At 41.9% G+C, this 1,153,433-nt stretch overlaps 8 protein-coding genes, 7 long non-coding RNA genes, 3 other non-coding genes and 1 pseudogene across 77 annotated transcripts; 11 read left to right on the top strand and 8 right to left on the bottom strand.

The window, feature by feature from the left end:
- Positions 1–11,706: 11,706 nt before the first annotated feature.
- On the top strand, positions 11,707–31,813 carry LOC111096369. Of its 3 annotated transcripts, none has more exons than XR_005354015.1 (4): positions 11,707–12,036; positions 15,528–15,642; positions 28,879–28,981; positions 31,572–31,813. It is a non-coding gene; the product is annotated as an uncharacterized LOC111096369 (long non-coding RNA). The 3 variants fall into 3 exon arrangements; XR_005354016.1 differs by having other exon boundaries at positions 15,495–15,642; XR_005354014.1 differs by lacking the exon at positions 15,528–15,642.
- Positions 31,814–78,757: 46,944 nt separating this feature from the next.
- On the top strand, positions 78,758–246,577 carry DAPK1 (death associated protein kinase 1). Its single transcript, NM_001197157.1, is given in 25 exon segments — positions 78,758–78,959; positions 168,853–169,074; positions 195,280–195,418; positions 197,381–197,510; positions 197,710–197,758; positions 197,848–197,874; positions 198,575–198,727; positions 199,081–199,126; positions 200,230–200,319; positions 201,664–201,756; positions 204,155–204,274; positions 204,736–204,834; positions 205,912–206,010; positions 207,324–207,422; positions 208,330–208,527; positions 209,905–210,102; positions 214,890–214,988; positions 221,482–221,559; positions 230,244–230,466; positions 234,356–234,544; positions 236,622–236,819; positions 237,796–237,934; positions 239,363–239,483; positions 242,521–242,709; positions 245,208–246,577. Coding segments are annotated over 25 exon segments (4,293 nt in total). The 5' UTR covers positions 78,758–78,897; the 3' UTR covers positions 246,441–246,577.
- On the top strand, positions 127,400–129,960 carry LOC119870814. The gene is made up of 2 exons (XR_005354013.1): positions 127,400–127,777; positions 129,601–129,960. It is a non-coding gene; the product is annotated as an uncharacterized LOC119870814 (long non-coding RNA).
- Positions 246,578–257,150: 10,573 nt separating the features above from the next.
- On the top strand, positions 257,151–260,325 carry LOC100688895 (procathepsin L; the record flags this gene model as incomplete). Its single annotated transcript, XM_038525504.1, is given in 9 exon segments — positions 257,151–257,270; positions 257,564–257,686; positions 257,787–257,933; positions 258,105–258,201; positions 258,204–258,323; positions 258,797–258,855; positions 258,857–258,956; positions 259,609–259,726; positions 260,226–260,325. Coding segments are annotated over 9 exon segments (984 nt in total), but the record flags the coding sequence as incomplete, so codon positions are not given.
- A 36,997-nt stretch (positions 260,326–297,322) lies between these two features.
- On the bottom strand, positions 297,323–297,864 carry LOC100688819 (methylsterol monooxygenase 1-like). Its single transcript, XM_038525614.1, has one exon. The coding sequence runs from the start codon at positions 297,731–297,733 to the stop codon at positions 297,323–297,325; it is 411 nt and encodes a 136-aa protein (XP_038381542.1). The 5' UTR covers positions 297,734–297,864.
- Positions 297,865–307,348: 9,484 nt separating this feature from the next.
- On the top strand, positions 307,349–310,518 carry CTSL3 (cathepsin L family member 3). Its single transcript, XM_038525613.1, has 7 exons — positions 307,349–307,474; positions 307,799–307,921; positions 308,022–308,168; positions 308,351–308,575; positions 309,024–309,186; positions 309,811–309,928; positions 310,419–310,518. The coding sequence occupies exons 1-7, from the start codon at positions 307,349–307,351 to the stop codon at positions 310,516–310,518; spliced, it is 1,002 nt and encodes a 333-aa protein (XP_038381541.1).
- A 6,351-nt stretch (positions 310,519–316,869) lies between these two features.
- LOC100688687 lies at positions 316,870–321,664 on the bottom strand (annotated as a pseudogene).
- A 36,284-nt stretch (positions 321,665–357,948) lies between these two features.
- FBP2 (fructose-bisphosphatase 2) lies at positions 357,949–390,621 on the bottom strand. Its single transcript, XM_038526902.1, has 7 exons — positions 390,322–390,621; positions 385,831–385,993; positions 383,514–383,606; positions 371,476–371,616; positions 369,201–369,338; positions 362,147–362,266; positions 357,949–358,366 (listed from the first exon to the last, which is right to left on the bottom strand). The coding sequence occupies exons 1-7, from the start codon at positions 390,489–390,491 to the stop codon at positions 358,172–358,174; spliced, it is 1,020 nt and encodes a 339-aa protein (XP_038382830.1). The 5' UTR covers positions 390,492–390,621; the 3' UTR covers positions 357,949–358,171.
- A 10,838-nt stretch (positions 390,622–401,459) lies between these two features.
- FBP1 (fructose-bisphosphatase 1) lies at positions 401,460–427,072 on the bottom strand. 2 transcript variants are annotated; one of them, XM_038526900.1, is made up of 7 exons: positions 426,664–427,072; positions 416,466–416,628; positions 414,062–414,154; positions 408,036–408,176; positions 404,645–404,782; positions 403,462–403,581; positions 401,460–401,790 (listed from the first exon to the last, which is right to left on the bottom strand). In XM_038526900.1, the coding sequence occupies exons 1-7, from the start codon at positions 426,831–426,833 to the stop codon at positions 401,599–401,601; spliced, it is 1,017 nt and encodes a 338-aa protein (XP_038382828.1). In that variant the 5' UTR covers positions 426,834–427,072; the 3' UTR covers positions 401,460–401,598. The 2 variants fall into 2 exon arrangements, with proteins under 2 accessions (XP_038382828.1, XP_038382829.1); XM_038526901.1 differs by lacking the exon at positions 426,664–427,072 and adding an exon at positions 426,541–426,566.
- A 48,278-nt stretch (positions 427,073–475,350) lies between these two features.
- On the bottom strand, positions 475,351–486,391 carry LOC119866418. Its single transcript, XR_005353143.1, has 3 exons — positions 486,344–486,391; positions 477,242–477,508; positions 475,351–475,518 (listed from the first exon to the last, which is right to left on the bottom strand). It is a non-coding gene; the product is annotated as an uncharacterized LOC119866418 (long non-coding RNA).
- A 31,263-nt stretch (positions 486,392–517,654) lies between these two features.
- C1H9orf3 (aminopeptidase O (putative)) lies at positions 517,655–850,563 on the top strand. Of its 50 annotated transcripts, none has more exons than XR_005353979.1 (20): positions 517,655–517,745; positions 560,556–561,491; positions 573,839–574,005; positions 593,483–593,636; positions 602,018–602,263; positions 705,487–705,676; positions 709,906–710,012; positions 710,613–710,720; positions 731,514–731,616; positions 732,441–732,548; positions 742,792–742,835; positions 751,976–752,036; positions 775,305–775,367; positions 775,617–775,691; positions 808,841–808,928; positions 828,729–828,845; positions 845,403–845,545; positions 846,822–846,960; positions 847,232–847,376; positions 850,032–850,563. XR_005353979.1 is itself a non-coding variant. In XM_038526870.1 (19 exons), exons 2-18 carry the CDS (start codon positions 560,695–560,697, stop codon positions 847,370–847,372), a joined length of 2,712 nt encoding a protein of 903 aa, XP_038382798.1. In that variant the 5' UTR covers positions 517,655–517,745; positions 560,556–560,694; the 3' UTR covers positions 847,373–847,376; positions 850,032–850,563. The 50 variants fall into 50 exon arrangements, 26 of the variants coding, with proteins under 26 accessions (XP_038382798.1, XP_038382804.1, XP_038382794.1 ...); XR_005353981.1 differs by lacking the exons at positions 846,822–846,960; positions 850,032–850,563 and adding exons at positions 832,196–832,355; positions 840,781–840,904 and having other exon boundaries at positions 845,459–845,545; positions 847,232–847,282; XR_005353980.1 differs by lacking the exon at positions 808,841–808,928 and having other exon boundaries at positions 845,459–845,545.
- On the bottom strand, positions 612,867–622,880 carry LOC119870812. Its single transcript, XR_005354008.1, has 4 exons — positions 622,698–622,880; positions 618,693–622,437; positions 613,392–613,461; positions 612,867–613,270 (listed from the first exon to the last, which is right to left on the bottom strand). It is a non-coding gene; the product is annotated as an uncharacterized LOC119870812 (long non-coding RNA).
- FANCC (FA complementation group C) lies at positions 848,262–1,137,857 on the bottom strand. 8 transcript variants are annotated; one of them, XM_038526893.1, is made up of 17 exons: positions 1,137,639–1,137,855; positions 1,129,735–1,129,821; positions 1,039,027–1,039,268; positions 1,037,170–1,037,254; positions 1,032,299–1,032,393; positions 955,032–955,145; positions 954,043–954,107; positions 929,562–929,726; positions 903,509–903,665; positions 892,796–892,848; positions 891,397–891,496; positions 880,995–881,070; positions 878,468–878,549; positions 875,596–875,770; positions 871,601–871,807; positions 861,801–861,956; positions 848,262–849,301 (listed from the first exon to the last, which is right to left on the bottom strand). In XM_038526893.1, exons 3-17 carry the CDS (start codon positions 1,039,189–1,039,191, stop codon positions 848,747–848,749), a joined length of 2,250 nt encoding a protein of 749 aa, XP_038382821.1. In that variant the 5' UTR covers positions 1,039,192–1,039,268; positions 1,129,735–1,129,821; positions 1,137,639–1,137,855; the 3' UTR covers positions 848,262–848,746. The 8 variants fall into 8 exon arrangements, with proteins under 8 accessions (XP_038382821.1, XP_038382822.1, XP_038382823.1 ...); XM_038526894.1 differs by lacking the exon at positions 1,129,735–1,129,821 and adding an exon at positions 1,041,835–1,041,953; XM_038526895.1 differs by lacking the exon at positions 1,137,639–1,137,855 and adding an exon at positions 1,137,129–1,137,238.
- MIR23B (microRNA mir-23b) lies at positions 848,847–848,900 on the top strand. Its single transcript, NR_049239.1, has one exon. It is a non-coding gene; the product is annotated as a microRNA mir-23b (primary transcript).
- Positions 849,074–849,136, top strand: MIR27B (microRNA mir-27b). The gene has a single exon (NR_049240.1). It is a non-coding gene; the product is annotated as a microRNA mir-27b (primary transcript).
- Positions 849,584–849,645, top strand: MIR24-1 (microRNA mir-24-1). Its single transcript, NR_049241.1, has one exon. It is a non-coding gene; the product is annotated as a microRNA mir-24-1 (primary transcript).
- On the top strand, positions 854,655–856,669 carry LOC111096364. The gene is made up of 2 exons (XR_005354007.1): positions 854,655–854,940; positions 856,408–856,669. It is a non-coding gene; the product is annotated as an uncharacterized LOC111096364 (long non-coding RNA).
- LOC119870813 lies at positions 854,954–857,126 on the bottom strand. The gene is made up of 2 exons (XR_005354011.1): positions 855,467–857,126; positions 854,954–855,119 (listed from the first exon to the last, which is right to left on the bottom strand). It is a non-coding gene; the product is annotated as an uncharacterized LOC119870813 (long non-coding RNA).
- LOC111096365 lies at positions 892,074–898,846 on the top strand. The gene is made up of 3 exons (XR_005354009.1): positions 892,074–892,168; positions 895,827–895,927; positions 898,287–898,846. It is a non-coding gene; the product is annotated as an uncharacterized LOC111096365 (long non-coding RNA).
- Positions 1,137,858–1,153,433: the final 15,576 nt, after the last annotated feature.

Raw genomic sequence — 1,153,433 nt, 5'->3', positions numbered from 1 at the left:
ACTAAACCTCTGTGCCTCATCTGACACATTTATAAAAGAATAGGGCAGCCCCGGTGGCTCAGTAGTTTAGCGCCATCTTCAGCCCAGGGTGTGATCCTGGAGACCTGGGATCTAGTCCCACGTTGGACTCCCTGCATGGAGCCTGCTTCTCCCTCTGCCTGTGTCTCTGCCTCTCTCTGTGTGTGTCTGAACAGGAATAAATAAATAAAATCTTTTTTTAAAAAAAGGATAATAAAAAACTTTCTTAGTAGAAGTTTTATGAAAATTACATGAAAAATATTGAGAGAAGGCTTTGTATGGTGCCTCACCCAGAATGCCTCAGTAAATGTCAATTCATATTATTTTTGATTTAGTTGCATTGTGAAATCCCTGCTATGACATTCCTAAGAAATGGTGCAGATCACCCTAAAAAATGGTAAGTGAGAAGACAGGAAAATGATGCCAAGAGTGTGAAAAAGAGAAAGAGGGGGCTGTGCAATGTTTTTTAACAACTGGCATTCCAGTTGATCAGTAGGAGTGGCCCTCCTTAACCCACAGCAGTGGAAAGCCCCGCACTCCTTTCCTCAGCAAATCACACAGAGATCCTGTTAAGTCTGCTCTGAGTAGGAACTATTCATTTTTGTACCCTCAGAGCATAGCACATAGTATGTGCTCAATAAACAAAGGTTGACCTGAGATAATTATCTTGTCTTTCCTCTGCAGTGGCACAGCACAGCTCTAACTGTGGAGAAAAATAGAGAATGATGAAGGACAGGGACCAGGGAATGTTCCTTCTGCTTTCTTAGTGCCCCCGACCAATACATCTCAAAGCTGTGCCTTGCCCATCTCCATGCAGGTTGGCAGGGGATCAGACGGGCAGAGCCCCCCTGGTCCTGCTGTCTTCCAGGCCCCTTCACTGAGCTTTCCAGAATTCTTCTCAGGGAATGTAGCCTGTTGGCAGAGGGAATCCTCCTTCCCTTCTCTGTTTTTCTAGAGGACTTCACTCATGCTCAAATCTTCCTTTCATTCTCAAGACTCTAAGGAAACCAAAACAGTTCTTTCTTCAAAAGGCGGGGCTAATGCCTAAGGTACTGCTAAGAGTTCCATAGCAGGTATAAAATAGCTACGACTTTTATGTAATTACAAATTTAATGATATGTAAAATTCATTATTTAAAGTAAGAAAAGTGGTTTTGAAAGTCTTTGAATCTTGCTCATAGTGTAAAATATATATTATGTAAAAAGAACAGCATGACAACAGGCACAATGGGAGTTAACAAGTATTACTATTCACTCCTACGTGGTTTTTCATTTTTCTTCTTGCCCCTGCAATCCAGAGCCTTCCTTTACCTCACACAAACCTCCTTCAGAAACGTGGTGGTTGCACACTGCCAGGTGATACTCCATAAGCTGACCCCAATTCCAATAAGAGTCATGGAGAGAAACTGTGCCAAAGCATATGAGTTGGTAGCCTGGGTGGCTTAGTCAGTTAAATGCCTGCCTTCGGCTCAGGTCATGATCTCAGGGTCTTGGGATCAAGCCCCATGTCAGGCTCCCTGCTCAGCGGGGAGCCTGCTTCTCCTTCTCCCTCCTCCTGCAGCTCCCCCTGCTTGTGCTTGCACTCTTTCTCTCTGTCAAATAAATAAATAAAATCTTTTTTTTTAAGCATATGAATCATAATCAACTTAAGAAACACATGCCCCCCTACTTATTAACTGATGTCTCATCCCTCACCTGAGAACCACCTTATGAGAACATGGAGAGATTTTTAAGGGACGTCTTCTTGGATGCATAGTTTTGTAACTGGCATTGCCCACAGTTGCTAATGGATCCTGCCAGCTTAAACAGTCATGGGTCCACAGTATCATTTATTCATTCAACAAACATCAGCACCATTGAGCCAAGGCCTAAAGGAAATATGATGGTGAGCCATGCAGAATTGTGCAGGCAGAGAAGGCGGGGTACCTGAGGTAGTAGCAGATCGGCCTAGCCCACCATCACCCCACCCAAGGCCCTGCTCCCAGCAACTCAAAGCTTCAAGATAGTGAAGAATTCCACTTCTCTCCATACTAAGAGGGAGTCCCCAGCAAGAGCTTAACTCACTCTCTCAATAACTGAAGGGAGAGTTTACTCCCTCCCCAATGTAAAATCTGGCCAGAACCCACAATGGTGGCTCATGGATTCACAAAAAAGAGAAAAATGGAAAAATAAAGAAGAAAAAGAGCAAGTGGAAAAGGTGGAGGAGAAAGGAAAAAGGTAGAGGAGTAATATCCACATGAAACAGAGACACCTTCTATCACACATCCACAATATGAAACCTTGCATCTCAGAACCTGTATCTCCTCATGAGCCAACATGAATGCACACTTTGGACGTGGCGCAAATGTTACTGTGGCATCTCAAGAGGCAAAGGAAGCAAGACTAAAAGTCTTTGAATTAACAATGTGTAAACGTGTAGGGGCGCCTGGGTGGCTCAGTGGGTTAAGCATCTGCCTTCAGCTCAGGTCATGATCTCAAGGTCCTGGGGTCGGCCCCATGTTGGGCTCCCTGCTCGGCGGGGAGCCTACTCCCTCTCCCTCTGCCCCTTCCCCTGCTCCTGCTTTCTCTGTCTTTCTCTCAAATAAATAAAATCTTTTAAAATAACAAGAGCAATGTGCAAACATGTAAAACATAGTATCACACAAACATAGGACTCAAGCACATTGTTTTAACACTGGTCCTTGTACAAATAAAACAATCACATCTTTGATATCTATCTATGTATACTAAAGGAATCGGGATCCCTGGGTGGCGCAGCGGTTTGGCGCCTGCCTTTGGCCCAGGGCGCGATCCTGGAGACCCAGGATCGAATCCCACGTCAGGCTCCCGGTGCATGGAGCCTGCTTCTCCCTCTGCCTGTGTCTCTGCCTCTCTCTCTCTCTCTCTCTGTGACTATCATAAATAAATAAAATTTAAAAAAATAAAAATAAAAAAATAAAGGAAGCAATTTTGCCTGAGTACCAATCATTTTATCTCTACAAAAGTACATTTGATGAAATGATGGTTACCCAGTTAAAAAGTTCATTTCTGTGAATTATCAGGAAAATAAATATTTTCTTTCTTAAGCTCTTTTTTAAAAAATCTGTAATTAGGGCAGCTCAGGTGGCTCAGCAGGTTAGCGCCCAGGGTGAGATCCTGTAGACCCTGGATCAAGTCCCACGTCAGGCTCCCTGCATGGAGCCTGCTTCTCCCTCTCTCTCTGTCCCACATGAATAAATAAAATATTTTTTTAAAAAATCTGTAGTTAAAAAGCCTTTCTCCCCTAAATAAATAAATAAATAAATAAATAAATAAATAAATAAATAGCTTTTCCCTCCTATGTATTTTATATGTATTTCTATGTTTCATGGTATTTATATCCCTTGAATTATTTTATTTCAAATATGCCAAATAAATCCATTTATTTACCATATTTCCAATCTGCCAAAGCCTTTTCTTTTCTTTTTTCCTTTTTTTTTGCCAAAGCCTTTTCATTGTATCTCAAAAGATCTCTTTCCAAACAGCATCAAAGGTTATTTGAAATTTTTAAAAATAAGAAGTTGAATAAACAAATACTAAAATTTTTACTTGATAGTAAAGTCTTTCTATGACACGTATATGAAACTTTTAATATGACCTCCACCATTGCTGTCCCTTCAAATACTCTGAATCCCATCCTGAATGCCAGGTGTCATTACGGGGAGCAGGGATTCTGGGATCCCAGGCAATGCTGAGCCCATACAAAGCACTTGATAAATAGGTACTGACTGAAATACCTACTCCCTCTCTCTTGTGTTCAACTGCCTGGCAAAGAAATGGTTACACCGGGTTTTCTGACTGAGCTATGATTTGGCTGAGAAATTATTATCACTGAAGGGGCTTTACCTGGAAGTTGTTTCATAAAACAATACTATGAATTCATCAAAGAACAATTGCTTGTGATTTTTCTCCTATCAATGCAAAAGATTTGCACTCAAAACTTAGAATATTAAATTTAGTGTTAGATTTTGGATTTTTCTGGATACCTTTTACACAAAGAAAAGAAAATAATTTCTAAGGCGTTTTCAAAACACAGCTGGCAGCACCAAACTACACTGAATTACCTAAAAATGTTGTTCTATGTGCCAAGAACAAAAATCTAAAATCTAATTCCAAATCTAAATCTAAGTATTCAAATTTAAGTATTGACAACAGCTTAGAATGTGACCACTGAAAATAAATAGGTGTCATTCAGTGGTATCTAGGTTTCTGGTTAAAAATAGAGAAGTAACTTATCTTCTCTTTGAAACAAACTACACATAAAAGAAAAAAATGTATTTAATGTGTCTTTAACAAAACTAGAACTATGTCATAATTTTGAAACATACTTATGAAAGAAACACTGCAGAGCACAGCAAAAACGGAACTGGTGAAAGGAAGACTGGTGTGATGGGGATTGCTATGTGTTCATGAGACTCATTTCCTTTTCCTGCTTAGCAGACAGCCAGACTACATTTCTCAGCCTCCCTTGCAGTTAGCTTCAGCATGTGGCTGAGTTTTGACACCTAGAATATAAGAGGGAATATGTCACTGCTGGATAAAATGTTTAAAAAGCAGGTGTGCCTTCTTACTCTCTTCCCTATAGCCAGTATGGTTGGGCTTGGGAACCAAAAAGAGGAAGTAGAAATGCCCAGAATACTTGATGGGGAAAACCTATTTTCCCACCCAAATCTTGAGATCAAAGTATTTGGTAGTCTTAATGCTCAAAGGAGAAATTCTACCGGAGAATGCAGTTTTGGCTCTGTTACATTTGAAGCTAAGACTATGCCATGGCCATTCTGGATTCTTCACACAACTGACCCGACAAGCAGAGGAATGGGTTTCTGTATTGCCAAACTGACAGGGAGACACGGGTGCTGTGACTCAAGCAAGAGATGTAGGGAATGCTATGTGGGCAACCCAGAAAGTAGGCTAGGTGCCTCTTAACACCTCCTGGCCAAATACTTCTGGTCAACGAGAAACAGGCCATATGAAAAAGACAAAACAACCAAGGTCTCAGACCCCACACAACTGAAGGTTGTGACCCATACCACCAGGCAAAAGATCCTACATAACCTAGATGTTGCTAGAAAACAGGGAAATATGGACTATGGTTGCTCTTCAACCTTTAACTGCCATGCTCTGCCACCATTCTCATATGCCTTTGGACCTCTGCTCATGCTAGCTTCTAGAAAACCTATTAATGCTCACTAAATATCCATGTGCTCCTCTACAGTGACTTACCAATATCCTACCTAATTTAACTTTATGAATCTGCTATCCAATTAAGTGAGTAGTGCTTCATTCAAATTTTCCCTACGATATTTTTTGCCTGAGTTCAATGTGGTGCATCAACAATTTAAAGAAGAAAGAACCATAGAATCATCTTAATAGTGACTGAAAAATATGGCCTTGAAAATGTGCCTTTTGACCTAATGTACTTCTAAGAATTCATGGAATCTATGGAAATTATAAATAAAGACAAAAAGTGTACACACCAAGATATTCATCACAGGATTATATGTAACTGTCAAAACTGCAAACACCTAGGCATCAACCAGTAGACAAATGGTAAGTACGTTATGGAAATTTCATACTGCATAATATTATACAATCACTAAGAAATATTAATCCCTTGAGGGAAATGATTATAGTTAATAAGTGGAAAAAACTATATACAGCACAGTCCATATTAGATAACATTTTATTAAAAACTAACTCTACTTGTTGGAATTGTTGGTTTTCAGTGAGTGCTATGGTCTGAATGTTTGTCTCCACCACATACCAAATTCATGTGTTGAAATTCTAGTGTCCAATGTGATGGTGTGAGGAGGGGACACCCTTGGGAGATGATTAAGTCATGAGCGGGGAGGCTTCATAAATTGGACTAGTGGCCGAGTTCCTTGAAATCTCCCAAGTCCCTTCTACCACGTGGGGACATAGTGAAAAGGAACCAGGAAGCTTCCACCAAACACTGAATCTGCCGATTCCTTGATCCTAGACTTCTCAGCTGCCAGAACTGTGAAATAAATTTTCGTTGTTTGTGAGCCTCCTAGCATGTGGTATTTTGTTCTGGCAGCCTGAACAGCCCAAGACAATGAGCATGAGCCTATGCTACCTGTATGAATCATGTATGAAAAAAAAATTTTAAGGGTTCTATTAGATATGATTTTTATTTCAGACTTCCAACTCTGCCCCATAGAGCATCACGAAGTGCTAAGACTGCCTTCCGAATTGGCAAAATAATAGTCTTTATCCATTAATTTGTGAATTTGAGCTTTCCACAAATCTCAAGAGAATGCAAAACCAACAACAAGCCAACAAAAAAACAGAGTTTTTAAGAAGTTTAACCCTTACAACCAAGATCTGGCAATATTACAGCCACAAACGTAGCAGAAAAGAGAGCTGAGGCCTGGATTTTTTTCCCATGGGCTGTGTTTCTTTGATTTAAAAACAAACACACAAACACCACCACCAAAAAGACACACAGGCATTCACTAGTTCTTTTCTTTACATCCTAAAAAGAAGTAAAGAAACTGTTGAGAGCAGGATCCTGCAAAAAAGTTTCCAATGTGTTGCCTTCATATGTAATTCCCGTTATTTTAAAATAAGCCACCACAGGAATTATTTCATGAGAAGACATACCGCAATACAGTTAGTGAAACTCTCAAAACAAATTGTATTATATTACTCTTAAAAGTAAAAAATATGGGCAGCCCGGGTGGCTCAGCAGTTTAGCACCAGCTTCTGCCCAGGGTGTGATCCCGGGGACCCCGGATTGAGTCCCACGTCAGGCTCCCTGCGTGGAGCCTGTTTCTCCCTCTGCCTGTGTCTCTTCCTCTCTATCTATGTATCTCTCATGAATAAATAAGAAATCTTAAAAATAAAAAAAAGTAAAAAATAAAGGGGCACCTGGGTGGCTCAGTCCGTTAAGTATCTAACTCTGGATTGTGGCCCAGGTCATGATCTCAGGGTTGTGAGAGTGAGCTCCATACTGAGCCCCTCACTGGGCTCTGTGCTGAGTGTGGAGCCTACTTAAGATACTCTCTCTCCCTCTCCCTCTGCACCTCCTCACCACTCCCCTTTTCCCTCTAAAAAAAAAAAAAAGAGTAAAAAATAAAAATATACCTGACCCTTCCATACAATATGATGCTCTGTGGTTAAATCAGATAAGTCATTACCCTGTATGAGAGGATGAAAGCTACATAGAGGGTGGGAGGGTAGGGAAATGGGTAGATACAAAAAGACCAGTTCCTTAAACTCTCATCAGTGATCTGATTACTTTTCCTGGACCATGTAGAAGAATGCATTTACTTCTGGTGCTACCTTTTGGAAGATACTTACATGACTTTACTTTCCTTCTAGGCCTATGGAGAAGATTTGAGGTTGGGTCTTGCTGTTTTCCTGTGGGGCAGCCAAGAGAGTGTGCAGGCATGCAAATGATTTACTCAAAAACAGATGCAATACTGTGTCAGAGCCAAGGGCAGCTACAATCTCCTCTGAGCTCCCATTATCACTCAAATTCCAAATTTTTAGGTTGCTTTCTCCCATTGTGAAGACTTTCTGTGCCAAATCAATTAACTACAGGCTTATAGCCTCCATTTCCGGTCCACTCAAAGTAAAATGGATCTCTATCATATTAGAACAGCAGTGTACTGTTGCCTATGAAGAAATCATCATGCTCATATACGTAACCTCTGAAGTAAGATTCAGTTTTGTTTTTTGAAGCATATCAGAACCATGATTAAGCTAGCATTCAAAAGAAATATCAAATGAAGCAGATGCTTTTCAATTTGTTTAATACCATGTTCACATTTGCTGTCAACTAAAGATCAAGAATTCGATAGGATTGTATTATATAGAATATCACCGTGTTTCATTGTTCTTTCTGCACAGTCTTGCCCTGCTCCAGGACATTATCCAGGATAAAACCAAAGTAATCTTCTAAAAGCCATAAATATGATCTCAACACTTTGCATGGCTCTCATTGTCCATTGGGTAAAGCACAAATTCTCCCATCATGGCTCCCAAGTTCCCAAATTATCTGGGCCCCTGTCTTCCTCTCTAGTCATAAAAGCCGCCCCTTGGCCTTTCATATCCTATGCTCCTGCCCAGCTACAGTTTCTCAAACACACAGCACTGCCTCCTGCCTTTGATCCTTGCATGTGCTGTTCTATTGTAGAAACTGCTAATGCTCACTATGCTATGTCTTCCTATTGCCCTGGCCCGAGGCATCTAGAAAGGTCATGTGACTTATTTTTTGCCAATGACATGTAGGCAAAAGTGATGAGTCATCTTCAGTCCAAAGACTTAAGAATTAGGTATGAGATCTCCATCCCCCAAGTCACCCTCTCTCTCATCAGTGCACCTGGTAGTGAAGGGTTGCAAGGTTGCAAAATGGAAAGCGTGGGTCCCGATATCTCTGTTGGAAGAAAGTCAAGCAGCTACCTCCTGCTGCTTGGTAGTTGGAGCTACCTCCAACTTTGCACTTAGTATGAGTTAAAAAATAACCATTTATTATGTTATATCACTGAGAATTGGGAGCGTTTCTTACTGCAGCAGCAAGCACTGATGAACCCAGTGACCTCTCAGCCTACAAAATGCTCTCCTCACTTTTCCACCCTCCACCATCAATTTTCACCTAATGTCTACTCTTCTTTAAGTTTCAGTGTGACTCTCTCTCTCCCTGAGACTCTTGTCCTCTCACAGAAGACACTCTTGTCTTCCTTATATTTCCTCAATGAATTCATTCATCATATTTCATTATAATTGCTCAAAGTTCTTTATTTCTATATGGACTTTAAGATCCAAAGGAACAGGGACTCAGTTTACATTGTCCCCTACTGTACCCTCATGTTGACATGGTGTATGACATAGAGAAGGTGCTTAAGCAGTATTTGAGAGTGAATGAACGAATAGAGACTTGGTTTTCAGCTACTGCAAGTGTCAACATTATTTTGCTAATTGAGGCAATAAACTTTCATTGAACATCCAAGAGACTTAATATACAAATGGAGAGAAGCCAAACGATATATAAAAATAGAATTCTGATTTATAGTCAGCAGCAACCAATTCAGGAAACCAACCCATTATCTCCAGTAACCAGCCCAAGACACCTGCGAGGCTATAAAGCTGTAAGTTAGAACAGTAGGAAGTTGGACCACTGTCTATACCAAAAGGGCAGTATGCCAAACAATAACAATAATGGGCCCCAAATGGCTAGGACTTAATAACTGTCAGCATTTCTCATTTTTGTCTCTATTTCTAACCTAGACCCAGATGGAAAAAGCCAAATACGTTGTACCCCAAACTAACCACAGAGGATGCTCACTTCTAGTTAGCCCACCTACAGCTTCCCCATGCCAACAGTCCCCAATCAGAGCATGCCTGAAGTGTGAGGAAAGGTCTCATATACACAGTCTTCTGACCCCCCCACTCAGCCACATAAGAATGGGCCTTGGGCCTGGAACACTTCTCAATCTGAGAGATAGAGTCCACACAGCCTGTCCAGGGCTTGTTATCACCATCTGTTTGAGCAAGGCCTCCAGATGCTGATGGTATTACATTTGGGAACTACACAACATAACCAGATCTGAATTACCTTATATCTCAAAGGCATTTGTCCTTTGGAGCCTATTCATATGTGGTTCCTTCCCCATGAAAAGGTCCTACGAGTCTCTTACTCCCAGAGTCATTGTTACACAGCTCCAGACAAGGCCAATCGGAACATGCCTCCCTCTGGGAGCCATGGCTTTTGCATCGTGCAACAATCCCCTTTGAAACATGCTTCATGCATCTCCTTCCTTCTTTTCCTATGCCACCTGGTATTATGATCTGTTAGAAGACAAACACACCGACTTTGGCTGTGCCCAGTTACTAACTGTTCTTAAGAACTAGCCAAATTATTCTTATGACATAGCTTCCTTCCTACTGAATTTTGCTTCATATTTTTAGACCTCTGACTGTTCATCTAACATGTGGAAATGGATGCCCTCTAAGCTGAAATCTTATTTTACAGAAGCCAGAAAAATATGACTTGGAGATTCAGAAGAGCACTTTCCAATATCAATGGCCTTATCTCCAGGCTACCAGTGCCTGGGAACACAGTAGACTAGAAAGATAAACAGGAGGAATTTTGCCTTCATGGTTTTAACTTCTGAGTTGAAACTTCCTGATTTAGAAGGTTTAATGAACAAATTATCTTTTCATAAGCATCACAATGGTTTCCAATAGTTAAAACTGAGGTCTGATCTATATGTTGAGGCCTCAAAAGCTTAAAGGGTCTCAGGATTCCTTTTCTTAAAAAAGAATATAAAATTGGGTGTGATGGGAAACCAGATTGCATGCGAAACCAGAAATCATAACAAAAAATACATTTTGGAAAGTTGATAAGTATCACATGCATCATAAAACCCAGGTGAAAATAATATAAAAAATAAACATCAAAAAATTAAAATGAAAGTCCTGACACATCTCAAAAATGCTTCTTCCCTACATATTTGGCTGTGGTCTCTGATCATTTCTTCATATGGCAAAGGTGCTGTAACATCAGATACAAGGTCAAAGACCTTTTCTCTAGCATGGTTGATCCATTTTTTCTTATTGCTAGTTTAGAAAACTCTTTTGGCAACACACCTGATATTAATAATGTTTCAGGAATTGTTTTTAAGGTATTGTCAAATTTGGGCAGATTTCTATCAAGTTTCCTCCACATGTGAGCTTTAAAAATCGGAAGAGGCTTTCACAGACTAGCTCCAGGCCCCATACCTTGTGGACTGGGCTTCTGCCCTGCCTCCCATAAACAGGGTGCAGTTCCTGGGCTGTCCCCTCCCTGTCCCCACAGGGGAGGGTAGCAGAGAGAGTCCTCATGCCCTGAGGACACCAGCACTAACTGAGCCGTACACAGACACGAGTGCGCACCAAACAAGTATATTCCACAAAAATCCACATTAGATAAATCCACTTAGATGAGCCCCCAACTCAACTTTTCCTTGGACAGTTCTCAGAAATGGCCATGAGTGCTCCAACTCCAACCACCGCGGGGGAGAGCGGCCTGAGAACGTGCAAGCTATCGGCTGTGTGTACATTCTCAGCACACGCCCATGTGAACACAGCGCCAGGGCAGTGCAAGCCAGACCGGCCTGAAGCTCAGCTTCCTCGGAAAATCCACCTGCAGGCACCTGGGTGGCTCAGTGGTTGAGCATCTGCCTCTGGCTCAGGGCATGATCCTGGGGTCCCGGGATCGAGTCCCACAACGGGCTCCACGCAGGGAGCCTGCTTCTCCCTCTGCCTGTGTCTCTGCCTCTCTTTGTGTCTCTCATGAATAAATAAATTATATCTTTAAAAGAAAATGCACCTCCAAGGAAGAGGAGAAGCGGAGTTTGAGTCCTGATGCGTCCTGGCAGGTGAAGGTGCGGCATGCACCTTTAATAGACAACCAAAGAAAAGCCGAGAGTAGAAAGGGACAGCAGATGATGGAAAGAAAGTGATAACCAAACACCAGTGGCCCGAGGCTACTGTATGAAAGGAGGGGAAAGTAGATTGAAGAATATGAGAGTTTTTAAAAAGACAAATGCGCGCGGCCGAGCTTCCCCAGCCAGGCTGCCGCGTTTCCGTGCACGTCTCAGCAGAGCAAATTTGTCATAAATGATTAACTTCTGGAAGAACAAATCATTTGACCTCTGCAGCTGAACAAACACGGAGCGGCAGTGACTAAAAAAGCCAAAGGCGATGCTTCAGCCGCACTGAACACATTTTCATGGAAGTCCTGCCATTTTATGGCACAAGAGCCCGAGGAAACTGAGGTTTTGGCTTCTCTTTAGCTAAAGGGAAAGCCTTCTCGGGGCCTGCGTTGCCGCTGCAGAGGGACTTCGGGTCTCAAAGGTTGGTTTTACCTTAATTTGGGAAGCATGGCCTGCAGTTCTTCATAGGAGAGTTTGAGTCCAATTTCCGGGATTGCAACAAAGAAACTGAATTGAAGGTAGCAAAATGCTGCAAGGAACCCAGGGCAAGGAAGGCCACGGTAAGTTCCCAGTGACTCTGTGCCTCTGTTGTAAGCACTTGGCCATCAAAATTTACACAAAACAGCTTTGAGCCCAAAGAGTTCCTTGGGATACAGAATGCAAATGCAGCTCCATTAATTCCATGTTTCCCTGTTGTGTGAAGCTTTCTACCACAAGGAGATTTTTATTTATTTTATTTTTATTTTTTTTTAAGGATTTTATTTATTTATCCATGACACACACACACACACACACACACGGGGGGGCGGGGCAGAGACACAGACAGAGCGAGAAGCAGGTTCCATGCAGGGAGCCCGACGTGGGACTCGATCCCGGATCTCCAGGATCAGGCCCTGGGCCGAAGGCAGGCGCTAAACCGCTGAGCCACCGGGGCTGCCCCACAAGGAGATTTTTAAATAAGGAGTAAGTTCCTTGTCCCAGGGAATTCTTGTTTTATTCAGATATAGCTTGGCAGGGACTTTCACAAATAGAATGCAAATGAGAATGAAGAAAATTAATTAGAAACAGAGATCAGAATTCCTTTTCATTAACACCTTAAAAACCACCATTCCCCCAAAGAAAACCTGAAGAAATGTTAATATACTAAAATTAAAATTCAAGTCACCCCTTTTCTGGTTATTTGGTTTGGTTTGGTTTGGTTTGGTTTGGTTTAGTTTAGTTTAGTTTAGTTTCTTTCTTTCTTTCTTTTTTTTTTTTCTTTTTTTCTTTTCTTTGCCATGATCTTGCTAAACTAAAAGTAATGATCTGGTCAGCCCGGAGACCTTGTCTTACAGGGCATTTTCCTCTATAAAGCTGAAGGTTGGAATTCTGTTCTAAAGCCTTTGCCTGACCCATGGTTATTAAAAAACAGTGTTCTCTCTTCAGGCTCTGGAAGCCAGCACCTACTAAACCATGAGACAACAGCCCTGATGCATTGTTGATTTGTTTGGAGCAGGTACCAAATACCTGGCAATTCCTGTAACATGTCCAAAAGAATTCTTATAGTTTTACTTTAATCATACCCATAGAATACACACACATAATCATCTATGGTTTCATCTTAAGTTTACAAAATTGAAAAGATAGAAATAACTTGTGAACAATCATTTGAAACAAAATGTATTTGTATTTATGGTGCTTGCAGCATATCATTTATATGCAATGAATTCTTAAAAATTATATGTCTTTTTAAAGTTTAAAAAAAAAGTTTAAAAGCCCAAAACAGAATACTTGGAAAAGAAAGAAAAACAAGAAAAAATAAAATCACCAATATATCTGCCATCTAGACACAAGCAGGCTTACCTATGGGTTTATCTTCTGGTATTTTTGTTGTTTATAATTTTTTTCATATAAATGTCAATATATGAAGTATTCAAGATTTTATATGCTGATTTTCAGTCTTTTCCTAATTATAAAACTAATATCTGCTTATTGTGTATCATCTGAATAATACAGAAAATCATGCCTCTACAATGCAACAACCCAAAGACACTTTAAATATGTTGGTGTAATTCTTTACATTTTCTTCTTTTAAACCTAAACAACTAAATATGTGTACATTTTTGTTTAAAATATTTTTTAAAAAGATTTTATTTATTTATTTGACACAGAGAGAGAGCACAAACAGGGGGAGCAGGCAGAGGGAGGAGAAGCTGGCTCCTTCCTCAGGGGCTCCATGCGGGGCTACACATGGGGCTCCATCCCAGGACCCTGGGATTATGACCTGAGCCAAAGGCAGACCCTTAACTGAATGAGCCACCCAGGTGCCCCTAAAAGATTTTTTAAAAAGGAAGTGTAAGAAGCAAAACACAAAATGGCCCCTTTACCCTCCCCTATCAATGTCTGCCATCCCCACTCCATCTTGGTGGGCATTTATATTAGTCCTAATTATTTTTATTACAAATAATGCTGCAATGAATATCTATGCATGTACGTTTGTGTAAACAGGCAAGTATTTCTTTAGACAAATTCCTAGATTTAGAATCCCTAGATCAAAGGAATTAAATTATGATAAACTTGCCTTCAAAAGACTTGCAATTTACATTTCAATCAATTCTGTGAATGCTTGCTCCTCCAATCCTTGCCTATAGATTATAAACTGCAGTTATAATTCATACTTCCCTAACTACTGCCAAGGTTAGGCATCTTTTCCTTTGTTTATTGGCCATTTGTAATTTTTCTTTCATAAATTTCTTGGTCATCTTCATTTTGTTTGTAGGAGTTTTTTGGTTTTTTTTTTTAAGATTTTTTTTTAAATTTATTTATTCATGAGAGACACAGAGAGAGAGAGAGAGAGAGAGAGGCAGAGACACAGGCAGAGGGAGAAGCACACTCCATGCAGAGAGCCGGATGTGGGACTCGGTCCCTGGACTCCAGGATCACACCCTGGGCCCAAGGCAGGCGCTAAACTGCTGAGCCACCCAGGGATCCCCGGTTTGTAGGTTTTTATATTGATTTTTAGGAACTTTTTATATTTGCTGGTTACTGATCATTTTTTTCCTGTCTGCCAATTGTCTTTTTACAGAGACATTTGTCATAAAGACATTTGTTATTTTCTGTGTCCTCAAATCTATAAATCTTTTCCTTTGGGGCTCTGGGTTTTGTATCTTGTTTTGGAAGTCCTTTTCATATCCCCAAGATTATTTTAAAAAATAAGATTATTTTCCTTCTGATACTTTTATGGTTCTGCTCTTGAGACTTAGCTCTTTATTTCTGTGTCTGATATGAAATAAGGGCTTGATTTTGTCTATTTCCAGATAGCCTAGGGTCCCAATGGTTTATCACATTGTCCAATCTGTGTTCTGCATCTAAGGGCACATTTTAAATTACTTGGGCTTGATATTGTATTTTGATGCAGGGTAAGGGTGCTCAGGCAAGGGGTCCCCCCTCATTCCCATTGTTCTTTTGGTTATCTCAACATTCATAACTATTCTGTTTTCTCTTCCAAAATGAATTTTGTAATTATTTTGCCCATAAATTCTCTTGGGATTTGATTGGGAATGTCTGGAATTTATAGAATAATTTGGTACATGATAAAATCCTTATAATAATGAGCCTTGCCATTAAGAACATGCTATATTTCTCTAGCCCATAACTACTATTTTGTATCTTTCAGTAAAGATTTATAATTTTTCTCAGGTCTTACACATGTTTGAGATTTATTTCTAGATTTTTAAATTGGGAATAGATTTGGATTTGACAATTTTCATTTCTGAGAAAGGCATTTTTTTTTCAAAAATGTTAGCTTGACTTGTACAAACTATTCCCTTATATATTTTTTGTAATTTCTTGCTTTTCTGCAGTGATGTAAATTTCTCATATCTGATATTATGCTTTTTTAGATTTGCTGTGTTTGCCTTTTTCGTGGGTGTTTTTTAAAAATCAAGTGTGATTGGGTTTTTTTGTTGTTGTTTATTTACCATTTCATTAATCTACTTACTTTTTTTTCCCTTCCCTCTTTGGATTTCTTGTTGTTCAGTCTTCAGCTTCTTTCTTATTTTGTAATATATAGGTGTAACACTACACACAGTCCTTCAAGCACTCCTTTGACCTCTTCCTCCGTGGTTTATATTTGGAGACTCCGATGTTAATCATGTCTGTTCATCTGCATCTGCTTCCTCCACAAGGTATTCCTCACACCTACCCCCGCCCCTGTCTTCAGCACCCTTACATCCTGCTGTATCTGGAATTCTGCGGTTACAGTTTACTACCATGAAAATCCTGACGTACTAAAGACATTTGGGTTGTTCTGAGTGCCCAGAATCACATTCCTCAAATCACCTTTCTCTTTCCTTTTACTAATTCTCTGTGCTTCCTGTAGGATGGCCTTTTGAGTAATTGAGACCCCTTCCCTCCATCCTGAGAAAAACTGGATCCTCATATTTAATCTAAATGGATCACGCATAAGAAACAAACCCCTCTCCTACTAATATTGACCATCTCTTTTATACATTGTTAATGTGTCATTATGCTATACATATAAGGAGACATACAACCAGTATTTTTTAGAACAGTCAAAAAATAGGTGGATTTTCTAATGTCCTTTTAGAGAGAACTTAACTGAATCCTGATTGAGATTTTTCCCACCCCTTTGAAGTATTCATTTACCCTTTCTTTCTCAATGTAGCATCCATCCTGGGCATATCTATTGAATCTTCTATGGGCCAGAAATCTGATGACCCATCCTAAGGTCTGCTTGAGGAAGGACTCCCTTTGCTTCAGGAAAGTAGAAGCTGGACCTCCACTGCACCCCAAGGGAGTCTTACCAGATTTTCTATCCTTTGGATCACTATTTGTTCCCCACCAGCACCCTGATGATGCCCTGAAGAGGGAGGACTCTTCCCCTTACCAGAGTTTTTCAGTGTGTAAGAAGTAATAGTAATGATCAATAATTTTTCAAGGAGTAAAATCATGATTATCATCTAAAATAAACATGTTAAAAATTTTATTTAGCTCATTAACTAAAAAGGAAGCCAGTACGATATTACAACCAGCTCAAGGAGAAAACAAAGAATAGATGCAAATATAAGTCCCAAAAAGTGCTGAAATGAATTGGCTCAGTAGATGCAAAATTTGTTTTTTTCATGAGGATGGGAGAGGATCAATCACCTCTCCACCAGACAAGGTTTATTTGCATACCTATAAATGTAAATTATTTTTATTGCTATCAGTTATTTATAATTTACAGTTATAAAATCACTCAAAGACAAGGAAACTGTAGAGATAATCTGGAAAAGTGTGCTATAGACATCCAGTCATCTGCTTTGCGCATTTCAAAGGCATTCACCACTTTTCTGATGTGCTTCCCTTAACATATTCAGTTTCAATTTTACTCTGTAAGCTGGCGGGGGTCCTCTTCCCTGTCTGGTAGTTTGTGATTACCTGGCATTCCCAAATTAGACATATTCTGGCCTCCTGACCGCCCAGAGATCATGGAGCCCTCTGTTGTATCAAGCTTCCATGGATACCAGCCGATGAGCTACACAGAGCTCTCCCTCAGATTAGATTTGGGCTGGATGAGTCTTCTTCTGCCTTTTAACCACACACAAAAGTCACTGGGTATCTGGGGATCCTTCAGATACCAAGAAATGAGGACTGAATCATCATTTGTAATGATTACATTTGGGCCATTAATTTTTTTATTCCCAATTTGTCTGACAAATTGGCTGTTGTTTCCTTCAGGAGCCCGAGAAATAGTTGTAGATTTTTAAATCTTTTCAACTAAAATAATTCCAGCACTAACCAACTCTCAAAATCTTCTCTTTGGTGCACATGGATTCAAGCTAAATTTATAAGCCAAAAAGGATCCCCCAGTCCTGTTGCTATCAAGGAGGCTTCAGAGATTGAGTGAGAAGCTACAAGGAGGCAAGTGGTCTTTCTTCATAGTTGGCTGTAGACCATGATTGGAGATCCTTGACCATTTAGTGTCACTTACAACATGATTGCTCTTTCAAGGAATAATAATTTAAGGGATTGTATTAATTCCAGTCTTGATCAAGGTCCTTGTAAGGTCAAATAATTCTACTTTATAGGTGAAGAAATTAAGGCTCAGAGGAAATAAAAAACTTGCTCAAAGTCCCATAACTATTAAGTAACTGTGCTCTGATGTACAGAGGCTATAATTCAACATATTGAATGCCTTCCATCACACTATGCTGCACCTCTATAGTCCAGGTATTTGTTCCAATATTCTACAAATATTCACTCAGTGCCGACCATGGGTGAGGCACTGTATAAGAAACGCCATTTATCTGGTTACCCAAGAAAGGAACTTCTACATTAGCCTGACATCTGCCATCTGCACAACTGAATGTTGTGTTCTCAGCTCTATGAATGTTATTTTGATGTATTTCCCCACTGCATCCCTTTCACGCTATACCCCTGCACATTAGCTTATTCATTCATATTCATCTCTGTTTGCTGGAATAACACAATGTTCTTGTCTGGCCTCCCTAATTCTAGCTTCTTCCCATCTCTGTTTCCTACCCATGTACCCTTCTTATTTTCAATGAGTAATACTGTTGATCTATGCATGTCCCTCCCTTGCTTAACAAATCTGAATGACTCCCCAGTTACTATAGGGTAATGTGCAAACTCCTTTGAGTAGCCCATAAAGGAGTTAAAAATGTATCAGCTCATCTTTCTGGTTACTCTTCATCTCAGCCACTAATGAATCTATGACATAGCCACAGTACATTAGTGCCTATTTCCATAGCATCTCTTCTCTTCAGGCTTCCATGCTTTTCTTTCCCTTGTACTGTTCTCTGGAATTACAATGTCCTTCCCTGATTCCAGGTCAGATACCTCCTCTTCTGTGAGACCTTCACTGATACCATTACCATTCTCCATCCACTGAGGAAAATAATCCTCTTAGGGTGCACATTTCTCTATTAAAGCATACATACACTCAGGTTCTACAATGAGTGTGCCTGTTTGCCCATGAGTGTCTCCTCATGGGCAAGGGTCATTCCACACACCTTAGAATTTGCAGCATACAGCACAGAGCCTAGCATCAGGAGGCCCTCAATAAATGTGTTGTTGACAATCTAAATTAATAAGAGAACACATGTTGAACTTGAGAGTCCAATTTTCAGACTCTTCGCTGCATCCCAATCAGTTTAAGAAAGAAACAATAAAAACAAACAAGCAGAAAAACAAGAAAGGACAACTCAAAGGCTGATATTCAGGGAAAGCTGTGTATACCCCTGGATGTCCACCTAAACCCTAGTGGTTAAGGAATGAATTGCCACAGTGGGAACCAGTGCTGTGCCAGAGCCTGTGCCCTTCCTAGCTGCGTTCAGTGATGCCACGTGGGCAGCTTGGCATCAGCCATGATGGGAGTAGTTTACACCACTGAAATTGGCACATGGTGTGAATGGAGGTTGTGGGGAGGTGGGTCTTGTGTTATTCTTCCCGTTTTGAATTGTACAAGTCAGTGGTCTTTAGCGTATTCGCTGCTTTTTATCCAATTTCAGAACATTTTCATCAGTCTCCAAAAAACCTTTAGCAATCACTTCCCATTTCCGCCTACCCTAACCCTGGCAATATTTTTTCATCTGTGTGTGTGTATGTGTGTGTGTGTTTTGTTAAAGAACTGCTTGTTAAACATTTACAATACACCACTGTTGGGAAACCATCTGTTTCTATAATAACAGTTACTTTTCTCTTCTCATTCAATGCTTTGATACTTCAAGTACCTTGAGGCCTCCTAAACCCCAAGGTTTATATAACAAAGATTTATATACCTTTAAAAAGAAGTTATTTTAGCTCTTGCTTAATTCAATTTATCCATCATAGAATGAAATGAAAAATAGTCATGCATAGAGAAAAGATCAGGAGCTAATAAATCTTTTAAAAGGCTAGATCACTTTCTGCCGGATTAGTATATGGGATTTACTTTTGCATGAGACAATGGGCTCTTGTCTATTTTTAGATTAGATAATGCATTTCCTAGGACCCACAGGAGGCCTTGGCTTCTCTTATTACTGAGCACACATGCAGAGACCAGAGGTTTTATGAAAGAGGAAAAAGAAAAAGACAAGGGGAAAGGATTCGTGGTTTGCTCTTTTGATCACTAATGCAACTCCATCAGGAAAGAGGAAATATAATGCCCAGGAATTTCCTCAAAGAAGTTCACCACAGATGCACAAAAATGCACACTATCAACAGATGTATATGCATTGCACACATCCACGTGAATGTGCTTGTGCCATAAGATCATTTGTTAATGTCCTAAGAACCTGCTAACCCCAGAACAGTGTCCCATATGTGGGCTCCCAGACATCAGATGTACATTACTTATCTAATTAATGCCTACTGATTGAACTTGTTTCTAAATCTTTTATATTTGCAAGAAGGGAATGCTGGGCCACCCTCTAGGAAAGAGACTGTAAGCTTTGAACTCAAATTGTGGCCCACGGACCAGCAGCATTAGCATTATCCAGGAGGTTATTAGAAAGGCAGAACCTCAGACCCTACCCTGACTTACTGAGATGTATTTCTATTTTCCCAACATCCCTGGCTGATTCATGTGTGCATTAATGTTGAAAAGCACTAGATGAAACCAGTGGTGGACCCTTGGATCAGTGTCTATTCTCACCTCACTGTCTTGAGTTTGGATGAAGGAAGGACTTGGTGAGACTTCCTTGGAATTCATCCAAATGCTCACCAACCAGAGCTTAGATGTCTTGGGAATTCCATCTTATCCTAAGCTTTAGTTTTGGAGCAGAAACAAGAGGCTTATTTTCTGCCCAGATTGGAACCCTACTGACTGCAGAGAGGTCAATGGCCCATCTTCAGAGATCATGTCAAGTTTTACTTAAAATCGAGTTTTAGTAAGACCAAACTAATATGCTCAGTACAGAAAATCTAGAGAACTAAGGAAAAGCAAATTAATACCACTTGACTTTCCATCACTGAGTATTAAACACTTAATACTTGGGCACTTTTTTTTAACATGCAATTGTTAACATCCTGTTTCCAGTAGAATTCTTTATTTTACACAGCTAGGAGGGTGAAGTACATAGAGTATGTATCCTGGGTTTCTTTTTTTTTTTTTTTTCGTATGCTATGATTATTCTCTTATTCCTAAAAATTCTTCAAGAACATGATTTTAATGACCTTATATTCTTATGTGACTAAATCATATTTTATTGAAATATTCTCATATTCCTGAGTACCTTAAACATTTTTAACCATTATAAATGACGCTGTGATTAAGATTCTTATGTATAGGGACGCCTGCGTGGCTCAGCGGTTTGGTGCCTGCCTTCAGCCCAGGGTGTGATCCTGGAGACCTGGGATCGAGTCCCACGTTGGACTCCCTGCATGGATCCTGCTTCTCTCTCTCTGCCTCTTTCTCTGCCTGTGTCTCTGACTCTCTCTCTCTTTCTCTCTGTATCTCTCATGAATAAGTAAATAAAATCTTTAAAAAAAAAAAAGATTCTATGTATAAATCTTTTTCTACTTTATTTTTTAGTAGGTTTCACACCCAACATGGGGCTTGAAAATCATGACCCTGAGATCAAGAGTCATGTGCTCCCCTCTTTTTCTGAGTTTCTGATTTTTCTTCTGTATAGATTTTCAGAAGTGCACTTGTTGGGTCAAATGGTGTGAACTTTACAGGATATTGATACATAATATGGAAGTTTATTATGTATCATAACGTGGGGCTTCCCACCCCCCCCACCCCACCCTGCCCTGAGCCCCTGAGGTGGACCACACCCTCACCAGCCTTTTGAACTCCCAGCTTCCTGGGTGACAATCATTATTGCTTTTTTCTCATTTGAATTTCTTTGATAAGCAGTGTGGTTTCATTTGTGAATCCCCTATACTCTTTGATCTTGGTCTTTTTTTATTGTTGGGGTGCTACTACAATAATACGTATGTGGTGTATGTTCACATCATTGATTCTTTTATCAATCTTATCTTATGTTCCATTTTCCCAATTGCCATTTATCTGTGGTTAAAGTCATATAAATGTTTTACATTTTATTTTATTTTATTTTATTATTTATCTATTTATTCACGAGAGAGACATAGGCAGAGGGAGAAGCAGGCTCCATGTGGGAGCCCAATGTGGGACTCAACCCTGGAACTCCGGGATCACGCCCCGAGCCAAAGGCAGACATTCAACCACTGAGCCACCCAGGTGCCCCAATACTTTACATTTTAAATTGAATATTGTTAAAATTATGATTTTTTTCTGTGGGACTTCTTACATAGTGCTTATGGTTAGAAAGATCCTCCCCACTAAGGAGTGCATGGTTAATCTACATATTTTTCCACAACAAGGTGAAATAGCAGGGCTGATTGTGACTATTCTAACCTCATTCCTGATAAAGCCTGATGTTGGCTTTTACCTGGATCACTTCCTGAATACTTCATTCCTTCCCCATTTTTTTGTGATATTTCATTAATTGTGTGTTATCTTCTAAAACATACTCAAGAGCCTGTTTGATAGCTGACCTATCTCACCGATCTGTCAATTCTTGCTTAACTCCCATTAGCTTTTGCTTCATCACCTACAAAATTAAGAAAATAATGGTTCCTAGCTCATTGAGTTGATGGAATGGTTAAATGAGATTAAAGGAGCCAGCATAATGTCCAGCACAAAATCAACACTAAATAAATGTGAGCTTAACACGTAGAACCCCCTTTCTCCGCACCCCATCATCTTTGCAGTTGATCTTGCCTGACTTACTTCACTGAGAAGATGAAATTCTGTCTGCCATTTCCTTTATGCTCATCCTTGACTCTAACAATCGCATTTCCTCCTTCTTCCTGTCTCAAGAAAGGAAGGTCCAACCTCCCTGCCATGGCTGTCCCTAGTTCCGGGATCACCTTCCAATACAGAAGCTATAATGCTTGGCTGAACTGGCTTTGGAAGCCACACGCTATTATTTCTGCTCTATTCTATTGGCCCCACATATCAGCCCTGACTCGACATGGACGGGGACAGCAGAAGCACTTGAACACCACACGTTAATGATCAGAGAGGCCACCTTAGACACTACCTCAGTCCACTCTTATGCCCTTATGCCTCTTTCCACATGCCCTTAGGAAGGCTGTCCTCAGGCAGCCCCGGTGGCCCAGCGGTTTAGCGCCGCCTTCAGCCCAGGGCATGATCCTGGAGGCCCGGGATCAAGTCCCGCGTCGGGCTCCCTGCATGGAGCCTGCTTCTCCCTCTGCCTGTGTCTCCGCCTCTTTCTCTCTCTCTGTGTGTCTCTCATGAATAAATAAATAAAATCTTTAATTAAAAAAAAAAAAAAAAGGAAGGAAGGATGTCCTCACTGGCCACAATTTCTCAGCCTCTACTCTCTGAGGCAGAGTTCCTGTTTGCAAGCAACTGAACTTGACTCCAAGTATTTAGAAGATGAATTTATTTAAAGGATATTTTGGGGGAAGACAGGAGACCCAGGGTGGCTGAAGTTACATTTCTAGGAGCAGTGCCACCGAACGGGCCCAATGGGTTAACAGTCCTTGCTGCGGCTGCTGTTGCCACTGCCCTACTAAGCACTACGGGGGACAACCACCATCACTGCCATCCCAACAATGACATTTTTTTTTTTTTTTTAGTCAGGACCACAACCTCACAATCACTGCTCTTCAAAAAGGCCAAAACCTCTGCTGCCACCCACCACAAAGAAAAATAAAGAATTCTTCAAATAGATCTCTTTCATAAGTTGTTCACTTCTGAACAGATGTTTAACATGGGTGTGTCTGGGTTGCATTCTCACATCCCAGCTTTGAGAAATACTGAGAATTTCAATTTCTGAGTTCTGCTCTGGTAAAGCAAGCTGCAAAAGGCCAAAAATACTCAAACATTACAAGGGTTTCAAAAGGTATAGGACATCCAGAAAGAATGACAAATTGTTCACAGTGTCTACTTCTTTTAACTTTTGCAGTTTGGCTTCAGTCTCACTATTCCCCTACAGCTGTTCCTCAGTGACATGCTATGAATCTTCTTGTGTCAGTCTTGCACTAGTTGAGGAAATTAAAGTAGCCCTTGGTCAGAATCTTAGGACAGGTTCCCCAGAAGTAGACACAGAGACAACTCATTTCCAAGTGATTTATTAAGGAAGTTTCTCCAAGGAGCGACTAAGAGGGGAAGCAGAAGAGGAAGAGCAAGAAGCTAAGTATGGGCATAATTTCAGGCAAAATCCCAGGGAGTAAATTCAGTCTGATCCTGCAAGGGACTCTGGAGGGAAAGTTGTGTCTCAGAGCCCTGACCTGAGGCCAGGAAGCTTTCACAATCTACCCCAGAGAGGCAGGAAGGGACACAAAATACAGAACTACTAGCTCTTTCGATTACACAAGTAAGGTGGCCATAGTAGCCTGAGAGCAGGCCTCTGAAAAAATAGAGGCAGACCTGGACCAATGGAGACCAAAGCACACAGGTTCCTTCAGAAGAAGGATGCACAGACATGGTCAAAGAAACTCAATGTTTTCTGGACAGAAGACAAAATAGCCTAGTAGAATCAGGGATTTAGTATTCAGTTTCAAATATGCCTTCCCATGGGTACCACTCCACCTGGGTCCACAGCCTTTGCCAACGGGCTCCTGTCATCAAGCAGCCACCATTAAGCCATACTTCTCAGTAATCCCCTGGATCTACCTCAGCCTTCATCCAAATTCACTGTCAGCTTACACCAAATATCCCTTGCCTTTCTTGCCTTCATCGCATCCCTGTCCTCTACCTGAGGATGCTCTCCCCTCAGTTCATCTACTGTAGACTTCCCTGAGATCCAGCCCAAATGCTGCCTGCATCAGGAAGTCTCTCTTGGTCACCCCAGCACTCAAGGAAAGCTCTCCCCTGAATGAGGACAAGACTATTTTTAGCTCTTTTAAGATCCTGATCACATACTGCAGACATGTTCATGCCTTGTCTTCCTTGATGAGTTTTAGGCTCCTGAGGACAAAGACTACCTCTTATAAAACTGTTTACTACGTAGCATCTTATTAATAATATTGACTTAGATGTTTTAAAAAGAATCCTGTTTCTGAGTGCATGGAGACATCAAGGATATTACAGTCTACTTTTAAAATAGAGCACTACCTAAAGCAGGACCTCTAGTGTATTACCTTAAATATATTTCTCTGTTGAGAGCAGAGAAATAACACACTTTTGTGTAATTATTCCCAGTCTGAAAAGTAAGTACTGAAATAAAAGGTTTGGCTCTGGGTCCTCAAACAAAAAAAAAAAAAAAAAAAAAAAAAACATTCTGGAGAATGTTCCTGACCCTTTGTGATGATTTTCATCAAGTGAACTTATACCCAGCTCCTCCTACGAAGGTGGGGCTGATGCCTTTGAAGCTGTTGGGAACCAGGTGCTCTCTCGTGCCCTAATCTACTTAAAACCTCTCCGTAATGTTCCACTGGTTTCTGACTTCAATCCAGCACTCATAAGGCCCTACATGACTGACACTGTCTACCCCACCAACCTCATCTCATCACATTTTCCCTTTGCTCACAAAGCTCTCTCCACTACAATCTGCTCTTGCTGCTGTCTACCACACTTTTCTTTGCTTCAGAGCTATTGTTCCTTCCATTCCCTTTGCCAAACTACCCTGGTAGGTGACAGACTAATTGATTCCTCTTCATCTTTTAGGTCTTAGCTGTTTTATCTGTGACCCTTTCACCCCTTTGCCTGGGTGGTATCAATCATACCACTCTGTTTTTGTTTTTTAAGATTTTATTTATTTATTCCTGAGAGACACACAAAGAGAGGCAGAGACACAGGCAGAGGGGGAAGCAGGCTCCATGCAGGGAACCCAATGCAGGACTCCAGGATCACGCCCTGAGCCGAAGGCAAACGCTCAACCACTGAGCCACCCAGGTGCCCCTGGCCCTGAACACTTTCAGCATTACCTACATCAGCTTAACCACTGAGCCACCCAGGCGCTCCCATATCACTCTGTTTTTATCCTTCAAGGCCTTCATGACAATCTGAAATTGGTAGCAGTTCACATGTTTCCTGTCCCCAACTAAAATTGTGTGTTGCCCAAAGGAGATTACCTTATAAATGTGCTCAGAGACGACAACAATTATACACTGTGTGAGCACTCTGTTAGCAGTTGTTCAAACAGCAAATGGAAGAGTGTACTTTGAGAAGGAAAGTCTTCTTGTGCAAGACAGCAAAATGCAAAATTATAAAGCAATAGATAAATTTGACTTCATAAAATTTTGGAAGCATCTGATGAAATGTAAGGATACCAAGTAAAATATGGGAAAAAAATTCTTGGAACGAAAATAGATGGTGAAGTGTTTTGGGCACAGCAGCCAATAGCCAGGTGAGATAAAGGAAAATAATGAATGAGAAAAAATAGAGGAAGTGAAACTCTAACATGCAAGATGGATCATCTATGTAGTTGTGGGTTTCTCCAAGAGTGGAATGGAAAGGTGAACTTTGAATGGGTGAGCCATTAAATGCCTTTGGGATGTGGAGGGCATCCAGTCCTCTCCACAAATTCACATGGCATGACATTTTTTATCATCACTTGACAAAAGTGTCATCACTTGACACTTGATAAAAGGTACCTTGACTCACTATCTAACCTCACTCAAGCCTGTAAGTGGTTGGAGCTGGGATTTGACCCTAAGTTTTTGTGGCTTCAAGGCTTATTATGTTCTCCCTATGCCAGTATGCACCTTCCATTTTTCACTGGTGAGACTAAGCACAAGGAAGTTAAGACATGATCCATGGTATTCTTGGGCAGTGGATTCTAAGCCCAAAAGAGAAAATAAAAAGTAGGACTAAAATGCCTTGGGGAAGAAATACCAGACTCTAGAAACTCTTAGTCTCATTAATCTTAACACATTAATCTCTGCACACAACAATCCCATTCAGAAATGTGACTTGACCGCCCAGGGGAATAAGTGGGATTCTGGCATCAAAAGTATATAAATAAGCCATAAAATCTTAGAACTATTAGATATCCTCTAGAAAGTATTTTCTTAGAAAGTATTTTGTCCAACTCATTTTCTGCTTAAAAGTGACACTCAGAAAACTCAGTGCCTTGCCTAATACCACAAAGCTAGATGATAACACCAGTCTAACCAGGGCATTACTAGCCCTGTGCCTCACATAGACTTGTGACTTTTTCCTCCCACTCCAAGAGGATTTTGAGACAGAATCCTTGAGACTGTATGTCTTTTCTTAGATCATAGTCACCTATAAGTTAATTCCACTTTGCCTGGGCATCTTCTCTGTGGTGCATTTGGCATCATTGGCCCTTTTTGCTCAAATTTGCTGATGCCGGCCTTCTCTCAGATCCAGGAAAGCTTCCTTCACCAAAACCATAACTATAACCTGCTCTGAACTTGTGGTCAAATCTTGCCAGAGGCAAAAGTCCTCTTCCTGATGGGTCTTTTTCTCACGACTGGACTCTTGAGAAACTGGAAGTTCAAGTACGTGTTGCCAAGCAAGAAGCCTGAATCACTGAGCACTAAAATGTGAGCCAATAGAGAACCAGCCCCTCACCAACTGCTGTTTGGAAGGCTGAAAATGCACTGAGCTGTCTCAGCTTCTTCAGTGAAGTCAGGTACAGCAACTGGGCATTTTCCTGTACCTTCCAGCCAGATGATTCTCTGGTGGTTGGGAGAAAGGAGCTGGGATGGATTGGGCCAGAGAAGAAACAGAGATGAATTACAAACTACTTCCTTTTCCACACTCACTCACTTGAGGAACAGTTGATCAAGGCATATCAACATTAGTAAACATTGTGTTCAGCTTCCTTTGGCTCAAAGACATCAGCTTTTTAAAATGAGGGCTATTAAGGCGAGTGGCTGTGTAGGGCCTCATAAATTATGAATTTACTAGTCATGGATGAATACAGATAACCCTGCAATCAGGAGACAGCTGGTAATTAGCAGCAACTCTTCTTCTGATTTAATTAACCACCTGAAGAAATTGGGTTTTGATTTGGATTTGCATTTGAACACAGAATTCCTTTAAATCAAGGAAAAAGAGGAGCACCTGGTAGTGCAGTCAGTTAAGTGTCCAAGTCTTGGTTTCAGCTCAGGTCATGATCTCAGGGTCATGGGATTGAGCTTCAGATTCACTCTAACGTAAATAAATCTTTTTAAAAATATTTTAAATAAAATAAGGAAAAATAATAATTCCAGAGTGTAGAATATCTCTTCCAGATTTACAGTAGGAGAGCTCTGTCTACTATGGGTAAAAAAAAAATCAATGAATAAAAAGAAAATTAGCCACCATGTGTTATTGTTGTGAATAATTGCCATTGATCAGCTCAGGAGGGAGGAGGATGGGGAGAAGCATTCTGCATTTCTGAAATCTGATCTTCCCCATGGCTGAAGACAGCCTGTTTCTTTAGGAGATTTGATGATGGGGGAACCGAGGTTTGGGCGGTTGCCCAGTAATTGCTAGCGAGTAGGTGGCAGGCTCAACATTGAAACACGGAGCTCCTCATTTTCCAATCTACAATGCTGTTTGCTGCCTATAGCACATGACCCCCGCAGATGTTTGGGAGCAGGGAAGGAAATTCTTGAACACTTCTGTATTTGATCCTGCAGTCCTCCTTGAGCCTCTTACCTTCCTGACAGGTTAGCGAGGAACAGAATGTGTTCCCCAACCCCCCCACCCCCGCCACGCCAACAGAGACAGAGACAGGTGTTTTAATAAAATCTAAGAAATGTGGTCAGCATTTCAGAAGAATTGTGTTGCCTAGCAGCAGTGACCTTTAAAGAAAGGTCAAATAGATGTTTCCTAAAGGTTTTTCAGGATACTTGCAGCCAAGTTTCCTGATGATTCATCTAAATATAGTACTGAAATTTTACCATCTGCATGAATAAAGGGAGTCTTTTCAGACTCCACAAATAAATATTAATAATGGCCATCACTTATTTGATGTATTGTTTCACAAAGCACGGTACAGGTTCAGAGACCACAGGTGGTATACAAAGTAATCTGATGTCAGAGATCCCTGGGTGGCTCAGTGGTTTAGTGCCTGCCTTTGGTCCAGGGCGTGATCCTGGAGTCCCGGGATTCGGTCCCACATCGGGCTCCCTGCATGGAGCCTGCTTCTATCTCTGCCTGTGTCTCTGCCTCTCTCTCTTTCTCTCTCTCTCTCTCTGTCTCTCAAGAATGAATAAATAAAATCTTTAAAAAAAAACACAAAGTAATCTGATGTCCTATCAGATGAATATTTGTTATTACAAAGGTTGCATATTTGTTTAATTTTGTATTTGAAAACAACTAGTTCACCAACTCAAAGCTTTAATAAATAGAGTTGCTTAGAGTAAAGATAAGTTTTTAGAATAATTTAAATAAAGCCAATTAAAGTATTTAACTAAATAAGAATACATATAGTCAGTGCTCAAATATAGCTAACGTTTTGCAGGTAATACTTTGACATTTATCATATTCCAGACACTTGTCTGGAGGATGGTACTTTCTTCTCCTTCTCCTGTTTCTTCAGAAGCTCAAGTAAATCATATCTGTGGGTAAGTGGAACTGAACTCATTTGGGTTTGGTTTTGTTTCCCTGAACACTATTACCCTTTGAACTCAATCCTCTTGGGATTTAGATTTTGCAGGATTATGGGCAGATGTCTGAAATTCTCCTGTTTTAAACAGTCAGTTCTAGAATTCTCTCAGTGTTGCAGCAGTCGCTCATACCAGCTCTCATAATTTATGCACATTCCCAGCTTTGTGTTCAGGGACAGTATTTTGGTCACTTGAAACTGGCCACAGTAAGAGTATTAACACCACGGATATTGGTAAATGCTATAAATTAGGATGTGCTTTTTGTTAAACACGGGTGTTAAATATTTATCAAATAAAACTGTATTCAACCTCATTTTAAAGAGTTGGCAATGATGTAGACAAAGGGGAGCCCTCTTGCACTGTTGGTGAGCAAACTGGTAGAGCCACTCTGGAAATCAGTATGGAGGTTCCTCAAAAAGTTGAAAATAGAGCTGCCCTCGAATGCCTGGGTGGCTCAGCGGTTGAGTGTCTGCCTTTGGCTCAGGGCGTGATCCTAGAATCCTGGATTGAGTTCCACATCAGGCTTCCTGCATGGAGCCTGCTTCTCCCTCTACCTGTGTCTTCACCTCACTCTCTGTGTATGTCTCATGAATAAATAAATAAAATCTTTTTTAAAAAGAGAGAGCTACCCTATGACCCAGCAACTGCATTAGTAGGTATTTACCCAAGAATACAAAGATACCAATTCAAAGGGATAAATGCATCCCTGTGTTCATAGCAGCATTATCTACAATAGCCAAATTATGGAAACAGAGCAAGTATCTTATCAACCAATGAATGAATAAAGATGTGGTGTATATAGACCATGGAATATTACTCAAGGATAACAAAGAATCAAACCTTACTGTTTGCAATGGCTTGGATGGAACTAGAGAGTTTACTATGATAAACAAAATCAGTCAGTCAGAGAAAGACAAATACCATATGATTTCACTTATAAGTGGAATTTAAGAAACAAACAAGCAACAGCAAGAAAAAGAGAGAAAGGCAAACCAAGTAACAGACTCTTAACTCTAGAGAACAAACTTCTGGGGACACCTGGGTGGCTCAGCAGTTGAGCACCTCCTTTGGCTCTGGGCGTGGTCCAGGAGTTCCGGGATCGAGTCCTGCGTTGGGCTCCCTGCATGAATCCTGCTTCTCCCTCTAACTGTGTCTCTGCTTCTCTCTGTGTGTCTCTCAGGAATAAATAAATAAAATCTACAAAAAAAAAAAAAGAGAGAGAGAGAGAGAGAGAGAACAAACTTCCAGTTACCAGAGGAGAGGTGGGTTGAGGGATGGGTGAAACAGGTGAAGGGGGTTAAGGAGTACAGCTGTTGTGATGAGCACTGGGTGTTGTATGGAAGTGTTAAATCATTGTATTGTACACCTGAAACTAACATTATACTGTATGTTAACTAACTGGAATTTAAATAGAAACAAAAAAAAATTATGTCTCCCTGCAACATATCTCCAGGTCCCTAGACAACCAGAGACGTCCACCTAAACAAGCTGCTGCACTCTGCAGCAGAGAATGAGACCTTCATGAGGGGCAGGAATTTTAGGCAGTTTCTTTTTTTTAAGATTTTATTTATTGATTTGAGAAGGAGAGAGAGAAGGAGAACATGAATGAGGGGAGGGAGGTACCATTGACTAATGGATTGCACCTTGACTATACGAGGGGCCATCAAGACAGCATTGACTCCAAGCTGAGAACATCCCAATTCATCCTGGGCTCCTCGATTATAGGAAGTCAGCAGCTGCAGGCCTTCCACATTTTACGATTCCAGGGAATATACTTTACATTGTCGCCTGTGTCAACAGTGACTCCTGGAAGTGTACATTGCACACAAATGATCAAATGCTCCACCAGTGAAGAAAGGAAGGCCTGCAGAGAAGTCTTGTGCAAGTCGCTTAGCTAGCTGCTAGTAGAACCAGGATTATATTCCAATCTCTGGATCACAACCTTTCTGAATACACCAAACTGCCTCCCATACTTTACTAATAATAACAACAGAAAAATAATGATGCTATCTTACTACACTGAACGTTTCCTATGAGCCAAGCTCTGCATATTTAATGAGTCATGTACATTTTATCATTCATAAACATGATGAGTGGAGTAAGCCATGGGCCTAGGTCTCTAACATATTGGCCAAGTCATAAGTGAGAATTTGGCAGAGTTCCACAAAGTTTAAGAAGGGATGTGGCAGGCCTCAATGCTTCTCCTTGTCAAAGCATAATCCAGGGGTCTCTCTGACTTAACCACTTTGCCCCTGAGGAGGTAGGGTGACTTAGCATACTGGGCATGTGTAGTTCTGCCCATTGGTTCTCCTCTGCTTCTCCATGCTATAAATCTTCCGGAGGGGAGGGGGGATTCTCATGTACACAGAGTTCAGAATGTACGTGAACATATAGATATGCCTGATTCCAGGCTGTTTGCTGTCAAGCCTTGCTATCATTTAATTATTTGTTAAACTGATTGCATAAAAATAAGCCCATATCTCATCAAACAATTCCAATAGGTGTTCTTTCCTCTCTGCTCCAATATCACATTGTCATCTCGTTCCAGATACAACAATGAAACATTCAGAAAGAAAATTGAGAGGTCCCTGGGTGGCCCAGGTGATTAAGTATCTGCCTTCAGCTCAGGTCATGATCTCCAGGTCCTGGATCAAGCTCCTCACTGTACTTCCCTTCCTTAGCAGGGAGTCTGCTTCTGTTTCTCTCTCCCTCTGCCTCTCCCTACCACCTATCTCCCTACCTCTCCTTACCTGTCTCTCTCTCAAATAAATAAATAAAATCTTTTAAAAAAGAAAAGAAACTGGTTTAACATTTGGAGACAAGATTCCAATCCTTTAAGCTTCTATCCCTGTGTCTACCTTCTCTGCCAGAGCTTTTTTCAGTTAAGATTGCATTGGGCTGCATGCATCAAACACTTGACTGTGGGGTCTTAAGCAAACAAAGAGTTTATTTTTCCCACTAAACAAGAAGTCTGGAGGTAGGAAGTTTAGAGCAGGTGTAGTGGATTGGGAAAACCACCAAAGACCTAGGATCCTCTTTCTTCTCCACTACCCTTTGCATGAACTCTATTCATCCTTATAGTTGTGAGATAACATCATGATTGTGTTCAGGCAAGAGAAAGGGAGACAGTCAGTGGGCAAAAAGGGCAAGCCTATGAAGTCTTTCTTTTTTGTCAAGAAAAGAACAGCTTCCCAAGAAACCCTACCAGTGAATTTTCAGATTTATATCCCATGGCTATGGCTAGGGAGCCTGAGAAATCAGATGATTTGGGGCAGGGTCACATGCTATTCTGAACAAAAGCTGAGTTGTGTTAGTAAAAGAAAATGAGAAAACAGATATGTTTTCAGTAGTGTCAGCCTGAATACTGGAGTCCCTCCCTGGGGCCCTGACCATCACTAAGTCCTTCCATAGAGGTCAGAGTTCCCTTCTCCAGCTGCAGTCCTACTTATTAAGTATCCCTTTTCTGGTACTGTTACCTGATTCAGTACTCCCTGAGATAGACAAGCCCACTAAGTCTTGCCTCTCTGTTAGCTTTGGTCAAAAACCAGAATGGAAGTCTCTTGTTAAGCCTAGAGCCACCTACACTGTACTGCGCTCTACCAATGCAAATTTTTAGTCTTCTGTTCTCTCCTGAAACTTTTGGCAGCTCCATATATCCAGGGCATCTTCACTGATTATTGCCTCCACCTCCATGCCCGTCCCTGAGGTTGCGAGCATCCTATGGCCTTCTCAAGTGATAGTACTCTTTATCTTATACCCAGAGAAGCTCAGGGCACTTCCCTAAGTTCTCCCTGACAATCCAAATGAGATATAAAGATTCTCACATTTTGGGCCCATTCCGAGAAGTTTGTGCCTTCTCCAGACCTCCTTGTCCAAAACTAAACTTTCTCTTTCCAAATGGCTAATCATCTGGCTACAATCACCATCTAGAAATTGGAATAGACCCTTATTACTTCAGATAATCCTCCTTCCAGGAGAGTGGACAAAGAGATACACTGTTCAAAGTTCTGCCCACTGGGAAGATTTCCCTCCCTTGCTACCCTCAGTTGAAATGTTCTAACTGTCTACTTCTGGTGGAGGCTGACAAGCCCGGAAGGAATATCTGTTGAAGGATCAAGTTGGGTTTTTTAAGAATCTTCAGTTGTGACAGCTTCCCATGTGGTTACAAGGGTGGGCTGACAGAAGGACAGATGAGTGGCAAAAGTAGACACAATGACAGTGTGAACCACACAGCCCTCAACCTAGTTATGCTTTCAGGGACTACTCGGGCTTCTTATGCTTGATGACTGAAGGCCTGACTTCATGGCTGGGTATGTCCAGGTAGATCAGATAGTATCTAGGTCATCAGATCAAAGCACAGTAGCAAGTCAGAAGCTATTTCTCAATGGAGAATCTGTGCTCTGCCACAGATACTTCAAGAACCATTGAATGTTCTGAGCCAAAGGGAAAAAATAGGAGCAGGTTCATTGGAGAGTCTCTTATTCTGGGCTCTATACAAAGCCGACAGCTTTCGGGGTCACATGGTAAACTGGCCCAAATAGATGAATACCAGTCCATCAAGTAAAAGATCTTCATAAGTTTATTAATTTGCTCCAGTAATAAAACTGTGTGAATGAGCATCCACAATGGAAATTACTACCTACTTACATTTATAATTTACAGTTATTATAGAGCATCAGACTGTTTTGGGTTTTGGTCTTTTATTTTTAATTTACCAAACTGAAAAATGCATCAGAAAGCAACAAAAAACATTAGCCATTCGTATTCAAATGTGTGATTGTATCATAATCTCCGAATGTCCCCCAGTAATAGAATTTTGTTTCCGTTTACTTACTATTCAGTGGATTTGGCCAATTACTCTGATCAGCAAACTACAAGGTCATTCTATATCACTGAGAAACTGAGAATTTACTTAATCTTGCTATATAATAGTTTTCCCAATAAAATAGCCATAGTTACTTTGAGGAGATGCTGGAAGGAACTTCTTAGACACATGTAGGATTATAGCCCAGCCTTTCACCCACAGTACTTGGCTTCCCCTTTATTCAAGAGGCTATTTTTTAACTGTCTTACATTATAGAGTTGGATAAGTTTTCTTTTCTAATGTAACAATTTGAACTAAATTTCTCTTCCCTTCTATCCATGGGCTGCCTGTTGCTTTCATTCATGAGGCACCCATAATTTAAAGACCATAGCCAGATATTTATGCATGTCTGATGATCTCTTACATTCTTCACACCATGTTTTCCCTGCTGCATAATGAAATGATTAGATCACTTTGTTTCTGCTGTCATTTGGAGTCAGGCATTCTGGCTTCTTTCAAACTGAGATCAAGGAGGCCATTTCAATTACAGCATTTTCCACCAACTTCATGATCTCTTAGGAACAAACTGTAAAGTTCTTTTTAAATGTTGCAGTACTTCTTTCATCAACATGTCTTCATGGCAAGAGTAAAGGGAGAATCTTCCTGGTCATATCAGAAGATATAGTAATGGGCAGATAAGGAAACATAATAGATTCAGTTCAGCATCTGTTCAATGATTTTTTTAAAAAGATTTATTTATTTATTTGAGAGAGATAAAGCAAGCAGTGGGAGGAGCAGAAGGGGAGGGAGAGGAAAAGGAAAAGAATCCCAAGCAGACCCCATGCTGAGTGTGGAGCCCCATGGAGGGCTGGATCTCATAACTCATGAGATCATGACCTGAGCCCAAACCAATAGTCGGCTGTTCAACTGATTGAGCTATCCAGGTGCCTCTGTTTAATAATTCTTGAAATTATTACTCCTGCATTCTAATAAAAGCCTTACTGTTCTTTCGGTGTCATTTAGTATGAGCCAAAATTTAATCCAAAATTATGTAAGCTAACCCAGAAGAATGGTAGAACCATAGCTGGTTAGCTAAATCTAGTCCAGTTTATGCTGAATCTCTAGCAAATATACCCATATTAATAATTTAAGTCCCATCCTTAGTGAAATAAGCTCAAAATTGATTTCAAAAAATTTATCTAGACTTTTAATGAAACAAACTCACAAATCCTTTCAAGTTCATGATATCTGAATTTTGCACTTTATTTCCCTGACCTTATTGTGTTTAAATTCTGATTATCTTTAGAGCATCAATACTACATGCAGCATATGGAAAATTATCTTTCTTCTACATTGGAGATATGGCTTCCTCATATGTAGAAAGAATTTTAGAAAGTTTTGAGTATCTGAAAAGCCCATAAAATCTTGCCATATACCCCATTCCAATCACTGAGGTTCCTGGTCAAAGCCTTAATTTTCAGTTAGAGACCTGGCTAGATTGTGATTTTAACAGGTGCATAACTTAGCAACCTGCAAAGTCAGCCTGCGAATTTCTTTTAGTTATTTTAGCTCCACGTCTATAAGCCAAAAGCAAGCTATAAATATAAATTGTGTTTTTTTCCAAGCATTTTTGGGCATAACCTACATTATAAAGTAAATTTTATATCACAAGTGAATTCACATATGCATACAATTGAATCATAAATTACACAAAGCATTTTTAACTGCAACTATATATAATGTACTTTGATATTTTCTCTTCTATTATGTTATTTTTAAACTGTTGGTTTTAACTACACAATAATGAGTTTCAACCACAACCTCATAAAAATTCTGAGATTTATGTTTATTTCAAAGTTTGATACAGCTGCTTAAAATACCCAATGGTGTTAGGAGACACCATCTACCCTCGTGCTTCCAGCATTTCTCATCTGTTTTAAACTTATTTCCAGCTTTAGCTACCTAGTTCCTAAGAGCTTCTCCCTCAGTGGTACAGTGTTTCCCCCTGGAGCACAGGTGAAAATTAGACTAGCAGTTTACCAGGCCATAACCTACCCCTATGTATTTGGTGCATAAATGGGAATTTCACCATATTTTTCCCCATTTAGATTCAATAACTAATTCTAATAAATCACATTTCCTTGAGGATCTAGATCCTACAAATCATTCTTTCTCCTGTCAATGTTTGTATGATTTAGAGTTTTTTGGATAAAATAACAAAAATCAATTCTGGCTAACTCAACTTAAAAAAAGTTTATTGAGGATCCCTGGGTGGCGCAGCAGTTTGGCGCCTGCCTTTGGCCCAGGGCGCGATCCTGAAGACCCGGGATCAAATCCCACGTCGGGCTCCCGGTGCATGGAGCCTGCTTCTCCCTCTGCCTATGTCTCTGCCTCTCTCTCTCTCTCTCTCTGTGACTATCATAAATTAAAAAAAAATAAAAAAAATAAAAAAGTTTATTGAGGGGCACCCGGGTGGCTTAGTCAGTTAAGCGCCAACTCTTGGTTTAAGCTCAGGGTCATGATCCCAGGGTCCCGGGATTGTGCCCCACATCCAGCCCAGTGCCTAGTATACAGTCTGCTTATCTCTCTCCCTCTGCCCCTCCCCTCACTCTCTCTCTCTCTTTCTCTCAAATAAATAAATAAATCTTTTTTAAAAGTTAATTGAGGGGCACCTGGGTGGCTCAGTCAGTTAAGTGTCTGACTCTTGATTTCGGCTCAAGTCATGATCTCAGGGTTGTGAGATCAAGCTCCATGTCAGGCTCAGATCCTGCTTAAGATTCTCTCTCTCCCTCTCTCTCTATCTCTCCCCAACCACTTACACATGCTATCTCTTGCTCTTGCTCGCTCTCTCTCTCTAAAAACAAAAACAAATTTTATTGAGAGTATACTTGGTACCATGAAATCAAAAGAACTCATGACAAACTAAACTTTGGAAAAAGTAGGAACAGTAAGTTTTAGGAATCTCAGTTTTAGGCATGTGTAGACTCTCTCTGGAAGATTCTCTTCCAAACATACTTACTAATGATTCAGATTTATAACAAAGAGAGTCTAACTGGCCCAGCTTGATGTGGTATGCCAAGTCTCTGGTAGAAATAGTAACATGCCCTTCTGATGAGCAGCCTTATCAGAACCATATGGATAAGGATGAGAAATACGTCCCAAAGGAAGAGACATTCCCAAACACAAATAATGGATGTTCGCTTCGTCACAGTAAATTGTAAAATCAGGGTAGCCATCTAGTTTAGAAGTAGGGTTCAAGGAAAAGTCTAATTTAGCAAACTGCAGATCCCTATCCAGCAACTCAGACAGATCACCCCATTCTCAGAGCAGAGACTTCTTGATGACAGAGCTCTGTGATTCAGGCACCAAAAAATTCCATATATTCCAGTATCCTATCTTCCAGCAGTGATTGCTTCCCTGGTTGGGTTAGTAAGAGTTGGGATGGGTAGCATTCTCAATGCTACGTCCCCTTGGTTATTTTAAAGGTGAGATTGAAGCATTAAAACCATTTCCTACATTAATCAGAAATGCCTAAAAGCAGTAGTTTTCAACACTGAATGCCCCCTATATGAGTCGGGATGCTTTTTAAAAATATGCATGATCCTGATGTAACCTCAGAGATTGTGAGGGAGCTCAGATACGTACATTTTCAACAGAAGGACATTTTGATTCTCAAGCACAGTCAGAGTTAAAATGGACTGAGTTAGAAATCGGAGGGGGTGAAGCCTGGAGATGAGGAAGCTCTGTTCAACCCAGCTCTGAAAATCACAGAAAAAGAGAAAAGAGGCAAGTCAGTCCACCAGACGTGGGAAAGGAGGTGACATTACAGTGTGGGGCTCTATGTATAAAATGTATTTACCTCAGAATCTCTCTTCTCCTCCCATCTTCAGATCACCACAGGTATCTGACATTGTCATTTTTAAAAGATTTTATTTATTTATGAAAGAGAGAGCAAGCAAGGGGAGGTGCAGAAGAAGAAGCCAACACCCAATGAGCAAGAAGCCGACATGGGGCTCCATCCCAGGACCCTGGGATCATGACCTGAGTCAAAGGTAGACATTTAACCAACGGAGCCAGTAATAAGCCCCTCTGACACCCATTATTAGTAGTTTCTCCCAGAAATAACCCTCTCATACTGAGCCCTACTGCCCACTAACATGTTAGCCAAAATAATTTAGAAAAAGAGCTGGGAATCAGAGACAGGTCAGGTCAAGAAACCTTTGATACAGAGTGAGGAGAGGCAGGAATGAAAGCCTATAATGGGGGTGCAGGTGGTGTGTGGCAGGGAGCACTAGCTGCCCATGCCATATCCATGACTCCTTTCTCCTCACTAATAGAATTGCATTGTAAGCTAAAGACTACATTTCCCAGACTTCCTTGCCACTAGAGGTGGCCAATGAGATGTATATGGAGTTGTTGAGTGGTGCTCTCCTGCTCCTTCACAGGAAGACTGACTTAGCTGAGAAGTGTACTCTTTCCAACGGACCCCTTCTCATTCCTGAGACCACACTGAACTCAGACTTAGGGGCTGAGCCATCTGGAGCCCTGAAATTATCCGAGTACAGAGGCTGCTTGCTGAAATGGAGGAACAGAAGGAATGATGGAGCCTGGCTACCTCCAGAAACTTCTTCTGTAAGAAAGAAACAAATCTCTGGTCTGCTAAGTTGCATATTGGTGTTTTCAGTTATATGCATCTAACTGTACCCTGGAAGAGAACCTGGAATGTAGTCCTATGCCCCAAGAGGACATTTTCAGGAAAGGCTCTCAAAAAGAAGGCTCTGAGAGTTTTAATGTATGAAAAAAGAATTTAAAACTTCCATCAAGTGGAAAGTAAGAGCAACCCATGGCCTCTTATTTATGGCATATCCAACCCACAGCTTAGAACAGGCTCACCTCTGCAGGCCACCCACCCCTTGTCAACACTTCTGTCCCATGACACTGGTCATTCCCACTCCACTCTCACCCTGCCCCTCAGACCTGGAGCTCCTGACCATCGTCCCAGGTGTGGCTGGCTGTTCTCAGCCCCATTTCCACCACTAATGCTGCTTTGCATGAGTGCCTGTCCAGCCCAGCATCCTCACCTACAGAGGTGACTCCCAACGACTCGTGGCACAAAATGTGCACAATATTCAGCAAGAAAAGGTTAGCGTGGTCATGCATTAGAGTTGACTTGTTCTCTCAAAAGCTTAGAGCTGGAAGTAAATTCCATAAATGAAGATCTTGAAGTTAAAACAGTATTTTGGAAAATGTGTTCTGTTGTTTTACATCTGTTTAGGTATCTTTCTTCAGGTCACATTCCATAAGACACAGTTAGGAAAATGTCCAAGATGGTCGGAAGTTGCGTACTAGTAGTTGCTGATAGTTGTAAGCCCTAGTCTCTTCTCAAACATTCATGATGAGCACCCAGCCACTGACCTAGCAGCCAGCAGGGTCCAGAGGTAGTCCTATCTACACAAGGAGCAGATGCCCCCAAAAGTGGACAGGGCGGCAGCTGGACTGATCCCTTGGGTAGCTGGGGCTCTGCACTCCTCATCCTCACCAATGTCCCCATCTCCCCACAATGGGAGGGCGTGCTTGACAGTTCTGTTTCCATGGCTGGGCTCTATTTGTATTCTTCATTATCCATCAGATGTGTGCGTAATCAGGACTTTCTGTATGCCCAACACGTTCCATGGTCTTTCCTTGTGCCTCTGCAGCCACAGCCCCTAGTTGGCCTCCCAGAAAAACAGCTCCTGCCCCCACCCCCACACCAAAACACAAATGCTCATGTCTCTGCTCTGGCTCTCAAAGCCTGTCCGAATCTAGCCTGGTATGTCTGTGCCCTGTCTCATGGCTCTACCTCTGTTCACAACACCTCCTCCCACTCCTGAAGGCCTGGCCTCGTCGAATGGCATTGACTCTGGTACTGTCTAGCTAGAAGAACATGGATGAATTGCTTGGGGCTGCCCATCTCAGTTTCTTCAATCAGAAAATGATGGGATTCAGTAGAGAGTTTAAAGATCCCTTCCAATTCTGAAAGGCTGCTATACTTTGCACACAGGTTCTCCTACGTCAGTATCCTTCCTGATTAAGAATATAGATAAAAGTAATGGTCACCTGACACCTACAGAGCACCTGTTGTGTGCCAGGCATGGTGCTAGGTGCCTGACAAGCCTTTTGTTATTTGACCCCTCCTGGTTAACATATAAAAGGTGAATGAGATAAGGCTCCCTGTTCTGCACCAAAGACAGACCAGAATGTAGCATAAGATGCCCAGAGTAATGAAGACTACAGCCAGGCCTAGACTTGGAGGCTGACCCCAGAACTCCTGCTTCCCAGCCCTCCGCTGTTCTACGGTAGTGTCATGACCCTGATGGTCGTGCGTCGGTGCCAGGGTCCTAGGTTCAAACTCTGATACCACCATTTACGAATCAAGTTTTGACAACAGTGTCAGCATTTAGTAAACAGCCAATCACCATCAGCTATCACTCTTGCTCCCCCAGTTCTTTCCTTACTGTTTCTTCCTGGGAGCAACAGATTCCTTTTGGCTGCAAACTGCTGAGGTCACCTCTTAAGAACAGACACATTTGTTCTGCAGAAGGGGGAATTCCAAAGGAAAAGGAACAGTAAATGAGTCCTTGGGAGAAAAATTTCTCTTTTCAAATCTTGACAGAATTCAAAGAACTGATTTAACAAGAATTTGAGTTCCAGTTACAACCCCTTGCACTGGTAGTAGCATTCTGCAGAGACTGTGTGCTACTGGGGACGGAGATACAGCACCGCTGTTCCTAGGCAACCGACCACAGCAACACAGGACGAAGCAAACAACTCAAGCTCAGAGGCCGTGGATTCCACCTCTCACTTGGCTTCTGTGATCTAGAGCAGGTCACCTGCTACACAAGCCTTCTGCTCCTTGTTCCTCTAAATGGGAAGAACAAGTTCAGCCCTGTGTGGAGAAAGCCACTTCAAAAAGCGACTTGCCAATAAAATGCATAATTAAAATATGTAATAGAATGTTATTTAGCCCTTCACATAATTGTCTATCCATTAATATACATGTGTGGTCTTGGCTTTCATGCATTAATTATTAAGAATTCTTCAATCAGGATCTGCCTGAATATAAATTGGGCCAAATATGTGTTCTATATTAAGGTTGAAAAATATGTAAATCTCGAGGGATCTTAGGTCTGAGAGCTATAATTTGTAGGAGGACACAAATACCTTTGGTGTAATTGTTTCACTGTCCATAATTATTTCAGACTAAATTAGCTTCAATTTAGATAAATCCTGAAAGCTATTTAACATCTCAGCAGGAAGGATGACCTGTGATGCCTTAAGTTCCATGCATCACTCCTGCATAACTAATTATTATCATCGTCCCTATTATCAACCATAAAATAACAAAGACCTGACTAATTACTTAATAGAGTAGTCAAGCATCAGTAAACATTATTTGACTCAGCAGAGAACATAAAGTTCAACCTCACAATACGTCTGCTTTCAGTTTGATGGAGATGAAAGGAAAAAAATACAGCCGAAGTTAGAGATAGGACCTGCAGACTTACTGCCCTTTTCTTCTGAACGATAGCCTTTGTAAAGCCTGCCCAGGGGCCCACGCAGGGTTTGACCTGGTTATTTCTGCATTTGAGAAACTGGAGAGCAGAGAGACACTGGAAATGATCCAAAAGAAAACACTGATTCCTAAAGATGAACAGCTCGCTTATCTATTTCCTTTAGTCATGATAGTAACTTGGAATGTCCCTCTGATGTTTGCATTTGCACAGATTCTTCCTTCCCCGGGACGTATGTGGTGCTTTTGAGCACCTTTGGAAAAAGATTCTCAGAATGGTCCCCTTAGGGATGCCCGGGTGGCTCAGTGGTTGAGCGTCTGCCTTCAGCTCAGGGTGTGATCCTGGGGTCCTGGGATCAAGTCCTACATCGGGCTCCCTGCACGGAGCCTGCTTCTCCCAGCTGTGTCTCTGCATCTCTGTTTCTCTCATGAATAAATAAATAAAATCTTTAAAAAAGAACGTTCACCTTAAAATAGATGGTTGAGTGGGATCACCTGTGAATAGTGACTGAGCACAGAATGTGCCAGGACTTCCTCATTTCCTGTGCTATTTCTTTTGTTTGGTTGGTTTTCTTTTTTAACTACCCCTCCTCGCCCTCCACCACATACACACACACACACACGCACACACACACACACACACATTTATTTTTACAAAATAAAGCCACATTGATTTGGAATGCTTCCAACAAGCAGCCTTGTATTTGGAGATTTCTCTTTCCTCATTTTTAAGAACGCCTCTGGTGAGCAGAACGTTGTTTAAATCAAAGCAAGGAGGAAAATGTTAATCATTATTAATGGAGCTGTCCCTTCAGTTGCCCAGATATAATTCATAATGGCCACTCCAAGCAGGTGCTCTGTCATTAGGAGGTTAGTGATACATATGCTGAAGGTATCGAGTTGAACAGCGAAGTCGATCTTTTTCTGGTTTACATATCAAACCGGAAAATAAAACAAACAACTCTTGCTATAACAACTGAGTCGGTCTGGGTAATTCTGTTAGGCTAATTTGATAGGGGTGGATAGAGCCCCAGAAGGTAATAGACAGAGCCCATGCAAGTAATAGACAGAGGTCACATCCTGTTCATAAGATCGCCAGTATTTTTTTTTTTTATTGGAGTTCAACTTGCCAACATATAGCATAACACCCAGCGCTCATCCCGTCAAGTGCCCCCCTCAGTGCCCGTCACCCAGTCACCCCAACCCCCCGCCCACCTCCCTTTCCACTACCGCGTGCGGCATAATAGTCTGCAATCCGCACAGCCCATTCACATGTTGACGGAAAAAGACAGGCACGTGCGCTAAGGCCCGAGGCTGCTGCCCCTGCCCCCGTTCACCCTTGGGTTCCCCCGGGGATTATTTGACCGCAGGTGCAAGCAGGGTATTTGCAGGTGCTGGGTGCCTCGGATGGGGGAGCGGAGTTCCCTCCCGGGCAACCCCCCCCCCTCCGCTTCCTCCCTCCCACTCCAGCCCACCCCGCGGGGTTTCCAGGGCTCACCAAGGACCTTTCAGCCTAGTAAAGGTTCTCGAAAAGGTGCGCTTTTCAAACAAGCGATTCCTCCGTTTCCTAACAAATCCGCTCACCGCTATACCCCGGACCAAGCCATGTTTGTGAGTTTACCCCAAGACTCACATGTGAGAAGGTCAAGGATGGAGCTTCGCTTTTGGGTTTGCTTTGCGGGGATACGTCAGGCAACAAGGATGAAGAAGCGGTATCTGGGCCCTACCACCTGCGCCCTGCTGCTCCTGTCTCCAGGTGTTTTCTTCACAGCACGTTCATCTAGTCTCCGTTTTGCCCAAAAGACATTTGTCTAAGTTACCATTTCATTTTCCCATGCAGTTTTTTTGAAATTGAAGTGTAATTAAAGTAGTGTTATATTAATTTCAGGTGTATAATTTAATGATTCAACAATTCTGTGCATGCTCAGTGCTCCCAGAGATAAGTGTACCCTGAATCCCCCTTTTTTTCTGAATCCTCTTAATCACCCACCCTCCAATCACCCCCCTTCCAGCAACCGCCAGTTTGTTTTCTGAATTTAACAGCCTGTTTTTATTTTGGGAGGGGTTTTGGGGTATTTTTTGGGGAGGGTCTCTTTCTTTCTTTTTTTCTTTCTTTCTTTTTCTTTCTTTCTTTTTCTTTCTTTCTTTCTTTCTTTCTTTCTTTCTTTCTTTCTTTCTTTCTTTCATTTATTTTTTATTGGTGTTCAATTTGCCAACATATAGAATAAAACCCAGTGCTCATCCCATCAAGTGCCCCCCTCAGTGCCTGTCACCCAGTCACCCCCACCCCCCGCCCACATCTTTATTTATTTTGTTTCTTAAATTCCACATATGAGTGGAATCGTATGGTATTTGTCTTCCTTTGACTTATTTCATTTAGCCTTATACCCTCTAGATCCATCTATGTTGTTGCAAATGGCAAGATCTTGTTCTTTTCTATGGCTGAGTAATATTCTACTTTATACATCTGTTTATACATGAATACTTAGGTTGCTTCCATATCTTGGCTATTAGGAATAATGCTGCAATAAACATAGGGATGCATATATCTTTTCAAATTAATGTTTTCTTTTTCTTTGGGTAAATACCCAATGGTGGACTTAGGGTTCCTTTTGCTCCTCATCCTCACTAACACTTGTTATTTCTTGTGTGTGTGTGTTTAAGATTTTATTTATTTATTCATGAGAGACACAGAGAGAGAGAGAGGCAGAGACACAGGCAGAGGGAGAGGCAGGCTCCATGCAGGGAGCCTGATGCGGGACTTGATCCCAGGACCTGGGATCACACTCTAAGCTGAAAGCAGACGTTCAACCGCTGAGCCACCCAGGCGTCCCTTTCTTGTTTTTTTTATTTTAGCCACTCTGACAGGTATAAAATGATATTCCATTGTAGCTTTGATTTGCATTTCCCTAATGATGAGGGAAAAAATGCTAAACATTTTTTCATGTGTCTTTAGGACATCTGGATGTCCTCTTTGGAAAAGTGTCTTTTAAGGTCCCCTGCCCATTTTTAAACTGGGTTATTTGTTTTTTTGGTGTTGAGTTGTACCAGTTCTTTATATATTTTGGATACTAACCCCTTATGAAATGTACCATTTGCAAATATCTTCTCCCATCCAGTAGGCTGCCTTTTTGTTTTGTTGATGGTTTGTTTTATGCAAGATAGTCATGGGCTCCAAACAGGATGAAAAGCTGGTGAAGAAAATGGGGCAGAAAGAAGAATGTGCATTCCAGCATTCCAAAGAAAACTCTCTGGTGCCTTTCCTCCATCAGCCACCATGAGCCATCACCTTTTCTTCCTTTTGTGGGACCATAAACCTTTAGTGCTCCATATACAAGTGATGTTAATAACCTTGAAATTATTCTTTAAAACTTAAATAAAAGTATCATTGTATAATCGGAATGCTTTTTTATCCATGCACATTGGGCACCTTGGCACTAGTCTGAGACACACTCCAATTTTTCCTATTAAAACTAATGGAATTTTTTTTTTCACTCCATGGTTTTTCACTTAACAGCAGGATTTGCAGGAATGAGTGACACTAAGTGAGGGATGGGTGTAATCTGGTCTGAATTTAGTCTATATGAATGCACTCTTGCACGTCCACAGTGGAATCTCTTCTGTCTAATCTCTAACCTGATAACTTTTCTGGGTGCCCCCAAAATGGCTATTTCCCCTGCCTCTTTCCCTTGGTCAGGTTATTTCAATTCCTTGGAGTTTTCTTTCCTTGAGAACACCCCATCCAAATCATGCACATGCTTCTTTACCCTTCTGGAATGCTTCAAGTGACCACTGCTTTCTCTGGCATCCTCGCTGTCTTACTGGTTGCACTATTCATTTTCCTACCCAAGCACATCTTGCTGAATGTTTCCAGAAACCTAGTGCACAGATCCAAGTCCTTCTCCTCATCAGACTGCAAATTCTAGTGGTTCCTACTCCCACCCAACTCCCCCCACCCCATCACCACCTACCCTCATAGCACCTAGTAGGGAGCCAGGCTGATGTTCAATAGATATTTGTCGCATTGGAATTCGATGGAATTTTTGTTTTCTAGTCCTGCATACAAGAGAAGCCAAATCTATGCTCACACAAATCATTCTTACAGAAGTCCTCTGTTGTATTTCCAGGTAGGCTGAAACACGCAAAGATATTTTGCCCTATAGACACTGGCAGGGGTAATAATGACACAGTGCTGGAGTGCTTAGCATTGTAGACAGCTCTGAGCATGAAACCCACTCTCCTACTTACTGGCTAGGGCACACTGAACTAGTCTTTTAATCTAAGTCTTAGATCCTTAATTCACAAAAGAACAAAATGACACTTCCTCCCTAGTTATTGTAAGGTTTAAATACTTTTCCTTTCTCTGTCTCTTAATTTTAGACATATTTTAAGTTCTTTTTCAGATTGCTCCATTATTTTCATTTCTCTGGGAGCAAATTCCTCATGCAATTGTTGAGCTTATTCCCTATCTTTTTAGTGTCCTCCTTCTTCATGTGCCTTCAACTTGGAGTCTGTGAGTAAAAATTTTTTTTTAATTGTATTTGTCTTTCCTTCTTTCTGGCTTAGCTTCCCCTCCTAGCAGTTTTATGGTTTCCTCACAAGCCACCTCTGTGCTTGCAGGGAGAGCCAGATCCTATCAGAGAATCTCAGGGCTTCTGCATTAGGATGATAGTGAGGATATGGTAGAGACATCAGCCGAGGCTCCCACAAACAGTTGGACCCTTTCCTTGAGTGAGGCTGAATCTGCTTCCACCTGCCACTGAGGCACATAACTTTACAAACACTGCCCTTCCATACAGTATCAGCACATCCATCAGCCTCTGTTTATAGGCCAGGGATTTGACAGTATTCCCCAGTTGTAGGCACTGTGCCTGATTCACTTTTCATTGGATATTTTGGTTGCAATTACTCCACTGATGTTAAACTGTTCTCTCACACCCACAGACCAGCTGGCCTGTGGTTTCAACCCAGCTCACTGCCTTATATATCTGTCTTGTGTTCAGATCTAGAGAGATCTTTGTCTTGTCTGGGGTGGAAAGTCATGCCTTTATTATTTATTTATATATTTAATAGTTTGCTATGTTCATGTATCACTGATATGCATTGGAAGCTAGAGATAGAAGAGACAGAAAGGTGGGGGACCACAGGTATCTGAAATCACAATGCCACCTTAACCTGCAGAAGTACCAAAAATGGCATCTTAGGGATGCCCACTGAACTGGGCCTGAGATCAGAGATTGTAAGAGATGAAGGACTGGAGCCCAACCCTGGGAAGGAGCATGAGCTCCAGTTTGGAGGAAGAAACACTAAGCCATATGTCAGAGAGGACAAAGAGATTGGTTTCAGTTGGTACACTCTGTGTGTGTGTGTGGGGGGGGCGGATATTGTAGGAGTTTGGGCTGAAAAGGGAGACAAGAGGAAAAATCAAAGCCCAAAGGAATGAAATGACCTACTCCAGGTCGTTGAACTCTGTCCCTTTGAGGCACCTGATTCTAAACAAATTTACAGCAAAACCATGGTGGAAAACAGGCAACCCTACAAAGAGAAGCAAAGGAAGAAGCAGAGAAGAAAGAGGTAGAGGACAAAGAGTAGAACAAGAAGAAAGAATAGAAAAAGGAGCGGGGAGAGGAGAAGGGGAGAACCAGGAAGAGGGGGCAGTACTCTCTGCAGGGACCTTAACCTTAGATCTGAATGTGCAACATTCATAAATAGCATATATGCAGATTTAATTCTCAACATTTTTTACAAAGCAACAAGTGGTAATAAGCAAATTCTGATAATCAAGTGTGGAGGTAGAGGGGAATTCTGGGAAGATGGAAGGAAAAAGAAGGACCACCAAACATACTGGAGATCATGGACTCACACCTCCCTATTTTATAGCTGCAGAAACTCAGACATAGAGGGACACAGTGACTTGCCTCAGGTCCCACAAATTCAGAACCAAGACTAGCCAATCGGACTCAACAGTGGTGCATTTTTTCTTCTCATTTTATCCTCAGGGAGAAGTGGGGTTAATTGAGAAATACTCACAGGAGCAGAACCAAATAAAAGAAAGCAGTATTTATAATGTTGGCTTTGTAGAATACTAAGCTGGTGGGTCTGATGATTTGTAAAATGTAATTGAAATGTCTTTGAGCAAATAAAATACATTCTGTATGAACACTCTATATTCTGGGAAGTGGTATAATGAGAGGTCTTCATGAAATAAAAATGGGATGGCAAGAAACCATCACTGGTCACAGAGAATCTTCATGGTCATAAGTGATGATGGACCAAACAGGTAATTAAGTCCTAACTGGTTTCTTAGTCTGTCAACTATGACATTCTTAATTTGGCCATTGACCTTTGAGACTGATCCCCTGAAGAAGCAAATTAACTTGAACACTGGACCCTATTTTCCCCTGAAACATAACCTTCATGTGTAGATATGGAATCTTTTTGCTTTCTGATCAAAAGCTAACCTTCTCTACAAAGATTTTATTCATTGAGTAGTATTTTGTTAAACTTTAGTTTGGTTTCTAAAACAAAATTCAACACTTAACACCTACTTTAGGAGACACTAATATAATAAGAGAATTTGTTGTCCTATCCTACCCATGCTGCATTTCTAATTTCTAGAAATGCTATTATCAATCAAATGATCTCTTCATTAGAAAGACTGTGTGATTTTTATCATTTTTCAAATTCTATTTTTTTTAAATAAAGAAGTTTAGGTATTTTAAGTTATTAATTCTCTTTCTAACAATCCTACGGGAACAATCAGAAACTCAGATATGCTCACCATTCAGTTATCTCTCTTAATAAAAAAATTAAAATCAGTCTGTCACACTATAGTATAGCAATTTTATTATCACATATACATACACTGGAATATTAGGTACTGTGGAACTCATCTTTTGAAGAATATTTAAGGACATGGAACAATATCTCCTATAGGAGGTAAGCTCCATGAGAATTGAGACCAAGCCTGAGTTTGTTCAAATGTTTCCAATTCCTTGTACAGTGGCTCAGTGATTATTTGTTGGATGAATGAATAGATGGATGGAAATATTAAGTGAAAAAAGAAAGAATTCAGAGTTATGTGTTTATTGCAAATTATATTGTTTCTTCTCAAATAAAACTCCAAAGAGACACTGTCACTATTATCACAAACAAATGCAATATTACCAAAAGCATTTCCTTCTTCTGGCTTTGTACTATGTAAACATAATTAAAATGTGTTCACTTTTGAAAGCTGAAATATGTTTCTTGGGTGCTCAAGCACAGTTTTGATACACACAATAAACAAGTTAAGACTAAAACAAAAGACAATCTTTTGATCCTAATAAATTTTTTCTCCCCTAATTCTATTATATAGAACCTTATTTTTTAAAATTTGTTCTTTGTTTCCATAGTGATGAGCTCCCAATGTGAAATTATATCACACTGGCTTTCTTTCAAGTTTCAATAACATGCTGTCAACACCCACTTCTCTTTCAAGTCCTCTAATCTCTGAGTACCTTAAGAGCCTCACTTTTGGGGAGCTCTAGTGGGAGTTTGGGGGCGTGGTTAGCAAAGAGTTATGTATGGAGAGTAAGAGTGAAATGACAAGAAAAAAGTGAAATTTGAAAATAAGTTAATTTATCATATAAAATAAGGTTTGGCCTTCTCCATACAGCAATGTACTCTTCCCATCTTCTCAAATTTTCATTTTATAAATGATATGCCAACAGATGAAGGGAACCTTAACTTAAAATCAGAGTAATTTGAGAATAAAGGTGTGTGGTCTGTATTAGAATTTATGGATTATCCTTAATATAGAAAGTGTCTTTACAAAGCAATAAGAAAATGTTTTCCAATAGAAAAATAGAGGAAACACATAATAGGCAATTTACAAAAGAAAATAATACAATGTTCAATAAACGCTTAAAAGGATGTTTCACCTTGCTAGTAGTCAAAGAAATAAAAATTAAAGTATCATCTTTTGTCTGGCAACTGGTAAAAATTTAAAAAGATGAAAGTGCCAATATAGCCAGAGTTTACTGGAGAATTGGGCATTCCTGTACACTGTGGTAAGAATGTAAATTGGTACAACCTTTCTGAATAACTTTTGAATTAGGATTTCCACTTTTAGGAATTTATCTAAAAAGGGGGGAAATGGGGGCTCCTGGGTGGCTCAGTGATTGTCCGCCTTTGGCTCAGGTTGTGATCCGGGGGTCCTGGGATCGAGTCCTGCACTGGGATCCCTGCTCAGAGCCTACTTCTCCTTCTGCCTCTGTCTCTGCCTCTCTCTGTGTCTCTCAAGAATAAATAAATAAAAATATTTTTTAAAATAATAAAAATTAAAAAGGGGAAAATGGAGAAATAGGGATATATATTCACAAAGATGCATATGCAATGATATTCAACTTTGTTTTCACACAATAAATGGAATCAACCTCAGTACCTATCAGTAGAGAATAGTTCTATCAATCATGATGTAACCATGTAATGGAGTGCTCTGAAACCATTGAAAGTGATGATGTAGACTTATATTTCTTGACACGAAAAGTTTTCTTATTGACCTGAAAAGATAGTCACATAACATATGGTGGGGGAAAAAAGTAGGGATTTGGAAGACTTCTGGAAATACCCTGGGAAGAAGAAATGTGTGTGAGTCTCTGCAGAAACAGGTCTAGATGCTGCTACACCAGAATATGGATGAGGTTATTGCTGAGACAGATGCTTTCAAGTGATTTTTATTTTCTAAATTTCTGTGTTGTATGAATATTTATAATTGGCAAGCTGAAATCAAGAGAAAACAATGGAGGTGTGTATTTTTGTCATACACTAAGTAAGTCTCACAGAATTTTTGAAACCTGAGTTCCCAGTACAGAAAGCAGTTAGGACTGGAATGGACCTTGGAAGTCAGATGGCCCTAAAATGAAATAATGATGATCGGGTTGGGGAAGGTGTGTGGAAGCACGAGCTCAAATCTGTTACTCAACCAGTCATTTTTGAGAAGAACCTGGATTTAGTCCTTCATTTTATAAGACAGGAAGCCCCAGATCAGAAAGGTGAAGATGTTTGTTCCTAGTCTCCGTCATGCAATGAGGGACTGAGGAGCTCAGATTTCCCCTTTCTGGGTCTCTTGGTTCCTCTCCCCTTGATATGTCATCCCTGCTACACAAACTACCTGTGCCCTCCTCAATTTCAGGTGACTGCTTTCCTATATAGCAAAAGATTTTTTTTCATCTTATGATAAATCTTGAACAAAGAAAGACAGCATGATTCAGTGAGCTGAGTTTACATAGAAATTATAGGCTGTGAAGCTGTTTGGTAAGAGTTTGGAACTAATTACAAGGTATTCCCCCAAACAACACCTCTTTGGGTATCACATGCATTTCTGAAAATTTCCTGCGGATGACTGCTGGCCAAAGGCATTTCCTCTGTGAAAATCCAAACACTGCTTGTTTATTGTTATGCTCCAGTGCAAGACTTCTAGGAATATTTCTAGGAACCAAAGCCTTACCAAGTTGCATAGTCTCTCGCCACTGAAGGAATGATCTGGCTAAGGCAGCATTTCCACTGCTAGTGTAAATCACTATTTCGGAATCCAGGTGATTCCGGTCTGGTTGCATTGAGTACAAGAGATTAGTAGAAAAGGAGTCATATTAATGGGGGAAAGTCCACGTTTCTCCCATCCTTGACCTGGCCTGTTTTAGAACACTGAAGAATGTCAAAGGGTACATTTGGGTGTCCCTGGTTGGTGTCTCTTCTTGTCTCCCAAACCTGGCCCTCAGCATCCCCCAAGGAGGACCACCTTCACATTCTTCCCCTCTGCCTGGTGTCTTTTCCCTTTCTGGCCGCAGAGCCCCTTGCCCCTCTATTAGCATCAATCAGAGGAAGGTTAAAGTCCGTTCTCAGGCTTCCTCTAATGCTGCCTACTGTACCAAACCTCACTGAGAGTCTGGTGACATATTCTCTGAAGACTGAGGAGAAAGCATCACAGACTCTGGCCCACATTTTGTTGCCAGGAGCTGAAGGGAGCTGACTCTTACCAATGGAGCCACAGGGCCGGCAAGGCGGAGGCATGGCAGGTGCCAGAACACCGTCCGTATACCCCCATCTCTCCGCGGGCACACCAGAATCTGCCTCACTTCCCTGAAACAAAAATCACTTGATGGAGGTCAGCTCATGCAAAACACCTCTTATGGATCAGCCCTCTGCTCTTCAGATAGGTCTGGATAAGTCTGAATCTCCTAATGAGCTTAAGTAGGGATCTTAGCTACATGCATTTCCCTTGTCATTTTATATTGCAGAAGAAATAAAACAAAAGCAGTTTGGGGAAAATAAAACCAGTTTCTGTGATGCTAAAAGAAATTTAGCATTTGACTATTCTAAAAGGGTCTATTGATTCTGGTCAAGTTCATTGGAAAAGAAATACAAAGCAAACCTGTAAACATTTTAATGTGAAAACCAAGAAAGATAGGAGCACCAAATAGTGAGAATGTCACCCCTTCCTTCTTGCTTAATTTTGTCTTTTGGCTTGAATTTGTCACAGTTGTCAGAGCAGATCAAATCACTGTTTAGACAACTCTTAAAAAGTTAGCAACGGTTTAAGCTTAATTTTATTTCAATTTTCAAAGCGAACTTTAAAAATGCCTCCCGGGGCTTCCACAAATGGGCTGAGCACCGAGCCCCTTCGCAGCAGCTGCCCGAGAAGGCCCCGCTCCGTTCCCATGATGTATGGCTGGGCCCCAGCGAACACCCTCAGATCAATCTCGAGCACCAGGGATTATCTACGTAAACACACAGAATTTAGCACCGCTGAATCTGACCACTCAGACATAAATGCAACTGTTCTCAGAGAAGATCAATGTTTATAGCCTTAAATTCATTCAATATTTAATTTAAATGCAAGCTGGTTTATGCCTGAAGCCAAAGCCTGACATTTCGGGGGTATTTTTTCTTCACTGATAGGCCAACCCAGCAAAAAGTATCACGCAAATTCCCAGGCGGCTCTGAGGTCTCAGGGCCTCAAGCACGGAACCCACATAGCACAGAGGGGTCCAGGGACAGAGGAGGAAGGCACATCCACATATCTGATCCTGTCCCAGAAATCCTGCTCATTGGCAGCTCCAGCTTCTTGTTTTCCCTGCTTCCCTCCTGTCACCCTCCAGCGAGTCCCTAAGGGGCTGCCCAGGCCAACCTTCTGGCGAAGACAGGAAACATTCAACCCACCATTTAATTCAAGGCCACGTTAAATATTGAGGAAAACATTTCCAAAGAGCAGAGTTGACCTACTTAGTTGAAAATCAAAAGCAGAAAAATACCCTCTAAACAAATCTAGATCCAACTCTTATATTCTTTCTTTCATTGGGTTTTGTTTTATCTTGCTTTTCAAATGCCATGTACACTTACTACCCACAATTCACAAAACAGAAACAAGCCAAAAGAACGTCTTTGAATTCACTACCTCCATCTCCTAGGATGGCATATTTGTACATCCTCCTTCAAGATTCTTCCAGGGGGGCACATATACATACAGATAATATTTTTTACAAAACTGGGCATCTGAAGTACATGTTGTTTGTTACCACAATTTAGGTCAGTGGTTCTTGAACCTGACTGCACATTATAATCACTTGGGAATACTTTCAATACCTTAATAGGCCTCACTCCTTAACACTAAATTATTAGAATTTCTGGAATGAGACCAAGACATCAGTATTTTTAAGACTCCCTAGCTGTATCCAAGGTACAAAAATGTTTGAGAACAAAAGCCTTGTGAAGGATAGCACACTTTATCACCTCCAAATATGCATATACATCTCTGGCATAAGCATTATTTTAAGAGGGACGCCTGGGTGGCTCAGCGGTTGAGTACTTCCCTTTGGCTCAGGGCATGGTCCTGGAGTTGTAGGATCGAGTCCCACATTGGGCTTCCCGCTGGGAGCCTGCTTCTCCCTCTGCCTGTGTCTCTGCCTCTGTGTGTGTGTGTGTGTCTCTCATGAATAAATAAATAAATAAATAAATAAATAAATAAATAAATAAATAATATTTTTTTAAAAAAAGGATTATTTTAAGAAAGTGCCAACACACGAGAAACTTTGAAAAGGGGTTAGAAATTACCTTTCACTAAGGGACGTTTATATTTATTATTTTTTTAGTCTCCATTTGTAGGGGTGACTCCCTGTCTGTGCCAGGAAGAGCTGGCTAACTCTAAGTCACAAGTAACTTTTATCAATGGACCAGGCAACCCTGAAATTTGCATAACAACCTTGCACTCCTTTACTGTGCTTTTCCCATAACCAGCTCCCCTCCTGCCCACTCCCAATATCTTTCTTTTGTTTTTAAGTGAAGATGATATTGAAGGTGGTGGTTTGGGCCATTTTGAGGAGAGTTACTTACCTGGGTCTCTCCCATGTATATGTGAGGTATACATGTTAATAAACTTCTTTTTTGTTGTTGTTAATAAACTTCTATTTGTTTTTCTGTCATTAACAGGTCTATTTATTACAGGGGATAGTCAACCAAGAACCTAGAAGGGTTGGGGTAGAGTTCTTTCTTCCTCCCCTACACTCACATGATAACCTGGGATAAGAAGATCAAGAGTGGGGGAGTGGGACCAGGTAGGGCAGTGGTTGTTGAACTTTGCTGTGTATCCAGACCAGCTGAGGAACCAGCTGAGTATGCACAGTCCATGAGCCTTGGGCTTGTGCTCCTTACTAGCTCTCAGGCAATTCAGGTATTCACCAACTTGGAGAATCATCAGTTTAGATGACCGATCTCTTACTGTGTGATTACTTCTTACATGACCTGTTCTTCCCTCCTGTTCACCAGACTATAAACTTCAGGTGCTGCTCTTCGCTATGGTGGGAGCTCTACCCACATGTGCCTATAGAATACTTGACTCTGTGGCTGGTTCAAAATTGAGAGGTGCTGCCAGTGTATTGGAAACACTGGATCATCAGGCTTTGTCGTATAGATAAAGCCTGAAATCATAGTATTTTGGCTGCATTAGGTTCCTTTCTTTTTCTTTCTGTTTTCAGTGTGGCTACTAGGACATTGAAATTACACATGTGGCTCACTTGAGATTTCTATGGGACAGGTTGCTTTTAGGACGGGACCCATGTCTGTTCTCTGCTGCCTTTCCAGCATGGAGCTCAGTGACTTTGCTTCAAATATGCACTCAATCAATGTTTTTTCTGAAAAAGAGAATGAGTCAATGAATGAATGAATGAACACAGATGGATGGAAGACCAGGCATTCACAGTTCAATTCCACAGACAAAGGAGAAACTTTTGGAGAATACATGTTATTTTGGTCTGGATTCCTCCCAGAAGCAGTCTCTGAGACAAGGATTTGAAGCAAGTGATGTATTTGAGAAGGAATCTCCAAAATACCAAGAGAGTGAAGAAGTGGGAAGGTGGCAGGGGGCACAAAATAGGATGTGTTCTTGAACCAATTACCACTGTGGGCAACTGCAGCTTGGTCCTGCAGGAGAATTTTAGGGAACAATACAGAATTTGTGCCTGAGGTCTTCCCTGCCTCCCAAGAGTGAGACAGCCAGGGTCTTTGTACACTATTTCCCATCAGTCTTTAGTTGCAGTGTGCTGAGAGGACTGGATGTGTGAATCCTGGGCACCTCTGTCCCACCACATGGAACAGACAGAGAAAGCCTGCCGGCAAAGGGATGTCAGTGCTAGTAGGTGACATGTGCTAAAATGCTGTGGCTGAGGGGACAGGGGCATGGCCAGCAGCAACTAATGACATTTCCTTTCTAAGCAAGCCTATTCACTCCAGCACCAATGTTTAGCTTTGGCACCATCAACATACAGGTCTACATATCCCTCCAATCCCTTCAGGATTATTTGCCAGCTCCTTCCTTGCTGACACGATTTCCCATTCTCCCACCCTACACTTGGGGGCATCTAATGGATTTGCAGAAGAGGGTTCCAGCAAGGAGCCCAGTGTGGCTTGAGAGTTGCTCACGTTGACTAAAGGTGGCCTCAGTTCCTCCCTCACAGGTTTAGGGTTCTAGCCCTCATCTCCCGTTAGTTAAACTATGCAGATGCTGGTGGCAATTTTCTTTCTCCTGGTTTCTCCATTCTGATGCAAATGCACCCCGGGGATGTAGCTGGCCCTTATCTTTGAATTGCCCAAAATACAAGCACACAGGCCTGAAATGGTAGTAGCTGAAGGTTTTAATAAAGCATCTCAAATTTCTGGTTTCAGAAAATATAACTTTACTTCACATTAAGTCATTTCACAGAAACCAGACCACAGTGGTTCTGTCTAGGGAGGTTAATTCAGTCTGGTTCTAATTTGAAATGAATGGGGAGCGGCTCCAGAATAATTTCATTAAGCACAGTGAAGCAAGGCAAATAAGCCCGAACAAGTAGTAAACAAAATGAAACCAAAAAATGGTTGCTGTTGTTCTGTTCAGAGAGGGCAATGAATTCAAAGTAGTCCCAAGTTGTTACAGTAATTTTACTTCTACTTGATACCATAGAAATGTATCTATGTTTCCCCAGTCCATTTCAGTCAAGACCTTGGCTTATTCAGTTTGGGCCAAACCCCATCACGACCTGCCACTGCTGGAGTTCTACATTCAAGGCCTTTGCCCTAGTCTAAGATTCTGATATTTTCTTTCTCTCTGGAATTAAAGGTTTATAATTGTTTAGGATATTTAATTAAGCATCTAGGTTACAAATAATTAGGTTCTTTAATTTAGATAGATGATGGAGAGAGAGGAGGTGGATGAATAGATAGTCTTAGAGTCCCACATATCCTTAGGACACAACCTTAAAAGCAAAACTGGATATTCCGATAAAAACATGACAAAAATAAATGAATCCCCCAGTAACTCCCCCCGCCCCCCCGCCACCTTTTTTAAACAAATGCATACGAAGCGTCAAGTGTTGGCAAACACAGATGTCTATGGCCAGGTATGTTGGATAACAGCTCTGTCTGAACAGCCCCTGTGAAGGTCTACCCAATTGTTGGGTGAGGGAAAATGAATCACCTGTCTCCAAATCTACTACCTTTATGAGACATGTCAAATCCTTACATTTTCATAAAAAATACTTTTTTTACAGCAATAACTAATTTTTAAAAATGTTTATATATTGTAGAGGCCCAAATGAAAAGGGCTGAGCAGGGGGGAGGGAAAGTTGTGACTTCAGATCCACTATGGAGTAGATAGTCTTTTTTTTTTTTAAGATTTTATTTATTTATTCATGAGAGACACAGAGAGAGAGAGAGGCAGAGACACAGGCAGAGGGAGAAGCAGGCTCCATGCAGGGAGTCTGATGCAGGACTCGATCCTGGGTCTCCAGGATCATACCCTGGGCTGAAAGCAGCGCTAAACTGCTGAGCCACTTGGGCTCCAGGGCTGCCCTGGAGTAGATAGTCTTTACTTGGTGCCTAAGATACAAAGATCTGCTCTCCAGAATAGATGTCACATACAACTAAAATTTTCATACAGAATAACAAAGATAGGGGTAGAGTGGCATACACTAAGAGAAACAAAACCTAGATATGGGGCGGGGAATTGAGGTATATGATTTATGTTTTATTTCAAGCAACTGGAGCAAGGACTGGCCAGCCTATAATTTATAGGACACACTGGCAGATTGGAAAGACAGGCAGGAGCTGATGTTGTAGTCTTGATGCCAAATTTCTTCTTTTCCAAGAAATCTTAGTTTTTGCTCTTAAGGACTTCAGTTGAGTGGATGAGACCCACCCACATCCAGGGTAATATTCTTTACCCAAAGTCAACTGATTGGAACTGTTAGCCACTTCTTCAAAAGCCCTTTACAGCAACACCTAGATTAATGTTAGACCGAAAAACCGGGTACCATAGCCCAGCCAAGCTGACAGAAAACTGACAATGGAATAAATCCTATAAGACAGGTACAAGAAATTACTACAGGCATTCAGAAGAAAGAAAAATCAAGGAAGGTTAAAGCATTGAAAAATAATCCCCATCATAAAAGACTAAAGAAATATGGACTTCTCAATAGGGAAGAGCAAGAAGAAATAATATTAACCAGTAGTAGCCAAGGTGTTACTATTTTGGGGGGGATTTTATTTATTCATAAGGGACACACAGAGAGAGACAGAGGCACAGGCAGAGGGAGAAGCAGGCTCCCTATGGAGAACCAACCCAATGAGGGACTGGATCCCAGGACCCTGGGATCACAACCCCTGGGCTACCCAGGCATCCCTAGCCAAATTTTTATTATGTATTATTTCATTTACTCATCTCAACTCACCCTAAGAGGGCAACAGATATCATTCTCTCAATTTTATAGATGAAGACCCAAACTCAGCGTTTTCAATATCACATAAGCAGGAAGTGAGGGAGATGGGGCTCAGATTCAGGCAGTTTGAAATCTCTGGAGCTTTCACCGCTACTTACATTGCCTATTTGATGAACCCATTTCCCATATATGACTTCATTAACTCTCACAAAAATCCCATGAGATAGTGTGATTTTCTCCATTTTATGGAACTTGGAGGACTACCCAGGCAGTGGGCCAGAGCTCAGTGAATCTGATTCTTAACCTTGTTCTGATCACTCCCAGAACACTGCACATCTCCCTCCTTGGCTCCAACTGTACAAAGAGAATGTGTCAAGGGGTCTAGTTTATGTTCAGATGTGACCTACATAAAAGGCTTAAATTCAAGGAAGAAAAGCATTATGAGAACATTGGAAGTAACTTCTTGGTTGTCCATCAGAATGATGTGTACCTCAACTGGAGAAAGATACGTTTCTCATTGGAGATCGTGCTGTTGTCGGCATTAACCTCCTCCAAGACCAGAGAGATTTCATTTGATTGATGGAGACTGAATTTTGGTTATTGATTGGCAAGAATAAAAACACAGCACTTTGCACCCACACAGAAAACAACAGCAAAGTTGGCTTCCCTTAAATGAAAATATTTCCTTGGCTTCCTCTTAACCACACATTTTTAGCAAAAATTAAACATACACTGCAAATTGTGCCTTTACTTATTGTGTAGGGAATAGACTCATCTCAACTGAACTTCAAAGGAGCAGCCACAAGACTTTTTTTCCTAGCCCACTTTGAAACACTCCCACACTAGTTTATCCATTTCCCTCTGAGTTATTTTTTTCCCTTGTCAGAACGTAGAGTATGTGAGAAATCTGTACTGTTCTATTTTTGCTGAGGAATGAATTTTGAGCTCAGAAATTGTTAGCTATTCGATTGTTATTTCTTCTCTAGACATTTATATCAGATTCAATGCTGGGTCTTTCCTCTTCCTGTGATTGTAACAATACCATGAGATAGAAGGTAAAAATTTAGCTATTGTCTAAGACTAAATGATGCCCTATAATTGTAAACATTATTTTTTACTTTAATTACATCTTTATAATAGTAATCATCCAACCCCACGTAATCTTATGTGGTGATCATGACATCACAGATCAAATAATAAAAATGAAAACAATATTTTTTAAGGCTTACTACAGGCCATCAGTACCTTTAAGACTCCCATTAAGCCCATTAGTTAGATGCTAATAGTTGTCCCTATTTGTCAGAGGAGAAATCTAAGGTACAGGGGACTTCTGTATCCTGCCCATGTTTACACAGAGTGAGGGCAGAGATTCAAAACTGCAGAGACCATCTGTGGTCAAAACGATGCATACAATCCCCACTAAAAATGATAAGGTTTCATTTTACAGTTTTGCTCTTCCTTCTCAGGAGTTCAAACACCAGTCCACAGAGGCAGAACAAATAAACACAAAAACCCAAAGGGAAATCCTATGATCAAGTAGGTGGTCTTGTCTATCATTCAGGGGAGATGCCAGCCAGGAGGTGAGCAGTGAACCTACCACTAGGAATATGATAATGTGGGAGATGCAGACTTGGGGGGGTCCCTTGACCCCTACCTCCAGATGTTATGAACCTCAACAGCATTTCCCTAATGTAATAAACTTTATGAGAAACCACAGGAACAGAGCTTGACACCTGCCTTAGCCTGTCATGGCGGTTTAACAAAATACCGAGAGTGGGAGGCTTATAAACAACAGGAATTTATCCTCATGGTTCTGGAGGCTGGAATTCCAAGGCCAGGGGGCCAGCACGGTGGGGTTCTGGGAAGAATCCTCCGTGTCTCAGAGTGCCAGCTTCTTGCTGTGTCTTCTCATAGCAGAAGCGAGGAGCTCTCTCAGACCCTGTATAATAAGGGCACTGATCCCACCCATGACCCAAGCACCTCCCAAGACCAACACACTAGGCATTAGGGTTCAATGTATGCATCTAAAGGGGGGGACACATACCTGAGTCCATAGCGACATCCCAACCAGTTCTCACTTTTTACCAAAGTGACAGCAGAAGGCTAACACGTGGGGGAGAGGCTTACCCAGATTCACAACATTTTTGGTAAAACTAGAACCATTTATCCAGGTTACCAATGTCTCTGCACCTCACATCTCAAGCATAACAGAGATGAGAACAGCAATGTACCAGAGGTCCGCATTCTATGTGGCTTTAGAGCAGTGATAACTTCGCACCTCCAAATCTCTGTTACCTGAAACGTCTATAAAACATGCTCATAAGTTCTTCAAGATCTCATGGTGCTTTTTGGATTGTGATAAGAAAAGATAAAATTGTGGTCAGTGTCATTTTGCTGTTATGCAACCTGTTTTATTCTATCTCTCCATATGGCAGTTTATTTTGTATCTGCTAAACCCCAGAATATACTTATTAACTAGAGCAGCTGGGCTGAGCAGAAGTGGTTAAAAGTCGACACAGCCGGGTCATCTTGTTGCTCCAGAAAAGTCAGAGGGTTCTAAGTATAACTGGAAGAAAACTGGAAAACTGGGTCAAAATAACAGAGCGAAAATAGTTGTAATACAGCATCGAGATCTCTCAGGCAGAGGAAATATTAGCATTTATGCTTCTGTGCAGAGGAAAGCTCCCATAAGCTTTTGCATGAAACCTCAGTAAATTTACCTTCTTCCACAACTGTAAAGCTGTGGAACCAAGTCCCTTTTGGGAAAATACTTGGAAAGAAAGTGGCCAGAGCCTTGCAAGAGAATCCAGGAGGTGTGGAAGGCGTGGAGCCCTGGAGGCCTGGGTCTAGGGTGTGGGGCAGGTTGCATTCCCCTGGACTCTGAGCTGAGGAGATTGCCTGCAGGAGGTCAGTGAGTGGTGCTCTTGAGATCAACATCTGAGGAAGGGAAGGACAGGACAAAGGGTTGCCAGAAGGAGAGGATGAGCAGAGGCCTCCCGCCAGGAGGTCTGAAACTGGGGTGACGTGTTTAAGGTTGTCCCAAGTTCCTACAAAGGCGATGGGCCTTTGCAGTCCAGTTCCAGTGGTCACTGAACACAGTCCACCCCAGCTAGGGCCAGGAGGTTCTCTTTAGCCTGGAAAAGTTCCCCAGCAGGCTGACAGCTAAAGGTTTTCTGCCAGGAGCACTCCCAGCAACCAGGAAGGGTGGCCTTTCGTTCCTTGCAGGGAGATGCTGGGGGATGCATCATAGCTCCATCCTGGGGTCATGAACATGCTTCTTTCCTGGGAGCCGGGCTTTATAAGACCAGACAAGGGCATTAGGACTGCTATCCCAACACACAGGTCAGGGCACAACTTCCACCTCAAGAGAAGGGATGGGGGAGGGGTGCCCCGTGAACAGAGTCTGGAGGATGAATCCATGCCTCACAACAGAGTGCACACACTAGACTCATGCCTGTGACAGGGCCAACCCAGATAGGAGGTGCCAAGTGGGGACTGTGAGTGCTAGAGGTGTGACATGGGTCCCCTGTCCTGCTGTCCTCTCTCTTAGGCCAGCTAGGTAATAAGGAAACACACAGAATTCCCTAGAATCCTGGCAGGATTGTCTGGGCCATAGACTCACAGTTTGTAGGGTGATTTCTGACACATTGGGTGTGGAGTGGGGTGAGCCTGGTGGAGGTGGGGGTGTGAGTGGGGATGTGAGGGGGTTACCTCAGCTTTAAGCAGATCAGGAAAGCAGGAGAAATCCAGGGGGTGGAAAAATAAGTAATTGATAATACTTTACACATGTAGGATATTTTATATCTTCTAAAATTCTATGTGTGAGAGAGATCCCATTTTCTAGTTAGTTCTGCCCCTAGAATGTTTATACAAAAAACAATGATGAATGAATGTGATAAATGCTTGTATTACAGCTGATCAGGATGTACCCTCACCCCTTCCTCCCTGTCCCACGCCTCTGGAGGTAAGAGAAACTCCTGGAGCATGTGGTTTTTGTGGTAGATGAACCACTGTAGATGTCCTTGGCCAAACAACCATTCTTGTCCAGGAAGATGCCTCTAGTATACTTTTCTCTCTTCATCTTCCTTTTGCTCACAATGTTAAATGGCATCATCAGTCTTTCGAGACTCACCCCAATTACAAAGATGACAAGGTCATGTCAACCATTTTAACGATGACACCATTTTCGTGTTTAACCAAACCGGCCACAGCTCTGTAAAGCACTCGTGACAACCCTCCGATGTCTCCCTTCACGTCCAGCCTGTAGGACTGAAATAAGCATTTTGTGGGACAAAACATAACATAGGGAAAGATAAGACCTCAGTAGTCATAACTGCTAATCAAATTCTGACTCTGCAAGAGGTGTTGTCAGGAACCGAATGTCTACTCGAGGCTATTGTTGTGGGGCCAAAGCACAAGTAAAAGGCAATTTGTAGGGTTGCCTGTTAAAAGTAATGGGTGAGGGACACCTGGATGGCTCAGTGGTTGAGCATCTGCCTTTGGCCCAGGTCATGATCCTGGGGTCCTGGGATTGAGTCCCATATCAGGCTCCCCACAGGGGGCCTGCTTCTTCCTCTGCCGGTGTCTCTGCCTCTCTTTCTGTGTCTCTCATGAATAAATAAATTAAATCTTTTTAAAAAAATAAGGGGTGGGCCCCATCCCCATTGCCATAGACTGGTTTGAATGCCGTAGACTGGTTTGAACAGGGTTTGAACCCTGAACTTCTGCAGGGAAGGCAGGGTGAGGGAAAGTCATCTACACACAACGTGAGAGACTGGTGGGACACATCCACTGCTTGCTGCTCACAAGTGGGTCTTTGAGCATCACATCCTTATTATCTCAGTAGGAGAAATGTAACCCTTCAATGCCAAGTTTAACAAATGCTTTATTTGGGTATTTCACGTTTGTAACTATCGAGGAATGTCCTTGTCCGGCAGCATCTTGCTATCTATTTTTAGGTACTTAATTAATGGCCTTGCTCCAGGATAAACGCATCATGTTTTCAATAAGATGATGAAAGCTGTCTTTAAAAATGTATCTTGCATGGCATTATACTTGAAATTGTCCTTCAACACAAAATAGTGAACAATTATTTTAAACAAAATTGTAGTAACAATCGATGAAGATATTAATTCTGTCTGTTCTCTGATGACTCATTCAGCCCCATCTAGCAGATGTTGAGAAGATGCTCACACTCTAAACTGAGTGCAAGATGGTACATTCTATCACATCAGAGCAGTACTCTCAATATCACTGTGGATAAAACTGTGCAATTTTGGTTTTTTTAACAGCTTGTTTGAAATTCACTTGTTTTCAGAGTATAATTCAATGATGTTTAGTGCATTTTGTGATCCTTATTAACAATGATTATCCCTGATAAAAGCATGTATTGAGTTTTGTTCAATCATAAAAATCATTTCCAATTCAGGTATTTTGGTGCCTTCTGTATCTCATTTGTACAGAACTCACAGTTCTTGCTAGCTAGGACATGGAAAGGCCTGGCCATTTCCCTGATGACAAATTTTTAACAAATATCTGGTTTGTCTTATCTGTATTATAATGGGAATACCAAGAATTTTGTCTGGCTCGTGCTGCTTAACATCAAAAAACACTCTGAAGGCAGGCCATGATGTATTGAACACATGCAATGCTGCATATAAGTTTGTCTTTTGCAATCATATTTTATTTTATTTTATATTTTAAAGATTTTATTTATTTATTCATGAGAGACCCACAGAGAGAGAGAGGCAAAGACACAGGCAGAGGGAGAAGCAGGCTCCATGCAGGGAGCCCAACGTGGGACTCGATCCTGGGTCTCCAGGATCACACCCTGGGCTGAAGACGGCGCTAAATCGCTGCGCCACCAGGGCTGCCCTGCAATCATATTTTAAAAAGGTTTATTCCACTGTCAAAACACAATTCATTTAGTTGTCATTAAATACATTTTTCTTTGCTATTTTGTCTGGTGTACAGCCTATTGGTCATTGGCAAAGAATGCAGTGATGCATAATTGAAGGTGCATAAAGTCTGCACCTTAGGAACACTTGTGCATTGGTGTGCTTAAAGAGTTTGCAAAGCCTGTGAGAGCTGATCTAATTCTATACTAATATGATCTACTTGGAAAATAGATGGAAGCATGATGCTTTCAATTAACATATATTTAATCAAAAGGAGAAGGAAGGCAGGAAGGAGGGAAGGAAGGAAGGAAGGACTAGGAAATAAATAATTATTTGACAGTTTCAATTAAAATCCATGTGTAGGCCATGTGTATGGCACTCGGCAGTAATATAAGGTACATTCCTGAAGAGGTGAACCCTACTGATAGATGATGGGATAATGAAAACTATTGAGGGATCACATATTTTGAGGTAAATTGCATAGAGAAAACTAAAGGGTCAAAGCAGTTTAGAGAAAGATCAGTGTACCATTAATATTGGGGAAAGTTTCATGGAAGTAACAAGACATGAGCTGGACCTAAGGGATGGTTAATATTCTTAAGAGAGAGTTTCCAAATTTAGTTTACAATTTTGATAGAGTGGTATAACTTAAACTTTTCCCACCTAAATTGACTTAGAAATAGCACATAAATAAAAATGTTTCCATGTAGTTACACACAAAACAATGGAACTGAAAGATACAAAAAGGAATTTGCCAGTATTTGGCGTTCTTCACTGTTCTCAAATTCCTGAGCAAAAATGGGGGTCCAGTCACGCAGAGAGACCTGGCTTACCAAATACCTGACTTGGAGCACACCCCACACATTAGGAGTTTAAAGGTCTGAGAAGTTGTGCTGAAGAGACACTGGTTAGCTCTGTTTACTTCAGAATTCCCCAAGCTCACCTGACCATGGAATGTTCTTTCTCAAAGAATAGACTGTGAGAGGAACTGAACTCTACAGGACACAGATTGAGAAATACTAATCCACCAACAGCAACAAACAATCCAATTTTTAAAATGGACCAAGGGCCTTGACAGACACTTCACCAAAGAAGATATACGGATGCCAAATGAACATATGAAAAGATGCTCCACATCATGTGTTATCAGGGAAATACAAATTAAACAAGGGGATGGTATCATGCACCTATCAGGATGGCCCAAGCCCAAAACACCGACAACATCAAATACTGGTGATGATGTGAAGCAAGATGAATTCTTATTCACTGCTGGTGGGCATGCGAAAGGGTGCAGCCACTTCAGAAGATAGCCTCTTACAAAAGTAAATGGGATTGAGCAACTATACTCCTTGGTATTTACCTAAGTTGTTGAAAACTTATCTCCACACAAATACCTGCACATAGATGTTTATAGCAGCTTTACTCATAGTTGCCAGAACTGGGAAGAAACCAAATGAGCCTCAGTAGGTGAATGAATATATAAACTGTTGTGTATCAGAATATTATTATTCAACTCTAAAATACAATGAATTAAGAGGCTGTGAAGAGATATGAAGGAAACTTAAATGCATATTACCAAGTGAAAGAAGCTAATCAGAAAAGGCTGCATGCTGTAGAATTCCAACTATATGACATTCTAGAACAGGCAAATCTGTGGAGACAGTAAAATGATCAGTGGTTGCCGGAGGCTATGAGAGCAGGAAGGTGAATAGGTGAAGCACAGAGGATTTTTAGGGCAGTGAAACTATTTGTATGATATTATAATGGTGGATACACATCATAAATTTATCCAGATCTATAGAGTGTACAACACCAAGACAGAACCCTAATGTAAACCATGGACATTGGGTGAGAATGATGGGTCAATGCAGATTCATTGATTGTAACAAATGTACTTCACTCTAGTGATAATAGGGAAGCTGTGCATATGGTAAGAACAGCGGGTTTAGGGGGAAATCTCTGTACTTTTGCCTCAATGTTGCTATGAACCTTCAAATGCTCTAAAAAAATAAAGTCTATTTTTTTAATGCAATCCAGTCAAGCAGGCATTGCATTCCATTGGAATCTGCTCCACATACTTTTTCTTTTTCTTTCTTTTTCTTTCTTTCTTTTTCTTTCTTTCTTTCTTTCTTTCTTTCTTTCTTTCTTTCTTTCTTTCTTTCTTTCTTTCTTTTTCTTTCTTCTTTCTTTTTTTTCTACCTTACCTGTCTAGTACAAAGCTTTGTTCAAAACAAAACAAAACAAGGAAGAATTGGTATTGAGAGTTATTATTTAAAAAAAGAGAGTTTTTATATGCTTGTCCTAATGTCTCAGTGAGTGGTGGAATCCAGATCTACTCAAGTATAGTCTTGCCCTTGTTCTACAAAGTTCTGTCTCACAGAAGCATCCTTATCTACATCCTGAAACCCTCAGAAAGCCTGATGAACAGATTGAACAATGTCACCACTGATCTTGAAAGGAAAAAAAAATAGAAGCCTAAAGTTCAACCTACTCAAATGTGGCCAAATATAAGTTTTTTAAATGAAAAAAGAAAAATGCCTTCTGGTTGCAAAAATGTCGAAATTGTTCAAAGGCATAGAGATGGTTCCAATAGGAATTTACAATCACCAAGAAATTCTATAAGGATTTCTAGTCTACTTCTTAGCCATGCAAATCTGTTGTTTCTTCTTAAGAATTGCAACACTTCCACCTAGTTCTTACCTTGAAATAAGAGACATTTATGAATTGCAGCTGAACTCAGTGAATGGAGAAAAATCCAACTTAAATATACATATAAGACACACAGCTCCCATGTTTCATATTTTCTTGTGTTGAAGTCCTTGCATTCCCTGCCTTTGATCATTTTCAAGTTTGATTCCTTGCTACCATCTTTAACCATTTTAAATATTCTTGTTTTACCATTCAATTGTGCTGTTATCTAAAGTTCTCAGGGGGGCACCTGGCTGGCTCAATCAGTAGAGCATGTGACTCTTTTTTTTTTTTTAAGATTTTATTTATTTATTCATGAGAGACACACACAGAGAGAGAGAGAGAGGAAGAGACACAGGCAGAGGGAGAAGCAGGCTCCATGCAGGGAGCCTGATATGGGACTCCATCCTGGGTGTCCAGGATCACACCCTGGGCTGAAGGCGGCACTAAACCACTGAGCCACTGGGGCTGCCCAAACACGTGACTCTTGATCTCAGGGTCATGAGTTTGAGCCCCACAAGAAAGTATGGGGTGCCTGGGTGGCTCAGTGGTTAAGCTCTGCTTTAGGCTCAGGGCATGATCCTGGAGTTCGGGGATCAAGTCCCACATCAGGCTTCCTAAGGGGAGCCTGTTTCTCCCTCTGCCTATGTCTCTGTCTCTCTTTCTCTGTGTCACTTATGAACAAATAAAATCTTAAAAAAAATAAAGTTCTCAGGAAGGAAGCTACTCTGTTATTTATTAAATCTGATGATTCAGAGTTACGATGCTTTGGTTTCTCGAGGGTTTTACAGTTTTCAATTGTGAGGTCATCTTCACAACAGTGGAGTTTAGTATTCTCCATGGCCTAGGATAAAGGCAAGTTCCTCTGGAGGAGTTGATCAGTACAGGGCCACTTTCCTGGTATAGGTGATGCTGAATCAACTTGAAGTATCAATTTTAAACTCAATTCCATGTGAGAAGGAGGCCTGAGGTTACAAATTCTCATGCACTTTATGGCAGGTCAACTTTTTGTCATTGGCCCATGGTGAATTTTTATCCAGTCCACCTCTTACTGAAGGTTTGGCCTCTGAGAATATTTTTTTAAATTAATTTTATTTATTTATTCATGAGAGGCAGAGACTTAAGTAGGGGAGAAGCAGGTTCCCCAAGGGAGCCCGATGCAGGACTCCATTCCAGGACCCTGGGATCACGCCCCGGCCCAAAGGCATCTGCTCAATCACTGAGCCACCCAGGCGCCCTGATCTCTGAGAATGTTTTATCCAGAATTGCCAGAAGTCTCCTCTCCTGTCTCATCTGGGTTTTAAAAATCCAATGCCTTACATTCCTGAAGCTAACACCCATCCCCAGTGCTGACAAGATCCATTTGTATCTTCTTAATTTTTTTCTTTGGTTGTGTCTTCTCTACTTTCTTTCGGGTACGAATGTGCATTTAAATGATGTTTGTTACATGTTATTAGTGTTGCTAGTAGCTCACAGCTAGAGGGCTTCAGGGTTCCTTATTCCATATGCTGCCAGTTTCAGATGCCCTTTGGCCTTCGCCGAATGACTTCTGTTAGACACTGAGGTTGCATTGGATTGGTTGGTTGGATTTTGGTGTATCCTTTGCTTGGCAAGTCTGTGAGAATACATAAAACTACTGTAAGTTCAAATTTTTCCAATGAACTAGGAAAAACTGTTCTGTATTCTTTTCTGGGAACATTTCTTACATGTCATAATACAAAGCACTTATAAATTAATAGAGGAAGCAGCAAATAGTGAAGGGAGATATTTTTGGTCAAATTTGAGATCCTTAAAAAAATTCAAAAAAATTCTTTGTGCAGCAACTCTCCATGTGAACAAATAACATGTGTTGCATACCTCATACCATCCTTTGAAGCAGCACTGATGAATTCCAAAGACCCTTGTTGCTTCCAAGGAACTTTTTTTTTTTGTTTTTTAAGAGAGAGAGAGAGAGAGAGGAAGTAGATGAGTGGCAGGAGGGGCAGAGAGAGGGAGAGACAGAATCCTTTTTTATTTTTTTTTAAGATTTAATTTATTTATTCATGAGAGACACAGAGGCAGAGACACAGGCAGAGGGAGAAGCAGGCTCCCCCCAAGGGAGCCCGATGTGGGACTTGATCCTGGAACCCGGGATCACACCCTGAGCTGAAAGCAGACACTCAACCCACTGAGCCACCCAGGTGTCCCAGGAGAGAGAGAATCCCTAAGCAGATTCCCTGCTGAGTATGGACCTCTCTGATGGGGGCCTCGATCCCATGAGATCACGACCTGAGCCGAAATCAAGAATCAGCCATTCAATCTACTGAACCACTCAGATGTCGGAGGAACTTCTATAATCGTGAAAGGGGAATCAGCTTAAACATTCTCAGACAGATATTGGAAACCTACCCCCTGCTAATTATCCCTCAAAAGTCCTTCTAAAGACTCTTATTGTCTCTTCTGTACAGTTATAAATGACTAATTATTTAATTATTTTACTCACATACAAATTTTGTCTAGAATTTATCTTACTATAACATCGCAGTTTATGTGATATTGTATATGTGCGTATACACACAGGCACACACACCTATAACAATGGAATGCTCTGGTGGACGTAGACAGTGCATTTATAGCCATTTTATTAGGCTTGGAGCAGAATTTACTGTTCTGTATTTTCAGAGTTATAGTTGCTGAGTCTTGGCTTTTATGACATAGTCTTGTTTACTGCCAGAATTTATTTCATGCCAAATCCTTGATCAGGATTACAACCTCCAATTATCCTGCTCTTCCCATAGAAAAGTGCTACCTGCTTTACTATAGGCTACATGATGCTCCAGTTCCCTGGAATGCATTTTGCTTAAAAGTCAACACTATCTGTATATCAAAATATTATTGTAGCTAATTAATTACACTAAAAGGCAATCAATCCAAGTATTTTATTTTATTTTTTTGAAGATTTATTTATTTAAGAGAAAAAGAGCACATGTGCGCAGAGGGGGAAAGGCAGGGGGAGAGCAGAATCCCAAATGCAGCATGGAGCCCCACTGGGGCTTGATCTCACAACCCAAGAGATTATGGCCTGAGCAGAAACCAAGAGTCGGATGCTTAATTGACTGAGCCACCCAGGCACCCCAGAGCCTACAAGTATTTTAAAAGGCTATATAAATGCGACTTATAATCAAGTATCTAATCAAAAACCATTTAAAAGACACATTAAAGTCACTTACGACATATTTAAGTCCATTAAAATATAATGTTTTAATATATAGAAGAATCTATTTTGTTAATACTTGAGAAATTAATTCACCTGTGCCAAAAGTTAGGATAGGATGGGGAGGAATCTATGTTTTGTACACCTCAAGGGGGTGAACTAGAGGGAGTGGGTGGATGTGTGCAGGAGAGATGGGAAACGTATTTTCAACTATTGTGCCGTTTTTGGGTAATGTTGGTTAGGGACTATTTTTATTGACTGTGGTTGGAAAGCTCAATTTAGGGATTTCTTCTAGGAAACCAGCAGGAAATAACAGAAAACCGAAGTAGATCCTTTCTGTAAGAGACTTCTAAAAAATTGTAAAATGTGACTCCTAAATCATCAATTCCTGGGTCTGTCTAAACCTTATCATGCAATAAATAATTAAATTTCTGATGAGCATTAGACTATGAGAAGTAATTCTGGATTTCTAAGATGTTATAAACCCAGCATATTGAAGGGTATTTTCTCAGAAATTTTCATCTTTTCAAAATTTCTTAAAATTGAAAGAGAAAATTGCAGAAATACTTCAGCAGCAAATTAAATTACATCCGTTATTCTTATACAGTTTTTTTTTAAGAGTAAATTTAAACTCACTAAGTCTATACAAGCAGAAAACAACCAATTTTATAGGTGTATAAATTTTGAGTTCTTGGTGGGAGAATACAGCACTGAATGGGTCAAAGATTATTGCTCTATTTGCAAATCTTCAAACCGACAGAACCTTCTGGAAAGATTTATGACAAGTTTGTCTTTTTAAAAAAGCGATGTTTCTATAAATCCTACCAAACTGCTGTGAGTAAGGCTATAAATCACTTCACTGACTTGAGTAATGGGACTTGTATTTCATGAAACCGTGCCAGGAAACCTAGAGGCTTTCATTGATATTGAATCTTCTGTAATATTTAATACCTATCTGCCCCCGAAAAGATGAATTTTGATACTGACTGAAAATATTTTTTACCACAATTTTTGTTGAAAGGAAAAATAAACAGAAATCAATGGTATTAAATCTGATGGTTTTAAAGAGGTTTATTAGTCATCAGCAGAAAAAAAATTAGAAGTAACAGAAAATAAATATAACCACATTCACTAAATTGATGGGCTATAAGCTCAGATTTTATCTGCAGTCATGATTAGTACATCCAGTTCTAATGGATGAACTATCCTGAGTGTTTCTTTCTGGATAACTTTTTTTTTTTTTTTTTTTAAGTCTTGCTTTAAATTTGACAAAAGAAAAACTCCTTTGAATGTTCTACTCTTCCTCCCAATTGTAGCCACACAGTCTCATAGGGAAATGTAGAGTCTGGTAGCTACCTGCACTAAAAACCCACCAGTGGGTAATTCCTATGGGGCGAGAAGGGTACCTGTCACACAAATTCCACATTTGCAGTGAAGTGTATGCTGTGTAGAGGCAGCCCTGTGTGCCTTTAGTTAGGGACCTGCCTGACATTCTAGGCCATGAATTTTATAAGTGTTGTCAAGTGTTACCAATCTTTGTCTCAGGTAGTGTCAGAACTTGGAAGAAATTGGTCCAGGCATAAAAGAAATCTGGGTAAGGGCAAGAGTAAACTTGGAGCCCCAGATGTTTATGTCCTGTGGCCTTTCAGACACTGGTCAGTGATTTACATGTGTCTATTTACACCCTACTCGTCTTCATAAAGGATTTGATGGGGGTCAGAGATGCATTCAAAACCTCGGGTACAATAAACAAAAATTGGAAAGAAGCTGAGTCAGAAGGGGAAGTAAGGGTAGAGAAGTAGGCAAAATTTATGCCATAGGATCTTAAACCTGAGGTCACATACTCCAGCTCAGAGGGCCAGGAAGACAATGTGACTAATTTTTAAACCCGTGCACTGCAAAAAAAGGTGAGTCTGGAGCAATGGTGGGAAAAGGGGTTAGAAAGATGCTTCGAATAACTCACAGCTCAGAAGGACGTGTGTAATGTGCATTTGTTATTCTGTTTGTGCATATTCAATTCTGCTATAGAAAACAAGAAAATAAATGGGATGACTGAAATCCATAAGGTGTATTAGCCTAGATAAGGAAGTTGGTAACCTATCAAACCAAGAAGATAGCAAATATTCATAATGCACTATATATACAGGCATGTAAGGCACTCAGTATTCATGAGGTCTTAACTCACTACCCGCCGGTGATGCCCATTCTGGCCCCAAGAAACACAAGGGAGACCCAAAGCAGCTCATTAGGCTAGTTGGCATTCTATAGTTCCGGGTCAGGCACACCTACCCCGCTGTATTTGCTTGAGTTGATAGCTTCTGTTCCCAAGAGTTCTACCACAAGCCCCTCTGTAGTCCTGCATCCTGTTCCTAGGTGGCCTCATCTACTCCCTGCCCTGGCTCCCCTGGCCCGCACCAGAATCACCCTGTCTATCCTGCAGGTCCCTCTCACCTTAACATCATCTGGACGCCCCTGACACCTCAAACTTTGTATCTTCAAGACAGTCATCATCTTCTCTTCCCCCAAACAACTTGTCCACCTGTATTTCAGACTACATGGCAGCACTAATCACTTCACCGAAAGTTTGGATATCACCCTGACTCTGTCCTTTTTAAGGACAAAGTCCTGTGATTTCTATCTCCTAAAGTATCTCGTTGTTGTTCTCTACCCACCACCTCTGAGCATGTGCCAAAATAAGGACATAATGGACAAGTGTAATGGGCAAGGCTGTCAAAATCTACCTGGGTTTATCTTTGCGCTCTTCTCTAAGTCCTGGGGATGGTGGAAAAGACCCTTTCTCTCCCTGCTCTTACCTTTTGCCATTTCACTGGCCGAAACTTAATTGCATAGAGATGCCGGAATGATCCATTATCTTCTTCACATCTGTGATTTTACCCTCACTGTTTTCTTCTGTCTAGATGTCCTCCTCCCATCCCTGGTACCCCCCCCGCCCCCCCTCAGTCCACCACCTCATTGCCCACCATTTTTTTTCTGCTTACTCTTAATCTTTTTTTTCTCACGTTTTATTAGGATGTCAGCTCCTCTAGGAAATTTCCGTAAAACCCCAGGCTCACCCCTATCATCACCCTCCATCCTTGGCCTTCTTCTGAATTAAGTGCACTCCCTTCGTGTTTTCACAGCAGTCTGAGATTCCATTCTCATTATACTAGCAATCAGGGTCCCAGAGGAAAGCGACACATTCTAATTAGGATGATTCAAAGAGGTGTGGGAGAGGTGCAGGGGAGCCATAAGGGATGGAGTAGAAACCCAGGTTAGTAACAGCTGATCTGGCACCAATTCTAGGTCCAAGAAGACAAGGTGAGGGAGTGGTTACCAACAGGCTGAACAGAGAAAATCATGTCGAGGGGCTTACCTGCTGAAGAGCAGTGACTCTGTTTGACAGTGACCAAGGCAACCTTTCTGCGAGGAGAACAGGAGAGAAACTCTCCTGCCTTCATTCTCTTCCCCTCTACTTGACCTCATACCAGGGTTCCCCATTGACCAAACCAACCAGAAGACAGGGGACAAGGAAGGGAGTTAAAATAATCTCACAGCCTAGCCTGCCCATCTGTAAGATTGGAAAAGGGTTGAGATTGGCCCTGGAGAAGTGAATGGATTATGTCTAGCCTAATCACACTCGAATGAACTGTCTCTTTGTTCGTCAGGCTCCCTCATTAGACTGAGTTACTTCATCTCTGCATCCTCAGTATCTAATACATACTAGATAATACATGCTTATCGATTGATTCAGAGAGTATGGTGAATTGACATTACTTAGAGGACTATACTTTCTGAGCTTGCCTCATGCTTTTTGGAATCCAGGGAAAATAGAAAACAGAATGAGCTTTATGATTTTCATTGTCTCACAATAGAGAAATATCATTTGTTCAAGAGAGATGAGTTACCTTAGTGCTCGGTACTGGGAGGGAATTGGAAGCAGTAACGTGGTCTTCTACATAAGAGATACTCAACTACGTTAACGGGTAATCCCTCCAAGGGAAGCCACAGGTGCAGAAATATTTTTCACAGGGATTTTAAAAAATATTTTATTTTATTTTTATTTTTTTATTTTTAAAAATATAAGCTTCTGAGGGCTCCTGGATGGCTCAGTTGCTAGTGCGTCTGACTCTTGGTTTCAGCTCAGGTTATGATCCCAGAGTTGTGGGATCAAGCCCCACCTCGGGCTCCATGCTGGGCATTGGAGTCTGCTTGAGATTCTTTCCCTCTCCCTCTCCTTCTCCCTCTACTCATGTTTGTGCACTCTCTCTCTCCCAAATAAGTAAATAAATAAATCTTAAAAAAATATAAGCCCCTGTACTTATGAAATTAATATAACACTATATGTTAACACTGTATGTTAACTATACAGGAATTAAAGGGTTTTTTAAAAACCCTTGATAAAAGCCAGACTTGTAATTAAAAAGTCATGGAAAGGTGAATTGAAACAATGTGATCCACTCTGATAGGTCTTAGAATATCTTGCCCCCAATGGTGAGGCCTTAGACTTCAAACCTGACCCCCTAAAGAAGCCTCCAACGTAGTCCTCTCTGGAGTTTCCCTTATCAGTCAACAGAAGAGAAGCATCAATGAAGACGGTCACATGAACTGGAACCATGGATCCCTCAGAGAGCAGAAACTTGGCTCCCAGAATGACTACTGGGGACCAGTAGTCCCCAGTAAAGACTACTCTCTTTACCTCTCTACCTCCTGCAAACCTTTGTGCTGAGACCAAGAAATGAACCTTCAATTTGTTAGAACTCTAAGTTTTGTTAGGCTTTATAGTAGTAGTTATTTTATTCTAACACAGATATGAAATAATGTTCTAAATTCTATATCTGAATCTGTTTTAAACGCTGTCACCACGATTATTATAATCCATTGTCTGTATTCATAATCAGTTATGTTCATAGAAGTCCTTTCCAGCTTGAATCTCATAACTTGAGGATTACTGTATTGCTGCCTTCCATTCGTGAGATGCCTCTTAGTGTCCTTCTTGCTTGGAACATGATGGAAAATACACAACATTCTGATGTATTTTATAATGTACAAAGTCCTATTTCATGCAATGTCTCTCTGTCTTCTCCCAGCAAATCCGAGGAATCTTCAAGGATCTATTAGTGTTCCCATTTTGCAGGTGATGAAGCTGACACAAAGGTTAAGTATAAAATGGAGAAAAAGGTGGAAACAGCTAATGTACAGAGTTCTCTAAAGAATAAGCAAGAGAATAATTTAGTCTGCCTGGATCTGGTACACGTTAAGACTTTTCTTATTTTCTTTCTAATTCTCTTTTAAGTTATCTATTGCTGTGTAACAAACCACCCCGAAATAATGACTTAAAACAGTAACAATCATGGATTCGGTTCCCAGAGCCAGGCTGGGAAAACATGAGTAGCTGGGGGTGGGGATGGGGCTGGAACAGCTGGTTTCCTTGGGCTTCTTTCTTTCTGTGGTCTCTCCACATGGTCTCTCCACATGGCAGCCTCAGGGTAACCATAGCAGCTAAAGGCTTCCATGGGGAACAGAGGGAGTGAGAGAGTAGAGCAAGAAAGAGAGAGCCAGAGTGAGATACAGAGAAAGAGAGGGTGAGGCAAAAGCTCATAATGCCTTATGACCCAGCCTTGGAAGGACGTTATGCTGTGTCACTTCCATCACATTTTCTGAGAAGCAAGGCATTAGGGCCAACTTATGTTCATGGGGAGAGAAATTAGACTCCCCATATATATTTTTTAAATACCACATTTTCCTTCTCCAAAACGGTTGCATAATTTTTTTTTATTTTAAAGATTTTATTTATTCATTCATGAGAAACACACACACACACACAGAGAGGCAGAGACACAGGTAGAGGGAGAAGCAGGCTCCATGCAGGGAGCCCAACATGGGACTCGATCCGGGGTCTCCAGGATCACACCCTAGGCTGCAGGCGGCGCGAAACCGCTGCACCACCGGGGGCTGCCCACGGTTGCATAAATTAATGGAGATAGGAAACTTGGGGCATAGGGACACGTCCGAGTCCGAGGTCAGTCAGCCCTTAAATGGTTCCGCCAATATTAGATCCAATTTTGTGACTCCCACTGCCATGGGCTTTCCAAGACCCCAGAAAACCTCTGTGATTAGCATGCCAAACATAGTAGGTAAGACATGCTAGCCCCCAAACAGAGCCAATCCTCATTGCCTTGGAAAACACACTTACATTTATTTTGCAGGAAAAAAAATATTACCCAGAGATAGTTGTCCATGAGCACTTTCTAAGTTTCTCCCAAACATCTGTGTTTTAAATCCACCCCCCCACAGATGTATTCATTTGCATTTCCCTCAGATGAATCACTTTTTTGTTATTATTGATTTTTTTTTTACTGTATTTCTTACCTCTCAATATCCTTTTGTATTAATTCTCCAACTCCCTACTTAGGTTGGTACCATCTCCTGATTTGGAATCCTCCCTTACTTCCACCATCATGAATGTGAGTCCTTCCTATGGGCCACTAAATGAAATGTTCTTTAGGAGGATGGTCTGAGGGACCCCTGGGTGGCTTAGTTGGTTAAGCATTGGACTCTTGGTTTTAGCTCAGGTCATGATCTCAGGGTCCTGAGACTGAGCCACAGGTTGGGCTCCTACTCAGCACTGAGTCTGCTGGAGATTCTCTCTCCCTTCTCCCTCCCCCTTTGTCTCCCCAGTTTGTGGGCACTTGTGTGCTCTCTTTCTGTCTAAAATAAATAAAACTTAAAAAAAAAAAAAGAGGACAGTCTGATATAAGGTCTAAGGGGCATTCTTTTTGGGGGGAGGGGCAACAGGGCACCATCCCTACAATTGAAACTTCTGTTGATCCAAAGACAGTTTAAACCTCATTTTAGAAAATCTGGGTTATTTGAACAGTAATATAACTCTGAAATCTCAGAGGGCTCAAATAGTGCCTATAATTCCAAGCAGTAAGGTAGATTTCCCTGTAGGAGCTTTTCTGTTTGGATCCCCAGGAGTCTCTATGGAGAACCACCCTTTGTGTTTCCCAGGCCCAAAGGGTTGGTGGGAACATGGGGTAAGAAGTAGAGAGAGTGGATGAGGAGTCTCCAGGAGATATGGGGTCTCTGTGTAGACCAGCACAGTCTTCAGAGACATAATGCAAGCCCCAAGAGTAGTGTTACATTTTCTAGTACCTGCATTTTAAAAAAGATTTTATTTATTTATTTATTTTTACTTACTTATTTACTTATTTATTTATTATAGACATAGACAGGGAGAGAGGCAGAGACACAGGCAGAGGGAGAAGCAGGCTCCATGCCGGGAGCCTGATGCGGGACTCGATTCTGGGACTCTAGGATCATGACCCGGGTGAAAGGCAGGCGCTGAACCGCTAAGCCACCCAGGGATCCCCTAATACCTGCATTTTAAAAAGTAAAAGGTGAAATTAATTTTAATAATAGATTTTATTTAAGTCTATATCCAAAACACCATCATCTCAACATGCAGTCATTATAAGAATATTTATGAGATACTTTTCATTCTTATTTCTATACCACCTCTTGAAATCCGACGTCCATTTCACACTTCTTCAACACTTCATTTGGGACTAGCCACATTTCAAGTCATCGATAGCCAATACCATGTTGAAGAGCACACATCCAGCCTTCCTTTCTGTTGCTTCATTGGTCCCCTGAGACCTCAGTCTTGTCTTTTCTGTTTACACACCTTCTTACCACCGAGATCTCTGCTCAAAACACCTATTTCGGAGAGGAAAGGCAAGTAACCCGACCCGCGCTCTCTCTCCCCGCCCTTCTCTATCCTGTTCTCCTGTGTTACTGTCTCCAAAGAACTGATTTCTTCTAAAACGGTCTCATTCATTTGCTTCCAGATTTCTTAAGTGTCGTCTTCGGCAGAATGGAAGCTTCACGAGGGCAGGGATTTTTAAAGATCTGTCTTGGTCTCTGAGTTCTCGGTGCCGAGCACGGTGCCTGGCACGCGCCGCCGGGTGCTTCGTCCCCCTTCGCGGGACCAAGGGATCGCATTTTCTCCGGAACGCAGCGGGGGGGGGCAGCCGAGCGGCGCGCACAGGTGGGGCGGCCCGGCGCGCGCGGGTGTGTGTGTGTGTGTGTGTGTGTGTGCGCCGTGGGGCGGGGGTGTGCGCCGTGGGGCGGCGGTGTGCGCCGTGGGGCGCGCGGGCGGGCCCGGAGCGCGGAGCCCCGGAGCGCGGAGCCCCGGAGCGCGGAGCCCCGAGCGCGGAGCGGGAGCGGGAGCGGGAGCCGGGCACAGGGAGCGGGAGCGGGAGCAGCAGGGCCCGCAGCGCCGGGCGGCCGGGCGGCTCGGAGGTGGGTGGGCCGCGCCGCCAGACCGCCCGGGGGTCCCCATTGGCCGCCGCCGGCCGCCCTTCGCCAGGAGGAGCCGCGAGGCCGCTCGCGAGCTGGAGGGGGAGCGCCCGACCGCGCCGACGCCGGGGCGGCCGCGTGGGATCCGCGCCCCCAGGCGCCCCCGCCCGCGCTCCCGCCGCCGCCCCGCTCGTGGCCGGCGCTCGCCGTCGGCCTCCGACTGCTCCAGAGGGACCCGCGCCGCTCCCGGGCGCCGGGTGAGTGGCCGCGCGCGCTCCCCGGCTCCTCCCGGGCCCCGCCGCCTGCTTTTGCTTTCGCCTCGGCGGCGGCGGCGGCGGCGCGGCGGGGTTTGCCCGGGCAGCGCCCGAGGCGCCCGGGCAGGCCGAGGCGGGGCCGGCTGGGCTGGGGAAGGGGGCGCGCCCGGGAGGCTCCCCCAGCCCGCGGCCCGGCGGGAACAGGTGGCGCGGGCCCGGCCGGGCGCTTTGTGTCGGGGCGCGGAGACGGGAGCGGGCGGCCGCGCCTCCTCGGCCGCTCGCCCCCTCCCTCGCCTGCTCCCGGGCGGCCGCTCGCCGGGTCGGCCGGGTAACGGAGCGGGAGTCGCCAGGAATGTGCCTCGGGGGACTGCGTGGCGGTGGCGGGGGGCGGGGGGGGCCGCTGCGCCGCCGCAGGCGGAGGGGATGCTCGCGGCGAGGCGCGTTCCGCCGGGCCTGGCGGGGGCTTCCTTCTTCGCGGCGGCCCGGGAGGTGGGGAGCTGGGGGGCGTGTGTGCGCGAGGGGGAGGCGGGGAGGCGGGAGGCGGGAGGCGGGGAGGCGGGGAGGCCGCTCACTTCCGGAGCCGGTTCTGGGCCGCGCCGAGCGCCCTGCCCTCGGGGACGCGGGCCTCGGGGTGCGGCCGTGCCGGGGCCCACGCGCGCGGCCGCGGTGCGGGGCTGGGGCGGCCCCGGCGCGGGCTTGACAAAAGGGTGCGCGGCTCCACCCGGCGGGGAGTGGTCGCCGGGGAGGGGTGGGCTTTGGCGAGCGGCCCCTAGCCGGGGAGGTCTCCTTCCTGCTCGGGTTGTCGTTTTTTTTTTTTTTTTTTTACCATTATTGTTATTGCTGTTATTTTAGAGGTCTCACTGATGCATGCGGGGCCCACGGCGGCGCAGCGGCGGCGGTGATGGTGTGGGAAGCGGAGCTGAAGCGCGCCGGGCTTTGGTGAGGCGGGACGGTCTATCATGACTGTGTTCAGGCAGGAAAACGTGGATGATTACTACGACACCGGCGAGGAGCTCGGCAGGTACGAGGGGTGCCCGCAGCGCGTGCACCTGGGTCGTGGGAACGCGTGATACCGGGGGCGCCGGGCGGTAGACGAGGGCAGTTAGAACCCGGCGGCTCTCCCTCTTCCTTCCGAGAGACGTGCAAATTGTAGAGAAAAGAGTTACTAACCCAGCGCAGCCTGGGGTCCAGAGATAAACCGCCACCTCATCCAAGGGGCTGTGATGGAGAGGCAATTGCAGTGTTGGATGATGTTGCAAAGGGTATTATTGATCAAGACTCCTGGACGGCAACAGATTTCATTGTCTGTAGTAATTCTCGTCAGCTTTGGCTCTTCTAAGGTGAGGCAAAAGCTAAGATGTATTTTCACGGGGGGAACTAGAGCTTCTATGTGATTTAAACACAGTGCAAACTAATCAGTAGGCTCTTAAAATCTTAATACGCTCCTGAATTTTCAGAGTAATAGGAGCAAGTACTGGTAGATCATATATGGCGACTTGCCAGATGTTGGTGTCGGGTTTGGATTTTGAAACTTCCTCCAACCAGGAATTTAATAACCCATTTGGTGTTAGTGGTTGCTTTGGTTTTGTTCACAATGTTAAATTTTTGACAACTGGTTGGGAGTCCTATGTGGCTATCTGGATTCAGAGCTTACTTCCATTGCTGTGGGAGCCATGACTCTGAGGGCAAAGTTGTTCAGTTTCTAGGTGAACAAAGAATGATTATCTTGAGATGTCTCAGGGCTGGCTCAGTTTCCTCTTGACTGGGTGTTTGACAGATTGTGTTGAGCTCTGATCTAAGTAGCACAAAGCCCAGTTTTCACACTTAAATTTAAATTCAACATGAGAATTTGATTGTAGTGGATTTGTATTCAGTGAAGGATCTTGAAACAAAGTATATATTTACTTACACTTGTATCAAAATATGTATTTTTCCATACACACCTGATGTCCTGATCCTAAGCTTTTTCTTTATTACAAGGAAATTCAAAAACACTCATACCCTAAACTACCTAATGAGTGTGGAGCTTAACTAAAATTTTTTTACAAGTTCAAGTAAGAGTCGGGAATAAAAGCAATTTTTAAAAGGTTTTTGTAACGGTATTTCTCTATGTGTTTTGTATCAACTCAGGACATCACTTAGGAGAACCTGCACTTAGGAGGAGCTTATGATACACTGGAGATTTACTGAGTGCATAAGAAGGAAAGCCCTCAAAAATCATATTTCATGGATATGTTTAAGATTAAGGTTTAAGGGTATGTGGTTGAAGTACTTGGTTTAACTAGAATTAAATCACTTTACTCCTTTGATTTTCAGCAAGATGAGTGGTATATGGAGTTTTCCTACTGGGAAAAAAAAAAAGGTGAAAAAATATATTTTAATTTCATTTGTGTAATGTGGCCTGATTATATAAATTCTATAAGAAGGAGCTATTAAAGTTAGGTGAGCTGATTGCTTTCTGGATTAACTATATGACTCTTATTTTCAGTTAGATCTTTTGGTAGAATTCTGTGTTATGAGAAAGACAAAAAATGATGCCTCCCTGAGGCTGGTGGGGGAGTTTGTGATCTTTATTTCGTGGGCGAGATGACAAGCCCTCTGCCTCTGAGCTGGGAGTGGCTTGCTCGTTTGTCAGTACATTTCGCTTTGATTCTTGTTCAGAATCAGTTTCTGTATAACTTTCTCCTTACTATGCAAGATTAATTGACACCTCGTTTATGGACTAATTTGTGTGACCTATGGATTTGAAAGAAGGGTTCTGAAAAAGTGGGAGTTGGGTTTTTTAAAAGAAAGTATATATGCCCATCCATCTGATAGAGCTGCTTTTGCTTTGCCTAAAAATGGGGAAAATGGTTGATTTTAGGGGGAAGTTTTTTTTTCCAAGCCCTGTGATTTTTACATCTGCCTTGGATGTAGCCACTTCCTGAAAACAAGTCCTGACCTAAGATAGATATGAAGGAAGGAGGCTGCTTCGTGTGTCCCAGAAATGGAAATGGGCAGATATTTAGCACAAATGCAAGGCCCTTCCAAGCAGTAACTTATACAGAGACCAGATTTACATTCACCACTCGATCTGGATGTTTCTAGGAGTCATCTAAATAATAGATACTCTTTTAACTTATGTATATGCTGAGACCGGGTTCATAGCCAGAGGAGGGAAGATGGGGCAACTACGTATTATCATTATTATTATTATTATTATTATTATTATTATTATTTTACTTTTAGGAAAACCAAGAGAGTGTGTATGTGTGAATGAGTGTCTGTGTGTGTCTTTGTGTCTATGTGTGTTAGTGTGTGTCTGAACGGACTGCCCAGGACTGCTGTAAAAGCTCTCTGTTCCTGTAAAAACTTTATAAAAGATTCTGATTATTGCAGTAGTGATCCAGCAGAAAGCCCACTGGACAGATAGCCTGGTTCAAACTCCAGCTCTGCCACTTGCTAATCACCTTGAATAAGTCACTCACCCTTTCCGACTGACCCTGAGGATCTTCATTTTTAGTGAGAGGCTTAGAGGTACCTGGCTGGCTCAGGAAACCTCTTGTTCTCAGGGTCATGAGTTCAAGCCCCATGTTGGGTGTAGAGATTACTTAACTAAATGAATAAATAAAAACTTAAGAAAAAGTAAAAAAAAAATAAAGTGAGAGGCTTAAAGCTTATGTCATGGCTGTTGTGAAAATCACATATCTAACCCATGTAAAAGTATTTTAATCAGCAGTGAAGAGTTAAACCAATGCAGATATTATCTGCAGGACTGGCCGAGATGTGTGGGTGTTGCAGGCAGGCTAATTACTTGGCCTGCAAGTCAATTTTTGTTCAGGTGTCTGTTTACCAGTTTTGGGAGCAGAGGCCTCCTGGGTAAAGCGTCATGCATGGGGGAGACACATTGGTGTTGTCCTTGGCCTCCCCACTCTGAGTCTGAATAGAGCCACTTGGAAGAAACAAGTTCCTGGAGTGAACAGGCCCCCCATCCTTAGGAGACTGTGTGGTGGTGACCTTCTGTGTTGCCTCCGGGAGGCCCTTCGGGGTGTTACTCTCTGTCTCAGGAGGTGGAACAAAGCAGTGCTTCCGTCTCATGGAATGGGATCTGGGAGGAGTTCTTATGAATGCAGATTTCTCCGCCTGCATTATAGCTGGGTGTTGTTAATGCCCTGGGTGTCTGAGCTGCTCTGGACAGCTGGCACTTGGGAGGCTGCAGGCTGGCTTGTCCCACCATTGGGCTCCCATTACATGGTTGGCGGTAGTGCAGCCTAATCTGTGAGCTTCTAGACATGTCTCTGAGCACCATGTTCCTGGATACCTGGCCATCATTCCTCTCCCGCTGGCTGGCCTGACATGATCTTCACACCCAGGTCCTGCCTCCTGAAGAAATCCCTCCACGGTGATGTCTACCCTAGACTTGCTGTCTTAAAGCACTGTCCTGTGTGGGCACGTGAGTCCAGACTGCATCGTGCCATGCTGTGTCCTTGCTCTGTGTTGGCATCATTCTCGTGTTGCTTCTTGCAGCCAGCTTGGAGTTCCTCTGGTGAGCTCTGTGGTCTTTTCTCTCTGGGCATGCAAGGTGCTGTGTAACACCAGGTGAAAGTTTGGTCATTGCCTGGACTAGTGAGTGCAGGTTGGCAGGTGCAATATTGGGACCAGAACGGAGACTTAAGACATAAATGATGACATGGATGCTGATGCTGATAGGGAGGCAATGCACGGTGAGACAGACTCAGTACACTCATTTGGAAAGTGGGGAGACACCTACCTTTATAGGGCATTATGGGAATGAGAGACTGTGACTGTAAACACCTGACACATTGTCGCTGCCTGAGGTATTGTTTTAATAACCTATTGTCCCCATCCCAATGTTTACCATATGGTAGAGTCATTGCTTATTTGATTATGTGCTTTCCTCACAGGTTGTCACAGGGTTGCGATCTTGGACTTGCTCATCAGTTTGTATCTCTAAAGCCTAATTAGATCCATGTCAGTAGGGCCTCAAGAAATGCTCGCTGATCGTATGAATAGATGGATATACGTAAACACCACACACACACACGTGTGCATGCACACACGCACACATGCATGTACATACAGGTGGCCCTCAATCTGTGATGACCCCAGTGGAAGTTAACATAGGATATTACAGACTGCAGCTCATAAAAATAAAAGCTGTTTTTCCTTTTGTGTTCTTGGCGACAGAACAGTAATACACACAGCAGCGAAAATTTCCAAGCAGAAGATCCGCTTTGAGCAAAACAAAGTGGAACATAGATAGTTTACGTCAGTTGTAGTAAGGCTCTGTCCTAACCCCCAGGAGTCAGAGTACATCTTTCATTTAGTTTACTGTGGACCACAGGGTGGGTCCTAAGAATTATGGTAGTCCTGCATGGATGGAAGCAGGAAAGACTTGGTGTGTTTTCTCTTTGGAAGTGGGAATCAGAGGCCCACTTGGTTGACCAGTGAGATCATCCTCTAGGACTTAGCCAAATGTGGTTTTTTTTTGTTTTGTTTTTTGTTTTGCATCTCTGCTTCCACATACCCTCAGATGTTTCCTCTGATAGGAGACGCTGCAAAGTTTTAAGAGAGATAAAGTTCATATGTATTTATTAAAGGTAATGTTCAGTGATTTTTTTTTCTAAAGTATAGTTGACACAAGACACAATGTTACATTAATTTCGAGTGAACAACAGATTGAGAACCCTGTGTTATAGCTGCTCCCTCACTCGCTCTACAACACTATGATAACATTGCCAACTGTATTTTGTGTTCAGTGATTTTGAATTCTGTGCATTTTAGGAAGGTTTCATAATGGTCTTCCAGGTATGAAGGGAGGGCACAGTGATGGTGGTGAGTGGCAGTTTGGCTGGATGCTTCCTTGCCAACACTGAGAAGGCATCTCTGGACCACCTTGGCAGGCCTGCTTTCAGTTCGGTGGGGCCAGAAACATAGGAGGTTGAGGTTTTATTGATGGGGGGCCAAGAAGCATTGAAGCTTCCCTCTTCCCTCTATATCCTACTGCCCTAAGCCTGTACTTTACCCAGCCACTTGGGAACCCAGGCCCCATGACATTGGCTGCCCCTGCAAAGCCATGGAAAACACACTGTAGGCTTACAGAGATGGCTGCTCAAATTAATTTCAGTCATTACCTATGAGGGTTATATCAGGAGAGATGACAGTGTCAACATGTCCTCTTACCTCCTAACAAAGTTGTGGCCTTTTAAAGGCAAAGACCATTTCCTCCTTGGTGGAGCAGGGCATCTGGGTGGAGAGACACGAATGTGGATACCCCTGGAGGTGTATGGTGGGGGGGAGGCCTGAGCCCTGTGAACTACAAGGTCAGTTACATGGTCTGACCTCTTCAAAGACCCTCTGTCTCCTGCAGGGAAATGTGTTGTGAACTTTCACCCTCAATTCTAGCCAGCTGCTCTGTGTACCTAGGTTAACCAGGCGTTTTGTATAAATGCAATAAAACATGAATTTAGTAGAAACTTATTCCTGATCATGAGGCAAAGAAGCTGCTTATTGGTGGAGAGGTGCTTGCCTTGGTGAAGGGCAGCCAAAGGCCCCTCGGCACCCAGACCTGGAAGAAGCTGGAGGGATCAGTGGGTCCTTCCTTCTCATTTCATCTAGTCGGTGCTTAGACAGGTCAGGTGTCTCAAGCAGCTAGTAGTAAGTAGCAGGAGGTGGACCCCAAACCTTGGCCAGGCCTGCTTCGAATGTTCTTTACAATAGTTAGGATTTGGCAATTTTTCTTTTTCAGAAACTAGAGGACGCTGATATTTAAGGGAGGTGATTTGGCAGCCAGCTAATGCCAGTCCATTTTAAGATCTGCCCCGGAGGGGTGGTGAGGAACAGCTAGGGGTCCCTTCACTGAAGCTTTTATTCTGCCTGAAGCCAGAGGCTTACTGAGCTCCGGAGTCTCCTGGGCATATTCCTGCATGCAGAAACTTCTTTCCTTTTCCCAGTGGCTCGTGCCCCATGGTTGTGAATGATGTTAGTGTGTGGCACAGTTTGACCCAACTACCAAAGTTAATAGTTCAGCTTTTTAGAAAGTTCACAGGACACTCTTATTATTATTTAACCTTTGAGTAATGTAGTGTATACGAGTCATGGCTCTGCCCGGTGGGCCATCCCCTCAATAATACGCGGTTTCTTATTTCATTAAGTGGCACTGGTCTGTCTGCTTTAGAGTGGCTGTGTCATTGAGGCTTTATGTGGAAGGTAATACTTAATTGTTTACCTTCAGTTTATTGAGGTAAATTATCACAACCAGAAAGCATCATCTCTCAGCCTTGAAAGAGATGATATGACAGTATAATTAATTATAGTAACTTCAATTTATCACTTTGTTAACATTCTAAATGAATTCCTTTAAATGTGCAATTAGGAGAGAGGAGGAAAAAGAATTGCCATTCGGTTTTTCTATAATATCTAACTAAATGAGACGAGAACACTTGGGTCTGACTAGTAAGTCTTTCTTAGGTGAACCAAAAAGTGCTGTAGCCGTCTCTAGGTTTACCTTTTACAACGAAAACATCTAAAACCTAACATGGTTTGTGTCTTGTTTTCAATCCCGGTCCAAAACCAAACCAAACCAAACCAAACCAAACCAGTCACGTGCTAGTAACGAGTCTCTGGCAGTAGGTTGACCAGTGTGATCCTTGGTGACTCTGGTTGATCACTTCTCTTTTAGGTGATGTTATAAGCTAGTGTGGCTTTCCGGATCACACTGTGGTCACTTAAACATAATACTGCCTCTGCCTGAGAAGTGACCATGGATCTTACCTCTCTGTCCTCCGACATTTTGAGTGTGAGCTTGAGGGATTTTATTCAGTAACCTAATGTATATTCAGAGGTGTCAGGAGAGGAGGTGGGGTGGATATGGTTGATTTTTTTTTTTCTGTTTATAAACATGTTCAACTTTGGATGAGGACATAATGTGTGAGCAAGTGAATGCCAGGAGCTGCTCATCTCTGGTGTTTGAAAAGTTTATATTGATGGTGCTTATGTTCGTAAGCCTGGTGGTTTTTGGCTGGGAAATTTGGTGGTGAATGTGGCCTCTCTTTTGGGATACACTTTCTGTCAAAGCTACCTAATTATTCTTATTTAGATCTAATGGGATGAACGAGGCTGGTTTATCTCAACTACAGTGAATATTGTGAGGTGTTCGCCAGCAAGGAATGAGCTAATTTCCATTCTTTCCCGTTGCTCACTAGTTCTTTCTGCAGCTTGCCATTTCCTGCCTTTGAAGCCATGCACACTTGACCTTTGTAACTGAAAAAGGGGTTTTGAGACCTTACTTCAATCTTCCATGCTCCCTTTTGAGGCCCTCGAGGATAGAGTTTTCCAGTTGAAAAATAAATGTAGGGAAAATCATCACTGCCCCTTTTTTCGATCTATCATGGAAAGGATTGGCTTTTCCTCTGAGCTGCACGTCTGTCTGTGGCCAGGCTGTGTGTGCAGAAGGTAAGGTGACTTAGGTGAGGTGAGGAACAGCAGCAGAAGGATCTGTGGGGACAGAGACAGAGTGGTTGGGGGTGGGAGAGACCAGTAGTTGGAGCCGGCAAGTCCTCAGCTTCCCGCCCTCCTTTGAGAGGTTGCTTTGCCTCCTCTGTGCAGAGCTCCGTGTTTCTTTCTCTCTTTTGCCATCTGTGGTTACTGGGTAAGCAGTGTGTGTGTCTCTGGGAAAGTGATGGAAAAGGCCACAACCCTGCGAGTGTAGTTTTTAATAGACTGAGAGTTACAAGCTGCTTCACTTTACCACCACCACCAACCACCACCAACAGGCTCAGCTAGGTAGTGCAGGTACACGGGCCCTGTTGAGAATAGACTTCTACCAGCTGACTGCCAATGTCGGAGATGCTGAATCGCACAGGTTACACAGAGGAGCTGTCTGTAGAAATTTGGTAAGCAAGACCCAAAACAAAAACGCTGAGAAGTCACTTGCTGCCCTACAGATACCACTTTATTGGTGCGTAACTCAGTATAATTGAAAGCAGAGCCTGCTCGGGGTTTCTGCCAGCCACCTGGGATGTGCATGTGCAACATCGTCTCTCTAAATATTGTCTTTGCCACTCAGAGTGTCTGGGATCACCATGCGAACTGCTATGGTGGAGCCAGGAACGTCTACTGAGTTTGTCCTCTGGGGTTGCGTCTGGATGGTCACGAGGGTGCGCCCTGCACCCTGCAGGGTGTGAGGCCCCGCTCCTGCCCGCCCACTGCACCCGAGGCCATGCTCACTTGAGGCACTTCTCTCCTTTTTGCTCACCTGTCATCCCCTCTGGCTGGTAGCCTATAAAGTGACTGCTTGGGATCCTCTTCTTGGCGTTTCTTTGCCTGTAATTCAAATGAGCTTCGGGATAGCTGGGAGATGCACACCGCTTTCCCACGTAGCAGCGATGAGGCCTGGCTCTGAGCACCATCATGTATTTTCCCTCACGTAGAGCTTCCGGCAGCTGATTCAGGGGCTTGGGAGAGGAAGTGATTTAGTACAAGTGGAATATTTTTTCCAGGATGAAGTTTTATCAGGCCTCTCTCCCCGCCCCTCCTTTGGCGCAGAGGCAGCAGGGCTTGGCAGATAGAGTGGTGCACGGGCAAGCAAGCCCCGGGGTGGTGTGCGTGGAAGCACGACGTGCCCTGGTTTCACTAGATGTGATTCAGGTGTGGAATGAGTATGTCCTGTTTTCTGGATATTGCTAATGAGTGGGGACCACCCTCTTAGGTCTCATCTTCAGAAGCAATGTTCTCTCTTTGATGAAGACAGTTTTTAAAAATTATCTATATTAGAGAGAAGTCATAACCTGGAGAAAATAGGAAGTGATCGAAAATGGGTAAATAGGAAGTGACCCGGCCCTTCTCATTCCACGCCTTCTGTGGAGCAGGTCCCTGGCTATTCCACCAGTAAGGCTGCCTCTCTTAGTTTTTGTGTTCCTTAACAATTTGGAATGAAGAAGTGGCCACTTTGTGTACTTTTGCAGTTGGCTTATGCACATGATTCGTGGGTCTCCCTATAGACTATGCCTTTCCTGAGAGTAGAGAACACAGCTTCATGTGTCTCTTCCATTGGGTGGGATTAAGCTTAACACACAGTAGGCCTTGTTTATTTCCCTTGGGAAGGTACATGTGCAGAAATTAGATTATGGTTCAGAGCTTTGGACCCAGAGCCCTGATTCTACAATACACTAGCTATTACTTTGAGAAACTCACTTAATTTTTGTGAGACTCACTTTTTTTCACCCGTTAGTTAAATGGGGATATGATCATACCTATCCCACATGTTGGTTATGAGGTTGTATAGAATGTGTGTGAAGTACTTGGTCCAGTACCAGGCACACAGTAAACTCTTGAGAAATGGTGGCTGGTTAAGATGGAGAGAGTGAGAGGGAAAACGAGGCAGGGAGGGGGTGGGGACTGTCTAACACGCTTCTTAATTTATGTGACAGAACCCTACCTTGCCTGCACTCATTCCTCCTCTCCCTGCTCAGGTTCCGGCTTGGACATCTAGGACATTCCATCCTTCCATCCTTACCCCTTCTCTTCTCCTTTCTTCTCTACCTTTGGCTGGGCTCATTCTGCTGAGTTCGACTTTGTTCATCTGCTCCGTCCTTGTAGGTGTGCGTGCCTCCCCCTGGGTCCATGGGCTGGACTCCCTCAGTGAGTCTGCCTCATGGTGTGGTAGATGGTCTTCGAGGTCCTGAGAAACAAGTTAGGAATTTAGCTGTGTATTCAAAAGTAGGTTGGGACGCCTGGGTGGCTCAGTGGTTGAGCGCCCGCCTTCGGCCCAGGGTGTAATCCTGGAGTCCCAGGATCGAGTCCCACATCGGGCTCTCTGCATGGAGCCTGTTTCTCCTTCTGCCTATGTCTCTGCCTCTCGCACTTTCTCTTTCTCCGTGTGTGTGTGTGTGTGTGTGTGTGTGTGTGTGTGTGTGTGATGAATAAACAAAATCTTAAAAACAAAACAAAAGTAGGCTGCTGGGGATAAGATGCCATCTTGAAAGTCCATCCAGGGGCACCTGGGTGGCTCAGTCAGTTAAGCATCTGCCTTGGCTCAGGTCATGATCCCAGGGTCCTGCCATCAAGCCCTGTGTTGGGCTTCTTGCTCAGCGGGGAGTCTGCCTCTCCCTACCACTGTACTTCTCGCCTCCCCCTGCTGGTGCTATCCCTCTCTCTCTCTTGAATAAATAAATAAAATCTTGAAAGAAAGAAAAGAAAGAAAGAAACAAAGAAAGAAAGAAAAAGAAAAGAAAGAAAAGAAAGAAAAAAGTCTACCTAGATGCCAAGGAAAGAGGGAGGGGGAAGCTTTTGTTAAGGAGGGCCTATTAAGATGGGAAGAGATGTGCCCAGGGCAGCCAGGGCTACTGCACAACAACCAGGCATCCCCTGCTCAGGGCTGCTCCGAGGACCAGCCCTCCTGGCTTCATTGGGCTCCCCGGACACGTCAGCATGCAGATTCAGCTTTCGTGTGGGTTTCCTTTAGTTCCTGAAAAGCCGATTTCATTTTTCTAGCTGCTTTTTAAGTTACAAATTGTCTTAAGCATCCAGACAAGACCCTGGGAATTTGATCAGAGACACAGACCACTGATTTTTGCCTCAGATCTTTATGGGAAAAGTGGTCTGAAATGAGCCTGCAAGCCCCTGAGCTCCTGACCAAGATGAGCTCGCTGCAGAGCACAAGACCTCTGGCGGGTCCGAGCCTCCATTCAGCTCTGACACGTACTGATTTAAGATGTGAAAATGAGTGTTTGGTCAAGCCCACATGGCCTGTGCCAAGAAAAGCCTATTAGGTTGGTGGCTGAAAGACTGAATTGTTAGGACTTACTTAATGGCCAGGAGGCCCTGCCAGCTGCTGTGAGTGAGGGCCCACTTACATGTTTGAGTGCCCATCCTTGTTCCCCTGGGCCGGGGTCTCGTTGATGCAGAGAACATGGCTGCGACATGAGAGGTCTCTTTAGAAGGACACTTCCTAATTCTTCAGGCCCACTGATGGATAGCTTGAGTTCATAGAAGTGACATTAGATGCTCACAGATTTGAAAAGGAAAATGATTGGAAGCTAGAAGGTGAGTTCAGGTGAAATATCTCCTCCTCCGCAAGGAGTGGCACAGCTAACTGTAAACAGGCACCGTACGCAGACCGGTAAACACTACTTTCATGGGAGCCATACTATCTGGTTGTCACTTATTCCTTCGTCCAGGCTGGTTGGACATGTAATGACCCAGCACCAGATGAGGTGTTTGGCAGGACTCTTTTATCTCAACACTTTTCTTTTTTCTTTTTCTTTTTCTTTTTCTTTTTCTTTTTCTTTTTCTTTTTCTTTCTTTTTCTTTTTCTTTCTTTTTTTTTTAAAGATGTTATTTATTTATTCATGACAGAGAGAGAGAGAGAGAGGCAGAGACACAGGCAGAAGGAGAGGGAGAGAAGCAGGCTCCATGCAGGGAGCCCAACGCAGGACCCGATCCTGGATCTCCAGGATCACACCCCAAGCCAAAGGCGGCGCCAAACCGCTGAGCCACCGGGGCTGCACTCAAACACATTTCTTTTCTTTTCTTTTTTTTTTTTTCTCAAACACATTTCTAACCACGTGTGGTAGACAGACTTTATACAGCCAATGATAATTGAAAACTCAAGAAGGGAGAGAAACCAAGGATGGAAACCTGTTTCTGGAGTTTGGGCAGGGAGAAGTCGCTCTGACCTAGAGGGGTCATTGATTTTTTTTCATTCATTTATTCAGATTCTTGTGGGGACATAAAAATGTAAGCAGGTGGGTGCCTGAGTGGATATGTGTGTGTGTCTCTATCCATATGTTCCCCTGGAAGAAAGTGGAAATCGGGAGTGAAGCAGGAGACGAGGAAACAGATTTACTGGGTACTCATCTAGACCAGGGGCTGGATGTAGATGTTGTTCTCCACATTTTACAGATCAGAAAACTGAGGTTCATAAAGACATCGGTGTTGGCTGGTGTATATGGAATGGCAGAGGCGACCGTTGGATACCCAGACTGCTAACCCGCGTCTGGAAATTGGGCTGTGGGGTGTGCAGCTCACTTTGTGTCCTGTTCCTTGGTCACTGTCTCGGAAGGGATGCTTAAAGAACTTGACAACATCCAGTGTAGCGCCAGCTCCTTTGATGTGTTCAGTGCAGGTTTCCTTTGTTCCTTCTACACCTGGCATGTCTCAGCTTCGGCAGTAATGACAGTTTGGTGGGGTGCTTTGTGGGGGGGTGCCGTCTGGTACGTGGTGGGATGTTTAGCAGCATCCCTCACCTCTGCCCACTGGATGCCAGCAGCACTCTCCATCCCCCAACCTGTGACAACCAGAAATGTCTGCAGACATTGTTAGATGTCTGCTGAGGGCCGCCCCCCTCCCCACCGCCCATTGAGAATGACTGGGCTCCCGCATCAAATCAAGACAGGGAAGTGCTGAGTAACAGGCCTGAGGGCTGGAACTGGTGGTTGGCAAACAGGATCCTGCACCCAGTGGGCAAAGAAGACATCCTTGAAGGAAGCTCTTGAAATTGGTGTTCTGAGCTGGGGAATGAATAGAGCGGGTGGCCAGGTGGCTTGATCAGGGGGTCTGGGGCAGGTGCTGTCTGACGTCCTGTTCTAGAAGTGGATGGGTCTGCTGTGTCCCAGAGGCCTGGGGTGGGACTCACAGTGAGTGAGACCTAGAGAGGCTCCCAGTCAGACTTCCAGATGTCTCTCCCCTGGGCGTGGGAGGTACCATGGCTAAGATCTTGGTTTCTGCTGTGCCCCACCCTGCTGACCAGGCTACTGTGAGTCATAGCTAGGCTCCTGTTGCTGCCTGACCCTGGTCCACCCTACTCTCTCCCAAGGGTGGCATTCTGCTCCTGTCTTGATGACTCTGTTTTTAACCTGCGTAATAGGTAGTTACTTTTTTTTTTTAATATACTGATTGCTAATTTTAAGTAAAAGCTAGAGACCTCCTACCTTTTATTCTCTTTTCATTTTTTTAGCTCCTAGTTTCTGCCTCTCTAGCAGAGTGGATGGTATGGCACGCTGTGTGACTGTGTGGCTGTGGGGAGCCCATATGGCTTAGTGAGGCCTCACCGATCCCTTCCTTCTGGCAGGGCTTTAAGGGTAGAAGGTGAGGTCTGGAAGACCCAGGCAGGAGGTGTGAAGAGTGCTGTGCATTGTCCCCCAGCAACCTGGGGACAGGGTACTTGTATAGAAGTCACCTGGGGAAGCTTGCCAGAGACGGAGTGTGTGAGAGGAACCAGGTTTGGGCAGTGTTGTGTAAAAGGGAGATGTGTCAGCCCAGGGTGCTGGCAGGAAGCAGGTTCACTAACAAGGGTTCAGGCGAAGGTTTTGGGATGGCCAGGTACTCACTGATACAGCTGAGGCTGAGCTGGAGCCCCCAGGGAGAGCTGCCTGCACCTGCCATGTCAGGGAAGAAACAGCCCGATGTCTCTCTCCTTCCCTCCACCCTCCTGCCAGGGCCTCCGGTTAACCACCTGCGGGGAGACACAGTGGTGCAGTATATGGGGGGCAGCCTCCTGCTTGGGCAGAGAAGAATGAAGAATGCCCTGGGGGTGCAGGGTGGAGATGGATGGATGGACTGGGTGGAGGATAATCACGAGAGGGACATCGATTGGTGGCAGAAGTGGGTGTGCAGGTTGCTGTTTCCTCTGTTGTGCAGGTGGTTGGAACATGTGGGACCTTCCTCTCCCCTCTGGGTGTAGGTTTATAGTCCCTCTCCCCCAGGGGGTCACCCTGAGCACCCCGCTTCAAAGTGATGCCCTCCTCTCACAAACTTCTGGGGCAGATCCTCTGTGGCACAGCCATACGACATTCAGACTCCCTGTCTTTGTGTTGCTGGTTATCTGCACGCACGGGGTATATGTGTGTGTGTGTGTGTGTGTGTGTGTGTGTTCCCTGGACTGTAAGCCCTTCAAGATGTCATCGTTCTTTTGTTCCCAGCATCTTGCAAGAAGGTATTCCTGGAATATCTGTTGTTGGACGATCAGTTCCTGAAATGGTCACACAGACTCCTGAGTTATGAAGGTGGACAAATAATCACTAACAAGTTCCTCAGGTGCTTGGGGTAACACTGAGCAGTGCCAGCCCTGTAAGGGTCCCCATATCACACCACCACCTGCAGGGGAGGACGTGGACAGAACGGCTGTGTGTAGTGATGTTGTCCCCAAACTCTGCTGGTACTTTTGAACATGTCAGGTATTCTCAGTGTTGTGTATGTTTCAAGTGTGGGGGTGAGAGTGAAGTGTGGTTGATCCCATTCTAGTCACAGCAAGGGGGCTAGATCGTGCAGGCAGTGGGTGCCAGGTCCCGATCGGTCCCGGGTCACAGCCATGCGGAGCCGGGACTAGCCTGTATGGCACAGCTGCTTGCGCTGGAGTGATTGCACTGTGAGGGTGGACTGCTGAGGGACTTGGTGTGCAACCTCCTCGCCGTCTGCAGTTGCCCTGCTGTCAGTTCTGTCACATTTGTTCTCTTTTTAAAATAATGCTTGAAAATTGGGGCTTCGAAGAGGAAAAAGGAAGTCTTAACAGAGAATCAGCTTCTTCCTCAGTAGATTTTAATTGATTCTAGTATGTGTAGAAAGGTGTAGCATGTGTTCTGGGATAGGGTTTAATTATGGTTTAAAATTAGTTCTCCAGGAAGTGCTTGCAATCACACTCAGAGAGGAGAAACGGCAGGTCTGGTGGGATTGTGTAAAGGCTTGATGGGGAGACAGGCATTGGTCGCATGAGTCTCCTCCCTGCTTGGGGCCAGTAGCGGGCTGGCTGGGCAGGGCCTGTGAAAGCACCCGAGGGTGACCCCTCAGCCACCCTTGGGCACACAGGGGCAGGGGCAGCTGGAGACAGTGTCTAGCCCTTGTTCCTGGGATTGCACTTCCTTGGCAGCAGTAAACATGACAGGCAAGAAGACAGGTGCCCGAAAGCCAAGGGGAAGGTTGTCATGAGCAGGTATTTTCAAGTCAGCCACTGTGGAGTGGGAAGAGTCAGGGTAGTGGTAACAACTGGATTTCAACTTTATTGCTCCTCATCAACCCTTGAAGGTAGGTAGGAAGTGTTTAGCTCTTAGAAATTGGGAGACAGCTCAAGGCAGTAGAGTTCAGGTCAGCAGTGGTTGAAACGTGAGCTTGTGTGTACGTGCATACATACATGTGCATATAATATATGCATACATGGATGTGTCTACACGTGCACACATGTATTATAAACTTGATGGATATGAAGGATGTCTAACACACAATTTTACAAATAGTAAAATATGCATCCTGTATTGGAAATTCCATATAGCCGAGTTGAGTCTCACAGAACGCTCTCCTTGATGTTTGCCTCTGCTGACCTGTGGTCGACAGTGTTGTGACACATGAAGTTGCAAACCTGTCTGCTAATTCTTTTCCCAATAAATTTTTCACCATCAAATCTGACATGTGATCTCCTGGTGGACTCTCTCTCATCCTTGTACAAATTATATTCATTGAACTCAGCTGTTTTTCACCTTCACCCCCAGTTGCAGTCGTGCTATCTCGTTAGCTTTCAGCGTCATCGCGAGGATCAAGACGTTGTCTGACGCTCCGTGATTTAACGGTGTCTGTGGTTAACATGCAGCTGTCCAGACCCCTGCAAAGTGAACAGGGAGCTCTCCTGAGCTGGCAAAGGCGGGCTGGAGCACTTTCCCTAGTCCATTGTTAAAATCTAGAAAGGAGGTGCTTGTCTCTTTTACTCCGTTCCCAGGATGATGCTGAATGTCTGGTTAGATATTCAGAAAGTACTGGTAGCAAGAGAGAGTGAGGTTTCCAAACTGGAGCTGGGAGCCAGTTCGTGAGAACTGGCTGTACCCCGTTATTTTTGGCAGGCAAGAGGAAACTCAGGAAAGAAGGGACTCCAGAACCAGAGGCGGTGTCCGCTTTCAGGACCGCTGGCAGAGCCCTGCCCTCTGGTGGGATGTCAGCCCTCGAACAGTGTGAGACCAACAGGAAGGGAGAAGGCAGCCTCTCCTTTTGTGTCTCTCTTCCAGCTTCATGTAAGCTGACATTTGTCTTCTTCTAGGAAAGGGAAGGCCTTCTCGTCTGGCAGGGTGGTGACTTCTGGTAGTCATCAGTAGCCAGTGGGGATGACGAGTCATGGGGAACAGGAGAGTTATAGCCCTGTCTTCTGGAGCAGGTGGTGCCTTCACATGGCACAGAAGTCAAAGAGTCTGGGCAGGAAGACATAGCCCCTGTCTCTCTGTCTTCCAGGCACCAGCAACTCAGCTTCTTGGGATCCATCCAGACAGTCTCTGCACATTTAAGTCAATAAACGTATAAATATTTTCATGTTTTTTACTGAAATGGTATCATGCTGTTCATTTTGTTCTGCACTGTTTTTTCCTTTTTTTTTTTTAACCTCACAACATCTCGAAATCATTCTGTTCCTATACAAAAAGAAATGCCTCTTTCCGTTCTCTGGGTTTACCATAATTTGTTTAACTCTTGCCCAATCTATGAACTTTTAGGGATCTTTCCTAATGCTTGTATTACAAATAATTCTGCAACGAATACCTTTGTGTAAAATGTTATAGTTATTTATAGGATAATTTCCAGGAAGTGGAATTGCTGGATCAAAGGTGATCAGCCCTTGTCATTCTGGTAGATATTGCCAGGTTGTTCTTTTTAACTACCCAGCCGCCCATAATCGAAAGCCAATCTCTCTAGTGTCTTCCATAACTGTTGGGTTCTTGCCACTTTGTTGAGTATGGTTTCATTAATTTTTAAATATGAATGAGTGTAAGCTGCTTTTCATGAGTTTAAGAATTGTTTTTGTTTGCTGTGAACTTTCAGTACATACTGTTTGCTCACTTTTCTTTTCCTTTTTTAAAGGATTTTATTTATTTGACAGGAAGAGAGAGAACGCAAAAGAGAGAGCACAAGTAGGGGGAATGGCAGGCAGAGGGAGAAGAAGCAGGTTCTCTCCTGAGTAGGGAGCCCAACATGGCTAGATCCCAGGACTCTGGGATCACAACCTGAGCCAAAGGCAGTTGCCCTACTGAGCTACCCAGGCGCCCCTATTTGCTCTTTTTTTTTAATTTGCTCATTTTTAAATAGCTTTGTAGACCTCTATTAATTTATAGGGACTCTTTATGTATGAAAAATAGCTTTCAGGGGTGCTTCAGTGATTCAGTCAGTTAAGTGTCGGACTCTTGATTTTGGCCCAGGTCATGACCTCAGGGTCATGAAATCGAGCTTTGGGTTGGGCTCTGCACTGGCTGTGGAGTCTGCTTAAGATTCTTTCTCCCTTTGTGCCTCCCCTCAGAAAAATAACTTTCTGTCTATGATGTGATTTGTACATATTTTTTCTAGACTATTATTTGTCTTTTGACTTTGTCTCTAGTGTTTTTCCTCCCATGGATACATGTTTGTATTGTGGTACAATTCCATAAAGTAACACTTTCCATTTTAACCATTTTTAGATGTGCAGGTCATTAAGTGCATTCACATTGATTGTGCACCATCCTACTGTCCAGCTCCAGAACTTTTTTTATCATCTCAAATGGATGTTTTTTCAACATGTCAAATTTTATCAAACTGTTTTTTTCATCTTTTGTGGTTTTTGTGTCATGGTTAAAAAGTCCTTTTCCACTTTGAGTTTTTTTTTCCACTTTGAGTTTATTAATAAATAATCTTTCTTGTTTTCTGTAGTACTTTTGTGGTGTTTTACTTAAATTTAAAGGCATGATCCATCAGGAATTCATTTGGATATAAAGTATGAGGTATGGTTGCAGATATATTTTTTCCAGATAGTGAACACTTTGATTGCCATTTGGTCATCAAACATGGTTTAAGGACAAGCTGGATTCAACTTGGCGGGGGGAGCAGGGGTGTCTGGCACCTCAGTAGCTATGGGGAAACAGTAAAGAAGCCATTTCCAACAGTCCATGTAAACTGGGGGGGGGGGGCTTCTGAAATGAGCCTGACCTAGATTGAGGAAATCTCATTCTAGGAAAACATGAGCTCCTGGGTATTTATGTTTGCTAACTTCAAATAGAATAACAGACATGCTCATCAGTACTTTGTCTGAACTTGCTGAAAGACGGTCTATTTGTACTGCTGCTGACACAGTCGGATAGGATCTGTACAGCACACAGGATAGAACTTCCTGTCTCTCAGGCGAGGACGAGCGCTTCATGCCCTGCCACAGGCACTGAAGGAGGCTAGGGAGGGACAGGCATCAGGGCTGAAATGCAGCGCATGCTCAGGGGCCTCTGCCAGGAAGAGGGGGGCACCTGTTTGTAATTCCCCAAGAGGCTGCAAATAGGCCAGAGGTGTCCTGACACTAGCAGCCAGTCTCCTGAGTCTCTAGACCCACCAGCAACTATCCTCCAGGATATGTCCTCCCAGGCTCCTGGAGAGGAGCATCCAGGAGCACCCCAGCATTCCAGCTGTGCTGGGCTGCTGAGCCCCCCACCCTCAGGGTAGGTGGCAGGGCTGGGGCGTCAGAGCCCCCAGGTTGGTTTTCTCAGGTGGCTGGCAACAGAGACATTATTTCTGTGTGTTCCATGAGGTGGGGTAGGAAAGGTTGGGAAGCCTTGAATTTGCATCTTTCTCAGAAGCCTGAGGTGGAGCCAGGGTGGGTTCCCTGCCAGAAGCACCTGCTCAAGGAATTCCAGGGGACACCAGTTACAATACATTCATATCCCAAACAACATGACTGGTATGTCCTGTGGTTTTCCCAGGCCCACCTTTTATCCTGTGGTAGCCTGTGGGTGGCCCTATAAAACCATTGGGTTGGAGGAGTATGTCTTTCTGTGTGGGTGGGAGTTCTAGGACTTTCTGCATCTCTATTTTTCACTGTGCCCAGCTCAGAAATGAGCTGAACTAATGAATGACCAAATGCCAAGTTCTAAAACCAAGCAGAGGTATTTCTTTTGTTAAGGCAGCTGTGTCTAGGTTGAGGGCTTCTGGTCTACCTCTTCTTCGGTATGTTTTCATCTCTTCTCTCCAAGCGCTCTCCAAGATCTGGTACTATGGCTGCTCTGCTCATTGCCCAGCTGTCTACCCACTGTGCCAGGCATCCCTAGAAGCTTGCATGTATGAGAACCTTAGTTTCCTTGTTGCTCTCACCATGGGATGAGAAATCGGTCATTCTGAAGGACATGACCAGTCAGTTGAGCCATTGCTATACAGACAGATGTACGTTTCTTTTGAAATATTAAAATGAGATTTACCTGGAAACGTTAAATATTTAACTTCTTTGTTGAGTTTTGCTTTTTTTCCCTGGATTACGAGATTTTTTTTTCCCCAGGTATAATTTGCATGCAGTGGCATTACACTTGCTATCGAGCAGTTCTAGGAGTTTTCACAAATCCATGTTGTCATGTGACTTCTAGCATAGTCAGAATATGCACTTGTTCCCTTGTCTCCCCAAATTCTCTTGTGCCCCTTGAGCTAGCACCCTGCCTCCCCACGGCATCTGGCAGCCACTCATCAATTTTCTGTTCCCATGGTCTCATTTCTGAGAATGACATAGGAATGGAGTCATGGTGTCTATGTCTTTTAAGTCTGGCTAGCATAGTGTGTTTGAGATGCATCTGTGTTGCTGGGATAGCATTCATCCCCTTTCATCATTAAGCAGTATTCTGTGGGATGAGTATGCCATAGTGTATCTATTCACCAGGATGAAGGATATCCACAGGATTCCAGTGTATGACTGGCATTTTGACTCTTTCCATCTGTTAGTGGGTGGGAGGATTTCTAGAGAATCACTGTGGTACTAATCAATTATGTTTGGTATCTTTCTTCAGGGTAAGGTTTTTTGGCCAGCATCCCCCAAGACACCTTCTATAATTGTGCATTGAATGGTCCTTTAAGATGATGGTGGTGGTAGTGGTGTCCCCATGCCCAAGTCTAGTTGACACTTCCCCACTCAGCCATCTTTAATTATTGTCTACTGCTCTCTCTCATGAGTGACATACCTTCTTTGATGTTGAGGCCAATTAGAAATGTTATAAAAGTGTTTCTCTGAAAACCCGGAACCCACACTAGACCATCTCCATATTTGTTTTCTACTTCAAAGACAGTGGAGAATAGTTTGACACAATTTCTTTCCTTTAGGACAGGAGATGGCTCTTAGCAGTGGGGCCAGGGAAGAGGGGACAGAAAGAACCCCCTGATTACATCAGTCTCGGGCAGCCTGGGGAACTGGACACCTGAAGGGTTGGAGGGCCAATGATGTTAGCTGTCTCTGATTATTTAGCTGATGGAAACAGAATTCTGTAAACACTCTATGAGAGCAAAGCCTGGAATACGGCTGTACAGTCCAGGGAGGAGAACTGGTGTCTGCACACTTCACTGACAGGTTGTGTCATTTCGAGCGACCCTCTGCCTCTTTAGGTGATGGTCTCCCTAGTGGCTGAAAACATCCCAGGAGTGGCATTGAGGAAACTTGGCCTTGGATCGTGACATTGTCATCTTTAGCATTGTGTATATTTATTTCAATTTCTCTTTGTTAGGATGAGGGGCTTGGAGAGGATGGGCCCTGGGGATCTCTGACACTGATCTCACCCTCTTCAGATTCCAGGATATCGTTGCTCTTTGCACCTGCTGGGTCTGTGAGTCTAGAAACAGCAGCGTGGTGCCTCAGGGATGTCATGCTGCCCTCACTGCTCACGCGGTGTCTGAGGGTGATTGTGCTTTGTCGTGGGACATGCTGAGCTGGCCGAGCCGAGCCGCCCTGGAGAGTGCAGGTTGAGCAGGCCGCAGCCCAGGTGAGATTCAGGGGAAACTTTGCTGACTCCAAGCCTGGAAGGAAGGCAGTCTGACAAGATTGCTAAGGACGTTAAAGCCCATATGTCAATGTGCATGCAATATTGTCTTCCGCTAGCAAATACATCGAAACACAAACCTAGTGTTTGTGTTACCAAACATGGAGCTTCCTTTTGAGCCTTTAGTGGCTGCATTATTGGGACTTCCCTCAGGTGGTTATTTCACATCCTCCTTTTCTTGCGAGTGACATTTTAAAATACTTCTCCTTTGAAGCACACATATTAGGCCAGGCTTTGCATGTTAGGCCAGGAGAAAAGCCGAGAAGGAAATGAGATCTTTTGGTGAAGATCTTATCTGTAAGGGATCATTTGCCAACCAGAGTGCAGAAATCACTCATCCTCCTTCCCTGCTGCATTCCTAGTGACTTTGAAATGGAAAGTCAGATTTCAGATGTCTCCCTGTTGCCCTGGCGTATCCCCACACTACTTCACACTCTTGCAGGCACAGGTAGTTTGAATCCCATGCATGGATATATGTGGCCAGCTTTGCACAGAGCATGCTGGTAGTTCTGGTACTGACGTGCGGTGTAAGACTAACGTCCTTGCTTAGGCACTCACCTAAGTTAGACTTTCGAGAATGTCAATGTGCCTGAGCATTTCAACGCTTTGTCCCTTGAGAAGCCTGTCATTAGAAGATGTTGTCTGTTCCTTCTTCCCTGTGTGCTCTCCCCACGGAGCTACACACTGGCCCCCACCTCTTTTAGCCATTGCTCAGATGTCACTTTCTCAGTGAAGCCCAACTTTACTGCCCTCTGAAAAAATCTGCTCTCACTCCGCATTGCACACCATTTTCTGCCCTACTTTCCCCCCAGCACTTAGCACTTCCTAGCATGCTATTGACATAGCCTATCTTGTCTTTCAGAAAGTTAAGGGCGTTGTTTATTGTGCGACTCTTTCATCTGAGATCTGTGTTTTATTCCAGGTCTCTTGAACAATGTCTGACACACCATAGGTTAGGGAGTGAAGTTAGGGAGTGAAGGAACGCATGCTTGAGAGGATACATAGCACAGTTCTTGGGTTATTTAGTTTGCTTTCATTTCTTGACTGCAAAGCCGGAGGGAAGGCACAGGTTACATTGGAGGAGACCAAGCTTTATTTATTTACTTATTATTATTTTTAAAGACTTTATTTATTTATTCATGAGAGAGAGAGAGAGGGGCAGAGACACAGGCAGAGGGAGAAGCAGACTCCTTGCGGGGAGCTTGGTGTGGGACTTGATCCCAGGACCCCACGATCACGACCTGAGCCAGAGGCAAGTGTTCAACTGCTGAGCCACCCAGGTGCCCCCGGAGACAGAGCTTTAAAGTTCATGGGTGCAGCCTACATCCTTTTTACTGCAGGCCTGACTGCCTTGAGGCTGCCTAGAGCAAAGAAGTGTTCAGCCCCATCAGGCTCAGGCTGGCCCAGGAGAGCCCAGGAGGAGAGCTCTTGGTCGCCTGGCCCTCCCTACAGGTCAGGCTCTCTCTGTTGTGCTGGGATCTGGTCCCTGCTGTAAATCTCCTTTTTTGTCACCTCTGGCCTTTTAAGTTTAGGGTTTCAGGAGAAATGTTGGTGTGGGGAGTATCTGATGGTTCCCTAACTTCTCAGAACCTCTGCTTTCTCATCTGCAAACCAAAGATGGAGAGAACTGCTTTAGACATCTGTGAAGGTTACATCAGAGAATCCCCATCAGTTCTTAATGCAGCGCTATGCTTGATTTTGAAGCTCCCCCCCACTCCCTCCCCACTATCATCTGGTAATTAGAATTAAAAAGCATAGCCTGATCTTGTCCCCCTCTTTTCCCTAACAAGAAGCTGTTTGGTTTTTCTCATGTTCTGTGTAATTATTACATCTACCACAACATATGCCATAGCAACACAGCTTTTTCTGGGATGTGAGAAGTAAGCTGAACATGGAGTCCATCACTTTGAGGTGGTGTCAGCAGTCCAGAGCAAGAGTGCAGAGCTCTTGAAACTGTTGACATCAGCCCCAGAGACACTGTGTTGTCAGCCCTGGTTATATCGTCAGTGTATGCCTTCAGTCCTTCACAGGGTAGCTTGATTTTAAATGTGCAGGTTGGTTTCAAGTTTGTACAATTTATATGAAGAGCGTTAACAATCTCAGTCCCTCTGAGGGTCAAATGATGTCTACTTTGCTGGACATTTTGAAATTGGAAGAGAAAGTCTGTATTCTGCTGCGTGCACTCCATTTTTGCCTTAATAATTCATGGATGAAAAGTTCTTTAATCCACTGCACTTCTTCTAAAATTCTGGAATAATTCTCCTCTGTCTGAGGGATAGTAATTTGGCTCTTTTAAAAAGATGAACGTGCTATTTAATTTTTAAACCAGTCTTCAATGTGGTCTATGTGTACAATGGAATATTACTCAGCCATTAGAAACGACAAATACCTACCATTTGCTTCAACGTGGATGGAACTGGAGGGTATTATGCTGAGTGAAGTAAGTCAATCGGAGAAGGACAAACATTATATGTTCTCATTCACTGGGGGAATATAAAAAATAGAGAAAGGGAATAAAGGGGAAAGGAGAAAAAATGAGTGGGAAATATCAGAAAGGGAGACAGAACATAAAGACTCCTAACTTTGGGAAACGAACTAGAGGTGGTGGAAGGGGAGGTGAGCGGGGGGGTTGGGGGTGACTGGGTGACGGGCACTGAGGTGGGCACTTGACGGGATGAGCACTGGGTGTTATTCTATATGTTGGCAAATTGAACACCAGTAAAAAATAAATTTATAAAGAAAAACTAAACCGGTCTTCATGTGAATTCTGATGTTTTGGGACAGTCTGAATGAGCCAATTTCCCTTTATGTCAGCTGGGTTTAGGTGGTGCCACATGAAAAGGATGTGCTGAGGGAAGCCTCCTCGTGGCAGGTGGGAACAGACATCCAAGGAAATCCCCAGGGGCCCTTTTAAAGGTCAACATCGCTGGAACAAAGTAGTCATTGGGGCCAGACCAGTGACCTCTTCATATTCATGCAGATCTCCCCTTCAAAGGAGGTTTTTAAGTAATTTCCTTCCCCCAGGGGGCTTGGAGCAGCTGTGAGCCAAGGATTAGCATCAGGCCTTTTAAAAATAGAGAGTAATGAATTTAAGAAATGCTTATCCTTTGGAAAGTGAAGTAGAGCCATGGGTATGTTTTAAAGTATCCATCCATCCTTCCATCCTTCCACCCCTCTCTCAAAGACAAAGCAGAGTGAAGAAGGTAGGAGAGCCAGAAACAGAGGGAGACAGATGGGGAGGGTGGTGCATTTATGGGAAGAGTGACGGTGGGGAGGAGAGGGAAAGAAAGAGACTCTGTCAAACACATTATCTAGGGAAAAAATGGTCTGCCCTTCTCACGTTGCACGCAGTGGGTTAGGTGCAGCGCTTCTCCACTGCGGTGGCTCTGGGCCTGCCTGCCGATGCCTGACGCCCGTGTGCACGGCCCCGGGGGAGCCTCTGCCCCTCGCCCACTGCCCCGCCACCCTCCCGCCTCGTTCAAGAAGGAGCAACATCTAAAAACAGGCCTGATTTTTCCCTCTGGGCTCTCCTGCCTTTTGTTTGCAGAGCATGGATTACTTTGTTTTTTTTTTCATAAATTTATTTTTTATTGGTATTCAGTTTGCCAACATACAGAATAACACCCAGTGCTCATCCCGTCAAGTGCCCACCTCAGTTTGTAATTGGGGAAGCAGCACGAGGGGGCGTCCCAGGGTGAGACCATCAAAAGGCTTCAGGGATGAGTGTGTGTGTGTGCTCACATCTCCCCTGGAGAGTGACCCAGGACTAGGCATGGATGCAGGAGAGGGCCCCCTCAGTTTGACGCTGAGGAAGCACCCCTGTCCAGCAGAGGGGAGGAAGCCTCTCTGGATTTCTTGCAGGGACTGCCCACCCCCCCGCAGGCCGTACTCCGCCTTGTCCCCCATGGCCTATGGGAATGTGGACACTGAGGATGGACACACTGAGGATGGAGGAAGAGCAGGTGCCTGAGAAAGACTGTCAGCCCAGAGAAATCCCCACAGACTGTCTTATTTAGGCAGCTTTCCTCCTGCACTCCCATGAGCTGATGTAGGTAATGCTGAGCGTTTTCAGGGCCGCCGCTCTTGGTTTTCCTTTTGCGGGATACCACCGTTCACGGTGCATCCCCAAACAGGCCTTGGTGCCCAGGTAAGCCTGCTCCCTTTCCGGCCAAATTACGGTTCATAACACCTTTGATCCTCTCCTGTCGGTGAGCGCTAGGTACCGGGATTCCCTGCTGTCAGACAGGGGCCAGAGTCCCATGTTGACATCAGGGGTCAAAAAGAATGACTCTGAGGCCCAGTCTAGTCCACTGCCTTCTTTGTATGGCCCATGTGCTGAGAACGGTTTTCACATTTTCAGATAATTGGGGGGAAAAAAATCATAAGAGCGGTAGTATACTGTGATCTATAAAGATTATACGAGATTCAGATGTTAGTGCCTATAAATAAAGTTTTATTGGAACACAGCCACACTCATTTTTTAACAGTTGGTCTATGACTGCTCTCATATTATAGGAGCAGAGTTGAGTAGTTGGGACAGAGTCCTGGAGCCCTGAATGGTGAAAATAATTTAGTTTCTACCCATTACAGAAGAAGTTTGCCAATCCATGGCTTATGTCACTGGGCGAGACACGCCTGATACACGGTACCATTAGCCTGTGCTGATTTTGTTAACATTAAGTTAATTCCATTCATATGATAATGTAACAGTTTTTATTTTGGTAACACTTGTCATACCCCTTATAAGAATCTAAAAAAATGCTAGTCAATGAAAGAATGTCTAACCTCTTGAATACACATTACCAGGCATCTATAATTTTTGATGCTTTCAGAGAAAAACAAAATCTCATCTCTCCTTTACTACTCTCTTCTTTTCTTCTAGCATGTTCTGAAAATTCTCAAATATACAGAGAAGTTAGTAGTCGAGAAGTTTTCAGTGGGTACCAGTAAGCCACCACCTACATTCTACAACTGCTAACATTTTGCTTTATTTTATCTATCACATATCTCTATTTTTCCAGCTCATTTTTGGTGCGTTTCAAAATCAGTGGTAGATGCTACTACATTTGAACCATGGGTTACTTTTATTTCCACTGTTGGCCAGGCGTAGCCCAAAGGATGTGGAATAGTTGTACTCCCTGAATGGAAGAAGAGGGAAGCGTTAATAGCAGCTGGGAGCAAAAGAAAAATATAATGTAATTATAGCCTGGGTTTAAAAAAAATATATGTGTGTCCATATGTATGCACAGGCACATTATAAAATTTTGTATCTATGTGTGTGTATATCTTTATATTAAATAAAAGAAGATGGTCAATAAAGCAGTGGAGTTCAGGGGAGCAGATTCAGGGGCAGCTGCTGGGAGAGAACTGTACCAGGCAGTGTTCGGACACCAGGGCAGTGTTGGGAAATTAAAGCTGTCACAGTCCCTCCTTGTGCATTTCCTGTTTCTGGCCAGGCTGTGTGGCTTCACCAGGGCAGCCTTGGGTCTCTTGCCCTTTGCCGGTAAATCCTGGAGAGAAGCTTGAGCTCAGAGCAGTTGTGTTGTGGCTTCCTGAACCCATTTGGCTTCCCTCCAAGAAAGTCTCCTAGGAGGCAGGGAGAAGGGGCAGGAGATGTGGCCTCTGGGTGAGCCTGGTCCCTGGGAAAAATGTTTGAAATCCATTAGGCAGCCTGTTACCTCAAGGGCCAGTGAGGAACCTTTCCTTATCAGAGAGTCTTTTTATGACAGGAACAGTTTATCCTTAATTGACCCAGTGTGTTCATCATTTTCTTCCAGCTGTTCTGAGAGTTTCCGTCCCTGAGGCCTATTTAAACGCACGCTTGTGTAGTGCTTTACAATTTTTAAAGCATTTTTCATTGGAAGTATTGGCCCGCTCTAAGGTCCCATGGACATTATTATCCAAATTTCTTAAGGAAATTTTTTAAAAAAGATTTTATTTATTCATGAGAGACACACCGAGAGAGGCAGAGACACAGGCAGAGGAAGAAACAGGCTCCCTGCGGGGAGCCCAATGTGGGACTCCATTCCAAGACCCCAGGATCACTCCCGGGCAGAAGGCAGATGCTCAACCACTGAGCCACCCAGGTGCTCCTTTAAGGGAATTAAAAAAAAAATTTGCAAACTGCTTTGAATTTAGGGGGAAAAATAGGTCATAAACACTGGGTCCTATTTATCTGTAAATATGTACTGTACTATTTTGGCACTTGTTTGTTTTTCTGTTTCAAGGCTACAGTGCTGCTCAACTAGTTTGGCTTGGAAGATTTTTGTTTTTTGTTTTTGGGAGTTTTTAAATTGACAGTCTTTGCTGCACTTCCACCACCCCCCCTGCCCCGAATACTTGTTCCTAAGGGCAAGCGTACCATGTTGGTGAATTTATTTATTTTTTATTTTTTATTTTTTTCATGTTGGTGAATTTAAAGATCACATTGGCTTTATTCAACAATCTGTGAACGGGGCAGCATCCCATCTAACAATAGAAAGGAGCTCTGCTGAGCTGTAGAAATGGAAAGTTTTTTAAAGAGGAAAGGGGACCGAAACAAGAAATTATTAGTAAGGAATGCATTGTTTCAGGCAAGGTCACCTTCCTAAGGGGAATAGATGGGGGTCTCTTGTGTGGAGTATCTCACCAGTGCTGACTAGCTAATTCCACGTTAACTGGTTAAAGATTACATTCCCTGGGACCCCTGGTGGCTCAGTGGTTGAGCATCTGCCTTTGGCTCAGGGCGTGATCCAGGGGTCCTGGGGTCGAGTACCCCTGCATCCAGCTCCCCTCATGGGGCCTGCTTCTCCCTCTGCCTGTCTCTGTGTGTCTCTCATGAATGAATAAATAAAAATCTTTTTTTTAAAAAAAGATTACATTCCCAAGGGATTGAATCTGCAGTTAGGTTAGGTTTTAAGCCTTGGTTTGCTGCTGTGAGGCTTGGCACAAGAGACTCCATTTGGGTCTTGCTGTCTCCTTTTTAACAGACATTTCATTGGATCTTCCAAGGCCCTTAACCAGTGGTGATCCCACTTGGTAAAATGCTTACTTTCCAATGAGTTTATTTTGAGTTATTGGGAGGATGCCTTAGCTTTGATTCCATTTCTGACTCAGGATCAGCAAAAACAACTTGAGGCACACTCTGTGTTCTTGTTGGTAGGTACTGTTGCGGACAAGTAAAATACTTTCCTGTTGGGTACCCTTATTTAAAAGTGTGTTTGTTCTTTCTTGATTTATCTTCTATAATTGATTAAATTTGTACAAATGCATTAATATGAAAGAAAACTTTTTTAGAAGGCAGGTTATTCAGAAGTTTAAAGAATAAGTAAAAGTACTTCCTGAAATCAAACCATACTGCAGAGCTATTGTGATCTCAACAGTATGGTGCTGGCATAACAATACATACACAAATCATTGGAACAGCATGGGGAAGCCAGAAATAAACCTTCATGTTTATGGTAAGTTTTCAGTGAATGAGGCAATGGGAAAGGACACTCTCTTCAGTAAATGGTGCTGGGAAAACTGGACAGCCACATAAAAGAGAATGAGACTAGATCTTTTATGCTATGCACGAAAATCAACTCAAAATGAATGAAAGACTGGAGTGTCAGACCTAAGACCTAAGACACCCAGAAGAAAACATAGGTGGTAAGGATCTTGACATGGATCTTGGCTGTGATTCTTTTCATTTGACACCAAAAGCAAAAATAATTAAGTAGGACTACATCAAATTAAAAAGAAAAGGCAATCTAAGGAATGAGAGGGAATATTTACAAATCATATTTCTGATACCCAAAATATATAAAGAACTCCTATAACTTAATAACAAAAAACAATCCAATTAAAAAATGGGCTGAAGAACTGAATAGACCTATTTTTAGAGAAGACATACAGATGGCCAACAGGTAAATGAAACGGTGCCCAGTGTCACTTGTCATCAGGAAAATGCAAATCAAAACCACAATGAAAAATCACCTCACACCTGTTAGAATGGTTATTATCAGAAAGATAGGAGATAACAAGTGTTGGCAAGGATGTGGCTAAAAGGGAACCTATGTGCACTGTTGGTGGGAATGAAGATTGGTTTGGCCACTAGAAAACAGTATGGAGATTCCTCAGAAAATTAAAAATAGGACTGCCATATGACCCAGCAATTCCACTTCTGGGTATGTATCCATAGGAAACAAAAATAGGATATCAAAGAGATATATGCACACCTGTGTTTACTACAGCATTATTCAAAGTAGCTGAGGTATGGAAACAGCCTAAGTTGTTGGATGAATGAATAAAGAAGTGGTATATATAGTTGACTCCTGAACAACGCGGTGGTTAGGGGCCCTTACCTCTCATGTAGTCAGAAATTTCCACATAAGTGGTGCCTGGGTGGCACAGTTGGTTAAGTGTCTGACTCTTGGTTTCAGCTCAGGTCATGATCTCAGGGTCATGGGATTGAACCCTGTGTCAGGCTCTGTGCTCAGTGAGGAGTCTGCTTGAGATTCTCCCTCCCCCGCCCACCCCTCCTGATTGGGTTCTCTCTCTTGAAAGTAAATACATTTTTAAAAAATATAAATAAGTAAATAAATAAATAAATAAATCTTTAACAAAAAAGAAATTTCCATATAACTTCCGACTTTTTAAGACAAAAAGTTGACTTTTTCGACTTTTTCAAAAAGTTTTTACGTAAAAACTTAAATATTAGTAGCCTACTTTTGACTGGTATCCTTACTGATAACATGAACAGTCGGTTAACACAATATTTTGTGTGTTATACATATGATATGGTGTATTCTTATAATAAAGTAAGCTAGGAGAAAAAAACGATAAAATCATAAGAGAATATATTTACCGTACGGAACTGATATTTATTGAAAAGAAATCCTCATGTAAGTGGACCCATGCAGTTCAAACCTGTATTGTTTATATATGTGAATATTATATGTATCTGAATGAATATTGTTCAGCCGTGGGAAAGAAGGAAATCTTGACATTTGCAACAACATGGATAAAACTTGAGGGCATTATGCTGAGTGAAATAAACCAGACACGGAAAGACAAATACTGCATCGTATCACTTATATGTGGAATCTTAAAAAAAAAAAAAAAAAAAAAAAAGAAGAAGAAGTTAAAATTATAGAAACAGAGTAGAAAAGAGCTACCAGAGGCTGGGGGGTGGGGGGAAATAGGGAGAGGTTGGTAAAAGGGTGTAAACATTAGGCTGTAAGATGAAAAAGGTGTATTGTATAATTGACATTTGCTAAGAAAGAACCTAAATGTTCTCATATACACACAAACAAGAAAAATAAGTAAAAACTATTGATCAGTTCTTAGCTTGTGCAAACCACAAGATATAAGTGACACAGACACATGCCATTTTTTTGGTGTGTTCTCTGTGTGTTCGTCGCCCCAGGCAAATTCTGCTGTGGGCTGGACTTATTATAATGGCCCCTGTTCTGTGGTCAGCACAGCTTATGAGCTGCATTTCCATTAGCCCTCCCCTTTCCTGGGCTTACTTGATCCTGCATTATTATTCCCTCAGCAGCTTCACGCAGAAAATCAGCACAGAGATGCTTATGAACATGCTGCACCACCAGTGCTCTCAGGATTGATTGATTTCAGTTTTCAATTCTAGTATTTTACATGAAATTGATGTGTTTTTGATATGGAGTTACGTAAAAATTGTAAGCCGTACTAAGTTTCGAGTGTGTTTAAATAAAAAACCAACCCTGTACATTTGAAACTTACATGGGATAGGCATTTTATATAATAAATTTTAGGCACTTGGAATAACTCATAGGAGTTCTCATGTGTGAAGGTCCCCTTTGATGTGAAATATATGATTTTTTTTTCCTCTGGGAAAGGTTGTAGATTCTGGTCTAGTTCATATTTCAATATATAGTCCCTTAGAGTTATATTTCTCTTTATATCATTGCATAATTCTAGATATCTTAGACTATTTCCAGATCCATAAACTTCCCTTACCAAGTCTTTACAAATTATTTATTATTTATTTTTAATAAAATAGATGACGGTATAGTAAATGCCCTTTGCCTAAGGCACAGTTGAGGCAGCTTAATATGTTTGTATGTAAAGAGGAAAAACAATAGGATTAGATGAATATTACCCAGAGGCCTGTGTGGTTATCTTTTGGCAGAAAATTACATCTTGGTGACCTCTTGTTTCCCTCTTGCTCATCAGTTTTCTCAAATTTCCGCAGTGGAGATTTTATCTGGGAAATAAGAAACAAAATGATACTTGTTTGTTCTTTTAAATAAAGTCATTTATACCAGCCTCAGCCTCTCTCCCCTCCCAGGTAAGTCAGGGTTTGGGTGTGTGTTTTTAAGCTTAATTGAAGTACAGTTGAGAACATTGTAAAATATTTAAAGTGTACTTTGTGATGATTTGCTATACATATGCACTGTGAAAGGATTCCTCCTGTCTAGTTAATTCCATTCATCACTCACACGCATGCACACACTCAGTTTTTTTATTTTTTGGTGAGACTGTGGAAGTACTACTCTTAGCAAAAGTGAATTATACTGTACAGTGTTATTAACTGTAGTTACCACATGGGTTTAGACTTACATTCCTCATTGTCTCTAGGTTAGGTTAGTGCTCACATCAAATCTCAGGTGCTGTGGGAGGTCAGGAGTAACAGCAATTTGGTGTCACCAAAGTGACCCCAGTGGTGGATCCTCATGTGGAGAAGGCTGCAAGGCTTACTGGGTTTTAAGCCTTTTGGTTTGTCCTGGGAACCACACCATGCAGAGAGCTCAGACTTTGGTTCTTTTTAAAGGTGGTATCAGGATGAGCCACAGGAGATGTAAATCATAGTGCACGCCTACAAGTAAAGTTGTTTTTAAGATACTCACTGTGCTAATGAGTCTGACCCAAAGGTGGTTTAGTAATACAGATTCTTTTCTTTAGAGAAATGCTAAATAAAGCTTTTATATGCCTGTGCTGATTTTGAAAACCAAGAGCCTAAGATTCTGACAGCTTAATTAGTTTAAAAAAACTACAGGTCATGTGGGAGTTGTAAAAAAATAATCAATATCTGATTTTTCCATCATTCTACCTTCCTGTCACTCCCTGTCTTTGTCAGCTTTGGATGAAATTAGTATTATGCCATATTCAGTTCATTTTGCAAATCATTGCATGTGTAGCTATTCTTTCTGAGCTTTTTGGCTTTAGGGCAAATGATATCTTCTTTGTGAATATTTCATTCTTATTTAAATTCTGAATTGTGTGGAATAAGCACAATAACAATAAATCTATTCAAAATTCAAGGGTAGGAAAGAATTTTAATTAGCCTGATCATTTTATATTTTTGTAAGGGAGTAGCAGTGTTAGGTTTATTATCTGGACAATATGGTTGTTTTAAATTAATTTTTACTTTGAAAAACTAGATATTGGAGAGATGAGGTTTTAATATATTTTGGAAGCTCTATTTGTATAGTTCCTCAGCACCCTGTCATAGCTCACTCCTCTTGACAGGCTTGGTGCCCAGGGGATGTTTCCCGGTGTACTAGTGTGTATGTGTGTGTGTGTGTGTGGGGGGGTACATGTGGGATGTGGGTGTGGTGCAGTGTGTGTATCGTATGTTGTTCAAGGGGAGCACACATGTCTGTAGAATGCAAATATATGTAGAATGTGATGTGTAGGGTGTGTGCTTGTGCTTATGGGGAATATAGTACGTGTGTATGTGGTACATGTATTTTTGTGGAATCTGTGTTGTATGGTGTGGGTGCATATCTGTGGAATGTGTGTGTCTAGGTAGAATTGGGTCTCTGTGTGTGTAGAGTAAGGGAGCGTGTGTGTGTGTAGTATGTGATATATATGGTGTGTTATGTTCATATGTTTTTGGAAGGAGCAGTGGAAGATGCCACAAAAGAGACATTTCTCACTCTGCTCTTAATGGAGGTATTCTGGAAGCAGCAGATGGTATGAAATGTGCAGCTGTAAAGTTAGAAGAAAATCTTGGTGAGGACCAGATTGGTTCTGAGACCAAGGAAGGAGTATCCTCGTAAAATCAACTCTTGAAAACTATAAAATCAGATAGCAGAGCCCAAGGGCCACCCAGGGGGTTCAGAGGAGCTGAAATGTGCACTCATTCACAAAAATAGTGGCCACTAGCTTTCATCCACAATCCCACAGGAATTACAGTTGTTTTACTGCTCCAGGACTCTTTGTAATTCAGCAGATGGCTTGAAGAATTCAGCATCTTCCCCTTTTTTTCTTTAAGGTCAAAGGGATTCTAATTAAAGCTAAAGCTACAATCTCATTGTCATTGTTTAAATGGATTCACCAAGACTATAGTCATGGAATTTTTTTAGAGGCAATTTAAGATGTTAATTGCCCACGGAAGTATAGTGTGCTAATAATTGAGCCAAATAATGACACTAAAGAATAATTTAGGGATCTGCCCTGTTGGAGTACATATTTTTTTAAAGGAAGGGTTTTTTCCCCCCTCATTTTAAAAGTAATACATGCTGACTGAAAAGGAAGGAAGGAAGGAAGGAAGGAAGGAAGGAAGGAAGGAAGGAAGGAAGGAAGGAAGGAAGGAAGGAAGGAAGGAAGGAAAAAAAGGAAGGAAGGAAAAAAGGAAGGAAGGAAGGACGGAAGGAAGGAAGGAAGGAAATCCCACTACTCAAAAGAATCAGTGTAAATAATCAGTCAATTCCCCAATCACGTATGTAGATGTCTGAGTGTGTGGAGGTGTGTGGGTGGGGGTGTTGGTTTAATTTGCAGATCTGGGGTTCATGTTGTATGTATAAAGACTAATATGTTTCCATTCACTTTAAGGTTGTATTATTTCCTCGCTTTAAAAGGCCTTTATCTGAAGTCCATTGAAAGCCTCAATATATCATTTGTGTAGGAGACCTATTTATTAGAACAAAAATTTGAGCAGAATTCTTTTCAAACACTGAAATAAAGAGAGATCCAGTATTTTAGCACGAAGTGACTCTCTGCCCAGCTGTTTTCTTGCTGGCTGGTTCTATAGCAATTGCCCACATAACATAAAAAGAAATTGTGAGAGATTAAAAAAAAAACAAAAACCTCCATCTGGTTAATTAAAAATTTAACAGTGTCTGTAGTATTAGAAACTTAAAGTACAAAACAACAATTTATAAACTGTTGTCTTTCTTTTTTTTAATTAATTTTAACTCTGTTTTTAAAATTAGATGTTTTTGAGTCTTTAGCTGTGACAGATCTTTGTACTTGCTAGATAATGTACTGGTCTCTGAGAAGGAGCTAAACCCAAGTTGGATTGTGTATGTATTTGGAGGCATTTTATGGAGACTCTGTGTGTGTTATCTGACATGAAGTCTTCTAAAAGTGATGAGACTTCTCTTAGGGCAGTCACTGATGTTTAAGACATGGATTTTATATAGTTTTAAGATGCATAGATGCATAGTTTAAACTGTATAGATTATGTATAGATTATGTGTGCTGGTGAATGCTAAATATAACCTTTCCCTGACTGCCCGTAAGTCAGTTTAACTAGACAAGTAATGGGAGCTGATAATAGGAGATTCAGTGAGACCTCTGTAAATAATTCTGTTATTACACACGTCATACCCCAACACAGATACTTACCTGTCTTTCCTTGCTGTTGAACATCTGAGGGGAACCTGTCTTAATCATTTTTTAATCCCTAGGGCTGACATGTACTTGAGATATAAATAATTGTTGAGTTAATGAAAGACCCTCTCGATTGAATTGTTTTCTCTTGAGCCAAATTCATTTGGACTATGATGGAGATACTGCAAAAATCTGTTTCCATTTTCCATACCTACCTAAATCTTGTTCAGAAATGAGAGTAATTTGAAAGACTTCCCAGGAGCCTTCTCATACTTTACCATATTTTATTTTATATTACTTTACCATATTTTAATTAAAAGCCTCCAAATTTTCAAAAAGTTATAATATGTGTTATGTATAAATCATCAAACCTATTTTTAGAAAAAACGAAATCAAGATGTTCCAATAGACCATCTCTTTCCTCCACACTGAATATTGGTTACTCCTTTGATTCCTTGATCCGGTGCTTCTGGTGAGTGCCTATCTGTTCCTGTGTCATTAATGTCCAGTCCAGCTCACATGAAAGGGGTCCTTCTTCCAACACTCAAGGAATGATGGAGAAAGACATTGGAAGGGCTCAGAGCAGACTGCTTCCCACCAGAAGAAACAGGACTTGTAGAAAAGTTCCTCAAAATACTCAGGTTAACCACTGAAGAAATGCAGAAGAGGAAGTGTGAGATTTATTTTCAAATTGAAACTTGAAGTGAGAAGAGTTAGAACCTCTTTCAGGGTATGCTTTCGTGAACTACTGTCTACGTATTACGTCTCAAGAGGTGTTCTTCATGATTCGTTAATTCATGAATTGCTGTAACGTTTTATGTATTAACAGGTGGCCTTTCCTGGTACTAATGTGGTTCACTCACTTTCCTCTTATGTTTATCACGTATCTGTACAATCCTTTTATATTGATGTTTTTCTTGTTTGTTTCAATTAGATTTTGGTGTTTTCTGCTGCTGTTTGTGTCTTGGGCCTGAGTGTCTTTGTTCGTCTTTAAAACAGTACTGACAGCTCTACAGAATTTTAATAATTGCATTTTATTTAATTATACATTTAAGTTGATATTTAAACTAGTGAATAGTAACATTTAATTGTTAAATGAGTTTTTGAAGAAACAAATCAGCAGATTGTTTTGGGGCCCCAAACTTAAGGAGAACAACATTGATTTTAAGCCCTGGCTCTGATGCAGAAGAGTCAGGGGCTTACAGAAAAATGACTTACAGGGTTGGTCAGCAAAGTTTCAGACTAATCTACAGCTATAGGACATCATAAGGATTTAGCTCACTTTAATCATGGGTTAACAATGAAAAATTATTACGGTGTTTTCTAAGTTTTGGAAATTACTTATTAATCATAGTAGGTAATATTTCCTGAACGTGTAAGACAAGCCAGACTGTGTTTGTGTGCAGCAGTGCTTTCTATGATTTATCCCACTATCATCACAACAGTCCTAATGGGTCTAGGCTCCTCTGCTCATTTTACAGAGGAGAAAGTGGAGGCTGGATGAGGTGAAGGATTTGTTGAGGGTCACACAGAGACAAGGAGTAAAGCTGGGCCATGAGGCCGGGTGTACCTGACATCCTGGTCCTTGGCGCTAGGCTCTGCCCACCACTCCCAACTGTGTCAGCAATCCGGTAGGAAACTGCAAGCCATCCTGTGCTGTAGGGATTCCCACTGGGTTTTCCTATGCATGTCTATTCTGTCTTTTGTAAGAGAAATAAGTATTTATCAAGCACCTACTGTGTTGGTTGGCTTATAGTCACTGATTTGTTGCCTCAGCAAACCCTATGAGGTAAGAAGGACCTTTCCTGTTTTAAAGATGAAGACACTGTGACCAGAGGCCAAGTCCGCTAAAGGAGAGTGAGGAGTGAAACCCAGGTCCGTAGGATGCTAAGACTAACACCCTCATCTTTGCCCAGGCTGCCTAGCTGCAGAGTCACTGAGGAGCCTCGGGTTCCATGCTGGGCGCCCTTCCTTGCTGTCCCCACTGCAGTGCTCACTGACATATGTAGAATATCATCATGGTCATGAATAGATGTTCAAGTGACGTGGTTTATTGTTAGCATGTCTTTTTATAATTCAATATCTTAATGTGACCATAGGGGTGACAAGTCAGAAGGTAAATGTTTATTGTTTCTATGGTAGACATAATGTAGACATTTGTAAAAAGTTCTTTTAACAGTTAAGTATTTCAAATATGGCCTATGTCGTGGAGAACAAGTTAGGGAATGTTAATGTAAGAGAGCTTTAAAGAGTACTATTTAAGATTTCACATTTATGTACAAAATATGTACTGCTTGGCTGTCTTAGTTCTACTTGTCTAGAACAGCTGGGCTGATGAGGAACATGTCTTGTCTCTGAAATAGGAGGGAGCAAGGAGAGAAAGTCTTTACAAAAATATAAAATCATGGTGGCCTCCTGAGTGGGCATATGGTTGAATCTTTCTCAGTGCTTATCACTTATTTTGATTGCTTACCAATAAAGCATAACTGTTAATCTTTTAGAATTCAGTTTCTTAAAAATGCACTGGTATTAATAAATGTTTTCTGACAGTAGGTAAGTGGATTCTGACATAATTTATAAAAAACACGCAATCAGCCAAGGATTATCTGTTCATTTCATGGAACTCTCTGCGGTTTCATCATTTGTCCTTATCTGGGGTTTTTATGAAGTTGCTTTATTGAGTCTTGCATTGCTTAGTAGAAGACGTTGTGAGCTGATTGTAAATTTGGGGAAAATGTGAAAGCCTCATTTTTTTCAATATCCAGATTAAATGCATGATAGTCTTGTGTGTTTAGATTTTATTTGTTATAACATTGTGCTTAAGGACCTAGGACTTGGAAGATTTCATGTGACCTAAATTAACAGTCTGCCATATTTAAAAATAAGCTTCTGTTGAGATAATAAAGGTAGAGGTTGTAAATAATCCCCTGGAAGGCAGGGATTCTGTCCATAAAATTATTTAAGATAATGTTTCAGAAGAGGAATATATGATTAAGTATATAAATATATTAGCTTCAGAAAAAAAATATAGAAGTAACATAATCCACTATCCAAGTTTTGGAAAAAGTAGAAATCACTTGTAGCCTCATTATTTTAGTATTTGTGATGATTTGGGGTTAGTAAATGCTTTTTGACAATGAAGATAAACCAGTGAGCTCACCACATTTTCACTGTTAAATATTACATGCTGGAGCAGGGAAAACTTTTCTAAGTAGCATCTTACTCAAGGATAGTATGGTACTTGAGATATATGCCTGGGTACATGTATGTGTGTGTCCATGTACACACATATACACATTTCAGAAAATATGTCTAACATTCCTCCCAAAACACAATCAGCACCTTTTGCAAGTAAGTATTTTTGCAATTTATTTAAATAGTGACTCTAGCCTTTATTTTTAATGGCAGGACTGGGGTGTTCCCTACAGAGAACACCGTCCTCCAAGCTCTGCCCAGTGAGATAGATTATGTATGTATTGTCTCAAACAGGGATGGTAAGAGGACTGGATCATGGTAACTTTGATTTTTAAAATTTTTTAAAGATTTTATTTATGAGTAATCTCCATACCCAAAATGGGGCTCAAACTCACAACCCTGAGATCAAGCGTCCCAATGTTCTACCAACTCAGGATAGTGGTAATTTTTAAAGGAGAGTTTAAAATTGATGTGAAGCTCATTTCCCCACCTGTATTCGAAATGCAGGAAGAAAGGCATTTCTCAACAGAATGAAATTGAAAATGATTTTTTAATTTGGGCCTGCTCACCCAGCCTGCTCCCCCCACCCCACTCCCACTCCCCCATCCCTACCCACCTACCCCTGCCCCGTAGCATGGCAGCACACAGCTCTGCCTTCTCCAGGTAAATGACTCCATTCACCTCTGCAGCCCATTCTTGAGCCTCCCACACTGTGGGCGATGTCCTCACACACTCTGGGTTATTTCCAGCCTCCCATTGCTTGCTTTTCCAATCTGCCTTCCTGTCTGAAAGATGGTATCAGCTCCCTCCATACTTTGCATGGAAGGACAGAACTCCTGAACAGCAGACCTCTTTCTCAGATAATCCGAGGCCTCTAGTCCGCTGGCTTCCCTGCCTCCCTGCCTCCCTGGTCGTAGGAAGTGCTTAACTTTACAAGTGGTTCCTGAAGCAACAGCTGAACCGTTTGTTAATAATGTCACCTCCAGCAGTTACTTGGGATGAAGAGATCTTAATGGCTGATTTAATTAAAATACACATGATAGTGGTGGATCAGCAGACCACAAGCAAGAATCTAAGTCATTTATTAGTTTCTTTGCATTTTAGATGAATGTCGAATGGGCTGAAAAAATATGCCAGATAGACATCAGTCAGACTTGTTTGGGTTCGAATCCTAGCTTTGCCCCTCCCGGTGAAGAAGATGACCATGGGTTAGGCATTTCAGCTGAGAAGTGAGACTGTTGATCTGATCACCTGAGTGCCTACTTTGATTCCACTTGGTCCCTAAGAGGGACCTTTTTGGTACATTCCCAAAAAGTAGAAAAGAAGAGGTTTTTGGTTTTTGGTTTCTGTTTTGTGGTCCTTAACATATCCTCAGTACCTCTCACAACACAGTCAGATCACACCTTCCAGCTTCTTGGCCTGGATTTTCAGTTAAATCAACTTGAGATTTCCTGTAGTGAGACAGGGTGATCAAGGAAATGTTTATGAAATGTAGATCTTATTATTATTCAGGCAGAGTGAGGCCAACAGGTGGGGGGAGAGTTTGTTCCTGAGAGCAGGGGCACACCCCACCCTGGGGGTCAGGCCAGGAAACACCTGGGTCCTCCCTGGGTGGGTCAGGAGGCAGAGGAGGTGAGGGAAAATGTGAGCCAGAGTCCTTGTGGTTTCTGCAGGAAAGAAGGAAGCAAGGAAGGAAGGAAGGAAGGAGGGAGGGAGGGAGGGAGGAGCAGGCAGGGTGAGCAGGTTTAGGATCGCCTGGTTTGAATGGCTTCTGAAGACTGGGGCAGAGGGAAGGTCAGGAGTTGTCGGATACCTGGCCCTGGGGTGATGGCGACAGAAGAATAGTGGCCCCAGGTGTGAGAGCCTGATAGGGGAGAGCATGATCTGGGCTCTGGGTTGGTGGGCTTCCATGGGAAAGGGACTTGGGCAGGTGAGGTGTTTATCTCTAGGAGCCTCCATGATCAGCAAGGCCCCAAAGATCAAAGCATCAGAATATAAAATTAAAAAGGCCTGAGTAATACAGACAGTACATTGACTTTGGATGATAAAACACATTGCCCTCTCTCTTCCCACATCCTCTGTCTCTGCCTCTCCTTTTCCTTTTTCCTGCCCCTTCTCCCTCCCACCTCATCTCTTTGTTTTCCTGCCCCTTTTAACGGAGGACTCAGCATTAACTAGAGCAATCTGCATCCCACTTTCCTTTTGTAAATAAAAAATTCACAGGGGGTATTAAAAACCTAATATGATGAGGATGATAGTGATGATGATGATGACGACAAAGCCAAACCCCACACTAGTGTCCTAACAAACCTTTTACTTCTGATCCACTGGCTGATTCCTCGGGAAGAGGTTCATTTCCTTCTCTAGACGAGCACTATCCACCGGAGCTTTCTGTGATGATGGGAATGTTCTCAGTCTGCACCGTGAAATCTGGTAGCCGCTAGCCACTGGTAGCTATTGAGTATTCAAAATGTAACTACTAGTGAGACTGAGGAACCGGATTTTCAATTTTGGCTCATGTGACGTTAAATGGAAGCAGCCACCCATGGTTAGTGGCCACGGTGTAGATAGTGCAGGTGTGGCAACAATATTACCGGAGAGGTCCACACATTCTTCTAAGCACTTTACTTGGGACTCCATCAGATAAGAGCTGTTATTATACATTCTATAGAAAACAGTAAGGAAACACAGAGTAAGTCAGTTGCCCAAGGTCACACAGCTGGCCAATCGGGGTTCACACCCAGGCAGCTTGGCTACAGACCTTTTTTGGGCCTCCCTTGGCTTTGAGGGCCAGACTTCTTTCCTAAACTCCAACCTTTCTTTTTCACGAGTGCTGAAGCGAAAAGGCCTGTGAACCTCTCTGAACCTCAGTAGCATCATCTGTAATAGAGGAATGATCATTTTCTCCCCCCATGGATTTTTTTTTCAGAGGGAATGAGTGAGAGCGTCCTGGCTTTTTGTTTTCTCTCTCACCATTTTGTGGACATCTTTCCAATTCCTGTGTCCATTCTGCAAAATATAAGCTTGCTAACATTATCAATAAAAGACATTTGGTTATTGACAAATTGAATTGATTTACATCTTTTTTTATAATACTAAAATGCAGGAATTGCTTCTTTTTTTAAAAAAAAGATTTTATTTATTTATTCATGAGAGACACAGAGAGAGAGAGAGAGAGGCAGAGACACAGGCAGAGAGAGAAGCAGGCCCCAATCAGGGAGCCTGATGTGGGACTCGATCCCCGGACTCCAGAACCAGGCCCTGGGCCAAAGGCAGGCGTTAACCCACTGAGCCACCCAGGGATCCCCCAGAAATTGCTTCTTTGATCTTGCAACTACCAAAGTTGCATAATCAGAATTTCCTTGCTGATGCACAGAGGAAGGCATGGCATTGTCCTCATGTGTGGTTTGTATTTATTTTCTTTTGGGAAACCATTTCTGAACCTGTGTGCTCTGTATTTGGCTGTCACCCTGGGGAGCACGGTGCTGATTATTCTCTTAGTCTGTGAGCATCTCCAACGCCCGAGCCTTCCCCGGAGTATGTCAGAGTCTTGTTCTACTTTGCGCGGCTGCTGTCCATGCAGGGTTGTAAAGAATGCACTTAGGAGCTTACCACCTAGAGTAAATGAAATCTTCAGTAGGTGGTTGGTTTGGGCTGTCCTCAGGATATTTAAGAATAGACAACTCTGAGATGAAGAAAGACCTCTTCTGGTTTTAAATAGACATTTCACAGAACTTTAATTAGTTTTATCAATAGGTTCGAGTGATAAAATGTCTCTCATCTTAAACAGTGAACATTTCAGCATGAAGTACTGTTCTCTTTCTCCCAGAGTTAAGTTTTCTTTTAGAACACTTTATATTAACTTGGCTTTTAAGTCCTTGGCAGCATCATCCTGTGATCATACCATCATCAGTGGAGCCCCAAAAGAGATCAGGCTGTGGGCATGGTAACTTTTCCACGTTTTATTTTGAAGATTTTCAACTCTAGACAAAAATTTAAAAAGAAAAAAACAAAACAAAACATGTATCATGAGTACCCTTGTATACGTGACCTAAGTTCCAGAATGAATGTTTTGCTGTATTTACTTTACCACATACCTGTTCATGCATCCAGAGCTGTTATCACACCATCTTCATTTTTAATGTATTTCGGAGTAAATTGTGGGTATCAGTCCACCCCACCCCTTGAACACTTCAGTGTGCATATCATCCCCTGGGGTTCAGTATTGGCTTATGGTTCTTCTTATGTGTGGTGCATTTTACACATAATGAAATACACGAATCCTTAGCACATCTCTTGATGAGCTTTGACACCTGTGTCACCCAGACCCCTGTCTAGATAATCACAGAATATTCACATGGCCCCAGAAAGTTCCCTCCTGTCCCTTATGCATTCCCACCCCCCACTCCAAAGGAAACCCCTGTTCTGGTTCTTTTCACTCTGTTTTTGCTTAACCTGTTCTAGAACTCAATGTAGGGGAAATTACATAGGATGTCCTCTTTTGTGGGAGGCCTGTGTTATCAGCTGGAGAGTGTGCTGGGGCTGCCATAACAACGTACCTGAGAGGGACGCTTAAGTGATAGGAATGTGTTGTCCCACAGTTCCAGAGGGTAGAGTCCAAGTTCAAAGTACAGGGAGGGCCGTGCTCCCCTGAAGGCACCAGGGAAGGATGTATATCAGACCTCTCCTCTCCTTGGCTTGTGACAGCAGACCTTCAGTCTCCACCTGGCGCCCTCCCTGTACATGTGTCACTGTGCCCAAATCTTTTCTTTTTATAAGGACATGAATCATACTGGATTAGGGGGCCACCTTTCCACACGGTGACCTCATCTGAACTCATGACATCTGCAGTGGGCTTACAACTTAAACAGAGGAATTTGGGGGACAAAATTCAACCCACAACATCAACCAATGATGTTGAGATTGGTGTAGGTGGTTGCCTGTGTCCATAATTTGTTCCTTGTTGCCGAGTAGTTTCTCATCATATAAAGTAAGCAGTGTGTTTTTTGTTTTAACTTTCATGCTTTTTAAAATTAAAAAATTTTTGAGTGAGGTTGACCCACAATGTGACATTAATTTCAGGTGTACAACATAGTGATTTGATAGGCGTATGCTTTATGCTGTGCTCACCCCGAGTGTCACTGCCATCTGTCCCCTTATCCTTGACTGTGGTCCTTATGCTGTGCCTTTTACACCTGTGCCTTCTTCACCCCGTAACTAGAGGCCCATACCTCCCACTCCCCTTCACCCAGTTTGCTTAACTCCTACTGCCCCTCCTCCTTTGGCAACCATGAGTTTGTTCTCTGTATTTATAGGTTTGATTTGGCTTTTTGTTTATTTCATTTTTTGAAGGATCCACTTATGAGTGAAATCATCTGATTTGTCTTTCTCAGTCTGACTTAGTATCATACCCTCTATGTCCAGCCATGCTGTACACGATCTTCTTTTTTGGTGGCTGCGTAATACTCCACATCTTCCTTGTCCATCTAGTGGTGGACATTTGGGTTGCTTCCATATTTTGGCCACTGTGTAATACTGCAGTGAACATAGTGGTGCATGTATTTTTGTGTGTGTTTTTTTGCATATATCTTTTTGAATTAGTGTTTTTGCTTTCTTTGAGTAGATACCCAATGTGGAATTATTGAATCATGTGGTGTCTCTATTTTGAATTTTTTGAGGAACCTCCATTCTATTTTCCACAGTGGCTGCACCGATTTACATTCCCACCCAACAGTGCACAGGGGTTCCTTTTTCTCCACATCCTTGCCAACACTTGTTATTTCTTGTCCTTTTTATTTTGACCATTCTAGTGGGTATAAGGTAATATCTCATTGTGGTTTTGATTTACACTTTCCTGCTGATTAGGGATGTTGTGCATCTTTTTTTTTTTTAATTTTATTTATTTATTCATAGAGATGCAGAGAGAGAGAGAAGCAGAGACACAGGCAGAGGGAGAAGCAGGCTCCATGCAGGGAGCCTGACGTGGGACTCGATCCAGGGTCTCCTGGATCACGCCCTGGGCTGCAGACGGCACTAAACCGCTGTGCCACCGGGGCTGCCCGGATGTTGTGCATCTTTTCACGTCTCTGTTGGCCATTTGTCTTCTTTGCAAAAAATATCTATTCAGATCCTCTGCCCATTTTTAATTTTTTTGATGTTGCATTGCATAAATTCTTTGTATAGTTCATATATAACCCTTTCTTGAATATATCTTTTGCAAATACCTTCTCCCACTCAGTAGATTGTCTTTTTGTTTTGTTGATGATTTCCTTTGCAGGGCAAAAGCTTTTTATTTTGCTGTAGTCCTGATAATTTATTTTTGTTTTTGTTTCCTTTGCCTTAGGAGACATCTAGAGAAATATTGCTGTGGCCAGTGTCTGAGAAATTGCTGCCTGTATTCTCTTCTAGAATTTTTATGGTTTCAGGTCTCACATTTAGGTCTTTAGCCCATTGTGAGTTTATTTTTGTGTCTGGTGTTAAAAGGTGGTCCAGTTTCATTCTTTCATTCTTTTTACATGTCCATAAACTGCAGTTTGTTTAGCTGTTACCTTGTTGGTGGACACTCATTTTGGTTATTGTGAATAAAGCTGCTCGGTACATTCCAGAACAAGTCTTTTTGTGGACACAAGTTTTTGTTTCTCTTAGAGATATACCTAGGTGTGGAATGGCTGGCTCATCCCCTTTCAGCTGTAACCTCCTCAGTTTCAGTGGTAAATCTCTGGGCTTGTATTTTTACATGTAACAAAGATTATTAAACTAATCTCTAAGAAAATAGCTCAAAATTTGTGCATTTTTCTACAATTATAACCAAGAGATGGAGAACTCCCAGCATGTCAGGTCTTATCAGTTGGTCATCTCTACAGTAAGCGTTGAATGTGTGCTGTGAAGACAGAGGGAAAGTGGAAGAACAGGGGAACTTCACATTTGCTGAAAAGTGGCTCCTATAGAATGATTGACGTTTGGCCACAGATATTTCTTTACAACATGGTAGGTACTTAATGAAATAGTGAGAAGGTTAGTCTCTACTTAATTGATAGTGAAGGAGGTTCGGCAGATTTGGTGGGCCTGTGGGTGGGTGATATGTGTAGTATTTAGTGAAGGTTCATTTTGCCCGGTAAGCAAAGCACCAGGTACATAAAGCATTGGGGGTTTGGGGTTGGGAGCAAGTGTGCCAGCCTCCTTTGGCCTTTGGATAAAACTTAAACGCATTTGAGTTCCAATTGGACTGAGGCAGTGTTCGCTGTAGGACTCAGCAGGGGTGGGGGGTAGGATTCGAGATAGCACATGTGTGCATGTGTTTGATCCCCCTGAGACCCTGAGGGAGTGCTAGTGTGACTACCAGGACAGCGGGGGCACTGAGCTGAGAACGGAAGTGATTTCTCATGTCTGAAATGGAAATTCAGGGAAGGGAGACCCCTCTGAGCCAAGGAAAGGAGAGACAAAATGGGCTCGGTGTGGTGCCAGGGGACCTGAGCTGGCTTGTGAAGTAAGCAGAACCTGAGTGGGGCTCGACTTCATCTAGAGATATGCAGAATTTAGAAATGAGCAGAGGGTGACTGGGGAGCCCAGAACCCATGCACGATGAGGGGGCAGGGCCAGAGGACAAGGCTGGGTGGCTGGGGGCTCCAGACTTCCAGACCAGCAGAGAAGAGTCTGCACCCCTGTGTCATCTCAGAGATCTGGAATCAGGAGCAAGGATGAGGTGTCCCCCCATCCAGAGCAGCAATACTCAGGAAGGCAAAGACAAAGGTAGAAATCTTGAGGAGCCTGAGGAAAGGTCCCCCCTCACCGACATGGAAGCCAGAGGGTTTGGTCCTAGGGTTGGGGGCTTATCTTGGGATAGATGTGGAAGGGTGTTCCTTCCCAGGTCAGAGGAGCCCAGCCAGTGGGCTGCAGCCTCAAGCACTGCTGGCGCAGAGTCCAGTCAAGAGGTGGCAATTACAAATGTTGGATCCTGCTTCTTAAAACTACACAGTCTTCATGACCCTTTATTTAGGTTCTAAGCCAGGACCCGTTGGTCTCCCTATAAGGTTAGTGATAAAATCCTTAAAAACCCAGTGGCTGAGGGCGTTACCTGGGACAGCAAAGATGAAAGGAGTTGGGGAGATTGTCCTGGTCCCCAGGACTGTGGTGACAGCTGATGAAGGAAGGGAAGCAGCCACAGTCCCCCAGACCTGTGGGGGAAAAGGGGACATGAGGCTCCCTGGGCATCCTTGGGGGCTGGCCCATCAGGATACCCCTGAACCTGCAAAGGGGAAGTGATCAGCGCCAGGAACTTCTTCAGGGCAGCTCAGGCCCTGATACACAGGCACAGAGAAGCTGTAACAAAACCAGTGGTGTAGCCACAGGACCCCGAAGGAGGATCTTGAAGATAATCATCAGCATGTGTTGTCATATCCCTGGGGGTGCACTATAGGTAGACACGCGAGCCTGAGCCTGAAGCAGATGCGGGGTTTCAGATGCCTCTGTGGGACTGCGATCTGCAGGGGAATCTAGATGAACCCCACTTCGGGTAATCTCAGCTGCCAGTCAGCCTGGGGCCTCGTGGGCCTGGAGTCTCCGTGATAACCGTGATCAGGTTCTGGGCTCACCTTGGGGCCATGTAACTCTTCTGTCCAAGCCCTTTCCCCCCCTCCCCCCTAAGTGGCTCACTTTTCAGTGCTAGTCATAGAAATGTGACACTGTCTGGGGCCCATCCTCTCGGGGACCAGCAGAGAGTGGGCAGGAGATGCTGAGGCCAGCGGCCGCTCCTGAGTTGTGGGGAGTTGGTTCGGTGAGGCTTTCTGGAACACCGCATCTCTGGTCGGAGCCTCCCAGGGCTTCCTTCCCAGCCCTGCTGCCATCCCAGAGGAGAGAGGGAACAGGAGTGTGGGCCAGGCAGTGACAGGAATCCCACTGTCTGGCAAATAGGGAAGAAGCTTGTGTACCATTAGAGTTTGTGAAACTCCTCACGCAGCAGACCTTTCTCCTAGTACCCTGGCAGATATGGGCCCCAGTAACATCTCTTTTTGCAAAAACATGCAGAAAAATCAACACAACTTTTCAAAAATTTGTAGTAAGATGTACATTCCATAAAATTGATCATGTTGACCACTTGGAGTGACAGTTCATTGCCATTAAGTACATTCACAATGACACGTGACCATCACCACCAGAACTTTTTATCTTTCCCATCTGAAACTCTGTACCCATGAAACATTAACTCCTCATTCCCATCCTTCTTCCCAGCCCTTGGTAACCACCATTCCACTTTCTGCCTCTGAATTTAAGACCACTCTTGAGAAGATGTGTCTTGTTCTTGATGTTGATATTTAAAATCCAGCCAGTCAACTAAGCCAAGCAGAACCCCTTTCATCAGACTCTTCAAGTATTTTCTTTCTTGACTCTTTGTCTCTGACGTGGGGTGGGGCTGGGGGAATGGGGCCTATTTGACATCGACACAACAGTCTCTGACATCCCCTAGCCTTCTGTCCATATGTATCTGAATAATTATAACACATGGCAGATTATCCACTTATGTGGCCTTTTCTTCCATCTGACTCTGAGCTCCTTAAGAACATAGACCCTGTCTAATTTGTCCTTGAATCCCCAACAGTGAGCACTATGTGTGGCACATATGGTGCTAAATATGTATTTTTTCTAAAGCTCCATAGATGAGGGGGAGGAGGAGAGGATAAGGAAGGCAAAGGATGAGCCATGCAGCCCATGGGTGAAAAGTGGTGGTGGTGGTGGGGGGACGGGAAATGCCCCCAGTTTGTGCCTTCTACTGAGTTTTGTCATGTTATTGTAATAAAAGTTTTGGGTGGGGAAACTTAGCTATAAATTAAGTGAACTCTAAACTTTTGGGGAATGCCTCTAAGAACTATATACCTCCTTCTCAGAAAAATGGCCTCAGATACTCAAACACATAACCCACAGTCTCAGCTGACTCACAGCTCCCCCTGCCCCCATGCCTCTTACCCCCCAGGTCAGAAATCCTGTGCCAAGGAGCAAAAAATAGGCAAAATGCTTATTTTCATCTAAGTAGCTTATTAGTTCATAAAGAGCTACTGATTCATTGAGATTTCGAGATTGGTTTTACCATCAGTAATCTCTTCAACAAGCATATGGAAGTCAAAGGAAGTTATTCTTGAATACAGCTGCATTGCTGATGCTTTGAAGGGTTCTTGTTGCTGACTACTGTTTTTTAAATTATTATTCCCATTTTTTGAAATGCCTCAAGCCATTAATTTAAACAATTTTGACATAGTGGAAGAAACTGTAAAAAAAAAAAAAAAAAGTGATACCAATGAGAGAGAGAGTGCGTGCTTCACTTCATATAGAAAATTTAATTTAAAGGAAAAAAAACCCTTTCCCTCTAGACATAACCGACTAAGGTAGAATGTTCGCTCTGACCCAGCAGGGAGATGGGGGACCCAACCTACCAGCTCTATACACTAAGCTTCTACTGCCACGTGACTTAGGATGCCCACTTAGCTCCCTTGTCAGGAAAGTACCAGGTGGTCCTTAGTGGGGGCATCCAGGGACACTGCTGATCTCCATGGCAACTTGGGCCTAAGCAAGCAAAGCCTGTGGACAATACTGGGCCTGCTGAGTATTCTGGAAGGGATGGAGGTGGCTGCCCTGCCCTGGCTTCCTGGGCCACCTCCTCCAGACACCCAGAACAGGAGGCTTCTGCTCTAGGCTACAGCTGGTTCTCTGGGAAGTCTTGAAAGAACAACTCAGCTGGTAACAAGTTCTCTGCCACGATCTGCAGCGAGGCTATTAACAATGTCTCTGTAGACAGATCAACTCCCCCCACGGTGGAGTGGGTGGGGTGAGCTCTGTGCTCAGGCAGCCTCACTATTATGACTCTTAAGGACTTAAGGCGTTTACATAATATCCCCTTTTCTCAGCAAAGCAAGTTCCTTATTTCTGAACTTCATGGTCCCAGAAGACACAGTTCCTGATCTTAGCTGCCCAGTTAGAGTATTCCCATAATATGGCACACATTCTTGAGGACACGTTCCATCAGGAAGCAGTTAGGTCGATGCTAAGCCCTGTCTTAACCTTCTGTATCTGTTCTTTCTTTTGTCCCCTATCTTGTCTCTCATGGACACAGGGAGAACATGGCAATGACACCCTGGGGTCATCTGGTACCCTTCCTCAAGAAATATTAATAACTTGATAAACAAGACCAATAAAGATGATTAATGAAATTCTGAGCCCCACACTTAAAAAAATCAAGCACTCTCAGCACCTCAAAACTTACTGTTAAGCACAGATATGCAATCATCCAAATGCATGCTATTAAAAAATTGCTAGCTACTAAAAGGTAAGTAGGTGAGTTCCATGTGAATAAAATTCAGGAGTGCATGGGGGAGTTATTATTTAAAGGAATGGAGGTAGTCATGGTGCTCCACTGTGGGAGATACTGTTTTATTCTTATAAAGACAAATAAAGAAAATAAGGTATCATGAAAGAAGAGGAGCAAATGTGATCATCATAATGACTGCGGAGGAGCAGATGAGGGGCTGTGTATTCGCATTCAAAGCTTAGTCATGCGGACTCCTCTCCTGAAATAAGAGAAGGCGGGTGGGGTGGACATTTCATCCACTCTGACTGCCGAGGTTGAGCCCCGATGCGGGTCGGGCATCGTGCTGAGTGCTTTTCCACGTGCTGCCACTCAGCCCTTGAGGTGAACTGTAGTGTTCCTTTCATGGGTGAGAAACTGAGGCACAGAGAGGTGAAGTACTTGCTCGGGCTTCCCTCAGGAAAGGTGACCAGGCTCAGGGAGGAGCCCAGCAGGCAGACAGCTTCTCGTGCTGCTGTCATGGGCTTCCTTCCGTTAGCTCTCCGGCTCACTGATCTCCTCACTGGATGCTGCCCAGCTGCCCGGCCCTGGGGCTGCGGCAGTGGGCGAGACCGCCTGAGCCCATGGTGCTCATATCTGGTGTGCCGGGGAGCTGGCAGGGGCAGGGAAGGGCAGGGCAGGGCAGTCCTGCTGAAACCCTCTGACGTCCCCTCAGCTGCCTGTTCTTGGAGGAGAGCCTTGGGCTCTGAGGAGTGAACCCATTTGCCCAAGGCCGGGATACTTAGAGATTTCCACCGTGGGCCTTTGTGGGCCCCACCGCCCAGCCCCTCAGGAGGATGGATAGCCTCCTCAAGTTTTTAGTTCAGGAGGTAGCAGGATTGCTTTTCCTTGTCATCACTCTCACTAAGGGACAATAATGGGAAGGACTTGCTCCTGTCTGGCTGCATGCAGGAGGCCTGTCACATGTGTGTGGGGGGGACCCAGGGGCTTAGTCTCAGGCCACGTCCAAGTTTGTGTTCTGTGAGGGGCCAGCCTGGTAGGTGGGGTGGAGGCCAGAAGAGTTTCCTGGGATCTGGGGGAGGAGGTGGATGGAGGATCTCGGGCCCTCAGCTGCTCACATCCCCTAAGGAAAGAGGAAGAGCAAGGCCTAGTCTCTACCCGATGCTCCCCACCCAGCCCTGCTCTGCCATGAGGAGGGGGCAGTGCCTTTCTCAGCCTGCCACCTCTCACAGCTCAGTGTCTGGCTCTATGGGACCAGTGATTTTCAGACCCTTTCTGGTCCTAGAGTCCTTTATTCAAAGGGACTGTTACTTGGCAGCCTCACCTCCACCAGGAAGACCTCTGAGGAAAGCAGGACCCTTCTGAGAAGGGTCCAGAGACACCGTGACTGAGGCGGGAGGATTGCTGCCTTTCCCTGCCCATCCTGTTCCTTACTCTCTTCGCGGGCCACTTCCTCATCCTTCTGAATGCAGAGCCTTCCTCTCAGGAAGAAAATTGCAGTTTTCTTTCTGTGGCTCAAAGAATCCTCTTCTGTGAGCTCTAAAACCACACAGATTCAGAAATTACACATTTAAGGTAACATTGAATGTTCATAGGTCTTATCGACATGATTTGGGGACAAAGTCATTAGATTCTTTTTCTATTTCCCACAGAATCCCCCACTTATTACTTTTAAACCATTACTCCTTGTGAAGGAATCTATTAAAATAAAATGTACAGGGTTTTTAAAAATACCTAATCCTTTAGACAAGTGTGTGTCTTGAAAAAGTCAGCTAACGATCCTTCGAGTGCTTTCCTTGCTTCATCTACCTGGCTTAATCAGTTTTTCATTTAAATTTTAACAGCCAGAATCGTGAGGAAGAGCCCAACGTGGTAACTGGTAGTTAGCCCGCCCAGGTCCGCTGATCCCGTCACCCGCCCCGTGGAAGCCAAGTACAGAGGCAGGCAATCTCTGCCCCCACATCCTGGTCATGGGATCCTATGTGCACAGTCTCAACCTGTCAGTACCTTCCCTGAAGCATACCATGGAGATCTGATCCAAGTGGGTCATGCCCTTTGTCACCAGCAGCCCACTGGGCAGCAAAACTTCCAGATAAACCCATAGACCAAAGGGAGAAATAAAGCCTAAAAAAGAAACGGAAGGTATATTTTAATAAATCGCAAAAAAAACCCTTAAATAAATAAAGGATTTTGGAATCCTTGAATATATCTAAACATGTGTATCTGTCCGCGCACAAGTACACTGAACAGTATGCTTATACACGTGACCACCTGCACGCACATATACTTGTGTATCTGTCTGCACACACACACTTGCATGTGTCTAGCAGATCTTAGACATGCAAGGTGCATGCAGGACAGTCTTTGCAGGTAAACATCCCTTCTGATGGAAATGAACAATTCCTGGTCACGGCTAGTCCCTGGGTCCCTGCTTGTCTCTGGCTGCAGAGTCCTTGTGGGGAAAGGCTGGGATCATAGGGGCTTCTGTTGATACGGGCAGCACTTTCCTTCTGCGAATTCCCCACTGGACTCGTTGGTGGGCCTGCCGGAGCCACGAGGAGGCTCATTCAGAGCCCGTTCTGGGCTCCACCCACCCTTGTGGGTTTCTAGTCCCACACGTCCTGTGGGTACATTCCTGACAGGCAGCTCGGTCACAGTGCCTGGTGGGCTCCCTGGAGGTGTTGTCCTTCTTCAGCACATCCTGGGGATGGGGAAGGTGGATGATGGTGCAAGTAAGTGATTCGGGTTCTCTCTCTGCGAGCAGTCACAAATGTATGTGAGTTTGTGTGCATGCTTGCAGCAGTTGCACCCCCTTTTCTCTCCCCAATCTAATAGCCAGTATACAGACTCCTCACAATGGCCAGACGTGTGTGCTTGTGAGTACGATCTCATTTACTCCACTTAGGTGCTGAACTATCCTTATTTTACAAAAGAGGACACAGAGACCATCATATATCATTACCAGTTCCATCATATATCATTACCAGGTTCCCACAGCCCTGGGGAAGCTGCTTTCATCAGAGTATAGCAAATAGTGTGGAGTCCCGTGCAGCAGAGCTTTCTGCAATTATAGAAATGGTCTGTGCCGTCCCGTGTGGTGGCTTAGATGTTCCTTTTCAAGGCTGACTACTATTCCATTATACGTATATACCATTTCCTTTATCCGTGTACACATTGGTGGACATTTGGGTAGCATTCTATCTTTTCCTCTGATTTCCCCCCAAATACGATATGTAATTAAAATTAGACAATTACTTTATTTGATGACAAGCAGTTTGTGCTTATTTCATATTTTAAGAGCCACAAGAGTTAAGCCTCTGTATTTTCTCCTATCATCACGCCAAAATGTGCCACATATGTTTGTTTACCCAGAGTGGGTTTTTGTTTAATGTAACTGTCCATTGACTGTTCAGTTCTCTGGGTCATAGACTTTCCATAGAAAAAAGAGATGACCCAGGCCTGCCTAGGGGATGCCCCTGCGTGAATGGCAGGTTAGATAGGCATGGCATTCGGGTAGCGTTTTATGTTAGGTAGTAGTAGTTTAGCCAAGTTAAAGATTTATCTCTACAAAAGGGGGAGGTGGGGTGACATGGCAGTCTCTTGGTGCCATTGGAGACTCAGACTCCTTTTGGGTTCCTGCCCTGCCATCCTTTGGGGTCACTGGCATCTGTGAGTTTCCCTGTGGCCACTGGAGCCCTACGCACTGTTCCCATGGTTTAGGCAAGAGGAAAAGAAGTGGGAAGGGCGAGAAGGGATGCTAGCTTGCTTCATTGGCCTCCTTAATGGGCTTTCCTGGAAGGGCCACTGGGGCTCTGTTCACCTCTTATCAGACAAACTGTGTCAGCACGCACCCTGACCCCAACCCCAGAGCATAGGAGAAGAAGCACCTTGCTGCCCCGAATACAATTTGGTTCTAATAGGAAGACAGAAGGAGGTGAACCTGGGCAGATCTTAGACATGAGGTCCACATTCACCAGGTGGTCTTCATCATCCACCCTCTTGGGGTTTGGGTGATGGTTCCAAGAATTTAGGGCATAAGGCCCCTTTCACATGGCCTACCCTTAATACTTAGAGGCATCTGACTGCTTTGCTTTTGCTGCTAGAGCATGCCAGCTTCCCTTTGTGAGTACAGGCTCTAACTTCTTCCAAAAATAGAGGAAAGGGATGTGTTGTATCTCTGTCTGGTCTCCGTTTCTTTGTGTGTCTGGTCATGGAGAAGTGTGGGATAAAGTCGCTGCCTGCAAGGACTCCTGTGGATGGGTCTGTTTTAAAATTCTCCAATTTAAATGGGTTTTAAAATGTGAAAGGGGAAAAAAAGAGTTGGCCCCTAAAAGAAGTCTCTTTCAGATGATAGTTCCATCAAATTGCAGTTTAATAAAGACACTCATTCATGGTGATTAGGCCTTCGTGAGAAAGGATGGGGGAGAGTTATTGGAGCTGGTTTGCAGAGCCTGCGATTGCACAGATACCCAGGGTTGGAGCAGACATGTAACTCAATCCTTCTGGGTGCTTTAGTGTGGGTCTGTGAAGGAAGGCACGTGGGGCTTGTTGGGACAGTAGGAAGTCCTGGCTTCTAATGGAGTGAAGTGGGAACTGGGTGGTTGGGTTGAGCCTCTGAGTGCTCAGTGGGAGCCCTGGAGAACCAATCACAGCTTCGTTTCTGAGCAGCTGGAAGCATCCAGGAGCTGGCCTTGTGGAGATGTTGCTTTAAGAACAGTGAAGAGAAACCTCATGGGGAGACTCAGGGCCAGGAGCCCACAGACCTGCTGCAGAGAGGCAGACAAGTTCAGATTCCAGGGGAAGGAGAAGACAGGCAGAAGCTGAGCTCCAAGCGACGCATTCACTAGTGTTGGGGGTCAGGCTAGTCCACAGGATCTGGCCCCGGGAAAACAACCCAGCCTTTAGATTTGGTTTTGCGACTTACTCTGGGCAAGTGGCCTTCCCTTTGCCTGTCAAGGTCAAAATTATGAGTGTGATGTCCTCAGTGGGCTGTGGGCAGTATCCTCTGCTCCCATGATCCAGACTTGGGGATGGCTATCAGAGGAATGAAGACAAAGGTCCTGTGGTAGGCAAGGAAGATAAGCCCCACACTCTCTCCCTTCATCCAGTAACTTCTGTGGCTTTCTTGCAGAGAAGGGAAGGAAAGCAGTTTCCTAAACTCAAGGCAAGCAAGAAGAAAGAAGGAGTGACTAGCCAAAAGGAAGTGAGGCGTAGTTACTAGCATTTAAGCTACTCTAAAACAGCCTGCTTACAGCGAGTCCCCCCTTTCTAAAATGTAGCAGTTAAAGATACGTATGTGTTCACTGTAGTTATAGGAAGTTAGGGTGGGCAGGGTTACGCCACTGTGGAACCAACAGCGCTGACGGCTGAAGTGACTTAGATGGAGGCTCTGTGTCACACGTTCGGACTCTAGGACCACCATTAATGGAGTCTTTACCATCGGGATAGTCTGAGCGGCGTTGGTGAAGGGAGAGCGTGGGGCACAATGAGGACTAGCTCTTGAAGCTTCAGCTAGGAACCAACACGGGTACTTACTCCAGCTCCCATTTCCTTGGCCAAAAGAAGTCACATGGCCACAGCTCACCTGACAGACATGGCGGTGCCCTCCCACCCTGTGCTGGTGGAAAGGATGCTGAAGAGTGAGGAAAAGCATTGCCATAGGAGTTAGTTTGGTAAAGGGTTATATTTTTACAGAGAAAGGGTCAGGAACTTGGTCATTGCTAACCCAAGAACCTACATTGTTTACACACCTGAAGAAAGTTGAGATTGCCCGTATAAGCTCAGACCATACAATTTCACTTAATCTCAGGCTCAGCGTCCAGAAGGAGGTAACTCTTGCCAAGTCTAACTCAAAAAATGATAGCTTGTCAACTGCCCAAATTAGGAAGACAGATTGAAACAGTGGTCTGCTCCTGTTGCGGAGCAAAGACAGTTTGCTCTATATTAAGCTTATAGAGTGATTTAAAGAGGATTTGGCCTGGACACGATGACTCGCTCTGCTTTTTTATGGAACCTAAAGCAGACGCTAACCTCTTAGATTTATTTATGTTCTGCATGACCAATGACGGCTTTGGAGTGAAGGTGGGGAGGAGGGCAGCAGTCTGCTTGGAAACAGGTTACTCTTTGTGAAGTGGCCATGTTCCTCTCCTAAGTCATCTTGATGTTTTCTGTAAGCAATATAGACTTTTTATTCTTTTTTAAGATTTTATTTATTCGTGAGAGACACAGAGAGAGAGGCAGAGACACAGGCAGAGGGAGAAGCAGGCTCCATGTGGGGAGCCCGATGTGGGACTCCATCCCTGGACCCTGGAATCATGACCTGAGCCAAAGGCAGATGCTCAACCACTGAGCCACCCCGGTGCCCGAGACTTTTTATTTTTTATGAACTGTACCTTTGAGCATTCTCTCTTGGTAAACTCCAATTCCTAAGTGTATAAGTATGTGCATTTGTGAGAATTTAATCCACGTGAGTTTATTAAACACCCACTGGGAAAAAACATGGGAATAGCCATTAGGGGCACAAAGGCAAACAGGACTGTAAACTCCTTGAATGCTTTCAAATTTAAGGGGCTCACAGATAAAGTGTGAACACAGGCACTAATCATGTATCTTTCCACTTGGGTGGATTGTAATATTCATGGCCCCCAAGGAACCATGCCTCCCTGTGCTTCACCCCGTGGCAGTTTGGCTCTGCCACTCTTCCTGACCCCTTGAATCGGGGCAGGCCTGTGATTTGCTCTGACCAGCCACGTCCTGCAGAAGGGATGCTGTGTGACTCGTAAGGCTCTCTTGGAACACGTCACCATCATGTAATGATGATCTGAGTAGCCTCCCTGGAAGTGGAGTGAGAGACCCAGCTGACAGCCAGCACTCACCACCAGCACCAGCCAGTCCCACTGAACTACAGACCCGTGGATGTGCCCAGCCAGCACCTCAAGGTGTGGATGACCTGCCCAACTGAGCCCGGTCCATGTTGCAACCCATAGAACTGAGAGCCAGGCACAGTTTTTATTTGGGCCACTGAGTTGAGTGGTTTTGTTCCCAGTGATTGACCATGACGGCCACACAGACCTTCTTACCATTCTCCAGTATGTCATGATTCTTGGCATCTTCTCGCACATGTTATTCCTCTAGTCTAGAATCTCCATGCTTGGAACTTTTTCCTGTCTTCAAGATCCAGGTGCCCTCGAGACACATCTCTGTGATTCTCCAGAGCCCTCGAGACACATCTCTGTGATTGGCACTTTCTCCATGGTCCTCTGGTTGTTGACAGGTTGGTATCTCCCATCGGATGCCAACCGCCCAGGGAAAGAGGCTGTTTCCTGTCCTTCACTGACTCTTCCTGTCCATCACTGACTTACTCAGCTCCTGACACAGAGTGGGCATTGGGGGGGCGGGGTCCATTGGGTGAGAAGGCACAGAGAACAACTACTATGTGAGACTGAGCACTGCACTGGGGGTGTTAGGATGTGGCTGTAAATCCTGGGTATAAATGGATACCGTTCAGCAGTGCTTCTCAAGCTTTATTAATGTGCACATGAATCACCTGAGACCTGGTCAAATGCAACTTTTGATTTAGTAGATTTGGGAGGGGCCTGAAAATCTGCATGTCTGACAAACTCACAAAACCACAGTCTACACTTTGAATAGCAAGGCCACAGAAGATAATTCATGTGCCCAAGAAAGATGATCAGTAGTAACATAGGTCCTCAGTGGTTCCTGAAGAAAAATAATAGGGATGAGACTTGACAGTAGTGCCCATTGCCCACAAAGTTTAGAATGTGATGACCAAAGGGAGCCTGATCGTTTTAAGGGTGTTCCAGTTGAAGAGAGATGATAAAAGGAGATAAATATTCTGGAGAAAAGGAAGACTCTAAATAAGCTCAGATTGTGAGAGGGTCTACCAAAAATGAAGTGGGAGCGCATCAAGTATATAAGTACTGTTCACTGCAGTGGACTATACCTGGCTGATTATGAGAAATACAAATACAGAAACAAGCAAAACAGTTTTTTATACCTGTGTTTTGAACAAAAGGAACTAGGATGGGGTGGATAGATACACTGGCTAGGGCCTTAGGAGGATGAAAGGAAAGCAGTGAACATGAGGGAGTGGTCATATCAGGCCAAATTTTCTTTTTCTTTTTTTTTCCTGAAGATTTTTTTTTAAAAGAAATCTCTACATTCAATGTGGGGCTTGAACTCACAACCCTGAGATCAAGAGTCACATGCTTTTGAGAGACACCTAACTCTGGGAAATGAACAAGGGGTAGTGGAAAGGGAGGTGGGTGGGGGGATGGGGTGATTGAGTGACGGGCACTGAGGGGGGCACTTGATGGGATGAGCACTGGGTGTTATGCTATATGTTGGCAAATTGAACTTCAATTAAAAAAAAAAAAAAAAAAAAAGAGTCGCATGCTTTACTAACTGAGCTAGCCAGGCGCCCCCAATCCATTTTCTTCTTTGAAAACATCAGTGGACAGTTGAACAGAGAAATGTAGTCCTGGTACACAGGGGGTGTCAGGAGGTTGTTAGACAGTGTCCTTCCTGGGACAGATCCTTGTGGTCTTGTGTGCTCTAAGCACATGAGCTGATATCTGTACATTGGAGTGACTAGTTAAAAAGTGAAATAGCAAGAAAGCTGATTAATGACAGTTTACCAATGCAGAGAGAAGTGCCCAGGATTCATGTCGATAGTTTATCTGAAGGTACAGATGGACTACTTCAGTCCAGAGTTCCTTCCAAAACAAATTATTACGAGATTAAGATATACTCTTTGTATTGGCAAAGCAAGTGAAGGCAAAGTGGAAGGGATGTGGCGGACGTTAGAAATGCCTGTATCTTCTCCAGTGGTTACTGGTGCCAAGTCAATCTGTAGCTGATTATTGTCTTGAATATGTACTGAAATTAGCTGCATAGCAGGCCATCTGCTGTCTCCTCCAGACTTGGTTGATAGGCCTTGGATAGGGGAAATCCTGCCAAAATGCAAATAACCTACTAAACTAATAATAGAGAGAAAGATAAGGTCTGTAAGGGGGTGGGGGAGGGATAAGGGACTAGCTTCTCAGCTCTTCTATGTCTTTCCTCCCTCCTGTGTTTCTTGGGGAGGGACCAGGTGTGGTTCAGGAGACCCTGTCTGAATCGGAGATGCTGGGTCAGTAGGGAAGTAATGAGTCTTGGTTGTGAGAATGCATTTTGCAGCCTCCCAGACTAGTTTCTTTACGCTCAAGAGCAAGCATCCTTTTGATTTCCTTTGGTGGGCTTGCTGTGCTCAGCAGATTTGCCTTTTTCTAGGCCCCAGGAGTATAATCTCTGCTCTCAAGGGGCTACCACCTAGAGTCCCCAGGTTGCCTTCTCATTATTAATCCATGACCCACTCCACTGGGACCACTCTCATGTTGGTCCTGCACAAGCATGGCTCACATTTTCAAAATGGCAGCCTTGAACAGATTGAACAACTGTCATTTGCATATGCATACTGCTTTATAGCCTCCAAACACTTTCCTATTCACATTTAGTTCCTTTTAATACTTGTAAACACCCCAGAGAACATCACTGTTCCATTGGAAGACTAATGCTAAAGAAATGGAGGCTCCATCCCAGGAGGAGAGACAGTGGCCATCCAAGGTCTTATGCCTAACGAGTAGAAGACCGAAAATGTGATTACAAATTTCGTCATCAGTTCTGTCCTTGTAGGGTCATTAGTTAAAGAAGAGTCTGCAAAGGTAGATGCCTGTAGGCACCGGGTGATGGGGAACAGTGAGGTTTGTATCCAGCCAGAGGGTACAGGGCCACCCACATGGACAGCCATTTTGCACCGGATTATTCTCCAGCTCTTCTAACGTGAGGCAATGCAGAGAATTAGATTTTAAAATGGAAGGTGGAGTCAGTTCTTTTCAAAACACTGTGGCTCAAAACAAAAGTCATCCACATAACCTTCAGTTTTGACCAATAGGTTAAAGTTAACATTCCCTGGTGAAAGAAGCTTAGTTTCTTTTGAGGGTTACTTGCATTTTCAAAGAGGTCTTTTTTTTTTTTTTAAAGCAATTTAGTTTCTAATTAATTCAGTCCATGGGGGAGATGTTTTTTCATGCGTGGCACCTTCTTGTGCCTTCTCTGGTCTCCCAGCTTCAATGAATCTTGGCTAAAGAGAGTGGGAAAATGAGGTACAGTGTGCATGGAGGTGCCTTGCAGCTAACCTGTGCTTCCCACATCCTGTCTGCTCCTGAGCCTGAACCCTGAAGGTGGCAGCCTGCCAGCATGCAGGAGGGGAGGCTGTCTAAATGTACTTTGGGTGATGGGCAGAACTCCTCTAAAAACCATTTTCTAAAATTCCTTGGGAAGGGGAAGAGAGCCATCTGAACCATGATTTATACTTTGGGGTCGTCACAAAACAGGTGCACTTTTAAATTGAGGTTTATTCATCATCTGTGCCCTGTGTTGAAAGAGGAGCTCTCCTCAGGAAGGTGCTCCTTCTGATCCTGGGCTACGGCCCTGGGCTGATGAGGACCAGCTTTCATACTGAGAAAGGAGTTTTTATAGGAACACACATCAGCTCCTGAAGGGAGGTGTCAGCGTAGCAGAAGTAATTAGGAAAACATTTGGGGAGAGGGGATCCTCTTGACGGGGGAACCACATTAGGCTATCCTTGTTCTGCATAAACATCAGTGCTTCTCAGCTGGGGCCTCTGGGGGAGTCAATGGGGAGCTTTAAAGGCCACTGCTCCTGGGGATCCCTGAGTGGCTCAGCGGTTTAGCGCCTGCATTTGGCCAGGGCATGATCCTGTCCCAGGATTGAGTCCCACATCAGGCTCCCTGCATGGAGCCTGCTTCTCCCTCTGCCTGTGTCTCTCATGAATAAATAAATAAAATCTTGGAAAAAAAAAAAAGCCACTGCTTCCTGGGTCCAGTCTCAGAGTTGGGATTTCCTTGGTCCCAGGCCTGTGTGGGCACCTGCATTCTCAGCAGCTCCCCAGAACGCTGGGTGAGAGCCTCTGCTAGGCTCAGAGCACCTGGGGGGCATGTGGAGCCATCCACCGCTGGGCCCCACCCCATCCATGGAACCAGTCTCGGGATCTGTATTTTTGAAGGCCCCCCCCCTTCAGGCTGGCCCCAGATGATCGTGGGCTTAGGTCTCGAGTGGCCTTCTGTACCCGCTGGAGTAGCACCTGACTGCAAACACACATACGTGCCATGGACACCTGAGAGATAGGAATTGTTTAGTGTCCTTCTTTGGGCAAACACTTGGGGGAAAACCAGAGTTCCTGAAACCTCAGTTAGGATCCAAAGGCTGTGGCACGGCACCCTGATTCTTCGGCTGGGGGGGTGGGGTACAGGTCGTGTTGGTGGAGGGAGGGGTGGAGCGTGGATCAGGCCAGGTATGTGGCAGCAGCTTTCTGGTTAAATGGAGTCTTTCCCTGTGAGAGGTTTACCAGCCACTGCCCTTGTGTCCTTGCTTCCTGCCCGGGATGGTGCTTGATAGACATGGTGCCAAACAGCTGTAAACACAAGACTGAGAGCTATTTATTCCTTTGCTTTGTTCTTTTTAAGACTCCAGACAACTTTGACCAAGGTGCTAAAGTCGCATTTTTATTATTCTTTTTGGATTAAAGAAATCATAAAATACAACGTGGAAACCCCTTGTAAGTGATGCTTTCCATCCTGGTGATAAAATGCTTGTGTTTCTGGGTCTTAATGAGTTAGGAAAAAGCTTATGAAATAAAAGCAGTTTGTGTTTCCTGCATCTGGTTCTTTTACCCCTTATCTTGAAAGTTTGCATCATACTTTTAGCGTTGGTCTTTACATAACCAAGGCCCTTGCTAAAGTTTGTTGTTGTTATTTTGTGATAAGAGAATAATCTTTGTGAGTTGCAGTCCAGGAAGGAGCAGGTGTAAAACACTGTGGATCAAATATCACCTAAGCCCGTATGGACTCCTGACCTCATGTTCCTCCAGTGTTTACAGGAGACAGACTTTATTCTGACTGAGTAGGCCTCTCTATTAGAAACCTCCCTTCTGATTCTAACCTGGTCTAATTATTAACACTGAGAAATACTACAAGTTCGTGGTTAGAAAAGGAATGAAAACCTATGTTTGGGGAACCGATTTTATTACCTCTCATATTGGCTTTGATGTAAATCTACCACGTGAGTCTTTTTATAATTGTCAAACACTTTGCTTTAAGGCCAGCAATCATATCCTTTAGTTGGGCCATGCCCTTTTCCATCCTTGTACTTACTTATTTTGCAAATTAATAGCCAGTTGCACGTAGCCTAACCGCTACAGGTTTTACACTGCAGGGCTGTGGTTCATGTCTCACCTATCAACCAGCTCAGGTCCTTGGGATGGGACTGGAAAGCTTGTGTAGCGCATCCAACTCTCATGTGTTTCTCGATGGAAAACAGTGCCCATTCATGGCAGCCATTTAAGTAGATGTGATTCCAAAGACTGAATCTTCTGTTCCAGTGTCCAAAATGCCTGATTCTCCAGATCCTTGGGCCAGGCCAGGGAGAGAAACCTTCCTGGAACACATAAGGTTTTGGGTATGAGTCTCCATGATTTTTTTTTTTCATCCAGAGGGTCATATGCTCAATTTGTGTTCCTTGCTTACATGTGCAACTGACCCCTAAAAGTGCTGATAACAGAAGAATAAGTAAGTAAACACTCTCAGGGTTCGAGACTGAGAGAAAAGTCACTTGGTTTCAGGGGACTGGGCTGGAACACGAGCCTTTTGTTTGCTGTTGAAAGTTTAGCACTTGAATTTCGGGTTGAGCTGTTCATTTCATTAAGGAAAATGTGGACTCCTCATGCCAACGCCTGTTTTCTTTAGTCCCTGAGAATGGAAGGTATTGTGTATTTGGTACACACACACACACACAAGGTGAACAGTGACTTCATTGTGCCCTGGGAACAAAAGCTGTTACCTGGGGACAAGATGGGAGACCCCAAGCTTCGGCTCACTCTGTTGTACTCTCTAGAAAGGCAGCGTTGCTGGGAACCCTGGAGCAAATGTCTGAACTGTTGCTGGAATTGTAATCCATGGACTAGTTTCTCCTGGCTCTTACAGATGAGAGGAACGTGGCAAAGCGGAGCTTGGCTTGTTTGGGAGAGGCCAAGGGTCGAGGCCCTGAGCCCCCAGACAATGACCAGGTGTGAAGCAGAAGAAGGAGATCCTAGAGGGAAAAGAGGAAGTTCGGTTTCCCCCACCCAATCTGCCTCTCTGCAGAAGCCCCATGATACGTGGTGTCATGTGGCTGCCCATCTGCTTTCCCACAGATCAGCTTTGGTTAAATCCCTTTAAAAAACGTTTACCCATTGTTCGATATCTGTAGGCAATGAGTGCATGCCAGAGGAGCACTCAGCACTTCAGGTAGATCAGGGCCATCCCTTGATTCTTCTGTCACTTGAATGTGATGTCACTCTATCTCCTTGAACAATGATGTAGGGGTTAGAAGCCTCTTTTCTCCTGAAAGTGGCCAAGGAGTTGGCTTTGCCTTTGGCTCAATCCAGTGCAATGGTTGATGACCTCAAGTCCCAGGCTGTTGTGTTTTCTTTTGTCTTTGGAATATCAGTCAAGACAACATTTCAAGTATTTTTCGTTCATTGGGAGGAATGTTGGCTTGCTAGGGATGGAAACAAAATGCCTCAAGTGAAAAAAGTTGCTTCAGAATTTGAAATTCCTATTCCCCTATTGGTTCTCTTGAGTTTTGGTTAATCGAGATCAATGGATATGGTTTTTATTTTTTAAATGAAGCAAAATAAAAAGCAAATACTTATATTGGGTCCCAGGACAATGACTAAGTAGTCATGACATCACAGATGTAATCACCAGATGAATCACCTGGGATCTTGTTACCATGCAGATTCAGATTCACGCAGGGACTGAGAGTCTGCATTTCTAGGGAGTGTGATGCTGCAGGTCCACACAACACACCGAGTAGCAAGTTTCTAAGTTAGAGATTGCCAAACCGGGCCGACCGTTAGAATCGCCTGGAAAGATTTCTGAAACACACAGCCTCCCTCCCACTTTCAAGATGCTGATTCTTAAGACACCAGCCTCGCTCTTACAAAACAGTCAGCCAAATGGGGGGCCCTGAAAGCATCTGTGATCTCGACGGGATCACACAGTGAGAACCCCGCCTCCCAGGGCTGGGAACGCACTCTTGCCTCATGTTACCAGTGACTGGTATCATGTGCTGAAAGGCGCACACAAGTTCCCATCTTTTCTCCTCCCCAAGTCTGCAACACCGGTAAACCACTTTGGCTGTCTGGGCGGAATGAACCTCCTTCCTGCTCAGTAACCCCTGGTCTCCTTCCTTGTAGGCTCATTGTGTGCTGCACATTTCTCCCCGGTGGCAGTACAGCTGATGCCCTGTCTGTCCAGGATGGGAACAGTGCTCCTTGAAGAAGAGCCGGTGACACTTGAGTTCTGTCCTTAGCACACAGCTGTAGGGAGGAGGGAGAGGACGGGGGAGGGTAGAGTGAGTCTGGGGTAGGAATATGTGGCTCTGAAGGAGGCCTGCTGTGTTTGCAGAGGTGGGTGGCATAGCTTGGGGCTTCCCCCAATCAGCCATATTGCTGTTGCACATCCCTGACCAGGGAGGGTCAGGCTTCCAGAAGTGTCCCCAACCCTAGCCAGCGCTTCAGCTCAGTGTTCTGTGAGGACTCAGGCTTCTTTGGTCACTTCTGTATGTAGCTCCAATCCCACTAAGTGTCTAGGATCTCAACAAGGTGTAGGGAATGGTCCCACAGGATTCACTTCATGTCCCTAATCTCTGTGATCCTAACCCAAGCTGCCCCTGGCCATTTGAGGTTTTGAAGGTTTCTTTAGAAGTATTTTCAGTACTGGATGTTTCTGAGGGTTTGTTTTGGCTGCTCAAGACAGAAAACTCAGGATAATAATGGCTTAAAGAAAGGAGGAGTTTATTTCTATGTCACGTAGAGGAGTCTCGAGCAGGCACGGCCGGTCTGTGGTATGAAGGTAGGATGTCCATCTGCCATGCTGAGAATATGACTTTTTCACTTCATGGTTTAATATGGCTGCTTGTGCTCCAGCCACTGTATCTTCATTTCATTCAAGAAGAAGAGAGAAAGAAGGGCATGCCCTTTCTTATAAGGACATTCCTTGAATATTGTGCTCAGTACTTTTGCTTACATCCTATTGGCAGGAATGTAATTACATGGTCACAGGGAGGTTGTTACATGGCCATAAGAAACCCTAGGAAATGTAGTCTTTATATCAGGTGGCCAGATTCACAGCTAAAAATTAGTAATTCTCAGACTCAAGACAAAGGAAAGATCAAGTATGGAATACACAGTTGTCCTGCCTCACCTAGGTCTTAAGGTCATTTTCAAACCCAGGTAATGTTTGGATTAAGTCCAGTGTTTCAGGTTGATGCTTCCAAGCTACTTTGTTTTATGTATGTGTGTATGTATGTATTCATGAGAGGCAGAGACACAGGCAGAGGGACAAGCAGGCTCCCTGAGGGGAGCCCTATGTGGGACTCAATCCCAGGACTCCAGGATCACGACCTGAGCTGAAGGCAGACATCAACCACTAAGCCACCCAGGCGTCCCACTTCTAAGCTACTTTAAATGCCACAGGAGGTTTGGCATTGTGAGGTTTGGACCTCATAAGCATCCTTCCAGGATGAGCCAGAGTTGTCCCCTTTCAGATTGCACTCAACTAATTAATGGCTTAATGATTTAATTAATTAGGGCTGATGTGGATTGCAGAAAGAAAGAGAACATTGCTGCCGGTAATCAAAGCTTAAAGGCAGAAAGAAAGACTCATGGATTCGTGGCTGTTCCAATGGTGCCATCTTCAGCTTGCTGGGAATGTCTGTACATGGATTTTGAGCCAGGCATAGAGATGAATATCCATAACCTCTGCAAGAATAGAAAAATGGACCAAGTCTCTCAGCACTAGCAGGATGGTTGGTTCTGAGTCGGCACTGAGGGCTTTCTGGGACATGATGAAGCCTAGAAATCTTAAAGAGTGTGTGAGCTCTGAGATCCTTATTTTGTAAAAAGAAAGTCTAGAGCTGGAGGTACTGGGCATGTCAGTCTTCACAGGGTTCCAAAGGAGCAGTGTGAGGAGTGGCATCTGTATTATTTGAACAATGAGAGTTAAATAGACTTCTAGAGCTCGTGTGGTGCTGACAGGGCTATTCTCTGTTGTTGTTGTTTTCTAAAATGTTCCATCTTGTTCCTAGAAAATACCTAGGATAACTTCTGTACAGGTGAAAACTTATTCGTGGGCTGAGGGTTATCACTCCCCCCCCTTATTTTTTGCCTGACAGCAAACACAGAGTTCTCCGTGTTTAGAACACAGAGAGAAGAGAATGTGCTGAGGGAGGTGGAAGGATAAGAATAATTTCCTTCAGCCTAATCATCTGGCAGTTGAGCAAAACAGCCCTCATATTCGCAGGCATTAGGAAGCTCCCCTGGCAAGTGAACTCTGGGGCAGAACAGAAGGTGTGGGTAGGACGTGCACCCTGTGGGTACGGAGGTCAACCCTGTGTGTTCTGGGAGGCAGGCTGTGGATACAGTTAAGTCCTAACTCCAAGTAGCCAGATCTTACATGTCTACAGAACCTCTCCACGGTTGGGTGCTTTGCTTTTTGTAAGTCACTCAGGATGTCTGTGTTCCTGTGACCCTCTCCAGGGTTAGCACTCATAGTGTATTTTAAACTTGGCTGGATTTTGAAGGGTTCATTCTTTGCACACATAGACACACGCAGACCAGAGGCAATGAAAATAGGTTTGAATTTGTGATAAAGCCAGGGTGAGCACATGTTTTCCTGTACTGAATGCATTGCCTCTTTACCTGTACTAAGAACTGTAAGAATAATTTAAAAAAATAAAAGCACAATGACTTCACATCTGTTCCAGTATTTTCTCCGTATTATTTAAGTGCTATCTTTTCGGGCAGCATGATGTTTGCTTATAGGAAAGGTTTTCTCTTAGTCCGGTGAATGTCTGTTCTCAGAGGGACAAAAGACAGGACTTGGACGTCTGACAAGCATTGGTTGCATCTTGGCCTCCACGCGTCATGAGCTTCGTGTCCCCGGCAGATTACCATTACTCTGGATCTCACTTGTCATTTTCCTATGATAGAAATGGCTGTGCCTTCCTCACAAACGGATGGAATGAGCTCTAGAAGAGGTGCAGGATTTTCTTTGAACTCCTTGTTTGCTGCAGCTGCTCACAGAATGGGCGTTTCCTTTCTATGTCTTTATTTTCCTTTTGCCATCATCTTTGGTAAGGAAGTCAGTGTTTAGGGGCAGAAAGAGTAATCTGGTTTGTCACTAAAATTTATCTGGGAACCTGTTGTGGAACTCAGGATTGCCAGGGCAAATCCAGGTTCTCAAAGCATGGTCCTTTGTACCAGCAGTAGCATCATTAACCGGGAACTTGTTACAAATGCAAATTCTCAGGCCCCTTCCCAGACTTAGCAATTGGAAAGTGGGTGCAGAGCCCATGATTTATGTTTTAACTAGACTTCTGGATGATTTGAATGCATTCTAACGTTTGCAAACCACTCGTGTCTACATCGGGGTTCTTAGACCTTAGATTTCCCCGGAGAGCATTTTAAAACATGAACATCAGGGTCCTGTCCCCAGAGACTCTTAATTCAGCAAGTCTTGGAAAGAGACCAGGCTTGGAGATTTTTAAAAATTTCCCTGGGTGATTCCCAATGCACCCAGGATTGAAAAATGCTGCTTTTAAGTGTCTCTGTCTTGTCTTGTCTATCTCCTGTCATCTTCCCTTCACTGCCTCCTCCTTTTTTTCTCTCCTTCATCGTGTAGTCTTGGGTGGGGTGTAGGAAATAGGGACAGGATTTTCCTGTGATTCAAGCTCAAAGGGCCTCCTGGGGCTGAAGTGAGATGCTACCACTGGCCCTGGCAAAGTCCCACTGCCTCTGCCTCATCCCTATAGTGCTCTGGTACCCTTTGGTCTTCTAATTTTAAATGTAACACATACTTATGTAAAAAGTTTGGAAAAAATCCATAAATGTGAAGGACAAAATAGAAATCTCCCATAATCCTGTTCCTCCAAAGATCCGTGAAATAGTAACATTTTGCTACGTTAGCGTCATCTGTTGCACTTATAGGTCACTGTTAATATAAACTTAGGATCACAATGATGGTTGCATATCTTGCTTTTTCCCTTAACATTAGAACATGATAATTTTGCATGATATTCTTTGAATCCCATTTTCAAAGCCGGCCTCAGCTTGTACTGACTAGATTTGTCATAATTGGCTCAGTCATTTCTCTCTGGTTAATTCCAGTCTTCTTTCCTCAAAGTGCAGTTATCTTTATAAATAAATCCTCGTTTTGCTGATTATTTCCTTAGGATGGATTCCTCGAAGTAGGGTCCTAGAGTCAAACATTATAAATGTTTCAGAGGCTCTCGTTACATTGTGCTCCATTCGTATCCCCCCCCCCATCCCTGCCATTTTCACTCCTGCTCTGAGAGCTGTTTCCTTTTCCCCTTGTTGACATTGGTTATTATCTTAACAAACCAACAAATACAATGTATCATTTTGCTGACACAAGAGTTGGTGTCCTTGTGCTCTTGTTCTCTAGCAGCTCTCCAGGAGTGTGATTTCTTTTATTTTTTTAAAGGTTTATTTGTTTATTTTATAGGAGAGGGGAGGGAGTTGCAGAGGACAGAGTTTCAAGCAGACTCCTCCTCGCCTCAGGACCCCGAGATCACAACCTGAGCTGAAACCAGGAGTTGGACACTTAACCAGCTGTGCCACCTGGGTGCACAGGAGTGGGATTTCTAAACCCATGCGTCTTTATCTTCCCTTTATTCATCCTTTTGGAATCATGCTTATGTTTTCATATCTGACAGCTCTAGTTTGGGGAATTTTCATCTTATCTTGGGATTTCAGCCCAGCCCTCTTGTAACTCCATCTTCATTGTAGCTGGGCTTCATCTTTAATGCTTTTGTACCTTTTAACCTATTCATGCCACACACATCAGTGCTTACCAGGAAGACACTTAGGACAACACCCTCAGGAGATCCTAAATAAGTACTCTGAGATATTGTAGTGAAGGCACACGTAGCATTACAATCAAAGCTAAGTTATCCTAGATCCCAAGGGGTATGTTGTCTATTACTGAAGTGATACTGTACCCTGCCTAGCGCGCGTGCGCGCGCACACACACACACACATACACACACACACACTGTGCTTCTTCAGTACATTAAGCAAGGAAGACCCCCAACTGAAATAGTCAGAGATCTGTTTCCTTGGCCTTCCTTGACAAATGATATTTGATTGAAGCACCAAATGACTTGAATTCTTCTTTTCTTTTAAACTGGAATGTGCCTTAGTTTGGTTGAGGAAGTGGTAGAGAACGATCCCACTGTCACACTAATATCTTGCACTTGTCACAGTGGTTAAGCCATATTGATCAAGCCAAGATAACATGTCTTGGGGTTTGGGATGCTCCTGGGAAGAGCTCCATGCAGGAAGGCCACTGGAGAAGTAGTGGGTTGTCATTGTTGTAATCCATGAGGCTTCTTCTGGCATCTTTCCATCCTGTATACTCTACTTTTGAAAGTGTAGGTGTCTACGTGCCAGCCTGGATTCGGGCCTTAGTTTACAGCTCCAGGGCCTGGGGAGAAGGCAGCAGAGGCCCAGTTTTTGGTGAGTTCTAAGAAATTGGCATTATGTGAGAAGTGGGAAAATTAGGGAGGGGCAAGGGCAACAAGAAGGACTCTTCTCTAGAGTCCAGGCCACAGCTTTACACATTCTCTTCTGTTTCTTCACAAAGTGATTCCACTTCTTTGGTTCAGAGAAATCAAGTAACTAATGCTCCAGGAGTGAACCGATGGTCTTACTTTTATTCCAGAGCTCCTGAATTTGTCCATCCATCCATCCATCCATCCATCCTTCCAAGAAATTTTTATTGAACACCTACAACTGGAAAGCAGCCATTTTGGCTCAGTTTTCTAAAGTGTAGTAATAATACGTACATATGTTAGTGTGTGCTAAGTGTCCAGAAGCCAGTGGTGGTGGGTGGCCTGGTATGGGCTCACTGGTATATGTAGGATTTTTTTTTTTCATTTAAACTGAAAGAGATGACAAATATACAAAATTAGCCAATAATAAGCCCCTGTCTGTTCAAAGACAGTGGGTATAGCAGATGTTAGCTGTTGAGGAGGCAGGCAGGGAAAGCCTTTACTTCTGGGGGTCAAAACCTCATGGTTATAATGGTCCTGTCTGCTCCTCCTTGTAGATAACTCCTTTTAGTTCCTAAATATAAATAAATAAGGTCTGTGATTATGTTTAGCTCTTTTGAGGGCTGTTGTAGGCTTAGATAATGACCTCAGTGATGTCCTTCTCCTAATAATGCCTGGAACCTGTACATAGTGACCTTAGACAGCAAAAGGGATTTGACAGAGATGGCGAGAGGAAACTAACATGGGGTTAGTTTCAATCTCAAATATTTTGAGATTGTTAGAAGCAATCTCAAATATTTTGTCCTCATAAGTATAATGTAGTTTTTAGACTGCATGCCTTAGTTTGGGTTTGGAAAATGAAACCTCCATCGTATATGCACAGTCATGAATTCTGCCCTTTATCCCTTGACCTTTGGAGGAATTTCTTACTCCAGACTTTAGCTCGTCAAACATTACTGAGCACTCACTGTGCACAAGGCTGTGTACAGGGCTCGTGTAAGCATGACCACAAAGATTGATAGCAGCTCCTGAGCTAAGACTTCCTTTGTTTTGGCTCTCCATGGCATCTCAGCAGGATTCAGATGGATCTACCACTAGGACTGAGAGGTTAAACTTCTGAAGAGATTTTCTGAAGTTTTAAGGAGAAGTGAGGCTTGGAGTGGTTCAAACAGCCAGTGAGAATGTTTAATGTGACCACTTGGTCATGATTTCGGTGAGGGGCCTCTATTCAGCTTGGATATGGACTCTGCTAGACAATTAGATGACACAGAGCTCTGTGGGACCACTACACCGACTTCCCTAGCTACAGAGCTGGTGCAGAGTGAGCGCACGCCCCAGTTAGATAAAAATCAAGTAACTTATCCAAGCTGTTTCTCTCCACCTTTTTTCTTTCTTTTTTTTTTAAATTTTATTTATTTATTCATGATAGTCACACACAGAGAGAGAGACAGAGACACAGGCAGAGAGAGAAGCAGGCTCCATATAGGGAGCCCGACGTCGGACTCGATCCCGGGTCTCCAGGATCGCACCCTGGGCCAAAGGCAGGTGCTAAACCGCTGCGCCACCCAGGGATCCCTCCACCTTTTTTCAAACTCACCATGTAACACTGGTGAAGGCCATTGCTCACTGCTGTTCAGACTAGCCTTCGTAAACACATTGCTTTCGGGAACGCACGGACATATTTATTATTGCTTGGACACAAACTATATTTCTCAAATTGCATAGTTTTATTGTGCCTTTGTTTCCCTTTTTCCATCCAAGGAGAGGAGCTGGGACTAGTCATGAGTAGTGGTCTGGCTGCGATTTTCCTCCCTGCATCTTGATTAGCATCCTTGGAGCTCTGTGTTTGTAGGCAGATAGATTCAGGCTCACCTGAGTGCAGGCCATGATAATGGAACCATGCGGTGACAGCTGTAACGAACATAGTTAATTTTACTTACAACTGTATCCTGAAATCAAAATGGATTTAAAATTGCACCATTATTATTATCAATACTAGAGAAAGTTGACCCTGGAGCCTGTGTTTTTGAGGTGTGCAAGCCCCTTTCAGTTGTGAGGCCCATGTCTTCTGTGTGTATTTGTGGCTAGGGTGGGATATAAATCAGAATGGGATTCTTTCCCTGAACTGCTCCAGTTCCCTTTGGCCAAAATAAGCTGTTGTGGGTCAGAAGCAATCTGCTCACATGACCAGCCTGCAAGACAGAGCCAGCCTTAAAACTGGCTTGACTGAACCAGCCTGGAAACTTGGAGAAACTTCCCTTGGTGGGGAGAGGGTCTGTAAGAAACAGAACAAGCCAGCCATTCATCTCAGGTCCTTCACCTGGAGTAAATCATGTGCCTGGAGGTCATATGTATTTTTAAACATTCATTCCCTCTCATTTTCTTTCATTTGAAACTCTTGGGCATAATGTAATAAGAAATTTTAACTGAAATTTAATTTGGTCAGGGCCTCACATAGAGTTTGGTACACTACAGAAAATAACTGCACTCCAGAAGAAAACAAATCAAGGAGGCCTTTGAAGCTATACCACTTAAAATAATTAACTTTATGTTTTCCACAGAGTTGGATTTTATGCCCTGCTGGAATGTGGCCCCGTACCAGGTCCATCTTTCTCCGGGTCCTTTTTTAATGAGCTGGAGGATCCAGGGAGCCCTGAATTCAGTGTGCATAAAGTAATGGTGAAGGAATTGCTAGACTCTTGGCAGCAAAATGATTGTACCAAAATGATTTAAAGCAAAAGGAGGTTGGAGGTGTGTATTAGTCAGCTCAGGCTGCCATAACAAAATACCATAGACTGAGAGGCTGAAACAACGGAGTATGTTTTCTCATCGCTCTGGAGGCTAGGAGTCTGGGATCAGGGTGCAGGGTGGTCAGATTCTGGTGAGAACTTTCTTCTTGGATTGTACAGCCACCTTCCTGCTGTGTCCTCACCTGGCAGAGAGAGAAAGGGAGAGGAAGAGACAGAGGGGGAGAGGGAGAGGCAGGGGGGCAGGGTGGAAACACAAGCTCTCTGGTGTCTTTCCTATAAGGGCACTAATCCCATCATGAGGGCTCCTCATCCTCATGACCTCATCTGAGGCCCAGAGGACCTACCTCAAAATGCCATCACACCAGGAGTTAGGGCTTCCATGCATGAATTTCAGGGGTAGGAGACACAGTTTAGTCCATAACAAGGTAGAGTGATTTAAAAGGTTGGATCTGGGGCACCTGATGGCTCAGCAGTTGAGCATCTGCCTTTGGCTCAGAGCATGATCCCGGGATCCTGGGATCGAGTCCTGCATTGGCTCCCTGCAGGGAGCCTGCTTCTCTCTCTGCGCCTCTCTCTCTCTCTCTCTCTCTCTGTGTGTGTGTCTCTCATGAATAAATAAAATCTTTGGAGAAAAAAAAAAGGTTGGATGTGTCCAAAAATCCCAGTAGAGAAACAGCAATCATTAGAGTCTCTGGGACCATAGCATCTAGGCTTTGGGGGCCCATTAATGGTTGACATTTCATGACAGTCTTCACCGCTCTTCAGTATCATGGACAAATCCTAAAATGTGTGGCCAGAAGTGGCCAGCACATTTGTTTTTTGAGCTTGCCACTCCACTTGTTGTTTCTGCCATGATCTTGACCATGAAAATTTTCTCTACTGTGGTCACACTTTGTTAACTGCCCCTGCTTCTAATGGGGTCTCTGTGCTAAAAGGACTATCGTTGATCAGAACCACAGCAGCAGCGGCACAGAATGTTCCCGCTTGTCAAGGAATAACCAATCCCTGGGATCTTGGGACCTGTCTTCTCCAGGTCTGTGGTGGATACAGTTGGCTGCTTTTAAAATGGCGTGACACTCACCTTTATTATTTAATAGGAAGAAGAAAGGAAGTGAAGGAACAGTAAACAGGGAGAAAGACTCCTAGAGACTGTAATTCTCAGCCGGGAGAGGGGAGAATATTTATTGTTACTGATTCCTCCTTTTGGTGGTATTTTGAATATTTTAAGACATTTTAGGAAATGTGTAGGGGAAATTTAGGGGAAAAAAAACCAACCCCAAACACCCTACTGTGTCTGAGACAGAGACAGCGCTCAAGAAATGTTCACTGAGTGAAAGAATAAGTGGATGTAGGTAGCAATTGTGTGGATTCAGGCAGGGCCCCCTGAGGCACCTCAGCACATTTAAACTTTCCATTTGGCCAGAACCCTCAGCACTCTGTGCATAAGTGCCCACGGAGTCCCTGTGACGGCTTTGTTAATCCTTATGACTTTCACCACCAACGAGAAATAATGGGCATCGGTACTACCATTTTTCAGAGAATGAGTCAGCCCTGTGTTTAAGAAATATGGTGCAGAGAGAGGGCAGATGTCTGGGAGCAGTGAAAATCTGGGCACGCAGACTTCTCTTTCACCTCCCCCCACCATCCTGTCAGCAACTTTTACTTCCTTGCAGATGAGGTAACCATTACCCTGCCTCCTCATTACCAGTAGCTTTTCCTCTACTCCATGACCATCTACCTGAACAACCAAAATCTTGATTGCCGCCAGCGTTCACATAGCCCCTGCTCCCACCGACTTGTCCAGCCCTTCCTCCGTGACCACCCTTTAGCCTCACGGAAACTTCCAGTCCAGCCACCACGTTTTCACTCTCTATAACTGCTCTCCTTTCTGTACTTTAGGTTTTGGGCAGGACAAGGGGGTAACTGTGAAATAAATAAGATCACCTAGAATATCAATTTACTAAAGGGAGTCAAACTTTTAATTACCCAAATAGTCATCTGTTTGTATTTATCACTGGGGCAGGACACATGGTAGCCTCCTGTAGAATACTGCTTAGAGATGTGCATAGAAATCTTCACTGCATAGAAATCCTTCTTGCAGCCATAAGCTCGTCTACACGAACTGGTGGTTGGTTATACCGACAAGAATTTGCTAGAGAAGCTGAAAGGAGATTTGGTAAATACCTTCAAGTACCGAAATGTTAGAGCATGTGGGTTGTCCAGTTGACTTCCATGCTCCAGATGGCAGAGTATATTTAAAAAGAAAACCATTTTAGTGCACATAAATGAAGAGTCAAAAGTGTAATCACATTTATTTAAGATAAAAATATCAAGAATACACAGTCTGGGTTTCCAAGAAACAGTGTTCTCTATTATTCTTCTAATAAGATCAACAGTAGTATCTTTCATCTTCTAATGATTAATGTGCTATAGTAGCAATGGTTCACCTCCCAGTGACTTCACAAGTCTCTTTTCCACTTTCCTTCTATAAATAAAATAATCAAGCTATGTCCCAGTTTTATATTGAAGCTATAAAATTAGCCTGAGGCTGTGATGTTTGACACAACAGTCATGAGCCACTTGTGGCTGTGGAGTACTTGAAGTATGGCTAGTCCAAACTGAGATGTGCTGTGTATATAAAGCACCTACTGGGGTTTAAATGCTCCCCACCCCAGAAATAAGTAAAATATGACATAATAATTTTTAATTATTGACTACATAATATCTTGATATGCCGGGGTAAATAAAATATAAAAGTTAATTTTACCTGTTTCTTACTTAATGTGTCTACTCAGAAATCTAAAATTGCACATGGCGTTTACATTTGTGGCTTGCATTGTATTTCTTTAGACGGATCTTTTCTAAATAAGTCACTGTTCTAGTTTATAGATATTCATTGCTTAAAACTTAAGTGTACATTTGTGTCCTAATTATGAAGATTACATATTTATAATTTATTTCCTGTAGCAGAAAATTATTGGACCCATCCTCTGAACAAATAATTGACACTAGTACTTAAATAGATTAATTGAAATGGAATTGACTTTAATATATAGTCAGATTGTAAGTTTTCAAAGCTTTCCCAATTGAAAATTTATTCTGTCGAAGTATGTATGTTTGGTGCGAAGTTCAATTTCATTTGTTTTACCCTGAATCACGAATATTAATTCTTCTGAACCAGCTGTATAGTGACATGTCACTCAACATTTCTCAAGTTAATCCAGCATCCTAAAAGTCACCTTCTTCAGTTTGTTTACATATGTCTTTATCAAATTCTATGGACCTAGTGATGAAAAACATCTAATTAATTGTTCTCTATAGTGATTGGGCCAATGAATCAAAAATTAACCAGAGAAATTTGGAATTCCAAGGCAGAACAAATCGATTCATCCATCCCTTCAGCAAACATTTGCTGGAGGATGAGGGTGGGAAGGTGTGTGTCCTTGCGGGGTCAGAACTCCCTCCTCACCCTCATGTGAATTCTGTAGGATGTTCTAGTAGCTGCTCAATTGGCTCATTCATCATTATCAGGCTCATGTGGACAATTTCAAAGCTAGCTCCCAGTCATGAAGCTTTCCTCTGTGTTTCCTGCCTTCATAGCAGATGCGTGGTAGTATTTTACATTTACATTATTAATAAATATGGAAGAATTGGGTTATTTGGGAGTTTTTTGATGTTGATTTTTATAAATTATTTGTATATTTTGGAAAACACTGATTCAAAAGAATATATCCACCCTTATGTTAATTGCAGCATAATTTACAATAGCCAAATTTTGGAGTAGCCCAGGTATGGATTGATAGATGAATGGATAAGGAAGATGTGGTGCATATATGTGTGTGTATGTGTGTGTGTACACAGGCACATGCACACACACACAGTGGAATATTAGTCATAAAAAATGAAATCTTGCCATTTGCAATAACATGGATGGAGCTAGAGAGTATAATGCTAAGTGAAATAAGTCAGTCAGAGAAAAACAAATACTATATGATTTCATTCATACATGGAATTTAAGAAACCAAGTTAACTAACAAAGGAAAAAAAAGAAAGACAAACCAAAAAATAGACTCTTAACGTAGAGAACAGATTGTTACCAGGCCTGCCAAAAGGGGAAGTGGGTGGGAGGATGGGTGAAATAGGTCATGAGGATTAAGGAGTGCATTTAAGATGAACACGGGGTGATATATGTAATTGTTGAATCACTGATTGTACATTTGAAACTAATATCACACTGTATCTTAACTATACTGGAATTAAAAGCATACACACAAAATAATAAGGGGGGAAAAACAAGATTAGATTATTCTGTGCTTTCTTTGCATATTTAAATTTCCTTTTTGACACTTTGTTCTCTGACAGGGAGCATTTCCGGAGGATGCTAATCTTATTTTTCTTGTACATGATGAATGTTGGGCTTGAATGATCAAAGTTGCAAAGTTAACTGGAGAAATTTGAGGCTTCTTGGAACACATGCAAACTTGAGTTAACAGCCTCATATGGCCTCAATTAGACTCTGATCCATGGCTGTCCAAGAGGTGGACCAACGGCCTATAATTGTTCTGGGGTGAGGTTGCCTCCTAGAATTTGTCCACTCACTCCTGAGGCTGTTAAGCTTCACAATACTAATTAAAGACCCAGGATGTGGAAATCTGCCATTTTTGTTCTCATACTTTCCTTCTCTTTAACTTGAATATTTTAGTATTCATAAATCCAAGTAGTACCATACTCTCATGCTACAGTGTTCTGAAGCCAGCGACCTTCACAGGAAGTACACTCAACAACCCCTGCTCAAGATAACTTTTCCACAACAGGGTGGGAAAGAATTTGATAGATTTTTCTTTTCTTATTTTCTCTAATAGGACAATATATGAGTCTTGGTATATCCTTAGGAGATGTAGATGGTTTTAAGCAATCATATGCAATAATAACAATTCTAATAACAGTGGCAAGCATTTGGCCTGTCTTATGAGTCTCAGGCAGTATTGAAAGAATTTTACATGTATAATTCATTTAATCCCTACGACAGCTATTCAGTGTAGGTACAGTTATGCTCAGTTTGCTGATGAGGAACCTGAGTCACAGAGAGGTTGAGAAATTGTTGAAGATTACACAGCTCTTAAGTGAAAAGCCAGGATCTAAAACCAGGCCTTCTGCCTCTAGCATTTATGAGTTAGAATGTCATGCAGAAGATCAATCTGTCTAGGTATTTGAGTTTTGGAAGACTTGAATTGGCTGTTTCTAACCCTTTTTCAAGAATCCTTTCCTGGGGCGCCTGGGTGGCTCAGTTGGTTAAGTGTTTGATTCTTCATTTTGACTCAGCTCATGACCTCAGGGTTATGAGATTGAGCTCCCATGTAAGACTCCGTGCTGGGTGTGGAGCCTGCATAAAGTTCTCTCTTCCTCTGTCCCTCCCCACTCATACTCTCTTTCTCTCTCTCTGAGATAAAAAAAAAAAAAGAATACTTTCCTTCCTTCATTATTCCCTATTAGAGACTGACCCAAACCCTATGTCTAAATCTTTATTAGATGTAGACACAGTGGTTTTATTCCCAGCTGTGATATCACTTAAATATTTCCAAATATTAATATTATCTTTGTTTGATAGTAAGGAATATGTAAGACACAATTACATCTTTTTACTAGTTTTGAGTCTTAGAGCAATCTTGTAAGTTAAGCATTATTAGCTTCAATTTTTTTTTTAATGTCCTAAATGACCATGTTGAATCTCAGAAGAGGTACTGAAGGATTAGCATTCCCATGCTAGATGGCAGTCAACATCCCATGCTGCTATATTATGGCCTAGCACTCTACCTTCCCCAAGATACATTTCTGTTCAGGTTATGGGTACTCTCTTGTCACTTTGGAAAGTTAATCTTAAGGCACATGTACATAAAATAAATTTATTTCCAAGAAGAGACTAAAGAAGTTGATGGCAATATGGATTTTACTTCGATTTTTCCATCTGGGGAGTTCATTAGGATAATAGAGATTTAGAAAATGCATAAAGAAGAAATTCTGTCATTGGATTTCAACTGCACTCAATGATATATTTTCTTTTAGTTAAGTGAGGAGAACAGTAGAGCACAGCCTTGATTTCTGCAGCTCATGGAAGCAGAGCATCTTAAGGTTAGAAGGATCTAAGAGACTGTTGTCCCACCTTCTACTCCTTGCTGGCTGATGGCCTAATTCCTCTTGACAACCTTTCAGATAGGGACAATTCTTTTGCCCGGAAGCCAGGTCTTCTTGTTGCCCTGCCCCCACCCCAACTGCCACCTACACTGTTGGCATCATTCCTACTAAGTGCAAGTACCTGGCATCGCACCCAGACTCAGGCTGAGTGCAGGAGCATTGCACCCTTTAAACATGCTGATGCTATGCCCATGGTGTCGGCAGTGATGTGGATTGTGTCATTTGTGGTCAGCTAGAACTGTCAGGCATCTTCAGTATGAGCTGTTGTTAATGTGAGGTTAATTTCTTTGAACCTAAATATAGGGATTTCTGTTTATCTCTTGTGAATTTTATTATTCAGTTGGAATAATTTAGATCGTAGGTTCTATCAGTGAATAGGGCCATTCCTCTTAGATTAGTTCTTTAAAAATGCAGTAAGTGTTCCTTCATCTGATATATTGAGAAACATCTTACTAAGACAGTGCTAAACTCAAGAGCTCTCTAGTCTGCCACATGGTGATTCACCATTTCATCTACAAAAATATCATGAAAAATCATGTTACAGGCCTTACTGGAATCAAAACATTTTCTTTGTGTATATCATTTCCTATCCCTGCTCATCTTTATAATACAGTCAGAGGCAGGGAGAATGTTCTTGCTGATTGTGCTGTATTTGATCACCTGCTGTTTTTAATTCATATGATCAATAATTGATTCTCATTTTTTGCTGGAGATTAATAATAAGCTAATTGATCTTAGAGATGGAGCCATTTTGGTCTTATTTTGAACATCGGTATAGTGTCATTCCTTAACATTTGTCCAAGATTGCCAGCAATGATTTGAGATTGCTTTGGCCACCCTGAGGTTTGACATTCTCAGATCTGTAGAATTGAATTTCTTTTAAATGCCCAGCCAGGCAACCTTTTATTAACTCAAGCTTCAGTTAGTTCCAGCTTGCCAATATTTTCCCAACTCTTCCCTAAGTAAAGATCATGGACCTCACACGTAAAAAACATGGAAGCTCAAAAGATTTAATTTTGTTTCCTACTATTATACCGTCCACTCTGACCAGCCACTCTTAGCCATTTTCTGTCGATCTTCTGTTATGTGTTGAGGTTTTTTTTTTTTTTCTCTTTCTTTCTCAAATCTTAGTTCATTTGGGCTTCCTGAATAATTTGTGCTCTTGTGTTATATTCATACAAGATCATGAGTCTTACCTTTCTGTTTTCCTTCTTTGGGAATCTGACCTCATGGAGTTGGCACATTGCATTGACCTCTCATGGGCCAATGACAAATTGCTTAATGACTATGGACAGTTCTTTTTTTTTTTTTTTTGACAGTTCTTATTTAAAAAATATTTAGGTTGTGCTTCAATTAGGGAATTTGCACAGTTACATAAAGTTATGGCCTAAGGCATCTGCTGACGTAAAGCACTTAGCCCCAAGGAGGCCTTAGCTCCAAGGAGACCAGAAGAATTCCCTGAAGTGTCAGTAGCCCGTATGAGGACTATAATATACCCTTTCTTTTCAAATGAACATACAGGATCAAATACACTGTCCCCTTGACAAGCTTCTGAGGCAGGTGGGCAACTGCTAGGGGGCCAGTTGAGACCTAGCAAGTAGCTGGAGCCCAGGAAATGTTGGAAAAATGTGAATGCACATGGACTTCCCAGAGCTAGAACATTCTTAAAACAAATGATCAGAAATCTCTTATAATAATTCTAATTACTGGAGCAGGTGTTTCTCCAAGTCTGGAGGGTCAGCGAAAACATTTAAATAGATAGGTAGTCAGCCTATAGTTTTAGGGTGACCCATAAGGTCATTGAATCAACAGGTATAGCTAACCCTTATAAAATACAGATTTGAATTGTGTAGGTCCAATTATGCATGAGCTTTTCTTCTCCCAATAAATACAGTGTAGTATTATAAATATATTCTATCTTCCTGATTATTTTTTTAGTCACATTGTTTCTCTATCTTACTTTATTATAAGAATACAGAATACAGTATACAATACATATAATTTCCCAAATATGTGTGAATTTACTATATATGTTATTGGTAAGGCCTCTGGTCAGCAGTAGGCTATTGGTAGTTAAATGTTTAGGGAGTCAAAGTTAATACATAGATTTTCAACTCCATTGTTGGGTGGGGGAGGCTTGCTTCCCTAACCCGTGTTGTTCAAGGGTCAACTGTATTAATAAAAAACAAAATTTATTGAATGCACCATATTAGGTTCTTGGGTGTTAGTTTTCAGAAAGAATCCTATGTATGAGTATGATATGAACAATTTTTTTTAAAAGCTAATTTATGGGTAGAGTGCTAGGAAGGAGATTTAAACTCACATTTGGTAAGCCAATTCTTCTAGTATTACTTCTTTGTGGTTCTAAACAGAGTAACTAGTAGTGTACCTCTCATAAATGCCTAACAAATCTTGGAGTACCTGGAAACATGGGTTCTGTTTCTGTGCCATTCACCTGCCTGTTAAGTGGAAAATAATGTGTTGGCTTTTTTTTTTTAAAGAGTATTTATTTCTTTATTCATGAGAGACAAAGAGAGAGGCAGAGAAATAGGCAGAGGGAGAAAGAAGCAGGCTCCATGCAAGGAGCCTGATTTGGAACTCGATCCCAGAACCCTGGGATCATGCCCTGAACCAAAGGCAGATGCTCAACCACTGAGCCACCCAGGTGCCCTATGTGTTGGCTTTTTACAGCTTTTTAGCCAGCCCTTGCCTCCCAGAATTCACTGTTACCATGTAGTCACCTAACTGTACTGGAGACCAGCGGCGCTCACTTCTGGAATGGATCTAAAAGCCCCAGAAGTCAGCACCTAGAGTGGAAAGCCTAAACAAGTGGCCTGAGGTGTGATGCACCTGCCTTAGGGCATCACAAGTGTGTGTTAGAGTCCTCGCTGCCCCAGGCCTGTAGCCCGTGTTTCCTTTGGGCCTCATCACCTGCTGGGGAGTCATGCTGGATCTTTAAACGAGGTGACCTGCCTGGTTTAGGCATGTCCACATGAGTGCAGATAAGCACAGGCTCTTAATCTGACAGCAAGACCACGTGGACCCTCGGGGGAGGCGTTTTGGCAGCCTCACTCAGCCCTGCAGGGTCAGAGGCCAGCAGTGTGTGGAGGGGTGCGTGGCCCTCAGCCCCCTACACTACAGCTGAGGACGTGGGCACCCATGAGCACAGGACCTCCCACCGCACCTTGATGGGGCCTTTGGAGGGGTCAGCACCCCTTCTGTCCCACGGTGCCTCTGCCCAAGCCTGCCAGAAAGTTGTGTTTCCATCAGACAGAGTTTGTGAAGCCCTCCATGGCCGATCCCTCTGACTCCCCCAGGATTCCCAAGGGGGTGAAGTGACACCCCACAAAAAGATGGTTGGGTTTGCAATCCCTGCCTTGGGAGGTCTCCCTTTCATACCTCACCCATGCCAGATGTGGTTCACTTCCTGTGGTGTTTGACCTACGACCTGGTTAGTGCCCCCTGCTCCTCAGAGGTCCCACTTCTTGGGAGAAGTAACGTCATCTGTGTGCCAGGTCTCCAGGCTGAGGGGCTTATAGCCCTCTCTGCTGCTGCCGATCATCTCTGTGTTTGCTCAGGTCTGAGCACAGGGCTGAGGTCAGCCTCCGTGGCAAGCTTCCAGGGAGTTCTGCTTCCATGGAGGGAAGACTCAGGCTTCCCGGGAGCTCTGGTTTCTTTAACTTATCATCTTTCAGTTTTATCTGCGTGGCTCTTTCCTCAGGTAACTCCAGCAGTGACTTTCCCTGCCAGGCTCTCCTGGCCTGGCCTGAAGTGACCCCCTCAGTCCTCTGCCTGTTTTCTCCTATCCCCAGACTTCCTCTGAGATCCCCAGAGCCAAGGTGATGGGTCTGTAAGCAGCATGGGAAAGGATTTGGCCAAGAGCACCATGAGAAGGATTCCTCTAGGCAGGCTGCTGGCTGACAGCCACTGGCTGCCTTGTTGAGACCTGAGCCTGTGATTCTTGCAAGCCTGGGAAGAAAACCCAGGAAGAAGCCACTCCCCTCAGTTTATTCAGTCTCCAGAGCCAGATGGGCCTCTGTACAGTGTCCCCCAAGCGCATGGTCATCAAGCTGTGTTGGAAGCCACATCACCCTGAGCATATTTGAATTTCTTCCAAAGTCACGCAGGTCCAAGAAGCCTGGCTTCTTGAGGTAAGGTGAAGCTAATTCTTGCCATGACAAATCCTGGCGGGGAGTCCCAGACCTGCCCATGACATGCTCACCATGACAGCATGTCTACCAACCCTGCCCATGAAAACACATGGGCAAATAGTATTTCTACCTAAGCTGAGAAGGAAGATGTGCAAACACCTAAATATCTTCGCAAAGTGCCTCTCACGTTCCAGAACTGGGTAGAGTACATATCGGGGAGGATTATCATACAGTTTCTAGAAGCTTCATTGAATCCGTGCAAGTCAGCGTAGTATTTGCACCATTACAACATGTGCCCATTAGATCCTGCTGATCTTTACTTTTCTTGTTACGTTTGGCTGATTTTCTCCATCTTGAGTCTCTGCACTGTGAATGAATCTGACTTTCTTTTTTGGTCACAGGGTAAGGGACTTCAGCTCAGCTCCTTTTTGTCTTCCCTTGCCCCATGAAGTTATATGAACCTCCTGCTCTCCTTTTCAGCTCCTTTCCCCTGAGAGCAGCTTGCTGAGTGGAGAACAGATCGTACCTTATGACCCAGTTAACTTTAGCCCAGAAGCTGAAAGGGGATGATATAACATAGTAAGGACAATCAAATAATGGGATTGGCCCCGGGGATCGCATGCTGAAGGCGGAGTGAGCAAACAAGGGACCTACCCATCTGAGTTTCAACGGGGCAGCCTATGCTGCCCTGTGTTTCGAACACAGTCCGGGGGCAGGAAGCCCAGATCTGCAGTCACCTGTCATGGTCACCTTTGGTTACATGGGAGGGCTGATCCTGGCGTGACGCCGTTCCTTCTAAGGACCTTGTACTTCCCATAATCCCGGACTCAAAGGGAAATCCTGGTTCCAATGTAGGACTTGCTACATTTGGAGAAAATATTTGGAGTATTGTAGTTTATTTGTCTGGGAAGGTCCTCTTTAGATTGTATCATGTAATGCTTTTCCAAACTTGTTTTCTTCTTTCCTTTCCCTTTAGCTTCAGGAACAAAAAAAGCAGACACAAAAAAAGCATGTGTTCTGTACCTACCCTGAGTTCGGCATCCCAGGTAGTGGAATGGATGGAGACCCCCCCAGCCCTCAGCAAGAGTGGGACCCCACTCACTTTGCACACCTCCGTCTGTCATATATAGCACTCACAGATACGTTATATGGAAATGTCTTGTGAGTCCCTGTGTGTTGTAAATTTCTAAGTCACAGACTGTATCCAAATGAGCAAGATGGGTATGGCCACAAGTGACAGTGAGCAAAGGAACCCCTGCCGCCCCAGAACAAGATGGCATGTTACTTCCAGGCTTGTGTAAATCAAGGGCCCTGAGGCTGCTGAGGACTTGCTTTCAGGGGTGTGCAGGGTCTGGGCCCCTTCCCATCATGGCCACACTCTTGGTGGTGGCCTTCGTGGTCCAGGGAGGCAGGAGGGTTCAAGAGTTCTCCTGCGAGCTGACCAGCAAATAGTACTGCACTGTGCCTGGGGGCCTCCTCTCTCCACACCTACCCTGCCGCCTCCCAGTTCCCGTCCAAAATATCCAACCCCCCTGACCACTTGAAAGAAAAGAAAAATTAGTCTGAGATGATTCCTTTATGCAGCCAGACCGACAGCCAGAACGAGGCAGGGAGGCACTCACCCCAGCAGTAGCAGACGGCCTCCTCTCCTGGCCTGACTCCATTGGTCCCCGCCCGTCTAATGGACCAGACCCCCACAAGGGCCTGGACCCTCCTGGTGCCAGTGCCGCATGCAGCTCTGCCCCGCCCCACCCCAAGGCAGTGACCTCAAAATGCAGCTCTGTGTTGAAAAGTAAAGGGAAACTGGACATACAGGGCTCAGTCCTAGCTCTAAAAAAAATTTAACTAGCAGAGAAGACTAAAGCAAACTTTCCTTTAAAAAACTGGATTTCAAAATGCTTCATAACAAAAACATAACACAAGCCAAAAAATCAAAACACGGTTTCATGGTGCACGACCCAAACCCTCTGAAACGTTGAATGCCATACCTTATTTAAGACCTGTAATTCCAGTATTCAGGCAGGATTCAAGACGCTGCCACTCCTTCAATACAGCTCGTCAACAAAAATAAATGGCCCGTGAACCAGCACTCAGATTGTGCTGGGGGTTAATACATGAATTCAGAAGTAGAAGTTACTTTGCTTTAATTAGAAACCTATTGCAACAGCTTGGGAGGAGGGGAGAGATGGAGCTTATCATTGGTATGAAGCCAGATCTGTTTCTAGAATTAACACAGGGAATTCATAACAATTAATAGTTACCATAAATAATTTTTTAATTTATAGTTGCTGGAAACCCAGAGACATATTTAAAATCAATGAAAAAATGGTAGGCTGTTTCCTTTTCTTTGAATGGCATCTACCTTCCTGGGTGGAAGCTTGATTCAACGTGGTGCCCAGCTCACGGTCAGCAGTGGAAATGTTAGCCCCTCAGTGAGGTGCCAGTGCAAAGGTACAGCACATCGTCACGTGAAGCTAGATTGCTCTCCCTCCCTTCTGAATGCAACACCTCTGACATTGTATGTTCATCCCATCTTTCCCCAAGTGAGCAAAATTCCCACAAATAAATGAATTTGGAAATAAAACCCAACTGGATTAAACCGAGTTCAATGCCTTACTTTCAATGCATTATGAAGTATAATGGACCCATGAACACCACGTGCCTCACAAATGCATGCCTGCCATCCTTGTGCTGACCTTGAGAATCTTCTGTGGCTCTTTCTAATTGTTAGTATAGTGCTTCTGAAAGCACACACACAAACATGACTTACTTTTTATTGCAGGGAACTTCAGAGCACAGACACACGATGGATTTAATTATTTAAAACACGTTATGAGTGTTTAGTGGAGAGGAGCAAAAACACTGCCCACATGCCTTCAGCCAGCATCCTCTGTGTGCCTTCCCCTCACAAAGCTTCTTCCTAGAATGATTTCTAGACCCATCTGTGATTTCACAGGGATGTGGCTTATATTTCAAACAGTATGACACAGCCTGGGACAGCACCAGGGTTCAATGAGTAGAGCCTTAGAGGCAAAGACACTTGGAATTCACTTTTCAAGTGTAGAACTTATACTTGCAGGAAAGATTTGAGGCAACTAGGGAAAAAAATCTCTAAGGCTTGGTTTTTCCATTGATGGAAGAGGTGATGATGATACGAACCTCACATCACATAATGTGATGTGATAATGAATAAGGTAGTATGCATAAAGCTCCTTGCCTAGAATTCTGGTTAGAGTCATTGAGTGACTATAGGGTGTTCCAATTAGATACATCAGTAGGTTAGACAAAGACATTAGATGGCAGGTTGTTCTTTATGAAGTTTTGCTCCTTTCAGGTAAAGTTTTATCTTTTTGATAAAATTTATGATCATTTTAAAATCAAAAACTCTTTTTTAGTATAAAACTCTTAAAAAAAAATAAAACTCTTTAAAGCAGGGATATGTCTCGTTGGCTTGGATGGATCTGGCTATTAGTAGTTGATACATGTTTATTACATTTAATTAAAAGTTTTTATGCCAAAATGAATTTGACTGGCTCTACCTAGTCCAACAAACTGTTGTCTCAGTTATTAGATGATAGAAAAAGGGGTAAAAAACAACATACAATTTTTAAAAAACAACATGCAATCAAATTTCATGATTTATGGGGTAGTTGTGTTCTACGACTTCACTGCAAACACAGAATTAACAAATACTGAACCATTAGTTCTAGAGAAGATACAGATTTATGTTTCTATGAGCCTCTGTTCATAACATTTCCACCATCAGATCAATGCATAGCCTTGTTTCAAGTGTGTTTCTGTTTGAAGGGCTTTCTTACCACATACTGTTGATTCCTTAACGTTGGACTCACAGCCAGCAAACACCTCACAGCCAGCAAACACGGATGCCCCCATCCAAATAAAGCTTATCTATCTAGTGCACGTGTTCTCAAAAAAAGTCCGTCACAGCCCCCTGTGCTTATGGCTACCGGACTTCACACTTTGGGGGCCATTTTAAATAGTGAAATCACCACCAAAAAGCAAAAATGCAAAAAAAGCATGGCACTAAACAGACCATTGAAAGGACATTTATTTCCTGCATGGAAGCTGACATACAAGGCAGTGTGTGGCCTTGATCTGCCTCAGCTGGGGATGTGCCCCTCAGGTGACTTGTATCCTTAAAATGACCACGACAGCACTGCCGGGTGGTTATGAAGGTGCAAGTACAGTTTAGCAAGCAGGTGAATTTGCAAATATGCATCCTACAAAAAGTAGGGAGCACCTGTATTCTGTTTTGTCCCTTCAGATGTGCTGGTACACGGTGAGTTTCTGTTCTCCAGGGACGAAGCTGCATCCCCCATCCACATGCCATGGCTGCAGCTGTCCTTGGGGGAGCCTGTCACCAAGGAGCCTCCGCTGTTCCCCACAGGAGGGAGGCTGGAGCTCAGGCATCCCCCGGGTGTACAGTGGCCTTGCTTCTCCATGTGCACTTCCTTTCCTCCCTGGCCACAGCTCACCCTGGCAGCTGTATCAGATTGTTTCCTCTGTGATCCCATGATTTAGAAGTGCTTGCCCAAAAAAGCCTAAGTTAATTGTTTTTTCAGTTGTCATCCTTAGGAGAGGGGTATTGAGGGAGAGGAATTGGCCCCCCAAAAGGGTGTGAGGGAGCTGGTTGGGGGCAAGACCCAGCTGCCCAGGAAGGAAAGGATGGGAGGAGCAATTTACCACCAGCCCAACTCAAATTAGGCCTCACGAAGCAAATTACTGTGTTTAGAAAGGACTTTTGTCTACGAGGAGTCAGCCTTCAGTGTGCTGCCTGCCCGAGGAGATGCTGCCGGGAAAATCCTGGCATGAGTGACCAAGTGCACACTGAGGCCCCGTAGCCTGGCGTCAGTCTCTGGCTGCCCTTGGCCCAACTGTGCCTCAGTTTCACCAGGCTGCTGAGGGCAGCCGCTCTCCCTTGGCGTGGCATGGGAGTGGGCTGGGGATGTTGTGTTTGCAGGTCGAAGCCCAGATGCCCGGGTTGGCTTGAGTTTGACACACTTAGACACAGTGTAGCCCCTGTTGTGGTTTTCTTCTTAGCACCCCCCCACCCCCCAGCAGCTTGGAGAGATTGATAGGTTGATACTTTGAGGGCAGACTGTGGCACTCTAAGATTTCAGCACAGACCGGCAGCTCTTGAGAGTGTTTCTGGTTGTTGAAGGTTAGTAATAGCCAAAGGTTATTGAAGACTTAAGGTTATTGAAGACTTAATACTGCAAGGCGCTGTTCTCACCACTCTCCATGCATATTTTTATTGGCTCGTTTAATCCTTCCTTTGCACCCCAAGAACTCTCCCAGGTAGGCACTATTATCCTATGCATTTGGCAGGTAAGGAAACTGAGGCAGAGAGTGGTTAAGGAGGGAGTAAGCCCACAGTTCCGTAGCTAGTAGGCAGGGCACCGGCTCCAACAGGCAGCCTGTGTCCCCAGCCCCACACAGTGCTGCAGAATTGCAGTGACGCGTCTTCAGTCAACACCTCTCGTGTTCAGGAGTTAGGAGTCAGGAGCGGTGCAGAAGCGTCATGTGTGAGGTCCCGGAGGAGCTCTGCATGGTGCCTCCAGGGGTGGGAAGTCTGCCTGCCAGGCTTCTGTCCTCGTGAGACTGCGGTCGTGGGAGGAGTGGGAATGCACAGGAAACAGGCAGAAGACATTCAAGGTGCCCTGTGGACTCCAGTGCAGGCAGGGCACTGGCTGGAGCAGGGAGGTGGGGCCGGTGTTGGGTAGTCAGAGGTAAGTAGGGAAGGTGTTTCCCAAGAAGGAACCTTGAGGTGGGCCTGGAAAAATGGTCTTCAGAATTAGTCTACACCTTCTTGACCACCTGCAGCCAAGGGTAGTAGGGACAGCAGCCACAGCCCAGGGAATGAGAATCACGTCTTCCCTGCTGCTAGGGGAGGTGGGCCTTGATGCTTCCACCTCCCCCATAATTAAAAGGGGAAAGGTCAACATGGAGCATTTGGCAGTAAAAAGAGTTTGGGATAGTCTTTGAATTGAGGCTTGTATTTAGGTTTTCTGTGGCTCTCCCGGCTTTGGCTTTTTGGGTTTGTTGTTTAAAGCAATGTGATTCTGGGGAGCCTGGGTGGCTGAGTCGGGTTCACATCTGCTTTCAGCTCAGGTCGTGATCCTGGGATCCTGGGGTTGAGTACTGAGTGGGGCTCCCCACTTAGCAGGGAGTCTGCTTCTCCCTCTGCCCCTGCCCCTGCTTGTGTGCTCGCTCTCTCGCGCTCTCTCAAATAAATAAATAAAAATCCTTAAAAAAAATAATAAACCCACATGATTGTAAGCACTGAGTATGCCTTGAACCTTTACAGCCCCTGAGAAAAGTCCTGGGGACTGTGTGAGGGGCCCAGGGGCCCAGCCCCTGGAAGCGAGGGTTGTGTTGGGGGTGGAGGGGGAGCTGCCGGGTGGGACCAGTGCCCTCCCCCCCCCCCCCGCTGGGGGACCCCTTGGGAGCGCTCAGTAGGGACACAATACCCTCTGTGAGGGTGGTGGGGGCATAGAAGCACCACTTCACTGGCCTCTGCGAAGCAGTAGCTGACTCTGTCCTGTAGTCAGGCCCTTGTTTTATCTGCAAATCCCATGTCCGCTGCCCCCACCACCCTCCATGAGAGAAAAAGCCCAATTCTTTACTCTTCAGAAACATAAAGGGTTGTAATAAAGTCATAACAGGTCCCGAGGCTCTTGAAAGTGGTGAGTTTACAGGCGTCCGGTGCCAGCATTCTGCGGGATTGGTTCTGCAGCCTCTCTGCGATTCTGCTGCAGGGGAAGGAGAGTCGGAATCACCTGTCGTGCAAAAATTTGGCAGTGCTGAGAAAAAAATCCTTTACTGTGTGTTTTTCTTCCCTAACCTCTGCTGCCAAAGTAAATGAGTACTGTCTTAAAGTATCTATTCTTTAACATTGAAATGTTACTGTTCATTGGATTTTCTCTCCCCTTTTTGTCTTCATGTGAGAATAAAGCCAGTTAAAAATAACTGTGATGATTCTCTCTATAGCAGTTCTCCAGCACCTGCCAAGAAATATACAGATCCTGTGATGGGTGGATCCACACTGCTTTGGGCTCTGGGGAAGAAGTGAGGGTACCAGCATTGGTACAGGAAGAGTCCTTTGTCTTGTGCCCCTCTTACTTTCAGGGTGGCTTACTGACTTTCCTCTCAAGATTCTCAAGACTTTCCCTGTTTATGTATTCATTTTATTATTTTGCGTTAAGTTCTTTTATTCTCTTCTATGTAGGTAGAAGGCTCTGGGTACATGCTGTGGCATAGGTTGCATAGGATGCGTTCCTCTGCAAGAATGGAGAGCCCAAATCAGACTAGCTTTAGCAGTAAAGGGAATTTATTGGTTTCCGTTGCTGAGGAATTCAGAGGGAGATGGCTTCCAGGTTAGGGTGAATCCAGCCAGTCTGCAGGGTTACCACAAACCTGGTTTTGTTTCTTCTACTGGCTCTGCCTCTGCATTGGTTGCCTTTAAACCAAGAGTGGATCTCCTCCTGGTCCCCAGGTGGCTGGAAGCAGCGTTTGGGAGTATATAGTTAAGTGTGCACATCCAGAAAAAAGTCGTCTCAGGAGAGGTCTTTGTCTTTGCATTCTCCAAGGGGTCTTACTTAGGTCGTATGCCTGTCACTTGAGTCAGAAAGATACAGTACACTGATTGGCTTAGCTGAGGTACATGATGTGTGTCTCTAGATGGGAGTGGAGTCACCTTCCTGAGAATTGTGGGATCTCTAGAAAGGAAAGAAGGAGGTGATGCTGGAGAAGCTGCCAATCATTGTGAAGTGTGAACAAAATACATAGCTTTTTTTTTTATTCTGGATTTTTCAATTGATAAATATTGGTGCTAGAGATATGTCATCAAAAACAAGACCCTATCTATTTTTCTGTGAGTTCCCTTGTCTTGATCCCTTCCTTTCCCAGACATTCAGGAGAAAGGCTGTCAAAAGGAGACCAGATTGAGGAGCTCCTTGCTGCTATCCCAGAATCTGAAATGGGAGGGAGGAAGAAACACAGAAATGGAGGCCTCATTCCCCATTCAATAAAATATTCTTCAAGAAAAGAATCTGTGTCGCTTGCAACATTATTCATAAAGAAACAAGTTTAATGAAAATGAGATGTAATAAGAAATGATCCTGCTTAATTCATTAATTGCCCAAACTATGGGCTTTCCTACTCACAATGCCCCTCCTTGCTCATGCCAGGCCACATCCTTGCTGCGTCCTTGCTCAAATCCGGGTTTTTGTAGCACACAATAAAGAGATGTATAAATGACCTGAAACCCTTCCTCTTCTGTTGGCAGTGGGCAGTTTGCAGTCGTGAAGAAATGCCGGGAGAAGAGCACTGGTCTCCAGTATGCCGCCAAGTTTATCAAGAAGAGGCGGACGAAATCCAGCCGGCGGGGCGTGAGCCGCGAGGACATCGAGCGGGAGGTCAGCATCCTGAAGGAGATCCAGCACCCCAACGTCATCACCCTACATGAGGTCTACGAGAACAAGACCGACGTCATCCTGATTCTAGAACTGTGAGTGGTGCCTGGGTGGGGGGTGGGGGGGGTCAGGGCAGGTTGAGGTCGGCCCAGGGCTGCCCAGCCCCCTTGGGAGTTAACTCTGCTCTGCCAAATTCGAGGACAGCCATGCGTTGCCTGCCTGAGGCCTGTCCGTGGTGATCTAGAATGCTTCAGAAGGTCCCCAAATCTCGGGGCTCCTCTTCCTTTGTCAGGAGGTCATCTGTTTCCTGAGTTTTATGATAAACTTTAAGCTAATGTTCTTTTTCTCCTCTGGCTGTTCCTCTGCCTTCTCTCTGTTTTTCCACTTCTCTTCCTCCTCCTTCCGTCTTAACCCCCACCTCCGATTTCAGCTGTTAGAACTGTCAACACTAATTACATGAGAGGGTAAAATGGAACCAGAATCACTCAGAGGTGATTATAGGACTTGCTTTTCAAGCCTTTCACTTCTGTTATCAGGCAGGCCCTGCCTGTGGGATGTTATTGTGGGAAACTGATTGCAGCATGGAGTTCTGCGATGTGTCTGTCTGTCCCCCAGCCCTGGGGTCCTGCCCAAGTGCTCCACCCCTGTGAAGGGACAGGCTGGCAGGGAGGAGAGGATGCTTCCTGCTCCCCTACAGCAGCTGGCTGGGAATGGCTCTGGGCTGTGGGCTTTGCAGGCCAGCCTTAGTGCCCCAAGTGCAGGAGCCATGATAGAGCCGGAGAAGCCAAGGTGACACACCAATCTGGGTGGTTCTTAGTGTTGATGGGCCCCACTTGTTTCCTGGGGCCTCTAGAATTCAAATCTGCTCATCCCACTGCCAAACAGCTTCCCTTGTTTACAGATCTCTTAGGTTACAAGGGGGTTTTGGAGACCAGATGGGATGGAAAGCAGCAGAGGGAGGTTTATGGAGGACACATTGTAGCCCCGAGGGTACCACACTGCAGGCACTTGGGCTTTGCCAGCGCAGCTGCCCCGGGGATGCCTGCACCTTCCTGTCTGCCACTAGTGTGTGGGTACTTTTTTGTTATGGATCTGAGCAGCAACTTTCTTAACTGTAAATTGGGGTTGTTAATAGCTACCTCTGCAGGGTCATGAGGAAATAAGTGAGTTAAGAATTTGACAATCCCCAGCATAGTTAAAGGGCTCGCTGGGGTGCTAAGGGGCTTTCTGGGGTGCTAAGGGGGCTCCCTGGGGTACCAAGGGGCTCTCTGGGGTATTAAGGGGCTTGATGGGGTACTAAGAGGGGTTCACTGGGGTGCTACGGGGCTCATTGGGGTGCTAAGGGCTCCCTGAGGTACAGCAGAGGAAAGAGACATGGCACAGTGTAATCCTTGCTGCGACTTCATATGGCAACGCAGGAACCAGACAGAACCAAGATCCAAATCCAGGCCAATCCTCACCGTCCGTCAGCCTGCGTTTCCTCTCTTAAGACTGTTGTAAGAGGCCATGAGTATAAAATTCCTGGGGAAGAAAGGTTACAAGTCACAGCTGTTTTGCCTTTTCAGAGAATTACCAGATTGTGCCCAGTGCCTCAGGAGTGTCACGTATCCTCTTTACACACCGGGCTGTGGGATGATGCCTGTGCCTATGGCTCTCCTGGTCCCTACCTGCCCCTGTGCATGTTCTGGAGTCAGCTGCTTGCCTGGTCCCATACCGTACATATTTCCCTGTAGGTCCACCTGTCCTGTGCATCGATTGGTGACATGCATTTTTTTTTAAGCATTTCATTTTTCCAATTTTTAAAAGTATCATACAGTCAATCTGGTGCAAGTCTTGGGAATTGAACGCATGCTTAGATTTGTGGAATCACCACCCAAATCAGGATTCAGAACAGTCCCATCCCCCCCACAAGCTCCCGTGTCTCAATCCTTTACAGCCACACACCTTCTGCCCCCTACCTCCTGGTAACCGCTGAGCTGTTGCGTCTTCTCAAATATGTCCTATAAATAGAATTGTGCAATATTCAGTCTTTTGAGACTGGCTTCTTTCACTCAGCATATTACTTTTGAGATTCATATATGCGTCTTTTGCTCCGTTTTGTTGCTGAGTGGTGTTCTGAGTGGAAGCTCGTTTGTCCTCTTACCCCCTGAAGGGACATTTGTGTTCTTTCTGGTATTTGGTGATCATGAATAAAGCAGCTGTAAATATTTACTTACGGGCTTTTGTACAATATTAAGTTCTCATTTCTTTTTCTTTTTAAAAGATTCTATTTATTTACTTGAGAGAGAGAGAGAGAGACAGAGACAGTGTGAGCAGGAGGGGGAGAGAGAGAATCTGAGAAGGACTCCGTACTGAGCTGGAGCCCAGTATGGGGCTCGATCCCACCACCTCAACATCATGACCTGAGCCCAAACCAAGAGTCAGAGGCTAAATTGACTGAGCCACCCAGGCACCCCAAGTTTTCATTTATTTTGGATAAATACCCATGAGTGGGATTGCTGTGTCACACATAACTACCGGTTTGTGAGACACTGATGAGTGGCTTCCTGCCGCGGCCGTACAGGACAGCAATCCTTCCAGCAGAGACTAGGAATTCCCATTGCTGCACCAACCCTTGGATGTGTCAGTACTTGTTTTAATTGTAGCCGTTCTGGGGATTCGTAGTGGCACGTAACATTCACTGTCCATCGTATGGTGACCTTGAATGAGGGTTGAGCGAACCTACTGAGAATGGCCTTTAGATGGAGAGGACAGGAGGGGCCTGAGAGGGTGCCCCTTCCCACAAGGTTAGCGGTGTTTTTCTCCTCCCTGAGTATTTGCTCTTCACAGCTTTCAGCACCCCTGAGAGCTGATTCCTGTCTTTTCACCCACTGGGCATGTGGGGGTTGTGATGGTGACTTTTATGTGTCAGTGGGGATGTCCAGACGTTAGATCCAACATTATTCTGGGTCGTGTCTGTGAGAGTGTTTCTGAATGAGGTTAACATTTGAATTAGTAGTCTGAATAAAACAGATCACCTTTTCCTATGTGGGTGGGCCTCATCCAGTCAGTTGAGGGCCCCCATGGGACAAAATGGAACCTTACCTCTCAGAAGAGGAATTCCTCTTACCTGATGGCCTTGGAGCCTAGGGCAGAGGTTTTTTCCTGTCTTAGGACTGCACTGAACCTTCAGCTCTCCTGGGTCTCTAGCCAGGTCCAGATCACTCACCCCAGATCTGGAAACTTGTCAGTCTCCATGATCATGTGAGCCAATTCCTTAGAATAAATCCTCTCTCCCTCCATGTATGTACACATACTTCCTATCGGTTCTATTTCTCTGGAGACCCCTGATTGATATAGTCAGAAGGAATATGTACCCTTCTGTAGACATCACAAGCCTGTCCCATTTGTGTTTATTTACTTTGCCACAAAGAGGTGTTTTTTTTTTTTTTAAGATTTTTATTTATTTATTCATGAGAGACACAGAGAGAGGCAGAGACACAGGCAGAGGGAGAAGCAGGCTCCCCGCAAGGAGCCCAATGCAAGACCCAATCCCAGGACCTCAGGATGATGACCCAAGCCAAAGGCAGATACTCAGCCACTGAGCCACCCAGGCATCCCACAAATAGGTGTTTTAATTTTTAATAGACAATTCAGAATATTAGGTTTGCCTGGAAGAGACCATCATCTTTGTCATGGAAGAAATCATTCTACATTCTAATAGCTTTATGGGAAGTTTAGCCATCAGTGACATATTCCATCTCCTCTTAAGAATTCTGAGGTATTAATGATGGTTCAGGAGAGAATCAAATTTGAGAATTTGTGAGAAAATAACCCTGTGATGTAATGGGGGCCACTTGTCTGAATCCACTGGTACAATAATAACCCTTTGGTGGATGTATTTGTCTGATTTATTGCTTTGAGATGAGCTCCCTGGTAAGTAGAGCTTCCTTCAGGCTTTCTAAGGACACTTCTTCCCTCCTTGAAAATTTGTGCCTAATGCCACTTGTGTGTGTGAGTTGTCTACCTACCAACTTCAGGCCTGTCCTTACAGCGGAGGTGAAGAGACCAAACCACCACTCTGTTCCTTTTTTCTCCAGCTGCCTCCCATGACCTGGGAGGTGTGTGGAAATGGTATCTTTTCTGTCCTTTGGGAAGAAACTAATTGGTGTGTGTGTCAAAGGCACGGTCGTTCAATCCTAGTTCAGGATCTGCCCTTTAAGAATTATGTAAGCCTTGAAAGTCGCTTTAAAGAATGAAGTCCTCTGCCACCACCTCCGCCCCCACCAAATGTGTTCTACGGGGTAAGAATCGTTTGTTTCATAGCTGATCTGCTGTTGGAGCCCAGCACAGCATGCACACAAAAGAGGCATACGTGATGTCTGATGACGATTGCGTGTCCTCCCCATCCCACTGTTCCCTAGCGCAGTCATGCCAACCCGGAACTCTCTTCTAAGTGAGCTGTTACTCGCCTGTGCATTGTCCCATGGGCAAGCCTCTACAAAACCTTGAGGTCAGCACTTGACTCATTTGGTAACTCTGCTACCTCGTAAAAAGGGAAGCTCAGTTCTCAGAACTCAATGTCAGTGCTAATCAGAGCCACTGGCTTCTTGAATTTCATTCTTAAACTCGTTCCCTGGAAACAACTACGTGTTTTAGGCTGTGGGTTGTGATGGATTTTTCTCTCTAGCTCTCCTCCCTCCAGACCTGATTCAAGCCCAACTGCCTCAGGGGCCAGAAAGGTGGTCAAAGCGAGCAAGTGCAGTCTGCATGAAGCCTCAGGGCTGGGGAGGCATCAGGGAATGGGGAGGACTGTGACTCAGCCAGAATCCTGATGCCCCACATCACACCAATCAGTTGATTGTTGTGGAATTTTAGATCTAGTGTTGCCAAATCATAGAATGTTTTTCCCAAGAAAAGTCTGTAATCTAGTTTTTTGATGTTGGCAGTTCATAGTATTCATAAACAGAAAAAAATAAAACCTATCTGAAGGCCACACATGACCTGCATAGACCTGAGACTCCAGTCTGTTTTATTGTAGCCGTAAGAACTAGTTGACCACTGCTGGGGGAGATACAGTGCATGATAAATACAGTCAGAGACTTCCCAGAAGGGCAAGGCACACACTTAGCATTACTTTATGGTGATTCTCAGACTTCAGCGTGCATCAATATCTCCTGGAAGGCTTAGGAAAGTATACATCATCTGGCTGTACTTCTGGAGTTTCTGATTCAGTGGGTCTGAGTGGGACCCAAGAGTTGGCATTTGCGCAAATTCCCCAGTGATACTGATGCTGCAGGTCTGGTGTTCATCTTCTTAGAAGCTGTCACAGGTTGACATATGACCCTCCCAACCAGCTATGTTGAAATCTTAACTCCCAGTACCTCAAAATGTGACCTTATTTGGAAACAGGATCTGTGCATGTGGATTAGTTAGATGAGGTCACTCTGGAGTAAGGGTGGGTGTCTAATCCACCATGGCCGGTGCCATCATAAGGAGGAGGCTGTACGAGGAGAGAAGGCCCAGAAAGTGGAGGGTTGGAATGAGAGAGGCATGGCAGAGCTTCCCCCTCTGAGTCCTCAGGAGGGACCCAGAGCAGCAAGACCTTGATTTTGGACTTCTGGCCTCCAGAACTTCTGTGAGGCGTTAGTCTGTTGTTTCAAGCCACTCAAGGTGTGTGCTTTGTTAAAGCAACCCTTGCAAACTAATACAGATGTGCTGATTGAGTAGAAAACTGTAATTCCTAGACTGGGAGTCCACTCACATGCTAGTCTAAATTCTGTAAGCAAGTCAAAACCAAAACAAAATGCCTAATTATGGCGGCTCTGTGAGGCAGTCGAGCTGCTGAAGGCCTGGGCAGAAGAGGTGGCTGGGGTCTTAACTCAAGGTGGGAGCGGACATCACCCCATCCCCACCTGCGTTGGGAGAGTCATCCCTGTAGCTTTGAATCACCTATCTGAACGTTACAATGTAAAGATTTACAAAGTAAAAATGCTGACATTGCTATGTAAGCCTTGGCATGATGGGTTCTAACAGGAAAATCAAACCAGTTTGGATTTTCCAGTCTTAAATTTTTCTTCTTATTTGTTCTGCTTGGAATGTAAAGCAGATCTTGAAATCAGAGTAGCCCATTTTAGCTAGCTTGTGCACTTGCTTGCTCTCTCTTTTTGTGACAGGAAATTCAGTTTACTTAGTTTACTGTGGCTGTAGCCAAGTGCAGGGCGTGGAATGAATAATGCATTCTGTTATTAATAGTTTTTAAATTGAGCAATGTAAATTTCATTATTTTTTTTATTGTGGTAAGAAACACATGAAATTGACCATCTGAACCATTTTTAGATGTATAATAATATAATTGTATGCACATTGTTGTCCAGTAGCTCTTTAGAACTTTTTCATCTCTATACCTTTGGAATAACAACTTCCCTTATTAGCTTACTTTTTGACTTTGACCAGGTTAATAATTACTGGAATTCTGTTTGCTCATTGCAAACAACCACTGAGTTCTACTCAAACATTTGTGCAATCTGAGGTCACTTGAAGCAGGATCATTGTAAAGTTGGCTCACTCTCTCTTTCATCGCCAAGCCAAGGTGAATTCTTTCAGTGTACGTCATCAGCTCGGTGCATGTGGATGAATTCATTCCATCCTGACATCACCAGATCTAGAATCACAAGAGCTTTTCAAGAAGAAAATGCAGTGATTGGGGTGATAATCTCAAGCTACCTTAAAAGGGGCAACGTTGCACGAAGCAGGATATAGTTGTAGGGACATATGTGATGCTGGTGAGTGAGGTGTATCTGATGCTGGGGGGGCCAGTCAGCCCCCCACCTCCACCCCTCTGCCCTCCCCTGCTCTCTGTTCCTCTTTCTCTCTTCTCCTGGTCCTCACAAGACACAAAAGCACACTCAGATTTCTTCAATGTGTTTTTCCCCCCTAGCTGCATTTGTTCCTTCTTCTCTGAGCTCCCGCCAGCTCTTTTGACTTTTTGAACTTTTGGTTTTATTCAGAGAGGTAATTTCAAGAACTGTGCTGGGTTGCACTTTTGGCACTTCGCTCCTCAGTTAGGAGCTATTAGGCAAGAGCAGAGAACCGAAGTGCATTTGGCAGCAGCCTTACCTTTCTCAACAGAACTAAAGCACGTAAAATCGGTTCTTTTCCATTCAGGCGCTCTCTGGAGAAACAAAACCCTGTATGTGTGTCTTCCCCCACACTCTCACTTCTTGCCAGCACAGTTGAAAAGTGTTCCCTTAGTGTTTATTCAATGGGCATTTTCGTTCACTTAAGTGGAGCATTTGGTTGCTGGCTGGTCTTAGAAAATTTGGGAAAATGGAAGTTTTAAAAGCCATGTGTGGCATCTGAGCTCAAAGTTCTGTTGTTTTTCATCACATACTCATTATCTTAGTATCTGGCTTTGTGTTTTCTGTGATGTATCCATGAGTTAATCGGTATTTGCAATCTTTGCTTACCTCCAAGGAAGACCTGTAGTCCCCTGTGGTAAATGGGTTAGCACTGCTGCTTGCCAGCCAGCCTATGGACATCTGTAGCTTCCCTAACAGGCTGGTTGTTCTTGGGTCTCTCTCCAGGGACCACAGACCACTTTATGACACTCTAGGGTATTCCAAATTCCTGGGAACTGTTCACACTTCCTCTTGGAAACATGGAGAGAAATCTTATTATTTTCCTGCCTTGGTCACCACTCCCCTGACCATAGAGAGGATGTAACAGAAGGAAATTCTGGAGGACTGTGGCCCAAATGGCCCCTCAGACATTCTGATTTCCTCTCTTGTCCCATTCTCTCTTCCTGCTGGCCCCAGTTTCTCTTCTCTGTGCCTCAGGCCATCCCAGTGATGGGTCACAACTCCCTATATGGCTTGGCTTCCTCTCTGCATCCAGAGCCCAGGTCCCTCCCAGGCCAAGGGCTGCTATTTTGATCCTGCCGGCTCAGCCTAAACCTTCCACGTGGCTTTCCTCCCTGCTGGTCATATGGCACCCACATCTAGGCACACTGTGCTCAGAATTCTAGATGGTGGTTGGGTTGAGCTTGGAGACAGAAGCCTGGGGGACTCACCCCAAAAAACAGAGAGCCCCCAGACTCCAGGACCTGGGTGGCATTCCCTTCCTTAGGCCAGCGTCTAGGGCAGGTCAGTGGCAACCTCTCCTGATCATTTTTGAGCCTCTCAGAGCCTCCTTTCTGCCTCATGTCATTGCAAAATGTTGCTTAAAATCAAATCAAAATATTTCTAAAATGACCTTGTATTTGCTTTTTTCCCTCCTAATTTGTATTTCCAAGTAACTAAATATTATCTGACCTTCTCATGTTTAATCATTCCTTTTCTTTCCAAGTGTGTGACTTGTTTTTAATACAGTGAGAATCACTGTGATGCAGATGAGGGACTGCAGGGCTCCAGTGGCACAGTGGTCGGTATTTGCATGTGTCATACTCAAATGCTAGTTTCATCTCCAGTCTGTGGACCATTGCAGTTACCACGTGTGGCTGCCGCGTGACCTGAATGCTGCTGTGTTGATGATTGTTAGATGTGGGACACGGGCTCATGGACTTGGACCACCCTTGGTGACAGAAGCATCTGCCTGATATTCTGATGGGGAAATTCAAGTGGAATTGATTGTTTCAGAAACATAGGGTAGCATGTTCACTTCTTCTAAGGTCCTTCCAGTTTGGTGTGGATCTTGGCCAACTGTTTTGAGGAAGAGGATGTAGGTAAAGGATGAGAGAGACTTTTCTTGGAGAAGAGAGGGAAGCTGGATTTCACATGGCTCTTTGGGTTAGCCACGGTGGAGCCCCTGCCTGACGTTACCTCATTTAATCCTTGGGTGCAGCTTCAGATTATTGTCACCACTCTGCAGATTCAGGAAACTGGGCCTGTTCTGTCTAGATACAGGAGTGGGGGATTCTGATTCTCAGACAGTTGCTTTTTGGGGAGGGAAAGTTTGTGTCTGAGTCCTAAAATTCTGCCAAGCCCCTGTAGGACTTAGCCTACAAGGCCCATTGCCTATCTTTTTTTTGTTTTAATAAGATTTTATTCATTTATTTGACAGAGAGAGAGAAAGAGAGAGAGAGAGAGAGAGAGAGAGAACAAGCAGAAGGAGTGGAAGGGAGAAGCAGGCTCCCTGCAAAGCAGGAAGCCCGATGCAGGGCTTGATCCCAGGACCCCAGGATCACAACCTGAGCTGAAGGCAGACACTTAACTAACTGAGCCACCCAGGTGCCCCCCATTGCCCATCTTTTAAATGGTGTCATCTTTGGAGGTTGTGGGGGAGGTGATGGAAATAAAGAAGACCCCCTTGGAGCACCGAGGGCCCTCCAAGCCTGCCCCACTCACTCTCCTCTTCTTGCAGGACTTGGCCAGTCACCTGTGACCGATACCCCCAGGGCAGGGATTATCAGCTTTCAGTAGGCCTAGAGTTGTATTTGCTCCTCTTCAGTTTCTAAGCAGTGGTGTTGCAGCTTTTGGAAGCTAACTTGAACTTGGGGGACCTTTCTGACAGCCATGTTGCTCTTACCCCTCATTTCTTGGCATGTCCGTGTTTTCTGGAAGAGGGTAGAACACGTTCTAGTGTAGCTACAGGAATGATGGAAGTCCAGAAGGTGGGATGGCTTTGTGGCAGCTTTGGTATCATAGCTGCAAGGGCCTGTTTGCCCCCCTCAGTATGTTTCTTTGAGAGCAAGACTATGGCCTGCTCTGGCATGCACCGCACTTAGGACTGTGGTCTAATAAATGTGTGAGAGTCCAAATAGAGCAAGAAGAACATCATGATGTAAGGGAAGGGTCATGTGTGTCTCAAGAGCCTGTTGACCACTGATGTAGATGGTTTTGTTCCAAGTTGCTGATGTACTCACTTGGGCTTCAGGAAACATACTGTTGACTAAGTCTTCTAAGGGGTAGGGAATAAAAACCAGAATACAAAAGCCTTACAGTGGAAACAACCCAGCTGATGGATGGATAAACAAAATGTGGTCTGTCCATACAATGGATTGGTATTTGGTCATGAAAAAAGAATAAGGTATAGATACACACTACAATGTGGATGAACGTTGGGAAATGTTATGCTAAGTGAAGGAAGCCAGTGTCAGAAGACCATGTATCAAATGATTGGATTTATATGAAATTTCCAGAATGGGCAAATCTGTAGAGATGCAAAATAAATTAGTTGATTGCCTAAGGCAGACAGGACAGTGGGGACAGAGAATGGGTGTGATCACAAAGTTTCTTTTGAGATGATGAAAATGCTCTAAAATTATATTGTGGTATAGTTGCACAACTCTGTAATACACTAAAAATTACTGAATTGAATACTTTAGAAGAGTCAGTTGTATGGTATGTGAGTTATATCTCAATAAAACTTTAGAAAACAGCTCTGATGGCTGCATCCTTCCCATAGAATGAGGCCATGATCAGTAGAATTGTGTAGGATATTTGAATCTATGTTCAGCCTCCTCCTTATATCCAACCATTTCTCCTCCACACCTTCCACCTCTGCCCCTGATGCTAAACCCACAGAGAAGCTCTTGCCTTTACTAGATTATTCCATGTTCTTACCTCTAACCCATTGTTAATGCTTCACCCTCTGCCTGACATGCCAAACCTTGCCCACCTGGAGAATCTGTACTCATCTTTTAAGGTCCAGCTCAGACATCATCCTCTCTCTTGGGCTTTCCTACCTGCTCCAGTTAGCTTAATTGCTTCCTTCATGTGCATTTTCATCACTTTTTAGATGTGTGTTATAGCACTTACCATACTATATTTTAAATGTTTGTGTGTATTTCTCCTGTAAGGGACAGTGAACTTTCCAGGGGACACGCCAGCATTTTGTTTATTTGTTTTTCTGTCTGTCTGTCTGTCTCTCTCTAGAAGGGGCGTGCACACCAGCACAGTCAGTGCCCAGTAAAAGTAATTGAGATTGAATTCATTCAAGAAGACCAGCAGGGAGATCCTGGTGAACAGCAGTGAGCGGCCTTACTAGAGTAAAGACAGCGGGGAGGACGAAAAGGAACAAAGCTGAATGTTATGCATCATTTGTGATCTGCCGAAAGTAGCCTCTTTCCGGAGATCAGAGCAGTTTGTCACCCTACCTGATTTCCACGTTGGGCCTCAGAAGGCTGGGCCATCATTGTGAGCTGGGTGCCTGGGATGAAGAAGGAGTAGACTGAGGGAGGGCTGGCGGGACTCCGAGGGACAGGAACTAAGAACCTACTATGTGCCTGGCATTATGTTGCTGGATGTCAGTGACAGTCACAAGTGGGCAGTTAGAATTAAAGTAGCTGATTGTCACTGGTATCTTGTATAATAATGCTCGTCACATGGTAGGTACTCAATCAACATTTATGCAAAAGAAAAAGGAAGGAAGGAAGGAAGGAGGCAAGCCCTTCAGGTAATCAGGAGTCACCTTTGCCCAGCGTAGCATTGTGTATAGAGCTATCCTTGCTCAAACCCTGGCATGGACCCAGGCTGACTATGCCATTGAAAAAGAGATCCAGATCTCAAATCCATCTTTCTTGGAGGCTGTGGGTTGAGGCCTAGAGCTCTGCCTCCCCTTCCTACAGAGCAGGGTTTTAGGCTCCACCGTCCCCTTCCCTTTACCCAAGTGTTCAGTAGGAGGCCCTCAGCTCCACGCCCTCCTCTGCCCTGTTACCCGGCTTTTGCCAGTGGCCAGATTCTTTAGAGCTCCTGGGGGGAAACTGAGGCAGGAGGTGTTCTGATGGCCTCTGTACCTGCTGAGTGAATGCCATCTTTTCTTCCTTTCCCACCTCTTCTTCCAACTCTGCTTCTTCCTCCTCAGGTTCATCGTCAGACTCAAGGGAAAGACTCTACTCTGCTTTAAGCTCATTTTAAATCACAGCTTTCCCCGTCTCGGGAAGTGGTTCAAGAACGGGCAGCACTGTCCTTCAGATTGGCAGGTGCCCCCGATCTGATGGGCCGTGTTCTGTCATCCTGGGATTTCTACGTTGTTAACGACAATTAGCAGCTTTCATCGGCACCCTTTGGGCTGGATTGTCAGAGAGAACAAACCCGGTCAAGGAGTGGGAGGGGAGCTGGGTCCCTGTGCTTCCCGAGATAATAGCTGTCCCTTGTTTTCAACTAGACGAGACTGATTGATTTTGGAATAAACCTCCAGCTATGGCTGTGCCAGCTTGGTTTACTTCCCGCTGGCCCTTTGTTCCAGCACCTGGTGCAGTGACCCGGGCTGAAGAGATGTCTGGCTGCCTCGGCTTTTCCGTTTGCCCCCATTTTGATTGGCCTAATTATTTCTCTGGGTGTCTGAAGCTTGGATTGAAGCCATTAAAGTAAAAAGAGTCCGGGTGTATGCTGTTGAGTTTATTTCCCTTTATGCAAGAACTTTACTTCAAGGACCATGTGTGGACCGATTGGAAGTGGAACTGGTCTACCTCGCAGCCCTTTCCCTCCACCCTTGCCAACGTCAGCACATCTCATCCCGAGTCTGTCACGCCCGGCGCGCTGCACTTGCTCATCATTGGGAGCACGAGGGTAAATAGCTGAGGCTCCCAGTGGCTGGAGATGGGGTCCAGCCAGGCACCTCTGGGCTACAACGAGGTGGAGGGCTGGGGCTCCTGCGCCTCTGCACGCTTGTACCCCACTTGTGGTACCCAGGTCAGCAGGCTTAGCCCCTGAACTCTGGGACACCGTCCCCAGAAGCCCTTGCATGGTCTGTCTCGTGGGCTCCCTGCTTAAAGCAGCCCAGCCAGGGATCCCTCCATCCCCGGGGCCAATGTGCTCAGCATTCCTGCATCTCCTGGCTGCCCTAAGTGTCCCGAGGGCCGGACCATCCTTACAGTCAGCCTCGTGGGTATCACCTTCATTGTTGGTGTGGCATTTCCTGAATGTTCTTCAGATCCAAATCTCTTGTGGAATGTATGGTCCATGACTGTCTGCAGTCCTCAGGTCCCCCTCAGGACCGATGGGGGATGTGCCTTGTGCTTCAGGTTCTAAATCCACACTGCATCCCCAGCACCAACCCTGCATTCCCTCTTTGGCATACTAGCATCTGCTTTTTCTCATCTGAGTTTGCTTATGATTTCGCGTGGCATGGACACATCTGACTCTCCCTCTCTCCCCTCCTTTTCTTCTTCCCCACCACCCCCATCAGAACTGGGGCCTGGGTGGCTCCAGATCCTGAGCTCCTCATCACTGTGACCCAGAAACCTGAGATTCTGCAAGCGTCCGCACCAGGTTCCCAACATGGCCCTTTCTTGTATATCATTACCTCCCTTCCAGGCCATCCTTTGGTCTCATGGAATTATTTGGGAAGCACATTGAGCCATTTTCTACAAAGGTTTTCATTCCTCTGGTCTTACTCCTCTTTCCCTTCCTGAACTGATGGACTCCGTTGTTCTTGTTTGTTTCTAGAAGTTTTCTGGACGCTTTAAACTGATTTTTATCACTGGTGTATTTTTTGCTCCCTCCTCCAACCACTCCTCTTTCCCTTCTCTAACCAGTATGGAAACAAACATGCAAGTAGGGAATCAGAAAACAAGCAAGTGCTCAGAGTTGGGGGGAAGCTCTGGTGTATGGGCATCCACCATAGGAGTGATGACCACCTACATAAGATATCCCATAGGTATGACCTGTCACCCCATTCCCTGGTCACCCATAAAACAACATCAGCGTTTTCGTCTCCAAAGAGCTGGCCCTAACCAGCCACGTCTCTGAACCGATAGCATATTTTCCTGAGTCACAATGATTTTGATCTAGTCAGTGGGCAGAAAGCAAGTAGATCCTGTTCCCTCGAAGAGGAAGAGAAACAAAATTGTTTCTGGTTTGTTGGCTTGTTTTATAAATGCCTCATTATATTCCTCATAAAGCTTCTTCAATTAAAAAAAAGAGAGGGTTTTTTTTGTTTTGTTTTGTTTTAGTACCTTGTCTGGTTGAAAACCACAGCCTCCTGTTTGAAAATCTGCCTCAGCAAACTGTAGCTCCATTATTCCAGCCTTGAATTTGAGCTCACCACCATTTTAGTGAAGGGGTGGGTAATCCTGTCAGGGGCCGCTCGGCTGGAGCACAGCTACTTACTATGCTGTGTCCACAGCCACTATCACCTTCCCGTCAGCTGAGAAATGCGGTCTGCTCATGCCTGCTGGTTTTGATAAATCATGACACGTTTCTTCGTTACCAGCCCAGCATCCTGCTTCTATCTCGGGCACTGAAAAAAAGTCATGATTCTGTTCTTTCCTCAGTGAATGAATGTGATTGCTTCAAAATCGTCATTTTCCCATAGAGGCCGTGCTTTGATCCAACTTCACAGATTAGTCCTTCATGATGATGGAAGACCAGAGTCTTAAAGCAAGTGACCTTAGATAGCCCAGCTTATTTCCAAGTGTGGGTCTTTGTTTTTTGTTTTTCCAAGTGTGGGTCTTCGTATGGGATCGAGACCTTCCTTTTCCTGCCACAGCTTGGCAGTAGTCATGGGTTTGGGCCCTTACTCACAAAGCGTACATTCCCCAGAAGCATATAGTCTCACTCTCCATTTATTACTCAGCACCACTTCAGGTTTTCTTGCCAGTGACAACTCTCTGTCCCCCCTTGAGTCAGGGAGAATATGTCTGCCAGGATACAAAGGAACTGAAATAAAAGTGGGAGCTCTTGGAGAGTTTGGGAATCAGGCAGCCACCCAGATGGAGCAGTAACATGCTGGACTGGAGGTGGGTTGGGAGGGGAGGCTTGAGACAAGTTAGGCCTCCTGTGGAGGTTTCTGGACATCAAAGTAGAAGGATTTTTTATGTTTCCTGAGCAACTACTATGTGCTGTGCTCTGTGGTAAGTGCTTTTCATGTCATCTCATTTAATGAAGAAGCCATGAGAAACATCATTCCATTATTCCAGCCTTGGAATAAAACATCAGCCTCTTTAAAGCTTGGCTTGAGAAGCAAAACCCCTAAGATGAGGAGGTAAACATTCCCCTAAACCTGGAAGAGAACTCAAGCAGCTGTGTTTTTTCTGAAGATTCGCCATTCATGGAGGACATTTTTGTGCCAGGCATTGAGCTTGAGTACATTATAAACAGCGCATCACTGAATCCTCACAAAATCCCAGGGAGGCAGGGTTCTGAGGCACTGCCCTGGGTGCCTTTTGCTGTATAACAAACCACTCCAAAGCTCAATAACTTGAAATGGCAACCGTCACTTGTTTTGATCGCGAATCTCCGGTGTGGGCATGGGATGGCTGTGCCAGCTCATCTCCGCTCCCTGCAGAGTTGGCTGGGCTGCTGCGGGGACTGGGTGGCCCCCTTCCATGGCGGCTCCCTCACCTGAGAGCTGGGTGCCGCTGGCTGTCGCCTGGGAGTTCAGTCAGGGTGCTGGCCCTGCTCCGTGTGCCGCCCTCACGGGGCCGCCTGGGTTCACCCACAGCGTGGCAGCTGGGCTCCTAGGCCAAGGATTCCAAATGGGAAATGGAAGCTGCCAGTTTCTTAAGACTGACTCAGGATAACTTCTCTCATCTTCTATTGGTCAAGGAGACACAGAGCCTGCTTAGGTTCAAGGTGAGGACAAAGAGACCAGCTTTCAACGGGTCGTGTAAGAATTTGCGGCCATCTTTATCCTCCCAGAGGCCCAGAAAGGTTAAGTGCCTCACCCTGGATTACACAGCTAGCACGTGGATAGGTACCCTTGTGTTCCACTTTTTTTTTTTTTGAAGGTTTTATTTATTTATTCATGAGAGACACAGAAAGAGAGAAGCAGAAAGTAGAGGGAGAAGTAGGCTCCCTAGTACTCCAGGATCACACCCTGAGCTGAAGGCAGACTTGCTTAACCACTGAGCCACCCAGGCGTCCCCCTTGTGTCCCACTTCTTATGGATTCTGTGACACTCCTGAGTTGTCCAGAGTACCTGACTGACCTCAGTCCAGATTTCTGTACCTTTTCCTGCTATAAGCTGAACCTATAGAGTAACCTCACCACAGCTATGGAGACCCAGTAAAGCAGGTTCTAGAAACATCCCTAAATTACTTTACTTGGATTTGGAATCTAAGATTGGAATCCAATCTGCTTTAGGAGCAACTCCAGCAGAATCCTAGGCTTGAAAAGATCCAGGGGTGTATAAGAACTGCATTCAGCTTTGGGAAGGGTGATGTGCATTCTGTAACTGCGTTCTTGAGCAGGGTCTACAGGATCTACTATAGCCAGTGGGCCAAAGTTTGCTGCCTGTTTATGCACAGCTCTGAAGAAAAGAATGGCAAATGGCTTAACATGTTCAAACAGTTGAAGAAAAAAGCAAGAAGACTATATAGCAGAGTCAAAAAGTTGCAACCCAAAGCCTCTTACAGAAATGTTCACTGACATTGTTCTAGAAGGCAGGATCTGGAGTTTTGTTACCAGGTCTATGTAAGAAGGAATTTTCTGACTGGAGTCATCCATGAAAAATAGCAGCTCATGGCTGAAGGTTATGCAGGCAGGTGACTATGCCTAGAATGCTATAGATGAGTGGTGTGCTATAAAAAAAATGCCTAATAAGTCAGAGAAGCCCTGATTTGTAATGTTTGTAATTGTACAAATCCCACCTTGGCCAGTTTCCAGTTCCAACATATTGTCCCTCCAGGCAGAGTTGGGAAGAGAGGCACATCATCTGCTCTTGGAGCCCCATTTTACCACCGTGACAGGTTCATGTGGCCCCTCAGGTAGCTCCCAATCTAGGGACACACATGGGTTCGAGGAGGGACGATAGTGCTAGAAAAACCTTTGACATTGTGCCTGCCTCTCTGGGCTCACAGGCAGCTGTTGTTAAAATCCGCAGATGCGGAAGGATGAAGTATTTGCTCTGCTCCACAGCTGCCAAGCTCCACCTGCTATTTCACTGTCCGCACATTTGGTTTCAAAAACATTGATTTCTACAAGTGATAAGTTCAACCGGAGCCAAGTTGTTTAACTTGTTTAACGCATCACTTTAAGCAAAGTTAGAAGAGAAATGACAGAGTGGGAGAAAACATTGAGAATATAGAAGAGATCGAGGTTTCATGTTGAGAGGATGATTGGAACCCTGATCAATCGAGTAAAATTAAAAAACAACTGATAGTCCAGTAAGAAGATGGGCAGAGTGTGGACAGTTTATACTCAGAAGCAAAAGGCTGATAAACATGAAAATTAAGCCGTCTTTCGATACGAAAGAGCAGCCGTGTCACTGTGAGCAGGAACGTGTAGGATACAAAGCGAGTCCGTCAGTGAGGTCCATTGGATTGGTGCACAGTAATAATGCCAAGCACACGAGGCTGTGAAGCCACAGCATGTTCACCGGCTATTGCTGCAGGACTGTAAACTGAACTAAGAACAAACATATCCTAGGACCTAGAAATTGCAAATCAGGCCATATATCCTGGGGTCTAGAAAAATATCTTTAGGAGGCAGGTACACACACAAAAATCATTGCCTTGTAGTTTGTGATCATGAAAAATTAGAAACAACATAAAGCACAGCAACCAGAGAATGGCTAGGTAGTCATGGTCTGGATGCCCAGATGGCCATTGGTTGGCAGTGAGAGCTCTGTACCAGCCAGCACTGCCACAGCGAGGTGGCAAATTGCAGTGGCACATATCATCTGATACCATTTAGGTTCTTTAAAATGTAGTGCTGTGTAGTTCACAGAGCATACAGAGAAAGTTCTGGAGGGTTATCAGCATATTCCTAGTAGAGTACACTGTGGGGGAGGAAGGGAGGGAGGGAGAAGGGCCAGGACTGGGGAGGAGGGCCATAGTCAGAGGGGACTTCAGTTTTATATATGGGTGTTTTAATTTTTCTTAAGAAGAATATATTTATGTATTTTTCTATAATATTTTTAAGAGACCAAGTTAAAGGGGCATCTGGGTGACACAGTTAGGTAAGCGTCTGGCTTTTGGATTTGGTTCCGGTTGTGATCTCAGGGTCATGAGATCAAGCCCTGAGTCAGTCTCCTCACTCAGCATAAAGTCTACTTGGGCCTCTCTCTTCCTCTGCCCCACCTCTCTGCACTTGGTGCACAAATGCATGCTCTCTCTCTTATAAATAAATCTTTAAAAAGAGAGAGAAAGAGACCAAATTAAAGAGGTTGAAGTTCCATTCTGCCCAAATGGAGTGGCTTCTGTAAGAGAATGGGTCAGCTCCCTGGGTAAGCATAGGTCTGCTAGGTTGACCATCTGAGGAGCTACATGGAAGGCTAGGGGAGTGTCTGGATATGGTAGTCGCTTTGGCCTTGGGATTGAACTTCCCTTGGGGACTGGCCTTCATTGACGTAGTTCTGGAATATAGGCGAGGTTTGCTGGGGTGAGGTCCAGAGCCAATGACCAAGAAAGAATTCTTGAGGCGTCTTTGGTGCAAAATGGTGGTTTTATGAAAGCACAGGGACAGGACCTGTGGGCAGGGAGAGCTGCATCACGGGGCCTGTGAGGAGTGGCTGGTTGTATACTTGGGAGTTGGGGGAGGTCAGGAAAAGGGAGGTTTTCAAAAGGACTTTCCTATGCTAACGAGGACTCACTCACAAGGTACTGGAGGCCCTGCTGTTGTCAAAACCTGGTTGTCTTTCCCTCTAGCGAGGCGTTAAGACATCTGGGAGCTTCCTGGAGGAATGTCACACACTTCCTGCTCAGCTGGCCTTCGGTTCCCTCCTCAGCATCACCTCTCTCTCCTCCACTCAGGCCTTGATATCCCTTCACGCTCTTAACTAGGCAAGAAACCACCGAAGTCTCCAGTCACACTGTCTAGACAGGACCGTGTTTAATCCGTCTTTATTTGACAGGGGAGAAATAGTCACAGTAAGTGAATGGTGTCAGATTGGGACTGCCAGCACTCTCTCCCGCTTGCCCACACCTTCCTCCCCACGGCAGATGCGCCTTCTCCCATTGGCCCATGGCTGCCCTCAGGCTCATCTAGAGCCCTCCATGTCCAGACCCAAGGAAAAGGAGCCAAGGCCCACTTTCCAACCTAAATGCCTAAGAACCCACCTCTTCACCAGGTTTGTAGCCTCAGGAATGTCTACTCATTTCAGGGAAAGGCTGCTGTTTAACCAAGTGAGTAGCGTTATCGCCAGTCAGAACCCCACCCCATAAGCTAGAGACACAGAGAGTAGCTCTGGGGTTTTCTCACCCACACACCTGTGGCTGAGTGGAAGGCCAAGGACGGCTGCCTGCAGTATTGATATACTTGCCGAGTGCAGGTGCTCCTATCCTAAGTCATATTTTCCTCCTTTCATCCTAAGTAGTAATAATGGACAGTAGGTATTATTCTCCCCATTTTATAGACAAAGGAACTGCCTATGAAGGTAACTTCACCTATCTGAAGTCACAGAGCCCAGATTGAAACCCAGAACGCCTGCCTGCAACGCCTTTTACCCTTTGAGTGATGCTCTTCCCATAGGGATTTCCTTCTGGAAACCCTCAGAAGGCTCCTCCCTGCTGTGTGCACTATCTCTCTGGGGAAAGTGAAAGATCACTTCCCCCCATGAATTTTGAGTGCCGGCCATGCTGTTCTGTGAGAATCCCCAGAACTCTTTTAAGTTGTTACTTGAATTTGAGGTGAAAACAGAAGATGTGTTTCCAGATACAGCTTATGGTTTTTGGTTCAAAGGAGGCAGGGCTAATTCGGAGGAGGTGTGAAGATTAGGAACTCCTTTGATGCTGTTTATATGGTACCTCAGGGGGCAACACAGGATCTAAGTAGAGAATGGTGTTCTCAAGCCCCTAGTCTACCGCAGGCCTTAGATTCACACCTATTTCACACAATCAAGAAGGAGGGTGTTGTGTTCACCTTTCCCTTCAGATCCCCAGCTGCAGTTTTGCATTCCCCAAAGTCCTCAGTTACCCAGGGGATTGCAGTTGGAAGGTGAGAGGTGGGAGGTGTGAGTGTGAAAACCCTCAGGGGTTCCCCTAGATTAACAAGAAAGAACATTCTGTTGGTAGTGATAACAGGAAAGCACAGGAGCTCTAATTTTTGTTCTGAGGCAGATCCAGGAAGTGGCCAGGAGCTTGCCCTCAACCTTCACATCACGTCCATCACGAAAGGTCTATGACATCTTAATGTGTTGGGGATTACTTCAGGATGAGACCAGATATGCATTTCTTCCCCCTCCCCCCCCCCCCACATTTCTCTGACTTGGATCTAAAGATTTTTATTGCAGTGTGTGAAGGAATCTTTCCTTTCTAGGAGAATCTGAAAGCAGCGCTGACAAAATACATTAGCAGATCCTGGGTACCTTCACTGAGTCTCACTTGCTTTAGCCACTTCAGCTATCCTCTAACGTTTTGCTTGTACCCTATGAGCAGCGGCTACCTGTTAGGGGTGGATTGTACCCTACCCCTGAAAAAAAAATGTTGAAGTCCCAACCCTCAGCACGTCAGAATATAATCTTCTTTGAAAATAGAGCCTTAATGGATGGGGTCAAGTGAAAACGAAGCCACAAGGTGAGCGTTCATCTGGTGGGGCAGGTGTCCTTAGAAGAGGGAGGTGCAGATTAGTTGTGTGCCCAGAAGAAAGAGCTAAATGTGATGGGAGCACAGCAAAGGCTCTGCTACACCCTCACACTGGCTCATAGAATCTTAAGTGGCCAGAGGTGGCAGGGGCCTGAGAGAGCAGTCTCTCTGAGCGTGGTCCTTCAGCACCAAGATCGCTAGAGTAATTTGTTCACAAGGGCCCTACCTGCTGAGTCCGAACCTTAGGAAGTAGGTTCTAGGAAATAGTATTTTTACAAATTCCTTCAGTTATGAAACACAGAAAGGTTAGAGAGTCACTTGGCCAAATTGTTGAACCCTCTCATTTTACGGATGGTAAAGTTGAGGCCCAGAGAAGGGCTGGGAGCTCCATACTTTCCTTCAAGTCACCCATAGCCTCGGTCCGGAGCCAGGGCTGGGGGCCTCTGTGCTGAGGTCCATCCAGTCATCTTGCCATGCCACCTCGCAGGGTTTGTGTCATAGTGGGCCAGGACCCTGAGAGTGCCCCGAATTGTTCCAATGGCCCCTCATTCACCAAATGGTGAAACCCAGCCCAACACTGATAAACCATACCATTTGCCTCAAAATACCTCATCAGCTATAGTTAGCTTGTAGCCAACAGTCCCCTGCAGCTTAGCTCATGACCATATCTAGTCCAGAACAAGTCCTACTACATCTTGGGCAATTCCTAGCAAAAGTCAGGGACCCTGAATAGTGTTATAATTTAGAAATTGGAATTTTGTAATAAATTCACTCTGAAGGCCCCCTTTGTTTTTAAATACCTTCTGTGACAGCTACCTTTTAGAGGAAGCATTGGCTGTCGAGGAGGGCATGGGAAGGAGAAGAAGCCTTCCTATTTTCCAGCTTTCTTAGAGAAAACAGCAATGCTTATTAGTATGCATTTCACACAATTTCCATGATCATGCTCTAATTTCAAAACACTCTGAGTCAAAGACCTAATAAAGGAGGTTAGACTTGCTTTCTCAACTTGCTGCACAGATTGCTCATCTCCCCATCAATCTTCCTTCTCTTAAGCAAAATGTAAAATTTGGAACAAATTTTACAAACCTTGGAAACACCAAGGTTTTGGCTGATCTTCTTGTTAACATTTTCCTGCTGTTCACCAACTACATTATAAATGTTTGTGTCCTGGTTCTAAGCATGTATATGAAAAAAATCCTTATGTCACTTTCTACCTCTGAGATTAGGGGAACAAATAGGGCAAAATATCCAGTGATGCTTTTTATGCTCCCAAACTTTTACTGAAGTCATATAGTGTTGATTATCTTGATTAATGACCAAGTATCTTATAAGCCATATTTAAAATTGATGGCTAGAACATCTGCCATCCCATGGTGTGCAGGAGAATGTATATATGTGTATGGCCTACAGGGTAGCAGGAAACCAATGATGGATCTAGGCCCTGTGAGATGGGGCTCTCCCAGCACTCCTGGGGTCCAGCTGAATGATCCCCTGAATAAGCCACAGCATAAACCTCATCATGAACACCCTGAGATTTGATCAGTGCATGGAAAAGGGTGATGGGAAAATCAGAGATGATTCGTGCCTCTTTCCTCTCAGTCTTGGTCAGGCATCACCACTTTGTAGGCTGGTCCCTCCCTCTCCTTCACCCTGGGGACTCCAGACTTGTTCCCGGTTCTCACTGATAATGGTCGGGAAGCACTGTTGGGAGTTGAGTTGCTCAAGACAGGAAGGCTGAAAGGGCAGGAGATGACCAGTCCCAGAGAAAGGCAGACCTGGTTTCTGTTGGCTGAACCAAGTGAACAGACCCAGTTTAACATAGGGTTGTGGTTCTCTATTGCTGGGTGACAAACCACCCCCCAGATCTGGTGGGAGGCAGGATAGGTTCCCAGGAAGCAGACTGTGAGATGGAGAAGAGGGTGCAGGAAATGTATTAATTGCTACACTTAGGATGAAGACATGGAACAGAAGGGAAGGAGCAATAGTGGGCAGAAGAGTGACAGCTTGCAGCTCAGGGACAGCCTGCACTGGCCCAACAGTTCTGAAGGACCCCTAGAGTTGTTCCAAGTTGGACTGAGATGACCTGGCCTTTATGTCAGGGTAGGCAAACTACAGCCCGTGAGCTATATCCAGGTGGTCACCTGTTTTTATAAATAAAGTTTTATTGAAGTACAGCAACGTCCCTTCATTTACATATCATCTAAGGCTGCTCTCACTTTTTTTTTTTTTTTAAGATTTTATTTATTTATTCATGAGAGACACAGAAAGCGAGGCAGAGACACAGGCAGAGGGAGAAGCAGGCTCCACGGGCGGAGCCCAATGTGGGACTCGATCCCGGGTCTCCAGGATCATGCCCTGAGCCAAAGGCAGATGCTCAACCACTGAGCCACCCAGGCGTCCCATAAGGCTGTTCTCACTTGGGCAGAGTTGAGTAGTTATGGCAGAGCTATATGGCCCCCAAAGCCTGAAATATTCATATTTAGCCCTTTATATAAATTTGTCCAGCCCAGCTTTATGTTCCTGTGCTCAGTAGCCATTGGATGTGACCTTGGGTGGCATGTTGCAGCAGAGGCAAGCTCTAGTGTCCCCCCTTAGTTGGCTAACAGGTCCTTTCTCCGTGGAGAGTATGGGTGGTGCTCACGGTGCCCACCATAGCAGATTAAAATGACCATTTTATTGTGCACACGATTTTGTGAGTGAGGAATTCTAGAAGGGCTCAGGTGGAGAGTGTGACCTCTATGGCATCAGCTGAACTGGAGGACCCACTCCCAAATTTCTTCCTTGCTTAATGCTCCTTGGCCTCTTTCTCTCTGTATGAGGTGTCTCATCTTCCAGGGTTTCTTCATACCATAGCATGGTGGTTTCAGGATCCTCACACTTCTCCATGAGGGCCTCAGCATGTGGTAGCCACGGGACCTTGAAGAACCACACTAAGGCTGGCACAAAGTCACTCTACTGGGTCTTATTGGTCAGAGTGGGATCTGCTTAGATTCCAGGTGGTGGAGCCACAGAGGCACCATCACAGTGCAGAAGAGCATGTGACAACGTGACATGCTGTGGCGCCAGCTCTGGAAAATATGGAATGCTTCGGTGGGCCAGATAGCCCAGGGTGGGCTGGCTTGCCCAGGTCACAGAGCTCTTTGTGTCTCCCAACCCCATGGTCACCATCGTCCCGTGGGTGGCTTGAAATGGCTGTGAGAGGACACTCCCGGAGTGGAATGGAATGGGCCTTGTCCTCGCCCCCAACCCCATAGAGCCTGCTGTTAAATACAGACCAGCACACCATTGCCGCTGTGGGAGGGCTTTTAGTTTGAAGCCAAATGAGAACAAAAACAGTATTTATTGAGCGCCAAGGGGCTCTGTGTGTCCTGACACCTCAGAACATCTCTGTGGTGTGTGATTGTCCCTTATTTTACAGAAGAGGAATCCTAGGCTCAGCGAGGTTGGGTAATGGGGCAGGATTTGAACTGGAGTCTCCCCACCCCCTGCTGTCCTGCATCACAGAGCCTGGAGCCCTCAGGAGGATGAAATAGGTTGCTCTTCACTGACTGAAAGGAAGCTCAGGTCAGATGAGAGGTGGGGAAGGCTGCCTCAGAGAAAAGGACCAGAAGAGGCCTGGCCTGAAGTGGCAGTGGGGTTTCTAGGAAGGACCTAGGCCCCCGCCCTGCACTGAGGTTTTGGGTACTAGAAGGTTCACCCCATCTCCAGACATCCAACGTCTAGACACTTCTCACTTCCAGGAAATTTCCGACGTGTTTAGACGCACAAGCAGTCAGTGGGAGTGGGAGTGGGGATGCCCCTGAAGAGGGGCAGAGGAGGGCAGGGCTAGGCCAGCCACTACAGCCACAGCAGCACCCCGTTCTCGGGAGTGCAGAGGTTGGGCCAGATAGTGGGCCCGAGGGGGCGGGAGCGGAGAGAAGCAGGGCAGGAAGGGAATTTTCCTGTTGGAGCACTGGGGCAGGTGGCATGGCATTCCTTTAAGTGGCACCCATTCTGCTCACTGGACCCCAGCCTCCTGCCAGGCTTGCCAACCTCTTCATTTGTGTTTATTACCTTTCATCTGTAAAATGCTCACAGGAATAAGTCCTCTTATACCTGTTAGGTGAGAAAATGAGGCCGAGTGAAGGAGTGGGCTTCCAGCTGCAGAGGTAAGGTTTGCAACACATGTGGCAACTCTAGACCTCACTCCACAGGGTAGGCCACGATGGTGCAGTCCGCCCCCCCCCCCCCCCCAGGTGAGGCTGGGCAGGCGAGAGCACAAAGGAGCACCCAGATGATACAGCATCTTTCTCAAAATTTACTTGGTCCATCATTTCCCATTTTTCCCTTTTCCTCCCTAGAGTTGAAGGATTCCCTTTCTCTGTTTTGTTGGTTTTAAGACGATTAAGACAGAAGAGTGAAGAGTGGTAGGGACCCAATGCAGAGTTCATGGCCGAGGGCTCCTCTCGGAGAGGAGAGGGCAGCAGGGCTGGGAGGGTGTGGGCTGAGAGGCCACTCCCGTGGGCATCTGGCCGGTCGGGGCTCCCAACCTTCACCGTGGCTCAGGCTCTGAGGCCCGTGGCTGATCTACCCTGAGCCCTCTGCTAGGGTCCCGGGGTGGAGGAGTCACCTTGCCTTCCAGATAAACATCCAGATGTTAAATATCAGAGGGAGGCTGTGCATCAGGAAAATGCAATTAAAACTTTGAAAAATGGTCCTCATTTTCAATGTGCTAAGAATCACCTGGGGTACTGGCTAGATGTTTTGCATTTCTCTGAAACTACATTTCTTGGAAACTCTCAGGCAGCAGGCTGGAACCTAGGTCCAGAATCTACATTTTTCAAAGACCCCAAGCATCCTGATGCTAGTGGGCCAGGCTAAGAAAAACAACAACTTTAGAGAGGGAGGATCTGACCCCTTTCTTTAAGATGCCGGCCTTCTTGTCATTAGAGTTTAATCTCGCAAGCACCAGATTTCTTTTCTGGATGTGGAAGTGGTAGGTATGTTTATGGAGCTGTCTTGCTGAAAGAAAGATAATGAACACAGCATTTATGTGCATAATTGCAGTTAATTATTATGTTGGGAATGTATGGTTAAACTTGAGAAAAGATGAACTTATAAAAACTCTTATTAAAAAAGTTCCCTGTTATTTGCCATTAATTACTGCTGAGAATTTCTTCAGGGAGTTTGCTCGTTTATCCACCGGCCAACAAAGTTTTGAGGTCTTGCTGTGTGGCTCGCACCGTGTGCGGACATGGGAACAGTCACGGGCTGACCTCTGTTCGTTAGGGATTTACAGTTTGGCCAGGGGGACTGGTTGATAAATCCCAAACAACCTCGTGCATTTCAGTTTTGCACGTTTATTCTTATTCTTGAAGGTACTAAATTCATTACTAAATGTGATTTTAAAAAAAATATATAAGTATTTACATATAAACAGATACAAAACAACAAGAAGAAAATCCTTGTAGGCCATATACTGTGATTAGGAGCTTAGAAGAATTGATTAGTGCACAGATTACGAACTTTCCAGGCACTCTCTGCATGAGGAAGATACATTCTATAAGTTCTGCACAAAGTTGGTGTATAGTTCTGTTTTTAAATCAGTAAGTTAAGACTTCACCTGTAGATATGTGTAAGATGTTTTAAAGATCTATTTCCCACCCCCGCCCATGGCATCTCTGCTCCGTCCCTTGCATGTGAACATAGCGCATGAAGAGGATGGTACCAAGGTGCTTTCAAGCACAAACGTGCCTGAAGACAGAATTCCCATCCAGTTGTGAGAAACACGGAGAATTCTGTTTCCTTGCTTAGCACTTTCAGCTTGTTCCTATGCCATTCCCTTGCCTGAAATTTGAGCACGCCAGCAGGCCACATAAGAGAACAAATCAGTGTGAAACCGAACGGTCCCCAGTAACCTCTGCTTCCTGGTTTTCAGAGTTGCAGGTGGTGAGCTGTTTGACTTCTTGGCTGAAAAGGAATCTCTGACTGAAGAGGAAGCAACGGAGTTTCTCAAACAAATTCTTAATGGCGTTTACTACCTGCACTCCCTTCAGATTGCCCATTTTGATCTTAAGGTATGTTTTGTTAAGTGTAAGCCACCAGAGAGAAGGTTATACAGAGCACAGCATTGGTTGGTTGTTTGTTAAGAAAAATTGAGGCATCCGAGAGATACATTTTTTTATCCTGTATGGGTGTAACAGATGGAATTATGAAGCTAAACCAGCCAGTATATAGTGCATACCTACTCGAGGATTCCTAACTTCTTGTGAGATAGAAGCTTAAGATGAATGATTATGTTCAAGAATCCTTGGGGCAGAATCAAAGGATTTTACCAGCCAGATCTCTAAGCAAAAAGGGCTGCTGTTGGTTACCGGGTGTTTTCAGCTTAGAGTGGCCACTGGCTGCCCAGTTCCCACCCCCTGTGGCTGCAGGGTGCGTAAGGTACAAGATGTCTTGATCTCCCTTCTCCTTCTTGATGCAAAGGCCTGTCACCAGCAATTGATCAAGACAAACTCTGAGATTGGCTAATTGGGGTCTTTGCCTGCCTAGGGGCAAAGCACCATGAGAGATAAAAAGGCATGTCATACTTGTAACTGTCAGAGAAGTTACAGTCTCTTTGGGAAGGGAAGGTATATACTCAAGCAACGGGCAGTGACAATGTAAGATTCAAGATACAGTCCAAGGGACTGAGAAATAGTCATGAAATATCCTTTTTTTTTTTTTTTAAATTTTATTTATTTATTCCATGATAGTCACACAGAGAGAGAGAGAGAGAGAGGCAGAGGGAGAAACAGGTTCCATGCACCGGGAGCCCGACGTGGGACTCGATCCTGGGTCTCCAGGATCGCGCCCTGGGCCAAAGGCCGGCGCTAAACCGCTGCGCCACCCAGGGATCCCCCAGTCATGAAATATCCTGTGGTCAATTGCCAAGTGAATGATTCAGATCGTTGGAGCTGGGACAAGACTTCAGAGGAGGGAGGACTTTCCCCATGTTTATTTGTGGCAGAGCTGTCCAGACCCCATCCAATCTCCCCAACACACACACTGAACACTGCTGCACACACGTGGGGCTCTCCACCTGATGTCTGGTTTCTGGCCCTGGGGGCTGCAGATGCCAGAGTAAATGCCCTCAGAAGCCTCTCTTAGCAACAGAGGATGGAGAGATGGTGGATAAGTACCCGACTCCCTCCTGCTTCAGTTGGAAAACTCAGGGCTCCTCCTCAAGTTCCCCAAAAGGATTGTCCTCCAGTCACCCCAACCTTGACAGGATACTTTGTCTGGGTGAGCTTTCTTCTGCTTCCTGTCTCCCCATCCTCTACCAAGCATTCCCTGGAGCCCCCTCCCACATAAGCCACTTGCACCTGAATCCTTGTCATAGGTCTGCTCCTGGGAGAACCTAAACCAAGATATTTGTTTTTCTCGGTGTTCTCTTGCAATTACCCTTTCATCCCTAGTTTTAGGTTGTATTTTCAGGGAAGGGGGAGAACAACTCTGCCACTTTGTCTTCAGCGTATTATAGCTGTTTTAAATTGCAATAAAGTAAACATAGCATTTTAACCATTTCTAAATGTATGGTTCAGTGGCATTAAGTGTACTCACACTGTTGTACAACCATCACCACACTCCATCTCTAGAACTAATTGGTCTTCCCAAACTGAAACTCTGTATCCATTAAACCCTAGTTCCTCATCCTCCTCACTCAGCTGTTAGCAACCACCATTCTATTTTCCATCTCTATGGGTTTGCCTCTTGCAGGTGCTTCTCATAAGTGGAATCATGCTGTATCTGTCCTTTTTTGTCTGACTTACTTCATTTAGCAGAATATTTCTAAGGTACATTCATGTTGTAGCATGTGTCAGAATTTACTTCCTTTCTAAGGCTGAATAATACCTAATACCTAATATCTATATATGTATATACACACCACGTTTTGTTTATCCATTGATCAGTTGGTGGACATTGGGTTGTTTCCACCTTTTGGTTATATGAATACACTGTTTTGAACACGTGTAATATTTCTGTCTTTTTTTTTTAAGCCTGAAAACATAATGCTTTTGGATAGAAATGTCCCTAAACCTCGCATCAAGATCATTGATTTTGGGTTGGCCCATAAAATTGACTTTGGAAATGAATTCAAAAACATATTTGGGACACCAGAGTTTGTTGGTAAGTTTTTTTTTGTTTTGTTTTGTTTTTTTACTCCTGTGATCATTTATTTCTCACAAATATTATGAATTATACTGACAAAGTGTCCACTGCTGTAACATCATCGGTTTCCCTGATACTTATTTTTGATTTATATATGACGATAGAATCTGTTGATTTACTTTCTTTCAAAACTAAACATATGTTTATTTCCTCTTAGCTCCTGAGATCGTCAACTATGAACCTCTCGGTCTTGAGGCAGATATGTGGTAAGGAGCATGTGCCCTTGATACTGTCATCTTTCTGATTTACTTTACTATTCTTCTGACATTTGCTTCTGTTTTTGTTTTGTGTCTAGGAGTATTGGGGTAATAACCTATATTCTGTAAGTACCAAAATCCATGCCTCATGTTCTTTTTCTCTTTCTTTGAGACCATATGTCTTATTAACCATCTATGTGTCGTGTTGATCTCTTCAGTTTATGCATGCTTTTTATGTAAACATATCCATTTTATACCCCCGGAACACGTTTAATTTATACTAATTAAACATTATCCTCTAATTCGCAATGAGTCATCAGAAACTGCAGCACAATTGCTGAAAGCAAGCATGGCTGTCCATCACTGCTGAGAAATTAGAAAAGGGGTGTTTTTTTGACTACTAGATGCTGTTCCAAATTAACTTTTTAAATGCATCATATGCATTAAGCTGAAACTTTTGTGCATGACAGTTAAAGGCTGTATAAAATGTAATTGGGGGATCCCTGGGTGGCGCAGCGGTTTGGCGCCTGCCTTTGGCCCAGGGCGCGATCCTGGAGACCCGGGATCGAATCCCACGTCGGGCTCCCGGTGCATGGAGCCTGCTTCTCCCTCTGCCTGTGTCTCTGCCTCTCTCTCTCTCTCTCTCTCTCTCTGTGTGACTATCATAAAAAATTTTTAAAAAATTAAAAAAAAATGTAATTGGATTCTGAAGTAACTGCCCAAGCACCAGATTATAATCTGATTCCTCACTTCCCTTATCAGCCATGATAGGAATGACAACTCAAGAGGTAATTATTCATGTTCTGCACCCCACTTTATTAACAGCTTAAGTGGAGCCTCCCCATTTCTTGGAGACACTAAGCAAGAAACGTTAGCAAATGTATCCGCTGTCAACTATGAATTTGAGGAAGAATACTTCAGTAATACCAGTGCCCTAGCCAAAGATTTCATAAGAAGACTCCTCGTCAAGGATCCAAAGTGAGTGTTTGTTTTTCCTGAAGGGTACTCGGCTGTGGTGGCTTCAGCACCTGTATTGTGCCTGTGGCCACGTTTACAAGAGCCTGATTGGTTCTGTGTGGCAAAGGAAGCATGCCATGTGGAATGCTTCAGAAAATGCAGGCAGGGCCCTTTGTACCTGCTTAGTCAGTCCCTACGGGCGCAGAGAAATAGTCACAGAAAGACCGATGTTCTTTTCGGCTTTCTTCAATAAAGCAGGCCCTGAATTGCATTTTCCAGAGTATCTGCTTGGTAGGCCCAGCCGGCATGGAAACAACCTCAGTGTTTGCTTCTATGGTCACAGCATTTTTTTTCTTTCCCCTCCCCCCACCAAGGAAGAGAATGACAATTCAAGATAGTTTGCAGCATCCCTGGATCAAGGTAAGTTGCCTGTTGTGATTGGTTTGGCATTGTAGGACATCTTGGAATGCATTTACCCTAGAGTATTCCTAGTTACTGTGGGGTCTCACTACAGATCACGTCTGGAGTATTGTTTTTGATATTGGTGCCATATTTTAAAATGGCTGACAGAGTGTCTTATTGATCATGGTGGTGGAAAAGAGTAAGCAATCACAATGCAGAATTGTAAATGGGGAGTTGAAGGTCAAGTCTACTCAATAGCTAGTTTTGGTTAGACCTCTGGAATATTGGCCCAGAGAATATTTTAAATATTTGGAATTAAATTCCAGCGTTTAAATATCAGATCAACTCTGGACTTCCAGTGTTTCTTGTAAAATCTGAAGGTCTACCAATATTGAGCCCTCATTCCATAGGCCACCCAAACCTTTCACAGTTACCTCTACATCCCTGTGACACCCATTGACATTTGGGTTAGAGAACTGAAGTTGCTCTAGCCAGAGCAGAAACGGCTAAGTGCGGGCAATATGGCAGTTCCAGAATAAAATCATGGAACTGGTAAGGGGATTGCAGTATAACAACTTGTGCTGCAAAAGTAGGTTTGGGGAATCTGGAGAGCTCTGCTGTGAGAGCTTCTAGCAGTTGCATGGGTTCCCTGACGAGGCAGTGGTGGCTCCTTCTCTCCTCAGTGGAGCTAATGGCCTCCTAAAAAAGATGCAGTATATGGGATTCTAATGCTGTCAGGTCAAATCTGCTAACCGTAGTTCCCTACCAGCTCTAAATTACTTAATGATACTAAGTTCAAATGCCTCATCACATGACCTTACCATGAATCTTGCCATTCCCAAACTCTCAGTGCAGAAAATTGAAATTCAGCCTGGTCCTAGCTCAACTCCTCAGCTTTTCCCAAGATCCAGTCTTTATGGATTTTATCAAACCCTTAGTCACAAGAGTTGGCCTCCAGAGACTAGGTTCCTAGCTCTTGCATATTATCCCAACTTGTTTTGCTATCTCATTAAGGTGAATGTGTACATATCCCAAATAATTAGAGGTTTCCAGAAGTTCTCATGTAATACATTTCCATCATTTGAGTGCTTTAAATTTGCTTTCTTGGATTTTGGTTTTAGCCTAAAGATACCCAACAAGCACTCAGTAGAAAGGCATCGGCAGTCAACATGGAGAAGTTCAAGAAGTTCGCAGCCCGGAAAAAGTGGAAAGTAAGAATGTTTGATAGGGAAGGGTTAACTAATTTATTTTCTCTGTGGCACTGCCTCGGGCTAGTCTCATCTCTTCTGATAATGGCCATACAAAAGTGCAACCTTTTTTTGTTTGTTTAAATTTACTCTATATTCTTCTATACCATTACGCTATTTTCAAAAGATAAGCAAAATAATATTTCAATCCTCTTTAACTCATATTTTCATATGTAATTTTGCATTTTTTAAAAATTAAAACCATTCACAAGGCAAATTTTTAAATCAGCACAACAAAATTATAGTGCAGTCTTTCCCTAAATTCAACAAAGCTACATTTTAAATAAATCTGTCCTTTGTGGTAAGCAGTACGGAATTGCATTTATAGTAGAATTTGTATAAATTATTCTCTAAATCCAGCCTTGGTCTGTGAATGGTTAGAATGGGGTGGGGTGGGGCCATGAGCATTTGCAATGTGGTCTCTCATACTTTTTCAGTGTGGATGGCCACTGAAGGGGCTTTTTCACATGGCTCTAAAAAGCATTCTAGTCAACCCCGAACTAATAAAAATTCAAAGTTAAGAAGGTGACAGGATGTTTTTCTATGCCCATGGTCTTGTTAAGCTCAGAGGAGGCAAGTACCTGCCATGTCTCTGAGCACAGAGCCAGAAATGTACCTCATTTTCACACTCATCAAGTTCGGGGTGCCATGATAGGAATGAGGAGGACTATAGCACTAGGTTGCTTAATTAACACTTGGTCTGAAAGAAACCCTGAGAATAGGCTTAAAATTATAGAGAGAACCACCATAAGTTTCTCTCTTTTTGGGGTACTCACACACACATACGCGTGCACACACACACACATACTGTTGTTTTTGCTTTTGCTTTTGAGAGTAAATGAAGGTGTGTTTGTCGTATAGGCTAAGGAGTTCCCCACTGTTTGTTTCCAACGACTGTATGAACTTTGATAGTCACATTACTACCATTGCCAGCTTGCCTGGGCACAAGGATACAGGACCAGACCCTTGCAAACCATGCTTTTCTGAGTGGGGAAAAAGTAGAGAATAACATGTCAAGAGAAGGGATGCAGGGCATGCAATTGTGGAGTTAATAATGAAATGTGGAAGGAGAATCTCTGTCCTGTTGTCCTGATTTATAAAGACTTTTAGAAATTTCCTTAAGCAAATGTGATCCAGGACCTCCCACCCCTAAAGAACATGCTGTCAGTGAATGCTATCCCAAAGGCTTTGCCATTTGCACTAATTTGAATATCCTTTTATAAGCTGTCTTTCTTCCTCTCCCCCTGCATTTTATGTTTGGTTTGGTTATTTATTTATTTATTTATTTATTTATTTATTTATTTACAGCAATCCGTTCGCTTGATATCACTGTGCCAAAGATTATCCAGGTCATTCTTGTCCAGAAGTAACATGAGTGTTGCCAGAAGTGATGATACTCTGGTAAGCAAACCTGTTTGCCTTGGTGAGGTTCTTTCTAAGCAGTGTGTATTTCAAATGTTTAGGTTGTTTGATTAGTTCAACAACCCAGAAAACCTGAAGTCACGGAAGTGTCAGGCCTGTTCTTCCTCTGCTTGAGGGAGGGAGTTAAGTGGATGATTTGGTGTACTCTGTTGCTTCTTTTCTTTATTCTTTGCTTGGATTGGCACCATACCCACTCCCACCCACTGCCTCCAACACTACTACTCCCCGCTGCACCCCTCCCACATTCATAGTTTGATGGAAGAGTAACTGGCCAGCAGAAAAGGAAAGAGTTTATTCTGATTTTCATGAATAAAATGAGAGTCCTCTATTGCCACTGACCTTGGAAAATACTGGGTTATAATAGTACAAAAGGAGCAGGTACTCTTCCTGCCAATGCACACACACACACACACACACACACACCCAAAAATCAGGCCCAATACTTGCTGGGGGAGTTCATGGTAGTCCAGAAGACCAAACCCACTTGCTCTGTTGATATTGTATTAAGTGTACAGTGCCCTTGAGAACAGCTCCAAAATTTTTCTCCCTACTCCACAGTGAACCCTAATCACAGATTAACTCTTCAGATATGATTGAAGTGTGTCTCATTGGACACACCTGAATTCAATAAGACTTTCCCCTGACAGATGACAGGGCTTTGGGAGCCCTGGAGGTAAAAGGAAGTTCAGAGAAGTCAGAAAGGTTGGTTCTGTGGGAAGCAGCCTGCTCGCCTGACTACATGGTGAGTGTTTCCCTGAGCTGCTCCAGGGACTCTGGGGCAGGATCACACATCTGCAGACATCAGTTCTTTTTTGCCCCCTGAAGCTGGTTACTTCACTATGGCTCCAGGTGTAGCCTCATGGAGAAAAAAGAGATAGGAAATGTTAAGAAGAAAACAGGAATGGGAGATAAACAAGGTTGAAGGAGGAGTAGAAAGTTTGGGTTTGGGAGTTATTTGAGGATAACAGTGGAACTAGAGCCAAGATAAAAACTGTTAATCTAAGTACGATGAGAACAATTAAATATTATAAGTTAAAATCATCTTGAATAATCACTTAGGGGAAATATAAGTGTCACAATGTGAAGTTGAGGGTAGGAGAGGGCTTTGGGGCTCTGGGTGGGATGATCCCTCCCACAACTCAGGTTTCCTCATCATCCTGATGTCCCACTAATCATGAGGACCTATCATAACAATCTGCTTCTTCCTCCTATTCACCCCATTTCTCTGCACTGTCACTTTCACACAAATGTCTCTTAGTGATCAACTTGAGTTGTGATGGAAAAGTAAGACCAGTGACATTCTTAACATGGGCTTTGTACGAAGATTATTAAAACTCTCATGAAGGTTGTTTGGATTCAGATCCGTAGAGAAGAGAAAGCAGAGCCCAGAGAAATGCTTTCTCCATTCCACCCCATAGGCAGAGACTCGGCCTCTGTAGATATGCTTTTCTAGATCTGAAATATTAGAAGCCATACCTCTGTAAATCCAGAGATTTTGTTTGAGGTTTTTCTAGCTTATTCCTTAGTTTTAATGTGCCATATTTGGTAAATACCTTATCATACAAAAACTTTGACAAAGTGGCAAAGATTTAACTAAGCTGTCGTTCAATATTCTCTAGTTATTTTTCTCCTTGTAATTAGAAATGCATCTGTTTTCCTTTATCTGGCCTTTATTTTCATACTTCTCCCCCTCTGGTGCCTTTTTAAGAATAAATATTAGTTGTGGCCAGCTTTCAGAGAATTTTGCCATGTTATTCTATACCTAGAGAGGGGAGAAATCCTAGTGATCAGAAAATAATTCTATAATTGGATGAATGACAAATTAAGACTATAGAATTCAGGGACATCTGGCTGACTCAGTCAGGAGACTGCAACTCTTGATCTTGGGGTTGTGAGTTCAAGCCCCATGCTGGGTATAGAGCCTACTTAAAAATAAAATAAAATCTTAACAAAAATGACTGTAGAAATCAGAAGTATCATTTCCTTGGTTCTATGGTTTTTAGAGTCTGAGTTATGCCTGCTATTTTTCACGGTGGTTTCTGGGACTATATATTTTGAAAGATTCCTAAGATAAACAGAGGGTAGTTTGTTACCAGTCATTGTTCTAAATCTTGAGTCTTAAAAGCTGTTTACTATCTGGGTTGCAATGCAAGTGACATTAAGGCACAGGCAAACAGAAAGTGGCGTCAGTTTCCAACATGGAAGGAGCAAAAAGTAACCTTCTGCTTCCCTTCATGACCATGTGGATTTGGGGACAAAGTGGCTCACTTTCCTCTGAATGCTTCTCTTGACAAATGAGCATTGATTTCTCTTATGGTGATAAGAGGATCGTGGCCAGCAAACTAACTCTTTTTCCCTCTTCATTGTCCATCTCAAGGATGAAGAAGACTCATTTGTGATGAAAGCCATCATCCACGCCATCAATGATGACAATGTCCCAGGCCTGCAGCACCTCCTGGGCTCATTGTCCAACTATGATGTTAATCAACCCAACAAGGTCTGATACTGTTCTGCGGGGGTGGGGCGGGGAGAGTGATCACTGTGACTATATACCTCCAAGTGGAAGAGATCTCTGCTACATCTCCATTCTCCCTGGCTGTTACAGACTCCATGCTGTTGTAGGGAAGTCACTTTTGTGTCAAGAGTGAATAGAGTTAGAAATGAGGTCGAGTGCACTGAGGGCCTTTCTTCATGCCAGGCCTTTCCTTGTGCGCTTCAGGCACCTCTAATCATGACATTGTAAATGTGCTCATTCTGCAAATGTGAACAGGATGTGAATTTGATTGTGAATCCGGCAGAGAAAGGCTGTGTGTTCTCCTGAATGTCCCTATTCCTAATATGCAAAGTAGTCCAGTGTCTTTTGAGACATAGGAAGCTGTGTGGCATGGGCAGCAGGGAATACTTGCTTTTCCTTTTTCTACCAAACCTGAAAAAATATATTTTTCTTGCCTATTCCAGCATGGGACACCTCCGTTACTGATCGCTGCTGGCTGTGGGAATATTCAAATACTACAGTTGCTCATTAAAAGAGGCTCAAGAATTGATGTCCAGGATAAGGTCATAATTCTGTTTCATTTCCACTGAGTTAGTTTTTAAGTGTTTCCAAATGTCTCCCTATCATAGAGGTAACAGAGAAAAATAACATGTGCTGCTTACTTCATATCTCAGTTTCCTATAAAGGAAGATGTGACGTGGGCAGCTGTTGAGCATCTGCCTTTGGCTCAGGGTGTGATCCTGGGGTCCAGAATTGAATCCTGCATTAGGGTTCCCACAGGGAGCTTGCTTCTCCCTCTGCCTGTGTCTCTGCCTCTCTCTGTGTGTTTCTCATGAATAAATAAATAAATATAATCTAAAAAAAGAAGAAGAAGGAGAAGGAGAAAGAAGGAGAAGGAGAAGGAAAAGAGAAGGAGAAAGAGAAGGGGAGAAGGGGAAGGCGAAGGCGAAGGAGAAGGAGAAGGAGAAGACCTGCTGAACAGATTGGCACAGTCTAACCTATGTTATAAAGAAAAAGGCAAACACTTCCCTTCCTCTTGGCATTAACCTTTCTTCCCTGTGCGCTACCCCTAGATTCACTCCTCACAAATCATTACTCAACAGTGTTATTAGATGTCACATTTGGCAAAACTTCATTATCTTAAGTAGTCTTATTAGAAGTATATTTGCCTACATGTTTATTGGGGCAATGAAGTAAGGATAATACATATGCTTTGAGGCACAGGTCACGTTGGAGGAACAGACATGATTGTTTAGCAGCTAATAGTCATTACAGTGGATCTGCCATCAGCTTCCATAGATCTTCAACAGAACTGTAAAGTGGATCTGATCCTTGAGCACAGAGGGATTTCTAACCAGAGCTTGAAATGAAGGTTATAAGAAAAGAAAAACATGATTTTGAAATAATTCTCGATTTAACAAAAAACTTGCAAAGAAAGGACAGAGAGCTCCCGTATCCACTGCTCCCCAGAATGTTAACATCTTACATACCCTTGTCAAGACTAAAAAATAAAATGGGAGTGCATTCCTTTTGGAAATTGCTCCTTTGGAGTTGCTGTCACATAGGAAGGGAAATAGAGTGAGTCTGAGTGATGCATGCATCTGGGTCTGGAATGTGACTCCACGTTGGTTTTTACACAGGGCGGATCCAATGCCATCTACTGGGCTTCTCGGCATGGCCACGTCGATACCCTGAAATTTCTCAATGAGAACAAATGCCCTTTGGATGTTAAAGATAAGGTAAGGCCACTTCTCCTCTTAGGGACAATGGGAAGTAATAAGAGGCTGCGTGTGAGTGTTGACCTGCCCCATGTGCATCACTACCCAAAGCAAAAAGGTTCATGATCAAAGTCTTCTTGTGGAGAATTTAATTTAGAAGTTTCTGCTGCTGGCTTGGTCTAATATTAAAATCTGCTTTTAGCTGAAGTCTGCCAGGTAGTTGGCATAATATGCAAGCAGTGAATTATCTTCCCCATAACATGGAAGCTCAAGGTTCTACTAGAAAGACAACCAGAAACAGAGCCTGATTCTTTTATTGAATATTGCCCTGGGTACATCTCTTTCCCTTTCTCCTCTGTGAAGTAGCTGCCAGTGCTGACCTTAAAAGCATGGGCACTAGACTGATTCACGAGACTGCATGTAAAATAAGGCTTTGGGGGGCCAAGATATTACAAAAATTACTGACTTAGCATAACCTTACTTTCATATATCTGTATTTCATGTAATTCACACTACAACCCTGTGAGTTAATTGACAGGACTGGAACATGTACCTAGGATTCTTAGGCATTCTACTCTGCAGCCCCTCTCTGCTCCTAATAATTGTAGACTGATTTGTCATATTTAGTAAGGACTGCCACATACAGTTGTATGGACTGTGCACTGCTCTATATCTAAGGAATGATATTCACATCAAAGACACACACACACACACACACACACATACACACACCTTTATATGTTATGGCAATTTTTGGTCAGGTAGGAACAAGTACTTTGTTTTGTTTTGAATCTGTTTATACTCACAAGTTTGGGGCAGATTAAAAAGTAAAATATCCTAAGGAAATTGCACCTATTACAAATTCACAGAATTTGTGCAACTGTGGGCTAATAGTGGTGTTTTTAAAAATCCCTGAGACTGTAAAAAATAACATTCTTAACATATACAATGGAATCAGAAACTTGCTCATAAAAAAACTGTTGAAATAACTGAATATTAAAAAAGGAGTTTTGTGTTTAAAAAAAAAAATTCCGTGGCTCCAAGCATCAATCAGTGTATAAAGAAGACCGAGAACCACCATCACAGAAAAGGAAAGCATTTTCACTTAGGAGTTTTTGTGACAAACAGGATGAGCTACGTGTGTGGGTTTAACACTAGCTGTGTGGTGCATGTTCTGCTCCAGAGTCCCGAGCCTAGTCCCCAAAGGGGGCCTGACCTGAGAGTGGTGGGGGCCCTGAGGGGGAAGACATGGAGCCAGGCATGCGTGGGATCTCACCTCCAGTCCTGAGCATTGAGTTTCCACAGTCTGCTGAATTCGGCTGTTTTTCTTGCAGTCTGGAGAGACAGCCCTTCACGTGGCAGCTCGCTATGGCCACGCCGACGTGGTTCAGTTACTGTGCAGCTTTGGCTCTAATCCCAATTTCCAGGACAAGGTGGGTATTGGTGGTCGATGTCCTTGCCTCCATTTGCTTGCTGTATGGAGGTCCACATAGCCGATGGATACGGTCAGGTCCTTTGGAGTTTTATCCAAGCTTGGCTTTCTGCTTAGATTTCAGAGGGCAGGAGCTCAAATAGAAACACTAGCTCATTCATTTGTTCCTTTACTCCTCTGGACAGCCCGATAAGTGGGTTGGTATTATTTTCATCCTCATTTTACAGAAGAGAGGACTGAGGCAGAGAGAGGTTCAGTGATTTGCCCAAGCTCACACAGCTCCTAAGTGGTGGAGCTGGGGCTCAAACCCACTCAGTCCGGTTCCAGAGTCATGCTGTAAACACTGCCATGTAACACAGACAGACTTACGTGTCTAACGATGTTGATCGTGAATATACAGGCCTCGCAGTCCTACAGACCTGACCCTAGCTCTTCCCTTGACTTGTTAAAGCCCGATTATCTTCGAACTGCTTTGCCAGAGCAACAATAAATTACGTGACTTGGCTTCATGTTACACACATGACGGAAATCTTGCACGGGTCAGTGCCCTATGACTGTGAGGAGCCTCTGATGAAATGGACAAAGGCATTTTTACAAGAAAGCTGCTATATGATTCGGCCCACACTGAGGCTCTCTTGTTCAGAGCTGACGGTACTAGTGGACTCCTTCCTGAAAGTCAACCAGGAACCTGCAGGGAAAACCGAGTTTGTCCGACACACAAGCGTGGAGACCAGAGAACTAATGAAGGAGAGATGTCAGACCCACATCCGTTATTTCAGGTTAACAGCAGCCAGGAGCTCATTTCCCCGTGCTGCCATGCCGCGGCTGCCGTGGTGGCTGGAGCTCAGCATGCGTGCCCTTGTGCAGTGTCGCGTCCTTCTCCCCTATGCGTGTGTCTCTTTGTCCAGGAAGAAGAAACCCCCCTGCACTGTGCTGCCTGGCACGGCTATTACTCCGTGGCCAAAGCCCTCTGTGAAGCCGGCTGCAATGTGAACAGTAAGAATAGAGAAGGAGAGACGCCCCTCCTGACGGCCTCTGCCAGGGGCTACCATGACATCGTGGAGTGTCTCTCGGAACACGGAGCTGACCTTAATGCCTCTGACAAGGTGATCTGGGGGGCTGGCAGGACCACAAGACTCCTACCTTAGTTTACCTAAATTAACAAGCTCGAATGTAGCAAATTACAATGATCATTTCTCCTCTCTGTTTCAGAAATTTGTGGCCTTTCCTTGATTTTGTCTGATAATTCATATTCACTTGTGGCCTATAACATTTTATGGTCAGATGATTCAGGAGTTTAGCCTTTTTAGCTTTGGAGCAGGTACAGTGGTGATCACTGAGCCTAAGACAATCTTCAGTCACAGTGAAAATTGGCAGCTCACTATTACTTTGTAGATAAACAAAGGAGTAGATAGTTTATTTACTCTCATCACCGCTGTTTTGTAAAACTCTGGAAACCACCCTTATTTGTCTGATAATTGCCATCCTAAACCAGGTATTCCTTTATTAATGAAGCAAATTTAGCATCATCTGTTCTTATTGTGAGTTTGTACTTACACGAGGCTGGGATGTTACTCTTCATAGTCAGATTTGGGATGCCGTCTTTAAGTTAGTGGACGCTTGTGGAATATTTATTTTCCTAGTACAGAGAAGTGGTTCTCAGTTGAGAGCAGGCTCGCCCCCCAGGAGACATTTCATAACAGCTGAAGAGACTTTTTACAGTTGTCAGAGTCAGGAGTGAGGGTTACTATCGGCATCTAGTTGGTAAAGATCAGTGTGCTGCTAAATATCCCACAGCTCACAGGACGGGTCCCAAATGTCAATAGTACTGGGGTAGAGAAACCTTAGAACAGATGGTACACACATGTCCCCAAACTCTCTACCTGGCTCAGGAAACTCAACATGTCTGTTCACCAGGGATTCTGTAACAAGTGGAGGGAATTCTCAGGCTGGTCCTTTATGGGATGCATGGATTTAGCATGTTATATTTGCCCCAAATATATATGACAGCACTTGAGCGCATCACTTCCCAGGGCTTTCTCAGTTTCTTCCAGAGTGAGGTAAAATAATAGGCATGTGTGCCCTCTCTGCTTAGGAAGTTAGTAAAGACTGCTGAGCAAATGTTTTTTAAAGTGGTTTTCAAGTATGTGACAAAACAGGCCATTGGAGTAAGTACCAGCAATTACTATAGTTCTATAAATTCAGGGACAAGAAGAAGTATTGGGCCTTTCTATCTGATTGTCCTGGCCAAGCCCAGGGTAGTCAGGCTGGTGGTGAGCTTCGTCTGTGGTTATGCAGAGTGGGGTACACAAAGCCTCTCCCCCACCCACCAGGAGCAAAGTTCGCATTGTGATCCTCCTTCAGGCTTTGCACCAGCAAGGCCATTACCAATTAGAGCTGGCCCCATGGTGGCCGGAAAGGCGAGTGTGACCAGGCCCATGTACTGAGGGGACAGTGCTCATGGTCCCTGGTGCTTCTTGCAGGATGGACACATCGCTCTTCACCTTGCTGTGAGAAGGTGTCAGATGGAGGTCATCCAGACTCTCATCAGCCAGGGATGTTCTGTCGACTTCCAAGACCGGCACGGCAACACCCCACTCCATGTGGCCTGCAAGGATGGCAACGTGCCTATCGTGGTGGCCCTCTGTGAAGCCAGCTGCAACTTGGATATCTCCAACAAGGTAATGCTGGAGGGGATCTCTCTGCAGGGGCCAGCAGGTGTATCCATCCATCTGCTTCTGGCTTTTGGCCGAGTTTCTCCTTGTGGCTCTTCATTGTTCCAAGTCTGTGTTACTCACAGGGACCCGTTCTGTTCCGTCTTATAGGACTCTCTACCTTAAGTCCTATTTTACATTTGATTTTTGAATAACTTGCTGAAGTAACAGAACATTTTTACATTAATTATTTTAAGTGCTTTCTATCTAGCCAGGTTGTCACTTAGGAACATCGAGAGAGGGAGAAGGAGAAAGAGGGAGAGAGAGAGAGAGAGTGTGTGTGTGTGTGTGTGTGTGTGTGTTGTGACCTCTTGTAGAGAAATTCCAGAACATCGGTCACATTAGAGCATCTTTCTGGAGTGCTGAGTCTTTAGGAAGACACCTCATTGAGATTCCTAGAACTAGATTTCTCTTCTTGGCTTCACCTTTTGAGAGCTCTATGGTCAAGCATTCATAACACCACCTTTTTTTGTGCTAAGTAAATTTGGTAAGACCAAGGGAATGCTACCATTTGGCAAATAAAGAAATGAAAATAAATAATTACATGCTCCCAGGACCCCAGATGTTGACTTTTAGAGGTTTGTTAACACCCTCCCTTTTCCTTGAATACCATCTAGATTTTCATTACCAAATAAGACAGAAGAGTTGGATATCCATGTGGTTTCAGCCATGTAACTGTATGGAAGGCAAACACTATTCTTTTATGATTGTGTTAAGAAGAGAGTCCAAGTAGAATTAAATTTTTGAATGTGGGAAGTGTTTGTTTATAAATGGCAGACATGATGCCAGCAGAATTTTATTATGATTTATTTGAGGCGAGAGAATTAATATCTGAAACAGCTGGAAAATTACACTTCTACAAAAAAATTATTCCTCTTGCTTATTATGTGATTAATTCTAATGAAAATTGAAATTGGCAATCTTCACATTCTGAAATTTGAAAATGCAATATTGTAGGTCTTAGCCATCAGCTGCAGTGCTGGTTGCTTTCTTTGTTTATCCCATTCTAATCCTGCCAAGTCCGTTAGGTAAGTGGCTTAAGGGGAAAGCCAAATGTAATATTAAGCAGCATCAAGACCTTGACTTTCCTTCCAGGAGTCTTTAAACACATAAAAAGTGGTTTCAAGGAACATAGTGGCACTTATTTGAATACCTTTGGATTTGGCACAGCTAGCTACTGTGTGTGCAGCATCTGGGATGCGCTGTCTCCTGGGAAGGTGGAGGACAGAGGGGGTGATTCATGGTACTTTGCATTAAGTTAAAGAAAGGGATGGGTGTTCACCCCACGCCTAAGTACAAACAGTGCACTTGCTAAATATGCTCTTTAAAATACCCAGCAAGACTGGGTGTCTTAGTCAGTTAAGCAGCTGACTCTGGATTCCAGTTCAGGTCATGGTCTCAGGTCCTGGGATCCAGCCCCGTGGCGGGCTCCATGCTCAGTGAGGAGTCTGAGGATTCTCCCCCTCTCTCTCTCTCCTTCCCTCTGCCCCTCTCCCTGCTCTCACACACTAGCTCTCAAATACATAAATAAATCTTTAAAAAAAATAAAACAAAATAGCCATCAGGATGATCCTAGACTTTCATGTTTTGATGATCGGGATAGCCTCTACCTATGTGATACTGCAGATGGTAGTTCAGACATACCCACATAGATGTTTTTACCACATACGGCCACATAGCAGCTCAGGGAGGGCATTCAGTAGGTGATTTTGCCCCTGACTTGAGCTCAGTTGAAACTCCACATGTCGGCCTCCTTTGGACAGTGCTTTGGAAGCTGCTCAGGGCAGCAGCACACTGCTCAGCAGCTCTGTGCGCTCGGAGCCTCAGGAAGCTCCCGAGCTGCCTTCAGAGCTCGGGCTCACCACACCCAGACATTGCAGGTCTCACGCCTCCTTCACAGGCTTGGTAGCACCTTCGGGTTCTTTTTTGCCTTCTCTAGTTTTTTGTTTTGGGAAAATGATGGAGCTCTAGAGGAGCTGAAATGGTCATAAGGTAAGAGGAAGGACTTATGAGCTGGGAAAGCATGCGTGGCCTCACCCAGCCTCAGCCCCCTAGTCAGCAGTCAAGATGGACAGGCACGCAGCACCTGTGTCCCGCAGGCAGATGGTTACTCCTTTCTCATGGTGCATCTGGCCCTTCCTTACCTGGACGCAGTTCCCCCAGAGATAAAAGTGGCCCGTCCTCAGTATGTGACAGGAATTTGTCCATATCTCTGACACTCATCTCAGTGAAACAGGTATTTCTCACTCTTCCTTCGTCCCGTGGGAAAGTCAGGAGGCAGCTGTTTAAACGGGTGTGTTGGGAGCACAGAGCTACGGGCCTTAACCCTTTCTTCCTCTGGGATGGCTCTTCCTAACAGCGAACACGGGGAAGGCTGTGCTCATGCGTGCGTATATGCGCACACACATGTGAACATATGCACACCGACCAGCACAGATATGTGCATCCACACACAGGTATACACACATAAACTGATGTGCACACATGCAAATGCAGGTACATATATGTGCACACATACACACAAACGCACACACTTGCATACACAAATGGGCACACATGCACCTATACACACGTGCGCGCATGTGCGTGCATGCACATATCCAAGTGTGTGAGTGAGACTGCCATGCCCCTCCAGGGTGTATTAACACCTGGCTGTGGTGGGCCCTGTGTCCAGTGAGGTCTGGGGGGCTTGTGGATAGTGGAGTGAATGGTCTTGCCCTCAGGCTGCTGTCCGCTCCAGCTGCATCTCAGGTTGTAGGCTCTGCTAAAAAGGGACACAGGTGCTATAGAAATGCAGACAGCATTTCAGGGGCATTTAGAGCTTTGCTGGATGAAAAGAGCATGTGTTTCAGACTGAGGGAGGTGTTCGTGTATGCGTGGGGATGACACTGTCATGGTGGGGATGCACCTGCAGCTGACATGGGGTGTAGGTATTTAGGGAGGCCGACAGGCAGCGGGGCACAGAGAGAAAATGCAGGTGGAGGGGAACTGTGGGTCCAGATGGTGCAAGACCTTGACTCTAACACTCGGGAGTTTGGGTTTGGTTCTGTCAAAGGTTGGAGTCTTCAAAAGGGTCCACTCCCCAGTCCTTTTTCTTTGTCGTCCTTCCCTTCCATAAAGTGATGCCTCCTATTGCCGGGCTTCTCTTCCTCCTGCATAGATCCAGACACTTCATCATATCTTTTACAACCCCCTCAACCCCTTCTCTAGGGTATTTGAAAGTTTCATATCTGCTCTCTAAAGCACTCTAGATGACAGGAAACAAAACCTGGACGTGTATGCACGTTGCAGCATTATTTATTAGGGCACAGAATGGAATCACCTCAAGCGTCCATCCTCAGTGGGCTGGCTAAGTGAATTATGACATGTCCCCGTCCCCATATTATTCAGGCATCCCAGAGAATGTAATAGATTTGGTGACAAGCATGGCAGTGTCTGCCCCATATTCTTAGCTGAATGTAGCAAGGGACAGAATAGAAAGTGAAGTATGATCATGTCCTGGCTTTTCAAGTAATTTGTTTCCTTTTATGGATTCAGAGCTACATGCTTGGAAAGAGAGGCACCCAAGGGCTCAGCAGGAAGTGCTCTGAGGGGAGCAGCTTGGGGGAGGGGACCCAAGGGAATGAGCACTTCTGTTTTCTACCAGTCCCCACTGTGTCTTTTGCCTGTTCCCCATCAGCATGTATTAACTTGGGAACAAAAACTTGTATTTGCAAATAAAGAGCCTGAGCCGGATACCTCACCAGGCTAAAGCCTGTGAGACTCCTTTGAGTCTTAGTTAACTTTTTTAGCTCCCCCAGGACGCAAGAAACACCTAACAGTTCTGTTTATTAGGTGGCTCGGTCCAAACAACCTAGTAAGAATTTATGTCCCAGGACTCAGTATCTGTGGGGAAAAAAATCATCCACATAAATGGAAAGTGAATGAATATTTTTTTTTTGTTCTTCCATAACCGCAAGGCTGTACCGAGGAGGGGTGTGCTTGTGGGGCACCAGGCAACTCCTCCTGGGACCATGAACCCAGGTTGGTCACTGTCCTCTGTTCTACACCGATGTCCTCAGGATCCTGATTTCTTGTCTCAGTCATCAGCAAAGCCCCGCTGCGCCCACATGTTGTTGAAAGGAAGGCAGTGCAGTCCGATGCTAAGAGCCTGAACTGCCTGAGCTGGGAGTTCACTTCGTGTGTGTCCCTGTTGGTTCCATCAGTAACGTAGACTATTCCTCAGTACCGCATGATTCACCACGTTCCCTGACGTGCCTGGGCACACAGTTTGGGAACCATAGATGTACACAGTAGGGAGCGTGGTGGGCAGGGCTTTGCAGTGTCCCCTCACTAGACTGGCCTCAGTGGCTGTCGTCCATCCCTTTGTCCCTTGCAGTGTCTATGTTTGCACTGTGCTGCAGATCTTTCTGGAACTTTGGGACCCTTTGTCAGAGCCCTGACTCATGCCTCCTTTCTGTCAGCACAGCAAGAGACTTGATCTAGTTACCTTATGAGAGGCCTCCCACTCGTTTATGCTTTAGAGTTTTATTTCCAAGTTACTCTTTTCACTGGAAAATACTGGAACGCATTCTGTGGGCTTGCCTCCCTCGGGAGAGGGCGAGTTTCTGGGGAAGGGAGCCCACGCCTCCTATGCGTTTGGGGGTGGGGGTGTCCCCAGATCTGTCACACGGGGCTGGCCCAGGGGAGGCTCCACTGAGGCCCTCGGCAGCAGTTGCAAGAAGGACTCCCTTGGGGCTTTCTGTGTTTTCCAGTACGGCCGGACGCCTCTGCACCTTGCAGCCAACAACGGGATTCTGGACGTAGTCCGCTACCTCTGCCTGGCAGGCGCCAATGTGGAGGCGCTGACCTCGGTGAGTCACCTTCTGGCAGCAGAGAGCCAGAGAAAATGATAGAAGACTGGCTCAGGCCTCAAGGGCACGAGGGGAAAAGTATTGCTTGGCAACTGCATCTCAAGTCGACAAGCTGCTGTTAAGCTTTGCTCGGGTGCCGTGGTTAGGGGGCTGGCTGCCCCCCAAAGCTGGGTGATGGCCCACACGGCCGCAGCCTCACTGCGCTTTGAGGCCCAAGCAGCCACAGAGGCCTGCTGTGTCCCCTGTTACACAACGGCGCCTTTGTGTGTGTTGTTACATCTGTGTTTTCCTTTTCCGTGTGCTCCCCCCAACACTGGAGGTGCCTCGGGGTTGGGGGTTGGGGGTGAGGGAACCACTTAGGACAGCTGTTCTTTCCTGTTTGAGAAGTCTGGCTTGGTGCTTAGGCCGCCACAGTGATTTTACATGAGATACTTTGGTTCCCCTGCCTCCACACTCCACACTCCACACTCCACACCTGGTCCTGCCCTGCAGGAAGGGCCCTTTGATTTACATTTCATGAAATTGCAAAGAGGAAAAATAGGGGGACTGATGAGGTCAGGTTGTCATCTTTACGGCTACAGTGAAATTTTATTGTTTGATTTGCTTCGGGCCTAAGGGTGGGTTGAGTCTCCCACTCTGTTATGTGGGAGGTTCCTGGAACTCACTAGTGCTTTGCTGATGTAAAGTGTTTACCTTTAAACAGTGGACCACTGGAGCTTTAAAATATGGTAGCCAACTTTGGGGAAGTCAGGGCCCTGGGGCTGGAAGGGAGGCTTCATTTCTTGGAGAGCCATGCGGGGGTTGGCAAACTATGGGCCAGGGGCCAAATCCAGCCTGCTGCCTATTTCTGTAAATAAGGTTTTATTGGGAGCCAGCCATGCCCATGGGTTACAGCTCATACCTGTTTCTATAAGTAAAGCTTTCTGTAGACCCAGCCGTGTTCGTTGTTTACATATTTGTGGCCACTTCCATGCTGTAAGGGTGGAGTTGAGCAGCTGCACGGAGACCCGATGGCCCGTAGAGCCCAAAGCATCTACTCTCTGGCCCTTTACAGAAAATGTCTGGTGACCCCTGGTTGAGGGCATTGTCTCCCTGAACGCACTGGTGTTCCTCTGATGTCATTCTGTCCCCATAGGTAGTCGGCCCGTTCTCGGTAGGGTTGAGCGCTGAACAGGGCTTCTCTGCGGACCAGTGGATACCAGCGTTCTAGATAGGATGGTCCCTTCCTCGGGGCACCTCCCTGCCCATCACAAAGCCCCGCAGGGCCATGCGTGGGCTTCTAGGCCTGATGTGCCATCATCAAGCCCTGCTCAGCCACGTCTTGGCATTCAATCCAGTTATTTACACAGTGCGGTATTTATATGCATTTTTATGAGGAAAAGGTTTTTTTTTTTTTTTTTTATTTTTGGTCACAAATGTTGCCTCAAAAAAAAAAAATGAACTGTCAAGGATGGCTCTGAAGATACCTGACTCTGCCTACCCTGGGTCCTCTCCCCTTGCACTTGCCCACAGCCGCTGTTTCCTTGCTTCCCACCGGCGCCCCCCCCCCCCCCAGCCGGCCCTCAGGGTGTCCCCTCGGGTGTCCCCTCGTTCGTCCTCGGCTCAGGACTGCGCCTCCCCGGCACCCGGCACCCGGGAGTCCACTCGGACGTCTCTCTTCATTCCCCAAATAGCGGGCACATGCTGTGCATCAGGCACTGCTAACAGCCAGGAGACAGTAGGGCCTGGGCAGGTGAGCTCCCCTCCCTCTGGAGATTTCTGGTCTAACGGGGGTGGGGGGGTGGAGGGACTAAGAGCCACAGCCATAAACTAGTGATGGGATGGGAAGTGAGGGGCGGCCCTAAGGGAGTTTCCAGGGGTGGGGAATGCTCCTCGGAGGGGGAGGGGAGCGGTGCCACCTGGGGGTGGGGGCGGGGCGGGGCGGGCACCTGACGGCTGCGGCTGCCGACAGCCCCACGGAGCCATACCACGGGCGGCAGGAGCCCTTCTAAGTGTTCTAGAAGCCATACCCAAAACGGAAAAGAAGCTGAAGAAATGAATTTCAGGAATATATTTAATGCAGCACAAAACATGCAAAATGGCATCATGTCGACCTGCAGTCGGTGCTTTGAGTCTACCGAGCTACTTCACATTCTCCGGTGTGTGCTTCACCTCCACAGGCATCGAAGGGCCGCTTCCAAGCCCTGAGCAGCCCCGAGTGCGCGGGGCCGCCCCCTTATTGGCAGAAACGGCGCCCTTGCGTTTCCTGCTCCCCCCTGCACCTGAGCGCGCGGAGTGCCGCGTCCCTAACCGCAGCTCGCGGCCCGCGGCGCCCCCTGGCGGTCGCCTGCCTCCAGTGCCGGGCTCCGCCCCAATGACTTGGAAAACCTCTGAACACCCTGCCCGGTCTTTCCGGGGCTCCGGGCCCGACTCCGCCTACAGGGCCCCCCGGACTCCCGTGCTCTTGGCCGAAGCTCCAGCCACCTCCTGGTAGCTCCTGCCTTCAAAACGTTTTATTTTTAAAGACTGTATTTGTTCATGAGAGGCAGAGACACAGGCAGAGGGAGAAGCAGGCCCCCCACGGGGAGCCCAATGTGGGACTCCATCCCAGGACCCTGGACGCTCAACCGCTGAGCCGCCCAGGCATCCCCAAAATGTTTTAAGATAAAATAGATTTTTTTTAAACAAAGCACTTGAAAAAGAAAAGCTTACTGAATTATGACAAGATTGGCACCTTTATAAGCCACTCAAGGTCAAGAAATAGGACTTCTGAGGTCAGGTCAAAAGCCCCTAGGGTTTGAGTCAGTCTTGGCGTCTCCCTCCACACATTGACTTTGGGGGTAACCGTTCCCCTGCAGCTAAGTACCAGCAGCTCTTCTAAATCCCAGGGCACCAGTGGTCTCCCCAGGACTTAAACTTCCTGACCCTCTCTCCCGCCTGGGGTAAGAAAACCCCACTTGTTCCTGCCTCTCCTCTGGCCTCTGCTGGCCTCCTCCACCCCATGTGCTGCTGGGCGTCCTCCTGCCCTCTGCCCCCGCCTTCTGGGACCTTCTGGGGCCCCAGCAATGGAGGGCTGCCTCCAGGTTCATCCTCACCTCCCACCCCCACCCCCACTGTGCCCTTCTCTGCCCGTGTGGGCCTTTACAGAGGGCTCCAGTGGGTCCCGCGATGGGGGAGCTCCGCTGGCCTCTCCTCCCCCTGCATCCTCGTGGGGCAGCATCCTGGATTCTTCTTGGTCTTGGTCTCCTAGCACTCTGGCCTCTACCTGGTTAAGGACCTCAGTGTGTGTTTCTCCCAGACCATCTGGGCCCAGATCGGGTCCCTTCAGTGTCACCTTGGCCTTCCTGACAGTTCCGTTCCATCCCCACATCTGGGGTTCTGAAAAAGCCAGTGAACTCCAACCTCCACTGCCTGGCACCCTCTGTGCCCAGCCTCACCCTCCACCCTTTCCCCCTCGGCTACCCCCAGCAGAACAGAGCTCTTAGCAGGTCCTGGGAAGCCCTTTGCTTGCTCCCACCTCACCGACTTGGGTATGTTTTTCTTTCCATCTGGGATCTCCTCGGTCTCTACTCCCTCCCTGCCCTGCAGAGTGCCACCTGCACACACCCCTGCTAGAAGACACAATGTGCTCCTTCTTTCAGAGTGAGAGACTTTTAATGCCTACTAGCAGATGCCTGGGCACATAGTAACAGGTGACATAAGTGGCAGAAGATTCTGGAACACTCACTCCTTCTCATCTTTCAGTATTCAGCTGGAGCCCCAGACAGCCTCCTCTTTGCCAGCCCCCCTAGCAGGTATGGTTTTCTCCCCTTTTTGCTTTGTTGGAATTGGCTGTTGTTCCCCCATGAGGTGTGAGCCCTGGGCCATGATCACATGCAATCTGTCTTGGTCTCCTGCCTGGTCTCCTTGCTGCTACCCTCACCTGTCCAGTCTGTTCTTCAGGCAGCAACATGTGTGACCCCATTTGAATATAAGTCAGATCCTGTCCCTCCTCTTCGCAGACTCTTCTAACCCATCAAGTTAGAAGTCCTTATGATGGGGGCTCCCTTAAAGATCGGCCCCTCACATTGCCTCCCTGACCATCTCTTACTCCATCTTCTCCCTCTGACCCCATCGCACCACATGAGGGGGATCACCATATGAGCTTCTTTGAAACTCTTCAAACATGACAGTCATCTTGCTGCCTGAGGGCCTCTGCACTTGCCTTTCTTCACAGGACTTTCTTCAGGTGTCCAAATGGCTTGCTTTCTCACCTCCTGCAGGTTTTGACTCAGGCATCATCTTCTCAAGGAGGCCCTCCCAGACCATTGTTTATAACCAGGAGGACACTGAGTGTTCGAATTGCTTGTGGGAGTTGGCACCCGACTCCAGGGCACAGGGAAGGGCAAGGCCAGAATGCAAACATCCAGCTCCGACCCTGTTCCCTCTTGGACAGAAGACCAGGGAGTTTGAGAAATTCCCAGCACACTATTCATAATTCCTGCTGCTTGCTTTTCCATGCCTGGTGCTTTGCTGGTTCTTTATGTTTGGTTTTCTCTAATCTGCTCAAGACCCTGTGTGGTGAGGGCACCCGTTTTCGCCTTGCAGATGGAGAAGCCAGATGCCAAGAGGCCGAGTGACTGACTCACAGCTGGGGAGGGGTAGACTCAGGCCTTACACCTCATCCTTCTGACTCCAAAGGTCAAACTCTCCACTCTCCCGGCTGGCCTTCTATTGGGAACCTGAATAGTGTCTCTTTGGGCAAAGTGTTTTGCAAACTGTAAAATACTGGCCATACAGAGGGCATTTGGTTGATGGTGGTTTTCTTGTCCCTGCAGAGGCTCTGTGATGGACAGTGACCTTTGTCACTGAAGGTCCTCTGCCTGTGTCATGTGCAGATCTGGGGTCTCTGAGAGAAATGCTGTGGCCAAGAGACCCCCAAAGGCAGACAGTGTTAGTCAAGGCTCAGATTTCTTCCAACTAGGACAGTGGTTCCCGAACCTTGCTGCCCGCTGGATCACCTGGGCACGCTGACCACCGCGATGTCTGGGAAGCCAGCAGCCTGAGGGAGGCAGAGTGTCCAGGAGGGGGTGGGCACATGCAGGCAGTGGGGGTTTTTAAAGACCCCAGTGTGCGGTGAGGTTGGGGAACCGCTAACCTGAGGCCTTGTCTTGTCATGTCAGTAAGGATCCAGGCAGTTTGGCATGAATCCCTGGGTAAGGTGTGGTGTCTGGCAAGATCCTTAATCACCGCAAAGGCAACTAGAGGCCCTACATGCCCATTAGAGACATCTCGGGACTTTATGGGAGAGCAAGATGGGCAGTGTGACCATAAAGCCTCCTCCCGGAGTGCTCATGTGAGCTTCCAGCTTTACCCTAGACAGTGGTCCTCAACTGGGGAGGTGATGCTGCGGGCATCTAGTGCAGAGACCAGAGAGAGATAGATGCACTAAACATCCCACAGTGCCAGACAGCCCCGCACAATAGAGAATTATCTGAGCCAAAATGTCAGGGGTGCTGAGGTCGAGAAGCACTGGTCTCATGAAGCCCCACACATGGTTCAGATTGTTGAGTTGAGAAGCTGGAAGATGTGCTGTTATCCAGACTCGGCATCCCTGAACTTCCATGGGAATGGAGCTCTGTTTATTGAGAGATGGGCCCAGATGCTTCTTAGTCTCCTTGCTGAAAAGTTCCTTGTTAAAAAGTTCCTTTTTTATTTGCATGGAAATTGCTTCTCGCCCTTTCTATTTCAAATTTGTAATGACTTTAAAATTGCAGCAGGACAGTCCTTAAACCTCTGTTTCCTCCTCAGTGGCACAGGAACGCCGCAGTTCCACCTCCCCTGAGTGACCCTGAGGGTTAATGCACGCAAAGCTTGGAGAGCTGGACTAGGCGCGTGGCATTAGGAGCCAGAGTTGTGCTTATTTGTGGGACAGAAATGGAAGTTAATTTGCTTGCTTTGAAACTACAACCCTATGAAAATTCTCTAATTGAAAGGTGCTGTGAACTCTGGTTTTCTCCTTTTATGGTCACTGAAGAGCTTTAGATCAAAATTGTCTGTAAAGCTAAGCCTTTTCTTTGATATGCACAACAGTTACCAGGAACTAGCGTCCTCTGAGTGCTGATGTCTGTCCAGGGGAGGAATTTAAAGACCTTAGCTAGCACTAACTAGAATTTGGCGTCTATAAATGGCTTCATCATCTGCTTTATTGGAGAGAGGTTCAGCGTTTGGGGTCATCTGCTCACCAATGAGGTGCTAAGTGTGGTTAAAGCCTGGGGGTCTGAGAGTTCTCACTGATGGACTTCAAGACACCAGTGCACTTTTTTTTTTTTTTCCCTAATTCTCATTTTTCTTCCGGGGACCAAGTGAAATAAGCACTCTACAGAAAGAGAAAGAATCCAGGACACACTCTGTCCACCTTTCTTGTTTCTTCTAAGGCCCGTTAACACTTGTTTCTGCCTCCAAAGGCTGAACTAATGTATGGAACAAACAGCTCCCTTGTGAAGGAAAGAAACTAATCATTTTTCCTCAACAGGATGGGAAGACAGCAGAAGAGCTTGCTAAGTCAGAACAGCATGAACATGTAGCAGGTCTGCTTGCAAGACTCCGAAAGGTGAGAAATTCTTTTTATCAGTCTGAAATTCTGTTTTATCTGAAAAAGTCTGTCTTTTTCCTTGTAAACAACGAGATGAACAAAATGAGGGGTTGGACATATGGGTTGGTGTCTGTCCCTGGCCTGTGGTTTGCATACATTTAGCGTAAACGCATCACCTACCTGTTGGGTTCCTTCTTCTGTATTTGGACTTGGAAATCATTTGGCTGTGCCTGGTTTCTCTCCATCGACCCTCTCTGTAGTAACTGTTCCCATAAAGTAGATAGGAAATGAGAAAGCTGAATGTTTCTTTTCTTCTTGATGTTTTGAGCTCTAAGACATCACATGATATACTCTGGTCGAGGAAACATCGTTGCTCTAAGGTTTAAGGACACAGGACAAAAATAAGTAAATCCAATGGTGTCTTTCCAGCTCATGTCATAGGGATGTTTATCAAGAATTTTCAGAAGAGTCACACCGTTTCAGGTAGGAACTCCATATCTAGGAAACAAATGCGGGAAATAGTGTTTTATGCACACACATTGTCACGTTATTTATAATACAGTAATAAAAGCCAGAAACATCAGATGACCAACAATAATGTCTAGTAAATTGCTATACAGCTATACCCTAGAACTGTGTTTGACCACTAATGTATCTTTGAAGAGGTTTTAACCAGAAGAGCTTAATGCTTACGGATGTTCTGGGGTTTTAAAGCAGAAAATAAATTATATATATGCACATTATAATCCCTCCTGTGTTTTTAAAGTGCATAAAAAGAAAACATAAGCAGGGGTTTGTGGGATTTTGCTAATGTAATTAACACCTTACAAGGGGATCAACACGCTGGGCTGGGAATTCTCAGGGTTCCCACATGCCACAGAGGGCGAGTCTGACCCCCGTCCCACTCTGGGTGCCACCACCCGAATCTGAGCCCCAGTGTCCGTGTGTGCAAGCTCAGCGGCCACAGCCCACATGCTTCTCACAGCAAAGCATCTGGCAAGTCTTTCTTGGCTTGGAGCACTGCTCGCCATCTCAGAGACTTCTCCCAGAGCTGTGGCCCTCAGAGTGCAGGCACTTATTTTTAAGCAGAAATCAGTGGCAAACCATGATCCACACTCGTCTGGTGGGTCACCCAGGAGACATCATCCTTGGTCAGAGTGACAGCTTTTCCTTGGGCTGTGCTGTGTTTAACTGCCTGTCTACCTCTCAGGAAAGGTCCTTTCTTCTATTTTTTCTTTTTTTAATGATTTTTTTGTTTGTTTGTTTATTCATGGAGACACAGAGGGAGAGGCAGAGACACAGGCAGAGGGAGAAGCAGACTCCCTGCTGGGAGCCCCATGTGAGACTCGATCCCAGGACCCAGGGATCACGCCCCCAGCCAAAGGCAAATGCTCAACCACTGAGCCACCCAGACGTCCCCTGTTCTGATCCTTTATATAAAAGTGGGTGCAAAAAAAAAAAAAGAAAAAGAAAAAAAGAAAGTGGGTGCAAAGCCAGTGTCATTGCAGCGATGGGTGAGAAATAGTCAGGAAAGCCCAGACAATAGACAGGAAGGCCAGGCCCTGAAGCAACAGCCAGGGTGCAAGTGGATTGGAGGGGGTAAAGGTGCTTTCTCCCTTAATCTGATCCCGGGATTTCCTGCTCTGTGCTTATGTTGCTCTTGTAATTGGAAATATAAATACAAAGAAGCTTGTGTGTTGCTACTGCCGACCCCATATGCCCAGGGGAGGCCCAGGGGAGGCCCAGGGAGGCAGCTAGCTGTTTCCTGACTAGGATCTCTCAATCGAGGTGGGTGGGCTCTTGCACTGTCCCTGTTTCAAGTTCTCTTTATATTCTTGCACCGATTGGCACCCTCGTGTTTGGTGACTAGATTTTTAAAAGACAAATGGGAGAAAGAATATTCCATTGTCTAGCATGTTACCGTTACCCTGGGATATTTCTCAAAGAAGTCAAGGCAAAGAAAGGTTATTTTAATACCTATGAGCAAGAGGACATCATTCCTGTTCATGCCTAGAATCCACAGATAGATTCCTTTCTTATCTTTGCTTTGAGAAGCAAAATATAAAGTGATAGCCAAGTGCACAGACTCAGGAGTCAGACCCTCTGGCTCAAATCCCAGTACTGCTACCTTCTAGCAGCTCCGTGCCTCAGTTTCCCATTTGTCAAAGCAGGTAACTATAGTGCTGCCTTCCAGTACGGGGGTGATAGAAACGATGTCTTTAGAACAGTGCTTGCCACAATAAGCACCATGTGTTTGCTGTTGCGGTTGGTACCCTGCACACCGCCCTGAGTCCCCGTGGTGGCCCCTCCTGTGGTCCAGTGCCCGGAGCAGGTGCCAGCGAGTCAACAAGGCCACCCTGAGAGCCATCGTTAGTGACAGCCACCATTCTGGCCTCGAGACGTGCCAGGGGCTGTCTGTACGACATCCCGAGGGTGAAGATGGTCCTGCGGGAAGGGGGCTCTCCGTGAGGCTCAGCAGGTGCCCATCAGCGCTGTGCCACATTCAGTCCTGAAATAGGACCCTTCCGTGGGGCGGGAGGGGGTCCTTCCCCGGAGCTGAGCTCGCTTGCTGTGTGGAGAGCCCCGATCTCCCTCCCAGGGTCACAGAACAGCTCCAGCAGCTGAGTCTCCCAGACTCCGTGTTCAGTGAGACCCGCAGGTTCGTTGGCCTCAGCTGTTCTCTTGGAAGGCTCTAGAGCCCAACTTCTTGATGAACCAGAGAGCAAGGAGGGGGCTGCCATACATTTCTAACCACATTCTTTAAAAAAAAAAATCTCCAAATAAGTAGTTGCTTGGGAGTGTGGGGATTCCCGGTACTGGAATCTAGTTCTGGAAAAAGATTGAGATGTCCCATGAGCTACCTTGGAGAATAGGTCAGCAAGGACTTGTTGTAGTAAGTCATCACCGGGCAGGCCATGCCTGCAGAGAAGCCAAGATGGCAGATGTGTTTGCAGTTGTAACTGGGGTCATGTGGTGGAGGAGAGTGATCACCACCAGTAAGGACGGGGAAGAGAGAGGAAGAGGCCAATTTCACTGAAGAGTATCTTGTCCCCAATTTCCTTTATTTGTCATTTCATCCTTGATGTCCCTGTATTTCTCTCCAAGGTTAGGTGGGCATTTGGGGAGGGGGGACATGAGGACCCCAAACAGCCCAGGTCAAAGCTTCCCCTCCCCCATCCACCGTGACATTAAAAAAAAATCACCTCTACACATTTCCTGACAGACCTGGGGGGAGCCAGCCACCCTGAGACCCCCTCATGTGGATCCTAAACACATCCCTGGGGAGAAGCCTGTATCTGCACAGCAGGGGGGGTGGCCTTAAATTGCCTTGTCATGCCCTAGGATTACCAGTGGGCCAGATTAGCAACAGAAACGCCCCCTTGTTTGCACCTCTAATCAGGTGATGAGCCTAGGAACATGTTTGTTTTTTTTCTTGAGCTCGATATATTTCTTTTTCTCATAAAGGTTCAAAACCAAAAGCGGTTTCTCTTTGCAGCAAATATACATTAAAATAGAGTCTCTACAGCCTAGGTCTCTGGGCCGGGCTTGCCCTATGTCCCTGCACCTCCCTGGCCAAACCCGAAAATAAATATAGTGTTATTGCTCTGCAGGGCATAGAGGCAGTGCTCTCATTACCCCCTGAGGAGGCTGGGTGAAAGCTGATCCGGGGGACCCTGGCCACTCCAGGGGTCAAGGAGCTGGAGCCTGCTTGGAGTTATTGCTTGGGGGCAGGGGAAGTAATGCCCAGTGCAAATGATGAGAGGAGTGAAGGGTGCAGGGGCCTTTGCTCTCCAAATCCCCCTCTGCTCTGGAGAGGGGGTTGGATTAAGCAGCAGCAAAAGCATCACCCACTGGGAGACTGTGGCCTCACTCCCTTCCCTCCCTGAGATCAGGCTTCTGCCCCCACCACACACACACACCACATGTCCCCTGCAGCCCCCTTTGGCTTCCACAAGGCCCCCTACAGTCTGGGGGCACGTTATGGCTTGCAAGGGGCAGCACTGTGCCCAGAGCCTGGGTGCACACATTCCCAGCTTCTAAGAACCCCCTGGGAGAGGGGAAGGGAGGGCATAGGGCCTGCTCCCAGGGGCTGATGGTATTGCCCTGGCCTTGCCAGCAGGCTGTAGCACTGCCCAGACCCCAGCTCTGCCCCATTGGGGCTGACCCCATTCCAAGTGGGTCTTGCAAGCACCCCCACCCATGCCCACCCATTGCCTCAGTCCATCAGGGCCTCAAGCATCTCCAAGAACAGCTTGTGCATGGGCATCTTATCCTCCAGCTTCACCCCATAGAAGTGGGCCAGCACATTGCCCGCTGTCTGGCGCAGGAGCGGTAGTGTGAGCAGCAGCCTGCCTGCCCACTGCCGCTCAGCACCCCCTCCAGGGCCTGCCCAGCTGGCTTCATATTCCAGCAGGAACTCGTGTAGAGCTTCTCACAGCTGCTCCACAGCCTCAGCATCCTCAATGTGCAGAGTCTGAACTGGCAAGGGCATCTTTTTAAAGAAGGTTTCTAGGGAAGCCATGGGCTTCCTGCTCCAGAAATATGACAGTCCTCTTGTTGAGCTGCAGGGGGCAGCAAAGCACCAGCTGGAGCTGAGTGGGGGTCCTGGGGTCCTCATCACAGGGGGCTGACCCTGGGGAGATGAGACCTTGCAGCCAGTGCATCTGGGCAGGTGGAGCTGAGGGTGGCCGAGGCCAGAGCTTGTGGGGGCAGCCTGACCTCTGACCCAGCTCTCCACAAGGTGCCTGGGGGCCGCAGTGTATGGGAGCCTCTGGTCCTGTCCCACAGAGCCCACCCCACGTGTCTCCTCTGTGTGCTCAGTGCCCTCATATTGGGGGTTCCACGATTGTCCTTCCAATCAGATTTCCATAAGGTGATATTAAAATAGTTCCTTTTTGGGGGATCCCGGGGTGGCGCCTGCCTTTGGGCGTGATCCTGGAAACCCCGGATCGAGTCCCACATCAGGCTCCTGGCATGGAGCCTCCTTCTCTCTCTGCCTGTATCTCTGCCTGCCTCTCTCTCTCTCAATCTCTCAATCTCTCTGTCTTTCATGAATGAATAAATAAAAAAATAAAATCTTTAAAAAAATAGTTCCTTTTTTTATGTCTAAAATCAGACAGTGAAGAAAGATGCCTGAGAATATTTTGGAAAATAGGACGAAGTGTAGAGTTTGCCCAGAATTTAAAATTCAGTACAAGTAACAACATTTGCATAAGGAAGAGTTGCTGTTCCTCTCCTTCTATCTGCATCCTGCCACATGGGGCAAGTCACATAACCTCCTCCTGCTCTCCTCCGGCCCTCCCAGATTGCAGGTGGGCCTCCCTGTTGATGCGCTAGTGGTTAGTCATCTCTGCTGATGAGAGAGTGAAGCTAAGCTGCCAGGGGCAAAGGTGAAGGTTAACCAGAAACTGGGATTCACTAGGGTGTCAAAGAGTGATGCAATTAGCAAATAATATTCACTTAAGAGAGATTGACCATGTCTAGAAATGCTGAGAACTATTCTAGGCACGTGAGAGACCACAGTGAGCAAGAGGCAAGACTCAGACTGTAAACAAATAACAAAACTGGCAGATGCGGTAAGTCAGGGGTTGGCAGACGATGGCCTGGGGGACAGCCCACCACCACCTGTTTTTGTAAATAAAGCTTTATTGGAACACAGCCACACCCTTTTTTCCTACTGTGTATTGCTGCTTTCTGCATATATGGCAAACACAGGAGAGACCACCAGACCTTTATAGAAGGATGACTGCTTCTCCTGTAAGTGCAGAGATTCAAACAAGGTGAAATAAGAGAGGTGGGTTATTTCCATCCATTGGTCAGCAACACCTCTCTGCTGGTGACATTTAAGCCAACAGATGAAAGATTAAAGAGGGGAGGCAGCCAGAGGAGAGCTGGGGGATAGCGGTGGGAACAGTGAGTGCAAAGGGCCTGGGGCAGTAGAGAGCTGGGTGTGTCCCAAGAAACAGACCAAAAGGATTGAAGGCGCCTGGCACCAGGGCTTGAGCCAGGTGGTCTGGGGGAGGATCAGGCCTGAAGGGATCTGATTGGAGAGGTCAGTGCCTTTACACACCTAGGTCAGGAGATTGGGTTTGGTCCAGGTGTGCCCAGCAAGACCTGACTCTGGTTTTGGGACTTTCACTCTGACTGCCCAGAAAGAGAGACCAGGTAGGAGGTGATCTTGACAGCCAGGCGAGCTATGACAGCACTTACATGGATTGTTGAGGCTCAGTTACTCTGTGAGCCGTGGGCTGGCATGCAAGCAGCTCCCATCCGTGGGTAAATATTTAAAATATACGGTTAAAGCGAACAAGCAGGGATAGTGCGTGTTCTGTCTCACTTACACAAATACCCCTTTCTGACCACCTGGAGGGAAGGACTGGTTTCAAATTCCGATTCCTCAGAGTCTCCGCTGCTTTCCTGTCCTTTCCCCGAGCCTCCAGCCTCTCCTGCAACAGGCCTACAGCCATGGACACCCCAGGCCTCACCTGTGCAGCCAGCCCCACCTGCCTGCCTGGGGAGCAGGGGACACACAGGAGACTATTCAAGGCAGGAACCAGAATGTAGGAAACACAGTGGTCCCAGGTCCTCAGGTGTTACGCCAGGAGGTCCTGACCTGACCAGGTGGCACTTTGTGACCAGCTGGGAGCTCCTGGTAGAGAGAGGCCCGGGTTGGACTTGTGTGCTCCCCTCCAAAGAAGTCCATATTCTCCCACCTTCAGAGCTGGTCAGGAGCTACTCACTGTCTTCCTCAGGCCATCTCCCTATCAGAACCCCAGTGAGCCTTGGAGAGCGCACGATGGCAGCTGCCTTCTCAAGGACACCAGTCTGCGCCCCCTGCTGATTCACTGAACAGCTACATTCCTGGAAATGTCGGTGACTATTAAACCATATCCTCCAAAACATGCACTTTAGTGCTAAGATCACCTAATCACACCTTATATAAGTGCTCAGCAGACCGTCAGAAGGCAGGTGGACCTGAGAACTTGTTACGCCCATGCACCCACATCCAGGAGCACCCCCTCCCCCGCCATCTGAACTAAACCTGGAGCCACCCGTTTCGTTTCCAGCTGGCCCCCCGGGGGTGGTGTTGCCGCAGGGAGATGGCGAGTCAGGGTCCCACACAGAAGATGGGGGGACACGGGAGCCTCCAGCAGAGCTGAGTCTGACAGGTGCGCTTGCTGGGTGGTTGGAGGGAAGAGCACAACAGGGAGTCCACGCCCGAGTTTAGGAGGGGAAGCAGTGGCTGCCGGGCCTGATCTCAGGACACTAACAGGCAGTCCCCCTGACAGGCTCCTGCAGGGTCCCCCTGAGGCAGGTCATTTCTAGCACCCATCTTTATTGAGCCCCGCCCTGCCAGGTGCTGGGGACACCAGCTCTCCCCTCAGTTGGCTCCACTGAGAGGGGGAGAGTGTCCCTCACATCCTACTGTCTAGAGGGGTCAGGATGGGGAGCCTCCCACAGGGAGGAACATTCTAGTGCCCTGGATGCTGGAAGCTAACCGGCTAAAGCAGCGGGACCATCCTGAATTGGGGGAAGGAAAGCATCCAAGGCTGCCTTCCATGGTTCTGAGAGGCACCGGGGCCACTGTTCCGGAGCCAGGATCAGGAGTGGGTAATGAGGCTGCTTGTGAGGCCGGATGCAGCCGGTGGGCCGGGGCAGCAAGAGCCATGCCTCATTGTGCGAGCCTCAGGGTGGGGCCTCTGGGTGCACAGAGCACCTGCCCACACCGTCCCCCTCTTGGTATACTTGGTGTCAGTGTTCCCATGTCCATGTCCTCCCAGGACATGGATCTGGGCCGGGTCTGCACCTTCCCATTCCCTGCACTGTGCTTAGCACACGGGGTCTCCATAAATGTCTGCTGATGAGTGAGTGAGTCTATGGATTATCCTGCTTCTCCCTGAAGGGCTGAGAGAGAGGACAGTGGGAAGGTTCTTAGTTTCCTGGCCCTGTCACAGCAATTGTATTGGTACCCCCTGAGGCCCTCCTTCTCAGCACCTGGTGCCATCGCAGTGCCACAAGGGAACAGGACCCCTCCACACAGATGAGCAGGTGTCCCTCGCTGGCCTCACAGGGTTGCTTCACCCCATTCCTTATATACCATATGCCACGGACCTGGGCACATCCCTGGTGGCAGAGAGCAGACTGGTGGCTGCCAGGGGCTAAGCAGGAGGGGGCAGTGGGTGCTGATGGCCTCAGAGCTTCTTTAGGTGATGGGAACACTCTGGAACCAGAGAGCAGGGCTGCTTGTACACACTGTGCACGTACTAATGCCTCGGAGCTTCAGTCCACTTTAAAATGGCAAAAACAAAGAAAAAAATAAAAATAAAAATAAAATAAATAAAATAAAATAAAATGACAAAAACAGGGCATGTGCACTTTGCACGACTTTTTTTGTAGATGCAGTGGGATGGAATAAAACCTGTCTACGACACGGGTAAGAATCGCAGACTGGGCTGCAAGCGTCCAGTTGTTATAAAATAGATGCCGGGATGTGCTGTACACGGTGGCGGCCACCGCTACTAATGCTGTATTCCGTATTAGAAAGTTCTGAGAGAGTAACTCTTAAAGCTTCTCCTCACAAAAAAAATCCCCGAGGAGGAAGGACACGGTGAGAGTCCCAAACTGTGAGACTCAGCACTGGCAGGCTGCTCGGAGCCTTCTCTGTATCTGTGGCTCATTGGCCCCTGTCCCTCTGTGCTCAGGATGCTCACCGGGGACTCTTCATCCAGCAACTGCGACCCACGCAGAACCTCCAGTCCAGAATCAAGCTGAAGCTGTTCGGCCACTCTGGCTCTGGGAAGACCACCCTGGTGGAATCTCTCAAGTGTGGGCTGCTGAGAAGCTTCTTCAGGAGACGCCGGCCCAGACTCTCCTCCACCAACTCCACCAGGTTCCCACCGTCGCCCCTGGCGTCCAAGCCAGCAGGTAGGCACCGTCTCCCCGGCTCCTGTCTCTCCCCTGGGTGCCTGCTTCGCTGGGCGTTCCTGTCAAGGCCCAGGAGGACTGGTGGCTTGGCTTCGGTCACCTGGCTTGTGCTGACCACATCTCACTGTCTTGGTGGCTTTAGGTATGGTCTTACCCGGCTGTGGGCCCCACGTCTACCCTCCTGGCCCACACTGCGGATGCAAGGCCGGGGCCTCCCTGAAATCACGGTTACAGACACAAAGGGCCAAACTGCAAATGTGCAAATCACAGGATGGTGTCGTGTTCTGCTCTGAAATGCTTCACATGGTGAATTGCACATTATGTGCACATTACACAAATCTCTTTTAGATCCAGTGGGGTGGAATAAAACATACCTCCTACGTGGGTAACAATCATAGATCAGGGTGATCAGCCCCTGCAGACAAATCCAGTGGACGGATACGGGTTCCAGATCGCACACAGGGAATATTGGTCCCCGGGTGGGTTCTCCCCCTCGGGCTTTCTTCCTGGAATGCTGGGCGCACACAGTAACTCGAGAACACAGCAGCAGAGGTCACTTCCAACCCCGCACGTCTCAAAGTCACTTTGTGGTTTTGAAAGGTCCCTGATGATGCCATGGTTGTTCCGTCCACTCCTCGGAGCCCCATTGGGAGGCGGGCTTTGCCATCCTCCCCCTCCTTCTTGGACAGGGTCATAGGTCCTTTCACATCCAGAGCTTCAGCGTGCCTGTCCTCCCCGCTCCCCACCAGCCCAGAGAAGCAACTACAGGGCACACCAGGAATTGTGGCATCTGGGATGTCGTTTCTCCCAAATCCCCTCAAGTGAGGGAATTACATGTTGCAAAGATAAGAGTATATCTCTTCAGGGAGTTTCCTCAGTCACAATTTTCTGCAAGGATTCATTTTCCATACCTGACGTTACCAGATGTGTCAGTTCCCCATGTTGAAAACCATGGTTTAGACTTTTGTTTCTACGTCATCCTTCCCTCCATGAGGGAGGGTGTGTGGGGAGCATTCTTCGGGGCTGAGGGGTGGCACCTGAGAATCACGTGCCCCTTTCAACTTCTTTTCTCTGAACAGCAGTAGACATGTCACCACGTGAAGAAATAATACCCACAATGGATTTATAATTCATAGGAATACAGTATTGCTTCTCCATCGTACGAGTGCTCCCCGAGCACTGTATGCCAGGATGAGGACAGAGTGTGGGCCCTGTGGTGGCTCAATGAATCCATGCAGCAACATCCAGGCAGCTCCCCAGCATGTTACTGAAGTCTCAAGGGGTTCAGTGGGCTGCCCAGTGTTACCCAGCTAGAAGGTCGTGGCACATCTGACTCTGGAGCCGGTGCTTGGTGGCGATGCTTGCAGCTCTGGCTGGAATAAGGGCATTTTCAGACACACATTTTAGGTTGTCTTTTAGGTTATCTTCTCTAATCGTGGCTCAGTTTGGAGATGTCAGATGGCCTGCACCTCCTCTGAAGCCAGCAGTCTTCCATACATAATGATGAGGGTCAGCCTCTGTGTGGCCCAGGCCAGTGTTTCCAAGCATGTGTGTATGAGAGACACAGAGACAGAGACAAAGAGATCTATTTAGATCTTGATCTGGAATGTCTAAGTCCTCACTGAGTATGACAATTATGCCAGGAGCCCAGGAGCTACACTGAACCAGCCACAGACAGATGTTATCTCCTGTTCAGCCCCCACCACTCATCTTCCATATCTGGAAGAATCTGGAAGTAGATTCTTAATAAGATGTGGCTCGAAGGCCACATTATCCGCCAAGGTCACCGTGTGTAGCAGTGTCCTTCAGCCAGTGCATAGAGAGATTTGGGTCATGGGGCTCAATGACAGAAGATTCTGTTGAGGATGATGTCTGCTCTGGACCAAAGAAGCAGATCTCCTGGGGAGGCTACTTCTGTTCTTTCAACCACTCTTGCTTCAGAGCTGCGTCTCCAGGCCAAACCCTCACATTTCTGTCAAGATAACAGGTTAGCGGGGTCAGGCTTCCCTGACAGGACTGGTAGGAGGTAAATACTGCTGTCTCTAGTATCCCCAGTGAATCCATTCCAGAATCTTCCTGGTGTCCCAAGCATCCCCGAGGACGCTGGCTTTGCTACCAGAAGGAACTGGATGGAGGAACCCCTTAAGCTATATATTCTCTTCCCCTGGGATTAGAGAGCCTTGTTCTCTCAGGAGGCACAGCTTTGCTCTCCACAGTCACTTGTGTAAGAAGAAGTCCCCTTGGGGGGAGTGGGGGGGGACTTCAATTTGCAAGATTGAAGAAAGTGACAAATGCTGGAAAGACATGAGAGAAGGCCAAGGGGGCACCAAAAGGATGTCCAGCTGGCAAAGTGGCCGCTCCTTGGGGAGGCCACAGTAAAACCTAGAAGCAAGGAAGCGTGGAAAGCCGTGTGTGTGGTTGACATCATCTGTGCTGACCCGGGTTCACGTGGTGTACACGTGTCCTTACACTGCATCTTCATGACATTGTGAGGTTGTGTCATAACCCACTTTAGAGAGAAGTAATCCCGGGCTCAGAGATACAATGTGTGTCTACCTCAGGCAGGCGCTGAAACGCGGGGCCCAGGCCGCTGCTATGCTGTGTCATGTGTGGGAAAATTGTATTCACTGCTGACATTCAAAGCTCAGTCCCCCCAAAAAGTTGAAAATTGAAGCTCTTTGTAGAAAATTGGAAGCCCTGGGTGCACCACTTTACATTGTATCTGATATCAGATATAAATGTGCCACCCGCGCACATTTCTGTCACCCAAACAGCAGGAAGTTTGTTTGCACTAGAAACCCCTGAAAATGCTGCGGAGAAGGGCTGGGCCACCAGCAGGACGCAGGACGGTGGCACGCGGGGGTCTGGCTGGCTCCGAGGCAGCCGCTGGGCCGTCGGGTCTCGGGCCCGCTGAGTGTGGGAGCGGAGGCCTCGTGGGGCTGCGGCGGGAAGGGGGTGGCGAGCAGGGTCGGGTGTCCCCGGGGAGCGCTGCAGGGCCGCCGCTGTCCCCACACCACAGGGGAGCGGGGTGGCGGGTCGGAGGGGGCTCCCCGCAGGCCACCGCCCTCACCGCCAGGGGGCAGCGGTTAGCCAGAATCAGGGGTGTCTAGGCTCGCAGTGTCTCCTTGTGAAATAAGTTATTTTTTATGATGCTGCATACAAATGTGGTCCTAATGAGAATTCAGTGAGGCTCAGGAATGCCTAGCACTTACCCAGTCCTGTCTGCTCTCCCTGGACAGGCCTGGCCTGCTACTGTGTACAGTTGTTTTGCAGTCAACCTGACACCATATCAGGGACCAGAGTCCAACTGCTTCATCTGCATCAGTCAGGGTCCGGAGTGACATTCACGGAAGGACAAAATGGGCAAAATTCTTGGGAACATCCCAGAGACAGTGAAGCATCCAAGGCCTGGAATGGAGGGAAGCCATTCCCTCCCCAGGCAGAAAGATAGGAGGAAGAAATCCTATTCCTGAGAAAGCTGGAGTGTAGGGGTGAAGCTGCTCAGGGATCTGGATCACAGACACCCCACTGGTGGGCGAGGAGCAGCAGGTGGGGAGGGAGAGGTGGTGTCTGGGCCTCCTCTCCCCCAGCCTGTCCTATGCCCCCTGGGGGCTGACCCCAACCAGAAGCCCAGGTGTCAGGCAGGCCTGGGAGGTGCAGCCCCCGGGGTGGGCCTCTGGGGCACAGAGCAGGGCAGGGAAGGGACGTGGGAGGAGCAGCAGCAGCCCTGAAGCACTGTCCCCGGCACACGTGGGGGGGCCGCAGGGCCCAGCCCCAAGCAGCAGAGGGTGGGGATGACAGTGTCCCGGGAAGGGATGGGGAGTGGGCACGCGGGAGGGGCACAGGCAGGCCCGCTGCCCGGGTCTCACTGCCTCCTGTCCACCCACAGTCTCTGTGAGCATCAGCAACCTGTATCCGGGCTGCGAGCACGTGAGTGTAAGGAGCCGCAGCATGATGTTCGAGCCAGGCCTCACCAGAGGGACCCTGGGGGTGTTGGTGGCCCCACCCCCGCACCTGCACTGTGCGACTGACGACCAGTCCACGAAGGCCATTGACATCCAGAATGCTTACCTGAACGGTAAGATAGCCCACCCACCCCGCAGGGGAGGGAGTGCCTGCGCTGTCTGTTTCGGGAACTGTAAATCACCCCCCAAGGGAGCCCGGCCCGCTGCATGTGTCATGGCCCCACAAGGATGGACGAAGAGCCGCACAAAGTGACCTTGGGAGAGACCCAGTGAAGCCTGGCCACTTAACATCCCTCAAGAGTGAAACTAACTCCCCTGCCTCCCACCTACTCCCTCAGGAAAGCCCTGGGCACACAGTAGGCACTTAATAATGACCACTGAGCAAATCAATACGTTTTCTAAGCAGAGCCCAGTATTTATCTGAATGAGCAACCTTATAGAACACAAGCCCACTAGCAGTTTGACAAATCCATGTGTGGGAAGAGCCCTCCTTGAATACGTCTACACACATGGCTGATGCTGTGATGCAGGCACCGGCGATTTCCCCACGGGCACAATGTCAAGTACATCTTTGCTCTCAAACATTTTCAAGGAGATGAAGCTTTAAATACTGTCCGGGGAAGGTTACTCTCTCCGGCAACTGCTCAGTCGCCTGTGCAGTGCCCCCTGGTTCCCGGGGCTCCTAGGTGGCCTGTGTCACTTGAACCCCAGCCCCCGCCTTATTGAGACACGGTTCAGAGCAGGGATGAGGCAGTTCCTTTGAGACTTATCTGTGAGGACTGTAGGTTCGTTCAAGCGCCTGGCCGAGTGTCTGGCCCAGAGCAGGTGCTCAGAAAATGCCAATTGGTGCAGCTTCACGTGGGCTCTCTATGACCCAAAGCCCATGACTCATAGACTGTCACTGTGTGTACCTAGAGCAGAGGCTCGTCATCTACAGTGTGGGAGCAGATCCCCTGCGGGGCACGTGTAGATGCAGCAGCCCAGAGCTGCCAAGGCAGCAGGTCAGGGGGTCCCCAGGTGATGCTGCTGCTGGTCCGGGAACCCCGCTGGGAGGACCGCTGGCCCCAGTGAAGTGGAATTAAGTCCATGGGCATTTTCTCTTGTAAAAGCTGAGTGTTCTCTGAGCTCCTGGAGCAGAGCTGGCATGTGGCGGGGGAGGCGCGGCCTGTCCCCCCATCCCGCCCTCACCGGCTCCTCCCCAACTCCTCCCCGCCCCGGGTCAGGCTCCCCATGCTCCCCGTGCTCACAGAACCCTGCACACTAAAGCCTCAGGTGCCAGACTATTTATAGAGTCCTGTGCTCCTGGAGGAGGCCCCAGAAGAGCCCTTGGACCTCCCAAAATGACTACTGACTGAAGAATTTCTGACCCAAAATAAACACCAAAAGGAAAAAATGAGGGAATGGGATCCTGAAATCTTACAACGTAAGTGGGCCTGCCGGGTCATCCCAGGGGCTCATGGAGGGGGTGGTCACTGTCCTGCTGGGATGTGGCCATTAGGGCCAGGGGTGCCCACGTGTCTGGAGGGTCACTGGGAAATTCCAGGTGCCTTAGAAACCACAGAGCCTCACCCACAGTCACTTCCAAGAAAGGCCTCCATTGCTCAGGCATGAGGGAGAGCTGCCCCCAACACTAGGGCAGGGTCGACCTTCGACCCTGCTCCACCCTCCACTGCCCCCCACACTGGGTGACCTTCAGAAGCCCACCCTTCACAGTGCTGCCCACATCCTGCAGAGGCAGAGCTGCTCATCAGCTCTTGCATCTTTCACCTGCACAGGTAGCCTGCTCACTTCGGACCCACCTGAGCAGATTGCTTGCTCACCTGTGGAAGGTGAATGTCATCCTTATTGAACCAAAGTTAAATTACATATCTTGGTGACTTTTCTGTTCCACATTATATAGCCTGTTGTGTTCAGAAAAGAATTTGTACTTATTTGAGGATGTAGAATCCTATCACACGCGTTCTCTGTCTGTGTGCGTATGTTGACGGAGACCCAAGGTCAGCCTTTGGCTCTGACCCCTTCCCTGTGGGGAAGGTGGAACATGTGTGTCTCGAAGGTGCGTGTGTCTCGCAGGTGCGTAGATAGATGGGCGGATGCTGCAGGCGGTGCTCTCTCTCTCCACAGTCCCTAAGTGCTCAGGACAGTGGTGACTGGCTGTTGCTGTTTCAGGTAGTAATCTTCTCTCCGTAGGAGTCGGTGATTTCAGTGTGTGGGAATTCTCCGGCAATCCTGTATACTTCTGCTGTTATGACTACTTTGCTGCAAACGATCCCACGTCCATCCACATCATCGTTTTCAGCCTGGAAGAGCCCTACGAGATCCAGTTGAACCAAGTGATTTTCTGGCTGAATTTCCTGAAGTCTCTGGTGCCAGTTGAAGAACCCATAGGTGAGCTAGCACACCCCACTGTGCCCTCCCCAGGGCCCTGCAGCCGCCCTGGTGGAACTACAGCCCGGGGCCAGCAGCAAGGCTCCTTTGGCCTCTCCTTCCTGTGGCAAGATCCTACCTCTGGCCGGTTCCCAAGGATCAGCTGCCACCTTCGTACGTAGGGAGTTTTTACAAAGACCAGGAGACCTGCCTCAGAGACCGAGTCTGAGCAATTCCTTGAGAGTCGTTTCTGGCTCTCTCCCTGCACCTTAGAACTGTGGTCACTTTTGTTGGTGGAAGTGGAATTCGTTCTTTGATGGCCTGTGCGCCTCCACCTTGACGGTACGTGATGGAGAAGCAGAATGAGCCCTCCTTCATTCTGTAGTTCCATCAACAACTGAAGGGACCATACGGAGTGGACGTGTTACCTTAACTTTATTCCCAGAGCAGCATCATGGAACGTTCCTTTGCTCCCTTGTACAAAACAAAAAGGAGTGGCCTTCTTTTCTGGAAACTGGACTATCGATTTTTTTTCTTTGAAAATCAGATAATAATCAAATAATTGGCCTTAACCTCCTCAGGGTAACTCGGCTCTGCCTCTTTCTTTCACATTCTTTTTGATGTTTTCTTCCTAAACCTCCCCCAGGGGAGGCGCTCTGCCTCTGTGCAGTTCAGGGGGCCGTCCCAGCCTCACTGGCTATTTCTGCATTCAGAGGGCTTTCTTTGTCCTATAAAGACCAGAGTTAGGTTTCCCCTCACCAGACAAGCAGGGCCCACTTGGAGGAGTTCTGAGCAGCCTCTCCCAGGCCCAGTGAACAGGCTCATCCCCAGGTTGTCCAGACCTAGGCCTTCTCGGGGTCACCCTGCACCGCAGGCCCGGGGCCCTCATGTCTGCGAGCAGGCTGCACCCCCAGAGGCTGGTGTCCCCTCACCACCTGGGGATGCCGGCAGCCAGGGAAGAGGACCCACCTGTGGAACATCTGCTTTCTGCCCCCAGCATTCGGCGGCAAGCTGAAGAACCCATTGCACGTCGTCCTGGTGGCCACCCACGCTGACATCATGAACGTGCCTCGGCCAGCGGGAGGCGAGTTCGGATATGACAAGGACACGTCCTTACTGAAGGAGATCAAGAACAGGTGAGGGCGTCGCCAGATGCAGGGCCATCCATGGAACTCACGGGCCCCGGACACAGGGAGCAGAGGCCTCCTGTGCTGGCTTGGCTTTTGTGATATAGTTTTTATTTTTATCAAAACAATGAAAACGGACACCTGGGTGGCTCAGTGGTTGAGCATCTGCCTTTGGCTCAGGTCCTGATCCTGATGGAGTCCCACATCTGGCTCCCTGCAGGGAGCCTGCTTCTCCCTCTGCCTGTGTCTCTGCCTCTCTCTGTGTGGGTCTCTCATGAATAAGTAAATAGAATCTTTTTTAAAAAAGAATTGAAATTGTAACAAATGCAACAGACGTCAAGAGCACAAGATAAAAAACCCACAGACTTTGCTCTTCTTTCTTCACTTCCTGGGACCACTGCCCAGGGGGAGCTTCTGTTAAGTGTTTCATACATTAATCTTCCACTTTATGGAGGAAACTATAGTTGACAAATAACATTATTAGAGATTTCATGTCCATATTGTGGTGACCGGATGGATGACACTGCGCCCATCTAGTTAGTGAGCACATCCATCCCCTCACATCTCTCTCTCTCTTTTCTCTTTTTTTCTTTTTTTATTTCTTTGTGAGAAAAGATGACTAAGTCCAACACGTAGTGAATGTCAGTCATGTCCTACAATGTCATCCACTGTTGTTACCACAGTTGACATAGATCCTCAGTTCTTTTTATTGCGTTACCTCTTGGCTCCTCCGATGACTGTCTTCTTCCCACTAAGCAGTATTTCTCAAAGTCTGTGTTTCCACTCATGAGTGGTTCGTGACAGTCACTGGTCAGACCGACCTGGTCTGGAAAGGGGGATGGGCCGGAGGGGGACCTTCCTGGCAAGTATTCCTGTAAAACTTCTGTTTCATTTATCAGGATGGATGTGCACAGGTCACAATGTAGAAATGTGTATTTTTACTTAGTGTCTGTCAAAATAATTTTGAAGCTGCAGCTCTATTCTGCTGGGAATTCGAATTCTTGGTTTATCTACTGCAGACACTTCCCGTAGTCCTCCTGACAGGAAAAAGAGGTCTCGTACTGATATTTTCCATATAAGGTGTGGCTGTCGTGCCCTTTCTCTGCTTTTACTCCATCGCCCTGCGGTGGCCACTGTCCTCCTAGCCTGCAAGGTAACAGCATAGGCCTCACCTGTCCTGAAATCTTCCCGTACTGTGTCCCTGCTGTTTGGTATAACTGGGGCCACTCCCCGCCCCTCCACCACCGTCCTAAGGACTCGGAGCGTGGGGGTCACCACCCAGTGTAAGGTGACAGAAGCCAGCAGGGAGGGGGTGCCCTTTGCAAGGTCATAAGAACTTTATGGCTTCAGACCAGCTTTTCAGGCCAGCAGGAGCCTGCCGTCTGTGGGGACAACTGGTGGGACTGCATCACCTTGAGGCCACTGCTCTTCCCTTAGGTTTGGGAACGATCTCCATATTTCAAACAAGCTCTTTGTTCTGGATGCTGGCGCTTCGGGCTCTAAGGACATGAAAGTACTTCGAAGTCACCTGCAAGACATTCGGAGCCAGATTGTCTCGGTGAGTGTGCTGGGAGGCTGCAGGCCCACCTTTGCTTAGACCATCTGGTCACCCTGGAGCTGGCCTCTTTGTGCTGTCCTCTTAGGTTAGGTTTGGTTCCCAGGGGTCGTGGTAGGAGGCAGCTGCACGGCCATGTTTGCTGTGGGAGGAGGAAAGAAGGATGAGAATACGGAGGTGGCCTGGAGATGAGGGGGGTTATGGGCATAGGGGCCACATTACAGTGTGTAGGATTCTGACAGCTTTAGTGGCCAGTCTGCAAGTAGCACGGCCTTTTAGAAATCACAGAACCTGGGACACCTGGGTGGCTCAGTGGTTGAGCGTCTGCCTTTGGCTCACGTCATGATGCCAGGGTCCTGGGGTCAAGTCCCACATCAGGCTCCCTACAGGGAGCCTACTTCTCCCTCTGCTTATGTCTCTGCCTCTCTCTGTGTCTCTCATGAATAAATAAATAAAATCTAAAAAACAAAACAAAAAAACAAATCGCAGAACCTACCCAGAAGTGACTTATTGTGAAATAGTGAGACAATGCAGAGGAGCACCTGCATGGCTCAGTCAGGTTAAGTGCCTTATCTTGGCTTCAGCTCAGATCTTGATCTCATGAGTCGTGAGATGTAGCCCTGAGTCAGGCTCCACACTCAGTCTGGAGTCTGCTTGAGGATCCTCTCCTTCTGCCCTGCCCCTCAGTTTTGTGCATGCACTTGCACTCTCTCTTTCTCTCAGATAATAAGTTTAAAAAAAAAAAAAAGAAAATGCAGAAAAATAGAAGAACCATCACCAGCAAAATTTATTGAAGGACATAAAATAATAGATGCACAAATGGATGACACTGGGCTCTTGGGCAGCAAGATCTTATTCAATGTTTGGTTTTCCCATATTGTGTAAGCTTGGTACAGTCCTAGCATGCATCTCCTGAGAGTGAGACAATTGGGTTGGGTATTTTACCTTAAAATTTCAGTGGAAGTATAAATAAAATCTATTATAAAGGCTGTGCAATTAATAAATCCAAAATCAGCAACTGAATAAGTGGAATAAATTAGTGTAGAAATAATCCAACATCTATAGAAACTTACTAGAAAACAGAGATTGAAATTTTGAGGAAAATATCTCATCATTGATCTGACACAACTGCTGTTAGTCTAGAATGAAACGAGATTGAATTCTACTTACTGTGAATTCCAAAAATAAATTCTAGGTTGATAAAAACTTTTAAATGTCAAAAAGAAAAAAGCCCACAATATCTTGAATGTCTTTTTAAAATAATGTGGTACTGCCTTGGAAAAATCTTTCAAGCAATATAGAGAACCCTAGAAGTCTTCAAAGATAGCATACCTATCTGACAACATAAAAGCTGGCATTTCTTTTCTGACAAATGAATTCCATGAACGAAGTTAAACGGTGAAATAGACTAGAAAAAATATTCTCTGTGCCTCTGACCCGTAAAAGGTTGCTAATCTATGATACTCAGTAAGTTCTCCCAAGCTGATGGGAAAGGGGTTAGCATTCCAAGGGCACAATGCTCCCTGGAAAGTTCCTGCTGCCCCGGCCTGGGTGTGAATGCAGAGCATGTGTCCCAGCCCTGGTGGTGGGTGGCCTCTCTCCAGGGAAAGCTTACTGCTTCCATGCTGGGAGGTGCTCCCGTGCACACCACCAGACTCCAGCCACGTGTGCTTTAGGAATCTTGAGGAAGACTCAGGGCCCTCCGGAAGCCTGGCCCTCACCCCAGTCAGTGGGGAGTCGTGTAGGGGCACTCAGAGGAACCCGGTCACAGAAACCAGGGGTGGTGATCGGGAACGTGGTCTGTGAAGGACCCCAGCACCTCCCCACCAGGGGGCAGTAGGGCCTCTGCCCTGGGCTCCGGGGAGTCCCTGGAGAGTTTTGAACCAGGGCCTGGTGACATTGTTTGCTTCACAACCCCCACCCTCAGCTCCTGAGGCCAAGCAGGTGGAACCCATCACACAGACTGCCTGTTTCCCTGGGAATTTTATTTTATGAATAGGGAGTGGGATTTAGCTGACTCTCTCCTCCTGGGGCACCTGGTGCTTCACTGCGATTCCTGCAGCCCCTGGATGCTGGGATGCTGCTTGACATAAAGGTAGAATTCGAGAAGGGACTGCCTGATAAATGATGCAGGGCAGTGTATGGCAGGTGTTTTTAATTAGGATGGTGTGCGGATTATAGGAGTCTGTCATACACATGATTTATTTAATCAAATTGAAAGATTAAAAACCTATTTCAAGGGGAAAAGAGGGGATGAGCAAAATGGGTGAAGGGAGTCTGGGAGATGCAACCTTCCAGTCACGGAATGAATAAATCACAGGAATAAAAGACACAGCATAGGGCATGGAGTCAGTCGTATTGTAATAGTGTGTGGTGAGGGAGGTACTACTCTGGTGTGCTGAGCCCAGCGCCACCTACGACTTGTCCAGTCCCTGTGTCACGCACCTGAAACTCATGTAACATTGCATATGGACTATAGTCAAATAAAAATTTTTAACAATTTGTTTAAATAATTTAAGAAAAAAATATATTTCAAGCCCATTACCAAGAATTGGTCTAATTTAAATTGTACTTTTCACAATGGTCTCACAGATACCTAATTTGCTGATAAAAACCCACTCCAGTATTGCTAATGATAGTTACTCTCTTTTCCTCTCCCTTTGCTCATAAAGTGATCATGTTCCAGCTAAAGGAGTCACTCCAGGGGAGGGACGGAGGAACGGAGAGAGCAGAGCATTAGGGGCTAAGGAGCACTGTAATGGAGTCTGTACAGTCCACAAGGATTGTTGTGAAGCCTCCCCACTCTTCTCCATTAGCAGCAGCAATGAAAGCATCTATACCATTTTATGCTTATAAATGGATTTTGCTTAGAGGCAACACTATAAAGAAAAGAACTGGCCCAGGGTACCCAAAACCTCACTAACTCGTCCCAAGTATTTCTTGCAACAGTGCAGAAAAGAGCGCCGTCCTTTCTACCTGGGCTTTTCCTGGGGAGTCCCTGTCGGCTGCATGTTGATGTGTCCTGCCCTGCACGTTCTAGGTTTGCCCCCCGATGACCCACCTGTGTGAGAAGATCATCTCCACGCTGCCTTCCTGGAGGAAGCTCAACGGGCCCAACCAGCTCATGTCTCTGCAGCAGTTTGTGTACGATGTGCAAGACCAGCTGAACCCCCTGGCTAGAGAGGGAGACCTCCGGCGCATAGCCCAGCAGCTTCACAGTGCTGGCGAGGTAGGGACTGGGGCCTGGCTGGGATAGTGGCGTTGGGGATGTTTTTCTGTCCCCAATCCGAAGGTGCTTTGGGGCTAGAGAGGCAGAGTGGAAATAGCCCCAGGACCCATAATCTATCCAGACACGTGGCTGTCACACAGAAGCCCAGGTGATCTTCTGACCTGCAGTCTCTGCTCCCCCCACACACACCCTGAGAGCTGTCCTGTGGTTTTGTTTGGATTTGTTTGTTTTACATCTTGTATGAGTTAGGGAGCACTGATCCTGCTACACTGGGTTACTGGGCCTCTCCTCTCTCCTCCTGGGGCACCTGGTGCTTCCCTGCGATTTCTGAAGCCCCTGCATGCTGCTTGGCATAGGCTGCTGTGTGCTCCAGACAGACTCTTGGGTTCACAGATGGTTGAGAAAAGGCCGTGATGAGAGGATGTCCGGAGACAATGAGACCCAGCAAGCAGTGTCCCAGCAGGTGACCAAGCAGTGGGACTCTTTACTCCTGTCTTTGTGGCATTCCGCACTGCCCTGCCCTGGGGTGTGGTGTGGGAATGCATCTAATTGCATCCTATTTCTGTCCCCAGAGAGGGGACCTAGCCTTTGTGTTCCTCCATCCTGTGACATCAGGGGACAGTTTAGGCTAGTCTTGGGCCATGAAGAGCAGCTCTGAACATGAAAACCCAGAGGCGGTTCTGAGAATTGTAGACAGCAGGAGCTTCCTGTCCAGGCTTAGTGCTGCTTCTGACTCGAGGCCAGTTTGTATGGATTAGAGAGGATTGAAATCATGACCGAATCCAGTGACCCTGAGAGCTAGGGTGTCAAGCAGTGAGAGCATGAGCCTCTGAACTCCACTGAAATTACCGGTGATCTACAGGCCCCCCGGGCAGTACTTTACAGTGATTGAATCCAAGGACTGGGATCCAAGCTTACATTATAAGATGCTTATTATAAGATAAGATTAACCATAATAATAAGCACGCCCCATTGGCCCAGGATTCCCTTGCCTTCTGGTATTTGACTAGCAGTTTCTAGATCAAGGGTATAATCCACTTTTATTCTACATCATGCCCCACCTTGCCCTTGAGACTTTAGGGAGTAAGTGAAGATTTGGCAGTAGGAGTAAGGGCGAGAAATCCATCAGGTGACCACGCTCTGCATGGCTGCCAGCCTCCCGCAGTGCTGTTCCTGCCGCCAGTGAGGAAGGCCCAGTGCTTAGGCACATTTCCCCAGTCATCCTCCTGTGGTATCACTTTCCAGACCCTTTCTCTGTGCATTAAAATTTTACATGATGCAGTAATAGAACAATCTGAATCTTTTTTTGAAAAATTTCAAGCCTTCAGAGCGGCAAAAGTAACTCAGAGTCACCATATACTTCATGCTTAAATTAACCAGTTAATATTTTGCTCCATTTGCTTTCTCTCTCTCTCTCTCTCTCTCTCTCTCTCTCTCTATTTGCTTAACTTATTTTGCAGATACTGTGACATTTCAGCCCTAAATAACTTAGCATGTAAGCCTCCTAAGCCATGGGTTGTTCTCCCACTGGCACAGGGTGGAGGAGGGGCAGTGAGGGATCCCCCCAGTTGAGACCAGAAGACGAAGCTGGCAACTCCTTATAGTTTCCACAGTTTTACTCAGGGTAACTTAACCAGCAGAGGAGATGTGGCGGACAACGACCCAACTGCACCGCTGTTCTCCACAAAGCCTGGACCTTAGTCTGCAGGTTTTAGCTAGCAAAGGGATGCCCAGACGGGCATGTGGTGAGATAGGGTCTGTGTGCACCTCACTGACCTCTGACATTGGATTCGATCTCGTGGCACCATGTGTGTGTGTCAAGAAGGAGAGAGCCTTCCTTATGTTAACCAGGAGTATGCAGGGCCAAAGCAAGCCTCCCACCCTCCTGGCCTTGGTGGGCATTTCTCAGGTATGTCTATTAATCTCCAAGAGTCCCCAGAACATGTAGCTGAAGGCATCAGGGAGTGGATGTGAACAAGACAGTGGGCTAAGAACAGGGTCACCCATGTTACCACAGTATAATTAATTATGTTCCAGAAACAGCATTGAGAGAATACTGCTATTGAAGTTACAGCTCTCGTTCTAGTGTTTGCCACTGATCCCAGTCATAGCTGTGTTTATTCACTCGTGTGTTTATTTGGGGATGTAGAATCCAGTCAAAACATACTCGTTGCATTTGGCTTCTCTCTCTCTCTCTCTCTCTCTTTCTCTCTCTCTCTCTCTTTCCCTCTCTCTCTCCCTCCTGTCTTTCATTCATTACATTGACCCTTTTTTTTGAATGATCAAAGGTAGACTTTTCAGAGTCTCTCTCACGGCCTTCTCAAGCTGGTATTCTGGCCCGCTGTTGGATTACTGAGGTCCATCCACATGAATGGCCCGGGTCAGTTTTTGCAACCTGTGCGCAGATTTTATCCTTGCTCGGTCCTCTGGTGCTCTGAGCAGCTGGCAACTAGCCCTCTCGGTCCCCAGGCGTGACTTCCTGTTGTCCCTTTTGGCAGATCAACATCATGCAGAGTGAAACGGTCCAGGATGTGTTACTCCTGGACCCCCGCTGGCTCTGCACCAACGTCCTGGGGAAGCTGCTCTCCGTGGAGACCCCCCGGGCCCTGCACCATTACCGGGGCCGCTACACCGTGGAGGACGTCCAGCGCCTGGTGCCCGACAGTGACGTGGAGGAGCTGCTGCAGATCCTCGATGCCATGGACATCTGTGCCCGAGACCTGAGCAGCGGGACCATGGTGGACATCCCTGCCCTGATCAAGACGGACAACCTGCACCGCTCCTGGACAGACGAGGAGGATGAGGGGAGGGTCTACGGGGGCGTGCGCATCGTCCCTGTGGAGTACCTCACCCCCTTCCCGTGCGGCATCTTTCACAAGGTCCAGGTGAACCTCTGCCGGTGGATCCACCAGCAGAGCGCAGAGGGAGATGCGGACATCCGCCTGTGGGTGAATGGCTGCAAGATCGCCAACCGTGGGGCCGAGCTGCTGGTGCTTCTGGTCAACCATGGCCAGGGCATCGAGGTCCAGGTGCGAGGGCTGGAGACGGAGAAGATAAAGTGCTGCCTCCTGCTGGACTCCGTGTGCAGCACCATGGAGAACGTCATGGCCACCACGCTCCCGGGCTTGCTGACCGTGAAGCATTACCTGAGCCCCCAGCAGCTGCGAGAGCACCACGAGCCTGTCATGATCTACCAGCCGCGAGACTTTTTCCGTGCGCAGACCCTGAAGGAGACCTCACTGACCAACACCATGGGTGGGTACAAGGAGAGCTTCAGCAGCATCATGTGCTTCGGGTGTCACGACGTGTACTCACAGGCCAGCCTGGGGATGGACATCCATGCCTCAGATCTGAACCTCCTGACCCGGAGGAAACTCTGTCGTCTGCTGGACCCACCTGATCCCATGGGGAAGGACTGGTGCCTTCTCGCCATGAACTTGGGTCTCCCTGACCTCGTGGCCAAGTACAACACCAATAATGGGGCCCCCAAGGAGTTCCTCCCCAGCCCGGTGCACGCCCTACTCCGGGAGTGGACCTCCTATCCCGAGAGCACAGTTGGCATCCTCATGTCCAAACTGAGGGAGCTGGGGCGTCGGGACGCAGCGGACTTTCTGCTGAAGGCATCCTCTGTGTTCAAAATCAACCTCGACGGCAATGGCCAGGAAACCTACGACTCAAGCTGCAACAGCGGCACATCTTATAATTCCATTAGCTCGGTCGTGTCCCGGTGAGGGCAGCCTTTGGCCGGGGCGGGTCTCTTTGGACTGCAGAACGGGGGGATGTGGCCCAGCTTTCCCATGGGAAACCCAGGGTGCATCCCTCCCTGAGCCCACGTACCGAAGGACGCCACCCTCCTGTCTGCTTCACCAATTTCTCTGCCGCTACCTTCCTCCCTCTCACACATTCCACTGTGTGTGAATGGTCTTTCTGGCTTCAGAACAGACCATACCCTGCCCTTTGGCCATTGGAGAAGCGAGAGTCCCTCCTCTCTGTTCTGGATCCATCTCTCATCCTCCGGCACCTGGCTCCTTGCTGATTCCTTACTGGAATTCTAACTTTCAATGAAATTTTTTAAACTACAGTATGAGATTATCCTTTAAAAAGAAAAAACGAAAAAAAAGCACACATTTATCCAAAATGTGTATTTATTATAGTCTTTTCCTGGTTAGACCATGTCCTCAGCTCATCTCTTTGATATTTGTAGGAAAGACTCCCATGTATGGAATTCCATTGTATGACTGATAAACAGACAACATGTGAGTGCCTTTGCAGAAGAGGGTGTGTTTGAGACCATCCAGGTCAGCCAGGAGCTGTCGAGAAGGAAACGCTCCCTCTCTGTCCCTTGCTGTCTGCTGATTATCGCCAGAGGTGCTTCACCCTGTTTTCCCCCCAGTAATTTTTGTGTTTCACTTGGCAAGGAAAGGGGAGGAAGGAGTCCTCTTCTCGAGTCATTTTACAGCCAATGTTGTTTTCATGGAAAGACACTTCCTGTTGCTCTTGTGTCAATGTCCGTGTGCTCGTCCACGTGGCACCTGCAGAACTGTCCCCCTGCATCATATCCCTGCTCATCTCAGGTAGAAGGTGACACAGCTGTAGGGAAGGGAGGCCTGTGGGGGAACTCAGAAGACCCCCGATTCATGGTCTGTGGCAGTCCGTTGGTATTGTGCATAGCAGGGGATTTCCAGGTGTAAATCCTGGTTCGGTAACTTCCTATACTTGAAGTCTAACAAGATGAAGGAAGTGAGTTTTCTTGCAGTGATTTTAAATTGTGGTAGAGTTTTAAGTTCATATGAGGAAACGTGTCCTAATTCTTCTGTCCTGGGAAGCATGTAATTTGAATGTTACATTACATGTGTGTATATGTGTATATATATATATATGCAGTATGTATATACATATATATGAATACAGGTATTTTTACTTAATCTATACAATGTAGTAAAAAGATGTTGGTTTTTCTTTTCTGGTCTCTCTTTTTTTTTTCTTTTCCTTTTTTTTAAAATATAAATAAACTTTTGCTTGTTGCATTGGATTGTTGGTCTTTAACTCAAAAGGAATCCTGTTTCTCTGTTTCGTTTTCATCCATCAGTACCCACAGAGCAGGGCTAACCAAACTGAGGTCCAGAAAGTCAAGGAACCTAAATTCCCATGTGGAAACACCCAGCTTACTGGGGTGGAAGGTGTTATTACTAAAATTGGGGATAGTACAGGGAAGTGGGTAGAGCCCAGATGGTTTTCACATTTGTTCTCACTTGAGGAAAGGTGTCCCTTCCATTGTCCTTGCGTGTCCCACACATACATGGAATCCTTGGGTCCCGCCCAGGCACACGGGGAGCTTTCTCTGTCTTGTACAGGGGTGCGGGGAGCAACCCACAGGAGGGAGAGAAAACCTACCTCAGAAGATGCAGAGCCCCTGCCCTTCCCTCGAGACAGAGCCCCCGGCTGCAGGCCATCGCCAGAAATGCCAGCTCTGACCTGCATGGTAGCGCTGAGTGACAAAACCTGCATTTAGTAAAATCTCAAGACAGTTTTGGAAAAAGAAGAAAAAAGATGAGAAGGAAAAAGAGTGAAATGGTAATGGTGATTTTCTCTGTGGAGCTGGGAATACAATTCATTTCTGTTTTGCCCAAATCACCCACAGTAATCTATGATATTATGATGAGAAAAAGAAATAGAAGTGAAACAAAGCTAAAAGCTACACATAGTCATGCCTGGAAAGGGCGGCACTGAGACTGAGGCAGTGGTTGCCACTGTTGTCTTGCATCACTTCACTTCACTAAATGGTCCTGATGGTCACTTCACTCTCCCCTGCTTCAAAGAGAGCGACACAAGGGAGGGACGTGGCCCCAGGCACTGGAACCCAGAGGTTGGTCTGGCAGCATCTGCGTGTAAAATCCCAGAGAAGGATCTGGTCCCACGTGGGTCCCAGGGTGGGACAGGAGGGAGGGGAGATGGAGTCTGTGATGGCCTGGACCCGGGGACCCAGGGACGAGATTGAGGCAGGAGCCTTTCTCTCTAAGAAAGATGTTCTGGTAACAGGGGAAAGGGGCAGAGGGAGGATGCTGGGCAAAGAAAAGCAAAGCACTGCCAGAGTCTTTATGCTCTTGTTTCATGCAGGTGCTGGGATTGGCACAGGTTCACAAGATGTGGGCCCACCTGGGCTCCTGAAATGTTGAAGCCATGGTAGGAATCGGTACAACCCAAATGTGAAGGGCTCGAGGACCACAGAGCTCACTGCCCCCACCTGGGAAAGGCCGTGGGGGGCATGCTAGGGAGCCTTTGGGGTCTTGAGAGCATGCACCCAGGTGAGGCTGGAACTGCCTGGCAAAGTCCCACCATGGCCACGGCCTCCACCTGCTGCAGGAGGGAAGACAGCAGAACACCGCTCACCTCCTGCGGCCACAGAGACTCAGATGGTGCAAGGTCCTAGGAGCCAGAAAGACAAGCCTCTCATGGGACCCTTTTTCTTAGTGTCACAGTGACGTGCACTTGGGAACATGCCCCTCACCCCTCTGGGTGGTGCTGCCCCTTGGTACAAAGCCCACTGCTGGGCTCCCTTTGGTGCCTGGGGTCTCCACACAGAGAAGAGCGTCCCAGGGACCGAAGCCTCTATGGCCTGGGCTGGAGGCCACTGGGGGAGTCTGACTGGCTCCAACTCTGGATGGCACTTTTTGAAAAAGAATCAAAATTGAAGGCGGAGATTCGGGTGCACGGTTAGCAGACTATAGGATTTCCTGAAATGACAAAACCACATTCGGCCCCATCGATGTCCAGAGTCCACGTGTGTCTTACTAAACCTTGATGGTGTGACCCTAGAAAAGCCTCTCCAAAGTGAAGGGCTGACCTAGCTCTTCCTACATAAACAGTGGCTACGTGTCTGTCAGGAGGTAAGGTTGATAGGTCGTCAGGAGATCTGAGCTTACAGTGGACATCTGTAGTGAAGGGTTAAATATTTCCAGTTTTAAAGATGAAGACTTTCTGTAGCCGCATGATGGTGGCAGTGCACAGCCTTGTGGGCGAGCTCGCTGCCCTTGCACTGTAAAGGTAAATGTGGCTAAAATGTACAATTTGCCACAATTTACATAGAGAAAATATAAAATTTGGAACATAAAAATATCCAGGTAACAATAAAGCTTCGAGAGCAATGTACAAGGTCATATATTGCGTTTATAGCATCCAGCAAAGAAGGCTTCCAAAAGAGGGGATAGAGAAAAAGTTTTTGTCTTGGAAGAATTTCATGTTTCTAATAAAAAAAAAATCTTTAAAATGGTATCATAGGAAGAACAGGTAAGAATTTTGTTAGGCGTTTCTCTTTTTCTTTCCAGTACAGTTTTTACCCCCTCAGTTCCATTCCCACATTGGAAGGCATCATTGACTTTTCAGGACTTTGAATTCTTGAGGACTTAATCAGGCCAAACTTTATGAGGAGTAATGTCATCTTATGATTATCTCCAGACCTTTGATGAACTCCCATGGTGGGTGCCAGCCTGGGGCTCAGCACAGGGACACAGAGGCAGGTGACCACGGGCCTGCTCACCCAGGCTGGGCATCGGGCTCAACTCCACAGCTGCTCAAAAATTGGCTCTTAGGGGCTATTTCCAGAGACTGTGCTGGGCTTTGGGTGGACACCTGAGGGGTGATAAAGATAAAGACTTTATCTTTGCAAGCGAAGGTCCCTCAAACCCCTCAGTCCAGGGACCCAGCAGCTTCCAGACATGGGGCAGAACAGAGGCGGGAGCACTGGTGCCAGCTGGACACCCTGGGGGAGGGAGGGAGGGCCAGGGAGGAACCCCTGAGAGGGGATTCGAAGGGTAGGCAGCCCCTTCCATGGGCACCCCTGGAAATGCTAATCTTCCAGAATCTTCAGCCCCAGAGGTTTGCCGCTGTGACTGCTGTTCACAGGGCCAAGTGTTTGCTCTGAAAGGATGAAGAAGAGTGTGGGTGTGGGGAGGAGGGGCAGGAAAGAAGTTCCACAGGGATCTCTAGCAGAGGTCCCCGGGATGTGGCCTGGCTGCGGCCTCACTCTTGGGGCTGATGTTAGGTGAGGGGGGCCAGGGGCCTTAGGCTGTGAGTCCAGCCTATGGGATTCTTGTCAGGGGCCCGGAGCAGGATCTGAGGTCAGCCCCTGGTGGATGATGTGCTTGTCCCCTGAGATCACAGAATTTTATGACTCAAAGAGTCTTGCAGTTGGTTTGCTTCAACCTCACATTTGAGATCGGAAACAAAGTGTTTAAGGAGATTTAGACAATCATATGGTTTCACTCATATGGGGAATATGAGAAATAGTGAAAGGGATTATAAGGGAAAGGAGGGGAACTGAGTGGGAAAAATTAGAGAAGGAGACAAACCATGAGAGACTCCTAACTCTGGGAAACGAACAAAGGGTTGGGAAAGGGGAGGTGGGTGGGGCGTTAGGGTAACTGGGTGATGAACACTGAGGAGGCCACTTGATGGGATGAGCACTGGGTGTTAGCGTACTATATGTTGGCAAATTGAATTTAAATTTAAAAAAGTAAAAATTAAAAAAACGGAGATTTAGACAGAACTATACCATCAATTGTTAACGGTTTAGACTAAGTGTCCGGGCATGTGACCACACCTGAGTTCCGATTATTCTCCTGTGCTAAGTGTTTATATGGTAGTGTTTGTGCCTGTGTTGTCGGTGTACACATATATGTGTCTACTGGGTAACTGTGCATGCGTATGTGTGTGTCTGTGTCTGTGTGTGCCTCTATTGTGTGTGTTGCATAGAGGCACGTATATATTTGTGTTTGAGGGACTCTCTGGCCCTAAGGAGCCGCCCTCCTGGCCAAGCGCCCTGCCCCTGCCCCATCACCCAGGGGCGCCGGTCCCCCCAGGCAGGGAGACTGACAGAGCGGTGTGGGGGGGGCTGTCTTCTTCCCCACCGCCCCGCCGCCCCCACCGGGGGAGCCCCATGGGGTTCTCGGAGCCTGGGCGTGCAGGGCAGCCAGTGCTCAGGATCACCTTGCTGTCTTCAGGAAGGGAAGGCCAGTCAGCCTGGAGCGAGGCTGGTGCGGATTCCTGCGAGCAGCGAATGAATGGAAGCTCTTCCGAAAGTAGAGTTTAACCTCTGCGTGATCCGGACAGTGTCACCCCAGCGGACTTCCCTCCCTCATCATGAAAACGTCCGGCATTTTTCTCTGTTACATATAAAGGTGGGATGAACATCTTTATGCACATTTTTTCTCCTGTGTTTTGGATTGGAGAAGACATTTTTCCTTTTGTAAGGAGGGGTTGTCTTTTGTGACTTAATGATTAAAATCCTAGACAGAAGACTCATTGCTGAGTAGAAAATTGTATTCGCATTCTCTCTGCTGGTTTTACTTTTTCCCAAGAAAACATTAATTTTGATACAACTTCTAATTCTTTCTTACCTCATTTTTTGGTACCTAGAAGAGCTTTTAAAATATCCCTCTTTGGGATGCCTGGGTGGCTCAGTAGTTGAGCATCTACCTTCGGCTCAGGGCGTGATCCCGGGATCCGGGATCGAGTCCCACATTGGGCTCCTTGTGGGGAGCCTGCTTCTCCCTCTGCCTATGTCTCCGCCTCTCTCTCTCTCTCCTCTCTCTCTCTCTCTCTGCCTCTCATAAATAAATAAAATCCTTTAAAAATATATAAAATAATCACTCTGAACAGAATGGAAAGAAAGCTCAATCATTCCATCATTGTAAGAGACAAAATACATTGGTTAGTAATGTAGTCATTGTTAGCTTAGAACTTTTACCTTTAAACTCATTCTTGGTAATGCCATACACACCTTGAGGACTGGTTTCAGATCTCAGGAATCCGCATCATGTCAGGGGCTTCTCATAAGTAAGCTGTATATATTTCCTGACATGTGGAAATTAGTGACTCATCTAAATGCTTTTTGAGTTGACGACACTATTAACCAGTCTGTGGTGGTCTGTGTCTGGTTTGAGGTCTGTCTGTCTGGTTTGAGGGGCTGAGTTTCTGTCTAGGCTCCCCTCATGGGGGACCCAGCCTCACTAGGGCTCTGGGCTCTTCTCTGTGCAAGGGTCTCCTGGCACCCGCCTCAGGTTCCCACTTCTCCAGCCTCCTCACATCCCTGGGCCTGGGAGCAGCCATCCAGCTGGACCCTGTCCACCTTGGCCCTGGGGAACCACTTGGGGCCTCATCAGCCAACACAGGGTGTAAATAGCGAGGACCCCGCTGCAGACCCTTCCATGGAGAGAAAGCCAGTCCCAGGGCCAACATGCAAACCTGGTTATCTTGTTGAATGTTCTGATGTGTGGATTCATCTGATTGTTTCTTCTGGTGACATGACCTGGACAAAGGTGGACTTCAGGCTTGATTAGGTGTCATTCATCATTTTGGTATAAATTCTGTCCTAAAAATAAGAAATAAAAATAAAATGTACTACACTTTGCACCCAAAATCTGGAGCCCAAAGCTGTGAGCACCTCATTTACTGCCTCTAGAATGCTAGAAGTCCTGCTTTAGCTCAGTGGTTCCCACACTATGAATTTCATGTAATAGTAGAATTTCCTGAAGAACATTGGGGACTGACACTGTTTTCAAAGTGAGACCACTTAGACACAACAGCTGTCCACTGTTGTCACCATCAAAGCACAACATCACAACATTATAATGCAATGAGAAAGAGAAAGAAAAAAATGTTTTTTAAATGAGGTATGATAGAGTTTTAGAATAATGCATATTTCTTTCTATTCAATAATCTAAAACAATCATCCAATGGTCCTCATTTTCTCCAATTCACTAGACCAGTGAATGGATGGTTGTGGCCGTTGACTGTCAAGGTTATTATTGCAATGTCTGTCCAGAATCTTTGCTCCGTGCTGTGTAGAGACATGCAGGGCAAGCCCCACAGGCCCCTGCCCATGTGATAGCCCATGGCCACATGGATTCCATCCCTGACGCTGTAAATCCACCCCGTGTTCCACAGGCAGGGCCTCGCTTTGGGAAGCACCGGGATTCTGGCTGCTGTGGAAACATGGTCACAGCTCTCAGCCTTAGGGGGAAGCAGGTCACACACGAGGTCAGACCACGGCCCTGTCATGAAACACGGGGGGCAGCGGGTCTCTGCTGCAACGGACCCAGGGAGAGAGAATGGGAAGAGCTGGTTTTAATTCATGAGTGCGCTGGCATTGCACCTGACCTTCCTGTCCTGTCCTACCTCCAGGTTACATGGAAACCTGGATTCCTCGTCCACTGTAACCAGGTAGACATTTGTTAAAACAATTATGATGCTAGGGCACCTGGGTGGCTCAGTTGGTTAAGCATCCGACTCCTGATTTCGGCTCAGGTCATGATCTCAGGGTTACAAGGTCAAGCCTAGCATCAGGCGGCTCTGTACAGGGTCTGGCACCTGCTTAAGATGCTCTCTCTCGGGATCCCTGGGTGGCGCAGCAGGTTTGGCGCCTGCCTTTGGCCCAGGGCGCTATCCCAGGAGACCCGGGATCGAATCCCACATCGGGTTCCCGGTGCATGGAGCCTGCTTCTCCCTCTGCCTGTGTCTCTGCCTCTCTCTCTGTCTCTGTGATGTGACTATCATAAATAAATAAAAATTAAAAAAAAAAAAGATGCTCTCTCTCTCCCTCTCCCATTGCCCTTCCCTGACTCCCTCCCTCTATAAAAAAAAAAAAAAAAAAAAAAAAAGACACCCCCCCCACCCGCCCGGAAGAAAAAAAGAAAACAAAAACAAAAAAACTAAAACCAGTGATGTTGCTGCTTGTGGATTCCTTCATCTCCTGAAGATGCGCACAGCAGAAGACAAGATGGTCGTGAGTTAGGACATCTGAGGGGCCCACCCAGCTTCTCAGAGCTTCTGGCATTTAGAACAGTGTATCTTTCTCTATACAGCCTGACTTTTTATGAAATCCAGGAGTTCAAAAATTCAGTTTGGGAAGTTAAATCTTGAATCTTTGACTCTTGTATTTTCATTTCTCCTTTTCAACTCCTGACACTTCCCAAGGCAATGGATGCTTCTGGCTTCATCAAGGGTGGGTTGAATACAAGAAAGGCAATAAAAGATGAACATGAACCTTCTAAAAATCATCACAGTTGAAACTGAGGAGCTGGGAGGATAAGGGAGTGGGGAGTTAGTGGTTCATGGGGACAGAGTTCAGTTTGAGACGAGGAATGTTCTGGAGATGGTTGGCGGTGACAGCTGTACAACATAGGTGAATGCCCTAAATGAAAGGAGTCACTCTGTTATGTGTATTTTGCCACAAGAAAAAGAAATTCAACTTGCTTCCCAGTGAGCAGGTGAGTGTGGGAAGCTGTCTTGCCCCCTCCTGGAAAAAGAACAGGGAACAAGTTGGGCACAATGGCTGTGGGTGGTCTCAGGGGGGCAGTGCTGACCACCTGGAAGACTGAGGAGAGCAAGACCTGTCCAGCTCCCTGGTACTGTCCTGTGGGTGTGACCAGCCAGCTTGGGACCTCCCGCTGCCCCCACTCCCCCCCGCTCGCCCCCATGTGGATCATGAGCTCTGAGTGAGCAGGGCTGGAGCGGGCTGTGAACCTCAGCTGCAGCAGCATATTTCCCGTTGGCCCTGCAAATGCTTGTGCACTGTGTACGCTGCTCTAAAGCTGGAGGTGTCTGGGGTGTCTGGAGGAGACGACAGAGGGGTCACATTTCACCTGCCTTCAATCCAAGCCCAGTGCTCCTGGGGCCGGCTCTCTACCTGTACAGGTGATTGTTGTCAGCAAGCCCTGACCATCCTAGTAACACCATTGGCACAGCCAGGGTGGGATTTGTGCCCAGACTATCTTCATTCCTCTGAGCTCACTGAGCACTTTGCAAACTCGGACCTCAATCTAGAACGGTTCCTTAGAGCAGGAATACACACAACTCGGGTGGAGGAGTATGGAGTATGGGGATGGAGATCCCCAGCCAGGACACAGAACCCGAACCTGAGAGCTGAAAATTGCCTTTCTAATCTATTAAGATCTCATCTAGCCTGAGAATTAAAATGATTAAGACAAATTCATTGGAGAAAGCATACACATTGTATTAAATATTTTTTAAGATTTTACTTATTTATTCATAGAGAGAGAGAGAGAGAGAGGCAGAGACACAGGCAGAGGAAGAAGCAGACTCCGTGCAGGGAGCCTGATGTGGGACTCGATCTTGGGTCTCCAGGACTACACTCTGGGCTGATGGCACCTATTAAAATGTTCTTATGGGGCAGCCCCGGTGGCTTGGCGGTTTAGCGCTGCCTTCAGCTCAGGGCATGATCCTGGAGACCCGAGATCGAGTCCCGCGTCGGGCTCCCCGCATGGAGCCTGCTTCTCCCTCTGCCTGTGTCTCTGCCTCTCTCTCTCTCTGTCTCTAATGAATAAATAGATAAAATCTTTTAAAAAAAAATAAAAAATAAAAAAATAAAATGTTCTTATGGCTTTTCTTGCTTTGATGTTTAGTGGCCCTGCCTTCCAGTTACTGAAGCCCTTATCCCTCAAAGCACAAGGAAACCAGTGAATGGTCCCACCTGTCCCCAGTGCGGCCAGACCTGTCCCGTGTCCTATGAGGGATGTGAGACAATGGAAGGAACACGCAGATGCCCCCTGAGACAGGCCAAAGCATTGAACCTGGGAAGGCAGTCAGGAGGGAATGGGAAACCGAGAAGGAAAGGGTTCTCAGATCACTTAGGCCAGAGCCCCACCAGTAGTTCCTCTGTCCCCTGCCTGTGGAAGGACAGCCACCGGGCACCATTCCACCAATGCCCTCGAATCTTTGATACATGGCCTGTGAGAATGGAAGGGGTCTCAAGGTTTTCCCTAGCTCCCTGTTCTTGGATTTCACTTGAGGAGACACAGAGCACTAAATCATCATATTACATATATTTCAATGTGCTTTTTTCAATATGTACTTTTTTCACATCTCTAATGGCATCAACTAAATAGAAATTATACATAGTTTTCCTTGTTGAATAAGCATAAACTTTTTCTTTTGGTGTCTTAGCTGGACCACTGTGACTGCTCTGTTGTTTTAGTCAATCCAATTAGAGACCATTTGACATAGGGATTGAGCCCAGACCATTGTCAAAATTTTTTGTTCTGTAAAGAACAAGCAATTATTATCAAGAAAACATCAGAATAGAAGTCATCAGCTTGAAAAACACAAGCAAACCCAGGAGGATTACAGTGAACCCTGCTGGTACTGATAGGGCCAATCAGGCGAAGCCCCAGGGTCTTAAGTGGGTGGCCTCAGAGCCATGGGCCTGGAGCTACACCTGCTGATGACACTGCACAGCTGCATTACCAGATGAGTGCCCCTGGTGGGGCCAGTGCAGTCCCCATGTATGTACTTGGGAGGATATATTCAATGTTCTCCCCACTGTATTGGCTCTAGCATCTAGAAGAAAGGAGGATGGTTTTGTATATCAATTGGTCTAATCAGAAACTCATTTCTTTTCCATCCCTAGGTTTTGAAACATACATCCTTCTCTCTTTCTGGCTGCCTTCTGCCTGGGAATAGCCTCAGCTGTTCCACAACTGGATCACAGCTTAGATGCACACTGGTCCCAGTGGAAGGAGGCACACGGGAAACTATATGACAAGGTTGGTAACACCCGAGCTGTCCAGGGAGACCCCCAGAGAACGGTCTATCCTGCGGAGAGTTCGCAGCAGAGAGTAGCTTCCTGAGGCCGCTCTTACCAAGGCAGTAAGCAGGGCCCTGGGTCTGTGCACGAGGTGGGCACATGTCCTGCTGTGTGGCTGCTGGAGCACAGCTTCCAGAAGCACCAGGCCAGCGCTGGACATGGTTTCTCCTCCTCTCTGTCAGCACATCCACTTGGTGCTGCTGAGTGCTTTTAACTAGAAATAAGGATGATGGGTTATATGTTTTTCTGCAGGATGAAGAAGGATGGAGGAGAACAGTGTGGGAGAGGAACATGGAAATGATTGAACAGCACAATCAGGAATACAGCCAAGGGGAACACAGCTTCACTCTGGCAATGAATGCCTTTGGTGACATGGTGAGTGTGGCATGGATTGCTGAACATTTTGTGCTTCCTCTAAGTATTCTTTCAAAAAAAATCTCATGTTTGTCAACATTCTGTTTCCTTTTCCTTGAAGACCAATGAAGAATTCAAACAGGTGCTGAATGACTTTAAAATCCAGAAGCACAAGAAAGGAAAAGTGTTCTGAGCACCTGTCTTTGCTGAAATCCCCTCATCTGTGGACTGGAGAGAGCAAGGCTACATCATTCCTGGGAAGGATCAGGTGTGACCATATTCAGCAGGTCACCCTCCAATAGTGAAGTAAAAAAGGAACAAGTGTCATTGCTGTGACAGAGTGAGGAACAATATGTTTAAGAGAATTTTCAGATAAATGAGCTATTGTCAAATCTTTGTATTTGTTTTAGAAACTGAGTGCTTTTTAATTTGATTTCAGGGTCCTTGTGAATCTAGGTGGGCATTTAATACCACTGATGCCTGGGAAAGATAGACATTCCGCAAAACTGGCAAACTTGTGTCCTTGAGTGAGCAGAACCTGACTTCTCTTGGGCTGAAGGCAATGAGGGCTGCAGTAGTGGCCTGGTGGGTAACAGCTTCCAGTATGTTAAGGACAATGGGGGCCTAGACTCAGAGGAATCCTATCCAAACACTGAAATGTAAATAGAACTCCTTATCTTGTCATTCCAGCTCTGCTTGAGAGTTGAGGAAAAAGAGTTGGAGAAAAAAGATACCATATTTAGTATTCACATTTTCTATTGTAGACTCTGCATCTACAAACTGTCAGAACTGTCATTAAAATGTATTAGCCCAACACAGTTCTGCTAGCCGGTTACCATTTGGCTATTCCTATTTCTTTATTATATGGAAATATCTATACCATTCTACATACGGTTCAGATTTTCTAGAATGGAATATTTCCTCTGGACTGGTAGACCAAGAGTGTGTCATTGAATAGACACCAGCTAATTCTCCAACTTCAAAACAACTGATGTTACTTCAGCTCCTGAGATGCTTTATAATGAGATTGACTTGGAAATCATTCAACTGCAAACAGTCTTGAACTCATGCTCCCCAAGAGGTGGATGGTAGTCAACAAGTCTCTTTCCCTTTCCTTTTGAAAGGATGGATCCTGCAAATACAGGCCTGAGTATCCTGCTGCCAACATCACTGACTTCGTGGAACATCCTTCAGCAGGAGGAGTCCCTTATGGTGTCAGTGGCAACTGTGGGGCTGGTCTGTCTCTATTAGTATCAATGCAAGCCTGGATACCTTCTGGTCTATAAAGAAGGTAACCATTTGTCTATGTAGAAATACAGGCAGAAAATTTAAAAAACCACCCTAACATACAGCACTATTGACTTTGGTATGTGGAAGCTATTGTAGAATTTTGGGGGTGTGGACTTAACGCAATTGTTCATTCTGTACATGTAATATTTTGTTTCCATTTGACATGACTTGAACCATATTTTCATGATTTTAAGCACTTCACAATATATCTAAATGGCTATATAAGCCAATTGGTATAGCTTAATTCATTTTAATTTCCCCCCACTTATTAGGCTTTTTAAAATTTACAAAGAGTTTACTACTATAATTGAAATGAAAAGAACTGCTTAGCTCAAGTAATTTTGGGTTCTGTGCTGTTTCCTTAACTGGTATCCTAAAAGCAGAATGACAAGGTTTCAATGAGGGATCTTTTATGCCCATTGTTAAGTTGTTTACAAAAATATTGTGCCACTTTTTCTTTCTGCTAGTATTAGATTAGGGCCTGAATCCCTAGTGTAGCTCAGAAAAGAACTGCTTTTAAATCTTATCTGGAGTTATGTCATTTCACTGAATTTTGAGATGCTCCCCTTATCATGGTTGATAGTCTAGATTATTGTCACATGTTAACCTGTCACTTGGAGATCCTACCTGGAGACTGAATTTTTCTTTTCCAGGCATTTGTTATGATCCAAACTGCAGCAGCAAACACCTGAATCATGGTGTTCTGGTGGTTGGCTATGGATTTAAAGGAGCAGAATCAGAACACAAAAAAATTTGGATTATCAAGAACAGGTAAAAAAAAAAAAACCAAAAACACTTATCTTTGAAATTGAAAAGGGAATCCTTCTTGGAATCAGTGTTTGGATGCAGGTTTCCATGTTCCAACATTTGAACACACTTCTGAAATCCCAGAAGCGTTTACTCCACTTAGAGGGAACACAGATATACTCATTTGATGGTAATATTAACATACTATCTCAAGTTTGCTAGGGTCCTGGTGCAGTTTTGGTACCATTGCATTTCTAAATTTGGAAATTTTCTTATTTCAGAAATACATCTGACCCCCAAGTGTTCCCTTTACCTGTCTCTTATTTTGCAGTCTGTGAAAGGTTTGGGGATAGATTTTTGTATAGGGTTAGAGCTCAACGATGAACAGGAATGGCCTCTCCTGATTTTTCCTGAATCTGTCCTGGCCTCTGCTGCACTGCTCAGTATCAGGTGTGATTGTTCATAAAGATAAATGTGTTTGTTCTTCTGTAATAAATAGCAAATAGCAAACCCTGTCTCACAGCTAGGGCACAGACTGGGGCATGCAGGGCTGCATACTGATAGCCAAAAACCAGGACAACCATTGGGGAAGCACCACTAGGGTGAGTATTCCTGTCGTCTGAGATGATGGTGATGAAGAGGGCCAAGATTAGGAGCAGAATGACTAGAAAATGAATTTTGTTTTAAAGCTGACCATATCTAATTGTGCAAGATAAAACTCTTAAATCATTGAATATCCAACTTGTGATTCCCTTCTGTGATCGTTCACAGTGGTGAACATCACTACTTCTTTAATCACTCTAATCAATGTTGTGTGATTCACTTGCTTAATAACTGAATTTTCAGGTTTTAAAAGGTTGCATTAAAAAAAAGATTGCATAAAGTTTTACCTTTTAAAATAAAATTTACTTGCATATGCTGAGGTGTGATTCTGTTTTTTGTTTTGTTTTGGTTTTTTTTTTAAGATTTTACTTATTTAAGAGAGAGAGAGAGAATGCACAAGTGGTGGTTGGGGGGCGGGCAGAGGGAGACGGTAAAACAGACTCCTCACTGAGCTCAGTGAGAGGGAGCTCAACACAGGGCTCAATCCCAGGATCCTGGGATCATAACTTGAGACAAAGACATAAGCTTAAACAGCTGAGCCACCAAGGTACCCCTGAAGTTTGTACTTTAAAAGGCCTCTTCCACCTTCTTTTTCCCTTCATTGTCACATGACTGTGGGCTATGTTTACATTTTAAAAATTTGATAGGATTTATAACTTTAAGGGAACAGTGTAGAGAACTTTAAAAGAAAGAATGTGCATTTTTTATTTTTCTTTTCTACAAGTTTCGGGGTAATTGCAATTTAAAATCTACTTTTTTTCCCCTTAAGTACAGGACAATTATGTTCCAATATCCTGGAATTTTACAGTATCCAGAAGCATTTTGAGATGTGTAAGAGAGATTTGGGGATTGGTCAAGAAGGTAGGGTTTGACTTGTTTCTAGAATTGTGTCAAAGAGGCTGACCTTGCTCTGTCCTGTGGTCCCAAGTATTTTAATGCTGGCACCTCAAAGCATGTACAGAGAAAGAAATTTCCTGAAGTGAGTGAAGGAAGTCTAAGGCAGTAGAAGGGAGAATGCTGCCTCAGTGGGTCTCTGTTTGGGTGGCAGCTTTGGGGGCCTGGCTGAATGAGGTGGATGCCACTGTTTATGGCTCTGGTCAGTATAAGAATGGCAGACTCTGCTTTTCTTCATAGGCAATCAATATCTTTTACAGTTAAAAGTTACCTACTTAAGATAATATTCTCCAGTTAGTTTTTCCCAGAAAAATTGCTTATAAAGAAGACAGATCACATTTTCAATATTCAGAAGTTCAGGCCAGAATGTCCCAAGTCATTTGTTTGCTGAGCTACCATCTATATAGAGTCTGGTCACTCACATTTTCTTTTAGGTGGACTAATTGTATTTGAAAGTCTCATTTATGTGTCCTAATAGGAGGACCTTGTTTTTACCCCAAGCTTTAGGATTCTCTTTGCCTCCTAATGGGATTACCAAATCCTGGACTTCATGTGGTTACTAATGCAGTCCAAACAATCCATTCAGTATGTTCACCATACTAAGAGAGCTTTAAAGAGAGGTATGGGAGCAGAGTTAAAGAATTTCCAGATCAAGTGTGTCAAGTCTGTTCTAAATTGGAAGAGGAACACAAGCTTGTTTACAAATGAGACCCTTTCTGACCAAATTCTGGAAACGTTTTTAGAGACACCATTTATCTTGTAGTGGAAAGGCAGTTGTGTGGTTGCCAGCTTGGCTGTCCCTAGAAGTCCTCATGAAGTCCAAGGAGAAAGAGCTCGGGATTCCATGGTGCCAAGTGGCATTCAGTCAACAGGATGCTGGGGGGAAAAAAAGAAAAACCAAGATGCTAGGACCTGTCTTTGCTGAAATCTTGGAGTAGTTTCTTCTTTCATTTGTTTTTTAAGTGAAGTTCTCAAAAGTACAGTTTCCTGTATCTCTCCTTCATAGGTCCTATTTTGCCATGAGGCACAAACCCAGCTAATGTCTTGAGGGCAAAAGTCACAGGATGTAAATTGTAAGGTTGATAAAGTCAAAATTGTCTACGTGCTCCCAGTCTTGGAGATGTTTCATAGTGGCTCCCATTCTAAGCTTAAAAAATGCCTCTTCTAGAACCCATGAAAGATGATATTTATCTTTAAACTCCTATACAAAAAATACCAATCTCTTTGAAGGAGAGATTTCAAATGAGAAAAAAAAAAGTCATCAGCCCATGAATGACCAACAGTAGGTGAACAGGTTGACCACACAAGGACCTCTTGCCTCGTAATCCTACCACAGGATGAGACCCCAAATAGAAAGCCATGAAAGGGCATGATGATTACACAAGTCAGGGAAGAAACACAAATGTCCAGCCAGCAAGTGGGAGAATGCTAATAAGAAAGAAATGCAAATTAAAATGCAAGGTGAGATTGGCAGAGATTTAAAAGACATGGGAAAATAAGCACTATCATGAATTGTTAATTTCTGGAAACATAAATTTGCATTTCCTTGATAGGTAGTGATGGTGAACATCTTTTCATGTGCTATTGGCCATCTCTATAACTTTTTTGGGGAAGTGTCTGTTCAAATCTTTTCTTCATTTCACAGTTGGGTTGCTTTTGTTGTTGATGAGTCATAGGAGTTATTTGCATATTCTGGGTGTTGATTCCTTGTCCTATAATGATTTGTGGATATTTCCCCCATTCTGTGGGTTGCTTTTGTACTCTGGCAATAGTGTTCTCTGATGCACAAAAGGTTCAATGGTTGATGGAATCAATTGATCAACATTTTCTTTTGTTGGCTGCGATTTTGGTGTCATATCAAACAAAATCATCACCAAATCCCAAATCAATCAAGGCTTTGTCTTATGTTTTCTAAGAGTTTTAGAGTTTTAGCTGTTTTGTGTAGGTCCTCCATCCATTTGGAGTGAATCAGTTGTGTGGTAAGGTTAAGCCCTTTGTCTATTGTTTTTAATTGGGTTATTTTATTTTTATTATAGAATTGTAAATTCATGTATTTTTATACATTTATATATGCTAGTCTCCTGCTTCAGTTGGGGATTTTTCGTGGGGGCAGAGATTGTCTTCCCGATTTTGCCATCCTCAGGGCCCAGCATGGTGCTAGGCATGGATAAGATGCTGAAAAATTATTGAGCTGAGTTTACACAAGATTTTTGAACAGTACTACTCATGTTGTTACCTAAGAGAGCATATGGGAGATTTTGCATTCCATCTAATATTTGGGTCTTGGAATCACCTACAGTGCCTGCTTTTATTGCATTTTGATCTCTTTTATTGGATGAATTTCTCTTTCTGGTCCCATCCAAGCCTAATTGTTATTGGTTTCTCCTTCTTTCCTTAGAAGATTCTGATAGTCATTTTCTTTTTTTTTTTTTAATTTTTTATTGGTGTTCAATTTACTAACATACAGAATAACCCCCAGTGCCCGTCACCCATTCACTCCAACCCCCCGCCCTCCTCCCCTTCTACCACCCCTAGTTCGTTTCCCAGAGGTCGCAGTCTTTACGTTCTGTCTTCCTTTCTGATATTTCCCACACATTTCTTCTCCCTTCCCTTATATTCCCTTTCACTATTATTTATATTCCCCAAATGAATGAGAACATATAATGTTTGTCCTTCTCCGATTGACTTACTTCACTCAGCATAATACCCTCCAGTTCCATCCACGTTGAAGCAAATGGTGGGTATTTGTCATTTCTAATAGCTGAGTAATATTCCATTGTATACATAAACCACATCTTCTTTATCCATTCATCTTTCGTTGGACACTGAGGCTCCTTCCACAGTTTGGCTATCGTGGCCATTGCTGCTATAAACATCGGGGTGCAGGTGTCCCGGCGTTTCACTGCATCTGTTAGAATTTACCCAAATCTATAGACATTGCAAGCAAAATCTGATGGCAAGTATTTATTTATTTATTATTGAGAAAACCATTTTTATTGTCATCACCTCCCAGTGTGTATGTGCTGGATTATGTACCAAATGGCCAGATCTTCTAAAGAACAACTACATAACATTTCTTTCATGTTTCAAGAGATGAAAATAACTGTACAAGGTTAAGTACAAAAGTACACAAGAGAGTGGACACAAAATATCCATGTATGAGATTTTATCCCACCTGCAGCTTTTATATATTTGAAAAGTAGAATTCATGAACTAAAAAATATTGTCCTTCTATAGTCCTGCCAAGTTTAATGGAAATGTGATTAACCTGATTACAACACTAACACCAGTATCACTGATTTGATATTTACAAAAAATCATATTTTTGAATAAGTTAAAGTCAGTGCAACACCCATGCAAGCTAGAATGCTAGTTGTTTGGTGAACAAGGATCTGACATCAGAACCAGAAGTCCATAAAGTCCCAAACATTAAGTCTGATCTTTTTCAAACTGCATCCATTCCTCGCATTGAGGATGTGAAACCCAATCCCAAAGAGGAACCCAATTCCTCTTTGTGTGTGGGTTTGTGATCTTTGATGACAAGTATGTAGCGTGAATTCTATCTTTGAGAGGCTGTTAAAAGTTCAATCTAGAGATTCCTTATAAAAAGTTCCAGCAAAGCACATTTACTATTCTTGTTGCTCCTATGTAAATATTCAGATCAACTTTTTAAAAACAAAACTTAATTTGCAAACAAATTAGTCTTCATTTGGCTATTTTTGGTAAAATGAGGGTGATTGCAGAGAGGAAAAAAATATGTTTTAATAACATGGCTTTATAGATATTAGATTCTAATATAGTTCATTATAAACTGAACTAGATCCTGGTTTCTTTTAGTTTCTGCCAAAGCCCAGCTACACCTCTCCAAACAAATTTTTTCAATTTTTTTCCCATGTATATATTTTTAAAGATTTAATTAATTTATTTGAGAAAGAGAGAGACTGTAAAAGTGGGAGGGGCAGAGGAAAAGGAAGAGAGAATCCCAAGCAGACTGCATGATGAGCATGGAGTGAATGTGGGGCTCTATCCCAGGACCCCGAGAGCATGACCTGAGCCAAAACCAAGATTCAGATGTTTAAATGACTGTACCACCCAGATTCCCCCTATTTTTTCCCCATGTTTTTGAATTGAAATCATTTGATACTTTAAACTGCTTTTTTCCCCCCCTTCAAGCCCCAGAAACTGAATATAAACCACTTGATGTAAACTTCAGAGAAATCACTGACAACTCATTCACAGACCATCTTCATACCTGTTGCTCTGGGGGCCACTTGAAGAGATTTCCAGACACCGGAACGAACCATAAACCAGGAAACCTGCCCAAAGGCCACTATCCGTGTCATACTATGAAGATGTTTTGAGCATGATATCTGAAAGTGTTCTCAACTGGCCACCCTCAGAACTCAGAAACTGGTTTATAATTTGATCTAAACCACTATTTTTCTTTTCATAGAAATGCCTTTTATTTGTAACCTGGTTATTTAAACCATATACCTAACTTTGAGAACTCACCTGCATCACTACCTCCTGAAGTGAGTTTAACCGAACTGACCTATTGTCAGAACAAAGAGACTGGTTTGAGAAGAAGGAACAGTCCGGCCACTTTGAATGTGTGAAACATCCAGGGAAGTTTCAGAGGAAGAAACTGTTGAGGTCAACATGGCTGCTCCCAAATAAGCCGCTTTGGCATATTGATTATTTTATTTTCTTAAAGACTTTATTTATTTATTTATTTGACAGAGAGAGAGAGAGAAAGAGAGAGGGCACAAGTGGGTGGAGGGGCAGAAGGAGAGGGATTAGCAGACTCCCCACTGAGCAGGGAGTCTGAGTCAAGGCTGGATCCCAGGACCCTGAGACCATGACCTGAGCCGAAGGCAGATGCTTAGCCGACTGAGCCACCCAGGCGCCCCAGCAAGTTTTTTATAACTGGAGAAATCCTGTCACACTCTCTGACTGGAGTAAAGGGCAGGAAGTTAATGCTGTGGAACTTTCTGGTCTCTAATCTTTGGTTTCTCATTTCCACTTTCCTCTATGCCTCATTAATTGATTCTCTCCCTTGGAAGATTGTTGTGTTTAGTACTAATTTCCTGGCTCTTGGTACCAACACTGGCCTGAGACCTAGCTTTGAAGGGTGAGGGACTTGGAGGTTCTCCTTTGAGCAGCTCAGATTTTCCCCTAGGGGCTTTAACTCTGTCTGCTCCCTCAGAATTTCCCTAATGGGGAGAGTGAGAAAAATACTAAGGTAGTTCCTCCTTTGCAGCACAGAGATGCAGAGAGGTGAGCAAGGAGGGGGAGGTGGCATGCCTGTAGCACCTGCCTGGCTGCGGAGGCTGAGAAGCTGGACCCTGGCCCTCCAGCTGCCTGGAGCACAGTCCTTAGCCATCGCGGTGGCACGTGACTCCATTACTCATGGAGGGATCAGAAAGGGAGCCGTGGGGACGCTGGCTCCAGTCTGGGCCTTGGTGAGAGTGGCTGTTACAGCCTCTGGCATCAGATGAGGCAGCAGGGACATGTTACTAGGCCCTGGATGCAAACACCTGCTTTGAGCTGTGAGCTCTCCTGCCACCTGCTAAAGTCAACCCTGTAGATGCTCATCAGCATCCTGCTGTGTGTATTCACCAACTAGTGCATTCACTAACACCAGAAGAGCTCAATGACTCGGTGGGCATAATGGGGTCCAAGCCGAACCTAAGGGCAAGAATTGAGGACATTATCCAAGCCCAGAGCTTGAAGAAGTGGAGCCCCCTCTGTCTGACCAGACAGACTCTTCCACGCTCTGGGGCTCTGGCCCACAGGGGGTTCTTCTTGCTTCTCTGACTTCCTCCCCCAAAGGCACTGGTGTTGACCTACTTTACTTTTTACCACCTTGGTTTTTCCTGCTTTGGATAAGTTCCCAAAGCCTTGGAGTTGCTGCTGAATGCTACTAGCAATAACGCAGCCCTGGAGCATTGAGCTCATGTGAACAGTAATGCTGACAACTTCTTCTTCTACTAGGATCATCCCACTGACTGGACAGCCCCTCAGGAGGCTGCTGGTTAGTCTCTGTTCCCACTACAGTCAGCGATGAGAAGGCTTTCCTTATTTAGATACAGGACCCCAAATCACACAGTCAGCCTAAATTTGCCGAGAACAGTCTCTGTGACACTCCCACCATCATGTCTCATCGTATCCCTCTAGGTACCTTCAGATGTAGCCTCATTTTCACAGGATCCCTAACCTCATTTGTTGGAGAATTTTTTGGAGAATATTCAGCAAATGTTGAAATGGGTAAAACATTTGCCAGAAATGCCTCCTAGCATCAGGACCATCCAACACTACTCTGGGGTTCTCCTTGTTGGGGGCGGGTGGAGTAAGGGGCAGGAATGCATCCTGTCCTTCTGATCTGATTAATAACAACTTGGACCTATGGGAGGAAGGTCAAGTCCTCTCTCTGGTGACATGGAGTCTGAGGGACAGGCCCTGCAGCTCCCTTCTGCCTGGGGCACGTGGCTGGGGCCTTCTCCTCACACCCACACAGCCTTGAAGGGCCACTGCTGAACCTTCCCACTTCCTTCAGCCTCCTCCATCTGACCATCTTGTTTATGCTCCCTACTGCCTCAGCAGTTCTGTCCTGCGTGGTTAACAGAAACATTCAAAAACATTTCCAGAAACTGTTCACTGATCCATGGATGACAATGAATTTTTCACTATTAAAGACACCTTCAGAGGGGAGCCTGGGTGGCTCAGGGAGTTAAGCGTCTGACTCTTGATTTCAGTTCAGGTCATGATCTCAAGGTTGGTATAGGGCTCCATGCTGGAGGTGGTACCTGATTATGATTCTTCCCCCCCATTCCCCAGGCTGCTCTCTCTCTCTCTCTCTCTCTCTAAAAAAAAAAAAGGAAGAAGAAGAAAGACGTAGTAGCTCCTTTTCATGAGTATCTTTAAAGGATACCAAGTGGACTTGCTCTTCTGCAGACCATGTCTTTCACAGCAAAGTGCTTCTGGGAGAGGAGAAGCAGTTCGAATTCTCTGGAATCCTGGCTATAGGTACTATCTATAATACTAGGTCTTATTTTAGGAAGAACTCAGTACTTAGCATTCAAAATAATTTGCCTAGTTCCAAGAAATGCAGGGAAGCATTTCTTCTTTCCAGGAGAAAGAGATGGGCAGAGGTGAGGACATCTGCTCAGTGCGCCGCAGTGTCCCTGAGAAAATGTGCGGGAAGGACAGAGGACAAAGGCAAGTGGTGGGCTGAGGACAGGAGGGAGCTGTTGGAAAGGGTCCAGAAAACCTTTCTCAACTCAAAAGAAAGACAAAATCAAAGAAATAAGATCAGGTACCACTGGTTGTTGAGGCCTGTCACAAATAATGTCTCCTATGTCTCTGAAAAAGGGAAGTGATTTTACTTTTCTGTAGGAGAAGCAATGCTGGCCATATTTTTCAAAGACTTTGCTATTTGAGGCAAGAAATTTCCCATTTGAGGCTAAAGTAGGTTTTCCTCTTCTGAAAAATGTTCGTGTTTACTTCTGAATTCAGGTTTTCCATCTTTATAACAACTTGAGCTTGTTATAACAGCTTGTACTGTTATTAAAAAAGGAAATAAGAAATTGTACTAAAGTTTTGATATGGAGTGTTTCTGTAATGCAAGGAGGCTTTCTATGTCTGTAGCAGGGGCCATGGGGTTGGCTGGACTCCTCGAGGCCACAAGAAACTGGCCCTGATATTTCAAGGAACTACAAAATAATGATCTGCCATTCCACCATTATGCCCTGTTCCTTAGGTGTGGACAGGAGATAGCACTCATTCATTCAACAAATATTTATTTAGGACCCATCATATGTCATGAGTGGTGGACATGAAGATTGCCAGGCAAAGGCAGATGATAATCAAATGAACAAATGTGTAGTAATTTAGGCCACTAATTTTGGAATTAAACAGTTTCATGGTTCAAAACTTGATTCTGCTTCTTAACAGCTATATAATCTTGAGCAAGAACATTCATCTCCCAAAGATTCCATTTTCTCATCTGTCAAAGGGGATTAAAAATACCTACTTTTGAGGGTACTTTGAGGATTTATAGAAGCTATGTTATTTAGTGGTTAGCATACAGTCCCTAGACTGTAGCTAGTACTATTATTCTTAAGGATGTTCTGTAATTTAACGGGGCCCTTATCATCGAGACACCCTTGTTGGGTCATATCTTAAGACACATCACTGAAAATTTTAGAAAATCAGACAATCCAGAAATAATAGAACACATGACAACAAGCCTTTGAGATCCAAGCACCTGAGGTCATAGGACCAGTAGAGAGGACAGAGGCTCAGGGACCCAAGGACACAACTCTCACCTGGAGCATTCCAACAGAGAGCCACAGGTATGTTCTCTGTTCAAGTCCTTGGAAGGAGACTTAAGGACTAAGGTGCCTTTGAAGACTCTCAATCAAACCAGCTTCCACCAGCATGGCTTTCTGCCTTGCTTTTCTTTGCTTGTTCAGCCCCCAAATGTGCATGATGCATTAAAATAGGTCCCCAGTGGGCAGAATGTTGGCAAAATGCACCGGTTAGTCCACCCTTGCCTCAGTGAAACTTGCTCATGGTTGGTCCATCTTGGAAGCTGGTGTTCTTCCTCCTCTTCTCATTCATGTTCTCAGAAAAATAACAAGAAAGTGAAAAACGACTTTCTTGACTTCTAGAGGATTCACTCTTCATTGGTCCTGGCAAAATGGACTTGCCAGCAAACACAAGTGAATAGTTGCCTTAAAATTTTACCAGGTTGAATGCAGATAAAATAACAGTCTCCACCCTCCAGGCACCTTGGGGCAGTGTACACAGTGCACAAGCATTTGCAGGGCCAACGGGAAATATGCTGCTGCAGCTGAGGTTCACAGCCCGCTCCAGCCCTGCTCACTCAGAGCTCATGATCTAGACATGGGGGCGAGTGGGGGGTGGGGGGGCAGCGGGAGGTCCCAGTTGGCTGGTCACACCCACAGGACAGTACCAGGGAGCTGGACAGGTCTTGCTCTCCTCAGTCTTCCAGGTGGTCAGCACTGCCCCCCTGAGACCACCCACAGCCATTGTGCCCAACTTGTTTCCTGTTCTTTTTCCAGGAGGGGGCAAGACAGCTTCCCACACTCACCTGCTCACTGGGAAGCAAGTTGAATTTCTTTTTCTTGGGGCAAAATACACATAACAGAGTGACTCCTTTCATTTAGGGCATTCACCTATGTTGTACAGCTGTCACCGCCAACCATCTCCAGAACATTCCTCGTCTCAAACTGAACTCTGTCCCCATGAACCACTAACTCCCCACTCCCTTATCCTCCCAGCTCCTCAGTTTCAACTGTGATGATTTTTAGAAGGTTCATGTTCATCTTTTATTGCCTTTCTTGTATTCAACCCACCCTTGATGAAGCCAGAAGCATCCATTGCCTTGGGAAGTGTCAGGAGTTGAAAAGGAGAAATGAAAATAGAAGAGTCAAAGATTCAAGATTTAACTTCCCAAACTGAATTTTTGAACTCCTGGATTTCATAAAAAGTCAGGCTGTATAGAGAAAGATACACTGTTCTAAATGCCAGAAGCTCTGAGAAGCTGGGTGGGCCCCTCAGATATCCTGACTCACGACCATCTTGTCTTCTGCTGTGCGCATCTTCAGGAGATGAAGGAATCCACAAGCAGCAACATCACTGGTTTTAGTTTTTTTGTTTTTGTTTTATTTTTTTCTTCCGGGGTGGGGGTCTTTGTTTTTTTTGGGTTTTGTTTGTTTGTTTGTTTTATAGAGAGAGGGAGTCAGGGAAGGGCAGTGGGAGAGGGAGAGAGAGAGCATCTTAAGCAGGTACCAGACCCTGTACAGAGCCAGCCTGATGCTAGGCTTGACCTTGTAACCCCGAGATCATGACCTGAGCCGAAATCAGGAGTCGGATGCTTAACTGACTGAGCCACCCAGGTGCCCTAGCATCATAATTGTTTTAAAAAATGTCTACCTGGTTACAGTGGACGAGGAATCCAGGTTTCCATGTAACCTGGAGGTAGGACAGGACAGGAAGGTCAGGTGCAATGCCAGCGCACTCATGAATTAAAACCAGCTCTTCCCATTCTCTCTCCCTGGGTCCGTTGCAGCAGAGACCCGCTGCCCCCTGTGTTTCATGACAGGGCCGTGGTCTGACCTCGTGTGTGACCTGCTTCCCCCTAAGGCTGAGAGCTGTGACCATGTTTCAAGAGCCCCTGTGCTTCCCAAAGCAAGGCTCTACCTGTGGAACAGGAGGTGAGTTTTATAGTATCAGGGGATAGAGTCCACATGGCCATGAAATATTTCATGGGATAAAGGCTGTGGGGCTTTGCACTTCTATACACAGCACAGCACAAAGACTTTTGGACAAACAAAATAGCAATAAACTTTAAATCCACACTACCCACAATTCACTAGTTATTACTCTAGTGAAATGTAGAAATAAGGATCACTTGTGATTTTTTTCTAAGATTAAATTATTTTATTTTCTTTTAAGATTTTATTTATTTATTCACGAGAAACAGAGTGAGAGAGAGAAAGGCAGAGACACAGGCAGAGGGAGAAGCAGGCTCCATGCAAGGAGCGTGATATGAGACTCGATTCCAGGACCCCAGGATCACGCCCTGGGCCAAAGGCAGGTGCTAAACTGCTGAGCCACCCAGGAATCTCCAGATTAAATTATTCAATTGAAATAATGTCCATTATTCTAAAACCCCAAGTTTCTTAATTTTCTTTTTTTAAAACTTCTTCTTTCTTTCTTTCTTTCTTTCTTTCTTTCTTTCTTTCTTTCTTTCTTTTTCTTTCTTCCTTCCTTCCTTCCTTCCTTCCTTCCTTCCTTCCTTCCTTCCTTCCTTCCTTTTTTTCTCTCTTTTCTTTTTTGGGATTTATTTGGCATTACAATATATTTAATTTGTTCTTTTGAAATGACTGGTGATAGTGTTGAGCAGATGTTGCTGTTTCTAAGTGGCCTTACTTTGCAAAACAAACTGTCAGTCCCCCATGTTCTCCAAGAAATTTTACTAATCCATGAGCATCTCAAATTGTGGGAACCACTGGCACACAGTAGAGCTTCTCAAGGATCAGGCATCAGTAAAATGAAAAACTACTTTTCTTTGGGTAACAGCTTTCTGCTACAGCCTTGGGGCAGTGACAGTAAAATTTATTTTTATTTCTAAATTTCAGGATTATGTTCTTGCCAAAATGATGAATGAAAATCTAATCAAGCTTTTATTCCACTTTTCTCTGCTTTATGGAGAGATAAATTAAATGCCACCAGAAGAAAGCAATTAGATAGAGCCACAAATCAGAACATTCTACAAGATAACTTGTTTTGCATGTTGGCCCTGGGGCTGGGTGTTCTCTACATGAAAGTTTCTGGAGGGGTCCTCACTATTTATGGTCTGTGTTGACTGATGAAGTCCCTCAGTGGTTTCTTAGTGCCAAGGTGGGCAGGGTCCTGGCTGGATGGCTGGCTCCCAGGCCCAGTGATGTGAGGAGGCTAGAGAAGTGGGAACCTGGGCCAGATGATAGGGGAATCTCACACAGGGAAGAGACCAGAACTCTAGTGAAGCCGTGTCCCCAGTGAGGGGAGTATGCACAGAAACTCAGCCCCTCAAATCAGGCAAAGAAGGAAATCAACCACGAGAAATGATTAATGAGTGTTGTTAATTCAATGAGCATTTAAAATAAGCCAGTAGATGAGAAAACTTGACATGTCACAAAATTCTACAGCTCATACATGGAAAAAAATTTCAATAAAGTAGGTTTGGAGGGAAAATACCTCAACATAATAAAGGCCATATATGACATACCCATAGTTAGCATCACACTCAATGGTTAAAAACTGAATGATTTTTCTCTAAGATGAGGAACTAGACAAAAATGTCCAATCTTGCCACTTTTGTTTAACATTGTACTGGAAGTCCTGGCCATAGCAATCAGACAAGAAAAATAAATAGAAGGCATTCAAATTGGTAAGGAATAAATAAAATTGTCACTATTTGCGTATGACATGATACTATATATAGAAAATCCTAAAGACTCCACCAAAAAACTATTAGAACTAATAAACAAATTCAGTAAACTTGCAGGATACAAAATTAATATACACAAATCTGTGATATTTCTATACACTAATAACCAAATAGTAGAAAAGAAATTAAGAAAATAATCCCATTTACAATCATACCAATAAAGAAAATGAAATGCCTAGGAATACATTTAACCCAGGACGTGAAAGACCTGTACTTTGAAAACTAAAATAAGATACTGATGAAAGAAATTGAAGACAATACAAACAAGTGGAAAGATATACCATGCTCACGCACTGAAGACTTAATATTGTTAGAATGTTCATAATTCCCAAAGGATAGATTTAATGCAACCCCTATCAAAATATCAATAGTATTTTTTACAGAACTAGAACAAATAATCCTAAAATTTATATGGAACCATAAAGGACCCTGAATGGCCAAAGCAATCTTGAGAAGGAACAAAGTTGGAGGTACCACAATCACAGATTTCAAGATATGCTACTAATGTATAGTAATGACAACAATATGGCATTAGTACAAAAATAGTCACTTAAGTCAGTGAAACCAGATAGAAAGACAATAAATAAATCCACACTTATACAGTCAACTAATCTTGGACAAAGAAGGCAAGAACATACAATGAAGAAAAGATGGCTTCTTCAATACCTGCTGTCAGGAAAACTGAACAACTACATGCAAAACAATGAAACTGCACCACTTTCTTTTTTTTTTAAATTTTTATTTATTTATGATAGTCACAGAGAGAGAGAGGCAGAGACACAGGCAGAGGGAGAAGCAGGCTCCATGCACCGGGAGCCTGATGTGGGATTCGATCCCGGGTCTCCAGGATCGCGTCCTGAGCCAAAGGCAGGCGCCAAACCGCTGTGCCACCCAGGGATCCCCACTTTCTTATACCGTATACAAAAATACATTCCAAAAGAATTCAAGACCTAAATTTGAGGTGTGAATCCATAAAGCTCCTAAAAGACAGTAATCTCTTGAACATCAGCCTTAGCAGACTTTTCCAGATAATGTCTCCTTAGGCAAGGAAAACAAAAGCAAAAATAAACTGTTGGGACCACACCAAAATAAAAAGTAAAGTACTTTTGCACAGTAAAGGAAACCATAAAATGAAAAGACAACCTATTGACTGGGAGAAGACCTTTGCAAATTATATATCTGGGAAGGAGTTAATGCTCAAAATACATGATGAACTTATAGAACTCAACAACCAAAAAAAAAATCAGAATATTCAGGACCTGAATAGACATTTTTGCAAAGAAGATATACAGATGGCCAACAGACACATGAAAAGATGCTCAACATCTCTCATCATCAGGGAAATGCAAATCAAAATCACAATAAGGGGGTGCCTGGGTGGCTCAGTAGTTGAGCGTCTGTCTGCCTTTGGCTCAGGTCATGATCTCAGGGTCCTGGGATCGAGTCCTGCATGGGGCTCCCCGCAGGGAGCCTGCTTCTCCCTCTGCCTGTGTCTCTGCCTCTCTCTCTCTCTCTCTCTCTCTGTCTCTCATGAATAAATAAATAAAATATTTAAACAAAACAAAGTAAAACCACAATAAGATATCACCTCATACCTGTCAGAATGGCTGGTATCAAAAATACAAGAAAGAATAAATTTTGGCAAGGCTGTGGAGGAAAGGAACCATCATGAATTGTGTGTGGGTGGAATTGAAATTGGTGCAACCACTGTAGAAAACAGTATGGATGCTCCTCAAAATATTAAAAATAGAAATACCATACAATCCAGTAATCCTACTATGACAATCCAACAAGAATGAAAACACTAATATGAAAAGATATATGAACTCCTATGTTTATTGCAGCATTATTTACAATAGTCAAGATATGGAAACAGCCCGAATGTCCAATGATATATTAATGGATTAAGATTTGGTAAATATATATGTATGCCATTATATATGTATATATATAATGGAATATAACCTAGCTGTAAAAAGGAATGAGATTTTGCCATTTGTTATATCAATGGACCTATAGGACATCATGCTAAATGAAATAAGTCAGATAGAGAAAGACAAGTATCACGTGATTTTGTGTATATGTGGAATCTATAAAACAAAACACAACAACAAACAAACAAAAAATGGAACAGATTCATAAAAAAAAGGAAACAAACCAGTTGTTGCCACTGAGTAAGGGGCTGGAGGCTGGATAAAAGAGATGAAGGAGACTGAGAGGACAAGCCCAGCGAAATCTCTGGAAATAGCCCCCAACAGCCATTTTTGAGCAGCTGTGGAGTTGAGCCCCATGCCCAGCCTGGGTGAGCAGGCCCGTGGTCACCTGTCTCTGTGACCCTGTGCTAAGCCCCAGGCTGGTGCCCACCATGGGAGCTCAGCAAAGGTCTGGGAGATGATGATCAGATGACCTCACTCCTAAAACACAGTTGGGCCTGATAGTGTCCTCAAGAATCCAAAGCCCTGACAAGACAATGACGCCATCACAAGTATGGATTCGAACTGGAAAAAAGAAAAAAAAGGAATAGTATACAAAAGAGAAAAGGGCCAAACAAAATTCTTACCTCTTTCTCTATGATAAGCCCTCTTCAGATTTTTTTTTTTTAAACAAGTATCAAATTCTTCCAGATGGCAATCGATCATTTTTTTCTCTCTCTCAGTCTTGGGAACCCTACTTTTCTGAATCCTCTACACACAGTGGATAATCATGTACATTTCTCTGCAAGCTTTTTTGTTACCTGGTTATTTTTAGGTTTCAGGTCTATGGATATTTTGCTTTGTTTTTAAGAAATTGTGGTAAGAGAGACATAGCACAAAATTGTTCATTTTAGCCGCATTTACCTCCACGGTGCAGGGGCAGTGAGCACACCCACAGTGCTGTGCACCATCACCACCATTGGTCTCCAGAATGTTCTTCATCCTGCAAAACTAGAATTACAATTTTATGTTTCACGAAGGCTTTCCACTTTTAGGCTCAGATCTCCCGACCTCCCTCCGGGTGTACAGCCTGGCTGCCACAGAGGCTGGTGATGGGGGAGCAGCCGGGGCGGCCTTTCATGTTGGACTGGCTTTCCAGGGTCACAGCATGAGAGTGTAGGGCCAAGGGCAGCTGCTCCCAAATGCACCTCTTTGGCATATCGATCATGATGAATAAAAGTTACCCAAGAGACGCTGAGGCACTCAGGCCCCCGCCCCCTGAGAGCAGGCAAGATCCCTCCCTGTGGATTGTGCCCTCCCTGAACCAGGAGACAGAGACATTCTCGTCACCAGAGATGGGAGATTCATGGGCCCAGAAGGCTGGGTCCCACTCATGGGACTTTTTACCTACTTTCCCACGCAGCCCACATTCTGTGCAGAATTCCTTCCTTAAGTGAAGTTCCTGGAGTTAGGTTTTCCTGGTCCCGTCAATTCCTCCCAGATCCAGCATCTCTTTGTCTAAAAAGTGTAAAAACTACAGCCTCAGTCCCTTCCATGGGGCTCGGTCTCATTACTGGGCCTCAGTGTGCACAGAAGAGAACTTTGGTTTCCTCTCCTGTTAATCTGTCTCATGTCAAGTTAATTCTTAGTCCGACTGGAAGACCCTGGTAGAGAGGAATTTTTCCTTCCTTTCGAGGGTTCAGTAAGACCCACTGGGAACTCAGGACATTGTGGGGATCATCCATTTCATCATTTCAGGGAATCCTGTGGTTGTAAGTAGACCCCTCTGCACACTGTCTACCAGGGTTCCCACCCACAGTCCTGAGTCCTTTTCCAAGGTGGGGAATCCAGATTTCAGAACCAATCAGAACTCACAAAAGTCCTTCAGCACTCCATAAAAGCTTTGGGTCCCTGGGAAGCTCTTGTCGGTATGGAGACCTCAGGCACCAAAGGGAGCCCATGAGTGGGCTTTGTACCAAGGGGCAGCACCACCCAGAGGGGTGAGGGGCATGTTCCCAAGTGCACGTCACTGCGACACTAAGAAAAAGGGTCCCATGAGAGGCTTGTCTTTCTGGCTCCTAGGACCTTGCACCATCTGAATCTCTGTGGCCGCAGGAGGTGAGCGGTGTTCTGCTGTCTTCCCTCCTGCAGCAGATGGAGGCCGTGACCATGGTGGGACTTTGCCAGGCAGTTCCAGCCTCACCTGGGTGCATGCTCTCAAGACCCCAAAGGCTCCCTAGCATGCCCCCCACGGGCTTTCCCAGGTGGGGGCAGTGATCTCCGTGGTCCTCGAGCCCTTCACATTTGGGTTGTACCGATTCCTACCATGGCTTCAACATTTCAGGAGCCCAGGTGGGCCCACATCCGATTGGAAAGTTGCCCACCCTGGTATCTCCATAAAGAAGTATAAAGACTCTGGCAGCACTTTGCTTCTATGCCCAGCATCCTCCCTCTGACCCTTTCCCTTTTTCTTTTTTTTTAAGATTTTATTTATTTATTCATGACAGAGAGAGAGAGAGAGAGAGAGAGAGAGGCAGAGACACAGGCAGGGGGGAGAAGCAGGCTCCATGCAGGGAGCTCAACGCGGGACTTGATCCCTGGTCTCCAGAATCCCACTCCAGGCTGAAGGCAGCGCTAAACCACTGGGCCTCGGGGGTTGCCCCCTTTCCCCTTTTAACAGAACTTCCTTCTTAAGAGAACAGCAACTTTCCGAATCTTGCCCCAGAGTCCCCAGGGCCAGGCCATTGAGGACTCCATCTCCCCTCCCTCTGTGTTTGACATAGGGCTGCTCCATGATCTTCTTGGATGTTCCTACAAATTTTGCCCATGACACTGCCCTTTCAATAATGTCCTCACCTGGACCCTGACTAATGCAGAGGAAACAGGTACCTCTCTGGTACATGAGATTGTTTTAACTTGAGTGCAAAATTGTTGTAATGGTAGCAGGCCATGAATCCCACAGTGAGAAAGTTATTCCTGTTGGGGGCTGGAATGCTGTCCCCTTCAAGGTCCTTGTAGCTAGATTAAGAATCAAATGAGGTTAAGACCAATTAATAGGAAAACATCAAAATTAGGTAGCAGATGTATGAGGAATCCACTGACATAGAAATCCAAAAACAGGCAAAATGAGGCACATATGTCATCTTGAACTAAGGAGAAGGCAGTAGGGGTCTGGGACCTCAGAGGAAAGGAATGCGATTTACAGGAAGATGCAAAAGAGTCAATGTTTGGTAAATAAATGTTGGCTGGGCCACTCAGAAACAAGGGAACAAAGATAGGACTTTGATGGAAGTGGCCTGGCTAGGTTCCTCCCTAACATACCTAGCTTACATCACCATGTAGTTACCTATGGTAACAGTTATCTTCCTGGAGCAAGTCCTCTGCTTACATTCTTTTTAGGTGGTTGAAGGAGAAGTAAAGAAGTTTTCCTGAATTAGCAGGGTTTTGATTGCTTCTATACTCCAAACAGTCTTCATGTCAGAGTGGCCCATTTGGGGGTAGCCCGCCATCGGCCCCTCCAGTTCCCTCCTCTGGAACTTAGCTGAAGTTCCACAAATTAAAAGTTGAGCTGGTCAATTATTCCATCGTGTCGGACCAGTCTCTTAGTCTTGACAAGAGGCTCGTTCTCTGAAACTCATTTCAGAAGGTGATAAGGCAGGCGTGGTCTCAAAGTTAGGCCTGTGGTTCAAATAAGCAGGTATTAAATAAGAGGCATTTCTATGGAACCAAAAGGAAAATAATGACTGGATCAAGTTATAAGCCAGTTTTGAGGGCTGAGGGCAGTTAGTTGAGCTTTCTGGACGTCAGTCTGAAAGGATCTTCAGATAGAGAGCAGGCAGTGACAGTCTGATAGATTTTCCTGGTTTGTAGGTCAAATGTCTCAGGTGATCCTTTTTAGTGGCCCACAGAGCAACAGACATGAAGATGGTCCATATGTGAGCTGTTGTGGCGATTTCTCTGAAGTGTCTATCAAGTCATTTATATTCAGTTTGCAGGGCTTCAGGCAAAAGGACAGATTTTGTTCTCTAATGATTCCAAGTCTGAAAGGTGAAAAAAAAAATAAAAAATGTTAGTTTGGAGAACTGTTACCAGACATAAGAAGACACTTGTAGAAATCAGAGTCTAGTTCAATTTATGAAGAACGGTATTAGAATCTACTAGCTACAAAGGTGTGTTACTGAAACACATTTTCTCTCTAACATCACCTTCGTTTTTACCAAAGATTTTCAAGTTAACATGAATTTATATGCAAAAAAAGTTTCGTTTTAAAAAATACTTGGCCTGATTATTTACCTAAGTGTGGCAAGAAGAGTGATTGATCATATAGACTCTTTAAAACCTGCTCTGATGGAACTTTTCATGTGGAATTTCTAGATTGAACTTTTTTTTTTTTTTTTTTTTTTTTAGATTGAACTTTTAATGGCCTCTCAAGACCAGGAGCCCAGCTAACTACCTGCTATCAGATTTACCTGCGATACCTACAGATTTGGGTGAATTCCTGTCTTCTCCAATCCCCAAATATCCTGAGGCACCTGCACCTCCCAAGAAGTGACCTTCTATACGTACCCAGTAAGGATGCTGGGAACTCTGTAAGCAAGGCAGCAGGCTGGTATCTCAAGGGGCTTTATTGGCTCCGTGAAGCCAACTTCAGTTCCTTAAAGCTGCCGTCTGGTCGTGTCTGAGTCTATGCACGTCTCTCTCAGATATGACAGCCCAGCCATGTAACCAATGTTTCCTGTTGGGAGGAAAACAGATTCTTTTTGAATTTTTGCAAATAGATATATTGCCATAAAAAATACGAACAGTCCTCGAGTTTCTGAACTTTGGAGGGTTCAGTGGAGAGAAAAGTAAATGCTTCAATCCTGCTTTCAACAGTATCATGCATCAAATTGCTGTAAGTCACTTAGCTTAAAAGAAAATGTTTTCCTTAAATCTGGAAAAATGAAACATTTTTTTAAGTGAACATGAAGTCATAAAAATGATACCAGTCCTCCTTGGTTCATTCATTCCCTTGTTATTAAGTCTTTTTTGTTGTTGTTGGTGGTTTTTTTGTTTTGTTTTGTTTTGTTTTGTTTTGTTGTTGTTGTTGTTGTTATTAAGTCTTGTTCTGCTCAAGTCCACTTTTTCTACTAATTCTGGGTATTTTTATATAGCTTGGTTTTAGGATTTTAAGGTTATCAGAAACCTGTACTCAAAGGTTTTGTTTCTGCTTTTGTTTTTATTTTTTTCATGAGCCTCACTGAAGATGAAGCCCATTGGTGGAAAGCTTTCATAAAAGTATCTGAGAGGGGCTCCTGGGGGCTCAGTTGGTTAAGCAGCTGCCTTTGGCTCGTGGTGATCTTGGGGTCCTGGGATGGAGCCCCTGCGTTGAGCTCTCTGCTCAGCGGGGAGCCTGCTTCTCCCTTGCCCTCTTGCTCTCTCTGCTTGTGTGTACTCTCTCTCTCAAATAATAAATAAAATCTGTTATTTAAAAAAAGCATCTGAGTAAAAGTATAAGTGTCTGTTAACAATAAAAGGCTTAAAAAGGGCCAAGGTGGGCTCCCTGGGTGGCTCAGCAGTTTGGTGCCTGCCTTTGGCCCAGGGCATGACCCTGGATTCCTGGGATTGAGTCCCATATCGGGCTCCCTGCATGGAGCCTGCGTCTCCCTCTGCCTATGTTTCTGCCCTCCCTCCCCCACCCCCTGTGTCTCTCATGAATAAATAAATAAAATCTTTAAAAAAGAGGGGGGGGGGCAAGGTTAAAGATCTGGTGAGAGCTCATAACAATGCAATTGATGAGAAAATTTGGTTATTTCTGTGACACATGACACTTCAAGATAATAATATACTAGGACATCAGATCTCTAGGGGCTTTATGCAATTTTTGGAGCACTTATTTTAATAATATCGCTACACAAATATAATCTAATAGGATTTAGGATCACTTACTTGACAGTGCTTTAATTTATATCATTTTTAACATACCAAGAAAGTCAATTAGTTTCATTTCTGCCCTCCCTGCAGTAACACCTGGAGGACCTGGGACCACTGTGTTTCTTACATTCTGGCTCCTGCCTTGAATAGTCTCCTGTGTGTCCCCTGCTCCCCAGGCAGGCAGGTGGGGCTGGCTGCACAGGGGAGGCCTGGGGTGTCCACAGCTATGGGCCTCTTGCAGGAGAGGCTGCAGGCTTGGGGAGAGGACAGGAAAGCAGTGGAGACCCCAAGGAATCAGAATTCGAAACCAGCCCTTCCCTCCAGGTGGTCAGAAAGGGTCATTTGTGTAAGTGAGAGACAGAACACGCACTATTCCTGCTTGTTGGCTTTAACCGTATACTTTAAATATTTACCCAGGGGGGTGTCTGGGTGTCTCAGTCAGTTAAGCGTCTGCTCAGGTCATGATCTCAGGGTCTGGGACTGAGTCCTGCATCTGGCTCCCTGCTCAGTGGGAAACCTGCTTCTTCCTCTCCCTCTGTTGCTCCCACTGCTTGTGCTCTCTCCCTCCTTCCCTCTCTCTCTCTGTCTCTCTCGGTCAAATAAATAAATGAAATCTTTAGAATGAATGAATGAATGAATGAATGAATGAATAAATAAATAAATAAATAAATAAATAAATAAATAAATAAATATTTATCCAGGGATGGGGCCTCAGTTTGCATCCTGCCCAAAGTAACTGAGCCTGGACAACCCCATTCACGTGCCCTCAAATCTTGCCTGACTGCCAAGATCACCTTCTACCTAATGTCTCTGAGCAGTTGGAGGGAAATTTCCAAAAGGGTGTCAGGTCTTGCTCCCACCTGCTGCGCACACCTGGACCTAACCAACCTGCCCTAGGCATGTAAAGCTGCCTACCTCTCCCATCAGGCACTGTTCTCCCCCAGACCACCTTGCTCAAGCCCCAGTGCCAAATCCATTCCCCTGCCTTATGGTGGTCTGGTTCCTGGGACACACCCAGCTCTCTACTGCCCCAGGCCCTTTGCACTCATTATTCTCTCTGCTTTCCCTCAACCCCTCATCTGGTTGCCTTCCCTCTGTAATCTTTCATGTGTTGGTTTAAATGTCACCATTGGAGAGGTGTTCCCTGGCCACTCAGTGGAAAACCGCCACACCCACACCCCCCTTTCTCTCATATGACCCTGTGTGAATCCCTGCGCTCACACCAGGGGCAGGTGGTCTCTCTTGTGACTGCCTTGTATCCGTAAGCCAGCCATAGACAATAGGAAATGAAAGGGGTGATTGTGTTAAAGTAAAAGTTTATTTACAAAAACAGGTGGTGGGCTGACTTTGCTCCCAGGCCATTGTCCACCAACCCCTGACTTACCCCATCTGGATTTTTCTTGTTTACAGCCTAAGTCTTGCCTCTTGCTCGTTGTGGTCTCTCACATGCCAAGAACATTCTCAGCATTTCTAGACATGGTGAATCTCTCTTAAGTGAATACTATTGGCAACTGCATCACTCTTTGATGCCCTGGTGAATCCACTTTCTACTTTCCCTTTATCTAGTACATGTTCCCCTGGCAATTTAGCTTCATTGTCTTGTTGCAAAAATGCCCGAACTTCAGCAGGTTGACCAGAAAGACCATCAGGATCTGAGAAGGTTAGGTTAGTGCATGGGGAGAGGGCAAGGCTTTCTGTACCAGGTTGGAAGCAGCTAGATCCAGCAGGAAAGGAGCAGCTCTTAATCATGCAAATGCAGTTTATTTGTGGTGAATTTTAAATTCTGGGTAAACTCCCAACTTTGTCCTATTTTTCAATGTTTCTAGGCATCTTTCTTCTCTGTGTCATCTTAGGCTTAGAAAAATAACTACTTTAATATTAGCTTATGAAATCAGAAGGACAATCAAACAAAATAAAAATAAGCTAATACCCTTCCTCCTTCCCCGCCCCCTGCCCCCAAGCTAGGATGAGCAATCAGGTCAGAGGGGACCTACAGTTATAGTAAAAATAGATATAGAGGTGAAATCTCCCTGCACCCCCTCTCCCTGCTGTTCTAACAAGCACGCCTCCTTTTCCTGGGGTAGCAGAATTAGGCTGGCTAAGAAACAGCATGGTTCTTGGGTGAGTGTGGACAGCTGCACTGGGCTGGCTCCGTGGGGGGGGTGGGCCAGGCAGAGTCAGAGCAGCTGCTCCTTGTTGTAAGAAGGTGGCTCCTACGCCCCAAGCTGTGCATGTTAGGTTTCCCAACACCTCAAAGCAGCATCTGCTGGTTACTCATTGGGGGACAAAAAAAGCACCCTGATTTGCAGTGCTTGCTGATTCCTGTGCTGTAAATATTGCCACCAGGGCTGATTTCAAGTCCCCAGTGAGAAGGCATTGAGCTCACAGTTGGGAAGAGACACATGAGGTGGGCTCTGCAGGACAGGAAGAGGCTTCTGCACACCGTGGCCCCCAGGCACCTCCTGTGACACTGGATCAGAGGTCAGGCTGCCCCTGTTCTTCCTGCCCCCACAAGCTCTGGCCTCGGCCACCCTCAGCCCCACCTGCCCAGGTGCTGCAAGGTGTCATCTCCTCAGGGTCAGCCCCCTGTGATGAGGACCCCAGGACCCCCCACTCAGCTCCAGCCTGTGCTCTGCTGCCCCCTGCACGTCAACAAGAGGACTGTCATGATATTTCTGGAACAGGAAGCCCATGGCTCCCCAGCAAACTTTCTTTAAAAACATGTCCCTAGGCTCATCAAAAAATTAGACATGCAAACAAGGGGGCATTTCTGTTGCTAATCTGGCCCACTGGCAATCCTAGGCTTGACAAGGCAATCTAAGGCCACCCCCCTGCTGTGCAGATACAGGCCTCTCTCCAGGGATGTGTTTAGGATCCACATGAGGGGGTCTCAGGGCAGGTGGCTCCCCCCAGGGCTGTCAGGAAATGTGTAAAGACAGTTTTTGATTTCACAGTGGATGTGGGAGGGGAGGCTAGGACCTGAGCTGCTTAGGGTCCTCATGTCCAGCAAGGACAGGAAGTCCCACACACCCCAAAATATAAATTTTATTCTGGTGTTTTCCTCCAGTGACAGAGTTAGAATTACCAATAAATCCATTGTCGTGGCCTTCTCTGCAGGTGCTGCTGGCTCCTCGTGACAAGCTACCAGGGAGTCGGCACCTGGCTCCAGGGCACAGGGGAGGGCAAGGCCAGAATGCAAACATCCAGCTCCGATCCTGTTCCCTCTTGGACAGAAAACCAGGGAGTTGGAAATTCCCAGCACACTATTCATAATTCCTGCTGCTTGCTTTTCCACGCCTGGTGCTTTGCTGGTTCTTATGTTTGGTTTTCTCTAATCTGCTCAAGACCCTGTGTGGTGAGGGCACCCGTTTCTGCCTTGCAGATGGAGGAGCCAGATGCCAGGAGGCCGTGACTGACTCACAGCTGGGGAGGGGTAGACTCAGGCCTTACACCTCGTCCTTCTGACTCCAAAGGTCAAACTCTCCACTCTCCCAGCTGGCCTTCTATTGGGAGCCTGAATAGTGTCTCTTTGGGCAAAGTGTTTTGCAAACTGTAAAGTGCTGGGCAAACAGAGGGCATTTGGTTGATGGTGGTTTTCTCGTCCCTGCAGAGGCTCTGTGATCCACAGTGGTCTTTGTCACTGATGTCCTCTGCCTGTGTCACGTGCAGATCTAGGGTCTCCGAGAGAAATGCTGTGACCAGGAGACCCCCAAAGGCAGACAGTGTTAGTCAAGGCTCAGATTTCTTCCAACTAGGACAGTGGTTCCCAAACCTTGCTGCCTGCTGGATCACCTGGGCATGCTGACCACCACGATGTCTGGGATGCCAGCAGCCTGAGGGAGGCAGAGTGTCCAGGAGGGGGTGGGCACGTGCAGGCAGCGGGGGGTTCTTAAGACCCCAGGGGTTCCAGTGTGCGGTGAGGTTGGGGAACTGCTGACCTGAGGCCTTGTCTTGTCGTGTCGTGTCAGTAAGAATCCAGGCAGTTTGGCGTGAATCCCTGGGTGAGGTGTGGTGTCTGGCAAGATCCCTAAGCCCCGCAAAGGCAACTAGAGGCCCTACATGCCCATTGGAAACATCTGGGGACTCTCGAGAGTGAGACGGGCAGGCTAGAAGGGCCCTGGAGGACACCAGGCTGGCGGCAGGGACAGGCTCCTTGGAGGGACTAGACTCCGGGGAAGGAGGTGTGGTTATGGCCACAGCAGCACTCTCACAGCACAGTGAGTCCGCTGTGCAGGGGGCCTTGGCCTGCTGGCTCCCAGATCCCGGCTCTGGACACCCCTGTGCCCCGCCGGAGTGGCCAGGCCTGTTTCCTTTCCCTGGGACAGGCCCCCAGGTGGGCACATATATCACTCAGACAACAGGCCGTTGGTTTGCCTTAGACGCCTGATCCTTTGCGCTCTCGCCTCCTGAAAAGGCTGCGGAGAAGGGCTGGGCCACCAGCAGGACGCAGGGCGGTGGCACGCGGGGGTCTGGCTGGCCCCGAGGCAGCCGCTGGGCCGTCGGGTCTCGGGCCCGCTGAGTGTGGGAGCGGAGGCCTCGTGGGGCTGCGGCGGGAAGGGGGTGGCGAGCAGGGTCGGGTGTCCCCGGGGAGCGCTGCAGGGCCGCCGCCGCTGTCCCCACACCACAGGGGAGCGGGGTGGCGGGTCGGAGGGGGCTCCCCGCAGGCCACCGCCCTCACCACCAGGGGGCAGCGGTTAGCCAGAATCAGGGGTGTCTAGGCTCGCAGTGTCTCCTTGAGAGACGATCGTCCTTAGAACACCGTGTAGACGCTCCGCCGCGCACCGTGTAGACGCTCCGCCGCGCAGCCCCCGCCGCCAGCAGCCCCGCCGGCCCGCAGGCCCGAGCCCCGGCGCCCCAGGCCCGGCTCTCCCGCCCGGCCCTGCCGACCCAGCTCACCGCGCCGGGCAAGAGCGAGCCGGCGCCCCGGGGCCCCGCAGCCTCCGTCGGGCTCGGGCTGGCGGTCCGCAAAGGAATCCACCGACGCGTGGACCAGCTGGCATTGGGGTGGAGTCATTTAGTTTTCCTCCTCACGTGTCTGTTTGCCAAGTGCCACTTTCATAACCAGAGGAACAGGTGTCCTGGAGGGTCGGCGGCCCACGTGCCTCCCCTGGGTGTCGCTGTCGGCCGGCCCCCCTCTGTGAGCCTGGGCAGCCCCCGCCCTCTGGCCCTGAGCCCCCGCGGCGGGCGAGCCTCGCGCACCTGGTGGGCTGCGTGCACCGTGCACCGCCCGGGCGCCTGGAGGAGGTCACCTGCGCTCAACTCCGGCCCCGCGCTCCTGAGCCGTCCTCTCCTCCTGCACAGGTGATCACTGGCTCCAAGCCTGCCATTCCAGTCACACCATCTGGCACAACCTGGGTGGGATTTGTGCCCAGACTGCTTGGATTTTGAGTTCAATGGACACGGTACTCTGCAAATTGTGGTGCTTCTACCTGCAGGAGCTCCCCTTTGCAGCAGGAATGCACACCTGTCAGGTGGAGGAGAGAGGGGGTGGGGAAGGAGACCCGGCCAGGACTGAGGAACTAACAGGTGACTGCACCTGCCTGAGCAGCCAAAACGTCCTAACCTATAAGAGAGACTCTGGCATTTTCTTTTAATGTTTGTTCACCTTAATCCTTGTTAGTATCTGAATGGAACTGGGAACTACGGTGATTCCACTGGAATCATAGGACATACCTGGGAATCAGGGGAACAGACAAACCTCAGGTCCCCAGCATACACCCACCCTCTGCCACTTCCTCTCGTTTTCTGTGAACTGATCAGCCTTCTTTATACTGCACAGTGACTATAACCCAGACTTAGGGCATAATTACTCTCCACGCCATGGAGAACTATCATGGTCCTTTATTCTTCTTAAAATAAATGTGGCTGAGAGCCACCTGTGCAAAATCTAGTCTCTTTCATTCCTGGAGGCTCTCCTTCTCCCCATGGCTGTGCAAGGGTCCTGGGGTTTTATAAACAACCTGTGTTTGCAGCCCTTACAATCCCAGGAGGTGGAACCTGCCCACATCCTTGCCAATGTCTGTGCCTGGGGATCTCCCAGAGGCCACCCTTTGTAGACCAGGCTCCCACAGCATGAGTGCAGAAGGGTTACAGCCCTCAGGTTTTCAGAAACCCCTGCTCCTTCTCCCAGTGATGGTGAGTCTCTTCTCCCTTCTCTTGCTCCACTAGGCAAGGGACCCTTCACTCCTCGATCACAGTGACTTTATAGGAGGAATTCTCCCTCCCTGGGATTAAGAAATTTTTTTTTTCCTTTAAAAGTTTGGCTCTCAGCGTCCTTGGAGACTCAGGAATTCTAATTCCTGGAATGTCAAGTGCTGAACAGTGACTCTTTCTCCTCTTTGCATTCCTGTCGTTGAATCCTGATTGTCCATGGGACAAGGATGTCCTTGGTGGAGAAGGGGACATGTCCCTAGAAGTGGGACACAAACAGGAAATGAACACTGACATTTCAAAAAGTACCACTCCCCTTGCCTCACACATGACCCAGGTCTGCAGGTGGGTAGAGGCCCCCTCAGCATCTAAACACGGTTTCCCTTCACCTCTGACAACTGTAGCCCAGGATCTGCTCTAGAAAATTATCTCAAGATTAAGGGGTCTTCTTCTAGGAAGGAGGGTAGTGGTTCCTACAGGGAGAAGAGAGGATCTCCCCAGAAGTCACTGACAGTCACAACCCCAGGAGACACTTCCCAGAAATGTTCAAGTAGGCACAGTAGCAGAGGGTTAGGGACTGTACCTAGGGTAAGGACCTTGTGTGTGTGTGGGGGGGGGGAGGGGGCGGGCAGGGAGGAGTGTGGTCCCTTGATTGCTGTTCCCAGGACTGTAGCATGAAGCGCTGACTGTAGTTCTTGGCAATGTTCTTTAATGATCCTTACTGGTGGCCAGCCTTCCATCCCTGGTCTGGCCCAGCCGTGCGTGCTGCCTTGTCTGGAGTAACAGCTCCTGAGATCCAATCCTGGCTGCCTGCTTCCCAGCCCAGAGGAGCTGCAGACCTCTCCCAACGTCGGTTCATTCATCCGGAACACGGGGTAAGGGTGTTATGGTGCACAAAGGCCACCACCCAAAGCACAGTGTTTGTGACTATATCCCAGTTGTCTATGGGCTTCAAGAGGCCACAAGGAAGTTGACTGGGATTTCGGCTGCATGTTTTTTCCATTCTTGCTTATCTGTACTTTCTAAGGTTTTCATAATGATTACTTGTTTTTTGTTTTTGTTGTTGTTGTTGTTGTTTGTTTGTTTTTTAACTAACAAGAGTAACAGAAGAAACTGCTGGAATGACAATGTTCAACATACCTCTGAGACTCCTAGAAAACAGCCACTGCTAAGTTGTTCATGAAAGCTCGAAAAGGAGGAGACAAGTCAGGGCAATGATGCATTATTGTGCCATCCCCAGGAGCAATGACATAGGAATGTATGACATTGTTGCTCATGAGCCAGGTAACTGGTTTGATTAATTGTTCCACTTGCTAGTGAGAGATTCACACTCTTCACTTTTACAACAAATCACTGCATTTCCGTTAGATTCCGTATTTGTCCAGGACACAGAGATTGAAATTTCAAAGTAATCCTTCAGTCATGTCTTCTGGCAAGTCCAATTTGCCAGGACCATTTGGAGAGTGAACCCACTGGATGTCTACAAAGTCTACAACTGAGCTTTTGGCTCAGTTTTCTGAGAATGTGCAAGCGAAGAGGGGGAAGGACACCAGATTCCCCAATATATCACAGATCAGCAAATTTCACCAAGGTGAGGCCTGGACACAGCGTTGCGTTTTGCCAACATTCTGTCCACAGATGACCTATTTCAGTGCATCGTGCACATTTGAGGGCTTGAGAAGCAGAAAGACGCAGGGCAGAAAACCATGATGCTGGAAGCTGGTTTGGTGGAGTCACTCCATGGTCACCTTAGTCCTTGACTCTCCATCCAGCCTTGAGCACACAGCACCCCTGAGGCAGCGTGTTGGGATGGTTCCAGCTGAGTATTGTGGTCTCAGGTTCCTAATCATCTGTCCATCTCTGCCGGGTCCTGTGACCTCAGGTGCTCAGCCCTCCCCAGACCTCAAGGCCTTATTACATGTTCTATGCTTTTTCTGTTTTCTGATAATTCTATAATCTTCAGTGATAAATCAAAAAGTATGATCACCACAAGGATGTTTTGATGTTTTAAGGGCCCTCATAAATTCCAGAGCATCATTAAGAATAATAGTAGTAGCTACGTGGTAGGAATGTTTGCTCAGTGAACTATCTTAGGAGGTGGATCAAGGGGTCTCATTGTGGTTTCAGAATGTATATCTTTAATGACTAATGATGTTGGGTACCTTTCATGTATTTAGTGGTACTTTTGAGAAGTATCTGTTCAAAAGAGAAAAATTGTTAACCTTTGATTTAGAATCCATGAAATAAACTTGTTTATTTTTGAACAAGTTTCCATTTACATGAGATCAGTGTAAAAACAATGCCCTAGAGCATGATTCTATTAGAAAAAGTGGTTGCAAATTCTAATAATTCTAGCAAAGATTGGTAATATTACCCTCATTTTCAAGGCTTCAAAAATCCTGTACATAATTGCAGAATTCTTGGCCACGGTTGTGCTGTACTGGCCATCATGCATAGTGCCCTACAAATTTGTATTTAGAAGCCTTGTTCGCTAAAATCCTTTTTTCTCAAGGGACTTCCTGCTCTAAATGTCAGCTGAGCTTCCACACCTCACTTCTGAGCCAATTCTCGGTGATTCTGAACAACTAATAACCAGTGGAGTACAGCCCAAAGCCCCAAAACCTGAGTTTGCCTGTAACAGGTGACATTCAGCCCTGGCACCTCTGGCAATCTGATGATGCCCACAGATCCTGTATCATGATAATGCTTTTAAATGCTTGCAATAAAGTACATGAAATTACAAGGTGATTAGATATTGAAGTACATTTATGAAAATACAAATATATTCATAACATGATAATATGTGTCCCTCCAGTGGTGGATGTTCTAAGTGCTGTAATTTTGAAATAGTGACAAGTGTAAACAGTTTTCTAGGATGTATGAACCAATTGTAATGTGATATGAAGCATCTGATTTCTCATGATGACTAGTCATGAGTACTGCTAATATTATCCTGGTCAGTTAGTGACATACAGACTTGAAGGGAATGCAAATTTTGGCCAACATGTAGAAAAAAATAAAGATATTCTTTTCCATTTATAAATTCATAGCCTCTGTCATGAATTGTGTACCACCCACAATTCAGTGTTAAAGGTCCAACACTCAGAGTGACTGTGTTTGGATACAGAGCTTTTAAGAGATAATTAATGTTGAATGAGATCATAAGTGTGGGTTTGTTATCTAATAAGATTAGTAGCATTATAAGAGATACAGAGAAACTGATCTATGTCCCCCCCCATGCACATACAGTCTATTTTTAAGACACAACAGGAAGGTGGCCATGTATGTACAAGACAGGAAGCAGGGACACCTGAGTGGCTCAGCAGTTGAGCATCTGCCTTTGGCTCAGGGCCTAACCCCAGGATCTGGAATCGAGTCCTGCATCGGACTCCCTGCGAGGAGCCTGCTTCTCTCTCTGCCTGTGTCTCCCCGCCTCTCTCTCTGTGTCTCTCATGAATAAATAAATCTTAAAAAAAATTAAAAACTAATTATCTTAAAATAAATGGCTATTTGATATGGTATGCACTTGAATATATGATGCAACAATATAAATGTGAGAAATTGTTTTTAAAGATTTTATTTATTTATTCATGATAGACATAGAAAGAGAGAGAGGCAGAGACACAGACAGAGGGAGAGGCAGGCTCCATGCAGGGAGCCTGATGTGGGACTCGATCCCGGGTCTCCAGGAATGCACCCTGGGCCAAAGGCCAGCGCCAAACTGCTGAGCCACCCAGGGATCCCCATGGGAAATTAAAAAAAAAAAAAAAAAAAAAAAAGGAAGGAATCTCTCACCAGAAACCTAATCAACTGTCCCCTTGATCTTAAACTTCCAGCCCCTAGAATTGTGAGAATAAATTTCTTTTGTTTAAGCCACTCAATCTATGGTATTTGCTATGGAAGCCTAAGCAGACAAAGACAGGACCTACCCCTCCCTCCCTCCCTTCATTGCTATAGTGAAACTCAGTTCTCAGCAAGTCCCTAAAGGTCAGGTACAGAGTGAGACCCATGAGGGGGTGCACTACACTTTAAAGGGTCTACTTGAGTTTTCTAACTTCTACAAACAGCTCTGGGAACATGTATGAGAATAGATATTAAGGGTGTGAGACAGTAGGGAGAAGAACATAAACTTGAATTAGGATAAATTTGTTGATATGGGCTCCCTGAGAAGTGGTTTTGCATTTAATGTTGCAGCTTGGGAAGTAAGAACAGATCTAATAGTTTGTTTAGTTGGTTGGTTGTGAAACATGGACCAAAAGTTGGCCCATCGTGAATGAGTTGGAAATGCCAGTCTTGCCCTGGGTTAATGTAGAGGAGGGGATTCACAGCTGAGCAGGATTGAAATGTTAGAATGGACTTGTCCCTTAAGACATTCTCACCCACACTGGGAGGATGCAAAAGACATGTTTTGTACCAATCTTGTGAGAAATGAATTTGTGAGGGGCCAAGGGGCAGCACTCAACCGCCCAAGGCAGGCAGGGAGGGCATGGGCACTGTAATGGACAGCAGAGTCAAAGCGGCCATCAGAACTGACTCACGCAGACCTGTCACTTTGGCTAGCTTATCACAGTGTTCCCAGATGTGAAATAAATAGGAAGCCTGCTAAATTCTTACTAAGCAGAAAATTCCAGGTCAAGAGAACAAAAGTCCAATCTGAAACATAAAAGAGAACAGCACCGCTTAATCAATTCCCAGACTTGAGCCAGTTTACAGACCCAGGACCCTTGTATAAAGGGAATTCCAGAGCAGCCCGGGTGGCTCAGTGGTTTAGTGCCACTTTCAGCCCAGGGCCTGATCCTGGAGACCGGGGATTGAGTCCCGCGTCGGGCTCCCTGCATGGAGCCTGCTTCTACCTCTGCCTGTGTCTCTGCCTCTCTCTCTCTCTCTGTGTGTGTGTGTGTGTCTCTCATGAATAAATAAACAAAATCTTTTTTTAAAAAAGGGAATTCCAGTTCCCCTTGAGGAAGGACCCTGGCTCACTAGCAAAAACTTTTCCTATTAGTCTATCCAGCCTCTCCCGAAGATACTTTTGGCTTTGACCAGGGTAACTGCATTGGAAATGATTACACATTTCAGGGACTACTGCACCCTCACTCTTCAGCAACACCAATTCCAGGAGACATCACTGTGGGCCACCAGTCCAGGTGTAGGTTTAGGGAACTCAGGTGACCAATGGGACTTTAGCACTAAGCCATCTCCCAGTGGGTCTGTGGATCCTCTAACCCATCCTGTGGTCATTTCCTCACTTCTGGAAAGCATAATTGGGATGTATATATTGAGCCCTGTGTTTGGCAGACTCCTCATTTTGCTTCCTTGATCTGCGAAGTGGTGTGGTGATAAAGTCAAGTAGAAGCCACTAGAACTACTTCTATAGGAAGTAGTAAACCAGAAGCAATGCCACATTCCTGGAGAGGTTGCAGAGGTTGGTGCCACCATCAAAGACTTGAAAGACACAGGAGTGGTGTTATCACTTAATCCCCATTCACCTGTCCTATTTGGCCTGTGCAGAAGACAGATCGATCCTGGAGTGACAGTGGATCATCATAAGCCAAAGCAGGTGGTCACTTGAGTCGCAGTGTTGGACCAGATATCGTTGCATTGCTTCCGCAAATTAATGTATCCCCTGGTACTGATATATAGCTTGGATCTGGCCAAATGCTTTTTACTCCATCTCTGCTAGAAGACCAACCAGAAGCAGCTTGCTTTCAGCTGGTAAGGCCAGCAGCACACCTTCCCTGGTCTATGTCAGGGATGTATCAACTCTCCAGCCCCGGGTCATAACTTACTTCACAGGGATCATGATTGCCCCTCCCTTCCCGAAGATATCACAGTGATTTATTACATTGATGACATTATGCTGATTGGATCTGGGGAGCAAGAAATAGCAATGACTCTAGACTTGGTAAGACATTTTTGTGTTAGAGGGTGAGAAATAAATCAGACAAAAATTCAAGGACCTTCTATTTCTGTGAAATTTCTAGGGATGGTGTGGGGCTGGTCCAGAGACCTCTTCTAAGAAGGATATGGTATTGCATCTGGCACCCTCACAAACCAAAACAGAGGTACAAGGTTTCGTTTGGGTTTTGTCATCTTCAGATTTGGGAAACAACATATTTCTCCTGTGGATGTCATGTGTTGCCTATTTACTGAGAAACCAAAAACACTGGTGGTTTTGAGTGAGGTTTGGAAACAATAGAAATCTCTGCAACAATTGCAATAGTGGTGTGGCTGCTCTACCACTTGGGTCACATTCAGTGGTGCTGGAAGTGGCAGTGGCAGATTGGGGTGTTTGACAGGTCCCTATAGTTAAGTCACAGCACAGACATGGAGGATTTGGAGGAAAGCTGTACTCTCCTTTTGAGAAAGAGGTCTTGGCCTGCTCCTAGCCTTAGTTCAGACTGAACATTTATCCCCAGGTAATCAGGTTGCAGTGGGACCAGGGCTGCCCATCAAGTGTGGATGTTATCTGGTGCACCAAGCCATAAAGTCGGACATGCACAGCGACACTCCTTCATCAGATGGCAGTGGTATGTGCACAATTAGGCCCAAGCAGGCCCTGAAGGCAGGAGTGGTTCACCCTAGGGGGCCGCCCAAATGCCCATGGCCCCCACCCCTGACCTCTCTCACGCAGCCTCCTCCTATGGCCTCACTGGGAGTTCTCTACAGTCTACTGACAGAGAAAGATGAGACTCAGGCCTGGTGTCAGGTGGTTCTGCACAATGGGCAGGGTTCAGGTGAAAGTGGCCAGCTGCAGCCCTACGGTCCTATCTGGGACATCTCTAAAAGACAGCGGAGAAGAGAGATTCTCCCCAGGGGCAGAACTTCTAGTTATACACCTGGTGATTCCCTTTGCTGGGAAGGAGGTAGAGCCAAACATGTTATTATATTCTAATTCACCATCTGTGTCCCGTGGTTTGGCAGGATGACTAAAGACTTGGAAGGACCATGACTGGAAAGTAGTTCCAAGGAAATTGTTGAGGAAAGGAGGTGAAAAAAACCTTTCTGAATGGGCAGAAAGTGTGAAGATACTTGTGTCCTGTGTGAATGCTCACCAAAGAGCGAGCTCAGCAGAGGAGGATTTGAAGAATCAAGTGGGTAGAATCACCTATTCTGTGCATAGCAATCAGCCTCTTTCCACAGCCACCTCTCCCACGGCTTGATGGGCTCATGGAAAAAGTGGCCGGGGGGAGGGATGGAGGTTGTGCATGGGCTCACCAACAGAGACTTTCATTAGCAAAGGTAACGCGGCAGTGGCCACTGTAGTGTGCCCCGTCTGCCCGCAGCAAAGACCAACACTGCATCCCTGCTGTGACACCACTCTCCAGGGCCATCAGCCAGCTCCTAGTGGCAGGTGGATTACCTTGGACCATTTCCATCATGGAGGGGGAAGCCTTTTGTTCTTCCTGAAATGGACAGTCTGGATACAGATTTGCCTTCCCTACATATAACGCTCTTGCCAGAATTACCATCCATTTGCTACAAAATGTTTTGTCCAGGATTATGGCATCCTATACAGCATTGCTATGTTCAGGGACCTCACTTCACAGCCAGGGAAGTACAACCATTGTCCCATGCTCATGGAATGCACTGGTTTTATCATGTTCCCTCACATCCCTAACAGCTGACTTGATAGAATGGTGGAATGGCCTTTTGAAGACTCGGTTACAATGCCAGCTTGGTGGCAAGATCTCACAGGACTGAGGCAAGGTTCCCTAGGAGGCTGATGTGGACTGAATCAGCACACGATATGGTGCTATTTCTCTGATAGCCAGAATTCAAAGGTTTAAGCCTTAAGGGGTGGAAGTGGGAGTGTCCCCACCCCCATTACACCCAGTACTCCACTAGTGATATTTATGCTTCCTGTTCTTACCTCCTTATTCTCTTCTGCTCTAGATATCCTAGTTCAGAAGGAGAAATGCCTCCACCAGAGTATACACAACAATTCCATTGAATTAGAAGTTAAGTCTGCTGCTCATGCACCTGTGTTCTTCACACCTTGTGTCAACAGGCCAAGAAGGGAGTTATGATGCTGGCTGAGGTGGATGATCCTCACTACCAAGGAGAAAGGGACTGGTACTCTACAGTGAAGGTAAGAGAGAGTATATCTGGAATACAAGAGATACCTTAGGGTGCCCTGTGATTAAGGTCAACAGAAAATTACAGCAACTCAATCCAGCAGTCTGGTTATCGCCTTTGACCCTTCAGGGATGAAGATTGGGTCACCATACCAGGTAAAGAATCAGGACCTGTTGAGGTGTTTGCTAAGGGCCAAGGGAATACGGAATGGTCCATCTTCAGGATCAGAGAAAGGGATGGAGCCTGGGGAAGAAAGTAGTTATAAATACCAGATATGTAGGACCACGTAACCGGTTCCAGAATTGAGGATTATCATGAGTATTTCCTTCCTATTGTGTCATGAATATGTATGTGTATGTGTGTACATACAACATCTTTATCTTTTCCCCTCTCTCTGTTTCTGCTGACAGAACCAGCCCTGGAAAAGGCTCTGGCTGCATAAGCAGAGGTTATCTGAGCTCTGGCTGTGGGCTCACCTTGGACTGGGGGAAAACAGAAAGATCTCACTCAGCATCCAGCACTTCAAGTACAGGTGGGCGTGAAAGAGACTCCTGTTACTAAAGAAAGTGATCTTACTTGTGCTGCTATTACTCAGTAAAGCTGTGAGGTTGATGGTTTTATATGAGCAACAATAAAGAAGAAAGAAAGAAGGAAGGAAGGAAGGAAAGAAAGAAAGAAGGAAAGAAGGAAGGAAGGAAGGAAGGAAGGAAGGAAGGAAGGAAGGAAGGAAGGAAGGAAGGAAGGAGAAGAAAGAAAGAAAGAAAGAAAGAAAGAAAGAAAGAAAGAAAGAAAGAAAGAAAGAAAGAAAGAAAGAAAATGAAGCACCTGACAGTGGAATCTGAAAACTGGATTTTATTGCAATAACAATCCACTGGCTCACAGCTGTGGTGCATTAGGATGTTTTGTAAAACGTTGACATGACGCCCTTAAAGCTATCTTGTCACTTCAAGGTAAGCAAAGTGGCTTGTTAGTTAAGCAGAAGGCTCGATGTTTTATAACAACTCCTAATGTATTCCCCAACTCAGTACTTCCTCTCACTAAGTTCAAAGAAGAGCCTATAACTGCAAAGATACAGATATGGTCTCTCTTTAGCAGAAATAATCACAATGCACATTGGTTCTCTTTTTAAAATTTATTTATTTATTTATTTATTTATTTTTTATCAGACCAAAAAAAAATCACATTTATTTCAATTGTTCAAAGTGCAAATACAGCAAGTCAGTTCACAATGTTTCAAGATACAGTTTTAAGTATAATGAAAACTTGATATACAAAAATGAAAGGGTAAATAGCAGAAATAAAGCTCAATTTTTTAAAAAAAATTTCAAGTAACCCAAAAACCTTTAGACTAAAATATCCCATTTATGACAATTTGGAAATGCCTTAATTTATAGATACCAATAGCACATTGCCATCCGAAAGGGCTTCTCAAAGAAGGATAATCACCCCAAACCAGTCAGCTCAGGACCAGAATGGAAGTTCTTGGGGCAGGCTATTCTGGATTTGGCCGCCTCACTCTCACTGTCGATCCATACGGTTCGACCCATGATACTTGGATGTTTAGGCAAATTCTAGAAAATGTTTTAAGTTCATTATGAGACCAACACCCTACTAAGAGATACTGAAATGGACACTAAATATTTACAAGATTTTAAAGACCCATCTTAGCTTCAGGCCTCTGGTGTTACGGGGGAAAGACAGACTGATACTTCCTCCATTACTTAGAACCTTTCTGTAAGGTTAGCAACACGGCCTTTACAACCTCCTCACGAAAATCATACTTCATTATAGATTACTTATTTCTACACATACAGAACTTTTATGTAAAGTAGAAAAAGTTCCCGCTAGGAAGATAATTAAAGGTTGCTAATGTTCTTTGTATCACTTAGCAGCCAAGACACAGGTTTATTTCTGCTCCACAGAAGCAAGGTTAGCTATTCACTTCAATTCAGGGAGGTGTGTGCTTTCAGATATTTATTCCATCTTTTTCTCAATCTTCTTCATCTTTTCATTATAGGCAGTAAATTGAGAGTCTGTTCTGAAAATTCTATCCTACCATGTAAATGTGGAAGCATAGTTTCCAATGAAGTTCATGTGGTGGGAATCATGATGCCGAGAACCAGCACAGAAAAGGATCAGATTTAAAGGGTTCAGGGGAATGTCATAGCCACTATGGACATCAATAGTTTCTATCAAACGAATGGCCACCCATGTATAAAGGAGAATGACATCATCACATAAAAGCATGATTCCAATGAAAAATCCAGTTCCAAGAATCAGAGTTTCCAAAGAATGTGCATATTCAGCTTCCATTCCAAATGGAGCCTGAAACTCATGATGAACTTTATGAATATATTTATATATTCTTTTGTGATGCAAGAGTCTATGCAGGAAATAGTGCCAGGTATCCTCAATCACTGCACAGCCAAAGCATCTTGCCAAAAGCATATACCATCTTGGCATTCTTTCCCAATCATAAGGTATATTAAAATACTCTGTAAAATAATAAGTTCCACAGATCAAAGGAAGCTGGATACAAAAGTGATTAAAGAGAAGTACTTTAAAACATTTCCATTGGTTTTCCCAGGTTTCTGGTTTATTGAAACAAAAGTCCAGGTAAACAAAACAAGAAATAAAGAACTTAGTGAACTATCAAGATCCCCATGTTGCAATCTGGAACTTTGTATAATTATTCAACATATAGTTCCAAGCATTTTAAAATGGTTCTTGTAGAGGGTTCTCAGGTAAAAGTGAATCTACATACTCCACAGCCAAGGATGCTGAACTAAAGATGCTGATACTTTCATTTGTTGCCATTTTTCAAATCTCTGCAGAAAGCCTTAGAATTCTGGCCGAGGGGCGGGAACGCCCTCTTTTTAAAATTTAAATACAATTAATTAACAAATTATGTTTATTAGTTTCAGAGGTAGAGGTCAGTGATTAATCAGTCTTACATACTACCTAGTGCTCATTATATCACATGGCCTCTTTATTGCCATCACCCAGTTTACCCCAACCCTTCACTACCCCTTTCCAGTACCCTCAGTTTGCTTCTTATGATTAAAAATCTCTTGTGGTTTGTCTCCCTCTCTGATTTCATTGTTTTATTTTTTTCCCCCTTCCCCTATGATCCTCTGTTTTTTTTTTCCTTAAATTCCACATATGAGTGAGATCATATGATAATTGTCTTTCTCTGATTGATTTATTTCACTTAGCATAAAACCCTCTTGTTCCACCCATGTTGTTGCAAATGGCAAGATTTCAATTTTTGGTGGCTGTGTAGTATTCCATTGTATATATAGACCACTTCTTCTTTATCCATTCATCTGTCAATGGACATCTGGTCTCTTTCCATAGCTTGCCTATTGTGGACATTGCTGCTATGAACATTGGGGTGCAGGTGCCCCTTTGCATCAGTATGTTGTGTATTTAGGGTAAATACTCAGTAGTGCAATTGCTGGGGCATAAGGTAGCTCTATTTTCAACTTTTAGGGAAACCTCCATACTGTTTTTTGGAGTGGCTGCACCAGCTTGCATTCTCACCAACAGTGTAAGAGGGTTCCCCTTTCTCCGCATCCTCATCAACATCTGTCATTTCCTGACTTGTTCAATTTTAGCCATTCTGACCAGTGTGAGGTGGTATCTCGTGCTTTTGATCTGTATTTCCCTGATGGCAACTGATGTGGAGCATTTTTTCATGTGTTTGTTAGCCAGTTGTACGTCTTCTTTGGGGAATGTCTGTTCATGTCTTCTGCTCATTTCTTGACTGGATTATTTGTTCTTTGGGTGTTGAGTTTGATATGTTCTTTATAGATTTTGAATACTAGCCCTTTATCTGATATATCATTTGCAAATGTCTTCTCCCATTCTGCAGGTTGTCTTTTAGTTTTGTTGACTGTTTCCTTTGCTGTGCAGAAGCTTTTTATTTTGATGAAATCCCAATAGTTCATTTTTGCCTTTATTTCCCTTACCTTTGGAGATGTTTCTAGCAAGAAGTTGCTGCGACCAAGGTCACAGAGGTTGCAGCCTGTGCTGTCATCTAGGATTTTGATGGATTCTTGTTTCACATTTAGGTCTTTCATCAATTTTGAGTCTATTTTTGTGCACACTGGTTCTGAGAAGCTCCTCAAAGTAGCCACAAGGGTCATGACAAAGATTTTGTTAAGAGAGAGAGAAGAGGGCAGTCTGGGTGGCTCAGCGGTTCAGCCACTTCCATCAAAGTCCTATCTTTGTTCCCTTGTTTCTGAGTGGCCCAGCCAACATTTATTTACCAAACATTGACTCTTTTGCATCTTCCTGTAAATCGCATTCCTTTCCTCTGAGGTCCCAGACCCCTACTGCCTTCTCCTTAGTTCAAGATGACATATGTGCCTCATTTTGCCTGTTTTTGGATTTCTATGTCAGTGGATTCCTCATACATCTGCTACCTAATTTTGATGTTTTCCTATTAATTGGTCTTAACCTCATTTGATTCTTAATCTAGCTACAAGGACCTTGAAGGGGACAGCATTCCAGCCCCCAACAGGAATAACTTTCTCACTGTGGGATTCATGGCCTGCTACCATTACAACAATTTTGCACTCAAGTTAAAACAATCTCATGTACCAGAGAGGTACCTGTTTCCTCTGCATTAGTCAGGGTCCAGGTGAGGACATTATTGAAAGGGCAGTGTCATGGGCAAAATTTGTAGGAACATCCAAGAAGATCATGGAGCAGCCCTATGTCAAACACAGAGGGAGGGGAGATGGAGTCCTCAATGGCCTGGCCCTGGGGACTCTGGGGCAAGGTTTGGAAAGTAGCTGTTCTCTTAAGAAAGAAGTTCTGTTAAAAGGGGAAAGGGGGGCAACCCCCGAGGGCCAGACGGTTTAGCGCCGTCTTCAGCCCAGGGCCTGATCCTGGAGACTCTGGATTGAGTCCCACATCAGGCTCCCTGCATGGAGCCTGCTTCTCTCTCTGCCTGTGCCTGTGCCTCTCTCTCTCTCTCTCATGAATAAATAAATGAAATCTTTAAAAGAGAGAGAGAGAGAAAGAAGAAAGAAAAGAAAGAAACAAAGAAAGAAAGAAAGAAACAAAGAAAGAAAGAAAGAAAGAAAGAAAGAAAGAAAGAAAGAAAGAAAGAAAGAAAGAAAGAAAGAGAAAAAGAAAAAGACACTTGGCTACACTTCTCTATGAGATGACACTGCTGACCATCCAGTATTCACAGCAGATGGTATAAATGAGCCATTTTCAGCACAAAGTATGTGGATGAGCTCTGGACAGAACACAGGCAAGGCCCACAACCCTTTTGTTTGACACTGAATAGCTCCTGACATCTGCGCATTTTGGGCATGAAGAAAGTGTGCTGGAAACTTATCTTCATCAAAGAAGATATGCAGATGGCAAATGAGCACAATGAAAAAAATGTTCATCGCTATTAGTCATTACAGGAATGCTAATTTCAGCCAGGATGGTACATCTTCACACACCTATTATTTGGGTAAAATAAAATAGTGGAAACACCTAGTAAGGATGTGGAGACACTGGACCACTCAGCCTCTGCTGATGGGAATGGAAAGTAGTACAGCTCTTCTGGAATATCGTTCAGCAGTTTCTTTTTCTAACAGGTATAGGTAATAGCTCGTGTGGTTTTTATTTGCATTTCCCAGTAATTAATGATGATGAGCATCTTTTCATGTACCTATTGGCCATATGTGTGTCTTCTTTAGGAAAACTCTATTTACATCTTCCGACCATTTAAAAATATTTTTTTGCTATTGAATTGTATGAATTCTTTATATGTTTTGGATATTAAACCCTTATCAGATGTATGGTTTGCAAATATTTTCTTCCATTAGGTAGGCTCCCTTTTCATTTTGTTAATGAGTTTCTTTGCTGTGCAGAGTTTTTTCATTTGGTGTAGTCTCACTTGTTTTTTATTTTTGCTGCTTTTACTTTTGGTGTCAGAATCAAAAAATCATCACTGACCCCTATGTTAAGGAGCTTACTACTTTCTTTTCTTCTAAAAGTTTATGCTTTCGGGTCTCACATTTGCGTCTTTAATCCAGTTGAGTCCATTTTTTTAATAAAAAAGTGGCTCTGTTTCATTCTTTTGCATATGGCAGTTCAGTTTCCCCAACACTGCTTATGAAGAGATTGTTCTTTCCCCATTGCATATTCCTACCTTCTTTGTTTTAAATTAATTAACCATATATGTGTGAGGTTACTTCTGGGCTTTCTATTCTGTTCCATCAGTCTGTATGTCTATTTTTATGCCAACAAAAGGGACATGGAATTTCTCTGTATTACTTCTTACAACTCCATGTGACTATAATTACCTCAAATTAAAAAGTTTAAAAAAAGAAAAAGCTTAATAAAAGAAAAAGCTTATCTTTATGTGGGGAAGCTAATGAGTGCTGCTGTGTTGAACAAAGGCTATTTCTTTGCTACCAGCATCCATTGCCTCTTGTCTTGGTAGAAGAAATGTGATTTATTTTTTCTTTTCTTTATTTCTGATTTATTTTTGAGAACTTCTTTTTTCCTCATTGTATGCAGTCTTGGTTGGGGTATAATCAAGGTGGCATACCTTTCTCTAGACATGGAGTGGGATATTTACAGGTGTCATTTTCCAGATTTTGAATCTTGAGCGGAGTGATTCAAGAATGGAAGAAATAGTGTGAATCATCTATTCATTCTAATAGCTGAGCCCTGACAACATTGCTGAATATTTTCTGCTGGTTAGAATCCAATCTTTCGCTGAATTCTGGTGGTGTCAATCCTGACACCTGTTTCTCTGGCTTGATGTCAACTCTGTGAACATCCCAATGTCTTTTCCCAAATCCCTTTTAAAGAAACTAATTCAACTGGTCCAGTTTACCTGTCATTTGCTCTTCAAAAAGATCACATAACCACTTGAGCTGTTAATTACTCAGGTTTCACATTGAGTCAGCTTTTTTATTCTTGGCATACACTTAATTAGCATATCCCAACTCCAAATTTAGATCATTGGGAAAGGCAGAAAGTGTTCAGAGACTTTCTCACATAGAAGTTACTGTGAACACAAATGCAGTGACATATTTAAAACTATTTAATAATACCTAGTATATAGTAAGTCTTGACAAATGTTATCAAAGTGGTGATGATGATGATTTTTCAAATTATAGAATATCTAAATAAAAAATTGCAAGTAACTTTTTCTTGTTGCTACTAAAGTGAAACCAAGTGATGTGGGCTTTTTTTTAAATTTTAAAACATTTTTTATTTAAGTTCAATTTGCCAACATGTAACCCAGTGTTCATCCATTCAAGTGCCCTCCTCAGTGCCGTCACCCAATCACCCCATCCCCCTACCCTCCTCCCCTTCCACACCCTTTGTTCATTTCCCAGTTAGGAGTCTCTCATGGTTTGTCTCCCTCTCTAATTTTTTCCCACTCAGTTTCCCTTATAATCCTTATAAGGATTTCCTTTCCCTTATAATCCCTTTCACTATTTCTTATATGCCTGATATGATTATTTTAATAAGTAAATGGTATACTTATAATTTTCTGGTCATTTGAATGAGGATAATAATAATTAATAAAAAAACAGTTGCTATCACTTTACGCCAATCAAAATACTACATTTCCTGCCTATATCTTATGGAGGTTGGGGGAAGTTGCCTTCTAGAGTAAAATCACCAGTGCTCATAGTGAATATCTTTTTCACTTCCTGTTAAATTGTCTGGAAGTGATTTTTTTCTATTAATAGATCATTCTGATGCTATTAGAAAGATGTGAAAAATTTGGAATTTATAATGGATGTGGTATAAAATAATACTGTAAATATTTAAAGGAATCATAATCTCTAATAATTTGGAGTAGTGAACCAGATAACCGCCCTCAATAAATGATTGACTGAAGTAATAAAATTTTTAAAGAAAAATTTTTTAAATTTAAAAATCTTCCCAAGATGCATAAACATATTGTAAATCCTTGAAAGCAAGCACTATTGCAGAGGTTTTATTTTCTATGGAATGACCTGGAGCATATAGCTTAGGAGAGATGAGGTCCCTCACAGGAGAGCAGAGAAACTGGTTTTCCAAACAGAAAAGTCAAATACAAAAGAAAAAGCAGCTTTTCCCCTGAAGGAAAGTGGGTTCCTGCATCTCACCCTCTTCTCCTTCCCAGCAGGTGCAGACAGCTTAGCCTCCTGAGACATACCCTAATGCTCTGCTTTAGAAACGCAGACTAAGGATCTGGGGGAAATTTTTATTGGGTTACAAATAAAATGTGACATCAGTAACTAATGGTTCTCCGTGGCTTTAATGACAGAATGGTATTTAAATCCCGCGTCAGCTGAGTGCTTTAGAGTAATTTACAGAAGAAGAAAGTAAGGCTCCGATGGGCGATGGGCGATGGGCGACTGGGTTTCCTCGCAGCTCATCCCGCGTTCGGGCTGCTCCGTTGGCTCCTTGGGATGAAGCCAGGCTGCAGGCGCTGCTGACCCAGAGGTGAGGCTTTCCCTTCGCAGCTGCCCTTCAGAGGGAGCCCCGCTGTCACCTCTTCTTTCCACCACATCAACAAACACAGGTAGTAGTCTTACATGGGGCACGGCTCTAGGGCCAATAGAAAGATTCTTGACTACTTTCCACAGATTTGTTTTTTCAGAGAAAAGACAGGAGTGTACTCAATATTCTGATATAGATTTCCAATTTTTTTACAATGCAACTTTTTTTTTTGCCTGTATCTCCAATTCTATCCTACCAAAGTTTCTATTAAGGTAGAATTTTACATAGAATAAAATTAATAGGTCTTAAGTATGTAGGTGGGTAAGTTTTGACAAATATAGGCATCCATGAAACTACCTCCCAGAACAAGATATAGAATTTCCCAACATTCTAATAAGTGCCCCTTTCCAGTCAGTCATTCCCTTGCAAGACCGCTGTTCTGATATCTATCACCACAGATTAGTTTTGCCTTTTGACTTACATATAATACAACTATATGTACTTTTTAATATGTACCTTCTTTTGCTTGACATAGTGTTTTTAATTTTTGGTCAGGGGGTTAGAGGGAGAGGAAGAGAGCAGGCTCCATGCCCAGTGTGGAGCCCAACGTGGGGCTTGATCGCACAACCCCGCGATCCTGACCTGAGCCAAAAATCAAGAGTTGAGTGCTTAACCAACTGAGCCACCCAGGCAACCCTGACATAGTATTTTTAAGCATCATCTCTGTTTGTGCATATAGAGAAAGTTTGTTCTTTTTTCATTGTCGAGTATGAATGTACTACAGTGTGTTTATTCATTCTCCTGTGGTTTTCTAGTTGGAAGTTATTATTGGTAAAGCTGCTGTGAACATTCTCACTTGAGTAGATATCTAGAATTGCTGAGTTAGTGTCAGGTGTATAGTTACTGCCTTAAGAAACTGGTGAGCCCCTCCCTGCCCAGAGGGGTTTACTGTCTGCACTGCCACTAGTACTGTATGAGAGTTCCTGTGACCCTACATCCTCACGTGTGCACCTTGTTGATTTGATCCGCTGCTGGGTATGAAATGTCATCTCACTGTAATCTCAGTGGCTTTTAGAGAAATATCAACTACCTTAGCACCCTCAAATGACCACCTAAATTCCCACAGGCAAAATAAGCTAGCTGTAATTTATTTATTTATTTATTTTTTTTATTGGTGTTCAATTTACTAACATACAGAATAACACCCACTGCCCGTCACCCATTCACTCCCACCCCCCGCCCTCCTCCCCTTCTACCACCCCTAGTTCGTTTCCCAGAGTTAGCAGTCTTTACGTTCTGTCTCCCTTTCTGATTAATATATCTCTAGCATAAGGTGACAAATGTGAGACAACAGATTGTATTTTAGGTTCTGTGGCCACATTCCTAGGATATGTGCTGAATTTATCAGTTTGGGAGCATAATTTAAGAATGAGAACTAGATGTAGCTTGGCTTTTTAACAGATACGGTTACTTACCACTGGACCTTATGGTTCATTTCACTATCTGGTAACTCGGTTCACGAGAAGGAAAGAAATGAGTAGGGATGGCCTATGTAGCAAATTCTTGAATAAATATTTTCTGTTTTTTTTTATTTTAAGATTTTATTTATTTATGAGAGAGAGAGAGAGAGAAGAGAGAGAGAGGCAGAGACACAGGCAGAGGGAGAAGCAGGCTCCTCGCAGGGAGCCCGAAGCGGGACTAGATCCCTGGTCTCCAGGATCACGCCCTGGCGCTAAACTGCTGAGCCACCCAGGGATCCCTCTTGAATAAATATTTTCTGAATTAAGCAAGGCTTTTGGAAAGATATTCTCTTTGATCTCATGAGAAAGCAGGATGAGATGAGCCCTACTCTATGCTAATACCCAACCTGTGCAGCTCATTTAGTCTCACAAGAATCCTCTGAGAAAAAGCGAATCACAGGGCCCGTGGCCTTCATGAGGAAACTGAGGCTGGGGTGCTGGGGGAGCCTGTTGGGGTCCCAAGGCCAGGGAGCTGCAGAATGGCTGTGCTGGCCCAGCCTGGACTCCCAGCCCTGTACGACATCCCTTCGACCACTTCCCTCCCCGAACGGAGAAGTGCTGCAGACGAGGTGCGAGGAGGACCCTGGGGTGTCTCCGGGGTGTAGGTCTGGAGAGGGAAGCCATGAACCACTGTCTAGACATGTGGAGTTGTATTCCTAAGGAGAGCAAAACTGGTCATCAGGGGGGAAATTCATGGTCTCCTCACAAACACTTTAGTAGCTGTTGTTGTTTGTTAAAATAGCCATCTTTCTGAAACTTAAAATTAAATCTCAAGAAAAATATATGTTGGACACTGAGGACCATAATAATCCATAATGCAGAGCAGAGTGGGGAGGAAAAAGCAGTTTCTACCTTTTGCCTTTTCTCCTTTTATTAAGCCAGATTTTTCTGTAAATAACACGTTTCTGTCAGTTTTGAGAAAGGTGTGAGAGACAAGAAGAATCCCTGCCTGGTGGGGGTAGGACAGGAGCATTATGAAACACCACACCTTCCCTGGGCACCGCTCCCATCAGTCCCGTTCCTTGGAAGGACTTGAGCCTGGCCCAGAGCATCCCCTATTTGGGGAATTGCCGGTCCTCTGCAGATTCTTCATAACCCGGAGGCACCCCATCCTGAAACAGTGATAACACACCTGCCTGTGGGCCTCCACCCGCCCCACCTCTGCTTGGAATAAACAGGAACCACTAGACTAGACTATCCTGTTCTCAGCTCTCTGGGAGATTTTAACCAAAGACTCTGGGACTAAAGGACATGCAGGGTGATGCTGGAAACCCACTTGGGGCTCCCTGTGAGCTTCCTTTCGTGAGCCACCTGCCAACTCATAAATTCCTGGTAATCAGTTGACCCGGGTCCCCAGGGAGATAGGGGCTGACTCCACCCCCACCCCACAGGGCTTTCCCCAGTTCCTCTTGCTTGTCTTTCCTGGGTCCACCAAGGCAAGCACGAGCTCCATCTGGGACAATTAGGGACCCAGCCTTCTCATGCCCCGGGGTTCCAGAGCTCCAGGGCATGGAGGCGCCGCCCATAGGCTAGCTCAGCCAATAGTTGAACAGGCAAGTGTCAGGGGCAGGGCTGGCAGGGCCAAATCCTAGGCTTAAATGGGCAGCCTCCCACCCACCACCAGGCCTCCTGCACACCCCCTGACCTGCATCTGTGACAGCCTAAACAACTGCTCTGAACAACAGGTGAGATTCCCAGACCAGGCCTGAAGTGAGAGAGGGCACCCCTGAAACCATGGAGGAAACCAGTCTTAAGGACCAGGGGTTTGGAGCACCCAGGAGGCACTCTTCCAAAGCTTGACCCCTCTAGACATGGCAACTTGACCCCCACACACCAGGAGTCAGGGCCTGTCACTCCCTGCACTGCCATCTACATGCCCTGGAAGCCACAGACAGTCGTGGGGCAGGTCTCAGGGCAGCAGGCCCCCTGCACCTCCCACACCCTCAGCCTTCCTCCACACCCCATGGAAACACTTGGGAGGATAGATGCAATCTTTTTGCTCTATTATAGTGGTTCTAACATCAGAAGGAAGGATGGCTTTTTAGATGGTTTGATATAATCAGAAACTCATTTCTTTTCCATCCCTAGATTTTGGAACATGCATCCTTCTCTCTTCCTGGCTGCCCTCTGCCTGGGAATAGCCTCAGCTGCTCCACAACAGGATCACAGCTTAGATGCACACTGGTCCCAGTGGAAGGAGGCACACGGGAAACTGTATGACAAGGTTGGTAACATCCGAGCTGTCCAGAGAGACCCCCAGAGAACGGTCTATGCTGCGGAGAGTTCGCAGCAGAGAGTAGCTTCCTGAGGCCGCTCTTACCAAGGCAGTAAGCAGGGCCCTGGGTCTGTGCACGAGGTGGGCACATGTCCTGCTGTGTGGCTGCTGGAGCACAGCTTCCAGAAGCACCAGTCCAGCAGTGGACATGGTTTCTCCTCCTCTCTGTCAGCACATCCACTTGGTGCAGTTGAGTGCTTTTAAATAGAAATAAGGATGATGAAAAAAAAAAGAGAGAGAAATAAGGATGATGGGTTATATGTTTTTCTGCAGGATGAAGAAGGATGGAGGAGAACAGTGTGGGAGAGGAACATGGAAATGATTGAACAGCACAATCAGGAATACAGCCAAGGGGAACACAGCTTCACTCTGGCAATGAATGCCTTTGGTGACATGGTGAGTGTGGCATGGATTGCTGAACATTTTGTGCTTCCTCTAAGTATTCTTTCAAAAAAAATCTCATGTTTGTCAACATTCTGTTTCCTTTTCCTTGAAGACCAATGAAGAATTCAAACAGGTGCTGAATGACTTTAAAATCCAGAAGCACAAGAAAGGAAAAGTGTTCCCAGCACCTCTCTTTGCTGAGGTCCCCTCATCTGTGGACTGGAGAGAACAAGGCTACGTCACTCCTGTGAAGGATCAGGTGGGGCTGTATAGCAGGTCACTCTCCAAGAGTAAAGGCAAAAGGAACTAGTGTCCTTGCTATGGAAGTTGAGGAATCATACGGAGTTTACTATGTCTTAAAAGAGTTTTCAGATCTAACAGCTATTGTCAAAATCTTGCTGTTTATTTTGTAGACTAGGAGCTTTTTAATTTTGTTTACAGGGTCAGTGTCTTGGTTGTTGGGCTTTTAGTGCAACTGGTGCCCTTGAAGGACAGATGTTCCGAAAAACTGGCAAACTTGTGTCACTGAGTGAGCAGAACCTGGTGGACTGTTCTTGGTCTCAAGGCAATAGGGGCTGCAATGGTGGCCTGATGGAATATGCCTTCCAGTATGTTAAGGACAATGGAGGCCTGGACTCAGAGGAATCCTATCCATATCTTGCAAGGGTAAATGGAGTTCCTTATCTTTTATCAAAGTCAAGCATATTCAGTAACAACAGAGACTGTATTTAGAATTTTCATTTTAGATTGTAGATTCTATATCTGCAAACATTCAGGGCTGTCATTAAAATTTACTAGCTTGGCACAACAGTTCTCTGCTTTGATGGTTACCATATAGCTCTTCCCAATTTTTTGTTGCACAGCAACACGAATACCATCTCATATACAGCACAGATCTCCAGAGTGAAAAATCTATGAACAATTAGACCCAAAGAGTGTCTCATTGAATAGATATCTGCTAATTTTTCAACTTCGAAACAATCAATCACATTTTGCGTCCTGAGATGTTTTATAACAAACTACTTGGAAATCTATCAGCCGCAAGTTGTCTTGAGCTCGTGTTCCCCCGGAGGTGGATGATAGTATTCAAGTCCTTCCCCTTTATCTTTGAAAGAATGAACCCTGCAAATACAGGCCTGAGAAATCTGCTGCCAATGTGACTGCCTTCTGGCCCATCTTAAATGAGGAGGATGGCCTTATGACCACAGTGGCAACTGTGGGGCCTGTCTCAGCTGCTGTGGATTCAAGCCCACAATCCTTCCAGTTCTATAAAAAAGGTAAGCATTTGTCTACATAGAAAATCAGGCAGAAAAAATGAGGAGCCAGCATGACATATAGCAAGATTGATTCTTTGGTATTCCTGGTACTTGGCATACTCAGGAAGGTATGTATGATCCTTGGGGCCGTTGTTACTATTGACATGACTTGATCCATACTTCATGCCTTTAAGCACATCGCAAATATATTTAAATATCTACATAATTTGACTGATATAACTTACTTTACTTTTTTCCAACGGTTAGACCTTGAAAACTTCCAATGAATTTTACTACTGAAATTGACCCTAGAAAGAACCCCTTGGATCAAGTAATTTTGTGTTTGCTGCCACTTCCTTAGACTAACATTGTATGGTAAAAGGACAAAGGTTCAACAACTAGTCTTTTATGCTTCTTCTCTGTTCTTTACAAAAGAGATTGTGACAATGTGTATTTCTGTGAATATTAGATGACATCCTAAAACTCTAGCCTAGCTAAACAAAAGATCTGATATCTAAGTCTTACCTGGGTTTATATCATGACTGAATTTTGAGATGCCTCCTATTACTGTGGTTACTAGGTTACTGTCACATGTTATCATGTCACTTGGATGTTCCCCCTAAGCATTGAATTTTACTTTTCCAGGCATTTATTATGATCCAAAGTGCAGCAATAAACTCCTGAATCATGGTGTTCTGGTAGTTGGTTATGGTTTTGAAGGAGCAGAATCGGATAACAAAAAATATTGGATTGTCAAGAACAGGTATAAAGAGCAAAAAATATTTATCTTTGAAATTGAAAAAGGGAATCCTTTTTAGAATTAGTGTTTGGAGGCAGATCCTCAAACCCTTGAATACACTTCTGAGATCTCAGAAGTGTTTACCCTACTTAAGGGGAGCAGAGACATACATACACATTTAATGAGAACAGTAAGATACTGTCTCAAGCTTGCTGGGACCCTGCTATACTTTTGCTACCACTGCATTTCTCAACTTGAAAATTTTCTTATTTCTGGAAAATCATCCAACCCCAAGAGTTTCCTTTTCCTAGCTCTCATTTTGCACTTTTGCGAAAGGCTTGGGGATAGAATTCCGTGCTGGGTTAGAACTCAACCATGAACAGGAATGGCCTCTCCTGACTCTTCCTGAATCTGTCCTGGCCTCTGCTGCACTGCTAAGTATCAGGTATGATTGTTCATAAAGATAAATGTGTGTGTTCCTCTGTAATAAATGGAAAACCCTGTCTTCTTTCAGCTGGGGCACAAACTGGGGCATGCAGGGCTACATGCTGTTGGCCAAGGATCGGGACAACCACTGTGGAATCGCCACCAGGGCTAGCTATCCTGTGGTGTGAGATGATGGCACGAAGAAGACCTTGACTTCCAGAATATCCAGGAAATGACTTTTATTTTAAAGCTGACCAAATCTTATTGCGTGGGATAAAAAACTTGAATCATTGAAGATCCAAGTGATCTGATTGTGTGACATTTTATACTGGGAATGTTACCACTTTGCTCATTACTGCTGTAAATACCTTTGTAGGACTGACTTGTCTAGTAACTTTTGAATTTTATTTTTTTTAAAAGAAGTAAAAAGTTTTCTTTTTAAAAATAAACCAACCTCAAAGTACAAGTGAGATAAATGTTGATATGTTAACTTTTTATAGGACTCTATAAAATGTGATTGGGCTGTAGAGACATAACTGAATGTGCCAATGGTCCACTAGGCGAATCCTGAGTGGCCTGTGGCTCTTGCAGTTGTGAATATGCACATCTCATGTCAGCTGGGCTTTAGCCATGTCTGATCCAACCCTTGAATGCAGCAAAATGTGACCAAAAATCTATAAGGACAAAGGTATACTATTTTAATAAGGAAAAAAACCTTCACATTTTAGAAAAGTAAACATACACATAGGGTTTTCAAAGTAGATAAGTGTATTGGAGGTCATGGTCATTTGACCTCAGATGGCTACAGCCCAGCTGAGTTACAGGATGGATGTCACAGAGCCAGTTTCGAGTGTATCTTCCCCACCTGCTAGTGAGGACCACGTGACTACTTTGCAAGTGAGGAAGGACCAGACATGGGGGATTACCAAGAATATGTGTGTTGGGTCCACCACGGATGAGGGTAAGCCCCCAGACACGGGCCCAGGCCTCAGAACTAGAGCTGAGACCTCAGAGGTGGGAGGCAGGTGAGGGCAGCCAAAGGGATCCTCTGAGACCTAATTCACAACCTGCTACCTAACCTCAGAATTCATTAAAAGAAGACAGACCGTCAACATCTGCAGGCTAAAGAAGCACATGGTTCCATTTGTTCTCTGAGTGTTTAAGCATCTCATGGTTCCACCCAAGAAGCATAAGGAGAAGGCAGCAGTAAGTAGTTAATAGCAGAGGAGCAGGAGAGGAGGTGTCAGCCCACAAGCCCCCTGCACCTCCGGCCATGTCCCCCTGTCCTGGGTCACATGTCCCTTCAATGTGACCTCCGCTCCTAGGTGCTTACATCTCCAACTGTTTGACCTACTGTGGCAAATAATGGTGTTTGGAGTAAAGTTCTGTGGGTTTCCAGACCATACTACCAGGTCATAGGAGATGGGGAGGCGGGGAGGCTCCTGAGCATGATCCCTTCCGCCAGCTGGAAACTGTATTGGAACAACAGGAGTTGATGTGACACCCACTGTGGTCCAGCCATGACCCCTGGAAGACACATCTCCAACCCCCAGAAGGAGCTGGTGCTGGGTAGGGAGGAGGGTGCTGAGAACAGCTGGAGGAAGACAAGTCTGATATGAACCCAGAGGAGCTGCTCGGGGAGACAGGAGGAAAGAGGAGTGTCTGAGCAGAGACTCAGGGTCGGAACCCCGGAGAAAAGGGAAAGTGAGTCTAGAGAAGGTGGGAAGTGAGTGAGGTCACGTGGGGGCAAGGAGACTAGTGCCTGCATGGGATTTTAGGACACAGTCGTGCCCCTGGGGAAGCAGTGGACAGGCTGTTCTGGTTATCTCTCACTGTAAAACCCACTCATGGAGTCCTAGCAGCTTGACAAAAGCATCTCTTCCATTTCCTGCCTGGGCTCGGAGGGGATGGTTCTCCCTGGGAGTCCCTCCTGGGAGCTGGAATCATCTGCAGGTTCCATTGGGCTGACGTGCTCCTGGGTTCCCTGGCAGAGCCGTCCTAGATGCTGGTGTGGGATTCAGGGAGTAGCTGAGACTCCAGCTGGTGATGGGGAGAGGCAAGGTCACTGAGCAGAGGAGCATGTGGGATGGAAGACATGGCTGTGGCCATCTTTGGAACGTGGATCTGCCACAGTCTCTGAACATCCACCAGAGAGGACTCCTTGTCCCTCCCCATGACAGGCTCACTCAGACTGCTGTGCACAGTATCTTGGGAGTTCAGCCCAAGACTTTGATCCCACCAAGGGTAGCTTGGTAGGGCCTATCTCAGCAGGGCTGGGGAAGTCGGACTGGGGGACCAGGAACAGCACTGAGGGGGTGGGGTGCAGGGCCTGGCATCTCCCTGGGGAACTGCACCTACTAGATACCCCAAATTCATGGAATCTCCTGAGAAGAAGCTTGAAGGGGAGGTCCACGTGGGTTTTTAGTGTCACCTCACGTGTCCTTTATTCCTAGAGTTTGGGGTGAACATCTCCTGGAGGATTGAGGACAAGATAATCTAGTCTAGTGGTTCCTGTTGTTTCTAGGCAAAGGTGGGGCGGATGGAGGACACAGAGTCCACAGGTAGATGTGTCATCACGGTTTCAGGATGGGGTGCCTCTGGGTTATGGAAGAATCTGGAGAGGACTGGCAAACTCCAAAATCAGGGACTTGATGGGCAAGACCTAAATCCTTGGAAAGAAAGTGGTCGCACGGAATGGGTGTGCAAGGAAGGCAGGGCCTTTTGTAATGCTCCTCTCCGTCTCCCCACCATCACAGATTCTTCCCTCTCGGGCTTTTCTCAAAGCCGACAGAAACGAGTTCCTTACAGAAAATCCTGGCTTAATAAAAGAAGGAAAGGCACAATGTAGAAAGTGCTTTTTCCTCCCCACTCCACATTATGTTCCTCAGTATCCAAAGTACTTTTTTTAAAGATTTAATTTAAGAAATTTGCTTTAATGACTTTGACATCAATGATTTTTACTTTACTTTACAATTAATGTCAGGATTTAATGACAGTGTATGAAAATGTTTTAAATGAAGAGAAACTATATACATTAAAATTAATTTATATAATTGAGAGTTTAAGGAACAAAATCAAAATATTCGTTTGTCCTTTTTTATTACTTAGAAGACATATTGTAGAAAATACCCTTAAAGGGCACCTGGGTAGCTCAGTTGGTTAAGCAACTGACTCTCGATTTTTGCTCAGGTCATGATCTCTAGGTTGTGAGATGGAGGCCCTCCTGAGGCTCCCTCACTGGGCGTGGAACCTGCTTGGGATTCTCTCCCTTTCCCTCTCCCTCTGCTCTTCTCCTGAAAATAAAAAAAGAGAAGGAAGGAAGGAAGGAAGGAAGGAAGGAAGGAAGGAAGGAAGGAAGGAAGGAAGGAAGGAAGGAGAAAGAAGAAAGAAAGGAAGAAAGAAAGAAAGAAAGAAAGAAAGAAAGAAAGAAAGAAAGAAGAAAGAAAGAAGAAAGAAAGAAAGAAAGAAAGAAAGAAAGAAAGAAAGAAAGAGAAAAGAGAAAAAAAAATACCCCTAAGAAACAGAATCATCATGACCTCATGTCCCTTCCCATATCATATTTTTCTCTATGCTTATTTTGAATTCTCCTGATAAAATGGAACCATAGTTTATGTAGATTTTTAAAACTTGTACTTAAAATTAAATTAATAAACCTAGAAGCATAATGAAATATATATTTTTTACTGGGGTAATATATTCATAACATTAAAATATCCATTTCAATCATTTTCAAGTGTACAGTCAGTGGCATCACATACACATTGCCGTGCAACCATCCCTACTGTCCATCTTTAGAACTTTTTTTGTATTCCCAAACCGAAACCATGCCAACCAAACAGTAACTCCCCATTCGCCAGCTCTGGTGTCTACCCCATTCCATTTTCCATCTCTCTGAATTTGTAGGTATCTCACACATAAGTGGAATCATTTGTCCTTTTGTGCCTGGATATTTCACTTTACACAGTATCCTCAGGGTTCATCCATGTCCTAGCATGTGTCAGAAATTCTTTGATTTTAGAGACGAGTAAATATCCCAGTCTAGGAATGTGCCCTGTGTAGTTTCTTCACTCATCACTGGAGGGACACAGTGGTTATTTCCACATCTGACTATTTTAAATAACATGCTGTCAATGTTATTGCACGAACATTTGAGTTCCTGTTTTGAATTCTTTGGGGATATAAACCCAGAAGTAGGTTTCCTGGATATGATAACTCTATGTCTAAATTTTTGCTGTTTTCCACATTGGCTACACGATTTTACTCTTCTACCAGCATTGTGCAGGACTCCAATCTGCTATGATTTTCAAAGGTATTCTCAAATTCTGCAAATTCCCTTTTCATCAAATTGGTGGTATCTTTTGATGCATATACGTTTTTAATTTTGATGAAGTCCAGTTTCTTTATTTTTTCTTTTTTTTTAATTTTTATTTATTTATGATAGTCACAGAGATAGAGAGAGAGAGAGAGGCAGAGACATAGGCAGAGGGAGAAGCAGGCTCCATGCACCGGGAGCCCGATGTGGGATTCGATTCCGGGTCTCCAGGATCGCGCCCTGGGCCAAAGGCAGGCGCCAAACCGCTACGCCACCTAGGGATCCCTATTTTTTCTTTGATTGCCTGTGTTTGAGTGATATCCAAAAAATTAATATTAAATCCAATATCATGAGGCTCATCTTTCATGTTTTAATCTTAAGTTTTATAGTTTTTCTTCTTACATTTGGGTCATTGGTCCATTTTGTGTCAATTTCTGCAGATGGCGTAAAGTCGGGGCCCAGCTTTACTGTTTTGTATGTTGATATTCAATATCCTCTGCATTATTTGTTGAAAAGACCACTCTTTCCCTATTGAAAGGTCCTGGAAACCTCATATGATTGTTTAAAAGTCAATTCATTAAAAATTTCATTTTAAGGTCTTTGAGGAAACAGAAGCTCTTCTTCCTCAAACACACTTGAGGCTGATGGTCTTACATGGTTACAAAAGAATGGTTGGAAGTCTCCAAATAGAAAAGGGACCACTTTTTGCAAGAGGTGCAGAAAGCCTTTAGGGAAAAAACAAAAACCTCATACAGCAAAAGCTTACGGTGAGCCTGGCCACCTGGCAGGGGTGGTGCAACACCACCCAGGCACAGACACCAGACATCAAGAGACCAGCACCCCCACCCCCAGAAGACAAGCTGGAAGTACTGTACATATTTTGCTTAGGTCATGGTTGGTATTTTTGACTCTGCTCATTCGTATTACACTGGACAAAATGACTCAAAGGAGGAATTCTCCACAAAAGTAGGAACTGGAGGTAATGCTCCGCCACAGATCAAATGGATATGGATTAAAGTAAAAGGTCAGAGATGGAGTTCAGGATGACAATGATAAAGTGACTAGTTGGGCTTGAAAAAAGCATCAAAGACTCTAGAGAATCTCTTAGTGTGGAAATGAGACTTCATCAGGCCGAAATGAAAAGTACTTTAACTGAGATGCAGTCTAAACTGGATACTCTATCAGCTAGGGTAAATGAGGCAGAAGAGAGAATAAGAGACATAGAAGACAAGTTGATGGAAAGGAAGGAAGCTGAGGAAAAGAGAGAAAAACAACTCAGAGCCCACGAGAAGAGGCTCTGAGAAATAAGTGATAGTTTGAAAACAAATTACATCTGAATTATTGGAATTCCTTCCTTAGGGCATAGTGAAAAAGAGAGAGAGGACCAGACACTATCTTTGAGAAAATCATAGCCAAGAACTTCCATAATCTGGGGAAAGAAACAGGTATTCCTATTCAAGAGATAGAGAGGACCCCTCCCCCAGTCAAGAAAAACAGATTGGCACCCCAACCTAGACTAGCAAAGCTTGCACATTTCAGAGATGAAGAGAAAATCCTGAAAGCAGCTTGAGACAAGGGATTCCTAACATCCAGTGGGAGAAATATGAGATGAACAGCAGACCTCTCCACAGAGACCTGGCAGGCCTGAAAGGGCTGGCAGGATATATCCAGGGTCCTAAATGAGAAGAGCAGGCAGCCAAGAATACTTTATCCAGCAAGGCTCTCATTCAAAATGGAAGGAGAGATAAAGAGCTTCCAAGACAGAGACTGAAAGAATATGTAACCACCAAGCCAGACCTGCAGGAAATATTAAGGAGGACCCTGTAATCGAAGACAGAGCCCAAAGAAACAGAGAATCTGCAGAAACAGGGGCTTTACGGGTAATACAAGGGCACTAAATTCACATCTTTTAATAGTTACTCTGAAGGTGAATGGACTAAATGCTCCAGTCAAAAGACACAGGGTATTGGCCTGGAAAAGAAAAGTGAGACCCAACCATATGCTGTCTACAAGAGACTCATAGGCTGGAGGCTTAAAATATTTTTCTATTTAATAAAAATATTTAATGCTGCCAAAAAGTATAAAAATACAGTAGGAATAATGGACAGTACAAAGTAGTCTCTCCTAACTTAATTCTTTTACATCTTTCTTCATACATACATCTTCATCTTTTCATCTTTTCTTTTACATTTCACACGTGCATTTAACAACTTGACAATACATCAACTCAGAAGTTCTGCAAAGTCTTACACTGGTGGTGTTCTTCCTTCCCTGGATGGAAAGTTGGCTTTGAAAACAGACAAAACTGAGGTCATCTACAGGTTTATCAGACCTCACTTTAATTTCTGGAGTAGGCTGCATTCCGGTCTTGCTTTGCACATCAATGGTTCAAAATTTATAGCTGCAGAATATTCTGCAGTCTTAAACAGTTAGGTGTCAGTCTGGCCTGATTATGTCCAAGGGAAAATTTCCCTTCAAAGACATTTTCAGGGAACATTTTTGTGTCTTTATTTTTCTTTTTAAAATTGGGAAAACGAAAAAAAATAAAAATAAAAAATAAAATAAAATAAAATAAAATAAAATTTGGAAAACGTTTTCTTTCTCATTCAGTCTCATTTAGCCTCTGTTTCATTTGTTGCACCTAGTGAGCCGTGTTAGCTTTTCTGTTCTCTCAAAAACGTTTGGGTAGAAACACTCCCACTGGCTGTTCTCTGCCACAGTATCCTGCATTTTAGAGGATAGTTCTGCATAACTGCCAACTGTCAGTTTTTCTTCTTCTAGGCCTGTTCTATTCCCATTGTATTTTTCAGCCATAATTTTGGTTGGTGAATGATGAAACACAGGACATACATCTTCCTTAGAAAGTTCTTTCCACCATTTCTGTATATTTGAATCTCCCTTTATAAATTTTGCTCCTTCTATGATAGTCACATATGCAACTTTGAGTTAATGTGGTGTCTGAAGAAATCCCACTTGGTATTGTCTCAAATTCAATAACAGCTGCTTCATGTTAACATCATCTCTTTTTTCAATCAGAACATGATAGGTGTAGGGGCACCTGGGTGGCTTTGTTGGTTAAAGTGGCCAACTCTAGATTTTGGCTCAGGTCATGATCTCAGGGTCATGATCTCAGGGTCATGAGATTGAGCCCCTTGTCAGACTCTGCACTCAGCAGGGAGTCTGCTTGTCCCTCTCATTCTGCTTCTCCCCCTGCTTGCTCATTCTCTGTTTCTAAAATAAAAATCAATTAATAAGTAAAATATTAAAATTTTAAAAAGAACACAACACATGTCTGCTTGAGAAAACCTGCTTGAGCACCCAGTGCCTGCATGGTAATGGATCACTGCAGGCCCATGTTTGAATTCAAGGAGCCAGATTCTCTCACTTTAAATAAGAAAGTGAGAGATGAAGCTGGTAGCAGAGAGACTCCAGAATCTGGCCAGTAGTATAGTGACAGCGAGATGTTGTTCTGGTTTCCTGCTATTGATGTTTCTCAATTGCACTAGATGTACCATGTAATAGACTTCACACCTTCTGACAAGAAATTCACACTGACTCCTGTTTCCTTACAAGCATCTCTGTGTTTTTTTGTTAGCCAGCACTGTGTGCCTTGCACCAATTCCTTTTCCACAACTGTTTAGTGTGACAACTGCTTTGGTCTTTTGCTGCCAAAACATGAACCAGAAGTGGCAACTTGTATTAGGAAGTGGACCCTGTGTTCAGATGTAACTCTTCTGCGCCTCTTCTTTTTTTTTTATTTTTTTTATTTATGATAGTCACACAGAGAGAGAGAGAGGCAGAGACATAGGCAGAGGGAGAAGTAGGCTCCATGCACGGAGCCCGACGTGGGATTCGATCCCGGGTCTCCAGGATCGCGCCCTGGGCCAAAGGCAGGCGCTAAACCGCTGCGCCACCCAGGGATCCCCTCTGCGCCTCTTCTATGTCAGATAACCTGTCATGAATGCAACCATGTTTAGCATCTTGCAATTTAACACCACTATGATCATATAGGCTTACATCTCTGCATCTGTTTCAATTTCTATTTTCTGGAAACTTGGCTACTCTATGAGGATTGCAAATTTCCAAATACAGCTTCTGCCAGTGATTCTGAACATTCAGCTCCTCAAACTACACTTGACAGTGGCAGACAGGGCAGTGGGAGCCAGCTAGCCTGAGCAGAGGATGCGCCATCGGAGAAGCTCAGGCCCCACAATATCTGGGGAGCAAAAAATTTTTCTAATGTACTGTAGAATTCAACACAATCATTCAAGATCTCTAAGCACATATGCCGATACATGGGTTTTATAGCTGTCCTTGTAGCACACTCCATAAGATCATGTGGGAGGAGAGACCTGCTATGTAAGGACACCTGCACCCCAGCCAATAGTCAGGCAGGGGACTGGGTGGCAGATGCTGCCCCAAAGAATGGCCTTCCTTGTTTCTTGGAATGTGATACAAATGCACTAGAGACTGTATGACCTCTTTTTATACCAAATGTGCCTCAAATCTAAAATTAGACCAAGAAATATTGAATCACCCTTCTGGAAGTTCGTGGGGCAGGAAAATATGGAGGCCCAGCTGAGGGTGGCGGCATGGCTCCTCTGTCTTCTCTGTTCAGCCTGATGCCAGGTAAGCCAGCATTGAACTCCCAAGTGGAGAGCCTGGCTTTGGGGAGTTTGGTGTTTTATCTCACTGTAGCCTCTGTGCTCATTTTCCACTCCTGCTGCCCTCTGGCACCCAGAGTCCAGTTTGCCAAGTGAGTGATGGGGGCTGGGGCTGAGGGAAGAGGGCAATGTCCTCAGCTTTTCTGAGCTCTGCTGGCCTAAAGCACATTTAAGTTCTTTCTTCACTCTAGAGCGATCCTGCACCACCCTTGATTTTGTACACCCCCTGCTGTGACCTGTAAAATGAGGTGCACAATAGCACTCATCTCATTGGCCAGTCACTTGGTAACTTGTTAAAAAAGCAAATTCTTAAACCCCTCGCCAGACCTACTGCATCAGAAACTCTGATGATGGAGGTCAACGATCAGCTTTCACAAGCACCCAGGTGATTCAGGATGCTCATTTGAGTTTGAGTTTGAGAATCGCTGTCATAGGGTTGTTGTGAAGAGTGAATGACAAATCAGCTAAAATATGCTCAGCCTGCCTCCTAAGAAGTATCCAGCTGTTGGTATCCTCATCATAGTCACCATCAGCACCGTCATCAATCATCATCATCATCATCATCATCATCATCATCATCATCATCACAAGAATCCTTCCTATAATGCTCTAGGTTCTAGGAGTGCTAGGTATTCTCAGATGGAATGACCTTTCCTGTGGAACAATGCCCTGGCAAATGTATGTGCAAGCTGACCCTCTTCACAGCACAAAGGTCTCTGTCTCAACTATGTACCATCATGATGCAGATGGACTGATATTTACCTATGCCTCGTTTCTTTTTACACATGGCAGTGTTTTTATTGAAATATACTTCACAAGATCTAAAATCTACCATTGTAAGAGACGGTTTCAGTGGTTTTTAGTACATTCACTATGTTATGCATTTGTGATCACTATCTAAGTGAAGAACATTTCCGTCACCCTCCCTAAATCCTCATGCTTATTTCTTCTAGTTTGTCCCAATTCCCTTCTACCCCCATTCCCACAATCTACTTTCTGTCTCTGTGTCTAATATGGACATTTAATATGAATCATGAAATATGTGACCTTTTGTATCTGGCGTCTTTCCTTTAGCATTATGTCTTCAAGGTTCATTCATAATATGACATGTATTATTACTTGATACCTCTTCATGGCTGAGTAATATTTCAATGTATAAATAAATACACCTTATTTTTTAATTCATTCATCAGTTGATGGACACTTGTGTTTCTTTCACTTTTTTGGCATTATGAGCAATGCTGCTATGAACATTTGTGTACAAGTTTTTGCATGAATGTACATTTTCATTCCTCTTAGATATATCCATAGGAATTGGTTTGCATAATTTTTGAGGAAGTACCAGATTGTTCTTCACAGTGGCTACATCATTTAACATTCCCACCAGCAATATATGAGGGTTCCAATTTCTCCACATCTTCACTAATATATCTTATTGTCCATTTCTTAATGATATTCATGCTAGTAAGTAGAATGATATCTCATTATGGTTTTGCATGTCCCTAATGAATTATGATGTTGAATATATTTTCATGTGCTTATTGTCTATGTGTATATACTCTTTGGAAAAGTGTCTATTCAAATTGTTTACTCACTTTTTAAAAGTAGGAACAGAGGGAGAGAGAGAACCTTAGGCAGGCACCATACCTAGCACAGAGCCTGATGCAGGGCTCTATCTCATGACCCTGAGATCATGACCTGAGCCAAAATCAAGAGTTGGACATTTAACTAACTAAGCCATCGAGGAGCCCCTCATTTACCCTTTTTTTTTGTTAAAGATTTTTTTAAAATTTATTTATAAGAGACACAGAGAGAAAGGCAGAGATTTAGGCAGAGGGAGGAGCAGGCTCCCTGCAGGGAGCCTGATGTGGGACTTGATCCCAGGACCCTGGATCACGACCTGAGCCAAAGGCAGATGCTCGACCATTGAGCCACCCAGGTGCCTCTTATTTACCCATTTTTAAATTGGGACGTGTTTTTGTTGTTTTATTTTGACTTGTAAGAGTACTTTATATATTCTGGATATTATATATTTAGGAGATATATGATTTGCAAATATTTCTCCCACTCTGTCCATTGAATTTTGGTTCTCTTGCTGGCGTTCTTTTTTTAAATTATGGTTACAGTACATATAATATGTAATTTATCATTTATCCACTTTAAGTATACAGTTCAGTGGCATGAAGTATGCTCATATTTTGTGCACTTGTGACCACTAGGAAATAATGTTTTGCTATTCATTCATTCTATGAGCCCTCACTGAGTCCCTCTTATGTCAGGTCCTGTGCTGAGGAATCAAAGATGGATGAACACTGACACACTCCCTGCACTGGGGGAGCTTACATTCAATGGAGCCATAGGCGAATATTCCTTTTAGAAAATACGATGGAATATTACTCAGCTATTAGAAATGACAAATACCCACCATTTGCTTCAACGTGGATGGAACTGGAGGGTATTATGCTGAGTGAAGTAAGTCAGTCGGAGAAGGACAAACATTATATGTTCTCATTCATTTGGGGAATATAAATAATAGTGAAAGGGAATATAAGGGAAGGGAGAAGAAATGTGTGGGAAATATGAGAAAGGGAGACAGAACGTAAAGACTGCTAACTCTGGGAAACAAACTAGGGGTGGTAGGAGGGGAGGAGGGCGGGGGGTGGGAGTGAATGGGTGACGGGCACTGGGGGTTATTCTGTATGTTAGTAAATTGAACACCAATAAAAAATAAATTAAAAAAAAAAGAAAAAAAAGAAAATACGTAGCTCTGTGCTCTCTTTCTTCAGCATTAACCTAAAACCTTTGGCAGTTTCTCATTTTGTGGTTCCCCGGGTAGTGAGGTTTCCATGTAGCCACTCCATCTCTGGGATAGAGGGAGACTGAGAAACTACAGCAGCCTCCCCTCCTCCAGATTTCATCAGGAAAGAGAAGTCCTGAACAACACGAAATAAAAGGCATTCTGACCAAAGCTACTAGTGCCTCTATTACGGATCCACTCTCTGTCACCTGGCTCAGCCTAGCTCACTTGATTGTGACCTATTGTCTGCTCTCAATGTTCAAGTAAGGTGACTCCTTGACCCTGCTGCTGCATGCCCAGTGAGTCCCTGTAGTGATCTCACTATTAACCTTTGCAGGTCCTTCTGTGTTCACAGAGAAAGCAAGGGCTGATATTCAACCTGAGAGGATAGGCAGTGGCATTTGGTACAGACTTTGAAGTTTTAATCAAACATCATCATCACCTTCAAGTTTTTTTTTTCTCAGGGGGTAAAATATTCATTGTGAACAGAATCCATCTCCCATCCACCTATAAATGAGACAGCAAAATGTCTAGGATCATAAATGACATCAATTATACAAACTCTCCTATTTTAGGTCCAGTGCAATAGCATGGTTACGCCAGGCTCCTTTTCACCTCCTGATGGACATTTAGATCACCTTTGTTTATTTATCCTCTGCAACACTGCAGTGAACATCTTTGCGTGTGTATCTTTGTGGATGTATGCAAATATCATTGAAAATGTATTCTACAGTGGAACTATTTGCTGAAAGCATATTCCAATGTGCACTCCCAGCTGTAGTAACTGAGAATGTCCATTTCCTCACAACTTGTAAGCCAGCTTATTTGCATATCTTTGGAAAATGTTCTAATTTCAACTTTATTATTATAAAATCCAAGTATTGTTATGTTCCCCATCATGTTCACCATTATCATATTCATTAGCATAAATAGCTGATGTAAACAGCGTTTACGGTGTATTGAGAATTTGGGTTGACTTAATTCAATTCACTCCTCACAACAGCCATATGACGTAAGAATTACTCATCCATTGTACAATTGAAAACCCAAGTGTGAGTAACTTGTGTGCCCTCAGACATGTAAGTTGAGTTCTCTGTGTTTCTACTCTTCCAATAGAAAAATGGAAATAATACTATCTTCCTCATCTACTACATGGGGCTGTGTTACACACATTAAGGACTATATATCTGCCAGATACTTTATGGCATCTGTGATTTGTTCTGGTGACAACGTGAGACATGACATGTTCACAAGTTTACATGTGGAGGAAGGATGGCAGAAGAGAAAGCCTAATAGGACACAAGGTCTGGGGACTGAAATGCGGCTAGACCACCATCAGGCTGTGTGATCATAAGTCCTGTTTTCTTTCTCTGGGCCTCCATATCAGCATTTATAAACCACAGAGTATAATAACAGGAAGGACTTGGACTAGGCGGAATCCAATCTTTTCAGGGCTAAAATGTCTAAAATGATGAGTTTCCTTAAATTAAATATTTTTTCTTTTTCAATGTCAGCTTTATTGAGGTATTATAAGTAATAAAATTTACCAATTTTATTTTTTTTAATTTATTTAAGATTTTTTATTTATTTATTCATGAGAGACACACAGAGAGAGAGTGGCAGAGACACAAGCAGAGGGAGAAGCAGGCTCCAGCAGGGAGCCCAACGTGGGACTCGATCCCAGGACCCCCAGGATCATACCCCAGGCCGAAGGCGGCGCTAAACCACTGTGCCACCCGGGCTGCCCAAATTTACCAATTTTAATGTAAAGTGATGAGTTTTGACAAATGCATCTAGTGGTATAACCATCACATCACTCCACAAAGTTCCCTCCTGCCCCTTGTTGCCAGGCCACAAACTAGAAGTCTGGCTCCTGGCAACTGCAGATCTGCCTTCTGTCAGAAGAACTTCATGTAAGTGGACTCATACCGTCTGCATTCTTTTGAACCTGCCTTCTTTCATTTAGCACAATGTTTTTGAGATTCATATTTTTGACTATTAGTGCTTTTTATTATAATTTGATATTGGCTATTGGTATTTCTTTTAAGCTATACTGTTTATGTCCTTTGCCCATTTTCTATCAGTCACTGATTTTTTTTTTTTTTGAGAGAAAAAGAGACTTCAAGAGTGAGGGGCAGGGGAGGGGATAGTGGGCAGAGGGAAAGAGAAAGAGAATCTTTGGCAGGCTCCATGCCCAGAGCATAGCCTGATGTGGGGCTTGATCCCATGACCCTGAGATCATGACTTGAGCTGAAATCAAGAGTGAGATGCTTAACTGACTGAGCCATCCAGGTGCCCCTGATATTTTCATTATACATTTATAGAAACACTTTTTTTTAAGTCAGGGAATAATATACAGAGGTTGACTGTATTTTTTTCTAAAGGTGCTTGAGTGTCTTTTCCACGAAAGGGCCCACTTGGAGCAAGCAATGGTCATTAGTGCTGCCATTCTTTCTTCCTCTGCTCCCTGCAGGTGCTTCCTCCTTTCCACCTGCCAGCTTTCCACACATGCTGGCCTGTTTCTCACAGTGCGCAGTGGGAAGGTGGGATCTTGGGGTGGGGGGAGGAGAAGACTGAGCATCTGCTTCTACCCCTGCTCCTTGGTGTCCATCTGAGGATGGGGTGCTGGGGGATTCCTGGCAGCAGAGGTACAGCCCCTGCCCTGTTTCTGGTCCCTGAGCCTGTACCCCAGCCCCAGGACCAGAGACCCTCCATGAACAAAGCTTGGATTTGCTTGGACCTGCAACCAAGGCCCCTTATAATCCTATGCACTAGGATGTACCAAGGGGTGGAGAAGGGACTGTCACCTTCATCTTATTCTGCCTCATTACCTTCCATAAACATTCAGGAACCCTCCACAGGGTGGGATGTTCTCCACAATGACCACTTCCAAATCCTTGGTGAAAAGGGAACTCTGTATAGGTCTATAGGTCCCTGTATAGGTCTATGGGACTGAGGGACCAAAGGATTATGGGAAGTCACAGGGACAGACAAGGTCACTCCAGCGTTAGGGGCTGCCTGGATGCCCATGTCTTCTCTTCCTGAGGCTGCACTATCCCGTTAGGGTGTTGGGAAGAGTGCATATCTGCTGCCCCACACTGGGCAGCTAGAAGAGCAAGCCTTGATCAACTGCATTGGGACAGATGTGTCCCTGGCTTTCCAGGGAGATCTTGTAGCCCCCAGGCATTAGGTTCCTTTGGGTGACATCATATGGCACCACTTCGGGTGCACTGCCAGGTAAGTGGGGTCTCCTGTATCAGCCTCATAGCGGCTTTACTCATAGTAACTCCCAACTAGAAACAGATGGAGAGGTGTGTGTCCACAGGAGAATGGATAAACACACTGTAGTATGTTTATATTTAAAAATTGAATAGAACAATCTATCTCTACATACGAAACCAAGGAAGAATCTTAAAAATACTGTATCAAACAAAAGAAAGAACATGAAAAAAACCGTAAGTCTCTTAGATGGAGTTCAAACAGGCAAAATTAGGGCAGCCCTGGTGGCCTTTGGCCTGGGGTGTGGTCCTGGAGACCCGAGATCAAGTCCCGGGTCAGGGTCCCTGCATGGAGCCTGCTTCTCCCTCTGCCTGTGTCTCTGCCTCTCTCTCTCTCTCTCTGTGTGTGTCTATCATGGATAAATAAATAAAATCTTTTAAAAAACCAGGCAAAATTAAACTATAGTGATAAGTGTCAGAACAGTGGTTATTTGTAGGGGAAGTATTGACTGGAAAGGGGGCACAAGAGAACTTTCTAGAAGGATGGGGATTTTTTTTATATCTTGATGTGGAAGATAGGTCCATGGATGTATACATCTATCAAAACTTAACCTATACACTTAACTCTGTTAGTTTTACTCTACGCAAATAATACCAACTCAATAAAAACTGTTAGCATAAAATTGTGAAGATGAAGCTGAAAAAAAAGTTACATTGTTAAAAAGTGGTTATCTGTGTCAGGACATTGAGCAGATTCCTGACTTTTTTTCTGAAAAACAAACAGTCAAAGCTTCTGTGGAAAGTAGTCAAGAATCTTTCTATTGGCCCTAGAGCCGTGCCCCATGTAAGACTACTACCTGTGTTTGTTGATGTGGTGGAAAGAAGAGGTGACAGCGGGGCTCCCTCTGAAGGGCAGCTGCGAAGGGAAAGCCTCACCTCTGGGTCAGCAGCGCCTGCAGCCTGGCTTCATCCCAAGGAGCCAACGGAGCAGCCCGAACGCGGGATGAGCTGCGAGGAAACCCAGTCGCCCATCGCCCATCGCCCATCGGAGCCTTACTTTCTTCTTCTGTAAATTACTCTAAAGCACTCAGCTGACGCGGGATTTAAATACCATTCTGTCATTAAAGCCACGGAGAACCATTAGTTACTGATGTCACATTTTATTTGTAACCCAATAAAAATTTCCCCCAGATCCTTAGTCTGCGTTTCTAAAGCAGAGCATTAGGGTATGTCTCAGGAGGCTAAGCTGTCTGCACCTGCTGGGAAGGAGAAGAGGGTGAGATGCAGGAACCCACTTTCCTTCAGGGGAAAGAAAAGCTGCTTTTTCTTTTGTATTTGACTTTTCTGTTTGGAAAACCAGTTTCTCTGCTCTCCTGTGAGGGACCTCATCTCTCCTAAGCTATATGCTCCAGGTCATTCCATAGAAAATAAAACCTCTGCAATAGTGCTTGCTTTCAAGGATTTACAATATGTTTATGCATCTCGGGGAAATCTTTCTTTTAAAAATTTACTACTGTAGTCAACCATTTATTAGGATAGTCATCTGGTTCAGTACTCCAAATTATGGAGACTAGGAGTCCTTTAAAAATTCACACTTTTAAATTTTATGTTACATTCTTTAGTTTCCAAATATTTCACATTTTCTGGGTAGCACCAGAATGATCCATCAATAGAAGAAAAAATAATCATTTCCAGGCCATTTAACAGAAAGTAGAAGAGATGTTCATAGTGACCACCTGTGACATCACTCTAGCAGGCAATGTCCCTCTAACCTCTATGCAGTATAGGCAGGAAATGTTTTATTTTGCATGGTGTAAAGCCATAGCAACTGCTTTCTAATTAATTGTCCATGACTATTGAGCTGCTTAGTCTTTCACAGTGTTAGCATTGGGCTCCTTGCCCTTTTATCCCATTCTGAAGGAGGACCATCACCATCATCAGAATCTTTGTGTCTCGGTATTCTCACTGCTGGTGCTGAATGGCATTTCCAGGTTCATGTCTTACTCCCTGCAATGAACAGTACACTCTAGGCATGCCATTCTGATGACCTGCTGTTGCTCCGAGGAGCTCTCCTGTGCTCAGTGCCTCTACCAAGCAATGCTTGCCACCTTCTTTCCCATTTCACTGCTTTAAATATCTGGTGAAATCTTGCTCTTCCCTCTAGTTCCCTATTAAAAGCCAGTAAATGGATTTCCTCTGTTTCCATAGCATCTGGACCTTCAAGTTCTCAGAGTGTCTGTTACAGTGTTTTATAATGTTTTGGTAATCTTGCCAGGCTTAGCTCCTCAAAGTTATGTTCATGTCTACTACACCATTGAACCCATTATCTCAATGACTGGGTCAGCAGGTGCTTGATTAATGAGTAAGGTCACGTGCTGCACTAAAAATATGGGCAGCAGAGCCAAATGATGACTTCTAATTGCTTTAGATTTTGACATTTCTTCAAATTTGCAGAGTACATCCATGCATAAAGTTGCTTTCATTTTGGTCACATTATAAATGAGTAAATGGAGCTGGAATATACACATTTACGTTTACATGTTTTTCTGTTTCTTTTTCTAACTAATAAGCTGTGATAATTCATCCAAGAAAGGTGGATTTTCCTTCTATGCTATATATGAAGAAAGAATTTTATGGGATGCCTGGGTGGCTCAGTGCTTGAGCATCTGCCTTCGGCCCAGGGAGTGATCCTAGAGTCCTGGGATCGAGTCCCACATTGGGCTCCTGGCATGGAGCCTGTTTCTCCCTCTGCCTATATCTCTGCCTCCCTCTCGGTGTCTCTCATGAATAAATAAATAAATAATGTTTTTTAAAAATAGAATTTTATGAATAAATTAATGTTCAAGCAAGTGCAGAGAATGTTTTAAATTATTTAGTACAGAAAATGCTTGTTGCAATGTCCACAATAGCCAAACTGTGGAAGGAGCCTCGATGTCCTTCAACAGATGAATGGATAAAGAAGATATGGTCTATATATACAATGGAATATTACTCGGCCATCAGAAGGGATGAATACCCATGATGCTTTGATGTGGATGGAACTGGAGGGTATTCTGCTGAGTGAAATAAGTCAATCGGAGAAGGACCATCATCATATGGTTTCACTCATATGTGGAATATGAGAAATGGTGAAAGGGATTATAAAGGAAAGGAGGGGAACTGAGTGGGAAAATCAGAGAGGGTGACAAACCATGAGAGACTCCTAACTCTGGGAAATGAACAAAGGGTTGAGGAATCTGACACCAAAAGGAAAAGCAAGAAAAGCAAAAACAAATAAGTGGAGTTCACCAAACTGAAAAGCTTCTGCACACCAAAAAAAAAAAAAAAAAAAAAAAAAAACCCATTAACAAAATGAAAAGGAAACCTGAATGGAAGAAAATATTTGCTAATCATGCATCTGATAAGGGTTTAAAATCTAAAACACTAAAGAACTCACAGAATTCAATACCAAATATTTTAAAAAGATTTTAAAAAGGTCAGAATACCTGAGTAGACATTTTTCCAAAAAAAGACAGATGGCCGACAAGCTCGAGAAAAGATGCTCATCATCATTAATCACCAGGAAAAGCAATAAAAATCACAGTAAGATGTGACTTCATACTTGTTAGAATGGCTATTATCAAAAAGACAAGAAATAAAAAGCATGGCAAGGATGTGGAGGGAAGAATGCCCTTGTGCACTGTTGGTGGGAATGCACACTGGTGCAGCCACTATGAAAAATAGTACTGAGGTTCCCCCAAAGTTAAAAATAGAACTACCATAACATTCAGAAATCCCATTTCTGGTTGTTTATTCAAATAAATTAGAAACACTAACTCGAAAAGATACATGCACCATATATTCATTGCAGTATTACTTCAACAAGCCAAGATATAGAAATAACCTAAGTGTTGCTCAATGAATGAATCCATAAAGATGTGGCATCTATATATGCAATGGAATATTACTCAGCCATAAAAAAGAATGGAATTTTGCCATTTCTGACTATGGATGGACCTTGAGGTCATTATCCCAAGTAAAACTAGACAGAGAAAGGTAAGTACCATATGATCTCTCCTATACGTGGAATCAAAACAGAAAACAAAAACAAAAATCAAGCAAACAAACACAAAAAACAAACTAAGCTTATAGATACAGGTAGAAGATCGGTAGTTGCCAGACATAGGAACTGTGTGGTTGGGAAATGGGTAAGGGGTCCAAAGGTAAAGAATCTTCCAAAGAAAACAGGAAGCTTGAAAGGAAAAGCTGTTGATTCCTCCCACTAGCTTACCTTCTGTTCCACCTTCAGCTCCAATTCCAACAGTAGCCTGTGGCACAGAATTTAGTGCTTCTCACCTTACAGGTAAAAGGATGGACAGAATCCGCAACATCTTCAATTATCAGAAAGGGTGCACAGAAAGGGTATTTCTTAACAAGGTTTGATTTTCTTCCCTCTGTTTGCAGACGGGCTGGCATGAAGAGTAATTTCTCTGTAAGAGAAGCGCGTTTCTTGCTGGAGCTTAGTGCAGGAGGCAAGGAGGAGCCACCACATCCTACGCTCTGAAGTTTTGTTGCCAAGTTTCCTACTATTCCAGCCTGGTTAGGCATGGTCTATATGGCTAGCTACAACAGGCGCCGGGTCAACCTCCTCGTAGCAGACGTTTCCAACTTCTGAGCTTACTCAGTAAGGAGAGAGATGCCCTCACTGCATCTACCCTCCCACAGCCCTGCCAATGTCACAATTTATAGACTTTTATTTATAATATCCTATTTCCAAGTACTGGTTTCTCTATTAGATAGAAGTCTTGCAGGCTCAAGTGACAGAAATCTAACTCAATGTGCTTTAAATAGTTTACTGTCCTGCATGTGAAACAGGGTAGTTTTGCTTGAAGCACAGCTGGATTCCATCAGAAGCTTCCATTGGATGTAGATGTGGGGCACATGGCCGTGAGCAGTGTCGCCAACCCCGTGTGCATTCCTTCCCCCGTGCCCTCTAGTTCCTGGCTGATGGCTTCGCCCTCAGACTTCTCATATTCACTCTTGGCAATTACAGACCAATCTATTTCTAAAGATGCTATCCTCAGAAAAGACCGAGGACGCTTTTGAATAGCACAGACAGTATTGGGATCGTTCCATTGGCTCTAATGGGCCTGTGGCAGGGGCTGGTTTTAAATCATCTCTGGGAATGTAGATGGAGGAGCAGGTTTCCTTGGTAATCTTGCAGGCTCAGTCCTGGAGACAGATTTGGTCGGGGACACCTGAAACACTCTCAGCAGGGGTGGTGGTGGGTTGTTGAAAAGGAACAAAAGGTGTCATTGCTGGATCATAGGGTAATTAAATGTTTCCTTTTATGAGAAATTGCTACACTACAAAGTATGACAAGATCATTTGGTAAAAGGACTACATGGGGCGCGCCTGGGATCTATACTGGCTGTGAGTGGTGACCTTGCTCTCTGGGAGACCCGGGCTCGCTGGCTGGCACGTGCAGTGGGCAGGGCTGACAGGACACAGGGCCTAGAGGTCACCGCGAGATCCGCTGAAGCCCACAGCAGTTTCTCCAGGCAGGTGAGAGAGGCCCGGCGAGAGGAGAGTGCAGATTCGGGCAGATTGCCCCTTCCTGGGTAAGGACCTTGGACTCCACTTGCTTTTCCTGGTTCCAGTTTTCTTATTCTGTGAAAGAGGAAGGAGAAACTTGTTCTGAGGGGTAAGCATTGCTAATGCACACAAAACATTGGCATTGGCTCTGGGAAAGTTCCCCACAAATGCAAATTAATCTAAACATGGTGGTGGCTGATGAGTTTTGGGATGAACACAGAGCAGAGAACCATGGGCTGTTTGCTGTAGACTAAAGGTTCATGTCCCCCATCGATTCATGTGTTAAAATCCTAACTCCCAAGGTGATGGTATTAGGAGCTGGGGTGTTTGTGGGCGATTGGAGCCCACAGGGTGAGACTAGTGCCCTTAAAATGAGACCCCAGGGAGCTCCTTTACCATCTCTGCCACGTGAGGACACAGCGAAGAGATGGCCATCTATGAAGCAGGAAATGGACCCTCATCAGACACTGAAATTTGCTGGTGCCTTGATCTTGGGCTTCCAGCCTCCAGAACTCCGAGAAATAAATTTTGTTATGTACAAGATCCCATCAACGTTATGCTGTTGTAGCAGCTGGAACAGACTAAATCAGCATTTATGCATGGCTGAGACCTGAGTTCTAAATTCACACATGGAAGTCTCTGTAGGGTTGGGTGGACAGATGTTTCTCTTCTGGGTTTTCTTTCAAAGTCCAATGAAAGGGGCACCTGGGCGGCTCAGTGGTTGAGGGTCTGCCTTTGGCTCAGGTCATGATCCCACTGGGAGTCTGCTTCTCCCTCTGCCTATGTCTCTGCCTCTGTCTCTGTGTCTCTCATGAATAAATAAATAAAATCTTTAAAAAATTTTTTAAAAGCCCAAGAAAGGGGAATCCCTGGGTGGCTCAGCAGTTTGGTGTCTGCCTTTGGCCTAGGGCGTGATCCTGGAGACCCAGGATGGAGTCCCACGTCGGGCTCCCTGCATGGAGCCTGTTTCTCCCTCTGCCTGTGTCTCTGCCTCTCTCTCTGTCTCTCTCTGTGTCTTTCATGAATAAATAAATAAAATCTTAAAAAAAAAAAAAGCCCAAGAAAAAGGATTGGTTAGCCTGAGAACTGGAGATGACTATTCTCTACTTGACAGGGTAGAAGTAAAAGGTAATTGAAGTGACTCTGGATAAGAAGACTTTATTTAGAGTAACGGAGAAATTACTGGAAAATAAAAATACCATCTACAATGTCTCAACCTTCTTCCTATGTAATTCATTGCATAAAGAAGAAATTTAATTGCATGATTTCTTTTTTATGTATATCAGATGAAATTTTATATGCCACTTTTTTCCTTTTTTTTCAGAGGGAGAAGCAGGCTCCATGCAGGGAGCCCGACATGGGACTCGATCCCAGGACTCCAGGATCACGCCCCGGGCTGAAGGCGGTGCTAAACCGCTGAGCTACCCGGGCTGCCCAGTATCTGAAATTCTACCACAGGGGCATATCTACTGGAGGATATTTGGCCTGTCTTCAGATTGTGGTTTTTTTTTTCCTATTAAAAGTATTGTACAAACATTTCTGTACATTTGTGTGGATATTTCTTTAGATTCTCTGGAAACTTACTACATCCATTAGTATGGCCATTAAAACTTTTATAGAGATTTCCTTTAAAATTTTTTTAAAAATTTGTTTTGAGAGAGAGAGAGAGAGAGAGAGAGAGAGAGAGAGAGAGAAAGAGCAGTGTAGGGCAGAGAGAGAAAGAGAGAGAGAATTTCAAGCAGACTCCCTGCTGAGTGTGGAACCCTACCTGGGGCTCTATCCCATGATCCATGAGATCACGACATAAGCCAAAATCAAGAGTTACATGCTTCTTTTTTTTTTTTTTTAAGATTTTATTTATTCATGAGAGACAGAGAGAGAGAGGCAGAGACACAGGCAGAGGGAGAAGCAGGCTCCATGCAGGGAGTCCCATGCGGGACTTGATCCTGGGTCTCCAGGATCTGGCCCTGGGGTGAAGGCAGCACTAAACCACTGAGCCAACTGGGCCGCCCAAGAGTTACATGCTTAATCAACTGAGCCATCCAGGCACCTCTATAGATATTTTCAAATACCCTACAAAAAAACTAAGTCAACTTATACTCGCTCATTGTATGAGAGTTCCCTCCACCCACACACCCATTTTAGCCCCACTGGATGCATTAGTTGAAAACTTACAGATTCAAATTGTTATGGGGAGTTCTCTATGTTAGAAGTCAATTTATTACAACAATATTTGCTTTTGTCTTTAATATTAAGAAATAGTTTAGTATTGTCTGTACTAATCTCTGGTGGGTAATAAAAATGGAATCAGTTTTTTCCAAGAGTAGCTGTGTACACACCAGTCTAGGTAAATAGAAAGCAAGCTTTCCCCCTTTTCTGCTCTACCTCTCTTTTATTATATATACAGCTTTAATGAGGACCAGTTCTTAAACACTCTCAAGAAAATATTAACTGACATCATTCCTCCCAATATCCCAACCTTGATTTTTTTCTGAACACAAATATATAATTGGCTATCTTGTATTAAACCCCTAGTGATATATCCAGGAATCAGATTGTTAACAATAACTCTACCTCTACAGGCAGCAACAAGAGTCACGTGAAGACTGTGTCACCACCAGGTGCCTGTCACACAGGCTCAGTCTCCTTCCCTAATACTGTTAATGGAGCCTACAGTGAATGAGGGGGCCTGGGGACAGTCAGCTGGGTCAATAAGAGACCAAGGGGCTAGAATGATGGCATAGTCCCTAGATCCATTTCTCCTGCAGGTTTATAACATCAGAAGAATCTGTCTGTTCCTGTTGAAAGCATTTGTGAGGTCATGTGTCTCTGATTCCAAATGTTTGCCCTGGGGCAGGAGTGCAGTCTACAAAATGAGGCAAGAGAGTAAAAATGGAAAGCTGCTGAAGGCTGTGCAGATGAACAAGGTTAGAGCCAAATAGCATTGGGTCCTGAAGATTTGAGACAAGATTTGTCCTGTGTACAAACATTATATGTTCTCATTCATTTGGGGAATATAAATAATAGTGAAAGGGAATATAAGGGAAGGGAGAAGAAATGTGTGGGAAATATCAGAAAGGGAGACAGAACGTAAAGACTGCTAACTCTGGGAAACGAACTAGGGGTGGTAGAAGGGGAGGAGGGCGGGGGGTGGGAGTGAATGGGTGACGGGCACTGGGTGTTATTCTGTATGTTAGTAAATTGAACACCAATAAAAAATAAATTAAAAAAAAAAAGATTTGTCCTGTGTATCATATGCCTGATAGATGAATCCTGAACGTTAACAGTCTTTAGAGCAGGACTTCTTAATCTGATGCCCATTTATTTCTTGGGTTCATGGATAGACTTCAGGCAGCCTTTTTTTGGGGTTCTCCAAAGAAATATAACCAACAGGATGTATATAGAGAGAATGAGATTTATGATAAGGAATTGGTTCACATGCTTGTGAAGGCTGAGAAGTCCCAAGACCTGCAGTCAACAAGTCAACAAGCTGGAGACACAAAAGAAACCCAAGGGGTAGTTCACTCCCGCTGGGAAGACCTGAGTACCAGGTGTTGCTATGATGAAGGTGGTAAGAACAAGAAGCATAAATATCACTAGTGGATTACTGGGTGTAATGGGGGTGGGGACACTCCCACTTCCACCCCTTAATGCTTAAACCTTTGAATTCTGGCTATCAGAGAAATAGCACCATATCGCGTGCTGATTCAGTCCACATCAGCCTCTTAGGGAACCTTGCCTCAGTCCTGCGAGATCTTGCCACCAAGCTGGCATTGTAACCGAGTCTTCAAAAGGCCATTCCACCATTCTATCAAGTCAGCTGTTAGGGATGTGAGGGAACATGATAAAACCAGTGCATTCCATGAGCATGGGACAATGGTTGTACTTCCCTGGCTGTGAAGTGAGGTCCCTGAACATAGCAATGCTGTATAGGATGCCATAATCCTGGACAAAACATTTTGTAGCAAATGGATGGTAATTCTGGCAAGAGCGTTATATGTAGGGAAGGCAAATCTGTATCCAGACTGTCCATTTCAGGAAGAACAAAAGGCTTCCCCCTCCATGATGGAAATGGTCCAAGGTAATCCACCTGCCACTAGGAGCTGGCTGATGGCCCTGGAGAGTGGTGTCACAGCAGGGATGCAGTGTTGGTCTTTGCTGCGGGCAGACGGGGCACGCAACAGTGGCCACTGCCGCGTTACCTTTGCGAATGAAAGTCTCTGTTGGTGAGCCCATGCACAACCTCCATCCCTCCCCCCGGCCACTTTTTCCATGAGCCCATCAAGCCGTGGGAGAGGTGGCTGTGGAAAGAGGCTGATTGCTATGCACAGAATAGGTGATTCTACCCACTTGATTCTTCAAATCCTCCTCTGCTGAGCTCGCTCTTTGGTGAGTATTCACACAGGACACAAGTATCTTCACACTTTCTGCCCATTCAGAAAGGTTTTTTTCACCTCCTTTCCTCAACAATTTCCTTGGAACTACTTTCCAGTCATGGTCCTTCCAAGTCTTTAGTCATCCTGCCAAACCACGGGACACAGATGGTGAATTAGAATATAATAACATGTTTGGCTCTACCTCCTTCCCAGCAAAGGGAATCACCAGGTGTATAACTAGAAGTTCTGCCCCTGGGGAGAATCTCTCTTCTCCGCTGTCTTTTAGAGATGTCCCAGACAGGACCGTAGGGCTGCAGCTGGCCACTTTCACCTGAACCCTGCCCATTGTGCAGAACCACCTGACACCAGGCCTGAGTCTCATCTTTCTCTGTCAGTAGACTGTAGAGAACTCCCAGTGAGGCCATAGGAGGAGGCTGCGTGAGAGAGGTCAGGGGTGGGGGCCATGGGCATTTGGGCGGCCCCCTAGGGTGAACCACTCCTGCCTTCAGGGCCTGCTTGGGCCTAATTGTGCACATACCACTGCCATCTGATGAAGGAGTGTCGCTGTGCATGTCCGACTTTATGGCTTGGTGCACCAGATAACATCCACACTTGATGGGCAGTCCTGGTCCCACTGCAACCTGATTACCTGGGGATAAATGTTCAGTCTGAACTAAGGCTAGGAGCAGGCCAAGACCTCTTTCTCAAAAGGAGAGTACAGCTTTCCTCCAAATCCTCCATGTCTGTGCTGTGACTTAACTATAGGGACCTGTCAAACACCCCAATCTGCCACTGCCACTTCCAGCACCACTGAATGTGACCCAAGTGGTAGAGCAGCCACACCACTATTGCAATTGTTGCAGAGATTTCTTTTTTTTTTCTTTTTTTTTTTATAAATTTTTATTTATTTATGATAGTCACACACAGATAGAGAGAGAGAGGCAGAGACAGAGGCAGAGGGAGAAGCAGGCTCCATGCACCGGGAGCCCGACGTGGGATTTGATCCCAGGTCTCCAGGATCACGCCCTGGGCCAAAGGCAGGCGCCAAACCGCTGCGCCACCCAGGGATCCCTGTTGCAGAGATTTCTATTGTTTCCAAACCTCACTCAAAACCACCAGTGTTTTCAGTTTCTCAGTAAATAGGCAACACATGACATCCACAGGAGAAATATGTTGTTTCCCAAATCTGAAGATGACAAAACCCAAACAAAGCCTTGTACCTCTGTTTTGGTTTGTGAGGGTGCCAGATGCAATGCCATATCCTTCTTAGAAGAGGTCTCTGGACCAGCCCCACACCATCCCTAGAAATTTCACAGAAATAGAAGGTCCTTGAATTTTTGTCTGATTTATTTCTCACCCTCTAACACAAAAATGTCTTACCAAGTCTAGAGTCATTGCTATTTCTTGCTCCCCAGATCCAATCAGCATAATGTCATCAATGTAATAAATCACTGTGATATCTTCGGGAAGGGAGGGGCAATCATGATCCCTGTGAAGTAAGTTATGACCCGGGGCTGGAGAGTTGATACATCCCTGACATAGACCAGGGAAGGTGTGCTGCTGGCCTTACCAGCTGAAAGCAAGCTGCTTCTGGTTGGTCTTCTAGCAGAGATGGAGAAAAAAGCATTTGGCCAGATCCAAGCTATATATCAGTACCAGGGGATACATTAATTTGCGGAAGCAATGCAACGATATCGGGTCCAACACTGCAACTCAAGTGACCACCTGCTTTGGCTTATGATGATCCACTGTCACTCCAGGATCGATCTGTCTTCTGCACAGGCCAAATAGGACAGGTGAATGGGGATTAAGTGATAACCACCACTCCTGTGTCTTTCAAGTCTTTGATGGTGGCACCAACCTCTGCAACCTCTCCAGGAATGTGGCATTGCTTCTGGTTTACTACTTCCTATAGAAGTAGTTCTAGTGGCTTCTACTTGACTTTATCACCACACCACTTCGCAGATCAAGGAAGCAAAATGAGGAGTCTGCCAAACACAGGGCTCAATATATACATCCCAATTATGCTTTCCAGAAGTGAGGAAATGACCACAGGATGGGTTAGAGGATCCACAGACCCACTGGGAGATGGCTTAGTGCTAAAGTCCCATTGGTCACCTGAGTTCCCTAAACCTACACCTGGACTGGTGGCCCACAGTGATGTCTCCTGGAATTGGTGTTGCTGAAGAGTGAGGGTGCAGTAGTCCCTGAAATGTGTGATCATTTCCAATGCAGTTACCCTGGTCAAAGCCAAAAGTATCTTCGGGAGAGGCTGGATAGACTAATAGGAAAAGTTTTTGCTAGTGAGCCAGGGTCCTTCCTCAAGGGGAACTGGAATTCCCTTTTTTAAAAAAAGATTTTGTTTATTTATTCATGAGACACACACACACACACACACACACACACACAGAGAGGCAGAGACACAGGCAGAGGTAGAAGCAGCCTCCATGCAGGGAGCCCGACGTGGGACTCAATCCCCGGTCTCCAGGATCAGGCCCTGGGCTGAAAGTGGCACTAAACCACTGAGCCACCCGGGCTGCTCTGGAATTCCCTTTATACAAGGATCCTGGGTCTGTAAACTGGCTCAAGTCTGGGAATTGATTAAGCGGTGCTGTTCTCTTTTATGTTTCAGATTGGACTTTTGTTCTCTTGACCTGGAATTTTCTGCTTAGTAAGAATTTAGCAGGCTTCCTATTTATTTCACATCTGAGAACACTGTGATAAGCTAGCCAAAGTGACAGGTCTGCGTGAGTCAGTTCTGATGGCCGCTTTGACTCTGCTGTCCATTACAGTGCCCATGCCCTCCCTGCCTGCCTTGGGCGGTTGAGTGCTGCCCCTTGGCCCCTCACAAATTCATTTCTCACAAGATTGGTACAAAACATGTCTTTTGCATCCTCCCAGTGTGGGTGAGAATGTCTTAAGGGACAAGTCCATTCTAACATTTCAATCCTGCTCAGCTGTGAATCCCCTCCTCTACATTAACCCAGGGCAAGACTGGCATTTCCAACTCATTCACGATGGGCCAACTTTTGGTCCATGTTTCACAACCAACCAACTAAACAAACTATTAGATCTGTTCTTACTTCCCAAGCTGCAACATTAAATGCAAAACCACTTCTCAGGGAGCCCATATCAACAAATTTATCCTAATTCAAGTTTATGTTCTTCTCCCTACTGTCTCACACCCTTAATATCTATTCTCATACATGTTCCCAGAGCTGTTTGTAGAAGTTAGAAAACTCAAGTAGACCCTTTAAAGTGTAGTGCACCCCCTCATGGGTCTCACTCTGTACCTGACCTTTAGGGACTTGCTGAGAACTGAGTTTCACTATAGCAATGAAGGTCCTGTCTTTGTCTGCTTAGGCTTCTATAGCAAATACCATAGATTGAGTGGCTTAAACAAAAGAAATTTATTCTCACAATTCTAGGGGCTGGAAGTTTAAGATCAAGGGGACAGTTGATTAGGTTTCTGGTGAGAGATTCCTTCCTTTTTTTTTTTTTTTTTTTTTTTTAATTTCCCAAGGGGGCCCCGGGTGCTCAGCAGTTTGGCTCCGGCCTTTGGCCCAGGGCACGTTCCTGGAGACCCGGGATCGAGTCCCACGTCGGGCTCCCTGCATGGAGCCGGCCTTTCCCTCTGTCTGTGTCTCTGCCTCTCTCTCTTTCTATGTCTATCATGAATAAATAAATAAAATCTTTAAAAACAATTTCTCACATTTATATTGTTGCATCATATATTCAAGTGCATACCATATCAAATAGCCATTTATTTTAAGATAATTAGTTTTCCTTTTTATTTTTTTTAAGATTTATTTATTCATGAGAGACACAGAGAGAGAGGCGGGGAGACACAGGCAGAGAGAGAAGCAGGCTCCTCGCAGGGAGTCCGATGCAGGACTCGATTCCAGATCCTGGGGTTAGGCCCTGAGCCAAAGGCAGATGCTCAACTGCTGAGCCACTCAGGTGTCCCTGCTTCCTGTCTTGTACATACATGGCCACCTTCCTGTTGTGTCTTAAAAATAGACTGTATGTGCATGGGGGGAGGACATAGATCAGTTTCTCTGTATCTCTTATAATGCTACTAATCTTATTAGATAACAAACCCACACTTATGATCTCATTCAACATTAATTATCTCTTAAAAGCTCTGTATCCAAACACAGTCACTCTGAGTGTTGGACCTTTAACACTGAATTGTGGGTGGTACACAATTCATGACAGAGGCTATGAATTTATAAATGGAAAAGAATATCTTTATTTTTTTCTACATGTTGGCCAAAATTTGCATTCCCTTCAAGTCTGTATGTCACTAACTGACCAGGATAATATTAGCAGTACTCATGACTAGTCATCATGAGAAATCAGATGCTTCATATCACATTACAATTGGTTCATACATCCTAGAAAACTGTTTACACTTGTCACTATTTCAAAATTACAGCACTTAGAGCATCCACCACTGGAGGGACACATATTATCATGTTATGAATATATTTGTATTTTCATAAATGTACTTCAATATCTAATCACCTTGTAATTTCATGTACTTTATTGCAAGCATTTAAAAGCATTATCATGATACAGGATCTGTGGGCATCATCAGATTGCCAGAGGTGCCAGGCCTGAATGTCACCTGTTACAGGCAAACTCAGGTTTTGGGGCTTTGGGCTGTACTCCACTGGTTATTAGTTATTCAGAATCACCGAGAATTGGCTCAGAAGTGAGGTGTGGAAGCTCAGCTGACATTTAGAGCAGGAAGTCCCTTGAGAAAAAAGGATTTTAGCGAACAAGGCTTCTAAATACAAATTTGTAGGGCACTATGCATGATGGCCAGTACAGCACAACCATGGCCAAGAATTCTGCAATTATGTACAGGATTATTGAAGCCTTGAAAATGAGGGTAATATTACCAATCTTTGCTAGAATTATTAGAATTTGCAACCACTTTTTCTAATAGAATCATGCTCTAGGGCATTGTTTTTACACTGATCTCATGTAAATGGAAACTTGTTCAAAAATAAACAAGTTTATTTCATGGATTCTAAATCAAAGGTTAACAATTTTTCTCTTTTGAACAGATACTTCTCAAAAGTACCACTAAATACATGAAAGGTACCCAACATCATTAGTCATTAAAGATATACATTCTGAAACCACAATGAGACCCCTTGATCCACCTCCTAAGATAGTTCACTGAGCAAACATCCCTACCACGTAGCTACTACTATTATTCTTAATGATGCTCTGGAATTTATGAGGGCCCTTAAAACATCAAAACATCCTTGTGGTGATCATACTTTTTGATTTATCACTGAAGATTATAGAATTATCAGAAAACAGAAAAAGCATAGAACATGTAATAAGGCCTTGAGGTCTGGGGAGGGCTGAGCACCTGAGGTCACAGGACCCGGCAGAGATGGACAGATGATTAGGAACCTGAGACCACAATACTCAGCTGGAACCATCCCAACACGCTGCCTCAGGGGTGCTGTGTGCTCAAGGCTGGATGGAGAGTCAAGGACTAAGGTGACCATGGAGTGACTCCACCAAACCAGCTTCCAGCATCATGGTTTTCTGCCCTGCGTCTTTCTGCTTCTCAAGCCCTCAAATGTGCACGATGCACTGAAATAGGTCATCTGTGGACAGAATGTTGGCAAAACGCAACGCTGTGTCCAGGCCTCACCTTGGTGAAATTTGCTGATCTGTGATATATTGGGGAATCTGGTGTCCTTCCCCCTCTTCGCTTGCACATTCTCAGAAAACTGAGCCAAAAGCTCAGTTGTAGACTTTGTAGACATCCAGTGGGTTCACTCTCCAAATGGATCCTGGCAAATTGGACTTGCCAGAAGACATGACTGAAGGATTACTTTGAAATTTCAATCTCTGTGTCCTGGACAAATACGGAATCTAACGGAAATGCAGTGATTTGTTGTAAAAGTGAAGAGTGTGAATCTCTCACTAGCAAGTGGAACAATTAATCAAACCAGTTACCTGGCTCATGAGCAACAATGTCATACATTCCTATGTCATTGCTCCTGGGGATGGCACAATAATGCATCATTGCCCTGACTTGTCTCCTCCTTTTCGAGCTTTCATGAACAACTTAGCAGTGGCTGTTTTCTAGGAGTCTCAGAGGTACGTTGAACATTGCCATTCCAGCAGTTTCTTCTGTTACTCTTGTTAGTTAAAAAAAAAAAAAAAAAAAAAAAAAAAAAAAAAAACAAGTAATCATTATGAAAACCTTAGAAAGTACAGATAAGCAAGAATGGAAAAAACATGCAGCCGAAATCCCAGTCAACTTCCTTGTGGCCTCTTGAAGCCCAGTAGACAACTGGGATATAGTCACAAACACTGTGCTTTGGGTGGTGGCCTTTGTGCACCATAACACCCTTACCCCGTGTTCCGGATGAATGAACCGACGTTGGGAGAGGTCTGCAGCTCCTCTGGGCTGGGAAGCAGGCAGCCAGGATTGGATCTCAGGAGCTGTTACTCCAGACAAGGCAGCACGCACGGCTGGGCCAGACCAGGGATGGAAGGCTGGCCACCAGTAAGGATCATTAAAGAGAATTGCCAAGAACTACAGTCAGCGCTTCATGCTACAGTCCTGGGAACAGCAATCAAGGGACCACACTCCTCCCTGCCCCCCCCCCCACACACACACAAGGTCCTTACCCTAGGTACTGTCCCTAACCCTCTGCTACTGTGCCTACTTGAACGTTTCTGGGAAGTGTCTCCTGGGGTTGTGACTGTCAGTGACTTCTGGGGAGATCCTCTCTTCTCCCTGTAGGAACCACTACCCTCCTTCCTAGAAGAAGACCCCTTAATCTTGAGATAATTTTCTAGAGCAGATCCTGGGCTACAGTTGTCAGAGGTGAAGGGAAACCGTGTTTAGATGCTGAGGGGGCCTCTACCCACCTGCAGACCTGGGTCATGTGTGAGGCAAGGGGAGTGGTACTTTTTGAAATGTCAGTGTTCATTTCCTGTTTGTGTCCCACTTCTAGGGACATGTCCCCTTCTCCACCAAGGACATCCTTGTCCCATGGACAATCAGGATTCAACGACAGGAATGCAAAGAGGAGAAAGAGTCACTGTTCAGCACTTGGCATTCCAGGAATTAGAATTCCTGAGTTGCAAGGACGCTGAGAGCCAAACTTTTAAAGGAAAAAAAAAAATTTCTTAATCCCAGGGAGGGAGAATTCCTCCTATAAAGTCACTGTGATCGAGGAGTGAAGGGTACCTTGCCTAGTGGAGCAAGAGAAGGGAGAAGAGACTCACCATCACTGGGAGAAGGAGCAGGGGTTTCTGAAAGCCTGAGGGCTGTAACCCTTCTGCACTCATGCTGTGGGAGCCTGGTCTACAGAGGGTGGCCTCTGGGAGATCCCCAGGCACAGCCATTGGCAAGGATGTGGGCAGGTTCCACCTCCTGGGATTGTAAGGGCTGCAAACAGAGGTTGTTTATAAAACCCCAGGACCCTTGCACAGCCATGGGGAGAAGGAGAGCCTCCAGGAATGAAAGAGACTAGATTTTGCACAGGTGGCTCTCAGCCACATTTATTTTAAGAAGAATAAAGGACCATGATAATTCTCCACGGCGTGGAGAGTAATTATGCCCTAAGTCTGGGTTACAGTCACTGATCCTGGAGTCCTGGATCGAGTCCCACATCGGGCTCCCTGCTTGGGGCCTGCTTCTCCCCCTGTGTCTCTGCCAATCTCTCTATGTGTCTCTCATGAATTAGTAAATATAATCTTAAAGAAAAAAAGAGAAAATGCCAGAGTCTCTCTTATAGGTTAGGACGTTTTGGCTGCATCAGGCAGGTGCAGTCACCTATTAAATCCTCAGTCCTGGCTGGATCTCCTTCTCCACCCCCTCTCTCCTCCACCTGACAGGTGTGCATTCCTACTGCAAAGGGGAGCTCCTGCAGGTAGAAGCACCACAATTTGCAGAGTCCACCTCCTTCCCCGGAGTCCCCAGTCCATCAGGGAGCCTGACCCCTCCTCCAGCCCAGTCTCACCCAGGTGGCCCTCCTAACCTGCCCATTTCTCACTCTCCCTTAGGTTTCACCAATGGGTGGACAGGGCTTCTGGTTTGCTTTGGGGTGAATTAGTGAACTTGTCAGACATCACACCCCACCCAGGGATTCATGCCAAACTGCCTGGATTCTTACTGACACGACAAGACAAGGCCTCAGGTCAGCGGTTCCCCAACCTCACTGCACACTGGAACCCCTGGGGTCTTTAAGAACCCCTGCTGCCTGCACGTGCCCACCCCCTCCTGGACACTCTGCCTCCCTCAGGCTGCTGGCCTCCCAGACATTGTGGTGGTCAGCGTGCTCAGGTGATCCAGCAGGCAGCAAGGTTCGGGAACCACTGTCCTAGTTGGAAGAAATCTGAGCCTTGACTAATACTGTCTGCCTTTGGGGATCTCCTGGCCACAGCATTTCTCTCGGAGACCCCAGATCTGCACGTGACACAGGCAGAGGACATCAGTGACAAAGGTTACCTCCCATCAAGCCTCTGCAAGGATGAGAAAACCACCATCAACCAAATGCCCTCTGTTTGCCCAGCACTTTACAGTTTGCAAAAAACACTTTGTCCAAAGAGACACTACTCAGGCTCCCAGTAGAAACGCCTGATGGATGTATCTTGCAAGAATTTGCTTTGGCCAAGTTCAAAAAGGGTGTTGCCTGTGTTCTCCCCTAGGATTTTGATGGAATCTTGTCTCACATTTAGATCTTTCATCCATTATGGGTTTATCTTTGTGTAATGGTGTAAGAGAATGGTCTAGTTTCATTCTTCTGCATGTGGATGTCCAGTTTTCCCAGCACCATTTATTGAAGAGATTGTCTTTTTTCCAGTGGATAGTCTTTCCTCCTTTGTCGAATATTAGTTGACCATAGAGTTGAGGGTCCACTTCTGGATTCTCTATTCTGTTCCACTGATCTATGTGTCTGTTTTTGTGCCAGTACCACACTGTCTTGATGACCACAGCTTTGTAGTACAACCTGAAATATGGCATTGTGATGCCCCCAGCTCTGGTTTTCTTTTTTAATATTCCCCTGGCTATTCAGGGTTTTTTTCTTTTTTTTTTTTCAGGGTTTTTTTCTGATTCCACACAAATCTTAAGATGATTTGTTCCAACTCTCTGAAGAGAGTCCATGGTATTTTGATAGGGATTGCATTAAACGTGTAAATTGCCCTGGGTAACATTGACATTTTCATGATATTAATTCTTCCAATCCATGAGCAGGGAATATTTTTCCATCTCTTTGTGTCTTCCTCAATTTCTTTCAGAAGTGTTCTGTAGTTTTTAGGGTATAGATCCTTTACCTCTTTGGTTAGGTTTATTCCTAGGTATCTTATGCTTTTGGGTGCAATTGTAAATGGGATTGACTCCTTATTTTCTCTTTCTTCAGTCTCATTGTTAGTGTATAGAAATGCCACTGACTTCTGGGCATTGATTTTGTATCCTGCCACATTGCCGAATTGCTGTATGAGTTTTGGCAATCTTGGGGTGGAGTCTTTTGGGTTTTCTATGTACAGTAACATGTCATCTGCAAAAAGGGAGAGTTTGACTTCTTCTTTGCCAATTTGAATGTCTTTTATTTCTTTTTGTTGCCTGATTGCTGAGGCTAGGACTTCCAGTACTATGTTGAATAGCAGTGGTGAGAGTGGACATCCCTGTCGTGTTCCTGATCTTAGGGGAAAGGCTCCCAGTGTTTCCCCACTGAGGATGATATTTGCTGTGGACTTTTTGTAGATGACTTTTAAGATGCTGAGGAATGTTCCCTCTATCCCTACACTCCGAAGAGTTTTGATCAGGAATGGATGCTGTATTTTGTCAAATGCTTTCTCTGCATGTATTGAGAGGATCATATGGTTCTTGGTTTTCTCTTGTTGATATGATCTATCACATTGATTGCTTTACTAGTGTTGAACCAGCCTTGCATCCTGGGGATAAATCCCACTTGGTCATGGTGAATAATCTTCATAATGTACTGTTGGATCCTATTGGCTAGTATCTTGTTGAGAATTTTTTGCATCTGTGTTAATCAGGGATATTGGTCTATAATTCTCCTTTTTGGTGGGGTCTTTGTCTGGTTTTGGAATTAAGGTGATGCTGGCCTCATAGAACGAAGTATTATTTATTATTATTGGAAGTACTCCATCTCTTTCCATCTTTCCCAACAGCTTTAGTAGAATAGGTATTGTTTCTTCTTTAAATGTTTGATAGAATTCCCCTGGGAAGCCAGATAGCCCTGGACTTTTGTGTCTTGGGAGGTTTTTGATGACTGCTTCAATTTCCTCTCTGCTTATTGGCCTGTTTTCTATTTCTTCCTGTTCCAGTTTTGGTAGTTTGTGCTTTTCCAGAAATGCGCCCATTTCTTCTAGATTGCCTGATTTATTGGCATATAGCTGTTCATTGTAAGTTTTTAAAATCGTTTGTAGTTCCTTGGTATTAGTGGTGATCTCTCCTTTTTCATTCGTGATTTTATTAATTTGAGTCTTTTCTCTTTTGTTTTTAATAAGGCTGGCTAATGGTATATCTATCTTATTAATTCTTTCAAAGAACCAACTCCTGGTTTTGTTGATCTGTTCCACAGTTCTTTGGGTCTCTATTTCATTGAGTTCTGCTCGAAGGCAAGGGAAACAAAAGCAAAAATGAAGTATTGGGGCTTAATCAAGATAAAAAGCTTCTGCACAGCAAAAGAAACAGTCAACGAAACTAAAAGACAACCTGCAGAATGGGAGAAGATATTTGCAAATGACATATCAGATAAAGGGCTAGTATCCAAGATCTGTAAATAACTTATTAAACTCAAAAACAATCCAATCATGAAATGGGCAAAAGACATGAACAGAAATGTCACAGAGGAAGACATACACATGGCCAACAAGCACATGAGAAAATGCTCCACATCACTGCCATCAGGGAAATACACATCAAAACCACAATGAGATACCACCTCACACCAGTGAGAATGGGGACAATTAACAAGACAGGAAACAACAAATGTTGGAGAGGATGTGGAGAAAGGGGAACCCTCTTGCACTGTTGGTGGAATGTGACCTGGTGCAGCTACTCTGGAAAACTGTGTAGAGGTTCCTCAAAGAGTTAAAAATAGACCTGCCCTAAAACCCAGCAATTGCACTGCTGGGGATCTACCCCAAAGATACAGATGCAGTGAAACGCCAGGACACCTGCACCCCGATGTTTATAGCAGCAATGTCTACAATGGCCAAACTGTGGAAGGAGCCTCGGTGTACATCAAAAGATGAGTGGATAAAGAAGCTGTGGTCTATGTATACAATGGAATATTACTCAGCCATTAGGAACAACAAATACCCACCATTTGCTTCCACGCGATGGAACTGGAGGGTATTATGCTGAGTGAAGTAAGTCAGTTAGAGAAGGACGAACATTATATGGTCTCATTCATTTGGGGAATATAAAAAATAGTAAAAGGGAATAAAGGGGAAGGAGAGAAAATGAGTGAAAATATCAGAAGGGTGACAAAACATGAGAGACACCTAAGTCTGGGAAACGAAAAAGGGGTAGTGGAAGGGGAGGTGGGCGGGGGGTGGGTGACTGGGTGACGGGCACTGGGAGGGCACTTGGTAGGATGAGCATGGGTGTTATGCTATATGTTGGGAAATTGAACTCCAATAAAAAAATGATGATGTTGGAAACTAAAAAAAAAAAAAAGAAGAAGAAAAGAAGGAAGAAAAGAAAAGAAAGAAGAAGAAAGAAGAAAGAAAGAAGAAGAAAAAAATAAAAGAAGAAAGAAGAAACGAACAAAAAAAAGTAACAGAGATACCCTCCCACCACATCCTCCCTACCAAACGAAAACGAAACGCACGAAATCAAGAAACGACTCCCTCCCTCCCTCCTCCCCCCTTAAATCTCCCTCCGCAAAAAGAAAGAAAGAAAGAAAGGAAGAAAGAGAAAGAAAGAAAGGCCAGCCGGGAGAGTGGAGAGTTTGACCTTTGGAGTCAGAAGGACGAGGTGTAAGGCCTGAGTCTACCCCTCCCCAGCTTTGAGTCAGTCACGGCCTCCTGGCATCTGGCTCCTCCAACTGCAAGGCGAAACGGGTGCCCTCACCACACAGGGTCTTGAGCAGATTAGAGAAAACCAAACATAAGAACCAGCAAAGCACCAGGCGTGGAAAAGCAAGCAGCAGGAATTATGAATAGTGTGCTGAGAATTTCCCAAACTCCCTGGTCTTCTGTCCAAGAGGGAACAGGGTCGGAGCTGGATGTTTGCATTCTGGCCTTGCCCTCCCCTGTGCCCTGGAGCCAGGTGCCGACTCCCTGGTAGCTTGTCACGAGGAGCCAGCAGCACCTGCAGAGAAGGCCACGACAATGGATTTATTGGTAATTCTAACTCTGTCACTGGAGGAAAACACCAGAATAAAATTTATATTTTGGGGTGTGTGGGACTTCCTGTCCTTGCTGGACATGAGGACCCTAAGCAGCTCAGGTCCTAGCCTCCCCTCCCACATCCACTGTGAAATCAAAAACTGTCTTTACACATTTCCTGACAGCCCTGGGGGGAGCCACCTGCCCTGAGACCCCCTCATGTGGATCCTAAACACATCCCTGGGGAGAAGCCTGTATCTGCACAGCAGGGGGGTGGCCTTAGATTGCCTTGTCATGCCCTAGGATTGCCAGTGGGCCAGATTAGCAACAGAAATGCCCCCTTGTTTGCATGTCTAATTTTTTGATGAGCCTAGGGACATGTTTTTAAAGAAAGTTTTGCTGGGGAGCCATGGGCTTCCTGTTCCAGAAATATCATGACAGTCCTCTTGTTGACGTGCAGGGGGCAGCAGAGCACAGGCTGGAGCTGAGTGGGGGTCCTGGGGTCCTTAGCACACATTTATGTATTTATATTATTTTTTATATTTTTATTATTTATAAATATATATTGTTAACATATATTCATATATATAGAAAAAAGAAGAAGGAATTCCTCTCTATGGATTTCATGGCCAGTGCTGTTTTCATGGAAAGACACCTCCTGTTGCTCTTGTGTCGACGTCTGTGTGCTTGTCCACGTGGCACCTGCAGACTGTCCCCCTGCATCATATCCCCACCATCTCAGGTAGAAGGTGACACAGCTGTAGGGAAGGGAGGCCTGTGGGGGGACTCAGAAGACCTCCGACTCATGGTCTGTGGCAGTCTGTTGTCATTTGTGCTTAGCAGAGGATTTTCACCTGTAAATCCTGGTTCAGTAACTCCTATCTGTCAAGTCTAACAAAGAGGATAAGAAGCAAGATTTCCTGCAGTGATTTTAAATTGTGATAGATCTATAAGCTGATATGAGGGAACGTGTCCTCATTCTTCTGTCCTGCGAAGCATGGAATTTTAATGTTCGATCATCTATCACTTGTCGATCCACATGCAGTAAGTGCATACATGTATATTAATAGAGTTATTTTTCCTTAATCTGTAAGATATAGTCAATAAGGCTTTCCTTTTCTTTTTTGTTTTTTTCTTTTTATTTTTTAAAAACATTCCTTGTTTCATTAGTTTGTTGGACTAATTAAATTCAAAAGGAATCCTTTTCCTCTGTTTCATTTTCATCCATCAGTACCCACAGAGCAGGGCAAACCAAACAGAGGCCTAGAAAGTCAGGGAACCTAAACTCCCACGTGGAAACACCCAGCTTCCTGGGGTGGGGGGTGTTATTACTAAAATTGTGGATGGTATAGGGAAGTGGGAAGAGCCCAAATGGTTTTCACATTTGTTCTCACTTGAGGAAAGGTGTCCCTTCCATTGTCCTTGCGTGTCCCACACATACATGGAATCCTTGGGTCCCGCCCAGGCACACGGGGAGCTTTCTCTGTCTTGCACAGGGGTGCGGGGAGCAACCCACAGGAGGGAGAGAAAACCTACCTCAGAAGATGCAGAGCCCCTGCCCTTCCCTCGAGACAGAGCCCCCGGCTGCAGGCCATCGCCAGAAATGCCAGCTCTGACCTGCATGGTAGCGCTGAGTGACAAAACCTGCATTTAGTAAAATCTCAAGACAGTTTTGGAAAAAGAAGAAAAAAGATGAGAAGGAAAAAGAGTGAAATGGTAATGGTGATTTTCTCTGTGGAGCTGGGAATGCAGTTCATTTCTGTTTTGCCCAAATCACCCACAGTAATCTATGATATTATGATGAGAAAAAGAAATAGAAGTGAAACAAAGCTAAAAGCTACACATAGTCATGCCTGGAAAGGGCGGCACTGAGACTGAGGCAGTGGTTGCCACTGTTGTCTTGCGTCACTTCACTTCACTAAATGGTCCTGATGGTCACCTCACTCTCCCCTGCTTCAAAGAGAGCGACACAAGGGAGGGACGTGGCCCCAGGCACTGGAACCCAGAGGTTGGTCTGGCAGCATCTGCGTGTAAAATCCCAGAGAAGGATCTGGTCCCACGTGGGTCCCGGGGTGGGACAGGAGGGAGGGGAGATGGAGTCTGTGATGGCCTGGACCCGGAGACCCAGGGACGAGATTGAGGCAGGAGCCTTTCTCTCTAAGAAAGATGTTCTGGTAACAGGGGAAAGGGGCAGAGGGAGGATGCTGGGCAAAGAAAAGCAAAGCACTGCCAGAGTCTTTATGCTCTGGTGCTGGGATTGGCACATGCAGGTGCTGGGATTGGCACAGGTTCACAAGATGTGGGCCCACCTGGGCTCCTGAAATGTTGAAGCCATGGTAGGAATCAGCCCAACCCAAATGTGAAGGGCTCGAGGACCACGGAGCTCACTGCCCCCACCTGGGAAAGCCCGTGGGGGGCATGCTAGGGAGGCCTTTGGGGTCTTGAGAGCATGCACCCAGGTGAGGCTGGAACTGCCTGGCAAAGTCCCACCATGGTCACGGCCTCCATCTGCTGCAGGAGGGAAGACAGCAGAACACCGCTCACCTCCTGCGGCCACAGAGACTCAGATGGTGCAAGGTCCTAGGAGCCAGAAAGACAAGCCTCTCATGGGACCCTTTTTCTTAGTGTCACAGTGACGTGCACTTGGGAACATGCCCCTCACCCCTCTGGGTGGTGCTGCCCCTTGGTACAAAGCCCACTGCTGGGCTCCCTTTGGTGCCTGGGGTCTCCACACAGAGAAGAGCGTCCCAGGGACCGAAGCCTCTATGGCCTGGGCTGGAGGCCACTGGGGGAGTCTGACTGGCTCCAACTCTGGATGGCACTTTTTGAAAAAGAATCAAAATTGAAGGCGGAGGTTCGGGTGCACGGTTAGCAGAAAGGGGCTTAATCACAACTATAGGATTCCCTGAAATGACAAAACCACATTCGGCTCCATCGATGTCCAGAGTCCACGTGTATCTTACTAAACCTTGATGGGGGCAGCCCCGGTGGTGCAGCGGTTTAGTGCCGCCTGCAGCCCAGGGTGTGATCCTGGAGACCGGGGATCGAGTCCCATGTCGGGCTCCCTGCATGGAGCCTGCTTCTCCTTCTGTCTGTGTCTCTGCCTCTCTCTCTCTCTCTCTCTTTCTCTGTGTGTTTCTCATAAATAAATTTTAAAAAATCTTTAAAAAAAATAATAAACCTTGATGGTGTGACCCTAGAAAAACCTCTCCAAAGTGAAGGGCTGACCTAGCTCCAAAGTGAAGGGCTGACCTAGCGGCTACGTGCCTGTCAGGAGGTAAGGTTGAGAGGTGACCACCTCTGAGCTTACAGTGAACATCTGTAGTGAAGGGTTAAATATCTCCAGTTTTGTAGATGAAGACGTTCTGTCACCGCATGGTGGTGGCAGTGCACAGCCTTGTGGGCGAGCTTGCTGCCCCTGCACTGTAAAGGTAAATATGGCTAAAATGAACAATTTTTTATATAAAAACAATTAGTTAACATATAGTGTATTATTAGTTTCAGAGGTAGAGTCTGTGATTCATCAGATGCATAGAACACCCAGTGTTCATCCAGGTATCCTTTTTTTTTTTAAGATTTTATTTATTTATTTTTTCATGGCAGAGAGACAGAGGGAGAAGGAGGCTCCCCGCAAATCTGGAACCTGAGACCAGGATCACCCCCTGAGCCAAAGGCAGATAGATGCTCAACTGCTGAGCCACCCAGGCATCCCCCAGGTGCCCTCCTTAATGTTCGTCACCTAGGTACCCCATCCCCCACCCCTCCCCTCCGGCCACACTCAGTTTGTTTCACACTCAGTTTGTTTCAGAGAATTGTATGGTTTGTCTCCCTCTCTGCTTATGTATTATTTTAATTTTCCCTCTCTACCTCTAGGCTCCTGTTTTGTTCCTTAAATTCCACATATGAGTGAAACCCTATGATAACGGTCTTATTCTGATTTACATATTTGGCTTAGCATAATACCCTCTAGTTCCATCCACATCATTGCAAATGGCAAGATTTCAATTTTTTGATGGCTGAGTAGGATCCATTGTGTATTTATACCATATCTTCTTTATCCATCCATCAATGCACATCTGTGCTCTTTCCATAGTTTAGCTACTGTGGACATTGCAGCTATAAATATTGGGGTACAGGTGCTACTTTGGATCAATGCATTTGTATCTGGGATATATACTTAGTAGTGCAACTGCTGAGGAACCTCCACACTGTTTCCCAGAGAGGCTGCACCAGCTTGCATTCCCACCAACAGTGTGAGAGGGTTCCCCTTTTTCTAAATTCTTGCCAACATTTGTTGTTTCTTATCTTGTCAATTTTAGCAATTTTGACCAGTGTGAAGTGGTATCTCGTTGTGGTTTTGATCTGTATTTCCCCGATGGCAAGTGATATTGAGCTTTTTTTCATGTGTCTGATCGCCATCTAGATGTCTTCTTTGGAGAAATATCTGTTCATGTCTTCTGGCCATTTCTTGATTGGCTTATTTTTTTCTTTATGTATCGAGTTCCATAAGTTCTTTATAGATTTTAGATACTAGCCCCTTATCTGATATGTCATTCGCAAATATCTTCTCCCACTCTGCAGGTTGCCTTTTGTTTTTGTCAAATGTTTCCTTTGCTGTGAAATAGCTTTTTATATTGATGAAGTCCCAATACTTCATTTTTGCCTTTGTTTCCCTTGCCTTTGGAGATGTGTCTAGCAAGAAGTTGCTGTGGCTGAGGTTGAAAAGGCTGCTGCCTGTGTTTTCCTCTAGGATTTTGATGGATCCCTGTCTCACATTTACATCTTTCACCCACTTTGAGTTTATGTTTGTGTATTATGTAAGAAAGTGGTCCAGTTTCATTCTTCTGCACGTGGCTGTCCAATTTTCCCAGCACCATTTGTTGAAGAGACTGTCCTTTCTCCAGTGGATATTCTTTCCTGCTTTGTCTGAGATGAGTTGACCATAGAGCTGAGGGTCCATTTCTGGGTTCCACTGACCTATGTGTCTGTTTTTGTGCCAGTACCACACTGTCTGATGATTACAGCTTTGTAATATAGCTTGAAATCCAGATTGTGATGCCACCTGCCTTGGTTTTCTTTTTCAACAGTTCTTTGGCTATTCAGGGTGTTTTCTGCTTCTGTGTAAATTTTAGGATTATTTGTTCCAGCTCTGTGAAAAAAAGTTGATGGTATTTTGACAGGAATTGCATTGAATGTATAGATTGCCCTGGGTAGCATAGACATTTTAACAATATTTGTTTTTCCAATTCATGAGCATAGAAAGTTTTTCCATTTATTCATATCTTCCTCAATTTCCTTTGTAAGTGCTCTATTATTTTCAGAATACAAATCCTTTACCTCTTTGGTTAGGTTTATTCCTAGGTAACGTATGGTTTTTGGTGCAGCAATAATGGGATGGATTCCTTAATTTCTTTTTCTCCAATCTCATCATTAGTGTATAGAAATGCAACTGATTTCTGTACATTGACTTTATATCCTGCCACTTTGCTGAATTCCTGTATGAGATCTAGGAATTTTTGGATAGAGTCTTTTGGGTTTTCCACATAAAGTATGTCATCTGCAAAAAGCAGGAGTTTGACTTCTTTGCCAATTCAGATGCCTTTTATTTCTTTTTCCTGTCTGATTGCTGAGGCCAGGACTTCTAGTACTATGTTGAATAGCAGTGGTGAGAGTGGGCATCCCTGTCGTGTTCCTGACCTTAGGGGAAAAACTCTCAGTTATTCCCCATTGAGAATGATATTCTCTGTGGGCTTTTCATAGATTACTTTTAAGATACTGAGATATGTTCTCTCTACCCCTACACTTTGGAGAGTTTTAATCAAGAAAGGATGCTGTACTGTGTCAAATGCTTTTTTTCTGCATCAGTTGAGAGGATCATTTGGTTCTTGTCCTTTCTTTTATTAATGTGGCATATCACACTGAGTGATTTGCAGATGTTGAACCACCCTTGCAGCCCAGGAATAAATCCCACTTGATCATGGTGAATAATCCTCTTAATATACTGTTGGATCCTATTCGCTAGTATCTTGGTGAGAATTTTGGCATCCATGTTCATCAGGGATATTGGTCTGTAATTCTTTTTGGTGGGGTCTTTATCTTGTTTGGGGATCAAGATAATGCTGACCTCACAGAAAGAGTTTGGAAGTTTTCCTTCAATTTCTATTTTTTGAAACAGCTTCAGAAGAATAGGTATTAATTCTTTTTTAGAGGTTTGGTGAATTCCCCTGGGAAGCCATCAGGACCTGGAATCTTGATTTTTTGGGAGATTTTTTTATTATTGCTTCAATTTCCTTGCTAGTTATGGGTCTAGTCAGCTTTTCTATTTCTTCCAATTTCAGGTTTGGTAGTTTACATGTTTCTAGGAATGCATCCATTTCTTCCAGATTGCCTAATTTGGTGGCATATGGTCACTCATACTATGTTCTTAAAATTATTTGTATTTCTTTGGTGCTGATTGTGATCTCTCTTCTTTCATTCATGATTTTATTTATTTAGGTATTTTCTCTTTTGTTTCTTATAAGTCTGACTAGGGGTTTATTCATCTTATTAATTCTTTCAATGCACCAGCTCCTAGTTTCATTGATCTGTTCTACTCTTCTTTTTGTTTCTATTTCACTGATTTCTGCTCTAATCTTTATTATTTCTCTTCCTGTTGGGTTTAAGTTTTATTGGCTGTTCTTTTTCCAGCTCGTTTAGGAGTAAGGTTAGTCTGTGTAGTTGAGACTTCTCTTGTTTCTTGAGAAAGAACTATATTACTATATACTTCCCTCTTAGGACCACTTTTGCTGTATCTCAAAGGTTCTTAACTATTGTGTTTTCATTTCATTTGCTTCCATGATTTTTTTTAAGTTCTTCTTTAATTTCCTAGTTGACCCATTCATTTTTTAGTAGGTTGCTCTTTAACCTCCAAGTATTTGAGTTCCTTTCAAATTTCATCCTGTGACTGAGTTCCAGTTTCAAAGCATCAGAAATGAAAAAAGCAAAGCATTCCCTCAAAATATGCAGGGAATAATCCTAGTCTTTTGGTACTGGTTGAGATCTGATTTGTGACCCAGTATGTGATCTATTCTAGAGAATATTATATATCTTCTCTACCAAGAAGAATGGGTATTCTGTTGCTTTAGGATGGAATGCTCTGAATATATCTGTGAAGTCCATCTGGTCCAATGTGTCATTCAAAGTTTTTGTTTCCTTCTTGATTTTCAGCTTAGGTGATCTGCCCATTGCTGTGAGGGGGGTGTTATAGTCCCCTAGTATAATTGTAGCATTATCAATGTGTTTCTTTAATTTTGTTATTCATTGGTTTATATAATTGGCTGCTCCCAAGTTAGGGGCATAAATATTTACAATTCTTAGATCTTCTTGTTGGATAGAACCCTTTAAGTGTGATATAGTGTCCTTCCTCATCTCTTATACAGTTTTTGGTTTAAAATCTAATTTGTCTGCTCTAAGGATTGCTTCCCCAGTTTTCTTCTGATGACCATTAGCATGATAAATGGTTCTCCATCCCCTCTTTGGGAGAATCTTTGGGTCTAAAATGAGTCTCCTGTAAATAGCATATAGGTAGGTCTTGCTTTTTTTATCCAATCTGATACCCTGTATCTTTTGATTGGAGCATTTAACACATTTATATTTAGAGTAACTACTGAAAGACATGAATTATGTGCCATTGTATTACCTGTAAAGTCCCTGTTTCTGTATATCATCTCTGTTCCCTTCTGGTCTATGCTGCTTTGGGGCTCTCTCTTCACTCACAGGATCCCCTTTAATATTTCTTGCAGGGCTGGTTTAATGATTACAAATTATTTTAGTTTCTGTTTGTCCTGGGAGCTTTTTTATCTCTCCTTCTATTTTGAATGACAACCTTACTGGTTTAAATATTCTTGGCTGCATCATATATCTCACTTAGCACCCTGAATATATCATGTCCAGTCCTCTCTGGCCTGCCAGGTCTCTGTGGAGAGGTCTTCTGCCAGTCTAATGTTTCCACCCTTGTGGGTTTAAGAGCTCTTGTCTGAAACTGCTTGCAAGATTTTCTCTTTATCTCTGAAATTTGCAAGCTTCATTATTATAGTCTGGCTGTTGATCTATTTTTATTGATTTTAGGGGAGGGTGGGGTGGCTCTCTATGCCTCCTGAACTTGGGTGTTTATTTCCTTTCCCAGATTAGGGAAGTTCTCAGCTATAATTTGTTCTAATAGGCCTTCTGCCTCTCTGTCTTTTCTGATCTTCCAGGATATTCAAATATTATTGCACTTTATGCTATCACTCATCTTTCAAAGTCCCCCCTCAGCATCCAATAGTTGTTTTTCTCTTTTTCTCAGCTTCCTTACTTTCCATCATTTTATCTTCTGTATCACTGACTCTCTCTTCTGCCTCGCTTACCCTAGCAGTTAGAGCCTCCATTTCTTTTTTTTACTGCATCTCAGTAATGACATTTTTAACTTCAGCCTGTTTAGGTTCTAGTTCTTTTATTTCTAAGATTCTCTAGTGTCTTTTATGCTTTTTTCAACCCGGGTGATTATCTTTGTAATCGTTATTTTAAATTCTAGCTCTGGCATCTTACTTATATCTATATCAATTAAATCTATGGCAGAGAGTATTACCTCTGGTTCTTTCTTCGGTTGTGAATTTCTCCTTCTCGTCATTTTGTCCAAAAAGGACAGACAGAGAAAGAGGAGCGCATGAGTGGCTCAGTGGTTGAGTGTCTGCCTTTGGCTCACATCGTGATCCCTAGGTCTGAGGATGGAGTCCTGCATCAGGCTCCCCACAGGGAGCCTGTTTCTCCCTCTGCCTGTGTCTCTCCCTCTCTCTGTGTGTCTCTCATGAGTAAGTAAATAAAATCTTTAAATTAAAAAAAAAAAAAAAAGGAAAGAAAGAAAGAGAAAGAAAAAAACAGCAAAAACAGCAATAATAAAATCAACAACAACAATAACTTTAGGAAGTGACTCTGGTGCATGCTTTATATACTCTGCGGTTGTGTTTTGGCTGCTCTTTCGGGCTGGTCCTTCCTCCTTGTTTGTAGTGGGAAGTGTTTGGTCCTTTAAGTAGATATGCTTTTAGTAGCTTGTGAAGTTAAGCCGGAAGCTCATGTTCTGGAGCTTTCTTTAATCAGCAGACTTGGTATATGTTGGGGTTGTGTTTGTCTCCTGGGGGGGTTCACAAGCTGACTTGCCCTCGGAAGGACACACCTGCAGGCCAGGGGGCGGGACTGCGGGCAGAGGATTCCAGCCTCCACTGGAGGCACCGTGTGTCTCCCTGAGGTCCGACTGTGCTGGTGGCCGGTGGTGGTGGAGGAGATGGAATTTGGCGTCACTTTGTCCCTTCGTCCCCCGGGGAGGCAGAAGTCCCGGCAGCTGCTGCCCTGCGGTCCTCCCAGAAAAGTGCACAAGCTCGGGCGGCCCAGGACCTCGTCACTTCCCTGCCCTAGCCTGTCTGTGTCGGGGTCATCAGGTCCCCAGAGCCACAGGTCTCCTGAATTCCAATTCCGGCCGGAAGCTGGGATTCAGAGCTCCGAGTGCGCCCACCGCGGCCCTGGCGGGAAGGCTCGGGCCGCCCGCAGCCGCCGCGCCTGAAAAGCCTTCACGGGCACCTGCGCCGAGGCTGACAGTAACGCTCCGCGAAGAGCTGGAGCCGGCGGCCACCGTGTGCATTTGACTCGGTCCCCTACCGCCTCTGTGTTGGAAGCAGGCTGGCCGCTCCGGGGGCCGCGCAGCCCCGGCCCGCGCCCAGCCAGGCCCAGCCAGGCCCAGCCAGGCCCAGCCAAGCGCCTGGCGCCCCCCTCCGACCCGGCTGCGCGCCTCGCCTCCGCGGCTCCCGGCCGGCCCTTCGTCTGCAGAGGACAAGCACGCTGCTCCAAGGCCCTCCAGAAAAGGGAGCAGCCTTTCCCTGAGCAAAACCCAGGGATCCACTCGCCACCGATGCCGACTTTCTCCCTCTTCCTGACTTGGCTCCGAGAACCAGACTTCCTCCCTTTCGGGCCTCGCGGCTTCCCAATCCCCCGGTTCAGGGCTGCGAACTTTGCTTCTGCCAGAATCACTTGCTCCAAATATGCAGATTGTTTCTGTACTCTTCCCATCTTGCTCCTGATTTTTCAAACAGGTGAAGGTTGGTCTGGTTGTACTGGAAGAACAAAGCAAGTTCAAGGTGCCCCTACTACTCCACTGTCTTGGAACCACGAGGTTCAAATTTTAAAAGAACCGAAACAAATTCTTAAGCGATCTCTAAACTTTTGCCCACAAGTCTGTGGTGGCCGATTCCCTGGCCGACACACTTGGTACTATAACCCTATTAGCTGCTGTTCACGAGAGAAGACAGGTCAAAGTTGTTCTTTCCACATGTGGGTTTTTATTTTGAGCCCTTCACACCCAGCACAGAATTGCCTCTGGCTTCAAGAGCTGCGAGGAGCACTTTGCTGTGATCTTCTCGGTGTGATTTAAGAGCTTTGCCTTTTGTTACCCATCACCACTGTTTATAATTATTATTCACTCAAGGCCCTTAATAAAAAGGACAAGACAAAGACAAGGCAGTTTTCAGGGTCAAACCCACTACCTGCCTGCCTGGCTTTTCTGTACACAGGTGAGGTACTCCTGCACATCATCCGGGGACCCCAGAATGAGGGGGACTCGTTGGTGAATGGTCTCTGGCTTCACATCCAGCACGGGCTGAGTGCCTGTGGTCGCCAGGCCTCCAGCCTGCTCTATGATATAGGCCACGGGATTGCACTCATACAGAAGCCGGAGCTGTGGGAGAAACAGAGTCAGGTGGACAAGCTCTGCAAGTTGCCAGATATCCCAAGCCATGCCCCTTTTAAAGCTCAACAGGGAATTGCAGCTACTGAACTTCTGGTTTGTTAGCCCAAATGCAACGGACACCCCAGCAGAGTGAGCTTCCAGAAGTCAGGACCCCCCAGAAGCCCAGGCGCATCAGATGATGTTCATCGCCATGTCTTTCGGGCACCACTGGTTAGTATCTACTGTCTTGTGACCTCTGTGTTTACAAGAGACCTGCCTCCTCCCCCTGAGAATATGGGATCCAGATACTTGTTTGCTGTTGGCTCAGCAGTGAGGCAAACTGACTCTGAGGCCTGGTCAGGAGCCTCTGTATGTGAGGCCTTAGGGCTAGGAGGAAGTCCAGCTTGGATGGGATGGAAAGGTCACCTGGAGAGTACGGGGTAGCCTCTTAGGATAACTTCCCATCCAAGATCGTGTGGAGGAATCCCATACCTCAAGTGTCAGCATGACTAGGTAGTTTGTTGGGGTTAAAATGGCCTTTTCTCGTGGCCACTGAGACTGAGTTAACGACCACTGCTTGCACTCCCACGGCATCCTGCACGTCCTTCTGCATGCGTTTGTCACACTGAGGTTGGTTTCATATCTGCCTTCCTCCTTACATGCTCACCCTTGAGGGCAGGGACAGAGTCTGTCTTGGCGGATCACTATGGCACCTCCCCTCCCAGTACTGTCTGATGCAGGAGACAAGGCTCCTGTGTCCCTCGCCCATGGCCTCCCAGTGGAAGGCAGAAATGGGCGGGGTGTGGAGGGTCAAGTCAGCCTGTGCCCTGCTTGCTACATTGGGCCCGTGGACACAGGGCCAAGCCTATCCTGAGGAAAGACTACCTTTTCTAAGAGGTACCATAGGAACTAGCAGGTGCCTGCCCTGTACCCAGTGAGTCCTTGGGGAATTGAATTGAAATGGGCTGGACCCAAAGGCTTTTTTAGGTCTCTTTCTCTGTGTTGTCATTCCCTCCTCACCACCCCCACCCCACCACCAGACACCCACATACATCACATCAGATTCAGAGTGACAGTCTAGCTGCACGTTCTAACTCAATATCATATTATCTTCTCCTTCCTGCCCCAAAAGCTGCAAAAGCTGTGCAAAACCTGTTTTTTTTTTTATTTTTATTTATTTATGATAGTCACACACACACACACAGAGGCAGAGAGAGGCAGAGACATAGGCAGAGGGAGAAGCAGGCTCCATGCACCGGGAGCCCAACGTGGGATTCGATCCCAGATCTCCAGGATCGCGCCCTGGGCCAAAGGCAGGCGCCAAACCGCTGCGCTACCCAGGGATCCCCCAAAACCTGTATTGAAAAGAAAACAAGCTCCTTTCTGTAATCGGCTTACAAAATGGTGAAGCCAGCTCTCTGCAGCCTTTTTTTCTTTGCTTCAAATCCATTCTGAAGATCATTGGAAACTACTTTGAGAAGCAGTCAAATCTTGCTGATTTTTGAATTATTGTTATTTCATGGTGGGAAGCAAAATGTCTCTGGTCTAGGTTGGAGAGCCAGGTATTCAGGAGAAAGTAAGTCAAGACTCCAGGGGGCCATTTACTGCCATTTTGGTAAAACAGTGTACACTACCCTTACTCTAGACCTCCAGCTCTTGGAGTAATGGGTATCCTGGCAAGTGCAAAGAAGCCCCACTGGCTGTGGACACAATTGGATCTGCGAGTTTTGTCCCTGATCATCCACAGGAGGGACACTGGAGGCCAATTGGTCCTGCACAGCTACCTAACAGCTTGTAGCACTCCACTCTTTCCTCTCCTTTTCCTTGCTCTGGGCACTTGAGGATAGGGGATTTGGGATGTTTGACAATAAAGCCTCCGATTGTCACCAAGTAGCCTTTGTTTGTACCATTTTGATTCAGATACTTAAGAAAAAAAAGTACAGCATCTTCACATAAAATTTGTCTTTGAGCCAAGGTTACCCTTCACCTAAAGTTGTTCTTGTAGTAAATTCATCTTAAAACACAACATGCAGGTCTTCATGTTACTTTGGCCTGCAGCCCACGTGATCTACTTTTTTCTGCAACTAAATCTAAACAGATAAACAGAGACAAGCACACACAGGAGAAAAGGCATACACAATCACCCCACCCCAAAAACACACAGCAAGGATGCCTGGGTGGCTCAGCGGTTGAGCATCTGCCTTTGGCTCAGGGCATGATCCTGGAGTCCCAGGACTGAGTCCCACATCGAGCTCCTGTAGGGAGCCTCCTTCTCCCTTTGCCTGTGTCTCTGCCTCTCTGTCTCTCTCTCTGTCTCTCTCTCTCTCTGTCTCTCATGAATAAATAAATAAAATATTAAAACAAAAAAACACAGCAATGCCCACACAGATACCAGGAAAGCTAAAACACAGAGTTCAGGAACCAATGTACTTTCAACAGGGATGGCGGGGATGGTGCTATGAATATAGATCTACATGGAATTATATGTGCTTATGGAAATGTCCATGTAACTATATGTGCATATTTTCTGACTCATCTTAAATCATTTTAACAATTAGTAACAAATAGCCTAACCTTTTCTGTGTTGGAACTTAGTAGACAGCACTCCCTCATTTTCTAAATCTTATTTAATACCCTGTGCCAGTATCTTTTATGCAGAATTGTCTGTAACTCTTACTTCTAAAGGTTATGATAGGGAACCCTGGGTGGCGCAGCGGTTTAGTGCCTGCCTTTGGCCCAGGGCGTGATCCTGGAGACCCGGGATCGAATCTCACGTCGGGCTCCCGGTGCATGGAGCCTGCTTCTCCCTCTGCTTGTGTCTCTGCCTCTCTCTCTCTCTCTCTCTCTCTCTGTGACTATCATAAATAAATAAAAATTTTTTAAAAATTTAAAAAAAAATAAAGGTTATGATATACCTGAGCTAAATATTCACATGAAGAGAAACTCCTGATACACCAATCTGCATATTAAAAATCTTCCCTCTGGTCTCATGTGCTCTTAGATTTCTTATCATGGCTTTGAAACTGTCATTCCAGTAATTCAAATTGCACATCCTGGGAGACAAATATACATGTGGCCAGTTGTTGGTATATGTGAGAGTGTATTAGATCTTTGTTTTGATTTTTTTACTTAATGATCTCTGTGATTGGTGAAAAAATCAGACATGTTTCCATGGGAGGGTCTATTCAAGATAAATGCATTTGGGTCATAAGATTCCCATCTGATAATATAAGTATTTTGGGGTTTGGGTCATAAAGTTGCAATAAGACTTTCCAGGAACTACCTTCCCAGAAGTATTGAATAAGTTCTGACCAAAAGTTCTTATTCTGGAGTTTGGGAACTCTCCAGAGGATTCATGGGTAAACTTCAAGTCATCTGTGAACCCCCTAAAAACATATGTAATATATCTGTTTATGTGCATTTCTTTCCCCTGGGAAGTGGATCCATACCTTCTGTTAGATTCTCAAATGGTCTATAACCCAGAATCAGGTGGTGCTGAAGCTACAGGCACAGCATGTAGAAGGTGGTAAATGACCACAGCTGACACATGGTGAATGATGGGCATGAGGCCAAGGAATGTGAAGGGTAGTGAAAATTGCCAATAACAACTTCAGCCTCTACTACAGCCTCAAAATTTATTAATAGGAAATATAGCTCATTTTTCTTCCACCTACCCACTCACAAACTGCTGTGAAGAGGTCAGAGCAGTAGCCAAAAAGCAGGCATGAAGAGAAAGGGTACTCCAACTGGCTTACTGACGGATACAGCCTATGGACAAAAAAGAATTACCTTGCCCTTCGGACTTTTCTGGTTCGCTGGATACAGGAAGACTCCTCCATAGACCAGGGTACGGTGTACATCAGCCACCATAGAGCCCACATACCGGGCCCCATAGGGAGCACTGCCATCCTAGAAGGCAGAAAGAGAAGAGGCAAGATGCTCACCTAGATTAGATACTTGTTAACCACGTATCTTAAGAGATTGGCAAAGCAAAAGAAATTAACAGTCTTCTAAGGAAAGGAGACATTGGCAGCATTTAGGATGGGATTAGACAAGCAAGAGATAGTCACCCAACAAAAAAGAATTGAATTGCAATAAAAGCAGGCACTATAGGTGATTCCGAACCCTGAATATTAGATGGAATACAAAACCTGCCAATTACTCTCCTAGGTAATAATATGAGTAGCACTGAACAGAAATCTTGTGTAAACTCAGCTCAATAAATAATTTTTCAGTATCTTATTTCTGCCTGGCATCAGGCCAGGCCCTGAGGATGCCAAAATCAGAAAGACAGTCTCTGCCCCAAGGAACTCACCAACTGAAGGGGAAGACTAGCATATATAAATGAGTAAGATTTCAAAACACAGAGTTCAGGGTTCAGGAACCAATGGTACTTTCAACAGGGATGGTGGGGATGGTGCTATGAATATAGATCTACATGGAATTATATGTGCCTATGGAAATGTCTATGAAACTAAATATGCGTGCATATTTTCTGACTCATTTTAAATCATTTTAACAATTAGTAACAAATAGCCTAACCTTTTCTGTGTTGGAACTTAGTAGACAGCACTTCCTCATTTTCTAGATCTTATTTAATACCCTGTGCCAGTATCTCTTATGCAGAATTGTCTGTGACTCTTACAATTAAAAAATAAATGAATTTAAAATTTTATGATAAAAAGATGAATAACCCAATTTTTAAAATAGACCAAAAACTTACCTTATACCACATGACAAATACACTCAAAGTGGAACCTACACATAAGAGCTAAGACTATAAAATTCTAAGAAAATATCAACAGACTTTTGGGAGAAGAAACTTGAGAGAAATGGTATTAAAATTATCTGGCAAAGAAAACCGGAACATTTGGGAAAATGAAGAACAAGGAAAGAGTATCTCTACCAAATCTAAGAGCACGCAGTGAATTAACAATATTTACATATGCAAAGAAGAAATGCAAACACCCACCAGTAGATCAGAATAGAGTCTAGTCTTGGGCATTAAGAAAGATGAGAATTTCATTTATGCTGAACAGGACCTTTCAATCAGCATGAGACAGGATTATTAGCCAAAGAACAGCACTGTGCAAGCTGCTTAGAGAAGAGGGGGGAAGGATCCCTACCTCATTCTTTACACCCAGATTATTTCAACATGGAGAGAGACTTGAAAGGAGAAAATCACAAATAATTTAGAATAAGGCTGTCCAATGAAGTTCTCTGTAGTGATGAAAACACTTTTTATAACCACTGGCCCAAAGTAACCATGTGTGAGGTCTGGTAACGAGACGAAGTGTAGATGAAAACAGAATTTTACATGTTATTTACTGGTAATTACATGTGGCTAGTAGCTACTCTACTGGGCAGTACAGTACAGGAAACATGAGTACATTAATTCATAATCTAGAACACAACCATTAGTTACAAAGAAAAATAAATATAAAATTGCAAATACCTCTGTAGAATCAAAAGCTGAAAGTCTACCCATATTTCTAACATGAGTAACAGACAAAAGATAAGTTTCCTTCATTTACTAAGTGCGTATAAAGCAACAAGAAACAGATAATACTAATTAAATATTTGCTAAGGACAGAAATAGGCAATTTACTAAGACAAAAGTTGATGCTCGGTAAGTACAAGGAAACTTGTAAGACATAAGCCATCATTAAATATGTGCAAATCAAGCCACAAGGTTCACCTTTTTACCATCAGATGAACACAAATTTTAAAAGATTCACCATATCTCGCAAAGGCAGGGACACAGGGAAATGGGCACTCTTTCATATGATGCCGTAACATATAAACTGATGCAACTTTTCTGAAGAATACTTGGTGACATCAACATGTGAGATGCACATACCCTTTGACCCAGCAACTTCAGCAAGACATGTGTCCTACAGATACACCTGCAAAGGTCACAAGCACACACATTTGGAATCTCCGCTGCAGCTTTGTGTCAATCTCCAAATCATGACAAAGAAAATCAGTGAGACTAACATGCTCTGCCTGGTGTTCTAAAAGGGGCAGGTATGGAGGTGGGTAAGCGTAATCCTTCCTGCCACCCCAGCTCAAAGAATAAAAGCAACACTTGGCAGTGGTCATCCCTGGAAAGAGCAACTTGACTGGGGTTAGGGAATGGGGGAGGCTTTCATTTTTAATTTTGCATAATTCTGTATGCTTTACATGCCCTAATCTTAGATTACATTTTAAAATTGAAGTAGAATTCAAAAATAAATAAATAAAATCAAATAAAATTGAAGTAAAATTCACATCAGCCCCTAGCAACCACTGATCTGCCTTATGTCTCTACACACTGACCTTATCCTTGCAACTGGCTCTTTCCACTTAACATAAATGTTTTAGAAATTATCCATGCAGTGGTATAGATCAGTTCTTCATTCCTTCTTATGGGTGAATAATACTCCCTTTTCTGAATGTACCAGCTTTTATCCATCCACTCATCACTTGATGGACATTTGAGTTTTTCCACTTTGGGTTATTGTAAATAATGCTGCTATGAACATGTGTGTGCAATTTTTTTATGAATATCTGTTTTCAGTTATTTGAAGTATATACATAGGACCAGAATTGCTGGGTCATATGGTCATTCTATGTTTAACTTTTGAGATACGTTACTTTTTAAATTTTGTTAACAAGAATAGAAACCAGTTTCAATCAAGTGGAAACATTACAAACTATTTATTGTCTTCTTCTTTGAGCCTTTCTTTCTTTAGAAAGAGTTAAAAGTACTTAATTAAAGAAATAAAGAAAGCGACAGCTTCATGCCAACACCCACAGGCCAGCCTCTCCTGTCTTCACCTCTGCCCCTCTCTCTTCACAGAGAATTGCTGAGGGAAGGGGGCACAGATTACTTTCCCTAATTTCCCTTTAATCTTTCTAGGGGATCACTGCAAACCTCCACCACAGCCAGGAGGACGCCCATTCCCATTTGACCAAAGTCAAAATTCCTTTTTGTATTTATAGGCGGATATTCTAGAATCCAACTTGGGTTTCATTGTCTTTCTGTCTTATTAGTCAGAACTGGACACTCCCAAGAATATCCAGCACTTCAGTCAAAATGATTATTGTTTCTACATCAAGAAGAAAGTCCTTCCCTGGACTCTCAAGTGTTGCCTGAGGAAACTACCTGGCATTCACACTGCTTTCCTGCTGTTACATGTAGACTAAACTTCCTGGGGCCAGAATCAACTAATCTCTAGTCTCCAATGTATGGAACTTGTAAGGGATTTTATGTGAAAAGCAAGCAAGAAAAGCCAAAACCTCCTAGAGACAAAACAACTCCTTTTATGCTAGGGGCAGATGCATATTAAGTCTAGAATTTCACATTAATAAACAACTGGAGGATTCTGGAGACTTGCTATATGTTGGGGAATATGTCCCTTCCTTTGCTGTTGAGAAGGGTCTCATCGTTGAATCAGTATTGAAATATTGATTAATACATTGGGCTCAATAGTCTACCATTTCCATGATAAGTGAACACTGACTTTTTTATTTTCTAAGGGGACTGCTCCACTGAACAACTATTGCAGAATGAGGAGGAGATGAGAATAATTTGCTGTTTAGATCCTACTGCATGAGTCCCACCTGTTTGTCAGCAAACAGGGTGCAGTAATGGGTGGCCTTTCACAGGCTATTCTAGCAATGTTAACCTGTCCTGTAAATAACGCATACACTCCCCTTTACATTATTTTTGTCCCATTATCTCCATTCTATATCTGTAGATTAATTTCCTGATATAAAGAAATGTCTAAGAAACTGCCCAGCACAGTACTTTTTCAAGTGTGCATGGAAATCCATTAATGGGTGATAAGCCCATTTAATGAGAGATTACTAACATGCTTTTTTTTTTTTTTTTTTGAAATGAGATGCAATCTAAACAAATGGAATGGAACACAACAGAATGGAACAGATCAGAATAGGGGAGCCTGGGTGGCCCAATCAGTTAAGCGTCTGCCTTCAGTTCAGATCATGATCCCAGGGCCCTGGGATGCAGCCCCCCATCAGGCTTCCTGCTCAAGGGGAAGCCCGCTTGTCCCTCTCCGTCTACCACTCCCTCTGCTTGTGCTCTCTCCTCTCTCTATTTCTGTCTCTCTCTCAAATAAATCAATAAAATCTTAAAAAAAAAAAAAAGAACAGAACAGAATTGAATTGAATAGAAAAGTGAAAAGGTAAAAGTATCTTAAAACACATCGAGATTAAGGCAATTTATTTCAGTGGGGCCTGTGTGAGTGTGTACATGCACACTGGCACACATATGCTCTGAATTAGATGTAAAATGCATTTGTTATTAATGTTCACAGTCAAAAATTCTTCAGAGCCACTGGTCTAATTGACCTTTCTTACTCCTGAGCTGTCTCTGGGGAAACTGTATAGATCTTCTTAAGGCATTTATTCCATTTTGTAAAATTACAAGGAGTAGTTTACCTTAGAACCTGAGTATCTTTCTTCTAGGAGTAGTAACACTATCTAAGCTGGACTGTGAGAAAGGATACAAGAGAAAAACATTTTTTTTAAGAGCACAGAGTATTATTTGAGAGGAGAAAAAGTTAAAATGGAATTGGGAAAGATCTTAATATCTTCTAAGAGTTTCAGTTTTACTGAAACTTTATCTTCCCTGACTTTATAATTACCCTTTTTATGTGGTTTTCCATTTGGGAGCTCATCCTGTGGTAAGATTTAAAGGCACACCAACCTGCTGTTGGTCATTCATGAGCTGATGCCTTATTTCCCATTTGAAACCTCTCCTTCCAGGAAACAACAAATGTTGGAGAGGAATGCGGAGAAAAGGGAACCCTCTTACACTGTTGGTGGGAATGTGAACTGGTGCAGCCACTCTGGAAAACTGTGTGGAGGTTCCTCAAAGAGTTAAAAATAGACCTGCCCTACAACCCAGCAATTGCACTGCTGGGGATTTACCCCAAAGATTCAGATGCAATGAAACGCTGGGACACCTGCACCCCGATGTTTATAGCAGCAATGTCCATAATAGCCAAACTGTGGAAGGAGCCTCGGTGTCCATCGAAAGATGAATGGATAAAGAAGATGTGGTCTATGTATACAATGGAATATTCCTCAGCCATTAGAAACGACAAATACCCACCATTTGCTTCAACGTGGATGGAACTGGAGGGTATTATGCTGAGTGAAGTAAGTCAATCGGAGAAGGACAAACATTATATGTTCTCATTCATTTGGGGAATATAAATAATAGTGAAAGGGAATATAAGGGAAGGGAGAAGAAATGTGTGGGAAATATCAGAAAGGGAGACAGAACATAAAGACTCCTAACTCTGGGAAATGAACTAGGGGTGGTGGAAGGGGAGGAGGGCAGGGGGTGGGGGTGAGTGGGTGACGGGCACTGAGGGGGACACTTGACGGGATGAGCACTGGGTGTTATTCTGTACGTTGGTAAATTGAACACCAATAAAAAATTAATTTATTAAAAAAAAGAAACCTCTCCTTCAAAGACATTTATGGTATTCTTTGTATAGAGCTGTTATTTTTTTAGTGGTAACATAAATATCCTTTTTATGGGCTCTAGAGGAGGCACTTTAGCTTAGAATGGGAACCACTATAAAACATCTCCAAGATCAGGAACCTGTAAACAATTTTGACTTTATCATTCACATCCTGTTACTTTGCCCTCAAGACATTGGATGGGTTTGTGCATGATGGCAAAATATGACCCTATAAAAGAGAGGTACAGGAAACTGACTTTTGAGAACTTCAATTTAAAAATAAATGAAAAGGGCATCCCAGGTGGCTCAGTGGTTTAGTGCCGCCTTCAGTCCAGGGTGTGATCCTGGAGACCCGGGATCGAGTCCCATGTCGGGCTCCCTGCATGGAGCCTGCTTCTTCCTCGCCTGTGTCTCTGCCTCGCTCTCTCTCTCTCTCTCTCTCTCTCTGTGTGTCTCATGAATAAATAAATAAAAATCTTTAAAAAAATAAAAGAAAAGAAAAAGAAAAAGAAATGAAAGAAAGTAGAAAACTCTCTATAGCTTTAGTGTGAGGTAAAAAAGGGCAGGTCCCAGCATCCTGTTAACTGACTGCCACCTGGGACCATGGAATCACCAACTCTTTTCCCTTGGAGTTCATGAGGACTTCTAGGGACAGCCAAGCTGGCAACCATACCACTGCATTTCCATCGCAGGATAAAGGGCCCCTCTTTTGACATTCCCCAGAATTTGGTGAGAGAAGGTCCCACTTATAAACAAGCTTGCATTCGTCTTCTAATTTAGATTAGACTTGACACACTTGATCTGGAAATTCTTTGACTCTGCTCCCATATCTGTCTTAAAATCTCTCTTAGTATGGTGAACATACTGAATGGATTGTTTGGGCTGCATTAGTAGCCACATGCAGTCCAGGACTTGGTAATCCTGTTGAGAGACAAAGAATATCCTAAAGCTTGGGGTAAACACAAGGCCCTGATATTAGGGTATATGAATGGGACTTTCAAATATAAGTACTTCACCTAAAAGCAAATATAAGTGAGGGATCAGAATCTAATAGGTGGTGGTTCAGCAAGCAAATGACCTGAGAGGTTCTGGCCTAAATAAACCCTGAAATTTGGAAATTTGTTTTCTTTATAAATAACATCTCCTGGAAAAACTCAACTCGGGAGTATTATCTTGAGTAGGTCTTTAGCTGTGAAAAATGTGGCTGATTTATGAAGAAAGGTAGATTCCACCATTCTCATACTGACCAGAGCCATAAACAGCAGCATCCACCTCTTTCAACCAGGCCCCCAAAGCTGCCACCCCAACAGAGACCCACTGAGGCAGCATTCTCCCGGCTACTGCCTTAGGTTTCCTTCACTCACCTCAGGAAATTTCTTTTTCTGCACGTATTCTGAGGTGGCAGCATCAAAATACTTGGCATAACCCTCATTGAGACTGTAAATCTTTCCTTTCTGTTTTATCTTGACATCTTTTTCCACTAGGACAAATTCACCAAGTGCCTAGAAAGATGAAAAGAAACACCTGGAAGGAGATAGATACCAGGAAACGAAAGCTAACAGCACATTCCCCAATAATCAGAGAGCATCAGAAGATGTGGGCCTGCTTGAGGAGCCCAGCTGTGCCACATCCTTCTGCAGCGCCAGTAGTACTCTAGCAAGAGAGGATATAATTCAAAGGAAAGAGGGAAAGCTCCGTTGGTAAATTTTACTGCCTGCCAGGTTACTCATTTATGGAGAAACTTGAAGTCTTAATGCCTCAAGTTCTCATCCCTAGTTAATTCCTAATTTTGGCCAGAAGATTTATGCCATCAACAATAAGAGGAAGAAGTTTCATGAATGGGATGTGTCATAAAGGTGGGGGATGCAGTTCCCCTACTAATGTGTGGTCCATTTATTGTAATGACTCAGCCTTAGGAGCCAGGAAAAGTTGCCTGTGATTCTTATACAGGGTAATGAGGAAATCCCTTCAATCAGAAACTGTATTCACTTGGCATAAGGAATAAAAAGGATAGACATGAAAGAAATCTACAGAATTACTAATAAAATGGTGCCCAGTGTGCCAGCTATGGTAACTCTGCAGGACATCCCTCAGGTACCTATTTATCTGAGTGCTTATGGATGTGATTAGCTGACTGCAGGTAACACCTTGAAAGGCTGGATGTCTCTCTAAGTCACTAGGAGGAAATCTAGGCTTGGAAATATAATCAGTTTTAATGAACTTCAAAGACTAAGAAAGTGAAATCCCCAGGGTGACAGCTCACAGCTATCAGCTAGACTGGAAGGTTCCTAATAAGCATAGGAATTTACATTCCCAAAGTATAAAGAGGCAGGACCATGCTGACCATGTCTGAATCAAGACAATGATGAGAACACTCAGCAACCACTAAAGTAACTAAACATCTCTCCTCCGCTGTATGTGAGTGGGGACTTCTTCTTACCAATGAATCGCTACCTTCGCTTTAATCTTCCCACCTCCTAGATAAAAATTACTGATACACAATCATTAATTGTACCTCCTCCCAAGCCAGAACTGACCCTCTCTTTCTTAAATCCTCTTGAGACCATCAAGCAAAAGCCGACTTGCTATAAAGTCCATCCCAGCTCCCTCCTAGCATGACAGTCTACCATTCTTCTAGAGAACAGCACATCCATCCTTATTCAGTAAACCCAACTTCTTTCTATTATAGACAAGTTCCTGACAGTCTCTGGCTCATGAGCTTTAATAACTTGCTGTGGACATTTGTTGCTTTGGAGCAGCCCAGTGTGGAGTAACACTTCCTAAAAGCAGCCTAACTCCCTTTGAAGAGTTAACTCTTCTCATTGGATGCCAGTCCAGGAAGATTAAGCTGATCTTCCTCTGGTCCAAAATCAGGCATTTGACTTAGCTTGGCAAATTAGATACTCCTCCCTGGCAACTAAAACCTGAGTGAGAAACACAAAATCAGGGACAGTGTCCAGACCAGACTGGCCATGCTGCAAGCCCATCCATTCCTGGAACTCCTGTATCCTGGTCCCCAAGACCTGCCCATTTCTAGCCTATGTTCTGAGCTTTACCATTAATATGATAATATCCTTTACTTAATTGGGAAGAACACGTACATGATCAGGAATCCCACAAACCTGTGCTGTCCAATAGAGTAGCTACTAGCCACATGTGGCAATTTAAGTTAATCTGAGTTTCTTAGTCACTCTAACCACATTGCAAATGTTCAATAGCCATAGGAGGCTAGTGGCTACCATATTGGACAGCCCAGATTTAGAACACATCCATGGTCACAGAAAGTTTTATTGGATGGTGCTACTCTAAAAAATCCATGTTTCTGTCTACACATTGGCAACATTAGGATTTTTTAAATTATTGTATTCCCATAAGTCAAAAAGGTGGAATGCATTTTTGGATTAGAAACTCCTTAAGGACAGAGCCTGGGTTGCTATGACAAACCTATAGAACACTTCAAATGCCCTCCACTGGACAGGGATCATTAATGATTTCTAATGTTGGTGTTGATTCCCTAACTAGATACTCTTGTCCCTAAAGTAAGTATTAAGAATGACAAAAAATTACCCCAGTGGATTGGAATTAAGCACAGAGGCAGATGGAGTCCTAAGTACTGATACTGCCATATTGGGTACTTACTGGGTCAAGCATGAAGAGGTCCACTCCTTGCCCAGTGGAAAGAGCCACCAGGGTTGCACTACCATAGAGGGCATAGCCTGCAGCCACAATATTTCGGCCTGGCTGCAAAGCATCCTTTTCAGAAGGTTCGTCCTCTGAGGTCTGTAGAAGAGAAAAGAGAAACATAGGGTGTTACTGTCTCTGGAAAGAACCATTTGCCAGAGGCCTGGGCTTCAGATCTCCACTGAAGGAAGTGCAGTTCTCAGAATTTTAAGCTGAGGCAAATGCATCTGGAGGAGATGCATTACCATGGTAACAAATGGTTCCTGCTGAGCCATTAACAAAGGCCATTCTAGCACTTCTCCCTAGTTTCTGAACATATTCATCTGCATCCTGCACAAAGCACCCCAAGATGCTAAACCACAGCCCCCCTTAATAATTATAAGCCATGCTCCTTGACTGTTACAACAACCAAGGCCATGAAACTCTGATCGTGTGCCCTATCTCGTTATACATACTCAACAACATTCTGAAGGAAATACCTTTATCATCTCCATTGTGTAGATGCAACTCTCAGAGCCTGAATGTTTGGATAACTCACCTGATACTAGAAAGCCTCAGAGCTGGAGTCAAGCCCAGGCAGCCTGGCTCAGGGCTCTTCCCTGTTCCATATGCTGTACCTGGAAGGCCTTGCCCTTGCCTGCCCCCCACCTCCACCCTAACATCACTGTGGATGGCAGATGTGAAAGGAGTTTTGAAGGAGAGGCAAATGGGCACTCTTCAATCAACTCTTCAAATCAGAAGACCTAGATGGATTCAGTTCCACAGACCATGGCGAATAGCTATGACAAATGTGACAAGGTGAGGCTCCAAACTCACTTTCCCATAGTCTGTTATTTATACCCAAGGAACGTGGTGCTTGGTCCTCAAGGGTTAAATACAAACTGTTGGCCTCACTGCTTCTGAGCTATTCGATTTCCCACTCTCTGTTTTCTAGTACAGCTACCTCAGCTGTTTAATTAAATGCCCTGTTCTCTCTAGATACCAGTGGATTTTGTCTAAAAGGCCAGTCCAGAAATACTACATAGTGATTTCCTGTTGAGCAGAAAACTCCAGAGAATTGCAAAGTGGTGGAGGTGAACAAAATACCTTTAAAATTATGAAGACAGGGGGATCCCTGGATGGCTCAGCAGTTTAGTGCCTGCCTTCGGCCCAGGGTGTGATCCTGGAGTCCCAGGATCAAGTCCCAGATCAGGCTCCCTGCATGGAGCCTGCTTCTCCCTCTGCCTGTGTCTCTGCCTCTCTCTCTCTCTCTCTCTCTCTCATGAATAAATAAATAAAATCTTTTTAAAAAATTATGAAGACATATTGGTGCTTATGTAAATAGGAATCAGAACAACAATATTGAGCTGTATATCAGACACATTAAAAATGTCAATTATGCTAATTAACTCCCCTGAAGAATAACTTCTTCAGGGTAAAATAGTAATTTTTATTTATATGGGGCTTTATATGTTTCAAAGTACTTTCACATCATCATGCTTTTTGTAAAACAATGGAGAGTCTCCCTAACCCGCATTAAAAGTGAAGGGATGGAGGTCAGGAGAGGTACTCACACATTTTGAAACCAGTGAGTGATAAAGCTAGGATGGACCCACATCTCCCAATCCTAAGCCAGCATCCTTCTCAATACTGTCACAGAATATGGGGCCAAGTGGCCCTTTGCTAGTAATATCCTAACGACTTCACTGTAAATCAAATTTTACCGATCTTTAAAGATGGTAAATTCCTGGAGCACCTGGGTGGCTCAGTCAATTAAGCGTCCAATTCTTGATTTCTGCTCAGGTCATGATCTCAGGGTTGTAAGATCAAGCCCCAGGTCAGGCTCTGCACTGAGCACAGAGTCTGCTTAAGATTCTCCCCCTCTCTCCCTCTGCCTCTCCCCTGCTCACATGCAGGGTCTCTCTCTCTCAAAAAAAAAAAAAAAATGGTAAATTTATTTTAATGATTTTTCCTTATCTTCTCACCTTACAGTCTTTCAAATAACTTTTTTTCTTGCATCTAATTACATTTCCATCTGACTTGCTCATATGTTCAGTAAATTGGCCTTATTTTCAGATTTTCAGACCACATACAGATTCTGGGAACCAGGCCCCAAAACAGATTCTCAAAGTGGACCAGCATCATAAGCACCCCCTGGGATCTTGTTAGGCGTACAAATACTTGCCTTCCACCCCAATCTGGCCAGACCTACAATATCAGAATCTCTGGGCCTCAGAATCAGACCTCTAGGTGATTCTGAGGCATGCTGGTTTGGGAACCATTGCTCTAAAGTATGTGTTCTTAAGAATCTTCAGGAAAAGGCTCTTTATTAAAATCTTTAGTCTTCACCATTGAAGCTTTGGAAACACCTTCATTTGGCCCCAGAAGGACCACATTTTCTATGTATAAAACCAGAGCTCTGTCCTGCTGATTTCTCCCTGACCAGAGGCTATCTTTCCTGTGAGCTGTGATCCTCCAGCCCCCATGCAGCCTAGCACCCTCTTCATGGCCCTTTGGGCTCTGTTGTGGCTTGAAAAGACCAACTCCTTCCCCACTGGCTTCACTAGCTATTAATAACAGGTTGAACTCTCTGGCTTAAAGAAATAAGAAAAAATGCTTTCTGGATCACAAGACCTCCCTCTAGCCATTGCCAATTCTCATCTTCATATATCCTGGAGTCTAGAATACGTATTTACACTAGCTATCTTTCTTCTCCTGTCCCCACTGCAGGCTACTAAATATGATCCCATCTACTATCTCAAGAGCACATTGTCCAGTCCTCCTTACCCTACCTCTGGGCAATGCTGGGTCCCTTGGCTACTGTCTCATCTTGATATGGATCTCTCCTGAGCATCTGTCTACCTCCTTCTTTTCTAGCCTGCAATATTATGATTAGAAATATTTATTTGTGCATTCAGATGACCAAAATGCATTTCTCATATATATTTACTTTTCACCCACAGTTCCTGGCTCACGCTTCCAAAAACCCTCAGACTTCCTTTAGTGTTGAGAGTGATAAAGTGTCTTTGTCATGCTGATGAATGACTTTTGGACACATCTAAGGAGGGTGCCTTGTTGTCTGGAGAACAAACCTCTGTGATTAGAAGATTGAAACTTTCAGCCCCGCCCCCTGACCTCCTGGAGCAATGGAAGGGATGGAGATTGAATCTACTGCCAATGGCCAATGATTTAATCAATCAAGCCTATGTAATGAAGCCTCCATAAAACCTTTAGAGTCTGAGGAGCTTCTGGATTGGTAAACACCCAGAGATTCAGGGAAAATGGTTGCTATCTCCAGGTAGATAGTGTTAGAAATAACTTGAATTCTTGGACACCTGCCAGTATCTAAGAATTGCTGGTGCTGTGTGGAGACCCCGCCCCCACATTGGAATTGGGTCCAGGAACCTTTCATAGCCTTCTTTCTAACTCTCTAGCCGTTCTTTCTTACTTGCTTTTGCCACCTTATTCTTCTGACCCCTTAAATGTAGGTGCCCCTCCTGGGTCCTCTCCACCCTTGGAATATCTAACCAGTACAAAATGGACTCTCTTAACTGCCACCTATCCAAAGTGTATACTTCAGTTGCTGTGAGACAAATAAATTTAATGAGGGCTTGGATAGATGCCTGACCCAAACTGGCCCAATCAGAGTCTACTCCAGAAATCCAGATTTGGGGCTAGAACACTCTGGTCTATGACAACTTGGGAGCTGTGGGATGGCACCTTTCTTCTGCCATAGGCCAGAGAGCCAGAGAAAACTTGGTCCACAGAGAGAGGAAGTGTCCACGTGGCAGGAAGGCAAGAGAAGAGACTCTTTTCTGGTCCCAGCCTTCCCTGAGGCTGGTCATATTCCTGCCTTAGTTTCCTAATCCATTCTTGGGATTTATACTAGAGCCCTAATAAAGCTCTCTTTGTAGTCTATACACTTCTCAGCAATCTCACCCACAACCAGAGTTCAAAGCCCTAAGACCTGCCAATGACTCCCAGAACTCCATGTTCATCTCCCCGGGGAGCCCAGCCTCAAAGTCACCTGCCCACCAGACATCCCTAGTCAGGTATCCCACAGATACACCAAACTCAAGACAGAATTTGTCTGCCCCATCTCACTCCCCAAAATCCCTGCTCTGCTCCCATTGCTTCCTGTTTCAGCAAATGGCACTGTCACTTGCCAGTAGAAACCTGAGGGTCACCTACCCCTCCCTTTCCCTGACCACCCTCCTTGCCCTCATCCATGCCCTCCTCCTCTCAGTCACTAAGCCCAGTCACTCCTGGCATCCACTCTTCACAGCTCTGTGGCCCCCTCTCCATCCTCACCACCACCACCACTTGGCCTCAGGTGACCTTCACTTCCTGCCTGTTCCCTCAACTCCACCCTTACCCCATTCAGATTCATGTCACTTCTCTGTTTAAAACACTTTATTGACTTCCCACTGCCTCAACATCTGATATTCTTAATTCATTGTACAGGCCTTCCATGATCTGTCCTCTTCTGGTTGACCACCCTCATCTAATACCATCCTCTACCCGCAACCCAGCAACACTGAGCTCCTTTTCTCTTCTTGAGCATTCCTCCCTACATCTGAGCTCCAAGACTCTGTCTATGACCTTCTTTCTAGCCAGAATGGCCAGCTCCTTTCTCCTCACACCCTCTGCCTAAGGAACTCATAGTTAACCTTCAAGTCCCAGGTGAAACATCAGCTTCCCCATGGAGGCCTTCCCTAACCTCACAGTTGGTCTTCCAGATACTCGGTACTTCTCCTCGGAAGCTGCCAACACACCGTCATCATTGTGTTTAACATCTGCCTTCCTAAACACATTGTAAGCTGCATGGTGGCAGGTGCCAACTGTCTTGTTCATGCCTATTTTCCTACCATTGGGTGCAATCTGGCCCATGTTTATTTCATTCAATTGATAGACGTGCAAATACACATGCAAATTTATACACATGCATATATGTACATGCACACATACTTTTTCAGGAGCAGCCTGGGCAGGCTATTGCATAGGCATTCCCAAATTTAATCAACCTCTTGTTTAAAATTTAGATTTGGGACACCTGGGTGGCTCAGCAGTTAAGCATCTGCCTTCCAGCTCAGGGCGTGATCCTGGAGTCTCGGGGTCGAGTCCCACATTGGGCTCCCTGCATGGAGCCTGCCTCTCCCTCTGCCTGTGTCTCTGCCTCTGTGTGTCTGTGTGTGTCTCTCATGAATAAATAAAATCTTTAAAAAAATAAATAAATAAAATTTAGATTTTTCCTGAAATTTAACTTTTTGTTTTAAAATGATAGATTCACAGGAAGTTGCATAAATAGTACAGAGATACCATGTATCTTTCACCCAATTTCCCTCAAGGTTACATTGCATATATTTTACTGTAGTACAATATCAAAACCAGGAAACTGACATTGGTATTAAGTCTATGTGTCGGGATCCCTGGGTGGCACAGCGGTTTGGCGCCTGCCTTTGGCCCAGGGCGCGATCCTGGAGACCCGGGATCAAATCCCACATCGGGCTCCCGGTGAATGGAGCCTGCTTCTCCCTTTGCCTATGTCTCTGCCTCTCTCTCTCTGTGACTATCATAAATAAATAAATAAATAAATAAATAAATAAATAAATAAATAAATAAATAAATAAAAATTAAAAAAAAAAGTCTATGTGTCATTTTGTGTAATTTTATCACATATGTAGACACCACATAAAGATACCTAACTACCCCATCAAGCAGAGAAATCTCTCTCATGCTACTTCTTTATGTCATACCCATCTTCCTTCCCACTCCACCATCCCCAACCTCTGGTAACCACTGATCTTTCTCCAGCTGTACAAGTCTGTCTTTTTTTTTTTTTTTTTGAGGTTTGCTTATTTATTTGAGAGAAAGAGTATGCATGGGTGCAGGGGTTGGGATAGGAGCAGAGGGAGAGAACCTTTTAAGCAGACTTCCCACTGAGCACAAAGCCAGATATGGGGCTCAATCCCACAACCCATGAAATCACTTGCTAGCTGAGCCCAAACCAAGAGCTAGATGCTCAACCAACTGAGCCACCCAGTCACCCCTGTATACGTATGTTTTTAGAGACTGTTGCATAAATGGGATCATACTGCTTGTGAACATTTGAAATTGTCTTTTTTCACTCAGCCTGACACCATTGAGATCTATTGACATTGTTATTGTATCGATAGTTTATTACATTTTATTGCTGAGTGATTCTCCATGGTATGCATATATCACTGTTCAACCATTCACCTGTTGTAGGACATTTGGGTTATTTCCAGTTGTGGGTTATTACAAATAAAGCTGTCACAAAAATCATGGGCAGGTTTTTGTGTGGACACAAGTCTTCATTCTTCTGGGGTAAATGAAGAAATTGCCAAATTCTTCCCAAGTGGCTGTGTCACTTTACATTTCCACTAGCCACACATAAGGGACGTCATTTCTCTGCATCCTTGCCAGCATTTGATGTTGTCACTATTTTGTATTTGAGGGGTTCTAGTATGTGTACAGTGATGTCTCATCATGGTCTCGCTTTCCATTTCCCTAATGGCTAGTGATGTTGAACATCTTTTTATGTGCTTATTTGCCAACAAACAATTTCACCTGTGTGGTGACATGTCTCTTCATGTCCCACGTTCTGCTTGGATCATTCAGAGTTTTTTTACTATTGAGTTTTGAGAGCTCTTATATGTTTTAGATAGGAGTCCTTTGTCAGATTGGTTTGCAAAAATATTCTCTCATTCTGTAGCTTGTGTGTTCATCCTCTTAACAGAGTGCACTTTTTGGAGAATTGCTCCATCTCATCTAAGTTGTCAGACTTATGTGTGTAGAGGTATTTATAGAATTCCCTTATTTTTCTTCTGATGCCTCCTAATTTTTTAAAAATACCAAAATAACTTTGAGATGAACAGTCTAATGTACAAATATGTGTTTCTCTGATTACTCTCCAAAGAAAAATTCCAAATAATGAAATTATTGGGTAGAAGACTATTGATACACATTGAAAAGTTGTCCCTCAGAAAAATTGTATTAACTTATAACATTACCATCAGTGATAAAAAGCATTTGCTTTTTTTTTTTTCTGAGAGAGAGAGTATGTACATGAGTTAGAGTGGGGTGGGGTGTGGGGAGCGGGCAGAGGGAGAAGAAGAGAAAGACCTTTTAGCAGGCTCCATGCTCAGTAGTCATGGCCTGAGTCAAAATCAAGAATCAGACACTTAACCAACTGGCCACCCAGGCACCCCAAAGCATTTGCTTTAATTCAATCTGATGAACATAAGAGAGCACTATTATTTTCATCTTAGCCTATTTGATGGCTGAAAAAAATTATATTTCTTTTGTTTTAATTTCCATTTTTTATAGTTAAAAATGTAAACTTCATAAGCTTCTTGTCCATTTTTATTTCTTATTTTGTAAGTTGCCCATTTCAAGTCTTTGTGTATTTTTCTCTTAGGATATTTGTCTTCTTGTTGTTTATTTTATTTTTTTAAAAGATTTTATTTATTTATTCATGAGAGACACAGAGAGAGAGGCAGAGACACAGGCAGAGAGAGAAGCAGGCTCCATGCAGGGAGCCCAATGTGGGACTCCATCCCAGGACCCAAGGATCACACCCTAAGCCAAAGGCAGACACTCAACCACTGAGCCACCCAAGCGTCCCACTTGTTGTTTATATTAATACCCTTTTACATTGAGAGACAGTAACACCTTATATGTGTTAACTTATTTTCCCCAAGTGCCATCTGCTTTTTAATTGTATTTACAGTGTCCTTTTCTTTCACAGTGCAATTTTTTGGTAATTAAAATTATTCATTACAGCCCATATTATTTTCTTCTCTTGTCTTTACAGTTAGATATAATTTCTCCTACATCAAGACAAGGCCAGACTAATAGTCTCCTATGTTTTGTTTCTAGTTTCATCCTCCATCTCTCCACAAAATTCATTAGCCCATCTGTAATTTTTTTCAGTGCATGGAAAAAAGAAAGGCTCATTTTTTCTGGTTTTGAGATTTCAAAAATCTACTTCATATTAGTCATGTCTATTGCTATGACACTCTTCTCAGAAAATCTCAGAGTAGTTTGCAAATGATCTGATGTTCTCTTTCTCTGGCCTTTTTATTTCTTCATACCCCAATAAAATATCTAAATCTGTCACATGTAAGGAAGGGATGCATCCCATGGTCGCTTACCAGTAAAGTTAATGGCAATTGCAAAGGCTCACTGTGTGGAAAAGTAGATCTTTTCTTTTTTTTAATTGAGGTATCTTACACATAGCAAAGAACACAAATCTGAACTGTACAGCTCACTGAGTTTTCATATATGTGTAGTATATACTCATGTAACTACCAAGATAAATTTATAGAACATTTCCAACAAGCTAGCAGACTCTTGTGCCCTCCTCAATCATTATCACCTCCCCCAAATGTAACTTCTACACTGCCCTTTCTCATGTTGACAACAAAAAGATAATCACCTTTGCCCATTTTGGAACTTCATATAAATGAAATCACAAAGCATGTGTCCTTTCGTATCTGGCTTATGTTTCACAACAATATGTCTTTGCAATTTTATCTGTGTTTTTGTACACCACAGTCTTTTGTTCTTTTCCATTCTATGTAGCTTTCTGTTGTATGAATGTGCCACAATTATCCATTCTAATATTGATACACACTTGGGCTTTGTTTTCCCGTCAGGGGAGATATTATGAATCATTATTCATTATTATGAATCATTTGTCACATGTCTTTGGGCAGACATGAACACTCAATTACCTTCGGTGTGTACCAGGAGTGGACTTGCTGGACCCTAATGTTTACCATCAGTAGGTGCCATCCCAACTTTCCAAAGTGTTTGTGTTATTTTTTATTCCTACAATGTACAAAAATGTACAACAATTCCAGTGTTTTCATCAACACTTGGTATGCACTCTTCATTTTAGCCATTCTTGTGGGGATGAATGATGTCTCATTGTTTTAATGTCCATTTCCCTAATGACCAATGATGTTGAGCATCTCTCTTGTGCTTATTAGCCAATTGTAGGGAAAAAATCTCTTTAGTCTGTTCAAGTCTGCTCATCCCTTTGATTAGGTCAGTGGGGTTTTTTTCAATTGTAGAAGTTCTTTATTTATCCTGCATAGGAGTTCCTTGTTGGAAATACTGAAAATCTTTTCCTGCCAATCTGTAGTAACCTTTTTACTCTGTTAATTTTGTCTTCTGATGAACAAAAGCTCTTAATTTTAATGAACTACAGTTCATTAGCCTTTTCTTTCGTGGTTATTGCTTTCTATCTCTTGTTGAAGAAGCACTTACCTTCCCCATAGGCATGAAGGTAGGTATCCTATGTTTTTTTTTCTAGGAACATATTGGTAGTTGCCACAGGCAAGGGTGGAAGGGTGAGAGGCAAATGGGTGAAGGTGGCCAAAAGGTACAAACTTCCAGTTATTAGATGAATAAATCCTAAGGATGTAATGTGACTCAGCATGGTGACTACAGTTAACAATACTGATTATACATTTGAAAGTTGCTATGAGAGCAGATCATAAAAGTTCTCATGACCAGAAAAAAAAATATTTATTTTTTTAAGTATGTGAGGTAATTTGTTAACCAAACTTATTGTGGTGATCATCTTACCAAATATATATACACACACACATATATATATGTATGTATAAATGTATAAATATATATGTATGTATACCATATGTATACTATGGTATAGATGTATATATACCATATGTGTGTATGTGTGTGTATACTATCAAATCTAATAATTATATTGTTCACCTATTTTAATACAATGTTATATATCAACTATATCTCAACAGAACTGGAGGGGAGTGAGAAGCTATTAAGAGCTGTGGATGGTGGAGTTGGAGAGCCCGTTTGAACCCCTGACCTGCCATGTACTAACTGGTGATTTTAGTCAAGTTACTTAACTTCTCTGTGCTTCCATTTGTTCACCAGTAAAAAAGTGATAGCAGTATGAACACCTGCCTCACAGGCTGAGGCAAGGACTGACCCAGGAGCACTATGCTTACAGATGGGCACAACAGTGCCAGGCTCATGCTCAGCAGTCCATAGTATTAGCCATAATGAAAAAGCCAATGTTTAAAACCACCTGAAAGGTACAACTGGGTCTTTTTCCAGAAACTCCAAAAGATCACACCATCCATCTCTTTATTTTTAATCTCTAAGCTGTACCTCAAAGGGAGAAGCAAAGCTCCTTTATTCACCTAGCTCATTTTTGCCTAATTTCAAAACTTCATCTTAGTCTTTCACTTTCTCAAATAGTAGAGAAAGTGTCTTGGGTCATTCTCTCCCACTCCTTCAGCAGAAGTTTCCTTTTCTCTCTTTGCAAGAGAAAAAAAAAGAGAGAGAGAGAAGCATCAACTGGGAAAGCAAAATTCTCAGAGATTCCTCCCAGTCTAGGCTGGCTTGGCCTCATCTGGTTCTCCAAAACAGAAGTAGCAGAGCCCAGGCCTGCTTCTTGATTTTCTCCTCAGAAAAAAAGCTTAGACTAACTCACATATCCTGCTACAGTTACTTTTCTGCTAAGCTTTTGCCTCCAAAAATCAAATTCTGGCCTGTTTCTTTGGACAACCATCAGCCAGGCAAAAATATCTTGCAATAGCAACATCTACAGACAACCCATTAGGTGACATGGGACAGACCCAATTCTCCTCCTTGTTTATCATCTAAGAGTACTATGAAAAACACTCAGAGAAAATTAATTACATGCACATTATAGAATTAGTGCCAAATCGTAGTGTAGAAAATCAGTGATGCTTACAATTTGTTTGATCACAAGCAGTTTAGTGGAAAGAATGTGTACTATCAAGCCAGAGACATGAGTATGGGCCTCTAACACCAGACTGGAGGGCAGATTACCCAACTGAACAAGCCTTAAGACCATCCAGCACCCTAGGTCTTCCTTCCGCCTGAAAGCCCCAGGCCAGAGGCCCAGCCATTTTGATTGGAGTGAGGACTGATCCTCAAATTGAGATCTAGTGTGTATAATGTGGTTTGACATTAAGCCTCTGGTGATACTGGATGGTCACAAACCAACCCATAAGATATTTGCTGTTGTTAGGTATGTGGGGTAGGTGAAACTCCTCAAAGAGATCCTAATCTCTAGAACAGGTGACCGTGTTGCATTATGTGGCACAAGGGACTTTGCAAATGTAATTAGGGTAACCAATTTAAAATAGAGAGATCATCATGGATTGTGCAGATGGGCCCAATCGAATCAAATGAGTCCTCAAAAGCAGAGAACTTTCTGTGGTTGAGAGCAGGGGAGATGAGGCAATGTGGGGATATCAGAGAGATTAGAAGTCTGACAAAGACTTGGCCTGCCTTTGCCCCCTTGGAGGACATAGGACTCATAAGCCACAGAATGTAGGAAGCCTCTAGAAGCTGAGAACGGCCACAGCATCAATCAGCCCAAAAAGCCAAGGACTTCCAACCTATAACAGGAATGGAACTGAACTCTGCCAATAACCTAAATGAGCATCGGAGCTAATTCCCCCACCCCCAGCCTCTTAGGAGGAGGCCAGGCTGGCCGAAACCCAGATTTTGGCCTTATGAGACCCTGAGCAGGGAACCCAGCCATGCTTGTCAGACTTCTGACCTACAAAATGGTAGATAATAAATGGTCATTGCTTTAAGCCTCTAAGTGCATGGCTAAGTAAGATTTGAGAAACATAATGAAGAAACAGAGTAAGTCTTCAAATACCACCAGGAACCTAATACTATGTCTGATATCTGTGTCACATCCCCATCTCCAAACCCAGGCCCCATCTGTCATCTTACCTTATCTTCCCACCAGTGTGGTAAAGAAGGCAGTTGGAAAAGTACCAGGTCAGTTCTTCCAGTAAGGATCCCAAGGCAGAGCAAGTTATGGTTTGCCTACAGTGGTGTGTCTGTTTAGTGGGAGGACAAAGGCTAAAACTCCAACCTTGTGACTCCCAGCCCAGGAACCTTCCAGAAACTACCAGAGGGAAGGGGCATTAAAGATCAGACTATCTACTCACCTTTCTATAGATGGCAAAGATGGTTCCAATGGAGGCCAAGCAGTCAATGTTTGAAGATCCATCCAATGGGTCAAAGCAGACCACATACTTCCCCTAAATGCACAGAGGGAAGAGCCACCTGATTGGTTCCCTTCCAAACAACACACTCTGTAAATGTCTGTACACAGCAGGTAACACTATATCAAAAAGTGATTTAGAGCAAAAGGATATCCTTATCAAAAAATATAATTACCTGAGGATGGCAAAGTGTATCAGCATCTATGAATCATGAGCTCAGGCCAACCTGCCCATAGACTGATGAGTTGATGCCCACATGGGGCGATTGAGGTCCCATCCACCTCCAGGCCTCCTCTGGCACCACCCTCCCCTCTTGTGTGGGTCCACTGGGAGCTCAGAGCTGCTGGAGGTGTGAGAAGAAACCAGGTCTGAAAGTGGCACCTAGCCCAGAAGAGGTGGAGAAGCTGAAGATAAACCTGGGCTAGCTCTACCCATACCCACGGGAAGGTCAGTTACGGATTTATTCATGATTCTTTCTGAACCACTCTGAAGATAGCCTTTCCTCATTTTGGAATGTTTTTGCCAAAAGACTGGAAAATCTCAGAACAATGCCCCAGGGCCTCTGGATCTGTCTTATTAAGAGAGCTAGTAAGCATAAGTAGTCAGGGGAATAAAAAAGTCCTAGGCTTTGCTGCATCCAACCCACCTGCCCTATGCAAAGACCAGAAGACAGAGTGAGTGGGATCGTTCTAGCCCACACACACTGCTGCACCAGACTGTTCCAGCTGACATTCCATGGAAAACACCAGATACTTTTTACAGGCTTCCTATGTGGGGTTCCAGGAGCACTTTAGTGATGGGGTCAGAGTCTCCTGGCTAATTAAACACAGGTAATATAATATCAGGTTAGATGGGAATCATTTCTCCTAACCACTGAAATTACTTTTCCCTGACTTTTGGTGAGTAATGCCCTAGCTTAAGCTGACATTTCTTTCTTTTTTATTCCTTCCTCAATGGGGGTGAAGGTAGGCTAAAAAGTGGGATAATCCATAAATTTGGAAATTCCCCATTCTCCCTGTAGATAATTCAACTGAGCCCATTCATTCATGCATGCATTCACTCAATGGATATCTGTTGAATATCTAGCATATGCTGGAAAATGTTCAAGAACTAGCACTAAGGGGATCCCTGGGTGGCGCAGTGGTTTGGCGCCTACCTTTGGCCCAGGGCACGATCTTGGAGACCCGGGATCAAATCCCACATCGGGCTCCCGGTGCATGGAGCCTACTTCTCCCTCTGCCTATGTCTCTGCCTCTCTCTCTCTCTCTCTCTCTCTTTCTGTGGCTATCATAAATAAATAAAAATTAAAAAAAAGAAGAACTAGCACTAAGACCTATGTAGATAGGCCAACTGGGGAAGAAAGTGATAGATTAGATCGGAGAGACGATCAGGGGCATGTCGGTGGGAACTAAATGTTGAAAATAATCAGTGTACTCTAGTTCAAATTGTATGAGATGAGAGTAAAGTACTTTGCACAGTCAGTGGTTTACAACAGGTGTTTAATAAATTTGGCTTTACCTCTTCCATACACTCAGCTAATTATGAAGAAATGGTCTTCAATACCCAATGTATAAAACAAGGACCAGTCTCAGTATTTCTTTTGTATCACAGCTGAACATGGATTGAATTTTTGGCCACCAGAAAATCTGTCTTTAATGAATTGTTTATGAAACCAGAATGACTACAGACCCTCCCTGGTCATGCCCTGCACTGAGCAAGTTTGCCAATGTATGAAGGCAAGAGGACACAATCTTTATGATTTCTTTCCTACATGAATTTAACAGCTTGTCAGGCATGAAGAAATCTCTGCTGAAACCGGAGCCCCCTTGAGAAGTGTGAGATGGGGAATAGAAGTGGAGTGGAGCAGTTCCTGCTCTCCCCAGGAACTCCACTTTTTATTGGACTTGATGATTTTGAAGCCACAAAAAAAAAAAAAAAAAAAAAAAAAAAAAAGCAGCACTTGTTCCGAGCACATGAAGCGAAAACCCATGAACTCCACCTGCTGAGGCATTTTCAGTAAATTACTTTGATTTATTTCCTAAATGAATCACCTCATTATGGAACTTTTTTTTCACTAGACAGCCTAAGACTTTTAACTAAAGAAGTATGCAACCCATTTTTTTTTCCAAAAGAAAACAAAAGTTAAGGAATAGAAGAAAATCTCAGAAACTACAGAAAAGCAAGAAAACCAAAACGTCTTCCCAACTCAGTCGTACCACCTACTGGTGAAGGGGGATCTGCGTGTGGGCCCCACACTCACCCTCTTCTCCTTGGGTGTGATGATGGCATCTTTATTCTCCTCCGAAACCAGGACACAAGTGCTATAGGAGGATTGCAGCATGTTGATGACCAGGGCATTGGATAACACGTCCAGTTTCTTCACCTCATCCCCGGTCACGTTCACAGTTCCCGCAATTCCATACCTAAGAAGAGGAAGGTCTGAATGAAGGAATCCCTACTCCAGCAAAGTCCAGATGCTAAGACACCACCATTGCATCCCACCACCCCCTTCACGGCCATGGAGTCTCCACATTGTACAGACCAAGTATAACATGTCCCCCAGCGGTGACTCTCAACCTTGCTGCCTCACACCCCAGGGATATTGTCAGGTCCCCTTCTTCTCACAATGATGCTAACCAGGATTCAATCGTAATAAAATACAAACCTGCATTTGGCAGTGGGGAGTGAGGGGAAGAGCTAGCTCATAAAGTCAGACACATTGCCTGCATTCCTGACCCCAAAGAGTCAAGGCCTGTGGCTTTCTGGGGCTGAAATTGCAAGTATTTGTTGATGACCCTCCAGTGGTTAGGCCTGGTGGGCAGGATGAAAAATTGCCTTGTGGTATGTTTGCATTACTTAGGAAGGAAACTTGGGGACAGATTTAACTGATTTCATTCTTCACCACCATTTGAGCAAGGTAAGAAAAACTCTAGCTAGCTTTATGTTTTAGAACACCGGTCTGCAAAGATCTCCCACCTTCCACGATCATGGGCAGGATCCTTCTCACATGCCAGCCAGATCACTCTGGTCTCACCCAGCATTCCTACATGGGCTTAAGGCCCCACCACACTTGCCTTACTGGCACCCCTGGGCTTGCTGCCCTACCCCCACACTCTTCTCTCCAAGGGTGGCGTGGCTCTTACCCCACGCAAGCCTTTTTCATTTCAACTGCCACAAAGGTCCTGTTGCCACCAGCACCCAGAAAACTGCTCCTCTCCTTCTCACCCTCACTCGTGGTGTTCCTCCCACAGGAATGCTGTCTGCCAACCATCAGCTTCTTCCAACTCTTCCTCCTGATTCCTTCTGAAAGCTTCCCTGGTCTCACCACACACCAGGCACGCCCCAGTCATCTCCTCCACAGCAGTTCCCAATCTGTTCATGGGAATACCTTTCCTGCTAGATTATCTGCCCACTGAATCCTAGAACGGCGGCCTTCTGTCCTGGTTTCCATAGTGCCCAAGGACGTAGTAGATGCTCAATACATGTTCACTGAATTGTGAAGAAGGCATGGCAGGAAAGTAATTTTCCTACTTCTCCTTTTCTTAATGCCATTTATTTGTTGAAGGAATCCTCAAGTGGTTCTAACAGGCAGCCAGGATTGAGACTAATGATCTACCCTAAGCAGGGGACAACTCTATTCCCACCCTCTTCCTTGACTGACGGCCTTCCTCCAGGTGCTGTCTAACCTTAACCTCCATCAAACCCTTCCTTCCAGAAAGAATGGGAGCTCATTCATAATGAGGTCTAATTGTCTGACAACTGCCCTGAGTTAGGTCATGGGGGTAAGAGGGCTTTATATCCCGCAGGACAATATCTTGTACCATTTTAACTAATATTAAAGCTTCAGTGACAATTTTTAAGTGCATATCCTACCACTTTGACAGTAGAAAACCATGAAGATGTTTCCAGGAGAAGCATTCTAGCAGTCCCTTCTTCCTACAGCAATGAGCGGACAAAAAAAGAAGAAAAAACTTGAAAATTTCTGATCCCTTTTGCATCCATGGAGTTTGTGCTTTTTCCCAGAAAAAAAGGAAGCAAAAGAATGAGGGGCTTGAGGGCCCCCAGAATGGGAAAGGGGCGGGAGTCTGTGAAAGTCCCATTTTCATGAGCAGAGTTGCTCCAGGACAGAGAGCCCAGCTTCTGGTGTGAAGCAATTCCAGGGTCCTGTTAAAATAATCTCAGCATTTTGTTAGGAAGAAGGACTTTCCAGACAATAGGCTTCTCACAGTGCCATTTTGGTGTTTCTTACCGAGGGACCAGGAGAAGGGTGTCATCTGAATTAGGAGGCCGTGGGGCTCCCTCAGCCCGGGGGGAGCTGAAGGTGGAGCTGAAAGGTGGAGTCTGACGTCTAGATTCACAGGCTGCACCTGTCACCTAGTGGACAATCGGCAGCATGAACCAGACAGCTGGCAAATTTCCCCAGATCTGGGCTTGGAACCAGTGTAAAAATGAGCATCTACTGAACATGTATTATTATGGATCTGGCACTGTTGAAATCTACATCTCAGGGATTCACTAAGCCTTACAACACCCCTAGAGGTTGGGGGCTATTAACTTCCCCACCATTTTACAAGTGGGAAACTGAGTCCTGGCAAGAGTAGACAATCACATGGGAGGAAGAGCCCCAACTTCGATGAACAACCTATTATCCAATTCCTGAGTCCACTTCATCTGGACACTCAATAGTCACAAAGTTAGAGTTCTGAGGCTGATTAGTACAACCCTATCACTGCAGCCACTGCATCCTGAACAGAGGAAGAGCACATGAAGGTGGGTGAATAATACTGAAGTGTCAGCAAGCATTGGAGATGCCCAGAAAATGGCTCTAAGCATAGCAGGGCCCATATCCGGGGACAGGAAAAGTCACTTTTTAGTGTCATTCAGCACGGCCCATGACCTGGTAGGAGCAGGCAGAGACAGATGGCTGCACCTCGCATCATGGAGGTCCTTAAGCATAGAGCTTGGCCATTAACACTGAATGGGGTGATAATACAGTTACAGCAATAAACAGAGAGTGAGGAAAGCCATTCATAATGCTCCATTTTAAGTAAGCTCCATTTTAAGTAAGCCTGGTGTTGGGTGTGGAGCCCAACACCAGGCTTGAACTCATGACCCTGAGATCAAGACCTGAGCTGAGATCAGAGTCAGACACTTAACCGACTGAGCCACCCAGGCACCCCATAATGCTATCAAATTTATGTGTTGTTGTTAAAAGAACATAATTGTTAAGAATTAATATTTTAAATCATTAGATTCTGTTATTTCCTCATTTGGAGGAATGATAATAACAAGTTCCTTCAACTTTTGAGAGGACCTTCATTGGAATTGCTACAAAGAAAATGGAACCCCAGAGAAAGCTTCTTTTTATTGCAGATCTAAACCCGACACTGGGCTGTGTGAAAATTTAAAAAGGGAAACCTTACTAAAATTGAGCCAGGAGGGGGAGCCCTCACACTGTGCCACTGGAGGTCATTGCAGGAAGTGTTGTCAAGTCCAGACCCCAAAAGAAGAATCCTTCAGGAAATCATCAATTTCAGGCGTCTACAGGGGAAGACCTACATTGCATCTCCTACAAGTAACTAACTACCCCAGCGACTCAGCCAATAAGAAACCATGATGGCCCTGAACCCTTTCTTTTCACTTTTGTTCAAAACAACCCCTGCCAATTTCCTTCTCCATAAATAGTCTTCTTTTCCTTTGTTGGACCAGCCTATGGTTTTTGGCATGGCTTGCTTGTCCCATATTGCAATTCTCTATTATTCTCCAATAAACTAATCTTTACTGGTAAAATAACAGACTTATTTTTTAAGGTCAGCAGCTGTGACAGTCAGCAGCTGTAGCATGAATGTGGCCTCGTTCTGTGCCTAGACAGAGTATGGAAGAGAACAAAGCAGAAGAACGCTCTGCATTCCCTCCTCCTAGAGACACAGAACACTTCCAGCTTGCTGCACACCAACTAGGGAAGAAGATAAAGAGTCACCGAGAAGAAGTTTAAAATTTGTTTTAAAAGCAAAAACTCCTTCCATAGTAAGCCTGGACCTCCAGGACAGGAAGTTATTTGGTAAATGATTCCTAGCCTGAGCACATCGACAGAGTTCACGGCAATAAAACGGCTCATATCTGCTGAGAGCATAAAGCGAAGTAAGTCTTCCTCGCTGTTTCTTTGTGCCACGAGAGACAAGTCACAATAATTCAATCTATGTCTTTAATGCAACGAGCCCCTAAGCTTATCATCATTATAAAACATTGCAACTGGAAAAGTTACACATAAAAAAAAAAAAAAAGGAGGGATCCCTGGGTGGCGCAGCAGTTTGGCGCCTGCCTTTGGCCCAGGGCGTGATCCTGGAGACCCGGGATCGAATCCCACATCGGGCTCCCGGTGCATGGAGCCTGCTTCTCCCTCTGCTGTGTCTCTGCCTCTCTTTCTCTCTGTAACTATCATAAATAAATAAAAATTAAAAAATAAAAATAAAAAAAAAACCCATCTTAAAAAAAAAAAAAAAGGAAAAAGAAAACATGTATTTTTTTCTCCATATCACGTCTCCCAAGGATTTTTGTTCCTTTCTTGAACAAGTCAAAAGCCCCTTTATCAAAGTCAGAAACTTGGAAAGCACCTTCCCTCCAGGGCACAGAGGCAAACGGCTTTTGCCACCGAGCTGGCCCAGGCCCCCGCGGCCTGCCCACCCTCCCTGGGCCCGAGCCCCTGCGTGCCAGGGCGGCTCTGGCACCGCCCCTGCTCCCCCAGACTCACAGGTGGGCCAGGCCGGCCTTGCGCACAGCCGAGGAGATGGCTTTGATGGCCGTCAGCATGGAGTTCAGCAGTTGTGTGAGCTCCCCGGTCCCTTTGGCCTGACGCCCTTTCTCCATAACGTAGCGGGTCAGGGTGAGCATGTCCGTTTCGAAGGGGCTTCTGTCCGACATCGCGGCGGGTAACTTCAAATCCTTCTTTTCTCCCTGGGAGGCTTGTTTATCTCTGAAGCCTGGGGCTCCTCGGTGTCTGAGCTGGTGTCTGCGAGCCCTGCCAGGACCTTTAAGGAAAAGGTGCCCCAACCCACGTGATTCAGATAACTGGGCAAGCCTTCAAGGAAGCCTCTCTGGTGAGCCTGATTTTGAAGGCTGCCAAAGCACCAAGCAAGCCGTAAATAGAATCAGGCAGCCCAGAAACACGCACCTGCTTTCTCTTGATGAACCTTTTTTCTTTAAAGATCCTAGGAGGCAATTATTAAGTAAGTGGTGGGAGAAAAGAAATCCAGCCACTAAAAACAATGATCCACAAAACCGTCTCATGCAAGGACTTGGAAGGCTTTACATGTATCTCCTGCAGAACCTAATTCCCCAGTGGCACACTGGCAGATATCTTATCTGGGGTATAGGTCACCTAATAAAATAATGGCAATCCTGGGACCTCTTAGCCTGCGGTCTTTTATAAGCATTTGGAAAGGGTGCTTTTTATTTCCAAAAAGCACGTACGACTGACTGGGTATCTATAATAGATATCAAAACTAGAAGAAGAAAATTACATTCCTAGCATGGTGCTTCACATCAGGGTTGTTTTATCAATTCCTCTAGACTTGTGCTTTGAATTCAAAAATACCACCTGCTTACTGAACGGAAACACTAGAGAACATAAAGAAACATGAGAGTCCTTACCACCAGCCCAGCCCCCAACCTACTCTCTAGAACTAGCTGAGCTGGTGAGAGTCTGTGTTGGCAATAGGCACTGCTGGGGACCTGCATAGGGTAGATCAAGAACTTTCTCTAGGGCTACACAGACCTGGCACTGAGTCCCAAGCTAGTTATCTGCTAGTTGTCCTGGGAAAGTTCCTGAAGCCTCAATTTCTTCTCTTGTAAATGGGAACAGCAGTAAAACATCCACCTGATAGAATGGTTGTCAGGATTAAAAGCAGTAAGATGAACCTGGCACATAGTATGTACTTGGTGTCTGTTAGCTATTATAGATAAATACATAACTATTTTAGATGTATGTGTATTACGTGTACATGGAGTTTAGATGTATATATAACTATTGTTATAATTTTTAGACAGATATATAACTATTTTAGATGTATATATAACAATTACGTGTACATTTTGCAAAATAGAAGAATATACACATTGCTCTGCAATGTTTTTTTTCTTTTGACAATTGTTTCGATCAGAATGCGTTTAGCTGCAAGTAAGAGAAAACTCAGATGATTTAGATATGTGTGTGGGGGGGTATTTTTCTCATATTTTCTCTTCAGTTCACTAGGAGGTAGCTGCTGGCATTTACTTAGCTATTCAAGGGTTCCACTAGGGGCGCTTCTGCTTCTTCTGTTATCCTTGGTCATCTGGCTTCTGCCTCCAAGGTAAGACGTCTCAAGAGCACAAAATGGCAACTACCATTCTGATCATCTAACCCACACTGAAGACCCAAAGAGTGGAGAAAGGTGTTCCAATCTACCAATCACATCAGTTCCCTTTTTTAGAAAAGAAATGTTTCCCCAAAACACAGCCCCCCCCCCCCCACACACACACACCAGTGGACTTCTACCTACATAGCTTTGGCCAGATTTCTGAGCTGTGGTGACCCCTTGCTACAAGGGTTGGGCACTGGTATTCCATGGACCAACCAACCTAACATGGCTACCATAGCAAAATATCTTAGAAATATACATCCATGTCGGTACAGAGATATACTGCATTGCAGTGTGTGGACTGTTAGATTATTTTGGAAATGCTCACTCTTGAAACAATGCTTCAACAAGTTTCTGTAGCTGTACTAGGGGAACTGCCCTGTCAGATTATTCTAATTTTGACATCTTCAGGATCTAAACCAGAAAGCTCTCTTTCTTTACTGAGAGCTTCAGGGAATTGTAAGAACTATAGAAGGGGATATCTTTGATCTTGCCATGTCCTACTGCCATTAACAAAGTTAATCTGTTTTGTTTTTCTTTTTTTATAATATACTTTTTTAAGATTTTATTTATTTATTCATGAGAGACACAGAGAGAGAGAGTCAGAAACACAGGCAGAGGGAGAAGCAGGCAGGGAGCCCGACGTGGGACTCGATCCCAGGTCTCCAGGATCATGCCCTGGGCTGAAGGCGGCGCTAAACCGCTGAGCCACCGGGACAGCCCTGTTTTGTTTTTCAAGCGAGAGATCAACAATGATTTTTCTGACATAATTACAGGAAGAGCAGTGGCTGGATGTCCTGGGCCAGGAGAGTGTCTTGGTTATTAGTTCCTAGGTTTCCTTTGAAATACAACATTGACATCAAAGGATTTCCTACATGGTGGTGTGGAATGAGGGCCTTCACATCTTCCCTAGAGAAATGATTGTGGCTATTCACACAAATACCCATTTGTGAATATTTATAGTAGCTCTATTGATAATGTCAGAGACTGCAAATCCATCTGCTCTTCAGTGAATGGATAAACCAACTGAAGTAGATCCATAAAATGGAATAGTATACAGCAATAAAAAGGAACAAACGTGTTATATACAGCCCTGGGACAAATCTCAAAGGCATTAAACTAAGTGAAAGATCCCAGTCTCAAAGACTATATAGGTATTATTCTGTTTATATTTTGAAAAGATAAAATTAATAAATATAATATAAAAACAATTCCAAGGTTACCAGGGCCTGAGGGTATGAGCAGGGTTAGGACAAGGGAGGGATTTTATACCCAATAGAACTGTTCCATATCCTAATTTTAGTGATGGCAATTCGAATCTATATGTGTGTTAAACTCAAATAACTGTACATTTTTTAAAAATTCATTTTACTGTAGAACAAAATATAAAATGGACCATGGACAGTCTGCACACAGTACCAGTCCATGACAGAGTTAGGAGTAAAATTGAAGGTATTTAGAAATTTCTATAGCAATTTTCCTATGTTATGTTTGCTCTGACTATATTAAAATGTGATTTAAATCTAGCAGTCAAATATGATTTAAATTTAAATGAAATTATAACCTAACACTAAACAATCAGGGCTCACATTTTGCATGTAATTGTTTTTTATTTGTTATTGTTTTTATTTGTAAATTGTTATTTATTTTCATTTTTCCAGGTTTGTTTTTTTGTTTATTTTACCATTTTAAGCATGCAGTGCAGTGGCATCAAATACACTCACAGTGTTGTGCATCCCTCATCACCATCCATCTCCAGAGCTGTTTCATCTCCCCCAATTGAAATTCTGCTTAAACAATAACTCTCTTCATTGGCCTTTCCTGTAATTCTTATATTATGTTTTATAAAAGTATCTGTTAACAAGAGATTGGAAGTGAAACCAACCCACCAGTGCTTCAGTGCAACTACTTGGAGAAGCTCTGTGCTTGGTGCACTGCAGATGTTAAGAATAAGCAGAAGGCTGGAGAATTTGAAGACAGGGAGGAAGAGGTGTTGGCTAGTGTTATTTATAAGTGGTCAATGACTCATCCATAAAGGGAACAGGGGAGGGTCTGCTATTTCTGCCACCATCTGGCCCATGCTGACAGCAATCATACCCCTTCGCAGCTACACTTAAATGTTAGAAGTTCGAGTTACCCAATGATCTAAAATTGCAACCGATGACCTTTCAGCAAATGCCAAAGTTCTTTTAGGGCATACAACAGAGTGGAAACAGAGCCGCCATGGTGGAAACCCGGGGAAAGAAAGAGCAGTATCTAGTCTACATGTATTTCAGTGCTACTGATACACTGGTGATCCTAAAAGCTGCCCATGGCCTTGCTCTGCTTGGAGGAAGATGCTGACAGACCTGAGTCTACGTGAATAAGGACAAGCAGACCCTCTTGATAGTTGAGGCAACCCTGCTCTTGCATCAGGATCTGAAGACAAAGACAAGGATCTAGAATGTGACTCTAGAGTATCAATGAAAGGATGATTCTTTGTTAGCACAACTGTACTAAGATGGTTTATATACACTCTCTCATGTGATTCCAGCATATGGGGTTTTTTTTTAAGTTTTTAATCAGAAAAGGTTTTATTATAAAAAACAATGCCATCAGGCAAAAATGCAAAAAATATGCAATTGTGGCAAAATTTTTACAAATATCTACACATTAGCCCCCGTAGTACTGCAGTGTTTACTATGTACCTGAGCACACAACACGGAAGGCCACTGGAAGCTGCTCCACATGGGGAATCTGACTCCTTGTGGATCAACCCACTTTTCCTCTGTACCAAGCTTAATGAAGCTTAAGCTTCAACTTTGTAGAATTACAGAAAACAAAGACAGGAAACCCCAATCCAATTTCTGCTTTCCTGTAATATAGTTATACCAAGTCCAGTTTCAATGCATGAAAAATATATAGAAAAGTGCTGTATACATTCTTCAAGTGGAAAAACAAAGTTTAACTTTGTTAAGCTGGGACTTAACAGTGGAACTGGCCCATGTTCGACCTATGTTTGTTTTTTGTTTTTTTTTTAAGATTTTATCTATTTATTCATGAGAGACAGAGAGAGAGAGAGAGAGAGACAGGCAGAGACAGGCAGAGGGAAAAGCAGGCTCCCTGTAGGATGCAGGGAGCCCGACGCAGGACTCAATCCCCGCCCTGGGCGGAAGGTGGCGCTAAACTGCTGAGCCACCTGGCCTGCCCCTTTTTATTAAGATTTTACTTATTCATGAGAGATACAGAGAGAGGCAAAGACATAGGCAGAAGAAGTAGGCTCTCCGTGGGGAGCTCAATGCGAGACTTGATCCCAGGACCCTGGGATCAGGACCTGAACCAAAGGCAGATCCTCAACCACTGAGCCACCCAGGTGCCCCTCAACCTATGCTTTTTTGTTGTTTTGTTTTGTTTTTATAAATTTATTTTTTATTGGTGTTCAATTTGCCAACATACAGAATAATACCCAGTGTTCATCCCGTCAAGTGCCCCCCTCAGTGCCCGTCACCCATTCACCCCCACCCCCGCCCTCCTCCCCTTCCACCACCCCTAGTTCGTTTCCCAGAGTTAGGAGTCTTCATGTTCTGTCTCCCTTTCTGATATTTCCTACCCATTTCTTCTCCCTTCCCTTCTATTCCCTTTCACTATTATTTATATTCCCCAAATGAATGAGAACATATAATGTTTGTCCTTCTCCGATTGACTTACTTCACTCAGCATAATACCCTCCAGTTCCATCCACGTCAAAGCAAATGGTGGGTATTTGTCGTTTCTAATGACTGAGTAATATTCCATTGTATACATAAACCACATCTTCTTTATCCATTCATCTTTCGATGGACACCGAGGCTCCTTCCACAGTTTGGCTATTGTGGACATTGCTGCTAGAAACATCGGGGTGCAGGTGTCCCGGCGTTTCATTGCATCTGAATCTTTGGGGTAAATCCCCAGCAGTGCAATTGCTGGGTCGTAGGGCAGGTCTATTTTTAACTGTTTGAGGAACCTCCACACAGTTTTCCAGAGTGGCTGCACCAGTTCACATTCCCACCAACAGTGCAGGAGGGTTCCCCTTTCTCCACATCCTCTCCAACATTTGTGGTTTCCTGCCTTGTTGATTTTCCCCATTCTCACTGGTGTGAGGTGGTATCTCACTGTGGTTTTGATTTGTATCAACCTATGTTTTAATTTGGTTGAAACCACTGTGCTTTTTACTTTTATTCTCATCTTGCTGTGCATTAAAAAATAAGAGTAATAGTACTTTTTTAATAATACTTTTTTTAGAGCAGTATAGGCTTACATACAATTGAGAGGAAGTGTGGAGATTCCCTATTCCCCCCTGCACCCACACATACACAGCCTCCCCTGCTGCCAACATCACTCACCAAAGTGATATACTTTTTAAAAAGAATGACCTTACACTGACACATCATAATCACCCAAAGTCTATAGTTTGCCTTGGGTTCACTTTGGGGGTTGCTTATTCTATAGGTTTAGACAAACGTATAATAACTATCATCATGATAGCATACAAAGTTTTCTTACTGCCCCCAGAAATCCTCTGTACTCTTCCTGTCCATCTCTCTTTCCGCCCCCACACCCCTGCCAACGACTGATCTATTTACCGTCTCCATTGTTTTGCTTTTTCTAGAATGTCATAGAGTTAGAATTATACATCATGTAGCCTTTTTATTTTGGCTTCTTTCTCTTAGAAATATGCATCTAAGTTTCTCCCATGTCTTCTCATGGCTTGATAGTTCATTTCTTTTAAGCACTGAATAATATTCCATTGTCTACATGGACCACAGTTTATATATCCATTCACCCACTAAAGGGCATCTTGGTTGCTTCCAAGTTTTCGCAGTTATGAATAAAGCTGCTATAAATGACTTTATGCAGATTTTTGTATGATGGAAGTTTTCAGCAACTTTGGGTAAGTATCAAGTCCTGTGATTGCTGGATCACATGGTGAGTGTGTTTAGTTTTATAAGAAAACTGCCAAGCTGTCTTTCAGAGTAGCTGGATCACTTGGCACTCCCACCAGCATTGAATGAGAGGCCCTGTTGCTTCACATCCTCATCAGCATTTGGTGTAGTCAGTGTTCCGGATTTTGGCTATTCTAAAAAGTGTGTAGGGGTGTTGCTTTAATTTGCATTTCCCTGATGGCATATGATGTGGAGCATCTTTTCATATGCTTATTTGCCATCTGTGTATCTTCCTTGGTGAGGTATCTGTTAAGGAGTTGTTTTCTTTTTTAATCAGTTGTTTTCTTATTGTTGAGTTTTTAAGAATTATTTGTATATTTTGGGTAACAGTCCTTTATCAGATGTGTCTTTTACAAATATTTTCTTCCAGACTATGGCTTCTCATCCTCTTGACAGTGCCTTTCCCAGAACGGAAGTTTTTCATCTTAATGAAGTCCAGCTTATCAATTATTTCTTTCATGGATCATGTCTTTGGTGTCATAACTAAAAGTCCTTGTCATACCCAAGCTCATCTAGGTTTTTCACCTATATTATCTTCTAGGATTTTGACATTTTTATATTTAAGCCTATGATTCATTTTTTAAAAGATTTTATTTATTTATTTATTTATGAACATCACAGAGAGAGAGGCAGAGACATGGGCAGAGAGAGAAGCAGGCTCCCTGTAGGGAGCCCGATGTGGGACTCAATCCCAGGACCATGACCTGAGCCAAAGGCAGACACTCAGCCACCGTGCCACCTGATTCATTTTGAGCTAATTTTTGTAAGGGGTGTAAGGTCTGTGTCTAGATTCATTTTTGTGCATGTGCATGTCTGGTTGTCAAGAGACTATCTTTGCTGCATTGTATTTCCCTTGCTCCTTTGTCAAAACTCAGTTGACTATATTTATGAGGGTCTGTTTCTGGGCTCTCTATCCTGTTCCACTGATCTATTTGCCTGTTCTTTCATCAATAACACACTATCTTAGTTACTCTAGATTTTTAAAAAGATTTATTTATTTATTTATTTATTTATTTATTTATTTAAGAGAGAGAGAGTAAGCAGGAGTGGGAAGAGGAGCAGAGGGAGAAAGAGAAGCAGACTCTGCACTGAGCATGGAGCCTGATGTGAGGCTTGATCCCACAACCCCAAGACCATGACCCAAGCTGTAATCAATGAGCCCAACTGACTAAGCCACTCAGGTACCCCTTAATTACTGTAGATTTATAGTAAGTCCTGAAGTTGGGTAGCATCAGTCCTCCAATTTTGTTCTTCTCCTTCAGTATTGTGTTGGCTATTCTGGGTCTTTTGCCTATCCACATAAACTTTAGAATTAGTTGGTCAATATCCATAAAATAACTTGCTGGAATTTTGGTTGGGATGGCACTGAATCTATAAATCAAGTTGGGAATAACTGACATCTTGACAATATTGAGTCTTCCTATCCATGAGCATAGAATAACTCTCCATTAATTTAGTTCTTCTTTGATTGCATGCATCAGTTTTGTAAACCTTATACATAATTTGTTAGATTCATATGCAAGTATTTCATTTTGTTGGGTGCTCCCTCTGAGACTATAGGGATGAATCCTTCCTTGCTTCTGGTAGCTGTTGGCATTCCTTGGTTTCTTTGCCTTGTGGATACATCAATCTAGTCTCTGCTTCCATCTTTTCAATGCACATCTGCCTTTGGCTCAGGTTGTGATCTCAGGTTCCTGAGATCAAGATCAAGCCCTGCATTGAAACAGGCTGAGCAGGGAGCCTGTTTCTCCCTCTACCTCTACCCCTCTACCCCTCTACTCATTCTCTCTCTCTCTCTCTCTCTCTCTCTCTCTCTGACAAATAAATAAATTTTTTATTTCTTAATTTAATTAAATCTGCAAAGATTCTCTTTCTAAATAAGGTCAGGTTCACAGGCTCCAGGGATTTGGATGTAGATATGTCATTGGGGGTGGGGGGGGCCACTATAGTCATCCTGGAATTATTTCCAATTCTGAAGCTGGGGACCAGGGACCACAGTCACTCTGAGAACTTTAAGAACCAATGATGTTCATCTGGAGTTTCTACCCTCTTCCTGGTTACAGGGTCTCCCATCAAATGCCCAGTGGCATAGCATGGTGGCAAAGCCAGGGCAGATGGGTGCTTCAAGTCAAACTGGATTAAGCTTTTGGTAAAAGACACAAAACAGCAAGTATGCCATTGTAGAGAAATTCCTCTACTGATATACTTCAAAATATTTAGAGGTTAGCTTAAGTACAGGCATGATTTTTAACTTGGAACATAAGGAGTATAGCTATGGAATCTGTAGGAACTACAGTCAGAGCTGTAGGTGGCACGGAGGCATGGGGACCTCTTTACAAATCCTGCTAATGGGATCCCTGGGTGGCGCAGCGCTTTGGCGCCTGCCTTTGGCCCAGGGCGCGATCCTGGAGACCCGGGATCGAATCCCATGTTGGGCTCCTGGTGCATGGAGCCTGCTTCTCCCTCTGCCTATGTCTCTGCCTCTCTATCTCTGTGGCTATCATAAATAAATAAAAATTAAAAAAAAATCCTGCTAATGCTGTTACTAAGGAATCTAATAGAAAATCCCAGCAGCCAAATATTTGACTGGTTAAAGGGGGTATTTTCCTTTGCAAAGAGAACATTATGTGTTTTGATTAGGAGTAGGAGGGAGCTCCTGTTTTAGGGACAGCATGACAAGTGGAGCCTGAGAAGCAACACACCTGAGTTTTTGCCAAGTCTCTACACCATGCTCAGTGAACACCATCCTTTCATCCTCGTCCTCTTCCTCATGGACATCTCAGGATTTCCAAGGTCAAAACCAACTTCGAAATTCCACGAATCATCAGAGGAGAATCACTGTTCATGCTGCTGATTCTCTAAGTCTGTGACTGTCTTCCTTTCTCAAAGAAAAAGAGAAAGACTGGATATATCCACAGCAGAACACAAACAAGTATTAGTAGAGAACTCTTAGTTAAATAACCAGTGGCCTTATTAAGAGACACCACACAGAACATACAAACAAAAGTAAAGTAAAGGTATCTTTCTGTGATTTTGCTTGTTTCATCATGGCACCTGGTAGAGAAATATTATTTCCCATCCAGCTGTCTTAATAAAATGGCTCCCAGATCGCCACATCTCCCTCAGGGCTTTGAGAGCCAGAAGCTACAAGGACTAAGCTACAAGAGGTTAAAAATCAAAAGGTGTTTTGTGAGTTCAGGAGACTTTTCCTGAGAGGCACAGTCACAGCTGGAGTGGGAAAAATACTGGCTCTGCGTCTGGTTAGTGACAAAAGCAGATCCAATGCTTAAGATCAAACTAAGTTCCCTGTTGGAAAACACAAAAGTAGCAGGGATTGTTCGGAGGGAAAGGAACAGGATTTACGCACATTTTAAGCTCACAAGTAAATATAGATATATTTATTATATATCTATATTTTAACATATTAATACATCAAACATACCTGGATTATTAATATTTATCATAATGTATTTATTATATTAATAAAATATGGGGCCTGACGTGGGACTCGATCCCGGGTCTCCAGGATCACGCCCTGGGCTGAAGGCAGGCGCCAAACTGCTGAGCCACCCAGGTGTCCCACACAGATGTTTCTTAACATGTAACTTGCTATGTTGGAATTCTAGCCCAGGGTCAGCTAAGGAAGAAATTGCTTATATAGAGAGCCTAGTGAGACACATACTGCTTGCAACAAATTGTATTTCCTTAAGCCTTGTTTTTATGATGAATCTTTTTCCTTATGGTAATCAGAAATTAGGGATTATTAGGCCTTGTTGTTCAACAGGATATTTTGTTTTTATAGAAAAGTCACCAGTGAGGATGCCTGGGTGGCTCAGTGGTTGAGCCTCTGCCTTCAACTCAGGGCATGACCCTGGAGTCCCAGGATCAAGTCTCCACATGGGGAGCCTGCTTCTCCATCTGTCTGTGTCCCTGCCTCTCTCTATGTCTCTCATGAATAAATAAATAAAATCTTAAAAAAAAAAAAAAAAAGAAAAGTCACCAGCAAGTAGTAACATAAGCCTTCATTTGTGACTCAGAGGGTCACATCTACATATGCAAGGCCAACAGGTCATAGATGAATAGCCCCTAACTTTTTACCTGTCCAGAGCCCAGGAAGCGTAAACAGCTCTGCTCAAGTTAGTTCTGTGCACTCATACCCGAACGGACAACATGCAAGACAAGCATGTTAACTCTGTTTACTGGCCAGACTACCTGGGTTCGTATCCCAGCACTGCTCATTGGCTGGAGACCTTGATGACTTCACCTCTCTGTTCACTATTCTGTCATCTGTGAAAGGGATTATTTATGTAGAGTATGTAATTCATAAGGTGGTTGTGAAAACTAAATGAATTCTCTAATGGAATAGGCATTCACTGTTATTATTACTACTACTATTATTTCACACAAAGCAAAGAAGACTTTTTTTTTTTTTAGAAAAAGGAAGAATATGTTTATTTCTCCCCCATCCACTCAAAATATGCCCTCAGTGGCATTACTGAGATAGCAAGACAGCACCAGACACTACACAGATATTTGATGGTGAAATTATCCATGTTTTTTATTTCTGCTGTCTGGGAATGTGTGATGCACAGTCAGAAAGAGGTAGCACCCTATGAGATAAAAGGTCCAGATAAATGGTAATTCTTTTTGGTGCAGGGCAAGGCCAGTTCCTCATTTGGCAGCATGCTTCTTATAGATGTCCAGGAACTCCTTCACATCTTCAGGTGACCCCAAGATCACTGGTGCCCTCTGGTGGATGTCAGTGGGAACGATGTCTAGGATGGCTTCCTTTCCAGTGGTAGCCAATCCTCCTGCCTTCTCCATGATGTAGGCCATTGGGTTACATTCATATAGGAGTCTCAACTGGAAAAAAAGAGCCAAGAGCAGCTCACCCACACCAGAAAATATTACACAGAGAAGGGATGCGTTCTCTAGCAAACTAATACAGAGCTGGTGGGAGTTTCCAAGGTCACCGATGCTCCATCTTTCCTTCCGTGAGGTTGTAGTAGTCCTCACCCCCAAGGCTGCCTCTCAGACCTATTGGTTAATTTAACCATTTAACCATTTGGTTAAATTAAGCCATTCATCAAGCCAGAGCCAGCAATAGATTGCCTGATGCAAATGTGAGACAGACCACCTGGACTCAGGACTGAATGATATTTTGGCAGAATTGATGGTCCCTTTCTCTTTATAGCACAGAAACTGGACCTAATGAGTGACTCTGTGTATTTTGGATGGAGCTTTGCCTATTCTAAAAGCATTAAACGTCCATAGTAGTGTCTGGCTGCAGACATCTGGAAAGCAGACTGGCTCCTCCAAACAGTATAATATTGTTTGCAACCCTGTACACATTCCTTTTACAATTCTCTGAAGGCTTCAGGGTTGGGATTTAGTATGTTATACATCTTGGCATTTACTTTTAAATATTAACTTTTTTATTGTATGCATTTTCATGCAGTCTGCCTATTGAGCAGACAGCTTGTTGCAGGTGTTTCCTGACTCTATTTCCATACAGGTATCATGGCCAGATTTGCAAAATTGGAGAAAAAAAAAAAAGGAGGAACCTCAATATTCGCATTAAGAAACAATTTTTTGGAGACATTAAAGAAAAGTGCTATAGAATAGGTGAATCGCACAGGTTGGGATGCCAGAGGTGGCGATGACAAGAGTGGTGTTTTAAGCAAATAAGAATGTCTTCAGTGAACTGACACCAATGGCTGTAAACAGAAATCTGAACATATCTGGAACATACACATTTCTAACTATCTTAAGGAGATTATTGCTCCCATTCCTTCTCTCATATTTGAAAAAAAAATTTTTTTTAAGACAATCTGTCTATTGGGGAAAGTAAAGGGACAATATTTGGGAAGGAAACACACTGTCACCATGTAGAAGAAAGGTAGGCTGTCCCTTAGCCAGTGTAAGCAGCACAGCCCACCCCCACCCCATGGCTTCAGGGCAGTGCGGGCATTAGAGCAGTACAGTCGATGGTAATAGTTACCTGAAAGTTCTAGGTTTCCCCAGAGACTCTTTCCTTCTCTGGGAAGGTACCATTTTCCAAGCAGCCAACATCAGTTCATTAATTATTTCTATGTTATGCCTTTTGAAAGCAATCAAAGGAAACCTCTATAGGATACATATTTGATTTTCTACCTTGGTAATGAAGCTGAACTGTTTCATTTCACATTATGAATGGCCTTCATTTTGCCCAGGCCAAACCAGACACCCACTGGAAGCATCCGTCCTGACCATAACACTATTTACTTATCTTTAGCAATGGGGGGGCTCTCAAGAAACCATTTTAAGCCGATATCACCTGGCTTTAAGTAGGACATCCTTCAATCTAGGAAAGAATATGCCACAGACATCCCCAGCCTCCTACCACAGAGTGTAGCAGCAATATAATTAATATGTCATATTAATTATATTATATAATATAAGGCTGCTATAATCTCTCTTTCTTCCTAAATCAAATCCTTTGGGCTCCAAATGGAATCCACTGATTTTCAACTACTGTTCAGGAGATTCGTTTACCTTTCCCTTGGGGCTCTTCTTGTTCGCTGGGTACAGGAAGATCCCTCCATAGACCAGGGTGCGGTGGACATCAGCCACCATGGAGCCCACGTACCTGGCCCCATAAGGGGCTGTGTTATCCTGCAAGGGAAAGACCAACAGTAATCAGGGTTGTCCTCTATACTCATCCAGTTCAACAATCATTTAATGAGCACCTACAAGGGGCGTGTTTGGGGATGTGGCTAGGAAACCTGATGAATATCCTGTCTCCCAGGAGCAGAAAAGTCAGCCTCTTACACATCTTATAATAGGATCAAATGACCTGCAGAAGCCCCGAGGAGGGTGTGGTTGATTTTGGCTATGGGACTGGGACAGGAATCACAGAATCATACCTTTTAGCAGGACCTTGCAGGCTGAGAAGGATTTTGCCAAGCCAAGGAGCTGGGCAAGGGAGATGGGGCTGGGGGGGGGGGTGGGCAGTATAGGGTGGGGACTGTCCAAGCAAAGCCCAGCATCCCAGAGAAGCAGATGCTGGTTCCCTGAGGCCCAGGGAGGAACCTGGTACACAGCATGTGTGCAGGGTTCAGGGGGTGGGAAGGGAATGTAGGGTAGGGTGGAAGGAGAGATAATAAACCTGGAAAGAGACCCTGGGGCCAGCTCTGTGGCCCTGAATGTCATACTAACAATATCTGGGCTTCCTCCTTATAACACAACAGCTTTCAATGGCGTTGAGGTAAGAGATGACAATATTGGATATTCCTACATAGAACCATTTCTTCTCGTATTTGATGATTTTAACCTCTTCAGAAGGGTACCAGGAAGGACACTCTTAGCCTTGAGATGGCTGCCAGCAACCCAGTGGCCGCCCCGGGCAGGCACCCAGGTAAGAGGACCACGCTCCGTGCCCCTGACATCAGGGACCACAGAGGGAAACGTTTTACTGCCCATGAACTCATTCATCTGGCTGACTTGATCATCCGGATTTTCTTCTGCCAAGAGACAGTAGCAGAGGCTGACACGGCCCTGGGACTTTGACATCCAAGCGCAGGAGTCCCGGTCGCCAGTACAGATGGGACCTTCCGCATGGGGTCAGCGCTCTGTGGAATCCCAGCCCCGGCCACCCCCGCCGCCTGGAGCCTCCAGGGTGAGGCATGAACCAACATATGGGTGCGTCACCGGGGGCCCTGGCCAGGCCCTCACTCACCGGGGGGAACTTCTTCCTCTGGATGTACTCGGTGACGGCGGGCTCGAACTCCCTGGCATAGCCCTCGTTGAGGCTGTAGATGTTCCCTTTCTTCTTGATTTTCACATCCCTGTCCACCAAAATGAACTCTCCAATGGCCTGGGAGACAGGAAGGAGAGGGAGAGAGCGTGAGCCGCGTCCCCCAGGCCTGTGTGAGGTCCCTGGGACACTGTGTCCCCCGCCTGCCCCTCCGGGACTGGTGAACGGGACCACGGGAGCACCGGAGAGTCGGAGAGTCAGCGGGAGGAAAGAAAACAGGAGAGAAGAGCTGCCGCCCCGGTTGTCAGGGGAGCCAGGCAAGGCGCTTGGCTTTCAAATGGTTTCAGCGAAACAAGGAGGAAACCATACAAAAGTAGTGAGGGCAGAAATGCACAAAACAGCAGCAAAACCTGACGGAGAATAAGAATTGTGAGTCCATGCATATGTGGAGTTTAAGAAACAAACACTCAAAGGAAAAAGAGAGACAGAGTGACCAAGGACCAGAGTCTCAGGTATAGAGGATGAGCTGCTGGTTTGGGGGGGTGGGGTGCAATGGGGATTAAAGAGCACATTTATCATGATGAAAAAGTAATAATAATAATAACACAAAATAACAAAAAATAAATAGCAGTGTCCCCAGGGGTTGGGGGAAGGGAAATGTGTGTTCAAAGCAATATACAACTTTGCCTCTCCAAGAAAATCTGTTGGCGCAGCCAGGAGGTGGGGTACAGGAGAGGTGGGCACCAAGTCCCAGGGCGTGCTCAGTGCGCTCTCAGCTTCCACTTCTGCCCTGGCGCTCCCTTTTTGTGCGCTGCCACAGAAAAGAAGAGAATCCTGAGTCCTGACTGACAGCATTTACGACATCAAGTGCCTTTGCTTGCTGATCTGGACAACATTTCTCAGAACTGCTGCCACTAAGTCCAGCAAGTCCCAGTGTTGAGTCGATGCCCTTAGGGCCAATGTGCTTTAGGGGAGACTGGAATTCGGAGAGGAAGCGTCACCTCACTCCTATTGCTGTGAACAGAGGATAGTTTGGGGGTCCTAGTGTCCTGAGAAGAGGGTGATTGAAGCTCTGCCCTTGCGGGGAGGGGGCTGCTCCCTGGAGGCAAGACATAAGAAGAAAAGAGGCAGTACAGCCATCTACCCCCATCGCAGAGAGTGGCTCCTGCAGGTAAGGAATGTGTTTGCCCTAGAAAGGAAAGAAGACAGGGAGGGATGGAAGGAGGACTAGGAGAGCAGGAAGGAGGATGCAGATGGGAAAGGAGAAAAAGACACTAGAATTAACCATGCTTATTGGAAGGTTTCATGTGAGTGGTTCTTCTTTTTATCTTTTATGTTTTTTTTTTTTATTTCCAAAAATTTGGACCACAATTCTGTAGAAACATCCTTTAAAAATCAGAAAACTAACTAAATAAATAAATACTTTTACAAACAAGGTCTTGAAAACCAAGCCACCACACAATGGGTGCTGCAGAGCTCACAAAGCCACGCTTCCCCGACGCCCTGCCCTGGTACCTGGCCAGAACATCCCAGACATGAAGGAGGAGTCTCCTCCAAGTATAGACAAGAAACTGAAAGCCTTCTGAAAGGTAAAGCCAGCTGGAGATGCACATAGAGCTGTCTCAGTCTTTTTAGCAGAAATCATCAGCCAAAATGAAAAGAAAGCGCTGAGGGGGTCCAAGGTTCAGCCCGCAGGCAGGGGTGAGCTGTAGGTTAATGAGATGGTGTCCCCAGCAGGAGAGTATCACAGCAGGCCTGCACTGTTCTGAACACTGGCGGGCCATTAGCTCAGGGAGGTGAAAGCCTATCAAATACACAGAAACTAACTCCTGGGGACATGGGTCTAAGACCTGGAAACAAGAAGAGATTTTATTTTTTCTACACGTCCACCAACTCAAAGGTAACAGAGAAGTCACTGGAAGACTGTCTGGGGAAGCAGTAAATCTCTGGCAGAGCAGTACATTTGCAAACTTCAGTGGTTCCAGAAACTGCACACTAAGCTCAGGGCGAACTTTGCTCTGGTTCTGCCACTATTTTCCCCTGAGGTCGCCTCATTGGGAGGCTGCATCTAGTGCCGTTTCTTCTGCCCTTGTTTATTTATTAAGCACCAGTTCCTCCAAGGAGGCAAAGTCCAATAGTACAAGAGTGCAGAGGGCCAAGGCAGCCTACCTTCTCGTTTATATGAACTGCCACGCCCACAAAGCCCAGGACCTCACCAGGAGCCACCTGTCTCCCAGCAGATTCCAGCCAGCTCTTTTTTTTTTTTTTACCCTGGGTTTGGTGCATCAACAAAAAGCACCAAATAAATAAAGTTTCATTACTGGCATAGGAGGACATGTCTAAAACTAGAAGGTATTGATAAACCCAATTCTTTTCCCTTTGGGGCACTGGGTCAGATGCCTGACGCATGTGCCCACCTACTGAATTCTATATTCTACTGTAGGTTGGACCAAATAGTGAAAGAGATTTCTTTCCCCGGTTCATCTGCTCTATTGAAACTGTCATCTACCTGAATAAGTAACTCCAATTAATGGACATGGGGAAGAAATTATCCACAAATTCAAGCTGTTAATGAATATATTTCACAGCATCTTGGGCTCCTCTCCACTAAGTAGCTTTTCCTTATAACAGAATGAGGACTTATCCACATTTCATTCTTTATTTTCTTTTCCTTGAGTTTATCAAGGCCTTCTCAAAACTGCAAGTGTTCACGGAGCATTCACCTGCACATACATCAAATGGATCTGGTAGCTATGTCTGAAGAAACAATACAATCCACAGCATCAGTTGGGACAGCTGTTCACGTCTGCAAAACAAGCTTGTCATGGATGTAGTGGGTGGCAAAGAGACCATCCACAGGGCCCCATCTGGTCCATCAATGTGTTTTAGTTGGCTAGCACCTATGTTTTACAAATCTAGAAATATTGCATTTTTTTTAATCCAGTTTCTTGAGACATTAGAAGCTTTGGCAAAACTGGGCCCCTATTCCCAAATAGTAACAACTGCTAGACCTCTCCGACTTACCCCCATCCCACCATTGCCCCTGGCTTTCTTTCCCCAGCACACTTCCCTCATTTATTCGGCCCACCTAAACTCAGTGGGCAGTGAGTCATTTGAATAATGTCTGTTCTAAAGAATTAATCTTGGAACAATGACTCCCTTTTATGGTCCAGACACATATTATTTCTCACCTCAGTAATCTTCTCATGACATACACATGGTTCTTCCATCTTCCTCACACCCTTGCCCATCCCATCATCTCTGGCCCTCTGTGGGCCTCATTTCCCACCTCTGCATACCTCTTCTCGCACAAACAACAGACCCCTGCAAACAGTCACCAGCCAAGCACATAACCTCCCACAAGGTCTCTCACCGGGTCCAGCATGAAGCAGTTGACGCCATTCACCATAGCCAGGACCAACATGGTGGCACTGCCGTACAGGGCATAGCCAGCAGCTACCAGGTTCCTGCCTGGCTGCAAAGCATCCTTCTCAGAAGGCTCATCAGTTGAATTCTGGGACAAAGAAAGAAAACAAAACAACATGCTTTTGTTTGGGTTTCTCTGGGGTTTCTTTTTTTCCAGTTCAGTCATCAGCAAGATGCATTGTCAAGGTACTCTCCTAATGCAACAGGGCATCTTCCCAGAGGGGCCTTTCTCCACATATCAGTAATACCCTGATTACATTACCATGAAGCCTTCCCTTCATACCACAGATTTCCTGCATCTGGATCCTTCTTTCCAATCAGGGCCCTCCTCCAATTTTACTAATTTGATATTCCCTCATTTCTCCATTATCACTTTCAAAAAAGAGTGTGCCTTCTTGCCAGCTCCCACTAATTTAATCTTATTACAGGCATCAATGTCTTCCACCTGCCCTACTCCATCCTTATTTAGACATATTAAGACTGGGCTGCAGGACTGCTAGTCTGGTAAGGAAATCAATTTTATGAGTTCCTGCCAGTTGAGGCACCCGCCTCAGTGGTCACTCAGGCATCCAAGCAATTCTCAGAAATGAAACTTCGAATATCTCTCCAGAGTCAATACAGGGTGGGGCAGTTGCTTTCCATTTTTTTGACCACACTCACAGCAAAAAAAAATACGTTTACACCACACACCAGTACCCACACACATGCACATGCACACATAACTACACAAATTCAACAAAGTAATACTTAACACTTAGAATATAATATGCACTCTAATCTTTCCTATTTTGTTTCATTAAAAACATGGCCCAGTAGGTCCTCTGACCATAGTTTGATATTAAGGAAGGGGATGCCTTAAGGAGATGGCTTCTAATCAATGGTTGATAACTGATAAGAAGATGATGATCTTCTTTATTAACACTTGATTGGCTTATTTGGTCCTCAAAACAACCTCAAATCTTTCAGCTAGAATAGTCTCTACTTGAATTTAAACAGAAATGAAAATGGGCAATTTCTGCCAATTTCATTTATTCCTTCCTCACCCAGAGATTCCAATAGCTAAAAATAAGTATGGGCATCTGTATCACAATGCTGGAGATGGAGGCCATCCCAGCAAAAACATTCCTGGTAATTTTTCCCTGTAACTTTTGAAAGTGTGGTTCAAAGTGATGATGATTCTGCATCAGAATCACCTGGGAGGCTTATTAGACAAGCATATTCTGGGGCTGCAGCCTAGGCTTACTAAGCCAGACTTTCTAAGGGGAGGGTGTTCCTGAGAATCTGCATTTTATTGTGCACCACATGTGACTCTTGCACCAAACTTTATGTAAAAGGAAGAATCATAAAGGCATTTCTCCCCTTCTCCCCCTCATCCCCATGCCTTGTGTTTAATAAATGGTTTTCACATAGGTGGTTAGTTGGTTGGTTGGTTGGTTGGGTTAGGTCAAGTTATTTGATTTAGTCTGGTTTGTGTTCATAGAATAGTGCATTGCATCTAAACACAGAATAAACATACTATCAAAAATTTGAGTTGTTTTCCCAAATTCCAAATTTTGCCAATACCCAACCTTAAAAAAAGAACCAACTTCCTTCAAAGCCAGTGAGGTTTCCAACTATCCTCTATCATAACTACTTAACCCTGCCAGTGCAATGAGAAATCAGATCAGCTGTATGAAGACAGATGAGTTAACTGGGAGCCAATAAAAGATTGGAATAATAACTTCTCCACTAAGAAAAATCCCTCAGAGATCTACCTCACCAAGAATCATCCATGCCTGCCTGTGCCAAAGGTGCAAGAGTAAATGACCTTTCCCAAAATGTTGTCACCTAGTAATTGTATTCTCTGACTTCATAGAATAAGAAATGGGAACATTGTCTATGACCCACACATTCAAAGAGAAAATAATGCTGTGGAATCGTGGACTAGGAGGAATTCTTTCCTAGCCTGATCTTTCCAATGCATGAATTCCTTCCTTCAAACCCCAGCAGGAAAGGCCTTTGCTCAAGGGGATCCGTCACATTCTCATACAGGTGCTCATGTACTGACCAATGCACATAAAGCCCTTGGCAAAACCAGAAAGCCCCTAGACCCTGCCTGTCTCTACCTATTCCAGGCCACAACCTACTGTAGGTATTGGTTTGCTCTATTCCCTACCACCTCATAAGGGGTATAGAGGAAGACACCATGGATTCTGGAGACTTGGAGTGGTAGATGAGAAAATCAGACAGACGTGGGAACAAGCTGTCCCCACCAGATGGTCTGCTTGGAAGGGCTCATGGAGCATTCAGAGAGTCCCCCATAACTCAGCCAGTATCGTTCACTTACTGTCACACTAGGCAACTAGCCTACAAAAAAATATGTAAGACAAGGTCCCTGCCCTCAAGGAGTTTATAATCGGCAGTGAACATGGGTTGGTTTTGCCTGGCCAGCATCCACCACCCTTCCGCTGATAACTGCACGTTAATCTCCTGTAGATACCGCCCACAGCTCTGGGGTGGGCAGGTGACCTCAGCCTGGCCAACCAAATCATTGCAGGCTCAGGCCATAGTGTTGGTGTGGGATGGCCCCGTGATGTAAGCCAAGCCAATCAGGCTCAGTGAGAAGACATTCTCGTTAGAATTGTTGGAAGAGAGGCTTGCATCTTCTGCTGGACTTACTGAGAGGGCTGGGTGTGAAACCAGACATGCTGGGCACTGTTCTCCCACCAGAGAGGAGGAACGTAGTAGAGATAGACAGGAAGTGTCTCCTGCTGCATGGTCTGAGTCCCTGAATGCAGCAGCACCTAAAGCAAATCTATCCATTGGGTTTTCTAGTTAGGAAAACCAATAATTTTCTTCTCCCTTCCTTCCCTCCCTCCATTTATTCATGCCTTTCTTAAGTTAGTTTGACTTCTGATACTGTCCATTGAATATTAATACACAAAACATGTAACATGGATAGCTAACATTTATCAAGCACTTCTTATGTGCCAGGTGCTATTTTCAGGGCATTAGTCCTAATTTTCAGGACCTCCCCTTTACAGATAAGGAAACAAGAAGCACAGAGAGTTACCTTGCCCAAGGTCCCATAGAATTGAAACTCTCAGTGTCAAGAAGCTACATTCCATATGGTTATTGATTAATAAGTCTCCCTGGACTCAGTTAAAGGACTTAAATTGGATTCTGAAACTGCTAGAGCACTTTTGAAACTCTGTGTTTAGATGTGGGGACTGGATATTTTGAAAGGACATTGTAAGTTAGAATATGTCCAGTACAGGGTGATCACACTAGAGAGAGGTCTAAAATCAACTCATATAAAACATGTTTAATTTAAAAATATATATATATTTATATATATATTTATTTTTTAAAGAAAGGAGGGCAGGGCAGGGCAGGGAAGCCATTTCCAAACACATAACATACACACACACACACAAAACAAAACAAAAACCCTTATTTTCTGATGCTCTAAAAGGCCAAATGAGCAATAGGGAGACATGTTGATTCAATATGTGGAAAAACATTCTAACCATGATGGTCACTCAACACCTCAAGGGAATTCTCCCCCTTCTGGGTGTCTCCACGGCAGGAACTATCTGGGACACTGGACCATGTACCCTTTGAGATACCTTTGGAACCTGTTCCCAGGCATCACGCAGGCAGGGCCTGAACCCTGCTGCCAGGTTCCAGTCACTAATGCTGTGCCCCAAGGAGATGGCCTCTAGCCCAGAACCATCCCTGCAGAAAGCAGGAAATGTGCTTCATTTGAAGTATCAGTCACATCAATGTTTATGCCCCATAAGCCTTCAAATGGTTCCAAACAATAAATAAGATGTTTAAAAACTGAGGACACCTGGTGGCTCAACGGTTGAGCGTCTGCCTTTGGCTCAGGGTGTGATCCCAGGGTCCTGGGACCGATTTCTGCATCGGGGTCCCCGCAGGGAGCCTGCTTCTCCCTCTCCCTATGTCTCTGCCTCTGTGTCTCTCATGAATAAATAAATAAAATCTTTATAAAAAAACAAACTGAAATGACATAAAGGTAGGTGTGACACTCACTTTTTTTAGTCTTTAAAGAGAGCCACTTCAGGTTTCTTAAGAAAAGCATGGAGACTCATTGTTGAGCTATAGCATTCATAACTAAAGCTCCTATTGCAAGCTGTGTTGATTTTTTAAGCTGATAGCTTGTTTTCTGGCTCTCGGTTTTCTAAGGATTTTTCTTTCCTTAAAAGAGTCTGCATTGAGGGAGCTGAGATGGAGACTGGGCCAGCAACCATCAGCTGCAGTTTTGGTTAAGTCATAGAAGGAATTTTGCTAGGAACCTCTCTTCCACTACTGGAGATCTGACACTCTATAGGTAAAATTCCTCCCTCCACATAACAGGAATGGTATGTTTCATGGTTTGACCTGGAAAATAGCCTTTGCCTTTTTGTTATGAGCCTTAGAATCTTCTATCACTCAAACTGATTTAGATGTGGATCTGCCTCTCAGCCAAGACCAAAAAAAGCAAAATCCAATCCAGTGATGAAAGAAAACCACCCCGTAGTGGTCTATGTGTTCAGAATGAAATTCCATGCAGTACTAGACAACAAGTCACTGTGAGAAATAAGGTACGAATTGTGGTCTCACTTCTCAAGCTGTGGCCTTTGTATCCTGGCCCAAGTGCGCTGGGAGGATGCTCAGAGACCCGCCGAACTAAGCTGCTTCATCCCCAGAGATGAAGAAAATGGGATCAGGTTCAACCACGTCTGTGAGGTTTCAATTCTAAAACACACAAGGAGCACTGAAGCCAAGGTGACATATTTTACATTTCATATTAGTTTACAATGGGCCCATTGATATTCAGTTTTTCACTTGTCTGTGTACTTGAGTTGTTCCAACACACGTACACACACACACACAGTCACACGGGCATGCATGCAGGCTCTCACACACACACGTGGACATGCACAAGCACACACATGCACAAAGATAAAGTAGGAAAGAGGCTCACACAGGTGAAAGACCCCGGGCAGGAGTCCAGGTGCCCACACTACACCGTGTGCAGCAAACTCTCCACAAAGGGACAGAGAGTAAACATTCTAGGCTTTACCATCACCATCTCAATCACAACTACTTTCCCTTGCCAGAGCAGCTCAAAATCAGCAAAGGGCAATATGTAAACAAATGAGTTGACCATGTGCCATTAAAACTTTATTTATGGATAAAAATTAAATTTTACATAAATGTCACAGGTCATAAAATAGTAGTCTTTAGATTTTTTTTTTTCAGCTATTGAAAAATGAAAAAGGGGTATTTTCTGCTCACAGACCATACAAATCAGACAAGGAACTAGATTTAGCCCCAGGGAGTCATGGTTTGCAGACCGCTGATTCAAAGGATTTAAAGGACAATTTTGACATAAATAATCTCTTATTAGAATCATAATTCTCAGTTGCCATAGTATGATCACTCTAACTGATCTATACTGTCTCTAACTTTTACTCTCCTTTTCCATAGAAAAAGCAAGATACAGTTAAAAAAAGTGAAATATCAAAAAAAAAAAAAAGTGAAATATCTTTCTCTTCCTGCCCATGTTTTACTATATTTTCTTTTAAACTACTTTAACAGGGATCCCTGGGTGGCGCAGCGGTTTGGCGCCTGCCTTTGGCCCAGGGCGCGATCCTGGAGACCCAGGATCGAATCCCACATCAGGCTCCCGGTGCATGGAGCCTGCTTCTCCCTCTGCCTGTGTCTCTGCCTCTCTCTCTCTCTCTCTGTGACTATCATAAATAAATAAAAATTAAAAAAAAAAAAACAAAAAACAAAAAACTACTTTAACAGATCATGAGCAAGCAGTTAATGCTGGAAAAGTCAGAACCTGAGACATAAACCTATCTCAAAGCCCAGAGAGTTTCATGATGTACATCCTGGCCACTCCATGAATAAGTGAAATAGTACTGGAAGCTCAACCTTAACCTTTTATCTTAAACCAGGCCTCAGTACGTGACATTTTACCTTTTTGTAGATGCCAAAAATTGTTCCAATGGATGCAAGGCAGTCAATATTGGAAGATCCATCAAGGGGATCAAAACAGACCACATATTTACCCTGAGCAAAGAAAAAGGAAATTCAACTTTACTTTTAAAATTATGACAAAACAAAGAGTATACTAAGAGGGTAAAACAAGGGAATCTAGTTCAAGAAATGTTAGCCTTACTTATACTCTGTCATGGAAGGTATGAGGTGGCAAGCAGAATGAAAACAACAACAACAAAATATCTATCCCAAAGGATTATTAGGCAGACAAGACACAACTTAGAAGAGCAGATCTAGATAAAGATGATGAAATACAGAAAAATAAGTCATAATTTCCTACACTGTTGATATAGATGAATCATAAGTTTGGTTTGAGTTTCCTGGCAGCCAAAGGAAAAAAAGAAACAAGCCTAGTCACTAATTTCTCTTTATTCACAAGGGAAAGAAAAAAAAAACATAAGAATCCCATAGCTGAAGCAAAGATAACATTAAGATCTGTTAAAAAACAAAAACAAAAACACCTTCTCGTGCAGGTCTTAGAGATGACAGGAGATTGCAATGCACAGAGTTCCCAACAACAGTCCTACCATGATTCCCAAAGGGTATAACTCTCTGGCATAGTAGGACTATCAGAATTTCATTCTTTGAACTGGATTTTCCATGGTGTACTGGAGCTGGTTGCTATAGGTACCCAAGAGCTAATTGTGCACATCCCTTCTCAACCTCTGCTTTCAGTGATGTCATGTTGGTAGCTTGAAATAAATTATGGGGCATATTCACCCAGTTGAAATTGGCATGTGCTACAAATCAGAGATTTTCCTTTTTTTTTTTTTTTTTTTTTTAGAGAGAGTGCTTATGGCGGGGGTGGGGGGCGGTCAGGAAGAGGGGCAAAGGGAGAGGGAGAGAATCTTAAGCAGGCTCCATGCTCAGCACAGAGGCCAATTCAGGGCATGATCTCACAAACCTGAGATTGTGACCTGAGCTGAAATCAGGAGTTGGACACTTAACTGACTGAGCACCCGCAGGGGCCTCAGAGATTTTTTTTTTTTTTTTAAGAGAGTTTACCAGTATACCACTGGGGATTTTCTATCTCAGATTAGCCTCTTTAAGATGTGGTTTTTAAATGTTCTGCATCAAATTAAGAGGTTTCTCTGATTCCCTGACCTATTGCTCTTAACAAATCACCCTGGTCCATGCAGGAAACTGTCATGTGGAAAACAGAAACATGCCTATTATCAAGGCACATTATAGGCAGGGAAATTAGGAGTAGCTGATAGAGGATATTCAACACAAAATTCAATCCACATGCCTAAAACTACCAACTATCTTGAGAAGCCTAGCAGAGAAAAACATGAACTTTGAATCTGACATAAAGTGGTATTTTAGGAATGATGTAAAACAAGTTAAGTTAATCAGATGTGGCTCTCCACCACTCTTATAAAGGTCAAAAATTGGACATCAGGCAACCTCTTTAAATTCATCTTCCAATTACTCTTTTCTAATGCTACTCTTTCCTGTCTCCATCTCAAATGGGGAAAGATCATAAGCCCATATATGTGCACATCACATCTCAAATGTTTGTTTTTTTTTTTAAATCCTATGATTGTTGTTGTTCCTCAAAAGCTGGCTATAGCCTTTCATTCATTTTTTCGACAACTTACTGCGAAGTACCTACAAGCTGCCAGGTACTGTGCTAGATATTGGGATACAGAAAAGAATATAATCCACCTCTGCCCTCAAGAAGCAATCAAATTAATGGGATCCCAATGTGTTAAAATGTATAAATCAGGGGCGTGCCTGGGTGGCTCAGTAGGTTAAGCCTCTGCCTTAGGCTCAGGTTGTGATCCCAGGGTCCTGGGATCAAGCCCCCTCCTTCAGGCTCCCTGCTTCTCCCTCTCTCGCTCCCCCTGCTCTCTCTCTTTTTCTCTCTCTCTGTCCAATAAATAAATAAAATCACATTTAAAAATTTTATAAATCAGTGATAGGAATTGAAAGCAGTTTAGATTGACAGGAAAGGTGACTGTGAATGAAGCTTGGCTATTTGGTGGGTGGAGATGAAGCAAAAGAGAAGCTAGACTTTGAAGGACCTTAAACATGACAACAAAAATTTAGGGGTGAGGATGAGTATGAGTACATGTGTGTCTCTCCAATATACTAGTACATGGGTGGGGGCAGGTGATGATGGCATGAACTATGGTGGTAGCGTGGACAGTGGAGGATAGGCTTGATGTTTGGTAGTTAGAATCTGGGAAATGATAACTGATAGTTTAGGAAGGATGTAGGATGTTTCCTAGGATTCTAGTTTGGCTGAACAAGTGGAGTCATTTCTAAAGCTAGGAAGGTGGTTACATTGAACCCCTCCACAGTAGAAATGCAGACCCACCCTTTTCTCGGGCTCTACTATGATTGCGTGCTTATCTTCTTCTGACACAAGAACACAGGTGGCAAAGGATGACTTTAACACGTTAACAACCAGGTCATTGGAGAGGACATCCAGCTTCTTCACTTGATCACCAGTCACATTGGTAGAGCCAGCAATCCCATAGCTAGAGGGAACAAAAGCCGCAAGAATATAAGCCATGACCACCAGAATATGCCAATGTACCTGTAAACCCGCGGAAAGCTGGTATTTAGTAGGATTTAGAAGACAGGAGAAAAGACACATGGTTTAGGAGAGACAAAACAAGAAGAAGGGTTCCCAGCACACCTTTGTGTTAAATCCATGTTTCTCAACCTTTTTATCACGGCCCCTAAGAAGACATTTTAGCTTTTTCTCCCTAGTCACAATGCTCCATGAAATTGTAATTTTAATACCAGAGTTTTTAAACACTTTAATAAGTGTAATAGCTGGACTTTATATATTAAAAAGATTGATTTTTTTCCAGCTCCCCCCAAAACCCATCTTTACTCCCCGAATGTGCGGGTCAGCAGGTGCGGATCAGCTGAGAGGTGCAGCGAGCAAGGACGGTTTCTGCAGCCCAGTTTGATAGAACAGAAAGGCGGTGTCCCGGCTGGGCTGCAGCAGAAACACTGAATGGGGAGGAACGTTTTTAGAGAGAGGAAGCTCAGGCCAAGGAGAGACTGGGTGTGAAAGGGAGCGTCAGATGGGGGAGACCCCCTCAACAGCTGATGGTGGCGGCCGCGAAGGGTGCAGGGTGCAGCCTTGGCCGAGCTTTCTGGAGCACAACCGGTGGTCCCGGCGACACCTGCCCCGACTCCCGCACATGCATTTTCTCTAGACAGAACTTGCGTGTCTCTGGCTCAACAAAACTGAGCCCACGCCAGGGACTGTCCCAACCCGAAAGCCTGGTCGGGCATGATTGGCTCCAGAAGGTAACCCCGCAGGCGTGGCCGGGGCACAGTCCTCTGCTGTCTTAGAGCCAGCATTCCGTCCCTGCGGCCCTCTGCCCCCTGCGCCCCTCTCCAGCACGGCTCCTCCTCGTTCATGAGCCAGAGACCAAGGATCTGCCACACTTACAGCTGCAGCCCGTGCATCTGGGCTCTTGTCCGCTTTCCACATAATCTTTCTCACCTCAGTCATGAGGTCAATGCTGGTGGAGAAAAAATGTAGCCAAATTCTGGGTGGAACAAGAGGGGCTGGGCAGGGCCACCAACCCAAAGACATCTCCCTCGCTGGCCCCACCAGCCCTTAAGTGTCGCCCCTCCTTAGCCTGAGATGTCCTCACCTAAAGTCACTACTAATTCAGGCAGACAAGAACAGGCTGATGCAAAGGAACCAGAGCTTTCTGACAGGGACTTGGCTCAGGCCTCACCTCTGCAAGTCACATGTCCCCTCTGGGTCTCCTTTGGTGCTCATGTCCACTGAGGCAGTGATACTTTGTGGGGTGCTGGGGGGTTCCATGAGGTGAGAAAAAATGTGAATTACCCTGTTTGCTCTCTCAAGGGAGCCCTCATTAGGGATCTGCACCTGCTATGGGGGGGGGGTCTCAGAGACCCCCTCCCCCATCCAGCTTCATCCCCCCCTTATGTTAGCATGGTTGCTGTATCCTTCACTCCCATGGGGAGGAGGACAAGGGGTGTGTTTACCTCCACTGTGTCCTGCTCCCAGCACATAGTAGGCCCTCAATAAATACTTGCTGCATGAATGAATGGCATTCATGAAGGAGAGCAGAAACCCAGGCCTGAAGGAATGAGTAGAGGAGCAACCGACTTTCAAAGTCACTTCACATGTGGGGGTGGGAGGCCCACTAGCACAGTCTCCACAGGGGCAGGCCCATGGAGACAGTTCCGCAGAGGCCTGGGAGGCTGGGGCCAAGGGACCAGGCAGCAGACACAGGCATGGGAAAGGCCTATTTCATACTTTGGCCCACACCATGTATCTGCTCGGGTGTCTCATTTGGCAAGACGGGCAAGGAGGGGTTAGGCCATGGCCCCTTTTCCTCAAAGGCTTCCTATAGACCTGTGTGAGTGCCCCTCAATTCCCCAACATCTATCATGCCCCCAGAACTGTTCCTAGGGCTGGGGTCACAGTGTGGAGCAAGACAGATGACATCCTTGCCCTCACAGAGCTTAGATACTGGTAAGTGAGACAAACAAGAAACAAGTAAGTGCTTTTGAATGATCAAGACCACCGCCAGGTTCCTCATTGCTGCTCCGGGGTTCTAAGCTCCTGATCTGGGTTGCTGAGGGTGGCACACCACCTGTCTGTTATGATAGTCCAGTGCACCACAGAACACTGCAGATGAACACTCTGGGCATACTCCCTACACCTGGCGCTGCAAGAGCTGTCTTCCCTGCCAAACTTGCAGATAGCTGGCCACCTCTCTGTGTCCAGGTCCCTGCAGGGCTGAGTGGTCACCTTCACTTCCTCCTCCTGACCCCACTGAAGGTCCCTCCTCTGTTTTAACCAGAAGGACCCTTTTCCAACTATCCTCCAGTTGCCCATGAAGCATAAAAAAAATACATATAGAGATAGAATATTCTGGGTCCCGCAAGTTCAAAATTCGGATACTTTTGAACTCTCCTAGCACATCTTGTGGGTTTCCCCTGGTGACCCCCAGTGGTAAGAAAGTCTTAAAGACATAGGGAAAAGATCCTAAGATAGAATCAGGGTTCAGGAGAATCAGCTCCCAGACTGCCATGTCCATAGTAATTACAACCACAATCACATCACATCATTGAGTATTCCTTGCGCTTTGTCTTAGCACACGAAGCTAGATGTGACTCGTGTTTGTCACGCTGCCCTGCCTTATTCCACTCAGGGGTGGGCCAGGCTGGGCAAACGCTCAGTCAGGCTTCTCCAACCCGCCGCAGGATGGGCCTCCAAGGGGCTGCAAGGTGTCCCCGAGGAAACACATCTCCACAGCTCAATGAAAAGCTGAAAGCAGGCAAGGCTCCTGGCAACTCCGACAGAGGAGAAATAGCCTCCAGGAACTAATTAGCTGAAGAACGCATGGAGCTTATTTTCTCCGCAAGTTTTCAGAAACCCCCTTGAAACTAGAAATTTCTGCATTCTGATCAGTCACTGTTACTCAAAAGCCCCAAAAGAAGGATCCCTGGGTGGCGCAGCGGTTTAGCGCCTGCCTTTGGCCCAGGGCGCGATCCTGGAGACGCAGGATCAAATCCCACGTCGGGCTCCCGGTGCATGGAGCCTGCTTCTCCCTCTCCCTCTGCCTATGTCTCTGCCTCTCTCTCTCTCTCTCTTTCTGTGACTATCATAAATTTAAAAAATTTAAAAAAAAATTTTTTTAAAAAAGCCCCAAAAGAGAGATAACAAAGAGCCTTCACCGTGGATTCCGATGGCCACGAGGAGACAGCAGTGACACATGCCTACAGAATGAGCAGCAGATATGGCGTTGGTGTCCAGGGAGGTGGCCTGTGCCTTTGCCTACCTGGACACTTGCATTAGGGCTTGCAAAGCAAATCAACTGTGTTCCCTAAACTGGAATTCTAGGCAGATTCCAGGATTGGCCAGCAGAGGCCAGAAGCCTGGCCTGGTTTAGAAGCCACTTTTGTGCCAGCTGCTGTGCACAGAAGGGCATGGCACCAACCACCCTTTCACACATCACTGGGCTCTTCCTTAGATCGGTTCCCAATTTGTTGTTCCCTAGGGCCAGAATCAGGCAGAAACTGAGGCTGCAGGGATGTAGGGAAACCATCACACAACTGTCAAAAAAGCCTTCCAGGGGCACCTGGGTGACTCAGTAGGTTGAGCATCTGCTTTTGGCTCGGGTCATGATCTCAAGGTCCTGGGATTGAGCCCCACATTGGGTTCCCTGCTCAGTGGGGAATCTGCTTCTGCCTCTCCCTCTGTTCCCCCCACCCTGCTCATTCTCTTTCTCAGTTAAAGAAAATATTAAATAAATTTTAAAAAATTTTTAAAGCCTTCCAGAGGCCAACTATGCCTTACAATCGGTGGAGAGAAACAAACCAAAGGGTGAAGAAAATGGGTTGACCCAAGCACATTGTAAACCTCTAAGTTAAGCTCCCTCCTCCACCCACCCAGAGGACTCAGTAGCAGTTGGGCACTGATTATGCAGGGAGAGAGACAAATGTGTTGACTGAGCTGGTGACTTGCTCTGCCAAGAAAGCTTTTTCCTCTTACATTCAAGTTATTACACAGGGAAAGGGAACATCATGGACTTTCCTCCATGAGCTGGGACTCTAGCTCACTAGAGTTCAAATCCAAGCAAGCCCAGGAAAGCCACTTAGCATCTCTGACTTTGGTTCATCTGTAAAAATGGGAATTAAGTATATCTACTTCCTAGTATATGGGGGAGGTAGGGGCAAATGAACTGACCTATAGGCTTAGCACAGAGCCTGGCATACATAGGCAGGTGAGCAAGAAGTGTCATCATTCCATTTCCATCCCAAATTTTCTTTGGCAATAATATAAGCATGTCAAGAAGTGAGATGGGTCCTGGCAAGAACACTGCACCAGAAACACCTGGTTCCAAAGTCTGCCTTTCCTTCATACTGATTATATACAAAATTGTCTCAACTCCTTGATGGATTATTTCTACTTCCAGATTTTGTAAGGATAAGGTTTAATCGACTGACACACCTGCCTCCCAGGAGCCAAACGTAGCCATGTTGTTCTCAATGGAGCCCCATGGCATCCACTAAGTAAACTTCGGTTGAAGAAGGAGGAGGAGGAAACCACAACCCCTAGACCAGTTTGGCAGGCAACTTCTGGAAGCCACCCAGTGCAGAACAGTGTTACAGGTAACTGGCACCAAAAGAAAGTGCTCAAAGTTTGCATTTAACTAGAGTCTTACTGGGGATAGTATTTCATTTGAAATGCCTGTGACTTTTCACTTCATTTTTATTCAAATTAGTTGGCCAGGTAGTCTTAGCAGTTCATGGGTGGGAAGAACCCTGTGAGGGTTTGAGCCTTTTTGATGGTTCCTTTTTAAAGCCCTAGAGACACAAGAGTTCTCTTTCTGGAGGTTGGGAGGAAAAATCAGTTTGAAAAGCTGCTACCTACAATATCTCTTCTTTCCCTTGTACCATAAACCTCATCAAAATTCTGAAAAAGCTATGTCTCTTTAATTCATATAATAGGGAGCTCCTTAAAATGATAGGTTAAATTTAGCCCTGTATTTTAAAAGCCTTAGAAATTTGGATTAAATATTAGCATTGCATTTCAAATTTGCACATGATTTCTAGAATGGATGAGCCATAAAATTTGTGATTTATGATGATCAGGGGAAAGCTGCCTTTAGCAACATTTCTGAGCACAGCCCCAAACACTAGGGTTGGAGGCTTGACTACACTCAGCCTTCCCTTAGTATTTCCTCCTGGAGTCGATAGGACAGTGTGAAGCAGGCAGCACACTCGACAACATGCAAAAGAACCAAGTGAACGAGCTCCTTTTCAGAACACCCAACTGAAGAGAAAGGAGGCAGATTACTATTTAATTCTTATCACCAGAGTCGAAGGTAACATGACCTGTTATTGATTGATTCTGGGGTAAATGGCCAACTGTTCAGAAATATCCAAGGGTCAGAGCAGAAATTCGTTGAAGAAGAGATGCCAGCCAGAGCAGCTTTCAAAGGGCACAAACCTCAACCTTCACTTGTGTTCATGCCAGCCAAAGGTGGGCAAACAGCCTGGTGGCTGGCTGTGCTTCTGGTACAGAAAGGAAATTACAATTCACTCTTTGGTAATATGGAGAAGATAATGCAAGAAAAATAGAGTAAATCTGATAAAGTTCCAAAGGCTTAATGTCATAAATTCTGGACATTTGAAAATAAACACATAAACTGATCTGTAATTTCAACATTAAAACTAAAGTGATCTATTATTTTCTCCTATCAAACAACTAAGAGAACCCCATATATCAAAGCAACTTTTCTGGACACCATGTCAACTGCATAGGAGATTTCCTGTAATCAACCTGATGGTGCAACATTGCTTTAATATATAATGTTCTAGGGACGCCTGGGAGGTTCAGTGGTTGAGCGCCTGCCTTCGGCTCAGGTCGCAACCCAGGGGTCCTGGGATCAAGTCCTGCATTGGGCTCCCCGCAGGGAGCCTGCTTCTCCCTCTGCCTGTGTCTCTGCCTCTCTCTGTGTCTCTCATGAATAAATAAATAAAATCTTGAAAAAAAAATATATATATATATAATTTCTATCCTGGAATACATGCCTGCGGAAGTACAGGGATGTACAGGGCAGCTACTAAGGATTAAAAAGCAAAAGACAAAGATATATCAGTTTACAGAAATATATATAATAATCTTCAGCCTAGGAAAATAATGATAATATTGGCATCTGTTTAATAAACTTATCAGTTCATCCTCACACAACTCTCTGAGGTTGAAAAAAAGTGATATCCATCTTACACATGGGGAATATGAGGCTCAGAGCTATTACGTCAATTGCCAAAATCAGCACAGGTGAGTGGCAGAGCCAGGACTCTGAGCCCAGCTCCACTGCTCCCCAAACTGTGCTCTGAAGGCCTGCGTGTTCCTGCTCTATGAAATCCAGTCCTGATTTTCTTCTCCTCTTCCTCTCTGCCTCAGGGCAAAGGTACTAAAATCCAGTGGCCAAGTCTTTCAGGCTAGGCTTCACCCTAATTCCACAAGGCCCAAGCAGCTGCAGGCTGGACAACACCTCCAACTGGATAGCACTCCAATACCTCAAGTTCAGCATTTCCAAAATGTCGAGATCATCTTGTCATCCATCCCCAGCCTCTAAAACCAGCTTCTGCTTTGGAATTCTACTTTTTAAAGGGGTAGCCCTGCTCTCAATTGCAAGAACTTGCTCTTTGAGAACCTTCCCTGCCTTTCTCGCTCAACCCATACTCAAGACTTCCTTTAGGCTCTCTCTTTCCCCCAGGCTCTCCCTTCCAATGCTCTAGCTCCAGTTTGTTCTTTCCTCACCTCCAACTTCAGTGGGTTCTCCCCATGTTTCAACTGTCTTCCGGCTCTGTGCTTCCAGCCATATCCTCTCTAGATTAGTTCCTAATCATACCACTAACCTACTCAAAAACTTGTATTCTCTTCCCTTTGCATACCAGCCCCCGCCCCCCGAAATATAAAGTATTCACCTCTGCCATTGGATGCTACCCAATGCACTCACAATTTCACATCCACAAACACCCCACCACATGTACTCCGTGCTTTAATCAAACCAAATGAGCACATTTTCCAGAAATATTTTCCCACCTCTTACTTTTCCTTGCACAACTGCCCAGCTTAATATGTTCTCCAGCCATCAGGCCTTAGGACATTGCCCATTGCCAATGCTCATCTTGATGTCCCACAATTCTTTGCATCCACAAACATGTTCTTGGAACTTCTGTGAAAGCACCTTGCAGGATCTCTATTGTGTTTTTTTTTTTAAGTTTTTTTTTAAAGATTTATTTATTTATTTATTCATGAGAGAGAGAGAGGGAGAGAGAGAGAGGCAGAGACACAGGAGGAGAGAGAAGCAGGCTCCATGCCAGGAGCCCAATGCGGGACTCGATCCCGGGACTCCAGGATCACGCCCTGGGCCAAAGGCAGGCACTAAACCGCTGAGCCACCCAGGGATCCCCTCTATTGTGTTTTATAACTAATTCCACATTTGTCTAACAGCATAAGCTCTGTGTTGTTCTCATCTCCCAATCTCTTCTAGAATTTTGTACATTGTGGGTGTTCAGTACATTTTGTTGAATTAAATAGAACCAGTGAATTCTTCAAGCAGTGATTTGGAAGCATGTACAAAGGCAAGTCAATTCTACATGCCTAAAGCAAAAGCCTAAGCCACTGGAGATCCACTTATGGTCTGCTGACTCTTCTCCTGGGAGAACAAAATGCTGGTTGCCCCTTGTATAGATTAGCATCCTTTCTCTCTGGGGAGTGAGTAGGGGAGAGCCAGAGCACAGAAATAAGGCTTCAAGAACAAGTTTTCTAGAAGGCAATGGCTTCTTGAGGTACAATTCTTAATTTGCATCAAAAATAAATAGGTGAGGGATGCCTGGGTGGCTCAGTAGTTGAGTACCTCCCTTCGGCCCAGGGCATGATCCTGGAGTCCTGGGATCCAGTCCCACATGGTCGGGCATGTCGGGCTCCCTGCATGGAGCCTGCTTCTCCCTCTGCCTGTGTCTCTGCCTCTCTCTTTGTGTGTCTCTCATGAATAAATAAATAAAATGTTTAAAAAATAATAAAATAAATAGGTGAGATTTAGAGTTGGTTGAGCTTTAACTGGCTTGAAAAATAAAATCAGAGACACATGGCATAAAGAGTCCCAGCCCAGGCAACAAGCCCACTCACCTCCTCTCCCCTGCCCTCAAGGCCCTCAGCTGTACAAAGAAGGGTTGGACAGCCAAATTCTACCATTCTATAAATGTCTTATTAACCACAATGAAACTGGCGACAAGAGCAACTGTTGGTCGAGAGAGAGAGAGAGAGAGAGAGAGAGAGAGAGAGAGGATACTCCAGGCTCAACTCTTAAACTCCTGATGTGTCCCTGATGAAACACCATGTCTGAGCTCCATAAACTCAGACCTGTGAGGTTCTTGCAAATCTGTCATCATCTTGTTGACGTACCTCTGGGTACGTGCCCTTCTAGGGCAAGCCTTCAGCTGAAAAAGTTATTTGCAGGCACACTGGCCTTTTTATCCAAGATATCAAAGCAAATAATGAGTGTGATTTGGAGGCCTGGCTTGAGACCCTGTCTTATTGCTGCCTGCCCGACTGACTATATGTCATAATGACATAGCCAAATTCTTATTTTCCCATACGAGTACAGGAGTGTCCAGATTCCTGGCCATGCCCTGTCAACCAGGCACCAACTCCTGTTCCATAGGTATGACACTATTTGAAACAAAGACCTGTGAAATGGCCAAACCTAGAGAAAGAGTTAAATTACTCCTGGAACACTACACAACATTTACAAAGAAAGAGGTGGATTTATACATACTGACAGTGAAGGATATTCATTCTATATTGTTGAATGATGATGCCATTTGTTTGCTATTTACCTATGGGCCATGTCCTTCAGTCCAGGACATGATCCTAGAGACCCAGGATCAAGTCCCACATCGGGCTCCCTGCATGGAGACTGCTTATCCCTCTGCCTGTGTCTCTGCCTCTCTCTCTGTCTCTCATGAATAAATAATAAAATCTTAAAAAAAAATGTGCACACCAGAATAAACCAAAGGGTATTTGTGTTACTTACAAAAGGCCTCATAAGTAGGTGCCCAACGAATCCCCAAGTCCCATGATTTCTTTGTTACACACAATGTGATCTGCAGACTCTCAGCATCTGCACCACCTGCCACAGAACTTCTTCGAAATGCAGAATCTGAATCTCAGGCCCGGCCCCAGACCTACTACAGCCCTTTGCAACAAGCACAGCTGCTCCTGAGAGGTCTGGACATGTATGCTTCCTCCCAGCCTGCCTGGGGCTTCCTTCACTCCTAATGTGACTTACTGAGGGTAAAGGAGACACCAAATTAGGCAGCCCAGGTGGCTCAGCGGTTTAGCACCACCTTCAGCACAGGGCGTGATCCTGGAGACCCAGGATAGCGTCCCACATCAGGCTCCCTGCATGGAGCCTGCTTCTCCCTCTGCCTGTGTCTCTGCCTCTCTCTCTCTCTCTGTCTCTCATTAATAAATAAATAAAATCTTAAAAAAAAAAAAAGGAGATACCAAATTAAAAACCTGACTTGGGTCCCCAATTCCAAAGGGAGGGAAGAAGATCAAAGGAGAGAAAGGGAAAGGAAGCATCGTGCAGGCACTTTCCTGTATGAAGCTGGGTTGGGTATGGTGGGCTGGGCAGGTGCTCAGCCTGGCCAGCCAGTTTCAGCAGGAGGAGCCTGAGAGCGGGTGCACAGGCAGACTGCTCAGTCCAGGGGAGACTGCTGCAGGATAGAGGCAGGTGTGAACCGTGAGCCAGGTCCCGCCGAAGGGAGGGGTGACCAGGGCTTGGTTGCAGTCCAACAAGCTTTGCGAGAGGGGCTGCCCGAGAAAGAGAAAGAGAAAAAGAGCGAGAGAGACGGACTCCCACCTGCCAGACATGCAGGCAGGCTGACAGCAGGAGGCCCAGGGCCCCGCACATGGGACTGCCGAGCAGACCCCCAACAGGACAGACAGACAGGGCGCGGCCCGATAGCTGGGAGGCCCGACTCACAGGTGCGCAATGCCCGCCTTGCGCACGGCCGTGGAAATGGCTTTGACGGCGGTGCAGAGCGAGTTGAGCAGCTGGGTCATCTCTCCGGTGCCGCGGGCCTTCCTGCCCTCCTCCATGACGAAGCGGGTCAGGGTGACGATATCCGTGTCGAAGGCCGCCTGGTCGGTCATGCTGAGGCCGGCCTGAGGCGCGCTGGGCGGCAGGTGAGCGCGGCAGGTGCGGGCGGCAGGTGCGGGCGGCAGGTGCGCGCGGCGGGACGCGGCGGAGGACGCGGCTCGGCTCGGCTCGGCTCGGCCCGGAGTGTCGGCGCGGTTCGGAGCCTACCCCGGCCGGGCCAGGATCCCGCGGTCGGGGCCCGGGGAGCCTATAGGCGCGGGTCGCCGCCCCCGCCCCCGGAAACCACCGCCCCCGGGCCTCCTCCCGCTCCGAGCGCGGCTCCGCCCACGCCGACCCCGCGGTGACCCGCCGGTGCCCCGGTGTGGTCCTCGGGCCGCCGCGCCCCACAGGGGCCCGTCCTCCGCCCCCTCCGCCCCCGCGTCTGGGCGGCGGCTGCCTCCGGCCTCGGCCTTGCGGAGTGGCACCCAGGGCCACCTGCAGGACCTCCTTCAGTCCCCACCCCAGCCGGCGCCCAGGGGCAGCCCTGACCCCTCCCTCCCTCCCTCCAGGCTGCAAGACGGAAGTCCTGCGGGTGAGGGCAGCGCCGGCGGGGCGCGGGGTGGGGGGAGGGGGGGCTGGCGGGCGCCGGGGTCTCCGCGTGGGCTTCTACCGCCGCCGCCCCCGCACCCCCCTCAAGCCTCCACCTGCCCCCTGCTCCCCGCCCTCCCCAAACCTGCTCGGCCTGCCGCAGGGCTCTTCTCACCAACCTGGGAGAAGCGGATTCCCTGTCCCTCACGGGTCTGAAGGCCCGTGGCTGGATCCTTCACTTCAGGCCTCTTCTTTTCAGGATTCCTCTCTTTCCAGAACTATTGGAAACCATAGTTTTCAAGTATCTGCGTTTGGCAGAAAAAAACAGTCACAGACACAGGGAAATGTCCCCTGAAGGCCACACTGAGACCAGACACTCTGCAGACCACATTCTGATCTCTATGTAGCCAGAACACTGTTGTCTTAAGACAACACTGATTCATGAACAACATTTATTGAACACCTACTATGCACCAGGCACTGTCTTTTGCTGCCCTGGGGACAGAGCCTGAGCAATACAGACAAAACTCCTTCTTTGACCTTACATTTTAACAGAGAAAAATAAATAATAAACCAACAATAGATTGGTATGTTAGATGAGCCATGTGAGCAGTAGAGAAAAATGAAATAGGAAATGGGGACAGGGAATGTTGGGGTGCAGTGTTAAAAACTAGAGTAGTGAAGGAAACCCTCACTGAAAAAAAAAGGCTGGTAAGCGTAATGTTTCCTTAAACATGATATCTGAAATGTAATGACAGCAGCAGCAGCTGAGTTTGTCCCTTTCTGTGTCAGACATTTAGCCCCTGGGGATCCCAGATTAGCTAGGACCCTGAAAGTCAGCTAGTTCAATCCAGTCCCCCTGAAGTGTAAACCTTTGGAAAGCAGCCCTGTAAGCACTGAAGAGCTCAGGACTGGGGTTAGACAGGCCTGCTGCATTCCCAGCTCTGGCCTCTCTGGCCCTTTACCCAATCTGTCTACTTCCAGTTTGTCTGTAAAGTGGGATGACTGTTCTAGATGGGAGTCATGAGCATGCCATGAAATGATGTTGGCAGAGCACTCAGTTCCAAGGGGACTGACACAGAGGAAACACTGCAGACATGTCACAGACCTGTCTCGGCTCTGTTATTGATGCCTTCCGCCCACCACCTACAAGGCAAGCCCTTAGAGGTGGGCCACTTAGCATGGTGGTTGAGTGCGTACTCTAGAGCCAGAGGGCCGGGGTCTCAGCCCTGGCCTTGCCCCTCACAGTGGTAGAAGCCTGTGCAAGTTACTAATCTTCACTGAAGAACATTTCACTCATCTGTAAACTGGGGCTAATGACTGCAGCCACCTCACAAGATAATACAGGTGACACAGGTGGAGTGCTTCAGAACTGCACCCAGCCTGCAGTAGGTACATGCCATGTCACTGTGCCCTCTGTTATATGGAGAGTGTCAGCTGCCCTTGTCATCTGAACAGAAGAAAGACATTTCTCTTGCCATCAAAAAAGGATATGGGGATGACAGCCTCAGCCTATATTTATCTGTTGTGCAATAATGTCTCCCAGCATCATGTTGGTGACTGTGACTAGCTCTTCTCTGGGTCAAGACACATAAACCCTTCACCTGCATGGTAGCCAGAGACTGAGGGAGGTACAGGGCCAAGGGAAGATGGGCACCTCTGCCCACACCCATTGTGGAGCTGCTACCAGCCGATGTAAGCTTTCTCTTCCCTCATTACAAAACACGCTGATTCATACAGTAGTGTAGATTAGTGTGTGCGATATTAGGATTTTTTGTAACAGCTAGAAGTCCTGTGAAGAAACAGTGACCACCATTGTCTCATCTGGCTCCAGAGGTCAACTCTGTGTCAGCGGCAAGAGGTGGAGAAGTAACAGTCCAGCTGGTAACTCACCACCTCCATCACCCACGCCTGAACCCAGGGCCCTTCTACTTGCTTCCTCTGCCCCCTGGGACAGTTAGTGTGACAGGGAACACAATGCCAGCTGGTTGCTGAGAAAGGGATTTTAGCAGCATGGTCCTTCCCTGGGTGAATCCCCAGCTCTTGTGGCCAGTGCCAGTACTGGAGGTAGGACCTGTCATCTCTGGAGCAACAGAAACTGAACAGCCAAACTGCTGAGCTCACGTCTATTTAGCACTTGCAAGGTACCACCCAGCACTCATTGAGGGCTTTCCCAGTTTAATTAACCCAGCGACCCTGTGGGGTGGCTTCCACTCATACTCCTATCCTTGTAGGTGAGACTTTTCAAGGTCAAGGGATCTGTCAAAAACCTGTGGCCCACTGGGAGGTGACAGGGCCAAGACTCACACTGTGATCTATCTGACTGTAAATGCCACATTCCCAATGGCCTGCTCATTCCCTGCTAAGTGACATTCACTTCTGCAGTAAGGCTTTGAGCCTGACAACTACAGCTTCAACAATCTGCTCTACAGATTGTCCACCAATTAGCTCTAGAGCTACTTCTTGGGCCTGTGCTCATTCATTCTTTTGAATGAATGAAGGAATTATTGAGCACCTGCTATGTGCCAAAACCATATGCCACAGGCTGGGGTTACAGTGGTCAACAGGACGGACACATCTCTTCCCATGGGGGGCTTCCAATCCTTGTGAGAGATAGGAGACAGAATCACATAATAAGCAAAGATCCAAAACTATTTTGAACACCAAAGAGTGTCATGAAGGGCATAAAACAGGGCAATGAGGGGACACCTGGGTGGCTCCGTGATTGAGTATCTGCCTTGGGCTCAGGGTGTGATCTCAGGGTCCTGGGATCGAGTCCCACATCGGGGTCCCTGCATGGAGCCTGCTTCTCCCTCTGCCTGTGTCTCTGCCTTTCTCTCTCTCTCTCTCTGTCTCTCATGAATAAATAAATAAAATCTTAAAAAAAAAAAAGAATAGGGCAATGAGGTAGGAACTAGTCAAGGGAACATCTCTTAGGAAATAACCTTTGGTTCAGGACTGAACAAAAAAGAGGAACAGGGCAGGTGAAAACCCATAGAAAAGGCAACGAGAGCAGCAGGTGCAAAGGCCGTGAGGTAGCAATGGGCTGGGGTATTCAAGGAATAGCAAGAAGAAGGCCACTGAAGCTAGAAGGGTATGTGATAGGAAGATACATAAGAGAGAAGGTGGGAAAGTGAAGCAAGAAGCAGATAACGAAAGACCTCCAGGTAGTTAACAAGACACTGTGTTTCATAAATAGTATGGCGAGAAGCCCCTGGAGGGTTTTAAGCTGGAGTGATATGACCTGATCTAAATGTGAGGAATGAACTTCAGAGGATCAAGGGAGGGACTCAGCAGGAGTTTGATCCACCCTCTACTTGACTGCCTGTCGATGGAGAATGCTGTCCTAATCCCGTAATCCTTTCCTTCTCCACTATATACTTCCCTTCCTTCAACTGTTCTTCGCATAGCAAAGGTTTGAAGTTCTCCCCATCCTGCTTTGGACCCACTGACTTCTTGAAGCTCCTTCCCACACCATGTTCTATTCCTATGGTTCCTCCTCTTCTCCGCTTGCTCCACCCCACACCCCAACGGTCTGTTCTCCTGTTCTCGTATAAGAAGTTAGCCTTATTTTCTTATCCCTGCTGATAATATTAGCAACAGGCTGGGATTGCAGCAGCAGGATGCGGCAGCAGGGGGACGCGGAGCCAGCCCTGCCGGGAGCTCTAAGCTGCAATGACCTGTCAGGGTTGTTCTGAGTTGGGACAAGAGGACCAGCAATTATATCCCCATGTCAACCTGTCATTAGCCACTCTGGAAAGGGGCATGACACAGGACAGGTGGCTTCTCTTCTACCAGGGCAATAATCCCAGGAGCTGGAGAACAAGTCCTTTGTCCTCAGTGAAGAATTAAGTGGCATATCCAGCATCCACTATAATACACAGAGAGGACTAGAACTGGGGAGAGAGGCAGGGTCTGTCCCTCCATCTCTTGGTTTTCCTCGCCTCTCTGCGTCATCACTCTCAGGCATCCCTCCCCTTAGAGTAAGCATGTAGGACCACAGGCTTTTCCAGACCTATGTTCTACTGGCCTGGCTCTTCCCCCTGGTTCCAGCAAAAACCCAGTGTTGAACTCGTACTAGCCCAGGTAGATTCCTCAGCCGTTGATTGTTGTTATAGCCATAACACTGGATCATCTCTGATTTATAGAAGATGTTAATGTTTATACTTACCTATTACTCAGATCCAATGAAATCATGAGTAAAAAACACAGTGCATAGAAATTAGTAAATGCTCAATCTATACCTGTTGCTGCTGCTGCTCCAAGGATTTAGATAGGTATCGAGGTTTGGTAGCCAGGATGGACCATTCTGGGGCCAGGGGAACATGACACAGCATGAGAAAGTCAAAGATGAGCAAACCAGATTGAGATTGACAACCTAGAGAGTTTCAATGACAGACCAACAGCCAACAAACCTGAGAAACAGACTGGCAGAGACTATAGAGGGTTTGAACAGGAGAATAAGGAGTTTGCAGATTATCCTGTAGGCCACTGCCACTTTGGGAGCAGTGACTTTGCTCCACAAAGCCACCTGTCCACAATAAATACAGAAACTACGAATAAAAAGCTATAGCTATTGGACAGAACAAAGATATGTCTGTTGAATCTAATAATAGATATTTGGGAGTTGTATTTTATATCTTTTTATTTAATTTTTCTAGAAATTAATTTTTAAGGTATTTTATAAAAACAATCATCCGTGATGGATTGGAAATATTTTTTAAAACTAGTCCTTCACACCAGATAGTTTGAGAAGCACCACTGAGGCCCATAGAGGGCCATCAAAATTTTATGATGAATGATGTGTTCAGGATATTACTTTTCCTAGATTGAAGGGTAGAGAAAATGGAGCAAGAAACACCAGGTAAGGGTCCCTGACGGTCTGGGTAAGAGTCTCTACAGATCAGTGGCAGCAGAGACCTTGGGAAGGAAGGAATCAGGGTCTTGACTATATAGGGCCTCCATGTGCAAGGAGAATATAATGTACATAGGTCCTGAACTACCTAGAGGCCCCCATACTTCAGACACCATATAGAATAAACCTGGGACTCCAAGCACAATATTGGGGCAAGACAACATTGCCACCTGTCTAATCATACAGACCTGCAATCTCAGTGTAGTCTTGGCCCTGCTGCATTCCTGGGCCCTGCACCTGATCAGGTCACATTTGTTCTGCTTCTGAAACAGCTTTCCCGTCCCCCTGCTTCTTGCCAGTCCCTTTTCTCTCATCTTCCTTCTCTCCCCTAAATGCTTTATCTCCCCTGAAGATACTCAGATTCTTGTCATTCCTTCACTCCAGAACTTCTCATGGCTCCCCACTGTCTGGGAAAAACAAACCCAACTCTTGAGTGGGGTATTTAAGACCACCACTGCATGTCACCAAAACCCACATTTCCACCAAAACTCCCTCTTCTCCCTCTCCCAATGTTCCAGTTGCTCCGAAACAGCCTCCTGCACTTTTGCTTTTCCTCCCACATCTCACTCTGTGGCAACGTTGAACAAACTCTCCAAGGCCACTCCCCAAACCAAAGGATGCATAGGGAAGTCTGACCATTTCCTAGTCCTGAGTGCTCACCTGAGACCTGGCTTACATGTGATGCTTTCTCATTTTAGCAAATGAAAGATCAGAAGGCAGGTGTAAGGAAGCTACCTTGGCTGGGTCTCTTGCTGGTGTCCTAGCTGCCTGTCATCTAGTTTAATCCCTTATTGAAAAGGAAGGGATGGGGCAGGGCTTCTTTTTCACCAGGATTTTGATACATAAGAGCTCTGACATTTAAGGGGAATTGGAATGAATCGGGTACATAGATACCGATCCATTCAGTCGCCTCCCACAACCTACCGAGATGTTTAATCCCATTTATAGCAGATGTTTAGTCAGGTTTACTCTGGTGTCTAATGCCAGGGAGTAGTAAGTAGCAGAGCAGATATTTTGAACCGAAGCTCTTTACATGTTGTGTCTTTATCATCAGATGAAACCAAGAAAGAAAACACCTGGAAGCCAGGACCAGCCCTGCTGGAACCCAGCTCACCTTAGGAGTGTCATTTAATCTCTTTTAGCAGAGTGGGGATTTGAACCCAGGTATTAGACTATTAAACATATTGTTTCTTTATCATCAGATAAGACCAAGAAAGTGAACACCCAGATCCAGGACCGGCTTTTCTAGAAACCAGCTCACCTTGGGAATGTCGCTTAATCTCTTTGAAAAATGAGGTAGAACTAGATCTAGATGTTCTTGCAAGATTCCTTCCTTCTCTTACATTCTTTGGCCCTGAGTGACAATAACGGCTGATATTTGTTGAGTGCTTATTACATGCCCTAGCATCATGCTAAGTGTACTTCTAAACCAATTTATCTCATTTGTTCCCACATGCCCTTATAAATATGTGCAGCTGTGATTGCCCTTTGACAAAGGAGGAGAATGTGGTTTGGAGAAGTTTAGTAGGGTCACACATTAATAATCACAGGACAAGGTTCTAACTTGGAAGAGCTGACTCCAGAGTCCACGCTCAGCCTATCTGGCTTCCAGAATCTCTAAATCCAGGTCTCATGCGAGGCCTGGCTCTTTCCAGCCTCAAGGCTGGGCCACTTGCTGCTTCTTCCCTGAAACTGTCCACATACTTCCCCAAATTCACTTGTCCTTGGTAATTTCTGGCCACCAGACAGGTCTCTGGAGGCTTGGCGCCCTGTGCCAGGTCAGCTAGTCTCCCATGGGCCTTCCTGCTACCTGGACCTCCTCCATCATCTCTTTATTACCGTGCTCTTTACCTTCCAGACCACTTTTCTGCCTCCACACTGGGCTATAAGCTCCAAGGGAGGGCAAGAACCTCCCTTACTTCCCCAGGGCATCGAAGAATTCATTGCACCGTGAAAAGAAAATGTGCTCTCTTAGAATAGCACTCAATGAGGAGACATCAAATGCAAATTCTGCTTAACCTCAACTGGTTCTATCCAGTTGAAGCACTAGGCCAATACTGGAAGTCACTGAAGACTCTTGTGACCAAAGAACAATGGGACTTTTTCTAAACCATCCTCTCCAGGGTGCATGTTGTCAGTCCTTAATTAGGACAGCCACCATGCAACCTGTTTTTCCTAATTCTTAAAACACAAACCCCGAGTTTCCTTCTCCCTGAGAACAGGTCAGTGAATTTCTTCGCTGATGTGTTCCTTAGCCTGGCAAGTAAAAAACTCAGCGTTATTATTATGATCATTATATTTATGAATGGCTGTCATACTCTGCTTTCTTCTTTGACAGCACATAGCAGGTTCAATGAAGTCTTATTCTTATTGAAGTCATAAATACACACAGATGTTGTGTCAGGTGAGGGATGATATGTCCACAGCTGCCTGAGGAACCAGGAGAATGGAGGAATCACTTCTTCCTAAGATAACAAGGGGGACATTCACAGGGCAAGTCAACTCAGTTTTGGTAGTCACATTTTTTTTTTTACTTTTTCCTAATCCAGTGCCTTCGTTCCAGCCTTCCTTTTCTGGCCTGGATCCCACAAGGCATCAATTCAATGTCATTTTTGGCAATATTCTCAACACTTTGCCTTCCTGTCTTCATCACCTCTCCCTAGATACACCCAACCACCTGCTCTCTCCTCTGGGCACTGCTGGGAAAGTCACACCAACTGGATATGCGGGGCTCACCACAAATTCATAAAGCCATGCTTTGTTCTCAACACTGTCAGACATTTCTCCACTTAGTCCACTCACCTTTTTTAAAACTTTCCACTGCTCACCTCCTCTTTCACTGATTAACTAGAAGCCTCAGGTAAGAGCTCTTAACTTCTCCTGCCTCAGCAAGAAATCTAAGTCCATCTGCCCCAACCAATTCTTCTCTCTTCCAAAGGCAATCCTGCATCGAGCTTTGGAACCCATCCACCCGCCTTCTCAGTAAGCTCTATCCTGCCTCCCCATGGGCTTATTCTGGCTTATTCAGCTCCCTCCTCTCAAATGGATCTGTCTCATTATTAAATGTGTTCAAATCTTTCACATCTTAAAAGGAAACCCAAATCCCTCTCTCTTTCTTGTTCTCTTGATCTCTTACTCTCTCTTTCTCTCTCTCTCTCACTTCTCTCTCTCTCTCTTTAGTTATCTCTACGCTCAATGTGGAGCTCAAACTCACAACCCTGAGATCAAGAGTTGCATGCTCTACTGACTGAGCTGTACAGAAATCCCACAAAATTCTTCTCTTAAACTTCTTACTCCTCTCCAGCTACAGCTCCACAGTTAAATCTCTTGAGAAGATGGAAAAGGGGTCATGGATTAAAAACCTCCCTCTATTTCCTCCCCCTACTGGAGGTTAGCTGTCACTTCCATTTGCCCCTTGAAAGAACTCTTGCCAGGGTCATTGATGACTTACATTTGCTAAACTTAGCAGATAATTTCAGTTCTCCTTTTGAGTTCTTAGGAACACATATTTGACTGTTCCCTTTTTCTTGCAGCACTCTGAGTTTCTTTGTCACACTCTCTTCTGCTATGCCTGTCACGTCTTGAGTTCTTCATGGACCCTCTCTGTGGGTAGTCTCCCAAGACCAGTTCATGATTTCAATTACCATCTGTTTTCTAATGGCTTCTAAATCCAATCTCCATCTTAGATCCTCCCTTAGAGTTCCAGATCCATATATCCAATTGCTTTCTTTTTTGTTAAGACTGTTTCGTAGAAGCCTCAGGTAGGAGCTCTTCAACTTAGAACAGTTAGAACAACACTTAGAGCAGTTTTAGGATCACAACAAAATTGACAAGAAGATATAGAAATTTCCCATATACTCCATGCCCCCCACATGTATAGCCTACCCCATTATTGACATCACTCACTATTTGTTATCAAGGATGAAGCTACATAATCACTCAAAGTCCTCAGTTTACATTAGGGTTCACTTTTGGAGTTGGACATTTCATGGGTTTGGACAAATGTTTAATGACATATATCTATCATTATAATATTGCATAGAGTATTCTCACTTCCCTAAAAATCCTCTGCGCTCTGCCTATCCAGTCTATCCCACCAACCCCATGCCTGACAACTGATATTTTTTATTGTCTCCATGGTTTTGCCTTTTCCAAAATGTCATAGTTGGAGTCATACAGTATGTAGCCATTTATTTATTTATTAAAGATTTTGTTTATTTATTCATAGAGACACACAGACAGAGGGGCAGAGACACAGACAGAGGGAGAAGCAGGCTCCATACAGGAAGCCTGACGTGGGACTCGATCCCGGGTCTCCAGGATCACACCCCAGGCTGCAGGCGGCGCTAAACCGCTACACCACTGGGGCTGCCCAGTATGTAGCCATTTAAGATTGACTTTTTTACTTAGTAATATGCATCTAAGTTTCCTCCATGTCTTTTCATGGCCTGATGGCTCTTTTGTTTTTAGTGCTGAATAATATTGCATTGTCAGGAAATAGCACAGTTTGTTTATACATTCACCTACTAAAGGACATCTTGATTATTTCCACGTTTTGACAATTATGAACAAAGCTGCTATAAATGTCCTTGTGCAGATTTTTGGGTGAAATGTAAGTTTTTAACTCCTCTGGGTAAATACCAAGAAGCCTAACTGCTAAATTATGTGGTGAGAATATGTATAGTTTTGTGAGAAATCACTGAACTGCCCTCCAGAGTGGCTATGCCATTTTGCATTCCCACTGGCAAGATGGTTTCACATCTTGCCAACATTTGATGTTGTCAGCTCCAATTGCTTCTTGACTTCCCTACCTTGATGCCTCAAAAGGCATATCAAACTTAAGATTGTATTCATGGTCTTTCCACCCCCTCCACAAGAAACCAAATCTTCAGCCAATATTTTATCTCTTGGGTGATGACATGACCAATCAGAGAGAAGCCTAAAATTCTTCTTTGATAACCTCTCCCCTCATTCTCTATATTAAACTCACACTCAATTTTCTTGTTCATTTTATCTCTGTAATGCCTTTTGGATTAGTCCAGTTCTCTTTAGCTTATCTGGTGCCAGTCCAGCTCAAGGTATCATCTTTCACCCAGACTATGGCAAAAGCCTCCTAACTGGTTTTCTCCTACCCACCTTTTCCCCTGTATTGCAGCCAAAGTAATGTTTCCAAAACCTTGAAATGATTATGTTTAAAATATCCCAGTGGCTTTGCTTCTTTGTCTGCTTTAAGTAAAGACCTGGCCTACAGAGCCTGGGCCATCTGGGCCCCCATGTCTCCAGTATCCTTTCCCATATTCCATCATTAGCCCCTCCCTCCCTCTTTCCAGTTCATACAAATTGTGCACACTCCCCTGCCCCCTTCACAGGACCTTCACACATGGGGTTTCTGAGTAGGATGCTCTTCTTCACCTGCTTTTTGCCTGGTTCAGTCCTCCTTACCCATCAGTCACTATCAGATCCTCAGCAAAGTGTTCCCTGACCTGGTTCAGACCAGGTTTTAGACATTATGGAAACAAGTGTTCCACTTTCAGAATCCGCATATCAGTTTGTAAAACATACCCACTGATGTAATTATATGATTGATGGCTTTCTCCTCCCAGTAGCCCGTCTGCTTGCTGGGAATAGGGGTGTGTCTATTTTACTCCCTGTTTGATCTCCAAGTATTATTAACATAGGGGCAGAAAGATTGTAGACCCTTTATAAATATTTGTCTAATTATGATTGAATGTGGGGACAGAAAGCTGCTTGTTGGGAGTTCTCTGAAGGAATGGACTGTGATGAATTTACCAGGCATCTTGTAACCTGGTAAATGGCTGACTCTGTGCCTTGCACCCAGTGGGAGCTTAATAAATATTGAAGGATGGAATGGAATTGAATTGAATTTTTGCCCCATCAATCAGAATGCCATACCAGCTCCACTCTGAAATATGCCTCTTTTTTTTTAAGATTTTATTTATTTATTCATGAGAGACACACAGAGAGAGGCAGAGACACAGGAAGAGGAAGAAGGAGGCTCCCTGCAAGGAGTCCAATCTGGGACTCTCTCTGGGACCCCAGGATCACGCCCTGAGCCAAAGGCAGACTCAACTGCCAAGCCACCCAGGTGTCCCTGAAATATGTCTTGAGCTATCATTTACTGAGCAGAAAACTACGTGCTCATTATTATGCTGAGTGCTTTTCATGTGTTATCCTATTTAATCCTAAAGACGGCATGAGATGGACATTATTTTTTTAATTGTTATAAATGAAGGAGCTGCATTGGTTAAGATCTCTACGGGAAACAAATGGTACACTTAACACAGGATGATTTCAGAAGAATTGCATAAAGGGATTCTTGGCAAGGCTTTGTGCACAGGAGAGGAGGCAATACTCCAGGGCAAGTAAGGGCTGGGAGGACTTCATTACTGTTCCTAGGCCTAAAGGTTACAGAATGCATACACATAGAGGGCAGGGTGGAGGGGACTGCCAGTCAGGAGCTGAGACCATGAGTGGAAGGATAGGGCCAACCAATAGTGGCCTTGAAGGAACATGAATAAAATGCCCTGACCTCACTTTCCTTCTTCTCTCTGCAGCATACACTGGCTGAACCCAGCTGAAAGCCAGAGAGCAAGGGTATCCTTGATGCCATCCTAGAGTTCAGCTGTCCAAGGCCTACAGCAGCTGCAGAAGCATGGAGAATAGAGCTAGCGATCCAACCTAGAAACCTCATTCTGCATGAGTCCAAGAGTCCCAACCCTCAGAGACAGAGCACTCTTCCCCAAGTCCAGACTGCCCTCAGAAAACACAGACTCCCTTCACACGTAACCACCTTCCTAGAATGGAGATCAGAGAAGTTAGAGGGCTTCTCCCAGCCAAGTACTGATGAGTAGATATTCCGAGACTGAGTCATTGGCTGGGACAGCATGGGTGGTGGCCCAAGAGATAAAGGAAGTACAGAGAGGACATATCAGGGTGGTCACCAACTCAGCAACTTTCCATTATCCGTGCCCAGGAAGATCAAGAGGAAGGGAGAAAGGGAGAGTCTGCCCTTATCTTATTCATCCACAGGGTGGAAAAAATACAAAATCCAGCCACACTTATGGCTCATGCTATGGATCCAATCCTGTACTTTAAAACAGATTATCTGAGAATAGGCTAATTCAACTAATTTCCATTTCACCCTCGTTTAAATCTGGTGGTTGTGGTGCTAATGACACATCCCACGTCCTTAGACTTCCTCAGTGGCTCATTCTCTAAAATGAGGATCAGAGAAAGTGGAGACAACCCACACTTGCATAATTTTAATGACCATCTGGAAAGAAAGTGCAGTGACCTGCTATTATCTATTATGAACATTCTTTCCAACATCTTCCTCTTTTTATCTTCAACTGAAACTATTTAGACTAGTAGCCAACTACCAGTCTACTGGTAGGAGAATCCAAAAGTCATTAACCAAGAAGCACTAATTCTAGCAAACTTGGATCAATTGCTCCTCCTACTTCCTTAATAACTAAACCCAACTCCTGCTGGCCAAACATTTTTTTTTTTTTTGTTATAGTGCCATAGGCTGCTTGGATTTTTTTTTCTCTGTCCAGTTTGCATAAATTTGTCATCAATAAATTTTTGTTCTCTATTAAGCCCCTATTCCCATCATAGCAAGTTATTGGATGCATTTTTTACAAGGAAATATTGAAAAACATATTTTAGGACAATATGAATAATGTCAAAATTAGTCATCGCTTTTATACTACTCAATAGACAACTCAAACCTTTTTTTTTGTTTTTTTAGAGACGGAGAAGGGGGGGAGGGGCAAAGGAGAGGGAGAATCTTAAGTAGGTTCCATGCCCAGTGTGGAATCCAACACAGAGCTCAATCTCATAACCCTGAGCCAAAATCAGGAGTTGGACATTTAACCAACTGAGCCACCCAGGCACCCCTCAAACTTGTTTAAGTTTGACCAAATGTTGACATCTAGAACAAAATAGAAGGACAATTAGCACTAAAGAGGACTGTAGTGGGTTGAATGATGGCCCCCTCCAAAACATATGTCCACTCAGAACCTTGAATGTGGCCTTATTTGGAAAAAGGTATTATGCAGATGTAATTAAGGATGTTGAGATGAGATCACTCAAGATTACCCAGAGGGGCCCTAAATACAAGGACAAGTGCCCTTACAAGAGAAAGGCAGAGAGAGACTTGAGACACACAGAGGGGAAAGTGTTGTGAAGAAAGAGGCAAAAACTGGAATGATTCCGCCACCAAACCGAGGACCGCCCAGGGCCACCAGGAGTTGAATCCTTCAAGGAAGCATTCTTCCCTAGAGCCATTAAAACAAGCATTGCCCTGCTGACACCTTGATTTCAAGTTTGGTCTCCAGAAATGCGAGAGAATGCATTTCTGTTGGTTTAAGTCATTCAAGTCATGATACCTTGTGATGGCAGCCACAGGAAACTAACACTATTCAAATCCTCTGATTGAATTCCTTATTACAGATGAGAAAAATAATTACATTCACTAGCATGAAATGTTTCATAGCTGATCATGTTTAATCTTTATAGTAGCTCAGTGAGGTAGCTGTTACTGCTTAAGAGAAGGAAACTTAAGCCCAGGGAAGTTCAATGATTCGTGCAAGAGGAAGTAGCTGAGCAATGGGAAGCAGCAGGTGGATTCTTCTTGCAAAGCTGGTCTTTTCCCAGAGAATCTCCCTGTCTGTGGCCCAGAGAGGTCCAGGAACATGTCTACATCACACGGGATGAGAAACAGTCTAGAACACAGATTGGGTTTTTTTTCCTCCCCATATCTGCTATAAGATTCTACCCAGGTATGACAAGCTGTATCATAAGGTCAAAACTGTTGAACAGTAAGTTAAATTAACTAAACAGGATGACTTCAAAGCTCATCACCTAGATCCTGGGGCTAAATAAACATTGATGTCTCCAAACAGAGATGATAAGTTTCAGGCTATTTGAATGGGTGGTACAGGCTGTTCACTTGTTCATGAAATATGCTTTAGGATTCTCCAAACAATCAGAAAATCAACATAAACAACAGCTCCCCAAGGCCAAGTTGGTTTGGGGGACCCTCCCTTCTGGTCTGTCTTGTAAAATGCTTTATTCACATGCTGCAAGGATACCACTCCAAAGTCCCAGTGGTTCCAATAGTAATGAGTGAATAATCCAGCTGAGCAAGTAATCAAAGAACAATAACAATTGTTATTACCATAAAGCCCCCCAGTTTGCAATTACTTAGCAGTTTAAATTCACGTCATTTAGAAAATTTTGCCTCTGAGGCAGACTGAGGCTGTCATTCAGAGGCTAACTAGATCAAAATAGGGGTGACACATTAGCTGGGGAGACTCAATTAATTTTGGGTTATTTGCAGCTTTAATTATTATCCACATACAACAAAGCCACATTTTGGAACATTTTCTTGCCTCTTCGGATGCTGGAGGTGACTGGATCCCTGGAAGAGATGCTCCAGGTGGTATGTGGACAGCCCAGTGACCCAAGGGTGCTTCATCACCAGATTCTGCTCTAGACTTATTCTCCCAGCTGACTATTGAAGAGTCATAGGAAGTGATGTAGTAGTGCAAGGTCTTCCTTTTTAAAAAGTAGCTTTATTAAGAATATAATTAACAAAATGCCCACACTTAAAATAAATAATTTGATAAGTTTTAACATATGTATATACCTGTTTAACCACTCTCACAATCAAAATAATCGATGTAAAAAAAAAAAAATCGATGTATCCATTGCCCTCCTAAATTTCCCTGTGTCCTTTTATAATGTCTCCCAGTTAGACCCCGTACAAACTCAGGCAATCATTTGTCTGCTTTTTGTCACTATAATTTGTATTTTCTAGGATTCCATATAAACAGAATCATACAATATTCTGTTTGAATATTGTATGATTTTTTGACATGGCATAATTATTTTGACATTTATCTATGTTGTTTCTAGTACCAATAATTAACCCTTTTTTATTGTTCAGTAGCATTCCATTGAATGGATACCACAATCTGTCTATCTATTCAAATATTGAAAACTGTGGACCTTTCCCAGTTTGGGGTTGTTACAGATAAAACTGCTACAAAATTTAAGTGCATGTTTTCATTTCTCTTGGGAAAATATCTAGGAATTGAATGACTACCTCGTATGGTAGCTGTATGGTATGCTTTTTCAGAAACCACCAAACTGTTTTCCAAAGCCATTGTACCATTTTACATTCCCATCAGCAGTATATGAAAGTTCTAGCTGAACTACATTCTTACCAGCACTTGATATGGTTAATCATTTTAATTTTAGTCATTCTGATAGGAAGGTAGTGGTATCTCAGTTTAATTTTAGCAGGCATTTCCATTATGACAATGATGTTGAGCTTCTTATTATATGCTTATTTGTCAACATATCTTTTCCCCTGTGACGTGTCTGTTCAAATCTTGGGCACATTTTTTTTCTATTGCCCACTTTAAAAATTTAGTTGGTTGTATTCTTACTGAATTTATAAGTTCTTTATATATTATGTATACAAGTTTTTTTAATCAAATACATGATTTGCAAATATTTTCTCCCAGACTGTTGGTTTGTCCTTTCTCTAAAAACATAAACCAGTTTTTGTTTATGGATTGTGTTTTGGTGTCATATCTAAGAAAATTTTTACCTAGTCTAAGCTCACAACATTTTCTCCTATTTTCTTCTACATGTTTTACATTTTTAGGCTCTCCTTTAGGTCTATTATTATATCTTGAGTGAACTTTCCTATATGGTGCAAGGTATAGATACAAGTTGAATTTTTGGCACCAGTACAGCACCCTCCTTTTTCCACTGAATTGCCTTTGCAACTTTATCAAAAATCAATTATCCATATATGTGTGCATTTCATTCTGGACTCTATATTCTGTTCCATTGATCTATTTCTCTTACACCAATACCATGTGTTTTGAATATTGTAGCTCTAAAGATTTTATTATTTTTTTATTTAAGAGAGAGAGAACAAGCAGGGGGAAGGAGGGGGAGGGAGGGGAGATGAAGAACAGGGAAGGGGGAGGAGAGAAGGGGGAAGGCAGGTGAGGGGGGAGAGAAGCAGAAGCAGACTCTCCATTGAGCAGAAAGCCAGGTTCTGTCCCAGGACTCCACAATCATGACCCAGGCCGAAGGCAGATACTTAACTGAGTGAGCCACCCAGGCATCCTTGAATATTGTAGCTTTAAAACAAGTCTTAAAATCAGGTAGCATTAGTCTTCTAACTTTGTTCTTCTTTTTAAAAGTCTGGGCTATTCTAGTTTCTCGCATTTCCATATGAATTTTATCAATTTCTCCAAAATCCCACAAGAATTTTACTTGGCATTTTGATCCCACAAATACAGCATATTTCTCAATTTTTTTAGATATTCCTTAATTTCTGTCAGCAAAGTTTTGTATTTTTCAGGTGTACCTGTCTTGCTCATATTTTGTCAGATTTAGTCCTCAGTGTTTTATGATGATGCTATAATAAATAGCATTTTTTAAAAATTTCAACCTCTGATAGTTCATTGCTAGTATATGTAGAGAGAAAAACTGTTATATGGTACAATATTGTATCTGACACCTTGTTTTTTTGTCCAGCTTTTTCCAGGTATTTCAGATGGGAAGGTAAACCTAGTCCTTGTTACTCTCTGTTGGTTTAGAAATCTTGAGGCTCTCTTTGAAAATCCTTAATTAAAATTTGGATTTCTTTTTTCTCTTATCCCTTTCCATTCCTAACACCTGCCTACCTTTTTATTATATCATTATTATTATTATCATTATTAAGCTTCAAACTGCATTGAAATTTCTCACCTGCCATAATCACATCCCAGAGTCAAGGCAGATGACAGGCACCTGAGAAGGAATTTTCTGACCAGAAAAGAGGCTTGATTTTCTAATGTTTTAATTCTCCTCTTATTGAAAATTTCTATAGGGTAGTTTTTCTCAAATTCTGGTGAGCATCAAAATCATCTGAGGAGCATATTTTTAAAACACAGATTCCCAGCACACCCCCTATTCAGCTCAAGGGAGCTGAATCCAGGAAATCTGTAGTGTATTTTTAAGCTACTACACAGGAGATTCTGTTATATACATAAGCACCTCTGTTATAGCCAAGCCTTGTGAACCACCCACTTCAGCCACTTGGAAAATCACTAAGCTATAAAACATGTCTCCTCTGTGTTCTTATTTTTTTATTTTTTTCTCTACTCAGGCTCTTAGGTTTTGCAGATCTCTCCCTAGCAAAGCAGACTTCAGCAAATTATTTTCAAGTATTGCTGTAGGGATATCATATTGGCATGCTTTCTTACACTTCCTTTCAAGAGAAATTGCACAGTCAACAGCCCCTCCTGCCTAGGAGGCCCTGTGATCCTGCCTGCCTCACCCCCATCCCCCACCAGCCCAGCTTACTGGTTCAGGGTAAAGTAAACTGGAGCAGTGGCTTGAGCTGAAGAGCAGTGTATACTCTGGGCCAATGCAATTCCTGCATTCTCTGCCCAGATGTCAAGAACAGACAAATCCATAGAGACAGAAATCGGAAATCAGGTGGTGGTTGCCAGAGGCTGTGGGGAGACGGAATGAAGTGTGGCTGCTTAGGATTATAGGGTTTCTTTTGGGTGATGAAAATGTTTTGGAACTAGATAGAGATAGTGGTTGCACAACATTTTGATTGTCCTAAATGCCACTGAATTGTTTACTTTCAAATAGTGAATTTCCATTAAAGAACAAAAGTCTGAGAAGTGGGTACTGTGGTGATGTGAGGTCCTCAGAGCCCTTAGAAGATCATGTTCCTCAGGAGATCCTAGGGGACACTCCTTTTGTGTCAGGAATGGGCTGGTGAGGGGACAAGGACATCACTCAGAAGTTCTACATGGTCACCTCTGCAGGCAGGGCCAATAGTGAAAGAGGAAATCACAGAGCTTGGCTGTCTGAGAGCAGTGGAGATTGCCCTTCAGACTACAAGCAAGAAGTCAAATGGCAGGCCCCAGGTAGATGAAAGAGGGAAATTGTCTGTGTCTTCTTTTCCTTGGCCTGGATTTTGAAGAGTTAGCCTAGTTAATGACATCCCTGGATGACAACAGAAATAGTCCCAGTCATGTCCTGCAAGCCAGCAGCTAGGCCCAGAGGCTTCTCTGAGATGCAGTGGGTCCCAAATGTAGATGTATGTCCAAATCTCCTAGAAGCTTTAAAATATTGTACTGCCCAAGGGCTTTGCCCCCAAGAAAGTTCTATTTCAGAAGGTAGAGGAGAGGAAGAACAGGTGGGAATCATATTTTCAAACATCAATCCAGGGGATTTTAAGGCACACTAACCAGATGGGAGCAACTGAAATAGGAAATCCTCTGGTGCCCTGAAGGTGAATAAAATATAGACCAGTGTGAGCAGCCCTGGGTGGTGAGGAGCCCCCAAGGGAGAGCCACAATAAAGTGTTTGGATTTTATCCTATTTGCAAAAGAAGGTGTTGGAGCATTTTATTTGGGAAGTGATAGAATCTGACTCACACTTTAAAAATGTTGATCTCAGAGCAATGAAAATGCCATAATACTAAAAGGATATTCTTATACCCTTGTAAAAGAAAATCAAATTGCAAGCTTTTAGGTTCATATCTCTACCATCTTTTGAGTTTTATCTTTAAAGCAAATGTGAGTTAGTCACCCTTAACATTTTGCCATGGAATTAGAAAACCATTGACCTAACAAGCCCTTATAAGAATATCCAGTCCAGGGGCACCTGAGTGGCTCAGGTGGCTAAGTGTCTGCCTTCAACTCAGGTCATGATGTCAGGGTCTTGGGATCCAGCCCCACATTGGGCTCCCTGATCAGTGGGGAGTCTGCTTCTCCCTCTGCCTCTTCCCACCCCACTCATGTTCCCTCTCTCTCTCAGTTAAATAAATAAAACATTAAAAAAAAAAAAGAAAAAAGAATGTCCAATCCAACATGCAGACTTCTAGTCTGGTCCACACATAAATCATCTCAGAGAGATAAAAATCCAAATCACATGCCAATGCAAACCTGGAGAACAAGTTTCCCATCTTCTCTGCTGAAACAAAAACATTCACCATCACAGATGAGAGGTTTACAAATATTCTGGATGTCCTAAGAAATTAAACAATAAGAAAAACAGGAAATTGAAAAAGTGGGGGTACCTTTAGGTGCTCCGAATCTAGTTTCCTTATATCCCCCCTCCTACTATTCTAATCTACCATTTGACTTTTTCCATTGAGTGCCATCCATTCAATTCACGACCGGTCCTCAAATGTTGCTAGAGCACCTAGGCCCTGCATGGCACTCTGCATGGGCAGTCACTGACACCTGAGATGAAGTCCTAAAAAAGAAAATTAGACCTCTTGAAAATTATATGAAAGGAGATATTGATAAGCTTGGAAGCATGATCACAGTATATTGCAAAGTAAAAATAGTAATATGCTATCTGATCCTATTTTTGTAAAACAAAACAAAAAAAAGAGAGAGAAGGACTGGAATAATTTTCAAGTTACAAGTTTTGGGATTTTTTAAAAAAACATTTTATTTATTTACTTGAGAAAGAGAAAGAGCAGGAGCAGAGGGGAAGCAGCCAAGGGAGAGGGGGAAACAGACTCCCCGTTGAGCAGGGAACCCAAAGCAGGGCTTGATCCCAAAATCCTGGGATCATGACCTGAGCCCGAGGCAGATGCTTAACTGACTGAGCCACCTGGTGCCCCTCAAGTTGTGACTTTAAATGAAAAACAAATTATAAAACATACAGCAGTATGCATGGCATTCTTCAATTTATGTTTAAATAACAGTATATATAAGTGATTGGAAAGTCATATCACAAGACTTCTAGTTTAAATCACCAGCTATTATAAGAAAAGGCAACATAAGGAGAGAACAAAACAAAACAAAATAAATAAAATAAAATAAAGAAGCCTGTTTTGGGAGGAGAAAAGAAACACTGGAAAAAATCTGCCAAGATTCACATCATCCTGGTCTCCTTAGCCATTTTCAAATATCCTCCCAGTAGTTTTGCTGTCTGGGCACATATTGACACATGCCGGTAATGGGAGCATATTAGAGCAATAGTACTCTGAGGAATCCATCCGGCTTTTAAATGTGGTTCCATTATGGGATTACATGGCGCCGCCAAGTCCAATAGCCATGTACAGAGGATAGGAGACGTGACCCAGGGAACTGGGGCAAAATGACAAAGGAAGCCGTTCAGGCTTATGACAGCAAATAACAATTTCTTCTTCCAGTGAACCACAGAGCCTTAAAAAAAAAAAAAAATGGAATAAAGATGTGAGTGAGAAGTACCCCTCCCTGGGAAAAACAGATGGGGAGAAAGAAAGTAGAAAGCAGGTGAATTGCCAAAGAAAAGGCAGGAAAGTGAAAAACATCAAAATTTCAGAGTTAATTATATACCACTACTCAAGAAATGAGAGATAAGAAGCCAGAAAAACACTCATTTAGTGAAGGTTGAACAAACAATTCTTTTCCCAGTGGCAAAGAAAGGGAGAAGCAAGCATCTTTAAACGCTAGGCAATTATGCAGATGGCAGAAAGAATAAAGATGAAATTTCATTGACGATGCAAGCCCACACAATAAGGGAGAGTATTACAGAGACAATAGCAGTCTAAAGTGTTTACCCCGTGTTGTATGCCAATAGCTCAGCAAGCACTTAGAGCGCATTATCAGAGTTGTGAAAAATTACCCTCAGAAATCATGGAAATTAATCAAGAAGTTAAATATTTATTAAAAACAAGATTAGCGATTATAGGAGAAAGGTCAAGTCTGAAAGGTCAACGAAAGCTGCATCAGCTTATTTCTGCACCACCCATCGGATAGGTTGTGTTTGCTTTGGAGCACAAGGTCCAGACGTAAGTGAAGCTTCTGGAGGCCCCATCCTCTTTGGGGGCCTCAAGTCTGCACGTTGGGAAATAGCTGGTGGTGTCAGCTGTTCCTGCAAAAAACAAATGATGCAATCATTGAACAACAAGGACTCCTGACCCCTGACCCCTGACCCCTCTATGACGTTCGTACCCAGGGAAGGGAAGCCAGCATTTGTTTGTGTCCAGGTAAACTGCTTGGCTTGAATATTGGACAACATTCAAAACCAAACCAACCCTTCTTAGCACCCAGTTACCAAGGTGTAGACTCCAATGCCCAGGTGAATGAAGCACTTTGTTGTGGGTGGCAGAGTTTTGCCTCCCATCTTTTTTGTCAGTACTGTCAAACAAATAGGAAAGATCATTAGGATAGACAAGGGAGAGTCTGCTGTTTCTTAGCCCAGAACTGGAAATGAGGGATGTTGCAGGAATGCACACAGAGTCACTTTGGGATTGTGAGGAAGAGGGTTTTTCTTGATGACTAATGGGTTTGTACCAAAAGTGAGATCCAGCTAGTGTCAGATCCTCATGAACCTTAATGAAGATATGAATGGCACAGAATCCTCAGGTAGTCGAGAGAAAAACAAAAGGAAAATTTCCTGTCCTCCCTACTTTGGTCTACTTTATCTTCTTGTGAGTACACATTACTGGATCCCTTCCTTGGAACTCCATGAATCAAAACATATATAAAAATTTTACATGACCAAAATTTTCACCAGGAAAGGAAATAAGATTAAAAAGAAAAAGAAAAACCTGGGATGCCTGGGTGGCTCAGAGGTTGAGTGACTGCCTTTGCCCAGGGCATGATCCTGGAGTCCCTGGATGGAGTCCCACATCAGGCTCCCTGCATGGAGCCTGCTTCTCCCTCTGCCTGTCTCTTTGCCTCCCTGAATCTCTCATGAATGAATAAATAAAATCTTAAAAAAGAAAAAAATCTATCCCCTTAGCACCCTTTAGTTACATTAGAATCTGCAGCCAACAGCCTGAACTTAAAGTTCCATGAAACCCTAAATGTCTCATTCTTTCCTGTGGGTGCTATTTTGGGAGATGAAGTTGGAATGGTTATCAACTTTAGAGTCAAGAACGTCTAGGTTTTCAGATGCCAGATTTGTCAATTACTGGTTGTGTGACCATGAAGTTTCATAATCTCAATGAATCTCAGTGTCATCATCTGTAAAATGGGAACAGTATCAGCCTATGGCAACATTCAATGCATAAAATAAAAGGCATTTGGCACAGTGACTGGAGTGTATTAAGATGTCAATAAGTAGCAATCATTGTTGGTCTTATTATTATTAATATAAGCCAGAATTGAGGTGTCAGGGTGGCTCAGTCAGTTGAGTGTCCAACTCTTGGATTTGGCCCAAGATCATGCTCTTAGGGTTGTGAGATCGAGCTCCTCATTGGGCTCTGCACTCAGTACAGAGACTGCTTGATATTCTCTGTTTCCTTCTGCCTCTCCCCTCTCCCATTCACATGTGAAGTAAATAAATAAATAAATAAATAAATAAATAAATAAATAAATAAATAAATAAAATCTTTTAAAAAATAAGCTAGAATTTTGAAATCAACTTTTTCTCTAAATGATTAACTTCAAATCGTTATATGGGCTTTATTTAATACCTGCCACCTTCTGGGCCAAATGTGCCAGATGAATAAATGCATGCTATCCTGTGACAAAGCAAGAAAGTACTCAGCATCAGAAATGTCTTGTACAAATGTTAAGAAGAAAAAATAAAATGTTCCTTTCTCCAATAACTCTTGTCGAGTCAAGTGAGTTTGTTTATTCAGCAAGCACCCCAATTTCAAATTGACTGAAGCCTCTGGTATTTGTCCTGATGCCTAGAGTTTTGAGGTATGACAGCGCTTATATTCCAGTCTCATACAGTTCCAGGAAGTTCAGGTGATGACATAATATAAATTCCAAAATAAGAAGATGTGAAAGATATTTGTGTTTGAAATAATGTGCATTAGTAGTCAGAGAGAAAAGGAAAAAAATGGCTCTTCGCAGAGCTCTTCCTGAACATGATTAATTGTCAATTTATGCCTCACGCCTTGGAGGGTGAAATATGTCAGTCAGCGGCAGAAAATAGAAATGCCCTAGGCACATTAAGCACAAAGGATTTAATATTATGTGAGTTATGCGCTCACAAAATCATCAGAAAGGTTGGAGGGATCGCCCTCCGGGAGCTGTTTGTTGCCTTGCCATCAGAAAGGTGGGGAATCGAGAAGCTGCCCAGGAACAGATGCCTTCTGGGGTACCTTTCATCAAGGTCAGGGATCAGAAAGCCTCATGGTCTCAACTGTTCCTGCAGAACCACACGTCTTGTCCTACATCTGCACTGGCAAAAACAATTGTCCTTGTACGTGTCTTGACCCCCCAGGTGGCCATGCTGCGGAGTCTCACCTCCATCCCTGTTTGCCAGCAGAAAGAGCAGAAACATGCTTTGTGCTAACTTCCACTTTCCAACATCTTGGAGCACATCTGAATCAAAGTAACCCAAATCATTTCTGGAACCCAAATGTAGGAGAGTCTGGAAAGGAGCTTTCTTACTTCTGAATAAGGTGCAGGAAGGCACCAGGAGGAGCTGGAAATGATGGAAATGATGGTGATACCAACACCCTTGCGTTACATGTAGTGTGGAGCAGGACTGGGCCTGGAAGCTGAAGAATGACTCTGCCCCTGCCGGTCGCTGCATGATCGTGGTGAAAGCTCTTGGTTCCCTCATGTGCAAACCAAGGAGATTGGATTACACCCTTTCTAAGAAACATGTCAGTTCTTGAAATAAAATGCATCTGTCTAAAAAGCATGAGGAGAAATCATCTCCTGTCACCCTCCTCTCACCTTTAATTCCCAAATGTAACATCATTTTGTCTTTGTGGTTCTTGTACTTTCTTGGAAGTGTCTAGTGGCAGCTGGAGCTGAGCTGTTTACTGTTTAGAGGATTCCTCTAGAAGCCCTCCAATACATTCCATCTTGGAACTTTACAATATAATGGAGTTGGGTGTAGTTAGAAGTAGGAATAGAGCAGGAAAAAAAGTTGGCAGAGCTATAGTTCTGATCCCACATCTGAATTTCCAAGAGTCCCTAGAGAGCCTCTACCATCAGCCAATATTCCTTGAGTCACTTTTGTAAACAGAACTGAACTGGAAGACCTGTTTCATGACCTATCAGTGCTGCATTCAGGCTTATACACAGCCTTAGAAAAATCCTTCTTAAGAAACTCTCAGTAACAGTCTTCTCAGACTTCGATGTGTATGCAGAGCCCTAGGATCCTTGTGAAAATGCAGATTGTGAGTCAGTGGGCGAAGGGGTCTGCAATTCTGCATATCGGACAAACTCAGTGCCCCTCTCACTGCTTGGTAGACCACGCTTTGTATAGCAAGGTCTAGATTTGCATGAACCATATGCCCACCCTGCCTCACCCCAAATGGGTTGAGTTAAATGCAAGCATCTGTGACAGAATGTCATAAATTGAAGATTCTGTGAAGGATCCTGAAGATAAGTAATTGAGGGTTGTTCTTTTTTTTTCACTAAATATGAGTTCTGATCCTAACATAAGCACCATACCACGTGTTGCTCAGACACACATATCCCAAGGTGTCTCGTCTACACAGTTTCTTCTCTTCCTATATCATCCCTATTTCCTTGATCACCTTTTCTTCTGAAGCTAGCTCTCTGGGCATGGGCCTCAGTTTCCTCACCTATAAAATGGGATAGAAATATCTATCTATAGTACTAGTCAGAGGAATAAGAAAGATACTGCATACCAAGAGCACTTGGTATATTACTAGAAGCTTTGAATGTTGTTTCCTCATCATTATTGGCATCATTGCCTCAATCCTGCTTCACCTAGTCCCCTCTCTTCTCTCAGGTATAAAGAAAGATACAAGGAGTGCCTGGGTGACTCCGTTGGTTGAGCTTCCAACTCTTGATTTCAGCTCAGGTCATGATCTCGGGGTTGTAAGACCAAGTGCCATGCAGAGCTCCGCACTCAGCTTAAGGTTCTTTCCCTCTCCTTCTGCTCCTTACCTGCTCATGCTCTCTTTCTCAAATAAATAAATAAAATCTTTTTAAAAAAAGAAAAAGGGACACCTGAGTGGCTCAGTGGTTGAGCATCTACCTTTGACTCAGGGCATGATCCCAGGGTCCTGGGATCGAGTCCCACATTGGGCTCCCCGCAGGGAGCCTTGCTTCTCCCTCTGCCTGTGTCTTTGCCTCTCTCTGTGTCTTTCATGAATAAACAAATAAAATCTTTTTTTAATTAGTTAATTAAAATAAAAAAAGAAAGACACTACTCACTACCACTTCCCTTGTTTTCATAGCATGGAAAGTCTGCCATTAACTCTGGAAGGATAAAGAGGGATATTGAATAGTATGAGACAAAGAATTGTCTTGACAATTTTTGTACTAAAGCGATACCCCGTGAATTTACATAATTGCTTGACATAGTAAGTTGTGGTAAGAAAAACAGACAAAAGTAAGTGACAAAAAGGAGAAATTGAGCAAATAATCAAAAAGGAGGTATAAATTAAGAATATTCTTCGTAGTTTTGTATTTAATGACAAAGAAATTAGAAACAACCTAAATGCCCAGCATTCTAGATACAGGTGTATAAAATATGACAGATCTATAGTTAAAACATTGTGTAGCCTTTAATGTTTTGTTTAGATTTTTAGTGGCATAAAAAAGGTTTATGCTATGACGTTTGTAGTAAATAGAAAATAAGGCTACCAATTGGTATATAACAAACTAAAACATACAGAGAAAAAAGGCAAGAAGGAAGCATGATACAGTGTAAGTCATGGTTGCATCCCAGTGACTGTGGTTTTGTTTGTTTGCTTCTTTGTACTGTTCATACTTCTCAAACCCTTAGTAATGACTGTATTGTGAGCACGAACTGTGATGCCAGATTGCTGCTGTGCTGGTGTTTTGCACTCTTTGCCACCTACCAGTTGGGTTAGTCATTGCACACAGTTCTCTGTGTCTCTATTTCCTCATTGGTAAAATGAGGATAGTAATAACATTTAATTCTTGAAATTTGGTTAGGATGAAATGAGTGAATATTTATGAAGTGCTTAGAGCAGTGCTTTATACAAGATAAGTGCTTTGCAAGTATTAGCTCTTGATATTTTCATTGTTGTTTGTATCATCAAAAGAAAATTAATGAAAACTGAGAAAAAGATCAAGAATTAGAGAAAAGCATTTGTAAATGTTAGCATGGGATGTTTTATTTTTTAATTTTTAAAAAAGACTTTAGCTATTTATTTGAGACAGAGAGAGCTTGTGAGTGAGAGAGCATGAGCAGAGAGAGGGGGAAACAGACTCCCCACTGAGCAGGGAGCCCAATGTGGGGCTTGATCCCAGGACCCCAGGATCATGATCTGAGCCAAAGACAGATGCCTAACTGATTGAGCCACCCAGGTACCCCATGAGACTTTTTTTTTTCCCATGAGATGTTTTAAATAAACTTCTTATATTGAACTAATTTTAGATTTATAGAAAAGTTGCAGAGTTCAGAGAGACTCCGTATATTTCTCACCCAATTTCTTCAATTGTTATCGTTTTTACATCACTCTAGTATAGGCACCAAAACAGTGAGATTATCATTGGTATGTTACTATTAACTAAACTCTGGCTTTTATTTGAAATTCGCCTATTTTTCCATTTATGTACTTCTCTTCCAAGAGGATAAAATTTTTGAATGCTAACTAATGTGGTTGGGTTATTCTTAATTGTGAAGCATACATAAAAGTTTATAAAACAAAAATGCACTGTTTAAAAGAAAAAAGAAATAGAGCATCACTAGTACCTTAGAATCTCACTTGGTATCCTTTTTCCATCATATTTCCCGAGTACCTTTCTACCCCAGAGATAATTATCACTCTGGCTTTTATGGCAATCATAACTTTGCTTTCCTTTTTAGTGTTACCACCCAACTTTGAATAGCCCAATAGAGTAGTTTTATTTCTTTTTGAACTTCATATATATGAAATCATATTGTATATATTCTTTTATTCAATATTATTTTGTTATTTTGCTTTGTGTGTGCCTATGGCTCTTTCAGTTTCATTGCTGCGTGGTATTCAACTGTGTTTTTTGTTATTTCCGTCTGCTTCCTATCCTTTCTTGATAAAATAGACCTTTTGCTTCCATGCCCTAAGGATGACAATAGAACAGCAGGAAATCAGACTAAAATGGTTTTTTAAAAATTATTATTTCAAAAGCCCAGATCTTCAAGGATTTAAAGCTTAAACAGTAGATTTACTATAAGGTTTCTTTGCTTCCACCTTATAGACATTTTAGTCCAAGTAACTCTTTGTTGTGGGAGCTGTCCTATGAAATTGTAAAATGTTTAGCAATATCCCTGGTCTTTATCTACTAGGTGCAGGTGCACCCACTTCATTTCCAGTTGTGACAACAAAAATATGTCTTCAGACATTGCCAAACATTCCTGAGATACAAAGGTGACCCAACTGAGAACCAAAAATTTAGAAAACAAAGGTGAGAGCGCCTGCAAAATGCTTGAATCACATGAAACTTCTGTAATGGGAAATTGAGAGAATGAGAAAGGAACACATAGGCGTGAAGTGCATTCCATAGATGATCCCAATCCATGACCAAATCCTAGGGTGCAGGGTCAAATGACCAAAGCTCCATGTTGATTATGGATTCCGAACAGAAGAAATTCACACTCCCTGTGCCAAGGAAGAGCCCAGGTACATGTTCTCCTGTTGCCCATTAAGTCAGGAGAACAATGTTATTTTTAGACAGATCTAAGACAGCCTCGACAAAGTTTCTTGCAACCCAGAGAAATTTGGAAGCTAGCAAATGCTTTGTGAGTACCCAAGGGCTATAACATGGCAGCACAGAGAGCTGGAGATCTGAGAAGGCCAGCAGCTTGGGCCAGGAAGAACATAACAGTGATCTGCATGCATCAAGGGGGCTGAACATTCAATGAAAACAAGAATGAAGATGGTACCAAGGACTAGCCACTGGTCTCCCCTATTAATAATTTTTTTAAAGATTTTATTTTATTTATTCATGAGAGGCACAGCAGGAGAGAGAGGCAGAGACACAGGCAGAGGGAGAAGCAGGCTCCATGCAGGGAGCCTGATTTGGGACTCGATCCCAGGTCTCCAGGATCACGCCCTGGGCCGAAGGCAGGTGCCAAGTTAGATCCTCTTTAGCATATAAAAGCCCTTTTGAGGGATCCCTGGGTGGCGCAGCGGTTTGGCGCCTGCCTTTGGCCCAGGGCGCGATCCTGGAGACCCGGGATCGAATCCCACGTCGGGCTCCCGGTGCATGGAGCCTGCTTCTCCCTCTGCCTGTGTCTCTGCCCCCCCCCTCTCTCTCTCTCTCTCTGTGACTATCATAAATAAATAAATAAAAAATATTTAAAAAAAAAAAAAAAATAAAAGCCCTTTTGAAAAAATTAAAAATAAAATAAAATAAAATAAAAGCCCTTTTGAAAACCTCCCTTTTGCTTTACCTTCAACTCCCAAGTAAATAATCAGTCACCCTTCACAACAATGGTGATGCGGCTCTTCCTTCCCATGGGTCCTGTCCTGGTGCATTAATAAAAACCACCATTTTGCACCAGAGATGTCTCAAGAATTATTTCTTGGCTATCTGCTCCAGACCTCACCCCACCAAACCTCACCTGCATTCAAAAACTACATCACTGGCATAAAGATAGCTACATCGATCAATATAACAGATATATTTCCGAGAGTCCAGAAATAAACCATGCATTTATGCCCAACTAGTTTCCAACAAGTGACAGTTCATTTCAATAAGGAAATCTTTTCAACAAATGATGCTGGGACAATCATATATATCCACTTGCAAAAGAATGAAGTTGGACCCTACCTCACACCACATATGAAAACTAATTCAAAATGGATGGGAGACCTAAATATAAGATCTAAAACTATAAAACACTTAGAAAACATAAGTGTAAATCTTCACGATTTTAAATTAGACAACAGTTTCTTAGCTATTACATCAAAACACAAGCAATTTCTTTAAAATGACAAATTTTATTTCATTAAAATTTTAATGCTTTTTGCTATAAAGGACACTATTTAAAAATAAAAGGACAATGCACAGAACTGGAGAAAATATTTACAAATCATATATTTGAAAAGAGTATATAAAGAATTCTTGCAACTCAACAGTAACAAGGCAGTTACTGACCCACCCCCAATAGCCAAAGAATTTGAAAGACATTTCACCAAAAAAGACATATAAATAGCCAATAAGCACAAGAAAAGATGCTCAACATTATTAGTTACAAGGGAAATGGCAACTTAAAACCATGATGAAACGCCACTTTACACAAATCAGGATAATTATAATAATATTTTTTTAAAGACTAACAAGTATTGGCAAGGTGTAGAGAAACTGGAACCCTCTTTCACTACTGGAAGGTATGTAAAATGGTACAGCCACATTGGAAAGCAACAGTTATTCAAAAAGCTAAACAGAGTTACCATATTACCCAATAATTCCACTCCTAGGTATATACTCCAAAGAAATTAAAATATATACCCACTTAAAACTTGTACACACACAAAAAAAAACTTGTACATAAATGCTCTTTGCAGCATTATTTTAACTAGCCAAAGTATACAAACAATCCAAACATCCATGGATTGATGAATGGATATATCTGTGTAATGAAGTACTATTTAGCAATAAAGAGAAATGAAGTACTGATTTATGCAACAATATGGAGAATGCTTGAAAACACTGTGCTAAGTGAAAGAAGCCAGTCACTAAAGGTCATATATGGTGTGATTCCATTTAAATGAAATGTCCAGAATAGGCAAATCCATAAAGATAAAAAGGGATTAATAGTTGTCAGGTGCTAGACAAAGGGGAGTCACTCCTAATGAGTATGAGATTTCTCTTTGGGTTGATGAAAATGTTCAGGAATTAAATAGTGGTCATAGTTGTACAACCTTGTAAATATACTAAGAACCTCTGAATTATACACTTTAAGAGAGTGAATCTTACTGTGTGTAAATCATATTTCAATTTTCTTCCAAAAATGTTTCTCAGATTAAGCACTAATAGAAAATATACCACAAAAGCAAAAAAAAATTGATTAATTAAATATGCTCTATTTTTTTGCAGACCTGAGTTTGTAGCCCGAATACCATGCTTGCTACAACTATTTGCAATATCCCTATTTTAATTTTTAAGTCTTAAAAAGTCTCTCAATGGTCTTAGCAGCACTGTGCATCCTCAAGTTTTCTACGTTAACCACAGTCTCCCCACTCACCTCTGTCTCTGGGGTCCTCTAGACTGTGCCAAAAGCATTTTTGTTGATGTTGTGCACCATGAGGTTTGTGGATTATGGTATTTTATATAAATATAAACTCTATTTGTAACTCTCTTTCTGACAAAAAACAACCCTGTACCTGCGCATCTCTCTGCCAAGATTCCTAAATATGTATTTCCATCCCTGACCGTGGGGTCTTCATCTGCCCACAGGAGCATTCACAGTTAGCTATTCTTGTGTCACTTTCTCTATCCACATAGATATTTCGTACTTCATAAAGCCCCGTGGTGAAAAGAGCCTCTCTTCCCTCTCTCTGTCACTCTTAACAGTTTATATTTCCACTTTTCTGGAAGGTTTGTTGTTGTTGTTGTTTTTTAGATTATTTATTTATTTATTTATTTATTTATTTATTTATTTATTTATTTATGACATAAAGAGTTTGAGAGAGAGAGCACAAGCAGGGAGAGAGGCAGAGAGAGAGGGAGAAGCAGACTCCTCACAGAGCAGGGAGCATGACACAGGGGCCTGATCCCTGGACCCTGGGATCGTGACCTGAGCTGAAGACAGACACTTAACTCATGGAGCCACCCAGTCACCCTTTGATGAAAGGTTAGTAGGTACTCTTACACCACCTCATTTCATTCCCACAGGACCTTTGTGAGATTCTCTTACTGCTATTTTCCATTTTACACACACATTTGAGAATTTGAGACTAAAAGAGGTGAAGGATGTGGAAGAGCCAGGACTCAAACCCAGGTCTAAAAGGTCCAAACCTCTGTGGAAACATTGTGTCCTCTATGTCATCTCTTCCTCCACAGCCAGTTAGTCACCAAGGCACAGACTGTATGAGCTAAGTACTGAGCTGCTGGAAAGTTTGGCACTGATAAGGCTCTTACACTGATTCTTCCTTCATAACATTTCACCAGGTGGCCCGCTCCATGCCCACTTCCACTGCTAGATGGTTCTCAGTCTCCATCAATATCTAGAGGGCCTGTTAAAACACAGATTGCTGGGCCTGATCACTGGAGTTTCTGCTTCAGCAGCCTGAGAATTGGCATTTCTAATGCCACAGCTGGCCTTGCATTGCCTGCTCCAGTCCATCCTGCACACCACCATTCTATTGTTTGGCCATCTTATCTTTCTTCCCAAATAAATTGTGAGTCTGAGAAATGAGGCTTATTCCTCCTTGTGTTCTTTCTGCCTCTCCCATCACCCCACACAGGCCCAGCATGCTCCTTCCAGTCTCACCTGAGCCCTCATCGTGAATTCAAATCCCTGCCTGTGTCTAATATCTTGACCTTGGACAGTCTCTCAGCCTTTTCAAGGCAGTTTCTACCTCTCCAAAATGGTATGATGAGAATGCTTATATGTGGGATTATTGAGAGCATTAAGTGAGAATAATGTTGAAGGGCTTAGCTCAACCAGGTGGACCATAGGTGCTCATTAAATACTTACTATTATTTCCCAGTCTGCTCCTTGACCATGGGATGTGCATTACCCCCCTTTGCCTTTACTCATAATTTCCCCATCCTAGAATATTAGTCCCTTTAGCCCATTCTCTCCACCTAAGCCCCTCCCATCCTTTCCAATCTGTTACTACTCTATCCTTCCATTGATTTGTCCAGCCTGTGGGGTGCTCTCTCTCTTAAAGTTGAATGCTTAGCTATCTTTATCACTCATTAGTCTTGACTTTCAGAAAGCCTTATAACATCCTTTTCACAATTGTATTAGTTGTCACATATCTGCAACTAAATTGTAAGAAGCTCATGCAATGCTTGCATATTAATGTCCATAGCCCCAACACAAATCTTAAGGGGTATTTGCTGAATGTAAAGTTCTGTTCTGTGAAGACTGGTTGGCTTAGTGGTTGAGCATCTGCCTTTGGCTCAGGGCATGATCCTGGAGTCCTGGGATCAAGTCCCGCATCAGGCTTTCTGCATGGAGTCTGCTTCTCTGCCTATGTCTCTGCCTCTCTCTCTCTGTGTGTCTCTCATGAATAAATAAATAAAATATTTTTTAAAAAAAGAAAAGTTCTGTTCTTAACGGACTTAACAAGAGAATTAAGGTAGTGAGTTGTATGCCATGTAAAGAAGTAACAAGGAACATGAGAATATTGATTTTTAAATGTCTTGGCTTCAGGGTTTAATTTGGCTGTATTAGCACTGGATCTGTTTCCATCAGGGTGTGGAATATTTTTTCCTAAAGAGAGTTTCTTAGCTAAGATGCAGTGGATTGCCATTCTGTAGTGAAACTTATAACCATTCAAAATAAGCAAATACTATGTGGGGGAAACGTCAAGAGCCAGTGCTGGGAACTTAGATTTTCTTACTCCCCAGATTTAAATTAACAACTCTGCCCAGTCAGACAACAGAGGGAGATGAAAACTTTTGCTCTTGGCTTACATGATATTTTAAAATAAAATTTAAGGGCAGCCCCGAGTGACTCAGTGGTTTAGCACCACCTTTGGCCCAGGGCATGGTCCTGGAGACCCGGAATCGAGTCCTACGTCCAGCTCCCTACGGGGAGCCTGCTTCTCCCTCTGCCTGTGTCTCTGTCTCTGTCTCTGTCTCTGTGTCTCTCATGAATAAATAAATAAATAAATAAATAATCTTAAAAAAATAAAATAAAATTTAAGAAAAGGTAGAAACTAGGTGGAATAAAGATTTTCAGCATTCTCTGAATTCCTGAAATAACTTTGAAGTAGACCTTTTCCTCGGGGGCCATTATAAGCTATCGTGTTTGGCCACTACAGCATGGGTCTTTTCCATCCAAAATTATTTAATTTTTGCTTATTATTATTCTGAAGAAATATTTTTGGATCCCATCCTTTCCCTCCACTCTCATGATATAGTCAAAATAGTTTGCACATCACTATTGAACCAGGTTCCAAGTCTGTCACTACACCCAGCTGGCTCCACTGTCTCCTTGTGGCCAGCTGATCACAAGTTCCTCATCATTTTATAGATGAATGGGAGTCTTTGGTCAATGGCTGAGCACTTAGGAGTTCCCATCACCTTTTCCTTTAATAATCATTTATTTGAATACCTGCAATTGCTAAGGTTTTAAAGTCTTTATCCTGTTTATTTTTTTAAAGATTTTATTCATTTTTTCATGTGTGTGAGAGAGAGAGAGAGAGAGAGGCAGGGACACAGGCAGAGGGAGAAGAAGACTCCATTCAAGGAGCCCGATGTGGGACTCGATCCTGGGACTCCAGGATCATGCCCTGGGCTAAAGGCAGGCACTAAACTGCTGAGCCACCCAGGGATCCCCCCCTTATCCTGTTTAATCCTCACAATACCTTATAAGGAGATTGTATAATTGTCTTCATCTGATCAGAGGACAGAAATGAGCCTCAGAAACCACCAAAGAGCTAGAAGCTACAATCCAGAAGTAACAGGCATTTGGCCATCTAGGGGTGTATGCTGACCACTGAGATATGGGAGACAGGAAGGAGTTGGGCAGTGGATAGATTCCACCTCTGCCATGGAGTTATAATCCCGGCAGAGAAGTCCCCCTTAGAGGGTGATTGTGCTCATTGTACAAGTCTGCTTGTTTTCTTCATGGGTCACTGTGATGCCATCATGTCTTCTCTTGCCTTGCGTCCCCTTTTCCTTACCCCCCACTGCCCTAGGTTTGCACCTTGCAAATAAGATATCAGCACCTTAATCCTTGCCTCAGCCTCCACCTTCTTGAAGACCTGGGTTAAAACAATTATATTCTATTCCCAATTTACAAAATTAGGTTATTGTTTTAAAATGATTCACCAAGGCATGGGAAGAAAAGTGAACATAGTAACATAAACTACAATTCAGAAAAGTATTCCAAATATAAGTAATGGGTAGGACTCTCTTGTGAATATGAGATATGAGTCTGTGTGGATCAAACAAGTGACTACTTCACATAAGAGAAAAATGAAAGTCAAGTTGAACACGTATTGTCTTCTTTGAAGCCTTGTCAAACTTTTGCTTTATTTTCACATAAAACACTCTGAGCTCTCTAGTAGAACAACTGAGGTTTTCTGGGATGACTATAAGACAATGCTTTCCAGTATGCAATTTTGTTGCTAAGGTCTAAGAAGAGAAAAAATACATAGAGACATCATTCAAATTCCCACTCCTTTTAGTAAAAACAAGTAGTTTACTTTGCTGCCAAGATTCTTATAAAACCAGTCCCAAATTCACAAATATTATGCCAGGAGAAAAAATAAAAAATTTATTCACAAAAGTCCTGTATAAAACATCTCTATGGACATCACATAAAATTCAGTGGCATAAAACGTGGAAAAGCCATTACTATCATATGTATATGAGCATATACTTTGCTTTATAGCTGGATAAAAATGCTCAAGTCCAAAGCATGAGTCAACTTTTGGCCTATGCACAAGGCAAGTTAGGCTGGACTACATGAAGCAACAAATAAACACTGTAATCTTGCCTTTATAAAGTCTGATGCAGCTGGGTGATCCTCTCCTGTATTGTAACCGGGCCATGTAGAACAAGGGTCTTCCAAGATCATTGCAGCATGGAAAGAGTTGGCAAAGTCACGCCAGCTCTTAAATACGTTGGCCTGGAAATGACACCATGGGAAATGCTGGGACTGTCCCTGCCATTGTACATGTATGAGGGAGAAGAATTAATAACTTTGTCACTGATAATTATCAATGAGAACCCATGCTATGGGAAAATGTGTGTGGGGGTTTGATTAAATAACCTGAGCAACATCATGTGACCTGGAAGACTAGTCATATGATCAATACTGATGGAGTATAAGCTCTGTGTTCACAAGAGGGGGCATTGTTGGTAGGTAAAGAAAAAAGAAATGGGTAAATTCCTAGAAACATATAACCTCTCAAAACTGAAGCCGGGAGCAGCCCCGGTGGCTCAGCAGTTTAGCACCGCCTTCAGCCCAGGGCCTGATCCTGGAGACCTGGGATCGAGTCCCACATCAGGCTCCCTGCATGGAGCCTGCTTCTCCCTCTGCCTGTGTCTCTGCCTCTCTCTTGCTCTGTGTGTCTCTCATGAATAAATAAATAAATAATATTTTTAAAAAACTGAAGCAGGAAGAAATAGAATATTTGAACAGACTGATTATAAGCAATGAAATTGAATCATTAATCAAAAAACTCCCAAAAAACAAATCCAGGATTAGATGGCTTCACAGGTGAATTCTACCAACTATTTAAAGAAGACTTAACACTTATTCTTCTCAAACTATTCTAAAAACACAGAAAAGGAAGGAAAATTTCCAAACTAATTCTATGAGGTCAGTATCACCCTGATACCAAAAGCAGATAAAGATACCACTAAAAAAGAGAACTGCACGCCAATAGCCCTGAAAACCATAGATGTAAAAATTTCAGCAACATATTAGCAAACCAAACCAAATGCATTTTAAAAATCGCATATCACAATCAAGTGGGATTTATTCCTAGGATGCAAGGGTGGTTCAATATTCACAAAACAATGAATGTGACATATCACTTTGATAAGAGACAGGATAAAAACCAAATGATCATTTCAGTAGATGCAAAAAAAGCATTTGACAGAGTACGATATTCATTCAATTAAAAAAAACCAACAGCATTTTTCACAGATGTAGAACAAACAAGTCTAAAATTTGTATGGAGCCACAAAAAAATCTGAATAGCCAAATCAATCTTGAAAAAGAAAAACAAAACTGAAGATATAACAATTCCACACTCAAGTTAAATTGCAAAGGACTCGTAATTAAAACAGTATAGTTCTGGCAGAAAAATAGGTCAATGGAACAGAATAGAAAACTCAGACACAAACCCACAATTATATAGCCAATTAATCTTCAACAAAGGAGGAATGACTATAAAATGGGCAAAGATAGTCTCTTCAACAAATGGCTCTGGGAAACCTGGACAGCTACATGCCAAAGAATGAAACAAAATCAACAAAACTAAAAGGCAACTTTGGGAATGGGAGAAGATATTTGCAAATTACATATCCAATAAAGGGTTAGTATCCAAAAGTCCTAAAGAACTGAAACTCAACACCAATAATCAAATTGAAAAATGAGCAGAAGACATGAATATTCCAGAGAAAGCATCCAGATGGCCAAGAGACACATGAAGAGATGCTCAGTGTCATTAACCATCAGGGAAATGCAAATCAACACCAGCCCACACCTGTCAAAATGGGTAAAATAAAAAACACAAGAAACAACAAGTGTTGGCAAGGATGTGAAGGAAAAGGAACTCTCATGCACTGTTGGTGGGAATGCAAACTGGTGCAGCCACTGTGGAACACAATGTGGAGGTTCCTCAAAAAATTAAAAATAGAACTACCCTATAATCCAAGAATTGTACCACTGGGTATTTAACCCCAAAATATAAAAACACCAACTCAAAGGGATACATGTACCTATTTGTTTATTGCAGCATTATTCACAATAGCCATATGGAAGCAGACCAAGTGTCCACTGATAGATATATGGATAAAGAAGATGTGGTATGTATGCATAATGGAATATTACTCAGCCATGAAAAAGAATGAAATCTTGCCATTTGCAATGACATGAATGGAGCTAGAGAGTATAACACTATGGGAAATAAGTCAGTTAGAGAAAGACAAATACCATATAATCTCACTCACGTGTAGAATTTAGGAAACAAAACAAATGAGCAAAGGAAAAAAGAGAGAGAGACAAACTGAGAAACAGACTCTTAATTATAGAGAACAAGCTGCTGGTTATCAGAGGAGAGGTGGGTGGGAGGATGGGTGAAATAGGTGATGGGGATTAAAGAGCACACTTCTCATGATGAAAAAAATAAAGCCACATCTGAATGTCAATCCACACTCAGGGTTATCCTCAGAGAATAGCTGGTGGTCAATAACATATTCCTTTTTTTTTAATAATAAATTTATTTTTTATTGGTGTTCAATTTATCAACATACAGAATAACACCCAGTGCTCATCCCGTCAAGTGCCCCCCTCAGTGCTCGTCACCCATTCACCCCCACCCCCCGCCCACAATAGCATATTCCTGATTTGAATTGTACCTGTGGGTTATAGGTACAATTTTCATGGTGGCAAGAAATGAGCAACAAATACAAGACATTGCTTTTCCAAAATGAATTATGACACCTGTAGGAGTAAAGAACACTCACATGAGGTTTTGTTTTGTTTTGTTTTAAAGATTTTATTAATTTATTCATGAGAGACACAGAGAGAGGCAATACATTGGCAGAGGGAGAAGCAGGCCCCCTTCAGGCGGCCGCCAGATGTGGGACTCCATCCCAGAACTCCGGGATCACGTCCTAAGCTGAAGGCAGACACTCTACCGCTAAGCCACCCAGGCACCCCTCACATGAGATTTTAATGTGAAGAATGATAATTTCAGTAAATATCATGTCTGTGATTTCAGGAAGATTGTTCAGGGACATATGGCAGCAAAATTTTCAGTCTCTTGAAAGATCTGAATCAATCACGTCAATCCCAAACTATAAAAATTCTTAGCGTTAAGAATAGGCTATCCAAATTTGGTTAAGACAACCAAGCCATCCTTGCAAACCTTAGTCCCTGAGAGCTGAACTCTTCTCAACTGTAGGTGATTTCCTTCACTTATCAGAATAGACTGATGGCATACTGTTAGGCATACTTAAAAACTCAAGCCCAAAAGTTGCAACAGCACATGAAGAAATTATTGCCAGGAATATACGCAACCCAAGAATGGATTAGATGCTCATGCATTCAGACTACCTCCAAGAAGAAAATTCCATCTTTCAGCTTTTGAGCAGGACAAGCCCATCAATATCACAACTGCAGGGTACTGAGAGGTGTCCTAAGGAGAAATCTCCCTATGGGGAAACTATTTGGCAGGGTCACCACACATCATACATAATGACCCTATGCCTTTGAGGTAGATTGCTCTCAAAATAAGGAATAAGAAAATCACGAATGAGGAGCCTCATCTATGCATCAATCCATTTACTTTCTAGCTGGACACATAAATTTGGTGGAATATTATAAAAATATTATCCTTGTCACTAACATGAAATACATTATTTAAAATATTAAACAAATATTTTTATTTAAGGGCACCTGGGTGGCTTAGTCAGTTAAACATCTGCCTTGGGCTTGGGGCATGATGCCAGAGTCCCTGGATGGAGCCCTACATGGGGCTTCCCACTCAGCCCGGAGTCTACCTCTCCCTCTCCCTTGGCCCTTCCCCCGCTTGAATGCACACTCTCTCCTCAAAACAAAAATCTTTAAAAAAATATATTTTTGTTTGAAATCATGATGAGTCTTTTAAGTTTTCCTGAAATTGCCTGAGTGCATGCTGCACATCATTAAATGGCTCATAAATGAACAAATGTTCCAGGAACATCCTTAGCTGCTCCTGTGAACAGCCTCTGGGGAGTCAGTGGAATTGAGGACTTGTCTCCTGGCTTCTGTAAGTTTCTAGGCACCAGGGGTGCTGGGCAGGGTGGATGTGAAGCCATAGTCCCGGAGCTCCTTGGGAGCCCTTACCTACTTCTGTTCCTTTGTCTCCTAGTCCTCAGGTCTGAGCAGAGGTATCCAAACACTAAGGGTCCAGATGGTGAATTTCCATCCAAATACGAAGAGACAGTCATTAATTAAAGGCCTGGAGAACAATAGCAACCGTTGGCGGATGGAAAAGGTCTCTACACATTGACTTCCAGAGCCAGGAAGGCAGGAAGGTTTTGCTGATTTGCAGGCTGCCTAATATCATGGCGTTTCTCAATTTTTTTGCCTAGATTTCTGAGTAAGAAATACATATTTATATTTATAAAGGCATGTACGTAATAAACACTAATACATATTTATATATATAAACATATGATACATATATATAATGGAAACAGAAGTTTCCCAGATCAATATTTCCCCTTTGCCCTTTGAAATACACCCTGAATGGGTGCCTGGGTGGCTCAGTCGCTTAAGCATTTGCCTTAGGCAGTGCCCCGGGATTGAGCCCCATGTGGGGTTCCTGGTTCAGTGGGGAGCCCACTTTTCTCCCTCTCCTCTGCCCATGCTCTCTCTCTCAAATAAATAAAGTATTTTTTTTTTTAAAAGAAATAGGGCAGCCCAGGTGGCTCAGCGGTTTAGCGCCACCTTCAGCCCAGGGCGTGATCAGGTGGGGCTCCCTGCATGGAGCCTGCTTCTCCCTCTGCCTGTGTCTCTGCCCCTTTTGCTCTCTGTGTTTCTCATGAATAAATAAATAAAATCTAAAAAATAAACAAAAATTAAAAAAGAAATGCATTTAGATATTTTTCTCTTCTCTCATTTTTCATTCTGCTCTATTCTATTTCATTTTTAAAAACCATGTCTGGTTTTCAGGGCTTATGAACAGGATGGCTGGGAGAAGGACAGATAAAAAGGTAATGCTGACTTCAATGGTGAGGGAGAGTTCTGTATCTGGATTATGGTGGTAGTGGTCATACAAATATATGCATATGACTGAATTACACACACACACTTAAAGACATGCACATAATAATTTGAAATCCGAGTAAGGTCACTAGTCTGTTAGAGTTAAATGTATTATGCCAATGTCTGTTTCCTGGTTTTGATAAGGGGCTATAGTCAGGGAAGTTGCTTTCATTGGGTGAAGCTGGATGATGGCTACATGGAACCTCTCTGAACTTATTTTTGCAACTTTTCGTGTGTGTCTAATTATTTCAAAGCAAAAATATTTTATTTATTTAAGATTGTATATATTTATTTTAGAGAGAGATCGTAGGCAGGGGGAGGAGCAGAGGGAGAGGGAGACGGAAGAGGAAAGAATCTCAAGCAGAATCCAAGCTCAGCTCGACTTAGGGCCAGATCTCACAACCCTGAGGTTATGACCTGAGCCAAAACCAAGAGTTGGACATTTAACCAACTGAGACCGCTAGGCTCAAGACCCATTAAAATGTTATCATGAAGTCACAATCCCAGGCACCCTCCATCATTTTTTCTTTTAAAAAGACACTTGCTCCTCATTCCACCACTCAGACATGAGAGCAGTGTTTTTTGAAGTGTGGTCCTCAGTCCCTGCTTCACTTAAGGTCACGAATGCAGATTCCTAGTATTCACTGAAACTCAATTAGACTCTCCAGATGTGGGGTTCAGAAACATACATATTAAACAAGCTCACTGGAGGTTTCTATGTGCACCAAATTATTGAGGGGCTTGAGAAGTTTGCCAAAACCAGATCCATGTATATGTGAGATGTTAATTATAACACTGGAAGTGAATTTGAGTTAAAAAGTTCCTCTGTTGTGAAGACAGGATTTCTGAGAGTAGCTTTCTTTCCAACTTATATGATCCTTGAGCAATAAAGTTTCCAATGTTGACATAAGCCATGTTTCCTGCCTTTTATGACAAAAATATTACTTTAGTGACTCAGTTTCTCTAAATGTGAGGACAAAAATTCCAGTAATCTCCCTAATTCATAGCACTTCCATAGATAATGACCGTTTGTTCTCAGATGGAAGTCATTTCATTAGCATAAGTGGATGCATATTTTATAAACACAGGCCCATGTGTTTCATATTCTTCTCATATTTATTTACACATTCTGTAAACACATGTATACACAGAGCCACATGGACAGTTTTAGAGAAGCACATGGAACATTTTGCAAATGTAAATACCACAGTTGATGCCTCAGGGGTTTTTTTCCTCAGGTGGCAAATCAGTTACTGCTCAGAGACTCTCAGTTACTACCTTTTCCCAAGTAAGAATGTACCCTGCGGTGGGCCAGCCTATGGGTTTTTCTCAACCTCCTTCCTCCCCTCAGGATGTCCTGACCTCTAGAGCTTCTAATTTACTGGGAAACTGATGCATCCTAAAATGGTAACAATTTCTAGTAAGTCGATATCATGGAGTTCTCACATAACATCTCTAAATGTACCCAACCCTAAAAAAGACAAAATTAATCAAATTAATCAGATTGACAGGGTGCCTACTTTATGCCAAGTAGATCTTATGGGTCCCTTCTGTAACACCAAAGGTCTTAGATGTGCTTAGAGTCGAGTTAAAGTGAACCTAGTCCTGGAGACTCAGGCCTGTACAGAGCTGGGTCGTGGAGCCCCTAGAATGACAAAGGTAGCAAACTTACTCTTAGATTTTAAAAGATTTTCTTTTGGGGAACCTGGATGGCTCACTTGGAACAACATGTGACTCTTGATCTTAAGGTTGTAAGTTCGAGCCCCATGACAGATTTAGAGATTACTTAAAATGAATAAATAAATTAAAACTTTAAAAAAAAGTTTATCTCTACCAAGCCTCTCACATGAAGCTGAAATAGACCCAAATGTTATCTCTTGCATTTGAAGTAATCAGTTAACTACAACCCAATGTCTCTTGAGCTAAATTTGATACTTTACTAGGTGCTAAATATAAGGTGAGAAGAAAAGAATGTTAAGTAGAAATCGTGCTCTTCAATACTCTCTTGATTTAAATAGTGTGTTTTGGTCTGGAGACAGTGTGATCCTTCCCCCTGCCCCTCTTTAAATTAGTTAATTGTTGGTTTTCTTCTAATAGTGAAAGCAAAAATAATAGCTATCTCCTGCTGAGGACTTACGTTGTACCAGGAACATGCTAAGCCTTTTACATTCATCCTTACAAAAGGCCTATGGGCTTGGTATTCTTGTCTTCATTTTATGGGTGAAAAAAATGGATGCTCAGAAAGACCTGATTGCTTGCTCAAGATTAAACAGCTAATCAGTAGCTGAGCCAAGATGTGAAGCTAAAGCCCATGTGCTGGGTTGGATAGTGTCTCCCCAAATTCATATAATTCCCAGAAACTCAGAATACTAACTTATTGGGAAATGAGGTCATTGCAAACATAATTAATTAAGGGCATAGTGGAGTAGGGAAGGCCCCTACTCCAACATGACTGGTGTCTATAAGAGAAGAAACATAGAGCTCAGGGAGAAAGCCACATGATGACAGAAAGGCAGAGACTGGGGCAATGAGGATGACTCGTAATGCCTGAAGCTCAGAGAAAGACTCGGATCAGATTCTCTCCTAGGGCCTTTCAGAGAAAGTATGACAACTCCTGGCCGCCAAAACTGTGTGACAATAAAGATTTGTTGTTTCAAGCCACCCATAGTGTGGTGCCTTGTTCCAGAGGCCCTAGGAAATGAATATAGCTCATGATATACCTTACAAGCTGTTTACTGTGAAATTTTGGAAAACAAAGAAGAAAAATTAAAAAGTCCTCATGATCTCAAGTTCCAGAGCCAACCACTATGGATTATTACATTTCCAGGTTCCCTTTGCTTCCTCCCCAAGGCTGTTCCATCCATTTCTACCTTTTAAAAAACAGCAACAGCACTCTTGTGTATTTTCTTCTCTTGTGTGGGATGTGCTTTTAAAATAGTGAGAACAGCCGTAAACCCCAGCATCCTCTGTGTTTTGTCATCATCAACAACAACCTCATCCTTATCATCATTTCAGCCCATTGGCATAGGTCCGGTTGAGACGACTGTCTGACCCATCTTTGATTTGGACACTAGCACTAAAATTGGAGCAGATGGCTATGTGTGAGATCCCCAGGAGATGGCAGTATACATCCTAAAACCACATTAGCCACAAGGCCACTTAGCCACCAGCCTGTGAATCCTGGTTAGGTGGCAGGCAAGAGGCATTTGGCTCTGGGAAGCACCTTTGTGAAGGATCCTGGAGACAGCAGGCACACCACTAACTAGCCTGAGAGTCCACTTAGAGTGAATATTTTCCAACTTTGCAGGTTTCTTTCTTCTTGTTAAAGAGGGAAACTGAACTGCCACTCTAAGCCCTTCACCTGAAGAAACTTAAAAGTTCAGACATTGGAAATTGTTGTCACCAATATTTTGACCTATCAGCTATAATCTCTAATTTCTGTCCCTGGCTGATCTGAGGGTTTGAGGCAGGCATCTCAGTTCCCTTATATACAGCTTGTGCATAAAAGTAGGGAGGGCTGAGAAAGAATGAAGTAGAGAGAGCTTGGAAGGAGCAAGGAGACAGAATACCAGGACACTAATGCTTACTAGCTATGTGATCCTGGGGTACTCAATTAACTTCTCTGAGCCTAAGTATCCTCTTGTTCTTTTTTTTTTTCTTTCTTTTGTTTTTTCATGGGCATAATATCTGCCCTGCTGATCCTGCACTGTCGTAGCACAGCTCAAATGAGAAACAACTATTATAGCTATAAAATATTTTTATTATCAATTATTTTCACAAGTATAGTCTAGCAGTAATTCTCAAGCATTATCTTGGATCAGAATCACCTGAAGAGCTTATTAAACCATGGAATGCTGGGCCCTGCCCCAGAATTTCTGATTCTGTAAGTCTGGGGTGAGCCAGAGAACTTGCAGCCCAGACAAATCCTGGGATGGTACTGATGCTGCTCACGAGGGGGACATCTTGAGAGCCATGGCTAGGGCAAGGGTAGAGCATTTGGTATTCCATAAGCCTTGTACATCTCTTAGAACTTCTTAGGCTACTGCTTAATGCAAAATTAAAGAAATTCTTTTCAAAACAGTAGGAAATGCTGTCCTAGTCTTTATTCTGTGCATATGTGTGGTCAGTACCTAGATGACAGAACAAAAGATTTTGAGGGGATCCTTGGCTCAGCGGTTTAGCGCCTGTCTTTGGCCCAGGGCATGATCTTGGAGTCCCAGGATCAAGTCCCATATTGGGCTCCCTGCATGGAGCCTGCTTCTCCCTCTGCCTGTGTCTCTGCCTCTGTCTCTGTGTCTCTCATGAATAAATAAATAAAATATTAAAAAAAAAAAGATTTTGCATCCAAATCTGGCAGGCCCCAAAGATCATTCTCTTTCCACTATATTAGGAGGCTCTTGAAAGAAGGTAAGCTTAGGAAAAGCCCTAAGAAGCCAGCTTGTGTTGTAGTAATCAACATTTCTTTTTAACAACTTACAGTTCTTTACCCTTCCTTCATAGTCATAAATAATGCACTTTAGGAGAACTGTGAGTATTATGTTGAAGGAGCCCTGAGTACTGAACGAACCACAAATGGCTGTTTTCAGGTTATCAAATTTTAATAACATTATTTTGTTGTAATGCTGCATCTAGCCTTTTAAAGAGAATGTTCCAAGAACTCATTATGTTATTATAAAATAATAAGACTCTTTTCACAGGGTGATCAACAAAAGCCAGTCCCTCCTTGTGACAACTCTCAGAATGCCCTGAAATTTTTTAAAATCCTAAGCACGTAATCCTCAAGCAAGAGTAGATAAAGCACAAAGTAAGTATAAGGGGGGAACTAAACAAAACGTGATCAAAATTAATCTAGTACATAATAATGACACTTTTGATCATATCTCCAAATGGTAATAGTCTAGAGGTTGGTGATTTCTCAAGTTACTGTGTTGGGAATGACTTCCACACATAACCAAGTTGAATCTTTGGGGTTTTCTTGTCTTTAGTGTTATGGTATCATTGTTGAAAATCTTCCCTTATTGTGGGTTGTTTAATCCTAAATGCACACACTTACATTGCACCAAGTAGAAGCTTAATAAATATAGAACAAATAAATGATATTGAAAGATGAACGTCTTTGTACCATTTTATCAGACAGTTGGGGAACCACTGTGCTAAATACTGGGATGAAAATAAAGCAATATTAGAGACATTTCTGGCTGCCCACATTGTGTGTCTCAAGATGAAAACTCTGTGATCTGACACGGATTGGTAGATGATGTAAAAACAGAACAGAAACAGTTTGGGAGTTCATGAGATTTTTATACCACAGCATTAGGAGGGGTAAAAACATGAGTATGTCAGTTTAGATTTCCTCATTTATACACAATGGGTAGAAAATACTGCTATTGCCACAGTAGAAACAGCCACTCTCCAATAACTGGCTTTTTTCAATTGTGACAATTTGTAGCAAGACACAAGATAGACACACAGGTGGCTTTGCCAGAGATCTAAATTTATAAAGAATGGGGCAAACTGGGGGAGCCTGGGTGGCTCAGTTAAGTGTCCCACTCCTGATTTCCGCTCAGGTCATGATTTCAGGGTCATGAGATGGTGCCATGAGTTGAGCTCCAAGCTGGAGCTACTTAAGATTCTCTCTCTCAGCCTCTCCCTCTTCCCTTCCCCCTTCTTGCACATGTGTGCTCTCTCTTTCTCTCTCTCTAAAAAAATAAAAAAAAAAGAGGAAGAAGAAGGAGAAGAATGGGGTAAACCGATTATATGGGGATTCTTTTTTTTTTTTTTTTTAATTCATGAGAAACACACAGAGAGAAACAGAGACACAGGCAGAGGGAGAAGCAGGCTCCCCGCAGGGAGCCTGATGAGGGACTCAATCTCATGACCCCGGGATCATGCCCTGAGCCAAAGGCAGATGCTCAACCACTGAGCCACCCAGGCATCCCTATACGGGGAATCTTATGACCAACTTCACTTAATTAAGGCTCTTGATCAGAGTCAAATACATACGATGCTCCATGGCATCTGTGATGTCCGGTGTCAACTTGGTTAAGACGAAAACATGTTTCCTAGAATTTCCTCCCTGTGTGGTTCCTGGTTAGAGTAGTCCAAAAGAGGAATTTGCATGAGGAAGTGAAGCAACAACCATACCTTTTGGAAGGTCGTGGCAGTTAGACTCAGTGACAAACAATCTTAGAGGTGCTGGAAGGCTCCAAGTTGTTCCATCTCCTATGCTCCATATCTTACTCTTCTTCCTGACTTCTGGCCCTACTGACCAATGGCAGCCCCAAGGCCCAGCACCAGATCCCAGCTGTGGAGCCCCAAAGACAACAGTTTCTCCCCCAGCTACTTCTGGGTCATCCCACCTAGGGTACTGAATGTGCTTTGCTTCTGGGACTGATGATACTGACTCCTGTGATCCCCTAATCCTCCTTTTAAGCCTTCACTTCTCAACACCTGCCATTTTATAAGGGCTACTTCCTAGAACTGATCCTGCCTTTCATAACTCAAGGTGGTTCTGTTTTCCCAATTGGACCCTGAAAGAAAGGGTAACAATTTAATGTGTAATAGATTTGCTATTTGAAACTGACTATATACTCATAATTTTTTTTTAATTTTTATTTATTCATGATAGGCACACAGTGAGAGAGAGAGAGGCAGAGACACAGGCAGAGGGAGAAGCAGGCTCCATGCACCGGGAGCCTGACGTGGGATTTGATCCCGGATCTCCAGGATCGCGCCCTGGGCCAAAGGCAGGCACCAAACCGCTGCGCCACCCAGGGATCCCATATACTCATAATTTTAAAAATCAAGCAATACAGAAAAGTACAAGGAAAAAAAAAAAAGAAAAGTACAAGGAAGAAAGCAAAGAAATAACCCCAAATCCCATTTACTTAGTTTCACTAACCAGAAACAGATTCGGTGTTAATTTTCCATGAATTTACCTTTGGGGCTCTATCCATCCAGAGAAAGATAGAAAAAATAGTTATAATGGATCTGGGTAAATAACTAAGTTTCATGCCATTGCCACTCTGAGTTCTTTTTGTGGGTTATTACTTGAATTAAAAAATAGATGTTTATTTCCCATTCCACAGCCGGATTCATAAGCATATATGTTAAAGAAAATTTTAAGTGGCATTTCTCCCACATTTTAATTTAAGTCCATATAAAATATCTTTGCTCCAATTGTAACTATAACTACAAACACCTTCCTTCCTCAACCCAAGGAAGCAGAGTTGAGTATAATTTGTGGCACACTCCATTTCTAACTTGAGTATCATTGCATTTTTTCCCAGAAGAGCAATCTCTTGGGAAAAGAGTCAGGATACTTTGGGTAAGATGTCATAGCAACAGCTTAAATGGAGAAAAGATTGTGGAAATATATATTCCCACACTTTCCAAACCCAGACTTATGCTCCATTCATGCTTTTAACCATGAAAGACCCAAATACATTATGAGAAATTGAAATCATTTCATTTTTTTAAGCATCTCTTAATTTTCCTTCCTGAAAACATTGTGGAAAAGGGAAGTCTGGCCCTTTGCCCTTTGCATTAGATAGATCCTAAGGTCTTCCAACTCTGCAAACCCTCCAGTATGTGCCACACGATGGAACAATGGAAATGAGCTGAGCTGTGGTTGCCAGACAAGTGGCCAGGTTCACTCACTAGCTTGGAGGCTCCCTCCTGCAGACCAGCCTCCCAGAACAAGGATTCAAAGCTGTGCCCAGACATAAGTATCAAGTTATTGTGCCACTTAAAACAGCTCAAAGCTCAAATATGGTATCTGCAACAGCCAAGAATAATGTGGTAACGCATTTGACTTGCAGTCTTAAGATCCAACGTTGAGCTCCAGCTCTGACACACATGTGATCTTGGCTAAATTACCCAACCATCCTGTCGTATAAGGTGAAAATCAAAATGACGTAGTGTCTGAAAATATTTGGGGAATTATAGAATGCCATATGCATGTGGTGTATCATGGCAATCCATGTGACAGGGGTGACAATATCCATTCCAAAGCATTTCCTGAATTTCCCACAAATTCTTGGGGCTCTGTATTCTCAGGGCCATCCCCAACTTCATCATTCTGCTTTCTCTGAGTCCCATTTCTGGGTCATCTCAGGTTCCCTACTTGCTCCCCCTGCACCATAATGTAGCAACCCAGGTGTGGAATTTGGGTCCTTTCCTCAATTTCTCCCCAAAACTTCACACAAGGCCTGTGCTTGTAGCAGACTTTGTTCAAATTTGTAAGGAAACAGAGTGGGTTTACAGAAACTCCAAACACCATAAAACGGAGTCACTGAGTTAAGTTTTCCTCTCTGCTCTTTGATCTATTTCCCTCTGAAAACCAACATTGCCTGCACTCACCCTTGTCTCTGGCTACACTCCCTAAGAGGCCTCCTCCTGCATATATAACAGTGCTACCTGCACTTGGGCCAAGCAGATGTCTCTTTTCTTCTTCATCCATCACTCTGCAGGGGAAATGGAGTGATAAAGAAATTTTACCTTCCCTTGGAAGGATAAACTGTGTTGCCATCACCCCTCCTTCTTAGAAAACAGAAGAAGCTATAGTCCATTTGTGTTCAACAATTTTTTCCATTGTTCATTCATTCAACAAATATTGACTTCCTTCGATGTGCCAGGTCCTGTTCTAGATGCTGAGATGAAGCTACCACAGATAAAAATCCTGTCATTGTATTCTAGAGACAGAGAGTGGGGGAGACAGTAAACAAATGCACAATTAAAATGAATGTATATCCAAGTTTAAGAAGTAGAGAAAGGTAAAGCAGAATGGGGCAAAGGGAGGAAGGACAGTGCAATTTTCCATTAAGCAATCAGGAAAGGCCTCTTTAGCAAAGACCTACAACATGCTGGGGAGTAAGTCATGAGACTGTTGGGGGGAAGATGTTGCAGGGAGAGAAAGAGCCTGTGCAAAGGCCCGAGGCAGTTTACAATCACATCTATATTCTCTCTGCATGAAAGATAAGATTTCACTTTTAGCTTAGCTCAATGTTAAAGAGTTCCTTTAGGGTCCTAGGAGTTCCTCAAATTTATCCTTCCTTTCCTTTTGTATTTCCTGTTGTCTACCTCCTAAATATATCTTGAGTCCATCCCTTCCTCTATATCTGACCTATCATTGCACTTGCTTGTGCCTTAATGAGTTCTCCCCTGGATTATAGACACAGCTTCTTAACTGGAGAGTGTAGCCCCCTTCAGTCCCATCAGAGTGATTTATAATTCAAATAAAAGCACAATGCTCAAAAAAAAAAAAGCACAATGCTGTGCTGCATTAAATAGCTCAATCAACTCCCTCCAGCCCCCACACACTTAGAACAAAATTTCACCTCTTCAGCTTGGCTACCACAAAGATGATCAGTGCCACACTCATATCCCCAGTGCTGGCTGTTCCAGGATATGCCCAAAGCATGCAACTGTAAGCACCTGCTGCTCTTCACTTGAGGGATTTCTTAGTTGTGAGCAATGGGCCATAAGTGCCAGGAAATTAATGCTCCTAGGGAGCAGCCCTCACTCAGTGATAAATGGGAATTAAAGGATAAATTCTCCATCTTCCTGGTCCCTGGGGCAGGGAAACAGGGGAAGAGGGAGAGAATAACTTTGAGGTATTTTCCATAATATCTCCCAACTTTTCCCAATGGAATCGACCTGAATTGCCCACAGTAGCAATCTGCTCCATAATGCACATTATTTTTGCTTCCTTCCCTTCCCTGTCTTGCTTCCTCACTCCTCCTTCCTAGAATCACTCCTGCCCAAATTAAACTATTTGTATTCAAATCTTTGTGCTTTTGTTATTGTTGTAGGTTGAATTGTGTTTCCCAAAATGATATATTGAATTCCTAACTTCTAGGTCCCTGTGTATGTGACCTTATTTCTTGACAGATGTAATTAAGATGAGGTCCCACTTGGTCAGAGTGGGCCCTAATCCATCCAGTATGATGACGTGTATTAGAAGAGAGGAGACACACAAGGGGAAGAGAAGATCATGTGATGACAGAGACACACAGGAAGAACGCCATGTGATGACAAGGGAAGAAATCGGAGTGAGCTCCGACAAGGCAAGGAGCTCTAAGGATTGCCAGCAACGCCACAAGCTAAGGGAAAAGCATGGAACAGATTCTTCCATAGAGCCGTCAAAGAGAGCATACCGACACGTTGGTTTCAGATTTCTGGCATCCAGAACTGTGAGATAATAAATTTCTATGTTTTAAGCCCCTGGGTCTGTGGTACTTTGTTAAGCAGCCCTAGGCAATTAATGCAGCTATCTATTGCTAGGCATGACAATTGCCTCAAAACTTAGTGACAAAACAACAGCTATTTTCTTTTATCTCACAACGTTCTGGTCGGGGCTTTGGGAAGGGCTCAGCAAAGTCTTCTGTCCCATGTGCCATGATTAAAGTTACTCACTGGTATTCAACGAACAACTGGGCAAGCCCAGATTATCTGAGTCAGCTTCGTTCCTGTGTCTGCGGCTTTGAAGGGGTTTCAGGGATGGCTCGAAGGCTGGACTCAGTTGGGACTGTTGTCCTCCATGTGGTCTTTCTGACATGGCAGTTTTAGGGTTGGCCGCTCAGGGATCCCAGAGAGAGGATGTCCCATGAGACTCAGGCAGAAGCTGTGACTTAGTCTCAGCAGTCCCAGTCACAAATGAATAAACAAAAAGCAGAATCAGACCTATAAATATAGAGAACAAACTGATGGTTGCCAGAGGGGAGAGAGTTGGGGAGATGGGCAAAATGGGTGAAGGGGAGGAGATACAGGCTTCCAGTTGTAGAATGAGTAAGTCACAGGGTAAAAGGTGCAGCATATGGAATATAGTCAATGGTATTGCAACAGCATTGTATGGTGACAGATGGGAGCTACACTCGTCCTGAGCATAGCACGATGTATAAACTTGTTGAATCACTATGTTGCACCCCTGAAACTAATATAACATTATGTGTCACTTATACTCCAATAAAAAAAAATTGTTAATGGCACTTCTACCGCATTCTCAAATGGGTCACTAAATTCATTCAGCCCAGATTTAAAGCATTGGGAATAAGACTCCACCTGTCTCAGGGGGACAAGTAGCAAGAGTCACACTATCTCTAACCTACCTCATGTTGTCTCAGGGTTGGCTGCCAGGGGAACCCAACCTAAGACAACAGCCTATAAGGGCTGGCCCCTATCTCCAGGCTCCTCACTTGCCCTGACATTTGATACCTTATAGGCTAGATTCCCTACTGTTTTCTAACACTCCAAGTTCTGTCTTGCTTCCATGCCTTCATAAACTTTATCTTTTTAGACACAAAGTAAAAAATATATATAAAATATATAGATAGATAGATATAAATATATATATTTAGATATATTTTAGATATATATATCTTTAGATATATATATCTTTTTAGACACAAAGTAAAAAAATATATAAAATATATATATATTTTTTACTTTGTGTATATATATATATATATATATATATATATATACACACACACACAATAGATGTTCATGCTCTTCTCTGCCTAGAATGCCCTTCTCCCTCATCTTTGATCACTGGGAGGGTGGACTCATCTTTCAAGACCTAGACTACTGGAAGGCTTCACCTTCTCTGTCCCAGCAAGGTCACATATCTCTCCCCTCACTTCTGTCTCAACTGCTGAGTGAATGTCTGTTTGCCTGTCACTGAGTTCCTCAGGAGAGTGGACTATTCTGTCCTCTATCTCTGTTCACTCATGCCTGTTGATGGATGAATGGTCTGTGGCAATAAGAACCCCAAGGTGAAAATCCAATCAATTAAGCAGATTGTTGAAGTTTTATATCAATGTTCTGCCATTTCTTGAGTGATCTTCTTAATGTCAACCAGCTCAGTATAGGAGCTGGTCCTCAAGCTGTCGGGGAAAAGGGACATAGGTAAGAAGACAATCAAATGCAGCTATTTGATTGAAAATGATATGGCAAGTTATTAGAGGGGAGGTGGTGGGGGAACAGGTTAAAGTGGTGCTGGGGATTAAGGAGGGCACTCGTCATGATGAGCACCGGGTGATGGATGAAAGTGTTGAATCATTGTACTGTACCACCTGAAACTAATATCACACAGTATGTTAACTACACTAGAATTAAAAATTTGTTTTAATAAATTAAATGATGGCACCATATATGTGCTTGATTGTCTCTACATCAGCATTTAACTCTCCTTGTTCCCTAATAGGTTTGGTTGATATCTTAATAGAATTGATCTCTTTATTGTCCCATTCTTGCAGCTTTTAAAAAAAGTTCACAAGTGCTCCCAACTGGGGAGCTTTTGTTCACAGACTCTGTCAGAGCTCTACTGAATACTAACTGGAATAAAGCATAAAGGCAGTGCAGAGGTCAGTAAGATCTTTCTATAAAGACCATCAGTAAATATTTTAGACTTTGTGAGCCATGAGACAAATCAAGGATATTTTGTACAGATGCTTATATAACCAATTTAAATGTAACCTTTTGAAATATTTTTAAAAACATCTTTGAGCTGAGAGGCAGTGGGCCAGATTTTGACCATGGGCCATGGTTTGCCAACCCAGGGTGTGGCAGATGGAGAGCAAGAGTTAATTAGGCAAGGAGAGATGGTCTCAAGCCCTTAACCAATCTCATGTGACCTTCGGCAGCCCCCTCTAGTGCAGAAGGCCCCACAAAAATTCTACAAAGTGGAGGCTCTGCTTCTGAGAGAATGGAGCAGACTTAGGAATCCTGGCTAACCCTCTGTGTTCCAGAGCTAAAGGGAGCTCCAGATATTGATCCTAGTGGAGCAATACAAAAGGAATATGCTTAGACCATTGAACCCCCAGGGATTAAACTGTGGGCTAAAGCTCCACCCCAAAACCACATTGATAGCCTAGTGATTCTGGGCCATGAATAAGGTGAAAGGATATATGTGGTAGATCTCAAGCCAATGCAAGGACAGTGGCTCCAACCAGAGCCCCCTGCCCAATATCCCATTCATTTGCATGAGTGCCCAAAAAAACATGTCATAGGGGAGCTCTAGGTCCCCTGTGAGTTAGGAGTTAACTCACACTCGGGTCCCATTATCCAGGAATGTAGTAAACCCAAGGGTCTAAGCCAAGGGCTGTAGTGTGCTCCTGGGGTGTCTGAATATGTGCAAAGGTGTTTCTGGTCAGCCCAATGGCCTTCATGGAAGAGCATTTGCCAGAAACAGCACATGTTTTCCAATTCATGGAACTGAGCCACACAATGAAGACATGTCTTGATCAAATGCCATCTGTGGCTCCATTAAGAAACATTGTTACTGAAGCACTCTGGTATTCCTGGGCTGTTGGAATGGGGACAAGAAGGACATTCTCCTCCTCACTTTCCTCATCTAACATCAAAGATGCCTATAAGAATCAACAGATAATGGGGTATCTGGGTGGCTCAGTCCATTGAGCATCTTTCTTTGGCTCAGGTTGTGGTCTTGGGGTCCTGAGATTAGGCCCCATATTGGGCTCCCTGCTCAGTGGGGAGTCTACTTGTCCCTTTTCCTCTGCCCCTCACCTCTCTCTCTCTCTCTCTCTCAAATGGATAAATAAAATTTTTTAAAAATAGGGGCACCTGAGTGCCTCAGTTGGTTAAGCTTCTGCCTGCAGCTCAGGTCATGATCCCTGGGTCCTGGCATTGAGCCCCACATGGCTTCCTGCTCAACAGGGAAGTCTGCTTTTCCCTCTCCCTTTGCCCCTTCCCCCTCTTGTGTTTTTTTTTTCTCTCTCAAATAAATAAATAAATAAATATTTTTAAAAATAAAAAGATTATTAAGAATCAAGAGATAATGCATATGAAAGTCTTTTGTAGATTGGCAAATGTTAAAAATCTATCAATCATTGTTACTATTACAAATAACAGCATCCTCAGGTGGCTCCTAAATGTGATGACCTTTTTGAAAAAGTAAATGAAAAAAAAAAAAAAAGAAAAAGAAAAAGTAAATGAGATATAACTTGCATGCAGTAAAGTGGACAAATCTTAAGGTACAACTCAATAACTTCACATGTGTGTATAAACTTCTCTACCAGATCAAGATATAAGATGTTCCCATCACCCCAGAAAGTTCCCTTGTGCCCCTTTCTAGTCAATACCCCCCTCCCAGAGGCAATCGCTGTTCTGACCTCTTCACAGATTGGTTTTGCATATTCTTGAACTTCATATAAATGGAATTATACCGTATACACTCTTTTGTGCCTTCTTGTGAGATTCAGTCGTGTTATTTCTCCTATCAGCAATTTATCCCTTTTTATTGCTGTGTCATGACATACATGTTTTTTTGGGTTGAAAGCAATTTTTTACCCTCACACATATAACAGAAGCAATAAAAATCATTCCATTCCTGTATGACTTCTGATCCTGGTCTCTTTACCAGCCTCATTCCCATGCTTTGGGAATAACAAAGTCAATTAGCTTTCAGCTGCATTGGTTCAGCTTGACTGTCGTCCCTAACAAGGACAAGATCTTAGAGAGGAAAAGGATCTGTTAGCTTAACTTTCATTAATCTACTTATCTGTCTTTCCTATCAAAATTTGGTTGTTTCATAGTTAACTATTTTATTTACATAGAAGTAAGAAAGACTACTCTCTCAACTTGGGAACATGGTGCTTTAAGACAAAAAGTACACATTCTGCAAACAAGACGTGGGGAGTGGAATGGAAATCTCCACTGAGTGCTTTCCTGGCTTCTTGCCATTCTCTGAATACTTAATGAGATTATATATATATATATATATATATATATATATATTTAAAGCCAAGTATTCTCACATTTAGGCCAATTTTTCTTTTGCTAATATGTCTTTTCTTGTCTTCAATCCAAAACAGATTGAGAATCAAGGAAGATATATTCTATCAACAGTTTTATTTCACCAATACTCTGTTTAATTTCCATTAATGACAATCATTTATATATCTTTAAATATTAATATTGGTGCTAAAGAACACAAGGCAAATGCAAATTGAGTAAGAATTCCCGCAGAGATGCTGGTGAGGTAGGGTTTTATCAAATTCGTCAGTTTGGTCTGGTAATGCCCATTGCTGGAAGTGATGTTCCCCTCAAGGAATTAAGTGAGTCCATAGGGAACAGTGTCTGTCAATAATCGGGTTTAGGTATATGGTGTCCAACACATTTTCTGAAATTGTCAATGGTGCCATATTAAGTCAAATCTGGACTCCCTTAGAATCTGAAAAGAAACTCAGGGAGAAATGACCATATATTCATTACTCCCCACCTCTGCTTCTTGTCACTGACATCACTACACCAATCGACATGCCTTTGTATTTTCAGTGCTCTGTCCCAGAGCTCACCCTAGTTTGGTTCTTAGATTAACCCAAGAAGTAATTAGGAAAGTGTTATTGCCACACTGAGTTTATGAAGCTAAATGAGTTCTGTAGGTAATGTAGTTAGTAAGTGGAGGCTCTCCCTCTTTTCCTCTTCTGCCTCTGGGTCATTTTGAATTTGCACTAGGAAAAGCATCAGAATAAGCCCTTCAGAATATTTCATAAAAGCTAATTAAAAGGTAGACTCCCTATTTTCATGCAATTAAATATAAATCTTATCTGTAGAATCGGAATAAAGTTGCTTCATTTGTCTCACTGAACTGACTTAAAAGTATTCAGGTATTATAACTTCTTGTCTGTCTGTCTGTCTTCTGCTCTCTTTCCACCAGTATAAGCTCCATGAGGACACTGACTTTGTTTAGTTCACCATTATATCCCTGGTGCCTAGACCAGCACCTGAAACATAGTAGGTAGTCTACAAATACTTGTTGAATAAATGAAGGGATGTAGAAAGGAACGAAGAAAGGAAGGAAAAATAAAACTCAGATAGAAAAAAAAAAAAAACTCAGATAGAGAGGTGAAGTGGCTTGCCCTGTCGCCTGGATATTCAAGAGATTGATCATAAATATCGCTCCTTTGTTATATCTTTTCACTTTTTCTTCATATCTATTGGCAGTATTCATGGTCTTTATGGGGGCCAAGGCAACTTCTTGAGGGGGGAGAAGTTGCCATTTTTCTAGACAAACTCTTATAGCAGGTCATCAGAGTCACTGCATATCCTACATGAGTTAAAGAGCGACAAAGATACTTTGGAAGGGGATGCTGGTGACTGGGTAGGCCCACCAACTAGCCAGTAACTTGCTGACTTACAGCATATGATTCAACTCCACAGATCACAGCATACCAGAGACCTTAGCAAGGCTGTGACTATTCTAATTCCACAGATATTAAAGGTCTGGGTAGTTAGCTGCCCCAAGGGCCTTCTGTCCAATCTGCTTAAGTGATCTTAGAATCACCCAAGATCCTTGAGTATCACAAGACATGCCCATCGAAAAGGGAGAGTTGATAGCTGATGCTCTTTTTCTTCATGCTTAGGGTATACTAGAGAAATATATCTGCTCATGAATATGCAAATAATTGATTTAAAGTCTAACTGATTCATAAGAAAATTCTTGAATCACCTCCTGGTGTTCTAGGAATTCAGTATTTCTCAGTGCAAATATCAGACTCCTACTCAGATACACCAAATGGAGACTTGGCTGCTTTAGAAGCATCTATTTACTTAGAAGAATAAAACCCACACGTAGGAGAAAATGTGCCTTATTCTATTTGATGTTCCAAATGCTTCTTTGCCTAAGGATTACTCCACAGGGATGCCAACACAGACAATGCAGCTTAGTGTGAAAGATGGATACAATCCAGCTCAGTATTACCTATTTATGTTTCACAAAGTTATAAGGCTCACAGCAAGGAGAAGGAGAAACCAATGCAGAGAGAAAGTGCTCATGCTTTCTGGAAAAAAGGAGATGCCAAGATAGAGATGGTATCACATAGCATACATTAATGCCTTTTAAAAAATTTATGTGTGTACCTTTCTTTCTCCTTCTAGTCTGTGTTCTCAAGATAGAGAGCAAATCTGTGGCTTAACAACATTTTCTACCAGCAGAAAAATTACATAACCAAGCATACCTGAAAGCTCATAATTTTCCTGGCCAACCATCTTTAGGTTTATTCCTTTAATTACATTAGAAATGGAGGCTAATTAAGGCAACTGTGGCTAGAGCAAGCCAAATTAGATTTTTCTTATAGCTTTCCCTTCATCTTACAGAATGATGTCATTAAATGTTCAGACTATGAAATGCTACGGACAGCTTCTTTCCACTGTACTGTGGGTTATGCTGGAATGCCAGGGAAATATGCCACAGAATGTCATAAAGCTTTACAGAGCCACAATAAAATCTACATGGAAGCCAAGCAGAATACAAGCATTTACTCCTCTTTGTAAGCAGACACCATGAAGCCAGAAGGAACATAGGTGGGAAACAATGCAGGAAATGATGAAGTGAACAGCATCACATAGCCATTCTCCAGGCTTTTTGGTCTGGAGGCCTCTTGAATGACCAGTCATCACTCAAAGGCTTTACAAAGAACGGAGGATTGGGACTGCCAAATCACACACCTTCTTGGCAGATATTCTTGACCACAGGCGGCTCTTGAGTTATAGGGCTGTATTACATGGCCACTTGATACCTATTTGTAACTGAGCAAGCTCCAGTGGGCTTTCATAATAGAGATATATTAGTCAAATCAGCTTACCTCATTTGTTTGCATGAACCCTGTGATTTGAAGAGTTAAGAGTTAGGTTATAGTCCACTAACCAAGTATGTTTCATATAAATGGTTTTATTAAATTGGAGTAGCCCTATTTAATTCTGAAGTGAAAATTATTTAGTCAGACTCCTCTGGTTTTATTCTTTTCATATATCTAAGTAGTATATGAGTCCTTAGCCTTACCCAGACATAACCATTTGTGCTGATGTTGGTCAAAACATGTGACTATTACCAACTACCCAGAACATATTACTAATGCCTACTATGGGTAAGGCATGGTCCTAGGTGCTAGGAGATAGCCATTAATAGAAAGGTATTATACTTGCCCTCAAAAAGATAAGCTAAACACATATTAAAATGATTAACAACATAAGACAACCTATGAGAAGAGCAGAAAAATACAGCAGTTTAAATTAAGAACGGAAAGAATATGAGGGGGAAACGAGGTCAAAAGAGATAAGTATATGTTAGAAGGATCAAGGAAGATGTAAAATTTAAGGGCAGTGACCTTTAAGGATGGGTAAGCAGAGAAGAGGGATAAATAAGCAGGAACTGTTACAAGTCATGTTACTAGAATAAAAGATTGGCCATGTTCCAGTTATGGACTATCTCAAATGCAAAGCTAAGGAACTTAAACTTGTTTTTGTAGACAATGGATAAGATACAGAAGTTTCTTAACTGGGGACTTACGTCCTTGGGACTCTTTTATCATAAGCAACAGAGAAGCCAACTTGACCTGGCCCAAACAATATACTGAGTTTCTTGGCCTATATAATGAAAATATCTATAGGTGATATTGGCCTCCAGTGAGGTTCAATCTATCTTCTCTATGTCAGCTCCATCCTTAGATGCCATATTGTCCCTCTTTCCCAGCCCACCCTCCTCATTGGCAACTCCAGGCTCTCCACTTATGGTAGCAAAATGACTATAGTAATCCCAGACCCCAGATCTCCTCCTACACCTTCCAGCAGAAGAGTGAACATCTTTTCTGGTAGCACCTGTGGAAGAAAAAGGAAGCTTTTCTTTCTCAGAAGTCTCAATGTCTCCTTGTGTCTCAATGGATCTGACTGGGTTACTGGCTTATCTAGGAACCAGTGGGGGAAGTGTGTAAGTAAATGAAAAAAGCTGATGTGTTTAAGCCAGAGTCCACACCAGGAGAAGAAGGTGGAGTCAATCCCTTTTAAGCCATAGGGCTCAGAAAGAGGAAGAGATTTCTTGAAGGAATATATAAGTACTGTTAGCAACACAGAATGGCCACTGGGTGGCCAGAAAATGACAGATGTCCACTAGAGGGACTAACATGATAAAAGAAGGATTGTATGATAGGCAAGATCAGTTCATCAGGTTATAAAATTGAACAGGTACAAGCTAACTACCTAGTTAGCCATCTCCCCCACTTCCACCTAGGCCCATGTACACACACCTCTGCTCTTTCATTTCAGGAAGTCTTAGAAAGGCATCATCTTGTTCCAGATAGACCCAAAGGTGATTTCTCAAATAGAAAGAATTCTTAAATTTTAATTTGGCAATTAAGGAATTCTCTTTTTTAGAGATGCCAGCATTTTTCAGAAATCACATCTGTGATTGTCAAGTTTGTTCTGTATACTGATCAGCCAAGAAAAGGCCGTGGGCATTCAGAATTCATGAGAAAAGTGTGGTAGGCCTTGAACGCTGCCTTTTGTGTGTGTGTGTGTGTGTGTGTTCCTTTTTTTTTTTTTTTTAACCATTGGACTCAGCCCTTTGGCCCTCACAAAAGCAAATTTTGACACTGACTTCAATGGGGAGAAGGAAGCCACATTTTCAATAGAAGGGCATTTTTTTGTCTGGCTTGAGTCACTGCAGCCGGAACCCATTGTGAACTACAAAGCTATCTGCGCACAAATTAGGAGCACACCCACCAGGACTTGCCAGCTGTTCTGCCTTCTTCAATGAAGTCACAACTGTCATTGTCATCACAGTTCAATGCCATAGCAACAATTGTGAGGGCTTAGTGTCTGTATTGCTCAAAGTTTCTGCGAGTTGGGGAGAGAGAGACAGGTGTAACCCACCTGGCTTCCTATATCAGAGGCTCACACTACTGCCCACTCCCCACCCCCACCCCCGCCCCGCCCGCCCAGCCCTTACTTCTCGGCCCTTTGCAAATGAATGCAATCCCAGGATGATATGAGACTAGGCAGTGCTGGGAGGAAATCCTTGAATGAGAAGGAAAGACAGTGCATTCAAAAGAAGGCAATTTGACAGTGACTGGAGACATATCCCTTATCAAGTGTATCTGAGCTTGGCATGATTCTCTAACCCTAAGAGGGTCTCTTTTATGCGTGGAAGGCTTTTAATTCATATGAGCAAGCTGAACCATCACAGTTGTTGATTGGGAAGGAAAATGCAATTCAAGTCAGAAAGAAAAATGAAGAGCAAAGCAGAAGTCTTCCACTCACAGCCCTTGCTTATTTGCACTCACCGAACAGCTGGACAGAGAGGGATTTATTCTTATTCTCTCTGGCAGTGAACTTACTGAGAATAAGGAACCTTGATTTGATGTTGAGACCAAAGGCTCTAGGTTTTAAAAAAAAAAATCATTTCCCCCATGCAGATGGCATACCCTCCTTAAATGCAGCAGCTGACAAATGACCCATTGAAGATAATACTCATGTCTGGAAAAATTTGATACAGACGAAAAGTGAAGAGAAATGAAAAATTGCAAATTGCTTTGTGCCAAATAAACAGGGCCTCAGTATAGAGAGGCAGAGAATAAGAAGGACAGGAAGCTACAGAGCGGGGCTGGGGAGACCTGGTAGGATGTTTTTCTCCATGTGTACCAAGCATTTGGGTCAGTACTAAGGTTCTTGACATTTAAACCTGGTGGGAGCTATTTCCACTACTGATGGCACCAAGGAAGTGACCCTGGACTTGCTTCTTTTCTTCTCTCTCTCCTCCTCATTCCCTGTTCTAAAATATCTCTTTGCTAAGTAGTTGAACTTTGCCAAGTAGTTTCTAAGGCCCTTGAAACACAAAACAAATGTAAACAACAATTCAATTTTCCGAAAGCTCACCAAACAAATAATTCTGAGGCTATTGCTCACTTTTTGCCTAAAAAGAATGGGAAGACGACATCTTTATGCCACAATAGCACCATCTTTTTCTCGACTTTTTATCAGTCTGTGCTCATGACAGTGAGTGACACAGAACAGCTTCTGATGAAATCCGCAGTCTCCCCCAAAACCTCCCTCACTCTGTTCCAGTCATTGAAAAAATAAAATGAGATTTCTGTGTTGAGTTCTTCTGGTGGTTTCCATCACGACTTTGTATTTTATGCTTATTTTATAATTTCTTGACTTGACACAAGATTATTTACTAACTCTGGTAAGAAAGACGGTGTTTTAGTTGACTTTTGCTTCTCCCATTTCTTCTTTCTACTTCCTTAGTGCTTGAGAGTTAGATGATCATTATTAAATTTTCTATGGGTTATTGTTTAACAATAAATAATATACTGTACTTAAATATTGTAACATAATAAATAGTACACTTGAATCTCTAGCTTTTCTTCCAGCAACTCCCTCTTTTATAAGATGAAGATGTTGCCTAAGTGGGGCTTGTCTCCTTTTCTCCCTACTTTCTGTTGGCCATACCCTTTCATTATATCACCAAGATGTGGCCTAAACCTCGACCAAGTCTTCCATGCTTTGACTGAGACTAGCTCTAGAAGTGGAAATTCAATGCACAGAAATAACCAGTCTGTTACTCTAGGTCCCTGCCAAAGGGATGTATTCCTTTCCAAAGTCAACTACATTACCAAGTACCAGCTCAAAAAACCTATATGATCAGGGGACACAATTATAACACAGTGTTTTAGCATCCTACTCATTTTCCTGGCCTAAGAGCTTTAAGATATAACATCCTCGAAATTTGCTGCTTCAATCCTGTATCTGTGTAAATTAACACTTCACCGGTGAAACAATAGTTTCTCTTTTTTTCTTTTTTTTTTTAATTTTGATAATTTTTATTTAGCCTAACTTAGTCAAAATAGTATCTTTTTAACAGGATCAAAAGTATTTTTTTAATAATAAATTTATTTTTTATTGGTGTTCAATTTGCCAACATACAGAATAACACCCAGTGCTCATCCCGTCAAGTGCCCCCCTCAGTGCCCGTCACCCAGTCACCCCCACCCCATGCCCTCCTCCCCTTCCACCACCCATAGTTCATTCCCCAGAGTTAGGAGTCTTCATGTTCTGTCTCCCTTTCTGATATTTCCTACCCATTTCTTCTCCCTTCCCATCTATTCCCTTTCACGATTATTTATATGGGGAATATAAATATTCCAATGAATAAGACCATATAATATTTGTCCCTCTCCAATTGACTTATTTCACTCAGCATAATACCCTCCAGTTCTATCCACGTCGAAGCAAATGGTGGGTATTTGTCATTTCTAATGGCTGAGTAATATTCCATTGTATACATAAACCACATCTTCATCCATTCATCTTTCGATGGACACGGAGGCTCCTTCCACAGTTTGGCTATTGTGGACATTGCTGCTAGAAACATCGGGGTGCAGGTGTCCCGGCGTTTCATTACATTTGCATCTTTGGGGTAAATCCCCAGCAGTGCAATTGCTGGGTTGTAGGGCAGGTCTATTTTTAACTCTTTGAGGAACCTCCACACAGTTTTCCAGAGTGGCTGCACCAGTTCACATTCCCACCAACAGTGTAAGAGGGTTCCCTTTTCTCCGCATCCTCTTCAACATTTGTGGTTTCCTGCCTTGTTAATTTTCCCCATTCTCAATGGTGTGAGGTGGTATCTCATTGTGGTTTTGATTTGTATTTCCCTGATGGCAAGTGATGCAGAGCATTTTCTCATGTGCATGTTGGCTATGTCTATGTCTTCCTCTGTGAGATTTCTGTTCATGTCTTTTGCCCATTTCATGATTGGATTGTTTGTTTCTTTGGTGTTGAGTTTAAGAAGTTCTTTATAGATCTTGGAAACTAGCCCTTTATCTGATACGTCATTTGCAAATATCTTCTCCCATTCTGTAGGTTGTCTTTGAGTTTTGTTGACTGTATCCTTTGCTGTGCAAAAGCTTCTTATTTTGATGAAGTCCCAATAGTTCATTTTTGCTTTTGTTTCTTTTGCCTTCGTGGATGTATCTTGCAAGAAGTTACTGTGGCCAAGTTCAAAAAGGGTGTTGCCTGTGCTCTCCTCTAGGATTTTGATGGAATCTTGTCTCACATTTAGATCTTTCATCCATTTTGAGTTTATCTTTGTGTATGGTGAAAGAGAGTGGTCTAGTTTCATTCTTCTGCATGTGGATGTCCAATTTTCCCAGCACCATTTATTGAAGAGACTGTCTTTCTTCCAGTGGATAGTCTTTCCTCCTTTATCGAATATTAGTTGACCATAAAGTTGAGGATCCACTTCTGTATTCTCTATTCTGTTCCATTGATCTATGTGTCTGTTTTTGTGCCAGTACCACACTGTCTTGATGACCACAGCTTTGTAGGACAACCTGAAATCTGGCATTGTGATGCCCCCAGCTCTGGTTTTCTTTCTTAAAATTCCCCTGGCTGTTCGGGGTCTTTTCTGATTCCACACAAATCTTAAAATAATTTGTTCTAACTCTCTGTTCTAAAGTCCATGGTATTTTGATAGTGATTGCATGAAACGTGTAAATTGCCCTGGGTAACATTGACATTTTCACAATATTAATTCTGCCAATCCATGAGCATGGGATATTTTTCCATCTCTTTGTGTCTTCCTCAATTTCTTTCAGAAGTGTTCTATAGTTTTTAGGGTATAGATCCTTTACCTCTTTAGTTAGGTTTATTCCTAGGTATCTTATGCTTTTGGGTGCACTTGTAAATGGGATTGACTCCTTCATTTCTCTTTCTTCAGTCTCATTGTTAGTGTATAGAAATGCCACTGACTTCTGGGCATTGATTTTGTATCCTGCCACACTGCCCAATTGCTGTATGAGTTCTGGCAATCTTGGGGTGGAGTCTTTTGGGTTTTCTATGTAGAGTATCATGTCATCGGCGAAGAGGGAGAGTTTGACTTCTTCTTTGCCAATTCGAATGACTTTAATGTCTTTTTGTTGTCTGATTGCTGAGGCTAGGACTTCTAGTGTTATGTTGAATAGCAGTGGTGAGAGTGGACATCCCTGTCTTGTTCCTGATCTTAGGGGAAAGGCTCCCAGTGCTTCCCCATTGAGAATTATATTTGCTGTGGGTTTTTCGTAGATGGCTTTTAAGATGTTGAGGAATGTTCCCTCTATCCCTACACTCTGAAGAGTTTTGATCAGGAATGAATGCTGTATTTTGTCAAATGCTTTCTCTGCATCTAATGAGAGGATCGTATGGTTCTTGTTTTTCCTCTTGCTGATATGATGAATCACATTGATTGTTTTACAAGTGTTGAACCAGTTTTGTGTCCCAGGAATAAATCCTACTTGGTCATGGTGAATAATTTTCTTAATGTATTGTTGTATCCTCTTGGCTAGTATCTTGTTGAGAATTTTTGCATCCATGTTCATCAGGGATATTGGTCTATAATTCTACTTTTTGGTGGGGTCTTTGTCTGGTTTTGGAATTAAGGTGATGCTGGCCTCATAGAATGAATTTGGAAGAACTCCATCTCTTTCTATCTTTCCAAACAGCTTTAGTAGAATAGGTATGGTTTCTTCTTTAAAAGTTTGATAGAATTCCCCAGGGAAGCCATCTGGCTCTGGACTTTTGTGTCTTGGGAGGTTTTGGATGACTGCTTCAATTTCCTCCCTGGTTATTGGCCTGTTCAGGTTTTCTATTTCTTCCTGATCCAGTTTTGGTAATTTGTGGCTTTCCAGAAGTGCGTCCATTTCTTCTAGATTGCCTAATTTATTGGCGTATAGCTGTTCATAATATGTTTTTAAAATCGTTTGTATTTCCTTGGTGTTGGTAGTGATCTCTCCTTTCTCATTCATGATTTTCTTAATTTGAGTCTTCTTTCTCTTCTTTTTAGTAAGGCTGGCTAGTGTTTTATCTATCTTATTAATTCTTTCAAAGAACCAACTCCTGGTTTTGTTGATCTGTTCCACAGTTCTTCTGGTCTCGATTTCGTTGAGTTCTGCTTGAATCTTTATTAACTCTCTTTTTCTGCTGGGTGTAGGATCTATTTGCTGTTTTTTCTCTAGCTCCTTTAGGTGTAAGGTTAGCTTTTGTATTTGAGTTCTTTCCCGTTTTTGATGGATGCTTGTATTGTGATGTATTTCCCCCTCAGGACTGCTTTTGTTGTATCCCAAAGATTTTGAATGGTTGTATCTTCATTCTTGTTAGTTTCCATGAATCTTTTTAATTCATCCTTAATTTCCTGGTTGACCCTTTCATCTTTTAGCAAGATGGCCCTTAACCCCCATGTGTTTGAAGTCCTTCCAAACTTCTTTTTGTGATTTAGTTCTAATTTCAAGGCATTATGGTCTGAGAATACGCAGGGGACGATCCCAATCTTTTGGTATCGGTTCAGACCTGATTTGTGACCCAGTATGTGGTCTATTCTGGAGAAAGTTCCATGTGCACTTGAGAAGAATGGGTATTCAGTTGAATTTGGATGTAAAGTTCTGTATATATCTGTGAAATCCATCTGGTCCAGTTTATCATTTAAAGCTCTCGTTTCTTTGGAGATGTTGTGTTTAGAAGACCTATCAATGTGTAGAAAGTGCTAGATTGAAGTCACCAAGTATAAGTGTATTATTATCTAAGTATATCTTAATTTTGGTTATTAATTGATTGATATATTTGGCAGCTCCCACATTCGGGGCATATATATTGATGATTGTTATGTCATCTAGTTGGATAGATCCTTTAAGTATGATATAGTGTCCCTCTTCACCTGTCACTACAGTCTTCGGGGTAAATTTTAGTTTATCTGATATAAGGATGGCTACCCCTGCTTTCTTTTGAGGACCATTTTTTTTTTTTTTGAGGACCATTTGAATGGTAAATGGTTCTCCAACCTTTTATTTTCAGGCTGTAGGTGTCCTTCTGTCTAAAATGAGTGTCTTGTAGACAGCAAATAGATGGGTCCTGCTTTTTTATCCAGTCTGACACCCTGCGCCTTTTGATGGGGTCATTAAGCCCATTCACGTTCAGAGTTACTATTGAAAGATATGAGTTTAGTGTAACTCTGTGGGAGAGAGGACTGTTTCTGATTCTTTCTTTTGAGGTGAGGTTTTCCTTCTAGTCATTTTGCTCAGTGCAGAGTGGCCAAAAACAAGTTGTATTGGGAAAATGAGAAAAAGAGAGGAGAGAAAGAAGGAAAGAAAAGAGAAAAAGAAAAAAGGAAGAAAAAAGAAAAAAAGGGAAGAAAAAGAGAAAGAACAAGAAAGAAAGGAAAAAAAGGGGTGGAGGAAGAAATAAGTAGTTTCTTAACAGTCTTTTTTGTTGCAGAGAACAAAGGACTCAACTACAAATGCACAGAACTTTTGGCAGCCAAATGTCCCATTTCAATTGTTAATGATTTCAAAGTGTATTCATCAGCGCTTAATGGTGCCCCTTGAAGGATCTTCCAAATACATAGAATTCAAACACACCTCTTTCCAGTAATGAAGATCTAAATGTGACTAGGGTAAATAGGAATAAATTTGATTTTTGAAATATAAGCTGCAAAAATTTCCATCACAACCAGACATTTCTTGATAACTGATAGAAAACAATCCCCATGCATTACTTAAAGCTTAAAGTAAGTGCAGTAGTATAATCCTGCTTAACTTTTTCTGAGCAGCTACTAAGATGTCCAACTGTCCTAGTTTACCTAGAATGGCCTCATTTTTAGCACTGAAAGTCCCACATCCCAGGAAACCTCTCAGTTCTGGAAAAATCTGAGATGGTTGATGATCCTACATGTGGTAACAATGATGATAGTAATATTATTTTTGTTCGTGATGAGCCAGATGCTATATACTAAGTGGTTTAGATGGTTTTAAATTTTAAACCTCACAATAACCATACAAAGTAGATATTATTAGTGTCCCATTTTAGAGATGGGAAAACTACAGCTTGGCAAAGTCAAATTATACTTCCCCAAGTTCACATAACCAGCAAATGACTGAACTAAGATTCAAATGGGGGTTATCTGGCAGCCCAGGTGGCTCAGAGGTTTAGCGCCACCTTCAGCACAGGGCGTGACCCTGGAGACTGGGGATCCAATCCCACGTTGGGCTGCCTGCATGGAGCCTGTTTCCCCCTCTGCCTGTGTCTGCCTCTCTCAATCCGTGTTTCTCATGAATAAATAAATAAAATATTTTTTAAAATGGGGGTTATCTGACTCCATATTTGTTCCCATATTAAAACAAGTTCCATTGCATTCTGGATTAGAATTGTCAGATAGAATACAGGGCACCAAATCAAATTCAAATTTCAGAAAAGCAACAAATAATTTTTTAGTGTGCTCCCAAGTGCATGGGATGTACTGATACTAAAAAATTATTCATCATTTATCAGCAATTCAAATTTAACCAGACAGTTTATAATTTATTTGATAAATCTGACAGCCCTAATTTGGGGCAATCACCTTTTCCAATAAAAACAAATTTTTAGGGGCACCTGGCTGGCTCAATCACTTAAGCAACTGTTTCAGCTCAGGGCATGATCTCAGGGTCCTGGGGTTGAGCCCCATGTCAAGCTCCCCACTCAGTGAGGAGTCTGTTTCTTTGTCTCCCTCTGCCCCTCCCCTGCTTGTGCTCTGTCTCTCTCAAATGAATAAATAAAATCTTTTAAAAATAAAATAAAAATAAATTTTTATTGCGGGTGCTCGGGTGGCCCAGTCCATTACATGTCCAACTCATGGTTTCTGCTTAGGTCGTGATCTCAGGGTTGTGAGTTTGAGCCCCATGTGGGCTCTGTGCTCAGTGCAGAGTCTGTTTGTCTCTCCCTCTCCTGCCTCTGCCCCCTGTTTGCTCTCTCTCTCTCTCAAATAGATAAACAAAATATTTTTTTAAATTGGTGTTTTATGTGGCTCAATATATTTACGAGCTGGTGAGATCTAGGGAAACGGGTTCCAAATTAAAGGAAGCCAGGGTGGCTCAGTGGTTGCGTGCCTGCCTTTGGCCCAGGGTGTGATCCTGGGGTCCTGGGATCGAGTCCCACATCGGGCTCCCTGCATGGAGCCTGCTTCTCTCTCTGCCTGTGTCTGCCTCTCTCTCTCTCTCTCTCTCTCTCTCATGAATAAATAAATAAAATCTTTTAAAAAAATAAATAAAGGAAGCCAAATGAATTAGAGCAAAAACATACCCATGTGTTGTTTTATTTGAAAAACCCGGTTGATCTAAATAGCCTCTTTCTGAGATAGAGTAGTAATTCTGATATATTTAACTATGAGAATAGAATGAAAGTAAGGGGTATTTACTCATTCATTCATGTATTATGTATTGAGTGCCTACTATGTTCCAGGTACTATTCCAGATACTAGGTTACAGCCAAACAAAGCAAACTTCTAGTCCTAGAGCTTATGTTTTCCAGTCGGGGGGAAATGGGCATGAAATAGATACATTAGCAAGTAACATGGTTTCTGGGAGGGCTATAAGCCATGAAAAAGAATATAGCAGGGTAAGGGGCCAAGATGAAGGGAGTGTTGCGATGGACACAGTCAAGAGAAGTTATCCAGTGAGGCATAAAATCCTAGAAGGGAGTACAGCCATATGTATATGTGGGAGGAAGGAAATAACAAGGGCTAAGGCCCAGAAGTGAGAATGTGCTGGGCATGTCAAAGGCATAGCACAGAGGCTACAGACAAGTAATGCAGAGTAGGGGGCAATGAAGCTAGAGAGAGGTAGGGGTTAGTCACTCAGGGCCAATTGGCTGTGGTCATAACCTTGGATTTTATTCTAAGTGTGAAGGATTATGAGCAGGATGATAAATGATCAGGTTTATACTTCAAAGGCTCACTGTGGGTGCTGTGCAAATGGAGATACTATTGCAGAAGTAGAGGAGAGAGAGGCTAGTGGCTTGAATGAAGAGGAGGAGGAGGGAAGGGACGTGTTGCATTGGGATATATTCAGACAGTGTGGCCCAGGCAAATGCGACATTTAAAATCACTACCAGTGTTGTCTCAAGCGAATCTCCAAGATTAAGGAGCACAGCTACTTTACATTATGATCAGCCATGTGGACCATTTGTTCAGTGCTTTTCAATGAGGCTGCACAATGAGGCTGCACTTTGTAACCACCCAGGGGACTTAAAAAATACTAATGCTTTGGTCCCGCCCTAGAGATTCTAGACATACAAGCCTGGACATTGGGGTTTTTAAAGTCTCCTTGGGGGCAGCCCGGGTGGCTCAGCAGTTCAGTGCCGCCTTCAGCCCAGGGCCTGATCCTGGAGACTTGGGATCAAGTCCCACGTCGGGCTTCCTGCATGGAGCCTGCTTCTCCCTTTGCCTCTCTCTCTCTGTGTGTCTGTCATGAATAAATAAATAAAATCTTAAAAAAAAAGTCTCCTTGGATAAATCTTACATGCAGCCAAGTTGAACATTTCTGATCTAAAAAGGGTAGGAATACTGGGGTGTTAGGAAGATGAGGTTTCTGGGCATGGGCAGGAAAGGAACAAGGGTAGATAAAATGAGGGACAAGGATTCATCAATAATGCTTTCCTTTTAAAGCAAGTTCTATTAAAAACACTCAGAGTAGGGGATCCCTGGGTGGTGCAGTGGTTTAGTGCCTGCCTTTGGCCCAGGGCGCGATCCTGGAGACCCAGGATCGAATCCCACGTCGGGCTCCCGGTGCATGGAGCCTGCTTCTCCCCCTGCCTGTGTCTCTGCCTCTCTCTCTCTCTCTCTCTGTGACTATCACAAATAAATAAAAATTAAAAAAAAACAAAAAAACAAAAAAAAAACCACTCAGAGTTGGCCATAAACACGTAGGTTCCAAATGCCTCTGGTTCTGGAGAGATAGCACATTCCACATGACTACACGCTTTGGGGCTGCCATGGCCTCACGGGATTCCTGCTTCTCTTTCCTACATGCACTCAGGAGCAGAGCTGGTCATCAGTCACTATTGTTGCCTAGCCCTCAATGTTTGCCATGGCCATGGTGGTAACCTAACTTGCAAGTGTCATCTCCATCAGTTTTTGCCTAGGCCAACTCAATTTCCAGGGGACTTCAAGGTCTAGGAGATTGCAAGATAAATTGGGAGGTGACCAGAGAGCAGTTCTCTTTTGTTCATTTCCAGAGAAGTCATATGGTGAACATTCTCCTGTGCTCTCAGGAGCAGCCCTGAAATTTCCTTGCCATTGATGGGAAAACTCAAACAAAAATCAAAGTAATAATCACTGTCACTTAGTGAATTAGTGATGGAGACAGGAACAGAATCCAGACTTTCTAACTTGGGGATCCCCTGCTTTTAAGTCTAAATGTTTTTTATTTTAATCCAGCTGTGCTGAGTTAATAAGACTTTGACAAAATCCAGTCCTGTATTTTGTAGAGTTAACATATTTGATATTTACCTCAGCTATTTGTTGTCTGTTTAATAAGTTTTGTTTGTCTTCCCAGATGCACATTATTTGGCAGTGTATAATCACATACAATTGTTTACAACATTTACTGTTTGCTTTCAAGTCCTGCCAAGAAGGACTTGGTGTAAACTAGCTGTCTGCAGCAACCACACTATGTTAAGCCTTTAAAAGGGTCTAATCGGGCCTATGTAAATAAACAAAATGATATGTAAAATAACTCCGCGCAAATTTACTACATGACTGGCCAGCTGGTAAATATGAAGACTTTTTCTTCTAGGGAACAGAAAGGATTAAATCTTACTCAGGACAATACAGTCCTTATAATGATTACAGAGAGCTATTTAAGTTTTAATTCAGAATTCCAAACCCTACACACACACACACACACACACACACACACACACACTCCTTTCAGTGGCAATAAATTTCAGTCACAGGATTAGCAAAGCTTCACTCTGATTTTTATTTTTGGAGAAAATGGTCAGTGAAGTAAATTTCATATCTGACCATTAGAAGGCCAATGGGCAGGTCACGACAGCTAGGGCAGCACAGATGGTTTGATCATCTTTTAAACTAATGAAGGAGAACCAGCAAAGATTCATCCACTAACTGCTTAAGCTTATGAAAGAAACTAGAGCATGAGGAAAGCAGTATTTTACTGAAAATGCCCAGCACAATCAATCCCTTATTGTAAAACAGCTGAATGCTTATGTCTTCCTACAGTGATTGCCAGGATTCTGTAGTATAGCCTTTGTGTATGAAAACAATACAGTGTAATGTAGGAGTTTTAGGACTGGCTGAGGGTTAATAGTCACTTGGGTAAGAAGTGAATTTGACATTCATTTCTTCAGTAAATGCTAGTTGAGTAGCTACTGTGTGCCAGGTACTGTGCTAGGTGTCACGGCCAGGGCAGCAGGTTGGCAAAGATGGAAGGCCTTGTCTTTACTCTTGAAGAATAACAAATATGGGAGATTTTGTCTTCTTTATGCCTTTGTTCATGCTCATTCCTCCAGTAAAAAGTCCTTTACTGAAACTTCAGAAGAGGTACATATCCTTCAGAACTTTTTGATTAATCATACTACCTGCTCCTTTATTCATGCCCAATTCCTCCGGCTTTGAATCCCATGTACTTAGACACAAACCTGCACCCTCCACAAGGCCTTGTCTTGTTGGTCTTGGTATCCTGTGCCTAGCAAGACAGGCATTTAATAAATACCTGTTGAATCCATGAGTGAGTGAATGATAGTAATATTTCTTTGAACAATGACAAACTCTTTGAATACTTGATTGGAGTGCTTGAATTTACCTCCTCTGAAGTGGTAACAGAATGGTATTTGAGTTTGTCCACATTGTTTAATTAATACCAGAAAGATTTCTGTTGGCTAACATCCTGGCAGAGCATTTCTGTTTCATCTAGCAATTTTTATTTAAAGTGCCTTTTTGGGAATTATTGTTGATTTTAGAGCGTGTGTGTTGAGGGTATTGTGGTTATGTTTAAAGGAGAGAGTCGTATGTCAGAAATACATACTGAAATATTTAGAGATGAAATTAGGTGATGTCTGGAATGTGCTTCACAATAACTGGGGAGGGATAAGAGTAGGAATTAAGATGAAGAAAGACCAGCCATTCTTGTTGGGATGATGGAAATGTGGAGGTTCATTAAACTATTTTCTTTACTTTTGTATATGTTTAAAATTTTCCACAATAAAAATTTTTTTTTCACATTTCCAGAAGAGAATAATCTGATATAATTGTCACAACTGGACAATAAACTGTAAAACCAAAGACTGAAATTGCTTCTGCTCAGAATGCCCACAATGCTGTGCTTTTTGGACAAAATAGAAAATCACGGAATGCACACTTGCTCCATTTATGACCATGTTATTTCTTAGTCCTCAGAACTTGTTTGCCATTTTTCTGAGGGCCAAGATTCATTTTTCAAGGATTGTAACTTCACCATTTCCTCTTCTAAGTGCATTTGCTATAATTGCTTATGGCAGACTGAGGACTGCAGTAGACAAAAAAAAAAAAAAAAAAGTATGGTAATGCCAGGATCTCACCCTAGAAATACTTTGAGCTCAATTCTGAATCACTTCCACTGAGGATGAGCAAATGAAAAATCTTCCATCTCTTACACCCACTGTGTTTCATCTGGCAATTTTCATGAATAATGTATTTCTTGGGTAGAATTGTTAGATAAAATACATGGTGCCAAGTTAAATTTGAATTTAAAATAAACAATAATAAATAGTACTTTGGCATAATATGTATTTAATATTGCATAGGAATACTAACTTTTATTTCCTAAATCTGACCTAATTCTTGGGGTTTATATGGTGGTGTTTATAACTCTAATAATTAGGTTAGTTGATTGATTAATCAAAGGACTATTTTCCATATTTAGTTAGCTTAATAATTGTGAAAAGCTTCATTCAGCCCTGCCCTTTTGTAAAACAATGAACCAAAAAGGCCCAACTTTACTCAAAACACAAATTGTATAGAATACCTGTATTTTCAATTCTAATTATTTTTATTTTAAGCAAAGAACATGTACATTATTAAAATCAATAATACTAAAAGGCTAATAATTTTTAAAAAGCAAGTTTCTGCCATGCCCTCTCCTGAACCATAGATCCACTCACAAGGAGAGGCCGTCAGCCCTATAGCTACCTTCATATCACTAAAAAAAAAGTAGCCTTATTCTGTTATTTCAATTTTTGGCATTATATATTAAGTTTCTTTTAAGAGACAGAGATTTAATTTCCTTTCCACTATTCTCATTCTCCCCTTCTAGTTTTATTACTATTTTTAGGGAAATCAATAATCATGTGTTTGTATCATCATGACCATTTTTATGGAATAAATTGTGTCCTTCCAGAATTTATATGTTGAAGCCTTAAAGTCCAATGTGAAGGTGTTTGGAAACGGGGCCCTTGGGAAGTAATTAGGCCATGAAGGTAGGGCCCCGTATGGGATTAGTGCCCTTATAGGAAGAGGAAGAGAGTCCAGACTGCTCACTCTCCTTTTCTCAGCCTCTGTCTCTTTTTTCTCTCTCTCCTCCCTCCCTCTCTCTTACTATCTCCTTCTTTTCCTCTTCTTTCTTATCATGTGAGGATACAGTGAGAAAGTAGCTGCCGGTAAGCCAAGAATAGAGCTCTTACCAGGAATAGAATTTGGTCTTGATCTTAGACTTCCCGGCCTCCAGAACTTTGAGAAATAAAAATCTGTTGCTAAACTACCTATTCTGTGGTATTTTGTTACAGCAGCCTAAGTAGACTGATACAACCATACATATCATATAGTCACTGCACAGCCAACTAATGTATTATGATTACATATTCTTTCTATTGTTCATTTTTTTTTAGAATTAAGAATTTCTTTGTTTTTCTAATTGTATATCCTTAATTATTTGCATATGTGCAACTATAGTGCATTTCAAAGTATCAACTTTATTGATATCAACATCGTGTGGGAACATACCTAAAATGCCAAGAACACTGGATATCCACATACAAAAAAATTTTAAAGAAATTTCCAGGGATCCCTGGGTGGCTTAGCGGTTTGGCGCCTGCCTTCAGCCCAGGGCATGATCCTGGAAACGCGGGACCCAGTCCCGCGTCGGGCTCCCTGCATGGAGCCTACTTCTCCCTCTGCCTGTGTCTCTGCCTCTCTCTGTGTGTGTCTCTCATGAATAAATAAATAAAATCTTTTTTTTTTTATGATAGTCACAGAGAGAGAGAGAGAGAGAGAGAGAGAGGCAGAGACACAGGCAGAGGGAGAAGCAGGCTCCATGCACCGGGAGCCCGACGTAGGACTCGATCCCGGGTCTCCAGGATCGCGCCCTGGGCCAAAGGTAGGCGCCAAACTGCTGCGCCACCCAGGGATCCCCAAATAAATAAAATCTTAAAGAAAAAAAAAAAAAGAAATTGCCAAACTTTTTTCAAAGTAATTGTACCATTTTAAACTCCACCAATACTGTATAAGAACAAGTTTTTCTACATCCTTACCAACAAAGTGGAATAATGCTGTGATTTTAATTTGCATGTCCCTAATGACTAAGGATATCAAACATATTTTCATGTGTGTATTTGCCATCCATATATCTTCTTTGGTAAAATTTTTGTTAAAATCTTTGGTCCATTTTCTATTGGGTTGTTTCCTTTTTACTGAGAATTCTTTATATATTCTTGCATAAGTCTTTATTGCATATATTCTTTGAAAATATTACAAAGTGTGTGGCTAGTGTGTGGCTTTTCTTTTCATTACTGTAAAGTGTTTATTAAACAGCGTAAGTTCTTAATTTTGATAAAATCCAATTTGTCCATTTTATATTCTTTTATGGATCATGTTTTTGAGCTCAGTTTCTTAAAAATTAACATATGATCCAGGCATTCCATCCCTAGTATTTACCTAAGAGAAATGAAAGCATATATCACATATAGATTTGTACATAGGGCAGCCCCTGTGGCGCAGTGGTTTAGCGCTGCCTGCAGCCCAGGGTGTGATTCTGGAGACCTCGGATCAAGTCCCACGTTGGGTTCCTTGCATGGAGCCTACTTCTCCCACTGCCTGTGTCTCTGCCTCTGTGTGTGTGTGTGTGTCTCTAATAAATAAAATCTTTAAAAAAATTTGTACATAAATGCTTGTAACATTCTTATTTATAGTAACTAAAGACTGGAAACACCCCAATGTCCATTAATAGGTGAATGAAGAAGCAGATTGTGGTATACCCATACAATGGAATTCTAAATGGCAACAAAAAGAAATGAATTACAGTTGACCCTTGAATGACATGGAATTAGGCTGGTCCACTCATATGTGGATTTTTTTTTAATATAGTACCATACCATAATTGTAGTTTCTCCTCCTTACGATTCTTTTAATAGCATTGTTTTTTTCTCTACCTTACTTTATTGGAAGAACATAGTATATAACACATAAAATATACAAAATATGTGTGAATCAACTGTTTATGTTATCAGTAATGCTTCCAGTCAACAATAGGCCATTAGTAGTTAAGTTTGGCGGGAGTTAGTACCCATAACCCTTGAACTGTTCAAGGGTCAACTCTACTGACACTGTAATATGGCTGAATCTCAAAATATTTATGCTGTCAAAGAAACCAGACCAAGAAATAATACATATTATAGGATTCCATTTATGTGAAATTCTAGAATATGCACACAATTTATAGTGACAAAAAAGATCAGTGGTTGCCTAGGGAGGGAGAGGAGTATGAGAGAAGAAAAGATTACAAAGGGACAAGAACTTCCTGGGATGATGTTAGGAATGTCACAGGTGTACAAATTATCAAAAAACTATCCGGTCTTACACTTTAAATTACGTGCAGTTTACATATGTCAATTATTCCTTGATAAAGCTATTAAAATACACTGATATGATCATGGTGTTATGTGGGTTGAGGGGAAAGTTAGGGAGTGCTTCTCTTAGGCAGCTTCACAGCAAGGGAGATTGTTTTATAACTATTAGAAGCATGATGGTACTGTCAAGAAACTAAAATATCAAAATAAGTTCATGGAAATGTTAGTTGCTGATTTAGTTGCTCTGAAATAATGCAAAAATTGTGAATTTTTCATCCAGATAGAAAAAAAATGCTGTGAGATGTTCGCCTGTTCAGTTGGTGGTGACAGTCTAGCTGTCTATGCAGCCTGATCCACTCCTCCTTTCATATTGACTGGTTGGCACATGTTGTCACTTGCATAGTTTTTCGTCCCCCAGTGCATGGTTTTTCATCCTTCTTTGGTTATTTCAAAATGTGAGCCATGATTAGTTGTAGTGCCTTTCTTGGAAATGTCAATCAGTTGAGTAGGATAGCAACAAAGAATTATTTCTTGCAATCTCTCAATGCCTCTACCTCTCAAGTATCTCCATGAATTATCTCTGACTCTCCTCTTTTCTACCATTATCTCTGCCCTCAAATGATCTAGGATATCTAGAAAGTTTGCATTGGCTGGATTAGGACCACTGAGCCTGTGACTTTGTGCCCTTGTCCTACTCCACCTTTCATGCTTGTGACTCCAGAATACCTAGTTTCACTGTTGGTTTGCTGCAATATAAACCAATTTCAGAAAAAGTCTCCTCAGGGTGATCACAAGTGATCTGGATCCTTATGGGACATTAAGCATTCTGAAGACTCTCTTATAATTGGTATTTTGGGCTATTTTGAGGTGACAACAGTTTTGGAGTAGTTTGAGGTGACAACAATTTTCCTCTGCTTCTGGGCACCTCAAAAACCCTGCTCTACATAAAAGAATTCCCTAGCACCTCAGCGCCCTAGAAATGGTGACAATATGCTGGGACATTCTAGATTTCTGTGTGTTCACAAATAGAGTTACACAGATGCTGCTTTAATTAAAGCCATGGGGCTTATTTCAACAAAGTTCAGAAATCAGTAGAAATCTAGGACTGGATTAGTCAACACGTCTTCGATCAACTGTGAAGTAAACTCTATTGCTTTCTGGAGGCTGACAGGGCTCAAGCCAAGCCATCTGGTGTTCCTTCTAAGAACGGCTGAAGCCACCCTCACTGTGTCTGCAAGAGTTAGAGTAGATTTGCAAACCTTATGAATGATTCAAATAGGATACTATATTGTGTCATTGGCTAGGTACTTTTAGAAAAGCAATGATATGTATGCCACCTTTAAAGATTGGAGTTCATGCTCAATATAATCTGCGGCATAAAGCCTACTTATGACAAGTTTGCCAATATATGGTCTTTTAGACAGAAAATGTAAAATAAAAGATGGTGAAATTATTTATGACTGTAGCTAGAGATTTGGCAAGCTTTATTTCATCTTGATAAATCATCCAAACACTGAACAGCATTTGTGTTCAACTGAGATAGAACTAGAATTAATAGGGTAATGTCATCCAAAATGTATATTATTAATTCTTAATGGCATGACATTATTTTCCCTGATGGAGACATTTAATGTCCTGGAATCAGAGTGAAGTGTAATATATTAGGAAATAAGTGCTGTTGTTCTATCACACCCCAACATAGGGCCATCGACATCCAAAATTCTCATCTTTCTTTTCCATCATTTGTTTCTGTTTCTCTCTTTGAAGTTGTCACCTCCACCCAAAGTAATGGACCAAATAAGAGTCATAAATGGCTCCTTTGTACCCATTGGCACAGGGCCAGGTACTCATTAAATGCTCATTAAATTGATTTCAAAATAAGATAAGTTTTTGGAAATTCTCCAACTGCTATTAAGAAAGGCAATAGACTGTACTGGTTAAGAGTTGTCCTAGCTTGGGTTCTCAACCACAGAGTCTGAGATAAAGATTTAGGTGCAAGTAATTTATACCAAAGTTGATTCCAAGAAGCACTGAGGGAGAATTAGGGAGGGAGGAAGGCCAATAAAGGATAAATTAGTGATTGAGTTATCACTGTGGGCAAGTAAGGTTAATTTCTGATGGGGACTCTCTGAGAGACTTTGTACAGCATACCTCACATCATCTGAGTGAGGAGTAAGGAAGCTGGCCTCTTCATTTACCAACTCTGTCCTTATTGGCTGAGTGTCACTTCTATAAGTTAAATCTCTGTGCACAGGTCAAATGGCTGCCAGGGAAGACCCTCACACAGAGATATCCAATAAGCTTATGGACATATTTCTAAGTGACCTCCCAGGTGGGCATATTGGGGGCTGCCTGCAGGTGACCTTGGAAGTGGACATGAGGGGGATTACCTGCAGGTGCCCTCCTGGGTGGGCCAAGGGGATATCGGTGGAACACTAATCACATTTGCTACAAAAACTCTGGTCAGGCAGACCTTGATTCAAATCTTCATTCTGAAATTTACTAGCTGTTTGGTCTTGGACAAATTGGTTAATCTCGCTAAACCTTAATTTCTTCATCTGGGAGAGTAATAATAATAGTGTACACCTAGTGACAGTTCCAGATTGAGGCATGTTAGGAAGGAGTACTTAAGGACTTCTCTAGAAGCTGTGTTTCCATAGTAAGCACACTATTGTATTAGAAGAATACATGTTTATTTGGGGTGCCTGATAAAGATTACAAGGTTGCTAAATTTCCCTAAAGCTAGTCCTATGAGGTTGCCATTATACTTACCTTAGAGAACTACTATAATGATAAAATGCCTATTAGGCAAGTGTGATTTCATCACTACCCTACTTAAAACTCTTCAATGGCTTTGCACTACCTTCGGGAAAAAGGCCAACATCTTTTAACACAAAGACAAGACCCTGTAAACTCCCATCCCTCCCTATTACTCAAATCTTTTTTCCAACTTTTCTCCCCCTCTCTTCTGTAAGTTTCTTGGATGTACTATGTACCTGTCTGCCACAGGATCTTCGCATATACTGTCCCTCCTGGAATGCTACTCAGTCCTTACATCCATAGGTTAACCTGACCTCCCACCACTTAACTCTTTTGGGTAAGGCTCCCATTCTTCTTCCTGCTGTGGCCAGCTCTGCCTCCACCCCACACTACTCCCACTCTCCCATCACCCATTATCCTCATTGGATGGAAAGGAGGTGATTTCCAGATGCCTAAAACTTCAGCTTCCTAAGAGAAAAGCCATTCTGAGGCCAGGGGATTAAAATGTAGAACCCAAAGCCTTCTTGGGACAGGGAAAGTCAGCTACTCCCCATTTACTCCTACAGCACTAAGAACAAACTGCAAATTAATATCCTACCATAATTATCTTATCAAAAGCTGGTTTCATATCTCACCCATACCCATTCATTATTAATGTAGGAAAAAAATTGCTTAATGCTTGAAATTCCTCATACGCATGTATTATCTTTTCAAGATATTACTACATTTTCCTTAATGAAGAACCTCACAATTAAGAACTGTTTTGACCATTGGCCTTTTCTGAGTACATTTCAATCAATGAAACTATTTATTAATGTCTGCTCTTCTTTTAATTTATTCAGAAGAAAATATTGAATTATCAGTTTCTCTGGATGAAAACAAAAACATTGATGGAGGATGGGAGACATCATGATAGAACATATTAATGTTTTTTCCTGTGTTCAAAAGACTCTCCCCAGGGCTTCTGCAGTCTAACTTCTCCCCCTGACTCCTGTTCTCTAAAACTTAGTTGGCAATAGGGAACTATCTTTAAAAAAAAAAAAAGAAACCCGTAAATACTGCAGTGAGGAATATTCATGTTGTCCCACATGCCACTTCACCATAGGGTACCTTCTTCTGAAAAGCAAAAGTAGATATAGAAAGAGAGAGTGGTTGTGATTCCCCTCAACTGACTCTATCTTTTCTGTTCTTGAGAATAAAAAAAGTTTTCTCTGAATTTAGGTTTTAATAACTTAACAGAGACTGAAGTTCATGAGAAAGAACATAAAAATAGGCCAGAGTGTATAATCTTGATGGATCTCCATGATGTGATTTATCACATTAGTTTCCTGGCAGAAGTAAAATAGTGTTCAGAGCAAGAAACCTCACTGAGACTGTGGTGCTATCGTCATTCTTATGTACAATGAACACCATGGCTGTACTTCCCATTTGGGATCTTAACTGGTGATCTGCAGATTTTAATCAAGATTTTCTGGAGATGCAGTGGAGGGGTAGGAGGGAGCAATACTGTCCAGCTGCCAAGATTTATCTCTGTCGTCTCTGTAAGCCAATATTCTCATATTGCTCTATGATAGGCCAACAATTACCCGGAGCCAGGTGTCTAAATTTGATCTAAAATTTTGCATGGGGATCCCTGGGTGGCGCAGCGGTTTGGCGCCTGCCTTTGGCCCAGGGCGCGATCCTGGAGACCCGGGATCGAATCCCACATCAGGCTCCCGGTGCATGGAGCCTGCTTCTCCCTCTGCCTGTGTCTCTGCCTCTCTCTCTCTCTCTCTGTGACTATCATAAATAAATAAAAAAAAATTAAAAAAAATAAAATTTTGCATGATTAGCACAAGAATTTGTTTCATCTGCTGGATGGGTATTTTTACACTCCTGACAATTAAACATGAGACTTGGGGATCACCTTCCTCTCATCCTCTTCCAGAGAAGGCTACCCAGCAGCTATGTTTGTGTTGCATGACTTGCTCCCTGGCCAGAGATGACTGGATTAGGGGTGAACACTTGACCTAAAATGGTCTTAATCATGTTCCTTTTTTCGGTAATTTGGAATTGGAATTAAGAGATCTGCTATCTCATAGAAGGAAGAGATATAAACTTGAGTATTCTGAGATGACCATCTCTGCTTATTGCATGTCTACAGACTTAGAAAAAGTAGATCTAGGAAGAGAAAAAAAGAGTAGGGCAGAAATACTCGAAAACAAGAAAAAAAAAAAAACAAGAGAGGAGAGAAGAGACCGTTCTGCAGGCTTCCCATGGTTCCTTTGACCCAGCTGCATTCCTGCCTTTCTGTGAGTCACTACTGTGTTTTTATAATAAATTCCCTTACATGATACTTGAAACCAGAGTCACAATTAATACAAGCATTCAGCCAGTGGTAACCTTTTGTTACAAGACAAGAGATTAGTGTTTATTATCAACCCTTTTATGGAAGTGTTTGTATTTTAAGTGGGTTTAAAAACCAGATTCCTTAAAACATTGTTATTACTGACCATAATGGAACTAGAAAAATTCAATGACTTTTGAAGGGCTTTCGATCAAGTTGAATCCCACAGAATCTTAGAAATATCTCTCTAGGTTGAGACAAATAGCAAGTTTTTGTTACTGCTTGTGAAATCATTGTGGAATTTTTTTGGGTGGCCCCCAATTCTACTTATTTCCAACACTAGCATTGGTGGTCAGTGCAACTTGCTCCCAACTGCATAAACATGACTGGTAGGAGAGAATCTCCTAAAGGGTGATTGCCTGAGTTGCCAGCACCCAGTCCCTTGTGAGTAGACCCCACCAGGGAGAGATTTGTTGGCGTCTTCAGAAAGCTCTATCACAGGGTTTGTTCCTGGATAAAGTACTACATTGTGCTATGTTGTCTCAATGTCTGGGTATAGATAGAATCTGCTTTTTCTCAGTCTCTCCATAGAGAATGTTTATCTTTTCTTGTATCTGCTCTCCTGTCTCCCAAAAACATTGCACAAAAGTCAAATAAGAGTCTTGGCATGCATTAACCTATTCCTTTAGTAAATAAACATACTGAGCACCTTCTGGACCAGTCAGAGCTGGGTGTTGAGACCAGCTGCCCACAGTAGCCTAAGGCTGGCAAACCACTTAGGTGTCCCCCATTCTGTCAACCACAATGACCATTCTAGGACACTCCAGGCTATCTTCCTTTGACCTCTTGCACTCAATCTTGTCTTTAGCTTTCTTGGTTTCTCAACATCCATCTCCCCTCTCCAATTTTATCCTTATTTGCCTTTTTTCATCATCTTGGCTTTGCTTTGGGACCCACCTAGGGCACAGTTCTAGAGCTCTGACCGCTAATGTAATAAGCCACCTTAGTATCTACAATAGCCTGGAAGTTGTTTGATGTCAGGGACATATTTTTTCATCTTTGTATCCTCAGAGCCCAGAAAATGTACCTATACATGGCAGCACTCAGGAAATTTTGCTGAAAAGAAAAACATGAATGTGGCTATATGACACATACTCAGTTAGCAGGAATGTATTAATGCTAAGTCTCACATACCCTCCTTTCCACTGAATGTGCTCCCGTGTTAGGAAAGAAAAGAAGGACCAGACATTAGTGTAGAGGGACTTTTTTTCTAGAAGCAAGAGGCTCTGTGCCACCCATGGCTGAACCATTTTAGTGTTCACTTTCATTAGAATCCTTTGAAACGTGTTGTTTCCTTCTCTGGCAAAAATGAATGTGATCACGAATACCACTCTTTCTTTCCAGGAATCCCCATATTCTATCCTCTTTGGCAACAATACTTTGATTACTCCCTGTGCCTCTTACTTCTTATTCTTAGTAAAAGGAGCATCATTTTTAGTTTCAGTGCCCTTGGAAATTACCGTTGCTTGAAGCCACAAACCATCCTCTCCATTTACTTCTGGCATCAGCCACCAGTGTAGTGATAAGATCTGTGGCCCAGGGACACCTGGGTGGCTCAGCAGTTGAACACCTTCCTTTGGCCCAGGGCGTGATTCTGGAGTGCCAGGATCGAGTCCCACATCGGGCTCCCTCTATGGAGCCTGCTTCTCTCTCTGCCTGTGTCTCTGCCTCTCTTTCTCTCTCTCTGTGCGTGTCTTTCATGAATAAATAAATAAAAATCTTTAGTAATAATTAAAAAAAAGATCTGTGGCCCAAACTGTTATATGACTATACAGTTAACCCTTAAACAACATGGGATTAGGGGAACTGACCCCCTCCCTACCCCGTGCAATAAAAAATACACATATAACTGGGATATCTGGATGGCTTAGTCTGTTAAGCATCTGACTCTTGATTTTGGCTCAGGTCATGATCTCAGGGTCATGAGATCGAGCCCTGAGTTGGGTTTTGCACTTAGTATGGAAACTGCTTGAGATTCTCTTCCTCTGCCCCTCCCCTTGTTGTCTCTCTTTCTCTGTCTCAAATAAATAAATAAAATCTTTTTAAAAAATAAATTAATTAAATAAATCTTTAAAAAGTACACATATAACTTTTGACTACCCCAAAACTTAGCTACTAATAGCCGACTCTTGACCAGAAGCCTTACCAATAACATAAACAGTCAATTAACATATGTTTTATATATTATATGTATTATATACTATATTCTTAAAATAAAATAAGCTGGAGAAAAGAAAATGTTATCAAGAAAATCATAAGAAAGAGAAAATACATTTATAGTACTGTACTGTATTTATTAAAAAATTCACTTGTAAGTGGATTCACACAGTTCAAATCCATGTTGTTCAATGTTGGAATGTACATAAAATCTATAGTAATCTCTTCAACCCAAGTTGACCAAGTCACAGTGATGCTGTGACTGTCAAGCTGGTCATTATATTCAATTTTCATTTACCATTCACCCTACTCTGGTATGATTTTTCTTTTAGAAATTTGTGAGTATTTCAAATCCTGCATTTATATTTTGACACATTTATCCCAACTGTCTCTCACAATCCATAAAGAGTTTTAGAGAATTTTTTTTTTCCACAACTCCTACCCTAGGAAATGATGGCATGCAACCCATGCTGGGTTCTAACACACTCACTCCCTTTGGTATGACATGTGGGTGGACTATGGTAGCATTAAATAGGCCAGAGACATGGCAGACAGGCTTTACACTAATTTTCTTATTCTTAAGGAAATTCTATTAAGAGCTTAGGGGTTTATGTAACTATGTTTGGTACTTGGGGGAACTTAAAAAAGTAGAAATTTGAAATAAAAAAAAAAACCAACCACCATAAAATCATTTAGTGGCATTCTCTCATTACACAAATGAGAAAAAAATGCAAGCTCATAGAAATTGAGTGAATTGCTAGGGCCACGAAAATAGTGATAGATTCAGAAACAAATATGAGTTTTCCTTTAGCGGATGGAGATTTGTACCCAGAAATCTTGGGGCCTCTTTTAACAAGGCAGGCACAACTTTATTTTTTAGGGAACACAAAGATTCATTTCCTTTCTATGAACTCTTTACAGCTCAGCCTAAAACAGTGCTAATGTCACACCAAAATTGCACTGGTATTAGAGGTATGCAAAAGGGGTATGGTAAAGATCATTTAAATCTAGTGTATAGTAGAGTAAGTAATGGAGAAAGGTTTATTTAGCACATGCAAACCAGTAAGATGGCAGCAGCAACAAAAATCAAGAATAGGAGTAAGAGCAGAAGCATCAGCAATGAGTACTATTTAAACATGGAGAACAAGGCTTGGTATTGAAAAGAGAGAAGAGGTAAATCAACATCTCCCAAAATGCTGGATATCTTTTTTCAACAAAAATTAATTGCAAGCAGCAGCAACACAACAACAAACTTTACTAACGGGCACAAACCAGAAGCAGTACTGTTTAGGAGGAAGTCCAGAGAGAGACAGCAGAGTCAGCATCTCAACAATGTCAGCAATAACGTTGCTTTGTCAGCACATTGACTTTTCATTCTAATGCTTACCATCCATGGTCAAGGTGGCTGTAGCACTCCAAGCATCTTTTCCCTCCTGCTGGCTTGTTCTTCTTTTATGACCTTTTTTATTCTCTTTTAAAATATTTTATTCATTTACTTAAGAAAGAGAGAGCATATGCAGGAGGAGAGGCAGAGGGAGAAGAAAAACAAGGAGATGTCCCATTGAGCACAGAGCCTGATGCGGGGCTCAATTCCAGGACCCTTAGATCATGACCTGAGCCAAAGTCAGATGCTTAACTGACTGAGCTACCCACGCACCTCTTTGACTATCTTTTTATTAGAAAGGTAAAGTCTGCCCCAGGAGCACTCAGCAGTCTTCCCCTCCATCTCATTGGCCAGATGGTCCTACATGGCCACATGTAGCCTTGAAGAAGGCTGGGATCATGAAGGAGGGCAGAGAGGAATGGAATTTCATAAGTGGCTTAGATTGTAACTGTTCATCCATGGAGGCTGGAGAGGGGCCTACCTTTTTTGCAGTCAATGGATTTCCTTCCACAAAATCAGGGGAAAGGAGGGATAATAGGTAGGATAAGTCGAGTGAGACTACAAGTGGAAAGTATTTACTTTATCAAGACACTGAATTTAGGAGTTACTGCCTTACAGGCCTCTGTTATCTTCTCTTAGTGGCCTGTGGTTACAGAAATGAGCCTCCACTTCCTCTGAGAGGATTTTTCTTTGTGCTACTCAGGTCTGCATTAAATCTGCAAATGCCTTTACTGTGTATTTTTCTTTTGGTTCTTAGTCCCCATATCAGTTAAGTTTGGTAGAAGAAGAAATAAACTTTCTTGATACAAGTGCAGAGGTGGATAGTTTAGAGTTGGTATGGCAGTGTGTTCACAAGGTCCTCAGGGATCTAGACTCCTTCCTTCTTGTTGCTTTTTCTTAAAACTCTGAAGGTTGAATTATATAACCCAAGATGACTACTGTAGAAATAACCAACACATCTGTGTTCCAATCAATGGGAAGGAGAATGGGAAGAAGACAAATATATGTTCCATTTGTTTTAAAAGGATGACTGCTGGGAGGCCTGGGTGGCTCAGTAGGTTAAGCATCTGACTTGATTTTGGTTCAGGTCATGATCTCAGGGTTGTAGGATTGAACCCCACATTGGGCCTTGCACTGGGTATGGAGCCTGCTTAATATTCTCTCTTTTGGGATGTCTGAATGGCTTAGTGGTTGAGTGTCTGCCTTCGGATCAGGGCGTGATCCTGGGGTCCTGGGATCAAGTCCTCCAACAGGCTTCCTGTAGGGAGCCTGTTTCTCCCTCTGCCTGTGTCTCTGCCTCTCTCTCCATGTCTCTTATGAATAAATAAATAAATAAATAAATAAATAAATAAATAAATCTATCTTTTAAAAAAATCCTCTGCCCCTCCCCCTAGTCACTCACACACTCGTGCTCTCTCTCAAATAAATAAATAAAATCTTTTAAAAATAAAATGTGAGGATTCTATTACTATGAAAAAAGAAGACTGGCTAATGAGGGACAGCCAGCAGTCTCTGTCTCTGCCTCTTCTATTGTACATAGTTCACCTGAGCCAAGTCAGAAATTCTCTTGAAAATGTTCCAATGCACTGAATCTCAGTGAGAATATGAACATATTTCATCTGCTATCATCAGATAGCATCAAGGGGAAAAGCAATCATTAATGAAAAGCATATCTGCTATATGAACTCCAATTATGCCATAATCACAAACATGAATTTCAGAAGTGAAAAATCAGCTAAAGATTTTCAGGAGTTACTGAATAAATATAAGATGTTGACTCTGTTATTTTGACTCTGTGGGGTAGTGATTTTGTGTATATGAGCATAAACATTTAAATCAAAATTATACCTATGTCAACAGTTTTCATCAAAAAGCAGTATTTTCTAGAAAACTTGTTTTCTTTAAAGAGAGAGAGAGAGAGCATGTGCCTCATGTGGGGGTGGGGATGGCCAGAGAAAGAGGGAGAGAGAGAATCTCCAGCAGATTCCACACTGAGTGTGGAGCCCAAGAGGGGGCTTGCTCCCATGACTCCAAGATCATGACCTGAGATGAAATCAAGAGTCAGATGTTCAACCAACAAAGTCACTCAGGCTCTTCTTAAAAAACTATTTTTTAAATATATGATGGCAGCATTAGAAATAAACTTCCCAAATGCTCTTGGACCCAATCAAAATACTTTCCTTTTGTGAGAATTTTTTTTTTTTTCTGCATGAACTTTCTGCATGCTCTTTCTCTAATAAATAAATAAATAAATAAATAAATAAAATCTTTTTTAAAAAAGCAGTGAATTTGAGTCTTTAAATTTTCATTTTTAATCTATATTTCTATGAAGAGTGAAAGTTTGTTGATATTTGCAAAATTGCATTGAAAGAAAACATTGCTGTGTTTGTGAACGAGGAATAGAAAATGACTTAAAATTTGTCTTTTTCTATGTATTTTAAGGTATGAGAAACTGACATAAAAGTATCAAGACTTTTTAATTTTTCAGATTTAAAATAAAGCATCTCTTCTGTAGGAAAGATGGCACTTAAATAATTATATTTTTAATTGTTGTGCAAAAAGTCTTCACAGAAAACACACCATATTTGATTTAAGCCAGAGTCAAATCCTAGAAATCTATTCCCTTAAAAAAAGATAACTTTTTTCATAATAATTTGCTTTGTAAAATGTAACTTATCTTACATAACCATGAGAAGTAGGTGGAAAGAAAAAAAGACAAAGGAAGAGGATCTTTATCCTTATGAATAACAAACATAACAATATAAAGTATCAGCTAAAGTATGATCATGATTGGTAATGTATGAATAACTCAGAAAAACAAGATAGCTCTTACCAAGCGTTTGTTGTTTTTGCTCTAGTTGTTGGCTAACTGCCATTTACAGAGTTTCAAGTGCATACTTTTCTAGTTTTCCAAGTTCTTTTTACCCATTTATCATCAAAATGAGAAAATCCTTGCATGTAAACTAACATTTAATAACGGTTAATATCAGAAGTCGCCATATACCCTTAACTTCAAATCCAGGTTTTAAAGTTCTACTTGAAATCTTTAAAATACAATATTAAATTCTTTAAAATAAGAAAAAGGCAAATTTCATTATGCCAATGAAATGCCACATTTGATTTTATATTATAAACTGGTTCTTGTTTTTCCAGTTTACTAAAATTATTTTCACTAGAGTCAGTTCCAGTTTTTCTACATGTAAACTTTACACGGAAGTTATACTTCAGTATTATTTTTTTTCATGAAAAAGTATAGCCATTAGAGATTCTGATATTATGAGCTTTCTTTTGTGGTTAATTAACCAAGACCAGTTTTTTTTTTCTGCATGAACGTTTTATGTTTTATTTTGTAAGTAAATTTGACTTTCCCATCAACTTTTCATAAATGACAAATTTTACCATGTCTGTTTTTCTCAATTTTTCCAGTTTTCAATGTTACCAATCGGTAGTTCTTTTTCATTTTTTATTCTATAGCAAAACTGTGTCTAGTTTTAGCCATTGCTAATTTCATTTTGTACTGATTATTTTTATCAAGTTCAGTTTTTCCTGTTAATCTTAGTTATAATATCCTCGATATTAAAACAGCCAGGCAAAAAAACCTCCAAAAATTCTAGATAGTGATTGTGATACGTTTGATGGCTTTATTTATTTACTTTTAAATATTTTATTTATTTATTCACAAGAGACAGAGAGAGAGAAAGGCAGAAACATAGGCAGAGGGAAAAGCAGGCTCCATGCAGGGAGCCCAATGCAGGACTCAATCCTGGGACTCCAGGATCATGCCCTGGGCTGAAGGCAGACGCTCAACCGCTGAGCCACCCAGGCATCCCATGTTTGGTGGCTTTAGAAAATAGAATTTTACAAATGGAACAGATCTTAGAAATCAAATCAATGAGTTCAATCCTCTCATTTTACAAGTGAAAAAACTGAGGTGCAGGAAGGTCATGTGACTTTCCCCAAGAGAGATACAAAAGCTTCATCAAAGGCAGTGGTTAGTTATGAATGGAGGTGATGGCAAATGTGATAAATACTGAGGAGAGCAAGGACATGTTTAGTTCGACTGTGGAATAAGGGAGAAAGAGATGAGCCTGGGATCATTCTGTATTTCGGACTTGGGTGACCAGGTGGATCTTGATAACTGAGACAGAGAATAACTGAGTTGTTAGGTTTGAGGGTAGGGGCAGATGATGAATTCAGTTTATTTATTTAAATTCAATTTAATTAACAAATACTGTATTACTAGCTTCAGACATAGAATTCAGTGATTAGTTAGTTGCATATAACACCTGGTGCTCATTACATCACGGTCCCTTCTTAATGTCCATCACTCAATTACCCCATTCCCCCACTCCCCTTCCCTCCAGCAGCCCTCAGTTTGTTCCCTATAGTTAAGGGATGATGAGCTCAGTTTTAAATGCCAAGTTTGAGATGCCAACTGGACATCTAGGTGAAGTTTGAATATTTTAATTAGGAAATTTTAAAAAGGTTTGAGTGGAGAGACAGACTTGAGAGTTATCAACTTATTGGTGGTAGTCCCACAAGAGTAGACAAAGTCAGCACACTGGGAAAATATCCACGAAGGAGGCAAACTTGTGGCCTACAGATATGTTTTGTTTGGTGCAAAATAAAAGTTTAATAAAGTTCAAATTAGTGACCATTATTTAAAATTTAAGAAATTTTATGTATCCGTATATTGATATATCTTTTAAAATGAGAGGATCTGATATCACCAAGGCAGCACTCTTGGTTGGAAAGAACCATCTAGAGCTGAGTAGGGACCATCAACTCCAGTTCTCCATAGTATCTGATCATGAACTTCACTCCTTTGTGTTCGCTGCCTGCATGCTGTAGGCTTTTGGGTTTCTAGCTGGATGTAGCATATGAAGATCAAGGGGGAAAGAGGTAAGGAAAGGGAAAAGAAGAGGAACTCTTGGATAGAAATTGGGAGGAAATGGTCAAAGAAGTAAGAAAGGAAGCAAGAGGGCTTGGTAACAAAGAAGCAAAGGGGGATCCCTGAGTGGCTCAGCGGTTTGGCGCCTGCCTTTGGCCCAGGGAGCGATCCTGGAGTCCCGGGATGAGTCCCACGTCGGGCTCCCGGCATGGAGCCTGCTTCTCCCTCATCCTGTGTCTCTGCCTCTCTCTCTCCCTCTCTCTCTGTCTATCATAAATAAATAAGTAAATAAATAAATCTTGAAAACAAAGAAGCAAAGGAATCAGGGTTGAAAGAAGGAGAAGCAAATCTGGCAAAGCATTAGAAATTGTTTCATCGGGAATCCCTGGGTGGCTCAGCGGTTTGGCGCCTGCCTTTGGCCCGGGACCCAATCATGGGGTCCCGGGATCGAGTCCTGCGTTGGCTCCCGGCATGGAGCCTGCTTCTCCCTCCTCCTGTGTCTCTGCCTCTCTCTCTCTATGTCTATTATAAGTAAATAAATAAATAAATAAATCTTAAAAAAAAAAAAGAAATTGTTTCATCTGTATTATCTGGCTTTTTGCTGAGGCCCAAAATTTAGGAGTAATTTTTGAGACTTCTCTTTTCCTTTATCGCCTTATGTAATCCATCTCCAAGTCTGTCAACTCTAGCTCCAAATTATTCCTTAAATTTGCTCATTTCTATAATTTCTTTTTTTTTTGTTTTTTTGTTTTTTGTTTTTTAGATTCTATTTATTCATGAGAGACACACAGAGAGAGGTGGAAACATAGGAAAAGGGAGAAACAGGCTCCCCTCAAGGAGCCTGATGTCGGACTTGATCCTAGGACACTGGGATGACAACCTGAGCTAAAGGCAGACACTCAACCACTGAACCACGCAGGTGCCTCCTTCTCCATCATTACACCATCAGTGCAAAAGCAACTCTCTGCATTCTTTCCTGCTTCCCAATTCTTTCCTGTTCATTGTACACACAGCATCTAGGGTGGTTTTATAAAACCGGATCCTGTCACTTGCATGTCTAAAACTCTTCACTGGCTACCCTGTGTTCAAACAAAACCCATGCCATTGATGATGACCCAGAAAGGCTCTACAAGGTCAGGACTCCACCTGCCTTGCTGATCTCATTTTCTGCTCTTTCCCCAGCCTCCTTTCTTTTATCAGGGACACCACATTTTATCCCTTCCCCACAGCTTTTGAACATATCCATCCTTCTCTTGGTTGTTCTTCCTCCAGATCTTGACAGAGCTGACTTCTCAGTTCAACAGGCCTCTTCATAGTTACTTCCTTAACATCTCAAACTAATGGGGCGCCCTCCTTCCTTTAGTTTCTGAGCAACGTTTTTCCTTCCATACACTTCTGATCTTTACCAATGCGTATAGATTTGTTGAGTTATTCAATGTTTACTTTCTGAACTAGCTAGTAATCTCCAGAGGATTACTGTTTTGTTCACTGCTGTACCCCCTAGATTCTCTTAACACTGCTTGTCAGGCACATAATGGGACTTTAATGAATTGTGGTGCGATGAATATGTACACTACAGTCATAGATCAGGGACAGCGTAAAATAAGGGATAAAAAGTGCATTGTTGTAACTCACTTTTTTCCTCAAGTGCCTATAAGGGTTTGCAGTTAGAATTAACCGGGTAAGAGGGTAAAGCCCACATCCCTGAAGCCCAGCTGTCCCTACAAGCCCTCGCTCGCCCGTCGCAGCTCCGCGCTTGCGCAGGCCCCGCCCCCACACCGCGACCCCGCCCCACTCTGCCGGAGGGGGCGGGCCGGATCGCCTGCAGCTGGGGCGCGCTTGGATGACGTCACGAGGCGCGGCCGGGTAGCCCGTGGTAACCCAAAGTCTGCGGAAGTGGAGACTCGTGGGCAGGCGGCTAAGACAGGTAACCTGTGCGCTCCCTGGTGGGTCCGTGCCTCCCTCGTCTCCCGCGCCGCGATGGCCAGCTGGAGTCCGTTTGAAGGCGACGGGGAACCCTCCTCAACCCTCATCTTCCGTCGGTGGGGTCCCCATTCCCTGTCAGTCCTCCCAGACTCCTGAGGCTGAACCTGTCCTGGGGACTCGGGCTGAGCGGCCACTTCTCTCCGCCTCGCTCTCGGGGTGCCGTCGGGCGCTGCCTTCCCCCTCCCCGTGTCACAGACCATTCTGAAGCCTGCATTCGCCTCCTTCTTGCTCTCTTGTCTCCAGGCCCACTGCGCCCGCCCCTCTCCGCTCCTAGCCCCACAAGACGGGTCTCCAGTCCTGTTTAAGGAGATAGAGTTTGTGATTCTCTTAATTTCCACTTGCAGTGAAACCCGTCTTCTCCCCTCCCCCTTCCCACTGCCCACCCTTAGGATCCTTACTGAAAGCACCAGACTTTGAGTTTTGGGGTCCCTCAAGAGCATTCGCTCTGGTAGTCAGAGTTTTGCTCCTTAACGCATATATTTGTTGAGTAAGGAAGTGGTTTAGTAATGTGAAAATCTGTTGTGATAATAAATGATCCACATGGGATCCAATCAGCTGTTTAGATGGATGGGAACTCTTACAGCATTTCATTAAAATGTTCCTTGTTCCTGGCTCTCTTTTTGGTTTTCAAGCAGTGGTAACAAATACCTTTACAAAGTTAGACGTCGAAATAAATAAGCAACAGAACCCCAATAGGAATGTTTAGACAGCAAAAAATAATAAAAATTCAACTTGTTGATAGAGAATATGGGTTCTTACAAAACCAACAAAGATATGAACTCTTTGATCTGTTGATGGTTTGGTTTTGTATTTCTTTGTACTTTATGTTCCATTTTTGAATACAGCATATCTTCATGTAATTTTGAGAAGCCTGACAATGACTTGCTTATTGGTAACATTAGATTCTTCTAATATAGGGGGACAAAGTAGAATAAGATTAGGGAATACTAATCACTCATTGTTAGCCAGCTTTATCTCAGGGACCGTGTTCGACATTTTGCATGTGCTTGCTTGCTTGCTTTCTTTTTTCTTTTCTTTTCTTCTTCTTTTTTTTTTTTTTTTTTTTTTTTGCATGTGCTTTCTTCTTAGCTTACACAACAACCTTGTGAGTTTGGAAATATTGTCCTCAATTTACAGAGGAGGAAACTGAGGCTTAGGTATGTGAAGTTAACTTGCCAAAAACTCATAGTAACTAAATGGTGGAGCCAGGCTTTAAGTTCAGGTCTGTGGATGACTTCAAAACCTATGCCTTTTTGTTCTTTCTTTCTTTTTTTATAACTCTACTATAAATGATCAAGTTCTAGGCTTTTCACAATAGTAACACATAATTCTATGAGTTTATTCAGTCATCAATCTAAATGACTTGACACTTTGTAATATCTTTATTTTATATTATTATTTTTAAAAGATTTTATTTATTTATTCATGAGAGACACAGAGAGAGAGAGAGAGGCAGAGACACAGGCAGAGGGAGAAGCAGGCTCCATGCAGGGAGCCCAACGTGGGACTTGATCCTGGGTCTCCAGGATCATGCCCTGGGCTGAAGGCACTGCCAAACCGCTAAGCCACTGGGGCTCCCCTGTAATATCTTTAGTATTAAGTTCTTACATAGCTGGGATTAAAATACCTAGAAAGCTTAATTTATGATCCTCCTACACACACACACACACACACACACACACACACACACACCATCCTTATCTTTAAGAATGAAATAAGAGACCAGCAAGATTGCTCAGTACAACCTCTTTAAGACCCCTCAGGGAATGTGTAATTCTGGATTGTTGAAAGTTTTATCCCTTTTGACATGAAACTCATATTGACTGTTTTGGATAGAAAAATTTTAAGTGCCCTAAGCAATTCCTTGCCTTCTTAAATACTAAGTATTTTAACCGTTTCTTATGAGTCGAAGCAGTCCTTTTTAATATCCCTTACTGCCCTGTGTTGTGATAGAGTGATTTCCTCAGAGCTTTTATTATATTTGACCGCCCAAACTGGTTTGCTTTTTGAGTTTGCCTGTGCTTTTATATGTTCCATTGCTCAGTGTTATCACCAAAAGATAGTAAACCAGAGTGATTAAAAGCAGGTATTGGGGAACCACATTTCCATTATTCAGGTCCTAGCTCTACCACTTACTAGCAACTCATTGAGCTCAAACAAGGTAGTTGACCCCTCTACTACTTCATTTGTAAAATGTAAATAATAAGAATACTTTTCTCAGAAGATTGTTGTGAGGATAAAGTGGGTTAGTGTCTGTAAAGAGCTTAGAACAAATCAGACATATTGGAAGAGCCTTACAAGTGTTTGCTAATATTGTTAGTCTGGTTTTGGCCTTATGTATCATTCGTTGAATGATATTTGACAGATGGTATTTATGAGTTTACTGGAGAATTAAATTATCCTACCTAGAGTGCTTTAACCTTAGCCATTCTGGGAAAATGCTAATTTATTAAATTTACTTTTGTTGTGTCTTTGAAATGCAATATGCCTTTTGGTTGTGTTTGGAGTGGAGACTTCAAATATTTCATGTTAGGATTGTATCAAAATTATAGACTTTTAATTTCTGTTTTGAATTGGGGATATTTCAGTGGTTTAAATTATTGTTCACCAATATATGGGAACCCCCTCTACATTTGAATTGAACACCAGTTGATTTACATATCCATTTATGGTGCCCTGCACAGGTATTCTGTTGCACTCATGTTAATGATTCCATGTAGATAAATTCCTCCTTATAAAACTACCATTATGCACTGGCCACATAGAAAGGTATTTCCTCAGTGTAATCTTCTTTTTTTTCCTCTTCAACGTGCTAAAAAAAAAAGGTGACTATCAGCAAAATGAAATAATGTTCCTTATTGAATTTGTGAAGTATGTACTCATCTCCAAGCATATGTTTTAAACCGAGTCCAACTAAGAGTTGATATTGACTGCTTTGGTGTCCATAGTCAGGAACTTGAAAATGAGTGATCTATTTTTAAAAATTTTAGTACCATTGAGACCGATGTTCATGTTGAAAATTCCTGTTGAGGGGATCCCTGGGTGGCTCAGCGGTTTGGCGCCTGCCTTCGGCCTAGGATGTAATCCTGGGGTCCCGGGATCAAGTCCCACATCAGGCTTCCTGAATGGAGCTTGCTTCTCCTCTGTGTCTCTGCCTCTCTCTCTCTCTGTGTCTTTCATGAATAAATAAATAAAATTAAAAAAAATTCCTGTTGAAAATATAGGTTGTATTTTTAAAAGATACTTTTTGATTGTGGTAAAATATTCATAATATAAAATTTACTATTTTAACCATTTTTAAGCATATGATTGATTGCATTAGCACATTTCCAGTATTGGTTTAATTATCACCGTTATTCATTTCCAGAATTTTTTAATCATTCCAAACAGAAACTCTGCACCCATTAAAAAGTAATTCCCCAGCATGCCTGGATGGGTTAGTTGGTTAAGCATCTGCCTTCTGCTCAGGCCGTGATTCCACATTGGGCTCTCTGCTCACCATGGAGTCTGCTTCTCCCTCTTTCCTGCCGCTGCTCTCTCTCTCTCTAATAAATAAATAAAATCTCTTTTTTTTTTTTTTTTTTTAAAAGAGGATGAGATGGACCTTCTTTAAAAAAAAGTAATTCCTCTCCTCCCCCACCCCAACTCCTGGTAACTTCTGTTATACTTTACTTCTGTTTCTCTGAATTTGCCTATTCTAGATGGAATCGTGCACTATCCTTTTGAATCTGATTTAATTCACTTAGCATGTTTTCAGGGTTCATCCTTGTTGTGGGAGAGTTCATCCGTGTAATAGCATCAGAATTTCATCCCTTTTTATGGCTGAATAATATTCCATTGTATGTATATAGCATTGCTATACTTTTGATGCATTTTGATTTATGCTTCTATATACTCATCTCATATGGTATGAGCTTGGTGATTTGATGTGTGAACTAGAGGATAAGGATGGAAAATAATGTTATTTAACAGTGAACAAATACCTGGTAACAGTGCTAAACTGGAGCTTGAGCCTGCATTGCAGTGTAATTGTTCTTCTTAGCTAATATTTAGTCTCAATGTAGTAAGGTAAATAATAATTAGGATAACGTTACCTAGTACTTCTATAGTGTTTACAGTATGCCAGGCATTATTCCAAGCACTTTACCTGTGAAATAGGTACTATCACTGTACTCTTTTACAGATGAAGAAATTAGGTACAGAGGACTTAAGTTAAATTATTAAAATTGCATGACTGGTAGGTGGTGAAATTGGAATTTGAACCCAGGCTGGGTGGCTCCAGAGTCTATTTTTTTTTTGTGTTGACACTTGGCTTCGTATCAATTTTGCAATGTAAATTGTTTTGCCTGCTACATTCTTCCTCTACCCTCTCTTTTTATACCATTTTTAAAATAGAACATTACTTCCGAGCTTAGTAGGCAGTGGAAGAGCATCTTGAACCCAAATTGTCAAAAGGGTGACAGGTGCTTCTCATTTGGTTGGAGTGATAGTATTTGAATGGCATTCAAACTGCATTTTCAGGGATCCCTGGGTGGCGCAGCGGTTTGGCGCCTGCCTTTGGCCCAGGGCGCGATCCTGGAGACCCGGGATCGAATCCCACATCGGGCTCCCGGTGCATGGAGCCTGCTTCTCCCTCTGCCTGTCTCTGCGCCTCTCTCTCTCTGTCTGTGACTATCATAAATAAATAAAATTAAAAAAAAAAACAACTGCATTTTCACAGCTTAGTTCATATTGTCTTTTTCTGAGAGCCTGTCTGTGAAAAGCAGATCCTGAAACGTTTTAAGATCTCATATTGCATGTATATCGTGTTGGTGTTTGATTTTAGATATTGCACAATTCCCACACTGTTTTTCTGTCGGTAAAAATGAGCTTTTTGTTTATAATGTTGTTACTGTCAGAATGGTTTATGGCACATTCATTTTGCTGCTCATTACTCTGTATTGCTTGATTCCTGAAGAAATTATCTTGAGATAGCATTTTTAGATACATAATCAATTTCACTATAATTTTTTCTTGGCTTTTTTTCTTTGCTCACATTTTATTTCTTTGACACTTGCAATTGAAGGTTTAGTTTTTGAAACTGGTGGAGATTGGGATATGCTTGATAGATTTTGGCAGGAAAGGAGAGATATCTCAGCCTATTTCTTTTTCACTGATCATATTTTCTGTGCGTAACAAGTATGGTGTATATTTGGAGGTGTGAACTGTCTGAGTAATGTCTAGTAGAAATTGAACTATAGAATGAATGTTAAGGGTACAAAGGGCCCTTAGGTATTTTTCTTATACTCTTCACTCAGCAGTCAGGAATCTGACACCTGTATTGATTAAATGGTTTCCACATTCGAACAATCCATTTTTAAAAAAGATCCAATGTTCTATGTTCTTTTGAATCATATCTCATTGTGTTTGTATAGCATCTTTACTTGTAAGAGGAGACTCTCATTTTTTATTCATAGGTAATTATTCTTATAATAATATGTTCTAGGTGAGAGACAATGCCCTGGATTAGATAGGTTGCTGAGAGAATGAACTGATATGATGGATCCAAGAGATGCTTAGGTTAAATCAGTAGGATTTTGCAATTGTTTATGTGTGGATGAGAGTAAGAAATCTAGGGTATTTGGGTAACTGAGTGGATGGTGATGTCATTCACTAGGAAAACTTAGAAGAGGTTGGGACTGGGCATATGGGTTCAAAGTGAGTAGAGCATGGATTGCATAGACATATAAGAATAATTGAAGCTAGAACTGGAGGATGCACTGTCTAGGAAAGGGGAGAAGGAAGCACCAACTTGGTAGGAAGAGATAGAAGAGAGTAGTATCCAAATACCAAAAGAAGATAGAAGTTTAAGGAGGGTATGGTCATGTGTGTTAATGGTCCAAAATTCAGAACTGGAAGAACCTCCTGAAGTTGATATATATAGGGAGTCATTTGCCTCCACTGTGGAGTGTTAGTGGCATGGGAGGGGTGTACGCAGTGGACTGGAAGGGAGATGGAGGGATGGGGTTAGGGAGTAAAGACAGTTCTTTTAAGGAATTTGGCTGTGCAGGGGAGAGAGAAGAGTTGGAGAAAGATGTTGGAAATAGGGAAGGGTTTTTGTTCATTCGTGTTTTTTCCCCTAAGAAGAGATTGGAACAATCACTTACTGCTGAGGTGAAAAGGGCTGAGAAAGAGGAAGAAGTTGAGGGAAGGCATTTAGGGCATGGATGATTGATGAAGCAGGGTCCCAAGGGTCAGTGAGAGACAATAGCCAGAGCACAGGGAGTGCTGGGACAGGAAGGGCACTTATTCACCTTCCTGGGAGGGATGGCTTGGGGAAAGGTGGGGATAGATAAGAATACATTTATAGTATGGGGAAGGGATATGTGGAAGTTCTTGTCTGATGGCAGCAAAATTTCTTAAGGGAAGCAGGTAAATTTGCTGATACTGAGTGCTGATTTGGTGAGGTAAAGATTGAGGGGAGAGGTAGAAGCTTAGAATAGTCATGAAGGGGAAGAAGAGGAGTTGTGAGGGGACAACTAGAGAGAGACATGAAAGGTTGCCAGCCTGGTAATGCTGGCGGGGCGGGGGGGGGGGGGGGTTTGCCTATTGAGGTTGGAATCTGTGAATATGTAGTGTCTGCCTTTTGCCTGGTCATGTGATATTTATTTAATAATTTATTTTTTTAGGGGATCCCTGGGTGGCTCAGCGGTTTGGCGCCTGCCTTTGGCCCAGGGCGCTATCCTGGAGTCCCGGGATGAGTCCCACGTCGGGCTCCCGGCATGGAGCCTGCTTCTCCCTCCTCCTGTGTCTCTGCCTCTCTCTCTCTCTGTCTATCATGAATAAATAAATAAATAAATCTTTAAAAAAATTTTTAAAAAATATTTTTTTAGCTTTGGTTAAGTTCAGTACGCTGAATTTAGAAGTAGAAAACTTGGGTGATTCAATTGGTTGAAAGTTAGGTTTTATAGAACTGGTATCAGAAGGATGAAAGAGCAGGGGGAAAATGGTTAAATGTTCTAAGAGTGATTGAAGAAATGAATTACGTTATCCAAAGAAGGCCACAGACCAGTGATTGAAGAAATGAATTACGTTATCCAAAGAAGGCCACAGACCAGTGATTGAAGAAATGAATTACGTTATCCAAAGAAGGCCACAGACCAGTGATTCCCAACTTAAGAAACATTTATAATTCTCCCTCATAGGGGCTGTCCTGTGTGCATGTACGGTGTTTAGCATTCTTGGCCCCTACCTACTAGATGCTGGTAGCTGATCCCTCCAGTTGTGACAATTAAAAATGTCTCCAGACATTGCCAGATGTCCTCTATGAGGCAAAATCATCCCCCAACTGGAACCTCTGCCTGAGAGCCAGAGGGAGCAGACCCATTGAAGATAATGGAAGAGTTGAGGACCTGGAGTTTCAATGTAGTAAGAGTTGGTGAGTAAGCAAGAGAAAGAGTAGGAAGAACGGGAGGGCACACTGTGATGTTAGATTATGGAAATGAAGTATTTCAGTGATGAAGCTGTTCCAAGTAATGAAAATGTTAAGAATGGACCATTGGTTTGCTGAGTGGAGTGAAGGCAAAGGTTGTTGGCACTGAGTAGGTAATTTTGGGTGAGGGAAAATAGCCTGGAGCAGACTGGGAAAGCAGCCGAGGAACAGCCTGAGTTTCTGAAATGAGAACAGAACTGGACTTTCTGGGTATTTGTTTCCTTACTCTATCCATTAAGTGTTTCTCAGCTCTTTTTCTGACATTATCAATTCCCTGACTTTGTACCTTCCTCCAGTAGTGTTTTAAAGTTATGGAATCTATCCAGCTTGGTTTTTGTAATATTTTTTAAGTGAGTTCTTTTTTTGTTTCTTTTTCTATATTTTCTTTATATGATTTTGAGATCCTTTACCTCTAAATATATTACTTTTCAAAAGGCCCTGGTTCTGTGCTGTGTGACCTAATTTGATGGTATTTCTTTTGCATTTGGGCATCTCATGAAGTCTGCTCTCTTTGGCAGAAGTGTCAACATATCCTTAAATCTTAAAACCTTAGAGATGTTCTTTCCGTTGCCTTCCCCTGCCCCCATTGTCTTCTCTTTTGCTCCTTATTGTTTTTTATTTATTTATTTTAAATATTTTATTTATTTATTCATGAGAGACAGAGAGAGAGAGAGGCAGAGACACAGGCAGAGGGAGAAGCAGGCTCCATGCAGGGAGCCTGATGTGGGACTTGGTTCCGGGACTCCAGGATCACGCCCTGGGCCAAAGGCAGGCGCTAAACTGCTGAGCCACCCAGGGATCTCCATTGTTTAATATTTATTTTTAAACTGTAGTTTATATGTATGTACAGTGTTGATTGAGAAGTAATTACAGTGGATTCGGTAAGCCAGACCATAAACTACTTGTAGAATATGGAATATGCCTTTAAATGCTTTTTCCGGGATGCCTGGGTGGCTCAATGATTGAGCGTCTGCCTTCGGCCCAGGGTGTGATCCTGGAGTACCAGGATCGAGTCCCACATCGGGCTCCCTGCATGGAGCCTGCTTCTCCCTCTGCCTGTGTCTCTGCCTCTCTCTACGTGTCTCTCATAAAAAAATAAAATCTTTAAAAAAAAATGCTTTTTCCTATATTTAATAAGTCCATACTTCAGTGGAACTTTTTTTTTTTTTTACTTTATTTAATGAGTTTAACTTGCATTATTCATCAAGAAAGAGTGGGCACTAACTCCCACCTCTTTTCACAAGGCATTGAAAAATATCTTATCTATAGATATAAGTTGATGTAGATTTTGTTATATCACAAGTGTCGTCATTGCAAAGTAGGAAGTAAGTAGGTGGCATCAGAAGCTTGGCATTTTTACTTGATTCTTATATGAATTATTTTTTGTGGATACCAATCTATTTGATCAATGTGTTATACTATATTTGATATAGAATAATAAGTAGCTCTATCAAGGAATATCTTATGATGGCTAAATCCCCTAACAGTGATTAACAGGGGTATTTTAATGACCTTATTTCCATACTTAAATATGAGGATTTCCAAGAAAAAGATTAATCCATTTCCTCATTAAAAAATGGTAACCAACTTTTCATACAGATTTGATTTTTTTTGGCGTGTGGAGCACCTCAAAAGAGAAATGAGTTGTTCTCTCCAAACTGCAAAGATGGACATTCATCCTAAATAGAAAAGCATGCCACATAGAAGTTGCGCTTTAAGAAGCAGCAGCATTACATTCTGTCCATTGCTCTCTAGTGGCAGATGACACTAAACAATGTGCTCAGTCTGTAACCACACTGAGCACTTGGACAGACAGAAGATTCTTCAGGGGAGCACATGTGTGCCCAAGGACTTTGACTATTGTTCATAACCAACATTTTGATTCTGAACATCGCTTTAAAAACATTTCTAATAAAGAGAGTACTTTAGGTTCTGGAAATACCATGGTTATAGTGTATGTTGTGTTTAGTCATTTTCTTACAATGATTTAAGAAAGTAATATTTTTCACACTCCCGGGTAAATTGTTAATGGTATGCAATATTTGCAACATTTAATCAGTTTATGGCTAACACTTTTTTTTTTGGTGCAAAAAGGTGGTTTTATTATTTTTTTAAAATTTATTTTTATTGGTGTTCAATTTACCAACATACAGAATAACCCCCAGTGCCCGTCACCCATTCACTCCCACCCCCCGCCCTCCTCCCCTTCTACCACCCCTAGTTCGTTTCCCAGAGTTAGGAGTTTTTATGTTCTGTCTCCCTTTCTGATATTTCCCACACATTTCTTCTCCCTTCCCTTATATTCCCTTTCACTATTATTTATATTCCCCAAATGAATGAGAACATATAATGTTTGTCCTTCTCCAACTGACTTACTTCACTCAGCATAATACCCTCCAGTTCCATCCACGTTGAAGCAAATGGTGGGTATTTGTCATTTCTAATGGCTGAGTAATATTCCATTGTATACATAAATCACATCTTCTTTATCCACTCATTTTTCGATGGACACCGAGGCTCGTTCCACAGTTTGGCTATTGTGGCCATTGCTGCTAGAAACATCGGGGTGCAGGTGTCCCGGCGTTTCATTGCATCTGTATCTTTGGGGTAAATCCCCAACAGTGCAATTGCTGGGTCGTAGGGCAGGTCTATTTTTAACTCTTTGAGGAACCTCCACACAGTTTTCCAGAGTGGCTGCACCAGTTCACATTCCCACCAACAGTGTAAGAGGGTTCCCTTTTCTCCGCATCCTCTTCAACATTTGTGGTTTCCTGCCTTGTTAATTTTCTCCATTCTCACTGGTGTGAGGTGGTATCTCATTGTGGTTTTGATTTGTATTTCCCTGATGGCAAGTGATGCGGAACATTTTCTCATATGCGTGTTGGCCATGTCTATGTCTTCCTCTGTGAGATTTCTGTTCATGTCTTTTGCCCATTTCATGATTCGATTGTTTGTTTCTTTGGTGTTGAGTTTAAGAAGTTCTTTATAGATCTTGGAAACTAGTCCTTTATCTGATACGTCATTTGCAAATATCTTCTCCCATTCTGTAGGTTGTGTTTGAGTTTTGCTGACTGTATCCTTTGCTGTGCAAAAGCTTCTTATCTTGATGAAGTCCCAATAGTTCATTTTTGCTTTTGTTTCTTTTGCCTTCGTGGATGTATCTTGCAAGAAGTTACTGTGGCCGAGTTCAAAAAGGGTGTTGCCTGTGTTCTCCTCTAGGATTTTGATGGAATCTTGTCTCACATTTAGATCTTTCATCCATTTTGAGTTTATCTTTGTGTCTGGTGCAAGAGAGTGGCCTAGTTTCATTCTTCTGCACGTGGCTGTCCAATTTTCCCAGCACCATTTATTGAAGAGACTGTCTTTCTTCCAGTGGATAGTCTTTCCTCCTTTATCGAATATTAGTTGACCATAAAGTTGAGGATCCACTTCTGTATTCTCTATTCTGTTCCATTGATCTATGTGTCTGTTTTTGTGCCAGTACCACACTGTCTTGATGACCACAGCTTTGTAGGACAACCTGAAATCTGGCATTGTGTGATGCCCCCAGGTGTGGTTTTCTTTTTTAAAATTCCCCTGGCTATTCGGGGTCTTTTCTGATTCCACACAAATCTTAAAATAATTTGTTCTAACTCTCTGTTCTAAAGTCCATGGTATTTTGATAGGGATTGCATGAAACGTGTAAATTGCCCTGGGTAACATTGACATTTTCACAATATTAATTCTGCCAATCCATGAGCATGGGATATTTTTCCATCTCTTTGTGTCTTCCTCAATTTCTTTCAGAAGTGTTCTATAGTTTTTAGGGTAGAGATCCTTTACCTCTTTGGTTAGGTTTATTCCTAGGTATCTTATGCTTATGGGTGCACTTGTAAATGGGATTGACTCCTTCATTTCTCTTTCTTCAGTCTCATTGTTAGTGTATAGAAATGCCACTGACTTCTGGGCATTGATTTTGTATCCTGCCACACTGCCCAATTGCTGTATGAGTTCTGGCAATCTTGGGGTGGAGTCTTTTGGGTTTTCTATGTAGAGTATCATGTCATCAGCAAAGAGGGAGAGTTTGACTTCCTCTTTGCCAATTTGAATGCCTTTAATGTCTTTTTGTTGTCTGATTGCTGAGGCTAGGACTTCTAGTGTTATGTTGAATAGCAGTGGTGAGAGTGGACATCCCTGTCTTGTTCCTGATCTTAGGGGAAAGGCTCCCAGTGCTTCCCCATTGAGAATTATATTTGCTGTGGGTTTTTCGTAGATGGCTTTTAAGATGTTGAGGAATGTTCCCTCTATCTCTACACTCTGAAGAGTTTTGATCAGGAATGGATGCTGTATTTTGTCAAATGCTTTCTCTGCATCTAATGAGAGGATCGTATGGTTCTTGTTTTTTCTCTTGCTGATGAATCACATTGATTGTTTTAGGAGTGTTAAACCAGCCTTGTGTCCCGGGGATAAATCCTACTTGGTCATGGTGAATAATTTTCTTAATGTACTGTTGTATCCTCTTGGCTAGTATCTTGTTGAGAATTTTTGCATCCATGTTCATCAGGGATACTGGTCTATAATTCTCCTTTTTGGTGGGGTCTTTGTCTGGTTTTGGAATTAAGGTGATGCTGGCCTCATAGAATGAATTTGGAAGTACTCCATCTCTTTCTATCTTTCCAAACAGCTTTAGTAGAATAGGTATGGTTTCTTCTTTAAACGTTTGATAGAATTCCCCAGGGAAGCCATCTGGCCCTGGACTTTTGTGTCTTGGGAGGTTTTGGATGACTGCTTCAATTTCCTCCCTGGTTATTGGCCTGTTCAGGTTTTCTATTTCTTCCTGATCCAGTTTTGGTAATTTGTGGCTTTCCAGAAGTGCGTCCATTTCTTCTAGATTGCCTAATTTATTGGCGTATAGCTGTTCATAATATGTTTTTAAAATCCTTTGTATTTCCTTGGTGTTGGTAGTGATCTCTCCTTTCTCATTCATGATTTTCTTAATTTGAGTCTTCTTTCTCTTCTTTTTAATGAGGCTGGCTAGTGTTTTATCTATCTTATTAATTCTTTCAAAGAACCAACTCCTGGTTTTGTTGATCTGTTCCACAGTTCTTCTGGTCTCGATTTCATTGAGTTCTGCTTGAATCTTTATTAACTCTCTTTTTCTGCTGGGTGTAGGATCTATTTGCTGTTTTTTCTCTAGCTCCTTTAGGTGTAAGGTTAGCTTTTGATTTGAGTTCTTTCCCGTTTTTTATGGATGCTTGTATTGCGATGTATTTCCCCCTCAGGACTGCTTTTGCTGTATCCCAAAGATTCTGAATGGTTGTATCTTCATTCTCGTTAGTTTCCATGAATCTTTTTAATTCATCCTTAATTTCCTGGTTGACCCTTTCATCTTTTAGCAAGATGGCCCTTAACCCCCATGTGTTTGAAGTCCTTCCAAACTTCTTTTTGTGATTTAGTTCTAATTTCAAGGCATTATGGTCTGAGAATACGCAGGGGACGATCCCAATCTTTTGGTATCGGTTCAGACCTGATTTGTGACCCAGTATGTGGTCTATTCTGGAGAAAGTTCCATGTGCACTTGAGAAGAATGGGTATTCAGTTGAGTTTGGATGTAAAGTTCTGTATATATCTGTGAAATCCATCTGGTCCAGTGTATCATTTAAAGCTCTCGTTTCTTTGGAGATGTTGTGCTTAGAAGATCTATCGAGTATAGAAAGAGCTAGATTGAAGTCACCAAGTATAAGTGTATTATTATCTAAGTATATCTTAATTTTGGTTATTAATTGATTTATTTGGCAGCCTCCCACATTCGGGGCATATATATTGAGGATTGTTAAGTCCTCTTGTTAGATAGATCCTTTAAGTATGATATAGTGTTCCTCTTCATCTCTCACTATGGTCTTTGGGCCATAAATTTTAGTTTATCTGATATAAGGATGGCTACCCCTGCTTTCTTTTGAGGACCACTCAAATGTTAAATGGTTCTCCAACCTTTTATTTTCAGGCTGTAGGTGTCCTTCTGTCTAAAATGAGTCTCTTGTAGACAGCAAATAGATGGGTCCTGCTTTTTTATCCAGTCTGACACACTGCGCCTTTTGATGGGGTCATTAAGCCCGTTCACGTTCAGAGTTACTATTGAGAGATATGAGTTTAGTGTCATCATGATATCTATTCAGTCCTTGTTTTTGTGGATTGTTCCACTGGACTTCTTCTTAAAGGGGAATTTTAAGAGTCCCCCTTAAAATTTCTTGCAGAGCTGGTTTGGAGGTCACATATTCTTTTAGTTGCTGCCTGTCTTGGAAGCTCTTTATCTCTCCTTCCATTTTGAATGAGAGCCTTGCTGGATAATGTATTCTTGGTTGCATGTTCTTCTCATTTAGGACCCTGAATATATCCTGCCAGCCCTTTCTGGCCTGCCAGGTCTCTGTGGAGAGGTCTGCTGTTACCCTAATACTCCTCCACATAAAAGTCAGGGATTTCTTGTCTCTTGCTGCTTTAAGGATCTTCCCTTTATCTTTGGAATTTGCAAGCTTAACTATTAAATGTCGAGGTGTTGAACGGTTTTTATTGATTTTAGGGGGGGATCTCTCTATTTCCTGGATCTGAATGCCTGTTTCCCTTCCCAGATTAGGGAAGTTTTCAGCTAGGATTTGTTCAAATACATATTCTGGCCCCCTGTCCCTTTCGGCGCCCTCGGGAACCCCAATTAAACGTAGGTTTTTCTTCCTCAGGCTGTCGTTTATTTCCCTTAATCTATCTTCATGGTCTTTTAATTGTTTGTCTCTTTTTTCCTCAGTTTCCCTCTTTGCCACCAACTTGTCTTCTATGTCAGTCACTCGTTCTTCCACCTCGTTAACCCTCATCGTTAGGACCTCTAGTTTGGATTGCATCTCATTCAATTGATTTTTAATTTCTGCCTGATTAGCTCTAAATTCTGCAGTCATGAAGTCTCTTGAGTCCTTTATGCTTTTTTCTAGAGCCACCAGTAGCTGTATAATAGTGCTTCTGAATTGGCTTTCTGACATTGAATTGTAATCCAGATTTTGTAACTCTGTGGGAGAGAGGACTGTTTCTGATTCTTTCTTTTGAGGTGAGGTTTTCCTTCTAGTCATTTTGCTCAGTGCAGAGTGGCCAAAAACAAGTTGTATTGGGAAAATGAGAAAAAGAGAGGAGAGAAAGAAGGAAAGAAAAGAAAAAAAGAAAAAAGAAAAGAAGAAAAAAAAAAAGAAAGAGAAAGAAAAAGAAAGGAAAGAAAGGGTGGGGGAAGGAAACAAATCAAAAAGCAACAACAACAACAACAACAACAAAAAAACAAACAACAACAACAACAACAAACCACGGGGGAGTATCTTCTGATTCTGTATACTTTAAGTCCCTTGACTTCCCCTGGAACTTGTCCGTCTAGTTGGTCTTCTGGGGGAGGGGCCTGTTGTGCTGGTTTTCAGGTGTTAGCACTTGGGGGAGCTGCTCTGCCCCCTGCCTGGTGCAGGGCTCAGTGGGGGTTGTTTACCCTGTGAGGCCCCAGGAGGAACAACCGTAGTGGCAGCGGCCAGCTCTGGAGCCCTGGATTCAGCCCCCGCAGGAACTACAGAGCTCTCCGTCTGCAGGGCCTGGAGGCTCCGGGGCGGGGCCGCTGATCTGCTCAGCTCGGGGCAGGAGCGTCCTTGCTGTCCTGTGCCCTCCCGGCCTCTGCCTATCCCGGGGGGAGGCTGGATCCTGGGCTATGTCCCAGCGCCCTGTGCTCCCGGGGCCTGTGCTGTTGGATTCGCGCTCCCGGCAGCACAGCCCCCTCCGCGGAGCCGCTGCCCAAGCCCCTCCGAGCTGCTCCGGGAGCCGCGCAGCCCTCTCCGCACGGAGCCTCTTCCTCTGCCCGAGCCCCCCTGAGCTGTTCCGGATCCCGCCGTGCGCGCTGCAGCCGTCAGGGAGCTCGGCGCACTCTCCCGGGGCGCACTCCTTTGTAACTGTCCCTGGGAGCCTGAGGGCACCCCCGCCCTCCTGGGGTCCTGCTCCAACTCCCTGCAAGCCCCTTTCCGCCCGGGAAGATTGGTGCAGCTCCTGCTTCTCCGGGACGGGCCTCTCCTGTCCTGGGGACACTCGCCCCAGCCTTAGCCCGGCTCCTCGCGGGGCCCCTCCCCCTTGGAGGCCTTTTGTTCCTTTATTTCTTTTTCCCGTCTTCCCACCTTGATAGAAGCGCGAACTCTTCTCACTGTAGCATTCCAGCTGTTCTCTTTAAATCTCAGGCCGAATTCATAGATTTTCAGGATAATTTGAAGGTTTTCGAGGTAATTTGGTGGGGACAGGTGACTTGGAGACCCTACTCTTCCACCATCTTGCCCCTCCTCCAAAAGGTCAGTTTATGGCTAACACTTTAAAAACATATTTCCCTGCTGGTGCTAGTCTCTATTGTTCTCCAGGTTTATGCTTTTTCCTTAAGTATATATCAAAGTGTCAAAGAAAGATAAACTGCTTAACCTTACTTTTAAATCTTCCTAATTAATTTTAACATGGGCCTCAATTACATATGTTCAGTTGTGTGTTCAAGTTGAAAAGGTAATGGAGATTCTGAAAAGGTAATGGAATATCTTCCAAAGATATTGATCCTGTATCAAGTGCATTTTCTTATTTTGCTCTCACATACTTTTCAATTTCTAGGAATTAGTTGAAATCTTTTCTTCGGGAGGCTGGCATACACGTTCAGTTCACCACTTAGAACTTGATGCTAGGAGTATATTTTAAACCTTAATGAGATGGATTTGAAAGCCATCTACAGAGAATGGTGCACCCATATGTACTGTGTAGATTCCGGACCTATCTCTTAGTGGAGAAATCTTTTATATATTTATTCCCATGGAGGACCAGAATGTAAGTAATGAGACATTGCTGATATGTCTAGGGAATCACCAAGGTGGTCTGTAGCTGTAGCTCTGTGACAGTCACCAAATAAATCACGAAATGGAGAGAGCCTGTCTTGATTTCTGGCTAAAGGAAATGTAGCTTCCTAAGACAGGAACAGAGGGACCTCTTGCCCTTCCTACAGCTTTCCTGCTGTAGGAAGTATGATTTCCTATAGAGGACAGAAAGGTCGTCCACACAGGGTAAGAAGTGGGGACTGTAGAGTCAGGCAGAGGTCAGGAATTAGGAGAGGGAGTTGCCAAGGAAGGACAAGCTTTTCACCCAAACTGCAAGTTTTGAATGATGGGGACTTCTTGAAGATTCTGAGTACAGTCCTACAAAGAAGCCAGCAGTTAGAGCATTTGCCAGATGGAGCCGCCACCTCCCCATACCCCCTCCTTTTAAAGCATCATTGAACTCCACAGTGAATCTTAAATAGTGCTGGTTGGGAGGAGAACAGAGTTAGCTAAATCAGTGCTTCTCAAAGTCTGGTTGCTAGACCAACAACTTTAGTATCACCTGGAACTTGTTAGAAATGCAAATTCTTAGAGCCCATTAGTTGATATTTAACAGGATCTTCAGGTGATTCTAAGTATATGTCGTGTTTGAAAACCACCGGCTCAGGCAATTTCAAGTGGTTGAGGGGGGTACCCAGGTGGCTCAGTGTCCGCCTTTGGCTCAGGTCTTGATCCCAGGGTCCTGGGATCGAGTGCTACATCAGGCTTCCCGCAGGGAGCTTGCTTGTGTCTCTGCCTCTCTCTCTGTGACTTTCATGAATAAATAAATAAAATCTTAAAAAAAAAAAAAAGAACCACTTTGCCTAAGTGTGGTATCAAAGTCACTGTTGAGAAAGAATGAATGAAAAGTGTATTGTGTGCTGGAACATCCTTCAATATTTATTTAGGGATGACATTGTTTTTACACAGTATGCTGTGTTTCAAGTTGAAGGGCAGAAGAGATACTGATATCTACACTATAGATGTAACAGGTAACTTTGTGCTTATTGGTGGAGAATACTCCCTGTTCATGGCTGCAGTTCACACTGGAATCTAAATTCTGCTGAACCGTAATAGAAGACAACTTTTCACTTTGCCTCCTTTTTCATTTTATTTTATTTTATTTATTTTATTTTATTTATTTATTTTTTTTTAATATTTTATTTATTTATTCATAAACACAGAGAGAGGCAGAGACACAGGCAGAGGGAGAGGGAGAAGCAGGCTCCATGCAGGGAGCCCGACGTGGGACTCGACCCCGGGTCTCCAGGATCACACCCCAGGCTGCAGGCGGCGCCAAACCGCTGCGCCACTGGGGCTGCCCTCCTTTTTCATTTTAAATATTTATCTCTTGATTTTCTTTTTTGTACTTTGTGTAGGCAATGATCTGTGAGAATCTTGTTTTCATGGCTTTTTTGATAGCAAGAGTTCAAGTAGCTATAAGGTTCAGAAGTATTAGAATAGAATTACTTAGACGTCTTATGTAGTGTGGATTATTAGCCCCTGTCCCTGGAAATTTAGATTTAAAACATCTGACACAGTATCCAAGAATCTGTATTGTTTTCTTAGTAGACTTTTTTTTTTTTTTTTGAAGGGCGTAGAGGTAGAGGGAGAGAGAGAATCTTAATCAGGCTCCATACTTAGTGTGTGAGCACAATGCAGGGTTTAATCCCACAACCCTGAGATCATGACCTGAGCTGAAATCAAGAGTCAGACACTTAACGGGCTGAGTCACCCAGGTGCCCATAAGGATCTGTGTTTTTAACAAGTACCACTCTCACTAGCCTGCCCTTCACCAGTTCATTCTTAGGCACATGATCCTCAGACCACACTTTGTGAAACACTGTGCTAGATCTCTGAGAAGAGTGGTGATTTATCGGATTACAATTTTACCCTTGGGGAGTTCTGAGATATAGATGTTTTCCTGAGTTTTTGAAGATATTCACAAATATGAATCTTAATTGCTAGTAATGTAGCTACCTGAATGTTTAATATTCACTGGGAAATTGTACAGAGATGCCTCAGATAAAATTCTAGAGATCATGAATATTCTTAGGTTAAAAATGCCCCCAAAAGACCAGTTTGACAGATTTAAAACCAGCCAGATTTAAAAATTTGTTCTATAATTCATGTTTTCTGAATAATCTTTATGAAGCCTACATTTACATTTATGGGGCTACATATTAAAACTTCACATAGAAAAGGGATGAACTAAATTGAGAAAATATTGGAAAAGCATATCTTTTCACAGTCTCCAAGCCATGTGCTAGAAGCCTAAAAGGCATTAAGAGTGTTAAGAAAATACTGTGTCAGTGAGCCTGCAGGCTAGTATCCTCAGTTCACTGTGAGGGGCAGGAGGAAATTTATCTAAAATGATATATGAATTTTTTCCTACATAGAATTATATAAAAAATGGTTTTATTCAGCTTCCAGGAGAATGCTTCAAGAAAGAATTAGGGCAAGAAGCATTCCTTCCCCCCACCCCCACCCCAGTTCTCTTTGTAGAGAGCCTGCAGTTACTATCTTTCTCTGTGCCTCACTACCTAGGATTCAGTTAGGGCTTCTTGAAATAGGTAAGTATAAAGGCAGTGGCATGTAATTGTTTCACCTATTTAGGATAGATAACTACAAAAAGAGGTAGTCTTATTTGCAGTGGGAAAGGAAGTAAAAAAAAAAAAAAAGTGATTAAATATTCCAGTGTCTTCAGTGTGGTTTTTTTTGAAGGGTATGGGAGTGTTGTATCATGACATCCCCCATCAGGAGTGGGGTAAGCTCCTCTAAGCTATTTCAAAGCACTCATGGTACTAGTATTTCAAAATGAAATCTAACCCACATTTCTTTTAGATGGGAGGAACAGGTGTGGTAGAGCCCAGACCCTCTCTGCCCTAGAGTAGTACTTTAGAAGTGGGCCTTTCTGCAAGCTTTCAGTACTGGTGTTAGCAGGAAGGAAGCAGGCTCAATAAAAAAGTCCTGCCCACCTGTCCATTAGGCAGTTGGCCTTCTGCCAAGTTCAGCTCTGTTTGACAAGCAGAGCATGAAAGTAGCATCTGGACCGTACCATCCCATACCCAAGAACTTGTAGAGAAGACTTAGCATCCTTGTTCTTTCAGCTGTCTTCCTTATGGAGACCTATTGCTTGTCATTTTTCTTTACCATTCAATCCAGTGTTATTCTCAAATACTTTTTCTTGGCTGAATGTCAGCACTGTGGTTCCTATTGATAATGTGCCTTTATAGAGTAGGACAGTCCTAAATTTTGCTGTAAAGTGGCTCTCTGAACATTCTGATTTCCTTATCACTTTCTAAAGTGTAGATACATGTTACCTAGTTCAGCTGATTTTTTTTAACTAGTTTTTTAAAAAATATTTTTAAAATTTATTCATGAGAGACACAGAAAGAGAGGCAGAGACCCAGGCAGAGGGAGAAGCAGGCCCCCTGTGGGGAGCCCAATGCAGGACTTGATCCCAGGACTCCAGGATCTCGCCCTGAGCCAAAGGCAGAAGCTCTACCACTGAGCCACCCAGTGCCCTAACCAGTAATTTCTTGATTTGTATGCAAGATGATTTAAAGTGGTTAATGGATAAACATCTTTTGAATTTGAATAGTTACGTATCTCTTTTAATGTATGGTGGAAAATGCAAATTTGTTCAAACCCATGATGTCATGTATTTTATAAAAGATGAGTCAGTGATAAAGTGGATTGAAGAAAAAGGATTTAATAAATAATAAGATGATGGTATGAAGATGGCAAAAATACTGGAGGTGGTACATATATGACTGAAGTTTAGGAGATATTCAGGGCCTACACTTTTTGAAATAGTCTTTAAAGTAATATACAAAATAAATTCTAAGGTTGAAATGCCATGCCACATTGGAAGATGTGTACTTGGCATGGCATAGTTGTATAACTACAAATTCCTATTCAAACAATGTGCATCTTTTTTAAATAGCCCTTTTAAAACACTAAGCTTGGGGATCCCTGGGTGGTGCAGTGGTTTGGCGCCTGCCTTGGGCCCAGGGCGCGATCCTGGAGACCCGGGATCGAATCCCATGTCGGGCTCCCGGTGCATGGAGCCTGCTTCTCCCTCTGCCTGTGTCTCTGCCTCTCTCTCTCTCTCTCTCTGTGACTATCATAAATAAAAATTAAAAAAAAAATTAAAACACTAAGCTTAAAATAATCTTGCTAACATCATTGATAGGTTTTTACTGAGTCTTTTGTTATCAATTTTGTAAGATTTTCTATTTTCTGTAGTCCACAAGTAAGAAAATCACCGTAAAACTTTGTTTAAATGGTTTTCTGGGTTTTTTTGCCACTTTAAAAAATAATAGCTTTGGGACATCTGACTGGCTCAGTCAGTAAAGCACATGACTTTTAATCTCAGGGTTGTGAGTTCAAGCTCCATGTTGGGTATAGAGCCTACTTAAAAAGTATAGCTTTATGGAGATGTAATTTACATGCCATAAAATTCACCCTTTAAAACTGTATAATTCAGTGGTTTTTATTTTTTATTTATTTATTTATTTATTTTTTTTAAATTTTTTATTTTTTATTTTTTATTTATTTGTGACAGTCACAGAGAGAGAAAGGGAGAGAGGCAGAGACACAGGCAGAGGGAGAGGCAGGCTCCATGCACCGGGAGCCTGACGTGGGATTCGATCCCGGGTCTCCAGGATCGCGCCCTGGGCCAAAGGCAGGCGCCAAACCGCTGCGCCACCCAGGGATCCCAATTCAGTGGTTTTTAGTATGTTCCTAGAGTTGTGCAGCAACTCTGCACAACTGTTTAATTTTCAGGTATTATCATCACTCCAAGAGGAGCCATTGACAGTCACTCCCCATTCTAACCTTTTCTCAGCTCTATGGATTTGCCTGTTGTGGACATTTTATATAAATAGAAGGGTAATATGTGGCCTTTTGTGTCTTCCTTTTACTTAGCATAATGTCTGTAAGTTTCATCCACATGATAGTATATATCAGTACTCCATTCTTTTTTATGACTGTGTAATAGTTCACTGTCTGGATGTACCCCATTTTATTTATCCATTCAACATTCAATGGACATTTGGGTTGTTTTGCTGTTTGTTTTTTTTTCTTAAACAATACTTTAAAACACCTGAGGTCTTTGAAGTAGTCACTGAATGACTCCATAGGTGTGGTAGAGGAGACTCAAGCAGTTAATGGGAACTAGATTTTAAGTCCTTCATTTATCATGGATTCAAGGAGTCTTTGTCATCTCTTTTTGCTAGTAAAATATATTTTCCTATGAGTTGGACCAGTGAGTTTTTCCATAGCAGAACATTCATTAATAAACGATTTTCACAATACCTCTTTAAGGACTGAGTTTCCAAAATAGCTTCTATTTAAAAATAGTGTTTTTCAACAATCCTAGAAGAGGAAATCTTACTGAAAAAGCTGATATTTTTGTCTATATTTTCTTTTCCGATTTCTTTATTTTTACCCAACTGACCTCTGTAACCCAGGTCTATTAATTGAGATCCTGTTTCCAGTATATGAATATTTATAGACAATAATAAATTATATTCTCTTAGTGGAGTTTGAAGTTTTGTTAACTTTTATCCCAGCACAAAAATTCCTGGGTGGTCTAATAAAATCCTAATTAAATATTAAGCCAGTTCTTTTTATTTTTGAAGGCTGTATTAACTGAATTATATCCACAGAAGTGTTGAATAGTTATTTATCTTGGGCCTGTGGTATGCAAAGCACTTTATAGAGTAAGAGTCCTACCTTTTGCATCTACTGAAGTCTTACCTGATTTCAACCATTATACTCAAATTCTTCAGTGAGGATAGTGAATGAATTTGATTGTGAACTGGAATTATGAAGGTTCTAGAAACTTTGTCATGTGAGAATCAGGTGAACTGACGTTGGAAGAGAAGACTCAGGCAGTGTATCACAATGGCCCTCCAGGCATTTAGAACTTGTCTTATTCTAGAGAGTGGTCACTGGGGAAATTTGTGTGAAAGCAGTGTGTGTCAACAAGGCTGGTACTCCTGCCAGCTGAGGAGGCTTAAAACATGAGTTTGTGTTCTTATTTTCTATCCTTATGTACCTTTCCACCATCTTCCAGTTCCAGGAATATTTTGTTCAGTGTCTAATGGTAAGAATGATTTCTGGATAGTATTTTGCCTATTCAAGGATATATGGAATGTTACATTATGATATGAATAGATGATTTTCTCTTTAACAAATAGAATACAGGATGCCTGGGTGGCTCCCAATGGTTGAGCGTCTGCCTTTGGCTCAGAGCTTGATCCAGGGGTCCTGGGATTGAGTCCCGCATCAGGCTCCCTGGGTGGAGCCTGCTTCTCCCTCTGCCTGTGTCTCTGCCTCTCTGTGTCTCTCATGAGTAAATAAATAAAATCTTTAAAAAAAAAAAAAAAACAAATAGAATGCAAACAAGTAATGTAGTTTAGTATAATGCAATTTTATGTAGTTAGGTTTTAAGTCAGGATTTAAATTTACCTTCCATTTGGTGTATGTGGAAAATTTTGTCACTCTTTAAAATGAAAGGACCTGGGATCCCTGGGTGGCTCAGTGGTTGGGCATCTGCCTTCTGCCCTGGGCGTGATCCTGGAGACCCGGGATCAAGTCCTGTGTCAGGCTCCCTGCGTGGAGCCTGCTTCTCCCTCTGCCTGTGTCTCTCTGCCTCTCTCTCTCTCTCTCTCTCTCATGAATAATAAATAAAATCTTAAAAAAAATAAAATGAAAGGACCTGTAAAATAATATAAATCACTTTGTCAATAAGCAGCAGAATATGGTGTTGTTTAAGAGTGGTGGGGAAGACTGGTGATAGGGAGTGTCTATGTTTGTATGGGGATACAGGATAGTTCTTGAGCTGTTGCTGGTCTCATTCAGCTTACGGGTTTAGGATCTAAAGCACTTTGTTGTGCTTTATTTACTTATTTTTAAAAATATTTTATTTATTTATGAGAGACACAGAGAGAGGCAGAGACACAGGCAAAGGGAGAAGCAGGCTCCATGCAGGAAGCCCAATGTGGGACTTGACCCCAGGACTCCAGGATCACGCCCTGGGTGGATCGGCAGGCACCCAACTGCTGAGCCATCCAGGGATCCCCTTTGCTGTGCTTTAAATGGGCATTTTTGATCTAGGCTTGGACTGTACTTGAGGCAGTAAATTGTAGTGCTGAGTCTAAGGTCTGGAGCCAGACCATAGGAATCTAAATTTCAGTTCTGCCATCTAATAACTATGAACTTAGGGAAGTTTCTTAACCTCGCTGGGCTTTAATTTACTCATCTGTAAAATAGAGATGGTAGACCTACTTCACTGGATAGGGTGGAGTAAATGAAACGTACTTAATCTGCTTTGCCTGTTTTAGCAAACACCCAATAAATGTTAGAAGCAGTGGTTAATTGTTGTTCTTACTGGTATATAAAGGTCAAGTGCTTTCTCAAAGATTTCTGAATTGTCCAGAGGAGTTCTGAATTGACTGAATCTCCAAAGAGCTTTCAAGACTGGTCTCCCTGCTTTCTCCAAGGCATTCTAGATTCATAATGCTTGCTTGGGACCAGCACTTTCCAGGGAAGTTTGGGGTGAATGGCATTTTCCTGGCCGGCTGTAGTCTGGATCTCTTCCACACTTTGTTCCTGGAACTTCTGAAATGTGGAGTGTTTGTGGAATGGGAGTTTCTCTGGCATTTTTCAGGAGTTCATGGCTGAATGTGCTGATACTCCATAGAAACACTGGAACATCAGAGACTGAAAAATTATACCGTCTTACGCTATAGGAGAAAAGCAGTATATTTGTCTCAAGAGAGATATAGTAAAGGACACAAAAGGTTTAATAGGATGACAAAATGGACTATACCTAAATTTTCATGAGTGTCATAAAAGTATGTTCAATTTTATATGATTGAGGTATCCATTCAACAAGTGTCTATTAAGCATTTATTCATGTTGGTTAGTTTTGTCCAGGAGAAAGATTATTAGGAAACCCCTTGAGTTTTGTTCCTAAGACTGCTTCTCAAATCCAGATAGGATCTTCATGCTCTTTTCTTGGTGGCAGATTTCAGGGGCTCATCCTGGTTTTCTCTTCTCTCGAAACTGCCTCTACCCACTCCTTTCCTGGGATTTTATTTTTCCCGAGACTGGCTGCAGATTGGCTCTGCTTGCCTTAACTTTCCACTTTCCTTGTTGCCCCTGTGGTTATCTTCAGACCCTTTTGGGATTCAGGATTTTACTGCTAATCCTTATGAAAAGAATAGAAAAGGCTAACAAATGCAGGGTCATTTAAAGATTTGTAATATTTATTTATTTATAAACATTTTATTCATTTATTCATGAGAGACAGAGAGAGAGGCAGAGACACAGGCAGAGGGAGAAGCAGGATCCCTCCAGGGAGCCTGATGTGGGACTTGATCCCAGGACCCCAAGATCACACCCTGAGCCGAAGGCAGATGCTCAACCACTGAGCTACCCAGGTGCCCCAGTTTTGGAGTTTTTATAATTATAGTTAACCAGTTCAGTGCTAAGGTAGTAACTGCTAAAATTGTAATTGAAAGACCATTAACAAACAACTGGGGCTTCTGTCTTCCTTATATTGAACACAAAGCTCACCATATTCTATCTACCCTATCCCCCCCTGAAAATCCTTCTTTCCAACACCACTAGAGATTGACAAAATCAAGAAAGATCTATAATGATCCTCCCTGATACAGAGTAGGTAGTTTGCATTTCCAAGGACCTCCTGCTGGGATGATAGTCTGTTTTAATATGTACCTGGGATTCGATTTAATCAGATGACAGATATGGAGACAGACTGCCTTTAAAAGTAGAGCTTATTATTTATAGTTCCCAAGGGAGGCGGCACACCAGCAGGGCGACTCATGGAAGCACTAGGGTTGGTCAGGAGGCAGAAGGAGCAAGTGTGGGCATGAGCCTTTATTGTGATTTCTGGGGGATGACAAGGCAGGGCAAAGTAAGCAAGACTTAGGCCTGGCTTGTTTTGAGTGATTTTGGAGGGCCCTGGGCTAAAGGGGTGGTTCCTAGTCCTTGGTATCTTGCCCTGGGAGGAATTGGGGTGGGAGAATATTGGCTTGCTGTTAGAGAATTAAAGGAGGTAGTTGGGAGTATGAGCTCTGGATTGGTTAATTTATATTGTATATTAGTAGAGGTTGTCTGTCTGGGATCATCAAGGCCCCAGGGTGTCAAAGCATCATCAGATAAAGAAGAAAACATAGATATCCTGTCCAGTGGACCTGTGCTTATTATAGAAGGTTTTTTTTTTTTTTTTTTAAGATTTTATTTATTTATTTATTCATGAGAAACACAGGGAGAGAGAGGCTGAGACACAGGCAGAGGGAGAAGCAGGCTCCATGCAGGGAACCCAACGTGGGACTCAATCCCAGGTCTCCAGAAGGCAGCACTAAACTGCTGAGCCACCCGGGCTGCCCTATAGAAGGGTTCTTTAAGCAGTATTTTCTTATTGAATGATACAAAGAATGTTAAAGTGGTTCCCTGCACTCCAGGAATTTATAGTCTAGCTTAGTTTAGCCTGAACATACTAAATACTGACTAGTCATTCAGGACACAAGATTATGTGCCAGAAAGATCTAGAGTGTAATGGAAATTCAATGAAAGGGGAGATAGGAATGTTCTAGAAGCAATAGAGGACAGTGGTTAAGAGGACAGGCTGCTGATTTCATCTGGTTTCATTATTTATTTGCTGTGTCGTTTTGAACAAGTTTTTTAATCCCTATGTTTTAGTTTCTTTATCTGTAAAATAAGTTTAATAATAGTATTATTCCTCTCATACAATTATTTGAAGAGTAAATGAGTTAATACACAGGAAGTGCTTAGAAGCCTAGCACTTAGTAAGTATTCAGTGTTAGCTATTGTTAGAACTGTGGGAAAAAGTTTGGATGGAATTGATTTTTACCTTAAAGCAAAGAGAGAGGGGAAGTGTTCCTTTTTTGGTGTATGGGTTGGTGGGTGGCTGGAAGTGAACCTGACAAAGTCAGGAAATGGGAGACTGAAAAAATACGTTCATAAGAGTTTTAAATGCTACTGACTTTTGCACTTTTCTTTAAACAATAGATTCATCCTAAGTGCTTTTGTTTGTTTTGTTTTTTGTTTTAAGCAGAGACGGAACATTAAATTCGTGCTTCCAGGAATCAGTCTTGCTAAGTATGGTTTTGGAGAGAGGAGATGCTTTGTACAGAGGGTTTCAGTCAGGATAGGTTAAGTTAGCATAGTAACAACTCTAAAACCTTTGTGGCCTTAAAAAGGTAAATAAAGGTATGTTTCCTGCTTATGTTGCACATCTATCACAGCTCAACTGGAGACTACTTACAATCATTCAGAGGCGCCCAGGCTGATAGAATAGCTACCTAGCCACTATCTCGAGAGCACCCTGGAAGGTCATGTACTAGCAATTAAATATTAGGCAGTCACAGGCTTCTGGAAATTGCTGTCCTTCCACGTTTGAGGGTTAGAGACTAGGGAAGAACTGGAGATGTTTGTAAATAGCAGTAATGACAGTTGCTCACCACACAGAGACTCATTTAGAAGGTGGTTGTATCGTAGTTCAAGTATGTGGTCTTGGTTTCTGGACTGGGGTCGTTGTAGGCAATGTAGAGAAGAGCTGGATAAAAGAAAGAATTTGAAGGAATAGAATTTAAAGGCTCATAATTGATTGGGTGGAGTTACAAAGGTAGGAGGAGTCAAGATGGGACAGAACTTTTAGACTCAGTGGAAGGTGTTGCTGCCCTAACAGACAGAAGTCTGGGAGCTGGTATGTGTTAGGGAATGGTAGGGGGTCAGTCGGATGCCCTGCAAGCCTCCGGAGCCATGATCCCTAAGGAGTCTGCCAGCCAGTGTTGCCCGTACACTGTAGTTGGTACCCAAGGAGATAAGTACAGAAAATAGAGAGTAATCCTTTACAAACTAATGATTTTTTTCCCTTGTTATGATTTATTCTTACTGCGCTTATGTTAAATCCAATAATAAAATGATCAGGCTTGTATGTTTTCTTCTTCTTTTTGTGATTTGTTTTGATTATGTTTTGTAAAAGTGTTGATCTGTAACAGGGGAAAAAATAACTAGCCCTTCACCACAGATAGTTTGAGATGTATCGCTTTGGAGACAGGTGGCAGGGACTTAAAGTCAGAGCTGGAGATCAGGAACCGAGTCCTTCCCATAAGATTAGTCAAATACGGGAGATGTGAACAAAAGACAGATTCCAGAGTGAGAAGAGGGCCTAGGACTGAGCTTTGGGGGATGTCCAGGGCCTGGGGTAGAGATGTAAGAGTGGGTGTACACAGTATAGTCTCCCCGGAATCATCAGAGGTGATGGGAAATTAGTGACAGATGCTACAGAGAATCAAGGAAAAGAACTGAGGTCAAGCTAGATATGGCAAGAAGGAAGTTACTATGAATGTTTAAAAATAAACTTTTAGTGAAGTGGTGTGGTCAGATACCAGATTTCAACAGTTGTAAGAAATGTGTGATCATTGAAAAAAAAAAAAAGAAATGTGTGATCATAAAATACAAGAGGGTATGAACTCTTGGTTGGAAAAGTTTGATAGCAAAACAAAGGCAAAAGCTAAAACAGCAGCTGTTGGGCCAAGGAAGGAAAAGTACATTTTGCTGTTACTGGACCCAGATAACTACTGGTAGGTAGCAGAGTGAAGGTGGTTAGAAAGGGAAATGGGTGGGAATCTGTAAATCTCTGTGGGTTCAAAACAGAAAAATGGACTTTGGGGCATTACTGGGGTAGAACACTGATGTGGTCTGAGTTTAGTGAGCAGGGACTTGGAAGCCCTAGTGAGTGCATTGATGAAATGGCTTGGAACTGTCACCATGTATTCTGCCTAAGAAATTCAGCTTTTTACTCAACACTCAGTAAATATGAGCACCAAGTGATATGGTAATGGAGGGAGTAGAGGAGGGGTCACATAATCCCTAATCATTGTTAAAAGAAGAATAAAAATCTTGGAGCACCTGGTGGCTCAGTGGTTAAGCATCTGCCTTTGGCTCAGGTCATGATCCTGGGGTCCTGGGATTGAGTCCATCAGGCTCTCTGCAGGGAGCCTGCTTCTTCCTCAGCCTGTGTCTCTCATGAATAAATAAATCAGATCTTTTTTTTTTTTTTTAAAGAAAAATCTGTTATAAAAAAATGGACTTAAGATAAAATTAAACATATCTAATATTTAGAAACACAACCATTATTCATTAAAAGCATGAAAAGAATACAAGTATGATGTTTTAGTTACTCTAAAAATTGTAAAGTTTGAAATGTGCCTCAAAATTCCTACCTGTTGGGATGCCTGGGTGGCTCAGTGGTTGATCATCTGCCTTTGGCTCAGGGTGTGATCCCAGGGTCCTGGGATCGAGTCCCACATCAGGCTCCCTGCTTGGAGTCTCCTTCTCCCTCTGCCAGTGTCTCTGCCTCTCTCTCTGTCTTTCATGAATAAATAAATAAATAAAATCTTAAAAAAAAATTCCTACCTGTCAAACTAACTTCTCATTTTCATTGAGTTCTCTCTTTTAAGTATTAGGATGAAATATAAGCTGGGCAGAAATTATCCTGACCGGATTATCCTCCCTCCATAGTCCTTCACGCAGCCCTCAGTTTCCCCCTCACCTTTGCTTTTGACTGTGATGGGGCCTGTTGGTTTTTCATGTGACATTGCTACGAGGTGGCATCTCTGGTTACTCTGTAGGACTGCCATGCAGTAGGGCATTTAAGAACACTCTGGAGTCCCAACTACTTGAGTTCAAATCTTGGTAATCTTGGGGGGTGCCTGGGTGGCTCAGTCAATTAAGCATCTGCCTTTGGCTCAGGTCACGATCTCGATATCTCAGGGTCCTGGGATGGAGCCCTGCATCTAGCGGGCTTCCTGCTCAGTGGGGAGTCTGCTTCTCCCCCTCCCTCTTCCTCTCCCTGCTAGGTCTTGCTCTTGCTCAAATAAATAAAATCTTAAAAAAAATAATTTTGGTAATCTTGTACACTTAGCTTCTCTGAGCATCATTTCCTCATCTGTAATCTGTAAAAGGGGATAGTAAGAATAAAAACCATTGCCAGGGATTTGGAGAGTTTCAGATACATAAGTAAGCCCTCAATAAACATCAATTATTTCTTCTTTGAGATAAAATATTTCTTTTTTTTAATATATTTTTTTTAATTTTTATTTATTTATGATAGTCACAGAGAGAGAAAGAGAGGCAGAGACACAGGCAGAGAGAAGCAGGCTCCATGTACCGGGAGCCCGACGTGGGAATCGATCCTGGGTCTCCAGGATCGTGCCCTAGGCCAAAGGCAGGCGCCAAACCGCTGCGCCACCCAGGGATCCCGAGATAAAATATTTCTAACATGTTTTCGCTAGTTTTTAGTTTTTCATAAAACTGACAAATCAAGTTATTTGCCTCTGGATAATGGAGAGTTGTTAGTGGGTCTTGTGCCTTAAACAAAATGGCAAAGAGATAAGAGGGAAGATGGAAGGATAAAGGGATTCTGTGAAGACAAAGTCAGTTCTGGAGAAGTGTACCCCCAACAGGCTCTGCTAGGATTGATGAGTTCTTTGTGTTCTGTTGACACATCTAATGGTTTTGACACAGATAAGTTTTCTAGTTTTAAAGTTTAGATATTTATATGAAACCTTTAATTGTTGATAGTGCCAGGAAACAAAACAGTGTTGATGAAGACAAATCTTCTAAGGAGGAATCAGACCTGTAGTTCGGCATGTAATTAACCTTTCCAATACCTTTGCTGGGGCAAGTATGACTTCTTGAAAAAGGGGTAGAAAAGTGAAATTTCCTATTTTCTATAACTGTAATGCATTCTCCTAGGAATCCTTTTGCGATCACTCTGCTATAATTTAGTGTAAGTGGCACTCTTTAGAAAACTGAAACAAGCTCTACTTTGCAAGCAAGTAGCAATCATAGGAATAAATTCTTTTCTCTTTGAAAATAGAGTGAAATCACTTCCAATCTGATCTTTGCAACCCAATGCCTGCTGATAATGTGAGCATAAACACATTAAGCACCAAAGAGGAATGGCATCTGGATGCTAAGAGGGGATCAGAATAGCCAGAATATAACACAAGCTGCCATCAGGAAGCTGAATTCCATCATATCACATCATGTTCAAGCATAATTCAGGGTAGTCATATACTGATGTGAGTAAAATCAGTTTTTGTTTTCAGTTTTCACATTTTAGGCACCCCCCCAACCACCACCACCTCTGCCCTTGACTGGTTATAATATATAAATCAAGCCACAGCTGACAGTGATTTGCTTTCTTTATCTGGGAAAAGGCCTTTGACTCTGGGTCTGACTTGGCTTCACTGCGCTGATCTTCATCACAAGTACTTTCTATAATTCCTGCAACAACATTAACTCCAGTTGTTGTGTTTTTTCCCCTACAAGTACATATCACAATAGCTCTTTCATTACATGATCACAAATTATATGCAGTCACTCTTATATGCTTCATGAAAGCAGTAAATTTAAAGAAAAGATACTATTTAAAACTTGAGAACAGAGGCCACAGTTTGTCTTATTTACAGTTTGGCTTAAAGATTGGTATTAAGTTAAGATCATACCACATGTGGTAATCCTGCAAAGTGCTACATATTTTTATTTATAGTTAAGGGACTAAAGCAAAATCCCCTTTTCAGTATGTTATCTTGCATTATTTACTCAGTGATGAATGATATTGCCTCGCAGGTATGAGTTTTACAATGAAAGACCCTATTGTAGCATATATTTTTATGGGAGGTGGTGCAGACTGTTAGAATTAGGGTTCCAGAGGGAATTTAAACTCTGAATATCCTAGTACTTGTTCGGTTAAAACATAGCTTAATGTTGTTTTAACACTGCATTTTTACTCATAGGAGAACAAAAATAAAAAGAAATGAGCAAAAGTTAAAATGCTAGAACCCAAATAAAGTGACTGAAGGCAAATTGGCGTATCCTAAACTCAAAGATCAAAACTGTAACAGAGATAAAGGTGATTATCTGATTCATTTATTTCTACTGTTAAAAAATAACTCCAACTTTACCAGTTTATTACTGTTTCAAGCACCGGTGAACCATTTCTATCAAATTGGTGAGATATGAAAATGAGCTGAAAGAAAAGTTCTGAGGGGCCAGTTTAATAATTAATCAAACCTTTGGGTGGAAAACCTACTGATACGTCAATTTGTCCACAATTCATGAGAATTTCTACTGAGTAGGGAAAGATATTTTGGAGGGGGTGTTAACCTTTTAGAATATGTATTTGTTTTGAAATAGAATTAAAAATTTAAAGTAAATAAGCTTTACTAAAAATAACCAATTTTTAATAAAGTAGAAATTAGTTCATGCCCTTCTCTTTCAGAAATTTGGATAATTTAAGCAGAAATGGGCTGCTGTTCTGTTAAGTACAAAGATAGGGACTTTGTAGCAAATTATTTTAAAATAAATAATATTTTAGGACTAATGTATTTGAGGCAGATGTGCTCCCCCAAATTCATTTAGCACTTAAAAGATATCATTTCATTATTTTCTGGGCCTCCATTATTTCTGATGAGAAATTAAGTGTTGTTCTGATGAGAGGCCAGCTGTCATCTGTGTCTTTTCCCTCCTGCTTGTAATGTCATTTTGTACTGGCTACTCTCAAGACTTTTTTCTTATTTTTGGTTTTTAGCAGTTTGACTATGTCGCATCTAGGTGTGGTTTCCTTTGCACTTATCTTGCTTGGGTTTGTTCTCAGATTCTTAAATCTTTAGATTTATATCTCTCACCAAATTTGGAAAATTTGAAACTATCCTAAAAATAAATGGTTTCTTTTGCAGTACTTTTAGATTTACCAAAACATTTGCAGTTAGTATAGAGTTCTCATATACGTATGACTCAGGTTTCCTTATGTTACCATGTCACATAATCATGGTACATTTGTTACATTATAGAAATAAATTGGCACAATGCTACTAATAACAATTTTTCCACTAGTTCCTTTTTTCCCTCTTTTAGGATCCGATCCACAATACCACATTATGTTTTATCATACCCCGAAGTCTCCTTCAATCCGTAACAGTTTTTCAGATTTTACTTGCTTTTCATTGCCTTGACAATTTTGAAGAGTACTGGCCAAATATTTTTTACAATGTCCTTCAATGTGGGTTTGTCAGACGTTTTCTTTTCTTTTTCTTTTTTTTAAAGATTTTATTTATTTATTCATGAGAGACAGAGAGAGAGAGAGAGAGAGAGAAAGAGAGAGGCAGAGACACAGGCAGAGGGAGAAGCAGGCTCCATGCAGGGAGCCTGATGTGGGGCTCGATCCTGGGACTCCAGGATCATGCCCTCAGCTGGAGGCAGGCGCTAAACTGCTGAGCCACTCAGGGATCCCCTGTCAGACGTTTTCTAAAGCTAGACTGAGGGTGTGGATTTGGGGAAGAATACTACAGAGGTAAAATGCCCTTCTTATTGATCGAATCATATCAAGGGATAATGATACCAATATGACTTATCACTGGTGATACTAGCCTTGATAATGTGGTTAAGTTTATGTCTGCCAAATTCCACTAATCTAAACTTAGTATTTTTTCTCTTCCATTCTCTATTCTTTGGAAGCAAGGCACTAAGTACAGCTCATACTCAAAGGGAAGGAAATTAAGCTCTACCGATACCTTTTGGAAGAGGTGCTATCTACTTCTATTATTTGGAATCTTCTTTAAGGATGGTGTACCCTCCCTCCCCATTTATCAATCATTTGTTTTTATCAGAATAGGTATAGATATTTATTTTATTCTTTGGGTTCTGATTCAGTGGCATCATTATCTTCCTGCTCAGATTGTTCCCACTTTGACCATTGGAAGCTCTTGCAGTTAGTTCTTGTGCCCTTTTTACATGCCCAACCCCCAAACCCCCCCCCCCCCTTTTTTTTTTAAACTTTCTTCCTCTTTGGGCCTATATGATGCTCTAGGTTTGTCTTGCATTTTTCCTGCCACACTCCTAGAATCAGCCCTTTCTCCAAGGAGGCCTGGTTCGTTTCATTGGAAAATGATATTTAGGAACCATAATCTGGGTGCTGATTGCTCTCACTGTTATTAGTTTTTAACAATTTTTTTTTTCTGCAGCATTCTTATTCATCTGTCCTTAGACTTAAATTCTACATAAGTTAAGCCTTTGTCCCAGAGGTCCTGTGGCTCTGTTCATTGATGCAGATTTTTTCCTCTGTGTTCTTCAGATTGTATAACTGCTATATAAATATTTTCAAGATCACTTTTTCTTCTATAATTTCTAGTTTGCTATTAAACTTAAGTGAATTTTTAATTTCAGATATAGTATTTTTCAGTTCTTAGAATTTCCTTTATTATTATTTCTTTTTACCAATTTCTGTTTCTCTGCTGAGTTTTCATTATTAGTTCATTCATTACAGCATTTATGTCCTTAATTATAATACTAATAGCTGCTTTAAAGTCCTTGTTTACTAATTCTATATTTGGGTTCTTTGAAGTCAGATTCCACTGATTGCCTTTTTTAAAGTATGGATCATATTTTTTTGTTTCTCTTTATATCTAATAATTTTGGATTTTATCTTGGGCATTGTAATTGCTACTTTAATAGAAACTGGATTTATATTCCTCTAGAGAGTATGAAAATCTTGTATTAGCAGGCAGTTAACTTGGGTGAATTCCATCTTCCATCTTTGCCTTCCCTGCACTGGGCAGCAACAGATACCTGAGTTCAGTACATTTAGTCATACTGGGACTATCTGGTCTGCCTCTAACATGCAGCATTCAGGGGTTTGTTAGGAAATTGGGCAGTATATGCAGAATATGGGGCTCATACCTTTTCTAAGGTTTCCTTTCTTTACCCTCCTGGTGCTTAGTCAGTTCTAAACTCCAGTTACTGATGTTTTAGCCAGTAAGGTGGCTGGTTTTTGTCTGAATTGTAGCTGCGTTTTGTCCACCAGGGCATGCCCTCTGATGAAGAGCCATGACACAGGAAACTCCGTGCCATTCCTTTCTCCAAAGTGTCAGCTTTTTGTTCACTCTCATGTGCCTTTAGATTTTTGTTGTTGCCTAGAATTTATAAGTGCTGCCAGTAGGAGGATTGGTCTGATATAAGCTACTCTGCTCTAACTAGAAATGGTATTCTCATTCATTTAAGACGAGTAATATTAATTAAATGATCAAACAAAAATGTAAAACTATTGTACTATCAAGAAGTACACAGTGCTATGAGATCTAATAATAGAAATCACTGAGGTCAGTAAAGGTTTCCTTGAGGTCATGGTCAGGGAGAGAGAGAGAGTTAATAAAGAGGATAGAAGAGAATTCCACATATATTTTGAATGAGTAAGTAATATGGTACAGCTTTCTCTGCATTTTGGCTGCTTTCTTTGCATATATTCTTATCCTCAGTCTTTATAAACCTCTCTCTAGGTGTCTGTGATGATGAAAGGGAATCTGTAGCTATAGTGCCTATAAAGTTATACAGCAAAGCATGTCCTGCATGAAAACTTCTTAGGCCAGGGGACTTGTGTGTGTGGACCATTTAATTGGTAAAGCAGAATTTGTGGGCTTCTGGTCAGTATGATTAACTGGATTACAAGGAAATCCCCCTTCCTACTTCAAGTATTTAGAAATGCTGGATAAAGTACAACACACACATATACCTATAAACACACACAAACGCACACATATATACACACGCAGATTCACAACCAAGGAGTTATCCTAGTTGACTAAAATGGAGGAGGAATGTAAAGTCAGGATGATGAATAGGAGCCTGACCTGAGAGGTTCTGACAGAGGGATGAAAATAGGCTCATTAGCTGGGAAGAGGGGAGTTGGGGTGGGGTGGTGGTGGTGGTGGTGTGGTGGTGGTGGTGGTGGTGGTGGTGGTGGTTTGAGCCCTGGGTGGGCTTTGGGGCCCTGATACCTACCAAGGAATTGGTACCTGATCATAGACCTGGTACATGTGGAGAACTGAAACGGAGTTATCTGTGTGGAGCTAGAAGCCATGAAGGCGTGACTGGAGAAAGACAGTTCCATCACACTGTTGCAGTAGAGAGGCACAGACATTTGCTGTCTCCTCAGAGTTATACATAGAACAAATTCCTCAGGCTGAAGGAGCACACTGAATCTTGAGCAAGCTAAATAAAAATAAGTCCACATTTACATACATTGAGTGAAACAATAGAACATTAAAGATCATGAAAAATTGTAAAAGCTACCAGAGGAAAAAAAACAGATACATATCAAGAAATGCAGATTAGGGACAGCCCGGGTGGCTCAGTGGTTTAGTGCCATCTTCAGCCCAGGGCCTGATCCTGGAGACCTGGGATCGAGTCCCACATCAGGCTCCCTGCATGGAGCCTGCTTCTCCCTCTGCCGTGTCTCTGCCTCTTTCTCTCTCTCTCTCTCTGTGTCTCTCATGAATAAATAAATAAAATCTTAAAAAAAAAAAAAGAAATGCAGATTAATACCAAACTTCTTATCAGCAAAAAAAGATGTCAGAATATAGTACAGTAGTGTAATCAAGGTGTTAAGTGAAAATAACTATCAGCCAGAAAATCTACTTAAGTAAAAAGGAAATCATATTTTCCCCAAATGTCCATAATTGGTATCTACCATCTCACCAGCTACTCTCCAGTACGACCTAGTCATTCCTCCATCCAGACATAAAGTTGAATTCCCTCTCTTTGAATCTGGATTAGCTAGCTATACACAATTCTTTTGAAACCAATAGAATGTGGTTGACTTTTTTTTTTTTTTTAAGATTTTATTTAACCATTCATAGAGACACAGAGAGAGAGAGGGGCAGAGGCACAGGCAGAGGGAGAAGCAGGCTCCACACAGGGAACCTGACGTGGGACTCGATCCAGTGTTCCCAGAATCAAACCCTGGGCTGCAGACGGCGCCAAACCACTGCGCCACCGGGGCTGCCCTGTGGTTGACTTTTGAGGCTAGGTCAGAAAAGGTCATTTAGCTTTCAGCTGGTCCTTTGAGACACTTGCTGTGGGGGGCCACTTGTTGCCATTAAGCTGTCCAACTATTCTGAGGCTTTGTGAGCTACTCTGGTCATCAGAACCCCCAGATAAGCCCATCTTCTAGCTGAGTACCACTGAATGCCATAGTCCTGCATAAGAGGCAGAAAAATGGCCCAGCTGAGTATTACCCAAATTCCTGACCCATGGAATATAGTCAAATGGTTGCTGTTTGAAGCCACAAAGTTTTGAGTTAATTTTTCAGGTAGCAGTAGTTAACTGGGACAAAATTGGACCCTGACAGAAGGAATGGATTGTATGAATCAGTCATGAGAAATGAAGCTGGTAAACAAATACAAATAAGTATTGACTTTGTTTTTTCTAAGTTGGATGAGGATTGTAAAAACAATGTGGTACTAAGACACTGGCAACAATAATCTGGAAGCTGATAGAGAGTGTGGAAAAGGGGAAACCGATGACAGAACTATTTAGGATTTTTGTATTATTCAGAAGAGTACTAGAGATTGACTTTAAGTAGGCATGTTAAAGAAAAGAAATGGATTGTATAATTTATGAAACAGGGAAAAGACAACTAGAAAAATGCAAAAAAAAAAAGCAGTAAAAAAGATCAGTAGCAAAGAAAATCATGGTAGCTAGAAAACACAAAATAAATTGGCTGAGAAGAGATCAGGGGTCCTAGAACAGTAATCATGATAAACATAAATTAACTTCAGTTATTAAAAATGATAATTATATTTTTTAAAGGCAGCCAAATATTGCTTTAAAAAGATACCCAAGGCAAAATAACCCAGAGCAGTTAACAATAAAAATAAAGGGATAGAAAAGATACAGGAGGAGAAAACAAACCAAAAAAAGTAGGTGTGATAATACCAATCTCAGGCCAAATGAAATTTCTAGGTGTTTTATCCAGGAAACACTTGTACAGAGTGTACCAGGAGACATATATAAGGATGTTCATTGCAGCATGGTTTGTAATAATGGAAAATTGAAAAGAATTTAAATATTAATAGGGAAATGTATAGATAAATTGTAGAATATTCACATAGGGACAATCAGCAGTTAAAAGAGCTAGATTTATGTGTCTACATGGCTGTTTTTTAAAACCATTGAATTAAAGAAATAAAATTAAATAAGTTACAGAATAATATGTCAGTGTGACACTTCTAAATACAAAATAATACATTTGTACTTCTAAGATTCCTTCTAATTCTGAAATTGTTTTATTGAATTTCATAGTAATAAGCTATGTTCCTATGATTATATGCATTTGAGTGTCTAAGGAAGTATGCCCAGACACTCAAATGCCCAGAAACAGTATACTTTTCAGCAAGTAAGCTAGCTGTCATTAAGAGCAATCACTGTATCCTACAGAATGAACACACTTGGAATAGCAGGAACCTATCTTCCTCTGAACAAGTAGTCTATAGAATTAAATATTTTATGACTACTCATAGTGTGCTTAGTACTATATAGTAATCATATATGCAAAATTTCTCCTTTTCCCTTGAGTTGCTTACTAGGAAAAAAGATGTGGCATAGAGAGGGACAGGTGGATCATGAGATGAAAAAAAAAATGAGAGTCAATTGAAGGAAGATGTTGGCTAAGGATAACTTTCTACTAGAACCTATGCACACCAGAATCCCTGTTCTGTAGCTAACTAGAAACTCCCAGTATGGAGTCAGTATGACTTCTGGTCAGTATGATTAATGTCAGTCAGATGTCAGATGTTAGATGTCAATTCCACAGATATTTACTGAGCACCTACTATGTAGAGGGCATTCTGCTCAGTGTGGTCATGTACAACAAAAATGATTCAGGAATCTCTACTTTATAAAAATGACCATTGGGAGATCCCTGGGTGGCTCAGCGGTTTAGCGCCTGCCTTCGGCCCGGGCGTGATTCTGGAGTCCCGAGATCGAGTCCCATGTCGGGCTCCCTGCATGGAGCCTGCTTCTCCTTCTGCCTGTGTCTCTGCCCCTCTCTCTCTGTCTCTCATGAATGAATAAATAAAATCTTTAAGAAAAAAAAAAAAAAAGATACACCTGGCTTTGTAGCTTGAAAGGAGAATGAGATCATTTTCTTTAGAAGGGACCTGGAATGGCCCTACGGAGGCTATTTTACATATTTGTAGATGTTTGCATTTCTGTTGGGGTGATTGAAAGTGGCAGGGCAGTTTATTCACTGTGCCATAACTCTGGTTAGTATTTGATCCCCCCTGCCATCCCCTGCTCCTGCCTTTCTTTTTTTTTTTTTTTTTTGCTCCTGCCTTTCTTAAGAACAATATTGCTGTACACTAATTCTTTTGAAGCCTTTGATGGTGTTGCTGAGACAATCATTTTAGCATTTCAAATACACACCACGTAGTACAGTTATTTTAGAGGCAGCAGTGGTTAGCCACTGGAAACTAACCATTGGGCTTGATAAAGGGGGGAATTTTATATGTTATGGCTTATGACAGAGAATGGAAAAATGCTTCAGTGAGACAGGCTGGCATTTTAAATTGGAGCACAATAATAGCAAAAAGTGCTGAAGTCAACAGACTGCTTAGAAGTATGTTTATTATTTGCTGAGAGAGGCCTTACAAGGTGGCCACGTCCACGTATTTGCAACCACAGTTAGTTCAGTTGTTCCCTAAATGTGGGACTATGACCCTGATTGACGTCAGTGAGAGTTGTATACTTGCAGAGAAAGGAGATTCAAGTCATCTAAGAATCCAAGGCAAGGAGAAAATAGGTGTAATAAACAATGAGTTATAACAGACTTACACATATATTTAGGTTGGAAACCATGCGGAGGTAAACCATGATCTGAATCTTCTGGGGCTGGACTAGAAATTCTGCTTTCTCCCCGAAAGCTTTTAGAATATGAATTGAGTCTAGTCCACACAACTTGAAGGTAGAATGAGAATATAGAAGACAGTCTTAGGAGGTGACATTTGATTTATGACTTGGAGAATATGAAGGAAATGTCCACAAGAGCTGGAGGAGGAGTATTCCAAGGGAAAGAATCAGCAAGGAGAAAAGCATCAGAAATGAGTGACCTTGGCAAATTGCCTTACCTCTCTGGGCCTCATTGTCATCATTTGTAAAACTAGAGAGTTGGACTAAATAAGCCCTAAAGAATTTGTCAGCTCCAAAATGCAAAGAAAAAAGACTTAGTTAACATGGGCAACATGGTTAAATGTTTTTGTTTTTATTTTTTTCCTGGTTTACTTAAGATAAAAATGACATATTGTGTTACTTTAACAGCATAACCCTTTGATGAATATATTGCAGAGGTTTTTTTTGTTTGTTTGGTTTTTTTTTTTGAAGATGGCAGCCCTCCGGGTGTTTGACACATTAGGAATAAGATGGAAACATTGAGAGGAAGAAAATGTTGGTGAGAGAAACTTTTTTTTGGTGGTTTTTATTTTATTTTATTCTTTGGTCAAATGCAACAAGATTGCAAATTAGTGGGAGGAGATAGTGTTTGGGGGAATGCTCTTTCTTCTTTCTGGTATTTCCTGTGTTGTGAAAGGAGCTTAATTACTTTAACATTGCTGATCACTTTATTTCTTCTACCTTAAGGGAGCTGGAGTGGAAGGAAGAAATTGAGCAGGTTCTGCTCCTTTAAGCTTTTCCTTTTTGCTTTTGGGCAGCCATCTTGACCTTGGAGGGCTTTTCTCCTTACTTCTTCAGGCCCTAATTTTTGCCTGGGAAAGGTACCTTCTGCTTTGGGAGCTTGATCTGATCCAGTGTTTACTGTGACCCTGTGAATAAATCTGTTGAATTTTGGGATTCCATTTTCAAGTACCTTTGGCTCCCACACTAAATCATATTGTCCAGTTTAGCCTTCATCAGTAATAATGGTGATATTTTGATATCCCTCTGCCATATCTTCACCTTATTTTTTTGGTATGTTCACAGTGTGGATGGGCAAGAAGAGTGCTATTCATTTGACTCTTTCAGACCCCAGAAGGTAGAATTCAAGGGGAAGGGAATTAGCTTTTGTGAGAAGGGTTATTGTTTCCTTTGAATCAGAAGGGAGAAGGCTGTAGTTGTGAAGAACTGCAGATACTTGAACCATGATGGAGTTTCATCTCAGTGAAGTAGGAGGCCAAATAATCAACTGAGAATGAGTCAGCAGGCATGGAACTGGAAAGTTAAAAGAAGAAAAGATTTAGATCTGCAGCTATGGGGAGTATCCTCTCAAGAATCCGCTGAAGAGAAGCAAACTATTGCCAGTTAGGGTGACAAGGTGATGTTAACAGGCTTGGATGTGGATGGAGCTCTAAGGCTGCCATGTTGTCTGCCACCAGTCACAAAAGTGGTGAAAACTGCTCTGTAGAATATATTTTCATCCTAAATCATATTAATTTTCACAAGTAAATGAAAGAATCTATTAGGGTTAGACAATGAATGGTTGCATATATATTGTTACACAAGCTAAATGGTTCTTCAGACATGGTTTACACACCTTTGTCTTGGTGGATTCAGCTTTTCCTCTTGTCTGTGTGTGTGTATGTGTATGTGTATATTCAGGTTTTTACAAAAATATTAAGTAAGGCTTTTAAATTTATTTTTATTTTTTTATTATTATTTTTAGTAAGGTTTTTTAAAAGAGCCCAGTCAACAAAAGACTACATGTTAGCAGCCCCAAACACCAGCAGAATGATGTTTGAATATCCATTTTGTTTTATTATGTAGATATACCCAGTAGCTTTATTGAAGGTTATTATTTCTTGCATGACAAGTTCAGTTGCTTTCATGTGGAAAAGAAAATACTCTGCCTTCTTACCTCCTTGCCCATTGAGTCTTCTAGAACCAAGGGGAATGCCAGCTTCTTTATAAAGTAATCTCAAAATATTCTTTGCATCCTAGATTTCTCTCAATTCCTGTTACTTTTAAATTTAAACTGTATATCCTTACATGCAGTTTGGTGAAGGATAGGGAGTAAGACGGATTTCAGGAGGTGATTGCACTTGAACTCGGTGTGGAGAGAGAATAGAATTTGGCACGTGGCTATGGGTGCACTCCAGTCTTGGTCCAAAGAACACGGAGACCTCATGTCAGAGCATTTTTAGGGAGCAGAGTGTTGAGCAGGCCTTTTGGCTGGAGGACAGAGATGCAAAGGGAGTCTGGTCTCCATGACTGGGAAAGTAGTGTGAATACAGATTAGAGAAGGCTGCAGGAAGCCAGATTTTTTCCCCCTTAGGGTAGGTAAGATTTTCCTGAGGAAACAGGCTGTGGAGATGTAGAAAGTGAAAATTCAATAGATTTGATTCATGGAATGAGATTCTAGAAGGAAGGGAAATAAGAGTCTAGTAGACAGGCAGATAAAATCTGAGGGGAGGGGAGGAGGAGTTAAACAATAAAAAGAGCGGGCTCAGGTTTACTTGAAAGCAGGTGATATTGTTTTGTAGTTGGTATAAGAATACCTCCTGATATTCAGAAATACAAAAATTATTTTAAATATATCTACTCTGTCAGAGTTGTTATGCCCCCCCTTTTCATTTTTGGTAAAAGAATGAAAAATAAAGAACAGCATATGCTAAAAGAAATCAGGTAAACAACAGGGACTGAAATAATTTCAAATAAGTTTTCTTTTAGCTGGATTGCTATTATAAAATAAGAATACATTTTGATTCAGAACTTTTATGAAGAACTTGGGCATTTTATTACAACATCTGTTCCTACATTTTAATTTCTCTTTTTCCTTTTATAGATATTTGCATACTTTTTTTTTTCTCAAATGAGAAGACCTTTTTGTTTGCCACAAGAAGGCTATTATCCAGAATGTTAATGGGTTTTCAGCTATTAAGATGTAATGATATACCTCGAGTATTTAACTATAAATTTGAAAAATCTCCATGAACAATCTCAAAGGAATACTTAGAATGCACTCCTGGTAAATTGGCTCATTTTCCTGTAATTTACTGGAAGTGCTGATATGAGAGCAGTCGTAATGTGAAAAGTACATTAATCCCTGGAGTTACATTTTATATATTAAATTATTACTCTCAGAATAAAACGTATGAGGCCATTTAGCCTTCATTCATATTTGTTACTTAGAATCACAGTAGAGAAACAGTCACTTATCTTTGATGCACAAAATTAGAAGTAATGCATTTAATATCCTTTAAAACAAGAGGCACAGTGATGCTCAGTTACGCTTTTGCATAACAATTGCTCTTTCCCAAAACAAGGACTGTTTTAGTTAGAGCAAGATTCTTCGGGCTTTGTAGAGGCCCCTTTCATTCCATTGGTAATTGAAATATTTTTAGAAACCCATAATGCAGCTTTCTTTGATGTCAGAAAGATTAGTCTGCCTTCTAGCCCTGAGCTGCTTCCACACTGAGGGATTATTTAAGGAGGTAGTCAGTTTGCTGAAACAGTGGTTGTAGGAACCCTTAGGGTCTTGTTTGGAATTTTGTCTAATTGTGTTTTTCTTTTTTGCCAGGGGACTGAGAGTTGTGGAATCATAATTTGTGACATCAGGTGTTTTTTTGATAAGCAGCCATTTCTGATTCTGGAAGATTAAGGCAGATAGGAAGCCCCTCCTGAGACTGTGATAAAGCTCTCGAACAACAACCGACACCATGGATGTAAAACTGGAGCCTTCCTGGGATGACCTGCCTCTCATGGCCAACACCAGCCACATACTTGTGAAGCACTATGTACTGGATTTAGATGTGGATTTCGAAAGTCAAATCTTTGAGGGCACCATAGTGCTTTTCTTTGAGTCTAGAAATAGACTTGAGAAACAGAGTGGTTCCACCAAGGAAACCTGCCGATCAGAGTCAAATGAAGCCTGCAGATTCAGTACACCTGAACCCTGCCATAGTCCTGTGACAGATACAAGGACCTCCTCATCCAAAACAGGATATAATGATTTTGCAATCTGTGGTAAAGGTGAAAAAGATACTTCTGGTAAAGATGGTAACCATGACAACCCGGAACAGGCTTCTGGGATTTCTAGCTCAAAGTACTGCTGTGACACAGGGAATCATGGGAGTGAGGATTTTTTGCTAGTGTTGGACTGCTGTGATTTATCTGTGTTCAAGGTCGAGGAGGTAGATGTTGCTGCTGTGCCAGGTATTGAAACATTTACAGGGTCTCCCCAGATCACATTTGTTTCTGAGGAGCTCAGGAATCAGATTGTACATGAACTTGTGACTCTGCCTGCAGATCGTTGGAGGGAGCAGTTTGACTATTATGCTCACTGCAGCCAGGCTCCTGGCTGTGGGGAACTCCTGTTTGACACTGACACTTGGAGCTTACAGATCAGGAAGACAGGGGCTCAGACAGCTACTGACTTTCCTCACGCCATACGGATATGGTACAGCACCAAACCCCAGGGGCGATCAGTTACGTGGACCTCAGACCAGAGTGGCAGGTAGGTTGTCCCGGCACCCAGCGATCCCCTGCCCATTAATCTCACTCACTGGGAGATGAGCCTTTGCAGGGATACTCTAGACAGGAGAGTCTCGGCAGAGATGCTCCTTTTCATTCTGTGGTATTAACCAATCTAGCCTCAAATCCCTAGGCCCACAGTGAAGCAGGTAAATTCCCAGGTCTGTTCAACTCTTAATAGGATTATTTCCCTTAAGTCAGGATGAAAAGATTACTTTATTAAGCCCCTGTATTTCTGAGTTAGGAGATTGAAAGGTAAGCTTAATGACTAAATCCCAAGCCTAGCTCTCTGTTGGGATCTCTGCCTGCGACTTTAGTGCTGTAGATGGGAGTGATGCATGTCTCTGAGCAAATACTTTCTCAGAGTTCCTTCATACTCCCCCTGAGGGAATAAACTGCTGCCAAGCTGGGTCAGTATGAAGCCTGACCAAGTGCTTCCAATTAAAGTCTGCTCTGCTTTGTGCTTCTCTTCCTATACCTGTCTCTTGGCAGCCGTGCCTCTCTGGGCTTTGTCACTTGTCATGGAGTACAGACCCCCACACACTGGGAGGGCCTGTTCCTGAGGAGTGTGACAGTCCTGCCAACACTGCACACTTGCTCCTCTGGCTGCGGTTCTTCTACTCAACACCAGGAGATTCCTGGTTTTTAGTGTGGAGAGAAAGAATTGATGAGGCATTGATTTTGGGAGGTGTGTAGGCAGCCATTTGTTCTTTTCTTCTTGCCCTTCCTCCAACAATTGTTCAGCGTTTTTCAAATTTGAGAGTTTTAAAATCAAACTTCATTGATCCCTCATTATTTTACCTGTTTCTTTGTGCTAATGTACTGCAAGTCAATATAGTAATTCCTACAGCTCAGCTGGAGGAATGCTGATCTTAGTGAACTTGTGTTGAGTACCTTCTTTTATAGCCTCCGACTCCTTTGACTGAAGTGGTGGGCTTGGGAAATTGCTTAGATCTCTTCCCCAACCCATCCCCCCAAAAAAACCTTTTAGATTTTTTTTTTAAGCATCACTTCAACTTTGAGCTCTGATTATCCTGTTCCTTACCTCCAATCTTACATCTCTGTTCTGGTCTCCCACCCTACTCAGAATGAGTTCACTTCTTGTCTTATTTCTGTTGGAGTCTGAGGCAGCCTTTGGGAAATTTCAGGGTTGGTGCAAACTTACAACAGCACAAAAGCATACTGATTTATATATAGAATAACTTAATTGGATATTCTTGGGAGACCATGAGGAAAAGAAATAGGTCTTCCTATTGTATCTTTAAAATTTTTTGAAATTATTAAGGGTTGAGTTTTAATTTTTTTTAATTTTTAAAGACTTTATTTATTCATGAGAGACACAGATAGAGAGGTAGAGACACAGGCAGAGGGAGAAGCAGGTTCCATGCAGGGAGCCTGATGTGGGACTCGATCCCGGGACTCTAGAATCACGCCCTGGGCTGAAGGCAGGCACCAAACCGCTAAGCCACCCAAGGATCCCCAAGGGTAGTGTTATTATTTTTTTAAGGATAGAGTTTTTAATAAGATTTAACAAAATATGGTCTCTGAATACTTAATTTAGGAAATCATAGTTTTTAATACTCCCAGATACTTCATTTTCGAATTAGAATAATGGGGAAGAAGAATCTATTGACAGTAGTTGGAAGAAATGCTTATTAATGGCCTCAAACATAGCTTTCTTCTCAGTGCTCACTTTACAGAAAGAGATTAGACTTGTAAATTACGTTATATGTCAGGTGTTGAGTAGGAATGAGTTATGGATAAATACTGATTTCCATAAAGAAACCAAAGAGGTACTTGGGAACATCTTGTTCCTGCAAAGGTTGACTTGGCAAATGTCTCCTTTTCTGGTAATTCAATAAAATGCATGATCATAGCAGGAGTTTAAACTGTATCCTTGGGAGTTTATGATGATATGTTAGTAAATAAATGGCATTTATGCAGCCTTACAAGGATAATAAATTTTGTTTAAAAAAAGAAATCCTCAGAAGATATTTTCTCTCCCTTTTGTCTTTTTGGGGGTAATTTTATTATAGTCAGGATCGTCTTCCATGAATAGCCACCAAATCTTTCTAAACTCTCCCACATGCTTATGAATAAATCTAGGTGTATATTGGTAACTCTTTGGATACTTTAAGGACTTTAAAATGCCCACGGATCCCAAGTTGTGAGACCAAAAAAAATCCCTTAGTGATGAGAGCAGTTAATGATCATCAGGGTTAGAAGACTTCATGAAAATAACTGTGTGAAAATACAACATTTTACAATTGTGTGAAAAATATAATGGGGGATCCCTGGGTGGCGCAGCGGTTTAGCGCCTGCCTTTGGCCCAGGGCGCGATCCTGGAGACCCGGGATCGAATCCCACGTCGGGCTCCCTACATGGGGCCTGCTTCTCCCTCTGCCTGTGTCTCTGCCTCTCTCTCTCTCTTTCTCTGTGTGTGACTATCATAAATAAATAAAGTTAAAAAAAATATATAATGGGTAGGGCTTATTTTCTCCCAAGGCATAGAGCCTGCATTTATTAAAACTAACATTTTGTCTTTGAGTGGCAGAACACTATCAGCATACCTACTATAAATTCTTAGTCCTGGATGAGAAACGTTTTATTCTCGTGTTACAACTAGGAAATTGAATAAAGTTACTGAAAGCTCCTAGAAAAAAATCCATGTTTCAGTTGGAAAAGGGAGTTACGTTTCTTATTTTTTATCTTTACCATGTCCCTTATTGTATGCAAAGATTTCAGTACTTTAAAAGAAGATATTAGCTTTCAGTAATTTCTGTTTTTAAGCGCTTATCAGACACAAACTTAAGAAAATCTCTAAATTGGTACCTTCCCTTTTGAGTTCTGTCAGTGGCTTCTCTCCTTGTCACCCTTACTCTACCCTATGTTGAAAATAAAACTTAAATTATTTAGTTTGATACTATTATAAACAAATGATCATTTAAGACATCAAAGGATCTCAATATGGAATGCAAATTGTGACAAAACAATCTAATTGTATTAAAAATGTATGAAACAGCCTCCTCCTCCCTGAAGGGGGTTGGGGGAGAAGGTGCTGACTGTAGTCACTTTGGAAATGAGTGAAGTTTGTTAAGACTAAAAATGCAAAAAGGAACTGTACCTAAATACTGTGCTGTAGTTGCTGAAGTTATTTCCTGTGGGAGTACAGGTTAACAATTCCAGTACCACTCTACATGTATACTGGAATTGAGCAATTAAGTAAATTAAATAAGTCTGGGAGCCAAGTTTCTCACTGTTGAAGTGGAAGGTTACAGGTGAGCAAGAGGAAGAGGCTAGAATGATCTCTGTGGTATTAGATTAGAATTGGAGACATCACTATAAACTCATGTTTAATGTTTAAGATGATACAGATTGCTGCATTTATAGAAATAATTATAAGTAGGTGTTTTCCAAGGGTTAGCATGAACACATAAATTTCCTTACTTGTCACCTGGAAGGGTGTAGAAGCACAGTGCCTGGGTCTTGGTTTCTAATATCATTCTCCAATAATGAAACAAGGGCTTCTTGCAGGACTGGCTAGGACTGGAGGAAATATACAAGATGAGCCTGGAGCATCTTGTAGTGACAGAAAATAAGTGCTCAAACAGCAGCAATAGTAGCCTGCAATTGAGGGTATATCCTCAAGGTCCAAGGAGCCATCGGGAAGAATTTCTAACGACCAAAGCTGAGCAACAATATAAAATAGTTTTGATAGATGACCTAAAGTATACAGTAATTATTCATGAGTTCACAGTGATATAAATAAATATTTGAATAAATAAACAAATGGAGGAAAATAGACAAATCTAATGTACAGAAGTTGCCCAAGTTATATAGATACTCCATCCTCAAGGAGGTGGAACATAACTCTGCTTCTTACTAAATATGGGCTAAGAAATAAGAGTAACTTTTACATTGTAGAAACATGACAGACATGACCTCAGTGACGATATCAATGTTAACATCAATGGTGATGAGTCATGTTGCTAGTGTGTACCCTTGGTATGATGTGTTGAAATGACATCTTTGTGATTGTCCTCCCCCAAACCCATGATCCCAATCTAACCAACAGAAAAATATCAGATAAATCCCAATTGAGGGACATTCAACAAAATAGTACTCCTCAAAACTCTCAAGGTCAGGGCACCTGGATGGCTCAGTTGGATAAGCATCTGCCTTTGGCTCAGGTCATGATCCCGAAGTCCTGGGATCATGCCCTGCATCGTATGCCCTGCATCTCATTGGACTCCCTGCTCAGTAGGGAGTCTGCTTCTCCCTTTCCATCTGCTCTTTCCCTCCCTCGTGTTCTCTCTCTCAAATAAATAAAATATTTAAAAAGAGTAATTCTCAAGGTTGACATAAAGAAAGTCTTAATAAACTGTCATAGACAAGAGAAGCCTAAGAAGACATGATTAATGTATCCTGGAACAGAAAAGGGACATTAGGGCTAACAAAGAAAATCTGAAAAAAAAAAGAAAAGAAAATCTGAATAAAATATAGACTTTAAGCATGTATCAATATTGGTTTGTCGGTTGTGACAAATATATTAATGTAAGATGTTGATAAAGGTAAATATGGAGTAAATGGGAAATCTGTGTATTATCTTTGCACTTTTAAAAGTAAATCTAAACCTGAACTAAAATAATGTTTATTAAAAAAATAAACTTCAAATCTGGAAAGTAGTCACCATCTTTCTGCCTTAAAATCTCCTTTTTGTAAGGGCTGCTTTCCCATTTTTATCAAGTGATAATGTTTTTTGGAGAACTGAAAATGTATTTAAAGCTATAAAAGAGTATTTCTTCAATAATTGTCAGTAATTTCTTTTCCCCCATTATTATTGTAGTTCTAAAATGAAGTGTCTGGTTGTATAAAAGCTACATTTTCCTACCTGGGTTTAGCCATTGTGGGATTATGGAAGTCCTTGAAATGAAATGTTCTTTTTTGCCTCTGTCATATAGATACTGGATTACAGGTGACATTTAAAAAGGATCACCGAAACAGTAACAGACTCGTATATGATAGTATGATACAACATGCTTCTTGGAAAGCCTGTTTACTTCATGTAGTATGAGTTTGTGTGCCTTCTAAAAAATATTTTGAAGAACTATTTGAGAGTAGGGAGAGAGTTTAAGAATGTGTTAAGGGGTTGTTGCCAAGCTAGGAAGGAAGGGGACCTAATATCTTTTTGGTTCTAGATCTTCAGTATACCTAAGAAAAAAACTTTTAGAAATGGAAATCTTTAATTCAAAGTTTATATACTTTTCTATTCCACTAAATACATGTTACTTAAAACCAAAGCATTCTCTCTGGTAACCCATTCCTTTTTCCCATAGGATCATTATAATGGTTGTGAAACCAGCCAAGTGGTTAGGGAACCTGGGTTTAAGCTCATGACGTCACTGAACATGAGTTGAATGGAGTGGAAATTTAGTTAAATATAGGAAATTTATTTTTAAAACTCCACTTACTTGGATCATGGTTAAAGATAAGGAAACTGCTTAGGAAAATACATTATAATTTAAAGTAATATTAAAAATTTTAAATTCCATAAATCAAAATGTTGTTATTTTAGACAAGACCAGGTTGAAGTTGGCAAAATACTAAAGAGATTAATTTTTCTCTATTATGTTTATTACTTAGCTGTTGGACCAAGGAAAGAGGTAGACTTTGGGAGTATTTTTAGTTTAACATCAAAACCAGATGTTAAAACATGTTTTTTTCTTCCCCCACTAAAATAGTTTCATTGTTTAATATCTTGCTATAAAATTTTAAAAGAATGAGCAGAAGATCTCTGGGAAGAGATTTCAGGTCAAAAAGGAATATTTCTACAGTGAATCCTTTTCTTTTTCTTTCCTGCTTCAAGAAACTAATACAAAATTCTTGAGAACTGAAGTGGAAATACATATATTAAGAAGGAATTGATAATCTCGACTTGAAAATGTTTGGAAGGGTTCTACATTAGCCTCTTTCTCCCCTTGCTGACATTCTAGATCTGCCTCTGTTTATCAGCCCAGGTGAGTCAGAGGAGAAAAGGTAATGATGGACTGTCTTAATTTACACATGTAACCCAAATGACTAACCAACCAGAGAGAAAAACCTTGAATAATCAAACATCAACAGAAAACAACAAATCACACTGACTTACAACCAAAGAGCATACTATTTTGGAAAGGACCTGGAAAGTGGGAGCCAGGAGAGCAGAATACTTGTCTGAGCTGTGCTGCCCATTAGCTTTGTGACTTCAGATAAGGCCTTTTACATCTCTCGAGCTTAATTTTCCTGTGTTTTATAAAGATCTTTCATTTTAGAATCTCCACATGAGACTTCCAAATGAGAAATACTGTCTTTGCCATTTTAACAGCTTGCCTATTTTGCACCCAAAATGCTTGTGCTGAAAAGTGGTGAATTTCTGATTCAAAGCCACTTCCATTCAGTCCAGTTCATTCTGTACACAAAATCAGAGTCAAAGCAGCATTCTCCTTGTACCTGCCATATGTTCAGACTGAGGGATCCTGGTTTTGGTAAAGTGCCATGAAGGAGAATATAATAAAGAAGGTGTGTGTGCAGGGTTGGGAGGAAAGAGTGAGTTATAGTTGACATTTCCTATTTTAGTATTCCACCTCTTGATTTTTGTGGCACAAGAGAGCAAGAGGGCTGCTTGCTTCTAGCTTGAGTTTAGTGATAACATGGAGTCTTACAAAAAGATCAGGTGCAGGAAGGAGAAGAGATAAGGAACTGGAGGAGGCCTGAAGACTTTGTAACCCTGGCAAGTTTTCTAAAAGAATCCGACTCACAGAACTGTCACATCTGTGGCCCTCTGGACTCCAGGGACCAGATCAGTACTTCATTGTGGGAAAATACCCAACAAGCCACACCCATGGCAATTCTAGGCTCATCACCTCCTGCCCGCTTCTCCTAAGGCAGCCCTCTCCCCAGTTCCTGAGTGGACTTCAGATAAGAGACGTGGTGGTATCAAGTCTCTGAAAACAGGTGATTTTATGGAAAGTGGTAGAATTGAAACTTTTTTTTTAAGATTTTATTTATTTATTCATGAGGCACACACACACACACACACACACACACACACACACACACAGAGGCAGAGACACAGACAGAGGAGAAGCAGGCTCCATGCAGGAAGCTTGATGTGGAACTTGATCCTGGGACTCCAAGAACACGCCCTGGGCTGAAGGCAGGTGCCAAACTGCTGAGCCACTCAGGAATCCCAGAATTGAAACTTTTTAAAACTAAAAGTAACCCCTTTTTCACACTGACTGCAAAAAGATGAACGCATAGAGTTGTCAACTGAAGAGAAATAAAATATGTAATTTGTTTTTTTTTTTTTAAAGATTTTATTTATTCATGAAAGACACAGAGAGAGAGGGGCAGAGGGAGAAGCAGGCTCCATGCAAGGAGCCCGACGCGGGACTCGATACCGGGTCTCCAGGATCACATCCTGGACTGAAGGTGGTGTTAAACCGCTGAGCCACCAGGGCTGCCCTAAAATATCTAATTTGAATGAATCCCTACAAGTTTCTCTTTATAGCTGGCTCCTTAAGAAAATGAGCATGTGAGTGTTCACCAGCATCTTACCTTGGAAGGCATATGTCTTAGTCCATTTGGCTACTATAACAAAATACCACAAATTTATTTCTTACTGTTCTGGAGGCTGGAAGTCCAAGATCAGGGTACCAGCACATTCAGGTTTTGATGAAAGCTCTCTTCTGGTTGCAGACAGCTGACCTTTGGCTGTGTCCTCACATAGGGGAAGGGGCTAAGGAGCTCTCTTGGGCTTAGGAATTTGAGGGGGACACGTTCAGACCATAGCAGCATAGTTAGTGTGTCTCATCCTTGTTTAACCACTCCATGAACAAATATGTATCAAGCTGAAGTTGTAGCCATTCTGGCAAGTTCTTCCTGAGTTTAGAAGTTCTTTAATGGCAGCCAGTCATGGGGCAGCTTTCACACTATCTCACTATTTTCTTTCTGATTTTCAGTGTCTTCCTCTCCACCCCCACAATTCCTGTGCAGCTTAACTGGACTCCTCAGGGAGCCTTTCATTGGGTGGCTATCCCAGGGCATGTGGGATGAGCCCTGGTGTGAGAGAGTTTTCCTCTGTGTGCTGGAAGGAATTATTGAGTCTGGAAATAATGAAGTTATGAGCACTGGAGGCTGGCGCCTGCACATCTGTCCCATGAGCGTTTTAGCAACATGGCTGAGGTGCAAGACTGTGCATTTTGAGTAAACACAGCTGCAGATATTTCAGTGATTACACATCCAGATAGCTGCAGAACATATTTGTAAATGCACATAGATTTTCCTCCCCTCTTGGGGCACAGGGCATGGGGGACAGGAAATCAGCTCTAGGTAGTTATTTGTAGGTGTGCGTGATGGGAGCCATCTTGACTCTTGAATCACCACGTGGGGAGTATGATTTTCACAATTCAGTGAAGTCCCTACGTTCACCCATTCTTCACTTTTTGTGATGCCCCAAATTCCGCCTCTAGAGGTTTATCCAGAGGTTAAGGTTAAAAATATAGTCACTTAACTTTACATTATTTTAGATGTTTGCACTAGGATGTGCAACATGCATAAGGATATCACATCGTAAAATCTCCAAAGGCCATTGCTTATGAATTAAGCAGTGCTTGGTGTGGGCATGTTGGGAAAGGAAGAAGGGAGGCTGGAACTGAGAAAGGGTAAAGGCCAAGAAAGGAGTAGGTTGGGAGCACAAAGATAATCTCTGTTTTCAAGAAATTTAGCTTAGGATCTCCCTCTTTGATGAGTATTTTTCTATTTGTGAAAACATTCCAATGAGAAAACAATTGAGTCCCCTTTCAGACATGGCTATATCTATGGATCTATATCCATAGATGGAGCTTTTTACACTTTCAGGAGTTATAGCTCTGGAGACCAACGGGGAAGTGTGGTGTTTCTCCCATTCAGATGGGGGTCCCAAAATGTGGGGCGTCTCTATTGGGTGGGGGCTGGTGGTGACAGAATTCACCCAAGGCAGAAAAAAGGAGATAGAAGTTTACTGAATGCACCCCAAGGGAAAGGCAGGGAGGACAGCACAGGAGAGACCATCTGCAAGGAAGTGGGGGCTGTATTTAAAGGCCGAAGGTGAAGAGATTTGGAGATGTATGGATCCTGTTTTGTTGGTACTTGTGCCTAGTTGTACTTAGCCCAGTGGTTAGTTAAGGCCTGTGGATATTTTGAAGTGGGTGGCCTGATGGGCCTGTTTGTATTCAGGGTCACTGCGCACCCTTTTGCCTTGCTCTACATTCCATTGCTCAAGCCTAAAAGCAGCCTCTACAGAAAGTGAGAAAAGGAAACATAGATTTTAGCAGCAAGGATGCCCCAGCGATGAAAAGAGGTAACAGAAGAGAATTGTGAGGACAGGAGAGTGGGAGGTGAGAGCTTGGGGGGGGGGGGGGGGCCGGCTAGCCAGGTAACTAATCCCTATGGTGGGAGGAGTCAGGTGTCCTGGGACAATATGGTAGAAAGAGCCCTCAAGAGGATGCTGGGGGGGTGGGGGTGGGGGTCAAGACAGAACTAGAAAAAATATCTAGGACTAGACCATTTAGAGGGGAAATGATCAAGAATGAGAGAGGAAAGGATAGTGGTAACATGCTTTTTAAAAATCCAGCCAATGGGAGGATTTCCTCCCACACACTCCCTGATTTGTGGATGGCACCCAGACTCAAATCTGCTGGCAACATCAATACTTAGTTCGTAAGCCCATCATTCCTCAATTTTCTATGATCTAGCCGATTTCAGACACTCAGTCCCATTGCTGAACAGTGGTTTGTGCTTGGAAAATCATGGTCTCTATGTCCATACAAGTACCCTCTGCCATTGGGTGTATTAAGTCCTGTATGCGCAAAATAAATAGGGACTCTCCTTCTCTCTTGTCCCTTCCTGTGACCTTGCTTGTCATCTTGACTTCTTTCTTGTGTAATTGCTTCACAACACATCTTATCACCTGAGCCAGAAACCTGAGAAAATTCTGTTATCTATTATTGCTGCATACAAATCACCCCAAACTTAATAGTTTAAAAGAACAAATATTTATTATCTCAGACGGTTTCTGAGGGTTAAGAATCCAGGAGCAGCGTAATTGAGTGGTTCTGGCTCAGTATCTCTTACAAGGTTGCAGTCAGCTATCTGTTGGGGCCACGTGCATCTCAAGGGTTGACTGCAGCTGGAAGATTTTCTTCCAGATTTATTTGCATGGTTTTCAGCAGGCCTCAGGTCCTCACTGACTGGGCCAGAGGTCTCTGTTTCTAGCACATGGGCCCCTCCATAGGCTGTGTGAGGACTGTCTTGACATGGCAGCTGGATTCCTTCCAGATCAAGTAGAGAGAGAGAGAGAGAGAGAGAGACAACCTCTTGATCCCGGGTCTCCAGGATCTCGCCCCGGGCCAAAGGCAGGCGCTAAACTGCTGAGCCACCCAGGGATCCTCCCTGCCCCCCTTCTAAAATAAATAAAGAAATTTTAAAAGATAAAAAATAAAAATAAAGCTCGAGACAGGACCAGTAAATAGAAAGGGCTGCACTTGGGTTACAAGGAATGGCTGATTATATACTTTGGAGTTGGGGGAGTTAAAGACAAAGCAAAGTTTCCAAAAGGACTTTTATATGCTAAAGAAGACTCCCAGGAACCTGGAGGCCTATCTATTGTCAAACTTAGGTTTTTTCCTCTAGCAAAACATTAAGACAGTTGGGATTTTCTGGAGGAATGTCATACTCTGCCTGCCTCAAGTATTTGTCAATGGGCTGCAGGTTATAAGGACATTTAATTTAGGTCCAGTTTCTGTTCTTGTTGTGATCTCTGGATGACAAGGAACCTCATTTCCCAGGCTCCCTTGTCTTCTGCTTCCTGCTAAGTTTGGCCTATGTAGGGCAATGGAGGAAAATTTGAGAGCAGAAACCGTTGGTGAGAAACAAGGCATTTCTTCTTCCTTCTTGGGTTTCTTTGGCATCTCCAGCAGTGACTGAGTCTCATCTGGTCCCAGCACCCATTGGACAGTCCCCACCGTGACTCTGGCTTTTGCCAGGTGAACCCTGCCATTGCAGCCCATTAGCTCCTGGTAATACCAGCTCCTTCACCCAGAGGACTCACAGCAGCTACTTACCACTATGGCTAATCCTTGGATTGCCTCACCTTCCCCCGCTTGGCTTCTCAGTTCTTCTGTCACTTGGATAGCCAGTGCCCTATGTTAAGTCACCTCTCTTTCTTAAGATCCAGACTGGTGTGTCTTTTACTACTGAGACCTGACTGATGGAGTAGGACCATCATTCTGTGTGTTCCTGCACATTGTAGGAACTCAGTAAATGTTCAGTCATATTGATGTTAATGAAAAAGGAAAACCAGTTTACCAAGAGTGCTCTGTTCTATTCATTTACTCTATAAGTCAAACTGATTAAAACTACATCATATTTGTCGTAATTCCTGAAAAGCAAAAAATGGAGACATTTTCCTAAAACATTTTCCTGAGGGTCACTTTTGTGCTTTCAACTCTGTGGTATCAAAAGAATGGATTCCTTTGATCTCATAGATCTTTTCAATCGCTGTCTTTCGTCTGACTTAATCATGGAAAGGATCATTCTTAGTATGGCTGGGTTTATAATTTTTAATTGTGGCAGAACGAGCCGTAATGTCATACCATTTGGTTTCCTGCACTCGCTTTGTAATGACTCTACACTTGGCCTTCCCATCACAAGCCCCGTTGTTGTGACCTACGCTTCTGTTTATATGCCAACCTCTGTTCTTGGCCTCCACACAGGGATTCCCACAAGGGTTCCATTTGAGATGGTGGTTTCCAAGATTGGGAATATCTGCCCACCAGCAACTGGATTTGAGACCACCAGCTTGTTTTTCCAAACATTAATATCTCGGTGATCTCCAAACATATTTTCTTTTCCAGAATGCTTTCCAAAAGGTTTGTAAGAATGTCTCTAAAACTTTTTTCTTTTGAAGGCGGAAGGGCCTAAGGGGAGGGGCAAGGGTAATACAGATTTTAAATTGGCAGACTAGTATTTAAAACTTTATCCAAAAAGCTATTTTTCCCTTAAAAAAACAAAAAACAAAAAACCTCTCTTTACATATTTAAGTAACTTATTTGGGAGAAATTACTACTCGGCTATTCATATAGCCAGCCCGTGGCAGTTTCAGTTCAAAATGCTTTGAAACCAGTCAACTACAAAGCCTCAAATGTTTTTTCTCTTTGAAAGCTCAACTTAACCTTCACTACCCTGGTGGTGAGAAAAGTGACAACTCATTTAAAGATTCCCCTCTTTTGTTTCTTTGTCTTTCTTATGCAGGCCATGTGTTTATACTATGGGATCTCCCGTAAACAACAGGGCTCTTTTTCCATGCCAGGAGCCACCCGTTGCCATGTCAACATGGCAGGCTACAGTTGGAGCAGCTGCATCTTTTGTTGTTTTAATGAGTGGGGAAAATTCTGCCAAGCCAACACAGCTTCGGGAAGGTACTGTACATGTGTTCTGTGCTTCTTTCTGTAGTGCACACATGCTGGACCCAGGGATCCAATACGCAATGTTTTTCTCAACTTTAAAGAGCTCCTTTATGAGTTGGGTTGGAGTGAACATACTAAAAACATTTTGCTAGAGAAAACAGCAGGGGATGGGGAGGGGCAGTTGGGAGCCTGGACATGGCATGCAGGGCTCTTCACGCTAGAGTTATCAATTCCTGGATTAATTTTGGAGTTGCTTTCACCTGGTGGTTTGTGGGCTGTAAGTGGGTAGTCTTGGTTTGAAGACTTTGGGACAGGCAGAGTGCGTCGTGGAAACACCATTACAGTTGCCTTGTCTGTAGTTCAGTTTGTTCATTAGGCTGGGCGATAGAGCTCCTGTTGGCTGGCCCACTGGAGTTGTCCTGCTAAGGCATCTGTCCTGCATACTATATGCCCACTTGTCTCTGAACCAAAGGTGTGTAAGAAAGATGTGCTAACACATCAAGGTTGTGTCTGTGAATCACTTGCTTGTTGCAATAATCAGCTTTTTCAGTTGAGATCCAGAGCATGTTGACGCTAGGTGAATTTTTTCTAATTTGTTATTTCTTAATTTAGAATGTTGTATCTCCATCCACATACTTATTATAGAAACTAACATTTGTAGAAAAGCAAAAATAATAAAAAAATTTATAGAGAAAATGGTTGCTAACATTTTGCTGCATTTCCCTACAGTATTTAAAACCTATATGTATCATATATGTTATCATTTCAAAATTGTTGTCCTAGCATGTAACATTTTTATATTCCATTTATTTTACTCTTTGTATATCTTGAATGTTTTCCAAGTCGTTTTTAAAAAATATGTTAGTCTGCATAATAATTTTGTTGTGTGAATATATCAGATTTTGTAATGTTTCCATATTACTAGACATTTTTATTGTTTCCAGGTTTTTCCCCCTGTTATAAATAAAGATGCATTAAATTCCAGAGGAGATAGTTTGTATAAAATGAGATTATTGAGTCAAAAGTTTTGAACATGTTTAAGTTTGTTGGTTCATTTCTCAGATAGGTTATTTTCCAGAAAGGTTGTACAATTTATACTCTCATGAGTAGCTATGAGGGTCCTGGTTACTAGGAGTGTCACCCTTCTGATGGGCAAGAGAAGGTTTCTCTTTAATTGGATTATTTCGATAATCGACGAGGTTCCACTTGTCCTCGAAAGTTTCTTAACCATTGTTATTAGTTGTTCACTTCCTTTGCCTGTTTTTATTCTGAGGCCTTAGTGAGGCTTTCAAAGTTGTTTCATCTTTTAATTTAATTGGCTCTTTAAAAAATAAAGATATTGGAGATTCTGGGTTGGTAAACATATGAAGATCCTGGGAGAAGGCATGGAAGCTCTACGCTCTGCTGCCCCGCCCCTGCACACCTTCTCCTGTGCATCTCTTCCCTCTGGCTGTTCCTGAGTTGACTGCCTCTTCATCAAATGCTGCAGAAAAGTACACTGGTGAATTGTTTATTTGGGTCTTCATTTCCTTATGGAGTCTCCCCTAATCACATAAACTTACATTAAGTAAATCTATAAGCTAGTCTCCTATATAAAAGAATAAATATATTAATCTCTTAATATTTGTGAAAAGCATTTTGTCCAGTTTATAGTATGTGTTTTAATTTCATATAATGTTTTGTTTTTTGTTTTTTTTTCATATAATGTTTTTGATAGGAGATTTTAATTTTAATGTAGTCAAATCTGTCAGGTTTCTCTTGGAAAGTCTTTTGCTGCTCTTAGATTTACCTGTTTTATTCTAATATTTTTATTTAAGTTTTAGTTTAATTTTTGTAATTTAATCTGTCACAGGTTATTCTGGTCAGGGTTGTGAAATGAGAACTAATTTTTTTTTTTCCCCAATTTTTCCAATCAGGAAACTAGTTGCTACAAGATCATTTATTGGATCTTTGCTGACTTGTAATATCTCCCTTTTAAAATTTTTTTATTTTAATTCCAGTATAGGTAACATACATTGTTACGTGGGTTTCAGGTGTACAATCTAGTGATTCAGCAATTCTATACATTATTCAGCGCTCATCATGACAAGTGTACTTTTGATTTGTGGTATTTCCTTTATCAAACTAGATTTACACATGTACTGGAGTCTTCACTGAGTGTTTACTTGATTCTCAAAGCCAAGACAAAATAAAACAAGTAATATATTTAAAAATTTTATTTTCTAAAAGTAGATTACAAGGACAAGAAAATTGCAATAGTCTCCTTTTTCCTCCTATTTTCCAGCTACCCAGGAACTGTCCCCCAAGGCAATTAGGGTGACCAATTTCTATTTACTATACACTAATTTGTGTATAGTATAGTTTTTCCTTTTTATTGCACAGATCATAACATGCTATACACATTATTTTTGTATTGTGCTTCCTCCTTCAACTTCTTCATTGTTTTTATGACTGCAGAGTATTCCATAAATGGCTGTTTCACAATTTAGTTAACTGATAGCTCTACACTTTATATCAAATAATAAACTTAATGAGCATTTACTTCTCTCATCTTCCCTTACCAACATTCCGTTCCCCAGTTTTAATTAATACAGTTTGTGGTTTGGGACTGATAGTATCTTTATACTTTGTTTTTGTGTTCTTTCTTCTCTTCCAGGAATTATAATTACTGTTTTATGTTTCCATTCAGTTTCAAATCATTTGCATTAAGTAGTTAGACTTTCTTTATTCTTGAGCTCTTAAGTTTGAATCATCTCTCCGCTGGGAAGTGGGAAAATATATATATATATATATACATATATATATATATAAATTTTTTATTTATTTATTTTCCCAAGGCACAGAAGGGGCATAAGGAGAGGGAGAGAGGAATCCCAAGCAAGCTCCACAATCAGTGTTGAGCCCAGCATGGGATTGGATCTCAAAACCTGATCATGACCTGAGGCAAAATCAAGAGTCAGATGCTCAACTGACTGAGCCACCAAGGTGCCCCAATATTTTTTTCTAGAAAGGTGGATATGTGGTATATTTTCTGAGCCTTCCCATATTTAGGTTGGCTTTTTGTTGTATTCACTTATAAACAATCCTTGACTAGGTATGAAATTCTTAGGACTTTTTTTCCCTTTGAAATTGACTGTACATGTTTTCATTATTATCCCTTAGTATTTCTGAGGAAAAATCTGATATTAATTTCTTTTTTTTATTCTTTGAAAGTAGTCTGATTTTCCTACCTAGAAGCTCACAGAATTTTTTTTTGTTTATGTAATTCAAAACTTTCTAGAACGTAGCTAGTTATGGGTGCCATTTAAAAAAAATCAACTTTATTGAAGTATAATGTACATATAATAAAATGCAGACAGTTTAAGTCTTGTTCATGAGGTCTGACAAATATACCCGCCTATATAATTAATCAACACCCCTATGAAGCTGTAGCTATGTCTGTTACCGTAGAAATTCTCTGTGCCTTTGCCATCTGTCCCCAACCCCATACCAGTCAACCACAGATCTGATTTCTGTATCTGTAGATTACTTTTCCCTTTCCTATGGATTCAGATAAATGGAGTTATTCTGTGTGTACTTTTCTGTGTCAGACTTCTTTTGCTTTACATGTTTGTGAAATGCGTCTGTATTGTTGTAGGTGGCAGTAGTTTACTGTCTTTAAAGAAATTGATGGGGGTGCCTGACTGGCTCAGCATGTAACTCTGATCTCGGGGTTGTAAATTTGAGCCCCATGTTGGGGGATAGAGTTTATGTAAAAAAAAATTTTTTTTTTAAATAAAGAAATTGGTGAATAGTCATCCATAATATGAATAAACTTTTTTTTTTTTTTTTAAATCTGCTCACCTGTTGAGGGACATTTGAATTGTTTTTGGCCATCACAAAAAATGTGCTGTGGATATCCATGTAGAAGTCTTTTTGTGGATAGAGATTTTCATTTCTCTTGAGTAAATACACAAGAGTGGAATTGCTGGATCATATATGTATATTTTAACTCAGTAAGTGTCTGCCAAACTAGTTGCAAAGTGATTGAATCATTTTATATTCCACTAGCAATGTCTGAGAGTCCAGTTGCTGTGCATCCTTGCAAACACTTGGTGTTGTTGGTCCTTTTAATTTTTGTTGTCCTGCTGGGATTGAAATATTTCCTGGGTATCCCTGGGTGGCTCAGAGGTTTGGCGCCTGCCTTTGGCCCAGGGCGCAATCCTGGAGTCCCGGGGTCGAGTTCCGCGTCGGGCTCCTGGCATGGAGCCTCCTTCTCCCTCTGCCTGTGTCTCTGCCTCTCTCTCTCTCTCTCTCTGTGTCTATCATAAATAAATAAATACATCTTAAAAAAATATTTCCTTGTGGTTTTGATTTGCATTTCTTTGATGGCTCATGATGGTGAGCAACTTTTCATGTACTTATTGTACATTCTTATATCGTCCTTTAAAAAGCATCTCTTCAAGCATCTCTTTATTTAATGTAGGTGTTTTGGTTGTTTTATTATTGTAGGAATACTTTTTTTTTTAATTTTTTAAATTTTTTATTTATTTATGATAGTCACACACACAGAGAGAGAGAGAGAGGCAGAGACACGGGCAGAGGGAGAAGCAGGCTCCATGCACTGGGAGCCCCATGTGGGATTCGATTCCGGGTCTCCAGGATCGCGCCCTGGGCCAAAGACAGGCGCTAAACCGCTGCGCCACCCAGGGATCCCAGGAATACTTTGTATATTCTAGATACAAGCCCTCTGTCATACGTATGTATTGCAAATATGTTCTCCCAGTCTGTGTGGCTTGCCTTTTTATTTTTTTTACTTATACTATCTAAGGCTGATTTTCCATAGAGACATTTTGTTCTTTAGTAATTCTATTACAGATTTAAGTTGTTACTGTAACAGTTTCTTACAATCCTCCCTCATCTTTTATCTTGTTACTTTGTTTTTTTTAATCTCACTCTGTTTTACTGTCTCAGCTTTTTTGTCTTCTCATGACTTTCTACTACTTTTTTATAGAAATTATGTCTTCTTGTATCGTGATGGGAATGCCAGTTTACTAAGCTTATTTTTGTTTCTATAGTCAATTGATTTTTTTTTTTTTTAGTCAATTGATTTCTGAGGCTTGTTCTTCCTAAGTCCTTAGAACAATGTTTTCTTTGACTTTTATTTTGAGTATTTTTTCTTAAAGTGTTCATGACCTTCCTTTCTGGCATGTACCAACAGACAGGATTGGGTCTATGGATTTCCTTTCGTTCCATTCACTGTCCACTTGTGTCACTGGAATGGACTTAAATTATTTGTATTAGAATGATATTTTAGAAAGCATAAATATAAGAATAGGTACAAACTCTTATATAAATTATATTATGTGTCTAATAAGGTATATTGTAATATATTATTATATGATAACTCTTACACATCTATAAAGCCAAAATAAAATATAAATTAAACATAGACCAAAATATGAAATCAGTAAAATTCAAATAAGTAACTTAATTTTAATGTAAAGATTAAGATTTTGCTGAAATGAAATTGCCCTTCACAATATGAATGTAGTGCTGCCAGCTTCTGAAGGTTCTGTTGAGATTATCGTGCCTCTTCTACCCTGAGCCACGTGACGATCTTGTTCCCCATCACTTTATTCCATGTGTTGTAAAGCTTTTGTTTACACAGCATACTGTGATGTCATATAGCCTTTACTTGCCAAAAACATCCTCCGCATGTTCTTTTCTCATTATCTCTCAATCATCAAAGCAACGCTGCATGTCCCTGTGCATTCATATATACTAATGCAGATGTGGACTCTGAAATTGTTTGGTAGTACTCAGTTATATCTGGATGATCCAGTGTGCTTAAGAAATCTATCCCACTGCCCATTTTTGTAAATAAAGTTTTATTGAAACATGGCCATTGCATGTGGCTGCTTTTGTGCTACAGTGGCAGAGCTGAATATTTGCATTAAAAAGTATATAGCTAGTTTGTAAAATGTTTACAAACCAGCCCTTTACAGAAAAGAAAGCCTTCTGACCACTTTGGTATCTGTCATTGTCTGTCTATTTGAAGATTATAAAAAATTAAGACAAGAATGGACTTTAAAATTTTCATGAAAAATGCTCATACTTGCAGGAATATATCTGTGGATCTTTTTTCAGAATTACCAATTCAGGGCAGAGTTATAATGAAGCAGATGCTAATTGGGATTTGCTTATGTTCATACCACTTACATTTATGTGATATCGTGGGCTTACATTCATGCTGCTTATACTTACGCGATGTCATTGAGCAGACTTTACCAATTCGAATGGAAGGAGGATTGAGCTAGACAAGGAAAAAACTCTATGCCTAATACTGCAGTTCCCCTGTAGTCACAGCTGAGTATTTTTCAAAGGATAACCAGGAAAGAGGGCAAACAGAGCTCTTTGCCAGACCCAAAATGGCTGTCCTAAAGATGGAATAATGTCTCCAAATGTCTCTGTGCTCCTTAGAGTAAAAGGGTATGTGGCTACAAGATGATACTATTTCCTTTCCAAGTTATGTTTTCTCGATTGTAGATTGGTCTCCTAGGACCTCCACTCTACTGTGCACAATGCCCTTTAAAAGGATGAGCTCTTCACAAAACTGACCCACAAGTCACAGTTTACATCACAATGACACATCTAGTGATTAGCACATTTGCCAGGCACCAGCTGATTTCCCGAAAGAAGCAAAGCACCTGGGAGCAGCATAATCAGATACCAGCGACAGAAATGAGTGCAGCTCTTGGGCAGGGGATAGAAATCAGAAGACAGACCTCTGAGTCCCTGCTACATGAGAGAAATCATTCCTCCTAGCTGTTTTTAAAATAAGGCTAATGGTTTAGACTGTCGCTTGGTGACCATCATAAGAATTTTATTAGCTTAGAAGTTACCAATCTTTTTTCAAGAAGGCTACATCAAAGCTATAGATTTAGACTGAGTTGTTTGACTCTTTATTATTTAACTTCCTTAACAGAATTTCATTCAGGCAAGCAGAAATGTTATCCTGTGTGTTATCATCGGCCTATATTCCCTGCCAAAATGTACCTCACAGAGACCCCACACCCAAAAAAGTGCTTTGTATATAAGAGGTACTTGATACTTGGTTGAATAAATGTCTTTTGATAGATAGACATAATATGTTCATGGTAGGAGCACTTAAAAGCACTACTGAATAGTAACAAAAATGATTTTGGGGTCATTTCTTTAGTTATGCTTCTGTTTATAGAGTTTATGCCTTTTCTCCAGGCTCAATAGATTTTAAAAGAAAAAACTGGCATACTACATTCTTATTTTTCCCTGTTTGGCAATTCTTTTGTTTAGTTTTATTTTATTTTTGCAGGGTCTAATTTAGTGTATTTTTACTTCCTAGAAAAATAAAACATACCACTTCTTTTTCATGGAAAGGCTCAAGTAAATGAACAAAACTAACTTGAGGTCCTTAAAAATGTAAGAGAAGCAGCATATGAACAAGTGAAAAGTGTTAAAAACTATATGTGCCCTCACATCGTATCTGATTTCATTTTTCTGTGCAAAAGTAAAAGACTGTAGACATTACTTCATTCTGGGCAAAATGCTACTCTGGCTTGCCCAGTAGACCAACTCTCTGACATTCTCTCTCTTGACGTTGTGTGGGAAATTCCAGGAAGAAGCCAAGATTTCAGGGTCCAGACCCTTCTATGTGCAGTTGAAAGCCAACTTTCTTCCCTCTTGGTGGCTCAAAATGAGCAATACTATTTAGGCTGCTCCCACAGTGTGCAAGCAAGAATTACGTATAAGGAAATGGTAACGTGAAAGACATTTAGGAATGATTATGATTAAGAGTTTCATCACAAAGATAGAATGCAAAATAGAGAAAGCTCCTTGTTTCCAGAACTGGGGAAACTTTATTCTGAGCTAGTACACATGTTTCAAGGGGTAGGAGTTTGGAGTGAATGCATTTATCTTTTCTCTTTAGAAAGGTAATCGTGGGCAGCCCGGGTGGCTCAGTGGTTTAGTGCTGCCTTCAGCCCAGGGACTGATCCTGGAGATCCGGGATCGAGTCCCACACTGGGCTCCCTGCGTGGAGCTTGCTTCTCCCTCTGCCTGTGACTCTGCCTCTCTGTCTCTCTCTCTCTCTGTCTCTCAAGAATAAATAAATAAAATCTTAAAAAAAAAAGAAAAGAAAGCTAATTGTGGGGGATCCCTGGGTGGCTCAGCGGTTGAGCATCTGCCTTGGGCTCAGGGCATGATCCTGGAGTCCTGGGATCGAGTCCCACATCGGGCTCCCTGCATGGAGCCTGCCTCTCTCTCTGCCTGTGTCTCTTCCTCTCTCTCTCTCTCTCTCTGTCTTTCCTGAATAAATAAATAAAATCTTTTTTTTTTTTTTTTTAAAGAAAGCCAATGGTGACTGAGACACTGTTCTGCTCAGTTACATCCCCCATAAGGTCATGCCTTAGCACTTTCCAAATCTTTGTCGGTTTGTGATTCGCTTTTTGACTCCTTCTTGCTTACCTTCCTTATGGTGGATCATCTTGGGTAATGATGATTATAGCAGGTGTGTTCCAAATCTTTTTGCCTTGGATTTTGTCTCAGGCTTGACGTTCATAGTACTCGAGCATACCTGTGACCATCGGGAGCAGTATGATTTGGTGTCTGGCTTGCAGGCCCACTCTCTACCTGGGACTAGGTAATCTGTGTCACAAGTCAGAGTGGTGGCTGAGACTTGGAATAACAAGCCTGGTGCAGTGTATTATTAGCCTTCAGTGACATCAGCCATTAGGGAAAAACCTCAAAACCTACGGAGGTGCTTGTGTTCTCCCTTCGGTAGGTGGCGCTCTCTCACCTGGTTCACAAGAATGATCTTGGAAGGTCATTCTCTTCTGGGTTTCCTGTGCTGCAGGCAGGACCATGTTACTGGGAAGCAAAGCCCAAGCCCTGCGGGGTGGCATCGGTACTTGAGAAGCGGCAGCATGACCTGACACATGTCCCTGGTTAGGCACTGCCGGTGCATATTTGTTCTGGTGCCCGTTCCCGCCCTTGAGCAACAGCAGAGAAGAACTAACGAAAGACTGTCACGCTGTGGGTACTCAAGAGGGTGGCACTAACTCATAAAACTAGAAGTGTAGACTCAGCCACACAAAGTAGTGAAAGAGAAAGGGCTGGGGTTTGCTGAAGAGACCCAAGCACTGGGCAAGGAAGCCAAGAGAGGAAGAGCAACCCAAACTGGGACCTTTCCTTTCTTTTTTTAATGTATCTATTATTATTTTAAAAATACACAAAATGTATAAAACATACACCTTGTGTATGGTGCGACTATCGATACATGTGTATAAATATACACATCTATGTACATATATAAACACACACATATATATGCATGTTCTTATTCATCTTAAACATCTTTAATTTGTGATACAGACATTCCAAAATAATGAAATAGCTTGATGTAGGGGACACTTTGAGCAAGAAGCTCTGAAATTAAGAAGACTGGCTAGAGAAAGAGTCCATGGTGAAGTAGAAAATGAGCAGGGATGACAGAAGAATTGGGGAAAGAAATCTGATATGTTAAATAAAAGCATGTATCAATCCAATGTTTCCAACTGAATGTTACTTGTCTAATGTACAGTGCAAGAGTTTAAAAGATAAAGTAAATGCTTAATAGGAAGAATTTAAGTGCCTGTTTTAATTTCCAGGGAAAGCAATAACTTTTTAAATACAGAAGATTCTGTGAGATGTTTAACTTTACAAAGATATGGGCAGCCCGGGTGGCTCAGTGGTTTAGCAACGCCTTCAGCCCAGGGCGTGATCCTGGAGTCCCGGGTTCGAGTCCCACGTCAGGCTCCCTGCATGGAGCCTGCTTCTCCCTCTGCCTATGTCTCTGCCTCTCTCTCTCTCTGTGTCTCTCATGAATAAATAAATAAAATCTAAAAAAAAAACTTTGCAAAGATAAATAATCTGCTTTTGCCTCTGTAGAAGCAGAAGGGTTATGAATGGTGTATTCTTATAATGTGTTTTATGAGTATTTCCAAGACTCCCCTAAGGATAAAACTGTGATGTTCCATACATTTTGTATTTAATTGACTATTCTTGAGCATGATTGATGTGTAAAAATGACTATAGTATCTTAATTTTCTTCTCTTAATTTTTTTTTTATAAGAATGATTTTCCAAAATAATTAGCAAAGTTAATCACAGGTTTGGTGTAAACAGTGCCCCCCCTCCATGGACTGATTGTATCATGTTCTTCCTTTTTCCTCTTCAGTCTTCCTCCTTTGGAAGATAGAATCTTCAAAACTATTCATAGGACAGTTTTATTTTAAAAATGTGATAAATGAGAAAATCAAAGGCAATTGTTTTAACCCTCTTTAGTTAGAAGAATTTTCAAAACTAAATTTTAAACTGCCTCTTATGATTTGAAAAGTGACCCATTCCAAGTCCTTTTCATACCTAGAAAAAAATACAGTTATCTTTAAAGAAAATTTCAGTCCTGTTTTGGACATGAACATGTCTATTTGGATCTTGTGGCAGCTTCTATTATGATAAGAACAATACTTGATAAGATGTATCTGTCTTACTAGAGAGACTATCAGAGTATAAGAATTTTCCACCCTAACTAAATAATTTGAGAAGGTGGTATAGGGGTATTCGGGAACTTTCTGAGGAGGCCCAGAAGGGAGGCTAGATGGGTGGCTGCTCAAGCCTGTTCGGTTAGGGAGTGCCACTTCCTCTGGGTCCCTTCCTACCTCCCCCCTCCCTGTAAGTCTTGCTAATGAATCCGGCCTGGCCGTGAAATCATCCAGTGGTGTGATGGACTCCTGGCCTTTGCAGAGGAAAAACTCTGGGTTAATTCAAGTACAGCATGCTCTCTTTGTTTTGCAGCTGGTGTAGCAAGGGAGTCTAGGGCAAGTGGATTGAATCAAAAAGGAAAATGAAGGCATTCACTGTCTATTTCATCGAGGATGGCTCATTTAAAGTAAACACCATTTAAATAGTCTCCAAATGGCCCATTCTATATGAAGTCATACAGGATGCCCCCTTTGGGCTGTCATTCTCCTTTAAATGGATGGCTTTGTGTGCACTGCGTTTTAATGCCATTCAACCTTAAACCCCATATGTGGGCCTCATCAGGCCACAGGCTTTGGTGCACATGTGGCAGCCATACCTTCAACATTCTTTGTCTCTGCCTCCAGACAGTCAGCCCAAGCAACAGGGGGAGGGAGTTGTAAAGACAACAGCAGTTAACATTTCTTTAACACTTATTATGTGCCAATTACTATGTCTAGTGATTTCTCTATATATTATCTAATTTAATCCTCACATAATCCTAGGAGGCAGATACTATGATTATTCCCTTGTTACAGATGAGGAGATTGATACATAGATTAAGCAATATGCCCACACTGGGCACAATGTGGCTCCAGGTATTGAACCCCAGCAGTCAGATTCCAGAGCTGGAGCTCAATCAATGGACATATTCAGAAGAAATAAGCTCTCATCAATTCTCTTTGCAAGGTAGGCTTATCCCAAACAATAGATAATCCAGAAATTATTTCTCTTTGTCTTTGGAATGCATGCTCTGCTTTCTGGGGGCAGTAATTTCACCTTGTTATTTGTATTTTTTTGCAGTCGGGTTTGAGGATGAGATCAGGTATTTCTTGAGCACCTAGCTCCCTGTGGCAGTGGGTAGTCTTCATACAAGATTGGGCTCAGTGGAATAATCCATTAACAGACAGCCCAAATGAGGCTTTCCTACCAGACATGCCCTCATAGTAAGAAACTAGTAAAAACCTCCCCCAGAGAACTGGAAGCATTCAGTTGTCACAGCAGTGGCTCCAACATTCACCAGGGTTGGGCAAGAAGCCCAGGGCTGGACAGCTTTGGGGAGCTTCTGTGAAGGGTCCAACCAGGGTCTCTGGGAAATGTGTTCCTAGCCAGTTCTTATTTGGCCCAGCCCCTTGATCCACCCCTGTTTAACTGTCACTTGGTAGCCTAGAAAACTTTTTTGCTGTGAAAACTTAAGTACGAAACTGTTTATTCCAAATGAGCCCTACAAATAGAGGAACTTTAAGAATCTTAAAAAATGAAAAATCTTGAGGGTGGTATAGAAGAAAATCATCTTGAGAATTTAAAATACGGATTTGGGTGATATTTTCAATACAACCGCCCCCCCCCCCCCCATCCTTTTCTTTCCATTGTTTAACTTTGGCGAAGACTACAGGGGAGAATGACAGTTCTGCAAAATTTTTGCTGGACTTAATTGAGATTTTCCTATCACTTTTGCTATCTCAATCCCAAATTTTAGGTCATTTAAGGTTTCTGCCTTTAAAAAAGACCCCAAAACTGGAAAACAAAAACATGATGTCATTCCTCTCCCATAACATCTCTTTATGGCTTCCAGTGCCCTCTCCACACCTCCTCTAGGATATAGACATTTTGGTAAAGGCCCTGGGACAGGACGTGATTTGGGCACTCTCTGTGACCTTGGGCAGGCATCAAACAGATACCCCTTATTCCATTAGGACTGTTCTCTCTGGAAAGCAACTCTAGTTCTTGCTGTTTCCACAAGTCTCTTGCCCACGTGTCAGATGTATGTATGGTACAAGAATCGGAGAGACAGAAAAAATCAGGTCAATACTTCAATGCAAAGTGTAGGGAGAAAGCCTATTGTGTACACTCTTTCATTCTTGTCCCTCCCAGCTTTATTGATCTATAATTGACATATAACATTGTTTAGGGTATACAACATCATGATTTGATATGTGTGTGTATTGTGGAATGATTACTACAATTAAGTTAGTTAACACATTCACCACCTCATGTAGTTATAATTTTTTTTTATTTTGAGAACTTTTAAGATCTACTGTCTTAGCAACTTACAAATATACAATACAGTACAGTATTGTTAACTATAGTCACTTTGCTATACATTTACATCCCAGAACTTGATACAACTGGGTTGTACCCTTTGACCCCCTTTACCCATTTCTCTGCCACCTCTCCTGCTCCTATTGCTGGCAGACACCAATAATCTGTTTCAATGAGATTGATGGCTTTTTAGATTCCACAAATATGTGAGACCATTCAGTATTTGTCTTTGTCTGACATATTTCACTTAGCATAATGCCTTCAGTGTCCATTCATGTCATCCAAATGGCAGGATTTCCCTTTTTTTTGGCTGAGTAGTAGTCCATTGTGCATACAGACTGCATTTCTTTATCCATTCTTCTGTTGATGGACATTTAAGTTGTTTTCATGTCTTGGCCATTGTGAATAATGTTTCAATGAACATAGGAATGTTGAAATTTCTTTGAGATAATGATTTCATTTCCTTTAGGTATATACCCAGAAGAGACATTGCTGAATCATATGGTGGTTTTATTTTAACTTTTTGAGGAACTTCTATACTGTTTTTCATAGTGGTTGCACCAATTTACATTCCCAGCAATTATGCACAAGGGCTCCCTTTTGCTCCACGTTCTTACCAGCACTTGTTTCTTGTCTTTTTGATACTAGCCATTCTGACAGGTGGAAGATGATATCTCACTGTGGTTTTTTGATTGACATTCCCCTGATGATAAATGATGTTGAGCACCTTCCATGTATCTGTTGGCAATTTGAGTATCTCCTTTGGAAAAATGTCTATTCAGGTTCTTTACTCATTTTTAATCATACTTTTTTGCTGTTGAGTTGTATAAGTTCTTTATATATGTTGGATACTAATTATCAGATATGTGGTTTGCAAATATTTTCTCCTATTCTGTGAGTTGCCCTTTCATTTTGTTGATGGTTTTTGTTTCTGTTTTGCTGTGCAGAAGCTTTTTAGTTTCGTTTGATGTAGTCCCACTTGTGTATTTTTGCTTTTGTTGCGTGTGCTTTACATGTCATATCCAAAAGCATTGTCAATGTTTTATTCTTTTTATTTTTAAATTTTATTTATTTATGATAGTCACAGAAAGAGACAGAGAGAGAGAGGCAGAGACATAGGCAGAGGGAGAAGCAGGCTCCATGCAGGGAGCCCGACGTGGGATTCAGTCCTGGGTCTCCAGGATCATGCCCTGGGCCAAAGGCAGGCGCTAAACCGCTGCGCCACCCAGGGATCCCCTCAATGTTTTATTCTTAAAAGAATTTTCTAAAAAAAATAAAATAAAAAAAAAATAAAAAAAAATAAAAGAATTTTCTAATGCGTTAGTGCCTCTTCCTTGTCTCTAAATTTCCTCTTCCTTCTGAGGTATGTCTTATCATTTTAATATTACCTCAGGACCAGAAATACTATTCTTTTTTTTTTTTTTCTTAACATCACCTTTTAATTAATTGACTGATTTTTTTTTTTTTTAAACTAGAAAGGCACATATTCAAAGAGTCAAATGGTTCTACTGGGCTTAATAGACTCCTCCCCAAAATAGCAGTCCTCATTACATGTACTGTATTTCTTCTGTTTCAGATGTAACTACTTTTACCTGCTTTAGCTAATTACCTGACATGTATGTCCACGTTGTTCAGTAAGATGCATGGTTGTTCAAGGTTGATCTTCCCACTCTGACAGGTAGGGACTTAGCTCTCTCCACCCGCCATTATACACATACCCCCTTCCACAAATCCCATCTTCCTGATGTAATTAATATCATGACCTTGATTAGATCAATATTCTTTATATTATATCTGTGGTATTAAAAGCAGACTCTTGTACAACTGTGATTACATGATTATTTCTGTACAATGTTTTTCATGGAGTTCTTGTGTTATTGTTTGTTTTTCCTCTTTGTTTGGCTTTCTCTTTCTTCTCTTTCTTTCTTTCTTTCTTTCTTTCTTTCTTTCTTTCTTTCTTTCTTCCTTCCTTCCTTCCTTCCTTCCTTCCTTCCTTCCTTCCTTCCTTCCTTCCTTCCTTTTCTTTCTTGATTTTATTTATTTATTCATGAGAGACAGAGAGAGAGAGAGGCAGAGACACAGGCACAGGGAGAAGCAGGCTCCATGCAGGGAGCCTGACATGGGACTGGGGTCTCCAGGATCAGGCCCTGGGCTGAAGGCAGCACTTAACTCCTGAGCCACCCGGGCTGCCCTTTGCTCAGTTTTCTAAGTATTTACCAACCCCAGAGGCTTGGAAAGTTGTTTAAATCTTCTAAGATGCTCAAATACATCAGGTTTCCTGTAATTTCTCTCCTCCGACACGGTGTCTCCGCAGGCTCTGGGAGCTGCTCTGAAGAGCAGGGTTGCCCTCTCTCCTGGGCACACAGCTGGCTCCTGGGATCTCCCGCCTCCATTATTCTACAGGTTCCCTTTGCTTCTCTCTTGTATTGGCTTGCCTGCCTTCCTCTTGGTTTACTATATCTTTTTGAAGCATATTTTACATACTTAAGTAGCTTCCAGAGAATAGGATACGTGGGAGGTGAATTTTTTGTGAAACTGCATGTCTGAAAATGTCCTTATTATATGTGATTTTTTTTTCTCCTCTTTCTGGAAGCTTGTGGAATCTTGTCTTTGTCCCTAGGGTTCTGAATTTCATAACGATGTATCTCGATGTGGATTGATTTGTATCCAGTGTCCTGGCTATTATGTGCCATTTCAAGCTGGAAGATCATGGGCCCTTAAATTTGGGGAAATGTTCACAATTTTTTCAGCTTATGCTTTTCTCCCTTCTGTTTTCTCTGTAATCTTTTTCTGGAGCTTCTATTAGTTGGTTATTGGACCTGCTGAGCTGGTTTCTATTTTTCCCTCTTTTTCTTTTTCTTTTTTTTTTCTTTTTGCTCTACTTTCTAGGAGACTTCTCCAGCTTTATATTCCATCTCACACTTTTATTGAGTTTTTCTTTTCTTCCATTATATTTTTCATTCTCTTTACTTTGGAATGCTCCTTTTTTATATTATGCTATTCTTATTTCAGCACAGCAGTACTTAGCTCTTAGTGGTATGTGTTTGGTGTTCTTTGAAGTTTTCTTCCCCTTGCAAGACGACTGACCTTCAAGTTGCTTGTTTCTGTTTATTTTGGTCTCTCAGGGTCACAAAAGGGGCTTTCTAGAGGTGCTGGAGGAGCTTGATTTGTCTGCCAGCATTAAGGAATGGTGTGGGGAGGGAGGGACACTAAAATGCTGATTGGAAGCTCTGAGTGCCTGCATAGGGCTTCTCTATTGTAAGTTTCATCATGGGCTATATTAGAACACCTCCTGATCATTGGACACTCTGACATGAGTCTCCTTAGTTGTCTTCTCTTGAGCATTTTTTCATTCCTCTGCCTGGAGGGTAAAAGTCTGATTGCCCACATTCTGGGAACCAAATAAGAGAAGATGGCTGGTGGTCTCAGCATCTGATATGCATATGTTCATCTAATTTCATTCATTTGCCTTCAACTGTGCTGTTTCCCCCTCCTCCCCCTCACGCAGCCCCCAGTCTAGAGGCCCTCTCTTTTACTCTCTATAGAAAATGAATCTCCAGGTATTTGCTGGAGTTTGGGGGGATGGAGAAATAGCCCAGGTATGTGGAATAGGGGAATCTGTCTGGGGATCTAAGTCCTTTTTAGGTAGTCTTTCCACCAGGCCTGCTGAGTTTTGAGCTTCTTCCACCCCCATCCTTTTAGAGTTTCTACGGGTTAAGATGAGGTGGCTCCTGTCTCTCCACTGCTAATTTCAGATTCAGGTCGGCTGTGCCATTTCCCTGCCTCCATCTGCATTAGTTTCCAGTATTGTACAGCTGTTGTCTCCTATTTTATTCTCCCTGTTCTTGGTTTATGGATTTTGAAAAAAATCATTTTACAGGGTGCCTGGCTGGCTCAGTTGGGGGAGTGTGTGACTCTGATCTCTGGGTTGTGAGTTCAAACCCCACAGTGGGGGTAGAGATTACTTTAAAATTAAAAAAAAAAAAAGAATCCTTTCACTATCCTTTAATTGGGTTTGGGGAGGAAACAAAAGTAGCCTCATGTGTCCACTCTTCCATTTGTACCTGAATGCCTCACCATCACTGTTTGTTTATTGATGCCCAAGTGACTGAAGTTCTTAAAAGGGAAATTCAGTGGCCCATGGTAAACACTCCAGAATATCCTTCAGAGGAAGAATGACCAGGCCACAGCCCTTTGATTAAGTGAATTTGGTTAGTCAAGCTTTTTCTTTTAAAACAAACCTTTCGGGATCCCTGGGTGGCACAGCGGTTTGGCGCCTGCCTTTGGCCCAGGGCGCGATCCTGGAGACCCGGGATCGAATCCCACATCGGGCTCCCTGCATGGAGCCTGCTTCTCCCTCTGCCTATGTCTCTGCCTCTCTCTCTCTCTCTGTGTGACTATCATGAATAAATAAATAAAATCTTAAAAAAAATAAATAAATAAAACAAACCTTTCCAAAGAGTTAATTCCTCTCCCACAACTCCTTTCTTCTTCCGTCTGCACCGCTGCCCCCCAACCTCTCATCCTCTCATCATGTTGTCCAGTCCAAGGTGAAGTTCTTGTGGAGAAACCCTGGGGAGGTGTCAGGTTGCAGAGGATGAGGTAGTGAAGGGAAGGTGGAAAAACAAGGGAGGTGGGCTCAGTGCAGCACATAGTGTGGGATCCATATCATGCCTTTATCAAGACTGCTCTGACTGTCTGTTGCTTCTTACTGGCTGGGGATCAGATCGGCAGTTCTCTTTAAAGCTGTGGCTTTCTTTCAAGCTCTGTAGAAGCTACACATATCACTGGCCTGGCTCCAACATTTAAAAAGGAGTGCGCTTTCACTTCTTAGCTGTGGCGAGACTGATGTCAAGAGTGGCCATTCTGACTGCACAAGCATGATGAACTTAGAGCAAGTCTGAGAGCATGGCTGCTTCTGTGATGGGCTTCCACTAGTTGTGAGCATGCCCTTCTACATTCCTTCTTCAGGGATCCCCTCTAGGGACTTCAAAACTTGATGTCATATTATATTTATTTAAATGTGGTATCATATTTTCCCCTATGCTTACATTTTGATTTAAAGTTTTGTTTTTCGGGCAGCCCTGGTGGCGCAGAGGTTTAGTGCCGCCTGCAGCCCAGGGTGTGATCCTGGAGACCCGGGATCGAGTCCCACATCGGGCTTCCTGCATGGGGCCTGCTTCTCCCTCTGCCTGTGTCTCTGCCTCTCTCTCGCTCTCTCTGAATGAATAAATAAATAAATCTTTAAAAAAAAAATAAAGTTTTGTTTTTCATTGGAGGAGTCCTGTAATGTATTTCTTTGGATCTAAGTTGGTAGAGATTCAGAGGATAATAAATAATGACCCCTCTACCTTCCTGAGTCCAGAATTAGTTGAGAGACAAAGCATAGGGAGATCAAAATCTAACCTTTATTTTTCATTTTTAGTGGTAAAACATTTTGAAAAATGTCATGTTAGATCTGCTGGCCAGTATGGGCATGGTTACTATTTCGATCCTGAATTTGACATCTTATCCACTCATTGACCAAATTGGACAATCGCAGGCCACTCCATGAGTGTCTGGCCATCTAAAACTTTTAACAAGAATGAGAGGAATAGCTCTTGCAAAGGAGTTAGTAAGGGGCTGAAAGAGAGACGAGGGGGTATTCATGGAATGGAAGTTCCTTCCATGGAAGTGTGTTCTATTATATGAGGTCATATCAGTTTCCCTCAGGCACTCCCATCAATTTATAGCAGATGCTCAAAAAAAAAAAATACTGTATTAGATCAGGTCGTATGACACATTCAGATTTCAGAAACATTAAAAGCATTTTCCCATCTTAGAATTCAGGAAGGATAGTGTTATAAGCCATCAATCATTTGTTCTTTTGGTAAACACCGTCACTATGGTTTGGCCTCAGTGGTTTGCACACCCTCAGCTGGGGCGGGGAGCCCCTGCTGAAATTCCTGGCCAATTACAAACTCATGGAGAGTCCTCAGCATCCCTGAACCTCTCCAGGCTTGCTTTTCATCTGCTCAGTAAGGAATGGGGGACTAGCCCAGTACATAAACAGATAAAAAGGATGAGGGATAAATCTAAGCTTCCACAGCTAATTAGTTTCAGAGTTGAGACTGAAACCCAGGTATCTTCCTTCCCTAGTCTCATTGTTCTCTACCATAGCCATTTCAGAGTGACTTAAATTGAATGTAGACAAAACAGTTTAGCACCAAAGAAGCAATCATTCATTTGGTCATTCGTTCATTCAGCAGAGCGTCTTTTTTTTTTGTGCCAAACACTGTGCTAGGCATTAAGTATGAAGAAAACACGTTCTTGTCTCTGTAGCAGCATGCAGCCTGCCCCCTTGCATATTTGCAGCCCATATGTGACCACCTCAGTTACCACCCTTTGTTAATAGCCTACTTGAAGCACTTTAAACTGATTCCTGGTCTTCAAGGAGATACAGAAGACCACCCTAAAACCAGCAGCCCTCTGTGCTCTCCCTGAGACCTACAGTGATGCCCCTGTGGTAGATATGACCCCCCCCTCAACCCAAGAATAGCTCATACCATTTTATTACACAAGTTCTTCAAGTGCCTAGAGAGAAAAACCAAAGAGTAAGGTCCAGAAACCCTTCCTTGATTTCATTGTGGCTGTTTCTCTCCTTCTGTTTATAGGGCGTGCAAGTTGGCATTACTATGTAACTATGCCGATGCCAGCCTCTACCTTCACGATCGCAGTGGGTTCCTGGGCAGAAATGAAGCCAGAAATCTGCTCGTCCGAGGATCTGGCAGCAGAGAGATCACTCACACCTTCTGAGGCTGACTTCAGGTCGGTATTCGGGAACTTCTGAAAAACAAACACGGAAGGGAGTGGTATGATGTGTCTATTCCAAGCATTGGGAATGTGAGTCATCCCTGCTGAGAAACTAAACCAAAATATGATTAATCAAAGCAGGAAAAACCCTACTGAGAGAGAAAGAGTCTTGAGAGGCAGAAATGTGGGCATATTATTTATGCAGAAAGAAAGAGAAAAGAAGTACATATGAAGTCCTCTGGGAAGTCAGGTACAATAGTTTTATGTTTTGGTTAAGTCAACAGGGCCCTCAGATTCAACACTTTCCTTCCTTCTATACTTTTTAACTTTGGTTTTCAGTGTTTATTTGGTTAAAACACAACTTAATAAAAAGGAGTTGCTTATCTGTTGGATTACTCTGTAGGCCACTCCACTGTAAGGGTTCCGGGGACTGCTGTTAGCAGTACATCTATAGGGACAACCTCCCTCAGTGGGGCTAGTCAGCCTGCTTTGGAGCACAGGACACAGGTAGCTGTCACAGGGTTGTGGGGTTACAGGGAACCTACTGGGTCAGGAGTCTGTTTATTTTGGTAGCGATTTCTTCTTTTTTTCAGGGTGGATCAGAGAAAAATCAGTTTCAAGGTTTTTTGGTTTTTTTTTTAAGATTTTTATTTATTCATGATGGAGAGAGAGAGAGAGAGAGAGAGAGAGAGAGAGGGGCAGAGACACAGGCAGAGGGAGAAGCAGGCTCCATTCTGGGAGCCTGATGTGGGACTTGATCCCAGGACTCCAGGACTGCGCCCTGGGCCAAAAGCAGGCACTAAATCGCTGAGCCATCCAGGGATCCCCGAGTTTCAAGTTTTTAAAAATCAGTGTAGGCCATTGGATGTTCACTTGCAGCCTCCCCAGACGTCCAGCTATTTCTAGCTTCAGAACCAAAAGGGAGGAGGGGAACGTACATAGGAGGTACAGAGTGTCCAAAATGTGCATCGCTGTATCATGTTCATTCTTAGGACCTTTACACTCAGCTCAGTTTAATCACTTTTCCTGTTTACACAGAGTCAGTAGGTCCAGTACCTTCTGGTAGAGAAAGCCCAGAGTAATAGTAGTTCATCCTTGAAAACCAACTAAGATATGCTTTTAGTGCAGATTCCTTTAGTATCAATTGTATTTTGCCATGCTGCTTTCAGTCTTACTGCAGTGGCTGCAGTGGTGGTTGGTACTGTTAGGACATAGAGCCATCAAGTGCTCTCCTATGATAGGCATGTCTTATTGCTTGGGTTTTGCTTTTTGGAGGAGGGGAGGTAATTTCCACTTCCTGCTTAGGAACTTGCCCATTTTAGACTATCTTCTCTCAGCTATATAGAGTGTCCTGGTTGTTTATTGGATTTTATTTATGCACGCTTCAGGGAAGAGGAGAATTGTGGACAGAAGTGACACATGTTACTTCCATGTGGGAATATTTAGTTGCATTTGAGACCTTCAAGTGATCCCTTCCTCTGCCACTGAGCTCAGAATAGGCCTCATTTGGCAATTTCAGGATTTCTGTGTAGGGAGGACAGGTGCCCTGGAGAGTTACTTGGATCTTCAGTGGACTTGTTTTAAGCAAGAAATAAACTTTTTTTTTTTTTTGTTAAGCCACTGAAACATTGGTGTTATTTGTTATTGCAACATATCTTAGCCTTTCCTGAATTGACACAGAAGTCACTGGATGTTTGAAGTCAGGGAAAATCTTGATCTAAATGTTATCTTAGTTAGTCCTGTGGATAAGCCTAAAAGGTAGATTGGCTTTTTAAAATCTCCATTTTATAGATAAAGATACTGAGGCTTTAGACAGCAGTGTGTCCATGTTCATATCTCTACTGAGTTACAACACCTGGATTCCTATCTGGGCTTGACCCCTTACACATGTGATTCAGAATCTTACCTGGGAACTTTTTTTTTTTTTTAAGATTTATTTATTTGTTTGAGAGGCAGAGCTTGACTGAGAGGGGCAGAGGTAGGGGGAGAGAAAATCTCAAGCAGATATTGCATGGAGCCCGATGTGGTGCTTGATCCCAGGACTCCTAGCTTATGACCTAAGCCAAAAGAGTCAAACGCTTAACTGACTATGCCACCCAATCGCCCCACCTGGGGACTTTTACAAACTGTATAATTTGTCCACGCCTCACCTGGAGTCTGATCCACCTTCCTGCCCGAAGATTCAGTGCCATGACTGAGTCACTGTTACTGATTGGAATGTGTTGCATTAGAACAGAAGACAGAACATGAGAGTTCTGCCTTTGAGTGTGAAGATGCTGACCGTACTGCTTGGATAGGTTTCTTGGGGCAAAGCCATACTTTCTTGCTCTGTAGCATAAAGACTTTACTTGAGGTTCTCTAATTCTTCATGGTAAAGAAGCAGCCTGAGGGCTGCTTGACTATCAGAGGAGGTGTGCAGTTAAAATCCATGTGCCTTCAGGGAAGGCAAAGAAAAAAATTTGTTATTTTGTCCTTGTAGTCATGTTCCCAGGGATACGAGGTTGGGGAGTGGGCAACAACCATTTCTTATGTGCTCTCTCTGCTGCCTGGAGGCCACTGAGATGGCTTTTCACTTTGTTTGCATCCATAATTGTGAAGGAGGAGGCCATGGCCACTTCAAGTGGGGATTCTGGGGAGAGACGGCATCTGAAATTCCTGTTGGGATTTAAGGGAAGGGGGTCAGTATGATTCCTTTCTTATCCCTTAGAGTATACAGCCAGCTGTGAAACAGGCAGAAAGAGAGCAGAGAAAATGTTCTGCAATTGCCAGAAGCTGGACTGGGGAATACTCGGGTGCACAGCCTCAGCGGGCTAAAATTCCATTTCCAAGCTAGACAGACTTACCCATCCAGCTACCTGCCCAGTTGGACTGCTGTGACCTCCACAACACAGATACCCACAGCCTAACCCATGGCCAAAAAGTACCCTGTCTGTAGGCAAGCAGACTGGAAAAGAGGAAAGCCAGTGTGGCCATGCCCAGCAGAGCAGCCCGAGCCAGGTCAGGGGTGCCACTTCAGGGACGCATGTCCTTGTGTTGAAACATGAGGCCTGGGAATGGAGTCCTTCCCACACTCCCTTCTGTGTCTGACACGCTATGACTAAGTTTTCCCTTCATTTATCACTGTGCTTGTCCATCACAACTATACTGCTGATAAAATAATAGCTTGCATTTGCTTAATCCTCCCCTGGCTGTGTGCTTCATGTGTGCTGTCTTTAGTCATCAGAGGGTAGCTTTGTGTTTTCATCCATTAAATCTCTGGGTCCATGCTAAGTTTGCCAACAAAGGTACTCTGAAGTGCCAACTGCAGTAGTGTTTTTGGTTATGTTCACATCTGGTCCCCTTGCCTTCCCCGCCCCCCCGCTTCTACTTCAAACCTTCCTAAGACCACCAGCTCAATTCACGTAAATGTAACTTTTATAGGGGCCTTATATACCACAGGCTTTCATTTGCCTGAAGTATTCATCTGGGTCCCAGAAATTTGGCCAAAGTATTGGTCACTGAACTTTTGATCACTGTTCATGTGGGCTAAATTATAGGAAGAACATTCCCTCTTCCAGCTCCAATTCCACACATGCTCTGGCCCTCTTTGGGTGAGCATTTTGGTAAATATATTAATTAAAAAGCACTTAGGTAAAACTGTTGAAAGTTTATTAATTTTCTTCGGCAGTAGTATAACCTTCTCCAACCGCAGAGGAATCTTTGTATTATGTTTCACCTCTGGAGGCCTTTGTTAAAGCACCATCTTCACTTTGGGCCCATACAGTTTAAGCATGACATGGAAACTTGGATAAAGTCCAGAGGAACCCAGCAAAAATGATTTAAAGCATGGAAAATGCACACCATGAAGAAGAAAAGGCATTGAGGTTGCTCATTGTAAAGAAGGGATTGACTTGGTGGGAGAAACAGTCTTCTTGTGAGTTGTGAAGTCTATGGACAGTTGCTTGTAGACCTTGCAGGATGAGGCTCTATGTCTGTGTCTTTGAAAAGCTAGAGAAGTAGGAGTCATACTTAAATCATGGGGGGAAAATGCCAGTTTCCAGTACACATTTTGCCATGAGAAAAGCCTTTCCAAACCTTCCTGGCTTGGTATGATTTCTTCAGTCCTCGTGCCCTGGTGTATTTCAGCTTTCTGGCTTTTATAGCACATACTGCATTTTGCTTTGTAATATCCTAGAATGCCCTAAGGAAATGTGTCCGGCTTTCAGACACGACCGCACCATGGTGTATATTGACATCAGTGTCAGCAACTCATTAGTGGCTGGTGGTGGCATTTTGAACAGTTGAGCATCTATTCTGCTTGCTAAATAAAATATGTTAATAAATTGTCTGAACATCTTTCTGTGTCACTGTACTTATCAAAATTTAAATTTTTTTCTTCCAACAAAACTGTAAACTCCTCAAAGATAGAGTTGGAAATTTATTCACATTTGTGTACGTGGCATACCTTTGGAGTGCCTTGAGTAGAGCAAGAATGCAGGAAGTAATTACTAAATAGTTGGGTTGAATTGTGAGAAAAGGACATGCATTCCCCAGGGAAACTTCCAGTGATTCCTTTTGAGCCTATGACAGGGAAACGTCTGTGTCAGCTACTTTCAATACATCTCATTCTTGAAACAAAAGGAGGGCTGAAGGAGAGAACCTCTTTAGGCAATTTCCAATCTTGTGATTATGAGTAAAACATGGTCACTCTTGTGGAGAGGGCTCTTGTAAAATAATTTCAGCCCATCAGCTGTAGAAGAGGTAACCAGTGGTCTGGTTCCCATCATTTACCAGCCTAATATTTATTTCACCAGTTCTTCCCACTCTTGGCAATATTAATGGGCAATATCAACAAGGAGGAGCAGGAAACCAGAGAACCACAGAGCAGCTGAGCTCAGCTTCTAGAAAAATCCAGGATCCAGATTTACTCAAGATTAATGGAGTACCTGGAGAGGGAAGGTTGGGAGGGAGGAGCCTATAATGACTCACGATGTGGTGAAGAAAATAATTCTCATGCCTTAGGAATGTTGCATGGATTAATCAGGATAATGCACACGAAGTGTTCAGAACAGTTCTTGGCACATAATAAATGTTCAATAGCAGTTGTGGTAGGAGTTATTGTTTATTATTCTTACTATCACCAGCGTAGATTATTTATAAAGAACAACCAAGCATTATTATTAATCTTAACTGTTAAAATATTTACCCTGATTACGAGTGTGGGCATAGAGAAGAGAGATTTACAAATGCTTGATTTGCCGATGATAGTGAGAGTAGGTTGGAACAGGCACAGATACAGAAATGAACAGCTGAAGGCTGGTGGGAAAGGAAGCATCTTTGAGTTAATTCTGCTTTCATGGAGGACTACTGATAACATTTTAAATGTACAGTATTCTCTCACCACTTCGGGAACAAGGCTGTTGCATGAAGAGGGACGAGGGCCTCATGTGGAGAGTTGTCACAGAACCACAGTGCCAGAAGAAACCTTAGAAACCATTCTTTTGTTTGTTTTTAATTAAAGTATAATTAACATACAACAAAATGCACAGATCTTAAGTGTTTGGCTTGAGGGGTTTTTGATGACTGTTTACACCCGAAACTGATAGAGAAGTTCCAACGCCCAGTAAGTTCCCAGTAAGTTCCCTGTGATCAATTCCTCCCCTCCTCCTTGCAGTCATTTTTGTGAGATCATGTTAGAGACAAGGAGAAAGAGGCCCCAGCTACTGAGTTCCTTGCCTCACATCATGTTGGCCCCTCTGAGAACAGCCACTGAAGCCCAGCTTTCCTGATCCTGACGTCAGAACCTTTGTGTCATCTTTCCTGGTGCTACTTCCATTTTTTCCAAGATTTTAATTAATAAATTTAATTTATTTTTAATTTAATTTATGTTTGTTTATATATTTGATAGAGACCGAGAGCGCATGTATACATATAAGGAGGGGGAGGGGCAGAGGGAGAAGGAGAGAGAATCCCAAGCAGACTCCCTGCTGAGTGCAGAGCCTGATGCAAGGCTTGATCTCAGACCCTGATACCAAGACCTGAGCCAAAATCAAGAGTCTGACGCAACTGACTTACTGAGCCACTCAGTTGCTGGAGCCACTTCAATTTTTATTGGGAACCTTAATGGTCTCACTTATCCATAGCTTGATTGCCTTAAAGTCCTGCATTTTCTCTCAGGCTTTGAGTATGAAAAATGGTGCTAATAAAGGTTATGGAATAACCTTTATCCCCCTGGCTAGAGCTGTTCATGTCCAGAGAGAATTTAACTCACCTTTTCTCTTCAACAATATTGGCTTTTTTTTTTTTTTTTTTTTTTTTTGAGACAGCTAGCATGTGGAGCTGAGGAGTGAGGAAGGGCAGTGGGAAAGGGAGGGGGAAAATCCCAAAGAGGCTCCATGCCCAGTGCAAGCCCAGTGCGAACCTGATAGGGCCTCAATCCCATGACCCTGAGATCATGACCTGAGCTGAAACCAAGAGCCAGACGCTCAATAGACTGAGCCACCTAGGCATCCCTATGAATTGTCTTTTTAAAAATACCTCCAACTCTTCTCTGACCTTTCTTGGCTACAAGAAATAGTCTGGCCCCATGATAGATTTCTAGATAGGCCCGTGGAATGCCTCCTTGCGAAATTATGCTTTGATAGATAGAATTTAAACTTATGCCCCAATTTTGTACTGAAGATGATCTCCATTTTCTCTAGGATTTAATGTGCTCTGAAAGGTTTTTAGTAGAGAGGGTATGCTTAAATTATCATTCATTATACATCTATATAAATATATTAGGTGGTTAACTCAATAAGCAGCTTTCTTTACATCATGAGACCTTTGATTGAATGGCTGCAGCGGCACAGTACTTGTCATTGGGTAGACATTTGCAACATGTTCATTAAATGTTTACCAATAGGCACCTTTACTTGCTTTCTCCATAAAGCAAGGGTATTGATCCAGGGGCTTTGGCTGGCATTCAATGTCCATAATTATATTCTGGCTGTTACCTTTTCCTGGTAGAAGTGTTTATGCATCTCCACCCATTTTTCTTACTCTCAACAGTGGTGAAATGTCATGGGTGCTGAAAGCTGTGTTCTCTGCACCAGGCTGTGAGAGGGCGAGGCTTATCTCCGTAGCTGTGTGCATCTCCTTGGGCAGCACTGGCCTTGGATGACAGAAAGACACTTTAGAAATCTGGAGAGGAATTATTGTTGTGGCCTGTCCCTACTGGAACATGCCAGCATTTTAAGGTTTTTCACTATTCACTCTGAATCCAACAAGCACCCGTAGTTAGAATTATAATTTGTAAATTAAAATTAGAGGGGCTTTCCATTGTGTTTGAATAAAAGATGTGTTAACAGGCAAAAACAACAACAACAACAACAAAAAACAGAGTTCACTTTGATGTGGGTTTCTTTGGGTAGATAAGTTCTCTTGAGGCCTATGAGTCAGGTTCTAGGAATTCTTGTTCAGCTTCACCTTCGGCAGAATAACTGGCAGCGATCAGATGGTACTAGCTGGGCTCTGATCTGTTTCCTTAAAAGGTTGGTTCAGTTCAATTTATAGCAAAAGAGGGAAAAGTGTCATTTCAAAAGTACCTCTGTATTCCATAAGAACACAACTTCCGATGGCCTTTAATAAGAGCACCTAGATTACTTTTTAGTACAATGCATTGTATTCTTTTGAAAAGTTGAAATCTGTCCTATCATTTGGTTCATTATTCTACCTGAGTTCACATCTTTTATTCTAGGAAATTTCAGAATAGGATCTTTAATTTGGCTTTGCACCATCCTTAACTTTCTGAGTTATGAATTGTTTCTGATTTGGAGATTTTTTTTCCCATGGTGATATTCAAAAAGCACATTTCAGGGCAGCCCGGTGGCTCAGCAGTTTAGCGCCGTCTTCAGCCCAGGGCCTGATCCTGGAGACCCGGGATCGAGTCCCACGTCAGGCTCCCTGCATGGAGCCTGCTTCTCCCTCTGCCTGTGTTGTGTCTCTGCCTCTCTCTCTCTCTCTCTCTGTGCTTCTTGTGAATAAATAATACATCTTAAAAACAAAAACAAAAAAACAAAAAGCATTTCAGAGGGCAGAAATTGTGCTTTTTATTTTCAGGAGGGGGTTGTTTTGTTGTTTTGAGTCTTGGGGGGATTTTCCCGTTTATTCTAAAGTAAGTAGTAAAACCTACTTTCACTTAGCTTAGATTGAAGCTACTCAGTCAATTTGGCACATCAATAGGTATTTTGACCTATAATTTTTCACTGCTGCACAGACACAGACAAGAATTCAATTGAACTCTCTTGATTGCGAGCCCATCTGAACCACTGTCTCTTAGAAGTTGTGCATGTCTGTGAGAGTTGCTCACCTCCATGGCAACAAGAATAAACCTGATTTACCATAAAGCGCATCTGTTGATTTTGTGTTGTTCCCAGGTGTGTTGGCATTTGTGGTCACATGGAATACCCCTGCCGCTTCCAGAATCCTTCTGCTACCACCCAGGAAGTTATTCCTCATCGGGTCTTTGCCCCGGTGTGCCTCCAGGGTGCCTGTCAAGAGACCCTTTTGCCACTGGTCCGTCCTTGCCTCTCAGCAGCACACTCTGTCCTGGGAACACACCCGTTCTCCAGGCTGGACATACTCATCGTCCCTGCCAACTTTCCAAGTCTGGGGATGGCCAGGTACGTTGTTCCATGGTGGCACTTGGATTACATGCTTCAGAAATTCTCTATTTCTTGCTTTCCCTGAGCTCTGTCAGAGCTGCCATTTGATTAGGATGATCATGCCTGGATATCTTGTTGCTGCCTTGAGGGACAGTTTGTGTGTAGACTGTACCCATGAGGGAAGGAGCCTTTGGGTGTCATGGGCTCAGTCAAATTTTACTGTCTCGAAATTAAAAGATTACACTGTTGCTTGGATTGAAAACACATTGTGCCCCCAGAGTGATGTATGTTGGATCGTGGCTGATGAGTGGCTGGTTAGCTTAGGTGGTGAGAGCATAATGCTAATGAGCCCAAGGTCATAGCTCTGGGCAGAGTAACACAACTTCTTTCCAGGGTCACGGGCTACTCGCCTAATCCTGACCAGCTGTCTCATCCATTCTCACCATTGGTCACAAGGGCAACGACTTGAGAGCCCCTCTGTCAGAGAGACTGTGGATGGATCAGTGTAAATCCATCACCACTGCTGGAAAAACAGCTCAAAGCAGATGGTTCATGGCGGGGGAGGGGAGGTGGTAGGAAGAGTCACTTGTCTTGCTACTATTTTTTAATATAGTAAATGCATTATTCTCACTGTTTTCTTAGTTTGGTTCTTTTGGAAAATCAAGACATTCAAGTTGATCCTTTCCCTCTATGTTATTTTCACCTAAAACTCATTTTTAATGCTGTGGTTCATTCAGTAATAGGTATCTGTGTTTCACTTAGCATTTTACTTGCTATGCACTCAGGATTTTACTTGGTTATATTTCTGTTTGGAAATCTTAATCATTAACAGTGAATATACTTGACTAAGGATAGGAAAAATAAGCTCATCAAAACATGGGATTTTTAAATTTTTCCCTATTAGTCAAGGAAATTCCTGCTGCCAATTAATTTCCATGCTTTTGAACAGCTGTCATTTGTGGTGTTTTCCCTGAAAACTGCATATGTTCTTACTAAAACCCCTGAGTAGAAAAGAACTGACCAGAACATTTGCTTTTGATCTTTACTGTATACATGTACTTTTTTAAAGCTGGCCGGCTATTCTTAATCTTCAAGGAGGTCTGAGAAAGTCATTTAGGCTAATATTTTATCCTGTATTTATGAAGATAATGGGAATGTAGAAACTAGGATAATCGTATATATTTGGTTAGGTGCATCAATATTGTTTTGGATATCTATATATAGAATTTGTCTTAACAAGGAGGCTTCTTTGGTCCCTTTGAAGAGTCTGCTGGACTTAATTTAAGGAGAATTATTGGCAAAGAAAGGGTTGTTCATTAAATGTTTCTCATTTGTACCCAGTTTTGAGGGGCTGTATTTATTTGGGAGTTTTTAGCACTTTATGAGAGTTGCAGTTTTTCAGGGCATGTTTGCTAACAGGTCCAAGTTCTGACCTGAGGAAACCAAAGGGAGAGTATTTTTCATACAGAGGACCTCATTTTCTGTAGCTCTTTCCTGACAGCAGTCAGCCAAAACCAGAATTTGTTGACCTGCAGGCCATTCTATAAAGCCTCTCTTTGAAAAAGTTTGCGTGCCCAAGCAGGTAGGCAGTGGGTTTGCTGCTTTTTGAGATATTTAAAGTGACTTAAACATGCTTAACTCTGTATTTTGAAAGTAATAAGCCTAAGAACCCTAAGGCCAAATGGTACTGGGCACAAATGTCAGAAAATGTGGTGGTGATAATAACTCAGCAGCAACAAGACTGCCTTTATGCTTAAAAACAGAAGAACCGTACATTTAAAAATTTGTGGTTGGTTGTCAAGTATCATTTTTCCCTCATTTTTTTTTTTTTCTTTCTTTTTAGACTGTGGAAATAGTCTGCCCTGGTCTAGATGTTTTCCTGGGCTTAGTTACTGTCCCCATATTTGAGCTATGGAGGGGGAATTGTGGTATCTTCCACTCCTAGTTGGAAGTAGCAGGGGGTGGGGGGAAGCACTCTGTTTTTCCTAACTCTGGACTAAATTGATTCCACTTGCTTGGCTTGACTCTCGCGGGATCCTAACACCTTGAGCCACATGCGACTGAGCGGGGTTTATGACTCAGCTGGCTCCCGGGGCCCTGCTGCCTGATTTATGGTCGGGGCTTTGCTTGGGGCTCTGTAAAAGCAAAGCTGCAACAAAAAATGACAGTCTTGTAGGTCAGCTCTGTACCCTAACCCGGAACGGAGAAATCTGAAGTCTAGTAGGAGCCATCCAAAAAGATCTCTGCTCTGAAACTTGCCATTGTCTTCTTCATTGTAATGCACTAGAGATCAAAGGATTTCTTGGTAGATTAAATGGTTCTTCGCCGAGTTCACATTTTATAAACATGTATGCAAGATCATAAATTCCATACCTCTGGATTTCTTTAGTGATTAGGTCTTAATCATAATGAATACCATTTTATACCATTGTAGTATTCTTTTTTGATGAATGGAGTTAAACATTCCCACATGAACTAAAATGGATAGATTGTTAGTAACCGTTTTGAAGAGTTTTCAAAATTTTTGGATGATATCCGTAAAGATTTCACTATGTTTATGATATTACATATCATAGTTGGTATGGATAATCTTAAAACTCTCCTTTTCTTTTTTGGAGCCTGATCCCAATATTTCAATAAAGTGGGGAGAAACACTCTTTTATAATTTGAATGTATGATAACGACAAATCAATTTATAGGAAGGTAAGTGGCACAGAGACAACATTTTGGAATTTGGAATGCTTTTCAAAACATAGCAGTAACTAGACTATTTCTCAAAACTGCATGTCATAGTTTTTTGTCACTTTTTGTTACGAGAGGAAACATTACGTATCCTTTCTCCCCCCTCCTTTTCTCAGTCACATCTCTCCAGGGGAGAGAGGTTTTCATTCTATTCTGATTCTGAGAAAAATCCCTAGTTTGCCTTTAAGACACTACTGACTAGTTCCAGTCCCATAATTTTCTCACTTAGTGTGTGTAGGCTTTCTGTTTTTGTTCGTTTTGCTTGTGCCTTCCATAGGCTGAGTCTTCCATATAAGGAGCTGTGGAGTGTACCTTTCTTGGATTGAGTAATATGGTATCTAACAAAAGATATGAATGCATTTAGAGTGAATCTCCAATGTGGAGACCCACTCTCTTCATGTTTATTTTTTATTTTTTTCATGTTTAATATAATTAGTGTTCTGCCATTTTCATTGTATTCTCGTATTTTCTCAGGTGTTTCAGCTAGAGATTGACTAGTAAGCCTCATTTCCCAAGTATTGAGAAATACATGAAAGGAGCTCATCATCATGCTTACACTCTTTGTTATAATAATAATAATGTTAATGGAATAATATCCTGGAACCAGATTTATGACAGTTGCTTAAAAATTAACACCTCAGTCTTACCTCTGCCCGTGTTTATAATAAATGCCTTGGTTCACCATTTGTCTTTCAGCAACTTACAATTACATGTCATGGGGCATAATTAGATTGCAGAACTATCTTGCTGACATCCAAATACATTCTTTTTTTTTCCCCCTCCTCTATTTGAATTTCAAGAATCTCTTGCAAACCATTTCAGAGTGGTTTTATGTTTAGAGTACAGTATAAAAAAGCTATGTTTTCTGTGACTCTACTTCCTGGCTGTACCATTTGCATGTGGCTTCACCCCTGGTTCCCCTTGGAAAATTGGGGGAAAAAAAAGTGTGGTTGACATTAGGTGATAATTCTGCTTTGAGTTGTTTTTCCATTGGTTTCATACCAGATTGTCTTGTTCGTCTGTTCACTGTTTATTTATTCATCTGTTCATCCTTCCAGTAAATTTCTTTTAAGCACATACTATGTACCAGGTGGGATTTAAGATGCTGAGTCTGCAGGGGTGAACAAGATTGATGTGATCTCTGTCATCACAGAACTTATATTCTAGTTAGAGGAGAGAATTGTTTACTTAAAAACCAGGAACTAAGCTGTATGCTATGAACCAAGTCATTGACAGAGTGATTGTTAGGGTCGGGGCAAAGAAAGACTTCTTAAAGAGTGGCAAATGCTATGAGACTGGAGAACAGAAAGGAGCCAGGCTTGTGACAATCTGGTGGAAAAACAACCCAGGCTGCGGGGAGATTAGGTCCAAAGGCCCCAAGGTGAGAACCACTGAAATGGGCTAGAGAAGCAACAAGAAGGCCAGTGTGGCTGGAAGGCAATGAACTTTTAGAGTGGCTTTTCTTCGTTCCCTCCTTACATGCCAGGAGATTGCATGGCCCTTCAGGTCTTGGGTCACTGGGCAGTATGAGGAGGGCTAGGAAGAGCCACCAAGAAATGGCAGATGTTGAGTGGGGATTGATGGTTCTGGGCATGAGGTGTTACCGGGAGAGAGTCCCAAGAGAGGTCAAGTCTTTTCTCAGTTTCATGAGGATCAGCAGTGCCATACTGTCTTGTGATTGGCTGGTTAGAACCCGACTTGGCCTAGCAACTGCTGTCCTTTAGCAGAATTCTCCACTGCAGGGGCATCAGAGCACCTGGCGCAAGGACTGGCCATTCTCCTTTGTGGAGCAGGGAGAAAACAGTCCCAGGCCACCATGTTTCCCTTCCCCTGTGGCTGCTGATTGATTCTTTCCCAGCTTTTTTGACATGTTAGGTCACAGGGAGGGAGGCAGTGTTTATGTATTTGGTTGCCCTAATTTTTAAGTTTCTCAAAGACTGAACAAAAATAGGACTGATAAAGAACAGCGAGAAATAATCATCAGTTACTTACATATCTTCAGGGTGCTCTGCAGCAGGGAAAGACTATAAATATAAAGCTCCCTATTCTACATGGCTTGTTCTAAAAGATGTGATTGTGCAATAAAGGCTTCTGGGTACTTATCCTAGTTCCTGACTATTGCAGGCACAGTTTTCTCAAGTACCTCAATTTGGGAATGAACAGTGCGCACATACATGCCCAAGAGTGCGCGTCACCAGCTTTCCCTCCACCCCCTCCTCCTGGGGTTAGACAGGGTGTTGTCCTGTTTATTCTTATCTCCCAGCCAATGTGTAATAGAATAAGCAAAACATAACATGCTGGTACAAAGGGCCTTTTTTTGCAGCCTTCTAATTGTGCTCCTTTCTGCCGGGGAAGGAAGCAGTCATAAATTTCTGTCATTATCTTAAGTAGTAAGGTTCCACAGCTTTAGGAATTTTTCTTTCTTGTTCTTTGTTAGCTTCTACTTGAATTTTTTGATCCTCCCCTCCCCAAACCGAAACTGGCATATTTTTAAACAGTCCTTTAAATCTGGGGGGATGTGACCCCATGGTTTTAAGGCAGGACACAACCATAGTGGTTCTTTCCTTTGGGCATCTGATTTGAGTGCACCTTTTTCTCCACCAGGACTGCCAGCCCTTCCGCTCTCTTTGATGTGCTGAGGATTTGGAGGGCATCTATGTGTGGGTTTTGTTTCTTTGTTATTGTGCTTTGTTTCCCAAACTCTCAAATTCTCACATTTCTTTCTGAATGAATTATTTTAAAAAATATTTTGAAGGGGCATTTCGTTCCCCTGTTTTCCAGTGCAGTTCTTCTCTGTTTTTTAAGTAGGTGGGTGTGAATGATAGAAAGCAGCTCGGACCATCCTTTTCTTTTTCCTACAAGACTTTCATCCTTTGTTCACTGGCATCCCTGCCACTGCTATGGTGATGAACCAGTGGGTGAGTAGTGAGGTCCATGCCAGGAGGCAAACTCACAAGCATCCCCTTTGTTGCTTTCTCTGTGTTCATGTCTCTATTTCATTTTTTTAAGATTATTTATTTATTTATTTGGGAGAGAGAGAGAGAGAGCGGAGTATGTGAGAATACAAGTGGGGGGTGGATAGGTACAGAGGCAGAGGGAGAAGCAGCCTCTCCACTGAGCAGGGAGCCTGACCTGGGACCCAGTCCCAGGACCTTGGGATCATGACCTGTGCTGAAAGCAGAGGCTTAACTGACTGAGCCGCCCAGGCTCCCCTTCTTTTAGTTTTTGATCTTTCTTTTTCTTTTTCTTTTCTTTTTTTTTTTTTTTTTAAGATTACTTATTTATTTATTCATGAGAGAGACAGAGAGAGAGAGAGGCAGAGACAGAGGCAGAGGGAGAAGCAGGCTCCATGCAGGGAGCCTGACATGGGACTCGATCCCGGGTCTCCAGGATCATACCCCAGGCTGAAGGTGGCACTAAACTGCTGAGCCACCCGGGCTGCCCTTTATTTTTCTTCTTGATAAAATTATCTGACTTTGTTTCCCTCCTGTCTTATAGAGAAGGTTCTACTGTGTTCTAGTTCTTGTGTTTTTCTTTCTTGAAATAGAAACTGGTATTGCTAAGGTTATGTTCTTCTGGGTCTCTGAAAGCCCTCTGCTGTGATCATTGGTTACTTCTGACAATACCAGTTTACCCCGAGTGAGGCAGGTAGTGAGAAGGTGTACATATGCTCCATTTTTCATGGTGCAGGTGCAAGAGGATCTCTGAGCTCCCTAAGTCACGTAGAGCTGGCCAGTTGGAGAGAAAAGTAGGAGGGTCTCATCCTGGGATGGCTCTCAGAGTCTGGGATTCAGACTTAGGTGAGTGTTTTCTGTAGCTCTCTCTGAGGCTTGTGTATTTGCTTCAGGGTCTGTCCATGGAAATCATAGTGTCATGAAGTCCACATGAAGACCGGCACTTACCATAGGCTCATTTTGAGGCAGCCACAGAATCTGGGTACCAGGCAAATTCTTGGATCACATGAGTATGTTGGGGCCTGGCTCTTTCTTTCTCTTCTGTTGGAACAACAGCAGAGTGAACTCACAGCTTTTGGCTTAACCAGAATCTTCTTGCCATCAAACAGCTGTGCTGCTTGTCAGACCCAGAAGTAGCATTTTATCATCATTACGCCACAATTCCTCACCCTCTGAAAGATTACGCTTAAGTGTTTTGTTTTCTTTGAACTGTACTCCACACACATAGACTGACAGTCCTACTTCACAGAACACTACTGGGGCCATCCTTCAAGAGAAGTTGTCAGGCCTTTGAAAGGCCTTCCTGGAACAATCATCCCTCTGCCTACATGTGTAATCTTCTTCTCTCCATAGGCCCCTAATCTCTTCCAGCCCTTGAGCCTGAGATGGCCATTTGGCACTACCTTTCCCTTTTTCCATTGCAAAGAAAAGCTTTTTATTTCACCTTCCACCTATTTCTCCACAGAAGCATCATTACTGAAGCATCCATTCCCATTGCGGAAGCATCCATTCCCTGCGTGAAAAAGAACAATAGAATTCCATGCGTAAAGTTGCCAGAGTTGGAATATTCCCAATCTTGTGGGCTCTTGCTCCTCAGACCACTATACAGAGAGAGTAAATGCTACCATCTTCTGGACTGTGTTACATATATACATGGGCATGGAGCTGTGTATGTATTTCTTTGAAGGCTAGACTCCTTTGAGGGAAAACACCAGCTCTGGAAACCATCCTCAATCAAGGCACTGTGTATGAATAGCTCTACTCGGTGGGAACCTTGCTTCTGTTGTATTACAGCCAGTGGTACCTGGAGCCCGCTGACATCTGAGACACAGAGGCCTGTGTGCATAAAGTGGGTAAGGAGTAGCCTTGTCACTTTACCCCACCCCTGAAATATAGCTGAAAGAGTGTAGTGGCTACCTTTTGTTGAAAAGTAGTGTTCACTTTAAAAGGCCAAAGATGTAAGGAGGTGCTCCTTTAAAAAATGGATTACTTTTTGGGAAATTGATTACTTTGTGGGATTTGTGGGTATAATGCAAAAGTTCACCCTGGTTTAACCCGAGTGGAGCTTGGAGAAGAACATGTTATATTTCTTGGTTAACTACCCATGCTATTTATAGAGGTGACTCCTCAGAAAGTCTAGACATTGTTTCGGGAAGACAGAATGCCAAATCTGCCCTTCACTTTCCCAGTTAGCTTGCTGAAAATAACCACCTCCTCTTCTCAAAATGGGGAAAATGGGAATCTTAGAATTCCATTTCAGGAGAGCGTGAATGATACTTGGGCTCCCTGGCCAGGAATTAGAAAGGGCAAGGAGGGAGGGTGCTTTTGTGACCCTGGGGACCTACCCCAGGCCTTGCTCCTCACCGGCCAGCTTGCTGAGTTGTGGGGACTGTGGTTGACAGATCCTCATTTTTGAGTTGGCCTCCTCCAAGCAGAGACCCTGAAAACTTTCTGAGAGTGAGCCAGCTGCAGTTTCTGGCTCTTAGCGCACATATGCCATTTCTGAACATCCTATGGAAAGCTGGCAGTTGGAAAGGCCAGGATGGGCAAAGCCATGAACTCATTTGGTAGACGTGTATCAGTGGGCAGGTGTGATGAATGCTGATGATTCTGTGGCTGTGAGGAAACAGGAGACCTTTAGTCTGAATTAGGGTTTTCTACAGCAGGTTCCAGGGAAGACTAGTTTTGTGGAATGTTAGTAATGTGGGAAAAGGAACTATGGCTTAATTAATTTAGGAAATGAATGGATTAAACAGAGTTAAAATGGAGTCTCTGCTGGAGGACTTCTAAGAAAGCCTTTAATATCGTTATTATCTTGATTTAATATCCTGGTGTGTATGTGCCTGTTGAAGAGAGGGCCAGAAGGTGCAATATTCCTCTGTGTGTCGTGCCCAGGGATTCCCCCACAATAGTGTGCATTCCATGGGACCATCACAGTCTCCAAGACACCACATCCTCAAAACAAACCTTTGAGAAGTGATTTCATTCCAAAGTATCTTGGAGTCCATTGTACAGCTGGCTATGGAATCCACCTTTCATTGTATGAGTGTCACTTGAAGACCTGCTGTGTGTCAGGCCCTGGGAGGGGCCTTGCTTTATCTCAGTGAGGAAGCTGGGCTCATAACTCAGTGCAGAAGGCCCCACACTTTTCTGATTATACATCTCTTTTTGAATAATCACCCCTTCATTTATTTATATGTGTTTATAAGTTGTATTTAGTGCAGTGTTTATATAGTAGGTACACTAAAATACACACAAAAATAGGAATTTAGAAGGACGAGAAAAAATATTTTTAAAGATTTATTCATTTTTGAGAGGGGGAGAGAGAGAGCACAAACAGAAGAGACAGAGGGAGAGGGAAATCTCAAATGGACTGCACGAAGCCCAGAGCCCCACACAGGGCTCGATCCCACAGCCCTGAAATTACAACCTGAGCCGAAACCAAGAATTGGATGCTTAACCTGCTGCACCAGGTACCCAGGGAAAAATTTTTTAAGAATATCTGTGTCTTCTTGTACCCCAGCAGATGGGATTCCTTGAACCGGGGTCCCACCACAGGGACTCTGATTCAAGTGGGTCTACAGTAGGGTCTCAGCATCTGCAGTGTTAACACATTCATGCCAGTGATTCAGCTCATGTGCTAGAGAGCAGTGGTTTGGTGGGGACTTTGTGGGGGTTGGTGGGGAAGGGGCATCTCTGAATAGGTTATGTATCTCTTGGGAAACTTTCAGACTCCATACCCTGCCATCTTCTTGCAGGTGAGAATGTCAGACTGAGGAAAGAAAACAGTGGGGAAGTTCCATAGTGATGCTCCCTGCTTGTCTGTTACTCCTAAGGAAGGTATGTTTCCAAACATACCCACTGGGCCCAGTGACAGGTGGGGATCCCAGGCAAGTCACTGGGCCTCCCTGGCCTAGTTTTTTTCTTTGAAAAAGTGAGGGGTTGATTTGGAATCGTCTGCAGTGTGTCTCTTAGAACACTAACATTCTCTGATTTAATTAGGTTTGAGTTTTTATGTTGAACAGGGGTGGAGGTGATTCAGTTTCATTCAGCAATTTACATCCACATACATTTTCTTTTTGATATAAGACCTAGTTAGATCATAAGCCTGGGATTTTCTTGTCCTCCTTGGGCAGTGTACTCCACCTAAACAGCAGTGGGCGTTTAATTTTTAGGCCCCCAAGCAGAAGGTTCAGAAGAGGCCTCGCCTACTCCTGGTTAATTGCAAAATAAACAGATCTCAAGGGCAGTGGCCCCTTCCTTTCATAATAACTGCCTCTGCTCAGTGCACCATCAGTGCAAAGCAGCACTTCCAAATACCACACCAGGTGAGTGCTCCATGGATGAAGCCTTCATCCTCTAGCCCAGATATTTACAGCTGGGACCCCTTCCCCTCCCCTCTGAGATGGCAGCTAACTTGTTTCCCCCACCCCCTGTTTTTAGCCTCCAGATACTTCCATTTGCAAGCTAATAAGTTGCACGTACATATGTTTGAACAGTTGTCAGGCTTGTCTGCCTCTCAAACTGTGCTTTGGTTTAAAACAAACAACAACAGAGAACCCAAAGGAGGGGATGGATGAAGACATTTTAGTTGTACCTGCAGGTGGTGTTGTTTTGACCTTGACAGTCAGTTTTAAACGACCTGTCAAGCACCTTTGTGTGCTCTTGGGCACACCCACCTGGAAGATATTATATCCCCTAAGCTTTATGTGCCCCAGCAGGCAGGCACCAGGTCCCTGGATTTTGTTTTCATCCATGGAGGGTTAATGCATGCATGGCAGGACTTTACTGAGAAGGGGCCCAGCTACAAAACACTGTTTTCATTTAATTCTGATTTCTCTTCTCTCTTGGCCTAACCCTCCCTGCCCTCAGGCCCTCCCCGCCTCCCCAGTTCCCTCCAGACTCCCTCCACCCCCTATCAGCCTTCCCTGCTCTCTCACCCCTCTGTTTGGCTTCAAACCATTTCTTTCTGGCTTTGATACCTTCTTGCAGAGCTGCAACCAATCAGGAGATTAGGCCCCCAGAGCTGAGAGGGGCACACTGCCTGGTAGGGGGCTCCAGCCCCAGGCCACTGCAGGAAATCGGGCCCAGAAAGCTTGCCAGCCTCCAGGACCCTCCAGCTTGGCTCTTTATGGTCCGGTCCGGTGACCAGATTCCCTAGGGTAGGGGGCAGGGGCCCCTCCTCCGCTTCAGTGCTGTCTGGGAAGACACGTTTGGGAATGATTTTGACCTTACCTCCGTGGTCCAGGGTCCTCTGTTGCAGCTGTTTGAGATTTATCTTTTTTAACTTTGAGTCTTCCCTCTGCTTTCTGAGCCATACATGGTGGTGCTGCAAGTTGGGGTGAGAATAGTGAATGGACAAATGAAGAGAGCCCATTGGATTCAGCCTCGTGCCAAACTGGGCCAGGATTGTTTCAAAATATTCAAGGATACAGATGATGGGTCTTTACCTGGGAATACTTCTTCCTTGGCATCCATGCCTGAGGCCCCGAGTTGTTGAAAGAAGTCTGTTCTCTATTTCTAAAAGAAGAGATAGCAGAGCAGGTACTTGTTCTCAAGACCAAACATATATCTTATTGCTCTTGTAGTACTTCCTCCGAAGTCTGAAAGAAACAGGCCCAGACCTAGATAGTCACCTAACCACCATCGGCACCATCACTGTGTTCACAGGAACTGTGAACTGTTCTGTACAGGAACCTTGTACTTAAGATTGGTACCCGTCCCTTCGTGGGACTTCCCAGTTTGGAATGAATGGTAGAGGAGGCTGAGGCCTGTGTGGTGTGGGAGTGATTGGACTGGGTCTCCCATCGTAGGAGGAACCTGGTCTCAGAGAATGGAAGAGAAGCAGAAGTATGGGTGAGAAAATGGCATTACTGTGTGTGCCCCTGCACTTCCCTTGGGTCTTTGAGCCTTCACACAGGGTTCTGTTTGGTCCAAGCTGCTTGAGTTGCATTTTTGTCATTTACAACCCGGGACCCTCACTAATTTACAAGGGCTCCTTTTTCACCTGTACAAACAAGCATCATTAGACCTTAGGATTGGAAAGAGGAGTCGGTGGCTTTGAGCAACTTGGGATCCTTTCCCTTCCAATTCTCTAGGGGTGATATCACCTGGGCAACTCTTTACAGCTTGCAGAGTGTCTTCATATATATATATTTTTCCCCGCATTTGAACTTCACAGACAAGCTCTCAGCCCTGCTAGGGCCTAGCTGTCACAGGTTCCCCACAGCTTCCTTCAGGACTGGCCCCACCCTGGCTCTCCAGCGTGGCATTGCTCCTGCTTGGAGAGGCCGCTCTGGATAGCCACTGCTGTGATTTCCCATCCCCCAGGCAGGGTAAGCTCTGCTCTCCATTCAACCCTGTAGTTTATCTTGTGGGGTGATGAGTCTCAGCAGGCGCTGACAGCCAGGATCAGGGCCTAGGCTTCTGTGACTTTTGGCCTCTGAGGTGTAGGGCAAGTGGATTCTAACGATGGGTTTGCTTGAGCTGAGGGGTAGAAACCTGTAGACCCATATGTGCATGGGTTGTAAGCTAAGCAAGGGCAAGCCCGGGGCAACCAAGTACACTTAATATCTTTTCCTTTGGTTTATTTCACTTTGGTTAGCCTTTTGAACTGTCGTGCTGTTACTGCGTGCTTTTTCTTTTTCTTTTTAAAAAAGATTTATTTATTTATTTATGATAGACATAGAGAGAGAGACAGAGAGGCGCAGAGACACAGGAGGAGGGAGAAGCAGGCTCCATGCCGGGAGCCCGATGTGGGACTCGATCCCGGGACTCCAGGATCGCGCCCTGGGCCAAAGGCAGGCGCCAAACCGCTGAGCCACCCAGGGATCCCCAACTGAGTGCTTTTTCAAAGCTGGTACTAGTCCTCCCTCCACCCCAACCTCCAGACACCATGTGAGATGATGGAAAGACACTCAGGTTTTAGAGAGGACTTTTGAGAAGGACTGGATGTTATGTGCCATGGACTTGTGGAACTCAGCCCAGTTACTCCTTTGTAAGATCTCATGACTGCTCACCTCTGGGACTCTTACTTTTCTCATTAGATAAGATCACGTGTGACCTACCTGGTGCAGTAGTCTCTTGGCAAATACTGGTCTCTTGCTTCAGAAAGCTTGGAGATATTTGGTAGTTTTGTGGATCAAAAAACACCTAAGAGTGGCTCTTTCTTAGGGTGAATCACAAACTTTAAGATCCCTACCAACCCAGAATCTCCATGATCCTCTGAAATAATAGCTCCAGGGAGAAAATAAAAATAGGTGTGTTAAGTTACAATGGTAGTATGAAAACACGAACGGTTTGTTACAAAAAGTCATTGAGTCCAGATTTCTCAGACTGTTCAAATGGAATTTCTCAATTCAATGAAGGAGCATTTTAGAGTAGCACTTGCATTCTTGTTAGGTTTTCCTTCAAGGATATAGCTTGAACTTCAGTAGTTTACATGGTGGTTTTTCTCTCCCCCCTCCCCCACCCCCACCAAAGTTGAAGAAGTCAGTAGAATAAAACCATCGGACATCTTTGGTTCAGGTCAAATACATTTCTTAGTTCCTCTTTCACATCTAAAAGAAATCCTGATCAGGGCACCCTGGTGGCGCAGCGGTTTAGCGCCGCCTGCAGCCCAGGGCGTGATCATGGAGACCCAGGATCGAGTCCCACATCGGGCTCCCTGCATGGAGCCTGCTTCTCCCTCTGCCTGTGTCTCTGCCTCTCTCTGTGTGTCTCTCATGATAAATAAATAAAATCTTTAAAATTAAAAAAAAAAAAAAGAAATCCTGATCGTCTGTGGATTTGGGATACCACCTGGACTCAACTGGACTGTCCAAGCCCCCCGGGGCTCTGGGTCCACCAGTTGGAGAAAATTCTGTGACCTTGACCTCTTTTCCTGTCATTTATGGATTGAAGATGGAGCCCTGTCCACTCCTGAGGCAGCTGCGTCTGGTCTGTTCTTGGTGGTGTCAGAGGCATTATCTGACCTGTGCTTAAAAGGACCAGGTGAGGGAAACTTCCAAAATCTGTGTCATCACACCTGCCACTTCCAAATGGAGCCAGAGGGGCTCCGAGTCAGGAAGAAGGCCAGGATGGAGGGGGTGAGCAGTGGCAGGTGGGGTGACATCCTACTCTGTTCTGATTTGAATGCCAGCCCTGCTCAGGCTGCCTTCCCAAGGCCCCTCTCCAGAAGTACACACAGCATTTTGTAAAGTGTACCCACCGGTGTTGGTTGAGATATTCCTGAAGGCCAGAGTGGGAATGGTTTAAGATGCTTTTGCAAAGCAATCAGCCTAAAAGGGCCTTGGAATCATAAGTTTCTTTAGTGCAATTGTTTTCTAGTTTTGTTCCTTACCTCTGTTGACACCTCCCTTACTCCTCATCATTCCATATGTACTTGTAGCAGTTTTTTATATAACTTCTTGTATCTCTTCGTGCAATGCAATAATAAACACCCAATAAAACTATATAGACTTTACTCCTCTTCCCTTTTCTTATACAAAAGGAGGCAGAGCACACACCCTGTTTACTCTGTGCTTTTTATCACTTAACATTATGTCCTGGGCTTCTTTCTACTAAGTCTTAGTGAGTTCTCTTTCTGTCTCATTCTCTTTTTTAATTTAGTGGCATGGCGTTCTATTCTGAGGATGTTTTCCAAAATATAGATTTTTTTTTTAAATTTTTATTTATTTACGATAGTCACAGAGAGAGAGAGAGGCAGAGACACAGGCAGAGGGAGAAGCAGGCTCCATGCACCGGGAGCCCGACGTGGGACTCGATCCCAGGTCTCCAGGATCGCGCCCTGGGCCAAAGGCAGGCGCCAAACCGCTGCGCCACCCAGGGATCCCCCAAAATATAGATCTTTGAGTCCCCTCCCCACCCCCATCCCACTATTTTACTATTGTAAACAATGTTGCACGGAGGACTTGGTGCACTCTGAAGAGTCCGTAAATACACAAAGTTTCCGTTAATAAATCTGCCAGGTCATGGGGTTTAGGGATGTGCCTGCATCTTATTTAGCCCCCAGTAGTGCTGTAACCACAGGTGGAACCACATGAGGTTTTTGTTTGGGGAAATTTCAAAGGCAAATATTAGCAATTTTGTGTGGCTCACCAAAATGTGGAGGAACCTAAATGCAAAAAAAGCTGGGATGGGAATAAGAATAGTAAGTCTTCACCCCAAAACCAACATTTCATTGTTAGGCTCTGGCTCACTTAGACCAGTCTTGTCAAAGCCACAGTGGATGACCCCCTTCTCAGCATTTGGTAATGATGATGGTGTTCTTCAGATTTCTGAATTTCAACAATTGTGATGTTGTATTCTCCTGTTCTCAGTAACTTCAGAAATATAGAGAACCTCTTTTTTTCCAAAATGAATGTACATATTTGACATTTTTAAATAATATCAAGAAATGCCATTTATTTTTCTGGTTAAGAGAGCTAAGTATTATTTATACAGTTTGGGCTATTGATTTTATTTATTTGGGTTGCACCCCAGTGCTGAGTGAGTGGTTATAGTTGGTGGAGGGACCTGCAGCTGGGCTTCCAGAAGCCCAGTGTTTACTCCAGAGATGTGGAGGTGAGTGAGCAAGAAGTTGGGCTGAGCCCAGGCTAAAAGGTCAGCAACCCATCTTATAAAATAATGCTGATGTGCAGGTTTCAAATTAGAAAGTTTGAAAGAGAAAAAGGGAAAATATTTTTTAACCTTGTAGAGAAAAAAATGAAGGGGAGAGCTAATGCGCTCTCTCTCTCTCTCTCTCTCTCTCTCTCTCTTTTTTTAAGGAGGATGTTGAGAAGACAGATTTTTAATAGTTTTAATCTTCAGACTTGGGCAGAAGGCCAAGCATGCTCTGAAAACAGAAAAAGTGGAATGAAATGCCAGAAAGGGAAATGGAAAGTAGTGGGATATGCAAACAACCAAATGTGACCAAATTTCCAGGCTTCTCAAGGAATGGGTTGGATTGTGGCAGAGTTGCTGAAAACATTTTTTTTTTTTAAGTTCAGATAAATGTCCATATACCACCCCCCACATAATTCTAGAACATATCACCCAAAACTCAATTTTAAACAGTAAGCAGAGCCTAAGCTGCTACCCCATTATGGTTTCATGTTGGCTCCAATAATCTAATTTTTTTCGGTGACATCAATGGGAGGTAAGCAAGGGATGTGATTTATCTCAGCTTTAATAAGGCATGACACTAAAGAACAAATTCAGAAAATGTTCTTTATCAGCATAGCAAATAATTTTTTTAATCTCTTAAAGGTCAACCATTTTAGTGGATACAAAATTAATATAAGCTGTAGGCCTTTGCACTATGTGTGTACAAACACACACACACACACACACACACACACAAGCATTCAGCTTCTTGATCTCTCTGGTACATACTTACTTTCCAGAGATATACACACACAATATAGTGCTCTTGGTTCGGCAGGATAGTCATCACTTAGGGAGGACAAAGAGAGCCATCACAGAAAGGCTCAGAGACTGCCTTAAGGGGGAGCTACTGGTTGTTTGTGTCACTTCCCCTATATGCCAGGACCCCTGGGCCCCTCCTAAGGATGTGGGGATCTTGTTAGAAACTGAAGCAGCAGCTGGAAGGTCATTTTTCCTGTGCTTTCAAATGGACGCCTGATTTGATGGGAAATAGACTTGTGCCTCTCTGACTCTAAGGCCAAGGGAAATGACTCTTCATAAAAAGAAAATTATAAGGAAGTCCTTTTTTATAGCTAACCCTTGTACCTCTTGCTGTAGTAACATACCTTCTCCCATGGCCGAACTCCAGCAGCAGAAGAGCTGGTCACCCCATGCTGAACAATGGGGTGCTTTACTGCTTATTTGCTTTGTTGCTAAACCTTCCAGCTTTTGCTTTTCTAGGCTAGATAATCCCAACAGTTGTGAGTTCCTTTTTGTGGTTTCTGTTTGCCTTTTCTTTGATCATCTCACTTGCTTTCTTCTGGATCACTTTCTAGTTCTCTTCACTGTCCAGAAATTGAGAAGTCCAAACCAGGTGCAGGAAGCTGCAAAGGTGTATCTCCTTGGTGAACAGAGGACCCATTTATGAAGCACTTCATTCTAGACCCAATACTGGTGTAGAGACATTTCATGGGCTGTCCCACATAAGCCTGACAACCGCTGTGGGGTGGACGGTAGTGTTACTGGCATTTTGTAGATGAAGAAACAGAAAAGAATAGTTGTGTCCTGCTTAGTCTCCCAAGTGACACAGGTGAAGCTCAGCCTGGGTCTCTGACCACAGAGCCTGCGATCTGAACCATGTCTCCCTGGTGCCATGATTTCATCCACCAATTTCAAGATCTTCTATTTAACAACGGTGCTGGGCGGCTGACTCGCTTTCCATTTAGGGACTATTACAGCTCCCTTTTACTGCTTTTTAACACATGGCTAGTCATTCCTCACTTCAGACTGGGTTGCATGTGTTCCTGGAAGTTCATTTTATTTCATTACTTTTCTAAGTTCTTTAATTCTCCTTGAATTTGAATTCAAGCCTTCCAAGAAGCTGTTAACCTCTCTTGGCTCAATTCTCCGGAGGATCTGATGAAGTTTCTTACCTGGTGAGCCCCCACTCGGGGAGTCTTGAGTGGTCACGGCCTGCCCCGATGTCATCCCCCATGTTCCCCTTGGTCCTTCCCTGGGTTTCCATGGTGGAAAGAATGGAAGGAGGGGTAGAGTGAGCTACAATGTTGGCTGCCCTGCGGCATTGAGTTTTTAGGTATTATTTATTTAAATTTGGAATTTGAAAATATGGCTGTTTTTATTTTAACAGGAACAACTTCAAGTTTTATATTGCACAATAACTTCAGAACTGGAGAAATCTAACTTGGATTTTGTTTCAGGGCCAGGGTTATCATGCACTCATGGCCATTACCAAGAATCTGGGGCACTGCCAAGATGTCAGTTTGTGGAAGCCATACCCTTGGAATGAAAAAAAAAAAATACCATCTATGAAAAATATTCACCTGATGTTGAATTGTACCATAGCCAGCATGCTACACAGTACCAGGCATGTAGATGACATTCAGCTTATTTACTTATTATTTATAAAGTGACGGAAAGAGTGTACATAGGAATAGCTATGGTGATGAAGGTAATTTTAATTTTGGCAAAGATAGCTAGTGTGATTTCCTTAGTGTCTGGACACCAGTTTAAGCAAGAGAGTTACCCTCTCAGGAATCACCATTACAACTGTCCTCCAAATTAAAATAAAAAAGTTCTCTCATAACACATTTTTTAGTAGTAACAGCAACAACAAAGCAGGGGCGCCTGGATGGCTCAGTCTGTTGAGCATCTACCTCTTGGTTTCCGCTCAGGTCATGATCTCAGGATCCTGAGATCAAGCCTGGGGTGGGGCTTTAGCTCATTGGGAGTCGAGCTCCTGCTCTCCTTGTCTAAATCTAAAAAAAACCCAAAAGCCCAGCAAATCAATGTTCCAGAATCTCACCCCTAAAAGAGGATTTCAAGAGTCTTTGGTCTTAGCTTTCTTTTCCTTCTTTCCTTTTCCGGTTTCTTGTTCAAAGATGTTAAAACCAGCCAAGGATGGTCTCCTGCGAATCACTTGCAATTATACCAATCATTACAAGTAGAGTTTGGCATCTACTGCGTTTAAAAACTCAGAAATACTTGGAACACTGCAGGGAGTAGTCGCTAACTTTCAGGTGGAACCAGAAAATAAACAATTTCTGCTTCTATGATTATGCTCCTTCAACCATTTGTCAAACTCAGCTCAAAACAGGATCTTGAGTACAGAATATTTTGTCTGGTTGCCGAGTAGCTCACCAAATCTGTAAACCACGGGAGTGTTATTGAGAGCATTTCCAGAAGGGTGGGACCAGGGCCCCAGCGAGAAAATGTTTCCATATTTATAGACCAAGGCAGCGAACCCCAGAGACTTGAGTTTCCTCTCTCCTCTAGGGAGTTGGGGATACGTTCCTTTACCTTGATGGGGGGAGAAGAATTAAATAGAGAAAACAACCATTCTTTTACATCTTTTTCCTCTTTTGATTTTGCTCTCTAGTTTTTGTAATGTACCCTTCTTGAGTCTTGAAAATACAACTGCTTCCCATTTGGTAAGCTTTTTTTTTCCTCCCTTTCCATTTGGCAACAGCATTTTCCTGTGTTTTCAATGGCACCAAAATTAACATGGCTGTTTTTATTTAACAGGAACAACTTCAAGTTTTATATTACACACCCAGCCAAAGAATCTTTGATTTTGCCCTGGCATTTCCCAAGATGTTCGCATGGTTTTGAAAACAGGGCTGCTTTACCGCTGTTGCAGAGACAGCGGGGGCAGCAGGGCAGAGTGGGGAGGCTGGAGTAAGGGAGTGAAGGGAGGAGATGAGGGGAACTTCTCCTCCCCCAAGTTGCTATTTTTAAAGTCTGCTTGCCTACTGAATAGCTCGATTTACAAATCCTACTGGATATCGTTTTGACCTTCCCCAGCTTTCTTTCCTGTTGAAAGGGTGATGGATGCGTTGGTGGGACACAAACCATTTGTTCTGTGTATTTTGCCATGTGCATGCTCCCTTATGAGCACCAGACCCTCTACTCCTCTCAATAGGGGATACCCACACCGTCAGAGGCATTGTGCCTGCGGGAGGTATCCAAGCCCAGAATTTCTTAGGAGGTGGGATCTCAAACCCCAATTAGAAACACTCCAGGAAACACACATTTTTATTTGTTAAACAAATAGTCTTATGTGAGCCTTGGCAAAGACTCTCACTTATTTTAAATGAGCGAAGTAAACATTACCGGTGCAGGGGAGCGCCTCCTTATGCTGACTGTAACTTTGAAGCTGGCTTTAAGGCTTTATGTTGGAACATGCACTGTTCTTTTTTCCTTGGCTTGGGCTCTAGAGAATGTTGTTTCCTCATTTAGTAATTGCAGAGTTAATGGGGTTCTTTGTGATGCTACTGTAGAAGAGAGACTGTTTTATTTGATTCTGGGACTGTAATTAAAGTGGCGCCCATCGGCATACTTAGAGTTAAGATTGCTTCAGCTTTTCCAGTATAAACTCATATTTCAGGGGTTTATAACCAGCTATAAAAATTTGCTTCTAGCTACAGACCTGGCATATTCAGTGTCAGCCTAGGAATAACCTTTACTTTTTAAAAAAATCTTTTAAAAAGGATAATTAAAAATTTAGTTCAGCTGTTTATAACTGTTATGTTACAAGGATACAAGGAAATAAAAATAGCTGCTTTTTTTTTTTAGCAAAAACATGTGACCCATTTTTTTTTTTTTTTAATGTGGGCAAGGTTCTTAGATATTTGTTATGCCTTCAAAGGAAAATACAGCAAAATCTCTGTGAAAGGTATTTTAAAAGGATATTGTCTCAGTTGTCCTCATGGCGACAGGCAGGGCACTAGTAAATGTCCACCTTGTTCTTCCAAGCATGAGCCTCCCATAGGAGTACTGGCAAAGCTGTTTTATCAGTGGGCTTCAAGTCATCGTAACAAAGCTCCTGGCCAAGGAGTACACAGCAGCTTCTTCCTGGCAGATGGAAATATGGCCAGCCTTTCTGGTTATGAGGCCATGGCTACTCATTTATCCCACCCATGGGCCATGTTGGGACATGGTGAGCAGCCTGGGGACAAAGCCATGTTAGAGAACCACTTGCGGGCTTGTGAACCTTCTCACAGCCCTTGATCTGTGTCTCACAAGGGTAGGGAAGGAGAAGAGGGAGTTTGCCTCTCTTCAGCTCAGCAGCAGTCACTGCAGCAAGTAGCTTTTAGATGGGGCCATTTTTATACCTGCTCAGAGATGGGTGTGATTCAAAAGTTCTCCAAATAGAACCTTCTTTAAGGCTTCAGGTATGGCAGGTTTACCTTTAGCTATTCTTCTCTAGCAGCTGGGGTTTTGATTGATGCCATCTGGTGATAATGATGGTGGAGATGGTTGTGATGGAGGAAGGAGAAAAGGTGTTATTGGTCCTGGTGACGGTGTCTATGATGTCACTGGTGGAGGTGATGGTGGCCACAGTGGTAGTCATGGCAGTACCAACAGTGCAAGTGGAGAAGAAACAGTGGTGATGGGTGGTGATGATGGTGATGGCAGCCCTGGGAGGTTACAAACTTCTGCCTGCCCAAGCTCTTTGCAAAAGCCGTTCTTCATCTTTACAGAAGCAGTGTCTTAGGGAATCTGTTTGTTGTACTTTCCCTACACACAGTATGCCCAGTGCAGCTAACAACTGGCTTTTGATAGAGCCTGCCTTCCACTGAATGAGTTTGGTTTGCAGAAGAGTATGTGCCCTTTTTAAGAGGCAGGTCTTCATTTGAGAACCAGAGTACAGTCTATCTTCTTTTCTATGGCTTCCAGTTAGTTTAGGACCAAGGAACATGGTGACCTAAAGCTTTAGAACCCTAGAGCCATTTGTAGAGACACAGTGGGACATATCTACTATTTCTACCAAAATTGAGTTGCTGATATGTCCCAGGAACTGTGCCCCATGCTTTACATACATGTCTGTAACTCCTTTCAACAACTCTATAAAGCAAGGTTTTTTAAAAAAAGATTTATTTATTTATTCATGAGAGACACACAGAGAGAGGTAGAAACATAGGTAGAGGAAGAAGCAGGCTCCTCAAGGGGAGCCCGATGTGGGACTCGATCCCAGGACTCCAGGATCACACCCTGAGCCAAAGGCAGATGCTCAACCACTGAGCCACCCAGGCATACTCCCCTCCCCCCTTTTTAAGATTGTATTCATTTATTTGAGAGAGAGTGAGAGTGAGAGAGATCACAGTGGGAGAGGGAAAGGGAGAAACAGACTCCCTGCTGAGCAGGGAGCCCCATGTGGGGCTTGATCCCAGGACCCCGAGATCATGACCTGAACCAAAGGCATACACTTAACCAACTGAGCCACCCAAGCTCCCTTGTAAGGCAGGTTTTTATTATCTTTGATTTGCAGTTTAAGAAAGTGAGGTCTGGCTCATAGGTAGCAAAACTAGGGTTTGAAAATCATGGTCTTTGTGACCTCAAACGCTTTTTACTTCTTCCTCCACTTTGGCCACCAAATAGCTTTTCAGTCCTCTTAGAACATTCTGAAATGTTTCTTGTCTTTACTTAGGTAAGAGTATGGGAAGAAATTCATAAGAGAATATTCTATATTTGGTTTTCTGCTCTAACTTAGCATGAGTGCAGAGAATGTCTTTTCTTCCTACATATTTCCTTACACTCATAGTGTACTCAGATGACCCTGTTAAAATTCATATGGGAACTGTTTGGAGGCTCTTCCTGCATGTCTTCAAGGCTGGAACTGTGGAGTGATCTTTTCCTGACCTGGCTGGTCTTTGGCCAAATAGGACATTGAGCAAGCCAGAAACCAGGCCCCAACAGAAAAAAGCAAATAGAAATAAATATTTATCCTCATCCCAGTGGGATCCCTACGTTTTCAGGATCAAAGGCCTACTTTGTGTGTGTCTTTTCATAAGCCTTGGATAAGTATACAGAAGCAGGCGACCTGTAGTATAGCAAAGACTCTGTGGTACCCAGGCTCTTTAACCCTCAAACAAATTCCCTGGTGATGTTTAAAAAATAAAAAGGCAAAAAGAAAAGCAAAACAAAAACCCTGAAATCCCATTTATAAAAATAAAAATATAAATTGCATTCCCTAGATGCAGAATAAGAAAAAGGAGAAACAGAGTGGGAACCAAAAGGGAAAAAAAGAAGAGGAGAAATGGAAAAGACCAGAGACAGAAAACAAGCAAAGAAGGGATGGAGAGCCATGGTTTTGGGTTTGACGCTGGGGAATCTTTTTTATAGGAAGATGGAAGCAGATGACAGATGTGTATTCTTCTTATTGTGTGCATCGTCTTCTCAATTTCCTTGATAGTGTCCTTTGAAGCATAAAGATTTAGTTTTGATGAAGCCCAGTTTATCTGTTCCTTCTTTGGTTGCTTGTGCCTTTGGTGTCATATCTAAGAAACCATTGTTTAATCCAAGGTCATGAAATGTGCACCTATGTTTTCTAGTAGTTTTATAGCTTTAGCTCTTACATTTCAGTCTTTAATCTATCTTGTACTGCGTTTTGTGTGTGGCATGAGAACTTCATCCTTTGCGTGTAGATACCTATTTGCCTCAGATTTTTATTCCTTAATTCAACAAACATGCATGGCATACATATTGTGTGCCAGGCATTGTGATAGATGCCAGGGATAAAACTGTTAAGAAAATAGTCATCAGTTTCAGAGTGTTTCAGAATCTGGGGACAAAAAAAACAATTTAAGAAATTTGGGGGTAAGATAAACTTTCAGAGGATTTAGATTCTTGAGCAGTGTTTGTGTTTGTTTTGTTTTATATTGTTTTCCCCAAGGAAAACTGGGAAATGAGGAAACCTGCATGAGGATTACCTAGAATGCTTGTTAATAGAGCAAATGGAGTGATTTTCTATGTATGTGATTCTTCTATAACTAAGTGTAAGATACATACTGTTTTATATTGAAAGCCAGCTAGGCCTGGTTATTATTTCCTCTTAGATTATTATCAGATATCTCAACAACATTGATTTATATTTTTTAACATTAAAAATATCAGACCTTTTCTGTGGCCTTAATTTGAAATCCAAAGAAGTAAGACATTGTCTAACCACATGTCAGACTGCAGTTGTGGAAGTCATTCTTTTAAAAGCCTATTGATGAAGAAATGTTTTAGATGGGAAACATGATATATGTCTGGAAAGGGACATTAGAAAATGTCCCCATTCCTAAATTGGATGCACTTCACAAAATAGGCCATGCCCGTGATGCCAGGGCATCCGGCAGAGTTTCCTTTAGCAGCTGGCTGCAGCTGCTCTTTCAGCCAAAATTCTTCTTTCATAAAAACCCGCAAAATGACTGTGAGAGTACCCCAGACTTACCCTGGCCACTTGGCAGGTGCCAACTGGCCCTAGGTACAATCCATTATTCCCTTGAGCCAGATTTCCTTTGCTGTTCATTCCCTGAATAGAGAGGGAACAAAATGCCCTGCCTCTAGCTCTCTCTTGGCATTTGAGGCACTTGGTGGGTTGGATATCACCTGACATCATGACTGCAGGTGGCAGAGAGGAGCTCTGCAAAGGAGAAACACAATGATACATTCACATGCACGTTTCTGTGCTTTGCCTGTATAATCCAGGGGTTCATGTGTGTGATAGAACAGCATTAGCAGAGTGACTACATAAGCTACATCTGATGTTTGACTTTTAAAATGGGTAATGAACTTCTTCCAACATGTGAATTGACTGGACATAAGACTTGTTCTATATACTCAAAGGGACTTAAAGGGAAAAGTGAAGATCATTAAGAATATTGTCTTAAGTTCTAGAAGAAAACATGACTGAATTCCTTTTTTAACCTCAAACTGAGGAAAACTTCTGGATTCAAAAATCCAGAACCAATAAAATGAAATATTGATAAATTTAGAGCATGCAAACAAAATACTTTTGCATGTAAAAAAAATAAGCAAAACAAATGACTCACTGGGAAAAAAATATCTGCACTTTATACTATAGACAATAAATAATGAACTTTTAAAAATTAAAGAGGAAAAAACCCCAATAACCATATAGAAAAATGAACTACAGATATAAATAGTTCACAGAAAAGAAATGCAAATATCTCTTAAACCTATGAGAAGATGCTCAACTTTGCTCATCATAGGAGAAATTCAAATTATAAAAGCACTATCATTTCTTACCTATCAGAATGGCAAAGATCCAAGTGTCTGACATACTTTGTTGATGGAAATGCAGGGAAACAGGCAATTTACATTGCTGGTAGAAATGCAAAAAACAACTTAACTTCCATGGAGGGGAATTTACATACCTAACAAAATTAGGTAGTTCTTTTATTCAATAGTCCAGCTTCTAAGATATTATCCTAAAGATATATTGTCAAAAACAGGAAAATATGCATAAGGTTATTTGTTGGCACAGCAAGAGACTGGAGACAGCCCAAATGCCCATCAACGTGGGCTGATTGAGAGAAACTATGGCACATTCACACAATGGCGCACTATGTAGCTGTAAAAAGAAAAGCCGACCATCTCTAAGACTGTGTATTCTTTAGGATGTATGGTTATATGAAAAGAGCAAAGTGGAGAAAGTGTGTGTAGTATGAATTGCTAAATTGATACTAAATATCAGTTCCTTTGCTATTTAACAAAAACAATAGAAATATAAATTATAAAACTTTTTAGGATGATTACCTATAGTGGAAGGGAATAGGATGAGAGAGACAGATATAGGAGCTAGACTTCTTTTAACTACACTTATGTTGTAGATTTGGTTTTGGAATCAAAATATTGTACATAATTATGAACGTAGGTATTTTTTAAGCAATCCCTAAAAATTAAAAGCAAAATGAAACAAATGAACTTAACTGTGTTTCAGATTGGCAACATAACTATACAGAGTAACTATTCCAAGTACTTTAAAGTATAGTAATTTGATTGTATACTTCTAGTGGAATTACTGTGATCTATATCATGAGTGGTAGTGATAATATTACTAATTTGAGATTAGTGTCTATTGTAAGATAAAGTAAATGAGTAATTATGTTGGGGTCTTTGAGGACTGAGATTTAAGCTATGGGAGAAAGAAGATCCAGATGTAAAATTGATAAAGTTAAGTAAAAACTCTGTAGTTATGAATTTGAAATGAAGTGCTTGTGAGCTCACCGTGTAGCATCTTGAGAAAAAACATATCCTATTTGTGTCAACTAAAAGGCTGAACAATGAGCATCTCCTAGCACAAAGATTGTGGTTTCTAACTACCATTTCTGACTAAAAGGAGCTAGGGCTCCTTAGAAATGATTGTTTCCAAATTTGGAGCAGGAAATGTACCACTTGTGCCCGGAGAGGTTTTTTGGTCATACCCGAAAATAAGGAAGCTGTCAAAGATACAACCAAAGGACTCAACCAAACTGAAGAGATTCCCACTGGGGCAGTTTGAGCATCAATAGGATAGTAAGTACAGTGGTTTAAAATACATCAAACATATTTAAATCCATGAGTAGATAGTAGAAATAAACTCCCATAATTGCTCACCTTCTAATGATGCCAGAGAATGAATTCATTATTTGAAAACAGATGAAGAGAAAGAATCAAGCATTTATCCTGTCCTTCCTGAATACATTGTATCTCAGCATAATCAAATTATTAAGAAGGGGAATTTCTCTTTATAGAAGAATTCCAGCTAATAAATTAAGAAGTGATGATAGAATGGAGTATTAGCATTTTGCAATCCCTAGTTAATTAATGGATCTAGGCAATGATCTTTGGGCTTACCAATGAGGGGGGTGGGGACTCACAGCTCATCTCTGTTGAAATTTTCTTGCACAGCAAAACCAAACAACTTGAATCTGATCAAGCCTCTAGATCTGATTATCAATTTACAGGAAATACAGAGAACAGAGAGACCAATTAAATGACTTTACAGGCATATAATGAGCAAAATCTGAGCAATCTTAAAGACATGTTTTTTTCAAATAAATTGCAAGGAAGAGTGACATTGGAATCTAAAAGAAACTTAGAGAAATACCAACCAACTCTTATTATGGGCCTTATTTGAATTTCAGTGTGGACAAACCAACTATAAATAAGCATGGATGAGATAATCAAGGAAATTTTAACACTAGATAGGTGATGATATTGAGGAATTATTGCAATATTTAAGATATAATAATAGTATTATGATATTCTTTTATAAAAAGTCATGTTAAAGCTATACTGAAATATTTCTTTGAGGGATACAAGATGTACATCATGAAGCAGCTATAATGTGGTATAGTGAATGGCATAAGAGAACATTTATTGAATTATTTTTGTCTATTTTTTAAAAAAATATTTATTTATGCATGAGAGAGGTAGAGATATAGGCAGAGGGAGAAGCAGTCTCCCTAATGGGAGCCTGATGCAGGACTTGATCCTAGAACCTCAGGATCACGACCTGAGCCAAAGGCAGATGCTCAACCACTGAGCCACCCAGGCGCCCCTATTTTTGTCTATTTACTTGATTCTTTCCTAACTAGTCTGTAAGTCTCTGTACAATGACCCTTTATTTTCAATTCTCTATCCTCAGTGCCTACCACCATGCCTTGCCATGGTAGAGCCTCAGTAGCTCTTTGTTGAATGAATATTGAGTCACATTTAAGGATGAAAGGGTGTAGTATTGGCATGCATTATAAGTATAATGAGAGCTGTAGGCAGTGAGAGAAGAGATCTTTGACATATACAATTGCCAAGGAATGCTTCGTGGATGAGAAAGGATAGATGATGCTTTAGGAATGGTAGGAAGAGGGATCCCTGGGTGGCGCAGCGGTTTAGTGCCTGCCTTTGGCCCAGGGCGCGATCCTAGAGACCCGGGATCGAATCCCACGTCGGGCTCCTGGTGCATGGAGCCTGCTTCTCCCTCTGCCTGTGTCTTTGCCTCTCTCTCTCTCTGTGTGACTATCATAAATAATAAAAAAAAATTAAAAAAAAAAAGGAATGGTAGGAAGAGCATCTTAGAATGACAGGAAAAATGGCATGAGTTCCTACGATGATGATAGGGGCAGCACTGGAAATGTTATATTCAGAGGATGGGGCAGGTGGGTGGGGGTGGGCAGTTGAGGTAGGTCCAGCTGAATCAGAAAGTTGTTGAAGTACTTTGAATGTTAGAATGGGAATTTTATACTTGTTTTGGTAGACAGTGAGGAGCCATTATAGATTCTTAAAAAAGGAAAAGTCATGATAAAGGATAGGGATTCTTTAAGAAGATCCACAAACATAGGATCAATTCATTTTTTTTTTTTTTTAAGATTTTATTTATTCATGAGAGACACAGAGTGAGAAAGAGAGAGGCAGAGACACAGGCAGAGGGAGAGGCAGGCTCCATGCAGGAAGCCTGATGTGGGAGTCAATCCCCTGACTGACCGGATCACACGTGAGCCAAAGGTAGATGCTTAACCCCTGAGCTTCCCAGGTGTCCTGGAAATATGTAAGATTTAGGTCAAGTTTCATTTTTTTGTCTCTATATACCCAGTGATGTTTTAACGTTATTTGTTGAAATACTACCCTTTCTTCTTTGAATTGCCTTTGCACCTTTGTACCTTTGTCAAAAAAATCAGTGACCATGTTTTTGTGAGTCTGTTTCTGGACTTTGTCATCTCTTCCATTGATCTGTGTGATTTTCCAGTCTCTAATAGCATACCTGTTTTGATCACTGAAGCTTTATAATCTTAAAATTGGGTAATATGATTCCTCCAACTTTCTTCTTTTTAAAAATTATTTTGGTTAGTCTAATTCTTTCAGCTTTCCATATAAATTTTAGAATTAACTTATCTATATCTACAAAAAATTATACTAAATTTAGATCAGATTTGCATTAAATCTAGAGATAAATTTGGAGAGTTGACATCTTTACTGTGAGTCCTTACTTTGAGTCTTCCAATTCATGAACATGGCATATCTCTCCATTTATTTACATCTTCTTTGGTTTCCTTTATCAGTGTTTTGTAGTTTACAGCATACAGATCCTATGCTTGTTTTATTTGATCAAAAGCTAAGTATTTCACATTTTAGAGTTACTATAACTGGTATTCTTTTAAAATTTTGGCTTTCAGTTTCATAGCTAATATAAATACATATGATTTATTTTTGTGGGTTGACCTTCTATTTGTGATCTTATTTCTCATTTATTAGTTCTAGGAGTCAGGAAAAAAAAGGACAATTTTCTTTCTTCTTTTGTAATTTGTTTGACTTTTCCTTTTCTTGCCTTACATTGCACATTTAGGACCTCCAATGTGATGTTGAATAGGACTGGTATGAGTAAATGTCCTTGCCATATTCCCAGTCTTAAGGAAAATGCATTCAGTCTTTCATTGTTAAATATAATGCTACCTGTAGGTTTTGTAAATGCCCTCCCCAAGTTGAGTATACTCTCTTCTATTCCCAGTTTGCTGAGAAATTTTAACATGAATGGATGTTGAACTTTGTCAGATGCTTTTTTTGTATTAGCCAATATGATTATGTGGGCTTTGTTCTTCAGATTGTCAATATGGTAGATTACATTGATTTTCAAGTATTGAACCACCTTTGCGTTTCCAGGATGAACCACACTTGATTGTGGTGTATATGATTCTTTTTCTCTATTTATAGATTCAATTCACTCATATTTTTTGAGGGTTTTTCTATCTGTTCATGAGATATATTGGCTTACAGTTTTCTTGTATTATCTTTGACTTTTTTTTAAAGATTTATTTATTTATTCATGAGAGACACACACACACACAGAGGCAGAGACACAGGCAGAGGGAGAAGCAGGCTCCCTGCAGGGAGCCATTTGTGGGACTTGATCCTGGATTCTGGATCCTGGGATCAGGCCCTGAGCCAAAGGCAGGAGCCCAACCACTGAGCCACCCAGGCGTCCTATGACTGGTTTTGATATTGGGGTTATTTTGGCCTTATCCAACTGAGTTGGAAAGTGTTTTTAATTTTTTTTTTGGTTTTGTTCTCTTCATTTTCTTCAAGAGATTGTGTAGAATTGATGTTTTTTACACATTTGGTAGAAACCACCTGGGCCTGGAGAATTTCCTTTTTTTTTTTTTTTTTTGGTTGGAATTATCTGATAAATGTTTTAATTTTTTTTCTCTGCACCTTTTTAATAGATAAAAAAATATATATATAACTTATTTTTTAATTTAGTGATTCATCACTTACATATAATACCTAGTGCTCATCATAGCAAGTACCCTCATTACCCATCACCCATTTAGCCCATCACCCATCCACCTCTCACCATCAACCCTCAGTTTGTTCTCTATCATTAAGTCTCCATGGTTTGCCTCTCTCTCCTACTCTCTCTTTTCCCTTATTATATGCTCATCTGTTTTGTTTCTTAAATTCCACATGTCTGAAATCATATGGTATTTATCTTTCTCTGACTGACTTATTTCACTTAGCATAATACTCTCTAGCTCCAATGTACATCATTGCAAATGGCAAGATCTCATTCTTTTTGATGGCTGAGTAATATTCCGTGTGTGTGTGTGTGTGTGTGTGTGTGTGTGTGTGTGTAATATTATATAAAACATTATGTACAATGTACTACATCTTTATCCATTCATTCCTCTGTTGATGGACAGTAAGGTTGCATCCATATCTTGGCTATTGTGGATAATGCTGCAATAAACATGGAGGGTACATATATCTTTTTATACATATATATATGTATACATATATATACACACACACATATATATACATACATGTCTCTGTGTGTATATATGTGTGTGTGTATATGTATATATACATATACATATATATACCACATCTTCTCCATTTATTTATTCTTTATTCATTCAATTAATTGATGTTATTTGGGCTCTTTCATAGTTTGGCTGTTGTTGATAATGGTGCTATAAACATTGGGGTGGATATACTTCAAATCTGTATTCTTGTATATCCTGTGGATAAATACTTAGTAGTACAATTGCTGGGTCATAGGATAGTTTTATTTTTAACTTTTTGAGAATCCTCCATACTGTTTTCCAGAGTGGCTGCTCCAATTTGCATTTCTCTGGGACTTTAATCAACACAATGTTAACTTTTTTAGTGTTGTTACATAGGAACCTGAAGCTTTAAACTTTTTTTTTTAAGATTTTCATTTATTTATTTGATAGAGAGAGTGAGATAGCATAAGAAGGGGGGTGGGAGGCAGAGAGAGAGAGGCAGAGAAGAGAGAGGGAGAAGCAGACTCCTCACTGAGCATAGAGGCTGATGTGGGGCTGGATCTCATGATCCCCGGATTATGACCTGAGCTGAAGGCAGATGCTTAACCAACTGAGCCACCCAGGTGCCCCTACACGTTTTTTAAAATATATTTTTTCCTCTGTGTTGTTCAGCCTAGATTCTATTACTGTATCTGCAAGTCTATTGAATCTTCGTTACTTTTAATCTGCTATTGAACCTGTACAGTGAGGGGGTTTTTAAAAAATCTTGGTTCTTATATTTTTCAGTTTAAAATTTTTCTTTCTGTTTAGATTTTATTTACTTATTCACAAGAGACACAGAGAGATTCAGAGACACAGGCAGAGGGAGAAACAGGCTCCTCAAGCCTGATGCAGGACTTGGGTCCCAGGAGCCCGGGATCACAACCTGAGCTGAAGGCAGACACTCAACCACTGAGCCATCTAGGTGTGCCCAGTTTATAAACATTTTCATTTGGTTCTGCTTTGTATCTTCTATCTTCTATATCTTTGCTGAAACTTACTACTATTTTATATATTTCAAGAGTGTTCACTCTTACTTCCTTGAGCATTTTTATAACTACCTTAGAGTCTTTCGCAGATAATTTCAATATCTCTATCACCTCTGCATTGTTATCCATTGACAGTCTTTTCTCATGTGACTGACATTTTCTCGATTCTTTATGTACCTATTAATCTGGGGTTATATTCAGGACATTTTATTTTATTTTATTTTTTAAAGATTATTTATTTGTTCATGATAGACATAGAGAGAGAGAGAGAGAAAGAGAGAGAGAGAGAGACAGGCAGAGGGAGAAGCAGGCTCCATGCCGGGAGCCCGACGCGGGACTCGATCCCAGGACTCCAAGATCGCGCCCTGAGCCAAAGGCAGGCGCTAAACCGCTGAGCCACCCAGGGATCCCCTATTCAGGACATTTTAAATTTTATGAGATTTGCATCTTGTTTAAATCTATAAATATATACATATATTTTAAAGCAGGTAATCACTGCAGTTGGGTTTAGGCTAGAAATTCTGACCAGTCTTCTGTAGATTGTGGTTTCAGTGTCTGCATTGTTTTAAAAGTCTTTGTGCTGCTGTTTGGATTTGTTCCTCTTCTGTGCCTCCCTATGGGAAGCCTAGTTGTCTTTCCCTTTGTGCAGTTCTCAGATTCTTCAGTATGCTGTTGATGAGCACATCCTCACATGCGTGGCTTGGGAGTGAGCCCAGAAGCTTATAAACAGTGTGATTGGGTCCTGAGCCCCTCCCTCTCTGCAGTCTCCCTGCAACTACTATTTTCCCTGGGCCTTCTTGTGGTCTTCTGGCCAGAAAGCTGGGCGTTAGTTAGTTGCCCCTTTTTGTCATATGCTGCCCACATCTCTGCCCTTGTCCAGGGCCAACCAACAGCAGTACTGACTGGGGGAGGGGGGGTGGGGAGCAGAGGTATTTACCTCAGCCTCCTGGTATTTACTTCAGCTTCCTTTACATTGCCAGCTTCAAATGTAAAGGAAGTCTTCCTCCCCCTGTTTTAGGTGCTTTCCATCCCACTGTCTCCACTGCCTGTCTCCATGGCTGCTCAGGATTGCCTGGGGTGAGAGGAAAAGGAAGTGGGGGATTTCTCTTTTATTTCCTCTCTCTCTCTCTCTTTCTCCTCCATTCTCCCCCCTTTCCTCACAGCTTTAAGTATTCTCCCTCTGCATCTCATTTCCCCTTTCAATTAGAGAATTTCTTCTGGAGTTCTCTCTTTCCTTGCCTTAGTGCCTGTCATCATTTTGAGTCTGGGGAATATTGCAGGGAAAAATGGGGATTTCACTGGTTCCGTACTATTTTGAGTTCTACTCTTTATTGACAACTTTTTTGCTATTTATTTTTCAGAGTCTTCAAATACTTGTTCCACGTATCTGCCAATATTTCAAGTTTACCTTCATTGGGAGAGGTGAGGGTGAGGTGGGCTTATTCTCTCTTGCAGCCAGAAATCCCTTGGACCTATATTCTTGTGATCGACATGTGGGGCCCCTGCGTGGACGAGAGTTTTCCTCAAAGGACTTTACAGTATTCTTAATTTTGCCTGTATCCTGCATTATAATGACATTAATAAGAGCTTACTGAAACTGGTTATAGTGGTAGTTTAAAAGATTAGAAATTCATTCATTCATTTTTATTCACCAAAACTGGATAAAGTTCAAAAACATTTTCATGTTGTAATTGGAATGCTTATCTTTTATGGAAGTAATAATACTTAAAAAAATAAACAGAGGTAGTAGGAAAATGTTAAAGTCTTCATAAATTCCATGCTTGCCTCCCCAAAACTTATTCATGTGCCAGTGGACTTATTGTACTGTTTGAAGGCTATAGGGAGCCAAGGCCTATGGTTTTTCACCTAATCTTCGCGGGTGAGGTCCTCTTGTGTCACCTCTGCTTTGCTTACTGTGGCCTTCGTGTGGTGCAGCAAGTGTAGGGCCACAGTGCCAGGAAGCAGTGCCCTTGACCCTGTGATACCAGATTTCTCCAGAGGCCAGAGGCAGGGCTCTCGTGCCTCCTTTCTCCTCAGGCTGGCTCTGGAAGCTCCCGGGAACAACCCAGGAGTAACAGAAGCCCCACTGCCACATTCAGGCTGAGGTGAGTGCATGGAGGCAGCCAGTTCTGCAGTGGTAGTCGCCCTCCTCCTTCCCCACCTACCCTCTTCTCTCTAGGTTAGCTGCATGGCATTCTGAACTCCTGCTGACTTACCATCTACTCCATGAGTCACAGGCACTGCCTGTTCTTCCTTCAAAGTAGCTCTGAGCCCTCTTTCCTCCTTTCTGAGGGTGCTTCCTGACCACAGTACCTGTCATATCAGTGGGCTTTTGAGGAAGCCTCCTTCTGAGTGCCCCTGCCTTTGGCTCTGCCCTCACTCAGTGAAAACCAAGTGGAAATTTAAAAAGTGTCCATTTCACGGGTGCCTCGGTGACATAGTCAGTTAGGTGTCTGATTCTTGGTTTAGGCTTTTCTGTACTACTGTCAGAACCCTCCTCCTAAAATGCAAACCTGATTATCCAGCCTGCCTGAGAAGTGACTAGAATTGGCTGCTAATTGCCTTAGCACAGCATACAAGGCCCTTTCCTGCCTGCCTCTGCCCATGTGTCAAGACGGTGCCCCACAGGAACACAGATTTCTTTGCGGTTCATATTCTACCATCCACGTTTTTTTTTTATGCCTCTGCATCTTATCACCTCTTGTTCCGTTAGCCTACCTTGTCCTCCTTGCTCCCCTATCCCCCTCCTCGGCTGCCTGGGGACCTTGTACTCATCTCTGGAAACTCACATCAGTAGTGTCATCTTTGGTGGTCCATCTCTGATCACCCAGCGTGAGTTCATCTCAGCCTCCTCTTTTCCCATGGTACATTCCACATGTTTCTATATTGTATTTTCCATTCTCTCTTGTGATGGTCTTTGTGCATGTTTCCTTCTCTTGGCCCCAGTTCTTTTTTTTTTTTGGCCCCGGTTCTTAAGGCGCTCACGGTCTACTGTGTCTTACTTGTACTTAGGTCCCCAGCATCTGACTGTGTCTAGCATCTAGAATATGTTTAACTGTCAGTGGGTCATTTGTTACTATTACCAGTTTTGCTCCTTCAGCCTCCTGTGTTAGTTGAGTACCAGACATAGAATGTCTGTGATTCTTTGAAACCGTGTTTTTAAATGGAAATTACAGGTAAAGTTTATTCAGTTTAACCGAGACTCCCTTCTTGTCTAGTATTACTGTAATGACTCTGGCTTTTGAATACTCTATTACTCTTCAGAACAGGAAAGATTATATTTACACGAGCCAAACTGCAGATTTTGCTGGCTTTTTGTTTCTCATATTTGAATATACCTTCCCATCTTTTTTTACATACATCTCAGTGTTTTTTTCAATTATTGCTATCTCAGTGTTGGTAAAATCTATGCTATGGAAAATAATATTTGATAAATCTAGGTATAGTTATTATTTATCTAACTATATCTAGGCTATTTATTTTTCCTCCACAGAGTTGCTCCATAGAGTTTATTGCTCCTCCACAGAGTCATACTTGGCATATTCTTTAAATCCATGAGCACATCATCAATAGCCACTTTGTGCCAGAAGCCCTTAACACAGGGGAGGCAAATTAATCTGGAAAATGTGTCCTTGAGGAACTCATGGTCTCAGAGGGTAGACGAGCCTGCTCTGAGGGCTGCTCATGAGATCGGAGCAGGCCAGGTGGGGGCTGCCAATGAGAGTGGAGTTCAGGTGGAATGGTGTGAAGCCTGTTAGGTCAGGGCATAAGTTACCTGAGCCACTCAGTGAATTCCGTGTGGAAATTTAAAAAGTATCCATTTCACGAATGTCTGGGTGACATAGTTAAGTGTCTGACTCTTGGTTTGGGCTTACATTGCCATCTCTGGGTTGTGAGATTGAGAGCACTTCATTGAGCCCCATGTTGGGCTCTATGCTCATTGGGGAGTCTGCTTGAGACTCTGCCTGCCCCTCTGCCCCTACCTCCTGCCCTTTCTCTCTGAAATAAATAAATATTTTTTAAAAAGTGTCCATTTCAAGAAAAAGTGAAGAAGCCCAAGAATTTAATCATTCATGCAGTTTATCAGTTTTTTTTAAAAGATTTATTTATTAGTTATTCATGAGAGACATAGGCAGAGGGAGAAACAGGCTCCCTGCAGGGGAACCCTACCTGGGACTCGATCTCAGGACCCCTGAATCATGCCCCCAGCCAAAGGCAGTCACTTATCCATCCACTGAGCCACCCAGACGCTCCCATGCAGCCTTTCAATTAAAAAATATTTCTTGAACTCTTACTGTGTAAGAGTACTATCCTAGATATCCTAGATATTCAAGTACTATCCTAGATATTCAAAACAGATAAAGTCCATTCCATTATGGAGATTAAGTTCTGTTTGGAAGACAAATAATAAACGTATCTATGGGTGAGATAATGAAAGTGCTATGTAGAATAAAGCAGAGAGGAAGGGAACTAAGAATATAGAAGCTTGCTATTGTGCAGATAGTGATGGTTTGAATTCTTCCTTTATGATTTGGATACCTTTTATTTCTTTTTCTTCCCTAATTGCTCTGGCTAGGACTTCTAGTACTGTGTTGATTATGGTGCTGTGAGTGGGCATCCTTATTTTTGTCTTGTTTCTGATCTTCGAAGAAGAGCTTTTAGCTTTTCACCATTGATTATGATGTTAGCTATGGGGAAAACTTGCTATTTTATATGGCTAATTAAGGTGGGACTTTCTAATAATGTGATATTTGCACACAGACATGATTGAATCAGGGGAGTGGATCAGATGAGGCAGAGCCGCTGAAGTGGGAATGTATTTAGCAAGTTGGAAGAACTACAAGAAGGCCAGGCTACTTAGGTTGAATAAACAAGGGGAAGAGTGGTAGGAAGTGTATGGTGGAAGAGTTGCTGAGGACCCAGTTGTGTAAGGCCTTCCAAGAGATCTTTTATTTTGAGTGGTATGGGGTTGAAGCCTGAAGGTTTTGTGTAGTTAGTAACATGATTTGTATCTTGAAATGGTCGTTCTGGATGGATACCTCATATTTTGGTTTGGGGAATAGGGACAGGTATACATAGGGACATGTATACAGGCATACAAATAGGGACATGTATACAGGCATACAAATCAGAAAGCAAGTGGAGAGATCCATATGAGAGAAAGTGTAATATTGAATGAGCTAAGAAGTGTTCACATTTAGGATATTTTGAAAATAGAGCTGATGATATTTGGGAGTGGTCTGTGTGTAAGATATGAAAGAAAGAGGAGTTGGGGACCACTTCAAGATTTGTGGCCTGAACAAAATGTTGATGCCATTTTATTGAGATGGAAACAGTAGGGAAAGATAAAATTATAGGAGAAAATTAAGATAGGCTTTATATTTATTTTGAAACTTGTAAGTGGAACTGTAGCTAGAATTCATGGAAACCGATGGCTGGAGATATAAATTTGGAGAGTCTTTAGGATACAGATGGCATTTAATGTCGTGGGGCTGGAAGAACACATTGTGGAAGGAGATAGAAAAGATAAGAGGTGTGAGGACTGAGACATGGTGGGCAAGAGTGTGAGCCACTGAGAAGTGGAGTATATGATAATGCAGTGTAGGATTTGGTCTAGTGAAGGTCATTGGTGATCTTGAAAAGAGTGGTGCTGATGGAATGGTCGAAAGGCAGCTTACTTGGAGTGAATTAAGGAGAGAATGGGGACAGGAAGTTGTGACATCAAGCACAGGAAGCTCTTTCAAGGAATTCTATTGTAAAGGAGAGAAGAGGAATAGGGAAGTTGCTGGACAAGCTGTGAAGTCAGGTGAGCATGTTTTATTGTCTTTGTTTTTAAGATTTTATTCATCCATTTGAGAGAGAGAGAGAGAGCATGAATGAGGGGAGGGGCAAAAGGGGAGGGAGAAGCAGACTCTCCATTGAGCAGGGAGCCCAATGTAGGCTCCATCCTGGGACTCCAGAATCATGACTCAAGCTGAAGGCAGACACTAACTGACCGAGCCACCTGGGCGCCCTTCAAACGAGCATGTTTTAAGGACAGACTGTAACAGAGCATATGTGTATGCTGGTGAGAATGATCTGAGTAAAAGGAAGAAGTGATGAGAAAGGAGAGAAAGAACAGGTGGCCATGGCATATTGTAGAAGGAGAAAGGATAAGAAGTGTGAGAAGAGGGATGGGGATCTAGAGTAAGAGCAGAGTGGTTCTTTGATGGGAGCAGAAAAGGTTCACCCCCACCCTGTTAGAGCAGGGCGGGTACACATGGAAGTGGTTTTAGTTAGGGCGGTATATTTGGTGGTGGAAGAGCTAGGGAGTTCCCTGATACTTGCTTCTGTTTCCTATACTGGACTAGGTGGAGAAAGCCTGGGGGGGAGGAGGACATTCAGGGACTGTTGCTTGGAACAGGTGACATCTCCCTTTTGGTTCTTTATGCTGTTGGTTCCTTGTTAACACATATTTTTTTGAAATTGAATAGATTCTTATAGAAGATTGAAGGAAATGAAATTCATTCAAGAAGGAATGAAACAGAATTGTGTTATTAGGTGCCAGGCAAGTAGCTGATTTCCTTAATTGGTTGAATCATTAATGGGGTAGGAGATTGGGCCCTTCTGTGTGGCAAAAGAGGAAAAAAGATATGAGTGGGAGAAAATTTGAGTTATGTTGGAACCGAAACAATCTCATTAGTTACTCTTAATATCCTTAGACATTCTGTAGGGACAGTTGATATCCTTTAGCAGATGAAGAATGAGAGCACAGAGCATTCCAATAACTGCTCATAGCACCCAGCAAATTAGTGGTAGATGCAGGATTTAAATGCTATCCTTGAATTTCTAGTTCTTCACTTGGTCCCTGGACTGAAGCAAAGTGCTAAATCTTGACTGTAAACCACCTGTAGGATTGGGGACACAACATGGCATTAGTCTGTAATGTTCAGGCCCTTGCTGCTTCACATAATTCCTACAATTAAAGTGGGAATTATTTGGCTACCGGCTCCAGGGGAAATGTAATATTGCAATTAGTTGTTTAGTTCCCAATTTAAGGCCCTCTGTGCAAGAGAGCATCTCATCAGCATACATTTGGTTAATGAGGGTTAATGAGTAAAACATGGAGCCTGCCTCCATGATGGCTGTAACTGCTGTGCTTTCTCCATTCTGCAAATGCATTTCCTACTTCATGACTGGGGTACGTGCACACACATGTTGTTACAGTAAACATAGACATCCATAGAACCTGATTATGCATCTTGATTTCAGCAGGGGTAGGGAAGATAGGCAGAGGAGAAAACGTGTCTTAGAACTACAAATTAGGTAGGTCAAATTTGACATTATGTTGTCGAAACATTTACACTTTGAAGACAAATCTGTTTTTTGTTTGAGATTAGCTTTAAGAGTGTTTTACTGGTAAACCTAACTCCATAGACTGGTTTTAGGATTAAAGGAGACAATGCATGTAAGGCATTGATAGCAGTCTCCTACACATAGTAAAGGCTCTTTAAATATTCATTTCAAGTAATAATTATTATTGTATTTCTCTGAATGTATTTTCCAGGGGGCAATAGATTTCTTGAAGTATTTCTAATGGTAAAATGTTACCTTTTAGTCAGTACCATCTTTTTGTTAGTAATAGGAAGAAATGGGCCTTTTAATTAAGTTATTAAAATGCAGAAACCCCACAAATGAACTTATTGAACGCCTAATTGAGCATGGCACTGTGCTCAGTGCTAATCAGAGAGAACCCTTCTTTCCCACAGATCTAGTCCCTGCCCATTAGCTGTTTATAACCTATGACAGATGCCATGGAGATGAAGATGACCACCAATGTGATTAAACCTTACTGTATGCCAGAGTCTGTTCTAAGCACTATATGTTTATTCCTCCCAGCAGCCCGCCTTAGTCAGGGACTCTGGTCATTCCTTTCTCATAAGAAAACTGAAGCCTGCATACGATGGTACAATGGGTTTTGAGCCTACTGCCTGGATCCCTTAACTACTATGCTCTACAGTCTGTTTCTAATATGAAGTAAACTGAAGCAGACCCCATTGATTGCCTGCCTAAAATCCAGTCCCATTCTCTTGCTTGCTGGAAGGGCCTTGATTTTGTTTGGTTGTTTACCCCTCCATGTGTTTCTCAGAGAAGGTGAATCCTGTCCACATCTCCCTTAGTAAATCCCAGTTCATCTGAGCCAGTTATGGTGTCCATTTCTTCTTGCCAAGAACCTGATTAGGCAAGGACATTTGACAAGATTCTGGCAAAGGAAATATGAGGGGTCACTTTTTGTAGACTTCTGAGAAAGAGAAATGGGTTTCTTGACTGAGAGAAAAAGACACATTAGGAAGTATACCTCTCTTTTTTCTCTTGATCTTTGATCACGTTTGGAAATGATGTCTAACAATGTGGCAGCCATTTTGCTACTGACCTAAAAAGGAAGCCAATACCCAGAATAAGGCACTGCAGAGACAGTGGCAGAGAAGCAGAATAGGACCTGACATTCTATGCCTGGAGACAGCTCTTGCATGTATTGTTATATGAAAGAATAAGAGTCCTCATTATTTAAGCTAGTTTGAATTAGGCTTTCTACTACTGACAGCTAATGGTATCATCATTTGGAGCATCCCTACAGGTGTGCCTTGGCATGCTGGTGTTTTGCAGATGTGTCACAGTATGCTGAGATGTATAGATGCCTTCTGCCTTCAGGTGGCCTGGAGGGACCAGGGACAGCCAGAGTCCCAGGCCTGTTACCTTTAGCCACAGGCAGGCTTGATGTTTAATCCAGAGAATTTACAGATATTTTCTATGTGTGTCAGGACTTTAAGAAGGTTGGGAAGATGAAAACATGCTCCACATCATGTGTCATCAGGAAAATGCAAATTAAAACAAAAAATGAGGTATCACTGTACATCACTATTAGGATGGCCAGAATCCAGGCTGCTAATGCCAAATGCTGGCGAGGATGTGGAGCAATAGGATCTCTCATTCACTGCTGGTGGGAATGCAAAAGGGTACAGCCATTTTGGGAGACATGTTAGCAGTTTCTTGCAAAACTAAATATACTTTTACCATATGATCTAGCAATCATGCTCCTTAGTATTTATCCAAAGTTGAAAACTTATGTCCACACAAAAACCTGCATGCTGATGTTTATAAAGGCTTTATTCATAATTGTCAAAAATTGGAAGTAACCGAGATGTCCCTCAGTGGGTGAATGGATAAATAAACTCTGGTCCATTCAGACCGTGGAATGTCATTCGTCACTAAAAAGAAACGGGCTATCAAGCTCTGAAAAGACAGGGAGAAACCTTAAATACATATTACTAAGTGAAAGAAGCCAGTCTATGTACTGTATGATTCCAACCCCATGATATTCTGACAAAGGTAAAAAATTATGGAGATAGTAGAAAGATTTGTGGTTACCAGGGATCGATGAAAAGCATAGAGGATTTTTTTAGAGCAAACTGCCCCATATCGCACTACAGTGGCAGATACATATATCATTTTACATTTATCCAAACCCACAGTATATAACACCGAGAGTGAATCCTAATGTAAACTCTAGACTCCGGGTTATAGTAATGTATCACTGTCATCACAATAATGTGACGTTCGCAGTTCTCACTTGTAACAAGTGTGCCATTCTGGTGGGGGGATGCTGATAGTGGAGGAGGCTGTGCAGGTGTTAGGGCAAGACATAGAGGGGAAATCTCTGTACCTTCTGTTTAACTTTGCTGTGGACCTAACAGTGCTCTAAAAAATAAAGACTATTTTAAAAAGTCAAAATACACATAAAAAAGCCTTGGGAGTAATGAAAATGTACCTATGGCCATGACAGTTAGCTGTATTGGCTGGAAAAAAAGGTTGGGAAATACTGTCCTAAGTGATCAAAAATATATAATGGGAACATTATGTGTCAGTGTGTGTCAATAATAAAACTATTTTAAAAGGGAAGTGTATGTTTCTAAGAAAACATCCATTTTCCCTTTACTCTTTCAGTCTGATGACCCTCACGACCCTGTTCAAGTATAATTTCCTCTGAGAAGCCTTCCCCAATTTCACAGGTCATTAATTGCTCCCTCCTCTCTGTCTGAAAGAAGATTATTCATATTTCCATTGTAGTACTTACATCACTGTGGTTTAAAGTTTGGTTTTTCAAGTCTGTCTCTGCCAGTGGACTGGAAGCTCTTGAGTGAAGAAAGTTCCCTATTGAGAATGGCTGTCAGGAAGCCAGAACCCAACTCAATGGTGGTAGCTAATTGAAGCTAGATGTGGTGGTCATAGAGAGATAGGTCCAAGAGTATGGATTCTCAATATTGGCTGCTTTTTAGCAACGTTCATGCCTGGTTCCCATCCTCAGAGGTGATGATTTATTATTGGGTGTTGGTTGCAGCCTGGACACTGGTATTTTAAAGGCCCCCGCGATTCTGATGTGCAGTCAGTTGAGAACCACGGTCCCGGAGGGAAAGGATAACAGAGCCAAAGGGAAAGATGATAAAGATCACTTTGAGGGCTGTGGCGGTGGGTGTAGAAGGCACCAGCATCAGTAGATCCACTAGATCCAGAGAATCTAGCAGGGAGCTTGTCACAGTATTGCTAAGAGATGGGTGATCCCCCCCAGGGAGGTGAGAATCCATACATGTAATAATGGAGGAACTGCTATGGGAGATGCCTTCTAGCAACGCTACCTTATGACAGTGATTCCTATCCTTTTCTACATGTTAGAATCATTGAGGAAGCTTTGTAAAAAGGTAAGTACTGATGTGGAATGGAGTTGAGACAATAGTACTTTTTTTTTTTAAGATTTATTTATTCATGAGAGACATAGACAGAGAGAGAGAGAGGCAAAGACACAGGCAGAGGGAGAAGCAGTCTCCATGCAGGGAGCCTGAGGCGGGACTCGATCCTGGGTCTCCAATATCACACCCTGGGCCGAAGGCAGCGCTAAACCACTGAGCCACCTGGGCTGCCCCAGCAATAATACTTTTTAATTTTTCAAAACTCTCCAGGTGATTCTAATGAGTTGCCAAGATTGAGAACTATTGCCTTATAAGAATAGCAGTAGAATTTGACCCTACTTTGGTATGAGAAATTGAGCAGAGGTTATCCCAAGCTTCTTGATTTGAGATGTTGAGAGTGAGTTCACATAGACCAGGGATGGAGAGAGGCCTGGGTAGAAGTTGGACAGGAGGTCAGGGATGAGGGGGAAAAGAAAAGAAAACAACTTTTTCATGAGGCTCAGCTTGAGTGGACAGAGAGGTCTGAAATGAATGACAGTTTTTGGCTGAGTGTTACCCAGACCTAAGTCAAGCTGGAAGGAAGGCTGGGAGCAGTTTCTCAGCGTGGCTCATAGGGATCTTCCCACCCCCATTCCATTTTGTCAGGTGGTCTGCAGGTGCTTTGGCAGTTTTGGGGAATAAATCAATGAAGTCATTTTCTTCATACACATTTTACTTATGAGAAATTATATTTTCACAGGAATCCTGTTCTTAATAATCTTTATCCTCTTAAAGATAGTGTATGAGCTAGAAAGCTTGTCAGTCACTTCGTCTTGGATAATACTTGGTCAGCTGAATGAAGTTCATCTGAGCTGATGTGTTTTTACATCATCTGCCATTATTGTTCACATGAATTTTCATGTATTATAACTATATTCCAATTCGAAAAAAGGCTCAATGGTAAAGGGAAAAAGCAGAATGCAATGAGTCAAGTAGATATTAGTACTCAGAGTAATGTTAGAACTATAAACCATGAACAGGACACCAGTGGAAATATAGAGTATGTAACTGTGGCTAATGGGATAGGCGATTCCTTGAGTAGGATGATTTAACGTAAGCGGTCAAATAAGGAAGGAAGAATGGTGATTAATATCTAAAATTAGGTTTTATTGAACCAGCACTCCACTCAATACCACCTCGTTTTGTATTGTCCTTTTATCAAATAGTGGCATTGAAATCATTGAAGCTTTTGTGTCACTTTTAAACACAACAGAGGTAACCCTATTGTTTCTCCAGAACAAATCCAAAATTGTGCTTTTCAAAATGAGATTGATGAATTCTACAGTGAAATCAGAGAACAAGTCAAAATGAGACAATATTCAGTGCTATACTCCATGTAGAGAAAACCAGGCAAAAATCACATTACTGTTGAAGAGTTCATAAGAGTGTCTCCGAAGTTAGTGACAAGCTTAATTCTCAGAGAAAGCAGCCTTGAAAACTTGGCAAAATTCTCTCATGAAATAGAAATTGCATCATATCCATGGTACAAGTACAGAAAAGCAGTTAATGGATGTACATGCTAGCAGATCTTTTACTTTGTATTTGAGTAGAGCCAGTAATGTGCAGATTGCCACATATGGAGTACTTATATGAAAAGAAGTTGCATGAAGAGTTTTTGTTCATGAAAACACATGTCATCAGAAAGGGTTTGGTTTGGTTAATGATTATGTTGTGAGCCATGAAGGAGAATGCAAAAAAGGGAACGTGGGACCAGTAGTGACAGGTACGGAAGGAGAAAGGACATTGCTACATAAATAAAAGAAGTTACATTGGAATGTGAGTGACAACATTATTTCATTCTCAGAGAATAGTTTGTTGTCTGTCTTGTGCCTCTTGATCCTGATTATGGTTGAAAGGGAACAAAAAGTGTGATGATTTTTCATAAACGAAGAAAATGGGCAGCACGTAGTACAGTAGAGACAAAGGTACCTCACAAAAGACTTTGGAGCATGATATGCATTGTATCTACATGACCCTGATCAGTGTCTTCCAAGGCCATTTCTATTGTTTAGGTGGTTTTTTCAAATGATATGCTGTTTGGGGGGCTGAACATTAAGAGATTTATTGCGAAATATAAGAAATCCTGTTATTTTGTGAGTGTGTGAGGACAGAGACCCTGTCTTGTTTCCTACTGTACCCCAGTGCCCTGTCCGGAGTTGCTCAGTAAATATTTGCTGAGTGAATGGATCTTTATCCCTTAGAGGAAGAACTGATGATGTATTATGTTTAATTATTTTTTAAAGATTGATTTATTTATTTTAGAGAGTGGGGAGAGAAAGAGCATGTATGAGTGGAGAGGGGGACAGAGGGAGAAAGAAAATCTCAAGCAGACTCCACACTAAGCGTGGAGGCTGAGGCAGGGCTTGATCCCATGACCCTGAGATCATGACCTGAGCTGAAACCAAGAGTTGGGTGCTTAACCAACTGAGCCACCCAGGTGCCCCATAAGTTATGTTTTAAAACTGTATCCAACTGCTGTTACATGCTTGCCAAATGCAACCAAAAAATAGATTTGTCTGTATTGGTTGCTCTCTTCCCTGATGGAACATTCAGCCCAGTCTTCCAGCTCTTGGATCTAGTGCTAATGAATTTATGTTTACCAAGCCCAGTTTATGTTTCCCAGTTTGTCATTATATGTATGACAAAGTAGTTTGTCATTATAGTTAAAATGTTCAATATACAGTAGCTAAATACTATACACTATATCATCCTTCTCACTGGGATGAAATTATTTAAAATAAGCTCACTGATACGAAGTTATTTAAAATAATACTTTTATAATATATTTTACTTTATCCTTTAGAAAATGTGAGGAATCTTATTTTTAATATGCCTAGAACTGTTGGTTGACATGTGGGTCAAATGCCCATTATGTTTGATAAATAATAGCGTAGAGATAGACAAAATGTATTTGCACATTATCCTTATAAAAACTACATTATACAAAGGCACAAGTATCCTTTTCTTGGACTCAGGGGTGAGACTCAAAGAATATATAACCAAGGAGTAGCATGCTCCTGTCATCAGTTGTTCACAAGTCACCACTGGGGAAGCATTAGAATCTACACCTGGCAAAGGGACATGCACATGGGTTCATACCTTTAGGGTTACTCATATCCTGTGTTCTCTCTACCAAAGGCCAGCAAGCTCTTGCTGGGGAGGCTGACACTCTGGGTATCAGCTCTGGCATGAGGGCACAGCAACAGATAAGTCAGTGCCCCTGAGCACCGTGGCTGGGCATATACCACAATCAGTGCATCTGACTCAGGCCACATGCTCACAGACAAGCATGCACAAGCACACCCACCCAGGACCTGCTCTCAGCAAAGGTACAGCGTCAACACAGGCTGCTGTCTTCAGGGTGGTTGATAATGAGTCAGGTGTAAAAACTGGATGGTCTCGGTGAAAACAAATTATTTGGCCAAATAGCTCTTTACCTCCAAGGAGATTAAGGGGAGGCCAAGGGTAAAGGAAGAGTCAGGATGGGCAGCCCCGATGGCTTAGCGGTTTAGTGCCACCTTCAGCCCAGGGCGTGATCCTGGAGGCCCGGGATCCAGTACCACATCGGGCTCCCTGCATGGAGCCTGCTTCTCCCTCTGCCTGTGTCTCTGCCTTTCTCTCTCTGTTTCTAATAAATAAATAAAATCATAAAAAAAAAAAAAAACGGAAGTCAGGAAGATGATGTGCTACATCTTTTTGAATGTCATGTTGAAAAGAACTGATAAAAAACAATCAGCGTGAAATAGCTCATCATGGAATAGGGTTACAGTGCTTAAAAAATTTATTTGTCATTATTTAAGTTCGCAGACCACTTATCACATCTGAAATCAACGTGGAGGGGCGGCGCACGCAGCACCAGAGGAGGCTGCAGCAGACCTGAGTTTGAGTCCTAGCGTGGCCACTTAATAGCTGACTGTCCTTGGGAAAGTGACCTAACCCCTGCTGGTCTCAGTGTCTCATGTGTAAAATGGAGTGGCAGAGCTAAATGATCTCCAAAGTTCTTTTCTACTTTCAAACCATTATGACAAGGGAAGTGCTTTTTTTTTTTTTTTTTTTTTTTTTTTTTTTAAGATTTTATTTATTTATTCATGAGAGACACAGAGAGAAACGCGGAGAGAGAGGGAGAACCAGGCTCCTTGCTGGGAGCCCCATGAGGGATTCCATCCCAGAACTCAGGGATCATGCCCTGAGCCCAAGGCAGACGCTCAACTGCTAAGCCACCCAGGTGCCCCTACTGCTTTTTAATATATCAGACTGCTTCCCAAATATGCTCTGGGATCTGTGAGAAGCATCTTTGCTCTGGAGATTTTCTTACATTGAAATGTCCTCACCTTCCTGCCTTGCTCTCTTGTCAAGACTCAGCAAACTTGAATCACTGCACCTAATTGTCTCAGCTATATTTTCTCGTTCCCTCTCATCTGGAGCTTTCTTTATGCTCTCTTACAGCAGTTCTTATGATCATCATTGCTTCAACTAGATTTATTCACTTCATGTATGTTCATCTTAAACTGCAGAGCCATATTGACAACAGCTTTGAAAATTTCCGATTTCCTTTGGCAGGATTAATTTCTAACGACTTAATATTCTTTTCCCATCTGGAAGCTCTGAATGGAATAATAGCAAGATGGCTGCTCCAGCAAGAGGGCTATTATCCTTGTCCACTGGGTGGGAATACTGAGAGTATGTTAAAATGTATTTCTTCACAGTGTGTCTCACTCATAAATATTATTTGACTTCTTACGATGTTAAAATGAGTCATTGGAAATTTATATTTCTAGGCATCTTATCTTAAAAAAAATTATAGATTGTCTTAAAGCAGAGTGCATTATCAGTCTTAATATATGAGGCAGAACAATGACCAAGAGGTGGGCTAAAAGATGAACTTGAAAGTACAATGCCTTTAATTTCATGGAATATGATTCTATAGCTATTCTAAAATAGTTGTTTATCTATTATAAATTATTTACTTTATTATGGAAATGAAAACAGAAGATCTTCATGGATCCAAAAACATTTGGAAGCAAGATTAAGACATTATTTACTTTGGTTTTTAAAGAAGTCTTGATCTTGAAGCATTTTTGCACCTAGTGGTCAGTTGTTTCTTCTGTCTTGTCTAATAATTTTCTCAATCCTCATTGCTAATTCTTGACTTGGGAAACGTATGGTAGAGGTGATGCCAAGAGTGAAGATGTGATGTTTACCTGTGGCTGAACAGTGGTACAGACAGAGGATGTTGGGAAGGAATAAAACTTTTCCAGATGTAAACCACTGTGTTTTAGCAAAATAATGTTATGGACTCTCTATTAGTTTCCTATGCCCACTGTAACAAATTACCCCAAACTTGGTGGCTTGGAACAATGGAAATGGATTCTCTCATGGTTTTGGAGGCCCAAAGTCTGAAATCAGTATGACTGGGCATATTGATCAAGGTGTTGGCAGGGTTATACTCTCTCCTAAGGCTATAGGGAGACTCTGTTCCTTGCCTCTTCCAGCTTCTGTTTGCTGCCAACATTTCTTGACTTATGGTTGCATCACTCCAGCATTCAAGGCCAGTGTCTTCAGATCCTTCTCTGCTCCCTTTTCGTGTCCCCATTTATTCTGTGTGCGAGCACAGGGAGCACTTCATCTCCCTCTGCCTCTTTCTTCTAAGGACGCTTGTGACTGAATCTAGAGCCTGTCTGGTTGGAGAATGGGTTGACAGGAGGAGATCGGTAGCAAGGGCATGGTAAGATCCAAGGTGTGAGCATAGTCCAGACAAGAGGCAAAGTTGGTTTGGATCAGGGCTGGAGATACTGATGATGGAGAAAATTGGAGAGATGCAAGATATGCTCTGAAGAAATGACAGGAAGATCTCAGAAATCAAGAGTTTTATGTGAGGGAGTCATGAGGAAGAGGGAGGTGTCAAGGATGAGTCCCAAGTTCCTGGCATAAGCAGCTCAATGGATTGGGGGTGGGGGGTGCCGTTTGATGAAACTAGGAGGACGGGAGGAGGGGCAGATTTGAAGAACAGATCCTGAGTTCAAGTTTGTATGTGATAACTTTTAAGAAGTCAGCTGGCACAGTGCCTGGCATGGAGCACACCATAAATACTAGTTTCGGTTTTAGTCATTTCAGAATTATAACTGGCCTTTGAGTCCATACATTTAGGTTCTAGCTCTGGCTAGACCACTTTAGATAAATCAGCCTCTCTGGGTATTAGTGTCATCTATAAATTGGAGGCAGTCGAACTGGATGCATCTTGTGGTCCCGTCAGCATTAATATGCCTACGATGCTGTGAAATTCTTTGGTCTTGACCACCTGGGATGCTCCTCTGGCCAGCTGGATCTGCTTCAGAGAAGCTGATCAACTAGAACTCTGCATATGGGTGGCAGTTTCTGGTGGAAGCTGACGCAGAGGGAGCTCTGGCCAAGGCAAACTGTGGCTAGTGAGGAGGCCTCATGACGAAGGGGAAGGATGTGGTTTGAGGAGGGCAGCAGCTGCTGCTGTCATCAGACAAGCATGAAATTCACTGAGCTGCAGACGAGATTGCAGCAGAGGATGGCTGTTTATTAATTGGCGAATTAATGTGATTTGGGGCATATGGAGAAATGGCAACGGGCAGAAAAGAAGACAAAATCAGAAAATCTTATTTCCTTCTTTCCCGTGCCCCCATCTGTTTGGCAGAGTCATTGTTGGGGCCAGAGTGGGCTTCAGGGGTAGATTATCTCCAGTCCAACTCCTCATCACTGACAGATAAAGAAACCAAGGTCAACAAGTTCCACGGCAGCAGAGCCATACCAGCCCTCAAGTCTTTTCACTCCTGGCCCTGCTTTCTTGCCCCACCACACTGCCAGGGAGGGTTCCCTGGAGCCCATTTAGGCTCTGTTTTGGAAGAAGAGGCAAGTTTGGTTTCATTTGCCTTAGAGCAGACCCCAGAGAGATTATTCCTCCTCACCTCCAGATGTGAAAACACCGGAGGTAATTTGTTACACTTTGGGCCCTCTCCTCAGCCAGGGCTTTATTACTCAAAGTAAACCTGCCTGAGCCCTGATTCCATAGGGATCCTTCTGCTCACCTGATCTCATCTGGGCTCCACAGTGGTCATAACAGTACTTGCTCTTCCGCAATGCATCCTGCCTGTGCCCGGTCTTTCATTAGCTTAGACAACGCCATTCTTTTCCTTAGGTGTTGGTTGGTCAATTTTTAAAAACTGAATGATGGCTATGTTTATGAGGAACAGCTGAAAGGGAACTTATTAGGAAAGTTGCTGTTTCATCCTGTGATTGTGGTTAGCTTGTGAGTAATTGAATTCCCTGGCCTCTTCCTTGGAAGCAATGACTGGTCAGTTTGTGGCTTTACTGTTGTTTCACAACATAGGAGGCAGAGCACCCTGCCTCTACCTGACAGTTGAATTTGGAACACTTCATCAGGGGAGGTGAGCCAGACTTCGGATGTGCCTGTTGCAATTCTCTGGAAGTCACTATCGGGCTGAGTTGGGAGCAGGATCTCTAAAGAAAAGCAAGGCCCTGGGCCTAAGGCATATTGTTGAGTAGGCTCAGGGGAGTCGTCATCTCTATCAGGCATGTGCTGTGTACAAGGCATGGACAGTCTGGCACAGAGATTCCTCTCGTGCATATTGTGTGTGGGGGGGGGATGGCTGGTGAATGGGGAGGTGAGCCATCCTTTATGAGACTCTCTTCAAGGCAAAGAGACCACAGTCTGAGCAAAGGGAGGGCTTGGTTTCCAGAGGCCACACATCTGGTTGACCTTCCCATCTCCTTGAACATGCTGTGCTCATTACTGAAACAGAGGTTTCCCTGCTATCCATCCCCACCCTTGGGACACCCAGCCGGTTTCTGCCTCTTCGGGTTTACCCCTCTTGTGAGGCTCACCTCAAGGGCCAGCTCCTCCCTGGAACTTTCCCCAAGAATCCTAGTCCTCCTTGGCCCTTTGGTTTCTGCATTCCTTCCACAATTGCAGTCTCACTGCACAGTCTCTTTGCTCTTTGCTGCTGTTGTGTTGTTTCCTCTGGGGTGCATGTTGGGGAGGGAGGATGGCCAGTTTTTGCATGTTATTTTTCACTGGCTAAATCATTACCTTCTTTTTTTTTTTTAATTTTTATTTATTTATGATAGTCACAGAGAGAGAGAGAGAGAGAGAGGCAGAGACACAGGCAGAGGGAGAAGCAGGCTCCATGCACCGGGAGCCCGATGTGGGATTCGATCCCGGGTCTCCAGGATCGCGCCCTGGGCCAAAGGCAGGCGCCAAACCGCTGCGCCACCCAGGGATCCCTAAATCATTACCTTCTTAAGGATAAGAGCTCAGTCTTGAATTTCTTTATATTTTTTCATAGTATCAGACTTAATTCTGAGGACAAAATATGTGCTCACAAATACTTGCCTACTTGTTGCAAAGAGTTTTCACTGTTTTTGTCAAATAATGGATTTATTTATTTATATTTATTAATTATTATTTTTAAAGATTTTATATATTTATTCGTGAGAGACACCGAGAGAGGCAGAGACACAGGTAGAGGGAGAAGCAGGCTCCCTGCAAGGAGCCTGATGCAAGACTCTGGGATCATGCCCTGAGCCAAAGGCAGATGCTCAACCACTGAGCCACCCAGGTGTCCCAATAATGGATTTTTTAAAGACACAGATAAAGTCTACCTGTGTCTGTTTCTCAGATTATCTTCAAAATCGTATGGCTAAGATTTAATGTGGCTGCACAGGACCAAAAATTCAAAGTATAATGACTTAATTAAGATTGGACTTTCTTTTGGGACATGTGGGTGGCTTGGTGGTTGAGCATCTGTTCGGCTCAGGGCATGATCCTAGAGACCCAGGGCCGGAGTCCCATGTCAGGCTCCCTGCATGGAGTCTGCTTCTCCCTCTGCCTGTGTCTCTGCCTCTCTCTCTCTCTCTCTCTCTCTCTCTCTCTCTCTCTCTGTTCTCTCATGAATAGATAAATAAAATCTTAAAAAAAAAAGATGAGATAATAGTAAGTATTAAAAATAAAATCACATGGCCTTAGTTGGTTTAAAAAACTATCCATCTATTGGGTATGCTTTGAGTTGTTTACTACATGAATGAAACATTCAGTCTTCTTTCTATAAAGCTATTTTGGTTTCTCTCTTGGATTGTGCTTCTAAGTCTCTATGAGCTTTTTATGTGAAGAAATGCATTAAAAATTGCTTTGCTAGGAGGCAAAGTCCTAAGAGGGTTTATTTAGACTGGATAGTTTTAAACTGACATTTCTAAAAAGTTTATATCTGAGTATGTTTATATTAATTAAGGTTTTATTTATATAATGTAAATGCACATTTTCAGGAGCCATTTATTTAAACATGTAAAGACCATTAAGAAAAGTGTTGTCAGTTACAGAAGAGACTTCTAATGATATGTGTTTAATAAAGCTGTGTAATTTATAAAATATTTAGAAAAACGTTAATGTTTTATACTTTTTTTCCCAAGGGAGGAATTTTTATTTCCCTATGTTCCAGACACAATGGTATGATTCAGTTATTTAAATTTTATAATAGGTTGCCGTTAGAGTCAGGTATGTCTTTGCAAAGGAGGTTTTTTTTTTAAGTGAATAAAACAAAACAAAGAGTCATCAGCAACACTTGTGTGGCTTTGATTTGATGTGCTTTGTAGCTGATTTCTGGAATCTTGTGGTAAAATTGCTTAGGGTTAAAGAGACCTTTCATGAACCTTTCATTTTGTGACTCTTAATTAACCCATACTTGAATAACTTTCTACTTTCTAGAACGAATTTTCAGCTATTTCATGCCATGGCTTATCATCTCTTAATTATGGTGGAGACCACAATCTGGAGAAGAAAGAAGGCATCCACATTGTTCAGAGTATCTTTAAGTCAGAAGTTCTGGAGAGCAGCTCTGGACTGGCCACGTAGGAATGTTAATCAGCAGCAGTAAACTGTGCACTGAAGACGTGTTTAAAACAAACCAGGGCTTAGGGAAAAACAGGAAATTTGACCAAAGCAGTCTTCCTAGTAACAGGTTTTGTGTGTCTTTGTTAAGATCATCGCAGCTTGTTTTAATTCTTCTTTAACTTCCTTTCCAAAATTTGACATTGTGTTTCTTTGCAGTTTTATATACAGCCTTCATTTAATAAGGCACTCTTCCCTTCAGACCAACCACGTTCCTAAAACAGGAATTGCAAATGAGAGGAATCTATAATGAAATTGTGATGCTGCGTATTAGTCCATAGGCAAATTGGTGTTATAGACTACTAATTAACGGGTCTTCTGCTAGGATGGCATTTAAACAGCCTTATAGCCCAACTTATAAGTGGTGACATTATCTGGCATTTGGAAAATGGGCATATGTTTTGCTTACCATTCTTAGCTTTATTCTTATACTCTTAATTTTAAACTTGACCCTTTGTTGTCATCGTAATGCAAGACCATTCCCATTTAATCTGGGACAGCTGCAGATGTTTAGAGACTGTAATGCTTAAGTTCTCACAGAAATCTGACCTAAAACGGACAGATGTTTGAACTCCTATGTAAAAATCTATTCTAAACATTCTGGGCTACTGCTAGACAGGAATGCCAAACATTCTCGACCACAAATTATACTTGATAATAACCACCTTGATAACAGCAGCAGACCCCCAGTTCCATTACATGATCTGGAGAAAGATAACAAGTCTTTCAGCTCAGCTTTGCTGTATTTACAGATGATTAAGGCCAGGGTTAACTGCATCGTTGTGCAAGTTAAAAACGATTAATTCATACACAAAAATTCTCTGAGCACAAAGGCAGAGACTCTCTTCATGTAACTGGACCAGAGCAGGGGTTGCTGACAGAGAAGCAGGATCAGGCCGAAAACCATGCAGGCCGAGTACACCACAAGCCAGATGGCTCAAGAGAGGAAATGGCCACATGTTCCCTTTTCAAGGTTCTGAAATCAGTGTATTCCTGAAGAACCATTTAAATAAGCTCACCAGCATGTTTTATGTTATAAAATGGGGGGTGGGCCGGTTATGAAATGGGAAGCCTGAAATGTGATACATCCATCTTAACCAGCTCAGGATTTGATTCAATTCTTCAAGCTTTAATCCTATTAACTCTCATGCACAAAGGAAATGCAGGGCTCCTCTCTGCCCAGGCCTCATGGCATTTGTAAACCAAGTCTTGAATTTTACAAATAAAGCTTATTGGTTGATCAAAATTATAACAAGCATCAGTGAAGCCATCTTTCAAAAGGAATATTTGAGATTGTTTACTTTAAGCAAAGTCCTGAGAAGGATAGATGAGTTCAATCAATGTATAGATTTTGAGGATTTTTTTTTAAGTGGCTCACTTGGATATGTAGATTTTTGGTGTGAAGCACATTGAATACTTGGCTTTTTAAAACCCAATCTTTAGTTTTACAAACAAAACTTGATTGATTAAAAATATAAGCAGCATCAATGTAACCACTGTTAAAAATAAATTTTTTTAGATTGTTTACTTAAGGAGTTTTGAAGGGTTTGATGATTTACCATCAATTTATAAAATCGAGGATTTTTTTTAAAAGCAACTTTACTTATTTCTGACTGTATGTCCTTTGGACATAGAGTTAACCCAGCAAAATACTGAGATCTGATTATGATGTTGTTGGGAGCTAATCTCATTGTAGTGAACATGAGCTAATAACACATTAGTCCATATTATCTTATGCCCTTTTCAGTTTGCAGCCTACCGTTTTGATTAAATTCAGTTCCTGCCATTCAGATTTGAAACCACAAAGTCTTCCTGTTACCACCTATCCCCTTTATAAAGCCTTTCTCTAAAATTTTGAACAATTTTAAATCTCCATTACTTACAAAATTGTATCACATGTAAAGTTTTACTAATGTAAAATCAGAGAGGATATTTCCATCTGTCCCCTTACTATTCAGAAATACTTGCTATTTACAGGTGGCGGGCTGTCATTAACACAGTCTGCTCTATGCTGTGGTGGCCTGGAATGTCTAGTCATTTTGGTTTACATAACAGTTTCACTGGGGTGTTTGCTTTCAGAGGTCACTTCAGTGTCAGCCTCAGCAGCACACACATAAGTCTGCCTGTTCCCTGCAGTTGGCCAAGGAAAAGGAAATATTCTATCCAAGGATTCCCCTCTACTTTGTTTCCTTAGCCTAAATTATTTGAATATACATTGAAAGAGTGGTAAAATTCACCTCATATTCTGAAGAATAGGTTTATTTTTCTGTCTGACTTCCTATCCTAACTCTTCCTGCCTGAGAGGCACCTGGCCTATTAACTAGGACGGCCGACTGTTCCCTTTCCAAATACCTTGGCCTGAAGTTAGGAATGACACTGGGTCAGTACACCTTAAGACCCTCACCAGAGACTCCCCAGCTCTGATAGGATCCATTCTGACTCAGAACGTCAAGGAACATTTGCTTGATGGATGAAGCTGACTTTTTATGTACTAGTGCATTGACTTCTGTAGAGCTGTGTAATTTAAGCCGGTTGCCTTTCATTTTAACCATGTCAAAGTATCAAATAAAGGTATAACATCAGAGCAGCTAGGAAAATAAGAGTAACATGTTTATAATATGATATAATATAAATATAAATTAACATGTTTTTGTAAATCCTTCCTGTTTTCTCAACCCTTGCTCTCCTGGCTGTTTTCCATTCTGACAGAACACTGGAGATTTGCTTACAGACAGGGGCCACCAATTTAAGGATTTGTTGATTATTTATTAAGGAAGATTGCGAAGCTCAAATAAACAAACCCAGTGCTGGGTAAACCAGTTGACCAAAATTAGCAATTCCTAAGATTCATTAGTATTAATGACCCCAGCCACCAGGTTGGGCAGGGCTTTGTGTCACTCAGTCCCCAGGAAAGCAGTTTGGAGGCCACACGTGGCTGCTGCTTCTTTCCAGACACAGATATCCCAGATGTAGCACAGTTCTCCAGTTGAGGAAGCCAGTCTACTGCGAGTAACAATACCTGCCAGTCTTTTGATCTCTAGGACTCTGCTTTCTGACCTTGGAGTTTCAGTTACACATCACATGTATTACAGGCTTTTGAGTAATTTGAGGAACATTTGTGAAATGCTTTAAGTAGGATAAATAAAGATAAAACTAGGGAAACCCAGGAGGAGCTCGAAGGAGTTACCAGCAGCCCAGAAATAGGCCTCCAAGCTCTGAGTATATACTGCATAGCTTTCTTCCTCCCTTTGTCTCCTCTCTCTGTTACACACACATACACACACAGGTATTCAAGGCACCTTCACCAAAAAGTATGACCATATCTACCTAATGATCTTTGGGGAACAGATGGTTCTACAAAAGAATGTGATTAAAATTACCGAATAACATTAGGAAAGGAAGTATATGTTTCAATTAGATTCACGTCTTCTCCTTAAAATGGCAGACTCGGGTGCCTGGCTGGCTCAGTTGGTGGACCATGTGACTCATGATCTCAGGGTCATAGGTTCAAGCCCCACATTGGATATAGAGTTTACTTTAAAAAAAAAAAATCTTTAAAAAAATAATAAAATCGGGCAGCCTGGGTGGCTCAGCGGTTTAGTGCCACCTTCGGCCCTGGGTGTGATCCTGGAGACCCGGATCAAGTCCCACATCAGGCTCCCTGCGTGGAGCCTGCTTCTCCCTCTGCCTGTGTCTCTGCCTCTCTCTGTCTCTCTCTCTCTCTCTGTGTCTCATAAATAAATAAATAAAATCTTAAAAAAAAAGTAATAAAATGGGAAAGAAAGGTAATAAAATGGCAGACTTTTCAATCTAGCTGCCTTTCAAAGGATGTATTCAAGACTTCTACAATCCAAGATGCTATTCAGGAGATGCACTTAAATACACATACTATCAACTAATTGAACACTCATTTCAGATTATTAGAAACTGTACTTCTTTGGGAGAGAACTTGGTAGTTTATCCTTCCCTGGATTGGCTACATAATTGGCAGGGCTCAGTGCAGAATCAAAATTCAGGGCCCCTTATTCAAAGGCAAGGACAAAGGTATTGATCTAGAGAATTTTTGTTTTATTCATCAGTCTATCTCACCTTGTTATGATACGTTTTATTTACCATTTAATGACATTTTTAAGTAAAGAAAAATTCTAAAAATTAAATCATTAGTGTGAATTTTACAACTCCTCTTTATATTATGCAAAGGTGATTTTATTTATTTTATTATTTTATTTTTTTGCAAAGGTGATTTTAAATGCAGATAGATATAAGAACATTTAACTCGCATCCAGAGTCATTGAAATTACACAGTTCTTTGTAGCACAAGAATACCCATTTTCTTCTTCTCCTCCTCCTCCTCCTCCTCCTCCTCCTCCTCCTCCTCCTCCTCCTTTCTTCTTACCGGAAGTAGAAAGGCTGCAGAAAACTAGCTCACTATTTTTATTTCACTTCTGATATGTGCACATTCTACCAACATTCTCTAGTTTTGACTTCCTGAGGACTGAGGAAGAACTAAAAAGAAAATGAACTATAGATCACCCTATCCTTTCCTCTTCTTCTATCCCATCATTTTCAGCATATGTGGGTGGTTAATATGGAGAAGTAACAGCAGTAAGAAATGATTGTTCACGTTTCTTAGAACTCTTTTGTCTTCTTTCTGTATTTGAAGAAAATTCTGGTTCAAAAGGAAAGCAGAGCCTCTTGGGCTGTCAGCAATCCAGATATAACTCAGTTTCAGAGATAACTCCTTTTGAGTCTTCCTGAACTCCAATTCAGTGTGGGTCTACCACGATTCTTTGTTCATGGGCACTGTGACTGCTATGCGTGGGTAAGATGGCAGGGACCGTTGGCAAACACCTATGATGAACATAATAGCTTCTCTGCTAACGTGCATGCTCCATTGTTCCATCCGTTTTTGCTTACAAAACACAAGTTCAAAGATAACATTAAGAATTAAAGACTGAGACGTTAAAGCCAAGCACAGGAAACACAGGTCCTTGTGTGACTGCATAGGTCGCACACCTATGAAGTTGGCCCTGAGTACTCCTTTGCTTTAGCAGACTTCCAGTGTAGGCTAAGATCCTAAAAGATGTAGGGCTTTACGCTTTACCATTCTCATCTCGGTTTGCCTGCTGGGAAGGTCTTGAGAGCAGGAATGAGCCAGAGACTGATGTTCCCCCCTGGCTCCCCCGGTGGCCTTTGTTAATTCCCCCTGCCCCTATCAACAAGTGGTCCAAAGGGCACGGGGGAAGGGGTAGATCTTCTTCCCTTTAGTTCAGCTCCTTCTTATCAAACTGTCGTCCAGTCTTTCCCCCACCAGACCCACTGAAATGGAAATTAGAGTTGCTGGGGTCCATTTCATTATCGCTAAGAGCTCATCAGATATCATCAGACTTCATTTCTGTCATAGGTCAGCAGATTTCCATCATGGAATTATTATTATTATTATTATTATTATTATTATTATTATTATTATTTTAAGGAGAGAGAGTGGGGAGGAGGGGCTAAGGGAGAGGGAGAGAGAGAATCCCAAGCAGGCTCCACACCCAGTGCTTATTAGCCCAGCACAGGGCTCTGTCTCACAACTCTGAGATCATGACCTGAACTGAAATCAAGAGTCAGATGCTTAACCAGCTGAGCCACCCAGGTGCCCCATCATGGAATTATTTTTATTTTTTCTGTTTTCTGGATGTGAAATAGTTCAGAAATATAAAAAGATTTACCATCATGAGACCTAAAACATTACAAATACAATGGAAGTTCGCTGTGTTACCATCTCTAATTTCATTTCTCTCCCTGCCCCTCCCTCCAGCAACTGCTATTATTTTTCATTCTTCTACATTTCTTTATAATTTTATTTTGTATACATATACTCTCAAAACACTTCTTTAATATTTCTTATAATGTTTTAAAGCTTAATGTGAATGTGACTTTAGTTCATATCCGGTAGTTTGTTTTTTCCCCTCAACTGTATGTTTTTGAAATTTGTCCATGTTGCTGTGGCAGTAGCCTTTGTGTCTAGTTTAATTTTATGTTTCCGAAGTTCCAAGTTTTTGATCCTGTACAGAGTTGTTGATTGTTAGTGAATGCCCCATTTCTAGCTTGGGTGGATTGCATCTAGTGATTAACCTTTGAGACTTTATTTAACCAAAAAATTGTTTGGAGACTTGAGTCATCAACCCTTATCTTTTTCATTGAGTTTCCATTCAGCCCATTGTCTGGGAAAAATATGTGTTGGAAAAGTTTACTAGTGTTTCTTGGCAGTCATTTGCTGTGGGATGGCACAGCCGTGCAGAATGAGTTGGGTAATGTTTTTTTTATTACACCATTTACCTTTAAAGTAGATCGAATTAGTATAAAAGGAAGCATGTAGAGATATAGAATCCAAGCTAGATAAGATTCATCTTACCTAGAAACAGAAAGAATGATTACTCATCTATAGAAAGCCATTGGAGGACAACCTATCTGCTGTGAACATCTCTCCACAGATTACTCTTTTATGTAATCATTGCCCAATACCACTATATTCATTGCTTTTTTAGAGTCTGTAATACTAAGTATCATCCTTTGATATGAGACATTATCAATTGATTTCTTTCTTGATAGGAAAGATGGGGCATGATAAGGGCACTTTGCACTTGAGCAGGGGAAAGCCATGAATTTGTTGTTGTTTTAAAGATTTATTTATTTATTCATGAGAGACACAGAGAGTCAGAGACACAGGCAGACGGAGAAGCAGGCTCCCTATGGGGAGCCCGATGTAGTACTCAATCCTGGGATCCAGGATCAAGCCCTGAGCCAAAGGCAGACACTGAACCACCTAGCCACCCAGGCGTCCCTCCATGAATTTTTTTTTTGAAAGGGAGAAGAAATGGTCAAAACATGATTTTGTTTTACAGGAGAAGAATAGAGAGAATTAATAATCATTTCCATTTCTAGAACATCAGTTACATGCCCAGCACATACTAAGTGCTTTACATACATTCAAATCTCATTCAATCCTCAAAACAACCCTGCAGCACAGATGCCTGTTTTATCATTTTATAAATGAAAAAAGTTCAAAGCCTTTAAGGCAGTTTCCTCAAAGTCCTAGAATTGGTAATAGGAGGGCCAGGATTGGACGGATGTGTCCACAGAGGCAGGGCTCTTTACACACTCCAGTAAACCAAGCTTGCTGATGCCACAGTTGAGGAGCAAGCAGCCCAGCCCTGCTTTAGGCAGGAATCACCACTGGTGTCTGGTACAACATGATGACTGCATGTATGCTGTGTCTTTTGTGGATAGGGAATATATAATTGAATATATATTGAATGTGGGTCTGCTCAGTGGGAAAAGAAGTAGAATGTTAGTGGTTATGTGGTTTCTAAGGAAGAGCCAGAAAAACTAAAAAGTCACTGTGATTTGGGTTTTTATAGACCCGCCTTTGGCTTCGAAGGATCCCTGCCCTACTTGAGGTCTCTATGTGGCTGGCGGGCTTCTGAGGGGTGGTCGGGCCATTACCCGCCTCTCTCTGCGTGGATTGGGTTAGGCCAGAGGCCACTGCTCCTGCAGAAGTAATGTTCTTTCTCAGTGCACGTGGCTAGCCATTCCTCCTTCTCTTCATCCCTCTCTCAGCCTTCTGTCCCAACTCTTCTAAAACATGGAGGTAACTCACAATTCCATTCTCTAAGAAGGTCTGTACCCTGGAGTGCATTCTGATGCCCCACCCTGACACCATGTTTTGAGCCTGTGTCAGCAACTTTTTTACTTACTCTCATCAGAGCCCTTTCAGATGACCTTGATTCATCTTGGCTATCTTTAGCTTTTCTCTCTTAACCATCGGCACAGGTAATGCTACGGCTCAAGCGATCACATTATCTCTGCACCTTGGTTGCTTTTCAGCCTTTCTGTTTTAAATGTGTTTTTTATTTATCATCCACCCAGGAACTTCTCTGGGTTGATGGCATAATTTTCAGACTTCCTGACATCTGAATGCAGCACATACACACCCTCCTTAATGTTGGCTGATTTTAATCTTCTCGGCCACAATAAATCTAACACATACCTCAAGCCAATGGCATGCTTGTCTTGATATTTTGATCCTTTTTCCTTTACCACAGTGATTTTGATTTAAGAAAGTAGCTCTGGCATGTACTGTTTTTACTGACGTTGAAGTGTCTAGTTGGCCTTGACTTTCTGCAACCCCTTATAACCTGATCATTCCAGACTTAAAAGTCTCTTCCCTATCTGGTATTTACTGGAATGGAGGGCAATTAGGTTTTCTTTCTTTCTTTCTTTCTTTCTTTCTTTCTTTCTTTCTTTCTTTCTTTCTTTCTTTCTTCTTCTTTTGTCTCATAGAATAATAAGAAATATTATGGGTTGAAGATTTTTTTTTTTTTACTAGTTTTTTTATAGTCCATCTATAAGAAGTAAATGGTTCTGTGACAGGAAAAGTAGAACCTAGAATGTTTATATCACTTCTCTTATTTGGATGACATTTCTTTGCATATCTGAAAAAGTAGTCCTCTAAGTGGGGCATGTGTTTAGATAGATCACATGCTTCCTAAGATCTAAATGAGGGTACAGATTCTATAGTCTTGTTTTTGTTTGGCTTGTTTGGTTTTTAAAGGTCATCTATCCAATTCCTTCTTTTTTCCAGAGGAGGAAACCAAAGCCAAGAAGAGTTGACCTACTCATGGTTTCTCATAGAACTCATGGCAAAAATGGGCTCAGACCCAGGGCTTATGAGTTCAGAACCTCTAGGAGAGATTTTGAAACCTCACTTCCACATAATATTGGGTCACTAACTGATGAAGCAATAGAATGCCTCTGAGGCCAAAGTTCTATATTCAATTATTTAGCTTCTTACACCCATGTGTTTCCTATATTCTCGAGTAAAAGAACTTAAATATCTAAAATTCATTTAACCTCAAATCCTGTTATCCCTAAGGAGACTGTAACTTATTTCCGTGAGATATGTCCACCACCCTACTCAATCAGTAACTGGTCGTTGAGGTTATACTATATGTTTTCTAAGACTTAGCTGGAATATTCTCTGTGCTTGAGTAGCTGCCTGCTCAACTGGAAAAAAAAGACACAAAAGATGATCTCACAGTAATAAACTACTAATTGTGTGGTACCAGTCATAAGTGCTGTGGAACTTTAAGGGGAATGAAAATCACTGGAAGTTGGAGCAGTCAGGGGAGGCTTCCAGAGAGGTTTCTTCACTTGCAACATAGTTAAGCTTTCCTTTCCGGAGGGAAGTTAAATAGCAAGACAGGAGGATTCCTCAAAGAGGAACCCAGAAGTCTGGAGAGGCAAGAACAGAAAATATATCCAGGGGCAGTGAGTTAAAATACAAATAAATAGATCAAGAAGGATAGCAGAGGTATGGATGATCCAAAGAAAAACCAACAAGGAAAGGGTGGGAAAAGGAAACAGGAAAAAAATGAGGAGGGGAAAAAAAAGATGAAAATGAATCACCTAATTAATGGGTGGGAATGCGGCTGATGGTTTCCAGGGGCACTGTTTCCAGGCCAGTTATCTGTCAAAAATGCTTTGGCTCAGTAGCCAAAGGAAACCGAGGCGAAAACTCCCTGCTAATATACTTTAATGCCTTCCCCAAACCTCAACTTTTATTTCTCTTATTTGAAAGAAGGCGTTATCCTACTTGCCCCAGATTATGATTTTAAAATCCTGATTCTAGAATTCTTTGGAATTAACATATGTGTGGTGTGGTCTTTATCTCATTGCTTTGGGAAGCACCTGACATCTTTGCAGCCAAAGTATAACTTAATAAATTACAGTTGCCTGGGTGGTTAGGAGGTAACTCTGAGAAGGAGCTAAAGACTCTGGCCAAGTTGGAAAAAGGAATAAAGAGGAGGGGAAATTGGTGCTCTTCATTTCACTTTTCTCTCCCATATTTGGTTTGTTCATAAGAATTCATCAGCTTGCAAAATCTGAGCCATTATTTGGGGACCATAAAACTTTTTTTTTGTTTTGTTTTCTTCATTCTATTTGTTTTACTTACATGTTTAGTACACTGACCTAATAAAGGATGAGAAAATACTTGTATATATTTTTTTCAAACAGCTTTTTTGAAACATTAATATCGTCGTGGCTATAAAAGGTTATAGATAGTAAACGACAAATTTCCAACATAGTTCAGTAGAGTCATAGTCACTGTGCTGGGTGAAGTGAAAAGATATGTCCTATTCTCGGTGGAGGCTGAGTTAGCTCTTTGTAGGTGACTGAGTACATTCTGTCTTGTGGGCAGCCTGGATGCGGGACACAGCTTTTCTTCAAAAAAAGAGGAAATGAGCCAGAGTGTGTAAAGAATATGAGAGTATTATGTTTGTGCGATCATGGGTTCCCTTTAAAACTAAATAGAAAAAAGGTGGAAAACTGTGATTAGAAAACTGTTTATTATAGGTCGTTAAAATGATTCTTTAAAAAATTTTAAGTATGTTACACAGTTCTCCTGTGTTACTATCCAAGCAGAACCTTGAGTGTTCTCAAGGGCACTACTCAACCATCTACTCCCCTTTTTTTTTACTCCCTTTTTTTAATCCTAGAAAATTACTGATGATTTAATGTTCTTCTGCAAGAATATCTTCCTTTTGGTGGTTTTTATTATTTTTTTAAATTGGTTACAAACAGCAACCAAAGGAACATTCCTTTAAAAAAAAATAACCACAGGAAAATTGAGTTATTTTTATAATGATAATACTTTATACAGATCTGTGGTCTTTAATCTAGAACTTTCAAGCATTTTTCAAATGTTGACTCATCAATCCATGACACACTTAGAAGATTGAGCAGTAATTCTGCTTCCATTTGATTTCAAAGAACTCACTGTGTCCTGAGACATGTGGATTCTCTTTTTTTTTCCTCCCTTCCTACCTCTCCCTCCGTCCTTCATTTCTTCCTTCCTTTTCTCCTTCCTTCCTTCCTTCCTTCCTTCCTTCCTTCCTTCCTTCCTTCCTTCCTTCCTTCCTTCCTTCCTTTTCTCCTTCCTTCCTTCCTTCCTTCCTTCCTTCCTTCCTTCCTTCCTTCCTTCCTTCCTTCCTTCCTTCCTTCCTTCCTTCCTCTTTCTCTCTCTTTCTCTTTCTCTTCTCTTTCTCTCTTTCTTCTTTTTGTTAAAGGCCAAAAGAAATGTAGCTTTATCCCAATCCACTAGGAATTCAATGTGATGAAGGGAAAGGGCCATAGAAAAGCTCTTCAGATTCTCAACAACACATGCTACAACTTAAAAACCAGAGACGGAAATCTCTACATATTTTTGAAGGTCCGGAAAGGCATTCAGAAGATTTTGAGCCCTAAATTATTCCAAGACACAGAAGGCAAACTTAGTTTGCTGAGTTGACATTTTAATCAGTATTTTTCTTATTTATTTTTTTAAGAGGGCAACTATGTTATTTTTAATGTTCCTGCCAAACATGAATTCATGCCTTTCACCTGTGTAGGGAAAGATGATCAAGGATGGATTGATTCTTGGCTGAAGAATTCGTCTATAAAAATTTCTCAGGCCAAGGTTAGGAAAATAGGCTGTCAATAATTAAGGTCTATGAAGTATCCATTAAGATTTTGCTGATCAACAGCCTCAAGATTTAGCCTTTATTGTTTTACTGATTTCCTGTGGAAGGTAGAGTTTAATGGGCTTTCTAGCTACTATTGAGTTGTTAAAGTAGAAGACTGTACTGGGGGCTCTTTTTCAACTCAAGGACCATATTTTCTCACCCACATGCTTTTTAACTCCTCCACTTCCAGTTCAAGAATGCTATGAAAATACCCTTCATGAGTATGACTCGTTACATATGAGAATAATAAAGTTATGGGAATAATGAAGTTACTTCTACGTATCGGAAAAATGTTTCTCTCTCTTGTATGTATCTAGTGTAATTATACTCTTGTGGAACAATTTGGGTTGATGGCAGAAGATATTAAAACTTTTAAATGTGAATTGAGAGTTGAGAGAAGAGATACTAGAGACCTTATAGAGAAGGTGAGAGAGGAGACCCCACAGAATGATGGGTATTTGAGACCTCCAGTCCAGGCGGAGTTTCTAAAAGTGGGGACCTAGGTCAGTCCTCTGGTCACCACTTTATTTCTCAGAACTACACCCCAAGATGGGGTCACTGCCTTGAGTGCCTCCATTTAGAGTTTCATGAAGAGCATCCCTAGCTCATGTTTATCTGCTTTGGGATGAAAATTGCTGTGTGGATCTTCCCTGGGGACCTCTGTCTTCACTAGCCCCAAGCAGGCCACAAGCCCAGCGAGAAACCCTGCCCCTCTTGGTCTGGAGAGAGATGGAGAAAGGAAGAAACCAAAGGAACCATGAAATACCTTTTACTACTGCTATTTACTTCTGCCTTTATTTCAGATTCCCCCCATATGTTAGCAGGTAAATTGTTGATGAAGAACAATTAAAGTGAGGCTTTGAAACCCAAACCCAAGATGGCTGTTCTACCAGCTAAAGAATGAACTCATAAGGAATTGGCTCTGGTACCCCAGCCCGACTACTAAGAAAACTGAAGATGAGATTCTGTTCAGCAGTTAGGACTTTCTGACTGGACACATATTTAGGTTAACCTTGAATTATCACAGAATATGAAATACTTGTCACTAATCTCAAAAGAATCACAGTGTGATGGCAGCAGAACACACGCTGGAGCTGGGACTGCAGGATGCTGACTGCAGCCTGCCACTCTTTAACTGCATGATTTTGGGGAAGTTGCTTAACCTCTCTGCACCTCAGTTTCCTCATCAAAAAAGTGGGGACAATATTATTACAGCATCTCATAGGGTTGTTAAGATGAAATAAATTAATGCATATATAGGTATATAATCACAGACTAGCACAAGGTAGATGCTATAGTAGCATTTGCTGCTATTATTATTGTCATTGTTTTGTTCTAAAAAATGTAAAAATAGCTTATACTAGTTATCTACTGACATTCAAGATGGTTGAAGGGAAAAATCACGGAGGAATATAACAAGTTTTTAAGAGCTGGGCCTGGTCATGGCGAATGTCACTCCTATTCACATTCCCTTGGCTAGAACTCAGTCACATGGCCACATCTAACTGCCCAGGAAGCTAGAAAATATAGCCTAACATTGAGAGTCCGGTAACAAGAGGAAAATGTGGATTTTGGTGAAGAGAATCCTCTGCCACAACCCTAAAACCGATCAGTAATCCCCTGGCTTTTTCACTCTTCCAAGAGATCAAGTGGGTAAAACGCATGTGATACATGTAATAAAATACATATTTTGCCAACTGAACAATAAAATACATGGCCTAAATTTTTTTTCTAATTTGTGAAAACCTTTTCTTTGAAAGGTCTTATGAAAGCATCAAAATTAAAATTATTTTGGTTGCCTATTTAAAGAGTTATCTTAATTGCAAATGATATCATTGAGTGACATCAAAGCAGTGCCAGAAGATCTGAAACAGTCTCTGTTCAGTGACAGACAACTGACCCATCATTATAAAATCTGTATTCACTCCATTGACTCAGTGGCCAGGGTGAGTGTCAGTACAATCCGAGGTTAGTACAGATGAAACCAAAAAGTATTGGTGAAAATTAAAATCACAAAGCATTGTAGAAAATTGAGAGGTTTGGATGGGATACAGGGGTCAGAACAATAGAAACTGGTCTGATGAAAAAGCTAATCCAAAGGAAAAGCAAAAGTAATGTGCATCTGACAGGTGGTGGGCAATGGAATTTCCTTGGCATTTTAAATTTCTTTTTAAAGATTTTATTTATTTACTTGAGAGAGAGAGACAGAGATAGTGACAGAGATAGTGAGAGAGTATGAGTGGGGAGGAGAGGGAGAAGCAGGCTTCCCAGTGGTAGATGCTTAACCAACTGAGCCACTCTAGTGCCCCTTCCTTGGGATTTTTTAAAAGTATACAAATAAAATATAGCCAAGGATCAGATGTGCTTTGCTGGATGTGTAAATATTCTTGAGAATATGTCCATAAACTGAATCTGTAGGAACCCAATTTTATTTTTTATTTTTTTAAAAGATTTTATTTATTTATTCATGACACACACACACACACACACACACACACAGAGGCAGAAACACAGGCAGAGGGAGAAGCAGGCTCCATGCAGGGAGCACGACGTGGGACTCGATCCCAGGTCTCCAGGATTACGCCGTGGGCCGAAGGCAGGCACCAAACCACTGAGCCACCTGGGCTGCCCCAGGAACCCAATTTTAATGCTTTAAAGAAGATACCTATGTAATCAAGCCCTACAGAAAAGGCTTAAACTCCCTTTTATTTATGTGACCTGTAAGCCTAAGTAGTTACTCATTATTTTGAAGTTGATCATCCTACCAGGTCACATTATATATGTATGAAAGCAAACTTGTGGGGATCCCTGGGTGGCTCAACGGTTTAGCGCCTGTCTTTGGCCCAGGGTGTGATTCTGGAGTCCCGGGATCGAGTCCCACATTGGGCTTCCTGCATGGAGCCTGCTTTTCCTGTTGCCTGTGTCTCTACCTCTCTCTCTCTCTCTCTCTCGAATAAATAAATAAAATCTTTAAAAAAAGAAAAAAGAAAGCAAACTTGTGATAATTTTTAAAATCCAGAATAGAAATGAGCTAACTTTATGCTTTTTTCTTTTCAAATGTATTACTTTTAAGAGAAAAGTAAAAAGAAGGTGATATCATGAAAGATTTTTTAGACAAGGGGTTTTAGATGGATTTCCTACAGTGGGATTATTCTTTGTTCCTTAGTATTGTTGAAATGTGGGACAGTACAGTTCAGTTTTATACAGGGTTAATACAACATTTTAAATTAAGATCATAAGTCCCAATAGTTGAAATTATCTTTAAAATGCCTTAAAGCATCCATAAAATTTACTATATGTGGATTTATTCATATAACCTGTTTACTATGAATGTATAATATAGATTAATGTAGAATCAGTGATGAAATATACATGCAAGTATTGTCTCATGGCATTGTTTAAATTATTAGTCTCTGTTTTTTCATAGGAGAGGGTATGGCTTATTCCATCTAAGTTAAATCCATGAACGATGGAATTCCTTGGTATAGAGGAACAAACATTGGTCTTGAGTTGGAAGTCCTGACTTTTATGACCTTGAGCAAGTCATTTGATCTTTCTAAGCCTCTGATCTCTCTGTTTCCTGTAAGATGAAGCTACAACTTACTTCCTAAGTTGTATTCAAGATCAAATGAAATGGGGGCACCTGGGTGGCTTAGTCCTAGGGTCCAACCCCTTGTTGGGCTCCCTGATCAGCAGAGAGACTGCTTACTTCTCCCTCTCCCTCTGCTCCCTCTCCTTGTGCTCTCTCATGCTCTCTCTCTCAAATAAATAAAATCTTAAAAAAAAAAAATCAAATGACATGATGTGTGAACTCTAATGTACTCTTCATTTCAAGAAGTTCCCACTAGATTGAGAGTATCAAGAGAGCAGGTACCATGTCAGTCTTATTGGTAGTGAGTTTTCATGAGTCTCTGCTGGAAGTTATGTTGGATGACCAAACCAGGGAAGTGGTTCAGTCCTGTGTTCTCTGCCCAGGGGCAGACACCCTCGGGTGGACTTATGCGCAGAGCAGTGTTAACATATATGAAGTAATGAAGGCAAACTAGTCTCTTTTCTTATACTTCAGCAGGTACAAAGAAAAGCTAGTGCAATTCATGTTTAAGTAAAATAAGCCCATAGAGAAATCTAGTATAAACACTAGAAGTTTCCCTCATTAGGCAATGAGCAGTGGGTTTGTTTTATTGGGAAAGGATTTGTCATGCTAAAAGTTTTCTAATTATAAGGCCATTGTTTGCCTTGACTGACTATTGAAAATATGTCTGTTCACCAGACTTTCACCTTTTTTCCAATATCACATCTTAAAAAGAGAATTATTTTAATTATAGTAGCACATAACTAATTTAATGACAAGGAAGGGAATAAAAGTGAAAGTGAGCAAAAAATCCATTCTTAACAGCTGAGGTGATAGTGTTAACGAATTAGAATTCTATTCCCTTCTCCATAAAAATGAGACTTTAAGTACTTAAAGCCATAGTGCTTATATAATGTTAATCCATTATAGAATAAGTTGAGACCATGGCATGTGCATGCATGCATTTATTTTATTTTGGAATAATTATAGAGTCCCAGAAAGTTGCAAAGAAATGTACAGGGAGATCCCATGTACTTATCACTCAGTCTTCCCCAGTGTTAACATCTTGCCTAACTGTAGTATGATATCAAAACCAGGAAATTAACATTGGTACAATATGCAGAGTTTATTCAGATTTCAGCAGTTTCACAGTTGACCCTTGAACAGTGTGGGAGTTGAGGGCACCAACCCAGCATAGTCCAAAATCCACATATAACTTTTGAGTCCCCCAAAACTTTATTAAATCCTGCTGTTGACTCAAAGCCTTACCGATAACATAGACAATTAATACATATTTTTGTTATATGTATTATATACTGTATTTTTATAATAAAGTAAGCTAGAGAGTGTTAAGAAAACCATAAAGAAGAGAAAATACATTTACAGACTGTACTTCTTGAAAAAAATCCACATATAAGTGGACTCATGCAATTCAAACCTAAGTGTTGTTCAAGGGTCAGCTGTGCATACATTTATTTCTCTCAGCATTTATGTGTGTGTATAGGTCTCTGCAGAATATTCTGTATGTAGCTTCCACCATGTGTAACTAGCACCATGATCAAGGTACTTAAGTATACCATTACCATAAGGCTCCACTGGACTTTCTTTAGATAATGTGACATTTCTCTCTGACTGTGTTCAGGATTTTTTCTTTCTTTTTGCTCTTCAGAAGTTTAATTATGATGTGTCTGGATATGGATTTCTTTGGCTTTATCTTATTTAGAATTTACTTAGCTTCTTGAAACTATAGGTTTGTGTCTTTTGCCAAATATGGGAAGACTTCAATCAGTATATCCATGAATACTTATTTTTAAAAACTATTTTGTCAGTCCCATGCTCTTCCTCCTCTCCTTCTGAGACTTTGATGATATGAATGTTAGATCTTTTGTTATTTTCCCACAGAGCCGTAACATTCTGTTTATTTTTTAAATCTGTTTTCTTATTGTTGTTCAAATTGAGTAAATTTTATTGATCTGCCTTCAAGTTCATTGATTCTGCCCTCCATTATCTCCCAACTACTGTCAAGTCTATCCAGTGAATTATGTATTACTGTATTTAACACATTACTGTGTTTTTCAGCTCTATAATTTCTATTTGTTTCTTTTTATAACTCCTCTTTCTTTGCTCAGATTTTCTACTTTTTCCCATTTATTTTAAGAGAATTTTTAATCAATTGTCAAAGCATTGTTTCATGACAGCTGCTTTAAAATCCCCGTGAGATAATTCCAGCATCTGGTTTTTCTTGGGATTGGCTCTACTGAAGGGAAATTAATGACCCAACCTCAAAACATTTTAAAGTCAGTGATGAACTGAATCAAACTAAAACAGCAACAAAACAAAGCCACAGTTAGACTACAGGTTGTATTGATTTGGCCTGACAAAAGAAAGGGCATATCTTTCCTTGAATAATATTATCTACTTAAGATAATAAGTAGATACTTCTTTTCTTTCTTTCTTTTTAAATTTTCTTTCTTTTTTTACAATTTTTAAAAGATTTTATTTATTTATTCATGAGAGACACACACAGAGAGAGAGAGGCAGAGACACAGGCAGAGGGAGATGCAGGCTCCATGCAGGGAGCCTGATGTGGGACTTGATCCCGGGTCTCCAGGACTCGATCCCGGGTCTCCAGGATCACACCCTGGGCTGAAGGCGGCGGCGCTAAACCGCTGAACCACCCGGGCTGCCCAAGTCTTTACTTTTCTTATACTCTTAGTTGAGTATACAGTAAGAAACAAAATTGAAGGGACAGATGGATGGAGGGAAGGAAGGAAGGAAGAGAAAGAAAGGAAGGAGCAAAAAAGGAAGGAAGGAAAAGAAAAGAAAAAAGAAAAGAGAAGAAGAAAACCAGGCAGACAGGTGAAGAAAGAGGGACATATGACCCAAAATCAAGAAAAAAAATCAGTCATTAGGAGCAGACCACAGAACAACCATATATTGGATTAGCAGACAAGGACATTAAAATGACTATGATAGGGACGCCTGGGTGGCTCATCAGTTGGGCATCTGCCTTTGGCTCAGGGCATGATCCCTGGATTCCAGAATCGAGTCCCATATCGGGCTTCCTGCATGGAGCCTGCTTCTCCCTCTGTCTGTGTCTTTGCCTCTCTCTCTGTGTCTCTCATGAATAAATAAATAAAATCTTAAAAAATAAATAAATAAAATGACTATGATAAATATATTAAAGGATCTCATTTTCTATGAAAGGAAGTCAATGTATATGAATAGATGGGAATAGCAACAACAACAACAAGAACAACAAAGGACATTTTAAGAAAGAACTAAATGGAAACTCCCCAAATGAAAAAGAACATAAACAACACATTTATATAATGGAATAAAAAATAGAATAGACCTAGAAAAAAAGGTTCAGTGAACTTGAAAAAAAATCAATAGAAAAATCTATTAGAATTTTTTAATCTGTTAATTTCTATTAAATGAAGCACTTTTCTTTTCATTTTATGAACAGGGTATCTTAGAACTGTAGAACATTGTCAAATGGTCTGACATGTACATAGTTGGAGTCTCAGAGTGAGAAGAGAGAATGTAGAAGCAAAATATTTTAAAGTAATAAGGGCTTAAAGTTTATAAAACTTATCTAAGAAATTGACCCACAGGTAAAAATGCTCAGCAAATCCCAAACAGGGTAACAACCACAGACAAAACTACATCCAAGCATATCATATCAAAATGCTAAATATCAAAGATAAATAGAAAATCTAAAATGGGGCAGCCCGGGTGGCTCAGCAGTTTAGCGCCGCCTTTGGCCCAGGGCGTGATCCTGGAGACCCAGGATCAGGTCCCAGGTCAGGCTCCCTGCATGGAGCCTGCTTCTCCTCTGCCTGCGTCTCTGCCCCCCCCCCCCCTTCCATGAATAAACAAATAAGATCTTTTAAAAAAGAAAAGAAAATCTAAAATGCACCCAGATTAAAAAGAATCCTTACTTTCATAGGAGCAACATTAAAATGATGACAGACCTCTTCTTATAAACAATGTAAGCTGAACACAGGGTTGTATTGTCATAAAGATGACAGATCAGTGGAGCAGACTATTGAATCTAGAAACTGACCCATATACGTATGGTCAGTTTTTCACAAAGATGCCAAGAGAAATCAGTGGAGAAATGGGACTGAAAGAACTAGATATCACTACAGAAACAGATGAGCCTAAACCACTGCCTCACTCCATAAACAAATACTAATTTGAGGTGAATCATAGAACTAGATATGAAAACTAGAGTCCTAATTCTTCTAGAAAATATAAAATATTTCCAGGACTTTGGAATACAGATTTTTTTAGGATATAAAAAGCACTAACCATCAGTGATAAAGTTAATAAACTTAAAAATTCTGATTATGAATTTTTGGAAATGAACAAGTTCACCATAGGCTGGGACAAAATTATTCACATTATAATGGCCTTATATATTCAGAATATATAAGGAAGACAAATAACTCACTTTAAAATCTGATAAAAGGCTTGAGTAGTCACTGCACACACACAAATTAGAAATGGTCAATAAGCACATGAAAAGATATAAAAAACATCATCAGTCATCAAGAAAATATAAATTCAAACCTTCTGAGATAACATTTGTACCCACAAGAATGGCTCATGGGTGGATGGGATTATGTTAGCAAGTATGTGGAGCATCTGGAACTCTTGTGCATTATCTATGGAATTGTAAAATCGGACAGCCACCTTGGAAAACTTTTTGGTACATTTTTATAAAGTTAAAAATACACCTACCATATAACCTATCAGTCCTGCTCCAAAGAACTTATCTAAAAGAAATGAAAATATGTTTACAAAAAGACATACAAAAATACTTGTAGCCGCCTTATACTTAATAACTCCAAACTGAACCAACCTGAATGCCTCCTAACAGGGAGCTGGATTCTCCTGCAGGGAGCTGGATGCTCCCTCTGCCTGTGTCTCTGCCTCTCTCTCTGTGTCCCTCATGAATAAATGAATAAAAATCTTAAAAAAAAAAAAAAAGGTTAGAAAACAATGATAAAATCAACCTAAGGAACACAGAAGAAGTAGAGATCAAAGCAGACACAAATGAATTATAGAAAGCATATAAAAGAAAACCAGAATTGACAAATGCATCCAAAAGCTGATTTTTTTGCCAACACCAATAAAACAGAGATAACATTGGCTAGCTTAATTAAGAGGAGAAAGGGAAGAACTAATACAGAAGATTAGAAATGGAAAATGGCAAACAACAGCAGATGGCAAGGAAATTTTTTTTTAAATCATAAATTGTATTTTGTGAACTCCTTAGCAAATAATTTTGACAATCTGGGTGAAATAAATGATGTCCTAAGAACAAATGAATCAACAAGAATTGATACCAGAAGAACTATTACCAAACAACGAAATAAACAACACTCACAGAAGAAATAGAGAAAGTTACTTGAGATTCCCCTGAGGAAAACACCAGACCCACGTGGGTTTCATAGATGAATTTGCTCAAATTTTCAATAAACAGGCAACTTCTAGCCATAAAAATATTCCCATAGAAAGGAAGTCTTTTGGGACGCCTGGGTGGCTCAGCAGTTGAGCCTCTGCCTTTGGCTCAGGGCATGATCCCAGGATCGCTGGAACAATTCCCACATCGGGCTCCCTGCATGGAGCCTGCTTCTCCCTCTGCGTGTGTCTCTGCCTCTCTCTCTCTGTGTGTCTCTCATGGATAAATAAATAAAATCTTAAAAAAAAAAAAAAGAAAGGAAGTCTTTCAAATTATATATATGAAGCCAACAAAATACTAATACCATAATCTGACAATTTAAAATAGTAACAATATTCCTGATAAATACTCTTAGAAAAAAACAGGGCAAGGTGGATTTCTTTAACATTATTTAAACTATGTGTGTATGTGTTTGTGATCAAATGCTAGCATTATACTCAATAGTGAAACAGAAGAACATTCTGTTTAAAATGAAGATTAAGGGGGGATCCCTGGGTGGCACAACGGTTTGGCGCCTGCCTTTGGCCCAGGGCGCGATCCTGGAGTCCCGGGATCGAGTCCCACGTAGGGCTCCCGGCATGGAGCCTGCTTCTCTCTCTGCCTGTGTCTCTGCCTCTCTCTCTCTCTGTGTGACTATCATAAATTTAAAAAAAAAAAATTAAAAAAAAAATTGAAGATTAAGGGATCCCTGGGTGGCGCAGCGGTTTGGCACCTGCCTTTGGTCCAGGGCGTGATCCTGGAGACCCGGGATCGAATCCCACGTTGGGCTCCCGGTGCATGAAGCCTGCTTCTCCCTCTGCCTATGTCTCTGCCTCTCTCTCTCTCTCTCTGTGACTATCATAAATAAAACAAAAATTAAAAAAAAAATAAAATGAAGATTAAAACAAGACAAGGTGCCCACCATCACCATCATTATGTAACATAATTTGGATTCCAATAACCTGTACTGCCTGTGGGCCAGCTGCTTGTTTTTGTAAATAAAATGTTATTGGTAAACAGTATTTCCCATTCATTAACATTTTGTCTCTGGCTGATGGATACATATAAAAATATGTATAAATATGCATATATATGTGGGTTAATATTAACACTTCTATTTCATTGTTCTGTTGGCTCACAGGACCTAGAAGCCTTCAGCAAAGATCATACCCAGCATCCAACTTTTGGCATTAGTAATAACATTTTCCAGTAAAGGAACCAGATTCCTTGGGGGAAATGACTGATTCTAGGACCAGGGCAGGGAATATCCAAGATAAACCTATAGAATGCTCTACTGCCAGAAAGTAAGGAACTACTGAAAACAAGAGAACCCCTGACAATGATGTGGTTATGTCAGGGGGATGCAAGAGCCAATTCAAAGAATTCTTACTGGCCATACCTGGAACAATTTGAGTAATAAACAAATAATGCAGTATTAGGTTATAACCCAAAGTACAAAATAAACATCTATGAGTCTGCACTGATATAAATGGATGAATAAATAAATAAGGGAGAAGAGACAAATCTCCTGTGCAGAATTCCAAATACTGTATGTAGAAACTCCCTGTTTAAGTAGCTGGATCGTAACACCCCACCTTTGAAGTGTGGGCTGTACACAATGACTTCTTTCCAAATGATACAATATGGAAATGGGCAGAAGTAGCTTTACAGTTGAGAAACGGACAAATACTCCTACCACTTTAACCCCATGATCAGGGTCAGTGTCAACAGTGATAGGTCATGTTTATAGTATATCCTTCAATATGATGAGCTGAGAATAGCACTTTACAGCTGTGGTCTTCCTCCCCATAACCTCTAACTATGAGGAAGACATCACACGAACCCAAATTGAAGGGCATTCTATAAGATGCCTGACCAGTACTCCTCAAAATTGTCAAGTTCATCAAAACCAAGGAAAGTCTGAGAAACTATCACAATAAAGGAGGACTAGGAGACACAACAACCAAATGTAATGTGGTCCTGAATGGGATCCTGGGACAAAAAAGGAACATTTGGTCAAAACTAAGTTTATTCAGTGTGAATAAACTATGGACTTTAATAGCAATGTATTAATATTGGTTCATTGTACTAGTATACACTTAGACAAATATATTTATAGCTACATAGACATCTTGACAGATGTATCATACTAATGTAAGATGTTAACAATAGAGGCACCTGGGTGGCTCAGTTCCTTGAGTGTCAGCCCTGGTCATGATCCCAGGGTTCTGGGATTGAGTCTCGCATTAGGCTCACTGCTCGACAGGGAGCCTGCTTCTCCCTCTCCCTCTGTGTGTGCACTCACTCGCTCTCTCACTCAAATAAATAAATAAAATATTTTTTGAAAATGATGTTAACAATAGAGGAACATGGGGGATGCAGGTTATACTGTCTTTTTCCATAAATCAAAAATTCTAAAGTAAAAAGTTTAAGTAAAAAAGAATACAAGTCGAATGTAAAATATAATAAGGTATATAGCTCAGCCTCAATAAATTTCCCCTATAAATACATATTTTTAAAAAGTAAAAGAAAAAAAGACACTAAAATTCATCTGAAAAAATAAACATGAGAATGAATGGGAAAACATTTTTTAAAGTTAACAATAGGTAACAGGTTCTATTTCTTTCATACATGAAAACATGTTACAAAGATACATTAATCAGAACAGTCTGTTGCTTGGAAGGAGCGAAGCCCTTGAAATGGGATGGAATAGCACTAGGAACAAGATTCAGGTACATTGAGAATTTTTTATATGTGAAAGGTAGTATGTCAAATCAGCAAGGAAAAGATCGATTGATCAGTAAATGTTATTGAAATAACTGACAAACAGTTGGGGTGTGTGTGTGCCTGGGTACTCGGTAGCTTAAGCACCTGACTCTTTGGGTTCAGTTGGGGTCATGATCTCAGAGTCTTGGAATTGAGCCCTGTGTCAGGCTTCCTGCTCAGTTCAGCATCTGCTTGAGATTCTCCCTCCCTCTCCTTCTGCCCCTCCCTGGTTCTCTCTTTGTATCTTTAAAATAAATAAATAAAATCTTAAAAAAAAACAAAAACAAAAACAAAAACAGAAACCCAACTTACAAGCATTTTGGAAATTTAGCTGTATACCGTATTTCTTTCACAAAAATCCAGATCAAACATTAAATGTAAACAAATGAACAAACTACAGCAGCAAACAAACATGAATATTTATACTCTTAAGATGTGGGAATTCTTTCACAGTCAGACAATAAAACCCAGTAACAATAGAGAAATGGTGATAAATATGTTTACTCTAAAATTTTAAACTTCTTGGGGGATCCCTGGATGGCTCAGCAGTTTAGCGCCTGCCTTTGGCTGCGGGGCGTGATCCTGGAGTCCCGGGGTCGGATCCCAAATCGGGCTCCCTGCATGGAGCCTGCTTCTCCCTCTGCCTGTGTCTCTGCCTCTCTCTCTCTCTCATTAATAAATAAGTAAAATATTTTTAAAAAATAAAATAAAAATTTAAACTTCTTTATTGAACGAAATGCCATAAACAAGACCAGAAGCAATAAAACAAATAGGGGAGGGGAATATTCGTAACACATGACACATGACATAACACATGACAACACTTTATAAAGTGTTCTAACAGGTAGCTTTTATCAACACATGATATCATTAGGCCACAATGACAACACATGACACATGACATAACACATGACAACACTTTATAAAGTGTTCTAACAGGTAGCTTTTAAAATCCCTCTTCTCAAAATGAAAATATAATGGAACCCAAAAGAAAACTGGGCAAATGAACCTGGCATTTTCACTTCTTTTTTTCTTTTTTTTGTAGGAGGAAAATTTGCTGTAATTGCTTTTAAGGCAATTTGGCAATATTTACCAAACTTTCAAAAGCATGTTCTCTTTAACTCAGCACTTCCACTGGTAGGAATGCCACCAACGTATAGGTGGATAACTGGGCAAGAATGTACAATTTAGTATTGATGGTGAAAACAAAACTCTGGAAACCATCTAAGTGCCCATTAGTAGGGCCAGGGTGAGTGCAGTGTACCACACGATTCAATGGATTTCTTTGTGGCCTTCAAAAGGAAAAAGGTAGAAGAACTACATGTGGGAGAAGCTCTGAGATACAGTATCATCTTAAGAAACAAAATCTGGCGTCATGCATTTGCCCTGTATTACCTGAAAATACTTTCTGGAAAGATTCATAATGAGCTTTTAACACTTCATCTTGGAGAAGAAAGACTCAGAGTGGAGGACTGATGATGAGAAGAGCATTTTCCTCATTATTTGCTATTTTTTTACGCTGAGATCTTTTTACTACACATGTGGTTTTCATTATTAAAATTACAAAAACAAAAGATATGAACAAAGTACAGGCAACCTTTTTCTATAAGCATCACAAGATTTTAAAACTTACATTGCTTGAGTCCCAAATTACTATCTAAGAATTAACACAGAGTTATAATAAATTTAACCAAAAGCAGAGACTTGGCACTTGAATCTATGTTGCCTTTTTCACCCAGCAAATATATAAATTCATTGGAACTTTCTGAAATACTGAACATAGTTCATTCCTGTGGACTTATGGGATTCAGAGTGGTCCAGGGAACCCAGGATGGAAACTGCTCTTATAATACAAAGAACACTGGACAGGGAGTCAGGGCATGAATGCCACCACTAACTACTGATTGCCACTAACTTGCTTGCTGTGGGGCTTTCCCTTATCCCGAGTCTGTTTTCTACTTTGTCAAATGAAACTACTAGGTAGAAAGTGGTGGCAAAAGTCCCTTTTCATTATCAAATTCTGTGATTTATGAACATTCTACTTTGTAAACTTCCAGTACCACCAAAGCGATTGTGATGACCACGGTAGCTAGCTAATCTAAACATTATCCTTCAAAACATACCTTTAAGGAACAATATTATCCCAAGGTCCTACTGATATCTTATTGAGGGCTGGCTGGCTGGTGGTTCTTCACCCCTGATGGAGGTGAGTGGAGAGCTGCTTTTTCTCACCATTTCTGAGCCTTCTAGATCTTCCCCATTTCTCACTACTCCTGCCCCAGATTGCACTAGGAAAGTGTTTGATGGTACTTGGATAGGAGATATCATTAGGCCACAAGCTATCACTTCTGGAATAGTATTCAGTACTAATAATTCTCTTTGAAACATTTTTTCTCGCATATCTATATCTTTGTCAACTTTCAGGTTTCTCCCTGAGAGCGGAGAATGGGGAGTGTTGATAATCCAAATGTCATCTATATTTGGCTTCAGAGTGTTTTCTACTTAGCTTTCAGTTCTGGATGTATCTGAGATTCTGGGAACTGACTTTAAACAAAATCACGAAGCTTTGCAGTGAGGATACGTCTGACTCACAAGTTAAGTGGGATGTTTCCCAGGTGCTCCATTTCTTAGACCTTGCTCAGGTCTTTCCTACGATAGGTCCTGCTTGGATTGGCTCATTTTCTCTCAGATCTTGGCAAAACTGACCTTTCCATATTCCCTGATGTCAGGAGGTGGTTACCATTTGGCTTTCTATTTCTAATCTTTGCAAAGTTGAGTAAATAGTATGAAATATCACTGCAGTAAGTGGTTAGATGGGAGATTTATCAAAACAATGATATAGAATATGGTACCCACTGTCAAAAACCGGGAAATCAAACGTTCATAGTCTTTCCTGACTTGTGTGGAGTTGACGTATATTTATGGAACTTCCACCTTTTAATGGAGAATGACAAAGAATAGAATATTTGGACTTGCTCAAATTAAAAAAGAATTGATTGTTTCCTTCTCTGTGCCCCCATACCTCACAATACATTCTTTCATTGTAGCAGTTTTAATAACCTAACCTAGTATATATTAAAGCATAGTATTTATTATTTTAAATTTTTAACTGAGATATAATTGACATATGACATATTAGTTTTAAGTGTGCAATCTAATGATTTCATATTTGTATATATTGTGAAATGATCACCACGATAAGCCTGGTAATGACTATCACCATACAATTAGAAATTTTTTTCTTGTGATGAGAACTTTTAAGACCTACTCTTATAGCAGCTTTCAAATATATAATACAATATTATTAACTATAGTTCCATGCTGTACATTACATCCCCAGAACTTATTTATTTTATAACTGTAAGTTTGTACCTTTTGACCACCTTTACCCATTTCACTCATCCCCCTACCCACTGCTTCTGGCAACCACCAATCTGTACTGTCTGTGAATTCAGTTTTTTCTTTTAGATTGCATATATAAGTGAGATCGTAAAGTATTTGTCTGACTTATTTTGCTTAGCATAATGCTCTCAAGGTCCATCCACACTGTCACTATTGGCAGGATTAATTGTTTTATGGCTGAATAATATTCCATTGTGTATATATGCCACATTTTCTTTATCCATTCATCCTTAAATGGATGTTAGGTTATCTTTGGTTATTTCCATGTCTTGGCTGTTGTAAATAATGGTGCAGTGAACATGGAGGTGCAGATATCTTCTTGAGTTAGTGTTTTCATTTCCTCTGGATGAATACCCAGAAGTAGTATTACTGGATCATATGATATCTCTTTCTTTCTTTTTTTTAAATCATATGATATTTCTATTTTTAATTTTTTAAAGAACTTCCATAGTAGCTGCGTGAATTAATATTTCTTTCAGGAGTATACAAGGGTTCTTTCTTTCTCTATATTCTTGCCAATATTTGGTATTTCATGTATTTTTTGATGATAGCCATCCTAAACAGGTGTGGAGTGGTATCTTATTATGATTTTGATTTGCATTTTCCTGACGATTAATGATGTTTAGCACATTTTCATATACCCATTGTCTATCTGTGTGTCTTCTTTGGAAAAGTATCTATTCAAATCCTCTGCCTAGGGCACCTGGGTGGCTCAGTGAGCATTTGCCTGTGGCTCAGGTCATGATTCTAGGGTCCTGGGATCGAGTTCTGAATCAGGCTCCCTGCAGGGAGCCTGCTTCTCCTTCTGCCTGTGTCTCTGCCTCTGTGTGTGTCTCTTATGAATAAATAAATAAAATCTTTAGAAAAGATCCTCTGCCCATTGTTTAATTGTATTGTTTGTTTTGGTTCAGCTTAGAGGTTTTTCTGCTATTGAGTTGGAGGGTTTTTTTAAAAATATATTTTGAATATTAATCCCTTATCAGATAGATGATTTGCAAATATTTTCTCTTATTCAGTAGGTTGCCTTTTCATTTTTTGATCTTGTTTTTGCTGTGTAGTAGCATTTTAATTTGATGTAGTCCTACTTGTTTGTTTTTGCTTTTATTTCCTTTGCTTTTGTTGTCAAATTCAAAAAGTAATTGTTAAGACCAATGTCAAGGAGCTTGCCACCTATGTTTTCTTCTAGATGTTTTATGGTTTCAGGTATTTTTTAAAAATATTTTCTTTATTCATTCATGAAAGACACATACAGAGAGAGGCAGAGACATAGGCAGAGGGAGAAGCAGGCTCCATGCAGGAAGCCCCATGTGGGACTCGATCCCAGGACTCCAGGATCACGCCCTGAGCCAAAGGCAGACGCTCAACCACTGAGCCACCCAGGCGTCCTGTAGTTTCAGGTCTTACATTCAAGTCTTTAACCCATTTTTTTTTTCTTTAACCCATTTTGAGATAATTTCTGTGTATGGTATAAGATAATGGTTTACTTTCATTCTTTTGCATGTGGCTGTTCAATTTCCTCAGCACCATTGATCTAAGAGACTATCCTTTCCCTGTTGTACATTCTTGCCTCCCTCATCATAAATTAATTGACCATATATGCATGAGTTTATTTCTGGTGTATCTGTTCTGTTCCAGTGGTTTAAATGCCTGTTTTTATATTGATATCACACTGTTTTGATTACTAGAGTTTTATAATATAGTATGAAATCAGGAAACATGATTTCTCCAGCCTTAAAAGAAGAAAGAAGAAATCTCTACTTTCTCAAGATTGCTCTGGCTATTTGGGGGTCTTTTATGGTTTCATACACATTTTAGGATTATTTATCCTATTTCTGTGAAAAATGCCATTGGAATTTTAGTAGGGATTGCATTGTATCGGTAGATCACTTTAGGTGCTTTGGACATTTAAACAATACTAGGTCTTATAATCCATGATCATAGAATATCTTTCTACTTATTTGTGTCTTCGGTTTCTTTCATCAATGTCTTATAGTTTTCAGTATATAGATGTTTCACCTCCTTAATTAAATTTATCCATAGGCCAAAGCAATCTTGAAAAAGAAAAACAAAACTGGAGGTATAACAATTCCAGACTTCAAGTTATATTACAAAGCAGTAGTAATTAAAAAATATGATACTGGTATAAAACTAGTCACATAGATCAGTGGAATAGAACGGGAAATCCTGAAATATACCTATGATTATATGGTCAATTCATCTTCAAAGAAGAAATGAATATACAATGGGAAAAATATAATCTCTTCAACAAATGGTGTTGGGAAACCTGGACAGCTATGTGCAAAAGCATGAAACTGGACCACTTTCTTTCACCATACACAAAAGATAAACTTAAAATGGATTAAAGACCTAAATGTGAGACCTGAAATCAAAAAAATCCTTGAAGAGAACACAGGCAGTAACTTCTCTGATATTGTCCATAGCAATATTTTTCTAGGTATTTTGTCTGAGACCAGGGAAATAAAAGCAAAACTATTGGGACTACATCAAAATAATAAGTTTCTGCACAACAAAGGAAACAATCAGTAAAACCAAAAGGCAGTCTACGGAATGGGAGAAGATCTTTGCAAATGCTATCCAGTAAAGGGGTAGCATCCAAAATATATAAAGAACGTATACAACTCAATGCCCAATACCCAAATATTTAAAAATGAGCAGAAAACATGAACAGACATTTCTCCAAAGGAGACATCCAGATGGGCAACAGATGCATGAAAAGATGCTCAACATCACTCATCATTAGGGAAGTGCAAATCAAAACTAAAATGAGATATCACTTCACACTTGTCAGAATGGCCAAAATAAACACAAAAAACACAAGCGTTGGTGAGGATGTGGAGCAAAAGGAGCCATCATGTGCTGTTGATGGGAATGCAAATTGGTGCAGCCATTGTGGAAAAAGTATGGAGATTCCTCAAAAAATTAGAACGGCCCTATGATCAGGTAGTCACACTACTGGATATTTGCCCCAAAAATACAAATACACTAATTCAAATGGATACATGCACCACTGTGTTTATTGAAGCATTATTTACAATAACCAAATTATGAAAGCAGCCCAAGTGTCCATTACTAGATGAGTGGTGGATTATTGCCATTTTCTACAACACAGATTGAGCTAGAGAGTATAATGCTAAGCCTAAGAAGTCAGAAAGATGAATACCATATAATCTCACTCATACATGAAATTTAAGAAACAAAACAAATGAGCAAAGGAAATAAAGAGGGGAGGAGAAAGGGAGGGAGAGAGAGAGAGAGAGAGATAAAAGAACCAGACTCTTAACTATAGAGAATAGACTGATGGTTACCAGAGGAGAAGGGGGTGGAGGGGATGGGGATTAAAGAGTACACTTTTCATGATGAAAATAAAATTTTAAAAAATGATTTAAAAACATTATTCCTAGGTGTTTCTTTTTGATATAATTATAAATGGGATTGTTTTCTTACTTTCTCCTTCTGATAGTTTGTTATTAATATATAGAAATGTAATTGATTTATATATATTTTGATTTTGTATCCTGCAACTGTACTGAGTTTATAACAGCTCTACTAGTTTTTTGGTGGAGTCTTTTGGATTTTCTTCATATAATATCATGTCATCTGCAAATAGTGACAGTTTTACTTCTTCCAGTCCAATTTGGATGCTTTTTATTTCTTTTCTTACCTGATTGCTTTGGCTACGACTTCTCATATTATGTTGACTAAAAGTTGTGAGAGTGGGCATCTTTGCCTTTTTCCTAATCTTAGAGGTGAAGCTTTCAGCGTTTCACTGTAGAATATATTAGCTGTGGACTTGTCATATATGACCTTTATTATGTTGAGGGAATGGTGAGTGTTTTAAATGAGAGGACAGGCCCTTTGCTTATCATCCTTGAGTCCCCTCCACTTTGGCCCCATGTTCCACATATGGCCAGTGTTCATCTGATAGTTGTTAACTGTGGGTTTTAGCTTTTGAATGTGGGATTAACCCTGAGTCCTTAGGACTACCTCCTGCTTCTCAGTGTCCCCCACACATTTTGCTGTCCACAAGAGGATGAAAAAAATCTGACTTTTTCAGTTACTTTCACTTAAAATACATATACTTTTCATTTAGGAAAGTGCTTCTAAAACTTTAAGGTGCATATGAATTAACTGGGGACCTTGTTTCAAATGCAAATTTTGATTTGGTGGTGTGGAGATGGGTCCAGATTCTTTGCTTCTAGGAAGATCCCAGGAGATGTCCATGGTTCTGGTCCCAGACCACATTCTAAATATTAAGAACTTACAGTTGACTTATGTGTGCTGTTAATCGACTGTTTAAGTAGGAAAGAAACTCATGTTTTCAGTGAATATGTCACTTAATGTTTCTTATACACATATATAGAGAGAAAGGAGTGAAAAAGGGTGAATAGAGTTTAATGTGAATGATGTTCAGAAGATGAGAAAGGAAAATAAGCTGGCTAGATTTTACTTTGTATACTGTGCTGCATCTCAGCGAATGAATCCAGAGTAAGGTCAGGAGATCAGCTGCTAAAACACAGGTTACTGTGTTGGTGAAACACAGCAGCTGTTCCATGTTTTCCCCACCAGCAGGTGCCCTGTTAGGACTGGAAGCATAGGCAGGTATTGTATCCAAAACGAACGACAAGGAATGACATTTTAGACATATAGGTGGCAATTGCCCAATTGAGAATTTACCCAAGATATCAGTTGTGTGATTTGTGTGACTTATCTTCTCCAAAGATGTGTTTATTTACCTCTTTCATCACAATGTAAGTGCATTTTCTGGCCCTCCATTTCCTACTATTTTCTTAATGTGTGTGTGTGTGTGTGTGTGCATGCACACCATTTAAGGAAGAAATCAGCAGCTCATTTTTATCTTTCTGTGATACCTTTTTGCATTTCCATTCCTTAAAGTAGTTCTGCTTGTTTGCTTCTATTGTAAAGATTGTAACAGGGCAGCAGGCCCCCGTGCTGGGGAAAACGGTAGTAAATGGATCTGTGGTCAGGCACCGCAAGTGTCGTCCTCACTCTCTCTTGATGGTAATTGAATTGATTGAAGATACATGGAAATCCAAACTAGATACACTTTAAAAAATATCACTAAAACCCTTGCAATTGCCATTTGATTGCCATTTGATGCTTTTTGACTGTGCAGCACAACTACACAATTTGGCTTCTTCTTGTCTGAAATGGTGCCCCTTTGCTACATCTTCAGCTGAGTGCCCACAAGCTCAACGAATTAATCTCTCTGAAAGTAAAGAGGGTGACAAATGATTTGAAGAAAGCCTGGCCAAGACATTCATGTATCAAAAATCATACATGACATTGAAAATTCTTACAGCTTCCCTGCCAAAGTGGGTGTGATGTCCATTTTAGAGATAATAAAGGGAAGCTCAGAAAGGTAAAGAACTTGACCTGAAGTCACACAGTTAGCATGTACTTGAGCCAGAATTTGTATTCAAGCGATGTCTGGCTCCGGAGCCTGCAGACCCACCAGCTCTCTGACAATTGCACTTTGAGTCTGCTAGGGCCACTGAGTGTCATCTGAAGCTGTGTTTAAAAAAAAAAAAACACACAGGAAAGGTCAAAGGCTCTCCCTCTCACAGTGCAGATAGAGCCCTGCCCCTCAGCATCACCCGTCCTCCTGTTTCCTTCAGGCTTTTCTTTTTAAAGGCTTCCATAGGGATGCCTGGATGGCACAGCAGTTGGGTGCCTGCCTTCAGCCCAGGTCGTGATCCCGGGATCCGGGATTGAGTCCCACATCGGGCTTCCTGCGAGGAGCCTGCTTCTCTGCCTGTGTCTCTGCCTCTCTCTCTCTCTCTCTCAGTCTGTCTCTCATGAATAAATAAATATTTAAAAAAATAAAGTCTTCCAGAATGTAGGAATATGACAACCTTAGTTAAAATATCCTTTTTATCATGCTCAACAATAAAATCAAGAAGATCCTTTCATTATACATTTTATACCTTGAAGAGTTTCATTTTGTTCTAAGTGGCCTTTTTATTTTTTAAAAAATATTTTATTTATTTATTTGTGAGAGACACAGAGAGAGGCAGAGACATAGGCAGAAGGAGAAGCAGGCTCTCTGCTGGGAGATCGATGAGGAACTTGATCCCAGGACTCTGGGATCTCACCCTGAGCCCAAGGCAGATGCTCAACCACTGAGCTACCCAAGTGCCCTAACTGGCCTTTTTAAACTGAATTCTCAGTCTTCCCTAGGACTTCAATTTTATTTTTCAATTTTCTGTTTTTTTTTAATCTACCTGAAATCCATGTGTTTGGATTATTTAGGCCACCATTCTTCATTAGAAGTAGGTGTCTTCACAGAAATTCAGGTAGTTTGGAAACAGTTGAATGTACTAGAGTCAGAGCACGTATTTCAGCTTCACTGTTAGTGTTCTTACTAAGGAGAGTTTATTGTTCCAGCTATAGTCATTATAATACAGCCCTGTTTAATATTGCATGATCCGTGGGTTGCCATAAACTTGGTACAAATTGGAGTGCTGATATAACATGAAATGAAGCGCCTTGTCTCAATGTTGCTTTTGTTTTGCATTTAACAAATTAGTATGTTGACATTTGTCACTGATGGATTTCATTATTTGCTGAAAGGGTTTTAGGGGGTTTGACAACATGAATGGTTTGTCCTACAGACTTTTGAGAATTGATAAAAGCATCTTTGTTCTTTGTACAAAAGCACAACAGATATCTTATTGATGGATACACAAAAAGGGATGGCTTGTGTAGCTGCAACATAAAATAAACCAAGAAAATAATTTTTGGGTTGCTACTTATGCTTTTATGTGATTGCCTCCCTCATCCTTTTTTTTTCCGATTAAAGAATGCATTTCATTCATCTCAGTAACAAACTCAAGAGCAATCAGTGATCTTTTAGTAAATATAAAATATTGATTTCTTTATGCTCCACTTACATTTTGTTTAAGAAAAGTGGTTGTAAAATGTTATAAAAGCTATTGCTGTGTAGGGATTGCATTTAATACCAGTCCCAGGCCGTTAGATAACAGAGAGGTAAGGTGAAGGTGATCTTGTGTGGATCAAGAAACTAAGAGTAATATATAGAAAAGAAAAAAGATAAAAATTTGATTTAAAAGTCTAGTTTAATCAAAACAGTAAAAATATATGTTCTTCTGTCATTTCTTTCCTATCGTTATATTTACAGAGGTAGCCTTGTTATTCAGATGTACTTTCCCTCTACATGTCAGTGAGCACTTATTGGAAAGTTGCTAATCTCACACTTTTGTCCCAACCATCATAAAAATATATTCTGGGAAACACACACACACACACACACACACACACACACACACACTTCCAGTAAATGCCATGATAGAAACTACACATAATGAAATCTATCAATGATCAGATAATAACACACATCACTAACAACTGCCGACACTCAGACTAAAGCAGTCAGACAGTGTGCAGAACCATCCATCACCCCTGTCATTTCAGCAGGGAGTGGAGATCAGGTCCTGTGAGGGGAGAGCCTCAGGGGCCCTTGAGTGGGCCGGGCCGAACATAAAGGAGGTGGGGGCTGCAGATCTGACTTCATACCAAAAAAAGACAGGAACCAAGAGAGGTAAAGAAGTGAACGACTTCGTACCGCAGTAGAGTTACATGCCCGGAATGTCTCCCCGACTAGACTGTGATCTTTCTGACCACCCCAGTGTCAGCCGCCTTTGTTGTGAATGTATCCCAAGCACCAAGCACAGAAGCCTGGCACTTAGGAGGCTCAGTAAACGTCTGCTGAATGAATGGAGGGCTCAGCATCAGTATCCGCCCTCTGTGTCCTGTGTCCAACCCAGGCATGGACCAAGAATTTATGTTCCTTGAATGAATTCACTTTGTGGACTGTGGAACCAAAGCTGGTCCTGCCGAGCACGTGTCCAGAGTCCAGTTTGAAGAGGATCCCGGCCTGCATTCCAGCTCCAACACATGAGCTTTCTGTTCCAGGTCTGTTTTTTCCTCTTTCTGAGTCTTCGCTTTATCACCCAAAGGGCAAAAATCTGCAACCCTCACAAAACTGTTGAGGTTCCATCAAAAAGAGAAAGAACAGTTGAAAGTGAAGGGCCCTTTAAAACTATAAGGGTATTACTACTTATTAATTGAAGAATTTCTCTTTTGGGAGATCACTGATGGGAGAGTTAACTTATTAACTTACTAAAGAAAATATAAACGCATTTGTGAGTGACACCATGGTATTTTAAAATCAGGCTTATTGATTTCCCAAAGACGGGGAGAGCTGAACCTGTGGTCACGTGTGGAACATGTGGACAGCTGTGCTTGGTGATTTCTGCCTAATGCTTCTCAGTTGTCCCTTAGCTGTAGCTTCAGGGTCCTCTCTGCAAAGGAGAAAGCTTAAGATCTGAGAGATCTAGTAGTTGTCCCCAGTCCGCATGCAGTCTGGTTTCCCAGATACCAGGATTCAGGGGCTTGACCCCACACATCATCTTGTTATGGGCAAAGGTGTAGGAGGGAAGGACCTACCTGGTTGTATGCCCCCTACACACACACACACACACACACACACACACACACACACACACATATACATCCTAGCCTCTCCAGAGCTTCTTCCCAAGAGTATCAGCGGGACAGGACATTTCTCCTTTCAGCCATCCATGTACCTCCGTTGACACAACCCCACTGCAAACTGGAATACACAGTATTTTCTCCTTTGGGCCATAGACAAAGGTGCAGGCTTTGTGACAGTCTAGAGAGTGAGCTGCCCTGGACAGCCAGGGGCCAAGATGCAGTTCACAGCCTGCTCTGAGCCTCAGTTCCCTTCTTTGCTGTTTGGAAGTAGTGGTTACACCAAATGACCATTAAGTGCCTTTCCAGCTCTGAGGCTCTTTGAACTTCAGATCTCTTCCTTTCCAACTTATGGAAATTATTTTCCCCACTTTTCCTGAGAGGGGAAGTATAAGACCCCAGGCCGTCTCTGATGACTGCCAAAGCGGCTGGTTTTTAATGGAAAGTCAGCTTCCTTCTCAGGTTGCTTAACATAGCAGAAGCTTCTTGAGAACAGAGAAGCCCAATGTTTCCTCCTAGCTTTTTGACGTCATTTGCCTGTGGGTGGGTTCCCATTCACCACCACCTCTCCAACCACACCAAATTTTATTGCACATATTTAAAAAACACACCTTGGTGTGGCAGGCCACCTAAAGAAGCAGTTTAGCTCAGGAGCCCTGCCACTAAGCTGTGGCTGAGAGAACTAGTTTCGGTCCAGCCGTGGACTGTGCCAACATCCCGTCTGGAGGAGTGAATTAGCCATCCTCTCCCTCCGGGCCCCCCGCCAATAAAAGTGGACTGTTCACTTTACACTATCTCATGGGGGATTTGAAGAATCAATTCTAAACACGGACTTGAAAGCACTTAGTAGTCTAAGAGAGAAAGAAGGAAGGGCTAACCTTTGTGGAGTGTTTACTGTGTACCAGGTTCTAGGGTAGGCACTTGACTTGTATTCTTCATTTAACTCAGCTAAATAATCATCATATGCAAAAGTGTCCAACAGTCACTTTTTAGGCCACTGAGAACCTGAAGCTTATCAAGAAGACAGTGGACAGAAGGAGAAAAGGAGAAACCATACCTACCAGAAGACCCCGAGAAGCTAAAGGTCTTTGCCATACTTAACACCGTGCATGTAGAATTCAAAAATCAAATTATGTTCATTTGCAATTTGCAAATATGAAGCATTGGAAATATATCCATTAACACAAATATTTTGCCTTTTCGGTGCTTCCAAATGTCAGAGTTCAGTGGGATGATTGCATCTCTGGCTGCTGATAAATAACCTAGAGATGTTAATCTTATTCCAATATTTTCCTTTTTAAGTTAAAAATAATTTTGCCAACCCTCCTCTTATGTATTTAGAGGTGATTAGTGTGCTAGGCGGTAAATTCAGAAGAAGTGAACTTGGTCGCCAAAATAAGCAACGTTGCCCATGACATTATGGAGTAAAAACACACCCTCGGCTTGGTCTTGCCTGCTTTGAGGCTCCCATCGCCTGGTAACGTGAGCTGTGCTCTCAGGGAGGCGCGTGTGTGAAGATCATGCCACATGCAAACTGTGAGTCAGGTCTGTTCTCAGAAGAACTGAGGTAATGGCTATTAATATTTTATTTCATACATTACAGTGTTTGCAAAAGCAAACACTGTAGTTAAGGTTACCTGCATTGACAGTCCAGCATAACCCAGTTTTTCTTTATGCCAGGCTTTCTTTCCAGAGATGTGTTCAACCCAAAGGTCAGTTTGCAGAGCCTTAAATGAGAGAAAATGTGAAAACAATCGGGTACACTGTTAGAGTTACACCCTGAAGATATGACAGTCTTTATACTTAGAAAGTGATATGGTGTGTTTTCTTTTTCTGCTTTATTATTTTCGTCCCATATGAAACTGGTGAAACTGGTGAGTGAACAAAAAAAAAAACCCAAAACAAACAAAAAAACCAAAACACACACACACACACACACACACACACACACACATAAACAGTGTAGTTGGGGGCACCTGGGTGGCTCAGTGGTTGAGCATCTGTCTTCGGCTCAGGTCATGATCCCAGGGTCCTGAGATCGAGCCCTGTATTGGGCTCCCTGTGGGGAGCCTGCTTCTCCCTCTGCCTGTGTCTCTGCTTCTCTCTTATTGTTTCTAATGAATAAATAAATAAAATCTTAAAAAAAAACAACAAAACAAAAAAAAAACCAATGTGGTTGGAACTCTCCTTCAGGGTTCTCTCAGTCAGCAGGAGAAAAGGCCAGATCTCACCAGAGGGAGATCCCCCCCCCCGTAAGCAGATACAGAAGTGGCTACAGAGGATGGCAGGCCTCTGCCCTCAGGTGCCATGAGCTTCTAGCTTCAAGTGAGCCAGCAGTTTCAGGCAAGGGGGTTTCTTCCACTGGTTCTGCCATGACTGGGGTTTCATGAGTCTTGAATAAAATGTCTACCACACTTGGGTCTGCCATGAATGAACCATGGCACACAGGCAGCTCCCACCACGTGGAGTGAATGAGCTGGCTCTCTGAGTCTTTGTGTTCTCCTATGTAGAATGGGGAGGGGTGGGTGTCTAAGATCTCTTTTGGATGGACTGTCCAGGGATTCCAGAACCAGTCTCTCACATTCCCCCGCTTCAGTGTTAGCTCACCTCCCTGACCCAGTCCATCTCTCACCCATAAGCCAGATTCTGCCCAAGATCTGCTCTTCTTACCTACCCTCCCAACCCCCACTGGCTAATTTCTTCTCCATTACAATGCTCCCTACACTCGTCTTTCCTCCTCACCTCCAGTCCTCCATCAAAATGAACCTGTTCTTTTTCCCAGAGCCCTTGCTGGCAGCTGGCTAAATGAATATGGCATGCATGTTCATCTTGTGGCCAGTTGTCTATGAAATGGTGTGCTATCTCCCACTGGGCCCTAGGACCATATAATACCTGAATCTAATGGGGTTAGGCATCTGTGCGAGGCTGGGTCACTCAAATCACACCACCCGGTTGGGATTCCAGCTTCTCTGCTGTGTTGTCCCAGGCTTATTCTCTCTGGCTTGCAGATGCAGACATGGCCACGAGGCATGCAGCCCATCAGCTGCAGATCCATTCAGCCTGCCTCCAGTCTGGCCATTCCTGTTTCTGCTTTTGGCTTTAGGATCTGTTCCTGACCTGAGATGCCTGGCTTCACACTGAACTGGCCAAAGCCAGGCAGGCACTGATCTGGGGCACTGACCTAGGTAGGGCCCACTGCTTTCTGAGGGCAGCATAGTGTCATTTGCCCAGGACCTGTCTTCTGTGCTTTTCCACAGTGGGATGCAACAGCGTTTCTACTTCTCTGCTGCTTGAGAAGTATGGGAATGCTCCCAGATCTTGTGGCAGCTCCTGACATTTCTGCAGAGAAGAATCTTGGGTTGGGGAAGATTCTGTAGGGAAGTCTGTAGGATGAGCCATATAAGATTGTCTATTCTGGGATGTTGAAAATGGTCAAATATGAGCAGTTTCCTATGGTTCATCCCAAAAGTTGAAAAGATGGAGGAGAGTCAGGGCCTTGTCCTGTTATATTTGCCTTATCAGCAGGCTGGGTTTTGCTTAGAGTGTTGAGGGTTTTGCTTAAAGTGTTAAGAATACTGACATAAGATGTTAGTATTCTGTGTCAAAGAATATTATTATAGATGCAATTATTACTACTACTGCTTATGCTATTATTATGACTACTTCTACTTGAGGTCACTTTAGAAACAATTGATAGCAGCAGAGAGAACGCTAACCCACCCCCTGGGAGCCACTGCTCCCCTGGCCCCACCCCCTGTCTTCCACCTTTGGAACTAGTTTAAAACGAGCTTTCTCCTACTCCTATTCTCATCTGATTTAACAAATGTGGTTAGTTTGAGCGATAAGGGATGTTAGGTGATCAATGGCTTCCCAACAGTGTGGCTGCTACAGTTTCATTTTTGAAATGTCATGGCAATAAAAAAGCCATTTGCTAATAAAAGGTGGGATTCATTGCCGAGTGGTGTTCACATCCATGCTGTCACTGCCTCACCCAGATTTCTCAGAGCAGCCGCTGGCTCGGTGTCATAGCTATATGATGTCATTTCAGTCATAACGTAATTTTCCAGCTGGCTAGGATGGAAAAGGGGTTTATTATAGTGGCATGTTTTCCACTGTGTCTGAAAGAAAATGAAGCAGGCATGGATATATGGCAGTATCAGTTCTGTTTTTACAGGTGTGTCTGAAGGATACAAGTTACCTTTCACTTGTAATAGAAATGTGACTCTAAGGCAAAAGAAATTAATAATAATAATAAAAAAAACTTCTCCTCGAGAGATTTAAAATATACACATAATTAGTGTTGTGAACTGGCCTGGAGTACACTCAGCTGAAGGATTAGAGGAAGGCTGCCCAGTTTTTGGTCTCCTTCCTGTCCCTACCAGTGGGACTCTGGCTTCTTTGCCTTGATTTTTTTCCAAGAAGAAAATGAACTCCTCCTAATATTACTTGTTTGTCTGTCTGTTTTTAACTTTTCATTGAAGTACACTATACTGCAGAAGAGTGTGCAACTTAAGTGTACCACTTGTTGAATGTTCACAAACTGAATATACCTTTGTAACTAGCACCCTGATCAAGAAACAGAGTGTGAAAAACAAAACAAAACAAAAAACAAACACCAAACAAACAAAAAGAAACAGAGTGTGACCACTGCCCCAGAAGACCCCTTTGCCCCCCTTCAGTCATCTTTTGCCTGATACACGAGGCCCAGTGTCCTGACTTCTAAAATCAGCAAGACTGGTGTCAAACTTCTGTCCTGCAGAGCTGTGAAATGACAGACCTGTGTTGTTTTAAGGCACTACGTTTGTGGTCATTTGTTATAGCAGCAATAGGAAACTGATACGGTGATATAGCTGGTAAATGGGAGAGCCATGAGTCCAGTCTGGAGCTCTGTCCCCAAAGCCTTTGGGTTCAGTGGGTTTTCAGTCTTCCCTGGGTGTAAGAAGGTAAAATAAAAGTCCAGGTGTCAACCAGCATCAGGTTAAGCTGAGAAATAGAAAGAATATGTCTTTGAAGTACATCTACTTGCCCATCCTACAGTCCCTGTGTTCAGACTGTCTCCTGTCTACAAAAATATGAGGTACCTTACTAACACTTCAGTGTGAATTCTTTTTAGTGCATTTTTTTCTTCTGAAAGTATTTGCATTCTAAGAGACCCAAGGAATGGCTCTCTAATATCTGTAAGAAGGAGGGTTGCACTAGGATGCTGTAGCCGGTTCTACACCCATAAGCAATCCCGTCTTCCTGCCTGCTTCTGCCATGGAATCAGATAAAGCCAAAGAGCCTCTTCCCTGTGCTGCCTTACAGCTTGGGGTAACCAATGAGAAGATATCTGCTATGAGCTTTCTAGGGTACATTTTGCTTTCTTGCTGAAAGTGACAGATTTTGCTGGCACAGTACCCCTTTTCTCTCACCTTTTTGTTTTATGTAGAACATGACTGTGATGCCTGGAGCTGTGGTAGCCAACTTGGGACCATGAGGTACAGGCATGAGGACTAGAGTGAATGCAGTAAGAATGGCTGTCAGAGTGGGATGATAGAAAGGCCTAGAGTTCTGATGGCATGGCTGAGTCACTGAACCAACCCCGCAACCACCATCTTCTGGGGTCTTGTTACAGGAAAGATAAGAACCTCTCCTCGTGTGTGCCAGCCTGAGTTGTCTTTGCTGTTACTTGCAGTGAAGCGTAGTGCAAAGAGATCCAGCTGCCTTCCACAAAACCAGAAGGCAACTGCCCAGGAACGGGCTCATGGGCACTGAGTTATTTAGGAGAGGAACTCCTGTGACTCTCCCCTACACTTTCAGCATGGTGTTCACATCTGAGAGAAACGGGATTTAACTATAGATATCTAGTAAACACGAAATTTGCATTTGGAGAGAAGAAAGGCAAAGACTTGGAATTTTAAATAAGAAGCTTAGTTAAAAACCAGGAGACCTGGAGGGAGAGTGAAACCTTTTATTTGTTTATTTTTTGTTTCTGGTGCGGTTTATTACCCTTTAAAGGGAAATGATGTTAAGTTCAGTACTCCTGAGAATGACCATCTGCCCCATACTTTCTGGGACCACCCTGGAAAATATGAGGTATATTGTTCCTTTTATATCCTCAAGCATGCTGCGTTAGTCTGTTTGTAGAGTCAAATAAAGATTAGGGGATATGGCTATTGTTTTTAAAAGCAAAGTTATTTATAAACCCCTCACAGCCAGGTGATCCCTTATCCTTAATGGCATTCATTGATGCAGATGAGTACTTTCAAAAATTCAGAGAGACATTTACTTTGTAAGTGACCACTAAGAAGATCTCTGACCGGATAAAGATAACTTGAGCAGGCTAATCCTTTCAGCAAAGGTGGTGATATATATTGTGGCAGTTGAATGCTCCTTTACAGCCTCATGAGAACAATCAACGAATTCATTCATTTAATTCATGAATTTCCCTTCTATTTACACTTTAAACAAACATGCCAGTTGTTTGCTTAGCTAACAAGCTCTGCCTTCATTATAAGCCATTAGTGACTAGTAATAATTGAAACTGTTTGGATTTCAAAAATACAATAAACCTAATTAATTCTACTCTTAGTAATATGGAATTTGTAGTGACTGACTTAAGTGAGGCTGAAGTTTGTGTCTTTGTCCTCTCCATGAAGCAAGAGTTGGCTAAACTGTTTTCTAGACACGAACAAGGTTGATAGTAGAATTTTTCATAAGAAAAACTAAATAAGGGATTAAATCCACATGCTTATAAGGAGTCAGGCAGCAAATATAAATGAGTGCATGGCAGAGCGTCCCTAGAAAGAGCACTTGGTCTTCTCTGCCCACTTTTTTTCTTTTAAAGATTTTATTTATTTATTCATGAGAGACACAGAGGCAGAGACACAGGCAGAGGGAGAAGCAGGCTCCCTATGGGGAACCCCATGCGGGACTTGATCCTAGGACCCCAGGATCATGACCTGGGCAGACGCTGAACCGCTGAGACACCCAGGTGCCACTTCTCTGCCCACTTTTAATGGAGACAGGGATAGGAGAAATATTTCGCTTTTTTTCTTAATCCTGACATAAGAAAGGGGGAGAAAAAAAACGACACAATTACAAATAAGCGGACTCAGCTGGTGGTGGGAGACAGAAAGGAGTGTGGGGAGCTGGGGTCTGAGGGCCCAGAGCCCCCTCTAAAAGGTCCACTGCTCTTCAGCTGCAGCTGCTACGTGGGAATGTGGGCCCAATGTGGCCAAATCTTTCAAATTTTCAACATAATTAGAAAATCTGAATGTCAAGGTGAAATATTCCCACTTAGAAACTTTGGCAGTAGATTTTTTCTTGTTTTTTTAAGTTAGTGCTACAGAGCCCCCACAATGTATATCAGTGGCTCTCAGAGTGTGGTCCTTGGACCAGCAGCATGAGCATCACCTGGGAACTCATGGAAATACAGAATCTCAAGCCTGCCCAGGCCTCCGAATCAGACTCTGGAGGTGGAGGCCCAGGGAACTGTTCTAACAAGCCCCGGGACATGACATGCACTAAAAAATTATTCATTGTTTATCTGAAATCTGAATTTAACTGGGTTTCTTATATTTATCTAGTAACCCTATCTCGAGGTGATTCTGAAACACACCGATGTTGATAAAGCAAAACACCTATGTGAGCCAGGTGGCCTGTGTTTGAATCAGCTTTGACACATACTATGGGATCTTGGACAAGTGATGTAACTTCTCTGGGGGTTACTTTACTTGTGTGTAAAATGGGGATGATAATAATATCTCCTTCATGGGATTATTAGAATTGAATGGGTTAGCGAAGGTGAAGTATATAGAACCATGGCTGGGAGAGAGTAAGCCTGTCTTAAGAGTTGACTGTCATCAGGGTGCCTGGGTGGCTCAGTTGGTTACGTGAGTGCCTTTGGCTCGGGTGGTGATCCCAGAGTCCTGGGATCGAGCCCCACATCAGGCTCCCTGCTCAGCGGGGAGCCTGCTTCTCCCTGTCCCTCTGCCCCTTCCCCTGCTTGTGTTCTGTTGCTCTAAGAAAGAAATTAAAAAAAATTTTTTTTTTTTTATATCAAATCAATCCTGAGCGTCTGGGTGGCTTAGTCGGTCAAGTATCTGCCTTCAGCTCAGATCATTATCTTAGGGTCCTGGGATCCAGCCCTAGCATCGGACTCCCTGCTTCTCTCTCTCCTGCTCCCCCTGCTTATACTCTCTCTCTCTCTCTGTCAAATAAGTGGAATCTTAAAAAAAAAAAAAAAAAAAAGAATTTAGCATTATCATGATTTTGCTTTTCTTCTCTTTTTCCTCCTGCACCACTACCACCATCTGACCGACCATTAGAGAATACTTAAACTCAGCTTCCTTTCATTCTGTTAGCCCATGCCCTAGGGCAGCCCTGCCCTTTCATTCTGTTAGCCCATGCCCTAGGGCAGCCCTGCTGCTTGCTCTGCACCAAATAACCCAGTGCTCTGAAAGCCAGCTGACAGAGTGGCTGTCTGACAGGAGGGCCCTGTGCCTTCTGCACCGAGTCTGCTTCCAGGCCTCCTTGTACCCATCTGCGTGCTCTACTGTGCTCAGGCCTATCGCTGTCCACACCCGCTCTCACTAGCCCCCAGTGCCACATTGAACCATATTCCCAAAGACATCTTGAGATTTCAGAGTCCCCAGGTGCCTCTTGGCTGTAGAAGCAACTGATGACCTCCCCACCTGCACCTGCACCCTCATCAGTTACAGTTCTGAGTACTGTTCAGGAAATCCCTACAATTTCTTTTTCTAGACAAAGAACATGGGATCCAAAGAGAGCTCACTCTGTATTTCAAAGGAAACCCGTAACCACACACTTCTTACTGAGGGTTGTGCAAGCTGCCTGAACCTGTTCCTTCATGAAGCAGCTCTCCAAGCTTCTGCATGGCCACAAATGACAGACTTGTACACACAGTGAAAACCAACTGGATGAGCTATTATGGTTCTCAGTCGCACCATTTTGTTGCTGTTCTGGGAATGAAGCAAAATGCATTATTTTATTAAATAAAGATTTCCCCTGTATCATAGGGGAAGCTAATTTTATTAGCTCTTTTTATGGGAACAAACATCATCATTCTGGTGGGGAGGATGGGGGGGGGGGCGCAAGAGAGTGGAGAGAATCACATTTTGTCATCCATGTGCTCCAGTGGAGGCTGCCAACATGTTTTAATTGGTAATTACTTACCAGAAGAGTTCTCCAGATCCTGTAGAAAATGCACAGCCCTCGGCTCATAAGTAATTTCGTGATTCAGAACACATGCTCAGCTATAACAAATATTGTTCATATAGTTTTGGTGTGGTGGGTCCCAGGTGTCCGAACACCAGAGTATCCAGTAACTTTTCAAAAGTTGTCTCTTTGTTCTCATCTGTGAGACTCCACAGAGTTCTTAGGTTGAACAGGCACGCTACAATTCAGAAGGAAAGAAGTCTGAATCCAGTTGGATAATTCAAGTACCTGTTTTGCCTCTGATTCTTTAGCTTTAACACCTGAGACATCCACCTGTAGCTTTATTTAGCTTTTAAGATGAGCATGGCCACTAGATGCCAAGCACTGTCCCCATCCTCAGGCAGGGTAGCCCGGGTCAGATGTAGCCAGTTGCCTCCACTTAGCACGGGGGGCCAAGGTCTAGACAGTGTTCCCCATGGACAGCTTGCCTGGCGGTGCAGAAGGTTAGGATCCACTGCTCTGCTTTTTGATAGCTAAGCACTCTCCCAAAGACAGTCTCTGTTTTTTCAAGTCAAAAGTGGTCTCTGTGATTGCTAGAGCCAGAGGTGGTGTCTGTGTTTTGTTGCTTCCATGCTTTCATTTTTCCTGGTAGCAATAGGCCTCAGACCTAAGGCCTAAACAAAATTATTAAGCGGGCAAAAATGTTTTGGTGTCCCTGGCACCACCCCTTCTTCCTTCCTTGTGCCTCACTAGGAGCCCCCTCTCTCCTCCCGGCTTTTGAGCTTTTCCTCTTCCTGAGCCCTAGTAGGATGCAGACGTCACCTCCATGTGCAGTGAAAGCATAGGCTTCTTCCCCTAGGACCACTGCTTCATACCAGAATTGTAGCCCCTGTGCATAGGTCGGTTTGTTCGGATGTGGAGTTTTTAGAATTGCTGCCTATTTTGCCCCATTGTTTTCTACTTCCCTGTTGTAGTTCCCTGTTGCCCTATATCCTTATCATTCTCTAAACTACTTCCTTCATCTTGTTATACATTTCCCATCTTGTTGTCTACTTCCTCCTTCTTTTTGTTACCCATTTTCATTTTATCATTTTATCAGTTTCCCAGCTCTCCATGTCCCCTTCCCCCTCTCCTTGTCTCCTTCCCCTTCTTGTCTTTCTCCCCATTTCCTTGTCTATTTCCCCCTCTCCTGTCTCTCTCCCTATTTCCTTATCTATTTCCCTTTCTCCTTGTCTATTTCCTTATCTCTTTGCTTACTTCCCTCATCTTTCTATCCACTTCCCTTATTCCTCATTTTATTATGTTCTTGGTTCCTATAAACCTTTGAGTTTGTGATCTGCTTTAAACCATCTCTTCTTGAAAAACAAAAATCAGAAGACCATTTAGGGCAGTGAAAGTACTATGTGATACTGTGTGATACTGTAATTCATACATTTGTCCAAGCCCCTAGAATGTACCACACCAACAGTGAACCCTAATGTAAACTATAGACTGTGATAATGATGCATCAATGGAGGTCCATCAATTGCAATAACAAACGCACCATTTTGGTGGGGGATGTCGATAGTAGGAAAGGTTAGATATGTGTGGGTGGAGGGGGTGTAGAGGAACTCTCTACCCTCTCCTCAGTTTTGCTGTGAACCTAAGACTGCTTTAAAAAATACTGTTTTTTTAGGAAAAAGAAATGTCAAGCTTTAGCAAAAATGAGTGGGAGATAAAGCCTGGGGAGAGTCTGGTGTGTTGCTCTTCCTGGAACCTTCTTACTCCAAGGGACTGACCTATGTACCTTTGCACTTGCTTGTCTAAGCATCCCCTTGCAGTGGTCCATGAGGCACTCCTGGCATAGGGCAGGGTTAGGAAGAATAAGGGGTTCACATTCAGGAATTCAGGTACTTTGGGGACTTCAGAAATGGAGTAGTGATGTTTTCCATGCTTTGTCCTCAATCCCTTCCATCCTTACCCTCCCCACAAGAAAGAGGCTGATGTTCTGCTGACTAAGAGGTCTGGTAACCCTGAACCAGTTCTGGATGTGACAGATTTAGGGAATAGAGGTCCCAGGGCATGGCTTGTGGCTTCCCTTGAGTGGACTCTGAAGATGGAGCCCTGGCAAGGGCATCATTGTGCCACAGGGCTTGAGGTGGCACAGGGATGGGAGCCCAGAAGTTATAGGTCTATACCCAATGACCCCAGGAGAGTGGGTCGGAGTAAGTCTTCAGTATCAAGATGGTGTGAGTAGAAATACTCCATTACCTTTCAGCTATGTGACACTGAGCTAGCCACTGTACCTTTCTCTACTTCACTTTTAAAATCTATAAAATTGGGGTAATAATAAAATCTATCTCCTGAGGTCATGAGGTAGGTCAAATGAGACAATGTATATAACATACAGTGCCTAGCACACAGCAGACACTCAAGCAAAGGAGTCTAGAAGGAAGATGTGTTTTTGGTAGAAGTCTCTGGGATGTGGCCCTGGGCATTCTCTTAGTCACTGTTGACAGTTTCGGCCAAAATCCATTTAGATAAATGACTAGATGTTTTACTGCCTATTTGCCATTCAGAATTTTTACCGGAAAACTTATACTAATCCTAGCCTTTTCTCTCAAACCTAGATCCCAGTGTTGACCAGATGTAGTAAGTTTTCTTCAAGTTTTTAGAACTGGTTTCTACCTCAAGCTCCTCAAAGTCCATATCCCCAAAAGAACATCCCCTCGTCTGCTATGACACCAGTTTACAGACTACCCTGTGTGGCCACTGGGATGCCAGATGGGCAAATGGAATGTAACTAGTTCCTCCTGAGCAGTCTCAGAGCCAGATGGGAGCAGGGACCCATCCAGGTCATCTGGACCACCACTTTGCCCTTGGGACCACACATGCATCCCCTGCATTAGACTGCATGCAAGAGAGGGAAATACAAAATTTCATTGCGGAGAAGAGGGGTCCCAGGTTGAGCATTTTGGTTTTGCAGACACATTGGTTGAAGTGTTTGGCATGTATCACATCACATCTTAAGAATGAAAGAGCAAACACATTCTGAATCTTAGGGAGTGGTACCTAAGAGTTGTCCTCCATTGAAGATTGCCTCAGGCTACTATGAGTCTACTTTTAGTTGTCCAAATTAAATTAGCAAGTAATTAAGTCATGCAAGCAAAGGTTGCTTTCATGTGATATGAGGCCCTTAAAACAATCTAGTTTGACTTTGGAAGGAGAGGAGCCTCTGTCTCCCTCTTCCCTGGCTCTTCCTTCCTCTCCATAATGGGATGTCGGTGTCCATATGCTGTTAAGAGATTGTGAAAAACTTTGAATCACTAAGAACTTCAAGCTTGAGGAGTCTAAGTGCGTTTCCTAGATGCACTTCCCGAGGATCTTTATAAAAAGTGAATCTGCTCCCTCCAGGGATTGGGATCAGCTCCAGTATAGTGGGAGGAGTGGCCTGGGGTTCTCCTTGTCCTTAACCAAAAGCTATTTCCTGCCCTCCTGGTCCCTCCCTCGCTACCCCAGCCTGCTCTGAGGCAGCAGCATGGAGCTGCCGCTGTAAGTGCAGTACCTCTCCCTGGGCAGCAAGATGGACCACGCTGGTCACGTCTCCCTGGACAAAGATGAAATAAATCACAGAACAGCCCCTGCTTAAGATCTGATGAAATTCTCCATTTCCGCTCTAAATTGAATTCCTCCTGAAGGATTGGAGCGGCTCTTGAGAGTAATGAAGGCACTCCTTCCTCCTCTGCTAGAAGCATGTTTTAAATTAACAGACACAGCCTTCTGATCTGGGTGGGGAGGTAGCTTTTAGGAACAGTCTTGAGATGCTGTTTTCAGGCCAGAAATGATATTTTTAATCTCAAGGGGGCAAGGCAGCAGACATGCAACACCATGTGGCCTCCTCTGAAGGGAGCAGCCCCGCTGGTGGTCTCCTGGGAAAGAATGAGAACACGTGTCCCGCCCTTGCTCTTTGCTGCCCTCCTGCTCAGCCCACTGTCCTCCTCCACCACTTGTGGCGAAAGAGAAATTTATGATAGAGAATCCGAACCAGGGGGCTTGTGCTTTCTGAGAGTTGAAAGTATTACTTTCTCATCCATCTCTTCTTTGGGAAAAGCGATAAATTCTGTGAATTAAAAAACAAACAAACCCAAAATTGTATTTAGGATGAAGGCATCATTGAAGTGATTATCTTCCATCCTCTGCCATGATGAATTGATAACTTGGCATTTGTAGAGGCAGCTGACACAGACCCTTTCAGAGGAAAACAAGAAAACCTGTTTTCAAATGGGCCTTGTCAGAGTGAAGACGGATGACCTGCTGGCTGATTAGAACCATGAATAAGGCTCTGAGAACGTGGGAATGTGTGAGGAACCCAGGGGTGAAACTTATAAATCAAGGTTAAGGTAGAAGTAGAAAATTCTAAACATCCATTCTATAATAAAGGTGGGCAGGAAGTAGATTATCTGTTGGTAAAGGAGTATTTACTATTACTCCTTGAAGTGAGCTTAAGAGCATTAGACTTTTCCCCACTCCCTTTTGAAAAAAAAAAAACAAAAACACAACAATGTAAAAAATCCTACTTGACACGAGGAATTCTGACATTTAGGGTCGAAAGGAGAGGAGGAAAGTCTCCTTAAAAGTAAATGCTATTGCTTCGTGTGTGTCAGAATTTTCTTAACAGCCCTTGAGAAAGGTTATCAAAACCTGACTCCATGTTTTTAATTTAGCTTTAAGAAAGAGGCCATTTCCTTCATAGGGAAATACGACCCCAGAGTAGCCCACAGGTAAAACCCAACCTCAGAGGGCGGACTCCATCCACTACAAGAGGATTTCCTACTTCTCAACTGGAAAATTGCTTTTCAGGGAGAAGGTCATGTTGTCCACAGATAATAGGGTCACTTATATCAAGTGAAATGCCTTTCCTTCTGACCCAGGGGGACATTTAGACTTTGATCTTTCTCAGAAGACAGTAGGAAGTACATTTATTCCTGGCGAGGCAGAAGGGACTGGGGATGGCAAGTGGGAGTGTGGGATTCCAGCAGTGCCAGCGTGCGTCCTGAGCCCAGCAGGGATGCACTGGGGCCGGGCCTGGGGGAGTCCTGGCAGGTGGGGAAGGAGGTCTGGTGGAGACAACAAAGGCCATCGGAGGGAAAAGATTAAAGGGCAGGAAAAGGCACAGCTGCCCCCCAGCCCCCACGCAGCTGCTTTGGTGCATTCCTTCAGGCTCTCTAGACTTTGATATTTGCACCAACGGGCCTTGGCTGGGCTTCTACCTCGGGACCGAGCAGCAAGTGGTCACCGTGGACAGAGCAGGCTTTTTCTCCATGGCCAGTCTGGCTGGGATTTCAGTCCTCCGCTTGTGGAGCCCTCCTGGGTGGATTGGACAGACGGCTGTCCTGTCCTCGCTGCTACGTGAGGACCGTCCGTGTCTCTGGCCACAGACCCATCCAACACAGGCTCGCCTTGGAGCCTGTTTACAAGGCCTGCAGTTACTTCTGTTTTGTTTTAGCCAAAAAGGTGAAGCGCTGCCAGCAGTATGTCTGGAATGTTATTTACTTGGTACATTTCTGTGGCTTTCCTTTGTGGGGCTGCACATGCCAGAGCAAGGGGTCATTTACTCCGAAAATGCCAGGTTTCACAGTTTGTCTTCTCCATGGGAAGACTTTCTCAGTAAGAAGGTTAGCTCTTGGGCCTCTCAGTTCCTTCCTCCCTTCCTTCCTCCTTTCCTTCCTTCCTTTCCTCCTTCCTTCCTCCCTCCCTCCCTCCCTCTCTCCCGTCAATCCTCCCTCTGGTCTTCCCCTCTTTCCTGCCTCTTTTTGTTTTCTGAACCAGTGCTCTGAGCCGCCCCCGCCCCTCCGTCCTGGATGCCCCAAGTGCACTTTCAATTCCTGGGCTTTCTGGTGGACTCCGCTGAGGGCCTGGCAGACACTTTTCGTTTGCGTGCCTGCCCTGTTATTATTTCACATGAAAGCTGTCTATTTTGGCACACATGGCTCCTGCGATTTGAGTTGAGCTCTGAGAGCTGAAGGGGCGATGTTGTGCAAGGAAAGTACAGGTGGGGTTTTCTCTCCTGGTGGCCGTGGGGGCGGAGGACAGATCTGCTGCGTGCAGTCCTGGCTTGTGCAGAGCCGACAGGATAGCAAACAAATGGCTTTTAAAGGAAGGAACCAGTGTGTACGGTTTCTTAATTTGGGAGGTTTCACAACTGTTCTTGTTCAGTTGATGGAGGAGAGGTTTTGGGGGGTGTTTTTGTTTTTTGTTTTTCGATTTTTCTGTTGTTGTTGTTTTTGTTTTGAGAGCAAATTCTTCATTAATAAAACTGCAGACAAGTCCTGCATAAATGAGCAATGCAGAAGGTGGAAGCGCGGGAGGTTTTCCATCCGCCTCTTCTTTTTTCAGCCTCCCTTCCTCCCATTTCATCCATGCAGTACTAATCATGGTATTTGGGGTTTTAAAACAAGGTATAGAAAATGAGATTAGATAAATCTCCCCAGCTGGTGCCAGCCCTGGGCTGTTTGCACACCTGGGTGGGTACTCCCCCCACCCCCCACCCCCTGCCTCATTTTGTTATGTCATGTGAATGTATAAGCACCTACAGAGAGGAGATGATACCTTTGAAAAGCTTTGTCTTCCAGAGACTTGGCCTTTATCTGAGTCTCTGGGAAACCTCGCCCATCCCCGGCACCTGTTAGTGTGTTAACTCCGTAGCCAGCCCCAGTCTGAAATGGAAAATTTTGGTCCCATTCTTCTTGGCTTTTCCTGTCTTTCTGCATGACTTCTCAATTTGTGTGTAAGCTCCTCGGATTTTGGGCTGAAGGGGCTTCTTTGATCCTCTCTTGACAGCATGGGCTTCACATTCTCACACCTGCTCTTCTTTTACAGTCCAGATTTCAGAGTAAATGCTTCCATCGCCTTGTCATTTCTTTGGTTTAAAACTTTGGTGCAGGTTACTCATTACAGGTAATAGCTGTTGGATGACGGAGACAACTGCTTGGCACAAATGGCCACCTGAACCGCTGCCAGAAATGTAAACCGCCACTTTATTTATTTCTGAAAGCATCTAAGCTGCAAGCCTACCGGTCATGATCTAGCATGCACATGATAATAACAGGCTCACCAGGCTGAGAAAGCCGCCCCATGGGGCAGCCTCAAGGGCAGGCTCTGACAAGCCTCTGTGTGTTTTCTCCCCCATTATCCACAGCCCACACATCATCTTCCTCTCTCAGAGCGTCTTGATAGGAATGAACCATCTCTGTGGGACCCGGCTCTGCCATGAAATCGCTCACGCCTGGTTTGGCCTAGCCATTGGGGCCCGGGACTGGACGGAGGAGTGGCTGAGTGAAGGGTTTGCCACTCACTTGGAAGACGTGTTCTGGGCCAAAGCGCAGCAGGTAGGTTTATAGTAACCCTAAGCATTTCCCAACCTGGAGTCCGGTTCAATTCGTAGGCATCTGTTCATTCCACGGATATGGAGAGGGCCTATCGTGTGGTAGGACTGTGCGGTCTGCTAAGGAGAGAACTGATTCAAGGAGAGCCCTGGGCACATCTCACTGTAGGGACAGGATTGAGGATAGAGGAACAGGCAAACACATCCATAACGTGTCAGGTGGTGAGCGCCATGAAGGCAGGTGAACCAGCCAGACAGTGTTGGGGAGACTCAGTTTTAGGAGGCACCGAGAGGAGGCAGCTCTGAGGGTGGTGGACATTTGCACAAAGACTGGGAGAGAAGGGTGTGTGGTGGCACCAACTATGCTCAGTTTTATTTTTTTACTGATCAGATGAAAATTTAAATCAGGAGGCATAATCTCAAGATGTCTGCTGGCAAGTCATGAAGAATAAAGCGGCCAGTGCCGTAGGTTAGGGAGTGCTGAGAACTTAGACAAAGTGGCAGCCTCCCCTCAGCCCAGACCAATTGTGGTGGTGTCAATGGGACGGCTCCATGGAGCCTGGACTCTACCTGTTTAAAGGAAGTTGTAAATATGTATATTTATGTGAAATTTAGTAATTTAAAAAATATTATGCCAACTCAACATACCCAGAGGTGCGGGCAACACTTTCCCAGTTTACAACCTCCATTTTAAAGAACTGACTGTCGGTTCTGATGGGGATATGGCAGCTAAACTGCCTCCTGCTTATTTTTCAGTTCCTATTATTTGGTCACTCTTTTCCCTGCCATCCCCACCCCTTATGCACTGGACTAGTTAACATTTTCTGAAATCCTCAGGTTTGTGCATACCTGTATGATTTTGTTCAAATTCCTTGTGCCTGTTGCAATCCTGTTTATTTTTCACTAACCAGCTTGAGGTCACCTTCTCTGGATAGCCCAGACTGACCATTCCACTCACAGCACTTGCTCTTCTAGAAGCTTTGAATTCCCACAGTATTTGGTACTTAACTCTTTTCCCTCACTTTTTTCTTCTTCTATCCTCACAACTATACTATGACCTCTTTCCAAGTGGAGCTGCTTCTTATTCAGCTTCCCACTCCCCCTGCACTTTGGCCAGCAGTGTGTGCATCTGTGTCCTCTGCCACACGGTGGAGAGAGGCCACTGGCAGATTTGGGCAAAGTGGAGGGGTTTGGAGTCAGACCAGGCAGGGAATCCCAGCCCTGCTGTTCACCAGCTCTGTAAGTACATAGGTTACATGGCCTCTCTGACCCTCAGTTTCCTCATTCAGAAAATGTGCCTAAGAATGTGTAAGGTGGCACAGTGAATGGGATAATTCTGAATGACACATGGAGCTCATACGGGAAATGCCCGTTCTCCTTTTCTGTTCTTTCTCTTTATATTTCCCACCACCCACCTGACCCACAGTAGGCATTCAGCAAGGGTTAAATAGGCCAATATCATCATCCCTTCTCTGGGGCGCTTCAGCCCTGAGACAATCAGATTTGTGCTGTTCTTGGTAATCATGAGTATATTTCAGGCATCTAACGATGATCTCTCTGGCCTTTATCCCTGGATCCCTGGAAAGCACTCCACCATTGCCTTGGCCCCTGCCCATACTTCCAGAGGGTCAGTCCTGAGTCTCATTGCTTGGGTCCTGCCTCTTACTGCCCTGAATATGTCCTTCTCCACTGATAGACATGAAGCCAATCTGGCCTCACGCCACAGCTGCATGCCTTCTGTGCGTCCATTCTGTGCTTGACCTGTAGGGATAAAAGGACAAGTAAGACACAGCCCTGCTCTGAAAGAGGTCATAGTTTAACTGTGAAGATAAGAAAAGCATACACACACACACCAAAAAAAAAAAAAAAAAAGAAAGAAAAGAAAAGCATACACAGTAAAAGGAAGAAGAAAATATGTTAGAAGAGAGAGGTAAACACCAAGTATTGGGCAGCCCGGGTGGCTCAGCGGTTTAGCGCCGCCTTCAGCCTAGGGTGTGATCCTGGAGACCCAGGATCGAGTCCCACGTCAGGCTCCTTGCATGGAGCCTGCTTCTCCCTCTGCCTTAGTCTGTTCCTCTCTCCCTCTCTGTATTTGTCTCTCATGAATAAATGAATAAAGTCTAAAAAAACAAAAACAAAACACCAAATATTGTATGAGTTCAAAGGTGGAAGAGGTCAGGCCTGAGCTGGTCCAGAAATCTTGAAGAAGGTGACTTCTGACATGAGCCTCAAAGAGAAAGTAGGAGTTGAGGTTTCTCTATTCTTCTTTCCCTAACCTGGCATAGGGGACAGCCCACCTCATCATCCTCTAGGGTATAGGCAGTATCTCTTCAATATGTGAAAACATTTTGGTCTGAAGCAAAGCAGCCATTCTGGGCTCCAGCTCAAAGCTTGGAAGCACTTCCAGAGTACATGGATTATTCAAGCCCCTTCCTTGAAGGGTGGGACTGAGCTGCTCATGGTCCCTGATGAGTGTCTGCAGCAGATTTTCCAAGCAAGAGAGGAGGGCTCTTCAGGACAGGGAAGCGTGGGCTGGCTCATGGGGCTCTCCTGGTTAGCAGCGGATGCCTCCAGGGAAGAGGCGATGAGGCATCTTGGCCACTGGGCTGCCCAGAAGACTGGGCTCTGCAGCACTAAACATTAGCAAGCAGGCATCTGGGGCGGGCAGGGGTGGGTGGGTGGGGGACACCACTGAACGAGGAGATAGAAGGTGGCATTCCTCTTGGCGTGGCATTCACCAGGGAGAAGGGAATTGGGTTAGTTGCAAGGTTGCCTCATATAACTCGTCATTGACCTGGATAAAGTCTAGCTTCCTTCACAGATGTCTTAGCTCAGGCTGCCGTAACACAATACCACAGACAGGAGGGCTTGAACAACCCTCGTTTTCTCACAGTTGTGGAGGCTGGAAGCCTAAGAACAGGGTGCCGGCAGGCTTGGATTCTGGTGAGACTTTTCTTCCGTGGCTTGGTGATGGCCACCTCCTCACTCTGTGCTCCCATGGCTTTTCCTCTGTGCGCATGTAGAGAACAAGCTCTGGTGTCTCTTCCTCTTCTTGTGAGGACACCAGTCCTATTAGGCCAGGGCCTACCCTGATAACCCTGTCAATCCTAATCCTTAAAGGTCCTATCTCTAAATATAGTCACATTGGGGGGTTAGGGCTTCACCATGTGAATTTTTGGTCCCTAGCAACAGAGTACACAGGACCTGTGGATCATCTGGTCTCTGCTGGCTACCTGGCACCTTTGTCTCTCCCTAGATAATAGTGTGCTCCTGGCCTGACTACATCCCTAACCGTTCTCTAAACACATCACACTCTTCCCAGGCCTTGCACCTTGAACCTTGCACAGGCTTTTCCTCTTCCTGAAATTTCTCCCCCCAGGCTGGCTCCTGCTTTCCTGGGCACCTGTGCAGGTCCCACCACCTCAGGGAAGCCTTTGTACTCACCTGGCTGGCCAGAGGGCACCTCAGTTCTTCCCTCACCTGTATCATCACTGCACTCTGATGGCTGGTGTTCTCAGTCTTCCTGAACTCCTCAGGGTATGAGTTGTGTCCAAAATGTACCCAGGGCCTGGTAGAGACTCAGTAAATATCTGTTGAATGAACTGTTAAGGATCTTTAATTTCCAGAAGTGCCTGTCATTACTAACAGTTCCCTCCCAGGTGGATGTCCTGCCGCCCTTCCTTGCAGAGACTTTAGCCATGGGGCCTCATGAGCCCAGTGACAGCAGACGATTCTCACCAGCAGGGCAGGGTGTGATGGCGTTCCCCTCCCCCAGAATGAGTACACTCTGGTTATGTGCAAACAGAATCATCTGGGCTGCATTAGCAGGCTCCTTAACAAAACTGAGGGCTGGGAAAAGTAGGAGGTAAATGGAGGGGACCTTCCCCACCTTGTGCAGAAAAGACAAAGCAGGAAAGGGCTGGATGGAATCAGAGTGCAAATGTGGGAATTCTGCTCTGTCTGGGTCAGGGGCGTGTGCGGGGTGGGTTCCCAACAGCCAGGCCCAAATCCATCACCAGCAGGAGAGTGAGCCACTGTGGCTTCGTCTGAGGACCTCCCAGACCCCTTTGGCCTACTGACTTTTCTGATGGGATGCAAGGCCCAGCAGGGAGGCCATCTGTACCATCACCCTGCAACTGAGCAAGCTGCTCTATCGGGTGGCTGTGACCTCGCACGAGGACAACAGTGACTGTGTTTTGTGCACATGTGTTTGTGTGTCTGTGGCCCAAACAGCTGGCCCCCCACGAGGCGTGGGAGCAGCAGGAGCTGAAGGCTGATCTGCGCTGGCGTTGCCTCCAGGATGAGGTGCGGAACTACCCCGAGGAGATGCAGGTGTTGAGGTAAAGTGCTGTGTGATCTCTTTACCTTCTCATCCTCTGCCTCCCCCTCCAAGATGCATCCTGGCAATCTATTAAATCAGCTGTTTCCTTTTTAAATCAAATTAGGTTAGGTCACTCATCCTCCCAGGGATGTGGTTCTTATGTTTTAAATTTTTCGGGGTGTGGGTTTAGATTTGCCTTCTGACATTTTCCTGGTATCTCTTGTTCAGGAAAAAACAAACACAAGGCCATTTATTTCCAGGAGCAAATTCTTTGTTTGAAGTTCAAATAGTCACTCTGTGTGGTGGCTGAGGACTTGGACAAGGTTGGGGTTTAGTAGCCTGACAGACAGTAACCCTTTAAAGCTAAAAGAAAAAACAAAAAAACAAACCTTTAGGAAAATATTGAGTCCTAAGTGTTTAGTAGTAACAGATGTTGGTGTCAATGGGGCCTTTTGTTTTGGGTCATCCTAGCAGGAGGCCACTCCTGTGCCTGGGGAAGATTGCACTCCTAGCTCCTGTGTTTGCTTTCCAAAGTGTGTTTCCTGGTAGGATTGCTTCTTGCTATCTTTCTGTTTTTGCCCCTCTCTACTTTGCTCATTTTATTTATTTCTCTAAATAGTTGTTTATCTGAAACACCAAGCCTTGGCCCCAGGAATACTGTGATTGCTATGACAACAGAAGCCCCTTCTCCACTACAGCCAAGTGTGTGGAATATGCAGTCAGACAGGTGGGAAGACAGCCATCCAGCAGTCGCTCCCCATTTTAGACGACAACCCTGAAGGCCAGTTTACCTTTGGGGTAGAAGTGGTTCAGTTGTTTTTAAATAAGCATCCCCACTCCACAGTGGTTGCCTACTGAGGCCAAAGTCTGAGGGAAATGCACCAAGCCCAGCCCGACCCCAAGGAGGCTGGCTGGTGCTTTTGTACAGCCTACTGCTTGGGGTGTAGCCATTCTTCTTCCCACGAAGAAATGTCCCTTCCCACACCCCCAGGGGCTTGCATACAAACCTCTGCAGTCCTCTGACTCATCCATTATTTAGGAAAGCTAGATCCAGAGCCAGGAGCCCCACTCTCCCCACTCATTCCCCACCCAGCACCACAGTTTGCACACCTCTGCACTCAACCAGTGGGATGGCTGTACCTGTGACCCATGTGGATGGGGTCCGTGCTCTCACACAGCTTCCACTTAGCAGGACCCCGTTGCATTCATGGCTAGTTTTAGATGGTGAGAAGTGGCACGATCCGGAAGGTGACTCAAAGGCCCTGAGGCAGGAAAGGGCTTGGCCTGCTGGTGCTTGAGGAACAGAAAGGAGGGTCAGATGGGCAGAGAGAGGCAGGCAGGAGTCACCCCAGCTGGCCTTATGCCACAGTGCAATGCGAGGTGCTCCAGGGCCTGCAGCAGGGATCCTGATAGGTCTTGTGTTTTCAGTGCTACTCTGGCCACTGGGGGATGGACTGCAGGCTGCAGGAGGATGGGAAGGTGGAGGTTTAAAACCTGGCAATCACCCATGTAAGAGGTCCTGGCGGTGGTGGTGGCAGATGCAGGGAGCAGATCCATCAGAGACATGTTTGGGTGACAGAGCTGGCGGGTCTTTGGTCATTGAGTGTGGAGAAGAGGGAAATGAGAGTGTCCAGAATAACTCTAGGCTTTTGACTTGAGCAGCTCATTAGATGGTGAGGCCATTTGGTGAAACAGCCAAGACATAGGAAAGAAAAGTAAAAATCCCAGTTTTATATGCATTAAGTTTGGGATGCCAAATAGACACTCAACACTGAGAACTTAGTGAGGTCTGCAAGTCAGGACCACACCGGAGAGATGGAAACAGTCCATAAATTCTTAAAATTCTGAGCACATTGAAATCACCAGGGAGAGAGGGAAGAGAGGGAAGAGGTGGAAGGAAGGTGGGGAGCCAGAGGAGGAGCTGGGCATCTGGGCATCATGATGAATATTAGTTGGTGAAATGTGCTTCCAGTTTATAAGCAGGCCAGCCGCACATGGGGAAGTCAGTATGCACGTGAGGAGAACCTTCTTGCTGGACTTGGTGGAGCTATGATCAGCCCAGCCTCTGATGGCCAAGACCTTTGACTATGTGTATAGTGCCGGGAGAAGAAATACACTATTTTTAGACCCTTGTGCTGGAAAGCTTATTATGGCATTTGTTTTTCTTTTTCTTAGTACTCAGAAATTGTGTTTGGCTAAATTTAGGCTAACCATGAGATGACTGCATTTGAAAGATTTGTTGCACATCGGTATGGAAATTTGTTATCAGATGCACTTACAATGAAGAGGAAATGTCTCTGAACCTGCCCTGAATTATATAGTCTAGGTTTACTTTATCCCATCCTTTAGAATTCTCCCTTAAATGGGCATAGAGAACCTAGAAATTACTAAAAGTGGAAACAAATTGGAGTTATAAAAATTTGTTCTCAGATTTTATTTGTTTTATATGCAAGTAAGACCTTGGGAAAGAAGTCGCTTAAACCAAGGCAGTAATAAAAAATGCTATCTTTTTTTCCCTTCTCCTTCAAGATAGCCCATGGTCTTGAAATGATGGACCAAGAACAATTTGGAAGTCTTGGTTTGTGTCTTGATATGTTCCTAGTTCCTTGGTATGGACAGACGAAATGGAAACTCCTCTTACTCATCTTTGCAGCAGTTTTCAATATGGTTGACCACTCCCTCCTTCTAAAAACACTCTCTTCTTTTGGCTTCTGTGTGCCACACTCTCCTTGATTCCTTCTGCTCTGCTGCCAATCCTTCCCCACCTCTCCTGCTGGCTATTCAGAATCTTCATGACTTAGATGACTCACAGCTCAGAAAGAGGGATTAAAGTGTCCAGCATCATACAGCTGATAAAGAGCAGAACACAGATGGAAATCCAGGGTTGGAAACAACCTTCCTTTCCCCACATACTCTCTCTGCCTTCAAGGAACTCAATATAGCATTTAGTTGCATTAAAACAACAAAACCAAACCAAAAAACCATGGCAGGTATCTTGAACTGTAGAAGGACATGAAGGTCATGGTTAGAAAGAAGTATCTTCAGACTACATAATCTTTGTCTTTATACACATGAGTGCATGTGTCTGAATTATTTTGGTGGCTATCATGAAAAAAGAAAACTCAACATTGTGTTGATTATAGATATTGGAGTATTAACAAAGTGAGAAGAGAAAAACTAAATTAGTGTTTGGTTCTGGCTTGCTAATTTTAGTAATTTACAATAACTGTTTTCCGATTCTATCTCCCATACATCTAGTGTTGAACATGGCTCTCATCGGCTGTGTCCTGGATTGACTTGGTTGTAAGATTCATTTGGTTACAGCAGTTCCTGTGTTTTCCTTTTCTGCCTTCCCTGCCTGGGAGGCCTGTAATGTGGCTGCAGGCTCTCGAGGCATGCCAATTTGCTCATAGTTTCAAAAGGTTAGGGGTCATATTACTGACTCCACACCTTTTCTCATTTGTTCATTATTGAAGATGCTTTTCCCACAGACGAGACCCCAGTGGCCCTCCCCAGACTCTCCCTCACCTGTCCGCCTACTCTGGGCACAACCGTGTGCCAGGCGAAGCTGATCTTATTACTGTCTCATTCTGCTTGGCTGCCACCACTTCCCTTTCTGTCGTTCGCAGCCCCAGCCCACCCTTGACCTTGTAGCAGTCAAGACTTTTGCTGCTGAAGATGCCAAGGGCCTTCTGTAGGCTCCCTTGCTTCTGGTCCCTGGGCCCTGCTGGATTCCCACATTCTCTCTCTAAAGTGCTTTACTCTGTTACCATACTCTGGCGGTCCGGGGATGGAAGAGCTATGATGGGGTCAGGAGAAATCGCTGTTGGTTTTTATTGTTTGTGATTTATTATCACTTCCCCTCTTTTCTGGATTCATTGTTAAAGTCAAGCTCATGCTGAGAGAAACGTGAAAATACATCATGTTGAGGAGGCGCTGACAGGCCTAGAATCTGTGTGGCTCTTTCTCCTAGCTGCTGCCCCCACAGACAATGATTCCGGAGAAATATGGATTATCTTGTCCTTCCTTCTGCATAAATGCCTCATTCTCTGGTCACAGAGACATCCCATAGTAATCGAGGAGAGCCCCAAGTATGCAAGTCTCCTCTGGAGATGGAGCCAAGATGAAATGCGTGTCCTACAGGCTCTGTGAGTCTGCACGATGCCTAAGCTGCATGTTCCATTTGAAACGACGAGACTTTTGAGATTAGTCTTAAGTGTGTACCTCCGGTATACATGAAGCTTTCACCTCTGACGGTTTTCTCAAAATTTTAATTTCTGATCCTTGAAGAACACAGCAGTATTTTCCCACCCACATGTGGGGACTCATCCACTCACCGCCACCCAAACCTGCCTCGTGGTCAAGCCACCCTCCTCTGAGAGTCTCTTGTCACTGTCACACACCCATTTGCCGCCCCTCCATCCTGGGGCCTCAGACTCAATGCACCCACTTCAGGCACCGCCAGCCCCGCAGGCTGCGAACCAAGACCTTCCCTCTCCTCTGGGTAGCTCCTTTCCCCGTGGCCTTTGGTGTTGGTTTCAGACCTTGCTCCTCCTCACTCTCCCTGCCTCCTCTTGCCTCCTGTCCCCCAGGGAAAACTAAGTCCATTAACATGTTCTTCCTTCAGTTCTATAAACGCATCAACATCCACATCTCCCCTGCCTCTCGGAGGCCCAAGAGCCCACTGTCAGTTTCAGTACAGCTCAAGACACGTTTCTAATTCCAGAGGTGGCAATGGCGACGTGTGTGCATTGACGCAAATCTAGAACTTACATGTGTCTAAGTGAGCTTTAGATCCTCTGCCCATGAAGAAGAAGGGAGGGGAGGATCCATATATGAGGGGAGAATGAAGTTCCTATCACTTTGGACCATGGGCCAGGGTCATGAGTCTAGGGAAACTATTTTTCTTCCTGAGTTAATTTTGCCCTTATGATCACCAGATTTTGTAAACATATTCCAGTCTTTATATTATTGGAGCTCCTCTGCTTTGTTTGGTACTATTGATAACTCTTCCTTCTGGGAATCTCCACTACCTGGCTTTCCTGGCAGCACCTCTTCTGGCTCTCCTGTACCCCTCTGCTGTCCCTCCCTTCTCTTCCCCTACCTCTTCAGAGTTGGTGTTCCCCAGGGGGCTCTGCTCTTAGCCACACATCCTCCTAGAGTGGTCTCGTCTATACCCACTATTGTAGGCGGGATTCCTCAAGAGCAGACCCTGAGACAAGATTCATGTGGAAGAGATTTAGTAGCAAGTATGCCCAGGATGGGAAGTAGAAGTGAGGAGAAGAGGAGGAGGCCAAGCCAGGGTGCCATGATATCAAGTCACGTCACACAGGATGGCTCTGGAGGTGGCATGGATCAGTCTCATAGTTGTCCCCACCAGGGTATAGCCCAGACTGTGTATACCCCTGCACCTGTCCCCATTGCTTTGACAGGTGCACGTTCCCAGGTACTTCTGACTCTTGTGTTTGTAGGCAAATCGTGCTCAGCATGCCAAGAGCCACATCTAATGAAGAGTCATGGAGAGCATGCCAAGAGTTGATGTGCACAGAGACGATAAAGGGTAGCTTTATCAGATTGTGAGTGGGGCATGGGCATTGCTGGCCACACCCCTCCTCTTTGCTGGAGGCTCCCACATCTCCAGGCCAGCCTTGCTCTCTCTTCTAGGTCAGATGTGACTGCTTAACTACCCACTTGACATCTTGTCTTTCTGGTCGTGTTATGGGCATCTCACATTGGTACCCCCACTCCCTGGGCCCCATCTGCTTGCCTTCTATGGCAGCAATCTCATCGGTGGTGGTTCAGGTTCCCACGCTCATCCCAGGTCAAAACGGGGGGTCTTCCAATTCCTCCCTCCACTCCACTCCTTACCCCAGAGGGCTTCAGCATCACTGTGAACTTTCTTTCTAGGTATTCTCCATTGGGTCCTTCTCCATTCCTAATACTGCTGTCTCCCTGGTTAGAACTTAATAACTTGCTGCCACCAATCCAACAACCTCCGAATTTATCTTTTGGTCTCCAGTCACCAAATCCACCTTCATTGTTGCTGGAGAGCTCTGCCTTGAAACACCTTCTAATTCTGCCACCTTGTTGCTTAAAACTCTCCAAAAGCTTCCCTTCATCTCCAGGAAAAACCTCAGGTTCCTTAACACAGCAGGCACAGCACCACTCACCAGCATTCCTGCCCTTGGGACAGCCACTTCACTTAGTTCATATACAACCCCACGGTATGAGTTTGGAGGGGCTGCTGTAGCAAAACAGCACAGACCGGTATGTGGAAATGTATTCCTTCCTTCCTTCTTAAGGAAGGAAGGAAGGTTCCTTGCTTCGGCGGAAGGGAAGGGAGGGGAGGGGGAGGGAAGGGCTTAAGGGCATCCGAAGGGAAGGGAATTTCAGGGAGTCCTTTCCTTCTGTCCTATTCCTTTATTTCCTTTCCTTCCTTTCCTTTCCTTTCCTTTCCTTTCCTTTCCTTTCCTTTCCTTTCCTTTCCTTTCCTTTCTTTTCTTTTCTTTTCTTTTCTTTCGTCACAGAGAGAGAGGCAGAGACATAGGCAGAGGCAGAAGCAGGCTCCATGCACCGGGAGCCTGACGTGGGATTCGATCCCAGGTCTCCAGGATCGTGCCCTGGGCCAAAGGCAGGCGCTAAACCGCTGCACCACCCAGGGATCCCTGGAAATGTATTTCTTATGCTTCTGGAGGATAAAAGTCTAAGATCAAGGTGTCAGCAGGTTTGGCTTCTTCTGTAGCCTTTCTCTGTGGCTGTGGGTAGCCCCTTCTCTCTGAGTCCTCACGCAGTGTTTCCTCTGCATGTATGCACTCCTGGTGACCCTTTGTAAGTCTGAGTCTCCTCTTCTTGTAAAGGGTACCAACCAGTTGCCTTCTTGTAAAGGGTACCAACCATTGTCTAGCTCTTTAAAGGCCCTATCTATAAATTGAGTCACCTTCTGAGGGACTGGGGGTTAGGGTTTCAAAATAAAAATTTTGGAGAAATAATGCAGCCGATAACATCTGCTGTCTGCCTGTTTTTTCTTACCTCCTTGCCTTGTTTTAATGTTTTCTCTGTTAGAATATCCTCCCTGTTGTCATGTGACTACAAGTCCTCATGATTCAGAGCAGGTATCACTGCATTCCAAGAGTCTGAGGTTCTCCCCTGACAAGCACATGACCCTCCTCTGTACCCGCTAAATGTTCTGGTTGTCTCTCCATCCCTGATCTTACTATGTTATTTGACAAATATATTTAGAATGAGCTATGTAAGTGCTTGCTTTGGCAGCACATATAGAATGAGCCATGTTATATTGCCAATATTTGGCCATTTTTAACCTAACAAACAGAAATTTCATATGGTCTAACCTAATGCATCTTTCTTCTGGGTCCTGAGCCTTTTGAACCCAGGGACTGTCTTCTTTACCTCTGTTCACCACAGTGTTTGGCACTGAATGGGTCCTTGATAACTAGAAGAAATGAATGTCACAGGTGACATTCTCTGTCCGTGAGGTTCTTCCTATATTTTTTACAGAGTTGAAATATTGGTTACAAGACAGTAGATAGAAGAACCTGAGGCTGTATCCTCAGAGTTGTAAGGACCAAGAGTTACTCTTGGTAGGCTTAACTAGGAAGGACCACTGAGAAGTGAGAGCTTTGAACTGGGATGGCAAGAAGGGCTAGCATTGAGACTGGGAAAGAACTGGAAGGAAGGGAACTCAAGGAGCAAAGCCATAAATAGTGGATTAATGGCGGAAGTGGGCATTAAGTGGGAATGGGCTTCCTGGAAAGGATAGCCATCAGGAACCTGTGAGACCGAAGGGGGCCAAGGAAGCACAGGCCAAGTAAAGGAGTTCCTTAGAAGCCAGATTCAAGAGTTTGCATGTGACCATCAGGCACTGGGGAGCTATTATCAGTTCCAAGAATGACATAATGAAAATGGGAGTTCTGGGAAGATTACCCAGCCTGTGAGATCACACATGATCAAAGAGACAGAGTCTAGAAGCCAGATGAAATTGGGTGGCCATTTCAGGAACCCGCACCTGAGTTGAGAAGAGCTTGGGAATCTTCTTCCTGATTGGCCTGAAGCTCTAAGTCGCTCATTTGGAACTATTCAAAACTGGTTGAAGTGTCAATACAGCTTCAAAGAGGACTTCTAATAATATGATGTAAAGCTTTCTCTGATTGCAGATAAGGACTGACCCATTAAAGGAAGTGGTTGAATATGTGGGCTTTGTGAAGTCTGTTATGACTTTACCAGAGTGAAAGGCAATAGCCCCAGTTCCTTCTTGGCCAAAGGCTGGTTGTCCTGCCTCATTTTAGAGAAACGCCATCTGAGAATGCAGGCCTGGGCTCTCTCCAGAGAATAATCTGTGGTTTAGGGAGTAAGCTTGGAAGCCAGAGTGCCTGGATTTGAATCCCATCCTGACTCCTCAACTTACTGTGTGACCTTGAGAGAGTCACACAAGCACAGTGAGCTTTGGTCTCCTTACTATAACATGGGAAGGATAACACCATAGTTTCTACTTTATAGCTGAGTGTCAGGGATAGTGTGATGAATACGTGCAAATCAATTAGAATACATGTATTGGGTTGAATCACAGAGGATTGCCATTTTGGGGGGATCTAAAAAGGCTCAGTATTGTCAATTTCCAATGGTTCATCCTATAGTAAATACTCAACGTGTTAAGTGCTGTCATCTAGACCCTCTGACACCTGGTCAATGTTTGCCCAACAAGTGACAGAGGGACTGTCACAAGGACACAGCCCCCACAGCAAGCCCTGCTCTCTGTTTGCCTTTTTCTGGTTTCTATCTCTTCTTTCACTGCTGCCACCCTCCCCTGGTGACAACAAAAGCACCGTGCTCCTGTCTTTTTACCAACCAGGGCCTGGAAACACCTACCTTTCCTCTTGACTAACTTGAAATTGGCTAGAATGTCCAAAAGTTAATTTTATTAAGAAGTTAAGAGGATGTTTAAAAATGGAAGAGAGAGGAGGCAAGGATGCCTGGTTACAAATGAAACGATGAGATTAAAAGCAAAAACTAACCAAAAAAAAAAAAAAAAAAAAAGTCTGAACGTTAAACAAAGATGCTGAAACTAATAGCTTGAGGTAAGAATTAACTTGGCAATGCTTCTAAGACAAATGCAATCTTCATACCTTCCTGGAACCTACTTCTCATCTAATCTTGTCATTAGGGCCAGGCTGATGTCCCCTCTGGCTCCACTCGGTACAATCCCCTGGTATTCTGTGCAGAATCAGACCGCAGCCCTGAGAAGAAAGCAGTTCTTGCCTCTACAGCTTCGTGAGAGTTCTTACCTGAGTTCCAACCACTGGCACTGGCCTGTGTAGTTCCTGAGGCCTCTCCCAGTGTATTTGGGAATTCCTATTCTCCATCCCTCAGGCCTGGGAACCCCTTCACCCCATTTTTTCTGCCTAGTTCTCTTTTTCGGAACCACAGTCACTAGCAAGCTAGCTGTGTAGATAGTTGCTACCCTTTCGTGACAGGATGGTGCTGTGCCTGTGCCAGCATTTTCTGAAAAACTTTAAGGCTCTCAGCTAGCCAGAAACAGACTCTGCCCTTTCCTGTTTCGAAGGCCAGCTCTATCCCCCGGAGCTGGCCACTCAGTTCCTGTTTCCTGTTGGAGGGACACTCTCACTTCTCACTTCTTTTACCCAGCAAAGATGACGGACGTGTCCTGCATATTTGAACTCAAATAACATTCCCTGTTCATTTTCCTAGACCATTCCCTGGTTACTCATCACTCAGGTATTTGTAAGGGAGGGATAGAATTCTTCTTGATAGGCTCCTAATTACATATTTACTGTACATGGTGTTTCATTTTTGCAGTTACATTTGGTGGGGTTTTTTAAATACAGGAAAGCATAAAGAAGAAATAAAACAGTTCATAATCACTGCTTAGTTAACCATGATTTGGGGTGGGGTCTTGGGGGTTTTTGTTTTGTTTCTGTAATAAAAGTACATAATAGGAAAACCCAAACAGTTTAGAAAGGTGTAAAATTCCATCCCCACCATTGTAGTCGTCACCCTAAGATAATCACTGCTAGCATTTTCTTGTGAATCTTTCTGAAAATAAAATTTTTAAGTATATATGGATACTTCTGTATTGCTGCCCTGTGTGGCACTGATATATAACCCTTTTTGCCTGTGAGATATTTTCCTAAAAAAATCATTCATGTACATAAACAAATCTATAATAATTCACTCTTATTTTGCCCATCCTCTGAGGACATTTCATGCAACTCAGCCAGTCCTAGCATGATGAACACAACATACTTGGCTAATGAACATTAGTTTCCTGTTCAGAAAAACTCTCATCCTCTCTGTACCCTTCCCTCTGACACCACCATTTGGTTTGTGTTTTGGCCAATAGTTTTGACCTAGAATGGCTGACAAAAAAACAAGGTATTTGACTGGGCCTGCTGCAAAGACACAGAAGAAGAATATTTTACTACACATTAAAATGCAGTTTTATAGGGGCTTCTTCCTCTTTCAAGTCAATGGTTGAGGAGAGAAAGAATTAAAAAGAGAGATTATGCTTCTGCTTAAGATTGTGCTGGATGTTCTAGCCAAGGCAGTTAGGCAAGCAAGGGATATAGAAGATATCCAGGTTGGAAAGGAAGAAGGAAAACTATCTCTTTTTGCAGATGTCATTATGTTATATATAGGAAATCCTGAGGAATCATCCTTGCAAAAAATTGTTAGAACTAATAAAAAAGTTCAGTAAGGTTACAGGATACAAGATCAATATATAAAAGTCCATTGTTTATCTATACACTAGTTATAAATAATCTGAAAATGAAATTAAGAAAACAAATTCATGGATAATAACATAAAAAATTAAATATTAAGGAATAAATTTAGCAAAAAAGTGCAATACATATACTGTAAACTACAAAACATTGTTGAAAGAAATGGAAGAAGAACCAAACAAATGGAAGAACATCTTGTGTTCATGAATTGGAAGACTTATGATTGGTAAAATGGCAACACTCCCTATATTGATATGTGGAGCCAGTGTCAAAATTTCAGCTATTTCTTTTGCAGAAATGGACTAGCTGATCCTAAAGTTCATATGGAAATTCAAGGGACCTAGAGTGGCCAGAATAATCTTGAAGAGTAACAAAGTTCAAGGACTCACACTTTTCAATTCCAATACTTACTACAAAGCTACAGTAATCAACATAGTGTGATGCTGGCATAAGAACAGACATATAAGACCAATGGAATAAAACTGAGAGTCTAGAAACAGACTCTTCTTTCTTTTATGGTCAGTTGGTTTTTGACAACGGTGCCAAGACCATTCAGTGAGAGAAAGAATAGTCCTTTCAACAAATGGCCATGGGACAACTGGATATCCACATGCAAAAGAATGAAATTAGACCTTCTGCATCATACCACATGCAAAAATTAACATGGATCAAAGACCTAAATGTAAGAGCTGAAACCATAAAACTATTAGAAAAAAAGCATAAGTATAGTAAGTCTTCATGGCCTTGGATTAGGCAACAGTTTCCTAAACTAAAGTACAAGGGACCAAAGGGAAAAAAAATCAATAAATTGGGCTTCATTAAGATTAAAAACTTTTGTGTTTTAAAGGATTCCATCAAGAAAGTGAAAAGACAACCCACAAAATGGAATAAAACATTTGAAAATCATATATTTAAGGGACTTGTAACCAGAATGTGTAAAGAACTCTAGTTCAAAAATAAGAGAAATAACTTAATTGAAATATGGACAAAGGATATAAGTAGACATTTCTCCAGAGAAGAGACACAAATAGCCAATAAACACATAAAAAGGTGTGTGACACACTAGCCATCGGGGAAATGCAGATCAAAACTTCAGGGAGATATCATTTCATACCTACCAGGACAGCTATCCTGAAAAGACAGATAAGAACAGGTGCTGGAAATGTCTGGGGGGCGGGTATTGAACCCTCGTACACTATTGGTGGGAGTGAGTTGGTGCAGCTCCTTTGGAAAGGAGTCTGACAGATCCTCAAATTACCCGTAGAGTTACCATACAACCCTGCCACTCTATTCCTAGTTATTTACCCAAGAGAAACGAAAACACAAATCCACCCAAAAATGTGTACACAAATGTTCATAGAAGCATTATTCTTCATAGCCAAAAGTGGGAACAATTCTAATGTCCATCAGCAGATGAATGGATAAATAAAATGCATTATACTCATACAGTGGGATATCATTCAGCCATATGAAGGAATGAAGTACTGTTACATGCTAAAAAGATGAATGAATCTTGAAAACATGCTAAGTGAAAGAAGCCAGTCACAAAAGGCCACATGCTGTATGATTCCATTTATCTGAAATAATTAGAATAGGTAAATCCTTAGAGACAAGTAGATTAATGTTTGTCAGGGACTGGGGTGAAGGGAGTATGGAAAATGACTGCCAGTTGGATGTGGAGTCTTTTCATGGGTGATGAAAATGTTCTGTGGTTAGGTACTGCTGATGGTTATACAACCTCATGAATATACTAAAAACAGTGAACTGTACTTTTTTTTTAAATGGTGAATTTTATGATATGTAAATTATATCTCAATTTAAAAAATAAATGAGAAGGATTGATGGAAATCATTGGATATTTTATAATATCTCATATGATCATTGTGGTCTTAGCAAGGTTGACTAGCAATGTAGGAGGCAACTGTTGTCCTCGGGGCACTGGATGGGACCCAAGGAACTATTTCTATCACCGAATGCCTGGAAGACATCTCCATACTGTCTGTGGTATCACAACCCCACCTACAGATGATTCACTTCCGAGAAAGGACCCCTCCAGTAACCATTGGACATTTCAGTGATTTCTAGCTTTTTGCTTTTACCAACAATGCTGTGGTTAATGGTCTCACTGTTAATGCACAACATGTTAAATATAAGCCCTACATCATACACAGTTGCCCCCAACTCTGGGAAGAGAGCTGTTCTCCCAACTACTCATCCTGTTTTATATACTGGTATACAGTGGGCTTCAAACCCAGGCAAGACTCCTTGCACTGTGGTCCCCTGGGCCATGGTGCTGTGCCACCCTCCACCCAGGAGGGTAAAGTCCTTCCCCAGCTCTCACAGACCCTCTGCTCCTCTTTGAGTCATGAGACGAACCCTTCCACTCTCTCGTCACATAGCACTACACGTGCTGTTGGTGTTCAAAAAGCGCTTCTAGCCTCCCCTTACGAAATGAAGCCAGTGTTTGTCTCATTTGCCTCTTTCCAGTAGGGAGTCATGGAATTTTTTCGATGCAGTACAAAAAAAGTTTTCCCTTGTTACCTTTTCTACTTTTGTCTCCTGTAATTTCCAAGTTCTCTGTATTTCTGTGTGTTTTTTTTTTTAAGATTTTATTTATTTATTCATGAGAGAGAGAGAGAGAGGCGCAGAGACACAGGCAGGGGAGAAGCAGGCTTCATGCAGGGAGCCTGACGTGGGACTAATCCCGGGTCTCCAGGATCAAGCCCTGCCTGGGCTGAAGGCGGCGCTAAACCGCTGAGCCACCTGGGCTGCCCTATTCCTGTGTTCTGAATGTGTGTGGCCGACTGACAGCTTGCATTTCATTATGATCACTCTAGCCCTAAAAGGGTATGGGGCTCCTTTAAACCTGGCTTAGGAGGATTCCAGCTCTGATTTACCAGATATGTACCTCTCTCTCCTTCCCCCTGTCCCCAGACTACAACACAGTAGACAGGATAACGAAAGCCTCTTACTGCTTGAATCCGATACTCCTCTGCTAAATCTATCCCCAAATATGTGCGGTTGAATAAAATTCAGTTAAGTTTCCTCTAATTCATTTAGGTATTTTTTGTTGGTTTTAATCATGATCCCCCTTGGTGCTGATTTGGAATAACCAAGGCTACAGAGCAAACCTGTTGACTTCGCTGCAGTGGCTGAACACTGTTTCGCATTGAAATGCTGCAGCTGAAATTATTCTGGGCTGTTTTATCTCCTAAAATCATAGAATATTAGGATCAGAAAGGACCTTACAAGTGATTTTGCCTAACCTTCCATATCGCTGACAGACAGCCACCCAGCTTCTACTGAAAATTTCCAGGATCCGATTCTCCCTGTTCTGGCAAGCAGCAGTTTCCCTGTTGAGTACACCCATCTTACAATGGCTTTCCTCGGACTGGGCCCGAACCTGCCTCCCTGTAAGGCCCGCCAGGTCATCTTACTTACCTCCAGAGTTGCATAGGATTTGCTTTGTTCTCCCACAAATAAATCCACACATTTGAAGACCACTGTCATTTCCTTTCCTAGTCACTAGGTCACAGATTTTGGAAATTTGTCCTTCATAATGCAAGGTTGAGAGAATTCTTACCTTCTTGGGCTTCGTCCTATGTTGTTGTCTTCATTAACATTGGCCTTTCCAAATGTGACACCTGAACTGAACACAGCACTCTGTTTGAGGTTATGCCTGTGAAGAATGCAGTGAGGCTGTTACTGCTTGCCTTGTCTGGCTGAACCAGAAAAGAATGGACCAGCACTGATCAAGTTAGATGCATTCACATATACACCATATTTCATTTTAAACCAGTATTGTGCACCTTCTCGTGGTGTTCTTACTGTTCCAACCCACATGCATTTTTCTCTCCTTAGTAATATTCATTAAATGCTTCTGATGTGCCACCGTCCTAGGCACTCTACATACATTATCTCATTTAGTCCTCAAAATGGCCCAATGAGAAAGGTACTGGTACCATCTTCCTTCCCATGTGACAGATGAAGAGACCAATGCATAGAGGTGTTATGCATTGGGTCATGTTCCCATAGCTAGTAAGTGGTGAGCTACGATGAACGTAGAGGAAAGTCTGGCTCCAGAGCCCAGCTCTTGACCACTGCTCTGCACGCTGTCTGACCTCCTCACCAGCAGTACTTCCTGCTACATTGTCATTGTTCCTGTTGAGCCCACCTCCCAGTGTGGTTATTGTGTTGGAAGCCAGCCACATCAATCACCTCTTGCAGCATGTTGAGTTTACAATTTAATATACTAAATCTTTTTCATAGGCAAAGGCTTAATTTTTAAAACCCTTTTGTCCTTGTTAACTATTGTCTGACTAATTTTGGATCTTCATTTCAGCCTGTGCTTGTTCTTGACCGTGGATGTTGTCAATCAACTAGCTAGACTCCCAGCTTGGCCTGAAATGCAAATCTGTTATACCAATACATCATCCCTAAGTACTACTCCCTCCTGTACCTGGATTCTAGCAAGTATTTATTCAATAGCCTTGGGTTCTATTTTTTAACCTACAAGCCTGTGAAACAACCTCCATACACTCACACTTCTGCATCCATTCTATCAGCTGCCCTGTAGAAAGAAGCCAGGATGCCTGATGCCCACAGTGAATTTCTGGAAGCGGCCCTCTAGATCCCATGCTAACTCCAGTAGTTCATCATTTTCTGTTCTAAGTGTGCACAAGCTTTCTGTTCAATAACCCAGTCATGAATTTTGTCTTCCCTCCTCTTATCCCTTCTTTCTTAGCAAATCAGAATACCATTTGTCTGTCTCCACCAATCCCTTCCCCATTGTCTCCATGATGATACCCCCAGAGGTATGTGGTCACCAGTAGAAGCTTTCAGAGCTGTGGCATGTCAGAACTCTTGAAAGAGGGAGTCCCCTTCACCTGTCCCAGGCAGCAGTTCCCACAGAGCAATGCTTGTTGTGCCATGTACATCATTCTCCTTAGCAGGAAAGTTAAAGCAAAGTGAGAGTCAAGTAGTTCATTGCTTCTGTCACCTCTTAACACCTGGTCTTTGTGCTCTGAACGTTACTTCTAAAGCCCCTTTTTGTTGTCCTGGACAGTCTCCATTAGCATCAGTTCATTCTGACTTTTTGCCTTCCTGGCAAGGATTTTACAGCCTCTGGGCTCTTATATTTAGCCGTCTTTTTTTCTTCTTCTTTCTCCAGCATCTCTTCCATCTTTTGAACATGTCCTCTGAAAATTCATCTTAAGGAAACATCCCCCACAGTTATAATGGGGTCTGTGCCCTCTGTTTTTTCCTCATCTCCTTTTTTTTTAATTTTTTTTTATTTTTAAAGATCTTTATTTATTCATGAGGGACAGAGAGAGAGAGAGAGAGAGGCAGAGACACAGGCAGAGGGAGAAGCAGGCTCCCCGCAGGGAGCCCGACATGGGACTCCATCCCAGGACTCCAGGATCACGCCCTGGGCTGAAGGCAGGTGCTAAACTGCTGAGCCACCCAGGGATCCCCCCCTCATCTCCTTTGAAAACATGTCGAAATTTTCTTTTGCTGTGTTGAATGTGATGATACATGGCTTAGGCCATTGTATTACTCTGTTCTTTGTTTTTTCCTCTGGGATTTTGTTTCTTAGGAATTTCTGATTTATGGTCACTCAGAACCTGAGGACTGTTGTGGTTGTGTACTGATGCTCATTACTTCTTTTCTAAATTCATTTTTCATTTTCCTACGGGACTAATCAAAATTTGGGGACTCCGTTCGTGTTTTCTACTGTTCTGCTAACTATAGAATCTTTCTTTGTCACATCCTTCAGCAGCTGACTTCTCCTTCCATAGATTCCAACCGCTGGCTCCTTTTACCGTCAGGGGACAGAATATACCTTGGTCACTTTTTTCTGGTTCCTCCGGAGGGAAGCATCCTTCTGTCTTAAATCATCTTAGCAATTGCCTTTTTCAACACCAGAGCAATATCCTGCTGTGTTGGCTACAGGATAATGGTCCCTGACGAGGAAGAACCTTCAGGCTGGGTAACTGTTAAATCCATTGTGAAAACCACACAGATAATCAAACTTGCCAAACAGTAGCTCTGACACAATACAACATCATTAGTTAAAGGTGTGCATGACATTGTGTCTGCTTCTCTCTGGTAGTGTGATCCGAAGTCAAGTCGATGGCAAGGATGCACATTTTATAGATGGGAAGACTGTTGCAAAAATCAGTGTAGGATATAGGATTCCTCTACTTGAATCATTCCACAGAAATGTAGTAATCTTCTCACAGACTGGTGTAGACCATTGGCTTGTGTGTCAGGAATCTGCCCAGACCGAGCTCACTAGAACTTTAGGCAATGCCTGATATTTGTTGTTTCTTTCTGTTGCTTTCTGAAGATTTGGCAAAGAGCAGCCTAAAAGACCAACCCCTGAAGGGTTTATACTCAAAGTTAGGTTTCACAAAGGGAAAGTGGAAGGGCTCATTTATGTTTCCTGTCTTATTTAAAATGCTTTTTATTTTGGAGTGATTTTAGACTGAGGAGAAGCTACTAAAATAAGAGGTCCTATGTGCCCTTTGCCCAGCTTCCCCTGATGAGAATATGTGAGATGTCTTGTGAATATCTCTGCCTGTGAGAGGCAGGGTCAGCCTGAACTCCAGTCGGGATGCCCTATGATAATAGCAGCATTCATGCCCTGCTTACCAAATGTCAACAGGAACTGGCTAAGCACTATTGGGTGCTGCGGCACCCTAATGAGGGTGTCGTCACGATCACTGTCCCCTTTCTGCAGATGAAGGATTGGACTGACTTCATGGGGTTGAGTGACTCGTGTGGCACTTTAGTGGCAAAGACAAGATTCACATCTGAACTCTTAACCATTATGTTATGCTGCTTCCCTGCATGTCTCACACGTGTGTTTGGGGCTCAGCTAAACACCATGGGGCCAGTTTCTGCAGGAGGGTAGTGTTTAACCTCCTGCATTATGGTGGGGTGATGAGGCCCTGTTCCCGGCCCTTCATACCTTGCAGTCAGTTGTGAATGACAGACAGACAAATATGTTGAAATGCTGAAGGGATGTTGTCTCATTTCTTTCTGCCTCGTTTTGGGGGTGCTTCGTTTCTGGCTCAGGCACTACAGGAGCGAATTTGTAGATGAAGATATCCTGTGGCTCTCACTTCTACCGCCGAGGGGTATGAGATGCAGGATGCTGGCAGACGGCCCGTCTGGGCTGTGGCAGAGCAGTAGGTGTTCAGACCCACGCTGACACGCCTGAGCACCTTTCAGAGGCCTTGTCCCAAATCCCACCTTTGATGATACTCCTGCAGAATCACCCCCTTCTTCAGGAGATTTGATTCTTAGTCCAGTCACTGTGTATCAACTATCACTGCTATCTGACAGCTCTTTAAATGTCCATATTGCTTCTTAGCGCAGCAGAAAAGCCAGGAGGCAGGAAGGGAAAGGTCATGCTAATCTTGGTTGTTACATTTGGTGCCAGGTACAACAGACACCAAGCACATTTAAGCCCAAACGACCTTGGTAACTTGATCTCTCACATTCCATGTATTTCAGCCAAGGAAAGAAACACTGGTGTACAATGTTAAAGAGATGCTTAACACTTTGGCATTTACAAAGTGCTTCCAAATTATCTGAGCCTCATCGCCTCATCACATTCTCTATAGGTGGGGGTGCTGAGGGAGGGTACGCAGCTTGTCTCAGTTTTGACACTTATATTCGGCATAGCTACCATGGATCTTGGGGAGGCCTAAGCGTTCCAGGACACTTGGAAAGTGAGCATTTCACTGTGAAAGTCAAATGCTCACTTTTCAGATTTAATTTTATAAGAGGCAAGAAGGAAGGTAGATGAGAATGGGACTGAGCCAATTGTATCTGCCACAGTTCTTTCTACCTCTCCCAGCATCATTTAAAAAACAGCATCAGTGGCTCAGATGCATAGGGCTTTGTTAATCCTCGCTCGTCACGTGTTCATGGCCCATGAATAGCAAAGCTCCTTTTCTAGATTGATTCCCTTCTATTCTCAAAACTTGTACTGCATTGTGTGCATCTATTTTTTTAACTTTCTGATTGAAATGTAACATATGTAAAGTACATAGATATTTCTAGATAACTCAGTAGATTTTTACTATGTATCCTTGTGAAAGCACCACCTAGATCAATATATAGAATATTACCAGCATCTCAGAAACCTTATTTTTTCCCTGCTCGGTCAATACTGGTTACCCCCAAGGGTAACCATCATTGTGGTTAATCTGGTCTCTATCCCCATTGGTTTGTTTTGCCCGTTCATTATTTAAATGCATTCATACATTGGCGTGTACTCTTTTTGGACATGCCTTCTATCACTCACCTGTGAGAGTCATCTGGTTTTTGCATGAACGGGGAGTTAATTTGTTTCCTGCTCTCTCTCTGCTTTATCTTCTAGGATAAGTGGCATCATGAGGACTAGAGTAGCACAGAAATGGGAGCCACCTTTTTCCCACTCGTGGAGTATCTCTTCCTCTTAAAAACCATTCCCTTTAATTTCTCATAAAGCTTGCGTGGTGCACTGCCTTCTTTGGCACGATGTCTACTTTAAAAGGAATCTCTTGGAGACTTGTACATTTGCCTTGGATGCTGTCAGCCTAAAAGAATTTTCTTGAACACTTCTTCATTTGGAGAAGGTGAAAGAAGAAAGTAAGAGAAGGATGTTTTCTGGAGGGACATATTTAGACAAAGGGAAAAAAAGCACCAACTACAGGCATCACTAGGAGCTTGAACTAGAAACCAGCCTTTGGAGCTGAGACTTACATCTGTCTTCTGGGTCCCTCCCCTTCTCATAGTCTCAGTACAAAGCTGAAGGCATGAGAAGCTCAAGCAAGTCTGTCTCTTGGGGGTGGGAAAGCTGGTTTGAATTCAGGCCGACTCTGAGAAGCCTTCCACCTGCTAAGGCTATGGGTGGTGGGCTTTCCCTATCAAAGCCAGGGTGGCTTTCTTTATAAAAACACTCAGTCCTAGGACAAACTTGAGAGCAGGAATAAAGCTGATGCTTTTCAATGGAGTCTTAAATGAAGATGAAAGAGACTAGTTATTGCTGCAAGTATGGTCATATATGTAAGTCAGGGATCAAGCACAAATATTAAAATTGTGCAGTTAGCTCTAGTGTTCGGTTGTTGTCTCTGCCTTAGGAATCTGCTGGTTTCATGCCTTCTATCTGCCAAGATAACATCCTGGAATACTCTGCAGAGATTTAATCAGGGCTTCTTGCTCAGCAGCTAGCACACACTGCAAAGGTCCAGATTGGCAAGCTGGGCCATCCTCAGGCACTTCCATTTAGCATCCTTATGCCTTTGTGTCTGTGAGCATATGGGATTAAGTGGATGAACCACTGAAATCCATCACCTCTAACATCAGATGACCAACCTTGAATTTAGCAATATTTATTGCTAACAACTTTACAATATTTTACTAAGTTTATTGAGTAATTTTTATAGCCCTGGCCCTTGCTCTGGGCTTTGCGTATAATATCTCAATTATACCCCCACAGGACCTTGGGAGTTAGGTGGGATTATTCCCAATTTGCAAGTGAGCAAATTGAGGGTCAGAGAATTTAATCTGGCAGTAAGTAGGGAGTAGTAAGAAGTGGGATTGAGATTCAACACCAGGTCTCTCGGGTTCCAAAGGCCACGTACCTTGTAACACCACATTGCTTTTGAAAAATAAGTCCTCCCCTTCTGATGTGCCAACCCTCTGGTCAGCCCTTGCCTCCCCTCACCCCAAGACACACTCTTCAGTCTGTCCAGTAACTGGTTTTAGAACAGCTGAAAGCTGGAAATACCTTGCCACTCATTTTGTTTAGCTGATTTTTGAAGCTTCATTATTACCCAGTTGTATTTTTTAAAGGAATTTTTAAAAACACTTAAAGCTGTAGGGGCGCCTGGGTGGTGATCGACTCTTGGTTTTGGCTCAAGTCCTGATCTCAGAGTTGTGAGATGGAGCCTCAGACTCTGCACTCAGTGGGGAATCTGCTTAAGGCTGTCTCCCTCTCCCTTGGCCCCTCCCCTTTCCCTAAAATAAATAAATAAATATTAAAAAAATACTTAAAGTTATAGAGCAAAATGGAAAGCACCTTGATGATAAGAAAACATTGGTTGGTTTTAATGCTGATGTCACCACGAATCAAAACAAGTTCTGAGACTTGGGACACAGACTTAATTTCTGGGTGCCTCAGTTTCCCTTATTTGTGAAATGAGGAGGTTAAAATGTATGCTGTTAATGCCTCTACCTGTTCTAAAAACATGGGCTGGTATGACTTTTGTTTTTGGTTTTGAGATTCTAAAATGGACTCAGAGTACAAATATTTCTTAAGCCTTAACTGCTTAAATGCAAGTTAAGCGAAGTGGATCAACATTGGGGCTTTCAGAATTTTTTAAAAAAGATATTAGTTCTTTGCCCTTCTGAGTAAAACTGCATTTTCCATTGCATGTCCCAGTCCATCACTCCCACTAAAAGAAAATCCCATAGGTTCTTAAATAATTCATATTGGAGCTCAGATTCCTTGAGGGTCTGGCAAGCTTTAATCTTGGATAAAATGATGTGAAATATTGCCAATAGCCAACCTTGGGTTGCCAACCCAAATATAAATCCCTCCTTGTTTAATAAATGAATTTGTAATATAAACTGTTTTAAATTATACCTGGTACAATTGAATAGACCTCAGATACTGTTGAGCAACTTTGAAAATAAGAAATAAGATGATATTATAGTCTAATTATTGAAGAATGTGCATACTTAAACAAAATTTTACTGCATCATTTTAGACCCAATAAAGAGAAAACTGGCCACGTGAGTGACTCAGGATCATCTGTCATCAAACATGGGCTCAATCCTGAGAAGGTCTTCATGCAGGTTCATTATTTAAAGGTAAGTACATCTAAGTGGCAGAAGCCAGTTGTTATGGGGCAACACTTTTTTTTTTTTTTAAGATTTTATTTTTTATTCATCAGAGACACAGAGAAAGACAGAGGCAGAGACACAGGCAGAGGGAGAAGCAGGCTCCATGTAGGGAGCCCGATGTGGGAATCGATCCTGGGAATCCAGGGTCAAGCCCTGGGCTGAAGGCAGGTGCTAAACTGCTGAGCCACCCAGGGATCCCCATGGGGCAACACTTTTTAGGTTATATGTGTAAACCTATAAACATGGCTGGGGCAAAACAAAAAGATTATCCACATTGTAATGTCATTTGACTGGGTAGGTATCTGACATCCAATAATTAAAACATTTCATACCCCCAAAATTAGACATGAATCAGATTCCCTGCCCTGTACATCCCTTCCTCTGCTCCATGTCAGTTTTGAAGAGCAGAATCTCGAAATTGCTGTTAGGTTCCAAGTAGAAGACAGGAGGAATAAAGAAGTATTTTGTGTTATTAAAACTTTTCCTGCTAGCTGAGAGAGACAGGAGCTGGACCCCTCTTGACTTTTGGTCCATGACACACATAAGGCTTCGTACAAACCAAGGAAAAATGAGATGGTGATACCATTAATAGAATGGTTGAGAACAAAATAGTTTTCCTTAATTTCCAGGTACAGTCCTACTGGTAAAGATATGAAGGGCAGCCTGGGGCATATCAGACAGGACTTCCTCTATGTGCAGAAAGCGCTGGTGGGTACGTTAGAGTTGGCTCTGTTGTAAGCAGTGTTCTTATGAACCTGTGATAGGCATCTTTATTTTTTTCTTCCTTCTAGGGCTATTTCCTTCTCCGGTTTCTTGCCCAAAGACTTGGAGATGACACCTATTTTGCATTTTTAAGAAAATTTGTGCACACATTTCATGGGCAGTTGATTCTTTCCCAGGTAATTTATGCGTCGTCACAAGTCCATGATACATAATTGGAGGGAGTGTGGCATGTGGGGACTAGGTTATGTGAGTATCAAAAAGTAGGGAAAAGATTTACGATTTAATGCAGTAGGAAAAATAGGGAGTTAACAAAGTGGACCCAGAAAGGTGTTGTTTTAGAGAGGACAGACTGTAACCCAAAACTGTCCTGTGCACAGGGATGTGGATAGTCTACCTTATGTGACCTTAAAAACAAAACCAACACAATCCTGCTCTTCCCTCTACGTGGAATGATCTTTGCAAAGTTGGCTTCCTCTTATCCTTTTGTCTTAGCTGGAACACCACAATCTCAGAGTCACCCCAGCTGCACAGATATGCACTCACTGTTATTCTCTTCCCTTTGCTGTTGTCATTGCCTTCATTGTCATTGCCATTATTCATAATTATATTGTCATTGGGGGGGGTCCCTTTTGTTTTTTTTTCTTCCTCCTCCTTCTGTGCATAAGCTCAACAAGGCCAGACCATGCTCTTTATTTTACCAGTACCTAATATACAATTGGCACACCATACATGTGGCATATATATTTGATCAACAAATCTCTTAATAAGAAGATACTCTGAAATATTCAGACAGCCTGGCCACAGAACTATCAGAGAAAGACACTGTCAGCTTATACTGGTGTCTGTGAGCTGCACATAGCAAGAAAGTTAGCAAAGGAGAGGCTCTGAAAACAGTGCTCGAAGGATGTGGTCTCAACACAGATTGGTGTGACGGGTATTTTTGATATGTGACAGTGGTGCTCATACACAGTTTTGAAGTCACATTGTCCACAGTGTTAGATGTGACATATGTGTATGTACAACCTGAACACATATGAAGGGAGTAGCATGAGTGAAACAAGATGAGATGACTGTCCCTTGCCCTTACATTCTTTTTTTTCTTTTGGTTCAGGGGAAAGTAGGGTCTTCCTAAACATATACTTGGAAAGGTATCTTGAAAAGAGGCTCAGAAGTCTTATGTGGACTAATCAGTCTTGGTGGACTGATATGCCCAAATTCCCAATGCTTAAAACCACTGCCCACTGAGCTTCTTCAGTGTTAAATGAGCGCGTTGTATGTCCATGACCTCTGAGGTTCTGATGTCAGCCTCCTGTGGAACACTCAGTGCCTTCTCCACCAGGTCATTCAGGTTTTCTTTTGTTTATCTTTTCTGAACAACAACTTTATTGGTTTCTCATGACAGCTTTATTGAGTTATAATTCGTATACCATAAATTTCACCCTTTTAAAGTATGCAAGTCAGTGGTTCCCAGACATGCAAGAGGTTGTGCACCCTCACCACTCTGTCATTTTCAGAACATCTTCATCAGTCCCACAAGAAGCCTCCTGCCCATTAGCTGTCACTGCCCCAGGTCCACCTCCCCCCGGCGCCAGGCCAGCCCTACCCTACTGTCCATCAGTGTGGATTTGCCTCTTTTGGATGTTCCACATAAACAGAATCAGAGAATATGTGGCCTTTTGTGCTGGATTCTCTCCTGCAGCTCAGTGTGTTCTCGGTTCATGTGGTAGCATGGAGCAGCACTTCATTCCTCTTTCTTTATTTCAATATTTACTTTTTAAACTTTGGTAAAGCCTGCCTAACAAAATTTACCATTTTAATCATTGTAAAACATGTAGGTCAGCACATTAAGTACTTTCACACTGTTGTGCAGCAGTCAGCACCAGGCATCTCTAGAATGTTTTAATCTTCCCAGATTGACACTTGTATCCATTAAGCATAACCACCTTGTTTCCCCCACTTCCCCCAACAGGGCCCTGGAAACTATCATTCCACTTTCTGTTTGACTGCTCGAGATACTTCATATAAGTGGAATATTTGTACTTTTGGAACTGAGCATAATGTCTTCAGGTTTCATCCATGTTGCAGCACGTGTCAGAATTTCCCTCCTTCTTAAGACTGAATGTTTCATTGTTTGTTATGCCACATTTTGTTGGTGGATGCTTAGGTTATTTACACCTTTTGGCTATTGTCAGTAATGCTGCTATGAACATCAGCGTACAAATAACTGTTTGAGTTCCTGTCTTCTTGTCTTTTAATTATATTTGAGGAAGTTCGATACTGTTTTTCACAGTGGCTGCACCATTTCACATTCTCACCAACAGTACACAAGTGTTCTATTTCTTCACATCCTTACCAACACTTGTTCTGTTCTTTTGATAATAGCCATCCTAGTCGGTGTGAAGTGGTATCTCATTGTGGTTTTAGTTTGCATTTCTCTGATAGCTAATGATGTTGAGCATTTTTTTAAGAAGGCTCCACACCGAACACTTGAACTCATGACCCTGAGATCAAAGAGATCCATGTTCTACGGACCTACCAACTTACCAAGCCAATCGGGCACCCAGATGTTGAGTATCTTTTTATGTGCTCATTGGCTTTTTGTATATCTTCTTTGGAGAAATATTTATTTAGATCCTTTGCCAATTTTCTATTTGCATTGTCTTTTGTTTTTGAGTTATACTTTATATATTCCAGATTCAGGTGCCCTATCAAATATGTGATTTGCAAATATTTTTTCTCATTTTATGGGTTGTCTTTTTACTTTCTTGTCTCTTGTAGCACAAAAGCTTTTAATTTTGATAAAATCCAATTTATCTTTTTTATCTTTGGTTGCTTATACCTTAGCTATCATATGTAAGAAACCATTGCTTAATTGAAAGCTATAAAGATTTGCTTCTATGTTTTCTTCTAAGTGTTTTATTTTATAGCTTTAGCTCTTAACATTTAGGTCTCTTGTCCATTTGAGGGTTTTTTTTTTTTTTTTTCATTTGAGGTAATTTTTATATATGTTGTGAGGTAGGGATCTAATTCTATTCTTTTGCATGTGACTATTCAGTTCTCTCATAACCATTTGTTGAAAGATTATTCTTTCCCTCCATTGAATTGTCTTGGCATCCTTGTTGAAAATCAATAGACTGTAAATGTAAGAGTTTATTTCTGGACTATTAATTTTATTCCATCAATCTATTTCCATCAATCTATTTCTGCAAGTACCACTGTAAAAAAAAACTCAAGCAATACATAAAAGTACAAAGAATATGAAATACTATTTAAAATCTCACCACCTATAAATGGCCATAATTAATATTAAGTGAACTTCATTCCAGAAATTGCACTATATCTCTCTCTTTTGGTATATTATATGATATGTATACATGTACCTGTACATATATGTGTATACACATATATAGATATAAAGATATATGAAGAAGTAATTTTATATAAAAGTAGGATTACATTATATGCATTTAAAAAAAAAGATTTTATGTATTTATTTGAGGGGTGGGGGAGAGCCCACACAGTGGGGAGGGGCAGAGAGAGAACCAGACTGTCTGCCAAGCAGGGAGCCCGATGTGGGGATCAATCCCAGGATCCTGGGATCATGACCCAATCTGAAGGCAGACACTTAACCAACTGAGCCTCCAGGTACCCCTTGTATGTGCTTTTTAATGAAGTGTTTTAAATTTTATTTTGCTTAAATTTAATAATGGAAAAGAAACTAAAGTGAATGCAAAGAGCTTTCTTGAACTTCAGACAAACGAGAGATTATTTCATAAAAGATTCTAATATATTCAAGAAGGATGATTACAAAAAAATCTTTGAGGTTGAAATTATTTTTTCCTCTTTAGCTATTTTTTCATTTTTAGAAAACATCAATTTATTCACTTCTGTAAAAGCTGAGGGAATTAGCAATTATATACTTCTACTACCTTTCTCCCAATTCAAAATATATATCTATATTCATGAAAGCCTTATTTTGATTCCACTTTTTGTTGGCTGAATTTTATTACCAAATTTATGTTGAAGACTCACTGCTTCTATGATTTTTGAGTTCTTATGTGCTTGAGAATTTTTGTCTGTTGCCTTTATATTTGAATCACACACTGGGTATAATAGTCTCTGATCTCATTTCCATTTCCTCAGAACTTTGCAGCTATTGCTTGACTGCCTTCTGATTAATAATGCTATAGAAAATTTTTTAAAGATTTTATTTATTTATTTATTTGAGAGAGAAAGAGAGTAGGGGGAGAATCAAAGGGAGAGGGATAAGCTGACTCCATGCCAAGAGTGGCATGGGCTCAATCTCACAACCTTGAGATCATGACCCAAGCCAAAATCAAGAGTCAGACACTTAATCAACTCAGCCACTTGGGCATCCTGCTGTAGAAACTTTTTTTTAAAAGAGATTTATTTATTTGAGAGAGAGAGAGTGGGAAAAAGAGAGAGCATGAGTAGGGCAGTAGGAAGAGAAGACTCCTGGCGGAGTGAGGAGCCCCATGCAGGGCTAGATCCCAGAACTCTGGGATGATGACTGAGGTGAAGGCAGATGCTTAACCAACTGAGCCACCCAGGCACCCTGCTGTAGAAACTTTTGAAGTCAGCCTACTTTTTCCTCTTTATGCCACTCAGATGACAGAAGAATTCTTTCTTTATCTTTGACATTTAGTAATTGACTCAGAAAATATCTTGGTGTTATGAGTCTGCATCAGTTTTTTTTGTTTTTTTTTTTGTTTTTTCCTGCAAAGGAGTGTGCACTTCCAGTCTTACCTACTTTTCTTCCTTCTTTCAGCAAAATTGTCTTACTTGTATGTTTGAACACATTCAGGATTTTCTCCCTTGCAGGGTTCTGGATTTTAAGATTACCAGTTATCCTTATGTTATATCATCTTTGTTCTCCATGCCTTTTGTCTTTTTGGCATGTGTTTATCTCAAGTGACATTATTTTTATTGTTAATATTGTTATAACATTATTGTTATAACTGCTAATTTTATTGTTAATTTTTCTCTGTATTCTTACTACTATTTCTGTGTTATTAATTTTCCTGTACTGATATTATTTTAGTCCTTAATTTATTTCCTTTGCTTTGAAATCTCTCCTTTCGTCTCATTTTGTTGTTCTGTCATCTTGTCTCTGAGCTTTCATTTTACTGTCTTTATGTTCTTATTATGATCTTTTGTTAATTTATTTTGTAGTGTAAAACATTCATAGAAAATTTTCTTCTGTTTCTTGGATTATGTTTTCTTCGAGATTGGAGTCTGTCTTTTATCCCATGTTTCTTAGTGCTGTCTCTCTATGTGGGTTTTTGTTACATTAATCTGAATAGTTGCCATACTTTCCTTCTTGGTTATTCTCAGCATGAGTAGCCCTGTCCTGACCTTTTATTTATTCTCATAAGTATTGGAACATTATTCTTGATTTCTTTCCCAACTTTTTGTAGACATGTTTTCTTTCATCTGAGCTATAATTTGAAGCTTGGATGTTATGCATGGAGGGGGTGGAGGGGAAGAGCTCCACTGGAGCTGCATACAGCTTTTGTTGTAAGAATTTAGCTCCACTAACTCTTAAAATTCTGTAAAATGTTCCCAGCCAAGATTCCTTCACCTAATTTGGGTGCAGCTTTTTCCCCACTGCAGCTATTTTCTCAATTAATATTGGTTCTCGAGTTCAACATGGAGCTCTAGAAGGTCTCCAGTTCATCAAAGAGCATCCTCTTTGGTTTTATTACCCAACTTTTGCTCATCTCTCTACAATAAACATTTCTAGTCTCTTCATGGTCACCAAAAAAAAAAAAAAAAGAAGAAGAAGAAGAAGACGAAGAAAGGAGGAAAGATAAAGATATTCCTGTTTCTTTCCAAATGTGTGGGTATTTGTGAGAATTTGCAGGGTTTGGGCAATTCACCAGTCCCCCTACTGCTAAGCATGAGGTTGGGGGTGGTAGAGAGGGAGGGCTGAGACCTGTGTTGGAATCTTATGTTTCTTTCCTTAGTTGTCTTCTTTTGAAGTTTATGCCATGAAGCTGTCCTTCTTTACTTGTTTGGATGCTGCTGGTAACATTTCTGCGCACCCCCCCCCCCTTTTTTAGTGGATTGTATTTTTGTTTATTTTGCTTTGTAGGTGATGAGGAAGGCTGTGATCCAGTTTCTTTTTTCAGAAGTCTTTCAATTTCTTCTTTTTCCAATTTGCTTCATAATCTTTTTCCTTTGTGAACACCCCGCCTGTCCAACATTTTGGTATTATCCCTGCCCTAGTCCCCACTGCAAGTTAGCAGTGACTTCTTCTTGGCCATTTCATGTCTCAGTCCTTATCCTGCCAACCCTGTCCTTGCTTAAGTTATATGGTTATTTTTTTTTGTCTCTCTTACTTCCACCTCCCCATGACCATGGTAATTATTCATAAAACATCTGAAAGAAATTGCTAAACCTGTGCAATTATCAGGCCATTGCCAGTTTATCTGGTAGAATCTATGTGTACCTGCTTTTTATTGAATATTTTTATCAGGACTAAAAAATAATTACCAAATTACCCATGTACCAAAAATCAGTATAGTTTTTTTTTTTAAATCATGCATAATGTAATGTTGTTAGATATTAATCAAAATAAGCTGTCTGGGACTGACCTGGCTAGCATATAGATTATTAAGAGAATAAGAAATGAAAAAATATTCTCAAGGAATGTATTTTTTGATTGGAGTGAGGCCTTGTAACAATTTCCAAGGATCCACATAAAATTGTATCCTAGCCCACAGTCAAAACAGCAGGAGGCCTTCTTTGTTTTTTTGTTTTTTGTTTTTTGTTTGTTTGCCTTTGATTTTAATCTTTTTCTGGCGTACTGTAGTGGTGACAAACTAGGATTCTGGCATTTGTTGCTAGCTAACTTTGTTCACAATTCTAGAATCAGACTTGAAGGAAGCTCTCCTTGTCCAGTTAGGATTTGTAATTTGCCTTTACAAAATTGCCAACATGCTGAAGGGAAGAGGGGAGACAGATGAAAGAATTGAAAAGATGTTGGTAAGGGAAGGAATAATCATCGGAGGTATTTTTCTTTTTATGTCCTCCTATTGTGGAAAGTGGGGAAAAGCTTCTATAATAAGTCCACTCTAAGGGTGTATTCCAGTTTACAAAAAGAACCAGGAAAACTAGCATGTCATGGTTAACGATTGGGTCTATGAAAGGAGTAAGAAGGGCCAATAGGGTTGGTTCCAATGATAGCTGGTGCAGCAATGGGCCAAGAATCTCTTTGGATTGCATGGAGTCTAGACAGAGCATCTGGCACTGTGGATGGGCATTCACATAGCCTGTGGGAATACAGGTGCCATGACTTAGAGGTGCTCGAGGTGCTGGGGTTTTGTGATCCATTGTGATCCTCTAGACCTGTTGTCCCTAGTATTGGTGGGGAGCCTCTAGCAAGCTGCTGTGTGACCTCCAGGTCTCAGCCCTAAGGCAGGAGAGACAGGTGGCCACCTACTAGGAGGTAGAACAAGGTTTCTTAAAAATAAAGCAAGATTCTTTGGGGACCTCCTGTACTTTTCCTATATTCACATGAAATCTGGAACATTGTACTTTGCAGTCCTATAAAGAAAGATCCAATTGTAATTGGAAAATGTAAAAGGGCAGAATTAAGGTTAACTCTGAATTTCCTGCTCCACCTGCAATTCAATTTCTCCCCCTTGTCATTGAGTTAGTGTCATTTCTCCTTCCCCATATAATTGAGCATAAATAACTGGACAAACATGGGATAAGCTGATATGGACTATAAGGAGGTAATGAAGCAAATTTAGTAAGAAATTATCATTATAGCACTCAAATTTTTAAGAAGCAAGAATACTGCCAATAAGCCAGTAAAATATTTGCAAAGTAATCAATATATCAGATTGTGATAAATTAATTTATTATTTAACTTTTTTGTAAAATAATTGTTAAAATTATAAAAATAATGGCTTTAAGAACCTCGAATGAAAATAATTTAAAAATTATTATTAAAAATTATTAATAATTATTTTAAAATAATTCTTCACATTCTAGATAGTACTTATTTCCTTTTCTTTTCCATATAGCCACTGCAGGTGCTAGGATGTGAGACATTATTCTATTTGGAATTGTCCATTTCCATTTAGACTACACAATCCATGTTTTTAATATTAGTTTTGTTAATTGTATCTTTGTATCATTTATTGTAGGTGAAGCAGCAATAGACGTATAATGACTTGGAGAACAGAAGTTAGGAGAAATAAATCTTTCATTAGTGCTCATAGGAAGACTTTGCTGCTGGCAGAAATGGTCCTAGCCACCTGTACACACACAGAAAGGGACTGTGTCTGTGCTTAGTGCCATGGTGGAGAGAACACCACATCATACAAATTGTTTGCAGATTTCCATTCCTATCTAATTCCATCTGTTTATTTTATTTTATTTTTTTTTTAATTTTTATTTATTTGTGATAGTCACACAGAGAGAGAGAGAGAGAGAGAGAGAGAGGCAGAGACACAGGCAGTGGGAGAAGCAGGCTCCATGCACCGGGAGCCTGACGTGGGATTCGATCCCGGGTCTTCAGGATCGCGCCCTGGGCCAAAGGCAGGCGCCAAACCGCTGTGCCACCCAGGGATCCCCCTAATTCCATCTGTTTATAATATGAATGTCGGTGCTACTTCCATCTCATTGAGTCTTAAATGGAACTCATCAGAGCCCTGTGCTGACTCTGGATCTGCAGACTTGATTCTTGGGGGTGAGGAGAAGGGTGTGGTTTCTTTCTGAAGGAATTCTGGTGTGGTAGTGTCATAATTGGTCACCTGGGCTTACACACAGGCCCCTCTTTACAGGACCTGTTTTAGGGGTACCTGGGTGGCTCAGTGGTTGAGGGCCTGCCTTTGACTCAGGGCATGATCCCGGGGTCTTGGGATCGAGTCCTGCTTTGGGCTCCTTGTCTGGAGCCTGCTTCTCCCTCCACCTGTGTCTCTGCCTCTCTCACTGTCTCTCATGAATAAATAAATAAAATCTTTAAAAAAAAAGACCTGCTTTAAAAGATTATTTTTAGTTTATTAAAAGAAAAACTTGAAGTATAGATCTTATTTATTGTTCAATATCAAGTCCAAAAAGTTAAATATTCTTCTCTCTTTCATGTTCTGTATTTATTCAAAATGTATCTTATCAAACCCTTCAGATAACTTAGGGTTAACACTGGCCTTGGGTCACTCAGCAAATAAAAATGTACAATTCCTACTTACATTCAAATTTCAGATAAACAACAAATAATTTTTTAGTATATGCCCCCAATTTAACTGGGCGTCCTGTTTTTTATCTTACAAATCTGATTGAGACCAAATGAAGATTCTAGAATTAAATGGGCTGAAGAGATTGGTCACAAAACTTAAGGTGCAAATTAAATATAAATGTAATCTTGAACATTCATATGTGAATTTGCTTAGGCCTATGGTACTGTGGTTATGTTTTTAAAAGAGTCCTTATTTTTTAGAGATATTTACTGAAACATTGGCTGATGACATCATATAACATTTGGGATTCACATCTTAATAATATAGGAGGCAGGTGAGAGGTTAGGACAGATTGACTGTGGGTTGATGGGTACATGAAGGTTAATTATATTCTCCACTTTTGTTGGATAATTTCCATAGTACAGGGGGAAAAATAGGTATGTCTAAGTTATGCATTTAGGTTAAAAAAAAATCTATTATTGAAAGATCCTAAATGTGAAATGAAAGAAGATTGTATGGTGGCACTAGAAGCAGCTTCAGACTAAGGCAGGGACCCTTGAATCATTACAATTGTGACATCTTTATTCCTCCACTGGGATATTGTCTTGATTTTTGTCTTCATCTCTTTTTTTTTTTTTCAGTTTTTGTTTTGTTTTGTTTGTTTTTTTGTTTTAAGTAATCTCTATACCCAGTGTGGGCCTCAAACTCACAACCTTGAAATCAAGGGTCCCTTGCTCTACTGACTGAGTCAGCCAGGCACCCCTGTCTTTATCTTTCCATAGAACAATGCAAGAATGTTGTAAGTTAGTTACTAGCCTCTTAGAGTTGAGAGTGTTGAGGTGTAACAGGATCTCTAAGGAAAGCTCAGGAGGAGGGAAACATGGTTAAGTAGAGAGGGGATTATGCTTTATTCTATCTATGGTCAGCCTTTTGAAAATAGTTAAACTTGAAATAAACTTTTGAGTTAGGTAAAAATAACAAACAGTACATTTTTCAATTTGCGGTTTTTACAAAACAAATCTCTTTAACTGATTGGCTTGAAGCCCTGGTAAATTAATAAATAGTGTATATAGTCTAATAAGTCAACACAGGCCTAGCTTTCCTAGCAGGTGATCTGTCAGCAGCTGGGAGCACTCGGGCCCTGGCATGATTCCGGACAGAGTTATTTATTGATGGACATCTTTAATGATTTGCTTTATTCTTATTCCAGGATTTCCTTCAAATGCTGTTGGAGAACATCCCAGAAGAAAAAAGGTGAGGACCAATTTAGGAATTAAGAGCCCAGTTTTACTTTTAATGTTAAAAATGACCCTGCCATTGTTTGGCTTGTTACAGTCTAGAAAGTTCCATCTTCATCCCTTAACAGAAGTAGGGACCTAACCCAGGCAGTAGGAGTCCCAAGACAATCAACCAGACTTAGAACTAGGCCCACATGGATGTTGGGAGCCAGAGCACGCAGTGTTAGGAGGGAAGGCCTAGGGTCAGAAACCCTGAAAGTAATATGAGAGACAAGCCAAGGACACTTCATGGCCTCAGCTGCTGTGAAAAAGAGTGGGGGAGAGGGAAGTTCTAAGTTCGGGTTCTCTAGTTAACATGCCTTAATATAAGGAAATGCTATTTAATTGAAGTTAAAAGTCTAGTGCAGTAATAAGAACATGGGATTTGAAGTCAGGCTCTCCTAAGTTCTCACCCTAGTGTGGCTCCTTCCTAGCTCTGAGATTTGGAGCAAGTTACTTCATCCAAATTTCAGGTTTTCACCCTTGGGGGTAATACAGGAGATAACCTCTGTGATAGGTGTACAATCGATGATTGTTACAGGTATAGGAATAGTTATCTTCTAGGCCTCAGGCCCTGTATATAAGGATCTACATACAGTAAATCACATAATCCTTATTACAGTACTCCACCACCACTGTCGTCATCATAGTGCTTATTGTAGGCCAGCACTTCCACATGCAGGCCCTCAGTTGGTCCTTCAGCCAGCACTGTTAGGTGCATTGCATGTCTGTCCCTACTTTATCAGTAAAAGCATTGAGGCATGTTCAGGAGAGAAGGGACCTACATCAGAGTTTAGACTGGTATTTGATCTTTGACCTTTTGTTTAATCTCCCCATCTTCCACCTTCTACTCCCAATTCTTGCTTCAAGAGAAGCGTTATTGTCAGCTGCTTGTTTTTTTAAATTCAATGTGAACACACACACATAAAGCAAGCCAGTGCATCATACAGAATGAGCATACCCATATTATTTGATAAATTTCTTTATCTCTACCTCTCTCTGTTCATGCTTTTTGATGCCGAAGGAAGTCTTACCTAGGGAGATTGCATGGAGCCTTAGTAATTGGCTAAGATAATTAGCTTTTCGAAAGGCTGCTTTGAAGGAAGTGTGGCTTGTTTTGGAAAGTCTGAAATGTTTCAGATTTACCATCCTTTCTTTTTACACACATGGATTTTCTTCTTGCAAGAATCGCATCAAATGTGGCCATTGTTCCTAAGGTCGGGACAGCAGTTTACCTGCAAGATACGTTTTTTTTCACCTTTTCTTCTGTACCTGCCCTGGAATAACTTTTTGAGTTTCCTGATAAAATGGAGCAGTTTCCTTAGAAACTAGTGCAAGAAAAAAAAGAAAAGACAATTACTAGAAATGATGTATTCCTATTACCAAAGTCTGTTACTATACATTCTTTTGGAAGAATTTCTTAGGGCACAAATACAGCAAATTTCACAGAAGCAACAAAGTGCATTTTTAGTTTGGGATGGCTTCTTTCTTTTCATCCTCTTCCTAATAAGGTTATGAAGTTCATGGGTGTGGCCCCAAGCCCTCTCGCTCCAGGGGACCTGGATCTTATCATTTTGAATATGTATCAAGGAACATGCTGTTGAGCCCATAAAGAGATTTTTGTTGCAATGGTGGCAGAGCAGAAACATCTCTGTTTAAGAGTGGTCACTGACCACCAATCTTCACACCCCACCCCGAGAGGACACCTTACTCAGTCAGGGTCATATTTAGGCCAGCAGGTTTAAGCTGCCTTTTAAAATTTCCCTTAAAAGTTAAGGTGATTTCCTTCCTGCAATGAACCTATTTCAGCAAGTATATCAGAATACTTTTTGAAATTCAAGCATCTTCTTTCCTGCTAACTAATCTCAGAATCTAATTCAGGTATTAAAACAGACCGTTTGGCCTTTTATCTATGCAGCATATTGTACCAATTTTATCTGGGTCTCCAAAGGTCCCACACCTACCCCTGGAGCCTCCAATCTGTGGCCTGATGCAAGCTGATCCTTGGGCACATCTGTCAGGCATGTGAGCCATTTTGAGCAGGGCAAGATTCTTCAGATACCAGCCAGTTAGTGTTCAGGGGCCAGTATCCTCTATGTCACACTGTTTTTGCATGGTTCTCCTGCTCTGATTAATTTAACTTACCCATTGAGCACCTCCTGTACCAGGCTTTAGGCTGGAGACTAGAGGACAGAAAGGAATAGGTTCCATCCCCCGCCTACAGGATGCTCCTAATCGACATAGAGATAAGCATGAAAACAGATTATGACACAGTGTGGGAAGTGCTTTTGGGAGTTTCAGAGTCCTTGGCACACCGGGAAAGGCCCAAGTGTCCTAGCTTTGAGCCTTCAGGTAAAGAAGTGCCATTAAAAGTTCTAAATAGGAAAGTGCCATCAGCAGATTGGGAAGATGCTCCAGGGGATGCTGTGGAAGGTATATGTGAGATGGGTGGACTAGAAGTCACAGAGAGAGAGAGAATGAGTGGGGCAGGGGCACAGAGACTCGGGACTCGATCCTGCAGCTCTGGGATCACGACCTGAGGTGAAGGCAGTTGCTTAGCCGACTGAGCCACCCAGGCGCCCCTCAAGACAGCTGTTCACTCAGGAGATCTAGAGGTGGAACCTGATCTCTCATTCTTGGCCACTCAGTGACACTCTGAAGTAGCACTGGAAGCAGAGCAGGCAGGGGAGTTTGTCTCAGGAATTAGTGGGGGGTGGAGAGAGCGGAAGGGAGAGCATTTGAAGGAGGAAGGGAGGAGTTGTGTTTTAGACATCTTCAATGTGAGGTTTCTGTGCAAATGTTGATGTTTTCTGAGACCAAGGGAAGAAAAAGCTAAAAATGCTTAGAAGGAAATCCAAGCAGATCCTGGGCACCAGCGAGTCCTCATATAAGAGTGAGTGCCCTGCCCACCTGATACTGTAACCATATCAACAGTGGCTCTTTTTTTTTTTTTTTTTTAAGATTCATTTATTTATTTGAGAGAGAGGGAGAGACCAGAGGAGAGAGGGAGAGAAAATCTTAAGCAGACTCCACGCTGAGCTTGGAGCCTGACGTGAGGCCCAACCTCACGACCTTGAGATCATGACCTGAGCCAAAACCTAGAGTCAGACACTTAACCAACTGTGCTCTTTCTTTGCTCATGTGTTATTATGTCTGCCTGTGCATGTTCATGTGTTTGGTTTCATTCACTGCCTTCCCTCCCCCATGGAGCTGGTGAATGCTCACTTATAGATGTGACCTCAGCCATCTTCATTATCTGCCCAAGCACAAACGACTCCTTTTGATTAGGTAACAAGTAACCATATGCACAGTTCTAAGGTGCACACTATTTGTATCCACATGTAGAGAGGGAACTTAAAAACCTAAATTATGAAAATCTACAAATCTGAAGAATATTGGTTGCATTGCAAAATGAGTGCTTTTCCATTTCAGACCCTGAGCACTGAGGGACCCAATGCTTGCATTCACCCAGTACCTGCACTTCCAAAGTCCATTCCATCTGTGGTTTAGTTCATGTGAAAGTTGTGAGGGGGGCTTTAGAAGGTTGTGAAAATTGTGCTTTCCTTCAGAGGTGCAGAGATGACATGATCATTAGAATCTCAAGGGCTGTGGTAGGAGCCGAGAGTGATGAAGACCTCTCTTCTGACTGGCAGCAAGTTGATAGGCACAAGTGGCAGATACAGCTGTTAGTCCCGCCATCCTCGTCCCTCTGCCCTCAGAAATCAACTGAACAAGCAATATAACAAGTGCAATACCATTTTCATACAAGCCTGAGCCTATTTCTATGCATGTTAACATCACGAAGAAAAGAGCCACTGCCTTTCAACTTTCTCAGCTTTAAACACAGCTTATTTCTCTCATCAGCATTATGCCCCAGTGTCCAACATATTCTCTCCCCTGCTGTGTTAACTATGTGTGACCACATTTATAGCTCAGAGGAACTGGAGACAGACGTCTGAGCCTCAAAGTTGCCTTACAGGATGTAGGAGTGCAGAGAGGGAACTCTCTAGCCAGAGGGTAAAACAACCTGCTGTTTCAGATACCCAGGAGGCTTGGGTAATGAGGCGGAGGTAACTCTCACTAGTACAAATATGGGGGCATGCAGTCGTGGGTCTGTGTACTTTTAGCTATCTGTATAAAATCAATTTCCATAGTGATCAGACATGCAGAAGAGTAATTTCCTGTAAGTCCTGGGTCCCAGCAAAGTGGAAATGCTTCTGCTTGTTGTTGTGATTATTTAAGCCACATGATCTCAGAGGGGAAACATTCACCATTGGCTTACACTCTCAGTGTCTTGATTTGAAAAAGTCAACTTTTGCTTTACCATGCCTACCTATCCAAGCCCAGACCTAAAAAATTCCCCTGTATTGTCATCTCAATAATTATGATTGAAACAGCAAAAAATACAGAATTGTTACTTTTTCCCTCCAAATATGCAGTTCATTTCTTCCTTGCAAATTAAGCATTATTGGGACACCTCACTGGCTCAGTTGGTAGAGCATGCGACTCTTGATCTTGGGGTTGTGAGTTCGAGCCCCATATTGGGTGTGGAGCCTACTTAAAAAAAATCAGCATTATCACACATTTCTCATAATTTCCTTGGGAAGTAAGGCCACCTATAGTACCTTAAAAATTTTTTTTAGCAGCTGGAGTTATTGCTTTCATCATCCTCTCATAGTTTAAAATCTCATTCCCTGTTAGCAATCCCTAAACAGGCATCAATGTGATTCAGCCTGCACTGTTACTGGGAGTCTAGAAACCTGGGTCTTTTCTTTAGCCCTTTGTCTGGCCTGACTTTGGCCAGTCTTCTTGTGCTGCAGTTTCTCCATCTGCTAGGAGCCACACAACAATTGACACCCACTTCACAAGGATATTATGAGGAATGAAGTGATAATGGTTATAAGATGCTTTGAACCTTTCCTAAGGAAAGTGATCTGAAAACACATGTTCTTTTCATTCACGGGAGAGTGCCTCTTGCTCCTGGATGCAGCTGAACCATGAACTCTCTTGCCCTCACACTTTTGCCCCTCCCAAGGGTCTCCCCATCTCTTTAGAACTGTAATCCAAGGGCAGACAAATAGGGAAACCACAGCAGGGGCCAGGCTGCCTCTAGTAGGAGAGACGTGAACAAGAAGGAGAAGACAGTGCTATTTGGAGCCAACATGGGCCTTCTTGTCCACAGGCCTGCCGGCACCAAAAAATCATGACCAATGCATCGTGATGCTTAAGTTCAGCGAAGAAATAAAAGTGGGGGCTTTGCAGCCAGGCAACCCAGACTTGGATCTCTGTGGCCTTGGATAAGTCCCTGACTTTCCAGAACCTGCATTTGCTCATCTCTGACATGGGGATAATAATACTGGTCTTGTGCAAATATCATGAAGCTTACATGAGATTTTTTCTCCGGTGCCTACACAGTAGGTATTCAACAAGCAGGAGCTACTACTTTTATGCCTTTGCTTGGTAGTGGGCACAGGGGTTTTTGTTTGCTTGTTTTTAGTGCCACTCTATAATAGCACCTGTGTGTGCAAAAACAAAATAATTGCAAAGCAAAATTTGCCTTACTACTTTTCAGTGGAATAACCACACAGTTGGCCAGGCAGCTGTTAAGGTCATAGACTGTGGCACAAATTGTTCACAGCCTCCACTTTGGTCTCCCTGCCTCCAACCTCTTTTCCTCAGTTACTCTTCCTCAAGTCCCTTTTGTTGATGCCGCTCTACAGACATGCTCAGAGCCTCCTCAGTTAAACCAGGGCTCAGCGGCAGAACTTCAGGGTTCTTACAGGATCCCTCACCTCGTTCTGTGTGCCAGCCCAGTTGAACATGGCTTTGGGCAAAGCTCCCTTTGCCATGCATGTACTTTGCATCTATTTTACTGGTCCTGCCCCATCACTGGGGACAGCACAGTCTTCCTCCATGACATAGTTCAATCTTTGCTTCCTTTAAGAAGGCTCCCCTAACACACCTCCTAGCTTCTAGCTGGGACCTTGGGGCAGCCAGGGCCTCTTGCACTAGCGTGGTGGCACTGCTGCTATTAGACAGTCATGCTTTGGGGGTTCCCATCTCAGCCCTGCACAGAACCTCGTGCCCTGTGAGCACCCACCAAACCAATGCCACAGGGAGAAGTGTCGCCCATTTTTCAGTTTTCTCTGGTGAAGACTTGGTCCTTGCTCAGTGATATTCCAGAGCCCAACCCCAGCCCCTCCCCATGCCACCTCTAAAACTATGTGTTTCAGCTAAAATTTGCTGAAGAAAATTTATGTCCCTGGCCTCTCCTCACTCCTCCATAGTGATGCACAGCAGCTGTTGGCCATCTTTTGTAAAATCACTCAAAAGGGGCCATGATGTCACTCCCAGACCTCTCTTCTTCCGGACATTGAACCCCACTCCATGTGGACCCGGTGCAACCACCCCTCCATCCTCACTACCACTCTTATCTAAATCATTCCTAAACCTCCATCTTCCTCCCAAGTTGTGCAAAGGTTAAGGATGCCCGTTTCTCTAGAATGCCACAGCACAACAAAGCACAGGTCAGAGTCAGCTCTTGCTTTGGCTCTCCTGCATTCGCTGTAAGGAAGGCGATGGCAGCACTTGACCCCAGGGCTCGATACCCGAGTGACTGAGTGACCATCTCTGGCTGTAAAGGAAGCAGATGGATGGGCGGCTTAGGAGAAGCTTCAGGGAAAGAAGAACTTAGAGAAGGCCGACATGCCTCTCAATCCAGACAATTTAGAGCACCAGCGGATCCCCCAAAGCTGATGAAACCCCAGGGCCAGACCCCCAGGAACCCAGCACCACCAAGTGAACTGCCCCACTAGGAGCCAGACAAGATGGGGGTGGTCTACATTTGTTCTGAACAAGAGCAGGCCTTCCACGGAGCATCTTCCCTTTAGTGGAAATTACACACTGTCTGCCCTCGCAGCCTTGCACATTTCATTAGAAGGTAAAACAATGTTGGGTTTCCTCAGACAGTTCTTTAAGAGGCCACTTCAGCCCTGCCTTCACCCCTGCCAGCACATCACTTGGGCCTGTGAAGGGCACTTCAAGCACTCTCAGTGCGGCCAACCAAACTCAAAAAATAACAGTGATCTGGATCTCAGGTGATTTGAGAGCCACCTTCTCTCTTCTGGTTGCCTGCCCACCCACCCCTGCCCCACGCGCTGCACACGCACACATGTTCCTCCTTATAATAGGAGCTTGGCCAGTCACACCTGGATTGATGCTGTGACACGAACCACGAAGTGGTGGGGCAAGGCTCGGGAACGGTGACACCTGGTAGACCTGCATACAAGGACGCCCAGAGATTCCACTGAGTCTGGGAACCTGGAGGAGCCCAGTGCGAGTATCCTTGGGAGGTCATCATTCTCCCCTTCTCTACTTCTGGCCACCCCCCTTCCCCTGCTGGTCATCCCACAGGTGGGCATCATCTTGAAATGCATCTGAGCCACTTACTCTGTGTAGTCCCTCTTGCCCCTGTTTTCTTTGAAAAGTTGCACCCTTCTGCAAGCTTTGCTTTTGCCCTGGCCCAGGAAGACTGAGGCATACCAGTGACTTGCTTCTCACCGGGGAAGAAAAGGTCACAAAAATATCAGTCAGCCTCTTTCCCCAACCCCACCCAGGCCCGCCTCTCCCTCCTCCCTTTCTCAAGACTGCCCAGCCTGGGGCATTGCCTGGGAGGTGACCGAACACTGGCTTCAGCATCTTAACAGCACAGACAAATGGCATTGTATCTTTTTTTTTTTTTTTTAAAGATTTATTTATTTATTCATTCAGAGAGAGCGAAGAGAGAGGCAGAGACACAGGCAGAGGGAGAAGCAGGCTCCATGCAAGGAGCCTGATGTGGGACTCGATCCTGGGTCTCCAGGATCACACCCCGGGCCGGGCTGCAGGCGGCGCTAAACCACTGCGCCACCGGGGCTGCCCCATTGTATCTTTCCACGACTTCTCTGCTATCCCTGAAGGGAGGGAAGGAGGGCAGGGATACTATATGTATAATAGTATATAATATGTAGTATATAATATATAAAATTTTTATAGGCTCAGAGCCTAACACATTGGGAATCTCTTATTGGGAAAGGTGATTTTTAAATTAAAGGGGAATACTTTCTATTGAGTCAACACTGAAATGTGTTTTCATTCATTCAAATAAAAAATATGGGAATTGTCCTTTATCCCAGGAACTGTTCTCCCTTCTGGATTAGAGTGAGTAAAACAACCATGGAACCCCATCCCAGAGGGCTTTGATACAGTGAGGGGACAGTTAAAGGGCAAGTAATCAAAAAAAGTGGCTGTCACAAACTGCTGGGTGCTGTGATGCAGAGGACAGGGAGCGTGCTGGATGCCACACACGCGATCTGGGGGAGTGTTCAGGGAAGGTCTCTGATACAGATACCCGAGCAGGGGTTGTCTAGGAGTGGGCAGGGATTGCTTTAAACATCATTAGCCCAGAAAGACACAGCCTAAGGTCTATTGACCTTAAACATACTGAATACTTCACAAATTTAAGGAGTGTTCAAATCAGCAGGACATGAAACCAAAAGAATTTCAGTTGACTTTGGGTTAGACGAGGAGGAAGTGTAATATTTCAAGTAAAGCAGCCTGTGGGCCTGCTTCAGATGCCTGGAAACCAGGCAGGCTTACCGCAGCTGAGCCACTCTGTGCTCTGACCATGAGTTGTGCATTTGTGCTGTCGCAGCCCCTAGTCATGACAAAGTTCACATGTCATTTTGATGCGCTAAGTGCGGTAGAGTTCCAATTTCACGTTGCTGCCAACTCGGGAAGAAGCTGTAGTGCCGGATGTTTCCTGGGGACGTGCCCCATCCTCCCCAAATTGGTGCTCCCAGCCAAACAGTTCCTGTTAAGGCAGAAACAGCACTGATTGTAGTGTGCCTCTGATTTGTGGATTAATCGTGTACATTCCTGTTGACGGGAGCTGCACTGAGCATCACTGGGGCCCCTTCTGCCCTTTGACCCGGGACAGCATTGCTTCCTCCAGAGAACAGGAACTTCTATGGAAGGATCGATACTGGGAGGTACCCGAAAGGTTAGAGAGAAAGATGCTGTACATGTCATAAGTGCTCTGTAACGTTTAAATCCTTGACTTTTTTTTCACTTTTAAAGGCTTGACTTGTCTGTGGAAAACATCTTCCGAGACTGGCTTGAGAGTTCTGGAATACCACAGGTGCGCTCAACATTACAGCTCACGAGGGTCCGTGACGGGTAGTGAAGCTTACTGCTGTTTCGGTTTTGACAATAACCTGTTTGTATGTGTGGACATAAAAGTAAGCACCAGATTGAGCTGGAGTATCTGTAAGTCGGGAGAGTGATGGTCTCCCACCCTTTCTACCTGCAATCGTGGCACGTGCCTCTAGCCTCTGCCTCAAGGGGCTGTGGCGCTGTAGGTAGGCATGCTGGTTGACCTTGAACCATGTATGACGTGAGACCTTGCCAAGAGTGGTATGTATTTTGAGCAGTGTCACCAGGCAACACCTCAAAGCCGCCAGTGGTTGAGCAGGTGGCCTCCAGCTCTGCTTTTTGGAGGCAGCCAGATGTGGCAGTGAGCTGGCTGGCCTGCAGCTTGCCCCTGCCCATCACGCCCTTACTGCTCCCTATTTCCCCAGGGCAGCCGCCCCTCGGTTTCCTCCTCTCGTTCTGCGTGAGCCATGTAGATTCATGTCTGTGTCCCCGCTGAAGGCTGTTCCAGTGTCTCCCTTTCTCTCAGCCTGTGGGCACCTCCGAGGGAGACATGTTCCCAACCAGCCCCAGCTCCATGGGCACTGCCTGGCCGGGAGCCTCCCGCCTCCACCAGGGCCTGTGCTTCCTGGAGTCTGACCCCTGCCAGAGCATTGGCCCTGGGAAGGTGAGGGGTCATCTTGCGTGGGCCTGGTCACAGGACGCTGCAGGCCTGGAGCCTCCCTGTCTGGGCTGCCCCCCACCCACCCCAAGCAGCTGCAGACCCATTGTGGTGAGCCCTGGTGCCTGGGAGTGGACCCCCATGGCTGTGACAAACTCTGCTGGGGCCCAGGCAAGCAGCCCCCCTAGCTAGCTAGTTTCTAGTTTCACGGCTGGTTATATGAGCTTCCCCTTGGGAGTGTCTGAATGTCAACGAATGTCTGTGAACCATGAAATTAAGGAACAGGAGGGACCGCTCTCCATTACCTTTTCAGCCCTCTCTTCACATCTTTGTCTGTGCTATCACAGAGGGAAAATGCCGCCATGAACTTGTTCCTAAAAATGATGCGACGCCTTCTGTTCAGGGACGTGTGACACCTGTTAAAAGTTATTTGTTTGGCCCGATCCTTCTGGGAGCAAAAAAGAATAAAATCCTGAGGTCTCAAAACAAAACAAAACAGAGGTGGGGAAGGCAGCACCTGGTCCTGGGAGGCAGCGCTCTCATCTTGGATGTATTATAATGAGGTCCTGTGATTTCTAAGCTGGGGACTTCCAAAGCCAGCCATTCACGGAGTAGAAAAATCTCAGAAACAAAGTTAAGGTTTGTCTGATCCCAAATAGCCAAGCATTGCCTTCTTGTTTCAGATGGGGGCAGAGGGCATTCGCAAAGCTGTGGGCCTTGTGTTCCCAGGCCAGGCGGTTGCAAGGCGCCCAGACATTCTTTCCATGGCCTGAAAGCTGGGAAGAGTGGGGAGCTCAGAGAGCAGAATCCCGAAATTTCCTGGCTCCAAACAACAAGGCCGCTGTATTCAGCAGTTAGCCCCGAGGGAAGAGAAAAGAAAGAGTCCTTAATCGAGTGCCCAGAAGCAGGCGCACCCCACTTGGGCTGAAACGCTGGGGCTGACCATCTCAGTCCCTGGAGGCTCCCTAATTTCCCCTGAAGAGAAGGCGGCTTTGCCACCAGTGGGAGGCTTTTACTTTTCATTAAAAGGGGGAGGAGTGCGGCGGAGGGAGAGATTTGCCTCTGAGCCGTACATTTTTTCCAAGGTCTAGTTGCATTTGTGACAGCTTATAGTGTAGACAAGAATTTCTGCTATAAACTGACGAAACCTGCTGTCAAAACACAGCCAGGTGCAATGAGGCCAGCCTAGCTATAAATTGTCTTTAAGACCCAACTGGTATTTCCTTGGGCGCTTAACTGTTCAGTAAAAACAACCATGTCAGACAGAAAGCACCCTGATTTAGTACACATATTTCCATTGGTGAATGATCAGAAGGCACCTTTTCATCTCCGTACCCATTCTCTGCCATTATTTACATGGTTGATGATGATTTACTTGCTCACAGTCCTTTGGGCACTCCTTGAGAGTTCCTTCTCCGTTCCACTTCAGTGAAAGGCCCTGCGAAGGCCTGGGACCCTCTGGGTGCAGCAGCCTGGTGGTGAATGGGATACCTTGTTCTTTGTTGCCATCATTATAATATAAAGTTACTAGCGTGCTTGGCGGGGATTGACAACAAGAGCACTGAAATCGCTTCCATGCTCTTTGTTCTCTTTAAAAATTTCTGTCCACCAGCAATTGAAGTCATTCATGACAAAAGAGTCACGTTCTCCTGGTAAAATTTTCATTCCACAGGTTACAGAGGCTTTTTGTCTCCTCTCAGGAAGGCTCGCCGTGTGGTTGGCCCCGATTTTCCTTTTTGGCCACACTGAATGGAAATCATTAAAAAAAATGTGGAAATCACTTCAGCAGCAATAAAAGTAAGCATGAGCCCCAAAGAAGTAAAAGAAATTGGATCCAAACCTCTTTAAAGAACACCCAGCCCTGTAACCTGTGGCTTTGCAAACAGATTTAAAATTGACTGTACCATCCGTATTATAGATTATTTCCTTTTATGACTTTTTTCTGATTGTAGAGGTATTACATATTTATTTTATAATCCAAAAAAGTGTGTAATAAGAAAATTAAAATGACTCATATTTTTTTTGACTCAGATAATTTTTTGATATAAATCCTTTCAGTCATTTTTCTGGGTATATGAATACATAGTTTACCCTTTCCTTTGTCTCCCTTTTCAAAATTCAAATAATGTGCCCTCTATAGCAATTTCAAGCAAGAGCAAAATATAAAAAGTAAAAGCCGTGGCCCCTTCATTCTTTCTCCGCAGAGATAACATGGCATGGGTCCTTCTACACGTTTTCCATGCTATACAGAACTTAGGTATAAATCCTTTTTAAATAAAATTGGAATCTTATTATCCAAGCTGCAAGTTCTCATTTAAAAGTGTATCTTAAGCAGCTTTCCATATCCTTTGATATAATTTAAGAGCAGTAATTTTTAACAGCTGCCTAGCTTTCTAACAAATAGTACTGTAATATAATTTACTCAGATTCCCTCCTTGCAGCCCCCCACCATGGTATACATTATTTCTAAGAAAGTTGCCCATTCTGCTAATTTGACTGTTCTATAAATAGATATTGACTTCATGTCTGCCCAAAGGTCTCCTCCCACCCCCTCCACAGCCCTTGTGCACATATATTCCAACTCCTTTTTTTTTCCGACTCCTTTTAAAACATTTGTATGCAGATACATTAGAAAATAACTTTTCCCATCCAGCCTTTCATCTTCACTTCTTTATGTTAGTTGCTATAGAATTCTCTGATTCCTCTTTTTCTTTGAGTTCCTGGTCACATTGCCAAGTCCTGGTATCCTTATGTACATATTTATTAAATTACAAATTTTCTTTCCTTACCTAGTGCCTCCCTCATTTTTTTCATTATATTTTGCTTGGACTGGTTCAGAAGCTAATTGGTTTTTTAGCCACCAAGCCATCCGCATCAGCACTAAGTGGATCTTTCCAAAAGATTCATCTTCACTAGAAACCTATTCCCCATTAACTGTGGATTAAGAACAAACTCTTTGGCTTGCTATTTGAAGCTATCACCAGAACTGTCCCAGGCTGTCTTTTTAAACTTTAATTTCTATCCTCCTAGGCATATGCTCAACCATAATTAACAATCTCTAAATGTTTGTGTCTTTGCCATGGTCCTTCCTCTGTGCATTCCCTTTCCTCCTTGGAAGCTTTCCTGTCTATTTAACCTGCTTTACGTTGTTGCTGTTTGTGTATCTGTCTCTTACATAGGCTTTCCCAGCCAGGGGAAATAAGGGCTCTGTCTGACTCATCCTTGTCTTAACCTGCTGTGATACGCATAGTAGGTGCTCAGGTCTCACTGTCCAATATGGCAGCCACTGGACACACATAATTACTGAGCCCTTGAAAAATATCTAGTGCATTGAAGAGCTGAATTTTTAATCTAACTGAATCTAAGTTTAAGACCTAATAATTCAATTTTTGTTTGGAACAACTTTGGATATATGAATGAATCTACTATTTTTCACTGTAAATTTTATGAAATCTATATACAGACCAAGCATTTCTGGTTGAAATTTAGTACTTGAGGTAGACAATGAAAATATATCAGATTTAGAAGATTTACTACAAAAAAAGAACATAAAATATCTCTTCAATGGTTTTAAAATATTGGTTACATATCAAAATGATACTATTTTGGCTATATCATAACCCAATATATATATACACCCAATAAAATATATTATTAAAATTAATTTTAGCACTTGCATCTTACTTTTTAAGTGTGGCAACTAGGAAATTTTAAATGATAAATGAGGCTTTGCTTATATTCTTAGTGAACAGTGCCACTCTAAAACTGTTAGTTGAGGGCTGCGTGGGTGGGTCACTTATTGAGCACCTGCCTTTGGCTCAGGGCATGATCCCTGCATCCTGGGATCGAGTCCTACTTTGGGTTCCCCACAGCCTGCTTCTCCCTCTGCCTGTGTGCCTCTCTCTATATATTTCTCATGAATAAAGAAAATATTAAAAAAAATACAAAAAACTATTATCGAATTAAAATCTGAGTGCATGATGCCTTAAAATCCTTCACCAAATAAATGTAATTGAAATCATCTGTATTTTTGTCAAATGTATGGATAAAGATAGACCTTGGCCAGTCCATAGATGACCTTCAATCTGCTGTGACAGCACAAATGATTATAATCCATGGATGGGAGTGCTTATTCACAGTGGGCATCCAGAAGGGCATGAACTAATTATCAGCCTTACTTCAGCTCTTAATTTCAACTCCCAGGCAACCTGTTTCCCGAGGTACTAACAAGTAGCATGCTGACGCCAGTGAACCTCACGGCCCTTCTGTGGCTCCATCTGCTCTGGGGGAAGTGCTCAGCAGATGTGAAATGGCAAAGTCATGGGCACCAGTGGCATTGATGAGGATAGAGAAGATGAGTAATAGCTGATCACATCAAGGGTCTCGGAAATAGGCAGGAAGCAGTTCAAGCTCCCAGACTGGCTCCTGCATCCCAGAAGTTAGAACAGTGGTTATTGTGATATCTTGGAAAATGCCACTCCTTTTCAAGCAAACACCTGCAAGCAGCTAAAGGTGATGCAAACAAATGATGGAAAACTTAAGTCTTGTAGGGAAAATGCTGAGGCCACAGAATTGAAATTTGATAAGATGGGATGCTTTTAGCACCGAGAAAGCCAGTTGTTTATTAGGAGAATAACTTGTAAGTTTCTTTTTGCACAGTTTATGTAATCACATCAACATAACTTTAAGGCCCATTGGGGACAATCAGTCTCAGTGGTGTCTATAGGAATTCTGCATTTAGTGTTCATTCAAGAAAACTGAGACTGGTTATTTTGCAAAATCCAGGGAAATTATATTTTTCAAATTATATGTGCTGTGAAATCCTTGGTTCTTTTTTATCAGCAGTAGCAGTTGCTATAATGTGGTTTGCTTTTTAGACTCCTAATAATTTTGCTGTCATTTTTGTCCAGTGGTTCTGCTCACATTTTCTAAGTGACTAAACACCTTTTCAGGGGGCCTTAGAGATATGTTGACTAGATTCTCTGGTTTCAATTGGGGCAGGGCCCATAATGTCAGTGAATCACCACAGTTCATCGAAGAGCCTGGCCCTTCCCTCAAACCCCTCAAAGTGATACACTGCTCTGAAGTCACAGGAGACAGGGAAAGAATTTATTAAGGTCCTTTCATCTGTAGCCTGATTTCTTTTATTTTTGGCATTTGTACCTTCATGTTAGCTCATATTTTGTCAACAAAATCCCACAGACCAGGTGGGATTTTGCAACACACGTTTATGATCTCGGTTCTGAAGGCTAGAAGTCCAAGATCAAGGTATGGGCAAGGTGGGCTTCTCCTGAGGCCTCTCTGCTGGGCTCGCAGATAGCCACCTTCTCACTGTGTCCTCACATGGTCTCTCCCCTGTGTGCGTAGACATCTCTGTCCTTCTCTTCTCTTCCCAGTTAGATTAGATTGGAGCCCACTAATGTGATCTCATTTTACTTTAATCACCTTTTTAAAAGCCCTATCACCAATACAATCACATTCTGAGTTATTAGGGGTTAGGACCTCAACATGTTAATTTTGGGGGAAAAATTCAGCCCATAACAATGTTTATTCCCAATACTTCCCTGATTAGTTCCACATTTCTTGTGAATCCATTCAAAATGGCCAATAAAAATCACTCAGGTCAACCTCATTATATTTTATTCCCCTATGGATGAAAATTTTTGGGGTCTATTTTTTGGGGGGTCCCAAATGACATTCTGTCCTGTGGAATGAGAGAGGCAGAATGTGGAAAGGAAGGGTCTATTCTGGAGAGTACGAAGTGACTGAAGGTCTGTGCTGGGCATTGTGTATTATTGGGGGTATCTGATCTGACACTAAACGTACTGACCTCTTCAAAGCATAAGGTACCATGATGAAGCAGGAGATGTTTTCCTTTAGTGCCCCAATGAAAGGTCTGTGCCCTTCCTTCCTTTTCTCTCTCTTTTAAAACCTAGTTTCCAGAAAGAATTTGAATCTCATTCACAATAGTCTAAGATGAGACTCCAAATGAATAATAAGGATTAAACGTGAATTGAAGATTTCCTTTGTAACTGTGTCAGAGCTAAGGCTTCCACAGAACTGCCAGGCATCCCAGACCAGATGGATGAGATTTGCAAGAGGAAGCTTCCAGGATCTGAAATCATACCTCCTCATCCAGCGCCTTCCCTCCCTGTCTCTTCCTTCTTCCCACGAACATAACTGGTACATCTATCCTTTATGAGGGACTGTGGATGACTCAAAGATGAGAGAACACAGGCTTTGCCCTCAAGATGCTTAATAAGTAGGGAAATAGATACACAAGTAACTGACCTAAGGCAGAAAGCAGCAACTTGTGAAAAATGAACTCAACTTTTAGCATTTGGAAGAAACAGGTCTTTTCTCACTGTGGAAGCAGGAAGGCTTGAAGTGCCATTTAAAACCAATCTCGAAGGACATACAGGGGACAGGGCCATGTCAGGCAGGCCAAGAGCCAGAACCAGCATCTAGTGGTGGAAAACTGAGTATGCACGTTTGAGCAGGAGTGTGTAGAATCAGATCTCAGTGATTGGGGCGGGGTGGGGGGTTAGTGGTGGGTGAGCCACATGCTTTTGTCATAAGCATGATTAAGTGGGTGTTGCCCCAGGGCCAGAGGAATGGAAGCAGCTTCCTGGTGGGAGAGCTGGGGGGAAGTGCCTTCCCAGCCAGCCTCACTATCACTCCCTGCTCCCTCCCCAGCCCCAGCCTCTGCCACACTCTAACCAAAGTCATCTGCCCCCTGATAATAGAAGGGCCAGTGTATCTTTTTTTTTAAGTGATCAGGTGAATGCATGTGACCAATATTTGGAATAGTGATCTTTCCCCTTGGAAGAACAGGCTTGTTAGGAACAAGCATATTGTTGCCTGCTTTGCATGGAGAGCAGGATCTGCAAAGGGCATTGATTAGTAAGGCAGGACACCGCCAGACCACGCAGGAACTTGGATGTGATGCTGGAGGATTCCCACAAGATCCAAGAGCCACAGAGGGCCACCAGGGGCCAAAAGGTTGCTAATACTTGAGTAGCAGTTAGAGCCCTGGGCAGGTAGACCAGCAGCCTAGCTGGAAGGATGACTCTGGGATGAAAAGCCAAGCCTCTCCCTTCCATTTAGGTACTAAGGAGTCTCAGGGAGTAAAGAATGGTGAGATAGACTTTGGCCCTTTGGTTTTCAACTTTGAACTTTCAGGTCCAGGAGCTGTTCACTTACATGGATACATTTAAAAAGCATCATTAAGTATCTGGATGGCCGGTGGTGTCTTCCTAGAAAGCACATGCAATGGGCTGAGGAATATCTACAGGAGCCCCCTGAGAAATACGTAGGCAGCCATGTGAAACAAGCTGTAATACAATTCATGTAATACAGATGCCATGCCTGAATCCTGCTAAGTGATGAGGGATAACACCCAGGATATTGACCCAAACTGAGGCCTACATCCTTTAGGATCTCAGATTGAACACCTATTTTTACAGTGAGCTCAGAGGAGGTGTATGGGAATGGCTCTCTCAGGTGATAAAGAGCATATGGGAACTTGTTTCTTTAAAAATAAAAATTCTCGGGATCCCTGGGTGGCGCAGCGGTTTAGCGCCTGCCTTTGGCCCAGGGCGCGATCCTGGAGACCCGGGATCGAATCCCACATCTGGCTCCCGGTGCATGGAGCCTGCTTCTCCCTCTGCCTATGTCTCTGCCTCTCTCTCTCTCTCTCTCTCTCTCTCTGTGACTATCATAAATAAATAAAAAAAATAAAAAAATAAAAATAAAAATTCTGAACCCACTGGGCCACAGGTCAGTGAGCTCATGTGTAAGGGAGCCAGTTTAATTTTCCTCAAGGTGTAAAGTCTGGGGAGCCACATTTGGATATTTGGGAGGTCCCTGTTTTTCAGGTTCATACATGTTGTGCACCCACAAGAGAGATTCACTTAAGTAAGGACATTATAGCAATTGCCAAGAGTGATACCATTTAACAGGATCTTGTTGTAATGGTGCTTTATCTTTTTCATAGAGATTTTTGAATTTCTCAAAGAATTAGGACAAAGACTTAGACGTCGATAGACAAACATCTGATTTTACTTTTTAAGAACTGCCCTATTCTCTATTTTTTTAGCCTGAAGACATATTCTGGTAGACTTTTCCTCAAAGGCAGATTATTCTATACTTGCATGCATTATGCACGTCCTATACCTAGGGAAAGCCCTGAGACCCAGCAGTGCACTGAGTTGTGCGCATAGGTGCACACACACACACACACACACACACACAGGGCCGCTGGGTGCTTGGACATTGTACAGCATTGTTGCATGTATGGATGTTCAGCTCTGCATCCCATGCCTCTGGGAAGCAGCTCTGACGGCGGCCCTTCACCATGCACCCAGGGACTTCCGCCAGCACCTGCCGCCAGAACACCTGCTGACAGGGAAAGCTATTAGGAACACTGGGCTGATTTTAGAACATGGGGCTTTTTTTTCCTTCTCTCTTGTGGAGAGCCATTATGTCGTACAAAATAGGTATATATTTACTATGTGCATGGTATATCATTCTTGGGTGTGGCCCCTATTGATTCATGGTTAAATACTAGTCTTTTCTGGTGTCTGCTTTAGAATCCTAGGCAGGAGCAAGTCTTGGTGAGGACTTCATTTTCTCTCCCATGGGGGAGCTGCACCCTAGGGACTGGTGGCCTGATCTCCCCAAGCTGGTAGCCCCAGTTAGTGGCAGAGCCAAACCTCAGGATCTAGGAACCTCAGCCCTCTGTCCCTCCAGTTAAGGTGTTTTGTGTTTTTAGCAAAGTTGCTTTTAATCCAAATCAGCTTGAATCCATCCTTGCCTTCATTTTTACAAGACCTATGAAGATATAATAAATGAATACAGCAGGGAGCTCTGAGCAGTGATGATTTTTAATGTAATTAATGACTGCTCTTTTTCCTGGATCTGTTCTTGTCTATTCTTTAGTGGGAAAAATGTGCTTTGTGCATGCAGTACTATGAACCTCATTTTCCAGGGCCTTTCATAAATATGGGTCATGGTGTGTACATCCTTCCATGTGGCTATCTCTAAATGGTAGTAGCCCTGCTTATCTGAATATTTTGCATAGGAAATTCTGGGCTTTACTGCATTGAAGAGTTGGTATCTTTTTTGGTGTGAATGAATATGAGTGTATGCAGAGATAGTTGAGGTCTTTGCTTTTAGAAAGGCATAGCTATTCCTCCCTTGAGATGGAAATTAAATTAGATAATATCAGGTCACCAAAACAACAAATGAGAAAAAGCAATGGGTCGAACAAAGAAGTGTCTTTATGTACCTTCTAAAGCATTTTAGGGATGTATCCTTTATCTTATTTGCATTCAAAAGCCAATTCCAGCTAGAGTCACTGGCTTTTGCCCTCATTTTCTCCTCTCCACTGACCCAAGGCTTCCAGGACACAGCCCAGAGGTGGCCCACCAGCAAGCGTATCACCAGCATGCACATCAGGATGACAGTCAGGAATTGTCAAACTGCTCAAATACATATGTGTGTTTAAAATAGGACAGTGTGCATGTCACATGCATATCTTTGTATGGCAGTTGTCTGTGATTTGTTGGTGCTTGGCAGTAGCTGTGTTCAGCTCATCCTTTGGCTTGGGCCTTTACAAGCTTAGTGTTTCTACTTTTCTGATCCTGTTTACAACTGCCACTGCCATACCTAAGTAAGGTCCAGACAAATTTTTTTAGAAGACTTTACTTATTTATTTGACACAGAGAGAGAGAGAGAGAGAGCATAAGTGGGGGGAGCTGCAGGCAGAGGGAGAGGGAGAAGCAGACTCCCTGCCAAGCAAGGAGCCAGTTGTGGGGCTGGATCCCAGGATGCTGGGATCATGACCAGAGCTGAAGGCAGAAGCTTAACCTACTGAGCCATCCAGGTGTCCCCGGGTCCAGACAGTTTGATGCATAAAATGCAAGGCTGCATTGTTTTGAGGTTAGAGAGCAGGAGTGAGGTTGTGTGGGAAAGGAGAGTAAGTTGTGTTGTATCCAATATGCTGTTTTCACAGAGGATGCTGTAGTGAAATTTTGTTCTGCAAACTTAATCCCATATTGGATGAAGGAGGCAACTGATACATTAGGTGTAGCCTTGGAAGCAGCCCTGCACCACTAAGCTGTGTGGCCTCGGGTGAGCCATTTGCCTTCTCTCAACCCTCACTGCTTCTTTGAGGAGTAAGTCGGGGCTGGCCTGGGTGAAGGCCAGAGCCGCTTTTTTGCCTCATGTCACTACATGCCATGCCCAGTACCTGCTGAAGTGTGAGCTCTAGGTGAGCCTGGTCTCTCTGAGAGGAGGAATGTCAGGATTTACTTTTCCTCCAAGTGTCTCCCTTTCCAACCTGGGAATCTGTTGAATTGCCCAGAGACTAGAAACTTTCCTCCCGAGAGGTGTTTTACAAAGGTAGCTGTCAAGAAACCTTGTCTGTGCATTTCTTTTCTTGTCAGCTGGAAAATGTCCATTTAAAAGATTATTGGGGGATCCCTGGGTGGTGCAGCGGTTTGGCGCCTGCCTTTGGCCCAGGGCGCGATCCTGGAGACCCGGGATCGAATCCCACGTCAGGCTCCCGGTGCATGGAGCCTGCTTCTCCCTCTGCCTGTGTCTCTGCCTCTCTCTCTCTCTCTCTCTGTGTGTGTGTGTGTGTGACTATCATAAATAAATTTTTTTAAAAAATTAAAAAATAAAAGATTATTGGGAGAAATCACAGGTAATAATCAATTTGCAAGGGCATTAGGCTGGTTGATCATTGAAAAATAGGCATTTGCTTCTATTGCAAACCTGTTTGACTAGCAGGAGATGAAAAAATTTTTGCTTGGGTTGTCAACATCTTAAAATGCCTGCAGATCAATAAAAGCTGCAGCAGGAGAGTTTGACTTTGGACAGTGGCAACTATTATTTCTAGGCTACATTTTGGGACATAAAAATAAGCACTCATTTATGTCTCTTGTCCAGATGACCTTGTGGAAAAAAATGTCTGGTGACTTCTAGGAAGAGAAGACATTGAGGCCAAATGCTCCAGAAGCAGCACCTCATTTTTTTATTCTGCTTTTATATTTCAATCTGTAGATTGTTTGCCACTTTAAAAAATAAAACCAAGCAGAGCTAATAAATGAAATGTTTATGAGAAATTGCTACAGTGATCGCTGTAGAGCTTGTGGCTGAGAGTTGCCATGTTCCTTATATTGAGAAAGTAGAACCTATCTGGCGTTGAGGTATAACAAGAAATGATCAAACCCAGATGCTTTCCTAAAATTATATTTTCAGTGCATTTATGTGTTTGAGCATTAAGAAATGCTCAAATAGAAAGCAAAGCTAAAGTAGACTGCAGTATTTCTGCTATAAACTGACATGCTAAAAATATTTTCCTTTGTAGGCAAAGGGAATTTCAAAGCACATCGAGGGCTACATAGATCAGATGGTTTTTCTTAAAGAGCATTAAGGGCATCCTGGTTGTTATTAGCCTTGACCTTCCAATAGGACATTATTTATGCCCCAAAGCTCTACAATTCACTTTTTAATTTCAGCAACTTTATTGGCATGAAATGCATGGAAGGGAGGCCAGACTCAATACATCAGACTTGGGGGTAAGACTCCAGGGCAACAAGTGATCTTAGGATTGGATTGGAGAGAATGCCTTCACCCCCATGGCCCATTTCTATGGGGAGAGGTCGCTCTCCACATCCGGCAGCTCCTCTGGCCTACCCTCCAGAGGCTTCATCTCCTCTTTTCTGTATGCTCTTCCTTTTTCTTCAGTTTTGCGTGCCGCCACTTCTCATATTCCATGTGGCCAACCAGAGCTACATTCTCTTTAAGATTCTTCTTGGTTATATTTATTGCCAGGTTGGCTTCTCTGGAGATCTCACTGAGTCTCTCCTCTTCAAATTGTGTTTCTCTGTCACTATCCTTGGTTTTGTAACTGAGGGATGTCTGCCTGGGTTTTGTATAAATACTTCTAGTGAATTAAACTGTAAGTGGGTAAATCTAAGAATATATATCTGGGTAGCTCTGTTTAGAATTTTATTTGTGAATTTAATCCTTCTTTCTTCTTAATTATTATATTGGTTTTAACTGCCTGTAGCTACTATTAGGATTTTAGATGTTTTTGTGTCAAGCACCTGTCATGTTGGTACTTTAGAGAACGATGTAGAAATATCAAATTTCATTTTTGATATTCTTAGAATAACAGTGGGCTTATTGTTTTTGAATGGGATGGGACCAGAAACAGAATGATCTTTATAATAAGGCATATGAGAAAGAGAACTTGCTTTCTTGTGTCCACCAGTCCTTTGGAAAGAGACAGGCACTCATCTGTAGTAGCTCAACCATGCTGTATCACCGTGGGTTCTATCATTGGCATCACGTCTATGTGACGGTCAGATGAGGCTTTTTATTATGATGTCACAACTCAGTTATTTGAGACCTTTGAAAATTGACTTAGGTTCAAAGTTCCAGACAGGCTTTTGTTTCTGGGGGGAAAGAGGAAGGGAATTAGCATCTGCTGGTCAACTTTGTGTTCTCTTGGTTTATGTGCCATCCCATTTCATCCCCCAGCACCACTCTGTGAGACAGATAGTGTAATCTCCCTTTTTATAGGCCCAGAAAGGTTCTGTGACATGCTCAAAGTTACACAACTTCTAGCTGGTAAGGATGGAGGTTGCCTAGTTCTAAGTTCTGAACTGTGTATTTCTCATTACATATGGCTTTGTAAAGAGACTGTTAAACCACATTTCATAGGACAGCACTTAACAACAACAACAATGTATTTAGTTGTACATTAGCATGATTTCCAATGCCCTTGAACCTCAGAGAGCAAGGCAGTGAGATAAGAAATGCTCAAATAGAAAGCAAAGCTAAAGTAGACTGCAGTATTTCTGTTATAAATTGAAATCCATAATTATAAAATGGAAATGGCTGGAAATTGTTTAGTTTAAGAGAGTCTAACATGCCTAATATTAATATGAATATAAATTCACTGGGTAGATTCAAAGTCTACATATTAGGTGTTTATGATGAGTCTAATAAAGCTTTAATGTTCTTTGTGGTTCTTTTTCATCTCTCATACTACTGAGCACAAAAGCCGTGTTGTATGCAGAATGGCTGGGTTTATCCCTAGTAGAGAGAAGTTATGTTTGGTATCTAAAGAACAATGAGAGTTTGCTGCTTGGCTGATCAATGCTGGATCAAGTTCACATTCCCTGGCTCCTACTCTCCCACCTACACACGCAGGGGGTGGAAGCAGAGCAAAAGGAGGGAGGACGGATCCTTTTTTCACAGAGAAAGAGATGTGAGCTTGGGCTTTCCTAATATGGACACAGCTGGGCCTGTGTAGCATTAAACATTGATTTAATCCACTGCTGGAGGAAACATCCTACAAAAAGTGAAGAGATTAGCAACCAATTAATTCCGGCCCTTCCCGTTGTTGTCCTGGAACACCTCTTATATGGAGCTAAATGTTTGGTGAACAAACATTCTGGAAATTAGCTCTTTCTCATATATTGTTTATATTTGGGACAGCCACCCCACTTCCCAGTTGTGATGGATTTTACTTTCCTTACTCTGTGTGTTTTCTTACTTCTGAATAGAGGGTTCTCTTGGGAGGCCAGATGACAGTCAAGCCAATCTGAGTGCCAATGTTTTTAAAAATAGACCTGCCAGAAAAAGAATTAGGTATGGTGGGACCCCAGACTCACAAGGTACAGCTTCCTTTGAAGACACCAGGAAGCACGAGGCGCTCCTTGTGCATATACTTACAGATACCCTACCCATTCCATCTTAGGGGATAACCAAAGGGACATGTTTGCTTTTCAAGCTACTGAAATGTTAACATAAATGTTTGTGCTTTTAAATAACTAGTAACTAATATCTTTTGTAAGGCATTTTGCCAGAGTAGTTTTCCTATAGCATCAATGTAATTTCTAAATAAGGAAATCCGTTTGATCAGAGCATGGTGCCCAACACCAAGATCAACCTGGGTTGCTTCCTATGTGGAATAGTAGCTTTTGCACATAACAAAGGGTCTTTTCCATCGGTACACGGTGTCCCCTAATTGTGGCTGGCAGCCTTCCAATGCAAAATCTTTGTTTCTAGGGAATAGATGGCAGTCATTGATATAATTAGAACATTGTTTACAGAAGATGAATGGGAATTCATCCCATATATACAGCTTTCCGGGTTCCCCAAAAGACAAGGATCTATGCTTTTTTTACTCAAGATCCAGAACTATATTACCCATGAACCTGGAAAAAACTCTTAAGAAGTCAAATATCAATTCATTCTTGCCTCCCTTCTGGTTAGTGTTGAGATCTTCCACTTCTTTTTAGTTCTTTTGTGTGTGCATGTGTGTGCACGTATGTGGACTTAACTCATCTTGCCTGGAAGTTGGCCCTTAAGTGTAAGCTCTAGGCATTGCTACCCTGGGTCAGGCCAGCAGCCCATCCTGCCCTGCATTGTGTCTGCTGCTTACCCAGAGACTTGTTGAAATAGAACTTAATAGATGGCTGTCCTCTGTGGTATTGACCTTGAAATTTAGATGTCTCCCACATATCTGGAATTTCTTAATAGTAACTTGTTAGAGATGGGTCATCATTAAAATGATCTAAACCAGTGGTTCTTAGGCCTGGCAGCAGGTGAACTCACTGGGGGAGGAGGGAGTTCGGTGGGTGTGGGGAAGGCTTTAAAAAGGACTGAGTCAGGCTCCCACTCTCAGGATAGGAATGTCAGTGATCTGGAGTGCCACCTGGGTATTGGGATCTATAAACCCTCCTGGCGATACTAATAAGCAGTCAGGGGACCCTCTGATCTAAAGCCTCCCCTACATAACTTTGTATTTCACCTGTGAAACTCTAAGGTCAGAGTGCCCATGAATGTTAAGCTCCTGAAAAGAATTGCAGTCATACAGGTGTTGGAGGGGGTGTATAATATCTGTCTTCTGAAATGGCTGTTGCAATAGACTTTTATGGTATGGGATAATATTTTATGGGCTATGTTTTGATCTGAGGTTGGTCTGATCCACATAATAAGCAACTATTTTAAAGTGAAACAGTCATGCTAGATATCTTCTAAGCTCTCATGCTGGAGTAGAAAGAGTACTACATTTCCAGCCAAGAGATCTAAGGGCCACCCAGTATTAGGTACTAAAGATATGAAAATTTGGGGCACCTGGCTGACTCAGTTGGTAGAGTGTGCAACTTTTAATCTTGGGGCTGTGAGTTTGAGCCCCATGTTGGGTGTAGAGATTGCTTAAAAATCAAATCTTAAAAAAAAAAAGAAAATTCCATGAGACATTGTTTCTTCATCCTGAAATTGGGGTTATGAGAGAAACAAACCATGCAGTCTGCATGTGAAAGCACTTGGCGAAACATTCAGTCCTTACAAAATTGGCCACTCTGGTTCTTTCACTAGTTTGGAGGTTCCATGGTCTCTGATAGATGGAGCAGTTCGGTACTGTTTGTGTTCAAGTGACATTGTGTTGCTTCTTAGCTCATCATCTAAAATTTGATAGGTAACAACTGCCTCCCTTTGTAAGCACAGGGCATGTGTTCCTTGATCTTCACAACTAAGAAAGGAGGCTTAGGGAGGTCATGCAACTCCTACCTGGCAGAGTCTGGATTCAAACCCAGCAGGCTGCCTGCATGCCTTATCCTCTGCCAGGTTCCTGCCTGGTCCCACGAGTGTCCTGGGGACAGGGCTGGTGCCTTATTCATGTCTGTGTTCACAAAATCTAGTGCTTGGTTTTGCAGGGGCTCTCAGTACGTTTGTTAAATGACTTATCTGTCTGTATGTCCAGTTTACATTCTTCTTCCCAAGGTCAGAGACTATTTCCTCTGGTCTTGATATCAAAAGATGTAAAATTCTTGGTCAGTTAACATTTTCATAGGTGTTCAGTGCCATGTTTGTATAATATTATGTTTACTTCTGTGGGTTTTTTTAATAGTTCTTTTCCTTGAACTTTATAGAGTATATGACTTTACCTTCTGTGCTTCACTTCTGAGTGTTTTTAATGAAGAGAAATATTAGAGCCATAATGTTTTACCAGAGACCCTCCTCTCCCACAAAAAGAAAAATTAAAGAAAGAAAGAATAAACACAGAATATTTTATTTATTCATACTCCTCCTTGCCCAAAATGGAGTTAAGACAGCTTCCAAAGCAAAATACAGCATGGTAAAAATAAATTAAAATGTAAAAAAATGAAGCAATGTGAAAATAATAGTAGGAAAATAAAATGGGGCCAGGAATTAAATTAGCATACAATATGCACCCTCTGAAGTTCCTATGCTTAGTTTAATACAGGGGCACAGAATTTTTTTAGAAGAGGGAAAAGGGATTAATTTGCAATGTTCATGAGGTAAAACAAAACAGGTGCTTGACTGCAGCTATTCCTGATGTTGATATCAGGGAGAAGCTTTTCCTGCGGGTCCTCTCAGAAAATTACTATTTAATGTAATAAACAATCCTCTGAAACTATCCTTATGGTAAACATTGGGATGGGTTTTATGGGACTGTTTCTTATAATGTACCTCAATAAAGGTTGATGGCTTCTTACCAGAACATAATGCGATAAAAGGAATTTCACAGAGCACCAGTAAGACATAGTCGTGTGGTGGTCTGCTCTAATCCAAGGGGATCTTAGAGCATCTAGGGCAGGGGTTTGGGCAATCAGAAAAATCTGTGAACCTCCTGACAGCTGATATGTATGAGAGAAGGGAGTAGGGGACTGTGCATGATTGTAGATGTATTGTTTTCTTGGGAGCCAAAAGCTGATAGCTAATGCCTCATCAGATTCTCAGAGGGGATCTAGAAATGGAAGAACTGATCATGTTCCTTCAGGCAAGCTCTGTAAAAGTTCCTGAATAACAGTGAGTTCAGGGTTATGATGACTGAGAAGAAGAGGTCCTCTTAGCCAATTCACTGCAGAACAAATGTGGGAAGCATTTCCTTTTTTGAAAACCATGCTTTATAAGGATTGCACTAAGAGGTCCATTTAGCGGGGCCAGTATCCTCTTGAGAAAGAAGAATTAGGCATTCATTCTAACACAGACACAAAATGGGCAATAATAGAAATTATGATTTTTCTAAAATCAAAGGTATGATAAAGGAATGTTATATTCTAAAATGGTAGAGCAAAATTTGAGACATTTGAGAACTTCGACCCTAATCAGGATTACTTCCTTGTTATTATTTGCAACTTAAACGAACCTTGATTTTATTTCCAGTTTTGTGTAGGTGCTTACTTTTTCATTTACCCTCAATATATGTTGGCTATAGAGCCCTTCTGAAACAAACAAGAGCTTCAGGACCTCTCTACATTGTTTGATATGAAAAGGTCTTTTGACTTTATAAAGCAAATAGTTTTTCCTCTCCTGTGCCCAAGGGAGTGTAATTTGCCATCTGAGGCTGTTTGGACTAATTAAAGGGCTCCCCTTGTCTGCTCTTTCAGCCTACTAGGTGACTAGGAAGACGTGCTTCTGCCTCTCATTCCTTTGGATTGTAGCTCATCATGAAACAGAAGCACACACCATATTAACAATATGAAATTGATATCACTACCATATTCCAGTGAAAGGAATAATTTCTTCCTGACGATATCAAAGAAGAAGAAGGAGAAGGAAGTAGAGGGAGGAGGAGAAGGAGAAAGAGAAAACAGGAAAAGGTTTTCTCTCTAAAAGTAATCTCCAGCCACAAGATTAAGTAATGCTTTTATTCAAGCAATGGCATTTTCCTCAGCCTCTGAAATTATCTTCAACTATTACAAACCGCATTGACAAGAAAGTTTCTTAAAACAACTTCCTTTTCAAAACTTGCATCTCTACTAGATGAAACATTTTTTAAAACATAATTAAATAGAAAACATCTGTTTTTAAAAGATAGCTTTAAAGTGCTTTCACCACTTCCTTAAAGATAGTTATTAGAGTATCCATCCCTGACTACAAAATTCCATTGATTGATTGATTGATTGATTGAGAGTGCATATGTGTACTGGGGACAGGGGAGGGTGGTGAGGGGGTAAGGGAGAGAAAGAAATTGAGACTCTCAAGTAGACTTCAAGCCCAGCACAGAGCCCAATGCAGGGCTGGATCTCACGACCCTGAGATCTTGACCTGAGCCAAAATCAAGAGTCAGATGCTTAATTGATTTTGCCCCCCGGGCGCCCCCAGAACTCCAATTTTTAAAAAGTAGTCTTCCTCCAGTTTCTCCACACCATAAGTTTATTGAGGCCAGCCCATGAAGAAAGGGAGATTTAGGTAGTAGGTACAAGGAGAAATGTATTGAAGTTATATTGAATGCAACAAAAAAGAATTAATAGTTTTCCAATAAAAGGGATGTCTGGGTGGCTTGGTTGGTTAAGTGTCTGCCTTTGGCACAGGTCATGATCCTGGTGTCCTAGGATAGAGCCCTATGTCAGGCTCCCTGCCAAGCAGGGAGCCTGCTTCTCCCTCTGCCACTCCCCCTGCTTGTGCTCTCTCTCTCTCAAATAAATAAATCTTTTAAAAAATGTATTTTTCCAATAATTTTGAAATGCATTACTATTTCATTATAGATTTTTTAAAAAGATTTTATTTATTCATGAGAGACACAGAGAGAGAGACAGAGACATAGGCCCAGGCAGGCTTCCTGTGGGGAGCCCAATGTGGAACTCGACCCCAGGACCCTGGGATCATGCCCTGAGCCAAAGGCAGATGCCACTGAGCCACCCAGGTGTCCCTCATTATACATTAAATTCAGCTCCTAGCACCATTTTGGAATATAATTTTCATGATTAATATAAGAGAATTAAGAATCTTTATTTCTCATTTCTATTTTTATTTTTACTTTTTTAAAGGATTTTGTTTATTTATTATTTGACACAGAGAGCACAACCAGAAGGAGAGGGAGAAGCAGGGTCTCTACTGAGCAGGGAGCCCAAGAGGTATCTTGATCCCAGGACCTGAGATGATGACTTGAGCAGGAGGCAGTTGCTTAACTGAGCCACCCAGATGCCCCTATTTTTACTTTTCTTTAAAAGGCCATTTTAGAAGTACCCTGGCATTATAACTGATGTCCAGTTGTCTCTTTCTTTAAAAAATGCACAATTTTGTGCTCTTTACAAAATAAAGTAATGGGGAAACAAACCAGAGTCAATTAGAAAGATCTTCATCTTGAGATTCTCCCCCTTGAAAGTTCATACGTTATTCAGTCATTTATTCCTATATCCTCCCTTCACTTACTTAACAGATTTATTTAGCATCTACTATATGCCAGCAGTATTTTAACTGACTGGACAAAAATCAAGAACAAACGAGACAGGATCCAAAAGAGATAGGATCTCTGTCTTCCTGGACCTTAAAGTCCAGCTGGGGAGACAGACATTCAACAAATTAATTTTAAAAATAGCTATAATAGAATTGTACAACACAGAATGAACCCTATTGTAAACCATGGGCTTTATTTAATAATGATGTATCAAATATTGGTTCATGAATCATAACAAACACACCACACAAATGGAAGATGTTAGTAATAGAGGCAACTGTGTGTTATGTTGGCATACAGGAAATCTGTGCTTTCTACATACATTTCTGTTATCTGCTCTAAAAAATAAAGTCTCTTAATAAGTTTTTTAATAGCTCTAAAAGATAAGCAATTTAAAAGAAATAAATAGGATGCTATTAGAAGGAATAGTCGGGGGGAGGGTGACATAATTTGGAGTGAGGAGTAAGGAAAGACATTTATGGAGTAAGGCCACAACTAGAGAAGAAGTAGGAGCCAGCCAGGCAGAGAAGAGAAAGAAGTGTATTCTTGATAAATCAAAGTGGAATCACTTGAACTACCTTTGGAAATATTCTGGCTTCTCAGTGGAGGATGAATTGTGGGAGTGCACATGAGGGTGCAAGAGTACAAAGGAGATGAGTTAGAAGTAACTTAGAATGGACCATAGTTTTTGTTACCTACTCAAAGTATTAGTAGAGCAGAGTGACAGTAGGATTCTTTCCTTTGCTCAGCTTATGCCAGAAACCATTAGGTTCTCCATGAACTGTAGACTAGGAAGAAAGGAGACTGTCATTGGCAGTAAGACAGGGTTCCCAGGTCTCAATTCCTAAGATCTTTCCAGTGGGCCACTGGGATTTTTACAATGAGGAACAATGTGTGTGTGTGGTGGGGGGTGGGGGTGGGGGGGTGTTTGAGACTACAATCAGCTGAGAATTACAAAGGAAAACAAGCCTTCAAGTAGTACTATCCACGTGTAATAGAAGATTTTCATAGAAGTCTGTATATGATTTAATTTTCAGTAGTTTTCTATTCCCACACTACTGGATTTTTGGATTTTATTTTTTGTTTAAGGTTACATGTTAAAAATTGTTGATAAGTCAACAAAAAGGATACTTAAAGAGGGTCTATTTAGGCAGGGTGCTGTTTTAGTCTGTCAATATTGAAAGTTTTTTTTTTATCAGACTTCTTACGGGTGAACTCCTAAGGAAAAAAATTCTAGGGGGATCCCTGGATGGCTCAGTGGTTTAGTGCCTGCCTTCGGCCCAGGGTGTGGTCCTGGAGTCCGGGATCGAGTCCCACATCGGGCTCTCTGCATGGAGCCTGCTTCTCCCTCTGCCTGTGTCTCTGCCTCTCTGCCTCTCTCTGTGTCTCTCATGAATAAATAAATAAAATCTTTAAAAAAAAATTCTAGTGAGTAAAGGGAAATGTCTATAAGAGATAGATTTCTATTGATTCTAGAACTGTTATTAGTAGCATGGAAGGTCAAATAGTTCCAGGTTTTCTTTTTTTTTAATTTTTTATTTTTTTAAGATTTTATTTATTTATTCATGAGAGACAGAGAGAGAGAGGCAGAGACACAGGCAGAGGGACAAGCAGACTCCATGCAGGGAGCCTGATGTGGGACTCGATCCCAGGTTTCCAAGATCAGGCCCTGGGCTGAAGGCCGTGCTAAACCGCTGAGCCATCTGGGCTGCCCCACCAGGATTTATTTCTATTTAAAAGTAAGCAACTCTGCCATTAAATAATCCACTTCATCATTTGTAACTGTAACCTGCCTTTGTGTATGTGCACTGGAGATTTGCAAGCCTTAACTATTTTTATGCATTTGTTTTACAGTAGAAAAATTGTATGATAGTTGTACATTATATAAGAAGATTCCATACCACTTCGAAAAATCTTCAGCAAATGAGCATGCATTTCATAGCACTTAGCTAATCATGATACAAAATGGCTAATATGCCTATCTAACTCTATAGGGTTACTTTTTTTTTTTTTTTCTTTTTGGATTCCTGGAAACAAAAACACTTAAGAATCCCCCATTTGAGCAGACCTGTTGTTTATTTTAGAACATATAAGTACATCATCAATGTGATTTTAAGTAGTTCAGTTATTAATATGGGATGAAGGGATAAAATAAAGTTTTCTACTCTGATGTCTCCATTAAGAAGCTCCTCTTTGTGTAAAATACTCCGTGGCAAAGTTGCTTCTATTTAAAGTAGTGAGTTTGATCTTGGCTTTGATCTAAAGCTTTTGATCTTGAAAGAAGGATGGAGTAGCAATAAAGAGAGGGCAAGACAGATTTTCTTTAAAGAAATGCGATAAAGTTAAAGGGATGGTCAAGATCAACAAACACGAGTGCGACCCGACTCCTCTCCCCAAGCGCTCACCCCCATTCAGGTTCAGCCAACTTGTGATACGGATGGGAAGAAAGCCTTTTGGGTTTCGGCGGAAAAATCTGGAGCATCGCAGACTTTTAGAAACTAAGAGGAAACTATCTCCCTAATTATGAAGACCGAGTGTCTCCCCGTAAATCTCCCCGGCCGCTGTGGGGGTCCGCGGTCCGCGGTCCGGGCGCGGGCGCGGGCGCGGGCGCGGGCGGCGCCGTCTCCGCTCAGCAGGAGCGCACGGGCTCCCTGGAAGCGCGGGCGGCGCGCGGGGCTCGCCTTTTATGCGCGGGCCGTGTCTCCCCCGGGAGGTCACCTGCCGCCGCCGGGAGTCCGGAGGGGCCACTGGAAAACGTCTACTTAATGGCGTCTAACCAATTCTCCGAGACAGAGTCCACTAGGAAAGTTCCTCCCGCTCCGCAGAGGCCACCTGGACGTTTGGGTGTCTGAACCTAGGAGCGTATTCCGCTGGCCGCGGGGGCGGGGGCGGGGGGCTTCTCGAGCTAAGGAGCCCTTTGGCTTCGCACCGCGGCCGAGACGCCCTTTCGTGGGTCCCCAGGGGCCGGGGTGGGGGCTGGAAAGGTAAGGCGTGCGGGCGCGGGCGGGACGCGGAGACCCGGAGCAAGACGGTCCGCGGCGGGAACAATAAAGTAGCCGGCGCGGGCGGGGCGGGGGGGACCTGCGGGGCGGCCCGGCAGCCGCTGTACCTTTAAGGCAGGCCCCGCCCCCAGGCGCCCGCCCCGCCCCCGCCGCCCCGGCCCCGCACCCGCCCCGGCTCCGCGCTGCGCCCGAGGTGTCCGGGCCCGCGGCTCTCCGGCCGGCCGGCCGGGCGGGCGGGCGGGGGCGCGGGGCGCTGGGGCGGCTCTCGCTCGTACCCTCGCCTGCCGCGGCCGAGATGGCGGGGCGCGGAGGGGAGGCCGGGGAGGCTCCGGGTAAACTTGACTCTTTCCCCTTCCCCCGCAGCCGCTGCAGACGGAGCGCCAGGCCAGGGCGGAGTGCGGGCTCGCGCGGCGAGTGGGCGCCGAGGTGAGTGCGGGGGGCGCTCGCTGCCCTCTCTGCCCTCCCGGGGGCGCCGCGGCGGGTCCGAGGGCCGGGGCGGGGGCGCGGGGGCGCGGGGGCAGGGGGCGCGGGGGCGGCCGGGCGGAGGGGGCGGCCCCGGCGCCCGCAGGTCCCTGCGGCCCCGTCCCCAGGTGAGGCCCGGCGGCCCTGCTCCCGCCGAGGGCGGCCTCACCACCCGCCGTGGTGTTGAAGGGCTCTGTGCTTTCTGAACTTCAGGTCCACAAATGGATTCGAGTGAACCGGAGACCCCACAAACGGAAACGAAGGGAGACTGAAGAAGTGTTTGAAAAGGTAGGGTTCCCGAAGGAGAGCGCGGGGTGGGGTTCTTGAGAAATCTGCCCCCGGGGGCCTGATCACAGCAACAGAGTAGCGTTTTTTAAGTTTTAATGAAATGCACAGTAAGCCGAAAATTAATGTGGATGGTTATCCAGACTATTGGTTGATAATCATGGACACACCGTGAGAGAATGGCTTCGGATGGAGATGGGTTCCATGCCTATTACATAGAGCAATAGAACACAAGCGGACCCGTTAGTAGTTACTATGGCAGCTGTGCAGGTACCTCCAAAAATGGGGGAGTGGATTGACTAAATTGTTCACAATATCGGGTTTCTCTGGTTATGATAGGTACAGCAGCACACTCATTTAGCCTTTAGACTTTAGAGTCATCTTAAAAATGGAGGCAGAAGACGAAATAAGTGGATTTTATTTACTGGAAAGCAAACGAGAAATTTGTGTTTCTAAATTTAGAATGTTACTTTGTATGTTACTTTGCAGAGGTTTGGACTACCTGTTTTCTCCTGAGGTTGTGTTAAATTAAAACTTGATTTGTCATTGTAATGAATATTATGAAATAAGGTAAGTAGTCTGATGTTTCCTAAGTGACTTTTATTGGAAACTCATAAAAGTGAATAATGTTTTTTATAAATGTTACAGCAGATACGATTTTTGTTGCATTTACTTAATTACTGTACTGTTTTTTGATTCTTGATAGCACCACGGGATTAAAATAGATGTGTGTTGTTTTTCTGCTGCTAGAATGTATGATGAATCACTCCTGATTCTGAAGCCAAATTCTTGTTGATAGCATTGCTGCCAACTTCTGTGATGTGTTGCCTTAGTATGGGCATTGCAGCGTCCGAGAATGTGCACAAAGCACATCATAATGAAGGTGATTCCAGAGTTTCAGAGGGCATGTAAGGATACCAAGGACAGCTAAGAGAATTGGGAAAAGAACTGGCCTGGCATCCTGGTCATTTGTAGGGAGACATTCAGTACATGAAAAGTAGTACCCCAGTCCTTACCTTTTTAAACAGAATCATATCTATCACTGTAGTTAAACAGTAATAGAAAAAGGTTTCATTTTGAATAGACTTGAGTTTTCTGGCCATACCTCGGCATAGTATGGTAGGTTGTGTTTGTTTAACTTTCACGCTCTAGGTGGTTTAAAAAATGTCTGTGAGGTGATGAATATTCAGATCATAAAGTGTCCAAAGAAGGAAAAAGTTTTATGGCTTGGTTGGTGTTTCAAAAAAATATTTTCTGGCTGTTATTTTTTTTTTTTTTAAGCTAAAGAGATTACCCAAGTGCATTCAGTATGTCATGTGTGAATGGAGGGAAGCCGTTACCTTTGTGGATTTTTAGGTACCGTGACTCCCAAAAATCTGAACCTGAGGTAACCACATGTGTGACGCCCATGATCTGACCCTTGCCTTCTGAGAATGAGATAGGGGGACTGACGATTTCACCTTCCAAGAAAATGGGATTCTTTGCTGAGCCTTTCTCCTCGATAGGGGCTGTGTGTTAGAGTTCATGAGCAGGGCACATGTTTGACTTTTCTTCTTAGAAGGTGTGGGCAGTAGTTTTAAAGAGGATACAAAAATAAAGTAGGTTGGAAGCAACAAGCCAAACTTCCTTTCAAGGAGTGAAGCTTAAAGCTGACTAGCTTTGAAGGAGGAGGTGGAGAGGGCCAGAAGATGGGATATTTCAGAGTTGGATCAGAGCATATTAATTACCAGGGAGTTCGGTCTTTCCCTGGCTCTGCACAGCAGCCAGGCCCTTTGCTCACTGTTTGCCTCTGTTACACCCAGGAGAGGGTTTGGAGCTCGCTGAGGCGCAAAGCATGCGGTATTTCCAAGGGTGAGGTGAAAGGGAGTGTGATCAGTGGCCAAGGGCTTCAGAGCAAGTTCTGAAAGGGATGGAAGCCACCCTGCAGCCGGTAGCCGAGGTGCCTGCCATCCCCGATTGCCTGAACGTTCTGAAATACAGATCGAATTATGTGTGGTAATGAATATTTAAACTGAGGTCATGTGTTAACCTTTTGCTAGTATTTGAACCTGTTATTAGTAGGAATCTCAGTAGGTAACTGGCTGTTGAGTTTCATAAGGGTTTTTAAATGTCTGCCATGCCACAAGTAGAAACAGATGAGCCAGTTTCTCCTTGTTAGTGCATCTGCTTTTTTTCCAACGTTGAAATAAAACTATGGTATTTTGAGCTTTTATTCATTTTATATTACTGTAAAATAAATAGTCATTTCTGGTAGGCATAATTTTAAGTCTGCCTATTGCCTTTATTTGCAGACTTTGTTTGCTTTGCCCCACTCCTCTGGTTCGCTGCCCTCCCTCCACCCACCCTCCTCAGTCTCTGTTTACGTCTTTGAGGCTCATGCAGGATTGAGCCCAGATGACTGAACTTGGTTAACTAGTCTGTGTTTAACGGTGGGAGGGTCGGAACGTTTTTTCCTCCAATATTTACTGACTTGTGGAGAGCAGAGAGTCTTCTGACCTGCCGGAGGAAGGAAAACAGAGCAGGGGTGCAAGGCCAGAGCCTGGGAGTGGGCCCTGGGTGAGGAATTACAGTAGCGAATGTGATCTTCCAGGAGATACTTACTTTCTCCCTTAAAGAAAATTAGGAAGGTGCTAAGAAGGTGCTAAGTAGGCGGCACAGCCTGATCTATGAATTGAGTTTTTCAGTGAAGGCGGAAGGGGAAGCAAAACAAACTTACCCTGTTCTCAGCTGTGGGTTAAAATAACGAATAATGAAATAAACTGGGGTGAGTGAGAGGTACCACCGGACCAAGTGATTTAAAATGTTCCCCTGGCCTTTCCTGGCTCTTCTGCTTACCGTGCAAGTCATTTCCTTGCACCCACCCACCCACCAGGTAGCTGTGCTGTCTTACAGGTTTTTAGTTTTCTTCCTGAAGCTGCATCGGTCTGGCTGACACATCTTTTGTCTTCTCTGACATTTACTTTTCATTTTATTTTCTCTTCATATCTGAGCCCTTTGCACTGGAGCAACCTGGTTCTTCATACTCGTTTCTGTTTCCTGCATTTTATTTTATTTTATTTTATTTTATTTTATTTTATTTTATTTTATTATTTTATTTTATTTTATTTTATTTTATTTATTCATTTATTTTTATTGATTTATGATAGTCACACAGAGGGGCAGAGACACAGGCAGAGGGAGAAGCAGGCTCCATGCAGGGAGCCCGAAGTGGGACTTGATCCCAGGTCTCCAGGATCAGGCCCTGGGCTGAAGACAGCGCTAAACCGCTGAGCCACCGGGGCTGACCTATAGTGTGTATTTTTAAAAATAACATTAATAGATGTTGCCAAATGACTGTTGGTTTTGGAAGAGGAACATATTTTTTTCGTTTTTATCTTAACTGATTCAAAGATAAATGCAAGTTATCTATCACATTCAAAGACTAAGGAACAATATAATTCTTCTATAAATATACGTGAACAATATAATTCTTCTATGAATATACATGAAATATAGAGTTTTTAAATAGTTTTTTTTTAATTTTAAGGGTTCATAATATTATAGTATAGAACAATACATAGAATGTTGGGGAAGATATATGAATGACATATGATTCCTTTAGAAGAAGAAAATGCCAGTTTTCAGATTCAAAAGAAGTACCTAAAATTGTATTATACGGATATGTGATAATCTACAGAGAATCGATTTTAAGGTACTCCTTTCTGGTCATCAGGTATATATAATGACGTCACAAGTATGCATTGGCAAACGTTCAGAAGGTTGAAAATTCAGTAATTCCGAGGTTGGCTATTGTTGTTAACAAGCTATCCTTTACATGTGTTAGTTTCCAAGCTAGAGGTCTTGGCTAGGGTACGTGTCTGGCCTGTATTCCCATTCGTCATAAGCAATACTAGGTGCAAATGGTTTCTAACAAAAGCACCCTTTAATTATTCTTTCCTGCCAGAACCTGAAAAATAATACTCTAGAGCATAAAATTGTTAAAAAATTTGGTGAAGGTTTCCTTGAAATATTGAGTGAAACATAGAGATCTAGAAAGATGGTTGTGAAAATGCGGACTTTATAGCATATTTAATAGCCATTTTTGTTGGAGCCAAATGATAAATTCTGTTTTCTGAGTCTGACAAAACAAATGCAGGTACTATTTTCTTTGTGATAATATGCTTCCTAGATTCTGAAACATTTTCTCTTGAGTTTTATTTCATTTGCTCTCTCCACACTTTTGATTTTGAACTGCAGTGATAATCTTGGTATGAATAATAATTTACAGATTTTAAAAAATTGTGTATAAAACCCAATTTGATTTATGCATTTTGCTACATTTATTGCTCCTTTTAAAACTTTATACGTTTTAAGAAAATGCTTTTATTACAATTCTAATATTGAAATATTCAACATGTTAAAGGTAGGTACAAATTTTAAACTATTTAACAAAGTGCTTTACTGCTGTTTGTCTTTTGTGACAAAGGTCTGTTTTATATTAAGTTTATGATTTCTGGAAAACTAAGACTAATAAAAATTATCTGGCTCTTACTTAGACCTGTAACAGCAGCCGGTGACGGTGTTAGGCTTGACTCTGGAGACACCAGGATACAAAGCTTGGCAAAATGGCACAAGAGGAATCTAGAGAGGACTGAATCAAGGATCCCTTCACTTTGTAGGAACTACCCCACATTCAGCAAAATGGTAGGCTGCGGGCAGCAACTCTTATGCAACTGAGGCAACATGGCATTGAGTGGTTTCCCAGGCATTGGTGCCCTTGCCTCTTAGCGAAAGCGCTCTTGCCCTGTGAGAATTCATAACTAGTCTACATTTATATAGCTGTAATCTCTTACAATAGCTTCATTGATACTTGATCTCCATAGAAAAGCTTTATGGGTTCTAATGAGTCACTGCTCTTGAGGCACCAGTCGCCCTCCCTATCTGTGAGTGGCTTTGTGTCCTGTGTTGTACCGATTGTGCCTTTGGATGACAACTTACTTGAGAGATGGGGAGAGGCAGAGTAATTTATTAAAAGTAATTACAAAGAAACCAAACAAAAAGAGTCATTACAGCGCTATTAATATGCAATTCGTTATTTTATTGCTGTAATATTTAGAACTGGGTCTTATTTGGGGGTCTCCCTCTTTTCCTTGTAAGTCTCTAGCAAATACATAATTTATTAAATTCTCTGTACCCAGATCTCAAGTTAGATCGGTTTCACAAGATCTTGGCTTTTTCTGCCCACTCCACCCCACCCCTTTTTTAAAGCTGGACCAAGGAAGAATTGCTGATAAAATGTATTTTTGGTAGCCTCAGGAAAGAAGTCTTATCTGTATGATTTTATACCATTAAATTTTCATCTGTTCCGTAGATTTATTTTTTTAAGAATCTGCAGTTTAAAAAAATGTTCTAAGAATTTCAAGTGTACTGAAATCCCTTCCATTTTCGACTAGCACAACAGAGAAAATTAAAGTATAGTCATTTACTTACCCTAATGCACTTAATCACATATTTTAAAAAGAATCTGAATGGAACTATTAATGTAATAATAGCTGACACTTGTCATGTGTCAAGCACTGTTCTAAGTGCTTTGCATGTATCTGCTCATGTAAATGCACCATTTAAGTAGTACCACAAACTAGCAGTATACTGTGAGGATGTCGTAGACAGGGAGCAAACGCTGTGTGAAAGTAGGTGAGGTCTAAACAAATCAAATAATTGCTGCAGAAAAGAATGCTCCGAGCAAGATTTTTTAAAATTGTTTTTAAATCTGAGCCATTGACAACCCTAGACCACCAGCATTAAGCATACATTTCTAAATGAGGAAAATCCCAACCAGCAAGTATTTTGAAAACACTTGAAAGTGTGCAGATAATTACAGTGTTGTTGATTTTAGCAGATTCGATGCCAGCAGCCATCAGCTCTTCTATGCCATGAAAGATGAAAGCCATTTTAATATAAAACATGAGTTTGGCTGGAAAAGGGGGAGGCGGGCAGAGAATAATTTCGTGACTTTTTAGTTACTTTTATAGGAAGCATTAGTTACGTTCCTGTGATAGAATGCTTTACTTGGCAATTATTCTCATCTGAGGCATTTTAATGACTGCTGCTTTGTGCCTGGTATCATCTGGCACTAATAAGATGCGTTATTTTAGTAGCACCTACCGGTGTCAGTGTAGTTTAGGACCTGTTACGGTTTCCATTCATCTTCTCTTTTAGGAGGCAGACACTAGCATGTTCCTTGAAATATAACTAACCTGTATTTCATTTATATTTTGGATCTCTGTCTGCACCCAGCGAAAATGACACTCAAGCCTCATGTCTCCAGCACTTAGAGAGGGGCCCAATCACATGCAGCCTTGATAAATATTTGTTGAATGAATTAGATGAGTGAATCCCACTCAAGGCACTTACCTTATGAAGTCACACCTGGCTGTTAACATTTATAAGAAATTGTAACGTCCCAGTTTTTATTTAATTATTTTGTTCTTTAATGACAGTGGTTTTTGTGAAAGCACATTTGGTAGAGCTTTCCTGGTTGTCATGGGTCATCTTTTTCATCCCTTCTGTAAAGAGGTCTCAGAGCCGGGAAGGCCGGACCTGGTCCCAATACAGCCACCTAATTGTGCTCCTTGAGTTTGTCACTTGACTTTTGTTTCATCTGAAAATCCTTTCATTTAATAGGCCAGTTAGGCCAGTGTACATTAATTATAAAATTAATGAGTATGTTTGGCCTTGATTCTTTCATATAGTTTTATTGTATATTTTTTCTTTTGTCCATTTTCAGTATTTAGAAGGCTTGTATTTTTGTTCTAACGGTTACTTTGTCATAATAATAGATTTCGGTCTCTCTTCTTCACTTTTTTTTCTCTTGTGTGTTGATTTCCTGCTGTGAGCAGTAGTGAAATTAGATATTAACCTTTTTTGCCCCTCCTCTCTTTCTGTCATGTGACTTGAAATATTGTCTTATTGCTTCCAGATAAGTATCTTGAACATGGTCAACAAGATGATTGTATTGTTTATATATTCTTCCCTCTTCCTCACTTTTTTGATAGTTGCATTAGATTTATGATGTCAGAGCATGAAGAAATTAAATACTTGATACTCTTTGCTTTATAAAATCACAGAATTTTAATTTGCAAGTAAATCCATAATGCTCATCAGCTGCCCTCATATAACTGACCTTCAGAGATTTTGGTGTTTTTTTGTTTTGTTTTGTTTTTTAGATTTTTATTTATTTATTCATGAGAGACACAGAGAAAGCCAGAGAGGCTGAGACACAGGCAGAGGGAGAAGCAGGCTCCATGCAGGGAGCCTGACGTGGGACTTTATCCTGGGTCTCCAGGATCAGTCCCTGGGCTGAAAGTGGCAGTAAACCGCTGAGCCACCCAGGCTACCCAGATTTTGGTTTTTTGAAGCTAGTTCTAGAGTGGATTCCTCAGGATGGAGCTTGGGACAACTACATTTCCTGAGTTCTTGAATGTTTGTAAGTTTGTGCTCTTTCCACACAGTTCAACTAGATAGAAAATTCTTGATTCATGTTTTAAGTATCTTGAGCATGTTACTCCATTGTCTTGCTGCTGGTCTCATTTCTGTCCCTCAAAGTGACTTGGTCTTTTCTCCTGGACACCCAGATATTTTTTGTTAAATTCCAAAAGTGTTATTTGAATATGTCTCGTTATGGGTTAGTTTTCTCAGTTGTCAATTGGCTTTTGGGCTTTATTTTCCTCATTTGTAAAATGAGAATAGTGGTAACCTTTTTTGCTGCTAAAGAGAGTGAATTTGAAGACTAGCTAGGATACTGTATATAAAGCACTTTAAATTTTTTACTTTCTTCTTATTCTTCAAAGTCCCATGTTAGGAACTTTAGAATTTAGAGTACTTCATTTTATGGGTAGTTGGATTTGAGTTGGCTTTATATTTGTGAGAAATCTAAACAGACCCTCTGAAGTCTTTTGTCTGCATCTAAGCAGTATATAAATGCTCACGGATTCCATGTGGTAAACAGGCTGTCTGTGCCCATGCATGGAGAACTACTGGCCTCAAAGCAGTGGTGCTTTTTGAAAGTCTCTCATGTAGAAAACTCCTTCTCCGTTTTATTCCTCATACACTCTTGCCTGAAATTGGTTAGTTTCCCACACAAAACTGGGCTGACATGATCAGGGTTTGTAAAATAGCACTGTACACAGAAAAAAAAAATAGAACTCTGTTTTTCAGATAATGAAAGCTGAAAATCCAAGTCAGTTCTATTAGCCAGCATGTTTTCTTGGATTTGTTATACATAAGACCTGTGTAAGAAGCTGCTGGAAAATACCAGAGAAACAGGAGATGTCATTTGTGGCCATGAGAGATAAAACACACACATATCAAAGATCATTTACAAAGCAGCATGTAATAAATAAATCGAAACCAGTGTAGCATAAACTAAGGAGTATATGATGCATTTTACCCGAGGCTACCCTGGACTCAAGTTTCCATGCCTGGGCCTTGTTTGGATAAAGCAACCCTTTACATGTGCAGCATGGAAGTTATGGTGGGTATTGGGTAACTGAATTAACTGAATCCATTTTTATGCTTTTACCTGATTTGTAAGCACAGATAGGGATTTGATTGACATACATATAAATAATGTTAGTGTCTTTATTTGAATATGAGATTTTTAAAAATAAATTCATCCATGTTTCGCAAGTAAGGCTGGAACCTATCATAGAAATTCTGCTGACACTTATGAATCGGGATGATTTGAAAACCCAAGCTAGAAATACAGTACTGCATATAATTCCATGTATAACACATTCCTTATTCTATATTTATTTGAACACTTACTAACTTCACTGCATTTTTACAACATACAAAGCCCTGAATAAGTATAAAAGTATAAAGTACAGAGATGAATGGAAAACAGGCGCAAAAGAGTTTACAGTTGAATGTAAAAAACTATAAAATAGAAAACAGGATTGAATCAAATGTCAGTGGTACAACAACAGGTATGAATGTAGAGCAGTTTGGATCTCTGTGAGGAAAGGGAGTCCTCTCACTGTGGGCTTTTTGTATGATCTGTAAGTCTTTTCCAGGTTTATAGCAGAATACAAATATTCCAGTATATTCAACTTTTGTTATTTTGTAGAATTGATACCATCATTTGAGTTCTCAAAATTCTGATTGTGAGAACATACTGAAACTGGGAAGTTAGTATTTCCCTGTGGCTCATATGCAGTCAGAGTCCTGCAGGAGAGATCAGGCTACCTCTGGATTTGAGGACGTGGAGTTTTTAATCTATCTCACTCCGTTTTTTTTTTTTTTTTTTTTTCCCTTTTACTTGCATTAAGTTTTAGGGGTTTTCCCTTCCCTAAACATTTGGTTTTAAGGCAAAATGAGAAATGAGAATGTTTCAGAATTAGATTTGGTGACTGCAAGTTCTAGAGCTCTTTAGTTTCCTCCTGTGATTTTTGAGTGTTATATTCTGTCATTTAAAAAGCATCCCACTGTGTTCACCACAGATTTAGCATGACCTGCTTTTAAAAAAAATATTAAAAATTATATGCCCCTTTTATCTGTCTGATGAGTACAAATAAACTCGTCAGATGGGCCACAAAATGGCATTAAGTGCATATCCAAATACTTTTAACGTGCTACATCCCTATAAATCAAGAAACATTTTTCCGAGTGTTAAATTCTGTTTTTAAAAAAAGTTCATTTATTTATAAGATTTTACTTATTTATTCATGACAGACACAGAGGGAGAGAGAACGAGAGACAGAGATACAGGCAGAGGGAGAAGCAGGTTCCACCCACACAGGGAGCCTGACATGAGACTAGATCCCGGGTCTCCAGGATCACACCCTGGGCTGAAGGCGGTGCTAAACCGCTGAGCCACTGGGGCTGCCCAAGAATTTATTTATTGAGAGAGAGCACATGTGTGCACATACAAGGCTGGGTGCAAAGGGAGAGGGGGAAGCAGGCTCCCCACTGAGCAGGGAGCCTGATGCGGGGCTAGGTCCCGGGACCCTGGGCAGGGTTAGGCAGATGCTTAACTACCTGAGCCACCCAGGCTCCCCTCAGAATGTTAAATTCTAAATCATAGGCATGTGAAGGTTCAGATTTCATATGTATGAAGCAGGAAAACAAACTGTAGTAGTTAATATCAAGGAAACTACGTAAAGTGGGAAAAGATCTTTTCATAGAAGAAGCAACAGTTATTTTTTGTGGCCCATTTATAACTGAAAACCATAGAGTTAGTTTTCTGTGGTATTTTTCATTTGGTGTCCCAGAAAAATTCATGATCTCCATGAGGAACAGGAGAAGTCAATGAGGAACAGCAGAAAGAATCTAGAAGAGAAACCAGTCACAGCTCTGGATTGTGTTTGTGCACAATTTGGTTTCTGATTTTTTTCTCCTTAACTATCAGCCACACAGGCTTTAGTTTTTAGTGTTGAAGGCACAGCTTTAACGTTTATTCCTCACAGTAATGGTAAAGGTTGCTGAGTGCTTCCACAGACAACAGAAGATAGTGGTTCTGATTCTCTTTTAGCAGGTTTATTGAGTTTTATGTCCTATATCTTTTATATGCCACAAAAGTGGCCCATATCCAGTTTGTTGAGTTTTAAGACGTACAGTGTGCAGCCATCACCACAGTCCAGTTTTAGAACATTTCCATCACTAGAAAGTTCCCTTATGTCCATTTGTGGTCAGTCCCCATCCCCACTCCCAGCCCCAGGCAACTACTAATATGCTGTCTTTAGAGTTATGCCTTTTCTGGAAATTTCCTATAAATAGAATCTACACACTTTAGTCTTTTGGACTTAGCTTTTTTCATTTATCATCCTGTTTTGAGGTTGGGCAGTATTGCATGTATCGGTGTTGGGTCCTTTTTATGACAATTTATCCTGTTGTGTGGATGTACTGTGTTTTGTTGATCTGTTTACTAGTTGACAGACATGTAGAGTTTTTGCAGTTTTGGCTTCCTATGAATAGTGTTTAACTGCCTTCATGTAGACATACTTCTCTTGGGTAGATACCCAGACCTGGCATCTCTTGACCAAAGGGTAGGAGTGTGTTTAACTTTCCAAGGAACTGCAAACTCTTTTCTATAGTGGCCTGTAGCAGGTCACATTTCTGCGAGTAGGTTTCAGGTTCCCAGTTTCTCTGTCTCCTCATCATCACTTGCAATTGTCAGACTTCTTTATTTTAGCCATTTTCATGAGAGTTGAACCATGCCTTCTGTACTTAATGCTTTTTTTTCTCGTGACGACCTGAAGGTATCTGCATACCCTAATGTTCTTTTGTCCTCCCTTTTATGGATCAGAAGGCAGTAGAACAGGAACCGGAAAATCTAAATGTCTTGCCCAAGATCCCCAAATGAGTCACTGAGCTTTGAGTCCTCATGCATCAGTTGGAGACAGAGCAGCCTGTTTCTGTTCCAACTCCTGGCTGCCTGTGACTCAGGGTCCTCTTTGTCTTCATAGCCTTGTTGGGTGTGGCTTTCTTTTGATCTTTGTTGAATGATCCATTCTTATCCTTTCTGGAATTTGGTCTGATGAAATGCAGTTGTTTTCTGCAGAGATGTGCTGATTTCTTGGAGAGGTGCTCCTTCGCTGTAGGACACAGGCCTTGGGTGCCTCAGGCCTGGCTCCTCAGGTGGCCCCTGGTGACTGCTACCGCTTGTCATCCTGTCCACAGGGGTAGATTCTTGGCCTCACCAGAGCTTTGTGGGAGTTAGGTTAAGTGACTTATCTAAAACAGCTGGCAGGTACTAAATATTTAATGCATCTTACAGCACCTCTTCAAATGCCTGTGAAAGTCTGATTACCTTATGGTGTGGATAGTAACACCAGTCATTTGGGTTTTTCTTCTCTGATAGCGAGACAGGAAAACATTCTTAAAGTTATTTACTAATTAAAAAAAAAAAAAAAAGATCAGCCAGGGTTTCTTACTGTTCTTTGGTCTGCAGCAAATGTAGCAATAGTATTTTTACAAGTTTGTATGTTTTGTCCCAGTCTCCTGGCTTTATTCTAGAAGACTCACGCTATTTCTCAGAGCTACTGTAGCATTTCATCAGCCTCTTTCTCCAGTTTGTCCAGACTGGAAGCTCTCAAAGTGCTCTTTTGGCTGTAAAATCTGTAGTCTAGCAAAGCTCTGTTTTAGATCAACTATAATTCTTTCTTTCTCTCAATATGTCCTCCTTGCTTTTGTATCTTTAAGCCAAACTATTTTGATACAAAGTTCTTTTAAGGCTAGTGGAGCTTATTCAAATGCCCAGCTAATGAAAGGCACTTAACATGGGGCACATCTTGCCCTCTGTGGTCACTTTACAGGGCATGGAAGGTTCCATTACCTCTGTTACCTTTTGCTACATTGGGTTGCAGTGTTTCATTTATTTCATGACAAAAAGTGAGTTCTAGTATAGGTAGTTTGTGAAATGATTTTCTCTGAAATGACTCTTGGTCATGTTGAGCTTCTAAATGTTAAAGGGAACATGGGGGACACCTGGGTGGCTCAGTTGGTTAAGTATCTGACTCTTGATTTCGGCCCAGGATCCTAAGATCAAGCCCCACATGGGGCTGCACGCGGGGTGTGAAGTTTGCTTGGGATTCTCCCCCGGTGTCCTCCGCACTTGTGGTCTCTCTCTCCCTCCCTCTAATAAATAAAGAAGGGAACATGGCTTTTAGATCTGTGAAAATCTCATCTTGGTCTTATGCTGCCACACAGAATGTGGGGAGGAACTAAAGGTTGAGAACTTTAGAGAACTATAATTATCACCACCACCAAGGAGCTGCCTAAAATAACTTCAGGTTATAAGTCAAGCACCTGGAGGAGTGTGCTGGTGACTGTAATATTGAGAAAGCCACTTGAGATCCTAAACACTTGAATGTGCCAGACCACAGGAGAAGAAACGGGGTTGGGTTGGGGGGAATGTCGCATGGTAAGTTGAGTAACTCCAGTTTCACCTTAGGACTTTATTGGGAGGCTGGACAGGACTGAGCTGTTAGACTCAGGGAAGACCTTCCAGCTTCTTGAAGGCCAGCCTTAGTCTTAAAACGTGAGAACATGGAGGCCCCAAGAAGCTCCGGGTCCCAGGCTGGGATCAGAGCCCAAAGCTGTCCCTTTGTTTTGCTCTTTTCAGCTGAGCAGTTCCCCAGAGCAGGAGGTAGGGTCAGAGCAGCCTTGGGTTCCAGGGAGGAGAAATGGATCACCGGGGCTTTGTTATGTTGTAGGCCATGGAAACCTGAGGGAGGCCCAGAAAGAAGATCTGGTAGACTTGGGATGTCCCTACATGCCATCCCTTGTCACCTCTAGAAACATGTGCAGATGAGGGCCTTTTCCTAGCGTACGGAGGCTTGGGTAGGCACAAATGTGTCAGATGTTGAGGGCTCAGTCATTTCCGAGTGTGGAGAAAGTTTGCTTTTCATGTTAAAGCAGTCAATTTTACAAGGCACAGATTATATGAATTTTGTGATTCTTATCACAGTCTAAGCAACGGCAACATGAAATGTGGTGATAGTCTTTCAATCTAGACGTAATGTGACTGGATAAATAACTAGTCATTTTATTCTGGAGTGCAGGGAGGGTACACCCACGAATGCCTTTTCTTTAGTCTGTGCAGATATCTTTTATGTTGATGTGATTTATTCTAAAATGCAAAGCTGCTTTCCATGTTCACACATATTCCTACCTTGATGTACTGCAAACATTTTTCTTCAGTCTCTCTCACTTAGCCCATAGTTTACAGGCCAAATCAAACCACCTCCATCACCAAAAGCAGTATTGATAAAACGAATGCTGAACTTGGATTATGAAAGGTTTAGTTCCCAGAACTCGCTGTACTGCTGGCAGGGCAAAGTGAGTAGGAATATTCTGGTTTAGGGGGAAAAAAACTGCTTGTATTTTTTTCAACTGGCAGATAAAGAATGATAGTGCCCAAAATGTGCAGGTGGAAATGGAACATGGAGGCAGCCCGGGTGGCTCAGCAGTTTAGCGCACCTTCGGCCCGAGGTGTGATCCTGGAGACCCTGGATTGAGTCCCACATGGGGCTCCCTGCATGGAGCCTGCTTCTCACTCTACCTGTATCTCTGCCTCTCTCTTTCTCTGTCTCTCATGAATGAATAAATAAAGTCTTTAAAAAAAAAAAAAAAAGGAAATGGAACATGGGCACAGAGCTGCTTCAGACTTGCAGAAGGTGCGCCGCCCCCCCCCCCCCCCCCCTCAGCAAAATGAAAGAGGCTGGAGAGAAGGCACAGGGTGACAGTCCTGTGGTGCTCGTCTCACATACTTTGAGTCTTCACTAGAGATTGAGCCACTGACTTGGTCAGCAGTAGCATTACCCAATCTTGGAGGACCGGATTATCATAACAAATCTAAATGATGCTGAACTGTCTCCCGACAAAGGATTACTGTTGTACCAGCACGCACACATAACTTGGATGGTGTGCATGCAGGTGCACACGCACACATTTACCTGTTCCATTGGCCTTTGACCTGCAAGCAGGGGAGGTGAGGGTTGAGACCTGCTGTTGTGACCACTGTCTCCATCTTAGAGGGAAGCTGCAGGCGCAGTTTCCAGAACTGGCGCTGTTTGTGTCTGACTCTGACTCATGCTCCCAGAGAACTGCCCTGTGCATAATGCAAAGTCATTGTCATCATGAGCCATCCTAGGGAGAGGTTCAATGGAAAAAGTGAAGGTGGAGCAAACCAGGCCTGGAACAGGAGGTGAAAGATATGTTTTTTGTTTGGTTTTGCTGAACTTCATAGTCACTTTTTTGAAAACTGCAGTAATCCTATGGGGTTTGGGATAATAGAGAGGAAATCGGACTTGTTGCTGCAGGATTCCTCTTGTGTTCAGATTCTTAAGGCAGTAGGAGGAGAGGAGAGTAAAATAACCCTAAGTGCTGTAGATTTTGAACACATATTCATAATTTCTCAGTTTTTAATTTTTTGTGTCAAACCTATTTTGTGATCATGCACTATTACAGAGAGGAGGGGGGGAATGTGTGATAGACCTATGTGAACTTGGGTATTCTAATTACTTGTCTTCAAAATGATTTTCCAAGAGGGCGAGGCATGTCATTTACATGAGTGTTAAGAATAAAGAAGTTATCTCTATGCTATTCTTGGTGGGACTTTTTCATGTCCTTTTTTTCCTGAAAAACTGTTACTAGCATTATCTGGAAACACTTCCTAATTTTTTAAAGACCATTCTTTATAGTAAATCTTAATATCAAGAATAATTGAAAAAAAAAAAAAAGAATAATTGAAAATTGGGGCTCCTGGGTGGCTCAGTCGGTTAAGCCTCTGACTCTCAGTTTCATGGCTTAGGTTATGATCTCAGGGTTGCGAGACCGAGCTCAGAGTTTGGGTTCCACCTTCAGCAGGGAGTCTGCTTGGGATTCTTTCTTCCCCTCTGCCCCTCCTGCTTGTGTTCTCTCTCTCTTTCTTTCTCTCAAATAAATAAATCTTAAAAAAAAGAATTGAAAATTAAAATAGCTATTTTAACAATAGCTCAGTAGAAAGAATTCATGTGTCAGAGCATTTACTTCCCAAGCAGTTTTCTGACTCTAGTTTTCTTAGCAAGAAAAATGTTAATCTGTTGTGGATGGACACTTTTTTTCCCTTTTCCCAGAACACGTGTGGTTTCCACTAACTTCTTTCTCCACCCACCTGTGGAGGTGGCCACAGCTGATGCCTCTGGGTCATCTCTGCTCCTAGAATGGAACTGAAAGTGTTCAGTACATTTCCCCCACTGCTGTTGTCCTTCACAACATGGAAATCGTAGACAGGTGGACGGAAATCCCATCTTTGTCCTTTACTAGTTTTTTTTTTTTTTTTTAACCTTGGACAGACTAGCCTGTGTAAGCCTCAGTTTCCTCATCTGTAAAATAGTTACTATGAAGCATTTAGTGAAGAGCTACCACTGTCTCATTGCTTACTGACAGTAGTTATTAATGTTATTGGTGATGGGCTTTTCCATTACTGTTGTCAGAGGTTAAAGTCATTTACCATCTGTGGTGTATTAGAACAGAAGGAGGCCTGAGAAGCAATAGGGTAGGTCAAGAAATGTAGCCACAGAAGAATGGCCATGTTTGGAACATCAGCCTGGTGTCTGTGGGCCAGCTGGAGTGTCCCCCAGCGTGCAGACCAGGGAGGCAGCCATTACTTCTTTGGCAGGTCTCAGCAATACCTAGAGGTGCACCTCTCTCCTAAGCTGACGCAGGAATCTGCTCTGTGGAGCTGCTCTGCCCCAGGCAGTTACTGCCTTGGGTTCTGTTGGAAGTTTCCGCTAGGCTCTTCCAAGAAAGTTTTAGTTGAAGTCCTTAGTGGCGGTTTTATTGATTTGGGTTGAGGTCTTAATTAAAGTCATCTCAGTTGGCAAGAAGTCTGGCCATCCAGAAATACCATGCTTGCTGGTAGCTGAGCGCTGTAGATTTTCAGGAAGTTTTCAAAAACAAGTGTTAAGATATCCCCGTCCCTCAGCAACTATAGAGGTCTGAGTGTACAATAACTATTATTCTTATGTAGAGCTGGCTCTGAATAGTGAGTTTCCCTAGGCGCAGACTTACTAATAGAAACCCACTTAGACACTGAAGAAATGGGCCGAGTGTTTGTCTCAACTATGAGTGATGTATTATGCATGATTTAAAAAGGCTTCTCAGAATGTCCTTGTTTATGTAAATCAAGAATCAATATTTTTTAGAAAGAAGTTTTTATAGATAAGCCATCACATTATTTGATAATCAGACATCATTTTCAAGTAGTTAAAAGGGTCATTGGACAAAACCCAGTGGACTGACGTTGCTTCCTAATTGCTAAGGATTGAAACTCCACATGCCCTCTAAATTATGAACAGGCTTGAATTTTTTATGGGAAAGAAATTATTTTTTTATGTAGGATAATTTTCATGTCAAACGTTCTGTTAGCCAGCTAGCTCTATCAGATTATACAGGTTGCCACTTTTACTCACCTGATCCCTACTTTTCCTCTGTGAGGTTTATTTTAAATGGGATGAGCACTGGGTGTTATTCTATATTTTGGCAAATTGAACACCAATAAAAAATAAATTTATAAAAATAAATAAATAAATAGAGATAAAAGAATGAGAGAGAAAGTAGGTTTGGAACGAGGGGAATGAATCATGAGAAAACACTGCTGGTCCTTTTCATTCATCTTTGGCATTCTTGGAATGTTCTTACCTCTGTTGACAGAGAGCAGTGGTTCAGCTGCAGGCTTGCTTGCAGTATGGCGTTGTGGGGCCCCCTGAGGAGGAGGCCACTGGAACATTTTCCCCATTCTCCTGGGCAGTGCTGTACCTTTCTGTGAGTGGTGAGATGTACCTGGAAGGATTTCGTAGGCCCACGGAGCACCCCTCAGCGGATACGGCTGCAGCAGTGTGCAGATGTGCATTCGCGTGGCCCTGTGTGAGTGCTGCCTGCCCCAGACCTGGTGTGTTTCTACTCCCAGGGCAAGGCGGGGGGTGCTGCCGTGCTAGCAGAGTGTGTTGGCCAGTTTGTCTGTCAGTGTGTGTCTCTGAGCGCAGGGACGGTGCTGGTAGGGAGAACAGTACTATTGCTTCTGAAAATTGAGGAAATACTCAAGAGTACCGGGAGAGAGGAGGATAAATATAGCATTTCCGTTTTCCTGTCCATTCTACTGTTTTCCACAGCATTTCATTTTTCATAAGATGGAGTTTTATCCTGCCAGCTTTAATAGAAAATAATTGCATACCATTTCTATCAGATTGGCCTTCTTACCCTTATGTACTTACTATTATTTTTTTTTTCCCTATTCAGAAACTTTTGTGCTTGGACGTTTAAGGTGGTCCTAAGATGCTTACCTTCTAGACATGGCCCATGTGCCGCAGCTTCCGGCGAGACCTCTGTGAGTAGGTGGCAGGGACAGTCTTGGCTGTGGATGGTCAGGAAATTCCAGATACTGACTAACCTGTCCTTGCTCTTATTTCTTCCATGACCCGTGTCCTCAAGGGTCGTTCTATGTGCTTGTCACCCTGCCCCTTTCATCAGTGAGCAGTTCCACAGCACTGAGTCATGGCCCCAGAGTCTGTTCTTCATGCACAGGAGCAGTGCCAGATACCATCCAGTCCGTTGTCCCTCTGAGAAGGGCTCTGTCGTGAGTCTGCAAGGCAAAGCTAGCACACTGGCTGTAAGGCCCTGCCCAACTGAGTAAAGTGGAAAGTTTTTATTTAGTAGGTGCTTGGCAGAAGTTGACTTAGTAGGAGCTGGAAGAGAAAGGCAAGATAGGTCGTCTTAGTGCATCATACACGGTGTGCCTGTTTACCAGACTGAGGGTTTTTCATTATGTAAAATTATTAAGTTGATACCGAGTTTAACAAATAAAACTGAACTTTGAGGTTTGGGAGGTAAGTAAGTGGCTTGTATTAGATTTTCAGCGCATTAACTGAATATAAGCATTTCCCTAGTTTCCCATTTCTTAATTGTTCAGTGTCCTTTAGCATGCTTAGCCTAGTGCCTGGCCTAGGCTTGCCCATTACAAAGGTCCTATGTTCATAGGGCAGTGGACTCTGTGTTAGCAGGCCCCAGCACTGCCCCTGCCGGCAGCATGCAGTAATAAGTAAGCTACTCGTGGTCACCAGCTAATAGGGCCATGACCCGGTTTGAACTCCATAATGAGGAAAGAGCAGATTTATTTGCTCCCCCTGCACGCCTCCCTCCCCCCACCTCATACTCTTTTATTATCTTTAAGAGGAAATTGAATAGCAAAATTCTGCATTCTCATAATGTTAATGGCCTGATGTCATTTTTTCCAGTTTGGAGTCAAGAAAGAGGGACAACTAAAACAGATTGAACATTGCGTAGCTGCCCAGGGCTTCAGCTGGAGGCTCTATGAATGTGTGTATATGTATGTTTTTAATGGCTTGTGTTAGGTGTCGTGTGTATAATGTAAAATTCTAATAAATTAGCCAAGTTGTGCAGTCATCACCAGAATCCAGTTTTAGAACGTTTCCATCATCCCTAACAGACCCTTGGCACCCGTTAGCAGTGACTCCCTGCTCCCCCCTATCCCCTGGTTTTGGGAAACCAGTAACCTACTTTTTCTCTCTATAGAATGGCCTTCCTGGACTTCTCATATCAGTGGAATCCTACAGTAGGTGGGGTGGCCTTGTACATTTGACTCCTTTCACTTAGCATAATGATCTTGGGATTCATCCATGTTGTAGATCATATCAGTACATGCTTGTTTGTTTGTTTGTTCCTTTTGACTCCTGAGTAGTATTCCATTGCATGGATAGACATTTTGTCTGTCTGTCTGTTCACCAGTTGATAGACATTGGGGTTGTTTCCAATTTGAGGCTATGGTAGATACTGCTCCTATAAAGACTCACACAAAATTTTGGGTGGATATGTGTTTTCAGTTTTTTTGTGTAGGCACCTAAGTGTCTTTAACAGTAAATTTATGTGTAACTTATTAAACAACCAGATTGTTTTCCAAAAAAAACTATACCCTATTACATTCCCCAGTGATGTATGAAGTTTCTAGTTTCTCCAATGCTCTTACCATCTGCTACGTTTAAGGAATAACCTTAAGCTTTAGCTCTTGATTTGATACTCTTATGCACAAAAGAAAGGTAGAAATTATAGTATTTAGGGTTTTTTGCATTTTTTCAAGCCTTGTTAACACTTGTTAACTGAAATTGTAGTCCTTGGTACTCTGTCTTCTCTAATCTCTGGGCTCTACCACCAGTTAGTGGTGCAGTAGTTTGACAGTGTTCCATTTAATTATGTGGGGTTTTTTTGTAGATTGATAGAAGTATGGAGGGGTGTGTGTGTGTGTGTATGTGTGTGTGTGAAAGAGAGAGCAAGAGAGATGTTAATTGTCTCAACATTAAATTAGTTTACTGTGAGAAGGGATTTCATTTTGTGTACTTTTCTTTGTTAGCTTCTCTTTTGTTCACACCAAAGGTTGCATGTTTATGTTTTTAATTATATACATTGTCTTAATATACAGTAGACACATGGGTCTGTTGAGCCGTATTTTATGGTGCTTTAAATAATCAAATGATAAGTTTTCTAGTTTATAGAATTAGGTAGCTTTTAGAGGTTCTTTTTAAAGATCTTTTGTTTATTCATTTGAGAGAGAGAGCAAGGAGAGGGAGAAGCAGGCTCCCTACTGAGCCAGGGAGCCCCCTGTGGGGCTGCATCCCAGGACTCTGGGATCATGATCCAAGCCAAAGACAGATGCTTAACTGACTGAGCCACCCAGGCACCCCAGCTTTTAAGGGTTCTTTATTAAAAATGCAAGTAGGAGTATTTGTATGAACCATTTTAATAAAGGCTATTTCCCAAGGCCTCACATAAGTTGTACAGGAAGAATTTATCACATCATTTGACATGGAAGGGATTACTGTGTACTCTCAAGACCAAATGATAAAAGTTGCTTATTATTTTTGTTTATTCTAGGATTTGCAGGTATGTTTTATTCTGGTGGTGAGCTTATCAAATAAACATTTTTCCAACCAAGTCTTGGTTAGTTATGACCGAGCCTCCTAGGTGGGCTCTGTGGCTGCTCCTTAGGTGCCCCAGGATACGTACCACAGGCCTGCTGGTCTTTTGAACAATTTGTGCTTGTCCAGAGTTGGTTTTAGCAGTGACTGCGTAAAGACAATGTGTTTTCGGGGTAGGAGACCCTGACCTCCCAAGAGGAAAGGATGAGGGGTACCCTAGTCCCAAGTGACAGAGATGTTCTCATATGTTCTGATAGCTGAGGAGCCTGGCTTCCATTTCTGTTTTGGCACTTTGACATGTGGGGGAGTAGTTTGGTATAAAGAAACAGTTCTCATGGGCAGAACCAGTCCCAGGGGATGAAGTGGGTATCACAGCAGTTGGGGGGGGGGTGCTCTGGGCCTGTAGCGGCTAAGTACAGGAATAGTTTGCCTGGGGTGCATAGCACTTTCCAGCGTGGTGGGGAATGTGCTGCTTCCTGCACTTCTTTAGGGGCCTGCCAGAGAGTTAGGTGAAAATCCCAATATTGGAGCTTAGACCTGACTCTTTCATATGCATGGTTTTAATATTTACTGAATTTTCTGAGAATGTGACTGCCAGGTAAATCTGAGAGGATTGTATTTTGTTGAATTTTCCCCCAAATGCTTGCCATTTCAGAAAACTTTGTCCTCAGTGGGAGTGCTTTTGTGTCTGAGTAACTACACAGCATGCTTGATTCAGTTTGCATTAATAGCTGTGTGTTTATGGGGATTCTTCAGGCCTCTTATTGCTTCCTTATGTCTTCTAGGGTTAGCAGGCTTGTAAATACCGAAATCCACATTAATGCATCCGGACCCACTTTCCTTTTAATTCTCCTTTATGTTACAGATGGGACATTCTATTAAGGTCTCCCTCCCATTATGTGTATTATGTGTGTTGGGATATCTAAGAATTTCTTTTCAAGATAGTTTTAAAAATGAGGCATTATTTCTGGTACCGTGAGAGCCATTGGTTCTACGTTACAACAGGCTTTGGGTCTGTATTACAGGTATATGTGGAAGGGAGTGGCAGAGCTAATGGGAGGTAGTAGAAGCTCTCAGAGGGTGCAGGGGGAGCAAAGCTTGCAGATACCTGTGGAGGGCGGGATGCTGCATGTCACTGAGCTGTGCTCCTTTGCTGTAAATTGCAAAGGGCTGTGAGCTCTGTAGTACTTCCTAGGACTGCTTGTTGCCCTCATCAACACAGAACCCTCCCCATCACTGTGTACCCCCTCAGTGGGGCATGGCGGGCATCATGAGGCTAGTCCCGTATTTCTGAGAAGCGATGTGGTAGGGAGGCACAGGGTAGGATGGGGGGTGAAGAACTGAGCTGTTGGGCCTCATGATATTACTGAATTCCTTGCGGGTGTTGCGTAGATGCACACATTCAGTCATCTTAGCAGTCTCTGTTTTCCTGGCCTTTGCCCTTTTGTCTGCGTGTGTTCCTGACGAGGAGCTGTGCCCCTGATACACACTGGAGCAGCCCCTTGGAGCCTGTGCTTTCTCAGCAAGGCGGTGACTAGGAGCTTTCTCATGTAAGTGCCCTCCATGTGTGGGCCATTCCCCCTTCCTGGACACTCAGACACCTGCCATCCTGTCCTGCCCCCAGGCCAGTCACTCTTCGTCCCTGGGTTTGAGAGATGTGCCGTTTTACCAACTCCTCACGATTTTAGCACGATTCAGGTTTGCGGATTTTCTAAAGTAATTATTCTCCTTCATTTGTTAGTGATATTTTGGACATTTCAGTGCTATAAGCATCTTCTCCAGGGCCACCAGGAGGAAAAAGGTTAATTCAGCCTTTTCATGGAAGTTGAAGGAGTTAGAATTAATTTTAATTCAATTTTATGTGTAGTAACCAAGTCCACTGTTAATGGAACTACATGAATTTCTGCTTAGCCTTGCATAGGTCTCTGAGAGTTTCTTGGTCAAATATGAGTGACCCCACAGGATGGCCTGGGCTACGATGTGCCCCCCACAGGACTGATTGGGGGGCTCACTGGGGATGCTGGTTTGTGTTGCTCAAATTGTTGAAATCTAGATTGAATGAGGAATCGACTGGCACAGGGTGATATGTTCCCAGTTTCTACATAAAGTAAGTTTGTTTTCCTGTGTGGCACCTTTCTTGTATTTTTATTTCAGTTCAGCATGTTTAACTGCCTTTCTAGTTTTAAACCAACCTGAGCCAAGAAAATTAAGATTTTTTTCTTGTTATAAAAGTGATACACTGTTGGGGCACCTGGATAGGCTCAGTCAGACACAACTCACTCTTGGTTTCCTTCTGCTCAGGTCATGATCTCAGGGTCCTGGGATCAAGCTCCACATCAGGCTCTGTGCTTGGTGCCGAGCCTGCTGGAGATTCTCTCCCTCTCCCTCTGCTCCTCCCTCTGCTTCTGTACATGCTTCCTGTCTCTAAAATAAATAAATACAAGTGATATACTGTTTATTGGAGAAAATTTAGGAAATATAGGGAAGTGTAAAGAAGAGAATTGAAGCCTGGGATCCCTGGGTGGCGCAGCGGTTTGGCGCCTGCCTTTGGCCCAGGGCGCGATCCTGGAGACCCGGGATCGAATCCCACGTCGGGCTCCCGGTGCATGGAGCCTGCTTCTCCCTCTGCCTGTGTCTCTGCCTCTCTCTCTCTCTCTGTGACTATCATAAATAAATAAAAATTAAAAAAAAAAAAAAAAAAAAGAATTGAAGCCTGCCTGTAATCCAGTCATCTGGAGAGCTGCTGACTCTTACTATTCTCATGTTTGTCCATTAAGTCTCTTAGTGAAAAAAAATTTATTGAAAAAGAAGGGAGTGTGTTTTGTATTTGTGGCTTCAAAGACGGTTCATTCAGGCTACTTTTTATTTTTTTCTGATTAACTGAATTCACTGATTTTGAAATTCTGCCTTTTTTGGAAAGATCTGTTTTATACCTCTCATAAAAAGGTACTTGATTGACAGAGAGTACTGGAATCCTGGCTTTCCCAGGGACTTGTGTACCTTGACTAAACTCACGTGGAAACGATCTTGCACGTACCAGAGTAAACTTTTATAAATGCCGACTGTGATCTAATGTCATGATCTCACAAATGGATGGCAGAAGTGAGTGCCAAGGGCCCGGGGATTTCCTTTTACCTTTGACTTTCTACATGTGACCATTGGTGTAAAAAGTGGCAGCAGCCATGCTGTGTTTCTTCTTCCTCTCTCAGTGTGAATCAAACGGACATCCATTTCAGGATCTGAGGGTTTGCTACCAGTTTACCTCATGACTTATGGGTTGAGCTTGCAGTCACAATATGGGAATTATGGAAGATGAACCTCTTCACCAACTAACTATGGGGCTATTTCTATTCTACTTCAAGAGTTAATGCTGAAATTGATACTCCCAACTTGTTTCTAAGAAATAGCAGTTACACAGCCTTGCCTGTCTTTTCTGGCTTCTATTAAAATGCAAAAACCTTAACTTCAGAGCAGTATAATTGAGTCCTGAAAGGGGTCATAACTGATGCCTTGCCCCTTCTTTGGTATTTTTGTTTTTTTTGTGCAGCCATGCTGGCTGCTCTGGCTATCTTGCTGTCTACGTTGGTGAAAACTCCTCCAGAGGCTTTGTCCCAAGCTAGTGGAAAGTCTGGCATTTGCAGTGCTCAGTTTATCCCTGGGGTGTGCAGGCATACACCATGGGCCTGGTAACCTTACCACACAAAGCAAATGTCGTACACAATTTGTGCGGGTGAATAGCATTAACTCTTTTGGCAATTGATAGATTTCTCTGCATTTACCAGTACTGACTTAAATGAAATGGAGTCAGTGCATCTGTCTACTTCTGCTCTTCGTGCATCTGTTCTTTTTAGTTTAAAAGGGATGTCATGAATCTTAGGTAGGCTCTCTTTTGTCACAAACATCCAGTAGCAGGACATTCTGGTTGGGCATGCCAACCAGGGAGCCAGAACATGATGTCATATGGGTCATCATTTTAATGTGAGAAGAAAGTAAGTCCCTCAGAAATTTTTTACAGCTGATACCTGCCTGAGACCTCATCCTCCATCAAAGGCCAGGACTTTAGCTCTTTGCCCAGGCCCTGACAGTAGCCAGCTGGTGGAGCAGGAGGTCAGAGCTGCACGCTTGTGAAGGGGTATATTGGCTTCATCCCACAAGGAACCAAAGAATTGCAGAAGCTTTCCTGTGCATCTTGAATCTTCTTTCCAGCCCAGTGTCCAGAGGGTAGGAGAATTAAAACATGGGCTTCCCAAACTGTTACGGGGTCATGTCACTAAGGATCATTTTTGGAAATATATATCCGTTCTGACAAGTGAATGCTATGTGCTCCTCCATCTTTCGACTTGTCCCAGATATCCAGAGGATTCTCCTGTTGTGGACCTTATGCCACACCAAGGGGCTCTCATGTTCCACAGCCTCCTGCCCTCTCTTTTGATAACATGTGTTTGTGGTAAAGACATCTTTTTCCAGTGCTTACAGGGGTCATGAATAAATTGCTCAGTCCCCTGTAGTTTTTTTCATACTTTGTGGTTTCTCTCATTCCATTGTGTCAACGATGATATGGAAAGGGGCCTCATCAGAAGGCACGTGTCCAAGGATATCAGGCTAATGTGTGGAGGCCCAGAAACCCTCCAGTGTGACGGTGAGGGGGCTGGAAACACCCTTTGTCGTGTCTATCTGAGAAAACCCTGTTGGTCCTGACCAGCCAGAGCCAACTGCTTCTGGTAGCATGCCCTGCCTTTTTGGGTCACCCTCTTGGCGCCAGAGGTGCATGCGCTGTCTCTCCTGGGACACCAGGCTGGCTGGGCATTGCCCAGCCACGGGGGAGCCATTCGGCCTGACAGGAGGCCTGTCCCTTCAGGGCCAAAGTGGGCTTTCACCTCCAGGGAAACAGGCAAGCCCTACAGCACTGGTTTTAGAACATGCCTCTTGGGTATGTTTTCAGTTAAGTGAGTTCTGCCACTGAAAGGTATTTCTATTGACACAGAAGCCACAGGGTGAAATGAGGAGCTGTTTTTCTCTGTCCTCTGAGAAACAGCGATGTTCACCCTTAGGGGAGCTGTGCAGTGGGACCAGGCAGCAGAGGTGCTGTCCCCCTGGCACCTCTCGCTCGGCCTCCCCAAGGGTCCAGGCCTGGACGCGCCAGCGGCTGCCACTGACCACCAGGAAGCAGTCGGTGTTACTGAGGAATAGATACACATTCCCTGAAGCCATCGGTTAAGTACGTGACTAGATCAAGTCAGGGCAAGGTGGTCTGTAGTTATTCCCACTTCTGGGCTCTGACAAAACAGCCTTACTGCTGATTTTTTTAGGTTGTGCTGCCCTGAGAGATTCCCGGGTGGCTCAGTCACACAGTGAGTCGTCGAGTCCTGATCTCAGGGTCATGAGTTCGAGCCCCATGTTGGGCCCTCCTGTCCCTCCCCACTCTGGCCTGTGCTCTTTCTCTATCAAAACAAAATCTTCAGAATGGCCATTTTCAGAATACCAACGTGGACTTCTAAGATTTCAATTAAAAAACAATGGAGTTGGAGGTGCACCTTACATGGTTTGAGGGAAGGTGCCTGCAACTTCAGTCAGCAGAGAAAGCTAAGGACAGCCCCGCTGCGCAAGCTGCTGGTCTCCGAGGCCATGCTCTCCTGCGGGAGCCAGAGATTGGCACATTCAAGTTGTCGGCCTTATGCGTCCTCATTTCACCTCTTCTTTTGATACCTTTGTTCTCTTGCTGATGCTGGTCTCTCCCCAATCTGTCAGTTTAAGTGCCTCATGGCCTTGCAGTGCCTCATCTCTTACCCCCCACCTTTCCCTCCTGTACTGTGTCCTTGTTCAGTTTCCCTCTCCTTTCACTCTAGCCCAGTTGTTCTACCATAGGTGACGTTCAACCGGGAGAACTGATGGGCTTACATGTATGTGTGCTCATCTCTCCATCGACCGATGATTCTTCTTGTTCACAGAGACTTCCTAAAGGTACAATACCGTAACTCAAAGTTTCCCCATCTTTGGGAATGAAATGCTTGTTTAATTATATGATGCTTTAGTTAATGCTAAAGTTAGCTTATTTAATATGCCCTTCACCAAAAAGACCACGTTGGAAATATTTGACGTTTAGAAATATGAGCTTTATGTGATTCAGCAAATCACAATGCTGTTGTTTGTTTTTATTTTGTGCCATTCCAGAAATAGGAATAGAGTATGAATTACATAATGATTCTACATAAGACATAGTAAAAATCGTATTGTATAGCCAAAAGTTAAATGCCCAAAATTCAAAAAAAATTAAAATAAATGCCCAAAATTCTGTGTGTACACCATTAAGTTTGGTATACTCTGCATAAAAATTTATAATATCCAACCACCTCATTTGCTTAACCAAATAGTGGTTATAAAATGAATGTTCTCTGTCCCTGTTTTGCTGTCACCTGTGTTCAGCTCTCCCACCAAAAATGAGAAAATTGCTTTCTAGATGATCTGTTGATGACATGTCTTGCTTTGTCTTCCTTCTAGAGATTTGGTTCCAAGTCCTGACATTCATGTTGTTTTGTTCTTGATACATTTATGAAAACCTAGGTTTTCAGTTATATCTGAAACTTAGTCATATTTTTATTTCTTGCTCCAAAGTCAGGATGTAAGTAGCGATTATTTCAATTTTATTTTTACTATACTTTTGAATAACAGCTTAGACAAGTATCTTCATAAAGTGGATCCTTGATAAAGGAAAAGAGGTCCAGAAACCCACAGCATCATACTTTTTCACCCCCATTTTCTCCTTCCTTGCAGTATAGGTCAATTTGATAGAATATCATCGGGATACGAAAGAACAGAACTGGTCAATACAAACCGAGTTCTCTGACAGATCACAGAAATGAGAGAATTTGATGCCATATTCCTTATAATTTAAGATGGTAAATGGGGCAGAAATGGCATGAGGGGTGAGGGTGAAACCATTTAAAAGTAAAGATGGGCTTAGTATTGAAACTCTACTTGGGTATTAATAATTTCCTCCTTAAGCCATATACTGGGGCCTGTGAGGCCTTTTTTGGCTCCTCAGTTTTCATGTGGCTAAAGGAACTTGTTTGGAAGATGTAAATATCCTCATGTTTTTTAATGGAGAAAGGTTGGAACAATTATGCTTTCAATTCTGATCAACTGACAGTCCTTGATTTGACATGAGCCACACTGAGAGAAAGCACATACTGTTGCAGTGATGTAATATGGATCTCTAGAAAGAGGAGCTTGATGAGCAGGCCTTGCTTTGATTCTAGCTAATGGTTGGATTGGATTGGATTGATTGATATGTTTCTGGTTTTGTTATGAACCTAGGAGAGAAGTGGGAAGACATCCTATACTGCTAGCATTTTATTTAATAATTTGGAAGAAAAGCATTTCTAACAGGAATCACACATCATTTTTTTCCTGAAACTGGACATTAATTATTGACATATTTTTAAAATCTGCCCCAATAATGCATCCTGTGGGCACAGTCAGTAACCAGAGCTAACAGTTCGTCTCAAGTTGAGGACCAGTAGTATGAATGTCTTGAAGATCTAAACAGTAGTAACTCTCTAAGGAATTTCCTTTGTACTGGCACTTTGCTGTTTTTTAAAATTAATACCTTTGACACCAGATTCATATAATATATTTTTTAAGAAATTGCTGAATGGCATAGCTGGTCTGTCAGTAAGACAAGTTGCCTCTTCATCATTCATTCACCCAGACTCACTTCCTACCACACGCTTTTAGATGTTTCATCCAGAAAGTGAGTATGAGAGATGGCAGACCTCAGAGAGGGAGAAGCTGCTATGATATTGGTCATAGTGAGTTTTCTCTTATATGAAGGATTGTACAAATATTCCCATTTTAAATCTCCCCAGATTTTTGCTGTCTAGTAATTGAGAGGTCTGTAAGAATTCTTGCTGTATTCAAGGGTTCCTATATAAGGATGCACCTGTGATTCTCTGCGAGCACATTTCCTGTAAGTCTAAGCTTCTCTAAGCTTGAAGGCAGTTGGAATCTTCCAGTGCTTGCTTTTTCAAGATCTTTACCACTGGTTTCTCTAAAGGACATTTTAATTTAGTTATTTGAAAGTATGAAATATAATCTTTTGATTTTATTATTTGAAGTTGTAATTCATGAAGATGGAATTTATCTTTATCTGGTAGGCCCTACTTGCTTTCAGTGCTCACCAATGAAAAAAAATCCTAAGTTTTAAATAAAATTCTAAGAGCAGCAACCCATAAAATGACAGGAATCATAATGGAAGGTAGGGGAATGTCTTTCATCCCTCATAAATATATTTAATATTTTTGTAGAAAGCTTTCCTTGCTCCCTAATTATCTTAAATACATTATTGGCCATAAAATAAAATATGTATTTACTTGCTCTTAAAAACAACAGTGTGGCGTTGCATGCCTTTCAGCAGGTATCAGAATGGTGGGGATTTTTTGTTTTTTGTTTTTTAACCTGGGGAAAACGCTAGTTTGTTTCACATGTCACCGGACATGACATGACTGAGATGGGGAGGAAAGCTGTCCTGTGAAATCCATGTCTGACCTGGAGATGCCAGACTTGAAGTCAGCCAGAGGGCGGGGACGGGGCGGGGGGGGGGCTGACTTAGATCTCTCCTCTAGGGGGAGATTTCAGGGCCCTTAGATCTCCTCCTTCCAGCCTGACCTCACACTCACCTTAGCAGTCAGGGCCTTGAATGTCATCCCTTGCCAGTTCACCTGTGAGGGGATCAGATACTCATTGCAGTTTGGCAGGTCATGCATTCTGAATGTGCCACTAGCAGAAAGTGGTAGCATCTATTAAACTCTGCATTCGAAGCATGCTGCTGTTCAGTATGAACATCACAGATGTGTGAGGTGTCACCAGCCTAATTGTGGGCATGAAAATTGAAATATGAAAATATGAAATATGAAATATGAAATATGAAAAGCCATAGAGGCTTTCAGAGTTCTTTACCAACATAACATGACTTCAGAACGGTGTTGGTAATTTGGCTATGAATAACTATTTTTTGAGGTTTCAGGAATAATGTATTTTTTCATCTGCCTGTTTGCCTTTATTGTGACTTGAAAAATGAGATTTTCCTTTATCATTCTCTAACCATTTTATCTTAGGAAATTTTTCTGAAGTCATCCTCATTTATTTTACTAGAAGTCCTATTGGAGTTCATTGACAGAAATGATAGGCTGTGCAAATAACTATGGAAGATATTTTTGTCCTTGGCACCTAAAAGTCGTCAGGAGTACTGCCACATTCGATATAAAGGGTATGCGGGGTTTTATTGTTTGAGATTATGGTATAAAAAACACAGCATCTTGGGTACCAAAGCTTGATGAATTCAGGTGTTCTACAAGATTTAACTTGCATTTTTTCCCCTGTGATATTCGCATTTCTTCTCTACTAAGTTTGTGGGGTAAATAAGGCATCATCTTTGTTCTGGGCACAGTGCCTCTAGGAGATTGCCTAGGGACTGGGACAGAGCATTTTAGGATGGTTAAACGTCCAGTCTGCTAAACTAGAAAGCCCACAAGTGCTGTTCTTTTCATCTGCCCTCTCTGCAAGCCTTCAGACACACTTGGAAGTGCTTAGTCCCAGAACTATGGCAACATTTTAAGTGATTTATCTGCATAGTGTAGCCCATTACCTGGCAGAACAAGCTCACAAATCCCTAACAGTTATCTGGCTTCACTTGTTGATTTATAGTGATTCTGACCAGGGTTCTGACTGAGCCGCCACTTGCAGAATGTGGCCCAGGAGTGTAGTGACATGGTGGGGAGTGTTGGCACCTCAGATTTGTACAAAATACATGGAGCTCTTTAGGTGAAAGTTGCTCAGTATGGGGAATGCTTTTATGTGAGAAACCTCCCCTCCATCCATTCTCGCTGTGTGTCAAGCAAGTTCTCTGCCATTCAGGCCTGTATCTCTCACATGGCAAGCTACACATGTGTACTTTCCTGACACAGGAGAGAGACATAATGCACTGGGGCATTAAGTGCATTCAGACAGGGTGAATAAAACACTGATTTCTCTCATTGAAAGTGATGGAATAACTAAACCAAGCTCCCTAGAAGACTAGATACCATCAACCTTGAATGACAGAGATAGATAGGAATGAGCCCAGCCCAGAGCGTGGTTGGGAGAACATGCTGTTTCCAGCAGCTGCAATTTAGCATGCATCAGGCTGTGAATTCTTCTGTGCTTTGGTTTCTAGGCAACTTGCACAAATTTTTAAATCTGAATATAAACATATACACACACTTCCTCCCTCTCCTCCCCAATCAAAAAAGCTCTGTATAAAATGATAGCCTAAAGACATAACCCTTGTTTGCCACAACTCTGAGTGACTACAGCAAACAAATCCAGGCCACTACCTGGCTATGTAGAAATTCTAGTGTTTAAATCTAGGAAATGAAGATTTATTTTGTTGCAAGATGACCAATATTTCCACAGTACAAACAAACTGGGTATTTTGCCTCCAAGTTCCCCTGCAAGAGAAGGGATATCTTCATGGAAATGGTTTCTGTTGTTAAGGGATATTTCTTTTCCTGTATTTTTAATTGTTCCTGCATTAAGATTGTTAGAAGTTGTAGATCTCCTTTATTGACAGCAGCAAGTTTTCTCGCTGAATGGGTCCTGCATGCTTGTCTCCCCTTTTCCTGAACCGACTCTCAGGACTCCTAGAATCCTGTTTGGATGGATCGGTGCCTCCACTGCCCCCGGGAGGGAGATGATAGGAGCAGTCCCAGAGCTGGGGTGGCTTACAGTTGCTGTTGGAGATTTGGACTTGAAGATAACTGTGGGGAGTTTATAGACCGAGGCAGGTTTAATTAAGTTGCCAATAAATCTGGCAATCTACGTGATCTTGTTAGACCAGGCACTGTTTAGATTTATGTGGAGAGCTACCAGCTCTAGGTTTGAAAGCAGGGTTAGTGTGGATCCACTGGACAGACAGGAGTTGAATGGGACACCTGTGGGGATTTGTCCAAGGCCTTTAAATACTTAATAGTATAATGGCATGGAGAGTGGGAGGGGATCTGCCAGGCTGCTTTATGCGCTTTGGGAGTCTGTATCTTGAGGACTGTGGATCAGTTGGGAAAGGTCCAAATAAAGGTAATACTAGAGGTTAAAAAGTAAGGTTTATGAGAAAATTTTTTAAAAATTGGATTTCTTCTGTCCAGTAGCTGCAACGTTCAGGACTTTGGGGATTAGCTGGCAGTGGGGTTCTAACCTTTGTGCCTCTAGACAGACAAGTTACTTGAGTGCACTCTATTGTAACGAGGAAGTCAGACATCCTGCCATCTTTGTTTTTTTCCTGAATTTAGAGGAGGTGTTCACAAGATACTCTTTTTTCACAGCACAAAATGAAGTGACTTAAATTGCACTTGGTGGGGTTAAGAATCATATTTTTGCAAATAATCAATGTATTACTAATAGAAACAATAATTCATATATTTTTACATGGCTGTGTCTTCAGTGCTAATTATTTGTGGCTTCACTAAAAACTGGGTCCCATTTCAAGTAAGTCCTATCCTACAATCAGAACACAACATTTTACTTTAAAAATTCTTCTAAAAGGCTTTTAGGGCAGGCTGTACAACAGAAGCAACTTAGGAGTTTACTAATTTGTTTACCCCTGCTCTGGACATGGTGTTTGTCATTGCCATTCATTCATTTTTCATGTTACTACTTTTTAAAGATCTTTACAGTAGCCACTGGTTTACCATCAAGAACAGTGATCTGTAACAGCGGACTAAATAAGATTGGTGATACTATTTTTTATTTCTGAGTTTGTGAAAACAGTTTTCAGGATATTAAATTTTTATAGTTTTATGATTGATATATTTCCTTTTCCCATAGAACTAAAGCATGTTAAGGATGCTATTTTAATTTAATTCTGGGAGTATAATAAGAATAGCATCAGGGGCATGTAGGAAGGGCTAGAAGTGGAAATCCAGGCCTTGTTAACTCTCCTCATTCACCAGCAGCAGCAGGTGGAGGGTGGTTTCTCCTGAGCCCCAGAAGACTGCAAGAGGGGAGAGGAAACCAGGGTCAGGCAACTTTGAGGCCACAGCTTCCCCAGTGAGCTCTGCTTCCCCGAGCCCTTCCCACAGGCTTGTGCCTTTCTGATAGGAATCATCCCTACGTAATCAACAGCCGTTACTTCCCTGTGCTTTGTAAAATTTAATGCCCAGCCTCCTCTGGGTTTTTTTTCCCCCCTTTAGAATTACACTGCTATCAGGAATGATTTTCTGAGAACTAGAGACCAAGGAGGGCTGTATTTCACCAGGTGCAATTCTGCTAATAAAAATGGGTGGTCAGGGGCACCTGGGTGGTTCAGTTGGTTAAGCCTCCGATTCTGGATTCTGGCTCAGGTCATGATCTCAGGGTGATTGGGTCCAGCCCTGTGTTGAGCTCCATGCTCAGTGTAGAGTCTGCCTGAGATGCTTTCTCTCTGCCCCTCTCCCCACCTGTGTGTGTGCTCTCTCTCCCTCTCTCAAATTAATTTTAAAAATCTTAAAAAAAAAAAAAAGAAAAGATCAAACACAAAGCCAAGTTTAATTTTCAGCCTTAGACCACTGTACAGGAATATGATAAGTACTTTATTCTAAAGGAAAAATATCATGGCCCCGGGCACAGGTGTGTTGTTACATTTTGGGTTGCCTCCCACTGCTTGAGGCTGCACATTTTCCATTTCTTCTCCAGAACCTGTCTCCATCCCTGAGATTAGAGAGAAGAACACAGAGCTCTCCTTCACTTACTTCTGACCAGGTGCTCCAAGAGACATCTACTGGTGAGGCATGCTTTCCCATTCTCTCGTTCCCTTTCGGTTACATGTTCATGGAGGTGAGGCCATTCATGACTGAACTACCCGCACCTCAGCCTTCCTCTTTTATTGGGGGGACGGGTGGCAAGGTCTTAATTTTGATATGATCCTTGCTCCTCTCATCCAGTTCAGCTCCACAGACATAATGCCAAAAGAGACCCAAAGATATTAAAAACATTGACCCAAGTGAGGTACACTTGGAAAAAATTGCTTTTTTAATATAGGACATGACAAAGAATTGCCCTTCCTCCCCCAGTGAAGAGTTTGCTTGGAAAAATAAAGCTGGTTGTTTCTCCTTGGAAAACATAATAGTGTGAACTTTGGAAAACATCATAATTGGGCAATTCCATGATAAAGTCTGTGCATCGTGAACAAAAGAAAGCAGTGGCACTGATCTTGGGGACACGTGGATTGCTCCAGCCTCTTAGCCCTTCCTCCTCCAAACGCAGGGCCCTGTGCTGTTCAGGAACTTGGCCAGGTTTAGCACATCTTGGGAGTGAAAGAAGACTCCCCCCAACAACATTGTACCCCTTAAATACTGGAGGAAATAGCCCCAGGAAAAAGAGTGATTTGTGCTAGAAAAATAGAAAATGCAGGGAACTATTCAGAAATAAGTTTGTGCTTTCAATCAGTTACAATGTCGTAATGTAAAATCTGACATGGCCCAATTGTAATTGCAGTGCTGTGTATCCCGAGTCCTCAGCTGTGTATGTTTGGAGGGTGGGGGAGGACACTTCAAAAAACTACAATAAACTGGGCTGTGATCTCACCATATGTGTTGAATTGAACACAACTCTTCTGCTTTTAATGAAGACTTTAGCCTTTAGGGGTAAATAAAACATCACTAAACAGGGATGGCCTGAATATTTTTTACTGGCTGTAATAATTAAAGCCATGAAGAAGGTGGTGGGGTTATGTTACTTATTAACTTGAATCGCTCTTATATTTGATCAAGACGTGGTTGCCCATGGCGTTTTGTTTCATGTTTGTCCTTTGTTTCATTGACATGCCCTGCCCTGGCCTCCGTGGCACTGTAAAAGCAGTGAAGCAGTTAGGAACCAGACCCAAAAGGGCTTTTAGACCTCCTATCCAGATTTCTTCTCAGCTCAGCCTGACGACCCCAACAAACTTCTCAGCCCCTAGAATCAAGCCTGAAATTCCCTATGAAGCTGTGTACTTGGGGACGAGGGGAGGGACCTGGAAGAAAGTCTTCCCTTAGAAGGAAACCAATCAGAGTGCAGGTGTGGCTGAGAGTCTTTAAAGGATGTTTTTATTTTCCTCACATGTTAAGCAGCAGCGGGGTTGATTGTAAGATGAATTTGGAACCCAGATGTATTAGTTTCCTATTGCTGTAATAGATTATCACTAATTCTGGGACTTACTATAGATCATAAATCTGTGTTATCTGGAGGTAAGATGTCCAAAATCAATCTCACTGGGCTAACCTCAAGGTGTCAGGCTTTTTGTCCCTTTCTGGAGGCTCTGTGGGAGAATCTACTTCCTCGCCTGTTCCAGCTTCCAGAGGTCCCCACAGTTCTTGACTTAACGGCTCCTACCTCCACCTTCAAAACCAGCAAGGCTGAGCCAGTCCTTCTCACACTGCTCTCTGGTTCTCTGTTCCCTGCCTGCCTTCTTCACTTATAAAAGGACCTTGTGATTACATTGGGCTCACTTGGATAATCCAGGATCATCCCATCTCTAAATTGGCCGATTAACAACCTTAATTCTCCTTTGCCAGGTAACCTAACGTACTCACAGGTTCCAGGGATTGGGACGTGACCATTATCCTGCTTACCACACTAGAGGTAAAGGTTAGTGAATTGGGAGTTCATAAGGTTAGATAGTAGACAGATACAGGCTGTGTAGCATTAGAAATGCGTTTTCGGAGCTCCTGGATGGCTTAAGAGGCAGCCACCTCTTGATTTTGGCTCAGGTCATGATCTCAGAGTCCTGAGGCTCTTAATCCTGAGAGTCCGCTTCAGGATTCTCTCCCTCTGCCCCTTCCCCTGAGCATACATGTTCTCCTTTTCTTTCTCTCTCAAATAAATGAATCTTTTTTTTTTTTTTAAAGTGGGTTTTCATAGCTTCTTACTAAGGTTTCTTATAACTACTATCTGTAAAAATTACATATATATGTACATGTACACACGGTATAACAGTAGAAAAGGTCATCCATATTTTTGGCTTAAATGAGTTCCTATTTACTATATCTATATATAGATATATACTATATCTAATGTCAGTTACTGAATATAAAGAGAAATTTTAAGTCTGACATACAAATATTTATAATTTTAGTTTTGGGGGAAATGGCATTTCTCTCTTCAAAAGAATGATCCAATTATATTTTTATTGACTTAAGAATAATTGAATTAATTTTTTGTGCTTTAATTATTAACACCTAACTTCATAGGAAAACCTCCAAGAAAAATGATAGTCTATTTTTAACACTATAAACATCCTTTTTGGTGCTCACATCTGTAAAAATTTTACATAGTTTTAAGCATTTTTTGTGTCTTACGTGGCTTTTGTGTGTCCCCTTTACCCAGCCATCTCTTGTAAGGCTCTGGGTGGTGTGTGCTCATGTTTGCAATGCCATGGCAAAGTCAACTGAGATCACAAATGTTTGAAGTTCTCTGGGAGAAAAGTACCGTCTGCATTTGCATAAAGCAGAGCTGCAGTGGTTAAGCTGTCAACAGCTTCCTAGTAGAAAATGTCCCTGAAGTAGATATTACATTTACCTGTAATGGCTTTCTTTGCCTGTGAAATTAATGGTGTAAGGCTTTAAAAAAAAAAAAACAAAAGTGTATTTCACTTGTCTCTTAAAGTTGATCCTATTGTAACAGATTTTCATCATTTTACTTACGAAAATCAGTGCTAATGGGCACAAGATTGAAACTTTGATCTTGCTACAAGACAGGTTACATTAATTCCAAATTGGCTGTGCTGGGTGCTGGAAGTGGGGAGATTGAAAGAAAAGGCAGCGGCCTTCCAGGAGATCAATCACACTGTCATTGTGCACAGCTAGCACTCAGATGGGTGAGAGAATAAAGCCCAGAAAGCATGAGTTGTTGCTGGAAGAATTCTTGAAAAAGGTAGCCCCTGAAGTGATTAGGAGAATCAGAGGGCAGTCCAGGTTGGCATTAGCAATTCCTATCAGTTTGAGTGCAGAAAAAAGTCTGAAGGGCTGAGAGGATTGGAACTGAAACAGTGTATTGAATGATACACATTGGGGCATTACAGGCCACTGTATCAGAGAACAGAGGGGAGAGAAGGCAGGGATCAGAGTTGTACATAATCAAAACTGTCCCGGTGGGGGTGGACATGTAGGTCTGTAATCCAGCTCCCGCCGGCACAAAGAGAGCGAGGCGCGCGGCAGGGAGGGTGGGGAACGGAGAGCTGCTGTGGCGGCAGCTGGTTTACCCATGGTGGGTACTTGGGTAGGGTCACCGGCGTCAGTAACCACAGTGGGTCCCTGAGGACCATGCAGGAGGGTGGGCCGTTGTGAATTCATGCCCAGGACCAGAGTGGGTCCTTATCCCGACAGCGCGCCCACAATTTCCTGATGCCCTTGAGAGCTGGGTAGTTATTTTGGGATTGGAGACAATGAAGTCGCAGTGTTACTGCCCAAGGTCACTAGGTGGGTAGACCCGGGTTCTGGGTGACTTAACAGCTCAAGGTGCCCCTACTGCCTGGTGTTTGTATTCAGAGGGAAGGACGCTGTTTTTAAAGAGAGACGGTCTCACCCCGGCACCAGTCAAGAGACCCCGGTCCGGATGCGGCCCTGTGACACCGGGGGCTGGGGGCGGGGCCGGGGCATCGCCCCCTCCGTGGGAGCCCGGCGCCCCCGCGCCCCGCCCGCGCCCTCCGCCGGGTGACCCCTGCGCCCTGTGCCCCGCGTGGACTGCGAGGCCGCCCTGACACCGCGCGGGAGCGGACCCGACCTGGGGCTTGGCGGCGGGCGCGGGGAAGTCTCGGGCGGGGAGGACGATCACGACTTGCTTCGGTGGAAACTTTCTTGGGTTAGGCGCTCTCGAGGCTTTAGATCCAGGCACTTAAGCACTCCTGGGAGTCCCTAAATGCCTCTTGTTCGTCTTCCCTTTGGGGCCTGCCTGCGCCTTCCTGGTGGGCCCTGGTGCTTGCTTCCCCAGGCGCAGGGCTTCTCGCTTATGATGGAGAGATCGCGCGCACTCGCCCCGGCCCCGGCCCCGGCCCCTAGAGCTTTGTTCAGCCACTGATCGCTGCGCAACCGCCGTAGTCTCCAGAGGGCTAGGTGCTTTACTCCCCCCACCCCAACCCTTCCTAATCTGTTGTCCTTGTGCTTCTAATTAGATCATTCTTTGCTTTTCAGAGACAAACGTGCTCCAGGGACAGAGGTCAGTGTAGTTCTACCCGTCTTTAAACTTAAGTGAAGCTGGTTGAGAGCACGCAGCGAGACCCTTGTATTTAGGGCAGCACGCTGGGCGGGCCCTGTGGAATTGATAGTGGTATTTGGGGATTTGTTTTTGAAAAGCCTTGGCAAGGTGTCACTGCCCCTGCTTTGAGGAGAGGTGGGAGTGCTGTGTGCTGCGCTGGTGGCTCCGTAGCGCTGGCCGGCAGGGGACTGGCTCCACTTAGGAAAGGGGTGGGGGAGGGCAGGTTTCCTAGATATGGCTTCTTTAAAAAAATAAAAATCATAATAATAATTTCATGGGGTAGGGCTATTGATATGACTTCCAAAAGGGGAAATGGTAACTCTAATGATAGCTTGAGCAAGTAGTATTGGAATCAACGGGAAATGAAATCTCTGATGCTGAAAACTAGATCTTCAGTGGAGATACTTTTGTGATGGTATGTGATATTTTATCTTAACTCTTGGTTTTTACCTTTCAATTTAAAACAAAATTGCAAAAAAAAAAAAATTGCAGGTTTGACCTACAGCTTGACAGTGGCTTTTTGCTTTTAAAAGTAAATGTTAAAATAAGTTTGTCAGCGATGAGGCTAATAACAGCATGGGTGCGTGGCTGTTAGATGTTTACCTTTACAAAGCATTTTGATATATTTTGTAAAGTTTCTTTATTGTCTGTCTCAGAATATTTGTTTTATTATCTGAAGGAAAATAACATGGGTTTTTTTCATACTGAAGCTTTTAAAAGTTACACGGAATTATTTTTATGTTCTTACGCATTTGAAAACGTGCGTAAAGCTCATTAATGTTAACATTTAAAGGGAGCAGTTCTGTCTTGTACACAAAGAGATTAACCTAGCTAAGAAAGACTTTAAGGCCATTTAAAGATTTAGATGTTGACTTAGTGGGGAATTTTGGAAGGATAAGTTTGGGGGAAATATATTTTCTCTGAAGGAGTTTTCTTCCTATGTCTCAGTTGCTCACTATGTTTATTTCACTTGCAGAACAAGTATTTGGAAGTCCTTTCTCTATTTTTATGTCCCAGGCACCTAGTCTTCTTAGTTTAAGCATTTAAGAATATCATCTTATTTTCAGGGCTTTCACCTCTTAAAAAAGTTAAATACATTAGAGTTTGAAAGTGTTCCCATTTGGTTTCAGTTGCTTCTTGTTTTCTACTTGTTTTAACTTGAAATTAGTTGATTTTCTTATTAAAAGTGATTAACTTTTTAAATGATTACTACAGTGAAACTAAATTGTGTTCAGATATCTGTCCTATTAACATCTAGAGAGGCAAACAGCTGCCAAACAAAAATCCCATTTTGTAATGAACTAAGGTACTAAATTCATTTTTTATAAGGTGAACAGTTAAGATTTCCTTCATTTAAAAATGGAGAAATTTTCATGCATATCCTAGTAAATGCATGGAATGGAACTAAAAGCTGTACTTACCTGAAATTTTTAAAAACTTAAAATCTATTTGGTGAAAGATAATTGAAAGGGGAAGAGATGTATAAGACATCTTTTGTGCAGCATTTTGGTAGTGGCTGTTTTTATTATTTCTCTACTCCAGTAGTTCACTGCCTTTTTTTTTTTTTTTTTTTTAAATCTTTCACATAAACTTCTGAGTATTCAGTAATTCTTCTGAAATGGATGCAGAGTGCTTTAAAGATCAAGCCAGTACTGGATGGTAAAGTAAGAAGGGACTGTTTTATTTTTCTAACGCATTTTATGGTTATAATTTTACTCATTCTGAAAATTCTAGTGTACATTTAAAATTAGAACAAAGAGTTTAATACCCAGAAGAGCTGTGAATGGACTCATAATTTTCTAGGGAAAGCAGGCCTGATCACATCCCTTTCTGAGGGTTCCTTGGACTTGGGGCCATATTTATCTTTCTGGCTTTATTATGATGTATATCTATCTTTAAGATATGCCTTATACTTGATAAGTAAATTTCCTCAAATCTTTGAAATATTCTGGGTGATGGTGGTTGCAATTTTTGATTTTCTTGTTGGAATCTCTTCTGGTGACCTTTATCTATTGGGATTGCTGTCAGATTGGCAGCAAGAGTAGCGTGTTGTGTGCTGTCGAAATATTCTGGTTGTTTCTGGTGAAGGTGCAAGTCGTTAGGCATTAAAGCTGTTCATATACCTAGGGAACTGAATGCTGGCGTGTGGTGTTTTTCTCCTTGGACCGGCAGGTAGCCATTGAGCTGATGTTACTGTGAACAATTAGCAACCTCCACCCCTACTAGTTAAGAATTGTGCAGATTGCTTACTAGAAAGATGCCCGGGGTAGTTTGTTTGCCTTTTAGTCATGTAATTTATAAACTGTAAGAAAACAGTCCTCCCACATCTCTGTACGCCTCACGTATTCCTCCAAGTGATCTAGAAACATTAATTCTGCAGGAGGGACCAAACTTACAAGTTTAATATATATTTTTTAAACAGTGGTTTTTCTTTTTTCTTTGTTATGTGTAGCTGGCGTGTGTTGGTGTTTTTCCATAGAAATGCTGATATCCTTGTGAAGGGGCATGTCTACCACAGGTTAAACTTTTTTAAGTACAACGTGCAAGGAGAGAGTCTTCACATTTTGTCAATTAGAGGAAAAATGCTACACCTATGACTGCCTTTGTTCTCAAAGCCACTTGAATTGCAGGCTGTGTTGGGACTGGTTTGTACATTGTTTAACTGCTGAGACTAAGACTTCTAATTAGAGTAATTACCGGGTAAGGGCGGACTGGCGGGGCGGGGCGGGGCGGGGCGGGGCGGGGCGGGGGCCAGGGGTGTGGTCGGGCCTGGGCGCCGCGCGCTTGGAACGCCGGCCCGACTGGCGGCGGGGGGCGGGGCGAGGGGCGGGGCGCGGCGCGGGGGGCGGGGCGGGGCGGGCGCGCGCGGCGGGGCAGAAGGCACCGGCGGGCGCCGGGGCAGTCGGAGCGGACTCCAGGCTCGGCCGCGCCCGGACGGCAGCCTCCGTAGGTAAGACTCTTCCCGCCCCGCCCGGCGCGTCTGAGGGCTGCGGGGCCCGGTGCCGTCCTCCGGCGTGCGTTCGTTAGGAGAGGAGAATCGGAGCGGCGTCCTCTCTGTCTGCCACATCCCTCCGCGTCTTCCTCCTCTTACCTCAGTCTTTCCACCAAGCGGGCTTCGCCGTGGTGCCCGCGTGCGCTCCCCGCCGGCGGCCCGATCCGGGGCGTGGGCCCTCGGCGCCCTCAGAGCTTCGCGCGAGCTTCGGGCGCTTTGTAGCAGTTGTAGACTTTCTTTTTTAAGTTGTAGAGATTTTAACCCGCCGGGGTGTCCGAGGGCCGGGCGTCCCTGTCGTGTGGCGTGGTCTACTTAGCAAGCCTTCAAGGAAGAAAGACCGGTAAACAAAGTGCGTTCTGAAACAAAGTGCGCGCGAGAAAGCTATTCAAAGTGCAGATGCATCAGGAAAAGAATAACAGATTACTGCTTCTGGCGGAGCCGCCTTTAGAAATGTTCCACAGGTTAACTTCGTCTCTAGAGAACTGTTCTCCTTTTCCTCTTCTGTCAAGGGTGTGTGCTGATCTACAGGGGTTCTGGTCTTGGCTCTTAATTCCTGGCAAAACGTTCATGCATGGAAATGTAGACTTAATGCTACACTGCTAATTCAGACCCCCCCCCCCCAAAAAAAAAGCGCTACATTTTAAACTTTGACTCTAAAGGGAAGTTTGTTTGGGTTGCCCAGGACGGAGCAGCCTGTTCCTTTTTTATTTCCGTCTCAGCTATTACTTACAAAGCTCCGAGATGAGAGACCCTACATTGTGAAATCAGCAGAGAAGTGGCTCTCAACCTGTGAGGTTGCCTTCAGTCGTTTTAAAATCTGTGTATCCATTTTTCATCTGGGGGGAATCCGTGATCACTGGTTTTTCAAAAAGTCAAGCTTCACTTTTAGTACAGACTGTGTAGATTATAATTGTGCTGTAACTTAGATATATAGTAAAAGAAAAATAGCAAAAATTTTGTTAAAGTGTGGAAAATAAATACTATCCTTAAAAGTATTTTTAGTTTCAATTATATAAAGAAAATATTTAGAAATCTATATAATAAAAACCATGTTTCATTGCCATCTCTTTTTTTGTAAAAATGAATTCCAACTTAATTTATATGGATAATTTCGGATACTAAGGGGAGGAAAAGTTCGCTCTTCCAATGGACTATTTTCCATTAAGATTGAAAAAACAAAACTTAGAAATGTCTTAACATTTCCTGTAATTCCTGTAACTTCCGAAAGTTGTTCTGAGCCCAATTTAAAGTGTATTATTCCAATAAAATAATAGTTTTCTTAAAAAATGAGCATGTTGCACATACATAAAGGAGATAGACTGCTGAAACTTAACTACAATTTTTATGAAATTTCTTTAGGAGTTTATTAGGAATAGCATGTACATTCTTGAGATTTTAGGTTGGCACTAGAAAGCACATCGTAGGTTTAATCATGTTCATGCCAACACCTATTAGTAAGATGTTGGTAGGTCTCTGACTTACCAGGATTTTAGATCCATGGTTAGTAACTATCTGTTTGCATCCTTGAAGACTTACTTCTGTTGGATTGACTCTCAAGTACTTGAACTCACATGAGAAAATATTTTTGTGGCAGCAAACAAAACTGCATTTCAGATGTCCCGTTCCGGTATCAGCCTGAGGCTGCTCTGAGGCATAAGTCCCAGCTGGAGCTCATAGTAGTTCTAAGATTATTATGCAGAAACTCTCCTAGCAGTAATGTGGACATTTTGCTCCCAAAGGAGCATTTTTATAAAACTTACTGTTTTAGTTTGTTTAGTTGGAAATGGTTTCTGTCGTGATGGGAAATACATTAATGCGTGAATTATTCAACCATTTGTACATTGCATGCAATTTGGGGGTAAACAAATCTGGCATCACTCACATCCATGGGTTTTATGGTTTTGTTTCCCATTCACTTGTTTGTTTCGCCTTCTTACATAATGTGCATTTTCTTCATTAAAGAATACTGGCCTAGTAGGAGCTTTCATTCCCTTCAGGTGCACTGCTGTTGTGGTGAAGGAGAGAGACAAGAAGTTGAAAATGGAGCAAACATTTCTTGAAAGTACTTGAAACTTGTTCTCTTTCTCTTGAAGTTCTTAAATCTATATCTTTTTCAATAATACGAATTGCTCTAAGTGTCAAAGTGACCCTCACCAAGTTAATCCTTTGCTCTGTTCCTCATAAAACTTTCCAGAGTTAATCCCAGATATAAAATGTCTGGACTCAAATCCAGAACTGTGTAGAATTTGAGTGAAATGTGACTCACAAGCTTTATGTACATTAAGTTATTCTGTGAAATAAGCCTCAGCCGTTGGACAGTCAATGGAACCATACTCTCAACGTATTTTTATTAAGTAAACACAACTTTATTGTTTTATTGCCCACACTCACTCATGCAGCTTGACTCCTCACCCTCGTCTTCCCCACCCCCACCATGCCTCCCTAGTTGTGGTTAGCTATACGTATATTTAGGGATATGTCTCCTTGTCAGCTTTTTGACAAAAACCACAACACATTGTAGACATGTGGTGGAAGTCATGCTTTGTTTGGATTTGGTGGAAAATATAGAAAGAATATTAGAAAATAAAGGTTAACCAAAAGATATTTCTATTGTTTTAACTATGTGCCTGTGAAGAAGAAAAGGCAGGAACTAGGAGTGATGGAATGTTAGCATTCTAGACCAGAATAAATACCCAAGAATGAAATCTGTTTATAAATTATGTTCTGTGCTTAAAAACAACTTCGAGTGTGTGTGTCTCTATCCCCACCTGAGTTGATGTCTAAGCTGAGGCCAGTGGTGACTTGGTTTATCTGTCCTCCTGTTTCTGGTCTTTTTCTCAACTTACAGTCTTGTTAGTATCATTGTCTCTAAGATGCTTTTGTGGCTTACTTTCTTTTTAGGGGGTAATTTTGATAACTTGGGAAAACTTGATCTTGAATAGCAAGTTTTAATAAGATTGGAAAGCAAAAGGGCGGGTCTCTTAGACGTACTATCAAGTTTTTGCACATAGAGGAGGATGGGTTGTTGCAGCTCCTCATACAATTTATTAGTTCTTTAACAACATTATAGAGCCATCATTTTGTTGAAAATAGTCGATTGCAATTGCAGAGGCATTTCAATTACTTTACCATTAGCTTTTGAAATAAGAATCCTCTACCACACCTATTATTACACAGAATGCTTGTAAAACTTCTTAAATTGGTGTATTTGAACATGGGTATTTTTTTAGTTTTAGTCTAGAACTGAGAATCACTTTTGGCTAGAGTTTTCGTTTGTAGCTATGTTTTCTTGTAGTAGGTTGAAGTCGCCAAATCATTGACTGACAACTATTTTTGCAGTCATTCATACTATACCACCTCCACCTACTATATTGGACATTAAGTCTTTTGTTTGAATTTGATAAGCGTGTATGTCAGGCCTAGGGTAGATGGCACAAGAAATGAGCGGTATCAGCTTCCAGTCCATAAGGAGTTGCCTTAAACTTTTTACAGAAATTAAAATAGAGTTTTATATGAACTCCTCGCTATTCTTTGTTTAAATTTAAGAGGATCCTGCTTTTGTCCATAAGGTAAGAGTTATTATCAATAAGAGTTTAGTATTTTTCCCCATTTGTTAACTACTTGTTGTTTAGAGGAAAAAAATGTTTTTAGACAATGTTCCCAAGGGTTACGTACATTTGTGCTTACGAACACCGTTTGTGCACAGAATAGGAATAGGCATGGAATAGATCCCTCTTAACTAGGAACAGAGCCCTCTTAACTAGGATTGTAGGGCTACATGAAGTATATTCAATCAAATGTTACAAAGGGGTGTCTAAAGTTGACACAGTTATTTACTAAAGTATTTAATTTTTAATAGTAATGCCACACAGACTATCTGATTTTGACATTTTGGAGGTAATATAGGAAGTGAAGGAAAGAAGAGAAAAATTCTGAGTTTGAATGAAAATTGTAATTTACTGTTTTTTTCTCTTGAAAAAAACATTTGATAGTTCATTTAGGTTGTAAATGACAACATGAAAATCTGAGCATGCAGCTGTGTGAGGCAATGCTTTGTATATGCAAAGCATTTGGAAAATGTAGGATTCCAGAAATTTTTGAGTGTTGCATGCACAGAACCAATGCCTTATATTTAATGGTGTTAGCATTCATCTTTATGCAGAAGCATTGAAATCTGAAATTTTGAGATATGTATTTTCAAATATTGCTATGACTTAAGCGTAGAGAGATGCCAGCAGAATTCTTGTGACACTAGTGCTAGGGACTCTGCCTGTACTAACTCTGGACCTCTCTATAACCCCACCCCACCCCCAGTTTCCAGGTAGCTCAGCACTTTGGTAGAGCATGTGCTTTAATCATTTATGCATTTCAGTGCTTAAATTAGCTTGCAGTATTGAATTTCTTCATAAAGTAGATCTTCTCTCCATTAAAGTAAATTATTGGGAAATGTTTTTGACATGATTTAAGAAAAATAGTTCACTTCAGCTGGAGGCAGGAAAAACAAAGAAAAGACCAGGCGGTTCATATACTGTACTTCTGAACCATGGGTTGGTTTTGGTACTTCCAAAAGTGACGATCATAGAGACTAAGATGCCATCATTAGCACATAGTGTCTGACATAACTTACAGGTATGGATCATTCTCATGTTCTCACATTAGATAAGGGTCACATTTTCCTGTGCAAACTTAATTTCCCTAACTTTTATAAAAGGTATAACCCACCCAAACTATATACTGACATAAAGCATATTATTTAAACTACATAAAATCCAGTCCTCTTGTCAACTTTCATAACCATGTGTATGTTAATGGTTTATGTCGTTACACATTTTGGAAAATGAATCTTTGTAAACACTCACGTTGAAAATTCACAGCCAGAGTGCTTAGGATCTTCATGTTTGCTTCCCTTGCCCAGAAACCTGCCAGATCATTATTGATTTGGGGCCAGAAGGAGACAATTCCTGATCTGAATTTTATGCTTCTCAAGAAATCATGACTCATGAAGAAAAAACTATCAATTCCTAAATGATCAGTCCATTCACTCTACCATGACATTAATGACATTTTCAATGTAGGGCTCATTTAAAGCTTTCTAAAGAATTTGGAACACTTGAAAGTATCAGAGAATACTAACTTTTCTTGTATTTGCAGATTTTTTAAACAGGAGGCTTTATTTCCTTAAAGTTAATGCTCTTACCTAAATTAATAATATTGTATTTAATAACTGATGTATTTATTTTGAGTAAGAGTAGATGTTTTATGAGGTAGAGTTTCTAACTACTTATAAGTAGTAATGTTTTGTAACTGAAAATTCTAGTTGCATACTAATTTACAACCCCTTTAAGTCCAACAAGTGAACACCTTTATTGTGAAAACTGTCAGCTGGTTTTGTATATCAGATTATAGACATGATATGTAACCAGGTGATGGAATACTATGCAACTGTTGAAAAGAATGAGGTGGTGGGGGCACCTGGGTGGCTCAGTGGTTGAGTATCTGCCTTTGGCTTAGGTCTTGATCTCGGGTCCAGGAATTGAGTTCCACATCAGGCTTCCTGTGAAGAGCCTGCTTCTCCCTCTGCCTGTATCTCTGCCTCTCTCTCTCTCTCATGAATAAGTAAATAAAATATTTTAATAATTAATTAAATAGAATGAGGTGGAACTCTTTCTGTAGTATGGTAAGATAGCAAGAAATATATGTGAGGGGAGTTTAATGTTGTTTTGTTTTGTTTTGTTTTGTTTTTTATGATAGAGGCAGAGACACAGGCAGAGGGAGAAGCAGGCTCCATGCCGGGAGCCCGATGTGGGACTCGATCCCAGGACTCCGGGATCGCGCCCAGGGCCAGAGGCAGGCACTAAACCGCTGAGCCACTCAGGGATCCCAGTGTATTTTTGTTTCCCAAAATGTTTCCCCAATTTTTTTCCATGTGAAATGAATTATATGAATATTTGCTTCTGCTTGAATTTTCTTTCTAAAATTTGATTACAGACATACTCCCAAAGATGTGTGATAATCAAAAAGAACTGTGCTGGATAAATATGTCTGTTGATTGCTTAATGTATTTTGAAAGAAATTATTTTCACTTTTAATGATTTTACTTGGTGATTTTCATGTGTTGGTAAATCAAGTTTGTGTCCACAGAATAATAGGAATTGTGACTTCTTATGTTTGGGAGTTCTTTAAAATGTATTAAGTTTTCATTTTAGCATGTAGAGGATGGTTCTTTTTATAGGTTTTGTTTAGTTTTCAGTGCGATTCAAACCAATTGTTTTTTTTCTATACAAGCTACTAGGAATAGGAATATTTTAATTATATCATGATATCTTGACAACAGCTCTTAGGCAGACACTTGCCTGTGTACATATTATTAAATTCATTTTTGTCACTTTAAAAGGTTTATCATTAAGAAAGTGACTGATGACAGATGATCATATATATACCTACATTGATGTGAATACCATAGTTCTGGCTCGTGTTTGGGGTCCGTAAGGTCAGCTTCACTGGGGTTCTGATACTCTGATCAGGGTTTTGTGTGTCTTTTGGGGTTGTAAGGAAGGAGAGTTCTTAAGTTTTGAGAAATTTTTTATTGTATACCCCATTTCAAAAGTCATCATATGAAAATTTATATAGCTTAGAGATTTTTATTTATTTTATTTGGGGTCAAAGCACCATCTGAAAGATGATTTGTTAAGGCTTCATCTTGTGTTCTATAGTCCGTTCCTGTTGCTTTTAATGAGTAAAGTACGTGAAGGGGCATTGTTTGTTCTCACGCTGTGGACTCTGGGGGCACCTGAGGCTATGTAGTGTGTGTTTTCTGGGAAGAGTAGAAAAGAATTTATTAGACTTTGGGGAAATTATAAAAAAGACTTTTTGTATCTCTGGGATTACCTTTTTAATCCAAGGGGCAAAGAACCGCTGTCTCTATTGTGCCTCTATGCCCAAAAGCCTGTGACTTTGAAAGGTCAGCTGCTTTAGTTCTGTTGAATTTCAGCCAGCAAGTCTCCAGCATACAGGAGAATTTGATTTTTCTCCCTCCCCCATTTCTTCTGTTTTTGTTCAGTGTAAACAGTTCCTGCTGTAGTAACATAGACAAATATAGCAGAGAATGCTTTTCTGGAAGAAGAATGCTCCCTAAGCATTTTTTAACCATTTTTGGGAAGAATTGATCTTTCTGTGTATTTCAGACAGACTGAAGGAGGGAGGCTGTTGCTGTAAATTGCAGTGACATCATATGTATTGCCCCCATTGATCCGCTTTTAGTCTCCAGCCAGGATAAAAGGAAATGGCAGTGGGGAGGAAGCATGCTTCATTTAGGCACAGATCCAGAGTGATAATGGGGTAATAATAGAACTCACGCCACTGTTGGTCGGTGGCTGTCTTAGTCCCAGGCTCATTCCCCATCTGGGGAGCCTCCCGGAGACTTCCTCTCCTCCGTGTGCGTTTGTGTGGCTGCAGCAGGCCAGCTGGGCTGGGAGGGGAGGTGCCTGCCTTTGGAGGGCTGCAGGCAGTGGGGCTTGGACGTTGGCGGTGCCTGGTTTCTCATGTTGAGTCCTGCTTTGGAAGGTCAGTAGTGGGATGCATTGGTGACATATTCTGATGGAAGCGATGAGCTGGCCTTTTCTGTGTCCTGTTCATGGCAGACATGGTGGAGGGGCTCTGTTGCGTGGGTGGTCCTCTGGGAGGCAGGAGTGAGTGATGCCCTGTGACAGCAGTAAGGGGCTTCTAGAAGAATCGGGTTTGTTTGCTTTTTTGTTGCTTGTAGACTAAGGAGGGTGGCTTTGGAAAATTCTTATTTTCTTTCTAAGAGCCTGTGTGGAAACTCTTTAAAACCATGCAGAGTTATGTGGCTTCCCTCAGCTCTTAAGTTGACTGGGAAAAATACCAGGTAGACTTCTTTCTTTGTATATTTCTGGGTAATCAGCAACTATGGAATCTTCCAGCAAGAATACAGACCTCTAAATCCTTAACAAATAGCATTTGTATTGACTGATCTCCTTTAGCATTTTACGTTTTGTACTCAAGTTTCACAGTGTCGTGTTGTCTTTCCCGCACAAAGTACGCGCATGACTCTGGCGCACCCCAGTCTTATTTTGTCTAAGTTTCTGAGGCCAATGAATTTTTAAAATACTGAGGTGGTCTCCCTATGGAAAAATAATCACCCCGTCATGAATTCCTTGTTTGTGTAAAGGAAGGAACCTTCTGTTCCTGTCACTGTTAAACTGTGGGCGTGAGCACCATTAGACCCTCAGAAATAAAGGCAGGTTCTTTATATTTAGAGGAGCTGCTTTCTCAGGAGATAATGCTCTGAACCATATCCTTTATTTTTCTTAATCACCTCATAGTGTGACGGAAGCTCTCAGTACTTATGCATTAAAACACAGTTGGCCTAGAAGCCATGTGAAATTTAATTTGATTTCTTTGTGGGTGGGAGTGGAATGACCCACACAACACTTCTCATTGCTGTTGTGCCAGCTGCTGGGGCGGGGGCGGTGCGGCACCGCATTTGAGCACATTTGCTGGTGTACTGTCTCCACTGCTGTGCAAACATTTTGGTTTATGACATAGCCCTTCTTTTTCATTGTAGGGTGGCTTTACAGGGAGTAAATGTTTATTTTACAAAGAGAAATGTACTATATTAAAGTGAGCTACTTACCACGTTTTTGCTTTAATATCGTCTTTTCGGGGGGGTCTGTAACATCATGTAAAAAATTTCTTTGTGAATGAAAGTTTTATTGTTTGTATATTAGAATAGCACTTGATTGCTGATTTTCTCAACTTTGCTCATTGTTTAGAAACTGCATTTTTCCTGGTGAATTAGAAGAGCCACAGTTGGAAGCCAGATGGCTACAGGTTGTTTACTAAGGGCGAGAAATTTCTCCAGGTCCTCCCTGAAGCATAGAGCTAGCAGAGCTCCTGGCTTTGGGAGAAACGGCCTAGAGTCCGTTTGGACCCTCGTTGCCTTCTGCCCTCTCTGAACAGACCAACTCTCTGCCTGGGTGGGGGCCTGTCGGGGGGAGCTCTGTGGCCGGCCACGTGGCTTACTCTCTGCCTCCCCCAGCCCTCAGGCTTTGACGCCCCCCTCCAGTCCATCTCAAGAGGCGGGGGGCTTGGCTTTAAATATTTTTCCATCATGGAAAATTTGAGGAGGACAAAGGCTTTCAGTGATCCTTTGGTTTTGTTTCTCTTTGCAGATGTGTGACCTTTCTGCTTAGAAGCAAAACTTAGATATGAAAGTATGAACCAGATATTTTGGTAGGTTCATGTGCTCATAATTCTTCAGCTTTAAGCTGGAGTTGTGTTTGTTGGTTAAACCCAACTGGGGGGCAGCCCAGGTGGCTCAGCAGTTTAGTGCCGCCTTCAGCCCAGGGTCTGATCCTGGAGATCCGGCATCGAGTCCCACATTGGGCTCCCTGCATGGAGCCTGCCTGTGTCTCTGCCTCTCGCTTCTCTTTCTCTGTGTGTCTCTCATGAATAAAAAAATCGTAAAAAACAAAACAAAACAAAAAACACCCAACTGGGGTAAGTTAAGGACCAAATGAATCATCTTACTCAAGGGTTTCTTTCCTTTGTGAGTCTCTCTAGTTTAAATCCAATCCCAAACTTGAGTTCTAACAGTAGGCCTCTATAAGTGCGCACACACAATAGGGACACACAATGCTCTCCTTCCCTGTAACTCTGCAGATTGGCAGGGCTGGTTCCTACTGTATTTAGTTAGGCAGCAGAGCTGACACCCCCAGCTGATGGGTGTCCTGGGCTCCATTAGGTGGTGGGCCCTTCCTCAGAAGTTGTCTTCCTGCATTCAGTATGGTGTTGACATTGAGCTGTTGCTCCTGGAGTTGGCTAGCTCTGGAAGTGCTGTGGACCAGTTTTGAGAGTGCCCTTCGGGGTACAGGGCTGGATGGGCCCCTGATGCAGTCTTGGGGCTCTCCTCTCTATGGCCCCTGTGGAGGCAGAAGCCAGGCCAGGCCACCACCACATGGTGAGGGCTGCTGGGGCACACTTTGTAAAGGGCAGTAGTGAGGTGAGGGAGAGAGACCATAATGGGGGAGAAAGACCAGCCCTGGAAGGAGAGTTCAAGTGCAGGAGGACAATTGGGGAATGACCTAAAGGGACCTGCAGGATGTACTTAAGGCCAGGGCTGAAGGATTAGCCTCCAGGAGAGAAGGGCCCCTCTTGGAACACAGGAAAGAAAGATCCAGAAAGGGAAGCTGCAGGATGCTGTCGGTGGGAAGGAGAGCTGAGGGAGCCTGGGTGCCAGGCAGGGCCTGAGGAGATTGCTTGTGGTATGAGCTGATGAGGCTCCCTAGAGGCTGCTGGCCCTAGATGTGGGCTATTTTATAAACAGCAAATTTTTGAAAAATATAAAAGCCTCATGTGTCTGAAACTATAAAAAATGAAAAACTGACATGGTTACTGGTTGTTATATAGTGATTTGATATCTTAAAACATCTTAAAGGCACATGACTTATAATGAAAGAAAATGAAGTGTTAGCTGTTCTTTGAGCCCTTCTATAGGACCTCGTGTCAGCTGGTTGTAACCCTCTATTTTTGTTGAAGGCACCTTGTTTCAATCCTGTCAGCCCTGGAGAGAGGATCCACAGTGTTGACTCTAATAAGGTGGATGAAGTGATGTTATAAAATAAGAATGCCCAGGAATCAAGTGATACACATCCATGTTTGTCTGTAGAAAGTGGGAGTTTTATTATCCCTTAGAAGAATGAGATGAGAAAATACAAAAACTGCTTCCATTGTGAAATTACCTGGTGAATATTGTGTGTGCTGTCTACCCAGTGTTGCTCCATGTACATTTTGGGAAGAGTGTATATGGGGGGGGGGGGGGGGGGGGGGGGGGCAGAGAACACACCTGGGGGCAAAAAGGTAGGTAGTGAGAGAACCAATGATTTTTAAATTTTCTTTTAAAGTAACAAAGTGGGGATTAAAATCCAGGTGGTGATATGAATATTCTGTTGATCTAGCATTGACTTGTAGACCTGTAAAATCGAGTTAGCTGACAGGGATTATCGGGCCATAAGCAGGGATAGAGAAAAGCTAAATGTAGAGAGAATAATGGAATTCAGAGTAATAATTTTATTTTATTTTATTTTTAAAAAACATTTATTTATTCATGAGAGACACACAGAGAGAGGCAGAGAGCAGGCTCCATGCAGGGAGCCCGATGTTGGACTTGATCCCAGATCCCGGGATCACGCCCTGAGCCAAAGGCAGACGCTCAACCACTGAGCCACCCAGGCGTCCCCAGAGTAATAATTTTAAAACCTTGACTTTAAAATAAGTATTTTTCAGTTCCTATAAGATGTATCTTAAATTTATTTTTTCTTCCATTTGTAGTTTGAGTAGTGCCCTGTGCTGCAGTGCATTACATGCAGTACAGTATTGAATAAGACATTTTAAGTTCTTGGATTTCATAAATACTATTTGCTCAGAAATTTTCATTGTTTTTATGCCATATGAAAACATCTTCCTCTATGCCTTTAAGTGATAAACACCATTTTTTTAACCTATCCTGTATGAAAATTCGAGAATAAGAGTGACCTTATGCATTGTGTCTGTGAGAGATTATACATATATACAGACTTGTATGAAATTACATGTACAATCATTTAAAAATTTTTTTAATGGAATAGTAAACTTACAGTTTTTATAATGGGACTGTGAGACATGGTTCTTATTTCCATTATGTGCCCTTTATTTCTTGGTGTTACATTTGCAAGGTTTAAGTGGTAAAGAAACCATGAAAACTGCTTATTTCTTTTCTATGTGTTCACTTAAGATCAGATGTCTTCTTGAATTTTTATCTAGGTTAAATGATATTTTTTTGGCATACTACATGCCATAAAGAAAGAAATGGAATAAACCATGATAATGTTTTATTAAAATACTTAAGCACAGTTTTTATCATTTCAGAGTGTGTATATATATATTAAATTGTGTTGCGTATCTTTAAAACATCACATTGTACAACCTAAAAATAAAAAGATAAACACTGGATCTTTTGATCTGCTCTAAATATAGAACTGACATGAAAAGCCACAGAGAATAGGGCTTTTTTTAAAAATTTTTTAAATTTATTTATGATAGTCACACAGAGAGAGAGAGGCAGAGACATAGGCAGAGGGAGAAGCAGGCTCCATGCACCGGGAGCCCAACGTGGGATTCGATCCCGGGTCTCCAGGATCGCGCCCTGGGCCAAAGGCAGGCGCCAAACCACTGCGCTACCCAGGGATCCCTGAGAATAGGGCTTAAAAGGCCCCAGTGTCAGTGTCTTTGGGGCATAAGCCCTGAGGTTTACCAAGGTCAGGTCTCCAGTCTGTTCACAGGCTTTTTGGTGTTTGCCCTTAGCTCCTTCCAGACCAGCTTGTCTTGCTTCTGGAGCATCTCTTAGAGCAGAAGACTCTGAACCCCCGAACTCTGCAAAGCCTCGAGAGGACATACCAGCTCTCCCAACAGGATGCAGAGGTAAGCAGGAGTGCTCTTGGAGTTTGAACAGTGGGCCCTCGTTGTTGATGAAGAGTGATGGTCCTATTGCACCCCAAGATGCTGACACTGCTCTTGCCATTAGAAGCATCCATGCTGTGTGCTTCTGAGTGAAGAACAGGTACTTTATGCAGTGTAGACTGCTCCCCTGTTCATGCTTGCTCCAGCACGGGGCCTCTAATCCTCGTTGTCACCAGGGTATGTTGAGGTCCTGAGTTTTCTGAGTTTTTCCTTTTACATCTTAAATCGTAAAGACCAACATCAGTCTCCTAAAGGAATGAGCAGATAGGGTGGAGTGTTCTTGAATTAGAAACTCAGACGGGTCATTTTGTGCACGAAGGTGGCGCCATCCTGCTGCATATTAAGGAAACTTGGCTCAGATGTGCCAGAACTTCTTGGTTGCATTCAGTTAGGACAGGAAAGGAGCCATGTGTAAAGGAAATGAAGACTAAATCTAACAGCCGTGGTTTGAAAAGCAAAATTGGATTCTTGCGGGAAAGCAATATGATGTGGTTCATAATATCTTTTAGCTTACTTGGAAGAATGCAGGGTGAATCCTAAGATGAATTCCACAAGTTTTTATATATGTGAAATAGTAAATATTTATTGTATTAAGTCATCTGAAACAAAAAAACAAGCACGCACTCAAAAAAGAGAAAAACTCTCTTATATAAAACTCCTAAAATGCAAGTGAGCTTGGTTTGTGTTCAATTGAAATAACTGAACATTGAAACCCGTCCAGTGCCATGTGGCCGCCTGTAGCCACCCACAGTTCTCGAGTGCTTGATACGTGGCTGTCGTGAATTGAGAGGTGCTGTGAATTGTGTGAAATGCACCATGGATATGAAAGACAGTGTACAATACAAATCATCTCATAATTTCTTCTTATTGATCACAGTGTCGAAATGATATTTTGGATTTGTTGGGTTAACTAAAATATGAAAACTAATTACACAATCACTAAAATGGAATAAAGCAGGAAAAGCCCACTCATTATTATTAAAAGGTAAGATGGACATTGTTACACTTTTGAAAGCCCCATAAATTCAGGAGTCAATGGTAAAACTCCAGAGAAGACACATGTGGCTTTTCACCCACCTGAGCATAGATCAAATGTGCAACTGTTGCTCTTTATTTTAACTCTTATACTTTTGTTTATGGGAGTTTGCAGATGTCAGCCTGTTATTTTTAATTAGTGCTTAAAAGATACTTTTATTTATAGGCATGAGGTTATGTTTTAATCAGAGCCGAATTCTTCTGAAATGCCAAGCCCCTGTGACTGGCAGCGGACAGGCAAGGGCAGGTGGATCAGAGCAAGCATGGGGCACCTGTCACTCTCTGCCCAAAAGCTGCAAGGTGCAAGACCCTGTGTTCCCCCTTGTTGTTACTTTTAAAAACTACAATTTAAAAAAATACACAGCACTCCTAGCTGCAGGCTGATTTGGCCTGCTTTCTCCAGAGCTTGTTGGCCTCTGCTCTGGGACATGCAGGTTGATTGAGGTCAGGGGTGGGCAGGGGCCAGATGCAGGAGGGCCTTGAGGCTGTGGAGCGCAGTTGGGATTTTTTTTTCTAACAGTGTGCCTCCACCCTGCCTCTTTCCCAGGTTCTCTGAGGTCCTGGCATGTGGTTACACTGACAGCTCGTCTCCTTGTGAAGTTTCCTTGAAATGTCAGTCAGAATCAGAAAAGCAACAGGATTTTGGCTAACCAGGCTGTTTTCTAGAAACTTTATTAGTTAAGTGTGATTTTTTTATGACATTGATTAGCAGGAATTTATTTTTTTTTTTTTTTTTTTTTTTTTTTTTTTTTTTGATTAGCAGGAATTTAGTTGAATAACCATCTGCCTTTATTTTAAGTGACAGAACATTTCATGGGAGGAAGAATTGTTATTTGATGGGAAGGTTTTGAGGATTCTGACTTTATTTTCAATGGTTCTCCTTGGCCTAAACAAATCCGGATCGTCCCTTTCAGTCATTATCAGAGCTTTTAAATATGTCCTAAATGGCAATCATTGGAAAGTTGGCCAGATTTGCTGGAGTGTGGCAGGCCGTGTATGGAGCATGCCTGTGGGAAAGGGCTCCGGAGTGACTTGCCTGGCACAGAACAGTGTGAGTTATGGCCTGCTGCTCTTTGTCCAGGGTGCTGGGACCTGGGACCAAGGCTTCAGCCCCAGGGACTGCAAGGACTCTAGCACAGAGGAGGGGTGCTCGTGCCAGCATGGGGAGGGTGTACAGGGAGTGCAGTCCCGCACATTTCCCAGGTGTACGGAAAGGCTCCTCTTACTCTTCTTGGATGGGCCTTTTTCCTGAGAGCGGATACATAAGTCCCTTTTGACAAGGGAGCTTACTGCTCCTCGCCTCACTGCTGCGGCATCTCCCAGCTGCTGGAGCCGTGGCTCCGGCTGCTCCTGCCCCCACCTACCCAGGGCCCTGCAGCACAGCCTTGTTGGCCGGGTGGTGCACGGTCCAGGCTCCCTCCACCCTCTTGAGTATTCTCAGCCATGTAAGACACCTGTCCTACTGTGACTTGGGGCCCCCTGTCCTGTGGCTGCTTCAGCTCCTTTGCTGTTACCTCCCTGGGCCCATCCCTTCCTCTCTGTGTGTGGGCAGGCTGGTGTGGTCCCACTGGGAGGTTTATTTTTAATTATCCTCTCTAGGTAGCCTGGTGTCTGTTAGCAACTTACTGCTTCTGGGTTTCAGCCATGTTCCCAGAACGTCTGCTCTGTGAATCAGGATTTCTGAGCATGGCGCCTAGGCCCATGTTGCAGGTCAGATTGGTGGGTGTCGGCCTTCTGAGCCCCAGTCCAGGTTACATGCCCCCTGGCTTTCATGTGCCTGCGTCACACATGGCGTGAATACACAGTCCTGCTCTGTGGGGGAAGGGATGCCATGTGCTCCCGGTCCTAGGGGAAGAGTGCTGGAGGACAGGGGTCAGCAGAAGCCGGGCAGAGTCGTGCGTGTCATCATGGGCCACTTCATGCCTCGCCTGCAATTCCCCTTGCCACCCTCTGAAACGTGGGGCACTAGTGGGGGGGATTTTCATCTTCCTTAGTCTGAAAAGTAATCATCAACCATTTTTTTTTTTACATCCTGAGCTAACGAAACTATTAACCATGTGTGGGGCTGCTTTTAACCAGAATGGAAAATGAGCTGAGGGCAACCTCAATTCGCAGAAATACATTGTTTACAGTTTTTTTTTTTAACATATTGGTTCAACTAAAGAGCCATGAAAGTTAAAAAAAAAAAAAAAATAGATGTCTAACTGATTCTCGGGACAGAGGCTATTTTATTTTCTAAGATCCTTTTCTAAATGATGACTTTCCTGCCCTCTTAGCAGGTCTCTTGAACTGTAGCATCGCTGCCGTGGTTGGGGATGAGGATCCACGCAGCTCGGCTCTGGGACCTTTCTCCCCAAGGGCCCCTCACATGACTGTGAAGTTAATTTCTTTCTATAGACTACAATTGAGCACTTCATAATTAGGGGCACACCTCAGGTGAGTTCAGAAATTCAGAATCAGTACCTCAGCATCTTATCTGGCTTAGATGGGAGTAGAGGGCATTAGTCAGAAAGGTCCCCAAGGTGTTATGCTCTGCTCTGGTGCTTCAGTTGGTAGATTGAGCCAGAAATTTCATTCTCTGAGGGAGACAGTTACCAGTGTCAGCTGCTCCCCTCATGTGTTTGGGGAATTACCGAGGGCCGAAAGGAAAGGTCTCCTGAGTTAGGTCACAGTGGGACAGCTGGGCTGTCCCCTTTAGTCTCCCTTCAGGGGACAACCCCTCATGGTCAGCCACCAGCAGGGAAGGATAGTGCCTGCCACTGGCCTCAGGAGTGCCTCTGCCATGCCTTGATCTCTTAACACCCCAGCCAAGCACCTGATCCTGGCTGAGGCACTGCCTTGGTAACAAGCTCCACTTGAGTCCCAGGCTCCCGAATGGCTGGTGACCTCCAATAGCCACGTCATCACCTTCCTGAGCTCTGTCTTCCTGTCTGCACAGCAGTCTGGGCTGGACTGTAGACTTCCTGGCTTTTATGGCCACAACCAAGTGGCAAAAAGTTTCATGAAACCAGTTTTACATTACTATCTTTTCCTATTTCATTTTCTTTAAAAATGTGCGTTGCAATAAATTGCAGTAAATTGATTTTATGAGTCACCAAATGGGTCGCAGCCCATAGTTTGAAAAATGCCGGGCAGGATGACGTTGCTCCTCCTCACAACCCCCCTGCTTCCTTCCTGCGGACCATGGCCAAGGATCCTGAGCTGCCACTGCCTCAGGATGAAAATGGAACCATAAACCCCTTCCTCGTGGGATGGGACTGTTAACAACATGATGTGAGAAAATGTCTGCGAGCATCCATGACCTTAATGTAATTTCTGTTCATGTAAGACCCACAGTCTCTCATTTGTTGTGAAATGGTCTAGTTTTGTTATTTAGCTGAAACACACTTTGTATTATCTCCTTCCTTTAACCTGTCAGGGAGAGAGAAAAGCGTAAGTTCCCTGTTAGGAGCTCCTCAGCATCTGGTCACAGAGTTCTTAGTCTAGGGGCAAGGTGAGCTGAGGGGGTGGTGGGGGGAGAACTTGCTCTAAATCACGGTTTCCCAACCTTGTTTGTTACTTCCAACATTTGGGCCAGGGAATCCTCTGTTGTGGGGTGGCTTGTGCATTGTAGGAAGGTGAGTATCCCTGGCCTTGACCCATGAGAGGCTGTCAGGAGTGCCACCCACCCACCCCCGGCTTGGCAATCAGAAGTGCCTCCACATAGGACCAAATGTCTCCTGAGAGAGAGAGTAACACTTGTTTAAGAGCCCCAGCTCTGCAGCGCCCGCTGATTCACAAAAGGCAAGTTTTTCCTCTGATCTAATGAAGTGCCTGACAGTTGGTCACAACACAGTGTGGAGGAGCTAGAAAGATAGTTAACAATGATTAACGGCTACCCCAAGTCCACTGTACTCTTCAGGCTTCAAAGGATGTAACCTTGGGAGAGGTGAAAACAAAACCTCTCTCCGGGAAGAAGAAGGAACTTCTAAAGTAGTAGTAGCAAGTAAATCTGAGGAAGCAGATTAGCAAAGAGGTACAAACCTGTTTGACCACTGGAACCCAGAGTAAGCCACGCCAGCATGTAAGGTTCCGCTCCGCAAAGGACACGTTCAAGGTTGATTGCAAATGGAAAAACATCCAGCTTTTCAGGTCTTCCCCACATCACTGCCTTTCGTCTGGTTCCTGCTGAAGAGCCCTGAAGAGTTCCAGGAAGAGCCCTGGAAAACCCACTAAGTGGCCCCTTCCCATGGTGGGCTTCACATACGTGAAGGGGGCGTGATTTGAATACACTGTTACCAAGAGAACTCATTGTTTGCTTGAGGTCCAGAGGGGATGATCCCAGGAGTGCCCTGGTCTGAGGACTCTGGTGCTCATTTCTGATTTCATTTGGGCCCAAAGCATAGTTTCTGTGAATTGACACAATTTCATGATTCACAGATCTTGGCACGTAAAAAGGGCAGAGAATAAAAACATAGCCATGTGTCACGTCTCTGAATCCAAACTGATCCATTGCTGATTCTGCCCATTCCTTTTAACGCTAACACTCCTTCATTCAAGGGAGCCTTCGCCTGCAGAGTCCAGGTCTGTTCCTGGTCACACGGAGCACCCCGCCCCTCTTCCCTCCTCTGGTAGCTTATCCGCAGCGCTCCAGCTGCCAAACAACTAAAACACTTCTGTTTTGTTTTCCACACAGAACAGTTTGGAGGAGAAATTAGTTGTCATCTCTTCAGGCTGTTGCCACGTCAGGATGCTGAGTTGGTAACATTTATTAAAATGCAGCGTCCGGAGCCCTGTACTTCCTTCTGCTATGGTCCAGCTCCATGCACTGTCTGCACAGCAAAGCAGCAGATGCTAGGGCCTTGCTGGTGTCATGAGGGCAGCACGGTGCAGGGATGCCTCTTCTCCTTCCTCTCAGGGGCAACGCACACACCCCAGAACCTCCCCAGGTCCTTACCCAGCATTGTCTGGAGGAGGCACCATCCTGGCCCAGAGCCCCACAAAGGCAGTTTGGGGATTAAGTATAAAAAGGGAGCATTGTGGAGAGTCAAAATGATGTGTGGCAATTAGCAAGGTGGTTTTTCAGGGTGAGATAGGGAGTTTCTAGAAACACCTGTCATATCCAGCATTCAGCTGTTTGTCACAATTTCTTTGCAGGGACGACCAGTCTGTCTTGGTGGCCCCGTGACATGGTTAAGCTCAGGCTGCAAATCAAGAGGTCGAATGCTGTTGAACCCCAGCTTTAGGATGTGAACTATAGTGTGAATTAATACCCATTTTTAAAAAGGCAAGACAGTGCTTTGGGCAGGAGGCACTTCTCTGTCTCTCTGACACAGGGTTGTATAATTCATTTTCTAGAGTTTTGAAAGCTGGACGGAGTGCACATCGAAAAATGAGATTGGGGTAATTTTTTTAGTTGCTTTTTAAACCTTGTGCCTTTTATGTGGGAAAGAACGGAGCTCTTATATAATTCTTTAGTTATATTTGTGTATTTTTTCCTTGTCGTATTTGGTTTATGAAACAGTGTTTTAGAACATTTCCTTCCAAGTCTGGAAGGTATCTCTAGGTCTTTCTTGGAATTTTCTTTCTTACTGAGTTCAGTGCCCCTGGAGTTTTTCTGGGGAAATCTTACAACAAATAAAGTGTCCTCTGCTACACTATGATAAAGGAATTTTTCAAAAACTGATCTAAAATAACAGTACATAAAAACTTTCATTTGTCAGATAATATTCCTCTCTTGTTCCTGAGGCCAGGGATTGTGTTTTATTTACCTTGAAATTTTCTCGTGTGTGAAGTCTGCTCAAATGTGTGTTAAATGATGAAGATTTAAAAAAAAATAAGCCACTAATGGCATAATGTGCTCATTTTTTCTTAGAAGAACCATTTAAATAAACACTTAAAATCAATTCATAATATTTATAACTCATCTGTAAATAGAAGAAAAAGGAAAAGAACATTCGGTAGAGGGGCTTTTAGCCACAGGTTCAGCCAGACTTGATGAGAAAAGTTCCTACTCTCTTACTGTTCTTTGTTCTTGCCATTTGGCGCCCTGCAGCATGTGGTACAGAAGCTTCCTATGCCCTGCCCCCGCACCCCTGTCTACAGATTTTCTCAAAAAGATAGAGATGAACACATTTTCTGGGGTTACAAATAACATTGCCTTATTATTGCTCTTTTGGTAGAGCCCCAAGCCCCGCTACATCACATGTCCCTTTTAGCTTTAAAGGGCTCACAAGTGAAATCAGCATGGGGTTTTGTTGGTGCTTCTGGGTTCTGTATACCTCCATCAGGAGTTTACATATTCCCTATTCTGTTTCTGTGCTGAAGTCGTCCACAGCAAAAAAGCGCACCATTGTCTGTGAACACTGCCATTGTTTCCCCACAGCTGTAAACAGCCATATTCACATGTAAAATGTCCCATAAATACCCTAAAGAAGAGGGCTCACTTTTGTCAAAATGCTGTCTTTCCAGATTGCTTTTCTCCCCTCGGGTGCCTTGTCTGCATCCTTTCCCAGCTCTCTAGTTCCGTGGCACACCAGGAGTTGAGAGTTGGGGTCATCTGGCCTTCAGGCAGTGAAACCCATGTACCACACAGAGAATGCAGGTGCTGCCTGAGGTGTGCGGGGAGCCTTCCCCAGGGCAGATGCTGCAGGGCAGGGGGCAGTGCTCTGTGGATCCCACAGCATTCCTGGCAGTGTCCATGCCTCTTAGGTGTGAATGGTTGTGCCGGTACCTGATAGCAAAGAGAAAATTACTGGATTTCAATTGTTTAAAAAATTAAAGAGCTCCCATTTATATGCAAATGGTAACATTCTGTGTGTCAGTGTGTGAAATTTAAAGATCGGCTCAACTTAATGGGGTGGCACCGAGACCGATTTTTTTGAGCTACTTGGTCTGCATGTTGCCACACTGCAGCCTTGAACTGCATGGAGCCATGTTGCATAGACTGAGTGGTCTTGCCCATCTGTGGGTAGAAGCGGCTGACCATGCTGAGTGCGAAAGTCCACAGGCCCTGGTGGAGCCAGCCAGCTGGAAACGAGAGCCCGGCCTGTCCCCTGGCTCTGCTGTCAGGACACCAGGTAATTTCCTCAAGAACAAACTCTGTAGAACAGCGTCCTTTGCTGAAACAACCTTCCCCAGCTTGACTCTTGGGTTGTTTTTAGCAACAGCTTTAAGAAATAGTTCACATACCATACAATTCACCATTTAAAGTGTATAATTCAATGGTTTAGTGTATTCACAGAGCTGTGTAGGCAAATGATTGCAGAGCATTATCATCATCCGTCAAACCCCCAGACCCCATAGCCGCCGTTCCCAGCGTGACCACCCCCGCCCTAGTCCTGGCAGGCACCCTCCGCTGTCTAGATTTGCCTGTTCTGGGTGTTCGTGTACACGGAGCCCTGGATGATATGTAACCTTCAGTGACTGGCATTTCATTTCACGTCCTGCTTCCAGGAGTCGCCCGTGTTTCAGCGTAGATCAGCACTTCGTTCCCTTTCCATTGCCAGATATTTTCGATTGGGTGGATTACAGTCGTTACGGACATGGGGCCATTTCCACGTTTCAGCTGCTGGGAATAGTGGTTTCATAGGGAGGGTGTTGAGAAGAAATAGGGACTAAAGAAAAGGGGGGAGAGGGCTGAAATTTTCACAGCACATGTCGTATGGCTAGAAATGGGGCGCCGGCACCTCCTCGCTCAGGAGCTGATATGTTGCCTTCCTTCTGCGCTTGGATGTATGGTCCTTGTCAGGGTTTTCCGCTGCACCATGTTATGTTCTTTCACGCCACTCATCACGAAGGTATTGGTTCCTGGATTCTTCTGAGACCTTCTAATGAACTGTAAGTTCCAGGAGGGCAGGGGCTTGTTTTATTTAGCGCTTTATCCTCAGTCTTTTGGAGGATGACTTTTCTTGAGTCTCCAGTGACTGGAGTAGCAGCTACCAGCATCTGACCTGACAAGGTGATGGGAGTAGGGAAACACCCCCTGGAGGGCCCATGCATTTTGCTGGACTCCGGGAGGCCCTCCAGCCTCGACTCTGCCTCAGAGGACAGTGAGACAAGGTGCCGGTAGCCCTTCTGAGCTTATCAGAGGAGGTAGCTCATGGCCTTGTTTTCTGTCAAGAGAAAAAAAAAAAAAGGCCTTTTTTTTTTTTTTTTTTTTCCAGTAAAGGCTGTGTGTCGCATGGTAATGAAAGAACAGGTGGAATGTGTTGTTTCCTAATTACAGACTTACATGTTGGAATGGACTGCCACCCAGGACTTAGTTGTGATGGGAAAGGAGGGAAAATTGTGCCATAGTTCAAGGTGGACCCAACATGGGCTCCCAAGTGCTACTTTTTTGAGGCCTGTTTCTGTTAGTAGCATTAATGGCATTAGATGAAAGGGCATGTCCACAAGAGAAGGAAGAAAGGTTAGAACTTGCCCAAGTGAACTCTGTGAGTACGGCTGCCTCTTAGAGCCCTTGACGTTTATCGTCACGTGTATCCTCCCCATCACTCACTGTGGGCATGTCAAATGTGAGGCAGTCCCAAACGATCCCTGTTTTGCATATTGCTACAGCGCTCATTATTTTTGGCTACAGCTGGTTATCACCAGTTGTCCGTAACCAGAACTTTAGGGACTGACTCAGGCGTGGGTAGTAGGAGTCCTGAGAAAGAGCAGAGAGCCTCCGATGCCTGTTTCTTGTCTACCCTGGGTGGAGGGGACCTGCCCACCCGGCTGCATGACTGCAAATGCAGGAACTTATAATTCCTTTTTATTTCAAAAAATAGCATTAAGGTTGCAGCTCTTTGGAGTAAGGAGCAGTGAATATGGGAGAGAGAAGGAGAAGGGCTAGAATCACTGTACGGATGTTGGGATCTTTCGTCTTCTCATGAGGTACCCCAGACCCTGAATAGACCATTACATGTACCCCTAAACAGAGCACTTGTTGGAGATGCTGTCTGTCCTCTGCAAGGGTCTTTGTGCTGCTGGGCGGCCAGATGGGCTTCCCTCACCAGCCATAGAGCCACTTTCAGGCAGAGTTAAATCAAATTTCAGACACAAATTGAAAAAGCAGGTTCATTTATTGCAGTGTTAGATTTATTAACTCCCAAAAGCCATGAGCCTTGGTCTTTCTGCTTAGAGATATAAAATGGAACTCTAAATGAGGTTTAATGGGCTTCCCAGATCATGTTCCCTAGACAGATTTTTGTTTTCCTTATAACAGTAAATTTTGAAATCAAAAAGACTGAAAAGAAAGGAGAGTACTTCCTGTCACAAATAGGATGGGTGGCATTCTTCAAAGCATTTTATGGCTTCCAACCGTGCCTTATAATTTCCAAGAAGCTGAAAAGCATTCCGAGTCTTTAAAAGTGATGCATTCATTCAGAAACATCTATCAGGCATGTACCATGGGCCAGGCATTGAGGCAGGGCCTGGAGACACCTGGAAGATGCCTAGCCCCTGTACTTGCCACACTTGTGTTTTAGTGTAGCTAAGATGTACACAGGCAAACAAGGAAATGCATCCCACCCCATGAGCACTGTGGGCTGAGCAGGTGCTGGACATGACTCTTAAAAGTGGCCCATGGGTGTGGGGTGCTCATGGACTTGGGCCGAAGAGGCGAGGTGAGGCCTGTGCACAGAGAAGATTCTGTGAGCAAACTCGGGTGTGCGGGGCTGTAGCAGTGCCATCTCGTGTCACAGCGGATACCCCTGTCCCCTCCCCTCTGCTGGCCCCTCACAGCCTGCTTGTTAAAAACCAAAGGCTATTAACACACTTCGGGACTTTCTGGGACGCACTGAGACTTTGATGGAGTTGTAGTCCATTAACAGAAGGGCCCCCGTGTCGCTGTTGCTAAGTGAAGGCATGTGGCCACACACCTAGGAAGCCCAAGAGCAGCGAATAGAGAAAAGAAAGAGTGCAAGATAATAATATATCCCCGTGGAATGCTGCTGTGAAGATCAGAAGCGAATTTGGCTGACTGGCTAGAATTTCATATTCATGGGGTTGTTTGTTTGGGTGAAGTCACACATTTATGATTTGTAGACATTTGACGATAAAGCAAGGGAAGCAACTCCCTACAGGAGCCACAGGTGCTTTTTCAGGCCTGGACACTGATGTGCACCAAACCAGACCCTGATCCCAGGACTATGGTGAAGGAGCCATGTGGCCCGTCTCCTCTCTCCATACGATGCTGGTGGCTCAGTGGCCAGGAGGACCAGGTCCCGGGGGGGTTAGCAGAGTTTTTAGAGCTGACCTCCTGTTCTGTGTCTGCAGCAGGGTCTGCTCAGCCTTTGTGATTTCATTTATTCAGGCATGAGAATTCTTCTGGGAGACACTAGTTTTCAGACTCGACCTCCGAGGAACCCAGGGCCCCCACAGAGGAGTTTACTGTTTAACTTAAAGGTGGTTCCTGCCTGACATAGAGGTTTAAACTACTTGAAGAAGAACCACTTTTTCTTTTCTCTGATTTGTCTTTAGAAGGTTCCAGAGTATGCTTCTACTAAAAGGAGAATTATGTTCCAGAAAGTTTTGAAAACCGCTTTAGAAAATGAATCTATTAGTTAATAAGCAGTCTTATGGGGAGCATTCCCAAAGAAGAATTTTTTATTTCTTTGAAAGAGCTTCATGGAAAACATTAAATTGAAGAAAAAAAAAAAAAGAACTTGAGGAAAAGCTACTAAAGAGCCTTGAGAATTACTAAACATGGGACCTGAGGTGTAGTGATTCACAGGGGAACCCTGACAACATGGGGAGACTAGGAGGGAGCTGGTTTAGGGGGTCACTCTTCCTAAAGATTGCATTTCCTTGATGTCGGGTCACCCACCCACGAGTGACATCTGTGCTGGGTCCACCGGCTCAAGAGACAGCTCTGCTTCAGAAGGAATTTAACCCGCAGGAAGAAGAGGACTCCGAGGCCCCACATTCAGAAACATGCTAGGTTTCCTGGCAGGACGGGGCTGAAAGAGGCCTGAGCTGGCTCACAAGGACCTCGCAGCTCCATGTCCTGGGACAGCATGCAGGTAGCTTTGAGGGATGAATGTTTACGAGCACCCCTTCCCCTCGCCTCCCTCCAGGACCTGGGTATGGACTTCGGGCCTCAGCAGCAGTCAGCAAAATGTAGCCAGGACAGCCGTGCTCACCCACTCACCCACATACCATCTAGGCTGCTTTGGCAGTACACTGGCAAATGGGCTGCTTGAAAAGCCAGAAACGCTTGCTGTCTGGCCCTTGACAGAATTTCCCAGTTCTTGTTCCAGAGTTTGGTAGGAAACGTGAAAATTCTCAGGTTGAGAAGAGATTAGGGTGAGAAGTAGGCTTGTTCTTCAGCAGTCTTTCTCTCCTGTTTCCCAGAGATGACAACTAAATGAGGGGGAGCCCCAGCACGTCCTAAAGGAGGTCACGGTCATATCCCAAAGCGGCCCCATTGAGTCGTGGAATGTGTCCCCTTGAGTCTGACACGTGGATTGGGAATACAAATGACACCCATGAGGCAGGTCCCATTTTTTGAAATCAGGGGAGCAGGCCAGAGGTACTGCAGCTCAGTGAAGCTCTGGGTCATAACGATGGCAGAAATGCTGTGAGGCTGTTCTGAGGCCCCGCTAAGCTGAGCCTTCTGTCTGCACAGGTGGTTTAGGAAATTCCCCAGTGCCCGGCCCCTAGGTGTACTTTCTGAATGACAGGAGAAATGCCACTTCCCCAGGCCTCTTTGCTCCCCACCAGGCATCCCTGCTGCTCTCCGCCTGAGAGCCCAGCCCTGTCTGCCTTCCCTCACAGGCTGCTCTGCCTCACACACCTTCCAGACCACCCTCTTGGCCAGCAGCCATCAATCACCTCGCTCTGTCATTTCACCAATTAACAATGCTTCCTTGAGAGGATACTCCCAAGTTTTTATAAATTCAGTAAATAACAGAACTTCTGAAGTAGAAAAGAAAGCCGGAAGCATGCCACTCCTGCTAAGGTGACAAGCGCTTAGTGTATGGGACTCTTAGTTGCACATACTGTGGTGACCCCAGTCAGTTTCCACAGCAGCCCACAGGAACCACGCTCTTGTGACCACCGTGGGGAGCTGGGCACGGTGATGGGGCTGCTGAGTGGCAGACCTGGGTTTCCAGCCTGGGGCCTCAGGCTCTGGGGCTCAGGGCACAGTGGGTCAAGAATCAGTCAAGTAGATCACCACCGAGCATAAAGAAAAGGACAGAAGATGCCAGAGTGAAGGGAAGGATTCCATGTGTGCGTGTGTATATGTATCACGTGCAGGATACCCTTGGATACACAGGTCGCGTGTCCGCCAGGTCTCCTGGGGGCTCAAGCCCATTGCTGCACATACACATGGCACATCTGGAGGAGGCCCTGCTGTGGGTCAGGGGTCCATCAGCCGGGAGCAGTTATGTGGATTATTGGAGGATTTTGTTTGTCACCTGAAGTGGGTCTGACATAAATCCTCTTCTGCACACCTACCTTCATTGTTCCCACCTCAGTTCTGAGACTTGCCCATCTGCACTCAACCCCAGAGATCCCATTTGTTCATGGACGCTTTGGAAACCTGGAAACTTCTGGGTACCCAGCATAGCCTTGAGGGGGGCGGGGTGGTTGATGGTGGGCCTGCTTGTCCCAGGCTGACAGGGCAGCAGGGGCAACTCAGGCGTGTCCTCGGGAGCAAGGCCTCAGGTGCCCTGCCCCTTGCTCTGCCACAGTGGCCAGAGGGACAGCGGGCCCTCGGGGTCCCTGGGCCTCTGCTCTTCACCCTCGGGGCAGCTCTGCCTCTCTTCCCTCAGAGACACTCATCCTTTTCTCCTCCCCTCCCGCCCTCCCCACTGCCCCACCCCTTCTCTGGCTGGCCAGCCACATTGATGGGATTCAGGAGTAGGATAGTGGGTGACTTGGGGCTCTCAGGTGATGCTCGGCGCGAATTTGGAGTGATGTGAATTTGAGTCCTAGGTCAAAAGGTCATTAAATGTTTTCAGCTCTACTGACATAACTAAAGTACAATAAAATGTAGATCTTTAAGGTGGTATTTGATAAGCGTTGGTCTGTGTGTGGGCCTGAAACACTGAAGCTCAGGGAGCAGAATTGGAGCCACAGAGGCTGCAGACAGGAGAGCCGAGCGTATGTGCACGTGGTGTCTGGTTGTCATCTCACTGAGGAAGTTAAAAGACAGTGGGACCACTACTCTGTTATTTAGGGAATAAGGACGAGCAGATCTTTGGAACAGACAGCCCTGTCCTCAGAGGCCTGCCCCACATTCTCTGGCTCCAGCTCCCATGGAGGAAGGAACGTGATACAAGTCTGGCGGTCTCTGTCGAGGATGATTCAGGTTTCTCTGTGATCTATAGAGGGAATATTCTATCCATGCCCACTTCGGAAATATTGCCGGGAAAAATTGAGTGCCATTTTGCTGCCAGCTTTTCAGGAGTACCCTCATCATGTGTGGTGACAAGTGGCCATGCAGAGTGGGTCCTGGATTTCGGAGATCAAAAATGAGAGTTTTCTTTGTGAGAGAAATAGGAAGAGAGAGAAAAGCTGTTTGCGTGAACAAGAAGCATCTGTTGAGCCCACAGCGTCACACAACACCCCGGTGAAGTCTTTTAAACATCATGTCACCAAAATATTGAAATGCAGTGAACTTTAAAGAAAAGACTTGTTTTTTCTCCTCCTCCAGGGGAGGAGACGTGGGCTGTGCTTCCTGGATGCCACATTGGCCTTCAGGGGTCAGAAGACTAGATCTCTTACTAATTGTGACAAAACTGTTCTTAACAGAAAGAGAAGTGTAAGTGCTGATTGCATGTTGGTGTCAAAGGGCCCTTTACATGGTCTCCTGGGCCTTCACCCATTTGTGGTGGGACCACCTGCTTCCTGCCTGCCTGAGGCCTTACTCTGCTGTGAAATAGGCCCTCATGTAAGCCTTGTTATTCCTGTGTGTGAGGATCAGGAAGAGGGGAGCATTGTGGTGTGCAGGTGCCAGAAGGGGTGCTCTTCTCTCAGAACCCCAGGCGGGCGCGGAGCCATAGTCCATCCCGCAGGGTGGACCCCCCCCCCCTTTGACCTTGCCGAGCTGGCCCCCGTCTTAGGCAAACTCACAGGTGGTGTCTGAGGTGTTTAGGTTACCATGACTGGGAGACAACAGCGAAGGGGCATTCAGGGGCTGGTTGGGTGCTTTCCAGGGGCTCGGGAGCTGGGGTCTGGTAGGTCTGGTGGGCCTGGTGGCTTCTGATTGGTGTAGTATGACGAGCTGGCTTCTCAGAGCTCTATTCACTCATCCTTTCTGTGAGAATATTTTAGGGGCTGCCCTTTCCCTTTTATGGTCTGTTCATTTCAGTTGGCTTTGTAGGAAAGAACATTCTGTGGAAGAGGGAAAGATTGCCAAGACCCGTCCAGTCCAGCCTCTTCCTGTTTGTTGTGATGCTCGGAGGCAATTAGCTCATTTCCATGGGCCTCTGGAATTCCTTTGTGGATATAACGTGTGTTGGCATCCTGTCCTTGGAAGTTCAAAGGGTTTGTTGCCCGCAACAGAGGGCAGCGTCACCAGCACCCCTGAGGGAGTGTGCTGTGGCCCAGGGGAGGGATGCTTCCCAGAAGAATCGTTTCTTCATTTCTGCTTGTTTGTGTGTAAATCTATTTATAGTAGATGAAAGGACAGATCTAGCCAGCAGTGGGTAATAATGATACAGTTTACGGAGCCTTAGCCAAAATGTTGACATTGCTTATATTATCCTGTTGCCACAAATGGGATGCAAAGTCTCCCTCTTTGAAAGGCAATAAAAACAGGGAAGGAAGGAAGCTTTTGAGGTGCTTGTAATCACTTCCATGTAGGGCTGGTGCTGAGCCAGTAGGGGAACAGAAAGTGTAGACTGCTCACTGGGTACAGTTGACAGGGCTTTGGGGCAGTAGGTGGGCCTGCGACTGAAATCCAAACACCAAATTCGGGTTGACTCTCCACCTAAAGAATGTGCTAGAAGTACCAGCAGAGACAGTTAGTGCTGGAACCAGACCCACATTGTCGAAAGGGCTGGGGTCCCTGGAAGATTCCTTCTGGTAAACCTTGAGTCAAGTGGATCTGGGCTGAACGGCCCCACAGTTGGCTCAGCTGTTTGCAGCAGGCTGCGTAGACCTGTGGCGCACGGCGGCGGGGGGCTGCTCCCCTTCCTGGTTTTCTCGGGAATATAGACAACTGTGTCACTGTGTTGTTCCAATCAACAGCATTGAACCATATTGGTCATTGCTGGAAATTAGGCAGCTGTGGTTTTAAAGGGAACCTGCGTGGACCGCGTACTTGCAGCGGTTGTGTGCTTCATGGCCCAGGTAGGTTTTGCGTTGATCTGGTACCTTGCAAAATTGTGTTTAAAAACATCAAAACACCCGAGACAGGTCCTTTCTTTCCCCAAAGTTGACAGGAGAGCCTTCCAGTGAGGACCATGGTTCCTTTCCTTGTAGAAGAAATGAAAGTAAAAACTTACATGTCGGGGACATTAATGTGGTTGAGAGAGTGACTTTTTTGCTACCACAGATTTTGTCCCTAAGACAGGCTGAAGAAACCCACAATTTGTTGCTTACTGGATTCTCGCTCCTTCCTGAAGGTTCGCCATCGGTGGTGTGAACTCATTGTTAAGCACAAATACACGAAAGCGTACAAAGATGTGGAGAGATTCCTCCAGGAGGATCAGGTGAGTTCCATTTTCGGGAGGTGGGGTCTTTCAGCGCTGCCCTCTCACTGCTCAGTGGACTTGGTAACACAGGGACCCAGGTGGTTAACTTCTTCACAAGTATTTAAACATTTAGAAGGAGGTAGGAGCTGACGTGACACACGTTGGACTCGTGTTCCCCCTCTGTGTCCATTTATGACATGAATCATACCCTTAACAGCTGCCGAGGTTGGACCAGGCTGTGGACCACTGTCACTACCACATGATGCACACAGACCTCGCGCAGCATTGCCAGGTCTCGGGTCAGGTGGTGTCTTAGCTGTCACAGTGTGTGTCCGTGTCTTCAGTGGCCCTACTGTAATGTGTGGAGGGGGAACTGGTTGGGGTGAGCCCCGACTAGTCAGGACAGACTGGTCTGTACCTGCACCAGCCACACCCACTTCAAGTGTCCTTCCTCCAAAAACTTTCCTCACTCTTCACAGGGGGGGCACGGGGGGAGGCAGTCACCTTCCCAGGAGCCCGCAGGAAGCACGGACATGCACAAACGTGCATGGGGATGCCCTCCTTGCCCCTGTGCCCCACCTACACCTGCTCCTCATGGCTGCATGGGCCATGGGCCATGGACTCTGTCAGCTGCTGGAAGGTGGCCTGCAGCTTGTTGCCATTAGCGTGACCATTGTGTGCTGCCAAGCAAGCCCTGTGCCAGGCGCTGTGGGCTGATGGGATGGAGCTGCGGGGTGGGGTGGGGCAAACAAAGGGACTCTTGAGAGGGCCTGAGGATGGGGGGCAGCCATTGAGGGAGGGCTCGTTCTTCCCACAAAGAGAAACTACATGACTTTGTAGCAGAAGAAATGTCACATTTGCACAGTTGGAGCAGAGGTGTTTGGAAACACAGGAACAAAATGTAATAGCAACTTAAAAGTTTCTTCTGAAAACCAAAAGTAACTGCTTTTTAGAACCAAGATCTTTGTTAAGAAGGATCACCATAACTCAGCTTTTTCAGGGGAGGGTTTTTGAGCCCCAGACTACGAAGTTTTTATCTTGTGCTCTCTTCAAGATCTTCCTTTTAATTTGCTCCAGCAGCATGTAATCCCTGGCATAACTCTCCTTGAAACAAGAGAAAAGGCAGAACCAAAGGGGCCTTTTGGTCTCCCCAGAACATAATTGGCTATTTTAAAACTGTAGGAAAAATGCAGAGGTGTGTCTGTGTAGCATTGTTTTTGAAACTGCAGCGGTGGTGGTTGCTGCCGGGGTGGGGGGCTGCTAAGGGGCCCGAAGCAGCGGCACCTTTTCCCAGGGGCTCGAGAACTCTTCCTGCTGGGGTGCCACGGACATGCTGGTGTCCCGGCACACTGCCCTGGGAGGCTGTTCTGCGACTGGTGACACGCACACGGTGCCTCCGGAGCTGCTTTCAGCCACGCATGTTGCTGTGGCAGGTATCGTGGGGACCTGCCTGCCCGTCACCCCTGGAGAATCAGTTGGATCACCAGGGCTCTGTGGGTGGGATGGCTGGCTGAGAGTTCCGTGGGGTTTAGTGTGAATGAGAGAGAAGGGACTTTAAGCTGGGGGTTTCTGAAGTACAGCTAGTCACCTGTCTCTTCTAGGGTCTTTGTAGTCTCCAGATGGCAAGATTGTGTGTAGGCAGCACATGTGTCCACGTGGATGCATCATTTCCTTTCTTCCCTGCTCTGCCTCTGTGCCCCACAGGCCATGGGCATATACCTGTATGGGGAGCTGATGGTGAGCGAGGACGCCAGGCAGCAGCAGGTTGCCCGCCGGTGCTTTGAGCTGACCAAGGAGCAGATGGATAGATCCTCAGCCCAGGTGGTGGCCGAGATGCTGTTCTGAAGAGGTGATTCTCTGCCTTCCCTGTCTGCCACTCATTGCTAACCGGAGATTTCTCATAGGAGCCACAAGAGCCAACAGCGAGGTGCTTGGTGGCTGGTGGCCCAGAAGTGCAGCCTGACCAGACGGGCCCTGCAAGCAGAGGCTGCGCACCCCAGAGCAGAGCTCCCCTTGGCACTGTTCAGGCCACCTAGGATTTTGTTACTTGGGAAAAACGGGTCAGAATTTGGAGTAGGTTTAGACAGTGGGCTGGGGAGGCTGGAGGACCTGCCGGAGGGCTCACGCAGGAGCACATTGCCGGGTTACCCCAGACCCTGAGCTCCATGCAGATGTGTGTGTACGTCGGTGGCCCCTGGCCGCCCATCTGCAGGAGGACCTGAGGGGCCCAACTGGAAGGCTGGAGGAAGGGCCTTGGCCAACGTGCGCCACGTGCTCCAATGCAGTGCTGTGCCCGGCTGCTTCCTCACCTCAAGTTGGAGCAGAATTTCTCCCTGGTCTACACTGGAGTGGGAGCCTTAAAGTATTTAAACTGCTTCCTATTAACTGTGCTTGGAGTTGGCCGGTTAGCTGTACATCCTAGCAGTTCATGTGTAAGTGGGTGTCTACGTTTTAGATGTCACGTCCCAGTGTGACAGGAAGCGTTAGGTAGAGTGGAGGGGTTGTGAGGCATTCCTGCAATAGCCACCACGGCTTCTGTCTTCTTCTCAGTTGTTCCCCAGGCATATGACATAATAGGGCCTAATTTTATATCTTTTTAACTTTCACATCAAATCTCAAGCATTTTTCATGTTTATACAGAATTCTTAATGGTTATTTAATGTTTTATGTGGATGTTCTTAACCGGTCGTCAGACTTTCAGCATGCTTCTGATGTTTTGCAGTTAACAAAACCGTTTCTAACATATTTAAGTATATTTATTTGAAAGGACTCTTGATACTAAGGAGAAAAAAGGGTTTTCTAAGTGTGATCCTGTTCTTGCAGAAGAGACCAGGAACTCTGCAACTGGGGGGGTCACGGCGAGCTCCATGGCTCTCGCTTCTCCGTCATGAGTTTTCAGGGTAGACCTGGTCACGGGGCTGCTCCCTTCTTGGAACTCTTCCTTCCTGTCCCTGTCCCTTGGGGATGAACGCAGGGCCGTGTGCATGCCCTTCCCCATAGCCCCTTCCCTGTGACGGTGGCACTTCAGTGGAGGTTGCCCTGACCCCGCACACTGAGAACTCAGCCCTTTCAGGGTGGAGGCAGCTGTTGGTTGCACTTTTCATTTCATGTCCCAAAGCTGCACGGGTGAGTGTGGTCACCTCTGAGTCCTGCTGTAGGCTAGGCCTCTAGGACTGCAGATAAAACACGCAACACGCAGAAGTCAAGGCCACGTGGTAGCTAGTGGGCAGACGGCAGCACCCGGCGTGTGCAGAAGGCAGCGTGTGCGGTGTGGGCTGTGAGCAGGTGCGGCACTGCTCCGAGTGCTCTGGCTGCTTGGGTTCCTGGCATGCTGATTTGTGACTTAAGATTAAAATCACATTGCCAGGGATTACCACGCATCCATGACCTGGGCTGCTCCTCCAGAAGCCGTAGTTCTCTCTCTCTGCAGTTCGGAGAACAGATGCATCTTGTAGCTCTTCTCCAGAAACAGAAGAAGCAACAGCCGTGGAAGATGCTCGGCGGCCCATTCCTTATGCCCAACCGACGACCTCTCTGCCGAGGTGCAGAGCTTAGCTGATTGGTGAACAGTGACTGGTTTCCGCTTTGTTCACAGTGGCTAAGTTCTGCACCTGAAGAGAAGGTGAGATGGGGACAGTTAAGTTGGAGCTGCTGGGGCACAGGCCGCCGCTGAGTGGTCCACTCCGTGCCGGGTGTGGTTCTGGAGGATGCGAGACCCACTCGGCTCCAAGGATGCGCTGTCTCCTGTCGTGGATGCGCGAGGGTACCCAGAGTCTGCGGAAGGATAAATCCACTAATTAGCCATCTGTCTGAAAGGTCAAATGTATTAAAAGCTGCAAAAGTTATTCTTCTCTAAAAACTAAAGCCAAATGCATCACCAAAAAATCAAGTTAAAACGATGTGAGCAGTTAGTTGCATGTGAGTAGGGCCGGTGCCTTCCAACCCCGTTGCGGTTTCGGGAGCGCGGTAACCTGTCTCTTGTGTTCGCAGCCCCAGCGAGTTGCGCCGAGCTGCCAGCGGGGGCACTGCTGCCCGGGCTGATTGGACCCGCCCTCCGGTGCCTACTGAGCTGATATCAGTTCTCATTGTACACACTGGCTCAGTTCAGCAGGAACAGGAGTCGAGCCCTCGAGCAAAAAGCCTTCCCCGTCTGTAAGTGCCCAGAGGCTCCAGAGCTGGGACCGCGCCCCCGCGAAGACGGCGCCCCTCGGTGTGTGGCTGGTGTGGATGCTGCCGCAGGCCGGGCGCTTTGCTGACTCGCAGGGGACGAGCCTCACGCGCGAAGGCAGGCCGCGGTTCGCACTGCCCCGGCCGCAGGCCGCACCCCCCTCAGCAGAGCGGGGCTCAGGCTGTGGGAGCAGGTGGAGCAGAGGGGGCCGGGAGCCCCAGCATCGGGGTCCTGAGGTGCAGGCGGCTCCACTGTCCTTCCACACAGAGGCACGGATTTACAAGAATTCCTCTGTCGTTCCCAGGCGGTAACTTTTATTGCTGTTTCCTTTTGCAGGAAAGGTCACAGCGAGATTCTTTTCCGTGCATGTGCACCCAGCCCTGGTGGGACCGGGGCCGCGTAGATGCTGGACGTCAGAGGAAGGGCAATGGGGCTGCTGAAGCCAGCAGCATTCACACCACAGTGCTTCTCTTCCCGAGGCTGCCGTCCCCGGGGCTCATGGAGCGCGTGGTGCCTTTGTGCCGCCCGGGGCTCACTGCCTCAGGACACGGAGTCCGAATTGGATCTCCTTCGTGGGGTGAGGGCACTTCTGTCACAGGTGATGAAAGCCATCTGAGATACATCGGAAAAGCTGCTGTACACTTCGCATATGGCTGCTCTGGGTATTTCTAGAATCCCAGGGAGCCCCAGAGCTTGTATCCTGGGACCATGGACACCGTCTGATATGCTTCTCTAGATCATTCCAGAAAGATTCTGCAGGACTGTGTTGATTGATAGGTCTGTTTAGATTTTTCCAAAACGTTAATATGCCCTCGTTAAAGGGGCAGGGTAAGAATCCAAGATGTATTAATAAAACGATGGATCACTATTTTTGTCTTCGTGTGTGTGTGTGTGTGTGTGTGTGTGTGTGTTTAAGACTTTAGTTATTCATGAGACAGAGACATAGGCAGAGGGAGAAGCAGGCTCCAAGCAGGGAGCCAGACGTCGGACTCTAGGATCAGGCCCTGGGCCAAAGACGTTGCTAAACCGCCAAGCCACCTTGGCTACCCCTCCTGTGGGCTTAATGTAATTATGTTTCAAAAAGGAAAACGGAGTTACCCAAGGGGTATGGTCTCTGCCGGCTGCTACTGTCCTCTCTCCCGCCTCTCTCTTCATGACTTCCCAGGTGGTGCCCCTCAGGGAGCAGGGTGGGGCCGTGAGGTGCTGCGACCTTCCCCGGCATGCACGTGCACGGACACGTGCACACACCAAGCTGTCCAGCGCTGTGTGGAGGGAGGATGCTGTGAAACCACCAGACCACGGTGGTCCGTGCGGTCCGGCGATCGCGCCAAGGGCTGCTCTGAACAAGGGCGGCCTCGAGCCGGGTCTGGCCGCGTGCGCCCCACTGCGCCCAGCCCGTGGGAGGAAGCGAGGCATCGACACACTTTTGCGTGGGAAACTCCCGGTCTTCGGAATTCTTCCGTGGGAGCTGGTCCTCCAGGTGTCCTCTTCGCGCTCCCCGTGCGTGGCCTGTGATCACACGGGCTTGTTTACCCCGCGGTTCCAGAACCCGTCTGACCTTTGAAGAGATACAAGAGCACTGCTTCCCGTGCAGTCTTGGAATAACGGTCTGGGTGAGCCGCTGGGCCGCCAGGTGGGGCAGGAAGGGCTCTGGGGCCCAGCTGCCCCCGCCCCCCGCCCTTCTGCCCCCTGCCCATGTGCAGAAGCCCCTCGGTGCCTCCCCGTGGCTGTGAGCAACCAGTCAGCCCAGTGTCAGGTTACTCTTGTTTTTCCAAAAAGATCAAGCCCCCCTTTGTCTCTAGAAGCCCCTGAGGCACAAAGCTCCCTCAGTGCTCCCGTGACCTCCCCAAGTTTGGGAATCTGGTAGCTCCAGCGAGTGGTCGCCCATCCCCAGGGCTCATCTGAACCGAAGCCCCAGTCACCGCTGATCCCGTGCGGGGTCGGCCCTCAGACGCGGGGGTCCTTGCCGGTGCCCAGTGTGGACCCCACGGCGAAGGCGAGGGAGGAGCGGGCAGGCCTCTGTGGGGACCTCCTGCAGGCGCCCCCGTGCGCCCGTTACCCATTTCTTCCCAGTTTGCTCAGCTTGGGTGCAGGTTCCCAGCTCACCCGCAGCAGCTCCTGAGGGACAGCTGGATCCCCTGGCTGCCGGGGGGGGGGGGGGGGGGGCGCATGGCGCCTTTCATCCAACGGCGGAAAAGCAGCTGCACCCTTGCGGCGGCAGCAGGGGGACACCCGAGTGAGGCTGGGTCAGCGCCGCCTTCCCCGGGTCGCCTGCTCCACGGGAGCGCCCAGCACCTGCCAGGAGCGGCCTCGGGCGCGGGAGAACTGGGCGCCGCCCGGCGCCGTGGGGACGAGAGTCTAGGTGCGCAGTGAAGGACGGAGGCTGTCGGGGGGGGGGCCCCCCCGCTAGGTTCACCTGGACAGGCCCCGAGGCCACCTGAGGGACAGGCGGGGTCTGCATGCCGGCCGCAGGGCCTGAGACTTCCCTCCTGCTGACGGCACCTGTCGCCTCGGGGGCCAAGGTGACCCCCTGCGTGGGCCCTGAAATCACCGTGGAGACGTCCCAAGGGGCTGTCCCCGCGGCAGTCTGAAATTGGGCGGCACGGTTCCTGATGTCAGATCAGCCCGGACGGCCGGCGCCCTCCGGGTCCTCGCGTCCGCGGGGAGGGGGGCGAGCTGTCCCCAGGGCGCCGAGAGAAGGGCGAGTCCGCCCCTCCGCAGGACCCGGACTGGAGGGTCCCACGAGACACCAGTGCGCCCCGGGCCTGGTGAAGGAGAGAGCCCAGCCCATCCTGCCTGCCGCTTGCGCCTCCTTCCGCGGGTGTAAACGTGACCCCGAAGCGCGCTCGCCCGCAGCCGCAGCCGCAGCCGTCAGGAACCAGTCACGGCACAGGGGCGCCGTGGGCGGGGGCGGGGGCGGGCGGCGCTCCGAGGCCCCCGGCCGCCGAGACACTGAGCAAGCCCCCCACCCGCACCCCCACCCGCACCCCCACCCCCGCCAGGCAGTCGGGCGCGGAGCTGGCGGTGCTCGAACAGGCGTATTTGAAGAGCAAGAAGCTGCAGCCTTGTCCTCGGAGCGAGTGCATCGGCCAACTACCTGCCCATCGCTGTCCTCCCGAGACCCGGGGTTCTGGAAGTGGGGGCGCGCCCTCCGCCCCACGGTGTCTGAAGAGCGGCGCGGTCAGGGCCAGGTCACTTCGGCTCCCCGTGTGTTTGGAAACAGGCGGATGGGTGGCCGACCTCTCACGGCCCCGGGGCCCGGCGCTCCGCACTGGGCTGGGCCGGGCTGCAGCCTGCCTGTCGCCGCCCGGCCCCCTCCCCCACCCGGCTGGAGGGCGAAGGGGCTCCCACGCCCTGGCCTCTGGGCTTGGGGCAATGCCGAGCAGGACGGGAAGTGCAGGTGGGGGACGAGGGGCGAAGGAAATGCAAGGGGGAATGTTTCCGTTCTCCCTCTCGATTTAGGATTTTAGGATTACAGGGTTTCGAAGCATTTATTTTTACCGGAATTTCAAATCAAAATACAGCAATAGTCTCCGTCCCAAATCAGGTACGGACATGTCACAATCGCAGGCGGAACTCGCTGCCCCAAAAATCGGGACCAGAAGTAGTGGACGGAGTCCCTAGCCTTCCACGGTCGGTCCCTTTACACGGAGAACTCCGAAGGGAAGGCCTGGACAGATTCTCTGTGCATTCGGGCCTCTTCCCCGCCCCGCGGCTCCAGCGTGGACACTCGGGGACGCACGGACGCCGGGCGCGCCGAGGACTTTGGGGCTTTGTGCTCTGGCCCAACCACTCCCTGGGCCCGCGGCGGGGGGCGGCGGGGCTGTGCCCGCCCCTGCAGCAGGGCGGCCCCCACCGGGCGGGCGGGCCCCAGCACCTGTGCCGCGCGGCGGCCGCCACGCCCGGTTCCAGAGAGGTCGGGAGTGGGGGGGGTGGGGGAGGGGCTGCCGCAGGCCACACCGGCAGGTGACGAGGTGCAGCCGCTTTGGGATGAGACGGTCCGCCGAGGTCCTCTCCCCGGACACCCCGGGCACCCAGCACCCGGCCGCAGGGCCTGGGGCGGGGACCCTCTGGGCCGGGCCCGGCTGTGGCGGAGCAGAGCCTCGCTGGAGCCCCGAAGCCCCGGGGAGCGGGGGGGCGGCCTGGGCCTCCCGGGCGGTGCTGGGGCAGGGAGGGCGCGGACCTCTCCTCCCCCCCCCCCCCGCCCGGGTCCCCGCCATGGTCCCTGGGACAGTGACCTCGGCCTTTCCTGGCCGGCCCCCGGGCTTTACAGTGTGGAAGAGGGGAGGCGGCTGGGGATAGCCGGATTTTGCGGGGTTTTGCGGGGTTTTGCCAGCCTTCGGGGCATTCCGGCTCCAGTCCCGGGCCTGAGAGAGGCGGGGGCCGCGGCCCTCCGGAGGGCGCAGGAAGCCTCCTGGGGCGGCGCCTCCTCGGAGCAGGGCCCGCGGCGGCTCTAGGCTTCGGACGTAGTTTATGACGTAGTTCTAGGATTTTGTTTTTAAAAATTAAGCGGCACGTTGAAGAAGCGAGAAGGGCCGCAGCTCTGGCCTTGGTGCACCCAGCGGCGGCCAGGCCGCGTGACGGAGCCGGGCGGGCGCTGGGGGTGCCGGCCCGGCCCGGGACCCCTTCCCCAGACGCAGCCGATTGTCTCTTTCTACTAAACGACGTTCAGGCGGGCGCGCGAGTCCGTGAAGCGCCACGGGGCCTCCGCCGCAGCCCCGGGCCGGGCCGCGCCGCCCTGGCCCCGCCCCCGCCCCCGCCCCCGCCCCCCGCGGCCGCTCTCGCACGCGGCGGCCACGAACGTCGCTCCGTGTACTGCGAGCCGCAGGGGTGTTGGCGCCTACGTCAGAGCGCAGACAAGGACGCTGCGCAGACACAGGTTGCCCCGCGGGGCCTGCCCAGCCGCAGGCCGCAGCCGCAGCCGCAGCGCCAGCGCCGAGGAGGTGCCCCAGCGTGCACGTCCGCACGCCCCGCGCCACGACCCGGCGAGCAGGCGGAGCAGAGCACCGGAGCTTCCACCCGGCCGGTCGCGGTGGGCGCCGCGGAGTGGCCTGGCCTCCGGCGGCCGTGAGGGCCCGTGTTGCACCGCAAGATGCGGCTCCTCGGCCCACAGCCCGGCCCGCTGCCCTCCGCGGCCTCCCTAGCTGGGTCTCCTCATCCCGAGCGGTGGGCCGCTGTCAGGAGGTCGTGAGGAGCCGCTCAGTGAACCTATGTCCGACCCTGGTGACAGCCCTCGGCTCTCATGGTGTGTACTCCTCTTCGTTCATTTGTGGCTTTATTTCACGTATTAACCAGCCCTTTACCGCCGAACCTTCACGTTGTTCCCAGGGAGCGCCCGTTGGCAGCAGCGCTGCAGGGAGGCACCCCGGCATTCTGTAGGTACACGGGCGCCGCAGGAGCCGTGCGACGGTTCCCAGAGCTTCTCTTGGTCACAGGATCGTTCGTGGAGAACAGGATATGTAAATTTTAAATTTCTTATTTAATGGTTCTATTTTTTGAAATAATATTTACCATTTTAACCATTTTCTAGGGTACAGGGCAGTGGCATCAAGTGTGCAACCCTCACCACCACCCCCAGAACTGTCCCCTTCAACACAGGCCTTCCGTTCCCTGTCCCCTCACCCCTGGCCACCACCATTTCTGTTTTCTTAGTTCACTTAGCAAAATAACCTCATTTGGTCCCTGTTATAGCAAGTGTTGGAATAACATTCCCCGGTAGGCAGAGACCCCATTTTGAAGACCCACTGTGAGACCCCATTTTGAAGACTCACTGTCCTGTCGGTGGCCCTTTGGCTTGTTTCTGCCTTTGGCTGTTGGGCGGCGCTGCTACAAACATGGTGACAGGGTGGCCAGATGCCTCCCCTGGCTCCTGCCATCATCCTTCCAGGGTTACATCTAGCAGTGATGCTGGGGGGTCCTGGATGGTTGTGGCCGCACTGCTCCTGGGATGTGATCCTTTTAGATGTTGCCATCTGGCCACGAATACATCCCCAGCAGGGCAGTGCCTTTGCCCCACCCCACATGGCCACACCCCTTTCTTCCCCTTCTCCATATTGATACAGGAAAAAATTTGAGTGTCTCATAAACCATGTTAAATATTTTTTTAAGTCTTATCAGAGTCCTGGGTTTTTCTCCTTCTATTAACCGTGTGCAATGTTTGTATCGCTGGCTGGTAACTCTCCAGGTTGAAGGCCTTCTACTGATCTGTAGAAGAGCTTTTAATAGCTAGGAAATCAGTTGTCATATGTTGCAAAGATTTTTTCCCAACTGTTATTTGTATTTAGATTTTGGGTTATTTTGACATTTCTGTATGGTCAGCTTTATTCCTTCTGTAGTTTCTGGGTTTTCTTACATGGAAAGTTCTCCAATTTGGCTGAAGTGCCTAAAATGTAGTCTGTGGAGGTTCCTGGTGATGAGAGTGGAGCCTCAGGACCACCCCAGCTCCTTGTGCAGGGAAGACTCCCCCCCCCCTTCCTCCCCGGCCTCCCCACATGGGATGGAGATGCCTTCTCTGAAGCAGGGGCTGGGGCTTGGACTCCCAGACTCAGGTAGGAACGTGGGTGTGTGAGAGCAGGGAATGCTACATGAAATAGGAAAACATTTCTTCTACGTCAGGGAAGTCCTGTTAAAAACTTTTTATGTATCTGAGTAATAGGCTCTCTTTCCAGGGCAGCAGCAGCCTTCCTCTCTTCCTTGCTCTCTTTCTAAACAGAATTGCTAGAGCCTTCTCTGGAGAAAAGCCCAACCTAGACCTCAAGATGCTGACAATTTGATAAAGAAGAAGGCTGGACATTTTGTTTTGTAATACTTCTTTTCACTGAAGAAGTGGCGATCCCATTTGATTTCCATGTACTAAATCCCTGTACAAATCAATACCACAAATGCTCATTGGGCATCTTTTATATGCCTGCAACTCTCCCAGGCACCTGTGGTGGAGACCATCAAAGAAGAGTAAACAGACTATGTTAAGTAGACTACCTGGTGTCTAGAAGGAGTGGTATGTGGTGGACAAAAGCCGAGGTAGTACAGGGGGAGGGGTGGAGAGTGGGGTGCCACTGTCAATGTCAGGGAGGCCTCATGGAGGCAGTGACCTGTGAGCAGGCAGGGGAACTGGCCTGCATGTCTGGGAGTCCAGGATAGCCCGTTCAAAGGCCCTGGGGTTGGAGTCACTGCTGGGGGTTCATCTGGTGGACCTGGTGGTGGGTGGGTGGGTTAAAGAATTGCAGAGAAAATTAGGAGATGAAGTCAGAGAGTAAAAGGGGGTCCAGATTGTGTCAAGCCTTGAAAGCCATTTTAAGAGTGTTGGGTTTAGTGTGGAGGGTCCTCAAGAAGTTAAAAATAGAGCTATCCTACGACCCATCAATTACACTACTGGGTATTTACACAAAGATACAGATGCAGTGAAACGCCAGGACACATACACCCCAATGTTCATAGCAGCAATGTCCACAATAGCCAAACTGTGGAAGGAGCCTCAGTGTCCATCAACAGAGGAATGGATAAAGAAGATGTGGTCTATATATACAGTGGGACATTCCTCAGCCATCAGGATGAAGACCCACCATTTGCTTCGATGTGGATGGAACTGGAGGGTATTATGCTGAGTGAAGTAAGTCAATTGGAGGAGGACAATCATCATATGGTCTCACTCGTATGGGGAATATAATAAATAGGGAGGGATCCCTGGGTGGCACAGCAGTTTAGCGCCTGCCTTTGGCCCAGGGCACGATCCTGGAGACCCGGGATTGAATCCTACGTCGGGCTCCCGGTGCATGGAGTCTGCTTCTCCCTCTGCCTATGTCTCTGCCTCTCTCTCTCTCTGTGTGACTATCATTTAAAAAAAAAAAAAAAAAAAGAAAAAGAACTAGGGAAAGGGACTATAAGGGAAAGGAGGGGAACCGAATGGGAAAAATCAGGGAGACAAACCATGAGAGACTCCTGACTCTAGGAAATGAACAAGGGGTAGTGGAAGGGGAGGTGGTGGGGGGACTGGGTGACGGGCACTGAGGAGGGCACTTGATGGGATGAGCACTGGGTGTTCTATATGTTGGCAAATTGAGTTTAAATAAAATATCTAAAAAAAATTAAAAAGAATGTTGGGTTTTATTTGAGGTTAAGCAGGAGCATTTGGAGTGCCTTGGATCATGCTGTGCCATGACAGCAGTGAAGATGGAGCACCCATACTGCTTGCAGTGGGGGGGCAGTGGCGGGGTAGTGGGAGGGTGTCCTAGTAGAAAGCAAGAAATGGTCTGAATATTCTAATGCATTGGACGTGGGGGTGAGAGAAGAATGAGTGCAGAATTGAGTCTGACTCACTGGGAAGATGGAGTCACCATCAGCTGATGTGGTGAGATTGTGGGTTTGGGGGATGGGGTCGAGTTGGCACAGTCAGTTTTGCACAGGTTGTTGGAGATGGTCCTCTGACTTCCGGGTGGAGATGCTCCCAGGGTAGTGGGACACAGATGGCCCTGGAAGCACAGTGCAGGAATGGGTACAGGGCAGAGGTCCAAGGCCCAGGGTAGTGGGACACAGATGGCCCTGGAAGCACAGTGCAGGAATGGGTACAGGGCAGAGGTCCGAGGGTGGAGCCTGGGGGCACCCCCAGAATACAGGTCAGGGGTCAAGCAGGGACCAGCTCTCCAGGTGACGGTAGCCCTGGAGTGTTTTGCCAGCCAGGAGAAACTGTCAGGGAGGAGGGCCTGACGGGAGGAAGGAGGGGCTTCCCAGGCCTGGGAGGGAACCACGAACTGCCTGCTGGACCCACAAGGAGGGGCCCACAACCCAGACAGGGCCCCTGTGCACCCCTCCCTCGGTGCCAGCACACCAAGATGACTTCAACACATACCTACTTTGCCTTACTGTTGGTTCTTCCGGGGTAAAACAGTGGGTGAGGAGACGTTGAGGGACTGTGCTTGAGAGTCTGCGGGTCCACGTGAACACCGGGGTCTGGCGGAGCCCGTGCCCAGCATCTTGGGTGGCCATGGCAGCAGCGTGACAGGGTGAGAGGCAAAGGGACAGCAGCGCATACAGTCCGTTGTCTCTGCCTCCTTGGAAGCACACGCCTCACATCACCCCCGGTAAGTAAGGACAGGCCCACCGGTGCTTGCCCTCAGTGTTCCCAGCCCCCCGGTGGTTGCACCTTCTGTGGCTCCCCCCTTTCCAGGCCCTGCTTGTGACTCAACAGAAGATGCAGCTTTCTCCTGTCCTCTAAACTCATTCCCATTTCTGTCCCGGCACCTCCATCCCACCTGAGAAGAGGCTGCTTCAGACACATGGCTGAGCCACCTTCCCCCCCCCCCCCCCCCCCACCTGCTGGCTGGAGGCCTGCAGTGCGTGGGGTCCGAAAGCACAGTGGCCATCCAGGAGGCACAGGCGGGCTGTGAGCCGGGCCTAGAGGTGCCACCGAATGGAGCCAGGTCGTTCCGTTCCATGACCCCCAGGGGAGCCTGTGAAAGCGTGGCTCATGTGGGCTGTGCTTTGTGGACGAGACCTGCTCCACAGACGGGGAGGACGTTCAGATAAAGGACGTTCCCTTCACACTCAGCGGGAGGATTTCAGTCTAGCTAAAAAAAGATGGGTATGAGTCATGTGCTTTGGTTCCAGCAGCCCCTGCGGACCACCCCCCACAGGCCTAGCCCTTCTTCCCCGGTAGTAGGACCTGTTTTTAGGTATCTGATGGCAAGAGTCCCAGGCCCACAGGATACACAATCATTGGTCTTTTCCAAGGGCAGATCGATATAGACTGCGTGGCTATAAGCTTCCATAATTGGGTAGTGAAGGGAAGCTTTTTCTGAGAAAGGTTTTGGTATTTAATGAATACAAAATTAGGAATAATGTACCTATTTATAATTTAAAAAATGACTTTAAAAAAAAGATTTTATTCATCAGAAACACAGAGAGGCAGAGACATAGGCAGAGGGAGAAGCAGGCTCCCTGCAGGGAGCCCAATGCAGGACTCGATCCCAGAACCCTGGGATCATGCCCTGGGCCAAAGGCAGATGCCCAACCACTGAGTCACCCAGGCGTCCCAATAAATGACAAATTTTAAAAAGCTAACCGATTCCATACATCACAAACTGCAGGTGACAGCCTCTGCATGAACAGGTGGTCAGTAATGCCTTTTCTCCCCAGTTTTCAGCAGCACTGTCTGCTTTGATCACCTCATGGGGACAGTGATTCACATATTTCAGTTTTCAGTTTCTCCAGCACACTTTATCAAAAACTTCATTATTAAGACATTTCTCTCAGCTTCTTAGCTTGCTATTGGTAACAGATCATTCTAGAGCTGTGGTCAGACCTCTGAAAACCTCTGTCAGGTTCATCCCAGACCTAAGCTAGAGGTCTTAGAAGTATCCCCACAGCCTCTCACAGCCCATCCTGTGCTCCTGCATGCCTCAGGTGGCACAGGCCACATGACGTCTGCTGTGCCAGGGCCCCTGGGCCTGTGTTCTTGGAAGCTCTCCCTTCATAGTAACTTCACTAGAGGCTGAAGGGATGCTGAACCCCGTTTTCAACGACTACACATTTTGATAAAGACTTTTTACATTAAAGTAATAATGGTGGGAGTTACGTTGACGGCACTTTACCAGAACATTGCTCAAACTGTACCATTTCTCAAAAGGTAAGCTCAAGATCAAAAGTTCCTGAATTTTTCAGATCTTAGGTAGAGCCATATACCAAAACAGTAATGTCCCTAAAACCACAACTTCTGATTCAACAAAATGTTACTCAGACCTCAAACAGGAGCCCAAACTAAGGGAAATTCACAGATTACTCACACATAAACCAAAGGGGACATAAAATCCTGACTGACTTGGGCAGCCTGGGTGGCTCAGTGGTTTAGCACCGCCTTTGGCCCGGGGCATGATCCTAGGAGACCTGGGATTGAGTCTCACATCAGGCTCCTTGCTTGGAGCCTGTTTCTCCCTCTGACTGTGTCTCTGCCTCTCTCCCTGTGTCTCTCATGAATAAATAAATAAAATCTTAAAAAAAAAAAATTCCTGACTGACTCAACCACCAGACTGCACACAGAAGAGCACATCATCAATGCATATTAAGAATGAACATGAAAGGGGGAAATTTTTTTCAATTGATATGAAGTAAATATTGGGGTTACCGATTCATTAGAAAATTCTAATTCTGAGGCCACCTGGGTGATTCAGTTGGTTAAACATCTGTGTTAGGTCATGATCTCAGGGTCCTGGGATTGAGCCCTGCATCTGGAGGCAGAAGTCTACTACTCCTGGTCCGTTGGCCCCACCCCCCATGCTCTCTTTCTCAAATAAGTAAAACCTTAAAAATAAAAATTCTAATTCCCACTTTGGTTAACCAGACAACTGATACATAATCTCTTCTAATGCTTCCAGAACATATTCTATACTGTCCCCTGTCAGCCATCTTTGAAGTCACATGAGCTCCTCTGGTGGCAGTGTTTAGCAAATAGAGTTATCACGGGAACTGACTTTATCTCATTGCCAGGCAGTGTTGTTCTCCACAGCAGGGCTGCTCATGTGCCCAAAGCTGAGCAGTGGTCCCCGGTCATTACCACTTTGCCAGCAATCTTGAGTGGGCTCTGCTTCCTCTCTCAAGTGCCCGAGAAACTCCTTGCTAAAGAATTTCTTAGGGAACCAAAACAGTATGGTTTTATCTCAAATCTCTATGGATCAAAAGGACCACCAGTAACAATACCGTGACTTATGAAAAAAGAGACCTGTGGAAAAGGACTAAGCTACTTTTTTAAATGATCAGTAGTTTGTGATCCATTTCTTGGTCCAAAGACTTTGAACTACTCAAATAATAGTTGTGTGTCTTGGTTTCATATAAGGGAAAACAAATAAAAATCTGTTCTCCTATCTAAGCCTTTCCTGGTGATTCTCCGACAGCTAGGCAGAGTGGGGAGGGAATGCTCAAGGCACAATCCAGTCATGAATAATAAACTGGACTGGGCTTGGGCTAAAGAATCTGTCTTCTCACTTCATAAAATATGTACGAGCAGATCTTGCCAAGATGTCTATGGCTCATTCTCACGACTTGTTCCACGAAGAAGCAGGCTCACCATTGCCTCAATAGCCCTCAGGGATCCTGGTCCCTGCAACCACGGCCCACCTTCAACTGGCTCGTACTAGACGCGTGCAGCTCTGCCAGGAGCTCTCGGGCCAGTTTTCTTGACCTTGGGGCTTCCTCACAGAGATGATCCCATCTGTACAAGGTCTGGTCAAGAAAGCCAATAATCTCATGGGTTATCTCATCAGTTGGAGCCACCTGCAATGGGGACAGAGGAGAAAGAAAACTAAAACACTAACTAGACAGATCCATCTCTTGGTCCAGTGAACCAACTGTACACACCCTGCAAGCAGTTGCATTCCTATTAGCTTTGAAGGGCTCTTGTTTGCAAGGTGGTCAGCAGAGCAAGTCTGTTCTGAGGTTGGCCATCCAGCAAGCAGTCATTTCCTAGCTATCACCCTCTTTGGACAGGGTGGCTGGAAACCCAGAGAGGCTACAAAGCAGCACCACGTTTCCTGGAATGCCAGTCACATGCCGTGCTATGGGGAGTGAAGACAAGTGAGCGTGCTATGGCCTGACCATCTGCAAAAGGCTCACACTGATATGATAACTGGAAACTACTGGAAGGAAAATGCCACCCATTTTCACACAAACAGCTTTATAAATGGCATTCTTGGGCTAGCAACCCACTCCACTTGTTTTTTAATGGACATCTAAGGTTTTAACACCTAATTCTCAAGGGAAGCAGGAAACACAGGAATTGTAAGTTCTACTAAATACAGCCTCAAGGCATTCTTAGTTGTTGGGGCCCCTAAGTATTTTCCTAAGAATTTCAGCTCAGCAAAAAGGGAAGGGTGAGAACCTTACAACTGAATTGTGTGAAGAATTTACTGTGATGTTTTTAGACACAAGAACATTGAGAAGCCTTGATTTTGAGAGTAATCGACATACTCATTCTGTGTGTGGCACTTTATAGGGATCCTCAGTCAAATATTGAATCAGCCATCGCAGCCAAAGGTCAGCTTCCTCTCCATGTCCACACTGGGTCTTCTGGTGCACCTGGACTATCCCACTGCCCCGGAAGCCCTTTGATCCGGGGGCCACCACCTCTGACAGGCAGTTGAGGCAGATGCTCTGGCAGCAAGGGATGCCATGGGGCACACCTCGACAGCATTAGCTCTCTTCAACCCGGGCTGAGAGGGGGCTCTGCCAGGGTGTTGGGAGCAGGTTACCAGCCTGGGTAGGGTTCGCTGTAGCCCTTGGTGTCCACATTACCACTGTATGGTGTTTACTCAGAATTCCAGATGCTATGGATGATCTCTGTCAGATACAGTCTGTCTCTGTGGATGAGAAACTGCCTAAGCCTCCCTGGGACACCTTAAAAGAGTTCATCTACTTCCTAGACCCTAAATGTGCGGAGAGTGCCAACGATCCTAGGGTCCCTCCTGGGCTGTTGGCATGCCGGCAGTGTAGCCATTCAGCTGACTGTGGAGGCCACCTGCTCTGACACCGTCATTTTGACAAACCAGCTCAGCCTCACACTGTTCCACTCACCATCTCTAGTCACACATGCCGGCCTCCCTGAGGCTGAGGGAGGCAACCTGCATTGTTGACCGAGGTGCATCTGTAGAGAGGCTAAATTCATTTGAGTTCAACAACTATAGAACTGAACTCTATTTCAGATGCTAGCTCATTTTTACCTGGGAATTGTTGTGGTCCAGAAATAAAGCCAGCAGGAGAAGGAGAGAGAAACATGAACTCTGGGCAGGAGAAATCTCACCACCACCTGAGCCACTTGTCTCCTCCTAGTCAAAGAGGAAGTGAGCAGGGTAAGAAACCTAACAGCCAGGAGCAGATCACTGGGCATGAAGGGGCAGGGGTTCAGTGGAACAAGGTCGGTGAGAATTCGCAGAAGCCCACAGTGGGCAGAGCTGATTACAGGGGCCTGCACAGAGGCCAGAGAAGCAGTTCATAGGGCATGTCCTAAGCAGATGCTGGGGTGTGGGACCATATTTAGGTAGGGCTCAGACACGCAGCCACTGCTGTCTGCAGCCCAGAGTGTGCACAGCATGCCAGAGCTGATGCTGGGTAAGGACAGGGCCAGGGCGCCTGCCCAGGAGCTGCTCTGCTTGGGCCTGAGTTCACATCACAGCTGGTCCTGGTTGGGTCCTGGAGGGCTGCTGGAAGAAAAAGGCCATCCCACCAAAGCCAACGCTTCTACCATTTGGCCACCACCCACTCCCAGGCTAAGCAGACCTAGCCCAGGGCTCCTTCCAGGGCACTCCCAGAGAAAGGAAATGATGAGATAGAGGGGACAAGAACAAATCCATGGGAGACTGGCAATGGGCAGAGGAGTCCTTCCATCTGTCCTATTTGTAGCTATATTAGCCAGGCTGCCTTCAGCCTGTCATGAGGCCACTGCAGGAAGCCTTCCAGTTGGGAAGTCTGGTATGTTACTAAAAATAGTTTCAAAATGCCCATAAGGACATTTTGTCCAGGAGGCTGTCTCAGTCATGACAGATGTGCTCCAAGGTGCCCAGACAGCTAGTACCTGCTAAAAGCCAGTGTATAAAGAGCAACATGGGGTTTCCTCTTCAATAAATTTTTTTCAGCTGAGCTGACTTATGATATTTTATGAAGATGAAACTGGGGGTTTCACACTTCCCTCAGCCTCAGGTGTAGGTGGGAAGCATTAATGTACAGCTAGAACTGGATGGTTTTGTGGGAATGGACTGCCCAGGAAAGGCAGCAAACCTGAACTGGTGACATACTCTAGGCTCCTTACTCTCAGCACCTTCTCTCTGGGAGAGACTTAGGGTGATCCATTCTGAATAGGGACTGTTTCCCCAGTGGTCTCTTGTGCAGAAGCTGTTCAGTCAGCCCTCAGTTCTTCAGGAGGAATTGCTCTAAAGGTAAGTATAGATTCAGTGTGTCTGTGGAAATAGGCAAGTTCAGTGTCTTCCTATATTGCCATCTTGGACCAAAATTCATGACTTATTTATTTTATAAATGGAAGCTTGTACCTCTTAATTCCCTTCACCCATTTTGTCTCCTCCCCCTCCCCCACTACAACCATCACACTGGTAACTATCAGCTTGTTCTCCATATCTATGAGTCTGTTTCTATTTTATTTTACTTTTTCATTTAAGTTTTAATTTTTATTTTTCCTTAAACAGTTAAGGACATTTTAATTTTATCTACCTATGTACTTTAAGTATGCTCTATGCAGGGCTTGAACTCATGACCCCAAGATCAAGAGTTGCACGGTCTTCCAACTGAGCTAGCCAGGTGTCCTTGTTCTATTTTTTAGATTCCACATACAAGTGAAATCATGTGGCATTTATATTTCTCTTTATTATTTTTTAAAGATTTTATTTATTTATTCATGAGAGACACACAGAGACAGAGACACAGGCAGAGACACAAGCAGGCTCCCCACAGGGAGCCCAATGCAGTGTCAGATCCCTGGGATCACGACCTAAGCCAAAGGCAGATGCTCAACTGCTGAGCCACCCAGGTGTCTCTATTATTATTTTAAAAAATCCTTCTCTTGGGTAGCCTGGGTGGCTCAGCGGCTTAGCGCCGCCTTCAGCCCAGGGCATGATCCTGGATGCCCGGGATCGAGTCCCACATCGAGCTCCCTGCATGAGCCTGCTTCTCCCTCTGCCCTGTGTCTCTGCCTCTCTCTCTCTCTCTCTGTGCTTCTCGTTAATAAATAAATACTGTATTTTTAAAAAAATCCTTCTCTTTCTTATTTCAAGGTAAGGTCTATCCATGTTGTTGCAAATGGCAATATTTCATTTTTAATGGCTAAGTAATATTGCATTTGTATACCACATCCTTTTTATCCTTTCATCTATTGATGGACACTTAGTTTGTTTCCTATCTTGACTATTATAAATAATGCTACAATGAACATAGGGCTGCATATTATCTCTTTGAATTGGTGTTTTCATTTTCTTCAGATAAATAACTAGAAGTGGAATTGCTGGATCGTACAGTTTTATTTTTAATTTGCTGAGGGACTTCATATTGTTTTCTGTATGTCTGCACCAATTTACATTCCATCTATAGTGTACAGGTTCTCTTTTCTCCACATTCTTGTCAACACTTTGTGTCTTTTTTTGGTAATAGCCCATCTGACAGATGTGAGGTGATATTTTATTGTGGTTTTGATTTGTGGTTCCTTGATGGTTAGTAATGATGAGCATCTTTTCTCTTGGCTATCTGTATTTCTTTGGAAAAATGTCTTTTTTAAGTCCTCTGCCCATTTTTTAATCATTTTTTAAAAATTGTGTAAGTTCTTTATATATTTTGGATATTAACCTCTTATCATATATATGATTTGCATATATCTCCTCCCATTCAGTAGGTTACCTTTTCATTTTATTGATGGTTTCTCTCACTGTGCAAAAAAAGCTTTTTGGTTTGATGTAATCCCATTTATTTTATTTTAGCTTCTGTTGCCCTTGCCTGAGGATACTGTTTCAAAAAAAATATTGCTAAGATTGATGTCAAAGAGCTTACCACCTATGTTTTTTCTTCTAGGAGTTTTACAGTTTTAGGTCTTATAGTCAAGTCTATAATCCATTTTGAATTTACTTTTATATATGGTATAAGAGAGTGGTCCTGTTTTCTGAGCACCATTTACTGAGTGTCTTTCCCCACTGTATATTCTTGCCTCCATTCTTGTAAATTAACCATATATGTGTGGATCTACTTCTGGACTCTCTATTCCATTGATTGAAATGTCTGTTTTGTGCCAGAATCATTCTGTTTTGATTATTATAGCTCTGTAGTACAGTTTGAAATCAGGGCATGTGTTACCTCCACCTTTGTTCTTTCTCAAGACTACTTTGCCTATTTCAGATCTTTTGTGGTTCCATACAAAACTTAGGTTTCTTTGTTCTAGTTCTGTGAAAAATGCCACTGGTATTTTGATGGGGATTACAGTGAATCTGCAGATTGCTTTGGGCAATAAATTTAACAATATTAATTCTTCCAATTCATAAGCATGGAATATCTTTCCATTTATTTGTGTTGTCTTCAATTTCTTTCATCAATGTCTTACAGTTTTCAGAGTACAAAGTCTTTCATCCCTTTGGTTAAATTTATTCCTACATATTTTATTCTTTTTAATGCAATTGTAAATGGGACTGTTTTCTTAATTTCACCTGATGCTTCATGATTAGTGTATAGAAATGTAACTGGTTTCTGTATGGTAATTTTGTATACTGTGACTTTACTAAATTCATTTATTAGCTCTAGTAGTTTTTTTGGTGGAGTCTTTAGGTAGTTTTCTAAATATAGAACCATGTCTCTGCAAATAGTGATAGTCTTGTTTCTTCCTTACCAATCTGGATGCCTTTTCTTTTTCTTGCCTGATTGCTATGGCTAGAACATCCAGTAATATGTTGAATAAAAGTGGTGAGAGGAGCATCCTTGTCTTGTTCCTGATCTTAAAGAAAAAGCTCCATCCTTTTTTCACCACTGAGTATAAGTTAGCTGTGGGTTTGTCATATATGGCCCCTATTATGATAAGGTACATTCCTCCTGTACCCACCCTGTTGAGAGTTTTTATCATAAATGGATATTTAATTTTGTCAGATGATGCTTTTTCTGCATCTGTTGAGATGATCATAGATTTTTATGCTCTGTATTGTTGAATTTGGTTTGCTAATATTTTGTTGAGGACTTCAGCATTTATGTTCATCAGGGATTTGGGCCTGTAGTTTTTTTTTTTTTTTTTTTTTTTTGTGTGTGTGTGTGTGTGGTAGTTATCTGGTTTTGGTATAAGGGTAATGGTGGCCTTATGAATACATTTGAAAGCAGGGATCCCTGGGTGGCGCAGCGGTTTGGCGCCTGCCTTTGGCTCAGGGCGCGATCCTGGAGACCTGGGATCGAATCCCACGTCGGGCTCCCGGTGCATGGAGCCTGCTTCTCTCTCTGCCTGTGTCTCTGCCTCTCTCTCTCTCTCTCTCTCTGTGTGTGTGACTATCGTAAATAAATAAATTAAAAAAAAAAAAAAAAGAAAGCATTCCTTCCTCTTCAATTTCTTGGAGTAATTTGAGAAGCACAGCACATTAACTCTTATCTATCTATTTACTTATTTACAGAGAGTAAGTGGGGAAGAGGCAGAAGGAGAGTGAGAATATTAAGCATGCCCAGCATACCCAACTCGCGGCTTGATCTTATGACCCTGACATTATGACTTGAGCTGAAGTCAAGAGTCAGTTGCTTAACCGACGGAGCCACCCAGCACCCCATTAATTCCTTAAATATTTGGTAGAATTCACCTGTAAGGTTGTCTGGTCCTGGAATTTTGTCTTTTTTGGAGTTTTAAATTTACTGATTCAATTTCATTACTTGTAATAAGTCTACTCATATTTTCTATTTCTTTGTGATTCAGTCTTGGATGGTTGCTTGTTTCTAGGAATTTTTCCATTTCTTCTAAGTTTTCCAATTTGTTGGTGTGTAACTATTTGTAGTAATCTCTTATGATCCTTTGTATTTCTGCGGTGTCAGCTATAACTTCTTTCATTTCTGATTTTAATTATTTCAGCCTTCTCTTTTTTACCTTGGTGTGTCTGGCTGAAGGTTTTTCAATTTTACCTTTTTAAAGAACCAGGTTTTAGTTTCACTGATCTTTCTGTGTGTGTGTGTGTGTGTATTTGGTTCCTCTTTTATTTCTGCTCCTATCTTTAGTATCCTCTTACTTCTTCTAACTTTGGGCTTTGCCTGTTCTCTTTGTAGTTCCTTTAGATATATTTAGGTATGAAGTTTAGGTTATTTACTTGGGACTTCCTGTTTCTTGAGGTGGGCTATGAACTTCTCTTTCAATTGCATTTTCTATCCGTCATAAATATTTGGAAAGTTATTCCCATTTCCATTTGCCTCATGGTATCTCATTTGTCTCATGTGACAAAAATGCCTCCAACACTTTCATGATTCAAAAATGCCTGCTACTGACTTTTTGAAATAACTTTTAACTTTAGAGCAGTTTTAAGATTTATAGTTTCCTGAAAAGATAATACAGAGACCCCATATCTTCCACATCTAGTTTTCCCATTGTTAACATCTTACATTATTATAGTACATTTGTCACAATTAATAAACCGATATGGATACATTTTTATTAACTAAAGGCCAAACTTTATTCTGATCTCCCCAATTTTTCCCTGATGTCCTCTTTTTGTTCCAGGATCACATCCAAGATACAGCGTATTTAATTTTCATGACTCCTTATGCTCCTCTTGGCTATAACAGTTTCTCATACTTTCCTTTTTTTGTGGCCTGGACAGGTTTGAGGAGTACTGGCTAGGTATTTTGTTTAATGCCCCTCAATTGGGGCTTGTCAATTGCTTTTCTCAATATGAAACTGGTGCTGTAGGTTTTGGGTAGGGAGATCACAGAAGTCAAGTGCCATTTTCATCACATTATTATATTAAGGGTACCTATATCAACATGACTTATCACTGTTCATGCTGACCTTGATCAGTTGGCTGAGGTAGTGGCTGAAAAGTGATTATTGTAACTTGCACCTGGAGGCAGCCTGGGTGGCTCAGCGGTTTAGCACTGCCTTCAGCCCAGGGTGTGATCCTGGAGGTCCGGGATAGAGTCCCACATCGGGCTCCCTGCATGGAGCCTGCTTCTCCCTCTGCCTGCGTCTCTGTCCCTCTCTCTGTGTGTCTCTCATGAATAAATAAATAAAATCTTTTTAAAAAATTATTAAAAAAATAAAAAACTTGCACCTGGCCAGAGATAAAACGTTAGTTGGTACTGAGGTCTATGGACACATGGACATTTTTTTTTAGCTCTCATCTATGGAGTTCATCCACCCTAAACAGACTTGAAATTAAGTGAGGTATGCACTGTATAAAAGTATACAATAGATTTTGTGCTGGGATAGACCCTGAAGAGATGAAACCCAGCATGTGTGACAGGGGAGTCCTCTTTTGCTCTTGGCAATGCCAAGGCTCATTAGAAGCCTATCTGAACATGAGAGGCAGGGCAGACGGACTGGCTGCTGTGGCCTCCCTCCTCCATGCTGACTGTTCTACTAGGACTGAGGAGAACCTCCTGACTGCTGGCTTCTGGGGTTCTTGACAGTTCCACTTATTACTGGGACTCTTCTCATATTCACATTCAAACAGAACCTGCACAGGGAAGGGAGCAAAAGGGGGTGGGGTTTTCTGGGTGCTGGGAACATTCCTTTCTTGAATTGGTTGCTGGCTGCTTGGTAATTTTTGGTTTATGAACATTAAGCTGTACATTTTTCTGTATGCACATGTTAATAAAAAATAAAAACAAAAGCAAATAAAAACTCCAAGAGCCAGTATGTGGATGCTTTTTAAATTTGCTTTTAACCATTTTTAAGTGGACAATTCACTAGCATGAAGTAAATTCACAATACTATACAACCATCACTAACCATTACTACTATCCATTTCTAAGAACTTTTTCATTATCTCAAACAAGCGCTCCATCCATCTCCCCTGACCAGCTCTTGGTAACCTCTATTCTACTTTTTGTCTCTATAAATATGCTATTCTAGGTACCTCATATAAGTGAATCATACAGTATGTGTCCTTTTGTGTATGGTTTATTTTCATTAGTATAATGTCCTCAAAGTTCATCCATGTGGTAACGTGTATTAGAACTTCATTTTTAAGGCTTAAAAATATCCCACTGTATGTACAGACATTTTATTTATCCATTTATCTGCAGATAGACAGTTGGGTTGTTTGCACCTTTTGGCTATTGTGCTATGCTCTTATGAACAGGGGTGGCTAAGTGTTTAATTCTATAAATTCTTTTATACAGAAGTAGAATTGCCAGATCATATGGTAATTCTGGTTAACTTTTCCAGGAACCATCAGACTTGTCCACAGTGGCTGCACAATTTTAATATTCCCAACCAGAAATATATGAAAGTTCCAGTTTTTTTTTCTTTTGAGATTTCCACTTTCTCTATTCCTCACCAACACTTTTTCTTTTCCATTTTGTTTTATTTATAATAGCCATTCTAGTGGGTGTGGAGTATGACTTCATTGTGGGTTTTGATTTGCACTTCCCTAATGGCTAATAATGCTGAGCATTTTTTCATGTGCTTAATGGCCATTTGTATGTCTTCCTTGGAGAAATGTCAATTCCAGTCTGTTGCCCACTTTTGAATTGGATTTTTGCTGTTGCTGAGTTGTAAGTTCCTAATATATTGTGTATATTAAACCCTTATTGGATACATGATTTCCAAATATTTTCTTCCCATGCCATGAGTTTATCTTTCACTGTCTTGCTAGTATCTTTTGATGAACAAGAGGTTTTAATTTTGAGGAAGTTTCAATTTATCTATTTATTGTTGTTGTTGCCTATGCCTTTGGTGACATTATTCAGGAAATCACCATCCAGTGCCATGCATGATACTCACTTCTGACTTGGACCATTTTTTATCCCTCATGCCAGCTGGACTTCAGGAAGGAATTCTTTGTAATAAGAAAACATTTTTTTTTTTTTTTAATTAACAAAACTCTTCGGATTGCTACAGTGAACACATCTCACTGAAGCCTTCATGAGGAGGAAGAGAGTCATGCAATGTAACTGGAAGAATAAGTACATGGGGAGATAGAAGACCTAGCTTTTGCTATGGACCCTGGCAGCAAGCCATGATCTGGAAGAAGTCACGTCCTTTCTCTGAGCCTCCATGTTCTCTTCTGAGTCATGAAGATGTTGCAAGGGGCTGGTTCTGGGGTCCATCCCAACTATCAACTTCACTGCCTGCCTATCCATGTCTGGATAGGCAGCCTGGTATACACACTTGTGAAAGGCCAGGCCCTTGGGTGGACAATCCACCTCTTCCCTGGAATGTGAATGAGAATTAGCACGCTAGAAAAGGAAACACTTACAAGGGTGATGACTTCCCAGGCAATGGCATGGCCTCCAGGAGCCCAGAGCAGGAAGTTCAGGAGGAGGCGCCTGCTCAGCTGTTGACACAAAGCTGGTCTGGGGTCTCTGTCTGGGCTCTCTGCAGCTACTGCCTGTAGATCCTTGGCTGAGAGAGTTGGACTTCTGAACAGCTTCTTAAGGTGGATGAGCGCTGCTTTTAACTCCACCTGGGAAATAGAATTTCAGGGTGAGAGATTAGGGAAGAGTGAGGGCATGCACCGTTCTAGGATTTATGTGGGACTTTGAAGCAAGCCCCCAGAAAGAAAAGAGGACTGGCGCCCAAGGGAAGGCAGACAGAGGCAACTCATTTCTGAGCTTACACACTGCTTTACACAAACCCAAATGGGTGTAATAGAAATCTGACTTTCTCTCATCTTGCTCACTAAGCAGCAAGGCACCATGCCAAAAATGGACTTTTTTTTTTTTTTTTAATAAGAAAGGAAACGGAGAAAAATCCTCAGCAGAATGTAGCCAGATTTTTATATTGTGGGAAAAAGAACAAAAAGCTCCTTGAAGACTTGCTTACTATCACAGCCACAAATCAATTAAAGCCGCATGCAACTGGATCTCCACTGAGCCAATGTTCTGATAAGAATGAGGAGGTTTGCCTTTTGCCTTTTGATATCTTTGAGGGGAGGAAACACACACACAACACACACCACATTTGTTTTGTTTTAGACACTGGGACAGTCTGTTCATACATGTTTAAAGCCCAAGAGGAGGTCACAAGTCTGTGGAATCCACATAATAATGGTGATTGTTATAGGTCTGTGGGTTGTTTTTGCATAAAAAATACTTATTTCATGCTGAGACTTCTGCTTGCTATTAAGAATGGTATATCAAGTTGTGACTTGGAAAACAAAGAAAAAACTGAAAGCCATAGATCCAAAATGCCACATGGTACTCACGAACAGCTATGTTCTGTCACTTTCGGAAGAATACTTAGGCCTATTCTGAGAATTCCCATGACCAATTTTATGGATTTTGTGAGTCTTTTTTTTTTTTTCCTTCCTGGAAGTTAAGGCCTTGTTCAATGAAGTCTGTCATAAACTCCAGTACACTAGGAGTGCTGTGTGAGCTATTCTGACCACAGTCCAAGACCGTGAGAAACTGCACCACAGGACTCTTCCACAGAGCATGGCAGCATTCCAACAGGAGAGGGCTACTCTCTCACCACCTCCTTCTGTCAGCTGGACCCAGCCTGCCCTCATCTGATGGTGTCTATGGGAGCCCAAGACCCTCCTGCCATTGAAATGGTGTGCAAAAATCTCAGAGCTTAAGAAGCCATGTCTTCATATCCATTTTCTTCTTGACTGAAGAAAATCTTCTTGACTTTCTACCCTTGTCCAGTACTCCCTAAGACTGATCTTTACCCAGACCATCTTTTCCTTCAAATTCCTTCTGTGTCCATAAACTTCCACCTGACATGCCAAAAACTTAAATGCTTTTTAATTTGTTTTTAGGTAAAAGACATAAGCTTTCTTTTCTTAGTAGTACATTTTATCCTGCATTATGAAAATTTACATATGCTCACTGTAGAAAGTTTGAACAAAAAAGTATGTTAATCCACCACTCAAATAAAAGTTCTGATGTAACTTGACCTCAGGCTGGTCCTGCTCCATTTTCTCCAGGGGAGATGGAGGAAACCAGGTTCACATCCTTCTCGTCTTTTTCCCATGCCCTGTGAACACAGCACTCACTATGCACTATGTTTTCTTACAGTTTTCACAATGCGCTGCAAGCAATTTCATGTATCTGTGACACGTAGTCTTTGAGAACATGATTTTTCATGGCAGAATGCTAGTTTATGGTTAGAATATGTCACCATTTAGTCAGTTCCTTACTATTGAAAGTTTAGGCCATTTGTAGCATTTGCAATTATAATTATGTTCATGTAATGATATTCTTATAAATAAATCTTTGTATGGGCCTCTAATTACTTCTGTAAGTTAACTCCTAGAGGTGGAATGACAAAGTTAGGGTATGAACCCTGGCCTAATTCTTAGGGATATATAAACACAGACATTTTTTTGTTTTTATCATGATCCAATTCAAAGTTAGCAAAAGAGGATGCACACTGGCTAGCAGTGAACATGCTCTGCAGAGAGAAGGGTGGGTCTGTGTGGTGGATGCTCTTGCTTCCCCATTAATGAAGCTCAAGGATGGCCAGGAGAGGCAGTGCTTCTAGCCACAGAATGCTATCAGAGCTGAGCAATTAACTGGATTTAATGACACCTTTTGAGAAAAAAGCACAGATGTCAGGCTCATTCAAATCTCCCAATAATCACACTTCAAAAGCAGCTCAAAGTTTGTTTCTCAAGTCACCCAACAGATCATCAAAGGCATTAAAGCTCAAACCCAGGAAAGTGAAGAGGTATGTATTAATAGTTAAGCTAGGAAAACTGGGCCTACTTGCTCCTCAGGACGTTACACACACCAGTGCCTCCAGCTGGGTACCAAGGAGGAAGAAAGAGGCTTTGGGATAAAAGATGTGGCTTCTATCACAAGACAAAGACCCACCTCTGACAGAATAAGAAGGAAGTGAACATGCTGGTGCTAAACTACTCTGAGTGAGCTTATCTGTTTTCATCCAGCATGCCAAAGCAACCCTAGAGTAACAACTATGTACGGGTTTTATTTAAAACAAACAAAAACAAGTATTAGAAAGACATGCCAATGCAGAACTTTCCAGAAATTACATTTTTTGGGGAAAATTATTTCTCTACAGTTCAAAAGTCAATCTGTTAGTTTCTATGATCGATATACCAACGTAGCTTATAAACAATCAAACATAAAGTATATATAACAGGTCTTTGGAAATCATTAGTACTACATACATTTTAACTACAACTATTATTAAAAATAAGATGATGAAAACATAATTGGAATTTCCCTTAATTAGTTTAATTGAGATTTTAAAAGGGAAATAGAAGGCTTTCTTTTTAATCATACAGCAACCCTTAAATACATATGTGGATTTTGATAATTTCTTAAAAATGTTTTATTTTTGATCTGAAATAAATTATCACCAAATTTCAACCTTTTAAGATCCAAAACTTTCTTTCCTCTGCCATGCAAGCCTTTTAACAAAATATACAGAAAATTCTGTACTAGTCTCTGCTTTTTTCAAATAACAGAAAACATCAAGCAAATAGGAACACTACTCTCTACATAAAGAAACCTGTTCCCTCTAATTATTAAAATTAGCAAAAAGTGCTGGCAGTTAACATTTTAAAAACCAGCAGATAAATGTTTGCAAGGGAGGAGCCAATGCCTTTAATCAAAGCATTGCTTCCTGTAATCATTATATTCCACATAAAATAACAACTCTCTGCCACGTCTAGTACTTAGTGACTCTGTTATATTTAGGGAATGCCCAAGTCCTTTTTCAGAAGCTAAGGGGTTAATATCAGCTACTTTAGTAAGAGTTCTAAACAAAGCCAGTAATGTGAGGATCCGTTGACTGATCCAAGAAAGCAGTAAGTCAAGACGGAAGCAGACAGGGCCAGGCTGTTGATCAGAGAGAGGACAGTGTTCCTCAGAAGAGCAGTCAGACACTGCATAGCAAATGCTAGTGTGTGTGGCCCTTGGGCCAGGAGCATCTGTAAATGAGGGCATAGGTGGCAACTGAGCAATAACAGATAAAACAACGTAGGGAACAGAGAGGGCTATGCCTCATTTCCTTGATGCTTCCCAGGAAAGCAGAGTGGCAGTGTTCTATCTCCAGTGAACTCTGTGAGGCAAAAAGATGTCTCCAACCACAAACCCAGGACATATGCACTCACTCATCTGGGTGGACACTGACATGCTTCCACAATGAACACAGTGAACATTCAGTGTTTAGGTGCCTGGGGGTTAGTGGAAGCCAAACCCACTATAGAGCCCCTTCCTTTAGCATGCTTGCGGATTTGGAAATGGACCTGGAGCACCACATGCAGTGGGCCCTGCCACCCACCATGGTCTGGGCTCTCTGCAGACTCCCGTCACGTGGGCTGTAGCTGAATGCCAAGAGCCACAGCAGGGCCTCAGAGGATTCAGTTTCTGACATCACTAACTGCTCAGCCGCAATATCAGCCCATCCTCCAAAGTGAATGAACAAAAACCAGCACTCAAAGGGACCTCCGTAGGACCTGGAACAGAACCAAAACACATGGCAGCCGGGCAACTTGATTTCTTTCTCCTTTTGGTTCTTAAAGCAACTGTAATGTTTGTGAACGATTGGCTTAAATTGTTCTTATCCACTGAAGTACAACTTGCAAGGAATACAAGTTAGACTTGGAAATGTAGCTCACAATGCCACTTTGAACTCATCACAGGAGACCTTCAAAGGCAGGTCTTTCAGAACCCCGTGTGCCCTGAGGACTTCAGACATTTAAAACTTTGTATCCAAGGACCATAAGTGAGTACAGGCCTTTGACAAAGAAAGATTCTGGACCATGATGGACAGGAATGCTATAAGATGAGAACCTGCAGGCACCCCTCTGCTGTCTGCATAGCCTGCACAGCTGGGCTGCTGTGGAAAGCAGGCCCTCCCCACTACTAGGCAGCCAGCCAAGTAGCTCCTGAGCAAGAAATGAGGAGGTTCCTGGGGGCCCAGGTAGAGACCAGAGGGATAGTGCATGTTTTCTGTCTGCATCAGAAAACATGCACTATTTCCTTTCTGACAAAACACAAGGTTCTGGTCCGTATTTTGGCAATTATGAATTTTGAATGGGCTGCATTCTATATTCTTTCTTGTCATCGCATATATGTCCAAGCTGAAAAGTTAGAAGCTATCCGTTTGTCATGTTGGGAACTGAGAGGTGCACTGGTTGTTTAAAGGGTAGACTCTGCACAAGGAAAAGACCCATTAATTTGCAGTGATCATGTCAGCAGCTTAACATCTCCTCTGGAGAAAATGGGGCAAGACTGGTCTGAGATCAATTTAGATCAGAACTTTCCTTCTGAACCCGGGAAACTCCTGGAACAGGAGAGTTCTAGGCCCCTCTTGGCTGGATCTGGGTCTGCTGCATCTGTTCCAAGAATAAGCTATTAAATGTTTTGAAATCTAGCTGTGGAACAGTAGAGAGAAAAGAAGAAAGGGGAATATTTTTTAAAAATATTTTATTTAAAAAAAATATTTTATTTATTTAATCATGAGACACACAGAGAGAGGCAGAGACACAGGAAGAGAGAGAAGCAGGGTCCCTGTGAGGAGCCCAATGCAGCACTCGATCCCAGGACCCCGGGATCATGACCTGAACCAAAGGCAGATGCTCAACTGCTAAGACACCCAGGTGTCCCAAAAGGAGAGTATTAAACTTATTTGTCCCACAGGAGGGAAAGGTGGTGCTCTGTGGGCTGCATCAGTGGCCAGCTGGGTTATGATGTCTCAAAAGCAGGGGACAGGCTCCACAAGATTCTTCCCTACAGATCTCACTATAAGCTGAGCTAGGACTCTCTCACGCTCCCAGCTCCAAGGCAGGCATCACACCTGGATCAGAGCTCATGGCTTGTCTTGCAGGAATGGGCCTGGTCCCTCTTCTCTTTTCTACTAGTAACTGAGTGTGTAAGGCAGTCCCTGTGGCTGGCTGAGAAACTGTCTGAACCTCCTCACCCACCCTTCCTTGCAGACAGACCCTCAAATTTAATTAAAGCAGAGTCCCGTGAGATTTTAGGTCTAGGTTCTGCTTGCTCTTCAACAGAGACAACTCGAAAGGATGCACATGGGGCTGACAGGTATTACAGGTTGCTAGCGTGGCCAATACTCTGATTCCCACTTGGCTACTAGCTCTTTTTGTCTTATTTATTGGTAAGAATCTTGTAGGGGGAGGGGAAGTAGGTAAGTACCCGGCACAAAACTGCATCGGTGATCATGAGCATAAGGAGCACCAACAGAATACAGGATGGCTCAGTGAGATTACAGAGAATTTCATGAGGGAATAGTGGCAAAAGGAACAAATAAAGACAGTCTTAGTAGGTTAGTATAGACTACAAATAAAATATTTGTACTCTACAAAAAAGTAAGTTGAGAGAAAACTGAAGGGTGTTATGTTAAAGGAACTTAGTAAAGCCTAAATGTGACTGCTTTTAGGAAAATAATATATGTGAGAGGGTACTTAATATCATGTGAGAAGGTAATTTAGGGGTGCCTGAGTGGCTTAGTTGGTTAAGCATCTTCCTTCAGCTCCAGTCATGATCTCGGGGTCCTGGGAATGGAGTCCAACGTTGGACTTCCTGCTCAGAGGGAAGTCTGCTTCTCCCTTTCCTTCTGCTCTTCCCTCCCACCCCTAGCTCATGTCTCTTTGCTCTCTCTCAAATAGATAAAATCTTTAAAAATTAATTTATATTAGAATGGATTTTCTAACTTTGAACAAATATTTATTAAAAAGAGGAGAAAAGGGGGGCATTTTTATCCTACTGTGCAAGAGGTTAGAATTTCCTTCCCTAGAGAATACAGAGGAAGGGAGAAGACCAAGGGATCCAGAGGGCACCACCTGTCTCCTGCATGGCTGGGGCAGGGGCAGGATGTGGACGCTGCTTTTTTTATAGGGTGGGTCTATTGTTTCTTTTGTTATGCTTGTATATTTCAAAATCCAATGCCAGCCATTATTCAGGATGGTTTCTATACAAGGTATTTACATACTTATCTGTTGATTCTGAGCTGCTCAAAGTGATACATGCAGCTAGCTATCTGCTTCCTCCACTTCTCACTCAGCAACATGCTTCCCTGTTTGGAGAAGGTTACAGACAGTAATGCAATCCCCTGTCAGCCCTCTGTAAAGTGAAGATGCAGATCAAGAGAAACCACTGTGATGCAGACCTAGGAGTCGTCAGGATTTGCCTACCTGTGCGTTTGGTCTTCAACTATTTCTCTGAGCATTTCAGAAATATGTTTCAGTGTCTGAAGCCACAGTTCCTGTGGGATCTCTGTGGATAGAGAGACAGAACAGAGAGAGCTGAAGGAAAGTCAAACCTATTAGGATCATCTGTAGCAAGAGCAGAAGAGCTTTGGAAAAAGGCCTTATTTTTTCTGGTCCATGGGACGCACACCACTGGTCTCATGCTGTTCCCAGCTGAGGTCCAACCCTTAGGACTGGGAAGATCCTCAGTGTTACACAGAAAAACTTCAAAGGCTCCTTAACTCAGGTCCACAGAAGTAGACCAACTTCATAAGCAGCTCACCCTAGGACTGGAAATGTTATGCTACAGATACCACAGGTTTTCTTCTTTTCTATCCAACACCTCCCACCCCCCACCACTGACAATTTGTGATTTCAAAGTACATGGGGATGGTAATAAAAGTCAACAAGGAACTAAGGATAAGATGCCCAACTGTTTTTCCATGATTATGATGAATTCAGAATATTATTTCAGGTTTATAGGAAAGAAAAGGCCAGAAAAATAATACATGGGTATCATACAAACAAATGTGTTTTCCTGAGTTAATTTTTCTGGTTTAATAATTATTCCATGGTTTTAGACACATCTGAACATGTATCTGCAGTTCTAAACAACATCTGAAAAAGTTACATTTCCATGCAGAGATAGATTCCATAATTAAATACATGAGAAGGTGGGACGTCTGGGTGGCTCAGTGGTTGAGCATCTGCCTTTGGCCCAGGGTGTGATCCTGGAGTTCTGGGAGCCCCACATCGGGTCCCTGCATGGACCCCACTTCTCCCTCTGCCTGTGTTTCTGCCTCTCTCTGTGTCTCTCATAAATAAATAAAAAAATCTTTAAAAAATATACATGAGAAGGTAATATAAGTATGTGGTAAGCACTGCTAACAACTCCACAAATGTCACAGGATCACACATTATCCTTCTCTCTTCTGAATGCCCTTAAGTCTTGATTTGTAGCCTTTGAAGGCATTTTTCATTTTCTTCTTTATATTAAATACTTAGATACTTCCTTTATGTCCCCCTCTACTTGTAGCTCTCGGATAGTCAAGGCTCTTAAATGATTTATCCTTTATGTCCCACAGGACTTTATAGTCGGCACAAAATCAATTTCTGATGAATAGAAGATTCTACTATTAAAAAATACTTCAATTTGTGAACTTAACATTCATTTTTTCCAGAAGTAATATGCTAAAAAGCAGTAGAGGAGGAATTTCTACTAAAATTTACTTATTTATATTTGGACATAAATTCAAGATGGTGACAAAAAGGAAAAGGTAAATGGCTGCATTCATACCCCAGGTACCACCTTAGTCTTTTGTTTATAGATTTCCCAACTTAAAAAAAAGCAACTCCAATATTTTTTTCTGGAGCTCATCCAGCTTTTCACATAGGCTAAACTCAGGCTTCTCTAATCTGCCCTAAGCTATAAAGTGTACCCCTGGGAAGAATATTGCTGACTTTTCTGTCACGTTATCAAAGTTCTCCTGTTGTGTTCCCACAGAGTTAAGTTTCACAAAACCGTTGACCAGAGGTCCTACCAGCCTCATTACCACCTCCACCGCTAGCACCTGAGAGGAAAGGGTCGGATGGGTCATTCTAGGTGAGAACTTACATCTATTAGAAAGAGGAAGAATTGGATTTTGTAAAATGATCTAAAACTTTGAATCATCTACTTTCCTTGAACAGTTTTCTCAAGTCTCAAGAAAAAGGGAAACAAAAATGGAATAAAAAGGCAATATCATGGGATCTTTCCCTTTTTTCCCTTCCATAGACAGTTCAAATGCCACCTTCTCTGGCAGTCTGCTGTGTGAGTGCTGCCTTTCCCTCAGATTCCAGGCTTCAGTGGGGAAGGATATACCTTTATTCTCTATGCTTGAAATGCTGCCAAAATACAAGTTCCTGGACATGTTAACTGGTCAACCCCAGTTGGCTTAAGGATGGAATCATCATTTTCCCAACTGGATGTGGCCAACAGAAGGCTGGCAAATGAGACCAGAGAAGGCCATGATCTAATACACTTACTGAATTCTTTCAAAAGTCTTCCCTTGGCTTAGTTAGGAGAAATTTCCTCTAAATTTCCCAGGCTTTATTCATCATTTTATCTTTTCTTCTGTAACAAGGCACACAGAGTGGAAAGAATGAAATACAAATAAATGTACTGTCCTAATCTTCCTCAGCCAAGTCTTAGCCTGTTCCTAGCATTCAGGTAGTTCTGGCTGGCACCAGCAGAGGCCTGTGTTATCCAGAGCAGACTATCAAAACCTAATGAGAGACTATTTTTTCCCTTTCTTTTGGTAAGTGATCATTAACTGGGAAGTCTAGAAAATTCTCATATCAAAATCCCTCAGAATGTGAGACCCTGAGAGCTTAAAGTGATGCTAGAAATGAGCAATTTCATCTCTCTTGTTTTATAGATAAGGGACTAGTAGGGAAGGGTCATGATTTGTTAGCAGAACTAACTTTCACATACCTTTTGGGTGTTGGAGCAACACCATGACGAGAGATGGGGAAGCATAAGGAAAGTAGGTCTTGAGTGTAAACTTCAGCTACAACAGAATAAAAAATTCAAAACCACATGAGCATTAGGGTTGAAAGGGATATTAAGAACAAAATCTTCCATCATCTGCCCCAAAAAGACCTATTAGTATTAACATGGTCAGAATGTTTTCTTAAACATTTATTTTTTAAAAAATGTTTCCAATAACCTTGTAAATATGTTCCAGAAAAATGAACCTTTTTGAAATCACTTTCTGAGGCTTAAGAAAAATAAACTGATGTTTTTCTGATGTCTTCATAGCAGTTCTTTGCCTCACATGAACCCAATTAACTCTACTATTTAAATGAGAGTTTCCAAGGCGGTTGAGATGTTAGGTATTCCAGCATGATTTTTTTAACAACAAAAAAGCATAAAACAACAATGGTGCTTGTAATGCTTTGAGGGCCGAAGTGCTATAGCTATTTGTGCCTCAGAAGGCAAAGTGGTTCTGAAGTACTTTTGTAAGAAACTAAAGGAAAATCTAGAAACAGTGAAGTGGACGGGCTTTGATGAGTTTTGGTAAATCTGTAAATCTATCTGACCATCACCCCAGTCAAAACAGAACATTTCTGTCACCCCAAAAAGTTCTTCTGTGGTTCCACCATTCCCCAGCAACCACTATTTTGATTTCCGCAAGAGAGATTAGTTTTGCTTATTCTTGGATTTCATATGAATAAAATCATAGAATATGCATTCTTTTGTGTCTGGTTTGGCTCAACTTTTTTTTTCTTTTTTTTAGATTCATCCATGTTACTCTGCTTAAGTAGTTCATTTTTTTATTCTTTTTTTATTGCTTGAAATAATCATTGTATGAATATACCATAATGTTTATTCATTCTCCTATTGATGGGTATTTGGGGCTACTATTAAAAAAGCGTCAAATTAACATTCATATTTATGTCTTTTTGTGGACATGTGCTTTCATTCTTCTTGGGTAAATACCACGGAATGGAATTACTGAGTCGTAGAGTAGATGCATGTTTAATTTTATTAAGAAAATGCCACGTTGTTTCTCAAAGTGGTCGTACCATCTCACACTCCCACCAGCTACTGATGAGCATTCTGGTTGCTCCACATACTTGCAAACATTTGATAATGTCAATCTTATTAATTATAGCCATTCCAGTGGGTATGAAATGTCACCTTGTTATGCATTTATTACGCATTTTTCTTGGCTGCAAATTTTCATGTGTTTACTGCCAACTTCTATATTTTTTTGAAGTGTGTATTTTTTTTGTACATTAAAAAAAACAAGTTGTTTCTTAGGAAGTAAGAGATCCTTTAAAAAAAAAAAAAGGTTTATTTATTTATTTACTCATGAAAGACACAGAGAGGGAGAGAGGGAGAGACACAAGGCAGAAGGAGAAGCAGGCTCCATGCAAGGAGCCCTACATGGGACTCAATCCCAGGTCTCCAGGATCATGCCCTGGGCTGAAGGTGGTGCTAAACCGCTGAGCCACCTGGGCCGCCCAAGAGATCTTTATATATTCTGAACACAAGTTCTCTGGCATATATATCTATTGAAAATATTTTCTCCCAGCTGGTGGCTTGCTTTATCACCTTCTTAATGATGTCTATCAAAGAAAGAAGATTTACATTCCAATGAGATTTATAATTTACTCAATTTTTTTTCTTGTATGGTTTATGAATTTTTTAAAAAGATTTTATTTATTTATTCATAAGAGACACAGAGAGAGACAGAGACACAGGCAGAGGGAGAAGTAAGCTCCATGCAGGGAGCCTGATGTGGGACTCGATCCTGGGACTCCAGGATCACACCCTAGGCCAAAGGCAGGTGCTAAACCACTAAGCCACCGAGGGATCCACTACAGGTTTGTTTTTTTTTTTTTTTTTTTGCATCCTTTCTAAGAAATCTTAGATTGTTCCAATGTAAAAGAGACATTCCCCTATGTTTCTTCTAGGAACTTTATAATTTTAGCATTTACGTTGAAGTCCATGATCCATCTCAAATTAATTTTTCTCTTTTGTGAAGTAGATGTTCATTTTTTCCCATATAGATATCCAGCTGTTTCAGCCCATTTGTTCAAAACATTCCTTTCCCCACAGAATTGCCTTGGTGTCTCTCTCAAAGATCAACTGACTATACACACACACATATATATGTATGTATATTGTATGAACTATATGGATATGTGTTTCTAGACTTTTCAGTTATACTGATCTCTCTATCCTTTTGCTAGTACCTTATGGTCTTGATTACTGTAGCTTAAAATCTTGAAATCAGGTAGTATGAATTCACTCATTTGGTTTTTTTTTCTTTCTTTCTGAATTTATTTTTCAAGAGCGTTCTGATCATTGTTCTGAAATTATATGGGTTCACTTTTCACCCATTTAAGTTTCTTTTTTTTTTTAAGATTTTATTTATTTATTCATGAGAGACAGAGAGAGAGAGAAAGCGAGAGAGAAGCAGAGACACAGGCAGAGAGAGAAGCAGGCCCTGTACCGAATGCGGCGCTAAACTGCTGAGCCACCGGGGCTGCCCTCGTCATTTAAGTTTCTTTAAGCAATGTTCTATAGTTTTCAGTGTAAAGGTTTTATACATCTTTTATTAAATTTACTTCTAAGTTTTATTATTTTTTTGATTTATTTATTTGAGAGAAAGCGTGGCAGTGAGGGTCAGAGGACAAGGAAAGCAGATTCTACACTCAACACAGAGCCCAATGCGGGCCCAACCTCAGGACCCAGAAATCATGACTTGAGCCGAAACCAAGAGCTGGACATCAACTGACGGAGCTACCCAGATGTCTCCTTAAGTATTTTACATGTGACTATGCATTTGTCTTTCTATTTCTGTCAATTTTTGCTTCATATATTTTGGAACTCTGTTATTAGGCACATATTCATCTATAATTGGTATATCTCCTGATGACCTGACAACTGTGTCATTATAAAATGTCCCTCTTTATCTCTGGCCACACTCCTTGTCTTGAAGTCTACACCCGCTGGTGCCAGTTACGTCATACCAGCTTTCTGTGCTTATTTGCATAACTCATCTCTTTCCTTTCTCTTACTTTAATCTATCTGTGTCTTTATAATTAGAATGGGTCTCTTGAAAACAACATACAGTTGGATCTTGGCTTTTTATCCAATCTGACATTTGTGTCTTTTTTACTAGCATATTTAGCTAATTTTTATTTAATTTTTGTAATTAATGTAATTTTTAGTACGTTGGGGTTTAAATCTATCTTTTGATGTTAGTTTTCTTTTGTCCCATTTATTTGTTTTTTGTTTCTCTGACAGCTCACAACCCTGTCTTACGACACCTCAAGTTTATCAGATTGTGCCTTCAGTTCTGGGCCCCAGAACCCTCACACAACCCCTTCCCACTCCTCACATGAGAAACCTAAGGAGACAGTTAGCAGAAACCCCAATGTGGTTTCCTTTTTCAAGGCTTAAATCTCCTCCAGTTTCTATCTGCTTTTTTGATTGCTGTCTAGTACCTTCAAATACTTTGAAAACATATTTTGCTCAGAGTTTATAGTTTTTATTAGGAGATTTAGTCTAATACATTATTGGGCTCTGCCATCGCTGGAACAGAACCTGAAATGATCTGTTGTTTGTACTGAGCCATTACGCAAGTTTAGAAAAAGTAACTTGCTGTGGCAACACTAGTCCAATTGGGCACATTGATAGAGCTGCACTGTGCTTGCCAAATACAACAAGGGTGAGAGGAAAGGATAAAAAGAGAATGCGAAGCGCTGAAGATAAAACATTTCTGACAATGGGAAAGAATGTGGATGAATGGGATTTCTCATAAACTGTTGAGGGGAGTATAAATTGGCACGTCCACATATGAAAACAATTTGGCAGTATCTACAGAAGCTAAATCTTTGCATACCTAATAACCAGCCCTTCCACTCCTAAGTATATATCCCAGAATGTTCAGAGCAACTCTATTTCTAAAAGAAAACAAAATGTGGAAACAACCCAGAGGCCTACCACCACTTTCCTAACAGTTCTATGCAGCAACACCCCACCATGGCTACACACAACACAGAGCAATCCTGGTGAGTGGAAAAAGCAAGGCTCAAAAGACTCTATACAGTATGCTACTCTTGTTAGTTGTTTGTCTTATGAAGTCCAAAAAAGTAAAGAAACATGCTTTAGGAAATCACATATATGTGATGACACCATTTTCAGAAAAATTAATTTAAAAATTAAAAAATTAATGATAAACATAACTTCAAAACAGTGGCTACAGAGGGAAGAAAGGCAGGGCTGTAAGACAGAGATGGGCTATATGTATACATGTAAGTTACTGCTACTCATCCAGGTCTCGTTTGGATATCAGATACGTAGATACTCGTTTCATTAAGAATAAATGCATGCACGAGTGAATAAAACACAGAAAGGAAAGATCATGGATCTAATTATCACATGCATGAATCACACAGGACACGGGGTATTATGCATTAAGGGTTATGATTAATCTATAATGGGCACTCAAGAAGGCAGGACATCAATGATGAGAAATGGCTGTCAATTAAAAAGGCAGGCACATGATACTCTACATAGAAAACCCAAAAGACTCCACCCCAAGATTGCTAGAACTCATACAGCAATTTGGCAGTGTGGCAGGATACAAAATCAATGCCCAGAAATCAGTGGCATTTCTATACACTAACAATGAGACTGAAGAAAGAGAAATTAAGGAGTCAATCCCATTTACAATTGCACCCAAAAGCATAAGATACCTAGGAATAAACCGAACCAAAGAGGTAAAGGATCTCTACCCTAAAAACTACAGAACACTTCTGAAAGAAATTGAGGAAGACACAAAGAGATGGAAAAATATTCCATGATCATGGATTGGAAGAATTAATATTGTGAAAATGTCAATGTTACCCAGGGCAATTTACACGTTTAATGCAATCCCTATCAAAATACCATGGACTTTCTTCAGAAAGTTGGAACAAATTATTTTCAGATTTGTGTGGAATCAGAAAAGATCCCGAACAGCCAGGGGAATTTTAAAAAAGAAAACCATATCTGGGGACATCACAATGCCAGATTTCAGGTTGTACTACAAAGCTGTGGTCATCAAGACAGTGTGGTACTGGCACAAAAACAGACACATAGATCAATGGAACAGAATAGAGAACCCAGAAATGGACCCTCAACTTTATGGTCAACTAATATTCGACAAAGGAGGAAAGACTATCCACTGGAAAAAAGACAGTCTCTTCAATAAATGGTGCTGGGAAAATTGGACATCCACATGCAGAAGAATGAAACTAGACCACTCCTTGCACCATACACAAAGATAAACTCAAAATGGATGAAAGATCTAAATGTGAGACAAGATTCCATCAAAATCCTAAAGGAGAACACAGGCAACACCCTTTATGAACTTGGCCACAGTAACTTCTTGCAAGATACATCCATGAAGGCAAGAGAAACAAAAGCAAAAATGAACTATTGGGACTTCATCAAAATAAGAAGCTTTGCAAAAAAAAAAAAAAAAAAAAAAAAAAAGAAGCTTTTGCACAGCAAAAGATACCATCAACAAAACTCAAAGACAACCTACAGAATGGGAGAAGATATTTGCAAATGACATACCAGATAAAGGGCTAGTATCCAAGATCTATAAAGAACTTATTAAATTCAACAGCAAAGAAACAAACAATCCAATCATGAAATGGGCAAAAGACAAGAACAGAAATCTCACAGAGGAAGACATAAACATGCCCAACAAGCACATGAGAAAATGCTCCGCATCACTTGCCATCAGGGAAATACAAATCAAAACCACCATGAGATACCACCTCACACCAGTGAGAATGGGGAAAATTAACAAAGCAGGAAACCACAAATGTTGGAGAGGATGTGGAGAAAGGGGAACCCTCCTGCACTGTTGGTGGGAATGTGAAAGGGTGCAGCCACTCTGGAAAACTGTGTGGAGGTTCCTCAAAGAGTTAAAAATAGATCTGCCCTATGACCCAGCAATTGCACTGCTGGGGATTTACCCCAAAGATACAGATGCAATGAAACACCGGGATACCTGCACCCCGATGTTTCTAGCAGCGATGTCCACAATAGCCAAACTGTGGAAGGAGCCTCGGTGTGCATCAAAAGATGAATGGATAAAGAAGATGTGGTTTATGTATACAATGGAATATTACTCAGCCATTAGAAATGACAAATACCCACCATTTGCTTCGACGTGGATGGAACTGGAGAGTATTATGCTGAGTGAAATAAGTCAATCGGAGAAGGACAAACATTATATGTTCTCATTCATTTGGGGAATATAAAAAATAGTGAAAGGGAATAAAGGGGAAAGGAGAAAAAAATGAGTGGGAAATATCAGAAAGGGAGACAGAACATGAGAGATTCCTAACTCTGGGAAACGATCTAGTGGTGGTGGAGGGGGAGGTGGGCAGGGGGTGGGGGTGACTGGGTGATGGGCACTGAGGGGGGCACTTGATGGGATGAGCACTGGGTGTTATTCTATATGTTGGCAAATTGAACACCAATAAAAAATAAATTTATATATAAAAAAAGGGCAGGCAATCAGGAACAGCCCTACGAAGAAAAATGACATAATATATGCATATGCAGGCCTATGCAAAGATGAGGTTATCACCTTCTTATTCTGAGCCCAAAGTCAGGGTAATGAATTCTTCATTCTTTTGTGGATCCCTCCTCTGCTTCCCACTGGGACTCAGTGTGTGCCCCTCCATGCCACCAGATCCATGTAGCCTGAGAAGGGTACCATTCTAAATGAAAAGCATCAGAAATTTAAAAAAAGAAAAGAAAAGAAAAAAGAAAAGGAAAGAAAAGAAAAGGAAAGGAAAGGAAAAGGAAAAGGAAAAGGAAAAGGAAAAGGAAAGAAAAGGAAAAGAAAAGAAAGAAAAGAAAAGAAAAGAAAAGAAAAGAAAAGAAAAGAAAAGAAAAGAAAAGAAAAGAAAAGAAAATAGAATGAACAATCTTAAAATTTGTATGGTACCACAAAAGACCCTGAATCGCAAAAGCAATCTTAAGAAGAACAAAGCTAGAGTCAGCATACTCTCTGATTTCAAACTTCATTACAAACCTATAGTAATCAAAACAGTACAGCATTGGGATAAAAACAGACCCACAGATCAACAGAACAGAATGGAGAACCCAGAAATAAATCCACACATATATGACCAAGGAGCCAAGAATATACAAAGAGAAAAGGACAGTCTCTTCAATTAGAGGTACTGGGAAAACTGGATGGCCACATGTAAAAGAATGAAACTGGACCACTATCTTAACAACATATGCAAAAAATAAACTCAAGATTAGAGACTGGAACATTAAGACCTGAAACTATTAAACTCCTGGAAGAAAACACAGGTAAGTTCCTCAACTATGGTCTTGGTGATAATTTTTGTATCTGACTCCAAAAGCAAAGAGAACAAAGTGAAACTAAGTAAGTGAACTACATCAAACTAATAAGCTTCTGTAGAGCAAAGGAAACCATCAACAGAATGAGAAGGCAACTTACTGAATAGGAGAATATATTTGTAAATCATGTATCTGACAGGGGTTAATATCCAAAATATATAAAGAATTCATACAATTCTGGGGCTCCTGGGTGGCTCAGTTGTTAAACATCTGTCTTTGGCTCAGGTCATGATCCTGGATTCCTGTGATTGATGGAGCCCCACATTGGGGTCCCTGCAGAGTGCGTAGTCTCCCTCTCACTCTGCCCGTCCCTCTGTTCCTTTTCTCTCTTGCTCACTCTCTCTCTCAAATAAATAAAGTCTTTTTTTTTTTTAGATTTTATTTATTTATTCATGAGAGACACATAGAGAGAGACAGAAACACAGGGAGAGGGAGAAGCAGGCTCCACACAGGGAGCCCAACGTGGGACACGATCCGGGGTCTCTAGGATCCTGCCCTTGGCTGAGGGCAGCGCTGAACCACTAAGCCACCTGGGCTGTCCACAAATAAATAGTCTTGAAAAAAAAAAAAAAAAAGAATTCATACAATTCAATAGCAAAAAAAAAAAAAAAAAAAAATCCGATTCAAAAATGGGCAGAACTTATGAATAGACATTTTTCTAAAGAAGATATACAGATGGCAACAGGTACACGAAAAGGTGTACAACGTCACTTAATCATCAGGGAAATGCAGATCAAACCACAATGAAGTATCACTTCACACCTTTTGGAATAGCTATTATCAAAAAGACAAGGAATAACAAGTGTTGGTCAGGATGTGGAGAAAAAGGAACTCTAGTGCAGTGTTGGTGGGAATGTAAATTAGTGCAGCCACTGTGGAAAACAGTATGGAGGTTCCTCGAAAAATTAAAAATAGAAATACCATGTGATCTAGGAATTTCACTACTGGGTATTTGCCAAAATGAAAACACTAACTCAAAAAGATAGTTAACTGCATCCCCTATGTTCACTGTAGCATTATTTAGCAGCAGCAATGACATGAAAACAACCCAAGTGTCCACTGATGGATGCATGGATAAAGAAAATATTGTCTATGTATATACAATGTACTATTATTCAGCTGTTAAAAAAAAGTGCTATCTTGCTATTTGCAAGAATGGCAAGGTGCATGGAACAATGGATGGAACTTGAGGGCATTATGCTAAGTGAAATAAGTCAAAGAAAGATAAATTCCATATGATCTCACTTATATGTGGAATCAAAAAATAAAACAAAGCAAAACACCACTTGAGCTCAGAGATACAGAGAATAGATTGGTGGATGCCAGAGGCAGGCTGGGGTGTGGGCCAAGTAAGTGATGGGGATCTAAAGGTAAAAACTTGCAGTTATAAAATGAGTTTCAGGGATGTAATGTACACCACAGGTGACTACAGTAAGTAATACTGAATTGCATGTTTGAAATCTGCTAATAGAGTAGATCTTAATAGTTCTTACTACAAGAAAAAAAAATTTTATAACTATGGTAACACACGTTAACTAGACTTATTTCATAATATATACAAATATCGAATCATTATATTGTACACCTGACACTAGTTATTTGTTAATTATACCTCAATAAAGAAATTAAGAATAAACAAATTAATTAAAAGCAACCATACCTCCAGTCCAAATATACAGTGCCCAAGGCTAACAGCCAGGACCAAGACCGAATGAGAAAAACACACTTATACTAATGCTTTAACCAGTGTCTTCTGCCCCAGCCTAGGTGTTTTTAGGAGTTAAAGGGGCAGGTTTTCCAGAGGTTGGTCCCTAACTGGGAATACAAATAATGCACAAGGAAGGATAAAAGATATTTATAGGTTATGCCTCAAAATAGGTGTGAGGGCCAACCAATGCCTTTCAGCAGAGCTCTCCTTATGAATTCCAGGCTGGGTACCATTGAAACATGGTTTGCTACAGTCTAGTTAACCTCCCTAAGGAAAAAGGATGGGAGAAAATACATTATAAATATTTATGATTGCCTTAAAAAGTGGAAACATCTGCTAAAACGTGAGAGATTTCTCTGGTGTAGGGGTATAAGGGACTGTAGCAGAGCTAAGCATCACAGCAATGCTCTCTTATGACAGGCTGTGGAAAGCACCATAAGGGACCATGGCCTACCTCCTGGGAAGTTGCAATGGACCCAGGGATGTGAACAGGCAAAGCACCACACACAGAATAGGTCAGTTAAAATGCCCAAAAGTGAAAGCTCTGGTAGGAATGCTTCCTGTTTCACAAGGTCCCTCTAATTGGTCCTCAGCCCTTGGCAGCCATTGTCTAGCCTCTGCTGATGGGGCCCCTCAGTACAAGTCTTCCTATAGCCCCCATAACTAGCTTCTTGTTCACTGATTGTGTCTGACACTGACATTCCTAGCTGCTTCTCTACAATGATTCAAATCTCTTGTCACTCTCAGTAGATCCTTTCTTTCCTGGAAACCAATACATATTTGGGTATCTCCTAGCTAGGCAGGGAAACTCTAGTAATTAAGAATGTCCAGAATTGCTTTCTAATGTGTGGCATTTGCTTCTTAGCATATGCCATATAGATTCCACGATGCCCAGGCAGGGCAGAGTCCTCCCTGGCAGACAGCATACAATACAGGGCCCAGAAAATGCATCCTCCGGGGGGGCACATGCCAGCATGACAGTCCTCTTATACAACAGCAGAAAAATGCTTCTGGGTACCAGGGCACAGGGCAGATAGGAACTATCCTGATTTATTTTCAATTAAAATAGTTTTACCTTTGCTACAGCATTCATTTGGAAGCTTTCTTCATAAGCAAAAGAGTCTACCAAAATCACTAAAAATAAAGTGCTCCTTTCTGTGATTACGTAGATAGATATTCTTAACAGCCTTTTTTTTCTTTGGGGGAATGAATAATATATGCAATATAACAAACCTGCTTGTTTTTCTTTTCCAGAGCTTCCACAAAGCACTGTGTAAACACTTGAATAGCGGCTAGTACCTCTGGGGCTCCATCGGTTTCCAGGAGTACATACCTGAGCAATGCAAAGCCAGATTACAACACATTTAATGATTAATCTGGCAACCATTTGAGCCTGAATTGTAAAAGGAAATAATGGAAACATTCTTTTTGTGCCATAAGGTTCAGCAATATCTTAGCTCATTAGATTTCAGTACTTGTGTGAAAGTAGGAGAAAGTTGTCACTCCTTTCCTAAATACTTTAATTAAAATAGCAATCTGCAGAGCTTCCTTTCTTGGTTTTTAAATTATTAAGCATTGCATATCCCTTCCATATAGGCCTGAGTGCTCTTTAGAAATACTCGCACATTGAATGCCCAGGCACGCAAAATCAACAGACCCTTCATGTTTTCAAGTGGAGAAAGAGCTGCCCAAGGGGGTAAAATGCCTTGGTCAAATCTACCCAGGGAAGTGGTGGAAGAATTCTGTGTGGTACCTGGATTGGTTTCTGCATATTTTCATACAACTAACTTTATGTTGAAACAAAAGAAATCAACTCAAACTTTGCTCGCTTTAAACCAAGAACATCATTCTAACTTATTCTTGTGTTCATTTATTTACCCTGAAGTTGGTATGTTTCAAGACCAACTCAAGGGCTGGGTTATTTACTGTTGTAAAAATTCCTTTCCCCAGTGTTGCTATCCCTGGAGGCTCTACTGCTGTGTGCAAGGAGGATGGATAGGGGAGGGTAAGTACCCTGGCTGCACCAGCACTCAGGAAAGGGGTTGGAGACCCTTCCTGGGTAACAAGCTCCTACTAACTGCTAGCCATAACCCAATCTGGTATCCAGTGGTTTCTCATCTCTCATCATCTGTAAATCCAATGGACTTTACAAGAAGTATTCACACTTGCAAAATTAACGTGTTGTAGGATAACACACATAGATGATTTTGCCTTTCAGAAGAGCTCTCTTGAGAACAGCATTATTTTTCTTGGTTTTCCCTTAGCTTTAAAATCCTTTAAACAGATTGGTCAGCCCTCATGTGGTGAAGGGAATACACTGCTACGCTTTATTTTGAGCTGAGAAAAATCCTACATGAACATTTAATGATTTACTATCTAATTCAATTTTGCCTTTCTACCAATATTATTAGAATTTTAAATGCTTAAAAAAAGAAAGTTATCTTATTTCCGAGGCATTGACTTATAAATACAAACTGACATTTAGGTTTTACCAAATAGCTCAAAGGAGTAAGATGGAATCAGAAACTAACTTCCCGATGGTATATACAGAGACTACCACAAAACTTTTTATTCATGTTTGGAAACTGAGCACTTCTAGATCGATTATTAGCAGAAATTGCACATCATTTACCTGAACATTTCATCAACAATTCTGAATATGGCAGGGTGGCAGGCTGCTTCAGGCTGTAAAGGAAGAAACCAAAAGAAAGTAAAATATGAGAAGCATTTCACTGATAATATATAGCTGTTTATTATCAGGGAGATAAGTTGTCTAGAACTCCTGTTGTCTAGAAAATGGGTATATTCTTTTGGGTTAGAAAAAAAACAACATGAGTGCAAAAGCTTGCATTACGAACAAAAGCTGGTTCTCCTGGGGCAAAGAGATTATGATCAAGCTTTATTTCCCCTTTATACTCCTTTATGTTCCACATTTTCTCCAACAGGCCAATATAAGAAAGAGTCAACAAGGATCACAAGAAATGTCAAAATACCTTTCACCAGCATATTGTAGTGAAGGCAGAGCCTGCCTATGTTACTAGTTTTACACCATGTGCCCATGTGTCTGACCACCCCCCATGGCCCAGTAGAGCCTCAACGTCAGGTCTAGACTTGCTATCTTTTCATTTATTCTTATTAGGCAATGAGTACATAGTGATTTAGAATTATTATTGAGAAAAGTAGTGACTACTACCATCTTGGACTAAATAATATCACATCTTAGTGCACTATAAATTTAGCACCAAATTATTTAGGATGTAAAAATAGGTAATGAAAACAAAATATAGATACCATCATCTTGAACAAGAAAAGTAATCTAATTTATTCTGTGAATATTTTTGTGATGGTTTTGATGATTTCAATCTGCAGAAGCTGACCTACTGTGGCGTAGGTGGGGCTTCAGTGGGCCTGACTCAGGTTCTCTATCTTTTCAGCCAGAGCTCAAAGCATAAGGTTAAGCCATATGGAAATGCTATTTGTGTTCTGAAACAGAGATTTTCTAGCATCCAATTGTGAGTTGATTAAGCTCTACAAGGGTATTTCTTTGAGTCCTACTGCAGTTGATATGACCAGCTTTGGTAAACATTTTTTCATCCCTCCCTCAACAAGAAAAGAAGAATAAAGGATGTGTTTTGCCTTTCAAGTTTTCTGGACCATGCTGAAGAAAGAATGGAGCCTATTTCCATGGATTTTCCTTTCCACTCTCCCGTCTGTGCCAGTGTTGAGTTGTAACATTAAACGTGTGCCATCTAGTGCTCACAAACTGCCACTACAGGCTGTCACGGCCGGCTCCAAACAAGAACATTGCCAATTGTCAAAAGCAAGGGAAGATTTCCTTTTAATTACTAGAAGAGAAAGATTTGTGCTTTGCAAGTTATAAATTGCTACTCTTCATGTAGAGTAACATATCTTCCCTAATCATTCACTGACATGCATTTTTATCTAAAAGAAATCAACTAAAAATTCTCATAGGTAAATTCATTATGTACTCAAGAAATAATTTGGCAGGAACATGGTTTAACAGAAGAGAGGCAAATTATTTCTTGGCTTTGATCTCAGGCAAGTCAGTTAATCTCCCTGTGTCTCGGACCCATGGTAAATAATAACAGTTATTAAGAGGTCACTGGATAAATGCCCAGAAAATATCATAAATGTTTCTATGTATTCATAATGAAAAAATCAAACAAGAAACGAAAAGCACACTGTTATGTTTTACAGTGATTCATCAAATTTGCCAAAATTTTTTCAAACTTTCATAGATGGACAATATGCCCCTTAAGTGTTTAAGACCGAACAACACTGTCACGTGACCACAAGCAGACAGACACACGAGAGCCCGAAAATGCATGGATAGAAAACCAAAATTGAAAATGGTAAAACAGAACCATTCCTTTTGATCCAAATGATCTAACTAATCCAGAGCCACTATGTAAATTGGATGCTAACAGAAAATCATTCAATACTCATTACAGGGATTTCTAAATGGCCAATGAAAAGATAATCCAATGTGTAGAATAGGCTGCCATGAAAATAAAGGGGGAGAAGCAAGAATGTTTTAACTCAGTTTGTTAAGAGAGGACTAAGTTTGGACATACTTTTATTTTATGCAATGTTTTTTTTTATCAAAACCACTCAATCCAATGATTTAAATGTCTCCAGAACATGTGGAAATGCCTGCTCTCTCCATGCCAATGGACTCTACTTAGATTTCCTTCTGTTTAAATATTTCAGACTTTTTTTTGCTCTCGGCCTGCTTCTACAACCCATTTTAGCTTTTACAACAGATAACGTGCCAAGAGGCAGGGAACCTTGCTGAAACAGCAGTGGCAGAGACTTTGATTTAAAAACCAGTTTTCCTTGCTGCCCCAGAGCTGTGAACAGCTCTTCTCACCCACAGACTTTACTGATGGTTTTTAAAATGAGACTCTTTACACTTCCCGAGCACATAATTTCAGGGTCAGTGAGTCCCCTCATGAAGCCTGAAGTACTTACAGCCCAAGCATGTGTCTTAGTGACATCAAATCACAAAAGCACACTTAAGCTGCTTTTCTTATCAAGAGAATCCTCCAAATAGAATTAAAGTCTTAAATTATGCTTCTTTGGAAGCCATAAATGTTCAGCCCCCTAAATCTTTACAGCATCCTTGTGAGGGAGGAGCCAAACATTTAACCCCTCTGTGGCCTGTCTTATTTATAGAATGGGACCCTATAGTAACTCACCACAGGCTACTCTACAATCCAGAGCCTGGAACCCTAGCTCTAAAGCCCTATAATAGGGGCAATTATCTTCCTGTAAAAATGAGGGAGAGAAAAACTTTCTTGGGTTCCATCTGTTTGTTTTTCTCCATCCTACCAAAATCTGTTCCTTCTCAAACTCTGCTTTTCTCCATCTGGCTTCACAATTTCCATGTACAGATGATTTCAAGTCTAAGGAAACAATGTCACCAAGAGGCCATCAGTAACACGCGTTTGCCCCTTTCCCCCTGCCCTCACACCACCCCCAATCCTTTCACTGAGTGTTGGAGGATGAACAGAAGATGATGATGGAGAGCTCTGGACTCTGGCTTCCTTTTCTTATGGACCAGATTATTCTGTTGGGTGTGCATCCCCTTCCCATCTCCCACAGATACCCAGAAATGTATTGTTTATCTTCTCTCTGCCTAGGACAGCCCATTCTCAGCCCTCAACAAAACGAGGGAAGTCGAAGTCAACACAGAAGAAACATGCAGTGGCCATGTGCTCTTGGCCCGTGCTGTGGGCAAAAGGTGAGAGAGAGGCCAACTGTACAGATAACATCCATGCCCACTCTCTGTCCTTGACACCTAATCTATTTTCATCCCAATTCGTCAAGGATTATTACAAGCCACTTGTCACTTGAAAGAGGCCTGAGAACATGGAAGAACAAAATTCTCATGGAAGAAATCTTTCCTCTACCGTTTTCTGATTCCTTGTGTGTATGGGGGGAGGAGAGGTGGGAAGAAGACAGAAAATATAAACCAGAAAGGGAAATTGTACTAGAAGTCAAGGTAATTCGCAGACAAAAGTCAGTGAGGAAACAGAAAAGTTCTCAAGCTTTTTTAATTTATCATCCTTCATAGATATTTTTATCTAAAAAATAAAGAGGAAAATTGGAGGTAAGAGACAAGATGAAGTTTAGGAAGCCTAGAACAGATTCTCTTTCATGGTCTATTTTAAGATAGTTAAATATTTTACTCAGGAATGGTCATTCTGTTCAAGAAGAAACAGCTGATGAGAAGCTTGCCTTCCAGTGTAAGAGGAGCCAGCAGTCTGGCCCACTTCTCCAAAGCTTGGGGAGGGCCGGCAGAAGCCCCTGTGGTGATTTATGCATATAATTAAAGGGTGACTATATTTATCAGAAAATAACTTCCCTTTTTTTTCTTTTATTTTTTTCTTTTTTATTTTTTTTAACTTCCCTTTTAAAAGGGGGATTCTCCACAAGATTTATTTCAATAGTAAACTCTTTTATGTTTTATAGTAAACTGTTTTATGTTTTATTGTTCAAAAACAATTTGATTCTGAAGATACTGACTTATCTGCCGTGTAAAACACCTTTATTAACACTTATGTTTTTCTTTTTTTCTGCTTTCAGGATGCTAAACATAAGACTGTAAAACATCCCTTTTATATTTTAAGACTTATTGTGTTTCAAAACACTCAAGTTTCTTTCAACAAATTTGAACTTGGAAAAATTATTCCTTCTTTTTAAGCTTTGTCAGATATTATTTATACTATAAGCAATTTTTTCATTACTCCATAATGCAATTATTGTTTAATTAGTGATAAATGTATCATTTCTGGGCTTGAAAGAAAAACAACTTAAGCACCAAATGTACTCCTGTATTTTAAATTTAGTGGTGCCTTCCAAGAACATTAAGACACAGGGATGTCAGCTCTGGATGCTGAACAAGATCCCCCAAACCCTAAGTTCTTTTTAGCCTCTCTCAGTGGCTTCTACCCAGTGAGCTTGTATAGTTCTAGCAGGAAGACAGCCCCTCAGCTTCCTGCTGCTTCTTGGCTCAGTCTCTAAGTGGCACTGAAACCCCAGGTTGAACACTGCGCTTTGCTTTTTTTTTCTCTCTTCCTTTATTTGACTGGTTGGTTGCAAAATCCTGCATCCCCAACAGGAAGAAACCCTAGCACTTGCAATCTGGGCCTCCTTTATACAGAGATATTCGGAGCGTGTGTGTGTGTGTGTGTGTGTGTGTGTGTGTGTGTGTGTGTGTGTGGTGCCCCCCGGAGGTGGAGGCTGGGAAGTGCAACTACTCTCCCAGAAGCAGATTCTTTACCTTTTTGTTACAAGCATAAGCTAACACCGCACTTTCCTATTTGACCACTACTAAATTACATGCACCACATTAAAGAACTCAAAGAAAGAAATGCTTAGAAGGCTGCTAATGAAAAAGCAGGAGAAAAAAACCCCTAGAACACTGTTAAGTTATTCAAGCACAGAAAACTGACATCATCTTGGATGTGGAGTTAATTTTTCAGTATAATCTTTCATTAAAGGGGACTGTGCTTGGAGCTTAGTGTAAAGAAAGTTGTTCTTTTTGAAGTGGCTACAACTGCTTTCTGGAGAATAAAGACAAGAACATGTACTATCTCATCACTACATCAGGGAGGACACTGAGGTAGCTGCATGATTTTTTTTTTTTTTTTAGCTGCATGATTTTATTCTTAAGTTCCTACTAGATTAAGAACACCCCCCCAACTTTACTAAGGTATACTTGACAAGATAAAGAAACGACTTTTTTTTTTTAAAGATTTTTATTTATTTACTCATTAGAGATGGGGGGGCAAGAGGGGGTTGGGCAGAGGAGAAGCAGGCTCTAAGCAGGAAGCCCGATGTAGGACTTGATGCCCGGGACTCCAGAATCACACCCTGGGCTGAAGGCAGGCACCAAACCTCTGAGCCACCCAGGGATCCCAAGAAATGACTGTAATTGAGCTGTGAAGACTTTCACGTAGGAGGGAATATGAGAAGTATTTTCTGATTTAAAATCTGACTAAACAAAAAAATAAAATAAAATAATAAAATAAAATCTGACTAAACAAAAACAAAATGAACCCTGTCTCTCTCCCCCTTTACTCCCTGCTCTTTCGTAGGCAAATCTATCTGTGAAGGCAAGGGAGCAGCTTCTCTTGGACTCAGGCTGGAGGGGCAGGCGGCATGCAGGGTCAGCCAGTGAATGAGTGAAGGAAAGGGCATGAGAACCAGGGTACATCCTGGCCCTGGCATGCAGCAGGGCAGCCAAACACAGCACCACCGTACCACCCAGCCAGCACTTCTCATTCAAATGTGGGGTATAAACAATAGCTTTCTGAGCTCCACAGACGGAACTGTAACTGGAAAACATAACATCCTTCTGATTTGTTGGCCTTGGGAAACCAAACAGTGTGTAAAAAAAAAAAAAAAAAAAAAAAAAAAGGCATAATTATAATTAGCAAGTGGCTTTCACTGCTTTGGTGACATCAATTTTTAAGGTAGGTCTGAAGCTACAAATTACAGTCTTGCAGAATGTGTTCTGTCAAGAAACACACAAGACTATCTGCTTTGAAAAGTTTCAGTCTACAGAGTACAGGCACCTGGCTGGCTCAGTTGGTGAAGTGTCTGCCTTCGGCTCAGATCATAATCCCAGAGTGCTGGGAATCAAGCCCCAAGTAAAGCTCCCTACTCAGCGGGGAGCCTGATTCTCCCTCTCTGCAGCTCCTCCAGCTTGTACTCTCTCTCCCCCTCTCTCAAATAAATAAATAAAATCTTAAAAAAAAAAGTTTCAGTCTGCAGAGTTAAGTGACAAACTGAGGTTAATACTGCAATTTATTTAGGAGCCACCAGATGCGGCAGGAAGCCATGAACTTGGGGGCAGTTCAGCCCATGGAAGCCAAAGAGTGAGTCTCAAAAGTAAGCAGGTTTTAAAAACTCGCTTCTATTTTAGAAGTCAGAAAGATTCATGTGCATTTAGAATTCAGGTAATATTAGATTGGTGCCTTATTACTTAATCTTAATGGAAAATAGCAGGCTTTACAATCTACACAGTTAATGCAATCCCTATCAAAATACCAACAGCATTTTTCACAAAGCTAGAACAAACAATTGTAAAATTTGTATGGAACTACAAAAGACCCTGAATAGCCAAAGTAATCTTGAAAAAGCAAAGTAAAGCTAGAGGCGTCACAATTCGAGACTTCAAGTTATATTACAAAGCTGTAGTAATCAAAAGACTATGGTATTGGCACAAAAACAGACACAAAGAACAATGGAACAGAAATGAAAATCCAGAAATAAACTCATAATTATATGGCCAATTAATCTTCAGCAAGGCAGGAAAGAATATCCAATGGGAAAAAAATAGTCTCTTTAACAAGTTATGTTGGGAATACTGGGCAGCAACATGCAGAAGAATGAAACTGGACCACTTTCTCACACCATACACAAAAATAAATTCAAAATGGGTTAAAGATCTAAACATGAGGCCTGAAACCATAAAAATTTAGGCAAGAACACAGGCAGTAACTTGACATTGGCTGCAGCACTTCTTTCTAGACATGAAACCTCTTTCTAGATATGTCTCCTGAGGCAAGGGAAATAAAAGCAAAAATAAACTATTGGGACTCCATCAAAATAGGAAGCTTCTGCACAGCAAAATAAACAGTAAACAAAGCTAAAAGGCAACCTATGGAATAGGCAAAGATATTTGCAACTGCCATATCCAATAAAGGATCAGCATCCAAAATAAATAAAGAACTTGTAAAACTCATCACCCTAAACAACAAATAATCTAAGTAAAAATGGACATAAGACATGAACAGGCATTTCTCCAAAGAAGACATCCAGATGGCCAACAGACACATGAAAATATGCTCACCATCAGTCACTATCAGAGAAATATAAATCAAAACCATGATGAGATATCACCTCACACATGACATAATGGCTAAAATCAACAACACAAGAACAACAGGTGTTGGCAAGGATTTGGAGAAGAAAACCCTTGTGCACTGTTGGTGGGAATGCAAACTGGTGCAGCCACTGTGGAAAACAGTGTGGAGGTTCCTCAATAAGTTAAAAACAAAACTATCTTATGATCCAGCAATCACACTACTGGGCATTTATCCAAAGAATACAGAACACTAATTCAAGGGCCACCTGGCTCAGTTGGAAGAGTGTGAGACTCTTGATCTTGAGGTTGTGAGTTCATGCCCCATGTGGGTATAGAGATTACTTAAATAATTTTTTTTTTAAAAAGAACACTAATTCAAAAGGATATATGCACCCTACGTCTATAGCAGCATTTACAATAGCCAAGATATGGAAAGAACCCAAGTGTCCATCAATTGATGAAAGGATAAAGATGTGGTATCTCTACAAAATGGAGTATCATCTAGCCTTAAAAAAGAATAAAATATTGCCATTTGCAACAACATGGATGGAGCTAGAGAGTATAATGATAGGCAAAATAAGCCAGTCAGAGAAAGACAAATACCATATAATGTCACTCACACGTGGAATTTAAGAAAGAAAACAAATAAGCAAAGGGAAAAAGAGAGAGAGACAAACTAAGAAACAGACTCTTAGTTATAGAGAACAAACTGCTGGTTACCAGAGGGGAGGTGGGTGTGGGTGAAATAGGTGATGGGGCAGGAAGCCATGAACTTGGGGGCAGTTCAGCCCATGGAAGCCAAAGAGTGAGTCTCAAAAGTAAGCAGGTTTTAAAAACTCGCTTCTATTTTAGAAGTCAGAAAGATTCATGTGCATTTAGAATTCAGGTAATATTAGATTGGTGCCTTATTACTTAATCTTAATGGAAAATAGTAGGCTTTACAATCTACACAGTTAATGCAATCCCTATCAAAATACCAACAGCATTTGGTATTAAGAGTACACTTAGGATGATCACTGAGTGATGCATGGAAGTGTTTAATCACTATATTATACACTAATATAATACTGTATGTTAACTACCTGAAACTAAAATAAAAATTTTAAATTAAAAAAAAAGAAAGAAAGAAAAGAAAAAAGAGAAGGAAAGAAATAAAATAAAATAATAAAATAAAATAAAATACCAGGATTTCAAGTCCCTGAGAGGCCAAAGAACATCTGGGGAGATCATTTCCCTTTGTAAAACCTGCACCACACTTTTATCTTTTGTTTTTGCAACATTTTGTAACTATAGAATTTCCAGGGCTATTTATGAACAGTCCCAAGAGATGGAGACATAATTAACAATGCTCCATATAAAATATAAGTTACGTAGACCATCACACTTTAATCACTCTCAGAATCCAACTCTAATGTAATAGGCATCAAGTTTCTTCTGAAGGAAAACACAGCAGGCCACTGCTATCTGAGTCTTCAAGATCGCTCTGATACTTCTGCACCGCCTTGTCACTGCACCAAGATACCGAGCTTCGATAAATGAATCAGATGATGCAATCAGGAAGCAGGTTCTTCAGGTTACCCCTGTAATCACTCAGTCATGTCACAAGCATATTCCAGCCTGCCTGGTTTTCTGGCACTGTAGAGCCAGGATGCCTGAGGAGCGTGGCCCACGCCAATCAGGGGCTTGCAGCTCTGTACTATAATTACCTCCTTGAACCATAAGGCATAGAAAGGTCACATCCTGCCAATGCCACAATAAATTAAACCAGATAACACCCTCTGGAATCCTCCTTTAACCATAATGGAAGCTCCGAATCCCTACACACATGAGCCTGATAAATACTTTTGTAGATCAATAGACTTCGAAGCTGTCAGCCTGGGGGAGACTAAACTATAAAAGTTGGAGACTGAAGTCCCTGTAGTGCAGTGTTCTTTAGGTATTCCCTCCACAGAGAAATTCCAGTTATGTTGACTTTTCTGAGTTGGTTTGATTCTGGAGCCTTTATTTGGTCCTGTGGTTTTTGTCTGAACATCCCCCATGTCCTTTTTACCTGTGGCCCTTGAGCTTGAGAACGCCCCAGTGAGCACAGATATCCCAGCGTATGAGATCCAGGAAGCAGGCTCTCATGTTTTCTCAATCTTTTGGACCTATCTTCTTGCCTTCCTTTTTTTCCTGTCAAACATAGTAAACTTCCAAATCAGCTGGGTTCAATTTGTGCCACTTAGCTTGCAGGTACATGGCTACTGGTGACTGCAGCACCACCCACAGCCGCCTGGAAGGCCCCAGAACAGAAGCCTGTGGAGTAAGGGGGAAGGCCTGGCAGTCACGCCCAAGAGATGGTGGGCACCTCAAAGAACAACAGGACAGAGAAAGAAGGCAACTGATTCAATTCGGATTCCCTCACTTAGCCTCCAATTTGAAAGACAAAGAAAACCGGAAGTTCCAAATGAATTAAAAAACCAGAAGGTGTCTGGGAGGGGGGTGTTGTGTGAACTCAGCTAACCTAAGAACTCTCTTCTCTCCAAGTCTCACCTCAAGTGGGGAGGGGGACACTCTCTCCTGCCCAGTTTTCCTAGCCCCCAACTGAAGATCTGACTGATCACCATGTCTGAACTAATTTTCTCCACCTGGACAATAGGAAGAAAATCTCTGCACCCTATGTTCCCCAGGTTACAAAAGCTAATGAGAAAACACGTTAGAAACCACTGAGGTTCTCATAAAACAGATAGATGCCCAGGGAGCACAGCACCTCCAGTAGTTTTTAACTTGTTTTTTCAGGGTGCATTGATCTTTATCCCTGCTCTTACAAAAATGCACATCAATTCCACAGGGTTGCCTCCCATGAAGGGAAAAACTCCCACCAGTCAGGTTCTGAGGACTGCCTTTGAACCCTGCCACTGACCCTGGTTTAGACAATGAAACCATTCCATTTGGCCACTGAGCCCCAGATTCCCAGGCCTGAGAAGTCCCAAGTACAATGAAGGCTGGGCAAGCTACCATATGGAGGGAAGGTTCAAGGCTGGAAGGCTTACACCAAAAGAAAACTTACAGAATTCTTAGTTGTTTTTATTGTTTTAACTTTTCTTCCCGGGTCTTGTTTTATTTCTCCTCTCATTGTAAGGTCTTTATTTTTTAAGACTTATTTTTCATGTGGAAATAAGAAATACTGTTTTAAAACAGTTTGCCTTAATATCAATTCTTGAGAGTATGCACTATAAGGGGCACCTATCCATCCAGTAAATCTCACACCTCTCCCTGTTTTCAAGACATGCTCCAAGTATGCAGAAAAGCCCCCTACGTTGGGTCTATAACAAAATGCAGACACAACGATTATTTCAAAAGGTGCCAACTGCTCTCTTGTTTATACTCCCCCTAGCTTTGACAAAAAGAGATGATACCTGGCATCCTCTTTAAGGATTTTTCTCCTCATGAAAGCCCAGCACGTACCAGCAATGAATCTTTCAAAAAGTATTCGATCCTTCTCAGGAAATTTCTCTCACTAGAGATTAGCTTTTCAAACAGATGCAGTGTTGCTTTTTCAAGGCTGGGAAGGTGACGAAGCCAGAGGCAGACAACAGCTGACGTAGGGAGAGAAATCTTCTTCCTTTCAGCAAGAATAAACAAAATTTTAAACAGAAATGGGTTACTAAGATAATAAGATTGAGAGAGATCAAAATGCAAGAATGAGTCCACTTTGTGAATCTTCTTTTCATCATGGTCGTAGTATTTACAGAATCAATCAATATTTACCATGTGTCCATTTGCAAAATAATGTGAATTTGCTTCCAATTCAACTCAGGACATTAGAGAAATACTCAAAGAAATGTTTTCTTTTTTTTTTTTAAATATTTTATTTATTCATTCATGAGAGACAGAGAGAGAGGGGGGCAGAGACACAGGCAGAGGGAGAAGCAGGCTCCATGCAGGAAGCCTGATGTGGGGCCCGATCCCAGGACTCCAGGATCACACCCTGGGCCAAAGGCAGGCGCTAAACCACTGAGCCACCCAGGGATCCCCAAAGAAATGTTTTCAAAAAGGAAAAACAAGTAGTAGTGATGTAAGTATTAGTGATGGAACAAGATGGAAAAAGGCCTATACAGCTCCTAACTTAAAAAATAGTTATATCTGAAAGTACATCCTAAGGATTTAAGGATTTAAAATATGGATTCAGACCTGGGTTTGAGTCCCAGGGCCACCACCTACTAACTTGATTACCTTGGGAAAATTACTAAACCTCCAAACCTCAGTTTGCTCATCTGTAAACTGTAAAGTGGGCCTATCTCCCTCAAAGTGTTCCCAGAAGGAACAAATACAATAAAAATACATGTACAGAGATGAGCACAATGTATGATATCTAATAAATACTCAGTGACTGTATTTGTGAATCTGTTGCTTGAAAGTTAAAAAATATTTTCCTTTAGTAATAATTTCATATATGGTGGTTATGGCCTGGTATAGATACATAGCTGATCTCTACCATGTTATACTCCGTAGGCCCCAAATATTTTGTGTTGCTATGTTTCCACAGGAGAATGTGGAGGTTCCTCCTGTGTCAGGTTGGTGAATCAGGGGTTCTACTTCCCCTTCTGGGAGGTAGCGTGAGAAGACACCTGTCTCATTCTGAAGCACCGATAGGCTCTGGGCCTGTAGCCCTCCCGTGAGCATGGGGCCTGTCTCGGCCTGGTGAGACTTCCCTTTCTTCTTTCAGCCCAGCTTTCCCAAGGCCTCCTGCCTCTTCACCTGTGGCATCACAGACAGCACAGTGCTTTCCAGGTTCTGTCAAAGATGTTTGTTGCCTTTATGAAGAAAAACAAAAGCTGAAGGGACAAAGGCTCCCTATTACCCAAACTACCCAAAAGCCCCTTCAGGGCTTTCCCTTCACTATTGCTTCTGGGGCCATTTCTCTGCAGGAGCTGGCTTGAAGTCCAGAGAATGGGTGCAGGGGCAGGAAATGAATAGGCGGAGTCACAATCTCCCTCAGCATAACTCCTGTAGACCTTTGTCCTGGATTAGCTCAGGGACAAAGCTAGACAAAGCTGAAGAGTTGGAAGGACTCTCACAAAAGCAGGTAGAGGGGGGATCCCTGGGTGGCTCAGCGGTTTAGTGCCTGCCTTCAGCCCAGGGTGTGATCCTGGAGTCCTGGGATCGAGACCCACATCAGGCTCCCTGCATGAAGCCTGCTTCTCCCTCTGCCTGTGTTTCTGCCTCTCTCTGTGTGTGTCTCTCATGAATAAATAAATAAAATCTTAAAAAAAAAAAAAAAGCAGGTAGAGGGCAGGACAAAGGGCAGGAGGGCCTCCCCTCCTCCCTTTCTGATCTCACATTCTCACTCTTCTGGAAAGTCTTGCAGGATCCCTTTCCCCCACTCTCCCAACACCTGGCAAAAACTGCCACAGTGTTGCTCCCTGACCTGCATCACCTGGCACATCTAGGTGCCAGGCTATGGATGTCCTCACTTGTGCCACTGGTGCCTTGGACTCCAATTCCCATGCCACCTCCCCTATTATACTCGATAGCAAGGAGCTGGTGTTCATCCATTCATGAAAGATGAGGACTTCCTGTGTGGCACTCAGTGTGCCAGGTGCAGGCCAAGCAGCTGGGAACACAGACCTAGTCTGTACCCCTAGCACTCAGGGCCCAGGGGGAGATACACATATACATTTCAAATTGGGGAAAAGGCAGTGAAGGTAAAAGAGAATAACAGAAGGGTCCGATTTAGTTTGGGTGGTCTGGACAGCCTTGGGATTAGCTAGGTAAAGAGAAGCCAGAAGGCATCTCAGCAGAGGGACTAGCAGCTGTGATGGTCCTGAGACAGGGAGGAGCAAGGTGAGAAGGAGAGAGAAACCCCAGAGTGTGAAGGTAAAGTGGCTTGTGATGAGGCAGTACCACAGAAGGAAGGCTTTGGAATTCTATTCAGTGATAATTCTGGTTCAAAGGACTTCACAGACAGGAGTGCCAGGATGCGGTTTACAGTCAAAGATCAGTTCAGCTGCAGCAGGAAGACCCAAGTGCAGGCCTAGAATGGGTGGGGGAGCCCAGAAGCCCAGGAGCCCAGGGGAGCCGGTGCTGGCATTACCCAGGCAGCAGCGGAGGAGTGAAGGGTCGCTGGCATGTATTTCAGCAGTAACATTAAGAGGAACTGGCAATGAATCTGATGAAAGGTGGTGAGGGGAGGTAGGAATCAAGGCTGCCCCAGGTTTCTTAAGCAATGAGCTGGATGGACATATTATTTACTCCAAACAAGGAGGAAAGATAAGATTTGTGAAGGATTTACTAAGAGCTCAGCTTGCATGTATGAATTTAGAATGTTTGAGGGACACTCCAAAAGAATAAAACAGATCCGTGAATATTCAAGTTGAAAGTTCTGGGGAGAGGTCTGGGCTGAAGATATACATTAATGAACTTCAGCCAGCATAGAATGGCATGAGCGCGGAGAACTCCAAGGGAGAGAGGTCTGCGTAGGGAGCAGAGGGCCCACGTTATGCCCTGAGCAGTACCAAAAGGTAGCCAAAGAAGAGAAGCTGCAGATGGAGGAGGCAGGAGATACACAAGCAGGGAACAATGCCACCAAGGAAGAGAAGGAAGACCTGGTTCTGACCAGCACTGTTGAGAGACTGAGGATGTGGGGAGGGAACCATATGCATTCCACTGGGCAGGCCCTTTGTGACCTCCCCTAGGACATGGTTTTGATAGTGACAGAAGCCAAGGGCAGTCAATGTGGAGATGAGGTTGAAGTGCAGCCATTATTGTAGACAGGTCTTCAGAGGGACAGCTGTGACAGGAACACCACCAGGAGGCTGCGCAGGGGGCAGCGGTGTGCAGGGCAGCATGGCTGACTGGTGAGCCAGATGCAGAGGAGCAAAAAAAGCTGAAGGACTGGTAGCCACCATTTATTAAGCACTTACTTGAAACCATGCTAAGCATTCTACATTATCCTTATTTTATCCTTATTTTACATAAGACAGGGCAACTGAGGTCAGAGAAGGACAAGAACTCACAGCTACAATTTGAATGCAGGAGGTCTGATGCTGGAGCAGGTTGTACACCTCAGGTATCTATGAACTTCTCCACTGTGGACTAGAGAGTGGAAGGTGCTGCTCAGAAGAGGGGCCCAGGTCCAGGGGAGCAGATGGCATTCCAGGTAAGTCAGATGCCTGGACCCTGCGCTCACTCCCTTCAGTGTTTAGGGAAGTCTTTTCAAAGTCTAGGCTGTGAGTCAGTTTTAGCCACATTAACAGACCCTTGGGACAGGTTTCCACCCAGCTTTCTACAGTAGAATATCCCTGGACAGGGGCGAGGGGTATCTGTAGTCTCTTTCATGAGCCAGAATGCTCCCAAGAAGCAGGGACACTCTGAGGCACAGAGGGAACTTGGCTGCTCAACGGCTCCTTCCTTCCCAAACAGTAGGGACATCTTTTGACCTGCATTTATCACATATAATTTTTTTAATCACATCTAATGAAATAACTATGTACATCATTAGACAAGTTTCTCACTTCAGTGAGTTTTTCATGCAGCACCATTCCCAGGCCTCTGAGCAGCCATGTGCATTGCATGATTTTTACCATAAGGTCACTTTAGTTGAATGATGCCTGACAACACAAAGGTATGAGCTGTTGAGAATGAGTAGTAAATATGAAGAAATGTAAAAAGGAAGCTAATGTAAGATGATAGTTCCATCAAATATCTGAAATAAAGTATATTGCTTAGTTAAAAATTTACACAAAATCTGTAAAATTATATACTCAAATTAGTAAGTATATAATATTTTTGTTCCATAATCAGTTTAAAAAATGTGTATGGGGGGATCCCTGGGTGGCTCAGCAGTTTGGCACCTGCCTTTGGCCCAGGGCGCGATCCTGGAGTCCCAGGATCAAGTCCCACGTCGGGCTCCTGGCATGGAGCCTGCTTCTCCCTCTGCCTGTGTCTCTGCCTCTCTCTCTCTCTCTCTCTGATGAATAAAATCTTTATAAATAAATAAATAAATAAATAAATAAATAAATAAATAAATAAATAAATAAATAAAGTGTATGTTAAAAGTATGTTTTTATTATCCTTTATTCAGAGGATATCCTTTATTATTTGCAGTGATTAAATTTATGGACCCATGTTTGATATTTGAACAAAACAATCTATTTTGCTCTAAAAAATCAAAAAATTAACTCTTTATAATCAATACTGGTAGTGAAGAAATCACCAAGAAAATGACCTTAATATACTTACATAACTGAATTTGACTGGACCAACACATTGGTATTATGTAAAACGTTCTAAAAGTGTACTAGGTTGGTTTTGAAATTAAAAAGGCAAATTACATTATATGTCAATTATAGCTCAATAAAACTGAAGTGGGAGGAGGCAAATTATGAAAGAAGAATGCAAATGGCCAATAAAAATATGCAGATTTTCAGCCTTTTTAATAGTAAAGAAAGGTAAACTAACACAGCTGTCATTTTCACCCTCACACACCAGCAAATGTTTAGGAACAATATCCAATGCTGAAATAGGTACAGGGGATGTATGTTCTCAGAGGTGAGAAAGGGAATGGCTTTGCTCTTTTGGTTATGCATATCACCTAATGAATTGTAAAACAGACATCATCCTGACCTTTGTAACCATACTTTTGTGAATCTGCCTGGCAGAAATAAAAGCATCAGTTGCAGGATATTTACTGTAGCAATGATATAAAAAAAAATTAAAAACAATTTCAGTGCATCTGTTGGCAAGCAGGTGAATAAATTAAGGTCCATTCATATCAGAGAATATGTTCCTATTTTATAAAAATGAGCTGGATCTATATCCCTTGAGGGTTAGCTGGATCTATACCCATTGGTTAAAAAGCAGGTTCCAGAGTCATGTGTATGTGTGATGCTATTTTTATTTTTAAAGCTACTTAAAGAAAGAGAAAGAATTGTTTTATACAGATTTCTATGTTTACAAGACTGTGAGATATGGTTATCAGAAGTACTAGAGGGTGATAATGGGAGATAATTAACATTTTCTATATATACTTCTACATTGTATTATTTGACCTGATAAAATGAATATACATTTCTGTGGAAATTTAAAAAGCCAGTAAAGTAACAAGATAAAAAAAATGTTTTAAGCGACCTTGAAAAATTTCATTCTAGATATACTAAAGCTGTCCTTTTTCTACTCTAGCTATACTTACACCACCTACCTAGCCTAGATACAGATCAAAATGATGAATTCAAGAAAAACAGGGTAAGATAAAAACCTGGCTCTCCCAAATTCCTACCTAATAATCATGGTAAGTTTTCTGCATTATAGCTATGTTTAGGAAAATGAGATTGGGTGTTTGGGACTTATGTGAAATACATTAAAATTTTCTCATTTAAAATATGAGGAATAGGATCCCAGTTACTGCTTTCACATAGAACATGAGCCTTTTTTAAAAAAAGATTTATGAGAGAGAGAGAGAGAGAGAGAGAGAGAGAGAAGGAAAACACGTTTGTGAATGGGGGGAGGGGCAGAGGGAGAGAATCTTCAAGCCGACTCCCCATGGAGTGGGGGAGCTGACATGGGGCTCGATCCCATGACTCATGAGATCATGACCTGAGTCAAAACCAAGAGACGCTCAACCCACTGAGCCAACTAGGCACCCCAAACATCTGAGTCCTAGTAACAATTTCTGACACAAAGCAGGAGAAGCTTAAGAGGACACCTACTCTTAGAGTCTTCTAGATAAATGCCTCCTTGGCATTTAGAAACTGTACTTTGTTTCTCCAAAACACTGAGGCTGTTGTTTGCCCCATCTTTTGCAAAAAGAGGCAGTATATAAAAAAATTGGTTCAGGAAATTATTAAATAATTTTGGTTCCAATTATTTTTTAATAGCTACAATAAAACCGAACATGGAATTCAATTCTTTGCAAGAACAGTTCCTAATGAGGGCAGCGCCTGTCAGTAGGGAATATCAGAAAGACAAAGGGAAGAAGCTTCCTCATCACTCAAGACAAACATAGGCAGTACTTCCACCCTTCCAAACCAGAAAGAGATAGGGTTGTTTGGGTTGCCAGAGAAGCCCACAAAAATTGGGATCAGCTTTTCTGGAGAAAATTCCAAGGAATTGGAAAGAATTCTCTCTATTATATTCCAAAGGTTTCCATGAAAATTTTATCTAAGAAGTATACCAAATTTGAATATTGTGCCATTGTTACCACTTATAAGTTGGGGAAGTCCAATTTCAAAGAAAAGAGCAGTAACACCAAGCAAAGAAAATGTCCAAATCCAAACATACAGGAATGTCTATTATAAATCATTATAAGCAGGGTTTTTTTTTTTTTTAAGATTTTATTTATTTATGAGAGATACAGAGAGGCAGAGACATAAGCAGAGGGAGGAGCAGGCTCCATGCAGAAAGCCTGATGTGGGATTCGATCCTGGGACTCCAGGATCACGCCCTGGGCTGAAGGCAGATGCTCAACCGCTGAGCCACCCAGACATCCCTATCAGCAGGTTTTAATTGAAAAGTAAACTTTTTCAATGACTAATTTTGTGACCATATCTTATTAAGGTTAAAAAAAAAAAGAGGATCACAGGAAGTATCAGCAAATGGATGGCGTTTTAGTTACTACTATATTTCGTTGCTACCTTTCTGTCCTTAGTATTACACTAGCCTTTCTTCATTTATAGACATTCACCTATATTATTTGACAACACTTAAAGCCTGATTTTTCTTATCTGAACTGAAAAAGCACAAAACTGAAAGCTTGGTCAAAGATCAGCCTATTCTTGTAATTTCTTTTCTTTTCCTGGTAAGCGCCTTTGGAGGCTGTATTAGTTCTTTCAGCAACAGGATTTTCTTAAAAAAAATTTTTAATAGGGAATAAAAAAGAAAAAAAATATATATTTAGTATAGTTCAGCAAAAGGAATTTAGCTGACATTTAGCCTTAGTTCAGTGATATTTCCATTAGAAGGAAAAGATATAAGCTTGAGAAAACCTAATAAAACATTATAAAAATAATATATTACTAAAGTCAACAATAATAATAGCAACGTGATAGTTACTGAGTGTTTACTCTGGGTGTGAGGCATCATGCTAAACATATTACAGGCATGAGACCCATTTAAATACAATTCAATGTGCCTGAGACAGCCTTACATCTATTACCCACCACAGTTATAAAAAGGAAGCCCCCTTTGAACTCTGCAAAGTGTTTTGATCTAGATTATGATTTAGTATTTAACATCCACCAGTCACACCGTGAGGCCAGTCCTGCATCCATTCTTCCTTTCATTTGTTCAATTGACTCATTCATTCTAGTATGCAGAAAAAAACTCTCCACTCGGTCATCAAACACCTCAATATTTTTTTAAAGACTGTATTTATTTATTCATGAGAGACATAGAGATATATATAGAGAGAGGCAGAGACATAGGCAGAAGGAGAAGCAGGCTCCATGCAGGGAACCCAATGTGGGACTCCAGAATCATGACCTGAACTGAAGGGAGACACTCAACTGCTGAGCCACCCAGGCATCCCCAACATCTCAGTGTTTTTGAAGCAATGGATTTAGATTTACTCTATAGGGCATGTCATACTGAATTACTTATACTCCACAGACCCCTGGAAGGATTTCAGCAGCCCTCCCAGAAAGGTTGTATTGAAGTCTACAGCCTGCAGGTGGCTTGAGGGTAACTCCAGGAATAGACCTGAGAAGTTAAGTTTAATATTTAGGCCCAGAAATTAAAGATTTCCTTTAGGTTATCTCAATTGCAGAGAGGAGCAAACATCTGCTGTTTAAAAGAAGACAGGGAGCCATTTCTGAAAATACATGACTGTATTTGGAAATCAAGGCCACAGAACCCGGCCAATTGGACAACAGATGAAATTCCACTGGGGTACTGTGGTAGGCAAATAGCTGGAAGTCTACACACAGGGCAGGGCACACTGATTAAAGAAAGTATGTGGTTTCTAGATGACCACATGGTACATTTGGGGAACTGCTCAAGGGGCTGGGGGGAGAACAGTGTTGGGTATGGGGGTGGTAATCTGCACTGACGGATTGAATCAGCCTCTCCATGTCAACATGTGGCTGGGATGCTTTGTCATGGGAAAGTGTCCATGGAAAGGTGCCAGCCCTTACACCACTATTTGGGGAACTTGCTGAGCTGAAGCCATTGGAATTGGACAAGTTGAAGGCCACCCAGCATTTCTGGACTGTCTGTCCCCTATGGATTAGCAAACATAATTTTCCAAACCAAATAAATTTTATTAGTTGCTGAAGGGAGAAAATGCTATCAGAAGTAAAATAAACAGCAAAAGAGTTCAGGCCTACTCATGAAGACACTGCCCTCAGCTTTCTGTCTGAGAACTGCAGGTGGGGCAAAAGTAGCTATTTTCTGAGCATGTCTCTTTTTTTACCAGTAATTTCTGAAACAATTTTGAAAGGTTTCACAGGGGATGCCAAGGGGCATTCTCCTCCCACTTCCCTTTAATTCAAGTCTTGCTGAAAAAGACTAGAAACACAGGTGGCTAGGACCCTATAATTTGATGAAATATATTACTAAATAAACCAGAAATAAAGCTGCAATGGTGAAAGGCAAAGAGCATTTTACTTTAAATACTTTGAGAAATTGCCTTGGAGTATGAGAAATGAAAGCTGGTGGGGTAAGCCACTAGAACCTGAAGTATGTACTCAGGAAAATGATGTGGAGCACATTTACCATGTTATACAAACTTTTAAATTGATTATTACTCAGTATCTTACATAAATGACAAAGATAACTGATCAGACTTCTCAAGAAATCTAGACTTACTGGGTAAATTTTGACAAAGGTTGAGAGTAGGTAGAAAAAAAGACTATATTTTTTAACCATGAGAATTATGTTTTGACTTTTTCTCAACATCAAATAATTTAACCTTCTGTTTCTTTTTTTAAATCTTACCTTAACAAATTCCAAATTATAACATTTTTTAAAAGATTATATTTATTTATTCATGAGAATACACAGAGAGGAGAGAGGAGAGAGAGAGAGAGAGAGAGAGAGAGGCAGAGACACAGGCAAAGACACCAGCAGAGGGGAACCAGGCTCCATGCAGGGAGCCTGACGTGGAACTCGATCCCGGGTCTCCAGGATCACGCCCGCGGCTGAAGGCGGTGCTAAACCGCTGAGCCACCCAGGCTGCCCCAAATTACAACATTTCATGTAAAATGAAATTAAAACTTACATTCTCACATTAATTTTTAAGAGTTATACATGAAAAACAGCAAATACTCTAACAGTACTTACTTCTAAGCTAACTGAAAGAATAATGGTGATTTGAAGATGTTCATTTTCCAAATGTGATGATATAATAAAAATCAATTTAAAGATGGGGAGAAGATATACTTATTACAGCAAAAAATAATGATAATAATAAAAACCCAAAATACAATAAAACCTTAGAAGTAAAAAATGCCTAAAACCTAGACATGTGGAAAATATTTAAAGTACTCCTTTAAGATCAAAAAGTAAACACAAACAGGGACGCCTGGATGGCTCAGCAGTTGAGTGTCTGCCTTGAGCTCTGGGCGTGATCCCAGAATTCCAGGATCTAGTCCCACATAAGGCTCCCTATGGGGAGCCTACTTCTCCCCACTGTCTGTGTCTCTGTCTTCTCACTGTGTCTCTCATGAGTAAATAAATAAAAATCCTTAAAAAAAAAAAAAAAGTAAACATGAACAAATGGAAAGACATAAGTGTTCCTGGACAGGTAGACAGAAAGCCTTCATGTCAGAAAAATGACAGTTTTCCCTCAGTTAATCTATATATTTCACATGAGCCTCCCCCAAACATTAGCTATCTTTCCTAAAGCTAAACACAATGGTTTCAAAGTTTATTTAAAAGATAAAACAAACAAGAACTGCCAGAAAACCTGAAAAGGAAGAGAAATGGGACAATTAGCTTTATTTTATAATAGGTATATTAGAAAGGCTCCATATTAAAAAGAAGTAGTACTGGTGTGTGAATATACAACAGGCCAAAAAACCAACAGAAAATAATAAAATGCATGATTAAGAGGGCGAGGGGTTTGTACCCTTTATCACACTTGAGATGTATAAAGCAACCATATTACTTCAACAGATACTTTGCAAAACAAAAACAGAGAAATTGGGAACCTAAAGACTAAAAGAGACTTTTGAACCTATCAGCCAAAAGCAACATGTGAACTTTGGACTCTGATTCCAAAAGAACCAACTGTTAAAAAAAAAAAAAAAAAAAAAAGAGAGAGAGAGAGAAAGAGACAGAGAAAATCAAGAGAATTCACTGACTAAATATGTGATGGTGCTAAGGAATTAGTATCAGTTTTTAAATACAATAAGGGTATTGTAGTTATATATATTTTTTTAACACACCACATACATACTTTCAGTTTCCTGTTTCCCATGAAAGGAGTTTGAAGTTATCACCCTATCTTAACAAAAAGTACAAAGCGGAACAGACTGAAAAATCAACAATCCTTCTTGCACCTTTTAGAGAAGGTAAAACATAAACCTCGTAATATATTATAATATATATTTAATATATATAATATATATTTAATATATGTATATATTTAATATATATAACATATATATTTAATATATGTATATATTTAATATATTATATTAATAATATATATTATAATATTGCAAGGGATAAACCTTGGCCTCCACAACTGAGAAGACTGATAAGCAAATACAGGAAACTGTGACTTACTGGAGTAGAGATCCACAAGTAGAAACTGCCATAGGAACCAGTGCCAGGTAGAAAAAACCTTAACCATAATTAGTGAATGGCTGGAGGATCAGTGTGGACAACTCTGGGAGTTAAAAACTCCAGTGGGATCCACTCATGGAAGGCTCCCACAATATTATGAAATTTGCCTCCAGAAGCTTAACCAGCTTCTCACAGTAAACACTGGGAGTCAATCTACTTGGACTTTACATTTTGAATAGATAGAGCGCTATGTTCTTAACAAGGTCTGCCCTCAAGGAAAACTAACCAGAGCCTAACCTCATGGGGTATTATCAGAGTCTAACAGACCTGGGGGAAGGCAAATATTCTATCCAGTTCTGGGCATTTGTCCTAAGGGGGAGAAAAACATTAAGAAACTTGTGTGGAGTTCAGAGGCATAAACTCACTAAAGACTGAGACTTATAGAACACTTCCCCTCTGCTCGTCCCTCTCCCCACTCTTGTTCGCACACACTCTCTCTCTCAAATAAATAAAATCTTTAAAACAGAAGGTATTCACTATCTGTGAAGATGTATAATGTTATGTGAAAGTGGATTTGGATTAATTACAAATGTATATTGCAAACTCTAGGGCAATTATGAAAAAAGGTTAAAAAAAACACCAAACTAAAAAAAGCCTATTTAAAGCAGTTCCCTTTACCCAATACATTATATCTAGTTATCAAAAACAATGACAAGGCATATCAAAAGGGAAAAAAAAAACCCTACAATTTTAAGAGACAGAGCAACAATTAGAACCAGACATGCAGAGATACTAGAATTATCAGTCATAATTAAAAACAACTATGATTAAAATGCTAAGAGAATTAACAGACAGCATGCAAGAACAGATGAGCAATGTAAGCAGAGATGGGAATCTTAAAAAAACAAAAAGAAATATTAGAGATCAAAACCACTGTAACAGAAATGAAGAATGCCTTTGGTAGGCTAAACTGTAGACTGGCTAGGAAAGAATGTCTGAGCTAGAGGATATATCCATGGGAATCTTAAAAACCAAAAAGCAACTCCCTCCCAAAAAAAAAAACCCCAAGAAAAACAAATAACCCAAAGACTGAAAAAACAGAACAGAATATCCAATGAATGTGGGACAACTATAAAACATGTAACATATGTGTAATGGCTGTAACTAGAAGGAAAAGAGGGAGAGCGAAAACAAATTTCTTTTGAAAACAGTAACTGAGAATTTTCCAAAATTAATGTCAAATACCAAATCACAATTCCAGGAAGCCCAAAGAATACCAAGTGAGATAAATGACAAAAGACTGTGCCTAAGCATACCATTTTGAAGCTACAAAGAAATCAAAGATAAGGGAAAAAATTGTGAAAGAAGCCAGAGGGAAATACATATTTTTTTAAAAAGATGATTTATTTTTAGAGAGAGGAAATAGTGGGAGGAAGGGCAGGGAGAGTGGGAGAAAGTCTTCAAGCAAACTCCCCACTGAGTGCACAGCCCCACCTAGGGCTTGATCTCATGACCCTGAATCATGACCTGAGCTGAAGAGTAGGACACTTAACCAACTGAGCCACTCAGGCGCCCCTACATCTTAACTATAGAGAAAAGAGAATTATATCCAACTTCTCAGAAACCATGCAAGCAAAAAAAGAGTGGAATAAAATATTTAAAGTGTTGAGGGAAAAAAATATATACCATCTAAAATTCTGTACTCTGTGAAATTACTCTTCAAAAGTGAAGGAGAAACAAACGCATTCTCAAACAAAAATTGAGGAGTTTTGTTGCCAGTAGACCTACCCTGTAAAAAAAATTAAAGGAAGTTCATAGAAAGAAGAAAAATAATACAGGTTAGATACTCAGATCTGTATAAACAGCATCAAAGAAAAATAATGAAAGTAAAATAAAAACTTTAATTTTTCCTATTCTTAACCGATATAACAGAGAACAGATTATTCAAATAATAAATAGAAACAATGTACTCAATTATGTACATTTATGTGTGTATATATGCTTAAGTGTACTTACATATAAGTGAAATGAATGACAATGATAGAAGACACAGAAAGGAGGAATTAGGATTATTTTGTTATTAAAAGGTACTCACACGGTGCCTGGGTGGGTTCCCAACTCTTGGTTTCAGCTGGGGTTGTGATCCCTGGGTTGTGGGATCAAGCCCTGCGATGGCTCCATGCTCAGCATGGGATCTGATTGTCCCTCTCACTCCCCACTCTTGCTTGCATGCACTCCCTCTCTCAAATAAATAAAATCTTTAAAACAGAAGGTATTCACTATCTGTGAAGATGTACAATGTTATGTGAAAGTGGATTTGGATTAGTTACAAGTGTATACTGCAAACTCTAGGGTAATTATGAAAAAAGGTTAAAAAAAAGAAAGTATAATGGATATATACTAAGAAAGAAAGTAGGACAGAATGGTTTCATATTAAATGTTCAGTTAAAACCACAAAAGGCAGAAAAAGAATGGAAGACAAAAAAGAAGGAACAAAAAGCAAGGATAACAAATATAAAACAGTAAGGAATATAACATATTAATCCAACTATGTCAATAATCACTTTGAAACTCAATGGTCTAAATGCACCAATTTAAAGACAGTGACTGGGTGCCTGAGTGGCTCAGTTGGTAAAGCATCTGCCTTTGTCTCACGTCATGATCTCAGGGTCCTGGGATCAAGCCCCACATCAGGCTCCTTGCTCAGTGGGGAGCCTGCTTCTCCCTCTCCTTCTGTCCCTCATCCTGCTTGTAGGCTTTCTCATTCTCTCTCTCTAATAAATAAATGGATAAATAAAATATTTAAAATAAAGAAGGCTGTCTAAAACAAAATTTTTAAAAAGATGAGACTGACAGAGTAGATCAAAACTAAAACCCAACTATATTTTTTCCACAAGAAACCAACTTTAAGTATAAAAAAACATACAGATCAAAACTAATGGATGAAGAAAAATATACCATGCCAACACTAATCAAAGGAAAGAAGGAGTAGCAATATTGATTTCAGACACGGTAGGCTTCCGAACTAGCAAAGTTACCAGGAATAAAAAAATTCATTACATACTGATAAAGGTGTAAATTCTCCAAGAAGATACAACAATCTTTAACTTATATGTGCCTAATAATGGAGTGTAAAATTACATGAGGAAAAAGAAACAGAATTACAAAGTAGATGAATCCACTATCATAGCTGAAGACTTCAACATCACTCTATCAGAAATAGACTGATCCAGTAGGCAAAAAATCTGTAAGGACACAGGTGAACTCAATAACACCATCAATCATAAAATAAATTTAAAAAAACACTTCAATAAACATTAAGGTGCATGTGGAGTATTAAAATAAATCTATTTTATAAAACGAAAAAAAATAACACCATCAATCTTTTTTTTTAACACCATCAATCTGTATTTGTTGCCATTTGTAGTATACTTCATCCAAACACAAAATATGCATTCTTCTTAAATGCACATGGAATATTCACCAAGACAGACCACATTCAAAAATATAAAACACACGTTTATGAAGTGCCTGGGTGGGTTCAGTTGGTTAAGCACCCAAATCTTGATTTCAGCTCAGATCATGATCTCTGGGTTGTGAGATGGAGTCCCACAGCTCTGCACTCAGCATGAAGTCTGCTTGGGATCCTCTCTGTCTCTCTCCCTCTGTCCCTCACTCTCCTCCCTCCCTCCCTCCCTCTCTCTCTAAAAAAAAAACCCAAATAAATGAATAAAACACACTCTCACAACATTAAATAAATAGAAATTATACGATGTCTGATCCCAGATCAGAATTCAATTATAAACTAGAAATCAATAACAGAAAGATAACTTGAAAATCCCAAATTATTAAGAGATTCAACAACACACTTCCAAGTAACACATGGATGAAGTAAGAAACCTGAAGAGAAATTTAAAATTATTTTGGGGTAGGCCAAGTGGCTCAGTGGTTTAGCGTTGCCTTCAGCCCAGGGCGTGATCCTGGAGAGCCGGGATCGAGTCCCACGTCAGGCTCCCTACATGGAGCCTGCTTCTCCCTCTGCCTGTGTTTCTGCCTCTCTCTCTCATGAATAACTAAATAAAATCTTTTAAAAAATAAAATTATTTTGAATTTAATGAAAATGAAAACAATTTATCAATATTTGTGGGATGCAACAAAAGTAGTGCTTAGAGTAAAATTTATAGCACTAAATACATACTTAGAAAATAAGCAATATTTAAGATCAATAACCTAAGCTTCCACCTAAGGGAGGGAGGGAGGGAGGGATATTCTTTCATTCATTCATTCATTCATTCATTCATTCATTTATTTTTGAAGTATTTAGAAAAAGAGCAAATTAAATCCAAAGTAAACAGAAGAAAAGAAATACTAAGAATTAAAACAGAAATCAGTGAAATAGAAAACAGGAAATCAATGAAACCATAAGCTGGTTCTTGGAACTGATCAATAAAATCCATTAAGTCTCTATCCAGATTAGAGCATCTCTTTCTGGTCATAGGTGCTATAAACTGTCCTGTATTAGGGCCACCTTTTTGCATCAAAGATGTCTCAAGAATTCTTTCTTGAGAATCTTTCTTTCACTGGCTCTGATCTCACCTCATCAAAACTCACCTATATTCCAAAACTACATCAAGATGATATGTCCATTGAGAATCATCTAGGGTGAAACTTACTTAGGTCATGATTGATATTCTTGACTCAGTCCACTCATACAGCCACTCTGCACTGAGCAAAATGACTAGAAGGAAAACTCACCAGAAAAGAAAGAATCAGAAACAGTACTCTCTGCCACAGAATTACAGAATATGGATTATAATTCGATGGCAGAAAGCCAATTCAGAAGCACAATTATAAAGCTACTGGTGGCTCAGGAAGAAAGCATGAAGGATTCAAGAGACTTCATGATAGTAGAATTTAGGTCTAATCAGACCAAATTTAAAAATCAATTAAATGAGATGCAATCCAAACTGGAGGTCCTAACGACAAGGGTTTAATGAGGTGGAAGAAAGAATGAGGAACATAGAAGACAAGCTGATGGCAAGGAAGGAATCTGAGGGAAAAAAGAGAAAAACAATTAAAAGACCATGAGAAAAGGTTAAGGGAAATAAATGATAGCCTCAGAAGGAAGAATCTACGTATAATTGGGGTACCAGAGAGCGCTGAGAGAGCCAGAGGGCCAGAAAGCATATTTGAATAAATCATAGCTGAGAACTTTCCTAATCTGGGGAGGGAAACAGGCATTCAGATCCAGGAGATAGAGAGGTTCTCCCCCCCCAAAATCAATAAAAATACCTCAACATTTAATAGTGAAACTTGCAAATTCCAAAGATAAAGAGAAAATCCTTAAAGCAGCAAGAGACAAGAGATCCCTAACTTCTATGGGGAGAAATATTGGATTAATGGCAGGCCTCTCTAAAGAGACCTGGCAGGCCAGAAGGGCTGGCAGGATATATTCAGGGTCCTAAATGAGAAGAACATGCAGCCAAAAACATTATATCCAGCAAGGCTCTCATTCAGAATAAGGAGAGAGAAAGAGCTTCCAAGATAGGCAGAAACTGATAGAATATGAGAATATGTGACCACCAAACCAGCTCTGCAAGAAAATATTAAGGGGGACCCTGTAAAAGAAAGAGGAAGCCCAAAGAAATAATCCACAAAAACAGGGACTGAATAGATATTATGATGACACTAAATTCACATCTTTCAATAGTTACTCTGAACGTGAATGGGCTAAATGATCCCATCAAAAGACACAGGGTTTCAGACTGGATAAAAAAGCAAGACCCATCTATTTGCTGTCTATAAGAGACTCATCTTAGACCCAAGGACACCTCCAGCCTGAAAATGAAAGGGGTGAAGAACAATTTACCATTCAAATGGTCCTCAAAAGGAAGCTTGGGTAGCAATCCTCATATCAGATAAATTAAAGTTTATCCCAAAGACTGTAGTAAGAGATGAAGAGGGACACTAAATCACACTTACAGGGTCTATCCAACAATATCCAACAATATTCGCATAAATACGAATATTTGTGCCCCTAATGTGGGAGCTACCAAGTCTATCAATCAATAACCAAAGTAAAGACATACTTAGATAATAATACACTAATAGTAGGAGACTTCAACATGACACTTTCTGCAAATGACAGATATCTAGGCACATCACCAAAGAAACAAGGGCTTTAAATGATACACTGCACCAGATAGATTTCATAGATATATACAGAACTTTCCATCCAAACGGAATTGAATACACATTCTTCTCAAGTGCACATGGAACTTTCTCCAGAATAGACCACATACTGGGTCACAAATCAGGTCTCAACTGATACCAAAAGATTGGGATTACCCCCTGCATATTTCCAGACCACAATGCTTTGAAACTAGAACTCAATCACAAGAAATTTGGAAGAAACTCAAATATGTGGATGTCAAAGAGCATCCTACTAAAAGATGAATGGGTCAACCAGGAAATTAGAGAAGAATTAAAAAGATTCATGGAAACTAATGAAAATGAAGATACAACAATTCAAAATCTTTGGGCAGCAAAAGCAGTCCTAAGAGGGAAATACATCGCAATACAAGCCTCTCTCAAAAAATTTGAAAAAAAAACTTAAATACACAAGCTAACCTTGCACCTAAAGGACGTGGTAAAAGAAGAGCAAATAAAACCTACACCAAGCAGAAGAAGAGAGATAATAAAGATTTGAGCAGAACTCAAAGAAATAGAGACCAGAAGAACTGTAGAACAGATCAACAAAGTCAGGAGTTGGTTCTTTGAAAGAATTAGTAAGATAGATAAACCATTAGCCAGCCTTATTAAAAATAAAAAAGACTCAAATTAATAAAATCACGAATGAAACAGGAGAGATCACAACCAATACTAAGGAAATACAAACGATTTTAAAAACGTATTATGAAAAAAAATGTATTATGAGCAGCTATACGCCAATAAATTAGGCAATCTAGAGGAAATGGATGCATTTCTGGAGAACCACAAATGACCAAAACTGGAACAGGAAGAAATAGAAAACCTGAACAGGCCAATAGCCAGCAAGGAAATTGAAGGAGCCATCAAAAACTTCCCAAGACATAAAAGTCCAGGGCAAGATGGCTTCCCAGGGAAATTCAATCAAACGTTTAAAGAAGAAACAATACCTATTCTACTAAAGCTTTCCAAAGGATACAAAGGAACAGAATACTTCCAAACTCGTTTTATGAGGCCAGCATCACCTTAATTCCAAAACCAGACAAAGACCCCATCAAAAAGGAGAATTATAGACCAATATCCCTGATGAACATAGATGCAAAAAATCTCAACAAGATACTAGGCAATAGGATCCAACAGTACAGTAAGAAGACTATTCACCACGAACAAGTGGGATTTATCCCCAGGATGCAAGGTTGTTCAACACTTGTAAAACAATCAACATGATAGATCACATCAACAAGAAAAAAAGCAAGAATTACATGATCCTCTCAACAGATGGAGAGCAAGCATATGACAAAATACAGCATCCATTCCTGATTAAAACTCTTTAGAGTGTAGGGAATTCTACTGTTCCTCACGGTCTTAAAAAGCCATCTATGAAAAGCCCACAGCAAATATCATTCTCAATGGGGAAACACTGGGAGCCTTTCCCCTAAGATCAGGAACATGACAGGGATGTCCACTCTCACCACTGCTATTCAACATAGTACTAGAAGTCCTAGCCTCAGCAATCAGACAACAAAAAGAAATAAAAAGCATTCAAATTGGCAAAGAAGAAGTCAAACTCTCCCTCTTTGCATATGACATGATACTACATAGAAAACCCAAAAGACTCCACCCCAAGATTACTAGAACTCATACAGCAATTCGGCAGTGTGGCAGGATACAAAATCAATGCCTGGAAATCAGTGGCATTTCTATACACTAACAATGAAACTGAAAAAAGAGAAATTAAGGAGTCAATCCCATTTACAATTGCACCTAAAAGCATAAGATACCTAGGAATAAACCTAACCAAAGAGGTAAAGGATTTATACCCTAAAAACTACAGAACACTTCTGAAAGAAATTGAGGAAGACACATATTCCATACTCATGGATTGGAATAATTAATATTATGAAAATATCAATGCTACCCAGGGCAATTTACACGTTTAATGCAATCCCTATCAAAATACCATGGACTTTCTTCAAAGAGTTGGACAAATCATCTTAAGATTTGTGTGGAATCAGAAAGGACCCCAAATAGCCAGGGAATATTGAAAAATAAAACCTAAGCCAGGGGCATCACAATGCCAGATTTCAAGTTGTACTACAAAGCTGTGATCATCAAGACAGTGAGTGTGGTACTGGCACAAAAACAGGCACATAGATCAATGGAACAGAATAGAGAATCCAGAAGTGGACCCTCAACTCTATGGTCAACTAATATTTGACAAAGCAGGGAAAACTATCCACTGGAAAAAGGACATTCTCTTCAATAAATGATGCTGGGAAAATTGGACATCCACATGCAGAAGAATGAAACTAGACCATTCTCTTACACCATACACAGAGATAAACTCAAAATAGATGAAAGATCTAAATGTGAGATAAGAATCCATCAAAATCCTAGAGGAGAACACAGGCAACACCCTTTTTGAACTTGGCCACAGCAACTTCTTGCAAGATATACCAATAAAAGCAAGGGAAACAAAAGCAAAAATGAACTATTGGGACTTCATCAAGATAAAAAGCTTCTGCACAGCAAAAGAAACAGTCAACAAAACTAAAAGACAATTTACAGAATGGGAGAAGATATTTGCAAATGACATATCAGATTAAGGGGTAGTATCCAAGGGCAAGTATCAGATCAAGATACTAGTATCTAGTATCCAAGATCTATCTATTAAACTCAACAGCAAAAAAATAAAAAATAAAAAAAAAAATAAAAATAAATAAAAAAATAAACTCAACAGCAAAGAAACAAACAATGCAATTATGAAAATGGTCAAAAGACATGAACAGGAATTTCACCAAAAAAGACCTACACATGGCTAACAAGCACATGAGAAAATGCTCTGCATCACTTGCCATCAGGGAAATACAAATCAAAGCCACAATGAGGGCAGCCCAGGTGGCTCAGCAGTTTAGTGCCGCCTTCAGCCCAGGGCGTGATCTGGAGACCCGGGATAAAGTCCCACGTTGGGCTCCCTGCATGGAGCCTGCTTCTCCCTCTGCCTGTGTCTCTGCCTCTCTCTGTGTGTATGTGTCTCTCATGAATAAATAAATAAAATCTTAAAAAAAAAATAGTGTAAGGGATTAAGGGGAAAGGGAGAGAAAATGAGTAGGAAAATTCAGAGGGGGTGATAGAACATGAGAAACTCCTAACACTGGGAAACAAACAAGGGGTAGTGGAAGGAGAGGTGGGGGGGGGGATGGGGTGACTGGGTGATGGGCACGGAGGGGGGGCACTTAATGGGATGAGCATTGGGTGTTATACTGTATGTTGGCAAATCGAACTCCAATAAAAAATATACAAAAAATAAAATTGTTATCCTGAATTCAAAAAAAAAAAGTCTCTATCCAGGTTAACATGAAAAGAGAGAACAGAAATTACTAATGTCAGAAATGAAAGAGGAGATATCACTACAGATCCTATGGGCATTTAGAGGCTAAGAAAGGAACTCTATGAACAACTCCATGCCAATAAACTTGATAACCTAAATGAAATGGAGTACTTCCTTGAAAGATACATTCTAATAGAACACACATAAGAAACAGACTGAGTAGGTATATACCTAATAAAGAAATTAAATGAACATTAATAACCTTTCAAAAAAGAAAGCATCAAGTCCTGCTGGAATTCTACTAAACATTCAAGGGAGAAATTATACCAATTCTCTCCAATCTCTTTCAGAAGAGAACAACAGAGGAAATACTTCCTTATTCATTTTCTGAGGCCAGAAATACACTACTACCCAAAGCAGACAAATGACATTATATGGAAAGTTAGAGACAAACAAAACAAAACAACCCCCCCGCCCCACCAAAGAAAACCCCTTAGTGACCAGTATCTCTGATTAGCATGGAAGTAAAAATCTTCAACTAAATATTAGCAAATTGAATCCAATGGTGTATAAAAAGAATTATACATCATGACCAAGCAGAATTTGTCACAGGTATACATAGCTGGTTTAACTTTTGAAAATGTTAATATAATCAGCCACATCAACAGGCTAAAATAGAAGTCATGTGATCATATCAATAGATGCAGAAAATGTGTTTGATAAAATCCAAACCAATTCAGTACAAAAACTCAGCAAATTAGAATAGAGGACAATTTTCTCCAATTGATAAAAAAAATACCTACAAAAACCCAACAAGAATTAATATTGTTGGGACACTTGGGTGGCTCAGTGGTTGAGCATCTGCCTTTGGCTTGGGCCATGATCCCGGGGTCCTGGAATCAAGTCCTGCATCAGGCTTCCCATAGGGAGCCTGCTTCTCCCTCTGCCTGTGTCTCTGCCTCTCTCGTGAATAAATAAATAAAATCTTAAAAAAAGTTAAAATGTCAATATAACAAAAGCAATCTACAAATTCAATACAATTGTTCTCAAAATTCCAATGGCAGTTTTCACAGAAATGGACCAACAATTATAAAATTTATATGGAACCACAAAAGTCTGCAAAGAGCTAAAGTCACTTTGAGAAAGAACAAACCTGGAGTTATCATGCTCCCTGATTTCAAATTGTTTTACAAAGCTATAGTAATTAAAACAGTATAGTATTAGCATAAAAACAGTCATACAGATCAATGTAATAGAACAGACAGCCCCCAAACAAAGCTATGTATATATAGTCATTTTATGACAAAGGAGCCAAAAATATAAAATGGGGAGAGGACAGTCTCTTCAATAACTGAACCTAGGAAAGAACTAGAAAAATAATACTAAAATTTGTATGGAAACACAAAAGACCCTGAATAGCCAAACCAATTATGAGAAAGAACAACAAAGCTAGAGATATCACCATCTCAGATTTCTTTTTTTTTTTTTTAACAATCTCAGATTTCAAGATATACTATATACTATAGAGTGATCAAAACACTATAGTACTAGCACTAAAACAGACACATAGATCAATGCAACAGAATAGAGAGCCCAGACATAAACCCATGCTTACTTATATGGTCAACTAATCTGACAAAGGAGACAAGAATATACAATAAGTAGGGCACCCTGGATGGCTCAGCAGTTTAGCTCTGCCTTCAGCCCAGGGCCTGATCCTGGAGAACCAGGATGGAGTCCCACGTCAGGCTCCCTGCATGGAGCCTGCTTCTCCCTCTGCCTGTGTCTCTGCCTCTCTCTCTCTATGTGTGTGTCTCATGAATACACAAAATCTTAAAAAAAAAAAAAAAAAAAAAGAATATACAATAAGTAAAGGACAGTCTCTTCCACAAATGGTGCGGAGAAAACTAGACTGTTGTATGAAGAATGAAACTGGACCACTTTCTTATACCATGCACAACAATAAACTCAAAGTGGATTAAAGATCTGAGGCCTAAAACCACAAAACCTATTAAAAAAAAAAGCATACTCAGTAATCTCTTGGACATCAGCCTTAGCCACATTTTTATGGATATGTCTCCAAGAGAAATAAAAGCAAAATAAGCTATTGGGACTATACAAAAATAAAAGGCTTTTGTATAGCAAAATGAAAATACAACCTGCTGAATGGGAAAACATATTTGCAAATGATCCATCTAACATCTGAAATATATAAGAACTTTTACAACTTAACACACACACACACACACACACACACACAAACCCCACATATAGTCCAATTAAAAAATAGGCAGAGAACCTGAATGGACATTTTTCCAAAAAAGACAGATGGCCACAGACAAGTGAAAAGATCCTCAACATCACTAATCATCAGGGAAATGCAAATCAGAACCACAGTGAGTTACACCTGTCCAAATGACTAGAATCAGAAAGACAACAAATAGCAAGTGTTGGTGATGATGTGGAGCAGAGGGAATCCTTGTGCACTGTTAGTGGGAACGTATATTTGTGCAGCCACATGGAACATTAAAACTATCCTATGATCCAGCAATCCCATTTCTGGGTATATAGCCAAAAGAAATGAAAACAGGATGTCAAAAGGATGTCTATATCCCCATGTGCACTGCATCATTCACAACAGTCAAGAAATGGAAATAATCTAAGTGTACCAGTAAATGAATGGATAAAGAAGATGTGCTATATTTATACAGTGGAATATTATTCAGCCATGAGGAAGAATGAAATCCTGCAGTTTGTGACATGGATGGACCTAAGGGCATTATGTTAAGTGAAATAAGTCAGAGAGAGAAACCCAAATACTGTATGATATCACTTTATGTAGAATCCAAAAAGAGCTGAACTCACAGAAACATAGACTAGAAAGATGGTTACCAGGAACTAGGTTGTGGTAAAATGGGGAGATGCTGGTCAAAATCTGGAGTACAAACTTTTAATTTTAAGATGAATACATTCTGGAGATCTAATGTACAGCAGGGTGATTATAACTGATACAGTATATATTTGAAAGATGCTAAGAGTAGATCTTAAATATTCTTACCACATTTAAAAGGAAATGGTGATTATGTGACATGATGACAGTGTTAGCTAAGCTTTGGTGGTAATGATTTTGCAATATAAAAAGTACAAATTAACTTGTACATCTTAAACTCATACAATTTTTTTTAAAGATTTTTATATATTTATTCATGAGAGACAGAGAGAGAGAGAGGCAGAGACACAGGCAAAGGGAGAAGCAGGCTCCATGTAGGGAGCCTGATTCAGGACTCGATCCTGGGACTCCAGGATCACGCCCTAGGCCGAAGTCAGGCGCTAAACCGCTGAGCCACCCAGGGATTCCCCCAAACTCATACAATGTAATACCTCAGTTGTATGTCAATAAAGTGGGGGAGGGAAATGTAAGTAAGTAAATATGTAAATAAATAAATATTTCCTCTTGTGTCTACATGAAACATAACAAGATGCAAGTACACTTGGTTGTCTAATTTTGCAATGTTTAAAAATTTTTTGAAAAGTCCAAATTTTATCTGAATTTTCAGTATAAGTATATTTAAATATACTTCACAAATAAGCAAATATAATGTATTTTTGCATATAACATATAACATATTTTTAATTTATTATAATTGATTTTTTATTAAAAAATAAATTCATTTATATTTTCTTACATTTAAGAATGGATCATTGATTTATGAAGGACAATGAAAAGATTTGCTTTCTCATCTATAGCTATTCCATTGGGAAAAGATGAAACCAATACACCAGATATTTCCCTGACTCACGACCATGAGACATCTACTCCAAAGAAACTGGGCTAAAATGTAAATGAAAGCAAATATGAAGAAAGCTAATTTTCCCTTGCTTTCATAGATGTTACTAATTTACCTTATTATGCCTTATTCAATAGAATGCTTTCAAATACTATTAGAGTGCTAGCTAACTGTGGTATCAACTTGAGATCAATCATTCAGAGTCTAAACAAAAAGAATTTAAGAGTTCAAACACAGATGTAATAAGTTAATATTTCATCAAGAGAATTATACTTCTGCCTTAAAACTGAACTTCTAGATGTGGCTTCCCTTAAGTGAACTGGGCAGTACATGCATATGGTAGGGAAGTAGTTAAAGTGTTGAATAACTACTTCAAATCTCATGTTTTTTCCTAGACCAATTGTGTAGACATTTGCACTCATACTACAAAAGCACTAGCAAGTAAAACTACTGTACCCAGCATGAGTCAAACAGAGAAAGTAGTCACTGTATTCTTAGGCACTATGGACAGTAATAACACTGCCAGTTTTCCACAAAAAATGTGTTTGAGGAAACACATAAAATATTAATTTTACTAAATTTTATACTTGAGAATACTTTTTTTAAAAAAAAAAACTATTCTGTGAGGTGAAAAGGAAAGCATGCAAAATGCACTTCTGCTGCATAACAAATCAGGATGGTTGTCTGGAGGAAAAGCACTTGCAACTGTATGAGCTCCAAGATCAAGTAGCCACCTTTTTGTCATGGAGATTTCTTTCAAACAATGGCAAACAGTGATTACTCAGAATCGAGTATTTGGCACATATTTTCTCAAAAATTAGTGAAATGACCCTTGTACCTCAAGGAAAACATGACACCAATCTTATCAGAAATGTCTTTAGATACTGGGAAGCTGTCAAGCTCATATTGGCAGGAACAAATTTTCCAAGATTCAAATTTTTACCTAAAAACTCTAACTTATCATTGGCTACAAAACCTTGGCTACTGCAATATTCTTGTCTTTTCCAACTGTCTATCTGTGTGAGGCTGAATTTTCTTCATATACTTCAAACAAAACAACACATCGCACCAGATTGAACACAGAGACACATTATGAGAACCCAGCCAACTTATGTCAGACAATAAAAAGATGTTCAAAAATTTAAAACAATGTCACTCTTGTTAAACAATTTTCTTCTTGGAAAAGATCACTTTCATAAAAATGTGCTACTTGTGTGAACATGTTATTAATTTGTTATTTTAAAATGAAGTAATAAATATTTTTAAAACTTGTTTTAATTTCAAACATGGAAGAATATTGATAAATACAACCCACATTAAAAAAAAAAGCTCACTGGAATCCTCAATAATCTTTAAGAACATAAAGCAGTGCTGAGACCAAAGGTTTGATAACTGCATTTCCAATATACTGAAGTATTCTAAGAAAAAGAAAAACAAAGCTGGATGAGAGTAAATGGACATCACTTACAGCAGAAAGGCCTCATTCACAGCATCAAAGAACTCAGGCCAGAGCACTTCCTGTGTTTCATGTCCATGGTAGGTGAGCAGAGCTTCTACCAGTGGTTCAATATCTGGCAGAGTTACAAGTGGTATACAAATTCGTGACAGGAACCTTATTTTTTCAGGAACCATTCTATGAAATAAATAATCATTCAAATCTTAGAGCCACATATAATTAAAGACAAAATTTTCATGCTGAAGACTGATGACAAGTTACTTGCTTTGTCGTACAAAGAGGGCTAACACCAACTATGAACCTTTCTCTTGCTCAACTTTTCAGGAAGAAATCCTTTCGTTGAAATTCCCATTTTAACATCACTTATTGTCAGGACTTTGGCATAACTATTTACAGGCACCTCCAATTTACCATGCCCAAAACAGAACTCTTGAATTCCTTCCCCAAATGTTCTCTTCCCCACTGTTGCCAACCTCATTTGCTCAGGCCAAAGCCCTCAAAGGCCATCCTTGATTCCCCCTTTCTCATGCCCCTCACCTAATTCAGCACTAAATACTGTCAATTCATCTGACAACTTGACTTCTCTACACCCTCATCATTACCCAGTAATTCACTGTTGCCTCCGGTCTGAGTTACTGTAGGAACCTCCTAACTTTCTCCCTGCTTCTGCCCTCATCCTCAATTTTTATCATCAGAACAGTTCTTAAAAAAAAAAAAAAAAAAAAAAAAAAAAAAAGAACAGTTCTAGCAACCCTTTAAAAATTCAGATCACTTGTCTGTTCAAAACTGCAATGGCTTCCAACTTCAGAGAACAAGCAATGGCCACTGTGGACTTCCATGATGGGGCCCCTTCTATTTCTCTGGCTTCATCTCCTACTCTTTCCCTTACTCATCCTGCTTCAGCCTTATAGCCCTCCTCTGACTACTCCAGATGAGGTCCTGTTTTCTATTCTGCCTGGAACCTACGGCTAGCTCCTTCATTTTGTATAAGTCTTAGCTCAAATGTTGCCTTATGTGACAGCATCCCTGACCATCCCATTTAAATGCACTGATCAATATGGTAGCAGTGAACCACATGCTGGCAATTTAAATTTAATTTAAATGAAATAAAATGTAAAATTCCATTTATCAGTTGCAACAGCCACATAACAAATACTCAATGTGTACTTTGAGGCTAGTGGCTTACTGTATTGGACATTGCAAGTTTCCACAACTTGTCCATAACTGCAGGAAACTCTACTGGACAGCAGAACTTAACACAGAAAGTGCCCTCCCATTCCACCTATCTCTCTTACCTTATTTTACTGTTCTTCAGAGTACTTTTCATCACCTGACCTATAATGTATTTATTAGTTCATTGTTCATTGTCTGTTTCTTCCTGCTAGGATATCAGCTTTATGAGGATAAGTACTTTTTTCTATTTTGCCCTCTGCTCCATTCCCAGGAATGGAAACAATTCCTTACACATATGACATGCTCAAGAAATATATGTTAAATGAATAATGAACACCCAGAGATCAATAAAATGAAAGCTTGAGATGTAGGCTATTATATCTTTTTCTAGTCATATCCATACTAATCATAAATCTCGAAGTTGAATCCTGTGTTTTCTGAAACAAAAATGGAACAGAGAACATAAAGCTGTCCCTCTTTTTTTACTGGCTGCCTATTACTGAAAAAAAAAAAAAGTGTGTTCTGTAATTTAACAACATCTGTATTTATAGGCATTTAGGTTATTTCTAATTTCTTACCATTACAAACATGGCTGCAGTGTTATCCTTGCACATGCCTATCCAGGACTTTGTGTGAGCATTTGCATATTAAATTGCACTCTAAAAGACAACCACTTTGCTTTTCCCTAAACACCAACCCAAGTGCATAATCTTCTTGGAATATATCTGACATTCTACCATTTCCATCATCTTAAAGAAGCTTCCCCTAGAACCCCCTGAACTGTTCCAATCCAGGCAGGTCACTTTTTATTCCCTCTGTACAATTACCGTCTTGGGATTCTGTCCTGGGGATTTCCTTTACTTCTCTCCTGAACCCCGTATCTTTTTCTTTCTTGGTTCACTTTTTTGTGGGAAAAGATAAATGAGAGATAACGTATTTGAGATCTAGGATGTCTGGAAATATCTTTACTCATAAATTTTTTTTCTAACTCTCATAGAAAAAAACCCATTTTGCTCTTAATTGATACTTTGGCTGAGGATAGAAATTTTGTAATTTTCCAACAAAATTGTGAAGGTATGGTTCTATATAGTCTTCTAGCTTCCAATGTTGTCTTGTGAAGGCCCATGCTACTATGAATCCTTATCATTTATGTAAGTGCTGGTTTTACTCCCTGGAGACTTTTGGAAATCTTCTTTGAAGTTTCATACTGGTGTTGGTATGGATTCACTTTTATTCACTCTGCTGGGCACTCAGTGGAGCTTAAATCAGAAAAGTTCTCTTGGATTGTTTCTTTGATAATTTTCTATCCATTCTTTTATCCATTCTCTCTTTATAAGAACTCCAATGTTTTTGGATACTGAACTTCCTGGACACTTTTCAGTCTTTATCTTTCATCTCTTGGTCTTTCTACTTTAAATTTTGAAAGAACTGTTCAAATTTATCTTCCAATCCTTTTTTTTTTTTAAGATTTTACTTATTGAGAGAAAGTGTGTGCATGCCTGTGCGCACACACGCATATGCTTGTGTGGGGGGGGGGGGTAGGGCAGAGTGAGAGGAAGCAGCAGATTCCCCACTGAGCAGAGAGAGCCTGCCATGGGCCTCCATCCCAGAATCCTGAGATCATGACCTCAGCTAAAGACCAAATGAGCCACCCAGGTGCCTCCTAATCCTTTCATTAGGATTTTCATTATCACTCTCTCATGATTAATTTATAAGGACTTGAATACCCTGGATGTTCTTTTTTTTTTTTTTTTTAAATAGCATCCTGTTCTTTTTTAATGGATATAATATTACTTTTCATCTTTATGGAGGCACTATTATTAATTTATTTGAGATAGTCTTTTCTTTGAATAATCTTTTTTAAAAAGATGTATTTATTCATGAGAGACACACAGAGAGAGGCAGAGACACAGGCAGAGGGAGAAGCAGGCTCCCCACAAGGAGCCTGATGCAGGACTCAATCCCAGGACCCTGGGATCATGCATGCCCTGAGACAAAGGCAGATGCTCAACCATTGAGCTACCCAGGTGCCCCTGAATAATCTTTTAAATTTGTATAGCTTTTTATTTTTTGTCATGTTATATGCTTAATATGATTTCCTTAAATATCTGGGGACCATTGCTGGTCTGCTTATATACACATGTATATTTTTTGAGCCAGGTATAATATACTTTATTGAAGATACATCACAAGATAGGGCTCCCTGGGCCCTTCTTCTTCAGGGGGTCAAAACTGTAGAGATCAGGAGATTCTCAGTATGTTGAGGAAAGTTTAAAGTTTAAATATTACTGAGAATACTAAAGAGCTTCTGTTTATGAGGATGGAGCTATCATTATTTATGATGTTTGAAATTAAAGCAAAGACATCTAAAAGTATTTATTAATTCACTAAAAGTAACAATGGTAAATTCATTAGATGTTAACATGAATAACATTTTTTGGTAAGCATAACTATATTTTACAGGACAAAAAAATAGTGAGTAGTACTCATTTAAACGTTTGTAAACCTTACTATATGACCTGAAAGAAGATAACTGGATTCTTGTACACATTTCTGTATTCAATCTGTTGCACTATGTTTTGACTGGAGTATATGAAGACAACCTAGTCTAGTCCCACACAGATACAGTTTTTAAAGGCAGGAGTATTTTAATACCATCTTCATATAATTGTGCATCTTTTGATACTAGACGAACATTCATCAAGCATTGCCTATCCCTGCTACTACAAGCCTGTCTAGGAACACAGGTGCAGCTGCTCGTCATGGTCCAAAGGAGTAGTGATGGGTAGTCTCTACTGATATGTGGTAATAACTGAAAATTTACTAGCCAAGCCATCCCCTAAAAGCTGCAAGTCTTGAGACTCGACAATTCAAAACAGTTACATCAAACAGTCTGTCAGTAAAATTTTTGTCCAGGTTAAAAAGGTGGTTTCCTGGCTTTTCCTACTCTATCATCTTCCCCAATATCCCCTTCTGATCTCTTGCATTAAAAAGGAAAACCAAAACCAAAAAACCCACCTTCTTACTTTCTACTTCCTCTGTCCTTTTGTACTTTATCCTGGGAGAACTATTTGGCTCAATCTTTAAAGTCATTAGTTGCTATTCAGCTGTATCTCCTATTTAGCCTTTTATTCATTTTTTCCCCTAAGTCCCCTTTTAAAAAATATAACCAATTTATTCCTGGTTTCTCTTGCTATTCTTAGGACAATTAATTATCCCTTTAAAACAAAAACACTTGCTTGTCCTACATAACACATTTAATTAGTGTATTTGCATCTTCTGCATTGTTGCATTTAGTTCATTTTTCCTCATGGTGTTGGTTTTCCATGAATATCTGTGATTTTTGTTTGCTCTTTCTGGAATTTGGGATTCCCCACTAGCTTCACCATGAATGCTTTTTACTATAGCCTCCTCTGGTACTTGTGGGGAAGGTCAGGATGTAGTGCTGGTTGGGGTTGCCAATAAATTGCATTCTGTGCATTGGAGTACCCCTAGAACTGCGTAATAGCCATTTGGTGTTTACTTCTTCAAATCTTCCTCCCTCCTTCCTACAAGAAACAGGACATTTCTGTTGTCTCTTGTTTTTTTTTTTTTTTTGTTGTTGTTGTTTTTAAGATTTTATTTATTTATTCATCACACACACACACACACACACACAGGCAGAGACACAGGCAGAGGGAGAAGAAATCCCAGGTCTCGAGGATCAGGCTCTGGACTGAAGGCGGCGCTAAACCGCTGAGCCACCTGGGCTGCCCTGTTGTCTCTTGTTTGAAGGCAGTGGATATGGAGGAATATATGCGGACCTGGCCCTTAGCCAACTTCTATGAATTGCAATAGTCCAACAAGCTGTCTTGTTGGCGGCCAGGTACCTTCCTGCTCCACCCCAACATTATTTGCACCTTTGCAGTAGTCCTCTCTTGCAAGCTTTTTGGGCTGTGATATTTTCCTTCAAAATTATCTCACTATCTGCCATTTGAAACCTATCCTATAATTTGTGGTCATCAAATGCTCGTTTTACAGTATTATATACTTGTTAAAATTACCCCATCATTTCTAGGAGTTGGGAATATAAAGAGAATGCTAGGCCATGCATGAACTTCATTCATTACCTGATTTAGTCTCTTGCATATTTTCATCTTATTCTCTCCTAATTAGATTATGAGAGCCACTATTCTTCATAGATCTTGCACTTCATTTTTTTTAAGATTTTCTTTTTAATTTGAGAGAGACAGCACGAGTGTGAATGGGGGGAAGAGCAGAGGGAGAGAATCCTCAAGCAGACTCTCTGCTGAGCGTAGAGCCCAATAATGCGTGGCTTGACCCCGCAACCCATGAGATCATGAAATCATGACCTGAGCATAAACCAAGAGTCAGATGCCTAACCAAGTGAGGCATCCAAGGTCTTGCACTTTAATCTTCAAGATCTGGCAAAGTAGTCTACACCAGAGCTACTTCAAAAATATGGTCCTCAGAATCACCAGAATGAGTAGAGCCAAGAAATTTGCTTATTAAATCTTAACATGAGATAATCCTTATGCACACTGAAGCCTGAGAAATGCTGCTCTATACTACTTCTTCAGTAACAGTCCGCAGAAGAAAATATCAATGTTTAGTAATAATCTGAACACTTTAAGGAGACATGTAGAAATGATTTAAGATTTTTGTTAATTCCTATAAATTTTCAATTGAGCTGTATTATTTTCTTGATAATGAACAGTTAAATTCTCAGAGATAAATTTTTGTCAAAACTACAAAATGATTTCTTCTTATGAGTGAACAGTTTGTCTTTTCTCCTCAAATAATCACCTTTTCTAAAATTCACTTCTTGTTCTATACCACTTTCCAAATTGACTGAGGTCTCTTCAACAACAGTATCTTCCACAATGCTTTACCACCTTTCTCTAACCTACATCAAAGTGGTTTTAGATCTAAAAACAATTCATGTGTTTAAAAGTCCATCATCTAAGTTTAATGAAAAGATACATTTAGCTTGAGTTGTAAATATCTTAAATTTTTGGAATTTATGAACTTACTGGGTAGGATAGGAGAAAGGGAGAGTTGTTAACATTGTGTGTGTGTTTAAATGTTTTTTTTCTGGTATATTTTGCACACAATCTAGCAGAATATTTGGCATAAAGGGCTCTGCAAATGTTTGAGAAATGGAAAAATAGTTATGTATACTCATAATAAATCCAGAACTCTGAAATAAAGAAGCAGAGAGGTGGTAATCTTACCCTTCAGCAATCCTCCTCCCTAAAAGACCTGTAAGTGAAGCTTTTTTCTCATTATCTTAAAATTCTTACCATTCTCTTATTACCTTAAAAGAGAGGAGTCAAAGACTATCACTAGCTATTAGGTGTGTGGAAAAGCCAACCCTGGCACCAAGGGCATTTATCAAGCACTGAAGTTTATGGGCTGCAGAGTATATCTCCCAATTAAGGCTGAAAAGAGAATTTTCCTGAAAAATTCTAAAGACTCATATCAATTTAGGTAACTCTTGGTTCTACCAAAATGCAGGCAAGGTCAACTGATGATCTTCTGAAGGGCTTCAAAGTACCTTTTTGGTCTGAAGCTTGCCAAGAGTGTGGAGGTCCAACTTCAACCAGTTACACAACACTTTCCAAACTGGATTACACTAAGCATTATGTCTTGATTGATTGCCAGAGCAGCACTTCCAAATGATTTTTGCACAAGAATTGAACTGCAGAAGGCTCAACAGTAACCATATACTGCTGGAAACATCATTCCCATGTGGCTATACTGAAGCTTCCAAACCATCTGCAACAAACGATAGAACTACAAAATAAACTGATGATGCTCTCAAAGTCCAAAATGTCATTCCCTCTAGACTGACAGTTTATAGCTAAGAACAGAAGAGAATTTAAACACTCTGTCACTGAGTTGTTGATTTTAGTTGGTGGCAAGTGAAATTGTATTTAAATGCTATGACAAGACCATTTATAAGGCCTCTAAAAATAATGCAAAAGGAAACCAAATATATTTTCCTATTTTTTGTTCCTCTGACATTTTATGCACTGAAGTTATGAAATTAATTTCTACACTTTCTACAAGACTTTTGAGTCTTTTGAAATGAACTTTAAACATTTAAAAGTAGCAAAAAGTAAAAAAAATGTACAGATGCCCTCTATAAAAAAAAAAGAGAGAAAAATAGAATTGCACTGCTTATATGGTGTTTACGTTCGAGAGGCTCTTGGTGGCTTGAATATTTCAAGTCTTCCTCAGGGAAGGAAAGTAATGATAAAATTTAAGTCTCATAAATAACGGGAATATCTACATTCATGTATACCAGAAAGTAGTTTCCCCACTATACTCAATTCTTATTCAACTTTTTTGACTTTTAAACCTTAAAAATGTACAAATAACTTCAGATAAATATAGTAGGGGAAATTTATATATTATGATGCTGCATATTGTAGTTATTATTATAACTTATAACAGCAACAACTATACTGGCTCTAGCATGTTTGGCTGCTCCTACAAATGTTATCATGATGCCATTCTACTACCTGATTTCATGAAATCAGTTTCTACTTGAGACCACAGAACACACTTATTTTGACTTATATTTCACTAGAGAACTGTACACGTGGAGTTCTGAGTCTCACATAAGCTTTAAGGGATCCAGGTTCTCTTACAGATGGAGAACAGAACTTCCTGATTTAAGAACTTTCCTTCTTAAAAGAGGACTTTAAAAGCTAATAAGAGACTCAAAAAGGCTGCTGAGCATCAAATTGCTTTTTAAATTCAATCTTCTGATAGGTGTAAATGAACTTAATTCAAGAGATCAAATTTCTCTAAAAATGCAACACATTCAAAAAAATACCTGCAAGACATTTCTTGTTGAATTCTAAAATTGATTCTAAACATTAAGAGTCCATAGTCAACATTATTCAACAGAGCAAATTAGGGATGTATCAGACATGTCAGTGTCCAGAGGACATTCGACTAGCACAAGCATTTCATACTCTTGGTAAATTCAATTAAGAATTTTACTAATTACATCATTGATTTGCTTTGACTAAAAATGTTTTTAAACTACTAACCAAGTTAATCACCATTTATACTTGCTACTACTGACAGCCAGAGTGCCAGCATGGACATTCTTCAGTAAACTTTGCTCTGCATTGAGGAATAGGTACATATTGTTTTTGAAAAAAAACACATCCTTACTGAAGAAACAATCATAAATTTGGGAATGAACCTGCCCCACAAAATGACCCAATCTGGCACAAATGGAAATTTCTCAGATGCAAAGAGCATATTAGCGAATAGCTTCCAGCAGGCTTTCCTAATTGTGGTCCATGAAGTTTAGATGCCTTTTTAAACTGCTATCCTTTTCTGTCTAAGGGGGAGAAAATGAAAAGTACATATTCTGAAGAAAGAATCTGAAAGACCAGTAAAATCAAATAATGGGTACAATGGAAAAAGATTTAAATAAAGGGGAAAAAAACAGCAGAGAGGAATAAATATTAAGCAATCTGAGGCTGATTAAAGATGATTTTTTTTTCAAGAACTATATCTACTATTTTGGAAATAAATAACCTGAGACAGGAAATTATTCCTTTATTATGAATATTAGCTTTACTTTTTAGGATTTTATTAGCTAATACTGTATTTGAAAACAGGAGTTTTGAAACTTTTCAAAAATGTTTCAAAAACATTTTTGAAAAGTTTAATTATAAAATTACAATGTACAGAAAAAGTAGGAAATTATTAGAACATCAACTGTACTCATTGCCAAGATTTTACTATGCTAATATTTTACCGATGTTTCCAGTTGATGTTTTAAAGATATAAAAATGTTTCAATTATATTTAAAATACCCTTCTCCTGTCCCATTTCCTCCTCTTCTTCTTCTCAGGAGTTAGCACTCTCCTAATGATATGAGTCCTTTCTGTCTAGTTTTAATGCTTTTACTTTGTATGTGTGTATTGTTTTATGACATTATGGGTATCATTTTTGCAACTTCCTTGCTATTCTGTTCCATGGGTCTATGTGTCTGGCTTTACACCAGTACCAAAGTGCCTTAATGACTACAGCTTTGGATATGTTTTTGAAATCCAGAAGTGTGAGGCCTCTACCTTTGTATTTCTTTTCAAGATTGTTGGCTATTTGGGAGTCCTCTAAAATTCTATATGAATTTTAGGGCTTTTTTTTTTTTCTGTTTCTACAAAAGAAAAATGCCATTTGGATTTTAATAGGACTGCACCTTATCTATGGACTGCTTGGGGTAGTATGGACATATTAACAATAGTAAGTCTTCTAATCCCTCAACACAGAATGCCTTCTCATTTATTTGTGTCATACTTAATTTTTTTCAGCGAATCTAGTTTGCAGCATACAAGTCTTTCATCTCTTTACATTTATTCCCAGTTATTTTGTCCTTTTAGATGCTATTATAAGTGGGCTTTAAAGAATATCTACTGGAGTGCTAAAAAGCACTCCATTGTGTATAAAAGCACAATTGATATTTGAGTATTGATTTTGCATCCTGTAACTTTACTGAATTCAGTTAGTAGTTTTAACAGTTTTTCCGTGGAGTCTTTAGGGTTTCTAGATATAAGATCAGGTCATTTACAGTGTAAACTGTCCCTTAAATTTTGGATGCCGTGAGAGGCGCCTCGGTGGTGCAGTCAGTTAAGTGTCTGACTATTAATTTCAACTCAGCTCCTGATATCAGGGCTGTGATATCAAGCCCTACCTCTGGCTCTGTGCTCAGTGTAGTCAGCTTAGGACTCTATCTCTCTCTTCCCTCTGTTCCCCCCTCCCCCCCAGCACACTTTCTAAAATAAATAAATAAATTGTAAAGATAATTTTTTTTTAATGTTTTGGGGCACCTGGATGGCTCTGTTAGTTAAGTGTCCTACTCTTAGTTTCTGCTCAAGTCATGATCTTGGGGTAGTGGGAGCATCCCAAGGGCTGAGCATCGGGCTCTGCCCTCAGTGCGAAGTCTGCTGGAGATTCTCACTCTCTTTCCCTTCCCCTCTGCCCCTACCCTATTGTGCACATGCACACAGTCTCTAAATAAATAAATAAATAAATACAATCTTAAAACAAAATAAAACTTGGATGCCTTTTGTTTCTTTGTTTTGCCCAACTGCTCCAGTACTTCCAGTACTTTCTTAAAAAGAAGTGGTGAGAGAGATGTATCCTTGCTTTGTTCCTGATTTTAGAAGGAAAAAAATTTGGTCCTTTACCATGGAGTAAGATGTTATAGCTGCAGGCTTTTCATACATGGTCTTTATTTTGTTGAAGTAGTTTCCTTGTATTCTTTGTTGAATGTCATGAATCATAATCATCAGATGATTATGACATAATCATAATTATCATGAAAGAGTACTGAATAGTTTTTTCTGCTTTAATTGAAATTATCATGATGTGGTTTTGTTCATCATTCGGCTAATATGGTGTATTACACTAAATGGTTTTTAGATGTTGAACCATCTTGGTATGGTAGGAATAAATCCCATTTGGCCATGTTGCATGATCTTTTTCATGTATTTTTTATTTTGGTTTGCTTTTATACTCATGGGGATTTTTACACATCATTCAACAAACCTATAGTTTTTTTTCTGGTGTCTTTATCTGATTTTGGTATCAGGGTAATGCTAGCCTCATACAGTGAGTTTTGAAATGTTCCCTCCTCTTCAATTACTTGAAAGAGTTTGATAAGGATTGGTGTTAATTCTTTAAATATTTGGTAGAATACTCTAGTGAAACCACCTGGTCCTGGGCTTTTCTTTGTTGGGAAGTTTGTGATTACTTATTCAATCTCCTTCCTGTTACAAATCTGTTCAGATTTTCAAAATTTATGATTCACTTTTGGTAGGTTATATGTTTATTAAAAAGTTAACCATTTCATTTAGGTTATCCAATTTGTTACAATATAATTATTCATAGTAGTCTCTTATTCTTTTTTTTTTAAATTTTCTTATTTAAATTCAACTTAACATATACTGTATTATTAGTTTCAGAGGTAGAATTTAGTGATTCATCAGTTGCATACAACACCCAGTGCTCATGTATCAAGTGCTAATGCCCAGAACTCAATTACCCCATCTGCCCACCCACTTCCCCTCCAGCAACCCTCAGTATGTTTCCTATAGTTAAGTCTCTTATGATTTCTTCCATGTTTTGTCTCATTTTAATTTTCTTTCCTATTCCTTATGTTCATCTGTTTTGTTTCTTAAATCCCACACTAGTGAAATCATATGGTATTTGTGTTTCTCTGACTTACCTCACTTAGCATAATACCCTTTAGTTCTATCCACATCATTGCAAATGACAAGATTTCATTCTTTTTGATAGTTGAATAATATTCCATTGTATATACATTTACCACCTTTTCTTTATCCATTCATCTGCCAATGGAATCTGGGCTCTTTCATAGTTTGACTATTGTGGACATCGCTGCTATAAACAACAGGGTGCATGTACCCCTTTCAATCACTTTGTTTGTATTCTTTGGATGAATACCTAGTAGTGCAATTGCTGGGTCATAGGGTAACTCTATTTTTAACTTCTTGAGGAACCTCCACACTGTTTTCCAGAGTGGCTGCACCAGCTTGCATTTCTACAAAAGGGTTCCCCTTTCTCTGAATTCCTCACCAACATCTGTTGTTTCCTGAGTTGCTCATTTTAGCCATTCTGATTGGTGTGACGTGGTATCTCACTGTGGTTTCAATTTGTATTCCCCTGACGCTGAGTGATGTTGAGTATTTTTTCATGTGTCTGTTGGCCATTTGTAGGTCTTCTTTGGAGAAATGTCTGCTCTTGTCTTCTGCCCATTTCTTGACTAGAGTTTAGTTTTTTCAGTGTTGAGTTTGAGTAACTCTATAAATTTTGGACACTAGCCCTTTATCTGATAAAATATTGACAAATGTCTTCTCCCATTCCGCAGATTGCCTTTTAGTCTCATTCATTATTTCCTTTGCTGTGCAAAAGCTTTTTATCTTCATGAAATCCCAATACTTCATTTTTGCTTTTGTTTCTCCTGCCTTTGGAGAGTCTAGCAAGTTGCTGTGGCCTAGGTCAAAGAGGTTGCCACCTGTGTTCTCCTTAGGTCTCACATTTAGGTATTTCATCCATTTTGAGTTTATTTTTCTATATGGTGTAAGGAAGTGGTCCAGTTTCATTCTTCTGCATATGGCTGTCCAGTTTTCCCAACACCATTTGTTGAAGAGACTTTTTTCCATTGGATATTCTTTTTTGCTTTGTGGAAGATTAGTTGGCCACAGAGTTGAGGGTCCAGTTCTGGGTTCTCTATTCTGTTCCATTGATCTATGTGTCTGTTTTTATGCCCGGACCATACACTATCTTAACGATCACAGCTCTGCATTTTTTCTTAAAAGATTTATTTATTTATTCATGAGAGCCAGAGAGAGAGAGGCAGAGACATAGGCAGAGGGAGAAGCAGGCTCACTCAGGGAGCCTGATGTGGGACTCGATCCCAAGACCCTGGGGATTACAACCTGAGCCAAAGGCAGATGCTCAACCACTGAGCCACCCAGGTGCCCCTGATTTTACAGCTCTGTAATACAGCTGGAATTGTGGTGCCTTCAGCTTTGTTTTTCTTTTCAACAGTCCTTTGGCTACTCGGGGTCTTTTCTGGTTCCATACAAATTTTAGAATTGTTGGTTCCAGTTCTGTGAAAAATGTTCACGGTATTTTGATAGGAAGCGCACTCAATGTGTAGATTGCTTTGGGTAGCATAGACATTTTAACAATATTTGTTCTTCCAATCCATGAGCATGGAATGTTTTTTCCATGTCTTTGCATCTTCCTCAATTTCTTTCATAAGTGTCCTATAGTTTTCAAGAGTACAGATCTTTTACCTCTTTAGTTAGGTTTATTCCTAGATATCTTACGGTTTTCAATGCAATTGTAAATGGGACCAGTTCCTTGATTTCTCTTTCTTCTGTCTCATTATTAGTGTATAAAAATGCAAATGACTTATGTACACTGATTTTATATGCTGTGACTTTGCTGAATTCCAGTATCAGTTCTAGCAATTTCTGGGCAGAGACATTTGGGTTTTCTACATAGAGTATCATGTTGTCTGCAAAGAGTTAAAGTTTTAGGTCTTCTTTGCCAAAATGTGGCTATCTTTTATTTCTTTTTACTGTGTGATTACTGAAGCTAGGACTTTCAGTACTATGTTGAAACACAGTGGTAAGGGTGGACATCCCTGTCATGTTCCTGACCTTAGGGGAAAAGCTCTTCATTTATCCCTGTTGAGTATGATGTTCACTGTGGGTTTTTCATATATGATTTTTATGATATTAAGGTATGTTCACAATATCCCTACACTGCGGAGTTGTCAATCAAGAAAGGATGCTGTATTTTGTCAAATGTTTTTTCTGCATCTACTGAGATCATATGGTTCTTGTCCATTTTTTTTTTGTTGTTGTTGTTAATGTGGTATATCACATTGATTTGCAAATGTTCAGCCACTCTTGTAGTCCAGGAATAAATCCCACTTGGTCGTGGTGAGTAATTCTTTGAATATACTGTTGGATCCTATTGCCTAGTTTCTTGGTGACAATGCTTACCTCCATGTTCATCAGGGACATTGGTCTGTAATCCTCCTTTTTAATGGAGTCTTTGGTTTTGTGATCAAGGAATGCTAGCCTCATAGAGTTTGTAAGTTTTTCTTCCATTTCTTATTTTCTAAAACAGTTTCAGAAGAAAAGGTATTAATTCTTCTTTAATTGGCCGGTAGAATTCCCCTGGGAAGCTATCTAGCCCTAGACTCTTAGTTTTTGGGAGGTTTTTGATTACTGATTCTATTTCTTTGCTAGTTATAGGTCTGTTCAAGGTTTTCTATTTCTTCCTGTTTCGATTTTGGTAGTTTATATGTTTCTAGGAATGCATCCATTTCTTCCAGATTGCCTAATTTATTGGGATATAATTGCTCATAATATTCTCTTATAATTGTATTTCTTCAATGTTGGTTGTGATCTCCCCTTTCATTTATGATTTTTTGGGGGGTCCTTTCTCTTTTCATTTTGGTAAGTCTGGCTAGGGGTTACCCATCTTATTAATTCTTTCAAAGAACCAGCCCATAAAAAAATTAAAAATTAAAAATTAAAAAAATTAAAAAAATTAAAAAAATTAAAAAAAAAAGAACCAGCCCATAGTTTCATTCATCTGTTCTACTGTTTTTCTGGTTTCCCTATCACTGATTTCTGCTCTAGTCTTTATTATTTCTCTTCTCCTGCTGTTCTTTTTCCAGTTCCTTTAGGTATAAGTTTAGGTTGTATATTTGAGACTTCTCATTTCTTGAGAAAGGCCTGTATTGCTATAAACTCCCTTGCAGGACTGTCTTTGCTGCATCCCAAAGGTTTTGAACTGTCATGTTTTCCTTTTCATTTGCTTAGAAGTATATTTTTAAATTCTTATTTAGTTTCCTGGTTGACCTATTCATTCTTTAGTAGGATGCTCTTTAACCTCCAGGTATTTGTGGTCCTTCCAAAATTTTTCTTATGATTGGGTTCAAATTCTAAAGTGCTGTTTCTGAAAATATGCATGGTATAATCTCAATCTTTTTGTACCAGTTAAGACCTGATTTGTGACCCAGTACGTGGTCTATTCTGGAGTATGTTCCATACGCACTCCAGAAGAATTGTATTCTGCTGCTTTAGGATAAAGTTTCCTTGTTGATCTTCTGCCTAGATGATCTGTCCATTGCTATGAGTGGGGTATTAAAGTCTCTCACTATTACTGTATTATTATCAATGAGTTCCTTTAACTTTGTTAATTACCTGGTTTGTTTGGCTGCTCCCTAGTTAGGGGCATAAATATTCACAATTATTACTCTTCTTGTTGGATAGATCCTTTTATTATGATAAAATGTCCTACTTCATCTTTTATTACACTCTTTGGTTTAAAAGTTAGTTTGATAGAAGGACTGCTACTCTAGCTTTCTTTTGATGTCTACTGGCATGACAAATGGTTCTCCACCCCCCTCACTTTCAATCTGTAAGTGTCTTTGGGCCTAAAATGAGTCTCTTGTAAATGGCATATTGATGGATCTTGTTTTTATTTTGTTTTCTTTTGTTTTTTTAAATCCATTGTGATATCCTATGTCTTTTGATTGGAGCATTTAGCTCATTTATATTCAGAGTAATTTTTGAAGGATATAAATTTACTTCCGTTGTATTACCTATAATGTTGCTATTTCGATAGATTGTTCCTTTCTGGTCTTTGTTACTTTTGTGCTCTCTCTTCTCTCAAAGGGATATCCTTTAATATTTCTTGCAATTCTGGTTTAGTATTCAAAAATTCCTTTAGTTTTTGTTTATCCTGCAAACCCTCTATGTCTCTCCTTCTATTCTGAATGACAGCCCTGCTGGATAAAGTATTATTAACTACCTATTTTTGCCATTTAGCACCTGAATATATCATGCCAGTTCTTTCTGGCCTGTCAGGTCTCTGTGGACAGACAAGTCTGCTGCCAGCCTTATGTGTCTATCCTTATAGGTTAAGGACCTCGTGTCCTGAGCTGCTTTCAGGATTTTCTCTTTATCTTTGAAATTTGCAAACTTCAAAATTATGTATCAAGGTGCTGGTCTGTTGTTACTGATTTTGAGGGGGATTCTCTGTGCCTTATGGACTTGAATGCCTGTTTCCTTCCCCAGATTAGGGAAATTCTCATTTATAATTTGTTCAAATAAACCTTCTGCCCCTCCCTCCCTCTCTTTATCTTCCGGAACCCTCTGTTATCCAGATATTACTTCACTTTATGGAATCGCTGAGCTCTCAGTCTCTCTTCGTGACCCAGAAGTTGTCATTCTCTATTCTTTTCAGTTTCTTTATTTTCCATCATTTTATCTTCTGTGTCACTTTCTCTTCTTCCTCATTTATCCTCACTTTCATTTTTTTATTTTTTTAAAATATTTATTTATTTATGATAGACATAGAGAGAGAAAGAGGCAGAGACACAGGAGGAGGGAGAAGCAGGCTCATGCCGGGAGCCCAACGTGGGACTCGATCCCGGGACCCCAGGATCGCGCCCTGGGCCAAAGGCAGTGCTAAACTGCTGAGCCACCCAGGGATCCCTATCCTCACTTTTAGAGCCTTCATTTGGGACTGCATTTCAGTAACAGCATTTTTTATTTCAGTCTGACTGAAATTTTATTTATTTCTATAGTAAGGGATTCTCTAGTGCCTTCTAGGCTTTTCCAAGCCCAGCTAGTAACTTTGTAATCATTCTTTTAAATTCTAATTCAGACATCTTACTTATATCCATATTGATTAAATCTTTGGCAGTGAATACTACCTCCTGTTCTTTCTTTTGGGGTGAATTTCTCCATCTCATCATTTTGTCCAGTAAGGAACAGAAGAAAGAGAGAGAAGACAACAGTAACAACAGAAAAAGAATAAAGCAAACCAAAAGAAAACAAAAACAAAACAAAATAAGAATTTTAAAAAGCCCACAAATGCTATATACTGTTTTCCCCAAGAGCTAAAGCCTTGCAGGTCTCTATGATGAGTAAACTTGGTGCCAGCTAATTGTTTCTGCTGGCCTTCTTGGGGAGGGGCCTATTAGGGTGATTCTCAGGTGCCCCTGCACTTGTGGACATGTGCCTTTCTTGCCACGGGGCCAGGCTCAGTGTAAGCAGCTCTAGGTTGCACTAAGTGGTGTTGTTTTCCTCCCTGGAAACTTTCAGCACCCATGGGCTTGATGAATATGGCGATTCCCCACTCTCTAGTCCCAGAGCTGAAAGTCTGAGGCTCACTCTTCAATGAGTCCTCACAGTGAAGTAGTCCATCACTCTTGTCTCCCTGGTTTCTATCATAACTCTGTGTTCACCCAGCCTATGACTGAGCATTTTTATCTCAGGCACTCGACTGAGTTTCAGTTTCCAAATTTTATGGACTTCTGCCACGTGGGGACCCATGCTATTCCTCCTCAGGGAGGTGGGGGGTGGGTTTTGCCACACTTCTGCTCTTGCTGGGCCCTGCCAGGAGAGTGCGGCCCAATCATGCAGCAGTTTGTGGTTTATGGCAACACGGAGTAAAAAGCCCATACCTAGATGTGCTGTTTTCAGCCAGCTTCCCTGCTCCAATGCCTGAGAACTCTGCTACCCTCAGACACCCCCATTCTTCTTGTGATCCTGAGGACCCTGAGATCACACTGACCCACCTGGGATTCCACCTTGCTTCGCTACCTGAGCACCTTTCAGCCAGAGATGTCCCCTACTAGCAGACTTCTAAAAGTTCTGATTTTGAGCTCCACTGCTTATTACACTTTGCCTCCTTAAGCCAGCTCCCTCCCCTCCACTATATCCTCCTATATATCACCCTGGAGTCACATCTCTGTGCCTTCTACTTTCCAAAAAATAGTCGCTTTTCTATTTGTAGAATTGCAGCATTTCTTTTCTCAGATCTCCAGTTGATTTCACAGGTGTTCAGAGTGATCTGATAACTATCTAGCTAAATTCCAAAGACAAGTTTACAATTTCCTACTTCTCTGCCATCTTAACTCCTCCTCCACAGTCTCTTATTCTTTTTATTTCTCTGCCACAAGTTGTAATGTCTTCTCTCTCATTTTTGACACTTGTTGAGTCTTCTCACTCATTTTCTTAGTCTAGTTAAGGGTCTATCAATTTTCTTGATCTTTTGAAAAATGTAATTCCTTTTTTTTCTATTCTCTCTCCAGTTCATTTCTGTTGTAAACTTTATTATTTCAATTCCTTTTGCTATCTTTGGGTTTAGTTTATTCTTTTTCTAGTGCCTTGAGGTATAAAATTAGGTTGCTAGTTTCAGATCTTTAAACATGTTTAAAGAACATGTTTACTGCTATATCCTTTCCTCTTAATATTAGTTTTCCCTCATCCTATACTTTTTGGTATACTGTATTTTCATTTTTATTTATATTAACATATTTTCTGATTTCTCTTGTGATTTCTTCTCTGGCCCATCGGTTGTTCAAGAGTGTTTCATATAATTTGCATGTGTTTGTGAATTTTCCAGTTTTCCTCTTACTAACAATTTCTAATTTCATACCTTTGTGGCTGGAAAAGTCCTTGGTAAACTTTTAATCTTACATCTGTTAGGACTTTTTTGTAACCTAACATGATCTATCTGGAGGATGTTGTGTGTGTGCTTGAGAAGAATGTATTTTGCTGTTACTGTATAGAGCATTCTGTATGTATCTATAGGGTTCAGTTGTTCTTTTTTTAAATGTTCTGTTTCCTTGCTGATCTTTGGTCTGGTTGATCTAGACATTATTGAGAGTGAGGTATTAAAATCTCATGGGATTATTGTGTTACTTTCCACTTCTCCCTTTAATCCTATCAATGCTTGCTTCATATATTTTGATGACTCTGCTGTTAGGTGTACAGATATTTATAAACTACTGTATCCTACTGGTGAAGTGATCTGTTTATCATTATGTAAGGTCTTTGTCTCTTGTAACAGTTTTTGATTTAACATATTCTACAGAAGTAGAGCCATGTCTGTTTTTTTGTGATTAACATCTGCATGTACTATCTTCTTCCATCTTTTCCCTTTTCAGTTTCTGTATATCCTTACATCTAAAATGTTGCTACCATGGAGATTATATAAAATATCTTATGGTTATAACAAACTATTTTTTTTTAAGATTTTATTTATTCATTTGACAGAGAGAGCGAGCAGGCATGCACAAGCAGGGGGAGTGGCAGGCAGAGGGAGAGGGAGAAAGCAGGCTCCCCAGTAAGCAGAGAGCCTGACATGGGGCTCAATCTTAGGACCCTGGGATCATGACCTGAGTCAAAGTCAGATGCTTAACCAATTGAGCCACCCAGGTGCTCCTATAACAATCTATTTTAAACTGATGATAACTTCAGTTACATAAAAAAAACTGTACTCCTTTATATCTATCTCCTGCCCACGCTTTATGTTATGATGTCATAATTTATACCTCTTTGTTTTGTACCCATTGACATAATTTTATGGTTATAGTTCTTTCTTATGCTTTTATTGTCTAACTTTTGTACTAGATTTAAAAGTAATATATGTACCACCATTACAGTAATACTGAATTTTGCATTCGTTTATATATTTATCTTTACCAGAGTTTTATATTTCAGTATGCTCCTGGGTTGTTGCCTAAAGTCCTTTTGTTTCAACTTGAAAAACTCCCTTCGACAATTCTTATAAGGCTGATCTAGTGGTGATGAACTCCCTCAGCTTCTGTTTATCTGGGAAAGTCTTAATCTCTCCTTCATTTTTGAGGGACATTTTGCAGAATATAATAATCTTGGTTCGCAGGTTTTTGTTTTAGCACTTTTGAATATCTCACTTCATTGCCTTCTGGCCTTAATGTTTCTGTTGAGTAATCCACTGATAATCTGGATAGCTTTCTTGTAGGGATTGTATTCACTGTATTCTTTCTTGTTGCTGTCAATGTTCTCTGTCCCTTGATAGTTTGATTACAACATGTCTTGCTGTAGGTCCTTTTGGATTCATTCTTGTTGGGAGTTCTTTGAGCTTCTTGAATTTGGATGTCCAATTCCTTCCTTAGATTTGCTAAGTTCTCTGTCCCTTTCTCTCTCACTCCTTCTGTGACTCCCACAATACATATAATTGGTCCACTTGATGATGTCTCATAAACTCTTAGGCTTAATTAACTTTTCTTCATTCTTCCTAATTGATTCGATAATTTCAAGTGACGTGTCTTCAAGTTAACTGCTTAACTAAGTCTACTGTTGAATTTCTTTACTGAATTTTTCAATTCAGTTATTGTATTCTTCAGCTCCATAATATCTATTTTTTATAACTGCTATCTGTTGATACTCTCATTTTGTTTATGCATCATTTTTCTGATTTCATTTAGTTGTTTATATCTGTATTCTATTGTAGTACATTGAGCTCCTTTAGGATGATTATTTTTAATTCTTTGCCAGGTAGTTAGTTGTAGCTCTCCACTTCTTTAGGGTAGGTTTGTGCAAATTAATTTTGTTCCTTTGATTGGGCCATGTTTTCCTGTTTCTTTGTCATGTTATCTTTTGTTGTGCTTTGTGCAGATGAAGAAATAGCTACTTCTCCCAGTCTTTAATGGACTTCCTTTGTACATGGGAAGACTTTCACTAATCAACCTGGTGAGAGAATCTGGGGGTCCTTTGAACCTTTTCTGGGGATGTGTCTTCTCCAGGATTGTTTATGTAATTTCTCAGAGAGATTGACAGTTTTTCAGGAGTTTGCAATCTCTTCCTCCCTCTGGTGTTTGTCGGTGGTACTGCAGGTTCTCTTGTGCTACCAAAAGCCACTAGGCTCTTGTTCTCAGCAACCTTCTGACCTCCAAAGTATGCTGGTTCTGCTATTGCTTCAGGTCAAGGAAAATCGAAATCAATCCTTAAGGTAGCTCCTTCAGAAACTAGAAGCTTCCTTCAGAAGATAAGATACACATTCCACTCTTCTTTCCCACCCCCTACCCCACCTTGAGAGAAGCTGTGAGTTGGGTGTTTTCTCCCGGAGCCTACCTCTGTCTGTAGCACTGCCAGTTCTCTGGTGCTGCAAAAAGCAGCTGAGGGCTCTCTAATGTTCTGCAGTGAACAGGCATTGAAAGTTTGCTGGTTCCCCCATCAGTAGTCAGTCAAGTAAGTGAAACACCAGTCCCTCATGTAGCCTCCCCAAAAAAGCAGGAACACTGAACATATTCCATTCTTTTCTTTCCCCCTCAAGAGAGAGGCTATAAGCTACAATTTTCCTCCCAATCCCACAACGCTGAGCCAGCTTAGGGGAAGGGCTACTGTGGTTGATGTGAAATGGCTTTCTTATCCATTTCAATATGCTGTTTTTGACTTTGAGCTTGCCTAGGGTATTATAACTTAATTGGTTTCTGGAGTTCTTATAAAGGCTCTTTGGGTCATATACTTTTTTTTTTTTTAATTTTATTTATGAGAGAGAGAGAGAAGAGGCAGAGACACAGGCAGAGGGAGAAGCAGGCTGCATGCAGGGAGCCTGATGCGGGACTCGATCCCCGGTCTCCAGGATCACAACTCGGGCTGCAGGCGGCGCTAAACCACTGCGCCACCAGGGCTGCCCAGGTAATATACTATTAAATCAGTGTCTCTGTACAGAAACAAGAACTGAGACTTTCTGTTCTACTTACTGTCTTGCTGACATCATTCTTAAAGAATTTTTAAAATTTATTATTCTGTTTTCTTCTTCTAGTAATAACTTGCTTATATTTCTTGTACCATTTCTGTACTGGAGTGTTGGTCTCTTTATGATTTATTTGCAGGAGGCATTTATATACTTCTCATTCTAATCTTTTGTCTATTTTATAGGTTGCAAATATCTTCCAATTCTCTGGCTGATGTTTTCCAATTGTTAATAGTGTTTGGTGGTTATTTATTCTCGGTTAAGTTTAAAATAAAATCATCAACTTGACATAGTTTGAGATGTTGGTGTATGGTGTACATATACATTGTATCCTACTAATGTTTTAAGTCCTTTTTAATAAATTTCTAATTCTATTATTCAACATTCACCTCAAGGAAAAACCAAAGTCTCTATCTCACCTGTAAGTAAATGATTATAAATGCTTTCCATGCTCCCCTAAAGGACTCTTCTTATTACTTTTTAGGTATAGTTTATATACCACAAAATGCACCTGTCTGAAATGTTCAATTCAAAGATTTTTTTAATAAATGACTGAGTTGGACAACCATTAACACTAATGATCTACTTTTAGGACATTTCCATCAACTCAAGATCTTCTGAGCTCATTTGCAGCCAATCTTTGTTCCTATCTTCAGCCCTAGGCCACAGCTAATTTACTCTGTCTCTATAGATTTACCTATTCTGAACATTTTATAAGAATGGAATCATATAATATATGGTCTTCTGCGACTGTCTTCTTTCACTAAGCATAATGTTTTTGAGGTTCATACATGTTGCAACATGAATCAGTAGATCATTCCTTCCTTAGTAAGGTATAGTATTCTACTGTATAGACATAACATATTTCGTTTATCCATTCATGAGTTGATGGATATTTTTAGTTACTTCCACTTTTAGTTTATAATGAATAATGCTGCTATGAACATCTGTATACAAGTATTCATGTCCTTATTAGCCATTTGTATAGATTTTTTTAATGATATTTTCCAATATTTTGCCTATTTTTTAACTGGGTTACTTGTCTTGTTACTGACAACCTAAGTTTTTCACTTGTCATGAATACTCAAGAATGGAGTTGGTGGGTCATACGATAAGTGTGTGTCTAACTTTATAAAACTGCTACACTATTTACCAAAGTGGTGATACTACTTTACATTCTCACAGCAGATGAAAGATCCAGTGGTTCCATATCTTCTCCAACACAGGTTGATATAAATGTTTAAAATTTTAGTCATTTCCTGCTTCTCCCTCTGCCAATGTCTCTGCCTCTGTGTCTCTCATGAATAAATAAATTCATCTTTAAAAAATAAATAAATTTTAATCATCGGAGGGAATATACTGTTAATATCATGTTTGGGTTTTTTTCTTAATTTTTTTATTGTGGTAAAACATATAACTGCTATTATTTTAATCACTTGTCCTTGGTAACAATGTAGTGGCATTAAACACATTCACATGCTGTGAACCATCTCCACAGTCTATACTCAAAGCTTTTCATTATCCCTAAGCCCTAATATACTATGGACCCATTTTTTAAAAAGATTTTATTTGGGGATCCCTGGGTGGCTCAGCAGCTTGGCATCTGCCTTCGGCCCAGGGTGTGATCCTGGAGTCCTGGGATCAAGTTCCACATCAGGTTCCTTGCGTGGAGCCTGCTCCTCCCTCTGCCTCTCTCTCTCTCTCATGAATAAATAAAATCTCTTAAAAAATTTTTATTTATTTATTCATGAGAAACACAGAGAGAGGCAAGACTATCCTTAACAGCAAGACTATCCTTTTAGGAATCATTTCTATAGTTTGTTACATTTCCACCAACAATGCACAAGAGTTCTACTTTCTTAACTTACCTGCCAGCATTTATTATGTTCCATTTTTGCTTGTCTTTTAAATTCTAGATCATCCTCATATGTGTGATGTGATAACCCCACTGTGGTTTTGATTTGCATTTCCCTAATAACTGGTGATGTTGACAACTGTTTCATGTGTTTACTGGCCAGGTGCACATCATCTTTGGAAACATGTATAAACAACTCTCTTGCCCATTTTTGAATTGAGTTTTTTGTTGTTGAGTTTCAGTTCTTTCACTATTAATCTCTTATTGGATACATGACTTGCAAATGTTTTCACCAAGTCAGTAGGCTGTCTTTGCTTTCTTGGTGGTATCCTATAACTCATAAAAATTCATAATTTTAATGAAGTCCAATTTATCTATTTTTCCTTTGTTGCTTGTGCTAATGGTGTCATATAAAAAAAAATCACTGCCAAATCCAATGTCATGAAGATTTTCTCCAGTGTTTTTTTTAGAAGAGTTTTATATTTTAAAGTTCAGATGCAAAGGATCCTATAAGTTGAAGGCAAAGGCTAGTTCTGATAGAACTTTAATTGACAATAGCTTTACAAAAGCAAACAAAAAGCAAAAAACAAGGACAAAAGTCCCTTGTCCCCAAACTCTCTTAGTTAATAATTTGTTAAAAATGAAATGCTCACTGGGACACATGGGTGGCTCAGTAGGTTAAATGTCTGCCTTCAGCTCAGGTCATGGTCTCAGGACCTGGGATGGAGTCCCACATTGGGCTCTCAGTTCAGTGGGGCGTCTGCTTCAACTTTTCCTTCTGTCCTTCCCCCTTCTCATGTTCTCTCTCTCTCTCAAATGAATAAGTACAATCTTTTTTAAAGAAATTATATACTCACCACTGAAGAAAATTTTGAATTCTCTCACATAATGAGAACATTTTGCAAATGTGATTAATTGCCTTTTAATTTGTCTGAATCTATTTGATTTGTTTAGATTTTGGAATATTATGTTTCTTAAAATAAGTCGTATGTTCACATCAAATATCTGTTGCCTTGTAAATACTGTCTGTGTATTTTTAATGTGCGCATGCATACATACACTCTGGCTGAGCCCTTCCTTTGTGTTCCCTACTGTATACATAGGGTTTTTTATTCAATGGGTCACAAGAGACAGTGCATGATTTACTGCTCTATAAAAATTGAAAGACTAGTGATTAAAAAAAGAAAATTTCGTAAAACTCACCAATTTGCTGTGTATAAATAATCTCTCCACACAGAATATAACCCTAACTATGAACAGGCATTTCCTAAGAATTATAAAATTTTTCTCTCATAACCAAACTGATACATTTTGAAACTTAAGAAGGGGGATGTTTAGTTTAACACCTACCGCCTTTGAGTGTTAAATCCATTAAGATGATTCTCTCGGAGTTCAGACACTAATGATAAAACCATCTGTAAAACAAAATCAGTTGCAGGTTAACTCACACTGCAAAACAGGATTACATCAGTTCTATTTTTCTTGGTGTGAGTGATATTTCCGTTGAGATTCCCACCCTTCCCCTACCCGTCCTCTCCTTGTTTTACTTTGTCAAAATGAAAAGAAAGCAGTGCCAAGTCACATTTACTAATAACTTGGAGTTTATTCTTAATGTCTGTTATTCTGCATTCCAATTTAAGCAAATGAACAACAGATATCATTAGTTCCTAAGAAAATCAAACCTGCTAAAAATAAAACCACATTAAAGTTAGCTTATTTTCTTTCCTAATTTAGTTCTTTATCTTTCAAAAATGCTATTTACATATAAAGTATCTAAAAGACCAGAATAGTTAACAGACATTAAAAATCTCATAACATTACTTTGAAGATCATAAATTAAAATTTCTTGAATTTGGCTAAAACTCCAGGCAGAAGAAAACATAGTTTTAATACTAAGATGTAAATACATAATACTATTTACAACATTGTTACTTGTTGTTTTATTGTTAAATGAAATAACATTGTTATTTTGCTTTAAAATAAAATTCCTATCAGGTTATTTTAAATACAAAATTTGTGCAACAGTAAAAGAATGTATTTACACTGGTTAAGGCAATCTCTTCTCCCAAAAATCTTTGAGAGAATAAATGAGATCTGTTAGGAGACAAGAGGGGTTGGTTGATTTAGAATAACCTCTCCTAAATTCTTTCCTTTTTTATCATAATCTCCCACCTCACATTTCTTCCTTACATGACTGTAAGTCTGCCCAAGGTAAGAAGAGATAAACCGAGAAAAGTTAAACATCTCTCCTGGAAAAGTGAAATATTTCCATTTACCCTTTTTGCTAACGGTACATCAAGCAACAAAACTTTCAATACTAATAAATTAAAAATACTTACATTTTTAAGCAAACCAGGACAGTAATCTTCAGGTGTATATCCAAGACTTTGAATAAAAAGATCAACTTCTTTTGTATCAAATCTGAATGCCGAAAGTATCTGAGATAACAACCCCTTAAAGACATTAACAGAAAAATTTATTAAAAGTGAGTGCAGGGCAGCCCGGGTATAAACAGAAAAATTTAAAGTGAGTGGAGGGCAGCCCGGGTGGCTCAGCGGTTTAGCGCCGCCTTCAGCCCAGGGTGTGATCCTGTAGACCAGGGATCAAGTCCCACATCGGGCTCCCTGCATGCAGCCTGTTTCTCCCTCTGCCTGTATCTCTGCCTCTCATTCTCTCTCTCTCTCTCTCTCTCTCTCTCTCTCTGTGTCTCTCATGAAAAAATAAATAAAATCTTAAAAAAAAAAAAAAAAAAGAGGGAGTGCAAGGGCCTATTATGTATAATGCCTAGAGCCCAGGTCATCTGTAAATGTGCTCATCTCTACGAAATGGGTAATCTTATTTTGTCCCAATACCCAGTTCATGTGCATTCACTCACATAAACTGAAAAAGAAAAAAGAAATAAATTAGCATTAAAATTTTAAAAAAAGAAATGTTAGCATTAAAATTATCACATTAAAAATAGGTCAATTTAAACAAATGTTAACAATGAAGCAAAAAATATATAACACATGAACAATGCTTTAACCATATGAAGAATGTGATTTTTTGTTTTTAAATTCACCAAAATATTTTTATCCAAGGAGCTATAATATTTAACACATGAGAAGGAACACACCACAAATTACTAGGGTAAGATAATGCAATAAATGGTACTACAGGGGTGGCACTTGGGTGGCTCAGCTGGTTAAGCGTCTGGTTTCAGGCTCAGGTCATAATCCCAGGGTCCTGGGATAGAACCCCACATTGGGCTCCCTGCTCAGCAGGAGAGTCGTCTTCTTCCTCTTCCTCTGCCTTTGCTTACTCTCTCAAATAAATAAATGAAATCTTAAAAAAAAAAAAGTGCCATGGGAACACTATTTGAAAAAAATTAGATTTATACTTTGTTATTTGTCAAAATATACTTGGATTTAATTTAAATTAAAGCAATCAATGTAAAAATGAAACAATAAACAAGAAGAAAACATGAGTACTTTTCAGGTGTCTGAATGGGGAAGAGCCTTTACAAAGGTAAAGTGAAAATTAAGAGAGCAAATCATTAGTTGTTCTAAATACAAATAAAACTTTGTGTTTTAATAAAATAATATAAGCACAAACTAGGAAAGGTATTAATAAATAATAACAGATCATAAGTAATCAAATTAATGTGCAAAGTATCATATGATAAAAACTGAGTATGAACAGATAATTCATAAGAGAAAATACAAATAAATGCACAAACACCAATAAATATTCACCTCAAAGGGTAAATTTAAATATCAACATACCATTTTTCACTTAATGAATTAAAGATTTTTAGAGATCTAAATACAGAATCTAGTCTGGGTTCTCTGACACAGGTACACTGTGTGAGCTATTAAAATATAAATGGATATTCATACATCCTGCTGCTGTGAACTACATTGAGGCACCTTCAGAGAATAAGAGTGGGTGTAACACAAGCCCATTACCCACCCCAAGCTTGGATTGCCAGAGCTATGTCTGCCCAGGGGTTTAGAACCTGAACAAAGGTGTCTTATAGTTTAGTAGAGGTCTGCCTTATAGAGAGCAATTTGAAAATACATATTAAGGGCAGCCCCGGTGGCGCAGCGGTTTAGCGCTGCCTGCAGCCCGGGGTGTGATCCTGGAGACCCAGGATCGAGTCCCACATCGGGCTTCCTGCATGGAGCCTGCTTTTCCCTCTGCCTGTGTCTCTGCCTCTCTCTCGCTCTCTCTGAATGAATAAATAAATAAATCTTTAAAAAAAAAAAAAAGAAAATACATATTAAAGATTTTTAAAAGCATTCAGAACTTTTAACGTATCTGGTATACATTTAAGGAAATAAATCCAAATATGATGATGGGAATTATACTCAAAGACATTCGCTATAATGTTATTTCTCATAGCAAAAAACATCTAACAGCAGGAACTGATTAATTTATAATACTCATACAGTGGCTCATCTTGTAAGCCATTAAAATGTTTATAAGGAATTTATGAGAACAATTTCAATGGTTATATTACACTGTTAAAAGAAGATGCAAATTTTATTTTAAAGATTTTATATATTATTTGGCAGAGAGAGAAGATAAGCAGGGGGAGTGGCAGGCAGAGGGAGAGGGAGAACAGGCTCCCTGCTAAGAAAGGAGCCCGATGTCGATGTCAGCTTGATCTGACCTGAAGGCAACTTCACTTACTTGACTGAGCCACCCAGGTGCTCCAGGAAGATGCAAATTTTAATATACAGAAACAATCTCATCAATATAAAAATAATCTATACATGGAAATGAAAAGGTAATGGAAGAAACCATCATCAAATGTTAACAGTCTCTGGGATGGTGCTATTAGGGGTATATATATTCTTTCTACTTTAGTACATTTTCCAGTTTCCTATGTGTATATGTGTACTACTTTTATAATCAGGAAAAAATACTTTTTGAAACCGTGCTATATTTGGAAACATTTTATTTTTTAACAGCAGCTTTATTGAGATATAATTCATAAACTATAAAATTTATTCCTTAAAGTATACAACCCAGTGGTTTTTATATATTCACAGGGAAATACCCAATTTATTATATTTTTTAAGTCCTGCACTGCATTTAGTAAGTACACATTATGTGATAAAATGAACTTGTATATCCACATCTAAATGTTTGAGTCCATACACAAATACTTGGAGGACCATGAAGGGAAGAGGCTGTATTGCCTCAGTCAAGGGCAGGCCTCACCAAACCAGGCAATAAACTTACCAGTAATGCCCAGGGTGGATGACATCATTTTAATTTTATCATAAACTGTTTCACATATTCAGAAAGATATAAAATAATATGACAATTTTCACCCACCATCACATTTAACAAGCATTAGAAACACAGAGGAAGCCTTCTATACCATCTCTCCCTTCCCCCACCAGTTCTACAGCTGTCCTTCCTCCCAGGGAGAATTCTACCCTGGATCTGGTATGCACCCTTTTCTTTTCCTTTTTTTTTTTTTTTTTAATTTTTATTTATTTATGATAGAGAGAGAGAGAGGCAGAGACACAGGCAGAGGGAGAAGCAGACTCCATGCACCGGGAGCCCGACGTGGGATTCGATCCCGGGTCTCCAGGATCGCGCCCTGGGCCAAAGGCAGGCGCCAAACCGCTGCGCCACCCAGGGATCCCCCCACCCTTTTCTTGTAGATCATGGTACTTTCTCCCTGTAAGCTCAGAGTTGCCTCATGATCCTCAAAAAAGGACTACAGGCAACACACTAAGTCATGCAGGCTGAGAACTGCTATTCCTGCATGAGACTCCATCTACTATTTTCAAACTGGAAAAATTCATAGCAAGTTAACAAAGTAGCTTTGAAACATTACTAACTACAAAGCAAACCCAACAACATGTATAACATGAGTTACAAAAATAAGTCACTGAGAAGGGAGAAAAATAGAGATTTATAGAGTTAAACTTTTGGTAAGATGTAAAATACTTAAGAGGCTCCCTACTAAAGACAAGAAGAAAAGGCTGGATGGAAGCCATATGCATATTATTTGCCTTTTCTCTTTCAGTTCAAAGCTGTCCTTTTATATATACAGAAAGTAAACAGGAGCTGAGGACACACCAGTTAGTTTCAAACACCCAGTACAATCTGAGTGAAAGTAAGCAGTTGTAGTCAGCCTGGCAAAGCCAGGGGAGTTAAATTACAGCCAGTGTACCATCCATTGAGGGGCAGTGTGCACTGGTGAGTTCTGCATAGTTCTCCCCAGCAGGAAGTCTACATGGAGTAAGTGGAAAGTGGGGCCTGACCCACTGTGTGAAGTGCAGTGTAGGTCTCAAGTGAAAGAGAGGCTAGCCAGGCCTGGCCAGCCATATGCCACATCCATGTGGCACCCAGACATGGGGATGGAGGAAACTAGGCTTAGCCAAGGACTCAGAGTCAGGGACAGTCTGCGTTCTCCATGGTGGAGGTCAGCTAGATGGAGAGAGGGCAGTACTGGAAGTGCTCAACCTTCTGCCATCACATTTTCAGCATTCTATTTAACAAACTTTAAAGCACTTATACACTAGAAGCTGTTTTGAGGACATAACAAATAAATAATAGCTCAGTTTATAAGGTGAGTACTATTACTAAATCTGTGTTGGAGATGAGGAAACCAAGACACATTTAGCTTAAGAAATGTGCCCAAGGCTGGTTACTTACTTTATAGACAAACCTTGTCGGGAATCTCCCTGTAACCACTTTCCACAGGTGGCTGGAATCATTTTTTAACAAAACAATGCATATATGATTGGTTCTCAGCTTAAGACCCTTTATGGCTCCCAATTACTCTCCTGATGAAGCCTAAACTTCTTCCCAAAGCAAAGACCCCACCTAGGGCTGACTTTCCCTCACTGGCTTGTTTGGAGCTATATGGGGCTATGGGCTCTTTGGCCCCTCAGGACTTTAGGATGTTCTAATCTCTCTGCCATGAGGGTTCCTCCAGATCTGGTTAAACGTACTTCTTGAGGGAATTCTAACAAGACAACTAAAAGTTACTGAGGACTTTCCATGTGTGAAATACCGTATGGCATCTCACTTAAAATCCCATAAAAAAAAAAATCCCATAAAAAAAGTTTTTAATAAAATTCAGTTAAGCAAGTTTCAATTAAACCACCTATAAACAGGTGGCTACTATCATTATAATTCACATAATTGATGCTTAAAAAATTAAAATACAAAGTACTACAGATTTAGTTGGTATAAAAAGTAATACAGTGTATGTACAATAGAAGGAAGCCAATTTCGGGGCAGCCCAGGTGGCTCAGCGGTTTAGCGCCACCTTCAGCCCAGGGCCTGATCCTGGAGACCCGGGATCAAGTCCCACATCAGGCTCCCTGCATGGAGCATGCTTCTCCCTCTGCCTGTGTCTCTGCCTCTCTCTCTGTGTGTCTCTCATGAATAAATAAAATCTTTAAAAAAAGAAAAAAAAGGAAAGAAACCAATTTCAACAACGCTATAGCAGTTAACGATCAGTTAAGATTATAGATCCTAAGGAAAACCATGCCAAAGCCTTCCCCTATAACTCCAGTGCCTCTCAGAAGCACTCACATCCCAGGCATTGGGCTAATGCATGGAGGCTGGCTTCCCAAAAGTGCTTGAGTTACTTTGGTAGCTGAGCCAATGAAAGTTAAAATCAATAGATTCAGAGGGTACGGCCAGGGATTGTAAATAATTCCTGAGTAATGTTTAAACTAGCCATGAATAGTTCCCTAGATAGTATTCACAACGCCTACATTAACACAAGCTGACTATAACACTTAAGGTCTTCGAAAAATGAAAACAACTTGATTCGTAGACCTGTCCTGGCCTAAATTCCTAAAATGATATGGTTAGAAACTGATTTTTTTAAAAATCAAGTGCTATAAATATTAGTTCCCACCTCCTACCTGTTTAAAAAACAAAACAAAACAAAAAAAACCCACACACTGTAAGACTCAGTGTTGGTAAGGATATAATGAAAAGGGCACTCTATCCCTGTTGGGAGTACAAATTTGTAAAGCCTTTCTGGGAAGTCACTTGATGATACAGAGCCAAGCATCATAGTTCATAGCCTTTTAACCAGTAATTTAATTCCCAAGAATATGTCTTAATCAAAGTTTTAGGTTCACAGCAGCATTATTTGTAACAGTGAAAAACCAGAAGCAACATAAATAACCTATATAACAATGCATTGATTGAATTCATCATGGTTTATGCAACTGTACGAATTATGTTGAAAAAGATATTTCGTGACATAAGAAAAACTATATAACAGTAACTTAAAAACCAAGGTGTCAAACTATATGTTCAATGTGATTTTAATTTTGTATGGAAAAATAATGCTGAGAAGAAATGTAACAAATAGTTAACACAGATTTTTTTTTCTAGCAGCGATTTAAAATCTCTTCCTTCAACTATCTGTATTTCCAAAGTTCCTACAATTACCAAAGCTGATTACTCTATGGCCAAAACTTATAAAGAATCTCCCTATATCCACTCTACACAGGCTCTGGAATAGTTTTTTATCATAATAATGCAAATCTGATTGGTTCTCAGCTTAAGACCCTTTAGGGCTTACTTTTTATCATAGAAAATGTTTGGCAAAACAAAATTACATGCTTAACTTATGTCTGTTCTTCCCATAATTCTGTGATATGAATTGCTATGGAGGGTCACAAGAGTTTTATCCCTGGATAAAATAAGCATAGGTCCTAAGAAACAGCATACCAAGGCCTGGCTATGGTTATATAACTGCAGCACAGACACCTCAAACTTTAGATCTTCAAATCTCTCTTTTTGAAGTAAAACTTAAAAATAGATAAGCATTTCTCCTTGCTGAGCATTTTCTTTACTGCCACCTAGTGGCTAACAGTCTAAACAGAAAACCATTAAAGATTCTGTAGGCATCTGGCCCTTGGACAAAAATTCAGTCCTACCATCATACAGTCACCGATTCTTATATAAATTTTTTTTAAAGATTTTATTTATTCATTCATGAGAGACACAGAGAGAGTGAGGCAGAGACACAGGCAGAGGGAGAAGCAGGCTCCATGCAGGGAGCCTGATATGGGACCCGATCTCGGGTCTCCAGGATCACACCCCGGGCCGAAGGCAGGCACCAAACCGCTGAGCCACCCAGGGATCCCCATGATCATCGATTCTTTTGTAAATGCTGACAGAGCAATCTCAGAAATCCTCTATTTCAATTTTCCTTTTTACTAATGAACTGATGAAGAACTGGGCTTCTGAATACAGGAATTAGTATCCACAAAAAGGATGTGAATGTAAACGAACAGGTTCTGACTCAAGGGACATAAAGAAAACATGCAAACACATCATCCAGATTTGTGATCTAAATCCTTCGAGGATGAAAGATGCAGGAGTGAACATAGCTGTGTACAAAACATCTGAAGTCTGATTTTGATTCATGGAGTTGTTTTAAGAATTCTGCTAGTGTTTGAAAAGCCACTTTAAAAATACTTATAACCATGAAGGTGAAGATTTATAAGGAGAGAAGTTTTAAATAAATTAGAGGAAAATCCATTGCCCGTGTTTTCAGGTGTTCTTTTTTGTCCTCACCTCACTGTATCTGCTCCATTTTGTAACAGGCAGCTTACTCACAGGTAGGTGAGGAAAGCTGGAGCAATGAGGCTGTGGTTTGGCCCACAGTTGGTTTGTGGATGAAGGACTGTGGTTTCTGCCCAGCCAGAGGGCTAAGAGAGCCAAACTGTGGTCAATCTTCTTGAACTGAGAGCACATATTTCATGCTTCTCCAAACAATTTCTTCATCTGATCATTAAAGTCTTTTAGAATTTCCATCACTTTGGTCTCTACCGCATCTAGCTCTTTATACATAATATAAATAAACCTGTTTGTAAACAAGGATCCCTTATTTATTCAACACACTTAATGTGATGTTTATTCAAGCCATGCTACTAAGGTGTTGGGATAAGAAGCCCCCACAGCCTAAGGAAGGGAGATCGAGATGGAAAAGAGCCATAATATAAGACAGAATGCAGTGAGTGCTACAACGAGGGAGGAGTAAGACAATCACTGTGGGAACAGAGGAAAAAATGATTAATTCCAACTGTAGGGTTTCAGAATGCTCCCAGAGATGATGACTTCTGAGATGATTCTGACAGCTGGGTACAGACAGAGTGAGGGAAAGGAGGCAGGGAAAGAGAGAAAGAGAGGCTGTGTGGCAGGACAGACAGAAGACTAATAGGGAAGGAGAAGAGAAAAGTGGAGGGAGAGGGGCCATGGTAGGCGGGGCAATGACTCCAGCGGAAATGTTCCTGTCATCCCTCCTATTCCCAGCCTTTGCTGGGTGCCTGAGCATATCCCCCTCCTCTCTAAGGAGGTCAAACTTACTCCTCCTGGTCTTTCCCTTTAATCCTTGCAATTTGGTGGCATCAGACTCCCTGCTGGGTCACCACATTCCCATCTCTGTCCCATTTCTTTCTTCCACACATTTCTAGCTGCCAAAATCACAAATGTCTTTCAAAATCCATCTTTCTCCAGGACTCCTGTTCTAGTTCCTGACAGGATGAGATCAGATTCTCCTGAAATCTCTATGGCATCCTGTTTGTATTTCTCTGACAGTGCCCACCAAGTTCTGCCTTGCACTGTATAGTAACCCTTTTCTTCGTGTACTAATTAGCTCACAGGCTCCCCAAGAAAGAGGTGGTCACTATCTTTATACTCCCTAGAGCAACTGTTAACTAGTCCTCCATATTGCATACACTAGGCACTCAAACACTAGCCAAATAAAAATAAATAGAATGGATTGCTCATTCATAGTTACTGAACACTATAATTACTGGATTCCTCTGTGACCTTGTTACAGTATAAAATGATAAATTTTCCTTTTCACAATTTGCTTTCCTAAGTTTCAGCCCATAAAATATCCACAGAATAGTGGAAAAAACATGACATTGCTTATGTGCTTTTACTTCAAAGGGGTTTACTTAATTTGGTAACACTGACTGGAACCTGGCACACCAATGTAAATACAATTTCATTGAAAAATACGCTGCTTTGGTGCTAATGAGCTTGTTACAATCTAAGAGTACCACAGTATCAGAGCACCCAGAAGGGACAGGAGAAGCAACAGCAAGGACCATCTCTGCTGAAAGGAGCACTGGAAAATCACAAATCCATCTTGATTATCCTTAAATAAAAACTGTAAAACATAGCTACACATTTTTAAAACTTTTCCCTTTGCAACCTGAATGGCAAAACAAAACTTTTGCTAATTTAATCCAATTTATTCAATTATTTTTTACCAAAAAATTTAATCCTAGAGGTATAACACAACATGTTTAATCTTTTCGTCTGTCCTTACAAACTTTTACAAAAGCATCCAGTCAATTCAGTTGTTGGCCAATAGAACTAATGCTGTTTTGAATGCTTGGCAGATTCGTTTACCATATAAAATACCTGTGACCAAATACTGAATTAGTCACTTCTTTTTTTATATTCCCATCTAATAAAACATTTATATTATTATCCTGTTTGTTACACTTAATATTACAATTTCAAATTAATTAAATCCCTGCAAGTGATTTATATTTTCCTAAATTAGATACCATAGTGAAAACTGGCTAATTTCCTTAACAATACAATCTTAAATCATCATTTCCCTGGACAAAAAACACAATGTAGAATCTAGACCAACTTAATAAGCACCACCTAAATATACTACTTCACTAAAAAAGAAGAAAAGTTGCCCCTTATAAACTGGACCAGTAGCACTCTGTGCATAGCACTACATGACAAAACATCAAAGTCACAAAACTTTAAGACATACATTAAAGGCCTGCCTAAATGGAGAGATATACTATGGCCCCAGCAAGAAAAGTTAAGTGTCATAAAGATGTAAATTCTTTGTCATACAGACTCAATGTAAGTACCATTAACAATCCTAAATAGGTTTTTTTGGTGGAACTTCAGAAGCTTTTCTAAAACTTACATAGAAAAGTAAGAGTCCCAAGCATAGCACATGATAAGGAAAAGAATAAAATTATAAACACGCAGCATGACCCCACTTCTCTGAAGTTCAAAAGCAGGCACACTAAACAAAGTGCTGGTCAGGGATACATACATAAGAGGCAGAACAAATTCCGCAAATTATTTCTGGATAAAGATTCTAAGAGACAAAGTAGGATAAAAGCGAATTAAACATTTTACACCATCACAATTCTGTGCTGTTAGTCTGAAGCACTCATTAATATTGAGACGTCTCGGGAAAAAAAAATCATTATACTGATGTAGTTTCACTGCTAACTCTTCTAAAATCTGAAATCCTTAATATCTAGAATTTTAAGGACTGTTATGATATAATGCATACCCACTGCTCTTCATAAAACTATAAAAAAACTAAAATATAAATTGCTTGAAAAGTTACTCAGAATTCTGTAAATTAAAATGTTCTAAGTTCCAACAGTATTTTTTATTTCTTATAAATTAAGAATTAAAAAATATTTCAAAATGTAACTTGGCAACTACCAGGTATTAGAATAATCTATAATCCAAATCAAGAAGAAATGAGTCCTAAATTAAAGATACAGTTTTATTTCTAGTATGTTCTTCCTAAAAATCAGACATGTTTAATTTAAGGTCATTTTGAGGGGGAAAAAAAAACACCCTCATTATTTTCACTGAAAATATTTGTGATTATATACCCGTTAGCAAAGTAGTAATAAACAGACTTTTTAAGGGATGAAAACTGCCTAAGCTTAAAATTTATACATTATTTCCTTCAATACAAAACAGCAGTTTAAATAAATTAACCTAAATAATGCCAATTCCCAATCTGGAACCTGACAATTTGTTTCCAAGAGTCAACAGTCTTGCTTATCAGTCTTATTTGGGCATGGTAGGTTCAATCTAATAGATGTGCAATTACCAAGGTTCTTTTTATTTCCATTCAATATTGAAACTGCTAAATGATTTCTAATTTTATACAATCAGTATCTACTCAAGCCAAAGTGGACAAAGTTTAATTCAATGAGAAGTTTTCTGCAGAAGGAAAACTAGCTATGTAAAACATGTGTTGAGAAACACCTTTCCCTATTATGTGGGGAAGCATAGTTCAAGAAATTGGGATGCAAGATTCAATAAGTAGTTAGTAATCAATGGATTATTTTGCCATTTTCATGGCAAAATACTATTAAGTATAAAAGTTCAAATATGATTGCAAATCAGGGAAGAGGCCAGAGTATAATTGCTTTTTTCCTGAGAAAACTTGAAATCCTACCATTTATTATCCAGCACTCTGGATAAGGTTAGTGCTGAGAAACTGTATATTGATTAAGCCCTTCAGGGGGCTGCTGAAATACTCTTAAGATGAGCAGGTTTTCCTCAGTCTCTGCACTATTGACATTTTGGGCCTGATAATTCTTTGTTATGGGGGGCTGCCCTGTGCATTCCTGGCCTCTTCCCATTACATGCCAGTAGCAACCCCTTCCAAGTTGAAACCACCAAAAATCTCTCCAGACATTGCTATATCCCCTCAAGAGCAAAACGGTAGAAGCTCTAACTTAAATACATGCCTGCTTTTATTTTTTTTTTTAAGATTTTATTTATTTATTCATGACAGACATAGAGAGAAAGGCAGAGGGAGAAGCAGGCTCCATGCAGGGAGCCCGATGTGGGACTTGATCCCAGAACTCCATGACCACACCCTGAGCGGAAGGCAGATGTTCAACTGCTGAGCCACCCAGGGGTAACCACATGTGCTTTTAAAAATTAGTTTGGATTATAGTTTATGTATGTTCCTGCAGTTTCTGGTATAAAGATGAGTACTAGTAATATAAAGAAGACCTTGTAACTGATACAGAAATAACTACAGGAGTTAGTATTGTGTTAAGAAAGTAAGTTACAGAATAATACATACAGTGTTATTCCACTTATGTGAAAAAGAAACATTAGCATATTGTGTATTTTCGTATATAAATGCAATTAATGTATTTTCATATATAAATACAACGACTATAAGGATCTATAGATCTTCCATGATTTATGATAGAGTTAAATCCCAATAAGCGTGTCATTAAGTTCAAAGTGTACTTAAAAGCTCTAACCTACCCAACACCATAACTTAGGGCTACCTTAACTGTTCAGAACACTTACATTAGCCTATACTTGGGCAAAATCACCTAATACACAAAGTCTATTTTGTAATAAAGAATTGATTATCTCATGTAATTTATGGAAAACTATCCTGAAAGCAAAAAACAGAATGGTTGTGTGGATACAGAATGGTTATCAGTGTATGGGTTGTTCACCCTCAGGATTGCTGGCTGACTGGGAGCTGCCACTGCTCAGCATCATGTGAGAGGATTGTCCAACATATGGTTAGCCTGGGAAGAGATCAAAATTGAAAATTCAAAGTATGGTTTCTACTGAATGTGTATCACTTTCATACCATCATAAAGTCAAAAAATTGTCAAGTGAACCCTCAAAAGCTGGGGAACTATCTGTACAGTCTGTTGATACCAGAGATTACTTCTGTAAAGGGGCATGGGGGTTGAGAGAAGGCTCCTATGTTTGGAGTGTTTGATTTTTTTTTTGTCTGTGAGACTATATTGATACATCATTTGTGTAATTTAAAAAATAAAGGGATCCTGGGTAATTTATTTTAAACAATGTCAGGCCTTGCCAGTTCCCATTTCTATAAAATGCAGATTGATGAAATTGATTTTATATGTTACAAAATTAAGTGAGGCACATGTATGGGAATGTTGGTTAATAGCACATCCCTAATGATCAGTAGTTGTTCTGCTCAATTTCAGTTTAGAATAGATGGCCAAGTAACCCAGTTCCTGGATTTGAGTACCTTTAAACCTTCTCTCTCTTCATTATCATGGTCAAGGTCCACCTCCACAATCTCTGGTCTTGTGTCACTTATTTGACAGTGGGGCTATCACCTCTAGGTTTATCATCTCATAATCAAATAAGAAATGGATGAAGAGCCAGTGAAAATGGCATTGCCTACCTCAGCATTTCTCCTGGTGTGATATGGAGACACACACCTCAATCAGAATCATCTGGGTTCTTATCACCATACAGACATTCCACTGAATCAAAACCTCTGGGTATGAAGCTTTTCCAATAGAACCATTACCCACCTCACTGCACTGTGAAGTTTAAGGATCACCACCCTGGCACCATCCTAGCCCACACAGCCCAAACACTGTATATTTATCTCCCATGCACTAGGGAATAAATCAAGACAAGAAAAGCCCAGGTCATCCCATCACTTCCCTACCTTTGCTATAGTTAATGCTTCTCTGGTCCAAAATCTCTATATAACAATGATCCAAACAAGCTTTAACCATGCTGTGCAGCAACATTACTGGAGGAGCTGAATGAGAATACTTTCTTTTCTTTTTTTTAAAGATTTTATTTATTTTTTCATGAGCTGGGTAGGGGGGAGGGCAGAGACACAGGCAGAGGGAGAAGCAGGCTCCATGCAGGCAGCCCTACGTGAGACTCAATCCTGGGTCTCCAGGATCACACCCTGGATCAAAGGCGGCGCTAAACCACTGAGCCATCCGGGCTGCCCGAGAATACTTTCAGAGTGGAAACATCCTAGGCTTTGGAGTCAGACATACTTAGGTTCAACTGGCAACTCCTGCTCAGTGGGAAAAAAAAAAAAAATCACTAAGTTTTAGTTTGTAAATTATCTTTGAAATGAAGAATACCTCTCAAGGTTAGGAGGACTGAAAGAAACTATGTATGAACATCACCCATCTAGAGATCTGGCTCATAGTAGGTGCTAAATAAATGTTAATTCTCATGGTTCAGTGCCAGGGCTGACTCAATTTCTTTGAGACAGGCCAAATGTCTAGATGTTACCCTTATTAGGAAGAGGGAGAGAGAGATAGAGAGGGAGAGGGAGAGAGGGAGGGAGGGAGGGAGAAAGAGAGAGAGAGGGGTCTTTGATGCATTTTCTGTCTCCTAATCCACAAATCAAACATTAACAATTGCTTATATCAAACTTAAATATTTGCAATGTCCCTAAGTTAGAGATACAAGTTGCACTCCCTAGGATAGCAAGTGTGGCTACAGCATAAAAGCTAGTATTGTTCACAGAGTCCTCTCCATAAAAAACTCTTGTTAGCTCTTGCCCCTGCCTCCCTCCTATCATGACTTCATTTTCAAAACACCCTGCTCCCCCAACCCCAGCTGTCTTTGCTTCTGGGGAGAGGACATTATCAGGAAATTCACAGGCCCAGTAAAGAAGATCAGGGTTCTTGGAAGGCAGAAATTCCTGCCCACTGAAAGGCAAAATGTTAGTTTTCTTTGTACTTATTATTCCTGTCCATACTTCATAATCAGTAAAACTTATATCCCTAAAATTGTTACCTGGCAGTCTGAAACAATACTGTATGGGTCTGTTTTCTCTAGATTATCTGTTTCCTACTAACTTCTACTCCTTGCAGTGCTCCCTGTCTCATGTTTTTAAACCCAGCTTGCATACCCCAACTAATAATCTTCCCCTGTACAACTTGTGGTCATTGTCTCTTGTCCTAGAGCTTAATCCATCCTAATCCTTTTCTTATTTCACTCTGAACACTCAAAGTTATCACCTGACATGCCTTCACAATTTTAAAAAATAATATTGCAAATAAGAAATTATGAATATATTAAAAATCAACTTCAAAAGGAGAATTTCTTTTACTTTAAAATTGGTATCTACAATACTGTCAGGCTAGCATAGTACTTGGATATTTTCATGTGTTATTATTCAAATCCTTTGTGCATCAATTAAATGTACCAATTGCTCTCACTGAAAAGATGAAATAAAGTTATTCACATCTCTTTTGCACTTTCACATCCACAGTCAAAACAAGTTATTACAGACTTCTATAGCCTTTCCTTCAAAATCCTGCTTTCAATGTTTTTTTTTTTCTCTTTTTAAAATTTATATGTCCCATTGCAGTTTAAATGAAATGATCTACAATAAAAACCTAACTGGCCTGGTATTTTTAGAGCCCTTTTTACTATGAAATAAACACTCAGAAATCTGGAGAATTGCAGTGGTTAAGTGTGTAAGCGAGAAGGCTGCTCATTCATGGAACCGCCCAACACCCATTGTTTACATAGCCTATTCCATGAGCAGGATGCTGACATAACACAATTCACAGAATTTCCAAACACAGGTCCAATCATAACAAAGTCTGCAACTTTTACTTTTGCTTACAGAACCTCTTGCTTGCTCACTCATTAGTTCCAGGAGGAAAAACTATAGTTGGTTTTCCAAAAACCAAAATCAAAAGGCTTTAGAAAATAAGCCTAAACTAAAACATCAAACAATAGCACTGAAATATATCTACAATCACATAATATAGAGAGACGAAGGTAGACCTAGAAATGTATACTTTACATTTACTATAAATAGGTCATGTCTTTAATGACTACCTCGCTAAGTTTAAATGATCACTCCTTTTTGCAAGTACCCTCAGCTCTCTACTTGCCACAACCACCCAAAGTACTGTGGTGCTTGCCATGTGAAACCCCAACCCTGTGAACTCATCTCTACCTTCTCTTCATCAGTGCCCACACAGCTGATTCTGGTGACAACATGAGATACCAGAGCCGCCTGCTCGAGCTCTGATTTCATGACCACAACCCTCAAATGGGCTCAGCATTGCCTCACAGCCCTCCTATGCTTCCTGGTCAACTTGCTTCACAGCTTTCTGAGCAATTATTTCATGTCTTTTCTCATCACACCACTGCCCCTTTCCCACTGCTCTTGGCTGAGAACCCTGTCTCATCTATAGTAGGGAAAACAGCAATTAATTAGCAAGGAGTTCTCACCTGTCATCACCAATCAGCTTAGAGACTCACCTCCTTGAACAGCCTGCTTTCTGCCTTCCCTCCTATTCTGATAGAAGAAGCATGTCTCTGCTCCTATAAAGTGGAGTTGTCCACTTGGGCTCTGACCCCCTCCCCTTTTTGTCAGGACTCTCTACAGCAGCGATCCTTGTTCTCTCTGAGATCATCATTGTCTTGTTCACATCAGTTTGTAACTGTGCTCTAAGATCTAACTTAAAAAAAAAGTTCTCCTTGATCCAACATCTTCCTCCTTCTAATTACTGCCCATTTCTTTGCTCTGCATTTGGCAGTTTCCTGAGAAAGCTTTCTAAACTTGCCTTCTCTACTTCCTCACCTCACATTCATTCCCTAATCTTCTCTAATCTGGCTTCTGTCTCTACCAATTCATGAACCCAAATGCCATGATGCAAACTAATAGACCTACCTCTACCCTCCATCCTGCTCATCTCCTCAGCAGTAGCAGGTTGACTCTTCTCCCCTGGTTGCCACCTTGCACACCTCCAGCACACACAGCAAGAGCCAGGGTGCTGTGGGGTGCACAGCCACTGTGGGCACATGATGCCCCTGGCTTCTGCTCCCCTAAGATGTTTTTGTCTTAGCTGGTGGCATACTATATTATATACCTTTCTTTCCTTGTCCAGTCTACTTTGCTGATACTTCCTCCTCAATCTGATTTTCAAGTGTTGGAGTCCTCAGACCTCCTTCAGGAAAGCTTTTCTAGTTCTATCATTTTAGATAGTGTTTATTGCTGAAGTCTTCTGTTACAGAGTTTAAATCCACTTTTAATGTTGCACTGCTCCCCTTTCCCCTTCTGCCTTGTGTTGGGGAAGCTGGCAAGGAAGCTGAGGAGGAGATCCTGGTGCTCCTTCCTGGGGACGCAATAGAGTGCAAACCTCAAAAGGCTCAGCCTACACACGGCAACTCGTGCCCCAGCCCATCCTCTAACCACCACAAAAGCCAGACCAGTCTCCTTCCTGCTGTCTTAAGTCATTTCTGGAATAACCAGGGAGCCAGCACTGATCTGCCCAGAAAGCCGCATTATGTAAGTATTCTCACATCCTCTTAGTATGGGCATGCCCTCGTGGTTTATGGTTGAGACCACTGATCTCTACATCAGAACCAAATTTGGGGGAGGGCATTAGGAGGCCCATCTCACTTTTTCTGGGTAACTGCAACACATTCCAAAATTCTAGCTCCTGCCCAGCTCCTTTTCCTATGCTCCAGATTCATATACGTAACTGGCTTACTTGATGTCTTTGAATGTGGAAGAGATATCTCACATTTAATAAGTCTAAGACTACTATTATTCCAACCTTTCCCAAGCCAGTTTTTCATCTTTGTCATCTGAGTAAATGTCACCACGTACATGGTTGTTCAAGGCAAAATTTTAGGTATTGATTCCTCCCTCATACCCTTTCTATCCTCCATATCTGATTCATCAGCTGTCAATTATACCTCAAATACACCCTGCGCCAGGGTGTACTCCTCTCCAGTGCAATTGCTTTCATTCTGATCCCATCCACTATGACCTCTCACCTAATGCTGTCACAGCCTCCTACCTGCTCTCCTTTTTATTCTTGCCTCCCCCCCTCCCCAGATCCATTTTCCATAAGGGAGCAAGAAAGAGTGTCAGGATGTAGCTCTGTCAGGGGCAAAACAATTACAGTGAGAAATTCTGTTAGTTTTGAATGTGGTGACAGTTTTGATGAGATCAATCTCTTCATGGAATGGAGATTCAGGGAGCAACAGCATCATCCCCAGGTAGCTATCATGTGGTTCGGCAGTTACCTCCACTTACTCCAGGATTTAAGGACAAGCAAGTCTGTTCATTCTCTAGTTCCTCCCATAGATACTTTCAGTTGAAACTTGATAACCCCCATAATGAAACAGAAACGGTATTATAAGTTCAAAGACCCATGTCCTGCTTTTGCAAGCCAGCCAGCTTTCTAAATGTTTCTTAACATATAGAGCATCACTCTCTCATTTCCAAAATGAAGATATACTTTTCACAGGGGATTGTTAGATGCATTTGTGTATGAACAAACTATAGAACACAACACAAATTTAAGTTGTAAATATAACCCCCTCTGAAATGCCCTTTAAACAAACAAACAAAAAAAAACTACTGTTAATTTGACCGAATTTTTATTACTAATAATTATAGAACAAGTAAGATCATTATGAAAATTTCAGAGATACAGAGTGATGCTCACAAGGTAAAGGTTCTTAGAACTTGCATAATTACAGAATTCTATTCCCAACTTGTATTCCGCAGATGTCAGTCTCTCCCTAGACAGTTTCATTTTCCACCACACTCCCTGACCTCCATCCAAAGGTTACATGTGAGAATGGGAATAGGAAGGATTTCAGCAAAAAACCCTAAATTTATATATCGTTAACACCAATGGAAAAAAAGTCTCTTGTCAGAGAGTTGCTTTACTATATAAACTTTATCATAACGTATCTATATTCAAAATAAGTTAGGGGAGGGATCCCTAGGTGGCGCAGCAGTTTGGCGCCTGCCTTTGGCCCAGGGCGCGATCCTGGAGACTCGGGATGGAGTCCCACGTCAGGCTCCCGGTGCATGGAGCCTGCTTCTCCCTCTGCCTGTGTCTCTGCCTCTCTCTCTTTCTCTCTCTGTGACTATCATAAATAAATTAAAAAATTAAAAAACAAAAAAAACAAAATAAGTTAGGGGATATTTATTGAGCCCCTACTGTGGACCTCACTTTGGAGATCTAACAGTCAACAAGCCAGCAAAGGTTGCTGCACTCTTAAGAGTTTACCTTCCAGGGAGGGAAGGAGGAAGAGGGAATGATTAAATAAAGAAGTACACAAGACAATCACAATGATAGGAGAGGATGATCAGGATGCTGTGACTACAATAAAGCAGGGAAGAAAGAATGGGTTTATTGTCTAGAAGGAAGGGAGGCAACTCTGAAGACTGAGCATAAGACTAAGACCTGGAGGAAAAGGAAGGAACAGGATTCCAGGCCAGTGATCAGCAAGTTCAGACCAAAGGCAAGAAATAAAGTGCTGCTGAAGAAACCCCAAGAAGGCCAGTGTTACTAGGCTGTGTGAGCAGAATGGTATGCAATAGGACGGAGTTAAAATGGGCTTCCAATCACAACAGCATCTTACAGGCTGTGGAAATAGGAAATGGGGATGCTATTTCAAGCACAAAAGGATGAAAGTAAAGGGTATATAGAAGGAAAATGATTTGATTTGTGTTTTTAGAAAGTATTATGTTTAAGCTTTATTTTATAGACAGTGAAGGGCAATGGAAAGGTTTCTGAGGAGGGCAGTGGCATAAGCTCTGCTTTTTGAAGCCTGGGTTGGCACCACCATGCAAGACAGCCCAGAAGAGGAGGAAGACACTGAGGTTGAGACTAAATGTGAAGTCACAAATGTGGCGAGTGCATGAAGTGTCCTGACAGCAAAGGACTGGAAAGAGGATGAAAGGGAGACAGACCACATGGGCAGGTGGCAGGGACAGAACTTTGTTTGAACAAAAGACGAGAAACTGTGGAGAAGTTTTCAACTAAGACACACAAAGTATAAAGACAGAAGCCCAGGTAAAGGGAAGAGATAGTTATTAGTTTTAGCCACCATGCCACTTGCTTATTCTACAGTTATCACCCTGTTCCCTCACTGCATTATTCTAATCCAGTGTTCCAGGTGTTTCTCGCTCAAGGCTCGGCATCAATATCATTAGACCACAGGCCATACACCAAACCTACTGAAGAACATGTAAGTTATTTTTTAAAAATTCCACTGGTGATTCTCATGTACAGCCAGGGCTGGAACTCACTGGCCCAAGTTGAGTACAAAACCAGGATTGATTTCTTCTATTTTTTCGGTAGATTATTCTGGTCATCTTTCTCCTTAAAGAATAAATTTAACATTTCCTTTACTGTGGGGCAGCTGGTGATAAATTATCTTATTTTTTGTCTGAAAATGTCTTATTCTGAAAAGAATGACAGCCACCCCACAGTCACCTCCCAGAATCAAAGATCTCATCATACCGTCTTCTAGTTGTCATCACTTCTACGGGAAGTCAACAGTCAGTATAACTGTCAATTCAGGTACCAGAGAGACAGAGTAAGGCACTTACTTTTGATGTGAAACTGGACCCACTGCCACATTCCTACCAGAAATGTGAACGTAGTCCAATTCCTCCACAGCCTCACCCGTATTTAGTGTTCTATTTTTACCTTTTTTTTTTAAAGATTGTATTTATTGATTTGAGACAGAGAAAGAGAGAGAAAGACAGAGAGTACAAGCAGGGGGGAGGGGCAGAGGGAGAGGGAGATGGATCCCAGCTGAGCACGGAGCCCAAAGTGGGGCTCCATCCCAGGACCCTGGGATCATGACCTGAGCTGAAGGCAGATGCTTAACTGACTGGGCCACCCAGGCACTCCTAGTGTTCTATTTTTAATTTGAGCTGTTCTGATAGGTTTGTGGTGGTATCTCATTGTGATTTTATTTTTTGCATTTCTGATGGCTAATGATTTGAACATCTTTTCATGTGCTTATTTACCACCTGTATATCTCTTATAAATTATCTATTCATATCTTTTTCCATTTTCTAATTGAATTGCTTGTGCTTTTACTGTTGAGTTTTGAGACTTTTATTACTTTTTTTTTTTTTAAGTAGGCCTCATGGTTGGCATGTAGTCCAGTGTGGGGCCTAAACACATGACCCCGAGATTAAGACCTGAGCTAAGATCAAGAAGACACCCAACCAACTGAGCCACCCAAGCACCCCTGGACTTTTGTTCTTTGTATGTATTGTGCTTTTAGGTACCAAGTCTTTGTATGTATTGTGCTTAGGTATCAAGTCTAAGAACTCTTTGTCCAGCTCCAATTTCTAAAGATTTTCTATTTTTTTCCCAAAAGTTTTATAATTTTACATTTTATATTTAAGTCCCTGGTGCATTCTGAGTTAGTTTTTATGAAAGTTGTAATGTTTAGGTTGATGCCCAAGTACACCAGCATCACTTGCTGAATGAAATTCTTCCACTGAATTGCTTCTGTTCTTGTCAAAAAATCAGTTGAGCCTTTATGGCTCTGTTTCTGGAGTCTATCTGGTTTCATTCACCTACGTGTTTATGCCTCTGCAAATATTGCCTGATGTAATTACTGTAGCTATTATTTTTTAAATTTTTTTATTTATTTATGAGAGACACAGAGAGAGAGAGAGGCAGAGACACAGACAGAGGGAGAAGTAGGTTCCACGCAGGGAGCCCGATGTGGGACTTGATCCCGGGACTCCAGGATCACGCCCTGGGCTGAAGGCAGGAGCTAAACTAAGCCACCCCGGGATCCCCACTGTAGCTATTATAATAAGCCTTAAGATTGAAGAGAATGATTACTCCTATTTCATTCTTCTTTGTCAAGACTGTTATACCTATTCTAGGGCCTGGGCCTTTCCAATAAGTTTTAGTCTATGTGTACAAAAAACCTTGCTGGGATTTTGACAGGAAATGCTTTAAACTTATAGATCAATTTGAGGAAAACTGACATCTTTATTATGTTGAGTCTTTCTTTCTTTTTTTTTTTTTTTTTTTAAGATTTATTTATTTATTTATTCACGAGAAACACCGAGAAAGAGAGGCAGAGACAGAGGGAGAAGCAGGCTCCATGCATGGAGCCCGACGTGGGACTCAATCCCGGGTCTCCAGGATCAGGCCATGGGCTGAAGGCAGCGCCAAACCACTGGCCACCGGGGCTGCCCATGTTGAGTCTTTCAACACATGAATACTATGTGTTTCTCTGCTGCTTTAGGTTTTTTGAAATTAATTTCATCAGCATTTTATTATTTTTTATTATTTTATTATTTTTACCACTTTTAGATCTTACAGATATGTTTTAAGTATATACCTATGCATTTCATTTTCCTTAGGTGTGATTGTAAGTGATACTGTTTTTAATTTCAGTTTCCACACATTCATTGTTAGTATATGTATATACAGTTGATTTTTGTGTGTTGATCTCTTATTTGGTGACTCTGCTGAACTTACTTATCAATGCTAACAGTTGTTTTCTTTTCTTTTTTGGGATTTTCCTTGGTATTTTCTCCATAGACAATTATATGATTTGCAAATAAGGACAATCTTATTTCTTCCTTTTTAATATAGGCCTTTTGTTTCTTTCTCTCACCTTATAACAATGGCTAGAACCTCCAATGCTATGAAAACAGATACCTTTGCCTTGTTTCTGATCAGAAGGGGAAAGCATTCAATCTTTCACTATCAAGTATGATGTTATTAGTTGTAGGTATCTGGTTGATGCTCTTTACCTTTAAGTCAAGGTAATTCCCCTCTATTCCTAACTTATTGAGAGATTTTTTTGTGGTAAATGGGAACTAAATCTTCTCAAATACTTTTTCTTGCATCAATTGACATGACAATATCATTTTTCTTCCTTTGCCTATTAATATAGATTACATGGATTACCTTAGTACAGGTATTTTAAAGTCTGAGACTTTTAATGCCAGTATCTAAAACTCCTATGTGTCAGCTTTGCTCTCTGTTGTATTTACTGATTCAATTTTGCTGTTTTGGCTCTTTGTGTGTCTAGCTATTTTTATTTTGTGCCAAATGTTATATTTACTACACACTTGGTAGAAATAATTTGAGGTATCAAGACTAGCTTCTTCCAAAGAGGCTTCTACTAGACCTGAAACACTAGCAATCCAAGACCATCTTAATCCAATTTCAGAGACTAAGATGATCTGAAGCTAAGCTGCACTCCTTGTGAGGGCCTGTCGACTTCACTTCACGCTTACTCTTAAGGTCATTCTCTCAGGAACCCAACCTAAAGCAAAGGGCTTACCAGGACTCCATCACTGGTAGGCCATGGACTTTAATTCTTATTCTCCTAGCCCTGCAAAGCTGTTAAAAGCACCTTGCTTCTTATAGGGTTGATTCCTCTGGAATTGGTAGACACCTTCAGCCTCACATAATAGGTTCACCTCTTTTGACTTCTGTCCTTACTTGGATCCCAACATGGCAAGCCTTTACTATTTTTTAGACTTTTTCATGCCTTCAAGTGTGTTTTTAATATATTTTCCAGACTTACTCATCCTCAGAAGGAGGGTTTTTGCGTTTGCAATAGCTAGAAACAGAAGTCCCCTATGACCTATTTGGATTATCTGATGAAAGTTGTGAACTCCCTTCCAGGAAAACTATCCATACCAATAACATTTTAATACAATTTCATGAAATTTTCTGACCCTCTGAAGCCCATTAAGGAACTCCAGGGTTCAAAGTCTTCAAATTAAAAAGCCAAATATAGCAAAAAGAAAAGGAACTGTACACCAATCAGAGTCCACAGGTACTGACCGTTTTCTTTGTCTCAAGCCTCATGCTAATAGAAAAGCTCTATAACCATGCTTATTTTTGCACACACTACTTCTAATCTTTGCAGGAAGCATGGCTTATTGGTACTGAACGTGCAGGGCTGACTACTGAGGCAAACCAGTGGTAACAGATAGGAGAACTTTCTGCCACTGCTGTGATGCTGAACCTTGAGGAGCTTCTAGGCAGAAGCCAGAGAACAATGTCTAAGTCTGTGCGTTTTTAAACTGATGGAGCCATCCAAAGAGACATTCCTGGTGGATGGAACAAAATAGCAGAGGTTCCCATAGGACCCCAAAATTGTAGTGAAGCAGGCAACAATGACCAATTTCCAGAAGTTCATAGAGGATAGGCCAACCTCAGCAAGGGAGATGGCCTACAAGCAAGAATATAAGCAGAGGTTTGAGACTCAGACGCCTAGAATAGGCATATCGCTCCACCAGATGTAATGGCTATAGCTTGGTAGGCCTAGATACGTTCTAGAGGCACCCAAAGCCAGCATTCACAAAAGTAAGGCATGCTTAATGACCCAGTAGGAGCTAGAGCTGATGGAATTTCTAAAACGTTACCACACTTGACTGGCATTAAATATTGTAGATATTAGGCAAAAAAGGGCTTTAGAGTAGAAGAGTGGTTCTCAATGGGGCCAATCAAAACCCACTTACCTCCCCGCCCAGTGGTTTATGGTTCTACTGGCATTTGCTAGTCGAGGCAGAACAAAAATACATCTGATAATGTGAAGTGTAGGACACAACTTTCAAATGTCCCACTGTACTTTCAGGTATGTAAAACCTGTCCATATAGCCCAGATTTGCTTTACACATAAACACAAAGCATTTTTTGCATCCTCTGACTTCTTAAAAAATGTAACTTCCAATGTCTACCGGGAAGATTGTACTGCATTTTACTCAGAAACTTATCAGGAGTTGGCCATCATTTTGGAAAATCACTTCTCAGAAGGCAAGGCCACTCATGGCATTTTCCTCACTGTCACATCACCCTCTTATATAAATCTACATTTGTGGTAGTCACATTCTCAGAGAACCTATGTGTACGTGAATACATCAGATTATTTATTATGGCTTCTAGGGTCATAATGTCAGAGCACTTACATTTTCAAATGTATATTATTTTATATATTTATCTTCATTTTATTTTGTTATAGTAAAGGCAACTTTTTTTTTTTTTTGGTAAGAATATTTATGAATTTCACTGCAGGACAGCTAAAAGACATTATAAAATGTCTGTTCTACAGAAGCTGCTGTTGGGTGTAAAAGTTTGGAGAATTCTGCTATGTACCATTTTCTTTTTTTTTTTTTTTAAGATTTTATTTATTTATTCATGAGACACACACACACAGAGGCAGAGACATGGGCAGAGGGAGAAACAGGCTCCTTGCAGGAAGCCCAATGTGGGACTCAATCCCCAGACCCGGGACTATGCCCTGAGCCGAAAGCAGACACTCAACCGCTGAGCTACCCAGGCATCCCTGTACCATTATCTTTAAAACAGTCTGCAGCACATACTCCACTCAGGCCACATCTTAGAAGTCCCCATATTCCTTAAAATCCCTTTCCAACAGGCAGGCCTTTCCTTTTTCTCACCTGATAATAGTGGCTACAACTTTCAGTGCTGTAAGAACAGACATCCTTGTCTTGCTTCTGATCAAAGGAAGAAAATACTCAACCTTTCACCATTAAATATGATGCTACTAGTTGTAGTATCTGGTAGATGCTCTTTTTCAAGTTAATTTCCTTTAACTCATTGAGAGATTTTTGTAATGAATGGGTGTTGGATTCAATCAAATGTTTTTTGCTGCATCAATTGACATGATATTTATCATATGATGATTTTTCTTCTTTTGCTTTTTAAAGCAAATCTTTAAAAAGATTTTATTTTTTAAGTAGTTCTCTACACCCAAAGTGGGGCTTGAACTGACAACCCTGAGATCAAGAGTCGCATGCTCCACTGACTGAGACAGCCCTGCTTTTTAATATGGTAAATTACACAGGTCCCTGGGTCTGAGTAAGTACTGACTGATGGCAGTCTGCCTCCTGGACAATATGCTCCAAAGACAGTACCTATGTCAGTAGGAGTACCACTGTAAGTTCAGCATAGTGCAGGTAGGGCCTAGTGCACTCAGGCATGCCATTTGGAGAATGAAGGAGGGGGGAACATAGGAAAAACACTATTAGAGGCCCTTGGTTTCCATTCTAAAGATGAGTATTTATAGCACTGACTTTCTCCAAAGGATATGAAAAGTGCACATTCACCTTGGTACAATGACTCTCTTGTTTACATGAGACCTTTCCATACTTTACTTCCCCCACAAAGTTTTATAGTAACACTCTAAATAAGGGAGTGAGCATCTATTAGGTAAAAAAAGTTTTCACAGCTCATGTGAGCTTTCTTTCTTTTCTTAGGAAACACTTGTCTTATTTTTAGGATAGTTTATACTAGTTGGCATCTATCTACTCCATGTAGTATAGTCATTGATAATAATAGATATTTTAGATATTCAGCATTTAAAAAATGCTTTCCTCTTTCAGTATAAATCTAAAGGATAAAATTTCTTATTTCAAAATTTCATTGTCGAGTCCTCAAAATTACAGACAATTCAAATGGATGCTCTCAGAAATATCAGTGAGTATTTGGTGTTTGAATACTTGTGCAAATGAATCATTATCAAGAGCTAATGCAGTGTGGCAGGAATCATGAATCTTGGACATTATCTCAAAGTGTGTGACACTTTGTAAATAATCAAAAAATATGCATTATAAAAAATATTAGCACTGTTGCTCATCCACATGACACCTTGTAAAATACAAAGGTCCACCTGGAAGCCAGAGTGCTGTTTCACTGTCATAGAAGAGTAGCAAGATGTTTAGTGGAGTACCTTCACTTACTAAATGGGTTCTCAGGCAAATTCCTACATATCTCATCTAAAATATGGAGATAATTCTACATGGCCTGGGGACATCATGGATTATTGCGAAAATTAAATGAGATATGGATTTCCTTTGAAATCTATAAAATAACATCAAAATCTAAAGTATTAATATAATTATTTTCATAAGAAACTCACTATTTCTCAAATAACCTACATGCATAATAAACAGATCACATAGATACAGCAGTTTGTTTAAAGAAAAATATTGGGGCATCTGGGTGGTTCAGTCAGTTGAGCATCAGACTCTTAATTTCTGCTCAGGTTGTGATCTCATGGGGTCATAGGATAGAGCCACTGGTCCAGCTCTATGCTCAGTGGGGAGTCTGCTTGAGATTCTCTTCCTCTGCCCCTCCTTCAATGCGTGTGGGTATACACATACACAATCTCTCTCTCCAATAAATAAATAAATCTTTAAAAATAAGTACATAAAATAAAAGGCAATGTAAGGAATAAAAAGCACCTATTTTAACTTCAAGGTATTTACCCAAAGAATAAGCCTGTCTCAGTCATGAACATACTAGTCAAGTGTTCTTTTAGATTTAGATAATCAAAAGGTATTCTCTAGAATAAGTCAGCTGAGATGATGCCAAGTTGTGTAGTATATCTCCAAACAAGAAAGTAAATCCATACAATGCAATCTAGTACTATGCAATATAAAACACAATTAACAAGAGACCATTTTTGAAAACTTTTAACTATGTAGTATTAAGCACTTTAGATTTGGTTTTTTTTTTTAATTTATTTATTATATATATGGGCTCCACACCCAGCATGGAGCCCAACAAGGTCTTGAACCCACAACCCAGAGATCAAGACCTGAGCTGATAAAAAGAGTCTGATGCTTAACTGACTGAGCCACCAAGGCACCACTAGAATTGTTTGATTTGCTTCCTTTTTAAGCAACAAGTAAACATTAACTCTGCTAAAGCATTTTTTTAAGACAAGTCAAGAGGGAAAAAGCTACATCTAACACACAAGTGCCCCTTGCACTGCTCGTCTCTCATCAATCCCAGCTCAGTGAACCTCTGTGAAAGTAGGAAAAATAAACTGTGCTGCTACTGTGGCTGGGACCACACAACTCTCTAATGGAGCTGTTCCAAGGCTTGAAGTTCCATTTGAAAGTCACTAACAAAATCTTTGGAAAGTTAAGAAGAAGAAAAAAAAAAAAAAACAAAAACCAAGCCAGAGAACTGGAGGCTTGGCGAGCACTGAAGCCTGAGCTTATCCATACTCATGAAAAGTAATCACAGGTCCAGTCCAGTTCTATACCTCCTTCCGCATTTCCTTCAAAGCAGTCTACTAACAAAAGTGCTATTTCTGTTTTCAGTAAAAAAAAAAAAAAAAAAAGAAAAGGATGAAGGAACAAAGACAGTTTCCATATAAACCAAATGTGGAAAGAAACCACATTTATGACACCATGTAATAAGAACAACAATAGTTCTTAACTAATCCACACTGAAATCTGTTGGTTTAGCACCTAGTGATTTAAATTTGTTCCCTTTGTGTAAGAAATACCACACTCTAATACCAGCCAAGACACAGAAGGCCACCTACTTAATCAGTTGTAGATTCCTCTTCAAGTGATAGGTAATAGCCAGTTTAAAGGTTTCCAAATTTTAAAAGATTTCCAGAAACCAAGTTCCTTAATATACTCCAAGCCTCACATTAGCAATGTTGCATTACTTTCTATAATAAGATATACACCTACATTTTGCTTAAAGAAGCATTTGCAGCTGTACCATGTAATACAGAAGACAGATGGCTTCTTGACAGTAATATAATCTTGGAAGAAAACTGAAAAAAATCAAATAGGTATTTGGAGAACTCAACAAACAGCATAATAAGCTCATTATCATGCAAATCACCTATAATACCAAATAGCTAAAATTGCTGTATTAAGCTCAGAGAAGGAGGAAAACTTCCTCCCCATTCCATGTGACTGGAATCTAAATGGAAGGCTTCAGAGGTGCTGCTGAGTATGAAAAGAATTGGGGAAACTACCCCAGCAGAAGCGGGAATGTCTGAACACAGAGGACAGGGTGTAACAGGAAAGACGCTGGTCCAGAGAAAAGCCAGCTATCCAGCATGGGTCAGAAGTTACACAACTTCCTATACAGACAATGAATCAACCCCCACCATAAGTTGTCAAGGCATACTCTGTTTCAGATACTTCAAAGATAAGCAATCACTTGTTCTAAAAATTTAAGGTAATTCTAAATAGAAGTGAAGGAGCCATCGACTCTCTTACCTGTCCCCATTCCAATGGAGAAGTTTGGTTCATAGGGTAGTTAGCCCCTTCCAAGTCAAAAGTAATCACGTTCTAATGCATTAGTTACAAAGCAAAATAAATTAAAAAGAGAAGTAAAAATAAAGGCAAAAACAATGGTTATTTTGCCAGTTATATTTTTTCTTTTTCATCCCCAAACTGGAATTCAATAGAAAAATAAAAAATATGAGGTAACTGAGGCAGATATGGTAAGAAATAACTGAAGTATATTCAAGTATATTCAAGACTGATGTATTTTAAGCTTATTACAATTTTCATTACGACTGCCATAGAATCATCTATGAAAGATGGCAACCTACAATGTTTGTTAAAAGCCATGTATTAAAATACAAATGGGTGCAGATTACATCCAACTAGAAAGAGCTATCAGTTAAATAAATAAAAGGGGTCATAACTATGTAACTTATGGCTCCTTAAATTTGTAAGAGGACACTGAAATTTTGCTTGATAGAACTTCATTTATTAAAAGACACATCATGAAAATGTCCTGAAAATGTAAAGTAGACAGTTAATTAAAACCTCATGGTGCAGGCTCATTTCATACATTCATAGGCTCACCTGGATCAGACTCTCAGAAAAGCCAAAGCATATTGATTTGGGAACCACATTAATAGTCCTAATATCTATAATAGCAGTTCTTAAATTTTCTGGTCTTAGGACCCCAAAGAGATTTTGTTTATATACGTTTTAACTTATAATGTTTACTGTACTGGTAATTAAACCTCAGAAAAATTTACAATATTATCTATCAGCTCATTAGATATAACAATAAACCTTTTACATATAACAATATTATTTATGAAAAAAATGATATTTTCCAAAACAAATTTTGAGTTTTACATTTTTTGCAAACCTCTTTAATGTCTAGCTTAATAAATGATATCTGTATTCTCATACCTGCTGCTGCATTCAATCTGTTGTGATATGTTGCTTTGGTTCAATATTTGAAGAAAATCCAGCATCACAAAGATACATAGTTGGAAAAGGAAAGATATAGGTTCTAAAAGAACCTCTTAGAGACCTGAGGGTCCTTGGACCACACTTTGAGAGCAAATAATCAATAACATAAAACACAATGATAAATACACTTAGGGTGGGGTGAGGGTAAAATAGAACTATAAATATCACTGGAAGCATATAAATATCATATTGGTAATACATCAATGTGCCCCTTACATACCAAAGACAAGGCAAGGAAATTAATTTCAAGAATAGTAATCCAAATTCATGTAATATATATGTTTTAATTTCATTTAAAAGAAACCCAAAAAGTAATTTGTAGTATATTCAGTCTAGTCTTCATATTACTTCTGTCTCTCCTACTGCTAAGTATCTTTTTTATGAAAGGAGTTCAGGAGGTTACATCTATATAAATCCATGAATCTCTGTCCTGAGGACATTATCAGCTTAATTACATATTAGTAACTGGGGAAATGTTCTGAAAGCACATCTATGAATAGAAACCCACTGAACCTTCAGTGGGTCTCATAAAGCCTACTCTGTGGGAACCACAAATGTGCCTCAAATGAGGCATTAAGAACTCTAAGGTTCCATTTCTTATGGAGGAATGTTTACCCTAGTGTCTCAAGGCAAATTCTGTGATCTATCAATAAGCTCAAAAAAAAAAATAAAATAAAATAAAAAGCTCAGGGAAAGGGAGACTGAACACTCAGTTCTAAGTATATGTTAACCGGTGTTATTAAAATAAAAAATGTCAACATCCTTGCTTTTGATATGGTTACTAAACTCCAAATGGTAATTTCTCAAACCAAAACCAACCTGCCTCACCCCTACTCCATTTAAAATTAAATGTAATCCTTCAATTTATAGATGAAAGACAATTCCAAAAGAAAGTTAAATTCAGCATCCTTAACTTGTCCCAGTTGCACCCAGACTCTCAAGTTCCAATCCCCTCTGCCAGAGGGTCCCACATCAAACGCAGGATAGCTCCCCATAAACAGACTGTAAGTACTGTAGAACAAAGGGTGCCCAAAATAGCTTCAAAATACCAAAGGGGATTAGCCAGCAATTTTTTTCTTAAATTAAGCCTGTTGTGATCTAAAGCTTGGCAAGTAGCATCAGAAAAGAGAATTAGATTAGATTTATCATAAGTGATAATGACTAAAGTATTTTGTAAGTGTTTTTACAAACAACAATAAAATTCTCCAAAAATCTATGTATAACACTGGATTTTTTACAGGTATGACTTTAGACGGAAGTTATTCCTTCTAAAATGTATAATCACTCTAGGTTCCCTTTAAGCTGGTTTTGACAATGCCATTAAAAATTATAATTGTAGGCAATTTATTTATAATCAGTTTATGGGGGGAAAAAGTATAGTATAATATGACTTTACTAGGGACTGAATCTTATGAAATGTAATTTGCAAACTTTTGTTTTTTAAAATCTCCTTTATATTACTTAATTATATGCTAATATAAGATATTTAAATGTCATGCTTTATTAAAAAATTGATGACTATGAACAGCCTGTTTATAATTTTCAGCAATAAGATATTGTCTACTTAAGGAAATCAAAAGGGTAAGGAAGTAAAGGTATACATTTGTAATATTAATGGTCTTTTATTAACATATCTGTATTTTTCCAAGTCTTTCTTTAAAAAATCACTCTTTTAGGGAGAAAATGTTAAAGCTTCAGACAATGCATTATCATCTATACACTTCATCATTTAAAATAACTCTTCCCCAGAAAAACTGATCAAAAGCTTTAATAAACTCCGTAATTCTCATGGACAAAAACTACTGACTTTGCATTTCCATCACTGCTTCTTTTGTTAATATTCATGAACATTAAGGGCTAGGATAATAAAAGCTTATAAAAGGGGAAAATGGATTACTAAAAATCAAAACAGGCCAGCAAAGACGTATTTGAATAAGGAAGAAAAGCTTTGCAAGTGATTCACTTTTCACTCAAACAAACATCAAAGGAAACAAAGGGGAGAAGTTAAAGGTTTTAAAAATGAAATAAGGAAATAAACTGATTAAATTCATTATACCAGGGCTTACTATGAGAAGTTGCCACCTTCTAATAATCACCATATCTTATGGGTCATTTCAGCTTTTGGTCTGAAACAAAATTTTGAACACTTAATTTCAAAGGAAAAATTTTAAAAACCACTGGACAAGGAAGGCAATAGCATATGCAGTAAGGCTTCATCTGACAAAAGCAAACAATTTAAGCAATAAACATTTAGAGGAGGGGTCTACAAAAGGACAAAAGAAAGAAAAAAAGCAACCTAAAAAGAAATGCTATGCTTTCTCAAACTGAAAATCCTGAAAAGCCTATGGATTGCTGTTTACTTGTGCTCTGCTCACAATCCCCCTCGTGTGGGGACTGGACTGCCTGAGATGTCTGCAGACCGTGACCACCCACACTATGGGAAGCATCGTGATTAAAGAGAGTGCGGTACTCCAGTATCTGCCAGCACAGTCTGTGCCATGTTGTAATTACTAAATTTGCAGTCTTTTTATAATCTGTTGCATGTGTTGTGGCAAGTCCCCTACATTGTCTAACAAGAAAACCACTGAACATGAATAGCAAGTTATTTTTAATGTGCACAAATGGCTAGAAAACTGGATACTTTTAATATTACACTTCCAACTTTCATAAAAATGGTCTAAACTAACCATACATTTAACATTACCATGAAAACAGATATGCCACTCCAAATTCCTTTTCAGTCCTCCTAAAAAAGATAATAGCCCAAGCTAAACTTCTTATAAGTAGATAAGATGTAGGTTAAACATATACCAAGGAACAATTCATCCCTACATCTATCCTATGATTAAACACATAGAAGAATACCCCAAACTTCTGTTTTCTATCAAAAATTTGCTTTCCATTGTATTTTTGTTCACAACAGTAATACGGTTTTAAAGACATACTTTTCAAGGAGCATTGTTGCAGGCAATGCTTAAATGTCAGTCAGGACACTGACGAAGCAACATTCAGGAAAGAATGGGAGCACAACCAAATCCTGGCTTGCCAACTTCCCTGATCCCACCATCTCATCCTTACTGAGGAAGCGGTCACCTAAGACAATACAAACTTTTTTCTAGGGGTACCTGGGTAGCTCAGTCAATTAAGGATCCATCTGACTCTTGATTTCAGCTCAGGTCATGATCTCAGGATCATGGGACCGAGCCCCATGTAGGGCTCCATGCTGGGCACTGAAGCCTGCTTGGGATTCTCTCTCTCCCCCTCTGTCCCTATCCCCACTTATATTCTCTAAATAAATAAACACCAACCAATCAAAAAACAAAGCTTTTTCTAAAAGTCTTTTTTAAAAAGGACAAGTCTGGCTCTACCAAAAATTAGCAGGCAGGCCTGCCCCAAAGGCAGGTAAGTAAGACCTCCAAAATTCCACCTAAACCCATCCGCATTAGGGCCCCTGCCTTGGGTGGGGTGTGTGAGTGAGCTCACACAGACAACTGGCCATGGCTTTTATCACTAAGAAGGAAAGAAACCAAGAAGAATTAAGGAAAACAAAACAATCATAAGAATTTTCTAAAAGATCATTTCTAGAAGCATAAAATCATAACAACCAAAAAATCATGACCCATCTTTGTAACACTCCTGCCAAGACAAGCCTTTCATCTGGAGGACAGATGACAGTCTCGTTTCCCTCTTCCTAGTGATCAAAGAGACCTTAAAGATTATTTGCATGGGTTAAACAAGGAATGAGGATCCTTCTTTCCAAACATACCTCAAAAAGCCATAAAATCCCCCAAAACCACAAGACCAAGACAGAGAAAACCAACTTTGACCTGTGCTGGCCTCCAGGAGACTTCACATTTCCATCTTGCTCCTTGGACGCATGCTCCTGTGGATTGCAGTTGGCTCCACTACTCAGTGCTGGGGCAGGGAGAAGAAGGAACAATCTCTCTCTCTCACATGGTGTTACATTCCTCTCCTACCTACCACATTAAATACTTTACCTGTGGCAAAAATACTACAAAGGAAAAAATGAAACAAAGTTCTGTGAGCTATGAATTGATCTTATAACCAAAATGCAGTTTATATTTAGAGGCTTAAGTTAACAAAATTTACCTTGTCCCAATGAATGGGAAAACAAATACATATACATATACATATATATGTTTATAAAGTTATTCACTTGAATGAAATCCTTCAGATTGATTCAGAGTTCCTTTTCAATGCTATTTTAGAATTTTACTAATAGATTAGGCTATATTTATGAGTATGACACAAATGGCTCTGATTGCAATCAGGCTCTTCATCTGACTGTCTGGCTTTTCATCTCCATCTTCCAATAAACTTTTCAGGGAGGAGGGAAGCAATTTAGAGAAGAGCAGAGGAGAGCAAAGTATTAAACTCTTTAAATAACTTGTTCTAACCCACAAGCCTTTTAAGAAAACAATCACCCATATATGTCCTTTACTACATCACTGCCTTCTTATATGGAAGCCGTTTTCTTTTCTTTGATAAATCTAACAGTTTTAAATTTTAGAAGTTTGCAACAGAGGCACCAGTCGGGTTCATAAAGTTACTGCTCCCAGACTACTTAGTTTAAAAAACAAAATGGGGATTAGCACTTACGCATAGTTTTAATATCTCATTCATACACATACAGAATACACTAAAATTCATACATATCTCCGGAATTTTAAAGTGCCTGATTTCGGGTCACAGAGATAAAAGATTAAAGCAGATTATGAGCCTTTAAGTGTTTTCCTGTATTATATACTGGCTTCAGTATAAACTAGAACAAAAATAATATCTGCAACATTTGCATATTGTTTACTTTTTAAACAAGTACTCAAAAAAAAAAAAAAAAAACCTGTTCATTTAAATCTGGAAGTGATGTTGGTGGCATCATTATCATCAATGCTGTTGTTTCACAGATAAGAAAGCTGCTGAAGTTGCCTGTGTGACCAGCCTGTGAGCACCACGTTTGTGGTAGATGTGTGTGTACATGTACACACATGTTCTAGTCCCTGGAACCGATGTTACTTTACACGGCAAAAGGGAACTAATGTTGCAGATGGAATTTAAGGTGCTCATCAACTGAACTTAAGATAGGGAGATTATCCCTAAATTACCCAGATGGGTTCCATATAATCATAAGGGTCCTTAAAAGTAAAAATAGGAGGCAGAAGAATGAGAACCTTAGAGATGGCAGTCTGAGAAGGACTTGCTGGCTCTGAAGGCAGAGGAGGGGGCCAGAAGCCAAAGAAAGTGGGGTAGCCTCTAGAATGTGGAAAAGGCAAGGAAATGGATCCTTTCCCAGAGTCTGCAAAAGGATGCAGATCTGAGGGTACCTGGACGGCTCAGTCAGCTCAGTCACTATCTGACTTTTGATCTCAGCTCAGGTCTTGATCTCAGGGTCATGAGTTCAAGCCCTGCATTGGGCTCTACACCAGGTGTGGAGCTTACTTAAAAAAAAATTAAAAAGAAAAAAAAACAAAACAAAACAAAAAAAGGAATGCAGCTCTAGCCAACACCTAATGTTAGCCCAAAGAGACTCATTTGGTCTTTGGACTTCCAGAACTGCAGGATAAAAATGTATCATTTGCTAAAGCAGCAAATTACTACACATTACTACATAGCTCATCAGTGCCAGGGCCAAGATTCAAATCTAGAACTTCAGAGTTGGTATTATTTGCCACGTCCCTTAGCATATAAGTTATGATAGTTATAATTTCTTTACCTCCAAATGCCAATGCGCTTAAAATTACTTAAGCATGGACAAAAGATCTTAATGGAATCATACGTTACCTACCTGAAACTTAGCTAACGAGCAACTTCTACCAACACAGCTCAGTATTGGATGTAATCAAGAGATTAAGTCCAAATCTCAGCATATTCCTAAGAAAGTCTCTTGAGTCTTTATTCGGTGTCATTACATATAACTGCAAATCATTTTATTATTTTTTTATGTTTATTTTTTTAAAGATTTTATTTATTTATTCATGAGAGACACACAGAGAGAGGCAGAGACATAGGCAGAAGCAGGCTTCTCGCAGGGAGCCTGAATGAGGGACTCGATCCCAGGACCCCAGGATCATGACCTGAGCCAACGGCAGATGCTCAACCAATGAGCCAACCAGGTGTCCCTCTTATTATGTTTAGATCAGATCTAAATCAGCATATTAGAAAGAGAATAATGCATTCTACAGGCAAGCACAGTGACATTAGGAATGCAGCTAATGAGATATTGAAACTGTAAAAAAGGAAAAAGAAATGCCCATGTATAAATTAAAACAAAATAAAATGTCTTATCTTCTGGGAGAAGTACGCATGTCATTAAATGCACTTCCATTTAAAATTCTGGGAGTCATTCTTACTGTTACCTTTTCCTCACCCCACCCCCACTTTTGTGAAATACAATGTCAACAACTATTGATTACATTTCCAAAATGAATCTGAAATTCCCCTGCGTCCTTCCATCACTTGATAACTATTCTGGTTCAATCCCCCATAATTCTCTGCCTGGAATACTGCAAAAACTCGCTTCTACTCTGGTGTGCTTCCACAGACAGCTGGCTAAAGATTACAACCTGAAATTTCTGTTCCTAGACATATATCCAGAGAAATTCTAGCACATGTACAATCAGGACACACTTACAGACATATTCACAGCTGTGTTCAAATACTGTGTTTTGAGAGCAAAAACCTAGATATAAGGAAAATACTATATAGTAGTGAAAATGAATACACTATAGCTATAGCTTCATGTACCAATACAGATGAATCTCAAAAAGAAAAACAAAGAAACATTAAGCAAAACACGTGGAAGAATATATGTCATTATATTTACATAAGATTCAAAAAACATGAAAAAGTGTTTGTTGTTTATGACTAAATCAATATGTAGTCAGATCATTTTTTATAAAGCAAGCCAATCATAAAAAGAAAATTCAAGGGCAGCCCCGGTGGCTTAGTGGTTTGGCGCCACCTTCAGCCCAGTGTGTGATCCTGGAGACCTGGGATCGAGTCCCATGTAGGCTCCCTACATGGAGCTTGCTTCTCCCTCTGCCTGTGTCTCTGCCTCTCTTTCTCTCTGTGTCTCTCACAAATAAATAAATAAAATCTTAAAAAAAAAAAAAAAGAAAATTCAAGATCAGAGATAATAGGCTATGTAGGGAGGTTGAGTTGTATGGCTGACTTTGAATGTAATAATATTCTTTTGCTAATGCTGAATGGTAGATACATCATTTATTCTTTAAATTTTATAATATAGATGCTTTTTTTTTTTTTAAAGATTTTATTTATTTATTCATGAGAGACAGACAGAGAGAGGCACAGACACAGGCAGAAGCAGGCTCCATGCAGGGAGCCTGACATGGGACTCAATCCCCAGTCTCCAGGATCACACACCCTGGGCTGAAGGTGGTGCTAAACCACTGAGCCACCTGGGCTGCCCTATAATATAGATGCTTAAAAAAACAAAGGATTTTCTATTAAAATAGTAAAAACAATTTTGAGGTTTAAAGGAATAAATCTTAATCTAATCAGAAACTCAGCATGAGAATTATAGCAATGACAAAAATAATTAATATTAACTGACCAAATTCATTGCTCTTTAAATTTTATACACACACACACACACACAATATATAATCATTTAATACTTCCAATAATAATAAGATGGCAAAATTATTTTCCCTTTGCAGGTGGGAAATTGTAATTCTGAGAAGTTCTGTGACTTGTCTGATAACACTACTTATTAGCAATAGATCCAGGATTTAAACCTAGGCAGTTTGTTGTGGAATATCCGTGCATAACCATTCCCAAATACACAGTCTTAAATGCTATAATTCCTGTTTGATTTGATCCAGAGGTTCAACAATTTTTTTTAATTTTACAATCTTAACAAAGGACAATTATTACAGAACAAATACTTGTACTTTCATGTACATGCTGTAAACTCTTACAATTTATATGCTAATAGGTCAGTTACAATAGAGCTTTGTTTTTTTTTTTTTTTAATTTATTTTTGTTTATTTATGATAGTCATACAGAGAGAGAGAGAGGCAGAGACACAGGCAGAGGGAGAAGCAGGCTCCATGCACGGGAGCCCGACGTGGGATTCGATCCCGGTCTCCAGGATCGCGCCCTGGGCCAAAATGTTAACTATGCAGAGGGCAAGTAGCATGTAATATATATGCTAATCTACAAAACTCACTTATCAATTTCTTGAAGCTTTATTAATTTGTTCAAAGGTTTTTAAAGCACTCCAGTTATCTTCAGGACTTCTAATTCTAGCAAGCTATTACATTTATCCTCTTCCTTATACAAGAAAAGGGAAACTGAACAAAATGATTTCAGATATCTGACAAGAGGCAGCACCAAATTGCCTGATCCTGAAAGTAGAAAAATCAATGAGGTGAGTCCTATGATCAGTCTGGCTTTCTGCCTGGATGCATCCTCTGAAGCATGGAGCAGGGGGAGCCATTGCAAGCAGAGCACAGAAGTCTCACTGAGTTAAGGATACTGGTACTAGAGTTTGGGAAGGCAAACACAGTTAGAATTTGAGGGCAAAGAAGGGAGCTAGACAGAGAAAAAAACTCCAGAAATCAACATGGGGTTTGTGCCTTTGGTTGAATAATAATCCATGTATGTATAGAGCGAAATTCCACAAGGACAAAAAACTGCCAGAGAGTGATAAGCTGAACAATTCCCAGATATCACACAAGACTGGGAGACATTGGAATTCTGTGTTCAGGCAATCATTAGATACTCAGAAAGGGTCACATCTTAATAGTAGGGTAAAATTAGCCTGGGGGTAAGGTTACTGTAGATTTACCCCAACACAGTTTAAATTCAAGCCTGAAAGGGATTGACCTATCCTCAAGTAATAAATGTGTGCCAAGATAAAACTAAACTAAAAAGAAGACAACATAATTAAAATATTCAGCAATGTAACATTCACAATATCTGGCATCATACAAAAGGTTACTAGACATACCTAGAAGCAGCGAATTATGACACAACCAAGAAGTAAATTAAAGAGGCTGAAAATGACAGAGATGATGTAATTAGCAAGCAAAGAACTTAATAGGTATTTGTATATACTACAATTATATATGTTAGAGAAAATTATGAATATAATAAGTAGGAAAATGGATGGCTAAAAAACACAGGTGTACCAGGACTCCTGGGGGCTCAGTTGGTACAGCATCTAACTACTGATGTCAGGGTTGTGAGTTCAAGCCCCAAGCTGGGCATACAGCTTACTTTAAAACAACAACAACAAAACCACAGGCATACCTTGAAGATATTGTGGGTTTGGTTCCAGACAACTGCAACAGCATAAATACCATAATAAAGTAAGTTAAATTAACTTTTTGGTTTCCCAGTGCATATAAAAATTATGTTTATTTTATGCTGTAGTCTATTAAATGTGCATTAGCTCTAAAATGTGCATTAGCTCTAAAAAATAACGTACATGCGTTAATTTAAAAAAAACTTCATGGCAAAAAAAAAAAAAACTTCATGGCTAAAAAATACTAACCATCATCTGAGCTTTCTGCAAGCTTTCTCAAAATATCTTTTTGCTAGTAAAGTTGTCTTGCCTTGATATTGACAGCTGCTGACTGATTTCAGTGGTATATGCTGAAAGCTGGGGTACCTGTGTCAATTTCTTAAAATAAGACAACAAAGTATGCCACATCAACTGACTCTTAAACAAACATGAACAATTTTCATGAACAATTTCTTGGCAGCATGTAACACTGGCATTTTGCCCACAGCAGAACTTTTGAAGCAGAATCCTCTACTTTATCTACTAAGTTTATGGAATATTCAAAATCATCTGTGGTCATTTCAATAATATTCACAGCATCTTCACCAGGAATAGATTAGATCTCAAGAAACTACTTTCTTTGCTCACCTATACGATGCAATACCTTTCTTTCAAGTTTTATCATGGGATTGTGCCATTAAGTCACATTCCAGTCTTCATTTCTAATTCTAGCTCTCTTATTATTTCTACCACATCTACAATGATTTCCTCCACTGAAATCATGAACCCCTCAAAGTCATCCATGGGGACTGAAATCAACGTCTTCCAAACTCCTCTAATGTTGATATTGACCTCTTCTCATAAATTATGAATATACTTAATGACATCTAGAATGGTGAATATTTTCCAGAAGGTTTTCAACTGACTTTGCCCAATTCATCAGAAGAATCACTGTCTCTGGCAGCTATAGCCTTAAATAATAAGACTTGAAAATTGAAATGACTCATTGATCCATAGGCTACAGAATGGATATTTTGTTAGTAGGCATTAAAACATTAATCTTACAGTACATCTTCATCAGGGCTCTTAGGTGAACAAGTATATTATCACTAAGTAGTAATATTTTGAAAAGAATCTTTTCTTTTTTTTCTGGGCAGTAGGTCTCAACAGTGGGCTTAAAATATTCAGTAAACCATATTGCAAACAGATGTGTTGTCACCAGGCTTTGTTGTTCCATTTATAGAGCACAGACAGAACAGATTTAGCATAATTCTTAATTCTTTTGCTAAATGCTAAATGAGCACTGGCTCCAACTTCAAGTGACCAGCTGCATTAGCCCCTAAAGAGAGAGTCAAGTTTGTCCTTTGAAGCCAGGCATTGACTTCTCTCTACCCATGTAAGTCCTAGATAGCATTTTCATCCAATAGAGGGAAGGTTATACTGAAAATCTGTTAAGTGTACCTACTTTCAATAATTATCTTTGTCAGGGACACCTGGGTGACTCAGTTAAGTGTCTGCCTTAGGCTCAGGTCATGATCCCAGCATCCTGGGATCCAGCCCCACACTGGGCCTCCCTGCTCAGTGGGGCATCTGTTTCTCCTCTCCTTCTGCCCCTCCCCCCTACGCCTGTGTGCGCACGCGCGCGCGCGCACACACACACAAACTCTCTCTCTCTCTCTCTCTCTAATAAATAAATAAAACCTTTAAAAAATTAGTAATTATCTTTGCTAGACCCCCTGGATGAGTTACTACAGCTTCTACATCAGCACTTGCTGCTTCAGCTTATACTTTTAAGTTATATGTATGGCACCTTTCTCTAACCTCATGAACGAGCCAACCTCTGTTAGTTTCAAACTTCTCTTCTGTAGCTCCCTCACCTCTCTCAGCCATAGAATTAAAGAGAGTTAGGGCCTTCCTTACTCTGTATTAGGCTTTGGCTTAAGGGAATGTTGTGGCTACTAAGATCTTATGTCCAAACCAATAAAACTTTCTCCATATCAGTAATAAGGCTGTTTAACTTTCTTATCATTTGTGTTCACTAGAGTAGCATTTTTAATTTCCTTCAAGAACTTTTCCTTTGCATTCACAACTTGGCTAACTGCTAGGTGCAAGAGGCCTAACTTATGGTTTATCTCAGCTTTTGACATGCCTTCCTCACTAAGCTTAATTATTTCTAGTTTTTGTTTTAAAAAAGAGTGTGACTCTTCTTCTCACTTGAGCACTTACAAGCTATTGTAGGGTTACTAACTGGCCTAATTTCAATACTCTTGTGTCTCAGGCAAATAGGGAGGCCAAAGGTGAAAAAGAAAGATGAGGAATGTCTGGTTAGTGGAGCACCAGCACCAGTGGAGCACCACTTTATCTATTAAGTTTGATATCTTATTTGGGCACAGTTCATGGAGCCCCAAAACACTTATAATAGTAACACCAAAGGTTAGTGATCACAGATCACCATAACAAATACAATAACAATGAAAAAAGTATGAAATCTTACAATTACCAAATGTGACAAAAAGAACACTAAGTAAGCAGGGCAGCCCGGGTGGCTCAGCAGTTGAGCACCGCCTTCAGCCCAGGGCATGCTCCTGAAGACCCAGGATCGAGTCCCACATCAGGGCTCCCTGCATGGAGCCTGCTTCTCCCTCTGCCTGTGTCTCTGCCTCTCTCTGTGTGTCTCTCATGAATAAATAAATAAAATCTTAAAAAAAAAAAAAAGAACACTAAGTAAGCAAATACTATTGAAAAATAGTATTTAAATAGCATTTAAATTAAAGCAGATTAAACACTGTAAAAGAAACATCACTAAAGTAAAAGGCATAGCAACTGAAACTATCCAAAATTAAGCAGGCAGAGAGAAAAGATAGGATAACGTATGACAAGAATCTCAATGACCTTTGGGAAAATATCAAGTAAGTTGACATACAAGTATCTGGATTCCCAGAAAAGAAGGGAAGGAAAGAGTAAGTATTTAAAGAAATGATAGCTGAGCCTTTCCCCAATTTGATAAAACTGTAAGTGCACGAATACAAGAAGCTCAAAAGATCCCAAGCAGGATGAACACAAAGAAAACCATACCATGATACATCATAATCAATTTTCAAAACTTTCTCAAAACTATAAAACACAGTCGATCAAATTACATCTTTAAAATACTAAAGGACAGACAACCTACCAAAATAGAAATCTATATTCAGTGAAAATGTCATTCAAGAGTGAAGATAAAATGAAACCTCTTTCAGACAAAAGTAGAGAGAATTCTCAACAGTAGATATGTACTCCACCCAATGTTAAGAGGAGTTTTTCAAGAAGAAAGAAAATGTTATGAAATGGAAATGACCATCTACACAAAGAGTCCTAACAACATAAATATATGTGTCAAAATAAAAGATTCTTTCTTTACCTTTCACTTTTGTTAAAAAAAAACAAAAACAAAACTGATTCCTTAAAGCAAAATTAATGGCAATGTATTGTGGGCTTATAAAATTTTCATTAAGTAACATCTACCATGACAATAAGCAAAAGCTGAGAGAAAAGAAATGGATGTAAATTGCTATAATGTTCTAATATTATACATATATATGCTATACATATACAATACTTTCAAATAATATAGATACTTTTATATGATACAAAACATGAGCATTATAAATCCGAGAGCTGTATTGCCCCATACAGTAGCCATTTCCACCTGTGGCAAATTGGAATTTACAACATGACTTCTCTGAATTGAGATTTGTTATAAATAAGTTACATTCTGAATGTCAATGAGTTAGTATAGAGAAAAAGAATGAAGTATCTCATTTTCAATACTGACTACATGTTAAAATAATAATAACTGGTTATATTGTATAAAATATGATTTTTTAAAAGATCTTATTTATTTATTTGAGAGAGAGAGAGCGCGCGTGTGCACAATTGAGGGGGAGGGGCAGATGGGAAGGGAGAAGCAGACTCCCCACTGAGCAGGGAACCTGGCACAAGGCTTGATCCCAGGATCCTGGGATCACAATCTGAGCTGAAGGCAAATGTTTAACCAACTGAGCCACCCAGGCACCCAAATAAAAAAAATTAATTTCACCTGTTTAATTTTTTTTAACATGGCTACTGAAAAATTAAATTTACATACTTACTTAAGGCTCACATTTCTAAGAAACAGTGCTGTGCTACAGAAACCACTACAAGATAAAATTAAAAAGTATAACTATTAAACTAATAGTAGAGATGAAATGGAATAGCAAGAATAATTTTTTTAAAGTTAGGAGTACATGAAAAAGTAATGAAGAACAAATAATAAAAATAGAAAACAAGAAGCAAGATACTAGATGTGGCAGTCTTTAAACATGGCCCTAAACATCTTTGATACTCTTCACATTGACAGGTGGGGTTTCTGTCTTCTTCCCTTGAATCTGGGTAGGGGCTTGTAACTACTACTACTTAGTAAGTGCAGTGAAAGTGTCATTCTGTGATTTCTGAGAGTAGATAACAAAGAATAGGTAGCTACTACCTGGTTCTTTTAGAGACATTTTCTTGAAACATAGCCACCATGTTGTGAGGAAGCCAAAGAGCCCTATGTAGAGGCCATGTGTGGGTGGGTTCCAGCCACAGCCTAAGCTGAGGTACTAGCGAACAGTTATCATCAACCACTATTAATGGAGTAAGCCTTGAGATGATTCCAGCCCCAAGTCATTCCATTACTACTAGCATTCAAATCTCCCTACTTAAGGCCCCTGACATTGAGAAAAAGAGCAAGCCATCCCCAATGTGTCCTTTCTGAGCTCCTGATTGAAAGAATCCAGAAAGGCAAAGTTTACAATTCTATTCCCCTAATTTTGGGATGGATTGGATTTAGCAATAGCAACAAAGACAAAAGATTTAAGCCCAGCACATCAATGATTACATTAAATAGAACTACTTAAACATTCCATGAAAAGGCAGCAGCTGTCAGACGATAAAAATCAAGAATCAATTATGTGCTATCTACAAGAAACTCACTTTAAAAAGACACATTAAGTTAAAAGTAAAAGAATGAAAAGTATATACAATGCAAACACTAATCAGAAAAAAAGCTAGGGTGTTTTTTGTTTTTCTAATATCAGACAAAGTATATTTCACAACAAAAATTATTATCAAGAAAAAAAAGAATCGCTTCATTAATAATAAAAGACATGCTTTATCAAGGAAGTCACAATTTGGGGTGCCTGGATGGCTCAGTGGTTGTGCGGGGAGCCTGATGTGAGAGACTCAATCCCAGGACCCTGGGATCACAACCTGAGCCAAAGGCAGACATTTAACTAAATGAGCCACCCAGGCACCCAAGGTGTCACAATTTTAAACGTGCTTATGCCCAATAACAAAGCTTCAAAATAAATGAAACAAACAAACAAAAAAAATTGAAAACAGAAATGGAGAACTTAACAATTTTAACTACAGACTTCAACATCATTTATCAGTTAGTAACTGGTAGATAAAAGAAAATCAGTAAGGCTACAAAAGATTTGAACAACAGTATTATAAGAAGATAATTCTTCATTAGTCTCTTGCATTTCTGCACATTTTGTGAGTTGAAGCAGTGACTGCCTTTGTGTCATACTATCTTTTCAAGGATGCTTCTGTAACAAACAGCTATGGAAGAGAGAGGCAGGGTCTCAAGCACAAGCAAAGACCAGGTTTCTTTACTGTCTAATATAATGTCTCCCTGTAGTCTATTATAGAGGATTTGACTACTCTAAGCTGAAGGTTCTTCAAACATGACTCATACCTATATGTGAACAGTATTTACCTGGAACTCTCTGCTTCTCCCATAGAACACAAAGGACACAGAGAATAGACACATACATCAAAGTTGTACTGTTTATTGTGTTATGAGCAGTAATGCCCTTTCTTTCTACAAGCAGGCATTAAAATATGACAAACTAACCTCCTAGCATGCAAGGAGGAAAGAAATTTCAGACCTTCACAGTCCAACAATTATCAACCACGACATCTCCAAAATACTCCATCTAGTGTTATTTTCAACTTTCAACTTTATGTGTAAGTCAATATGATAGACCAAATTCAGAGCCATAAAACACATCTCAGAGAATTGAAAGGAACTAAAATATTTTCTCAGACACATCAGAATTAAATTATACATTAAAAGAAATATGAAAAATCCTTACATATTTGAAAATTATACAAGACATTTCAAAATAACCAGAACAGCAGACTAGAAAGTTCCAGGTCAACATCCCCCCAATGGAAATACCAAGAAAATAACCACAGACTGATTAAGACAACTTTGTGGGAACTCTGAAAAGCAATCAAGGATTTGAAGCAACCAATCAAATATCCAATCAAGAAAAAGTCAAAACAGTAGGCTATTTCACAGCATGTTTGCTTGCCCTTATCCACTCCCCACCCCCATGCAGCTCAGAAGGAAGTGGCCCAATTTCGAATTTCCTCCATTGTAATAATAGAAAAAGAGTGAAACTTGGTTGTAATATTAAGGCCTGCCTGCAGCCTGCCCAAGGGACTGTTTTCTCGATTGCCTGACTCAAGGTTCAGATTCAAATGGGGGAACAGCTTGGAGTTCAGGCCTGAAGTCACAGAAGGTAGTGGTAAGTACTGCAGTGTGTAAAAACTACAGGGGACGGGAGACTGGCAGACACCTGGAGTAAGATTATAGGTAAAGAAAAACAGTAGAACACCCAACACCCTATAAAGAAGCAGGAAGGAGACTCATAAAAAATTAAGATATTTTAAAGAAGTCATGTATACAGAAAACCTGGAAAAAGAAAACATACAGGCCTAGAAAAAACACATCCAGAAAACGCCTGAGAAAACCTTAAGCCTTCATGCCAGGCTAACTAGGAAAGTTTTCTCTCACACAGGGCAAATCTGTAAAGACTAAGAAAATTGGCTTTTTTAAATAACAAATTTTCAACAAATATAACTAAACATGCAAAGAAAAAGGGAAATATGCCCTATTCAAAGGAAGAACATAAATCTCCCAAACTCAATCTAAAAAAAAAAAAAGCAGACTTTGGACTTCCTGTAAGAAGACTTAAAACTGTCTTAACTGTGCTCAAGATGCTAAAGAAAAACACAGAGAACCAAAGAAAATAAGAAAAATTACAAATAAACAAAATGAGAATATCAATACAGAAATAAAAATGTCTTTAGAAAACAACAAAATAGGGGATCCCTGGGTGGCTCAGCGGTTTAGCGCCTGCCTTTGGCCCAGGGCGCGATCCCGGAGTCCCGGGATCAAGTCCCACATCAGGCTCCCGGCATGGAGCCTGCTTCTCCCTCCTCCTGTGTCTCTGCCTCTCTCTCTCTCTCTAGTCTATCATAAATAAATAAATCTTAAAAAAAAAAAAGAAGAAAACAACAAAATAGAAACTCTAAAGCTGGAAAGCAGAACAAAATTGAAAAACTCACTGAATGGATTCAATAGAGGATCATACCGGCAGAATACAGAATACTAAATTTAAGGAAGGTCATTTGAAATAATTGAATCAAAGCAACAACAACAAAAAGAATGAAGAAGGTAAAGAAAGCCTATGGTACTTATGGAATCCCTGAAGAACATCACTATATGCATTACGGGAGTCTCAGAAGAGGAGGAGTAAGAGAGACAGGAATAGAAGTTATCTGAAAAAATAATGGTCAAAAGCTTCCCAGGTCAGAGGAAGGATTTGGACGTCCAAATTCAAGAAACTTAAAGGACTCCAACTAGGATGAACCAAAAGAGGTCTACATGGAGACATATAATCAAACTGTTGAAAGTCAAAGACAAAGAGAAACTTGAGAGCAGCAAGAAAAAAGCAACTCATCAAAAATAAGGAAGTCTCCATAAGATTATCAATGGGTTACTCAATAGAAATACTGCAGGCCAAAAGAGAATGGGTGATACCAAAGTGCTAAAGAAAAAACTGCCAACAAAGATTACTATATCTGGCACAAAAGTCCTTCAGAAATGAAGGAGAAATTAAGACATTCCCAGGTAAAGAAAAGTGAGGGGAATTCATTACCACAAGACCTACTATATAAGAAATGCTACAGGAAGTTCTTCAAGTTAAAATGAAAGGATGCTAGACAGAAACTCAAAACCACATGAAAATATAAAGTTCTAGAATAAATATACTGACAAACATAAATTCATGTTTAAAGTAACTGAAATTATATATCTACTTTAATTCTTTTAGGAAAAAGACAAAAGCATAAAAAATAAATCTAAGTTAATGAGTACACAGTATATAAAGATATAATCTGACATCTGTATCAAAAAGTGAAGAGGCAAAATTATAGAAGTAATTTCTGTGTGTGATTAAAGTTAAGTTGGTATCAGTTTAAAACATACTCAACAACAAAAATACCAATAGATTCTGAACTAAAGGAAATAAGGGAATCAAAACATGTTACTATAAAAAATCAACCAACACAAATGAGGAAGAAAGGAAATAAGGAACAGAACTTCTAACATCCAACAAAAACATAATGATGATAGTAAGTCCTTTCTATAATTACTATAAATATGGGATCCCTGGGTGGCGCAGCAGTTTAACGCCTGCCTTTGGCCCAGGGTGCGATCCTGGAGACCCGGGATCGAATCCCACGTCGGGCTCCCGGTGCATGGAGCCTGCTTCTCCCTCTGCCTATGTCTCTGCCTCTCTCTCTCTCTGTGTGTGTGTGACTATCATAAATAAATAAAAATTTACAAAAAAAAAATTTTATAATTACTATAAATATAAATAGAATAAACTCTCATCTAAAGACATCGATTGGCAGAATGGGTTAAAAAACAAAAATAAAACGACAGATCCAACTATATGCTGTCTACAGTGAACTCACTTTAGATCTAAGGACATGCATAGACTGAAAGTAAAAGAATGGAAAAAATATTTCATGCAAACAGTATGTAAAAGAAGGCAGAGTTGGATATACCATATTACACAATAAAGACTTTAAGTCAAAAATTAATATAAGAATCAAAGGACATGATATAATGATAATTGTGCCATTTCACCAAAAACATATAACAATTATAAACGTACATGCACCAAACATTAGAGTTCCTAAATATATAAAGCAAGCAAACATCAAAAGAATTTAAGGGGAAAAATAGCTCTACAATAAGAATAGGAGACTCCGATATCTCACTTCCAATAATAGAATAACCAAACATAAAAGCAATACGGAAACACAGGACTTAAAAAAACACTATAGACTAACTGGACCTAAAAGACATACAAAACACTCTATCCAACTATTGTTGGATACACATTTTTCTCAAATGTACATAAAATATTTTCCAGGAATAGACCATATCTTAGGCTACAAAAAAAGTCTTAATAAATTATAAAAGACTGAAGTCATACGAACTATTTTTTTCCAATCGCAATACAACAAAATTAGATGACAATGGTAAAAGAAAGACCAGAAAATCCACAAATAATGTGGAAATTAAACACCATACTCTTTTTAAAAAGAAAAAAAAAAAAAGACACTCTTAAACAACTGGGAGTTCAAAGAAAAAATCACAAGGAAATTAGAAAATATCTTGAGACAAATCAAAACAAAAACAAAACATATGAAAACTTATAGGATATAGCAAAAAATGGTAAGAAGGGACTTTATAGCTGTAAATTTTTATATTAAAAAAGAAGGATATTAACAACTTGATTAAATCTTAAGATAGAAAAAGACGGGGGCACCTGGGTGGCTCAGTTGGTTAAGTGTCCAACTTAATTTCAGCTCAGGTGATAATGTCAGGGTCCTGGGATTGAGCATCGCTTGGGGCTCTGTGCTTAGAGAGGAGTCTGCTTCTTTCTGTCTCCTGCTACCCACCCCTCCACTTGTACACATGTATGCTCTTTCTCTAAGAAATAAATAAATCTTAAAAAAAAAAAAACCTAGAAAAAGAGGAGCTAACTCAGAGTTGCCAGAAGGAAGGAAATAATAAACATTAGAGTAGGGATAAACAAAAGAGAATATAAAAACAATACACAAATATCAATGAAACCTAGAGTTTGGGATGCCTGGGTGGCTCAGCGGTTTAGCGCCTGCCTTTGGCCCAGGGCATGATCATGGAATCCCGGGATCAAGTCCCACATCAGGCTCCCTGCACGGAGCCTGCTACTCCCTCTGCCTGTGTCTCTGCCTCTCTCTCTCTCTCTCTATCTCTCATGAATAAATAAATAAAATCTTAAAAAAAAAAGAAATCTAGTGTTTGCTCTATGAAAAGAACACAGAACAAAAACTGACAAATGTTTACGCTGCTTGAATAAGAAAAAGAGAAAGCAAAGACTCATAATAAGAGATGAAATAGAAGACACGATAGAAATAGAATTCTAAGAGTGCTCTATACAATTACACATCAACAAATTGGATAATCTAGATAAATAAATAAATTCCTATAACGACATTACTTATCAAGAAATGAAGAAATGAAAAAAAACCAAACAGACCTATAACTAGTAAGAAGATTGAATAAGTAATCAAAAATCTTCCAACAAAGGAAAGCCCTGGACCAGATGGCTTCACTGGACAATTCTAACAAATATTTAAAGAATTAACACCAATTCTTCCCAATCACTTAAAAAAAAATTGAAGAGGAGAGAACTACATCATTCTATGAGGACCAGTATTATCCTGACATCAAATTCAGATAAAGACACTTTAAAATTTCTACAGGCCAACATCTCATATGAATATGATACAAAGATCTTCAACAGAATAATAGCAAACCAAACTCAGGAACACATAAAAAGATTATATACCAAGACTAAGTAGAATTTGTTCTTCAAATGCAAAGATGATTCATCATATAAAAATCAATCAATGAAATAAATCATATTAACAGAATGAAAGCAAAAAAAAAAAAAAAAACAAAACCACAGGATGATGTAAATTGATACAGGAAACCTACCTGATAAAATTCAATACCTTTTAATGATAAAAAAAACTCTCAATAATGGGCAGCCCTGGTGGCTCACGGGTTTAGCGCCGCCTTCAGTCCAGGGTGTGGTCCTAGAGACCTGGGATCGAGTCCCACATGGAGCCTTCTCCTCCCTCTGCTTGTGTCTCTGCCTCTCTCTCTCTGTCTCTCATGAATAAATAAAATCTTAAAAAAAAAAAAAAACTCAACAAACCAGAAATACAAGATTACTATCTCATAATAAAGACCGTATGTGAAAAGTCCACAGCTAACATCATACACAAAGATAAAAAACTGAAAGCTTTCCTCATAACAGGAGGAGAAAAGCAAGAATGCCTTTCTTGTCACTTCTATTCAACATAGAAAAGCTCTGCCTAGAGAAATTAGGTAATAAAGAGAAATAAAAGCTACCCAAACTTGAGCAGTAAAACTATTTCTATTCAAAGATGACATGATGTTATATATTGGAAAAAACTAAAGATTCTACCAAAAACACAAAAACAAAAAACAAAAACAAATCTTGTTAGAACTAACAAATGAATTCAGCAAAGTTGCAGGATACAAAGTCAATACAGAAGACCAACTGTGTTTCTAATTACAGGAACAATAATCACCCAAAAAGGAATTAAGAAAACAATGCCACTTACAATAGCATCAAGAAGAATAAAATACATAGGAATAAATTTAGCCTAAGAGAAGAAAGACTTATAAACTGAAAACCATCAACACAGGGTTGGAAAAAATGAAAGACACTAATAAATGAAAAGGCATCCCTTATTCATGGGTTGGAAGACTTAATATTATTGTCAATACCACCAAAACAACCTACAAATTCAATGTAATCCCTATCAAAATCCCAATGGTATTTTTCACAAAGCTACAAAAACTACTCGCAATTCAAATGGACTCTCAATGGTCTCTAAATTGCCAACACAATCTTGAGAAAAAGAACAAAGTAGAGGTCTCACACTTTCTGATTACAAAATCTACTACAACTATGCAGTAATCAATCATATGGTACTATGGAACAGACAAATGGAACAGACTAGAAAACCCAGAAATAAACTCTTACATATATATTCAAATGATTTTGAATAGAAATGTGAAGTGCATTCAATGGGGAAAGGGCAATCTTTTCTACAAATGGTGCTGGGAAAATTGGATATCTACATGCAAAAAAAAAAGAAAAAAAAAATCTCCGCAGTTGGACCGTTACCTTATTCCATAGACAAAAGTTAACCAAAACAGGACCAAAATTCCAAATTTAAGGTCTCAAACCACAAAACTATTAGAAGAAAACACTGAGGCAAAGCTTCATGATACTGTATTTGGCAATGATTTCTTAAATATGATACCAAAAACACAGACAACCACAAGAAATAGATAATCTGTATCTCAATAAAAATTTAAAACTTCTGTGCAACAAAGGACATTATCGACATAGTAAAACACAACTATGTAACAGAAGAAAATATTTGTAAGTCATATACCCAGCTAAGGGGTTAACACTCAGAAAATATAAAGAATTCTTACAACTCATTAACAACAAAACAATCTGGTTAAAAAGTGGGCAAAAACTTGAACAGAGGGGATCCCTGGGTGGCTTAGCGGTTTAGCGCCTGCCTTTGGCCCGGGGTGTGATCCTGGAGTCCCGGGATCGAGTCCCATGTCGGGCTCCCGGCATGGAGCCTGCTTCTCCCTCTGCCTGTGTTGTCTCTGCCTCTCTCTCTCTCTCTCTGTGTCTCTCATGAATAAATAAATAAAATCTTTAAAAAAAAAAAACTTGAACAGACATTTCTCTAAAGAAGACTTATAAATGGCTAATAAGCACATGAAAAAGTGTTCAACATCACTAATCATTAGGATATCAAAAATTCCAAAGCACAGTGAGAAACCACTTTTTACCCATTAGAATGGCTATTATTTTAAAAAAGCAAATAGAAAATAAATGTTGGGAGGCTCTGGAGAAAGTGAAATCCTCATTCATTGCTGATGGAAATATAAAATACTCCAAACAATATGAGAAAACGGTATGGCAGTATCTCAAAAAATTAAGAGTATTACGACATGATCCAGCAGTTCCATTTTTTGGTATATATATCCAAAAGAACTGAAAGTAGAGTCACAAATATTTCTACACTCATGTTCACAGCAGCATTATTTACAATATATAAAAAAGGTGAAAGCAGCCAAAATGTCTCAACAGATCAAAGGATAAACAAAATATAGAATATATATATACACAATGGAATATTATCCATCCTTAAAAAAGGAAGAAAATTCCAACATGTATCACAACCTTGAAGACATTATGCTGAAAAAAAAAATAAGCCAGTCACAAAAAGACAAATATTGAATGATTCCACTTAAAAGAGAAACCTAGAGTAGTAAAATTCATGCAGACAGAAAGAAAAATGGTGGTTACCTGGGGCTGGGTTGGTGGGTAGGGAATATGGAGTTATTATTTAATGGATACAAAGTTCATTTTGCAAGATGAAAAATTTTCTAAAGAGGGATGGTACTAATGGTTGCACAATAATATGAACATATGTATGCAACTGAACTGTACACTTGAATATGGTTAAAATGGGGGGGTGCCTGGCATGTGACTCTTCATCTTGAGGTTTTAAGATGGAACCCTACATTGGGTGTAGAGATTACCTAAAAAAATAAAATCTTTCAGAAAAAAATCATGGCTAAAACGGTAAACTCTTTATGCATATTTTACCACAATTTTTAAAAATTTAGTAAGATGAAAAATAAAAAAATTCAACATTCATTTATAGTAAAAAACTTTTAATAAGTTATAAATAGAAGGGAATTCCCTCAATTTTATAAAGAACATCCATGAAAAACCCACTTAAAGTCAAGATAACACTGAAAGCCTAAATGCTTTCCCCCTAAGATCAGGAAACTGGCTAGGTGTCTGCTCTCAAAGCATGTATTCAACATTATAGTGAAGGATTTGTAAGTTCAATTACAAAAGAAAAAAAATGTAGGGCATATAGATAGGGAAGCAAAAATTAAAATATTATTATCTATGCACAATATCTTAAAGAATCTATGAAAAGCTGATATAAGTTTAGCAAGGCCCCAGGATGCTATGTCAATAAGCAAAAGTATGTTTCTAGGTACTGGCCACAAAAGACTGGAAAATAAAATAAAGGATAAGCACCCAAATACATAAAATACTTGAGATATAAATTTAACAAAATATGTGCAAGAAATGTACAGTACAGACTTCCAGAAAAGATGGTAGAATAGGAGGATCGTAAGACCACCCTTTCCCATGGACACTACTAGGTAACACCCAAATTAGTAAATTACCCAGAATATAACTTGAAAACTGGCAGAACAGATTCTTCTTAACTAAATATAGTAAAGAGGCCATACTGAAGAGGGTAGGAAGAGCAGATCCCCACCAGACAGAGCAAGTATGCAAGACCCACAGGGGGACGATGAATCCCCATATCATTTGGCTTTGAAAGCCAGAGGGACCTAATAAGCAATGGGGGCTTAACATCTGGAACTCTAAAATTCAGCAAGTTTGACTAGGAGACCAGGAGGACAGAGTTCCCACTTAAAGAGACAGCACAACAAATAGCCCCACTGAGATACAACACAGAAGCAGCAGTTTGAAAAACACTCGGAGGGATCCCTGGGTGGCTCAGCAGTTTAGCGCCTGCCTTTGGCCCAGGGCATGATCCTGGGGTCTCGGGATCGAGTCCCGCATCGGGCTCCCGGCATGGAGCCTGCTTCTCCCTCCTCCTGTGTCTCTGCCTCTCTCTCTCTCTATGTCTATCATGAATAAATAAATAAATCTTTAAAAAAAAAATAAGAAAGAAAAACACTTGAAGTATATGGAGTATACAAAAGATTTATTCACTAATTTTGAAGTATATGCTGGAAGGGCTGGGATCTTTGAAAGACCTCTTCAAGGTTAAAAGAGCTGGTGGGCACCACTTCCCTCCCCTGCCCCCGGGCTAGATACATGGAAACCTGTGAAAACTAGCAGAGCACCAATACTCTCTACCTACCTTGCTAACAGCAAGCCCCACTCCTGCATTTCTCTTTGGATGTACCCTCTCCGTCAGGGCCATGGCAAGAGTTTTTCTTGGTGGCTGCAGGTCCCATCCCACAGTGGATCACCACAACCTTGCTGGCAGCACACATCCTGCCCCTGATTCTCCTATGGACCCATTCCATCCAACCTGCCAGGACTTGGCAGGATTTTTCCTAGGCAGCTGTAGGTCCCCACCCAGAACAGACCAGAATGGCCTTGCTGGTACCTAAACTCTGCCCTAGAGTTTTCCTATGGGCTTGCCCCTGCCAATATGGCCCTGACCACAGACCATCCAAAGCAGTGCCACAAGCCGGGTAGTGACCAAACACCTCCTACAAGGGTCAGCACCACTCCAAAGTGATTCCTGCCTTAGCAAAAGAAGATAACCACACACGCCAGTCCAACTGCAGTTTCAGCAGTGGGCTGGGGGCAGATATCAGATGTAACTGTAGGTCCCACCCACCAATGAAAGCTTCTCAAAAGATAACATAAGAAAGAGCCCTACAGTTTGGTGCTATTGCATATCTGACAAATATCTGGCATGATTAAACTCAAGCTCAAGACAACCCCCAACTGACCTACTAACAAAGGGACCAAACCCTGCCCACAGCAGGCAAAGAAAGCCATTGCAGACAACTGGACTAAGGGCAAATGCAGCTCAGCCACAGCAGTGGGATGTATGTAACACACAAAAGAAACACCCCTGAAGTACCAGGTTGTGGTAAACAGAGGACTCTGTACTACAAGGTACTACAGGATCTCTTCCTCACAAGGCTGCTATTTTCAAGAGCAGAAAGCTCAGTCAATAGCTGACTTTCCTAACACATAAATGGAGAGTTATACAAAAGAGGAGACAGAGGAATGTGTTCCAAATTGAGGGGGAAAAAAAGATAAAAAGCACAACAAGGGAGCTAAACAAAATGGAGACAAGTAAGATGCCTGATAGAGAATTTAAAGTAATGGTCATTAAGGTACTCAGTAGATTTGAGAAAAGTGGAGAACCTAAGGGAGGCCCTCAACTCTTTGTTGAGTTGACTGAAATCATAAAAAAGTACCAGTCAGAGACAAAGAACTCAGTAACTGAAATTAAAAATACAATGGATGCAATTAACAGCAGATTAAAGGAAGCAGAAGAAAGAATCACTTGGAAGACAGAGTACTAGAAAATAAGCTGAACAGGACAGAAAAAGATAATAAAAAATAAAAAGAGACAAGGAGAATTCAGAGACACCATCAAGTGTAATAACATTCACATTATAGGGATCTCAGATGGAGAATAGAGAGAAAAGAGGAAGGAAACATAAATTCAGATCCAGGAGGCACTAAGAGCCCCCCCCCCCCACCACAACAAAATCAACCTAAGAGGATTCACACCACTACATAGTAATTAAAATGGTAAAAATAATGATAAAGAGAATTTTAAAGAAGCAAGAGAAAAGAGAACAGTTACATACAAGGGAAACTCCAAGGCTATCAGCTGATTGTTCAGCAGAAACATCACAAGACAGAAGGAAGTGACACAATATAGTCAAGACACTGAAAACAAAAAACAAAAAACAGAACACCTGGAACCAAGAATACTCTATCTGGCAAGATTATCAACAGAAGGAGAGAGAAAGAGATAAGAGTTCCCCCTACAGAAAAAGTTAAAGTAATTCATGACCACTAAACTAGCCACAAAAGAAATGTTAAAGGAGACTCTTTGGGGAAAAAAAGGCCATAAGTAGAAGAAAAGTAGGAAGCATAAAACCAGCAAAATTAAATATAGCTATAAAAAAAAAAGTCAAGGGATTTACATAATAAAAGGATATAAAATATGACACCATGTACCTAAAATGTGGGAGCGAGAGGAGCAAAGAATGGGTTCAAACTTAAGCTACCATCAACTTAATATAAACTGTTACATGCATAAGATATTATATGTAAACCAATGGTAACCACAAATCAGACACTGGTAATAGTATGCAAAATATAAACAGAAAGGAAAGCCAGCAAAATGTGGGAAAAAAAAGAGCAAGAAAGAAATAGAGAAGAACTACAAAAACACCCATAAACAAGTAAAAAGTGACAATAAGTATATACCTATCAATAATTACTTTGGATGTAAACAGACTAAACACACAGAGTGACAGAATGGATTTAAAAAAAAAAAAAAGACTTTTCTACATAATACCTGTAAAAGACGAATTTCAGACCCAAAGACACATCCATGCAGACTGAAAGTGAGGAGATGGAAAAGCATTTATTATGCAAATGAAAGTGACAAAAAGGCCCAGTAGCGATACTTACTTTGGACAAAACAGACTTTAAAACAAAGACTGTAGGGGCACCTAGGTGGCTCAGATGATTAAGCATCCGACTCTTGGTTCCAGCTCAGGTCAGGATCTTGGGGTTGTAAGATCAAGCCCTGCAACAGACTCCCCACACAGCAGGGAGTCTGCTTGAGATTCTCTCCCTCTGCCCCTCCCCTTGCTTGCACACTCTCTTTCTCTAAAATAAATCTTTAAAAAGAATAAAGACTGTAACAAGAGACAAAAAACAACACTATAGAATCATAACAAGATATAACAACAGTAAATATTTATGCACCCGGTATGGGACCCCTAAATACATAAAGCAATGAATAACAAACATAAAGGAAGTAATTGATAGTAATACAGTAATAGTAGGGCACTTTAACACTCCATTTAAATCAATGCATAGATCATTCAGACAGAAAATCAACAAAAAAGCAATGGCTTTAAATGACATATTGGACTAGATAGTTCTAACAGAACATTCTATCCTAAAACAGCAGAATATACATTTTCAAGTGTATATGCGACATTTTCCTGAGGAAATCATATATATTAACCCATAAAACAAGTCTCAACATATTAAAAAAACTGAAGTCATACCATGTATCTTTTCTGACCACACACAGTGAAACTAGAAATCAACCACAGGAAAGCAGGAAAGAACATAAATATATGGATGCTAAATAACATGCTATTAAACAATGAATGGGTCAATAACCAAGAAATCAAAGGTGAAATAAAAAAATACAAGAAGACAAATGAAAATGAAAACACCATGGTCCAAAATCTTTGGAATGCAGCAAAACTGTTCTAAAAAGGAAATTTATGGCAATATAGGCTTACTTCAAGAAGTAAGAAAAATCTCACACAACTTAACCTTACACCTACAGGAGCTAGATAAAAACAAACAAAAAAACCTCAAGCCAGCATAAAGAAGGAAATAATAAAGATTAGAAGAGAAATAAATGAAATAGAAACTAAAAAGACAATAGAACAGATTAATAAAACCAGGAGCCAATTCTTTGAAAAGATCAACAAAATTATTAAACACTTAGCCCGACTTATCAGAGAAAGAGAGAGAATGGGAGCTAAAATAAAATAAAAAAATCACAAACAAAAGAGGAGAAATAACACCTGACCTCACATAAATACAAAGGATAAGAGGACATTCTGAAAAATTATGTCAACAAACTACAATACCTAGGAGACATAGATAAATTCCTAGAAACATTTAACAGCTCAAACTGAATCAAGAAGAAACAAAAAATGTGAAAGACTGATTACCAATAATAGAAATTGAATCGTTAATCAAATCCTGCCTGGCACCAAAGTCCAGGACCAGATGACTTCACAGGCAACTACTACCAAGCATTTAAAGAAGAGTTCAGGGACGCCTGGGTGGCTCAGCGGTTGAGCACCTGCCTTCAGCCCAAGGTGTGATTCTGGGGTCTGGGGATCGAGTCCCGCATCGGGCTTCCTGCATGGAGCCTGCCTCTCCCTCTGCCTGTGTCTCTACCTCTCTCTCTCTCTGTCTCTCTCATGAATAAATAAATAAAATCTTAAAAAAAAAAAGAAGAAGAATTCATATCTATTCTTCTCTATTCCAAAAAATTGAAGAGAAAGAGAAGCTTCCAATTCATTCTATGAGGCCAGGATTACCCTGATACCTGAACCAGATAAAGACAGCACAAAAAGAGAGACAGACAGACAGAACTACAGGCCAATATCTCTGATGAACATAAATACAAAAAAATCCTGAATCCAACACTACATTTAAAAAAGTCATTCACCATGATCAAGCGGGAATTTACTCCTGGGATACAAGGATGATTCAATATTTGCCAATATGTTACACCAACAAGAAAAAAGATTTAAAAAAACATATAATCATTTAAATAGATGCAGAAAAAGCATATGACAAAGTACGACAAGATCCCTTCATGATAAAAATCCTCAATAAAGTGAGCTTTAAGGAAACATCACTCAACTTAATGATTAGACCATATATGAAAAACCTACAGTAAACATCATAGTCATAGTGAAAACTTAAAAGCTTTTCCCTTGAGACCAGGAAGAAGACAAGATGTCCACTCTCACCACTTTATTCAACATAGTAGCAGAAATTCTAGCTAGAGCAATCAGACATGAAAAAGAAATAAAAGGCATCCAAACTGGTAAGAAAGAAGTAAAACTTTCAGTGTTTGCAGATGATATGATACTATATGTAGAAAATTTAAAAACTCTATCAAAAACCACTATAACTGGTAAATGAATTCAGTACAGTATAGGACACAAAATCGATATACAGAAATCAGCTGCATTTCTATATGCTAATAATGAAGTATCAGAAAGAGAAATTAAGAAAACGATCCCATTTACTATTACACCAAAAATAATAAAACACCTAGAAGTAAGCATAACCAAGGAGGTGAAGGACATGTACTTGGAAAATTATAAAATGCTGATGAAAGAAATTGAACATAAAACCAACAAATGTAAAGATTTTCCATGTTCATGTACTGAAAGAATATTGTTAAAATGTCCATTCTATCCAAAGCAATGTATGTATTTAAATGCAATCCCTAAAAAAAAAATAAAATAAAATAAAAAATAAATGCAATCCCTATGAAAATATCAAGAGCATTTTTCACAGAACTTGAACAAATAATCCTAAAAATTGTATGGAAACACAAAAGACTCCAAACAGCCAAAACAATCCTAAAAAAGAACACAACTGGAGGTATCACAATCCCAGATATCAAGTTATATTACAAAGCTGCAGTAATCAAAACACTATGGTTCTGGCACAAAAACAGAGACAGATCAATGGAACAGAATAGAAAGCCCAGAAATAAACCCACAATTATATGGTCAATTAATATTCAACAAAGAAGGCAAGAATATGCAATGGGAAAACAGTCTCTTCAATAAATAGTGCTGGGAAAATTGGGCAGCTACATGCAAAAGAATGAAAGTGAACCACAAAATGAAACAAAACAACCTCAAAATGTATTAAGGACCTAACTGTGAGGCCTAAAACCATAAATATCCTAAAAGAGGGGACAGGCAGTAACTTCTTTTGATATCAGTTGTAGCATTCTTCTGGATTTCCTGAGGCGAGGGAAACAAAAGCAAAAATAATCTATTGGGACTATGTCAAAATAAAAAGCTTCTGCACAGCAAAGGAAACAACAAAACTGAAAGGCAACCTACTGAATGGGAGAAGATATTTGCAAATATATCTTATAAAATATTAATATCCAAAATATATAAAGAACTTATACAACTAAATATACACACAAAAACTAAATAATCCAATTAAAAATGGGCAGAAGACATGAATGACAGAAATGTCTGTTTCTCCAACAGATACATGAAACAAGCTTAACATCACTGATCATCAGGGAAATGCAAATCAAAACTATAATGAAATATCATCTCACACAGTCAGAATGGCTAAAATCAAAATACAAGAAAAACAAGTGTTAGCTAGAATATAAAGGGAACCCTCATGTACTGTCGGTGGAAAGGCAAACTGGTACAGCCACTATGGGAAACTGTTCTGTAGCTTTTTCAAAAAATTAAATACAGAACTACCATATGTTCCAATCCATCTACTACTGGATATTTACCCCCCAAAAATTAGAAAACATTAATTCAAAAAGATATATGCACTTCTATGTTTATTGCAGCATTATTTACAATAGCTAAATTATGGAAGCAACCTGTGTCCACTTATAAATGAGTGGATAAGGAAGAAATTGTACATAGAAGAAACTGTATATATGTACAATGCAATATTAGTCATAAAAAAGAATGAAATCTTGCCATTTGCAATAATATGGATAGTTCTAAAAGATACAATACTAAGTACGGGGACGCCTGGGTGGCTTAGCGGTTTAGTACCTGCCTTCAGCCCAGGGCATGATCCTGGAGTACCAGGATCGAGTCCACATCGGGCTCCCTGCATGAAGCCTGTTTCTCCCTCTGCCTGCGTCTCTGCCTCTGTGTGTGTGTGTGTTTCTCATGAATAAATAAATAAATAATCTTTAAAAAAAATCAAAACTAAGTGAAGTATGTCGCACAGAGAAAAACAAATGCTGTATGAATTCACTCATATGTGGAATTTAAGAAACAAAACAAATGACCAAAGAAAAAAAGAGACAAACCAAAAAAACAGACTCTGAACTATAGAGAACAAACTGATGGTTACCAGAGGGGAGGTGGGTCAAGGGATGCATGAAGTAGGTAAGGTGGATTAAGAATATACTTATCATGAGGAGCACTGAGTAATGTATAGTCATTGAATCACTGTATTATACATTTTAAACTAATATAACACTGTATGCTATTATTGAATTAAAATAAAAATTTTAAATTTTAGAAATTAAAAAAAAGAAATACATACTATAAAATACTGAGAGAAATTAAATAAATACAAATAAATGGACGAGTATATTATGCTGCTGAGTCAAAACACTTAATATTGTAAGATGTCAATTCTCCTCAACTTAATTTATAGATTCCAATCATAATGTTCTCAAGCATTTTTGAAAAAAACTGGTAATATATTCTAGAATAACTAGGTATCAATTTAGAAGGAAACAAACCTCTACTGTTACCTCACATCCATATAAAAAAGTTAACTCAAAGTAGATCATATATTCTCAAACGTAAATTATAAAACTTTCGGAAGAAAACACAAATAGAAAATCTTTATAAACTTGGTATAGGCAAAAATTTCTGAGGACACAAAAAGTTTGAATCATGAAAAAAATGGATAAATAATAGATTTCACCAAAATTTAAAACTTATACACTTTGTAGTATATTATAAGAAAATGAAAAGATAGGCCACAGATGGAGTGAATATTCTCTCTCAATATATACATGCATTATATATATAAGATGTATGTAAGATGTATATATAATGTATATATCTGGCAAGGGAACAGTAGATCTAAAATATTTTTTAAAGCACTCTTATACTTAATAAGAAAGCAATATTTTTAGAAGGCAATTTTTTAATGAGCAATATATCTGAATAGACACTTTACAAAAGAAACTATAAGCACATGAAAAGATGTTTTAACATCAAGTCATCACGCATATTCAGATTAAAACCACTTTTCAACCATGAGAATGACTAAAACAAAAACAAACTGAGTAGAGTAAGTGTTGGTAAATATGTAGAACTACTAGAACTCTCGTGTGTTGCAGGTAAGAATGTCAACCATCTGGCAGTGTCTTATGTTATGTATATATGTATCACACAATTCAGCAATTCCAAAACTAAGCATTTATCATGAGAAATTAAAACATGACTATGCAACTCTTACATATGTATGTTCACAGCAGTTTAGTTTATTCATAATAGCTAAAAATCAGAAACAATCTAAGTTGATATCAACACATAAATAGATAAACAAAATGATGTATTGCTACAACAGAATACTCAACAATTAAAAGGAATCAACCACTCAGATAAGCTACAACATGGAAAAATCTCAAAAACATGCTGGATGAAAGAAGCCAGGCAGAAGAGCCAATACTATGTTACTCTATTTATATGAAATAATAGAAAAGAGAAAAGCAAATCTGTGGTGACAGAAAACAGATCAGTAGTTGACTAAGGCCAGGGTTGAGAAAATGACTGACTATGAAAGGGCAACAGAGAATTTCTTGTGATGACAGAAATGTTTTATTTCTTGATTGTAGTGGTGTTCAGAAGGATGTGTATATTTGTCAAAACATCAAGCTGTACACTTTAAAAGGATACATTTTATTGTATGTAAAATTTGCCTCAATAAAGTTGATTTCTAAAAAGATAATATTACCACTACTATAATACATTATCATAATTCAATAAAAGCACACAAAATAAAAGAAATATTAAAAGGAAAAAACCTACCCAGATCCCACTCACTATCCTAACAAAGTTTTTCCATTTCTGCTTATAATCTTAGTCAGTGCCTATATATTTTGCACAGCTGTTATTATTTTGTATAAATAATTTTAATTCAACTTTTTATTTATGTTATACACATTTTTCACATTATCTCATTGCTATACAAAATGACAACATAATATTTCTTCAAGTAGATTTGCTATAAAAAAGTAGGTATGCTATAATTTAGTTATCCACTAATTGTTAAGACGTTTGCATTGCTTCTCATTTTTTCCATTTATAAGAATTATTATAATGAACATCATATATAAAGATTCTTTCTTAATTTGAATACTATTTGGGATTAAACTCTCAGGAATCATGGCTAACTTTTTTTTCTTTCTTACTTTAGAAATTTTGTATTAGTTGGCTAGGGCTGCTGTCACAAAATACTAGAGAGTGGCTTGAACACAGAAATTTATTGTCTTACGGTTCTGGATGCTAGAGTTCTGAGATCAAGGAGTCATCAGGATTGGTAGTTTCCTGACAATTTTTGGCATTCCTTGGCTGGCACTCCAATTTCTGCTTTCATATCCAAATGGCATTTTGCCTTTGTGCATATTTGTGTCCAAATTTTCCCTTCTTATTAGGACACCAGTCACACTGGATTAGGGGGCCACCCTACTTCAGCTGACCTCATCTTAACTAATCAATTCACATGCAGAGATCCTATTTACAAATAAGATCACATTCTAAGGTTCTGAGATTTAGGACTTGAACATATGAATTTAGGGGAAATACAATTCAAACAAAAATAGAAGTTATACTTGTTACTAAAAACTCAAAAAGCAGAAAAAAAATAATTAAACTCAATCTCTACTCTCCACAGAAGTAATAGCTATTAATCCCTTTAACTATTCTAACATTTCAATAACACCTTGGCCTCCCATAACCAGGATTTGTTGTTCCTAATGTACCACAGACTAAATCTAGCATGCAATTTTAATTCACTATAAATGGTGGGGTGATCTCTGAAGACCTAAACATTTAAACATTTTTTCTCACTTGAAGGATCTCTGCAGGGTCTCTAGGACATTTCAGAATCACAGATTCAAGTGTTAAAAAGCCTTAGAGATAAACTGGCTTAAGTGTAGCTGCAGCAACATATTTTTTGAATGGTTTTAAAGTCATGCCTAGGTCCAAGATGGTCTGCCACTTACTAGCTAGTAAATTACTTCTCTAAATCTAAATTTTCTTATCTAGGGCAGTCCGGGTGGCTCAGCGGTTTAGCGCCACCTTCAGCCCAGGGCGTGATCCTGGAGACTGGGGATGGAGTCCCACATCTGGCTCCCTGCATGAGGCCCGCTTCTCCCTCTGCCTCTGTCTCTGCCTCTCTCTCATGAATAAATAAATAAAATCTTTAAAAAAATAAAATAAAATAAATTTTCTAATCTATAACAGAGGGTAATGATACCTGCCTTCTTGGAGTTGTGAATATTTAATAAGATAATTCATCTAAACACATATTAAACATTCAACAGTAACACTATACATTTAAAGTTTCTTTAAATTTTTTAAATTGTGATTAAAAATGTGATAAAAAAGTAACATGAAATTTATCATCTTAATCATTTTTAAATATACAGTTCAGTAGTGTTAAGTATATTCAAATTATTGTGCAACAGATCTCTAGAACTTTTCTTCTTGCAAAACTGAATTCTATACCCCTTAAACAAATACTCTTCTGCTTCTCCTCTAGCTACTGTTCTGTTTCCATAAATTTGAACACTTCAGATATTGCATGTAAGTAGGATCATATAGTATTCTCCCTTTTTTAAGATATGGAAATGATGCATGTAACTTCTATAGTATTTCACTAGCAGAGCCAGAAGAGATCTGGATTTTCTGATTCTTAAGAGTGACTCATCTGAAGTTATTTTTTAGTTCCAGTTGAGCTATGAAAGCTGCCTGATGGCCAGTATTTTTGTAAGTACTGCTTATGTCTACCATAGAGTAAAGGACTATTTAAACCACAAAGCCTTTAAAAGACCTGGAAATCAAGATTTATGGATTTAAATATGTCTGGTTCTTTTGCCATGCTGCTCATTTATAGAAACTCCAATGTTGTCAATATTAAACAGAACCAGATCTGATAGGAACAAGAGTCAAACTAAGATAAAGTATAACAATCACTAGGTCAAAGAGAGTAAGCCAGTTACAGTTACCAGCTTACACTGCCTGGATCCCTGGGAGGGATGGATGTCAGCCCCCTAAAGAAATGCACATGTGGTCTGGGAAACAACTGAACTTCAAAACAGATGTAGAGATCATGTTGCCACATGTAGTGCAGACATCCACATGGCCCTCAATGGTGGCTATTCACTATGAAATACCTCCACTGTAGACATTACTGTTAAATTTACTTTTTGCAGGGATTTATCCCAAAATAGCCCAAGGAGCACTACCCAGGCAATTTAGATTGAAATACAGTGAGCCTATGTCTTAGAAATATATATTACACCTGTAACACAGAGATCTAAAAATTCCCTTTCTATTCCAGACTGAGGTTGGAGCATAACAGGAGAACTGGAGGAATAGGGTTGTAATAAGGAGAAGGCTGGGAGTTATAGGAGGGGATCTGGTCAATGTTCTATTAACGAAGCCAAGTCAATTAAAGTTATAGTTTAATGGAAAAGCCAACATGATCATAAAACAAAATAAACACAAAACATAAAACAGGTCATCCGGAGAACATCACCAAGCATCTCAAACATCCTGTTCCTAATTGGCAATAAATGTCTTGATCTGGCCTATTTGAGCAGTGGCAACTTACTAAAAAACAATCTGATACAATTTAGAATTTGAATAAACGGAAATCTACCTGAATGAAATAAGAAAGAAAAACGTAGCCAAGAACACAAATGGTATCTCATTTTGCCCTCTCAAAGGAAGCAAATGTTTATTTCAGGAAGTTCAATAATAAAGTTCAGTGTCTTAACATTAATGACTCAGGAGACAGTTACCATTTTCCAAAACATGCACATAGAAAGACATAAATATTCGCAATTCAGCTTCATGTGTGGATCACATCAAACGGGTGTAAAATAATTGGGAATGCGAATAGCAGTATTTGCACATTTTCCAGAACCCTGCAAAATGCTGCATACCATATTTATATTGCAAAACTATGAAATACTGAGGAGACTTTATCAGGCTAAATAAGAACAACACAGTATGTAGTAAGGTAGGTGCTATTTCATGGAGTTACTGAAGTACCTGCTGAATTGGGTAGCCTACTACTAAGACACTACTGCCCTAACACAGTATGGCAGACAGCTTCCATGGTTTCCAAATGCCCTGGAGAAAACACATTAAGAAAACTATAAAGAAATTTTCTATGCTTTCCCTTTTTCAGTTGCTTAGTTCCTAGCCAGTTCTATTCAATAACAGAGAAGAAAAGGAAGAGGAGTCAATTTGTATTATATTTCCTGCATTATCATCCCAAGAATACCACGGGAAACCAAAAGGTAGTGAGGAACGCAGGAAAGAAAACAAGGTTTCTGCATTCCTCTGTCCTGGAAGATGGCACAGAAGATAGGGAACAGTTGGTGGGCTGACCTGATGGGTCGCCTGCTCCTCCCTCTCACACATTCTCACTTGGCTTATTCTAGGGATTCTGCCACCGCTTCTCCTTACAGTTCTCAGTGAACGGTGCTACCATCCAGCACAATGCTCAAGTCAAAAGCCTAAGAGTTCCTTCTTAGATAAGAGGGAAACAAATTTGCCTGTCCTCATGTCTCCAGAGAAGACAGAATGTCTACCCCCACTCCCAGGAGGGAAAAGCAGAAAAGGAACAGTTTTGGTATCTACAAAGGATGTTGTGATGTCACATCTGTATCACCATAAGCCATCTCTGCCTTGCTCAAGATCACACCTCCTTCCCTCAAAGGCCACGTTCCAATGAATGGAAGCAGAAGCATTAAAGCCCAGCCCTCCTGTCCCAAAGCAGGAAAGCTCTGAAAAGTCTCCCATCTGTCCCAGTAGGCACAACCGAGGTTTCCGTTGAGACTGCACTGTAGCTGAACTTTTCCTTTGCACAATCCTGCATCCTTCCTTTCCCCACAACAGCTGTCACTGCCTGAACATTATCTCCATTTCAAGGCCAGATTTCCAGAAAGCCCAACCCATGACATCATCTTTCAGTCCTGCCACACTCTCCTCCCCAGAAGAACTGATTTAGTTGGTCAGTTTGGGAGAAGAAACTAAACCAAAATTTCTCTCCCAAGCCTGTCTTTCTGACTTGCCTTACCTGCAGAAAGGATGTGCTCTAGCTTACCGATGCATCCTGCTTACACAGGCAGGCTCATTCCCTGCCAGGCATGCCCACTGTAGTCCAGCTCAGCTTTACTAGGAGCCATTTGCACCTTCAGGATCCAGCCTAACTCTCCTGTAGAGCCAGTATATAATAGATGGGATAGCTCATTCTTATTATCATTACCAAGAAGACCTTTTCTAGCTTCTTCTCTGCCTACTCTCCTACGTGTACCTCAAATCCCTTTCAGTTCCTTCCAGTTCTGTGACTGCCCCTAGCCTCTGCTTCCCAGGGAACTCATACCTCATGATGCAAGCTCAATTACCATTTTCTGAAAGCCTTCCTAACCAGTCCTGCAAACCTCCCCAGCTCCCAATGAGGCCTTTTTTCCTTTCTACTGAGCTATCCTTCTATTCCTTCACTTGTTATTTTCATTAAAACCACTTGATTCTGCAAGGCAAGATATTCATATCCTCCTATATCTGCTTGTGCATGGTAAGTACTTGGGATATACTTATGAAATAAACAAACAAAGGATTGAGAAAGACTAGAAGACAGCAAGGGAAAAAACAGGAAGGGATATCAATCATGACAAATGACCCTCTCCCAATGCCACAGTTAAAATACTTTCAGGAGCTCCTTTGGTGCCCTATGCTACTAATTTATGAACAAACTCACAAACTGGCAATCGTGGCCCTCCAAAAGCTTTCCTGAATTGTTTTTTCTAATCTTAATTTCTACTTTTCCTCATAAATGCCTTATTCTCCAGCCTAAGTGGGAAATCTTTTTTTTTTTTTTAACCACACCCAACCTTCTGTCTGTTCACTTTCTTCTTTCCAAGTGGAACACCCCCCACCCCCCACCAAACACACACACCAGGGTTTACCATCTAAAACCATACTCCTTTATTTACTCATTCAGCAAATAATCACTAATTTCTTACTACGTGGCAGATACTGTTCTATACTTTTAGAAGAAAGTCTCTACCTCCATGGAACTTATAACCTGGGAGGGAACAGGCAGACAGAAAAAAAAAAAAAAATCATTGTGTCAGGGGGTGATCAGCAGTAGGAAGACTAAGTCAAAGTAAGGAGAACTCAGTGGTTCTGATGACAAGATGATGAGGAAGGCCTCTTAGCTAAGATGATATTTGCATAGTGGCCTGAGAGAGGTTCCAGAAGGAGCCATCTGGCTCTCTGGGGAAGAGCCGTGGAAATAATTGCGTACACTCTAGGGAGGGGAGGAGGTTGCAGAGTTCGGGAAAGTCACACTATTTCTGAAAGTTCCAAATGTGCAGAATAAAGAAGTAGACAGCTCATAATTTATTTAAAGGGGAATTTTCATGGGGATGCAAATCAAAGAAAGAGATATTTTAAAAAGAAATATATGCAACCAGTCCTTTGTTATTTGGTAAGCTATAACATGGGATAAAGGTGTTACTTGCAGACCAGTCTCTCTTTTGCTAAAATCTTGTAGTAATGTTCAACTACTGGGCTTATGCCGTTAGTGTGCAACTATGGAAATGAATGTTATGAATTTCAGGATTGTGCAAAAAAGTAAAACAGACTGAGGCTATGAAGGACTTCTTTATTTGATTCATTTAAAATATATTTTTATTTTTCATTTAATTTAATCCATTGAATAAAATGGATCATTTCAGTTACCCTTTCAAAAAATTTATGAAGTAGAAAGAATTAAAATCTCCATTTCAGGTGAAGCAAAGCTCAAATAAATAACTTGAGTGAAGCTAATGGAGTAGGGATGTCACAGCACTCTAGCAGGTCTTCAGGGTTAACTTGCTTCAAGGTACCACAATCCTCACTTGCTGATTTAAGAAGGCCCTTAATCTGTAACAGAATTAATTTCCTTTCTTTGAGATTTGAATATCACTGGCCTTGGGGAATAAAATAAAAGACCAGAACCTTCCCAGGCCACAGTGACCAACAAGTCTATTTGAAGTCCCCTTAGCTTTCTGATTAGCCCAGCAATCTTTTAGCAAAATGATTTTCATTTTTAAGGTTGCACAAATGACTTTACTGACCTCCCTATGCACATTTGTAGACCTTCCCTTCCTCCGCAGAAAGAACAGAACACTCTCCACAATCCCTGGGTACCAAGGATTCAGATGTTCCTGCACAACCCCCTCTGAGCACCAAGGAACTAGAACTTCTTGCACAACCTCCGAGCACTGAGATAACTCTGTAGCTGGCATCACTGAGTCTGCACGTAATCAAGAAATGTCACAGACCACTGCACTCCCTTAACTGGTTAATAAAAATCTCTGAGCCATGCAGAAACCTTGGAGTTGGCCTTTTGACAAAAGTTCATCTTCTACCAGGTGGCCACCCTCCTCAGTAAAGCCCCCCCCTTTTTTTTAAGATTTTATTTATTTATTCATGAGAGACACACACGGGGGGGGGGGGGGGGGGGCGGGGGCAAAGACCCAGGCAGAGAGGGAGGCAGGCTCCATGCAGGGAGCCCAACATGGGACTCAATCCCAGGTCTCCAGGCCTAATCCCTGGGCCAAAAGCGGCGCTAAACCACTGAGCCATCTGGGTTGCCCAAGCCCTTATTTTTATTTTTTTTACCATAAACACTCATCTCTTGAGTGCCTTTAGGGCAGTGAGCTGGTGAACTTGGCTTTTGGTAACAGGGAAGCAAATCAGGTCAGAGTTGGTCTTATTCTCTTTCAAGTCTCTAAACATTATGTTTGGTGGTATACAGAACACAAAGAATATATATTTCAACTTATCTATAAATAAGAATGCTAGAAGCTTCCTAGCTTTTATAGGCAAAATAATATAATTTATATTCTAGGAGAAACTATGTGAACTACATATGCTTTGACATTTTTGTCCAATTCTCTTCCTATAAGCTCTGCAGGCCCTGGTCCTACCACTTGTGACACATCTTCTAGTACTGCAAACATCTGGTGTCTGCAATCATAATCCATACCAGCATGAAATGAGTCCACCAGGGTGGCTGGGCTGCTGCATGTGCCTTCGAGCTCCATTCTCACCTTGTTCTTTCTCACACAAGCTGAGAAAGGAAACAGGACCCATTTCAAAGTGTCCAAACTTGTATTACTGTTCCAACAGAATGCTGGAATGTCTCCTCTCGAAACCTGGACTTGTACAAGGCTCCAGCATCTCTGGGTATCTGCCCAAGTCAGCGTTTTCCAGGGGCTGCTGAGGAGTTGGAGCCAATTCCACAGCCCGAACTGGGGTCAACCTGCCTTATCATCTGATGCAAAGGTGGGTAAGGCTCCTCCTGAGTCCCTCGGTGTATGTTGCTGGATCCCAGAGCTCCCACATAGGCACTCCTGTTCATGGGTAAATGTCGAATTTTAAATGTTTAGCAGGGACAAAAATGATAATGTCGCCACCAAGAGGCTGCCATCAGTATCCAAGGAGGCCTTCTTTAATACACATCATACGCGGTGGTGGAAAAATAACTCTGAACCAAGTATGAATTATATCAACTGTATTTATTTTGTCAAATTCACTATTTATTCATAATATCCTTTGAGTAAATAAGACTTTTTTCTTTTGCAACTGTGTATGTGTATACCTGAGTTTTGAAACCCTTTTAAAAGCTAGTTTAGTAAGCCCCCAAATAAGCCTGTTTTCACCATTAGAATGCTGTTGGCTGCTAGTAAAAAAAAAAAAAAACCTCTAAACCAAACTGGCTTGAACAGGAAAGGGAATATACTAGAGCACTGAAGTCCAGGAGAGGCTTGGTCCAGGCCCAAATAGAAACAACCTGAACATGACCCTTTTTCTCCTCCTCTCAATTCTGTTTCCTCAGGACTAACTTTATTCCCAGACAGGCTCTGTCCTTATGGACCCACAGTGATTGGTAGCAACTTCAAGGACTATGTGTCACCTAATTCATGTTTAGCAGGAAAGATAAAATCTACTTCTCCCATCAAACGGAAGTGTAGGACTGAATTTCCAGTGTGGGCTACATGCCCATCTTGACCAATTGCTGTAGCCAGGGAAAGGAGGGGTGGTCCTGGTTAGGACAGGCAGGGCTGATTCTAGGACCAGGTGTGGTCAATCTCACAACGCACAGCAGAGAAATGCAGGGTACACTAAGAAGGTAAGAAAGGAGGGAGCTAGATACTGGGAAAGCAATGAAAAACTATCCACCAAATGTCTGAATATAAAAATTCACAGAAAACAAATAAACTGCAGGTTTTAGAAAGTCAAGCAAATAGAATACAGGTGGGAAAAGATACTGGTATTGTGTTTGTTATTTCGAAAGTAAAACCAAAACAAAAGAGACAGCAGTCACACAGGATTGCCAATGTTCTGCCAGAGTGGAGCTGTGAAAGAGAAATCTTCAGCATCCCCGGCTTCCTGCCTGAATTTTACCTGGTCTCCTATTGTCTTTCACTAATTGCCCTCAAGAAATATGCTATTTCTCTTTTAAATCACCATTCAAACTTGAACAATAATTCTTTCCCTCCCTTTCAACATATGAGCTGAGCCAGGCTAGCATTTTCAAATCCCAAACAACACAAAAATGAATAATAATGGAAATTACCAACAGTGTAGAATAATCATGTTTCCAAAGTATCAGTGTCTGCCCCCTGGCTGACCAGTCTTTAGAGCAGCTGTTCCAGCACCAAACCTACGTCTCTTTGGACTCCCTTGCCTGTCTTGCAACTTGGTATACACAATACCATCATTTCTGAAACCACTGGTTTCCTAAAAATTCAGGACACTCCCTCTTAGAATGCCTTGACAATGATCTGTTACACCAAATATAACAAAACATACAATTTGGGGTTCACTCAAAACCCATTGTTTATTAGATTTCAATACAGAAAAAACTGTCATGGGAAGGTTCAGCCTTTTTGGCTAATCGGATTAAATAACCCACACATGTTAGGGAGGACGATCTGCTTTACCCAATCTATTTAAATGGTAATCACCTTCAAAAATACCTCACGGAAACACCAAGAATAATGTTATGACCAAATATCTGGGCACCGCATAGCCCAGTTCAGTCGACACAAAATGAACCATCATAGATAGATGAAACCAATGGAGAGATTTAGGATCACATCTGCACATACAAAGACACCTGACTTATGACAAAGGTAGCACCATAGGAAACAACCTAGTATGAGCTGAAACAATCAAAGACATGCATGTCAAATAACCTATAATCCACCTGTTTTTTTTTTTAGAAAGTTTTTTACTTTGACAAAATAAGGCATGTGCAAGCTTGTTCACAAGTATCTGAAGTGATGTATGTTGGGCCTGTGGGATCAAGGGGGTTTCAGGAGGCACCAACAAAATGGCGGCGGGCCCTCCATCTTGTCACCCTCGCCTCGGGGCTTTCCCGACCCTAGCGGACCGCCCAAGGACACGTCATCATGGGAAAACAGGACCTATGCAGGAAACAGAAACCGAACCTTACCTAACCCCGTACCATATACAGACATAAGCAGCTATCACCCTATACCGGCACCACCCTACTCTTCCCTATAAAAGCCTGCCTGTATTATGCCCGCGCGCAACTTCCTCGGTCTTACTCCCTTGCGGCCCCGGAACCTCGCCGGAGAGCGCTTCCATTAAAAGCTTGCCTCGACCCAAACTTTGCCTGGCCTCTCTATTTCATTTCACTACCAACCGGATCAAACCTGACAATGTACAAAACACATTATCTCACTCTCCAATTATTCTTCTTTTCCTCTGTAGTTCTTTATATAATAGATGCTTTGAGCCCTGGATATATGGGAGAAAATGTGACAGCAACTCTGCTCCTAGTTGCCCTAACCAGAAACAAATTCCCATCAAAAACAGAATGGATAAATTAACTGTGGTACATTAATAAAACGCAGTACTATACCACACTGAAAATGAGCAAGTGCCAACTACATCTAAGATCATGGGTGAATCCTACAAACATAATTCTGAACAAAATAAATCAAACACAAAACAATACATAGTGTATTATTTCATTTATATCAAGTTGAAATAATAAGCCAAACTGCATAATTAAGTGGTAAAACCATAAAGCAATGTAAGTAAAAGCTAGGCTAGTGGTTCTAGTAGAGGGAGACAAAGGAGCATGTAGGCAGGAAGGAGTACCTGAGGGGAGGGAGTTAGCAGAGGCAGGTAATGCCCTGTTCTAGTTCCTGACCAAGGTAGCAGTCATAAAAGTAGTTATAAAAATAACTGTAAATTATTTTATGATAATTTGTTAAGCTTGTCATTTATGCTTGATGTACTTCTTTCTCTGTTAGATTCTGTAATTTAAAAGTTGTGTTTTTTTTAAAAAGAAGAATGAAATAGAGGATTAAAGCAAATTAGGTAACATTTGGGTATTAGCACTGCATTTTGAAAGGGAATAAAAATGAAGTAATGATTTCTGTCCCTGGTATTCTGCTGTTTTCTTCTCATCAGAATACAATTTACAGAGGTATGGTCTTGCCCAGAGAAGACAGGTGTCTCCTAAATTTGGTAGGCCTGGATATCTCCCCTGGATTATAACCTCTCAGAACAGACTTTAAATCCACTGCAATAGCCTCAGCCTCTGTTGTAGTGCCTGACAAACAGTAGGTGCTCAAAAAGTATCTGTTCGATTAAGCTTTTCAAGAACCAAGTATTCCAAAAAGACATGAAAGAATCCTGTGACTTCAGTAAGTTCCAAACTGTAAAAATAGCCACTTCTCAGTTATGTGATGGGACATTTGAGGTTACCAGTAAAACCTCAAAAACAAAAACAAACACATATATTAATGTATTTCCAACATATTAACATGGACTAACATATGGCCAGCAAACAGAATTTTTATTTCATCTCTGTTCTAAAATTACAACTCCTACAACTCAATCTACTAATCTGAATTTTTACTGAATTTTAGAATTTACGGAGGAAATTCTTATTTTTTGACTCAGACTGTTTCAATCACATTCCTCAGTGTAGCAATCTGGCTACTTATTGCACTTCCCACTCATCCTATTCTCACCAAGGTCATTCCTCCAAGTGGCTTAAATCCAAGCACTCTTTTTTGATCCTTATCTTTATGCCCGACAGCTGCCCTGTCCAAAATACAGTGACCACCAGCCACATGGGGCTACTGAGCATGTCAAATGTACTGAGTATGATGAAGGAAGGAATTTTTTAATTTTTAAAATTTTAATGAAATTTAAATTTAAAAACTGACACTTGGTTCAGTTATAAATTTCACATACCCAGAATAATTTGGGTATGTGAACCTACTTTTTCAAGAGTAAATTTTATGAAATTGAAAAAACAGAGTAAGAACTTCCAGTGAAAATTTAGCATCTGTATTAAGATGTAACACGTAGACGCAAAATTTAAGCATAACACACACAGTGGATTTCAATGAATTAAGATGAATAGAGATTATAAAATAATCTCACTAATAATTTTTATATTGATTATATGTTGAAATGATAGTATTTTAGATATACTGGATTACATAAAAATTACTAAAATTAATTTCACTTATTTCTGAGGCGCCTCCATGGCTTAGTCAGCTAAGCATCTGCCTTCGGCTCAGGTCATGATCTCCCAGTACTAGGACTGAGCTTCTTGTGGGGCTCCCGGCTCAGCAGAGAACCTGCTTCTCCTTCTGCCCTTCCCCCTGCTTATGCTCTCTCCCTCTAATAAATAAAATCTTTTAAAAACTTAATTTATATCTTTTTGTCTCTTAAAGCAGCTACTGGAAAACTTAAATTATCTATGTAGAATATATTTTGTGTTGGGTGTGCTGCACTATAGTGGTAGGTGTGCACAACCCTCGTTCTTTCTTGAAATGCTGGTGGTCTTCTCCTTCTACACCTTTGACTCCCTGGTATTTTGTTGTTGTTGTTGTTGTTTAAGATTTTCATTTTTTTAATTTATGAGAGCCACAGAGAGAGACAGAGACATAGGCACAGGGAGAAGCAGACTTCCTGCGAGGAGCCTGATGCAGAACTTGATCTCAGGACCCCAGGATCATGACCTGAGCCAAAGGAAGACTCTCAACCACCGAGCCATCCAGATGCCCTGACTCCCTTGTTTTTAAATGCCAGTGTCTCCCAAGGTTGTCCTGAGGCCCTTTCCTTTCCCCATGCCAGGTGCAACCTCTGGGCAACCTCACCCTGGGCAACCTCTCTGGGCAACCTCACCCTCCCCCAAGGCTCCACTGCTCCCAAGCCCTGAGCACTGTGAGCTCTCGTGTGTAAATCAGCTCACTCTCCTGAGAATAGCATTTCAACTCCACCTATACCTAAGTACATTAGTACGTAACCTGCCATTACATCTTTTGAATATTTACCTTATTTGCATCATAAATCTGGCCCCTCTTCTCTATTTCATTCAGGGCTACATGATTTCACCCCTTCATCACTACAATAGCTGCCAAAGCACTATCCCTGCTCCCTTCCAAATCAACTTCCTTTTGCGTTATGTTTCTAAAATTCACACCTGGCCAGATAATTTCTCTGTTTAAAATACTTTAGTTTCCGGGGATCCCTGGGTGGCTCAGCGGTTTGGCACCTGCCTTTGGCCCAGGGCGTGATCCTGGAGTCCCGGGATCAAGTCCCGCGTCGGGCTCCCAGCATGGAGCCTGCTTCTCCCTCCTCCTGTGTCTCTGCCTCTCTCTATATATCTATCATAAATAAATAAATCTTTAAAAAAAAAAAACAAAAAACTTTAGTTTCCCCACTACCTTCAAAATAAAATAAAAACTTCATATAAGGGATCCCTGGGTGGCGCAGTGGTTTGGCGCCTGCCTTTGGCCCAGGGCACAATCCTGGAGACCCGGGATCGAATCCGACGTCGGGCTCTCGGTGCATGGAGCCTGCTTCTCCCTCTGCCTGTGTCTCTGCCTCTCTCTCTCTCTCTCTGTGTGTGACTATCATAAATAAATTAAAATTAAAAAAAAACTTCATATAATTATACTTACGTTTTCATGCTTCATCACTAGCTGTATAAAATCCCAAGCTCAAGCATTATCTAAGTACCTGCAGTTCCCTGAGTACAATACTGGCTTTCTCACCACCATTTTTGCGCATGCTTTTTCTGCTGAGAGAATTATCCTTCCTAAAGCTCTATGCCTGTTCTCCTAGTCACCCTTCAAAACTCAGCTGATATATTACCTCCTGCAGAATACATCTACAGACTCCCAAGTCTAAGCAAGTGTTCTCTGTGTCACCATCACACCTATACATAGCTCTGGTTACCAGTCTGCGAATTCCCTAATGGCAGGAATTAAGATTTTAAGTTAACCTTCCTGTGCTATATGTGTACCTATTGATAAAGGGACACAGTATTTTTTTTAAAGATTTATTAATTTATTTATGATAGACATAGAGAGAAAGAGAGGCAGAGATACAGGAGGAGGGAGAAGCAGACTCCATGCCGGGAGGCTGACGCAGGACTCGATCCCGGGACTCCAGGATCGTGCCCTGGGCCAAAGGCAGGCGCCAAACCGCTGACACCCAGGGATCCCCAGGACACAGTATTAAATAAGGGAAGTCCACAGAATAAAATGCAAGGCTAGAAATTTTTAAATAGGCTAATAAAGTCATTAGTTTAAATGAAGAATGTTAACCTAAAGACCCCCAAAACACTTTATTAGATGGCCTATTTCAGGACTTAATGAACTAGCCAATACAAAAATATATTCTAAGTAATCATTAAAACATCAAATACTCAACAAAAGCAATAATTTAAAAAATTAAAAACTGTATGTTATTCTATTTCTATAGGCTTGTTTTTTTATATCTTTTCTTTCCTAATTCTACTCATCAGTTCCTTTCTGTAGCTCTTTACAGTAATTCACCTTCTAGTTAAAGTTTGCACCCTTTCCTTCCCCCACCCAATCCTTTTCATTTCTACTGTCCCTTCAATTATTTTAATCTAATGGAAAAATACAAACATCGTCTTTGTCAGTCCTGTCAGCAATTTTGTTTAAAACAAAGGCATAGTAGAAAGCAGTGAATGGAATGATATCACTGGTCAGACTGACAGACAACACTGTATGCATTACTCTGAGTGTGTGAGTTCATAATACTAAGCAGCTAATCTGAACTATATGCATACTAAGTGGAGTCTGACAAGCATCAGCGAGTCCTTGAGGTTATTACAGTAGGACAGTGTGGGGTATGGGAAAAGAATAAGCAATTTGCTGGTGGTGAAGGCAGCCACAGCCCAGCCTTATAATATTCACCAACTTGTGCCTGCTCTTCGAGAGAAAGCAAAAACAGATGGGGAATGCAGTAGGCTATGGGTTCTGTGGACTAACACAGGCAAGTAACAAATTTGATGGTGTGAGCAGCACTAGCCAACGAGCACCGGTGCTAGTCTGAGCATCCTGGCCTGGAGAGCAACTTCAGGATATAAAATAAAGACAGCAGCTCCCAGGGCACTTCTGAATTTTCATTTTACTACAGATTAGATTTGAGAGAGGCAGAAAAGTACTCAGACAGGAATTATGTAAGTTTTTAAACAAGGCTGATAGGGAGAAACAACTTTTTTTTTTTAAGGTTTTATTTTATTTGTGAGAGAGAGAAAGAGAGAGAGAGAGAGGCAGAGATACAGGCAGAGGGAGAAGCAGGTTCCCTCCAGGGAACCTGAAGTGGGACTTCATCCCAGGACCAGGATCACACCAGAGCCAAAGGCAGATGCTCAACCACTGAGCCACCCATGTGCCCAAAGAGAAATACTTTTTTGAAGGATAGCAATTGCTAGGAGGAAAGACAGAACATTCTTTTAATTACCTGAAAGTAACTTTACAAAATCATACAGCATTAGTTGGGCTGGCTGAGAGACAGGGGCACCCAAAATGGCAGACATCTCAAATTGGGTCAAAATGGCTGATCTTCCCGCCAAAGGAGCCATGACCACCACGTCATCTCCAGTAAATCGAAGCCTAGATGGAAAACCGAAACTTTCCAGCCAGGACTTTCCAGCCAGGGACCACCTCCCATCGTCTGTACTATCCCCACCCCCAGCCAATAACCTAGGGACATGGTGTGCCCTTGCCTATTTTGGCAAGGGACCCACCCGTATCCGGATCGGAACCAATAAGGCTTAAAAAACCCCCAGACTCCCCAACCCCGGCACGACTTCCCTGACTCGGGCCATCTCTCCGAGTCACGGAACCTCGCCGGGAGCACTCCCCATTAATGCACTCTCAAACCTACTTGCCTGGCTCTGCCGTTTTTTTTTTTTTTTTTTTTTTTTTTTTCTCTGCGCCGTTCATCTTGGAACTTGGAAAAAACCTAACAACTAGGCCTTCCAGGCATGAGAAATTCACCCTAAACACCGCTACATTCTTGAATTAACAATTAATCAAGAATGAAATCTCGTGAAACATCCAGCAAGATAATGGAACAGTGAAAACTATATTTCTGAAAAAGTTTCTAAAACATCATAGACCTGGACTATCAAAGGAGCACCTTTAAACAATCAATTCAATGCAAAGCAGTGCGCGGCAAGATTTATTCTTACCCTGGTCCAGGAGTTAAGTTTAGATTCTTCAGAATTCTGTGGTTCTTTATTAATTAGACAACATAAGCACCATATTAGAATTTTTTGGCTTTCATCTGCAAAAAGGAAAACTAAAATGAGGTTTTGTCAAATAGAAAAGATAATCAGCATAAAAAATTTTTAAACACTGTATTTAAAGGAAATACATGTTATTATATTTTAGGAAAATCTCAACCTACTAAGTTCACAGAACCATGTGTGAAACTTAACTTCGTGGGTTTTTTTTTTCTTGTGGTTTCAGGATCACTTATGCTTAGCCCTTATGTGGTCAATTCCCTTTCTGATAGAGCAACAATTTTGAAAGCCAAAGAGAGTAACAGAAATAACTAAAAGAACTGCACTTTTCACAAGATCAGTTCTCTTAAAGCATATTTCAAACTGTTAGTAATTTCAACCTTTTTAAAGCAATATAACTGTTACAGGCAATAGTATATATTTGTCTTAATCTCTTAATTTTCTAATTTCCCAAAACATCCTCATTTGTTAAAAAGAAATTTAATAAAGGATCATTTTAAAATTTATTCTGTTTTAAAATTTATCCAAAATGATCTGGATAAAATAGATGCCTCTTACATGTTCCTCATTCTTTCCTCTAAATTAAAACTTTACCAAATATGTGATGAAAATGCTGAACTTGAAATCTTATACTTGGCAAGAATATCTACTCAGTGAGCCCTTTTCTTTTTCCTCGTTTGGTAACTGAGTCCATTCCAGTTGGAGATTTAACAACACAACGGAGAAACAAATGCTGCCTAAAACTGAAAATGTCAGTACCTACACTAGAGCCAAGCAAATGTAGCCCTCTTCCAAAGGCCATTGGTGGCAGCTGAGGAACACCAGCACCTGGAATCAAACCTCTGCAGAATCACCTGATACCCTTTACCCTCTCATCTTCTGCAGTCTCAAAAACTGAGCCAAAGGCAGTTTCAAACATTTCTAAGGGCTACAGTAACAAGAAATAAGGAAAATACAAACTGCAGTAAGCTACCTCTGCATTTTCAACCACACACCAAAGAATGGTAATAGTAATTGTTTATTAGACCCACTTTTTCCCCATAAGCATCATAAGTTTAAGTTCCCTAAATAACATCTCTGAACAAACTTTATCAGGAGTTACTTTGTGAGATACTGATTTTTCCCTAGTTTTTATAAGCTCAAATATATCACCAGCTTGCTTATTATAGGTTTACTTCAAGAATCCTGTCATTTAACCTCTGAAGGTCCCTAGGATTCTTCAGGTTGAGTCAATGCCACTGATTGAAAATCTGACTGTTGTACTTCCTATGCTTTAAGTATTAGAAATTATAACTATCTTCATGTCACAGAGTGTCAGACACATCCAATGATATGCTTACTATGCAAGCAGCCTTCCCAGTTAGAAAAAATACAACCCAATGGGGAGCACTTCCAAAAATCAGACACTCACCTCTAAAAGAGAGGAGGAGGAAGAGAAAAAGAAAGAAAATGTTATTTTATGGAACTTAAATCTAAAACAAGATATAAGATATAAATTTGCCCCATATGTTCAGTGAATCTGCACATTTAGTTCAACAAGTATATCATTTAAAAAGTTTTTCTCTAAAAAAAAAATTAAAAAAACAGAAAACAAGAGAGAGCGAGCAGCCCAAGAAATGTTCACCCACCCTTTAGGAGGTGCCTTCCTTTGCCCAGAGTCAATGTACTGAAATGCACTGAAATGTATTGCTAATGAGCTCACTTTGCTTTAGGGATTTACAGATGCAAGCCATCACTTGTTATTCATGAGTGCCACCAACAAACACTGCAGGAGAGAAGGCATCTGTCAGGATCCTCCCCAGAGGCCCCTACATTCAGAGTGGACATCCAGCAGGGCAGTTAAGAGAGATGGAAAAATGCCTGGGATTCATCATATAAGCAGTCACTGCCAGCAGATCTTCCTGCAAATTTGGATTCTAAAAATGAATGGAGGGCAGCCCGGATGGCTCAGCGGTTTAGCGCAGCCTTCAGCCCAGGGCCTGATCCTGGAGACCCAGGATGGAGTCCCAGCTCGGGCTCCCTGCATGGAGCCTGCTTCTCCCTCTGCCTGTGCCTCTGCCTCTCTCTCTCTCAATCTGTGTCTCATGAATAAATAAATAAAATCCTTTAAATAAATAAATAGATAGATAGATAGATAAAATGAATGGAAGGGAAAAGAATATACTACCACATATTTGCCACCTAATATTTTTTTGGGGGGTATCCTGAGCTAAAATTCCAAATGAAACCTAAATTAATTCTTTAAAATCCTTTTAAAATTCTTTAATCCATAATTTAAAAGTGTAAAGGTAGCATTTTTTAAGACAATAAGTATTTATTATTTTAAGCTGCCACGTTTGGGGGCAAATTTTTACACAGCAATAAATAGCAAATAGTGAGGTTATAGCTGTTGTGCTCAATCAAGAGGGCAAAGGCAAAACAATTGGCCAGAATTCCAAGTAGGTAAAAGCAGTAAGTATATGCAGAGAATACCCCTCAATAAAAGGTGTTCCCACCTTTTCCATTATCTGGTTTTTCTCTGTTCCTAGTGGTGCCTTTTCATTTCCAAATCCTTCCTCTTTCTGTATTATCCTTATTTTGAACTGATTCTCACTTAACATTATGAGAGACTTACTTTTTCTTTGATGGAAACTGTCATCTTTCCTGTATTTAAAAAGTTATTTTGATATTATAAAACCCTAAGAAAAGATTCTTTCCTGGATAAATGTGCCCAACTAGCAAACCAACAGTAGCAACACAGGCAAGACTTGATTCATCATAAGAGTTCTACTGCCCATCAGTCTCCACTATAAGCTCAGAACCCAAGGCACACTTCAAACAGGAAGCTGAAATTTAACAGGCAGTTCAAAACATAACATATGCACTGAAAACAAAAAGAGATGAAGGACTGGTTTCTGGTTTTCAGAGGGGGCCAATGTAATAGGGATAGGTGCTAAGGAAAGATCACAGATAGACACAAGTTTAAGGCCAAGGGTATAAATCAGTCCAGCCGCTTGCTTTTACTAAAAGGGAATCAAACCTAATGAGAGTCTGGTAGCTTGTCTAAGAAAGTCTGGTCTCATCTACTGTCCCCTAAGAGTTGGCCCCAGCTCAACCTCCCCTGTGAAACTCTCCTTTATCTCTCAGCTCCTTGTTTAGAATTCTGTAACACAAACCATTTCTGAGTCAGGCTAATCTGCAAAGATGTCTTTTCTCTATGACTGGATACTTCCGGTGGAGAAATTGTAGCCATGTTTTCCAAGGCCTTGAATATTAAAAAAACAAAAACAAAAACCAAACTTAGTAAATATCTGTCCAGTGAATATATACATTCATATGAGGCTGACTGGTGTTAAAGCCAGAACTGGACCACTTCAACCATGACTGTGATCCAGACAGATCATTTAGATGGGTGGGATCCTGGCTTTTATCAGTTTTACATTATGGGGAAAGTGATTTCCTTGCTTTCATCCATAATTACCTATCCAGCAAACTATCTTCAAGTAAATATTACATAGTGAAAAATATAGCCAATCAAGGCAATAAACCTCAACTGTACACCTTCAGATGTGTCTGCTCTACTCTATGCTACTCTATGCTAGGCCCTAGGATAACAAAAAGAAATAAAACCACAGTTCCTACTCTTGAAAGGCATTCAGTTCTCCAGGACATCAGATAGGTAAACCAACAATTACAAAACAGTGTAGTGTTATAATTAAGGGAGAGGCAATCAGCTATGGAGACTACTAAGAGAAGTTCCTAACTCAGCCCCAGCAAAACTGCTTCAAAGAAACTATATGAGGACAGATGAGACTAGAGCTCCAGGCAAAGGAATCACACATCAGAAGCCCTGATGTCATGTACCTTCAAGACACTGTTAGTAATTTGACTGGCTACCATGTGTGTGGTGTGGTTTAGAAGATTACACAGGAAATGATGCTAGACAGGTAGGTAGGATGTCAGGAAAGGAACATCTCCCCCCAGAGTGTCCCCAAGTTCTTCTTCACCTTAGGTAAAACCACAATCACTCCTAAATAATGTCAGGGCCATGGGAGGATTCAGGCACTGAAGAATTATTTTACACATGGAAAAGAGTAGCATTTGCGTTAATATGAAATTGTGAAACAAGGAATAATTCATTATTATAACCATTTTACACTGAATTAAAAATAAGATTATGATAATCATCTGGAAGAGTCTACACTATAATACAAGTTCTATTTTCTTACAGATCTGCATGTGTGTAGGTGTGTGTGTATATATGTGATTATACGAACATGTATCGACAAGAAAAGGATGTTATGTTTCCAATGCAACAATAAATATATCTTAATAGTTTTATAAGCAATGGGACAGGGAAGCCCAGGTGGCGCAGCGGTTTGGCGCCCCCTGCAGCCTGGGGTGTGATCTTGGAGACCTGGGATCAAGTCCCACATCGGGTTCCCTGCATGGAGCCTGCTTCTCCCTCTGCCTGTGTCTCTGCCTCTCTCTATGAATAAATAAATAAAATCTTAAAAAAAAAAGGCAATGGGACAATATTTATAATTTGAAGCTCTGTATTCTGTTGGACAATGCAAGATTAAAATTATCATTAGAAGTTTGTATTTTGAGAGGACAGATTCTTTTTTTTTTTAAGATTATTTATTTATTCATAGAGACACAGAGAGAGAGAGAGAGAGAGAGAGAGAGAGAGAGAGAGGCAGAGACACAGGCAGAGGGAGAGCAGGCACCATGCAGAAGGCCTGAACTCCATCCAGGGTCTCCAGGGTCATGCCCTAGGCTGCAGGCGGCGCTAAACCACTGTACCACGGGGGCTGCCTGAGAGGACAGATTCTTACCAAATGCTAAAATAAAAGGATTCCAGCAAGTTTTTGCCAACAGTTGACCAATTGTGGGGAATCTTTCGATGATTGTACTTGAATTCTGTAAAAGAAAATTATGTTTTGGTCAATAAAAGGACACCACACAACTTAGAAATGCTGAACTAACACTTCAGGTTGAGGGAGTTTGAATATTTAGTATGTAATTCAGAAAAGTAGGAAATTTAAATAAAATTTAACAAGTAACCACCTTACTTCATCCTTAAACCACAGCACCAAAACTAAGATGTATAGCACATGAATGTAAAATCAATCTTGTTATAAAATTACCTTTATTTTACTCATACTTAGGAAAGGCCAATTTGTTTAAAAATAACAATGCATAAGAGTGAAAAAATACTGTGGGTGAAAAAAAAAAAAAAAAAAAAAAAAAAAAATACTGTGGGTGATTAATAATTATATAATCCTGTATCTTCATCTTGGTTTTTTACTCTAACATAAGAGAGGTTCCTAACTCAGCTTTACTGGGGCTACTTCAAAGAAGGTTTGAGAGAACAAGAACTCTGAAAAAAAAAAAAAAAAAAAAAAGAACTCTGGAAACTTGTAAAAAGAAATAAAAGCATCCAAGGCATAAAGATACATATCGGACCTAAAACCTGAGACAAAAAAAGAGCAACTAAATAGAAAACAGCTTAAGATTAAAAATTGACATGCTGTTGTAAACTGGCCCACTTCCCACTTCTTTATCATTCAAGAAAGGTCAAAAATAAGACCTAAATGGGGTAATATGTACATAAGCTGAGATGTAAGCTGCTGTACCAATCAATTCTTCACATCTGTCTTAGCATCAAGGCCAGTCCTAGACTTTCTGGGACCAATTGAAAGCCAAGTTGCAGAAGTACTATTATGGAAAAACAATTTTAAAAGGTAGTATTGGTTGCTTATACAGGCTCTATCTTTCCTTCTAGTTGCTAAAGACATAAGAACTCGTATCATCCACATGAACAATTCTTCAAATTTCTGACTTGCTTCTTTGATGAAGAATTAAAATGTAACACAAGAACACCCATGTTAAATGAAAATTTCGCTTTTCATTTTGAAATCAGAAAGTATAAAACAAAGATTATTTTCATAATATGAAAGCACATTAATTCATAAAAATATCTATCACAGTAAAGATGAGAAATCATGTCAAAATTAAAATATATCAAATTTTGAACACAATACATTTATACAATAGTGAAGATACTCAAAATCTTAATATTCACCAGAAAAGACCACTTAAAATATTCCTAAGAAGAGATCTTATTATTTATGATCTCTTGGTAGAACTTATTTGAGACAATGTTAAAGAAAGGGTAAGCACTGGGGTGCCTGGGTGGCTCATTTGGTTAACTGTCCCACTCTTGATTTCAGTTCAAGTCATTATCTCAGGGTTGTGAAGTCAAGCCCAGCATCAGGCTCTGCCCCTGTGCATGGAGCCTGCTTAAGATTCTTACTCTCTCACACTCTGTCCCTCCTCTCCACTTCCCACCCTCTCTTCAGAAAAAAAAAGAAAAAAAGAAAGGATAAGCATTTCGGAAAACTCTTCAATATTTAAAAGTTGCAAATGCTTTTAAAAGAATCCCAATTATTACCCCAAAGCAAGTGTCAATAATAACAATGTTTCATATAACAATGTAACTAAGTTAAAAAGAAAGACTGAAATCATAAGAAATCAGAGGTCAGGAAACTGCCCCCTGTCTGTATTACCTACAACTAATTTGTCTTTCTAATCGATCAATACATCAGGTGAATACCGCAAATCCTGACCCTAAATAACATTCAGGCTTTGTTAAATGTGGTAGAAATTCATTATATTGGTCCACCACTCACCAGTTCTTTCAAGACTTCATACATCTGCCTCAGGAACTCCTGAAATCGAGGCAGGTGAAGGCAGGTATCTTGCTGGGTTTCCAAAGTAGAGGCATGTTCCCACACAGAAAGCTTCTGCATCCAAAACTGATAATGAGAAGAAAAGTCTACGGAATCTTGAGCCATCTTGGAAAAAGAGAAAAGGTGATGGACCCTCACAGTGGCCTACCAAGCACTGAAGGAAACATGAGTACGCATCAAATCTAGAAGAAAAGGGGAAACATTTTTAAATGTATTTTTATTGGCAGCTTCATATTCCACTGATGAGTGACAGGGGGAATACAGGGACTAAAAGAACATGCCTTCTATGGAGTCATCTTTGAATTATTTTAAAACATGTCACCCAGCTACAGCTATAGTTTTCACCATCTGAACTTTTTATCAGAGTAATATCACACTAGAAGTCATTACCTTCACAGACACATGCTAATGATGCACAAAAAGCACAGCTGATAATATTTTATATCTTCTTTTTAAGATTGAACTATTTTTAAATGTTCTGGATATGAAGTTCATTTGAGTATTTTAATGTAATGGGAAATAAAAAACATCCATGGGTGTTTAGTAATAGTTGTGTCTAAAAAATGTTTTTGAAGTTTTCATGTTTTATACGCATTTCTGGCTTCTCATTTAGGTGTTAAAGAAAATCTCTATGCATTACTGCCTACTGAAATTTCTTCCCAATCTCTCTTTTTTAGGAAAAAGTAAAAGAATTCATTTCACATGCATTGATTTGAGCAATCGATTTAATTAAAGACTAGTATATTTGCTTGACCTCAATTCATTCACAAGAAGAAATCATATTTTAGTGTAATATGACAAGCTGCAATTATTGAGGTAGTGTACTTGTCCTAAGTGACAGAAAATAGCCCATAAACTTGATTTACCCCACCTGCAGTATATTTTAAAAAGAACCATGGAGTTGTGCAGTTGTACAGTGAGCATGTGCCTTAGGCAGAGCTGGCTAAATAACCCTGAGTGGCCATCACCATCCCAGCTTCTCGCCACCTTCACCCATAAGAAGCACACCAGGCAGAGAAGAGAGGTCTGCCTCTCAACCTCACAGGCTTTTACAAGGTCTCATACTTTCTTGGGCCAGGGATGATACTCAGCTATTTGATTTCAAATGACAGCTCAGCAAATGGTGAGTTCAAACCTTCGGCAGCAATCATCAACAGATAAGATGGTCTCAATCAAGTGCCAAAAATATCAACAAAGGGGGTATCATTACTAAAGAAGAAAACCAAAATATTTAAGGAGATCATACAATTTGGTTGCAGTACAAAAAACTCTAGACCAGGCAGGTGGAAGTTTTTAAATAGTACAAAAAATTTAGTCTTAAAAAGGACGATGAGGGAAAAAAAGGTTTAATCATAGAGGATATATATGCATCCTGCCGAATAGCACATAGTAGCCAAAAACCTAGGCCTTCTCCCTGATTCCTCCCTTTCCTCTCATTGCCCTCGTCATCCAAGCCATCACTGACACCTGTCAATTCTACTTCCAAAATAAATGTGATTTCATTTAACTTCACCCACTTCTTTCCAACCCCACTGATGCCATCCCATCCCATCCATTTCTTCCCTAGAGTCTTCTACCTGGTCCCTCCTGACCCTCTCCAGTTCTTTTCTACAGTTCACAAAAATGACTTTCCCAAATGAATCACACCCAGCACACTCCTGCTTAAAACCTATTCCCAACTTCAAAAGCTTCCTGAGAAAGAAGTCCTGACTCCCTGTAGAAAAGGTCCCAGCCCCTTCCTGGAGTCTCTGAAGTTCTGCAAAAACTTAGCTCTGGTACATGCTCTCATTTCCTATGCTGCTCCTCCACTGCCCACCATCCTGTCCAGGCCCTCATCTGTTCCACCAACCCTACTTCACTGCTTTCTGCTGATTCCGCCACAGCTTGTACCACATCAGTAATTATTTGTTCACTCAGTTATTGCTTCCTCCACTAGTATATAAATTCCCTGTCTCCAAGAATTTAATGCATGCCTGGCAAACAATAAAATACTGGATAAAAAATGAATAATTCATTGATATTTTTCAAAGTATAGTTCTAAACTAAATGACAAAATGCTTTTCCATATATAGTAATTTAATTAAAAGGTAACTTCCCCAGAAAAAAAAAGTTTAAAGGCATATCTATGTGAAACTTATTAATATTCCATTTTAGAAACATAGTAATAGCTTATACATACACTTATTAGGCTCTTGAAAATATATTAAATGCTTTATGCACACTGGATAATTTAATCCTCTAAGCAACCTTATGAAATAGGTACTATCATTATCCTCAGTTTAGAGAGGCACAGAGAGATTATGTAAATGCCCAAAGTAAGATTATGTAAAAGCCCAAAGGAAGTAACTGCTAGTAAACAGCAAAGCTACAGGTTGTAGGATTTGATTCAGAGGGTCTAGCTCTGAAGTCTGTGCCCTAAACAAAAAACTGAAGAAACAAATTAATGAGCTTATATAGTTCATATGGTTCTAGATGAGGTCTGTTTAGATATTTGCGGACACTAAACTGAAGACCTTTTTGGTACGAGACAGGAAACATTTTATTATAGCCAAATTACGAACAATCTTTTTGTTTGGTAATGGGACTACATCTGATTGTTTTAAATGGAAACAGCTTTAGAGACCATGCAGCCTTGGTCCTTCCTGATGAGCTGTTCTACAGCCTGTATGTGTGTGTGTGTGGGGGGGGGGGGTGGTAAAAGGATGGTTATGGCTGGGAAATAAGCAATGATCTGATTGTGATGCTTACCAGTTGAGTTGCTGCTGGCATTTAGTGCTCTGGAGCTAGGGATGTTGAACAAACTACAATGCACTGGAACAGCAGCTCACAACAAAAAAATGGTCTTCCCCCAAAGGCCGATGACACCCCTATTGAGAAATGATGACTTAACAGATGAGCATCTATTGACTGTGCCTTTGAGCATTCCTCCTCCCTTCTTTTGGTTACAACACCTTTCTTTCCCTTGAGGAAAGAATCTCTCCTCCATTCCACAAATCTTGGTAAGCCTGTTAATCAAGGCACCTGGTGGCATCAGTCAAGAGGTGAGATGGTGATTCTTCAAGTTAGGCAAACCAGACTCTGTACTGGGAATCTGAATCTTGAATAGACTGACATAAGGATGGAACTAAGTCCTTCCAAAGACTCTCTGAGTCTAGATCCCTAAGGCCATCCAATGTCACATCCTTAACAAGGTGTAACTTTCCAGCTCTATTTTTTAAAGATTTTATTGTTAAGTAATCTCTATACCCATCTTGAAGCTCGAACTCACAACCCTGAGATCGAGAGTCACATGGTCCACTGACTGAGCCAGCCTGGCACCCTTCGGTTCTCTCTTTAATCCTGTTGACTCTCCAGGGGCTTTCCACAAAATCCTTTTTTTTTTTTTTCTTTTTTCTTAAATTAACCACTTTGATTTTTGTGGTTTCAAAAAAAAAAAAAAAAGCAACTACAAACTGATATAATCTGATATATACTGACATAACATCTAATACAAACCAGATAGTGAGCTTCAGGCAACAAACCTTTGAAGAAAGAAGAATTTAACTGGTTACTGGGCCAAATCATGGAAAACAGTAGGGAAATTTCTGTTCGCATAAGGGTACTGGAAACCAGAAGTCCATGGAAGAAGAAAGTAATAATGCTGACCAACAAGGTACTGCCTATGATCAAGGAACCTACCTCATTATACTCTTCTAGTAAGAATAGCCAGGTGAAAGACTGGATTATCAAAATCAAGTCTGGTGATCTGCAAAAAACCCCACCTCTTCAACCAAGGGGCCAGTTGGTCTTAGTCAATGATATTAGGCTATCTAAAACATAATCAAATGGTAAGTCCAACTCAAGCTGTACTTTCAGATGTGAATCCTAACTGGAGAAAACTAATACCACTCAAGGCACCTAGAATGCTGTTATGAAGCTGATAGTAAATGTATTTCTCTATTGGGATAACCTGAGGACATGAGAAAGCAGTTCAGTCTCACCACCCTTAGAGGTGAGACTACTCAGAGTATGGCATATTACACTGGTCTACCATACTGAAGTTATGAGGCTGATAGAACCTAGAGACTAAGAAGACACAAATATGCCTTCTATGTATTCCAGATGGTGGGGTGTAAATCTCATGAATATTCACAGGGCCTGCCACTTCAGGAAGTTTCTTGTGATCCAATGATCCATGCCATACCAGGATATGCCCTTTAAAATAAGGATAAACAAACTAGTACCAGTAGTCGCCTCCAATGTAGAGACCCTGATAGTTGGGTAATAAGTGCAGGAAACAAACTTGGGTTTTACTGTCCACCTTTTTGCACCTTTTCAAAACATTTGGATGACATCTCTGGGATTCATGAACATAAATTGCATGAGTTTTAGGGTTTTTTAAAAGACTTTATTTACTTGAGAGAGAAAGAGAGAGAGAGAGAGCAAGTGTAAGTGGGGGAGAGGGGCCAAGAGAAAGGGACAGAATCCCCACTGAGCAATGAGCCCTATGTGGAGCTCAATCCCAGGGTCCTGGGATCATGACCTGAGCCGAATACAGACACTTAAATGATTGAGCTACCCAGGCACCCCAAAACTACATGGGTTTTAGGTCATTTTTCTGCTTCTACCTATTTTCTGGCAATGAGAAATATGGGTAGGGCCCAGAGTGAGAACCACTACACAGCTAGATGATGCTGAAGTGCTCTGCCACTCAGTGCATATGACCCAGTAGATCCAATGCTGTTTAAGGTGTATGTGGAAGATCTGGATTCTGGGAAGAGACTTTAGCAGGCCTCACTGACCAGACAGATCGTCCAAGCCACAAAGCCGGGTGTGCCCAGCAGTACTCTATCATCATGTGCAAATTACGCCAGCTTGGGCAAAATGCATGAGTGAGGTTTTGGATGCTATCTGTGTATGTCTTGCTTGTTGTGTCATATAATTTTTTTAACTCCCTTCTCTTTCATTTTTCCCTCTCTTACTACTGCATATATAGAGTATATTATTAGTAGATAAATTTTCTGCAGTCTGTAATTCACAGACTATCAACAGAGATGGGAAGAGGAACTGACATTATCCAGAAATCTTGGACCTGAAGCCAGAAGCATTAACCAGGCATTACTTTAGATTATCTCTCTTTTTGAAAGGAGAGCTAAATTATGTTAGTTGGAAATGTTTTAAAAATTCCCTGTATAGAAACCAGTAGGTCTGAATGTCCTGAGTAACGGAGCAAGTGCAAATGAGTAGCTATCTGGTTTTTGCCCACTTAGCACCCTTTTCCTGTTCCTTTAATATGAACGCACCCCACTTTTGCTCTGAAGAACTGCCCTTCTTCCATTCCATATAGTCTTACTAAAACTATGGATCAAGGTGTGCCTCCTTAAGAGTGAGACAGTTACATACGTATAACAGATGAGGCTAAGAACTAGGAAAGAATACTATGCAAAAAAAATAAAGTTTATGTCTCTTTACCTGACACCACTCATAAACAGCAGACTTTTACTCAAGAGAACAGCTTATGATGATCTCACTTAAGGCAGAGGCTATGTGGTACAACTGAACTTTTGTTTATGAGGTTTCCTTTTTTTCATAAGTATTTAATGAGTATTTTTAAATACACCAAAAAGACAAAATAGCCAAATGAACTCCTATGTACCAATTAACTAGTTCAAGCAAATCACAGATGTCATACCACTTTACTCAAAATACTTTGATTTGTATCTCTTTTTTCTAAGAACTCAAAAAAAAAAAAAAAAAGAAACTTAACTACACTATCTTTCATACTCAATAAATCCAGCAATATCTAACAGCCCGTCTATGTTCAAATTTCTTTAAAATTTCCCTTTAGGTTGAGTTGTTTATATTAGGATCCAAAAAGATCCACGTATTGCATATTGGTCAATATTGATATTTCTCCTCTAATCTGTAACAAAATAATGTAAAAATAAGTCTCCCTTAATCTATAATAATTATCCCTCTTGATTTTAATATTTTCACATCATTTATTCCCTGAAAGAACCAATATTATAGGCTAGTACAATCTATTGTATTGACTAACAGAATCTTACACACTTGTGTGTTAGGCTGATTATGGTGTTAGCATGTTTTGCTATCCCATATGTTGCGTATAAACTGACAGCACGACTCAGAGGGATTTTTTTTTTTTTTTTTTTTTTTTTTAGATTCGGGGTCAATGCATTTTTCTAAGAATCTTTCTTTTGTAATTGTGTATGCTTTGAATCAACCCAGAAGGCATATAACTGGTTGTCTCATGTACCATAGTTGAAACTGATCAGTTGTTTCAGGTACTTTTAACCTAATTCATCCTTGAAAAGTTCACCATCAACCCTTTCCTAAATGGTCTTCTGAATTTATGATCATTTTAGATCCATCAGGGATTGAAAAATAGTGATTTTCTAATTTTATTCATTGCTCCTGCTTTTATTGTAGATAATGCTATCCGTTTTTAATTAAAAAAAAAACTATATGTTGTTACAAAAGACACATCTAAAACATAAAGATACAGTGATTCAGAAAGGCTAAAAGACTAGGAAATGAAAAACCTTACAAACCTAACCAAAGGAATCAAATAAACTGAACCAATTCAAATATACTTTGGGACAAAAAGCATTACCAGAAGTAAAGAGGGTCACTTCATAATGACAAAGTGTTCAATTCACCAGGAAGATTAAACAATTCTAAATTTGTATGCTCCAATAATTGGAAATGTAAAACAAACTATAAATCTCAAAATATAACACACAAATTGACATAACTACCGAAAGAAATAATTCCAATCATACTGGGAATTTTCGCACATCCCTCTCAGTAAATCATCATGCAAAAATCCACAAATTATAAGCTCTCCCTCAAAGAACACTCCAAGCTTATTGTTTATGTACACTAGCAGAATGTTCACACCAGCACTGTTCATAGTACACCCAAAGTGAAAAGAACCAAATGCCACTCAAGAGTAGAATGAATAAATTAAATGTGCTATCATTATACAAAGGAATAATGTACAGCAATGAAAATGCAAAACCTACCACTACAGGCATAGAGATGAATTTTCTGAATGAATAATGTTGAGAAAAAGAAACAAACCCAAAAAGAATACATAAGATAGGGCAGCCCCAGTGGCTCAGCAGTTTAGTGCTGCCTTCAGCCCAGGGTGTGATCCTGGAGACCTGGGATCGAGTCCCACATCGGACTCCCTGCATGGAGCCTGCTTCTCCCTCTGCCTGTGTCTCTGCCTCTCTCTCCGTCTCTCTCTCTCATGAATAAACAAAATCTTAAAAAAAAAAAAAATACATAAGATATGATTCATTTACATGAAGTCCAAAATCCGGTATAACTAAACTGTAGTGGTTACCCCGAAAAGTCAGGAATCCTATTACCTTTAGAGGAAGAGAAGTAGTAGTATGGGAAAAGTATGTGTAAATGGCAGTCAAAATGCTGGCAATATTCTATTTCTTGATCTGGATACCAGTAACGTGTATTAACATTTTAATAATTTATACAACTGTAAGTCATGTTTGTGCTTTTCTGTATGTGTTACATTCCATTAAAAAAACAAAAAAAAAAATTTAACTTCTATATATACATTTACCATACAGGTATGACCCTAAAGGAAAAAAAGAAAAAATGTTATAGCTTATAAATGCTAACCAACACATAAAGTACTTGATGAATACAATAAAAATTTTAAATTATTGGAAGTCTATAAGAATTTTCTATTTTTTAGCTGAATTCTCTGAAGATATTATAACTCTCAGAATTTGCCAGAGATACGATCCTAGAACTTGTTTTCTCTTCTTCCTTCCCATCCTCAAATAACAGCTCCATTTTCCCACTACTAGCTCTCAGGAGGAGAAAATCCACAGCCTTCTCTACCTGCCCCCCCCTCCCCCAAAGCTATGTGCCTACTGCTTTACCCTGAGAGGGCTAGTGTCATAAAGAGGAAGAGACATCCAATTCATCACTCAGAGGATAACCCGTGAAAGGTCCAGGTCCAAGCAGACAAAATGAGGCCAAGTCCATGCAGCTAAAATAGAATGCATGCCTCATAAAAGGATTCTTCAGGTTCATAGTGATTCCAGTTTTTTTCACAAATGCATTAATTTTTTCCCCAGTAATCTGCACCCTTATTAGACAACTGAGATCTAACTATATATCTTTTGATCAATACCAAATTCTTGATCTTGCCCCGAATGTAAATCTTTGACTTTCTTATGAGTCTGCTTAATATGGATGCCCTCACATGGATGTTTATGCCCATAGTCATTTCATTGGAGCAATTAGAGAAATACTGCTTAGCATCTTTTAGAGCAAAAGAGAAAGGTGGATGTCAATGACATTATTTCCTTAAAACTCAGGATTTTAACAAGTATTTTGTACACAAACTGTATATACTAATGTAGTAAAAGCAAATGGCATGGAAAGTTGGAAGGAAATCCCCATTTTCCATTTCTTGTGTTATTTCTCTTTTGGCACTACCCAATCCTATGGAATCAAAACCATGATTTCACCTTCTCCATATACACAGACTAAAAACAACAAAAGTTCTTAGTCCCCTCACTATATATTTCCAGGAGAAAATAAAATGACCTTCAGAAAATGCCATACAGAAGAGACTAAAGAAATTGTCCTGTGAGGGGCACCTGGGTGGCTCAGTGGTTAAGCATCTGCCTTTGGCTCAGGTCGTAATCTGGGGTCCTGGGATCGAGTCCTGCATTGGGCTCCCCACAGGGAGCCTGCTTCTCCCTCTGCCTCTGTCTCTCATGAAGAAATAAAATCTTAAAAAAAAAAGAAAAAGAAAAAATGTCCTGTGAGCAGAGAGAGCTAGCAAATAAAGGATTTCCGTGTGCTTGTTCATGTCTTCATTTCTTGCTATTAGAGGAGATCCTACAGAAGAGGAGGCAGAAGGAAGAGGGATAAAGAAGCAAGGGAATCAGCCATCAGAGCTAGCAAACATCAGATATTGAAATAGGCTGGTTCAAAATGATGTCAACTTAGGATCCTCTAAGCTGCCTCCCTCTCTTCTCTCATTTATAAACTGCTTGAAAGTTACTCTGCTGCCTGCAAAGTACTACTTAATTAACTCAAATCACCATGGCACAAAAATACACCATTGTCTGTGAGGGTTGAGAGTGAGTTGCCAAAATAACATGGCTTGGCTTCAAAATACAGCAGGTGAAGAAGAAGTAATGCTTCAGTGTTAAAAGGCTCCCCATTTTGGTGATTTTGTTCTTTGGGAAAAGGATACATCCAAAAACTTCATGGAAAAATGTGCTTCACAAAGAATATGGAGTTTACCAAGCACAATTCATGAGAGGTAATGAAGGAAAGAAAAGCATCACAACACTTGAGCAGTATCTGAAGAAAGATGATGAAAAGGAAAGAAATAAGGAGGTAACAGGCTGGGACAAAGTATCCTAATCCATTAAAAACTAACAAAACCATTTCCCTTAATATAGATATCCAGTGTTAAGAGCCTGGCAAGGAATAGCCCCTAGACTAGTGGTTCTCAAATTATCTTTCTGAAAACAAAATGGGTTCCCAAAGTTCCATGTTGACACCTGAGCATATAAGCAGCTCTGACTTCAAAGAGTAAACCCTGCATGCCCAGGCAGGAGCATGCAGGATGTTCAGTCTACCACGGTACTAGAAGTGACCAGGAATGGCATGAGCCAGCAACTCCAGCCTCTCATTTAGTATTATGTAACATTATTATCCTCTTCTAATCTATGAAATTTTGGGATGGAAAATCCCTTCTATAATTTAACCTGTAATTTTCTGATCTTCCATTAGCATTGCTGTTGAAAGGCACCCTCTATCTCAAAAGGGTTGTCCCATCTAAAGACAACTTAGAATTTAATTGTTTTTAGATATTTCTGAAAAAAATATAAAAGAATCCTTACTCAGCTGACTTGGCAAGGAATCTGGTACCTATAAAGTCTTGTCAGAGACTACAATTGCCACAAATTTTCCTTTAGGAAAAATGTTTTAAAAATTATTTCATTTTAATCATTATTGTTTTCCTTCATGGCAAATAGTAATCTATAAAACCATGTATGCAAATAAGAGTAGCCAGGGCTATATTTTGAATAGTGAAAAATTCAGAAGTAGTTATTATAATTTAATTGTGAGTGCTGAAGTAATTACCAAGGTCCTACCATCTTTATCATCTAAACCAGTGCAGTGGGTAAACATCTAGGATAAAGTCACAAAAGTGATAACAATGACAACAGTGATATAGATTTTTAAAAAATCATTTAGTAAAATGAAACCTTGTATAAAAGTTCAACACACAAAATGAACAGACCTGTGCGAATCATGTATCAAATAAGGGATTAATATCCAGAATATATGAAGAACTCCCACAACTCAATGACGGAGGGAGGGAGGGAGGGAGGGAGGGAGGGAAGGCAGGCAGGCAGGCAGGCGTCTGGGGCTCAGTGGTTGAGTGTCTGCCTTCAGTTCAGGTCGTGACCCTGGGGTCCTGGAATCGAGTTCCGCATTGGGCGCCCCACAGGGATCCTGCTTCTCCCTCTGCCTGTGTCTCTGCTTCTCTCTGTGTGTCTCTCATGAATAAGTAAATAAATTAAAAAAAAAAAAAAAGAAAGAAAGAAAGCCAGCCAGCCCTAGTTTTTAAAAAAATGGATAAAGGACTTGAATAGATCTCAAATATATACAAATGGCCAATGAACACATGAAAAGATGCTCATCATCACTAATCATTACAGAAATGCAAATCAAAACCACAATGACATACTATACGTTACACCCATTAGGGTGACTTTTATTTAAAAACACAAAAAATACAAAGTGTTTGTGAGTATATAGAAAAATTGGAACCCCTGAGCATTACTGGTTGGGGATAATAAACAGTATAACTGCTGTGGAAAACAGTATGATGGATCCTAAAAAATTTAAACACTGAATTACCATATGACCCAGCAATTTCACTTCTATATATATACACAAAAGAATTCAAAGTAGGAATGCAAATGGATATTTGTAAACCCATGTTCATAACAGCATTATTTACAACAGCCAAAAGGTGGAAGTTACACAAATGTCTATCAAGAGATGAATAAATACACAAAATGGATATATACATACAATGGAATAGTATTCAGCCTTAAAAGGAAGGAAATTCTGATACATACATCGATGAGCCTTCAAAACATACTAAGAGAATAAGCCAGACATGAAAGGACAAGTATTACACATCATTTCATTTATAGGAGATACCCAGAGTAGTCAAACTCATAGAAGTACAAAACAGAATGGTAGTTGTGAGGGGCTGAGTGGAGACTTATATTTAATGGGTATAGTATTTCAGTTTGGGAAGATGAAAAAGTTCTGGAGATGGGTGGTGGTAATGGTTGTACAACTCCGTAAATATAATCAATGCTGCTGAATGGTACATTCAAAAAATAGTTAAAATGGTAAATTTCATGTTATGTACACTGCACTACAATTTAAAAAAAAAAGACAGACTTGAGTGTGGCGCTGGTCAAAAGAGAGACAGAGCCTGGAGTATGCCCTATCTCCCTGCCATGTCTTTCTCTCCAAGGCCCCCTCCTCAGGACAGTCCTGCATACACTGCTGTTGTCTACCTGACAGCCCTACCCCTTCTGCTGCTGCTTTGTTAACAGAATCAGTTCATCTAGGAATCTCACAGCCATGAGTCTTGGGGAAGCTCGGAGGTGCCCCAATTCCATGGATGAACATCTTTCTGATGGAGACCAGTAAATCAGAAACATTTTCAGTGCCCCTTTATATATATATTTTTAAATATTTTATTTATTTATTCATGAGTGACACAGAATGGCATGAGCAGAGAGAGAGGCAGAGACATAGGCATAGGGAGAAGCAGGCTCCTTGCAGGGAGCCTGATGTGGGACTCGAATCCCCTGACATGGGATCATGACCTGAGCCAAAGGCAGATGCTCAACCATGAGCCACCCAGGCAGCCTAGGGCCCCTTTATATTCTTAAACATTACTGGAGACATTGCTGAGAGCCTTTGTTTATGTGGGTTATATTTATCAATATTTACCACATTAGATATTAAACCTGAAAAAATTTAAGACCTAAAAATAGACATACACATTCCATTCACTGCCAGAGCGATGATATATCATCACATATCATGTAATCTTTGACTCCACTGTACATTAGGGAGGATATGAGAGTGGATAATGCAAATAAGGTCTTAGCATTATTATGAAAATAGTTTTGCCTGTATGATACTCATGAAAGGGAATCAGGGGATACCCAAGGGTTCTTGAGCCACATTTTGAGAATGGCTGGTTGAGGCCAGTCATGGTATTTCCATTTGCCTTTCTACCAACTATAGGAATAGCCAGTGTTATACTACTTGAGATGGAGAGAATTGAGCTTCGGCTGGAAGGTTTTTGGTAGTCTTTCTCAATCTAAAACAAATTCACATTTTTTTCATATTAGATACTATGATCTTCATTTGACCCTTAAACTGTCAGTAGTTGCCCTGGGATCCAGCAATAAGTAGCCTGAGAGGACTGGCCAACAATCCACACAGAACAGAGCAGAAAGTTGGACCTGTGTCCTTTCCTTAGCATAGCTGAGGCCATGTAGTAGCCAACCTACTTTGAATTACGTGGCTTAAGCCACATCTCGTTGGGTTTTCTGTTACCTCTAGCCAGACATCCTAAGTGGCACACGTCCTCAGGACCTAGTTTGCGGAGTATGTTCTGATACCACTGTTGTGCACAGTAGCTGACACGTAGAAACTCAAAAAATATTTGTTGAACAAATGTGTGATACACATAAGTAAACAAATCCACTAAGGCTGTTGTAGAGGAGAGGCTAAGATAGATAAAATTTGAACTGATTTTGTGTTGACAGAAGCCCTTGTAGCTCCCAGATTGTCATCACTGCAAAGGTCATTGAACATCTCAGTCTCAAAATGGCTGTGGATCATACTTGTCAAGAGCCAAGAACATCAGACATTGCTTTTCTTTAGTGTGTGTGTCCCATCTCTAAGCCAGAGGTATGAGAGGTAAATCTATATATGCCAAATATGGCCCATAACCAAAGTGGCAACCTGATAAAAAGCATAATTTTTTTTTCATTTTCCCTGAGCACGAGTCAACTAAAGTTACTTCTCCCATCAAGTAAGTACCAGAGAGTTAAGGACTGAATGCTACAGAACAAACTTAATGAAAGAAGAAAAAGACAAATTAAATACCTAGCCTCCAATCAATATCATCAACAAGGGTGCAGCACAATGGCCTTATCAGAAAATACTTAAAGCTACACAGCTAGTTCAGTCAACAGAGCGTACCTACTCTTAATCTCAGGATTGTGAGTTCAAGCCTCACACTGGGTGTGGAGCCTACTTTAAAAGAGAGAGAGAAAGAGAATATTGTAAACCTCCAGGAGTATAATAAAAAATAAAATTAAGAAATTTATGCCCAACTATGCTTAAGGTTGACAACACACTTCCTCTGCCTTACTGAAAGCCTGATAATAGTATTTTTAATTTACTAAAATGTAATGTTTCTTTGCCTCATTATTTTAAGAAAGACTGGTCAATTTGCCCCTGTGTTTGTGAATTTTTTAAACAGTCACAATAAAATACTGTTTCCACATAAAGTACTTAAGAAAGAAATGATATATTCCCCCCTAAAAATAATGAGGTTTTAAGAAAAGTTCCACTAGGAGGAGCTGGCTTTTTCTCTGTTGAATCAACAGCATTTCTCCTCGGAGATAGGTCTAATCAAAAACACAGACATGAAATTTGCAGATAATTTCATACAAACCTCAATCATAAACAAAATCTAGGCCTAAAGAACCATAGGAGGAAACTATAATTCAGGTGCAGAGTGAATACACTCTTCAAATGACTTTGCAAAGAATTAAGAAAATTTAATCTAGCAGAGAACTATGTCTAAAGATTTATGGAGCTCCATTCTCCAGCCCACATCCCCAGTCATGTGAAGAAAAAAGCTGGTCTCTGGACCTCACTTCCAAGGAGAAGCATCCCTCTGTGACAGCGCTTGCTTTGGGAGCCACTAAGACAGAGCCGCCTGACCCTGTTCTCCAACAGAGCACTGAAGAGCAACCACTGGGACTCAAAAAATACCAGTCTTCCTACATACATTCTGTTAGAAATAGTGGTTACTTACTCTGCTTGCATTCTTGTCCTTAATTGTCTTATCTTGGAGTAAGACTGTGACTTTTGGTGGGACCAAAAGTTTGAAAAAATGGGCTGAGGAACACATTAGATATTAAAATATCAGAAATCTTACCTTTGTCACTGGTGCCTTGGCTCCAACTTATTTCTGCCTCTTGCCACCCTTGGTTCTACCCATAATTTATTACTAAATAAACAAAAACAAAAAATCCCACACATTTATTGGGAGCCTACTTTATGACAGAAACTCTCAAAAACACTGCAAGTAAAAAGATGGGAGTGTGTTGCTTACTCTCAAAGCAACCTGTGATTAATGAGAAAATCAGGATCTATAAACAGAAAAAACACAATCCCTTGTGGGAAGGGCTAGGAAAAAGAAAAACAAGGCGCCACAGGGAGCATTAAGAAGGGGCACCTCACCCAGCACAGGAGTGTCAGACACTTCCAGAGAGAAAGGATATCTAACCTAAGCAAAAGCATTAAGTATGAGGAAGAGTGAGCCAGGCAAAAACATAAAAACCAAACTCAGGAAGAGTTAAGCTATGCTTTGATCAATGTTTCTCAAACTTGAAGAAAAACTCCTGAGGGCTCTCAGAACCATCTAAAACCATTTTTAATAAAGGATTTTAGTTATTTATTCATGAGAGACACTCAGAGAGAGAGGCAGAGACACAGACAGAGGCAGAAGCAGGCTCCCTGTAGGGAGCCCAGTGTGGGACTCGATCCCAGGACCCCGGGATCATGCCCTGAACCAAAGGCAGACGCTCAACCGCTGAGCCACCCATTTTTATCCTGTTAAATACTATCAAGTATCAAGTATAAAATCAGTAAAAACATTATACTTAGAACTCTTAAACATCTACAAAATTTTTACACAAATACCAGCAAATCTACAAACTGAGTAAAATTTCAATCAACAAAATGAATTCAATGTGATCACTGATATAGGTTACTGAATCTCACTTGGACTGGTCATGTAAACTTGGCACTGACTACCAAAAGCTACCAGCAGTTTCTTTCATTTGCTACCATATACAGGGATGGCTAAATGTGCGCTTTTCTCTTTTTGAATTACGTGAAACAGGAATCTTTCACCCAGCTCAAATATATGATTTACATTTTCACCCATGTTCATTTTTCAATATCTAAAAGTATGGCTACCTGGCACCAATACAAACACAACTGCAGGCACTGACATCTTAAAACATTATTTAGTTCAAATTGTGGGCATTAAGGTGTTTGGAAACAACTGAATTTTTAAATTACCATCAAAATGAAAAATAAAAGGTGAAATCTTTGTAGAGAACTACAGAATCCTAATAAATCCTACCTGCTTAATCTTACTCATCTTTTTGGGGCTGTAAGTCTCAGAAGGAAGTTTAAATAACTGTATGCTATGGGTCTCACTGAACTCACACACAAAAAAAGCATTTTTGTGGTTAACGTTTAGTACTATGTAAAACCAAATATCTCACTTTATTTCCTTTAAACCCTCAGCCCATATGATTTCCAGTTAAGATGGCACAGTAAATTCACTTTGATGGAACCTCTCTACTCCAAACATACAGCAATGAGAGGGGAAACATAAGAAGAAAAAATCAAAAAGATGTAGGCAAGCCCAAAAATAATATAAACATTTCTGTGAAACAGATTGGGGCAGAAACTCAAGAGGGAAGCCCTCAAAGTTAAAGCTTTGAGCCTCTTAAGCTCAGGATCCAGGAACCAAAACTGGAAGTATGAGTCCTACAAAGTTTTGAGGCTAAACATAATCCACAAAAGACAGAGTTAGCACAGTCAATGTGATAACTGGAGGAGGCCCCCCATTCCTGAAAGCAGGTTGGCAGCTCCTTGTCTCATATAGAGCTGTGGCATAGGGAGGAAGGAGGACACAGGCCAGCTAGCGACCAGTAACTCTATGAGACCATCTGTGATTGCCCAAGTATAAACTACCCCAAGGTTCTAGACTGAGGCTCTGTGTAAGCCACACAAGACAGTTCCAAAATGGCTATAAGGAATGAGCAAAGAGGAAGAGGGGTGGAAATGAAAACAATACAAAACAGATCTCATTTAAAACATGCCATTCAAAAAAGATAAAAAAATAAAAATAAAAATAAATAAAAAAATAAAGCATGCCATTCAACCAAAGTCTAAAATAAAATGCATGAAGAAATCTAATGCCAATAAAGGAAACTAACAAAATCTGTCATCAGACCACTAATTCACTTCAGATGAAATTAATATTATAAAACAGTCCAACAAAATAAGCATAAAGATGCTTTTAAGAAGCTAATTGAAAAAGAATTAAAAATCGTAAAATAGAAAGGCAGAATTAAAACAATGGACAATTAAAAAAAGAATAAATTAGAAATTATGTGGATGAAGAATATAGTTATTAAAGTTTAAAACAGCACACCAGATACTTCGGACTAGATAGAACTGAAGAAAGAACTGGTAAATCTAAGATAATACTATGATAATACTATCATTCTGACTCACTCAGAATGCAGCCCATTCTGGGGGGAAAAAAAAGAAAAGCATTTAAGAAACCTGAGAGATAGCTTCACAAACATCTGGGAGGTGAAGAGAATGGGAGAGAAGCAATATTTAGAGATAAAAGCTAAGAATGTTTAAGAAATACTGTAGTTCTCAGATTAAAAGTACATTCTGGGAGCACCTGGGTGGCTCAGTCAGTTAAGTATCCGATTCTTGAACTCAGCTCAGGTCTTGATCTCAGGGTCATGAATTCAAGCCCTGTGATGGGCTCCATGCCCAGCATGGAGCCTACTTTAAAAAAAAAAAAAAAAAGTACATTCTGAATACTGAGAAAGATAATGTTAAAAAACAAGCAGATAACTAAATAAATCCATAAACAAATCTAAACAAAGTATTAATTATAAAAAGAAAATCTTCAAAGCTGTAAGAGTGTCCTGAACATCCATTGGATCAGCTGGGTTGCAAATGTCAAGAGGCAGGCTGCTAGCACTACAGCCAGGACCAGCTATGCTCACTGATACCTGGCAGCATGGGGAGACAACAGGAATCAGCAGCTCAAATAGGCACACCCAGCTAATATAGAGTCTGACAAGCATTTGCCTCTTCCTCAGCAGATGGTAAATACAAGGTGAACCAACTCAACTGTCTCACTTCAGAGACAACCCCAATAAACTTACTGAGAAAACAGACCCCTAAATGTTTTTGACAACTTCTGGCAACAAGAGATTTGTCTTGCTGGGAATGGATACTCAGTCTAGATTTAAATTTCCTTGCCCACTATACTTCTGCCAGGAGCACCAAATGTAGACTTTACTGGATGTCTTCTTCACCATCATATCGCAACCAACTCTGAACCAAAGAATTCAACATAAGCAAAAGAAGGGAAGCAAAGGGCTGATGCCAACCAGGTTCACTGTCAGCTATAGTTATTACTGGCTGCTGTTCAAATCCAAATGTTTTTCATCTATATTCCTTCATCATTTACAAATTTCTCTCCCACATATTTATTTTATTCTACTCCATCTTCCCTGAAGCTAAAGGAAAGGAAAACATAAAGAAACAAAAATGATAGCCTGACTTATCTGAAAAGAACCTTGATTTGTAGGTTCACTGGTGATTTATATTAAAAAAGAATAGTCACAGAAAACTGGCAACACAATACACATCACAACTGTTTAGATAAAAACTAGAACCACAAAAAAATTTTAAAAGATTTTAACTACTTGAGAGAGAGAGGGAGGGAGCGCGTGCAAGCACTGAAGGGAGCACAAGTGGGGGAAGGGGCAGAGGAAGAGAATATCTAAGCAGACTCCTGCTGAGCAGAGAGCCCGAAGTGGGACTCTATCTCACAACCCATGACATCAGGCCCTGAAATTAAACCAAGAGGGAAGGGAGAAGAAATGTGTGGGAAATATCAGAAAGGGAGACAGAACATAAAGACTGCTAACTCTGGGAAACGAAATAGGGGTGGTAGCAGGGGAGGAGGGCAGGGGGTGGGAGTGAATGGGTGACGGGCACTGGGGGTTATTCTGTATGTTAGTAAATTGAACACCAATAAAAAATAAATTAAAAAAAAAAAAAACAAGAGTCAGACATTAACTAATGACTGAACTACCCAGGTGCCCCAAGCCACAAAATTTTTTAAAAAGTTATTAGTAAGCCCCTCAGTTAGGTTCCCCTGTGAAGCAAAGTTCAAGTAGCTTTAGAGAAGGTAAAGACCTGAATTCACCTCACTTCCAGACAAACAACAGCAACAACAACAAAAGACCTCTCACCAAAAGCACCCATATGTTGCTATCCAAGCAATGCACCTGGTAATGACCTATAGGATCAATAGGAACACAGGCTCTAGAACTACCCACTGTCGTCTCAGAACCTCTCTAAAAACTATGCTATGCTATGGAACAAGAGCACCACCTACTGAAATAGTTCCAAGGGAGAAGTTAGTCCATTTATCTCTACCCAACTGTTTACTTTGGCTTCAAAAAATACGACTATGGAGGCATGGACTTCAAATCATTTCAACCTAACTGGCTGTCTCTTTCTCTTTTAAAACTAGGCCCTTGACAAGACCTTCTAAAAAAGAAACAGCATGCCTTCTCCTTGTTCCCCCCATTTTTGCTTTAATAACCATGGCAAACCAAATCTTCCTAGTCCAATGTCTTCCTCCCTCCTATGCAGATTCAGTTATCTTACTAAACACTGTTACTTCTAGATCTCTTCCCCTACCTGTTTTCCATGGGGCTGAGAAAAGACCAGGGGAGAAGCTGTAGTCATTCTAACAGGTCTGGGAAAGATATACATAAAGTCATTCAGTCAAGTTTTTCATTTTAAGCCCAACTGGGGAATTATGCTTTTTCAACTCACTTAAAGATGGTTATAATATAGTCCTCCTGCCCAATCTGAATGAATTTAAGAGGAACATAAAGGTTCTACACCAGCAAAGCTGGAGGATAAATGATCAATTAGTAAATCGGAAAATGGTATGTAGGGAAAGACAATTTATGGGATAAGTAACAATTAGGACAGAGTGGACTGTTTCTGCTAGCCTCTATACATACAGAATACAACTAAAGCCATGGCAAAAACAGGGTTCTTTCTAGAGCCCTTCATGGCTTTTGTGAAGCACCAAGGTATTGCCAAAAACCCCAACATAGACTCATTTGAGCAATTCATATAAATTCTAGCCTGTGTGTCATTTAGTTTTGTTATATTTTACCGGTCTGCTGGGGGCACTCTATTATGAGCTATCACATGTGTAATCGCTACTATGCTTTACTTGTGATTAAAAAAAAAAAAAAAGCAGCTTGTGCTTATTCCCAATCATGTTGCATACCCGTTCATCAAGTACTAGTCCAGAGTTTCCATTATAGCCAGAGCACTCACATGAAAATAGAGAAAAGATCCTCTATTTTTTTTAGATCCTTTTAAAAAAAAAAAAAAAAAAGCAAAAGCAAAAAAAGTATTTCAGAATAACAAACCATCCTTTAAACTTAGCTTCATGACAAACTCATTTACCATCTTTTAGTTTGCTAAGATCAGATGGAAAATAATCTTGTCACCAGACAGAACAGAGCAAGCAGTTCTATGGCACTGGTTCTGTAGCACTTGGGTTCAAATTCTATGCAGAGCACAATCAAGAAATAACACATACTCTCCAAAATACCAGTTATCTGCTGCCTATAAAAGTACAGATTTGTTCATTTGTAAATCATAGAAACTTCAAAACAAAATAAATGTGCCTGTATTCTATTTCAATTAGCTCACAAGGGAAAAAAAAAAAAACACTTGGAAAAATTCCAATCACAGTTCTCTAGCGCATAAATGGCTATAGCTAAATGCAGTCTGTACTACACTGTGTGTTTGCTAAGGCCTCATGGCAAGGGGCAACAGAGGCAGTGTCACAGGAAGGGTATATCCCATTGAATGTGAAAACCTCAGGGAAGAGACTTGTTGAAAAAGAATGAAGTTATACACAGACAAAAATTCTAATATAAAGAGCAACTGACTATATGACATCAATAAAGCAGAAAAAAAAAAAAACAACAACAACAACCTGGGATTCATAGCCCCATAGATTTTTTTAAAGTGTGATACTGGGTTTTAGTTTTCTAATACAGAAGATCATAATGTTAGAATATACTAACATGGGTCTAGCAAAAATTTAGCAAGCCTGCCAGGGTTTTTTTGTTTGTTTGTTTGTTTTTAAATTCATGAGAGACGATGGGCGGGGGGGGGGGGGGGGGGGGGGGGGGGGGGGGCAGGCAGAGGCAGAGACACAGGCAGAGGGAGAAGCAGGCTCCATGCAGGGAGCCTGATGTGGGACTCAATCCCGGGACCCCAGGATCACACCCTGGGCCCAAGGCAGCGCTAAACTGCTGAGCCACCCGGGCTGCCCAAGCCTGCCAGGTTTGACCCAGCTGGGGTCCTTATTAGAATTTCTCGTGTACTAGACATTTGCAGTTACCTCTCCAGCACCCATTTTTCTGCCTTCATCTTTCCTAATTAAGACTTGAAACTTTCTAGCCAGCAGATTTTGGTGAGACACAAATGGGCTCTGTTTGGGTTAAAGCAGTGATTCTTACTCAGGGACAATCTTGACACACAGGGAGACCTCTGACAAACAGGGGACCACTGACATTGTTTGATGACATTTTTAGTTGATATGACTGGGAGGAGACAGTGGTACTTGTATCCAGTAGGGAGAGGCCAGAGATGCAACTACATATCCTACAACAATCAATTATCTGGCCCAAAATGTTACTCCCTCACCCATGCTAGAATACTCTATCTTCTCCAAGAGTTACTGGAAAAACACTGCTCACCAGGAGTCTACGAAGAAGGAAATAAGTGCTCTAGTCACTGCTGGAAACCAACTCACAACCACAAAGAAGTCAGCCTTAGGATGAAGTGCAGAAGGCAAACAAGTGATGACTTCTTGCCATAAGAGCTCTTAAAAAGATGCACCACTTTTGCTTTTTTCCTGATCACTATATGACCTTTTCATGCTATAGCACATGAAGTAAATCACTATAAGATAGTATTTTAACACAGCTTCAGATAAAGAATGGCAATTTCTTATTAAGAATATCCTATGGGGGGCATCTGGGTGGCTCAGTGGGTTAAGTGTCCGCCTTCAGCTCAGGTCATGACCCCAGGGTCCTGGAATTGAGCCCCACATCAGGCTCCCTGCTTCACAGGGAGCCTGCTTCTCCTCCTCTCTCTGGCAAATAAATAAGTACAATCTTAAAAAAAAAAAAAAAAAAATATCATATAGAACAAAAAGGCTTAAAAATTGGTTCATTTATGCTACCACTGGAGCACCTGGGTGGCTCAGTTGGTTAAATGTCTGCCTTTGGCCAGATCATGATCTTAGGTTCTTGGGATCGAGCCCCACATTGGGCTCCTTGTTCAGTGGGGTGTCTGCTTTTGCTTCTCCCTCTGCCCTCTGCCCCTCCTCCTGCTCAGATGCACACGGTCGCACTCTCTCTCTCAAATAAATAAATAAAATCTTTTAAAAAAATAATGCCGTCTCATTTGAGGTAGGCTAAACAGTGGCTCCCAAAATATGTCCATGTCCTAAGCCCCACAGCCTGTGATTATTACGTTTAAGGATATAAGAACTATAGGTAGAAATCAATGATCCAGCCCAACCCTCTCACTTCACAGAAGAGTTTAACAGGGGGCAGAGAGATGAAATACCTTCCTTAGACTATCCATTTGGTTAGAGTCCCAGCAAGAACAGAATCCAGGTCTCCTAGCGCTACTTCAGTATTTTACCTAAGATTATAAAAAGAAATTGAAGAAAAATGTGATGACTAAAGAGGGAGAAAACAGCAGACATTTTAACTGTTTTGAGAAACGAAATAATATAGGTATTCTTTAGCTTCAAAAAGGAAAGGATGGTGAATGAGTTAATAAATGCCAGTAGGTAAAGGACACATTGACAAAAGGCTACCCCACATACACTTATTTTGCATTCATGATCAAACATTGGTTTTCCATCTTTGTATGTCTTACATCCCAGAGTCTTCAAGATTTCAATTCTATAGGAATCAATCTAAGTTGTAGAACAAAAACCCACACAACTAACTTGAGTCAAATAGGGAGGGGGGTGTTCTGAAAAGGCTACAATAAGAGATGTCATGGATACTCAAGGAAAGAAAACAAAGTTAGCTGGACCGAGTGGAAACTGGGACTAGAAGCTCCTGCCACCATTTCTCATGGGTCTCCACAGTCAGCTCCTCTCTGTAGATTACCTTCCTGTACTGACTCATGGCTTTTTCGTTCCCACTGGGTGGCACATGGTTTAAGTTATGTACGTTTATGGGATAGTTCTGGTCCTGGTCACAACTCATTATGATCTTTCAGCCCAAGGATTCCCCATCATCTAATTAACTCAGTATCTCAAGATCCCCATCCTCAGGGAAGAAAATCCAATGGGCTCAATTTAGCCATTGGAGTCTCTGGACTGGTTTTAACTAAATCAGTTGCTCAACCTGCAAATATTGGTGATCAAAGGGTAGTAAGCTCTGAGCAGATTCTTCAAAAAGGGGTGCAGCAAGAAGAAACTGATTAGCATGTGCATTGAGGTACCCAAGAATTATATAGCTCTGTTACATAAGGCTACGCAGGAAAAACATGTCATTTCTGTATTTGAGATCTGTTTAAGAAGTGACCATAACCTGTAAGCAGAGAACAGAAACTATTTTTAAATTTTCTTCTAGCTCTATGGTGCTAGATAAAACCTTACTACTTATTAGGGCTATGTTATCAGAGTTTATCATTTGTCCAGGAGTATCTCCAATTAACAGATCATCAAGGAAATCTCAGGAAATAAAAGAATATCTCTTTTACACAATACGGTCACTGACATACCATTATTCAGAGAAAGAAAGGGTAAAAAGGAATAAAAGGAAGGTATCAGCAGTCCTTACATAAGTAGAAGTTCTCTGAACTGTATCACAAAGTACATGTAGTTCAACAGTTCAGCATAAGAATGGAATTAGAAGAGAACTTTGTCCTTAAGTAATTTAAAAATAAAAGCAAAAGTCTCACAGAGTTTGAGAAGAGTGGAAGATGAGCAGGTGGAGTACAGAGGACTTTTAGGACAGTGAAATCAATCTGTATGATACTATCATGGTAGACACATGTCATTAAACATTTATCTAAACCCAAAGAGTACCACCTCAAGAGTAAACCAAATGATGTACTTTGGATGGTTATGATGTATCCATGTAGGTTCATCAATTGTAAAAAATGTATTACTCTAGTACAGGATGGTGACAGTGGAAAAAACTGTACATGTGAGGGGAAATGGGATATATAGAAACTCTGTGCTTCCCGCTTATTTTGGCTGTAAACCTAGGCCCACCCACCCACACCTAACTATAAAATGATAAAAGGCTATTTAAAAAGGCTATAGTGGGAGGAACAACTTTGGACCTACAAAATTCAAAACTATTCTAGATTCTGTGGGCATAAGGGAACAGAAAATATTAGGAGCAGAGTGAGAAAGGCAAGAATGGATCTCAAATATATCTGGCAGCAACCACAGCCCTCACATCTTATACAATAAAATTAATCAGTTTTCTGAGCTCCAATTTCAAACAGCCAGATACTTGGTTTATCCAATAGGATAATTCCTGTTGGTTGCACTATGAGGTATTATCTGTTTCCAAGTCTAGTATGTGAACTCCTCAACCACCAGAAAATTAAACACAAAAACTTTTATTGGTTCTCCCTCTAAATCTCCCTGCAAGACAATATGCATTTCCAATGTCAACTAAAAATTTCACAGGGGCGGTCTCTCACATCTAACATGAAGTTTTTTTGTTACTAAGTTTGTGTGTTCTTAAATTCTCATCTTGACATGACTACAGGATATGCTAACAGTACCATATGGACCCTGGCATTATTAATTCCATGGGCCGACTTTTCCTTAAACCTTTCCTCTAACAGACGCTCCTCCTCCTGTCATCAGGAGCCTGGTCTTTCTCTTACCCTCCCTGCATCATCTTCAAGACGACTCATTTAGAGGCAAGGAAATCTTAAGTAACAGCTTGATTATGTGTGTATGTACCTAGCCTAAGTCTTAATAAAGTACTACCGCTCATTCCTCGTTATGTCCCAAGAACAGTATTTGGTCTGGCCACCTTCAAAAGATTTAATTACATCAACTTGGGTGGGATTTAAAAAAAATAATAATAAGTGAAAGAAATACAATGAGTTTATTTTGCCTACTAACTGGCAGGAAAGATCTTGACAAATGTCCACTAGCTTAAAAAGCACAATTGTAACATTTGGTTAATTAAAGTTAAGTTTTGAGAATAAACTAGCCTACACATAATTTTGTCTATATTTTCCTCTTTATTTCTATGCTTCTTGCCCTATAGTATAGATTTCCTCCTTTAAGCATTTGGGAAGATCCAATGAAAGTACAAAATGTTTACATGGTATTTCCTTGGTTTTACCCTTTATTTTCATTGGAAAAAGAAATTTACCACACCACACTTTTATTCATCTAAAACATTTCCCAAGCACCAGTTCTGAAAGATATTTACAGGGACTCCACAATCAAGAAGTTCAGGAGTCAACTGAGGGTTCTAATTCTATGCTATAACCTTTCTAGAGGCATCTCAGTGCACCATAACTTGTTAAGTCAGAAGTCCAGCATTTACATGTCATTCAACAAACATTAAGTATATATTGTGTGCTAGGCACTGTGCCAGAAATTAGTGATGAAATCTCAATCCCAGGCACAGCCCTTTGCCTCAAAGACTCTGAATTCCAAGTTGTGGGATCAAATGAGTTGACAGGAACCAGGCATTTCTTTTAATGAAGTAAAAGACAGAAAATAAAATACTATAGTTTGTCAACCATAGAAAGAGCAAGTATATTTGAAGCTTTTATCAAAAATAACATATATGTGTGCTCAAGACAGGATATAATGTATATCTCTTATCATGAACATAAATCAAAAAGTCTTTAAAAACTGCCAATAGCAGAAGAAATATATTACAGAAGAAATGATAATAGAACGAGTGATATAAAAGAGTAAGTACAGGATACTATGGGGACATCAAAGAGTATTCCCAAAATGTATTTGATCCTAAACACATCAACTCACACTTGTTAAAAACCTATAGAAGAGAGGGTTGACTTCCAGCATGACAATGTAAGGATTTCTGCTCATCTACTCCCCAGCAAAACTAGTGAAAATTATTATTTTTTTGGGGGGGGTGAAAATTATTAAGACAACACCTACTTCTAGAAATGGTCCCAGAGGCAAACAGCAAATGAAAAAAAAATAAAAAAAAATAAACCTATTCAAGAAAATTTATGCAAATTTGATAAGAAAGAGTCTGTGGCATTTGAACCAAGAACACTTCCTACCTTATCTCCTCTCAGCTCAGCAAGAGTACTCCACAGTACTGCAACAGCTAAAACAGCCCTCTCTCCCACAAGCTACTAGCCAAAGGGGCTTTCTTCCCAGGAGGAGCAGGACTGCTTCCAACAGCCTGTTACTGAGGCTAAGCTCAAAGGAATATGACTGACAGGTGGAGGCTCCCTTCTTCCACCCAGACCACACTATGGAATGAAAACTCTAACTTGGGTATGTCACACGGAGATTAATGAGGCCCTGAACACTCTGCCCCAGTAGTTCCACACCAGGAGTGGCAGCTAAGTAGACCACAAGCTGCTGCACCTCCACCAAGTATTCACCAACTAGAGCAAGAATGTCACTCAGAGGGAAGCTTTTCATTGCCACCACCCCAGGTCTAGAGCCCTGGCTCAGAGACTTTGCCAGAAGGAGGAAACAGGCCATAACAGATAGTTTCTAACCTCTACCCAAACTTACTTCATTTGCAACAAAGTGTGGAGAAATTCAAGCCTAAGTATGCTCTTAACAACAGTAAAGATTGTGTTGAAAGGCAAGTGGGAGGAAATTCAAGATGCATGCTAAACTGCAAGCCGCTAGGTTGCAGAAGAGAACTGGAAATAAGTTGACAGAAGCCCTCCTCGGGTTGGAACAAATATCAAACACTGACCTCAGAAATAATTCCTTCAAGAAGACATAATTTGGCCATTCATTTATAGAGCAATTTATATCTCAGAGCATTATTAAAAATAATAGAGTAAGTATCCAGCAATCAGTAGAGCTCAACAGTTCGATATGGCCAGAGAAGGAGTTAAGGAAAACCCTACCAGTATCACTGTCATCATCCCAAGGTGACCATAGGCATACCCAAAGCTTCTGAGGAGCTACATCAGAGGGTTAGCAGTGTCAGAAGGGAAATAAACTAGCCAGTTAATAAAGAAATAAGCAAGCAAATAATATAACAAGACCTGAAAGGAGGCAGTAGAGGACAACCAGTGCCCAAGGCTGCTACAGTATATTATGTGAAATGTCTAATTTCTAACAAAAAAAAAATTTACAAGGAGGAATGCAAACAAATAAGAAAATATGATCCATATACCAGGGGAAAAAGCAAGCAACAGAAAATGACTGTGAGAACAATCAGATGTTGAATTTATCAGAAAATGATTTCAAAGTAGCAATTATGAACATATTCTCATAACCACAGAAAACCATAATCAAAGATGTAAGGAAAGGTATGATGACAATATTGCATCAAACAGAGAATATCAATAAACAGATAGAAATTATTAAAAAGAACCAAGTGGAAATTCTAGAGCTGAAAAGAAAAATAACAGAAAAAAAGAAAAAAATCTTATCAGAGTGCTTCAATAGATTTGAAGTGACAGAAAAAAGAATAAGCAAACTCAAGACAGACGGAGATCAAGAGAGAGATACCATAGAGAAAAAAGAATGAGGAAAAATGAAGAAGGCCTCAGAGAAATGTGGGATATCATTAAGTGTACGGACATACTTGTAATGAAGAGTATCAAAAGAACAGAACAGAAAGGAGGAAAAAAAATCATTCAAGAAATAATGGTTAAATTGTCTCAAATTTATTGGAAAAAAATCCAAGATTAACCAACTCCAAGCATGATAAAATGCAAAGACATACACAAAAGGACACATCATAATGAAAATGCTGAAAGTCAAGAACAAGGAGAAAATCTTGAAAGGAGCCAGAGAAAAATAACCCATTAAAGGGAACTCCAAAAACATTAACAGAAGACTTCTCAGCAGAAACAATAGAGGCCAAAAGAGACTGGAATATTCAAAGTGCACAAAGGAAAATCTGTCAACCAAGAATCTCATATCCAGCAAAGCTACCTCTCAAAACCAAAGATGAAATAAAAACATTCCCAGATAAACAAAAACTGTGATAACTTGCTCCTTAGAAGACCCACCTTACAAAAAATACAAGGTAAGGGATGCCTGGGTGGCTCAGCAGTTGAGAATCTGCCTTTGGCTCAGGGCCCAATCCTGGATTCCCAGGATCGAGTCCCACATCGGGCTCCTTGCATGGAGCTCACTTCTCCTCCCTCTGCCTGTGTCTCTGCCTCTTTCTGTGTCTCTCATGAATAAATAAATAAAATCTTTAAAAAAAAAAAAAAAAGGAGGTAAGTTCTTAAGACTGAAAGCAAGTAACCACAAAAGGTAATTCCAATCTACCTAATAAAGAATACCAGTAAAAGTCATCATAAATGCATATTCTTCTTACCTATCATAACTGACAAAAATATCAACTATATGAAACACTATATACATAAAACATATCATTAGGTCTGTAACATACAAATATATAAAATATATGTGATATATTTGCCAATATCAGTGCAAATGAGGTATGTGTTAGCAAAGTTCTACTAGGCCAAGGAAACTACTATGTATGGTAAAGCAGTATCTGTAACAATTCATTTCTGGACTTGTAACATTAAAAGATGCACTATGTGTAATACAAAAAATGAGAAGAAGGGAATAGAACTATATAGAATTAATGTTTCTATATACTACTAGAGTTAATTTAGTATAAATCTGAAACTGATTCTGGTAAGTTAAGACTTATATGGTAGGCCCTACTAGAACCACTAATAAAAATACTCAAAAAGTACTATAAAAACATCTTAAGGAAATTAAAAGGCTATATTTTAAAAATATTCACTTCAGGCAAAAAAAAAAAAATGCAAAAAAAAGAGAAAGAAGACAAGAGACATATAGAAAATAAAAAGTAAATGTGTCAAAAATAATCTAATTATGACTGACCCTTCAACAACATGGGGGGAAAGGGGATACCACATGAAGTTTTGACTATTGAAAGACTAAAAGTACTAATAACCTATCATTAACCAGAGCCTTATAGATAACATAAAGTCAATTAACACATATTTTGGATGCTTTATATATTATATACTGTATTCTTATAATAAAGTAAGCTAGAAAAAAGGTTACTAAGAAAATCATAAAGGAAGAGAAAATACATTTACAATACTGTATTTATAAAAACAAAAACAAAAACCTACAAGTAGTTCAAGGTCACTGGTGTACGGGTAAATCATTGAACGTGTGTGGAATAAACAACCCACCAAAAGGCTGAGATTATCAGACTGTATAAAAAAAAAAAAAAAGAAATCTATATGCAGTCTATAGAAGACATACTTTAGATTCAAAAATACAAATAGATTGGAAATAAAAAGATAGAAAAAGATATATCATGAAAATATGCAAAAACAAGAAAGGTGGCATAATACTGATATAGAGAAAATAGGCCTTTTTTTTTTAGATTTTTTTAAGTAACCACTATACCCAATGTGGGGGTGAACTTACAACCCTGAAATCAAGAGTTGCATATTCTATTGACTGAGCCAGCTACATTTTCCAGAAAATAGACTTTAAAACAAAAAAATGAAAAAAAAAAAGAAAAGAAAAAAAAGAAAAAAAGAAATAAAAAATAAAACAAAAAAATGTTACCAGAGATAAGGATGGATATTTTATAATGATAAAAAGGGTCAATCCATGAGGAAACTATAACAATTATAAACATGTGCAGCTAACAGAGTACCAAAGTACATAAATCAAAAAAAATAAATGAAGGGAGAAATAGAGACTTTAATGTTAATAGCTGAAGACTTCAAAACCTCACATTCAACAATAAATAATTAGAAGATCAAGGAAACAAAAGACTTGCAAACTAGACCTAACAGACATCTATAAAACACTTCACTCAACCACAGTATATTCTTCTGAAGGTCACAGGGAACATTCTCCAAGAGAGACCACACACTAGGATATATATATACCCCCTCTGAAAAAAAGAATAAACACATGCAAAAAACACTTGATATATTAATAAATCGATAGGTAATATAAAGAATGTTGTGTAACCACAAAGAAATAAATCAGGAGGTGCCCAGATGGCTCAGTTGGTTAAGCATCTGCTTTTAGCTCAGGTCATGATCCCAGGGTTCCAGGATTAAGCCCCATGTCTGGCTCCCTGCTCAGCAGGGAGTCTGCCTCTCCCTCTGCCCCTTCATGTTCACTCTCTCTTTCTCTCTCAAATAAATAAAATAAAATCTTAAAAAAAAAAAAAAGAAATAAGAAATCAGTAGCAGGAAAAATTAGAAATTCACAAATACTGGAAATTAACACAGTGCTAAATAACCAATTGGTCAAAAAACTAAAAACGGAAAGTGGAAAATTATTTGACATCAATGACAATGAAGACACAATATATCAAAACCTATGTGATGCAGCTAAAGCAAAGCTCAGAGAAGTATTTATAGCTTTAAATGCCTATAGTAAAAACAATGAAAGATCTCAAATAAAAAACCTGATCTTCCCACTGAATACAGCAACAAGTTCAAAGTATTATATTAAGACCAAACATATTTATCCTAGGAATTCAAGATAGGTTTAATACCTGAAAAATCAGTTAATATAACTTATTATAGCAATAGAATAAAAAATAAAAATCAGGGAGGAGGGGCGGGATGGCAGAGGAGTGGGGTCTCCAGGTCACCTATCCCTACCGAATTGCCCGGATGGCCTTCGGGTTATCCTGAGGGTCTGCGAATTCCGCCTGAGATTTAGGGGGAGAACAGCTGGAGTGCTACGGTGGGGGGAGTTCGTGCTTCTGTCGGGGTGGGAGATTGGGGAAAAAGGAAATGAGGGGACAGGGGGCGTCCGGGGGCGGGAGGCCCACGAGGAGCCGGGCTGGGGCCGGGGCAGCTCCATCCCGGGGAGGCGGGAGCTTCGCCGGTCTTCCCGGGTGGGGGGGCCTCACGGGGAGTTGGAGCCGAACCCCGGGGGGGGGGGGGGGGGCTGGGCAGGGATGCCCTCAGGCTCCCTGGGACAGTAGCAGAGGAACTGCGCTCCGGGGAGAGTGCGCCGAGCTCCCTGAAGGGCTGCGGCCCGCACGGCTGGACCCAGGAGCGGCTCGGGGGGGGGGGGGGGGGGGGGGCTCGGGCTGCGGCTCCGTGGGGAGGGCTGCGCAGGCCCGGGAGCGCAGGGCGCCGGGACGCAGCCTGGGATCCAGCCTCCCCCCTGGGAGGGCCCAGGGCCGCAGGGACGCTCCTGCTCCGAGCTGAGCGGATCCGTGGCCCCACCATGGAGACTCCGAGCCCTGCAGACGGGGAGCTCTGTGGTTGCTGCAGGAGCTGACTCCGGGGGCTCCGGGGCTGGCCGCCGCCACTGCGGTTGGTCCTCCTAGGGACTCACGGGGTGGGCAGCCCCCACTGAGCCCTGCACCGGGCGGGGGAGGAGCGGCTCCCCGAGGTGCTGGCACCTGAGGGTCGGCGCTGCAGGCCTCTCCCCCAGAGGACCAGCGGGAGGGACGGGTTCCAGGGAAAGTCAGGGGACTTGGAAGTGTACAGAATCAGAAGATACTCCCCCGTGTTTTGTTGTTGTTGTTGTTGTTTTTGTTTTGTTTTTTTGTTTATTATTTTTTGGGGGTTTTTTTTTTTGCTTTTTGATTTGTTTCCTTCCCCCACCCTTTATTCCCTTTCTTTTTCTTCTCTTTTTTTCTTTTTTTCTTCCTTTTTTCTTTTTTCTTTTTCTGTTTCCTTTCCTTCTTTCTCTCCTCTCTTTTTCTCCTTTTCCCAATACAACTTGCTTTTGGCCACTCTGCACTGAGCAAAATGAGTAGAAGGAAAACCTCACCTCAAAAGAAAGAATCAGAAACAGTCCTCTCTCCCAAAGAATTACAAAATCTGGATTACAATTCAATGTCAGAAAGCCAGTTCAGAAGCACTATTATACAGCTACTGGTGGCTCTAGAAAAAAGCATAAAGGACTCAAGAGACTTCATGACTGCAGAATTTAGATCCAATCAGGCAGAAATTAAAAATCAATTTAATGAGATGCAATCCAAACTAGAAGTCCTAACGACGACGAGGGTTAATGAGGTGGAAGAACGAGTGAGTGACATAGAAGACAAGTTGATGGCAAAGAGGGAAACTGAGGAAAAAAGAGACAAACAAAAGACCATATAGATAGATTAAGGGAAATAAACGACAGCCTGAGGAAGAAAAACCTATGTTTAATTGGGGTTCCTGAGGGCGCCAAAAGGGACAGAGGTCCAGAATATGTATTTGAACAAATCCTAGCTGAAAACTTTCCTAATCTGGGAAGGGAAACAGGCATTCAGATCCAGGAAATAGAGAGATCCCCCCCCCTAAAATCAATAAAAACCGTTCAACACCTCGACATTTAATAGTTAAGCTTGCAAATTCCAAAGATAAAGAGAAGATCCTTAAAGCAGCAAGAGACAAGAAATTCCTGACTTTTATGGGGAGGAGTATTAGGGTAACAGCAGACCTCTCCACAGAGACCTGGCAGGCCAGAAAGGGCTGGCAGGATATATTCAGGGTCCTAAATGAGAAGAACATGCAACCAAGAATACTTTATCCAGCAAGGCTCTCATTCAGAATGGAAGGAGAGATAAAGAGCTTCCAAGACAGGCAGGAACTGAAAGAATATGTGACCTCCAAACCAGCTCTGCAAGAAATTTTAGGGGGGACTCTTAAAATTCCCCTTTAAGAAGAAGTTCAGTGGAACAATCCACAAAAACAAGGACTGAATAGATATCATGAGACACTAAACTCCTATCTTTCAATATTAACTCTGAACGTGAACGGGCTTAATGACCCCATCAAAAGGCGCAGGGTTTCAGACTGGATAAAAAAGCAGGACCCATATATTTGCTGTCTACAAGAGACTCATTTTAGACAGAAGGACACCTACAGCCTGAAAATAAAAGGTTGGAGAACCATTTACCATTCAAATGGTCCTCAAAAGAAAGCAGGGGTAGCCATCCTTATATCAGATAAACTAAAATTTACCCCGAAGACTGTAGCAAAGAGATGAAGAGGGACACTATATCATACTTAAAGGATCTATCCAATGAGAGGACTTAACAATCCTCAATATATATGCCCCGAATGTGGGAGCTGCCAAATATATCAGTCAATTAATAACCAAAGTGAAGAAATACTTAGATAATAATACACTTCTACTTGGTGACTTCAATCTAGCTCTTTCTACCCTCGATAGGTCTTCTAAGCACAACATCTCCAAAGAAACGAGAGCTTTAAATGATACACTGGACCAGATGGATTTCACAGATATATACAGAACTTTACAACCAAACTCAACTGAATACACATTCTTCTCAAGTGCACATGGAACTTTCTCCAGAATAGACCACAAATCAGGTCTGAACTGATACCAAAAGATTGGGATTGTCCCCTGCGTATTCTCAGACCATAATGCCTTGAAATTAGAATTAAATCACAACAAGAAGTTTGGAAGGACTTCAAACACATGGGGGTTAAGGGCCATATTGCTAAAAGATGAAAGGGTCAACCAGGAAATTAAGGATGAATTAAAAAGATTCATGGAAACTAACGAGAATGAAGATACAACCATTCAAAATCTTTGGGATACAGCAAAAGCAGTCCTGAGGGGGAAATACATCGCAATACAAGCATCCATCCAAAAACGGGAAAGAACTCAAATACAAAAGCTAACCTTACACCTAAAGGAGCTAGAGAAAAAACAGCAAATAGATCCTACACCCAGCAGAAAAAGAGAGTTAATAAAGATTCAAGCAGAACTCAACGAAATCGAGACCAGAAGAACTGTGGAACAGATCAACAAAACCAGGAGTTGGTCCTTTGAAAGAATTAATAAGATAGATAAACCATTAGCCAGCCTTATTAAAAAGAAGAGAGAAGACTCAAATTAGGAAAATCATGAATGAGAAACGAGAGATCACTACCAACACCAAGGAAATACAAACGATTTTAAAAACATATTATGAACAGCTATACGCCAATAAATTAGGCAATCTAGAAGAAATGGACGCATTTCTGGAAAGCCACAAATTACCAAAACTGGATCAGAAAGAAATAGAAAACCTGAACAGGCCAATAACCAGGGAGGAAATTGAAACAGTCATCAAAAACTTCCCAAGACACAAAAGTACAGGGCCAGATGGCTTCGCAGGAGAATTCTATCAAACGTTTAAAGAAGAAACCATACCTATTCTACTAAAGCTGTCTGGAAAGATAGAAAGAGATGGAGTACTTACAAATTCATTCTATGAGGCCAGCATCACCTTAATTCCAAAACCAGACAAAGACTCCACCAAAAAGGAGAATTACAGACCAATATCCCTGATGAACATGGATGCAAAAATTCTCAACAAGATACTAGCCAATAGGATCATCCAACAGTACATTAAGAAAATTATTCACCATGACCAAGTAGGATTTATCCCTGGGACACAAGGCTGGTTCAACACCCTTAAAACAATCAATGTGATTCATCATATCAGCAAGAGAAAAACCAAGAACCAAATGATCCTCTCATTAGATGCAGAGAAAGCATTTGACAAAATACAGCATCCATTCCTGATCAAAACTCTTCAGAGTGTAGGGATAGAGGGAACATTCCTCAACATCTTAAAAGCCATCTACGAAAAGCCCACAGCAAATATCATTCTCAATGGGGAAGCACTGGGAGCCTTTCCCCTAAGATCAGGAACAAGACAGGGATGTCCACTCTCACCACTGCTATTCAACATAGTACTAGAAGTCCTAGCCTCAGCAATCAGACAACAAAAAGACATAAAAGGCATTCAAATTGGCAAAGAAGAAGTCAAACTCTCCCTCTTCGCCGATGACATGATACTCTACCTAGAAAACCCAAAAGCCTCCACCCCAAGATTGCTAGAACTCATACAGCAATTTGGTAGTGTGGCAGGATACAAAATCAATGCCCAGAAATCAGTGGCATTTCTATACACTAACAATGAGACTGAAGGAAAAGAAATTAAGGAGTCAATCCCATTTACAATTGCACCCAAAAGCATAAGATACCTAGGAATAAACCTAACCAAAGAGGTCAAGGATCTATACCCTAAAAACTATAGAACACTTCTGAAAGAAATTGAGGAAGACACAAAGAGATGGAAAAATATTCCATGATCATGGATTGGCAGAATTAATATTGTGAAAATGTCAATGTTACCCAGGGCAATTTACACGTTTCATGCAATCCCTATCAAAATACCATGGACTTTCTTCAGAGAGTTAGAACAAATTATTTTAAGATTTGTGTGGAATCAGAAAAGACCCCGAATAGCCAGGGGAATTTTAAAAAAGAAAACCATATCTGGGGGCATCACAATGCCAGATTTCAGGTTGTACTACAAAGCTGTGGTCATCAAGATAGTGTGGTACTGGCACAAAAACAGGCACATAGATCAATGGAACAGAATAGAGAACCCAGAAGTGGACTCTCAACTTTATGGTCAACTAATATTCAATAAAGGAGGAAAGACTATCCATTGGAAGAAAGTCTCTTCAATAAATGGTGCTGGGAAAATTGGACATCCACATGCAGAAGAATGAAACTAGACCACTCTTTCACCATACACAAAGATAAACTCAAAATGGATGAAAGATCTAAATGTGAGACAAGATTCCATCAAAATCCTAGAGGAGAACACAGGCAACACCCTTTTTGAACTCGGCCACAGTAACTTCTTGCAAGATACATCCACGAAGGCAAAAGAAACAAAAGCAAAAATGAACTATTGGGACTTCATCAAGATAAGAAGCTTTTGCACAGCAAAGGATACAGTCAACAAAACTAAAAGACAACCTACAGAATGGAAGAAGATATTTGCAAATGATGTATCAGATAAAGGGCTAGTATCCAAGATCTATAAAGAACTTATTAAACTCAACAGCAAAGAAACAAACAATCCAATCATGAAATGGGCAAAAGACATGAAGAGAACTCTCACAGAGGAAGACATAGACATGGCCAACATGCACATGAGAAAATGCTCTGCATCACTTGCCATCAGGGAAATACAAATCAAAACCGCAGTGAGATACCACCTCACACCAGTGAGAATGGGGCAAATTAACAAGGCAGGAAACAACAAATGTTGGAGAGGATGCGGAGAAAAGGGAACCCTCTTACCCTGTTGGTGGGAATGTGAACTGGTACAGCCACTCTGGAAAACTGTGTGGAGGTTCCTCAAAGAGTTAAAAATAGACCTGCCCTACGACCCAGCAATTGCACTGTTGGGGATTTACCCCAAAGATACAGATGCAATGAAACGCCGGGACACCTGTGCCCCGATGTTTATAGCAGCAATGTCACAGTAGCCAAGCTGTGGAGGGAGCCTCGGTGTCCATCGAAAGATGAATGGATAGAGAAGATGTGGTTTATGTATACAATGGAATATTGCTTAGCCATTAGAGACGACAAGTGCCCACCATTTGCTTCAACGTGGATGGAACTGGAGGGTATTATGCTGAGTGAAGTAGGTCAGTCGGAGAAGGACAAGCGTTGTATGATCTCATTCATTTGGGGAATATAGATGGTGGTGAGGGGGAATGGGAGGGAGGGGAGAAGAGATGTGTGGGAAGTGTCAGAAGGGGAGACAGAACATGGAGACTCCTAACTCTGGGAAATGAACTGGGGGTGGTGGAGGGGGAGGAGAGTGGGGGGTGGAGGTGGATGGGTGGCGGGCACTGGCGGGGGGCGCTTGACAGGATGAGCATTGGGTGTTATTTTGTATGTTGGTGGATTGAACACCAATAAAAAATAGATATTTAAAAAATTAAAAAATTAAAAAAATAAAAATCACATGATTATCTCAATAGATGCAGGAAAACTATGTGATGAAGTCCAACACTCTTTCATGATAAAAAACACTCAACAAACTGGGAATAGAAGGATTTCTTAAAGGATATCAGAAAAAAATCCACAACTGACATATTTAATGGTGAAAGACTGGACGGACATTTGCCCCCTAAGATCAGAAACAGGGTAAGGATTTTCACCCTTGTCACTTCCTTTTTGATTTCCCTTGACATTTCTATATAACACTGTACAGGGGGTTCTATTTAAGGTAAACAGGCAAGAAAAATAAAAAGTATCCAGCTAAAGAAGAAGGGAGTAAAACTACCTCTATTTATAGATATGTTCTCATTTACAGAAAGCCTTAAGGAATCCACAAAAAAAAACTATTAGTAATAATAAATGAGTTAACAAGACTTCAGGATACAATTTTTACATACAAAGGTCAATGAACAAAATAAAAATGAAGTAAAAAAGCTATTCCATTTATAATAGCATCAAAAAGAATAAAAATTTAGGAAAAACTTAAAGTAAGTACAAGGTTTATATTATGGAAACTATAAAACACTGTTGAAACAAATTAAAGAAGATCAAAATAACTGGGAAAATATCATGTGTTCATGAATCAGAAGACTTAACATTGTTAAAATGACAATACTCCATAAATTGATCTACAGATTCAGTGCAATCCCTTTGAGAATGCCCAGCTGACTTCTTCATAAAATTTAAGAAAGTAATTCTAAAATTCATATGAAATCAAGGAACCTAAAGTAGATAAATAATTTTGAATTCTCCACTCTCTTCTAGTTTTTCCCTTATTTCAAAACTTACTACAGAGCAACACCTATCAATGCAGTGCAGTAGACATGTGGTCAGACATACAGATCAAAGGAATATAACTAAGCATCCAGAAATAAACACATACATTGATAGTGAACTGATTTTTAAGAATGCCAAGAATATCCCATGCCAGAAAGAATAGTCTTTTATACAAATGGTGCTGGGACAACTGAATGGACACATGCAAAAGTATAAAATTGGACTCCTACCTTATACCGTATACAAAAACTAACTCAAAATAGATCAAAGACCTAAATGTAAAGCTAAAACTATAAAAGCTTACAATAAATTACAGAGGTAAATTTTCATGACCTTAGGTTTCACGAGGTTCCTGATATATGGCACCAAAAGCAGAAGCAACACAAGAAAAAGTAAATTGTACTTCATAAAAAAAAAAAAATTATATTTCAAAGGACACCATCAAAAAAGTGAAAAGACAACCTACAGAATGGGAGAAAATATTTGCAAGTCATGTCTGATAAGGGACTTGTATCAAGAACATATAAAGAAAAGTTCAATAGTAAAATAGCCAAATTTACAAATGTGCAAGGAATCTGAATATACATTCCCCTAAAAAAGATACACAAATGGCCAATAAACACATGAAAAGATGCTAGACGTTATTAACCATAAGGAAAATGCAAAGCAAAATATAATGCGATACAACTTCACAACAACCAGTCGTGGTTAGAATCAAAAAGTCAGATAATGAGTGTTGATAAGGATGTCGATAAATCAGAACCATCATACACTACTGATAGGAATGTGAAATGATGTAATTTCTTTGGAAAAGTCTCGGTTCCTCAAAAGGTTAAACTTAGAGTCACATGACCCAGAAATTCCACTACAAGGATATACTCAACAAAAACTAAGAACACATATTCATATAAAAACGTGTACACAAATGTTCATGGCACTATTATAATAGCCAAAAAGTAGAAACAATCCAAAAGTCCCTTAATTGATAAACGGATAAATGAAAAGCTGGGATAGAAATATCGGGTTTCTTTCTGGAATGATGAAAAAGTTCTACAATTAGATCGTGGTAATGGTTGTCCTATTTTGTGAATGTACTAAACTACACTGAATTGTACAATTGAAATGGAGGAATTTATGGTAAGTGATTTATATCTCAATAAAGTCACTGAAACCTAAAATAGGTTGAATCATAACTTTCCCAAATCTACACAGAATCCTCAAGATCACCGTATTTTGTACTTGAAAAAGAAAGAACTGAAAACTAGTCCTCAATATTATTTCTTTAAATTCCCAAGTTAGAAAGAAAAACCTGCAATTCTGCTGTCCCCCAAATTCATTATTCTCTGAATTATGCTTGCTTTTATTGTACTGCTCTTTTTTTTTAACACCTCCAAAATGCTCCATGAATATTTAAGGTCATTAACCTTCAATCATTCAATTAGGCACTAGAAAATACAACCTAAGGAAAATGGATGAAAAAAGCATAACAGAGATGTCCTAATCCCCAGAATCTGTGAATATGTTATCTTACAAGGCAAAAGAGACTTTGCAGATATGAGGAAGTTAAGGATCTAGACATGGTGACATTATTCTGTATTATCCAGGTGGCCCAATGTAACAACAAAAGTCCTTATATAGGAAGAAGGTAAGCAGAAGAATAAAAAAATAAGATGTGACAATGAAAGTAGAGGTGGGAGTGATATGGAGCCAAGAGCCAAAGAATGAGGGTAGCCTCTAGATGTTGGAAAAGGCAAGGAAAAAGATTCTCCTCTAATATCTCCAGAAGGAATCTGCCTCACCAGCTCCTTGATTTTGGCCCAGGGAAACTAATTTCAGAATTGTGCCCTCCAATGGAGTAACACAGGAAATTTGTGCTCTTTTATACCACTCAGTTTGTGGTAACCTATTACAGAAGCATGGGAAACAAATAGAGGTTAGTACACAAAATGTCACCAACTAGTTCTATATTTTTTTCATGGTCAACCCAAACTGGCAAACAAATCATGAATCAATTTGACCAAAAGCTAACACAAATCAAATATAAAAAAGAAACATAATTATTTCTGGCACTCTTTAAGAGGAGAAATTTCTTAGGGTTTTTATAAAAAGAGTCTTTGGCAACTCAGGTAATAAGGAAACTATCTATATACACAGAATTTCCAATCTAAAAAGTTCTAATAATAAGCAGTTTCTAGGGTTGAGTTGAAGATAGCAGTGATAGCAAGATCCTGAACTTACCTCTCCCTATGGACACAACAAAACTACACCTGCATATGGTAATTCCCTCTGAAAGGAACTTGAAAAACAGATGAACAGAACCTTCACAACAAAGGATAAAAGGACAGCACTGAGATAGGAAAGAGAAGCAGAGACAGAAACTCACCAGGAAAAAAGAGCCAGTCACAGTTGGGAGGCATGACAGCAATACATAACTATTCACAGACCAGCAAAGGATGCAAGCTTCACACAAAGCATACCAACTCTTAGATTCTACAAAAGAGGAAAAAAATCCCAAAACACTGGGCTTTGAAAATCAATGGGAATTACATTCAAAAAAACTATAAAAATACAGGAAAAAAATCTGTTCTTGAAGTCCTCTTGGACAGACTCACTAAACCAGGACACCAGCGCAAAACTACCAATTTGAAAGGGGCATAGACCGTGAGTAAATTAAACCCATTTACTACCCTTAAAGTATCTGCTGGAGAGTCAGAAAACAGCAAAGACTCTCCCTGGAAATAAAGACTGGTAGGAGTAATTTTTACAACCTCAGCCTAACTCACTAATACCAGCACTGGTGGGTGCCATTTTAGAATTCTCCCTCCAACTTGCTGGTGTCATGGGTGCACTCTACTGAGAACCCTACACAACAACACACAAATAGCAGTTACTGACTTGCCCCACAGCTGCATGGAAAGCCAGCCTTACCACCAGCAAGCCACAGCATTTGTGGTTATGCTTTGCAGTCAGGTCAGGAGACAATGTCAACCATCAATGAAGAACAGCAGTCACAGATGTGCCCCATCTACCAACATGCTATAGCCATGGCCCCACCACAGTAAGAAGGTACACACAGCCCACACACGGGTTGAGCTCCTGGCTCTGGTGACCAAGGGAGAATGTACTTCTGGGTCCCATAGGATATGTCCTACACATGACCACATACCTTCAAGACTGGGAAAGGTAGCTGGCATACCTGATACACAGAAACAAACACAGAGAGGGGCACCTGGGTGGCTCAGTTGGTTAAGCATCTGCCTTCAGCTCAGGTCATGATCCCAAGGTCCTGGGATCAAGTCCTACACTGAGCTCCCTGCTCAACAGAGAGCCTACTTCTCCATCTGCCCCTCCCTCTGGTTGTGCTTTCTCTCTCTCTCAAATAAATAAATTAAAATATTAAATTTTCTTTTTTTAAAAGAAACAAACACAGAGAGGTGGCAAAATGAGGAGAGAGCAGAATATGTTCCAAACAAAAGAACCAAGACAAAACCTCAGAAAAAGAACTAAATGAAATGGACATTTACCTGATAAAAAGCTCAAAGTAATAATCATAAAGATGTTCACAGAACTCAGGAGAAAAATGGATGAACATAGTGGGAACTTGAACAAAAAGATAAAAAAATAAAGTATCAAACAGAAATTATAACTAAACTGAAAAACACTAGAGGGATTCAACAGCAAATTAGGTGAAGTAGAAGAACAAATCAGCAACAGAACTCCCTCAGCTAGAGCAGAAAAATCAAACCAGAATTTAGCAAAGTTAAAATAACTCAAGAAACATTTGGGACAATGTAAAGTAGAATAACATTCACATTATAGAGATACCAGGAAAAGAACAGAGACACAGAGCCAACAAAATTATCTGAAAAATAATAAATTTCCCACAAATCTAGGGAAAGAACCAGATATCCAGGTCAAGGAAGCCCAGAAAGCTCCAAATAAGATGAATCCCAAGAGATCCACCCCAAGAAAAATAATGAAAATGATAAAAGTTAAGAATAAAGAAAGAATCCTGTATCAGCAACAGAAAAATAACTTGTTACATAGAAAGGGAACTGTATAAGGCTATCAGGAGACTTTTCAGCAGAAACTTTACTGACAGAAGGCAGTAGCACAACATATTCAAAGCACTGAAAGAAAAAAATTTCTAACCAAGAATTCTTTACCCAGCAAGGTTATCCTTCAGAATTGAAGGAAAGATTAAGAGCTTTCCAAACAAGCAAAAGGTAAAAGAGTTCCTCACCACTAAACAGGCCCTACAAGAAATGTTAAGGGTCTTCTTTAAGCCAAAAAGAAATGGTTCTAATTAATAACAAGAAAACATGAAAATAAAAACCTCAGTTTAAAAGGTAAATATATAACAAAGGTAATAATATATCTCCTACAAAGCAAGTGAAAAGGTGAAAATACAAAAGTAGTATGATTAACTAAAATTACAAAAATTAATTAAGGAAAGCATAAAATAAAAAGATGTAAAATATGTCATCAAAAATATAATACATGGAGGGGGATGTAAAAAGGTAAATCTTTGGAATGTGTTTAAAATCAAGTTGCTATCAACTTTAAAATAGACTTCTGTTTTCATAGGATGTTTTAAGTTAACCTCACAATAATCCCAGGAAAAAAATTTGGAGTAAATAAAAAAGAAAATGAGGAAGGAATCTAAACATAACAGCAAACCACAAAAGAACAAGAGAAGAACAGAGGATTTTTTTAAAAAACAGCCAGAAAACAATTAACAAAATGGCAGTAAGAATATGCCTATCAAAAATTATTTTAAATGTAAATGAAATTTGCCAATCAAAAGATATTAGAGAGGCTGAATGTATATAAAAACAAGATCCATGTGTATGCTGCCTGCAAGAGATTCACATCAGAGATAAGAACACACATGGACTGAAAGTGAAGGGATAGAAAAAGATAGTCTATGCAAATAAAAATGAGAGTGAACTGGAGTAGCTATAATCACATCAGATGAAACAGACTTCAAGGCAAATACCTTAATGAAAGAAAGAAGACAACATAATAATAAAGAGGTTGATTCAGCAAGAAGATACCATATATATATATATATATGCCTAACATGGGAGCACCTAAAACATGAAGCATATATTAACAGAAGAAAATGAATGCAATAAAATAATAGAGAAGGCTTTATTTCACTTTCATCAATGGATAGATCATCCAGGCCAAAAAAAAAAAAAAAAAAAAAAAATCAAGAAGGAAGCATGGGCCTTAAACAACATATTACACCAGACTGACTTATGAGATATATATATATACATTATTCCACTAAAGCAACAGAATACATGTGCTTCTCACATGCATGTGGAACATTCTACAAGACAGATCATATGTTGGGTCACAAAACAAGTCTCAATATATACAAGAAAACTGAAATCATATCAAGCACCTTTCCCAATGATAATGGTATGAAACTGGAAATTAATTACAAGTAAGAAATGGGAAAAAAAAGTAGAGATTTAATAGCATGCTACTGAACAACCAATGGGTCACTGACAAAATCAAAGGAAAAATAAAAAAAAATCTATAGACAAATGAAACCAGTAATATGACATACCAAAATCTATGAGATGCAGCAAAAGTGGTTCCAAGTGGGAAGTCACAGGCCTACCTCAAGAAACAGTGAAAAACCTCAATGTAATTTTGTATTTAAAGGAAGTAGAAAAAGAACAAAATCCAAAATTAGTAGAAGAAAGGAAATAATAAAGATCAAAGTGAAAACAAATAAAACAGAGACCAAAAAAAAAAAAAAAAAGCCCACTCAGGAAAAAAGTTCAATGAAACTAAGAGTTGATTCTTTGAAATGATAAACAAAATGGCCAAACTCTAGCTAGACTCACCAAGAAAAATAGAGTAGGGCTCAAGTAAAATCAGAAATGAAAGAGAAATTACAACTGATAATACAGAAATACAAAGGATCATAAAAGATTGCTATGAACAATTATAGGCCAACAAGCTATACAACCTAGAAGAAATGGACAAATTCCTAGAAACATATAACCTTCCAAGACTAACAGTCATGAAGAAATAGAAAATCTGAATACACTGATTACTAGTAAGAAGACTTAAACAATATCAAAGAATTATCAACAAACAAAACTCCAGAACAGATTCATTGGCAAATTCTATCAAACATTCAAAGCAGATGTAATACGTATCTTTTTCAACTCACCCAAAACTAAAGATGAGAGAAACCTTCTGAACACGTTTTAAGCCAGTATTGCCCTAATACCAAAACCATGCAGGGACACCACAGAAAAAGAAAATTATGACCAATACCCTTAATGAACACAGATGCAAAAACCTTAACAAAGTATTAGCAAACTGAATGAACAATACATTTAAAGAATCATCATCACAATCATGCAGGATTTATTCCAAGGATGAAAGGATGGTACAACGTCCACAAATCAACATGATAACATCACATTAACAAAATGAAAGATAAGGACACCTGGGTGGCTCAGTGGTTGAGCGTCTGCCTTTGGCTCAGGTCGTGATCCCGGGTCAGGGATGGAGTCCCACATGAGACTCCCTGTGGGAGCCTGCTTCTCCCTAGGTCTAGATCTCTGCCTCTCTCTCTCCTGTGTCCCTTATGAATAAATAAATAAAATCTTAAAAAAAGAAAAAAGGGAAGATAAAAATCTTATGATCATCTAATATGTGCAAAAATAAAAACACACTTGAAAAAGTAAACACCTGACAAAATTCAACATCCACTTGGGATAAAAACTCTCAACAAAGTGGGGATAGAGGGAACTTACCTCAACATAAAATAGGCCATATAAGATAAATCCACAGGTAACATCATACTCAATAATGAAAAGCCGAATGTATTTCCTCTAAGAATAGGAACAAAAACAAGGATACCCCACTCTTACATAATATTGGAAGTCCAAGTCACAGCAATTAGGCAAGAAAAAACATTAGGCATCCAAATTGGAAAGAACTAAATAAAATGTCACTATTTGCAGATAATGTGACATAATATCTAGAAAACCCTGAAGATTCCACCAAAAAACTGTTAAAATAAATTAATTCAGCAAAGTTGTAAGACGGAAAATCGATATGTAGAAATCAATCCCATATACAGGACAGCCCGAGTGGCTCAGTGGTTTAGCACTGCCTTCAGCCATGATCCTGGAGACCCAGGATTGAGTCCTGTGTCGGGCTCCCTGCATGGAGTCTGCTTCTCCCTCTGCCCGTGTCTCTGTCTCTGTGTGTGTGTGTGTCTCTCATGAATAAATAAATTAAATCTTAAAAAAAAAATCAATCCCATATACAAGTGAATCAAAAAGAATAAAATATCTATGAATAAATTTAACAAAAAAGCAACCTGTACACTCTAAGACCTACAACTATACAAACCACACAGAAGAGCTAAAATTATAAGACAACGAAGAAAGAAATTGAAGATACAAATAAACAAATATAGGGGGATCCCTAGGTGGCTCAGCGGGCGCCTGCCTTTGGCCCAGGGTGTGATCCTGGAGTCCTGGGATTGAGTCTCACATTGGGCTCCCTGCATGGAGCCTGCTTCTCCTTCTGCCTGTATCTCTGCTTCTCTCTCTCTCTCTCTCTCTGGTGTCTCTCATGAATAAATAAATAAAATCTTAAAAAAAATAAAAATATATATTTCATGGTCATGAATTAAAGTATTGTTAAAATGTCCACAGTACCCAAAACAATCTACAGATTCAGTGCAATGCCTATCAAAAGTCCAATGGCGGGCAGCCCCAGTGGCACAGCGGTTTAGCGCCGCCTGCAACCTAGGGCATGATCCTGGAGACCCTGGATCGAGTCCCACGTCAGGCTCTCTGCATGGAGCCTGCTTCTCCCTCTGCCTGTGAATCTGCCTCCCTCTCTCTCTCTCTCTCTATGAATAAATAAATAAAAAATCTTAAAAAAAAAAAAGTCCAATGGCATACTGCATAGAACTTGAATAATTCTAAAATTTGTATAGAACCATAAAAAATTGGGACACCTGGGTGGCTCAGTGGTTGAGTGTCTGTCTGCCTTTGGCTCAGGTCATGACCCAGGGTCCTGGGATCGAGTCCCACATCAGGCTCCCCACAGGAAGCCTGCTTCTTCCTCTGCCTGTGTCTCTGCCCCTCTCTCTCTCTCTCTCTCTCGTGTCTCTCATGAATAAATAAATAAATCTTTAAAAAAAGAACCATAAAAAATTAATAATCATCAAGTAATCCTTAGAAAGAACAAAACTGGAGGTATCATGCTCCCTGATTTCAAACTATACTACAAAGCTACAGTAATCAAAACAGTATGTTATTAGAACAAAAACAAACACATAGATCAATGGAACAGAATTGAGAAATCAGAAATGAACCCACACATATACGAATAATTAATCTATGACAAAGGAACTAAGGGTATATGATTGAGAAAAGACAGTCTCTTCAATAAATGATTCAAGGAAAACTAGACAGCATGTGCAAAGGAAAAACTCAACCACTGGCTTATAGTATATACATAACTCAAAATTGATTAGGGACTTGAATATAAGACCTGAAACGCCTAAAAACACAGAAAATAGGGTTTTTGCATCTGTGTTCATGTTTATAAGCTCTCTCACATTGGTCTAAGTGATATATCTGATTCCAAAGGCAAGGGAAACAAAAGCAAAAATAAACCAATAGGAATACATCAAACTAAAAAGCTTCTGCACAGCAAAGGAAACCATTATCAAAAAACAAAACAAACAAACAAAAAAAGCAAAACCCTACTGACAGAAAATATTTGCAAACCATATAACCAATAAGGAAAAAAAAAAAAAAACATGATTAAATAGAGGCAGAGGATCTGAATAGACATTTAGCCAAAGATGACATACAGATGGGCAACAGGCACGTGAAAACATGCTCAGTGTCACTATTAGAAAAGTGCAAATCAGCAAATCAAAAAAAAAGAAAAGAAAAGTGCAAAGTAAATATCACCTAACACCTGTGAGAATGGTTATTGTCAAAAAAAAAAAAAAGGCAAGAAATAACAAGTGCTGACAAGGATATGGAGAAACGAGAACCCTCATACACTATTGATAAATGAATTGGTACAACCAGTATGTAAAATAGTCCTCTAAAAATTAAGAATAGGACTGCCATATGACCTAGCTATTCTACTATTTTTCCAAAGAATATAAAAACACTAATTCAAAAAGTTATATATGTTCCCATATGTCCACTGCAGCATTATTTACAATAGCTAAGATATGAAAGCAACATAAGTGTCTACTAATGGATGGATAAAGAAGACATGGTATATTTATACAATGGACTACTACTCAGCCATAAAAAATGAAATATTGCCATTTGCAACAACATGAATTGATGATGAAGATATTACACTAAGCAAAATAAGTCAGAGAAAGATAAATACCATATGATTTCATTCATATGCAAAATCTAAAAAATTAAAACAACTGAACAAAGAAAACAAGACAAAAATAAACTCATAGATACAGAGAATAGACTAGTGGTTACCAGAAAGGAAAGGGGTAAGCAAAAGCAGTGAAGGGAGTCAACCGTATGGTGATGGATGGTACTAGATGAGTTTGGTGATCACTTTGTAGTATAAGCAACATTGAATTATAAAGCTATATACCTGAAACATATTTATTTATTTATTTATTTTATTTATTTAGTTTTTTTTAAAGATTTTATTTATTTATTTATTTATTTATTTATTTATTTATTTATTCATGAGAGACACACAGAGAGAGGCAGAGACACAGGCAGAGGGAGATGCAGGCTCCATGCAGGGAGCCTGACATAGGACTCGATCCTGGGTCTCCAGGATCATGCCCTGGGCCGAAGGCGGCACTAAACCGCTGAGCCATCCGGGCTGCCCGCTATTTAATTTTTTAAAAAATGATTTCTCTCCAGAATGTTTTATGTTATTCAGTAAATATCTACCAGTCATTCTCACTTTTTTTGTCTTTGGCCAACAAGTCTTTTCATTTATTTTACTTTCTCCCAGGTATCAAAATATTCTTCACTCTCTGTAAGAATTACTCCTTTTTTTTAAGATTTTATTTATTTATTCATAAGAGATACAGAGAGAGGGAAAGGTAGAGACAGAGGCAGAGAAAGAGGCAGATTCCATGCAAGAAGCCCAATGTGGGACTCGATCCCCGGCCTCCAGGATCACACCCTGAACCAAAGGCAGACGCCTAACCGCTGAGCCACCCAGGCGATCCCAAGAATTATTCTTTTTTATTTTATTTTATTTTATTTTTTCCTCTTTGCTTTCCCCCTTGCTCCTTGGCTCAGACTCTTTAGTTTCTTTCACTGTATTTGTGGATGGGAAGAAGAGGTAGTTTTAAAATTCAAAGAAATGACAATCACTATGACATCAAATTGGACACAGGCCTGTGAGCCTGGGCTATCGTTAATCAAAAACATCAGTTCTTGGGCAGCCCGGGTGGCTCAGCAGTTTAGCACCGCCTTCAGTCCAGGAAATGATCCTGGAGACCTGGGATTGAGTCCCACGTTGGGTTCCCTGCATGGAGCCTGCTTCTCCCTCTGCCTGTGTCTCTGCCTCCCTCTCTGTGTCTCTCATGAATAAATAAATAAAATCTTTAAAACAAAAATCAGTTATCTAACAAAGTGTCATCCACAATCAACGGCCAAATATATCTGAGCAAATGAAAAATAGCAAATCTCTTGGCATTTCCACGTATAAGGAATATAACTTAATTTTTAATATCTTAAAAGATGACCTTTTTGCCAATGTGTTTTAAGAACAGAGTCCAAATATTACTCCAAAGAGTTCAAACAATCAAATAATCATTTTCAACACATCACAGTATAGAAGAGAAAAACTAACCAGATTTAACCTTTCATTAAAAAAAAAGGAAAGGAGATGAAACTGGTTTCAATTTTTATACATTTTGACCAATATCAAGGGTGGTTTGTACAAATAATTAGATCACGGTTTTTGAATGGAAGCAACTTTAGGGATTGTCTAAACTCAAAATCCCCAGTTCACAAATTAGGAGACTCAGACCCTTTATTAGTCACTTATCCAACTAAACCAAGAATGACTTGAGGACACTCAAAAGCCATGTATTACAGAGCAATGAAAACAAATACAAAGAGAGGGAGATGACCTTGACCTAGCCCTGCCATTGACACACTTCCAGTTTTTAGTCTATATACTACTGCCTTAACTTTGGGGTATACTTTCCAGTGGGATATATAGAGATTTTCTAAGGAGTACACAGGCACAATTAGTTTTAAGATCAATTTATAGATCTTCAACTTTCTTACATACTCTTAGTCTGTTCAGGCTGCTGTTAAAAAATACCACAAACTGGGTGGCTTATAAACAACAGAAATATATTCCTAAAGGCTGGGAAGTCCAAATTCAAGACGCTGCAAATTCAGTATCTAGTAGGGGCCTGCTTCTTCGTCCACAAACAGCCATTTTTACACTGTGGATTTATACATTAGGACTATGAGGCTCTCTGGATCCTCTTTTATAAGGGAGTAATTCCACTCATAAATGCTCCATCCTCCTCACCTAATCACCCCCAAACCTTACCTTTAGATACCATCACTTTGGGGATCAGGTTTCAAAATATGAATTTAGCATCATTCTCTTTCCTAAAATCTCTGTAAGAATAACTAAAGTCTAAGCCTCTGTTTTCCTCCCTCTCCTGCCATAATCATTGTTCTCCCACTTTGTAAAAGAAAGCTGTGATGCTATACTGTATAGTAAGAAATATGTTTTTTGGTTTTCATCCAATAGTCCTGGCTCACAACTTCCAAACTCTTGGAATTTCCTAAGTGATAAGAGTAATGGAAACATCTTCTGTTATATTTGGTCTGTAGTTCTCAGTTACTGAAATAGCTTCATAGTCATAAAGGTGAAATGGGTGTCTTGTTATTTATAACAAGCCACTTTCAACCACATTTGAGTTTATGTTAATGCCTTTGGAAAGCTACTAAGGATAGACCTAGTTGCCAGGGGAACCAATCATGATTCATGGGTTGGATCTTTCAGTCTCACCCCTCCACATACACCTCCAAGGAGGAGAGAGGGGCTGGAGACTGAATCAGTCACCAGTGGTCAACGATTTCATCAATCATGCCTACAATACAAAGCTTCCATAAAAATCCCTGAACTTTGCGGCTTAGGAGAGCTTCCATGTAGGTAAGAAAAGAACACATCCACATGCAGGAGGGTGGTGCATCCCAAACTCCATAGAGACCGAAGCTCCTGTACTAGGAACCCTCTGGATCCTTCCTTTTGTATTTCTTCATCTGGCTATTCCTCTGTTTCTTTTGATACCCTTTATAATAAACCAGTAATCTAGTAAGTAAACCTATTTTCCTGAATCCAGTGATCTGCTCTAGCAAATTAACTGAACCTAAGGAAGGGGATCATGGGTACCTTCAACTGATAGCTCATAGGTCAGATGTACAGTGATAACCTGGTCCTATGACTATACCTGAAGGGGGAAGAGGAGGAGAAATCGTGTAGGACCCAGCCCTTAACCTGTGGGATCTAATACTAGGTCCAAGCAGTATCAGAACTGTGGTAAATCATAGGACCCAGCTGGTGTTTGAGAGTCACTTGGTGTGGGGAAACCTCTATACAACTGGTGCCCACAAGTATAAGAAGAAAAACAAAGTACTCTGTGAGTACAGTATTAAAAACCAAGGAGAGGTACAGGAAGGGAAGTATGGTTTCCCTTCTTCAAAAAAGCCATTCCTGACTTATTCCATCTGACTCTCACTTGCGGTACATAACAGGGCTAAGATATAAAAACCAGGCCTCAAAACAAGGACCACTCAAAAAATTAGCACTGATAGATTTCTCAACAGAAATATCACCACCACCTCATCCACCCCTTAAGAAACTGCAGTCACATAAAATTTTATTTATGTTTAACAGATTATTTTTAAAATTTGTCAAATGGTTCCATCATTTTAATCAATTGTGTATTAGGAACAATTAAAAAGATAACTCAATCCTGGGGTGCCTGGCTGGATCAGTTGGAAAAATAGATGGCTCTTGATCTTGGGGGTGAGTTCGAGCCCCATGTTGGGTGTACAGATTACTTAATAAACTTAAAAATATTAAATTAGGGACCACTGGGTGGCTCAGTGGTTGAGTGCCTGTCTTCGGCCCAGGGCATGATCCTGGAGTCCCAGGATCGAGTCTCACATCAGGCTTCCTGCATGGAACCTGCTTCTCTCTCTGCCTATGTCCCTGCCTCTCTCTCTGTGTCTCTCATGAATAAATAAATAAAATCTCTAAAAAAATAAAGAATAAATATTAAATTTAAAAAAGATAACTCAATCCAGAAAAAAACTTAAATGTATAATCTTAAATTCTATGCATTTTTATTGTAGAATCTTTTGAAACTCTATTATCTGCATTCGCGTATTCACTGTACACAGAGACAGTTTCTCCACCTTTCAGACTGTCAGTTGAAACTGCACCCTTCCCTGAGGGCTCTGGAACCCCTCTTTTCCCACCCAGGCTCTAACTCTACCCCTTCCCATCGCATTTAAGACTTTTCTCCATCCATTAAGACTGTTCTCCCTAACCATCACCTCCCTTTCTCTTGGCCTATTAAAAACCTTTCTTTCCGCATCCTGAAAAAGAATAAAGTAAAAGGCTTTTCCTTGATCACGTCACTTGTTTCTTTCTTTTCTTTCACAGTCAGGTATCTTGAAAGAAGAGTCTACACACTCACTCACTGCTGTCTCCATTTTCTCAGTAATTGTTCGTTCCTCAGTTTCCAGAAATGACTTCTGTTCCCACCATCATGTTGGAAGATTTCTGAGCAAAGGTCAACAGCAACTCTGCTACCAAGCCTTCAGGGTCAAGTGCAGCAGTATTCGTTGTTCTGATCTTACCTTGTCTGCCTTCTCTGCAGCATCAAACAGCTCAGTGCTTACCCTACACATGCTCTCCTCCCTTGGTTTCTCTTCCTTTCTCCAACAGCACCTTCTAAGTCAGCCCCTCTGAGAGCTCTTCTTCCTTTGGCCATCATGCAACATACATGCTTCTTAGGACTGATTCTCAGTGTTTGCAGATTTTCAATTGTGTAAAACATCCCACCTGCACATACACACATACACACACACCATAACACAAAAGCCTATCCCCTTACCATTTTAAAAACCTAGGCTAACATTCTCACCATATCCTTGCCCTGGGGGATTGATTTTGCCCATTACCAAAGAAAAAATTCTAATTCTAAGACCAAAGGGATAATAGGAAAGGTTACTGCAAAAGATGAATAAAAGGAAGAGATTTATATCTTTGGATCCCTCTAGCCTTTACATGTTACTTATGATCGTAACTGTATATGGTCCTCTAGGCCTGCTAGTGACACCTGAATTCAAGCCAGTAGCTGACTTTACTACACACTACTGTCTTAGGAACAAATGGAGAAGCAACCGTGCCACATCTGAACTGATCAATTATTATCTGATCAGGAGCCACTTTAAGTGACAGCTTTCCAAATTCACAAAAACTACACAATCAGCTATTTCCAAAAACCGGGTCAGAATTTTTAGTTTAATCTCCAATTCATTCACCTCAATAGTTTTGATGAGAGACAGTGAAGAGGAATGGCACAGGACACGGGGTAATATTAAATGCCCAAAGATGATAAATGAAGTTTTCATTTACTCACTAGCTTTCAACCATGGGAAAAGGAAGGTGAGATCAAAACGGTGCTCTACAATGAATTACTTCCATCATTCACCATTATCATAATCAGCCATGTCACTGGCGTTAAGCTGGGATACCCAAGTCTCCTTCCTGAGACCTAGACTTGTTAATAGAACAAGACAAGACTGATGACAGAGAGACGAGGATGAGAAGGAGAAATCTCCTGAGCTTCAGGAAAGAGTAAGGCAAATCTCAAAAGTAACCCTACAGCCTAGCCTGTGACTCTTGTCTTAAATGCAAACACCCTAAGAAAGAGTCTACTATACTTTTAAAAATTAATATGAATATCTTAGAAGCTGTTGACAGAAAGTAAAGATGGTTGGGCATTCCATTCAGTAATGAGGAAACACAGAACAGACCAAAGTACCAGTGATAGGTGAAATGAGAAGGTGTTAAAGACAAATTCTGCCTATAGCCAACCTGAGCAATTTCAAAATAGCCTGCCATTTCTGAAATATTCACTAATAAAGGAGGGAGTACAAGACCAATAAGGCATGGTCTACAGTAGTAGAGAGTACTAAACAGATTATTTAATCATTCTGTGACTATTACTATGATTCCGAATCAACTCTCCAAAGTTTTGTTTTAAACAGTCTAAGAGACCATTTTGTTTACTGAGAATGCAAAATTACCTAAATTTGTATAAACACAAAAGAATATATGAGTTAAGAATTTAATGAATGTCAATTGCTTAACTATTTTGAGCTGCTACCAAGCATCAAGTCAAACCTTTCCAAAAACGTGAACAGTTATTTATGAGTCATCAATATCTCCCTCTTCCATCTAATAAATGTTAGTGTAACAGAGTGATGAAGGAGACAGAATTTGGAGGTAGACTGCCACGGTTTGAATCTCCATTGTGCCATATACTAGCCCTGTGACCTTGGGAAGTTACCTCACTTGTCTGTTCCTTAGTTCTTAGTTCTGGTATCTATAAAACGGGAGAAAAACTTTTTTTTTTTTTTTCAAAACGGGAGAAAACCTAATAGGGCCACTGTGAAGCTTAAAAGGGGTCAATATACAGAAAGCACTTGGATCTGTGCTTGGCATTCAAGAAATGTTAGATATTATCATTAATTGTTTTATTTCTACTAAAGAGAAGCTGATGGCTTTCTACCAGATTTCTCCACTAGGTAGGAATAATCTCTCTTGGCAAGCCTAAATGTCAGCAAAACTACTCATGAAAGCACTGGAGTCAACAAGGAGAATAAGCATCAACGTCCTGGACAGGCTGTGTACCACACAAACCTGAAAGCCCCCAAATTGTTTCTTTTAGTGTACCACAAATATTAGAGTCAAAAGTTTTAAAATTTTGCTAAGCCAGTTCCTGCTACATTCAAAATATGGTAATACAAGATGGTTTGGTGAGCTATCAAGTCATGGGTTGTATAAATACTAGTTTACAACAAAAATGAATACAAAAGTGGTATGGCTCTTGCTGGTTTTATTAAATTATATTTGAGGCCTTTTATTTTTCTAGCTGCAAATAACAGAGAGAAGAGTCCACTTGAGAACAAGAATCAAATTTAAATTATACATTTCAGCATAACTTGGAAACCCTAGTTTAGCCTCTTTCTATACATATGACCAAACATAGTATAGTTTATAATTTAATATCCAAACATCACTAGCAAGCAAGGTTCCAATCCCAGCTTTACCACTATTAGCTGTATGGCCCAAAATATTTCATCTCTGTATAAAAGAAAGGGATATTGATACTAATCTCATAGAACCAAAAGAAAAGATTAAATGAGAAAAATGTTAACAATAAACACTAGTTATAACTATTAATAAATAACACAAGAAAATGTCATTTACTCAAGCTCTGAGACACACACACATGATTACAATTAAAAAGAGAATCTGAGCCAAGAAGTAAGAAAATAATTTTAAATTCTTTCTATACAGTGGAAAACATATTTTGACACTTGGGAGAATATGAAGATAAATAAAATGCTATATTGCCAAAATAAAGAAGTCTGAGAAAGAGTCATAGACATTAGTAAATAACATAAAGAAATCTAGAAGGAAGTAACTTTTCTCATTCAGTACCAAAGGCAAAGGCTTTAGCCATGAGGATGTATGACAGAATAACTCACCGAACCAGAATAGGCTCTGAGATACCATAATTTAAAGTGATTATAATATCATAAATTAGGTAAACTAATACTTGGAATAACCAAGTCAAAAGAGAATATCATAAATTTATTCTAGAGTTTTACTATTAACATACTTTATGATCTTTATGTATATCACAATAAAAAATGTAAAAATAATGCCATATAAAGGATGTGAATAATCTACACATCAAGAAACACATATTTATTCTTTCATTCAATAGGTATCTACTATGTTGTTAATATTCAGTAATACTGGTAATCAAAAAAGTAGAGAAAAACAAAAGAATACCACACTTAGTCTATTAAAGTAGCAATTATAAAATAATTCCCAAAGCTGACAAGAATACAGTTAAAGAAACACTCATATACAGCTTTGTGTAAGTGTAAATGGCACACGTTTTCTGGAGGGTAAGGAAAGTACACCAAAAGCTTTGAAAGTATTTATGTCCTCTTTCCCATTTTCCTCACCACAGATGTACACAATGACAAATACTAACAGGTCTTCATACACATAGTAAAACACTACTGATGATCTCAATTTCTTTTTTTTTTTATCTCAATTTCTAACAATAAGCAATTACTTAAATAATTTGTAATAGAGACGCCTGAGTGGCTCACGTGGTTGAGAGCTTGCCTTCAGCTTGGGTCATGATCCCAAGGTCCTAGAATCGAGTCCCACACTGGGTTCCTGCATAGGCAGAAGCCTGCTTCTCCATCTCCTTCCCACTTCTGTTCTCTCTCATTCTCTCTCTCTCTTTCTCTCTCAAATAAACAAATCAGATCTGTAAATAAATTGTAATATCACCATATGAAAGAACACAGACCACTCATCTCATTTCTGAACATGGTTTAATGGCATGAAAAAATGGTTGTATTAGATCACTAAACTTAAGACTATAGGGATCCCTGGGTGGCGCAGCGGTTTGGCGCCTGCCTTTGGCCCAGGGCGCGATACTGGAGACCCGGGATCGAATCCCACGTCGGGCTCCCGGTGCATGGAGCCTGCTTCTCCCTCTGCCTATGTCTCTGCCTCTCTCTCTCTCTGTGACTATCATAAATTAAAAAAAAAAAAAAAAAAAAGACTATAAAACACTATGCACAACATGACTACAATTTTCTGAAAAATAAAAACGGAAAAGCTAAACACAAGTTTAACAATAGCTATCTCTATGTGATGATAGTTTTTAAATTTTTTATGTTATGCTTTTCATTATTTTCCAAATTTCCTATGATAATCATGGATTATTTTTATAACCAATGCAGTGGTCTTTGTGGTTTATACCCAAAACACCTATTCCACCTAAATCAGTCAGAGGAATCACACTTCCTCTGTCAATGACTGTATCCTGGCCACGGAGGAAATACAAGGAGACACCTAGAACAGGAGCTTCCAGGAAAGGCTCCCTTCTCCCTTGCTCCTGAGAAGGAAAGTAAAAGAGGTGTTGCTTTCTTCTAAATATGGCTACATCGGGATCCCTGGGTGGCACAGCGGTTTGGCGCCTGCCTTTGGCCCAGGGCGCGATCCCGGAGACCCAGGATCGAATCCCACGTCGGGCTCCCGGTGCATGGAGCCTGCTTCTCCCTCTGCCTGTGTCTCTGCCTCTCTCTCTCTCTCTGTGACTATCATAAATAAATAAAAATTAAAAAAAAAAACTCTCAGTGTTGTAATATTATAAATAAATAAATAAATAAGGCTACATCTAGATATAATTCACTTAACTATCATTCAACACACATTTACCTGAATGCCTACTATGCAGTTCCTGAGCCATCTCTCAATATGGAGATAATGGTTGCTATTATTTCCAGGAGTCTTAATATAGTAACTTCAGTAGCTACATAAAAAAATCGTAATTATCATTGATAAAGGAAATTTTCAACTTAACTTTGTAGGCACTTCTCCTGGGCTCCCAGAGAAGCTATATTTTAACATTTATCAAGGTCAAAATAACTCCACAAAACCTCAAAGCATGGGCTCTATTTGTGCCCTGAGCACACACTGTACATCTGCTTCATTAAAGAAAATAACCAAAAAGGAACATTCTGAACTCAAAAGGTAAAAAAAGGAAACTTCCCTATTCCCTTAAGATTAATGTCACACAGCCTTGCATATGCTAGAAACCTAAGATAAGGTCTGTAACTTTCTGAAATGTCTTTTGTCTAATGATTTGTAACATCGTATATAAAAATGTATATGACCCTAAACCAAATGTTCCTTTACCACAGTACTCTCTTCTTTGTGAAGATTGTGTGTGTGGGCAGGTGTCCTAATTAGGCTCAAATAAAACTATCTTTAAAAAAAAAAAAAAAAAAAAAAACTATCTTCTTTTAAGAAATTCTCAAAGGTTTGTGTATTTTGCATTGACTTCCACCATATTCCATTTTCCTCTTCACAGGAAAGAGAATTTGTTGGATAAACAGTGGTACTGTACAAGAAAACAAAACACACCTACCACAACAAAAACCCCAACTGATCACATATAAACAAAACAAAACAAGACAAGATAGTTTCAAACCATCACTGCCATATAACACATTATGGACAGTATTAGAAAAGACAAGAGGAATAGTCTGGAAGGAAAATTAAGGGTTCTATTTCTCTCATGCTAACTTAAAGGTTGTAAAAACCATGCGAATCTTTCATTTCAATGCACCTAGGAATATACTAATGATAATGGAAGTTGCTAAAATCACAGTGTAATTTGAAGTGTAAAAATTTGCTTTTATGTATTCATAATGGAAATCTTTTTTGAAAGCAATTATACAATTCCCTGTCTTTTTAAAAAAGCATCCTAAAATTTGGATGACTCAGGGGCTGCCTACCCTGAACACTAACTGAACATTAAGGTACAATTTTATAATAATGCCCTTAGGGATCCCTGAGGTATGTATAATCTTTGCTCCTACACTAAATAGCCCCAGGTGGCTATGTTTTTTATGTGACATTTACTGGCTCATGTTTTAATTTGGAAAAATGCTATGAAAATAGAAATCTCCCACAGTTACTAATATTTTTCAAAAATTGATTTTTCAGGGGCACCTGGCTGGCTCAGTCAGAGGAGTCTGTGACTCTTAATCTTGGGGTTGTGCGTTTGAGCTCCATATTGGATGTAGAGATTACTTACATAAATAAAACTTTAAAAAATTAATTTTTCAAAGGTAACACAGACATTATAAATCACCTTAAACACTAAAGAATTCATCATTGATTCGTTCTATAAAAATACATCAACTATACTAAGGTTATTAGAGGAAGTAAATAGCTTCTTCCTCAATAGGGTTTCTTACTCTACTCAAATAAAATGATGATAATGGTAATTATTATTATTATAGCACCTAACATATAGGACTTACTAGGACAACAATTGTAAGTGCTTTAGACAAAGCTCAATTAATCCCCACAATCTCATTTTATAGATGAGGAAACTGAGACAAAAAGCTGTTAAAGATTTTGCCCAAGGTCACACAGCTCTATGTAAGATAGAGCCATTCACTGAGAAACACATCAGAAACTCATCCACGTTACAAATCACTGATAACGCATCACAAAAGGAGATAAAGGCTGAAAATGAAGAGTAACTTTTGTTTGGTTTTATCCATAACAAAAGCAAAACTTTTCAGGAACCTCAACCTGAAATATTCGGCTTCTTTCTTGAGAAAGAACTATTATGTTATTCTGAGCAGTCGCATTCCTCACCTCTGTCCACATTGCTTAATTCCTCTCTTAAATCTAACAATCCCATTCCACCTCATCCCATCTCCTCATGCTAACTGCTCAGTGGGTCCTTCCAATTGTGAGAGGCTCTCTCTATCTACTGTTTCTGTTTACACATCCCAAGTTTATTCACCCAAACTTCAACAGGGAAACCACAATGTCTGCCTCTGCCAAAGGAGAAAGGGAACAAAATGTTTTCCGCATACTTTAAAAGCATTTGTCAGGGGATCCCTGGGTGGCGCAGCGGTTTAGCGCCTGCCTTTGGCCCAGGGCACGATCCTGGAGACCCGGGATCAAGTCCCACATCGGGCTCCTGGTGCATGGAGCCTGCTTCTCCCTCTGCCTGTGTCTCTGCCTCTCTTTCTCTCTCTGTGTGACTATCATAAATAAATAAAAAAATTTTAATTCCATAAAAAAATAAAAAATAAAAGCATTTGTCAAACCAATGTGATGATGCCGGATGAAGTGAAGACTTCCATCTGACTACCTTACTGTTCAATATTTAATATGAAGTTGTATAATTTCCAAAATGGATATCATTCAAATTGCTGAAAATTCAAGATAGATCTCCAACATAAGGGTTTGATGTCGATTTTTTTTACTACTGCTGTGTAATAGTAAAAATCAGTTTTTCCAGCAGGTAAGTTTCCTCCGTTCACCCAGTTCAATGCACAATTTCTCTCAAGAGCTCTGAAATTCTAATTCTTAGCTGCAGATTTCTGTTCTAAATTCCTATTAATCTATGTATTAGAAAAAGGATATCAGAAAAGTAAAATGCCTGGCATTTAATAAGTGGGATAAGAAATTGTTTTCTTTTTATCTCAAAACATTCTTACTTTCTCTAAAACACAGGCTAATACTTCAGCAAGAAAGTATAATTTGCAAAGTAGTGTTTTGTTTATAATTTCAATGTCCACGTTGATGTCTTTTTTATATAAAATCATCTGTCTTTGCTAAGACCATATATAGAAGAAAATTCAATTTACTATGGCTAGTGTAGTAACTGTTACAGAAGATCTTAGTTATAAATGTTGATATATTTTATCTGTCCACATATTTGAAAACTACTGGATCATTTCAAGGCAGTGACTTAATCTTAGCATGCATTGATATAATATACTCCATTGGCAAGTTGTAATTTCATACAGGTATTTATGGTTTTATGTTTTCCATACATTGCCCTTTTACATGTTCTCCTAACAGGTAACAGTCACAGCATTTAGCACATGGATTCAATGTGTTTAAGTATGGTCCCTGACATCCTGCATTACCAAGCTCCTGCCATAACAGACATTTCCTATGCTCTTCCACCTTGAGGACAGTTTGTTAAATAGTTACATTTTGTGCTTCAACTTGATTGATCCTAAAGCATTTCACTCTTTTTCTTATTTCCTATGACACTTCTCTTCACTATTTTCTGTTTGTCTAAGAGTTTTATTTCATCTAAGAGTTTCATCTCAATCTATGGTTTCTCCTTTATATATACAGCGTGTATATGTAGTAACTGATGCACATCAATCCCCAATCTTCAGAGATAGATAGATAGATAGATAGATAGATAGATATAGTGTGTGTCTTCTACAGCTTCTCACAGGTACTTCAATTTTGTAAAATTTTCTGAACCTTAAAAACAACTGGCAAGGTAAATGCTCAGATGCATATATAATTCTTATATATAGTATTATCTACCTGTCTCCTGACAGTGAAGTATAAATAAATTGACAAGTATGGTTTTCACATAATCAGTTAGTGCCTGCATATCCACTGGGTTGGAGTGGGAACCTAAACCTATACTACTGAACCCTGAAGAAATACACAAGTATACAATAAAGACAGCACTCTACATAAAGGTAGTTGTCTTTCAGAGGAGAATAATACTTTCATGCATTATTACTGATAAGTTAAAGTTTATAATGAGCTAAAATTCATAAATCATTCCTCTCCACAAAATTCACATAAACCCCAATATATGAATTCTCCATGTTTAATTCAAATTAAAAAAAAACATTTTTAAAAATTTTAACCTTAAAAAAAAATTTAACCTTATATGTAGCACACATATTTCAGAATGGAACTGAAATATGCCTGAAGTTTAGGCTTGCTAAGAGACAGCTTGCTAAGAGATGGCTCCCAAGAAACTAGTTTTCATGTATATCTAATCTTGCAGTAAGCTCTGAAGATTGGGAATTGATGTGCATCAGTTACTACTCCTACTGATGGGCACGCATATTATTGGGTTCCAGAACAATAAGCAAGGGGTGGAGGGATGATCAGAAATGTGTAAAACCTCATGAGAGCTGCTAAAGGGGTTTCTCATGCATGGTAGATCCACCATTTGGGAAATTCTGGGGCAAGTGAGGAGCCTATACTTCTGTCTGGGTTCATGTAGGCTTTACCTTGATTCGAAAGTTCCCAAATTTTTTGCCACTAAAGAAACCAAGTATCTTCCGAGTTTACCTTTTTGTCACCAATATCCATATTAATCCACAAATCTTAGGAGCCTAATTTATTCTCAGAAAGATTAATGCCTTACTTTGAGTTCCCTAGAAGCAGAACTTGAGAAAAGAATTTGAGTAGAGATCATTTATTTGGAAGTAAACACTGTTAGGGAAGTGGAGATGAAGAGGGAAGAAAAGAGAGCTAATAAAGAAAGAGTTATTAAGCAGTTTCCATAGTTTAGTGGTCATCACGCTCACCTAACACACAAGAAAGAGTTATTAAGCCAATTATCAGGAGGATAACTGGTACCTGGAGCTTAGTCCAAGAGAATTCTATGGAGAATGGTACCCAACATACTCCTCAGAAACAAAATACATAGTAAAACTGCGGAAAACTAAGGGCAAAGAGGAAATCCTAAAAGCAGGTAGAGCCTCAAATGTTCAAGATGAAACTGGTGACCCAGAATTCTATACCCAACAAAAATATTTTTAAAGGATAAAGATGCAATAAAAACATTATCAGGTAGATTTTTAAAAGTGTGAGAGTTCACCAGCAAACCACCAAAGAAAATTCTGAGGAATTTTTTTAAGATTTTATTTATTTATTCATGAGAGACTTACTTACTTACTTACTTACTTATTTATTTATTTATTTATTTATTCATGAGAGTGGCAGAGACATAGGCAGAGGGAGAAGCAGGCTCCCTGCGGGGAGGCTGAGCCCCATAAGGGACACAGGACTCGATACCAGGACCCCGGGGTCATGACCTGAGCCAGAAGGCAGATGCTCAACCAATGAGCCACCCAGGTGCCCCATGAGGAATGTTCCTTAGGTAGAAGGAAATTTATCCCAGGGGAAAGTCGGGAGGCAGAAGAAATAACAAAGAAAAAAGCAATTACGTATAAAATGTAGAAAACTAGTAACAGCAAAAGCACATAAACTAGGATTTAAACTGTTATTGTCTTTATAATGTCCCAGAGAAGAGGTAATGTAGGCATTTGTAAATTAAATATATCTGCTGTAATTTCTAGGCTAACCATTAAAAAGAACAGAGTATGTAATTTTGAAACTAATAGAAATAAACTATGGAATGATTTTTTAAAAATCATCAAAAGGATGCAACAAAGGAAAAAATGAGAGAATAGTTGGAGCTAGAAGAAAAAAGGAAATAAAAGGCAGACTTAAATTCAACTGTATCACCAGTCACATTTAATATAAATACACTAAAGATGTAGTTTAAAAAAGATGATTGGATTGAATTTTTAAAATTTAAATATACAGTGTTGATCTGAGTGACAACTAAAACTGAAGGATAAAGAAATGCTAAATACGGCTACAAACATTAACAAAAAGAAAGGTAGTATACCTATTTCTATATGAAGTCAGCTTTATAGCAAAATCATTACTAGAGAAATAAGGTCATGTAATAATGATAAAATTCAATTCACAACCTGGTGAATTGCTATAATTGCTATAATAACTTAAAATTTGTATATATCAAATAATATAGAATCAAACTACATAAAGCAAAAACTAACAAAACTCCAAGTTTCATAATCAAAATGAGTGGGATGTAATTAAAGCATTTATAGCTACAAATGTGTTTATTTTTTTAAAGGCTACAAAATTAATGTACTCTAACCTTGTTCTACACACAAAATTAACTTAAAATGGATCAAAACTTTAACATAAGGGCAAAAACTATTAAACTCTTAGAAGAAAACAAAGGGGGAAGCTTCATGACACTGGATTTGGTAAATGATTTTTTTTCACTCAAACATCAAACATACAAGTTACAAAGGAAAAAATAAACTAGATTGTATAAAAATTAAAAACTTTTGTGCATCAAAGAGCATTATCAAGATAATTAAAAGACAACACATAAAAAAAAAAAGACAACACACAGAATGAGGGAAAAATATTTGGAAATCATGTAACTGATGAGTTAATATCCAAAATACATTTTATTCCTTTGACTCTGCAACAACAGCAAACAATTTCAAAATGGGCAAAGGTCTTGAGTAGAGGAGACCCCAACAAGATATACAAATGGCCAGTAAGCACATGAAAAGATGCTCAACATCACTAATCATTAGAGAAATGCAAATCAAAACCACAAGGAGATACCATTTCACACCCACTACAATGGCTATTATCAAAACAAAACAGAAAACAAGTGCTGACAAAGCTGTAATTTTTTTTAAAAAGATTTTATTTATTTATTCACGAGAGACACACACACACAGAGAGAGAGAGAGAGAGAGAAGCAGGCTCCATGCAGGGAGCCCAACATGGGACTCGATCCCGGGTCTCCAGGATCAGGCCCTGAGCTGAAGGCAGCGCTAAACTGCTGAGCCACCCGGGCTGCCCAGCTGTAGAGTAATTAGAACTCTTAAGCATTGCTGATGTGAACCTTAAACGGTGCTCCCACTGTGGAAACAGTATGACTCTCCCTCAAAAGGGTAAGCACAGAATTACCCTCTGATCCAACAATTCCACCTCTGCATACATATCCAAAAGAACTGAAAGCAGGGACTAAAACATGTACACCTGGGTTCACAGCAGCATATTTACAACAGCCAAACATGAAACAGTCCAAATGTCCATCAACAGATGAATGGACACATAATGTGCAGTGTACACATGCACACACACACAAAGGAATATTACCCTTAAAAAGTAATGAAATTCTGACATGTTCCAGTATGGATGAGCTTTGAAGATATTATGCTAAGTGAAATAAACCAGACACAAAAGGACAAATATTTTATTATTCCATTTCTTTGAGGTACCTAGAATAGTCAAATTCATAGAGAAGAATGCTGGTTGCCAGGGGCTGGGGTAAGGAAGAGGTTAAGAGGAGAATCGGGAGTGACTGCTTACTGGGTAAGGGGTTTCTTTTGGGGGACAGTGGAAATGTTCTAGAATGAGTGATATTGGTTGCACAACAAAGTGAATGCACTTAGATAATATGCTTCAAAATGGCTAAAACAGTGATCCTTGTGAATTTAGCCTAAAAAAAATAGCCAAGTCATATAAAATTCTGCCATTAAAATCAACTCAATGTTATATCACATCACAATGACAAATGGATGAAGCACTCATTCACTGAACTAAGAGGTACCAAAGTGATTCTAAATGATGAAAGACAATGCTTTATATGGCTATTCATGCCTTATAGCTGCACCCAAGATGAAACATCCGAAAGAGCACATTATAAACTTGCCGTGAGGTCCCTCAGACCTCGTGGTGGCCATCAGCAATGATATCAGGAACAAAATAGCCAGTGGAAAAAAGATAGACCGTTTTAAACCAAAATGTGAAAAGCTTAAAGGAGAACCAAAAAAGTGGTAGATGCTTTTTTAAAGAGTACTTAGTAACTATTTTTCCACTTTCTAGCTTTTCATAAATTTCTTTACATGAGGCTAATGAGAAATTTACTGCTTAGACATTCTTAAAGCTCCACTTCATTAATCCATCACAAGTGATGAACATGTCCGTTAGCAATCCATAATATTAGACTACCTCACTGGATTTATGAACATCACATACAGCTTATTCATAGTCCTCATCACCATCTTTGTCTCCATCTCTGTCATCTGTGTGAAGCACATTTCCAGTCTATAACATCTTCATCTTCTAAAGTACAAGAGGAAACTTGTCCCTAACGCTATGATTGGTTGATGCTTCATGTTAACTTTGTGTTACACAAAGAAAATCATGTCAAAATTATGAGGTCAAACTGGACTCACACTAAAGATTATTTTAGGAACTGACAAATGCCTTCGATATTGGATATTTCCTATGTTATCCACCCTCTGACTTTCTACAGAATGAGATTTCCACAAAGAACGATGAATTCTTAAAATCCTCAGAACACAAACTAATCATCTACCCAACCTCTACATTTTCTCATTCACTTGAGTGATTTTCACACCTGTGAGGGTACTCACTGAAACAGTTCACCAACTTGATGACTTCATGGGCTCACTGACATTTTAGTTCACAACTACAATTTAATTAGACATCTTAATCTTTAATTTATCCAAAACTTTACTGTTCATACCAAGAACAAGCATTTTCTTAGATCGTAAGGTTTTTCTCTTCTTTCATCAATAGGACTAGCAGTTGGCTTTCTTTACGAAATCATGAAAAAATGCTTTATTACTTCATGAGAACTAACATATAAGCTCTGATGATATAGATAGTAAAACTGTCTTGAGAGGCAGATTCTGGAGGGTGAAATAGGCTTACTGACTATGGCAATGTCTCATGCCCCCAAACATGGCTCATAGTACCTATTATACAAATATGAATCTCAGCAAAACCAAAATTTAGTATGTCATCAATGTTTGAGATCAACTGCAAACAGTCAAAAACTGCATAAGCTGAATCTGAAAAATATCAAGTCTGCTATACATAATACTAAAATCTATATTAATTCCAATTTAAAATGACATAAGGGTAAAAGTATACTGATTTCATGTATGAGGAGGCTTCATTTCCAGAAAAATAACGAAGAGCCAGATTTCTCTTGGACAACAATGACTTTGGTAAAGTAAGTGAAAAACACCTTGTCTTTGAAAGAACTATACTTTCCTCCACTGTTCCTTTAGATAATGTATCAAATCCATATTCCTTTCTTAAGACATTTTTTTCTTATCCAATGGTAATTCTTTTTTTAAGATTAATTTATTTATTCATTCTGAAGAGACACAGAGAGAGAGAGAAAGAAACATAGACAGAAGGAGGCTCCCCACAGGGAGCCTGATGTGGGTCTCAATCCCAGGACTCCAGATCACAACCTGAGCCAAAGGCAGACACTCAACCACTGAGTCACCCAGATGCCCCTATCCAAAGGTAATTTACAAGAGGGTTTTAAGCAAAGTATAAATTAGGAAATTACACAGCGTTTGTGGCTCACAATATTTCAAGAATATTAAATTCTTTTGAGCATAGAATAAAACTACTCTCTGGGCAGCCCCAGTGGCCCAGTGGTTTAGCGCCGCCTTTGGCCCAGGGTGTGATCCTGGAGACCCGGGATTGAGTCCTGTGTCAGGCTCCCTGCACAGGGCCTGCTTCTCCCTCTGCCTGTCTCTTTCTTTCTCTGTCTGTCATGAATAAATAAATAGAATCTTAAAAAAAAAAAAAAAAAAAAAAAGGAATAAAACTACTCTCAGAAACAGCAGTTCCAGATAATGCTGCCTTAGGAAAAATATGTGGTTAATGAAAGTAAATATCCATTCTATCAGGAGGAGAGGTGGAGCCTAAGTGTTAAAGAGGCTAAGAAGTTTTAGGCAGAATTTGGGTGTTTAAACAGAAAGAGAAAAATGCAGGATATATTAAGTTAGCAAAAAAAGCACATGTCTTGTGTTAGGATAAGATTAGGCTGGCTTGACAGGTGGAATATATACCAAAATAAAAAATATCACACAAGAACACTGGCATTTACATTCAAGACGTTCACAACTGGACTATGGAGACCACTCTCATTCAGAGACTATCTTACGGTATGCTACATTACAAATATTGCAAAATTGTAATTAGGTTCAAAGAAAATTCATGGCTTTAGTGGTTTTGGGAGTGGAGAAATGTTTCATAACTCAATCCTCTTGAAAACACTCCTGAAACTCCCTTCATTTCAAATGATAAAATTAGTTATAGTCACTGAGCTTAAAATATAAAAAGTTGCAGTATAAGAAGCATTCTATGATATGGGAGACTCAGCAGAGCACTTAACCCAGACTTAGAGGGTCAAGGAAGGTTTACAGGGAAAGAGACCTGAACCATATGCAAAGGTTCATTAAGTAAACAGCAGGTAGAATGTTCCAAGCAGAGAGAGGAGCATTTGTAAAACACTGAGGCAAGAGGATCTGTCTTTAGACAGATAGACTAACAAGACATAATGCAATTGTTTTACTATCTTCCCAAAATCAGGAATTACTCCTCTCTCTGGAAGAGGCCAATAGTTGACTTCTTTTTCAATAGTGAAAACAAACATTTTAGGGCATCTAGAGATAGAGACCAACTAAAGGATTACTCTACTAATTTTTTTAAAATTTATTTTATTTATTTACTTTAATATTTTATTTTATTTATTCATGAGAAACACATAAACAGAGAGGCAGAGACACAGGCAGAGGGAGAAGCAGGCTCCATGCAGGGAGCCCGATGTGGAACTTGATCCAGGGGCCTCCAGGATCATGCCCTGAGCCAAAGGCAGATGCTCAAACACTGAGCCACCCAGGCATCCCAAGATTTGTTTATTTTAGAGAAAGGGAGGACATGAGTGCATATGTGTACACACATGTTGAGGAGAGCCAGAGGAAGAGAACCTTCAATCAGACTCCCTGCTGAGTGTGAAGCCTGACATGGGGGGCTTGATTCCATGACCTGTGCGATCACGACCTGAGCTTAAACCAAGAGTCAGATGCTCAATTGACTGAGCTACCCAGGTATCCCAATGCTTTTGTATTGTGACCTCACCATTTTTATCCCTCTACTGGTGACATTCCTTCCTTTGTTCCTTCCTTCCTTCTTCTCTTCCCAAGACTTTCAGGAATTTCTTTTCTCTTGGGGGAGAAATAATATCCATATCCTACAGCCAATCTCTGTTGGCCTTTTAGAAAACTGCTTCAAAAGGAAATGATTAAAAAAAAAAAAGGAGCAGATGGTTAATTCTTTTATTACCTGTTTTATTTATTAACTAAAAATGACAGGCTGTGGTGGCATCTAATCACCTCCATTACTGTCTGAGTCAGGATCAGTAGACAGGCTTTCTATAGTTTGCAATAAAAACCTTAAAACAACATCAAGCATAACTTCTAGATGGAGACTTCTCAGAGGAATCTGCCAACCATTACAACTACCCACTGCAATAAGTATGATAGATCTGTAAGAAGAAGGGTGCACAGATCTGACAGGGGCTTCCTAAAGGACAACAGACCACAGTAAAAATTTACTTCTCATAAGAAAAGAATCATGAATGGTGTTAGGGGGACTTCAGGCTACAAAAGTAAATCTAACCAAGACTGTCATCTTGCTCAGGCAAGCAGTAAGATGAACTGAAAGGACCTTATAAGATGTGGTCAGGACCCTGGACTTTCCTGTAAGAGCAGTAAGAAGCCACTGAAGAATTTTTAGCATAAAAGTGATACAATCAGATTTGTGTTTTAGAGAGATCATACAGAAGCAGTGTAGGAAAAGGACTACCATAGGAGACAGGGAGACTATCTCCTAATTACCTGAGGCATGAAAGAATGGAAAAAAAGTTCCTAGGTATGAGAGAGGTAGAGTGTATAATGTTCAGCATCTGACTAAACACAGCAAAAAAAAAGGAAGAGGGAGGATATAGGATGGTGCTCAGGTTTCTGATCAAGGAATGAGGTACACAGTACCATCACGTATTAAAGGAGGGAAGAGAGGACTAAGGATTTACTTGGATAGAAAGATGAGTTCAGTTTAGGGCATGTTGAGTATAAGATACTTGGGGCATCCATGTGAAAATGTCCAATAAGCAATATGAGTATGAAGGCTAGGAGACAGATGTTAGCTAAAGAAATAGATATGGGAACCATCAACACATAGAAGTTAATTAAAGCCACAGAAATGGATGACATAATCTGGGGAGGATGAGAAAAAAAAGACTGGGCCATGGATAAATGGGATGTAAGAACTACAGAGAGTTTAATTGATCTGACATTTACTTGAAGAAACAAGAAGGGGAAGGGGGCTAATCATGACAGTAGTTATATTAGGGAGCAAAGTGTTGGACCCAGAGAGAACTTGCACTAGTTCTCCTGGGAAAAATTAGCAGATGCATGGTAGGGAACAGGAGGGGCGCCCACCCACTCTGTTCTTGGCTCTAGTTTCCAGGTTCAGTCTGCCACCTTTACAAAGACTATAGTCATCCAAAATAAATAAAATCAGTAAAAATGAACTGGCAAAATCATTGTTGTTCTAGTTTTCTTTTACTTAGTAGACTCAAAACTGATACCATCTGTGCAGTCAAGCAATGTATGTTACTTAAATACAAGAATCATTCTTGTACCACTAATGCAATCCAAAAGCGGTATCAGGACAGCACAGACATAGAGTAATATCAAATGTAGTTTTAAGTGCTATAAAACCAAATGATTCTACATTTTGGTTCCAAGCTTTAAAAGTACAATAGTATATGCGGTTTTAAGATTCTAAATGCAGTCAAGTTCTTACACTATTTTTTTCTACTCAAGCGTTGACAGGAAAAAATATAGATTCAGTCTGACCTTATAGGCACACACGATTTACCCTACTTTTAACTTGATTTGAACCTTAAGGGTACTCTTGCAAAACAACAGAAGTGTGCAGAACTAAGGTCAATTAATAACTAGTTCCTAAAATCTACTAAATTTTTTGCTGGACAATATCAAAATCCTGGTAAATTTACAATGAGTGATAATAAAACTTGAAATTTTTCCAGTTTTAACTAGGATTTCCCCAAAGACGAAAAACATGTTAAGAAATTATGATTCATCTGTGTATTTCTTTAAGTTCTTCATTAACAACTATTGCTAGATATTATAAATACCCACTAGTTTTCTTTTTGTAAGACTGTACACAAAAGCGACATGATATTAGTGTCCAGCTGATTCTGTGGTCTTCCAAACACAAGGACTCAAAAAGGAATTAGGTTCCTTAATACCTTGTTTTAAACAATTAGCAGGAGGCATATTTACCCCCACCTTCTTCACCTCACCCTCCCTTGTCCCCATCCAATGAAAAATCAGATTAGATTCAGAAGGAAAACCTGATTAGCACAAGATGATCTTAAAAAGGGAAGAAGTCTAAAGAATCAGAAGGGGAAAGCGAAGATAAGAATAAATAATCAAAAGAAAATTAACTAAAAGGAAAATCTGAGCCAAAGATAATAAAAGGGAATAAAATAAATAATAATGAGGCAATAATATCAGACGATGATCAAGAAAAAAAAGCCTGTAAGAAATAAATTCAATCTCTTGCTTAAGTCGATCGCTAAACCACAGCTCACAGGACAACTAATAACTTTTAAATCCCAGGCCAGGGATGTGTGGTTACCCCACCCTGGTACTTGTTATGCCAAGTATTACTGCTGACTTGGGGTGCTCCTGAGTCAACGGAGAGGACCACCATCATTTCTGTTCCCTGCCAAGAAACACATCAGCGACTGGGGTGGGGGCCGGGGCGGGGGGGGGGGGGGGGGGGGGGGGGGGTGCCTGGAGGGAGAGCCAGTGGCAAAGACGGCACAACAGCAGGCCAAGGACTGCACAAAACAAGTCTGGTATTGAGGTTAAAATTAAATGAAATGGGAGAGAAATAAAGACAAGGGAGAATGAGAAGAGCAAACACAGCATCAGACTGAGTTCCTTCTATATGCAGGGAAAAGCAAACATCTGGAATTATTTGGTGTTGAGTGCCACCAAATTTAAGACTTTGTTCCTGTCTTGCAATTGTTTCTTAGTAACACCACACAAAGAAAAAACAGACCTAGAGGCTAAAATGTAGAAGAATCATTAAAGTGGGTATAACAATAACCATTTAAAAAACAAATTACATTTTTAAAGTAACAGAGCATTTAACTACACAAAGACTATTCCTGGCTGACTTGGAGAGATGTCCATCCTAAATTCTTAAGTCAGATGAGGAAGCTACAGACAAATATGTATGATACATGATAACATTCTTTGTAAAAATACATCTGCACAGGAAAAATCTTTAAATTATTCTAAGGTAAGGCTGGTACTGAGTCCTTTTTCCTTTAAAAAAATTTTTCTGTGTTTTCAATGTAATTAAAATAAACAACAATCTCTTAAAATAAAAGGAAAAATATCCCCTTCCAGGTCATTCAGTCTTTACTTTAAGTGTCTATGGAACTTACAAAGAACCCCTTTCATATAGACCACAGCTTTGAGAGACCTACTCCCACCCAGTGGGAAATGGGGCCATGAGCCAAGCCTAGCTGTATTATGGTGGAAAAAACATGAGCTATGAAGACCAACGGAAAGATGTGACTCCAGAATCTCTATTTACTAGCTTGGTGACCCAGGGCAAATTATATGAAATTTCTGAGTGCTGCCTTCACTTGGCTTCAGCAATGATATAATACATACTTCACAGGGCTGTTTTGAGGATTCTCGAGAAAAGTTCCCACATATGACATGGATGGGTGGAATGGGTGCCAGTGAGAAATATTATGACCCTTTTGACCACTACTATACTTATTATCTCATGAAACAATATGTTCCGAATAATGCCAGATTATTGCAGCTTTCACTGACCTCCTCTTGGCCTATGGCTCCTTAGACTAATCAGTGTTCAGCAAAGCAGCCTGGCTACTGATGCCTCCTTTCAAAGGATCTGTACTCACCACCTCCAGGAGAATAAAACAGGAAAGCAGGTGTCAGAGAACAAACATGTGCTTATCCAAGTTCTTTGTCCTACAAATACATAAGCAAACCCAGCAGAGGTAGAAAACATCTCTTCTAAAGGCACTTACTGCAGAAGAGTGACCAAATGAATAGCATAATCATAAATACTGTTATAGACTCTGCTTGACATATTATGCGTAGCAGAATTTGCACTGTAACTGTTCATTTCTTAGTGTTGTTTTACAACCTTTACAGATGCCTTCCAAAAATTTTAGTATTCATAAGTATGTCTTAAATTTGGAAAAGTTCAGAACCACTGAGACAGAAAATAAAGGAGAGAAAAGTGAGGTGTGAAGCAACAATCTAGAAAAGTGCTGCCTGGCAAGTCTTTACGCAATGATGGTAATGTTCTATCCATGTCTACATCATCCGCTACAACTGCCACTAACCACATGTGGCTACTGAACACATGAAATTTGGTGGGTGCAAATCAAGAAATGAATTTTTTATTTTATTTAATTCTAATTTAAATTTATATGATAAAATGTGGCTATTGACTATGGTACTAGGTGGCACAGAGCAACAAAAACCAACAGAAACAGAAACCTATGCCATGTTGATATTTTCCCGATCCACACAGAGTTCACCTTGATAAAGCTGAGGTCCTGGTCTGATCCCAAGCTGCCTTAGCCTCTTCAGGCTACCACAACAGAAAAAAATCACACAGTGTGGGTAACTTAACACAAATATATTTTCTTAGTTTTAGAAGCTGGAAAGCCAACAATCGAGGTTCTAGATGGTGAGGTTCCTGGTGAGGTTCCTCTTCCTGGCTTGTGTATGGCCATCATCTCTCTGTATGCCCACATGACTTCTTACTTGTACACATGCAGAGAAAAAGATCTCTCCTCCTTCTTTTAAGGTACCAATCCTTGTACCAATCCAGATTAGGCCCCACCCTCATGACTTCATTTAACCTTAATTACCTCTCTAAAGGCCCAATCTCCAGTCACATTGGGAGTTAGGGCTTCAACATATGAATGAGGGGTGGGGAGCAAAATTCAGTCCATATCACAATCCTCCACTCACCCATAACTAGCTTTCTTATCATGAGTCCCAATATTCCATGGAATATATTTCTCACCCTTAATTCATAATCTCCTAGAGGCTTAATCTTTTGCCTATTCTTACCATACCACCAGTTTACACCTGTGGAAGACTTTAACCCTGCTATCAGACACTTCTGCAATTTACAGAGATTAAAACTTAACTTGGAGCCTCAAAAATGGCTTAACACCTAAAATGATTATACAAAAATGAGTTAACAACACAGCAGACCTAAAACTGCTTTCCTCAAAAAGGACTGTAACACTGGCTCTGGAAACTTGGATACTAGAAGAGTTCCCACCTCCCCAACTATTAAGAGGGACTCACAGTGCCTAAACTGTACAGACAATGTGATTTATGCTGAACATCTGCTTTCCTTCTGAGGGTCTGGAATTTGGTACCTGCTAGGTGGAGGATGACTATGTGACCAGCTTCCAATAAAAACCTTGGGCATTGACTCTAATAAGCTTCCCTAATGGATGACATTTCACACATGTTATCATAATTTTGCACAGGAAATGTGTCCTGTGTGACTCTACAGGGAAAGGACTCTTAGAAGCTCATGCCTGGTTTTCTCCCAACGTTATCCCATGCACCTTTTCCCATTGCTGATTTTGCTTGGTATCCTTTCCCTATAATAAATCGTAATTGTAAGGACAACTACACGCTGAATTATGTGAAGTCTTCCTAGTGAATCATCAAAGCTGGAGTAGTCTGGAAGACATCTGACACTTCAATCAATCCACTTTCTTAATTCACATCACCAAATATCTACACCCAGTAGAAGAACCTCATATTCCTATATTTTAATCTTCCCAGGTTCCATAATTCTCCCAGGCCCAGCCTTATCCAATTTTCTACAATTATTACAATCACTCAGGCTAAGATAACCATCAGCTCTCTGTATATCAGTGCTTCTGTAATTAGGGTGAATATTCTCCAAGAGACAGCAGCAGGTGTGTGTGTGTGTGTGTGTGTGTGTGTGTGTGTGTATTTCCTAAATCTTTTAGTAAAAATAGCATTCCCAGGCACTTCTTGATGTTTAGCTTCATTTTACTTGATCTTTCTGCAAGGGTAAAAGCTGTAAAGCACTCCTTCCATCTGCCCGTAGGCTTCTTCTTCCTCTAAATAGCCTTAAATGTCAGTGGTCCACCAGTCTCCATGTTCCACCCTCTTTCACCTCACTTCCCACAGATCATTCCCCTACTTTCCTAACTTGAGCTTCTATCTACAATCCATGTATCTTTGACTTCAGCTCTGTCACCAGTCCTAAGCCCCAGAATCTTACTCTAAGCCCCATTAATCTTACTTAATCTTGGAGTAAGATTCTTCTGTATATACACCTTCAAGGATATACACATCTATGATTCTTACCAATTGGTAAGTGATTACTCAAACTGATAGTCTTCTTGACACTTTTATTCAAAAAGATCATCTAGGTCTGTTTGCTTTACAATTCCATTGATATGTCTATAGCTACTATATTACAGCAATTCAAAGTTACACAGACTATTTGAATTCTTTCCTTAACCTGTCTTTTCGGTATTTCAGCCTATACTATTCCTATTTAGTAGTTCACTATTACAGTAAAGCCTGGTGCAAAGCTACACACACACCAGCCATTTAATAAATATTCATTCAAAAAATTAATATCATCCATCTATGAGACCTGCAGCCAACAAGATGAAACACTATGCTGGTAGCTCAGCTGCATGTAGAAATGTCACTACTGGTAATCTCAATTTATTAGTTGTATATGAATCAGAATTTTCAAAGAACGGTTTAGAATAACCAGCTAGCCACTTTAGGGAGAAAATATATATGAAGGTTTAAACTTTAAAAATTAAATCATTTAAGAAAAAAAAGAAGAGAGGTGTTCACTGGAGGAATTTCCAGATAAGAATGGCAGACTGAACATAGGTTTCATTCCTCCCTGAAAACTGTACAAAGATGGCAGGCAATAAGTGAATTCACTTTTCATTTGTTTAAGGTATAAACTTGTAAGGATGAAGAGAATAGAAAAGGAGAAAACAGCAATAGAATCTCACAAGCTAGAAAGTGATAGACCAATGAGGACTGATTTAATAGACCAGAGAAACTGGAATCTGAGCGGGACAACAACAAAGCTAAACCCAGCCCATTTTACATTCCATTTAATACCAGTGGACCCCTAATAGGATCAGAAAATGAAGAAATCTGGGACATCTGGAAATAGGGATGAAGGGAGACCTAAAATAAAGTCAACTTGTTTAAAATCCATCTAAGAGGCAGTTAGAAATACACATCTTCATTCCAAATCCTGGTAGCCCACCCCCCAGACTGACCAAAAAGAGACAGTTTATTCTCTGGAGATGATAAAACAGAAGGTCTCTGGGCCAGAAGTCAACAGACACGGCTGAGAGTAGAGTTACAGTGCCACAAACAGGGACAGTAGGATGAAGTGGGGTAGATGTGGGAGGTTGGGAGTTAAATAAATGTGTAAACTGAGATACTGAATGCTGAAATCTGTACCCCCACCCCGAGTTTTCTACCCAACTCAAGCTCTAGAACAAGGATTGTCTGGCTTACAGATGACAAGCAACTCTGATAAGCCTAAGAGTAAAGATCTAAAAATACTGGTAAGAGAGAGTTCCCCAAAACACAGCCAAGTCAGATCATCTTAAGGGGAATCTAAGTTAAGTATCTCCCATGCACTCAGAACTTCCAATAAGACTTTTAGTTCTCTGTTTTAAATATAAGCATACAACCAAGGACTGTTTTCTGTTCAACAAGACATCTAAAGAAACCTCAAGCCTAAAAGATGAAAACCAAAACATACAGATAAAATATACATCAAAATATACAGATGGAAGTCACATGGGAGGAGGAGAGACGTTAAAAACTTTTTCAAAAAGTCCCAACATGGGGGACCTGGGTGGCTCACTTAGTTAAGTGCCTGCCTTCAGCTCAGGTCATGATCCCAGGGTCCTGGGATCGAGCCCCACTTTGGGCTCCCTGCTCAGCCGGGAGCCTTCTTCTCCCTCTGCCGCTCCTCTTGCTTGCTCTTGCTCATGCTCTCTCTCTCTCTTTTTCAATAAAATCTTTTTTAGGGATCCCTGGGTGGCGCAGCGGTTTAGCGCCTGCCTTTGGCCCAGGGCGCGATCCTGGAGACCCGGGATCAAATCCCACGTCAGGCTCCCGGTGCATGGAGCCTGCTTCTCCCTCTGCCTATGTCTCTACCTCTCTCTCTCTCTCTGTGTGACTATCATAAATAAATGAAAAAAAAATAAATAAAATCTTTTTTAAAAAAGTAGCAACATTAATATCTTTATAGTACAGGGATCCCTGGGTGGCGCAGCGGTTTGGCGCCTGCCTTTGGCCCAGGGCGCAATCCTGGAGACCCGGGATCGAATCCCACATCAGGCTCCCGGTGCATGGAGCCTGCTTCTCCCTTGGCCTATGTCTCTGCCTCTCTCTCTCTCTCTGTGACTATCATAAATAAATAAAAATTGGAAAAAAAAATAATATCTTTATAGTACAGAGAAGGTTAATACTATATGCATGAAAGAAGGAGAGAGTATTAACAAAATGAATATTGAAAGAATGATCTTGGAAATTAAACATATAACAGTAGGAAAAAACTCAATAGAAAAGAAAGAATTTAAAATTGAAAAAATGTCTCAAAAGTAGAGCAAAAAGACAATGTGATAGAAAACAGGAGAAAGAAGATTGGTCCTGGAGGTCAAATTCCAATAAAGTGGCTCCAAAGAAAATGGAAGGGAGGATACAGTGAACACAAATTTTCTTAGAACTAAAAGACAAGAGTCTCCAGAATGAAAGGGCAAACCAAATGTCTAATACAATGGATGAAGAGTATTGTAGCTTGTAGCACACCATGGCATGTATTCTTAAAACCATAAAAACATTGGATGGTAGAAGGAAATGGAACAATTCTGAATTCACAATTCTGAAGGAAAATTATTTCTGACGTGGAATCTTATATCCATCAAACTATTGATCAAGTGTGACTAGAATCACGACACACAGAAAATAATTCACGTACTACACACCATTTTAAGAAGATATTAGAGGATGTCCACCACCAAAAACAGGAAACAAATGTAGAATGAGAAGCAAAAAGAAGATATAATATCAGAGAAAGGATAGAAAAATGCATGATAACGGAGGAAAATCCTAGGCTGACTGAAAAAAGGTTTTAAACAGGAAGAGCCTTTTTGTATATGCCCAGATTTCCTTCTCAAAATATAGAATTTTATGTAAATGCTGAAAGAGTTCAAGACCTCCACAAATTCTTAAATTAAAAAAAAAAAAAAAGGAGAGAATAAAGAAAGGAGAGACAAAAGCAACAGCAGTCATTTTGGTATACCAGTCATCTATATTAATAGAAAAAAGCCAGTTCTTCTGATCAGCTCTGTGCTTCCAGTTACCAACTTTAGGTTACAATATGGCACTTGACAACGGTCAGCTTCAATTCTTCTGATCAGGAAAAAGTTTAACAGAAATTAAAGAACAAATGTAAATAAGGGAAAGCCAACTGCCTTCTTTTGATAAATGTTGCCTCTTTTTAATCAAGGACTAAAAGATAGTTTAGCAATAGTCATTCAACTGTTTCATTACCCAATTCTGAGCCTTCCTCAACAGGCAAGTAGAGAAATTCAGTAAATGAATTTTAAAATGCAGTCACCAGGGGTACCTGGGTGGCTCAGTTGGTTAAGCGTCTGACTCTTGGTTTTGGCTCAGGTCATGATCTCATGGGGTGTGGGATCAAGCCCCACACCAGTCTCCTTGCTCAGTGAAGAACCTGCTTGAAAGATTCTCTCCCTCTGTCCCTCCCCATGCTCATGCTTGCGTGCACGTGTGCTCTCTCTAAAAATAAATAAATAAATCTTTAAAATAAAATAAAATGTAGTCACCAATAAACAAGCAAACAGGGGTGCCTGTTAAGTGAGTTAAGCATCTGCCTTTAGCTCAGGTCATGATCTCAGGGTCCTGAGATGGAGCTCCACACCAGGCTCCCTGCTCAATGGGGAGTCTGCTTCTCCCTCTCCCTCTGCCTGCCCCCTCCCCATTGCATGTGCTCTAACTCTCTCTCTCAAATAAATAAATAAAATCTTAAAACAAACAAAAAAAAACAAATAAAAAAATCTTAATACAATCGCACACACTCTTAGAACTGACCCCGTTCATTCAAAGACCCTCCCATATACTTTTAAATTTCACCAAAAAAAAAAAAAAAAAAAAAATCATACAAGATTTCATATGAAATCAAAGCACAGGACATAGCTGTAGAAAATACTATATTGCTTAACTGATACCTCACTAGTAATCACACTAAATGGAAAATGAGGAAAAACACAAATTGGAATAATGTAGATTTTGAAAGCTTATCCTACTGTGGTCTAAGGGAAAGACAAGTTCACAAGAAACATGCTCAAAATCATTTAGAATAAAACTCTTTACTTAAATACAGCATTTTAAATTGTCAAACTGATACAATTCTAAAATATCAACTATTTTTTACTCCTTTTTTAATTGACTAATGCAATTAGATCCCATTAACAGCTAAGTTTTGACCAACTGAATTCTAACAAACTCATTTAAGTTAAAAGACCAAAAAGAAAGAATACTTATACTGTATTTTTGTATCCCTACAGTTCAAAAGCAACAGAATCAAATTTTTTCAGAATGTGAATAAGCATGCCATACTTCAGGTTAAAAGCATATTCTGTTCCAAAATTAGAAGTGAAAATAAGCTCAAAAAGAAATGACTTTCTACCCTTGAATTTAGTGGCATTAATATTAATGACAATCCTACTCATTTCAAAGGCATGTCCCAGAGTGTTTAAATTATGAAAAATGGCTCTGGAATGTCATCTTCAGTAAATTTTAAATTGTTTAATCTGAGGTTTTGCTAGATTTGTAACAGCTGCATTTGTGTTTACAACTATAATAAGATCTTTACAGCACGGCACTCCTTTACACATTTTTTAGATCTGGTTGGTACAAACATGTCGTACTGATCAATGGAAATGAGTTTGGTATCTCTTGATAGCTACAAATTTGGTCAGAATAAAGTTTTGTTTTGGATTAACATTGTACAACAAATACATCATAGACCTTCAGAAGTTTTATGGTATTGGTTACAGAAAAATAGGACAAAAACTTCCATTCACATACAAACACTTGGAAAATGACTCAATTTCTGTTTGTGGAATTCAAATTTTGTTTGGGAGGGAAGATATGCATATCAAATACACTGTGTATCTAATTTGTTTGCAGGCATTCATGGAGGGTCTTGGGGGCAAGTTACCAAACAGGAATTGGTTAGGCAGTATTCAAAACCTACATTTCTTCTAATATCTTTATTTATACAGTAGAAAGATGCAACAAAAAAGCCTGCCAAAGACTTGCTTAAGAATGTTTCAACAAGGAGCAGGGATCCCTGGGTGGCGCAGCGGTTTGGCGCCTGCCTTTGGCCCAGGGCGCGATCCGGGAGACCCTGGATCGAGTCCCACATCGGGCTCCCGGTGCATGGAGCCTGCTTCTCCCTCTGCCTGTGTCTCTGCCTCTCTCTCTCTCTCTGTGACTATCATAAATAAATAAAAATTAAAAAAAAAAAAAAAAAAAAAAAGAATGTTTCAACAAGGAGCATCAGCAATCCTTGGCCATTGGGGCTGCTTGGTGCAATGAGAAGAGCACCAGACCAGAGTCAATTTCCAGGGCTAACATTCAACAGCCTTGCCACTAACCTCAGTTTCTTTCTTTGAAAACATTTCAAAGAGAAGTTATCACTGAAGGTGAAGGTTTTCTGCTAAAATAAGTTGAGTCTGGGTTATAATGCCACAATAATTAAAGCATATTTAAAATTTGCAAAAACAGAAGTAACCCCACAAGTTCTTCAGCACCATCCTTTTTGAACTCTCAGGAACTCCTAATCCTGGTAGAAATTAATTTTTTGAAAAGCCTCCACTCTATTTTTCCTCTTTTTTTTTTCATGCCTCTCTTACCTTGGCACATGTGGTTACTATAAAGATCACATACAATCTATGTGAGAATAATTTGGAAAGTACAAAACACATTTAACAGGGCTTATGACCAAAGTGCTGCTACAAATAAACCAAGAAAACAAAATAAGTTTAAAAAAAATCCATGCTTATAAAGTCAGTAAGTTTTTAAAAAATCAATAGGACAAAAACTCGGATTTCTGAAAGATATAGAACATATTATTGTTCAGGAATAATAATAAATTTTTCTATTAGCATGAAACTTCAAACTCACCAAAGAACACACATTACTGTAGTAATTTCCATGAGAAGGATGATAAATTTGTTCAGAATTACCCATTTTCCCCCTAGGTATTACTCTGACAACTGAATGCATTTCAAAATAATTCAAGTGTTACTAAATTACTTTAGACAAAGGTCATAAATTCAAATGTCCATAATGGGTAAGTTAAATGAGTAAAGCAATCAGAAGGGCTTGAGGCTACTGGAAGACAAAGCACCATCCAAAGAAGACAGCCAGAACCTAGGTCCTGCCAGCTACTGTCAAAGAAAAAGTCAGATTTCATTGACTACCTTAATAAAAACCTAAAAAATATATATTTTTAAAGGTGAAACTGCTTAGCGTTTAAATGTTAGTGAATGACAAAAAATTTTAATCATGCAAGCCATACGAAACCTAACTGCAAATAGATCTATTCTCTGCTTTATTATGTTTCTTTTATGTAGATATATTTAAAATACTATTACAAGGTAGAAAAGAACTTTGGTAACTTTTTTAATGCTTCAATTAGGCTACAACTTATGCCGATATATTCAACAGGATTCTTTTTTTTTTTCTTAAAATAAAATTGGTACGTAATGGTTTACTTCAGCTTCATGTGTACAAAATGATTTGATCTTTGTACACACTACAAAGTGATCATCACCACAATAAGTCTAGTTACCACCCATCACACCTGTTTTTATCCATCCCACAACCAACTTGCCCTCTGATAACCACCAAACTATTCTCCATGAATTTTTGTTTTGTTTCATTTTTTAGATTCCATATATAAATGAAATCATCTATTTTTCCTTCTCTGACTTATTTCATTAGTATCCTCAGATCCATTCATGTTGTTACAAATGGCATGACTTATTCTTTTTTATGGCTGGGTATTATTCTATGTAGTATTTTATGGCTGAGTAGTATACCATGTCTTCTTTAGCCATTCATTTATTGATGAAAACTTTCACTGTTTCCATATCGTGGCTATTGTAAATAATAACTGTAATGAACACGAAGTTCAATATATCTTTTTGTTTTTGTTTTTGTTTCTTTTCAATATATCTTTTTGAATTAGTGTTTTCATTTTCTTCAGATAAACACCCAGAAACAGAACAGCTGGGTCATATGGTAGTTCTATTTCTAATTTTGTAAGGAAACTCTATACCGTTTACCTTAGTGGCTGCACCAATTTACATCCCCACCAGCAGTGAACAAGGGTTACCTTTTCTCCACACGCTCTCCAAAACGTTTTTTAATAATAGCTATTCTAACAGGTGTGAAGTAATATATCACTTTGGTTTTAATTTGCATTTCCTTGATAGTGACATAGGACATATTTTCATGTACCTGGCGGCCACCAATCTGATTTCTTTGGAAATACATCTATTCAGATACACTGCCCATTTTTCAATCAAAATGTTTGGCTTTTTTGCTATTGTCTTGCTTGAGTTCTTTATATATTTTGGATGTTAACCTATTAACAGATACGTAATTTGCAAATATTTTCTCCCATTTAGTAGGTTGCATTTTCATGGTTGATGGTTTCTTTTGCTGTGCAGATTTTCAGTTTGATGTATTCATTTGTTTATTTTTGTTTTTGAAACTAAATCCAAAAATTAAATGTCAAGGAGCTTATCATCTATGTTTTCTTCTAGGAGTTTAATGGTTTCAGGTCTTACATTCAAGCCTTTAATCCACTGAGTTAGTGGATTAAGATAGTGCTCTTATCCTGTACACCTTTCACTCTTTTGCATGTGCTGTCCAGTTTTACTAACACCATTTATTAAAGAAACTTTCTGCATTGCGATTCTTGGCTTCTTTGCAGAAATTAATTGGTGATATATGTGTAGACTTAATTTGGCCTATTCTGTTCCATCAATGTGCCCATTTTCATGTCAATAACATACTGTTTTGATTACTATAGCTTTGTAGTATAGTTTGAAGTCAGAAAGCAAGATACTTCCAGTTTTGTTCTTCTTTCTCAAAACTGTTTTGACTATTCAGGGTCTTTTATGGTTCCATATAAATCTTTAAATTATTTGTTCTATTTCAGTGAAAAACATCAAAATTTTGATAGGGACTGCACTGAATCTATAGACTGCTTTGGGTAGTATGGACATTTTTAACAATATTAATTCTTCTATTCCATGAGGCTGGAATATTTTCCCATTATTTGTATCTTCAACTTCTTTCATCAATGTCTTATAGTTAACAGTGTACAGATCTTTCACCTTCTGGCTAAAGAAGTTAGGGGGAATAGTTAGGGGGAATCTTCATGGATCAATTGGTTAAGTATCCAACTCTTGATTTAAGCTCAGGTCATGGTCCTGAGATCAAGCCCCATGTGCAGTTCCATGTTCAGCAGAGAGTCTGCTTAAGGATTCTCTCTCTCCCTCCCCCCCTGCTTGCATGCTCTTTCTTTATCTCTAATATAAATAAATCTTTAAAAAAATTTATTCATGGGAATTTTATTCATTTGCAATTAAATGAGATTCCTTCCCTTTCAGCTATTTCATTATTCATGTATGGAAACACAACAGATTTTTGCATAATTGATTTTGTATCATGCAATTTTACTGAATTCATTTACTAGTTCTAACTTATATTGTGAATCTTTAGGGTTTTCTATATATAATGTCAGCACCTGCAAATAGTGACATTTTACTCATTTCCAATTTGGATGCCTTTTTTTTTTTCTTGCCTAATTGCTGCAGCTAGGGCTTCTATTCTATGTTGATTAAAAGTGGCAAGAGTAGGAATCTTTGTCTTGTTCCTGATCTTACAAGAAAAGCTTCCGGCTTTTCACTATTGAGTATGCTGTTGGCTGTGAATTTGTCATATATGGCATTTATTATGTTGATGTACATACCCTCTATTCCCACTTTGTTGAGAGTTTTATCGCAAATGGATGTCGAATTCTGTCAAATACTTTTTCTGTACCTATTGAAATGATATAATTTTTATCCTTCTTTTTGTTAATATGGTGTATCACACTGATTGACTTGTGGCTACTGAACTACCTTTGTATACCCGAAATAAAGCTCTTTGACCATGGTGTATGATCCTTTTAAGGTATTATTGAATTTGGCTTGCTAATATGGTGTTGAGGATTTTTACAACTAAGTTCATCAGAAATACTGGCCTGTAATTTTCTGTTTACTGTGTCTTTCTCTGGTATTGATATCAAGGTAATGCTGGCCTCATGAGTTTGGAAGTATTCTTTCTTCAATTTTGGGGAAGAATCTGAGAAGGACAGGTAGTAAATTTGCTCTAAATATTTGGTGGAATTCATCAGTGGACCTATTTGGTCCTGGGCTTTTGTTTGTGGGGAGTTTTTTCATTAGCAATTCAATCTCCTTACTAATAATAAACCTATTCAAATTTTTTATTTTTTCATGATTCAGTCCTAGAAGATTATATTTCTAGGAATAGATCTATTTCTTCTAGGTTGTCAGACTGTTGGCATAAAATTGTTCATGGCAGTCTTTTAAGATCCTTTGTATTTCTGTGGTTTCAGTTGTAACTTCTCTTTCATTTCTGATTTTATTTGAGCCCTCTATTTTTCTTTTCTATAGAGTTTGAGTATATTTTATCTTATCTTTTTTTTTAAGATTTTTATTTATTTATTCATGAGAGACACAGAGGGGAGAGGCAGAGACATAGGCAGAGGCAGAAGCAGGCTCCAAGCAGGAAGCCCGATGTGATGCAGGACTCAATCCTGGGACTCCTAGATCACACCCTGAGGCAAAGAAGGACGCTCAATCTCTGAGTCACTCAGGCATCCCGTATTTTATCTTTTCAGTGAACTAGCTCTTAACCTTACTAATCTTTTCTGTTTTTTTTTTTTTTTTAATCTCTATTGCATTTATCTCCCCCGATCTTTACTATATTTCATGCCTTCAACTTTGGGCTTCCATTTACTCTTCTTTTTCAAATTGTTTTAAGTGAAAATTAAGATTGTTTGATGTTTTTCCTGTTTCTTTAGGTGGCCTGTATCACTATAAACTTCCCTTTTAAAACGGCTTTTGTTGTATCCCATAGATTTTGCAATGTTCTACTCCCATCTTTATTTGTTTCAGGGTATTTTCTCATTTCTTTTTTGATTTCTTTGTCAAGCTAATGGTTTTTCAGTAGCACATTTAATCTCCACATTTTGGTGGCTTTTCTGACAGTGGTCAGAAAAGATGCTTCATATGATTCCAATCTTTCTAAATTTTGAGTTTTGTTTTGTGGCCTAAGATGCGATCTATCCTGAGAATGTTCCATGTGCACTTGAGAAAAAAGTGTATTCTGTTGCTTTAGATAGAATGTTCTATATGTATGTATTAAGTTCATCTGGCCTAATGTGTCATTTTAGACCAATGTTTCCTTATTAATTTTTTTGGGGGGGTCTGGATAATCTACACACAGATGTAAGTAGGATATTGAAGCCCCCTATTGCATTGCTGTCAATTTCTTCCATTAAGTGTGTTAATATTTGCTTTATATTTACTTGTAGGCACTCCTATGCTGAGTGTACAAATATTTTAAAATGTTCTATCTTCTTTAAAATTGACCCCTTTGTCACTATGTAATGCCCTTCTTTGTCCTTTATTACAGTTTGTCTTAAATCTACTTTGTCTAATGTAAGTATAGCTACAACAGCTTTCTTTCTGTTTCCATTTATATGGAATATCTTTCCTTATCCCTTTACTTTCAGTCTATATAAGTGTTTAGATGTGAAGTGAGTCTTCTGTAAGCTATATAGAGAGAGATAAGTCTTCTTTTGTTTTTTAATCCATTCAGCCACTTTATGACTTTTCTTTTTTTAAGATTTTATTTATTTATTCATGAGAGAGAAAGAAGCAGAGACACAGACAGAGGGAAAAGCAGGCTCTATGCAGGGAGCCTGATGTGGGACTTGATCCTGGGACTCCAGGATCACACACCAGGCCAAAGGCAGGTGCTAAACCGCTGAGCCACCCAGGGATCCCCACTTTATGCCTTTTGATTGGAGAATTTAACCCATCTACATTTAAGGTAATTATTGAGAAGTATGCATTGTCATTTTGTTAACTGTTCTCTGGCTGTTTTTGTAGTTTCTCTCTTTTCCTTTCTTCTCTTACTCTCTTCCCTTGTGGTTCAATAACTTCCACAGAGTTAGGTTTACATTTATTTCTCATTATCTTTTGTACATATATTAATAGGTTTACACTTTCTGGTTACCATGAAGTTCACATGTAACAGCTACTTTTATATATATATAAAATCTTATATTTTATATATATTAAATGTATATTATAAATATATATATATATATATATAAAATGTTGGTAGCAACTTAAGTTTGAATGCATTCTAAAAACTCTGATTTTTCCTACCCTACCAACATTTTATCTTTTCATATCTTCTTTTTCACCTTTCTATTTTGTGTATCCAACATTAGTTCAAGATAAGAACTCTCAACAATACAAGAAAGAAAGTTCAACCTGATAAAGATCATTAATGAAAAACTTATATCTAACATCATATCTATTGGTAAAAGATTAGATGCTTTCCCCTTAAAATCAGAAACAAGTCGAGAATGTCCACTCTCTCCACTTCCATTCAGCAAGGTACTAGAAGTTTTAGGCAAAGAGGAGAAAGAAGAAGAAGAAAGAAGAAGAGAGGAGAAAGGAGAAAGGATGAAGAAGAAGAAGAAGAAGAAGAAGAAGAAGAAGAAGAAGAAGAAAGAAGAGAGAGAAGAGAGAGAGAGGGAGGGAGGGAGGGATCCAAGTGCAAAGTGAAACAAAATTGTCTATATTGACAGATGACACAATAGTGTATGTAGAAAATTCTAAAGAATTCACAAAAAACCTACTTGAATAAACAAGGCTGCATAACACTAGATCAACAAAGAAAAAAACCAACTGTATTTTCATATAATGGCAATGAGCAATCCAAAAATGAACTATTTCTATTCACAATAGCATCAAAAATGAAACAATAAGAAATAAAATTAACAAAAGAAGGGCAAGATTTGGGGCACCTGGGTGGCATAGTTGGTTAAGTGTCTGACTCTCGGTTTCAGCTCAAGTCAAGATCTCAGGGTCTTGGGATCAAACCGCACGCTGGGCTTCACGCTCAGTGCAGAGTGTACTTAAGACTTCCCACCCTCCCCAACCTGGGACATGCTCTCTAAAAAAAAAAAAACAAATCTTGGGGATCCCTGGGTGGCGCAGCGGTTTGGCGCCTGCCTTTGGCCCAGGGCGCGATCCTGGAGACCCGGGATCAAGTCCCACATCGGGCTCCCGGTGCATGGAGCCTGCTTCTCCCTCTGCCTGTGTCTCTGCCTCTCTGTCTCTCTCTCTGTGACTATCATAAATAAATGAAAATTTTAAATAAATAAATAAATAAATAAATAAATAAATAAATAAATAAATAAATAAATCTTTAAAATGGAGGGGGCAAGACTTGTACAATGATAATTACAAAACAATGCTCAAAGAAATTAAAGATCTAAACAAATGAAAAGACATTCCATATTCATGTTATTACATTTCTCCCCCAAAAGAGATCTACAAAGTCAATGCAACTTCTATCAATATCAATCAGAGCATGCTTTTGGGGGGAGGGGGGAATGACAAGATGATACTAAAGCTTACTTGGAAATGTAAGGAACCCAGAATAGCCAAAACAATTTTAAAAAGAATAAAAACACTGGAAGACTTTTATTACCGAATTTCAAAGTTTACTATAAAGCTACCATAATTAAGACAGTGTAATGTCTTAAAATAGGCATACAGATCACTGAAACAGAAATGAGAGTCTAGGAATGATTTACAGTCAATTGATTTTGTTCTAAGATTTCATTTGAGAGAAAGAGAGAGAGCTTACACGAGTATTTGGGGAGGAGGGGCAGAGGGAGAGACTTTCAAGCAGACTCCGAGCATGAAGCCCAATGCACAATTTAATCTCATGACCCTGAGATCCTAACCTAAACCGAAACCAAGAGCTGGACACAAGTGGCTAAGCCATTCAGGCACCCCTATGGCAAACTGATTGTTAATAAAAGTGAGGAAACTTTTTTTCAACAAATAGTGCTGGCACAACCAGATATATATGTCTAAAAAATTATTTTAGATCCATATCTCATGCCATACACAAAAGTTCATGGAAATTAATCATAAATCTAGGATATGATCCAAAACAAATGATAAACTGGACTTCTCAAAACTAAAACTTTTGTACTTCAAAGGATACCATGAAGAAAAAGACAAGTAACAGAATGAGAGGAATTATTTGCAAAACACACGTCTGATAATGGGCTTCTATTCAGAATATACAAAGAATGCTTACAACCCAATAATAAGACAAACAACTGTGAAAATGTGTTAAGGAAACCTAAGTCAAAATTGGAACTGGGAAGCCATGAAAGGAGGGTTCTCACGTACACACCATTTATTGCACGCTTGCTTAGTTCAGCAGGAAAAAGAAAGATTTCCTCTCCACACAGCAACAAGCTGCAGGTACCCAACAACAGCAACCATCCTCACCTGTAGCCAATGAGAGGCTATCACCATTTCACTCACTTACAGCCAATGAGAAGCCACCAACATAATGAATTCTCATTTTCTTCCAATGAGTTCATACAACCCCTCCAAATATCTTCTTTTCTCTACAAAAGGATGTCCCCCTCCTTTGTTCCCAGGATCTGCCTATGGTTCACCATAGTTTCCTTCTCTTGAATTGCAATTCCTCTTCTATTTTCAAATAAACTTGATTTTGCTGGCTGATCAAGACATTTTTCTTTTAAAAAGTGTTGATATTTCATGGTGTCAGAAGTGGAATCCAAAGGCAATGAACCCCCGAGGAATTTAGACCCCTAGAACCATGTGTGGCACACACTTGTGCCTCTCATGCTCTCTGCTTGAATTGTCTTCTTCCTTCTCCCTATAGGGAGCCTGATGAGGGACTTGATCCCAGGATCACAACCTGAGCCGAAGGCAGATGCTCAACCACTGAGCTACCCAGGTATCCCTGGTAAGTCTCTTAAATTCAAGCTCCCTCCTTTTAGTTGAGCTCTCCAATTTTATTGGTGATGTGTTTTCTTGAAGGTATAGTCCTTTTAGTGATACTTGTTTATTTTCTAAACCTCTGGTTTTGAAGTATGAAATCCCAACCCCCTAAATTTTCTCAAGAGAGTCCTCCTTCTGGGACTCTGGTCAGTTTTATGTTCAAAAACAATAGTCCTTCCTCTTGTGCATTCTTAAGTGGAACAACTTAGCCAAAGATAACTTACAACTCCAATGGCCATTATGGGGAACCTTCAATCACCCAAACTTGTATTTTTCAGAACCAAATTAAAAGACCAGCTTTGAAATTAGACTAAATGGGATGCCTATTTTAATTGATACCTGGAGGCTTCCAAACGTATCCAAGATTTTAAAGTTTTCTTTTCCAAATATCATTTTCAAAATAACAGAGGTGAACAATTGAAAGAAGACCCAAAAAAGCTTCCAGGGCCTCTTTTTCCCTTCCCTTGTGCTCTCTGTCTCTGCTGCCAGCTTCTTTTCCTTCTGCATCCCCATTTTCTTTATACCCTCTGCTTTCTCATTCTGATCCCCTCACTGAATTTTTTTTCCCCAAATCTCTCCCCACTTCCTGCTCCCTGAACCTATTAAAACCTGCCCCTTTAAAAGCAGACTCTCTGTCGATCCAAATGCTAAACCCTTAATTTCTTATGTTACCTGGACTAAAGTTGAATTACAAGCTATAGTCAAAGATTTTCCCAAAGTATCTGAAGATCCCCATAGATTTGCTAAGGAATTTAGTACAGTCATTCAAACTTACCAACCTGGTTTCTCTGGTTTCGATCAGCTAGTCCATATGCTTGTTAGCGAAGGCCAGAATCAACACTGAATGCAAACTACCAAATGGAATGATCCCAAGAAGTCTAGAATTACTACATGAAGACAAAGAAACCCTTGCTGCCTTATATATGATCAGGTTTGGGGAACTGCCAAGTGACTCCTTTTGGTAATTCTCAGGGCTTTCCCAAAGCCAGCTGATTGGAGTATGATTTAGGCTTGTACCCAGAAGTCCAATGAGCCCATGCATGATTATTAGAGTCAACTCCAAATTATCTTTAAAGAAAATTCTGGTCTTCCTTTGGATATTGAGTCCACCTGGACAGCTTTTAACTCTAGGTTCATTAACAGGCTGAACTGAGATTTTTTTTAGTCTAGTAAAAAGGACCAGAACAGAATGAAAAAGTATGTCCACTGCAAATTCAGCTGATTTAGCAAAGTCTTAGATGATTCAAATAAAGGAAGACACTTAAATGCCTTAATTTGAACTTCAACAAATGAAGGCTCCTAAACAAAACCAAAACCCTCCAGGTCTCTGCCATTATATTGCAAAAAACCAAAACACTGGAAAAAAGACTGCTACAAGCTTAAGTGCCCCAGGCACCTTCAGTCCTCTAAACAGCCAAAGTCCTCCTAAGGAACAGTGATGGAACTCCAAAGAACTACAGGGACTTTTCCAGTCCTTTCCCTTAATTGACCTGGAGAAACCAGTCTCCAGATTGGGAATGAATCTCTCTGTCCTTATTGATACTAGAGCTGCACTCTCAGTGCTCAGCTCCACTGCCATTAAACAGCCACTGCTTCAGAATACTAAAAGAGTTCAAATAGTAGGTGTCTTTAATAAATCTCAACAGGTTCCTAGCTCTAAACCTATCCCTTTTTGCTTAGGTCTTTTGAGATACCCATCCTTTTCTCCTTAGTTTCTCTGAACTTATTCATTTATTGGGCTAACATTTCTTAGAAAAATATGTTGGGACTTTTCTCCCAAAAGGGGGAAACAATTCTAGAATTTGACAACATCAACCAAAATAGACAATAAGTCAAATGACCCTTCAACATCTCTTATTTTCTGTCTCTGACATCACTACAGCTATTCCAAGAACACTAATCATTTATCCCTAATGGATCAGCTACCATCCTCCCTATGGCAAAATCATCAACTGATATTTACAGAATCCAGAGTACCTCCTGTTAAAGATCCAAACAGATTCCTCAAAATCTGTAAAAATCTGTAAAGAGGCCCTTCAAAGCATTAAGCCAATAATAGAAGGCTATAAGACCCAGGGCCTCATTATCCCCTGCACCAGCACTACAAAACCATTTTACCTGTGAAGAAACCAAATGGCCACAGATGGAGGCACACCAGGACCTTGAACTATATAAAACAATATTGTTATTGCTTTGTCACTCTGTTGCCCCCAATCCCACCTAATATTAGCCTCCACCTCTGAGAGCAAATTTTCTTTCATGATTGATTTATGTAGTGTTTTCTTCAGTATCCCAGTAAATAAAACTAGTTAGTATCTTTTTGCCTTTACCTGTGAAGAACAGCAATATACCTGGACAGTAATGCCCCAGGGTTTCATGGAAAGCCCTTATTTCTCACAAACCTTGAAGGCTGACCCAGACATTATCAAGTTCCCTGGAGACTCCACTTTAATACAATATGTGGATGCCTTCTCTGCTCCTCTTCCCAAGCCTCCTCCCAAGAAGACAGCATCCATTTGCTAAAACTACAAGCCAAACAGAATATGAAGTCTCTTTTAAAAAATTACAATTTGTTCAAACTTAATTTTGATATTTAGGACATTTAACCTTAGAACAAGGACTTCATTTAGATCACACAGTCTTCATGGCACCCTGACCTTCTCAAAGCCCAAAACCAAACATCAGCTGTGAAGTTTTCTTAGGCTGGCAGGCTATTGTTGCAACTGGATCTAAAACTCTTGCTTTATAGCCCAACCTAAATAAATCTTGTTAAAAATTTCTAAATCCAGGAAGATTGAGATGATATGGTTTTTCAAATCTTAAAAGGTTTAATATCCCCCACCACCACCCTTGGACACACCAATTATCAACTCCCTTTCTTGTTGTATATGAAAAAGGGAATGCCCTTGGGGTACTCACCCAAAAACATAAGGTTCACCACCAACCCAGAGGATATCACAGACAACTAGATTCTGTAGCCCAGGGATATCTTCCTTCCTCAAAGCTATACCTGTTACTGCCCTTCTTGAAAGGGCCACTGAGGGAATAACCATGGAATCCCCTTTAACTGTCTTTGTGCCATATGCTGTCAGAGCTCTTAATTTTCATCATACTCAACATCTTTCATTAAGCCATTTCACTTCCTATAACACTGTCCCATTAACTGCCCCTTATATCACTCTTATTTGCTGCAATAACCTTAACCCTGCTATTCTTCTCCCCTCCTCTGATGAAAGCCCTCACAACTGCTAAATACTGACAAATTACCTTCTGACCCACATGATGATTTACAGAAAACTTCAGATAATGCTAACTTTTCCTGGTTCACTGATCACTCTTATTTAAAAGATTAAAATGGCAAATATTGTGCTGGGTATGCAATACCAACTTTTGAAATAACTGAAGCAGCACCTCTGCCTTTGCCTACTTCAGCCCAACAAGCCAAATCATATGTACTCTTTAGGCCTGCATGCAAGAGAAGGGCAACACTACAACATTTGCACTGGGAATAGATATGCCTTTGGAGTGACTCACAACTTTGCAATGTTATCTAAACAACATGGCTTTTTTACTTCCAGTAGAGATCAAATTAAAGCAAGCCCTTACCTTCAGTAATTATTGGATGCCACATTTTTACTTGCTGCTTTGGCTATCATTAAGGTCCAGGGGCATACTATGCTGGACTCTCGAAATGTAATCACTTCCCTGACATTTCCACAAAAAAAAAAAAAAAAAAAAAAAAGCTGCCTTCAAAGGGTCTAAAAGTCAAAAAACTCTGTAATGGTCTAAAGAAACTCACCTCCAGATGGTAGCTTGGAGAAATTGACTAGAGACACCAATAATCAGCACCAGGAAAGGAAGAACAATATTGGCAATCAAATGGTTGCTGGTATGATAAAAAGAAAAAGAGAAACTTGTGTTTTGGGCCAAATAAAAACTCAGTCCCACAAGAAATTATGCAATTCTATTTTTTAATTCCCTTTATAAATTAACATGCAATAAACATACAGTGTTGTATTAGTCTCAGGTGTACAATACATTTATTTAACACTATATTGTTCAATATTCTTCAAGATAAGTGCCTCTTAATCTCCTTACTTATCTCACCCATCCCTTCACCCACCACCCCTCAGGCAACCACCAGTTTTTTCTCTGTATTTAGGAGTCTGGTTTTTTGTCTCTTTTATTCTTTGTTCATTTGTTTTTGTTTTGTTTCTTAAGTTCCACGTGAGAGTAAAATCAGATGGTATGTCTTCTTCTGCCTTATTTCACTTAGCATTAAACCCTCTAAGATACATCTATGTTGCTGCAAATGGCAAGATCTCTTTTTTTATCGCTGAATAATATTTCAGTGTGTGTGTGTGTGTGTGTGTGTGTGTACACCTTCATTCATTCATCTATTGATGGACAATTAGGTTGCTTCCGTATCTTGGCTGTTGTAAATAATTCTGCAATAAACATAGGGGGTATATATCTTATCAAAATATATGTTTTCATTTTCTTTGGTAAATAGCAGTAATGGGATTACTGAATCATGTGATGATTCTATTTTTAATACTTTGAGGGAACTCCATACTGTTTTTCATAATGGTTACACCAATCTGCATACCCATCAACAGTGCACAAGGCTTCCTTTTACTCCACATCCTCATCAACTCTTAATTCCTGTCTTTTTTATCTTAGCCATTCTGACGGGTGTGAGGGTAATATCTCATGGTGGGTTTGATTTGCATTTCCTTGATGGTTAATGATGTTGAGCATCTTTTCACGTGTCTATTGGCCATCTGTATGTCTTCTTTTTTATATATATATTTTATTTATTTATTCGAGAGAGAGAGAGAGAGAGAGAGAGAGAGGCAGAGACACAGGCAGAGGGAGAAGCAGGCTCCATGCACCGGGAGCCCAATGTGGGATTCGATCCCGGGTCTCCAGGATCGCGCCCTGTGCCAAAGGCAGGCGCCAAACCGCTGTGCCACCCAGGGATCCCTGTATGTCTTCTTTGAAGGAATTCAGGTCCTCTGCCCATTTTTTTTTCCTGCCCATTTTCTTTTGGATTATTTTTGGTGTTGAGTTGTACAAACTCTGTATTTCGGATATCAACCCCTTTTGCAAATATGGATATACCATTTGCAAATGTCTTCTCCCATTCACAGGTTGTCTTTTTGTTGATGGTTTCCTTTGCTATGCAAAAGCTTTGTATTTTGTTGTAGTCTCAATTGTTTATTTTTGCTTTTGTTTTCCTTGCCTTAGGAGATATACCTAGAAAAAAGTTTCTCTGGCCAATGTTAAAGAAATTACTGCTGTTTTCTTCTAGGAATTTTATGGTTTCAGGTCTCCCATTTAAGTCTTTAATCCATTTTGAGTTTATTTTTATTTTTATTTTTTTTTAAGATTTTATTTATTTATTCATGAGAGAGACACAGAGAGAGGCAGAGACACAGGCAGAGGGAGAAGCAGGCTCCACGCAGGGAGCCCGATGTGGGACTCGATTCCGGGTCTCCAAGATCAGGCCCTGGACGGAAGGTGGCGCTAAACCGCTGAGCCACCCCGGCGTCCCCGAGTTTATTTTTAAAGTTCCCATTATTGACCACTGTACCTATACTAAACATTGATCTATGGATAAAATGATAGGTTTTTAAATTAATACTAGTGGGGAAATATTAACAAAACCACAAAAAAGGCCTCCTCTGATTGCCCCACCTGCCCAAAATACAATCGAGGAAAACCTGTCCTTACTGCTCCCGGCACTTTAAATTGCCTAATGCAGGATCCCTGGGTGGCGCAGCGGTTTGGCTCCTGCCTTTGGCCCTGGGCGCGATCCTGGAGACCCGGGTCCCACGTCGGGCTCCCGGTGCATGGAGCCTGCTTCTCTCTCTGCCTGTGTCTCTGCCTCGCTCTCTCTCTGTGTGTGACTATCATAAATAAATAGATAGATAGATAGATAGATAGATAGATAGATAGATAGATAGATAGATAGATAGATAGATAGTCTAATGGACCATTCGAGGTTTGGAAAATGGACTTTATTCAGCTACCCCCATATCATGGGTACAAATACATCTTGACAATGATTCCTATGTCTTCCCACTGGGTCAAAGCCTTTACATGTAGACAAGCTCCCTGCCTCTTTAGTAGCTAAAATCCTACTGGATAAAAAAAAATCATCCCTACCTGAGAACACCTCTTAAGCTCTTCAGTGATCAAGGAATTCATTTTATTGGTCAAATATTACCGTGAGTCTGTGATGTCTGGCTAGTTCTATAGCATCTTCATGGTCACTTACCACCTTTCACTTACCCTCAGTCTTCAGGACTAGCTGAACAAACCAACAGCACTATCAAATTCAATTGGCAAAATTTGTGGAAAACCTCCAAATACCCTGGCCAAAAGAATTACCTTAGTCCTTCCTAATCTTAGATCTGCTCCCTTCAGAATCTACAAATTCTCACCTTTGAGATAATTACTGAGTGCCCTACCGATCCTAGCTTCGACACTTTTTGACCCACACCTGATAAAAGGAGATATATTTCAGTATCACAAAGGTCTAATTACATCCCTTGAAAACAATCATGTGCTTACATTGGTTTTCACCGCTAAAACTTCATTACCACATTAAAAGGTAACCCCCAGGAGGCAAACATGACTCTGGATTTGCCTCCATCAAAAGGGTACTTACCTCTTTTGTGGACTTTCATGACAATTAACAAAAGATTAAAACTCTCCCCTGGAACTGGGAAAACTTGCCAAACCCAGTTCTAAGGCAATAGCAGCCCAACAACAGTCACTTGATCACTGGCTAAAGTACAGGCATACCTTATTTAATTGTGCTTCGCAGATATTGCTTCTTTTTTTTTTTTTTTAACAAATTGAAGGTTTGTGACAACCCTGTGTCAAACAAGTCTATTAATGTCATTTTTCCAACAGCATTTGCTAACGTTGTGACTGTCATATTTTAGTAATTCTCGTGCTATTTCAAACTTTTCATTATATTTTTTAGTGATCTGTGACCAGTGATTATAGCTTGCTGAAAGCTAGATGGTTAACATTTTTTAGCAATAAAGTGTTTTAACTAAAATATGTACTTGTTTTACGGGGATCCCTGGGTGGCTCAGCGGTTTAGCGCCTGCCTTTGGCCCAGGGCATGATCCTGGAGTCCAGGGTTCAAGTCCCACATCAGGCTCCCTGCATGCAGCCTGCTTCTCCCTCTGCCTGTGTCTCTGCCTCTCTCTCTCTCTGTGTGTCTCATGAATAAATAAATCTTTAAAATAAATAAAATATGTACTTGTTTTAGACATAATGCTATCATATGCTTAACAGATTACAGTATACTGTAAACATAACTTTTATATGCACTGGAAACCAAAACATCCATCTGACTCGCCTTAGTAATATTCAATTTATTGCTGTTTTCTGGAACTGAGCCCACAGTATCTTTGAGGTATGTATATAGCCTTTGATTACCTATTCACTAAACAAGGAAGCATTTACGCAATAGCAAACACCACCGGTTGCACATGGATAAATCCTCCAAAGTACAAACCCAATCACATAAAATTAGGGAACAAGTATACTGGCTACAATAAATTCCACCTGACGATCTAAGATCCTTCGATCTCTTTAGCAGGTCACTTTCAGAATTGGACTCCTTGCCTAGGACTATTATATGAACTAGTATCACTTTTTTAAGATTTTTTTATTTATTTATTCATGAGAAACACAGAGAGAGAGAGAGAGGCAGAGACACAGTCAGAGGGAGAAGGAGGCTCCATGCAGGGAGCTGATGTGGGACTCGATCCTGGGATCAGGCTCTGGGCTGAAGGCGGCGCTAAACCGCTGAGCCACCCGGGCTGCCCATGAACTAGTATCGTTATTCTGTCCTTATATCATTCTGTATAATCATCTTTAAGCTCTGTACCTATTGTATATCAAAACTTTGTAGAAACAACATATCCAACAGGGTGATGCCACCTCAACATTTCAAGATACCGCCAATGCTTACAATCTTGGTAAGATACAGACTTTGGATGGAAAACACCCTAGAGTTCTCCCTCCCACTGTATCTTGTTACTCAAATGTGGCTTCAGTGGTTTCCAATCTGTGCACCTCCCTCTGATGTGGGACATGAAATACAGGAAAGGACCTTCCAGGCACCAAAGGATAAAAACAATTCTAACAAGCAACAGATGGCTCAACTCTTGATCAGTGATGCTAAGAAAGGTGTGATAATGTGTTAAAGGAAACCTAACTCAAAATTGGAATTTTGAAACCATAAAGAGATGACTCACACACATATCACTTGTTCCAGCTTGCACAGTCCAGCAGTAAGAAGGTTTGTTCTCTGCCCAGCAACAAGCTGCCCTCACCTACAGCCAATGAGAAGCTGCCACCATTTCAAATTCTCATTTTCTTCCAATGAACTTTTGTTCAAAACACCCTCCCAAACTTCCTCCTTTCCTCTATAAAAGGACACTCCTATTTTGTTCTCAAGACTTGCCTATGATTCACCATAGTTTGCTTGTCCTGAATTGTAATCCCTCTGTTGTTCCCAAATAAACCTGATTTTGCTGCCTGAATCATCTACCTTTTACTGTTAAAAAGTTGACATAACCCAATTAAAAAATGTACAAACGGTTTCAATAGATATTTCAAAAGTGACATAAAAATTGCTAAGAAGCACATGAAAATATATTCAACATCATTGGCCAATAGGGAAATTAAAACCACAATTAGATACTACTTTCACACCCACTTGGACGGCTATTTTAAAAAGACACAATTAACAAATTAAGTTCTGGAAAAATTAAAACTCCCATACACTGCTGGTGGAACTATAATATGGTGCAGCCTCAATGGAAAAGTCTGGTAGTTTTAAAAAGTTAAACACAAGTTTACTATACAACCCAGCGATTCCACTCATAAGTATCTATCCAAGAAAAATGAAAACATATGACCAAAGACTTGCACATGAATGCTCAGAGTAGCATTATTCATTATATCCAAAAAGTAGAAGTAACTCAAGTGCCCATCAACTGATGAACAGATAAAACAAAATATGGTATATCCATACAATGGAATAATATTTAGCAATAAACAAGAATAACTATTGATAGACGGTACAAAATGGATGAATCTCAAAAACATCATGCTAAGTGAAAGAAGCCAGAGATAAGACAGCGCTTATTTTATGAATCCATTTATATGAAATGGCCAAAAGCTAATCTATAGAGACAGCAAATCAATGGTTGCCTGATTGCCTAGCTGAAAGCCACAGCTGGGATCAACTATGAACTTGCATGTGCCAACTTGTTAGGGTGACATAAATGGTCTAAAAATGAATAGTAATCACTGCACAATTCCAAAAACCTACTAAATTTACTAAAAGTCACTTCATTCTTTAGAAAACAGAGTATACAATGTCAAAAAGGTGATTTCCATATGAACTCGGCCTTCCTAAAGTTAGAGAAACGTACCAGGATGATTATAGATGTTTCTGTATCAGAGATCTTAACAGGGAAATGATTTCTACATACCTAGCAGAGCTTATAAAGAGTTCTAAGAGAATGGACCAGGTAACATTGCAAGGTCTCTTCGGAACAGAGTAAGAAAAAAAAAAGATATTTAGTAGAAAATAAAATGTTCAAGATTTAGTGTTATCTAACTTTTCTGATAGATTTTTAAGGATTTTCTTCTCTACTTCTACTACATTTTTATTAAAGTATTGCAAACTCAATGTACTTCTCCAATAAGTGTTCTCTCATAGTAAATTCAGTCATTCAGGATCCAGAACAATGGAGAATATACATACCCCAGCCTAAAATTTTATAAATCCATTTGGTATTGATTTTGAGCCTGATTTGAGGCTCCAGCACTACCAACTTGGAACTGCCACACCATATGAGATTTTTCTGGCACTCTCTGTAGCCTAGGTAATCAATCCAACTTTCTACTGGCTAGGCTGGCCTCCTTGTAGCTGGTTTTCATAAATACAAAATCTGTATAATTGTTACTGGAAGTACTTGCTGAAATATGGAACTGGTTTGAAATACCATTTATTTTAAAATGTACATGCACAGAGTCACATACATGCAGTAACACATCTTCACACCCAGCCAATCAATCAAGTTAATGTTTTTTATTAGAGAACGAAAAATTCCAATATAGTTTATCTTTCTTTTCTGGAGCCTTAGTAAATGTTTTCCAAGAAATCAAGAGGAATATGATTGAAAAATGAAAAAATGAATTAAAAGGTAATATATACCTTAGTATAATTAGTCCAATTCTAAATAAGCAGGACCTAATTTTAACCCTGGGGAAAGAGACCTTTGATAGAACAAAAGCAAATTCTGTTTTGATGCAGTTATTCTTGTATATGCAGATGAATGCTTGTTTCCATGTGAATCTGGCACAGTCCATTATATTGAAACATCAGTTTAAGATGAACACGTTTTCTATCAAGTTTATGTAATAAATGATCCCAACACATGGTATGAATTCTATCATTTGTAACAACCTTTCCTCTCTTTAAGGGAATAACGAGATAAAGTTCTGAGCTGCACATCTCTGAAGGTGAGTAACATCCTTATGGATGCGCTTTATAGAGCTGAAGTTGGGTGGCCCAGAAATGCCCTGCTCACGTGATAAATGGTAAGTCAATCACATCACAGTTGAGATGCACTAAACCGGACAGATTACAATGAAACCGGGAGCTAGGGAGCCTTCCAAGAGTTTCAGATGAGGACAAAAGTACTGGCACATACAAGTCTTCGCCAGAAAATAGCTCGGCCTCTTTCCTTCAAATTCTGGTCCCAAATCTGTCCCAAATCTCTCATGTTTCAAAAACTCCTAATCTTTACCCCTCCAGACTTGCAGCCCTGTACAAGACCACAGAACGTTCACGGCTGTAAAAACTCCCACGTAAATACAAACAAGCAAGCCAAGAAGCGACACCTCCCAAAACCTTCTCAGGGCTTTGGACCCGATTTGGCCTGGGAGTTGCGGAGAGACGGTCGCCCACCAGAACTTCCTCCCCGGTGCGATGAAGGGACTGGAGGGCGGGAGGGGTAACGGCCTCCGCCCCCTCCTAGCGCCAAGGGTGCAGGAGATCGGAGAGCGACCGGCCAGCTGTACGGGGTGATGGGTTAGAGGAGGCGAGCTGTGCACAGCTCCCACGGATCCGGGGCATAGAAGGCCCACCTTGCCTCTCTCCTTTTACGTAGACATAGCTGCGGGTGCTCAATGAACAAAAAGAATCGAAACGCCAATACCCAATTCTCGCCGCTCTAGAAGATCCCTTCCGCGTGCCTCCGGCGCCGGCTCCACCCTCCCGGGCTCCCCCGCCCCTCCCCAGCCTGTCCAGCCCCTGGCCACGCCCTTCGCGCCCCACAACTCCCTGACCACACCCCTCGCACCCCGCCACGCCCCTGGCCACGCCCGGCGCGCTCCCGGCTCCGTCCCCGCCAGCCACGCCCTTGGCCACGCCCCCTCGCGGGCTGGCGCCACCTCAAGCCCCTTCCCACCTCCCTCCTCGGCCCCAACACAAGGCGAGGGCATTGCTCACCCACCTAGATGCGCCAGGCGCTGCGGACGTTCTCGCGAGTCTTCCCTCCCTCCCTTCCCCCTGCCCCACCCCTACTCCTGGGCTGACGTGTCGCCCAGACCCCCGAGGGGAGCAGCCGCCTTCGCTGTCGTTCTGCGGCCTCTTACCGGGTGGTCTGCGCCAGAGCGGCTTCAGCAGTTTGGCTAGTGGCAGAAAGGACGCCTCCGCCCGGGTTCTGTGGCTTGCGAATTTGGCTTTGCCTCGTACTGGTGTTTTGTTTTGTTTGACGTTTTTGGAATTTTCCCGCGGTAGCTCGACAGTGGAGCGGCGCCCGCGCGCTCTAGCCCGCAATGCACTCTGGGGCCTGGCCACGGTCGGCGTCCCCCGCGGCCTCGCGGGAAAACTGCGCCGAATCTCGCGCTCGTGGGGGAGGGGCGGAGACCTCGCGCCGGTTCGGCCGGAAGTCCTCCCGGCGCCGCGCGCTCCGCCGGGGGTGGGGGGGTGGGGGGGCGGCGGCGGCCTGAGGTGTACCCCGGAGGGTGCTGGGGTCGCGGGCGCGAGCCAGGCGGCGACCAGGACCCGGGGAACAGAAACCGGGGCTTATAAGTCAGCCTGTTGCCCAGGTATTGCAAGATTGAATCCGAAATGCGCAGGAAGTAAAATGGAAATCGGTTTTTAAAAAAGAAAAATCGAGGCTTTGTCAGGGGTAAAACCTCTTAACAAGGCGTAGCGTATGGTTTTCTAGCTAGGGTCGTACACAGAAAAGGATCTTTTCTGGGTGAATAGTCCTTCCCATCCCCTCCCAATCAGTACCATTCAGTGTGAGTCGGTTTCATATCAGTTCACTGAAACCACTTAAAGCATTTTCTGTAAACTTCATTCCTGTTCATTATTAGCTTGTCTTGATGATTTTTTTTTTTTTTCCTTTTTATCCTGCAACTTAGCAGGGCATGGAGGGTTTTCACAGATGTTTAAATTGTGAAAACACAATCTGAGGAACGTAACCTTAAGCTTTAGATACTTTTAAAATCAGTGCCTAATAATTTGAAAGCTACAACGTCAGGGGTGCTTGCATAAAAATTTAACTGCAAGGCAGTGTATGCATGTAATGAAAATATTCAAACACTTACAGTCTTCTGTGGTGAAGGAATACTCATTTTATCTAAGAATAAACTGAATACAGGGATTAGGTTACATCCAGCTTACACAGGTTGTAAATGGCAAGCTTAGCATGTAGGCTGGTGGGAGGAACAATCTTTTTTTCATAGAGAGATACAAAAGGACCCCAACCCAGAACCTGCGACAAAATTGATGGGATCTGCAGCCATATTAAGGAGTCAGGTGTTAAATCCATTCTTGAAAATATTCCCTGCCCAATAAAGAGGTCTGTGCTGTATTGATGGGTGCGTAGTTCGTTGTGGAGAAATCCAAAGCAGAGCCTGTGTAGAGACAAACTCTGCTTTGAGTTTTGTATGACTCATCGTGGCACTTTGGCCATAAGAAAGTCATTGTGTTTGTGGTGACAGATGTGAGCAAGTTAATATTTAAGACTTGCTTCTGCCGGCAAAGGAGACAAGCCATCTTTCTTTAGAGGAAATATCTATTGTGGTACTCAGGTCCTTTCACTGAAGGACCGGAAATATCATTTCTGGTATTTGTAGTATTAATAACTGAGGTCTTGCCATATTGCCGTCTTTTTGATTCAGTGGTTAATGAAGTGTTGCTAGGCTAATGCAACTTTACTGTAGATTAAAGGATGTCATGTTTAGGCCTACTTTAGACCTAATTTGGTAGCATGTCTAGGACAAATATATAGATGTAAATTTATGGAGGTTTGTAGATAAGCTCATTTTATTTGGCATTCGTATGTATGGAACTGTCCTAATACTTTAAACAGTAAGGAGATGAACATTTTATAAAATGCCTGAAAAGTTTTCTGAGAAATACCTAGAAAAAATCCTAGTTTTAATCATATCATAACACTGAGTGTGTGTACCTTAGAAACACTTTCAGTTATAGTTCAGAGTCTAATCATACTTAAATAACGTGGCAAAAATGAAAAACGGCATGCATAGGTGAAAATTATCTCATTCTTAGAAATAATTAGAATTTACTCTAATGATATATATCCGTTAGAATCCTTATATTCTAGAGGGGTAAACATCACAGGTAAGTGCTACAAAGTACTTGATATCAAATCTTTGAAAATTCAGCAAATAGAATCAACTGTCTTGGAATCTAACCATTGTAGTGAGATTCATATTTACAGAATTAGTCCACTTAGTTTTTAGCTTTCATTAGGCACCTCAGCACTGTATTGCCCATGGCTGTGATACTTGTTTTGCTATCTCAACTGTGAATATTTAGTGAGTATTTAATACTGGGCTGATGCCTTGGACTGATTATTTTCTTTAATTATTCTAGTGATCTCATGTGGTAGGTAATATTCTAATTTCACAGCTATAGAAACTGATGCATAGGGTAGTCTTTACTAGTAGGTGAAGTACCTTCAAATCCAGATAGATTTACTCTGGGGCTTTGCTTCTTACCACTTGCTATGCTCTTGCTCATGCCCTAGGCTGGACACTAGACCACTTCCTAAGTTCTTGGTGGAGCAGAAGTTGGGAAGGGGGACCCTAGATGTTTATATATGGTAATCACCACATTGTTTTCCTCCTAAAACATTCTGAGGAAATGTGCATGGAATTAGAAAAGAAAACAATAAGAATGTTTGTGCACAGAATGCTATAAGAAATGGTGCTGTAATAGGAAAGGTCTTTGATCTGCCACCCTGATGGAGGAAAAGCACCTGAGATCAGGAGGACACAAAGGGCAGCCAGAGTGGAAATTAATGGAATAAAGGAAATGTAACTTTTGCAGGTACCTCTCCCACCCTTCACATGCTCACTCTCTAGGGGCTGCTGAAAAAATGCACCTTAGGAGGACATATTTGTACTAATTGCCTTACTCCTTGCCACAGCTATTTGAACTAGGAATGGTAACCCGACCCTCACCGAATCAAGAAGCTATTGCTGAGGAATTTGGAATGGCAAAACTGAGATGGTACCACAGGAACTAAACCCCCATGCCAACCAAACTTACTAGGAGAAGAAAAAATATAAGTAGTAAAGAAAGTTGGTTCACAGAGAAAAGCAAAAAAGAAGTTGAAAGGCTATGGTATTCCATAAGAAATAGTAGTAGCCTCCATTCCTAATTTTTTTAAGCCCGATTTTAAGGCAAAAGGACTATATTTATTTTTCTTAGCTATCTGTGAAATTCCCCTACATCCTCATAACAATTACCCTTTTATCTAATCTTTCAATGAGTTTCTCTCTCTTTTTTTTATTTTAGAGAGAAAGCTTACACATGCATGTGACAGTAGGGGGAGTGGCAGAGAGAGAATCCCAAGCTGACTCTCATCTGAGCACAGAGCCTGAATGCCTGGCTTGATCTCTCAACCCTGAGATCATGACCCAAGCCAAAATTAAGAGTTGGACACTTATTTAACCAGCTGAACCACCTAGGTGCCCCCATGAGTTTCTCTCTCTTGCTACAGAGTGTCAACCTTAAAAATAAACTGTCAGTTATTTGACTAGCAAAAAATGGTTTTCTTTGAGACTAGCAAAAGAATTGCAATTGGGGACATGCAAGCTTCTGCAAAACCATAGGCAAATCTGGAGAACAAAGGAATTAGAGGAATACTCAAAAGGTGGAGGAGGACTTTGAGGGGCTGTTATAAACAAAAAGTCCAAATTGGGAGTTCAAGTGGAGTCACATTTCACTGGTTGAGTTGGGACAGTCTCTCATTCGCTGGGCTGTTGCTAGGCCAGGAGAAAATATTTCTTCCTCCTGCTGAGGTAAGAAACTATAGGCTTCTTCCTGTTGGGGCTCTCCAAGGGAGGACAAATGGTAGGGTGAGAGCTCCCCATTCTGGCCTCCTGACTCCATTTTAAAAGAAATTTATTCAGTTTCACAAAAACAAGCCCTGACTAAGGATCTGGAGATGGCAGGTCTTCTTTGTGTCTCTAGGCATTAGCACTTTGGCTGAGATATGTCATAAATTAATCCATGAATTATCTAGTGAGAATTCTGAGCAGGAAGCATGAAGCATATTGGCTGTATTGAAGACACATCTATCTGAGGATCTTGGAGCTGGAGAAATCTCACAGATCACCTATATAGTCCAGGAATTCCCTAGATTTTGAATTTCTTGGACCAATAAAATGTCAATAATATTAGAGGACTAGCAGAGTTAACTTTTTATCTGATCAAGTAAAAACTTCAGGAAGGAAAAAAAAAAAAACATCATTTCAATTTTTAAAAAACATGTTTAAATTTAAGAAAAGATGAGGGAGGGCAGCCCGGGTGGCTCAGCCGTTTAGCGCCGTCTTCCGACCAGGGCCTGATCCTGGAGACCTGGGATGGAGTCCCACGTCGGGCTCCCTGCATGGAGCCCACTTCTCTCTCTGCCTGTGTCTCTGTCTCTGTCTCTGTCTCTGTCTCTCTCTCTCTCTCTCTCTCTCTGTGTCTCTCATGAATAAATAAATAGAATCTTTAAAAAAATAAAATAGTTAAAAAAAGAAAAAAGAAAAGATGAGGGAGGGGGTATGAGTACAAGGAATAGTCCTGAAAATTGAATAAATTTGCTTCACAGAAAGCTCTACAATTGTCTTTATTGATCTTTTACCACTTCTTCCCCTTGTTAGTATGAAGACACTACTTAGCATGGCAATGTGCCCAGTTTAAAAACCCTAAATTTCCCAGACTCCCCTGCTATTAAGTGGCCCTCTAACTTAAATGTAGCCCCTGAGACAAAAGTGGAAACTGTTGGATGGGACTTTCAAGAAAGCTTTCTAAAAGAAAGACAAAAAAACAATAATAATAAAAATAAAAGACAAGAGCAAGGAAAGAGCTTTTTAGCCCTTTTCCCCTTCCAACTGCTTCTAACTAAGATTAGGACAAAATGGCCGGAGTTCCAGTAGTGTTGAATCATAAGGTACCCTTGAGGCTGATAGCTATGGAATAAGGATGGCAGATCAAAAGAAATGGATTCTGGGTCCCCAGTAATCATGGGAGCCACCTAGTTTGCCTAACAGAGCTGCTTTTACAATAAAGAAAAATCCTTTTTTTTTTTTTTTTTTTTAATCTTTTGTTTCAACCAGCGTTTAGAGCCCTGTTGCTTGCAGCTGAACTCAGCTAAGGCATTATGGTAGGGTCTGAGATTAATGTGGTGAAGAAAGAAAAAAAAAAAAAACATATTCTCTGCTCTTGCAAAGTTTATTCTAGTGAAGAGAATCTGTCTTTAATTAATATCTTCTCTTCCAGCAGGATAGATCAATAGACATAGATTTGTTAAAATGAGATAAACTCCCAAGAGAATAGCAAGTTTCATTCCAATAAAAGGAGGGGAGGGGACCTAAACCACACCAAGAGAGAAGAAGGCAACGGACTCTCCTTAACCACTTGCTAAAATTCTGTCAACATTGTAGAATGGGGAAACAAATTTATTGTTGTACGATCTCTGACAAAGAATTCCCAGAAAACAAAAATCTCTCCTTTTTCATTGAGCAATAATATACTACTTCAAAAAAATATACACGTATTAAGAATGTGCATTCTCACCAATCATGGTGTGTTGTAACTAATATAGCAAATTTTTATTGCCTGTAGAAAGCAATAAATTATATTTTTAAATGAGCACATGGCTTAAAAATATTTTTCCTCATAAGTATTTCATAGTAGTTCATTTAACATGAAATTAATATTAACTGCTAAAAATAAATATTTAAAATTCCAAATGAAAAGAAATTATGCACATTTATGATTTGATTAATTCTGGCAACTATTAAGTCAAAAATAAGTTCATCTCATTCTTGTGTCTATTTCAGATTGGCTCCTTAATTGTTGTGTTTTCCAAGAAGACCTGTTAACTGCATCTTTCTGTTTATTCATGTACTAAATTAAGGTTTCAGTACATTCATGTCCTACAATAAAACAGTTTCTTGGGGTGGGGATAATGAGAAGATATTAGTCAAAAGGTACAAACTTCTAGTTGTAAGATGAATAAGTCCTGGAGGTCTAATGTACAGCTTGGTGACTATATTTGACAATACTGTATTATACACTTGAAAACTGCTAAAATAGTAAATATGAAATGTTCTCACCAAAGAAAGAAAGAAAGAGAAAAGTAGTTATGTGAGGTGATGGAGGTGTTAACTAACCCTAATTGCATGTAATAGTCATTTCACTATATATATATATATATATATATATATATATATATATATATATATGTTTATCCTTTGTGTCGTGATAAATGTTTGCCGGCATTCAGTACTGTGTTGGTCCAGATGTAGGTTTATATGCTCATTTTTAGCTTATTTCTTGTACCTTGCAGCATGCTCTATGCATTCAGTCCTTAAGGGGTTTATTTTACAAACTGTGCGCCTGTAAGGTTTATTAGCAATAAGATAGAAAATTGAGTAAGTTTATACCATAATTGTATAGAAAAAAAGAATCTGCTCAGTTCCATATTTCATCCATGAGAATTCTGCAATATGGGCAGTTTCAAGGAATAAATAAAAAGGAAATGTAAACAATTGTAAAAGTCTTCTGTTGGATGTGCCTGATTCCTGTATGATCTTTTTTTGATTCAGAATACTTCATAAAGATACAATTATATATATATATAAGTATATATCACAAAAAATATATATATTATATATAAAACTTATATGATATATATATATATATAATGATAGAGTATCATTAATAGAAAATCACTTTCCTCTGTTTATGTTTGGGACTCAAAAAGTTTCAGAAGCTTCCATACTTGTTGTCTTCTGTATCTCTTCATCATCTGTGTTTATTTCCTATTGCCTCAATAATAAATGACCACAAACTTAGTAGCTTAAAACAACACAAATTTATTACCTTGTACTTCTGGAGGTCAAAAGTCCCAAATAATCTCAGTGGACTAAAACCAAGGTGTCAGCAGGGTTAGTCCTTTCTTAGGGTCCCAGGGGAATATCTGTTTCCTTTTCTAGTTTCTGGAGGGTGGCTGCATTCCTTGGCTCATGGCCCCATCCTCCAATTTCTCCCTTTCTAACTCTGACCCTCCTGCCTCCCTCTTATAAAGACCCTTGTGATTCCATTGTACCACCTAAATAATGCAGGATAATCTCCCCACCATCCTTAACTTACACCATCAAAGTCCTTTTTGCCACATAAGGTAAGATTCACACTTTCCAGGAATTGGGAAATGAGGAGGATGGGGCATTATTCAGCTTACCACACATATCTGTTTATTCAAATGAATTTTCATGACTTCATTTCAAATAATGATTCATAATACAATTTTTTTGTTGTTTCCATAGTACTGAAGGCAGTTGCAAACCATATAACTTTTAGAAAATGTCTTTTGTTCTGCAAGGACTATGTTTCTTGTGGTTTTCATGGCACATTCCACTAATATTTGCAGATGAATCTACCTCCTAAACCAGAATTGTCCCAAGTTATTGTTACCTGCTTAACTATCAATTTGGTACTGAGCAGTAATAGCCTCACTGTCTATCCATCAGCACTAATGAACCCGCTGAGACCAGATAAAGAGCTACTTCCCACCCAAAGGGCATTTCTACAAATCACAAGATTCAGCCCCAGGATAGTATCTACAGTCTCACTGGGGCTTGGTTTCATAGCTTCCTTAAGTGGCTCACACTTGCAGACACATATCTTTGCGTTGTTTCCTGGCTACTTCATATGCATCCATCTTAGCTCCCAACAAGGCCACATTCATCTTAAGAGCTAAAATCAAGTCCTCTTCTTTTATAGCTCTCCAGGGTCTAGCAAAATACTGTATCAGAGAGAGGAAGCAAGCACCCCAAAGTTTGCATCTGGCCAACAGACTTAGTTTAGCTTGAAGGGTGCTTGGGAAAAAATTAATTGAAAACATTAAGAAATCAAAGGATTTCCCAGAAAATTTTGTACATCCCAATTCTCTTTAAGAAACTGAATAGTATTGGGATGCCTGGGTAGCTCAGTGGTTGGGCATCTGCCTTCAGCTCAGGGTGTGACCCAGGTGCCCCTGCTATTCTTGAAGGCAGAAGGATGGTACATTATAGGGAAAGGAAAAGGAAAGTACCACCATTTTTAGCACTGAGAACTGAGGGAAGAATACAGAGGCATGAGAGATACTCAGTTCAGGATGTGAGTGTGTGGCTTCTATAAGGTCCACACTGAAGGCACAAAGGTCTTTTATCCTCACACTTCTCTTAAAATCTGCCTCTCACAAAAGGACAGAAGGCACAATATATTTTATTTTTTATTTTTAAAGATTTTATTTGTTTATTTGAAAGAGCACAAGCAAGCAAGGGGAGCAGCAGAGGGAGAGGGAGAAGCAGACCCCCCACTGAGCAGGGAAGGGGTGGGGGGGTGGGGGTAGGGGCTCGATCCCAGGACCCTGAGATCATGATCTGAGCTGAAGGCAGATGCTTAACCGACTGAGCCACCCAGGTGCCCCAGGCAGCATGATTCAAAAATGGGTTAATAACTTGAAGAGACATTTCTCCAAAGAAGATCCACAGATTGTCAATAAGCACCTAAAAAGGTGTTCCACTTCATCATTCAACAGGGAAATGCAAATCAAAACCTCTTCATACCAACTAAGATGGCTATTATAAAACAAGCACCACCACAACAACAGAAAATGGCATGCATTGGTGAGGATGTGGAGTTGGAACTCATGAATTGATGGTAAGAACGTAAAATAATTTCCACAGCAGCTGCTGTGGAAACCAGTTCGTCAGTCCCTCCAAAAGCTAAACAGAGAATGATTGTATGACCCAACAATCTGCTACTATCCCAAAGAATTCTTACCCTGGAGAATTGAAACTGGAGGCTCAATCAGATACGTGTACACTAGTGTTCATGGCAATATTACTCCCAATATTGGACTAGCCAACACAAGTGTCCACCAGAGATGCATGGATAAACATGAGTTCTACACACACAACAGAATATAATCCGATCATAAAAAGGAATAAAGTTCTGTCACTTGCTACCACATGGATGAACCTTGAGGACATTATACCAAGTGAAATAACTCAGACACATGAAAGGACAAATATTATATGACTCCACTACTTACAGGAAATATCTAGAATAGGCAGATTCACAGAGATGGAAATTAGATTAGAGGTGACCAGGGGCTGGGGGAAGGGGGTAATGAGAATTTCTGTCAGGGATATTGAAAAAGTTTTGGAAAGAGTGATGATGGTTGTATAATACAGCAAATCAAATTAATGCTACTGAATTGTATACTTACAACAGTTAAAATGACCAATTTTATGTTGTAGGTATTTTTACCACAATAAAAAATTATTTTTCTTCACAATAAATATATATACGTAGGACAGGAGGCACAATATATTTGCCCTTGGGACTTCCCACGTCAAATGTGGGTGAGTTAAGATTTGATGGTCAGAGTCCATGGATAGTAGTAAATAAGCCTGCTGAGCCCAAGGGATGGGAGGAAAAATTAGTGCAGACCCCAAGGTCTATGGCTGAGGGTGCCCAGTGTGATGCCAAGTCAGGAGGAAATCACCCCAGACTGAGATCAAACTGACACAGATCAAACCAGAGATGAATGACATCTGAGCGAACTACAAACAGAGGCAATAAAAAGCATCATTCCAGAGGCCGGAGAAGTCAAAGGACATCTCAAATGGAGACTGCCAGCCCTTCTCTGTCATCACAGGAGTTTTATGAGACATACTCTACTCTCTATAGCTCAAGATGCCATCTTTGGAAGAGAAGCAAGGAGGAGAGGAGGGGTAACTGAGCTGTAAACATCTATCTTCTACCTGAGGAGGCCGAGCTACAGCTGAAGAGACTGATACTTCAAAGTGAACAGATAAGAATCCTTAAGCCAGGTAGAGCTAACAGTTAATTTTTAAACAGTTAATTTTTTTAAGATCTCATTTATTTATTCGAGAGAGCAAGAGAGCACAAGTAGGGGGAGCAGCAGAGGGAGAGGCAGACCCCCCGCCAAGCAGGGAGCCTGATGCAGGGCTCAATTCCAGGGCCCCAGGATCAAGACCTGAGCTGAAGGCAGATGCTTGACCTACTGAGTCCCCCAGGTGCCCCATAAACAGTTAATTTTTAAACTCCTCTAGTCTGTCACCATAAACCAATGGGTAGGGATTCACAAAGAAGGGCAGATTACATAGCATCAAAGAGATTGCACTAGTGTGGCAGTGCTTGCCCATTCCAGGTGCTGCTCCCTCTTTTGGCCTCTGTGCCTTTGTGGTAAAGTTCAGACCGTGCAGTGATCTGCTTTGGAAAACTGGACTTGGACCCTGCAGTCACCTCACCTGCAGGTGCACACTCTGACACTGAACCTTTGCTCGGTTTCTTCCCCTCCCCTGTCCTTCCTCCATCCCCTTCCTGGTTTCTTTAGGGGGCCTCCTCTAATAAACCACTTACACACAAAAGCTGCCCTCCAGGCCTGTGTCTATTTTATCTATGCTCCCAAGTAAGGAGATGACTGAACATTTTTGACCTTGTCACATCTGCTACTTGGCTAACCCTGAAAGTATTTGAGTCTGTGGCCCCAGTTCTAGGCGTCTTGCCTTGTTTGTGGAAAGCACTGAGCCAGCCCGGTGCTGAGAACACCTCAGGGAGGGAAACTTTGAGTAAGGTCTGCAGAACCTGTTAACGAGCAAGATCACAGAGGTGGGCTTCCACCTCCTTCCATCTCATTTTAGCCACCCCCTCCCCTAAACCCCAATTCTGCTTCTATATGCCAAATTCTAGGCAGGTGAGGTGGCTCCAGGGGTTCAGGTTCGCTTTTCCAAAGTGACTCACAACGGGACCTGACCCTGAGGGCAAAAGCAAACTCTTTAACATTTAAAAGGTCACATGGATTTTTTGAGGAAATATGGACCAGTCAGAAATAAATAAAAATAAAATCAACAAATTCAAAGCTTGTTACATATCCCTGAATCTGTTAACTTTGTTCTCTTTTCCTGCTTTCCACTGGATGCTTTGAGATCCAAAAACATTCAACAAAACTTTAAAAGCTGACAAGCACAATCTGTGGATGGCCTCTGTCTTAGTAAACAGGACATGAAAAATTCTGCCCACAGGGAAGATCGGCAGTGAGTTTTGTTGAAAAAAAAAAATAAAAATAAAAATAAAGTTTTGTTGAGATCTCACCTTTGTTGCCTCTTCTGCTTTCTTTATTCTTCTGGGTTCATGCCTGTTCAATTTATTTTGCCCTGTTTAGTGGGATATTGAGAAGGAGCAATAATTAAAATTTATTAGTCACCATACTTAATTGCAGGTGATTTGTGTTATGTCCAATATAAATAATATTTCTGTAAAAATAAAAGAAAAACACTTCAGCCATAGAACAAAGTTAAAGTAGAGCAGTTAGTTATAGTAATTATAAAAAACTACTCGAAAAAATACTCTTTTTATGAAGATGAATCACTGACTTAATTAAGATTAATATCAGTACTTAAAGCATTATGTAATTTTTAGTGCAGTTATATATAATGACCCAGGGATTATGGAACTGAGTTTATGTGAGGACACTGATTATCGAATGAAACTGAGTTTTACTCCATTTATACCTATTTGTGCAATACTATCTTTTAATATTATCTTCTTAAGTATCTACTCTTTAGAGACTATATACATGTTTAAGTGATGGGTGGAAGCATTGTGATTTGACCCTTTATAACAATTATTTATTCCACCGGGACACTGTTACCCAACATTTTAAAACTCCCGTCACTTTGGACAAATACAAAATTCACCATTTCCCCCATCCTTGCCATTTTTTATGAGTTTCTCTCTTTTTATTCAAGCATAATCAATACACAATGTTATATTAGTTTCAGATGTACAATGTACTGATTCACCACTTCTATACATTAGTCAGTGCTCATCGTGGTGCATGCATACGCTTCATCCCCTTCACCCTCTGCACCCATCCTCCCTCTGATGTGTTTCTCTTAAGAGCCTAGAAGATATTTTTGTTAAGGTTTATCTTTTATATTTTGAATTATAAAACTAAGATTTTATTTTTATTTTCCAATATAAAGTATTGAATATATAGTACTTCAAATCACTTTCTCACTTTTCCATATTCTAATTAGGTCCCCCTGCTGGGGGTGGGAGGAAGGACAGGTGAGCTTCCCAGGTTGGTAATACTATGCTGAGAATAATTTTTAAAACAATGTGTTTTTTCCCCCTTATTCATGAATGTAACTGTTCTGTGAAATTGAACTGCTGACAGTATGTGTATCTAAAAACTGAACAACTAGATATACTTCTTCATCACAAAAAGCAGTCCCATTATAAGTTATCATCATAAAACTAAATGTACTGCATTTAATGTCTCCACGACCACAATGCAATTGTTATTTCATGTTTTTAATAGCATATTTAACTACATTATATTAATTGGTGGAAAAGTTATTTCTAAAATCCAATTATAGAAATATAGGGGAAAGTAGAAGTGAAAAAAGAAAAATTATATGAATAAGGTTTCATCAAAATTTAAGACTTTATGCTTCAAATGATATCATTGAGAAAGTGAAAAAAACAAACCTGACAGAATGGGAGAAGATATTTTCACTTGATATAGTTGATGAGGGACTTGTATCTAGAATATATAAAGAATAGTTAGAACTCTGGGGATCCCTGGGTGGTTCAATGGTTTTGTGCCTGCCCTTGGCCCAGGGCATGATCCTGGAGTCCCGGGACTGTGTCTCTGCCTATGTCTCTGCCTGTGTCTCTGCCTCTCTCTCTCTCTATGTCTATCATAAATAAATAAAATCTTAAAAAAATAGTTACAACTCAATAACTAATAGGTAAATAGAATAACATAAAAATCAACAAATTATTTGATTAACGTTTCTCTAAAGAATATATACATATATCCAATAAACACATGGAAAAATTCTCAATAACATTGATTAGGGAAATGCAAATCAAAATCACAATAAGATACAACTTCATATTGACTAAGATGTCTGTAATAGAAAAGGCATAATAGCAAGTGTTGGTTAGTATATGGAGAAATATGAACCCTCCCACATTACCGGTGGGGTATACAATGGAAAGCCACCTTGGAAAAACAGTTTGGTAGTTTTTCAAAATGTTAAATGACAGGTATGGAGGTATCATATGACCCAGCAATTCCACTTTTAGGTACATAGCCCCCAAAATCTGATAACATATGTCCATGTAAGAACTTACACATGAATGTTCATGGTAGTGTTAACTCATAATAGTCAAAAAGTGGAAATAACCCACAGGTATGTCAACTTCTGAATAGATGAACAGAGGTGGTGTATCCATACAAAGGAATTTTATTCAGCCATAAAAAGGAATGAAGTACTGATAAAATGTTATATAAATGAACCTTGAAAGCATTATGCTAAATGAAAGCAGCCAGACATAAAAGACCACTTAGTGTATGATTCCATTTATATGAAATGTCCAGAAAAAGCAGATGCACAGAGAGAGAAAATAGATTAACTCTTCCTAAGAGCTGGGGTGATGGAGAAAAGGGAAGTAAGTGACTATTAATGACCATGGGTGTTTTTTGGGGAGTGATAAAAAGTTCTGGAATTAAGTAGTGGTGTGTGGTACACAATATTGTGATGTACAATCACTGAATTGTACACTTTTAAAGTGTAAATTTTATGGCATGTTGAGTTATATCTCAGCAAAGCTATTATTAAAAAATAATTTCCCCCAAAAAATAAAAAGTAATTTCCCTAAATACTTCAAGACTTCTTTGATTGACCAAGTAGTCATTGGAATCAAGATCTAACAAGATCCACACGATTTGGTTGGTTGATAAATCTCTAAAGGCTTTTAATATTTTATTTATTTATTCATGAGAGACACAAAGACACAGGCAGAGGGAGAAGCAGGCTCCCCATGGGGAGCCCAATGTGGGACTCGAACCCCGGACCCTGGGATCACGACTTGAGCCAAAGGCAGACACTCAACCACTGAGCCACTTAGTGCCCCTCTCTTAAAGGCTCTTGTAAAACACATACATTTTCTGGGCAGCCTGAGTGGCCCAGCAGTTCAGCAGCACCTTCAGCCCAGGGCCTGATCCTGGCCTTCCGGGAAGGAGTCCTGTGTCGGGCTCCCCGCATGCAGCCTGCTTCTCCCTCTGCCTGTGTCTCTGCCTCTTTCTCATGAATAAATAAATATTAAGTCTTAAAAAGAAAAAAAACCACATCCATTTTCCTTCTCTTCCTCATGTCACTGATTTGTTGAAGAAGCCCTTTAATTAGTGCATCACATTACTGTTGTATTACGTTGGAGTGGTAGGAGTATCTAATAATGAATTTCCTTTATTTTACATTTTTTTCTTACCCTTTTAACATTCCACTTTCATTCTGGAAGAAATAAGTCTGTCTTCTGCTAGGGGAAACTCCTGAGTTTTCAAAGACTTAGATTGTCATTAGCCCGCTTCTCTCACCATCCCCCCTAATCATCCCCTCGACCTCCCTCGTAGCTGACCTCTGCCTGTTCTCCATTACCCTCCGGCCCAGCCTGGCCTCCCCAGGGTGGCACACAGAATTGCAACTCCAGATGTGGACTGACCAGAGACGCGCCCATTGGGATGATTATTTCCCTTGATCTGGATGCCGTCCTTCTGTTAATATAAATTAAGATCTCATTAGGTAGTTGATTTGCCATCTCACACTTTTGACTCATTTTTCTCCTTGAAATCGACTAAAACACCTAGAGCATGTTTGCATGTGCCTATGTACATTTTTTCATATAAACTTCTTATGCCAGTTTGTGTACTTTACAGTGGCATTTTTGAGTTTTATCTGTTTGCTTTGTTTCATTTTGTTGATTTCTGTCCATCTGTGTAGTCTTGAGAGATCTTTTTGAATCCCGAGTCTTACTTTACAAATCTGAGAGGCATTTTTCTTGGGTGCAAGGTCAAATACAGAGTCCCAGAGCTCTCCTTTAAAAATCTTCTTTCCACATAACATTGATACATTGCCCCTTTGACCTCTTTGGTGTGATCACCTGTGAATCCACCAAACTGTACCATTATCCAGGCCTCGGTTCTCCATATGCTCCACAAGAATATCATGAAAGACTTTGAGAAGTGCCTATCTGAAGCCAAGAAATGGTTCACTTATTTCCAGACTGATTTCTTTTTCTTTACCTTTCATTATAGCTTGCTAAAGAATACAGGGGTTTCCTTGATCGCAACAATGAAATGAGCCCCCTAAATTCCAAGACTAGCTTATTTTGCTGAAAATTTTGAAATTCACATAACTCTACTCACAAATCTATAATTTCTAGTCTTTGAAATGTAGTCTTTTAAAAAGTGATCACCAGATTGTTTTAACAGTCTTCAGCCTTTGCTGATAGTTCCCTTCTTTCACCTTCTCTGTCTTGGAATTCTGTTATTCATGTGACATTTTGGAAAAAATTATTGACTTCATTATTTTCTTTTCAGAAAAATATCTGATTTTCTAAATTTCTGTATTCAATTTCTCTGAGATGAGTCTTAGGATAAACACTGTATGAATATAGTATATATCTTAACTACTTAATCATTTTTACATCCTGTAGTAGTAAATAGCATGCTTAAATCCATAGACAGAATGCAAAAAGTAGTCGCTGAATCCAGCCATGAATGCAGCGAGTTGAACTCTAAGGTAAGCTGAGAGCCTCAGAGACTTCTTCCTGTCATGTTCTTAAAAAAAAATCCCACATTCCCAATAAAATGATAGGCATTTATGAGAGATCCACAGACTGTGAATGGCTGAAAAGTCTTTGATTCCCGTGACTGGCACTCTTGCAGGATCACATTAGGCTCTGTATCTGAGCTGGCCACATTCAGCGATGTGAACATGGCCAGGTGAACTTGATGCTCTGCTGTTTTCACTGTCACTCATCCTAGG

This window comes from Canis lupus, chromosome 1, assembly GCF_011100685.1.
Source record: "Canis lupus familiaris isolate Mischka breed German Shepherd chromosome 1, alternate assembly UU_Cfam_GSD_1.0, whole genome shotgun sequence".
NCBI classification, from domain to species: domain Eukaryota; kingdom Metazoa; phylum Chordata; class Mammalia; order Carnivora; family Canidae; genus Canis; species Canis lupus.
The sequence above is the reverse complement of the archived record's forward strand: the minus strand, read 5'-3'. Positions and strand labels throughout refer to the sequence as shown.

Bases quoted from the DNA above. Each gene is read 5' to 3' on its own strand.
- C1H9orf3 (XM_038526866.1), top strand. From the start codon at position 560,695: ATGGATGTAAAACTGGAGCCTTCCTGGGATGACCTGCCTCTCATGGCC. The intron at 561,492-573,838 runs GTAGGTTGTCCC...TTTCTTATGCAG, and splicing joins ACCTCAGACCAGAGTGGCAG to GCCATGTGTTTATACTATGG. The intron at 574,006-593,482 runs GTACTGTACATG...TTCTGTTTATAG, and splicing joins GCCAACACAGCTTCGGGAAG to GGCGTGCAAGTTGGCATTAC.
- FBP2 (XM_038526902.1), bottom strand. From the start codon at position 390,491: ATGTCGGACAGAAGCCCCTTCGAAACGGACATGCTCACCCTGACCCGC. The intron at 369,339-371,475 runs GTAAGTACCCAA...TCATCTTTCTAG, and splicing joins ACCTCTTCATGCTTGACCCA to GCACTTGGTGAATTTGTCCT. The intron at 362,267-369,200 runs GTGAGTGAAGGA...TCTGCCTTCTAG, and splicing joins AGAAAAAGAAATTTCCTGAG to GATGGCAGTGCTCCCTATGG.
- CTSL3 (XM_038525613.1), top strand. From the start codon at position 307,349: ATGCATCCTTCTCTCTTCCTGGCTGCCCTCTGCCTGGGAATAGCCTCA. The intron at 307,475-307,798 runs GTTGGTAACATC...GTTTTTCTGCAG, and splicing joins ACGGGAAACTGTATGACAAG to GATGAAGAAGGATGGAGGAG. The intron at 309,187-309,810 runs GTAAGCATTTGT...TTACTTTTCCAG, and splicing joins CTTCCAGTTCTATAAAAAAG to GCATTTATTATGATCCAAAG.
- LOC100688819 (XM_038525614.1), bottom strand. From the start codon at position 297,733: ATGCCAAGATGGTATATGCTTTTGGCAAGATGCTTTGGCTGTGCAGTG.
- FBP1 (XM_038526900.1), bottom strand. From the start codon at position 426,833: ATGACCGACCAGGCGGCCTTCGACACGGATATCGTCACCCTGACCCGC. The intron at 416,629-426,663 runs GTGAGTCGGGCC...TGTTCCCTCTAG, and splicing joins AAGGCGGGCATTGCGCACCT to CTATGGGATTGCTGGCTCTA. The intron at 401,791-403,461 runs GTAAACGAATCT...CTTTTTTTCCAG, and splicing joins AGAAGAGCCCCAAGGGAAAG to TTGAGACTCCTATATGAATG.
- FANCC (XM_038526893.1), bottom strand. From the start codon at position 1,039,191: ATGGCTCAAGATTCCGTAGACTTTTCTTCTCATTATCAGTTTTGGATG. The intron at 1,037,255-1,039,026 runs GTGAGTGGTGGA...TTTCTTTTACAG, and splicing joins ATGAAGTCTTGAAAGAACTG to AATTCAAGTACAATCATCGA. The intron at 881,071-891,396 runs GTTTGTTATATT...ATTCTGTTGTAG, and splicing joins TGGAAAAGAAAAACAAGCAG to CTGAAGTTTACACTCAAGAC.